Source organism: Dermacentor albipictus, chromosome 1, assembly GCF_038994185.2.
Source record: "Dermacentor albipictus isolate Rhodes 1998 colony chromosome 1, USDA_Dalb.pri_finalv2, whole genome shotgun sequence".
Taxonomy (NCBI): Eukaryota; Metazoa; Arthropoda; class Arachnida; order Ixodida; family Ixodidae; genus Dermacentor; species Dermacentor albipictus.
In genome coordinates this window covers 110,083,094-111,236,526 of record NC_091821.1, presented here as the reverse complement: position 1 = coordinate 111,236,526, position 1,153,433 = coordinate 110,083,094, and the positions used below count along the sequence as shown (strand labels likewise).

Below are 1,153,433 nucleotides of genomic sequence, written 5' to 3'. Positions count from 1 at the left end.
GCATTGTACAGCAGCATTTGGGATCCCCCAGGTTTGACTTGCGGTTGTTGTTGACATCATCCTCGCAGAGCTTGCCAAGGGACTGTATCGCGGTGGAAGAACTTAGAGGCGACGGCTGCTTCGATGGATTTCTGCCGTCCCCAAGGTACTGGCGTCGGTAGCTTCTGGTTCAGCACCAATAGGCACAGGGCGTATGCGTACCCAGCACCTCCACCAGTTTGTCGCGAGAGGAAAAGGCAAGCAGTCAGTTCCAAGCGAACGGTCGTTTACTGTTTGTTTATGCAGCAGCTAGCACACACACACTTCTTCGTCATATATATATGTAGGTGTTTCAGCTAACTATAGCCAGAGTTTAAAACTATGCCGATGCACTCTAAGATGATGCGGCCAAATGCGTGTTGCTCACTTTTGTATGTAGTGCATCCTGCTAGTTTTGGTATTTTGCTTAATTAGGTAATTAGTCAAGATTAATTAACCAACTTTTGAAGCAACGAAGTTAGGCAGAAAATGCTGTTGTCTCGTTCGCGCAGCGCACGATTTTGCGCGTTGTGCACAAGGACACATGACTAGCGGTATAATTCAGTGCTCACGAATACTGTGGCAGAACAAGCGGATCGCAAAGCATGATCACGGCGCAGAAACACGGTAGAAAATGGCATAGTTTCGGTACCTGTGCACGTGACTCCACGACCGTGGGAACAAGCAAACGAAGTGGAAGTACATCCATCTTGCTTCGGTGTGAAGTTAAGCAACAAACACGCAGACATTCCGTTTGTGTGTTTTATTGTTTCTCTAAACTTCAATTCGTAAATTCAAGCAACAGATCACACAAATAACAGATGGTGCCTTGAATAATTCTCCAAGTCACGTGTCACCACGAGCGACGTGACACTGCGGACTCGAGTACGTAGGCGCAGGGACGCGACTACGTCATCCTCCGGCTTGGAGCGCAGCGGCCGCGAGGAGGAGGAAAAACGGCGTTCGGTTTGAAATTTCAGATCTTTCCACGGCGCGTAGCGATGTAATTCTTTGCAAACACGACCGCTGGCGCGCATTGTATGCTCTGCGCTTGTCAGCTCGAAATGGCCAGACCTGGTGAGGAGCCCTTTAAAAGGCGACAGGGCAGTGGCGGAGGCGTTAGCGGTGCGGTATACGCCAGCGATGTGCTTGCCTCGTGGTGGTTCATGATAGCGATAAAGGCCGATCCACACGACGGACCAAGTCCGCGGGCCGCTCGGTCACGTGATGCGACGTCACGGCCCGGCGCGGTCCGGTCCGGCGCAGAGCACATCCACACGGCGGACCGCCCAACGTTACTAGATTACGGACCGCCATAGCAGACGACAGAGCAACCAGCTACACTCTCGGCCAGAGTGTTATCATTGTTATCATTCCGGCTCGAGTCCCACAAAGCCGGGAACTGCTCAACGAGGTATACAAAAATGAAAAAACCTCCTCGTCACTCCAAGAGGACACGGTGTTTGAAAAATATATCTGCTACACGCACGTGTACGCGGAACGGCGGACATGAAACGACTGGCTTGACTGGCTTTTGCTGAGCCGAAAACTGGATTGGATTTGGCTGAAGACACTTTGTTGCCGGACAACATTCATTGGCTGAGCCAAAATCGCTGCGGTTTGCATGCGGTCCGCCGATAAAACGGAAGCGGGAAAAGCCTCGGCGATTTGTTGGACCGCGGGGGCCGCGGTCTTGCGCGGGCCAACGGCGGTACGCACGAACTGGTGACGTCCTATCACGTGATGCGCGGACCGCGGTCCAAAAGAGCAATTTGGTCCGTCGTGTGGATCGGCCTTAAGCAGATGCAGCGGCAGCACATGCTTTGTTCGTTTGTGCGCGGAACGGTTGTGAACAGTGCAATCACGACGCGCAAACGGGCATGTCACGTGGTGTTGTTTTTTATTATTATTTCGCGGGAATCCGCAGCAAGCTGAAAAACACTAATACTTAACAGATAGAAAGACAAATTTGTTTATTCGGACGTTTTGCAAACCGCTCTGCAGCTTTCTAAATGGATTTTTTTTCCCTAGCTTCGTTGCTTCAGGAGTTGGTTAATTAATCTTGACTAATTATCTAAATAAGCAACATCCAAAAAATAGCGTGACACACTACATACAGAAGTGAGCAACATGCATTTGGTCGCGTCGTCTTAGAGTGCATCTGCATTCTTTTAATATCTGGCTGAAGTTAGCTGAAACACCCAATAATATAGAGTCGGATACAACTTTAGAAAAAAGGGGGCGTTTACTCCTCCGAGGCGAAGGCAAACGAGGATCCACCAATGGGCGCGCGCTCTGGACTAACGTCATGAGCCGGACGTTCGGTGACCCCGCCGACGGAGAAGATGGCCGCCCGCGCTTCGAACTGGGCGTGGTCGCGTCAGCTGTGTGCTTCAGCCCCTCGTCAGAGTGAATTCCAAAACTCTTTGTGATGGTCTATCATGCCGGAAATATTACTGCGAGCTTACGATGCGGCATTTGTGCCACGTGCGTTTATTCTGAGCCGTGATCCGGCGAAGGAACATTGCAGCGAGCATCGCTGGAGCTGCGCTACGCTTTTCCTGAAAACAGGATCCCGCGGCGACCGCTACGAACACACATCCTGCGTGTTTGTTCCATGTCTGTTTTATTTCGCTCCCGAGTGAAGTTACGACGAGAAAAGTTTTCCAAAGACTGGTGCCTACTGTCAGCGGCGGGTGTGTTCGTGTACTGTGTCGCGGCGTTTCTCACCGGACAGGGTGAAGTGATGGAGCAAAACCATTCTCAGGAGAAATGAGAAAAGCGTGCGCTCATGAAACAAACCTACGTGCGTCTCAACAGAAAATATTTGCAGAAGAAGCCTTCAACGCAAAGATTTGTCGCCGTCAACTTAGCGTCAACGATCATTGTCAGCAGTGAGATAGCCGAGCGTCTAGCGACGGTGTTCGAGCGTTGTGTAGCACCGTCGATTGATTGCTGTCCACCAGTGCTCACTGCACGCGCAAGCTGTAGAATGCGTGCTGTGAAATTGTGAAAACAAAAAAACAAAAAAATATAAATTTTATGCTATTTAAAACCAAGGGTATTTATTTAAAACGATGAATGAAGCATTTTTGTACCTTCCTGCCTCGACCGTACGTATTCTCGCCCCAGGTTTGTAATGGTTGCGATAAATGCATTGTTTTATATAAGTTCTTTTTCAATAGCAACTGTTTCATTTTAATCTTGGAAAACAAGTAGTAGATACGTCGTGTACACGTGAACAAGCACAAAAGCCTTGCAGAGCTGCTCTTTCTACTTTTGTCACTTGCAATGAAGCTAAAGAGCGGGCGACGGGCAGCGTTGTAGAAGGCACGGGGTTATTTTTCTGTTGCTATCCGGCATGTGCTGCAGCACATGAGAGCTCTACTAAACCAGTCATCAAAATGCAAAAGTCTTTATTTATACCGAGAATTACGCGTTTCAGGAGCACGATTTTACGAGCGGGACTATTTTAGTCGCGGAGTCGCGGAGGTGACTGAAGGCTGTCGCGCTTCAGTCACCTGGGCGGGGCCTCCCCTTTTTTCTAAAATTGTATCCGGAAATATATATATATATATGCGAAAAGAAAGGGAGCCGAGCGGCCTGATTTTGATTAATCATATCTTACGAAGCCAACAAACAATGATACTAAGGACAACATAGAGGAAGAAGAAGAAGAACGAAACTTTCTTTGCAGAAAGGATTTAGTTGCCCCTAAAACGTGGTAACGCCGTGTGGTCGGGGCCCTATTCCAAGGCACGGCTGGCCCTCGCCATCTTTTCTGCCCTTCGGACCAGGCTGAGCTGATCCCCGAGGGCGGAGCTGGATAGCAATGCCTCCCACCTCACTCTCGTGTTATTCTCTTCTTGCTCATCAGTGTGAGCCGTGCATTCCCATGTGATGTGGTAGAGTGTCGGTGTGCTCCCACGCCACGGGCATATGTCCTTGTATGCTGTTGGGTAGTATATATGCAATTTATGGAGGTTTGTATATGTGTGAGCCTGCGTAACGTCGCCGAATCCACGGCTGAAAGGTTCCTATGCGGTGCTCGGTAGAGCTTTCTCAATTCCCTGTAGTATTGCAAGATTGCTTATAACTTGGATCGATGGGTGTCGAGTCCTCCACGATGTTGCCACGGTCAGCTCGGCAATTAGTGAAACCTCGAACCGCCTCATCTGCATGGAGGTTCCCAGTAACACCCTCGTGTCCCGGGGCCCACGTTATTGTTTGGGCATACTTGACGTCGAGATCTCTGCTGATTTCGGTAAGTATCCGATGCGCCCTCACACCGATTTGTCCCCTCTGATAGTTCCTACAAGCGGCCTGAGAATCTGTAATTATTGTCAGTGGAGCATTGCGCTCTATGCCTTCTCTTATGCTAAGGCGATGGCTATCTCTTCAGCTTCTATAATGGTGGCTCGAGAAACCGAAGCAGAGGCCGTGATTTTACCTTTACGGTTTACGACAACTGCCACAGTATTCTTTGTGTTGGCCCGATATGGTAAAGCATCCGTGAATCTTGCAGTGACCAAGTATTTTGTTGTTTTGTATGTGTATTCTGCTCTAGCCTTTCTCCTTCCTGCATGTAATGTGGGATCCATGTTTTGTGGTATTGGTAATACCCCATACAAATCTCTAATCTGGCAGGGTAGACCCTTGGCGTTTTGGTATATTTGTATGCATTCTTCAAGGCCGACTCTTTGAAAAAGAGCTCTGCCGGCTGTCGTTTGCGCCAATCGACTCCTCTGCGCTATGAGTTGGGCCTCAGCCAATTCATGAAATGTATGATGGAGGCCGAGGGCTAGAAGCTTCTTATTTGAAGTGTTGCGTGACAGCCTCAGGGCTCTCTTATATGCCATCCTTATTATTTGGTGAGCCTTTTCTTCTTCCTCCCTATTCATGGTATGATAAGGTAGGGAGTACATTAGTCTGCTAATGACCAGGCTTTTCACCAGTCTGAGGGTGTCTTGTTCACCTATCCCTGTCCGATTATGAGCCGCACGGGCTATCATCCGGTTACTTTGTTGCATTGTTTTTCTGATCGTGTTTAAATGTCTGCATCGTATGTACATGACAGAGAGGAAATTACTAGTACTTACTAATTGAATGAAAGAAATGATAAATTAACTAAACTAAAAATGGATGAAGAAACAACTTCCGCAGGTGAGGAACGTTCCCACGTCTTCGCATTACGCGTGCGATGCTCTACCAGTTGAGCTACCTCTGGCGCCGTTTTTCCATCCTTTCGGCCACCGGCGTCACGTGGACACACACACACACACACACACATATGTGACACACACACATGTGTGTGTGTGTGTGTGTGTGTGTGTGTGTGTTTGTGTGTGTGTGTGTGTGTGGTTCGGAAAGCTGGTCGGGCCCCAGACCCTAACCCCCAGAAAAATGAAAACTTTCCGCCTGTGCTTACTGCAGATTGGCTGATTAGGCAGAAAACGGCTTCTATATGTAGCTTCAGTCAACACACTTGGATTAATTCACATAGAATACTTTTTATTTAGTTGTGCACGTTATTTCGAATGTTTTCATGCAACTTTAACGCTTGGTGAAAATCCAGCGGTGCCCATACTCACGTCGAGAAGACTCCGGTAATCTTCATGTTGCTATCACCACAAGTACGAGGGCGTGAGGTGCGGCGACATGCGGACAAGGAAAGCAAAAATGCAACTTTTACTGCCTTGGACTTGCCGCTCGCAAGTCAACACTGGTCAAGAAAGACGCGAGAAGACGTTCCATAGCGAAAAACACGCTTGATACTTCCAGCTGAATTAGCACGGAAGCGTGCATGAGTGCTGACGTACTGTTGCACGCGCGCATCTATTACCATGCACACCCAATCAGTTTCAAGGTCACGTCAGTTTTGTCAACACTGAAGATAGTCAGTTCCAATCCCTTCTATGTCCGTGGTTTCTCCTCGCTAAAGATTTTTTATCTTGGCATACCAGCTAGCACTGATTGCATTCTAAAGTCGTGACTGCTTCGTCCCTACAACAGTTTGCTCGCTGTGAGTGTCATTGCGACAGAAAAGAAAGTACTTGACTGCGAGCATTATCAGCAATGTATTCAGCAAAGTTTCACTTGTTTCATGCGTCTGATGCTATCGGAAAGACTTTTCATTTCTTTCTTGAACAAAAGAAAAGAAACAAGCAAACAAAAATAAAGCAAGAAGCTATATATGTGGCGCTTTTGGAACTGTACATTTGTTGAGACACCGACCACTACCACCGAAGACTTTGCTGGCAAATCAAGGACGATGACACCATTTGGCTTCCTTGACGCTTTCAACACACCGCTCTTGGTGTGGAATCGGAGTTCTCGAGACGCATTTCCTGCAAAGGATCGTTTTGTCAGTAAAAAATTACAGGACTACACAGTGCGCTCAGACTTGTAATATCCTGACACCGTTTAGGCCGAGGAAGAGAAAAAGGTATCTGTGTGACCATTCAACACTGTTTCCGTCTAGATGCCACTGCAACGCAAACTGCAAATACGCAGTGTAAGTGGCGAGTCGACAGTTAAGCAACCGTCATGCATATATTATATAAGCGGCACAGTTGCTGAAGCTCTGCGCTCGATGCTCGATCGACGAATGCTTCCTTTTGACTACCCTCTATGTGGTAGTGTAATAAGTTATCCACATCCGTGTAGAATGTTCTTTTCTCTAATTATTATGGTATGTTCACTCATATGTAGGCAGGTCCAATTTCTAACATTTTGTCTTGCGCCTAATGTAAGGGCATGCCAAAGTTTGAACGTGCCCATACTCCGTGCAATGGCACCCATTCACGGGAGCGACGCGTGCTGTTGAGGCAAGCGCCGCGCACTTCGAACGCACATCTTCTCCTAAGTAAGCAGCGGCATGCGGTGTCGCGTTGGGTTCTCTTTTGGCTGTGTACGCCTTGTACCGGCGCTTCAGCGAGCACTTTCAAACATTTTTAAAGGTTGCCTGTAGCACCATTCTAGTTCATGAGCTGGTCTACTCGAACAGGTGGACATTACTTGCACCGAAAAATAATATGCATAATCGACTAACTAAAGAATATAATTAAGTTTTTAACTAATTACCTTATGGCCCATATTGCAAATTACAAATTGTAGCCGTGGAGTTCGCCAGGCGGATCCATTTGGAACGTATTCTCCGGATGACACCAATTTCGAGATAATAATTCCCGAACTTTGCGGAGAAATGCATTGGCGTTCCAGTTACTTTCTTATGAACAAAACGTCGTTTTATGCATTGACGCACAAAAGTAGCTGGAACGCCAATGTATTTCTCCGCAAAGTTCGGGAATTAATATCTCGAAACTGGTGTCATCCGGAGAATTCGTTCCAAGTGGATCCGCCTGGCGAACTCCACGGCTACAATTTGTAATTTGCAATATGGGCCATAAGGTAATTAGCTAGAAGCTTAATTATTGAATTTCTGATAATTAGTCTATTATGCATTTAAATTTTTTTGTGCAAGTAATGTGCGCCTTTTCGAGTAGGGCCAGCTCATGAACTAGAATTGTGCTATGAAAATTTTTGAAAGTGTTCGCTGAAACACCCTGCATAGCAGCTGAATCGTTTTCGCAGTTTCAGTCAGAAATGGCATGACTGCATCTTTTAAGCAAACACATAATTTTATGCGGCATTGTTATTTCTTCAATACCCGCGTTGAGCACCGGCATGCATCCGCATCACATGCATGTATTCCTGATGTACCCTACATGTTTTTTTTTTTTTCACTTGACCAAAATTTTAAATATCACCAGTGGCAGACAGCAGAATTCTTATCTTTGAACTAAAGTACTCGATGAGGTGGACATTACTTCCACGAGCAAGAAAATGCGTGTAACTGACTAATTTACAAATTTCCGCTAATTATCTTTCCTAATTAATTTAAAGCACATATTGGAATTTACAAATTGTATCTAGTGAATTTGCAAGGCATATTGACTTGGAAGAATTTTGAAGATGGCACCGGGTTCGAGATATGCGCCGTCAAACTTGCGGGAAAAATGCGTCATACTGTTCGACTTGCTTTTTAATCAAAACGCTGCTTTATGTATTGAAGCACAAAAGTAACTGGAACACCAATGTATTTCGTCGCACACTTCGAAAATTATTATCTCGAAACTGGTGCCAGCCTGAGAATTTGTTCCAAGTGGATACGCTTTGGGAACTCGCCGACTACAATTCGTAAATTGCAATGTGTGCCATAAAGTAAATAATTTCTTTAAATTAGTGATTTTTGTTAATTAATTGAATATGAATGTCTTAAAAGTAATGTCCACCTCATAGAGTAACCTGGTTGAAGGGTCAGAATCGTGCTACCTGTTACATGCGATTTTTAAAAACTTGGTGCAGCTAAAAAATTTAAACAAAAAGAAAACACCTGGTATGTTTCAGCTAGGGGACACATCCAATAGGTGGATGAGGTACGGTTGTAGGAATATTGTTGAAAACAAAAGAATGGTTCTTCTTCCATTCATGACTGCCGCCATCTTTCTGTACTACGAGGAATTTCTAAATTTTGTGCACACCAAAGTCATGTCAACACGTGAAATGGCGAGCGCCTCTGCGCGACAGTTTTCATCAGGCACAACGCAGCCGCAGGCAATCGGTCACCATGTTTCTGGAGCGGGAAGTGGATTAGGGTGGATATAAACTTGGCGCCTTCGCGGAAGCTTGCGCCTGGCTGGCGTGGTATTTCGTCGTTCGAATTTGCTGCTTTGTAACACAAAGACGCTGCAGAGAATGACAGCCGCATGAACTTTTGCGCAATCGTATTTTCTATGTGTTTTCCTTTGCGGCATAACGAGCAACGTGTTGAAACGTGGAAAAAATTGAGTTCCTTCTGTTTTTTACCTCGGTTTGACAACGTGGTATAGAATGAAACGAACCCCACTCGGCAAAGATGGCGGCTGCCGTCGCCAGTGTCGCGTGGCCGCACAGTGGCACTTCGTTCTGTGGCGTGAACCAGCGCAGGTTGAAGCAAGAGGCTGAAATGAAACATGATGATCCAACTCGAGCGGATAAACGGGGGAGAAGAATATAACTCAATCAAAAACCAGCGAAGAAGACATGCATACAACAAACGAGAAGCACACAGTACGATTGTTAGACTGTACAAGTGAAATTTATTCTCCTGTGTACACCTTGTTTGTTGTGTGCCTATTTCGCTGGCTAGTTGACTACGTACCAACTCGCCCAGTGCTTAGCCTTGTGTCAAGAAACAGAACAAAAAGCAGGTGCGACTCATGCCTTTACTTACATTTGCCAAACTCATCCAGGGGGTTCTGCTTGGACACAAAGGCAGTCTCGGAGTGTTTCATCTCCGCAGCAATCGACTGCTTACGACGGTCGTCGATTGCCTGCGCGAAATGAAGTTTTTTTTTGGGGGGGGGGGGAGGGGGGGTGTTACGCCTCCAAAGCTACAAAAAAACTTGGATATGGACGACATCATGGCGAAGTATTACTAATTCCGTAATTCCGACCACTGAAATCTCGGCCGGGTACAGGAGGTTTCTTGCATTCCTCACCCATCGGTCGGCCGGTAATCGAAGCCCCTCCCCTGCACATATGCGTTTTCTGCTGGAAGAGCTCTATGGTACACACACAGTACTTTTCAGCATTACTGCGTTGCCGTTTAACAGTACTAGGAAATAATGCAAGACAGCAATATTGTCCAGTGCGTGCCTTTGAAGCCTATAGTTCACGATGGTGTAGGTTCCGCACAAAAAATGACGGACGGAAGCAAGAACAGAGATGGACACCGCGATTCCAACAGCAGTTTCTTAGCGTAAGAACTAATGGATGCCAGGAACAGTTTCTTAGAGTAAGAAGTAATGGTCAGGAATGTCTTCGTTTCAGGACATGGATTGAACAAAGCTGAGTCATGTGCTTGCTTCCTTTTACAGAGCTATAAAGCTTCGCATCCATCTGAGGCACATCGTTTCACTGTGGAGCAAACTTTACACGATGAACCGTGACATCGATTAGCCACCAAAACATGAACTAACAAACTCCAACTGAAAACGAGCCCAGTATGTGGTGCACGCAGGTCGCTTTTATGAAAAATAGTGCTTTTACGCTCTGCATTGGTGCGGTAGCCGAAACTGTACGCTCTCACCAAAAGTGAAAATGACGACTTATGCCCTGTCCGAGGCCAGACTTGTCTCCCCGTGATAAGGCGCAGTGGAGGGTGACACAGGTTGGGCCTCTTTTGAAGTAGGAAAAGCGCAGAACAATATCAGTTTTGAAAAAAGGCTCACGAGCCTGGACGAAAATATATGGGTGGCTCAAGCGTACAAATATTTGTAGCTCAATAGCGTGGACACGGAATGGAGAAAGAGGTCAAGAAAGTTTACAACCAAGTACAGGATAATTGGAACTGTAGGCATCCCGGAGTCATAAAAGAAAGGTGAAAGAAACCAAGGCGGTAAATTGGATGCAAATAATGGAAACAAACAAAAATGTCCATGGAGTTTTACAAATACAGCAAGCCAGAAATTAGGAAAGAAAATTTGTACGATAACACAAAGGGCAGTGCCTTGCTACTTGAGGCCTTAGCTGGCTGCCTGAGGACAAAAACGTACAGGAGCAAACATTTGAAACAGGGTATAAGACATGTGTCTGCTGCAGAAAAAATCCAGAAATTACTCAGTTCATTATAATGGAATGGCAGATATTCGTTCAGCAAGACTTGTAGGAAACGTTCACCTTACAGAAGCGCTGTCGTTCAAAGCTGATGTGAATGTTAACTGGTCAGCGTTCGAGATAAACAAGAGCCGTTTAAAGTATTCGTGGAAAAAAATTACAGGCTCTCTTAAGATCTCTCTTACGAGGTGAACGGCGAAAGCTGTCGTTAGACATATTGGTCATATCATAGTCATTACAAGTCATTTCAGTCATTAGTAGTTATTACTGCTCACTACTAAGCATGTTAGTCATTTGTAATCAATTGTGGTCATTACAGGCCGTTGTTAGAAATGTTGGTTATATCAAAGTCATCAGTTGTCATTACTTCATTTCAGTCATTATTAGTCATTACTGGTCATTACTAACCATTTTTAGTCATTTCTAATTATTTGTAGTCGTTACAAGTTACAAGTTATGGTAAGACATATTGGTCTTTTCGTAGTCATTACTAGTCATTACAAGTTGTGGTGGTGATGGTGGTGGTGGTGAATTGTAGCAAGAGGCGGGTTTAGCCTGGCGATCAAGGCCGGCAATTGCTCCGCCCGAGCGTCTCGCACAATACCGCTGAAGGGTTTCGCCATATGTCCATCAAACCAGCCTCTCTTAAGAATTCGATGATGAGACGTGAAGTTTCTTTGCGGGCTATAACTGATCCCTCGGGAAATATAAGGTGTTGTAGGCGCGCATACGGAAGGTCCTTGTTTTGCACATTCTTCAGGAGAGTGTCTCTTCCATCTTGGAATTGCTGGCAGGACCACAAGAAGTGCTCAATGTCTCCTATCTCGTTGCATGCCATACAGTTCGGAGAATTGATTCACCCCGTTTTAAATAACCAGGCCGGTGTATTAGCAGATCCTGTCCTTGTTCGATATAGAAGTGAGGCTTCCTCTCGGTGCAATCTCTTGGTTACGCAGGGCAAATGCGGTGGAACCCAAAGCGACGCAAAGTGATTTCGAATGTCAGATTTTTGCACTTGATTACTCTTTGGAGCCTTGATTTTGGGAGGATGATAGAGCGCTGCGTATGCAAGCGCATCAGCTCTTTCGTTTCCTGAGATACCAATGTGGGAGGGAATCCACTGAAACTTTACTGTGAAGCCTTTGTTGTTGAGTTCTTTCACGATGGCTAGTGATTTGCGTGGGAACTTGAGGGATGGCAAACCACGGTATACTTGTTGTAATGCGGCCTTTGAGTCCGTAAGGACAACTACATTCTGCGGAGGCAAAGTCTTTAGTTTGCGCAGAGCAGAAGCTATTGCTACGCCTTCCACAACTGTCGACGAGGTTATACAGTCTAGACGGCCAGACCACGTATATTTTAGAGAGGGAATATAGAATGCAGCTGCGCAGCGGTCTTCGTGTGCCATGACAGAGCCATCTGTGTATACTTGTAGGCGATTCGGGTAAGTCGTGTTCAGGTGTTCCAGGACTAATGACTTGGCTTCTGCAGATGGAATGCAGCTTTTTCATTGCAATCGTGGTACACTTAAGCTGCATGTGATGTCCTCGAATGTCCAGGGTGGTTCTATCCTTTCCCTCTGTCTCGAGCAGCGCAATCCTAACACGCGAAGCGTGTTCAATGCTGCATAAAAATGTGAGCGTGGCCTGTTACCTATACGTCGTAAGAGGGCTCTACCGGGCGTAGACTCACTCAATCGTAGTAGCTGGATCATGATAGCCTGGGAAGCCTGAAGTCGTAGAGGACGTGACTCAGCTTCGTATAGCACTTTGTTTGACGCTGGCTGAGGGACTCCAAGGCAAAGTCGGATACCTTTTCTGTGGATGGCTTCTAAGCGCTCGTATTGGCTGTCTGAGGGTGACATCAGAGGTAGCTGATACAGGATTCGACTGGTAACCAACGCTGTATGTAGCCGTAGCATCGACGTCGGGTGGTTGCCCCAGCGTATGCCAGCGACTCGCTTGAGCACATGTAGCCTGGGTGACGATGACGCCACAACGTGGTCAACACCGCGGCGCCAGAGTAGCCTGTGGTCTAATGTAACGCCCAGAAATCGGACGTTGGTGACTTGTCGGATCTGGTATCCGTCCAAATTCAGCGTCAAGCGTGTAGATTTTCTTTTCACTCCAGGAAATAGTACGAATGATGATTTCTCTGTTGGTAGTGTTAATCCAATCGTTGCCAAGTGGCCTTGAATGGCTTTTACTGCTCCCTGGGCTATTCGTGCGAGGCAGCGATGCTGGTAGCCGGAAACCCATATGCAGATATCATCGGCATATATAGATATCTTCACTGGTGTTCGATTGTTTAGTACTCTTGGGAGGCTACTCATGGCAATGTTAAATAATAAGGAAGATAAAACACTCCCCTGTGGCACGCCGCGAAATATACGTATTTCCTCGCTCAAAGTGTCGCCAAGACGAACTCTGATGCGACGTTCATTGAGGAACGTATGTATGAAGTGCAAGAGATGACCCGTGATGCCTATAAATTGTAACTGGCTGATGATGGCTCTTTGAGATACGTAGTCGTAAGCCTTAGAAACATCCATGAAAACAGCAAGTGTCGACAGGCCATCCGCACTGTAATGTTCTATGTGGCTTAGCAGGTCCAGCACATTGTCTTGAGCGCTTAGACGCTGCCGAAACCCAGTCATGCACGATGGTAGTTTTCGACCCTGCTCGACATACCAAGTGAGTCTTGTGCACGCCATCTTCTCCACTAGCTTCGCTGCACACGAGGTCAGTGATACCGGTATGTATGAGTCCAGAGCTGCAGGATTCTTTCCAGGCTTCAGAACCGGTACCCCCCATGCCACCTTCCATAAATGTGGGATAGCCCCACTGGCCCAGACTTGGTTAAACAATGCCAGCAAATCACGTCGTCTTTCAACTGGTAGGTTAGTCAGCATCCGATTACTGATAAGGTCAGGTCCTACCGCACAGCGACGTCGGAGGCTGCTCATAGCTAGTTCCAGTTCTCTGAGTGTGAAAGGAGCATCCATTAGAGACGACGATAGCGGTGGAGGCGGGTTGGTTGTGGCGGCTGACCTGCCGAAAAAGTAAATTTCAGCGAAGGCATTCGCAAGACAAGCGAGTGTCTTGCCTAACTTCAATGCTAGGGCTTCAAATGGCTTGTTTGGTCGAAAGTTTCCAGCACACCGTATCTTTGGAACTGGCGTGAAGACCGATAGGCTTGCACAAAATGATGCCCATTGATCTCTTGTTAATTTCCTTGTATAATGTCGAATCACTGCGTTAATCCTGTTATATATAGTCTTCATTGATGGATCGCCTTTCGTCCTCATCAGCCTCCGTTCCGCTCTTCTACGGGCAGCACATATATTTTTGAGCTTTAGATCCGGAGCGTGGAAGTGGTCGGGTAGCTTCAGCTCAGCGATAGCGAATCTCTTGCTACGTAGCATGTCCGCGAACAGGTCTCCAGATGATTCGCTTAGGCCGTCCCTGTACGTATCCCAATGCGTCACAGGGCAGGATCTTCGGCCGTTGGTTCTATATCCAGCAATGTTAACGAAGACAGGAAAATTATCACTGCCCATTCTATCTTTGCTAGTCGTTGACGATGCGAGGATGTCCGTTAATGTAACGTCAAGTCAATGACACTGTAAGAGGCCGGTGGTCGAAAAAACATTGGCTGTTTGTCATTTGCCACGCAGAGTCCCTCGGTGTTTAAAGCACTAACAATTTGCTTTCCACGTGCATCAGTCGCCTTGTCGCCCCAGAGAGTATGGTGCGCGTTAAAGTCCCCACATATAATCCTCGGAGCTGGGCAACGGCTGCAGAGGTCTCTTATAATTTCTCCCATGGAGGCCTTCAGGCGAGAGCTCACATATACGGAGGACACGCTGAGGCTTCGGTTTCCCAGCCGCACTTGTACAGCAGTGACTTCCAAAGCACTGCTGCAAAGGTCTTGAACTGGTAGAACGTAATGTGGTATTTCACGTCTCACATATAGCATGGCGCTTCCGTTCGGAAATTTCGGAATACTTTGGTTTCCATGTGCGACATAACCAGCAATTGATCTGGAACTTGGAAGACCAGCCTCGGACAGGGCCAATATTGACACAGGCATGTTGCGTAAGAAAAGCGACAGTTCAGGTAAATGGCACGCAAGACCCGCACAGTTCCATTGCATAATAAGTGGCACCTGTGGACGAGATGGTGAACATTGTGTCCTGACCGCATCCATATTGCTAGGTGCTTTAAAGAGAGGCAGAGCTTAGAATCACTGACTCGAGAGCCAGGACTACTTCGAGCATTTTCTTCATCGAGCTCGCAGGCATCTTCTCTATGTGTGATCGCAAGGCCTTGAAAAGAGCACGTAGCACCTGTTGACAGTCCTCCTGTGGTGTTTTTTCATCGCAACGCGATTGGGGTCGCTGCAGTGCAGACACATAACTTCGCTCTTCCGGTTGTTCAGCAGTCTTCTCGTCTACGGGGCCTCTGTTCATTGATTTGACTGCTTTAGCCGGTCCGCTGCGCAATGGCACCACTGTGTCCTGGATTCCTGGAGAAGGCTTCAGGCTTGGAAAATCAGTTTCACTCTTTGAGCTCCATTTGATTTCGTCTGACTCTCTGTGACTTTCTGTCTTTTTCTTCGTCGTATTTTTCTCATCCTTTCCTGTTGGCCCCAAGATAAACGTTTTCTTACGCTTTATTGCCGCTGCCCGCGTAGGACACTTGCTATAACTAGCTGGATGACCACCACTACAGTTTGCACATAGAAAGTTCTCGCTGCACGCGCATGTTTTGAAATCGTGCGGTCCTCCACATCTCTTACACCGCTGCTCACCACGACAGTACTTGGCCACATGTTCATAGCGCTGACACTTGAAGCACCGAGGTGGTGTCTCAACGTAGTCAATGGTCTCGTGTCTTGTGAAGCCAAAGTTGATCTTCTCTGGACGGTCTGTATTTGGAGCGAGCGTAAGAACCACGGAGCTGGTTCGCCTGGACTCCAAATCGGATTCGCAAATTTGAACGCGTCGCGTGACTCTCCTTGCATGGTAAACACCTTGTGGCTTTAAGTATATCAACAGTTCCTCGTCAGTGTACCACTTCGGTACTCCTCTAATAATGCACGTGTTTTGCAGGTACGAATTGGGCACTCGTGCTGAGATTGCAGTCCCTGAGATTGACTTTCAGCTGAGAAGGGAATTCACATGCTCTTCTGTCTGTACATCTAGAAGCAGGGCTCCCTGAGCAGTAAATCGGCTCCTATTTGGCGATGCGCCAAGAATTTTTTCAATTTCTGTAGACAGAACAATGGGATTTACTTTTTTCAGGTCGGCTCCTTCTGTGGCAGGGGTAATAATCACTGGGATTCCGACGATCCTTTTCTTGCGGTGACGCACAAGCCTGAAGCCTTCATCGTCCAGATCTGTGATGTCAGCTATGTCACAATCGTCAATAAGCGTAGACTCGTCGTCTGTTTCTGTAGCCATGTATCGCTTACAGTCACGGTTGCTGTCAGGGTCAGTCGGTGGCCTCTGGCCCGGTGTCAGGTCAGGTGTAGTCATGACGGAGCTCTCGCCGCTACCAGATCGGGCTCTTCTGCAGGCTCCTATCGAAGCGACGGGAGGCGAAGGCTCCCCCGGCCTCCGGTAGGGAAGGTATCTTGGCGAGTCGTCCGACGTCTTCGACAAATCTATTTGACAAACGTCGAAAAAATGCAAGAGCACTAGGGAGCGAGACAGCAGTGCAACTGTGTCGAACCAAACTTATTCTTCCTCTTCATCTCTCATTACAAGTTATTTAGTTACTTCTCCTTCCTCTTCATCTCTCGTTACAAGTTATTTCAGTCATTATTGGTCATTACTACTCACTACAAAGAATCTTTAGTAACTTGTAATCAATTGTGGTCATTACACGCCGTCGTTAGATATGTTGGTCATATCATAGTCATCAGTAGTCATTACAAGTCATTTCAGTCACTATTAGTCATTACTGGTCATTCCTAAGTATATTTAGTCATTTGTAATCAATTGTAGTCCTTACAATTCGTCATTAGACATATTGGTCATTTCGTAGTCATTACAAGTCATTTCAGTCATTACTGGTCATTACTAAGCATTTTAGTCATTTCTAATCAATTGTAGGAGTTACAAGTTGTCGTTAGACATATTGGTCATTTCATAGTCATTACTAGTCATTACAAGTCATTCAGACATTAATAGTCATTACTATTCACTAGTAGGCATTCTTAGTCATTTGTAATCAGTTGTGGTCATTACAAGCCGTCGTTAGACATATTGGTCATTTTATAGTCATCAGTAGTCATTGCAAGTCATTAGTAGCCATTTTAGTCATTACTACCCATTACTAGACATTTCTAGTCAATTCTAATCAATTGTGGTCATTACAAGCCGTCGTTGACATATTGGCCATTTCGGAGTCATTAGTGGTCATTACAAATCATTAGTAGTCAATATTAGTCATTTCTAGTAATTATTAACCTCTACCAATCTCTATTATAGCGTTATCATTCACTAATTGTCTCTATCAATCATTTTTCATTCTTTAATCTGTCTTTAATCTGTCTTCATATGGCGTGATGACGCTTCGGCGGACACTCCGGCGGTCAGGTGCGCTGACACAAACTTCACCATGAGCTTAGAAAGGCTTTCGCCTTAAAAATAAAAGCAGGGAAGGAACCGCGAACATAGTAACATCGGGTACAGGATATACTAGTACACATGTTGACAGCTGAAGTAATGATCTAGGCTAAAAAAAAAATTACAGTAATTGCAGATCAACTCAACTTTTGTTTCTTCAGCTATTTCTTTGTGTAATGCTTAAAATGCCTATTTGAAAGCAATATCTTCTCTGGATTTGTTTAAACGGAAATTGAAAATATTTATAGTATTTAGTTACAAATAACCACATCTTTTCTCCTCTTTTGGCTCACTTTCCTTGAATTTGAAAAAGATGAGGCGGGGTCATTACAGGGATAGGTAACTTTACATAATTAAGTACAGATAGGCAAAATACTGGAGCCCTCCACTATGGCGTCCCTCATAACCCACTGTGCAGTTTCGAAACGTTAAATTCCACGGGGTTAATTTAATCGTTTATAGATAGTAAAACTTTATAGCTCAAGCATGCTAGGTGACTATTGTCGGCACCCCATTTCAAAAGGGATGCCATTAGAAATCATTCCACTACTCTAAATTCAAAACGGGTCAGTTCCTACCTTCTTTTCCCGCTTGATCGTACCTGTAAACGTTCGCTGTTTCGCGGCGAGAAGTTGGAGTGGCGCCCTCTCGCGAGTGACGTCACGGTAAGGACGCCGCTCGCTCCGGCTCGCTCGGCTGCCGCGCGTGCTCGTTCACTTCGTGCATGCTTGGGGTATTGGTGGCTAGAGCCGTACTTGTTGAGGGATATGTCAGCTTCTTTCTGCTGTCATGCCTGAACCGCAGTTCCTTCTCCAAAACCGCGTGGGCCGAGAAAATTTGCGGCTTGGACATCGCAAGCTATGTAGTCTTGAAGGGGTCTACTGGTCTTGCAATGCATATATGCGTCGTGTCTGTCCATAAATTTTGCGTAAATAGAATGTCTGCAAATTCAACACGCGAAGTTGTGTGTGATGCTTCGTTAAACACTTAAAATCCTCTTAGTACTTAGCTATGAGAGACAATGAATTTTACATAAAAGAAAAATCTTGCTATATGGTGTCAAGATTATATATCTGTGTTAGGGCACTGCCCAGCGAAGCTTTCATCGTGATTCTTATTACTTTGGTGAGTTGTTATAGTCAAATATGGCAACTTTATTAGTGCATAAAAGGACGAGCTAGGCGCGTTCTGTATGAAAAAGTTCGCAACTATACTTTCACCGTTCTCTGAAACAGGAACCCAGAAAACGGATTGCTCATGGCTGTTAACACGATGGCGCGTCATGTATAATATATATGTGCTTCATGAATACCATAACACCAATCACCTGAAATAAATGTTTCGTAATTAAGATCGCGAGCCAATCAATTGGCGTTATGTATATCCTATCACTGTGGCCTTCATAGTGGCCCTCAGTAGCCTTTATCGACAATATGGCATACCCCAGACGCAACGGCAACAACCGGCTGTCGTTATGGCGAGGCACACATATTGTTCTCGAAACCGATCTGTTGTTCACTGCAACTTCGAATTAAAACCATGATGCAGTTTTTTTACAGCGCCAATTGCAATGCCTAAAGTATACTTGAGGCACTACAGCGCAGCTCAGGCTGCCTTGATAATGAAAATTCAAACACCTCCTGCCTCACCACGTCTCGATCCTGCGTTGTTTAATTACACAAAATGAGATCTATTCGCTTCGTCAGTACGTAAAAGAAAACCTCGCATACTCGCATACCCGCCTCATAAGGAAGACACCACAAGCCTCACGTGAATTCACTTGATGTTTGATCTCCAGCGGGGAATAATGATATCATCAACTCTACTAATTAATGAGGCTTTGGCTTCTTTCTGGCTGCAACCATGCGGTCCAAAAGGCATATTTCACTTAAACATTTGGGCCGAGCAGCCTGTGCCAGTTCGCCAAACAGATTTGTCATGCCTCTCCCTCAATCAAAAATCACCAGTAAATTGCTCAAGTGAGTTGGACGTGTAGCACGGAAAATGGAATAATTATTGGTACATTCCTCTCCGTATGCTGCAAACAGCTGTAAGCCTCAATTAACTTTACTTCAAATTACTGCCGCTTAAAATTAACGGTGAATAACAGCCAAATTTTCAGCAGCAGTTAAAGAAGCAAGTCGGGCTGGTAGAACCTAAACTGCAGTGTTAAGTTCTCGTGTTACTGCCAAGCGTTACTGTGAAGAAATCCAAAATTCGATATTATACCATGAACTACTCGTCGTGAGCAAACATGTTTTAGCAGATTAAAATCAAGGTAAATGTTGTGAAACTCATTATAGCCAGCGTTTGTGAGATGTTTGTTGCATCACGGCAGGTACGATATTCTAACTGGATTCTTCTGTATTGTTCTTGCGGTTATGCTTTTATTATTTGCGTGAGCTACCACTGCAAAGTGTAGATCCGCGCATGAAGAACTCGCAATAGGCTGGTCTGAGCTTCTTTGGCTGGCACTGTAGCGTTACCTTCGAGAAATATTGTCATCTAGGAAATAAGCTCTTTGAATAAATTTTCGCGAACGAAGACTTCGCAAAAATAAATTTGAGACGATCATCTTCAGTATGCAAGCATACGAGACTTGGGCGAACAAACGGAAACACCGCAGAATGCTCCCGGACAGCACCTGTACTGTAGCAGACGACAGGCGCGAGCCCGTGCCCTGACGTCACGCGAGCGGCACTCGAAGCGCCCCTGTAGGTGGTTCTCGGGGCTAATAGCTCATTTATCGTGGCAGTATATGCATGCTCTTCGAGGTGAAAATGGGGCAACGATACACTTGGAGGTTGGAAAGAGGTCGAGCATTTGTTGGTCGATTAATGTGCGGCGCCTTCACGATATGCACGTCGAAAAAGAAAGCAGACATTTGGCGTGACAAATATCTCGTCATCAGCAGACAAATACGCTTGCATTGCGCCCAGAAAGGCTTCTTGCTAAATTGTTTTAGAACATAAGTTCCGTAAACGTTGTCCACATTTGTATATCTGTAGCGCGTATACCGACACGTACGACAGGTTGGTCGGAACATCAAGTCATACATTTACTTATCGCCATACAAGCTACAGCTTCTTATTTTTATCTATTTTATTTTGTGCAATGAAGAAACGTACTAAATTATCGGCAATCGCGCGCGCGCGTACACACACACACACACACACACACACACAACATTTCGTCTCCAGCTGGTGCCCGTTATTCTCCTATCTAGAATCATTGTCAGCCGATTTTACACGTCCACTGCAGGACGAAAACCTTTCCTACCCCTAGTCTTGCGCCAGCTGACGCCATCTTATGCTTGCAGATTTACTCATTTCATCGCACCACTTAGCTCTCTGCCGTACCCAACTGCAATTTCCTTCTCTTGGCCGGCACCCATTCTGTAACTCTTTAGACCGCCGGTGATCTGCCCCACGCATTAACATGGCGTGCCGAATCCCATTTCTTCCTCTTATATCGGCTACCCCTGTTTCTATCTAAACCACCACTGCTGTCTTCCTGTCTCAACGTTACGTTCATCAGGTTTTTTTTTTCCATCGTTCGTTGCGAGTTTATTAACTTCTCAAGTTTTTTGGTAACCTCCAAAAATTTACCCCATATACGTTAGTAACGGTAGAATGCGATAATTGTACACTTCTCTTTTCAAGGATACCAGTAAGCTGCCGGCCATGACTTACTCTAGCACAGGTTCTAGGGGCTGACTGCCAATCACGAATTCTATTTATCTTGCCAGGCTATTGAACTTTACCTTTGTCTTTTGCTTATTAATCTTCGAACTTACACTCTTAAGCAAAGTTACACCCTTTTGGGGTGTATCTCTGCCACACAACAATAATCGCCATCTGCCTTGCTTGCGTTTCCTTTCTTGAAAACGCCGCGCCCGCTACTTTCCTGTCGGGAATGCTATGTCATGCTGATAACGCGCATGCCGTTCGTTACTGGAAAGTACCGGGCTCGCCGCGTTAAAGAAGAAAATGCGGAAAAAACAGATGACGATTATCGTTGTGTGGCAAAAGGGTGTAATTTTGTTTAAGAGTGTACTCTTCCACTTAGTCGGCTTAGGACCTCAATCTTTTGTTTAAAGTCATGTACATCATTGTTGAACAAGACAATGTCATCTCCAAAAACGTAGGTTGCTAATAGGATCCCCGTTGATCTTCACTCCTAACCTTCCTACTTTAACAGCTTGGATATTTCTAAGTATGCAGTGGATAGAGTTGGAGAGACTGTGTCTCGTTGTCTGACGCCTTTCTTGATTGGTATTTTTCCGCTCATCTTGTGAAAAACAAACTTTCTGTGGAATCTACATAGATTTGCTAAGATATTCACGTATGCTTCCTGTACTCCTCGACTAGGCACTGCCTTCTATGACTGTTGGTATCTCTACCGAATCAAACCCCTTTTCGTAATCTATGAAAACCCTATCGAGAAGTTAGTTGCATCTAGAATAAAAATCTGTAAATTCGCGCGATCACAGTTGGTAGCCGCGTTAATCGGAAAAGCAGTAAATTGAAATGAAAATCTGCACGTACGCCGTCTTCCTGTAGAAACACTACGGCTGCCGGGTTGCCAGAAAATGGAGCCTTTGTAAACGCGTCCACCGTGAACAAGGGAAATCGCACAGAGCGCAGAAAAGCTTCCATGTTGCTGTTACTGGCTGATCGTAACGATAGAAGCGCAGGATCGTAGAGAGTCACTGTGGTGAAGAGACGACTCCGCTGCCGCAGTGTCGCCCTACTGCGGACGCTGTAACCAGCGACGTGTTGCTCCTAATCGGTTGTAAAGATACGCTGGCTGTCGCACTTATCGCCTGCACCGAGAGCATGCTGCAGCGTATAGGACGCCAACGAGAAAGGGCGCAGCGGCGGTTCGCTCTTGGTTTAGGACTTCGACGAAGAGCCGTTTCAAATAAAGTTCTATTCATTCATTCGTCGTCCTGCCATATATGAGAATGGAAGAGCGCGAGTCTTTAGACAGACAGACAGACAGACAGACAGACAGACAGACAGACAGACAGACAGACAGACAGACAGAGACAGACAGACAGACAGACAGACAGACAGACAGACAGACAGACAGACAGACAGACACAGACAGACAGACAGACAGACAGACAGACAGATAGATAGATAGATAGATAGATAGATAGATAGATAGATAGATAGATAGATAGATAGATAGATAGATAGATAGATAGATAGATAGATAGATAGATAGATAGATAGATAGATAGATTCCCAGTGATTCAAGCTTACAAAATAAGATGCGGTGAGTTATTTTCTCATACGCTTTGCTTAAATCTACAAATACTGAAGCTGCACAATTCCCTTCATCGATAGCAAGTTTTAGTTGATCGGTTAAAGCAACGAGAGCCAGTTCGGTCGAGTAACCCGAGCGAAAGTCGTATTGGAATGGTGAGAGAATGTTAAATTTTGTAAGGTTAAACGTTTTTCTATTAGCTTTTCAATTACCTTACTAAAGAAAGGTAATCCACAGATGGGGCGATAATGGGAAATTAAAGAGCGGTCACCTTTCTTAAAAATCGGGGTGATCTTGCCTTGTTTTACTTCTTGTGGGAAACTGCCTAATTTAAACATGAAGTTGATTATGTCTGCAAGGGCATTACTTATTAAGGGTGCAATTAATTTTATATGGGAAGGATGTAATTTATGCATGCCGGTGCCGGTTATTTTCATGTTGCTTATCATATTTAGAACTTCCTGGGGTGTAGTTGGAAATAAAAGGAAAGAATGTGGCAGGCGCTGGGGCACGGGATTGTCATGCGCAGGTGACTGTAGCTCGCTGCTAAAGAAGAAATCAGCAAACGCATCAGCTGTTTTTTTGGCGGTCTTGTATACCATACCCTGATAAGCAATTCCTGTTATAGCTTCGCGAATATTTGCCCTGTTTAAGAAGTTAACAATTTGCCATTTCTTTTTTACGTTCTTACCACATTCCAAAATTTTTCTTTCGTACCACGTTTTTTTAGCCTTTTTGAATGTGGCAGAAAGCTGGTTAGAAAACATTTTGTACTGAATGGCTAAATTCTTGTTAAATGGTTGTCGTTTGGTTTTCTTATAAAGATTATCCTTTTTGCGCATTAAAGCTAACAGCTTATCTGTTATACATGGATTTTGAGGCGACGCGTATTTCTTTTTGCATTTAACTTGAACGGAATGACGATCAAAACATGACTTAAGCATAGAGATAAATAGTGCAAATGCTTTTTGTGGATAATTTGTAGAAAAGATGGGGGACCAGTCAAGGTTCGACACGGCGTCAAAGAATGATTGTTTGTCTAGTATAAACTTCGTGTACGTGATTTTTTCGGAGCCATGAGAATAGTGAAAGCTTAAAAATATAGCATAGTGATAAGTTACGTCGGTCATTATAACACCTGCGTCTGGTGGATATGCCAAATTTGATAATGCATGGTCAATTACTGTACCTATGGGGTGGTTAGCACATCGTGTTGGTATCTTAATTAAACATTCATAACCAAAGCTGTTAAAACAATCAGAATAATATGAAGTATTAGTAGACATACTATCAGCGAGGTTAATGTTGATGTCACCTATAATTATTACATTTTTGTTTTCATCTGCTAGCAGTCCCATGACGTTATGGAGAGCAGTACAAAAATCTATTGCTGATGACGAGGGTGAACGATTATGTTGAGGAAGTCACATTTAAGTTCAATCCAAACGTCTTCACAATTAGTTACATTAAGTTCAAGATCGTTCCTTCGGTTGTAAATAATATCTGAAAAAATATACAGCGCTGCGCCGCCATGGTTGCTGAACGGACGATTGGAGTATTCAGGAATAAAACTAGAAAAACATAAAAGGTGTTTATCGTGGTCGCTCAACCAAGTTTCACCCGCCGTGGTTGCTCAGGGGCTATGATGTTGGGCTGCTGAGCACGAGGTCGCGGGATCGAATCCCGGCCACGGCGGCCGCATTTCGATGGGGGCGAAATGCGAAAACACCCGTGTGCTTAGATTTAGGTGCACGTTAAAGAACCCCAGGTGGTCGAAATTTCCGGAGTCCTCCACTACGGCGTGCCTCATAATAATAAAGTGGTTTTGGCACGTCAAACCCAATAATTTAATTTCAACCTAGTTTCACATACTCCGATGACTGAAAATGGGAAGGTGAATGAAGAAACGAGATCGGATAATTCATCGAAGTGCTTGCGCTGACTGCGCGCATTCAAGTGCAAGACAGATCGCTGATGATTTGAAAGAAGATTGTTTAACTGGTTAGCTGTTAGATAGGACGAAATTGTGAGACTTGCTTAGGTGACAGGCGTGGCGCAAAGGTGGATTAGAGTTAGGTTATCACTGAAAGGTCGGATTCGGTTGCGAAAGACGCGGCTTTCAGTTGTTTGCCGGGCCTCGATTTGACAGTTTTCTGTCCACAGAAATCTCCAGTTCGTTTTTTTCAGACCCAACGCGTTGGAAAAGAAAGCTTTGTTTTCAAGTGTTAAATGTTCATTAATGAAGACAGGGTTCTATTTTGCTGCTGCGAGGCCAATATCACTCAGGCAGAGTCTAGCTTTCCGTGCTTTCGCGACGAACTCAGCTTTCTTCGTCCTCGAGCAGAAGCGGGCGATGATATTTTTATGTTATGTTTTAATGGGAACACAATGAACAACGTCGAGGTCAGTGGCCGTTACTGGGCAACCAATTTTGTTGCCAATAGTTTGTATGACTGTCGCACAGTCCTCTCCTTGTGTACAAGGAATGCCCTTAATCTCGACGTTGTTTAATCGAGATTATTGCTCCAGTTCGCCAACTTCCTTCGTGAGAGTGTTGTTGTTTGCTTGTAAAGCTTTGTTTTCGGATTTTAGCTCATTGTTTTCGGCACTCAGCTTTTCGACGAGTTTGCTTAGAAATTACACGCTAGTTTTCAAACTATCACGTCACGCCGACGGTGGCGCTAGCATTTTCAATGGTGGAGTTCGCCCCATGGAGAAGGAAAGCGAAATTGCTACCAGGGGTGGCACACTCTCAAGTTCAACAAATGGCCACAGAGGGCGAAAAAATCGACCGCGCGGCGCTGCTAAAGAAACAGGCATAGTACGCCAATGAAAAAGGTTCCCCGTTGAGCGCTATATCTCCCGCTAGAGGCGCCGTAGTAAGCGCAATTTTAACCTTCAAACTTTCTTCAACAGTAAACGAAGCGTTTTTATTGCATGATAAAGACTACAAAAGTATAATTCCTAATTTTACATTGTACTTTTCATTACCAACTTTGTTGTTTTTTGTCATTTTAAACGCAAAATAGCGTTCAGCATCATCGACCTCCCACGTGACCTCTGTCCTGGATTTAAAATTTTTACCGGTATATTCGCGTGCACGGCAGGTACGGATTCCTTAATTCGTACATTGGTTGGTTAATTTGTGCGAACACCAGTTTATTGCGCTTCGATATCTCGCGTTATTTAACTTGGAGTGTAAGCCTGAAAGCTAGGTTTCAGTCGTGAGCCATGTGGAACACGTCTGCATCGAAATGGGAGCCGGGTCCTGCTGCGACTGGGGACAGCAATACCGGTGAGTCGTTTAACATCACTGCTTCAATCGCTATGTAATTTATTCGTCTCGTTAACTTACAGGCGGAGGTAAGTTAACGAACTAGATGCTGCATTACATAAGGGCAGTCGGGACCCTCCGTTGCTGTTTCCGAAATAAACTTTCAGTTGCGAGGCCATCATTATGCATACATTCACGAAAGAGAAACGATATCGGAACGCGCGTCACATTTTTCATCTCGTTTTAGCCGTAGCCATAAGTGACTGAGTTGCCTTATCAATATATATATTTTTTTTCGAGTCCGCCGGCAACTTCTTTCGTTCACAGAACTGAATAACCTTTTGATAAACTGAAGCTTGAATTTAATGTATTAAACAGTTGCACACATGATAATTCACCCATATTTAGTACCTGTTGGTTCCAAATGTTCTTGCTGTTCAGTTTGGCTTACCTCAGGACATCTATTTTTGCAGTAGTGAAGCTGTCCATCACGTTCATGCACAAAAAGAATGCATCAATTCTAATAGCTTCACGTCTTTCATCTATTTGCTTGTGAAATCAGCAGTGTGATCTCTTCTAGTGTATAACCGAGCGCACAAATGTTCTTATTTGTGATCTTAATAATACTTAAGCTGTTGACATGCATTGTAGTTACGCAGACATCGATTTTACGGGAAGTAACCATATTTATTTACTATGCTGCTTAAGCGCCCTAGAACAAACAGTGTACATTTGCATGTGTTCTGTCGTCACAAACCATTGCAATGTATATGTCGCACCTTTTCGCATTTTATATTGCAAAATTGTGCTTATTCAATTTCTGATGCAGTCAAAATTTCTGTTCCAGACATGCAGTAATGAGGATGGCACCAGTATAAAGCAACACACTCCATGCACTAAACAGAAGCTGCTGCCTGCTACAACAAGGTCATTGTGTGGACTTTGGCTGCTACTACAAGGTAAACAACACCTGGTTCAGAAATAAATATGCCTGATATATGCTGTATTGGCTTGCTAGTCTTGAGATACATGTCATTTCTTTGTAGCAGACGATATGAACATTTGTTCATGTTTACAGTTCAGCATAATTAGTTCGAACATAAAAGAACATGAGTTTGGATAATCTTTGCTGTATCTCATGTGCCATTGTTCTGCCCCAACAGAGTCTGTGCCAAGTACATCTTGGTCATCACGGGAGCCCCCATCTACACCAACAGGAAGGGGCTGGAGCTGAATTCACAAGACCACGAACAAAGAAGCCATTCCAGAATTATTTGGATGAGATATCAAGTCTACGGACGACTGTTTCAAGAGTGAAAAGAGCCTACGCCATCATTCCACCAGCACGGATATTGGCTGAGTCATCCAGGTACCTCAACAACAAAAAGTATTTGTCTTCAGATGTACCTGCAACCTCTGAACAAGCACAGACGACGCTGGCTAAGAGTGTTCTGTCAGCTTGCCCTTCCTTAGGGAGCTCCCTGGCCTTGCCAGTTCTTGCCAAGTATAATTTTGTTTCAATGAATGCACGCTTCTTCATTCCACACTTTTGTTAGAGATCATTCCTATTCCTCATACAAACATTAAAGGTCAACCGATTCTTTGCTCATACTTAATGCCAGTCACTGTCTAGTAGCATAACATATGTGTAGCAGTTCTTTCTAGTGTATGTTGCCATGTCCAATTCCTCTCCTGAAATAGCTGATGTGGCATTGGCGTGTGTCTTGCATTAACCTTTACACTGTGTGCTATCTAGCATTTAACTTTTGTTAATGTTTTTGGCTTTCAATGCTTGCAAGGTAGAGTGGCTTCTTTCTTGAATGCAAGCTTTCTCATTCCCATATTGAATTCCTAGTCTCATTCAGGATTGCTATTCTTGCTCGACAGCCTGTGTTTTTGTGCAAGCTACATTGAAGAGATTGATTGCAGAATATGGTTTCGGCGCTGTGCGACTTGGTACTTGTCACCGTGTTACGTTTCTCATATGTGGGAGCCTGGTCAGTTGCATTGGGAAACAGTCTCTCGAGGCAAGCACCTGCTCCTACAGTCTGCACATTGACATAGACTGCGAATTTACACGCACCGTGGTTGGTGCTCCCCGTTCCGTCCTTTCCTGCTGCTGCCGTGTGCAAATTTTGCTTGTGGCCTTCCTCAGCCATGATTTGGCATCAACGGAGACTCTCGTACATAATTACATGGTTCTAAGTGTATGAAGTTGATATCCACATTTGTGGAAAGGCCTGCAAAATAGTTATGTCCACAAAACCGACCATGTCCATATATAGAGAATGTGGCGGACCAAGTGTGAGTTACACATTAGTGGCATGCAATAGAACAAAAAGAAACATGCAGGTTGGAAAGGCGGTAACGCTAATATGCCGGGCACTCCATGTCGCTGTTGGCTGTGGCAGCAGATGCTTGCGTCACCCGATTGTTTCGCGATGCAAGTTGCTCACATTCAACGCCGACTGTCGGTGCAAACACGTGGGACACACTGTCCAATCTGCTTGTGCTGCTGGTTGTTGCTTGTTACCAGACTGCAGTGGGCGACGAAGGCAAGCGCTATGCCTACAGTCGGACGGTTGAATGTGCCGCAAGCAGCCCATGTGCGTGTATGCTCACTGTTGTCATGTAGATCGCAGCCAATGCATAGTGCCAATGTATAGATTGAGCGTTATGTTAGAGTATGCTGAAGTGATTTGATTACATAATCTTGTTTCAATGTTGTCCCACTTGGTCATGGTTGCCGTGTTACATTTCTGGGATGTGGCAGCCTGTTTAGTTGTATTGGCCAACAGCCTCTCGAGGTAAGCACCTGCTCCTGCAGTCCACACAGTGACACGAACTCCTTGTTTACATGTACTGTGATTGGTGCTCCCTGTTTGTCCTTTCCTGCTGCAGCCATGGGTAAAGTGTGCTTGTGGCCTTATTTGTACATGATTTGGCGTGAACAGAGACTATCATACATGATTACATGGTTTGAAGTGTATGAAGTTGATATCCACATGGGTGGAAAGGCCTGCAAAAGTGGCTGCGAATTGGCGATTACCACAAAACAGACCACATCGATATTGAGAGCAGGTGGGGCACCAAGTGTGAGCGACACATTAGTGGCCACTGAAAGAACAAAAAGAAACGTGCATGTAGGAAAGGAGGTAACACTAGGATGCCAGGTAGTTCATGTCGCTGTGTTGGCTATGGCAGCAGGTGCCTGCGTCACCCGATTGATTCGCAGTGCAAGTTACGGTGACTGTCATTGCAAACAGGTGGGGCACTGTCCAATCTGCTTGTGCTACTGGTTGTCACTCGTTACTAGACGACCATGTGCGACGTAGGCAAGCACTGTGCCTGAAGTCGGATAGCTGAATGTGCTGTATGCAACTTGTAGTGCGTGAATGCCCACTGTTGTCATGTGGATCTTAGCCAATGTACAGTGTATTGCCTGAACCTTATGCGGTGATTGAACGCAGAGTCTAATTTGATAATGGTCGCCGTGTTATGTTTCTTCGATGTGGCGACCTGGTTAGCTGCATGGGCAACAGTCTCCCGAGGTAACCATCTGCTCCTGGAGTCCACACAGCGACAAAGACTCCCAATTTACATGCACCGTAATTGGTGCTCTCCCCATTCGACATTTCTTGCTGCAGCCGCCGGCCAAGTATGCTTGTGGGCCTTCATCGGCCGTGATGTGGCGTGAACGGAGACAGCACACGTTATTACATGGTCCGAAGTTGATAGCCACATGGGTGGAAAGGCCTGCAAAAGTGGCTGCAAAATGGTGATGCCCACATGGAGAATGTGGCGCACCAACTATGAGTTACACATTAGCGGCCCCCGGAAGAACAAAAAGAAACGTGCAGGTTGGAAAGGCGGGAACGCTAAAAAGCTGTTTAGTCCATGTCGCTGTGTTGGTTGCGGCAGCAGATGCCTTGCGTCACCGGATTGCTTCGCAATGCAAGTTACGGCGACTGTCAATGCAAACAGGTGGTGCACTGCCCAATTTGCTTGCGCTGCTGATTGTCGCTCGTTACCAGATCGCCATGTGCGGCAACGAAAGTGAGCAGTTTACGAGCTCGCGTTAATGGTTTCAGCGCATCTCGACATGCAAATTTTATTTCTGATCTTGTATGAGAAGGTGCACTGGTTTTATTCTGCCAATAAAGTCGCACGTCCTGTTCACTCACTTGTGGCTTGTTTGTATGGGCGTCAGTAGAGGCTCTTTAGTCTCCTGGCCATTAAAACGCGGCAGCTGAGGCATGCCGCAAAGCCAGCGAGGCGAACACGGCGCGTACCCAGCGTACGGCACCGGTGTAAAGCGGCCATATTGAATAGTGTACTAAAAAAAAAGCATTTCCGCTTCCTGTTTAAGTAGCGCCATCTGTCGGGTTCCCCACTAAGTTCCATGCGCTGCCGCTTCTTATTTTCGAACCACTGTGGAAGGTACAGTTTCCCTTCTCTAAAGTTGTTCTTTATTCTATGTTGCTACTCAGCGGCGCAGAAGAGCGGAGAAGCTTAACTCATCGGATCCCGAAGTAGTTGCCTGGCAATTAGCGTTTGAGCGTAGGAAGAATGAATCCTAGACAACCAGGAAAGCTAAGAATAACCAGCTGTACCTTAGCTCACGCTACGTATATCCTGGCATAGCCTAGCTAAGCCACTGTTAATTTTAGAATTGCTAGTAAGTACAGCGGGGCGTGGCGTTACTCACGGCGCTCGACGTTCCTGCGCACGCGCGAGTAAGAGCGGGTGTGAGAGAGAAAATCTGGGGGCCTTTGCTCCTTGAATGTGTGAGTGCCTAGGCACTGCGGAGGATGTAGCGTGTTTTGTATGCGTTTGTCCCCTAGGTATGCCGGCATTGCGGAGTGCGGTCCAGTTTGTGCTGGCTGCCGGCGCGGTGAGGCAGTGCGCACGGACGCCCCGTTTGGTGATCGCTGAGTCTGATGGGGCAAGGTTCTGACTGGTGTTGTATAAGTCGCGGGTCGCTTTTTTCGTCACGACGACAGATTGCATTTTTTACAAGCACTGCTCCAGGAGTTCACATTGTAAGGGTTGGGGTCGGGCATGAAATACATGGTAGCTGTCCCATGCTGTCGTCCAACTCATACACGCTGAGGACGTTATTGAAGGGAGAGACTTGTTCTCATCGAGAACGAGGAATATGGAATTTATTTGCAGTAACTTCATGAGAGCGTTACAGTTCATCAGTCTAGCATGACTGAAAGAGAATGCACACTGAACAGCCGGCAATGACTGCTTAAATACACTATGTCCTCCCTAGATCCCTAGGTGAGGGAAAACGGCCGTTCAACCTTCGACCAATTCGGAGCGTCCAAAGTCATCGTAGCCGACCCGCATTTGAGGGGGAGGGTTTACACACTCACTTCCGCACAGGTTTCGCGAAACACACCGAGGTGAGATGGTTTTCGCAGACAGGGGTCCTCCCCGAGCAGGCGCCTCTTGATCCCAGAGTTGATCCCGCAGACAGTGGCCGCCGCGTCTGTCCATTGACTGACGACTTCTAAGGCCCGTGAGACGGCGCCACAAAACATCTTCCAGAAGTTCCCCCGCTCCAAACAAATCGTGCCGGTGACGGTGAATCCACTAACAATACTTGGTCTGCCGACTGCGCCTAGACATCCCCGGCGCTGTTCGGTTGGGGACGCGGCGCATTGTCGTCCTTACAAAGCGAGTCGCCGCAGCGGGCCGGGCAGGTTTCGACGGTCGCTTCCCCGAAGATAGCCAGCCCCCGCAGGTCGAACGTAACAACATGTAACCGGCAAACGGAGACCTCAGGAGCGCGTCTGAGGTTATAATAAAGCAGGCGGCGCAGAATCTCCACGGCACCCAAGGGGTAGTGGGGGATCGAAGCTGGAAGCAGGGGGGCCCGTGGGTTGGGGCCGCGGAGGCCGAAGCGTGCTAGAGGGTGTTCTCTTAAAAAATTGGCTGTCATCGATAGCGGACAGCCGATCTTATACAACCCTGGCACGCGCAGGCCTCGGCGAGCCCCAACCCACGGACCAGTCCCGGTTCCAGCTTTGGTGTCCGCGTTGCCGCTTTGGTGTCCTGGAGGCGCCGCCAGTAATGCGAAATGATGACACGTTGTTTCAATTAGTACAAAAGACGATTGAATAAATATAATTACGTCCAGCCGCCAACTTGAGACGCTAAGTTCAGCACTAACGCGCCCCGCGACTTCTGCCGGCACGCCTAAGGAGAAACGCATATACAACGCGCGCTAAGAAACTCCTCCGTAGTGCTTAAGTAGAGTCGTATATTCAGGAGCAAAAGTCCCCACATTTCCTCTCTCGCAGACGATCTTACTCGCGCATGCCCGCAACCGTCCGTCGAGTGCGCAAGTGCCACGCCCCGATGTACCTACTAGCAATTGTAAGTACGCCGCCGGGCAAGGACACAGCGTCTCCTTTCACCATGAACTTATCGCTTCGAACAACGTCTGTGGTGTCAAAATCTTTTTCGCACACTCTGACGTGTTGAGAGTCAAAGGTAAAGCCCCCAGATTTCTGTCGTGGTATTGCATGTTCCCACTTCACCCGCTCATCGGCGTTACTAGGCAAACAAAATAACGACACCTTTTCGCTCGTACTTCTGTAGCCGAAACGACAACGCGGTGCAGATCAACAAGTTATCTCTTGAAATGGGGAAAATTGACTGCCGATGCCACCGGACAACTTGGGCACCCAGCCATAGAATAAAGAACCAACTGACGCAGCGTTCAGCTTTCGTCAAGCCCCCATCTAGAGTATATGCTACCAAAGGTAGCATATACAGTAACTCTACCCCAACCCATACCCCAACCTATCCCCACCTAAACTTTACCCCCACCTAGGGTGCTTCGATGCACGCCCGCGCTCCGTTTAGGGTGAGGACAACCACGTCGTCTGCTAGCGCGGCCGCCATTTTCTTGCATACGCTGGTCGCGGTGCGCGCGTTGGCTGCGTGACGCGCCTTGAATGTGCTGGCCCCGCTGGCAGTGGGGGCTTGTATGGGCCTTTACCTTTGATAATTATACCTTTTCTAGGGTAGATGAAAACTAGGAGTAAATATTTGGTGACGCATTCGCTATTTCGAGACGATTAGTGAAGGTATATCGGATTTCTTTTTTTTTTAACGTTAGATGAGCACGGCGGGCAACTTCTCGCCGTCGTGCACTTGCTGTCGTTGCGCTGACATGTGGACAGAGCGGTAAGTAGGCGAAGTACGCGAAGGAAGGGAACTGCTGCATATTCAACTACGGATGCACGGCATGTTTACGTCCACTAGTAATATTCTTCGCCGTGGTGACATAGGATTACCTGGCTGCAAACCGTCATGCGTAGACCATGCAATTAAAACATGAAGGCTTAGGCGCAAGGAAAAACAATGATTTAATACCTTGATCCACAAATACGTGATGTTTAAAGTAACGAAAACACTTCACTGCAGTTGTAATGCTGCTTATGATTACTACACTTAACTTTTTCTCATGCTTATGTGCATGTATACGAAAAGTTCATACTTAATACAGCGTCTTTAAGTTAAACTAACACCAGCACAAGTTTTGCTTCCGTGACCTCCGGCACGTGTAGCTGGGTACTGACGTAAATGGATACGTAGCCGCAGTCTTGTGTAGGTGGCTATCAGCATTTTATTTATTGCTTCCCTGTGGTCTGCGCATGTGTTCAGGCATGGCCGGTCTACCTTCGCAAGGTATTCCGTAAGCGATTTCAGCGGGGACTTCATAGTGTGTATATTGTTTGTGCACCACGCGATAACACCCGTGAAGTGCTCCTCGTAGTTCTTTAGAGTGCGGATCACTTCACTCCTCGGATAGATCAAGTTCCGTCCATCCCTTACATACTCCTTGAGAACTGTCAAAGAGGCATATTCATTGCTTGCTGCTCCAAGGAGGGCATCCTTACATTGGGTACAGGATACGTTCTTTACGATGCTTTTCAGGATGAAGCCACCAAGGTAGTATAAAATACAACATTCCGTTGACGTCAGCTCCTCAATGAACAAAATCTCAGAGTCGTCTATTTCTTCGGACAAATTTTCTGAGCACTGCTTCTTTGTTTGAGAAAGGAGGTCGACGAGGTACTCTCGATCATCAAGCTCATAGTTTGTTGTTCGCGGTGTGTGTAGAAACTGGCTCACGCTCACAAGCCTCGGAGCACATTTTAAGTCATATGCCGTTGGCACTGGCTTCATTAGGCGTACTACAGAAAAAAGATTTTCGATGCAGTCTTGAAGTAGCCTGCTCGTTAGGAAAAATTCGTAGCGTTCATTGCCCAGGAAAACTTCTTGGAGGCGAAGGACGACTGTCGTGGAAATGAGGAGCCCAGCTTGGGATGGTTTCCATTGAGATGTGGCGCCCATATTCATCCCTTGAATTGTTTCTGCTGCAAGGCGCAAGGTTTTCAGAGCGGCATAATATTTGTCCATATTTCGGTTGCTTAAAGCTAAAGTGGGATGGCGCGACGACATCAAGGCATACCACTTTGACACCAGATCCATGAACCATGCTGTCGTTTCCCCAGATGGGTCAAGCAGCCCTTCTTTTACCAAAAATCGGATGGCCGGTGCAGCTTCTCTGAAGAATTGGAGAGCTACACTAACCTTCATTTTTGTGAAGTGGCCGCTGCTCACATGAACCTCCGATAGGGCAGGGGCTACTTTAAGTTCCCTTTCTGCGTCGTAGTCCACCACTGCCTGGACGTGCTCCAGTTTCACGTTCGGTGACGGAAGGTTGTTGTCGAGCACGGTGGCAGCGCTCAGTGTAAAAACTTTGGAGCTTAAAAGTTGCCCTCGTAGGTTCTTCAACACATGTGCTGCATCGGCAGTGAAAAAAAGCTCTTTACCGTCCAAACATGGGTGTGGTATCGAGCACACTGTGGTGGAATTTCTATGGCTCGAAAACCCGAATTCTCGCCACATTGCTCGATTTGCTGATCCCATGTCACATGTCACTGCACGGACTCTTAGGGAAATCTGGCTACAGCGCCGGGTGATGTCGAGAACATAGTCTTTGAGCAGGGCACCTTCCACGTGTCGGCCAGTGAATTCATATCCGATGACTTGCTTCCACCGCTGATTAATTCCGCCCAACATGAACACCAACGCGTGATTGGCGGGCTCTTCTGGCTTTGAAGGAAGTGTTGTACCTCCAAGGAGAATGTCTTCACTTCTATCCAATTCAAACGCTGTAGCTATTTCCATCTCGTCTAGAAACAGCACGCAGTCTTTTTCCACGTTTTCCATAGTCTCTGCCTTGCACTTCATGACATCAAAAACTTCTTGAAGAATTCCTGGAAGGAACCTCAGTCCCTGGATCCTCCGCGCCAACGTCCTGCTGGACGGAAGAGGATAACCCAACTTCCTCAGTGTCTCATAGCCGGTCGTTCCGCAAGCAAACTTAATTTGCAAACCTTGTTTAACTGTCTCCGCAGACCATGTGTGACCCTGGGTGCTATTTTTAGAAAGAGCGGAAATCTGATCTGAATTCAAGAACCGCGTATTTCTTGCGAAATTATCCGCCTTACTTTCAAGCTTTTGCACTTGCTTTTTGAGGTTTTGGATTGCGTTCTTAGCAATTGTGCGATGTTCTTGAAGAGTGGCGTATTTTCTTTCCATGTCTGCCAACTGCTTTTTCAACTCAGCACAATTCCTTTGCGCCTCACTAGCTGTGGGAGTTTCATCTGTCGAGCTTGGAATTCCGACGTTCAAAGCTTCGTCACCTGGGTTGTTGACTTGGAAGTTGTTCGATGACGCCTCTTGCGATACCGTGTGAGTTGACTCGGGGAGCGTTTCCCCTGCCTCTGATCCGGCGTGAGGTACTTCAGCGGGGTTGATTACCTCTTCATTGGTGGATATGGGCACAGGCTGCGTTCTGTCTCTAGGTGGCTTTCGCTTCCTTAGAGCAACTGGAAGCAGAAAGGTACACAAACCGATTATCAAACTAAGCACTAAGATGAGGGAAAACGCGGTATCAAGGAATATGGAAAATCAAGACAATGCGGAAACAAGGCATGGCCAGCGTCTCGGCAATCTTTATTGAGTTTTCAGTTTTCCACAAAGAAAACCTAAGGGTAGGAGGGCAAATAGGTATACATAAGTACCTGACTAGGTATCCGCTCCCTGTATTAATTACAATGTCGACTTGGTTAATTACACATTAATTAGCCAACGCGACTAATTCCCTTTTTCAAGAGGAAATGTGTTAAGTAGGTGCGTTGAGATTAAGGTTGTTGCACGAACCGATCGACAGTACAACTGATTAGGTAGAAATGCTTCTCGATAAGAGCGGCAGAAGCAGCATTGATACACACACGCGCACATACATACATACATACATACATACATACATACATACATACATACATACATACATACATACATACATACATACATACAATCATACATACATACATAACCTGTTAAAATCAAAATAAGTGACGCATGTCGGGCCAGCTGCTCAGATACTGCTGAAATGTTTCCGAGTGACCACCACTCTTTCGGTAACGAATGTATGCACTTTCAAAGAATGAGGCGGTGAATCAAACGGGAAATACCTACCTCTGAATGGGAAAACCGTTGGTACAGCATTTGGTTTCAGCTTCTTCCATCCATCTGCTCGGTTTTGTTCAAAACAGGATTCTTCAAAGTGAGCCTGCACGAAAAAGTGTTGTTAATATAGGTGCCTTATTCACCCGAGAAATAAGATTAAATGACATTAAAAGAAGGAAACCGAACGAACTGACACCGGCACACATATGGGCTCACATCTGCACACATGCACAAAATAAGGCGTCATTCACAAATTTTTTCACCTCCATGCGCTACTTCCGTGACTTATGATATAAAGCTGGAATAAATGTCATGAATAGCATAATTTTCGCACACAAGAAAAAGTATAAAAGACCTTCATTTGAAGCAACACGGAGTAAGCGCGAGCATAACGCGTCGCATGCCCTTTTGCGCTCCGGGATTCGCCCTCCACACTGCTATATGCGCCTGTCAAATATGGGTAGCGAGGGCTTTTGGTGAAGCAAGCGTGATGCGTGGCTGAGAAAGATCGTTTACATTTTTATAAGGCTGTGCCTTATTTCGTGATGCCAAGCGAAATAAATAGAGCTGCAAATGTGACTGGGGTTTCATGTCGGCCCCCAGCTCTAAGAGGCTACGTCCGTTTGCAGCGATCAAATATCAGAAGGCCGCAAAAGCATGATGACGGCTCTAGCATGAACACATAAAATCGTACGTCTGGTTTTTAGAAACAGTTGCAGAGACAAGCTGTACGTAAGCCTAAACATAGATTTGGCGTTGCTGAGAAATTTGGTACTTACACTGCAGATACACGCGTAGTTCGTCGGCTGCCACTTGTCCCGCTTGATTTTCACAGTCCACAGAAGTCGTCTTTTTTGGTCTCTAGGAAATGAAAACAATCTCCAGCCATTCTTAGCGCTGTTAGTGCACTGGGGAACGCAGCAGCCAGGCATTCTGCAAAGAGACTGCGTGAAGAATGCCGCTTTCCGTGTAGGGAACGAGTCGGCGTGCCGGCGGGAACGGATTGCAAGAAAATGGCGGCGGCGCCTCCCGAAAACCGGCTTTGGCGGCGACGACCCCTTCAAAGAGTGGCGCCACCCTCTGCGGAGAGCGGGCGCACATGCACCCTACCCCCACCCAGCGTTTTTGACGGTCCGCTCCGCTCAGCGGGCTAGCGGAAGCGCAAGTGCGCATGCGCGACCCGTTCAGCAGTGAGCGGGCGAGCGGACGGGAGCCCCCTCTCCGCTAGAAAGCTTTCTCAGCGGAGCGCGCCGAGCGCGTCAAGCGGGTCTAGCGAAGCAAAATGGCTGCCCCCAGTGCTGCTGGCCCGTCCACGAGGTCGTTTGAATCGGGATTTGTAAAGCGCAAACCTAGAGTACACTTTAGGAGACACGAAGATCTTCTTCTATTCGGGAGGTTGTGGCCATGAACCCGTTTCAGAACCATGCCATGTGCGCACGTTTGTTTATGCGGACCACGTTTTAGGTGTAATGAAAGAGCAAAAAACCTTGTCTTGGCTACAACACAGCACAACGGCTTTGTTAATGTAAGGATTATATATATATATATATATATATATATATATATATATATATATATATATATATATATATATAAATGAAAATGCAATGTATTGCGTGAAATGCCTTCAGACACTAAAGCAATTCCAAATATATTATTTTATTGCGGCTATTCTTACAACTTGAATATTATGTTCATAGCGGTTTTACCTTCTGCGGCAAGGTGGCGCGTCAGGCAAGCACATGCCTTTCGGACGCAGCCGGGCGCTCCGCTAAAACTGATTCTTCGTCGCCGCTCCGCTAACTGTGAGCGGGTACGCGAGAGCGGACCGGACCGTCAAAAACGTTCTGCTAAAACACTCTACTGTAGCATATACAGTAACTCTACCCCCACCTAAAACCCCTTGATAATTTGAAAGTAGCGACACTCTCCTCCTCACGGCGCTTTCCTCCTCGATTCTCCTCGCCCGCGGCTGCGCACGGCACGCTATTCCTCCTGGGCTCCCGCGGACGGGCCGCAGGATTCTATGGAGGCGTCTTATATTGGGCCAGTTGCGCGCCCCAGTGGGGTTGAAAATTTTGAGAAATGCTAATTAATAACAGCATCGATAATGCTGGAGGCAACGTTTATGAGGAGGTTGGTTTTTTCTTAAAGCCGTATGAACGGGGCATACTGATTTAAAGGGAGCTTTGAGGCGAGTTCTATACTCCAGACAATTTTTCTGCCACATGATTAGATGCTTTACTTCGTGCGTCTGGTCTAGTATTGCTTGTGACACATCCCTTTGTGTGTGGCTTATTAAGCGAAAGCCTTAGACCTCTGTTTCAAGGTCCCGTTGTGAGCTACAGAAAATATCACGTGACCGAAGGAAGGCGGGAAGCGAACCAAAGCATGTGCAGCCGCGTATAAGAGATGATTAATGATTACCAAAGTAATGATTGATTAGTGATTGGATTGTTGCTCATGCACCCTAATCCACCCCAATCGGTCTTAATACCATTTCATCAACACTTCACCTTAATCCGCCTTAATTCTCCTCCACGCACCTAAATCTTTATTCATGCATCTTAATCCTTCGTAATGCACTCTAATCCACCTTAAGCTTCTTTAATACACTCTAATCAACCTTAATCCTCCCTAATCCACCTTATGTCAACCACTAATGATTCATTAATTAACTTGGGTAATCATTCTCTCATACAGGGGTGGACATGCTTTGGGTCCCCTCTGGCCTTCCTTGGGTCACGTGATACTTCCAGTTTAGAACGCGACCTTGAAACATAAAGATCTAAATGCTTTCGCCTTAAAACTTAAAAAAAAAGCTCAATTTTGACTAGTGAACGCTCATCACCTACAATACTACGGGGATACTTGTCACTAATTTTTTCAGGGCGCAAAGCAGAATCAATAATAATGCGCTTCCTACTGAATAACAACAGTTAGCGACGTGCGAAGTGATGGAGCCACCCCACAATATTAAGCATACTGAGGACAACCGCAACAAAAACGCTGGTGAGCAGGCCGGAAGAATGATAAAAAAATGCAGCATTACGAAAGACTCCTCAGCTCGCAAACAACGCTGTTCTTTGTCAGAATCAAGTTGCTTCGGCCAATGTCATGCAGCCACTGCTTCCTACGCAAGCCATTACGCTTTCGTTGTGGTATCATAAAAACGGCATAACCATCTTCAGGCTTCTTGCTGCAGTTATATGCGCAACAGCCCGGCATAGCGCTAGCACATAGGCCAGAAACACTGCGCACAACGTTCGCTACGCCGAGCTAAAGCACCGAGCCAGCCGTGCTCAGGAGGAAAATGGCGCGAACGAAAAAGAAAAAAACACAAGCAAAACTCAATATCCGCGCGTTTCCAAGGGCAACGGCAGGGAGACCAATCGTCGTGCAGAAAAACGGGGGCAAAACTGGTTGCCGCGGGGGGGGGGGGGGGACACGCAAGGGGCGAGGAGGAGGCGAGGAGGTCGCGCGGCGGCGGCAGAGTTCAAAGAGTGGCGGTACTTTCAAATTATCAAGGGACTTTACCCCCACCTACTCAACCCCGTGGCCGGCCGCACGCACGGGCAGCAAGCATTTTCTGCAAGAGCACGGAAGGACGCAAATGCACGCGCGCGGTACAGTCGATTAGCTGAGTGCTTGGTGATCTGTTGGTGTCGCTAGATCTTGATTACCACATTCTATTTCAGTGACACTGTGATTCTCAGACCCGTGGGCGCCGGCTTTCGCGTTTGCGGCTTCTACATGCACGATGGTTCACTGCTGCATGCCGTTGTGAAAGTCAAGCGGCCGAGCATCAAGAGGAATTTTATTTCATGAGTTCCCCGTGGCCGATATTAGGAACCAATGGTTGAAACCTGAACAAAAAAAAAATGGCTGAGGCTTAGCTCAGGTTAAGCCTGGATATCTCGAAGCGAAAAGGTTCGGTGATGCTTATGTGATTTAGCCTATGGTTATTCTTACGGTTTAGCTTATGGTTATGCTTTATGATTTAGCCTATGGATATGCTTACAGTTTGACTTATTAATATGCTTATGGTTTAAGTTATGGATATGCTTACGGTTTAGCTTATGGTTATGCTTTATGATTTAGCCTATGGATATGCTTACGGCTTCACTTATGGATATGCTTTGGTAAGCTTATGGTTATGCTATACGTGTCCCTTGTGTAGTTATGCAAATTGGTAATTATTAATCATATATACCATAAGTTATGCAGGATTATTAAACTTCTTTATTTATCATTGTTGGGCACATTGTCTTGCGATTTCTGTAGCCATAAACACAGCCCTCTGTATCGGTAGTATCACTCTCTTCTTCCATGTTGAATGCGCACGCCTGTTGTCTGGCAAGAGGTTATATAGTCGGCCTCCGAGCGCGGCAGTGGCCACCTGCGCTGACTCCGAACACGCTTACGGAGCCAATTCCGACATACGCCGGCTGGCGCGAAGCGCGGTGTTGACTAGCGTAGTGAAGCTTTTCGTTTCAAAAGTCCAACTCCAGAAAAGTGCTTAAAGTGTAGTGACTATCTGTGTGATGGCACAATAAAGCGCCCTCGGAATTTTTCAAGCTAGACTTTCGCTATCATTTGGTAAAGCGGCGTAAATAAACACGTTAATAACAGCACATTTTTACGATTCTGGCATGCACTGCAATTAAAACTACTCACGTTCTGCAGAAGGGTTGAAATCTGGGCCAGTTGGTACATACTTGAACGAAAAAACCAGTCAAAAACACAAAGGACGAAAGGACGTGCGAAAGATTTTACATAGGCCAAACCGGTCGATGTATTAATGACCGCCTGCGTGAGCACCACTCCTCCCTGGGGTCAGATAACGGTGCAAACTTGCCTCACCATTGCAATGAATGTGGTTGTTATCCTTTGTTTAGCAATGTGACGATTCTTGGTAGGGGCAAGGGCAAAGAAGAGCGAGAAATCTTGGAAGCGTACTACATCAGTTGATTAGGCAATGACTGCGTTAGTACAACCTCGGTGCGCTTACATGAAAAAGAATTTGAATTTCTAAGTCGGTCCCGATAGAAACGTTTCTTGTCTTTCCATGCTATGTGATTAGTGATGATGCAGTTGTGCATGCTCTGCAGGCCTTGCTGGGACTACACCGATTCTAATAAACCTCAGTTGATAGTCCAGTCGTTGTGGTGTGAACCTCTCCTCTTGTCCTTTGTGTTTTTGACTGGTTGTTTCGTTCAAATACTCACGTTCTTCCGCGCTCTCAACGGCACGCCTCTTCAGTAAACGTGCCGAATGCAGCAAAGGAACGCGTGGGCCCTGCAAAGGGGTACGTAGTGCGTTCATTGCGTCCGGCTCGGGACTATTTATAGCGAAACCTGCGGGAGAATGAAGTGCGGGCGCGCTCAGGCCTCGGCTAGCGCGGAAAGTGCGCACCAGGCCATATTGGCACCACAGCACTAACCAACATTTTAGCAGACAATGAGGGGGGAAAAAATGGCCAGGCTTAGCGTGGTTAAGCCAAGAATGCGTTGCATATTGCGCGGTCTTTTTTTTTTTTTGAGGGCGAGGTATTGCTTGGCGGCACTCGATTTTCGCGTCACGCGCCGGCGCAGCGCTCCTAGCGGGAGGAGCGGGAATCAGGTGGTGGCTGCGGCCGCGCGAGTTGGGGCCCAGCTTTTCCTCCGTGACGTCACGCGCCGGCGCAGCGCCCCTAGCGGGAGGAGCGGGAGTCAGGTGGTGGCTGCGGCCATAGAGTTTCCTACAAAAATTACTAGAGGGAACTCTGGCGCTGCAGTCGTCCTACCATGGGACAGTGATGGGAAGTACATGGATTTGTCTAATCTTCGTGCTTGTGGATTCAGATGTTCTTGTGGTTTTGTATATTACGCTATATAAATCTTATTGTCGTATATTTCAGCGCAATCTATATTCTTCAAAGTGCAGAAGACGCCGGGAACGCGTACAGTTGCTATTAATTGCAACGATTGAGCTTATCCAGGTGGCCAAATCGAAACGCGCCAAGCGTCTCAAGGCACTGGCATGCCCACGATAAATTCATAAGGGCGTTTCATTCACTTGACGATACATGCGTCCGTGGCTTAACGGTTTCACTATCAAGCTTCTGTGCTAGAGTCCCTGTGTTCGAATCCTGCCGTCGGGAAACTTTAATGATGTTTATTTAATTATTTATTACGCAATATACTGTTGAAAATGACGCGTTTACGAAGTCACAACGCCGTTTGAAGCCGAAAAGACGAAGTTTAGGCAAATCCATGTACTTCCCATAATTCCCATGCTGGGACAACCGCTCGCATTGCGGCTCCCGTAGACACTAGCGCCAGAGTTCCCTCTAGTAATTTTTGTAGGAAACTCTATGGCTGCGGCCGCGCGAGTTGGGGCCCAGCTTTTTCTCCGGCTGTCGTGACGTCACGTCACGTGGTTGCGCTCAAGGTCAATGGTGGCTGCCCGGCCGCGCCCAAGGGCTGAACTGAGTGATTGCAATATGCAACGCATAAAAAGCTTTAATGGATTACACTATTTCAATCCTAGCAGTCGCGCGGCCGATCCTTCAAAGTAGTTTCATTGCACTGCACAGCGATAATATCAATTTTCTGGGGCATGTATCGCATGTATCGACGCGCATTTTTCCTGCCGCACACTGTCAATAATGTGAAACGCCGAGTTTACTGCAGCTCCTCTGCGAATTTTTACCGTCATCGCCGTACTCCTGAAGGCAGGGCCGTAGCGTTTCGGACTTTGCTGTGAGGGTGAGCACTGGCGGCCTCTACCGGCACGCTTGGTCCCTACTCAATGATCACGTGGTATTTCTTCGGCCGCGCGCCGCCGTAGGCGACCACAGGATGCGCAGGTCGCTCTGCAGCAACGTTACTAGATACTTTTTTGAATCTAGTAACGTTGGCTCTGCAGGTCGTGGGAACGCTATGGGCGTCTTGCGCTGGAGTTTGAGGTATAGTAGCGGCGCCTGGTGGCGGCGCGGGAAACGACATCTGGGTCGTACCAGCTTGGGTCGCATTGAGCCCTGGCTGTGGCGAAGCACGTTTCTAGGCCGAGTTTTGCGTCGATTCGCACTTTTTTCTGCCCTGTTACGAGTGCGAAAAGGCTCGCCACTTCTCGCAGACCATGCCGACCACGCTGCGAGCTCGCCGCAGCCTATAGTTTAACGAAAACGGGCTCTCCGTGTGCCGTGGGACGTAATGCTGGGAGCAGACGGAATCGGTGACGCCGATCCGGAGAGACCTAGCCCAGCCTCGAGAAGGCGTCACCGTCATTACTTCTGCGTCGTGGGCTGCCATGAACAAGAAGGCCTGAATCCCAACATCAGATTCTACCGTTTTCCTTCAAGGCCTCACGAAGTGGAGCGTCGGGCGCGCTGCATAGCTGCAGTTCGTCGCGCTGAGTAAGCGAAACTTCGCGCCATGCTGACTGCTTCGCCTGTCTTGAAGCTTGCTTGATTATCTGCGTTCTAAATTTCGGTCTTTTGCACCTACAGTCCCGACAGCACACCGACATAGCAGCAGGCATGGCTGGTGATTCACGATTCGAGACCCGGTCACAGCGACAATTAACAATTCGACCGATGCGAAGTGGTTAAGTGACGAGGTGTGTGCAAATGACCACAAATGGCCGGGCTGATTCGGTGACAATTCACTACCCCCGAGCAGCAAAGGTTAGAGAGTTAATTGTGCTCATACTTGACCTCAAGTCAGCATGTTGAGGCAGCGCAGCAAGGTAGTATTGATTACAGCAGATCGATGTTCGAGCGCTGTCATTAAAAGCTACGTCAAGCGAGCAGCGCACGAGCTCGCGCTGCAGCGTGATTCGCACGTACATGCGAGCTCATATGCATTGCATCAGTTATTAGCAGTTACTGAAAGGGACAGATGGCCGCTACGACAACGCAGGCATAACTACTTGTTTAGCGGCATGCAGTCAACAAAGATTGCAGGAGGCCCGCCGTTTCGCGGCATGTCGAAAGACCGCTGCCTTCGCGGCGCGTACGATCGTGTGCTCGAGCAGTTCCGTACACATGATGTCTGCTTATCGCAGCTGTGGATTCATTTATATCAAGCATTTCCTCGCGTTTGTGCGCCTGAATCTAGCAGCGTGCAAACCTAACCTGAAGTTCCACTTCGTACGCGACTCGCTTCACTTGCGATTGACACTGCGCTAAAACTTCGCCGCTTAATTCTTGAACGGCATACAGGTATTCGGCACTGCATAATTTCTTGCCTTTACGCAGCGTGCCACCCCTGAAAAAATATTCGGCACCGGATATTCGCTGCAGGCCGTGATACAACACAACCGAAAGTGGCGGGTCCATATTGTAAACGTGCTTTCCGAAGCAGACGACCGAGCTTGGTACGACCCATTTTAGGACAAAGGGCACTTTTTAGCACCTTTTTCGCAGCGCCCCCTGGGCAATGCAAGAGCCCCATTTCACCGATTTAGCGGGGGCCCAAAAGCTTTGCGTCAGCAAACATGGCGGCACCCATCGAAGCGACGGCTGTAACCTAGCACAAAACTGGGTTCGATTCGTGGTAACGCATGAAGTTCGCAAGCTAGGAAAAGTGACTGCGGTTATCGCTTTCTCTCAACTAGAGTGTGTTATGAAGGCTGATTCATTAGACGCCGCTGATTTCGAATTCGATTGTGGATTTTATAGCTCGTACACTCTTAAAATGGTTGCACCCTTTGGGGTGTTTATTTGTCCCACAACGATAATCGTCATCTGCCTTGCTTGCGTTTCCTTTCCTGAAAACTCTGCGCTCGCTACTTTCCTGTCGAGAATGCTGCGTCACACTGATAAGGCGCATGCCGTTCGTGACTGGAAAGTACCGGGCTCGCAGCGTTAAAGAAGGGAAACGCGGGCAGCACGGATGACGATTATCGTTGTGGGACAAGATACGCCCCAAAGGGTGTAAATACACGCAAGTCAAAATTACTATTCCTATCATAAAATGGTATATTTTGTTTAATTATTTCTAATAGCTTTTCTTTGACGCCATAGTGCCGCTGTCAGCGCAAGGCGCTATCCATTCTAAAACTCTTCACATCTGCCACTGCGTGCCCATTTTATTCTATGGCGTGCCCCAACGCGAACACCCGCAAAGCTCTTTGGGGCCCCAAACTATTGCGCCCCTATTCTAAAACTATATATGCGGCCCGGGCTCTACTACGGTCGCTACTGCTCCCACAGAAATATCTGTGATGTTAATTACATCGCCGTAAGGCGCGAGAAAGCTACGATCCACCTGCTTCACCTACTATACCGCGCCGGCAGCCAGCGTCCGAGCGCGTACCCCACTCCCCAATGCCGGCACGCCTAGAGACAAATGCCTACAACACGCGAGAGAAATGCCTACAACACGCGCTAAGTTATTACCTTTAATTATATAGACAGAGTCATATATTAAAAGAGCAAAAGCCCGCAGATTTTCTCGCGCCCGCCCTTACTCGCGCCTGCGCACAAACGACTGGCGATCCCTCAAATGAACGTCTCGTGAAGATTTGGCGCTGATACACATTGTTGCTATCTTTGCTATCGCTAATTATCTGTCATTGCGATGCGCCAGTTGTGAGGCGGTGCGAGACTGGTGTGTTGAGGTTTGTGGGCGTACGTCATGTCGCCAAAGCCAGTGAAAGTTTCTAAATGATTGTTGCAAGCGCATATGATGATATGAACGGTAGCGCCTTAGAGTATGGAAGTATTGTACAACATCGTAGCTCGGTGCTTTCGGATTGTTTTGTGCTTCTTTGAACAACAGCCTCTAATTTTGCGTAGTGACACCTTGGCGAATGCTATCGATTGGACGTAGTTCGTGTATTCCTGTTCATTTTGTGCGTTACGCCGTGGTGGTTGACCGGGCTGCGTCACGAGAACAAGGGCGAGGAGCAGTGCTCTTCTTCGTTTCTGTCACATTATAGCAGGAATAAATATGAGTTAGCAAAGATGCCATTTTGTGCCACGTAACTGTTGTATTGTGTACTATGTACATTATTTGCAGTTGAGGAATATGGCCAGTCCAATAGAATTCTGCGCAATCGCGCGGGAAACTACGGTACTCGTGAGTCATCGAGAGACGTCTTACGACTTCGAGTATCTGCTCGCGGACGTGTTGCAAGAAATCCCCCCACATGCAGACTTCAAGACTACTCGGTCCCGTGGTGGGTAGGTCTGTTTTCTACATATGTGTGCGGCGCCTAGGCATCAACCTGTCATTCAGTAAGATGTTGGCTCTGGCTGTTTTCATTACGTACACCCCTTACATTTTTCAATATGCCAGTTACGTCAAACACCATGCAGAATGTAGATAAAAGTGACAGATGAATGGCAAGAAAACAAAACCATTGTGTCCATGTCGTTCGCACTAAACAATCTTCCTCCATGTAAATGCACTCGCTACAGAAGCTACTATCAGGAATTTTGCGTTTGACACAGAAGCATATGTCTGGCCGACCATCTAACAGCAGCCAGCAGCACACACCAGAGCTGGTCAGACTGTGTCATGACAGCAGCTGGTTTTGTTCTTTCATTAGCTGGATTAGTTGATTGCATCAGTGTTCAGGGACCACAGTTATGAGCATGGCAAGCCTGCACCTACTTCTTTTGCTCGGTGTACATATTTGGCATTGCATTTTTCTTTCTTTCCCAAAGTACAGCGTATCTGACAAAGCCTCCCATGCATGAAATTCTCTGAAATTCCCACTGCAGCACAGCTAAGGCAGACAGATATAGTACCATGATCCCATGCATTCAATAGCAGAGGCTTGGATTTTGTACTGCCTAAAAGCATAAATTTCAGCATTGAAATTGCTGCTGACCAGTGTTCTCAAGCACTGCCTGGGCAGTGCAGCTGGCCTGTAAGGCACAAAACGTTACACGCATTTAGCACCATCTTATTTAGCTTGCAAATTTGCATATGTGACAATAAAGGTACAGCAAGTGAGTCACCAGCACATTTGTGCATGGAGTTTTTAATGTTTGGTGGTGCTGAAGTTTCTTTAAGAAATGCTCATTAAGCATGAATAGGGAACCAGTCGCAATGTGGCTCATCAAACGCAGCAGGGTGGTCTGCATAGTGATATCAAAGCATATCTTCGGGAGGTGGTTGAGAATGTGTATAGTATACATGACAGGTGTTTAAGATCTTTCCACGGGAAAAGAACTCTGTGGGCGTTGCCACAATGCCCTCTGGAACTCCCTGGGCATTGACACAATGCCCTCTAGATGGCTGTAATTATATGTGAGCCCTTGAAAAATCATTGCAGAAGCTGCAGTCCTTACCTTTGTACTTGCGCACAACAGCCCAAAGAAGACATAGAATGGTAGAAAGAGCAGACAGAGAATGCTTAATGCCAGCACTGTGACGAAACGTGTGAATAACAGCCTCTCTACTCTTCGCTCGTGGCAGCTTGCGTAAATGGGAGGGTCGCGGGGAAAGGAAAGGGCGTCATCAGAAAGCATGGTTCATTTGGGGTCTCTTCAATAAAGGAAACACTACTGCTAGACTTGGCACTAGTTGCGGACAGACTGTAAAAGTTTTAATTCAAGGTACAGTATGTTTCAAGTTTCTGCTATTTCTGAAAAATAGACACCATGCAAGTTTGTCGAGGCGAACAACTGACGCAGGGTGTGTAGACGCAAAGCCTCGTTAAAGCAGCGCAGCGTGAAAACCATAATACACAAGTGGCCGTCCAGCAAATCAACACTTCAGCCACGATGCGATGCGCCTTCTGGGGGAATGACATTGCTAAAGTTCTCGCAGGCTACGAACAGTGGCGCACAACAACAACACTAGAAAACACGTTTGCTGATCGAGTGTTCTGTGTACTACCTACATAGACAAACACAAGTGGTACATGCAAGGTAGCATTTATTATTGCGTCGCAACTGTTGTATGCTATCAACACCACCACCAAATATCATCAATGAATGCAAGCAGAACAGAAATCTTTGCTTACATCGATTCCCATAGTGCATGGGATCTGCTTAATTTTTTTGTTCTGAAAGAATATTGATACATGCATATTGCGTGCTTCTTGTGGACGATGCAAGCAGGCGCCCCAACGAAGACGACGAACCCTCTCTTGCTCTCGAGCTGTCAGCTGAACTGGCCAGTGCTGCAGTTATCCTTTGTAAATATACTCTGTAAATAGTCTCCTGTTCTTAATCCTTCGTTCCCGTAACATTTTGGTGGAGGGTGCTGTTCCCCGTCCTTGCCACGGGGCTCCGCAGTGGCCGCACCGACCTGCTTTCTGCCATGGCTCCCAGTGACTACACCTCGTCTCCTTCTACTCGTGCGACCCCGACAACAACGTATGTTACAGTTACCAATTACCAACGGTCCTGGCATATTCTCTGGTAAAGATAATGTCGACGTTGAAGACTGGCTCAACCTGTATGTGCGTGTTAGCCAAAACAACCGCTGGGACCCTACCATTATGCTAGCGAACGTCCTATTGTACTTGGACGGAACTCCTCGTATCTGGTTCCGGACACACGAGGATGAGTCTCTAGCTGGGATGCTTTCAAGGAGAAGCTCAGCGACCTCTTTGGAAATCCCACTGGTCGGCAGCTGGTTGCTAGAAAAGAGCTTGCTGCCCGAATTCAGTCTTCTACTGAATCGTATGTCTCGTACATACAAGATGTGCTCACTCTTTGCCGGAAAGTCGACGAGAAAATGGCTGAGGTTGACAAAGTTGGCCACGTACTCAAAGAAATCGCGAACGTCACATTCAACTTGTTGGTCTTCAACAATGTGTTCACCATGAACGTCATTGTCAAGGAATGCCACCACTTTGAGCTTGCCAAAAGCCGCTGCGTCATTCTACAGTTCTACCGGCTCCCTAACAAGGTTGCGACGATGTCTTGCATCGACCTTATCGCTTCACCACCCTTTAATGAGCACGTCACACGTATTGTTCGCCGCGAGCTCGAGGCTACAAGTCCTGTGCTGTGCCATCCACGCCCACTTGACCCCACCATTGACCAACCAGCCCCAGCGATCTCTCTCATTCAGGCAGTTGCGCAGCAAGAATTTGCAAACCTAGGTTTTCCTGCTGCCTGCTCCATCTCCCGACTTGACTCCCGACCGATGTCGACTGCTACGCCTCACAGTGATCTGTATTCGCTTCCCATATACCGCAACCCTACAGAGTGTTGAACTCTGGATGACAAGCCCGTTTGCTTCCGTCGCCTCGGCATTGGCCAAGTTGCTTGCCACTGCCGCACCTCCTGGACGTCGCCGTATTCGAGCTCCTTTTCCTCGTCTACTCGCCCATATGCCTACCTGCGCCATTACTCGCCTCGCCGTATGCTTCCTACCTCTGACGTATCTGTTGATGACAGTCGACCTGCTCGCTCGCCGTCACCCCACCCACGCCATTATTTATTGCCGACCAATTATGGACCCTCCCGGACGGAAAACTAGACCATGCAGCTCCTGAAGGTAGTGCTGCATTATCTTCGCTGTGTAGTTTTCCTCCATTGACGCTCCCAACGAACCAGAACTTGATGTTCACGTCGACGGTGTCCCTTTGATGGCTTTAATAGATACTGGAGCCCAGGTGGCCATAATGAGTTGTGACCTCCGTCGTCGACTGAGGGCTAAAACATTAATATATTGGGCTAAAACATTAAAAATTTTGTTCCTAAACAGTTTCTGATATCTTTTACTTTGTTCTTACCAAAGCTGGATGAAATAAGCTTATTTCAACTATAATTGAGTCCAGCACTAGGTGCTCACAAATGTGAGAATTGCAGCAGTCATGATTGATGCATGTGAAACAGAAATGCAAAGTCTGCATGTGTGGTAATCACAGCTCCGAGAACTGTAGCACAGAATAACTTCATGTGGAACGAGCATTAACATAAGCTTTTTTCATTTTCTTGTTTTATTGTGTGTTTTATTGTATTGTGTGTGCCTATTTTCACTTGTTACACAGTTGCTGAGATGTCTAATGAAGCGCACTCATCAGCTGTGTAAGAACTTGTAAGAACAAACATGCACAGGTGCCTTCCTATGTTCTTCTGTACTAGGAAAAAGAAAAGGATTGTGCAGTTTTTTGGTTGTTGGTAATTCTTGCTAGCAGGCTTTCGGGAAGCACCTGTGTGTTTGTTTTAGGTCCAGCAGTCATTAAATGCAAAGCATTCATTGTGATTTGTGAATGACCAACAATTTCATTATACCCTTAGGTATGTCTTCCACCTATTGGTGGAACAGGGGCTTATCTACATCTGTGCCACACTGCCAGAGGCCAGCATGCACCAGTCATTCACCTGTCTCTTCTTGGTAAGTGATGCATGTGTGATGTTTGTGTATTTACCTACCATGATGCCGAGCAACTGTGAAACTTGTGTGCTGTGTGGTGGATGCCCATTAAGAACTCCAGATTTATTTATTCTTTATTCATTTATAGATACTGCAATACCAAAAAGGGATTTTAGCAGGGTGGGTTAATACATCAAAAGTATTACAAAGAATTGTCAGGAAAAGAAAACAAAATAAAAAGTCTAATAAAAACTAGATTAAAAACTAGAAATGTAGTAAAAACTAGAACTAGAAATTAGGTTCAGAACATGAGCAAAACCAGGATGAAACAAGGAAACAGAACTACGAATTCTACAAACAGAGCTACATAATGAACAACACTAAATCCTGATGCAGGAAATCGTTAGCTACATGAAGCAAACGTTTCAAGAGATGGCTGCAAAACAATGTCATTTCTCAGTTTGTTCCACTTCCTTACTGTCCTTGGAAAGAACAAGTACCTAAAGCAGATATATATATATTTACATATATATATTTACATGTTCGAAAGGGTGTTATGATTAGATCATGGCGTTGTCTTATGGCATATATGGAGGAAAAAGATATGAAATTGGCAAGATCTACCTTATAGTACCTGTTAATTATGTAAAAATTGAATACAAGAAACTCTATTTCTGTCATTTGGAGAAGTTAAGTTTGCTCTTGCTATGAAAGTGCTTACTGATGTTCGCCCAAGATTGTTGATGAAACAAGCTGCCCTCTTTTGTACGCTTTCAACCTTACTCGCATGGTTATGTCACCGGATCCCCAAGAATGACAGCGTGGTCAAGTAATGGCATTACTATGGATTTGTAGGCAAGCAAACAGTGGGAGCACCCACGACGATAATCGAAGAGAGAATAGTCTAGAAAAATTTGAAATCCCACAAGTAACGCCGGAAGAAGTAAAGAAAGCCTTGGGAGCTATGCAAAGGGGGAAGGCAGCTGGGGGGATCATGTAACAGCAGATTTGTTGAAGGGTGTGGGCAGATTGGTCTAGAAAAACTGTCCACCCTGTATACGCAATGCCTCGTGACTTCGAGCGTACCAGAATCTCGGAATAACGCTAACATAATCCGAATCCATAAGAAAGAGGACGCCAAAGACTTGAAAAATTATAGACCGATCAGCTTACTGTTCGTTGCCTACAAAATATTTACTAACGTAATCGCAAATAGAATCAGGAACACCTTAGACTTTTGTCAACCAAAGGACCAGGCAGGATTCCGTAAAGGCTACTCAACAATAGATCATATTCACACTATCAATCAGGTGATGGAGAAATGTGCTGAATATAACCAACCCTTATTATATATATATATATATATATATATATATATATATATATATATATATATATATATATATATATATATATATCTTTCATTGATTATGAGAAAGCGTTTGATTCAGTCGAAACCTCAGCAGTCATATGGAGGCATTACGGAATCGGGGTGTAGACGAGCCATATTTAAAAATACTGAAAGATATCTATAGTGGCTCCATGGCCACCGTAGTCCTCAATAAAGAAAGCAACAAAATCCCAATAAAGAAAGGCGTTAGGCAGGGAGATACGATCTCTCCAATGCTATTCGCAGTGTGTTTGCAGGAGGTATTCAGAGACCTGGATTGGGAAGAATTGGGGATAAGAGTTTATAGAGAATACCTTATACCCCTGTCAAGCGGGCAAGCTAAGTGCACTTACGGGGAGTGCACTTCGGGATTTTGAGTCACACTTTAGGCAACGCGCTTCTTAACGAGAAAATAGAGTGCACTCACAGTAAAAAAGAAAAATGGCGACAGACTAAGGGCGCATTTTTTAAGATGTAAATTAACTAGAGAAAGCTGCTAAAAAGCGATTGTTTTAAGTAGAATTATATATAAAAACAAACTTCATCCATTTGTCTCAACAAAAAACGAAGGTGCTTCTATTATAAGTGTGTTGCAAGTCAGTGCTGGCCAAGACGAAGCCTAGCCAATCTAAAACAACATGGTGGCGTGCGGCGAGGCGGCAGTTGATGCTGCTCATGATCCTGCTAGAACAGAATATGAGCGAGTATATATGAGCAAAGACTGTGAGTTCGATATTTAGCTACACGGCAAAATGCCATGCACACGGCTCAAAGCACGACCGACGTGGTCAGCACGCTTTCACACCAAAATAAACACGTACTGAATGAACATGGTTGCGCTGCAGTGCCGCATCATTCTGGTGCCGTTAGTTGCGTATATGATAAATTCATTTCTTTATTGTGCTGTTTCGCTTCTCGCTAAATACAAATTATATTGTTAAAAGCTGCTCAATAACTGAAATGAACTTTTATGTCCTTTTTCTATGCATTACATTTTGCGTCGTTGAAAGCGTTGGTGGCGAGGCTAGGCACTCCTTCAAACCGTTGACGGCGAGGCTACGCACTCAGCCAGCAAAGTGCGTTCCGTGATCGTACTCCGACTTGAGTGCACTCATCTGAGAGTACACTCCGCTGCGACGTTAAGATTTGGGAAAGTGCACTTAAAAACCGAGTGCACTCGCCGTAAGTGCACTTAACTTGCCCGCTTGACAGGGGTATCAGTAACTTCCGATTCGCTGATGATATTGCCGTGCTTAGTAACTCAGGGGACTAATTGCAATACGTGCTCACTGACCTGGAGAGGCAAAGCAGAAGGGTGGGTCTAAAAATTAATGTGCAGAAAACTAAAGTAATGTTTAACAGTCTCGGAAGAGAACAGCAGTTTACGATGGGTAGCGAGGCACTGGAAGTAGGAAGGGAATACATCTACTTAGGACAGGTAGTGACCGTGGATCTGGATCATGAGACTGAAATAATCAGAAGAATAAGAATGGGCTGGGGTGCATTTGGCAGGCATTCTCAGATCATGAACAGCAGGTTGCCATTATCCCTCAAGAGAAGAGTGTATAACAGCTCTGTCTTACCAGTACTCACGTATGGGGCAGAAACCTGGAGGCTTACGAAAAGGGTTCTACTTAAATTGAGGACGACGCAACAAGCTATGGAAAGAAGAATGATGGGTGTAACATTAAGGGATAAGAAAAGAGCAGATTGGGTGAGGGAACAAACGCGAGTTACTGACATCTTAGTTGAGACCAAGAAAAAGAAATGGGCATGGGCAGGACATGTAATGAGGAGGGAAGATAACCGATGGTCATTAAGGGTTACGTACTGGATTCCAAGGGAAAGGAAGCGTAGCAGGGAGCGGCAGAAAGTTAGGTGGGCGGATGAGATTAAGAAGTTTGCAGCGACGACATGGCCACAATTAGTACATGACCGGTGTAGTTGGAGAACTATGGGAGAGGCCTTTGCCCTGCAGTGGGTGCAACCAGGCTGATGATGAGGATGATGATGATGATGATGATGATGATGATGATGAGACAGTGGGAGTGGAATGCCTGAGGGCCTTTCCAAGAAAGAAAAGTTTTGAATTAGCACACTGCTTGTGATGTAATCAATGTGCTTAATCCAACAGAGATTGTTAGTAATCCAGAGCCCAAGATACTTATAATGTTGTACTTTGAAGAGCATCACACCAAGCGATTACTTTTTGAAATGCATTGTTCAACAACACTTAGTCACCTGAGCCTTTCTCTTGAGAATACATAACAGAATCATCTGTATACAAGTTGATTTTCACAGATGCATGTACAGATATGTTATTGGATGGTCAAAATTGATCCAGTGGCCCCCAACCATGGTGTCTTCATAGGCCCCATGTTCCATTGAGGTGTTAAACCTCATTAATCAAGTATGTTTGAGTGTGTCGTGACAGCAGTGTTGGCGTAATGTGATGTCACATATAAAGCATTTAAATTGACATAAGTACTATAAAATTCAACATTTCAAGCTTTTCTTTCCCTTTCAAATCACTTGCACTTTTCTGCCTTGCTCTTGTCATGCAAGTGGACAGCTGCCACTGTAAGATTGATTTTATTGTCTGGAAGATGCATGCATTGCAAGGATTTGGATAAAGTGTGGGTTATATTAGTATTTAGAAGTGCTTCTCTTACACAAGTTTTTGGCACTGGTGATTGCAGCTGCATATTCTGCTGGCTACCATTAGCTTGTGACCATCAAGAATCTCTTCAGAATATTGTTACTAATTGTTCATCTTCAGTTTTGGAGAATGAACTTACAAATGCTGCACGAGCGTTCTCTTTGTCTGTTACGTTGGGACCTGATTTGGTGTAAATGTTTTAGATAAGCATAAGCAGGTAGCTTGAATGTCTACCCACAAGTTCATTCCTTCAGGCTCATTCAGATATAAATGCAAGGATTGACCACAACTGAGCCTGACTTTGAGTGGAAGTGAAGTGAAAAAAAACGTTTAATATCCCCCCCCCCCCAGAAAATAAAAAATATATTCTACAGAAAAAAAAATACACTAAGCAGGCTACCTTCATGCAAGAGCCTTACTTATCACATTGAGTTCTATCTGTGTAGCGAGTTACAAGTTCAGTTTTCCATGGATTTAAGGTAATCTCATAAAGAGCTACTGATAAGCTAAACTTGAGTTTGAATCTGGTTAACACGTCAGCCATGGTCAGTTATATGCAGAAAATTGTTGAAATCACCTTCCTTATAGCAATATTGATAAAACTTTAAATTACTCATGTCAAGAAAATGCTTAAATAAATCTTAACTTCTTTATCTGGATTGCTTCCCCTTCAAATATGGGCATTTGAATAAGATAAAAGGCTATCATTTATGTTACACTTCAAAATTGCCTGGTTCTCTCTTTTGTTTGGATCCTGTCAGCATAGTTCATAGGCATTATTTAATTGAATGTCACATTTTACCTTGATGTTGCAGTATCTGTTTAGTGGAGTGGCAATACTGGTACCTGGATTAAACTTATATGAGTGGGTTGCATGTGCTTAACTAGGGTTAAGTATCTTTTCCTTCTTTATAAAATAGGCAGCACCACCATATAATAAACCATGAGCAATGAAAGGTCATGCAAGGTACATTCATAAGTAAATAAGCAACATGCTTAAATATTGTAGCCAAATTAATCTGGAGTCCACCACTTCGACATGCTTCATAATCACATTGTGGTTTTGGTACATAAAATCCCAGTATTTAATTTTTTTTTTAGGTATTGTGACCGAAATTTCATGATAGATGCATGAGCAGTTTACAGTGGCATTGAAGTATCCAGCAAAATTATATTCAAGAAATAGCTTTTCTTTTTTGTTTTTAACTGCATTTTTGTCTACCCATTCATCTTGCATTTCACATGGCCTTGGTATCTGAACCCAGACATTTTTGCCAGATTGAATTAAAGCTTCCTTACTCAAGATTGTTGCAATTGAAGGCTGGAACAGTGTTCCACAATTTCTCTTAGTGCTTCAATGAGGTCATGCTATGGAATCCTAGATTTATTAGCTGCTGGGCTTCTTGGTGTCTTGAATGTAAGAGGGCACAGACTACCAAATGGGCCCTGTTGCTACCACCACTAATGTTTTCATTCGAGACACTGAAATATGTATTGTGTAAGCTATTTATGTTGAAGAGAATGCAAGATATGGTACACTCATTCATTGTGAAAATTTCTCTAAAAGCTTAGGTCCTCTGAAAATGGAACTTGCGTTTACTTTCTAGGGCAGTCAGAATTTTTTACACATGTTACATGCTTTTTGGTTACCTTTTCTGTTCTGGCAGTTGTCTGGTTGAAGTTCCTGATTATTACAACATATTTTTGTATACTTTTATGATGAACAATCCATTAACTTGCAAAAATTCAACATCACACAAAGCTGGTTCAGGAACATGAATGTGGTGTTACTACACTTCTTTCATATCTTCTCTGACTTAACAATCTACTGCATTTAGTATAAGTAACCTGTTGCCTATATTGGAAGTTTAATCTACCAACCTAGCATGACATACTTCCTACGTAGAGGTACTTTTTTAAAAACCTTTTCTCATTGCAGCTGATACTGACTTTTATTGAGCAATTTTTGACAATTTAGTGCAATTTTATTAAAAATCCAGTTCGCTTTTATTTTGGTACACTTTCATGTTTGCCTCTGTGTTCCTTTTGTCCATCATAGATAAAGCAGCGTTTCCTGGAGGGAAGCTTGTCATCACGTGCCTGGACTGCACAGGAACATGAGCTTGACAGAGACTTTGGCAGTGTCATTGCTGATATCATAGTAAGTTTTATTCCTCTTACAGTTAGTGCTTTTGTGAAAGCGTATACCTGCATTTGTGGCAGAGTAAATTTAAGGGGTGATAACTTTACTTGCACATAGCATTATGTGGGTGTGTCTGTCACAAATAGCTGGTCACATAAGACACCCTTCTTATGCTGCCCTTTCACTGTATTGACCATAATATATCACCCATGGAGAACAGCTTCTTTTTTTTTCTTCAATATAGTAAGCTTGCATGATACAATAAGTGCATTGTGAAATTGGTAGATCTATGTAGACAATGTTTTGAAACATGTGAACTGTGCCATCTGTAGACAGATTCCATGGTGACATTTATAAAAAACTGTGGTGGCATAATTCTTTATGCTAGTAAATGCTGTAGGACAAAAAATAAATGCTTGAAATATTCCCTTAAAATGAAAAAGGAACTTAGATGCAGAGAAGAAGATGTGGAGGACAAAGCTTCTTTTTTCACGCAGCCAAGTTACAACACGCTGGGCCCATTCTAATAAGTTGGGGCTTATAGCCAAATTGCCCAATTTAGTGGTCCTAGGGATTCAAATATGGAAAAAGATAAGATGACCATGCATCAAATGGATAGATACAGCAGAAGTTTCAATGTGTCTTTTATCTAGAAGTATACCTTTCATGAATTATCAACAATACTAATTGTGTAATAAAACTGTCACATCCTATAGCAATGTATGAGGGGCGATCAGAAAGTTTTGGAATTTATGTGTAAACAAAGGTAGGACATTCATCTCTCTATTACTTTTAAAACACTGTCACAGAATCAAAACTTCCGGAGCGCAACAACGGCCTTCGGCGGCTGTCCGGCCCGCACACAGTGAGCCGACAGTGACGCCATCCGCCCCCTTGGCGGGTGCAGCTAGCGATGCTCTGCTATCCCCGAAGAAGGGGCCATCGACTTCAAGGGTCTCGTCTCCAGAGGCGAGGCGTTCAAGCCAAACAAACTGCTCGCGCCTCAAAAGAGATGATGGACACACACTCATTCAGACGGCGCCCTTAGCGCCGAATGAGTGGCGCGAATCTCTCAACCACTCCAAAAAAGACAAACCTTGCACCACAGTGCCCAGAAAGGGCTCTGTGAGCTAACTCCTTTTTTGTAAACACTCAGCACAAAAACCACATTCAACATGAATACACAAATATTACACTGGAATGTCAGAAATCTCCTCCACAACCTTGATGACATCAAAGAACTCCTGTACAGGGTCCTGAATATTTGGCTGCGTGTGTTCAAAAAAAGATTTTGCACTCACTGCTGCTGCTCTATTCTTGCTAAAATTTTGCAGAACTATCGCATTTTGGCGTCGACTTTGTTTAGTATAATACTTAGCATGATTAGTGGTCTGTTTTTTAAGACAAATGAGAAACTGTTTCCGTCTATGGGAAAAATTGCGTCTAAAAAGCTGGCCCTGGCACATACTTGTGTCACCACCTGCAGTCATCTGCAGAAAGCAGCGTTTCAGGGAGGGCTGCTGCGTATTGCCCACTCCTGGAACAGGCGACTGCCCACCCTGAAACGCTACTTTCTGCAGATGACAGGTGGCGACACAAGTTTATGCTTGTGCCGGCGTGGCAGCAGCTCACATCCCTATAAGCGTAGGCAAATTTGCACGTTTTTCTTAGAAACTAGGCAATTGAAACAAGGCAATCTTGGAAACCGGGCAACTGTGGCAAGTGTTATACTAAACGAAGTCGACGCCAAAATGCGATCATTCTGCAAAATTTGAACAATAACAGTGCAGCGGTGAGCGCAAAATTTTTTCTTGAACACCCACACAGACAAATATTCAGGACCCTGTGTATAAGTATAATCCAAAGGTGCTATGTGTTCACAAGAGCCACATTTAAAGCCCACTCAAACAAATTTCCTCTGACAATATGCTATTTTTCGTAAAGACTGAGACAACGCTTTTGCATCATCCGGTGGTGTGGCTATCATAGTCAACAGAGGTGTTGCCTGCCGGGAATTAAAATTTCGTATGCCCCCAGAGGCAGCCTCTCAATCCTCTCAATCCAATCCAATCCAATCCTCTCAATCATCAACTTCATAAAACCGAATTTCAAAACTACATAGATGAACTTCTAGCACCATACATAGTTGTCAGAGATTTAAACGCACATAACACTTTGAGGGGAGACTCTCGCTGCAATGCGAGAGGTTGCTTAATTGAAAACTTTATCTTTTACTCAGGAGCATGTATACTTCATAAGAAAGAGCCAACGTACCACAGCATGGCATATAACAGATACTCCTCCACAGATATAAGCATAGTGTCGAGTACACTAATGCCATACCTGGAGTGGTCTGTTCTCAAGAACCCCTTTGGTAGCGACCACTTCCCAATTATGTTAAGCCTAACAAAACAATATGCTTGCTTGCCACACATTCCCCAATGGAAGGTTGACTCAGCTAATTTGGAACTTTTCCGAGAAGTAACATATTTAGGCTGAGATGATATTGCCTCTTTTAATATAGACGATGCTATGGCATATATAGCGGGCTTTATAATTGAGGCTGCCAGAAAATGCATCCGTCAAATTAACAGACTGGCGAATAAACGTCGAATCCCGTGGTGGAATGAAGAATGTAAAAAATGGCTGTGGCTTAGGTAAGGTTAAGCCCAGGATGCGAAGCATACTAGCCTTTATTTTAGTTGTTGAACCACTGTTTAGCCTGGTGAACTGCTGTTGCTTGGCTATATTTGGTTCGGCTAGACGAAGAAACAACTCATGCATTACTTCTTCGCCTTCAAGAGTGGAACGCGACAGCGTTCCCGTCGACCCGCCAAGGGGTGTAAGACAATGGGCTACAGGGCAGCGACTACGCGCCCCGCATTGGACGCGGTGAGCGTCGAGCAAAGCAGCGTTCGGCGCGGCAACGAAATGTGCGCCTGAGCAAGAGACGCACGCCTTAGAAACAGCGCGTTTCTAAGGCAACACCGCATTCACTAGAGGCGTTTTTGTACCGCTTTGAAGCGTTGTACTCGTGGCTCAGTGGTAGCGTCTCCGTCCCACACTCCGGAGACCCTGGTTCGATTCCCACCCAGCCCGTCTTGCAAGAGTTGAGCCAAAGCCACTTCTCCTCTGTCGTGACGTCACGGTGTCACGTGATTTCATGGTCACCGCCGCGCCTGAGGAGCTGGGTTGAGCCCTCGTAATATGCTTCGCATAAAAACACAGAAAAACCAAACCAAGCTTGGAGGCACCTTTGCGATTATCCAATAGTCGAAAACTTGATTAGTTCCAAGCAAATGAAGTCCCATGGTAGAAGAACACGTCAACATGCTAAAAGAGAGAGTTGGCAGAAGTATATCTCTGGCATAAATTCTTACACAGACAAGACGAAAGTCTTGAATAGGGCAAATAAACTAATGGGCTGGCAGGCACATCCCCTACCCTTAGTAAGTGGCCAAGGTGATAGCCTGGAAGATCAGGCAAATTGTCTAGGCGAGCACTTTCAATATGTCTCGAGTGCATTGCACTATACACAAACTTTCCTGAAGTTCAAAGAACACGAAGAGCGGCAGTCCTTTCATCACAAAGGTTCATTGAGTGAGGCTTACAATCACCCATTTAGCTTAGCTTAACCTAAGTCATCTCTCACTTGTTGCAACAACTCGGTGCCAGGTGGCGATCGCATTATGTATGACATGATTAGATATCTACATCCTGAGGCACTGAAAACACTGCTGTCTCTTTTCAATGCCATTTGGGCGGCTGGGTATATTCCGTCCTCGTGGAAAGAAGCCATAATCATCCCGATACTTAAACAAAGCAATGACCCATCCTTAGCCAGCTGCTACAGACCAATAGCACTAACAAGCTGTCTGTGCAAACTGTATGAAAAAAACGATAAACCAGCACTCAATCTGTTTCCTAGAAAATAAGAAAATACTAGACCCTCTCCAGTGTGGCTTTCGAGAAGGTAGATCAAGGCAAACATCAGAGATGCGTTTATACCTAAGCAGTTTTTACTTTTGGTATTTCTAGATTTAGAGAAAGCATACAACATGACATGGTGCTGCGGGATTCTGCGAGTTCTTTCCGCGTTGGGTATCCGTGAAATTTTGTTAAACACAGTCGAGAGCTACTTGTTTAACCGCACATTTCCTGTGAGAGTGGGCAATGCTTTATCTAGAACATTCACCCAGGAGACCGGCGAGCAGCAAGGGGGGTGTGCTTAGTTGCACACTCTTTGTTATAAATCTGAACTCCCTGTGTACAGTCGACTCCCGTTAATTCGAAGTTCACGGGGACCGCAAAAAACTTCGAATTAAACGAACTTCCAATTAAGCACAAAACACAAAAAACAGCGCTTTATTTGTGGCGAAATCGAGTATTTTCTCTAAGAAAAATAGTCGGCCATCTTGCTTTGCTGCTTCTTGCCGAATCGCGCTGCTGAAAGCAAGTTCTGCAGGCTGTAGATGTGGCGGAACGCTTCTTCCGCGTTACCTACAGCGGCAAAGAAGCGCTCCGCGAGAGCAAGGCCCGCAGCTACATCGGCAGCCTTAGGTTGCGGCTCGCCTTCAACGTCATCGTCGCTTTCCTCGGTCGCTTCCTGGGGCCGAATAATCTCTACAATTTCGCTATCCGTCAGCGCACCGCACGTTTCGACCGCCTTGTCTACGGCGACGTAATCTTCAACGTTGACGTCCCCGAGAGCATCACCAAAATCAGTGCCGTCAAGCTCGCTTGTTGACGCTTCCTCCGCTGAAATTTCAGAGGCATCCTCCGAAGAAGCTGCCATAAAACCGCAAGCCCTGAAGCAGTTTGCGATTGTTTCTTGCTTCACACGATCCCATGCTCGCGCCATGTGGATGGCACTAAGCAGGCTCACCTCGTACTTTGTGGAGCTATCCATACACAAAATCATGCGCTCGAGGAGGTGCCACCTGTACAGGACTTTAACATTCTTGATGATGCCTTGGTCCATTGGCTGCAAAACAGACGTTGTGTTTGCAGGCAAAAATGCGAGGCGTATTGCACTCAAGGCTGGCACATTCACGTGAGCACTGCAGTGATCGACAAGGAACAACACCTTGCGGTTCGAAGCAGCAAACTTGCGGTCCAATTTGCTTATCATCCAGCTCTTGAAGATTTCGGCCGTCATCCACGCTTTTTTGTTCGCCTCATAGTCCACAGGCAGCGTCTTCACGCCTTTAAAACAACTCGGCTTCGCGGCTTTCCCGATCACAAGTAACCGACATCGTTCCGTGCCAGTCATGTTTGCCGCGATCAGCACCGACACTCTCTCCTAGCTGCGTTTGCCCCCAGCACAGTTGTCGTCGTCCTTGAATGTCAGGGTCTTCTCTGGTAGACGCCGATAGAAGAGTGCAGTCTCATCTGCATTGAAGATGCCTTCCGGTCTGTATTCGGCGAGATATTCACGCAGCTTTCCGTCCTTCCACGTGGCACATGTTTCCTGGTTACGGACGCCTTTTCACCACACACGCTCTTGAAAACCAGGTCATGGCGATCTTTAAAGCACGTCGGCCATCCATCTGACGAAACGAAGTCATCGATCCCCAACATTGCTGCAAGCGTTCGGGCTTTCATCGCAACGATGTCTCCGCTGAAAGGAAGTTTGTTGCTCCTGGCCTCCCTAATCCAAACCAGCAGAGCCTTCTCCAACTCTGGGTAAGCGCCGGTGCGCATTCGCTTCCGAGAAGTCTTGAACTTGTCGTTCTCAAATACATCCATTATTGTGCGCTTGTTCTTGATGTAGTTTGAGAGCGTGTTCGGCTTGATCCCGTACTTCCGCGCTATGTCTTGTTTGGTGGCACCTCCCTTCTCAACTTCCTTCAAAACCTCGACTTTCGTTGCCAGGTCGAGCGTGCGATAAGAGCCACGGTTTGCCATGGCTATAAACTGCGCGACTAGGTACAGTCAACTCCGAATCACCCGTGGAACAACCTAGCCTACGAGCTACCCGCACAAAGGCGCTCGACCAACACACGCCTCGACATACGCTGCGCACGCATCTCGCACAATCTCACCACGCGCAGCAGCCGCGCGTGGCCTCCGGCGGGAGCTGCTTCGCCTCCCGCCGGAGTTGATCGCGGAGGCCACGGCAGCTGTAGCAATGAATAATCGCGCCGCTCCAAAAAGGATGGCGTTGCGGGCAGCTGCGGTGGCGATGACACCAACGCGGAGCACGGAACTGTTGCAGCACTTGAAAAATTGCACATTCTACCAAAGAATGACGGTCACCTCGAGGATCCCGGCTGAAAATTCTAATTAAACAATATTACTGGATGAGGACTTCGAATTATCGAGCGATTTCTTCTATAGGATTACATGCAAAACTGACGGGACCAGCACTTCACTTCTAATTAACCGAAAATTCCAATTAAGTGGCTTCGAATTATTGGGAGTCGACTGTACAGTCATTCCACACACCATGTTATATTCCGTGCATGTCAATGATGTACAGATAGGTTTCAAATCATGTAACATTGCTATCTGCAAATGACAGGAGCAGCTTGCATTATACAAATTGTCCGAATGGGTGGATGTAAATGGGTTTAAAATAAATGCACAGAAAAGTATATGTATACATACTCTTTTCAAACAAAAGAGGTAGGACACCAACGTCAAATTTCACGAGAAATCGAGAGGAACTATCTGTGAGCGGTGAACACAAATTCTTGGGAATAATTCTAGACTCTAAACTTACCTTCATCCCCCAACTTAATTACTTGAAGGCAAATGTCTGAAGATGATGAACCTTTTAAAAATTCTGTTGCACACAACATGGGGTAGTGATCGAAAATGCCTCCTGAACTTGTACTGGAGCCTCATCTGCTCTCGCCTTGATTATGGTGCTATAATCTATCATTCTGCAACGCCAAGCATGCTAAAAATCCGAGGCCCTGTGCACCATCTAGGTATCCGCCTAGCGACCGTTGCCTTCAGGACAAGCCCTGTAGAAAGCCTCTATGTAGAATTGAACAAGTGTTCTTTCCGTCTACAGAGGTCATATTCCAGCGTCACATACTATCTGAAAGCAAACTCGAATCCTGAACATCCTCCTTACAAAACTGTAAACGATGTGTCCTGTGCCATACTTTTTAATAATTGGTCAACAGCCAGGGAGCCCTTCTCACTGTGTGTTAGGAATCTCAGTGAAGAAATGTGTGTCCCACTTCTAGGACACTATCTAATGCTTCCAGCGAAGCTGTCACCGCTGTGGCAGCTCGTGGAATGTGACCTGTTGTTTGTTGAAGTTAGTAGTAAGCGTGCTCCTGAGAAGCACATTCGAATTCACTTCCTTGAACTTCGGTCGAAGTACTGCTACCCGGAGTTCTACAGCGATGCATCAAAGTTGCAGCGGGCGTTTCGTATGCAGCAGTTGGTCCATCCTTTTTAGAGTCTGGCATTCTGCATGCGCAAACAAGTATCTTTACGGTTGAAGCACATGCACTATTATCGGCTGTGAAACAAATCAAACAAAACTAGAAAAGACAATTATATTTACCGAATGTCTAAGCGTTGTCAAGGCTTTATTCAGTATAGCTAAAAAAAGCATAGAAATCTTGTAATTGTTGATCTTTACACACTCTTGTGCGCTGTTTATGCATGCAATCAACATGTCTATATGCTGGGTGCTCGGGCACAAGCATCGAGGGTAATGTGCTTGCCAACAAAATCGCCACATCCACTGCAACAAAAGATTTCAACTCTTCCATAGCTGCCCCGCTATCGATTTGAAACTTTTCATTCAGAAAAAAATTAAAGAGACTATTGGCAACACTTGTGGGACGCTGAAACCTCGAATAAACTTAATCTAATTAAGGCGCAGTTAAGCACGTCCCCATCAATAATAAAATCACGAGAAACAGATTTTCCGTTCTGTCGACTAAGAATAGGGCACATGTACGATACACAAAAATTCTTATTGACTGGTGACGAACCTTCGACATGTAGTAGATGTGATAAAAGACTGACCGTCATCCACATCCTTGTGGAGTGTCAGGAAACAGAAATCAAGAGAAAAAGGCACCTTCCTTTAGCTTATCGACAGCGTATCCCATTACATCCAGCACAGTTTCTTGGTACAAACCCATTATTCGACACCAAATATGCTTAAAATTTTTTGAATGACACTCTTACACTGCACATTATCCATCCAAAAGTTACGTAGTAGGGCATCTTACCAGGGGCTCCTTCTGCATTAAGCCTGTTTCACATGCAAGCGATTTTGGGCCAGAAACGGTGCGGCACCCATCGCTTAAGCAAGCCTCCTTTCCCAATACCAGTTTTCTTAGCAGTGCGCGCCGCTGCTATCACAACATTTGGAAAAATTGGCGAGCGGTGAGAGCAGCAACCAAAGACCTTGCCTTGAGCAGTGACGTTAAGATCACGTGGCAAGGGCATGGCCGAAGCATGGGCGGCGCAGGGAACCGGGGAATTCGCCCACTTGAGCAGACGGTTCTAGCAGGCATTTCTAGCAGACGACGTCCGCTGCCAGTTTGCAATGTCTCGCACATTTTCAACGAGCTGTTCATCACTCAAGTTATGTGGTGTCCGCTTGTTTGGGATGCTAAAATGAAGATTTTCGCGACAAAGAAGAGAGTTCTTTGGGAATAAATTATGGACCGAAGCCAAAGGTACTCGTCGTCACAAGTGATGCATGCTTCCATAAAGTAAATGTCGGCGTCGCTTGAATCGGCCATGTACGTTGGTGCCTCAGAATTGTCACTTGTTTCCATCTGTCGTTTTTGAGTTCATTCTTTGGAGCCAAATTGTCCCCACGTGTTGTTTTCTTCTTTAGTCTTTTTTCCCCGGATGGTGACAACATATGGGTCTGGACAGACGCAATGAAATGGCAGTCCACACATTTTGTTTGCAGCGCATGTAGGTGCTTTTTTTTTTCCTTCTTTACAACTTTGAACTAGCGTGTTCGTAGTTTTGTTTGGTCATGTTTCTTCAGTTAAAAGGTGAAGCATCCCAAGCTCTACAAGGGCCGCCGCCTTTCTACTCAAATGCCTAGAGGCGAAAAGGGACGTGAGCTTCTTTGAAAGCCGTCCATGGGCCTCTTACATGTGGGTGGCCGAGATGGCGTCCGAAAGCCTTGCGGTATTCGAAAACAAGAGCCGTTCGGAGACGTGCATGTGCTTCAAGCCTAGGTCACGGAAATACAAACCAACCCATTTATTTGCTTCCATGTGACTAATTCTGTGTGCGTGTACTTAGCAAGACTTTTAAGCTGCCGCCTATAAGGAGCTAAAACAGACATAAATGTGAATAAAAGAAATTGTATTCACCGTTCCATACACAGTGTTTTTAGTTTTTGCAAGTTTTATAGGCACTAAAGTGGAGCACCAACTTGATAAACCGATCAAACCCTCAGCTCAAGCGCGCCAAAACATGGAAATAGGGAGCAAGGCGCTGCTCTTGAAGACTGCTGAAACCCGAGGCTCATAGGCACTTTCCGTAAGCAACACTGTGCATCACAGCGGCACACATCGTGCCGAAACGAAGCTGTGTCTTCGCACCGCGCTGCCTCTCAGCCGTCGCGACCACCGCCACTCTGTCGCTTGCATGTGAAACAGGCTTTAGGTACACATAGTACAGCACGTGTCTCCAGGCTCTTGCATTCAAGGGCCGTGATGAGGCAGTAGTACTACGTTCACCTACAAGTTTTATTACATCATTCTTGCGTAACAAAACATTCGTGGTCATAGTTTATATCCTGGTCATTGTCATTGTTTTCATACTTGTATAGTTTACACAATTTAATGTGACTGATTTTAAGGCCTATTTACAGCCATACTACATCCACCATTCAAAGTACAGTTCTCCATTTTATAAACGATTCATTGAAAAACCATCACCATGTGTATGGCGCTCTTTGGCCATATGTGGCCCTTGTGCCATAAACCCCATACATCAATCCAATCAATCAATCAATCAATCAATCAATCAATCAATCAATCAATCAATCAATCAAAACTTTCGGTTCCACTACTGTTCTGTATTAGCCACGGTGACCTCCCACAATTCTATACGTGTGTACCAGAGGAGGAGGAGGAAATAACTTTATTGCGTGTCCTGCAAGTTGGTGGGGAGGGCAGTAAAGTTTTTTGCACAGGAGGGAGCTTTACTAACACTGGTAGAATGGTGAATGTGTATGGCAGTGAGCACTCATTGTATGCTATAGTAGCTTGTTTGTTCAATAGGTTTAAATGGAGTCGTGTGCATGAGCAAGGTGACACAAAGTCAGGTACTCGGGTACTCGGATAGGTACTCGGATGATAGGTACTCGGATGAGGCTCAAAGCCTCATCATGAGCAATTGTGGAATCATGTTGTCCAAAATTGCCACACAATTGGATATATTATATAGCAGTGATTTCACAATAATGAAATTTGGGGTGTCACGATGGGTGTCACGAGACACCTCTATCGGAGATTGACACCACCATGTGTATCTAACACAAGAGATTTCGAGCCTCTGTAATCCAAATGCAAACGAGTTCTCATATCTTCCTAATTCACCTATAAACTTCCTAAATCTCTCTATCTAAGCAAGTTGCAAGTCCCAGATTGGTGAGCATAGATATTTGAAAATGAAAAACTGAATTATCTCAAATTTAGCGAGGCCTGAGCTGCAAACATTGCATAGGCCTTGACACTTGTAAATAACCAATACTGAATGATTTATTCTTTGGAAGCTAGTCTTGGTAAAAATCTAAAAAATGTTGACCTTTATGAAATTGCAGAGCTACAGAAATAAGGATTCTTTTGTAAGAAGCCTGCCAGGATCATGAGGCAAGTTAGATTTGCAGAGGCAGTGGGTTTCGTGGTGAAAGGACCATAATTTGCTTGTTTGTTATTTTGTTCCCTCTCAGAACAACTGCAACAGTGGACGAACGGGTGACCAGATCTCACAGTTGCACCGCCAGGTGGAGGATGTGCGCGGAATTATGGCACAGAACATTGAGCGAGTAGTTGAGCGAGGTGACAGGCTTGACAGCCTTCTTGAAAAGACCCAGGACTTGGAGCAAGCGGTCAGTTAAATTCTGTTGAATTACAGTTAAGTGCACACAGGGCAATCTGATAATGACTCTGCCATGTTGCTTATGCTGGAGCACCACAGTAAACATTTGAGAGTGAAATCCCATTATTGCTAGCTTGTTCTTGAAGCAGTCTTTGAGTAGAAGTTATATGCAGTTTAGTTTGGGCCCTGACTTATATTGTGGCACTGTAAGTTGCGGTTACAAATTTCTTCATTTGTTTCTGCAGGGTGTCTCAGGAAATGCATTTGAAGTTCCTTAAAAATGGGGAAGATGAGATATGTAAATGATGTCTTCTGGTTTGCTTTTACCACAGAGACTTGCATTTGAAAATGACTGGAGGTAGTAATTAGGTAGACAATTGATTATGCATATTAGACAAATGATCTTTTCAGCTAAGAGAGCAAGTCGACTGACTGCAATGGGAGACTTGAAACATGTTATCTGAGGTGCTCATAACCATTTCCAGACATGCAAAAAGCATACTCTGCTAATTTTTACAGTGTAATGAATTCTAGTCAGTTTCGCATAGAAAACTGAAGTGCCAATGAGCGCAGCAACTGTCATGCCTTTAGTAGATGCCCATGAGTGGCCTGACTGCTTGCGCCTTATCGTTGGGAAAGCATCATGTGAGCGTTTTTATCAAGCTGTGATCTTGCTCACTTCATGCTCGCCTGATAGTGAGGTATATGCAGTCACATCATTCATGGGCATCATGGGCGCTCTTTGGTACTTCGGCTTGCTTTTCTATGTGAAATTGACCAGAATTGACTGGAGAGTGTAAACGCCAATCTTCTTCTTTATTCCCATGTCGCAATATCGGTGTGATGCTATTTTGCAAATTTGACTCCCTCCCTCCCCCATCCTTTATTTCATGGGACTTGGGGAAATGCTGAGTAGTTTACAGCATCAGTGTAATCCCTCCTCATATAATCAAGGGTTCGACGAAAGTTCGTCTGGTAAGGCATGGAAATGGAGGGGATCTCGGTCACTTCAAAAGTAGCAGCATTCATGATGCACCTGGACTTCAACCTCACATGTAAACGGGAGGAATAAATGCCGAGGAGTCTGCGATTAGGAAGACCAGTTACCACGTCATGGGGCCACCAGATCATCCGCGGAATCTGCTACAAGCACGTATTCTTGAGTGCCGGGAAAAACTCAGAAAGTTGGAAACGCATAAGTTTTTTGCACGTCGGCAGCTTGAGCATCTGATCCCAGAGGACTTCCCAGAGGTGCAATTGCACGCAAACTACACGGCAACCACGAGAGAACGTCTTCATAGAACGTCACAAGACAGGAAACTACAGGCACTCTGCCCAGATGTTTCACAAGACGCACAACACGTCATCAACCTATCTTCGTACACACCGACCGAGGAGGAGGCTGCGGTACTTTACCGTGGTTTAAATTTCGACACGGAAACACCACCAACGCCAAGATATGTGGTCTGTAAGTCGAACATGTGGTCAGTTAACTTCCCTCTGAAGCACGAGAAGAAGCCCGCACCCGTACCATTGGTGTGCTTTCCGGTATGCGGAGACACGGTGAAAGAACGGATTCATCGGTAGCGGAGAAGCAAGCCATTCGAAGCCTACGGAATAACAGTAGCATTGTCATTCTACCCTCCAACAAAGGCAATGCTACGGTCCTGCCAGATAAGAGCGACTACCACAAGAAGATGTTGGCCCTTCTCGAAGACCATCATACGTACGCTCCTCTAGCTTATGGCCCTACAAGCAGACTACGAACCAAACTCCAAAAATTGCTGGCCAGGCTGTTCAAGCTGGTCCCTCCGCACCACTTCGGTCTCTATCACTGTTTGCTCTGCACGAACGGATCAGCCCCTGCAATCTACAGCCTGCCAAAAGTCCACAAGCCTGACGTCCCACTTCGTCCTATCGTCGACTTCACCAGATCACCACTCTACCGACTATCGGGCTACCTTCACCAGGTGTTGAGCTCTCTTGCCGGTAAGACCTCGACGCACGTCAAAAACTCATCCGCATTTGTAGCAAAGATAAAGGACATCACATTGAGTGAAGATGACACCATGGTCTCGTTCGACGTCACATAGCTTTTCACTAGTGTCCCAGTGTATTTGGCAGTAGCCACACGCAAAGAAGCCCTAGAAGCAGACAGTGGTCTTCCTGGTCGCATGCCCTTCAACGTCCCCGAACTTAGCGAGCTGCTGCGGTTTTGTCTAAGCAACACATATTTTTCTTATGGTGGCAGCCTTTATCAGCAAACGCATGGCAATGGCAATGGGAGTATCAATATCAGTCACCACGGCCCATCTAATAATGGAAGCCTTGGAAGGGAAGGTGCTGGCCACGCTCAACCAGGCACCTAAAGTTTTTTTATCGCTACGTGGATGGCTGCTTCTGTATTTTGAAGAAGCAAGACATTCAACACTTCCTGGACTGCCTGAACGCCCAAAATGCACACATACAATTCACCGTTGAACACAAGAGGGACAACTTGTTGCCTTTCTTGGATGTACTGGTTCGTCAGGATGGGGGCGCTCATGCCTTCTCAGTATACAGAAAGCCTACGCACACAGGTCATTACCTCAGGTTTAATTCTGGTCGTCCTGTCGGCCACAAGACGTCCATAGTGTCGTCCCTGATAACACGCGCCGTACGCATCTGCTCAGGCGATGATGCACTGAAAATGGAATTACGGACGGTCAACCGTGAACTAACCTGCAACGGCTACCCTAGTCGTTTCATATGCAGGACCGAGAAGCAGATATTAGAGCCAAGCTCGGAGAACAACACGACAATCTGTGCACATGCAGCCATCCCTTACGTCCAAGGAATCAGCAAGGCACTGTCGCACATATTTTCAAAATACGACCTGTGCATTGCCCACATTCCGACCAGCAAGCTCCGGAATCAGCTAATGAATGTGAAAGACAGGTTGCCTGTTGAATCATTCCCAGGAGTTGTGTATAAGATACCATGTGCTGATTGCCACAAAGTGTATATTGGTGAAACAGGGAAGTTCTCCAGACCCCTCAAGGACCATAAACGTGACGTAAGAAATAGTCACACGACGAAGACCCTTGCCGAGCATGCGCAAGGAACATAATCACAAGATTGACTGGGACAATGCCGCTGTTGTTGCCAAAAAAAAGAACATGTCATCCCAACGGCTGCTAGAATCTCTAATCATTTAATTGGCGCCAGCTACGATGAACCGGACACCAGGGACTATGCCTGCCATTTACACACGTTCGTTACGTCACGTGCTGGCTTATATAAGTGATGACGATTTCCTGTCCAACTCAGTGAACAAGGAACACAAACGCGGTTCCAAAACGTCGGATTATTCATCAGACTTGGTCAGTGACCGTGATCGCCTCCTCAAATGCGATATACATAATGCTGTTTTATTAATAAAGAAATAGCCCTCCTAAGCCAGATGTTGCCACATCATCTGCTCTTATGTCATTTTCTGCTATATCAAGCCTCTGCTAGGTACACCAGGAAAAGTAACTGATCACCAGAGGGAAAACAGTCTCTTAGATGGCCTTGATGTGTATTTTCGTTTAGTGTCCCTTTATGCATTTTTTAGTTATCTGTTCTTTACTGTGAATGTGTAACGACTTATTTCCACATTTGCAGGGGACGGTATTCCGAGCCACTGCCAAGAAAGTGAATCGCCACATGTGCCTTCGTAATGCGCGCATGATGATTGTCATTGGAATTATAGTAGCTGGTGTGATCACCATAATAACATTGTTTGCAACAGGTGTCATTAAGACATAACTGCTCTTACTTCTATGTTTAAAACTTTATTCTATGCATACAAGTTTAATGCATGTTTCACTATGAAATTAATCATCTCAAAGTTGTGAATTAACATTGGAAATTTAACTGGGCACCGACACAAGAATTTGTCTTTGAGCCCCAATTTGTTTGTGATGCCAGGTACACCATACTTTGCAGCGCAATGGCTGCAGTGCCAGATGTGACATGCCCTGGTTAATTAGTCGGTACGGAAGCAATCGTTATAAACGCCCTGTGCATGTAATTTGCTACTAGCTGATGTTTGTCCTGAGCATTCCACTGGAGATATTTTCTACCACATAGGATGCATAATTCCAAGTGACACAAGGGACCAAATCAACTTTTTTTTTTATGTCAGCTGTGCCTTTAAGTTATGCTAAATGTATAAGGGGGAAAGGTATAGGTGCAGTTATTTGTCCATGTCTGGGCGGTGCAGCCAACTATATTGTTGCACTTGAGAGGCCATAATTCTGCCAGGCAGAAACAAACAAACAAAGCTTGCAGTTAATGTCATACCAATGGAAATCTCTGCTGATTTTTCTGCAGAGTTCTTGTAGTTGAAGGAAGAGTGACACAAAGTTTTGAGTCGAGATACTGGCATCATTTGCCTTTTGTATTCTATCTGTACACCTATATTTTCTGTTCCTACATGCTCTGTTTTGACGAAATGGTGTGGCAGGACACTGGGCTTTCTGGTGCACATCCAGTGCTCATTGGCGATTTGTGATACCGTGTATCACCAGCTATGTCTACCAGGCATCTTGCGACATTATGCTTCTCTGTGTACGGCTCAAAATGAAAACTTAGAGTGACTGTAGCAAAAGACAGCATAATTTTTTATTTCTTATGTGCTGGAGAAAATTAGGTTCGATACCATGATTTTTTGGTTGAACAGCTGTTGTTTGCAGCAGAAAAACGAAAACCTACATAAGCTTTTGCATCAGTACTTAATTTTCTTTAGTGTTGCATAGTTGGTTTGGTGTTTTCTTTTTCAGTGTTTAACTGTCATGCTATAGTCATTAATTGATGCAATAGTATTTAGCTTACTGTTTGTGTTGTCACATTCAGTGTTTTGTGGTATGGTATCATTTTAGTCTGATTGCAATATATATACTAGTACCAATATAGGCAGATACATTTATTTTGCACCCGCCGTGGTTGCTCAGTGGCTATGGTGTTGGGCTGCTGTGCACGAGGTCGCGGGATCGAATCCCGGCCACGGCGGCCCCATTTCGATGGGGGCGAAATGCAAAAACACCCGTGTGCTTAGATTTAGGCGCACGTTAAAGAACCCCAGGTGGTCGAAATTTCCGGAGTCCTCCACTACGGCGTGCCTCATAATCAGAAAGTGGTTTTGGCACGTAAAACCCCATAAAGAGAAAAAAACATTTATTTTGCCTTTGTTTGGAGCAGAAAGTGCTCACCTTGTGCCCGCTATCACCTGATGCAGGACATAGTTAAAAGAATCACTGAGGCTCCTTTACATAAAAAAATAATTTTAGAACCGTTTCACTTGCATTTTTCTTACACTTTCAAATTTTGTTTCTACTGTCATTAGCCACGGTTACAATTTAAACAAAATTTTCATATATTTGATATAACTTGACTATAGAGAGTTTTCTGCAGTAATTTAACGTGTTTCATGGCTGAAGCGATGGAAGGTGCTAATATTTGTGGTAACATATCTTTTTGATTTAGTGTGTGCCATACTGGTCTTCTTCAGAACAATAAATGCCAATGTTATTTTAGAATTTTTATTAGGTGTGCAAATTTTTTCTAATAATGCAGTCAAATCCTACACACATTTTATCTGACATTGCCCATTGCTCAATCTAAAGAGCCAAGGCTCCCTCCACTGGGCAGCTTTCTGTGTTGGTGCCATAGCACTAGGAAAAACAGTTTTAGCATTACATAAAAAAGTAACCAGTTATGATTGAAATTACCATAACTTAAATATATATGAATTAACTTATCAGTTAGAGCCTCAACAAAGCAATTGAGCAATTATTCAAAGTAGTCAACCACGTTTTGCAATACTTAAAAAACTTTTGTGAGGATTTCACTAATATGAATGATGGACAAGACTGTCAGACTTTTTTTTCATTTGTGCTGTATAATGTTAAGTCTTCGTTTAAGACCACAATAGCGAATCCTGGCCAGAATGAACTGGTGGCTTCGCTAGTGAAGACTGGTTGAAGACTGGTTGGACCATTTCGACCGGGTCGCCACCTTTAACGACTGGGACGATCGCCGTAAGTTGAAGAACGTCTACTTTTTCCTTTTAGACGTGGCGAGAGTATGGTACGAGAACCACGAAGCCTCATTTACCAGCTGGCAGGAGTTTTACCGACTGCTTTGCAAAGCCTTCTGCACTCCCGAAAGGAAAGAAAGAGCCGAACAGGCACTGTCTTCGAGGTTCCAAATGCCAAACGAAACCGTTGCCATGTTCGTCGAAGACATGACGCGATTGTTCCGTCGGGCCGATCCACTAATGCCAGAAGACAAGACGGTGTGTCTGTTAATGCGAGGCGTGAAGGAACAGCTTTTCACGGGCCTTGTGCGCAATCCTCCTACAACAGTCTCTCAGTTCGTGAGGCAACAGTCATGCAATGTATGCTTCGGCAGCGACTCTCGCAGTATGAACGCCAGACCACCATGACTGCTGCATGCTCTCTCGTACCTGCAAATGATGACAGGGAGTCACTTACCAAGCTGATACGACAAATTGTTCGAGAAGAACTGCAGAAGTACTATGCATCGGCTCCGGCACCTCCCAGTGCTGCGGTTCTTACGGATGTCATTCGGGAAGAAATCGGCCAAGTGGTTCATCCCTCGCCACCAACACGACCCGAACCTCCCACGTTCTCGTACGCGGATGCTCTTCGGGCTTGCGCGCCATCGACGGGCCGTTTTTCGCAGCCGCCTGCTAGGATTTCTCGCCGCTCCCCAAGTCCGATCCACCGCACGAATCCGCAAGCACCCTTTCATCCTGGTCCGCGCAAATCTACAGTATGGCGCGCCCCTGGCAACAGTCCGTTGTGCTATCACTCCGGGGAGGCTGGTCACATGTATCGCGATTGCCAGTACCGACGGATTGGTCTGCGGGGATACCATCCGGACGCCCGTTGCCCGCGCTATGGCGAACACCCGCACGAAATCGAGCAATACTTAGAAACTAACCGGCTTCCTCCTGCCCAACAGCGAAGACAGTCACGGTTGCCTTCACCTCGTCGGTACGCATCACCGAACCGTGCTCGACCCGCCTTTGATTCCGCTGGAGTCAACGGTGGAAGCCCGCGCTGGGGCAACTGAAAACGGCGACCTCCGGGGGTGAGGCCGCTGTCATGCGAACCGTCAAATATCCTCCGCCGACGCCATCCCCTCACGACGTACCGCTGACGCCTTCATTCGAAACTGCAAAAAAAACTTCTGCTGCTATTACTGCTTCAATTGACGGTTATCCGCTAACTGCACTTGTAGATACGGGAGGTGACTACTCGGTTATGAGTGCCTCACTGGCGACTCAGCTACGCAAGGTGCTGACAGCGTGGGACGGCCCACATCTGATTACGGCCGGAGGACACCTCGTGTCACCCATTGGACGATGCACCGCCATACTTGCAATTTCTACTTCGACTTTCGTAGCGTCTTTCCTTGTGCTGCCCAAGTGTTCTCGGCTAGTTATACTGGGCATGGATTTTCTCCAGGAATATGGGGCGATCATTAACCTTCGTGACTTGTTCGTGACTTGTTCGTGACTTTTTCTATGTTTCTTCGGATTCGAATGTGGAGGATGAACATCACCGCGCGGCTTTACGCGTGGTCGATGACTCCGTGACGTTACCGCCTCGAAGTAGCATCTTCGTCCTCGTTGAATGCCCCCAAGAACAACTAGGAATAGGCATCGTCGAAGGTAACCTCACCATATTGCTGGATCACGAAGTCGGCGTCGCACGAGGTCTTGTAGAGCTCCAACATAGGCAAACCACGATTCTAGTTACGAACTTCAGTGAAGAGTACAAGCACTTTGCGAGACATACCACCATGGCCTACTTTGAAACGATGGCCGAGTCCAACGCCTGTGCTTCGGTAACGACCATCTCGATTCCGGAACCCAGCGATGTGGACTTGATCAGTCACATCGTCAACCCACAGCTCGACCAAAACGAGGAGAGGCTCCTTACTCTGCTATCGTCATTCAGCGACTGTTTCGCCACCACGTCGAAGGTCAAACAGACTCCTTTAATCAAACACAGAATCATCACTGAACCGACCGTCCAACCTGTTCGCCAACACACTTATCGCGTGTCGCAGAGAGAACAGGATGCTATTCGTCATCAAGTGAAACAAATGCTCGACGATGATGTCATTCAACCATCGACAAGTCCTTGGGCTTCACCTGTTGCATTAGTTAAAAAGAAAGACGGAACTAAGATTCTGTGTCGATTATCGCAAACTGAACAAGGTCACGAAAAAAGACGTTTACCCACTTCCTCGAATTGACGACTCCTTGGATCGCCTGCGACATGCCCGTTACTCTTCTTCAATGGATCTGCGTAGTGAGTACTGGCAAATTGAAGTTGACGAACGGGACCAGGAAAAAACGGCGTTTATAACACCCGACGGTCTCTATCAATTTAAGGTCCTCCCTTTTGGATTGTGTTTCGCTCCGGCCACATTTCAACGCATGATGGACACAGTTTTATCTGACCTCAAGTGGAACTCGTGTTTAGTCTACTTAGACGATGTAGTTTTTTCCACCACGTTTGAACAACACATCTAGCGGCTTGAGGCGGTTCTTCAAGCTATTCGCACCGCCGGCCTCTCCCTGAAGCCCGAAAAATGTCACTTTGGCTACAAGGAGCTCAAATTTCTAGGTCATATTGTCAGCAGCACCGGTGTGCGCCCTGACCGTGACAAAGCCCTGGCAGTTGCTCTGTTCCAGATACCGAAGACAAAACACGATGTCCGCCGATTTTTAGGGCTTTGCGCGTATTACCGCCGTTTTGTACCCAATTTTTGTGAAATTGCCGAACCTTTGCAACGACTCATCAAGAACGACGCCACATTTGTTTCGGGCCCAGCACAATCCGACGCCTTCCACGACCTTCAGCGACGTCTACAGACACCACCGATCCTTGGTCACTTTGACACCGAGGCTGACGCAGAAGTGCATACTGATGCTAGTAACGTTGGTATCAGAGCGACACTCGTACAGTTTCAAGCTGGTGTTGAGCGCGTTATTGCGTATGCCAGCCGAACCTTGTCTGCTGCTGAAAAAAACTACTCACCAACTGAAAAAGAATGTCTGGCAGTCATATGGGCTATCCAGAAGTTCCGCCCATACCTGTACGGACGCCCCTTCCGTGTCGTCAGCGACCACCACTCTCTCTGCTGGCTGGCGAATCTCAAAGATCCTTCAGGCCGTCTCGCAAGATGGAGCCTTCGGTTGCAGGAATTTGATGTGACCATCGTCTATAAGTCTGGCCAGAAACACACTGACGCCGACTGTCTCTCCCGCGCCCCCGTCGAACCCGCACCACTAGATACTGACAACGATTCTGGTTTTCTTTGTACTCTCCCGTCTTTAAACCTTGCCCAACAGCAACGCCAAGATTCCGAGCTCCAGCCCTTGATTTAATACCTTGAAGGAAGCCGCCCACAACCCCCACGGCAGTTCGCGCGTCACTTGTACTCTTTCTGCCTACGTGGCGACATCCTATGCAAGCAAAACTTTCACCCTACGGCAACCGTTTTGCTGCTCGTTGTTCCCACTACTCTCCTCGACGACGTTCTACGTGCATGCCATGACGAACCAACGTCCGGGCATCTTGGTTTCACGCGTACTCTCGCGAGGATCAAGCAGAAGTACTATTTGCGAAAACTCACAAAAACCATTAAGCAGTACGTCAGAAGTTGTCGAGATTGCCAGCGCCACAAAGTTCCACCACTGAAACCAGCCGGTCTGCTTCAGCCTGTCTGACCTCCTTGCTCACCTTTTGAACAAGTCGGGATGGATTTACTGGGCCCATTTCCCAAGTCTTCGGCCGATAACCGCCGGATCATCGTCGCCACCGATTACCTCACTCGATACTGCGAAACACAAGCCGTTCAGCGAGCTACTGCTTCAGATGTTGCTAACTTCTTTATCAAAAATATCGTCCTTCGACATGGTGCTCCCGCTGTTGTCATCACAGACCGTGGTATGGCCTTCACTGCCCAGTTGGTCCGAGATATTCTGCAGCTGAGCGGAACAACGCACCGTACGGCAACTGCGTATCACCCGCAGACTAACGGTTTAACTGAGCGTCTCAACAAAACGATTGCGGATATGCTTTCCATGTATGTTGCCACGGATCATAAAAATTGGGACGAACTGCTCCCGTATGTGACATTCACGTACAACACTGCCCTACAAGAAACCACCGGGTTTCCTCCTCTTCGTCTGGTCTACGGACGCGACGTCACCACTATGCTCGACATGATGCTCCTACCAACTTCGTCTCAACCTACCGCACCAGATACAGACACCTTTGTTCAGCGTGCCGAAGCGGCGCGGCACCTTGCGCGGCAACGAATTCTATCCCGACAAAGTCAAGATGCTCGTCGATACAACATATGCCATCGAGACGTCACATACAACCCGGGAGATCTTGTATGGGTTTGGACCCCTATACGTCAACGAGGCCGGTCAGAAAAATTATTGCGCCGACACTGTGGACCCTACATAGTTTTGCGTTGTCTAAGTCCTGTCAACTACGAAGTTATTCCCGCCGACACTTTGCACCACTCCCGTAGACCACGTTCCTCTGACATTGTTCACGTTACCAGGATGAAGCCTTACCATTCGTGCTGACTCTCATCCACAAACTTTGTGATGCGGCCCCTGTCGTCTCGTCCGTTGTCTTTCTCGTTTCTTTTATTTTTTTCCTTGTGGCATTTAACCTCTCCCCAACTTTATTTATTTATTTATTTATTTATTTTTTTGGAGGGAGGGGTAATGGCATGCACTAGTTACGCTGGAAGTCGAGGAAGAAGAAGTGTGCGTGGTAGCTGCTGCCAACATGAACTGTAAACGGCCGTTCGCTTAGAACTGACTGACTGGCTTTTCCTCTCGTGACTATATGCTTGTTTAATGATAATAAATGTTGAAAGTCCAGGTAAGTCAGGCAAGACTCAAAAATGAGACAGGCTTGAGGCTCTTGCACTAGCTTCTCATTCTGTTGCAAGACTTGACAGTGTCTACTCAAGACCATTCAGCAGTTCATTGATAAACAAGCAAAACATAGCATTCTAAAGGAACCAAAGGCAAAAGTTATTTTAAATATGCACCAGCACTGTGGCTTGGGCACTAAGTTCAACTAGGGCAATTTTGCTATTCAGTTTATCAGCTACTAACCAACCTTTTCCCACCAGACAAACGCATATTGAATCTTGAAAAGTACTTCTACAATGTAAACGAACTTAGTGTTGTTTTTTATGTCCCTTGAAGACTTGTATGCAATGGAGAGGACAATTTTTCGATGATTTGGGGAACAAACTAGCACAGCACGTCATTAGAATGCTGTTGTTTTTCTAACTTCTCTTGATAAAGAAATGTACCAACCAGTCCAGCTGGGTTGCTCGGACATAATCATGTGGCACACTTTATAGCTGAACTGTGTTCTGCTACCAGATGAAACATTCCCACTGATGCCACTCTTTGCAAACGAAGCTCATGTCCTCAAAGTTGCATCACCAGTTATTTTCTCAAAAATTTAACTGATAACTAATATCTGATTACTGAAGAAAAATGGAATTATTACCAGTCTTGCAAAAAAATTTTATTGATCAATTACCAAAATTAAGAAAAACTTCATTTTTAACCAATTAGAAATTAACCAGTTGCTTCCAACTCATAGCATACAAGTCTAGGAGGAAACTAGTGCCCATAATGCCTGCTAGCTTGGCTGCATGCTTAACTCGGCAAACTTTGTTATGTAGCTCTAGATGTGCACATATACACCAAGTGCAATGGCACTTGTGCCTAGTGACCTATAATTATTGGACACTACCAGCTATTTTTATGTTTCATTTGTAATCAGATTGCTCATGTCGGTAGGACTGTCACATCAAACACATTAAAAAGCCTTTGTTTGTTTAGGAAACGCGGGAAGTCCCATGTTCTTGGCGCTTATATTTGGTAAATTATGACAGATCTTTTTACTTAATTTCTATTTTTTTTAAGTGGTGTTTTATGATAGTTTATTTTTGCCAGCTTTACAATTTACTTAATTTCTTTTTGTTAATGATGTTTTATGATGGTTTATTTTTGCTAACTTTAGAATTATCCAAAATTTGGCTGGTGGGGAGGGCCAGCGCAGCAGCAGTAACCAGTGGGCTACCGGAATAGGCGGCCCACCCACGAGTTCTACGAATATCCTGCAAATAAAGATGTTTTCAATCAATCAATCAATCGGGCATCTAAATTCATTGCATTGGAAACTATCAAATGTTATAAAGAAGCATAGTATCTACAAAAAAATTCACTAGGCATACCAAAACCAATTTTAAAGATGCAGAATGTTTACTATACAAGCAGGCATAACCTTGAACACAAGAATGTCAATTTAAATACACAGTCTCGTATTAGAGGAGGCATCACCGCTATTACATGCATATTTGACAAAAGTGGCACTGGAAATGGCCGCATGTCCTTTTAAATTTATAATACATAGCATAGAAATTTGCCTGTAAGAATTAGCAGTGGAAGTTGAGAGGGCTGGAAGCCTGGGCATGCCTTGGAGAACTAAGCCACTGTAATGCATGGAGTATCCAAAATAATGAGAGGCTAACAACCTTCGTAATTTCAAAGTCCTCATAGCAAGCAAACTGAAGTTCCTGCATGTTGCTGTCAACTAGCACCAACTTGAAGATTGGTCACAGACTTGGAAGCTCATGCTTCACATTAGGCTTCACTATACCCAAATCATCCACTTCTGTACTTCAGTGGTTTGAAAAGGTTTTGTCTGTCTGTTTGCACCACTTTGCAAGACAGCATAATGGTACTCATGCATATTTGAAATGTTTCTAGGCCAACTGTGGTTATCAAGCTCTAGCAAACTTGTGGCATTAGGTGTGAAGAGTGTCTTTGTTGGGTCAGGATGTTGGTTGAGCATTACACAAAGTGCACTAAAATAAAGGTGGCAGATCAGTCCTTCCGCCAAGAAACTGTAAGGATCATAGCTAGAAAAACTGAAAATAAAAAACTAGCAAAAGCTCCTATTACCCAGACTGCGCATGGTAGGCAAGCACCCCTTGCACAGCAAGCTCTTTGATGGCAAACAGATGCACGCAGCTGCATTAGCTTCCAGACCATGCCATCTTCAGTGGAAGCTTTAGCTCGATGAACGCATGACAATGCATAACTGCTTTCATTAGACAACTGCTGAATTTATTTGAAATTGTTGCATTTGAGAGAGAGAAAATTCTGGTCATTGTAGTAAGCAGAACTTTCATTTAGCACCGCACCTGCTAGAGAAGGAATTCACAAGCTGAAACCAGTGAGGACCAAAACGAACTTCTCATGGGAGCCACACAGGCTGTACTGTACTGGAGACATAGCATCTTTTGCTTGCAGAAAGGCAGTCTGCTTGGTGTCATTTTTTGCTCTCCTCAGTACGTCTTGTAATGTCACATCGGTCCCTGAAGACCGAAGACTGCTCTTGCTCAAAAACATTAGCACTTCTAAAAATCATTTTCAAGGCATTGTTAGCTATGTGTGTCTGTATTTGTCTTTATCAAGGTTCCTATAAAACCAAAGGATGGGCTGCTCCCTGTGCGTGTCTTTTAACTCTAGTCAACAATGCAGGTTGATGCACCTCTAGCTGCACTGTATATTTGCACTCTTCCGCTGTCGCCGAGAAAGGCTCACTAAACGGGTGGTTTCCTTTTCTTATCTCTGAACAATGTAAAACAGTGTTGGGATTCTGCTATAGGGTTCTCACCATATTCTGAAGATTTCATGGGCATGAAGTTTATCTTCGAATTCAAAAACATCTGATGTTCGAAATTATTGAAAAAGATGCCATTTCCATTTTAGTTTTTAAGTATGATACAGATAGAAAATCTGGCTTCCACAATTAGAATGGAGAAGTGGCGCATCCTAATGCCAGTAGGAGTTGGGCTAGCAGCATGTCAAGAAGTTGGTCTGCCAAACCTCGGTCACTTTATAACAAGCTCTTTAAATGAGACAACGAAGAACCGCATGCTCTTTGCATTCTCCTAATATGCAAAAACTTGAACGATGTGTAGGATGCCAACATCATTAAAGCCCAATACCTTGATTGATGCCTACTCCCAGAGCTGCAATGTGAGCAAATATTTGTGAATGTCAACAAGTAAGGCAAATGCACACAAACAAGAAAAAACAGCATCTATTCACAGGTGTTAGTCTGCGATCATTCAGTCAAAATATTTAGGGAACGTGCATGTTTGATTCAATTATGGATGCCGCACTAACGCGATCTTGGCCTTGCTATCTCGACGAATACGCACTGTTCTTGTGTGCCTTTCTTATGTGCTCCCAAAGAGATGCTATGCTCCCACATCCTTTGCAACTTATTGTGACTGATGTCACCGATGGTTCATGTTGTGCATCATGTTTGGCAACAAAATTTGTTTTCCCTCATCATATTGCCATGCTCCGATTTTAGCACCAGCACCATATAAACTCGGCCGCCGGCAGTATGTTGTGCAGCCCTATGTTACTGTCTGAAGTGTACAAATATGATGCATTAGTTCACAGCTTATGTGAAATGTTACATAATTTATGTGGTTTTGGAAAAGGTCATGCTTTCGATCTTACAAGATTTCTGTCCCTGTAATAAAAAAGGAAAAGAGCTTGTCACTTGGAGTCATCCTTTCGATCCTACAAGATTTCTTCTCCTGTAATAAAAAGAAAGAAAGAAAGCTTGTCACTTGGAGTATGACTTTTTCAGGAAGTGTATTACGTTGATTTAATATGTTTGATTGGTCTTTTTACAGCTCTCTGGCAGTGTTGTTAGTCATGTAAGACAGCTTCAAACCTGCATCGCGAGAATAATGGGGTCTAATTGTGATAATCTGGTTTCATCATTGTAATGGGATCCCACAAATGCTTGCAGTAAAGCTTAGTATCTGTTCCACCCATCTGAAGCACTGCTACAGTGCTCTGCATGACCAAATATGCCACAAAACAAGTGCTGAAATGTTAATACTTTTGGGAAACTGTCCTATGCCTACTTTCAGTAACAGCATAAAGTTCATTATGGAAAACTGCATGTAGCATTTACAGAGTGATCTATAAACAGTCGAGCACTGTACAGGCCCGGGCCAGAGTTGAGCCCACTCATTAAAAGGCTTAAGTTGTGCCTTTGCGCACATGCAAAGATTATGCAATGCATGGTCCAAGGCATTCTGTGCCAAACTGAAGCAACATGTCCAAAGAGCTGGTTCTTGTATACATTGGCAAAGAAAATAGAACAAGATTAAGTTCCAATTTTTTTTTCCACAAAAACAAACATTGTTTTCGTGTGTGGAAAAATACATTATACAAAAAACCGCTCTTCAAACCATTTCTGTGTTGCCACTTCTGCAATTGCACTATTTCTACTCTTGATACTATTATATTATTTTAGCGCTAACGCAACAGGTATCTCTACTTGCGTGTTTATTTTATGCTATATGCTCATGATTCGACATGTTCGTATATATATATATATATATATATATATATATATATATATATATATATATATATATATATATATATATATATATATATATATAATTTTTTTTTTTCACATGTTAAATGACCGCATAGGATGAAAGCGTACAATCAAGGTAAATGCAGGTGCAGCTGTGGAAAAATAGCACAAGCAATAATGGGCCTGATCCCTGATGTTTCCATAGGAGAAACAAACATTTCAGTCTTTTATGTTTATTGCTTATACACTGCAGCTGATTAGACCCCTAGAAAGTAAGGCTCAAAGAGATGAAAGTTTTTTTTTTTTTTTTACTTACAGGCTGGGTCTGCAATGCACACATGGGCCCTGGCTTAGCTTAGTAATATACGCATGGGCCGGTCATGTATGCCTAGGCTTGGTATCACAGGCTGGGCTTGGGCTTCATAAAGCAGGCCCAGGCCGGGCCCATGCAGTGCTCCAGTAAACAGTATATTTTTTTTCAGTTGCCTGGTTTACTTGAAAATAAAGGCCCACACATAAGCACTGTGTGCTTAGGTATAGCAGTGAACATCTACCAGAATAGTAATAGCAATAGAGTATTACTGTTGAAAAGTCCTTTTTTGAAAAGTTATAAAAAAATGTTTTTGGCCTCGTAAGCTTCTGCCGTTTTTGTTCAATATGATAAAATGTCCTGTGGATCTATAGCACTTTGTATTATTCAGAACAAAAGTTGAAATGGTGTAAGCAGTTCTTTATTGTATCACACTTGATTACAGCGCATGCATGCAGAATTGGAAGCCTAGTGTACACAAATTTACCAGTAAAAAATAGGCATTGTCTTAAAAAGACATAAATGAAGACATTACATTTTCTTTCTGATTATATGGTTAAAATTTCACTCTTGCACATGGCTGTCCCGACTATGGAAAGATGTGTAGATAAGTTATTGGCACTCGCTGTTCATTACAGTAACAGCAAAATGAAAGCGGTGCAAAACACATCTTAAACAGTCTCCCTATGCAGGGTGTCCCATCTAACTTTATCCCAAGTTTAAAAATATGCCGATGCACTCCAAGATGACGTGACCAAGTACATGTTGCCAACTATTTTATGGAGTAAGTCGCACTATTTTTTGTATTCTGCTTAATTGCATAATTAGTTTAAATTAATTGAAGAACTTACGAAACAACAAAGATAGGCAAAAGATTTCACTTAGATAGTTGTAGAGTCACTTGCAAAATGTCTGAATAATTAAACAGTTCCTATCCATCACTTAAGTTGAAGTTTTTTTTACACTTGCAGCAGATGCCTAGAAAAAATACCACATGAAATGCCTGCTTGTGTGCCATGATTGCAGTGCTCCCAAACGTTCCGCGTACAAACCACCATAGCATTTAGCCGAGCAGCAACGCAGGCGTTCGCTGTGCGATTTATGCCAGCAATGTGCTTTCCTCGCAGCGGTTCATGATAGTGATAAGCTTACGCAGTGGTTATCGCTTGTACTGCTGCACACAACAGGTGCGTCATTTTGCGATAGCTGTAAGCAAACTGAACATCCATGGAAAAAAAAAATCTTTTTCAGAACACTGATAATGATGGAATAGCAGTGGCCTAAATGGCCACACGCAGTTTTTCGCTGAATGTTGCATTTATTTTTCGAATGTGCATTTTTATAACACACACTCGAAAGGGCCACCTTCTGCTGTGATACAGCAATGGGACCTTCCAAGAAGGCTTGCTGTTGCTGCCTTAAGCATCACTGGTGAAACACTGTGGCAGACTTCAGTTACCTTCTCCTGTAAGGCTTCTGGAATCGTCGTTTCCGTTGTGTATATGCAATCCTTAATATAGCCCCACAAGAAAAAGTCAAGCGGGTTAAGGTCGGGTGACCTTGCTGGCCACAGGTTGGGCCCGTTTCTCCCTATCCACTGTCCTGGTACGGTAATGTCAAGCAACGCTCGTGCTTGACTACAGCCTTGACTACATCGTGCTGATACCACGTTGCACTGAGCCGAGCCAGTAACATGTTGCAGCGGAAGTCTTCCACCAGCCCTTTGAGGATCTCTCTTACATACCTCTAGGAAGTTGGTGTGTTGTTAAAAAATAGTGGGCTAATGAGCGTGCTGTCATATATTCCGCACCAAACATTAAAAGACCACCGACATTGGTGGCCCGATTTTCCTAGCCAGCAGGGATTTTGCTCAATTCAATAGTGTGTGTTGTTAATATTTACTTGGCAATTTCGGCAAAAGTTTGCCTCATCAGTCAAGAGTACCTTCCCGAGAAAGTCACAATCCTTCTCCTGAATCAAAATCCAATTCACAAAGTTAGGTTTGTTTTGAAGATCCCTGGACTTCGAAGATCCCTGGTATTGACGCAACTACAGATGATAGGGGTGCAGTCCAGCTGTTTTCAAAATCCTCCAGGCAGTTGATTTGGATACTCTGGCCTCTGCACTCACGCTATGCGTGCTGGTGTGTCGATTAGCCATCATGAAAGACAAAATGCTGGAGCGCACCTCATCATTTATGGCTGAAGCTCTCTGCCTTTTTCTTGTGAAGCTGCCGGTTTGCTTCACCGACTTGTAGTTGTTCACTATCGTCATCGGGCTAGGTCGCATGCTAAGGTGCCAGCATCGATATGTCCTTGCAGCCTGCCATCTCTGTCCACCTGCAGCTCCTAGGGCAAGGATCATGTCTGCTTTTTCCTCATTGGAAAAAGGGACCTCAAAATTGCTCGCACTTGAACAGCAGATACACGATGGTCTGTTTGTCGCTGTCTGGAACTGCCACGTCCGTCACTCACTTTACGCAGCGCAAGCAAATAATGGCTGCTAATGTAAATCGAACAGCCAACGCCTGTGTCGCTGCACTGTTGCCTTTCAAGCGGCAGCATGCCCAGCCAAATGCTATGTCCATTTGTACATGGAACGTTTGGGAGCACTCCAATCACGGCGCGCAAGTGGGCATGTCACATGGTACTTTTTATTTATTTTGCAAGCATCTGCAGCAAGAGGAAAAAAAAAACAATACTTAATACATAGATATAAAGTTAGAAATTCTTTAATTGGACATTTTGCAAACCGTTCTACAACTTTCTACTTGAAATTTTTTGTCCAACTTCGTTGCTTCAGAAGTTGGTTAATTAATCTAGACTAATTTTGCAATTAAGCAGAATACAAAAATAGGGTGACTTACTCCATACAATAGTCAGGAACATGCATTTGGTCATGTCCTCTCAATGGTGCATCAGCATATTTTTAAACTATGGCTAAGGCTAACTGGGACACCCTGTATGTTTGGAACTTCAACGCACATTTTCACCGCAGAACGTGGGTATGGTTTTCTGGGTGAAATAACATTTCCACTTTCACTCCTGAAAATCGGGTTTTGGTGATAGCATTTAATATGTTTATTTCATAACATAAGCACTGACTTATGGCACATCTATTACTCTAGGACACAATGTCAAACTCCTGAACAACCTCATGCTTTGGGCATATCTTAATGTACAGAAAAACAGCTCACGGGAGCACACACAAGCACTAATTGGGTTTGACAAATGACAGCTTGAAGCTACAGACACAGATATGTGTACATGCAAAGTGCAGCCTTGCTCCAATTCTTTGCACTGTCCCAACACAGCTACTTTCGTAGGCTTCACACTTGAATCAAATGTACAGAGATTGAACACTTGACATGAGGCTGTGAGGTCTAAGGTGATGGAATGTATCCATGCAATGAAATTTAACATTTATACAGTAATGCATGTGTGGTCTCATCTTTGCAAGACTCTGGATTAGACATAATAGTTGATTTCTTTTTTATTTGCCTGGGTTGCTATGTGGCATAATGTCGAAATGAAATGAAATATTTGTACTGTTCCATTACATTTCCTGTAACCATGTTGATACCAATGATAAAATTTTTGCTGAACCCACCTAGTGTGACAAGTTCTAAATTGCACAATTTACATTGTCTTCGATAACTTGAATGAGTTGAGTTGAGCTCAAACCAAAATGGTGGTGAAAGTAGTGCAACAGACATTGGGAAATGCTATATTTTGAATTAAACACAGTGAGATGCACAGAAGAATGAAATATATTTATCTAAAATTAAAGCACGAGAACCTGTCGTACTAAAATATCTTTATTGGAGGAAAACAAATGTGGAGTAAAAAGCGGGGCCAACCCTAAATGTGTTGGCACTAGTCTTGTAACCTTACTGACAGATATCTTCATGTTGCTTTCTAGATTTTATTCCAACAATAATACCTTCATAATGTTTGTTCATGAAACAATGCACAAAAAGGTGTGCAAAATAAGGTTGCCCGTTGCCAATTTTGGTAAAACATGTCAATAAACAGCCAACTTGAAATCGCCCACCTTATCTAGAATACAGTATACTACTCCTTTTGCCACCCAAGAGTATCCTTTCTTAAAAGGGGCACTAAAGATAGCTTTATACATTTACTTACTTGCGTCCTACACCAGGTACTGCAGGTTATTGACTCATTTAAGTGCATGTTTCTTGAAAAACATGGATTTAAAGATGCCTGCATCTCCCACACTCCCAATGACATATTAATGCCAACTGTAAGCAAAGTGACAGTGACATTTATTATAGTAGATGCCACCATAGCTGCATAATGCCCTCAGCTTGGCTTGGTTTCATTACATTGGCTCAACTAGTGGCACAGCACAAAATTTGAGGAGATGCCTGCCCAGAAAGTACTTGGCAGATGGCTTTTTCCTTGAGTAATGTGAGACCGGCAACATGCATGTTACTGACATGTGACATGCAGCTATTCATGCCAGTGCTAATGGAGTCACCAGCCATCTCCTCCTGTTCACTTTTAAAAAATAAATTAGGGCTCTAGACCCCAGCACAATGGTATGATAATGGTTCATGTGATTGGTCACAAATAACCATAAAATGCATTTGGCTCCTTATATATATATATATATATATATATATAACTTAAACCACTTTTAGGAATTGCGAACACCTCCTCAAGTCCAGGTGCACTTTCTGCACAACACAACTTCCCTGACAGTGTCGGGCACAGTGCCGCAAGAGTTCACATTGTGCAAGTTGGGTGTGGACATGTGCACTTCATAGCACACCCAAAATAAATGTAGCAATGTATAAACCTTGTTGTATGCTATCATTGCTATATCACTGCTTAGCCATTACTGTAGCACTTAGAAGTGGCAAATAATTAGTGGCCATAAATATGCCTTTCTGCTCAGTACATGTTGCAAGCCAGAAATTCATCTGTATTCAAGGAATTTAGAGTTGATAAGGAAGAAAACTTAGTACAAAATTCAGGCAAGTTATTTAGAGTTAATAATTGAGGGGAAATCGGGGCTCCTGACTTCAGGATATTCGGGTTGTGTTCAGCAAATAAAATTGCTACAATAATGCACTTTTGTGGAAGTACCATGTGGTTGCTGCATTGAAGCATCTCAAACTTGGATATTTCTTTCTCTGTTTAGTCCTCACTCCTTTTGGCTCATGTACATGATCACCAATTAGAAAAAAAAATTATGCAGGCCCAACACAGATGTTGGAATATATGTGAAATGTTAATTGAATGCTATGCTGTAGTAGTACAAAATTCAATGTGGACAGTTGTCATTATTTTCGTCCTATGCAACGTGTAATCTCATGAAAAGTGAGAAAACAGCCCAAACTTGATCACCTATATGCAGTCATCACTGAGAGCTCATCGCTGATTTTCTGTGGCATAAAATGGACAAAGCAATTCAGGTGAGGGACCATACTGAAGAACTTCCTGCACATCTAAGAGTCAATGAAGCCTAGCTCTACTTACAAAGCTATTTAGAAACCAAAGAGCTTGCACTGTGATTGGACAAATTTTTCCAAGCCATCTTTTCAGAAAGTGGCTACTTTTCCATCTTTTCAGGAAGGTCTTCATGAAACCAATCCAGTGTGCAAAACTTCAGAAAAATTATGTTTTACTTCAAACAAATGGCCCTGGGTATATTCTATTTACTCAATCGCCTGTCTGGTTGCCCTGGACAGACAGTTGCACACCCAACACAAAAATTTTCGAAGTGGTACTGTTAACAGTTTCAAATGTGTGATGCTTTGCACAATTACTAGTTGTGCTTCCTGGCTTCAGTTTTTATGCCAACAATACATGCACAAGAAAGTTCACGAAACTATGACTGTTGCTATAATAACAAGGCATTGAAAATAGTACTTTGCAGCAATTAAACAAACAGCAAAAGATAATTTGTGATGCAAATCACCAAAGTGTTGATGGCAATGTGTCGTGTAGGTGCAAATCACTGCTTTGCCAAAGACTGGTTTGAGAAGTGTTTGTAAATGTTACTCTGCTGTTTTGCTATGTGATCCCAATAATGCAAATGCATACACTTCTCGACGTTTACAATTGCCTCAGTGAGCATTTAACAGCAATCTGACACAAATGCTGTCACATGAACACAGCTCTCAAAGGTTGTGCACTGTTTCAAGAAGCACTGCCTTTGAATGTAGCAAAAGCTATGGACGTCTCGTGGACGGATGTTTCCGAGCCATTACAGAGGTTTTGCAGACTGTATAAATGACATTGTAAAGCTGCCAAATGTGCTTCCACAATTTTCACATGAATATCACACAATCTTTTTCACAATAAATGCAGTGTATATACAGTTGAATTTTGGTATAATGTAGTTGCATTCAACATGAAAATACCTTTGTCATAAGTATAGTCGTTATACCCATGTATTGATGACAAGCATTTTATATTCACTTCATTACATCTGATAATTCGTCATATCCATGTATGTTGCATTAAGGTTCAACAGCTGCATTTTTTCTCTCTCTCTGCTGTTATGTATTAGTCAACTTCACGAACCATATGGCAGCATAATGTCTGTCAGCTGACTTATCAAATAATAAGTAAGTAATATACCAGTCATACCAATAATGGCTAAGTGAAAAATAATAAATTAATACAAAGCACTGTGCTACATTCATGTGTCTCCCTGTCTCATAAAACACAATCTTGGAAGATGCTAAACACTGGCCATTAGGCATTTCAGCTGGAAGGATATCTTCACTACAGTTGACTGCCTCCTTCATGCATGCTTTTACCTAGATTTGAAATGACTGAATGACATGATGCAATCCAGTTATGTAGTAATAAATGCCAGAAGTTGTGGGGCTCAATATGGATGAATGTCATCAAATAAAGTCAGAAATAGTACAATTGCATTTAAATTACCACATAAGCTAACAAGTGCGAAGACAAGAAATTATGTTACAAAGTCAATTTTTAAGAGAACAAACTAAAACAAACCTATAAACCTAAACTGTCAAACATGCATGGCATCACTTATTCAGTAATGAGAACAAAGGGAAGCTATTTGTATCTGTTATACTCTGAAAACAAGGACAGTGTCCCTGAAATCTGAAAGATGAAATAAAAAATGTAAACGTTTTCCCCAAGTCTGGCCATATAGTTTATTTTTAGAAGAAAATAGAAATGGCTCAAAGGTGTGTCATAAGGCTTTACGTGACTTTAAAAGGATAAAAGTGAGCTGCAGAAAAAATAATCACAGTTATTTGTGATTATAAGAATATATATACAGTGCGCATGTTGGCACATCCGTTATATAAATGGCAAGATTTAATCACAGTCTGCATATTTTCCACATCAGAAAAGACATCTTTCAGGTCTCGTAACAGTTAAATAAAAACAACTTGCCTTAAATGTTTGCCATTCATTGTTATAGACCTCCAATTTCACGCAGTACACCAATAAGCTTGCAAATTCCAAATAGGTAGTTCTTATCACACTCTGATGTGGGAAAGACATGAGCAAAGTCAATCATTTTGGCCACACAGTGAATTTTTTTATCATCAGAGCTATCGGGCAAAGATTCATATACAATCAGAAGTGAACTTGAGTAAAAGGCATAAACACGCTGAGTCTCAAACCAGTGCCTGATGTGTTCCAGCTGAATTAATAGGTCTGGCAGAAATGCTGGGCTATCGGGCTGTTGATGTGTCATGCCAAGGAATGTCTGAAAGGCTGTAAAAAAGGCACCAAAAAAAAGGAATGCTCTAAATTAGCAAAAATTTTAGATACCACGAATGCAAAGATGTTGCAGCGGCACTCAGTGAATGCCACTCAGTGGTTGGCTAAGACTACCAGGGTTATATCTTGTACACATAAACAAGAATGTGGACATGGGAACAGCTGCCACCTTAGTGCAATTGGCAGTGCAACACTCATGTAATGTGGAGATTGTGGGTTTGACTCCCACCAGTGGCAAGGCTTCCTTTATGTCCACTTTCATTTCCCTTTCCCTTCTCATTAATACACTACAATTAAAAACTACAAATAATTTCCTCTATGCTTTTCTTGGCTCCATTACCTGTTGGTTTCATTTGGTTGTGGCTAAGAAAAAATCGGGTCCCTCGGCTACCATTCTTGTTATGTCGGGTGTGTAATTGATGATGTATTTTATGTTATGATTATTGTATCTCCATGATGTATCCCCATGCCATCCGTGAATCACAAAACCTTATGTGCACATCAGCTGACACACGAAGTGGCTCTCTTGTGTCACACTGGCATATCCATTATGGGGAATCGGGCAAGAATCGATACATACCAATATCACATACACATTGCCGATGTATGTTTGGGCACGCACCCAGTGACCCAAGTTGTCTACTAGGCCAGACAGTAGCAAGTTGTCTATTCAGCCACATACCCAGTGCCCCCTGTTGTCTGCTCAGAAAGACAGCAGCCAGTACATACCTAGGCAACTTGGGTCACTGGGTGCAAAAGGCTAGATACAAACGGACAAACCGGAAAGTGAGTAAAGTTCCCAAAAAATGCCAACCGCATTAATATACAGTGAAAGCTCGTTAATTCGAACTTCAATAATTCGAATTGATGGATAATTCGAACTGTACGATTTGGTCCGGCCAAGCTCCACAGAAGTCTATGTATAAAGAAGTCCGTTAATTCGAACACGAGAAGGTTCCCTCACGGATAATTCGAACTACGCTCGCCTGGCACACGGCCAGAGAAACGCGCCTACTGCCTACACACAAGGCTGTATTGCCTCCGAAACGGAGAGAACGGCGAGAGAAGGCAAAATCGGAAAAAAATCTAACCAACGCGGGGTCAGCCAGAAGGCAGCGGCGGCTGCCGCCTCTCCGTTCTACGTAACCTCCGAGACTTCTTGCCCGTTGCGAATCTCGGAGGCTTCGCAAATCTTGTACAGCTGCTAATGCTGTGCGGAGATGGCACGGCAAGCGCCAAAACACAGCGAATCAAGTACGTCGCAGCTGCACTTGCAATCAAGAACCAACGAATCAGGGCCTTCGTCACCTTCACATGTTCAGCGTCTTTGTCTCGACAGTCTTCATCGGTTGTGCACCTCTGTTTTCAGCTTAGGAGGCATCGGCCGTCGCGATTCATTGTGATGGTGTTAAGCCTCGGCTAACGTTCGTTTCATTGGACATCGGTGGTGTGGCACAGTCGGACCCAGAGCTTCAACTCGGAAGATGGCGTGTGCCCGCGGCACACGCCATCACTTTTTGACTCGCCAAATTTCTGACATGCCCTACTGCTTCCAAATCGCAGTGTACTGTTGCTCTCCTTCACTTTCGTTAGTTCGAACTTTCGGTAATTCGAACTGAAGCGGCTTCCCCTTGCGGTTCGAATTAACGAGCTTTTACTGTACTATTAACTGTGATTACCTTAGTCTCCATGTGAATGACAGATATTATCTCAAATATAAGTAATGCGTAGAGCTTGGCTTTGTGTGTGTTGAACAGATGTACGACACTGGTAAGTGTTACCGTAAGCAGCTATGTCATAAATAATATGGCTTGAATGAATGCATGATAGATTGAGAGGATAGCAGCAGTAGATAGAAAAAAATCAACCTTTAATCAGTGCTCACATTTTAAAGACTTTTTTTTTTACGTTGTGAAATGTGACTATGAAATTTCAGCTGATGATCGAGGTGGACACCAAAAAAATGAAACACAGTCACCGGCAGAAATGCAGCGAGAGCCAAGGTAAATCTCAGATAAAAAGACCAGACTTCTTTGAGTGGAAAAAAAGGTGTTGAATTTAGTTTTGCTTGAATGTCAAATCAAGTGATTGCTGTAAAAACAGGTAACAATCAGCTAATGCGCTATTCAATTTAGAAATTAGCGATGGTAAAAATGTCCTAGTCTGAGATGGTTGTGTCGTCAACATATACATTGTAAGGGTGAAACATATTGTGGAAGATCATTTATACACAGAATGAATAACAGTCCCAAGACGGAACCCTGAGGCACCTAATGATTAGTAATTGTTTTAGTGTCTGAAAACATGCTCATAAATAAACAGTAAGTTTTCTGTTAGACAAGTAGTGTCTTAAAGGTGATAATACAGGGCCTGTTAATCCATAAGCTTTTAAATTTTTAAGCAACATATTGAGATAAACTGTATCAAAATATTTAGAGAAGTTTAAAAAAAAACAGAACCAACAATAAACCCATTGTCAATAGTGTTCTTAATATATTCTGTTAATGAGATTACAGCTAAGTCGGTTGAATTACCAGAACGAAAACCAAACTGGAAGCTGTTCAAAAGATTAAACTTGGCCAAGTAATTATTCAAATGACTAACAAATTGCTTCTCGATTATCTCACTAGTGGAAGATATATGATGATGATAAAATGTATTTATTGAGGGATGGCACGAAGGCCTATTAAGGGAGATAAATAAGATGGCAATTAGAAATAATGGGCTTATTACCTTTCTTAAAAAGAGGTATGAACAGTATATTTAAGGATGCAAAGAAAAATGCCGGTTTTAAAGATGACATTGATTATATTAAATGTGGGTTTTAAAGATGACATTAATTATATTGACCAGTGTTATGGAGATCAAATGAGCCATAATTTTTAAATGGCATGATTGAATGTCATCTAAGCTAGGCAAGGTATCTTTAAGGTTATTAATTCTGGTGTTACAGAAGTAATTAATTTGATCCATGCTACATAGAGCAGCTGTGCTATGTTGGCTGTAATTTTCAAAAAGTCGCTGAAAGCACTAGCAATCTGAAGTGGGTCCTCAATGCAACAGCATTATAATTCATTTAAAAATAGCAGACTGACATGATCTTCACTTTAGGAACACAATGAGCAACTGTCAATTTTTTTTTTATTTTAGTGGTTCCGACAATTTACAAACTCTATTTCATAATAACTTCTCGTAGGTTTCCAGTAAAGAATTTAGAATGTTGCAATATCTTCTGTATCTCAATGCCAAAGTCACCATGAACCGTTGTTTCTTCGTTTTCTTATACACATTATCTTTTTCTTACGCATGCTTTCAAGCAGCTCTTTGGTCACCAATGGATACCTAGGTGTTTTGTATCGCCATTTACATTTACCCTTCATTGTGCTTCAGACATGGCTTCCTTAAATAAACTGCAAAAACTTTCGAGTGCATTCTCAGAGTTTTGCATTTGATCAAGTTCTGACCAATCAATGTTATTCACGTCGTGTATAAAATTATTCTTATCAAAGACGTTGATTATGTGCCATGTACCAACCATCTCACTTGTTCATAGAGTTAAAAATGATGAAAACAGGGTAGTGGTTAATAATTTCAGCATTAATGACGCCTGAGTTAGGTGTAGGGGTGATGTTAGTCAACACGCAATCTAGAAGCATTTTCGTTCCATCAGTGTAACCTTGCTGAAGATGTTGAGTTGCTCATACTCCAATGCAATGACGCAGTCTGTGTGTGCTACACAAAGGCTACTACCAATACCTGAAACTGATGTTAATGTCACTCACTATCAGAGTGTGCTTATTTTCTGAAGCTAACTTTTTAAAGATAATATCAAGAGGAACCACAAATTCAGTTAAGCAGGATGACGGCAAGCGTTATATGCATCCCAATACAAAATTTTTAGAATAAATGGAGAAAACCACATGGTCTAGTTAAATCCACACCGATGTGCAATGGGCACGGAGAAGGAAGTATTTAAGGACATAAATCTGCTAGGCCGTGACAGCACGCACAGGCGACGCGATAAAGTCACGGCTGGGTGATGAGAAAAATCGCGATATCGCCTCATATATTGTAAATTTTCCCAGATTTAATCAATAAATAGACGTGGCGGACATTATCCTGCAGGGAAAAGGTAATTACCTTCAAAGTTCTGAGTAACCATGTACGACTGAAATTGTGGGCTCGTGCAATACTTAGCATGGAATAAGGACTTCCAAATGGAAGCTGTGAAGCAATTACTAAGACAGCAATAGGTTGGTGCTGGAATATTACAGACTTCAACCAGCAGGGTGGTAAGTGAAGAATTGGGAAGCTTCGGACAAACTTGCTGCCTTCTCATATTATATATAATTAGATAGCAGCAGCAAAGAAAATAAATCATAAAGTGTGAAAATTGACCCACAGGATACAGAATTAGGCATAGTGCATTCCACGCACTTTGTTTTTTACCAGTGTCCTCCGGATCGTCAGACAACCGAAGCGATGCTATTGCATGAGTTAGCGGTTCCCAACATTATCATTAACGATGCTTTCAATCATTTAAGGCAAGGCGGGGAAGAAGTTTGAAGAAGAATTTAAATATGAACTAATGGCATGGAGGGTAAGTACCGTCATTTACTGGAACAAATTATACCTAAGTTATCAATCTTGCATTCTAAAAAACGTACATTATAGATTTGGCAGTCTAGAAAATACATCACGCAGCAAGTCACAAATTTTTTTTTTCTTTCATTTTTCAAGGCATTTGGAGCCGGCGAAGAGGCGCAAGAAACACAGCCATTTGTGCGTAAAAGTAAAGCGCTAGTGATGAACCAGCAGCCAGCGGCTATGAACCGGAGAGCCTCTTTGGAGAGCGCACGGCACACGTTTTGCCTTCTCGGTGAGCCGACTCATGACAGAGGGCACATCAGCATTGTGCCCTCCGCCGCGACTTTATTGGGACACCCGAGCAAGCACTGTTTCCCCATGTTTCTGGAGATGCATATGAGAGAAAATGGATAAGAAAGGGAAGTACGAAAGCTACTTATACTAGACCACGCCCTTCATAATGGATTCGCATATAACATACTTCCGGATATAACAGACAATTCTTAAGGTCTCAGTTTGGTCTGCCTATATTATTTATGCAATGAATTCCTCGTTTAACCAACCTGGCTATAGTGGACTTTAGGCTAAAACAGACATGATTTTATCCAGATGGTGCACATACCATGAACTTTGTTGTGGCAATGCATGCATGCAGCAAAGCACTGCATGCAACTTTTTCCAGTTTCTTGCGAATTATGTGCGAAAATTCACTTTTTCTTAAAAATCAAATAGATTAGCCTCAAGCTTCTCACATCTGTGTGCTGCTCGATGCCCTGTTGGAGAGTTTTTGGGACAACCACAGAAAAGGCTCGCAGCCACCCATCGCAGTCAAGCGTGATGCTGAGCAAGTACAGTGGACACAGTGGCCAAGGCTACCGCTAGGCCCAACGAGCTTCGCTTTGAAGCCTTAGCTTTTGGCACTTAAAAATAACCACCGGCAATAGAACATGCATTGTTTTGAGAATGCTTTATTCCTCACCACATCAATTCGCACAATAAAGAATAGAGGCTGCTCTTCGTGGCGTACATACTGCCGAGTCCGTGATGCAGTCAAGCTGTCTCACATGCAGTGCCGGTGGCAGCCAGATGTGGGCTCCGAGTTTAACTTTCTTTCCCCGTATCGCAGCCCTCGTTTGTCCTACAGGTTAACAGCAGACATCACTTGTCATGAAAGATTAAATTAAGAAACAAGTTTATTTTTCTGGCCATCGTTTTGTGTGAAAAACAAACCACCCGATACTAGTGTCATTGGCAGCTGCTACATGCTCGGCCAAAACAGCAAAAATATCGTTTGGACCCATTTTTTTTGCTGAGAGGAAAATCTTGCCATTGCATGGGGGTAGAGCTTGCGTATACTGTAGTGCTGGTAAACTGCCAATTGCCGGCAGCCAGCATACAGAAAACAGCAGACAGCAAGGCACCATGTCGCTAGTGTGGTTGTACAATTACAGCATAAATCCGTCTATTTACCTATTTATTTATTTGAATTCCGATTCTTTTTTCATCAATCGTCTCTGAGTTCCAATGATCAAACACTATGCGGCAGGATATAGTTCCACCATTTCACAACTTACTGCAACCCTAATTTTGGATATAACAGACTTCAGATCATAGGTGTATATACGGGAGGGGGGGGAGGGCAAAGCAGGTCAGTTGCCCCCCCCCTCCCGCACACACACACACACACACACACACACACACACACACACACACACACACACACACACACACACACACACACACACACACACACACACACACACACACACACACACACACACACACACACTTTTGATATCCGGGAATATATGCGTCTAGAGTCCCAACCAAGATAATTCGTGTCTATAGAAAGTGGCTTGAAGCACTGATAACGGGGGTCTGGCCTCTCCACCAGCTGCACGTGAGTGTCGGCCACATTAGTTCTTCAGCACACTCATCACTGGTACTTATATAGAACACAGAGTCTGCTCAGTAACAGTTCGTAAATTTACCCAACTCTGCAAGTCTGCAGTAGTCTTTCAAGTCTTGATCTAGACATTGATTCGGGCTACTTGGTCTCTCAATAGTGCAATTGAACCTCAATAGTGCAATTGAGGTTCCCAGAACTTTCAAGACTGCTTTCACTTATTTGGTCCTGAAAGCTGTTCTCGCGGTAAAACTGAGGCAGCACAAGGCATTCGCTTCTCGCTGCCGGCGGTCTTCATCGCATCAGCGTCGTGACAGCGAGTGCTCGTGGTCATCGAGTGAGATGTGTTTATATTTGCTTGTACGTGCGTGATACCATACTCGTCACAGGTGTACCTACCAGTTTGGGGGGAGGTGTGCCCTTCCCCCCACAGTCAGAATTGAAAAGGAAAAGTGAGCCATTTATCCCCCCCCCCTATGCACACACACTTGTGGAAGTGGGTACTGTCGGCTGCCATTGCACAAATACAACAAAAACAACAGCAGAGGCCAAATTCTCTCTCAGAATCGGGCTCACATAGGTACGATTTATGTATTGATTCGGGCTACTTGGTCTCTCAATAGTGCAATTGAACCTCAATAGTGCAATTGAGGTTCCCAGAACTTTCAAGACTGCTTTCACTTATTTGGTCCTGAAAGCTGTTCTCGCGGTAAAAAATATTGCAAAAACTGCAAAATATTGCAAAACTGCAATATTTTAGGTTGATTTTTATTTTTCATTTTCTCCCTTTCAAATGTAAGAACCAGAACAGAAGCGAAATTATTTACTAGAGGGGGATCGCGCAGTGCGGCCAAACCAAATGTGCGCGCCTGTCAATGGTGATGACGGGACGGCACGCACTATATCTTCACTTATGCTTGGGCCACGCGCTCCGCTGTTCAACTTTCATTTGACGCTGATAGTACATATGAGTGAATATTACAAAACCTGTGAACCTGCAGCGTTTAAACGCTGTGGGTTCAGTGGTGTCACTAAATCCATTCGATTGGTAGATGCTTGGCAAGCGTGTCAGAGAACTAATTTACCAAAACCAAGTGGAATAAATCTTCTGTTCAGATTTAGAACACAGCAGATGAATAAGACATATCAACTGCATAAAACAATAAATATCGCAACGACTTAACTCTTTCACGCACGACTGAACAAATTGCTTCCGCTTCTCATGCCTTTAAAACCAATAAGTACTTCACGGTGGCTTTCAGCTAGATCAAAGGCGAAAATATGGTATTTAACTTTTACAAAGCTTAGGTAATTGTCATTGCCATGTTAACAAAATGCTGCCAAGAGCGTTCTACAGAATCTAGTTCTGCTACCATGAATGTCGACAAGCACAAAAAATTTAAGGATAATACGCAGGCTAAATGCATTTTCATGCTAGGAAAACTACGTTGCTTGTGTTATTTTTAATCGTGCTGTATTTGTAACCTTTCAATCTGAGGATAATGAAAAATTTATGCTGTCATATTCCAGTATGTAAATATTAGAGGTAGACGATCAAATATCAACTTTTTCAAATATGAATCGAATACAACAGTAAGCATCGAATATCAAACAGACAAGCGCAGATGCACATATCTATAGCAGGAATATTTGTTTCAGTATAATTAGGGACACACTTGCACTGAATAGACATATTTAACAGGGATAGGCGGGCTAGTTGGTGGTCGATATTGGAATGCATCATGTAACCGCGCAAACAACAAGGGACAGTGTGTGTGTTTCCTTCTCTGTCCTTTGTTGTTTGCGCGGTTACATGATGCATTCCAAAACTGAATAGACAGTCAGCTATCATGCACAATTAAGATCGTTTTAAACACAATATCACAACAGTCACGCAAGGAACTACACGAATATGCACTTGACACCTTGAAGCCTGGTGGCAGAGAAGCTTTCCAAGAATGAAAGATATTTGAAACTGACGACCTTCTCAAAAACACATAATAAATAGTTGTTGAAAAAATATCAGAAGTTAGGGAAAAAGAAAATAAAATGCTAAGGAGGTATTTGTGTGGCCTAGATGAAATACACAGTCTCTTAAAAGAAAAAAACATCACTCGTTGTAACGTAAGAGAGAAAACTCCTACATGAATAGGCTGCAAGAAAGACTAATTAGCAAGCCATAAGCACAATATAGCCGATTGTCATGTATTGGACAGAAAGAAGGGAAGACCGAGGGGCCCTGTTTTGTAAGAACGCTTGCACGTATTTATCAGTCAGAACCATATGAAAACAACAGGTGATGAAGAAACGGAAAGCATATGATAAATTATTTGTAGTTTCTAATTGAAATGCAAAAATGAGAAGCTAATGGGAAATGGAGGAAAACTCAACTTTCTGACAGCGAGAGCCGAATCCGCAACCTCCGCATTACGTATGCGTTGGACTGCAAATGGTGCTACGGCAACAACAGCAGTTCCCACGTCCATGCAGTCTTGGGTAGTTATGTATGTATACAAGATCTGAGCCAAGGAGTACCTATTAACCAGCGCAAAACTTCCACCGGAAAAAAAAAATTAAATTATGGGGTTTTACGTGCCAAAACCAAGACCTGATTATGAGGGACGCCGTAGTGTCCCAGGACTTCGAAAATTTGGACCACCTGGGGTTCTTTAATATGCGCCCAAATCTAAGTACACGGGTGTTCTGGCATTTTGCCCCCAGCGAAATGTGGCTGCCGTGGCCGGGATTCAATCCCGCGACCTCATGCTTAGCAGCCCAACACCATAGCCACTAAGCAATCATGGCGGGTCCCACAAGACCGAAAACGAAACTTGTATTTCCGGTCTGGTTTCTGCGTTGCGTCAAAAACCTTGTCACTGTTTTACTTCTGATAATTATAATTTGCTATACTTTGTTAAGCAGGTGGAGAACAGTAACCCGATCTGAACAGTCGGTTGTTGCGAAATATTTTCTTAGTTTTGATATTCAAAAATACCGAATAGTTCATTTTCGAATACGAATAAAATATTAGACACGAACTATTCATATTCAAAACTTCGATGTTCGCCTATCCTATAGTAAATACATTACTAAAGCTAAAGCCCTCTATGCTCTGTTGGTAAATTCACTGTTTTCCTTCAGCTGCATGAACATTGGAGCAACATGACACTGTCTAGGTAAATTATTTACTTCACGCTAGCTTATATTAGAGTGTTCCAAAACACCTACATTTTTAAAATCCACTTCACAGTTATAACAAAAATTTTAGTGACTTTTTTTTTTGTCTCACTTCAGTGACACGCTTCCTCAAATGTTGGCAACACTAGACTGAAATGGTCCATAATGCACGATTGAAAACCAGATCTGTCGGTGACAAAGATAACTTTCACTGACGAATTTTTCCACCTTTTTTGTTGCCATGTCATTCGGGTAGTCCACAAGGGAGGCAATCTTTACAGTATACGTGCCAGCTGGGCCCGCTCTGAGTATGATCCAGCCAGTCATGAACATGAACTTCTGTATAACCTACAGTGGATATATTACAATAAATCAAGGTGTCATAAACACATTAAATAAAAGAACATGTCAACATTTATTGGTCTGTGGCTGCTAAAGTGGCATCTACCTAGCCTCTCTCCCACCCGGAAGGAGCCGGGTGGGAGGGAGCTTAGGTAGATGCCGCTAACCTAACCTTCGCTCCTCTTGGAAGGAGCCGTCCGTGTCAGGCTTTGCTGTAAAGCATACAAAAAACGAACATGTACTGCAGAAGTCAAAGAGGAAATTATATGTAGGGTAGTGAAGCTGCCGTTGGTGTGGAGCGTCAATGCGGACAGGGTTGCGGCGGCAGAGTGATCCCAGGTGGCACGTACTGCGAAAATCACTTTCCTACACATACATATATTGTTACACATGAAGAAAACGAAGACCGGTGAACGTGCTTGCGGTCCCGAGTGGGGGAAGGATAAAAAAACGATGCTGAGTTGATCAACCAGCTGGCCACTCTTGCGCTCACCTTTGCGACTTAAAGTAAACGGTCCCCTTCATCCGTAAGGGTGATAAACGGTCTCCTTTGTGCGTAACAAAGTGGTAGAGGTGCGGGGTATCAAACTCCTGACAGATGCCGGGGAGTGATTCCAGGAGCTGCTCGGCCAATACTCGTCGCCAGATGATACATGTGCTGGCCACGGGGCACCATGTGGCCATTCGGAGGGCCGAGAAAACTCTGAGGGCTGGCCATACCACATGGTCATACGCTGGTTACAAAACCGCAATATATGACCTGGGACACCGCAGGAATAACACACCGGGAGAGGTCAAAACCTTGGTTTTTCGTCTATGAAGCTAATATGATCATTTTCCTGCGTGTAGTGGGTTGGTTCGTGGCGTGTGTCACGACGATACATCGGGCGTCGAGAATGCATGCGCTGAGCGCGTTTGTCATAGCACGGAGTCAGAGGGCGTCTTGTCATCCTCGACTGTGGGGCTGTGCTGTACTCTACGGCCATTGCGGTAACCATCAGTTGCCAAGGGGCTGAATGTGGTGCCGTCATAGCCTCCCATGACGTGTACACACCATGGTGGTCAGCAGTAACTTTACAACTTTACACCGCTGCCACCTCTATTACGACTTTGAGGTGGTCCCATAGCGCTCGTCACCTGTTTTGTGACAGAGCGTTGGTAGCGAAGACTCCGAGTCAGGCGTCGGTAAGAATAACGAAAGGGATTTTATATACTATATACAGGTCATTATACAGGACAAGATCGGATCGGCACTGGGGCTGAGAGCTAACAGCAAACGCGACTGTTCCCGCACGGCGACGTCCGGCGAGATTGCAATGCGTGACACATCTCACTCCAGTCGAGAGCGGCACTCTGCTCCCGGTGGGTAGGCGGATCCGGTTTTCCAGGCAGCTGCGTCGGGCCTTATAATGCCCCAAGAAACCATTGTCACTCAAACGGCCCAATACAAAGCCAGCATTCGACGGTCGTCCGAGAGGTCCAACCAGCGACCGCATTGGCCACCCAGTTCAAAGTTGGTGTGCGCGGTGACCTCCAGGCAAAAGGAGGTACGGCGCCGGGCTGTCTGGCACTTGGTTGCACGTTTGGACATGTCGCTCGCCGATGCTTCTCCTCAGGACACTGCTGCCTGACAGATCAGCATCTTGACTTGTCCAGGGAGAATTAGGGCGCTGTGCCTTTCAGGGCAGCCCCGGGTTTGTCCAAAGGGCGTTCGCAGGATAAATTCTGCATCTTGTAGATTCGGAATCCGGGCTGGTGGTAATGGCACAACATCGTGGACAATCTGTCGGGTGGTCGAAGGAAGGTCGAGGCAAGGACTCGTGTCCACACTGGCAACCGTCGTAACGTTTGCCAACCGACCAAACTTTGGCGCAATCCAACGCATCTTGAGCGTTTCAAAAGTTCTGCAGTGCCAAATGACGTCGGACACAGAACTGAGGCTCTCCTTTCCAACAAGTGGGCATTGACTTCGTAGGCCCTTTTCCAAAATCTGCCAAGGGAAACCGTTGGATATTTGTTTGCGTCGACTACCTCACACGCTACTGCGAGACGGCGGCCGTGCCCTCCGCAACTGCTACTGATGTTTCAACATTCCTGCTGCAATATGTCATCCTGCGACATGGTCCACCTCGCGTGATCATCAACGACCGTGGACGACAATACACAGCAGACGTCGTAGAGGAACTGCTTCGTTTGTGTGAATCCCACTTGCGTCACTTGACACCATACCATCCACAAACGAATGGGCTTATGGAGCGCACCAACCGAACAATTGTAAACATGCTATCTATGTATGTTTCATCCGACCACAAGAACTGGGATGACGTACTGCCTTTTATCATGTACGCGTTCAACACCGCCAAGCACGAGACCAGTGGCTATAGCCCTTTCTTCCTGCTGTACGAACGGCCACCCCGGTACACAATCGACACTGTTTTCACCTTCTGTAGTCACGAAAATCCCACTGTCGCCGAGACTCTCTGCCTCGCCGAAGCAGCTCGTCGTATTGCTCGTTTGCGCACTTTGGCATCGCAGGACAGATCAAAAGCACGCTACGACATTCGCCACCGTCCGGTAACCTATCACCCTGGTGATTTAGTCTGGCTGTGGACTCCAGTGCGGAAATGCGGGTTATGCCAAAAGCTTTTGGGCACCTACGATGGACCGTTTGTTATTATTAACAGACTCACAGAAGTCACCTATATTGATTGATTAGTAGTGTTTATTGGCACAAGGGCCAGATGTGGACAAAGAGCGCCATGGCGATGATCAGTGCTTCTCAATGATATGTGAGTGTTAATTGCGAGGAGTAATAAAACACGGCTTTATAGTGGCCTAAAATATTCACTAAAAAGTGCAAAATATGCATGTGGTGCAATGAAGATGTAAAAGGACCTCAAATTTATTCGCTCTAAAGTGCGTAAAATAAGAATATCTACATGTTAAAAATGACAGTGATTGATCGTTTCTCCAATGACAATAGATGTTTCACGAGATAGGGATGATCAGTAAAATATGTAGAATCTGTAGCACTAGTGCCTCAGCAAGGCCTTGAAAGCAAGGGCTGGGAGACACGTGCTCTAAAAAATGTTTTCGTTGCAGCTACAACCTGCAGGTGGAGGCCATGCTACAAGTAGCCTGGCCAAATCACTTGTAAGGTGTCCGTTTCAGTTAGAAAGTTTAATACTGATTGAAAAGTAAAAAAGGGTTCATTGCTGAGAAAGAATGCTGGGTGTAATGGTGTGTGTTGGAGATAAGCAGAGGGAAAGTACTTTTTTCTTTCTGCCTCTATTTCTGTGCATTGGATAAGAACATGGATAACTGTAAGCTTCTTGCCACATTTGGTACATGTCGGAGGTTTGCTTCCCGTCAAAAGGTAGGAGTGAGTGGCGTAAGTATGTCCTATTCTTAACCTACAAAGAAGCGCTTCCTTATGTCTTGCTGTTCTTTCAGATATCCAGTTCCCTAATTTTGGTTTGATAACATGTAGCTTATTCTCTACTGCATTATCCCATTGGTCCTGCCAGTGCTTCCTCAGTTTGTGGCGTAAGGATGGCCTAAGTTCTGTTGCAGCTATGGGTTCATTCACATCCGTTTCATCAAAGACGACTGACGTTGCACTTTCGTCGGCAGCTACATTACCCGTTATGCCCCTATGGCCAGGTACCCAACATAGGACTATGTTTTGGTTGTACGTTAAAGCTAAGCATAGTTCTGTGTATAGTTCATTAAAAACAGGGTTCTTATGTTTTCGAAAACTCATTAAGGCTCTTATTACGCTTAATGAGTCTATGAAAATGATGGCCTTATTCAGATTTGTTTGTCTGATGTGCTTTACAGCTGAGAGTATTGCGTACGCTTCAGCCGTAAAAATACTTGTGTTAGGATTTAGAGTACCGGAAATGGAAAAAACTGGCCAAGGAGTTGCATACGTGACACCAGCAGATTACTTGGAAGCATCTGTATAAAACTCGGCACAGCAGTACTTCGCTTGGAGCTTGAGGAAATGTGATCGTATGTGTGCCTCAGGTGCATGTTTCGTTATCGCAACAAAAGAGATATCGCACGCCATGGTCTGCCATTCCCAAGGCGGTGGAAGGCGAGTGGGAGGCATTAGAATATTTTCTGGGAAGTGTATGTCTGTTTTTTCTGCCACTGCTTCCAAGTGCAGGCTCAAAGGAGTTCTAATAAGTGGGCAGTTACGGTAAAGTCTGGTAAAGAGATCGCTAACGATGGAATGGCATGGATGTTCGGTGTCTGATTTTACCTTAGTGTAGTATGATAAACTTAGGAATGTTCTGCGTAGATGTAAGGACCATTCGTTGGACTCAACATAGAGACTTTCAACAGGACTCGTTTTAAAGGCGCCTGTTGCCAGTCGTATACCGAGGTTGTGGACTGGGTCTAGAATCTTTAGTGCAGTCTCTGTTGCGGAGTGGTACACCACGGCTCCGTAGTCTGAGGCGTGATTGTACGAGACTCTTATACAGGCTAAGCAGACACTTCCTGTCACTGCCCCAAGTTGTTCGAGAGAGCAGCTTGAGGAGGTTCATGGTCTTCAGGCATTTTTCTTTAAGATATTTTAAGTGGGGAATGAAGTTAAGCTTTGTGTCCAGGATAACACCTAAGAATTTGTGTTCAGGGCTAACAGTTAGTCTTTCTCCATTAAGGTTAATGTCTGGTTGTGGTAGTACACCTCTCCTGTTTGAAAATAAGACATGTGCTTTTTTGGTGGTTCAACTTAAAACCATTCTCGTCCACCCACCTTGAGAGTCTATTCAAGCCAAGTTGTAGCTGCCTCTCGCAAATGCTAGCATTGCATGACCTGAACCCCATCTCTACATCGTCCACATAGACGGATAGAAGAGTGTGCGAGGCAATACGGTGTGGAGGGAGTTCATTTTAACAATAAATAACGTACAGCTCAGTACTCCACCCTGCGGTACACCTGTCTCCTGTAAAAATGGTCGAGACTGTACGTTGCCAACTATAACACGAAATGTCCTGTCAGAGGGATAGCTTTCAGTTATTCTCAGCAAGTTGCCGCAAATACCCATTGCAGAAAGATCACGAAGGATCCCAAAGCACCACGTAGTATCATACGCCTTCTCCATGTCAAGAAATACCGATAATACAAGCTGTTTGTGGACAAACGCTTCCCTGATGTACAGTCGACCAAAAAAGTTTACGGACCAAGAGACCTGACAGAAAGCGGAATATCTCCGCAGCCTCCAAATGCAGCCCGATATTCCCATTTCCAGCCTTTACTGGTATATACGAACAACATTGTGATGTACGGTTTTACTGGCTACTTTTAAAGGCAGCTCGTATATTTAGCATTTTCTGAGACCCCATGGTCCGTAAACTTTTTTGGTCGACTGTACATTTCCATGCGTACAAGCTGATCTGTCGTCGATCTGCCTTCTCTAAAGCCACATTGATATGGATCTAATTTCTTGTTAATTTCTAGATAATGTACCAGGCGACTGTTTACCATCAGTTAATTCCCTTTCCCTTGTCCTCTTGTAGCTTCAATGCTAGTCAAGGAGGGAAGGTGTTGAAGGTCCGAAGTCGGCGCCCCTCGATGATTCGAATGCACGGTGGCAGCGCGAAGGAAGAGCCGTTGTCCGATGAAGTGACGCTTTATTCAAACGCCGAAGCGTCTGTCCGGGTCCAAGCCCGAAGCACCGCTCTCTACCACACAACAAAACACGACTTTTTAAGCCCTCAGTTGTACAAAGGATTCGCAAACCAGCCAATCACACATGCGAGTTCACATCATTGTAACCAATAGCACAACCACTTTTGTGCCGCACACGGCATTGGTGGAAACAGTGGCACTCTTTAGAACACGCCAGGGGATAGGATTTCTCAAAGACACGTGCCACCTCCCTCTCCCCTACGTTGGGCTGCGAGTATCGGCCCCTGATGTCTTCCCTCTTTTCACCTGCAACCGGCCGCCATACAAGCTGCCGAAAATGTTCCGTGAAATCGCGGATTATTAACTCCATATCCGCCGGACAGCGGGCTACCCTGCCAGTACTGAGAAATCTGTCTCCCGTGCAGCTGTGTGCCGGTTTGCTTGAAATACAAACACCATAATTGGGACGCGGTGGCAATAGCACATAAAAGCATTCCTCGGCCGTAGCCGGCTAAGCGGTAAAGCTACCGCCATTTTCACGGGAATCCTTAGCAGTGGCGGTGACCTCAAGCACCCCCCTTCTTTCATCTTCACGCTCGTCTCCCCGAACGCTCCCCTTCAGCTCGGCCCTTGTACCCTTTTGTTCCGAGCGGGGGTGCCGTTCTAGTGCCTTTTCTACGGTGCAGCCACTAATCCACTTTCTCTTCACGCGCGGCGTCCCCTCTTCGCGGAACCCATATGCGTGCCTCATTTCTGGTTATTGGCCGATACAGCAGGTGCGGGCTCGTCCTACACTTTGCTGTAGTCGCCTAAACTGGGCCACAAAATAACAGCGAGGTCAAGTCCCTAATCTCAAACTGACTCCATCTTTTCAAAGACTTTGCATAAGCAGCTCGTCAATGCTATAGGCCTAAAACTATTTGCCAAAGAAGGGTCCTTACCCTGTTTCAAAATAGGAATTATGATGGCCTCTTTCCAAGCAGAGGGAATGTGGCCGGAAGACCATATAGAATTGTAGAGACAAAAAAGGGTTTTTTGTGATTCAGACGGCAGGTGTTTTAGCATTTCATATAGGATGCGGTCAGAACCTGGGGCAGATTTGTTGCAGCTATTTAGTGCTGCCTGAAGCTCCGCCATGAAAAAAGGTCTATTGTATGCCTCGCATTTTGTGCTTTTCCATTCTAATGGTTGTCTCTCTATTTGCCTTTTGTACCTTTGGAATGTCTCAGAGTAGTAGTGCGATGAGCTGGAGATCTGTTCGAAATGTGCGCCAAGAAAGTTCGCCTGATCTTCCATGCTGTCGCCTTGAGTATTCACCAGAGGCAGCGAGTAAGGCTGTCGACCGTTTATTCTCTTCACTCTATTCCAAACCTCTGTTTCATCATTATAAGTGTTAATGCCCGATATGTACTTTCTCCAACTCTCTCTTCTAGCTTGTCGCCGCGTTCTCCGACCCTGGGATTTGACCTGTTTGAAACTGAGTAGATTTTCTGCCGTCGGAGAATCCCGAAGTAAAGCCCATGCCTTGTTCTGCTTCTTACGCGCTATTCGACAGTCATCGTTCCACCACGGTAGGCGGCGTTTTGTGGACAATCCACTTGTTACAGGGATACATTTGGAGGAGGTGTCAAGGAGAAAAACCGTAAAATATTCAACCGCAGCGTCTGTGCTTAAAGCATACATGTCGTCCCAGGATAAAAAAGCAAGATTTTTGAACTTTTCCCAGTCAGCTGAGTCAGTTCTCCAGCGAGGTAGTTGTGGAAGGCATTCATTAGACATTGGTGTGCTTAGAACCACAGAGAAATGGTCACTCCCATAAGGGTTTTTAATAACTTTCCATTTAAAGTAAGGTAGAAGAATTGGAGATGCAATGCTAAGATCTATTGAGGAGTATGTTTTGTTTGCCAGATTGTAATACGTGGGCTCCTTCCCATTCAAAAGACATGCACCTGAAGAAAAACGGAACTGTTCAATCAGGCGACCTCTCGCGTCGCAGCGCGAGTCGCCCCATAGGTTGCTGTGTGCATTTAAATCTCCAAGCACAAGATATGGTTCCAGTAACTGATCTATTAATGTTTGGAATTCTTGTTTGTGAAGCTGAAAATGCGGCGGTATGTATAAAGAGCAAATGGTTATCAGTTTATTTAAAAGTACAGCACAAACGGCCACTGCCTCAAGGGGCGTTTGTAGCTGTAAGTGTTGACAGGCTATAGATTTGTCAGCTATGATGGCTACGCCGCCTGATGATGCGAGAGCATCATCGCAATCTTTCCGAAAAATAACATAGTGACGAAGGAAGTGTTTATGTTTAGATTTCAAGTGTCTCTTGGACACACAGCACTTTTGGAGTTAGTTCATTAAGGATTTATTGGACATCATTGAGGTTGCAAAGCAGGCCTCTTATATTCCACTGAATAATTAGTGTATCCATATTAAAATAAATTTTGTGCTACGTGTCGAAGAGAATGTACATAGTTTAGGTTACAGTGCCCTTTTGGGGTCCTGTAATTGGAATTTTGTCTTTCCTGGAGCGGTCGATAAAATCACGCCGCTCCTTAGGCGTCAACTGCACCTTCTGACTGGGTGTTGTGTCCATGGCCTCTTGAGAGGCACTGGACACGTGCTCTTGCGAGCGGTGTGTTTTCCGTGGAGGCCTTGTCTCGGAAGACAAGGCCTTGAAGCCTACCGTGCTGGTGGTTGATGGGCTTGTGTTGACCTCTGAGCTGTGCTGACTGGTGCCAGCACTAACAAGGGCCTCCGCTGGGGTCAAATTAGGGAGAGTTAGGGCAGGCTTCGCTGCTCCCACCGTAGGGGCGGGTGGCGTTGCCACACGCTCGCTATGCGTGGCGCTGGCGTCCGCCAAGTGCCGTTGTGGTACTGCCCCCCGACGTACCACTTCGGCGAAAGATGTGCTCTATGCAAATGTTGGTGAGATGCGTTGTCGTGCTTCTCTGAAAGTTATGTTTTCTTTTACCTTTATCGTAATTATTTCTTTTTCTTTTTTCCAGACTGCGCATGATCGAGAATATGCAGGGTGGCCACCGTTACAATTGCTACAACGGGGCTCAGCCTTACAGTCATCTGCAGAGTGATCATTGATGCCGCATTTCGCACGTGTTAGCCGCCCTCGGCAGCTCTGGGAAGTGTGGCCAAACCTCTGGCATTTAAAACAGCGTCGCGGGTTACTATCAGGTGTTTAGTTGGCAGCTCCTTGTTGTCCCGTCTGATCTTTATTCTTTGTACGTTTATTACATTTTCATCCTTCCATCCTTCCATCCTTCCAGGAGTTCTTGTTCGGTCAAATCCATCAAGTCGATGTCAGAAATTACGCCTTTGGCCGTATTCATGGTTCCGTGTGCTGTTACACTGACGGGGATGTCTCTAAGTTGTACAAGGTTCGTTAGCTTGTCGTGTTGTGCTTTGTCTTTCAATTCGAGTAACAAGTCGCCACTGGCCAGCTTGGTGATTTTATAGGTCTCTGTGAGATACTTCGCCACAATGAATGGTGAAATCGTTCTTGCCTTCTTGTCAGGTTTTTCACTGTGTACAACGTGAAATTTCGGGAAAGTCTGAGTGGGTTTGAGAGAAAACTGAAATGTAGCATCGGTGAGCCCCCTTTTAGAGGGATGATCGGTTGAAAAAGGGTTGGAAGTTCCCATGAAATATGTTGAGTATTCAGCGACGATGCCAGTCACCCACCACCCAGCCCAACAAGGAGACAAGGCAAGGTATGTGGTGAAACAAGCCCTGCCATGCCAACTGTACGTCGTCGCTATAACCACATATGTTATAACCAAGGTAGGTGTCATACCACACCAGGTTAACCCTCGCCGCCAGGAATGTTGGAAGTTATCATAAGAAAAAGACAGGAGCGACTAAAAGGGAGAGGGAAAGACGAAGATGTGCGAAGAGAGAGACAGGAAAAGGCGACTGCCGATTTCCCCCAGGTGGGTGAGCCTGGAGGTGCCATCTATGTGAAGCAGAGGCCAAAGGGGTGTGTTGCCTCCGCCGGGGGGCCTTAAAGGTCCAAACACCCAGCATCGGCTCAACCCCCAGGATCCCCCTTTCCCCAGACACGGCTAAGCCACGCACGGCTACACGCGGGAGGGGCCAACCCTCATGTGCTCGGGTACGTGGTGTCGCAACACACCAAACGCCTGCTGACGCAGACGCCCCTGCGGGAAGAAGTCACCTATAATATCTGCCAAGACACAATAGCTGCCAATACACAAGTGGTCCATGTCGCCCGCTTGAAATTGTTCACGTCAAGACAAATGGATTGACTCGCCTGGCAGGCTTCATCTGCGACGACAGGAATCTTCGTTACGCGTGAAGGAGACCGTTTATCACCCTTACGGATGAAGGGGACCGCTTACTTTAGGTCGCGAAGGTGAGCGCAAGAGTGGCCAGCTGGTTGATCAACTCAGCGTAGTTTTTTTTTTTTTTTCCTTCCCCCACTCGGGACCGCAAGCACGTTCACCGGTTTTCGTTTTCTTCATGCGTAACAACACACACACACATATATATATACAGAGAGAGAGAGAGGATTTGACTTGCCCCCCACTTGGAAAATAGTAGGTACACCACTGCTTCAGATACAACATACCTTCTACACTGGATTATTAAAGTCCGTAAAAAAAAAGTGATGACTGTATCATGATTGCGTCGAAAGCTTCATGCGTTGAAGTCAACAAGACAGCAATTATTATTTGATATCAAGGACTTAACTTGGCTGGGTGACATCAAAGTCATATTTTTGTGAGTTCTATATGTCATGAGTATGTGAAAAAGTACTAAGGCAATTTCACTCTCTCCCAGTTAGAAGGCAATGTGATTCGACTAGAGAGGTAAGGGCCAGGACAAAACCCAAAAATATAGGGGGAAAATTTTTTTTTTTTGTCAGCACAGAGAAAGTGGGAAAAAAACATTAAAATTTTCACATACAGAAATACTTGCCGCCCTCTGCTGTGCAGCATAAGATTCTAGAAACGACGATGGTGACAACAAGAAAACAGCAGTACAGTTTTCAAGTGTCTCGAGTATATGCTTTGAGTTTTGTTTTCAAAACATAGCTTAGCTTTTAAACGTGGCAGAATACAGGATGCCCTCTGGGTTCTGGTGCAGACTCACGTCTGGGACTCCACGAAGCATGTGAACTGTCAACCTGGTGGCAAGGGCTTTGCATTATTCAGCCGCTGACACCTATAGCTTCTAGGCTGCTTTCGATACCTTCGCCATCTGCCAGTTGTCAACGAAACTGGTCTTTGGAGATGTTCATAACAAGCTTCGCAACAGACTCACAAGTAAACGTGTTGGGAAACTCGTCTACGTACAAACTGAATGTGGAAGCAGCCACAACCAAATCTAAAGCGAGTGCATCCAGTGAAAATGACTCAACACTAAGTGACCTTTTTCTCGGCTATCAGATTAGCAATCTTTTATACAAAAGGACAAGGAATTAATTCTATTGTCTTTGCATTTCGTGCGTAATTATTGCATCTATTTAAGGATAATTATTTTTTATAGCTGGAATAATAAATATAAGCTATATTTAATGGAGTTTAATTTTTCAAACTGTTTCCTGAATTTTCTGACAAAGAAAAAACTGGAACAAAACTTTTTTTTCTTCTGCTCAAAATTTCCGGAAATTTTTGCATCCCTAAATTCGACACACCTTATATATGTTTGCATCCCTCCAATATAATGTTAATTGGAAGGTCTCTACTTGTATGTGCTGCTTCCTTTTGCTTTTACAGTGAAGTTGTTTATGGCTAGGGTTCCGTGGATTTTTCATGTCCGTCAACAAATCTGCGTGTGCAAAAGCTCAGCTCCTGAATTTGATGCACAATCGCTTCATTCTATCAAAAGCTTATGCATTTTTAGTAGATTCGTTATCAATAGGCACCATTTTTAAGATCAGTATGCTCTCAGGTAGATAACTTTCTTTTGCTTGCTTACTGGGGTATGAGCCATTTATTGTGTTACGTGAAGGACAAATTCCTCATTGGGTAGGCATAGAAACGCTTATGCACTTATTAACAGAGGTGATACAAGAATGTGTATGCGTACCTATCATTACTCTTGTTTTATCAAAATTGTCTCAAAAAAATTATATGACAATTGGCCACTAAGACGAGTCGTCATAGTGGCCAATTGCCATATAATTTTTTTTTGACAATTTTGATAAAACAAGAGTAATGATAGGTATGCACACACATTCTCATATCACCTTTGTTAATAAATCATTATGCCAAGTTTCATTTCATTTTCGTAATTAGGTAGTTCACAGTGAAGTTGTAAAAGTTGTGGAATTCCCGTCTGCTGTGAATACATGGGCTTCTACTGGAGGGAAACGGACAGCCCCATGTTTGTCTGCTGAGATAAAACTAGTCCTTCCAAGTTTCATTAAGCTAATTAACTAAGAAGTATGCTCAATCACAAATTACAAACAAACATGTTTTGTTCCGTGCACTCCTTTGGACTGCACCTTGGTCAATTGTGTTTTGTTTCGTGCACTTGTTTGGCTTTGCTGTTCAACCACATTCAAGCCATGGATTGGGGGAAGAGTTTGAGAGCACAGCGACAGCTTTGCTGGAATTCCACTTTCACAGAGTGGATTGGTCCCCAAATTTTTCCCAACTTATTTTGCAGTTAATATAAAATGAAGTTACAAACTCATCCAGTTTTTTGTTCTTCTGATACACTATACAGTAAAACCTCATTAAACTGTACCCACAGTAGTTTCGTTTTAAAAGTAGTAAAGTGAAATTATGGACTCAGCGGCCATTGAACATAACGCGTTTTGTATCCGCATAAACCGTACCAGCTTATTGGATATGTATCGGTTAACACGTAGTGTTTCCACTTTTCATCACAAAATCATGGCTGTATGTCGGCCCAGCAGAACAACGAGCCTCAGAGATCAGAATGGCCTCCAAGTGTAAATGCAGTGGGCACTTGGAAGGGTGAAGCCACAACAACATCAACATCACTTCGATGCCATGCCAGAGTCGGAGCGTTGTGGCCTGTGTTGTAGTGTCAGGCAAGCTAGGACAAAAACCAGACGCTCAGCCTAGAAGAAAAATTGGACATAGTTTGTGCTGTCGAACGTGGCACGAAGAAGTCGGTGCTGGCACGCGAGAGGGATCTACCGTTGACTATGGCGTGTGGCATTTGGAAACGCGAAGAAGTTTGTAGGCAATGCTGCTGTGACTGTGAAAATATGTCGGCTATGAGGTTCGGCTTTTCGCTATCGTTGCCTCTGTTATTGCCAAAGTGTCGCCTAACGACAGTGGTGAGGACGACACGGAAAGCGACAGCACGGGTGATTCAGGCTCGGCAGTTGCACATGTTGCGCGTTACGTCAGCCTCATGCGGGTGTTTGCCGAGAAGAGGGGGCTGGCTGAAAAGCTGGCTCACAACTTGAATGAGTTTGAGGCAGTTGTCGTCGCTGCTAGCCCACCACAGCATCAGATGAAAATAAGATGCTTTTGTTGCGCGAAGTGAATAAATACTGCACGAGTTCTGCCTTTTCATCACACTCTCTCTTAGTTCCTTTTTTGACAGGTAAGTTGGCAATCTTGCACTATTTCATTCAAGCAGTACTACCGTTTAGTACGTACCTTTTTCAAGCTCTGGCCAACTATGGTTCTTTCACTGTAATTTCATCACCTAGTGAGGCTTCTCCAACGACTTATGAATGCACTTCAGATGAGAGGGATTATCAGTTTAATGAAATGCCGCCTCTTTCACACCTCTGTAGCTTTTGACTTCTTTTCATCATTCAGGCTCCATTGTAAGCTGTAGTACTCTACCAATGAGAAGCAATGCTTGCTTTGATGTTGAGCTGTGGTATTTTAATGGCCTCTAGACCAGTTCATCATGCTGCCCGGATGCACTGCTTAAACAAGAGGTCTAAGGAAATGTGCTGAATAAAAATAGCGAGTTGGCAGGTGAACATCATTGGAAGTAAACACTGCAAATCAAATGAGGGACAAAGGAAGCATCCTTGCTGTTTGCTTTCTTAGTTAGATTTGCACATTGCCTGTTTACAAAGATGTCGAAATAAATCCCATCAATAGCCACTGTGTTTATTGGGGGCATCACAGTAAGCATGAAATGTGGTAGGTTTTTCAAGGAAAGGGCATGAGGCCTTTTGAGCTCCTTGCCATGTGTACTGAAATGATAATTATGGTGTTCATGAGGGCATTGCCTAGCAACTAGACAGCTTCATTTACCAGGTTAAGAAGTGTTGCAAGGTCCCTTTAAGAAGTTTTAAATTTCCTTCACACCAGTTTACTAGAGCTTATAACGTTTCAATGTACAGCATATAAATAAATGGGCCAACTACTGAGAGGCCTCTTGTCTTCTCATACCTTTTCAACCATTCATATGCAACCATTCTGAAGGTAAACAAAACACACCTTCTAGTATGGAGTCAGGTGTTTGCTTGAGGCCATAATCTTTTCCATAAATGTGATATTTCTGCTCACATTTGTCAAAAACCTGCAAGAAAGCAAAAGAACAATGTTATTATAATTTCCTTTAGCCACCAGTCTAGCTAGACAAAACAAGACCGCAATACATAGCCTGTTGCAGCAGGCTTTATCGTAGTGCCCTAACTATGCGAAATCATTGGCCCCCTTGTGATCAGAAAATTATTATTAATGCACTATGAATCTCCACTCATAATGCACTAGATCTGTATGTAAAAAGTTACAGGTAACCAATCACTTGTAAACAATTGCGTTTTTGTGATTTTGTAATTGGTCAATTGTACTTCTTGACTAGTAATGTTGATGGCAATTAAGTTACCGTATTTGCTCAAAGATAGGTCGAACACGAACATAAGTCGACCCTTATATACTGAGCTTGCCGAGAAAAAAGGAATAATAATTTTAATACAGGTCGACGCACATCTTTTTAGCAATACGAAGAACTTTGAACACGACAAACCTTTATTTACCTTTTTTTTTAAGGAAGGGTCAGGACACCAACCAAAAAAAGGATTTAAAACTGTCTTTAATGTTTCAGCTCCCCCATGGGAGCCTTGGTCTCAATGAGTGAAAACTGGCGCAGTGCGCAGTTTTCATGTATGGTGCATGAGATGACTGGTATACATGGGCAGAAGATTGCTGTTGTTTCGAATAAGGTTGTGCAGCATGGTTTGGATGACCATGACTCCACATAAAGGCACAAAGATAGATTCTTCTCTTAGGCCACTGCACGTGCTTCTTCCCAGTTGATAACTTAATTGAATTATAGGGTTTTATGAGCCAAAACCACTTTCTGATTATGAGGCACACCCTAGTGGAGGACTCCGGAAATTTCAATCACCTGGGGTTCTTTAACGTGCACCTAAATCTAAGTACACAGGTGTTTTCGCATTTCGCCCCCATCAAAATGCAACCGCCGTGGCCGGGATTCGATCCCGCGACCTCGTGCTCAGCAGCCCAACACCACAACCAGTGAGCCACCACGGCGGGTTTCCCAATTGATAGTGTGTGACATAGTTGTGCAGTGCTCTGCCAGGGCATTTGATGCAATGCATTGTTTATTGACGTCGTTCCTGTGCTGTTGAAATCATGTCCCGAAATCGCCGGTCTCGTCTATGTAGAAGTATAGGCAATCTGCACATGGTATAATGTATGCGACGCCTGAAAACTACTCTCTGTCCAGGTGGTCCTTGACGTTGATGACGATGATTCTGGCAATGTTAAGAAGGAAGCGGTGGTGGAAGTCGAGCAGCCCAAGGAACTCATGGAGCTTTCACAATGATGTTGGGCAAGGGAACTCACGCAAGGCTTGAACTTTTTTTTCCAACAGTCTGATTCCTTCGGGAGTCAAGCGGTGTGCGAAGAACTCAATGTTGTGGACGCCAAAGCAACGCTAGGAGACTCCCGAGCATGTGCAGCACCACATTTTCTTGCACCAAAATTTGTAAGCATTAAATTTTGTGAAAAGCTTCCTCATATTTGATTCGATATTCAGCTTTCTTCATTGATTCGATGTTCGATTCAAAATCTACTATTTGGTATTTGCACACACCTAATATAGACCCACAACTCTGCACTATGAAGAGTGTTACATGCCCAAGTAATCTTTTCCAGTCCCAGAATACATAAGTTTAAGTTCAAGTGGTGCCACAAATAGTTTTTTATATTTCGTTGTTCCTGTGAGATTTCAGACGGAGAGATGTGCTTAATTACAGCAAACAAAAAATATAGCCTGCCATGACACCATTCACAAATGAAAGGGTTTTCTCAGCCATTATGAAAAGATCTTTCACGTACATAGCACCTGTACTAGCATGTTCTTTGGGCAACCCAACTAACACTAAGGAAGTTGTCACTAAATGTGAACATGTTTGGGGTCTTACCCGCATGCCAAGAATACGAAAACCAAGCTGCCGACTCCATGTGTACTTTGCCTCTTCAAGGGCGACCTTCTCGGGCTCTGCCAATGGGTCATATGTTTGGGCACCTATCTTCACATCCATGACGCTAGGGCTCCGGAACTCACGAGTCACGTCATCCAAGCGCAGATACTCCACTTCTGCCAAGGAGGCATATATCTATGAAAGTAGCAGTCAGCAGGAAGGCAGGTAACAGAGCACAATATAAAGGATGCTACATCACGAACAATTGCACAAGTTGCATTGCATGCTACAGTAACTGGACTGAGCTACCTAAAGGTAAATTATTAGATATAAGAACAAGACAAACAGACTAGAAGCAGTGATTGCTCGTATACAAGCTCCTTGTAATGTACATTGAGCCATGTGTGTACAGAGACGTTTGATTGGCAGATTAAAGGGGTAAATGTTTTGCTTCTAAAACAATCACGTAACTTGATGTGTTAGGACCCTTCATTAAAACACAAAATCAAATTCAGTCTAAAAAAATTCAGTTGATTTTGTTTAAAATGTACAGAACTTATTAAAATTGCAATGTATAGATTACAAGATGCATGAAAGTGGTTAACACTAATATACATTTGAATGATATAAGTATGCTGTGTAAGCACTTTGTGAATATAGTTCCAAGGCACTGAGAGCATTCCGAATGCCAATGGAAAATTCTCAGGGAAAGGCAGTGCCGATGGTCACCCAGTTCAGCAGTTTTTGCCAGTGACCGTGCAACTTAAAGATGCACGAGTTTTGACTTTCGTTTGGAATGGGTAAAGCAGCATGAAAAGCATGGACAGAAAAGGTGATGATGAATGCACACACATGCTTTACTGGCCCCAACACCAGGTAAATAGCCCATGCTTCAATCCCTAGCTTTGCTGTCAATCATTAGTAGTGTGCACGTTCAAGAAAGTAAAGGTGTTTTGAGCATCAACAAAGGCTACACCAATTTACCAGGCTCCAAAAACAGCTCTTGTCACCTCAGTTTCCCAGATCTCTAGAAAATTATTTTCAAAGCCCCCTTAAAACTTGTCAGCACTTTGTGAACTGAATCGGCATTGGTTCACCTGGCAGGCATTCACCACCACCCGCCTTTTTGGACTTTGCTCGATGGTGCTGTTAAGTACTACATTGCAAGAAAAAAAATTCGCTACACTAGTCATGCTGGAGAGAATATGCTAATGCACTTTCAAAGACGCCTGTTCGGTACTCCCTCCAAGCATCCTCTGCTGGAAGAAAAAACGATGCCAGAAAGAACTGCTTTAATGCTAAGCTGCAGGCCTTGAATGTTGCGAAACAAAACAAATGGCACAGTGAAGTGAAGTAGTATTTCAAATATTTGTTCAACACTGCCAAACAGACACCATGACCAAACCTTTGCAAACATACATGTGCACATGAATATGACAAAACTGTGCAAGTTGCTCAGTCCCAGGGAACTTGATCACAAAATATGAACTATCATGTTAAACAGATGAATTTTTCTGCAAATATTACTTGATTAGCTTTTTTTTTTTTTCACTGGTAAGTCTATGTCGGTTGCATAATTGTTTTTGTGTAACTAAAGCAGTTGTGGTTTTATTTTGTGCTGCAAATATGCAAGTAAAAAAAGGATAGCTCCAAGTCTTGTACTTCAATATATCCATAGTACACATTTTATTGTTTGACTTTTTGTAATTTTATTCTCCTTTTGAATGTCTGAACCTTTGTTGGATTGTATCACCTCGTATCCATCTATATATGCTCTGAGCTCAGATAAAGTGCTGCTGCCGATTGTACAGGTCTTTAGGGATTCTTAAGATGTATAACATGTCTTTTCACATAAATTCTTCCAATTCATACCTTGAGTTGTAAAAAAAAATTTTTCTTCTTCTTCATAACAAAGCAGTCCTACCTATTTCCTACAAATTAAAATTCCACTGGCACATGTATCTTTTTTTTTTCTTCGAAAGAAAAACATGGCCTTTTCGTCATGAACTGGAGCAGGTGATGCAAGCTCATTCAGTGTGTAATTCATTTCAATACAGAGAGCATGGCTGTTATGAAAGAAGTATGGCAAGCACAGCCATGTAATCAAATAATATGCCCATGCCTTGGCCAAGGTAGTCTGTCTTCCATGTTCCCAGGTACTTAGGGAGGAATGTTCTCAGGGTCAACAGCTCTGGTAGAGGTTCTTCAGCTCTAAAGACCTCTTCATAAAACTTGTGCTCTCGTAGCGTGCGTTCATCACTGCTCAATAACGGCTTCAATATTGACCCATCTTTGTGTTTCAGAAGACCTGCAAGTATTGAAGAGACCAGAAAAATAAAGGAAAAAAAGATTAATACGTCCATTAAAACAAAGTAGACAGATAAGTAGAAAATGAAGTGTCCCCTAATGGAGGGAACCTGTCAGTTTCCTTAAATAGAATGGGAGTCAATGTTTCAGGCTAACAGATTGAGTTGTGAAATTAACAACACAGTTCTTGCACTATAGTCTCCTAATATGTACTTATTTGTGAAAAATCTGACAAAGAAAAATACTGAACACACACTTTACACTATTTCCCCATTTTATTTGGCAACGTTGTAGAATACATTTGCAATAACACACTTCAAGGTTAACTTCTAAACTGAAATTGAATGAAATGCTGCTATTAACTGTTTATGTGATGATTATTGTATTCTGTTAATTGGTGATGTATTCATTCTGATATATGCCGCAGTATTCTGTATTGCATTCATCCTACACATTGTCAATGACTATGGTGTTCTGCTGTTAAGGTTGAAGGCTTGGTTCCCAAGTGGTTGCATATAAATGAGAGCATGACAAAAAAAAAAAAACACTCTTGTATTGATATTTCTGCGCACACTTAACCCCAGATGGTCAGAATAATTTCAAAGCCCTTCCTTATAGCAACTCTCCCAGACAAGGTGCAGCTTTTAGATGGTAAAACCCATCAGTTTATTATTCTACTCTTTACGCATTGTTTAGAACATACACTCTTCTCTCCTTTGTGAAAAACCCAGGTACAGGTGATCTAGCAGGGAAATAAAATGATTTACAATCATTCAGCCCGCTCCAAAAGGTGATGCCAACATCTCTATTTTCAAATGTATCTGTAGCATCTGTACTAACACACATCGTGAAAATTTCGTGAGGGCATCTCAAGGCAAGCATGTCAAGAATCAGTGCTTTATGCTGCAACTGCGCTGCCAAGTTCCAAACAGTTCCATATGATGAGCATGATTTCTAGACACTTCACAAATAGTGTATGACAATGTTCCCAACGACAATCAGTGCTAATTTTGCATAGAAACATTGTTCCAGCCAACCAAAGTCCATTACTGAAATTTGAAAATGCGCAGAGAGCTGCACCGCTCTGCTTTTATGTTCCCGACACTGGGGGCTTCAAAATGGGATGTCACATGCATGTGACACACTTAAATCAGCTGGGCCTTTATGGTTTTTAAGAATTCTTCAAAATTGAAGGGCCATTCCACCCTGTGAAGGTTGACCAGCAAAGCTGCTATGGTGGTATAAATTATGTTGGTATAGAGTTTTGTTGGTATGTAACTATACATATAATTATGTGTATGTCATTTATGCGAAATACAAAGAAATACACATTCATTTGTTGTCTTGTCTCTTTTCTCTTTATTTTATCTTTATCTTGTCACACAAGTGATGATGGCTTTGTGGCCACCGTGATACAAGGCTTTTACGACGACGCTCTAAAGATGCAGGTGTTGACGCAGCTATGACAGAGTGCCATTTAAACGCAGGTGGCAGTTAAACCAAGCCTCCACACGAGCAGCGATGTGCGTTGACCGGGGCACAGTCTAAAGGAGTGCACAAAACAAAACATGTTTGTAATTTGTGACTGAGCATACTTCCTAATAAATTAGCTGAATCAAACTTGGAAGGACTAGAGTTTTATTCTAGTGGACAAACATGGGGCTATCAGTTTCCCTCCCGTAGAAGCCCATGCATTGACAGCAGGCGGGAATTCCACAATATTTACAACTTCATTGTGAACTACGTAATTACGAAAAGTAAATGAAACTCAGTGTAATGTTAGAGCCGTCCTAGTGGATAAATGTCAAATAATTTGCTTCGGGATAGCTTCAATAAAACGAGAGTTACAGCCGTTTTATGTAACCATATTCTCCCTGTACATGCCCATGTATTGACAGCAGACAGTAATTTTGTAACGTTTACAACTTGACTGTGAACTAATTATGACAAGTAAATGAAACTCGGCGTAACGATAGAGTCGTCTTAGCGGCCTATGTCAGCATGATTTTTTCCACGATACCTACATTAGATTGAGAGCTACAGGGCATTCGCGAGAAGTTGGCTTTGTCACAAGGTGTTTTCTGTTCACTGCCACAATTTTTCCGGAGGGTAGCCACAGAAAGCTTCGCTGTAATAGCAGCACAATTTAGTAGCTACAGCACCATGTCATACATTCTATGTTTCTCTGACTATCCAGCCCTCTGCATATAGTGGCTCCAATGCAGGTTACAGTCAATGACAATTCAGAAATACCGAAGCAGTAAGCAGAAATGGAAAAACTTCATTCAAGGTATAGGATTGTTTTCAAAACATAAGTTATTCCCCAAGGCCCAGTTATGGCAGGGCATTTTTTTTAATTATTAATAAAACATGAGCTGCCGTCACCAGACTAGTACCCATCCAACCTCAGTTTTGAAGTTCTAACTAATTACCTCCCACACCAGAGGGGCAAATAATTTTGACATATGCTTTTACTGTGTCATAATGCTAAGTTAGTTTCTCTATCTATAATGCTGAAAATGCATGCCATAGTTTCACACTATAAAGTGCATATATTGGAAACCACCAAACACAGAGCATGACAAGACAATGGTGGACAGCGCACAGCAACCCTAATTTTTTTTCTTTCTCTCTGTGTTAGGCACTGGCTCCACACCATGTGCAACTAGCCCACCAACCCTCCTAACTCATGCAGTAAAAAGATTTTCATTAATTTCTCACATTATACAACCTTTCTTATTTCAAACAGTGCACAATAGGTTGTGTGCTTTGACATAAAACAGTAGTGATGAATTAGGAACAGGGCACTTCATTCAGTGTTGCACAGTTCACGAGTCAGTAGGCCACGTTAACTCATAATTTGTGACTTGATACTTGTGCAAAAGCCAAACCGTTTTTCTCACTACTCTATGGGGTTGAAACTTAATGATAACAATGAAACCCGAGGAGCTAAGGATTCCGAAATGAGCAATGGCATAGAAAATGATAACTCTCGTTAAAAAATAGGAAGACAGCACTTTGAATTAGAGAGCAAATTGGTGCAGCTGATATTCTAGTTCAGATTAAGAGGAAGCTTTAGCTCAGGTGCTCCTATCTAAATACATGTAAAAGGAGAATTAGTTTTTCTCGGCAACTGCGGCACCAAATTTGACGAGGTTTGCTGCATTTAAAAGAAAAATTTAAAATCTAGTGACTGTGGGTTTCGAATTTTCGAGTTAGGTTGTCAATTTTTTATAAAAAATTGGCAAAAGTCAAAAATTTTCGAAAACGAAACTATCGAGTTTAAAACTCTAACTCAACAACGAAAAATGATAATACAATTCTACAAATTGCACATAATAGTACAGCTAAAGCGGACAAAATTGATGTTACACATGAATATAAAAAAATTTAGTAATAGGGAAATAACTTTTGCAGAACCCTTGTAACCAACCTAACAAATTCACATAATATGTAATATGACATCGAATTTGTCCGCCTTGAATGATCTAATGGATGCCGTTTACAGACCCGCGATATCAGTTCTCTGTGCAGACCTATGAATTTGTAAACTTTGTGCTTCTACTTTTTTTTTTTCAAACTGTCAAATATTTGAAAATCCTTTTAAGAAAATTCAACCCTAAATCGAAATTTTGCTTCCAACTGTCACTAGAATTTAACTTTCTCTTTCAAATGCAACAAATTTCATTAAAATCAGTCCAGGGGTTACCTCATAAAAACGTTTTTGCGTTTTACATGTATTTGAATAGGCCATGCCAGAGTGGGGCCCGAGCTAAAGCTTCCTCTTCAGAGGAATAAGTGGAGTTGTCACGTGATGCACAGAGCAGACAATTGGTGGACTGTTAGAGAAACAGAATAGGTGCCAAGGAGACGAACTGCAGTCAAACACAGCAGCAGATTAGGTGGTGCGATAAGAAAGTTGGCAGGCATAAGATGGAACTGGCTGGCGGAACACAGGTGTAGTTGGGAGATCAGAGGGAGGGGCCTTCGTCCTGAAGTGGACATATAATAGGCTGATAGTAATACTGACAAGTGGGCACACATTCCTGTCCCATTCCTGGCAAATTTTAAGGGTTTGACAGGTTGTTTCGGTGACACTTGTTATCAGTTACTGTTGATATCTACAACAGATAATTTATCAAGACATGTGGTGAATACACTTGGGGCAACCTATGTTCACAGTGCGCATGTTCACAGTGCAGCAACAGCTTTCCAGCTGATGAAAATGAGCAAAACGCAATACCACAGTATACCTATAGAGTACTGGTACTATCAACATTACAGCTCCAAAACCTAATAGATAAAACAGCACAAATTGTTTTAATGTGGCTGCTTGAATATGGTACACATTAAAACAAAGAGTAAATCATGAAGTGCTCACTGGCAATTTATTTTCAAGTTAAAATTATATGTCAAAATCCCAAAGCAACACAGGGACTAAGAAAACATGGCTCCAGACTACTGCTGACCACTTCGCGATATTTAAGCGAACCCGCAACCTCATAGTAAGCAGAATGCTATTGCCGCTGAGACAGCGGGAACAGCAAATAGACAGCGGAATAGCAAATAGCATTCGGGTTTAAGTTAACTACACAGACTGAAATCCACACCATACACTCCGTACAAGACCTGAATTCGACAGTACAAGGCAACACCATGCAAGTGACAGCCACAAAAACGATGCATTGCAAATAAGCAAATCTAATGCCAAACACAGCACACTAATAGATCAGGCAAGGTAACTCAAAAAGAATTATGAGATTTTACATGCCAAAACTACGATCTGATTATGAGGCACGCCATAGTGGGGTAAGGTTCTTTAACGCGCACCTAAGTACCACGGGTGTTTTCGCATTTTGCCCCCATTCAAAGTAGCTCCACTACCCTAATAGTTCCATTTTGCTCGTGAAACAGCGTGCACAACGCCACATCGCCAAGCAACCTTAAGATTCTTGCAACACGCGCGCTTTAGTACGGAATATGAATTACCTAACTTGGTTTTGTTGTTCCCGTGAACGTGGCCGGCGATTTGATAGTCGAACAACAACGTTTCCTCGGGCAACAGAGTTCCCTCCTTCATGGCTAGCAAACTTTGAAAAACACACAACAATTCTTATCAGGCACTACGGACGTGGCGCTGTAGCTTCGGAATATGTAGTATATCAAAGGTAGCCCTATACGCAGAACAGATCCTACAAACGCTCTACAGCTGCAGTCCTGCAGAGACTACAGATCACCACCGCGAACGAAATAAAAAGTGTAGCCACAGAACACCTATATTAACTAAGCAGCGTGCAGCACCGGTCAAAGCTTTGGGCTGGCCATATGAACGACCAGACAATTCCCCGCGTTCATATGTGCCGTACGGCGTGCATCTACTGACACCTGCCAGTGAGCACCGGTGCCATAACCAAACCAGTGACCAAACATAAAAACCAGTAAAAATAGATTGTTAATATTTGTCGATGCCTTATAAAAATGACACTAAACGTTAAACTTTAAAAAAACATTGTTATTATTTGTGTTGTGTCTGCTGAAACTAATTGAAACCTATAACACACACTGTATTTCGAAACTATGGCGTGTCGTGATAGTCATAAATATTCTATCTGCATGTGCAACACCTCGCCTGTGGTACTAGTACCTGTACGTGTGTTAACTTATAGTCGTAATTAATGAACAAAACCTGACAACACAGCACGCAATAACGAAGGCCTCTTTTGATGAAACGGTGAAATCTAGCCAGTGCCCTGAAGTGGAGCCGTTTCACTAGTTCGTATCGGTTGCGCCCTGAGAGCGACAGAGGCAACCGTGGAGGCAACAGTGGTTGCGATTGCAGCAGTTCGGTTTGTCGTATCGTGGTACATCAAAACTAGTGGCCGGTTAATTAACTGAGGACGCGCGAACAAGTATTCGTCGAAATTGTCGCTACAATGGGAGTCCCGAAGCTCTCAAGTGGAACTGCTTACCTTTTGCTCTGGCTCTTCGTTGTCCGTAGCGTGCAAGGTAAACTAACGCGTGCGGTTCATGTTACAGGCCAAAACTTTAAACGTTAAGTCTTTTGAAGGGTTTTGGTCTGAAGTTGTGCCCTTTTGGGAATGTCTGGATTAATGGTTGCGTTGTTTGTGTGAATTCTGCGCCCTGGTGCTCTGCAGTGGATTTCGGTTTGCATTTCACTTGCAAGTGCTTATTGAGCATTGTGTGCGTGCATGTTTTTGTCTAAACAGATGTCAATTTGGCTGTTCTCGAAGTCACACCACATCTGGCGTTTTTTCTGATGTGTTGACGCAATATCTTTCGCGAAGTTGAGTAATGTTCTGGACGCTACAATGATGATTACCTTGAAATGCAAGCAAATAGATAGCACCAGACCTCTTAAAACGTTATGACATTTCCGGTCATTTACAACGTAACTAGAAACTGCATTTTTTTTCATTTTCTTGCAAGTATTGCCCTTTTTTTTTTTTCAGTACATGTCTATGCTTGTGTTTAGGCAGGCGAAAATCACTTGAGCAGCGTGCTTTTCCTAACATTATATGTAGGGGACTGGATTTCTCGGCATATATTTTTTTTGAAATTCGGCAGGCATTTATTGGCATTTGTTTTCCTGTGAAAATTCGGCGCTTATCAGCATCTGTTTATTTATAGTAGCACCTTTTCGACATTTTCGTCCCTTTATCAGAAACTGCTCACATGTATTTGTATTGCAAAGGAAACAGTAAAACTAGAAAGCGTTATTGTCATAAAGGCACTGCAAAAAAGCATGAGGGCGTAGAAGGGGCAGGCAGGTAGGGAGGTTTGTATATGCCGTATAGTAGACATTTGGGGTGGGCAAATGGGGCATCTATTTCAAAAACACTGTGACACTCGCCCACGAAAAATGATGGGGCCCCTGCAAATTCCTGGAATCTTACTCTATCCACAATTGCTACTCGGTTTGTGCCTCTTGATCATGGCTAAGAATCGGCACCATTAGCAAATCCCCTTCGCTTTTTCTACATCCAGACTGACGAGTATATACACAAGAAGTGCGGGAAGGAATGCACATGCACCAAGTTCCCTTATCAAATTGCCTTTGTCAGAACGCGATTGGTGAAGCACCCGGTATTCGAGTGACGTTCACGCGAGCCCAACATAACGTAAACCTGCTCGTCCAGAAACCACGTTCTTACCCTTACACGCGGGGAAGCATATGTCCAGGCCAAGCATGAGTAAGGGGGCTAAGTACAAGCACCCAATCCACTTGGAAGCATCTGATCCATTGTGTGAACCCAAATGACAAGCCATGATGAATTCCTAAAATTGGAATCAACAGGTAGTTTTTGACAATCATCAGTAAAAATCAAAAACTCAAATCCCTAGTTATATGGTGCATACGTAAACATGACTCAATTTAAGAAAATGTTGTAGCAAAACTTTCAAGCACCTGGGTTCTCTTTGGTTTACTGTGCTAGTGTGTCAAGGACATGTAGGGTTAGGACTTGTGTGTTTGTGTAGAATGCACTTGGCTGTTAGTATGGAACGTCAACCATCTTTCTGCAGCTGCAAAGAGCGCTGTGAGCTTGGTTTCAAACGGTCTCATAAATAATTCCACTGGTTGTAGCAGGCAAATAACTGACATGGTGTTTTAAGATTGAAAACTATTTGGAAGTGCAGGCAATTTGGATGGGTGACTGCCTTCACTCTATAATTGACTTCATTAGGTAGCTCAGTGGAGTAACAGCGCATAGAGGACAGGACAAACGAAAATAATGGACAAAGCGCTCACTGTCAGCTCAATTTTATTGAGCACAAGGCAATATATAAAGGCACCAGAAGGAGGTGGAAAAGATAAGCATGTAAAATACAAAGTATAGAAAGCAAAAATAGGGCCACCAATCGTACATGTGAAAGAAGCACAACTACTTGGAGAGTAGTGAGTGACAGCATGCTCACACATGTGTCGCCTTTCCTGCCGATGCAAAAAGCCTCATATATTTCACATACACACTTATTCCAATAATACCTTGAACGGAAGCTGAAAAACTTTAAAAACAAAAACTGAGCTTTCAGTGAATTATTAGTTTTTCACTCCCTGAATACAAAAATCATAGTTTAACAATGCGCAAGTCACTGCAAGTTGCATTACTTTATCAAAAAACTAGCAGCAGTGTCTGCGGGAGACACCGCAGGTTGGTTGACACTCTCTTAGGACAAAGACGATCGCGAGGTCATCGTGGGTATCAGCGACGAGCGTGATTTGAATAGAGTGCTCACATGACCCTTGTGTTGACATCCTCGCACCAAGTTTTTTTTCCTCTATGCTAAGTGCACATGGGGTGGAGCTTTGGCGAAAATTTTGCTATGCACACAATCAAGAAAATAACTTCAGGAGTTGAATTACATTGTGACAGCCTTCCAAACCACTGTAAATCTTCTAATTATAAAGCCCCTTCAGTGTCCCTTTCATATTCTGCTCTGATTGAACAATGCCTTACAACTGCATCAGGAGCTATGTGCTGCAAGCTGGCAGCCGACACTCTACTTAAATTGGCATGTTCCATCAAGCAGTCGTTGACACACTCGCTAATTTGGCAAATGTAGTAATGGCCACATGAAAGAGGGATTTTCTACACTACGTTGTGGCAGCATTAAAAAAAGTTTCTAGTGGTTTTTCACACTTCTCTCTGTTAACTTTGCAGGACATACTGGAGAACAGCTTGTTCTTTGCCCCCCCAAAAAATTTCCCCGATTATGATACAATACTCCCTAATAAGAAATTTGAGCACAGCTCTACGTGTTTTCATTTTGCATGTATATATTTTGTATTATGATTGTATACATACACGGTTTATATTAGGAAGAAAATGCTGTGAGTAGCGCAGCTGATGTGGGCAATCTGTCTCATGCGGCACATTGCAAATGGAGTGATGTGTTGCGCGACTGCCTCGCTAATCTGGCGATTGCGAGAGGCAGTGCCTGGGTGATGCGGGGGCACGATTCACAGCAGCAACCGCAGACATACCTCCCCGACAATGTGCGCTATTCTGGCGCCATCTCATAGCCATCATTGCCACACTATACTTCTCACGCTTTCGCCATACCCTCCTCCTCCGCTTTCCTCGTGTCTTTCATTTCCTGCTGCGCTCTGCGCTTGTTCTTGCATCCTTTGCTGTGCTCGTTCACTCGGTTACGCTGACACTTGCCGCAAGAATGGGCACCTAAGAGTTGCGCTCCAAAAAACTCTGATACCAACCCTCTCTGCTACTGTCTTTGTGTGATGTGTGACTGTGCAAAAACGGTATGATAATGGTGTGCGACAGCAAATTTTTTTCTTTTGGATTGGTTTTCTCAATTTCTGGGCAGTTTACATCTGCTAAAAGACATTCAGCAACAGCATAAAGCAAATTGTCCACAAAGCCAGCCATTTGCAGCCTAAGCACCAGCGAATCCAAGCTGCTGCAAATAATTTGATGGTGAGACCATGACAAGGCAGCCCCCAAACATGATTTGGCGCGGCTTCGCTTGACTAACTTTGAATATGCTGAGCTGTAGGGCAGGCAGTCTTTAATTAGATCAGGTGCCGAACTGCCAGCACATAAGTCAATAATTGGTTGGGAACCTTTGTTTATTAGTTGGAAATTCAGTTATTGTAATTCCTCCAAGCAAGAACACAACATGTAAATTATCTGTTTAGTACAAAGCTGAGTGTCACACTTGTTACATTCATAACTAAAAAAAATATTCATGTTGGAAGGCATGCATAGTCCCTGTTGGTCGCAGGCTATTCATGAGGCATCTGTCATAGCTGGCTAAAAGTAGGTTGCCAAGAATTGGAGCTAGACATGAGCCAATTCATACTCCATCTTTTTTAATAAAAAGGTAATATGAGGCTTATTGCACCAATAAGGAAATTGGCATGCGTGAGTTCGGTTTAACTTCTCTTCAAGGAAATCGGTTTTGCTGCTATTCAAAGAAATCATGCTTGTCGCTTGCATGATCGGCACCCATGTTATCAATTTTTATGTTTTGTATTATGCGTGCTTATCTCCTCCTCTCCTTCCAGCACTTTGATATATTGCTTTGTGTGCAATAGAATTTGGCTGATAGAACTTTGTCTGTTTGTCCTATCCTTTGTGCTCATATTCTGTTTCGCTATAACCTTTACTAACTAGCCCAAATTAGCACTCTTTTGCTGTAGGCTGCTGCTTACAGGTGACCCTCACAGGTGATGTGCCTACTCCTGACCTGTATGGTTCCCTTAGCTTTTTCAGAATTCTGCAATACTTACTTTGGCAGCTGGGGTTTAAAAAGGCGTTTTCATAGATTACATCACCCATGTCTTACTTTGATAGTGAAGTGAAAGAATTGTCTGTCCTGAGAATAGCTTGATGGGCTAGTATAATACTTTGCTAAATATTGTTGGGGAGCTAAAACTTTCACGCATACTGTAAAATGCTGGAAAAATGCATGTCAGATTGAAAAATAGCACTGCTAATGTTTTTGTAGACTACAAAAATGCACAGAAATATGACAAGTACAAGCTACTAGGGCTTCACACAGCAGTTTTGGAAACTGCAGGAAATTGAGACATAAAAAGAAAGGATGAAAACATTGCAGCTGCAAAAAACAACAAATAAGACCAGGCTAAACTATCACAATTGATCATTGTTATTACTGTTGATGCTCAATACGCATGTCCAAAACCAATTCTGTATTTGCCGGAGTTTTCTTGTGATTAAGGTGACAAGGGGGCATGCTGACATGTGTTCCAAACCTACTCAACATTGTGCAATGGCTTCCATAATTTCTATATTTGTATTTGAATTTATTCTGTTTACTGCTTTGTACTATAGACAAAAGGACAAAATAAATGAAGTGGACACATTTGCACAATGTGTGTCCATTTATTTTGTCTTTGTGCAACTAGTACAGCACAGTAAACAGAACAATGTCAAACCAACTAGCCTTAGTCGAAGTCCTAATTGCGCACATGTGTGTGTGTTTCATTTATTTTGTCCTTTGTGTGAACAGTACAGTGCAATAAACAGAACTGTGTGATACCAATTAGCCCCAGTCGAAGCCTTAGTGATCTGTGAATTGTCAATTATACAAGTGCTTTGAAATTTTGGAAGGCAACAACATTCACAGTGATTGGCCAGGTGGTGTAGGACCTTAGGTCAGCAAGATAAACAGCTCTGAAACTCTGCAGTCAAACTCGGCTAGGTTCACCCAGACTTGCAAAAGTGAGACCCAGCTGAATTCGCTCATTTTCTGTATTGTACATAGAATTGTGCAGGTTCAATGGGCCTAGCAGGCTCATGTACTCATACTCACTGAGGCTCATTTATATTTGCAGAATAATCCACTCACACAGACTCATGGAATCGTACATGGGTTCATGCTTACATATCAAGACTCATTTAACTCACACGTTTGCAGCTTCAAATCTTACCCACACTCAGTATCACCAGCTCATGGAAATCAGTAGTCAAACAAGAGATGGCTCAGGCTGGCCTGTGAGACATTGCTTGTTCAACTACCGTTGATCACTTCAAGTCTCCCATCTTCCTGTGAACCTCTGTCTTGCCTGCAGCTCATAGTAAGGGCATTTGTTCAATTAAAAGTTGCATCTATGCATAGTGGTGTCAATTGGTGATTTCTGTTGGCTTACTGGAGGTGAAAGAAACGTTTGCGAGGGTGGATTGTGTGTAAAATGGATGGTATGTGCTGTTAAGTGCTGTAAAAATTATACAGGTTTTTTTTTTTTTTTTTGCTGCACCAGATTCTTAAAAATTAGAAAGATTTAAATCACGGTAACGTTATGTTTATCATTCGAGTGTACAGATTGGCGGCCTCTAGACACAGAGAAATTGCTGCACTTATGTATGTAATAAGCGAAGTTACGGTAATTCACTTTCTAATTATCAACAATAGGTGGCTACAGCAAATGAGTACTTAGGGGCCCGTGCTCGACACTACCTATCCCAGCGATCAAATTTTGAATAGCGGATTTCATGTGGGAGCTACGCGAAAAGTTAGTTCCCCTTGGCAGGCTCCTTGAAACCGAAACTGGCTGGAAAAAGAGCGTCTGTGTGATGTCGCTGCCCCCCGCCCGCCCACCTTTCGTCATGTCTCCGAGGTCACCGCCGATCCGGCCTGTGAGCAGCTTGCGTTATCTGTTTGCTGTCTGCGGCGTTGGCCTAGCGTTTCAATGCCGGCAGTCTGCCAAATTTACTTCGTCATTCCATTGGGCGCCACATATCCACTTCCATCGATGAAATGTCATTTCAGGGGCCCAACAGAATGACGAAGTAAATTTGGCAGCCCGCCGGCATTGAAGCCCTAGGCCAACGCCGCAGACAGCAAGGAGATGTGACGAAAGGCGGGTGGGTTGGGGGGGGGGGGGGGGGCAGCGACATCGACGACACATAAGCTCTTTTTCCAGCCAGTTTCGGTTTCAAGGAGCCTGCCAAGAGGAACTATTTGTTCGCGTAGCTCCCACATGAAACCTGCAATTCAAAATTTGATCGTTGGTATGGGTAGTATTGAGGACGGGCCCCAAAGTACTCATTTTCTGCAGCCACCTATACTTGATAATTAGAAAGTGAATTACCGTAACTTTGCTAATTACGTACGTAATTGCGGAAATTGCTCTGTATCTAGAGGCTACCTATCCGTACACTCAAATGTTAAACATAATGTTACCTTGATTTATATTTCTCTTATTTTAAAAATTTGGTGCAGCTAAAAAAAAAAACACCCTGTATATTGTTTCAACATCGTTTGTGAATTAGTGTGGTAAACATTATTTGCCCACCAAGGTGTCTGCACAATTGACTGACAACCTGGTACCATAAATCAGCAAAAGTTAATTTAGTAGCCATAAGTTCTTTGTTTACATGTCCTCACTCAGGCTTACTGGTTTCACCAAACTCTGCTTCTGAGTACAGAGTCGGATTTACTCATGATCATTGGAACTCAGTCTTGTGTGTAGTCATGGACTCGAAAACAATTGGATTCACATATATGATCCATTCTTTATTCACACAACCTTCTGTTCACGGGGCTTGCTTGGCTGCAAACTCGTGGCCTCTTCGGCCCGCTTAACTTCCTCCCACTCGGGCTCACACTAATGCGGACTCACTCAGACTCCAACCCATTCGAACTCACTTTGACACACTCAGAGTTATACCCCTTTGAACTTGTTCAGGTGCATACTTTCACCAATTCAGACTTCACAGGAGACTTGAGTTGGAATCGACTGATGAATGGGCTTGTCGCCCTATGCTTATAGCTACACAATGCCAAAACCCCCGCCAAAAAAAAGAAAGTAAAGATAGACATGTGCCCAATAAAAGAGCAAATAAAAAGAATGTGTGCGTTAAGCACATGCAGGTTTTCAACTGTAGGTCTCTCTTGCGGCAACAATTACATTGGTCAAACAGGCAGGTTTTCTTATGAAAGGTTATAGGAGCACTGATATGTATGCCAGCAGCTGTGAGCTTTGGGCCATCTGGCTGATCAGTGCAATGGGTGTGGTTGTGGTCTGCTATTTGAAAGAACCTTTAAAATTGACAAATCACATATACAAATAGACAAATTATCAATGCAGATTTGGAACATATGTGTTATGCCCTCAATCATCTTATCTGTGAAAAAAAATTTCACTGAACATTAACTGTAATGCTCATGCACAATGGTTTTCGCCAGCCTGATTCATGCTTTTTGCCTTCACTGTTTTCACCCTTTCTGTTTACGTTTCAATTTTCTGCAGGTTCCACAACTGCTGTGTAAAGCTCTTTAGTTGTTAGTTCTCACTTGGGGTATTCATATTTGTGTGCATTCTATGTAGTCTCTGCAAAAGCCTTAGCAGCAGAACAATTTTTCGTGCTGTCTTGTGAGCCTGGCTGGACTAGTTGGCTAGGCTCGGTTTCAAGGTATGGTGAGAATTTGAAAGTTGGTATGGCAGAATTGCAATCCGAGGAGTCATGAACATGGTATTGCTTTTAAAATTTTTCTTATGGTATCAATTATAGTAGGGCTTTTTTATAAGACTCAATATCATTGGGGAGAAAAAACATCTTAGTTTCTTGTTATTTTTATTTCGATTTTTCGCAGTGTACCTTTTTTGTAATAACTATTAGTCGCTGAGCTTTTGATTTTTGCAAAACGACAATGGTGTGCTACACAGTTGAAACTAAAACTATGTAAATATCTAAAAACAGGGTGTCTACCAACCGGGAAAACCGGGAATTCTCAGGGATTTTGAGTAGTCTGGAAAAACTCGGGGAAAACTCAGGAAATTTGTGCTTCTATCAGGGAAAATTAGCTGTAATTTTTTTAGAGGGTCAAAATTCGCGGTAATGCTGGCTCGAGAAACAGACAGGACTCGTAACGAATCGTCGTCGGCTGGAGGAGTTGCCAGTGTACAGTCAACGACCGACTTTCCGGATTCCCGATAACTCGGACGGCTTCGCGGCACCACCACGTACCGCAAAGAGTCAATGTATCATAACGTCTGAAAATTCAGACGCAAGAACTCTTCGCTGTCCGATTTTCTAAACGTTTTGCGTGATCGCAGGTTCGAGACGGCATTAATGAAAACCACCACCGCTGCTATTTTGATTACCTCGCCGCCTTGAACCGGTGCTCTCGCACGCAGATGCGCTGGCAGCCGTGGCCACCACTGCGGCAACGGTAGGCCTAGCTGCTTCGACGTTCGCTGTTAAGCTTCTTGTCGTTCGGTGCCGTGTTTCTTCATTTCTCCGCTGACAGCAATAATTTTGTCTTCGAAGCTCGGAAAGCACGGCGCATTGCATAATGCTCTTTCCCGAAAGTCTGCTTCGCCTCAATACAGTCGTGTCACGCGGTGACGCGTACAAGCTTAGGAAGGGGCAATTGTCGCGGGACACTGTATGTATTTCTTAATTTTACACGTGTGCACTCGCCCTCACCTGTCACAGTAGGAGCACCGATATACCTAATAAGTGCACTGACAGGCATTCAGAGCTTTTTCAGACGTACATGTGTCGATTTTAGCCCTTAAGGGCAGTAAAAGACATGAATTTATTTTTTCGGACTGCCTGATTTTTCGGAAGTTTTCGCGGCCCCTAGGGGGTCTGAAAAATTGGACGTTGACTGTAAATTGACCAAGAGTATTCTTCAAATGGTCCGTGGGGCGAACGCGCGGCGAAAGGAGGACGAGAACAGAAAGGATCGACGCACTGAGGAATGAACGACCACTTCTTTGAAGGAGCCTGCGCTCAAAGAACAAATTGTTGGCTGATGCTGAGATGCAGGTGTCCCTCATCCAAACCAATATAAACTCTTTAAAGCAGTGAAACACAACACTGAGGCGTCTTGTGCGAGCTGAGAGTATGTCAGGACAGTTGCATGACACTGAGCATGCTATCAGTTCATAGAAATAGCTCATATTCGAAAATGTTTGCTTCTGTATGCATCTCCTTTTTATTTGTGCTAGAGAATGTCCAGCTCGATTTGAAAATTTTTTCGAAGACATTTTATTTGCTGTGCATTTTAATAACCCCTCCCTTATATTTTTTTGAATAACATCAACACTACTCCTTAGTATTCAAATTGGATTAAGTCGGTTTTTTTTTTTCAAATTTTTTTCATATGCTTACTAGAGAGTGACAGCATAGGGCGATATGGTTTCAGCGCGTCTTGACATAAAACATAGTTCTGCATCACTCAGGGAATTTTGCAAAGGCACTCAGGGAAAACCTGGAAAACTCAGGGAATTTGGAAATGTCAACTTGGTAGACACCCTGAAAAAAAAACATTGAAAAAATTTGTTTTCTGTTTTTACATAGTGCAAGTGCTACTATGACATGCTTTTTGTTTGCTAAACTTCCATTAGCTTGGGGATATTCATTATAGTTCCAAAGCTGTACGAGGCAATAACTGACTTCTTCACAAAATTTAGTTTACATACACTCAGCAGTTTTTTAGAAAAATGCACAAAAATTTCTTAAAATTGCATTATGAGAATAAATGCAAATAAAGTGTTAAACTGCTTGATTTGTTACCCGCCATGGTTGCTTAGTGGCAATGGTGTTGGGCTGCTAAGCACAAGGTCGCGGGATCGAATCCCGGCCACGGCGGCCGCATTTCGATGGGGGCAAAACGTGAAAACACCCGTGGTACTGAGATTTAGGTGCACGTTAAAGAACCCCAGGTAGTCCAAATCTCAGTCCCCCACTGCGGTGTGCCTCATGATCAGATCGTAGTTTTAGCATATAAAACCCCATAGTTTAACTTTTTTGCTTGATTTGCTAACATCTCAGGATTAGTCTTTTTCATCATGAACATTACTGTAGTCTTTCTCTTTCTGCAGTCCTTTGATTGCAGTTTTACTTCAACTTTCACTTTAAAGTCCCCCCCCCCCCCCCCGTCTTTTTTAACCTGCGCCAAATCCATTGACAGCGTGCACATGGAAATGTAAATGTCCAGGAGTGACCTATAGGTTCTTTAGCACACTTGCATTGTAGTGGTTGCCATAAAGCTTTCGTTTTTTTTTTTTGTCAGTATTTGCATTCTTACTACCAGCAAAAAAAAAATAAGAAAAACATAAAATTGGTCTTTCACAGATGCAGCGTACTCTGAAAAGCTTGTGCCATCATAAGCAAACAAAGGAGGAGCACACGAGAGCTGCATATACCTCCCTAAATACTGTAAGATGCACTACATAGAAAAACAGGGAAAACAGAGGGAAGTTGGGAGGTGGAAATTCAAGACAATGAGCAAAATGAGAACAAGGTGAAAGCAGGAGCCAACGTTTCTACAAGTGGACTTGTCTTCTTCAAGAACATAGAAAAAGAAAGTCGCAATACAAAAACGAACAAAGGCTGTCAAACAAGTTGTTTTTGTGTAATGAAAACCCGATACGAAATCGAGACTCGTTGGGGTATGCCCACTTTTCGGTCGATGCGACAACTAAAATGAATTAAATAAGTATTTTAGAAGTCAGTTATTGTGAAGTGTTCCGTGTGTGTGTTTATGCTATATATATATATATATATATATATATATATATATATAAGGGCATGCACTATCCAAACTCCATAAAATCAAAAAATTGATATTTTAGACCAAACAGTTTCACCCCACCTTAGAAGAAAATAAAATATTTAGTTTTGAATGTTTTGAAGGTTTTATTGAAAAATATTTGAATACAGGAAAGCATATGGTAAATGTTAGTACAGAAGGAGGTCCCAGAGTTTAAACTGCCGAGGGGACCTCCTGTGCTAAGTACAAAAAATAATCAAATACAGACAGGCAGTGGTGTTGCAGGTCAGTGAAACAGTATTAGCAAAGATAAATTAAGTAACGAGAATACATAACTTCATCAGAACATGATTAACAGAGAAATATACATAAAACATTAAGTACTAGACGGTTATACCTAATGTAAAGTGTAAAAAGCAAAACACGGTTCGTTGTCAATAAAGGTAATTTATTACTAACAGGCTGTTGACCACAAGTGAATCTTCAATCATAACTGCGAGTCGACCTAGTTGGAACAGATTCATTCTTAAAAAACTTTTTGTGCGGAAACAAACAGGGACGAAGAAAAGGAGCAACACAAGGACGAGCGCTTTCTAACAACTGGTTTTATTTTCAAAGACCCATCTGCTTAAATACCCACAGAACTGCGCGATCTAGTCAACAGAGCACGCCTATAGCGCATATAACAACACTTGACGTAGTAGTTCTGTGTAAACCCGCAAGGTGGAGAGAAGTAATGAATAAAGGGAAAATCAGACATCCACCCGTTCATAGCAATTGCTACAAAGGAAGCCCACACGAGTCCCTCGAGAGAAACGCCTCATAGTTGAAGAAAAAGAAAAAAAAAACGTCCCGTACCAGGACGAATTTTTCTTCAACCATGAGGCGTTTCTTTCGAGGAACTCGTATGGGTTTCCTTTGTAGCAATTGCTACGAACGGGTGGATGTCTGATTTTCCCTTTATTCATAACAACACTTCTGATAAAATGCCGCGGAACATTGCCACCCGGTCAGCATTAAAACAGCAAGGCGCATAAAACAAGCACTTACGATGAAATTGCGTTTAAAGAGATGATGACAGAAGCGAATTCTCTTTATCCAACAGTGAAACAGAAGGATGGCTGATGCATTTTTTCTTTTGTATTAAAACAGTATAAAAGAGTTAAAACAGGATAAAGAACCATGAACCAAAGGCTGAAGGATTTAGCTTCCAAGGTTTCAGTGATTCCATATGTGCACGGCCTTTCACACAGACTTAAAAAGGTGGCTGGGAGTTACGAAGTAAAAGTGGTGTTTTCGGCAAAAAGCAGTATAGGTAGTCTGGGTTCTAAAGTAAAAAATAAGTTCGAAAGTAAGGATGATGCAAAGAAAAAATGTAGTGTTAAACATCCGCGTAAGAACCAATTTGTCGATTGCGCAAAGAACATTGTGTATCAGATTCCTATGACGTGTGGTCATGTATACATAGGGCAGACTGCGAGATGTATTTTAACACGAGACTAAGGGAACACTTGTCTAGTTTGAAAGGTTGCCCTAATACGCATTTGGCAATGCATTGTCAAGAACATGATTGCTAACCTTGTCTTAGTAGCACCGACATTTTGTTTTGGCATAGAAATCAAACCGCAAGAGAAATTGTGGAAGCTCACTGGATTGCAAAACAAAAGGAAAAATGCATTAGCCATCCTTCTGTTTCATTGTTGGATAAAGAGAATTCACTTCTGTCATCATATCTTTAACGTATTTTCATCGTAAGTGCTTGTTTTATGCGCCTTGCTGTTTTTATGTTGACCTGGTGGCGTTGTTCCGCGGCATTTTATCATAAGTGTTGTTATATGCACTGTTGGCGTGCTCTGTTGACTAGATCGCGCAGATCCGTAGATATTTAAGCAGATGGTTCTTCGAAAATAAAACCAGTTGTTAGAAAGCGCTTGTCCTTGTGTTGCTCCTTTTCTTCGTCCCTGTTTGTTTGTGCAGAAAAAATTTTTCTTAAATGAATTTTCAATGCTTTATGAAATGACTGTTCTCAATGGACGCACTTGATGTTCACGGGCAATGAATTCCAAAACATTATTCCCGAAAAGAGCACTGTCTGCTTGCCGTAATTTATGCATACTTTAGGTAATAACATATTTTCTTCTGAGAATCTTGTATTATTACAGTTGAGTAGCTGGGGGGCAGAAATATTAATAATGACAGTACCTTGATTTTCGATGCGATAAATTAAAAGACGAAGTTTTAGCTGTAATGAGTAACTGAGGGGAAGGATTTTTAGATTTTCGTAAAGTGGGAGGGCAGATGCCAGGTGAGGACTAAATGTAATCGGGCGTACTGCTTGGTTTTGTAAGTGGTGAAGGCATGCCATGTGTGTTTCATACGTGTTTTCCCATGAAGTGAGGCAATGTATCAGGTGACTATGTATGAATGCGTAACACAGTGACCGTAAGATGTGCTGCTGAAAGTAATGTCGAGATTTGATTAATACATGTAAGCCAAAGCCAATTTTTCTAACAAGGGATATGGTGCCAGTCAAGAATGACGCCAAGAAGTGTGGTCGTATCAGATGGATAGATTATGTGGTTATCTAGATTAAGACTCGGAACTAAAGAGGCTTGCTTATGATGAGCATGAAAAAATCATGAAGCATGTCTTTGTGGCGTTTATTTGCAGTGCATTCTCAAGGCACCAAGACGCGATTTTTCTAAGGTATTTGTTTAGACATGTTGTTAAGCTATTAAGGTCTTTATCTCCAGAGCTTTGTTTCTTAAACAAAAGTAATTCAATTATAAATGTGTGTATAGGGATAAACACCACTTTTTTAAAACTCTTAGGTACAAATCTGGCTTCCTGTTTCTGCTCTTTATGCTAAAAGTTTGGTTATGGTTAGTAACTGCTGGCTGACTTGGGTTGGTAACAAATCAAGTCTGCAGGAAAAAATTCTTCCACACAAGTGTGCTGTGCAGATTCCTGGCAAATAGTTGCCTTACAGATGATACAAGTATAACGAGGAAGAGTCCCTGTAGTTCAGCAACAACAAGTAACCTGCATTTGTGCACCTCTTGAAAAAACAGCCGAGGTCAGTGAGCAAGGAAACAAAGTTGGCAACTCGTGGAAGGACAATGGTATAGGAAACTTTGAGAATGAATCGGGAGAGAGAAGAGGCTGACCTCCTTTATAAAGAATGTTGTGATTGACACACTGAGAGTGTGAGCAAATGCATGCCGCAGCCTAGAAGATGCACCATGAAAGGCTGAGCAGAGCCAATTTAGTCCTTCCAGAGCCATGGGCATTGCTTGCACATTATACAGAAACAGCCCCCCTACTGAGGGTGGGACAGTTCAGGCTATGGCAACACTAGAACAAGGCCATGGATAGCAAGGAGAGGGAAAATGAGAATTGGAAGAAATGCTTGGCTGGAATGATATGTATACATGTTTTCTTTGAGAAGGCATTTGCCTACTGCATTCCTGACCTGTCATTGTCCTTTTTTTTCTTTTTTCTTTTCTCTGCTCCTATTTGTGTGTAAGGTTACTGGCTTTTTTTTTAGTGCTACTGTTCCTACTTCAACCCAATGTAGCATGTTATCACCCTAGTATTTCCAATTGTTATCAGAGGGAAATTATTGTAGTTATTGTAGTGAAGGCATGGTAATTCCTATGTGGCAACATCTTCAGGCATTCACATCCAGTATGCATTTAATTTGGTATACCCTAGACCTCGAAATTCAGTAACAAGTTCAGCGCACTAGTAACAAAGGTTTAATGGCAATCTACTTGCTCGTTTGCCATATAAAACTATATGAAAGGCTAAACTGCCAAGATGGGTTTGACAAGCTCTAAAGGTAAGATTTAGTTACTTTTCATCTTTACTGCTAGTGCTATGCTAAATGTATGTTGCTGCATTATGGTGAAACCAGAGTGACCGAATGAGTTTGGACCACAAGTAAGCAACCTTCTCAAAATAAACCTGAATGAGTAGCAGAGCTTGTTCAAGAACAGCTCGAAACAAGCACAATGTCGTAATTAGAATTCTACATCATATGTCCTTTTTCTTGCATGTTTTGAGAGGTTGATATATTAGTTAAAGACAATGTAGGAAGCATACCCAAAAATCAGTCATCATTGATTGAAGTGCTACCGTCCACTAAGCAGTGGTACTGATAGCTATCGTGCTACTCTTCTTGGTTGCAACAGTTAAGAATCCTAATGAATGTTGTGATTCAGAGCATGAGAAAGTTTGACTGCATGAATTCACTTGCAAAGGAGAGAATATACACGAGAATAACATTTCTTGGATTTGAAAATCCTGGATGTCAGACTAAAAAGCCATGATAAGCAACTGAAGAAATTTACAAGTGGGTGTGCTGATATGACAAATACAAATGTGCTTATAATAAGCAGAACTGTTCACACTGATTGAAACTTGCAAACTGTTCACTTCCTGTGCATCATGGTCCATATAATTGTTTTCCTCAAAGAGTTCTTTAATACTGAATTTTTAGGTGAATGAAATAATAAATGGTATGATTCTTTCAGCACAGAAATGGTTGTTTAAACAGAAAACACCAAACTCTATTACACTATAAAATGCATCACATAATAAAAATATATATATAATAAAATAAATAAATAAATTGCTTTCTTGAGCAGTGGCTTACAAAGGTCTGTCTCACTTAGGTGTAATGTGTACTTTTGTCAGCACTAAGGGGCTGGTTGTCGCATGGTAGTAATGTTCTAAAGGAAGAATGCAGATGTAATAAATTTTGACTTTTGTGTAAGGTTGCCACCTTTTTAGGGTTGGTAAATGGGGTGGAAAACCATGCCACATTAACTTCTGTATGATGGTGCAGCACTGAAAGGTGCTCTCTTTGAAGCTCAGTGTGCCTCCATTCTGGCAGGCTGTGATTGTATTTGTTGAAACAGGTGAACAGTGGAAAAGAACGTGATGTGGCACCAAGCCACTTCAGCCATGCAATGCCTTCCAGTGGATTTTTTGCCCATACAACACCTGCATGCAGTTTTCACAGAGGCTCCTGCAAGTGCTTTTTGCACTCGTGAAAAAGGTTATTTACTACCAGGCCCATGCAGGCATGCACATTAGCTCTTTCGGTAAAAAGACATAGCAGATCTGTTATGTCTACTCTGTTGGCAGAAGTGACGTTCGATAGTATGAACCACATTTCTTACTGAAATGCACTACTATAAAGTGATGCCTCATATTTCTAGTACCTGTGATTTTGTTAAGATAATGGTCAAGAGCATAAACATGTAACTTAGACAACTCTTCTGCTTATTTCTCTTCTTTCTTGCAGTTTGTGTTCTTGCAAATGCTTTGAAAGGAAATCCAAAGGCTGATAAAAGTGAAGCATCAGAGAGCACAACTTCATTAGGCATAGCAGTAACAAAACATGATGCAAACAGTGCACCAAACAGAATCACTGCAGGCCTAGCAGGAAGCAAAGCCGATGAACAAATCAAGTCTGTTCCTGACACCGAGAAAGTTTACATTGAGAAAAATGTAAAGCTTAAAGATAGCCTGGACAAAGAAAATGCTGCACCTACAAGCTTAGTCACTGAAAAGCTTCAGCTGCTGCTCTCGACAACACACTCTCAAATGGAGCAGCAGCACAAAAATGATGATAGACCATCTGTCTTGGACAGCAGCAAGAAATTGTCCAATGGCACAGGTACGTTTCCATTGTTCGTGTCACTTTGCTTGGTGGTGTGAAGTTGTCCTTATCTCTTGCTGCTGCACGAATTGCATATATGGCTTGCATTCCTGCCAGACATTGTGCCAAGGTGGTAAGGCCACAGGGCCTTCCGTTTCACTTTCCGAAGATAACAGAACTGGTCATTGACCAGTCAGTGTCAGTACAACTGTCAGTGTCATATGTTGTCAGATCTATGACCTAAGTTTAAAGATACACTGGATGTGCTAGCATAGCTTTCTTCTTAAAAAAACTGCTGTGAAGGAACTTAGATAAGTGAAAATGCCTGCCTTGTATGGTGCTTGTAAAGTATGACAAATCATAGCCATGGAAATTGGTCATGTTGTCAATGTTATTTGCAGACTGTTCTGAGATACCTAGGTGTAAAGTCGCATACCATTCACTGTTATAATTATTTTTTAACATTTCTAGCTATTGCTGGAGTGACTTGAGTGCTTCAGATTGGTCCTACAACTGCTAAGGTACCTCCTGTGACTCAGCTGTTTACATTCTGGCATCTTTTCTCCAAGTCGCATAGTAGTGGCACATATATTTAGCAATTTACCACAAGCCCCTATGACTGCATTTTATTTTTGGCTGACTTACACTTGTGAGTAGAAGCAAACATACCAGAACCATTTGTACTGATGTGCATTTATTGCCTGCCAGACTGTGCATGTGTGCATGTTTTCATGCACCATAAAGGACAAAAGCAGATTGCCACCTGTTCTATATTTAGCTTTATTCTCCTGTATGCTCTCTATGGCCCTCTCAAGCAGATTAAGAAAGGCTGTGTAGAGGCTGACTCTTAGACTGTATGTGTACTTTGCCACATCTTGAGGCACAAATAGTTTTGGAATGTCTGGCTGATGCTTCAACAAACTATTGAATATTGATGCAAAAAGGGGAGCTGACCTTCCAGGGCTTAATCTGCTAGGAAATCATTGCAGCCACAGAGCTGTTTTTGAAGATATTTACAAGGGCAGTTGTATGTTTTCATTCACTTCCGTTGAAAAAATAAGGGCCTTTTTTCAAGTCAAAGACTGTGTGTATTTATCAGTTGTCTATCTAAATGCCATCAACATCGATATGCTTTTGCAGCTAATGAATTGATTATAAGAAACTTTCATAAATAATGGAAATGACATTTATTGAGCATGGCAGCATTCCATCATGTCTTGTTTCATTTAATTAAAATGTTTCCCTCATAATCAAATTGTGGTTTTGGCACGTAAAACACCAATAATTTAATTTTTCAGTTCATTAAAAGGCGTTTTTCTCTCAGAGAAATGCACTCTAGTCTGTAAATTAATTGTTTGGTGCAAATTGTTTTTAGGCGACGGTTATTGTAATTGTATTTTGCACTTAAGATAATCTTTGATGCAGTCACCAAGTCACAAATACATTTTTTGAGGGTTTGCAAGGGACACTAAAGACAATTTTATATTTAGTTCTGAAAATGCAAATAGAAATTGCTTGCACTTTGTATGAAAATTCTGTGTTCATATAAGCTAATGTTCCTCAGCAAAATGGGGTGAAAAAAAAAGCTGATTTGTGCCTCCTGCATGTCCGTTCATTAATATAAACAAAGAATGAAACATGTGCTGGTGATATTTGCAGTAACCTATATTACATGGTCTACAACATGCATTTTCACTTTAGTGTCCCTTTAATGAAGCTGGTATTGGTTAACCAAGCCACAGTGGAATGCGCGTAGTTGTGTCATATTTTATGGTTGGCACCTTCCTGTGCATTGAACTTGCCACCTCCTCCAATTTTGGGGTGTGAGAACAGCAGGGCTTCCTTTGAACCTTGCGGATATGTATTGCCTAGGCACAAGGCCACTGTACCACAGTTCCGTCTGGCCACTGTAAATAGGTAGGAATCCATATGTTCGTTGCAAACCTCATTGGGTAATGAAAAGCTGTTTTTACTCGCTGAGAGTTTAAGAGGAGTTAGAAGTGGGCTGAATTGATTTCAGAACATAGGTTGACCTTTCTTGACCTTTTTGAAGAAAGTGTTCTTGGATTGCACTTGATATTAATTTTCTGGCTTCTGTAAGCGATCGACTCAGCAAGGAGGCCTTTTTTTTCTTTCTTTTGTTGTAATTTTTTGATGAAGTTGCCGAGTGAATCAGTCTTTTGTAATTTAACACTTTAGGTCGATTTGTGCCTTGTAGAAGCGTAAGAGAAAATTGGGATTATGCTTAGCAAAGATATTTTAACATAGATTTCTAACAGCTCTGATGAACGAGAAGAAATGGAAGGAAACCGAGGAGCCCGATATCTATTAGTGAGAACCATATGAAACCCACAGATAATGAAGCCAAGGAAGAGAACACATTACATGGAGGATGTTGCCTGTTCAAATACATGTAGAACACAGAAATGCATTTGAGAGAGAAAGTTCAATTCTAGTGACTGTAGGAAACAAAATTTTTCTTTAGGGCCTGGAATTTTTTGCAAAAATTGCCAAAAGGTCGGAAAGTTAAAAAATTGAAGCATGAACTTTACAAATTCATAACTCTGCACCAAAAACAGATATTGTAGTTCTGTAAACTGCATCCATTATATCAAATAAACAGAAAAGTTTAATATATGAATTTACAATGTGCAAGAATTTGTTGCAATGTTTACAAGGGTTTTGCAAGTAGTGGCATATTTCAGAGGTGTGTACAATACATCGATTTTGTCCTCTTTAAGTGTATTATTAGCTGTAGTTTACAGAATTGGGATATCATTTCTTGTTGATTTAGAGCTGTAAACCCGATAGTTTTCTATTCTTAAATCTTGAGATTTTCAACAATTTTTATAAAAAGAATTGATGGTCTAAATAAAAAAAAATCTGATTGCTACAGTCACTTGATTTTAACTTCTTCTTTTAAATGTAACAAACTTCAGAAAATTCGATGATGTGGTTGCCGAGAAAACCTTTTTTTCGTTTCAGTCTATTTAGATAGGAACCCCCGAGCTAAAGCTTCTGCTTAGATTTCAAAGGGCTTCACTAGTGCACACTAATGCTTACAGGGGCAAATTATGGTGACAGAAATATAGGACATTTCTCTATTTCAGGTACAGCAGTGGTTTCAATGAACCAGTCTTATGTGGACAGGAATGATGTAGGTAAAGGTCCTGCACCTAAAAACAAAGTTGATGTGCAGACTACTGTGAATGGTTTGCAAAAAGCTGAAGATAACAAAAGTTCAGGCAAAAAGAATGTTCAAAACATTGGAGAACCAGGAGGTGGCAACAAACCCACTGTTAATCCCAAGACCCCTCCATCATTTGTCAAGGAGGCTACAACAGAAACCACTCTGAAGATTGCTCCACCTGGACCAACTGACACTGATGGAACAAAAGCTTTGCCAGGTCAACCTCCTCAAGGTAAGAGCTTGTTTTTGTTAACATGCTAATATAGCAGCATAGTAAAAGCAAGCTATGTCTGTTATCTTTGGCATATTGCTCAATTGGCGGCTCGTATGCAAAAGTCTTGAATGATGTAACTTGGCAGTATGTGGCATTTTCACCAAACTCGTATGAGAATAATGAATATTGTGCTTAATACTTCAATTTTATTTTTCTAGTTTGAAATTGTCAAAAATGAACACTAGAGTTTAGTGAAAGTTGTCATGAACCCACCACAATTTTATTTTCCTGGTTTCATATTGTCAAAAATGAATACGCTAGAGTTAAGTGAATGTTGTCATGAACCCACTGCATTAGCTCAGTGTCTATGATGGTGCGCTGCAAAGCTCCAGGTTATGAGTTCGATCTTGACTATGGCAGCCACATTTCGATAAAACTTGTTGTTGGGCGAGTTGGTTCATACTGCGAGGAAATGAATGGACTGTGCGGAATTCAGGACAAGGGCATAGTAAGAATTGGATGCCAAACGATCGATCGATTGGTTTGTTGAAATTCACCCCCACCGTCGGCGTCCGAGACTCACCGTCAGAGACGGTCTGCACAGGTGGCTCAATGGGTGACTTAGGTTCGAAGGACAAAGCCGCTACAGTAACGAACAAACAACAACTTGTATTTACAGATAAGATTACAAAGGTCGGTTACAAGATTGCATAGTTTCAACATTACATCGGTTACAAATTGTTACACTGGTTTGGACCACATAGGGCGACCCTATTTCGGCAGAGCCGATGGTGCTTAGCACCGAAGCCAGGTCCAGAACTCCCCATCGGAGCGCTGCGGCCGCGTTTTCTAGACGCAACGCTTCGCCCGCAATCTTTGCTGGCGAATTACTGCCGGGCTGCGTCTCAACTGGACAATCCGTTCACCAATCACTGCGTTCAGCAGAACTTGCGTGCGGGATTGGCCAGTCGAACAACCAAAAGTCAAAGAACATCTTTTTTAGTACAGTTCACAGTGTAGAATCCTCACCCGAAATACACAATATACAACAACAAAGGGGTGAGGGTCATGCCAGCTGTACACATCGCAAGTTCCGAGCAACGGCTCACGAGCACAGCCGGCGCAACAAGCACTGACCAACAAAATACATTTACAAAACCCAAAAGCCTGGGAACGTCGGGACCATGTTTTCCAGTGCTCGAACACGTGCGCGACGCGACCGGATTCCAAGAACCTGCAGGCCATGCGGCGCCATAAACAAGCAATTGTTTGCAAGCCAAACTGTTACAGAGGAGCCCGGGATAATTGTCCACCCACCGAGGTCGGCCTCGTGTCCGGGCCGTAAGCCAAAGAAGACGTTCCCACGGCGCCTCGGAACCGAGACAAAACCGCAGGCTCCTTTGCGGCTCAAAGAATCCCTACGACGGTCAGCGCGCGGTGCAAAGCCATAAAAAGTAATGAGGCTGGCGCGCCTGCTTGAGGCCGCGCGATCTCCGTTGCCTGCGGCCAGACCCGAACCAAGCACTCTTCAAGGGCACCGATGAAAGCACAGCGGAAGTCAGACGTGCCCGCCTGTTACGGCTTTTGACGCCCAGTCGGGGAGACCCCAGCTGGGAAGGAGTTTACCCCCGCCAGCCGGCCGCGCGCAAGGAAAACGCCTGTGGGGATTCCCAGGAAGCGCAATGCGACGGGGGTCCGAATCTCCCTTTTTTACTGTGATGCGCGACGCTAATGTGGCGCTGGTGGTCTTCCCCGCTCCCCGAACTGTGCGGCAGCCATGGGTGCCGACAGCGTGGTTACTCTGCTTGCTTGCAAGGCCCCGCTCTGTGTCAACCGTTGACAGCCATTACTCAAGGGTGCAAACAATCTCGTCGAGGCGCATGCCCCCTGCCCAGATGGCCCGCGCCGTCCTTTTGGGTTTGTCTTGCCGCCGCGTGTAGCGGGGCTTACAGGCATAGTAAGGGACAGCGCTTGTCCATGTCTCTTACCGTGCAGTCCATTTATTTCCTCACAGCCATATTTCGATAGGTGCAAAGTGCAATATTCTTGCGTACTTAGATTTATTTATTTATTTATTTATTTATTTATTTATTTATCATACTCTTGAGGCCTGTAGGCATTACAGGCAGGAATGGTAAAACAACAAAGAATGCAAAAAAATACAGAGGATTTAACAGTTCGCATCGTAAATAGTGACCTTAAAATTTGATGTGTGCAAAATAGCAATGAGGGATACAGGAAGGTGGTTCCAGTTGATGCCAGTGAGGGATGTTGCGACTTGGGGAAGCGTTTAGGCCAGGAATTCTTCAGACACAGGGATGAGTACGTCCGGGAGTAGGAGTGAAAGTTAAAGGGTTTATTTTACATTATTTACACTGGTTCCAGATATGAAAGCCCACTCCATCTAGGAGCACTTTAAATATCTGAGCTCGCTACATGTCTGAGCACACATCAGGACACAATGTCAGCTGACATCGGAACAGACACTGCACCAAACATGCTTGCTTTTAAAACAGTCGTCTCCCCTAGGTGTCTAGACTAGGGAATCTGATGACTGTGTCTCGACCAGTCATAATCGTCGAATCGTTCGCAAAATCCTGTCCATGATGTCGCACCGTTCCGCCAGACTCCTCCTCCAATGTTGCGCAATCGCTCCCACATGATTCAACAATGTGGCAATCTGTGAACCTGATGTAGATGACATTCCTGTGGAAGACCTTGACGTTGGCCCCTTTTATGAATTAGTGGGCTCTCCATGATGTTCTGCTTGTCAGTGTCAGGTTCAGGTAGAGTGGACTTTACGGTAGTTACTGCTTCCACTGAGAATGGCGGTTGTTGTCACCTTGAAGTGAGCCCCTTTGTTTTCACGTCACAGTCTATGTCTGGCCCCACCATCATTTGGGTGGGGGCTGATGAAAGGGCTGCCTCGTGGGAAGCATCCAACGAATGCTTATTGCCGTTTTGAGATTTAACAGGAGCAAAAAGGAATCGAAATCCATGTTTGTATGACAAGGTGTCACAGCAAGTTTGTGTACGTGATCAGGTTGGGGCAAAATGTAGGAAGGAGGCACAAGTAGTTGTTTTAGTACAGGGTTTTAATGGTAGATCTGGGGGAAAAAGTGAAGACAACTTTCTATGTGATGAAAGATCTGCTAAGAGTTTGCTTCATCAATATAACACTTACGTGATAGGAATGAATAGATAGAATATAGCAAGCTGCTCGGTTTTGAATGGCCGGAAACGTGCACCACTCTCCTCCCCAACCCCGAATTTCTGTAAATCAGGATATGTGGCATAAAGCGACATGAACAACATTTGCCTGCCCAGTCACCCCCTCCCTGGTCAAGTGAGTCCTTCCCCCCCCCCCCCCCCCCCCCCCAAATAAATTCCTGGCAATGCCACTGTAAGGTATACTTGCACATTACCCACAAAAGTGACTCTTTTTTCGTATTCCATGATGCAGAGTAATATGCGCTGCATTTAAACTTGTTTTGAAGCTCATGTTTATTAATGTGGTGGCAGGAACTTTGTCTGTTGGACCAAAAGAAAACTGTTGGCACATGCACTCACTGGAGCTAATGCACATGTTGTCCACTGTAATGCACATTCCGAAGCTTGTGAAATAAACATTTGAAAGCACAGAAAAAAAATGTCTTGGCTTTTTCTGGACGCACATTGATAGAACAGTAAAAGTAACCAGTGCTTGCATGTGTAATTTTTCTTCATGCAACAAACGATTAAAGATAAAGGCACGTTGGAAAATTTTCTGACAAATACCCTAGCATGCAATTAGCATTAATGGCTATGTAGTCAACATGCTTGTGCTATGAGAGGTCATGAAGCTCTTAAAAATGTTTGCGCCCTCTGGGGCATATCTTGCCCCACAACAACAATCATCTGCCTTGCTTGCGTTTTCTTGAAAACTCTGCGCTTACTACTTTCCTGTCAAGGATGCTATGCCACGCTGACAATGCGCATGCCGTTCGTAACCTGGTAGTACCCTGTGTGCTGCATGAAAGAAAGGCGCGCAAGAACGATGATTATTGCTGACCATTCAAGAAAAATATGTACTCGTTAGTAATGGAAATATGGCATTGCATGCTCATAGATTTGCATTTAAGGTATGTTTAATTTCGTGAGCCATTGGTTGCACCAAAGGGGATATGCTTGATGGTTGTCTTGTAGCTTAGGAGAATCGGAGGGGTCAGTAATTTTATGGTATATTACACAGTTGTCAGCAAACAAATTGAGGACATGATGCAGTTAGGAAGGTCATTAATATAAATGAAATAAAACAGAGGTCTGAGAACAGACCCCTTCGGGATACCTGAAGTAATCGAGGACCAGACGAAAAATTGTTAGCACTCGCATACTGAGTTCTGTTAGAAAGAAAGTCCCTAATCCAAGACAGTCCATTTACGTAAACATTAAATTGATTAAGTTTAAAGCTTTCCCTACTGTGGGGAAAATGGCCATTTTTTGTAGGTTGCACTACATATTTTTTCAGAAGAAACTATTGCACTCAAAATTTTATGCCATACATGAACGCAAAGCAGAATAAATGCGCTTTTCAGGCATACAACTGTTATTAATGAAATTTGTCAAAAAAATATAAAGTGCCAAATACAAGATTATAGAATAAAATTGAACAAAACTTTTAATGATATGCTTGTATCTAAAAAGAAAAAAATGCTAACATAATTTTTAATATCCAAAATATTTCACAAATAACGATTATTTGTGAATAAATCAAAATTCTTTCTTTAAAACTGCTTGTGCTACAAAAATTTAACCAAAAGCCCTACACTTGGGCATGCCATGCAGCAAGGCAGTTCCGGCAGTATAGTAGGACATTGTAATTCTTGCAGTAAACTCTTGTTTTCTGCTGAGTTTTGCTGTCATAACATTTTTTGAGTTTTGGTATGTCTTCATGTTAGCTGGCTAGTGCTCAATGGTTTAAGTTGATGGAGGAGCACAAACTAGTGGTGCATCCTCAAGTTCCGGGTTGATTTCTGTCATTGTTGCTCTCAGAATCAGACTGATGAAAAGGCAGCATCGTGTGTCTCACTGCTGCTTGAGTCATCAATAAAATCATCCACGGACACAGCGGAATCGTGAGATCTGCAATGTTTCGAAGCATGCGCGCCGCTTCCGAAGGTGGCCATTCTAGGTTTTAACTCCAAGTGCACTCGCATCTTCAGAGCCTGTTCAAAAATTCCTGCCAAGCAGGGATAAAATTAACAGTGGGTTCGTGAGCACCGCTGAAGGTCTTGAAATTAGCATTTTAAGCCTTTGTTAGCTGGCTAATGGTGCCCAATTGCCATGGTAAAGCATGTAAGTAAATCATGCAACATGGTATCAAGAGCTTTTGCAAAGTCTGAGAATACCCAGCCAATGTCAAATGAATTGTCAGTGATGGCAAGTAGATTGTTAGCTAAGCACATGAGTTGGGTGTCACGCGAGTGCATCTTACTCAAACCATGTTGACTATGATCAAAAATTGTGTTGCTTTCCAGAAGTAAATAAGGTGAGAATAGATCTGTTCTAAACTTTTTATGGAATGCCTGTCATTGAAATAGGACAGTAGTTCTCCAGAGCATGCGCATTACCTGACTTTGGTACTGGAACCACTTTCCGTTCTTTCCATTGTTGCAGGTAAGATAAGCACTGCAATGATTGGGTATTCTAAAAGGAATAACATCAGAGAACACTTCAGTACATTTGAACATTTTCAAATCAATATTGTCAGGTCCTGCACAAGGAGAAACCTTTTGGTTCTGAATTAAGGGGCGAACACCAACCCAGTTGACTATTGCTGAATACATTACAGGAAAAGCTGAATTAGTTACACTTGGCAAAGTGACAGTGGCATTGCCAAAGCATGGTCTTTAATAATACCAACTAGCCCACTTTTTCTTTCTATTTTAAGTGGTATTGTCATTGCAAAAAGAAACAAACATATCATTTGAAATGTTACAGCACTGATTCAGTGGAATACTGGTGCCATCAGGAGACATTAATTGTATGGACTATGTTTTAGTGCCGTGAACAATGTTCCAAAATTTGAGCGTGTTTGTTTAAGAATGTATTTTTATTATTGTCACTTGGATGTACTCATCTTCTACCCGATGGGTAGCTAACTGATAGTTGGGAAGATTTGTTATGTTTGCGCAGTGAAACAGCCTTTTCATTTTGTTGCACAGGCACTTAGGAGTAGTGTTAAACAGATGCTAGTGAGGGTTAGAAGGCATGTTCTCTGTAGTTACATACTGATCTATTGGGGACAACATTTTTTTTTCTTTTTTTGAAGAGCAACCAGTTATCAAAGTGAGTGATGTAAGCTGCAGTGAATGATTCCATTTTGGCTATAACAGACATGATATCTGCATGATTTTAAGCACTAATACTCTTAAAACTCTTTTTAGAAGAAACATGCGCTTTGAGGGTGAAGTGAATAAGCAAGTGATCTTAAGCCAGGCAGGCAGGTAGGTTGGAAGCCAAGTCGGGCGTAGTAAAAATGTGTTCAAAAGTGTTAGGATACAGTAGTATGAGTGGGTTTGTGAACAAGCTGTATGAGGTTAAAATTGGGGCACATACTAAGAACGTGCACACATTCTGCAGTGTTTTTCTTCACATTTGCTGTACCACCATGCCGTGAATTGGTGGGAAAATTACAATCCCCTTAGAAATAACATCGGTGTCTTAAGAAACCTAATGACTAAATTCTTTAAAACATCATGAAGGTCATTGCAAAATGAACTTGATGCAGTTGGGGACCTATAACAAGCACAGAAATGTACATTGTTATCGACTGACAACAACAGACATGTATACAAGTTCTAAAGATGAAGAAATTGGTACAATGGAAGAAACAAACATTTAATCAATGGCACTCAACCAGCATGAATATCCCGGTCATAACGAAAGATACTGTGCTTCTTTTCACAGTCAAAAATGTTATTCTGTATTTTTGCTGGTAGCCATTCTCGTTAGCAGTTGCATGTTAAAGAACCCCAGGTGGTTGATATTATAATCCAGAGTCCCTCACTACAGCCTTCCTCATAATCAGTGGTTTTGGCATGTGAAACTTAGAAATTTAAGTATTTTTTAAATCTTATTATGAGGGCACCAATAACCTTAAAAAAGAAAACAGTGAAAGAACAACACGTGAAATAACCACAGATGTAATGCTTACTTGCAGGTTGTGGGATTTGGCGGTCGTAGTCGTTGGGAGGACCTTGATTCTTCGTCGGGACTTAGGCGAGCAGGATTTATTTGCAGTATTTACAGCTTAAACAAGACATACATCAACAGTCTAGCGTGACTCCCACATGGAGCACGCAAGACAAAGCATACAGCAAACGAGCACACAGCTCACGAGTATATTGACAAGCATAGAGCACGACGACGAGCACACCCTGTTACAAAAATTACCTGACGCATTACCTGACATAAGCAGCCGACAACAGCTGCTTATAACCACTCCGTTCGACGTCATCGTTTGACGTCACCGTAGAAAGTCCTCGTGGTCGCCTTTGTGAGAAGAGGGTAGGGGTTTTACACACACACATGCCGCACAGGTTTCGGTGCTCTCTCCGAGGGCAGACGACCTTTGCAGCGCAGTCGTCATAGTGTCCATTGTCTGGCATCCCCGTAGTCAGGTAGTCACGCCCGAACCCAGCCGGCGCCTCTACATTCCAGAGCTACCTCGCACAGCATCCTCCGCCGCTGCACATTGTCTGGTGTGTCGAAAAGCGCATGGGGAGGTTCCGCCAATTATCTCCCCTCGAGAACTCTTCTGAGCTGACCCCTCACCGCGTGGCTGCCGCTTATCCGCAGTTCTCTGAAGTGCTCCACCATCCCGTTTGGATCGAAACATGTGCAGCGGGCTGAAGTAACTTGCACTTTGCCACCCTGGTAGGCCATTCCTTACAGCTCCTCCATGGCCCGGAAAATCTTGCCTGGCCAGTGCTGGCAACCGCTGGGCAGGAAGAGAATGGCTCGCGAGCAAGAAGATGGCTTTGCTCTCTGCAACCCCTGCACACTTGAAATGCCTTCAACCATCTCACAACAACTGGCACAGAAGAGTCGATCCCGGCAACACAATACCACTCCCTGTGCAAATGCCCAGAATTAGCTGTTAACCCACCAGGCTTCCTATCAAAATTTCAGTGCAAGCCACTCCACTGTGAGCCCCAAATTTTGCCCCCAAAATTTTGTGCCACCAAAGCGAGTGTTCACGTTCCCTCTGAGTTTAACCAGATCTGACCGTCGCGCTGCACAAGAGTAAAGGTTTACGCAGAACTGAACTGAAGGCTCTCAAATACCGATACCCAAACTTAAGCAGCCTAACTTCACGAACAGCCTGTTCTTACCTTATCGCAGTGGCGTACTTATCTCACATACTGTTGCCAATGAACAGTCTGGCCAACTCCACAGGTACGTAACCACAATCGCGCTAGCTTTGTGGTCCCTATTCCGAACATTCGCTTGCGTCACACACAAACATTCCATCACGCTTACGTTTCTTCCTCTGGTCCATACTGGGCCCATTCGAACAACCACCTTGCGTATCTCACGCACACCCCAGAACCCTTTAAAAAATGCGTCTGCTAATAACTCGTTCCACGCACGCTCACTAGAGAAGTCAGAATACAGCTGCCCTCAACACACACGAGCAACCCAGTCAAACATTTTGCTTCCTTCCGTCCGCACAGGACACGCACTAATGGAACTAAGAACGCTTCTCAGTGCAAATGACGCACTTACTGAAAACCTACGCGCTTAACCTTAGAAAATAAAATAAGAAAAGGTTAATACACATGCGCGTTACGATAGGCCTCTCAACGATAACTTCGACATTCAGGTTACTCGCACACACAAAAAAAAGAAAGCCTATCAACTCATTAACTAACACTCGCAAGACTCATTATTTAAATACAACACCTCTTTCAAACCTCGGAGCTTTTCGAACGAAAACATAAAGCAAGCTCATACCTCACTTATTGAAAGAAACTTTAGTCTTAAATCGCGAAAATTTTCAAGTGCACAAAAATAAAACAAAACATGTTTTACTTCTGCGGAAGCTCCCTTGGCCTCCCGTTCCAAACATTTTCGACTGACTCATACTTTTGAGCCTTACTCGAGGTGGTCGCGGTTCGAAAGCTATTCTGGCTACCCAGGAACAACAAAAGGGCTGAATCACTATTAGCTCCTCCAAGACGTTACAGTCTCCTGCCAATTTGTGTCCTGGCACCATGCTTTCTTCACTAACTCGACTGACCGCGTCGCGACTCCCTATCACCTTGTCTCGTCTTGCCACCTTGCGCTTCTTTGTACTACACGCTGAGCTTCGAAAAGAACGACGGACCGACAAGGAACATAACTGCCCTGTGCCCTTTGTCCACGTCTGTGTAGAACACGTTTCTCGGTCTCTTTTTGACCAGTGGCCCGAACGTCCTTGATGCGCCAACATCGTCAACGACGACCGCACCTTTCTTTTCTCCGTGCCTTGCCTTTTTGCGCCTGTCGCCGACTTTGGCTGCGTTACATTACTCACCGCATTTCGATCTTTAACGCGCTTCTTTCTGCGGCGTTTTCTCTTGGAACTCTCTTTCATGCAGTTCTCTGGTGCCTCGTGCTGGCCGGTACACATTTCGTTGGCCCGGATTGGTCTCTTACCCACACAGTCTGAGTGATTTACCTTTAAATCTACTCTCACTTTGCCTCGACTGGCGGACAGCTCAACCGACTCTGGAACAATGCAGTAGGCTTTACTCGAGTTACGCAACTCGCACTCCCGCGAACTGCCCTCTACTGCACTGCCCAGCTCACGCTGTGCATCGGCACACAGCTCGTCGGTCTCGATCGCTGTCTCACGCGCACAGTCTGAAGGATTCCTAACTAAATCATCCCTCTCTTGGCTACCTAGACTGGCGGAGAGCTGCACCAATCCCTGAACAATGTTATGGTCTTCCCTTGAGCTACGGAGCTCGCAATCCTGAGAGCTGCCCTCAACTGCATCGTCCAGCTGGCACTTCACTTCAGCACGCAGATCTGACTCGACATGGGTGCTCGTGTCTGTCGGGTCAACAGTACCCTGTACTTCGCTAACGACCTCGATACCATGAGATGCGACGCACACGCGCGGTAACTGTGCCAATTTGTTCGCAGCTGGCCTAGCTGTCTCTACAGTCCTCTGTTGGCACAGCACCTCATCGCTCTCACTCTGGCCTTTAACAGCCTCTGTTGCCAGTAAGGCCTCGTTAGCTCCTAGCACTTTGAGTTCACATATGAACATGCTGCTAATCTCACAGGTACTACTTTTCTCGGCTTTCGACCAAAATCTGCTATCGACTTCCTCCTACTTTTGCTGCATCCAGCCTACAGATTCCTCAAGCCGCTGTTGACTTCGTGCGTTTAATTGCTGCAAATTTTGTATCTCTTTCTTCACTGCTTCCATTTCTTTTTCAAGCTTTTGCCGTCTCTGCTCACGCTCTTGGCGTTCTTGCCTAATTGATTCCCGTTCCTTTCGTTTGCTTAGAATTTGTTTGCCCATTTGTTCTATGAATTTCACATCATTGCCACTTTGCAAGATGGTCTTACGAATTTCTGATTCCGTCAAGTCGTACTCTACGTCTACCTCGATCTCTTCACACAACCACATGTCAGCTCTCGTCAAACACATTAGGACCATGGTCGCTACTTTAAGCTTTGGCTCTGCTGTCACACAATACTTGTTGCGATACCCACGCAATTCAAAATATACAAGTGAAAGATCCCCAGCGAATCAAATCCAAAAACACAGAGAAATTGAAGCCTGGTAAATCTTACAGCTAAAACCAAACGCTTACCCACTGAAGTAGCACCATATTGCCAGTCCTTCTTCGCCGTATCCAGTCAGTTGCAAGAGTTGGTCAATCCCAAGTCGCCTCCAACTTGATCAGGATACCGGTCGGTCACCATGTGCCAACGTCCGTCAGCTGCCGTTGCTGTCTCCGAGTCGTAGGCCAATCTCACCGCTGCCAACCAGATGTAGGATTTAGAGTCGGGCTTGAAACGACTTGAAACGATGAATTTAATACCATGTGCTTTATTTTATCTGGATAAGGGACCAGGTAAGATGGTGTGCTCAATAAAAGAAAAAAAAAAGGATATAATTGCAGATAACATTATACTGAATAGCCTATTTGTGCTTCACTACTTTAAGAGGACACTAAAGGAAAGCGCAGAATCAATCTAAAATGTGCATGTAACAAGCCCCATCATGGAGAGGTGTGCATGGGAGCCTGAAATTGTACATTCTAGGATCAACTAATTTATGAGCTAGCATCTTCTCTGGGCATGAAGAAATAACATTTCATCTCTAACATACACTTGTGAGATACTTCACTCAAGAAAGATGACATGTGCCGAGTGCTTGGCACGTTGGCTCTCATCACAGAACTCTATTTTGGTTGACAATAGCTAGCTGAGCTACCTCAACATTGGAAAAATAGTTCCAATGCACAAGAAAGCTGACGGAGGTTCTATTAACAATTGCCATCCAATCTGTATATATTGTTTATTAATGTCATCGAAAAACTGTTTTATAACTGTCTAGAAAAGTACCTCTCTAAATTTAATCTGCTGTCTCATTATCAATTCCATTTTCACCAAGGCCTTTCCACAGAACTTGCTTTTCTTTCTTTTACTGATTGCATTGAACAAGCAATAGACAACAACATGTCCGTCGGTGTCATATTCACTGACCTTACTAAAGCATTTGACACCATTAACAATGAAATTTTGTTACACAAACTTAAGTACTTTGGTATATCTGGCCCACCTTTACAGTTCATTAGCAACTACATTAGTACTCAATCACTGATTGTGGAAATTGACAATTGTCAATCTTCAACAAAAAACTGTACCCTTCCACTCTCTAAAGAAAGATGACCAGCGAAGCTGTGTATGAGGGCCTCTTAATGGCGAACTGCACCTCCACTGCTGGTCGGTCAGGCATTGTACTATCTTTGGGATCGGCCCACATATGGGGAGTGCTTAGCGCCTGCTTCACCTCCGCCACAGGTTCCGCCGGTATTGCACTATCTTCGATATCGGCCCACGTATGGGGAGTGCTTAAAGGGCCCCTGAAACGGTTCGCACAAATTTTGTTGGCACGTAGGGTACAGCTAAAGTTAATCATTCGCACCACAATTTATGTGAAACGTCTCATATTAAGAGAGCTATGGACGATTACAAGTTACCCTCCTTCATAGTCATCCATTTTCTCCTCAACTCGCTTGCCGAGTGATTGGGGCTAAGCTCCGCCTTCACTGGCTCTGCATCATGATGGCACGTCGTGTCGTCGACTTCCAGTTCTGTAGGAGCGAGCGAGTGCATGAAGCCTCTCCAAACTCTCTGCCAGCTGCTTGGTAGTCGACCTCAAGCAAGAGCTATCGAAGCAATGTGCGTTGCGAGCATTCTGTCGCAGCACCGAACTTGTCTGGTATTCCAGTAACCACAAGCGAGCTGGGCGTTTCAATGGATGGCTGGAGGCATAAACGAAAGCTGATGAAGGAACTTCAGCATAGACCTACGTGAGCGGCCTGATCGGTCTGCATGGTCCAGCCACCTGTTGGCGCAGAGCTTAACCCGCCAAACAGAGTGCTAATATTGCTCTAACCAAGTGTAAAACATTTTAAACATTTACAAAAACAATGTGTTAATGATTACACTCCTGCAAGAAATTTACACCAGCAGCAAAGAAGAATACATTTCGTTACTGCTACTGTGTGTGGTTGAGCTCTGTGCCACCAGGTGGCTGCACTGTGCGGACCATTCACATTTGTGCTTCTCATTCCGTGAAATTAAATGGACCACCTGGACAGAGAGTAGTTTTCAGGCGTCGCATACATCATACCATGTGCCTATACCTCTACATAGACGAGACCGGCGATTTTGGGACATGACGTCAATAAACAATGCATTGCATCAAATGCCCTGGAAGAGCACTGCACAACTATGTAATATACTATCAACTGGGAAACCCGCCGTGGTGGCTCAGTGGTTGTGGTGTTGGGCTGCTGAGCACAAGGTCGCGGGATCGAATCCCGGCCACGGAGGCCGCATTTCGATGGGGGCGAAATGCGAAAACACCCGTGTACTTAGATTTAGGTGCATGTTAAAGAACCCCAGCTGGTTGAAATTTCCGGAGTCCCCCACTACAGCGTGCCTCATAATCAGAAAGTGCTTTTGGCACGTAAAACACCATAATTGTTTATTTTTATATTTTATTTTTTTTCGGATCGGCCCACGTGTGGGGAGTGCTTAATGCCGGCTGCACCTCCGCCACGGGTCGGCCCGGCATTCCACTATCTTCGGTATCGGCCCGTGTATGGGGAGTGCTTAACGCCTGCTATGGCCTTCACCATGTTTGTGCCTTGACAATACCAGCATCTATTTCTACATTGTTTGTTTATTCTCTTTTGTGCCACACGGCAAGGGCTGCAAAAGTATACGGGTGTGTCACCAGATCTATCAAAAGACCTGGGTGCAATACCTCCTGCTTCTAGTTCGGGTAAGTACTGGCAGTGCCCACTTTTTGTTTATTTTTGTTGATCTTAGAACTAGCATTGTCATTGAATTGGGCATGTTTGAAAATGGTGTAAGAAATTTATAGATGTACAGCTGACTTCAGTTAATTTGGCCCTGACAAGACCGACGAAATTGACTGAATTATCTGTCGGGTTGAATTAAACAAGAGTTAGAAAAAAATGCCGATACACACTGCCGATTCATTTGGCAGTATTTTCCCCATTCTAACACATCCCGAAATGATGGAGCACCCACTGCACCAAGGCTCGAGTCAGTGAACAGTCATATAAGTAATGGTCAAATGCCTTGCAGGTTTGGCCGCAAGGACATAAAGGTTGACTCAATTAGAGGGCAACTCTGGAGATTTTTTACCATGTCAAGGTAATGGAATACAGTATAACCTCGTTAATAAGTCCCCGTTACGTACGTTTTCCCAGCGCCAATGTTCGCGGTTGAGAACACAAAAAAGACCACTTGAGTTACGTTCATTTTTGATCAGTTTATATGTTACCTGAGCATGCTATTTTTCGTCACCAACGTTAAGTATGTCGCCAAACTTCAATCTTATGATACGTTCTCCAGGCGCTATAGAACACTATATAGCTGCCCGCCGTGGCAGCTTCACCGCAGTACTCGCCCACCTGTCGAATGGGAAAGTGCCAGGGCACACTCAGTTTCTCACTTCGGTACCAGAAAATCTTCTTCGGGGTCGTCGCATGCGGCATTCAAAGCTATCACAGCCAATCCTATTGTGATAAACATCTTCGCCTATCTGTTTCACAGTGCGTGGTGCTGTCGGAAGCATAGCGCACACTTTTAATAGGCGATTACCGAAACGCATCGCCATTCCATGTTGCAGATTGCTATCGTATACGTTCTCCGGCCACCAGATCCCATGTGAACAAGAAAAGGTGCGCACGATCGAGGACAATACATAGCCGCCCGTCTCGCGTGAAAATGACAGCGCGCACATTTTCTTATTCTGGTACCAGCAAATCTCCGCCCCAGTCGTCGCACGCCGTATTCACAGCTATCGCCGCCAAACCTATCGCGGTAAGCATCTTCACCTATCTATTTTACAGTGCGGGGTGCCATTGGTAGCGTACTGCGCGCTTTTAGTAGGCGATAATCCGAACGTGCCGCCGCTCCCTGCTGCAGGTGGCGCAATGTGGGCATCACGTTTCGCTTCGGCAGCATCCGGTGTCGCCCACCAGCTCAATTTCGTATCGGTTTCCCTTCTCCCTCTTAAAACACTGTGCAATAGGAAAACAACAAAACACTTCTCGGGCTGCCCGAGCACCACCAGCTCAATGCACGTCAGCGTCTCATCTCATGCCGCAACGATCCACGCGACGCTTCACATTATGTAGATGTGAACAATAGTTGAGTCCGTCAAATTTTTTTAGTTACATTGGATTGTACATTTCCCCGTTCAGTACATTTTTCTAGCATCCAAAATGTATGAACGTGGTCCTACTGTAATAAATGCGCACAGCAACTGCGCAAGCAGCAACTGCGTACCGAAGGTCCAGCAGCCTACGAAGCCGTCATTTAATTAACTGTTAGGATTAACCCAGTGATAAACACCGGGGCCGCATGTTTCAGCTTCGAAGGTTAACCATGTTTATGGAGTGCTTGGGTGGTGAATTTTTCTATATTTCTTTCATTTTCTTCTGGCTATCTCAGAAGGAGCCTGTTTGAGAGTGCTGCTTTATGATGCGGGTGGGAGCACAGTCACGTCGTATTCGGCATATTTAATAGGGTTTACTTATCAATCGTAAAAAATTCGTACACAGTTAGCACGTCACTGAAAATACCGCAGTCAGATGTCCCTTGGCTGTGCCTGCAAATGCCTCATTGACACTTTGATAATTATGATAGCGTGTCTCGAGTTATATAATTACAATTACCTAATTAAATCTGAGTAACAAAAAAATTACTGGCAGCTACTCTACTGTAATGGAAACAATATGCACTAGGTTTTCTTCAAGTAACGCATTGCTTTTCTTTTAGATCTTGGTGCATGATAGTTAATTGGGACACCATGTATATATTTATGACCTCTGCATGCAAGTGACGATGTTTCCATCCCTATTAAATGTTGTAAATTATTAAAAGTGTTTTTTATTGAGTTGTTAGCTTTCTTTACTGGAAAGAAAAGCAATACTGAGACGCATGTCATTCACATGCATTTCACATGCCGTTGATAAAAGACTCTGCCGAAGGGGTCACTAAAGTCTGCAGGTTTTTTTTTTCAGGATCAAAAAAAGCATCCAAAGCATTTTGAAGCAAGGTAAACATATAGATTGTCTAGGCATAAGCTAGCCATACCTTTCCATACCTTTAGAAATACTTGTTAATTGGCTACCTCCTATGCTTGAAAAACATAATAAATGCTGACCATTATGTTGTCAACTTATGTAGACTTAGAGAACCGTACATGGGTCAAATACTACCCTATGTAACATTCGCTTGCACTACCGCTTTGCAAGAGACCACTCAAGTAACGCCATTCCATCTTGTTTTTGGCCGAACAGTAAGCACACCCTTAGATGCAATGCTGCCTGTTAGCGACAGTGCAGAACAGAACCCTGACATCAGCGACTTTACACAAAGGGCGAAGAAGCACGTCAGCTGGCGCGACACCACATTCAACAAAAAGGCATTGCATCAATGTGGACTGATACAACTTGCGGCGAAGAGAAGTCGAGTATGCACCGGATGACAAAGTATGGGTGTGGATACCCATGCGGACGTGCGGCCTGTCTGAAAAGCTTTTGTGCCATTATTTCAGCCCTTACCGAGTACTTCGCCGTATCAGTCCCTTAAACTATCAAGTTACACCGGAAGGACAAGTGAGCTCATCACGATGGCGACATTGAACAGAAACTGTTCATGTGGTCAGAATGAAGCCATATTATGACAGGCAGTGAGTATTCTACCAAACACATCTACTCGGTACCATATACCACTTTAGTATGGACAACAGCTTGTCAACAATTTCGTCGCTTTACACATCGGGATGATGCGTTCTTGGAGAGGGGATAATAACACAAGGCAGAAACCATCTTTAAACAATGGGCACAGGTTTGTGCTGCACCCCCCTCCCCTTAAGAGGACAGCGGCATATTGGTGAGAAAGCAAAGATGAAGACATAATGGCGCATGCATTTGCCGCATGCACTCGCATCGAGTGTGACTGTTGTCGGGGGATACTAGAAGAAGAGGTGAAGTTCCACGCTAGAGAAAAAAAAAGAAGGCATTCCTAATCTCCTGTTTGGAACATGGCAGCCATATTTTTATTCACTCCCTGGGCGAGAAAAAAATGGAGCTGGGTAGGCCATGTAATGCGTAAGGAAGATTACTGGCTGACCATTAGAGTTACAGAATGGGTGCGAAGGGAAGGGAAGTGCAGTCAAGGACGGCAGAAAATTAGGTGGTGTAATGAAATTAGGAAATCTTCAGGCACAAGTTGTAATCAGCTACCACAAAACAAGGGTAATTGGAGATTGCTGGGAGAGGCCTTAGTCTTGCAGTGGACAGGTAGGTGATGCATGATCTCATATTTTACTGCAATGTTCAAGAGTGTAATCTGCTTAGAAGAGAAACACTTTTCACATCGTATGTGTGTGTGTTTTTTTTTTTTTAATTGGCTAGGCAACCTTGACTATGGCCATGTGAGGGAGCCTGACTCAGAAGAGGAGCTTGAGCCACCCCTGCCAACACAGAAAGGCCTTGCCTCTGCAGCCAGTGGGTCAGCACCCTTAGGGGTGCAGCCCATGGGGGGTTCTGTTGGAGGTAGTCGTCCAGAAAAGCCTCTTGATGCCTCTGCAGCTGCAGGCGCCATGCTTTTCCTGCCAGCCCAGGATGACAGCCATTTTTTTGCCTACTTCTTGACTGCAGTGGTGCTTTGTGTGGTTGGGTACTTGGCCTTCCATAACAAGCGCAAGGTTTGTTTTGGTTTTAGACAGCTCTGAAATATGTTACGTGATAAGTTGTGCTAAGTAGTGCCTTATATGACAATGTGGGCTAGAGTTTTCCTCTTGTGTTGATTGATTTGCCCACATTGGTTGTATGTTTCTCAGAAAAAGCAAATACATTAACATCTGGGCCAATCAGTGATGCCTGACCAAGATGACATAGCCTCTAGGAATCATGGTGTATTGTTATCAGTAGTGTTATCCAGTTCTATGTGAAGTACAGCAGACCTCACATAAAATTCTGAAAGGAACAACTAATCTGTGACAGTTACCTCAAATTGGTATGTTGAAATTCCTCTCCTTTTTAGACGTTATGTATACACTTCAAATATTTGAGAAGGAGAGATATTGAAACAACCTTATGTATGCCTATGTTTGGCTAATACAAAACAGCAATTTCTTAACACAAGTGTTGGGTACAGTCGAACCGGACTGTATTGAACCCATTTACATTGAGTTATTCTGATATCGCACATTTTCTGAACACTATATAGTTACGAGTATATATAGCAATAATTACGCTTACATCGAACAAAAATAGCAGCAACTCCCGATATATCGAACGTCAAGCAGCGCTAAAGTGCCCCCAGAAGAAGGCTTTCCCTTGTGGCGGGGGGTTTCCCCTCGTGGCAACGGCTTGCTCGATGCGGCAAGGAATGTGTCGGGCAAGCCCCCCTGCAAAAAATTATCCTGGCCCACCCGCAGCACTTGCTCAGACAGCCAATCAGAAGCTCTTGTGTCTTTATCGTGCAAGATGGCGCGAGTGCGAGTTGTCTCGCTGCTTTTCTGGTTCATTGTATTTGCACCTTGTGGGCCTTCTCCCGCAGTGTTATAGTGTACTAGAGTATACTATAACAGTGTTGCCTTGATGAAGCGGCAGAATTTGCCTTTCGCCGTGAAGCTCGAAATCCTAAATCGAATCGGAACGCAGTAATAAGTCGGATGCTCCTGCAGCGTGCAAGATTCCGAGAAGCACTCTTGGCATGATCTTGAAGAATAATGGGGAGATTAGAGCTAAAGCGGACAAACTAGCAACTCGGTGCCCATGGCGCCCGACAGCTACACATGGCGGTGTACAAGTGGTTCATCCGAAATTGCTTCAAACGTGCCGGCTTCCAAGTGCCCGGTGGTGACTGTAAATTCTGATGAGTGCGACGAAGCCATTGCCGGTGTTGCTGAAGTTTGGAGCGAACTGTCATCATTTCCGGAAGTCGTTACGAAATAATGGTCGATGAGTTTGTGAGTGCAGATGATGGTGTCGCAACCAAGAAAGAGCCCAAAAACAAAGACTACATCGCCGACATCGTACTGAGCACAAGTGAAAGTGGGCACAATGAGGAAAGCGACAACAGTCCTTTGCCCATATTCTTCGAGGCGGTTTGTGCACTTGCACTTGTCTGTTCCTTCTGGGTGAATGAGGAAGGTTGTGGCCCCAGCTGCTCCGACTCTTTAGACAATGTGGAGAAGTGCGTGCATTGCAGGCAGCGAAATTGCCCAAGCAGATGAAAATATAGGACTATTTCATGCGAAACTAAGCTAGTTTTATCAATAAAGTGATCTTATAAATGGTATGTGCTTTTATGACGTCCAATTCTTTAGCAGGCTTATATCGAATTATGCCCGATATCGAACTGATAGGCGTTTCTTTGCGAGTTCGATATAGCCGAGTTCGACTGTACAAGCAAGTAAGCAGTGCAAACCTTGACATATCACAGATTTTGTCTACCATTGAGTGCCAACTCGCTTCAGCATGCAACCTGTCAAGAATCATGATAGAGCGCACTTTGAGTGATTGGTTGGTCAGTATCATGTTTTGAGATTGTGGGGATTGCCGACATCCTGTCGATTGTTTGCCATACCAATCGATAAGCAACCACAGCTACATGACACTGCAGCTGTGATGGTGGCAAACAGGTCACGTGGCGCTCTGCCCACCTTGGTGCATATATCGGCAAGACTTCGTAAGTCAACGGAACTTAGAATCATGAGGAAGTCTGCTTCATGCATACGTGGAACGTGTGTGCCACGTGTCCTGCCGGGCCCAGGATTAACAGTCCAGTGCTCGAGGATGATTGCCGCTATCACCAAGTTTGTTGAAAGACTTTTGTAAACATATTTCTAATGCCATGCAGTTCGTCTTCTTCCTAAGTTTGAATAGTTAAGTAACATTCATTTTGTTCCTCCAGTGGCTCTTGCTATATTCTCTTTCAATACTTCCGTGCAGCACTGTGGAAGCTACAGGCTTCTTCGACCAATCAGGGGGGCGAATGCATCGTAAAGGTGCCCTTCCTCGCCCTGTTGTCTGCTAGCAGCGAGTGCTGCAGTGCAGGCGGCGGCATCACCCACAACGACTGCAACTGCGCAGCGAGATCAGTTGTTATGATAGCAATGGTGGAAAAGTTGTTCCGTATTGGCTCTGACACCGATAAGGTGTTTGTTTCAAGATATTTCAAGATGCAGAGGAGAAGGAGGGTTGCAGAGACGGCGGAAGTGGAGGGTTCAGAAGAAACACTCGGCCAGCATGTTGCAAAGGATGGTGCTGCCATCCCTTGATCCTTCTTGTAACATCCACTTGTACACAGTGTGCTCACTGACGCTCGTAAGTGCAGCCAATTTGTTAATTAGAATTCATGCGCGTTTAACGCACTCCCCCTTCGCCATTCCAGGCATGTTCAACACCAACTTATTCAATCTTTTCGCATAACGGAGCAGCTAGGAATGATACCACAAAAGCAAGTCTGCAGACGCATTTTTGCGAAGGACGAAGCACTACCCAAGAGGGATTCAATTGCGGGGTTTGGCTGTTCAGACTACATGTATGAATTTAGTCACTGTCAGATCAATAATTATTTGTACTTTTTAAATGCAAATTAATGTCTTTGTGGCAGCATTGCATTAATTTTCTTGTTCTCTGCATGTTTTCATTTGAACAAGAAGTCTTTGTGTTCAGTACGTAGAGCCTGAATAAATATTTTATTAAAGTGCAAGGCAAAATCGCGCATTACACCGCCCTGTGACATGCAGAGAAGCTTTAAAGTGAACAGCCGTCGACAACACCATTTGTCAATGCCATTTAGTCGTCCACCTGCTTCCGAACTGTGGCACTACATGTCACTGCGCAAGAATCTGCGCTCCCGGGTCATGTAGCCTTGGCTCTGCTGCACGGAAGTACTGAAACAGACTAAAGTGCCTATTCTTGGTGAGGACTACTTGTGAATGCAACCGAGAATCCAAGTCGCACATAAGTGCACCGACAGAATGAGTGAAAAAAGAGAGAGCGGCAGAACTTGCTGAGAATTGCTCCATGTGATGAAGTTTCTGTAGTACGCCTTGACGATCAGAGAGGAGCGACAAATTGATATATGGTGCCGAGAAGTCGAAGGGTAACAACCTCGGAATAGGTCGCGCAGGCCCGACTGGCACCGCCCCGAAGGGAGACCTGGGGCCCATCGGTTGGCACTAGAAGTGTGGCCAACTCAATGGTCCGCTTCCCACTCCACCGAGTAAGTAAAACGATGAGAGCAGTGGTATTTCACTGGCAGCCACAAGGACCTCACCGAAGCGAGGCCGTACCCCGTGACCTCCCACTTATGCTACACCTCTCATGTCTCTTCACAGAGTCAGACTAGAGTCAAGCTCAACAGGGTCTTCATTCCCCGCTGATTTTGCCGAGCCTGTTCCCTTGGCTGTGGTTTCACTAGATAGTAGATAGGGACAGTGGGAATCCCGTTAATCCATTCATACGTGTCACTAATTAGATGACAAGGCATTTGGCTACCGCAAGAGAGTCATAGTTTAACAAGTCTTTCCATAGGGATTTTAAACCCAAGACTTCAAATTCCCCCGGCACACCTCAGGAGAAAGAGGGTGATGCACCTAAAGTAGCGCAAGAAACGAAGGCACCCGGTGACAGTGCACGTGCGTTGGAGGCCCGGGAGAGAGTTTTCTGTTACAGCTGCGGAGAGAAAGACCAGGAGGTGTGAGAAGCGGGTGGTGTTTGCCACAATTGACTCCAATAACAACCTGCAGCTGTTGAAGCTGTATATGGGACAGCTTTCAATGAACAGCTAGGTGTGTATGGAGGCGGCAATTTCAGCCAGCCTGCAAGAGCAAGTCAGCTATGGCTCTTCGAATGGGTCAGAGCAAACGCTGACGGAGCAACGAAAATTCTTCTCTAGTGTGGGAGCTTTCAGAGCAAAACTACGGGAGGAGACTCAGAGACTGATAGGCGTGTCGCCTATTGAGCAGCGGTCAGACGACCATGGAACGATTACCGAGGCAGCTGCATGCAGTGACAAGCCAAACGTGTTAGTAGCCAAAAGTGAGGGGAAGGCAGTAGGGAGTGGTGGCTTTCCCGCACAAGAAACAGAGGGCCCGCTAGGCCAAGTGTGCGGGCGTGGCAAGTTCGGCCAGCCTGCCAGAAAAAGCACAGGAAATGGAGGGCCCGTTAGGCCAAGTATGTAAGGAGGTGGCAAATTCAGCCGGCCTGCTGGAAAAAATCACCTATGGCTGTTCGGGTAGGTCAGAACAGATGATGAAAAAATTATGCAGATCCCATGCACTGTGGGGATCGATGTAAGTGAAGCTTTCTGTTCTGTTTGTTTTGATTGACGATGATTAGCAGTGATGTTGACAACGAATGTTTTTCCAACATGAGAGTGGTGAGTCAATGTTAAATGTTACCTTGCATGCACCACTGCTGTTTTCGTAGTACACAAAACACAAAGGGAGAGGTGTTTGCTTGAGGCGTTGTGCGCCATATTTCATAACCTCTGAGAAGGTGGTGCATTGTCATTGCTTCACAGGGCACATCACATCATGGCTGAAGCATTGAACTTGAATTGGATTGTGGCGCTGTAAGTGCCGAAAGCACAATCGAATTATGAGGCAGGCAGTAGTGGCGCACTCTGGATTAATTTTGGCACCGTGGTGTTCTTTAATGTGTCCCTAAATCAATGTGCGCAAGTGTTTTTTAGTTCCCCCCCGTCGAAATGCGACTGTCTCAGTCAAATCCACGACCTCGAGCAATGCCATAGCTGCAAAGCTATTGTGGTGGGCACGGCAGTGTTGATTTGATGTGCGACCGCTTCGGTTGTCGTCTAGAGCCTGCGGTGCGCTTTAATTAATGCGGCTCTGCTCCTGCACGCCCTGCGTAGGTTGTCCGTTAGACATATTTGCATAGTTTTATTTTTTGGAAATAGCAGAAATGCACCGCACCATACTTAAGTTTATCCAGCGTTTCCTTGCCTTCTCACGTCACATTTTCCTTATTCCCCTCTCCCCCCCTTCTCTTGTATCTGTATGGGAACTGTTATTCACTCATTTCACGAATGCATTGGTTCTACACATTCTCTGCCTCCTCTCCCCCCTCCTCTCTTCCATTCAATCTAGCTTCCCTCTGGACTTGCATGTTGGTAGAAAGGTAAGCGCTTGCGTGGGGTCACAGATAATTACAGCTGTCAAGAGGCTAATGCAGCGACTACCCGGGAGCTCCAGAGGGCATTGTGCACATTCGATGTGGTGCAGTGCAAATGAGCGTCTGTTTTCTTCTCTGCCACACTCCTTCCATGTACTATATACACGCTCTGAACCACCCCCCAATGCAGTGTGCCAGACAGCAGCAGCAGCAGCAGCAGTAGTAGCAGTAGCAGTGGGGAAGTCGAAGGAAAAGGCAAAGAAAGCTTTGGTTTAATATGCTCTCGAGAAGAGCATGCATTCAGCATAAGCATTGTTTTCTAGGCTTTTCCACTCGGCTTGACACAATTTTTGCTTCTTTGCCACTGTTATAAGTTGTCATCAAAAGTGGTGACATGGGAAATGCTAAAACCATCCTCTGCAGTGCCCCAGTGACTGGAGTTGTGCTGCTAAGCAAAAGGTCACTGATTCGATTCCTTGCTGCAGCAGCCACATTCCAATGAAAGCAAAATGCAAGAACGCTCATGTATCATGCTTTTGGTGCATATTAAAGAAGCCCAGGTAGTCAAAATAAATTTGGAGCCTTGCAATGAGGTGCAGATGTGTCGCATTTGACCTTGACTGCACAACACTGGCAGTTGAAGCTGAAGCTGTGTTGTGCAAATTCAGCTTGATGGTTTCACCTACATACAAACTTACCCTGTTCCATCCAATAGGCGCACGGTCTACCTTGTTAGGCACGCTCGCTGTAGTTGTTCGCTGGTCACTTGCGTAATAGCTGAACACTGATCAGGCTAACCTGTTCATGTGATCTCAGCCTGTCACTGTTGAGCCGCTCAATGTGGGGAAAACTTGTTGCGACAGTTTGCTGCCCAACACATTGGCAGGTGGCGAATTTTCGTCACAGCCACCCTGCCTTGGCTATCTCCTATCTCCTTGGCTCTCCTATATTGCAATGCATTTGGTTCGGCCATCTAATATCCCAGCAATAAAGGTGCACAGCATTGCATCGTGACTGTTCTCTCCTTCTCTTCCTGTCTTCTTGGCTTTCTGAGGTACTCTCCTCTATTTCTTCCTTCCCTAGCTGTTGGCACCAAAAGTGCATGCTGCACTGCGGTCAAGTCAAGAAACGAACACGTCGAGAACCGTTTCAGTTACCAAAATATTAAATGGCCAGATGGCGAGCTTTTGCCATTACTGCCACTTAAAGCAGTATCAGCACATTTTCCAATTGCTACGACAACCAGTAAACATTAATTCAGATTATTATCATGAGTGAAAATGTGTCGCTGAAGTTACCTATTGCAGTTTTGGTAGCAGCAATAAAAGCGATAGCAGTGCGCTGTTTGAACGGAGCAGCAGCAGCAGCTGCATGTTGGCTTTGATGGTGCTTGCGAGCAATAACCTAAGCAAAGTCGAAAGAAATATTAAATGCTTTGTGCGTGGGTGCCAGTGTGCACCCACGCACACACTCACTGCATTGAATTGCTACTACATTCACCTCCATCACTTAAATAAAACTGCAGTTGATTTAACCAGAGTTACACCGTAACACAAAAGTGCGCTGATGTTTGTCCTGCTAATTTTAGGACACTGATGCCGCCAGTTAGCCTGGTTGCAGAACTCTCATAAAGTGCAGCACGCTGGCTGAAGCATGCCACAACTAAGGCCGAAGCATGGATGTTCCACATCCGCCACCAAGGTCTGTGAATGGTGGCGCTGGCTAACACTCCCAGGGTGCTACTAGGAAACATAAATACCCAAGAAAGTGGATGGGGAAACAGCGCTGCGGTAGCTCATTTGGTATAGCATTGCACGCGAAATGCGAAGGTTGTGGGATCGTTCCCCACCTGCGGCAAGTTGTTTTTTCATCCACTTTCATTTCCATTAATTTATCGTTTCATTATTTCATTTATTAAGCACAAGTAATTTCCCCTATGTTGTCCTTGGTGTCAGTGTTTGTTGGTCTCTTATGATCTCGGAAGATTGTTTTAGAAGATTTTGTTCTTTCTCCTGTTCCTAGTTTGTCTTCATTACATGACATCCATGTACTGCAGATTCTGGCTCTGATTCTGGAAGGCAGGCATGAGCGCCAGAGGAGGCACAACGGACACTACAGAAGGCTGGACAATGCTGATGAAGTGCCATCTGGCCGCAAAAGTCGTGGAAGTTTTTAGAAACAAGGACCTTGCTCTAGTCAGATTACTGTGGCTTACTTTAAGAACTGGCAGCTGGAGCTGCGCATGCCAACTATTGTGCAACAACTCGTGGCCACCTGCAACTTCAGGATACAACATTCACTGACTTCCCTGCCTTAGCCATAAGCTTTCATTTTGTTCTTTCTGAAGAGAATTTTTGTGGCATGATGGTGTAGCTGTGTTAAGGTAGTGAACTAATGAGTGTGGCTGGCACGGGCAGTGTTCCTGTTATTCCACTCCTGAATCTGTGCTTGACAAGAGCTTGTGACTGTCTGTACAGCATACATGTCAGGCTTAGTGTACAGGTCTAGTCACAAACTCTAGTCAAGCATACTGCTGAATAATAATTTTAGTTTCTGTCGTTGAGTTCTATGTTGAAGTACACTTAGATTTAGTGCCCACAACTCTGCTGTCTTGTATGTATGTCCTTGCAAAGTGTGTAAGAGCAACAGTGTTTGCTTCCAGAAGAGGGTTGTAGCGCCAAAAAAGACAACACATAGCAAGCGAGACGGGACAGGCGCAACTTCCGACTGTTTATTCACCGCGTATGCGAATGAATGTAAGGACAAATCAAGATGGGTAGCAAGAACCACACATGCACGCGAGGGTTTTTTACAAAAAAAGCGGATAAAATATAGGTGAGGCACACACGTATCTCATGCCCTTGTATCTAAAAAAGTAGTTTCATTCTTATAAATGGAGATAGATGGGGCGCTAACACAATCGCTATAGTTTCTTTTAATATAAAACGCCTCCAACAGTTCACGGGTTCTCTGGTCCTTACTTCTGTTTAAAACCTTTGCTTCTTTCAGCCTTGCCACACACTTGTCAATCTATCTACCCATTTATCTCCATTTATAAGAATGAAACTGCTTCTTTAGATACACGGGCGTGAGATATGTGTGTGCCTCACCTATCTTTTATCCGCTTCTTCTGTAAAAAACCCTCGTGCGCATGTGTGGTTCTTGCTACCCATATTGATTTGTCCTTATATTCATTCGCATACACGGTAAATAAGCAGTTGGAAGTTGCACCTGTCCCGTCTCACTTGCTGTGTGTTGTCTTTTTCGGCGCTACAACCCTCTTCTGGAAACATGCACCAACTAGCCCCCCAACAAGTATTAAACAGTGTTTGCTTTGTGCTGTGACACTGTGGCAAGCTGTGCTCGACTGTTGGGGGTTTTTAGGGTTTGCTGAGTCACGAATACTTTCTCAGTGGACTTTGAGTACTGCATGCAGCAATGAGATTGGTGTGCTGGTATCTACTGGATGAACCAACACTGTACCAGCAGTACTGGTTAGTGCAGTGTAGTACAGTACAGTAGTACAAAGAACTACCAGCACTGCACTGGGGCCCACCATATATTTTTCTTCCCAAAAGTTAATGCCACCGCCACCAAAAAAAAATATTGGTATCTCTGAGCTTAGAAGGCAAGGTAATAATAAAGGTTGAACTACTTTTTACCCAGAGACTAGAACAAAGTATAAAGCAAGAGGCAATAGGTTGGGCTCTTTTTGCTTCCGCTATCGTGTAAATTCTGTCATACTCAGTTGATCAAATTTTTGCTGTATCAAGACTTTGAACAATTTTTTTTGTAGAGTAATGCAACTATAGAACAAACGCGCTTCTTATTGTTGGCATTTCAAAAACTGAACGTTCATTGTCCAGCTGTATAGACTAAGACATATGTCTTTCTGGTTTGCTTTCCGACTGGATGGCATTACATTTTGGCGTTACACATTGTGTACCCCAGTAGCATGGCAATAATAAGAATTCTGATTAATCTGGATTGTCGATTAACTATCGCAGCTGTTGGTTGTTTATATTTACCCGTTTGAGATTCCATTTGTGTCCTTGCTGTTTTTATATATGTATATGTGCACAGTACGTATGCATGTTCTTAGCAGAACAAATGGTGCGAACACAACTCATTCGTAAACTATAAAACAGTGATGAAAAACCATTGGTTTGGTGGATTAGCTCCTTGAAACACATCATTATGCCTGAAGACAGTGGTGCACTTATTTAGAATCAAGTTAGGACACTTTTGAGCAAAGAACTTGCTTTTTTTTTTTTCAGCACAATGTTTCAGTTCACAGTAGCACAGAATTTAAGGGATGAGGGGAGGTGCTCCTTAAGTAGTTTGTGCCTGAAAGGTTAAATGTAGCATTTTAATCATTGACTCAAATTTTACAGCAGGTGTAGTTTGTGTGATGTTGGCCCATGTGTATTGTAGCTGCAGTATTATGGTGCACTTGCTTTGAAACAGTTTAAATAATTTGAATCAGAAACACCCTTTTTTACATGTGTAAATTCGTTTATGTGGCTTATATAGTTTTTTGTCATGTCTCTTGCATGAAGCTATATTAATTTGGCTCCTGCTGTACTTGCTTATAAGAGAAGTAAAAATTCTAAGATATGTAAGGGGAATGACCACAGTTTTTTACTTATCTTGGTTTTACCTCTGTGTGTGCATGATGCATCTTTCACTGCTCACATTGTGTGAAACCTAAAGTAAGGAATGTGTTGTTAGTTTGTTGAGCAGAAACAGTTTAGCAAAAGCCCAAAATTCATCACATCCATGTGGACATGACACTGATGAAGCAGTGGGACTTTGAAAGCACAGGAATGTGTTTTGTTCACAATAAGTGTGGTGCACACTCAAAAATTGAGTTCTTCGGTGCAATGAATGATTTATAGTGTCAGCCTGCACAATTGTTTACGTGTGTCCGAGTCCTGCTTTGCTTGTTGTTTTCATTAAACATCTTTTTTTTTTTGTCTTTTCGTATGTTTATTTGTAAAGTTACCAAAGGAAAGTTAACAAGAAATGTTACTGCTACGTAGAATGCTTTCCTTGTTTCTCTTTAGACATTGTTGACTGGAGACAGTTTAAATTGAAGTATTAGGTTAGGAAACATCAATATCTCATCTCCAATTGTCATTTAAATTTAAGTTGCAACATTGGCACACATTGTCTGCATACAGTTGTACTACGTACATCATGGGTTTTTTGGCATAGTGTCATGTTATCTTGATGTAGTGCCCCTTGTTGTCAAGACTCGTAATACTTGCATGGTACTGCATAGATACTTTTCTCACTTTCACTTGTGCTTTTCTTGCATTAGTTCCTTTATTTGTATTTCTGTTTCACTTTGTTAACTGGTTGTGATTCCATGTTGTGCCTGTAAAAACCCATGCACATTTAGATGCAGCAGTTTATATGGCTCAGCTGCATGGAAGTTTTCAATTTAGTTTGCACATTAGCGCTGGTAATGGTGTGAACGCAACCATATTGTCCGCTAAGTTACTGCAAGATGTTACTTGCCCCCCCCCCCCCCCCCCCCCCCGTTATTTTATTTTCCAGGGCGTTTTTTGCATTGTTTTTAGTACACTGGGCAAGAGAAATGGTGACAATTTTCTTTCAGAGTCAACATCACTCAAGCTTAGCCCATACATTGCACAGGTCTCTAAACTTATTTCTGTCATACACTGGTAATGTATTTGCTTTGTTATGTGAATAATGAAGCACATAAGATATGGCTCATTAATTTTTATAGCTGTATTTCTGAAGGTCATCTGCTGGACACTGGCCTTCAAAGTTATTTGTGAATCAATGTTCTGGAGCATGATGCATGCACCTGTCTTATCTTCTCTTTAGTAGACTAGTCTGCTAGCACTGGGTCACTTTTCTACAATTTCTAAATGCCCATGTTGCTTGCCAATCACTGTGTATTCTTAATGAAACATGTCAAAGTGTGTTCTTCCCTCTGTGCTTGAAAAGCAACAATCACTCAACCTTCTGCAAAGGGTGTGCTGATTATGTAAATACTGTACAACATCGTGTGTCAAGCATTTGTTTGCCATGTGGCAAAACTGCCCTATTCTGAGATGGAGTATAGAGTTCACCTGTGTACATTGATTTGAAAGCGATTTCTGCATCGAGTATAAAAGAAAGTGGTAGAACTTGTTATTGAAATGTGTGTGATTATTGACTATAATGATGCTGACAGCAGTTACTGCAGGCAATATGTTGTATGCGAGAAGCTAGTAATATTCTTCTCTCCTTAGGGATGTAAGGTCCTACAGGGTGCCCCATTTCAAGTATTCCTTGGCTGTTGTATGAGTGATCAGACGTGACACAGGGTTGCATAATGGTGTTCATATCTTCAGCATTCAAAAGTGTAGAGCGTGAGAACTCCTTCAAACTCTACAGTTCTAGCACTAACAATGCACCAGGAACACCATGACATGGCTCAGCAGGAATTAATAATTTGTAGTGCTTTAAAAAGAACTGAATCCTTCACTGTAAAAGTTCATGAACCACGTAAGGACTTACCGAATACATTGTTGTGCTGCTTTTTAACATGGCAAAATGCGTGCTCACACATATGCTTTCAGACATTTGCTTTCAAGGTGCATACAGTGTTTTGTGCTTTTGGTGCCAAGTTTATCTTGGTACTGGCACATTTCTCATTGACAAAGTCAACTTCGACATTCCATATGTAGGCTTGAAAGTTCTCATGTGCCTCTTGACAAAGCATATGTTGCATATATTGTGCATGTTACAGCTGTAGCACATACAGTGCCTTCAGAGTTAATGTACCAATACTTTTGTAAAAACACTACACCAGTTGCGCAACAGCTGCTTTCACAGGTGGCTTATGCACTTTGGTGGACGCAACTTTTGATAAGTCAAGTATTGGTAACAAGTTGAAGCATTATATGGTTCATGAGGTGGAAAATTTGGCGTAGTTGTCGGCGTTAGCTTGACCACATGATGGTCCTAAAAGTTGCGAAACCGGAACCTTTAGTGAGAGTCGAACCCACGACCTTTGGTGTTAATTGAGGCACTCAAACCCACAACCTTTGTCTTAGTTAAACCTGTGCATTAACTTTGCTTTAACAGCAGAGTTCATTACAGCACTCGAATGCATGACCATTGATGGGAGTTGAACCCTCAATCTTCAGTGTTAAGGTGAAGTTTATTTTATTTATTTTATTTATTTATTTATTTATTTATTTATTTATTTATTTGTACCTCAAATACCCTATTTGGGGTTTTACATGAGGGGTAGGCATATTTAGATCATATTTTCAATTAATGCCTTGAACAATGAATGGCTGGAGTGGTGCACCGCTTCAGCAGATAGATGATTCCAGTCTTTTGCTGTTTGAACGAAGGAGTTAAGATGAGCAGTGGTGCAAGCTGGAGGGGGATAAACAGCCTTTGAATGGCTATGACGGGATGAAGTGACACAAGAAACAAGAAAGTGACACATGACACAAGAAAGGTTTACGCACTTTCATTAATGATTATAAGTTTTTGGAATTCATTTATGTCGGTGACGGTTGCGATGTGTGATGGCAAGCTATTCCACTCGGTTATGGTGCGCGGTTTGAACGATCTGGCATAAGTTAGTGTGCAACACGTGAAGCGTTCGATTTTAAAAGTGTGGTCATGACGGGGAAAGATGGCATAATAATTGTTTACGGTTATTTGGGCTAATGTATTTCTAGAATTGTTTGGGATTGTTTTGCAGCATGTTAGGGAGTGTTGTTGAGTAGAAGGTTCATTTAGCTGTTGCGGCCAAATAATCAAATGCCTTTTCACTGACGTAATATTTTTCCCAGGCTGGAGCGGTATTGGAATGCTTGGCTATGCGAAACAATCTTTTCTTTTTATTGTTTAGTCATTTTAATGTGTTGTTGAAGCATGGGGACGAAGGTCACTCGGTTAAGATGATAGTTGGTATGTAAGTCTCGGTGAGTTCGATCATTTTATTTTTAAAAAGTGTCCAGTTGGTGTCTACTGTGCACTTTGTGAAATCGGTAATATACCAGCTGTAAAACTAGGTTAGTGCATTGTTGATGCTGATGTGATCACCTTTATGGTAAAGTGTTTTCTTTTTTGGTTTTTGCACTGAGGTAGCTGCCAGGATAATTCTGCATGCAGTACTGAGTGATCACTTAGTTCTGGTAGATGTGTTACAGAAGAAACTGTCAGGATGAGATTTTAAGATGAGGTCGAGTATGTAAGAGCACTGTTTGTTTTTTCGCGTTGGGGTAGATACTAGCTGCGTCAAACCAAAGGTGAGGCATGTGTTAAGAAAATTACATTCGAGGTTCTTCTTGGAGAGTGTTATGGCTGGTTCGGACCATGTTATATTAGGAAAGTTAGTCACTTAAGAGGAGTAGTTGCACATGACTAAATGACATAACAGTTTGCAGTGTCTCGTGGAAGTGAATAGTGAAGGAAGCATCTGCATCGGTAGGTCGATAGCATACACCGATAATTTGTAGGTATAAAGAACTGCACAATACGAATAAAGTTTCTAAAGGTGAAGTGATATTGACAATGGAACAACAAAGGCTGCGATGGGCAGCTGTCGGAACACTTCCTCCACATTTGCTTTCACGATCCTGCCTAAAAATGTCAAAACCAGGGAGGAAAGAATTAAGCTCTGTGTTATCGATAGTGGAATTCAGCCACGTTTCTGTTAGTACAAGAAGCTTGCAATCAGAAAATCGATGAGGCTACAGATTGCTTCGCGTTTGGGCAACAAGCTTCTAATGTTGGTATAAACGAATGATACAGGGATGCTATCTGGTTTTGCGGTAGTGCGTGATGGTAGCTATGAAGTTGATATAACTCTATTCGTAGTATCATACTTATAAGTTCTGTTCTCCATGATTAGTTCATCGTACCAAGTTTAAAAGGTTTCTGCTGTGACTTGCCGCACTCGATTAGTTGCTTACATGCATGGCAAGTGTTAGCTGAGTTGTCTTCTGATATGCTGTGGTTGGTCTTTCTTAGTTGTTTAGCATTTGAAAGAATGCGTTGTTTTACTTGAAATGTGCTAATTTGATAATTATAGGTCTGTTTCTGTTGGAGCTGTATTTTCCAATTCTGAGCGCACTCGATATCTAAGGGGTCTAACTTTATGTTAAGCTTAGAAGTACGAAGTTCCACGATCTTATTCTCCTATTCTTGCCACGTTTCACGCTCAGTATCAGTTACCCCCGAAAACACAAGGTTGGAATGAAGAGCCCTATCTTCTGAATTGTTTAGTCGTGATGATATTTCGGGAATGGCTTTTGTATTTGTATCAACCACTGTCCTGATGCAACCAACTTCTCTCTTCAGTGCAGTTATGGAGGAAACATGTTCAATTTTTGTTAGTTGCCTCCTAATGTCGTCAAAAATTTTATTGTTCTGCAATAGTTTAGGCACAGTTAATTAAGGTAGAGTTAAATGAGGCACTAGAACCCACAACCTTTGGTGGGAGTCGAACCCAGGATCTTTGGTGTTCGTTAATAAACTAAGACTGAAAGAGCATAGGCATTGCGACCACCACTTCCACCACTTCATCCACTTAGGGATAACGAAGTGCTTCTTGAATTTTAATTGTCTTTTCTAATTATACAATTGTGATATTAGTTATACTAGAAAGAAGACAATCATATTCAAAGACATCATTTTGTTTGTATTCGTAATAAAATTTCTCAGTCGGTGCGGGAATTTCGCATTCAAAGGTGAGAGTCTCGTCACACAGACAGACCTATAGACGCAGCTGATTCCGTATAAGGAGAGGTTTGTCCTCATGTTGAGTCTCCCACTTTTGAATGCAAAGTTTGCACAACAAGTGTCCACTTGGAACATAAATATCTCGGAACGCAAGTGCTTTAGAAGAATCAAATAAATTTGAGCTTCAAATATATTTTGAAGTTTTCATTACCATAATTGCAAAAGGAACAAGAAAAGACAAGCTAAATTGAAAATGTTAATTCAGTTTGTTGGCTTCGATGTATTATTCATGAAGATTGTGTGCACCAGTATGTGTAAACCACGTACAAGCATCGTTTGTGTAGATTGCACAGCCTTTCTATTAATGTGGCTGATGTTTGAACTTTAGGGGGACTGTATATTTATTTATTTATTTCCTCAAATGTTCCAGTAAGGACTATTACATGAGGTGTGGGCAAAATCACAGATGAGATATTCGATGTCATTTAATCCGATGTTGCGGTGCAATCTACAGTGTTCACAGGCAATGCATTTCGATCCTGTGCTGTTTTGATGAAGAATGAGTTCGTGTAGTTGAAGTTGAAGTTTATTCATATGTAAAACATAGGTACATACATGTAATGTACAGACGAGGGTCCCAAAGTAATGATACTGAAAATGGGACCCTCGGTTAGTAACTGCAACAGAATTGTAAAATTGTTGGCAGCATATAAGTGGATAGCATAATAATATATACTAGTTGCAAGAAAAGCGAATGATAACGAAAGAAAAAGGAAGAAAAACCCAACAAACTATGCTCTAATCGATGTAACAGAAATAACAACAGGAGTGACAAAAATTATACAACGGTTAAAGGCAAAAAGGAAAAAAAAATGAACAGAGAAAAAAAAATGTGGCGCAATGTGAACACTGTAAAAAAAAAAGGAAAAAGAACGGGTGATACTTATTAGTTAGGTGACTATAAAAATACAAATATTTATTAGGAAAAATTATCACAGGTTAGCAGAAAATCGTTTAGCGAAGCTTTGAAACGCTGAAATGTAGGTATCCAGAGAAAAGACGGGGAATGCGGGAGATGGAAATTCAAGACAATGAGCCAAATGTGAACAAGGTGAATGCAGGAGCCAACGTTTCGACAAGTGGACTTGTCTTCTTCAAGGCGACATATGCTTTCCTCGCCACAGTATATATAGGTGAGGTTCGATAAGCAAAACGTGAACACGGTGAATGCAGGAGCCAACGTTTCGACAAGTGGACTTGTCTTCTTCAAGGCGACATATGCTTTCCTCGCCACAGTATATATAGGTGGGGTTCGTGTCATGTAGGTAGTATTTTAAGCGAAGCAAGAAAACGATTCCAAAGTATAATGGGGGCGAATGTAGATTTTTTTTACCATAGTTAGTGTGAACTGATGGTAACAAAAAATTATAATTAGAAGTGAACCTAGTAGGGTTTGTATTTCTAAGGGAGCTGCTTTGATTATATTGAAAGGTCAGCTGGGAATCAAGCAATTTATAAAACATTATTGCTGAATTGTAGCTGAATAATTTTTTTATACATAAAATTTTGTACTGCTCAAGCAGGCCAAAAGCATTAGAGCGCGGTGAACTAATGGTGATGATACGGATTGCTCGATTTTGTGCATGCTGGACTGAAGACAAATAACATAGATATGTATTACCCCAAACGATTAATCCGTAGTTAATGTGTGAATGAATGAACGTAAAATAGAGTGAAAGCTAAGCAGAAGGAGGAAAATAGTGTCGTGCCTTGATAAGTGCACGGATACCAAAAGCGCACTTAGCTTGACATGATTGATGTGCAGGTGAAACTTCAGATGGCTGTCTAGGATAACCCCTAGAAATGAAACTGAATCGTTAATGGGATTAGAATGATTGCGTAAGGTTAATGGAGGAATAATTAGTGACTTTTATTGCGAATGGAATACTAAAAATTACGTTTTTGATGGATTAATGACTAGATCGTTGTCATTGCACCAATTCATTAGGTGGTCAAGAGTCTTATTTAGTTTGATTACTAGAGAAGAGAGACTTATTAGCTATAGATGTATCGTCAGCATATAGAACGTAATGACTTAGGTCAGTGATGTCTGGCATATCATTAATGTAAACAGAAAGAAGCAAAGGCCCCAATATTAAGCCTGGTAGTACCTCTTGGTTAAGTTTTTTAGAACTGGAAAAAGTTTCACACGCATAAACAATAAATTCCCTATCAGACAAATAACGTTTTATGAAGGCTAGGGCAGGGCTAGTTATTCCATATGCTTCAAGTTTACAAAATAAAATCATGTGATTAATACTATCAAATGCCTTAGTAAGGTCTTCTAAGAAAACTGAACCAACAAATTCATTATTGTCAAGACTATTCTTAATAAAACCAGTTAAGCAAAGTAGAGCTAAGTTGATGGAGCTTCCAGACCGAAAACCGAACTGGCACGAAGAGCGTGCTGATAATGGGTAAACAGCTTTATGATGACTTGTGCAGTGAGAGCTGTGATAAGAGGGAATGATTATGGAAGTACCACATGAAGTATAAAATAACTTATGGTAAGGGCAGAGGCAAGCAGTCTTGCATCAGCAGACCAATCGTTCAAGAGAAGCTCCAGATTGAAGTGTGGAGACTCTAGTGAAGTAAAACTAATCGGAGTAGGCAAACCTGACAGCTCGGTTTTGGACGGCCTCTAGCATGTTAATACGGGTACAATGGCACAGATCCCAGGAAGCGGCGGCATATTCTAATTTGGGGGAACTAAGGTTTTGCAGGAGAGGATTTGAATGAAGAGTTTTATATATATATATATGAATGATCTTTGTACAATGAATTTTTGTTGACCAATATTTTAAAGGAACACTACAGGGAGGCAATTAGTTAGACTGCTGAAATATTGCTTCAAAATTCTATTTGCTTTGATTTGGTGGGAAAGGACCAATTACTCGGAGAGGAAAATTGAGGCCAAGCTTACCGTTATCAAATTTCACGCTGTACCTAGTACAGCACTGCTACACCAGTGTGATATCACAAATTTGGAGACATTTTCCTGTATTTTGGCTGTTTTAGCACATAAAATCATCTCGAAGCTTACCTTGTCTCCTTGCCCTTTATAGTGCATGTGACCCTCCTTCGACAATAAACAGTTACAGTGAAAGCTCGTTAATTCGAACTTCAATAATTCGAATTTATGGATAATTCGAACTGTACGATTTGGTCCGGCCAAGCTCCACAGAAGTCTATGTATAAAAAAGTCCGTTAATTCGAACGGGAGAAGGTTTCCTCACGGATAATTCGAACTACGCTCGCCTGGCACACGGCCAGAGAAACGCGCCTACTGCCTACACACAAGGCTGTATTGCCTCCGAAACGGGGAGAACGGCGAGAGAAGGCAAAATCGGAAAAAATCTAACCGACGCGAGGTCAGCCAGAAGGTAGCGGCGGCTGCCGCCTCTCCGTTCTACGTAACCTCCGAGGCTTCTTGCCCGTTGCAAATCTCGGAGGCTTTGCAAATCTTGTACAGCTGCTAATGTTGTGCGGAGATGGCACGGCAAGCGCCAAAACACAGCGAATCAAGTACGTCGCAGCTGCGCTTGCAATCAAGAACGAACGAATCAGGGCCTTCGCCACCTTCACATGTTCGGCGTCTTTGTCTCAGCAGTCTTCATCGGTTGTGTACCTCTGTTTTCAGCTTAGGAGGTATCTGCCATCGCGATTCATTGTGATGGTGTTAAGCCTCGGCTAACGTTCGTTTCGGTGGACATCGGTGGTGTGGCACAGTCGGACCCAAAGCTTCGACTTAAAGATGGCGTGTGCCCGCGGCACACGCCATCACTTTCTGACACGCCAAATTTCTGACATTCCCTACTGCTTCCAAATCACAGTGTACTGTTGCTCTCCTTCACTTTCGTTAGTTCGAACTTTCGTTAGTTCGAACTTTCGTTAATTCGAACTGAAGCGGCTTCCCCTTGCGGTTCGAATTAACGAGCTTTTACTGTATAACTCTAACCAAGCAGACACTATCAAAATGAAGAAGGAGGGCAGATTGGGCATGTTGGTCAAGTTGCTGGTTTTCCATATTACTTAAAAACAGCTCTACCTAAGCAGGACAAAGAAAGAGAGCGGGTACACACACAGTCATAAGTCGGCGCTATGTCTGTCCCCGATCTCTTACTTTGTCCTGTGTCAGTAGTGCTGTTTTTAAGTAAGACTGCCAAAATGTGTGACGTCGCAGCAAGCTGGTGCAGGAACATTATGGTAGTATCAGCACCAGTCTTTTCTTGCATTTCTGATGGCTTTAAAGCCTGCTTTTATGGCATGGGAACCCATTTTGTTATTGCAGAAGCATGATTTACAAATACAGCTAAGCTTTACTGTGCCTTTAACAACAAATGGTGTTTTTAAATTTTTGTATATTGCTCTAGCCTACTGTGGCACTTCATTGCAATACTGATATTGCAACCTGGACTTTAAAGCTAAAAAAACCACTCATCGTTAAAATGTAACGGCTACTTTCCCATTTATAGGTGGTAACAATCAAAGGATACAGCTGCAAAAACGCTGCTGTCTTACTCTGGGACAATTTGTACAGATGTGCCAGCCAATTATGTTTTCTCACTTCTGTTATGTCGTGGCAGAGACAAACTTAATTCAATATCAAGTTATGCAAACTATGTTTTGGGGCACGGAGTCGCAGAGGGCAGGTGCAGTGCAATTTTGTGGGCAGAGCTTGTGCTCAATTTTTAGGTTGTGACCAAGTACAACTGCCCGCTGCTTTAAATGTAAAAGTAGTGAAGAAAGGGTCCTCACATAGGTGCATTCCTATATTTAAGAAATCTGTTCCATTTGAAAAAAAATCACTTATTACATATACTCTGCTATTTTTTTTACTGACATCTGCATCCCAAATGATGAATGTCTCTGCTCATCTTAGTTTCCTTTTCCTTCACAGAGAATGCTGTTAGTACCAACTGTGGTTCTAGAGTGCTTGTAGCATGTTGACAGAGCTGCATTTTTTTAAATAAAGGAAAGATGCAGTCATTACCCAGATCAAGACCTAATTGATCTTTGGGAACCTGTGTGGGCCCCATGTTCACACTAAATCAAACACAGGGCTGTCATCAGATTAAAAAGAAAAAGACGATGCAATGAGCATGACCAAGCATATGTGGCTTAATCTTCACTATTCATTTGATAGTGTTAGATGGTTGTTGCATCTTTAAGGATTTTATTGATAATCGCATGGCTGGGCTCATTTCATTTGTTATTGAGGTTGAAGTAGGTTATCTTACATCCAAAGGGAGGTCATGAAAAAACTGCACTGTCGTCTGATTGAATGATTCATGAATTTGTGTAAAACCATTAGCCTTACTGACAATTTGAGGGACTTAAGATTCTTTACAATGCAATGCAATTTTTTTTATTGATTATGAATTGCACCCAAGCAGACACTGGCAAATTCATGACATCAGGGGCAGTTGGTGTGAGTGTGTTGAGGTGGTATTGCCACCCATCTTTCATGTTTTCTGGCTTACCTAGTTTCCTCTTATAGTAGAGGTGGCCTTTCTGCTATTGCAGCAGTTCAAAATGCTAATATAGCTTAGTATTCCTCTTAAATGTCTCTTTAACTGCGACTTGTTCATTTGTCAGCAAACCGATGAGGTCAGACCACATTTGTCCCATTCTAAGCAAATGTGAGGTGAAAAATGTTTGCATCATTGGCATACATAACTAAACCTTGGGAACTAGGTACAAGATCATTTATGTACAGATTTGACAGCAGTTAGTGGCTCAATAGTTAAGATTGACACTTGTGGTACCATACTCTGTATATCTAGCGGAGTAGGTCGATAATTTTATGGAAACATGCTGGTTACTGTTAGATAATTTACCATAATGCAGCTCCTTAAATACTGTGTTTATTAAACTTGGATAAAAGTATCATGATCCACTGAATAAAGGGGTTTCCTTTCCAACAACCTAATCATCAATAGTCCATCATCTTCAATAGTCCATCATCTGTGTTACCTCATGCTTAACAATCAGTAGTGCCTGCTTAGCCAACGTTTTTTACTGCACAAAGTAATTTCCTACTGAGCTGCAATGGATGTAATGTATGTCACACTCGGTGCATACTTGGTTCTCATGGGCAGCTTAAGAGGGATACAGAGGTAAGCCACCAAAAGAGTGTGAACATAAGATATTGTCAAAACTTTAGGGCCTTATGATAATTTACCGTAGTAAAACACTGCTGTTAACAGCTTGGTTAAAGACCTGCTGCCGTAGCCCAGTGGCTACGGCATTTCACTGCTGAGCTGCAGGTAACTGGTTCAATCCCGGATGCGGCAGCCGCATTTTGATTAGAGGCAAAATGCAAAAAAGCTTGCGTCTTGTGCATTGGGTGCTCACAAAAAAAAAAAACCAGTCAAAATTAATTCGGAGCTCCCCTACTATGGCGTACTTCATAATGAGGTCGTGTTTGTGGTACATAGAATCCTAGAATTTAATTTTTAATGGTCAACATAGCAGTCATTCTCAGGATTGCTATCAAGAGGGAACTCTTCGCTTAGGTGTCAGCCAGCAAAGTTTTATCATGCCATCGTGCTGTTACAGTGTAATAGAATAGGGGCAGTGTGTTCAGACGGCGGAGCGCGCCACGCACTGCTTTGGAGCCGGGACATTCTCTATGGCCGGGAGCGTAGGCAGGTCCCGGATGTATGCGGCGGCGCTGCAGTCACACGGGCTGTACGATCGCGTTCTCCGTTTGTTGCGGCCATTTGCAGTGTGCTTGCCATGTGCTTGCTTTGAAGGGCTCTGAAGGAATTCCTCGAGTTTGTCTCGTTGAGAGTCACATGCAAAGTCACATCCATTGGGCGTGTTGGTAGACTGACTTGGAAAGCATATTTTGCGCCAGCTAACAAGCACAGAAGGGAGACGACACCACAATGCGCCAACTTCAACTTGACAGCCAGGAAACACCCGCCTATTTAACTGCGCATGGGTGAAATAGGAAGGTGTTTCCTGAAAATCAAGTTGTTGAAGTTAGCGCATTGTGGTTTCGTCTCCCTTCCGTCCTTGTTTGCTGGCGCTAAATATGCTTTCCATTGCAAAAGGACTTTGCGGCTTGAGCCAGTCGACAGCAGATGGGCTCCGTGTGACATTGTGCAGTACTTTGGCTCTGTTAGAATACTTGGAAGGAGAGGGTTTTAAATATCTATTGACATTTAGACTAAGCCAATATGAGTTGGAGAACTTCTTGTGAGGTAGTCGTGCGGATCCAACGATCACCCAATGCCTTCTCAATTTTTTATTGTTGTGAATTGCCTTTTTATATCTTGGCGAAAGCAATGCGAACAAGGAGCACAGAGGTCAGTAAAGATTTGGTATCGCTACTTCACTCACCTGATAATTCTGACAAGGAAGGGGATGTTGCGTCACAATTGACGAGTTAGTTAAAGCTGGAAATCTGACGCTGGTAAAGCAAAGGCTAAACAATACTCCGGCAAAGCACCGGGCTTATGTGGAGGAAAGGAATGATGACCGCGGGTATGTCGCGCAGAAATTTTTTGCTCGCAAGAAATGTGAGGACTGCCGCTTTCTTCTTTTGCAGAACTCTAGTGTCAGTAGCAGAGTCTCAAAATTCACGAAATTTGTGACGGGGGAGTATTGCTGTATCCCTCCAAGTTGCTTTTTGAAGCACTAAAGAAACTTGAGGGAATATATTTACAACCTTCTTCAGCAAAGAGGAGCTTTGCAGCGACAGCATAGTTAATGTCATGATTCTAGTGAAAGCTTTAAATTTGGCTATGCCATACGCTGCAAATTACATGCTGATGATTTCACATCAGCAGTTGTGCGTTTTTATGTCCTAACAAGGCTGCACTTTTACGTTAAAGGCGTTAATCAGTGAAGAGAAGCACGACGAAAAAAGAAATAGCACTTTAAAGTTAGCTATACTGTTCTGAGCAGGCTGGTGCACAACATATGTAAGCGGACCCTTCTTTGTCTTTTTTGCCTGAATGCACAAGTTTTTCTGGTGCATTAAAAAAGCTAATTTTGTTGCTAAGCTAATTGGCTTAATTTTGTGAATATAATTAAAAATGAATTAATTCATTTGGACATATTAATTCCGCTGTAGGTCTCCATTTGGGTAGGAATGCACTTGCACTGTTTTTCTGTTTTGGCCTACTGTGTGTTAATTGTTTTGCAGAGATCCCTTTTACTTGGCGTCTTTCCTACCTGTTTTATTCCTTCCATAGAAATGTAGGATGTCGGTGTGTCTCATACTCGCACATGAACATGACGTTCGAAAACAGTTCATGATGTAAATAAAAAAATTCGCGAATAAACTGCGCAAATGTAGTTTCGGGTGGTTCGCGGAACAGAATGAAAGAACGAGGGACAAATGTGCATCGTGAAAGAAGGTAAATGCCAAGCAGGGAAGCTCTTTGGCTTTGGGCTATGTACGTACATGTACAGGCTCGTCCACTCTTAGGGTGAACACGGCTCGCCGTGGCCGCGCTCCGCGGGGCGCCAGTGCGTCCGGCGCGGCGGCGCATCGAAGCAAAGCGGCGCAGGCGCACACAGACCTCGGGGAGGCGCTTCGCGTCGTCTGCTACAGCGCTGGAGCGCGCAGCTCTGGCTTTGCTGTAAAGTACACTTCGCTAGACCCACGTGGCTGAGCGACCGAGGCGGCGTTGCGGGAAGGCGCACTTCACTAACGGGATCATTTTCCAGCTGGTTTGGTCTACAGCTTGTGAACAGCCTGCTTAATCAATATACATCAACAGAAACAAGCCTCTCACCACATAAATCACTTAGCATGTTTTTATAAGTCATGAGTGTAAAAATACAGTAATTTTTTGCGCTTTTTATTAAGCTTGGGCGTAGAGGCAACGCTTGATAGTCGTGTCAGAGACGCCACCCAGCCTGAGGCTGTTCTTAATTTCCTGAACGGTGGAGGTCGGGTTTGCAGCAGCCGCAACAACAATGGTCATGTATTCAGCTTCAGTGGTCACTCTTTGCCGGGCTTTATGGGAAGCATACGTAATTTTACCATCTTTCTTGTAAGCCCGGACGATTCGATTCACAGTTTTCAGTGGCCTTTTTGTCATCTCCGATATAAGGCGTTGAGAATAGTTTTGTAAGCACAGATTTACAATGCGTCGTCTTTCTTTTTCCGGTGCCCGCGACATGGCTAGTTTCCGAAAGTGCACCGGGGAAATAAAATTATCCTGCACTGTTACAGCGATTTTATCGCTGAAGTGCCATGGCAACCAGCAACCGAACAAAACGCAATTCATCATGCAAGCCGACAGAAATGCGTTTAATGGAAACACCTCTGGTGTCTTTCGATTTGACGAGTCATCCCAGAATCTCTAACTCGTGAGCGGCCAGTCACTCACTTGAGGAGTCATTGGCTGCACCGCATCATCATATCATGCTAAGATGGGCTAGCTTGACCTAAGCAAAAAAAAAAAAATAGCGGAAGGGGGGTTCGGCGGTAGATCCGGCTGACTCCCATGGTCAGTTAAAAAGTAGACTGGCCCGACCACAGCGATATGGCTTGGGCCGGGCTTGGCTTTTACAAATGTCGAGCCCGTTTGCCGACCACCGGCATGCTGACGGCAGACGACACCGGGCCGGCCTCATGACCGCCGGTTTAATTATCGTGGCCGCGTTCGTCGAACACACGTACCTGCCCCTTCTCCGCGACGGCAACAGCATCGCTTGTTCGCGGCAAGGGTTTCTGTGCCATATTCATATTTGGGTTTTACCCGCTCAGCCTCGCCCCCCCCCCCCCCCCTAAAAAAAGCGAAATCAATTCCTCCTTTTCTCCAAATTTATCCGATACCCACCTATATATGGCGTAACGCAGAGGCCATGTGTCGCTTCGGAACGTATACCGCACAATTAACAGATTATATATGCTAGTGAGAATATGCATATGACCTATTCCGAGGAAGTACTCAAATGAAATATGTTGGAATCCCACCGATGGCACCGGCTGTTGGAACCTCAGTGCTGGCACCCGTTAATTATTGCAATCCGACCGCTGGCGCCCGTTGTTGCAAATGGGTCGCAAGCCCCAAGGGTAGCGTTGGCCTGGCGGCCTGGGGCACACTGGAAGCATCCGAAGGTCCCGGCAAAGCATGAGTCGACTGCTAATTAACAGAACAACTTGTTTATTCTAGCATAGCAAAAGAGCGGCCGGTCAGGTCGACCGAAGTGGAGAGACGGGAGAGCACGCTTCTCGACGGAAGAATTCGGAGCCTCTCTCTTGGCGTCCGGGAGCAGCTGCTTTTATACTCTTGACGTCGCGGGCAAGAAGGAAGGTCACGGGATGACACCACGTGACAGCGAGGCACGGATGGACTGAGAGACATGTAGAGACGAGTGTAGTGACGCATCAGCCGGGCCGGCGCCGGTCAGACCTCCTCGCTTCACACTTGGGGAGCTCCTCTCCCCGGCTGCCGCGCTTTGACAAGCGTGGGCACACACACGCACACACAAAGACACGTGGCACTGAACATGCCGGGACGCGCTCGGCGGGGATGCGTCGCGGCCGCTCCGAACGGGCCAAAACGTCCGCCGCTTGGAACGAAGCCCCGGCGACCGTTGCATCCGCGCCGGCTACTCCGCGCGTCGTAGGCGAAACGTAACAAATAGAAGCGAATAACGACTTAATTGCCCGGCAATACGTAATTTAAACTAGAAAACAGACATGTAGATTATAGATTTTCCACTCGAATTACCTATTCAAAACGGGCACAAACAGCATTCGCATGCGGCGTGCATTGACTCTAAAGAGCAAAAAAAAAACCAAAAAAACGACGGCGCCACATGTTTTACTTCACCCAATCAATGTAATCAAATAATTGACTGACGATTCCTCTAAATGAGAATGTTACTTCTCGCGTCAGGTAGCCGTCAAAGGACTGGCACCGCTTCGGTGATTTTACCCAAACTGTGACAACAAAAATGAATTGTGTATTTTTATAGGATGCAGAAAGATGAAAAGCGGGAGTGAAATTGCCGCCAAATCAGTTGCTATGCCGGGGAGAGCACTTTCCTACATCGCGTAAAGCGCTCCATGCACCCCTACCAGCCCTACGCGTCAATAAGAGAGTCGCAAAGTAGCGGATGTCACTTCTTAGTTGCTGTCGAATATTATTGCCCTCCTTAATGGTAAAATCGATGGCAAACATGATGATGCATGATTGAACAATCGCTCTATAACTTTCTGTGGAATTTATTGCGGGTTTCGGTCGCTTTCTTAGCTCAATTAAGCAAATCGTTCTAGCATCAAGACATGCGCGAAACGGCGCGCTAGGCTCATCACATGATGACTCCAACGAAGGAGAGCGCGCCTAATAGGTTTCTCGGTATGCACTGCACCAAGTGCTGTGAGAGTAAAATAAAATGGCCCCAGCCTAATAAAGAGCGCCAAAAGATGACCGCATTTTTACCCTCATCGCTTATTAAAAACATGCTAAGTGATTTATGTGGTGAGAATGTATATTGATTTAGCAGACTGTTCACAAGCTGTAGACCGAGCCAGATGGAAAATGCTCCAGTTAGTGAACTGCGCCTTCCCGCAACGCCGCCTCGGTCGCTCAGTTACCTGGGTCTAGCGAAACGTACTTTACTGCAAAGCAAAAGCTGTGCGCTCCAGCGTTGTAGCAGACGACGCGAAGCGCCTCCTCGAGGCCCGTGTGCGCCTGCGCCGCTTCGCTTCGATGCGCCGCCGCGCCGGACGCTCTGGCGCCCCGCGGAGCGCGGCCACGGTGAGCCGTGTTCACCCTAACCTGTACATGTTTTGCCTTCCCTTCTACAACAGCGGCTGAGGAACTAAGCGCTTGACGTTGGGTCGCGGATGCCGCGGCCACTTGTATATGAATGCATGCGAACCGCAAAAGAAAATGTGTCCACCTGGAATCCGAGTTGGTTTAAATCAATTCGATGTCCTATACTACGGCGTTATTTTCCACTGACTTTTCCGCCCGAATAATTTCTGGCTACTGGCAGCGTGGCTCAAAACAAATTTAGCGGCTTTACGCCACTACTTCGGTGTCTGCAAAACCTTTGCTGTCAGGTTAATAAATCCGTCTAATGGGCGTTGAGATGCGCTAGGAGTGCACATACAATTCATCTCTTATATGAAGTGAGTTTCGGGGATGCATCGTAACATCCGCTGAGCATTTGCACGTCTATTTGATTGCGACAGAAAACGATTATCAAAATATCATGCATGCAGCGCTGGCGCTGCGACGTACGTTCCGTACAGCCCATTAGTGTTCCTGTATACGTATATGTACAACGTTGACACCTGAGCTTTATGAGCATGTTCCTGATTTCACATCACGCTTATATGCTCCCTGCGGGGGCATATACAGGAACGTGCACAGCTGGTTCTTTATTCTCTATGGGAACACTACAGCCCATTAGCGTTCCTGTATATGCTCCCGCTCCCGCAGGGAGCAGAGTTGCGCATAACTTTTCCGGCGCCGCTCGCACCGCGATTGGCCGAGCGCGAAAAATTACGTCAAATGATCCGCGCCGCTGCGAAGCCAACTTTACGGGCGCATCGCCGACTCATACGAACTCGTCGTTTCCGTCAGTGCCATCGCCATTGCAATCAGAAGACCGTCGATCGTGCGTTCAGAGCAGCAGCTGCGGGTTTCAGGTACGGTATTCGACGATGTGAAGTCAAGGACCTTGGTGAAGTGATACGAAACACATCGTACTGGCACTTGTATTCCAGTATGACGGGGTGCAGCGCACCATACTGCACAAACCGCACCAGGGTGTCTACCGAATTGACATTTCCAAATTCCCTGAGTTTTCCAGGTTTTCCCTGAGTACCTTTGCACATTTCGTTGAGTGATGCAGAACTATGTTTTATTTCAAGACGGGCTGAAACCATATCGCCTGATGCTGTCACTTTCTAGTAACCACATGAAAAATATGAAAAAGCGACTTAATCCAACTTGAATACTAAGTAGTAGTGGTTATGGTATTCAAAAAGAGAATAGAAGGCAGGGGTTAGTAAAATCCACAGCAAATTAATTAAAGTGTCTTCGAAAAAAAATTGCAAATAAAGTCGGACATTCACAAATACAAATAAAAAGCCCAAGTAACCACGGATATCCGGGCGACGTCCCACGGACGTCCTTTCTGGATATTCGGGATGTCCGTGGGATATCCATGAATGTCCGACGTACGTCCGAGGGACGTCCCTGGGAAATCCAAAGGTAATCGCTTTGGCATCCGTAGTACGTCCGACGCGGACATCCCGCATGGACATTCAGCGGACGTTCAGGATATATATATATATACATATATATATGTGTGTGTGTCTTCCCGGATGTATTCCAGATATACACATGCCTTAAAGCGACAATAGTGGCCGGGACACATTCAAGCACCGGACCATTATATATATTACATTGGTCTAATGTTTGAATGCATTCTTGTTTTAAATAAACGAGAAATGAACTTACACCAACTTCCAAATACAATTAAACATTTATTGTCACCTTATACATATACATACAAAGACCAATAAGCAGATATATGCGTACTGTTCAAAGAACAAATAAATACACAGATAAAGAAAAAAACTTGCAATTTCAATAGCACAACACAAGGTAGAGAACAGCAGAACAAAAATACTTATTGCCCACCCTGCTTTGACATTTGACTTTGCAGCATGGGATAAAAAGAGCAAAAATACATCAATTAGCATTATTAAGCAGCGAAAGCAACAGAAATGACATGAAGGAATTAATCTTGACTACATCACTTCACTAGCACTCTGCGACACGGGCACAAAAAATGACATTAACTGGCTAATGCCTTAAACTTTAATGTCATTCGCGGGGTGCCACACGGACATGCTTAATGGTATTGCAGCTTAAATGTTATTCGCGACGTAGTGCGTTCTCGTAAGTCAACTTGCCGTCAAATGCGTACTCTCGTTCCCAATGTCTCCACATTCTGACGTGGCTAAACGAACTATTAGTGAAGAACAATCAATACATTCTTCACTTTCTTTAAACAATAGCTCTTTCTCGTGATGTAGTGCGTTCTTACAATTATTAAAACTCACTTGGCCATCGAATGCGTACTCTCGTTTACAATGTCCCCGCCGTGGCCGTAGTGACCATATTCTCACGATATTAAACAAACTTGTAGATAAAAACTAATATATTCTTTACTTTTTTAAAAGGAGCTTTTTATTTTCGTAGAGATCAGCAGGCGATCTTGCCGCTACTGACGGCTACAGCTCTGATCATGAGCGCATTAGCCAGGAGAAGCTGTTTGCCAGGAGAATCAAAGGGCACCGATGAAGAGTCCGCGGTAGCTAAAGCAAATGTAGACTCCGGGGTCCTGCTTACCGGAAAACCCGCATTGACTTGTGCGTACACCTCTCCTAAGGGAACCTGTTCCGTTCTCACAGCGAAGTGAACCATCCGAAGCGTCACGTAGAGTATATCCATCAGGGAAGCAAGGCACATTGTCCTTAGTGCGCGTAGTGTCACAACCACCGTCCTGAACTTCCGATGTCGCCTCGGTGCAGCGACCAGCATCACAAGGCGTACAAATGTTTGCAGGGACAGCCCGACCGCACATATTAATGCATGCGTGCGGGGTATACGCGCCACTGCACAGTTCTAGACTAGCGAATTCTCGAGCTGTTGATGACTGCTGGCTGCCGGTGCGAGATCCGAAGTACTCGAATATCGTCTTTGTTTCCAGCGACGCTCTTTTTCGCGCGTGCGGCTTCTCCCGCAGTCTAGGCATCCTGGCACCTGTGAAGAAAACACATTTCAATACCCAAACGAATTAAAAAAGAAATCGATGTAGCTGTCATACCTTGGTAGCTGAGTAGGAGACTTCGGCAGGCACGGAAGGTGACAAACGCTGCTCCGCTGCCCTTAAAACGATCGCAGAATGAAAAATGGCGTGGCGACGATGGCTAGAGTTTGGATTGGATTGGATGACTGCAGCGTTCTGCTTTGCCAAGGTTCTAACACTTCCACGTGCATCTATGCAAACATAAATAGGTTTTTAAAATATTCTATTATTACACAGTGAAATATTTACTTATTCTGGGAATATTCGGTATCTGATTTTCGAGTTTTTAGTTTCTGCTAAAGCTGTTGGCGCCAGAAAAACATAGCCTTTGAGATTACTGTCAATGCATGGCGGCTCTGACGCATTATAGCTTTCGTAATCGCTTTCAACGCACGCAGCCACCAAAAGCGTAGCCTTTGAGATTTGTTTTTGTTAGCTATAATGATATTATTGTATGCACAATTGAACACTGCAGACAACTTCCTGTTTTAAGAAACCAGCCAAAAACAGGCGCACACAGGAAACATACGAGAAGACAGGAAAGAGGCTGGAAGAGGCCTGTCTCAACGTTACTAGACTAGGTTCAGTTGTCAAACTCTCCGTAGGCGCCATACATCGCGGGTGGCCCCTTGTCTTGGTTTGCCGCCAGAGGGCGGGAGCACCGCAAGTAGCTCTACGCGGGCGCAGCTCTGCGTTGGCGAAGGGGCTTGAGTCCAGACTTCGCAACTTACGTACTCAGCAAGTGTTTTCACCGATGTGTCTTTAAATGTTTGTATAGTCTCGCGTTTAGGAGATTGATTAAAAAACTTTACGTAGCTGTGAAAATGCTGCTGCGCTGCCCCAGAGTGCGCTGTGGAGTCCTTAGTCCAGAGCCGCAGCAGCTGCGGCCGTCCACTGCGCTCTATATTAATCAGCTGTTGCTGATGAGTAGCTGTAAGTAGCTGATTAGTAGTTGTAATCAGCTGTTGCTGCTTAGTACTAATTAAATAATAATGCGAACGCATGAGGCGATGTTAGCGCGACCACACGATGGTCCAAGAAAGTCACGGTAGCCCAAGCGAACCAATCGAGGCAGTTCACGAGGCCAGTCAAGGCTCAGTGAATTAGGCGAAGTTAATTAAGGCACAGTTAATTAAAATAGAGTTAAGGCACTCGAACCCACGGTCGTTGAAACCTGGACCTTTGGTGGTGGCAACGAATTACATAAATAGATGAACTAATTTATTCATTAGTGAATTAACAAGTACACTAACAATTATTGGATAACTTTTAATTAATAATGAATTAACTACGCATTACCTAACTGAGCAAATTTATAATTTGAATATCTCAAAGCTACGGCAAACATTACCTTGGTTGTGCCCAGCTACGCAGCATTCGCATATTTTAAAGCTCTGGCTGAAGTTAGCTGGGAAACACGGTATATACACACTCTCAGCGCTTCATTTCGGGATAAAAAAAAATGAAGCTAGCACTATTTCTTTCATCAGAGCACCGCATTCACAAGTGCAATGTTGCAACCTACGTGAGATTTGCTCCCTTGCGAGCAGACTTGCACATTCAAAGTAAGTTATCGCTGCAGGAACGGTGCATAAATATGCATTCGCGTCAGTAAATAAAATTGGATGATACGGCCCGTAAACTCTTCAAAACCCACAGGGCATTTAAAACGCATAAGAGTGTCGCAAAAATGCACCGAGACTGCAGCAAAACACGCATATATACAACGCGCCAAAACGCATAAACAACGGACAGTGCTTCGTCGCCCTGTCCGCGCCGCGCTGACCGAGCAAAGTGCGACAGCAGCGCCACGAGATGAGTGGTGGGTCCACGCAGTCACGGGAGTTTGAAAACTGAACCTAGTCTAGTAACGTTGGCCTGTCTTGTGTATGTTTCCTGTGTCCGTCTTTTTTTTTTGCTGGTGTTTTCTTAATACAATGCACCAACTAGCCCAACAACGTGTTTTACTTCCTGTTTCAATGATAAACCTGAACCTACATGTTCGGAGGTCAGGACCAAAACACTATGATCAGGAACTTTTCATAATGAGTGGTAACTTGAGTGCTTGGCTCTAGGTCGAATAAGTGGCTTCAAATGGGCGCTTATATATTCTGCTAGTCATCCACAAGCATTTTTTTAAAGCAAACTACAAATTGTTTGTATGACCCACCGATAGAAAAAAAAATCGTATTTTAATACTGCGATGTTAAAGTGGGCAGAATTTATATCAAGTTGGAAATATATTTATTTTGCTTTGAAAAAAGAATGAACTGTGTCCGATAGAGAACAAAAATAAACAAATATAATATGAACAAACTAAAATTTCCGGCAATATATTTATGCTAGTTTATATATAACTCACTAGTGTATATCCTGGGCATGCCTATTATGGACAGCCAGCGGACGTTCAAAATGGGATGTCCCATGGACATCCCGGTGGGATGTCCTTCGGACATCCAAACAGGATATGGACTTCTCCTGTACGTCCCACGGACGTCCGTGTTGGATATCCGGATGGATGGACGTTGGGACTTATGGTGGACGTCCCACGGATATCCGTGGTTACTTGGGAGGAGATGCACATGGAAGCAAATATATTCGAATATGAGCTATTTCTATAAACTTATAGCAAGCTCAGTGGTATGAGGCCCGAACTCTGTCACAAATGAGTTTCTTTCTCAACCGCTCGTAAGTCAACCTCAACTGTCCTGACATACTCTCAGCCCGCGCACGACGCCTGAATGTTGTGTTTCACTGCTTTAAAGAGTTTATTTTGGTTTGGATATGGGACACCTGTATCTCGGCATCAGCCAAAATTTTGTTTTTTGAGCTCAAGCTTCTTCAAAACGGCGGCAGCAAGCTTCCTTTCCCGTTTATTCCTCAATGCATACATCATTTCTGTTCTTGTCCTCCTCCTGCCACTTGTTCGCCCCAAGGACCATTTGAAGCATCTTGGTCAGTTGCACAGTCCACGACCGATTTTTAGAACTCCCTAGCGGTCGGGAAAACCTTCGAAAAATCGTCCAGTTGGAAAAAAATAAATGCGTGTCATTTACTGCCCTTAGAGGCTCAAACCGCGACAGGCACGTTCGAAAACGCTCTAAAGGCCTGTCGGTATACATATTAGGCATATCGGCGCTCGTACTGTGACAGGAAATACCGGGTGCACGTGTGTATAATTAAGGAATGCATACTGTGTTCCGTGGCAATTGCCCCTTCCCACGCTTGTTATGCTTCACTGCTATACTTTTGCGTATTCTTCACCATGTAACATTTCTCTACGGAGGCGAAGCTGACTTTCGGCAACCGACATTATGCAACGCACCGTGTTTTCTAAGTTCCTAAGCCAATCGCGAGGACCACAAATGCGGAGTCCGTGCCATTGCTGACAGGAGCTTATTCATTGAATAATGAACTCGGAACCCAACCGCAAGAAGCTTCATAGTGAACGTCGAAGCAGATAGGCCTAGCGTTGCCGCAGTGGTGGCAATGGCTGCCAGCGGATCTGCGTGCGAGAGTGCCGGTCCGAGGTGGCGAAGTAATCAAAACGGCAGCGGTGGTGAATTATTGCCGTTTCGGACCTGCGGTCACGGTAAAACGTCCGGAAAATTGGACGGCGAAGAGTTCTTGCGTCCGAAATTTCACACGTTCTGATACGTTGACTCTATGGGTTACGTGGCGGTGCCGCGAAGCCGTCCAAATTATCGGGAATACGGAAAGTCGGTCGTTGACAGCACACTGACCACTTCTCCAGCCGACGACAGCGCGTCAAAGACGATTCACTACGATTCCTGTCTGTTGCTCGAGCCACCCTTTCAATAAGATTGCCGCTAATTTTCCCTGATAGAGGCCCCGATTCCCTGGGTTTTCCCTGACGTTTTCCAGACTACTCAAAATCCCTGAGAATTCCCGGTTCTCCCGGTTGGTAGACACCCTGCGCACGGAAGGCGGTAAAGCGCTCTACGCGGTGCCAGTGGAACAAAACTTGTCGTCCAATTAAACATACTGGAAATCTACGTTGTGCTTTGGTGAATGCTAGCTGTTTCCTGTGGGCGGGAGTGGAGTGAATGCACTGTTGAATGACGTAAAATTTCCTTGCCTCTGATGCGATAGGTCACAAAGCTTTGTAACTTGGCTTTTTGGCCAAAGCCTGCTTCAGTGATTTCATTGACTTGATACAGTGTCTTCAACTACTGGCTCTTCTCTGAGTGGTGAGAGATCAAGAAAAATGTGTTGTCATATTACAGTCTGCACTGTGTGAATAATTACTCTGCAAGTTTGCCATCTTGATGTGATTAGTGCAATAAAAATATCCTGTTGTTACTCTTAATAGCTCGTTGCCTTTCCAGTTTCTTTGAATTCTGCCCCCAAGGTTCCAAGAAGCAGCACACGCCTGCTGCCAGCAGCCGTTCATGCATTCCCTTGTATGAAATAAATTTGATCTAGAAGCTCTTGCATCTTGAATCTTTTTCTACTTGCAGATTTGCTGCTACTAAATAGCTGATTAGTCTGTGGTATGAATTAATCGTAAAAGTAAGCTTTGCTTAAAATGTGCGAATGTGAACATTTGAACTGCGCTTAAATCTGTGTCTGCACCGCATGTATCGAAAACGTGCAGCTGTTGTGAACGATGGTTAGTGATAAATGACGCTCTGTTAACGGTCACTGACATAACTGCAGGCACGATAGCGCTCTTGGCGACGGTCATTAGTCGGCTGGTTTCGGCAGCAAAAATGCGCTAAGTGTCCACCTTACGTGTGTGAAGTTTTCTTTAATCACTCTTTAAAACATTTTTTGCCTTCTGACCATGATAAGACAACTTCATATGCATGCTGAAAATCATTGCACCGCTTTTTGTGGCGACGTACTGCGCGTTTGCGAGCGAACTTTGGAGCTGTTCGAGCCACGGGAGTATTTTATTTTGGGGAATCGAAGGCGGTCCTACCCCCTATTTGTACGTTCGTGCGTGTGTTTGTATATGCGTGTTTACATAGGTACATACAAAGTTTCGGTTGGTTGGAAGCCCCCCCCCCCCCCCCCCCCCCCGGCTGCACGAATGACTCGCTCGAGCGTAGCCTGTATTAAGAAGTGCCCTTTGCTAAGCGCCTGCGAACAATTGGCGCTTGTAGCTCGCGACCACTAGAGAAAAAGGCGGAACACCGCGCGGCATTTGGCTCCTGCGCGCGCGAGGAGTGGCTTCGCTGCAGAGCTGGAGCACGACGGCGGACCTTTGCGCAACTCTGCTCCCTGCGGGAGCATATACAGGAACACTACAGCCCATTAGAGTTACTGTATGGTAGCATATACAGTAACACTACAGCCTATGTTTCTACAGCGCCATCTCGTGCTATCTACATGAAGCGCCTCAGCGGCGAGCGCTTCCTGAATAGGGCACCCTGCAATGCAGTTTGCCTGTACATGTCGCGCCACCTGGCAGCGGCGGTGAGCATCCGCGGGTAGGCCGTCACCGTCATTTCATCAGTGACTGCGGTGCGCTCAGGCGCGCCTGCAAGCCTGCTTTTCCAATTTTCCAATAGATTCCCCGCGGCCTCTTGGCAGCTCCTTTGTGAGAAGTGTGAACAAAAAGAACAAGCGCAGATACTGCTGCGTTAAGAACTGTCACAACCGCGAAGGGGATGTCGGCATCAAATTGTACCGCTTCCCTTCGAAACCGGGGGAAGCAACCCGGCGGCTGAAGTGGATGGTCGCGGTTCGTGTCGGCCTTGCGAATTTCTGCTAAACGAACTAAGACGTAAGTGCAAAAACAAGAAAAAAAAATGATAAAGAGCCAGGAGCGGCATCTGTAAAAAGACACAATAAAGCGTCAACTGCATGAAAATGCGTGAACTGGTTCCTGCTGTTGTAAATCAGTTTTGATAGTTGTTTAGCTCTTCTTGCTCCAAAACAAACCCGCAGTGGTTCTTAGGTGTCAAATCTAGCTTCGTAAGCGCTCCGTGCTGGAGCTTTGCATGCGCTTGCTTCCTCCTGCGCCAAGATCAAGACGCGAATGCTGGTACCGAGCTCATTCGTGCCGATGTTTTCTCGCGCTTAGAACAACAGAACTAAGGTTGGAGTACACTGCAGAACACGACGAGTATTCGAAAATTAGCATTTCCCTCGAGCACACAAGAGCATATTTCTTCAATCTTCACGTTGTTTAGTCTCAGCTGATTGCTCTCTATGATTCTTCAGCGGTAATACCTTCTGACATTCGAGCCCGAACGACAATACCAGAATATGCTCGAGGCACTTCGTCAACGGAGAAAAAAGCACTTACCTGCCAATTCGCCAAAACTTCTACAATGTGAGGTGCAAGGCACGCTCCAAGTAAGAAAGCGACAAATGACAGTTCAAAGACGTCCACGGCCGTATTTGCTCACTTAAGTGGCATAAAATAATGATTTGTTAACGCACTTCGAAATCGACGTCGTAAGTATACTTACTTTGTTGTGAAAAATACTTCGCTACCTGCGGTGGTTGCTTAGTGGCTACGGTGTTGGGCTGCTGAGCGCGAGGTCGCGGGAATAAATCCCGGCCACCGCGGCGGAATTTCGATGGGGTCGAAATACTAAAACACCCGTGTAATTAGATTTAGGTCCACGTTAAAGAACTCCAGGCGGTCCAAATTATTCCGCAGTCTCCCACCACGGCGTGCCTCCTAATCAGATCGTGGTTTTGGCACCTAAAACACCACAATTTAATTTAAGCACCTCACTGGGATGTCCGTGCTGTTTAATTCCTTGACACGGTATACGTGGTTGCAGTAAAAGATTTTCTCAAGCGTCGGTGGTCCAAAATGGGCCTCGACGTTTTCGATTGCCTTAAAACCGCAATTTAGAACGTCCGAAAGCTTTCAAACGAGTGCCGCAAAAGCGTGCCTCCGTAGCAGCGGCCGCCTCGGTGTTTCGCGCAACTGACACGGTGGCGCTGACGGCTGAGCCGATCGCCGCGCCGCCTGACCATTGCAGGGAGCCTTTCTGTGAATGCACTGCCCCTATTCTAGTACACTGTAGTGCTGTCATGTTCACCATGATGGTTGTCAAGGTGCCATTAACCATAGAGTTTCCATGGAGTTTCCTATAAAAATTACTAGAGGGAACTCTGGCGCTATTTTTGTAGGAAACTCTATGCCATTAACCATAGAGTTTCTCACTACATTACCTAGAGGGAAATCTGGCGCTGCGAAGGGGCACCCTTTGCAGTACCCCTTCTGATAACGCGCGTGCCGTTCGTTACTGGAAAGTACCGGGCTCGCAGCGTTAAAGAAAGGAAACGCACCGAGGCAGAAGGGGCAAGCCAAAGGGTGTAACTTTGCCTAAGAGTGTGTGTAAACTCTTCTTAGAGTGTAGGTAACACCCCCTCATATAGGTGTTCTGTGGCGCCACCTCTTGGATGCGATGCTAATTGCCCCAAGGCGGCGCAAGGTGCGTGCACAGAATAAAGCCCCTCAATTTTCCAAAAGTAGCGCCATTCTTAGATCTTTCCGCCACCCCGCTCACCCAGGCGCTTCCTCCTCCACTCCTCCTGTCGCCCCAGCCTCCTCCGCTCCCCCATTGGCCAATCTGTGTCACGTGAAAGCGGGCCCCGCGCTTTTGTATATTTTTTTCTTTCCGGCGCAGAGCAGGCGCCGCGCTTTTGTATATCTTTTCTTTCCAGCGCGCTGCGACCCCCAATCTTGGGCCTGCGACCCCCATTCTTGGGCCTGCGCGACGAAGTACGGCAGGCGGTTTGAAGGAGCGCGGTAGTTTTATACAATGTGCTAGGGCCGAGTGCTTAAATGCGATGCCGTGCTGCTGCGCCTACGGTTGCCACAACAGACCCAGTGACGGCAAAAAGCTTTTTGTTTTGGCAGTGACTACAGTGACGGGGCCCGGTACTTTAACATCCACACTACGGTGACGCCCGGGGCCCGTCGCTTTAACAACAACACTACACCGACGGGGCCGTCACTATAAAGATGTCGGTATTGGGGGCGAGGACCATAGAGTTTCTTACAAAATTCTTGTAGCAAACTCTATGGCGAGGACGATTTACGGAGTCGCCATCTGTTGGAAGCGCCTCACATGCGTCGGCGTTAAATAAAGGCTTAAATAAACATACTACGCGGCAGCCCTCCTGAACAATGTTGCAAGTACTCTCGAAATGGCAGTATTTTACCTTTAAAATAATCATGTTGGACAAACAGAAAGCACAGAATTGTTTACAAACGCTATCTCTTTGCCTACTACGTACAGTAAGCTGGGACACTGCAAGCGGTCGCCGCAATCGATTCCACCGAACCGGTTTGCGTGAAACGTAAGCAATCGCTGAGAAAACTATGTGAAATATGCAGTCTGTGTAACTAAATATAGCATAACAGAATGAAGCTGCAATGCAGCGATCGCACGGGTTCGCGGTGACCGACTTCGCGTCTACATGCATGTCGATCGCTTTCGCTCCGAGCACGTTTTCGCACCGTACCGTGAGCTTTATGCCGCAGCATATGAACATTTGACAGTACGCAAGCAACCATTGTTGCATGGACACTATCGGAGCTGTTCAAAAATAATTTCGTTATAGTTAGGGTCTTCGACTCCTACAGCGACTTGAGATATGTTCCGTCGCGATGATTCAGTCTTAATTTTCTTTTTCTTTTCTTCTAAAGTCTTGGAAGCTTCAATATCATTATTTCTCAAATTTCATCGAACTGCATGTTTATCGGTCTTCTAAGCGAGCAATTACCCGCTGCTTCTTTTTCTTAATTCAGTAGAATATTCATTGTCTGGTGCTACACAAGCAGAAACATGTGCCGTGCCTTTTTTAATGTGTTTTTACCGTTCCCCTTCCATTAGAGTGAACTTTCTTTCTTTATTATAATCATCATAGGTGTTACAGTGCATACGCAAAAGATTGCACATTCATGGACAAGTACCCATTGCGGTCGTTCGATCCGTATGTGTGCAATCAATGTATTCCATTACTGCACGGAAGTTGCTGACATCGTGAAATTCACGTGGTGTTGTGGACAGTACTGGAATAAAATACCACGGTCCGTGAAGTGCTTGGCATCCCCATAGGCGCCAGCACCGAGAAGCTCATGCAGCTGGGGGTCCACAACACCTTCGATGAGCTTGGGTCACAGAAGTTAGTCCAGGTTGTCAGGCTCGCTTCCTCGAGCTCCTGCGGGGAGGCGGATCCTGGAGGCGCTGGACTTTAACCCGTCAGGGAAAGGCGGTGCGTGCTCGACGCGTGGTCGCGGGAGGCCGTCACGGTCTCGCCGTTCCCGCGCAACGTGCACGCGCAACGCAATGTAGGCACACGCCGGGCCCGAGCGGCCGCACTCCTCGGATCCGTCGCCGACGATCTACGATCGGTCGCGTTCGTCGACGTCGCCCATTACGGTTCGTCCGACCGGTTTGCGGCGGCCGTGGTGGATCACAGCTAGGGCAACCTAACGCCGCGTCCGTGCGGGGCAGGTGTCCGGATTGCGGAGATCCATTCTGCACTTTAGAACACATGCTCTGGCGGTGTCCCTCGTTACGGGACCACGGTCATCTCACCACGGAAGAAGAGTGGGAGGAGGCGGTCAGGCACGGCCTGCCCGTCCCAACGTCGGAACGGCTCGCGGCGGCCCCCTACCTCTTAAGGGGGTTTCGGAGTCGCTCCTTAGGACCTTAATAAAGTTCACTGCCTGCCGTGAAGTGCTCGAAGTTGTTTGCATAGAATGTTTGAAAGAAGTGCGGCCATTGACGTCGCTACAGTGTTGACGTAAAGTGCCGGTCCTGTCTGTGGTTAAGGAGACGGGCCCCGTCACTGCAGGGCTGAGGCATAGCCTCCTTTATTTTAGAGGAGGAGGCTTTATTTAGAAAATAGAGGAGGCTATGGCTGAGGTTAAAGCGCCGGGCCCCGTCACTGTAGTGATTATGTTAAAGTGCCGGGCCCCGTCACTGTAGTGCATATGTTAAAGTACCGGGCCCCGTCACTGTAGTACAGATGTTAAAGTGCCGGGCCCCGTCACACTGTAGTCACTACCTTTTGTTTTACCATCCGCCGGGCGCAACGCAAAACGAAGAAAAGTGTGGATTCACAAGATCGGGCGGGCTGACTTCAAGCAAGTGGCAAAGAACGCGCGGCTTTGTGAAGTGACACGGTTCCTCCAACCACTTCTTTTGACGCCCGTGTCAAAACGGGCCCGTGTCCAGTGCATTGGGGGTGCGTTAAAGAACCCCAGCTGCAAAAAAAATTAATCCAGAGCCCCCATTATGGCGTGCCTTATGAGATCGTGGTGTTGGGATGTAAAACCCAAGAATCAACTTTTCTTCTGTCTTGTGTGCCTTGACTGTTCCAGTTAACGCAACACTGCTTCCTTGTGAAAACTTACAACGCAAAAGAATACAGACGCACGTAGTATACATAGATAAAATTAGCACTTCAACAAAAGTGTTGCTGGTGCCAATGAGGGAGGGGGATAATTATTTTCTGAACCTCTTTCCAGTTGTCCCATCAAGTTCCTTCTTTCTTTTCTATCAAATTCTAACCATTTGCACTGTAATAAATAAATAACGATTTCATATGCTGGTACGTTGTTGAAATTACCTATACCGCCTATGTGTGAAAACGTTGCTCATGGCCACCACAACCTGTGCATGAGCTACGTACATCTGTAAAAGGCGCGGAACAGAAACGGCCCTGCTGCCAGGCATTGCTGACCGCAGACAGTCGGAATCTCTCACGCGCCGGCCGAACAAAAGCATTCTGCAGGTACGTAAATTAACCTACGAAACCACGTGCACATACTTTCGCGCTGTCAAAACCTGAAACTCTGGTAATTACTCGCGTGTCTGAGCACACCGCGTGCTTGTGTCGTGTTTCAGCAACACGAACTTTCAACGTGCGCGCGCTTTACGCCTTAAATACGCCTTGAATAATGGTGCTTTTCTCTATTTCTTCCGAAAATCCGACACGACATTCTTAAGGCCAGTTACCGACTGACAAAGCAAGATCTAGATTGAAAAAACTGCTCCGCAGGACTCGAACGAACTTTTCCGCGGATTTCCTCCCGTTAGCCGTCGTCTGCTACGGCAGGCCCACCGCCGGCGGCGCCACCGTCGAGGCCGCGCCGAGCGGAGGAGGAGGGAAGTGAATGGCGCTACTTTGGGAGATTGAGGGGTTTTAGCACAGAACACCTATCGTGATCCGCCTTGGTGCGTGTTCGCTCGTGGTCCTATTTTACCTTAGAGTGATAATAAACTCGTATGTATATTATAATTCGCGGGAACCGCTTATAGCATAGGTGTCGTCTTTGCAAAGAAAGAATGGGTGACGCAGCAGATAGCACATGTTCGTCTTCTGGAGATGAATTGGATCTGGAGGATAAAAGCGAGGTATGTAAGAAACGTTTGTGTTCAAAAGCTTATTCGCTGTTCTTTTTTATGAAGTAAATACTAACACATAGCTTCATTTGTAATTTACCAGGCGGAAATTAGGAATGGTAAGTATACAGCTAAGCATGAGATGACCCTGGCTAATGCAAGTCGCTTTATGTATTCCAGACCTCACAGCTATGTCTTTCGAGGAGCTTCAGTCTCTGAAAGAGAAAATTGGTTTGAAGATGTAAGTACGGTATCTACTGTCGGCGTAAATTCAAACGCGAACAATTCTGAAACTACTCCAATGCGTTGTTCTTTCCTTTTAAAGCGAAACTTTCTTTTCCTCTGCGACTTTTCCAGTTGCTGTGATGCTGCCTCGCACGACGTGCCGGGGTGGTTGAGAGCTCATGGCAGGGGTGTGGGAGATGAGATAGGCGACGTCAACGACGTTTCTGTAGAGCGAGGCCACAATTCCCGCTAGACGCCGCAATTGGGCGTGACCCCCGCAAAAGCATTGCAGGAGCTGTCGCGCTTGCCTCCGTGCTCACGCGCAACAGCAACGACAGACCAGTGAGGAACTGGGGAAAATGTTGGAGGGAGTAGAGAGAGCGGAGGCAGGGAATGGGTAAAATCGGATCCCTTACCGACGCAGTCGGGAAACGGGTGATTAGCCTTACCCCTCACTCGCCTAACATGACACAAGAGCAAGATAATGCGTCGTCAGAAAGCATTGCTTATTTGGACCTTCTTCAGTAATGTGTGAATGAATGACACATCTCCCTGTGTTCTGTGTACTGCGTGGACAAACACAAGTGGTGCAGGCAAGGCAGCATTTAACATCATGACTGTCGTACGCTGTCAACATCACTGCCAAATACCGTCAATGAACGCAAACAGCACAGAAAGCTTCGCTTACATTGATTACCACAGTGTGTGAGATCTGCATATCTTTTATGAATTGAAATGTCCAAGCCGTTGGCATAAAGCTATCTTCATTATTCATATGAAAGGTCCTCAGGATATTTGAGAGTTCATTTTATTGGTCTTATAAAAAGCAATAAAATTAAGTGGAAACAACTACAAAAATTGTTTCGTCTTCATGTGGCTGTATGAAAGATAGGAAATTGACTAATGGAGTTGGTGCACAAGAAAAACGGAAGGGACATGGGTCGTAGGTTCTGCTGTACACGAGTATCTCTTCTTTTTTCCTTGTTGACTTAGTACTACTGCAGAGCAGTCAAATATTCTGCCTGCTGAGGCCTGCTAGTTCATGCACGTAGGCTGAAAATTCTTTTTTCTAGCAGAAATAATAAACTTTTTTTCCATTAACAAAATACTCGTGTATGTGTGATGCTGGTGGTATCCACACATCACCTCTTTGTATGCGTGTGTGCAGGTATAAAGAGGCCGTTTTCGGCTTGGACCGCAAAAAGTCAAAACGGCATTTCTCGAGAGACAATAAAAACCGGTGAGTGACCTCAGTACTGTGCCTAATGCACAAGTGCTAGAACGTTTGTTTTATATATGACTAAGCATTGTATGTGCTTTATTATAAGTACAGAATGGTCGTTCAAGTATGGCATAATACAGAAAGCTAGTTTTTTTTTTTTTTTCCACATAGTGTGCATCTGATAAAGCATTCCACAGAATCACCTTGGAACATTCTTTGTATGCTGATGATTGTCCTGTGTGCAGTGTCAAAAGGGCTGGTGTGAACCAGGAGCACTGGTTTATGCACCCAGTTCACAGGTCTTGCTATGACAAGTGTGCATTTTTTTCTTCATTTCAGCCCCCGAGAAATGTCTGCCAAACAACAGGTACCTGTATACAGGGAAGTATTCCAAGCCAAAAGAAGGGTGAGCATGTCGCACTACTACATTGTGTTATTGTGGACTAATTGAATTTGAACCCCTTGCATGGGGACCAAACTCTTGCACTGCACTTATGCCTCATTAAATAGAACTCGTTATCCAGACAGTGAACAGAGTGAAAAATGAATAAGGCCTTTGGATGACCATTTACTTTAGCCTTGTTAATATGCAGTGTCAGTATTGAGTGAACATTGGCCATCCTTAGTGAGCATTGTCTAACCTGTATTTCAAGTTCAGAGCAGCCTTAAATGTTGAAGTTTTCCTATTTCTACAGCTCTAAGATATTCAGCTGGTACACATCTTCCTCTGTGTGTGTATGCTTGTGTGTGTGCTTTTGTGTGCAGGGCACATATCTCGGCCATGAGCTTATTTGTTAGCATATGAAAATAACTTAGCATGAAGAGCTCTCCAACCAACTTTCACTAGCTGTCATCATTTGCTGCTTTGAAAGCTGCATTAAAAACCCGACAGGGATGTGGACACACAGCCCCTAAAGAGATTTCAGCTTGAATGCACCGAGGCCTTAAAATTTCTGTTCGGGAGTTACAGGAGCACAGTTGTCCATGCAAGTTATCCACTAGACAAGGACAACCATGTGAATGCCTTTCAGGTTGCCAGTGCTTTAGTGAACTTATTGAATTTTATAAAGCCCTTATTCTAATGGTGACCTGGGTACATAAAATGCTGTTGCCATATATACTCGTGTAATGGCCGCACCCATGTAAAAGCTGCACCAAGAACTTTGTAGGAAAAATCCCCCTAAAATGTATTTAAAAAATTATGTCAGTATAAAATGCACCCTTGAGTTTTAAAAAGGTTGGCAGTGTTATCTATTTTGTGGTGTGAAAATACCAAAGCTTTTCTTTTTGTGTGTGTAATCGGTGGCAAAACAAGGCAGGCGTGCCAAGTTTTTGGTGCCTCCGTTTTGGTGTAGCAAAAACTCGGCCTCAGAGATTTAGCTGCTGCCTCCGAGACGCTGTCGTCGTTGGTATGTGGGGCGTCACCATTTATTCCAGCCGGCAGGTGACATGCTATGGGAATAGTCAAGAATAGCCAGAGCCAGTACAAGCGAGTACTGTAGTTCAGTAAAGGCAAGTACCACCGGAAATATTTACGAAAAGAGGCTTTTTCTCTGTGTAATGACCCCACCCCCAATTTTCACCCCAAATCTCTGGAAAAAGCCGCCGGCCATTACACGAGTACATATAATATTTAATGTTGAGCAATCAATTTATTGCTTTATAGGGCAGTCAAAACTTCATTGTTGAGAAAAGGTTGCCGAGACATCCGAGGTATTTTCGTTTTTAAAACTGAAAATTCATGTTTTATTGGTTCAGGTGCAATATTCCACCAGGAAGAATACTTGAAGAAGTGTAAGTTGATGAGAATCAGACCACAAAATTTAAGAGTGCAATGCATAGCTGAATTATACAGCCTGACGTGATGAAAAAAGTAGAGAAGAATAGGGGGAAAATGTATACGACGTATTTTGTGCTCACAACTGAAAATATTTTACTTCAGTTATTTTTGTCGTTACAATAAGTGCTTGCTTCTATTTAAAAAAAAAAAACATCGTGGGTGAGCACAGTGCCTGTCTCAGATGTGCCAAACTTAGAATTTGAAATACATGATAGCACAAGTGAAAAAATACTAAAATTTGGTGATTGGTTATTTAATATGTTGAGTGTTTCTTCCTTTGTTCTTTAAATATGCGGTGAACAGCCACTCTGTTCTATGTAGTCGCAACAGCAATAGATGCCAGGTTTTGGACGCCACCTATCAAAACCTGATGTTTGACATTTTTCTGGCTCCTGAAATCGCTTCTGCCACATGCAGCCAGCAAAAGCGTAGCCTTTGAGATCTGTATTTGTTATACAGAGCGAGCCATCGCTGGGGCTTGGAATTTTTTTCTTCTTTTATTTGTTTTGCCCTAAACTATATGAAAATGAAAAATTGTAAAATGTTTGGGTCAATACAGCAAGAGTAAATTAGGCATTTTGCCATGAAATTGTACAAGTTGGCAGATGCTGTCTGCTTTTTCCTTTCCATTTTCTATCCAATTCATGTGTCATGCTGCCCATTTCACCTGTGGATCTGCAGCAGTTTGCCCTCCTTTATTTCATCTAGCTGTGTGCCCTCTATTTGTGTTCAGGACAAATTGTGCTGACGCTGTCCAAATGTAGCAGGGGAAAAAAACACATGGCACATCGAAGTTTTTAAGTCACGGTGGTATTTCAAGAAGTAGTTTTAATTATGGATTCTTGCATGTTTGCAACAGGTGCAATCTTCCTGCAGTACATGAACATATCTAAGTAATATTTTAAGGAACTTTTGGCACAGTATGACTGTGTATTTTCAGCTGTAATTTAAATATTTACTAGCTTTCAGATCGTAAACATTAATATTGCGTTGCTGATTTTGCACTTATGCTGTCTTGGTTGCTTTAAAGGTGCACTAAACTTAATATTAAGTGAACGTGGACTGTTAAAATACCCTTCCAGAAAGCTCACAGCGCTTGTTTTCATGCCAAGAAAAAACTTAGTTTAAGGGTCCCTGAAACGGTTTGAACAAATTTTGCAGACGTGTAGGGTACAGCTACAGTAAATAATTCGCATCCCAATTTGTGTGAAGCGTCTCATGTTGCCATGAGCATAACAATTGGCTGTGTAGTGGGTTTGCCGCTTCTGCATAAGCTGAGGTCGACGACGAAGAAGACACACTCTCAGTGAAGATGTCGGACGGCAACTGTCTGCTTCCATTAAACTCTATAGTTTTTGTCATATATATAGTAATGTGACTGTTGGAGGTGTAGGATAAACTTCATTGCAATGCGACCAACAGGAAGCTCCCAGCTTCGATTCTGGCACCTTCGAAGCTGACCTTCGGCGCAGCCGGCGGCAACTAGGACTTACCACCAGAACTGGACCCTCTCTCAGTAAAGTTTACAACCATGACAACCAGTTCAATGAGTAGCCAGACTGGAGAGACCACCACTCCACCTGCTCCGTAGATTTTCAGCATGCTGCAAACCCCAAGGTCATTTCACGGTTACGCGGTTGAGGACTGGCTGGACCACTACAATTGAGTTGTCAGCATCGATGAATGGGACAACCACTGGAAGCTCCAATATACACCAAAACACCGTGAATTCAAAGCGCGCCGCCATATTGATGAGCGCCGGTCGCGCCATCTATCCCAAGCGCCGCGAAGTAGCAGGCCTGGGCTGCCACGCCGGGAGATGCGACCCGGTGCGAAAGCGAAACCTGGGCTTTTTAGCTGGGTGGAAGGCGTGTTTCGCATTTTTTCTAGCCTGTCATTTTCGCTGTCTCGATTCAATCAAACTTCAAGACCTCATGCAAGTCCGCAATGGCCACACTGAGTGATGTGCAGACTGCAGAAGCGAATACATCGGGTAAGCACGTAACCTGTGAAGGATTTTACAGCACTGTGTTGGTGCCATTATTGTTAAAGCACGCAGAACATTGTCCTCTGCACTTTCAGTTTGGTCTTGTTTGTCATGGTCACTACTGGGTTGGCCGCGTTTGGCAACCAACTGGCGAGGTCGTTTGACTGCCTGGTTAGCAGACGCCTGCCCTTCACCACCTGCACATTGAAAACAAAATAGATGTTATAGTAAAAAGGGCTGTAGTTCTTTCCCATGCGGTCACTGTTGCGAGGATATAAAGTCCTCTCAAAATGAAATAGAAAATGCACCAGGCCAATTGTATCGTGCAACTACTTAAGAGTACAAAATTCAGAACACAAGCCTACAGCACTCGAACAAGCAGCATATGATGCTAAACCTGCACTAATTGGAAAATGAGGAACTAAAGTAGTTATAATGTTCAACTACATGTTCAGTCAAAGCCCGTATAACAGGGCGAGCATGACGGATGCAGGTGTTGTACAGTTGCACAAACCATGACAGGGCACATAAAATTACCATCCCTACTTAAAGCTGCATCATCAGGGAAGCCTTTGGTACAAGACAACAACCACACCTGCATTCCAAAAAATTAGCCCCACCAAATGCAGGTACCTGGTATCAGACCTGTTTCGCTTGTGCGAGGCCATATCAGATTGTTAGCGCTCCCTTAGAAAAGAAAACAGTAAAAAAAACCTGGTGAGAACGAGCAAAATTTTGTTACAAAATACAACAATAATTAAGCACCTTATTTTCCTCGCCTTATAAATGGAAAAATTTTGCGCTTTGCCCCGCATAACAGCCCGCACGCAGTTTAGAGCTCAGGAGGCTCAAATGAATTCGTTACGAATGACACCTGCAACACCAGCTCGTAAAGACAGGCATGCTGCAAGAACGCCTTCAGCGACGAGCAGTCGTTGTTTACGTTTTTATGGACGCATGCTACGTGACGAGCAGACTTCGGTTTACTTTCATTAGCAATAACGCTCACCAGCAGGGCAACATACCATCGCCTACAACTTGTCGTTCACGCTTAATGGTCATGCCGTGCACCAGCAGCAAGGATCGCTAACCGCAAACTCAACTGCTCCGCTTAACCGTCAGGAGCTCTGCCTGAATGAAAACACGAAAAGGCTTGCCTTCTTGTTATAGCCAAGGCGAAGCACCGGCGCGGGATTCTGCTCCGTGGGCTTGTCCAGAAAGTGCTCAGAGCAAACCTGCGTGTTACACATATTACATTCTTAGGGCGCAATGTTGAACGTGGCACCGAAATATACACAGATCGAATACTCACTCGTGCATTTTCACTGGGTTGGTATTTCTTCCTATTCACTGCAGCTATCCACGGGTAGCACAGCTTGTCATTCTTCGTTGCGGATGGAAATCGGTGCAGGCTGAAAACACCGCATCGGCACGATTCCCTACGCGTATTGTGCTCTTCGCAAACAGCGCTAAGCAACCTGCTCCTTTTCCGCTGGTTATTTTGGCATCCAAACACGACGCAACGATGCCCAGTTGACTTCTTGTACTTTGGATCCGCGTGAACGGGCACATTTCCGCACTTTGGAGTCCTAGAGCTAGCGCTAGCCATGTCTGCTGGTCGCTGCCGAACATACTTTGGCAGCCCAGAACAAAATGGCGCTGGTCGACCGGGCAATCCGGGTGCGAGAGTATGCGTTCGATTAGTCTGGGTGCGAGGCTAGCGTATTCTGGTCTATATCTACTCTGCTCTCGAGGAGTCGACCGAGCGCATCTGGTTCAAAAACCGCGAAGCCAGTTTGGCAACCTGGTAAGAATTTTGTGGCCAGCTGCACAATAGCTACGGAAGTTCAGACTGGAAGGAGCAAGCAGAACGTGCTCTGAATTCCAGGAATCGAAGACCAAATGAGAGTGTCGCCATGTTCCTTGAGGACTTGTCGCGGCTGTTCTGGCGCGCTGATCCCAGAATGACTGAAGAAAGTACGCTTGTTGATGCGGGGCATGAAAGAGTAGTTGTTCTTATGTCTAGTGCGCAACCCACCAGGCACCGTAGCCGGATTTCTCAACGACGCAATGATGGAGCGTATGCCACGGCAGCGGTCTTCACAGTACAAGCGCCAAAGCAACTTTACATCTCTTTGTTGTCCATGGTCGCCCCTGATTTGATGACCCTCAGGGAGCTTGTGCGCAGTATTGTACGCGAGGAGCTGCAACAAATTCATGAAATTTTTCCGCAATCCCATGTGACTGCTGTAAGTGGTGTGGTTTATCAAGAGGTCGGGCAGCTGGTACAACCGCTGGTCGCGCCGCCAGCCGCAGCCCCACTCCTGACGTACGCTGAAGCCTTAAGAGCTCCCATGCCAGCAGTCGGCTATCTGTGCTGTCTACCCAGGCAACAGATGACTCAGTACTTCTCGAGCCCTCTGCCTTCTGTAAGCCCATGTCTAAATGTGCGGAAATCCAGTGTGTGGTGCACTCCAAAAAATTGGCCACTCTGCTACCATTGTGGTGAACCAGATCACCTATACCGAGAGTGCACATACCGCCAGATGGGCTTTCCTGGGTTTCGCCCAGATGCGTGTCGACGCCGTGATGGTGAGAGTCCCCGAGCTGTTGTTGAGTACTTCACGAGCCACCAGTCGCTAACTTTTCCGCGACGCCAGTCCCGCTCTCCATGTCCTCGACATTCTATGTGACCTGGGCAAATCTTGCCGTTCGCTCATGGCGTTGGGGGCAGATCCATCAGGTCTCTAAGCCCATGCTAGGGAAACTAGGAGCAGTGACCTCCAGGGGCGGGGCTGCTGTTGACGGATCTATAAAACATCCTCCCCTGATTCGCCAACCGACCGCCAACGATGCCCTTTTACAGCCGCATGCCATCGACTACAGAAGTGTTTCTGTAGACATCCCCATTCAAGTCGATAACTACCTGCTCACTGCCCTCGTGGACGCTGGCACCGATTTATTCTGTTATGAGTGCCGAACTAGCTGCTGAACTGGGAAAAGTTTCGACACCATGGCATGGACCAAGCCTCTGAACAGCAGGTGGTCATTTCCCGACGCCGATTGGGAGATGCACCGCCAGGCTCCAAATCCGTCAGTCAATATACATTGCTTTGTTTATCATGTTGCACGATTGCTCACGAAAAGTGATCCTTGGGATGGATTTCCTTTGTGAGCACGGTGCTGTTATTGATCTTCGGGAGCGGATTATAACGTTTTCCAACAGCTACGCCCCGGTACTACAAGATAGTAACATGTACAAAACAGCACTACGTGTTGTTGATTACACTGTAACACTCTCGCTGCAAACTAGCATGTTCATAACTGTTGAAAGCGTCTGCGACCATAATAGTAGCGACATCGCTGAAGGAAACTTGTTGGTGCTCTTGTCTCGACAAGTCTGTGTTGCCCGCAGCATTATTCAACTGAACCGGCCAAATGAATGCCCTTTCAGTGACGAAATGACGAACTGGCAAAGCGAACAGCCATTGCTCACTTTGAAGATATTAGAGATGCAATAGTAGGGGGCGCACAGGTCCTTCAAAGCCCTTAAATTTGAAAATCGCGTTTTCAAGGCCCTTGAAAGTGCTTAATTTTTTTTGAACCTTTGAAAGTCCTTGCAAAATTTTGTGCGAGATTGAAATCGCGATATACACAAATAAACTTAGAGAAGTGAAGTGCGTATTTGCTCGTGGTCCTATTTTACCTTAGAGTGATAATAAACTCGTATGTATATTATAATTCGCGGGAACCTCTTATAGCATAGGTGTCGTCTTTGCAAAGAAAGAATGGGTGACGCAGCAGATAGCACATGTTCGTCTTGTGGAGATGAATTGGATCTGGAGGATAAAAGCGAGGTATGTAAGAAGCGTTTGTGTTCAAAAGCTTATTCGCTGTTTTTTTTTTTATGAAGTAAATACTAACACATAGCTTCATTTGTAATTTACCAGGTGGAAATCAGGAGTGGTAAGTATACAGCTAAGCATGAGATGACCCTGGCTAATGCAAGTCGCTTTATGTATTCCAGACCTCACAGATAGTAACACGTGCAAAACAGCACTACGTGTTGTTGATTACACTGTAACACTCGCTGCAAACTAGCATGTTCATAGCTGTTGAAAGCGACTGCGACCATAATAGTAGCGACATCGCTGAAGGAAACTTGTTGGTGCTCTTGACTCGGCAAGTCTGTGTTGCCCGCGGCATTATTCAACTGAACCGCCAAATGAATGCCCTTTCAGTGACGAAATGATGAACTGGCAAAGCGAACAGCCATTGCTCACTTTGAAGATATTAGGGATGCAATAGCAGGGTGCGCACAGGTCCTTGAAACCCTTGAAAGCCCTTGAATTTGAAAATCGCGTTTTCAAGGCCCTTGAAAGTGCTTAATTTTTTTTGAACCCTTGAAAGTCCTTGCAAAATTTTGTGCGAGATCGAAATCGCAGTATACACAAAGAAAAATTGGTGGGAAGCCTGTGCATAAAATGGAGATGGTGATGTTGCATACGCTATCACTGCCGTTTACTGCTCTTTATTGCCGTTTATGCCCGACAGTTGGCATAAATTTCTTCTCTTTTTTTTTTTTTTGTACAAGACACGAAAGCGTGGCCAGAAACTAAGCCTGGACTGTGGAAAGTGGAAAGCAAAGCACATGCCGAATCAGAAACACCATCATTGACGCTTCTCATGATAAACCTCGTTATTGAAAACCTTGACAATGATACATTGGTTCCCAATGCTGGGCTCGATTTAAGCAATTTAAGCTGTGAAGAGCATGACTTGCTGCTGCGGGCTTGTGCTGCTGTGTGGCATTTTCTGTTACTTGGAGTTGGCGTGTGTTTTGCAAGCAAGCAAAATCTGTGCAGCACAATGCGATAACAGAACTACTGAAATGTGAAAGTGTGGGTGGCGCATACTCGAGCTAAAACAAAGCCTTTTGACTGCCCACATCGTTTTTCAAGGGTAACGTCAAAGAGTTCTCTTTTCTAACGGTCAAATTGAAGTAGATAAGCAGCATTTTTTTCCATCTGATAATGAGATGCAATTATCTTTTTATTATGAGTGGTTGAGTACAAGTGACTGGATTATAATGAGGAGTCGCTACGTCATCGGGCTAATACTTGAATATCTCGGTAGAGTCTCAAAATGTGTACTGCATTTACCTCGCTATCTCAATGACTAAAACTGTGATAATACTGATGTCTTAGTTCTTGAGCATTAATCTATCACATTAGCTTGACTTGATTTGCCTTTGGTGTTCCATTAAAGGGCCCCCAAATAACCCTGAGCTCAAAAATTAGTTATATAGTGGCTCATCTGTACTATTCTACTATGAACATATAGCTACAATAATTTTTTTTAATAGTGCAGTAATAGCAGTTACAGGCATTTGACGAACGAAAATACAGCTGCTGCTGTTTCTCACTCTCCTTCACTACCCTCCCCATCCCACTCAGTCCTCCTTGCCACATATGCTCACAACTCTACGCTGTGCAGCAAAAACTGCAGGTCATTTCTGCACACCAAAAGAAAGACTCTTCCATTGTACATGCCTAATCGCCCTCCGCGTGAGGTTAACTGAGTGGAAGCTTCAAATAAGGTTCGGTGGTGCACAATGGGTGAGCCTCCCTCCGTTCTCAGAAAACACGGCCGGCTCTTGTCATGTTGGTGCTGTTGGCGTTCGTCGAGCTATAAATCAGCAGCGTTTACCCCTGGTGATGTCACCTGGAACACCCTGTTAACATCACCATGCGCCAAGAGGCACCGGAAAGGCCAGGAGAGGAGCATGGGATTGTTCTTAGAATTTGTGGTGTTTCAGTCGCGCATAATGCTAGTGCATTTGCAAGAGATTATGGTTACGGCTTTCTCTAAACAGTGCACGCATTTGTTTTAAATGTTTTAAAATGTTAGAGGTCGTTTAGGTGCCCTTCAATGTTTAGCTAATGCTTGCCATCTGTGTTTTCACAAATACAACACATTATCTATAGTCTGTGTTAATTGTTGGTTGTTTGGACCCTACTGGCCACTGTGGAGATAGATGCTTTCTTGTTTCATCAGCTTGTAATCTTGCATGCGCCCACTCACCGAAAAAAAAAAAGAAGGAAGCTTGGAAAATAAGTATACTAGATATGTTTATTTATTTACTTATTTACATGTACCTTACAGGCCTTCGAGAAGGCATAGTGTTAGGGGGGAAATACGGTAACATATTAGTATGGGATCGGGAAAAAATAAACATCAGTGTAATCAAAGAAGTGTGCACATAACATGTAAAATTAATACATTAGCAAATACAATGTGTAGAGCAATAACAATAAACGGTAAACAATAACATAATAGCGTAATAACATTGTAAACGTTTTTGCATGTTATACAGTAGTAAGTATTGTAAAAAAATTTGGACCACTGAATTTCTTTTATTAACTTGTTGAAAATTTCGTACAAGGATGGTCACAGGGGAGTTTCAGATGTTTTTTGTTTTCGGCAAACATTTGACATAGCAAAGCCACTTTAACAGAACAGAACTGACCTTAATTTTAAAGTGAAGCTTTCTTTGGAACCCCTGCTGCTCCATCTCGGAGCGATCGCTCACACTTAGCCCACAGCAGTGGAAGGTAGGGGGGAAGAGCCAGCCTGCGCATGCTGGTCGTTGGCCGCTATTGGAGAGTTCAAAGGGGCCGCGACGCGGAGAGCCGTGATGAGACGGGAGGGAGGGCACAGGAGGAGATGGCCTCGCGTTTCTCATGCATCGCGCCGCCTGGCAACCTTGTGGACAGTCACATCTGCACCTACAAGGGGAGGTTGGGTCCCCCGAACAAGTGGCGCAGAAAGCCAGCTTGCCTGACAGCTCATACACATGTAGTGTGAGAATAGAACACGCTGGTTGGCTCGACCTGAGTGGTGGTGGTATCGGGTGCTCCTGAGATACCGTGGCACCATGGCTAGCTGGTTTAAATAAATCATGGCTACGGCGGCTACTTTTTCGCGCCACCTCCCACAAATTGGTCACCCGGACAACCGAGCCCAGCCATGCCAGTGTCAATGCAGCAACTCTACCAAGGCGAGAGTGATGTGGCTTCACGCAGTCCGGCACATGTCTCGCAGTTGTAGGGTGTCAGCATGAACGAAAGGTGAAAGCTTTGCCTTTTTGAGTAATAAGACAAAAATTGGGCCTTTTGTGACTCCTTTTATATTAAGGTACTTTAGAAATTATAGATTCAAGTTCAATTTTTCCAATGTACCATATTTTCCGGTGCATGAGAGGCAGTTCTGTATTTTTTGTCAGTGCATGTTATAGAACGGTACAACTTATGTACAGTCAAAATCAGATTGGATGCTGTGGCACGCTCGTTGTATTGAGCGAGCATCAAGTGACGCTCCACCACACGTCATCTTCTGCCGTGCACAGCAACTACACTTCATTGCACTCGTTGGCGTTGTCGCTGTGCACTTCGCATGTGTTGTCGCAGCCGCGCTAACCACGACTCCGCTAACCATGTGTCAGCGGAACTCCAACCTGAAGTAGCTGCATTGTTTGTCAGCGACTCGGAGAAGTATGACGTTGATGGCTTTGACTAAATGCCATCATATAAGCTATCAATAGTATCGTTCATGCTATCGGAATAAAATACTTCCTAAAAGTATTGTCTAGATGTTGGATAAGCCTGGATCAGCTCTGTAGTTGACACACAGTGTTGTGTGCCACATGCTGCTTGACCACGGCAGACTTCGTTCGCATTGCAGCATGTGAACTGTTTTCTTGAACCACCTTGCCATTTCGTTGGTTTCACGACACTATGACAAGCCTAGTGGAAAGCGGAAACGAAAGACCATCACATTGGAACAGGAGGCAGCTATCGTGAAGGCAGTTGGTTCAGGGGCTAAGAAGTCATGTGTTGTGTACGCTGAAGATTTTTTCACTGTTTTGTTACAATCTCGTCACATACGTGGCTCTGTAGCGAACTGTAGACTGCAAAACTCTTTTTTAATGCATGTTTAAAGTTTTGCACCCCATTGGGCATGTACTGCAGCGAAGAACAGTAATGGATATAACAAAGTAATTTAGGCTCCCACTTCAACTTTGTTATAACGAAGCTTTACTGTAGTCAAATTTCTGCGTAATAAAAGCTGGTTCAGCAAAGCTTCTGGCAGCTTATTTGTAGTAAGAAATAAGTATACATCATTTCTCTACATAACTTCCTAATTCAAATATATATTTTCTTGTGCAAAATGGTAGCGTTTTAACCCTGTCATGAACAGAAGTGGGTTGTGTCAGCAGCCAGTTGCACTCATATTTCTCTACTGTATTGTTGCCATCAAATCATTGGTCTACCAGAGCTTCTTTGAGCGACCCAAAGAGATGAAAGTCATAAGGCAATAAGTCAAAACTATAAGAGGAGTGTTCCAGTGATGTCCAACTTATTTCGCTTAATTTTGCGCATGTGACAGCTGCAGTGTGCAGTCTGATGTTCTAATGGAGAAGAATCACTTTATGTATTGATTGGTCAATGCCTTTTGTGTTGATAAGCAAGCTTAATTTCCCTCAGAAGCTCCCAGTAATATGCACCATTAATGGTGCAGTGACCGTGCAAGAACCAATATGCAATTTTGGTGGAAACAAAAAACTGTTGCAAGCAGTTTGCCAGCCCACAGCCGAGTCTTACTCGTCTTTGATTGACGATCATGTTTCACATCTTCAGCCTCTTCATGGCCTTCTATGAATTTCTTATGCCAGGGAATCGCATGTGGCCTTGACAGTGCTTGATCTTTGGGTTGTGCCACCAATTCGCGGTCAGTTTTACACCGTCACAAGCAAGAAACTTAATAATAATATGTTGCACCATCGATGGGCGTACCATTTTCTTAAGACATCCTATGACGGACTACTGAAGGAATGTAACGAGACATGGCCAACTGCTCATGTGACTCCTGACTTGCATACCTAATACCCCTGTCACACGGGCACTCAAAAGTCTTTTGAACAAAAAGCCTTCTCCCGAAAAGTAGTTTTGCCCACAGACACACAACAGGGAGCGATCGCTTTTTCAGAAGCGGTCTTTTCTGGAAATGGAGTTTGGCGATCTCTTTTATGGCCGAAAAGGAGTAGCCTCGAAACCAGTGGGTGCCAGCAATTATTACATATTTTAAAAAATAAGTGAGTGCGTATTTTTCTGTCGCGTAGGCTCATCGCAAAAAAAATATTTTATGTCTCACAGAAGGTGCAGTAAACCCAGTAATGCTCATTTTCTTCTATACTCTCGTAAGCAGGTCGAACGGGTCGCGGATGTCAAATGATCACGCTTACAGACGCGCGCTGCGCGGACAAGAACAATCGTGCCAATAATCGAGCCAACATGATAAAAGAAGCCCAATGTTTTCAGACAAACTTGTGCACTTTGCTAGTCCTGCAAACGCTCTTTAAAGTACAAGAGTAAATCTTTGCTATAATGTTTCTTAATCTGGCGTTGTTAAACTTATTTGAAAAATGTGTAATACCACAACTTTTCACTTATATTTCGACGTAGATCACTTTAACTTGCCCGATTTTGTTTCGAACGCCAGCACCATGCTTTCGGTAGCGTGTCCAGAAGGAAACACTAAAAAGAGATCGTTGGTGCTGTGTGTCTCTTCATTAAAAAGCGAGAAGGAAGTGGGTTAACTGAGGGGCCCGATTTTTATTAGTCATATAAGATGCCAACAAACACTGACACCAAGGACAACATCAGGAAAATTACTTGTGCTTAGTAAATGAAATGAAGAAACACTAAATTAATGGAAAATGAAAGTGGATGAAAAACTTGCTGCAGGTGGGGGAACGATCCCACAACCTTTGCATTTCGTATGCGATGCTCTACCAGTTGAGCTACCGCGGTGGTTTTCCCATCCACTTTCTTAGGTATTTATGTTTGCTAGTAGAACCCAGGGAGTGTTATCCAGCGCCACCACTCACAGACCTTGGCGACGGACGTGGAACATCCTATCTGCCGCAGGCGTCACGAGAACGTGATCTTTTTGGATGAAGGCAATCGGTCAATAAACCCACGCATGCTATCTGAAGGCATCAACCTTGCCAGATTCGGAACCCTCGTTGTGTAATAAATGAGAAGAAAGTGGGTTAACCGAGGGGCCCGATTTTTATTAGTCATATCATAAGAAGCCAACAAACACTGACACCAAAGACAACATAGGGGAAATTACTTGTGCTTAGTAAATGAAATAAAAAAGACAATAAACTAATGGAAAATGAAAGTGGATGAAAAAACAACTTGCCCCAGGTGGGCAACGATCCCACAACCTTCACATTTCGCCAACAACATTTTAAGTCATTCAAAATGCTTTCAAGTTGATAAAAGACCGCTTACGTAAAAGAGTTTTTGCGTGCTCGTGTGGCAGAGGTATGACACACCCTAAGTGGTAGTGTGCGCCAATTGATAGAATGCACTCTAAGAAAAAAGTCTCGTTTATATTTGATCCACCCTCGTATAAAGGTAACTATGAAGAATGGTAGTGTTCCTTACAATTCTCTTTCCCTTTCTTTTATAGCTTTTTTTGTTTTCGAAATAATGTATTGGATGTAATCTGAAATCCTGCCAGTAGTCATAGATGGTGTCTTCATTGGGCAACCTGGGGCACTGAAACACTGCAGGCATTTAAAAAGCCACAGGAAAGCGTGAGAAAGCTTTAGAGCTTGTGTGTTTATTACTGTGCATAAGTGAGTAATATTTGCTTCACATGTTCATGACTGCATTTTCTCATGTGTAGTGTGATTTATTTACCATGTTAAAAAAAATGTTGAGGGCCCCTTTGAGCTCTGGTATGCATACTCGGGGTAAAGCTTCTTGATTGGCGTTGTAAGTTATAGGAAGTGTAAAGGTTAGCTTGAACTTTAACCTTAATGCTTTCTGCAATGACCTCAGTTCTGTTAACATGATACTCAAGTTGCAGATTGCAGTTTTAATGGTTTTACAGTGATGACATTACTATGAAATGACATGTATAGTTATGGTAATATAATTGTCCAGCTAGATTTCTGTAGTTAATATGCAACTCCAGTTGCACTAGAATGAAAAATTTGCAAAACATTTTTCTGTATAATGTAGTCATTTACATTATACTCCTTTGTTGTAAACATGCATGAAAACATCCGCATTGTTTTTGTTATCTTGTTCTGCATATGTGGAATTCCAGGAATCCAAATCTCTTTGTCACTCCCACTGTGACATTATATATTTTTTTTGTGCAGTTCTGTTGTCAGTCGTACAGAAAGGCAATCAAATTGGGATGCAACTGGTTATGATTAATTTCCTGCACATTTAACTGATGAAAATAAGAACTTGCTTATATAACATCTTTGTTCAGTAGGCTGGAGATTGCATGTGGGCAGAAGTACTGCTGTAATCTGATGATGCTGCACGTTGCGTTCATGCATGTGGCAGTTGCTGGTGGGACCAGAGGCTGTGTTCTTGAACGGGCTACTTTGCCATTTCATAAATTAGCCCCCTTTCACTTCTTTAAACAACTCTGTTCCTCATGCTACTTCTCATATGTGTTGCTTATAAAGCTTCACATTACAGTGCGATGTACATGAGTGAATAGTCCTTTACAATGATGGTAGTTCACTTTGTGGGAGAAGCTCAAGGTGATCACTGCAGCTAACAGTTGCATTGTGGGCTGCTACTGTTACTGCTACTGCTACTGTACTGGTGCTACTGTCAATTATAAAATCTTACAACTTTTTTATTGTACTCTTGCCTCGTAGATCTAATAAAAGCTGAAATCGTGCTTCTGGAACGCCAATACCTAATAACACAAACAAACAGGCTAGGTTGCTGATATGACATTGCCTGTGGGCATTTTTCTGTCTTTATCCAGGTTCAACAGGACCCACGGTTTAATGCAATGTCAGGAAATTTCAGTGAGAGAGACTTCAGGGAAAGCTACTCATTTGTAAATGATATACGAGCAGAGGAGAGGCAGAAGCTGGCCAAGATGGTTCAACAAGAAAAGAATCCCCAACAGCGCTTGACTTTGAAACGACTTTTACAGAAGATGGTTTGTATTCTGTCCAGCTCATCACATAGGTTGTGTTACCATTATTTTTTTTTTTTGTGTGTGTGAGCTCAATATTTAGGCATTTTCTCGTATGTTGAAATTTTGACATAATTTTTGTGACAAAAAATGATGCAAGATGGTCAGTTCACTCGAATGACCTGTGATTGTGTGTGTGTGTGTGTGTCCAGATCTTCACACTTTGGGAATCAACATTATGCAAATCATTTTGTAATGGTAGCTGGCCATCTAGCCCCATTTGGAGTTCTGCATAGTTTTACTAGATAGTGCAACATGTTTGGGTTAGGTGAGCAGTTGTGTGTGTGATGACAATGGCAGGGCAACAGCATGCATTGGTGACCTAAGGGGTAGAGCATTAGGCTGTTGCAAAAAGGAACACTCATTCTAATCCCACCATCTGATGGTTATATGTGCACCAGGGCCAGTTTTTCTATTAAAGAGGCCCCACACGAGGCGAGAGAGGACACTACCTAATGTGAAATGTTTGGTAAGAGGTAATGAACGTGTCACATTAACATTGGTCCTGTGCATTGTATGCAGGACCACTCTCGAGAGTTTAAGGGCATCCTTTTGAAGGTATATCATTCTCAGCACTCAAAATCTGCTGTATGGATTGTAAAACTGAACAAGCAGCAACAGAGAATAAAATCCCGCTCTGACAGATTCACGTGAACATTGCAGATCCTCTGAGCATGAGATGCCAATGCATGCCTGGTACCGTGGTAGCAAAACCAGGAAAGGTGGCTGTTTTGTGTAATACATAAATAGGCGATATATCAGACTTCATAGATAGCTAGGCATATTTCATCTCGATTGTGACTGCCATGTGCAGCATGCTGTGCTAAATATTTAATGCTGGTGGTCTCCTTTTATCTAGACTTGCTCTTGCAGTGAATAGAAGTATAAATTATAATTTTTTTGCAGGAAAATCAAGAAGCCACTGAAAAGATGAAAAGCATGAAGGCTCGCCTTGATGACCAGTACAGTCAGTTCCTCGCTGACAACCGTGAAAGCAATCCAATGTTCCTGAACAGAAGTAAGTAGTGTCTTAATGTCTTTTGAGTCAATTTATTCATAGGACTGCATAATCGGAAACTGCCTACAATGTTTAGGCAGCACTTTTCATCCAAATTAGCCCTTTCAGGGTCGATTTTTTTTATTGCAGATTCCAATTATTCTTAGGGAGCAATTTCTTTAAAAAATTTACGTAATTTTTCTAGGGTGACTGTAAAGTGAGAAAAAAATATTTTGTGTTGGTATATATGTACTTTTCATTCATGAATAACAACAATAAAAAAGGAAATAAACTTATAAGAATTAAAACTTTGATGCATTGTTATACACATAGTTCAAGGCTTTGAAAATGCACACACGAGAATATTTTGCATGTCCATAGCGTAATCAAACTGCGTAGGTGCGCACACTCAAGAAAACTTGTGTGCTAGTGTGCCCGTCAAAAAAGAAAACCAAAATATGTGACAAACTTCAGTAATCTTCATCTTATCGCCAACCAGAGGCAATTAGTTTTCGCGAGTCTCCAAACGAAAAAAAAAAGAGAGAGAGAAGAGAAACGGAAATGCATGCATGGTGGAATCCTTCCTATGTGCACCCCTGTGAGCACTAAACTAGTGAGAAACAAATGGTCGCCCTTTGAGCAATTAGTAACGTAATAGCCATCAGTTTTGCAAGTGCAATAAGCCGAAACCGCCCGTGGAACAAAACCCAAACCGCCGCCCACCCGCCCATGCGCCAATGCGCAGGTGGTAATATATAGACGTGCCAGAGCAAACTAGCTCTAAAGCAAATGATGCAAAGAAAACTGAGAGAGGGAGGCGCGCGAAAAAAATTTCCTGTATTCCCACATAGTGGCAGCACATGACGAAAAAGAAAAAGTTAGGAAATTGGCACACTTTTTAAACATACAGAGGCGCTTTATATTTACGTCATTGACCCTGAAAGGGTAAATTCTGCTGTGCTTTGTTGTTAAAAGATGAACTCAAGAGAACTTGTATGTTTCTTTCTGTGCTGCCGCATATTTTGGAGCTTGTATTCAAATAATGTATTAACTAGCATGCTGAGATGTCAGATGGTGCTCTTTGGCTCATGTCCCTCAACGTTTCTAAATACAAGTACATGTGTGTAACTTGCAACCGGCAAGTCATTAACCATCACTACTCTTAATTCTACAGCCCTCACTCAAGTTGACTCTTACCATTATCTTGGCGTTACAATCACTAATCAACTTACGTGGTCTGCACACATAATGACTCTTATAAACAACTGTTCTAAATCACTTGACCTCCTCAAAAGATCAATTTTTCAGTCTACTTCCACTACTTGCAGTCTACTTCCACTTAATTGCACTTCTCACCGTCTGTTCAATAACCTGAGTCTACAATGCTTGCATGGTACTTCTAATGCGATCAAGAAATCTTTCTTGCCTACTGCTATTGAACTATGGAATGCGCTACCCGAGGACATAGCAAATGAAAGTAGTTAAGGTAAATTTAGGCACCTATTGTCATGTTTTTTAAACCCTTAACCTACCACCACTGCACTGTTACTCTAGCGTCTACCTTTTGTACTGCTCTGTTATACTGCCGGTTGTGCAGTCGGTTGTGCTGGCAGTTGTACTGTTATTTTTTTTCTATTCTTTCTTTTTTTTTTGTCCATCGCCTTCTAGCATACGTACTAAGTTTTGTTTACCATTGTATAAGTAAGTTAACCATTGTTTAATGATGACCATAGTGTTTATTGATGACTTTGCCGCCCCTTCTCCTTTATGTAATGCCCTGAAAAGGGTCTTTAAGGGACAATAAATGATGAAATATTGGGGACAACTTAATAATGGTTGCCCCTCATACCTCTACTAATCAGATGTGCACTGAGCTCTTCCAGTTTTCTTTTTGGATAGGGAATGGTTTGCTATAATGTCCATATAACAAGAAAGTTAAAAAATTTAATTTGAGAGGCAAAAATGATTTGATATTTACAGCTTGTATGCAGCTTATTAATAGATATTTTTATGGTCTTGTGCTTTAGTGCATAAACATCTTGAAACTTGCCGTTGTCACATGCCCTAAGTATCCACTGAGAAAAAAATGAATTAAGTATTAAAATACAGTAAACAGCATGCTCACATACCTCAAGTACCACATATCAAGCTAGCAAAGTACATGTTCTATGAAAGCACTATTGCACTGGGATCCTTTCTGAGAAACCTGTTGTTTGCCACATACTGCGTGCCCACCATTTATACAGTGAGTCGGGGGCATGCAGTGCATTCTAGTAGCATGTCAGGTTTCTGACTGTACTTCAGGAAATGTAGTCTAAGCATTTTCATCTGATTTCAGTTTTGCACATTTGTGCAAAATATCCGAGTAGTTGAGTGGATGCAACAAAGTACTAATAGCACAGAACAGAAAAACAAGATTCTTTGTCATTCCACTAGTGTTACTGTATTTACTCGATTCTAATGCGCCCTCGATTGTAACGGGCACCCGTTTTCCATGACCGCCCCCCCCCCCTCCACATGAAAACCTCGATTGTAACGCGCACCCGTTTTCATGAAAAAAAAAAATACAATACCACGCGCCTCGTGTTTTCATATAGAAATACTATTCTGTCTCATTTGGAAAAAACAGATTTATTCCCAGTGCACTAAAGTTGCGATGAATAAAAACACAAATGGAAGTGGCGTACCTTGCCGCCAAAATTTTCACTGCGCTGATACGAGTCGCGTAAGGCAATAGATATCACTCGTCATGACTGTCGGACAACTCCTTATTGCTATCAACACACCAAAGCATTTCATCCTCGGTTCCATTCACTGTATTCGAAATCCCACACTTTTTAAAGGCCTTGTTGACCATGGCAGACGGGATCGTGCACCATGCATCTTTCACCCTTCCAGCAAAGTCCTGCAGCGAGGCACGCTTCATATTATTTGCGGGCGTGAATTCCTGGGAGCTACTGACAAGCTATTCTGTGTAGAGCGCTCGAATTATATCTTTCACTGGCTTGTTCAAAGTTCATACAAACATAGAGTGGCTGGAGCTGTGATGTCATGTCACCGGGTGTCACAACAAGGTCGGTGTTGCATGCAGCCAGCTCGTCCTTGATGCGCTGGTCAAGGTTGCACCTGAATGTGTCAAGCACAAGCATCTCACGCAGACCCAAACTGCTGCAGAGTCTCTTCCGCCAAACGTTATCAATCCAGTCAGTGACCAAGTCCGTGGTCATCCAACCTTTTTCATTTGCGCGCATAGTCATGCCACTCGGAAACACGATTCCTTTCGGAACCATCTCCCATCTGAGGATAAGATACGGGGGCAGCTTGTGCCCATCTGCAGTGCAACAAAGCATTGTGGTGACTAATTTTTTCGTGGCCGGAAGACAAAATGTGCACTTGCTTCGCCCCCTTCTTTTCAATGGTTGTGGTGGCAGGCATGTCAAAGTAGAGCAGTGTCTGATTGGCATTTCCAATCTGTCCGAAGTGGTAGCCGTTTCTATGGCGCAACATCAAAACGTACCGCTCAAAACTGTGCAATTTCTCTTCATATTCTTCGGGCAATTTTTGGCCTATCCTTGTCTGCCTTCGGAGAGAAAAGCCTTTTCTTTTCATAAAATTTGATAGCCAGCATCTACTCACTTTGAAGTCGCTCCACCTTAGCCCTTTCTGTAGGGCTAACTGCATCGCTCGTACTCTGAGCAGATTGGTCATCACAGGCTGCTGTGCCGCTCGCTGCTCTTGCATGTATTTCGCAAACAGCTCTTCTATTTCGCCGAAGCGGCCCTGCTTCGGTCCACTGAAGCCCTTCCTTGTTGCTTTGCTGGCGAAAATATTCTTCTGTTTGCGCCAGTCCCGCACGCGAGTTTCGGGAACTCCGAAAGCCCGTGATGCGGCCCGATTTCCGTCTGTCTCCGCGCGCATTATAGCTTTCCTTTCAAATGCGGCATCATGGTGGACTCTGCGTGTCTTCACAGTTGGCACTTCCATGCTGATTGAATAAACGCAGAAAATGCGAAGACAGGTGGTAGACTACCGTATTTACACGATTGTAAGTCGACCCCTCCCTATTGCGTGACAGGAAAAAAAAAGAGCATATCCGAGGACGCATTTGTCAATGAAAATTTGTTAGTAGCTGACATGGTCACTGGACTACTCGTCTTCACTAGTGCTGCCATCGCCATCACTGCTATGGTCCCACAGCGCGTCGTCGTCCAGCAAAATTCCACATTTGGCTAATGACCGCACCATGACATCTTGTGGAACAGTAGCCCACGCCGATGGCACCCAACCACACGCAGCCGTCAGGGAGGCTCTTTTGACAGGTCCGGTTGGCGTAATTTCACGGTCTTCCGCCGGCAGCCACTCGTTGTGCTCAAGGCGGAGCAGGTCCTTAAAAGGCGAAGGTCCGGACTTGTTTCATGACCATGTCGCACTTCACCGGCAGGGACCGATCACGCTTTTCAGCGACGTACGCCGCAAGCTGAGCCTACAGCTCCGGAAAGTGTCCAGACTTTGGCACGTGGGCAATTTTTCACTTGCCGTCACAGGTGGAAATTTTGCTTCGCTGCAGTCGCCACTCGCACCACCCGTTCAGAAACATCGAACTTGCGGCCCGCTGCACAGTGATTTGTTTCTTCGGCGTAAAGGATGGCAGCCCTCTTGAATGCTGCCGTAAACGAGTGCCGAATGATTAGTGGGCCTGGAGCACTCATGACGACTGAGGAAGCATAGAAGTAGCACGCAGCCGGCAGTCAAGTGAAACGCGTCAAACCAATGCCTTTCGTCAAACTATAGAGAAAGCTAAGCTTAACAGGGAAAGAGAAACCCGCGAGCGATGTCTACTCTTTTATGAACTACCGATACTTTCCGCAAGCGCCGCCGTTCTGAGGGTGCCGTCGCGAATGGGAACAGTGGCGCTTCCATCAACTATTGGCACCTCCCCATAAGTGTTGCGTGCACTGATGCGTGCACTGTAAAACTCTCAAAAATGCTTAAAAACACTTCCGAAAAGCAAACAAACACGCAGGATAGCGAAAAGATACGGGTAGGGCCATAGAGCAAACATAAAATTGTAACTACATTGTAGCTCCCATTGGTCTCTCTTTTTTGGCGGTGCCATGTTTTGGTTTCGTTTGTAAGTCGACCCCCCCCCCCCCCACTTCAGATTCTCAAATCTTAAAAAAGTGGTCGACATACAATTGTGTAAATACGGTAGGTTACACCAGCGCCTGGTTACAGGTACAAGATGGAGGTATGCACATAGAGGACTCTACGGCAGCTAGGCTAGAAGCGCGTACGGGGCAGCCATTTTTCAAATGCCTATGGCGATATGGTAACACGTATTTAGGGTCGTAGTCCTCCATAAAGAAAGCAACAAAATCCCAATAAAGAAAGGCATCAGGCAGGGAGATACGATCTCTCCAATGCTATTCACAACGTGTTTACAGGAGGTATTCAGAGACCTGGATTGGGAAGAATTGGGGATAAGAGTTAATGGAGAATACCTTAGTAACTTGCAATTCGCTGATGATATTGCCTTGCTTAGTAACTCAGGGGACCATTTGCAATGCATGCTCACTGACCTGCAGAGGCAAAGCCGAAGGGTGGGTCTAAAAATTAATCTGCAGAAAACTAAAGTAATGTTTAAAAGTCTCGGAAGAGAACAGCAGTTTACGATAGGTAGTGAGGCACTGGAAGTGGTAAGGGAATACATCTATTTAGGACAGGTAGTGACCGTGGATCCGGATCATGAGACTGAAATAATCAAAAGAATAAGAATGGGCTGGGGTGCATTTGGCAGGCATTCTCAGATCATGAACAGCAGGTTGCCATTATCCCTCGAGAAAAGAGTATATTACACCTGTGTCTTACCAGTACTGACGTACGGGGCAGAAACCTGGAGGCTTATGGAAAGGGTTCTGCTTAAATTGAGGACGACGCAACAAGCTATGGAAAGAAGAATGATAGGTGTAATGTTAAAGGATAAGAAAAGAGCAGATTGGGTGAGGGAACGAATGCGAGTTAAGGATATCTTAGTTGAAATCAAGAAAAAGAAATGAGCATGGGCAGGACATGTAATGAGGAGGGAAGATAACCGATGGTCATTAAGGGTTACGAACTTGATTCCAAGGGAAGGGAAGCGTAGCAAAGGGCGGCAGAAAGTTAGGTGGGTGGATGAGATTAAGAAGTTTGCAGGGACAACATGGCCACAATTAGTACATGACCGGGGTAGTTGGAGAAGTATGGGAGAGGCCTTTGCCCTGCAGTGGGCGTAACGAGGATGATGATGATGATGATAATGATTTAGGGTCGTACTCGATTCTAACGCACATGCAATTTTTGGACCCGTTTTATCGGAAAAAAAGTGCACGTTAGATTCGAGTAAATACGGTATTTGCAGTAAGGGCCAAATACTTGACTTTTGTTACCATACCTGTAGAAATTAATCAATTTGATCGGCAGTTTTTGTATGCATTGTTAAACATTTCTGTTCAAATTCTTCTAGCAACATCATGCGCTCTCTGAAATGATGAGTGAACTTTAGTTATTTGTCAAATTTGACAATTTTTTTAAGATTGGGGAGTCCGGAAAAATAAAACCTAGATGGCTTTAATATAAAGACTCGAAATTTGCGATTCAGTTGACTAGGCAACATAATTTTTAAATGACAGAAGCAGTGAAGACACAGAAGCTTCTCTCAGGCTGTAATTTTTCTGATCAGACGTATAGGCTATTTTAGCTATGTCTCAAACAATGGTAGATGCTCATGAGTGCGTGTTATTTTGATAATTTTATTCGACTAATATCAAGTGCAAGTGCAACTTTAACCCCTGTGGGTTGCTTTTATCCATCAGTGCTTCGGCAGTGTAGGCACAAGTTATTACGAGCAATCCTTTCCGTCTTGTAGGGTTTTCACCTACACAGGAGCACAGTTGATTACAGACCAACCTTTGACCAAAGCTTGACTATCTATAAGCTCTTAGATTTTGAACACCACTTGCTCAAGTGCTCTTATTCATTACTGTGTAATAGTTTCAACACTTGACATAACTGTATAGGACTGTACATACATAGCGCAAAAAATGACACGGACAAGCAGGAGCACGGGACGAGTGTGGACGAGTGGACTGTGTCATTTTTTGCGCTATGTTTCCGAGTCTGTATGTATCTCACCAACACGCCCAAACTTCTTCCCTGCTACAGCGCTGTACAGGAGCTTAACGAAACACGTGGAGGCTCCAGTGCCAATTGAATGCACACTACACTGTCTTGCTTGCACAGAAAAGCCTGTCAAATGCAATAACCTAGTGTGAGGACGCTTCTGCATGCTCCCTGACCATTGCTTCTTGAGCCTAAAGAATGCAGTAAATCAAACCAGGGGCCTGCTGAAATGAAAAACAAATGCTGTCTCTGCAATAAGAACTTACCCGTTTTCGCATTTGTGAAGCTTCTGCTTTCCTGCATAGCTTGGGCATAACTATGGCTAATATTTATGCCAATAAATTTTCGTAATATTTTTTTGCATGATCTGTTAATGAACATTGGGAACTAGGAAGCGGGTGCATATTTTGTATATTTCAGTACTTCAACTGAAAATGGCAAATTATTACTGCTATACAACCATTCAAAACACCAGTGATGAGGCTATAATCTTATGTATCATAGGATACATTCCAACTACTACATCTTGAAATGAAATTTTAAAACATAAAAGCACTGACAATGAGTTAAAAGCTAGAGAGTTACAGGGAGATGCACCTCAGAAATTTGTATATTGTATAGAGTTTATTCTCCCACTTTTTGATATTTAGTTTATCAAAATCTTTAGTCATTTTTACTAAGAGAGTGTTACAAAATAGCCTACATTGTTCCACATAAAGCACAGATTGCAAGGAAGCCAAAAAAGTTTGTTTTGCTTTATTTTTTAAAGAAAACATTTTTAATTTCCACGGCCATTTTCATGAACTTGAGCGGTCCCAAAATGCACTGAACCAATATTGCTGAAAATTATAAGACCTAGATACTTGCCTTCTACACAACCTTTTGCATATGCATGCAAAATTTGGTTGTAGTTTTTGGCAATTTTGGTTATGTGCATTCTGGGAAAGTGCTTGAAAATGGCATTTAACATTAAAAATTTAAAGTGAAACAAAATTATTTTTTTCCTTCTCTCCAACCTGTGCTCTATTCTTCCCAACCTTTGCTCTATGTGAATGATGTAGACTATTTCTAGGACACTGATTTCACTTGCTTCACCTCTCTTTTACTGAGGGTCATCTGAAGAAAGTTGTCTTTGCACAATTGAATTGTTATACTGAACTAAATATTCACTAGCAGCCTTATATATTCCACTGTCAGCGTCATTGCCTACTAATAGTAATCCAGTCTATTATAAAGTGTTCTATCTGCTAAAAGTGAATTTTTGCTGCTTATTGAACAGCTAAATAAAATCTGCTAGAATGTTAAAATTTGTGTCTATGTTTCATACTGCTTCTTGGAAAAAATAACTGGCTATGCCACTGGTTACAACAAAATTAATACTTAGTTCACAAAGTGTGTTTGCAACTCATGCACTCCACTTGCTCTGTAGCAAGATTTCTATTGTGTGCACATGCTTTGACTATCATTCACACGTACCTCCTGTTATTCTTCACAGCTGCAAGACGAAAAATTGAGCTGGCTGAAAGATTCAAGCTCCTGAAAAAGTCCGGCAGACTCGACAAGTACCTGGAGAAAAAACGCAAGAAAAATGTTCAGAAGGAGCGGAAAAGACTACCTTTATCAGTTATTTGAATCGTGTTGTGCATACCTTGCTTGAAGAAAAGTATATATCCCTCATCGCATTCTCTAGTCAATCACTTGCACCACGCTTCAGCAGTTACCTAATCCAAGGTAACCGACATAACTCTTGGTTAAGGACGTAATTTACTGACGTAAAATTAGATCTGAAGGGATAGTCGCACACATTTTTATGGGCAAAGTGGTAGATAGGTGTCTACTAAACAATTTTTCCCGTCTGGCTGGCTGTTCCTTGGAAGGTTCAGCTATGCAGGTGCTCGGGATATCAAAACCACTCCTCTAGATTTACCGTATTTACCCGAATCTAGGTCGACCCCCTAAAGTCCGAAGCCAAATATATATATATATATATATATATATATATATATATATATATATATATATTACCTCGAATGTAGGCTGAACAAAAAAGCGAGGACAGCATTCACAAAATGCAAACAGCATTTATTGAATCTGAACATGCAGAGCTCATTCAACGTCGTCGCTGTGTTCCTTGTCACTGTCACCTTCAAACAGTGCACTATCATTGGTACCATCAAGCGCATTAGATATGCTGCACTTTTTAAAGGCACGCACGATCAAAGTACCTGGGATGTCGTCCCACGCTGCAGCTACCCAGCCCGCCGGCTGCGATAGTGATGCATGTTTGATGTGGCTCGTTGACGTTAGCATGTGGTCTTCATCAGTCAACCAGCCCGTGTAATATTTGCGCAGACGATCCTTGAAAGGTTTGTTGGTGCACACATCAAGTGGCTGCAACAGGCCCATCATGTCGCCCGGTATGACAGCGAGGTCCGTGTTCGCTTAGGCGAGCGTAGCCTTCACGTTGTCAGTCAAGTTCCCACGGTAAGAGTCTACGACGAGGAGCGAGTTCTTTGTCAAAAGAGCTCCTGATAACGCACATGCCATTCGTTGCTGGAAAGTACTGGGCTCGCAGTGTTAAAAAAAAGGAAACGCATCAAGGCAGATGACGATTATCGTTGTGGCAGATATACACTCCAAAGGGTGCAAACTTTTTTGAGTACACTCTAAAAAGTTTACACCCTTTGGGGTAAACCTTTTGATTTGCCACACGATACAGTTTAAGAAATGTTTACACTCCTTGAGTCATATCTTGCCACACAACAAATGTGACCTGTCTTGTCCGCATTTCCTTTCTTGAATGCTGCGAGCCCGCACTCTTCACTCTTAAAACGTTTGCACCCTTTGGGGTGTATATTTGTCCCACAATGATAATCGTCACCTGCCTTGCTTGCGTTTCCTTTCTTGAAAGCTCGGCGCTCGTGACTTTCCTGTCGAGAATGCTGCGTCACGCTGATAACGCGCATGCCGTCGTGACTGGGAAGTGCCGGGCTCGCAGCGTTAAAGAAAGGAAACGCGGGCAAGACGGATGACGATTATTGTTGTGGGACAAGATAAGCCCCAAAGGGTGTAAATTTTTCTAAGAGAGTATATCTGCCACACAATATTCGTCATATCTACCTTGCTTGCGTTTCCTTGAAAACACCGCGCCCGCTACTTTCCGATTGGGAATGCTATGTGATGCTGATAACGCGCATACCGTTCGTTACTGGGAATTACAGGGCTCGCAGCGTTAAAGAAAGGAAACGCGGACAAGACAGATGACATTAATCGTGTGGCAAGATACGACCCAAAGGGTGTAATATTGTTTTACACTCTTAAATCGGTTGCACCCTTTGGGGTGTATATTTGTCCAACAATAATCGTCATCTGCCTTGCTTGCTTTTCCTTTCTTGAAAGCTCGGCGCTCGCTACTTTCCTGTCGAGAAGCTGCGTCACACTGATAACGCGCATGCCGTTCGTGACTGGGAAGTACCAGGCTCGCAGCGTTAAAGAAAGGAAACGCGGGCTAGACAGATGACGATTATTGCTGTGGGACAAGATACGCCCCAAAGGGTGTAAATTTAAGAGTGTAGAGTGCGGTACTTCCCAGTAACGAACGGCATTCGCGTTATCAGCATGACAGCATTGCCGACACAAAAGTAGCGGGGGCAGCGTTTCAAGAAAGGAAACGCGAGCAAGGCTGATGTAAAGCCCCTGCATCCACGCGCCACCACCGCTTCCTTACACTCTAAGAACAGTTTACACCCTTTGGCTTGCCCCTTCTGCCACACAAAAATAATCGTCATCTGCCTTGATGCGTTTCCTTTATCGCTGCGAGCCCGGAACTTTCCAGTAACGAACGGCACGCGCGTTATCAGCATAGAACAGTTTACACCCTTTGGAGTGCCCCTTCTGATAACGCGCGTGCCGTTCGTCACTGGAAAGTTCCGGGCTTGCAGCAATAAAGAAAGGAAACGCATCAAGGCAGATGACGATTATTTTTGTGTGGCAGAAGGGGCAAGCCAAAGGGTGTAAACTGTTCTTAGACACTGTTTACACCCTTTGGCTTGCCCCTTCTGCCACACAAAAATAATCGTCATCTGCGTTGATGCGTTTCCTTTCTTTATCGCTGCAAGCCCGGAACTTTCCAGTGACGAACGGCACGCGCGTTATCAGAAGGGGCACTCCAAAGGGTGTAAACTGTTCTGTGCTGATAACGCGCGTGCCGTTCGTTACTGGAAAGTTCCGGGCTCGCAGCGATAAAGAAAGGAAACGCATCAAGGCAGATGACGATTATTTTTGTGTGGCAGAAGGGGCAAGCCAAAGGGTGTAAACTGTTCTTAGAGTGGAGTGTAAGTAGCGACAACCTTTTTATTGCGCCGCCTTTTCTCCTCACACCAAATCCGGTTCCGGCATTTCCGGTTCCGGCATTTCCGGTTCTGGCGTTTCCGCTTCCTGGAGTTGCGCTGCTGGAATTTCCGTTAGACGATGGCGAGACGCCCGCGCCTGCTTAGCAGAGCTGTGGCAGTCACCATAAGAAGAATGCAAAGGGGACAAGCTGTTGTATTCCGCTGAAGTGGTAGTTCGCGGTCAGTTTTCCAAATGCACGAAAAACGGCAGTGGTCTCCAAGCGTTCAGGCACTACATTCCACAGTACGTTGTCGCTCGTGCCACAACCGGTCGCAGGTTGACGCGAAGCAGCGATAACGAGCAGATCGCTGGTTACAATAGGCGGTGGTTCTTGGATGGAATCGCATTCACAGTTTCAACTGCAGCTGGTGCAATTAAAGCCTCTCCAGCGACGCGAAAGTAAACAACGCTAAAAAACCAAACGTCACTTCCACTCGGAACAGGAAGCTGCAGTACGTAAGTTCCGCTTGGCGCCGGAAGCTAAGGAGGTGGACCTGGTCGGCATAGAGTTTCCTACAATTCTTGTAGGAAACTATGCTGGTCGGGGCACGGAGGAAGGAAACTAAAGAGAGGCCCTGACGTCACTCTTTGTGAAGCAAAAGTGAAGCCGGAAGTTGGCGTTGCTCATGGCGATGCTCCGCCTTTTGTGCCACCCTCCTCTGCGCGTGGTTTCGCGAAAGATGTAAACAAGAGAGGAGGGTGGCACAAAAGGCGGAGCATCGCCATGAGCAACGCTGCGCGTGGTTTCGCGCGCGGAGCGCGCGCGCTCGCGCAACATCCGGCAGAGCACGGTGCAGGTAACACAGCGCAACAAGACACGGTGACTAACGCAAACCCGCCCACGCAGCGCCTTGGACACGGCACGAAACCTACCAGAGCAACGCGTGTGAGCGCTCAAAAAATCAAAACAACGCCGCCATTGTGGCCCAAAAGGCGTGGCCATGCAGCAAAAAAAAAAAATAAAAAAGCAGCAAAAAAATGAGAACCCATACGTTTTTCCGCCACACTTTTCTCCTAGCACGCGAAGGGGGTAGGGCACGGAGGAAGGAAACTAAGGAGAGGCCCTACCCCCTCCGCGAGCTAGAGAAAAGTGTGGCGAAAATGACGTATAGGTTCTCATTTTTTTTGCTGCTTTTTAAATTTTTTTGCTGCATGGTCACGCCTTTTGGGCCACAATGGCGGCGTTGTTCTGATTTTTTGAGCGCTCACACGTGTTGCTCTGGCAGGTTTCATGCCGTGGCAAAGGCGCTGTGTGGACGGGTTTGCGTTAGTCACCGTGTCTTGTTGCGCTGTGTTACCTGCACCGTGCTCTGCCGGATGTTGCGCGCGCGCGATACCACGCGCAGCGCGGCGTGGTTTCGCGAAAGATGTAAACAAGAGAGGAGGGTGGCACAAAAGGCGGAGCATCGCCATGAGCAACGCCAACTTCCGGCTTCACTTTTGCTTCACAAAGAGTGACGTCAGGGCCTCTCCTTAGTTTCCTTCCTCCGTGGGGTAGGGCCTCTCCTTAGTTTCCTTCCTCCGTGTGGTCGGGGGAAACGTTCCGTGTGGTCGGGGGAAACGTGTATGGAGGGGCTTTAGGCTGATGATTATCGTTGTGTGGCAGAGATACACCCCAAAGAGTACACTCTTAAAACGGTTGCACCCTTTGGGGTGTATATTTGTCCCACAACAATAATCGTCATCTGCCTTGCTTGCGTTTCCTTTCTTGAAACTCGGCGCTCGCTACCTTCCTCTCGAGAATGCTGCGTCACACTGATAACGCGCATGCCGTTCGTGACTGGGAAGTACCGGGCTCGTAGCGTTAAAGAAAGGAAACGCGGGCAAGACAGATGACGATTATTGTTGTGGGACAAGACGCACCCCAAAGGGTGTAAATTTTTCTAAGAGTGTAACTTTGCCTGTTCTTAAAACGGTTGCACCCTTTGGGGTGTGTATTTGTCCCACAATGATAATCGTCACCTGCGTTGCTTGCGTTTCCTTTCTTGAAAACTCGGCGCTCGCTACTTTCCTGTCGAGAATGCTGCGTCACACTGATAACGCGCATGCCGTTCGTGCCTGGGAAGTACCGGGCTCGCCGCGTTAAAGAAAGGAAACGCGGGTAAGACAGATGATTATCGTTGTGGGACAAGATAAACCCCAAAGGGTGTAAAATTTCCTTAGAGTGCACTCTAAAAAGGTTTTCACCCTTTGGGGCGTATATCTGCCACGCAACGATAATCATCTGCCTTACCGCATTTCCTTTCTTTTACGCTGCGAGCCCGCTACTTTGCAGTATCGAACGGCATGCGCGTTATCAGCATTACATAGCATTCGACAGGAAAGTAGCTGGCGCGGCGTTTTCAAGAAAGGAAACGCATCAAGGCAGATGACGATTATCGTTGTGTGGCAGAAGGGGCACTCAAAGGGTGTAAACCATAGTTTCTCACTACATTACCTAGAGGGAAATCTGGCGCTGCTGCTCTGTGGTACGCATGGGAATGCCGGTATATTGTGGATTCGGATTGGCATCATTCTCGTAGAGACGGGACGCCTTGAAGACGCGCTTGGCAAGTTCCGTTCCGTCGGTCACAATGATTCATTTTACGTTAAGGAGCTCGTGTCGCAGAAAAGCCGGTGTCGGCGGCGTTGGCCGTGAGCGATAAATCCCGGGAGGCACTTAATGAATAAAAAATAGCTTGCAAGATGGGCTGGGTGGGAATCGAACCAAGCATAGAGTTTCCTACAAAATTACTAGAGGGAACTCTGGCGCTAGTGTCTACGTGAGCTACAATGGGAGCGATTGTCCCAGCATGGGAATTATGGGAAGTACATGGATTTGCCTAAACTTCGTCTTTTTGGCTTCAAACGGCTTTGTAAACTCGTCATTTTCAACAGTTTATTGCGTATTAAATGATTAAATAAAATCATTAAAATTGCCCGACGGCAGGATTCGAACACAGGGACTCTAGTACATAAGCCTGACATTGAAACCATTAAGCCACGGGTGTATGTATCGACAAACGAATGAAACGCACTTATGAACTTATCGCGGGCATGCCAGTGCTTTGAGACGCTTGGTGCGTTTCGATTTGGGCACATAGTCAAGCTAAATCGTTGCAATTAATAGCAATTGTACGCGTTCCCGGCGTCTTCTGCACTTCGAAGATTATAGATTGCGCTGAAATATACGACAATAAGATTTATATAGCGTAATATACATAGCCACAAAAACGTCTGAATCCATAAGCACGAAGATCAGACAAATCCATATACTTCCCATCATTCCCATGGTAGGACAACGACTGCAGCGCCAGAGTTCCCTCTAGTAATTTTGTAGGAAACTCTATGGAACTAAGACCTCCGGAGTGTGAGACGGAGACGCTACCACTTAGCAACGAGTTCGATGCTTCAAAGCGGTACAAAAGCGCCTCTAGTGAATGCAGTGTTGCCTTAGAAACGAGCCGTAGAAAGTTATACTGCGGTGTATATCGGTAATTATGAACATGTAACTTAAAGAAGGCGCAGTTACACGAGTAGCGAAGTGCATTTCCGCTACACTTCTGCGCTTTCCGCACACGCAGAGCCATCTTGCGGCAAACACAGAAGACCCCCTCCTCTCAATGCACAGCGCTGCCCCGACAGGTGGCGCGCCACACGCGCATTGGGGCTGTGCGGGGACCGGAGCGAGGCGCGTCGCGGCCCGGACTCCCTCTCCCCTGACGACGCTTCGCCGTGCTCCCTTACGGATTGCAGATTCAAGCGTCCTTCCTTTCTATAGATCACCATCTGTCTATCTCTCTGCCTGTGCCGATCACGACGTTTGGCTGGCGTACATCGTTTCCCCCTCCGAGACACCGAGTTCTTTGGTTCGTTCCGCTTGCTCAGGCGCACGTTTCGTTGCCGCGCCGAATGCTGCGTTGCTCGACGCTCACCGCATGATTGGTGGGTGCAAAGTCCGGTGCGGGGCGCCTCGTAAATGGTCGCTGCTGTCGTAGCGCATTGTCTTCACCCCTTGGAGGTTCGACGGGAACGCTGTCGCGTTCCACTCTTGAAGGCGAAGCTAGAACAGCACGAACTAGAACTAGAACAGCACGTGAAAAGCTGTTTTAGCTTTATTATTACGCGAAAACATGTTTTGTTTAACTATGAGAACTTGTTATTGTGTGTACGACTACATGTTACGTAAAAAGTATCAGCGGGCCGCTAAAGTTGGAGAACAGACGACAAGGTTCGCGCTCGCTTTGAAACAGTTGGTCGTCTGTTCTTGCTTTTCTTCGCTTGGTCATGCATCGTCGTGGGTGAGTAAAGATGTAATATGCGTGAATGGAAACATTTTATGAAGATTTTACTTTGAGAATGCGTTATTTACGTAGCCATATCCACGTTTTAGACGAAGCCTCTTACAACACCAGCCAACACGACATGACGGCATGGTGCCCCCCAAACTCTATGGTGCCCCCCATAGAGTTTCTAAAAATACCCTAGAGGGAAATGTGGCGCTAGTGTCTACGGGGGTTATCATGAGCGTCGCCTCAACCTACATGGGAATGATGGGAAGTACAGGCTTCGGATTGACTTCGGTCTTTAGACTAGTGGCGTTTGCTTTTGGCGCAGTAAACAGCGCTATACTCAAATATTATCACGTAAAATCTAATTCTATTTCTGCAGTATGTCATATAATGCACAACACGCTACATAAACTTTGCATGACTTTGAGATGGAAGCATGGTTTACTATGGTTTGTCAGCAGGACACACCAGGGTATGCATACTTGTGCGATTCTGTTCCCAATTTAACGCCAAAGAATAATTATTTATTCACTTTTGCAACAGCAAAACAACCGTGCATGTACCTATATAAAAATACTCATCAAGTAGTTCTGGAAATAAAAATGTTGTATTGTGACAAAGCGTTGCGCGCTTGAGAGGAATGCCAAGGTCGGGAATGCTACAAGTGTCGTCTGCTACGACGCCTGCTCGCTGCAAACGCGAGACTTTTCTCACAGACGACAGGCACTTGCGAACTCTCTCGCTCTTTCGAAAGGTTGCGTCGGCTGTCACAATTGCTGAACGTCTTCAAGTACTTTTAAGCACATCTGCTGCAGTGCTAGCTAGGACGCTAGTGGCCTCCTACGAGTATGCTCCATCATATTTTATATTGGCGTACCGCTTCCGAAGCGTTACAGCGTGGCTTTGCGGGTACCCATTGTGCGACACTAGACTACAGCTAGGAAGCAGCTATCTTTCCTACCACAAGTAAGTTTGTGTTCTCAAAGTCCTAAAACACGCATTTCAATGAGCACATAATGAAGCCCTCAATAAAATTTGATTGTCACGCCACTAGAAGTACAATTGTATATGTCTTGTATCAGTAGTGCCTTCTTTGTTCTATTCTGAAGTTTCATAAAGCACGTAACGCTACAGTGCCAACCTAACACACTTAACAAACAAAGGTCTAAACGCTCAAAACATGTTCTTTCAACGTTTACGATGCCGCCGCTTTCTCGTCACGGCTTCGACGCCACACCGCGACCCAAGCATCGTCCCAGTCGCTGACCCAGCGCGCTATCGCCACTCCTAGCAACATAACAAACGCAGAGAGCTTTGCGTTGCACTGTCGAACTGCAGGTTATAGCAATTGCACTTGGAGCGAAACCGAAACTTTTAAAAAAATACTTGTGCACTAGTTCGCCAGTCAACAGAATGCCAATCCGAAGCCTGTACTTCCCATCATTCCCATCATAGAGTATGATTCCCATGATGGTTGAACGATCGCAGCGCCAGATTTGCCTCTAGGTATACTAATGCGAAACTCTATGGTGCCCCCTCTCCCATAGACGGTGGCGCCAGATTACACTCTAGGTGTTATAGTGAGAAACTCTATGGTTTACACCATAGAGTTTCTCACTACAAAACTCTATGGTGTAAACTTTTAGTGTGTAGCTGCTCTTGGATACTGGAACAGGCGACTGCATCACTGCATGCTCTCCCTGAAACGCTGCTTTCCTTAGCTGACGGCAGGCGGCGACACAAATATATCGTCAAACCAGAAAGAAATGTAGACGCTTCCTATCCAATCCAATCTCACTCCGTATCCGCTCAACAAAAACTGTGGGATTCGGGCTGAATTGGATCTTTTGGATGGCGTAGGTATCGGCGGCTCGACGGAAACCCGCATCAGCAGTCGCCTTCCAGCTGTTAGGTTGCACAACTGCGAAAGTTCGAAGCACATCGTACAAGTGCATGTCCATTCATCCGCTCTGTATAGACATTTTTGTAGTATGGGTAGAACGATAGCTTACGACGATCATGTTCAAAAACTGATCAGCGTGCTCGTCCAGGTTAGGAACTCGTTGACAGTTGGTGTGATCATCGGGCAGGTAAGCTGGAGCGTGGCTGAAAGTATCGCTCCTTACTGATCAAAAGTAATTTCGTATTTCAGTTGGTCGTTTTTGCCATTGCTATTGTGATTTTAATTAAAAGCAAGGAGCGTTTAACATTGAAGTAAAATAGTTGGCAGAAGAACTCTGTGTACACTGCAAAGTGATGAATATCAACGTGTTGCAGAGCACGCAACAGCGAGACATCGTGGTGCACATTGCGAATACGCCCCAGAAGGATGACGAAGAGTCACAGGAGGAAGGCGACGTGAAGCAGTCGCACAAGTCCGTCGGCGGCCAAGCAGACATTGAGGAGGCCTGGATCTGCCAACATGCAAAGCAGGTCAGATGAACCTTGCTTGAAGCTAACCTTAATTGCCATGGAAGGATAATCAAGTGAACATTTACCTTCTAAAAGCTGTGCAGCACTTTGCAAGATTAAGTGCGTCATCTACGCCGGCATTTGTCTAAATAGGTAGCGCAAAAAATAAGGATTAAAAAAAAAAGTAAGAAAATTGTACTTTCGTTTTTCTGGACATTTCCTGTTTGCTACGCATGCGTATGAGTGACATTCTAGCACTCCCCTCGTAATGAGGTGGAAACGAGTACATACGATGGCATGCCTTTTAATTTTTGACACTTGACAAATAGCTGAGAGGAAGGACAAAAATAATTAGATGCATGACGCTGTAACAGCAGTGTGCAATGAAGAATAACAAATGAAAGCCGGATGTGGGGGCATGACAGGTAATATGTCGGGAAAGTTTAGCATGAATGCTACAAAAGCAACCATCTTTCCACAATTCTGTATTTGAGAAAGTTTCTGTCAGTTGTAAAATTGCACAAGGAGTCTATCAATGCAGGCTATCTGAAAGTGAGTGTCTGTCTTTACCACTCAGCTGCAATTTGTTTCAGAGGAAGGGAGAGGGGATTGACATATCTGGTAGTCCCCCTAACATGCCATAGCATGTTTCCAAGTACGTGAAAAAAAAAAAAAAAAACATTGTTGCACTCTCTTAATTGTTAAAACCTTATCACATGGTGTATCATGTATGATGGGCATATAGCAACTTCTTGCATAATGAAAGTCAAAAAGAATGAAAATCCTACATATTCATCCGGAATCCATTTCCACTCTAACATAGCGACTTTAGCATTGAAAATAATTTTTTACTGATTTTGCCTTTAAAAATGCGAGGTGGCTGCTTGCCACCTGTGTGCAAAAGTTTCGTAAATAAATAGGTTATTTTTGCAATGTATGCACTTGAAATCAATGTACACACCCCCATATTAGGATATTTATTTACTATTTATTAGCCTACTTTGATGTTTTGATTGAGAAATACATTCCGATGGTTCTGTAAGGCAAGCATTAATTGCTGTTTCATGTATGTAGGGTCGCTCCTTTTCGGGGAAAACCTTATGATTCCCAATTTTTGCACCCCGGAGAAGATATTTGTTAAAATCGGGTTAATCCCTATTTCTTCTCGAAGTTGCCGTTTCGTAATGAGCAACAATTTAAGTGCAGGTATTAGGAAACTAATGAATGCTGCCTACCTTGTATGAGCAAGTGGCCAAGGTATATCATATTAGTAATAATCATATATGTATATAATATGTGCTTCCTTTTTCCTAAATACTCAAGAAACATGCATATGTAATATATTCTGTGCCTACCTGTGTTGAGTGAACAAAAGCTTGTTGCTTTTTTACCAGCCAAGCTTATGTGAATACGACAGTGGCTCATAGAATCACATTTACAGCATGTCGCATACATGTAAATGGTGGTAATGTGCTAGGAAGTGAACACAGCACTGACGTTGCTCTGCATTGGGAATGGTAGCTGTGACATTGTCAGGATGTTTGCTCATCTATGTTAGGTTCAGAGAAGGGTGGCAGGTTAGGCCAGTCTATCTTGTTAATTTTAACGCGACAGCGTTAGGGAGCTCGTGTCGCAGAAAAGCCGGTGTCGTCGGCGTCAGCGGCGTTGGCCGTGAGCGATAAATCCCAGAAGGCACTTCATAAATAAAAAACATCTTGCAAGATGGGCTGGTGGGAATCAAACCAGGGTCTCCGGAGTGTGAGGTGGAGACGCTACCACTCAACCACGAGTTCGTTCCTTCGAAAGGGGACAAAATCGCCTCGAGTGAATGCGATGTTGCCTTAGAAACGTGCCGTAGAAAGTTATACTGTGGTGTATACCGGTAATTATGACCATGTCACTTACAGAAGTCGCAGTTTCATGAGTAGTGAAGTACGTTTCCACTACATTTCTTCTGTGCACACGCAGAACCATCTTGTGGCAAACACAGAAGACCCCCTCCTCGCAATGTACAGCGCTGCCCCGACACGTGGCGCGCCACTCGCCCCATGACCGCTTCCGCCTTCATGGCGCGTTGGGGCCCGGCTGTCTGTGCCGATCGCGACGTTTGGCTGGCAGCGTTTGAGTAGGCGGTGCGAACAGGGTGCGATAACGCTATCGCATTCCACTCTTGAAGGTGAAGCTTAAGCGTCCTCCAATTTTTTGTTGCAAGAGTGTATGACATGAAGCAGTTAAACAGGACGACAGAAAACAAGAACGAAAGGCCTGACAAGTCTAGGATGGACGCAGAAATGCTCAATATGCATACGGTAATGTATGTCAACAAGGGCTTGCACCTGTTTGGCTGCTGACCACGAGGTCGCGGGATCGAATCCCGGCCATGGCGGCCGCATTTCGATGGGGGCGAAATGCGAAAACACCCGTGTGCTTAGATTTAGGTGCACATTCAAAAACCCCAGGTGGTCGAAATTTCCGGAGTCTTCCACTACGGCGTGCCTCGTAATCTGAAAGTGGTTTTAGCACATAAAACCCCATCATCTTTTTACAAGGGCTTGAAGGCAAGGTAAAGCACGTCGCCTCTTGCGAACCATGCTTGTGTGCACTATACTACTGTACTGTTTTCATTTGTTAAGCTAAGTGAAGAGAACAAAGTAAAGGTGATTGCCAAATGCGCCTGTTGTTTTTCTTTATTGGTTTCTTTTGAAAGTATAAAGTCTGCCAATGAGGATTTGTATCAGCTTGGCACATGACTTGTGGATAGCTCTCTGTCATGTCCATCTACCATGTTCCCATGAGTGATTTCATGCTAACATGGGTCAAGGGTGGGTCACGGTAGTTATTTCCCCTGTGCGGCTGTGCAGGGCTTCCGTGCAGTATGCAAGCAACTTCTTTGCTAGGAATTAACGGAGAGGAAAATTCTTGTTGTTCCTGATTCGATGTGTCGTGGTGCCATCTCTATGCACCTTGAGGAAGTTTCAAAGGAGTACAACTCTCTGTTGCCACACTGGTGGCTCACGACCCACCAAAGGAATATGATAAGTGACCCACCGGTCGGTCATCATGTGTAGGAATTGGAACTTCAAAGAAGTGAAGCCACAGTGAATGTGTTAAATATGTTTCTGTCCAAAAAGGAGGCCTTTCGTATGTTAATCATCTGTGAATGTTACCCTTACATTGCCAGGCAAAAACTTTGGGCTGCCAGACAGCAAACACCCCGATTTGTTCCTGGTTTTTCTCCTTAAAAAATAACACTGGATTTTTACCCCTGAATTTCGAACAATATAAAGCCTGAAAATGAAGGATCCTACATATATGATATGGCATGCAGTTATGGGTTGTTTTGTCAAGGAGAGGAGAGATTTCTTTCCTCGTGAAAGAACAAATTTGGTGTCAAAATAAAATGTTTTTATGAGTTGTACTCCTCCTTAGCACCATTATTAGTACAGATTAGGTAAGAAAATGAAAATGCTAACAGTATTTACGATGAAGGTAGCGCTGGGCCTGCCATGTTGCAACAGCTGCAACACAGCAACAGCAGCAAGAAACAGCTCTAGGAAGAGAAGAGAGAAAGTTTTCTTTTGCTTTGCTTCAAACTCCTAAAGAATATGCAGAACAACATTTGACATTAAAGCAAGGTCTATATATGGTCCGACCTATATATTGAAGCTAATTATCAGTGAAGGATGATGTCATAAACTTAATGAAACTTGTACTAGCTGCAGCTGTGAAAAAAAAAACACAATGTGTCAAGTTTTTCCAGTGTTTCTGTATATTTTTGCAAGTTTTTTGCAATGAAAACGCCTTTCTGCATGGTCACAGACCATACACATAACTGCATGGTGTATCACATATGATACGTAACAACTTTTTCACAGGAAAATAAAAATTAATCCTATTAAAGGTTAAACAAACAGTGATGTAAGGGTAGTGCTCCTGTTAAAGGTGTAGAACTTCTGTATGAATGGGCTGCTTGTGCAGAGAATTCGGCCTCAAAAGTGATGTTGCTGCTTTCAGAAAGCATGCTTTGCTGTCATAGAGACACGAAATAGCAACAATCAGTGTATATTGTTAAAATATTCCGTCAGAATTCAATTTTCATTAATTCTATGAAAAAGGGTTGGTTACTAATAGAGTAAATGAATGCCAAACTTTAATTTCTTGAATTTTGCACTGAAAACTTTCTACTGGTAATTCAGCATGGCATCATGAATTTCAAAGCATTTTCTTGTATTTGGGCTGTTATGGCTCTGGAGAAGGTGTTGGAATCTGTTACTATTACTTTTTTGGTTCCTTTAGAGTGCAACATAGTCCTGCTTTAGCGATAACCAGTTAACTAGACTGAAGTAGACACTTTCAAAATTCTTGACATCATGGTCAGCTGGTGTGGGAACTTCACAGCAGCAGTGTCCTTTGCCCTTTGTTTTTGTATTTTTTCTGGCTTTCCATTCTTTCTCTTAGTGTAAGAGTGAGTAGTTAGCTATCATGAAAGTATAATTTAGTAGTACAGTTTACCTTACTGTTCTTAAGCGTCTTTACAGAGTGCAAAACTACAGGCTGTTTACTGTTTCCAGAAATAGTTGTAAGAATGAAATGCATTTTTATTACTTCACAATAAACTTGCATGTCGTCGTCCATGTCTTCTGCATCATATACATTCATATATGGCAAGATGTTGGCTCATAACTGCAGTTATGAAGGGAGAGGTCCTTCTGCCAGTTGTTTGCAATCTACAGGATTTGGCTGTTGTGCAGGGAGTGACTTTGGCGGCTGTACTCGCGTCTCTCACTGCAGCATAAGCATCATCAATACTTTATATTGTCCTCAGTATAGGGCTACCTACTTCTCCTTCACATGTATTGCATGCATCTTTCTGCCATCACTTTTTTCATTGCTACTGCTGTAGTATGATTGGCTACCAAAATAACTTCTTTTCGCTATGTTCATTAGAGCCAGCTTCTGGTTTGGTTATTACCATCACTGATTTTCTTGCTGCTGCTGGAATTATTGAAGAAATAATTGTCATCTTACACTTCATCTGCTTCCCTTTGTCACGCAGATGTACCTTGATCTTGTGCAGACTTTTGTTGTTCAGTCTGTCAAGTATGGCTAACTTATAAGCAGTTATTGGCCCTGTGATATGCCTGATATCCTCAGCTAGGTCTGTACATTTTGCTCATCCTGCAAACATGCACGTTATGCTCCATGCAGTTACTGCTCTAGTTGCATGTTTGCAGTGATGGGCTTGCAGCTCTGTTGGTAGAGTGCTGATCTTGGAATTAAGACATTGAAGACTTGTTTCCTGGTTCACAGGAGGACAGTTTTCCATTCTTAGTCGCAACGTTAACGAAGACGAGAGGGCTAGTTGGTGCATTGTTTCAGAATGCATAGTGGATTCAGCACAATGGCACAAAGGATAAAGGTAGATACAAGTGCTGGACATCAGCTGCACACTCCTTTAATGTGCAAACCACATCGCACTGATAGATGGATAAAAGAAGTCTTCTCTGTCAGTATAAAATGGAAAAAGTGACTGGTTCTTACAGTCCTAAGACAAACATTTGATAAGTTTTTTCAAATTCCTTATCACAAAAGGTTTGTTAGGTCAGAGTAAAGACAGGTGTTTTGAAAAAGGTCCAACACTGTGGAAGCCTTGCCAACTTCCTTTTGCTCCTTTATGGATTTTCCCCTGGATTGTTGATGTCCAGGGGAAAATCCATAAAGGAGTTTGTAGTGGATCCGATTCCACCGCCGCCGCCGTGAGCGTCTGCACAACGAGCGGATGTTTATGTTCGCGGCGCCGGCCGCCTCCTCGGCGTGGAAGGCACGTACAATAAAGGCTCAGTTTCACTGCCGCTCGGCTGCTCGCCGGTTGCTCTCAAAGTTCGTTCTCTTCGCTCTGTGCGCATCTGTCTATAGCGGACGCATTTCGCTCCCCTATAGAGTTTGTTCTTCCTCTTCCAGCTTGTCCTGTCCACCCTTCTTATCCTTTATCCCTTGTTCCTTTGCACTATGCCTTTTAAATCAGTTTGCCATCTTTGTTACAAAATGACAAATAACCTATAGTTTCTGACTGTCAGTTTGTGAACTGCCAGATTCTGCAACTTTATGCATGATGTATAAATGTGATTGAAAGCTGGATGGACCTATATATGAACATTTCGTGCTTAAGAGAAGAATGTAACTGTCATAATAGCTGTGGACTGTGTTACTTGATTTTGCAAACAAGTTATCTTAAAGTATATGTAATTCTTGCACTGCTTGTAAGTTGTTCCTGATTACAATAAGCTTATATGTAACTTCAAACAAGTCTCAATAATGCACTTACATACACTGCTGTTCAACATTTGTTTTTGAGCATGATCTGTGTGCTTGTCATGAATGGTATCACACCATTCTCACTCCATCTGCCAGTGATCCAGGTTAGTCAGAATTGGCAACAAGAAACGGATCTACATTATTTAGTAAGAGTGTGCAAATATTACAAATTTCAAATGCGATATGAATTGAATAGACCTTGTTATTCAATTCATATTCGATTTGAGAGTTCAGTATTCAAAATTGTTGAATATTTGTTTGGCTGAGTATAATAACGACACCTATCGAAGTATCAAAGGAGAGAGATTGATGTGGGGGAGGAGTGTTCCTACTGAGTCTACTGTAGGTGATTGTTTGTTGCGCAGAGGCACCAGTTCCTGAGTGGATACAGGTGGCAGATAACTTCTGCTCTATAATTTCCAATCATTTAAAAAAGAATGCATGGCTTTTAGGCAGCGTATAAATGAATTTGTTGTCTTGATTGAGTCAAGGCAATTTATTAACAAGTATCACCATATTTGCATCTTTTTAAAATCAATGTGCAATGCTATAGTATCACAACTCTCCTTCAACAAACACAACATTTGTCATGCACCAAGTGACATGGGGTACCTTTGTTTCATTTACTCTCATTGTCATGGTGCACCAAAGAACAGAAAGCAGTTGATTCTAATTTGCAAGCGCCTCAGTTGAGTGGATGTCCAGTTGCAAATAGCATTATGTGTATATATCAAATAATGTAAATAAGCCTCATTCTTATACCAAATGGACTCATCACAAACATTAAAATTTACTTAGTTTAGAAATGACAAAATATCCAACATTTGATTCAATGTTTGAAGGTCATATCTTTTGGACATTCGTATTTAATTTGGTTTGGAAATTTAACTATTCGAACACTTCTAATAGGTATTTAGCAAATTCAGTTTTTTCTGCAGGTAGCAAAAAATCACTTATGGCCAGCTGTCAGAAAACCATGGCTTGGAATGGAATGTTGAACTTGTGTGTATTTGTGCTGAAAATGCTTTGAGTTCAAAATTTTCATTTGCCTTTGTAACTGTCAAGGCTGCCTTTGTTTGTCTTTCAGTGGAGCCACAGCTTGTGCTCTTACTTCACATGGCTTAATTGAGACCTCTTTGAAGTTCTTGGTTAGTGCTACATTGTTTTTCTGCTGAAAAAGGGATGCTTTGCAGTTGGGCAAAACTGCAAAGCATACTTTTTTAGTGGCAACTACAACTCACACCTCTTTAGGCACTAAAATTATGAGGCTTTACGTGCCAAAACCACTTTCTGATTATGAGGCACGCCGTAGTGGAGGACTCTGGAAATTTTGACCACCTGGGGTTCTTTAACGTGCACCTAAATCTAAGCACACAGGTGTTTTCGCATTTCGCCCCCATCGAAATGCGGCCGCCGTGGCCGGGATTCGATCCCGCGACCTCGTGCTCAGCAGCCCAACACCATAGCCACTGAGCAACCACGGCGGGTAACTCTTTAGGCACTAAAAACTCAACCAGTTGTTTGGTACCCCTGTTTCTTGCTGCCTACCTTTTGTTCAATACAGAACGTCTTTGACACTCACTGTGCGAATCTTTCTCTTTTATCTGTCAACTGATAGACTTGGTATGTCTACTTTCTCTGTCGAGTCCAGGACACACTTGAAGCCAAACTTCGGATCCAACTGCAGAAGTTCTCTGTGTAACATTCTTAACAGCATAAAGGACAGGACAAGAAGCAAACACAATACAGTGCTATTGTTTATTTGCTTCTCGTCCTGTTGTTTGCACTGCTTGACTGTTATAATGTACCAACTAGCCCGAGTAACAACCTTAGTTAAGTTTCCTGTGCTTGTCCAGTAATTCTCTGTGTCCATGGGTCACCATTTTTCCTTCAGGTATATGTCCTTGGTTTTTCATAAGGTGTAGTTTAGTTAGAAATGTGTTATAAATTTATTTAAGGTTTGCAATAATTTTTTTTTAATTGGAAACCATTTGAGTCTTCTGAATGCACATAAAATTAGACAAGTGGGGCTGTAACTCTGAGAAAGTATTATGTTTATCAATTCTATGTTCCTGCACTTGATGTTTTCCAAACTGTTAAAGTATTTCTGCAATAATAGTTACGTGTTTCCATAGTTTCCTGTCCAACTGCTTTGGTATTTGCCCAGTCAAAATGAAACCAATCGGGTCGAAAATGAAACAACGCTTTTACACAAAATATACAGTTCAGTGTTCTGCCGTAGCCATGCGTGTGCTTTTGATTTCCAAAGCGCAGAATAAAGCGCAAGTGTCTAATAATATATTAACTGCAATTTTAAGCAATAATTATGTTGTACATAATAACAGCCGACTTACGTACAGTAATCTCATAGACTACATTTGAAGTACCAAGATGTCGCCATCAGGCCTCGCCATTGCTGGTTTTTGACACTTTCTTTGCCAATCTAAAATTATAATTCCTACCTAAATCGCGAACAGTGTGTTGGATTCTATCACTGTAAATTATGGTCATTTCATTTCCATCAACGTTTCGCAACACATTCTGGCCAGTTGTCAGTCCCTTTAAGTTTGTGTCTGTTAAATATAATAATTTCTTTTTCTCAGTTCTTTGAAATGCTGAGAAAAGGTCTAGAGCAAAAATAGTGGCTGTAGTGACAAAATGGCTACATGAACAAAAGTGAACACTTTGCTTGTTTGGCCATCTAAAGTAAAACTATGGGACAAAATGATTGGTTGAATGTATTAATAGGAAAGATGACAATGTTGCTTTATCAAACTTTTTGCAGATATCACATTACGTGAAACATTGATTGACAAGATTTGCATTGGGTGCACGTTAAAGAACTCCAGGTGGTCAAAATTAATCGGCCTCCACTATGGTGTACCTCATAATCATATCGTGGTTCTGGCACATGAAACCCCAGAATTTAAATTACGTTAAATAGACAAGATGATTTGTTCATTGATGGATTCATAGGGTTTAATGTCCCAAAGAAACACTACAGCCATGAGGTGTAATGGGGTTAATTTTGACAACCTGTGTTTTTTGAACGGGCACATAAATCTAAGTACATGAGCTTTTTTTGCATTTTGCCCCCTTGGAAATGCAGCAACTGCAGCCGGTAATCAAACCAGTGACCTTGTGCTCAGCAGCAAAGCGCCATAGCCATTTGGCCATTGCGGTGATTTTTTTTAGAAAGTGCCCGCTTCAGAGTTCATTGCGACAATGGAATTCCAAGTTAAAAAAAATATATTCTGCTGCTGTCAGTGCAGCTTCTTTCAAGGCATTCCTGTTTAGAAAAGTGCATGCAAAAGTGGGTAGCCCCTGATGTCTACATTTGTCACTTCTTAAATATAACTGTTCATTTATACAGTTGACTATATATGTACATTTGTCTTAAATATAAACTGTACATTTGCATTCGTGGAAATAAGGGCTTTTTACTCATGCCATACAGGTAACACGCATGCTTCCTGGAGGCATGGATGTGCTGGGTCTGTTTGCTGTGGGTACTCCGGAAGAACTGGCAGCTGCTCAGCCCAAGCTTAGACAGGTAGGTTACAGCTGAGCGAGGACGCTTATGTTACATAAACTTCTTTTTAAATCTTTAAACCATCTCCATGTGAAAATTATGGTCTCCGCTAGCAATTTTAAGGCACTGTTAAAAAAACATCAGAATACTTTTTCAGAAGGGTGCTGTAACAGCTCAGTGATGTATGCTTGAATCCATCAAGTTCTACTTCTTGTTCTTCACGCCTTTCTGCTGCTTGGCCTCACCTTATGGCATGCCACACCTCCATAGTACATGAACAACATGGAAGAGCGCAGCCTCTGTTAAAATAAAAAGCAACAATTCATATGGCCATAGCTTATTACAGAACACGTCAATCTCCTGTTGCATTCATATTTAGTGTTGTTCATTTTAGAGTTTTATATGTATTTTTAAGTTTGGTGGGTAAAAATCGGGTGATATTTTGCAAGCTGACAATTGTGTAGAAATTAAGATTTTTGTGCAACCATTCTGAAATTAGTTTGCTTTTTCGAGTTACATTTGCAGAAATAATAAGTAATACATTACGTTATGGTTTTTCTTTTTTCATCAGAGGGTATCATGAGCTCCTTAATGCAGACGTTTTATAACTTGGGATCTGTGTCAGGCTGGTAATGGGGGAATACACCATGTGCAGACCTTCATTGCATTATATGCAAGGTGTCTACCAACTGGGAAAACTGGGTATTCTCAGGAATCTTGAATAGTCTGAAAAAACTCGGGGAAAACTCAGGGAATTTGTGCTTCAATTGGGGAAAATTATCTGTCATTTTATTGAAAGGGAACGAAAGTCGCCCTACTGCTGGCTCGAATAAAAGAGAGGAATCGCAATGAATTGTCTTTGACGCTGTGTTGTTGGCTGGAGGAGTTGCCAGTGTACGGTTAACGACCGATTTTCCGGACGCCCAATTTTCGGGAAATGCCCGATAATGTGGACGGATTCGCGGCACCACCACGTACCCCATAGGCTCAATGTCATAAGAAAGTTTGTAATTTCAGACGCAAGAACCCTTCTCTGGCAGATTTTCTGGACTTACTGCCGCGACCGCAGGTCTGAAATGGCATTAATCAAAGCCAACACTGCCGTTTTGATTATCTCGTCGCCTCGAACCAACGCTCTTGCACGCAGATCCGCTGGCAGCCGTAGCCACCACCGTGGCAATGCGAGGCTTAGCTGCTTCGACGTTCGCTATTAAGGTTCTTGCCATTCGGTGCTATGTTTTTCATTGAAAGAATTTGCCGCTGTCAGTAATGGCACCGACTCCGCCTCTGTAATCCTCACGATTGACTTCGAAGCTTAGAAAACATGGCGTGTTGCATAATGCCGATTCCTGGCATTATGCTGTTATGTGACGTTACACGGTTAAGCATACGTGAACTATGGTGGTGAAGCTTGACAAGCGTGGGAAAAGGCAATTATCACGGGACACAGTACATATTCCATGAATTATACACATGTGGACCCGGCGTCTCCTGTCACAGTGCGAGCACCATTATGCCTAATAAGTGTGCTGGCAGGCCTTCAGAACTTTTTTAGATGTGTCTGAAATGATTTGAGCCCTTAAGTGTAGTAAAAGACGCACATTCATTTTTTTGCACTGCCCGATTTGATTTTTCGGACATTTTTGTGGCCCCTAGGGAGTCCGAAAAATCGGACGTTGACTGTGCAACTGACCAAGAGGATGTTTCAAATGGTCTGTGGGCCGAATGCATGGCGGAACGAGGACAAGAACAGAAGTGACCGTTGCGTTGAGGAATGATTGGAAAAGGAGCTTGAGCTCAAAAAGCAGTGTTGGCTGATGCAAAAATGCAGGTGACCCCCATACAAACCAAAAACAACCCTTGAAAGCAGTGAAACACAAAATGGAGGCATTATGCCTGGGCTGGGAGTATGTGAGGACAGTTGAGGTTGACTTCCTGCTGCTGAGAAAACCTCACTTGTGACAAAGTTTGGGCCTTATACCAGTGATCTTCCTATCACTTGATAGAAATAGCTCATTTTCGAAAATATTTGCATCTGTATGCATCTCTTTTTATTCGCATTCGAAAATGTTCAGCTCGATTTACAGTGGGCTTTATAATTTTTCTTTGTCGAAGATATTTTATTTGCTGTGCATTTTACTATCCCCTCCCATCAGTTTACTATTTTGAATAAAATAAACACTACTCCTTACTATTCAAACTGGATGAAGTTTTTTTTAAAATTTTTAAAATGCTTTCTTGAGAATGATAGCATCGAGCGACGTGGTGTCCAGCCTGTCTTGACATAAAATAAAGTTCTGTGTTGCTCGGGGGAAACCTGGAAAACTCAGCGAATTTGAAAATGCCAACCTGGTGGACACCCTGCATACGGGCATGCCCATCAGCTCCAAACAATATCAAATGCAACATAAACCACAATGCCAAGATAAATACCCCTGAGCAGAGGGAGGCTTGCCAGCAAATTCCCAGAAGACCAGCTCTGGGCTGTCTGGCTGGCGGAGAACGCCGCTGCGGTTCAAGGTCTGGCCTGCGTCTGAGGAAAGGGGAGCTTTACAGGAATAACCTCCCTGCCCCTCTGTTCCCCTTTTGAAACCAACAGGGACTTTTCAATAAAGATGTTTTATCTCTCTCTCACTTTCTCTCAGGAGATATCAGGGTTTTCTAGCAAATACTGTAAAGTTCGGTGTTTGTTTGGAAATTAATAAGTAATAATGACAGTAAAGAGGATCAATAACTCCTAGGAAATTAAACATTTTATTCTTGAAAAGCTGGTCATCAATTTTTTACACATCTTTGTTAACATACATTGTCATCTGCATGTGCAACATGTTGGTCTCCATCCAAGACCTGCCCGATCTTTGGACGTATCTCAGCTGAGAGGACGTTCTTTCAACGTCACAGCTTCCATTAGCCAGGCACGCCAATGTCAGCGCAGCATTTGCCAGCCTGGGGTAGCAAGCAGTAGAGTCATGCCAATACTGAGTTCGACAACTGTGTTAGTGGGGCTTTGCTTCCAGGAATTACTGGTTAAACTCATTGTGAGGCAAATCCACGTTATTGGTCACCAAAATGAAGTGAAGTCGGTAGTCATCAAATGGCTGGCTCTGCAGATGCTCCTGAAATGGATGCAAGACAGCTTCCAGTTTCCATAATGTTAACTGGTTTTTGTCTTTGTCTAAGGTGTTTTGTTTAACAGTGCAGTACCTTTTTTAGGTGAGTTTTGTGCAAAACATTTCAGAACATGTTTTAGTAATGTGGCATTGCTCTTGGATAACATAGACAACACAGCTCTTGTCTGATCGCCTCCAGCTCCCCTTGTCACATCAGTGTATGCATTCATCTGTATGGAAAGAGTGCATCGCCCTCTTTCCTTTCTATTGTGTGCAATTGAAGGGGGATTGATAGTGCATTTCACAAGCTGCGTGCAGCAGGGCTGAGGCTATGTGCTGTGCCGAGGCGGGTCCACTCCAATGCCTATTGTCGCTTTTCTTTAGCTGGCCTTCCCAGAATGTCACGGTGGGTTATTAACTCAGAGTTAGGCATGCTCGTACGGTGGTTGGCTGAGAGCCGTGTAGCGTATGCAGTGTTGCATGCGGCTTGTGAAATGAACTATAGGTCACTGGAGTTCACGTAAGCCAAGTAAATCTAACTTTGTTCTCCCGAGGCATGGTAGCTAGCACGTGTGCCCCGCAAACTCCGTGCAGCGTAAAAGAAAAATTGGTCGGTATGTGGGTTTGCAATTTGGGGAGAAATCAGATTTAACTCGATTCTCCTGAAACATGTTTCAGGCGTGAAAATCAGGTAAAATTGGTTTTTACCTGAAAATGAACAACTCTATTCATACTTCTTGAACACACTGGAAAGAGAGGCAGACTCACATCCTCAGTCCTCACCCTCTCTTTTCCTACCTGAGAAAAAATGGGCGTTTTTTTTTTATTATAAAAAGCCGACAAACAAATACACCAAAGACAACATAGGGGAAATTACTTGTACTTACTAATTGAATTAAAGAAATTATAAACTAATGGCAATGAAAGTGGATGAAAAAACAACATGCCGCAGGTGGGGAACGATCCTACGTCATCGCATTACGCGTGCAATGTTTAGCATTGCACACCAAGTGCAGTGCGTAATGTGCGCCTTGGTGAGAAAAATCCAGCAAAAACAAGGAAGTCCATGTCCCACCTACGTGGAATTGTTTATGGCGCTTGACATGGCGGTCGCAGCATGGAGTGCCAGGCATTGGGCCACGATTGAGCGATCAACTGGGAATAGCCATCCCTTGCTTCAAGAACGCTGGTTTTGGTGCCGCCCGACAGGCATCTCGTGCAGATTCGGCGCCGGACGTAGATTTGTGCGAAGGGGCCGTAATCTCAATCGATTGCCCTAGGGTATACGAGATACGATCACTCTCGTGCTCGGCACCGGACGCATTGTTGCCTGTGGGTGACATCTTGCGCTGGAGAAATGCGGCTACTTACGTGGAGCGCTGTTGCTCTGCTTCCGGTGCCAAGTTATGCAAAATCTCGCAAAAGTGATAGTATCTCCGAAAGAAATTGACTGAGAATACTGCTCCGCGGCAGTGCTGCCACTGTTGATTGATGCATGCGGTGCACTTTGTACTGTCAGCAGTGCGGTTCTATATCCTCAAGCAAGCTTGCCGAAGCAGGCTAACGGACAGTAAAATTTCGTTCTACGACGCATTATCTATCTGTGCTTTCTCATTTCACAACTGCGAAATTCGTGTGAAAGCGATTTTTTTTCGCATTCCTGCGAATGGTTTGTTGGAACACTAATGAATAAAGTGACCCACAGCAGAGAGAAAGAAAAATAATAATTTGCAGTTAGTATTATTTGAGCATAGCAGTGAAAATGTGTTCTGAGCATGTTTGAAAGCTCAAGGTCTTAGTAAAACAACAAAGCTGCTGGAGCAGAAGTTCGGGCAATCTGAGATCATCTGCCAAGTCTGCACAGCTACGGTCATTTGAGATTGTGCAGCTGAGTTGGCTTAAGCGCACATTTTGCATTATATGACTTCGAAAGTACAACATGCAGTGGAAGCTACGTGGATTGATACCTTCTGTCAAATTTTTATTTTTCATGACTCCCAAATATGCCAAAGATCAAATATATATTTGACCTAGAATGAAAGTGCAGCATTCAGTTACTATAAACATTGCATAGTGTTGCTTGTAGAATTTCAAAGTCACTGCTTGACAGCAAGTTGAACAGCTATTGATTTCGTATGACACAATAAAAAAAAGGTTTAAAATTAAATTAAATTATGAAGTTTGATGTGCCAAAATCACGATTTGATTATGTGGCATACCATAGTTAGGGGCTATGAATTAATTTTAACTGCCTGGAGATTATTGCGCACCTACATCTAAGTAAACAAGCGTTTTTGCATTTCGCCCCCATCAAGATGCCGCCACCACAGCCAAGGTTGAATGCGCGACCTCGAGCTCAGCAGTGCAGTGCTGTAGCCACTGGAATATCGTGGTGGGTGATAAGGAAAGAGCTAAAGTAATGCCTTCAAGCATATGCATACAGTGACTCACTAGTGATGATTAATGTGTGGTACAACAAATGTCTTGATGAACAATAACTAGCTTATGGCTGCAGTTTTTCGTCTGCTGCGAAGATATACAATACATATTTTGCGCTGCACAAATAATCTAGAACAGTGCATGTACAGTTGTAGGCTCCTGACAGTAGTGTTTACTGGTGAGTGCTGTGCCACCTGTGGCAGCGGAAGTGTAGCGCTGGCACAAGCGTGATATCGGCAAACTATGAGACAGCTCATGCAGCAGCTTTGAAACCAGTTGGCACACAGCATAGTATTGCTGTGTGCACTAACAGAACAAATGTTTTTTGAAACACGTGAGCCAATGATGTGCAGCTGGACCTGCTCAAGTCGCGGTTTGGAGTGATAAGCATGAAAAACATCAAAAGCAGTGCCACCAAAAAATGTGCAGGATAGCAGTACTGCCATATTGACTGCCATGTTAGTGATGAAGTGCCAGATCTCTAACTGTACATATATTTTGGCAGGGCATCAGAGGAATGGCGCAGCAAGAAATTGTCATTGATGAGTGATGCTTTTGACCCTTCGCGGTAGTGATGGGTCAAACTACCTTAGCAACTACCTTAGCAAGCTACCTTACCAACTCAATGCTAAGGTAGCTGTGCTGCTAAGCTCGAGGTCGTAGTTTTGAACCTAGCCGTGGTAGCTGCATTTCAATGCGTGCGAATGCAAGAACGCTTGTGCGCTTAAATTTTTAAGTGCACGTTAACGGACCCCAGGTGGTCAAAATTACCCCAGAATCCCCCACTATGCATGCCTCATAATCAGATTGTAGTTCTAGCATGTAAAACCCTTTGATTTAATGAGTTATCTCTGTTTTTTGGGAATGCCCAATTTTTTGTGATTATGATATAGATGGCTGGTCCTCATTTTCATGAACTCTGATCGCAACTTCTGCACAAATATCTGTAACTCCAGCTTTCACATTCTGTAGGGTATGGCAGCCTTGTTCAGCTGCAATATTAATGGTAACTTCATCCTGGCCACTGACTCAGATGAAAAATAATTGAGGTCAAAATTATGCATTGGTGTTACTTGAGTAAACATTTGTACATATAATCTTCTAGGAAAAAAAAAAGAAAGAGTGCAACGTCTTTTGCATGATAGTACTTCGAGTGATTCACTCCAAGATGAGTTGCATTAACCCTTTGAGGGTTGATTTTTTTTGCCATATGCGACCACCCAGGGTTGATTTTTTTTATTGCACATTTGAATTCTTCAGAGGGACCTAGTTCTAAAAAAAATTTACCGTAATTTTTCTAGGGTTACCGTAAAGTGAGAAAAAAATGTTTTGTGTTGGCATATATGTACTGTTTATTCAGAAAAACAATAAAAAATACCAAATAAAGTTATATTAATTTTAAAAAATTAGCGCATTGTTATACACAATGTCCACACAAGAAAAATACACAAGAATGTGCAAACGAAAATTTTCCGCAAGTCTAAAATGTTCCTCTTGCACTAATATTTCTTCAGCGTGTGGCAGTCCTTAAAGCATGGCTCCACACAGAGCGGTTTGTTGCACTCAGCGCACATGTACCTTGTGTCCTTGCGACGTTTTTGCTGCCGAGTCGTGTTGGCGCAGACGTGGCACCTCCTCTGGGCACTGCTTCCCTGAGCAGCCGTGGGAGGCAACTTCTGAATAAACTGCCAAAGAAGGAAATGCATGCACGGCGGCATCCTTCGTATGCGGACCACTGTGAGCAACAAACGAGCGAGTAACAGGCAGTCACCCTTTGAGTGATAAGAACGAGATAGCCATCAGTTTTGCGAGCGAAAGAAGCCGAAACCGCGTGCGGAACAAAACCAAAACTAACCGCCGCGCCCCCGCGAGGGTGCCAATGCACGAGTGGTAGCAGACGCGCCGGAGCAAAAAAAAAAACTACACAACGAAAACCGAAAGATAGAGACGTGAGAAAAAAATTCCACGTATTCCCGCACACTACAAACAATCTTTCCACGCTATCCTTACTAAAGCTACATCATTGGCACGAAACTCACCGCTCATTATCGCAAGGGACTTCAACGCCCCCCACCCGTCGTGGTGTTACCCCACAATCAAGCCTAGCGGCAACAACCTCTTGCACGCGATCGACGACCTGTCCCTCACCCTGGTGACGGACCACAGGTTCCCCACCAGATTGGGTACGTCGACCCGACGCGATACTACGCCGGACCTCGCGTTACTCCAAAATGTAGCAAACTACACATGGGCGAACACGCAAGAGAACCTAGGCAGCGATCACTTCGTCATACGCACAGAAATACCAAACACGACGGCCCCACCCCGGTCTTTCACCCTCACAGACTGGGATACCTTCCGCCAGTTACGGAAGGAAGACACGAACACGTACGGCTCCTTCGTGGAGCTCCTCTCTGCAATTAAGGGCGACGGAACTAGAGCCACGAAAACCATACAAATGGAATTGGAGGTCCCAAGGGTTGACCCTCACCTCGCACACTTACTCGAGGCCAAAGCCTCGATACTTGCGCGATGGAGAAAACAACGTCTAAAGAGACGCCTGCGCAAACGCATCGCGATACTCAACCGAGACATCGAACAATACTGTATGGATATCACAAGACTCCAATGGCACGAACTATGTTCGGTGGTCGACGACCGCATGCGGACCGGAGGTAAGTGGAACCTCCTAAAACGCATGTTAGACAACAGCCAAACAAAGGATAATCAAAGCCACGTGCTAGACCGACTTTTTCACTCACATAAAGAGAAAGGGGGAACGGAAGAGTCCTTCCTGGAAGAAATTGCCAAATGTTACCTTCCGCTAGGCGACGCTCACCCCAACGATTACCCAAGCATAAAGTGCGAAACCACTCCCGAACTAGACGCTGCCTTCACGGAAGCAGAAGTTCGAGAGGCACTACACAACCTAAACAGCAGGTCGGCCTCAGCACCCGACGGGGTAACCAACCGAATGTTACGAAACTTAGACGACCAGGCCATTACATTACTCACTAAAGACATCAACCACGTGTCGGAAACAGGAGAGGTACCAACGCAGTGGCGCACGGCCACGGTGGTCCTTATCCCAAAACCCGGCAAACCACTTAACCTCGACAATTTACGTCCCATCTCTCTTACTTCATGCGTGGGTAAAGTAGCCGAGCACGTCATTCAAAACCGAGTGTCACGCTATATTGAGGAACACGATCTGCTCCCACACAACATGGTAGGGTTTCGACCCCACCTATCCACGCAAGATGTCATGCTACTCCTAAAGAGACAGGTCTTCGACGATAAAACAAGAGACGTTCGAGGCATGCTCGCCCTCGATCTCACGAAAGCATTCGACACCGTCTCGCACCGCTTCGAATTGGAGTCCACGGCTGGCCTCGGCTTTGGCCAGAGATTTCAGGAGTATGTGCGCTCCTTCCTAAAAGACAGAGAAGCCCGACTGCGAGTCTCGCAACTTAAGTCGGACTGCTACACGCTGGGCTCCGTCGGAACACCGCAAGGCTCAGTCATCTCTCCATTACTATTTAACATAGTGATGAAGGGACTCGCAGACAAACTAAGAGACATCCTGAACGTAAACTGCGCTCTATATGCCGATGACACCACCATCTGGAGCCCGGGAGGCTCCCTGGCAGACATGGAGCAGGTATTACAGTCTGCCCTAGATGCCACGGAGGAGTGCCTACTAGACACAGGGATGAAACTATGCTCCAAGAAATCGGAACTCATTCTATTTCGCAAGTCTTGCCAAGGAGTCCGCTAACTAACTCCTCTAGACGAACTTCTGATCGCACTACACACAAGAGACGGACAACAGATTCCGCGAGTCAACCACATGCGCATTCTTGGGCTCCTAATCGAAGCCACCGGATGCCACGGACACACGCTCAAACACTTAGCCGCCAAAACCGAAACATGATCAGACTCATCCACAGAATCTCAGGGCGCAGGAAGGGTCTCTGCGAAGATAACCTGCTGCGCGTATACCACGTGTTCCTTATGAGCCACATTAATTACGTCGCCTCTGCCCACAATTGGACGAAAATAGAAAAGACGAAACTAAACACACTCATGTGCAATAGCATCAAACAGGTCTTGGGCATTTCGCAAAGAGCAAGTACAGCAAAGGTTGATCAGCTAGGCATGCACAACAACATCGACGAAGTGATCGAGGCTCAGACTATGGCGCAAATACTCCGCCTACCCTCGTCCAAAGCCGGTAGACTAATTCTAAGTGAAGCTAATGTCTCCCCATCTGCCTATCTCGAGCACGCCCTACCCTACCCTACCGGGAAATTTCACCCTACTGAGTGAAATTAGAGACAACTACAGAGTCTCACCGTTTCCCAGAAACGTCCACTCACTATACAACGTGGGTAGGCGCCGGGCCCGCGCTCGCGTGATTCTCAACCGCACCGACGCGGATCGTGAAGCCACCACATTAGTGGACGCGGCCCAGTACGGCAACACATCAACTTTCGCAATAGCAGTTGTGGACGGCAACGGAACGTTACGATCATCCGCATCGGTTAAATCGACCACCAGCGCTAAAGCAGAACAGATAGCCGTAGCCATTGCCATGGCAGACCCCACATTTACCCATGTCCTCACGGATTCGCGTGCTGCAATTCGTGCTTACGAAAGTGGTAACATATCGAAAGAGGTAGCACATATACTACTAGCGAGCTCAAAAGAGTGCAAACGATGCCTCTCCTGGTTCCCCGCTCACATGGGGAAAGACATTCACCCGCAAAAACCAAACCTCAATGAAACGGCCCACAACCGTGCGCGAGAACTTGCCCGCCGCGACGGTCCCATGGCCTCCGAGGGGCTGGACATTCAGTTTAATGACCCGCTACTCACTTACCAAGAAATCACCTCACACTATCGAAAAGGCAGAATGAAATACCCACTCCCGCACGCCAAACTCGAATGCGCGCATGCGGCCGCGTTTCGAATGCTGCAAACGGACTCGTATCCGTCACGAGGCCTACTAAGCCACTACAACTCGGAAATCCCAGCAAATTGCCCAGAGTGCCCAGAACTCTATTGCTCACTCTCGCACGTGCTTTGGCAATGTACCGCGTTACCAGAGGGCTCTCTCTCCAGTGAACCCCAATGGGAAGAAGCCTTCAAAAGCCCGGACCTCAAACTCCAACTCAAGGCCGTCCAGAGGGCCCAAGAACTGGCGGAGCATCACCATGTTCTTGTCCCGACTTGGGCGTCGCCTACGGTTTTGGCCCAAGGAGCTCCCCGCGTGCGATCTCCAACGGCTTAAACCTCCTCAGGACCCCAATAAAGTTCTTGACTGATGTATTCTCACATAGTGGCAGCACATGCCAGGCAAGAAAAAGTTAGGAAATTAGCGCGCATTTAAACGTACAGACGGCGCCGTAAATATATGGCATCGACCATTTTTGGACCTGTTCGCAGCGCTGTATATTTACGGCATCGACCCTCAAAGGGTTAATAATCTCGAGTTGCTTTTGCTTGGAGCGTGATGCCTGACACAGACTTGTAGTAGTGTTGCACTGCATAATAATAATGTGCCAGAAGTTCATTGTCACCCATGTGGCAGCCCATAGTACAAAAATCTGGATTTATGCTTACGTTACGCGTCCTGAAATCTCAGTTCTGCATTTCACTTTCATCGGAGTGTGGCGGCTGTAGTATTGACCCTGTGAAATGCATTGACATCTTATTGATGGGAATGTAATGAGAAAACTTCATTTCCTTTGTGCATTAGCTCAAGAAGTGGCTAATCAATTTGAGGACGCAAAAGTAAGTGAAAATTGAGGGCTTGCGAAAGCGTCCAAGCAGTACCACGAAAAAGTGGGCTACTCGAATGCAGTGGTAAGTTGTACTTGCAGGCTATATTAAACTGCTACGTCAAAGCTGTAATATATTAAGATATAGGGCTTGGTGATGTCTGGAGCTTTAGGTGCATTTACACTGCTGGGAATACTGCTACTACAGCGCAGAGTTGCGGGCGACTTACATGCCGGGAACATGTCCAGCAGCGTACAACATTTCTCCTAGTTAAGGTGATTAAGTTTGCTATTGGCTTGAGGTCACAAGGCAAAAGTAGCATTGTTTGTGTTGCTCTAAGCAAGCGCGTGCTCCCAGTTTCGATGCTAGCACAATGCGTGCAGACCAGTCCATCCTCGCGAGAGTTGACTCAACTTGCCGTAAGAGGCGTTGATAGTTCCTTCTCTGATGCATGGCCTGGACAGTGTCAGGAGCCTATACAGAGTGTTTGTAAGGTCAATGCCGGTTTCCAGTTCCTTACACCTTTGGTATGTTGCTGTTCAAATGAAACAAACTTCTGTCCTAGAAGAGTGGGTCAGAGTATGTTGTCTGTGATGCATATGGTGGCAGACAACTGCAGCAGATGGCAACATCAGTTATTGATGTGAAAGTATCAAATGGCCCATTGAGCGAAAAATCCAGCATGTGTAGCATCGAAATGGCACCTAAATTCCCATCGGCTGTTATGCCATGTCACGAGCGTGCCTCGACGGAGCAGAGTGGGCGAAACGTTTCGTGAGGGGAGAGGGCATCGCCACAACGCCATGTCATCAGTGCACTTTGACAGAGCAGATATGGCAACGTGACATCGTGGGGTGAGACAGGTTGTTGTCGGCGAGACAAGCGCATGATGCGTGCATCCAGGTGCTGCTGTCTCGCTCTTGGAAGCTCAGCGCTCGGTGCACGGTTCGTATCTCTCTTTCTCACCCCCACTGGGCTTAGCTGCTCTGCGCGCCTGCTGGCCTTGATGGCCACTGCTGCTTCCTCTGTGTCTCATCGCGCAGGATGTGGGTGGCATGCGGCGTTGGCACCACAGGCTGCTGCTGCTGCTGCTTGCTGGCTCGGGCAGCACATACTGCTATAGTACATCACCTATAGTGCAAACTCGAAGGACCGCTCAGTAGCATTCAATTGGACATTAATGCTTTCGCATTCACAACTCATAAGAAGTGCTTAAGTGTTCGCAGGTTTTTTTTTTCTTTATTAGGTAGTCTGCACCTGCTTTATATAGTCTGCAGGTGTAAAATTCTGCCAAATATCAGTTGTTTTTTTAAGAGTGTCTGCAGCCAATATACAGTGGGTGAGAAAAAAAAATGTTGTCAAGAAGTAAGACTCTTGTTTCTTTATTAGACAGCATCACATGAAATTTCAGCTATAAAGATGTTGTACTATATGTTGTGGACTATAGCCCTGAAAATATTGTTACATAGGAAGACACTGACGAAAAGCTATTTACAAGTATATTTACAAGTCAATACGCCGCAGTTGGCCAAGAGGCAACAGCCCGCGCTAGCTTCCACTCGTCGTCGTCGTCGTCTTACTGCTCAGCTCTTCGTCATTGGAAATACTATCCCGTAGCACTACCCCCGGCGGCAAAAGCGCCGTCCCAGAGCGACTAAAGGCCGGTCTCTGAAGCAGTGTAGTAGGTCTTGAGCCTACTGACGTGCACGACATCACTAGATGTCAGAGTAGATGACGACGTTGAGCTCACAGGAGCAATTTTGTGCGTCACAGGCGTCACCTGGCGCAGCACGCGGTAGGGCCCTGTGTATCACGAAAGGAGCTTTTCTGAAAGTCCGACATGACGAGAGGGCGACCACAGGAGCACGAGTGCACCAGGCGAAAACTGTACGTCACGGTGGCGGGCATTGTACTGACGCTGCTGCGTGGTTTGCGAGTCCGTCAGTCGAGCACGGGCAAGCTGGCGTGCATGGTTGGCGAGGGCGATGGCGTCACGCGCATACTCTGTTGTTGAGATCGCAGCAGGAGGAAGTACTGTGTCAAGGGGCAAGGTCGGTTCGCGACTGTAGAGTAGATAAAATGGAGGAAATCCGGCGGTGTCGTGCCGGGAAGATTTATAAGCAAATGTGACGTAAGGAAGGGCAACGTCCCAGTCGTGGTGGTCCTTCGAAACCTAATTGGACAGCATGTCGGTAAGGGTACGGTTTGACCACTCTGTCAGGCCATTGGTTTGAGGATGGTATGAGGTAATAGAGCAAGAACACACAATGTCGGCGATAACTTTCGAGAGGAAGTTACGACCACGGTCAGTAAGCAGCTGTCGCGGAGCGCCATGCACTAAGATAATGTCAGGCAAGAGAAAGTCCGCGACGTCAGTGGCGCAACTGGTAGGGAGAGCCCGTGTGATAGCGTATCGGGTGGCGTAATCAGTTGCGACGGCTACCCATTTGTTCCCAGAGGATGACGTGGGAAAGGGACCGAGGAGGTCTAATCCAACACGAAAGAACGGTTCCACAGGGACGGTGATCGGCTGGAGGTGACCGGAAGGTAGCACCTGAGGTGTTTTCCGACGCTGGCAGGGATCACAGGCAGCAACATAGCGTCGGACGGAGCGAGCAAGAGCAGGCCAATAGAAGCGGCGGCGGACGCGGTCGTACGTGCGGGTTACCCCAAGATGTCCTGCAGTGGGTGCGTCATGCATCTCAAAGAGCACAGTCTGTCGTAGATGTTTTGGCACGACAAGAAGAAGATCAGGGCCATCAGGGAGGAAGTTCCTTCAGTACAGAATGTCGCCCTGGAGGACATATCGGCAAACGGATGCGTCGGTAGGTGTAGAGCGCAGACGCTCGATGAGTACTCGCAGCGATAGGTCTCGGTACTGCTCATTGGCGATGTTAGCGAAGGCAGACACAGAGAAAACACCGTCGGCGTTGTCAGGCTCGTCTACCGGGTAGCGAGACAGGCAGTCAGCATCCTTGTGTGGTTGGCCAGATTTGTAGGTGACAGAGAACGAATATTCTTGGAGGCGTAAGGCCCAGCGACCAAGTCTTCCTGTAGGGTCTTTCAATGAGCATAACCAGCAAAGCGCGTGATGGTCTGTGACAACGGAAAAGGGTCGGCCATATAAGTATGGGCGGAACTTCGCAACCGCCCAAACTAGGGCCAGACACTCACGCTCAGTGATGGAATATTTGCGCTCCGCGGTCGAGAGGAGCCTGCTGGCGTAAGCGATAACACGGTCGGGGCCACGCTGGCGCTGTGCCAGTACTGCGCCAATTCCATGACCGCTGGCATCAGTACGGACTTCGGTAGGCGCAGAAGGATCGAAATGGGCCAGAGAGGGAGGCGTTGTGAGAAGGTCGATTAGAAGCGAGAATGCAGAGGCCTCGTTATCGCCCCACTGGAAAGGGGCGTCTTTTTTCAAAAGCTCGGTTAGTGGTCGTGCTATGGCCGCGAAAATTTTCATGAAACGGTGGAAGTACGAGCAAAGGTCGATGAAGCTGCGCACATCCTTGACACACTTTGGAACAGGGAAGTGCGTAACAGCATGGATCTTGCCTGGGTCCGGTTGCACGCCGTTCATGTCAACGAGATGTCCAAGGACGGTAATCTGGCGACAGCCGAATTGGCACTTCGATACGTTGAGTTGCAGACCGGCTCGACGAAAAACGTCCAGGACTGCTGAGAGACGCTCGAGGTGCGTAGCGAATGTTGGGGAGAATACTATAACGTCGTCCAAGTAGCACAGGCACGTGGACCATTTGAAACCGTGAAGAAGGGAGTCCATCATGCATTCAAAAGTGGCAGGAGCGTTACATAGACCGAACGGCATCACTTTGAATTGATAAAGACCGTCGGGTGTTACAAAGGCAGTCTTCTCGCAGTCGAGATCGTCCACGGCAATCTGCCAATAGCCGGAGCGAAGGTTAATAGAGGAGAAATAGCAACCACCGTGGAGGCAGTCAAGGGCGTCATCAATCCGAGGTAGGGGACACACGTTCTTTTTGGTAACCCTGTTAAGGTGCCGATAATCCACGCAAAAGCACCATGAGCCATCCTTCTTTTTTACCAGCACTGCAGGTGACGCCCATGGACTACATGACGGTTCAATAATGTTCTTGGCAAGCATTTTACGAACTTCGGTGTGAATAACTTGACGCTCAACTGGTGACACTCGATACGGGTGGCGATGAATAGGAGGGGCATCGCCGGTATTAATGCGATGTTTGACAGCTGTATTTTGGGCCAAAGGACGATCGTTAAAGTAAAAAAATATCGTGGTAGGAAAACAGAACGCGGTAGAGTTCATGAGCGTGCTCGGACGGCAAGTCGGGCGCAATCATTTTCTGTAAGTCAGCGATGGTACAATTTGCCGACTGCGATGGTAGAGGAGTATCGGATGAAGTGTCGTCTACTGCAATGGATGCTATTGAGTGATCCTCGAATGAGCAAAGCTGGGCCAGAGACATCCCGCTTTGCAGCACTTGTGTCGTCAAGCCAAAGTTGACCACTGGCAGGCAGACGCAATTCGCCGTAATAGATAAAACTGTATGAGGTACTGTGATCCCGTGTGTAAGGAGGACGTCTTGCATAGGAGCCGCGATGTAGTGACCGTCGGGGACTGGTGGGGATGACACTAGGTCAACGTAGGCCAGTGCCGAAGGTGGCAAGCGAACGAAGTCGACGGAACTGAGGCGTCTGGGGTGTGGTTCAGCAGGATCCAGAACAGGCAGGTCGAGGCGGAGAGTACTGGCGGAACAATCGATGAGAGCAGAATGTGCGGAGAGGAAGTCTAAGCCGAGGATGATGTCGTGGGGACAGTGGGCGATGGCTGTGAATAGCACGATTGTTGAGTGATTGGTGAAGGAGACGCGGGGGGTACACATACCAATTACGGGGGCTGTTCCGCCATCGGCGACACGAACAACAGGCGTCGTGGCGGCTGTGATAATTTTCTTGAGCCGGTTACGAAGGTCAGCGCTCATTACGGACAAATGCGCCCCAGTGTCTATGAGTGCAGACACAGAAACACTGTCGACTTGCACGTCAAGAAGGTTCAGATGAGTGGGCAACGTCAGTAGAGGATTTGGCGGCGTAGGGAGTAATGCAGCGTCACCTCGAGGCGCTGCATCGTCTAGTTTTCCGGCTGGGAGCGGCGTCCGAAGGGAGTCAGTGAATAGGAACGACGGGGCTGGGGAGAGCGAGATTGTCGTTGTTGGGGCGAAGGCAAATGAGAATAGGAGCGGTTCCGTGCAGGAGAATCAGTGGTGGCGTTATCGGAGCGTGCGGCATAGGGGCGAGAAGGGCCACCTGGGTGGTGAGAGTAGGCAGTATAAGTAGACCGGGTCCAGCGACTGCGACAGTGCCGAGAAATGTGCCCGATTCGATGGCAGTGGAAACAAATGGGCTTGTCGTGAGCAGTGCACTATTCAGATGGGTTGCGGAAACGTGGTGGGTAAGAAGATGTGGGACGGTGCGGAATCGAAGAAGCCGGGCGGGTATCAGGACGATGGGCTGAGCAGATGGTGTGAAGACCCATGTTTTCGAACTCTTGGCGGACAACTGCCTGGATCAGTGAGACCGTGACTGCAGATGTGTTGGTGGGACTGGAGTCAAAGGCAGCCGGATAGGCGGCCTCGATCTCAGGCCGAACGATCCTGGTAATATTGGCAGTGTTGTTGGGGCGAGAAGTGTTGGCACAGGAAGATGTCGCTGGGATGTTGGGCAGACGGCCAAACTGCTGGTCAATACGTCGGGTTTTAGCGAGTTCCAGGCGGCGGCACTCTTTTATAACAGCATCCACCGTCACTACGTTGTTGCAAACGAGCAAGTTGAAGGCGTCATCGGCAATGCCTTTGAGGATGTTTCATTTCATTTCATTTCATTTATTCAACCTTAAGGGCCCGAAGCCATTACATAAGGGGGGGGCGTGCATCAAAGTCGAACAGCTTCATAAGAAAGTTACATAATAAAGTGCACATTAGTTGTAATAGGTACATAAAAAAAATTTCAAAAAAGAAGACGGAACATATACACAATACCAACAAGGCGATAAATAAATAGATGTGGTATTCATGTGGTTATGTTAGCATTATCAAAATCGTTTAGTTTTTTGCAAAATGTTTTGCGGTCACTGCACTAAACCATGTCATCCGGGAGTGCGTTCCAAAGTGTTATGGCATGGGGAAGAATGAGCTGCTCATCGCCGTCGTCCGGCACTTTATCGCTGCCAAGGGGCGAGTATGAGATAAACGGGGTGATGTTCTGAACGGGCGTTTTAAGAGGGCGTGTCCTGAATGGGTGAAGTAAAAGAAAGTGTGAAGAAGGCAAAGACGAGAAGTTACGTGCCGTGAAGCAAGCAATGGGAGAGACAGTTTGTTTTAAGGTAGTTACGCTGATATGTCTTGAATATTGTGACGTAATGAAGCGAGCAGCGCGGTTTTGTATGGCTTCTAAGTCATCGGCGAGATAAGCTTGTGAGGGATGCCAGATGGATGATGCCTACTCTAGTTTGGGTCGCACATACGTTAAATATGCTAGTTTTTTTATTTCACACGATGCAGATTTTAAGTTACGTCGTAAATACCCTGGTGTGCGTGAAGCTTCGCAGCGAATTGTTTGGATATGTTTCACCCATGAAAGTGATGGTGTCATATGAACTCCTAGATATTTGTAAGTACACGTGTGGTCAATAGGAACATAATGCGATAATTGACTTAAAAACTGTTTACAGCGCAAACACATGCAACCACAAAGAATAAGGGACAGGACACAAGCACTGACTGTCAACTAACTTTTATTAACGGAAGACGGGTGCTTTATATAAGGGGAAAGGCACAAGTGAAGGGGGAAGGGAGTGATACAATCGGGGAAAATGACGATGCGCATCGATGAACGAACGTGCCAACAGTCAACGCATTCAGGCGCGAAGAAACAAGAAAATGAAAAAACTAGACAAACACTAACAAAAGGCGAGGGATACTAAGATACAATGAAATCAGTAAGCAGCCGCTTCCAAAAATTGAAGCTCTGTCGCAAAAAGCGATACAGAAGGGGTGCTTACGCACTTGCTGCCATATTTGTGTATGTAGAACGCTTCCAAACTGACGCGCGCCGTCACGTCGGCACTCTTGCCGAGAATCTTCGTCTCTCCCAAACGAGCCTCGCATCCTGTGCATCCAGCTACGTGAGCGACCAAATGTGCGTACTTGTCCTTTAAGTTGCTTAAATTTCGGGCATGTTCCCCCAAGCGTTCATTAATGCAGCGGCCGGTTTGGCCGACATAAGCCTTTCCACACTTCAAGGGAATGGCGTAGACCACTCCTGTGGAACACTTGATGAACGGCTTCTCATGTTTTAGCTGGCAACCTCTTTTTTTAGAGTTGCAGATGCGTGGGCATAACTGTGCCAGCTTGTTGGGTGCCGAAAAAACAACGGAAACACCATGCCTGTTGGCTACCTTCTTAAGACTGTGCGAAGTCTTGTGCAGGTACGGCACAACCAAAGGCTTGTCGGTCTTCCGACGGTCATCTTTTTCTCGTGTTCCCAGTTTTAGCTTCTGAAGGAGGGTCTCAGACACCGCAATCAAAACCGAATGGGGGAACCCCGCCGCCACAAGTCGGCTGGCCTGATTCTCAAAACTTGTCTGCATCAGGTGCGGGCACGACTTCTGAAGAGACGATTCGAAACAGTGCGACGCTATAGGTCTTTTTACAGTTTTGGAATGCGCTGAATCATATGGCAGCAAGTCCTTTTTTGCGCGAGGGAAGTAGCCCCAGCAAACGTGCTCTTCATCAAAGGTAAGTCTCAGGTCTAAAAACTGTACCTCTCTACAGTAGGTGAAGTTTTAAACGCATTTGACAAGCATGCACTTGGGCTAAATTTTACCCACGAACTACCTGACGCAAATGCCTTACAGTTTTTAGACCTGAGACTAACCTTTGATGAAGAGCACGTTTGCTGGGGCTACTTCCCTCGCGCAAAAAAGGACTTGCTGCCATATGATTCAGCGCATTCCAAAACTGTAAAAAGAGCTATAGCGTCGCATTGTTTGGAATCGTCTCTTCAGAAGTCGTGCCCGCACCTGATGCAGACAAGTTTTGAGAATCAGGCCAGCCGACTTGTGGCGGCGGGGTTCCCCCATTCAGTTTTGATTGCGGTGTCTGAGACCCTCCTTCAGAAGCTAAAACTGGGAACACGAGAAAAAGATGACCGTTGGAAGACCGACAAGCCTTTGGTTGTGCCCTACCTGCACAAGACTTCGCACAGTCTTAAGAAGGTAGCCAACAGGCATGGTGTTTCCATTGTTTTTTCGGCACCCAACAAGCTGACACAGTTATGCCCACGCATCTGCAACTCTAAAAAAAGAGATTGCCAGCGAAAACATGAGAAGCCGTTCATCAAGTGTTCCACAGGAGTGGTCTAAGCCATTCCCTTGAAGTGTGGAAAGGCTTATGTCGGCCAAACCGGCCGCTGCATTAATGAACGCTTGGGGGAACATGCCCGAAATTTAAGCAACTTAAAGGACAAGTACGCACATTTGGTCGCTCACGTAGTTGGATGCACAGGATGCGAGGCTCGTTTGGGAGAGACGAAGATTCTCGGCAAGAGTGCCGACGTGACGGCGCGCGTCAGTTTGGAAGCGTTCTACATACACAAATATGGCAGCAAGTGCGTAAGCACCCCTTCTGTATCGCTTTTTGCGACAGAGCTTCAATTTTTGGAAGCGGCTGCTTACTGATTTCATTGTATCTTAGTATCCCTCGCCTTTTGTTAGTGTTTGTCTAGTTTTTTCATTTTCTTGTTTCTTCGCGCCTGAATGCGTTGACTGCTGGCACGTTCGTTCATCGATGCGCATCGTCATTTTCCCCGATTGCATCACTCCCTTCCCCCTTCACTTGTGCCTTTCCCCTTATGTAAGGAACCCGTCTTCCGTTAATAAAAGTTAGTTGACAGTCAGCGCTTGTGTCCTGTCCCTTATTCTTTGTGGTTGCATGTGTTTGCGCTGTAAACAGTTTTTATGTCAAGTATGCACCAACTTGCCCAGAAATAAGTTTTAATTAATGCGATAAGTGTGGTGTATGGTGGTGTGTTTGTGCATGAAAGATATTACCTTGCATTTAGTGAGGTTAAGAGGCATGTGCCATTTTTCGCACCAAGAAGCGATAGTATCAAGGTCGTGTTGTAGGGCGATTGTGTCGTTAGAATATGAAGGGGGTTATAAAGAACGCAATCGTCTGCGAAAAGCCGCAGCTTCATTGATATGTTAGTGGGAAGGTCATTTATGTAAATCAAAAACAATAGAGGAGATAAACCTGCGCCTTGGGGAACTCCGGAGGTTACACTGGTAAGGGTTGACTGAAAATTGTTAGCATACGTAAACTGAATGCGTCCTGTTAAAAAATTTTCAATCCATTTGATAATCTCGGGGTGGATACCGAGAGAGGATAATTTTGCAAGGCGATGGTTGTGAGACACGCGGTCAAAGGCCTTAAAAAAATCTAGAAAAATTGCATCTATTTGAAGGTGAGCGTCAATGTGTAGTAGTAGGTCGTGGGTAAATTCGGCAAGTTGAGTTTCGCAAGACAAACATTTACGAAAACTGTGTTGTAAAGGGTATAAAAATTTGATTGATTCTAGGTAATCCATTAGGTTAGATGCTATAATGTGCTCAAGGAGCTTAGATGGGACACTGGTTAGAGAGATCGGACGGTAATTAGTAGGGTTATCGCGCCTTCCTGCTTTAAAAATGGGAATTACCTTCTCTTTTTTCCAATTGTCGGGAACGTTTCCTGTGTTTAAAGATTAGATTATGTGGTTATGGTTATGTGATTAGGATATGTGGGCAACCTTGTCTGACTCAGTCATGTGGGTGTCAACTTTGCGGCACAGAGCCAAGACATCCTGAATGTACGTGACATAGGGCTCTGTTGACGTCTGCACATGGCCGGAAAGCGCCTTCTGCGCGGCAAGTTGGTGACCGTAGGGGTTGCCGAACAAGTCTCGAAGCTGTGTCTTAGTGAATCCCAACTGCTGAGCTTATCTTCGTGCATGCGATACCAAACTCGAGGTGTGCCACCGAGGTAAAAGACTACGTTGGCGAGCATTATAGTAGGGTCCCACTTGTTATTGCGGCTGACATGTTCATACAGGCTGATCCAGTCATCGACGTCTTCCCCATCTTTGCCCGAGAATACGCCAGGATCACGGGGAGCGAGGAGAGTGATGTAGGTCGTCGAAGTGGCAGCAGGTGTCGGAGCTGGCGGAGTCGGGTTGTCGTCGCCGGGAGCCATGAAGGAGGGCTCGACGTACTGTCCACTGCAAAGCTCCGTGACGAGGTACAGGGAACGTCTACCTCCACCAAATATGTTACGTAGGAAGACACCGACGAAAAGCTATTTACAAGTATATTTACAAGGCAATACGCCGCAGTTGGCCAAGAGGCAACATAGCTTCCAATCGTCGTCGTCGTCTTCTTACTGCTCGGCTCTTCGTCATTGGAAATACTCTCTCGTAGCAATATTGTAACAGATACGAAAGGCACGGACAAGAAGAGAAGGAAGAGAAGACGAAGAGAACGAGGAGTTTGAGAGGCTGGGCTGCGCTGCGATCACGCTACGACCATCGTCCATCTCCTGTAAATAAAATCATTTCTTCGCAACTGACCGTAACAGTTGTGGTGGAAGGTGCTGGGTAATCGACACCCGAAGACGGAGGCTGAATCACAAGTTCTTCGACGGAACCGTCGCCTTGCTGGACTCCCACCGAATCCACCGGAGTTAAATATGTCCCACGATGCAGACGAACAACGACCCATTCCAACTGCTGCGCCGACCAGTTCCGTTCTACAACTGAGAGATGCGCGTCCCTTCGCCGGAAGATCGGACGAAGACGTCGAGGAATGGCTCATCCATTATAACCGGGTGAGTGCCGCTAACAAGTGGAACAGCGCTTCTCAGATTTCGAACGTCATGTTCTTTCTAACGGATACTGCGTTGTTGTGGTTTGAAAATCACGAGGAAACGTTCACAACATGGGGAAGGTTTGTTTCGGAAATCAAAGAACGATTCGGCGACTCCGCGATGAAAAAGAAAAGGGTAGAACAGACGCTACTGCAATGTGCGCAAGTGCCAGGCGAAACCTGCACGACCTACATGGAGGCAGTAATAAAACTGTGTAGGATGGTGGATTCTGGAATGTCTGAGGAAGACAAAGTCGGGCACATCCTAAAAGGAATTGCCGAGGATGTTTATAACTTCCTTATCGCAAAAGACAACCTGGCTTCCGTCGCTGACATCATTCGGCACTGTCGTACTTTCGAGCAACTGAAGACAAGGCGCATCACGCCGAAGTTTGGCAGGCTAGCCAATGTGACGACAGTTGCAAGCATAGACACCAGCCAGCTCCTCGATCTGGCATCAACGATCCGACAAATAGTTCGGGAAGAGCTAAGCCTGCACGCGCAAGTGACACATCCAGGCACTCATAGCTTCTGCCTATCACCAGATTTCGAGCCAAACGTGGCATCCTTCTCCCCGTATCCTGCAGCGAGAGGCACTGAGGATTATGAACTCGCGCCCCGACAGCAGCCACGTCTCTACGACAGAGGCCCTACCTATGACGCTCGGCCACAACGAGAGCAGCCGCGTTTTCACCCCCGAGGCCCTGTGACTTCTGTCAGGCCGCGACAAGAACAGCAGCGACCCTACTACCACGACGCGACTTATGCACGATATAACGGATTTCAGCAAGCAGCAGAGACACGTTATCCACATGACAACGAACTTTCTCGCCGACCGCAGCCGCCTACCATTCTTTTCGAGGAACATGCTGTGAACCGCGACCCTCCCGTGTGCTACAACTGCGGTTCCATAGGCCATATAGCTCGGTATTGTCGCCAAGGCCGTCAATCACGTAGGACACCACCGATGTTCTCGCCACCCAGAACCCGTACTTCATATGACTTGCGGAGGATCGATTTGCTCCCAATGGACCACTTATCACACGAGACCAGGCGCAGCGATTCACCAGCATCTGAGCGGAGTTTGATGCCACCAAATAACCGTCCCCGTCGCTCTCCGTCCCCTTTGCGCCGTTCTTCCTCACCGCCGCTGGGAAACTAGCATCCGCGGCCAGTGGAGGTGTGGTAGCTGGATGGTCTTTGCAAGAAATACCTCTGCCTGTTATGATGTTCAAAAACAAAGTGAATGTCTCGGATTGACGGAATACCGACCATGGCGTTAGTTGATACTGGGGCGACTGTGTCTGTGATGAGTCTCGCTTTGAAAAACCGGCTAGGCCACAAAGATATGTTTTCTTGGAACGACGGTATTACCTTTCGTGGAGTAGGCGGCGCTTGGCTTCATCCCCTTGGTGTTTGTGCTGTGAGTGTTTTGTTGGCTGGGAACGTGTTTGTGTTGGAATTCCTTGTTCTTTCTCGTTGTTCGCACGACTTATTCTTGGTATCGATTTTCTTGAACAGTGCGGTGCTTCCGTGGACTGTGGTTGTGGCGAAATCTCATTGAACAAGTTATTTATATCAGCACATTCCGAACAAAGCTTGGGTGGTGAAGACGGGGACACAGACACACTCAGTGTTCTTGATGAAGTGATTGCACCATCGTGGTGCCTCACGCCCGTTCGTGTTTCTACAACTACTGTTGATGCTGATTGTGTTGACCTTGTAGTTAGGCCTCTCCGCATAAGCTGTGCTAAAAAAAATATTCTTGTGCCCTGCTCTGCCGTGTGCATGACAAAAGGAGTTGCCACATTGTGGGCGCTGAACTGTTCCACCACGCCGGTTGTCCTTCCTCGAGGTATGAAAATCGCTCTTTTCGATGAAGCCGCATGTAGTTCAATAGCGGCACTAACTACGGACGTCTCTACAGCTTGCTCTCCTTGCGATAATCACCATTCTGAAGAGCTAATGCTTGGCATGATCAGCAAGGCTCTCGGTACATCGGAAAGACGAGCACTGGTACAAGTTATTGCCAGGCATGAGGCCGCATTCGACGTCACGCATGGAGATGCACCCCTTCATTTACCGTCGTCCCGCGCTCGTCACAGAATAGATACCGGCTCAGCACACCCCATCCGCCAGAAGCCCTACCAAGTGTCATCGTCTGAGCGCAATGTTATTGCCGAGCAAGTCAAGGAGATGATGAACAAAGGTGTCATTCAAGAGTCATCTAGTCCATGGGCAGCCCCAGTAATCCTGGTCCGAAAAAAAGATGGCTCCTGGAGATTCTGCGTGGATTACAGACATCTAAACGCAGTGATGAAGAAGGATGTCTATCCACTACCGCGAATCGATGACGTCATTGATTGCTTACGCGCTGCTTCTTGCTTCTCAACACTTGATTTGCGATCGGGGTATTGGCAAATACATATAGACCCTGCCGACAAGGAAAAGACCGCTTTTGTGATTCCAGATGGCCTATTCGAATTTAATGTTATGCCTTTTGGCCTTTGCAATGCTCCTGCCACCTTTGAAAGATTCATGGACACAGTACTACGTGGTCTAAAGTGGGAGATATGCATGTGTTACCTCGATGATGTTGTAATCTTTGGCCGCACGTTTGAAGAACATAACGAATGCCTCAGCCTCATTCTCGACTGCATTGAGAAAGCTGGACTGGTCCTAAACTCAAAAAAGTGTCGGTTCGGTGAATGTCAAACACTGGTCCTGGGACACTTAGTCGACGAGGATGGCGTCAGACCCAATCCTCGTAAGATTAAAGCAGTGAGCTCCTTCAAGCCACCGCATTCAGCACGAGAACTCCGCTCATTCATTGGCCTATGTTTGTATTTTCGTCATTTTGTTCCCGGGTTTGCCGACATCGTTTACCTGTTGACAAGTATTTTGCGACAAAATGCATCCTTCAATTGGACACCAGAGTGTGACGCATCATTCTCTCAACTGAAGTTTATACTAACGTCAGCACCCCTCTTGCGTCATTTCAATCCATCTTGCCCGATTGAAGTTCACACTGATGCGAGTGGAATCGGGATAGGAGCGGTGCTTGTACAACGTCACAGTGGCGCAGAACATGTTGTCGCATATGCCAGCCGTTGTCTGAGCAAATCTGAATGCAATTATGCGGTTACGGAACAGGAATGCCTGGCAGCCGTTTTTGCCGTACAAAAGTTTCGATGTTATCTTTACGGTAGACCATTCAAGATTATCACCGACCATCATACTTTATGCTGGCTGGTCGGTTTGCATGATCCCTCTGGTCGCCTCGCACATTGGGCGCTGCCCCTCCAGCAATACGACTTTGTGATATCGTACAAGAGTGGCCGTCGTCACGCTGACGCAGACTGCCTCTCTCGGATTCCTCTTGCGACTACCGACTGCGATGCTGAGAATTTTGACGACTGTCTCGCTGCTGTTACTCCTATGTTCCCTGACGCGGCAGACTTTCAGCGAAAACAACGGGATGATGTTACCCTTGATCCGTTTTTTTGTCGTCGCCCGTACTTCTAAAGGCAGCGGTCGCTTTACTGTCCATGATAAATTGCTGTACAAAACTAATTACTCCGGGCATGGAGCGCGTTTTCTGCTTGTTGTCCCCGAGAGTCTCCGCTCCGACTTTCTACGGGCCATGCATGACGATGTGACATCCGGCCATTTCGGCTTCGTACGAATGCTGCACCGAACGCAGGAGCGCTTTTACTGGCCCAAGATGTACGAAACAACTAAGCGCTATGTCGCTAGTTGTGAAACGTGCCAACGTCACAAGCGACCGACCACCGCAGCCCCAGGTCCCCTTCGGCCATTGACACCGCCCAGTACGCCGTTCAAGCAAGTAGGCATTGACCTTTTGGGTCCATTCCCGTTATCTAACAACAAGAACTGCTGGGTAATTGTCTGTGTAGACCATCTTACACGGTATGCAGAAACTGCAGCCATATACCGTCTTCCACCGCTGCTTGCGTGGCGGTCTTCCTGCTCCGTTCCGTGGTCCTTCGTCATGGCCTACCACGTGTCATCATCAGCAACTGTGGTTGCCAGTTCACGGCTGATGCCATTGAAGAGTTCCTTCGTTTGTGCACTTCACAGTTCCGTCATTCCACGCCGTATCATCCACAGACCAATGGCCTCGTTGAAAGGACAAACAGAACGCTGACTAACATGCTTGCCATGTACGTCTCCTCCAATCATAAGAACTGGGACGACGTGCTGCCCTTCATCACTTATGCATACAACACGGCGAAGCACGGAACCACGAACTATAGCCCATTTTATCTCCTGTATGCAAGGTTACCGCGAAGCCCTCTGGACACTTTCTTACCCCTCGTTCTGCACAGTGATGATTCTGTATCGAAGACTTCGTGTCTCGTCGAAGAAGCATGTCGAATAGCTTGTCTTCGTACTCTCGCCTCACAAAGTCGTTCGAAAGAGCGATACGACGACCGTCACATACAAGCAACGCTGCAAAAAGGTGACTTAGTCCTCCTTTGGACACCACAACGCAAGCGTGGATTGTGCCAAAAGTTCTTGTCACAATATTCAGGCCCATTTGTAGTTGTGGACTGCCTGAGCGAACTCACTTACATCATAGCTCGCCTCCTGTGCAATGGTCGGCGATCAAGCAGAACTCGGCTGACTCATATTGCTCGTCTGAAGCCTTTCTACCCTGCTTGTCCATCCTGACTCGCCCCACGGGCTTCATCTGCTTGCGGGGAATTGTAACAGATATGAAAGGCACGGACAAGAAAAGAAAAAAGAGAAGACGAAGAGAATGAGGAGTTTGAGAGGCCGGGTTGCTGTGATCACGCTACGACCATCATCCATCTCCTGTAAATAAAACCATTTCTTCGCAACTCACCGTAACAATATGTTATTTTTTGTCATCACTGGACAATGAAAATAGCTCTGAGAAGCTCCTGTGTAAAAAATATTAGAGTGTGGTGCACCTGTACTGAACTGTACCCACCAACACATCTGGTATAACAAACATGAAGTGCTGTGCACATTAACATCTGCTTTTCCTAAGAACATCCATTGTATTGACTCTGTGCTGATTGGCCGTGACCACATTCTTCATGCGGGCACCTGCATTCCACACACCTGGTCATCGATTACGATGAGCCTGCTAAATTGAAAGTTTAATACTTATTAGATTTTTGTTGAATACTGACTAATTACCTTGTATCACCCATCACCCCATGGTCGTCACTCCTATCGCCATGCCTCAGGAGGAACTGTCCTTTTCTAGTCGACTTCTGTTAATTTGACCCTGATGGGACTGACACAATATATAGAATTATCTGACAGGTCTAATTGGACAAGATGCAGAAAAAATTACAAAATCACAGCGCTGATTCATTTGGCAGTACTTGATTTAAGATGCCTCCGAATCAAATGCGTGCCCACTTTCTATGTATCCAAAGTAGAAAACTAACATAGAAATGACATTAAAGCTCCTGAACAAAGTAGAAATCTAACGCACACCTGATTTTTTAGCAAGAAATACAGGGATTTTTTTTTTACTGACTGCTTTTATAGGGCAAGGGTCTAATATGTGTTGTACTATGGTGGCCTGTTTCCTAAAGTCAGCTTTGCCGCAATACATCTGTAATATGCAGTAAAGAATACGAATGTCACGAAGGGTAGTTTTGGATTTGTGTCTGATTGAACAGTGTAAGTAGTCCACCCTTTTCACGGTGCGACGGCGCATGCACCTTGCCCTAGCGGTTTAGTTGCAAATCGTTTTGCACCCCCCACCCCCCAAAACAAATAAATTGCTTGGATGTGCCTGCTGCAAACACTCCTGTGCACCGCATTGAAACTCCACTGTTAGCTCGACATTGGTGCGGTGCCGTATACGTGCGTAGTGTAGACTGCAATTTCACTTTAAAACAGAAAGTGGCCAGAGCTTGGTGGTCTGGACTGCACCGTGATCCACGTAATAGCTGCCTTTCATTGATGACTAGCAAATTTAACAAAAAAACCCTGCGTTACATTTGGGCGACACTTAAAAACATCAGGTTGCTGAGGAAGTCTTCTTGCAGCATCAACCCTCACTTGCTGGTGGTGCCAGCATGTGTCTGACTTCACGTACTCGTTTAAGGCACAGTAACACTGAGTCACTACAAAACTGACAAGATGCTCACGCCAGCGATTGGCCGACTATTCAGCACAGTGTGTCACTGATACCATTTTATCATACCAGGCTGACAGTGATGCAACTGATGAGCGTGAGTTGTCATATTGCAACTGGCTTTCTTGTCGATCGCACCGATAAAAATCAGTCTTCTTACCATCGTTCGACCGAACCCCATGAGATCGTGTGGTGAACTGTCAACGTGATCGCTGCAGCATTTTTGCTTGCATATATAAATAATGCACTCAAAATGAGTCAAAACATGCCTACGAAGTTGAAATGCACAAGCTTCCCTACCAAGCCGTGCACATTAAGTTTAGTTTGAGCCCATGTTGATCCTGGGGTGCAATAACATAAAGCTGTCCCAAACTTTTCTATTCCAATTCTGCAATCAGCCCTTCACGATTGGTAGAAAAAATTTCAGGCCACCCCCACTTCACCTGTCTGTCACGTGACGTCACGAAAACCATGATAGCTCTCCATCTGATGTGTCGTGCACACACTGATTATGCATGATTAGGCTGAACAAAAGAAAAATTGTTGTTTGTGATTTGACACTTTCTTGCCATTAGCCCTCGGCTGTTGGTCAAAAGTTTCCGGGCTGCGCCCACTTCGCCTGTCTGTCTCGCGACTTCACAAAACCGTGAGAACTCACCGCATCCAAGTGACGTGTATGTGTTAAAGATGCATTAATATGCCGAACAAAATTGAATTTTTTTCTTAATAGCTGGAGACTGCCCCGTTCCGAAAGGAATAGAAGATGGCTGCCCGCCAATCGCTCTGGCACTGGCTTCTCGTAACTGCCGGAGTGCATGGATTTATTTGCGTATAACAAATCTTTTTGCATGGCAGTATGATGTTATTGAGCTTTTTCGGCACGTATACATTATCGCTGTGCCAACTCTTCTTTGCCGAGGATCCGTTTTAGTGGCATTCTTAACCTTCCATTGCATACCGCCACGATTTTCGATCAACCACTGCCAGTTAAGTGAAGGGCAGCGGACCAATCGCAGATGCCGGCACCACTCTCCTCATCCAGTTATCTAATTTCAGTGCACTGGCTCAGCCCCATGAAAGCCTTCTCCATTTGAGCATGCTCTTCACCTCTTGTCAGCCAATGAGATAAGAAAAACCACTCAACATACGTAATGTTATTCGTTTTTAGAGCAAACAAAAGTGATTCTCTATAAACGAGAAAAGCGTTTGATTCGGCTGTTCAGGCAACGCTGCGGGTGACTGCCCGGTGCTCGCGTCGGTGGTTACGTAAATTTGACATCAGTAGATTGGAAGAAAAAACAAATTGCAGTAATTTTACGTTATAGGGCTCCTTTTTAGTGAAGGTTGGGCTTGATGCCTTTGAGTTTGTGCATCTGCTGTGGACTTTAACTGAAAAGTAAGCAGTTAGGATGAAGGAAACTGCTTCTATAGTTCAGTTCTGGCCTTAGCGATTTGAAATAAACTACTCTTGACTTCGCATGGTGTATGCACAATAAGCGGCAAGCGGTGATAGACGCAGCACTATGCCAACATCTGTACATCACTGTTCCCACAGGCTGCTGGTTGCATTTGCTACGTATGGGTGGTTCTGTACGTGTTGTTATGCTTAGACATTTCTTAATTCCAGAGATTCACTGTTTACCTCTGCGTCAGACGGGAAACAAGAGACAAGTTGGGTACGGCAGCATAAACAACCCCCTTGCTCAGATATACCAACAGTGTCAATGAAGCCATCCGCAATTTCGCGAGAAAACAACACGGTCTATAATTGAGTGCTTATGTGAACATAGTTTTCTCTAATAATGCTTTACGTCACACGCAAACTGTAAGTATGATGAAGTTAAAGAAAAGTGAGAATCAGTTATAAATTAACAGCCCGTAATATATGTATCTGCTGGATCGCAGTTGCCATTGTTTAAGTCGATTGGCCACTCATATTGACTCGTATCAGGGCGGAACAACGCAGCTCATATACGTAGATATGTATGTTTTGTTTTGCCATTATTTCATGTCGGTGATGCACCTTTGCTCTAATATTTGATGCTAACAACGATCTGTGGCTGTAGATGTTGATGTAAACAAGTGCACCGCTTTGTCTAAAGAATGTGTAAGAAGAATACAAAAAGCGAGGTGCAAGCACAGAAATCAGCGACAACAAACTTGCTCTCAACGGAAAAAATAAGCACACAGGAAGACACACACACGAACAGCCGAGAAAGAGACAGGACAGGCGCTATCCTGTGTCGTGTTCGTGTGTGTTTTCCTGTGCGCTTATTTTTCCGTCTATCTGCAATGAACCATGTGGCCTGTCTGCAGGTGTTGTTAAACAAACTTAAGGCAGCCGCATCAGCAGACGGAACTCAGCATGCCTTTATCGACTGCACGGTTAGCACAACAGCGCACTCAGGCCTGTGTACCAAGTACAGTCGGTGAGTGCTACATGGCTTCCAAGAACAACATGCTTCCTGGAGAAACCATTAATAATTATTCGCAATCCATGAAATACAGCACTAACGCGCGCTCAACATGGGTGCAGGTGCCGGCGAAAGCCCTGGCACCCTCCCAAAATGTTTCCATCAGCGTGCGGCAGAGGGCAGCACAGGAAAATGAAAAAAGGCAGATTTGCGGCCAAATTTTCTAAAAAAAAAAGGCAGGTGTTTTTTAGGATCGGGTAAATACCATAATCAGACATTTTCAGCTATGCTCCTTGCTTGAAAATCTTTTTAGGGCAGGCTGAAAATAGGCTTTTTCTACAGGAGATCACATGTACTCAACATATTCACTGTCCCCAAGCTCCACTGCGATCGATGCTGCCACTATAGGGGTCGCTATTGGTGTCACCAAAGGGGTTAAGTGTGTGAACTGACTGGTCAAGTTATGATTAGCTGGCAAATACCAATTGTAGGATCAAAATATAATGAAAGTTTGTGTTCATAGTGTGCATGGGTGCCGGCTGGTCGGTTGGGATTGAATTAACCGGAAAATCGAATTAACAGGAGTAAAATTTTGGACAGAAATATGGGTGTATGTAGATTGTGCGTGGTGTTACTACTCAGAACTTTTCAAGAACTTTTTGGTTTACAGGTTTTGCAATAATTTTGAAACTGTTGCAGGTCAAGAAGAAATTTTGCTTAGGTTTGTTGTAATCACAGGTTACTGTGCACAGATATCTTCCTTACTGAATTTTTATTTGAAATATGACTCATCTTTTCTAACTTCATACAAACCTATTTTCTGGTTATTTTTGGCTGTGGCATTCACCTGTCATTTTAATAAATCCGTACATGACCACAACTTCTGAAGCAGGTTGATCTTCAAGGAAAAACTGGACTTAATTGAGAGTTTGGGATCGGCCTTTTACATCGTTGGTAATGGGATTTCTTGGTTGTCAATTGGAAAGTACTGTTTGCAATTGAACAGTGAGGGGGCCCTCATTTTATATTGAATTTTAGGCCTGAAAGATGTTTCAGAAGTAGGTTTAGGGGATGGGGAATACAAGTCACAAATAGTATTCCTCTTTTGTTTTATTTGTGGATGTTATGCATGTCTTACTATATTTGCTTGATCAGGTGCTGTTTGCTGTATTCAAAGTCATTGCTAAGGACCAGAGGATGTCACTCAACTCTCAGGTGTCTGATCGAATCCAGCTCCAGATCTGCACCTTGACAAGGAAGTATCCTTTATTGAAAGCCAGAATTAATGTGTGCTTCTGTTTGCTCTCTTGTCAGCTGTTGCTGTAGTCATGTTGAAAGATGTAAGGGAAAAAAAACACAGGAAGAATTTATGGTAATCTTATCAAAGCATCCGTCTTATGCCACTGAGAAAGGGAATGGGGCAGTGTAATTGCTGAACTATTGAGTGTTGTATACAATGCTGAGGTCTTGTTGCCACTTATGCTATGACATACAGGAATGACGATAGGCAAATTGCACGAAACAGCTGGTGCCTTCTTTTACTGTGTCTGGCTCATTCTCTGTACCATATGCATATGTTGATGAATTGCATGGCATATGTTTACATTAAATGCCCAACACATAACAATTGACTGAATTTACTCTTTCATCATTATATAACTTTTAACCTTTTATATGTGAATATTTTGTCTGTTTTAAAGGGTTTTGAAACATTTGTTATTGAGAATGACTTTCTAGAAAGCTAATCTGTTGAGCTGTGTGTGCAAAGCCTAGAAAAACATACAACAACTAGAAAAAACATAGCAACCTTTTCGTGTCCCTTTAAGAGCTGCAGTTTTTGCGGCCAATTTTTTCTTGACCCTTGGTATCAGGATAACATGCAAAACGTTTGATGTCTCTGACCACAAAGTAAGTGAACTTGTTTACTACTTTTGGCTCATCTTTATTTTTTAGAGTCTACTATCATCTCATACATTTTAACGGCTGCCCTGAAAAAGAAAAAAATATTACTATTGCAGGCAGGCCTTCATTTCTACAGCTCATTGCATTAAGATATTTCAGGACTATGAAGTTTGTAGTAGTCACTTCACGTTTGTAGTAGACTGGGGAAACTGCAAGATTTTCACAATGACAAATCAATTTTGTGGAAATCCTTAGCCTTGCAGATTTCCACAGAATTGATTTGCAAGATTTAGTGTGTCTGTGCTTTGAATTGTCAACTGTTTCAGAATCGCTCTGGGATCTTCTAGCCTCTTGGCTAGCTCAGATGGTAGAGCAGCTGCCTTGTATAGGTGTAGGTCTTGGGTTTGGTCCGTAGACTATGAAGAATTTTTACAGTGAAGCTGTCTATGGCTAGGATCTGGCAGATCACGTCCACGCATAGACCAAAAAATTTTCATACATGGGCCGATCCCAAAGATAGTGCAATACCGGGCTGACCCGTAGCGGAGGTGAAGCAGGTGCTAAGCACTCCCTAACATGGGCCAATCCCTAAGATAGGGCAATACTGGGCTGACCCACGGTGGATGTGAAGCAGGCGTTAAGCATTCCCCATACGTGGGCCCATCCTGAAGATGATGCAATATTGGGTCGATCTGCGGCAGAGGTGAAGCGGGCTTTAAGCACTCCCCATATGTGGGCCAATCCCAAAGATAGTGCAATACCAGGTCGACCTGCGGCTGATGCGCAGTTCGCCATTAAGGGGACTACCTACACAGCTTCGCTGGTAGGTAGGTATCTTTCTTCACAGTCGGGGAGGGTACTGAGTTTTTTCTTCAACTTGACTGCTCACCCATTTGAGGCAATGCTCGGCAGTTAAAGGGACACTAAAGGCAAATACTAAGTCGACGTGGACTGTTTAAATACCTGTCCTGAAACGTCGCAACGCTTATTTCGTGCTAAGAAAAGGCGTAGTTTACGAGAAAATTGTATCTTAAGGGTCCGAATACCTTTTTCGAAATTCAAATCTCCTGCCACTCAACTGGGGGAGTGGTGACATTGCAGACACCATTCCCGCCCTTTGCTGCCGTCGATGAGTAAAACAGTGCCCGACAGATGGCGGCACGGAGCCAAGACAGAGCGGCGGTTTCGCTGCTGCAACTGCTTTTTGGTCAAGTGGCGTAGACCATTCGGGCATCCCTCGACATCACGTGGAAGTTGAATTCTCTGCTACTTGCAGTTTGTGCGAGTTTCGCGAGCGAGTAAAACCAGTGCAGCACTATGCGATCAGGAAAGTACTGAAACACGAAAGCGTGGATGGAGCAGAGTCGAGCGAGAATGAAACCTTTCGACTGCACTCATTATTGTCAACGGTAATTTAAACGAGTTCTTTTTTCTAAACATGAAATACATATGGACAAGTAGCATTTTATTTCATCTTAGTACAATACGAGGATCTTTTTTGCAACGAGTAGTTGAGTACTAGTGACAGAATTTAACTGAGGAGTGCGTTCGTCATTGGGCAAGTGCTTAAATGTCCCGGGGGAGTCTCTGATTATGTCCTGCATTTACCTTTATTTCTCGATTATTAAGGCTCTTTTTGCGATAATATTGACGCCTTAGAGATTCTCGAGCACTAATCTATAACTTTACCTTGACTTAGTATTTTCCTTTAGTGTCCCTTTAAAATGGTCTATTTGGTCAAAGTCTGCAATTCTTCTTTATTCCTTATAGTCCCCAGGTGTTTCTTTATCACGTAAGGAAATATTAGAAACAATAGTAAAGTATAAGTTAAAAAAATAGCATTTTTCTATTGTGCCGTCGATGAGCATTAGGTAGAAAATCAGTCTTCGGAAGGTGCCATCGCACCCCAGCTTGTGCGCCTTTCCATTGATGCAATGCTGCCATCTTGGCACCATTTTAAAAAGATTGCAGCTTCAGATAACCACAGTGCCGTCTTTTGCTGTTCAAAGAAAGAAGCAAGTGAAAAGAGAAAAACTAGCATTGCAATTCTTTACTGATGCCACGTGTGCACAGGGAGTGCTCTTATTAGCTGATGCAGATTTGGATCTCTAGCACACGTTTGTGTGCACTTTAACAGGGCAGTCTCTACACTTCTTTATCACGGCGAGGTTTGGTGATTGCGATAGGCTGCGTTGCTGGCTCTCATCTTCTTTTTTTCTTTATCAAAATACAAAATTGTTGAAGGTACCATTCAAAATGGCAGAATGGTTGTACATATTGGAAAAAGAAGAAGAGAGAAAATAGAAATGGGAAGAAGGAAAAAGTTTATTAGCATGTGTACCCCCCCCCCCTCCTCCCTCCCACAGTCTGCATTGCTGGCTCACGCCTTTCGGCGATGCGTCCAAAAATGCAAAATTGTTGACTTTAGTATTCAATATGGCAAAATGGTCATATTGAAAAAAAAAGAAGAAAGAAAGAAGGCGAAAAATAAAGAAGGGCTCATTTGCATGTGTACCCCTTCCTCCACCTCGTGATAGCAAGATCTCCACCTCTAAAAAAAATTCTGGGGAGAACCTTGTTTCAAGACCTTCATGAGAACTGATTATTCTAAATGTGACTGGGACTTTTAATTAATATTGCAGTTTGTAGGAAGTTTGCAGAAATGACCATGAAATAAATATACCGGTATATATATTTTCATAATGCTGTAAATTACTTCCTCGCACTTCATTACTGTTTACACTGCCTGTCAAATATCACTGCAGTGTTTTAAACCACAGTTCTGTAGAGCTATAGCAGTCTTATGGGTATGAAAGTGGTGATTATCAATGATGTATAGCACAGCATGACCTTTGCAGATGTGGCATGGAGCCAAACTGATAACATTTTGTTCCAGTAGTGACCTAAAACCTATTAATTACCATGCCTGTATTCACAATTTATTCATTCATTTTTGTATGCTTAATATTTTCCTAGATACTCCTTTCTTGTCATGTATTTTAAAAAATTGTAAAACAAGGTACAATGCATGCTGTTGTGCCTACTAAAATCTTGTTCACACAGCCATGTTGCTACGGTGCCAATGTAAGTTTTTAATGCCTTTTGTTGTACTTTGTGTTTGTAGTTGCAGTGAGCTTGTGCTAATCTTGATGAAAGTTCTGAAAATATTGATTCAGTCATGATTCAGTCATCATTAGAGCAATGGGTAGTATGTGTAGTTGTCTAAATTTCATCCTTCTAGCTCTAAAGTTTCTTGTGGTATTAGGCTCTTGAATTTATCTTGTTTGCAACATGGGTGCTATAATGAATCAATTGGAAACTAGGAAAATGTTGTAAATTAGCTGTCTGAATTTCACAATTTGTTTTGCAAGCAATTTCTGCCTTAGGTAATCTACTTGAAGACGCTGAATTTTCTTTTGTGCTACTGGTAATATAAAAAAATCCTTTGAAATAAAAATGTTGTTTTGGTAATACAGGCATGTTATCATTGTAATGATAAAGCATGTTTGCTGCTTAATATGTTTGGAGCACCTTGAACTGTTGCTTAGTTCAGCGGACTCATTTCAGAATTGTGCGTGGCTTGCCAAGTGCTTGTGAGAAAGAAAGAAAGAAAAAAAAAAAGATCAAGCATGTTTTCTAAGGTGAGTGTTTGGGCAGTGTACTGCACGGCCTGCTGACTGGAAGCCTGCAGTGGGACTGAGTGCGTGGCATCGACTCGAGGCATCACTGAGCCTGGACCTGTGGGTTGCACTTAGCGAGGAGCGCTGTCGTCAGGGGCTTTTGCGACAGATCCAAGTGGGCTTAGAGCCTTTCATGCAAGGCCTGCATGAAGCTCGAGCACTGCTTAATGGGGAAGCCCGGCCTCCCGATGAACCCCTGGCTGCCGTCACAGACAGGCGCCGCTCCCCACGTGCTGCCAAGGATACCCCCCAGAGCCTATTTCTCGTTGACCTCTTGCTGCCTCTAGTGAGTGTCACCTAGTTGCCATGCTGTGCCTCATTTACAATCGTTTTTAATTTTTATTTCATACGACTACACCTTTGCTGGTGCAACCAATCAGTGGCTAGCACTATGTGAACAGCATGCATAAATACAGTCAAACCTCGTTATAAAAAAATGTGTTAGGTACATTGAACTAATGAATATATTGAAGTAATCGCAATTTCCTTTACTGATCATTTTGCATCAATTAGGCTGAAATTTGACAGTGAATAGTGCTGCTTGTACCTTAATTGATTCAGCAGTTCAGTACTCCTGCCACTTGTTTGTTACGTGAGTACGCGCCAAACCAACCACGCTGCCATGTTGGCGGCCATGCATGCATTCTACTACTGGCATCTCACATCGCACTACCAATGCTGCCAACTGTTGCACTCTCCTGTGCTCTGTGTTTGTCTTGTGCGCCTTGGTAAAAGGTCATGTACCATTATGCCAGGAAGAAAGGCAAATAGAAGAGCACATGGTTTGTTGTACTTTGAGGAAAGATGCTTCGGTACATGCTGTGCCCTCTAACCATGGCTGCAATAAAATTCTGTGCATGCGTAGTCAAGGGGTTAAGAGTTAGTGCTGTCATAGAGGTCTTACTTTGTATGGTTTGCAGTGCTGCTGATTTTTATCTGCGACACTTTATACAGAATAACTACTTCATATGCTGTAACTACAAGGCGTGGACATAAGGTAAATCTCACACTGCTTCCGTGCCTTTGTGCATCCAGTATGCGAAATACTATGTTTTGGTCACAAGCACAAGTGGTGCGCTGCAGTGCCTTTCATGTAATAATAGTGTCGTAGTATTGTGTGACAGAAGTATCGAATAATATTACATTGAATTACATGACATATACATTAACGAGAAGAAGGTTTATAAATGGCGGTCAGTGCACTAAGCAAAACAAGGGACAAGAAACTAAGAATGTAACCAGGACACAGCACTGATCGCTGAGAATAAAGGGAACTGGCGAGCCCAATTTTTTGTTAATCACAACTGTATGAAGCCAACAGATAATGAAGGCAGGTAAAGCATAGGGAAAATGATTTGTAGATTTTAATTGAAGTATAGAAATTATAAGCTAAAGGCAAATGAAAGTGGATGAAAAAACAACTTGCCATTGATGGAATCCGAATGCTCTGTTTTTTGCTTGCGAAGACAAGTAGTCTTTCTTAGCCTTCTTAGTGTTGGCTGCTATGTGTGAAATGAGTATAAACACTCTAAGATCTGTTATGCCACTACTTGTGCTCGCACGATGGCAAAGATGGATTAACATTGACAGCTGCATTAGAGAAAGCATTCAAGGATATAAAGAACCTTTTTTAGTAATGTGAGTACTGAATGCTTACTGATTATTTTTTGTCAATTAAACTGAAATCTGGTGGTGCTGCATGATGCTACTTGTACTTTGATTGATTCAGCAGTTCAGTACTCGTGCGAGTTCAGTACTCCTACGGACGAAGCAGCAGCAGAAAACAACCTTTTGCAATTCTTCGGCGATGTGCAGTGGATTTTGTCATCCTCTTACCCAGTGGTTAAGAGCACTCTCTCTCCCCTTTTGTGGCAGCCGATGTCAGTTGTGAGGGCAGACAACCATTATAACAAAGTAATGGATATGTATATCAAAGTAAGTGCTTCTTCCCCTACAATTTAGTTAAAGCAAGGTTTTACTGTGTTCATCAAGAAGCATACTTTAGCAATACCTCACTTTTATATAAGAAATTCGTTGCCTTTGGAAAATCTTGATATTTAAAACAGTTTTTTTTGTGTGTGTGAATTATATTTCTACATCGTGAGTACTTTTTGTTTGGGGTGTCGAAAGCCCAGTGGTTCACTTCTTGAGTGAAGCCTCGCCTTAGTGCGCGTTGGAAGCTGGTGTTGAAGTTGATGTTGTTTCTTCATGCCAAAGACACCAGCTTCCAAATTATTTCATTATAACATGTTTGAATTCAGGTTCCTGTGAGTGTGTGCCCCTCCACACTGTCGCATGTCACATGCTTCAGTGCGCAGTTGAGGTATCATCAGGGGTCCATATTGTGCACCACGGGAGACTGTAGCTGAGGCCAAGTTTTGCATGAAGGTGTCGAATAGTGGGACCTACGAAGATTGGGGCTCTGACTTGTTTATTATTGCATTTTTTTCAACCACACTGATAGAAATATATCATGAGTTAACCCCCTTTCTTCTCATTCACTGATAGAAATATGTCATAAGTATGTTTTTTGTGAAAATGGAACGGAAGAGGATTGCACTCAATTTTGGTGTCAACAAAATTATGAAGGCACCTAGCAACACTTATTAACTCATGACCTGCAGTAGTTTGCGCCAGTGCCTATGGAGTTGCCAGCTATCTCCTTTCTCTGCAACCCCATATCCTTGCTAAATGGTACATTTAGGTTATAGCATAGGTTATATGCACATTAGGTTATAGCATAGTGAAATCCCGCTACTATGAACACCACATTAACAAACTTTTCAGATTAACAAACTTTTCAGTAACAAACTTTTCAGATTAACGAACTTTTCAGAAATCCCCTGCTGACTTCTTATGGTTTCAATGTAAAAATATTTCAGTAATACGAACTTCAGAATACTGAACTTTTCAGAATAACGATCATTATTAAGTTCCCGTGCCATGTTAACAACGCCTCAGTATTACGAACTAATATTCCGAAATCTGGGGATTCTTAGATTTCCGTGTATCGTTCACGGCAGCTGAAACAGTAGGCAAGCAGATGACAAGGTGCAGAAAGCGGATGCTGCCACACACGGGTTCGGAAAACCTGAGACAGTGCTCAATAAAAAAAAACACGGGAGAAATAACTTTTATCTATATAGCCGGCAGATTGGTGGGGGGGGGGTCAACCCCGCCTACATGGCAGCCAGAATCCTTTGAGCTCTAGCGGCATCCTCGGCCTGCTGGACAGCCAAAAGTTGGTCTTCGAGGGACGAGCTGAGCAACAAGGTCTCCCACTGCTTCCATTCTGGTACCATGCTCAGTTCATGAACCCAAACATGAAGGCAGAAGTGCCGGCAATGTTCGAAATGTATGAGCAGTTGTTTTCTGTTTCCTGTTGTTTTATCACTGATGCGATGACACCACATGTCTGGCAAGGGAATTCTCAGAATATCAGGGGCATGCGGTTAAGTCTGTTGTTTTCTGAGGACGCATGCTTGAAATTGATCTATCCTTTCACATACTGTGCTAAATCTACTGACTCTTCCTCTATCCCATGTGAATGATAAAAGGCCATTCTCAATGTTTTACTCTGTAAATCTGAAAGAGTGCTCCACAATGACCATTTTCAACATTGGTAAATTTGCATGTATGTATTGCAGTAAATTGTAGCGGTAGTAAATGGTTCTGCTATTGTAAATGTCAACTGTAAATAAATGTTCCTGCGAACATACTGCACTTTTTATTTATATTTTTTTTGTAGTTAAAGATGTTTTTGGAGTAGGGGCAGAACTTAAATATGAATAACGCTAAAGAAGGCATAAAAACTCTGACTTTGATTTTGCCTAAAAGTAAGCTTGAACTCCAATTTTGATGAATAAAGTTAGCTAGAAAAGGAGCCACGGTTTCACCCAAAAATGCAATAATAAAATGCAGAATCCTAGTCATATCTTTTGATGCTATGCTGATCAGCAAGGCAAGACATTTTTTTCTTTGCTATGTTTTAATCTGAAACACTGTGCAAATAAATAGTCCTATACAATGCATGTTTTTGTGCATTGTTATTGTCTTTTGCTCATTTCACTTCTCATTGACTATAGATAACTACCTGTGCTGGTAACTTGTTGTTTAGGTCTTTCGCTTTTTCACCAGATTTTAAACAGCAGCATTGGGTTTGCATAAATTATAAGACTCGTAATTGTTAATTGTTTTAGAGCCATTGAAGGCAAAAATGTGTAAGAGATGTATGTTCCTTTAACAAGGTTTCTCTGGGTCAACAGAACAATATGGTGGATTGCAGGATTGTGGCAATGGTGGGCACTCGCCTGGTGGCCAAGTGCAAGGACCAACATCTTGTGGAGCCAGTATGTCCATAATGGGGACCATACAGTGTCGAGGGTTTGTGCATGCCAAAGCCACTGTCCAGGAAGCTGTCAAGGTCAGCTATGTCTGCGCTGCTATATCACTCACAAGAGCTACAAAACAAGAAAGTAGGAATATTCAATTGGGTTTCAGTGCTGGCTATTTGCTTCTAAGTTGCACTTGTGGTAGCTTTACATATTCACAAAGAAATTGCTGCCATGGCTCTCTGATTTCTGCTGGTTGCTGTGATTGGTCCCTTCTTTGAAGCCTTTATCTTTGAAAACACATTTGAGAGAGGCACGTTCCGAGTGTGTAAACAATTAGTAACATAATTTTTTTTTTTATGCTTCATGGACATTCTTCAAAGGAAGGAAGAAAGAACTACATAAGAGCTAGGTTCATGGAAAGAACTACATAGGGTATTTTTATTACTTCAGATACAACTTATATTAAAGAAATTTATTGCATAATTAAATAAATACATTGTAAAAAATATTGAGTAGTTGAATATAACTATTAACAATACACAGTTGCATGCATCTAGACTGTGCCACAGTTTTTATATTTAAGTTTGGGTCTAGCTGCACGAAACACCCTGCAGTAATGACACAGAGAGACAGACAGACAGTGTTAATTGATGATAGGAGCCATAGGTACTGCCACTAGCTGCAAGTGGAAACCTGTGTTGACTGTATCTTGGTGCTATGGACAAAAAGCTTTCACCTTTCCGTCCAAAGCTGTTTTGAGAGGTGCATTGCCTTTTTACTTATTGTATGTGATGTGAACCACACCAACTTGAACTTTTACTTTGCCTGCACTTCTGCAAGCATGAGATTGTGGGTGCCGTGTGGAACACACAGGGAAATGACTCTTGTCCTGATTCTGACCATATTAACAACAACAACAACAACAACAACAAAAAGAGCTTTGCTTTTTTTTTGGTGCTATGCATTGTCTGGACAGTAGGCTTTCATACTAATGAGGCATAAGTGCATTGAAAAATATGGTCTTCGAAAGATTCTACACAACTGAAATTGTCCATGCTAATAATGGTCGTAATAGTGAGGCACAGCTGTATTCAACTTACAGTATAGTTTGCATTCAAAGCATTATTATTATATTCGTGTGCATTTACTGAAACTAGAAAAATGAAAGATAACAACTTTAGAATGGAACACCTCTTGTTTGTCTACTTAAGACACTTCTCTATTTCTTTGTCAAGGTAGAGGATGCTTACGTTCTCTGTTAGCATGTGTAATTTGTTTTGTGTGGACTTGAAAGTGAATGACTGCAGAACGCCTAACTATGCTGATGAGCATAAGGGCCAAACTACATGTATGCTTGCTGGCGTGCCTTGCATTTGCCGCGCCTCGCGGGGAATGGCAGTTTGAACCTACAAGATTTGTTCCGGCATATGCCCACTTGGCTCACTATTTTCGCCCTGGTAGACATTGTTTTGTATTTTTGTGAGGCAGCCAGAGGACCAATATTTGTCTGGAGAAGAAATCTATGCTCGTGCCATGCTTTGATGTGTACGATCTGTCCTGCACCATCTGTGCATGCATGAGGCACGTGGGCACGAGCTTTCGTGTGCTGGCACACGTACGTGTAGTTTAGCCTTAAGGGAAACACAGAAGTTAAGTACATGCAGCAGAGATGGATTTTCTTGTGTCTTGATTATATTCACAGCTTGCCATTTTTCAGCCATGCAAACGATTTGTGTTCTTAGATTTTGATGCTAATTAAAGAATTTCAGGTGGTCAAAAGTAATGTAAAGTGCCTCAGATGCCTCAAAATAAGATAGTGGTAAGATAAGTGGTTTTGACATGTAAAATCACAGGATTTAATTTAATTTTGGCTAACTTAGGTGAAATGAAATCCTTGCTGATGCAACTAGCAAAGCTCGCTATTATTGGCAGCCTAATGTTACACCAAAACTTACAGGCCATCAAGCAAGATGTATATCGGAGCATCACATCAAGATGTGAGATCCAGTGTGAAGATATGCTACTTATAGAAGATGAACAGCATGGTAAGCTCCTGACTGCTCTTTCCTTTCGCATGTTCAGAGAGCACAAGGTGACATTGTGGCCACCACATTCACCTTAGAGATAAAGGGAAACAATGAATCAAGCCTGACGAGTACTCTTTTTGAACCATCTCTGGATTCTGGATATGTTCAGTGGAAAAAAAGAATGCATGCATGCTGACATGCAAAGCCTGCATGCCTTTCGCAAGAAAACCCGATGAGAGTGTTTTTTAGGCTTTCAGCAAACCCTATAACTTACAATTTAGGATAGTATTATACAGTCGAACCCACTTATAACAATATTCAGGTGCCACGAAAATTCCATTGTTATAACCGGGTTGCATGAAAAAAAATCTAAATAGGGGGATGGCAGAGCTGTTGTGAGAAAACTATAAAGTGGGGAGGCCAGTGCCCGCCCCTCCCCACCACCTTCCTCCACCCGGCTGCTGATTGTGTTCACTTGTTTAACTACTTCCTGGGCACTGCGATCGCGTGTAAGAACCCGCGGCTCTTGGCGTTAAAGAATGACACTGCTATAACAACTGCAAAGAGGCGTCACGGGTAGCAAGCGATAACCGAGTACTGCCGAGGCATAGTACGTTGTGGAAACGTGCAGTCACATAGTTTCTTTTTTTTTTCCATACCTCACAGGCTTATTCAGAGCCTGGATAAAAGAACCATGCATAACATAATCTTATGAGCCAGTGTTATGTAGAAGAAGCTTTTGAAGTGTAGCAAACAAGAAGGAGGATGAAGTGTGGCCCAGTCCGCTGTTTACACTGTTGTTGTGACCTCGCTTGCCATCTTTCCAGGTCGTGTAAATAAACACCTTGTTTGAAATCTCGCCATAACATCTTAGGTGGAAATGTGGGGTACATCCAAAGCACACTACAAAACTGCGCAAAGGACATCCTGTGGGCCATTAAACCATGTCGACTGAGAGGCCCACTGGTTCAGCCTTAACTACCACAACATCGGTTGTCATGACCCAACTCCGAGACCCTGGCACCTTCTCTGGTACTGACACCATAGACGTCGAAGACTGGCTAACCGAATACAAGAGGGGCCACAACAATGAAGATGGCGGGCTTGGCCACACTTCATTCTCCTTCTTGTGTGCTACACTTCAGCAGTTTCTTCTGCATAACACTGGATCACAACGTTAGTTTTCATGGAAGCAACCACGATGTCGAACTGGAACTGAACTGAAAATCGCAACTGAACCATCATTTTCAGCTGAACCAGGAACGAGTGAATATCTTTTCCTCCACCTTGGAACTGAACCAGAACGGGAACTTTTTGGAGGAACCGTTGACCAAATGTTCAGCCCAGTGTCATTGTTACTACGAGAGTAGACGTCTCTTGCATTGATTCGGGCAGCATATGAAGTGAACAGTTAAAAGTGAACAGCCTCGGGAGCAGTGTTGTGGCTTGTCGCAGAGATCTGATTGGCTTACTAAACTTGTGTGCATGGTTTGCTTAACTGAATATTGTACACATAGTTGGTGCGTATTGTCGTGACAGAGCGTCGCCTACGCTGCTTCATCGTGGAGAATACTGCTTGTGCATAGGGCATGTGCTGTGTTCAGGCACACTTCTAATGTGCATGTGTATAACAACAAAATATATAGTTAGTACCATGATTTTATTCTTATTTCTTTGAGAATATTTGGGACTGATATTAGAGTGGAATTATGATATATCACTTTCGCACTAAAAAAAAAATTTTTTTACTGTCGCTGCAGTTATGAGCTAGGAGACCTCCGCTCCAAATGTCCCATATGTTGCAGTGTTTCTGTGCCGAAGCACTGTGTCAGGACAAACGCACTCGCTCTGCCTTTCTGTTATCTCAAATGCAAGTATAGGTTAGAAGGCTTCAATGTGGAATGACACTCTTATGGTTTAGCTCATGCAGTTATGTATAGCTCTTTATTACAGGAACAAATACAATAAACCTTTGCTATTATGAAAAAGTCTTACTTGAATTCTCACTTTATCGAAATTTCTCGCAGCCATAATCCCAAACACATGCATTTTTAACCAGGTTACTCGAAGCTTACCAATAAGCAGCTCCGCTTAGAGCAAACTAGCATGGGTGCGTGCGCACTCACGATGGTGCTTAGCACCTTCTGCGCAGTGAGCGAGTGACCCCCTCCATTTCCAGTTACACAGTCACGGTGCCTGCATCCCCTTTTCCTCCATGCTGTGCCCACACATTATCAGCGGTGAGCAGCACCCACGGGGGCTCCGTGGCAACTAGCGAGAAGCGGGTGCGCACTCATGGCAGCACTCAGTGCCTTTCGTTCCGAGCGAACAAACGGCCAATGCAGTGCCAGCGTAACGTTTTCCTCCATGCTGCGCATGTATGTTCTCAGTGGGGAGCGGCGCTGCCACAGAGCCACAGCAACTAGCCAGGTGCGGGTGTGCACTCACGGCAGTGCTCGGCTCCTTTTGTACCCGAACGAGCAAGCAATCTTCACCGTTGCCAACTATCACCATCACGGTGCCTGTGCGTCCTCCATGCTGTGCCTGTGTGTTATCAGTGAGGAGTGTCACCGCCATGGTGCTGTGGAAGTAGTGCACAACAGAACAGGCAAATGTTACTTGGCACAGGATTCCGTGTGCCCGATGTGCGCAAGGTCACCCGAATGAAGACACTTTACTTCTGCTGTGTTTTTGTGCAGTCGATTTCGATTGTGCTTGAAAATGTGCTGTGTGACACCTGTATTAGGTTTCTGCGGAGTTGCGTTATTTCAGCTCTACCTTCTTAACTGTTATGGAGTAGTTGCTTTTATGACTTTGCCGCTTATATCAAATTTTTTCACCATTATCTTGACTTTGTTATAATGAGGGTTTACTATACATAACGATCCTACAGCTGGCCCAGTACATAATGTGTGAGTAGTGGTTCTGTAAGATAGCATGCATGGCTGTTGCTCAAGCACGTAACTAGGGTGTAGAGATGTTGCAAAGTAGCTTGCACTTGGGACTGAATGTAGAAACCAGGTACTTTGTCTCCTCCAGTTTCTATTCACACACTAGACATGTTGAACGTAGCAATGCTTACGATAAATTAAAAGAGGAATAAAAATGCATAGCACAGCAGCAGAAAGTATAACTGGACAAAATAGATTGACAGCTCCAAAGACACAAGAGCGAAGAAAATTGATTGAAGTAGAGTGAAAGCATATTGCCGGTGGGAAGAAAGCTTGCAGAAGATTGGGGATTTTGGATGCAATTTGCACACCATTCGATGCATTCGTGGAATTCTATTTTTATCTATCTTGCTATCACCGTAAATGTTTCCAAAGACCAGAGAGAATTGTAAGTCTAGGGCGTTGTCCTCTCTGTCTGAGATGTTTGAAAGTATAGCTGCAAAAGTGTACCCTTTAAATAAGAAAGAAAAAAGACAAAGTACGGAAAGTCTGAAAATGCGTAAAGCAGATGCCAATAATGGCGTAATTATTTTAATGAAAAATAGGTGCCATTAAATACCCACTGAATCTGACCAAAATTAAACAGACATATTGGACCAGTAGTTCTAAAGAAGGCAAAGAGAAAAGTTTGAGATGTTTATTATGAATTTTCAGAATAATATGCTGTTCCACAACAAGTGGAGCCAAGAAATTGGCATGAGGAACGTTATCAATTTCCAAGTATGCTTTGTTACAGCAAATGCAGTTTCTGGAAGTTTAAAGGGACACTAAACAAAGATATGAAGCAGAGTTAGTTAGATGGAGAGGTTATTCGTCTGGAAGTCTATCGTCATTTTCTTTCTGCCTATAGTATATGACTTTGTGCATAGAAAATGCCACCGAAGGTCCCAGTACTGCTTCTCAGTTTGAATTGCTTGTACCAAAGGACGAGCTGACGCAACCCCTTTGTGATCTTCCTCTCTGCTGTATGAGATTTTGGGCTAATGTGCGTGGTACCAGCTAGCTAAGGTCTAAAGCGATGCGCAGCTCGTTCTCACTCCGCACTGCATGTATAGGGGCACCGCAGCAGGTTTGCTAACTCACTGGCAAGGCGTAGAGGACTCCAGCTGTGGTATAAACTAAAGGGGGTTTATCCCTTTTATGGTAAAAAGGCAAGTATTATACAGGGGTTATGGAACTGGGGTGACAATCGTAGACTACGAGTAGAAGTTCCTGGTAAGTCTGCTGAGCAACGTAGGCTCTTCCAAGCTAACTTTGCCACGCAAAAGGGGGCTAGGACCAGGTGGGTTCGCACGTCCAATAGCCAAGAGTGCCGAAGGGGAATCTGCCGGGCAGAGGCACTTGCATACCTCGGATGTTGAAGGAAAGGGTGAGAGGGGCCCGCTCCTCGGGCACTATTCGTATGCGCAGCATAATTGGAGCTGCGTTCGCAAGCAGCAGGCTCTGTCTGTGGTGAAGGTACTATCGGTGTCAAATGGAATGCGAACAGCAAAGTGCATGGCCGAAGCATAACTGAAGGTATAGTGCACGCCACCGAGTCATCACCATTGACAGTTGCACACATCTGGTTTGACAGCACTGTGCGATGATGCTCCCCTATACTGCAGTATTTTCGTTTCTGTTCTGGTTCTCTTTTATTTGAAAGCGAGAAAAGAAAAATCAAATAAGACAGAAGCTAAAATGTCACAGTATATGGAGCGTATTGTTGCACAGTGCGGTGAAACTAGATGGGCGAATCTATCTTAGAAGATGACTGCGAAAAATTTTATACGCGCACCGCTGTTTGCATTTTTTTTTATGCCGATAGCACATCCAGTTTCTCTGCACTATGTGATAATACTCAACCTATACTGCAATATTTTAGCTTCTGTTATCCTTGATTTTTTTTTACTCACTTTCAAATAAAAGAGAACCAGAAGAGAAACGAAGATATCGTATTATAGGGGAGCATCATCACACAGTGCAGTCAACTTGGGTGTGTGGACCTGTCAATGGTGATGACTGGATGGCATGCACTATACCTTGAGCTATTCTTCGGCCATGTGCTCTGTTGTTTGCTTTCATTTGGTGCCGATAGTGTGCTGTCCGAAATAAGGCTGGTATGGCGTGCCCTCAGCAATCGCACAGGTGAACCAGAGACGGCGGTCCAAGGGGTCCCCACAGCTGCTCTCTGTGGTCACCCAGTGCTAACATCACATGAGATGTACCATAGTCCAATACGGGTGGTGCCACTCCCAATTTCTCATTTTTTTCAATTTCTTGCTTACGAAAGCTCTGTTCTCGCTACGAATGTCTAATTAGTTATTACAGAAACCTAATCTTTCAGTCTAGCTTGACTTAATATTTTCGCTAAATGTTCAAAGGGCCCCTCACCAGGTCTGGCCATTTTGAGCTGACAAGCGCAGAGCATACATTGCGCGATAACGATCGTGCCTGCAAAGTATTACATCTCTACGCACCGCAGAGAGACCCGAAATTGCAGACCGAATGCCTTTTTTACTTCTCACGGCCACTGCGTTCCAAGCTGGACGGTGACGTCCTCGTCTCCCTGCACCTACGTGCTCGTGTCCATAGTGTGACGTTGCTCGTAGTGACATGTGACTTCAATAATTATTCAAGGCAACATCTGTTATTTGTGTGATCTGTTGCTTGAATTTACAAATTGAAGTTTAGAGAAATAATGAAACACACAAACGGAATGTCTGTGAGTTTTTCGTTTTACTTCGCACCGAAGCAAGAGAGATGTACTTCCGCTTCGTTTGCTTGTTCCCACTGTCGTGTGGTCACATGCACAGGTACTGAAACTATGCCATTTTCTACCGTGTTTCAATGTGTGATCATGCTCTCCGCTTGTTCTGCCTCAGCATTCGTGTTATACTGCTAGTCGTGTTTCCTTGTGCATAGCGTGCAAAATCGTGCCCTGCGCGAATGAGACAGCAGCTCGCACGTGACGCTGTCAGCGGAAGTGCGTAGCACCGAAAAAAAATAATAATAATAAAGAGGAGAAAAAAAAAAGGAAGGCGAAAAAGAAGGTTTTTGTCTTGGCCTGTGACGTATGCATCACGTGATCTTTGAGGTCCCGTATGGGAGAACACAGGGAAGGAATTTCGCTTGCGGAGGCTAGACAGGGCGAGTGGAGAGAGCATCTTGCTTGGCAGTGGAGCCCGCCTGCTGAAATCATGGGTTCGCGGCACTGAAATATTTCTATCTCGGCTATCAACGGGCCGATTTGAAAAGTTTTTTCGGCAGAACGCTCCCCAGAGGGCATGTAACAATTTACAATGTATAATCAAAATTTGCTATGGGGCCTGGGGAGGGGCCCTTTAATATATATGGGATTTGAAGTCCAGTTGCTCAAGTAATCATTATTACATTATTACAGCAATAACTGTTATGCAAACTTAGCAACTGCATTTACTGTGGGAAACCTGATGCTGCTCTAAACACGAAAGTTTTTTCATTCATGCAACTACGTGATAACATGAGTAAGTATTTTGCTTGGCTCTTTGTCACACCTGGCAGTCTAAATCTTGACCATAAATGTGATGGTGCTGCTATAATTTTTCCTGCAAAGACGGTGATGAAGACGAGAAACAGAAAAAAAAAAAAACTTTTAATGCTGTTAGCAAGGTGAAAGATAAGTTTTACTGTTTTCCATTTGATATGATATCTAGCCTGCAAGGCAATTTCAGAAGTTGAAAATGTGCCCAGGCGATGAAGTTCTTATACCCCCACAATGGCTCTGGCACTCTGGTGCTGAGCACGAGGTCAGTGATTAAAAGGAAGCTTTAGCTCGGGAGCACGTGTCTTTCTCTAGCTGCCTTTGCGAGTCTTCCACGGCACGTTATCGTTACAGCATGGTGTACAGAATATCAAGGCACAAAGCTTTTCTGATTGTGTTTGTGACCACATGAGACAATTTGAATTTTATTTGATAGATGGTGCCATATTCTCAGCTGGACTTTTTGGTCACATATTGGCAAGCAAAGGCACATGGTGGAGAAACCTGAAATTGTCATTTTGTCTTGGAATTTCTTTGGCACTTTTGTTATTTCTGTGACATCCTCTGATGAATATTGAACCTGTATACAGTTGAGCTCACAAATGCTTGATTATTATGAATGAAGATAACATGATGCTCATAATTTCAATGTGGCCTATAGCATCTTGTCTCAAATAAAATTAACGTTTAATAGCTACAAATTCCTTTGAGTGAACAGCGTGTTACGACTGTGGAAATTATATAGATCTTTTTATTGGGTGAAGAGGAAAGGTCTGGCAACTGGCGTGCTGCGAGCCTTTTTTCTCTAGCTTCTGCATGCCGGCGCGGGGTTGCTTGAATGTGTTGCTGTCACGTGCTGTGGAATTGTTTTTAGATGTTTTAGCTCGTTCTCTAAAAACATTTACGGATGTCAGTTTATACAAAGTCATCGAAGAACTACTGTGTAGCCTTTGGGTGCAGCAGTAACCGTATAGACTCGTGTAAGGGCCACACCCGTGGAAGGGCTGCAACCCCAACTTGGCAGCCCAAAATTTGCGGAAAACAATTTCCATCGGAGAAGCAATTGTGTTTGGTGCCCCGATGCTGCACGCACACATGGATTGGCAAATGTTCGCACCCTGCATACTTCTGCGGGCCACTACTGGAATGTGAGAGCCATCTAGTAGTGGCCCTTAGACGGGTTTGGATCCGTTTGGCATTTTTCAATGCAGCGATCACTGCAGTTGGTAATCCATTGTGATATGTAAGCTTTGTGCTTGGGCATTGCTTCTTTGTGCCTTGTAAAACAGTAATATCTATTGGGGATCTCATAAAAAGAATGCAATGTCTATTTGTGCATATACAATTTCCGCAAAAAGGGTGAGTACATCATGGAAGGGCCAAACAAAATCAAACAAAAACATCAGTTTTCATCCCCTTGTGTACTTAAATTTAAGTGAATGCTGCCGCTAAGGTGTGCCTCATAACACCACCGGCTACAGCGTACCGCAGACGATTGTGTGGCAATTTGGCTCCAACACAACGCCATCAGACATTGTGGCTTCACTCAAGATGATATTGGGAAACGCGCATGTGACTTACAACAAGCTTGCGTCCCGGCACGTGAGTTACACATCTATCACGTGGCTGTCGCAGAACATGACTTTGAAAGCATAAACTCACCAGAGGTATGGCCACCGGGCTGTATCTTTTGACCATTCGTAGGTACTTTTTGAGTTTGTGGACAGACCATTGCGAGCAACGAGACCACTCAAACAAGCGTACTATGAACTGTTACTACCAGAATGTGAGGTGCCTTCGTGCTAAAGTTGAAGCCTTCTACTCTAACCTCATTGCATTGAACACTCCTGTTTTGTGCATTACAGAAATGTGGCTTTATGGCACTATACCTTCTGACCAGTGCTTCACATCCAACTACACTGTCTCATAGTGAACATGATTATGACTCCATGCGTCTTAAACGAGGTAGTAGCGTTCTTATATTGGTGGATGCCTCATGGATTACACATTGCATGTTTGACCTTGAGTCATATATTGAATGGGTTTGGATTGAAATCCTTTCGAAGGACGGCCCCAGCTAACTGCTGTGTGCTTATTACTTCCCACGTTTGTTTGACATTGATAAGTTTATTCCGCACTTCTAGGAGGTTGAACAGCTCATACATTTTAGCAAGCATCGCGTTCACATCTATGGTGACATTAACATGCCTAGCATCAAGTGGGGCACAGGTAGTGTTTCCATTGTTTCCTCTGGCTGCCGACACTGCAGCGTTGTCGATAAAGCACACTTGTGTGCCTAGTTCCTTATCAGCTACCAGCAAGAAACGATATGGTTGGCCGTAGCGGGTGTCGCTACTCACATGGTTTTTCAGTAACTTAAAAGCTCAAGTACTGAGCAATAAAGATCAGTATTCTGCTGCTGCTGTGTTGCATCACTTCGGTGGTGACGAGGGTGGGATCGAGGCCACCCGAGTTTGACGAGACAGCAAGCAGTTGGGATGCCTACCTTGTTCACCTCGAGGCTTACTTTGAAGGCAATGATATTAAGGACTCATCGATGCGCAGGGTGCTTTTGGCAGCATCGCTCAGTGAGAGTGTAGTTCGAGTTCTTCAGGGACGATGCCCGTCAACGCCCGTGAACAGCTTAGAGTACGACGAAGTTGTGAAGGTGTTCGAAGAGCACTACAGCCCGCAAGTGAACGAGACAGCGGCAAGTCACACATTTTTCATACGGAAGCAAGAAGATGGCGAGACAGTTAAAGATTTTGTGGCCGACTTACGACGTCTTGCGAAAGATTTCAACTTCGGCAGTTTTCCGGACAGAATGTTACGAGACCGGATAGTCTGTGGTATCCAGGGCGACGACGCCAGGCAGTTCCTGCTGATGCAAAGGAAGCTGAGTAATTCGCAATGTCTTCAGAAACGGCTGACCGTAATGTCCGTTCCATGAGGAATGCAGATGGCGAGAAAGACGCAAACAATCTGCTATTCGTTGAATGGCGTTGTGGCAGTGGATGAAATACTGACAGCAGGTACGATAGACGAGATGCACGCTCTTCGTGCTGGAGATGCGGCTCAAGTCACTTGGCACACGAATGCCAATGTGTCGTGAAGGTGTGCCGGAGATGCGGCACTAGAGGACACTTGGCAAGAATGTGCCAGTGCTGGCACACCAACCAACAGGGATTATACGCCCTCAACGAACTGTCTGATAGGGAAGACAGCAGGGAAGAAATGCTTTTCGCCCTATCCACCCAGAACAATGCTGGACAGGCGAGGACGCGACCAATGAATCGAAACTTGGTCTGGGGCAGCAGGACACTACGGATGCTGATCAACACAGTGTCATCCGTCAGTGTTATTCCAAAAAACATCTTAAAGAGGCACTGTAAGTGGTGGCCTGGGCTAGAAAAAATGCCACTTCGATTGGCCTGCTTCTTGGGGGCCTCTTCCAGTGGTCGGCCGAGTTGCCATGAGGGTGGAGCACGGCAAGGCGCAAGTGGACAGTTCGCTCGTGATAGTCGACTGTGACGGACCACTGCTGTGCGGTAGAAATACAATTCAAGCTTTCCGCGAAGCTGGCTTGTCACTCTTCAAAGAACAGGCTCTACCAGGCGCTCATGTGCTGCAATCTGAAGACGGCGTAAAAGAGCTGCTTGATGAGTTCTCAGACGTGTTTGAAGACCAGCTGGGCTGTTGCAAAGGTCTGCCCGTGAAGCTGTACAAGAAGGTGCAGTGCCACGGTTTTTGAGGGCTCGTTCGGTGCCGTTCACGCTTCGCAAAGCCGTGTCCGCTGAAATTGACCGCCTCAGCAAGGCGTTCTGTCACCGGTGAGTGTTTCCGAATGGGCTACACCTGTTGTACCAGTGGTGAAGAAGAATGGGGACATCAGGCTGTGCAGCGATATTAAACTCACTGCAAATCCCGCCACTCACCTGAAGCTGTACCCTTTGCCAAAGGTGGATGACATTTTTGCTGTGCTCTGCGGGGAAGAAGTATTCACTACGCTGGACTTGCGGAACGCTTGTAACCAGCTCCTGCTTGACGAAGAGGCTAAAAAGATAACCGTCATTGACACGCACCAGGGCTTATACTCGTACAACCGATTAGCCTTTGGCATCTCGTCTGCTCCTGTACTGTTCCAGCGGCGCATTGAATCGTTATTGCAGGGCTTACCAGGAGTGCGCGTATACTTGGACGACATCATAATCGCCGAGAAACAGCAGGACACGTCGACCCTTTGACAAGTGTTGCAGAGACTGCGGGACAGTGGCCTTCAGCTGAACAAACCCAGATGTTGGTTCCGAGAGAAAGAAGTGCAGTTTCTGGGGCACAAGATTGATGCGACCGGCCTTCACCCTCTGCGGGACAACCTCGAAGCCGTAATAGCTGCACCAATACCAGAGTCGGTAAGCCAACTTAGGTCGTTGCTGGGGCTAATAACCTATTACTCAAAGTGTTTGCCTAATTTGGCTACGACCCTGGCTCCACTCTATCGGTTGCTGGTGAAAGGCCAATGCTGGAACTGGAAAGAAGAGCAGGAAAGAGCTTTTGAGGAAGCAAAGTGTGCCTTGGTAAAGGCAAATTTTCTAGTTCACTATGATTCACAGAAGGAATTGCGATTAGAGTGTGACGCTTCATCAGACGGTTTAGGCGCAGTATTATCTCATCGCATTGAGGGCGTGGACCATCCGATAGCATTTCGTTCAAGAATGCTGACGTCAGCAGAACCCAATTATTCGCAAATAGAGAAAGAAGCTATGGCCTTGGTGTTTGGAATTTCTAAGTTTCGTGATTTCCTGTTTGGCAACCATTTCACGTTAGTAACGGATCACAAGCCACTCACCGGGCTCTTCCACCTAGACAAACTGATTCCACAGATGGCGGCAGCTCGAATTCAGCATTGGGTGCTCCTTCTATCAACATACCAATACAATCTGGAATACCGCAAGGGACTGCACAATGGTAATGCGGACGCTCTTAGTCGCATGCCTTTGTCAGGGGATCATGAACGCGGAAGTCAAGTTGTAATGGAATATGTGCTTTACACGAAGGGTTTAGATGCAAGTGCCCTTCCATCTGAACAAATAGTTGCTCTGACCCAGGAGGACGGCACACTTTGGCAAGTGCAGGAATGGATCGAGCATGGCTGGCCATCACATCTTGCCAAGGAGCAGCAGCATCTGCTTCCATACTTCACCCGCCGATGCGAGTTTGTCGTGAGCCATAGCCTCTTTTATTGGGGTCATCATGTAGTCGTGCTGAAGACAGCCCGACAGTACTTATTGAACGAGCTACACGATATGCACTCAGAAATCGGGGCCATGAAGAAGCTTGTGCGTACATTATTCTGGTACCCCGGATTGGGCAATGAAATTGAAAGGTTGGTGAAAGGCTGCCTCCAGTGCGTGCATTGATGGTCGATGCCTGCGGCGCAAGTTCCTCCCCGTGGCCCAAGACAGGAAAGCGGTGGTACCGATTGCATATGGATTTTGCAGGCCCTGTTGATGGTTACTTAATCTTCATCCTAGTTGACGCGGAAACGAAGTGGATAGAAGCAACGCCTGTGAAAACAGCGACAACAGACGCAACTGTTCAGCTGCTCAGAGAAAGTTTCGCCCATTTTGGTATCCCGCAGTGTGTGGTGTCGGACAATGGCCCCCAGTTCTCGAGGGCGGCAATGGCAAAGTTCATGCAGGAAAATTGCATGCGCCACGTCAGGATGGCACCGTACCATCCACAATCAAATGGATTAGCGGAGCGGGCTGTGCAAACAATAAAAGAGGGTCTTGAGAAAAACAAATCCGGCACACTACAGGAAAAGCTGTCCCATTTTCTGTTCCATTACAGATCGGCGCCTCTCGAGAGTGGTAAATCACCTGCACAACTACTCATTGGATTCCAGCCCAGGACAAGGCTGTCTGCCCACTTCCCAGAAGGTGAGCGACCCACAGAGGCTGATGCGATCCAGGAACAGTTTCCGTCAGCCCATAAACAACCAATGTTCCCACCTGGAAAGCGCATCTGGTCCCTCCAATTTCAGCGAGGGTGAAAATAGCTACCAGGGACTGTGATAGCGACGGAGGGGAATCGCATAATAAGGCTGGAGACACCTCTGGGAATACAGCGCCGTCATGTGGATCAGTTGCGGACATGGCTAGCGGAAGCGACAACGCAGAAGGAGAATGCCACAGCTCAGCAGAAACACAGCCAGCCGCGGAGACTCGAGAAGCAAGTGCAACGGTGCACTACAGTCCAGCGACTGCCCAGCTGGCCACAGAGATTCGACAAACGAGTGCATCGGAAGAGGGCTCAGTGTAACTTCACCGCTCAACACGACCAAGACGCCTGCCGGAGCAACTGGGCTTTTGAAGGGGAAAGAGATGCAGCGTCGTCGATAAAGCACACTTGTGAGCCGAGTTCCTTATCAGCTACCAGCAAGAAACTATATGGTCAGCAGTAGTGGGTGTTGCTACTCACATGGTTTTTCAGTAACTTAAAAGTTCAAGTACAGAGCAATAAAGATCAGTATTCTGCTGCTGCTGTGTTGCGTCACTTCAGACACAAAGCCAGTTTTGTTGTGGTCTTTGCATGATTCAGTGGTTTTCAACAGCACGACACTGCGGTCAACCACCAGGGTAAAGTTCTTGATCTTGTGCTCACATCTGTAGCGCAGGTCCACAAGGCCTCTTTTACAATTGTATGCATTGATGTGTACTACCCCCCTCTTGAGATCACTATACTTATCGCCCCTATTCAACACACCCCCTGTACACAGCCAATTTGCATTTAACTATGGAAACTACCTTAATGCTTATGACTGGACCAGGGTGCCTGAGGATCAATGCCCGATCTCAGCACCGGCAAAGTTGACCTCTGTGGCTCGAGATGTGATGATCAAATCGGTGCCACAACGCTGTTCTCACACCTTAAAATATCCTGCCTGGTTCTTGAAAGAGCTGTGAAAAGAAGCCTCGGTGCCTCTAAAAGAAGGTATATCTTCACCGCATATACAAAGCATCAGGCTGCAAGGGTTTATACCAGCAGTTCAGTGATTGCAGTAAAGAGGCTAAACAACTCTTTTTAACATGATATGGGCAGGCTCATGTGGACTCCACTAAACCTTCTCTGAAGCGTGATCTGTGCCGTCTAAGAAGGTTTGCAAAAGGAGACTGTGCACATGTAGGGAATGTTAATGCTATTAGCTGTACAAATGGAGCGTGCACTGATCCAACTGAGATTGCAAGTGCATTTGTAGGCCACTTTGGTTCGTGCTTCTCAAAGGATGATGAGGTTGATGCTTACCACAGGCCAGACTAACCCCCCAGCTTTTCTATCAATTTATCATCCATCAAAAAGGAAGAAGATCACGAATCCGTTGAGAGGCTAAAGGCTAAACAGAAAAAGCTCACAGTTTCGCCATAAGTGTGAAACAAAGAATGTGATTGTAACATGTTGGAATACAGTCGACTCCCGATAATTCGAAGCCGCTTAATTGGAATTTTCGGTTAATTAGAAGTGAAGTGCTGGTCCCGTCAGTTTTGCATGTAATCCTATAGAAGAAATCGCTCAATAATTCGAAGTCCTCATCCAGTAATATTGTTTAACTGGAAGTTAATTTTCAGCCGGGATCCTTGAGGTGGCCGTCATTCTTTGGTAGAATGTGCAATTTTTCAAGTGTTGCAACAATTCCGTGCTCCGCGTTGGTGTCATCGCCACCGCAGCCGCCCGCAACGCCATCTTTCTTGGAGCGGCGCGATTATTCATTGCTACGGCTGCCGTGGCCTCCGCGATCAACTCCGGCGGGAGGCGAAGCGGCTCCCGCCGGAGGCCACGCACGGCTGCCGCGCGTGGCCGGAGCTGATCGTGGAGGCCACGCGGGTGCCATAGGTGCACGCAGCGCTGCATACTGGCAGTGGCGAGATTGTGCAAGATTAGTCTTGCAGCGTGCGCAGCGTATGTCGAGGCGTGTGTTGGTCGAGCGCCTTTGTGCGGGTAGCTCGTAGGCTAGGTTGTCCACTGGTGATTTGGAATTGACTTACCTAGTCGTGCAGTTTATAGCCATGGCAAACCGTGGCTCTTATCGCACGCTCGACCTGGAAACGAAAGTCGAGGTTTTGAAGGAAGTTGAGAAGGGAGGTGCCGCCAAAGAAGACATAGTGCGGAAGTATGGGATCAAGCCGAACACGCTCTCAAACTACATCAAGAACAAGCGCACAATAATGGATGCATTTGAGAACGGCAAGTTCAAGACTTCTCGGAAGCGAATGCGCACCGGCGCTTACCCAGAGTTGGAGAAGGCTCTGCTGGTTTGGATTAGGGAGGCCAGGAGCAACAAACTTCCTCTCAGCGGAGACATCGTTGCGATGAAAGCCCAAACGCTTGCAGCAATGTTGGGGATCGATGACTTCGTTTCATCAGATGGATGGCTGACGTGCTTTAAAGATCGCCATGACCTGGTTTTCAAGAGCGTGTGTGGTGAAAAGGCGTCCGTTAACCAGGAAACATGTGCCACGTGGAAGGACGAAAAGCTGCGTGAATATTTCGCCGAATACAGACCGGAAGACATCTTCAATGCAGATGAGACTGCACTCTTCTATCGGCTTCTACCAGAGAAGACCCTGACATTCAAGGACGACGACTGTGCTGGGGGCAAACGCAGCAAGAAGAGAGTGTCGGTGCTGATTGCGGCAAACATGACTGGCACGGAACGATGTCGGTTACTTGTGATCGGGAAAGCCGCAAAGCCGAGATGTTTTAAAGGCGTGAAGATGCTGCCTGTGGACTATGAGGCGAACAAAGAAGTGTGGATGACGGCCGAAATCTTCAAGAGCTGGATAAGAAAATTGGACCGCAAGTTTGCTGCTTCGAACCGCAAGGTGTTGTTCCTTGTCGATCACTGCATTGCTCACATGAATGTTCCAGCCTTGAGTGCAATACGCCTCGCATTTTTGCCTGCAAACACAACGTCTGTTTTGCAGCCAATGGACCAAGGCATCATCAAGAATGTTAAAGTCCTGTACAGGCGGCACCTCCTCGAGCGCATGATTTTGTGTATGGATAGCTCCACAAAGTACGAGGTGAGCCTGCTTAGTGCCATCCACATGTTGGCGCGAGCATGGGATCGTGTGAAGCAAGAAACAATCGCAAACTGCTTCAGGGCTTGCGGTTTTGTGGCAGCTTCTTCGGAGGATGCCTCTGAAATTTCAGCGGAGGAAGCGTCGACAAGCGAGCTTGACGGCACTGATTTTGGTGATGCTCTCAGGGACGTCAATGTTGAAGATTACGTCGCCGTAGACAAGGCGGTCGAAACGTGCGGTGCGCTGACGGATAGCGAAATTGTAGAGATTATTCGGCCCCAGGAAGCGACACAGGAAAGCGACGATGACGTTGAAGGCGAGCCGCAACCTAAGGCTGCCGATGTAGCTGCGGGCCTTGCTCTCGCGGAGCGCTTCTTTGCCGCTGTAGGTAACGCGGAAGAAGCGTTCCGCCACATCTACAGCCTGCAGAACTTGCTTTCAGCAGCGCGATTCGGCAAGAAGAAGCAAAGCAAGATGACCGACTATTTTTCTTAGAGAAAATACTCGATTTCGCTACAAGTAAAGTGCTGTTTTTTGTGTTTTGTGCTTAATTGGAAGTTCGTTTAATTCGAAGTTATTTGCGGTCCCCGTGAACTTCGTATTAACGGGAGTCGACTGTGTCAAGCAAAGTGTAAGACTCGTAGCTGTAGTGGCATTATGAATTGAGGTAAACATAAGCTAAGTAAACAAGCTGTTGTGCTAGGGGTCCTCTGTTTGAATCCTGCCATTGGACAATTTCATTTATGTTTATTAATTAAAGCCAACATTTTTCTTGGCAACTGTAACGCCGCTTCTCCATATCGGTTATGTTTCAAACGTCTTTCCTTGGTCCATCCCGGAGGTAATGCCCAGCCGCACCAATAAAATTGCATCATTTTCAGATTTGAGCTCTGTTATTGTTTTGGATGTTTAATATTTAAGTCTGAGAATATTTAAGATATGTAAGATATTTAATATAGGTATGTGCTGTTGGTGTTTTGTTTCATGAAATTCGTTTGTGGGCTGCCATTCTTAAAATTCTGAGGAATAATTTTGTCAAGAATGTAAGACCTGGTATGAGCAACTTCAGTGATAGAATGGTGTGGCAGTATAACCGGTATATACCGCATGTGGTATAGCATGGCATGGCACATAGCATAGATAAACCTAAGTGTATGCAGAGCCTCACGGCGACAGCAAAAATTAGTTTGGAGTGTCCATATAATTACTGTCACGATGAAATCATGGGGGACACGATGGAATGCACGAGTGCTGTGCAGACTCGCTTGCACATATCTTGACCAGAGGTGGGCAAATGCCTTTATTTTTTGTTTTCCTCCCTTACCCTCATGCCGCAAGTACCATCCTCACCTCACCTTCGCGTTGAAAAATTTACCGCCTTCCTTCACCCTCGTCCTCACCTATAAAAAAATTATTTGCCTGCCCTCACCCTAACGCTGAAAAGGCTACCATCCTTCTCTTACCTTCTGTTTTCTACAATTTCAGATAAATAATTTGCTTGACTCATGAGCTTAGTTTACAACACTGATCAATAGTCTAGTGTCATTTCTATTGTCAAAGCGTGCCACATTAGTTTGCTTTTAGGTGCTTGACCATAGGTCGGCAAAATAAACGGAGCTCGCTCAGACTCATTCACAAATTATATTTTTTGCTTAGAGCTCACTTGGACTCGTACTCACCAAAATTATGATAATCCAGGATCACTCGGACTCCTCAGAACTATACTCAGCCAGGCTCACTCGGACTCAGACTCGTGAAAATTCTACTCAGCTGTGTTCAGTCAAACTCATTCACTCAGACCCAGAAAGGTCTTCTTCGCCCACAGATCTCACAAACTCAGAATTTCTCTTGAACATATCAGTGACAGAAGTGCCTTCATACCAGGATAATATATAGGGAATGCAGATGAATTATAAACGCTAATAATATAGAAAAGAGTATGTACGAGCGCATATGTAAGAATTTTCCTTATTTCTTGTTCATCATGACATCTTGTAAGAACCAAATAAGTATGACACTCGACCTTGGCAGTGCCGGATTTATTTCGCCTAAATATAAAATGTGCAAACGGGATCTTTAAAGAATATGCAAATTCCTATTTGTGCATGTGTGTGTGCATCCAGTACACACACACTTTTGTTATTGTGGTGCATGTGCATGTTTGGAAGTTCGGGATATATCAGTCTTTTCTTTCTAGCGCTTTACTAAATGAAGGCTTGCCTCATAAACAAGTTTTCCCTGCTGGTATTGTGCACAAAGAAACTTAGCTATATGTAATGTCATTTATCCACGATTTACTATAGAACCGCAGGAGGTACAGCTCGCTGTAATGCTTTTTGAGGTGTCGGACATAACACTAGGCACTGAGAATTGCTTAAGTCCTTTTTGGTCCATGAAATCAACCGTAGTATCATCTATGACACTATATATAAGCCATAAGTGCAGATGCGCAATTTCAGCAGTGACGCTGCTGACACCAATATTTGCTGTCAATCGCACTGAATGCAAGCATCAAACACGGAAGATGGAAAAAATCTAAGAGGGAGCATCACTTGATCATCTTGAAGCATAGTCATAAAAATGTTTTTAAAAAAAGCTCGTAGGATGTTTGCCTTCACCACGTGATGCAAAAGCAATAATTTTTATCTGCTGAGCATGTGGAATGGAGAGTATGCGACGAGGATGCCACTAAAGCTTACCACGAGACATACAGTTTTTGAAAAAGTCCAATAACCATGCAGGGCCTCCTGAAGACTCATTGCACAGATTGGCTCTGGTAAGAGTGTCATGGGACGGTATCATAGAAGGCTGGCTTGCCAAGGCTAGCTGCTCGGCGTCATGCTACCTGCTATATGCATTTTCCGTTTGTCAACGCACGAAGTGTGCGCTGATGATGTCAAGCCACGCTGAACGGCACCCACCACTGCTTCTGCATGAAGGCTCGAGCGCCCAAGCGTGTGTGAAGTGATTTTTGGAAAGGAAACGGAAGAGATGAGTGCAGCGCCGTAACTGTCTCTCACAGGAGGACACCTCAACAGCACTGCACGGGGAAGGGGGAATGGGAAGAAAAAGATGAAGGAGAGAAAGACAGGACAAACGTGGTAAGGGGAAAAAAAAAAATGTGAGTGCGGGGCTCAGAGCCGCGCTCTCAAGTGCGTCGCATTGCAGTAGTCTAGCAGTGCCGAAAGAGCGTGCTTCACGATGGACGAGTGGGCTGCAGGGAATAGCAATGCGGTCGCCGTATCGTAAGTCAGTCCCAGTCGCCGATAGACTGTACACAAGTCCGTGCGCTCCACATCGAAGGCAGGGCAGCGAAGTAGCAAGTGGTCGAGCGTCTCCAAATTGGTGCAGTTGCTGCACGCGGGGTCGCCAATTCCCTGCAGCCTGTGCGTTCTAGCAGCCGTCCTGTAGCAGCCGACGCGCAGGCGAAGCAGGAAAGAGCGGTCCACCCGGGAGAAGCCCACGCGGGGGAGGAGTCGAAGTGACGCACCCGCGGCGACGTGCTGGTCCGGGTGCTGCGCACGGAGCGTTCGCAGAATGGTTGCTTTGGCCACGTCGAAGCCGCTGACCGAGGTAGCGAGGGGGAAGCGCAGGGAGTGAGCCTGCTTTGCGAGAGCGTCCGCGGCTTCATTCCCTTGCAGGCCGATGTGCGCTGGAACCCTGGCTGACGAGATGGCGGAGCTTTGAGTCGACGCGCTGCATCAACGGAGGTCCAAGGTAATCCTTCGCCAGCGTACACAGTGCCGCGCGCGAGTCCGAAAGGATCGCGGCAGAAACAACACTGCGCTGTTGAAGCAGGAGATCAGCTGCTAGGTCGATTGCCCAAAGCAAAACGGGAGGGTTCAAACGAACGCTGAATGAGAATGGTAACTGCGCTAACAAAACCTACTAAACTGGAGAAACTCTGACAGCGTTGAACTTGCTCGCTTGTAACAGCGCAGCCCACAGCATGCCTTGTTTGACCTTCGGCACAAGAGAGAAAGGGAATGCTTACATGGCATACACTCTACTTGGAAGTGCCCAAATGCATCATGCATTGCAGCGATCCTTCCCCTACTTCCCTTCCAAGCCTGCTTTATTCCGAAGTGAGGAAATGCATGGAGGGGAGGGGGGTGGAAGGGCGGAGCTGGTAGTTGCGACACAGCAGCGTCGACTTTTGCTACTGGTGCTCCTCAAAACACGCGGGTAAATGTGGAGGCGCACATTAATGAGGGGGAGGGGGAAATTGCAGTTGTGGTGCGGAGCCATGTATTCCCTTTTTTTATGCAATCGTGTGATGTATCCAGTATCATGTCGCCTTTCACTGCTGCGAATTTAGCTATGTTTTTCTTTTTGTTTAGATCAGCAAAACAAATGGAACTCTATCAAGCTCAGTCACAAAATGCGGGTTTTTGCTCAGGACTCGCTCAGAGTCTGACTCATCAAAATTATACTTGGCCAGGCTCACTCGGACTCAGACTCGCCAAACTTTTTCTCACGTGGGCTCGCTCGGACTCACAGCCAAAATTTTTCTCAGCCAGGCTCACTTGCACTCTGAGTCGCCTAAATGAAACTCAGCTGCATGGTTGTTGTGTTCATGCGCAAGCATTGTGTAACAATATCAAGTGGTTTTGTGGTTGTTTTCGTGGTGGTAAATCATCTGATGGCGATGTTAAATTTGTAGAAATACAGAATGCCGCTTAAGATGTGAACATGTTATCAAAGCTAAAATGTCCTGATTGCATGCCAGCCGTGGTAGCTCAAACTAATGCTGCTTCTGTCAAGCATGAGGTCTTCCATTTATGCCACCGGTTGCAAATTGGCAGTGGGCAAAGTAAAAAATTTTGGCAGAGACACTTAAGACTGCTTACATGTGGGAATGCGAAAGCATTATAGTCCCTTTGGTGAAATGTTTTTTTTCAGCGCGTTCCTTGTCCATGCAAGCTCTTGCCTGCATTCTAACTGCGCCTTGGCAAGGCCAAATCAAAATGTGCCAAGCGTCTCAGTGCGCTTGCTTGCCCGGGAGAAGTTGATAGCTTGAAGGACCACTCAGCGCCATTGAATTGGACATTAATGCTTTTGATTTTATACGCTCACTTTATACTCTCATGATATGACGTCACCACCTCCCCTTTGGCTCCACCATCACATGTGCAAAGATGCATGCACTAGGTACACCTTTAGTCAACGAGAACCGTGGAGCCACTGTGGCATCGGGGAAGCATGCTTGTCTCGCACCCCAGAGGCCTGGGTTTCCAGAGGCCTGGGTTTGATTCCCACCCAGACCGAAATTTATGATATTTTCTTTTCAAAGCCATTAATTTACTTTTATAGGGACCGAGGTTAAGTTCACTACAACAATGAGTGAGTTGGCGAGCGAAAGACAGAACCGTTCGGACCGATAGCAGGAGCAGAAGAAGCTCTCTTTTATTTTTATTCAGTTTTTCTTTTAATCTCGCAGCTCGCAGCATGAGGCACGAGACACATGCCCCGGAGCGTGCCATGTGTAAAGAGCGGTCAAGGAAGATGACAAGGGCTGCTAGAGGTCTCTTCCTCTTTTAGAAAAAGAGCAGCGGTGCCCAAGAAACAGCCTTTGATGCAGGGCGATCGGATAGATCCATCATTCCAGTGGTTGTAAATTTTAAATTTGTTGAAAGCAGATAATGATGGCAAGGTAGCTATGTAGGCTGGTTTGACCTTGTCTATTGCCACGACTTCTTCACGTCCGTTAAAGTCAATGGTAAGTTGTTTTGGTCTCGTCGACCGACAGATATGCTACCACACAGTCCCCGACCTCATCAGTCGCCACCAACAATGGCATGTGCCAGTGGTAACATCGCCCACCCAATGCCAGCTCCCGTGTTGCACGCCATCGGGGCTTTCTCAAACAGCATCGCTTCTGCCATTCAACCCGAGACTGACCCTCTACCCGATCCGTCCACGCCATCTGATGAGCTGGCCACCGAGCCGGCACACGAGGTCTGCACCTTGCCGACTCCACTGCCTCTGACCTTGCCGACTATCGACACCACGGACATGGGCCACGATCTTCTGTGAGCCCCGAGATTGAATGGGCCATACCTCCAGCGATCAGTGCAGTCCTTGACGTTGTTGACACAGGTCAGTCCACCTACCCAGCCCTTCCGGGTCTTCACTTGTGCTGCCTCTGTGGACGGTCACACCTCGTCACTGTGCGCTTCACGGCCTCGTCCCGCTCTCAGCTGCGCTGCATCCGGCGTTGGGCGGTCTCACTGAACGACCGGACACTCCTGTGGGCCTTGACCCCACTTTTCCCGGCCGGCCTGTGGCTTGCTCACAATGCGCCCCATTGCTGGCTGCGCTGGATCGTTTTCGCCTTCCGACAGGGTGTGTCATGTCTACATGCAATGCACACGTCATGGCTCATCCAGCGCTTCGACTGAATTGCTCGTGTGTACACCCTATGCACCGTGCAATGGTGCGGTCCTTAATGTGCCGCTGGCAATGCTCGCGGGAGCTCCGTTGATGCACCGTTCCCCTTGTGGGCTTTGCCGTTCCCCCAACCTCGGGACGAATGTGCCAACCGTCATCTCATCAACTTGGCGCATTCGTCCCACCAGCGTCCGTTCATCGGGTCTCCTACCCGTTACGTAACACCCACTGTCACCCGCCTGAGCTCTGCGGCAGTGACTCAATACCCTTCACACCGACTACTTGGACTGACCACAGACCCTTCTGAAATGCAGTTTCACTGGCGTGTCTTGTCGCTATTCTGTCAGGATGGGGGGCCCTGTAGCACCTGCCGATGTAACAATGCGGGGATGCTATGATCGGTGCTCTCAGGCGGTGCCTTGGTGCCGGCTGCTGAAAGAAGAGAAAAATAAAATTGGGCGACGTGTGCTCGAGGCGCAAGCTCGGCATACACATGTTGTTCTGGAAGCCTGCTACATTGGTGATGATGATGATGAAATGCGGCTGGGCTCTTTGCATCAGGCAGGCAAATCGAATATGGTCGCCGCAGTCGCTGCTTCGCTCGCCACCTTCGCCCTTCTGCCGAAATAAAATGTAGGGACGACAGCACGGCTAGTAGGTCGCCATCACGACTTCCTATACTTTGTTTACAGGAACCTCCCTGAGAAATTCGACATCAATCTGAGCATGTTGTGACGTGTTTTACTCCTTGCACTGTCTGCCATTGTTGGTACCATCTTTCAGTCATGCAGACTGCGCCGACAAATTTTTGTGTAATGGGGCATATAATGCTTTTGTATTAAAGCTTTAGTAGTAATTACTACATTTTGCTGGTAGTTAAATAAGTCTACATCAATGCACTGAAAAGTTGAAGCAAATACTTTTCTATCAGTATGTTTGTTAACAGCATGAAGCTGACCATTACATTTTACAATGCATGCCTGTGGATGGCAAACTAGATGGAACATGAATGTGTGTACTGAGAACTGTCATTTTTCTAATAAATCGCTAGTGTTTTTCCTGCCGAATGTTTTAGGTATTGTGAAGCTTGAGCTAAAACACTTAAACTGCAGATCAGACATGGGCACCCTCATAAGGGTGCCCATGTCTGATCTTGACACACATATTCACTTGTTTCTTGGAGACTGGTATCTTTCCCACAGCATGGAAACACTAGATCATCGTTCTGATTCTAAAGTCCGGTGGCCCCCCGACGGGGTAAAAATTTATCAACCTGTCTCGCTAATTTTCTTATTTTGGAGGTTATGGAGATGGTCTTATGCCTATTTTCATCCCAAGCTGTATCATAAGCAACACAGTTTTAGTCATAACCGCTCCACTGCCACCAACCTGTGTATGTTCCTTCACAGACTTGCACCTGGTTTTCATACCAGAGCTCAGATGGACACCACCACCTGTCCAAAGCTTTTGATTTGGTTTCTAACCCTCTGCTCTTATGCAAGACGGATTTGTATGGCATATGCAGGAAATACCTGACATTGTTTTCTAGTTACTTGCCTCATTGCACAAATGCTGTACATGTATCAGGTTGCCTCTTTGAGTTTCTTCACTTTTCTTAAGGCACCCTCAGGGCAGCCATCTCTGCCTTCAACTCTTCTTAATTTTTATGATGATTTACTCTCGCACGTCAAAATCTGTGATGGGTTACTTGATTCTTAGTTAACGTAATAATTATGTGGAAACCTGCAAAGAAACCCACCATGTGCAACCTCTCTATTTCTTTTTACCATTATTTTATCCGTCCTTTCATTTACTGTCAGTACTGCTATCATAATCTTTAAGCTTGTTTTGCTCCATGCATTGTGTTTATTATGCTTTTTTGCACTTACGTAGCCCATTCGCTTGTATTGTAGTGCACCACACTAAAGGCGCTAAGCTGTTTGTGGTCACACAGTCAATAAATAAACAAACAGGTTGTGGTTTGGCACATAGAACCCCAGATTCTTTTTTCATCTCCTTGAGGCTTGAACAGTGTGAATCATACTTATCTAAAGTGGCCAATTGGCTGACTGACCGTCATACTTAAACCAAAAAAAAAAAAGAAAAAGGAAAGAAAGCTAACATTGCAATAAGACCATGCGTGTTCATGCTGTATGCTGGGCCTATGTGTTATAAAACAAACAGATCTATAACCCAGCAACTACTGCTAAATAGCTGCTTTGCACACTCGTGCAGTCTGCAGCCAGATGCTTGATTACTGTATAGACAAGTACGATTCACACTGTACTGTATGCTGTTATTACTAATTAAACTACTTTATTCGTATGCGAACACCGCATCCATGCAATTTATCCGCAGGTAACAACTTGAACGCTTGTCAAACCAAACAGAACTTATTCAATAAGACGGACACTTGGTGATAGAAATTGGCAGCTTCAGCTTGAACATCTTCTCTGCATTTTTAGTATATGTTGTGCAAAATGTAAATACAAGTGAGTATTTTAAAATGTCCTGGATATCAGGCCCAGCCCCACTTTCCTTACTCCACCATGATTAATGAAGTTTCCTCATCTTCAGACTCCCGCTCGCAACAATGCTGTGTTACAGTAGCGGAGGAGTATCTCTTTCCCTTCTTTCCATGGCAGCACAACAATGCACCTGCTGATATACTTGCCGGTTGTTATTGGAAGCCAACGAGGCACTCATTTCAAGAAAGCTCAGCAGAACCGGAGATGTTCATTGCTTTGCCAGATGAATGAATAGCAGAGTCTGCGATGATGCTTCATTGAGAGCAATTGTTTCTGCTCGCAGTTCGCAGACAATCAAGTTAGTATAGAACCCGAAAAACTTCTTTTGGCTAATCAGTCCCTGTAGTGTCCAACCAAGTGCCAAATTGAGACTAATCATGTACTATTTTTGCTCCGTATAACTTCTCCTGTCGGGATCTTCCAAAGGTGGTCAGCTCCATTCAACAAGTTGAGACCGGGCCCTGCATCTGCCTGAAGAAATTTTCTTTCGTCAGAAGAAATTTTCCTTCATCTCCCAGCTTCTTAAGAAAGTTGGCTTCAGTTGATGATGCAGCGACATAGTGCCAGGTAACTGGAACCATGATTGCTTGCATGATATGCATGTCTTAGCTGTGTTGGCTACACAGTGGGACTTCCAATGACCCTTAGTTCTTCATCAGGGCTTGAGGATGCATTGCCAAACATGTGAACCATAATTCTGGTTTCACCTACTACAGTAGAACCTCTGTTATGTGTCCCTTGATTTTATGAAGTGCCGGATTTTACGACGGATTAGTCTAGTCCTGGCGAACTCCCCATATAGACAATGCATTAAAAACTTTTACATGAAGTGAGATTACACACGTTCCATGTCCATCCCATCTCATGTTGTATAAGATGGGATGTGTGAGGAGGCATTGTCTCATGCTGATGCTGCTGGCTGCAACCTTGGACGAGGATGTCTCCACAGATGCTGCGGTGCCTGTGTCTATGTTTGCAGATGTGCTATTAGCACCGACAACAGTCGACGCTGTAGGTGACCTCCTTGCGGAAGTCGCTGTGCTTGAACGAAAGCTCTTGCTGCGTGGTTCAAAGAAAGTCTATAAAAAAACTGGCTTGATATTTTTATAGTGTTTAGGTGAAGGAAAACATAATGTTTTAGCATGCTGGTGGGTGCGGATCGCAGTAATACATGGTATGCTCAATTCATTCTATAAAGTGTGATTTGTACCTGCACTCCAGTATACTTTTCACATTTTATTTTTTGGTGGTTTTGGATTCTGGAGATCTGGAGAGTGTTAGCCTATGTTTGAATTGAAGCTTATCACAACTCTGTAATACAATACTGTGTATTATAGACATAATTTTTGTTGGTCAATTATACGACACCTGGATTGGATGATGTGTTGCGCCATCCCACAAAAGTAATTAATTGGGATTCCACTGTATCTGCAGTCAGAGTTTTGCAGTGAGAGCTTCTGTAATAAATTATCTCTGACTACTGCCATCTAGGATTATTTACCTGGACCTGGTGCTCTTAACAACAGAGGTGCAGAAAGTCTGCAGGTTAACTCTATTGTCCGTCCTTGCGATGACATTCGATGACTCTGTCGCATAGCATTACCGATTGTGACGAGATGACCGCTGTTCTGCTTCCTGAAACTTCCGCTGTCATTCTTTCTTTGTGTAGTTTGTGTCACGCATGCTCAATCCGTGTCTTTCATGACAAGATGTACACGCAAGTTTTACGGGGCAAGACCGTGCCTGCTGACCTCCTGAAGTACACCTGTAGCAGCAGTTGTCTTTGGCCAGCTGTCCTTTCTTAGTAGCAAGAGATATTTTGGCATTGCAGGCGCACATACCTCGCTCTTTCAATTGACAGAAGAAGCATTCACTCCAGCTAGACGAGGTACTGTGCAGTACAGAAGTCGTGCTAGCACCTCGCTCTTTCAATTGACAGAAGAAGCATTCACTCCAGCTGGACGGGGTACTGTGCAGTACAGAAGTCGTGCTAGCACCTCGGGTCCTCTCAGCACAGTCGTTGAGAGATCATTGTGTTGTTGCACTGCACTGTGCTCTGCTTTCCAACTCAACACGTTTGTATGAATGCGAGCAGCTCCTTTAACTTTGCATCCAATGTTGCAGCTGCCACTTTTAGATCCGAGATGTTTTGATGAGTACCAGACATGCATTTTCTTAAAGCTTGGGTTTGCTTTTCAGTGTATACACAAGGACAATCTTGTATGGCGAAGCTTCCTGTAGCATATCAATTAGCATTGCTGAGAAACTGAGCATTGGTATGTTTAGTGCCATTAGACAGCAGATGTTTAGCCGCATGGCACCATACAGTTTCCCAAGCCTTGTATGTCTCTTCCCGACTTTACATGTGGTATACTACAAAGCACTGACAGGTGGTGCTGTCCTAACTTCTTGTGATCACCAAAATGTTCATTGAAAGTTCGATGACATTGGCATAATGCAGGGGTGGGATTCCTGTGCCAAAGACAGAAAATGACCGAAATTGCGGCACGTTGCACCAGAATGTCTTGGGAATGTGTGCTCCGGCAGTGGCCGCGAACAGTGAGCAGATTCGTTTTTCCAAAAAAGAGTGCAGCTGTTGAAATTCGGCACACCGCGCAACGACACCTCCCGCAGAGTTTCTTGTAATTTTCGCGTTTGCAGCAATGGACTTTCCGGCACTTCCAGTAAGTGGCCAGCACGACGCAGCCACTTCTGGCTGTCGGGCTGCTGTCACAATGACCTGCGCAGCTGTGATTGTAGAATTTAGAGTGTACGTGAATACGATTGAGTAGGTCGAGCGGTGCGGTGCTCCCTAGCTGAGGCACAAAACAATGAAAACTAGGCTGAGGGCATTGCAAGCTAACTAGATTTAGGGAGGCGCACGCTGCAGCGAGTTCAACAGGCGTGCATCTCTGTACCAAGGCTGGTATAACATAAAACTATTCCAGTCTGTTTTTGTGCCCATATGGGTAAGGCCTATGCCATTTTGGCCTGGCACAAAGGGTGATGGCAGATTTCGAATAAAACAGATTGGAATAGTTTTACGTTATACCACCAGAAAGTTAAGCATTAGGTGCTTTGAAATTGCCCTGGTCTATTATGTAGAAATGACTTTCAAAAAAAGTCACATATTCATTTCACCCAAAAGGCGAAACATTGATCGCGATAGCAAATTAGGAGACAGCTATACGAAGTAAGGATAGTAGTTTTATTGGCCATATAAACTTATAAACATTCACTTACTAAATTAACGAACGTGGTGTCACACATGCACAAGCAAAAGTGAACACATTTCACTCGATCACCGCGTATACTCGCTGTCAAAACGCTGGAGTGAGGAAGCGCGGCAGCAGCAGCAAGCAATGTGACCTTCGTGTTGCCTATTGCTTGAACGCGTACTAAGCAATGAAAACACAACGCACACAAAGCTGTCATCACTCGGCGCATGCACTGTCCCCATTACAGATCGCTTTCAAGATAGGGCCCGCGCGGCCTTGCCATATGCAGCAGCTGCTGAAGAACCCTCTCCTCCTCCTCCCCTTCCTCCGGTACCTTGCGCACGATGGAAGACTGTGTGCTTTCTCCTCACGTTCATTTGTCGCACGCGTGAAATTGAGCCGCCATCTTCGGCTCGCCCTCGCATGATTTGACTCACACACACAGCATACGGCGCGGGGCAACGATGTTGTCATCCTTGGACTTTATACAGAACACCATGGCGATGACAACAGCAGAAATGCGCCTGGTGTGTCCATATAATTGCTATCACCATAATAAAGCATTGTAGTTCGTAACTCTCCCTTCGTACGGTCTGTTGGTGAAGCACATTTCCAGGCACTTCACCCACGCTGTCGAGACATTAAAGAAAAATGTGTTTATAAAAAATGTGCTATTTTTTTAAGTTTTCAGACACACTAATGCAGAATGCATGTTTTTTTGTGATTGCTACCACAAATTGAAGATATATAGGGACTATTACCAAAATTCGTATGTACTAGACGGTTGCAGTATCGGGGTAATCTGCCTGAAAGTTCAGCTTAAGACGTTGCTTAAGGCAGTTGAACTACAGCGCTCGTGTTGGTTTATTCTGCTTCGTAGTGGTTTCAAAGTGCACTTCCATATTGCATGTTCCATTATTCTACCAAAATTCAGATTGGCCCGTTCCAAATTGCAATTTAGTCTGCTCCAAGCTGCTCCAAAATGCAATTTTGTGTGCCCCAAACTGCTCCAAAACACAGTTTTTCTTGCTCCAAAATGACTCTAGGCAGTCCCACCCCTGGTAACGAGATCTGACAGTCTGGCAATCACTGCCGCCGCTTCGCCTGCAAGGGTAATGCCGTAGATGGAAAAAGTTGTTTGTTGTCTATAGAGCGTTGTTCAGATGAATATTCTGCTCGTACTGCTCCCAGAAACCTGACTGTTTATGAATGTTGGCACATCAAGGTTCAGTGGCCATGGGCCAATTCTGAGCATAGCCACAGGAGCTGCCTATGTATAATTCTGTGAAGTAGTGTACGTGTTCCAAACAGCAATTTTGCAGCAAATCTCGGCAAGCATGCTGATAGTTTGATTTTCATACTCTGCAACAGTTACGTATTCTGCTTCCAGCTCGTCGTCGGCAATGTGCTCTTCAAGAGCCACATTAAAGGGTCGCTTACCAGGTCTGGCCATTTTGAGCTGACCCTTCTAGGTCTGGAAGACGTGTCATGTTCGGCCAATGGGAGAGTCCGCTCAGATGACGACATTTTCGGCCAATGGTAGGCGCCCGTGCGGTGGTGTCACACCCGGCGGCTCCCTGTGATCTTGCCTTGCTGACTTACGATGCTGACTTACGCGCTGTCACAAAGGGAGAACAGGGACGACGCTTGGGCCCCAATTGTCTGAGGGCCCTCTTCAAAGGCGGCCGGTGCGACGCTGCCAGGCCTTCCCGGTACATCACAGCCGTCTTGCTTCGGGACTCATGTTACCTGGAACAGTGCCGGGCTATCCCTTCGCTTTCCGGAAGAGTCAAGCAGTGAATAGATCCACCGCTGTGTACGAAGTGGGGGCCTTCAACTTGTTTGCACGTGCGCTCCTCTGGAATGTGCTTTCCGTGTTTCTGCGCTCCTTACTTAGCAGTGGCACGATTCGATGTGGTCTGGGGAACTCAAAGTAGCCTCAGAAGAAGGTCCCGTATCTAACAACGCTAACAATTGTGTCTGCTCAGTACAGTAAAAGCTCGTTAATTCGAACCGCCAGGGGAAGCCGCTTCAGTTCGAATTAACGAAAGTTCGAACTAACGAAAGTGAAGGAGAGCAACAGTACACTGCGATTTGGAAGCAGTAGGGAATGTCAGAAATTTGGCGAGTCAGAAAGTGATGGCGTGTGCCGCGGGCACACGCCATCTTCAAGTCGAACCTCTGGGTCCGACTGTGCCACACCACCAATGTCCACCGAAACGAACGTTAGCCGAGGCTTAACACCATCACAATGAATCGCAACGGCCAATACCTCCTAAGCTGAAAACAGAGGTACACAACCGATGAAGACTGCCGAGACAAAGACGCCGAACATGTGAAGGTGGCGAAGGCCCTGATTCGTTCGTTCTTGATTGCAAGCGCAGCTGCGACGTACTTGATTCGCTGTGTTTTGGCGCTTGCCGTGCCATCTCCGCACAACATTAGCAGCTGTACAAGATTTGCAAAGCCTCCGAGATTCGCAAGGGGCAAGAAGTCTCGGAGGTTACGTAGAACAGAGAGGCGGCAACCGCCGCTGCCTTTTGGCTGACCCCGCGCCGGTTAGATTTTTTTCCGATTTTGCCTTCTCTTGACGTTCTCTCCGTTTCGGAGGCAATACAGCCTTGTGTGTAGGCAGTAGGCGCGTTTCTCTGGCCGTGTGCCAGGCGAGCGTAGTTCGAATTATCCGTGAGGGAACCTTCTCCCGTTCGAATTAACGGACTTTTTTATACATAGACTTCTGTGGAGCTTGGCCGGACCAAATCGTACAGTTCGAATTATCCATAAATTCGAATTATTGAAGTTCGAATTAACGAGCTTTCACTGTATTGCATCGCTACGCGCTGCTGAAAGAGCTGAAATTTAAAACTGAACGCCATTTGGTCTTGTCCTCATGGGTGCCGCATTTCCAGCCAGAGAGTCGATGCATATCACCCAAGTGTGCCTACATACATGGCAGTGCTGTGATGTTGCTCATAGCGGCACGTGATTTCGAGAATTAGTCAAGGCAGTATCTTTTATTTGTGTAATCCATTGCTTCATAGATGAATTAATGTTTACAAAAATAATAAAACACAAACCGAATGCCTGCACATTCTTGTTTTACTTTGCCCCGCAGCAAAAGAGATGTACTTACATTTCGCCTGCTTGTTCCCCATGTCGTGCAGTTGCACACGCAGACAATGAAACCATGTGATTTCCTATTGTGTTCCAGCATGCGATCATGCTCTGTGATCTGCTTGTATCTGCCCCGACTTATACCGCTAGTCAGGTGTTTTTGTGCACAGCGTGCAAAATCGTGTGCTGTGCAAAACGAGACAAATGGAACAGCTCGTGCGCAACGCCTTGGTTTAAGTGCACTGCGCAGCAAAAAAACTAGGGGGAAGAAAAAAAAATGAAGGCGCGGTCCGTGACGTATGCATCACACGATCTTCAAGCTCCGGTGTTTGAGAAAGCAGGGAAAGAACTTCGCTTGCAGCGACTAGACGGGGTAAGTAGAGAGAATGTCTCTCTTGGCAGTGGCCCTTGCCTCCTGAAATCATGGGTTTGCGGCACTGAAGTATGTTTACCTCGGCTATTAATGAACCAATTCGAAAAATTTTTGTGGCAGAACGCTCCCTAGAGGCCATGTATAAACTTCCAGCGTATAATTGAAATTTGCTTTGTGGACTGGTAAGGGGCCTTTTAAGGTTTGAGAGTTTGGCGTTGCTAGAACACAGATGGCCGGAAATACCTGAAAGCGATCGGGCTTGCTGCAGAATCTTTGTATTCTGTGCTTGCCAAGCTGATCTCTTGATCTTGAGGTGTTTCATCACAGTAGGTGATGAGATTCAGGTAGACAGAGGTGTGGCATTTGCACCAATCATGAACAATGCGTTGTTCAGTCCTCGCTGCCCGGAGCACAAAGTGGTCGAATAGAAGGTCCCTTGAGGCGTGCGTAGAAGGATACGTGTCCGCATGGTGGTTTCGGCACCAATATGCCAACTGCTTTTTGTTCCCATTTCTTACTTCAGTGTCTTGCACATATATTCTATTTCTACAAAGGGCACATTCATTAAATGAATTTTTAGAAATACAAAACTGACCTCCAAGGCTCATTGTAAGCTCAAACATGTGTGCACACATCGCGCTGGGTGCTCCACCTGCCACAAAGGCAGCAGAAACTTTGGCCATGCTGACTTAAATCACTTCAGTATTTCTCACAGAACCGTTACCAATATAGAAGATGCCACGTCACACTATGTAGACTGTGCGAGCCGGAAAATAAACACTAGCAACTGCCGCTAAGCGTATATCTGGCATACAACACAGAGCATTAACCCAAGCTGGCATGGCGGCCAAAACTGACGGCTCATAGATGGTACCACTGCCTGGCTAATACAATGGCGATCATGAAAAACGGTCTGTAGGAGGCTTGGATGAAGGTTAACACGAATTGTATGAAGAACAGTTTTCACATGGCTGGATTCTTGTTTGGGGCATCAAAGCCTGGAACTGTGGAGCTTGGAAGCAATGATGACTGGCCTGAATTTATGGTAGCACGTGGTTGAAGTGCAGTCAATTGCTGCTCACATCAGTTGGGATGACTTCATCAATATGAATGACGAAGCCAGTGTCTTGAAGGGCATCGTTCGTGAAGCAGTGTACTCTCAAAGATAATGGGCGGGGCCAGCCGTGATGTTTCCGGCGAGCACCAAGTTCGCATGCCACTACTGAGCAGATGCACGTGCGAAGGCTCAGTGCTTCTCTCTTCCCAGAGATGGGGTAGCATTTGTAGCTCTCGAGCAAATGTTGCGCCATCCCCACGGCGAGCTCTTAAAAGCCGTGCAGCCTAACAAAAGCTTGACATAGTAGTCATGTGGTGCACTCTCCTTGCTACGGGGAAGTGGATTTCTCCCTCATGCGGATAGCACTTGAGCTGCAAGGCTTTGTCAGCAATAAATTAAATGAAGTGAGGAGATCACGAAGCAATATCACCACCTGTAAGCGGATGAATCATGATTGAGTTTATTGTGTTGTCGAAACAGTTAATCTCCACTGAAGCTCTCGGTGATGAGCACTTGCCTTCTTTGAACAATCTAGGAGCCGTGATGCCAAGCAAGCTTATTGATTGCTTTGGAAAACAGTAAATATTTTTTATATTTTATTGGTTTATTCTTGTACACCTATTACAAGTGCTCAGCTATAACAAATGCATTCTGCATAACTGTGATGTCTATTATAAGTGGTCTCGGCTGTACGATTTTGTTGGTGTACAGGCTGCATGAGGTTTTTGAGCACATGGCTTCAAATTGAGATAGACATTGGTATTTGCATTTTATCTGCCTAGATGCTTGACTTCGTCTTCCACAAACCCTCTACCACCAGTCTAGCACATATGCTACTGGGTATTAGCTTCCAATTGGACACACGACACGAATCTGTACGCTGTCCTAGTCACCTTACATGCCGACTACAGCAACTTCGAGATTGACACTTTTGCGAATGCCTCCAAATCCTTTCTTTTTGGGTAAGACAATAGTTTATGGCCAATTATCATCAAAGACAAAGAGAAACAAGCAAGAAATAAGTGCTGCCAGTAGACAGACACCATTTGGGAGGCTGTTTCTTCAGCAGGTAGAGGCCATGATGAGCGAGAACTCTGAAAAGCCAAATAAAGCCGTCACAGAGCAGCTTAAAGAGGCACAGTCAACTGCCAAGCTTTCTTTATGGCCGTTAAAGCTGTTAAGGCCGCTATGGTGGAAGCGCTATCCAACATCAACACCTACTATCTGTTCCACGCATGCAGCTGCTATCAAAGGAGAACTCGGACAATAATTGAACCTCAAAAAGGTTTATACAACATCCTTAGAGAACAGGAAAAAGAAACAAGGTTCAAAATTTTGAATGAATACCATATTGCCACGAGACAGCAAAGGGGCTGCTACTGTTGGTTGGATGATGACGACAGCGACAAAGTGGCCAGAGGCATGTGATAGTCCTACATTTGTCACCACTGCTTGTGACTGTTGTAACCTTTTATATACTAACAATTTGTAAGTACACACTATTTTCGTAACATCTTTTTTTGATGGAGGTGTGGGGTAAGCCTGTCTGCCTGCCCACTCCGTCAACTAAGCACGGAACTTCAAAGTGGTCTCCGTCTTGTTTGCTCCGCGATGACCAACAAAGCAACGATGGCACAGCAGCCACAGGCTCCTGTTATTCTTTTGCACCCATGAGACCTGGGAACCTTTTCTGATACAGATGCAGTCTTTGAATTTGGGACCCTCGTCTGTATATTGTCTCTTACCAATTCATTGTACTTAAAGAATAATAAACTGAACTGAACTGAAGATAGCTTGGATGTCGAAAACTGGTTCGACATGTACGAGTGCGTCAGCGACCACAACTGGTGGGAACCCACACTGATGTTAGCCAACATGATATTCTACCTGAAAGGAATGGCGCGCATGTGGTACGAGACGCATGAAGAGGATCTGACAAATTGGGACGCTCACAGACGCTCAGACTATTTAGTCGTCAGCAGAACACTGTAAAGGAGCAGAGATCCTGCATCCAGGTGACCACTGAATCTTACATTTCTTACATACAGGACGTGCTGGGCCTTTGTTGAAAGGCTGACACAAATATGACCGAATCCAACAAGATCTTGCACATTTTGAAGGGGATAGCCGACAATGCGACACGAAGATCGACACGAGGATAGCACGAAGATCAGACAAATCTATGTACTTCCCATCATTCCCATGGTGGCTGAGTGATTGCACAGCCAGAGTTCCCTCTAGTAATAGTAGGAAACTCTATGGTGGGCATCAACTGGAACTCCCTTTTGGCATGCATATAATTTCCGACACTCCCAGCTGCCTATGTTCTGTAGACTTCCTTCATCTGCCACCACAAGCCGCAAGGTACATCCCGTTTAGTCTTTCTCCTCCTGTATGCAATGGTGAATGCATCGTTTCCCCTGTCCTCGACGTGATCCTTACGCACTCTACCATCCTCCCGCATGCTGTGGTCACCATAGCGGAAAAAAAACAGCCGGCAAGTGTGATACCTGCCGATACACACTTGCCACCGTGTCGTCGTTGCAGGAATGTGATATTTCTGTGTTAGCTGTTGACAGCCCTCAGAGTCATTCAAGCTTTCTCACAATCATCGCGTCACCATGTGCTGATTTTGACAAAATGATATCTGCAGACTTCCTGCTTATGGAAGCAGAAGATCTTTGTTGGATCGTGCTATCCTATGCCCATCTCTTTAAGCTCGAAAGTCGGCCATTAGGCCAGACCACAGTTGTTAAGCATAACATCCACACTGGCGATGCTAACCCCTTCACCGGCGCCCTTATCATGTTTCTGCCACGGAACGTGACATTATCCAAGAAGAAATCGAGAAAATGCTGGCCAAGGACATCATCGAACTGTTCCCTAGTCCATGAGCATCTTCTGTTGTTCCAGTCAAGAAAAAGGACAACACCTGGCGATTTTGTGTTGATTATCAACACCTCAACAAGATAACGAAGAAAGGTGTTTCTCCCTTGCCCTGCATAGACGACGCACTTGACTGTCTTCACTGTGACCAATATTTCTCGTCTATTGACTTTCGCTCAGGCTATTGGCAGATTGCTGTTCATCTACTGGACTGTGAAAAAACTGCATTTGTAACTCCGGGTGGCCTCTCTCTATCATTTTAAAGTCATGCCTTTCGGTCTTTGCGATGCGCCGGCCACATCGAGCGCATGATCGATTCGCTTCTTGTGGCTTCAAGTGGTCAACCTGCTTGTGCTACCTTGACGATGCCACTGTTTTTTCACCAACATTCGACAGCCATTTTCAGTGCCTCTCCACCATTCTAAAGGTATTCCGCAATGCTGGCTTCCAGCTCAACTCCTCAAAATGCTGTTTCAGACGTCATGAAATAAATGTACTCGGCCATCTCGGCAACACATGGGTGTCCATCCCAATCATGAAAATGTTTGCACCGTGAAAACCTTGTTTGGCTAAAGACATACAAAGCTTCATTGGATTGTGCTCCCAGTTCCGCCAATTCATCCGTAATTTCGCCGATATTGCGCGTCCTCTTACTATGCTCCTCAATAAGGATCTTGCTTTTACGCGGAGACTTGTCCCAAGCTGCTGCCTTTTTGGCACTTATTGATGCCCTCACAACTTCTCCTATGTTACAGTGGAATCTCGATGATACGAATCTCACGGGGTCACGGAAAATATTCGTATTAGCCGAAATTCGTATCATCCAAACAATTAAATTAGCTAAATTAAAGAGTGAGAGGTGAATTCACTCAGGCACACATACGTAAAAAGCATTTATTTCTTGAAGGAAAAGTCTCCGATGTCCTGCTTCTTTTTCTTTGTCAGGTCAATTAGCAGACTTTGTTCAAATCCATAAAAACGCGTGCACGTGTCGTCGCTGATTTCATCCGCGGCCATAGCACGCCTCAGAACTTCGAGCGCATGCAGCGTTTCAGCCGCCGGTGGTGGTCCTTCGCCGTCGCCCACGTCATAGACAAGAACGCGGCTAGAAGCACAGCATCACTCTGTCCGATGGCACACGGAAAAGGAGGAAAAGCACAAAAGCAACAAAAGTGCCACCGCTTCAAACTCTTCGCGCCCAGTCGCGGCCTCCGCGCTGTCCGGTGCCACGTCCGCGCCTCCGCACCAAAAGAGAGTGGGAGACATCGCGTAATGCGCGCTGTTCTCTTTCACTGCCATCGGTGGGGCTCGCGGTCGCGTCCGTCCGTGCGCTGGAATGGTGCCAACTGTGGCCTCTTCTCCGCGCAGCGGCGCAACCTCCTCCGCTCCTTAGCAACCGGCGCGCCGGTCGGGGGCGCAGCTGCGCATAGCAACTGTGACGTCACACAGTAGCGGTAGAACGAGCGCGCGGGCGTCGGCGGTGGCAGCAGCACCGCCGCTCCTTCGTCAGACGTCTCGCTGCAGTCGAGGGAGACCCGTAGCTCCGAAGCGGCCCAGTGATTGCGCGCCAAGCGGTTCTGGAAGCGGCAGCGCATGCCGGCTTCCCCCAACATGAAACGCCAGAAGAACAAGGAGCGAATGCGCGTGCGACGAATGAACATGTCACCAGATGCGAAAGCAAGGGAGGCAGAACGGAAACGCCAACAGCGACTGATTAGATCGCCGGGTACTAAAGGCAGTGAAGCAGAACGCAAGCGGCAGCAGCGACAGGCGATATCGCCGAACACCAAAGCGAATGAATTGGAGCGCAGACGGCAGCAGTGACCGGCCATTTCACCGAACAGTAAAGCCAGGGAAGCGGAGCGCAGAGGCAGCAGCGTCTGGCCTTCGCCAAGCACACTTTCAAATTTCCAAAGTGTCTTCGGTAATATTCGTATCAACCGATGCGGGTCGTAAATTGATTCATAACAACCGTTCTCTAGCACATTGAAAAGTAATGGGGTTGACCGAGACCACAGAAAAATTCGTATCATCCAGAAATTCGTATTAGCCGTGATCGTATCATCGAGATTCCACTGTAGCGCATTTTGATCCGACCCCACCAACAGAAGTTCCGTACAGATGCCAGCGGCCATGGAATCGGCACTGTTCTCACTCAGTGTCAGTGCGGACATGACTGTGTTATTGCGTATGCTAGCCGCATGCTGTCCGCACCGGAGAATTCCTCAATAACAGAACGAGAGTGACTTGCTCTTGTTCGGCATGTCACCAAATTTTGTACCTACCTGTTTGGCCGCACCTTTACCATCGTAACTAATCACCATGCCCTCTGTTGGCTTTCTTTGCTGAAAGACTCTACAGACCGCCTTGGTCGTTGGGCTCTCCACCTCCATGAATACTCGTTTTTGGTAGTGCGCAAGTCCGGCCAGCTTTACCAAGATGCCAGTTGCCTGTCATGGCATCCCATGGATTCCCCTGACATCACCAAACAAGACACCGACGCCTGCGACTTGTCTATCTCGGACCTCCTTAATATAGGGGACGAACAACACCGAGACTCGACTTTATGTTCTATCATCAACAATCTTAGCTCTGCTGCACCTGACCCTTCACTCCACTTGTTCTGCCTTCACGATAGCACTTTATATCGCCACAATGTGCATGCAGATGGCCCTGAATGCCTTCTCGTCGTGCCTGCCCATCTATGGTCAGCTGTCCTCCGCCAACTTCACGTGAAGATGAGCCAACCACTGGTCGCCTTGGTTTCACCCGCACTCATGATCGTGTCAAGCGTTGTTTCTTCCGGCCTGGTCTCTACCACTCCCTGCAACCATATGTCACTAGCTGCGACCAATGCCAACACTGCAAGTGACCAGCTATGCTTCCAGCTGGTCTGCATCATCCTATCAACACCCCCATTGAACCATTCTTTCGTGTTGGGCTTGAGCTTCTTGGTCCCTTCCCAACCTCCACATCGGGCAACAAGTGGGTCACTGTCGCGACCGACTATGCGACGCGATATGCCATTACCCACCCCTTCCCAACCAGCTGTACTACGGTCGCCGACTTTCTTCTCTATGACATCATCTTGTATCATGGTGCTCCTCAACAGCTTCTGACCAACCAAGGCCGGTACTTTTTGTGTCGTGTCATCGAGGACATCCTTCGTACATACTTTACCTGCCACAAGCTCACAACCGCTTATCACCCGCAAACGAATGGACTTAGCACCTTTTGCCTGCAACTTGCCCAGGCATGACACCACTGGCTACTCACCGTTTTATCTTCTCTACGGACGCGAACCTTTTCTGCCTCTCGATACTTTACTTCCCACTGCTCTAAGTTCATCCACTACGTATGTTTGTGATGCCATAGCGCACACCAATACAGCTTACCAGATCACTCGTGAATGGCTCACAGTGTTCCAGGCTTCCCAAAAAGCCCCGTATGACCGTCACCTTAGAGGAATTTGTTACTCCCCAGGTTCCCTCATCCTAGTGTGGTCTCTGTGCTGTATCGGTCTCTCTGAAAAGCTATTATCCTGCTACGATGGTCCTTAGGGTGTTACGTCAAGCCACCGACGTTACATACGAAATTAAAGCAGTCATCAAGCTAGCGCGGTCTATGCGACCACACTCTGCTATTGTGCACGTTGTGAGACCTAAGCCATACGTGACGGCCTCCTCTGGTCTGTCCTAACAAGCATCGGGTCGGCAATCTCGCCTGGGGGGGTTGTGCCACGAGACAGCAAAGGGGCTGCTGCTACTGTCGGTCGGATGACGATGACAGCGACGAAGTGGCCAGAGGCACACAATAGTCCTGCATCTGTCGCTGTTGCTAGGGGCTGTTGTTAACTATGTAGGTAGTAAAAATTTGTAAATACATGCTATTCCCGTAACAATATTGAATCTTGTTTGAAATATTGATGCTATTCGTGAAGTCATCATTATGTCCTCAAATACTTTGCGCACCCGGTACAGTAAAAGCTCGTTAATTCGAACCGCAAGGGGAAGCCGCTTCAGTTCGAATTAACGAAAGTTCGAACTAACGAAAGTGAAGGGAAGCAACAGTACACTGCGAGTTGGAAGCAGTAGGGCATGTGAGAAATTTGGCGTGTCAGAAAGTGATCAAGTCGAAGCTCTGGGTCCGACTGTGCCACACCACCGATGTCCACCAGAAACGAACGTTAGCCGAGGCTTAACACCATCACAATGAATTGCGACAGCCGATACCTCCTAAGCTGAAAACAGAGGTGCACAACTGATGAAGACTGCCGAGACAAAGACGCTGAACGTGTGAAGGTGGCGAAATCCCTGATTCGTTGGTTCTTGATTGCAAGCGCAGCTGCGACGTACTTGATTCGCTGTGTTTTGGCACTTGCCGTGCCATCTCCGCACAACATTAGCAGCTGTACAAGATTTGCAAAGCCTCCGAGATTCGCAAGGGGCAAGAAGTCTCGGAGGTTACGTAGAACAGAGAGGCGGCAACCGCCGCTGCCTTTTGGCTGACCCCGCGTCGGTTAGATTTTTTTCCGATTTTGCCTTCTCTTGACGTTCTCTCCGTTTCGGAGGCAATACAGCCTTGTGTGTAGGCAGTAGGCGCGTTTCTCTGGCCGTGTGCCAGGCGAGCGTAGTTCGAATTATCCGTGAGGGAACCTTCTCGCGTTCGAATTAACGAACTTTTTTATACATAGACTTCTGTGGAGCTTGGCCGGACCAAATCGTACAGTTCGAATTATCCATAAATTCGAATTATTGAAGTTCAAATTACCGAGCTTTCACTGTATTTCTAGTGCTGTTGGAATGCTCATGAAATAAAATGCAGCTGCGATTGAATGTTTTAGTCTTTTTGCTTGGTACATTGTTGCATTCAGCCTTTACCTTTTGTTGAATTATGTTACACATATCAAATAATGTATGCATTTTCCTTACTTTTGACATTTATATGTTTCTTTGATAATGATTTGCATATGAACGCTTCTCTATGATGTTTTTCATTTCATGTGCCAAGCCAATTGTGAATTGGTGGTGCTTCTGGAATTTGACCACTGATGCCTCTTTCATATTCTAGTCCATCTTACTGGAACACCAGTGCCATTGACTAAAAAGCAGCTTTGAGAGGATGTGTATTGTGTGTAAGGGAAGAGAACTTTGTCTCGAACGTTTTCAAACAGGAGAATGCACTGTTTTATGCAGACCCTTCACTGGTGCATGAGCTCCCAAAGCGAGTGTTTGCACCTTTGGGTGACCGTGGCTTGACTCTGTGCGATTACATCTTCCATGGGGATGCAGCTTGTGACTCTCTTGAGGCCCTTCAAGAACTGCTCGGCCTTGATGTCTCTGCAGGAGACATTGAGCTTGACACAGAGCACTCACCAGGTGTGCATTTCTTATTTGTCTAAACATTTTTACCATTATTCTTGTGCTGTGTGACTTTTATAGCACACTGCGTAGCTCTAACAATGTGTGGATTTTGAATTCTAATGTAAATCTCATTTATTCAGTGTGCATTCTTTATCTCCTTTGATGATGGGCAGCAATACGTGTCATCTTTGCTTGTTTTATTGCCAGAAAGCAACCAGCAGGTTATAGATGGCGTTGAGACAGCAGAAATTATTACAGAGGCCACAGAACAGCTTTCACGTGGACGCAACATGCTCAGTAAGTGCTTTGGCTGCTTTTCTGCTATATGTTGTGTTGTCTTGTAAACATTAAGCAAAAAAAAAAAGAAAAGAAATGCAGAGGTTTCTTTGCGACCATGTGAAGTCTTACAACCTACTCAATAAATGGATAGTGTCATGTTATGTTAACTTGGGATTGGCAGAACAATCGAGTGTGTGCAGTGCACTGAAAATTTAAATGAAAACTTCAAAGTACATTTAGTTTACTTAACAGAGAGAAAGAGAGAGACAGAAAAAAGGGTGCTTAACAGATAAATCAGTAATTCTCTATAGGCTGCATTCTTCGAAAGCTTTTGTTTCACAATCTTCAATTGTGTTGCAGTTACTATAGGCATTTATGACTAGAAGTGCTTCTAAAGGGTTCTGTATATGGTAAAGCCTTGTTAATTTATACCCTCCTAATAATAAATTCTGGTTTAAATATAGTCGCGATGAATCTTATGCCCTATTGCCATTGAACCTAATATACTGGCGGACAGCTTAAGCTGTAGTCTCTTAATGCATGCCAAATTCTTAGTGTGCAGTGTTTACTTCATTTTTTGACACGTACATGCGTGGAATCGCTGAAATGCTATGTGTGCAGACCATAGATAGCGAAATTGCAGCACACGGACCTTTCTTGGACTGCAGTCATACCTGATAGTGTCAAAAAAACATGGTAGCCATGATCCTAGCAATGGTAGCCAAAACATGGTAGCCATGGCTTTTCTTGCTCCCATAGCTTTTAGCGCTTCCATGTTGTCGTCATGGGTGATGACATGGATGATGGCCCTTCCGTATCCAACGCAGCTTGTGTGTTGACCATCATGAGGGCATTTGCTGAGAAGTAGGGCCTGATGGAGAAACTGGCTTGCAGCCTTGTCGAGTTTGAGAATACCGCCGTTGCTGCAAAGCCGCCGCAGTGTCAAGTGAAAATCACTCATTATTTTGCTGCCAGCTTGCAAATAAAACTTGTCTGCATGTCTTTGAGTGAGAATTAACCATGTTTTTTTGGTTGGTAAGTCTATAGCTGCTGATCTGCCATTGTTGGTTAATTAGAACATCACTTACTGTGTACTTGATCCATGTTCCCCGCCAACTGCATATTAATGAGGCTTTACTGTAGCTACTCCATGTGATTGCATTCAGATGTTCAGTAATGTGATTGGCCCAGGCCACTTTGAAGCAGCAAATAAACCTTTTGGTGCAATTACCAGGCACACATTTTCCCACACAAATATTTACTCTAGCTAGAGCAGTATTGCCATGTTCTCCAATGAGAATCAGTACATCATGCACATGCATACACATGTCTAGGATATCCCAGAGGATGAAGTACACTTATTGCTGTTCATTTTCCCGTGGAGGTCATTCAATCCTGCGACTCCAGGCTTTCAATGCAAACACGTGCCCAATACAGTTAATATTGGCACATATTTAAAGGGCCCCTCACCAGGCCAGATAGCAAATTTTGGTTATACCCTGGAAGTTGTTACATGCCCTCTGAGGAGTGTTCTATGACAATATTTTTTTTTCAAATTAGTTAATTAATACTAGCAGAGATTGAAATACTTGAAGTGGCGCGAACCCATGATTTCAGGAGGCGAGCGTCACCGCCAACATAGACACTCTCTCCACTTGCCCCGTCTATCCCCCGCAAGCGAAATCCCTTCCCTGGGTTCTTTCATATTGTAGGATCCTGTGACAACTACGTCATGGGCCCCGCCTTCTTTTACAGTGTAAGCTGTTATGGGCTCATTCCAATAGCCATTTCAGTTGGCAATGTTTTTCGCCACCGGTGTCTGTCGCAGCTATCGCCGGGAATGAAAAAAGAAAAAAGAAAAAAAAGAAGCCAGTTCCTGCCAGGATCGAAGAACCCGTGCCCGGTACACGGGAGTCAGCTACTCTACCACCAAGCCATGCCTGCCGCATAGTGTCGATATGTGCACACTTTGCATTGTAGTTGCATATTACACCAGGTGGCATGCCATGTAGCAGTTGTATAGGGAGCGGTATAAGGTAGATAAAGGTCTTGAGGAAGAAAAAGAAGATTATAGAGATGTATAAAAATTTCTATAATGGAAAATATGTATGGCATACCTTAGTAAATCAATCAGGCTAGGTGACTGTTCATCACTGCTCCATTTCACAGGAGATGCCAATAAATCGTCATTGTCATCATCACCACCATCATCATCATTGGCATTGTATCGTTATGGTGTACTGGAATAAGGCAGTGCATAGTCCGCAGGCGAAAATATCTCTCTTTTTGCAATGACAACCTGGGGTGCTGGAGCACTCTGGTCTACTGCAGCAGCATCTATCCCTTGTTAGATATGGAGCTGTTTCCTGCGATTACTTCGAGTTCCCCAAACCACTTCGAGTCGCAGCACAGCTAATTGAGGAATGCCGAAGCAGGAAAGCACATTCCAGAGGAGCGGCCGAGCAAACAAGTTTAAGGCAACAAGTTCACGTGCCAACAAGTTCGTGCGCCGCCGGGATTAGCAGGTGGGCCTCGGACAATGGAGCATGAGCAGCCCTCCCCTTCTCCTCGTTAGAAGTGCATTGCCAGTCTGCGAGGCAAGACCACAGAGAGCCGCCAGGTGTGACACCGCGACACGGGCGCCTACCATTGGCTGAAAGTGGCGTCATCGGAGCGGACTCTCCCATTGGTCAAACATGACGTGACTTACAGTGCTCGAAGGGTTTATAAGAAGCCTTCCAGAGAGACCTGAGCATTCTGGGACAGTCCCTGATTCCCTGATTCACCTCTCTCGAACTTCTTGCCGCGGGCCGCAGCGTCCGAGTTGCTGCTGGCCCGTAATGACTGTACCAATGTTACTTGTCGCTCACCTCCCTGTACATAATGTAGAATAAACACTCCCAAGTTTTGGGTTCTCATCCCGACGTCCCGTCCCACAACCCCTACACCCTGCAGGCTGAAGTCATTGCTGGCAAGCGGAGCCATAATGGTACAATACAAGGCCTCCGGGATCAGCATTTATGGTTGTCGCGGAGGTCACGCATGTCTGTATGGAGCTCGCCGATTCATTGCTGCAGTTTTGCTGCCATGTTCGCACCTTTTATGTGCACGGCAAGCGTAGGGTTTGTAAAATTAATTTTTTTGTGTGTGGATTGTGGCTCCTGCGCGAAGATTAGAACAACTCCGGGCTTCTTCAGATTGGGCACGTTGGGAACATTGGCTGTATTCCTTTCTTTAGGTGCCCTTTTGCGGGACGAAATTTCGAAACGATGGTAGCTGCATTTGTTGCCATGCATTACCTTGTTTTTCTTCAGTGAAACCTGGTGACCGCTTTTCTGGCTGATGCAGCATGAAAGGAATCCCATGCAACCCATCAGGCACTAGTGCAAGTGCTCCTTCCAGGCTTCTCATCCTCGTGTGTTTCGACATACTTTGATAACCAAAAGATATGCAGGCATACCGAACGGAAAAAAAGGAATAGGTAGTGGTATAAGGAAGATAGAGAAGGTTTCAGGAAGGAAGGTTAAGGGGATGCATACCAAAATGCTATGCTGAAAAACATGTATAGCATACCTGATTAAATCAAGCTGGCTAGGTGACTGTTTGTCACCGTCCCATATCAAAGGGAATGCCAATAAGTTATCATCATCAACAGGACGACTAGACATGGAGCGAACCGCGCCCCTCTTTGGCTTTTCAGTTTGTGCGCGGAAAGTAAATAGAGGAGTGGATATGTGTGAGGAAGTGAAAGGGTTGGCATTATCTTCTGCAGTCTTGCAGGAGCACGGCTCAGCGTAAAAAAGGCTGCAGAAAGTAAACGCTGCAGCCAACTGCTTTTTCCGAAACTGGACAGGGTCGCCAAAAATTGTGCGACGGTCGAGGCTGCAGGTACATCTTGCGTTCGCCCATCGCGTGTGCGACCTTCAATCTGCGAGGCTAGCCTTGAGCTGTGTTTCGCTAATTCAGTTCGGAGGAATTGTCCACAGCATGAGCTTTCACCATTCTTTCCAGCAAATACAAACTCTTACACGTTGGCAGTGCTTGCCGGCTGATTGCCTGCGAAACCAAGCTTTGCTTCACGCACTCTGCTGTCAGTTCAGCCTGTGTGCAGGATCAAATGCCGGCTAGGCCTAACCAGTGTGGCCTGTCTAGAGCCGAAGACCAAAGTTGTGGTTTGGTGCGAAGTAAACGAAACATGTTGCAGTGGCTGTACGGCACTTTAGAAGCGGATGAACCACCTCGACAACAAAAATGGTGGTGCGGGCAACACTCAAATGGCAGCAATTCATTCACAGTCACCATATTTTGGCATCGGGCACTTGCGGATCTGTCTGAGAAATCCGAGACAACGTACTAGACCGTAAAGGGTACGAAATTTCGGTCACCGTTCTACATTGGTTCTGTGGATTTGGTGGTGATACTGCGGTGAAGGCCAAATAATCGAACATGCCCGAAAAATTAGTCGGCAACTTGCTTTATTTCAGTTTTATTTTGCCTGCTCCATGCAAAGACTGCGGGTCCTTGGATGTTAACCTTTCTTCACTTCACTTCACTTTATTACCTTAAAAACCCCATTGGAGGGGTATTACATAAGGGATGGTTAATAAAATAAACATTAGAAACGGGCGTTCATTTTGAGATATGGGTGACAACAGCTTCAGTAAAGGCAGATGGGCTTGTGATGGCTGCGATGGTGTGTGGAAGGCCGTTCCAGTTCCTTGATGCTCGAATAAAAAATGATGCTTGAAAAGTGGTGGTCCGGGCAAGTGCACGTGCAACTTTCCACTCAAGTTTAAACGGGTGCAAATATCCTGGTCATGTTTTAATTCTTGTATAGTTGCAGCTGCTTCCATCCACGTTTTGCAAATGTACAGCCTTTAAAAAAAATTGTTTTGGTTGTAGTGTGGATACTCGAGACTATATTGTGTGCTGTCTCCCCATATTCACCTGAACCCATTATTCCACGGTGTAAAAGATTTGGAAGTGTTTGGTCATGCCCATATTAATTTAGCCAAGCTCTGTGATCGAGGATTGGCACATATAGTAAAGGTGCAACTCAAAAGCACAGCTGTTATCTAGCAGAAATCCAGCTCGTCATTCTGGTAAAAAGACGCACACCTACTGTCAGGATATGGCTTTGCAAGAGCCAAGATACGTATTTGAACACAGCAACTTGCAGGTGCATGGCTGTCGATACCTGCAGCACAGTCTCGTGACAACCAGCTCGGATATCGATGAAAGCATTTCCATGGCCCATTGTCTTTCGCTGGCTGACATCTGCAGATGTGTACCCTTGTTGATAACACAGGTGGTTATGACGAGACAGTGCTTTAGGCATCAATGGCCACACACTCGCACGTTTCTGTTAACATATATGAGCTATTGCCTAGTGGCAGACAACTTGGACTAGTTGATGAATGTTCATACATTAAAAAGACGAGGACAAATAGCATGATTGTGTATCTACCTTTCTTCATCCATGTCTCTTTAGTGCTGTTTGGTCAAGTATGGTCGTCTGTAGTTTTATTTTAATTCAGTGTGAGATGGCTACGGAAGCCATTCGCAAGCAAAGTAAAAGGCACTTGAATTTGTACCCACGTGCTAGCGTCAGACTTGCTCGCTGTCGCAGTACGTTTTGTTGCGGGCCATAGGTGTGCTCAGCATGTGTCATGCTGTTGCCACACTCGTAGCCTTCTCCATCCAGTTTTACGTGTGTAGGTTGTGGGGTTCAGGCCAATGTGCTCAATACCGGCTAGTTAAGGCCTAAGAAGACCTTAACCTTAGAGCTCATCCCCACTCTGCAGCGCACACAAAGGGGTGCCGTGCCAGGTTTGCTTACTCACCAGCAAGGCGTAGAGACTTCACCCGTGTTACAAACGAAAGGAGGTTTATTTCCTGTTAAGTACAAAAGATGCATACCATACAGGAGTTACAGCATTAGGGTAGCAGTCGCAGACTGCGGGTGAAAGCTCTGTGTAAGTCCGCCGAGCCACACCAAGTGGGCCACCTTGCTTGCCCAGAGGGGCACGGAACCAAGGGGCCCGCACATCCCACAGCCAAGAGCACTGAAGGTGAACCTTCCAGGCGAAGGTGCCCATGTACCTCGGATGCTAAAAAAAAGAGATGTCGAACCTCTTCGGGTACTGTTAATACGCGCTGTGCACTGTGTAATGTGGGCCATGTACGCAAGCAGCAAGCTCTACATCATGCCGGTGGGGAACATACGCTATCCAAAATAAGGCTGGAATGGAGTGTCCCCAGTGACCATGTAGATGACAGGGGTCCAAGGGTTCTCACAAGGTGCATGCAAGTTCACCCAAGATGGCTGCGAGCACTTGATTTGCACATCTTGAACAGTGCGGCTTTCTTGTGTACTTCACATAAAATACAAGTGAATCCTTCACGAAAACAAAAACTGGTTGATGCTGTACATATGCCCTTGGTCTTAGATTAGCGTGGCTGACACAATGGTGGTCGTGACCTAATACGGTGTAATTATATTTGTGCGCTGTCGGCATGTGAAGCTTTGTGCAAGCTTGTATGTTTTCATGTGCTGACAGCCAATTGTACATGGACGCAACTCACAGTACGCGGCAGGGCATGCGTTTCGATGCTGGTAACGGCATTTGAGAAATGTTGAGGCACACTTCTTTGTAGCCTAGCTATCAGTGATTCAGGCAATTGCGATGGGCAGTGGTATCTTTTTCACTTGTGGCCTGAACGGTACTCATACTTACAAACATGGTAAGCTGCATCTGTCCTGCAGTGACAACTGAATGGCCAACTTTGGTTTTGCTTCTCTGAAGAAAAAAAAAAGCTTAGTGCAGCCTTGGTGCATACTATGCAATTCCTGCCCAAATGTAGCAAGTTTCACCTCTTGGTGTAGTAATCACATCACTGCATACTGTGAATGTTACAAGATTGTTTTGAAAAATGACTTTATTTTTCAGTTCCAATTGCGAGTGCAGCCATTGCTGCTCTTGGTGCCGGTATTTCCTACTTGCTGCTCCAGGACTGAGTCAGTGCACAGCAAAAGTTTATGGCTGACTGTCTGTGTTCCATCATCCTTACAAGTGGCTGATGTACAGAATTAAAATACTCCCAAAATGTTGTCTGTGTACATTTGCACAGTTCTTGTGAAAACACTGCAGTATCATGTTTCACTTATGTTGCTATGCTTGGCATAAAAGAGTTTAAAACCTGCTTTGAACTGCATTTAGCAAACTGGTAAAAATGGAGTCGTTGCAAATTCAGTGCTCTATACTCAGTCACTTAAATTATCAGTTGGATTTAATGTCCCAAAGCAGAATGAGATGTAATGAAGGGTTTAAAGGTTTGTTTAGTGTGTGCCGAAAGTTCTGTAGACAGACATTTTCGCACTTCAGAATGCAGCCAGGAATGTAATACTCTGCAGCAGAACACCATAGCCACAGCAATAGGTCTTTTTGAATGCAAACAGCCAGGTCCTTAACCCTTTACTGCAAAATTTTTTGTTTCCTCATGTTATTCATGGAGTTACAGGGAAGCATAACAGTAGCACTACTCACGGAAACCAAGATTTCTCTAGTTTGAATTTGCGGAGGGGGTATGCTGTGTATTTGCAACAACATGCAACTAAAGAAGTTGAAGGTGAAAGATAGACTTGATGCGATCAATACTCATTTATTTGCATCTGACAATTATTGGTGCACTCATGTTTTAGTGTGGAACAAGCAATCGTTCTTGCTTGTGCAGCACAGGTGGTTCCCACAGTTTGAGCAGTATTGCAGATTCCTGTGCATCCAGGAAATAATGGAGCGTTTTCACGTTACCGTCAAAATTGAGAACATGGACGCACAGACGTGAGGGTACACCTGTGACGAGACACGGTAGCGTGCGGATGCACCACATCATTTTGTGGGGGAAAAAGAAGGGGATGGGGAGGGGGGAATTGAACCAACCAGAAAGCATCTTCTACTGAATTGAAACAGACTTGCACTTGGGGTTGTCAGCACTCCAGGAAAGGTTGCTGCCTTCACTATCGGAACAAACTATACCGAGATAATGTTTTTTTTTTTAATCTACAGAGTCTTGAGGATGTGTAGCTTAGCGCAAAACATTTTTGTTGCGCTTTTTCTTATGGAGAGCAAAACTTAGCAGCGGGTGCGTGCAGCTCCGCCAAGTTTATTTTGGCAGAAGATGCGAAGGGTAAGCACTGATGGCAGCACAAGGCAGTGCGTGTTTCGGATGAATATTGCGGAAATGCAACATGTACAGGGAGCTCCAAATCGACTTTGCTTGTTTTTACTGTGGTTCATCGGAATGTTGTGTAAATGCAACAAGGTGCAGTAAACCCAGAACAGATTGTGGACAAGGTGCAAGAAGCAGCATTCTTATTACATCTATTGCAGGGCAATGCTAAGCAGCAATAAATGACTTCACACAAAGCACATACATATTGCAAACTTTATTTTGAATGCTCTCAAAAACAAATAAATGTGATGTTTGGAGGTTAAAAAGAACAAGCCAAACAGGCAATGGGGATACGAGAGCTAAAAGTTTTGTGTGTGCTAACTGCAAACTTTTTTTTTTTTACTATATATGCTTAGACAAAATGTCAAATGATAGATGCATTGAAAGACTGTGGTACATTAATGACAAGAAATGGGCTTAAAAACGCATTACTGCGCTGATCACAGACAGGTAGTGGTAATGGAGATTTAATTGTACACTCTCATTACAAAATACAAAACACGACTTGGTGGAAATCAACACATCACTTCAGTGCTCGAGTGGTCGGGAGAGAGTTTGGGCAACAGTTAACTTCGCCTTAACTGCCACTGAAGTAGCAGTGCTGGGTCTTTGATCCTTGCTGAACCCAGCAAAAACAGGGTTTTCAAGAAGCTGTGCAGCTGTAGGCCGATCAGCAGGGTTTTCTCTCAGCAGGGAACGTATTACCGCAGCTTCTTGTCGGCTATGAATCTGCTGCGACAGAGATGGAGCAAAACTATCAGCACGACTTGCAAGATCATGCAAGAGGTATTGGCAGACAGATGAGATCATGACAAGTAATACAGCATCAACAGCCTGCTTCTCCTAGAACATGGGATAAGAACAAAAATGTGGCAGTTTTGCCCAAAGGGTGAAGCACTGACAGCAATGGCAAGGTGTAGCGTTGCACTAGGTCTGTTGTTTGGGGCCTCTACTGCGGTCAGCCACGTAGATGTTTCTCCGCGGTCCAGGACGTTCTGAATTTCTGCAGTCCAACCGAATGTCCTGTTAAATTTGTATACTTCCCTTTTTTGTGCGCGCTTTTCAATTATCCATTCTTCATACTATTATGCTATCATTTTATAACACGCAATTTCACCTTTCAACAGCACCTTACTCTGTAGCAACCCTGAAAGTTTATTTCTGGTTATAACTTAAAATAATTAATCATTTCTTGACCAATATCCCCCATATTGGGTATGAGCCTCGAGTTGGATGAGCAACGATGCCGACTCCTTGAACAGTGTTTGAACTGTACGCGGGTATGACATATTGGTTAGATGCTGCACATAATGCAACTTCTGCCAGGTAGAAGGAACAGCGCCCTGGCAGTTATGAAACTGCGCATGGAGAATTCTTAATGGTGTTCTATTCCAGCTGCTAAGGCAAGAGTCCATGGCCTAATGGTTACAGCATGGGGCTAAAGTGCTTGAAGTCTTTTGTTCGAATGTGGCCATTGGACGACTTTATGCTTATTTATTTTAAAGATATATATGTATATTCGCCTAAAGTGTCCATATAATTGTCATCACAATAATATATACACCTTTGAGCGTAAAAAACTGTTGCTGCATAATACTCAGACAGGTTTAATGTGGAGGTGGCTTCAGACATCCCCAGAGACTGCTAAGGTGCCATTCGTAAAGCATTTCTATAATAAAAAGAGAGAAGTAGGCCATTCATGGAAAGAACAGTTTCCCACGGTACTATAATGCAACTATTACTAAATTTGCATCCTCTTAAGTACAAGGGCCAAAAGTGGAGAAAGAGCAAGTAAGAGCTAATAAGTGCTTTTTCTTCCTTTTCTATACTCGATATGCATTGGTAGCAACAGTGCAACTACACTATAAACAATACTTTTATTGGTGCATAAAGTGCACTTCATGATGAAAATAAATCCATGATACATGCACTGAACCAAAACATACCATGTGCCTTAAAGGGGTACTGTGTCCCAAATTATGCATGTGTTTTATTCCTCGTTTGCTTACTACAGGACGTCACAATGCCTCCAGCACCAGTGAATGCACCAAAATCGGAGCGTTTGATGTGCCTCTAAAATTGGTTTCTGCATCGACAGTAGCATCTTTCATCAATAATTTTCGGCAGCGGATGCAAGGCAAAGCACGTGACTTATGCTGCTCGCTTAGATTGGTTGCGCTTGAAGTGTCATGGCCTAGAACACAGTAGCAAAACTGAACGATGAAACTAAGTCTCTACTACGGGAACTTGTGCCCCTAAAAGCAAGTGATGTTCAAAGCACAATGATAGCAATGAATACAGTCGGCGTTTGTTGAAAATCTCATCTGCGAGTCAGGCGCCTCGGCTTTTATACATGACTCATCGAAGGTTCCAGCGTGATTGCTGGTGTTTGCGTACCTTCCAGAAAGTACCACACAATTTGTGTTGCATATACAATCTGATTACACAGCAGATAGAATCAATAATAACATTCAAGCAAGTCTTAAAATAATGCCGGCGCATCTTGCATTGAGTGATAACATTAAGATGTTAGCGGGTGAAATGCAATCCCCGGAAAAAGGATAGGTAAGTACACGTGTCAATATAATGACGACATTAAAAATAAACATTGAACTTCCGCTTTTTAAATATATGAAGAGGACACACATTTGTGCAATACAAATTAATTTTGTTTGCAACTAACAATAGATGTGCTGTCCAACAGTCTACGCTCAGAATATAATGTAAAAATAAGCATTTGCACTATGTTTGTTGTATGAGCCACAACCTACTAGAACTCCAGACCTGCACAGATAACCGACTTCTATGGGAGCCACCGTCTGCGCCCACCCTCGTTTAACTGTTGGCCACTGGCATCCCTTTCACGACCTGTTTGTCTTTGTACTAGTGGCGGGCAGCCTAAATGACATGCTAAACAGAAAAGGGGCAAGACTAGTCCAGCATTTGGTGAAGGATGTTGATGACTTGCCCAAAATGACCCTTCAGATGTCGAGTGTAGTGTGCACGGTGATGGAGGTACCTTTACACGACACTAACACACAAAGAGCGGTTGCGGTCGCTAATGAGGCTATATGGAGAGTGAGCTGAGAGAAAGGTTTCAAGGTTGTGGAAGGAAACAGTTAAGTGAGAAAGTGTGGTTTTCAATGAGACGGAATCCACTTCAATCACGGGCTCGGAAGCGAAGTGGCATGGCGACTTGCTGGTCGTGCAATTGCTTGTTTGAGGGGCCCATGAGTGCTCGTGAGGCCAGGGTATGTAGTAATGAAGACGGTCTCCTAGGGGAACCTTTGACTAGCATTACACCGGCAATAAGAGAGAGAGAGAGGAAGAAAAAAAGAAAAAGAGAGCTCACTGTGCAATATGCTACATAAACATGCAGGGCAGCAGAAGAAAGAAAAGTGTTTACAGATTCACCCTTTCAGGGTCAATGACGTAAATATATGGCGCCGCGAACAAGTCCAACATGGTTGATGCCGTATATTTACGCTGCAGTCCATGCATTTAAAAAGCGTGCCAATTCCCTAATTTTTTCTTTCCTGGCATGTGCTGCCACTATGTGGGAATACAGGGAATTTTTTTCTCGCGCCTCCTCCTCTCGGTTTTCGTTGCATTGTTTTAGAGCTAGTTGGCTCCGGCACGTTGGCTCCGGCACGCTCACACATTGCCGTGCGCGTGGGCAGGTGGCGGTTTGGGTTTTGTTCTGCGGGCCATTTCGGCTTGCGCTCGCAAAACTGATGGCTATGTCATTACTAATCGTTCAAAGGGCGGCTGCCTGTTTCTCGCTAGTCTAGTGCTCACAGGGGTGAGCATAGAAACGATGCCGCCGTGCATACTTTTCCTTTTCTCTTGATTTGGGAGACTTGCGATATCCCATTGCCTCTGGTTGGCGATAAGGTGAAGATTAACAGAAGTTTGTCACATGTTTTGCTTTTTTGACGGGCACACAACCACACAGTTTCCTTGGGTGCCTTCACCTACGCAGTTCGGTTAGGCTATGGATGTAAATATTAGTGTAAGAGCAGGAACATTTGAAACTTGCGAAATATTCTCGTGTGCACATATTCTAAGCCTTGAACTATAACAATGCATCAAATTTTTAATGATAAGTTTATTTCCTTTATTTTATTGTTGTTATTCATGAATAAAGAGTAAACTTATACCAACGCAAAATACATTTTTCTCACTTTACGGTCACCCTAGAAAAATTAGGGTAAGTTTTTTTTCTAAATAAGTCCCTTAGAAGAATTGGAACCTGCAATAAAAGAAAGCAACCCTGGGCGGTCGTATATGGCGAAAAAAAATCCACCGTGAAAGGGTTAAGGAGCAATTAAGTAGAGAAGAAATAGGTGTGTGCGGTTACAGAAACACACCATAGAGACTTAGAAGATCCAGCAATAATTGAGAATTATGTTTGGGAAGGCTGCAACAGAACTAAATCAGAATGAAAGCTCATCAAAGGCATCAAAGAACCAAATGGAAAAAGAGCAAATTCAAAATGTCAAGCGCACCTTTGGTTATCAGGCACAATGATTGGCAAGAAAACTTGGCTGGGTGTAACATCTTCATGGACAGGAAAAAATTGCAAAGGGAAGAATCAAGAGTTAGTGGAATGCCTAAGTGCTGATATTAAGGGTGACATGAACGTCCACATAAAAGATCTAGATGGTTATACTGACAACAATGGGAAGTTAATGCTATATCTCCATGAGCAATGTAACCTCATTATTGTGAATATGAGGCTTAAATACGATGGGCAAATCTCATGGCAAGTTGGGAACAGACATCAATCGACCATTGACTGCTGTCTGATGACAAAAGGAATTTGTGAGTTGATAGAAATGGTCATTGACAAGGAAAGGTATAGCAATGTAGGGAGTGACCATAAACACATCATTTTGAAACTTCAATATGTAGTTGAGAAAGACAGCGAGGAGTGAAGAATAGCCAGTCCAAATATGAATGTTGCACAAATAACAAATATAGTCGCAAGAGTACAGAAAAAACTTGGCAAATGGCCAACAAAAAGTGGGAACATAGTGAGCTTCAAAGCTCAACGATGACAGAAATGAGAAAAGAGAAGCAACACTTACGTTGGAAAGGAAAAAGAAAACTGAAAAGCTAGTGGAATAGGGGAATACGGGGAATGATCGCCAAACAACAGAAAGCACCACAAGAGCATAGGCAGGCAAAAAAATTGCAGTTGCCATAGGATGAAGTAGCCGAAAATAGGAAACACGGTACAACCTTGTTGATACGTTCCCATTACGTACGTTTTCTCAGTGCCAACGTTCACAATCGAGAACACAAAAAATGACCCAAAAGAGAGACGCTCATTTTTTACCGCTTCATATGTTCCTGGAAAACTCGATTTTTCGGCACCAACGTTCAGCACATTGGCAAACTGCGATCGTATGATACGTTTTCTGGCCACTAGATCTCATGTAAACAAGAAAATGCGCGAGGCGCGCGCGCGATCGAGAACAGTATATAGTTGCCCACCGCAGCAGTTTCACCACAATACTCGCCCGCCCGTCTCACGTGAAAACACCACTGAGCACTCGGTTTCTCATTTCGGTACCAGCAAATCTCTGAGGTCGTCGCACGCAGCATTCAAAGCTATCACTGCCAATCCTATTGCGATAAGCATCTTCGCCTATCCGTGTAACAGCACGTGGTGCCGTCGGAAGCATAGCGCACGCTTTTAATAGGCGATAACCGAAACATGCCGCCGTTCCCTGCTGCAGACTGCGATAGTTAACGTTTTCTGGCTGCTAGATCCCATGTGAACAAGGTGTGAGGCACGCGTTTTCTTATTCCAGCAAATCGGTATATATTCCAGTACGGTATATAGCCGCCCAGCTCGTGTGAAAACGACGGCGCGCACAGTTTCTTATTCCAGCAAATATCCGCCTGGGTTGTCGCATGCCGCATTCACAGCTATTGCCGCCAAACCTACTGTGAAAAACATCTTCACCTTTCTGTTTTACAGTGCCATTGGTAGCGTACTGCATGCTTTTAGTAGGCAATAATCTAAATGGCTGCGCCTGCTGCAGGTGGCACGATATGGGTATTACGTGTCGCTTCGGCGGCATAGGGCCCCGTCCACCAACTCGATTTCGTTTCAGTTTGCCATCACCCTATTAGCAATAGGAAAACAACACAACGTGTCTCAGCCACTGGAGGATCACCAGCTTGATGCGCCTCGGCGTCTCGTGTCGCAACGATCCATGTAACACTTCGCATTACATCGATGTCAAAATTTTTTAGTTACTTCGGATCGTACATCTTCCCGGTTAACACAATTTTTTCTCATGTTTTTTTCCAAAACGTCAGAATGAGGTTTTACTGTATACCGGGAGAAGAAATTTATCGTTCAAATACTGGTTCAAGCAAAAAGAAAGGTGAAAGTGAACGTTGGTAGTCAGAAATACGTAAGAAAAAGAATACTGCACCTAGAATATTTTGGAAACAAAAGTGTGAAACAATACAACATATCCAGACCACGGCCGCTGGGACAAAAAAAAGTTGGAAGATGGTGTGATCCGCGGTGGCACAGCCAGCCGGGAACTGCTGTCTGGGGTCAGCACACAAAATGCACCAGGAATGCGCTTGAAACGCCGTAGCCCGACGCATCCCATCCCTGCCCGCTAGCGCCGTTCGGCCCAGCCAGTAGCCTAGAAAGCAACTACAGCTGTTACGTTCGCACCCATTGTAGCGTGCCTGATGCAGGAAGCCGCACCTTCCTTTTTTTTTTTTTTTCCCATCCAGCGGCCGTGCTTAGATGAAGATGGAAACAAACTGGAAGGGGTCGTGGCATTAAATTATATCCATAAAATAATAGCTGAATCATTTCAAGGCAATGGCAAGGTAATTTCTTTAAAAAAAAGAAAAAAAAAAGGAAAGGAGCATGAACGAGAACCAGAAGGATAAGGTGCCATTTGAGCTGGAAGAAAGCAAAAGAGAAAATTTCTAAGTGCACATGCTAGATGAGGCGCCCATTAGGCTGATTAATGAACTAGGACCAAAAAGTAAGCAGTAGCAGCAGTAGAAGAAAGCTTACAAGATAGGCGAATATCTGACAGTTGGTGACAAAGTAGAATTAATTTATAAAGGCAAGAGGGAAAAAGATAAGATTCACTCATATTGACTGTTGACAATTAAATCTCTAATATACAGGTTAGCAATGCAGGTGATTAAATTAACACTTCAAGCATGGGCAGAACATAATGGCATACTGGGACAACTGCAGTACGGCTTCAGAATTGGCAGATGTCTGGATGGTAACGTATTTGTCCTTACTCAGTGTACTGAAATATCTAACGAAAGGAGACCGTTATTATGTGGCTTTTTTTAGAGATTACCGGAGCATATCACAATGTAGACCGCAACATTTTGATGGGTATTCGTGAAGGGGAAGGTTTAGGCAACGACTGTGTGCAGCTTTTAAGGGAGATTTACCTACAAAATACTGTTTGTATTGAATAAGAAGGAATGAGGAGCGAGAAGTTGACATCAACAAGGGACTGAGGCAGGAGTGCCCTTTATCCCCACTGCTGTTTATGATGTACATGGTAAGGATGGAAAAGGCACTAGAGGAAAGTAATATCGGGTTTAATCTCTTTTACAAACGGGCAGCTACAGTAGTAGAGCAGCAGCTTCCAGGTTTGTTTCATGCAGACAACATTGTGTTGCTACCTAACAAGCAAAGTGATATACAACATCTGGCTAATATCTGTGGACAGGAAGGCGAAAATTTAGGTCTGAAATTTAGCGTTAAAAAAATCAGGTGTACGGTATTCAATGAAAACAGTGAACAGACAGTGTCAATACAGGGCCAGGAAATACCTCCGGTAAGAGAATACAAATACCTTGGTAAATGGATAAACGAAGGCAATAGATATATGCAAATACAGGAAAAAACAATAATAGCAAAGGGGAAGAGAAATGCGGCCACAATGAAACACAGAGTGCTATGGGGATACAATAAGTACGAGGTACTCCACGGTATGTGGAAAGGTGTAATGATTCCAGGACTTGCATTTGGAAATGCAGTTATTTACCTGAAGTCAGGGGTACAATCATGACTCTATGGCAACCAAAGGTCAGTGGAATACTTTGCATTGGGCGCTCACGGGAAGACTACAAACGGAGCTGTGTGGGGTGATATGGGCTGGACAAGTTTTGAAGTGAGGGAAGCTTAGAGAAAAACTGATTTTGAAGAACGACTCAGGAATGTGAAAGCAAATGGGTTGTGAGAGTGTTCAGGTATTTGCACAGGAAAAACATTGACTTACAGTGAAGGAAAAGATTAAGGAAGCTTACCAGCCAGTATGCGACCAGCGTAGTGAGCAACATGACAATAAAGAACATCAAACGCAAAGTCAGAGAGGCTGAGACAATCTCATGAATGGCAGCAATGGGGGGGGGGGGGGGGGGGAACCTGCTTTGAGTAACTACCTATGAAGAAAAAATGAAATCAGGAAAGAATGATTTTACGATAACTCAAAGGGAAGCTCCTTGCTTTTTGAAGCAAGATCAGGATGCCTTAGAATGTGTAGCTATAAAGCGAAGTATGCCATGGAAGAAGTATGTGCTTGTTGCAGTAAAGCTAGGGAAGTGATGAAACATGTTTTATTAGAATGTGAAGCTATCTACCCTGAGGTTGGTTTAGGCTCCTCTGGCCTCCTTGACACACTTGGGTTTAGGGATAGCAGGCAGAAAGTAAACATACAATATCTGCAGTAGAGATCAGTAGGAGGCAAATGTAGGTTTGGTGGCAGAAAAGTATGGAGACTTTTTAGTCTCCATACTTTGGAGGCATACATAATGGAGGCATACAAAACCAAAGTTCCCAGCAGTGTTTCATGAAGTGATGCTGGGAATTCTTTGTGTGTCTTTGTTGAAACAGAAAGGATGGACATTAGGCAAAATAAGAACAAGAGCTTGGTGGTGCAACCCACCACCCCGTTTCAAAGGGGTCGCTCATAGCATCCATTCATCTACCTGCTACTCTACGGTTGACTGGGGTGGCGTTGTAATTAGAATAGCGGCTGTTGTGTTGCGACGAATTGCTTACATGGTTGATGATTTTTGTGAACACAGTGACAGTGATGTTACAAGCCTTTGATCAGTCACTTGGCTGCAAAAGTTGATTGCCCAAACTTGAAAAATGTTGGTGCGTGTAGTCCGCTGCTCTCTAAAGAATGTTAAAAAGCCGCTCCTATTGCGTTTTTGCACACAGCAAACCACACAGCTCTTGCAAATTAAGTGTCGGTGTTTATAGAGTTTGTAAAGTCGCTTCACAGTTTCAGCGTTTAATTTGTAAAGTTAACTTCTGTGCTTTTTAGAAACTGGAAACCACCATATACATTCGAGGAAAGAACAATTACCATTATTTTAACTCTTGACAGTTACCCACGAGTATGTTGCAAGTTCACGAAGAGAATTATGCATACAGCTTCACTGCGTACGTATCTTTCGCACCACCGTTACGCTGTCGCCATACCATGCAGAAAAGCTAGCTTTGCAGTTTTTTGGAAATTTGTGACACAAGGCCTGCAGTGCAGCATGTTTTAAAGCATTGGGATGACTTTTGGAAACTTTCAACTCACCTACACGTCAAACAATACTGGAAAAAACGGTATGCTCACCTTTCCTTGAAACAAACTTGCGCACATCGGGCGCAGGAATTATTTGCGAAAGCTTATGCCAGGTCCTCTGCCTTAGATCACTACAGTACACAGCAATAAATAATAATGTCATCTTTGACATTAGGCTATCTGTAATGAACTCAAGCTAGTTTATTGTCTAACTTGAAGTTGACATGATTCCGTGCGATCACTTACGGAGATAGTTTCAATTTTGCAAGACTCAGCTGTCCTGGCACTGAACACCTCAAAGTATATAGCCTATAGTGCTCTTGACTGATAACAAGCTTGGCACAGCGTCAAAAACACTTATCGCGGGCCGCTTTCAGTGCCGAATCATGCAAAATATCGCGAAAGTGAAACTATACCCAAAAGATATCACCCAAGAATACTGCCCAAGGAAAGCTCTTTCCACATCATACAACGACGATAAGTGAAGAGAACTTATTTCCAAATTATGATTTCTTGAATCATGGTAGCATTTCTTCTACCATTCACCTCGCATTACATTTGCAGTCTTATTTTTTTTTTTTTTGCATGATTGGAAAGTAGACCCTTGCAGTTGTGGTAGTGTTACATTTGGATAAATAAGGTATGACTCTATTAAAAGAATTTTTTTTTCATTATCTTCTGGAGGAAAGAAAAGAAAAAGTTATGCTGTATGCTACCTGTACTCGTTTACCTTCCTTGCACGGCTCTTCCTAATCTGATCTCACTATTAAAACACAAAACATTCGCAAATTTTGTTTTTTTCTTTATATTTGTGAATTTATGCATTCACCACCAATACAAGAGTTTTGTGCCTGCCGAAATAGCACCACCAGTGTTGGAGCATATCGTGCAGGCAGACCATAGTGAAGAGGTTATAACTAGCGCCACTCTACCCGTATGTTCTGTCCCTAGAGGGAAAAGGGTTAAACTAGACCAGGCGTTATGGAGAAGGGGCAACTCTGGAGGTATGAAGTTCAGCAGGTCATGGTATGAACATTGTGCAATACTCATTCCGCATATTTTTTTACAAGCATCCGATCGCTATTTACAAAATGTACTGTGCGTGAGAGCGTGCATTTGCAGCCGCCTTAACTATATAGTGTAACTATGTGGTGGGAAGGCCTCACTGGGAAGAAAACTTCCGGTACCATGGGATGTGAGCCACATTTTGATTGGAATCAGCATAAGACCTTGTTGGGTGAGTAAAATGTGAAAGGGTATGCCTTCTTTTGTCTGCTTTTATTTTGAATTTGCAAGTTGAATAAACTTTTGTTTGAACGCATGAATTTCGTCATTCTTTTTACATTCACCTCGGGATAACACAAGGCCCCTTTCAGGGAGATGTACACTCTTAAAAAAGTTTGCACCCTTTGGGGCTTATTTTGGCCCAAAACAATAATCTTGCTGGAATGCTGTGGGCTAGAATGCTGGCTTCTGGGTGCAGTGCAGATCATGTCCACTCAAAAGTGCCCATCATCTTGCCCAAGGTCATGGTAAGAAGCCATGACCACAGTGATGCATAACTGACAGTGTCCTAAATGAGAGGGGAAAAAAAAAAAGACGGACTCCCAGCTTACCGCTGCCGTGTGAGGCCAGGAGAAAGTGGCAGCGAGCATCCGAGCAAGTGTGTGAGAGTGATGAAAGGCAGAAAGATAAGTGGGGAGCGCAGTACAGCACCTGGTTCGGCTCGCGAAGACGTCTACGCTGCCACCCTGTTGCCTTTCTCTTGGTATTTTCAAAGTCTAGATTTCAAGGTATACAGAGTCTGGCACAAAAAGATTTTGAGGTATCAGAGTTTGAGTTACAACGGTGCCGCTCCACTGAGTTTTGAGCTGCCCCTTTCCACATTATCTAGCACACGTGAATAACGTCACTCGGGCGAGAGATCCGATTGGCTACCTATGCAACGTCATTGGGCATGCTAGAAACGTGTCGCTTCATTAAGATTACTCATAATAGCATGCATATAAACGTAGACCTCTTTTCAAACCAATGGCCCACTTCCACCTGAGAATGCGAATCGGCATGCTACAGCTCTGGCGATGGCAGATAAATAGCACCAGCACTGTACTGCTCATGTATTTAACTGCAGGTGTGTGCATGGAGTAAACTGTAGTGAGCGCACGCTGTAGAAGATGCAACTGACTTACATCAATGTCAACACTGACCTCTTTGGTGAACATAACGATCACCCGCAGTTTTGAAAAGGAAGAAATGGTCTCTAGTCCATGCTGTGAAGGTGCTTGGACAGTGAAGCTGCAGACGACAACTAGAATGATTGCCCATTGTGACGCAGGTTGAAATTATTCACGTGGTTACATTCACATGCACTTTACCCAAATTATTAGCCTAAGACGTTTTGATAGCCTGTGACTTGGCTTGGGCTGCTACTTTGTGCACCTACAAAGAGTGGACCAGCGAGAAGAGAAATTTGCTGCACCTGATATGCACGCTGCTCTTTAGGAGTCCAATTATATGCGGCCTTCCCATAGTGCTGTCACAACACAAATCAGTTGCAAGGCAGGTTCTTTTACGTACAGAAGTGTAGTTATGTCACTCCTTGCATTGTATGCTACAGTCAAGCTGCCGTCGCCACGGCAGCTTGCACAACAGTAATGTTTACTGGGAAACGTGTGCGGGGGGTGCTACCTGCTTCACGATGCATGTAGGCGCAAGAGCACCTTATCATCAATTATGTGGTTTGGATGCTTGTTTTAAGCTTGTTATTTATTGAAACGTATGCTGTTCTGCATGTTGTATGCGTGATTCCAAAGAATGTATGCACTGTCGCTTCACTTGTTAAGAACTTGTAGCCTTTGCCTTACAGGAAGTATGAGCCATTGTATTTGAGGTAGGGGTGTGCAACTATCAAAATTTTCGAAAACGAATCGAATACGAACAGTTAGATCAAATATTGAATCGAATATTGAATAATGATATGCACATGCATTTATCAGCAAGCTGGTTTAACATGTTGGAACATTGCGATTACATTGTCACTGATAAAAAAATTCAACTAGGAAGCCGTTATATACTAAAATATTGTGTATTTGACTCATGTTAGCTTTGGAAAATGAAGTAGTTTCCACTAGTTGTCTGTTCTCGCCAACCTGTGCCTTATTACACTGCACCAATTTCCCGTAAACTCGGAGGCATTTGACTCTGTACCAGCCGTCACTCATCGCATTTGCTGTCACGCAATAAGCTCATGATTAGGGGTGGAATCTGCCAAAGAGGGCACCCTCGCTGTTTGGAAACCCATGCTCCTTGTTAATGAGGCTGGCTTTCCTTGCAAAGCTCACACGTCCAGTGGCTAAGCGTGTTTTACATACGAACTTTCGCCAGCAGCATGAAATTATCGCAAAATTCAGCACAAAATCAGACACACTTTCTTAGATTAGATAGATGGTGGTGGTGGTGAATTGTAGCAACAGGCGGGTTTAGCCTGGCGAACAAGGCCGGCAATTGCTCCGCCCGTTAGATTAGATAGAAATTTTTAGATTAGATAGAAATAAACGCTAAGAACTGTGTTTTCTGCCGCACAGCCAGCAATATATTCGATTTGTTTTGATTATCTAGTTTTTGAATCGAGTATGAATATTAAAAATATAATATTCGATAATATTAGAAGATTTTCAAATACCAACTTTTCTAATCAAATTCAAATGTTGAAAATATTTGATAATATTTAAAATTTTCGAATATTTGCACACCCCTAATTTGGGGGTATGAGCCATTGCTGATGATAGTTTTCTGATGACATTACATCATAAAGAAATCCTGGTATCTTAGCCATAAATAGTTTCGTCATAAAAGGTGCTTCTATCAACAGCCGCAGGTTCCGCATTTGTCAGAGAGCCAAGTTTTGCGTATAATTTGCACAGAATGGTAGCAAAAAAGATATCCTAACAAGCCGAGATGCGGAATCTAAACGGTGTATAGGCAATGCAATGTGACAAAACGTGAAATGATACCGTCTCTGCCTTCCACTTGGAAAGTGTAGGTTCAAATCCTGCTGTCAGTGTAACTTACTTTTTCCCTATTCTTTTTTTCAGTTATAGAGTAAAGGAAACATTAAAAGTGGTAATTTTGCCACATTCACAAGTCAATAATAATAATAAATTATGGGGTTTTATGTGCCAAAACCACTTTCTGATTATGAGGCGTGCCGTAGTGGGGGACTTTGGAAATTTTGACCACCTGGGGTTCTTTAACGTGCACCTAAACCTAAGTGCACGGGTGTTTTCGCATTTTGCCCCCATCGAAATGCGGCCGCCGTGGCCGGGATTCGATCCCGCAACCTCGTGCTCAGCAGCCCAATACCATAGCCACTGAGCAACCACGGCGGGTCACATTCACAAGTTAACGGCAGCTCTAGCCTCTAGCGTTGTACTTTGATGCTGTACAACAAAGTACTGCTGCAACACGCGTCTACAAACAAATCTTGTGAGCATAGATATATAAATGTACGTGTTAGACATTTACATTGCTATTAGGTTATCATAAACTGAAATAATACAGGAAACAGCTACCTTGTAGTTTGTACATGTGGTGAGTGCCCGCATCTACAAACGTCTCTTTTCTCCTAATGTAGCGCAATTCAGTGAACACTGAGCATTGTGCTGCAGCATCTCAATTCACTGTGTGACATTCGGTTTTAATGTCCGCTAAAAAAACTGCTTAGGAAAGCGATGCGGGAATGCACTTCGCTCAAATCAACTGGAAGTAGACAATACTTGAGTGACTGCACGAAGGAGGCAGGACATAGCAATGGCTGCATGATGTAAAAGCTGACCGAGAATGCCGTGGCTTAAAAGAAAGGTAATGGTTAACCACTTCTACCTGTTTTATTATAGTGCACCAATACGAAATTCTTGTGATAAAGCCTTTCCTGAGAGATACCCGCTGTGTCTAGGCGTATGATAAAAAAGCATGTCGGTGGGCATTTAAAGGGCAGCTCTGGTGATTTTTTAAGTAAACGGATCTGAATAAAATTTGCTGAATGCGTGCTTCTGCACGCTTCTGTTATTTCTTGAAAACATCAGGCTTGAGAGTTAAGCAAATATTTTGCAAATGAATTTCGTTTATTTCCTCAAAACATCTGCCTTGCCTGCTCCTCAGCTACTGGTCACATTGTGTTATGACGTAAAAGGAGGAACACGCAGAGCATGCTGGTAATTAATGGCAGACAACAAAGCCAAGGAGTGAGCTAGTGTTTGGCGTGAGAAGCTGCTGTCGCAAAAAGTTGTGTGTGGATGGGCAAGAGATGGGAGGCAAGTGGTGTTGCGTTGCTGGCTGCACAAACTTCAGCCCCTGCAATTTATACACAGTTTGAGTCGATATAGCATTCAGCCGAGTTTGAGCCTATCACAGCCGCCGAGTTTGTGCGTCTACTGCTGGCGGACTTGAGTGACTGACCTGAAGCTGATTCAGCCATTATAAGACTGAAGAAAACTGCTTCTGTAGTTCAGTTTAAACCATACAGACTTGAAATAAAACATTCCTCATTTCATACAGTGCACACACAAAAAGCTAGAAGTGACAACACGGCGTGCTGTCAGCATGAGTACATTGCCGATCTCGAAGGCGGTCAGTTGCGCTAACCGATACTTCCCTAAATTAAATGTTACTATGTACACGGGTGTATTTCTATGTATTGTTATGCTGACTCATTATTTAGCTTCTGAGGTGCACTGTTTGCCACATATACAGCGGCATACACAACTGCAACGTTCAGCTGCCAATGGTGTCAATACTGGCTTCGGCATTTCCGCAAGAAAACTGCACATTCTTTAAATGAACGATCATATGCGCAATATCCTAATCTATATCTACTTTATGAAACACGCCAATTGTGTGCATGAAGAGAGCACAAAAAATGATAAGTAGGCAGCATAACAATGCTTCTGTACTACCGTTCTGTCTCCCGCTCGCTGTTTTTGAAAGTGCACGGTCGCTCACATCAGCACGACTCATGAGTGATGCAGAGGTGCTTACATGCACAAGATGTACGTGCTTTGCTATGTTCTATATTGATTGATGATGATGATGAGCATTATGCCTCAAGCGAACGACGAACAGTCGCTGTACCTGCTGATGTAAACAAATGCACCAGTCGTGCATCAGACTGTCAATGGCAATCTTGCGGGATACAAATGTGGGAAGTCGTGCGAAGTACGCGAAGCACTTCCCCAAGAAAGGAGTAAAACACCTAAAATAGCAAGCAGCCTAGCTTCATGTTGCAGAGCAATAAATTGCTCATGGGCGCTTGCCCTCGTGGTGGTGGGTTGATGGCGATTTGTGGCTATTGAATTCGTTGGAATCATAGCTGTCACCGTTCGACAAATTAAAAGAGCTGATGTAGAAGACTTTGTCACCTGAAGGTCAGGCGCAGTCACAAATCAGCTGAGTGTCACCTTTGTTTTTGCGCTTTTTTGCTTATTTAAGATTATTTTCGAATTTGCAGAACAGTTCTACTATTATACATGTGACATGGGTATCTTAGGAACCGAAATACTCCATTACCTTGACATGGTAAAAAAAAATATTGGAGTTGCCCTTTAAATACAACAATATTTCTGCACAAGCAAAAAAAAGTCAAACATAGGGGAAAAAAATGGGGGGGGGAGCAAGAGAGAGAAGAGAGAGAGAAATATGATGTCGAAAAGATTTTACATATTTTTAATATTGTGCATGATCAATTTGCATGAAATTTGCCTAGAATGTAGACCAGACTTTCCAGAAAAAGATCAAGATATGAAAGTTTTCCTTCTACATAGGTGATACCCTTAGAACCATTACAAGCTTCCTGTAGAACTTCCTCAAAGTTTATGTGGCCTATGTCGAACCTTGCTACCTCCTAGTGGCCGTGCCGGGAAACAGCTGATCCAAGTTCAGGCTTGAAGCGAAAGAGGGTGTCCTATAACAGCATGTGCTGAATGCCTTGTAGTTCTCAAATCGTTGTGATGCCGCCGTGCACATGTCCAAAAATGAAAAAGATGGATTCTAAAAGGCTTTTGTTGTACATGTATTGTCATCGCAGGGGAAATACAGCAATGTATGATTTCATAATTTCCAGAAAGAAGCAGATGACACGCATCAGAGAGCAACCGGGATAACAAACTTCCGCATCGGGAAAAGGTGGCTGATACTATACCAGTTTGTTCGAAACACTTCACTCTAGACGAGTTCTTTCTCCTGGCGAGTAGACCATTGCTTTCTTTTATAGTGCAGCTCTTAGGCACCCATTCCTATGTTGAGCATGTGTGTGCCTTGGTGTCACTGAGCGAATGAACACAGCGAAAGATGAAAGCGAACAAGGAGTGCAGCGGGAGATGAAAGAAGAGAGCACGAGGAGCAGACTGCAGTGTAAGGTCAAGGTGGAAAGTGGAGGAGGAGAGTATGGCGAAGAGCGAAGAGGAAAGCAGAGTGCTGGACGAGACTACGAGATAGTGCCATAGTAATTTGTAATCTGAATGTATGTGTGACACAAATTATGTAGTACTTTCTGGAAGCCACGCAATTACACTGGAACCTTCGATGAGTCATGTATAAAAGCCGAAGCGGCTGAACTGCAGATCAGATTGTTGGCTACTATCGCCGACTCTGCTAACTGCTATTGTTCTTGAGTGTTACTTGTTTTGCAACGCATCGCTCCGTTTGCAACGTGCTGCACGAGACATTGTTTGCGCCAGCCAATATACTGCAAAATGAAAACACGTATAGAGCTTTGCTCTAATTTCACATTAGGGAGTATTGTAATCGTTAGTGAATTAAAAAGAATTTAAATATCCTGCTGATGTTTCAAATCACGCAGTGTACTTTTTTCAGGCAGTCGCTTTCATAAATTATAGTTATGCACGCTAAAGATACATTTGGTTTTGTTCGTTTATAGATTTCTGCCCTAGCATTAGCATTACTAATGCTTTAAGCAGCAGGAATATTCTCGCCAATGTACTTCTACGTGCAGGGATGGTAGCAGGAATGATAAGTACTTCAGAAGGTCTGAAGATATATCGTTTTCATAGCATGTATCAGTTCAGCAGTGTAAGCCGAAGATGCTGTTTTCTCATTTAACGCTGTGAGTCGTCAGTTTATTTGCGTGCAAGAAATTTAGAACTGCACACCGCACTTATTGCAGCTCTGGAGCATTTGGCGCTAGTTTGCTTTCCAACACTGCACGCAGCTAATGTTTATTACAGCTAGTTCAATTGGTTTCGAAGTCAAGCAATTGCACTAAGACTTTGCCAAAAGAAAACCCTCGCTAAATTTTGGAAACCTGGTGGAAGAAACTCAACTTGGCTCAATTGGTAGTTATTCACCTCTCACATTTCACAGGGTTTGAGAATTTCTACAGGTGGTAGGTGTCTGCTGTGATCCCAAGCCAACAAATGGAACTCTCATTTGTTTTTATTCCAAGACAACTTGACCAGGTAACCTTACAGTTTTTAGCCTCATTCTATCAGTGCAGAATATCTGTATTTAGCTTCTGAAAGCATGGCAGATGTTGCTGCGTATATATTGTGAGATGCTATATGTGATACACTGCTATACAAGTCATAGTGTGCAGTTGCCTATGAAAGTAAAAAACAGTTGAGTATTTTACTTGTAGCAGTGGAGCAATGCTGCGAACAAATGATTGCACCTTTCGGAGAAGCTCGCTATGCACAACCACTTCCATTTCAGAGCGCAGATCTTAGGCACCCGTTCCTGCAGTAAGCGAATGCGGAGACTAATGAGAGTGGCCAGGCCCCTTCAGTGACATGCGCACGGGAAACTGGGGGGTATTCTATAAGAGTCCTCCTCGTGCATTGTCCATTTCGGCCACCGCTGATTGGATGCAGCTGTACGAGTGAGGAAGATACGAGCGGCCCCAGCAAATCTGCAGCGGCCATAATGGACAGTCCACTAAGTGGACTTTTACAGAATACCTTCCCTAGTGTCATGCGGACCCACCCAACCGCTCGATGCATATTCGTAACATGGTCTCAGCCGGACTGCTCACCTTGTACTATCCTCTCCTCGCATCAGCTCTCGCTTCTTTGGTTCGCTTGGTATGGTCTCGTTCGCACTCATTTCAATTGTCATGGTTTGAGACTGTTTTGCAATCTGATTGCATGCGCGACGCGAATTGTGTAGTACTTCCTGGAAGTCACGCAGCACCAGCGATCACACTTGAACCTACAAGGAGTTATCTATAAAAGTCGATGTGCTTGACCTGTAGATCAGATTTTTGACGATCGCTGACTCTGCTACATGTCTCTAAAATTCTTTGCCTCAAATGTTGCAAAATGAAAACATGTATATAGCTGTGCTCAAATTTTGCATTAGGGAGTATCCTAACCGTCCGTGAATTTTTTAAACCTCCTGCTCGCCTCAAAGGCTCTTTGTCTTTAAGAAAATCTGATGCAGCTCGCTGGGCAGGCTGGGCCTTTGCATGTGCAGCGCAACTATTTCTGCAATTTTGTCAATGAAATGCTTATGTAAATAGGGTTATCGGCAGCAAAGACCCTTTTGGCTTACACAAAACGGCTCAATTCGACGCTACAAAAGAGAACTGTGACCGCAGCAACAAGCAAAAGAGCTGCCGTGACCTTGGATGTTGTAGCCATCTTTGTTTATTTAGACAGTCTTGCGAGCACAAGTAGCAGATTGTGGAGTTGCCAACAGAAGTCACCATATCTCCACAAAAGTACGTGCAGCAAATCTCGTTTTCAGGCACAGCAACCAAATATTTTTGGTGAAACTCAAGATGCATTCTGGGTTTTTCTTTGAGCAGAGCTAGACACCAGCTTCTCATCTTTCAGCCTCTCGCATAGGTCGGCAGTATAAGTGAGCACCCCTGACTCATACTCCCCATTACTTCCAGGCTTTGCACTCACTCATGTTCATACTCATATCTACTCACACACACCGGCCCTCACTCACGTTCGTACCCACGGCCGCTCACACTCAGAGGTACAGTTAAACCTCGATATAATGAAATTCTCGATATAACAAAGTATTTAATTTTTCATAACCTCTTGTCTATAAAACGCCATGTAATTAGAATCTCAATATAACAAAGTGTGTTTGTATGCGATTTCAATATAATGAAATTTTGCCTCCGCAGCAAAGGAATGCCGAGACAATAAATGGAAACTTCCAAGGATGCAGATGCAGGGTGTCTACCAAGTTGACATTTCCCAATTCCCTGAATTTTCAAGGTTTTCCTTGAGTGCCTTTGCAATATTCCCTGAGTGATGCAGGACTATGTTTTATGTCAAGGCGGGCTGAAACCATGTCGCCCCATGCTGTCACTCTCTAAATAGTAAGCATATGAAAAACAAATAAAGAAAACGACTTAATCCAGTTTGAATACTAAGGAGTAGTGTTTATGTTATTCAAAAAGAGAATAGAAGGAAGGGGTTAGTAAAACGCACAGCAAATAAAATGTATTCGAAAAAAAAAATTGCAAATTGAGTCGGACATTCTCAAATACAAATAAAAAGGAGATGCATACAGAAGCAAATATTTTCGAATACGAGCTATTTCTATCAACTGATAGCAAGCTCAGTGGTATGAGGCCCGAATTTTTCACAACTGAGATTCTCTCTTAAAGGGACACTAAAGTGAAAAATGATTTCTTCTGCATCAGTAAATTACCGTTCTACAACACCAAAAACACCACTATTACAACGATAAGACGTTTGGGAAGCCAGAAATAGCGCAAGAACGAAATACGGGTGGCGACGCCTACTTCAGTTCCCGCACCTGGAGGCTGTGACGTCATGGATTTTTATGGCATCTTCTAGGGCCTACTAATTATATATAGCGGTACAGATTGACTACATTGTGTTCTAAAGGAATGAAATATTAAACATGGCAAGTTTCGGGAACCTTTATTCAGCCAACGCGGCCCAAATGCGAAAACATACTTTGGAATCCCTGACGTCACGTTGACGTACCGGCGTTGGGATTTCGGCGCGGAATTCAAATACTGATACTTGTACCTTCATTTTCTCATTTATTAATCAAACTATTTTTTCGAAATGACTGCCTGCAGGGTTCTTAAACAATGCTCCATTAGTCTAAACTGATTTATTGTTTCCCTTTAGTGTCCCTTTAACAGCTCGTAAGTCAACCTCAACTGCCCTGACATACTCTCAGCCCACACACGACACCTCAGTGTTGTGCTTCATTGCTTTAGAGAGTTTGTTTTGGTTTGGATGAGGAACACCTGCATCACGGCATCAGCCAACACTGTCTTTTGAGGTCAAGCTCCTTCAAAACAGCGGCAGCACACTTCCTTTCTCTTTCATTCCCCAATGTGTGGGCCCTTTTTCTTCTTGTACTCCTTCCACCACTCCTTCGCCCCATGAACCATTTGAAGCATCTTCTTAGTCAGTTGCACAGTCCACGCCCAATTTTTCAAACTCCCTAGGGGCCACGGAAACGTCCGAAAAATCGACCAGTTGGAAAAAATAAATGCATGTTATTTATTCCCCTTAAGGGCTCATACCACCCCAGGCACATTTGAAAACGCTCTGAAGGCCTGTCGGTACACGTATTAGGCATATCAGTGCTCGTACTGTGACAGGAGATACCGGGTGCACGCGTGCACAATTAAATACGTGCTGTGTCCCATGGCAATAGCCCCTTCCTATGCTTGTTATGCTTCACTGCAATACTTTTGCGTATGTTTCACCAAGTAACATTTCTGTACAGAGGCGAAGCTGACTCTCGGGAACCAGCATTATGCAACGCACCGTGCTTTCCAAGCTTCTAAGCCAATCATGAGGACCACAAAGGCAGAGTCGGTGCCATTGCTGACAGCAGCAAATTCTTTCAATGGAAAACACGGCACCCAATGGCAAGAAGCTTAACAGAGAACGTCAAAGCAGCTAGGCCTAGCGTTGCAGCAGTGGTGGCTACGGGTGCCAGCGGATCTGCATGCGAGAGCACCGGTTCGAGGCAGCGAGGTAATCAAAACAGCAGCGGTGGTGGCTTTGATTAATGGCCTTTCGGGCCTGCGGTCATGGCAAGAAGCGCCGGAAAATCGGACGGCGAAGGGTTCTTGCGTCGGAAATTTCAGACGTTCCGATACATTGACTCTATGGGGTGCGTGGTGGTGCTGCGAAGCTGTCCAGATTATTGTGCATCCGGAAAGTCAGTCGTTGACTGCACACTGGCAACTCCTCCAGCTGACGACAGGGCGTCGAAGACGATTCATTAAGATTCCTGTCTAATACTCGAGCCAGCATTACCGCGACTTTTAACCCTTTCAATAAAATTACAGCTAATTTTCCCTGATAGAGGCACAAATTCCCCGAATTTTCCCTGACTACTCAAAATACCTGAGAAATCCCAGTTTTCCCGGTTGGTAGAGACCCTGAGATGGTCAAATGATTGAATTATAAGCGGCTGCTTGCAAACACACACATCTCAAATTGCACGCGGCGTGAGGCGGAGCAGCATCGTGTTTTGTATAAAGTCTAAGTGCGATAAGATCTTATTGTGCCCCGCGCACTTTGTACTTTAGTGCGAGTGAAAGTGTGCGAGGACGAGAAAGAAAGATGATGACTTCATGTACGAGTGCCGTCTTCCGGCACGAGTAAAGGGAAAGAGGGGGAGGGGAGCATGCTCGCAGTTTTATGTATGACCAGCACCTTCCCTAAAAACAAAAACTACAGAACATAACTAGCATCAATACTGAGCAACGACACAACTGCATTTAATTATGGAATGCTGTAATCCAGCATGAATTATTAATACCCATTACCTCTTGGTATTCCACATGCAGTCTTATTCTACTGGTCATAACGGTAAAGTAAAAACGCTGGGCTTGAATGCTAGGTCAGGAATTATGAAGAAGCTTTATTGCTCGGGAGCTCCTATCTAAATACATGAGAACGTAGAAACCAGTTTCTCGGCAACTGCACCAATTTTGATTAGGTTTGTTACATTTAAAAGAAGTTAAAATTGTGTGTATATTGTCTCTTACCAATTCATTGTACTTAAAGAATAATAAATAATCAACTGAATAATGTAATTATAGGAAGTGGATTTTAAATTTATGCCAATAACTGCTTCAGAAAAAACGTATCAAAATTGCAAAATTAAAATGGTAATTAGTGAGTAGGACTTAGGCTACACCCTCATAAACATTGCAACAATTTTACGTTATCTGTAAATTCGTATAATACATTTATCCACATCAGATGCTTAAACAGAAGCAGTTTACAGAACTGCGAAATCTCTTTTCGGTCGAGAGTTATACTATTTTATACTTAATGCATCCACTCTTTTAAATTTTAAGATTTTTCGTCTTTCTTGTAACTAAATTAGAGTTCCCAAATAAAATATAGCTTCTTAGAGTTGCCTCTCAACTGCAAAAAGTTCATGCAAATTGGTTTAGCTGTCGTGTAAAAAGAGAATTTCTACTTTTTACATACATTTGAATTGGGGAAATTGGAGTTGGCCATGAGCTCAAGTTTTCTCTAAAACCACACAGCATGCTTTAATGTTTCAAGAAACCATACCACCTCTTCAGCAGGTCCAAGGGTTTCCAGGCATCCCTGCTTGAATACTGCCTCAGGGAACATCAGCTAAAGCAGGCAAACACATGATTATATAGCAGCAGTAAGAAAGGAAAACTTTCTCTGATCGTTCTACATCACATTTACACCCAACAAAGAGGTATTATAAACACTGTTAGGAAAAGGAGCCAAGCATGAACAGAGGCCTGATATTTATTAGTCATAACACATGAAACCAACAGACAATGAAACCAAGGAAAGCATAGGGTAAATTAGTTCCTTAATTTACCCTAGGCTTTCCTTGCATTTTGGCTCCATGTGAATGTAACCGATCATGGCGGGAACCTGTAAACTAGTTTTTAGAGATTTGTTTTGCTACTTACTGCAGCAGTGCCACTCCCCAATTTCCAGCAGCATCGTCGGCATCTACGTAGCGGCTGCACGTGACGACAGTCAGGCAACTATCTGATTGGCTACCCATGTTGCATAATCAATAATTTTAACACGATAGCATTAAGAGAAAGCTCTAGCTCGGGTGCCCCTATCTAAATAAATGTAAAGGAGAACTTGGTTTTTTTTTTTGGCAACCACTGCACCAAATTTGACGAGGACAAAATTGATATGTTACACTAAGACCTGAAAAAATTCAGCAATATGGAAATACAGCTTTTGCAGAACCCATGTACACAACATAACAAATTCACGTAAGGTATAAATTACCTTACTGTTACATGAAAACGAAAGAAACCCCCTTTCCAGCGTTTCTAGAATTCACAAACTGGCCGCAGCATCTGCCATTTGTGTGTGCTGGTGTGTGAGTAACTCGGGGGGCCACGAAGCGGCGCGTCTGGTTCCTTGCAATGCCTCTAGATGGCGATCGCCTCTGCCACATCGTGGCCCATGCAAGAGGCCACGTTTCTACCAGAAAGCCTGCCTTCGTGCATAGCTTTCGTGGTCAGAGTTTCCCACTAAACATTATGGTTACATACGCTCCAATTTCCAGGAAGTGTGAGAAGCATTCAGGGATCTTTGAATGCTATCGCATTCCACTCTTAAAGGCAAAGCTTAAGCATCCTCCAAATTTATTCTAACTTTATGATGAACAAATGTTGCTCGTAATAGTTGAAATATAGGTTAATTTGTTTCTATAAAGAAGTAACAGAAAGGGAATACACAACAATAATTTATCAGTACACTCAAGCAGTTTTGGCATGCAGCAACTGCTGTCTCTTTGTATTATGTGCTCCGCGTTGATACGAGCTGTGCGGTCAGTGTTGGTCTCGAGGTTTCATTTCGCGAATACCATGAATTGCGCTTGATGCGGTGTAGGCGGCAAATCAAGCGATTGGTGACATGTCAAGCTGTGACATAGTGCGAGCGCAGTGTCTGCAGCACATCAAGTTGTTAGTATCCAATCGGCACCAAGATCTACGTGTTTGCAGCCATCACCTCATGCCGGAGGATTACTACTACAATAGAGACTTTTAGCGTGTCCGGTGTTCTGGTAAATGCAGGCGGACTGGGCATTTCGCTGGATGGGTGGATACGAAAATGTGAGTGGTCTGCAGGGTGCAGCCACCTGGCGGCACAGGATTAAGCAGAGAAACACAAAGCTAATACAGTAGTACCCCGTTGATATGATCCCGTTATGTACGATTTCCCGGAGCCAACTTTCGCGATTGAGAACACAAAAAAAATGACACACTAGAGTTACTCATATTTTTGGGGGAAAACACAGGGAAGGTGGGAGGTAAAAATTCAAGACGATGAGCAAAGTGAAAACAAGGCGAAAGCCAGAGCCAATGTTTTGACAAGTGGACAAGGTGACATATGCTTCCCTCAGCATGGTATATATAGGTATGGTTCTTCTAAAGCAGAGGTGATAAGGCGGATGGGTGAGGGCAACAAACGAGGGTGTAGAACTGAAAAGAAAGGTGTGCTATTCAACATCAGTGGAGCAATGTGAGGAAGCGTCGCGTGTCAACTGGTTGACGTGTTAATATAGGTTTCTTTTTTTTTGTGGAAGGGGCCTGGACGACGAGATGGGGTGTGGGATTATTTGCCCTTATTGGAGGTCAGTGAACTATCATCTCTCTGAAAGAAAGAATGGAAGTAATGGCAGAAAATGGTGCTTGTGGAAAAAAAAAAAGGGGAAAAGAGTAACCATATAAATAAAAGAATGAAAAAAAAAGAAGCGCAGAAAAAAAACTAAGCAACTTGATTTTTTTTGCTGGTTCACACGTTCCCAGAAAACACAATCTTTCGGCACCAACGTTCAGTACCTCGCCAAACTGCGATTATAGGATACATTTTCCCATTAAATGCCATGTAAATAAGAAAATGCGAGACGCGTGTTCGACTGATAACAGTAGCCGACGGCTGTGGCAGCTTCACCACAATAATCGCCCACCTGCCTAGTCACACCTCGCAACAGCTTCCCTACAATATTCGCCTGCCCGTCACATGTGAAAACGTTGGCATGCTCTGAATTTCGTATTCCAGTACCAGCAAATCTCCTCCCGGGTCGTCGCATGCTGCATTTACAGCTACTGCTGACAACCCTATTGTGATAAGCATCTTCGCCCATCTGTTTCACAGCGTGTGGGGCCATCAAGCGTACTGTACGCTTTTAATAGGCAATAACCCAAACGTGCTGCTATTCTCTGCTGCAGGCTGCAATCGTAAACGTTTTCCAGACGCTAGATCCAGTGTAAACAAGAAATGGCGTGCACAATTGAGATATGTAGCCGCCCGCCACACCATCTTTCTGGCAATGCTCACTCGCCTGTCTCACGTGACAACGCCGGCAAGCACTCGGTTTCTTATTCCTGTACCAGCAAATCTCCTCCCAGGTCGTCGCACACTGCATTCATAGTGATCACTGTCAAACCTATTGCAATAAGCTTCTTCACCTATCTATTTTATAGTGTGCGGAGGGTAGTGCCATTGGTAGTGTGCTACACTCTTTTAGTAGGCGATAATCCAAATGCAGTGCTGTTCCCTGCTGCAGGCCACGCGATGTGCCACTGCGAATGTGCCGCCCTACAATGACGAAAAAGATCACTGAAATTTCTCCGATTTAAGCGGAATCGAACCCATGTCACAAGGGTTAGTCAAAAACAGAACCCATCTCATTAGCAGGCTGTGCCACAAACGTAATGGGTACGTGCCGCTTTCCAATGAATGCCTTTCATGTCAACGCTTTAGCGAGCTGCGCCATGAATGCACTGGGCATGTTCCACTCTTCAATGAACCTCTCGCTAACTTGGGCCGCTGAGTATGTGCCACTGAGTGTGCAGAAATCAAGGGAACAAGCCTCAGCATTTGCAGGCGCCAGTGTGCCATGCTTCTCATCTTGGAGGCCATGCAGCATGTACTTCTCGGCAGTGCCACAAGATCGTGATGCGTGTCCAGAATGAAGCGCAAAAGTTGAGCCCAGTTGCCACATAACGTGTTTCTCACTGTTTGCATGCATCGGTGCGTCTTTCATTTCGGAGGCTATGCACAGGCTTTGCGGTGGCGGCACTACATAGCGCCGAGTGTTTGTAGGGAATTGTGAAAGAGGAGTCTAACTGCAGTTCATGCTACATACATAACTTGTTCCGTTTCATACATAACTCTCATTCACTAGTGCCATCATGACAGGTCCTTCCGCAATTCTCGTCTTATTGAGATCACAGACATATTTTTCGTGTATTTAACTGAAAAGGTCAATACCGGTAATTGTATTCCCGAGATTGTTTTGCCAACAGCTGTTTTGGGCTTGTTAGGAATGGCCGTACGGGGTGACAACGTGCAGGCTATTTCAGCCTGCTGCACATGTTCCTATTCAACCGGACGGGGCGCACTTCAGAGAACTGCGAATAAACCGGCAGCCACGTGGCGCGGGGTCAGCTAAGGAATGTGGTACTCGGCCGCGCCACCCGGGACGAAGCAGAGTTCTACGAAGCCCTCTGACGTCGGCTCTGGACCTTTACACCTGTGTGTGTGTGCAACACGAGTATGTGAGCCCGCCTCCTGCGGGTCATCTTCAGTGACGTCGAACGATGACTGGACGAACATTTCCATTCACTTGGAATCAAGGGGGGGACCAAGTGCTTATAAGCAGCGGTTGCCGGCTGCTAGTGTGTGCTTGTCATCGGGAGCTGAGTGCTTGTTGTCATGCTAGAAATGTACTAGTGAGCTGTGTGCTCATAAGCTGTTTGCTGTATGTTAGTCTTGCGGGCTCCTTATGGGAGTCACGCTAAACTGTCAATATATGCCTTGTTTTAAATGTAAATACTGCCAATGAATCCTGCTCGCCTAATCCTGTCGCCCGAAGGTCCTCCCTACAACTACGACCGCTCAAATCCCAACAACTGAATGGCAGCGGTGAGATTGGCCTACGGCTCCTAGATCGGCCTACGGCTTGTAAATCGGCCTACGACTCGGGAGATAGCAACGGCACCTTACGGACGTTGGCACATGGTGACCGACCGGTATCCTGATCAAGTTAGAGGCGACTTGGAATTGACCACCTCTTGCAACTGACTGGATACGGCAGAGAAGGACTGGTGATATAGTGCTGCTTCAGTGGGTAAGCGTTTGGTTTTGGCTGTAAGATTTACCAGGCTTTAATTTCACTGTGCTTTTGGATTTGATTCACTGGGGATCTTTTACTTGTATTTTGCTTTGCGTGGGTATCGCAACAAGTATTGTGTGACAGCAGAGCCAAAGCTTAAAGTAGCGACCATGGTCCTAATGTGTTAGACGAGAGCTGACCTGTTGTGGTTGTGTGAAGAGATCGAGGTAAACGTAGAGGAGGACTTGACAGAAGAAGAAATTCTTAAGACAACTCTAGAAAGTAACAATGATTCGAAATTCATAGAACAAATGAGTAAACGAATTCTAAAGAAAAAACGGGAACAGGAAGCAATTAGGCAAGAACAGGAAGAATTTAAGCAAGAGCAGGAAAAAGCTGGGTAGGAACTGAAAATATTTCTCAGGAAGAAGGCCTAACAAAAGTAACGAGGCAGTACATTGATGCATTGAACGGAGAGATTCAAAGTTTAGAGCAGGCAATCGAACTAAATCAACGGCGGCTGGAGAAATCTGTAGGCTGGACGCAGCGAAAGTGGCAGGAAGTCAACAGCAGATTTCAGTCGAAAGCCGAGAGTAGTAGTACTTGTGAGAATAGCAGCACGTTCATAAGTGAACTCGAAGTGCTAGCAGCTATCAAAGCCTTAGTGGCAGTAGAGGCCGTTAAAGGCTGTAGTGAGAGCGACGAGGTGCTGTGCCAACAGATGACTGTAGAGACAGCTAAGCCAGCTGCGAACAAATTGGCACAGTTACCACGCGTGTGCGTCGCATCTGATGATAGCGAGGTCGTTAGCAAGGTACAGAATACTGCGGACTTGACAGACGCGAGCACCCATGTCGAGTCAGATCTGCGTGCCGAAGTGAGGTGCCAGCTGGACCAGTTGAGAGTAGTTCTCGGAATGGTGAGCTCCGTAGCTCACGAAAAAACAACTGCACTGTTCAGGGATCGGTGCGGCTCTCCGCCAGTCTAGGTAGCCTAGAGATGGATGATTTAATTAGGAATCATTTGGACTGTGCGCGTGAGACAGCGATCGAGACCGACGGGCTGTGTGGCGATGCACAGCGTGAGCTGGGCAATGCAGTAGAGGGCAGTTCGCAAGAGTGCGAGTAGCATAACTCGAGTAAAGCCTGCTGCATTGTGCCAGAGTCGGTTGAGCTGTCCGCCAGTCGAGGCAAAGATAGAGTTGATTTAAATGATAATCACTCAGACTGTGCGGGTAGGAGGCCGATCCGGGCCGATGAGATGTGTAACAGCCAGCACGAGGTGCCAGAAGGCGACATTAAAGAGAATTCAAAGAGAAAGCGCCGCAGAAGGAAGCACCGAAAAGATCGGAATGCGGTGGCTAATGTAGCGAAGCCAAAGACGGCGACAGGCGCGAAAAGGCAGGGCGCGGAGAAAAGAAAGGTGCGGTCGTCACAGACGATGTTGAAGCATCAAACACGTTCGAGCCACCGGTTCAAGGGGGACCGAGAAGCATGTTCTGCACGGACACAGACAAAGGGCACGGGGCAGTTAAATTCCTCGTTGTTCCGTAGTTCTTTTCGAAGCTCAGCGTGCAGTACGAAGGAGCGCAAGGTGGCAAGACGAGACCAGGTGGGGAGTAGCGACGCGGTCACTCGAGTTTGTGAGGAAAGAGGGGCGCCAGGACGCAAATTGGCGGGAGACTGTAACGTCTTGGGGGAGCGGATAGTGAGTCAGCCCTTTTGTTGTTCCTCGGTAGCCAGAGTAGCTTTCAAACAGCAACCCCCTCGAGTACGGCTCAAAGTATGAGTCAGTCGTAAACATTTGAAACGGGAGGCGAAGGCAACTTCTGTAGAAGTAAAACATTCTGTTTTGTTTTATTTTTTGAGCATCGGACAATTTTCGCGATTTAAGTTTCTTTCAATATGTAAAGGTATGAGCTCTGTTTATGTTTTGTTCGAGAAGTTCGAGATTTGAAAGACACGTTTTTTTTGTAAACATGTAGTATCGCGAGGTGTTCATTAATAAGTAGATAGGCTTTCTTTTTTTTGTGTGTAAGTAACCTGAGTAAAGGTTATCGTTGAGAGGCCTATGGTAACGCACGTGTGTTTTAGTTAACCTTCTTTTTTAATGTTTTTTTTATTTTCTAAGGTTAAGCGCGTATATTTTCAGTAAGTGCGTGATTTGCATTGAGAAGAGCTCTTAGTTCCATTAGCACGTCCTGTGTGGACGGAAGGAAGCAGATTTATGACTGGGTTGCTCGTGTGTGTTGAAGGCAGCCGTATTCTGACTTCTCTAGTACGCGTGCGTAGAGCTAGTTAGTAAAAGACACATTTGTTCAAAGGTTCCTCTGTGTTGCGTAAGTTATGCAAGTTTGGTTGTTTGTTCAAGGAACGTGTCCTGTGTGGATTAAAGGAACAAATGTGAGTAAGCGTCGCAAGTACGCGTTTGGAATAGAGACCACAAAGCTAGCGCGTTTGTATTTACGTACCGGTGGAGTTGGCCAGACGGTTCAGTGGCAGCAGTGCATGAGATGAGTACGCCATTGTGATAGGATAAGAACAGGCGGTTCGCGAAGTTAAGCTGCTTAAGTTATGTTTGGGTATTGGTGTTTAAGAGCCTTGAGTTTAATTTTGCGTAAACTTTTACTCTTGTGCAGCGCGACGGTCGGGTTTGGTCGAGCTCAAGAGGAACGTGAACGCTCGCTTTGGCGGCACAAAATTTTGGCGAAAAATTTGGGGTTTCCCAGATGAGTGACTTGCATTGAAATTTTGATAGGAAGCCTGGTAGTTTAACAGCTAATTCCGGGCGTTTGAACGCTGAGCGGTATTGTGTTGCCGGGATCGACTCTTCTGAGCCAGTTGTGAGATGGTTGAAGGCATTCCAAGTACGCAGGGGTTGCATAGAGCAAAGCCACCGTCTTGCTCGCCAGCCATTCTCTTCCTGCCCAGCGGTTGCAAGCACTGACCAGGCGAGATTTTCCGGGCCATGGAGAAGCTGTTAGGAATGGCCGTATGGGGTGACAATGCGCCAGCTATTTCAGCCTGCTGCATGTCTTCCTATCCAACCGGACGGGGCGCACTTCAGAGAACTGCGAATAAACCGGCAGCCACGTGGCGCGGGGTCAGCACAGGAATGTGGTACTCGGCCGCGCCACCTGGGATGAAGCAGAGTTCTACGAAGCTCTCTGATGTCGGCTCCGGACCTTTACACCTGTGTGTGTGTGCAACACGAGTATGTGAGCCCGCCTCCTCCAAAAGGGCGGGTCATCTTCGGTGACGTCGAACGATGACTGGACGAACGTTTCCGTTCACTTGGAATCAAGGGGGGGACCAAGTGCTTATAAGCAGCGGTTGCCGGCTGCTAGTGTGTGCTCGTCGTCGGGAGCTGAGTGCTCGTTGTCATGCTAGAAATGTATTAGTGAGCTGTGTGCTCATAAGCTGTTTGCTGTATGTTAGTCTTGCGGGCTCCTTATGGGAGTCACGCTAAACTGTCGATATATGCCTTGTTTTAAATGTAAATACTGCCAATGAACCCTGCTCGCCTAATCCTGTCGCCCCAAGGTCCTCCCTACAACTACAAGCGCTCCAATCCCAATAGGCCCTGCTGCTGGCGATGACGCTGCATGATGACACTGCGAAGGAGAGATCAAGCGATTTTTCCCTGCTTTTGACATGAGAATGTAAATTCCCAGCTGCATGCAGTGGAATAATATTTGGCTCACATGCTCACAGGGGCATCACTAACAGATCAGCAATATTTTATTATGTTCAAAAAGTGTTTCAGGGTCCTTTTAAAAATAGTGCCACAGTGCTGCGCAGCTTAATGTGACGCTAACTCCACCCTCGATACATTGACGAAGGCGGTGATTAAGTGAGGGAAACACCTAACAATGAGCGTGAAAACTCATGAGGATTTGGCTGTCATAGCTCGGTCTATTTCTGTTATGTTGCGATGGGATGAAGATTCAGTGCACGAACTGACTGTACTTTTGTCCCAGCAACAGCATGAAAATGGTTGAATTACAGACTGGCCAGGTTGAAGTCAAGTGTACTTGGCCTGTATCGTCGGATAATCGCTCTCGAAGATACATTTAGTTTCCAAGCACTGGATGCATTGATGGGCAACAGTGATCCTGGTGCTCTGGAAAAAACGCAGTTGCTTGTAGATGCTGATGCGTCTGGTACCAACCACACACCCGAAAAGTGAAGGTATCCCTAAACGTGATCATCCAAGAATATGGAACACCTTTTTCGACCACACATGCAATTAATTAGTCACTCATCTTCTGACTAATCTGATATTTTGGTCGTTACAGGCAGGCTCTGTCGAGACACAGTTTCTTCCGAAACGTGAAGCTTCGAATTATTACACAGCTATACAAAGCAAGGACAGTAGTTTTATTGGCTGTATAAGCTTGTAAGCATTCGCTTACTAACTAAACAATGTGCATGGTGTCACATGTGCACAGGCAAACATGAACAATCTCTCTAGATGAACACTTGCACTCGCTGTCAAAGCGCTGGCATGAGGTGGAGCGGCAGCAGCAGCAAGCGACCTGACCTTCACGCTGCCTGTTGCTTGAACACAAACTAAGCGGCGAGCACACAGCACACACAAAGCTATCAGCCCTAGGTGCACCTAGACTCAGTACGCATCGCAAATTGCTTTCAAGATAGATCCTGCGCAACCGTGTTCAGCCGTGCCATAAGGCGCCGCCAGAGTGAGGTGACAACACACATCTTAGGCTGCTCAGGTCCCACAGGCTTGATACGCGGCGGTGTCTTGTGTTGAAAGCATTAGCACACCGCTTTGCATTATGCAGATGTCAACCAGTTGAATCGGCCAAATTGTTTGAAAGACCATGGGTTGTACGTTATTCTGGTCAGTAAGCTCTTTCTTGCATTTCTTTTTTTTTTCTAAAACGTATGAATGAGGTTCTACAGTAAATTTCCCGGTTACTACATTTTTTTTTCGCGCAGTGCTGTGGAAAGCACATTAGGAGGGTTTTATTGTATTGCTTTTCTGCTTGACTTGGTCAACTTGGTGGCTGAACTGACATGTGGTTGTGTAGGTGGAGAGGGAAGGAGTCTGAATTTTTGAGTGGTGCACTGTAAGGTACTATATTTCTACTTGAAGCTGTCCGAATAATTTGTTGGAAACTGTGCTGTATCACCGAGGCCAAGTGTGTTACCATGAATTTCGGAACCATTTTCTTGGAAATTAGGGATCACTGAGAGAGAGTAGCTTAATTGAGCTGGGAATTCAAAGACTGATAATTGCACTGCTGTGCCTTTTGGACTACATGCTTATCGGATAATGTCACAGCATTTAGCACTGGTCAGTGGAGATACAGAATGCCTTAACTCTTTCTGTACCATGACCATTGGGCACTGTTAGCCAGCTAATGATGGTTTGAAACGCCGCTTTTGAGACCTTCCACTCCACTCACGGACACATTGCACTAACGGTTGTGAAGGAGGAGAACTAGATTTTTGTTTGCTAGCTTTTTGCCCTTTGGTAGCGATTTTTGAAAGTGCTTTTTACGATTGTGGAAGTAGAAAGCAAAAATAGCCGCCTCTGGAAGTGGTGCGTGCGCTTCCAAAGATCATATATCTCGCCAGTCTGCTGCGTCTGGTTTTATCTATGGATTGAGCAGCATCGACTGAGGATGCTGCCTATTCGTTGGAGTTTAACTCTGAGAGCGAGGACGACACAAACCAGCCTGGAACATCGGCAGCCGCAGCCCGGCACACTAAACTGTTTTGCTTGCATTTAAATTTTTGTAATAGAATACCTGTTCAATGAAAAAGTTTGATTTTTTTGGAAATAGTGCCTATTAGATGGCAATACATTTTGTATATCTCATAATCTGTCACATAGTTATTTAAGTAGATACAATGGTGTCGTTACAAACTTTAATTTTATCCCACAATCTTGATTCTCGCAATTTATATCTCTTTTTATGACATACATTCTATTAATAAAACTTTTATGCATAAAAAGTGCATTCATTCTGCTTTTTGTTTAAGTATTACACAGTATATTGAGTGGAGTAGTTACTTCAGACAAAAAAAATCTGTCATAATCTACAAAGAACACCTATTTTCCCCATGGTAGGGAAAGAGTTAAATGTCTAATTCTTCACAACATTGTTTTTTTTTTCTTATCTACTGAAGAATGGCATGTGATAACAGTATGCTAAAATGCAGCTTGTGTGCACTGTACCACACAATGCTAAAAAGACTAATTTTCTACGGCACAAATTGTTACAGTGGCTCGTGTTGCATTGAACTTTGGCCTTTGACTGAGGTTTGCCAGAGGTGACCTGTGAGAGCGAAAAATTTTGGTCAAAATAACCGTTGCACGGTTTTAGGAATTTTAAGTACATGTGACTCTACTGGGGCCTACTTATCAGTTCGAATTAATCCTCAGTTCAAATGAACAGATTTCAAATCACCAGGATTTCACTGTGCCACGAAACTCTTGCATCTCCATGAAGGTCTGTCAGACCAAGTGTGGGAAAATGGGAGACGAGCCATGAGAAAGGTTCACTACTTGTGGAGCAACAGCAACGCTTAGGGCCCCATGAGGACTCTTGCCACTTGAGAGTGAGCAACTTACCCATAGCATCAGACACCCAAAAGCAAACATGTCGCTGGCAGGTGTTGGTTGTGGCACGACATTCATGATGCGTAGCTCTGGGGCAGTGAAGTCAATCCCTCCAGCGATAGGCAACTGGTGGCTCTTGTTCTGAAAAACCGTGGTTTACAGTTGAACCCACTTTAACATGCCAGTTTTAACAATATATTGGTTATGACAATGAGAAGCTTTGCATGGTTGCATGTTTTTTATGGTGAAATACCCCGCTTACTACAATGCCTGCATGATGCATTATCGATAATAAGAATGAACTCTGGATGAAAAGGTAATGGAATGTGAAATCCTAGAAAATAAAAACGAAAGAAAAATTCGAGCCGCTGCGCCCTTGACCACTGGTACAACGGTTGCCGTGCGCTCATATGATAGAGCCTGTTTTCCAGCCTTCTCCACATCACCAGCATGGCACAAGTCTTTCACAAAGCAAATGTTCTCACTGTGTGCCTCGTTCAAGATCCCCTTTCACCATTTATGCAGTGGCTGCCAACTTTCTAGTTTGCCTCTACAAGGTTTACCTAATTATTGATGTAGTTTCCACTCCAATTCTGGAACTAGTTGATATCCTCATCCCAGGTCTCCCTCCACATTGTCAGCAATAAGATCTGTCCTTCCACAGACCAAGCTGGAATCTCATCACGGCCTGCTTCCTTGATGCTAGGTGAGCTACGTTTATGTAACGCCTAGCGCGTGGCTATCTGCCGATTAGCTAGCTACCAATGCTGCGCAGCCATTCCAACTCGTGGTGTGCCCTTGTTGTGGTAATCGTGAGGATACGGTCCATATTTTTTGGCAGTGTTCGCTTTCTGCAGCTTTCCTTGAAGAGAGAGCTAGTCTTTTTGGCCTCTCAGGTGCTCCATTTGCACCCGCATTCTTGCACCCGTTGCCTAAGTAGGTGATCAACGAATTTGCGCTTCTTCTTGTCGAGTGTTTATACCAAGTTTGGTTTGCACGCTGTGATGCAGTCTTTGGGGGGAAGGCACCGGGCCTTCACGAAGTGCTTACAAAAGCATGGAAGGAGGTCTAGTTCCATCTCGACCAGGAGCAGCATCACTTAGGCGAGAAGTTTCTCTAAGTGTGGGCCCACCCTGCTGTGATTTTTGGTGAGTCAGATGGAAAGCTTTCCATCAAGTTATAATGCATGCGCTTAGGCCACTCGACTTGGCTGTGTGTGCCAGTTGATCCACATGTTTGCTCTTGTCATTGTGGAACACAGAGCCAGAACCAGTCATGGCACACCTGAATGCGGTTGCACAGCCCCGGCGACGGCCTTTGTGGTCTCCATGCAAGTTTGCTTTGACCTCTTTTGTGTTAAGGCAATCCGAGGGTCTGTTGGGCTCGTGTCCCTGAAGACCGACATGGCTGTTTGTGTATTGAGCGCTGCAACTCAGTTTCTACAGCTCCGGCCTCCTTGTCCGGGAAGGACCATTCGCATGAACCAAAGCAGCCCCACCTAGTCAACATGGGTATGGGGGGTCAATGTACCAAATGATGTTGGGTTGATGAGTACATGTAAGCTCTGGGATGCGGTGCCTACAGGTGCAAAATCCTCTACCCTTTTGACAATGGCGCCAGCTGCACTGGCAACAGTGCTCCCAGATTGTTCACTGGCCCCTCATTCTGCACAGTTCTGCTAACAGATAAAGTCACTCGTGCTCGTATTTGTTGGTTGCGTTGAAGTCGTTAGTGGCCATGTGGCTTTCCACCTCGTTAGACTCGACACCAAAGTAGAAGATGGCTGATCCGCCCGCTGGTCACTGGCAATGCACGGCGTTGCCGGTGAAAAGAAAGCACACTGGTATAGATTCCGAAACGAAATGCAGTATCGTGAAGGACTACGAAAATGGTAAAAAAATTTGTGACTTGGTGAAGAACAAGTGGACTATACTCACAATGTCAGCAATCATCCGCTCGGCAGAGAAGTTCGACAAAGAAAAATGCTTAATAGACAACAGGCGCAAATGCATTTAACAAAGAGCCTATAAGGAGGTGCAAGACGCCCTCTATGAATGGTTTCTCGGTGCCCATGCCATGAACTTGCCCACCACTGGGCCGGCCAATTAGGGCCACAAAGGCGAAGCAGTTTGCCCGACTCATCAACAATGTGGAATTCCACCCAAGTGGCGACTGAGTACAGTGCTTAAAAGAGAAGCATGGAATTGTTTATAAAGCCATCACTGACGAGGGAGCTTCGCTTGATGTGGAGGCCAAGCAGAAGTTGGTGGAGGAAACGCTGCCCCACATCCTCGACAACTACGTTGACACCGATGTATATAATGGTGATGAAACGGGACTGTTCTTCCAGATGTTGCTGTCCAAGACACATGCACTCAAAGGAGACACATATAAGGGCGGCAAAAACAGCAAGCTGCGCCTCTCTGTTTTTGTGCGCCAACAGGGATGGGAATGACAAGTGCCCCACACCTGACATTGGGAAATAAAAAAAGCCCCACTGCTCCCGCGGTGCTGCCAGGATAGTGGTACACTACTGTCACAACCACAAGGCATGGATGACACAAGAACTTTTTCGTGAGTGGCTCTTGGAGTTTAATCAACGTATTTAGCGATGTAACAGGAAGGTGGCACTCATCCTGGATAGTTGTAATGCTCTCCACTCCATGCCTAAGCTCTCAAACGTGGAAGCTTGTTTCCTGCCGCAGAACACGACGGAGGCTTGCAGCCCATGGACGATGGTGTGACCGGCAATTTTAAGCTCATGTACGTCGCCGCGTCCTGAACAAGAACATGGCCATGCAAACAAGCGGTGAGCAACAAGACTTGAAGATCAATCTAATGATGGCTGTGCAGTTTATTTTTGGTGCGTGGTCCGAAGTAAGCGCCTTTACGTTGCGAAAATGCTTTAGGAAAGCTTGCTTTGTCTGAGACAGCAGTGACTTACACGAAGCCTACGAAGCTCCCACTGACAAAGTGATGCCTGAAGTTTGGTCCGCAGTCAACAAGGATGGTTCAGGAGAAGAAGAGTTTCTACATACGGATGACGCACTAGAAACATCAGAACTTTTAAGAGGTGAGGTGATCGTCACGAACGTGCTTGATAGCGCCACCGACAGTGATGGCAATGACGGCAGCAATGACGCAGTAAAGCGGGCTGCCTCAATATAGTCCTCACAGGGGGCCCTCCAGACGATTCAGTTCCTCCGGGGTTTTGCTGTCGCAAAACCCCAGACCTGGGCCTTCCGCTGCATTACGTGGAGCACCTGGATGCCTTGGAGAAGGATGTTGGCAAGCTTCGCGTAAAGCAAGCAAGGCCGACGGACATGGAGTTTTCTCGTGCAAGCCAGTGAGAAGTAGGTGGCAAGATGCTTGTGGCGATCTCACCTTAGTGTTCTGGATTTCTCAAGCTGAGAGGCTGTCGTGGAGAACCTTCTTGCATATTTTAAAAGGCCCCGTTTGGGGCCACCAAAGCGATGCATTGGTGGAGCTCGCTTGCCACTAGCTACCCGTGACCCCTCTTTCCAGTTATAGCAGTGCCATTCTTGAACGCAGACAGCCGCAGCTTGTTACACGCAATTGGAGCACACAGCAAGAAAAGTTAAACAGTTAAATGAGCCAACACAATCAGCAGCTGGATGGAAGAAGGTGGCAGGGAGGGGCACTAGCCTCCCAGCCATTAAAGATTTTTCACAACAGCTCTGCCATCCCCATACTTTTCTTACTTCTTTCATGCAACCAAATTATCACAAATATCCGTTATAACAATGGGATCTTCATGGCACTTGAATATTGTTATAAGTGGGTTTGACTTTATAGCAAAAGGTTACTGCAAGCCAATGCAGGTTTGTACATTATGCTATTACAGCAGAAATTAATTTAAATTTCCATGAGAACACCCTCTTAACTCTCTCCTTACCATGCCTATTCAAATCAATCACCTGTGATCGATGCTTTAGACAAAGAAATAGTTAGTAGTTAGTACAAGCACTGAACTTTTAGAATCAGTTAAAATTTTCACGCTCCGGTGTTGCGATTTTTGACAGACCCTTTTGCAAACTATTGTGCATATGTTCTAGCGAAAAGAGGCAGTGGCTGTCACCTTCAGCCACGCTCGAGAAAAAAAGCATGCCGCTCACGATTACGCCGCACTAGCATAAATGTAATCAAATGACTCCCAGCAAATCACGAATCAAATTATATTGCCAGTTTTGCCGATCGACAGTGCTCAATGGTGATAATTAATGGAAAATGACGTCAGCTGTTCACTAGTGAGCTTTGGTTTGGAGAGTGAGTCATTTTATTCTGCCAAAGTGTATTTCTGAAGGTCCGCCGCATGTGCAACATGTGGACCTGGCATTTTCAACCAGTTTCCAAGAGTTTTGGTTTTGTTTATCTCGTAAAATCCAGGCAAGGGGTGCTGCTGGTATCAGTGCGCAGTTATCCAAAGTCGCTTCCATGGCTATGTTGAACCCACACTTAAATTTAGTTGGTTAGTTGTTTATTCGGGGTTTAATGGTGCAAAGGCTACCCAGGCCATGTTGCACCAGTCACAAGTCTGCAACACAACACAACACTAAATCAGGTAAACCTGCTGTGCGCTATAGTTGATGTAAATAGCCAGTAGTCTCTAAAAAGTCAAACAAGTTAGTATATGGCACTAGCGGGTCATCTGCCAGTAATAGGGCAAGGTGTAAAGGTATACGTAAATTATATAGGTTTTTTTAAAAGCTTCTGTTTCTGTGTTTTTCAAAGTGTGGGCACGTCATAAGGATGTGTATTACTGTAAGACGTTCATTGCATTTTTCGCATGTCGGCGGGTTTTCTTTTCGGAGGAGAAATTTATGCGTTAGATGTGTGTGTCCAATCTGAAATCAACACAGGATCACCTCAAAGAACCGTTGCTGGTGAGTGCACGGACTTCCACTCACCAATTACGGCTTTAGTAAGATGAGGCTTGTTGCTTATACTATTGTCCCATTCTTGTTTTTCATCAAGGCCTTCCTAATCGCAGTAATATTTTCCTTATATGGAAGCGTTGTGTATTCATATGCTGCCACTGATGCACATCTATTTGCTGCTTCATTACCCGGTATACCAACATGGCTTGGTACCCAGCAAAACCTAATTGATATGCCGTATTTGTTGGATGTTACCATGTTTAAAATATCCCCTAACAGGGGTTCACATTCGGATTTCACATGTAGAGCCTTCAATGTGCTTAATGAATCAGTGTATATTACTAAGACAATAGGCATAAACGTTTAAAAGGGAGCTTTAGAAATAAGTTCAAGACATTGCAACCAATTGGCATAAACGTTTCAAAGGGAGCTTTAGAATCTATTCACTATGCTAAATTTCAAGCTATAGGCAACAACACTTAGTTTGATTTCTTGGCGTATCCCCCCCCTCCGCCCCCCCCTGTGAGCATTCTGTGCTGCTATGAAGGCGGTTCATTAGTCAACATATAATTCTCTGGACAGGCGATGTTCTGTAAGCACCACTTGCCAGTCGTAGCCCAAGGCTATGAACTGGATCAAGTTGTCGGATGTAAGACTGTCTGGATGAATCGTATATGATGCTACCACAGTCTAATATGCTACACACCAAAGTACGGTAGATGCGTAGCAGGCATTTACGGTCAGAGCCCCAGCGCTTTCGGGACAGGACTTTGAGGATGTTAAGTGCATTGTTCGCTTTAATTTTAAGGTTATTTATGTGCGTGACAACGTTTAACTTTTTATCAAACAGAAACTTGTGTTCTTGTTTTACCGGTAGTGTGGCTTCCTGTAGCTTAAGGATGGGATCTGATTGTGGGCCTCTTTTTTGTGTAAAGACGACACTAATAGTTTTTTCCCTTGAGAAGCGAAAACCATTTTCAGATGCCCACTTCGTTAGTTTGTTTAATGTAATTTGAATTTGCCATTCGCAGGTTGCCAGGTTCGATGCACGACACGCAATTTGTAGATCATCCACATATAATGAATGCATTATAGAGGATGGAATTACATAATTGACCGAGTTTATTTTCACCACAAACAATGTTGTGCTTAATATGCATACCTGTGGTACACCATTTTCCTTAATGAATACACGTGACAGCACCGTTCCTAAATGCAGTTGGAATGTTCGGTCCGACATGATCGGCTAGACATTTGAGCATTCTATTGCGGATTCCTAAATCTGCCAAGTCCCTTAAAATACCAAACCTCCATATTGTGTCGTACGCCTTTTCTAGATCAAAGGAAACATTGAGACTATAGTGCTTGGGTAGAAAGGCCGCCTATATCTCGTGTTCTAGCCAGACTAGGTGATCCGTTGTAGAGCAACTATTCTTGGACCCACACTGATGGTTATCTAGAAGGTTGTCCGTTTCAAGGACGTATGTCAATCTTATGTTTATAATGGCATCATAAGACTTCGATGACGACTTGTGAGTGCTACAGGTCTGTAGCTGGTTGCTGTTGTGGGAGGTTTTTCAGTTTTCAAGAAAGGGATTATGATGGCTTTCTTCCACTCATTCGGTGTTTTTCCCGTTTCCCAGATTATATTAAAAAAGCAAAGCAAGGTTTCAACTCCATCAGGAGATATATGAGCGAGCATTGTGTAATGTACTCTGTCCGGACCAGCTGCTGTTTTTTTGTCAGTGGTGAGTACTCTATTGATTTCCGGTAAGGTTAAGGGAGCATTATACGATCTCTCTGAGCTTTTTGTGGTCGGAAGCTTTAGCTTTTCGGCTGATTGCTTATATTCTAGAAAGGTAGCAGAATAGTTTACTGAGCTTGATATATCAAAAAAATGCTGCTCTAATATGTCTGCTTGTTCTACTAAATTTGTTTGTGCCTGGGGGTGAAAGTATGGGAATCGTGTAAGGAGCGTAGTTGCCTCTGAACTTATGAACCTGATCCCACATTGTTTTGGAAGTTATCGAGCTATTTATTGACGAGACATAATTTTTCCAGGACTGTCTTTCGGCTTGTCTGCATGTGTACCTGGCTTTTGCTTTTTTGAAGGAGAGTAGATTATCTTGTGTTGGGTATTGCCGAAAGATACCCCACGCTTTGCTTTGTGGTTTTTTTGTTTGCGTGCATTCCTTCGTTCACCAGGGTTTTAGGTTTTTTTTCTTAGGAAGCCAGAGGATTGTGGGATGGTCTGTTCTGCTGCAACAAGTATACAGGCGACAATCTTATCATTCATGCGTTTATTCGGGATTAAAGTTTCTTGTCTGTCTGTCTGTCTGTCTATTCGGAGTCTATGGTTAACTCATCTGATATGTTATCCAGAGTGGCCTTTCCAGTAAAGAGAGGCCACTCTGCTAGATGGAGTTTCCAACGGGGTGGTATTAATGCTATAGTAGGAAAACGAGATGTTTTCTTAATGATAGCAGGCATATGGTCACTACCATAGGGGTTATCAATAACACTCCATTGAAATTGCCAAAGAGAGATGGAGAGCACAGTGCCAGATCTAGGCAACTCATAGCTCCTGTGCTTGGGGAGTAGTGAGTTGCCACACCGGTGTTTAAAAGGCATATGTCGTTTGTTAGGATAAAATCTTCAAGTGTTTGACCCCTGGTGTCAGTTGTCTTACTACCCCCATAACATGTTATGTACGTTAAGATCAGCTCCTATTAAATATGGTTCAGGTAGCTGGTTTAAGCTTAACTATAGATCTCTTACAGTAAAAGGTGAATGCGGTGGAATGTATATTGAACAAATGGTGATGATTTTGTGAGCTAAAACGGTGACAGCAACGGCTTCTATATGACTGTTAATGGGAACTTCTCTAGCTGCAATACCACCCTGCAGAACAATGGCTACACTACCTGACAGCCGGTTCACCTGAGTACGGTCGCGCCATACAACAGTGAAACCTTTTAAAATGTTTGTGTTTTTCGTCTAGGTTTGTTTCCTGCAAGAACAGGACCACAGGAGAGAAGTTAAGTAACATGTCTTTGATGTCACTCAAGTTGTATAAGAGACCTTTACAATTCCACTGAATAATAAAAGCCATTACGAAACTGAAAGGTAGAAAATGGCATTACGAAAAAATAATAGATAAGATTTTAGCTGACAGATTTAAAGAAGGCTAATACAAAGGGGTGATAACCTTTAGGTTATCGCTTTCTTATTTTAGGTGGTTATTGGGACTTTGTCCCTCTTTCCGCGCTCGAGTGAGCGCTTGTCCTTCGGTGTTGATCACACCAGGGTTTTTGGGTAGACCTCCATCGCTCTCTCTGAAGCACTGGAGGACCGAGAGTTGTGCGCTGAGACACGTGTCTCGGGCTTTGGGGCTCATTTGATTTTAGGGCCCTGTGGAACTGGTTTTTGCAGGCCCTTCAAAGAGGACGGAGCAGCACTGGCTGCTTCACCCGCAGGGGCGGGAGGGGTCACTGTGGCACCAATGCGCCATCTTTGCCCCCATCTGTGTCACATCGGCATAACATCTTCACGGAAGGTACGATAGTTGCTTTCTGGCTTCATAGAACAATATTTTTTCTTTCAGTTAATGCAATTACTTATTTTTCCGTTTTCCAGCAAGGGCAAGACCGCAAGTAAACTGGATGGTCTCCTTTGCAGTTAATGCAATGTGGGTAAGAAGTGCAGTTGTCAGATTGACGATCATTGGAGCTGCATTTAGCACAGGTTGTTTGGCCTCTGCATGCATGTGAAGCATGTCCGAACCTTTGGCACTTGGAACACCGTCTTAGGTTCAGGATATATGGTCTGACGTTTACTTTTATGTACCCTGCATCCAGCTAGGTAGGCATTAGGCTTGTTCCAAAGGTAAGCATGACACATTTTGTCGGGATTTCTTGGTCATTTCTGCGGTAGACAATTCTTTGTACTTTTGTCACATTTTGTTCCTGGGAACCCTCAAGGAGTTCCTCATCGCTCAGGCCAATAAAATCTTCCTCTGATATCACACCCTGCCTTGTATTTAGTGTTCTGTGAGGTGAAATTGTCACTGTCGCGTCGTCAATACTGGTAACTTCCGAGAGCTGTTGGGCTTGATCTTTGTCATTTAGTTCTAGGAGGAGGTCCCCACTAGTCATTTTTGAGGCTTTGTATGTTAGTCCGATTTTGTCTTTCAGACACTTGGCCACCAGAAATGAAGAGAGCTTCCTTACTGGTATGCCGTTTTCACTGTGGACTACATAATATTTGGGGAATGATGTGGCGTTGCCCCGAAAGGAGAACTGAAACAGAGCTTCGGTGCGGCCTCTTTTTAGATGCAGATTATAGACAGAAGCTTGCGCTGCCATAAGAAAATGTATTTGTTCGGCAACAGCACCGACCGCACACCAAAGAGCCCAACGAGGGGACGCGGCAGAGCTTGTGTACAAGTCTGCACCACGCCAGTCGTACGACATCACTATAACCAAATATGGTGTAGCCAAGGTAGGATAGCCACACAGGGTTAACCCTTGCCACCAAGGAGAAAGGAAGTAAATGGAAGAGAGAAGACAGGAAAGGCCAGAAAGCGAGAGAGAAAGACGAAGATTTGAGGAGAGAGCAACAGGAAAAGGCGACTGCCAATTTCCCCCAGGTGGGTCAGTCCTGGGGTGCCGTCTACGTAAAGCAGAGGCCAAAGGGGTGTGGTGCCTCTGCCGAAGGGCCATAAAGGTCCGAACACCCGGCATCGGCTCAACCCCCAGGATCCCCCTTTCCTCGAACATGGCTAAGCCATGCACGGCTACACGCGGGAGGGTCCAACCCTCGTGTGCTCGGGTACGAGACCAGAGATTTTCCTTTAAGGCCTTGAGCGGTCTCCTTCCTTGTGGGTGCTTATCTGTACCGATCTTCTTGCGCGACCTGAGAGCTCTACTGATTATTTTCCAGGTGCATACTTCGGTTCGTTATGATGTGCTGCCATCGGCAGCAAAGAAACTTCCGTTCATGTCAAGAAGGCCGCCTGTAGCACATCTCGGCCGAGCACTATGGATCAGCGCAACAGTTTACAACGGCGTGGAATTTCTTAATACTCTTCTCTGCAGAGGTGATAAAGACAACTTGCGAAAATGCAAACACATATGTTTGGATGCATAATCTTGTAGTTGCCCAGCTACACTGACAGTGATCAGCCCTGGAAGAGGCGCACGACTCTAGACGAACTGATGAAGCATGTTCCTTGGACTTCTCATTTGACCATTCTCAGAAGATGCCAAAAAGGCAGAATTGCAAAATGTGCTACGAGGACAGCAAAGTTTAACAAAAACCAGACGTCTTTTGGGGAAAAGTGCAGAGTCCACCTATGCTTCACAAAGTCCAGGAACTGCTTCACCACATAACATGAGCGATGAACTGGTCTTAGTCCCTTTCTTTTTTTTTTTTGTATCCGAATAACGGCCGTATACTGAGCATTTAGTTTTTCAGACAGTATTCCTGGGCTATTTATCTTTGAAATTCACATTCTGAATTTCCTTTGATTGTAATGTTTTTGTAGATATCAAGTTTTTTTTATTGTTTTTGCCAAATGGCAGCAAAAATGGTGCTTTCTAGAATTTTGATGTTTCACCTAAAAAATTTTTTTGTTTGGCAACGTATGTTCTTGGAAAGAACATTTAATTATGCACAATATGCTATGGTGCAATATGTACTGGAATATTATTTGAAGTGGTAAATAAGTTTTTTCTGAGGCCTAAAAAGAAATGACCATTTTCTCGCGAAAGGGGCCAGAAACCACAGCTTGAGCCTCACGAGTTAAAATTATCTGAGGGTAGAGAACAGAGGTGCAACTATCTCAGCGAAGGATCATAGGCATATGTGGTGCACTGAGCTAACAAATCACACATAACTTTTTTACAAGAGGGTGCTCCTACTTGCCATTTCAGGGTGTCTACCAAGTTGACATTTCCAAATTCCCTGAGTGACCCAGAAGATTATTTTATGTCAAGACGGGCTGACACCACGTCGCTCGATGCTGTTACTCTCTAGCAAGCATGTTAAAAAAAAAAAAAACTTATTTCAGTTTGAATAGTAAGCAGTAGTGTTTATTTTATTCCAAAAGAAAACAGAAGGGAGGGGTTAGTGAAATGAAAAGTGAATAAAATATATTTGCAAAAGTGGTAAAACTTATTGAATATCGAGTCAAACACTCAAATACGAATAAAAAAGAAATGCATACAGAATCAAATATTTTTGAATATGAGCTATTTCTATCAACTGATAGCAAGCTCATTGGTATGAGGCCCGAACTGCTTCATAGCATAACATTACTGTATTGAGGCGAAGCTGACTCTTGGGAAACGGCATTATGCACTGCACCGTGCTTTCTGAGCTTCGAAGCCAATCGCGAGGACCACAAAGGCAGAGTTGGTGCCATTGCTAACAGTGGCAAATTCTTTCAATGAAAAACACGGCACCCAATGGCAGGAAGCTTAACGAACGTCGAAGCAGCTAGGCCTAGCGTTGCCGTAGTGGTGGCTATGGCTGCCAGTGGATCTGCGAGCGAGAGCGCCGGTTTGAGGCGGTGAAGTAATCAAAACGAAATCAAAATGAAATAAATGCCAGTTTGGACCTGCAGTCATGGCAAAAAGTCCGGAAAATCGGGCGGCGAAGAGTTCTTGAGTCCGAAATTTCAGACATTCCTATTTATTAACTCTATGGGGTACGTGGTGGTGCCACAAAACCGTCCCAATTATTGGGCATCTGGAAAGTGGGTTGTTGACTGTGCACTGGCAATTCCTCCAGCCGACGACACAGCGTCAAAGACTATTCGTTACCATTCCTCTCTATTACTCGAGTGAGCATTACCGTGACTTTCATTCCCTTTCAATAAAATTACAGCTAATTTTCCCTCATAGAAGCTCAAATTTGCCGAGTTCTCTCCAAGTATTTCCGGGCTGTTCTAAATCCCTGAGGATTCTCGGTTTTCCTGGTTCGTAGACACCCTGCATTTCTGGAACAGCAGGCTAGCTGTCAGCTGACATCAGGTTACAAATGTTCACAGACACCTACCACAGGCGAAATTATTTCTTATTATAAATAGGGCACACAGGCTTGCACACATCTGCACTCTTCCGGCTATGTTAAAGTTAAATAATAAATGACAGGGATGATTGTTACCATGTTCTGCCTGGCTCATAGCTTTCAGGAAGCTTTTTCAGAGGAAAATATCGAAAGGTTATAAGCTGGCTGTGGAAAGAAAGCTGCCATAAGCAGGACAAGGCAGAGACAGGGCACTGGAGAATAAATAGGAAAAGCAAACACTGCACTCCAAACTTTATCCATTTGCAGCAGCATCAATACCGAGGAAGATGAGGAGAACGGCGGCTGGCTAGGGACAGGCCATTCCCTAGGAAGTGAAGCGGGTGCGTGGCTGAGATCACGCATGGCTGGCAAGGGCCTGGGGATCATCCATCGAGGAATGATGGCCGGCTAGAGCCTACTGCTCAGTAAAAATATGCGCCTGTTCATTGTGGCTCATCGTCATCACTGATTTTGCACGCCACATGTTCATAGTAAGCCTCTTTAAATGTTTGTGAGGCCACAACATTCATATGGGGATGGATTACCAGTGAAGCTGTTTAGGCTGCATACATTATGAAATCATGAATTGTTTTATATATGGCACCACACTACGCTGACACAAGTGCCGTTGCGGTCACCACACCACCCATGCACCTGCCGCAACCACTGCTGCAGCTGCACGGGCACCTCAGACGTGCGTGACATTAAAACGACAGAAACACACAGAACATGCACAGGCACCATCACCACAACCACTGCTGCAGCCGCGCTGGCACTTCCGGCGCTTGTGTCGTCATAACCACAGAAGCGGCTATGTGCACAGGTGCCCTTGCCACACTCTTTCTCCGTCATTATTCATCAAACAAGTGTTAAAAAAAATAAAGCACATGAAGGGCAACTTGCTACGCTAAGTGCACTTTCTCACATTATATATATATATGCACACACACATACAGGGTGTCCCAGCTAACTTGGACCAAGATTTTGAAAAAATTTATGCGTTCTTCAGAACAGAAATTGCGTGGATGTTGTTATGTTGTTAGCGTTTCTCTAAACTTACAGTACCATTTTTTTGCTCATCTTTTTTTGAGTAATTAGCCGAGATAAATTAACGTTTTAAATAAAGCTTGAAACGTTCAGGCGTCAATAGGAAAGTTGTGGAGCTCCACAAATATTGCTCAACCAGGCACTTTCAATGAGACAGACTTAGGGTGGCTGTTTTATTCGGGAAAAACAAAAGCCTGCAGAGTTAAAAAAATAGATGACAGCACGTTCTGTGCGCCTGAATGCACCACGATTACAGCACTCTCAACAGTGCTTTGCAAAAAAACATCGCTCGCTTCGCGCCTTTCGTGCTGCCCATGACAGAGCTTCGCGTTGTGCTTGGTTCCGAGATAAACGCCAGTGGGTTCGGGCGGCAGTTGAAATAAAGCGTGGCTCCCGTTTCTGCCGCGATAATTGCACTCTCATGCTAGCAAAATGCATGAGGAGGAAAAATGACAAGCTCATGAGTTTGAATTTGGGAGCAAGACCCCAACAAGCAAACACGCATTATAACAAGCTTGATAACGTCTAGTGTGAATTGCGCTGGTTGTCACAAAAGGAAAAATTGTAAACTGACACGGAAGGTTGCTTTTTAGCTTCTTGTCCATTCCTTGTCGACCGAGAATTTGTAATTTTATATTACTTACGTGCCTTTTCCATGCCGTACAAAAGTTTCACATAGATGGCTCTTTTAATGGAAACCGTTGTAGAGATTTATTCACTGTGATGTCTGTCTAAAGAATTTGTTCAGACAAGTCGCCCTCTGCCATAATACAGTACTGGCACCTTTTCAGAACGTGCTGTGTAGCTTTCTTGATAACGCAAGGCGGTATCTCGCTGCAGGCCTCAGCAATCTCTGCCTTTAGCACTTCTGGTGTAGTTGTAGGTTCGCGGTACACTCGGTCTTTCACATGTCCCTACAGGAAGAAGGCAAGAGGTGTCAAGTCCAGTGACCTTGCAGGCCATGCCACTGCATCGTCCATGCCGCCCGACCCACTGGCGTTTGAAGGCTTCGTCAAGCCCGGCTCGGGCAAGGATGCTGCTGTGAGCTGGTGCACCGTCGTGCTGATACCAAGTTCACTTTAAAAACGCAAGAGGGAGATCACAGCGAAAATCTTATACAAGGCCTTCCAAGATGTCGTTCTCGTACTGCTGAACAGTGAGCATGTGGTAAAAAAATATGGGTCCAATTATTCTTCCGTCAAAGATACCGCACCACACACTGAATGACCATTGGTACTGGTGTCTGGTCTGCGCCACCCAACGCGGCTTCGTATCGCTCCAGTAATGCGCATTATGGATGTTGACTTGAGAATTTCTGAAGAAGGTTGCCTCATCTGTCTAGAGCACGTTGACAACAAAATCCGGTATTTTGTCACTGTTCACAAGGATCCAATTTGAGAAATCAAGCCGCCATTCAAAGTCTCTTTCTTGCAGCTTTTGATGCAGTTGGAGGTAATACGGATGCATTTCAGCCTTCATAAGAACTCTTGACACTAAAGACTTTGAAATGCTGACCTCACCACTCACATCACGCATGCTGGAATGAGGGTTTGCAGTCATGAAAGCCAAAATGTCTCCTTCAGCCTCTTCACTGATGGTCCACTTTCTATGCTGCGTCTTCTTGAAGGTACCTGTTTCTTTCAGCATCAAGTAACTTTTCATAATTGAGTTCGCGCTAGGTCTTCCCCCACATTTCCAATTTCGGTATACCTTGGCAGCTTTCCTCTTGTCGTCCCGTGCCGCTCCCAAGGATAAGACCATGTTCGCCTTCTGCTCGCTTGGGTATGGCATGCTTTAAGCACTGCAAAAAACTTCTTTGAAATGGTTGCACGGCACAACACTAATCAGACAGTCAAGCTCACATGCATCTAGCCGCTGGTGCAGCTTGGAAGAAAAGCCTATGGAAAAGCAGCGTTGTAACAAATGATGCTCTCTCTCACACAGGTTCCAGACGTATGATGCATGTTTTGTGTGTATTTTTTCCTATTCCGCATTGACCTGAACCCTGGAAAAAAAAAAATGCTCTTCTCATCATATCGGAATAAACAGCTGCTGACGGCTCCTTCCTCAGCGACAGGCGCGAGCGGCTGCTGATGAATCGCTTTTTCGGAGCGCCGTCGCCAGCTGCTGCCGGTAATGTCTGAGGCGAGCAAACAGTGAAGCCGTCTCTCGTAAGTGAAGGGAAGGCGCAGCGCTGACAATGTTTTTAAATATCACTCATGAGAGCACTGTAATTGCCGCACATTCGGGCACGCAGAGCTCGCTGTCACGTGGTATTTTTAACTCCGTGGGCTTTCATTTTTCCCGAATAAATATGGCCATGCTAAGCCTATCTCATTGGAAATACCTGGGTTGGGCAATATTTGTGGAGCTCCACAACTTTCCTATTGACGCCTGAACGTTTCAAGCTTTATTTAAAACGTTAATTTATCTCGGCTAATTACTAAAAAAAAATATGAGAAAAAAAAAAACTACTGTAAGTTTAGATAAACGCTAACAACATCCATAGAATTTCTGTTCTGCAGAACGCATACGCATAGGTTTTTTCGAAACCTTGGTCCAAGTTAGCTGGGACACCCTGTGTGTGTGTATATATATATATATACATACATATATATATATATATATATATGTGTGTGTGTATATATATATATATATATATATATATATGGTCTAGGGTCTGCTAACGACTAAGGAGAAGATGCCGCAAACCCTCCCAGCTCTCCTGCCTTGTGAGCACAAGAAGACACATCCTTAGTTCACCCTCACAAGCTGAGGGTTCACCCTCACAATGCACAAAATTTACAAAACTTGCCACTTCTCTACAACGCTATACAGGTCAAGCAAAGGAAACAAGTACAAATCAGTCATAGATGTACTTGTGTGGCGGAGGCCGAAGGTTTGAAAAACTCTGCCTTTTGTCATTAAAGAGCCACCTAGCATCAACCCGAAGCTGCTACAACCTACCGCAATTTCTAAAAACATTTCTTATAGGACTGCCACCCCTCAGCTTCCACCAGAACCGATTTTTGTTTTTTGCCTTCCTTTGCCACCATCATAGTGTACGAGTATTCTTGCTTGCATAGTTTACTGCTGTGTGCTCATGCCTGTGCTTAAGCACTGCATATTCAGCATTCTCGCATGTGTTATTTTGAGTTATGGTCTCCAGGAACACTAATCTATATCTTGTTTTTATCTCTCAAACCACAACTGCAACTTGCTCGCCCTCAAAGATCTTCTATAGGTACCGTGCAATCACTTAGTTTACAGTTGGGCACTCACAAATCGGCAATACTACTGTGCTTGCACCTCTTATTGCAAGACACATAAAAAATGATAGAATCTGATCTAGTGATTAAACAATTGATTACTGCAAACTTCTCACTTGCTTCATTCTTTTTATAGGTTTACTGAGTTGATTTGCATGCTTGTGTGGCATGCCTTCCTTTCACCACACATCCCATGGAGGAGTACAGTCGCCGACTGATTTTTCGGACATCGCGGGGACCAAAAAATAGTCCAAAATCTTGTTCAGCCAGAAAAATAAAATATATTAAACTTAGAGCAACTGATAAAAAACCTTGTAACGCCCTGCCTAATACTACACTTGGAGGCGATCAGATTTGCATGGATTTGTGCAAGAGTGATGTCATCCGCATAAACAGTCTGACAAGAGCGTCACCACGTTGGCAATCTCCGTTGGAGATCAAAGAAACGAGCCACGCTTCTTCACACCACTTGGCTCTCGCGAAGGCACAAAAGGTTGTGCCAATCACACAAATCCGAAGCTGCACGAACACACACAAAGATGCGACATCGCCTCCGAGACACACCTGCTCTGTATACACGCCACATGCAAATAACAACTGAAACTTCAAAATAAATAAATGAAGAAAAATGGATCCCGAATTAAGTGGTTATAATGATAGTGCTGACAGAAAAAAGAAATAAACAAGTGCCATCCGCTAGAGTGTTTTGTCAGCCAAGAAAGAGCGGCCATGGCCTCCGATACTGGAGGATGTGGCATGCTCTCTATTGTAAGCGTGCGTGTTTTTATCTTGAGGGCGATAGAGCGGGTCACTAAAGGCCGAGCCTGGCCTGGCCAAGCCAGCAGGAGATCCAACATGGCAGCCCCCAAGAATCGGGTAGCGCACAGAGTTTCATACAGTAATTACTAGAGGGAACTCTAACACTAGTGTCTATGAGAGCTGCAATGGGAGCAGTTGGCCCAGCAGGGGAATCAAGGGAAGTACATGGATTTGCCTAAACTTAGTCCTTCTGGCTTCAAACGACTTCATGATTGTAAACTCGTCATTTTCCACAATGTACTGTGTAATAAACAATTTAATAAACATTATTAAAATTTTCCGATGGACCTCTCACAGGAACTCTAGCACAGATGCCTAATATAGAAACCATTAGGCCACGGACGCATGCGTTGACAAGCGATGTGAAACGCCCTTATGAATTTATTGCGGGCATGCCCGTGGTGCATTTCGATTTGGCCACCTCGATGAGCTCAATCGTTGCAATTAGTGTTGAAGCGTGTGTTTGTAGCATCTTCTGCACTTAGAAGAGTATAGATTGCTCTGAAATTTATAAATCTATAAATGGCATGGATGATATTAATAACTTACAATGTGATCTTGACAGTGTAGTAACGTGGTGGAAAAAATGGAAAATGCATTTGGATATAAGTAAGTGTTGTTTTATTAGTTTTACTAGGAAACACAAACCTTTCCATTCTTGTTATAGCCTGTCTTGTACATCGATCGGCCACGCTGAAAATTTGAAATATCTTGGTGTCTACTTGTCTTCTGATTTATCATGGAATAAACATATAGGTGGCTATGTAACTGGTAAAGCCAATGGTGTGTTAAATTTCAGTAAATGGAATTTCAAATCTGCCCCAAAAAGCCTTAAGGAAGCTCCGTATGTCACCAATATATGTTCAATCCTTGAATATGCTTGTAGAGTATGGGATGCTCATGGCCAAATGCTAATCTATAAATTTGAACATATACAAAACTGCACTGCACGCTTTGTCAGTGGTAATTGTAACTTTAATTCCAGTACAACTCACATGAAGAATGAATTAGCTTGGAAGCCTCTTCAGCAGTGATGAACATTTTTGCAATTAAACTTTTTTCATTCCATTTTTTAGGATGAAACTGATAGTAATAAAAGTTTATACATGATGAGCGCAGGTTACATATTGAACAGAAATGATAATGCTAAAAAGGTTTGTGAAATAAGTTGTTGAACGGATGTATTTGCGCATTCTTATTTTTTTTTTTTTTGCGATTCATAAGTGGAATCAAAGTTGGATAAGAGTGTTGTCGATGTTCCCACAAAAATGTTTTCCTCTTCCTTGAAAGATGTATGCTCAGTTGAATGTTCAAGTGACAGCTGTGCCTGTCTGCTTTCTTCATTTGATTGTAGATGTTGTTTCAGCCCCCCTACAATAATGCCCAACTGGGCGATGTAGGTTTGTAAATAAATAAATAAATAAATAAATAAATAAATAAATAAATAAATAAATAAATAAATAAATAAATAAATAACTTTCATTGGGGCTTCGAAGAAGAGAAAGTGAGTGAGGACTGTCTTGAATAATTCTGCAGCAGGAGACCCACAGTTGTACACAGGCACTAGCTCCTGACCAAAAGCACATATAATTTCCAATTATTCACCAATTTCCAATAGTGTCCAAGTGGCAAACTTGGGCCCAAGGCTCAACACATGCCTAACCTGATCAGGAATCATAACAGCGCCGACTGTATGCACGGGGTTGCTCGTTGCCTTCGCCTTCTTCAGTGTCATAGAATGCAGGCGGAAGAGCACATGTTGCCACAGGTACTTCACTGATCTGTCGACCATAGCGGACAGGTCACACCACTTCTCCTTCGCTTTAAGAACGCCTTCAGCGTTTTGTAGCTTGAGGTACAAGGCTTCCCTGAGGCTTCCCTGAGCCTGCCGTAGCCATTCAGCGCGAAGGATCTTGCAGGCCCAAATTTGGCACGGAACCTGCCAATTCACCGCATGAACTGATCACCTACGTCAGGCAAGTAGCCTGAAAGGTTCATGAGGTAGAAGTGGACAGGTGCGTGGCCAAAGGTGTTGATGTGATTTCGTGCTTTAAGCCGCCAAGCAAAAAGCTACCAATTAAGAATTTAGTGGGTTACCTTAAAGCGAATTCCCTTGTTCTTTTGCTTTCAGACAAAGAAGGTGGATTTGTGGTTTGGCCTAATTTTTTCTTCCTCACAAAAGCTACCACTGCCGTTGATTCTGTTTTTCGACCCGTGGTAGCCATTTCGTTGCCAAAAGTTAAATCCGAAGTTAAAAAGCTGTGCAACGCGTTGGCTTTCGAAAAGCTGTCCAAAGCAGTCGATAAGTGCAAGAAACTTAGCCTTGACATGTTTTTCACGGCGAAGACACATAAAATTGACTGCTCCCTGCGGGTTATTAAGACAGAAAGAGGGATGTGGCAAAAATCTGTGGCCCTGTTTTTACAAGAGAAACTTGACTTGCTTACTGTCGACGACCCTATTTTAATAAGGAACTCAGACGCTTTGACAAGCTTTCTCGAAGAGAATAACAAACGCTTACGAGCTTTTCCAGTCTACATAAAAGATCTATATTATTCGTTGCCACATGACAAGTTGTTGCAGTGTGTTGATAACGCCATTGATTCCTTTGGTGCGATAGCTTTCCAGAATCGCACTGGTGTTGATAACAGCAGCCTCATGGTACTTTTATCGTTTTACCTAAAATCGACGTTTGTATCTTTTAATGTCCGGACCTACATTCAAAACAGTGGTGCGTGCATTGGCTCATGCCTAGCCCCTGTCCTAAGTGACACCTACCTTGCTCATTATGACAGGCTGCTATTCAGCACAGTACATAAACAAAATGTCATGAAAGTAGACCGTTTTGTAGATGATTTTTTTATCCTTGTAGATTGCAACAATGCTGCTTTTTAGCAAACATCAGACAAAATCGTGGAAACTTTTAACAATTGCTTTCATCGGCTTGTGTTCACCCATGAGATGCCTACTGACAACAGCTTACGATTCTAAGTCATTTTACTTCTTTCATGTGATCATGTATGCTGGATGTACGAACCAAGAAGTGGGAAACCTCTTTTATCATTTGACTCAACCCATTCTGAGCCGGTTAAGCGAAGCATCAGTAATCTTTGTCTTACTAATACCCTCAGGAAATCTTGTCATCATGCCATGCAGTGCAGTTTTGCAGGTCAAATTGATCAACTTTTGTGTGCCAGATACCTGGCTACACTACTGCCAGCTATAGCTGAAAAGCTATTAAAGCAGATAAAGAAGGACAGTCACACAGAAGCCCAACAAAGAAATAATTAACAAGACACCGGTAGTCATACCATATTTGCATAACGTCTCTCACAGATTAAAAAAGATTGGCTGCAGGGGTAGCGTGGAAGTAGCGTTTCCTGCGCCAGATACGCTACGCAGGCTCTGTACAGCCGTAAATCTGCTCCATCCGCGCAGCACTGTCTGTTCGACCATGCACAGAAGCATTTTGTGTCTTTTGGGTCGTTCGGGGTGTTTATTCAATTCCACTATCATGTGGGAAGAGATATATAGGCGAAACTGGTTGCTGCCTTAATGAAAGGCTCAAAGAACATGATTACAATGTGCACCAAGCTATACAGGGACACTTAGGAATTCACTGTCGTGACTGTGGATGTAAGCCGAATTTTTATCAGTGTGAAGTGCAAAAAAAGCACCGATCACAACTTATGCGGGAGATTACTGAAGCTGATCTCATAGCAAAGGCTGGCAGCACGTGTGTTAGCACGCCATCTTAGTGCCTATTTTCACAGGAAGTATTTCTTGATCAGTTTAACCGTGCATGACAGAATTGCACGTTTTGTGACTCATGATGGTGTAGTCTTCTATCGCTGCAACATTTTGTGAAGTGTTGTGACGACATGTCTGGATGCTTTTTTGGAGCTATATATTTTGTGCAACTTGCCAACAAACCAGTTGGAAGCCAGCGCTCTGTTCTTTGATCTGGCCAGCTCAACTTGTTTCTTCCTTCTTATGTTGCATTGTACCAGTTTAAGAATGCAATACGAACTCGCCCAACCCTCAACACTAATGAATAATATTCAGAGGTTCTTTTTCTTCAACATTCATATTTGATTTCATTAGAAAAGCTCACTATTCGAACATCCTTAGTATTTTACTTTTGTGAATATTGGCATAAATAAACCCAATGCTTAATTAGTCAAGTAAGGACTAATATCAAAATTTGGGCAAAAAGACTAATTAGCAGAAAGGAGAAGCACGCAAGACAATATGCTAAAGTAATGCCCCATTCTTTTCTTGTTCCTTTTTTTAAAACAGTTAAAATGCACCAGTCCCTGCACAAGCACTCACCAGCCCAACTTTTTAGAAAATAGTGGGGTTCTACTGTACACACGTTAAAGTGAGTTATGACATGCATTGCGAAAACAAGAACTCAAAGTATATGTGATGACTGTACCAGCATATAGGTGCTGAAATCTGGCAGATCAAGTACGATGGACTGGCCATCAGCAGGCAGCACAATCCAGGCAGGATGAACACGGCCATGGCCAATAGAAGGTTTGCTCTCAAAAGGAGTGTGCAGCACGTGGAGGGCACTCAGAATGTCGTGCAGAATAGTCAGATGGGGCAGGACAGGTCGGGCATGGTTCACCAGGTGCTTCCCCACGGAGGGAACCATGATGTACACATGGCGCTGGTCCTGCAGGCACAGTATTCTCTATTCAAAACATTTAAAATGACATTCCTATTGTAGGTTGAACTCTACATTCACAAGCTGTTCACAGCAGTGGTGCTAATAGTGCAGTGTCTCTCTCAAGTTATTGCACCAAAAAGAAAGGAATAGTAAATGCTATTATGCAAATATGCAAATTTGCAGTCACCAGATGTGCATTGCAATATGTGCAACATCAAAGTATTTGTTCTTCAAATACTGGGTACCTAAAAGTTGGGGGAAATTATTTGATCAATCTGCATTTTATATGAGCTTGCACCCACTCCCACTTTTTAGGTCACAGAGTGTGAACAAATGGTATATAAAAAAGCTTTGTGCAGGCATTTTCAGTAAGGGTTATGCAGCAGGGTCTAGCGAACTATTGTCAGCAAGTGAGTTCTGTGGAACTCGCAAAAAGTAAAGGAAGTTTGATGAAATGGAAAAATTGTCATCTACCTAAGAATAGCCACAAAGTTACAAAAAACGCTTCTCAGAAAGAAAGCTTCAAGGCTGGAGAAAAATTTTTCCTGTTACAAAAAGTGAACTAGGGACTAATGCTTTTTTGGGGCTGGGCCTGAGATCATAGGCACGAGATCAACCGACGACCGAACAGGTGCCATTGAAATCCCCGGGCAACCAGCCAGCAACTATCGAGAACTCAAGTTTGTCTGTTAGTCATGGAACTGTGTAACTTTGCATGAAAATGGAGTAGTGGCGCATACTAAGTTCATTTCTAAATAAAACTAGCACTGCAAGTAATATTACTGAAATCTGCCATGAAAGAAATATACAGGGTGTCTACCAAGTTGACATTTCCAAATTCCCAGAGTTTCCCAGGTTTTCCCTGAGTGGCTTTGTAAGATTCCCTGAAGGACACAGAACTTTGTTTTATGTCAAGACAGGCTGACACCATGTCGCCCAATGCTGTCACTCTCTAGCAAGCATTATAAAATATTTAAAAAAAAAAACGACTTAATCCAGTTTTAATAATAAGGAGTAGTGTTTATTTTATTCAAAAAGAAAACAGAAAGGAGGGCTTAGTGAATACACAGAAATAAAATACCGATGAAAAAATGCTAAAACCTATTGCGAATTGAGTCACACATTCTCAAATACGAATAAAAAGGAGATGCATACAGAAGCAAATATTTTCAAATATGAGCTAGTTCAATTGATAGCAAGCTCATTTGTATGAGGCCTGGACTTTGTCACAAGTGAGATTCCCTCTCTCAACAGCTGTTAAGTCATCCTCAACTGTCCTGACATACTCTCAGTCCACGGACAATGCCTCAGTATTGCATTTCACTGCTTTAAAGAGTTTATATTGGTTTGGATGAAGGACACCTGTATCTCAATGTCAATCAACTTCTTCTTTTTTGGGGGGGGGGGGGGGGGGGGCTCAAACTTATTCAAAGAAGCAGTGGCACACTTCCTTTCCAGTTCATTCCTCAATGCGTAGGTCCTTCCTGCTCTCGTCCTCCTTCTACCGCACGTTCGCCCCACGGACCATTTGAAGCATCCTCTAGGTACAGTCAACGTCCAATTTCTCTGACTTTCTTGGGGCCATGAAAACGTACGAAAAATCGGGCAGTTCGAAAAATGAATGCATGTCTTTTAGTCCGCTTAAAGGCTCAAGTCACCACAGGCACATCAGAAACAGCTCTGAATGCCTGCCAGTACACTTATTAGGCATATTGGTGCTTGTACTGTGATACGAGATGGCGGGTTCACGCGTGTGTAAGGAATACATACTGTGTCCCGTGACAATTAGCCCTTCCTCCAATTCCCATGATTATGCTTCACCGCAATAGTCTGGCGTATGCTTCGCTGCGTAGCATTACTCTACTAAGGCGAAACTGACTTTCGGAAACCACCATAATGCAATGCGTCGTCCTTCCCGATATTCGAAGACACTGGCGAGAATTACAAAGGCGAAGCCGGCGCCAATTGCTAACAGCAGCGAATCGTTTTACTGAAAAATACGGCGCCGAACAGCAAAAAGCTTGGTAGCGAATGCTGAAGCAGCTAGGCCTAAAGTTGCCATGGTGGTGGCTAAGGCTGCCAGCGGATTTGCATGTGAGAGCGCCAGTTCGAAGCAGCGAGGTAATCAAAATGGCGATGGTGATGACTATGATTAATGCCATTTGGGACCTGGAAAAAGTCTGGGAAATCTGATGGTGACGGGTTCTTGCATCTGAAATTCCAGACGTTCTTATACACTGACTCTATGGGGTAGGTTATGGTGCCGGTTGTTGACTGTACACTGGCAACTCCTCCAGTCAACAACACGGCATCAAAGTAGATTCTTTATGATTCCTCTTTTACTGAAGCCAGCATTACCGCGACTTTCATTCCCTGTCAATAAAATTACAGCTAATTTTCCCTTGACCTTGCAAATGCCTTCAGTTTATTTTTTTTAAAGCCTGCCAACGACTTCCTGTCAAGAGCGCGTTAACAACACTCGCCGTTTGCCACAGTCCATCCTTTTCCAACCACTCCCAGCAAGGTACACAGTATTATCATGAATCTGAAATCAACTGGTCCTGGTAATGACAATATTTCCAGTTGTTACATAAAGTACACTGTCGATGTCATAGCACCTATTTTTGCACACATAATGAATTTAATCTTTAAGTACAGTCGAACCTCGCTACAACGAAACTCACAGGACGTGCGAAAAATTTCGTTGAAGCAAAAATTTCGTTGTGGCGAAATTTGCCCCAAGACACTGACAAATTTGACTACACACTCACAGGCATCATTAATTTCTGGAAAAAGACGGTTTCCTTTTGTTGTGGCAAAATCTGACCCAAAACACTGTCAGATTTGACGACACATTGAAAAACTTCATTCATTTCCGAAAAAAGTTGGTCGTCTTTGTTTGCCTCCGTCCTTTGGTCATCATCGCCGCGGTGCAATGTTCGCACTCGGTCAGCAGCTGCATTGCGACGTCGTCATCGTGGGTGCCAATGAAATTACGAATGACGTCAAAAGCGTCCATTACATCCAGTGCACGAGGCAGGGCTGAAGCATCTTGTTCGGCGCATAACACTTTCGCAACGATGTCATTTCGGGCCTTGAAGCGGGTCAGCCAACCTGTGCTTGCCTCAAAATCATCGATGCCAAGCATGCAAGCATAGTTGAGTGCCTTTTGCTGCAGCACGCTTCTGCTGATTAGCATTTTCTTGGCACGCATATTAAGGAATCATGTAAACAACGCCTTTTCAAGATCCTCGTGTACAGCTTGAGTCAACTTCTTCCGTTTGGCGGATGCCCCCACAGAAAGAGCACTGGTGATTGCGTCCTTCGACTTCAAAATTGTCAACGGCGTGCTGTTGGAGATGCCGAACTCTGCTGCAACGTCTCCTTTATTTCTGCCGCTCAAAGCCTCGCTGATGATTCGCGCCATCACCTCCAAGGAAAGAAACTTCCGCTATGTCGCCATGCTGGCCGCACGCACAAGCACAAACTAAAATCTGCATTGCCGCGTTGCGCCAGCGATCACGTGACCTAGGATGGATACGGATTGGCTGTAGCTCCCGATTGGCAAAGTGGGCCTGCGCCTTGTCGCAAGGCGGCTAGCCTCATTGTCATCACCACCAAACAATGGCGCCTCTCCATGAGTTTGTTTATCGGCGACGGTGCAGTGGGCGCACGTTTTTGGTGAACTTAAGCGGCGTGGATGTACGAAAAATTGCGGATGATTGGTGTTATGTTTATTTTATCGCAAAGCAAATTTTAAAGCCCAGCTCAACCGAGCAAAAATTTAATTGAAGCGACAACAAGCCCGAAAAATTGTTCGCTGTGGTGAGAACTTTTTTTGCATTGACTTCTATGCCTAGCTGATGGGGAATTGGAAATATTTCGTTGAAGCGGCGTTCGTTGTAGCAGGGTTCGACTGTACTGCATTGTTTGTACTGAAATGAAGACAAGCAAAGTTGTGTCTGTAAAAAAGAAGAGAGAGAGAGAAGAGGGTGCTAGAACAGTCGTGATTAACTATAGGTCAATTACTATTATTTCTTTGTTTAGTAGGGTTGTCATCAGTCATCAATACCTATAAGCCAATTGCTACTATTCCTTGGGTTAGGAAGGTTGCTGAGAAATTCATTGCAGTATGTCTTACAACATACCATGACCAATTTAAGCTAATATTGCCACATGCATTAATATCTTGACGAGGTCTTTTCACTAGCCTTGTATAAATTGAAATCACTGATAAAATTAAAAGCCCTATATATAACAGCAAGTTCCTCTGATTGATTTGCAATGATTTCTGTCAAGCTTTCGACCCTATCAATCATGGAGTTCTTCTCGACAAACTTTTCTTCTTATGGCATAACTGGGCCCCACTACAACACTACAGCACATTCAGTACAGTGGAATCTCGGTACGATTCTGTACATTCCCAGCCAATGTCCCAAACGATTAGAGAGAGTACATTATGGGGTTTTGTGTGCCAAAACCACTTTCTGATTATGAGGCACGCTGTAGTGGAGGACTCCGGAAATTTGGACCGCCTGGGGTTCTTTATCATCATCATCATCAGCCTGGCTACGCCCACTGCAGGGCAAAGGCCTCTCCCATACTTCTCCAACTACCCCGGTCATGTGCTAATTGTGGCCATGTTGTCCCTGCAAACTTCTTAATCTCATCCGCCTGCCTAACTTTCTGCCACCCCCTGCTACGCTTCCCTTCTCTTGGAATCCAGTCTGTAACCCTTAACCCTTTGACGGTTTTCGCCGTACATGTACGGCGGCGGTTTTCTGTCCCGCAAGGTCTTTGCCGTACGGGTACGGTTTCGACCCTCCGCTTGAAATTTCGCGCCATAATGACGATGCACGCTTCCTGGGAGGTGCTGCCACCTCTTAGGTCTTACAAGAAGCATTTGAAATTTGTGCTACCTTCTTGGGGAGATAAACAGAACTGACTTCAAGCTTCAGCGCGTCGCGCAGACTGCGGCCACACCCCTTTTTCGGTTTCGGTTTCGCCGCGTGATCGCAACGGAGGCGCGCGAAACGTCATTTTTCTCTTTGTCGGCACTCTCTTGCAAATGCTGTGGAAGTTTATTTCTATCTTGATTGGCTTCGCTCTTAGCTTGTTTATAACCGCCGCTCGCGGGGTATTCTCGCTCTCAGAGGCAACGCGCTTTCGTGGTTTCGGTTCCGCCGCAACGGAGGTGCGCGAAACGTGATTTTTATCTTTGTCGGCACGCTATCGCAGGCGCGGCGGAAGTTGATTTCTATCTTGATTGGCACGGCTCTTAGCTCGTTTATCACGGCCGCTCATGAGGTATTCTCGCTCTCTGCGGCTGCGCGGAGACTTGTGTTTCAAGGAGTACCACACTCTAAAATACTATTGAACATATTGCAGTTCTGAGTGATGCCGACACCAAAATACTGTTCCCTAATTTTTTTTACTATTTATTCCCGACTTTATACATCTTGTACATTCAATATCTGCAATAAAATAATTTGACCACCCGGGAAAGTTTTTTTCAAAATAATTCGACCCTCAAAGGGTTAATGACCATCGGTTATCTTCCCACCTCATTACATGTCCTGCCCATGCCCATTTCTTTTTCTTGATTTCAACTAAGATGTCATTACCTCGTGTTTGTTCCCTCGACCCAATCTGCTCTTTTCTTATCCCTTTATGTTACACCCATAATTCTTTTTTCCATAGCTCGTTGCGTCGTCCTCATAAGTAGAACCCTTTTGGGGTTCTTTAACGTGCACCTAAATCTTAGTGCACGGGTGTTTTCACATTTCGCCCCCATCAAAATGTAGTCACCGTGGCAGAGATTCGATCCCACGACCTCGTGCTCAGCAGCCCAACACCAAAGCCACTGAGCAACCACGGCGGGTTAATGTCCCATAGAATACAATACATATAATACAATTTTTGGATGATGCGTTTTATCTTCTGGTTCCCGTGAAGATAGTATCAACGAGATTCCGCTGTATTTACTTAATCCTACACAGACAATCTCTGTTTAAGGTGCGTTTTTACACACCAAAACTATCGACATAGGAGTTCCACAGGGGTCTTTATTAGGACCATTATTATCTCTCAATTGCACAAATGATCTTCCAGATTGCTTGTCACCAGAGACAGGGAGATTACTTTACGTGGATGACATTACCATTTTCACTTCACATGACTCCACTAAAGCCCGACAATGCAGCTATAAAGCTATCTTTAAAGTGTTATTAATTAATCGACACCTCAGAAACTAAATTTGTAATCTTAAGCTGCAGCTAAAAAAGTTTTGTAACATACTTCCAGTTTGAGTGAATAATCAAGCAATTTTACCCATTGACCAATGCGCATTTCTTGGTGTTGAGATTGGCAGTTTTTTAAGCTCTAATGCACAAAATGAGCAATGAAAATAGAAAACAAGATATGGCACTCATGTTTTTCACAAAGCCTGGCAATACTTTAGCCTCCGTTACACTAGTTGTTCTCAATTGTGCTTTCATTCATAGTCACTTTAACTATTGCATTAAACAGTGGGGTCACATGCATAATACAAACCGAGGTTCACTGGAGCACGCGCAAAAACACAGCTCTACTCTTTCATCTACAAAGTAATCTACTTGCAAAATTAATGTCCTACAACCTAAGTATTATTGCTTACTGCATGGTACACAACCCCAACCTTCTTTATATTGCAGGAACAAATTCTATCACAATTTCTCATTTACACATTTCTCCTTACAAAATAAAAGTTTTACAGACAAAAGCAGGTACTAGTTATGGACAGAAAACGGGAGTTCGGCTGCCATTAAGGTATGAAACACTATGGGGTTTAAAAACTCGCCTGTATTATTATCTTTTAAACATGCAGTTGGCTCATTTATGAACAGGTGATGTCGATTAGTTTTTATGCTATTTATTTTCACTTCTCGATATCATCCCATATCCCACTGTAACTCACTGCATGCTATATTGAATGAAGTGCTGCATGTACTGATGACATTATAACAAGCAGAGACAGATCAGTCGATGTAATTTATGCTAGCCTTTTCTTGTTCTGTAACCAACATATAATGTTATCTTCCTTCTTCTCCCCCCACGTGAGACCATTAAGGTTTGTATGTTGTATCTTCATGCCAAGTGTACCTTTAATACACATCAAATTAAGGCTTTAGATTAGTATGTACTCTGTTTTGTACAAAAATACTTTTTTTTCCTCTCTTTCTCAAATATACATGATAATCTTTACCAATTTCCTTTTGAATAGTTTTAATTCTCATATGTAAGTTACATCAAGATATCAAAAAGCAACAGATGTACTCTTGAAGTGTTTGTTTTGCAATTGCTTTTGTTTTATCCTTATGCTATGTGTATTGCAACAAGAGTGCCCACTGCAATGCTTTCACCAAGGCACCTCTTCCTGTATATTCCACTTCATTTGTATATTCCTACGAGCCTGTAATCAATAAACTTTTACTCAAGGCTCCAAAATTAATTCAAACATTGCCAGAAGTACCAGCATCGCACAATCAAAGCTGCACACAGCATCTGCAATTTGTGGCATTTTTATAGCAAACCCTTGTGCTGCATGACAGGTGAATGCAAAATATCCGCCGGCCTTGAGTATCGAAATTCTGTAAATATTCTTCCGCTGCGCCTAGTGTTGCAAAAAATGGTGAATATTTCTCCATTCATTCCCCCACCTTGACTCGAAGAAACGGATGGCAGCATTGTCCCTAGAAAGAAGTGGTCACTGCTTTTCAATGATGCTCCACCTCAATTATTGCGAAGTGTAGCATCTTTCTCAGACGAGGGGCTCGTTTGAGTAGAGGATCGTTTAAAAGTATGGGGAGTTACTCTTTTCAGTAAAAAACGTTCTGTCGCAGCAATGCTCAATTATTTTAACGTGTTCCAAATTATAGAGTGCACCATGCAGTAACAAAGAAGTTAATGGAACCAAAGTCTTACCTCTGTGACTGATAATCTTCTCTATTACTAGAAAATAAGCATATATGACCCTTTAACAAGTCCACTCGCAGCTCAAGATTTGCTATCAGCTCCACGTCTGAAATTAGAAACTGTGCTGCACAAAACATACAAGAATTTTCAGGGCTTTCAAGAACCTTTACACCCCTTATTAGTTTGTCTGCTAAACAAAGGCACATCTTGGCAGTAAGCACTTGTGAATTAATCCTACTTTAGATTCGATAAATCAGTACTTAGATAATGTCAATGTTTTTTATATATTTTGCAAACACACAGCTGACCGTTTACCTTGGAGAGAAAAACTGCCCTTATGGGAAGAAGGTGACTGCAGCGGGCATAGCTGTACTGTGTAATCTTCATGAGAAGTACATCCAGGTCACCAGAAAAATCCACTGCATACTCCTGCAAACGTAGGGTTGCAAGCATTATGTGCAACATCATAATACAATGAAACAACATCCTCAGATGCACCTAATGAAATGCCGAAAATTTCATCCTCTTTTATATGCAGCAACATGGGGGCACACAAATTGGCCTTACCTTGAAATTTTGATATACAGTCGACTTCCATTAACTTGATTATGGTTGATTTGATTTTTCGGTCAATTTGATCTCAGTCGGTGCCCATGCATTTATATGGGCCCAAACTTTTATTTCGATAGTAAAATTTGCTCTTTCCAGAAAACCGGAACTTGACGAGTCAGCGCACATGTGCCTGACCACTATGGTGATGCCAATAGCGAACCCTTAAGTGGTAGTGCCTGTCTTGGGCCACGCTTACGGAAAAGCAAATGCGTTGAACACGTAAACAAAAATATCTTGTCGAAAATGCCTATTTTTGGCCTGCTCTAGGAAGATTTTCCAGTAATAACCGTACCTCACAATCTGCCTCACTACAATAGTTACCCGATTTTAAGAAGCACCTCTTATTTCAAGAAAATTGTGGCCTGCACGTAGCAATAGGCATGAAATCAAAACCGCCTTTGTGGCATTTGTATGCCTTACCACGTAACACAGATCTGTTGTGGCTAAGCTGACCTTAGGAAACTGGCCGCCATTGTGCAACACATATTAGACCCTTGACCATTTTTTCTGCATCTTGTTTAATTTGACGTGCCCAATTCAATCAATTTTGTCGGTCCTATCAGGGCCAAATCAACAGAAGTTGACTGTGTTAATCTCCAATGAACAAGCTGCCACAGGAACATCGAAAGAATGCTATAATGTAAAATTTCTCGACTTTTTGGTGAACTTGCATGCCGCCACTGCAGTATTTTGCTCAAGATCAGCTCAACTGCACCCTGTGCACAGTTAGTGCACACTGCCTAGACTGAGCATCATCAAACAGGATGCTGCTTGTGCTCAGGGCAGCTGCTGTTTAAGCATAATAGTGCACTGGTTGTGCTGCTGAGTGCTGTTGCTTCTTCAGCACGATTGTGGCTCCATGAAAATTGACTATGGCAAATGCAGTGACAACCCAATAAAGATGGAGAGCACAGTGTTTTGCAGTGCTCTATGCAATGAAATTGCTGACCAATTCATTGGAGTTTTGCAGTGCTGCTACTAATTCCATGGACAACCGAAATTTCGGACACCTTAAATCATGCTGTTTGATAATTTGAGCTTTGCCTGCACGACTATGTAGTCAAGCAGAAAAAACAATATTTTTGTTTTAATGTCGCAATTTAAAGAGGGAAGTGTTGGAATATGACTTGCGAAGAACCCGAAATTATTAAGCTATTGCAGCACAGTCAACTTCTGTTATGTTACTTGGGGATGGAGATTTGGTGCATAGTGTACTTTATTTCTGTTGCGACAGCATGACATTGGCGTAAATATGGAGTGACCAGGTCTTGTATTGTGCAGAGCAGCACACTGACAAACTTTTATGGCCACTTGAAAAAAGAAGTCACATACTTTTTGGTAGATCCAATATTCCAGACTCCTAATTATTTAGACATTCCAACGGTTCCAGTCAAATCTGAATTATTAGCCGGTGACAGCATGGCAAATTTATGTAACTGTAGGCTTTTTATATAGCATTTACGTGGCATTCCTTTGAGTTAGTGAGCCAGTTTACACACACGACGTAGAGACAGTCAGAATTAAACATGATAAGGAATTCTAAGAATGTAACTCATTTGACAACACCCCATACCACTAAAACATTGCGTCATGGGTGCTTAGTGAGTGGATTATAAGGTTTGTTAAATTCGAAAAAGGTGCATGGCACCACGAACAAAAAAGGTGCAGTTGGTATGCTGGTTGGGGTGTGCCACACTGCACCCACTCGCTGCAAGGTGCAAGAATAGGCAGGTGTCTCAACAACAATCAACATCGGTTTCTTTCTTGTTCGTAGTTTCCGCTTCTTTCACTGAGTGTGAGAGCATGAAACTTTATGGAGCATTCGCCACAACTGTGAATAAAAATGTTAAAAACTTCTGATAAAACAAGAATATTGTGTTAAACTATGGTAATAAATATCTATTTCTAATGCAACGTTATTACATTTCCCACTTAAGTGATTACTGGAGAGTCACAATTAAATAATTCCTGCGAGTACTAGGACACAGCTTCAGAGCTTTCTGGTACAGTTTTACAGTCGCATGCAGGAGGAAGCACAAAAAGGCAGTTTCCTAGTGATTTATGGTTACGCTGGCAAATTGGCTCTCCGAATTGCACTTCTGACCATTGTTTAGATTGTGCTGATGCCTTGCTTTTATTGGGAAACGTTTTGCAACTACTTCGTTCCACAAGTTGCACCCACAAAGTGAGGGTCATGGTTTTAGCGAGTGCAGCAATGTGCGTTTTAGCATGCATGCCAACCGTGCAAGCTACTAATCTTTTATTTACGCAGAGCAGTGGCCACACAAAGCACTGTCTATTGATGTGAACACTATGTGCCGGAACTAAATGAAAGAAAACACAATCCCAATATGACAATTATGCTTTGTTACGTTTCGTCTCCGACGTGCGGTATAGCCGGCGCAGATGCAATGGATGCCGGGGCTTTGTTCACAGCGGCGGACATTTCGGCCACTTCAGCGCTGCCCCAACACCTCCTACCAAGCGTGTCCAGGCATGTTTCAATGCCACGTCTTCGTGTGTGTGCGTGTGTGTGTGTGTGTGTGCATGTTGGTGCCCACGCTTGTCAAAGCGCGGCAGCCGGGGAGAGGAGCTCCCCAACTGTGAAGCGAGGAGGTCTGACCGGCGCCGGCCCGGCGGATACGTCACTTCTTGTCACGTGTCCGTGCGCCGCCGTCACGTGTGCCTCTATCGAGGCATTCCTTCTTACCCTCGACTGCGAGAGTATAAAAGCAGCTGCCCCCGGACGCCAAGTGAGGCTTCGATTTCTTCTGTCGAGTAACGTGGTCTCCCGTTTCTCCACTTCGGTCGACCTGATCGGCCGCTCTTTTGCGATGCTAGAATAAACAAGTTGTTCTGTTAGCAGTCGACTCATCGTTTGCCAGGGCCTTCAGATGCTTCCAGCTGTGCCCCAGGCTGCCAGGCCAACGCTACCCTTGGGGCTTGCGACCCATTTGCAACAACTGATTGCCAACGGTGAGATCGTGACAACGGAGGCCAGCAGCGAAGATATGCGGTTGACTGTATGCTGAGCAGCACAACGGCCATCTGGGAGCAGTGCAACGAGCCCTGTGTGATGACTGGTTGCCTGCAGCGGAACGACTGCGCTGAATTCTTGGCTGCGAGGTTTGGTGAGTGCGGGACTTTCTTCTTCTGAGTTTTGCCAGGCTTTTGTTAGTGTCAGAAACATAGCTGGTAATTGTGGTTGTCGTTGCTGCCGGGTTAGTTTGCGGCAAGACAATAGTAGGCAGTAGAGAAAGCAGCATTCAGAGCAGCCATGGATTTGAAGTCGTTGCGCAAACCGAAATTGCTGGAGCTTGCAATAGAGTTGGGTCTGGATTTCTCAGACAAACTCAGAAAACCAGAACTGCTAAGGGCTATTCATGAGTTAGAAGCTGAGGATGACGAGCTGTCGGAATGCCTTGAGACCACTGAGGAGAGGGAGACGGCAAAAAGACAGGAGCGCGAACTTAAAGAGCAAAAAGAGAAAGAGGAGCGCGACCGTCAACACGCTTTGGAAAGGAAGCGTCTCGAGGTAGAGATGGAACGCGCTCGTAATGGAAGTCAGGCACACGGTGCAGGAGAACCAGTATCGTTCAAAATGACTGACCTGATGTGGCCGTTTAAGCTTGGAGAGGACATTGGTTTGTTCCTGGTTAACTTTGAGCGAACGTGCGAGAAGCAGGGGTTCTCTCAGGAAACGTGGCCACAGTGCTTGCTCACTTTGTTACCCGGCGAGGCGGCCGACGTAGTCGCTCGCTTGAAGAGAGAGGAGGCAGAGGATTTCGACAAAGTGAAATCGAGTCTGCTAAAAAAGTACAGGCTGTCAGCGGAGGCGTTCCGTCGGAAGTTTCGGGAAAATGAGAAAGGCAGAAGTGAGTCATATACAGAGTTTGCCTACAGGCTTATGTCAAACATGCAAGAGTGGCTCAAAGAAGAGAAAGCGTTTGGTGACCACGAGAAAGTTCTGCAGTGTTTCGGGCTGAAACAGTTTTATAGTCGTTTACCTGAGAACGTGCGGTACTGGGTCTTGGATAGGCCAGACGTTAGTACTGTGGCTAAGGCCACCGAGCTAGCCGAGGAGTTTGTGACGCGTCGGGCTCGCGGAGCTAAGGACAGTCAAAAGGGTGAATTTGGCTCCAAGTTTGAGAGGCCGAAGTTCACGCCCATGAGAGCAAGGGGGGACACACGTAGTGCGGATGCGAGTGAAAGCAGTCCGACCGAACGTAAAGAGACGGCGGCAGCCGAAGCCGAATGCAGAAAGCGGTTCGAGACGAGGCAAGCGCGCGTCTGTTATACGTGCCAGAAGCCGGGTCACTTTTCGGCGCAGTGTCCAAAAACAAAAACACAAGTCGTGTTTTTGTCATTATGCAGCACTGACGAGAGCATGAAGCTTCTCGAGCCTTACATGCGAGACCTCCTCGTGAACAGGAAAGAGTGCTTCGTGATTCTGCAGCTACAATGGATGTAGTTCACCCCTCTTACGTAGAACCCGATATGTTCACGGGCGAGTGCGCATGGATCAAGCAAGCCGTGGAAGCTCATAGCATGTGTCTGCCCGTAGCAAAAGTGCTTATTGAAGGACCTTTCGGAGCACTTGAGATGGAGGCTGCAGTGTCATCTATGCTGCCCCCCCCCAGTACCCATACCTATTTTCGAACAGGTCCGATCACCTCCTGTGCGAGAAGGGGCTTTTGTTTGGTGAGGCTAGCGTTCAGACCTTAACCAGATCGAGAGTTCGGGAGCTCGCTGCAAAGGTGGTAGTTGCGGGGCTGACGTTGTCGAACAATGAGAAAGGGTCGGAGGCACAGCAAGCTGATATTCAGAGCACGTCCGAACTGAATAAAATTGAGCCTGTAGCGTTGAAGGCACCAGATACTGGAGAGGAAATGCCCGACACGGGAAAGTTAGAAGAGCTATCTGCAGATTTGCTCATCGCGCCTACGTCAGATGGACTTAATAGGTTGCTATAAGTCAGCCGGTCAATGCCAGCGCATATGCCAGCGCAGATGCAATGGACGCCGGGGCTTTGTTCACAACGGCGGACATTTCGGCCACTTCAGCGCTGCCCCAACACCTCCTACCAAGCGTGTCCAGGCATGTTTCAATGCCACGTGTCTTCGTGTGTGTGCGTGTGTGTGTGTGCATGTTGGTGCCCACACTTGTCAAAGCGCGGCAGCCGGGGAGAGGAGCTCCCCAACTGTGAAGCGAGGAGGTCTGACTGGCACCGGCCCGGCGGATATGTCATTTCTTGTCACAACGTGTCCGTGCACCACTGTCACGTGCGCCTCTATCGAGGTGTTCCTTTTTGCCCTCGACTCCGAGGGTATAAAATCAGCTGCCCCCAGACGCCACGAGAGGCTTCGATTTCTTCAGTCGAGTAACGTGGTCTCCCGTTTCTCCACTTCGGTCGACCTGACCGGCCGCTCTTTTGCGATGCTAGAATAAACAAGTTGTTCTGTTAGCAGTCGACTCATCCTTTGCCAGGGCCTTAGGATGCTTCCAGCTGTGACCCAGGCCGCCAGGCCAACGCTACCCTTGAGGCTTGCGACCCATTTGCAACAGCTTGCATGATGCACATGATAGCAAGAGCAACTTTTAAACAATTGTTGGTGACCAGAACAATGTATAAAAAGACAAAAAAGTGCTACTGGCAATGGGGCAGTAATTTTCACCTGACACACAACACAAGCACATCTAGGCAAGCACAGGTGGAAAAATGTCTGAAAAGCACCAACTAAAAAGTTTTAGGAAGCTGGATGAATTCACTTCAAATCAAGAACAGGGAGTTCAGTATGCAGTTTTGTTTTATGTTCATTTTTTCTTCTCAAATAGCATGGTATGGAGTAATACAGAATCGGCAAGAGCGAGTAGTGCCACAGAAGAAGTAACGGTGCGCATCGTAAGGGCATCTGCAGCAATATACTTTAGCACAGGGTCTCACACTGCTAGCAGATGACCGAAAATGATGACCTCCAATACCATAGTGCTCCTGTCGGTGAAGAAAGGAAGCGCAAACAGTCGAAGCCAGCCTGCTCTGCAGGGAGACGGCATCGTTGGGACACCCGTCTATTCTTACACCACGCCTTGCACCCCATGCAATAGAGGACAGGGGTGCAGGATGCACTGCTGCAACTTGGGGAATCAAGGGGTTAGGTGCAGAAGGTGCAGAGAAACGCAATAGAATAGCTGAATAGAAGAGACCTATATATTTAGCTGTTTGCTTTTGGTCAAGAACTACAAAGTATTCTTTAGATAGATTATTTTTCTATTTATTGCAGTTCTTGCGAAAGGAATGCCGAAAGGAAACTTATGCGCGTTTCTGAGAAAGCAAGCTCCATGGCTGAAGAAAAATTAATCTTAATACAGAGATTGAACCTAGGACCAACACCTTTCCAGGGCAGTCGCTCCAGCATCCAAGGTAACCAAGAGGCAAGCAGATCACAGAGCAAGGCTGAATTAATAGACAACGCACCTTAGTGAATATAAATTTTATGTTGAGTGATTTCACCATGTTATTTCATTTGCCCCTTCTATATATATATTCATAGATTCATAGATTCACTAATATGCAGGAAATATTTGCAAAGTCTAAATTGCAACAGCTCACTTTAGCAAAATTATATAAAGTTACTTTAGTCAAGAGTGGCCTGTGAGTGCACCATCACCACCTGCATGAGCTCATGGTCGCTTGTGCTTTGCTGAACTTTCTCTGACTGCTGCTAACTGTTCGCCCGTGTCCCACTGCAACAAACAGCATTTGAAGTGGTGGAGATGCTGGGCTTCGCTCTATCTGAAACTTAGAAATCGCAAGCTATCCCTCAAGACCGATGCCGCAAACATCGCTCCTCTGACGGCCTCACCCACTCTGGTACGTGCCGGTGCCTTGCGTTAGCAAGATCCCTCCATCTTCATCGGCACAGACTACAAAGACACTGAAGATTGGATCTGATCCTACAAGCGAGTGCCCTAATAATTGGGACAACAATACCAAGTTGAGGAACACAATTTTTTACCTATCGGACGCTGCCAAGCTATGGTTTTTTTAACCATGAAGCCTACCTTACTACATAGTCTGTCTTTAAGACCAGCTTCACCAAAGTTTTCATTTGCCCAGCAGTGCAAAACCTTCACGCAGAGCATTACATGAGCACAAGATGCCAGCAAGCCAGTAAAATTTTAAGTTATACAGAAGACATTGTCAACCTTTGCAAACATGTGGGTGTTGATGCACAAAGAGGATAAAATCAAGCATAGCATGAAGGGTATTGAAGAGGACACGATCCAAATGTTGCTATCGAAGAGTCCTAGCACCATTGTTGAAGTAATTGACCTTTCTCAAAGCTACACGAGTTGCGCAGGCAACGCCTCCAAACCAAACGATACCCTATCAAGCCTCGTCATTGCAGATGACCATGCCCCTCTGCTTTTGAAGATCCAGGAGTTTGCTCGTGGAGAGGTCCCTTGCCAGCTGTCTTTGGTCTCTTGCATGCCACCATCACCCTCATTCACATTTACACTCCGGAACGTCGTTTAAGAGCAAGTCTCTCAAGCCACCCCTCAAGCCCATGAACTGCCGTCAGCAACTGCCCCTCTCACATACGCAGAAACAATTGCTCGACTTCGACCGCCAACTTTCTTGCCAGCAACTATGCCACTACCAGTACAGCTGCATCCCGACCTTCCAGCCGCGACTCGGAGCACACTCTCAGCAGCGGCGCACCTTGGATGATCATCCGATATGTTTCACTTGTGGAAGTGCTGGTGCTGTGACACACCACGGCCGTCGTCGTATGCTTCCTTATTCGAACGTCCAGCAACCACCACCCTACCTTACTAATTTTAATTAAGCACCTCCCAGCACTCCTGCTCCTTCATTTTACCCTCATCGCCCAACCCTGCCTACCAGTCACTCACCATCTTCACATCGATGCTTGCTTCCTCCGATGTGTCACCGTACCTAGTCACTGAGCAAGAAAACTGACGATCTGCTCGTAGATCCTGAGGCACGAATTGCGTCCCCATTGCAAAGTACGAGTCCTCGTCCTTCTCCAGCATACATTACTGAAGTGTCTGTTGAAGGAGTCACCTTTGCACTTCTCGATACAGGAGCCACTCTCTGTCATGAGCACCAAACTATGTTGTTTAGTTTGCGAAGTTCTGACGCCTTTGTTGGACCTGTTTCTTTGAATGGCAAGTGCATAAGAAATATTGCCTCTAACTGCCTTACTGCTCGACTCCTCATTAAAGGACTTCTATAGTCGGGTACAACTTTACAAAAAAGGGTAGGCCCTATCCAGATGACCGAAGCGCGACAGCTGATTGCCTCTGCAACTAAATTAGTCCCGCTCAAAAAACCGTGCTTCTAAAACGTGTAATTCTCGGTATAAATAAAGACTTTTTTATTTCGATGACTGGTTTGGTGGAGCTCTCATGATTGGAATGCTACAGCACATGTCAAATCGCGAGAGAAAAATAACCCTGTGCCTTCTACAACGCTGCGCGTCGTCTGCTTTGTAGCTTCATTGCAAGGGACAAAAGTAGAAATAGCCGCTCTGCATGGCTTTTGCGCTTGTTTATATGTACACGGCACACTTACTACAACTTTTCCGAGCTTAAAATGAATCAGTTGCTATTTAACAAGGATTTTAAAGAAATACATTTATCAAAACTTACCAACCTGGGGTGAGAAGACGATCGAGGCAGGAAAGGTACAAAAATGCTTCATTCATCGTTTTAAATAAATACTCTTGGTTTTAAATAGCATAAGATTTATATTTCTTTTGGTTTTGTGTCTTCAAAAACTTATTTTCAGGACTGATAGGTCTTTTTTTGTTCCTTCTCACTTTTCTTTTTGTGCAGCAACACAGTATGTGAAAAAACCCGTAGCTATCAGGAGGGACCAGACTTTGGCAAACTTTCCTCGTCCTAGCTTCAATTTGGAGCAAAACATCATGGACCAAACATGCAGTATGTTTGTAGTGGTGTGTCGCTGCGGAATCCTGTTTTCAGACAAAGCGTAGCGCAGTTTCAGCGATGCTCGCTGCAATCTTTTATCGCCGGATCATGGCTCAGAATAAATGCACGCGGCATGAATGGCACATCGTAAGCTCACAATATTTCCGGCATGGTAGACCACCACAAACAGTTTGCAAATTCAATCTGATGAGGGGCAAGCACACATGACTGACACGACTCAACCCAGTTCAAAGTGCAAGCAGCCATCTTCTTAATTGGTGAGGACACCGCCATCCAGCTCGTGATGTCGGTCTAGAGTGCACGTTCACTGGTGGAGGCTCGTGTGCATCCCGCCTTGGAGGAGTAAATGCCCTTTTTTTCTAAAGTTGTAACCGACTATACATACCGTTGAGTTTGTTGTGCTCTGCTTGTGCTCCCATGATATAACTTTAGGTTGGAACTTCCTTGCCAACCACAACAGCATTATTGACTGTTGTTGCGCCGAACGTGGACTTTCTGTGCTACAAGATGTTGACACTGTCGACACACGCCATCTTTAAGATAAACTTCTTGTATTTGAACAATCACCATGCCTCTGTGCTCTTCCATCCTTGTGCCTATGTCATGTGCCACTATTTATGATGGTACAGTCCTCTTTACACCCTCGGATGTACTTCTGCGATGCAATTGTTCTGTGCTGCCCTTTACTCTCCTCACTCTTCACATAGTAGTCACAAAGATACTCATAAGCAGCTTATTTGTGCCGCCTCTAGCATTATTTCATGGTGAATGCATCGGTCGCATTCAGTCCATCGAGAACATTTGCATCTTTGATGTTCCTGCCGCTTCCATTGCTTATTGCGGCATGGCAATGTGTAAGAATAAAGACAGCACAAGAAAGCGCAATCGCACAGTGCGAAAAGAAACGACAATGGAGCAAAAAGAAGCAAACAGAACCAAGCCGATCGAGTGCTCTCACTGGCTCTGGCAGCACCGTAACTGCTGTGGAGGTATCTCAGATGCGACACGCGTGCCACCACTCACCGTCATGAATCACTGCTAGATGTGCCGCACGCTCCGAGACCCGTGTTCGTCCCACCTTCTCCTTCTAGCCACCGTAGCTGCACTGAGATCCATGCAAAGCCGCTCCAGCGCTAGAAAAGGAGATGCCCAAAAACCTGCCTCTCTTTGCTCACACGGGAAGATGATGCTCTTCAAGCCACCATTCTTCTCGACTTATCCTCACACGCTTTTACTTGCACTCAATGCAGAGAGCACCATAGTTGCGACAGGATTTTATCGCCCTTGGAGTTTATATGGATTGCGACGTTGCAGCATCTTTGCAGTCGCTCTTGGTCGCGTGGCGTGCAATTTAAAAGGTGCGTTCACAAGCGGCCGCTTCCAATTCAACCATTTGATCATCTGCGTCTCTGGAAGTATCAATTTATCATCTCGGTATTCGTTCGCAGCAGCAGTGAAATTTCCTTGCATTGAACTCATGTATACACACTTCATTATACAGTCGAACCTCATTCATTAGTTCGGAGAAAAAAATGAGAGAAAAAATGTACAATCCAAAATAGCTAAAAAAATTTGACAAATTCTACTGTAGCTGATTTGTATGTAATACGAATTGTGCACAAGGAACGAGACGCCAACACACATTGACTGGTGGGACTTCGGCGGCCTGTGACACATTTTGTTATTTTCCTATTACGTAGTGTTTTAAGAAGGTGATAGGAAACCAAAATGAAATCAAGCTGGTGGTTGCGCCGGATGTCGTCAGAGCAAAATGAGACGCTCACATCCTCACATCACGCTGCCTACAGCAGGGAACGGCAGGTGCGTTTGGATTGTCGCCTACTAAAAGCATGCAGTACGCTACCAACGGCACTACACCCAACGTGCTGTAAAGCACATAAGTCAACATGCTTATCACAATAGGTTTTGCGACGATAGCTGTGAATGCGGCGTGCGTCAACCTTGGGAAGAGGTTTCCTGGTACCGGAATAAGAAATTGAGGGTGTGCCAGCATTTTCATGTGAGACGGGTGGGCAAGTATTGCGGTGAAGCTGCCAAAGAAGCTGCCACGGCAGGAGGCTATGTACTATTCTCTGCGAACATTGTTTAACTGCGCGAATAAACGGACCACAGAGAGAGCATGGGGCAGGGACGGCCACCCGTCCTTGTCCCATGCTGTCTCTCTGGTCCATTTATTCGCTCAGTTAAACAATGTTCGCTAATATGAACCAACTCGCCCAACAACAAGTTCTTCTAAAGTACTATTCTCTATCCTGTGCACCTTGTGCATTTTCCTGTTTACATGGGATCTACAGATCATCCGGAAAACGTATCCTACGATCGCAGTTTGAAGATGTACTGAACGTTGTTGCCGAAAAATTGCATTCCCAGAAAACGTACAAACCATAGGTGCAACTCTATTGGGTCATCTTTAGTTTTCTCGATTGTGAAAATTGGCACCTGGAAATTGTAACGGGATCATATCAATGAGGTTCTACACTATTGAGGTTCTAAATGCATGGTGCAGTACGCACAAGAAGTTATAAAAAGATAACCACTTTGTTATATTGAGAATTGCATTCTATTGCAATTCATTATATCCAGGCTTAACTGTATAACCACAATGGTACCTAGCATGACCTAAGCATATTTCCAAGAAAAATCATACAGGAGCTTTGCAGCTATGCATAAAAAGGGAACAAATCTTAACACATACAATTATTAGCACGTCCTCTTCGCAGAATGTTGTCTTCAACTGTGGTCCATAGGTCTCGGTATCGAAAGCTATGAGCTCCCACTGTGATTTCAGAAGGCTGTTGAACCTCTGAAAAATATTAATTAGAACAACACCTAATAAAGTACAGATCTTGGGCTCTTAATAAATTTGTTTGATTATCGCTCTTTTTTGAGACGCAGTTGGGCTAGAAGGCAGTTACATAAGACCTTCATGCAATTAAGTATTATCGATAGTGGTCAAGCCAGTCACCAATTTGCAGCAATTTTTAGAGCAGGAAAAAATATGTTTTGGAGTACTTATAGAGTTGAAAACATGATGATTCAAATCACTTGCAGCAGTTCAAGAGTGTGAAACCATTTGGTGCAGAATCTTACGACTGCACTACAAGTAAATTCTACTCTACAGTAAACAAAGAAACAAGGTCAGAGAGCACAAGCAATGAGGCTTGTCTTCCCATGAAAGAGTGCCTTAGTATGTTGCAAACCGATTCTTATTTAGTAGGCAATAAACTTTTTTACATCACCTCATGAATAATGTATACCGTATCTACTCGCATAATGATTGCACTTTTCTGTCAAAAAAGATGCCGCAAATCCAGGGGTGCGGTCATTATGGTGGTTAAATTTCCCGCAAAAAGAAACTTTTTTTTTTTCATCCTGCATTTGCTGCGGGATGACAACAGGTCAACAAACAGGCGGCTGCCACTGTAACCGTGTGGGACACAAAAACAAAAATGGCGGCCGGCGGAGCAAGCCGAATGCGCCGAACGTGATTTTGTTTTCTTTTTGTGACTATATTACGCGCATTGAAACAGTTTCTTCCATATCAGTAATGAATAATATTTTTAATATCGCAAGTCTGCGGCAATCACGTAGCCATGTCCACTTTGAGGGGACAGAAACAGAGATGTGCGTGCTTAGCTACCAGCGACATAGTAACACATGGCGGGTATGCTGCAAAAACTGCGGCATTTGTCTTCACTACTATCCTAATACGGCACGTTTCTGCTAAGGGTGGGGGAATATCTTAACTGTGTTACAAGCGTCGGCGTATGAATAGGGTACACTTCTAACGCATCAGTGTAAACGTGGCTACTATCATTTCCGCTCGTAATTTGTTGCGTGCCCATGAGTGCATATGAGAAGAATCGAAAGACACCTTTTTTGTTGTTGCTGACCATAACCATTATAAAGCCTACAAGTAATAAAGCCAATGCAAGTTTGGTTGTAGCTGCTTTTTTTGATGGAAGTGTGGAAAGTGATGAAAGGAATAAGACACTATGCATTTGCTTAAGAATCTTTGGTGCATGCAGATTGCTTGGTATGTCTTGAAGAGTCGTTCACATAGCATTCGACAGCATTTGACAGATGGTAAGTGCGATCATCATTAGCTAGACTTGGGTACATGACATATCGCTGTGGCAAGTTCGGGGTGCGATCATTATACAGGAAAGAAAGACGAAAAAAAGAAAAAGAAGAAATTTGGGAAAGGAAAAAAATTGAATTTTGACGACAAAATTCAAGGGTGTGATCATTACGCGAGTGCGGTCATTATACATGTAAATATGGTATACTCCCATAATGAATGCACTTGCATAATAAACCCGCCCCCAACTTTTCTCTTGAAAATTTTGATTTTTGTTTTCCTCTGTGCAATAATCACACTCTCCTCCATTGACCCGCCCCTCAAGGCAAACTTTGCGACAAGACAGACCTATGATGAAATGGCCATGCTGTAGTTCTTCAGGGAGACTAGAATCTTTCACTCTCGCACACGTCTGTCGATGTAAAATCCATGATGAGAGATTACAGGTGGGAAGCATGTGGCAAGAACAGGCTGTGCATTATCATGGTCACTTGGGACCTGATGGAAAGAGCAACTGCAATAATGCTCAGCCCGTTCTTACCACATGCTTGATGTCAGTGCCAGTGCAAAGGCACCTCACAGACTCGTGAGGGAAAAGAATGGCTACTGGATTTTACTCTGCCATAAAGCAAATCACGCAGCCGCGCACGGCGCAAAGGAAAGCCCAAGCATAGAGTAACTATGGTCCAAGTGAAATAAGGGCAGGCGGCACATCGTTGACATAGTGGGCATAGTCTGGCATAGTGTCAAATTTGCGTGTCTATTGCTCGCCTTTCTGCCCGTCTTTGGTTTCGCTGTGTGCGATGGGCCCAAAGTCAAGTTATATGCCTGCTACGGGACATAGAGTATATCTGCTCACAAAACGGAAATGCTGATCAGACACCAATAAACTTTGACCGATGAGCAGGACGGCCAAGGAAAGAGACGCACACAGCAAGCTCGTCAAAACGACAGGTGCCAAAAAGCAGCACTTCAATGTGATGCTTGCGATAACGGTAGATAGCCAGAAGCTGCGAGGATGAGCTATTGTGGAACAACAATGTGGTTGAATCAGCCAGTGACCTGGACAACAGATCTGGTGGTTCCAATGCAGAGTGAAGCGTGATAAAAATGCTGTTACAGTTTGCAAATAGTATGTGTAGTAGAGTATAGGTAAGTTATCTAATGCAGTTTTCATGTCACTACCATTTGACTTCTCAATTTAAGTTTTGAAAAATTTTCCATAAGATTTAGCCAACAAAATAAATGCACCACCCAACTTTGCTTCAGTTCTTCGGAATAAAAAGTGCGTTCATTATATGAGTACACATGGTATGTGCCACCAAGTGGAAATAATGTGCGTGGAGGAAGGGGCTGAAGGCACTTAATTGAATTAGGCATTTAATTCTGAGACCAGAAAATGGAGTAACAACAAAAGGAAATGCCTGACGAGGTTTGCTGCTCCGAATACACATGAGCAGTATGAAGCTCAGGGCTTTAAAAAAAAAAAAGAAACACTACCACACCAACAGAACACTGTATTAGCGGCAGTTCCCACACAGGAACCATAATACAGTTGCATAGTAAAAACCAAGAGAAAAAAAAAATTAAGATAGGGTAATAGTTTACACATCATGAAGAATACACAAGTATCACAAATCAGGAAATCAAACAACATATATTACATAGTATACACAAATACAATGCCATTTTAGATTTTAAAATTTCTGAGTATTCTTTATGAACAATATCAGTGAAATGTAACAGTGGTTTTCTACAATTCAACAGTGTAGGCATTTGATAATTTGAGTGTTGTCCACAGTTTGTTCTTGTTCTAGTGATTGGCCTAATGTGCATGAAATGTATATTGTTTTCATTTACGGCTGATCAGTGGCACAAAGGTGGTGTTTTTGATTGTGTTGTAGTAGTTTATAAAGGATTGGGGAGTCTGTAAGTAGTCACGTAGTGGACATGTACATTTCGTCTGCTGCTAAAGTCATGATTGGCTGGGCTGGGGTACATGTCAGAAAGAGACGGGCACCCCCAGCCAATCAGATCTTCAGCAGCAGACAAAATGGGCATGTTCACTAGGTGGACACTTACCTCCTGATACACCCCCTGATCATACAACTAGCCAAAGTATCGGTCATATTGTGATATGCAAGTTGCTGATTAATTTTTTGTACCTGCTCTGATTATTCAAACTTCCCCAGGCATTGACATGCTTACAATAGGCACTGTTGGATACAGAAAAGGAGGGAAATTCTGAGCACTGCCTTAGACGTGCTTATATACTCTAGTGCTGACAAAGTTGAATGTGCAGCCCCAATGCCTCCCCCACCACCAAGGCCACCTTGTATCCACCTCTGTCCACAGAACCAATGTATAATAACGGCACAAACATGATCCGTGCACACTAAGCGGCAAACACAGCTGCTGCAAACAAAGTTGCTGCCATTCATGCTGTCTCCCTTACCCTCACTTTTCTTTTGGCAATTTTTTGACGTTCAAAATTCCAAATGGCTGCTACTAAGGGATTTTCACCAACTTCCCACCAAACTGCAACTTTCACAGCGGGATCCTGACAAAGTGGCGCCAACGCCCGGAAGGCGAGTGCTACTTTCGGTTTCAAGGGACATGTGCGCTCCTCACAGTTGCTGGACATCCTAAGAGCTCGTGGAACGAGGTGAAGTATATGTGGATGTTCACAGTTCATTCACAAGTTTTTAGAAATAAAGAAATTTGAGTGAACAGCAAACAACTCTTCTTTTTGTTTAGTTATTTTTTATATCTCTTTTTGTGAATTTTAAATGGGGTGAAGAACAGGAAGTGGTTGACTTAGTGTGTCCATCCAGCTTCCCACCGCTCACACTTGCCACTCACTCACCGATATCACAAGTCGGATCGCGCTCGGTCATCACCTTCAGTTGAGGCAAGTACGAAAATGGGAAAGATAAAACAGAGAAGCTTGATCAGGTGTTCAAGGAACAGAGGACGGTCTACCAAGCATTAGACAAAGATGGCTAAATAGACGCATCATGTGTCTTGTGCAGCTTTGTGGTGTTCTCACACCAGGATTTCCAATTTTACAAAGTTTTTCAGGTTTCCTAATCACAACAGGTAAGCGCAAGTATTTCACTCTATTTTCTGAGCAGGTATTCATATTTTGCATGAGTAAACCAGCTCTGTGCAAGCCTGTGTGAACTGACATAAGAGCAGTGTTGCTCGTCTTGTTCGTCATGATGGTAGCCCATCTAGTGCCAGTGACATACTAGTAACGAAGGGCTTGAGTGCGTGTTTGTTGGGCTGTACATTTTGTTCACTATTTACATTGTCAACATGATCAGCCAAGGCTAAAGTAAAAAAACAGCCATGATGTTTCATCAAATTTCAATAGCAATGACGGCGAAACGAGGCACGCACATAATTCCTTGTTGCATTTTGATGCACCCGTGATCGAACGGAAGAAGGTTTAAGCTGTGTAATTTCCCTGAATATTTCTGCAAATTCACACTTTCGCACTGTGTGGCGGTCAGTCTGTTGTTAGTATGAAATGTAGGAGATGTTACGAAATGTCACAAGATGTACGAAATGTAGGTACGAAATTCCGCTTTTATTTGTGTTGAGTTTTGGCTGACTCAGAAATCGGCCAGCTTAGCTGATGCACTTCACAACACACAAACAAAATTACCAAATGTCGGTGCCAGGAAGTTATTTTCTTTACGCTAGCCTCGACTGTATCTGTGGACTGGTTGAACTGTAGTCTTAAACTTAACCACAAGTTAGGAATTTCAAAGCGATAACTTTCACAAAATCACAAAATGTAACATTTTAACTGCGAATTTTGCTAGTTAATGATGGCTTCCCATTTAAATATTGCTCATTATAATTGCTTGGCACTGGTGTGTACGATCAATGTCTCAGTGCTTTAAAAATGGATAGATGCTTGCAAGGTAAATGTGGCAGAAAAAAAAAAGTGCTTCTTAAAGACTGAACAATATCAGTGAAATGTAACAGTGGTTTTCTACAATTCAACAGTGTAGGCATTTGATAATTTGCTGCCCACTTCAGCGAATCCTGCTCCGCGATTTGGCCAATGTCGCCACGCAGACAGCGGGCCTGCAGGAGAGCACAAACTAATCCTGCTTGCATGCGAAGTGGGAAAGGAGGGCTTTTGCAGCAACATTCCTACTCCAGGCTGTGCGCCCTCTACCTTATGACCTCACGAGTGATGTCATGTAGGCATTGTTTCGTTTGTGAATTATTTCCAGTTGGATATCAGGCAGCCACCAATTGTGGAAGCGGCGGCACCGGCACGCATCGGCATGTGGCCAAGCGTGCTAAGGGAGGTATAGACCATTTTATCAACGAGGAGGAACGTAGCCTCGAACCAGCGTGCCGCGCCGCTTTCCTCCTCGGACTTGTGTGTGCGGATTTTGTTTTCTCCCAGCGACAGCTTGGAAAGGTAGCGGGCGAATTGCGAATTAGTGCAATTCGAACATGTTCTGTCTGGGATTTCTGCAACATCGGATCACTCATGGTCGACGGACTACCACTGTTGTATTCGGCTGTAAGAATACCTTAAGGAGGCAAGCGTGAAGTACATCTTCAGCAGCGGCGACTTTGTGAACACCGCAGCTGCAATAGCAGAGAAGCATTCGCTTTGTGTTGCCGCCAGCATTAACAGAAAGGGCTTGATACCATCAGGAGTATGTTCAGAAGGTTTTGCTCCCAGAGAGTGCTCGGCGACAAACTGGGCACCCATGATCACACTGGGATATGAAACAAAGCTGTGTATTTGGGTCAGTCAACTATTGCGAATTGATGAAGCTAACTATTTCTTTGTGTATGCACATTAAACTTATTCTTTTCAAACGTGTTCTAAGATTATCATGCTTGGCAACCAACGTTCTGGCGGAAGTTGCCTGAGGACGTATTATGACAACAGTACGTGCCGACTAAAAAATGAAGGTGTGTTCTTTTCCATTCTGCAACTAAAGCCACGCCTAGCTTGTGTCGGCCGGCCCTAGTTCACATGGGTTCTCCCGTGCTTCTGAAACTCGCCGGCAAGCTGTCAACGCCGCTCCTTGTGCGCTGTACTAATGCAGAAAATAAAACTGCCGCTGCAAAGAGAAGTTGTTCATTTTTCAGCTCTCTCGAGTAGGCGAGGTGACCTTGCATGGATAGGCACCATTTGAGACCTAAGAGTGCGCATAATCTTTCAATGCGTTGCAGGCGTCTGGTTGATTGTGGCATATTCGCGGCCACCATCATCAGCTCATTTGATCTATGTTAACAGCCCTTTAGATCAAGTTATTTTACAATTCCTTATTTTGTAAAGGTTGAAGCCCGGGTGCCAGATAAACAATGTTTAGAAAATCGTATCGTGAAAATTTTAGGACCACGAAAGCTAGCAAAACGTGCTTCCTCGGAGCTTTGCAGTTACCTGGATTGGGACGTATGCTGGTGCGGCACATCACATGACACATGGAGACACCTTTGATTCTTGTCGCCTGAGTGACATTCGATATTGCGGCTATATCGAAGCTAAAAGCTTAGTGACGAGCTGCTAAGAAGTATTGAAATCTAAACCACCTGTTGACAACTCTCGAGAAAGCGCGAAAACTTGCCACTCGTCAACAGCACGTTCGCCGTGCACCCTCCAGCGCTATCCTCAATACCAGCATGGTGCCGCACGATACACAGCACTGTGATTGCAAAATGGCGGCGCCCTCGATAAAATGGTCTATAGGGAGCTTCCACACACTGGTGGTGCTGGTTAGGCCTAGCAGCATAAGGCTGTGACTAAAAGTCGGTGCTGCCTGGACAACGAAGTGTTAGGTGGTGAGCTGTCGCGGAATGCTCCCTCTCACCATGCAGAGACCTCTTCGCAACTGGACTCTAAATTATGCACACGTGCTAAACTGGCGGTTACTGTAGTGGGGATATCAGGCACATAGGCAATTCTCTGGGAACTACCGGGAACTACTAGCAGTTAGAACTCGGAGTGGTGCTCTTTCGTGAGTGACGTCACGGCCAAAACGGCGCTCGCTCCAGCTCGCTCAGGTGCCGCGCACGCTCGTTCCCTTCGTGTATGCCTGCATGAGTGGCTCGAGCCGTACTATGTCGGCTTCTTTCTGCTGCTATGGCTGAACCACAGTTCCTTCTTCAAAAGCGCGCGAGTCGAGAAAATTTGTGGCTTTGATATTGCAAGCGATGTAACATTGAAGGGATCTACTGGTTTTACAATGCATATATGCGTCGTGTCTGTCCATAACTTTTGCACAAAAAGAATGTCTGCAAATTCGACACGCGAAGTTGTGTATGATGCTTCGCTAAACACTTCACATTCCCTTAGTAGTTAGCTATGAGAGACAGTGCATTTTACATGGAAGAAAAATCTCGGTATTTAGTGTCTTGGTATCCGTGCTAGAAAGATAACGCCCATCGAAGCTGTCACGGTTCTTATTACTCTGGTAAGTTGCTCTAGCAAAATATGGCCACTTTATTAATAAGCAAAAGAAAGAGTTAGGCATGCATTTCGTATAAAAAGTATGCTGCTACTTTCACCGCTCTCTGAAACAGGCCCCATAAAACGAATTTCTCATGACTGCTAACACGATAGTGTGTCATGCAGAGTATTTACATAGTTAATTCACAAAGACCATAGTAGCAATCACCTGAAAGAAAAGTTTCGTGGTTAAGATTGAGAGCCATTCAATAGTAAGCAATTAACTGTTTCATGGTGGCCCTTAGTAGCCTTATCAACAATATGGCACACCCCTCACGCAATGGTAGCAACTGACTGTCTTTCTGGCGAGGCACGCATTGTTCGCGAAACCCATCAGCTCACTAAAACTTCAAATTGAAAACATGAAGCAGTTTTTTACAGAGCCAGTTGCAATGGATAAAGTATACTCGAGGTATTACAGCGCAGCTTAGGGTGCCTAGAAAAGCAAAATTGAAGCACCTTCTGCCTCACCAAGTCTCGATCCAGCGTTGTTAGATAATACAAACAGAGAACTATTCCCTTCATCAGTAAATAAAAGAGAAGCTCGCACACCTTCATAAGGAAGACACCACAAGCATTACATATTTCACTTGATTTTTGACCCTCCACTGGGGAATTATGATATTGTTACGGAAGGATGAAAGAAGACAGAGGAAGAAGATTGCGAGACGCTGGCTGCTGCGTGTTGTTGGTGGTCAGCCATCTTGCCTATGCTGACTCATCCTGTATATATATTGTAAATATAGTCTTTATATACTCCCAACATCCCCTTAACATATTGGTGGGAGGTGCGGGGTACCACGGCTGGAAACGGAGCTCCGCAGTGGATGTCGCATCACCGTCCACACCATGAATGACGGTGAGCACGCGGGATCAACGTTGTTGCCTCCTCCAACGTCACTGTTGCCACCTACGTCGCTGTCGTCTTCGGTTGTGGTTGTCCAACTCATGGATCCTGGAACTTTCTGCGCGACCGATGGCGCCGACGTTGAAGAGTGGGTGGCTATGTATGAACACGTGAGTGAAATCAACAGATGGGACCCTATGCTTATGATAGCCATCCTGTTGTTCTACCTATGAGGCACGGCAAAGGTGTGGTACAAAAACCACGAGGAGGAGATCACGAGCTGGGACCAATGCAAAGAGAAGTTGACAGAGTTGTTTGGCAAACTAGCCGGCTGTAAAATTGCTGCAAAGCAGGAACTGGCCTCCCGTGTCCAATCTCCCATGGAGTCCAATGTCTGGTACATCCAGGACGTGCTGGCACTTTGTCATAAAGCCAAATGTGACATGACAGAAGCAGAAAAGGTCGGGCACGTGCTTATGGGCATTGCTGCTACGCCTTTAATTTGCTCCTGTGCAAAAGCTGTTTTACAGTTGATGCCATCATTAAAAAGTGCCGACAATTCGAGCAGGCAAAAAGCCAACACTCCTTGGAACCATTCGGCAGACTTACCAATACTGCCGCAACGTCGACATGTGAAGATCAACCTGCACAGCAGCATGCGTCGCCATCAGAGGACGTGGTGCAAATCGTTCGCGTGAACTGAATGCGATGGTGCCTGCAGCTTTCTGTTCGCGTAGCCCTGATGCTACCACATTTTCGGTTCTTCTCGAACAAGCCATCGTTCGCCAGGAGCTTGAAAACATTGGATTACATTCTATATGTGCTGTCGCCAATCCCAGCGCTAACGAGTGCCCTTCCACTATTTTCACTACACCCTGACGCTTCTCTCCGCGTTATTGCAACCCGACTGAGTGGAGAACTGTGGATGACCAGCCAATATGTTTCACCTGTCACCGCATTGGTCATGTCGCTCGATACTGCTGCAACTCGTGGCCCTCAACCCCTTGAGCGCCGACCAACCTGGGCCTTTTAAATGGAAATGCCCGCAATGTTTCGCCAACTGCCGAGTTCAACAGCGCCGACAACTCTGTTAGGAACATGTGGTACAGTCGCTCACTATCGCCGCACGGACACCAGTCGCGCTCACCGCTAACATATCGCCCATTTTCCCGTTCGCCGCAGTCATGTCACCTCTCGTCCCCTCTGGCTTTTGGCCGCAACTTTTCGGAAAACTAAGAAATGCAGCCCTCGGCGATGGTGCTGCATTGTCTACTACTGCAGCAATCCAGCGATGTAGTTGCGCCAAGTGCCAAGCCGCAAGTTGCGCCAAGTGTTGCGGCGGCTGGTACGAAATGTTCCGCACGAGGTGGATTGGCCGAAACTCACAGACGGTTTATATTGTAACATAATCCGTCTGCCTATATATCTAGTTTATTCTCAGCCAGTTCTTTCTAAGCCATGAGCAAGGCAACCGGTGGAAGTCCTTCACCTGCCGCTGCTGCTAAACGAGCTGCCCGAGCAGAGGCCCAATGCCGTCACCGCCAAAATCCAGAGGTGCCCTATGCCGAACAAGGCATTGGTGGTGCAGCAAGCCAAGCACGTATCCATCTATTTCTCCGACCACAAAGCTTCCTTCGTGACAATCAAGAACTGGGAGTGCAGTGTTTCTTGAAGAGGGAATATGTGTCATGAATAAAAAGTTGTCTGTAATTGTACATACATGTCTTGCTCAAATTCTTTGCCTCAATATATCTAAAAGTGAATCAGCTGAATAGCTGAATCAAATTTTGCATTACCAAGTAACATAATCGTCAGCAATTTTTTCGTGGATGTTGTTGCAGTCAACGCATAATGAAAGAGTGCGCAAACTTCAGTAGCAGCGTCGAAACGTCTCGCCCATTGTCAAATGGTCGAAGAAAAAAAAAAGAAAAATTTCCCCCGGGAACAAATTTCTCTCGTTTCTCCGCGACTGTACTTCCGCGACCAGCGAGGGCGATGAATAGGCAGCGTGCGCTGCGAGAAGTTAGCGTTTCTGGGCATCGTAGCGCCTTCATGCGCGCACAGCTAGAACATGCGTACAAGTTGATTAATTACATTACACCCCTAATGGAACTGAATGGAAGCCAACAACGCGCCTAAAAATTGGTGGCGTAGACTTCTTTGGCGATGATACTTCCACGATCCCTACGGCTGCGTTGTATGGGCCAACAATTTTTCCCTCTGGCCTATGTACTGAAAGGTTAATGCTGCCACCAGGGACAGAAAGTCGCACAATAAACGCGCGTGCCACTTAGGTTTATGGTGCACGTGAAAAGAAATTTCTATCTCGCTTCTAACAGCATAGAGTATCACCGCGACATCGTTTGATACACTTTTCGAGAAAGAAACAAACGCTCACAGAAGGGCAACTGTTCGGGCCATATGCGAGGTAAGCAATTTCCTGAGCGCGTACAAATTTTTTTGTCCATGCCGTGTCCTGCACACATGTCAGTCATGTTCATGTCTGGATGCGTCATTTATGTCACGTGATGCATGCATGCATGCCATTCGTGTCACCTTGTCGTGTCATTAGACATATGTACACATGTCGCTCATGCCATGCCATGCGTGCTTGTCATTTATATGATGACATAAATGACATGACATGTATGCTATGTCATTCATGTTGTGTACCTCACGGCCAGCCACGGCCAAGACGCGTGCTGTAAATGGCTGGGTGCTCTTTCTCCCCCCGCCTGCACCATCTGCACCTCGCGCGTGCTTTATCACATAATCGCGAGCGAGCTCTCCTCCCTTTATATCCCTTTGCATGCGCAGTAAGGCACCACTCGTGAAGCCATCGGCTTTCTTATATCCCCCTCGCACACTTTCACTCGTACCTAAAGCACAAAGTGCACGGGGTGCAATAGGGTCTTATCGCAATTGAACTTTATATGGAACATGATGCAGCTACCCTTCAGTGGTCGCTCTTGTAGTGCCGCACACGATTTGAAAGGTGCGTCTACAAGCAACCACTTATAATCTTTTGCCATCTCTGTCCATGGAAGTTTGTTTATCGTCTCGACATTCATTTGTGGCAGAAGAGAAATTTCGTTATGTTGAAATCGCATACAAATGGACTTCCTTATATTGAGGTTCTAAATACGTGGTTTTCTAAGGACAACAGGTTATAAAACATTAAATACTTTGTTATATTAACCTTTAACTGTATATTGGACTGATTGCAGTCTTTTTTTTTTTTTTCAGTTCGATATACGTGGGTTCGACTGTATATTATTTTTCCAAAGAGGTATCGACTTTGATTCAAGTAAATATGGAATGTGCGCATCAATAAACCCCAGGAGGTCAACATTAATCCAGAATGCCCCACTACAGCGTGCCTGAAAATGAGATTGTGGTTCTGGCATGTAAAACTTTAAAATTTCACTTTTCAGCATCTCCTTCAACATTGTTATAATGAGGTTTAAGTGTATTTCTTGCACATGTCAACCAGTATTCACAGTCAACCTTTCGAGGGGTGCGTAGCACCATTTATTTTGTACCATTTTTGTTTGCTGTAATTGTTTCAATCTCCTAAAGGGCACCTCACCGAGTTCGGCATACAAAACTAACAAGCGCGATGCATAGATCAAATACTGACAATTGTGCTCATAAATTTTCAAACTGCTGATTGGCATTAAGGCAGCTAAAATTTAAAATAAAACCCTGTGCACCCTTCCTCTTGAGGGAGCCGCACATACTGCTGAAGAATTAAATGCGCATGAACGTCTCTAGGTGAGATGCACTACCCGGAATGACATTATGACATGCGAGTTTGGTAAATTATCCAATGCAGTATAGGCAAGACCACCACTGGAAGTGCAAAAAACGAAGAGAAGAGAAACAAAAGGAGCCAGGCTCACGACAAGAATGTCATGCAGTTCTTTGGCTCTGGCATGATAGAAGGCAAAGAAAGAATGTCGCTTGTGGATGCCAGTCAAAGGAAGGCCAGTGGGGCCCTGGACTGAGGGACCCACCCACTGGACCTGAGTGTGATTTTTTTTTTCTAATAAAAGTTTTATACTACTACTACTAGTCAAAGGAAAAGTGAGAATGTCTATATTGGCAGTGAAGCTTCCCTCTTAGCAGCATTGATGTGCAACCTTTTATATTTCTCCTACCTCCTATATTATTGACCTAACCTAAAAAAATTTACACTAAAATGCTCACTACACAGCACTGTACAAGTTGCACGTTACATAAAAAAAAAAAAAATCGAAATGGGCCTGGTGAAGAACTATGTCAATACAGTCTGATCCGCTTTCAGAAATAATGAACGCAAGACCACGGACAGGAATATACATAGCTAGTAAAGGTGGAAAGTGGCATGCAGGAAAACACATACTGCAGGAACGGCTGTAGGTGGCACTAACGCAGTACTCCACCGTGCGTTTAGGTGCTGCAGGCACCCTATTGTAGTCACGCTAAAAAGCCACATATTTTTTTGTGTCACTAAAGCCCAAGAAAGAAAATTCAAAGCGTGTCTTCTGTTCTCTGTTGCAGGAGCATGCAAAAAAAGCCAGAGGTGTTTTTCACCACTTTTACAAAAAGCAATAACTCTTAAGGAGTCTTGCAGACACCATTTGAAGTGGCGTTGCATTTATTAAATGGTGGTGGTGCACTTAAAGCAACACAAATTTGTACTTTGTGGTTAGTGCATAGTTATGACATGTTCCCAACAGGTATGTGTTACTACTTGCTGCTTTTGCGCTGCACCCCTGACATACCACCATAAAGCCTGCACGATACGTCACCCTCGGTGGACAATCACGATTGACTGCCTATTTTTTGGAAACTAGCATGGCTGATCCAACTGCATCACTGATGTGACATAGTGTTGTGACCGTGCTGCCCAAGGCAGGCTTTCAGTTTCATGACTGAGCATCCTGTCCAGAAAGTTTACGTTCTTGAAGCTGGTGTCCCTGACAATTTTGGTAGCTGCAGGAGTGTTGCAAATGAAGATGAAGGTGCATAAGTAGGTCCCGCACACTCTCAAGTTCCAGCGATTGCCACAGAGGGCGAAAAATCAACCGCGGTGCATTCCAGCATAAGCGCACAAGTGGAGCTACTGTAATTTGGTCGCATACTTTAATTGTATTTTTTCCGCTAGGGGGCGCTCAACGCGGCTAAATATTGTATCTAGAAATGTACAAATAATAACCGTCAAACATAGTCAACGTGCAATTTTTCACAAAATAAAATTAAATTATGGGGTTTTACGTGCCAAAACCACTTTCTGATTATGAGGCACGCCGTAGTGGAGGACTCCGGAAATTTCGACCACCTGGGGTTCTTTAACGTGCACCTAAATCTAAGCACACGGGTGTTTTCGCATTTCGCCCCCATCGAAATGCGGCCGCCGTGGCCGGGATTCGATCCCGTGACCTCGTGCTCAGCAGCCCAACACCATAGCCACTGAGCAACCACGGCGGGTATTTTTTTTTTTTTCGCAAAATAAACAGACAATTGTTTTTATTAAATCTATGTTATTAAAACCTGTGCTTTATTACTTGAATAAAGGTTTTGAGACTACACTGACATGTGATAAGCAGCAGCCCACCGGTATCGATTGCAGTCTTTGCCCTTTATCGATTCAAATTGTATGGCGGTTATATTTGCGAACGGAGTGGTCGTTTCCTTTGTGCAGCATCACGCAGCTTTGTTTTAATTAGACAACAATAATATCTTAGCCAGTTTGTGCGTCTGACATTCGATAGCCACTACTAGGCGAACATGTTTAAAGATGGTGAATTTTATCAGCTGCGGCGTTTCCCTGGCAAGTGTAAGTGCAAGTGTACTTCCGGTGATACAGTTTGATCAATATCATTTGATACGTAATAAAATTAATGTGTTTATTACCTAGTTGCTGGCAAAAATTTAGTCAAGGCTTCACTAAGCACAGCCCGCACAAGGACACGGTTGTGTATAGGGGGCGCTGTCAATTATATCAGTTGTATATAAGCGATTGCCATCAGAATGAAGGGCAGTTCCGTGGTTCCCCGTCAATGCATAGTCTTGTCTTATCATTCGGCGCTTCGCGTCACTACAATCTGGCGCAGTCGGTGGAGCTAGCGAGTTAGCGACGAACTGCTTTGCTTTACCTGGCTTCGTGCTATTCCAAGGGGTATCACCTACAACATGGCAGCGTACGGACTACCGCCATTACCGCCTTTCCTGGAGACTCCTGGAGATGCGACAATTCCATGAGAGCAGTGGCGCGATGATTTCACAAATTTCCTTGAAGCAACAAGGATGGACGCACAACCGCCACTACGGAAAAAGGCTATTCCGTTGCAATGTCTTGGGGTCGAGGGACGCCGTGTTTTTCGCGCATTGGGCCCAGAGCCGGCACGAACGTCAAACACGACAAAAGCCGGGCCGGAGACAAGCAAACCAGCAAAAAAAGACAAGACTGAGGCAAGTGAAGGGGATAGTTACACGGAGGCGTTGGGCCTTGTGGAGCGGCAGTTCTCAAGCACCGTCAACGTACTGGTCGAGCGACGTCGATTCACATTACATCGGCAACTGCCGAATGAGCCGATACGAGAGCACACCAGTGCTCTCCGACAGTTAGCAAAGACGTGCGACTTCCGGCAATTCTGGGAAGCGGCTCTACGAGACAGGGTTGCTGACGGAGTACGGAGCACTGAGTTGCGACAGAAATTGCTCGTGAAGGGGTCACAACTTGCGCTCGCAGAGGCAGTGGAAATGCTGCAGATGTATGAGCAGGCAGCGGAGGGTGCTGCAGTCTATGACAAAGGGTCGTCACAAACAAACATAGTGCAGCACGTATCTCAAGGCAGATGCCCAGACAGCGACGCAGCAATGACGCTGGTGCGCAAGTGTTGCCGGTGCGGCTCTACAAGGCACCTAGCTAATTCACAGGAATGCAAAGCACGGGGGGAAACGTTGTGCCCAGTGCCACAGGATGGGACATTTTCAAGCGGTCTGTGGCAGGTCGGCGGAGCGGGACGTGCGGACGGTCTGAAAGGACGGCACTAGCGAGGAGGACGTGCTCACTGTACTGGCGGTCAGACAAGTGGAACAAAGGACTTTGGATGTTGACGTCGTTATTGAGAACGAGCCACTTCAGTTGCTGGTAGATACTGGGTCATCGGTGCCTATTTTGCCAGACCACGTTTATCGAGCCAAGTTTGCCAACAGTTTTTCTTTGACTGCGGCTTCAACGACGCTGCAGGATTTTTCACAGAAGAAAATTCCAGTCTTTTGATGGTTCACAGCCAGAGTTGCACGCGGGAACAACTCGGCTTGCCTTTGATTTTACATTGTTCCCCAAGGCATGGCATTACTAGGACTGCATGGGGTCCACAAGCTACAGTTGCACATCATCGGTTCTAAACTGGAGTGTCTGCAGGTCACGGTCAGCCCCCAGTCGCTTTCTCCTGAATTATGTGTTTTCCTTTCTTTTCGCTGATAAGTTGGGATTAGCAAAAAAATTTGAACATTCTGTGAAGTGGCGCGCAGATGTAAAACCAGTAGCAGCGAAGGTTTGACGTTTGTCCCTGATGCTGCGAGAGAAAGTAGCGGCTGAACTGGCAAGATTATTGGATGCAGGCATTATAGAAAAGGTCAGTGCTGCGGAATGGGTGTCTCCTATAGTGGTTGTGCAGAAGAAGGATGGAACTATTCGTCTATGCGTCGATTTGCGCGAGCCGAACAAAGCAGTAGTCATTGATGGATTCCCTTGGCCACACACGGAGGAACTGTTGCATGCGCTGAGTGGAGCAGCATGGTTCTCGAAACTGGATCTTCCTGCAGCCTACCATCAAGTGATATTAGCCGAAGAGAGTTGCGAATTAACGACGTTTGTTATGCATGAAGGCTTATCTAGGTTCCGCAGAGTGTGTTTTGGCCTCGCATCGGCACCAGCTGCGTTTCAGCTAATGATGAAAAAAATCTTGAAAGGCTGCAAGGGCGTGTTGTTTTATATCGACGACATCATAATCTTTGGAAAGACTAAAAACGAGCACAACCGTAACCTTCGCGAGGTATTGCATCGGATCGCTGAGGCGGGGCTGCAGCTAAATCGGAAATGCTTGTTCGCTGTCAAGGAACTTTCCTTTTTGGGTAGATAGATAGATAAACTTTATTAAAAGAATAATCAGAAAAACCGCTAATGGTCGGGGCCCTTAGTCCAGGGCTCCGCTGGCTCTTGCCATCTTATCAGCTCTCTTAATCAGCTTGAGCTGGTCGTCGAGGGCCGAGCTGGACAGCAGTGGCTCCCATTGCTCCCTCGTTGTGTTCATGTCTGGGTGTTCTATGTTGTGTTGTGTGCACTCCCACGTAATGTGGTATAGGGTTGGTGTGGCCCCACACCATGGGCATTCGTCCCTGTAGGCTGTGGGGTGTATCCGATGTAATATGTGTAGGTTCGTGTAAGTGCCTGTCTGGAGCCTACGCCAGGCAGCGACTTCTTATGTCGTTAGGTTTCGATGGGGTGGTGGATATCGCAAGCGACGCCCTCTGTGGTAGTTCACGATGGCTGAATACTCGAGGTCGACAGGGTCCAGGTCTTCTGCAGCCGGCGTGATGAGTGCTCGGTTATGTACGAATCCTCGAGCTGCTCTGTCAGCTTGCAGGTTGCCCGTGATGCCAGTGTGGCCCGGTATCCAGATGATGGTTTGGGTGGTGAAGTCCTCAGAGTCCTCCTTGAGTGTTCCGGCTAGGACTTGGGCAGCAGGTCTTCCAATTCTACCCTGTAGGAAGTTGCGACAGGCCTGCTGGGAATCCGTGAGAATCGTCAATGGTTGGTTTGCGTGTAGGCCCTCGCAGATGGCTAACGCGATGGCCAGCTCTTCGGCTTCCATAATCGTGCAGGGGCGGGTCGATGCCGCGGAGGTAACGTGGCCTCGGTGGTCGCATGCCACTGCAACTGCGCCCTTGTTATTCGTCCCATACATGGCGGCGTCCGTAAAACGGACCGTTGTACTGAACATGAACGCTTTCTCTATGTACTGGGCCCTTGCTCTCCTCCTGCCGGAGTGTAGGTTAGGGTCCATGTTGCGTGGTATCGGGGCAATGTGAAACCTGTCCTGGACGTGACGAGGTATCAAGCAGGTTTCTTGGGTTCGTGTTGTTATTGCTAGGAACCCCAAGGTTAGTAGGACCTGCCGGCCCGTGCGAGTCCGCGCAAGTCTCTGTTGTTGCGAGACGTAATGGGCTTCTGTCAGTTCGCTGAGGGTGTTGTGCAACCCTAGCGCCAATAATTTTTCAGTCGATGTACTCATCGGCAGGCGGAGAGCGGTCTTCAAAGCCATCCTCAAAAGTGTGTTGGCCTGCTTTGTCTCGGACTGTGTGAGGTGGTAGTAAGGCAGGCTGTATGTGATTCTGCTCACTACCAGGCTACTGACCAGTCGGAGGGTGTCCCTTTCCTTCATGCCTCTGTTCTTGGATGTTATGCGGGAGATCATGCGTGATACCACCTTGACACTGGTTTTAAGGAGTGTAAGGGTGTGTGTGGCCCGCTGGTTGGACTGCAGCCACATGCCCAGCACCCTCAGCAATGGCTTCTCTGGTATGAGGGCCCCGTTGAGGCGTACCTCGAGTCTTCTTGTTGGGTCTATGGGGACTGTGTGGTTACCCCGGCCTCGCCAGACTCGTAGGAGCTCAGATTTCTCGGGGGAGCATTGTAGACCCCGTTGGCCGACGTAATCTTGAATGAGATTTGCTGCAGTTTGCAGCCGTTCTTTTTCAACGAGGGACCCTGTTGTGGTCCAGAGCGTTATATCGTCTGCGTAGATTGCGTGCCGCAGACCTGCTACATCCTGCAGTTTGCTTGCGAGACCGATCATGGCGATGCTGAACAGCGTGGGAGAGGTGGGAGGTGGGAGAGGTGGATGCTGTGATTAAAGCACAAACGGCTGCCGATGTAGTCTCGTTGCGGTCTTTCCTTGGGCTCGTAGGCTATTACTCCCATTTTCTTCCCAATCATGCAGAGGTGGTGGAGCCGCTGCGACGGCTTCTTCGTAAAGGACAGAAGTTCAACGAGTCGTTGCCTGTACAAGTGACCACTGACGCCTCGACATATGGACTGGGAGCTGTGCTACAGCAGGTAGTCGACGGAGGAGTACGTACAGTGGCATTCGCTTCGAGGACACTAACTCCAACAGAATGAAAGTACTCTACCGGGGAACGAGAGGCGCTGGCATGTTTATGGGCGTGCGAACATTGGCAGGTTTATCTGTGGGGCGCAAATTTGTCTTACGAACTGATCATCTGGCTTTGGTGACACTGCTGTCCACAAATGGGGTTGGAAGACGCCCACTGCGTATTGAACGCTGGTGTGCTAGACTTTTGAGATACAACTTCACTGTGCAGTACATAAAGGGGAACACCAATGTCATTAGGATGCGCTTTCTAGCTTACCTTTGACCTCTGCAGAGGACGAACCGGTGGAGGAAGTAGTTGCTGTGGTTTCCAGCATGATCACTAAGAGCGAGTTGCAAGCAGCAAGAGCTGAGGATTCATTACTAAATAAGGTGGCAGCGCAGCATGTTACGTCCAGATGGCCGGAAAAGGGCTGTTTAGCTGGAAAATTAAGGTTGTTTTTTCGTATAAAAGAAGAGCTGCCGGTGATAGATGGGCTACTGTTTCGCGCTGAACGGGTCGTTCCCCCATCGACACTCACTTCCAGGCTGGTCATGATGGCACATGAATCGCATCCAGGCATTGTAAGGACCAAACAACGGTTGAGGGAACAGTACTGGTGGCCCGGAATGGACAGTGATGTTGAATCGCCGGTTAGGAATTGTGCTATCTGCAAAGCATCAGCTAAATCTGCAAAAACCATTAATGGCTCCATTGGAGCCAGTAAAGTGGCCCGAGAAGCCGTGGGAAAAAGCTTGGAATCGACATCGTTGAGCTGATGGAGCGAGCCCCTCCGGAGTGCAGGTTTGCAATCACTATTATTGATTACCACAGCAAGTGGCCCGAGGTGGCATTTGTGTCCACAATCACTGCACAGGCAGTAGTGAAAGTGCTTTTGGAACTTTTTGCGACAGAAGGGTACCTGAAAAGCATTGCGACTGACAATGGGCGTCAGTTTATTTCGACATGTTTTGAGCAGTTTTTACGAGATCGGGGAATCCAGCATTGCGTTACAACATTGTATTACCCGCAATGCAATGGTCAGATTGAGAGGTTCAACCGCGTTCTCAAGGAATATATCAAGGTTGCGGCATAGGAACAAAGACCACTGAAGGAGGCAATCTGGGACTACTTGGGTGTTTACAGGGCCACCTTACATGCAACTACAGGAGCGTCACCGGCTTACCTACTGCATGGAAGAAGACTCAGAACAAGATTGGATGTTGTTGGCCTCCCAGAAAGGAAATTTTTCGAGGAACCGCGTGTCGCCATGGAAAAGTTGAAACAGCACATTAGGAGCAGCAACAATGAACAAAAAAGTACACCGATGAAAAACGAGGTGCCAGAGTGTCTACCATTGAGCCAGGAGATTTCATAAAAATAAAGCAAGGCGGACCAAAGACGAAACAAAAGTTTTCTTTGCCAATCCAGCTGAAGAAATGTGTGGGCACGAATTCGTTTTTGCTGGCAAACAGTACGAAATGGAATGCATCAAAATTAACAGTAATTGGTAAAGCAGGGACAGGACAGGCACAAGCACTAGCTTACGCGGTTACAGCGCAACGCAGTGCAGCCTCAGGGTTTTCCTGCGACCTGGATCTTCACATAGGGAAGATGGCGGAGCAAAATACCCCTACTACCGTCGAGAATCAATCTGAAATGGTGCCATCAGAAGACATCCAGGGAAGCGCCAACCATTTTGACGGTGCACAGCCCACAGTAACGGAGTCTATACTAGAGATTCCCGATCAGCAGGACAATTCTCGGTCGCAGTTGGCCACAACCACAGCACCACCTTGCACCAGGCCGGAACGAACACGAAGAGTGCCGGTGCGATATCAAGACTACGGGCTTACCTGACTGTAAGAATGTCGTTCGTGTCATGTGATGTGAAGTGAGTGCGCGAAAGTGGATTGATTTTATTTCCTTTCCTTTTTTTATGAGGGGGGAATGTGTTGTGTATAGGGGGCGCTGTCAATTATATCAGTTGTATATAAGCGATTGCCATCAGAATAAAGGGCAGTTCAGTGGTTCCCCGTCAATGCATAGTCTTGTCTTATCATTCGGCGCTTCGCGTCACTACAGCCACCATTGAAAGAAATGCACACTCAAAACATTGTTGTGTGTGTGTGTGCTTTTCTGTCATGCAGCGTTTTGTGCACTGTTCTTAGCCATACATGAATCCCAAACTCACCCACGCTTCCACCATAGTAAATGAGGCTTTCTTCTTTTGCCTCCAGCCTCCAAGATGCTGTTCATATTTGATCATCCCTTTGGACTCTATTGTCTCTGGACGTACAAGTCAACAGTGAATGTGTTACCACAGAGCCAGAATCCTCGCAAGGTATGTTTCTGAACACTTCAACTAGAACCGTGATTCGTTCATTCATTGGACAAACTTTTGTTTTCTCTGCTTGCATGTTTGTCATGGCTTCATCGTTTCTCTTTTAAGGAAGAAGGGAAAAAGAGAGAATATTGGTCTGCAAGCAGCCCACGCCAAGCCATAAGAAGCTCAATGGTCTCCACAATGACAACAGGTCCTTTTGAACTACGTGCCTCGCCATGAAATGTTTGCAAGTTTACCAGATAGAGGGCTGTGAGCGCTATCAGGAAAGCAGCAGTCTACAGTTTTGTATCGTACCGAGCGGGAATGCTAAAATTTGACATACAAGCTTACTTGATTTTAAGGGCGTTTTATGACAATCGGAGAAGTAACAAATTGAGTACCAGCTTGTTTCTTTTCTCGTCATGCAGCAAGCTTGTACTTGGTAATGCACAAACACTGTCATCTGCTATTTGCAAATCAGATTGACGAGCATTACTACTAAGTATCACATTCTCCCTCATAGCGTTAATTTGTTACATGAATCTGCAAAGAATTTCAAAGCCTTCAAAAGCGCTCAGTGCAATTTTGAGGAAATGATGCTTCATGTTCTCGAACTCTGGCAGTCCCTCTTCCCTTTATTATTCTATTTTTTATTTAAAGTACGCTCAGGACCATATGCCATTAAAGAGGGGAGTGGGTACAAAGCAGTAGAGTAAAACAAACAAATTAGAGCAGTGAGTTCTGGTAAAACAATGATTCTTCTGATTATACAATGTTAGCTAATGTTTTGCAAAAGAAGTTTGTTATCGGTGAGTGCTACGATACTTTAGGGAAGGTGGTTCCATTCCCGAGATGTGCGGGGGATGAGAGATTGAAAGAAAGACTTTGTGTAGCAAGGATCAATCCCTGCGTTACTGCGATGATTGATGCAGTTTGAAATGTACTTGAGGCTGTGGTATGAAGTCGTCGTGAAGTGTGGCACGACGGAAAATTTTATGAAATAGCGAAACATGGCGACTGCGGTGATTAGCCAGAAGAGTAAGTGCTGGTTAGATTCATCAAGGTTATATTCGCTGTACGGTTATATATGAAAGAATAAAACAAGCAGAGTTATGTTGTACTAGTTCAAGTGAAGTATTAAGACTAATGTGACTGGGATCCCATATTGCAGATGCATATTCAAGTTTTGAGCATACTGGCATCTTCTAAAGGTGTAGCTTTAAAGTAGACATTGCTTTGGAAAAGTTGCCGTGTAAGTACCCGAGCAGGTGAATAGCATTGTTAATGACACACTCCATATTGGTCCAATTTAAACTATTTGTAATGTGCACACCAATATATTTATAGGACATGACGAAATCTAAGGGCACATTGTTACGATGGTAAGAGATAGGATTAGAATTAGATCTGGATATTGCATTTTTCATTGGTTAACTATAAAAGGCTCATGTACAGTTTGCATGAGTTAAATAACTAGGCTAGCCCTGCACCGTAAGAGATAGCTAGAACAGGCAACTTCACCCAACTGGCCTACTCCACACTTCTCAAACATGACAAACCAATAAAATCAATTTTTGTTTCTCTTTAAACACCAGATGACATACTTGAGGGCAGTGTGTTCACAAAACGTTTTTGAAATATACTCGAAGTTTGGCTTCACATTCAGCCAATCAACAGTGGACGAGCAAGGGAAGCCTCAGCATGGCAACTTATCTTCGTCACGGCCCTCACAAATATGTTTGATTGTTGAAACGTTGGCTACAGGTTGAGGCTTCCCTTGCTCACCTCTGTTACTCAACTGAAGTGTTCATCTCCTTGTAACCTTTTTGCGTTGTTTGAACACGCAAACCGAGATGTTTTTTCAACATGAAACCGTAGATTGCATTTTACAAGGATCCATGAGCATTAGTTGGGCATACTATATGTTTATTTAGTGTCCTTGTTTATACACAAAATTTGAAGAGGTCCTTGTAAGCACTGTCGTCTCCATAACGTTCCTCGCCTTCCTACGAGTACTCTACTTGTGTCAAATCCTTTACTGCTACACCTGAACACTAAATGTGCAGCAGAAATATCGAGAACACACAATATGTGGTCTAAAATTTAGCATAAAGTTTTTTTTCCCTCTACACTTCGTGCCTATCGCCAATGTGTTATGAAAACTAATGCGACATTGCAGCTCGAGCTTACCTTACTGACAGTACATCTTTGCCGAGCACTTCTTATGTTTCTTTTTTTAATTTAGCTGGAATCATCGAAGGCAGACAACATACGTATAGTATTAAACACGTCAAACAGCATTGTACGCAACACAAGTACGAGTGCATCCGAGCACAATATCGTTGTCCCTGCTTTAGCGGCACGCCGAAGAGGATGAGAAAACTTCGCTTGATTTCAGTTTTTAATTCTGCTAAATAGGTTACTATCCGTATTTCTGTATGTTGCAAACTCACTTACTGACAGCATTACCACCACTTGACCTGTACGAAAATTGTGGGCATATACTGCTTCCTTCACGATTGACTATAAACAATGTAAGCTTACTTGTCTGACGTGTTTTTTTTGCCAGTTGAGCCCTCTCGGTCACCTCGCGATATAATAAAGGTATCGGTAGTCATTTTAGAGCATCGTACACACGAACATGGCTCCAAAAGCGATAACAAAATGCCCAGAACCAGCGAACGAGCAGCGCAACGAACCCTACCAGCCACTACCGTAATGGGCATACTGTTCACCACGTAATGATGATGATGATGATATTAGTTTTGATTTGCCAGCGCCATCTCTCGGTTGCATACTTTAGTTCACAACACCACTGCTACTCTTATTTCCATTGCACTGTGGAAGGTACAGTTTCCCTTCTCTATGTTTGTATAGGTGTTCGTTGGCATAAGTAGCAGCCATGGGCACTGCCTCGCACAGTTGAAGCCACAGCTAAAAACGATCAGACATGTGCATCCAGGTCTCAGCCCTGTTATTTTGCTTGTCACAATGGTAAAATAAAAAAATTATTAGAGGCAAACATTTTTACCTGATACTCTGTTAACTCCAATTCTGGAAAAAGGAGTGCCAATTCAGGAAACCGCAGGATCTGCAGCTGAGACAATTGATCCTGCAAGATGACCAAATTATGAGTTATGTGAACAAAAAATCAAGTAAAAGAAGTTGAGGCAAGTAATCCTATACAGTTAAAAAAAAATTTTTGCAATAGTAAACTATCATTTTACAACGTGCACAATCACAGTGCTTTTTCACATGCCAAAAGTCTAGCTGAGTAAAAGCAACAGCCCTAATTTTTACCAGGGTGTCTACCAAGTTGACATTTTCAAAGTCCCAGAGTTTTCCAGGTTTTCCCTGAGTGCCTTTGCAAAATTCCCTGAGTGACACAGAACCTTGTTTTATGTCAAGACGGGTTTACACCATGCCACCTTATGCTGCCACTCTCTAGTAAGCATGTTAAAAAAATAAAAAAGAACTTAATACAGTTTTAACAGTACGGATCGACTAGTGCTTATTTTATTTAAAAAGAAAACAGAAGGGCAGGGCATCTCAGCATCAGGCAACACTGTTTTTTGAGCTCAAGTACCTTTAAAGAAGCTGCAACACACTACCTTTCCCGTTCATTCCTGAATGCGTAGGTCATTTCTGTTCTCGCCCTCCTTCCGCTACACGTTAACCCCACGGACCATTTGATGCATCCTCTTATATCCCTGTCACACAGGCAGCCGCGAACTCTTGACATGAAACTCCCCAATGGAGACTGACAGCAATGGAGTTGCGGCCGTGCTACACGGCACAGTGCGGGCTTAAATAGTTAGCTTCCGGCCGATAACTGTTTAAGATTTTTAGATTTGGAGATTACTTTCTCATTATGTCTTATGTGCTGGTAGTTCAAGCCAAGGGCTAGCAAACCCATCCTCTCCTACCATTCAGCTCACTCAAAAGTAATAAAATGAGGAATCATTCAATCATCTTAACAAGTCATGTGTGCATCGGCTGCAAAGCAGTTTTCTTGTCAGGTCAGCCGCCTGAAAGGGGCAAGTTATCCTCACCATGTGATCACAACTGTTGCAGAAAAAATGCTCAGGCAGCTCAAGGAACCTAACGTTGCAAACCAGGGTCGAACAGGCCTTTCTGAAACCAGGTGTGCTATCATTCCATATGTTAACGGCATATCTCACAATCGGAAAAAGTAGGCAAACGAGCTGATGTTCGGGTTTTATTTTCCGCTCCGAAACGTCTTGGTTTGATACATGCCAAGGTGAACGCAGGTCATCGGGAAAATAAACAGGTGTGTGCAAAAAAACATGGGCACAAGCATGTCGGACATGTAAAGAAAGTAGTTTATTCGGTTCCTTTGTCGTGTGGTTCATCATATGTAGGCCAAACGGGCAGATGTCTGAATGACAGATTGCATGAGCATCAATATAAGAAGCAAAACCCCCTCTCCGGTCACATAAGTGGGCATTGTAAGGCTCGCAAGTGCATCCCAGATTTTGATAGAACCTGTGTTTTGAACAGAGCTGATGATAAACTGACAAGGGAGATATTGGAAGCGCTTGAGATCAAAAAGCGTGGTGATGACTGCATCATAAAGCCTCAGTTTCCCTTTCGACAAAGGAACTGGCGTATCTTGGGAGCAGCACTTAGAAGTTGTTCTGTATTGTGGTTTCCTTGTGCGATACAGATGACAGCCCTGTTTCTTCTGGTTGTTTTGACCCATGACAGCAGGTATTTATTCCTGTGTCAAGAAATAAAAAGCTCGGTTGTTAGTGCGCCTACGCGGCTGTCTCGTGTCTCCTTCCTTCATCCGTTGTTTTATTTGGCGTCTTCGTTGCAATCGTGCATAACCAACTCGCCCACCAGCACGTGCTCAGTGACTTCAAATAGTGAATTTCAGAATCGAATATGAATAGCAATGACTATTCAAAATGTTTAATACTCACCCACCCCTACTTCAAAATAATGCAATGCATAATTCAAAATAATGCACAAATTACCAAAAGCTGTTCCTCTTCAATGAAGACACCTTGAAGCTTGATACGCACAGCATGGATATCTGCCGTGACCTTGGCTCTTTCAGACTCGTAAAAGGGCTGAAATTGCAGTACAGAAAAATTGTAAACATCCATATACACTGGATGTGAGCAACACACTTTACCGTAAAATAAGTTCTATTTAAACTGAGAGGTAATGATACTGAAAGGAATAACATGAAAGGAAATGTCGGATTGGTGAGAAAACCATGCCCATATCCAACACACTGCCGTTCATGTAGTGAGTAAACTTACAACACAGCTGTAAAGCAGCAAATGCAATCAATCAATGAACTTATACTTGTGGCCAAAAATGGCCTTAGCTTAGAGCCACCATGTTTTTTTTCTTTTATTGTAGTACAAATCTTAAAAAGATACAAAAAAGAAATATCAGGTTAACCGCTTACTGCATGAATTTTTATTTTCTTGAGGAAACGTTACACATACCCAAATCTAATGCGCAACATTTTTCTGAGAAAATGGGTCCAAAAATTACCTGCACGATACAATTGGATACGAAAGCAAACCTGCATTCGTGGTGTTGGCAACAGCCTACTGTTGGAGCTGTCAAACACAGCATCATTACTATCATGAAATGGCAACAGAGCATGATTTTGTAAGGTTGGTGTCGGTTCATTTTGTGCTCAACTACGATCTTTAGCGCCATTTTCAGCCAGTAACTTATCACTTCTTTATTACAAATACTAACATTTTCAGAACATTTCGCGTGAGTTGGCACTGGATGGCATAATCGGTCGCCAGTGTTTCTGGTGCTGTGGATCCAAGCCTATTATTTGCACACATTGCCAACAACACTGTTGGATGCATGCTTCGTTGAGTCCAAAAGTGATAGTAGCAGTATCTCTAAATGTGATAGCTCCAGATTATCACTTCTTAATGCTTGGTATTCTTGGCCAATGATGCGCAAATGGGATCGACAACACGCCGTTTTTGTTATGAAAGCTCATTAAAAAAATTTTGTTTCTTCTTCTCTGAATGTAAATTCTGCACGTCTTGTTTTTTTTCTAACCGCGAACATGACATGCTATATTTTTATTTTATAAATGGTGAGCGTGTTACATTCAGGAGCACATCACATTCATGCACCTTTACTTTCTTACTTTAACCACAAGAAAGTTGGGTGCGCATTAGATTTGGGGGCGTGTTAGAACTGGGTAGATACAGTAGGCTACATATTCCTAAACAAATTGCACTTCTCTAAAAAAACGCTTGTTTGCGACTTTATGAGTCGAAATTGTTGTGTATCATATATTATACGGCTTACAGATACGGGTATTATTTGTGACCATGCAAAAAGTCATTCGAATTGCAGAAAGCTTGCAAAAAAGAAAAAAATCAGAACCAGAGCAAAAACTTGATACATTCAATAGGTAATGGTGTGTACACCTCGAAGCTCCAGCTAGTATCAAGTTCAATGAAACTTGATGATGTCAGCCTTGATCCACATTAATGTTTGCTTTGCACAGTCTTTAGGAATTCGGCATTCTTCTTACTAGAGTTTATTTTTGCTGTTGTAGATATTACCTTTTGCAACATGGCAAGACATACACTTCCTTTATCGTAAACACTGCTATCACTTTCATTTTCGTCAATCAATTGATTATGTGTTTTGATTTCTCGTGCAAATAATGCCCACCTCATTGAATAATCTAACTCAAGGCCTAAAATTAAGGTACCTGCCACAGCCGATTTTTAAACTTTTGTATAACTTGAAAATGATCACCCCCCATAGCTTTGCCAAGTCACTTCTATATTCTTTCGACTTGCAACAAACATTTGTATGTTCGGCGCATTTCAATACATCAAAACAAGATCATAGCACTAGATTGTGTAAGAAATACTACACCCTATAGCATGCCTGAAGAAACGTCAGTCTCAGTGAAAGAATTGACAGGTTTCTTTACTTCTAACATGCCAAATCTCTCCTGTATAACTGTGTGCTTCATTATGTCAAAGCAGGTTAGCTTACAACAGAATTATGCATTTATAGTTGAGTACACATACCGTATTTATTTAAATCTAGTATTAGATTCGTCGGACGATCCTACGGCTGTCAAGCAGATGTAGGAGTCGTCGGACTACCTTGCCGCTGCCACCATTTGAAGGAGTCGAAGGTCGTAGAGATGAATTCGGTGAACAGGATTTATTTACAGATTAACATATTTTAAGACAAGACATACATCGGCAGTCTAGCGCGACTCCCATATGGAGCCCGCAAGATTAACATTCAGCAAACAGCATTCGAGCACACAGCTCACTACTACATTTTTAGCATAACAATAAGCGCTCAGCTCCCAACGACGAGCACGACACGAGCACGCTCTAGCAGTCGGCAAACGCTGCTTATAAGCTCTCCACTTGACGTCATCGTTCGGCGTGGACGGAGCACGAGTGGTCGGGAATGTTCGTCCAATCATTGTAAACTTGCCGCCGCCCCGCAGTATGGCCCACACACACTAATGCACACAAGTTCGAGCCCACACACAAAGGCTCCGGAGTCGACGTCCGAGGGCTTTGTAGAACTCTCGGTACAGCATAGCTCGCGGTGTCGTCGACCGAGGGCTTCGTAGAACTGTGCTCGGTCCCGGGTGGCGCGGCGGCGTACCACATTCCAGAGCTGACCGCGCGCCGCGTGGCTGCCGGTCATCCGCAGTTCTCGGAAGGCGCCTCGTCTGGGGGGCTTGGAACATGTGCAGCGGGCTGAAAGCTGGCACGTTGCCACCCCGTACGGCCATTCCTAACACTAGGCTGATAGTTTTTTTCAAATATTCGTATACCACACTCTAGGGTCGGCTTAGATTTCAGGACTTTTTTTTAAAAGTGCCAGTTTTTAAATGAAATTGATAAATATGGTGCACAGCAAGCACTATCTGGAAAAGTCAGCATCGCAGCCGCTACTAGCGGCGCCAGTAACCAACTGATGTACACGAGCGATGTCGCTATTTTAACCTGTGTCATATCGGTGTGTGGCGTGGCATTATCGTAATAGCACAAAACATGTGATGCCACAATGCTGCCGCTTTCAAAGGAAAAGTTGTGCTAGCCGCAGGACATCGTGAAACGTTCAAGCCGGGCGGTACTTCAGCATCAATGAGAAAAATTTCCGTCACTGTAAAAGGGGCAACGAGGGGTGCTTTTTGCGTTCGCAAACCGCAATAACGAGATGACAACAATAAGGAAGATAGTGACCTAAAATGAGCTCGGCATGTTCATATTCAATAAATGCTGTTTTCCTTTTGTGAACACTGCCCTTGCTTTTTTGTTCGACCTACATTCGATGTAATATACTGAAGCAGGGTTTGGATATGGCCTAGTTGGTATTCCATTGCAAACATGACTTACAGCGCGTACATGGACAGGGACCAAAAAAACGACAGACAAGCGCTTGTCTTTGTCAATATTTTGGTCCCTGTCCATGTACGCACTGTAAGTCATGTTTGCATTCAAGGTAAGTTTTTTTCTTTTATTCCTAGCTTCAGACTTTTGGGGGTTGGCTTAGAATTGGGGCTAGCTTAGCCCATAATAAATACGGTATTGTGAAGTATTTCTAAAGAGGCAACATCAACATCTATGCTAAACAATGTGTGCCTGGATGTTATCCAAGGCCTCTTTTTGATTCGAAAGTCTCTTTGGGTAAGCTCTGTGCCATATTAGTATATAGAATACAGAACTGCAGGACAAATGGCACAAGCAACAAAACTGCACAGCGGCCGCACATTGAAATTTTTGCTAGAAAGAAACAACAAAAGCGTGAAAACAGCGTTGGAGGACCAATGGCATCAGCTATATCAATGACTATGGCCACTGTTGTCAATTTCCAGGATTAGGATGATGATGAAGAAGAAGATAGCTTGCCTCGGGTTTCAGCAGCAAGACAGCATGAACACAATGAACCTTTCATTCTTATGGATCTTTGGCACTAACTTGGCACAACTTTCCACTAAAATGAGGTTTTGGAGCAGGATAGCGCAGAAGACTCCTCTTCGTGCAATATGGCGCAAGTGCCACAGTGGTTTTACCAACGAAAAAGTGAAGGGACTACCATAAAAAAAGACCATGCTTGTCACTTTTTTCTTTTTTAAATGCTAAAGGCATAGCACACCATAAAGATCTGACATAAGGACAAACAATAAACCAAAACTACATTGATGTGCTAAATTGTTTTCTTCAAACAATATGGCAGTGCCTGCTTGATTTGTTGTCATCTGCACAGAGGCACTTGTTCAAAACCTGAGGCCCCACACTGCTCTACTATATACTTAGCATCATAAACATAACAAACCACCGACACATGGCACTAAGGTTACCAGCATCCAATGCACACTTCACATTGGTGCAGCCAATTTGGTCAATATTTCGAGTAAGAGTATGTACACACAATTCTTTGCTAAGAATATTACAGAATATTAAAGTAGCAAAATTTGTGCTGAAGAGTGACAAGTTAAGCACACTTTACCTCAATATCTTCTAGGTCTGCTAAACGATGTCGCAAAGCAGATTTCAGTTTACGCAGCTTGCGCTGCAGCTGGCAGGCTTCCATGGCTTTGTATTCACAATCCCTAGAGTCATGCTGTGAACTATCCAAGCCAAGTTCTTGAAGCAGGCTGCTATAGCGATCTTGTGCAAGAACAGCATCAGATGCCTGAGTTAGTGTTTCTTGAAGTTCTGACACCAGCTGCTGAACCAGAACGCCAAGATGCCCATAATTGGCAGAGGATATCTGAAGTAACCAAACATAGACAATAAACATATATGGAAGTTATCTAGAAAACTAACAGAACAATGCTTATGACTTCTGAAGAGCTGTATACATACCAGATTACATGCAGACACCTCTGCCTGGAGACAGTGCTCAAGGTCCTCCACACATCCATCTATGCAACTAACAGAGAACTGCTTTCCACCAGATTCAGCCTTAGCACATAGAAGGGCCTGTGGAAAAATGTTTCGTCTGTGTTACTGACAGAAAATGCCACACAATGCAATTTCACATTTCTTCAGCCAGGTTAATCTATAAAACACATCAACTTCCTGCTACGTAGTACTGCAGAACCAAAGATAAAGCATCAAGCATAGGTTGACAGCTGAAGACTGTATCTCAAGCAAGAGAACTCTTTACCACTGAAAAGTCTTAGTGGAGGGAATACATAATCCAATACAATCGAATGTCAGTTTGTTTCAATTAAACACTACACCTCTAACCAGTGAAATACAAAGATCTGTTCTTGCCCCCCCCCCCCCCCTTCTTTTATAAATGTGAATGACTTACCACTAGATATATGTGGCAATATAGTAGAACCTCGTTGATACGTTCCCGTTACGTACGTTTTCCCGGCGCCAACATTCCCAATTGAGATCACTACAAATGACCCAATTTAGTTATGGTTATTGTTTACTCGTTCATACATTCCCAGAAAACACTATCTTTCGGCATCGACACTCAGTACGTCGCCAAAATGCGATTGTATGATAAGTTTTCCGGCCGCTAGATCCCATGTATACAAGAAAATACGCAAGGTATGCACGATTGAGAACAGTATATAGCTGCCTGCCACAACAGCTTCACCGCACTAATCGCCTGCCCATCTCACATGAAAACGCTGGTTTGCACTTAGTTTCATTTCGGCAACAGCAAATCTTCTCCAAGATCGTTCCACGCGGCATTCAAAGCTATCACCGCCAATCCTATTGCAATAAGCATGTTCGCCTATCGGTTTCACAGCGCGTAGTGCCGTCGGAAGTGTAGCGCATGCTTTTAATAGCCGATAACCGAAACGCTCCGCTGTTCCCTGCTGCAGACTGCGATTGTATATGTTCTCCAGCTGCTAGCTCCCCTGTGAACAAGAAAAGGTGTGAGACACGCATGATCGAGGACAGTATATAGCCACCCCTCTCATGTGAAAATGACCGCGCACACAGTTTCTTATTACGGTACCAGCAAATATCCACCAGGGTCGTCGCAAGTCGCATTCACAGCTATCGCCGCCAAACCTATTGCGATAAGCATCTCGACCTATCTGTTTTACAGCGTGTGGTGCACTGTGCCATTGGTAGTGTACTGCATGCTTTTAGTAGGCGATAACCTAAATGTACCACCGTTCCCTGCTCCAGACGGTGCGATGTAGGCATCAGGTTTTGCTTCGGCGGCATCCAGTGTTGCCCACGAGCTCGATTTCGTTTCAGTTTGCCGTCACTATTTTAAAGCGCCACGCAATAGGAAAAGAGAACAACGCGTCTCTGGCTGCTGGAGCACCACCAACCTCGGCGTCTCGTGCCGCAACGATCTGCGCAACGCATCGCATTAGGTAGATGACACCAATAGTTGAGTCTCAAAATTTTTTTAGTTACTTCGGATTGTACATTTTCCCACTTAGTACCTTTTTTCTTGTGGACTTTTCCCAAACGCATGAAAGAGGTTCTACTGTGTTCATCTATTTGCAGATGACTGCATAATATATAGAACAGTTACAAATACTAACAGTTCTAATCAAGACTCACTTTAGGAGGATATTAACTGTTCACAGCAATGGTACATCTGTTCACTAATGAAGCTTAATCCAAAAAAATTCAACGTAATGTTAGTTTCTCGTCGGTGCAATGCATTCTTACAAATACACAACTCCATTCCCATGCGTGTTGCTCAGCTTTCTAAATACCTAGGTGTCACGATCTCTAACGACTGATACTAGCGTCCACACATTCCTAACGTCATTTATTCTACTGATAAACCGCTTGGGTTTTTAAAATGTCATTCAAAACGGAACTCCAGAAACTAGTTAAACTACTAACCTAGCAGTATCAGATTCAAATTGGAATGTGTGGCTGCCATATGGAATCTACACCAAACATATCTCATCAGAAGTGTGCCCCAGTGCATCTTCAGGGACTAATGCAACTTCAAGGTCTAAGCGGGGATGCAGGTCTTAAAAACCGAAATTCGCAAAAAAAAAAAAAAATTTTTTTTTGGAATTACTTGCTTTGGCATCTGTAATGCCTAATCTACACCGTATCAAAATGATTTGCCCCGAACCGCACACGATTATTTTGTCAGAGCGGACTTTGAGAAACGACCCCAAAATCATGCAGAAACACCGGTGTTCACAGAGCTACAGTAAAACCTCGACATAACGAAACAGGATATAATGAACTAATGGATATAACGAAGCAATAGTGATTCCCCATGAAATTCCAATAGATGCCCATATATTGAAAACATCGTTTTAACGAAGCCAAAATTTCCTCTCAATGGGTATAATGAACCTTTTTTTAGAGCGTAGCTCTTTGGGACCCGTTCTTGCGTTTTGCGGCGCCGTCATACCTCGCCATAACCAGCTCCATCGCCAAGGCCAGCGCACTGCTCTAACTGCGCGCACTCCTCGCGCCATCTCTCTTGCACAGAGCGAGCCTTGCAATCTTCACTCCTCCTCCAATGCCACCTATGTGCGGCGGCAATCAGAGCGCCGGCTTGGTGGCAGCTGATCTCAATGATGTGCTGCTGCACCAGCTGAAACGCACAGCCGCCGCCGTTCGCCACTGCGTGTGCCCCTTCCCCCCTCCTCTCCTCCGTGGCGGCGACTGTGCGGAGTTCTCCGGTTGCCAAAGTGCCCGCTCCGTATCAGCGGATCCCGGTGCATGCTTCCCAAGCCGAAACACAAAGTCACCTTCAGTTGACTCGCTAGCAGCGTCAGTCAGTCGCTGCCATCTCTTCGCTGCGCAACATTTCTTTGCGCCTACGCGCTGCCTCCTGCAACCTCCCAATAAGCGAGGCAGCTGTGCCAAGCTACGCTCCGTTTGAGGCGGCTGGTATGCAATGTTCTGCGCCAGACGGATTGTCTGAGGCTCACAGATGGTTTATATTATAATCTAATCCATCTGCCTATATAAGTAGTTTATTTTCAGCCAGTTCTTTATGAGCCCTGAGCGAGACAACTGGTGAAAGTCCATTTGCCGCTGCTGCTCAACGAGCTGCCCGAGCAGAGGCCCAGCCCTGTCACCGCCAGAATCCAGAGGTGCGCTAATGTCATATATGAGGCATGCGGCGAAAAAAGAAAGGAAGAGGACAATGTCTGTGGATCCGTCCGAAGGCACGAGCCCTCGAGGCGCATGAGCCAAGCTGTGATCGGAAGAGAAGTGGCACTGAGCTGGCATTATCGACATGGCTCCGGGCCAAGAAGGTTGGAGCGTCAGCATTGTACTGGCGACAGGAGCCATGGAGGTTTGGTCAAGCCCGTGATGCTGACGATCCAGGGTGTGGCCATCAACCTCGGCGACGTTCGAGCGAGGCTCCTTGGATCTGCTGCAGCCTCTCACGGCGGTGCCAGGCACTCCAGGAATGATCCCCCTTCAGAGGCAGACCATCATGTACGATAGTCCCCGGGGCATCTCGTCGGCACTCGAAGAAGTAGCGGTGGCACCCGGCATTAGGCCTAGCCAGGCAGGCCAGAGTGGACGTCACCAACAGAGTTCGGGACACCGACACCTGAGACGGATGAGCGGGCCGGTCGATACCAAGGTAGCAAAGCTTGCGGAGTCGGCAGGAGCACAGACTATGACCAAGAGCTGACACGCCTCAGACTTGCAGATAGGTGCGACGACAAAACTTTGTAAGAGCAGTCCTTTTTGTCAGTGTCGCAGCCATAAGCTAGGGTTGCCGGAGCTTCACCTAGAAGGTGCTAGGGACTGACACGGCCGGCAATTAGGACATATTTAGTCATTGTGAAGTAGGTGACAAAGGTGCCGATGTCTCTTTATGGTGTTTCATTTCTTAGGAATGTTATTTGGAGTTACACGAGTTTCGAGTGTGTTTTATTTTGGGTTTGTTTTGAGTAAAATCTGTTTGCTATGCTCACCTGCGTCTGCCAACTCCATCTCTCAGAACATCCGTGACAGCTACGCCAAATGAGGCATTGGTGCAGCATGTCTAGCATATATCCATCTTTTTCTCCGACCACAAAGCCACCTTCATGACTATCAAGAACAGTGAGCGGAGTGTTTCTTGGAGAAGTCAAGAATAAAATTTGTAACTGTACATACGTCTTGCCCGAATTATTTGCCTCAGTATTTAGAAAACCGAAAAGGCTAAGAGCTGAACTCAAATTTCGCATTAGGAAGTTTACGTACCGTATATTCGAATCTAGGCTGATAATTTTTTTCAAATAATCCTATTCCAAACTGTAGGGTCGGCTTAGATTCGGGGATTTTAAAAAACGCGCCAGTTTTTCATTGAAACTGCTAAATATGCTGCATAGCTAGCGCCATCTAGAAAAGTCAGTATCGCAGCCACTACTAGCCTTGCCAGTAGCCAACAGTACACAAGTGAGGTCGCCGATCTGACCTGTGTCGCGTCGGCCGTATCGATGTGCGGCGCGGTGTTATCGCGATGGCACCAAGCAGGAGATGCCACTACAGTGCCGCTTTCAAACAAAAAGTTGTGATAGCTGCAGAGGCATCGTCGAACCTTCAAGCCGGGCGGGACTTCAGCGTCGACGAGAAAAATGTCCGCCATTGGAGGGGACGACAGCAGCTTTTTGCGTGTGCCGCAACGACGATGGCATTAAGCGGACCAAAGAAAGGCCGTAACCAAGAAGTGGAGACAGTTTTGGCTGACTTTGCTTGGACGCAGAGAGCAGCTGCCCTTCCAGTGACAACAGAAGTGCTCGAAGCGAAAGCTAGGGAACTTTCGAGGGAGCGAGGCCTAACGCCAAAGGAATTCAAAGCCAGCCGGGGCTGGCTTCAGAAATTCATGAAGCGCTTTGGCTTCAGCCTCCGACATCACACTTCAATCACTCAGAAGCTGCCAGGCGATTTTGAAGAAAAGCTGATAGCTTTTCAGCGCTATGTGCTGCGGAAGAGAGAAGCAGCAGGCTACAACCAATTTTTGTTTCCACAAAAAGGATTTACTGACCATTTTCGCAACCGTAAGGTCAGTGTCTTATAGCGCGCGATGTGGGCGTCTCCCGGCCTCCCCTTTCCCGTGGAACTAGTGGACTTGCCTGCTCTTCCGCTACGTGCGCATGAAGAATACTGGTGTTTCTATCAGTTCGTTCGTGCGAGTTCCCGCCACCAGATAGGAGATGGACGACAGCAACGGCAAACGGAAGTGCAAAACAATATCAATCGAGCAGAAGGTGGCTATGCTGAAAGCCATCAAGTCCGGCAAAAATGTGGCCAAAGATTTCGGCATAGCGTTGAACACGCTGTCAACGATTTTGATCAGCAAAGGAGCTGTCAACAGTGCCGTTGCACGTGGCCTAAAAGGCGACGGAAGAAGCTGTGAGCCCCCCCTTTCGAAGCTGTAGAAAAGGCGGTCTTCAAGTGGTTTTTGGATGCAAGAGCAAGACAAATGGCACTCGTGTGAATGGGGCACTGTTGCAGAGCAAAGCGAAAAACTTCGCATGCATCATGGGGCACGACGATTTTGTGGCAAATGTCGACGGGCTGCAGCGTTTCAAGGAGTGCCACAATATCATTGGCAGGGCTGTCAGCAGCGGGGAAGCGCAGTCTGTTGACCATGAAACTTCAATGGCATGGGTGAAGACAAACATTGGACAGCTGCTTGAAAAATACAGTGTCAAGGATTTGTTCAATGCGGATGAGACAGCCCTGTTCTACCAGATTTTGCCGCAAAAAACCTTGGCCTTCAAAGGTGAACACTGCCAGGGCGGAAAACAGAGCAAGGCCCTCGTAAACGTGCTGCTTTTTGCCAACATGGAGGGGTCATTAGAGGTGCCGGCCCTCATGGTAGGAAAACGGGCGTCACCACGATGCTTCAAAGGCAAACGAAAGCTCCAAGTGAGTTATCTGTCCAACTGTAAGGCTTGGATGACAAGAGAAATTTTAGCACAATGGCTGTGGGAGTGGGACGACAGGCTGGGCAAGCTTAACTGGAAGATACACCTCGTGCTGGACAACTGCGCGGCCCACCACAGTGCCGCTGTGCTCAAAAACATCGAGCTATGCTTCATGCTGCCAAGCTGCACTGCAGTTGTGCAACCCCTCGACCAAGGAGTTATCAGGAACTTTAGGTCGGGCTACCACAAGCGTGTGATCGACCGGATTCTGTTCAATTTGAGCATGAAGTGTGTGGTATAGTGTCGCCCCCTGCGAGATCTTCGTATTATCATACATTTATGTTTCGTAGTAGTCTAGCTAGATGGTGCACCCCCCTTCTGTCATGTGACGAGCTTGGACTACTCAGGAGGTGCCATCTGGCGTGTAGAGTCTTTTTTGGTAATAAACGGCCGCTAGCCGGCTCAGTCCTTGTCCGGTTTTCATCAGGAGCAGTTGGCTCCGTGTCTCCCCCTCTGCGTCGGGCACTCGCTGCGCGTTCGCTGGGCGTGGGCCCCCACTTGCCTGCCACTGCCGACACAACATCGTATGGCGACGAGGATGGGATTCCCGCTGTTCTGGTGTCTAGATAGGGGAGGTGTGATGACCGGCCAGGAAAACCTGACCCCCGTTCGCGTGAATGCCGTGGGGCGGCGCTGTTGTCAGGGGCGCAGTCAGCACGCGCGGCCGTCCGCTGCGTGTTTAGAGGGAATGCTGTAGTGGAAACGCATTTGACTGAGTTTTAGAAATTTTAGCTAATACTGCAGTCCCTTAGACATCGCAAAGGTGGTATTGCGCTACGGTTATCATGCGGTTTTCGAATACGGGGTAACACAACCGAGTTTTCTGCTGGCAGAAAGCGAGCACGCAATTTAGAAATTCCATATTAAAGCCACTAAATCAGCGGGGAGCTTATCTATCGTAGAATGCTGTTTGCACGATTTATATGCAATCGTATTCTTTCTTCTCCGAGGTCAACGCGATAACTGCTAGGATCCCCCGGAATGTTCATTTTCGCCACCCGTTTTTTTTTTTTAGTTGTGGGCGCGTTATTACGTACGAAAGCGTTTAAGTTCGTTTACACCTGCCAAATCAGCATTAAACCATGACATACCTTGTAGTGCAACGTCCTGGAGTCATTTCATTCTCACTGCAATTCAAAAACCAGATAAACAAAAGCAACATGTTTCTGGAGGAGCAAACTATATTGCATACAGCAGAATGTACTTCCAATTCTGCTGCTTGTTTCACATCAGGCAAGGCTTCGTTCTTTTGCTTTTTTCTCATCCATTTCCTGGTTAAGGCTCTTCAAATGAAAGTGGATTCTGGTAAGGCAGAAAAACCTGACCACCGATTCTCTAAGTGCCAGGCAATGCTCCACACAACCAATTTGTGGCACATTTGTACTCGCTTTCTTGAGTATGCTGAAGGCAGCTTTAGAATGCAGACGCGTTCTGCTAAATTCATGAGTTAGCCTGCTTTCAAGAGCTTGAATCAGACGATACAATGACTCCGACGGGTAGAGAAGCCCACCCAAGTCCCACTCTTTGGAGGCATCAGCTGGGAGTTCTTTTGGGACACAGTCCCTCGGCACAAGGCAGGCATCCCTGCATGCTGCACAGCTAGTTGAGAGCACACGCGTCCTGGCCACGTAGCCTGCAATGTAGTATACCAAGCGAGCATCGCTTCGTTTTTCAACATAGTCCACATGGTCCACGACCACTTCAACAGCCTCCATGGGTAATACATCATCTTGTTTCTGATTTTCCAGGAGTGCCTCTTCCGCAGAAAGAAGGGAATCCAGAAGTCCTGGCGACACGCTTCCACCTCTAGGGCTCTTTGCAAAACTGTAAAAGCTCAAGCACCTGCAAATGTTGAAATTACAGGAAGCTGTTCAGCAAAATTATTTTTACAGCCAAAGATATACAAGTACCTGATGATAAGGATGAACTGAGCCGGGGTGGGGTGATCATTTGCACCACTTGCCTGCCGTACTATCCCAAACGAGCGCTCAAGGCAGTCTTGGCTCAGGTGCGACGTCATCAGGTATCTGAAGCCGACCTTTTTGGTTAAGTACTTCAGGAGGGCCTTTGTGGAATGTATTGAAACACGTAGCGGTTTGTCGGCCCTTGGAATGGCATGCGCCCACTTCAAAAACAGTTCTTGGCAAGTCGGCGCACGGAAAAGGGACACTTTTTCCGAACAAGATTTATAACCGGAATCGCACCATGGCACGAAGCACCACCTCTGAGTTTTTTTCTTTGAAGTTGAAGGCATCTTCGTCAGCCCACAGCAGTTATAAATAAGCAGCACACGCAACAATCTGCAGCAAAACACACCGTGAACATCCGGGGCCCAGGCGCTGTCTAGCCGGACTCGCTGCCTTCTCTGCGCAGTCTCCGCGGAAATGCACACGGCGCCCCGGGCCGCAGCGCTCTGTATTGCCCTAGCGGCAGTCACACGCAAGGGGATCACCCCTCTCTATGGGAAGGGCGCCGCGGTCATCACACCTCCCCTATCTAGACACCCTACCGCTGTGGTTCCGACCGAAGCCCCGCGAAACCAACGAGCTTCGTAAGTGAAGCGTCCCTTCCTGTGTCTGCACGGCACGCAAACGCTGCTGACGCACTTCGCGTCGCGAGGCTTCCGAGCCTAGGCCTTCCCGACCCCTTTGTTCCTTGCCCCATTCCCGCTGCGAGCTCCGGCTTGTCTCCTGCACGCTACCTGGCATGGCTTCATTTACGGCGAACCTTCCCATTTTTCTTGAATTGCCCGGGCCACTGTTAATTCCATGGTATCGATGGAAAAAAATTTTTCAGGCCCACCTCGAAGCGGCCGGCGGTGGCGACTGGACGGACACGCGACGAGTGTCCGCGCTCGTCAACGCTCTCGAGCGTGAGGGACAATGAAAGTACTTTGCAGATGAGGAGCAGGAAGCAGCAAGGCAGTTAACCGGCGCAGCATCAGCGTCAAGCGAAGCAGCAAGGCAGTCGACCGGCGCAGTGTCAACGTCAAGTGATGCGGTCCCGCCAGCGTCAGAGTTCCAGAAGCTCTTGCAACGGCTTGACCGGCTGTTCGCCGCGTCAACAAATGTTCTGGCAGAGAGGCACGAATTCACCAGTTGAAGGCAGTTCGAGGGAGAAATATTCCTGGAATTCGTGACCGCACTGAAGGAGAAGGCAGTACAGTGCAACTTCGGCACAACCTACAATGAGCGCGTCCGAGACCAAATAATACATGGGGTAGCGAACGTCAGCGTTCGCGAAAAGTTATTAGCTCATGGCGAAACCCTGTCCCTGGACAAGGCAGAAGAAATTGGACGCTCTTTAGAAGCCTTGCATCGAGCGAACCGCGCGTTCGGCTCCGAAAATGTACGAAGAATTCAGGCATCTCAACATGGCGTTCTGTCGAGGGGCCACGATGACAGACTTCTTTTGGGAAGCTGCCAAGATGGCCAACTTCTTCCAAGAAGCCGCCAAGATGACCGACTTTTTCCGAGAGGCCGCCAAGATGACCGACTTCTTCTGAGAGGCCGCCAAGAGGGCCGACTTCTTCAGAGAGACGGCCAAGAGGGCCGACTTATTCCGAGAGGCTGCCAAGAGGGCCGACTTCTTCCGAGAAGCCGCCAAGAGGGCCGACTTCTTCCGAGAAGCCGCCAAGATGGTCGACATTTCGCACATGGCTCCTCCGGGAACCGTGGTGCACGCGATCGGTGTGGCAGCAGGAACCATATCGCGTCTTACAGGAATTGTCCAGCAAGAAATCGGCGATGCAACGCTTGCCGCACATTGGGCCATTTCGCTTTGGTATGTAGAAAGACCCGAAGAGCGGTGCAACACGTCTCTTCCGCAGAGACGCTGTCTTCGTCAACTTCCGCAGGGCAGCTGTCCGCGTCTGTCTTGACGGTAAGCGCTTTCGAAACTAAAAAAGATTTGAAAGTTCCGGTCGTAGTTAACGGCGTTTCCATGCGACTGCTGATGGATACGGGAGCGTCTGTGTCATTCATGACGGCCGAAGATTTAAGAAATCACTTTGGTCGACACCACAGGCTGTCACAAACAACAGTGGACTTCAGAAATTTCTCCAAGCAACGCATCGAAATTCAAGGCCTGTTTCAAGCCACTGGCCAGTTTTTCCAAAGATCATGCTCCGTCACGTTCCACGTAACGACTACAGGAACATCAGTGCTGGGTTTAGACGCCATCCAACGCTTGGGCATACAGATCGACAGTACGTCGCTGACATGTCACTTACCATCGCTTCCTTCAGTACAGAGCCCCACAGGTGTGCCTCAGGGTTTTGATCACCTCTTCAGTGACGAGTTGGGTCTCGTCAACAACTTTGTGCACCGAATTCATCGGCAGCAAGATGCAAAACCAGTATCTTCAAAGTTGCACCGACTACCCCTGGCTCTCCGTGACCAGGTACGACGTCGACAATTGCAACGTCTCGAGGACTGCGACGTCATCGAGCGCGTCGAGGCTTCTGAGTGGGTGTCTCCACTCGTTGTGGTGCGCGAGAAGGATGGAATCATGCGGCTCTATGTAGATCTACGGGAACAGGACAGTCTTGTGTCTAAAGTTCAAGAAAGGGTCTTGCAGAAACAGTGGCAGACTAAACAGTACGTAGACAAACGTAGAGGTGCTCAGGCAACTCGTATCAAGGTGCGAGGCACTGTCAGAATAAGATTTACCAGGAAAGGATTTTTTAAGTACAGCAAACCTCGTACAGTTAAAGCCCAGATAGGACCATCTATTTTAGTACTCAGTGATGGGAAGACGTGGCATGTGTCTAAGTTAACCCTAGTGATGAAGGATCCAGCAGGTAGTACACTGTGTACAAGTGATAAAGACTTTTTGTACTCATATTCAAATCTGGATAGTCATTCCGATGACTCGTCTGTAGTGACAGCGTCTTCTCATAGTCATAAGCTTCAGTTAAGTAGTCCATCTGACTGTATCACTTCCGAGTTTACACAGTCAGCAGTCGTCTCTGATTCCGTGGCGGAATCGGTAGTCTCCCAGGACTTATTGGCACGTTGAGAGGAGCTTCCTGGGCAACCCTCTCTAGCTTTGAGCGACAACCACATTTAATTGTCCAACCAGGGGAAGGGAAATAGTAGTGGGACGACTGGGTCTTCGAAGTCGACCGATACGGGTCGCAACCCCCAAAGTTCTTCTGAGGTACGCACACGTCCTCATCGTGACAAAAAACGGCCTCTGTGGCTCGATGATTATGTTTCTTGAATGTAGAGCATATTGCAGTCTTCGAAATGCCACGGCTAGGGGCCTCGCTGTGACATTTAGGAGACAGTTCACGTTTCGTTCACACAGGTATAAAATGTGTTCCTTTTTGCGGTGCAGTGAGTCTTGTGCAGTGTTCCTTGTCGGATTTTGTTTTGACTGACTGGCTGTGTTTTGGTGCCCAAGACTGGTGCGCGTGTGTGTGAACTTGGGCGGCGACGGACTGAATTTGTCCTCGGATTTAAGTGCGCGTCTTGTGTGCGTGTTTCACTGTATGCTTACTTTGTTTCCAGGGGGGGATGATGTGGTACAGTGTCGCCCCCTGCGAGATCTTCGTGTTATCATACATTTATGTTTCGTAGTAGTCTAGCTAGATGGCGCACCCCCCTTCTGTCATATGACGAGCTTGGACCACTCAGGAGGTGCCATCTGGCGTGTAGAGTCTTTTTTGGTAATAAACAGCCGCTAGCCGGCTCAGTCCTTGTCCGGTTTTCATCAGGAGCACTTGGCTCCGTGTCTCCCTCTCTGCGTCGGGAACTCGCCGCGCGTTCGCCGGGCGCGGCCCCCGCTTGCCTGCCACTGCCGACACAACAAAGTGCAAGTCCACGATCAACTTGTACATGGCGATCGAGATGCTACAGGCTGCTTGGATGGCTGTACTGACAAGCACGATCGCCAATTGCTTTTGGCATGCCTCATTTCGTGTCAGCAGCGGCGGTTACAGTGAAGATCTCTGTGCTGCGCCAATAAGAGTGCCGCGGGCGACCAAGCCCTAGCATCGTGGGACGCTCTCCTTGACGCCTTCTGCACATACGCCAGTGCCGACGCTGACGCAGTGATGGCGGAAGAGCTAACGGAAGCATCAATTTTGCGCGCAGTGACGGGGGTGCCCAATGACGACAGTGACGAATATGTCGACGACAGCCCGGAGCCTAATATTGGCGAACCCTACTTACCGACTCCTACAAAAGCGCTGGATGCGGCCGACCTGCTGCATTGCTTCTTCGGCGCTCATGATGACGGCGAAGAAGGATTCAAAATAGTGGCTGCAGCTGAAAAAGCCATCATTCACCTGAAGAAGACGCGGCAAAAATTTATCAAAGGCTTTCTTTCTGCGAAGTGAGCCGCCAGCTGGTGCGCTGTTGATCGATCAGTGATGAGCCTATGGCGTGAATAAAGTAGCAATTCCTTGCTGTCCTTTTTTTTTCACTTGTTGTTTTTCCGTGCGATGGCCATTTTCTTTTTCGCATCGCGGGCTGCTGTGAGATTTGGTGGTGGAGTACATCCTCTCTTGCTTGCTAATTATGGATAGAAATGGATAGTGGCAATAACGAAGTAATGGTTATAACTAAGTAATTACGACCACCCCTTCAACTTCGTTATAACAAGGTTTTACTGTATTTCTCGTCTTTCCCACTGCTGAGCACCGCCATCTTGGCAGTAAAACACACTGTGGGGCTAGTTGGTGCATAGCTTTTAAAAGATGAAGTGCCAACAATGACAGCACACTAAGAAGAAACAAAGACAGGACAAGGCGCTACTTGCAACTGCTTATTGAAGTCAAAGGCGGCTGATTATACAGTCATGGGGAGAGTGGGAAGACAAAAAAGGGAACATTGTTTATGTGAATGCACATGGGCAACAATACTGAAGATGTTTATGAAGGCAATCACGATTAATCAAGACAGCACCTTGTCCTGTTTTTGTTTCTTCTTAGTGTGCTGTCACTGTTGGCACTTCACCTTTTGAAAGCCATCTTGGTATCGTTTGAAAGCTCAAAGTTCCGTTTTTCAGTTCCCCACATCTTCGCCGACAATGGCTGCATAGAAAAAGTGCAAACGTAAAACAATCAGGGGCCGGTCTGGCGAAGCTCACGATGCACGCGGCACTCCTATGGGCTCAGTGCACTAACCCGTTGAGAGGAGCCTTCCGATTGGCTGTTGCTATGGCAATTAGGCCTAACAGATGAGCTTGTCTCCTAGGCCTGGCAGTGGGTTGCTTCGAAAACCGCTGATACATAGTTTCTTTATTCATCGTATTACAAACATAAGCGGCAAATCCACCTTCTCCAAAAAAAAAAGAAACAAATGTTTTAAACCGAACACGTGTCCATGAAAAGCGAAAACTGAAGCGCAAGCCGTCTTTGCTTCCTATGGCAAGAAAGAGGAGGCGGTTATCCCAAGGTTCAGACAATCCGACAAGATAGCGCCGCAGATAAATCACTGCGTCACACAATCTCATATCGCATCGGCAATAACGCAGCAGCGAAGCTAACCATGGCCCGCTATCCCCGCGTGTAGGTTTACTTTGGAGACCACAGATGATGTGCCGATGCCTATACCCGTGCCTCTCTCATGTACGCGGGTTCATGCTGGTGCATTCCAGATTCTGTTAGGAGCCTATACGTGCGCCTGATGTCTACATCAGCGGAAGGATTTTGCATTTTTAATTTACAGTTGAATTCACTTATAACAATATTCAGGTGCCACGAAAATTCTATGTTTATAACCGATAGTTTTTATGACCAGGTTGCATGAAAAAATCAAAATAGGGGTATGGCAGAGCTGTTGTGAGAAAACTATAATGGCGGGGAGGCCAGTGCCCTTCCCCACCACCCTCCTCCATCCGGCTGCTGATTGTGTTCACTAGGTAACTGCTTCCTGGGCGCTCCTCCTATCGCGTTGAACAAGCCGCAGCGTTCGGTGTTAAAGAACGGCACTGCTATAACAACTGCAAAGAGGTGTCACGGGTGGCAAGAGATATGCAAGTACTGTACCACCGGGGCATCGCTTTGGTGGCCCCAAAAGGGGCCTTTTAAAAATTGTGAGAACGCTGTCGCGGCAGCCAGTCGGCTTGAGACATCCAGAAGAAATGGTGAGGTGAAATAATCACAAGCATCTTGATACGTACTTCACACTGGCTAGCACGAGAAAACTGTACAGTGCTCACGGAATGAAACGCGACAATTTAGGGCTAAGTAATGCGCATACTTTCGTTTCCACCGGCTGTAGTTCGTGTCACAACGACGTAATTTCGGTGCGTACACTTACATCGGAGTCCTCGTCACCTTGGGTGACCAAATTCCTTGCGACATGACATGGTGCTCTCGCGTACTTTGCACGCAAGCAGGGTTTTACGAAATGCTCCGTGTCGCGTTTCCTTCTGTGAGCACTGCACGTCCCACAGCCTTGCATGCTTTACGCGAAGCTTGCTAACATTCTTCTCCAAGGCATCCAGGTGCTCCACATTGTGCAGCGGAAGGTTCCTCGTGAAAATGAAACGCAGGAGTGAGTGAATCATCTGCCACGCCTCCTGTGAAGACAACGTTGAGGCAGCCTGCCCTACCGCATCATCCCTGCCGTCGTCACCGTCGCCATCTGATGCAAGCATGTTCGCGATGATCGCATCACTGCTACCGTCGTCGCTGTCGCTATCTGGTGCAAACGCATTCGCGACAAATGCATCATCACGTCATCACTGCCGTTGCCCCGTCGATATCTGATCCAAGCACATTCATGACAATTGCATCATTGCTGCTGTTGTCGCAGTCACTATCTGATGCAACCAAATTAGCGAAGATCGCATCATTGCATCATCGTTGCCGTTGTTGCATCGCTTTCTGATGCAAGCGCGTTTGCACCGATCGCATCATCGCTGCCGTCGCTATCTGATGCAAGCACGGTTGTGACGATCACCTCATCGGTTAGAAGCACTTAGTTTCCAAATCTACAGCCGTGCACGTTTTTTTCACCGTCAACGTCGTACATTGCCTACATTGCGGATGATCAGCGGGCAGATAGGCTATGTTCCGTTTCGGCGGTGAGAAGCCGCGTGGCCAGGAATGATTGTGACGCGAACAATGAAGACCAACGAGAGTGACTAAACTGTTTGCAGATCGCTGAATGAGTAGCCAGCAAGCAACATGCAAGGAACCCAGGCCCCGAACACTCTCAAGTTCAACAAATGGCCACAGAGGACGAAAAAAATCGACCGCGCGGCGCTGCTAACGAAACAGGCATAGTACACCAATGAAAAAGGTTCCCCCGTGAGCGCATTATCTCCCGCTAGAGGCGCCGTAGTAAGTGCAATTGCAACCTACAATCTTTCTTCAACAATAAACGAAGCATTATTACATGACAAAGAGTACAAAATTGTCATTCCTAATTTTACATTGTACTCTTTAGTACCAAATTTGTCGTTTTTTTACCATTTTAAACGCAAAATGGCGTTCAGCATCATCGACCTCCCACGTGACCTCTGGCCTAGATTTAAAATTTTTACCAGTACATTCACGTGCACGGCAGGTACAGATTCTTTGGTTCGTACATCGGTTGGTTATTTTGTGCTAAACCCAGTTTATTGCTCTTCGATATCTCGCGTTATTTAACTTGGGGTGTAAGCCCGAAAGCTACGTTTCAGTTGTGAGCCATGTGGAACACATCTGCATCGAAATGGGAAGTCGGGTCCTGCTGTGACTGGGGACAGCAATACCGGTGAGTGGTTTAACATCGCTGCTTCAATCGCTATGTAATATACTAATATGAATAATATAATAATATGAACTAGATGCTGCATTACATATGGGCAGTCAGGACCCTCCGTAGCTGTTTCCGAAATAAGCTTACAGTTACGAGGCCATCATTATACACACATTCACGAAAGAGAAAGCGATATCGGAACACGCGTCACATTTTTCATCTCGTCGTAGCCATAGCCATGGGTGACTAAGTAGCCTTATCAATATATATATATTTTTTCGAGTCCGCCGGCAACTTCTTTCATTCACAGAACTGACTAATCCTTTGATAAATTGAAGCTAAAGTACTGAATTTAATGTATTAAACAGTTGCACGCATGATAAGTCACCCATGTTTCGTACCTGTTGGTTCCAAATGTTCTTGCTTTTCAGTTTGGTTTACCTCAGGACATTTATTTTTGCAGTAGTGACGCGGTGCATCACATTCATGCAGAAAATGCATCATTTCTAATAGCTTCATGTCTTTCATCTATTTGCTTGTGAAACCAGCAGTGTGATCTTTTCTAGAATATAAGCGAGTGCACAAATGTTCTCATTTGTGATCTTAATAATATTTAAGCTGTTGGCATGCATTGTAGTTAGGCAGACATCAATTTTACGGAGAGTAACTATATTTATTTACCATGCTGCTTAAGAACCCTAGAACAAACAGTGTACATTTGCATGTGTTCTTATGTCGCAAACCATTACAATGTATATGTCACACCTTTTCGCGTGTTATATTGCAAAATTGTGCTTATTCCACTTTTAATGCAGTCAAAATTTCTGTTCCAGGCATGCAGTAATGAGGACGGCACCAGTATAAAGCAACAAACACCAAGCACTAAACAGAAGCTGCTGCCTGCTACAACAAGGTCATTGTGTGGACTTTGCCTGCTACTAAAAGGCAAACAACACCTCGTTAAGAAATAAATATGCTTGATCTATGCTGTATTGGCTTGCTGCTGCTGCGAGCAAATTATGCTTGTGGGCCTTCATCGGCAGTAATGTGGCGTGAACGGAGACCAGCGCACGTGACTACATCGTCCGAAGTGTATGAAGTTGATAGCCACATAGGTGGAATGGCTTGCAAAAGTGGCTGCAAAATGGTGATGCCCATATTGAGAATGTGGGGCACTAAGTATACACATTAGCGGCCCCTGAAAGAACAAAAAGAAACGTGCAGGTTCGAAAGGATGTAACGCTAAAATGCCAGGTAGTCCATGCCCGCTGTGTTGGTTGCAGCAGCAGATGCCTTGCGTCACCTGATTGCTTCGCAATGCAAGTTACGGCAACTGTCGATGCAAACAGGTGGTGCACTGCCCAATTAGCTTGCGCTACTGATTGTCGCTTGTTACCAGATCGGCATGTGCGACGACGAAAGTGAGCAGTTTATAAGCTCGCGTTAATGGTTTCAGCGCATCTCAACATGCAAATTTTATTTCTGCTCTTGTACAAGAAGGTGCACTGCTTTCCTTCTGCCAACAAAGTCGCTCGTCCTGTTCACTCACTTGTGGCTTGTTTGTATGGGTGTCAGTAGAGGCTCTTTAGTCTCCTGGCGATCAAAACGCGGCAGCTGAGACATGCCGCAAAGCCAACAAGGCGAGCACGGCACGTACCCAGCGTACGCCACCGGTAAAAAGCGGCTATATGAAATATTGCACAAAAAAAAAAAAAGGCATTTACGCTTTCTGTTTAAGTAGCGCCTTCTGTCGGGCCCCTGCTGATTTCCATGCGTTGCCGCTTCTTATTTTTGAACACGGAGGAAGGCCCTGACGTCACTATATTTGTGAAGCTAAAGTGAAGCCGGAAGCTGGCGTTCTTCATGACGTTGCTCCGCCTATCGGGCCAGCTTTCCTCTCTTGTTTACATCTCTCGCGAAACCACGCCGCGCGGTGCACAACCAGGCTGCTCGGACACGCGCGCTCCGTAGCAATACTAAACAATCGTTAGCATGTTAGCATGATTCCGCCAAAGAAGCCAAAATTTCCCGTGGATATTCCTTCGTCTGTTGCCATTGCTGTGGCGCGGTACATTGCCTACAGCTTTGCATGCGCGTTCATTTTACGAACTTTAGTTCCTCATGTCCCACCTGGCCACAGCAACATCTGGTAGAGCACAGTCCAGATAACGCAGCGCAAAAAATCACGGAGACCAACGCAAACCCGCCCGCACGGCACCTTTGCCACGGTACGAAACCTACGGAGCAACACGTGTGAGCACACCGAACCATAACAAAGCTGCCATTGTAGCCCAAAAGACGTGGCCGCTACAGCAAATGAAAAAAAAAATTTAAAAAGAATGAGCAAAGAAAAGAGAACCCACTACATCATTTCCTCCACACTTTTCTCCTAGCGCGCAGAGGGGGTAGGGCCTCTCCTCAGTTTCCTTCCTCCATGTTTTCGAACCACTGTGGAAGGTACAGTTTCCCTTCTCTAAAGTTGGTTCTTTATTCTAGGAGGAACCTGCAAACAGCGCAGTTGGTGCGGTCCACTCGTGTTTCAGAGGGTGGGGTGGCGTAGAGCTGTAGGCGCAGCTCATTTGTGTTCGGAGGGGGGAAGGGTGACGGGAGAGAGGCACACGAGGATGACTAGAAAAAAAGCATGTGGTGCCTGTTGGAGCAGTGGCCCATCGTGCAGTGGCTCGAATTGCTTTTCTTTTTTCTTTTCAAGAATTTCGCATTTTACTACGGTTCAGGTCGAACACCCAGCAGCCAAACTTCATCGTTATAACCAATAATGCGACGTCGGGACATTGTATTAAGCAGGTTATTTCACCATAAAAAATATACAAAAGTTGACGGTGGAGCAGCTTCTCACTGTTATAACCGATATATTGTTAAAACCGGTACCGTTATAAGTGGGTTTGACTGTATATTGTAATTATTATTATCCGGTTTTGAAGCTTAAAATTTATATTTTCCCTGTTTTTTTTTTTCTAGTCTATTGGTTTGTTTTTCTCAAGTATAGCATTTTTAAAGTCTCAAATGTTGGCATCAGCACTGTGTCCTTTCTACTCATTCAATTATCGTCATTCTCTTTTTCCCCCTGAATGCAGGCGAGTCAGAGAGTGCACAAAAACTATGATATAGTGTCTTAGGCACGGTGTAAGAACAGGTGATCCGATGATGCGGGGGCCACAAGGGAGAAACGCATCTCATTAATGGTCGTGTTTCACGTCTGTACTGCCACACGGCAGCACACGCAAGGAGGCTGAAAAGGCGGGAAATTTGGAAGGGTAAATAGTTATAACTGCACATAAAATGCGTTGAAAGAAATAAAAACAAATTTATTTAGGCGCATCTTTTATTCATTATAATCATCCAAGTTCCTCAGGCGCCGTAATAGACAATAATGTCTCCAACATTGAGGTCGTGCTCCATGTTCTAGCAGACGGCGTTTGACAAAGCCTGGCAGCACTCGCGGAAAAGCAGTGTGGGCAGACAATCTCTTTTTTTTTGCCATGTTTGCTTTACCGTGAGCAATCAGTCATCCTTGTCCTCGGTAGACGCTTAATAATGGAAATAATGAAAAGGGACGAATAAGCAGAATTGCAAAAGAGGCAAGAAGAGAGATTTGTCGTTTGAGCGGCGACGTTGCCTGGCGGAGACGGATCGAACCAGTATATGGGCAAAAAGTGTTTCGTTACAAACTGCAAGAATGAATATGACCCGTGCAAAGACTATCGATGTTGAGTGTCCCTAAAGAGAAGAGTTGACTGCAAGCATGGCGAGCTGCCATACAGCGTGAAGACTGTGTCCCGCATCAAGGAGACTATTGTGCGAAAAGCACTTCGACCCAGTGTATGTGACAAAAACATGGACGATAGTGCACAGTGGAGTTGTTTTAGCCAGCACGACCCGAAGAGCTTCTCTAGCTAGAGAGGCTGTGCTGAGTAATTTTCCTGCTTCTTCACACTTCACTTTCAAAGAACGGTGTTCCGTGACAACTGAGGCTTGCGGAGCACTTCCGAAAGAAGGAGCAATAGGCAGAAAATACATATAAAAAGGAAGAAAAAGAAAGCAAAATGTAGTAAATCACAGGTTACAGGAGTTAGCAACTGATTTGGCAATAGAAGGTGGCCAGAACCAGATCAGCACTGCCAACACAAGAACGATGAAGAATGATGAAGAATGCCACAGGGATATCTCTATCCTACCTCGATGAACTTCCTTTCTCTTGGGTTGCAAGTTGATTCCATATTGGTTTTCTGTTGCTTCGTGAATATTGAATAACAAAAAAAAAAAAAACGATCGGCGCCTTCTGTCCTGAACATTTTAGTAAGGAGCATGATTCCACTGAACGCTATAAATGCATGAAAGGCGTGGCATGGTTCATAAGAAGCAAGCAGCCTCTGCATTGGTGCTTTAAGAGCTTCACTATTCACGGAGCCTGTATGTAAAATGCACAATATTTAATTTTCGTTTGAGTATACACAACAATGATGGTACAGACCACTGCATTATGCAAAAGCGCCTATACACACGCAGGAGAACATCGTACAACAAAAATGCAGACTGCGAGCACTGCGTTTAGCAAAATATACGTTTTTGATTTAAAAATGCAGCACGCGTTACAGCCATGTCAACTAACTCTATAGACGACCGCACGCCAAGTTTCATCCTAGACGCCAGCGCTCGTTTCTCCCCTGGCGGCGCGATTTCATCTCCAACGGGTGTAGGTTTCCGTCGCCGCTTCCCTCCACGGTCGCGCCCGCGTTCAGTTCGCGCTGCGCGCGAAACGTCTCTTGTTTGCGACGGCGCCTCTTCGGATGACCGGAAATTATTATTGTGTTTTTAACTGTCACGACAGCAATGTAAACATGAAAAGGTTGATGCCACCAGTGAAATTCTGCCGATTCACAAGAAAATGGTACGAAAGAAGCAGACGACAGACATGGATTACTGCGGTGCGCCGAGCGAAGTAGACATCTGGCAAACGAAGCGAGCTCGTTCACTGATCACTTCTGAGTGTATGACGGTTTCTATATGTAACCCACGTGAAATTAGTAATTACTCGGTACATAATCCTTTTATTCATATAAAAACTTTAAGTTCAACGAGCGCTTGTCCTGTCTTCTTTCTGGTGTTTCGTTTGTGTGTGCGCTGTCTAAGAATGGAAACCACGTCTGTTGTATGCGCTAGCAGTGGCCGAAGTTCACGCGTGCCCAGAAATTGAATATGTGCATGATGCATTGAACATGACCGGAGTTCATTCCCGCTTCACCACTGCACCGATCGATCGGGTTACTGGACGATACACACCCGCGTCTTGGTCGCGCCGGCATTGCTGAAGCAGGAATGATTAATAATACTTTCAACTTCCGTCTCTTGAGTACTGTTAAAAAATGACCAAGCTGTCTACATTGCTGCCTCCAATCCATATTGTAGAGGACGTACTAGTTAAAGTTGTGTGCGCATGTCGTACTTGTGCTATGCCGCGATATATCTTGTTTATTTCCGCACAGTGTCGATAGAAGTCCGTTGTCGCCATCAGAGACAACACGGATTTGTAGCAAACATAATGTGAGAAACTGCAAAAATGACTTTAGCTCGTAGGTGCCGTATGTATGTGCCGCATCGTATGTGCTGACGATTTTTCCGGCGGCACATACGATGTCGTTTCCAATTACCTGCTCAGCGTCCCTTACATGGTTAAGCAGACGCTGCCCTTTCGCCGCATTGCAGCCATAAAAATAATCGTCAAGCGTGCCGATCTTCTTAAAGGCAAATATAGCGTGTGCAGTTTGTTTCACACTAAGGGGAAAACTCGGAACGTATTGCGCCGCGATGCGGCAAGCAATGGAGTCGTGCGGCGGCAGCAGCTCGAGCAGGCGCACACGCTTGAGGGGCAGTGTCGTGATCTGCGTCTTCTGCTACGGCGGCGCGCGCTGGCCGCATTTTCGCGAAGCGTGGTACTGTCAGGGGCAGTGCACCGATTTCATCAGTACTGCGGGAACTGAGCTGATATTCTTTACTAAACGTTGTGCGTCGCCACACTCTGATCCTTCATTGGCGATAATGGAGTTCCACAAACTTCTTTTGACAACATGGTTCATTTGTTCTTTCGAAAGGCCGGAGTACTGAGCGTGTGCACGTATATTTCTTCACTGTGTGTGCTACTGTAATGCGCAGCAAGAAAACGCACCAAGATATGCGCGCAAAGTGCTCAGTCTTTGTTTGACTCGAAAGGAAAACAAAGCACTCAACAATGGGAGTCGAACACGGTGAAACAAACGGACACGATTAAATGAACGTTTTAGGTTCAGACAATGAGCTGGAAGTGATTTTTCTCGACAATCATTCGCTACACCAGACAGACCCTGCCCGCCGGTGGGGAATTGGACACGTCACGCTCGGAACTTCAGTTAGTATCTCGTCATGTCCCCAGCGGCAGCGATGACAGCACTCATCCTGGAAGGCACTGAAGTGTATAATAACTTGATCAGGGATGTGTTCATTCGCTGCACGTCTCAGTCGCTGACGATGGTGGATCGAAGCCTATTTTCGGGCGACTGATAGAGGGGATGTTGCGCCAGCGATACTTTCAACGAGCCCCAGACATCTTAAATGATGTTGGCGCCCGGGGATTGAGGCGGCCGCTCCAAGAGAGTGACTGCGCGCTCTTCTAGCAGTTCTTGCACAGCACGAGCAGTGTGGATCGGCGTCCTATCGCGTTAGAATATATAGTCGCCTTCCAGAAACGGGCCGTCAAGAATGTATGGAATCAGTACGTCGTCTATGACTGCCATGCAGTGATGAACTTACATTCGAGGTGTATCAGTGGGCGTCGCGCAACGCTTAGCAAAGAATACCGGCTCATTTCACGCAGTAACGATGTGATCGGCGCTCTGCACCTGACAGTAGAACGTTTCTCAACAATGCGGCCAGCGCGCGCCGCCGTAGCAGACGACGCCGTTCAAGATCCCGCCCCTCGAGCATCTGCGCGAGCTGCTGCCGCCGCCTGACTCAAGCGCTCGCCGCATCGCGATGCAATGCGCTTCGGGTTTCCCCTAAATGTGAAACAGGCTGTACACCGCCCTTCGAAGGAAATGTCCACGCGCACACACCGCGCGCGGCGCGAAACGTGCCCAAACACGCCCAGTGCAGGAGGCAATCAAGGCGGCGCGTACGAGAGATGGGAGAGGGGTACCACCCGCTAATAGAATTTTGCTTCGCATGCGGCGCTCTCAACGCCGGCGCAGCAGCGCCGCTCTCGGTGCCGTTCTTGTCTATAAGCTTTCGAGAAATTAGTACAGTAGCCTCAATATGAGAGCGCTAACACTTACACACACTCTTAAAAATTCAGGCTGAAACGCGTGCGCTCAGGGCATGTCAGCCTCCAGTGCCCGGCTTCCTAACCAGCCTCCTAGCCACGTGCACCACCTCGCGGCTCCCCAACATTAGTGAGACACGCTGCGCGCGGCCGTCAGATCACCTGTTCTCACACCATGGTCTTAGGACACTGAAATATTTTGAAATCCTGTAGAAATCACCAACGAGAATTCACATTTGTAAAGCTACATGCAACTTTAGGATTTCGTAACTTTTGCTAAATTACAGATCATCATCATCATCAGCCTGGTTACGCCCACTGCAGGGCAAAGGCCTCTCCCATACTTCTCGAACTACCCCGGTCATGTACTAATTGTGGCCACGTTGTCCCTGCAAACTTATTTATCTCACCTAACTTTTTGCCGCCCCCTGATATGCTTCCCTTCCCTTGGAATCCAGTTCGTAACCCTTAATGACCATCGGTTATCTTCCCTCCTCATTACATGTCCTGCCCATGCCCATTTCTTTTTCTTGATTTCAACTAAGATGTCATTAACTCGCGTTTGTTCCCTCACCCAATCTGCTCTTTTCTTATCCCTTAATGTTACACCTATCATTTCTCTTCCCATAGCTCATTGCGTCGTCCTCAATTTAAGCAAAACCCTTTTCGTAAGCCTCCAGGTTTCTGCCCCGTACGTGAGTACTGGTAAGACACAGCTGTTATACCCTTTTCTCTTGAGGGATAATGGCAACCTACTGTTCATGATCCGAGAATGCCTGCCAAACGCACCCCAGCCCATTCTTATTCTTTTGATTATTTCAGCCTCATGATCCGGATCCACAGTCACTACCTGTCCTAAGTAGATGTATTGCCTTACCACTTCTAGTGCCTCGCTACCTATCGTAAACTGTTGTTCTCTTCCGAGACTGTTAAACATTACTTTAGTTTTCTGCAGATTTATTTTTAGACCCACCCTTCTGCTTTGCCTCTCCAGGTCAGCGAGCATGCATTGCAATTGGTCCCCTGAGTTACTAAGCAAAGCAATATCATCAGGAAATTGCAAGTTACTAAGGTATTCTCCATTAACTTTTATCCCCAATTCTTCCCAATCCGGGTCTCTGAATACCTCCTCTGAATTACACATACAAACATCTAAGTACTAACTTGCAGTATTTGAACGTCCAGGACCACACCTGCTTACTTTTAGCTATCCTGTTGTGGCACATTTTTTGCAAGTAACATGCCAAAATTTTAACACAAGAAAAACTGCAACTACTTTGTTTTATTGACTTTAGAAAAAAATTAATTCGCATATTTGTAAGCAGCACACAAGATTAGATGTGTCCTGAAGGTTTCGTGTTTTAAGAGCATTGCATGAATACAAAACCAACCAATATTGAGGCTGGTGTTCGGTTGTTTGCCTTATGAAAGGTTTGATAAAAATTTTCCTGAATCGATTTCAGTAAATTTGGTGTTCTTGTGCTCAGCAACACCTGGGTAAGATGCTAGAGCTGCCATATGTTCAATAGACAAAAGAGGTAGTGGCAGTAAAACTTTAAATGCAATTTTTTCAAATTTCTTTTTTTCGTGAAGTGCTTTTGCCTTAAGGATGTTTTCATAATGTTTGCATTAACTGATTTCAGTGAACTAGGTATCATATTTTTGAGTGATATCATAACTACACCCTAAAAATTTTAAAATTAAATTATGGGGTTTTACGTGCCAAAACACCTTTCTGATTATGAGGCATGCCGTAGTGGAGGATTCCGGAAATTTTAACTACCTGGGGTTTTTAACGTGCACCTAAATGTAGGTACATGGCTGTTTTCACATTTCGCCCCTATCAAAATGTGGCCGCCGTGGCCGGGATTCAATCCCGCGACCTCATGCTCAGCAGCCCAAAACCATAGCCACTGAGCAACCAAGGCGGGTACAGCTACACCCTAAAGCTTTCCGTTGTTTTTTCTTAAAGCTTATTATTTAGATCAAATGTAGGCTAATTACTGCCACACTGTTTTTTCTTCCCAACTTTGGTATTTATTTGTGATAACCACAATTACTTTATTGTTGTTTGCTTAGCTTTAGGATGTGCAGTGGGCCTTTGGAAATGTCTGCATTTTCTTAAACACACTTTATTTTAATGAGAAATTACTAGAAAGGCCCGTAAGAAATGACCCAATTAGGACTATTGTATCCTGTCATATCTTTTCTTCCAAGTGAGATACTGGAAATCTAAATACCTATCAGCATTCTACAATATATCTGCACACAAAAGTTGAGCAAAATGTGTTGAAAAAAAAAAAAAAGATTTCATGACCCTCATCTCTCCTTAATCAGTCAATCTCACTTTGTTCTTACCTGTTCCAGTTCCTGTAGAACAGTTACGAGACGAGCACGTGCAGCATCAGTCTTCTGCCTTTGCCTCTGGAAGTCTGGCCCTTTTTCCATCTGTGATTGCAGTTGCGAAAAATTTGTGAAGGGCAAAGTTTTTCTGAACAGATGTGAACAAGCAAAACACAAAATGCAACATTCCCATATGCAATTTAAGGCACCCTCAATATGACCATCTATGGAATGATCTTCAGCCCCCTTAATATGTATTTTGATGAGAGGGGAAGGGTTCACACATCAATGGGTCTTTTTTCCTTGGCCCCTTTGATATGACTATTCTGCTATATTGACTGGTACATTCAACAATTTTGCAATTGAGATGCATTACAAAAGAAATGCAAGCCAGCGACACGGCCTACTAAGATCACCAGCTATCGCTGGGATAAAAAAAAATGAAAAGCTCACGCTGTCAAAATTTGCACAACACCTGCACCAGCAAATAAAATATGTGGCAGCCAGTACAAGCACTTCCCATTTGTGGCAGCAGTAATGAATCATGGCACCAGTTTTTCTTTTCGCTTCTTTTCTTTTAGTTTTGCGTGGTAAAATACGATGCTGTGGCTATATGAAGCTCTGGTTTCTCCTTTCCATGGCAGTACAGTACCAAGATGGTGCCACTGGGTCAATGGAAAGCTGCGTACCCACAGTGCCTGATAGAATTTCCCAATTGGGATTTTCATATGGTTTTTGTTGGCAGCATACTAAGAATTTGAATTTTTCTCCACTTCAACTTAGATTGCTTTCTAATATTTCCTATGTGACAAAAGAACACTTAAAAATCACAAAAAAATAATAAAAAAAGAATGTAGGTTTGATAAGTCGACAACTCTGATTGCGAAGTTCCCCTCAAAGGGGTGTACGGCTAATAAGAGCGGTGGGAGGCATACCCCTCGTCGCCCATCGTGGGGAGGAGTCTGAGCAGCCTAACTTTCATATTGTACACTGTGGGGAGCACGCGCCTATCTTCCACCGCACCGTCGCGTCGAGAGCCGGCATAGACAGGAGAGAGGCGCACTATGCCCTCTTCCGATTCTCCCTAGCTCTCGGGACGCGCACCCTTCCTCGCCAACTCGCTGGCAGTTAGCTGATGGGTGAGGAGGACATTCCCCTCGCCCAGGTAAGAAGGTACGAAACTGCGCGACAGAGACAGAGGGAGACCTTCTGTCTCTGAGGCCGGACCCTTATCCTGCCGGACTGGAGTACCTGCCGCAACCCGTGGGTGACCACGTTTGCCTGACTATCCCGGGCAACGAGGCCGGCCTATTTATTACAATTACAGAGAGGACGTCCCTCTGCCAGTGTTCTTTATTGCCGGTAGCAATAAACGTTCTTACAGTTGACGCCACTGGTTGCCTTATTCGTTCAAACCCGACATAGCCGCGATTCCCGCGCTACGGGTTGGGGAGTAACACAAAGCGACTGCGTGGGGCTAGATCCGGAGCTCGCCTTCAGCCCTAGCCGCACGCAGAGTGGAACCCCCACAACACTCCTTATTACTTTTTTTGTCATTGACGATTAATTGTACGCCTTTGTTTTTCAATGCTTCCCAGTGCTTTTGCAAGTCTACTCCCCTTGACTAATGTCGTTATGCACTTTGTACCAGGTGTTTCTGTGTGTGCAGGTGAGCTCAAATGATATGCTTCACTGCATTATGAACTATTTTATTAGAGTATTTTACTTATAAATTTAGTTTTCTATATTAATTGATAACATTACACTTACAAAAATTTACACTGTTTCCATATGTTTTTCACTCATTGTTACTAAGTATACTTTTCATGTTTTGCCCTCATTACTCTATGCCCCACTTGGATTCCGTAAGATATTTTAAAATGAATTACTTATTTATTAACACTCAGCTCTTTTGTTAAAAGAAACAAACAAGCAAACAAAAGGGTAGATGAAATTTTGATTTCTTGAAAATTCCAATTCTAGCAAAACAACTTCTTGGGTCGAAATAAAAACTGAAAAAGGTATGCTGAATTTTTTTTATATAGGAATTAAGAATGCTGAACCGTACATATGAAAAACATTGTACCTGCATACACAAGTACACACACAGGAAGACAAAAAAGAACAGTTTTCTGTTTCTTCAAAAGCCTCAAAACAAAGACATACCTATTATTTTCAGACAGGTAGGCCTATACCAACAAAAAGGGGGTGTGTACAGGTGCATGCATCAGACTTGCATTAATTTGACACTGACGGGACTGACAAAACTGATAGAATTATCTGGCAGGTTGAACTAAAGAAGAGGCAGAAAAAAATGCGAAAGCATAACACTGACTTATTCGGCATATCATTTCAAATCGGGACCCTCGGTTAACCCCCATTTTTTCCAATTTATTTGGCAGTATTTCCCAAATTTTGACACACCTGAATGGGACGTGCACCTAATTTTTATGGGTTGAAAGTAGAAAACTAATGTAGAAATGACATTAGAGCTTCTGAAAAAAAAAAAAAAAAAAACACATGCCCAGTCTTTTCGAAAAAAAAAAAAGTAGCGCAGCTTTGATTTTACCACACAGAAAAAACAAAAAAATTAGCAAACTTTACCTTGAATAAATGGAAATTTATTTACACTTAGGCTACGTTCCCACTTAGGAAACGGCAAGTGGGTGGAAAGGCCAAAGCAGGCGGAAAACCTTTTCTGCGCATGTCCAAGATGTTTACATTTGTTTCACCACTGCAGCGGAAACCACTGCTGCTTTCCCCACCATCTAGTCTGCATATATTGCATCTAGTCTGCATCTAGTCTGCGCGGTGACACTCTTCACTGCACCATTTCAAATGGCATGGTCATTCATTGACCCATCAGTCATTAAAAGCTGTCATTTTGTGCAACTGCTTGTATCATCCTTTCATCTACCATGAAAGAGGAAGAAGACAGTTAAGCAGAACAGCTTTTCACTTTGCCACGCAAAAAAAATTGGCCCAAGACCGACTGGACTCGGCACCTGGTTTTCTGCCCTTTTCGCCACCTAGACAGGTGGATTTTGTCAAGTTTTTGCCGCTTCCGCCTGCTCTGAGACCAAATATGAACGTAGCCTTAATGTCCAGTGATGTCACTCTCAGCACTTTATCACTGCTTAAAGACCACACTATCACATCCTCTGTATGGTACTTTATGCGTTTAATTATCTGCATTTATCAAACTACTCTGCAATGTTTCCAAATGAGATGGTGGTCCACACCAAGGCTAACCACCTTGCTAGTTCATTCTGCAGTGCATGCAATTCTCTGGAACGTAAAAAACACAACTTGCTGCCGCTAGCTCAACATGTAAAATATGTTTTCTTTTATGAGAGTTCGTAATCAAAGACTGAAAGCAGTGTAATGTCATCGTCGTGCTGAAAGTTACTTGAAGCAAGAGCCCCTCTAGTGTTCTTTCACCGCCAGAAGACTCAACAGAATGTTAAGAGACCAATGAAACTTTCTTGCAAACAGAACTAATTTTTTGTAAAACTTTACACATTTGTAAAGTCGTTACACGAGGCAAAATTCATAAACCTTCCCAGAAAATGTGGGGTAGTTGGCAGGTATGCATTTATGCCCTTGTCATAGGGAGTGATTAGAAGTTGTCATGTCTGAAGATATTCAGAACTAGCAAGTACATTTTCTGAACAATCATATTTCACAATAAATGTGAAAAAGAAGTAATGTCTAAAAAATTTAAAGGATAAAGGGAGCAGCCTTCTGAGAGAAATTATAGGCTTCCTTCTGCATGTACTGTAGTATTCACTATTCACTATAAACTGCAACATGCAAGCTGTGGCTGGAGCACTCTTTCGGTCAATCTGGTGGTGCTAGCATGACAATTTCTCAAGAAAAATGTGGAGACGGTTTCACCATTCTAGCAAGGCACCTAGTACTTAACTTTGTGGTATAAGGTAAAATTTTTCACTCTGTTTTTATTCCAAATCTGCCATTCGCCCTTTGTGATAGGCGTAAACACAGATTAAAATAGTTTCACTTTATACGGGCCCTGGCGACATAGATGCCAGCCCGCTGCAGCGCGCACCTCCCCAATATCTAGTTTGTTCGCAACGCCCTCAGCCTACTTTTCGCTGTTTTGCGTCTCGGCTATAGGGAGCACCGTGCCAGTCAGCCTGCTCAACCATATTCAGATACCCTCTAAATACAGCTTCCCTGGCCGTTCCGACACCAGCGCAATGACAGCTGGGAGCTGCTGCGAGTGTGCTGACCACTTGCCGGAAGCATCGAAAAGTCATGTTAGAAATGTGAAAATTACGAAAAACAATGCCGGAGGTGGCCCCGCGCGGTGAGGATTGTGAACGGCTGCACTCCTTTTTGGGAAAAAATCTGCTCGCCGTTTGCGGCCACTGCGGAGCACACATGCTGAAGCTGTTCTGGCGTAGCGTGGCGCAATTTCGGCATATTTTCTGTGTTTAGCACAGTTTGGCACAGGAGTCCCACCCCTCGTAACATCATTTTTCCTGCTCATCTTGCATTAAATTTCTGGTTTTATTTATTATTATTATTTTTAAATTTCACGTGGCTAGAAGGTTGCCCCTCATATGTATGCCATCACAGTCGCGTTACATTCAAGTAAATATGGTATATTATCTTGTTTTTGTATGGGGTCATGTCTGGAAGTTCCCAATTTAGAGGTGCACTGCGTATTAAGAAAAATGAACATACTTTTATGCTAAAGTGACATTATTGGTGAATTAACTTGAACATGAACTTACGTATTTTTTATTTTGAGCTTAAAATTATCCAAATTAACTTTAAAAGCTTCCCGGTTGTGTTATTATAAGTCACTAATCCTCAATATTCATTTAGAGATCTTTCTTTCTGGGAACAATAGCATTATGTTATATATGAGTAAATGACTAAACACTAATTAGTCATTAGTTAATGTGACCTTTTAAGCTTCATGCATCAGGTTTAGTTCATTTCTCTTTAGGATATTATTATAAGAAACCAACTATAAATATTCCTCTCACCTTCAGTTTGGCAATGCTTTGGCTTATTTCATCAAAGGTCAAAGGAACAGCTGCAATGTCCAATGGGGCACCTCCAGAAACCTCCAGTAGCTCACCATAGGCCCGTTTTAGCTCAGCTAAGGCAGCCTGGAGGAGAGGAAAAAAAGAACAATAAAACCACTAGCCATAGTGCTCTCAATAGAAAAAGCCACTCTAAACTTCAAGTGAAGTTTTGTAATTAATGTCAGTTAACACAATAATTAATGCCGTACAGCAATGCTACACATCCTCCACATACACTGACTGAATCAAAATGAACTCGGAGATAGTTGCAAAATGACATAGTGTCAAGTACTCGAAAGTCTTGACCCATCATTCACAGATGTGGGTAAAAAATCTAGAGGGAACAGGAAAGACCTGAAAGACAATATGTATAGCAATAAAGCAAATATAGAAACCTGCCCAAAAAATAAATGTAGGAGCCTAACCTGAAATTAAGACAAAAATGTAGAGCTTCACACTAGCATGATGATTACATAGTGGGAAGAAAAAAAAAGGGACAAAGGGGAAGAAAAAAAGAAGGAAAAAGAAAAGTTTCAGACAGTGGAGAAAGATGAAATGACCAACAAAAGATTTTATGAAGCAGGGTGCCACCAGTGGAAATCCTGGCACAGCAATCGACTTGATGTAGCGTGAGGGTCATGTAGTGTCAGCCACGTCGTAACTAAAAGGCAGCGGGTTGATAACGAAATTCTAAGGCAAAGTTTTGCTTGCCTACTTTCCCAGGTACCTGCCATGGTTGCTCAGTGGCTATGGTGTTGGGCTACTCAACACGAGGGTGCAGGATCAAATTCTGGCCATGACGGCCGCATTCCGATGGGGGTGACATGCAAAAACACCCATGCACTTAGATTTAGGTGCACATTAAAGAACCACAGGTGGTCGAAATTTCCGGAGCCCTCGACTACGGGGTGCTTCATAATCAGAAAGTGGTTTTGGCACGTAAAACCCCATAATTTATATTTTTTACTTTCCCAGGTTTGGTGTGGCTGCTTGGCTGATGGGTCGATCGCTATTTTACGAGATATATTTGTGGATATAAACACAAAGGTTACATGAAAGTACTCGTCAAGTGCCTTATTACAGTAAAAGCTCGTTAATTCAAACCGCAAGGGGAAGCCGCTTCAGTTCGAATTAACGAAAGTTCAAACTAACGAAAGTGAAAGAGGGCAACAGTACACTGCGATTTGGAAGCAGTAGGGCATGTCAGAAATTTGGCGTGTCAGAAAGTGATGGCGTGTGCCGTGGGCACACGCCATCTTCAAGTCGAAGCTCTGGGTCCGACTGTGCCACACCACCGATGTCCACCGAAACGAACGTTAGCCGAGGCTTAACACCATCCCAATGAATCGCGACGGCCGATCCCTCCTAAGCTGAAAATAGAGGTGCACAACCGATGAAGACTGCCGAGACAAAGACGCCGAACATGTGAAGGTGGCGAAGGCCCTGATTCGTTCGTTCTTGATTGCAAGCGCAGCTGTGACGTACTTGATTCGCTGTGTTTTGGTGCTTGCCGTGCCATCTCCGCACAACATTAGCAGCTGTACAAGATTTGCAAAGCCTCCGAGATTCGCAACGGGCAAGAAGTCTCGGAGGTTACGTAGAACGGAGAGGCGGCAGCCGCCGCTGCCTTCTGGCTGACCCCGCGTCGGTTAGATTTTTTCCGATTTTGCCTTCTCTCGCCGTTCTCCCCGTTTCGGAGGCAATACAGCCTTGTGTGTAGGCAGTAGGCGCGTTTCTCTGGCCGTGTGCCAGGCGAGCGTAGTTCGAATTATCCGTGAGGGAACCTTCTCGCGTTCGAATTAACGGACTTTTTTATACATAGACTTCTATGGAGCTTGGCCGGACCAAATCGTACAGTTCGAATTATCCATAAATTCGAATTATTGAAGTTCGAATTAACGAGCTTTCACTGTATAACCTTTGCATGCTGACTGAGTATCCTCACTTGTGTTCTGCGTTTAAAAAGAAGAAAGAAAGAACACCACTGCCTACAAAAAAACTTGAACATATAATGTTGGTTCACAAGCATCTCTAAAGAATACAAATCTGTTAATAAAATGGTGAATTACATTAACCATATTCTTTGATTTACTTTATTTTCTTTCATTTAGCCATTTGGCACGTGGCACTGGATGTGGGTCCATTCTTGGCCAATCCTCCAGAGTGGGCTTGTCCCATACATCTCCTACATAAAACTTATCACACCAAGCCAAACCAAACAACTTTTTGCATAGCATCAAATAAGCATCACCAATCCTTAAAGGGTCGCTTCACATTAATTCTAATATGTGCTTTAGATCTGCACAATTTTTAGCAACCTAAGGGAAGCTTTAGCCACACTGTGGTTCACAGCTTACCTATGACAAATAAAGAGACAACAAAAAGAATTTAAAAAAAAGAAGTGAATTATTACATAGGACTATCGCATGTCGGCGTGGATGATCATACCTTCAACAGCAAGGCAAAGATATTTTCCAACAGCTCCAAAAGCGTTTGCGAAAGAATTTGTTTTTGTCATGTGAAATGCTCAGATGCTGCAGCCTAATGCCCATGGCACGGTGAAAACTTATGCGTTACATATACAGATACTTTTACTTAAATTCAAGGACAATTCAAGGATTTCAAGAATGCCAAAAATATTACAAGATGGGATAACAGACCTTATACGCATAGATAAACAAAACGTAGTAAAATCTTCTTAGCCGCAATTTCTTGAAGCTAAGCGGCTGCTCAGTTACCATACGCTTCAAGTTCTTCAGGTCACTTTTCTAGGATGACTTTCCCATTGCAATGATGTCAATTGATTTCTGACATGATTGGATGTAGTTTCTGACTTAAGCCAAAGGTATACTGTTAAAGTCAAATTCCTGAAACTTATTCCCTGCAAGGCATTTCAAGAGCCGACGGCTCTACAATGGAGCCGTGATGGCTGAAGTGTGAATCAGCTAGCAAAACAGCAAAACAGTGGCACGATTTGGCTGCTTCATTTGGCTTTGTCTAGCTCGTCGATGGAAACGGAGATATAAACAAGACTTTCATTGGCGGCTGTGTACACATAACACTGCAATCATTTAGGCACACCTTAAAAAGAATATATACATGATTCATACCTACAAATTATGGACATTTCGTACAGTTTCCTTTTTTTTTTGCCACCGTGTGGCAAATCGACCTTGAAGAACTTGAAATTCTCACCATGCGTATGCCATGCTGCATGGGATGGATGTTAATCACAATTAATTATTTTAATTAATTGTGGGGTTTTACGTGCCAAAACACTTTCTGATTATGAGGCACGCCGTAGTGGAGGACTCCGGAAATTTTGACCACCTGGGGTTCTTTAACGTGCACCTAAATCTAAGTACACAGGTGTTTTCGCATTTCGCCCCCATCGAAATGCGGCCGCCGTGGCCGGGATTCGATCCCGCGACCTCGTGCTCAGCAGCCCAACACCATAGCCACTGAGCAACCACGGCGGGTAATGTTAATCACAAGAGTATCTGGTTGACTAAAAATCACTGAATGCTTCCTTCTGAATTCTATAGTGTTTAAATTAAATAATATAGTAGATGCTACTGGCCGTACACACCGGAAAATTTCAAAGCGTTACGCTCCAAAGTGCATTTACAGACTCCCTGTTCTCTAATTATTCCTAATAGACGGCTGAAATATTATCAAGATATAACGTGACTATCTAAAAAACGCAGTCTTTGTGCGACCTTACAGAATTCAGCGAAATTTCCAGCAAAGCTGTTTCTGTCGAGCAGTTGCAGTTGCCCGCACATCATTTTGCAAAGTGTGCCCGTTTGAATCTCATTTCTGCTACATTGAACACATCTCTTTCTGTTACATCACATCAGCGTCACATCTCCTGCTGTTAAGACACCTAAATACAAGCGTCTAACGCTTGCTTAACGCTGTTTTTAAATGACACGAATGAAACTTTGTGTGCATACCTGGCATAACGTGAGCCACTTCGAAAAATATGGAATCGTTCCCCAGTTCCACTGACCGAGGACAATGGGAATGCCTACTACATGCCTTGTCATACGTATGAAAATAAGGAAAAAAAAGCAGTATTCACTAATTATTTGCGGAGTTCATAATTAACCCAGAGAAAACTAAGTTGGTGCCGCAGGGAAGCAACTGCTAATTTATTTCGCAATGCTGGCTTCATCAGGATCAACCAATTGTATCGCTATCGATTCAGTAAATGATTTAAACTTAAAATAAGCAATATTTAAAGGATCTGTTAACAATTTATTGTTTGAAAACAAAGGAAGACGGTTGTAAGACGATAAGACGAGGAAAGCTCAAACATGGCAAGTGCTAGCAGAAGGCTTGAAGTCTTTAGTACAATTACTACTCTATCTATTCTGATTCTTTTACCTGTGACTCAGCAAGCTAGGCTTGAATTTTGTAAGGATGACACCATAGTGCGATTACGTAAAAATTCTTCAGCGTTCATCGACTCACTGATGATTCTGTTATATATTACTTAAACCTTATTCTTTATTCCTAGCAAGGCCTTGTGCTGCCGTGATGGTGGTTACGGCTGTCAGCGTATCTGCGTGAGACACCATCGGTTCAAGGCGGCGAGATAAAACAGCGGTGTTGGCTTTGATTGCAGCCGTTTTGGATCTGCGGTCGTGGCAAAAAGTCTGGAAAATTTGATGGCCGAAGGGCTCTTGTGTCCAAAATTTCAGACGTTTTTATACATTGACTCCATGGGGCATGTAGTGTCACGAAGCCATCTGCATTATCGGGCATGTCTCAAAAATGGGACGTTTGGAAAATCAGTCATTGACTGTACACTGGTAACTCCTCTAGCCGACGACACGGCGTCATGCGTTACGATTCCTCTTTTTTACTCAAGCCAGCATTAGGGCGATTTTCGTTACCCCTCGATAAAATGACAGCTAATTTTACCTGATAGAAGCACAATTTCCCCGAGTTTTCCCTGCCTATTTCAATACGATTCAAAATCGCCGAGAATTCCCGGTAGGTAGACACCCTGAACCTGCTTCAACATTCAAACGAAGGGATCCAACCAAGTTCCTTTCATTGCTGTTACACTAAGAAAGTGGTCGTAACTCCCTAGGACAAATCTTGTCACTGCGGATTTGATTTTTTTTTTCCAATGCGTTAATGCGCACACCACAACACGGATCCCACACAGGACAAGCATACTACAATATTGGTAAAGCATATTTTATATGCTGCTTCTTTTACATTAAAGCTTACATGTTTAAACTTCGTTGCAACAAGCAAGGGCAGGCCCTGCACCTTTAACTATGGTATTAATGTGTAGTTTAAATAAACTTGTTGTTGGGTGAATTGGTGTATTTTAGCAACCATTTTTTTACCTGCACGAACAAATGATCACAGAGAGAGCGAACAAGGACAGGTGGAGACAAGGACTGCGCCTGTCCTTGTCTGCTCTCTGTGGTCCTTTGTTCGTGCAGTTAAAGAAATGTTTACAAAAAAGTATTAACATGTTCTGACCAAAAGACATGCTCTGACAGCATAACACCTAAATATTTGGATGACAGATTATTTTTTATTTCTTGGCCACTTGAATATTTGATTCTGCTAATATTTCTAGTAAAGCTAACATGTACACATTTATGTTCAGTTACATGCAATTAGTGACACACCATTTCAGAGCACAGCTCTTAGGTGGCCGTTCCTGTGTTGAGCGGCAGCGGCATCCCTCGCCGTGAACAAACAAGCACAACGAAGGATGAAAGAGGAAATGCACAGTTCAGCAGGGGATGAAAAATTGCGAAATTGGAGAGAGCGGGAGGAGAAAAGCACAGGAGGAGGGCACAATGAAAGCATAAGGAGGAAAGCTAAGGACAGTATGGCAAAAATGTGAGGAGGAAAGTTGTGTGTCGCACGAGACATGCTCCATGGCGGGAACCAGGCATGCGGCGAGCGCGTCCACCGATACCATATATGGAAACAAAGTGCTGGTATGGGCTTTGGATCTACTGCGCATGTGCTACTTCGCCAAATGCTCGTGGGGCTATAGTAATTCAGGTGCAACCAAATTAGGAAGGCCCATTAACCTTCAAAAAAGACACTCCCTTGCCAAAACAGGAATTGGCCTCTGGTGCAGTATACAGCCACTACTTCCTTCATGACTCCTGCAATTAACCCGTGGCTTTAAGTCCCCAGGGCCTGTGGAGTACCTGACAAAGGTGGCAGACAGACTTATGAAACAACACAGGGTGCTAGAATATCTGGATCCAGAGAGGCTGCTACTGGAAATTAAGCCTGGCAACGCGTAACACACAAACCCTCTTGAGTGACGGTAGCTTAGCAGGGCTCTATGAATTATTAGGCATTGCCTGGGATATTATTAGCCTTAGTGAGGTTAGAAGAACTGGCGAGGCTCATAAAGTGTTAACAGCCACGTCCTCTACTACAGAAGTCTTCCAGACAAGAAAAAATACGGGGTAGGATTTCTAATTAATAACGACATAGCAGGCGACATTGATGAATTCTACAGCATTAATGAAAGGGTAGCAGTCGCTTTAACGGGAGATGCTCCTCGAAACAACTTTTTTTTTATTACTGGTATTAAAGGTTTCAAAATTCAGACAAGTATAGAGTTTTCTATGAAGATTTCAAACATGGCACTACTTTTTGTGTAGCTGTTATAGTTTTAGAGTTATGTGGTGCAGAATGGCAAAATATAGTAATCTTTATGGGCACTTTTTTATGTAATAAATTTTCACAAAAAGCATCGTGCTGTAGCTTGCGTAGCTCTTTGTAGACCGCAAAGTGCCGATATCTAGCTAAACAGAGTGTACAATTATTGAAACTATGCAAAAAAAATTAGAACATCTAAACTAAATTTTTTTTTCATTTCTCTAGAATTATAACGATGTACTTTTGCAACTTACTGCTTGGAGATATTGTAATTTCAAGTAGATAAAAGCACAGTACATATCTTCAAGAATATGTATGCCAAATTTTGTTAGTACAAGACAATGGTAAGTGTACAAGGTTAATTTGATGTGATTGTGAAAAAAAATTAGTTGAAGTGTCCTAATTTTTTTTTTTTATAGTTCCAGTAATTGTACATGCTGTTTGAATAGACATCGGCACTTTTCAGTCTACAAAGAGCTAAATAAGCTACAGCACAAAGCGTTTTGAAAAAATTTATTACTCAATAATGTACCCGCAAAATCACTATTTTGCCATTGTGTAGGACCTAACTCAAGAGCTCAAAATTTATTACACAATAAAGTACCCGCGAAATCATTATTTTGCCATTGTGTAGGACTTAACCCAAGAGCTCAAAATTTATTATACAATAAAGTACCCACAAAATCACTTTTGCCATTGTGTAGGACTTAACTCAAGAACTATAGGAGCTACACAGAAACTAATGACATATTTGAAATCTGCTTGAAATGCTCTGTAAGTGGGTGGATTTTCAGATCTCTAGTATAAATATTAAAGAAATGTTTTTTTGAGGAGGGTCTCCCGCCAATAAAGCTAAACAGGAGATATAGATTAAAGGTAGTACTTTCAGTCATGATGATGAAGAAGTATAACAGTTTTATGAAGATGTTGAATTAGCAATGAGAAAAGTACAAGCTCACCATACTTTAGTCATAGGCGACTTCAATGCAAAAGTGGGGGAAAAGCAAGCTGGAGAACAACCAATTGGCAACTATGGCACCGATTCTAGAAATAGTAGAGGAGAAATGATCGAATTTGCAGAAAAGAATACACTCTGAATAATGACCACTTTCTGCAGGAAGTGCAGTAACAAGAAGAGGACCTGGAAAAGCCCCGATGGAGAAACAATAAATGAAATAACAGCGTAGTGAAGGATGTCGAAGTGTTAGGTAAGGTAAAGGGCAGTTACCAAAGGTTAGTGAGGTCTAGGACTGCTCTCAATTTGAAGAGAGTCGTAACTAGGCTAATTTCAGAAGCAGCAACTGAGTTGGGAGGCAAGGCACCAAGGCAACCAGTAAGTAAGCTCTCCCAAGTAACAAAGGACCTAATAAAAAAAACGACAAAGCATGAAAGCGTCAAAACTCAAGAAATAATATCTATCAAATCATATCAAGAGATCACTGAACTGTCAAAGCTTGTAAAGAAGAACAAAGCGATATACAAAATCACAACTTCAGAAAGATTGAGGAAGCATTAAAATATGGCCACAGCATGAAATCGGTGAGAATAAAACTTGGCATGGCACAGGCCAAGATGTATGAAGCGAAAGCTAAGCAAGGTAATGTCCTCAGCAATATTGATGATATAGTAAATGCAGCAGCAGAATCCTATACTGACCTGTAGAGTACTCAGAGCAGCCTTCACTGGAAGTAGCGAGATTAACAAGATATAAAGGCACCTTCTATAACTAGCGATGAAGTTAGAAGGGCCTTGCAGGACATGTCTCAGGGAAAAGCGGCAGGAGAAGATGGCATAACAGTCAATTTAATAAAAGATGGAGGAAATATACTTGAAACGCTTGTGCCCTTTATACACCACGCCTCAAAACTTTAAGTGTACCAGGGAGCTGGAAGAATGCCAACATTATACTAATCCATAAGAGGGAACATGTTGAAGAATTGAATTATTTGTAGATTAGGTTGCTTTCAGTATTCTAAAAATATTCAACCAAATAATTTCCAATAGAATCAGGGCAACACTTGACTTCAATTAACCACGAGAACAAGGTGGCTTCAAGAGATATTCTACAAAGAATCACATCCATTTCATCATTTTGATAACTGCGAAATCTGCAGTATATACAAGCAATCTCTTTATATTCAGTAGAGATTACAGAAGTCATGGAGGCATTGGGTAATCAAGGAGTACAGTAGGTATACATGAGTATATCTGCAAAGGTAACACAGCTACCTTGGTCCTCCACCAAGAAAAGTAGAAGATTACCTATCAAGAAAGGGATCAGGGAGGGAGACACAATTTCGCCACTGTATGCTTAGAAGTGCTCTAGCTATTAGACTGGGAAGACTTACAAGTGAGGATCAATGGCAAATATCTCGACATCTTTCAGTTTACTGATGACATTGTACTCTTCAGCAACACTGAGGATGAATTGCAACAAGTAATTGAGGGCCTTAACCAAAAAAGTGTAATAGTAGGGTTGAAGATTATTATGCAGAAGATGAAGGTAACATTCAAAAGCCTGACAACAGAACAAGAATTCATGATCACCAGTCAGCCTCTAGAGTCTGTGCAAGAGTATGTTCATCTAGGTCAATCACTCACAGGGGTCGCTGATAATGAGAAGAAAATTTACAGAGAAATAAAACTGGGTTGGAGTGCACACGGCAGGCATTATCAGATCCTGACTGGGAGCTTACCACTGTGGTTGAAAAGAAAAGGTTGAAAATCATTACATTCTGCCAATGCTAACATATGTGGGGACGCTAGACTGATGTGTCCCCTGATGTTGTTTTCTCTGCACGGCTCTCAGTCTCCTACGATTCGGCCTCTCCACGTAGCTAAGTGCCAGTGGAGGGTCGGTGTCGTTGCAGACTAGAGTGTTGCCCTGCTAACGGCACCTAAAGGCAGAGTCACACGGAGAAAAACAGGAGTAGACTGTTCCTGTTTGGCTTCAGGTTGGGAAGCTGCGTGGACATTTCGCGTGACCATCCTGTGAAAGGCTTAGGAGCAGGACACTACAATGGACGAACAAAATCCTCTTAATGTGCCACCATTCACATGACCATACATGCAAACGATTAGGCGTTGGTGTCCAGTGTGGAGGTGAACATATTCGCTTGCTATCCGCTCGTGGTGAGCTGAACTACTTCAATTTGTTGCACGCCCATCGGCACGTTCTATTTCGGCTGACTAGATTGGTGTATGAAAGGTTCATTAAATGCTCTTGCTATTGTTTGCACTACTGTGTTCCTTTGTCCCAAGACCCCACATATATAATGTAGAAACTTGGAGATTAACAAAGAAGCGCGAGAACAAGTTAAGGACTATGCAAAGAGTGATGGAACGAAAGATGTCAGGCGTAACGTTGAGACAGGAAGAAAGCGTTGTGGATCAGAGAGCAAATGGGGATAGCCAATATCGTAGCTGACGTGAAGAGAAAAAGAAATGGAGCTGGGCAGGCCATATAATACGCAGGATAGACAACCGGTGGACCATTAGAGCTACAGAATGGGTGCCAACAGAAGGGAAGCGCAGTCGAAGACGGCAGAAAATTAGGTGGGTGATGGAAAGGGGAAATTTGCTGGCGGAAGTTGGAATCAGCTAGCGTGAGACGTGTAAATGGAGATCGTAGGGGGAGGCCTTTGTCCTGCAGTGGACATAAAAATGGGCTGATGATGATTATTGCTAATCTGACCTACTCAACCTATATCGAGAATTACTAACATTGCTAATAGAACTTTGGGTTATTTGCGCCACTACTTTTATAATGCACCATCCTATTTCAAGTTACTACTACAGCAAACTCGAATACAGATGAAATAGAGTATGCATCTTCCGTTTGAAATTTACTGAACCTTATTACCACATTGAGACTTCTCAACATTACTCCACTCGTTTTATATGTTCAACTTATGATTGAATTGCTCCTCTAACAGCAAATAAAACTAACTTTCAATTTATACATCTTAACTGATATCTCCATTGCAACATATACACTCTTAAAGAAGTTCGCACCCTTTGGGGCTTATCTTCTCCCACAACAATAATTATCAACCTTGCTTGCTACTTTCCTGTCGAGAATGCTGTGTCGCAATGATAACGTACAAGCCGTTCGTGACTTGGAAGTACCATGCTTGCAGCATTAAAGAAACGAAAAGTGGGCAAGACAGATGACGATTATTGTTGTGGGACACGATAAGCCACGAACGGTTGGAAAAAAAAAAAAGCTAGTGTGACTAGATTTGATGCTTCAAATCTAGTCACACTAGCTTTCTCACGCTCTATTTTAGCTCACACACTCTGTGACTGGAATCGCCTTCACACAGAAATCCTAAACAATAATATTTCCAAGTATCATACAACATTAACTAGCCTACACTATGTAGCCTGAATGTGGTAATTACTGACTGCGTTATTTTTCATTCTTTCCAAAATGAGGTTAAACTGTATAACTGTAAAGCTGCCTCCCAGGTGTGCACTTACTTATTTTTTTGCATCTACCATTAGCCAAACCTGTATGATTAGAAAGTAACTGTTTACTCATCGCATTATTTGTCTAGCTTGCTCAAAACGCTCCCTTTTGCAATACTTTCCAGCCCTGGTGCCGTAAATAAATAAATAAATAAATAAAAACTGTAAGAAACATTTCTTGGTTGAGGGGCAGTCACCTTGCACTGCATACAATATGTGTAATATTTAAAGCTATGCAGTTAAACACACAGCTAAACTCAGTTTTCCTGTCTAAGTTAACCAACTATGTCACTCTTGGTCGCTGACTTTGTCTGTGCATGAAAGTCTCTCGTCTTCATTAGTGAAATGACAACTTAGCTAATGAACCAGCATTTAAGGGCACAGGGTAAGAAAAAAATTTGAAAAAATATTTTTCTCTTTTTTTAATTTTAAAGCTCATATGTATTTAGCGACAAATAAACAATGGTCTGGCAACTATGACAGATCGCCTTTTTTTTTAGCCAAGAAAACCATGAGACCCTCCGCATGTTTTTTCCGCGATTCTGCAACCTTCGAATATCTGTGTCGTCTGCGTTCAAGTGTGTTTCCCTTGTGAGAGTATCATACTTTGTGCCTGTGTGAGGCTTGGGCTGAACGCAGGAAGACTCGCATAGTAGGGTAACGGTTTAATGCGGGTTAAGGTTACATTTAACACACCGACTGATCACTCCAGCGGCAATGGCTTGACTGACTTGCCCATCGCGGGCAAACAGCAAAAACAAGCGAGGCTCCCGGAAACGGAAGCAGGACAAGGTAGGTGACGATGTCGCTGCGGCTGCTTGTTGCGCAGGTCACGTTGCGCCATCTGTAGCAGCCCACACCAACTGGGCCAAGCACCATCACGGCACTCACATTCCACCCCCGTCCGGATGACCAAGTCCCTTGGTCTAACTTGGCGTCCGTATAGTCACTCAAGCACGAAGTCTTGCAAGTGACGGGGAAGGTGGCGCACACGCTGTTGGCGCTGAGGCTGTGTTTGGTGGATGGCAGTTTCATCATCAGGGACTGTAGTGGCGGATGTTTCCCCTTCAAGGCTGGACGAAAGGTGTGCCACAGGAGATGATGGAGGCACATACAACTTAATTTGCGAAACATGCACAGTTCTTGGCTGGTTAAGTAGGCGAGCTGTCATTCCTGACACACGCAAAGCCTTGAATGTGGATGCAGTCAACTGCTCAGTGAGACGGTAGAGCCCTCTAAAGCGCGGTGCCATTTTCTCGTGGGGCGCTGGCGCTTGACGTTTGATCCATACTAGGTCACCTACTGTGAAGCTATGAGAGCGATGGGTACTATCATAGTGGCGTTTGCGGGTGGCTTGAGCTGCTTCTGAATTGGCAGATGCCTCTGAACGTTGCGCTGTTACATCAAGGACGCGCTCAACAAGGCCGGTTTGTTGGAGCGACCGTTGTTGCTGGAGAGGAACCTTAGGCACGTAGCTGAAGAGTAACTGGAATGGCGAAAAGCTGGTGCTCGAATTCACCGAAGTGTTAACCGCAAAGGCTGCTTCATGGAGCTTTGCAGGCCATGATAAAGGTTCCAAAGCACATATTTTCCGTAATACTGTAAGTAATGTTCCATTGCTTCGTTCAACGAGGCCATTCCCTTCAGGTCGGTAGGCTGTTGAATAGTGCAGCTCAACGTTATGTAAATGCATGAACCGCTTGAACTCTGTCGACTCAAAGGCCGACCCATGGTCTGAGAGACAGTGGTCAGGTGCACCATAGCAATAAAATACTTTATGCAAAGTCTGAATAACTTCGCGTGCCGAGGTTGACGGAACGGCTCCTGGAGCAATAAAGCGAGTTGCAAAATCAATCACGTTCAGTATGTACCGTGATGAGTTGCTGGGAGGCATAGTTATGTGGTCGATAGCAATGCTCGAGAATGGAACATCTGAAGTTGGCATTTTGCCAAGAAAACCAACGCTTCTTGAGGTTGGACGGTTATACTGCTGGCAGCACTGGCAGGATGACACGTAGCTTTTGACTGCCTTTTCCATATCTGGCCACCAGTAGCGGTCTTGCACTTTGTGTAAAGTCCGCTTGACGTCGAAGTGACCTGCACCATCATGTAGTGCCTGGAGAATGGCGGGACGCAATGACGATGGCGCTACAACAGCATATGTTCCTGAAGGTGTCCGATGGTATAGCACGTTGTCGATTAGGTTGAACTCGGCCGGGACATCTCCATTAGCAAGGCTTTGAAGAATTGCACTGCATTCGGGGTCTTTTTCTTGAGCGGTAACCAGCGCTTGAGAGGAGTGTGTGACTGCACACGAAAGTCGCGACAAATGGTCAGCTACAACATTCTGCCGTCCAGGCAAATGTCTGACCGAGAAGTCAAATTCAACCAGGTCCATGAGCATGGAAGTAAATCTGCGAGATGGTTTCACACACTTCGTCAAGCAAGCAACAGTCCAGTTATCTGTAACTAGGACGAACTTGATTCCGATTAGATACTGAAAAATTTCACTGTTATTGCCCAATGTACTGCGATGCCTTCCCACACGTTACTGTGAAGCTTGCGTTCGTCTAGCGTCAGGGATCGGCTAGCATAGGCAATAACACGTTCTTTGCCATCCTGATATTGTGACAACACTGCTCCTATGGCTTCACCGGAAGCATCAGTGGTTACTGTTGTTGCTGCATATTGATTGAAATGAGCAAGTAGTGGTGGCTTTGTAAGGGCTGAGCGAATAGCTTGGAAGGCACTTTCGCATTCTGGGGACCACAGAAATGTGGACGACTTGACAAGAGCTTGAAGAGGGGCTACCACTTTAGCGAAGCCCTTGATGAATCGACGGTAAAAGCTGGCTGTCTGTATCCAGGAAAGGACTTCCTTTTGGTTTCGGGGAGTTGCGATACGGTACATGGCAGCTGCTCTTTCTGGATCCGGACGATGGCCTTCGCTTGAAATGATGAACCCCAGAAATTTGATGCAAGCAAGACCGAAGGAACATTTCTCAAGTGAGGCCTTAAGTCCACTGGTATGCAGCAACTGGAGGGCCTCTTCCATCAAGTCTGCGAATGTGGCGAATGACTCTGCATAGATAAGGATGTCATCGAGATATACTCGTATGCCGCTTTTATCCGGGCGAGGCTGAAGGTCTTGGAATACCAGTTGCATGGCTCGCTGAAATGTGGACGGCGCATTCTTTAATCCGAATGGCATTCGGGTCCACATGTAAGTTCCGTGGTGGGTGATGAATGCGGTTTTCTCATAGTCCTGGGGTCTCAGGCTGACTTGCCAGTAGGCGCACTTAATGTCCATTGTGGCGAAGTAGGCGCAGCCAGCGATGTCCTGAATGATGTCATCCACCAGAGGTAGGGGGTGCACAACCTTGATTGTACGTTCATTAAGTGGAATGTAATTCACACACAAGCGTTTCTTTCCACTGCGAGACACCACAACGACTGGGAATGCCCACGGGCCAGATGCAGGGAGGATGATATTTTGAGCAAGAAGCTTTTTAATTTGCCTTTCGAGGAATTGCCTGTCTTCTAGCGTATATCTGTAAGGGCTGCAGCTGTACGGCACGGTATTGGGCAGCAAATCAATGCGATGCTGAGTGTCAGTAAAATGACCAATGTCATCTTCATGGCGAGAAAAGACGGCATTGTTCTTGGCCAGTATGTCAGCAATGACAGACTGCTGTTCAGGCGAGAGCTGGCTGCCTAGGCTGGCTGGTGGAAGTTCGGGGTGGATGGTCACAGGCACCGTAGTGCAGACTTGTGTGGCAGTGCTGCTTTCCAGCGGCACTGTCTTCGCCGCCAAAACTTGCCAGGGAGGCTCTTCTGGCGAAGGTAAGGGTTCTCGTTGTAGACAGTCTTGTAACGTTGCTTCTGCCGGCGCAAAAAGTTTTGAGCGGGCTAAAATGACGGCATTGGCCATTCGCGGGACCAGACGCTGAGTAGCTAGAAGCGTTACACCCGTGGCTGGATGTTGTAGCTGAGTGGGCTCTGGTGGCTGGAAGATCAAGCGGGCTCGCGCTGCCAAAAACCAGTCTTCACCCAGAATAAGGGGTAGGACGTTGTTCTCCAAAACTGCTGCCTCAACCACACCAGTGATAGGGCCAATAGTTATCTTAAGGAGGGCGGACCCAACTGGTAGCGCTGTACCACCTCCAACGACGACAAGAGGGAAATTAGTCCATGGCAAGATCATTGCGGAAGGTAGGATGGCTTTAGAAATCAATGTCACGTTCGAGCCAGAGTCCGGATATGCTTCATGTTCTCCGACTCCTGCAATAGCCGCCGTGAAAAATGGACATTGATGTTGGGAGCCTTCATGTTTTTCAGGCATACTGTGAAAGGCCCGTGGCTGTTGGGCATCAGGGATGATTGACGGTGGTGCCCTGTTGCTACGCGAGGGACATGCCGATGCCAAATGCCCTAACTCTTTGCACTTGTAACAAGTTGCTTGTGCGATGTCTTGGCCGCTCCGGAATGCTGGGGCCCCATACTGCGCAGAAATGGCTTCGTATCTTCGTTCCTGTTGTTCCTTAGGCAACTCGGAAATGCGCTGTCTTGGCTGTGCTGTTGTAGCTGTTGGCGGAGCTGGTGGCTGATAGTTATATTGCTGACGTCCTGAATTGCCACTTTGAAATGAACGAGGGGGTGGCTTCTGTGGAAGCAGCGGCTGTTTTACGCTTGCCCTGTCATGGGCACGTTGAGCGCACTTGTCTAGGCTTGTGCACGTGGACATGAAGTCACGCACTGTTAACGGCCTATTAGCCGCGATGGCCGCAATGACATGTGGTTCTTGAAGACCTTGTAGTAGGTAATCAATTTTCTGGGCGTCGGTAAGGGTGACGGGGCAGCTTTCAACCACACGCAGCTTTGCGTAAGCGTATTCTTGTAGGCTCTCGCCTGGACCCTGTCTGATCTTTATGACGCGTTCCTGCCATTCGATGAGGGTCAGCTCCGATGAAAATGTTTCCTTCAGGGCGGCGCTCCATGTTTCCCAGGTTGAATGGTGATTTCCAAAAGCGAGGTGCCAATTACGAGCTGTGCCTTTCAGTTTACTTGCGGCAAGCTGCTGTACCCGGCGGACGTCATTGAGCCAGACATTAACATTTTGTGCTGGAGACTGATCGAAGTAGGCAATCGATGACGACAGGTCTGGCAGTGTGGTAATTGTAGTCGAGGGGCGTGGCAGCTGTTGAAACAGAAGTGCCAGACTTTCGAGCGTCGCGGTATCAAAGGTCAAACCTGAGTTGCCGGCGGTACCCGCCCTCTCCACGCTTGACCGTGGCGTTGCTTCACGACGTTGGTGAATGTCGGCTTCGAGGCGCTGAATGAGCTCTTCCTTAGAGCCGGTGCTCTCTAACTCGCATCGGGCCAATTCATCGCGGATAAGGTCGACTCCGAGCCGCGACATGGTCGTTGAGTCAAGCTCCTCCCAAATAATTCCTGGCATGATGCACCGCAAAGCGAGGCTGGGCGCACGGGAGACTAGGCGAGTGAGCGCTAAGCCACAGGTTATGCGCGGGATTCAAGCTAGTTCCGGGCTAGTTGTGAACATTCACGGCACTCTTCATCTGACGGCCGTGCTTTTCTTCTGATGCGGAGTGAACACAGACGAGCGGTAAAATGGCTGAAGTATCTTCAGGCGTGAGTCTTCGGCGGCATGAGGGCGCGACTACAATGACGAATGCGGCTGAAGAGGCGTACTGACCGTCATTCTTGCGCTGCTGTGGCTGAATGGCTTGGCAGAGGTTCGGGGTCGACTGCGCCAGATGTGAGGCTTGGGCTGAACGCAGGAAGACTCGCATAGTAGGGTAACGGTTTAATGCGGGTTAAGGTTACATTTAACACACCGACTGATCACTCCAGCGGCAATGGCTTGACTGACTCGCCCATCGCGGGCAAACAGCAAAAACAAGCGAGGCTCCCGGAAACGGAAGCAGGACAAGGTAGGTGACGATGTCGCTGCGGCTGCTTGTTGCACAGGTCACGTTGCGCCATCTGTAGCAGCCCACACCAACTGGGCCAAGCACCATCACGGCACTCACACCTGTGTTCGTCACGGTTGATAAGTGGAGATTTCCAGGGCAAGGAAGACCTCCAACAAACGTGAACTTCACGGTAATCATTACCATGGCAGCTTGACCTTTTTTTTATCCAGCCGCCGTGTCGTTACATTCGCCTTGAAAAAGCAAATGAGATGCCAAACGCAGAACCTACCAGCTTGCCTGCATCTGTTTTGGAGGAGATCAAACGTGTGTATAGGAAGCTATCACAAGCTGAGCTCCTGGGGAAGTGCCTTCATGGGCAAACTCAAAACGCAAATGAGTCGTTCAACCATGTTTGGGGACGCGCACAAAAGAACATGTTTGTTGTGCTTTAGATGCTGTCATTTCATTCAATGATGACAGCATTGCACGAGCCAACTTTTTGAAGTCGTGTGGACTGAACCTTGGGCGCAACACCATGAAGTGGCTCGGGAACTAGACTACAAGCGAATGTACTTTGTGTTGCAGCACGACAGCTGCAAAAAAGGGGCAAGGCAAGCAAAACGAGAAGCCAAAAAGCACAAAAATGACTTCGACAGTGACTACGAAGCCGGGGCTTATTAAACCAAAGAGTGATGCTTCTAGTGCAAATAAAAATTGCTTTTCACCTCTTCTTTTACTTTAGGCTTAAGTATTTCGAAACATGTTTTTTTTTAATAGAAAGGAACCATTATTTCCTATTCCTTTGAAGATAGAGTGCCAATTGTTTTTTTCAACCATTTAAACAAGCTGTGACGAAGAAGATCGGCAGGCTGAAAAGCCCCATTGCCATCGCGTGGCTCGTACCCTGTTCGCTCACTGGCTGCGCCCTACCTGCTGTTGCCGCGTTGGTCGCTGCTCCTCTACGACCCGAATAAAACCCCCTTTACAATTGGTGGAGCTGCTGGGTACAACCGGAATTCTGGAACTTCGCAACCGGACACTGCAGCCTGTCTTCATTATGCCGGAAGAAGGACCACCGCAACCACAACCCGCTGCCCCGGTGACTACCGTGGTCTGCCCCGGCCCGCTGCGTCAACGCGACCCACCCATCTTCAGCGGTACCGAAGACCATGACGTAGAAGACTGGCTCGCTGACTACGACCGGGTGAGCATCCACAACCACTGGGACGACACCAAAAAACTGAATTACGTATCGTTTTATTTGAGCGGTGTCGCCAGCGTGTGGCACCGCAACCATGAACGTGATCTCACGACGTGGCCAGCCTTCAAAACTAACGTGACGGAGGTATTCGGGCGCCCCGCCGTTCGCAAGCTTCGCGCCGAGCAACGTTTGCGCAGTCGTGCGCAACAGTGCGGGGAGACATTTACAAGTTATATAGAAGATGTTGTTGACCTCTGCAACCGCGTTGACGTCACAATGGCTGATGCCGAGAAGATTCGCCATATCTTAAAAGGAATTGAAGACGACGCCTTCCAGATGCTGTTGGCGAAAAATCCGGCGACAGTCTCTGAACTCGTCAGTCTCTGCCAAAGTTTCGACGAACTCCGCAAACAACGCCTAGCCACCCGCCAATCTTCTCCTCAGGCGACTTCAATGTCGAGCTTGGCTGTTTCCCCGGATAATACGTCACTACTGCTACAGATCAAGGAGTTCGTCCGTGAAGAGGTGGCTCGTCAGCTTTCTCTGATTCCCCTCACACACGGCCAGTCGAATTCTCCGTTGGCGCCCGCTCTCCAATCTGTCATCAAGGAGCAGGTAGCCGACCACATTCCACCTTCTCTCCAGCAGGCTCCGGTTGCCGCTCCCCTGACGTACGCCGAAGTCGCTTCGAGGCCTGCACCACAGACCTACGGTCCCCTTCGCCCGCCTTTACGCCCGCCCGTATCCGCTCCGGTCCGGCCACTGGTGCAGTATGCACGACCTCAAGATCATCGGCGCACGGCAGATAATCGGCCGATTTGTTTTTATTGCGGCCGTGCTGGACACGTAGCACGTCACTGTCGTCTCCTTACCCCCAACGTCCCCAACAATGTGCGTCCATATGCGCCACGTTTCCACCAACGCCGCAACTATTCGGACACCTTTGACTCTCCTCCTGTTGTCGACACCGCATTCTCCGCTGCTCGCCGTTCACCTTCTCCTCGCCGCCGCTCGCTTTCACCTATGCACCGGCGTCGGAGCCCATTGCGCCAGGAAAACTAAATATCGCAGTTCAGGAGGCGAGAACTGCGGTGCCAGCGAAATGTACAAGGCCTCACACTTCCCCGAAGAACGTTATTGAAGTCGCCATAGAAGGAACATTGACGCTAGCACTTGTCGACACCGGCGCTGCACTTTCAGCGATAGATGCCCGTATTTGCCGCAAGATCGGAAAAGTGACGACACCGCTTTCTGGACTGTCTCTTCGAACTGCCAACGCGCAGCACGTCGAGCCATCCGGCGCCTGCACTGCTCGTGTCGTCATTCAGGACGTCCTCTATATCATAGAATTCGTCGTGTTGCCATCATGTTCACACGACGTCATATTAGGTTGGGACTTTCTCTCCACACATCATGCGATCATTGACTGCGCCCGCGCCGAAATCGAGCTGTTTCAGTTTTCGACTGATATTATCACTGACCATAAGGACCATTGCCGCAAAATCTCTGTTTCAGAAGACACCATTATACCGGCTTGGTCTTCCACCCTTGTCAGTATCTCTTGTGACTATGTAGATGACGGCACAGTACTCTTCGCTCCGTCTGAACTCTTAGTTCGCCGTCGTTCACTACCACTGCTGTTCGCCGTCCTCGAGTTCAAAGCTGGCGCCTCTCTCATGTGCGTCTCCAACCCTTCGGCTGAACCAATTACTTTACGCCGCCGTGAAAGCCTTGGCAGAGCGGAGCCACTGACTTCATCTTCAATATTTGGCACGATGGACGACTCCACTTATGTTGCTGCTCTCGAGGAATTGCGTCCACACTCCCTACCGGGTTCTTTTACGCCAGCTATTGCCAGTGACCTTACGACGACGCAGGGCGACGAACTTCTTCGCTTGCTCCAAGGCTTCTCTTCCTCCTTTGATTGCCAAGCAACATCACTCGGCCGCACAATGACTGTTTCGCACACTATCGACACTGGGAGCCACGCACCGATTCGACAGCGTCCCTACCGCGTATCGGCGACTGAAAGACAAGTTATCAATGACCAGATGAACGATATGCTCAATCGCGGTGTCATCCAGCCTTCTAGTAGTCCTTGGGCATCACCAGTCGTCCTAGTTAAAAAGAAAGACGGCTCCATACGATTTTGCGTCGACTATCGAAGGCTTAACAAGATTACCCGAAAGGATGTATACCCGTTGCCACGTATTGACGCACTTGACTGTTTGCAAGGAGCGGAGTTCTTTTCCTCCTTAGATCTCCGCTCTGGCTACTGGCAGGTGCCCATGGCGGACGCTGACTGTTCTAAAACCGCATTTGTAACACCAGATGGCTCGTATGAATTCACTGTGATGCCGTTCGGTCTGTGCAGTGCACCCGCCACCTTCGAACGCATGATGGACAGCATCCTACGTGGCCTAAAGTGGCATACTTGCCTCTGCTACCTCGACGACGTTGTCGTCTTTTCCCCTGATTTTCCGACCCATCTTCGACGTTTACATCAAGTTTTGACCTGTCTCCGGAATGCTGGTCTCCAGCTTAACTTAAGAAAGTGCCGATTTGCAGCTCGAAAACTGACTATATTAGGCCACGTTGTCTCCAAAGAAGGCATTCTTCCTGATCCTGATAAACTTCGCGCCGTATCCGAATTTCCGAAGCCCACTAATTTGAAAGCACTGCGCAGCTTCATTGGCCTATGCTCCTATTTTCGTCGTTTCGTTCGCAATTTCGCTACAGTGATCGCACCACTTCACCAACTTCTTCAAGGCGACAATGAACTTTCTGGTTGGTCGGAAGCCTCTGATGATGCCTTTACGACTCTTCGTCACCTCCTCACGTCTCCACCAGTCTCGTGCCATTTTGATCCAAGCGCACCTACAGAACTTCACACTGACGCCAGTGGTGTCGGCCTTGGTGCCGTGCTCGCACAACGCAAGAACACTAATGCCGAATACGTCGTCGCTTATGCTAGTCGTGCCCTCACGAAACCTGAGGCCAATTACTCAGTCACAGAAAAAGAGTGCCTAGCTATCGTATGGGCTCTTCAAAAATTTCGTCCATATCTCTACGGTCGACGCTTCGACGTGGTGACGGATCATCACGCTCTTTGCTGGTTGTCCAACCTAACAGACCCGTCGGGCCGCCTCGCTCGGTGGGCCCTCCGAATCCAGGAATACGATATCCGAGTCGTCTATCGTTCTGGACGCAAACACTCTGACGCCGATGCCCTCTCGCGCTCCCCAGTTACTTCAGACAGCAGCCCTTCTACTTATAGACATGACATCTCACCACTTGACATCCTGGACATGGCATCGGAGCAACGAAAAGACCCATGGATCGTCATGATATTCGACTTTTTATCAAATCCTCCGGCAACTTCGGCACCTCGAGCGTTACGCCGACAAGCGCAGCATTTCACAATCCGCGACGGACTTTTATACCGTCGCAACTACCAAAATGACGGCCGCAAATGGCTCTTAGTAGTGCCTCGCCACCTACGACAAGATTTATGCTCCGCTTTTCATTCTGACCCGCAGTGTGGTCACTGCGGAGTGTCAAAAACTTACGCATGGCTTCGCCTACGATATTATTGGCGAGGGATGTACACCTTCGTCCACAAATACGTGCGCTCCTGCATTGCCTGCCAGCGACGCAAATGTGTCCCGCATCTCTCCACCGCACCTCTTCAACCACTTCCCTGCCCAGCTGAACCATTCGACCGCGTCGGCATTGATATATACGGGCCTCTTCCATCTACTGGCGCTGGCAACCGATGGATTGTTGTGGCCGTCGATCATCTGACACGGTATGCCGAAACCGCCGCCTTGCCTGCTGCATCAGCAAAAGACATCGCCTCGTTCATACTAAACAACTTCGTTCTCCGCCATGGCGCCCCTCGCGAACTGTTGAGCGATCGGGGCCGCGTATTCCTCTCAGACGTCCTGCAGTCACTCCTATCTGAATGCCAAATTATTCACCGCACTACTACTGCTTATCATCCACAGACCAATGGCTTAACAGAACGATTCAACAGAACTCTTGGTGACATGCTATCAATGTATGTTGCATCTGACCACTCCAACTGGGATCTTGTACTTCCGTTCGTCACTTACGCATATAACACTGCCTCTCAAGCCACTACTGGATTCTCGCCATTCTTCCTGCTTTTGGCCGCCATCCCTCCAGCACCATTGATACTGTTCTCCCGTACCGGCCGGACCCTGCTGAATGCTCACCTGTTTCTGCGATTGCTCAACACGCCGAGAAATGCCGACAACTGGCCCGTTCTTTGACGTCTGCTCAACAGTGCCGCCAAAAAGAGCGCCATGACCTCAATCCTCCCCCTCACCCCTTCCCCGTCGACTCACTCGTGTGGCTTTGGGTCCCACCTGTTGCTGCTCCTGGCCTTTCGTCCAAGCTCCTCCCGAAGTACCACGGGCCCTACCGCGTGGTTGCACAAACATCACCAGTGAACTACGTGGTCGAACCCGTATCGCCATCTCCCGATCTCCGTCGACGAGGGCGAGAGACTGTACACATTGACCGGCTGAAGCAGTACTACGATCCGCCCACCTCTTCCTAGGTCGCCAGGATGGCTACTCTTCAATTCCGGGGGTGATTGTGACGAAGAAGATCGGCAGGCTGAAAAGCCCCATTGCCATCGCGTGGCTCGTACCCTGTTCGCTCACTGGCTGCGCCCTACCTGCTGTTGCCGCATTGGTCGCTGCTCCTCTACGACCCGAATAAAACCCCCTTTACAAAGCATTGGCAGCTACGCAACTAGAATTAAACAATTACATGCAGAAGTTTCTTCATTACAATTCTTTAAATACAGTAAAAAAGCTAGAATTTATATACTAGACCTAACATTTTGATTAAAAATCTAATTTTCAAGATGTTTTGATAAGTCTAGTTAAGTTAAAAGTGCACAAAATTTGGAACAAACTGATGTACGTATGCTTTACCAGGATACCGCTATCAGTTAGCAAGAATTATGTTCCTCACCAAGGCCAAAATGAATGGGAAGTATAGGACTTACCCCGCGCCCTTAAACAAATATCGCAATTGCGGATTATATCTGAAAATAAATTGCTTATTTATTTTTTAGTCATACGTTAAAATAACAAAATTGGTGCACTGTTCTAAGAATGGACTGCATGATGCATGCTGTGAACAGACAAATCTGGGTAATAAATTTGAGATTTTTATTTAATGCATATGGCCAGGAAGATTATGCAAAAAATACATTTGTGTAATACAGATTAGATTGTCAAGTGTCTATGGCATTCGCCCTAAATGTGGAGTTTAATTTGGAAATGATTCCGAATTCAACTTCGTTATGTTTCAACCATATATAATATAGAAAATAAATGTGCATAAGCAAGAGGAATACATGTTGAAGGACGATATTCCTATGGATGTTTGCAAAATTAAACTCTGTGATCACCTAAACAGCGTATTTGCACCCTCGAGCAGATAAGAAATTGTAATTAATCACATCCACCAAAGTTCGCCTTGCGAATATTATGAAGTAGTTTCAGGTTCCTTTCTTGCAATTTATGATATACAGTAAAACCTCGTTAAACCGTACACACTTAAACAGTAGTTTCGCTCTAAAAGTAGTAAAAGGCTTCACGCATAGATGCACCCTGTGTGTCTGTGCGTGAAGCCACATCAACATCATTTCAGCGCCGTGCTAGAGAGTGTTGAGGCGTCGTAGAAAGAAGGACTTGCGTCATGCCTAAACTCAGAGAAAAAAAGACGCCGAGTGCTCAGAAGAGAAGAAAAAATAGGCATCATTCGTGCTATCAAACGTGACACGAAGGTGGCACTGGCATGCGACAAGGATCTACTATTGGCTATAGGCTGTTTCACATGGCGCAATTTTCAGCCAATGACACAGCGAATTCCGTCACTCAGCGACCGCCGCGACATTGTGGTCTCTCCACGAGTGGATTCCAACAAGTTTGTCACGCCGTCGCTCAGTCGCAGTGATCGGCGTGATTTGGGAGGGGCAATGTGTGTGATGAAACAAAGAGCCGTCAAAATAGGCACTTTCCTGTTTTACCGCACATTGGTACCTTTGTGGAGCAATGTCGCGGGCCAGCTTTAGCTATGTTAAGGACGTACCCACAAGTGCTTGTGGCATAGGAGCTTCATAAACATTTTCCTTTTCTTCCGCTTATACAATTCGTTTGAAAGAAGAATCTGCACGCTATCCAGGTTGGGAGAAGGATGCCACTTCGACATAAGGCCCCATTTGATTGCCACCGTTGTCAACCTCTTCATCGCTACAAATTGCGCCAGCTGCTTATACATGCACACTCAATAGTACCTTGTTCTACAAAAACAAATACTCATCCAGGAAAAAAAGTTGTGGCTTCCACCGCAACAACGAAACTAGAGCGTACTAAACGGAACCACGCCACCGACGCCACACAAGCCACACGCTCATACTTGCGGTGTTGTGCAGCGCCTCATTCACCGTATCTGCAAGTTGTCGTAAAGTCTCAACGCTTTTAAACGTTAAAAATGGTGTACTTATTCTATTATCGAATGAAAATAGGAAACTTCTAATATTTGACTAGTTTTCATGTTATTTTTATTTAACGATGCAGGCATGGATACTTCGTGAGCAGGAGGCAACCTAGCGCATCGCTGCGATGGATATTGCGCTACTGCAAACGCATGTGAAATCTGTCAGCAAAAATTGCTCTGCGACGTGCGTGGCAGAACGATTTTTTTCTTCCCAGTCGCGCCATGTGAAACAGCCTTATGGTGTGTGCATTTGGAATGCGAAGAAGTTGCTCAGCAGCGCTGCTGAGACCTCGAAGAGATGTCGGCTGCAAGGTTTGACTTTTCGCCATTGTTGCCTCTGTTGTAGCCGAAATGTGAACTAGCGACAGTGATGAGGACGACAAGGAAACCGACAGCACGGATGATTCAGGCTTGATAGTGGCAGAAGCTAAGCGTTACGTCAGCCTCATGAATGCAATCGGTGCGACGAGAACAGCACCCCACAATGAAAAGGGCACCCCATGACTTCTGCACCGCTAACGCCCGCGTGCACAGAGACCATGCCATGCCAACGAGGAATCTGCCATGTGAGTGTTTGCCGAGAAGTGGGGTGGGGGGGGGGAGGGGCTGAAAAGCTGGCTCGCAGCTTCAGCAATACCAGTGAACACTTTTGATCCCGATCAAGCCCGATTCAGATCGGAATTCTCAACTGCGATTGGCTGCCTCGCGCACCTTGCGCAAATGAGCCAATCACGACTGAGTTCACGACAGGCCGCTGTAGTCGCTGCTAGGCCGCTGCAGCATCAAACCAAAATAACTTTTGTCGCGCGAAGTGAATAAATACTGCATGTTTTTTGCCCCCTTTCATCGCACTTTCTCCGAGTTACGTTTTTGACACGTAAGTGGGCAATCACATGCTATTTCGGTTAGGTAGTACTCCCGTTTAGTACGTACTTTTTCCGAGCTCCAGCCAACCGCGGTTTAACGAGGTTTCACTGTATTTATTTATTTATTTCATATACCTTACAGGCCCCAAGGGGAGCATTGAGTAAGGGGTGCGTCATTGAACAAATGACAACAGAAAACTGACACATGAGAGCTCAAAATGTTTACAATGATAACGTGCTTGCAAAACAATGTTACAAATAAAAACGCTAAAGCAATAAAAAGAGTTGTCAGGAAAGGAATGAAAAGTACAGTTCACAGTACACTTGCACAATATAACGCGCATAGCGCGAGCACATAAAACAGACAAAATTGAAACAACAATTTGAAAAAAAAAAAAAGAGAGAGAGACATGGCACATATGTGACTCGTATTATATATCATGACATATGTACAGATGAATATATTTGCTATGATGAAAACTGCGGGTTCAGTAGTTGTCTGAATTTATCATTGCTTATTTGCGCAACAGTGCTGTTAGGAAGCGAATTCCATAACCGAATTGCTAGTGGTAGAGCCGAGACGTTAAATGCGTTAGTGTTCTCATAAATGCGAGTAAGGCTTAAATCATAATAAAGTCGCCATGATGTATAACAGTTGATGTGACTCTGACTTGAATTTCCTAATTTTACATATAGCCAATTGACAAAGCACTAACTATATTTTAGTCATAATATGGAACACAGACCACAGAATGCAGCTCATCAACACATTGGGATAGTAAGGGGCGAATTGTGGATCAATTTCTCGCCATGGTTGCAGCCCCTTTTTTGTAAATATGTTTCTTGTTTCAGAGCGTGTGCTAAAAGCGTACGGATAGTCTGCGCTTTCTGTGCAGCCACCAAAGTGAGCATGAAAAACTTTCACTGTTTCCAGGTTTAAGTCTTTTGAAGCCATGCTCCCGAAATACACACAATTTACAAACAATTTTCGTGTGTGTACACGAGGTGGCAGGCCGGTATGGTGTACCCATTGCCATTTCTGCCCCTAACTGGGTCGACTCTGTTAGAAAACCACACGCGCGGAGACCGGTTCGCAAGGCTGTGGCAAGAAGCATAGCGCGTCCTACGGGAGGTGCGCTACAGGCGTGGTGTAGGAAATTCTAGTTGAGTGCGGCAGGTCCTACATACGACAGACTGGATGCTGCAGAAATGAACGAGCCAGGGAACATGAACTAGATCTAACGAAAGATGGCGTGGCACATTTGCCTGCGCACTGCAAGGCCTGCATGTGCAAACCATGGTTTTCTGAGTTTAGGATTCTTGGCAGAAGTAGATTTAAAACAGCATGTGAGCTGATGGAAGCTTAGTATATATATAAAAAAAAAGGTACACACAAAGAATGCGCTTGTCCGGCCACCCGAGAGGCTGCAAGCATCATGTCAAGGTCGGAAATGCCTTTCTACAAGTTAGTTGCATCTATGAGGGAAAAAAAAGAAAAATGCAGAGGGACAAGTAACTTTTGAACGACTAGCTACCGTTCTTATCTTTATCACAGATGACAACTCACAACAACCTACTAGGCATTGTCATGAAGCTGTGATGCACGGGTCTTTCTTCATAAACGGTATTTATTTTTGCTCCATGATGTAACTTATAAAGGTCAGGCGGTAGTAACCTGGAGAAATGATCTATGTCCAAGAAAGATTGACTTATACAGTCACTTTCTTTTGGAAGTGATGACAATTTTGTAATTTAATATACAACAAAACTTCATTCCCAGTGTTTTTTCGTAAAAGCTTAACAGAATTAAATTATTAATATTATTAAACTTAGAATACTTTTATCGGAGGCACTCACAGAACACTTTAATGCAGTTTATGCTCGTTACAATGTACATGCTTACAACGGACTTTCGAATATAACTGACCATATTTCAACCTTAGTTTGCTCTACGTATTTAATTAATACAAAGACGTTCGCTTTTGACGGACCGCACTACAACGAACTATCGGCTGCAGCGGATGAAATTAGCAGCAATGTTTGTCAAAACTGGGCGTATACAACAGACTTTTGGCGTGTTGACACGAGCAGGCAGCTGACCTGCGAGGGTCAGCCGATGATCACGGGTTAAGGGGCGACACGGGATGCACTATTTTCGAAATTTTCACACATCTTGGACCAATATTTTGGTCGTAATGGCATTTTGTATTGCGTTGGTGAGCTGTATTTTTAGTGACGAACACGCAATAAAAGTTTTTTTCCGTGACGCACAGTTGCCGTTCTAAGTTTACAATTGCAGCCATCTCGGTCTTGTTTGAAAGAGCAACTCTTCTCATTTTATTTTCGCGCCACAGCTACTCTGTGCGCAGAATGGCTATACCAAGAAAGCCCGCTAAAAAGCAGTCCCCATGCGCAATTCCATTCGTCAACTGAGGCACGTGACCGTAATAACGCCATCCTATTCGTGGTTTTTCGCCGTCGTCTGCTTGGGCGTGTGAAACTTGGCACGAAACTATGTCAAATTCAGTTTTCTACAAGCCATAAATTTGGCGAACAGAAAAAGAAAGGAGGAGTTTTAAACTTTCAAAAGCGCGCAGTAGCTTTGGAGGATGCCGTCAATAGCTTGCTACCCGTGCCGAGCCCCGGCGGGGTCTCCCCCCGTGACTGCGGAATAGGCTTAGCAGATGAAAGCACTTTTGGCAGGGGCCGGCGTTCATGCGGCATTCCAGCACTACTAATGCAACCCGATCATGCAAAATGCAACGCCGGCTACCGTATTTCCTTGCTCACGCCGATGTGGCCGCGGCTGGCTCGGATGCATGGTAGGGGCACGTCCTTATTGTAAGCCACGATTCTATAATTGCTCTGCCATCTTGTGTAAAATGCAAGTTGCAGTGCGCCAGCGGGCAAAGCTGCACGTGACTGCGGTCCCCCCATAGAGGTAGTCATCTCGTGTGCAATGTCCGGTGATGTCGCATTGTCGTGGAGTTCGCCGCGCGTGAGTGGTGGCCATATGTGCACCCCGTTCCTCGTGAACTCTCGCTGTACGCAAAATGCAGCGCACCGTTAATTGGCAAACGACATTAAAGGGATTCGCTTTTTTTTTGCCCAATTAAAGATATTCATCTCGTGCGCGATATGCAGTGGTGCTGCATAAACCAAACGTGCAACCCATTTCTCGTGAACAATCTCGCTGAGCGTGAAGTGCGAAGCAATGGTAATTGGCAAACAACTTTTTTCCTCCCTATAACAAACGTTTCACACTGGGGCACACATGCTGAGGCATGTGCTAGGGGCACACTAGCTTGTTAACTGGTGGTCTGTAAATACTTCATTATATTCCTCAATAAATCAAGCTGCTTTTTTTAACACAAATTTTCGCTTGCCTGTTTGTGGGAACATTATTGCACCTATAATTCTTTTATTTATATATATGAAGCTAAATGTATTAAGCTTGAAGTGCTGCAAGCAGATTAGTATGAGGCTTACGAGTCGATTCTAAATAAAATTATGTAACTAGCAATGCCCTGGCATAACACTAAGCATTTTTTATTTTTTCTAATTATTGACAAAACATGATTTTTTGGTCAATTTGCTTGTTTGCTGTTTCAATATCTTTGGATCTAGGACAGCTAGTTATTTCTTTTGCACCACAAAGCTAAATATATTGAGAATGCAACGCTGAAAGCAAATGGTTAACTTTCGGATCCAATTTTTTTTTTATTTACATTTACATTTGCTCTTATTATTAATACTGTGAACATAGAAATTCAATGGGCTGAAAAATTACAAATAATTGTTCAATTTCAAATCTGTTTCCAACGTTGGTATCCTTATGCACTCTAGTATCCAACTATATGTTGTTTGCAACTTTCCCTTTAGCAGGTAAATTTTAATTGTTTCAACAAATAATAGAAGGTAATTATTATTTACCTCAGTAACTACTATATATATGCAAAATATAATTAGATATTTAAAGTAAACATGAAATACTGAATGAGCATATGCAGTTTTATCAGATTTGATCAAGAAATAACGAAGTTATCTCAACAACCCATGTCCAACCTTAATATCGTGCGCGCGAGGCACAGGCTGGTGGGGTGTCCTCCATTGGCTGTTGTTAACGGCATGGCCCCACAGGTATCGTATCATGAAATTGATCTGCGATGTGGACAAAGTGCGCCCCCTGCCAGTAGCTTCGTATGTGCTGTGCTTCCGACGTTCAGGACGCGTTGAAGTGAAAGACAGCGTGACGGTCAATTCGCTCACTGTAGCTGCCGCACTTGCTCACTCCAACATTTTGACAGCGACTTTCTGCGGTCACCAAGCGACAGGTGTTTATGTTTACCTGTGCGCACGTGACTTGGTGCTTGTTAATTTAGTTAGTAAGCTAATGCTTGCAACTGTATACGGACGATAAAACTATTATCTTTACTTTGCATAGCTGACTATTAATTTGCTCAGTAGACCATAAATAATTATGACCACTTAACAAGCGCAAACAAGAAAGAGCTTGTTCAATGGGTAATCTGAAGATGCAGACATTATTTGCATGTCAAATTGAAACGTCCAGGTAGCTATAATTGAAAAGTTTCACTATTTAATATTTTAATTAGTTCACTTATTTTTGAATGGTAAAATTATGTAATTAAATCTGGGGTTTATGTGCCAAAACCACGACTTGATTATGAGGCACGCTACAGTTAAAGACTCTGGATAAATTTTGACTACCTGGGAATTTTTAATGCACACCCAATGCACTCTACATGGGTGTTTATACAATGCACCCCCCATTGAAATGCGGCCGTTGAGGCTGGGGTTCAATCCCACACCATCGGGCTTAGTAGCACAACGCCATGACCACTACGCCACCATGGTGGTCAACTTACTTATTTGAACAGGTGCGAATTCGTGCCTGCCGAGCGTAAATGCTAACACTACCATTAATTTCTGCATTTCCATCTCCAAAACACAGTATGAAATATATTGGCATTCCTATTTAGTTTTGCAAGAGCCTGTCTAATGACTGCAACGCTAACGCATATATTAGTACCCCATTTTGGAGACAGATACCTCGGAAATGATGCCAGTCTAAAGAGTTTTTCCAAGAAGAAATGACTTCACTAACGTTTTGGTTTCAATTTCACAATTTCAACAAATACATATAAATAGAAAAGTTTATTAACCCTTTGAAAGTCAATTTTTTTTTTACTGCAGGTTTGAATTCATCAGAGATTTCCTTCAAGAAAAAAAAACAAGCAAATAATAATTTAGGTGACAATAATACAACATTTTTTTTTTTACGTGTGCAGGTTTATACATGGTTTTAATGCCACACATGAAAATTGGGGGTGTGCAAATACTCAAATACCCCCAAATCGAAAATGAACTTTTCGAAAACTTCTACTCACGATACGATTATGCACTATGTTTCGAATACAGTCGAACCTCGATTTATGGAATTATTGCATATATCGAACACTTTCTATATTAGCTGAAAATCGCATGCATTTTATATTTTTTATGGGCTCAGATGTAAAATGGATATATTTAATTCTGCCACCCTAGCCCACATGAACTCTGTTGACAGGCGATGAGATTTCCCGCAACAGCCTCAAAGATAGTGGTGGCGCGATGGGCGTTCCCGACTGCTGCGCACCATAGCTGCTCACATTGATCACGCCGGGGGTGCTATTTGAACGTAGCTGCATATGCACAGGGCAGCTTGGCTAGTTCAACAACGTCAATGACGCATTAATTACATTCTCCACAATGACCTCTCCTCAGTGCCCCGCTCTGCGCCTGCCGCACTTCGCGAGGGTTGGCGGTTTGTATCCGCAATGACGGGAGGCAGCGCTCATTCACTCATAGATGCCTTGGCTGATGCCACTTAAGACTATGTTATTGACAGTGCTTCAAAATCCTTCAGCTGAAACACGTGGAGATCGCAGAAGAAGTAGTGGCCAAACGAAGACGCTGCCAAGGTTGATTCCGCAAGTGCTGATGTTGCCCCGCTCCTGACTTCAACTGAGGCTGTAGCTGCTTTAGCTGTAGGGCTTCAGGAATGGATACTCTACAATGGATCACATCCATGTCATTAACCCTTTGAGGGTCGAATTATTTTGAAAAGAAATTTCCCAGGTGGTTAAATTACTTTATTGAAGATCTTGAATGTACAATATGTATGAAGTTGGGAATAAATAGTTAAAAAAAAAAAATAGGAACAGTATTTTGGTGTCGGCGTCACTCTGAACTGCAAAATGTGCAATAGTATTTCAGAGTGTGGTACTCCTTGAAACACGGGTCACCGCACAGCGCCTTATCACAGTCTGCACACCTAAAATGCGTGTCTGTTCTCCTCTTGGAGCGATGAGTTGTGTTGACACACACATGACGTCTTCTCTGCGTGTGGCTGCCTTGGGCAGAGGTCTGAGGCACCCTCTCAAGTAAGCGCGTTGCCGCAGAGAGCGAGAATACCTCGTGAATGGCGGTGACAAACAGGCTAAGAGCAGCACCAATGAAGATACAAATCAACTTCTGCCACCCCTGAAAAAGGTGCCGGCAAAGAGAAAAATGTTTCACGCGCATCCGTTGCGATCACGTGGCGGAACCGAAACCACGAAAGTGCGTTGCCGCTGAGAGCGAGAGTACCTTGCGAGCAGCGAGATAAAGAAGCTAAGAGCAGTGCCAATCAAGTGAGAAATCAACTTCTGCAACCACTGCAAGAGAGTGCCGACAAAGAGAAATATCGCGTTTCACACGCCTCTGTTGCGATCACGCGGCGACACCGAAACCGCGATAGGGGTGTTGCCGCAGTCTGCGCGACGCGGTGAAGCAAGAAATCAGTTCTGTTTATGTCTGCAAGAAGGTAGCACAAATTTCAAAAGCTTCTTGTAAGTCCTAAGAGGTGGCAGCACCTCCCAGTGAGCACGTATCGTCAATATGGCGCGAAATTTCGAACGGAGGGTCGAAACTGTAAATGTACGGCAAAGACCACACGGGACAAAAACCGCCGCCGTACATGTATGGCAAAAACCTTCAAAGAGTTAATTAGGTTATTGAGAAATCCACAGAGTACAATAAGCCTCTCTATATGGATTTTATAGATTACGAAAAAGCATTTCATTCAGTAGAGATACCAGCAGTCATAGAGGCATTGCGTAATTCAAGCAGTACAGACCGCTTACGTAAATACCCTGTAAAATATCTAGAGATTCCACAGCCACCTTAATTCTACACAAGAGAAGTAGGAAGATACCTATAAAGAAAGGGGTCAGACAAGGAGACAATTTCTCTCATTCTATTCACTGCGTGCTTGAAGGAAGTATTCAAGCTATTAAACTGAGAAGGTTTAGGAGTAAGGATCGATGGCAAATAGCTCAGCAACCTTAGGTTTGCCAATGACATTGTTCTATTCAGAAACACTACAGACGAGTTGCAACAAATCATTGAGGACCTTAAAAGGGAGAATGTAAGAGTGGGGTTGAAGATTAATATGCAGAGGACAAAGATAATGATAAATAACCGGGCAAGGGAACAAGAGTTCAGGATCGCAAGTCAGCCTCTAGAGTCTGTGAAGGAGTATGTTTACGTTGGTCAACTTATCACAGGGAACCCTGACCATGAGAAGGAAATTAACAGAAGAATAAAAATGGGTTGGATTGCATACGGCCGACATCATGAGCTCCTGACTGGAAGCTTACTGTTATCATTGAAAAGGAAGGTGTACAATCAGTGCATTTTACCGGTGCTGACATATGGGGCAGAGACCTGGAGACTGACAAAGAAATTTGAGGAGTTCAGGACTGTGCAAAGAGCAATGGAACGAAGAATGCTAGGCATAAATTTAGGAGAGAGAAAGAGAGCGGTTGGGATCAGGGAGCAAACAGGTATAGATGATATTCTAATAGACATTAAGAGAAAAAATGGCGCTGGGCAGGTCACGTAATGCGCAGATTCGATCACCGCTGAACCATTAGGGTGACAGAACTGGTACCAAGAGAAGGGAAGCGCAGTAGAGGACGGCAGAAGACTAGGTGGTGCGATGAAATTAGGAACTTTGCGGGTGCTAGTTGGAATCGATTGGCGCAGGACAGGGGTAATTGGAGATCACAGGGAGAGGCCTTTGTCCTGCAGTGGACATAAAATTGGCTAATGATGATGATCACCATCATCATGTAGCTGCTTTGGCCCTTCTATGCTGCTACTGCAGCGCAACAGAGGGCACCGGCCTATCGCTTGTGAGTCGTTTAGACTATGTTGAGGACTCCAAGTTTAAGAACAGGGCTGCCAATAAAAAGCAGGCTACACTGCTGCAGTATTTTCAGCCAAATAAATAAATACTTTGTGTGAAGCTTCAAGTGACTATTTACTGTGGCACGATTGCGGCGTGATTGGGGATCACTATTCGGAGAATGCGATTGGCCTAGGCCGCGCCGACTAACAGCGGCTGAAGAAGTCGGCGCCACTTAGGCTAATTGCGTGCTGTGCAACCGAATGCGCCCTCTGGACAACGATCCCCGATCTTGCCCTTGGTTCATTGATTGAGTTGCAGCAGTGTTCGACACATTGTTTACATGATTTTATATATCGAATTCTGGTTATATCGAACTATTTTGCAATCAGCGTGCTGTTCGATATATCGAGGTTCGACTGTATTCGGTACAGAGACCTGCACAGTGCTGCATACTGGGTGCACAATTTAGTGTCTCATGCTCTATGTCGTACAGGTGAGTGCCTCACTACATTGTTTTCGGCACAAAAGGACCACCGAGCATGTCGAGGATGGGCTGCTTTGGCTGACAAGGTAGCAGACTGTTTCTGCAAGCAATTCTCAACTACTGCATGTGTTCCTCAATGCCAGCACGCTGCGAAGATTGGACATAGTTGGCGATCTTGCCGTGACCCTCTAGATTTCAGAATTTTTGACAGGTGGGAAATCACATTGAACCGAATCATGAAAAGGCACCTCCTCTTTACTATCGGCGTTCACTGCAGTCAGCCCGCATGGACCCAACGATGGCTACATGGGGCACAGTCATTGAGTGCTGTCATGCAAAGTCTGCACTTTTGTTCAACGCACAAGTTGGCCTTAAGATAACCCCCTTGCCATAACCATGAGAAAGCACTTCTATATTCTGGAGGAAAACTGAAGATCAACACTTTCTAATAAAGGATTGCTATAAAGCAGAAGTCCAATATTAAACTGAGAACCTCATTGGTATTCAGTAGAACATAAAGTCAATAATTGTTAAGCTTCAGAGGGAAAAAGGCAGTTGATTCTATTCAACAGACATTTTATTGATAAAAAAAAATATTTTCCAGGCCTTCGTATAGTAGAAATGATCTGCTATCAGTGCTGGAATACTAATTTGTATTTCCCTTTAATAACAGTAGATTGTTCAGTACATCTTCATTACTGTCTACCCAAGTTACTGATAGCCTGTTACATTGTTATGCAATGCTAGTATGAAGCAGTCTTTTTTGCACAATATTTGTAACCATTAGGTCTGTGATAATTTTTTTTTTATATTCTATATTCGATCGAATATTCAGCATTTATTTCTCTTGATTTGATTTGAAAACTATTATTCGGTATTCACATACCTCAAATTAAAATCCATTATTATTGGATTCTCTCATTTTGTTAAAAATTAAATTATTAGTTTTTTTGTGCCAAAACCACAATCTGATTATGAGGCACGCCATAGTGGGGAACTCGGTAAATTTGCACCACCTGGGGTTCTTCAACGTGCACCTAAATATATTAAGTACACAGGTGCTTTCGCATTTCGCCCCCATCTAAATGCGGCCACCGTGGCCGCGATTCGATCCCGCGACCTCGTGCTTAGCAGCCCAACACCACAGCCACCAAGCAACCCCGACGGGTTCCTCTCACTTTGTCCTATGGCTTTCCCTTGGTTCCTCTTCCCTAACATATTTCTTCTTTTGTCGCACTTTGATTTCCTACATCAAAGGATCCCAAACTTCCTTGCCTTGGAGAACCCCACCTGCCTTCCCAGGATTTTGGCCACTTGCGGAATCCTAAAATGCTATTCCCATAAGCCCTAGGTTGCCAGAACCCCTGATCGACATCTATGTAAAAAAATATTTTCAACACCATTCCATTAGAAAGAGAGAAAGTAAAAAAAAAGCAACCATCCTCTTGTTTAAAGATATTATGTATAAAATGCTACTTTCCTTTTCTACATAGCATATTTATCACCTGCACGCTGCACAACATAATGGTGTCAAGCACACACAGTTGAAAAAATTGATTAATACAATTTGCAAATGACACACATTGAAAGCCAACATGATGTACCCGCACTAACAGCTCACTTTGATATGCAGAAGATTGCGACTATTCGCCTGGTCAGCATCTTTTACTATCTCTTTGTGGGCTTGCAACTGCTGCCGAAGTTCCTCAGAGGCAGCATCACGCTCTGCTCTCAGTGCTGGCAACTGGCCCTGCAACATCAAGTAAAAGTAGCAGTGATTGTGTCACACATTATGATCAATTTTACACATAGTAAAACAAATTTTGTGTGTGTGTTCGACTAAAGTGCACACCAGATGCTTACACGACTACGACTGCATTCCATCATAAAGTAAATTACCTTACTTCTGCTAAATAATATTATTATCTCATCGCAACCTAAATTACATTTCTTTCCGCTCTTCACTGCAGCAAGACAGTCTCAGTATTATGCCCCATAATCTATTTGTCAACAATATTCTTTGCCATAAAGAGAAAAATGTCACCCGCCCAACTGTAACACAAAGCCAGAAAGTTCCGAGTTCGAGTGAGCCTTAAACAAAAAATATATTTTTTGAGAATCTCAGTGAGTTTTATTTTGCCAACTTATGCACTTCGATGCAACCATCACACCATAACTTTGCAAATCTTGTTGCAACATTTTCAAATTTACTAGGGTGGTATATACAGGGTTTGTCCGTAAAGTAATCAAAATGGGTCTGGTAAAAAGAATTTACCGATCCCATCGGTACATATTAGAATTCTTCAAAACAGTTTTCTTGGGCATCGATACACCACTGCCAATGCAGTTTTCATGCTGCAAAGGCTCTCTCGAAGTCAGCTGCCTAACCTCTTTAAGAGACTGTGCCAGCCCATTGGATAATGGGAACATCATCGAAATGGTGACCTTTAAGGCTTCTCTTGAGCTTTGGGAACAGGAAAAAGTCTGCAGGGCTCATATCGGGGCTGTACGGTATCTGCAGCTAGGTTGCCACCCCTATGCAGGCCAGGTAGGCGGTCACAACAAAGGTGGTGTGGGCTGGAACATTGTTGTGGTGGAGCTTCCAGCGATCGACAATCTCTGGTTGTTTCTGCTTGACGGCTCTGTGAAGGCACTTAAGGATTTATTTCTAGAACACGGTGTTGAGAGTTCGTCCCGAAGGCAGGAATTCTTTGTGGAGCCCCCAATGCTTGTAGAGAGAAAAAACAAAAAAACAAAAAAACATTGAACATTGTCTTTACCTTGAACTTCAATGTTCTTGCTTTTTTGGGGCGCAGAAAGTTCGCGGTGGGGCACTCCAAACTTTGGCACTTGCTTTCAGGGTTGATTGAAACAACCATGAATCGTCACCTTTTCTTAATCCGTTTAAAATGTCCCATTCACTTTCTAATTAAAACAGCATCTTGCGAGAAATGTCGACTCGTCGTCATTTTTATTCATCAGTCGTCACTTTTGATGCCAATTTTGAACGAACCTTCCTTATCTTAAAATTTTCAGAAATAATTTTGTGAACCATTGTTTTGCATATGATGAGGTTTTCTGTGATTAATTTGATAGTCAAAAGATGGTCCGACTCCAGGAGAGTTTTTACTTTGGCGACACCTTTATCCAAACCCCTCACTGAAGGGTGTCCAGATTAATCCATGCCTTCAACGGTCTCCTGTCCATTCTTGAACACACTGAACCAACGTTAACCAGGGCCCCTGACAGGGCGTTGTCTTTGTAAGCCTCCTTAACCAAGGCAAGCGTTTTGGAAGTGGTTTTGCCCAGGTAAAAGCAAAATTTATTCGCATACCGATGCTCCAGCCGTTGACATTCTTTTACGTTTTCTGCCATGACAAAAACACGAAAACAGCTTTTGCATCACTTCAGATCTTAACTATGTCAGAGGTCGGATGCGACTACCGCCTGGTGCATTACTTGACTTAGAATCACCACCACAAACCCCACCTCCAAGAAGCGTGCCACTGATGTCTGCAGCACCACACAGCAGGCAGCCTCACTACTTCACGAACAAACCCTATATCATGCACAAGCATATCCCATGAAGGCAATGTTTCACTGCATTTCTTACAACATTTTACACCAATAAACGAAAATGAAAGCTACAGTCTCTATTTTAGAGACCTAGACAGAAATAATACAGAATACCAAGAAACAGAAAAACCTCAATGCAAACAATCACAAAAAGAAGTTAAAATATATTATGGACAAAATGAAGAAACAAAAATTATTTCAAAAGTAGAACTAAAAGTATACAACAGTGGAACCCTGACTACATGACCTTCTCAGGATCACATAAAAATGTTGTATAATCTGAAAAACAAGAATTGTCTCAAGAATACGTGGTGTCACATGAAGCAGTTGTGAGGAGCTTTGTCATAGGCCAATACACTGCAGGACTTGTAAACCAAAACCGGCAAAAAAATAAATAATACTAATATTAAATGCAAAACGGATACTGCATTGCAGGTGCCAATCACGCTTTATAGGAGAAATGTAGCCTAGCATGCATTGCAATGCTACATCATTCTTTGCTGATTTACATACTTTTTAAAGATCGATCAATATCTTATAACCTTCTTTTGAGCCACGCAGCAAGAGCCGTCTTTCAAGCTCAGCTATGTCTGCAAAGAAGTCACCTACGACATTGTTATTTGCACAGGCAAATCTCCAAATATTGTCTATGATAGTCTGCACATTCGCTCACATAGGTACAAGCACAGCAACTTCTGTACTGATGTACTTGTCCGACGTGGCACCTAGCTGTGTCGAATACGACGACCCGTGCGAGACCAAAACCCAGCGACAGACATGTGAGATGTCTTGCATGCTCATGTGTAAACAAAGCTCCGAACTGTGTGCGTGGACACTTATTTCCGATATGATCTGCGGGCCTTCTGCTGGCAAATAAGTTCAATCTTTGTACATGGTTTTGTGCTTTCTATACGGCCTAGGGCAGTATTCTTAGGTAATCACTTTCAGAGATAGTTTCACTTTGGCGAGACTAGCCAATAGACGTGTCAAATTATGCGGCCGAAAGCACTCTTGACAGTGTACAAATATAGCAGGCTTGACACAATGCCGAAACCACTGACAGGAGCAGGCACTTCTGAGAGAAAATGCCAAGAGAGAAAGCACAATGAGACGGCAATGAAGGAATGAAAACAGGCAGTTGTTGAGCGACGTGAAAAAGTGGATGGGAAACGAACTATGAGAGGGCTGAGAATGCAAGAGAAGGTAAACAAAGGCTAGCAGGGAGCTCAGAAACCAGTCACGTTCCAGATACAAAGTGGTGCTCTCCCTTCCCTGACAGAGAGGACAGGTGGCAGTTCTTCTCACGTGTTGTCTGCTGGGTTCACGGTCTCTATGGCGAGTTTGCTGAGACTGCATTAATCAGTCGTAAAACCATCGACACCGCGAAATCGGGGGGGGGGGGGGGGGGGCATATAAGCGGGGTTCCACTGTAGTGGCAGATCATAGCATTTTTGTATTTGACGAAATGAACAACAACAAAAAAAAAACTGAATTTTATAAAAATAAAACTGTAAATATGTATAGTACCAAATCATAGCACTTTTGGATGGCCTCCTGAGCTGCTTGATAGCGAGCGACTGCAGAATCCACGTTGCGATTTGGCTCTTTTATCTGCCGGCAGGTCTTGTAGACATCCAAAGCCATTTCAACCATGTCCTTGACATCAGGGTCAGTTGAGAACTGTTCTCTCTGAAGCTTCACTTTTTCCAAAAGCACGAAAATATCTGGCAACTGCAGTGAAAATCAGAACTAAATAAAGCTGGTGAACAATGAGCATGATTAGAAATTAATCACTCATTTATTTACCCCACTACACAGGGGGAAGGACTAAACAAAATGTTGCGAACGCAGCATGAGGAAAAAGCTGGTGCACCAAAAGGCATTTGGCAGGGCATTGGGGTACACACATCAACCCTCTGGCATCCCCGTAGCCCATATACGACACAAAAGATAAGTCTTAAATGGACATGAAACATGTACGACAGTCACCAAAAATTTGAAAAAACACACCTTTTCAGAATGAAGCCCACCTAGCATCATTTTATAGGTGCTCACATCTATGATGACTTCTAAAAATTTCTTTTACTGTACTGCCTACCCTTGGCTTCCACAAGAACTGATATCTCACTTCACTATGGCCACCATATGGTTCAAGAGTATACTAGCCTCGCATAGCTTTTTGTCACATGTTCACACTTGCAAATGTGCACTTTATATTCAATATTGTCGCAAACACTGATTGCTATTTCATATCTCTGAAAGAGTTAGCACCGCGAAATACTTGTCTGCAAAGCTCTAAAAAATTATGGGGGTTTATGTGTGAAAATTACAATGTGAATATTAAGTACGCCATAGTTCTTGGTTGTTTAATCTGTATCTAAATCTAATCACACAAGCATTTTTGCATTTCACCCCAATCGAAATGTGGCCGCTGAATCAGAGAATCAAACCCCCGACCTTGTGCTTAGCAGCAAACGCCATGGGCAACTAGGCACTGAAACTTTGCATGCCTACCGCACTGCCATAACACACAGCCTAGCGAGTGGTGGACACATATTCCTGAAACATATGCTGCAATTTCTCATTATCAATTTCATCACTCATATTGAGGCACATGTATACAGATTCTGATCTGACTGGGAACCAGCATGCAAGAAGGTATGAGTGCATATGCTTTGCCAACGTGGAACACTTTGGCCAGAGCTTGGCTGAACTAAAAGCTGAAGCAAACATTGATACAGGTGCACATTTCCAATAATTCAAAATGTTGTACCATGGCTCGGCAATCCTACATACAGCACATGCAATAACCTAGCGTTACACAGCAGCAAAAATTTCTAAAAGTGGCCATTCCAAAACATACCATAGTTTTCACCAACTATATTTCCTATTATAAAGAAAAAAAAGTTAGCACTACAGCAACAGAAGAGTACTGTATGACCCACCTTTGAAAGCGAGTTGTTTTTGGCTTGGCAAAGAGAGTCGTTAGCAGCTATTTGTTCTTCTAAAGCCTGCACAAAATACCACAGTAATGTTCAATATGGTCATAGGTAATTCAGATACAGCAAGTTATACTGCATTTCAATGCCAGTATCAATGCAAACCATTATGCAAACAAGATATTGCACATACAAGACACAGAGTACACTACAAGTAACAAAACACACTGCCTTTCATTATTGTTTTCAAGGTGTCAAAGATCAGGCACATGATTTATGAAAATATTTTAAGTAATGGCTACAAACAAATGCTTCTTTCTTGTGTAGCTCATAAGCCTAACCTCTTTAAGCACAAGAAATGTGGCATAACATAAGAAAATAAAATAGCACACCTTCCAATGCAGGCAGGCAGGCTAACTGGGCTACAGAGCCTTTTAGTTTAAAGGAATAACCCGACGAATGCACAGCTGGTTACAGCTAGAGGTATTCAGCTTAATTTGTCATCATGCTCAATAAATACCTATATGCAACAATGAAGCTTCATCGTAAAATCATTTCCTTTCTTACCTTTCCACGTGGGAATGAGAGCAATTAGACACATAAAAAGATTTAGACAAATTTAAAAAAAAATAATTGAGTGGGGAACTTTTAAAATGTCTCTGTACATTCAAAAACATATTGTCAGAAAATATCTCTTATCTGATAGCCATGAAATGATCTCAGAACATAGTCTCATAAAATAATGCTAGTTAGCTGTCTATTAGTTCAGCCTGCCCACATGCACTAAACTGAAACTTCATTTTTCTACACTGAAGAGCAGAACTTTGTCTTCAAAATTGTCTGTGAAAGTCAAACAAGTGCATTTGCACCAAGCATTTAAAGGCATTAAAGCATATAAAGTCAATCCAGCATATATACAACTCAAAGGGGATTGCGGAATAGTTTGACCTATTGATCATTCAAAATATAAATTATCTCTATTTGAAGCTTATATGAAAACTGAAGCCAATGGAAACTGACCCTGTCAACCTTTAACAGCCGAACTCTGTCGAGTGAGGCTAGCTTAGCAGGACTTTTTGAGGGAAACTATTAGACATCATTTGAGATATCATCGGCCTTTGTGAGATTAGAAGAACTGGTGAGGCTTATACATTGCTGAATAACGCCCATGCCCTCTGCCTTACAGGTCTCCCTGATGAGAAGCAATACAATTCCTAATCCATAAGGACATAGAGGGCAACATTGCCAAATTCTACAGTATTTGCCAAATTCTACAGTATTAATGAAAGGGTAGCAGAAGTCGTAATAAATTTTAATAAGAGGTGTAGATTAAAGGCAGTACAAGCCTATGCTCCAACATCCAGTCACGATGATGATGAAGTTGATCAGTTTTATGAAGATGTTAAACTAGAAATGCGAAAAGTGCAAACTTAGTACACTGTAGTAATGGGCGACTTCTATGCAAAAGCGGGGAAAAGGTAGGCTAGGGAATAAGCAACTGGCAATCATGGCATTGATTCTAGGAACGCTAGAGGATAGATGCTGGAAGAATTCGCAGAAAGGAATAAGCTGAGAATAATGAACACCTTTTTCATGAACCGTAGCAACAGAAAGTGAACCTGCAAAAGCGCTAATGATGAAACAAGGAATGAAATTGACTTCACACTTTCTGCTGATCCCAGCATGGGTAGGGTAAAGTGCAGTGATCATAGGTTAGTGAGGGCTAGGATTCACCTCAATTTGAAGAGAGAAAGAGTAGAATTAGTCAAGAAGAAACAAGTCAACTTAGAGGCAGTAAGGGTAAAAGTAGAAAAATTTAGGCTGGTACTTGCAAACAAATTTGCAGCCTTAGAACAGAGAGATGATGATGACATAGAGGTAATGAATGAAACCGTAACGAGGTTGACTTCAGAGGCAACAACCGAGATGTATGCACTGAAAGATAAGCAGGGTAACATGATCAGCAATCTCGAAGATATAAAAAAAGCAGCGGAAGAATTCTATACTGACCTGTACAGTACCCAGTGGAGTCAGGATACCTACATTAGAAACAGTAATGAACAGGATACAAAAACTCCTCCTATAACTAGCGATGAGGTCAGAAGGGCCTTGCAAGACATGAAACGGAGAAGAACGGCAGGAGAAGATGACGTAACAGTCGATTTAATCAAAGGTGGAGGAGACATAATGCTTAGAAAACTGGCGACTCTCTATACAAAGTGCCTATCGACTGCAAGGGTCCAAGAAAACCGGAAGAAGGCAAGCATTATACTAATCCACAAAAAGAGAGACGTTAAAGAATTAAAAAATTATAGGCCTATAAGCTTGCTCCCAGTATTAAATAAAATATTCCTCAAAAAAATCTCCATTAGAATAAGGCCAACAATGGACTTCAGTCAACCAAGGGACCAAGCTGGCTTCAGGAAGGGATACTCTACAATGGATCACATCCATATCATTAACCAGGTTGTCGAGAAATCATAAGCCCTCATAAAGGCATTACACAAGCAAGGAGTACACACCGCTTACGCAAATACCTTGGAAAATATCTATTGAGATTCCACAGCTACCTTAATTCTACACAAGTAGGACCTACTGTATCTACTCAGATAATGATCACACTTATTTGTCAAAAAAATTGCTGCAAATTCAGGGGTGCGATTATTACGCGAGTTAAATTTCCCGCGAACAAAAAAAAAAAAAAAGTGGTTATCCCGAATTTGCTGCGAGATGACAACAGGTCAACAGGTAGCTGCCGCTGTAACAGTGCGGGACACCAAAATAAAAATCGCGGCCGGCGGAGCAAGCCAATGCGCCGAACAGGACTTTTTTTTCTTCTCATGAGTACATTGCGTGCATCGAAACAGTTTTTTCTGTATAAGTAATGAATAATATCGTTACTATCGGCAAGTTTGCGGGAATAACATAGGCGTGACCACTTTGAGGGGACAGAAACAGAGATGGGCGCACTTAGCTGCCAGTGACATTGAAACACATGGCAAGCATGCTGCGAAAACTGCGGCGTCTTCACTACTATCCTATTACGGCACATTTCCGCAAAGGGTGGGCAAATATCTTTGCTGTGTTACAAGCGTCGGTGTATATATAGGGTACACTTCTAACGTATCAGTGTAAACAGGGTTACTATCATTGCCGCTCGCGATTTGTTGCTTGCCCACGAGAGCACACAAGAGGAATCGAAAGGCACCTTTTTTGTTGTTGTTGACCACAACCACTATAAAGCCTACAAATAATAAAGCAAAGGCAAGTTTGGTTGTAGCTTTTTTTTTTCTTTTGAATTTGTGTTGTTTAGTGGCGCAAGGGCCAGGTATGGCCAAAAATCGCCAAGAGAGTGTTAATGATTTCGCAGTGGAATGATGAGTTCTGTGAAGTTGATGTGACGTGGCTGTAAAGGGGCCTAAAAATATAGTCGCTGCAAAGTGCGTAAAATCTATGTGCAATAAGATTATGGCGATGACTAATGATGAGTACTATGAGCCTTACACTGCACTGCGGAAGAATGATATGATATACAGAACATCTAAGATGCAAAAATTAGCTACAGCACAACTGCCTCACCACAGCCCTTGAAACACAAGGGCCTGGAGGCGTGTGCTCTACAGTACGGCTATCCCAGCGGCATCCTATAAAGAGAGGAAACACTACGAATGTATGGGACTAATACCTTGTAAGACCACATCTCTGAGGAAACTGAGGACTGTGTCTGTATCAAAAAGCGGTCCTGGATCGAGGAATATTGCAGGATGAAGAGGAATGTGCTGCTGGTATGCTAAGGAAAAATGTCTCTCTCAAATTCGGCTTCCCAAAACTCCAGGAGGACATGGAGTACGGTCAGCCTCTCCCCGCATCTACAACAGGTTGGAGGCTCACTTCTGGTGAGTAGAAAATTATGGGTGCCAAATCTGTGTCCTATTCTGAGATGACAGAATAGGACATCTGTTCGGCGCGATTTTATAGTAGAGGGCCAGAATCCTAACTGTGGCTTTATCAGGTAGAGCTTATTATTTGTTTCCGCGTCCCACATGTGTTGCCAGTGGTTTCGCAGTTTCTTTCGTAAGAAAGGCCTCAGATCTGTGACAGGCACCTCAGCAGTAGGGTTAACAGCTTGCGATGCGATTGATGTGGCCATCTCGTCCACGAGAATGTTACCCTCGATGCTCCTATGGCCAGGCACCTAGCATATAATGATATGCTGGTTAGATATGTACGCTTTACACAAGACAGAATAGAGTTCACTAAGTAGTAGATTTCTGTGTCTATAGAGTGACATCAAGGCCTTCACGACGCTTAGGGAGTCTGTATATAAGCTGATTTTTGAAGTTTTTATTTTCTTATATACTTCACAGCAGACAGTAATGCGTAGGCCTCGGCCGTAAAGATACTTGTTTCCGGATGCAGTACATCAGATTCTGAGAAGGATGGGCTGACGGCAGCATAGGACACCCCGGCATTTGATTTCGAAGCATCTGTGTAGAACTCTGCGCAGGAGTGCTTGTGCTGGAGTTCTAGGAAATGCATTCGGATTTCGATCTCTGGTGCGTGTTTTGTTGATTCTAAAAAGGATATGCCACATTCTATCACCTGCCACTCCCAAGGTGATAACAGCTTGGTTGGATGCATTAGGCGAAGCTCGAGGAGTGGGACATGCATTTCATCACTAAGCTCCCTCACATGAAGCGAGAAAGGCTGTCTTACAGAGGGACGGTTATGGAAAAGTGTAGTACATGTCATATCGTTAACAACGTTAAAACATGGATGTTGATGATTGGAGTGTATTTTCAGGAAGTATGTAAGGCTGATGTAAGTTCTCTGTAGATGGAGTGACCATTCACATGATTCCGCGTATAAGCTTTCAATAGGGCTTGTCCTGAAAGCGCCAGTGGCTGCGCGGATACGTAGATGGTGGACAGGACCTAGAATCTTTAGTGGGCTAGGAGCGGCGGAGTTATATATGATGGCACCACCGTCCAATCGTGATCGAATTAGGCTCTTATAAACATTCATCAGACACTTCCTGTCGGTACCCCATGTTGTGTGGGATAGAATTTTAAGTAAGTTCATTGTCTTTAGACATCTTTCTTTAAGATATTTAATGTCCTAAATAAAAGTAAGCTTGGAGTCAAGTATAATAGCACCTAGAAATTTGTGTTCTTTGTTGATAGGTATTTGATGTCAATACAGTTGAACACAAGGATCTGGAACCAGGCCTCTCTTTCTAGTAAAAAGAACACAAGAACTTTTGTGGGGGCTGATTTGAAATACATTTTTGTCTGCCCACTTGGAAACCTTGTTCAAGCCCTGCTGCACCTGTCTCTCGCATACTGCGAGGTTACAGGATTTGAAGCCGATTTGAATGTCGTCCACTAGACGGAATAAAGAATGGCAGGTGGTAATCAAGCACAAAGCGTGTTCATCTTCACGATAAAGAGCGTACAACTAAGCACGCCTCCCTGGGGTACACCTGTTCCTTGTGTGAAAGGTCGCGACAATATGTTGCCGATTTTCACACAGAAGATACGATTCAACAAATAGCTTTCAATTATTTTCAGCATATTTCCACAGATGCCCATTTCAGACAAGTTTCACAAGATTTCGTAATGCCATGTTGTGTCATATGCCTTCTCCATGTCAAGGAATATTGATAAGGAAAGCTGTTCATATAGAAATGCATCACGAATGTATCCTTCAATGCATACAAAATGATGTTGTCGACCGACCTTCTCTGAAGCCACACTGATAGGGATCAAGTATATTGTTGAGTTCAAGGAAATGTATGACCCTGCGATTAATCATTTTTTCAAAAAGCTTACACAGGCAGCTTGTAAGAGCTATCGGGCAATAGCTTGCCGCCAGGGATGGGTCTTTCCCCAGCTTAAAAACAGGGACCACAATTGCTTCTTTCCATGTGTGTGGAAGGTATCCGGCAGCCCAAATAGCATTGAAGAGTGCGAGCAGTGTAACTTCTGTGTCAGTGTACAAGTTTCTGATCATGTCATACATGACTCGGTCAGGTCACGATGCAGAGCTTTTGCATGAGATCAAGGCAGCTCTCATCTCAGCAATACTGAATGGCCGGTTATACGCTTCATCATGTCTGCATTTACGTACGAATGGCTTAAGTTCTTCTATTTCTTTGTATTTAAGGAAAGATTCAGAATAGAGTATTCAGCTCGACACACGCTCAAGGTGTTCCCCAAAAGAGTCCGCCTGGCCTTGCAAGGTATCCCCTTGGTCGTTCACCAGAGGCAACGGATAGATTTGTTACCCTTGTAGCTTCCTCAGGCCATTCCACACTTTTGCCTCCTGCGTGTATGAATAAATGCCGGAGAGGAACCTCACACAGCTTTCTCTCTTTGCCTGACATCGTGTCCGCCTTCCCTGTCATTTAATTTGTTTAAAGTGAATTAGATTTTCGGCATTACGCGATCTGCACGATACACCCCATGCCTTGTTCTGTCCCTTTCGCGCCTCTCTACAGTCTTCGTTCCATCAAGGAACACGTCTGCCTAGTGAACCACTATTCATCTGCGGGATAAACTTTTTGGCTGAATCAATTATAAAAGCAGTAAAATATGCAATGGCATCATCTATAATAAAATTATTTATAAAATCTACTGGTAAATAAGATGATTCTTTAACATGCTCCCAATCCGCCACTGTTAATTTCCATCGAGGAATATGCGGAGGGTTCTCATGCAGAGTTATCACGTTTAAATTTGCAGCAAAGTGGTCATTTCCATACAATTTATTGATCACGGACCATTCTAGGCGGGGCAGAGGAGAAGAACCAATTGTTAGATCTATTGCTGAATATGTGTCGTGTTGGACACTGTAATGTGTCGGCTCCTTCTTACTAAACAGGCAGGCACTAGGGGTAAAAAGAAAATTTTCAATTAATCGACCTCTCGCGTTGATTAATGGAAGTGCGGAAAGTGATGAAAGAAATGAAATGGGGCATCTGCTTAAGAATGTTTGGTGCGTGCAGACCGCTTGGTATGTCCACAAGAGTCGTTCGCGTAGCGTTCGACTGCATTCGACAGATAGTAAATGAGATCGTCATTAGCTACACTTGGCACAAAACATATCGCTGTAGCAAGTTCGGGGTGCGATCATTACACGGGAAAGGAAAAAAATCTAATTTTGACGAAAAATTCAGGGGTGCAATCACTACGAGAGTGCGATCATTATGCAGGTAAATACGGTATTTCTGTAGGTTGTTTACCTATTTCATTCGACTGTATTTTTAAACTCAAGTTCTGATGGAGACTGGCCATCTCCATTGAGTTTTGAGTTCGTTTAAATTTTTTCATGCAACAGGATATTGTATAAACTTTTTTTTTCATTTTTTTGTTCCTGCTCAACGTCTAAATTTTTTATTGCATTTAATTACTTCCTATACTATTTAGGTTATACGCATTCCACTTAAGCTTGACTTTTTCCATCTCCCATCGTGTAATGCTCGAACGGGCCCTTGGGGTACTCAAATAAAATAAATAAAAAATATAAAATAGCAGGAAAAGCTTTCTTTGCACTGAACAAAAAGTTTCAAGTTTCTTCAGTGCGTCAACCTTTTGGGAAACTAACAATCGGGTAGATGATGATGATGTATAGTGTTTAATGATGCAAGCGCCAGTATGGCCAAAGAGCGCCAAGCACACGCCTCCAGGCCCTCGCATTCAAGGGTCCTTGTGAGAGTAGTGCTCCTTGATAGGTATTAAGGAGGGACACGGCTCCTTGCGGCTAACAAATTGAAAAAAAATTTATTTTTTGAAAATGAAATTTTTAATATATACAGTTAATATTCCTTTAATTGACCAAGTTTCGAATCTCACGGGAGCGTATTTTGTCCACAATATCAATTCTGTGAGCTGTGAGCTGAATACCGCGCGAAAACAGCCCTTTTTATCGCGACGCGTAGCTCTTATGCTATGCATGCGATTGCAGCCATCTTGGTCTCGTTGGAAAGAGGAGCCTTCCTTCTTTAATTTCCTGTCAAAGGTGACTGTGTCGGTTCGGCAGTGACGCTGAAATCCGGGGAGGAAAAAAAAGTTCAAACACACGATCCGATTCGTTGACTAGCACACGTGACCTAAAACGCGTCCTGTGGTTGGCTGCGCGAGGTTCCCATCATCTGCTACACTCCGCAGGTGACGTGACGGCGCGTCTCGTTGTGCTCATAGGTTCGTGACAAATGCGCAACTATGTCCGATCCACCCGGGAAGTTCGCCACGAGGCACAAGTTCAGCAAAAAGAAGAAGCGATCAGCTCATATCTTTCAGAAGCACTATATTTCTTCGAAAGACATCGCGACTAGCCCGCCGCAACCCGCAAACGATTCTTAAGCTGCGAACGACGCCGAAGTAGGCCTAGCCAGCTCACCGAGTGACATCGTTACAGACAGCGGCCATGTTCGGCGTGACACTGCAGTGTTGCAACGTGCGGATTTGCTGCAGAGAGAAATGAATGCCCCCCCCCCCCCCACCCCAAAAAAAAAACTTCGTATTCTTGCTTCAACGCCAGCAACAAAACGGAAGTTGGATTCCCTCACTTGCACCTACGACGTTGTGGCTGCACCAGTCGACGCGGAGGTAGGCTTCGCTATTCGGTCATTCGAGCAACGCAGGCAGCGCCACGCGGCCGTCCTCTGAAGGAGTCACCCGGTGATTGAAATCTGCGACGTATTCGGCGGTTCGGTCTGCAGTATGCACTGACGCGCCGATGAGGAAAAAGGGAACAGTAATCGCATATGCAGCGTGCCGCAATGCTCGAACCGTGCCGCAGCGAGTGTTCACTGCTAAGATATCTTTAAAATGTAGTTCGAGACAGGCGTAACGATCTGAGGCACCAGAACCAGTTACGAAGCTCGTACTACATTTCCATGACACTGAATCGCTTACAGAGGTGAACCCACTTGTCTACAGCGATCAAGCCGAGCTCTGCGCAAGGAAGAAACAAATTTTAAAGGAGGTGCTGAGTTACAAAGAAAAAACTCGAAACTCAAGTGGAAAAAACGTGAAGCCCATTCAGGCACAAGCACTTTGTCCTTAGTCAAACCGCTACACTAAATTTCAGTTCATTTGCTCCGCCGTACACTGCTCAAGGCTCGAGACGAGCATGATCACCCCTGTATGCGACGAGTTTCGTAAATTGTTGTATTTCACAGCTGTTTGATTTTTTAGTTTACATTTCGAAATGCCGTAGAGTTTGTTCCTTACTGCACAGGATTAATTTGTTAAAAACAAGAGCGCTTGAAACTAATGTCTGTTACCAGTATGCACTTGCGTTTACTAAGTTTTTGAAGTTTAAAAATATATGGCTTCATGCCTGTGAGCATTTTCAAGGCTAGTTAACAACATAATGACCTTTACAAAGCCTGTACCTTCACGTACTGTGGTGTTGACGCAGTGCGGCAGGCCCTTGAGTGCACTTGTCTGCAGGCAGAGCAATTCGACGCTGACCTCGGTATCTCTAATGGAATAGTAGGCTGTTGGGCTAGTTGGTTTGACATGATTTTTGGAAAGGGGAGCACAGAAGCGTTGCGGAAAAAGGAGACGTGGACAGGAAACACGCTCACTTGCAACTAAGTATATTTTTGGAGACAAAACTATTTCTCACAACCTTAAAAAGGATCGAGAAAGAACACGGCATCGACCTCGTCTTCACAGCTCCTCTCAAGCTTTCTCAGTTGTGTGCCCTTGCAAAACAGTCATAAGAACAAGATCTGTGAAAAGAAACACACGAAACCGCTCGCTTCCTGTGCTACCAAAGGGGTATATAGGATACCAATAGGGTGTGGGATAGATTACATTGGGCAGGCGGGGCGCTGTAAATGACAGGCTAAGAGAACATTCTTCATTTTTAAAGGCCCTGAGCAACTCTTTGCACCTTGCTGCGCACTGCAAGGATTGTGGCTGTAAGCCCCTTTTCGACAAAACCGAGATTAAAAGCAGATCCAAAGGCAGACCCGAAAAGCAAATTCTCGAGGCAGGTCATACTCCCGTTCAAGCTAACATTTGTATTAGTGCCCTGTCAGTGCATCTGATGGATCAGGAATTTACGTTCCTCGTCCTTGGCTGAAGTTTCTATGCCACCTTCTCGGTCACTCTTCGCCCTGCCCCCCCTAAAGGTTTTTTTCGGAATGACTTCTGTCAGACCACTTGCACGTGCTGTTGTTGCTATCACCAACACTATAGCTGTCATTCTTGATGTAGTTGTTAGGCGAATTATATATATACAAAAATGTAAACATTTCTTTTTTACAATTATCGATGACAGCGCATGCGCAATAACATTCATGGTGATTTGTCTGTGAAGATATACTTAGTCACAAGTGAGCGTCTTTCCTGTCGTCTCCTTTCGCAACGCTTCTGCGTCTCTAATGGACTTGATGCGGCAGCATAAGATGTGACTGGCGTTGAAAGTAGCTTCGCCTTCATTTACACACCTTTGCTTCTCTTTAGCAAAAGAGAAACCATGGCTTGCAGCTAAACTAGGTGGCCTCAGGTGCTTTGCAGCTCGAGGTGCATATGCTTGCAAGATCACCTTATCACCGTCTCGGCAGCCATTTTGACCTACCGTAGTGCCGCCTATAGTTGCTGGAATGACCGAATCGTTAGTTTGGACTCTGTGAATGAACTGATGTTGTTTGTGAAGTGCAAGGTGTGCAGCAGTAGCATCACAGTAGGCAAAAGCAAACTAGAATATTGCCTTGCCATAAAGATTGTTATCACGTGCGTGTACTGCGGAGATATCGTGTTGGTGCAGAGCTCGCCCCACGTGAACGGTAATCAGAATAGCAACTCGTTCATTGTGAACGTTCTTGCCGTGCGTGCGATGCAAGCCACCAGGAATCTGCGAACGGCGCTAAACGACGTTTTTGCCATAATGGACATCTCCCACCGAGGTCTTCACAACAAAACGTGGCAGAGGTATGTGAAAAGCAAGTTGGCACCCGTGGCGGCACTTGGGGCCGAGAAGCAGACGGCACTGTGTGTGCAATCGGTTCGGCAACTGTACGACGAACTGGAGCTTGGAAATCCGAGAAATATTGCGGTATCAAACGACAGATCCTGGATGATGCGCGGCCACTCATCTCACATTGGCGTAGGTGCCGTCATAGAGCTGTTTACGGGGCTAGTCATTGACTATGTGGTGCTCAGCAACCGGTGCGCTGGTTGTGAGCGTGGACCAAAGGATAACGACTCGAGTTATAAAGCTTGGAACAGCCATGCCTGTCAGAAAACACCTCCGAGAAGGCCGGCAAAATGAAAGTTGAAGCTGCCCTCATCCTTTTTCAGAGGTTACTCTAACGGCATAACCTGAGGTACACTACCCTACTCTCGTATGGTGACAGTTGCATTTTCTTGCGCTGCAGGAGGCCAGAGCATATGGATACATTTCAGTGGAAAATAAAAACTGTACAAACCATGTACAGAAACGTATGGGCACAAGCTTGCAAAACTTTATCACAAAGCATAAGGGACCTAGGTGGATTGGAGAGCCTTGGTGGTTAAGGCAAACTGACCACCGACTTAGTCACAAAGCTGACACGATACAATGACTGGGCCCTGAAGACTCACAAAGGTGATGTGCAGGGAATGAAAAGGGCAGTGATGGCAACTTATCACCACACAACATCAAATGACTTGGTATCAGACTACAGCTATTGTCCACCAGGACCAAGCTTGTGGTGCCGGCAAAATACAGCAAGCGTTAAGGTTGAGGCAACCCCTAAGCACCACTACAATTTGCCTCCACATGTCTGCGAAGCCCTGTTGCCCATTTATGAGCGCCTGTCGGATGAAAAGCTCCTTGAGCAGTGCCTACGGGGCAGTACTCAGAACAGCAACGAGTCTCTCTACTCCCCGATATGGGCACTGGCTCCAAAGGAACAGCATGCTTCACTGTTCACCGTGCAAGTGGCAGTAGCTGAGGCAACGCTGGCTGCGAGACGATCTCTGCAGCAATATTGAAAGAGCTGCACCTCAACCCTGGAATACCAAGCATGAAACACATGGTGGAGAAGGACCACCGCCGAGCAGTTGCATCTGCAAACAAAGCGCAAGACCATTACGGACATGCAGAATGCTTTCAGAAAACGCCATTTGGGTGGCCGTAGTCAAAGTGACTACATTTCTGGTGGCTTTTAGCCACTTTCACTGCAAAATAGTGCACAATTTTTTTCTACACTTTCGATTAGAAGTGAATTTTTTTTTCTCGTTTTCTCAAAACACCTATTTTTTACTTCTTGCCGATTTGTGGCAACAATATCTCTGCCTTCAAGGCAGGTAGAGGCATAATTTTCGTTGTGGCTCGGAGCTGAGTGTACAAAGCACACAATGGTAGGAACAGATTTTGGAATTTATGCTTTAAAATTTTTCAGTTCTGCTTTAGATCAGACATTAGGGTACCCACAATTGGAACAGTGAAGATTGAATTGCTACAAAATTACTAATATTTGATATATCAAAAAAGTATTCCTACCATTGTGTTCCTTATGTTTTCTAGTACCTAGGCGTGTGCCAATATGAATTTTTGTAACACATTTTTTTAATGGTTTCTGCAAATGATGAACAATGAATTTTATTTATCTTCAGAACTACATGGCCTATTAGAAAAATAAATATATATTTCAAATCAGCACAAAAACCTAAACAAGACTGTCAAGTTTCATTAATATTGATGGAAAAGGTGAACATTATTTTAATAGCAGTGTCCCCCCTTAATACAGTCTGCGCTCGTGACAATGGACCCACGTACAACAGACTTTCGGCAGAGTCCTTCAATGCTTTTCTGCTCACTAAACTCCACGCGCAGTTTTATACAGGGACAGAAGCTGCTGCTAGGGTGGCTGCTATTAGCGTAGGGGCATTCCGTGTCCACGCGCACTGCACTCGGCTGAAACTCCTGTACCGGGTCGAAGCAATTGTTTATCACAATGCGTTGGCGGGCTAGTTGGTGCGAATCCATGAATACTTTGTTTAGCGCAAAACGACACACACAAGAAAGACGACAGGACAAGGCGCTACTCTCAAAAACGACACACACAAGAAAGACAATAGGACAAGGCGCTACTCTCAGTTGAGAGTAGCGCCTTGTCCTGTCGTCTTTCTTGTGTGTGTCGTTTTGCGCTAAACAAAGTATTCATCAATTGTTTATCTTTCATCAAATAGCTCATTCTACTACCACTCATATTTCGCCTTACATACAATGCGGTTATTGCATGTGCACGTTAAAAATTACTTCTGCTTACCTTTGCAAGATAACAAGGCTACGATGGAGGCAGTTGTACCGATGCAGCAATATTGAACGTATGCGTCGTTGCAGCGCAGTTCCTTATCTCAGGCGGAGGAGCATGAGATTATTATTTAAGAATAGGTCATTTGCTTGTGCTTGTGACACTCTGCAAGCCTAAGAAACTCACCAACTAGTAGCAAATTTAAGCTTTGCAGTGAGACTTGAAGCAGTGCTGATCGTGCTAGGTATTTGCAATGAGACCGTCTATGGCGCGGGAGATTGCCGCTGCCGCATTACAAAACAGAAAAGCTACTAGATTTCCCGTGTTTGCAGTTTATACAAGCTAACTTCACTTTGCTGCAACCTATCGCAGAGAGCGTCGGCAACGTTTTAAAGCAGGCAAGACGAAGCTTTTTCAAGGCAATGTCAGTGTGTCGCGTGAATACACGCCGATCTCTAACCTAGCATTAACTCCGCGTTTCCAACCATCGTCTGTTGATTTCCAACGTGCAACCTTGAGAAGTTCATGTTACGTAGGCATTGCATGAGCAAAAGTGCATCTCACTTCACATTGCGCAGCTACACAAAGCCAGCTCTAATTCTCGCGTTGGTTACCTTTCACAAATGTCTCATCTTCTGGGACGAGTCTCGCTATTACCTCACTCCAATCAGGCATGCTTCATAATGACGTGTGTTGCTTGGATGGACTACGCTTGCATGGCGTGAGATTGCATAATGAAGTCTGCACTGGGGAGACGTGACTAACTGATCGAAACCGTGTTTCATGTCACTATAATCTAAACGAAGATAAGCTCATGTGTTCACGAGCATGATGCTGATGCCCTGCCGATTTATTCAGAATGTGAACCACATAACATGGGGCAAATATCCCAAAATGTGGCAAGCCGAGGAGACACTGAAGCCCATTGCGTCACAGGCTTCATTACAATAGCACATTTTATTAGATATGTTCGTGAACATGACACTGTTGCGAAAAAGAATTTACAGTAAACAAGGCAGGAATGCAAAATACATAATATGATGGAAAGCATATCAAAAAACAGCAAGCTATGAAGTAGTTCTAATGAACTTGTTTAAAAACAGAAAAATGAACATGGTTTAAATAACAGTGAATGAAAAGAGGCAAGTGCATTTTTTCACGATTAATTAACGCATTCAGAAAAAGCAGTGAAAAAAAAAAAACTACTTGTTTGCATGGCTGAAACCGTTAAGGAAGCAATTCAGCACACATCACTTTCTTGCCCCCGCTGGCTGGGCGTGTTGCGCGCTTACTTGCCCATGCAAGTTTGTTCTTTTCCCTTGTGATGAAGTGCAGAGGGCATCTGAGAAGAAAAAAAAATTAACAATTTCTGCCGTGGTGCCTAGTACACCCGCAGCCCTTCGAACAGCCAAGGAACGGTGCCGGGCAAGGACACAGCGTCTCCTTTCACAACGAACTTATCACTTCGAACAACGTCTGTGGTGTAAAAATCTTTTTCGCGCACTCTGCCGTGTTGAGAGCCGAAGGTAAAGCCGCCAGCTTCCTGTCGCAGTATTGCACGTTTCCACTTCACCCGCTCATCGGCGTCACTAGGCAAACAAAATAACGATACCTTTTCGCTCGTACTTCTGTTGCCGAAGTGACAACGCTGTATAGATCAACAAATTATCTCTTGAAATGAGGAAAACTGACTACCGATGCCGCCGGACTACTTGGGCGCCTAGCCATAGAATAAAGAACCAACTGACGCAGTGCGCAGGTTTTGTCTAACCCCCACCGTGCTCCCAGCGCTGCCACATGGCAGCTGCGGCAACATAGCAAGCTATCCCATAGCGTTACAGCGAAGTTTCGTGACCAGAAAAGCATTGAAGGACTGCTTTCGGATATAATGGGCCATATTTCAAGCTTAGTTTGCTCTACCTAATTTATTAATGCAACAAAGTTCGCTTTTAATAGATCGCACTACAACGGACTATCGGCTACAGCAGACGAAATTAGCGGCAATTTTTGTCAAAATCGGGTATATAAATCAAACTTTTGCCGTGTCGAGATCGGCTGGCAGCTGACTTGCGAGTCAGCCGACGATCGCGGCTCAATATCCCGCGCGCAAGGGGTGGAGGAAGGCAGGGCACAAGCGCGCCGTCTTTCGTGTATGAGGCACAGGGGTGAGGGACGGGTTCTACTTCAGCGGCTGTTGTTTACAGTGAGGCCACTGTATCTTGAAAGCGATCTACAATGTGGACAAAGTATGTGCCAGAGGGCGCCGTATCTTGAAAGCAATCTGCGATGTGCACAAAGTGCGCGCCCGCACGGGCCTCATTTTAGCGATCTACGATGTGGACAAAGTGCACCAACAGCGGACAGCTTCGTATGCGCTGTGCTTTCAACGTTTAGTCCTTTAGTTTGCGTTGAAGCGAGAGAAAGCACGAAGGTCAATTTGCTGGCTGTTGCTGCCATGCTTCCTCTATCCAACATTTTGACAGTGACTTTGCGTGGTCATCAAGCAAGATTTGTTCACATTTTCCTGCGAGCACGTGACACCGTGCTTGTTAATTTAGTTAGTAAGCGAATGTTTACAATTTTATATGGCCTACAGAACTACTACCCGTTCCTCGCATAGCTGTCCACTAATTTGCTATCGCAATCGATGCTTTGCCTTTTGGGTGAAACTGGGACTTCTTTTGTTTGTTTTTTACTTTGGGTGCTTGTCACTCACTCTTGGTTATAATGTTGTTACACATCGCGACGACAGTTTCGGAAGTGAAGCGTTTCGGATAAAATGGGCATTTTTTGTCGGATTATCAGGGTCCATTGTAATGAGAGTCTACTGCAATCGAATGTTTTAATGATCAGGTAGTTTGGGGATGGAAGTTGCTGCCATGACGCTTAATTTCGGCAGCAATGCCAGCCGCCTACCGAGCTTGACAAGTAGACGTAACAGGAGTTCCTGCAAGTGCTGCCATACCGAGCTGTACAGTGTTGCTATAACAGGGTGTCTACCAAGTTGACATTTACAATTTCCCTGAGTTTTCCAGATTTTCCCTGAGTGACGCAGAACTAGGTTTTAGGTAAAGATCGGCTAAAACCATGTCGCCCGATGCTGTCACTCGCTAATAAGCATGTGAAAAAAAAAAAAACTACTTAATCCAGTTTGAATACTAAGGAGTAGTGTTTATGTTATTCAAAAAGAGAATAGAAGGGAGGGCTTAGTAAAATGCACAGCAAATAAAATGTCTTTAAAAAAAATTACAAATCGAGCTGGGCATTCTAAATACGAATAAAAAGGAGAAGCATCCAGAAGCAAATATTTTCGCATATGAGCTATTTCTATCAACTGATAGCAAGCACAGTGGTATGAGGCCCGAACTTTATCACAATTTAGATTCTCTCTCAACAGCTCGTAAGTCAACCACAACTGTCCTGACATACTCTCAGACCCCGCATGACGACTCAGTGTTGTGCTTCACTGCTTTAAATATTGTATTTACTTGATTCTAATGCGCCCTCAATTGTAACGTGCACCTGTCTTCCGGGACCCCAAAAAAAATGAAAAAAAAAAATACAACACCCGATTGTGACATGCACCCGTTTGCCATGACCTAAAAGAAGAAAAGTCCTATACAGTACAGCGCAGCTCATTCTTTCATACAGATATACAACTTTCTCTCATTTGGAAAAAACAAAGATTTACTCCCAATGCAGCAAAGTTGCGATAAATAAAAAAAGGGGCAGGTTCGCCCGAAAGGCGAAGCATAGATTATGACAGCAAATTAGTAGTCAGCTATGCGAAAAGTAAGAGTAGTAGTTTTGTGGGCCATATAAACTTGCAAACTTAGGCATACTAACTACTGTATTTACTCGAATCTAACGCGCACTTTTTTTCAATTAAGCTGGTCCAAAAATAGCCTGCGCGTCAGAATCGAGTACTATCCTGTATCTGCGTTACCATATCGCCATCATCATTTCAAAATGGCTGCCTCGCACGTGCTTCGAGCCTGGCTGCCATAGTTTTCTCTATGTGCTGTAGTACGTGTGCTTAGGCACTGCTTCCTTTGGCTTAGGTTAGTGCACTGTCCGTCTTCCTGTTTTCTGCGTTTGCTCTATGAGCGTGGAAATGCCAACAGCAAAGACATGCCGAGTTCATCACAATGCCGCAATTAAAAAGAAAGTGATCACGTGTGCGGAGACGGACGGAAATAGGGCCGCAGCACGGGCATTCGGAGTTCCCGAAATTTGCGTGCAGGACTGGTGAGAACAGGAAAAGCTTTCTACTCCGGTGACTACTACATATGGCACAGCCCCTGTCTTGAAAGCGATCTGCGATAGAGACAAGGGTCTACGCACCTAAGCGCACTGCGCTGTGTTCTTGTTTTGATAAAGAGTTCTTGCTGTCATTGCGCGAGACGTGTTCATGCTTGTTTATGCACACGCGACACCGTGCTTGTTAATTTAGTTAGTAAACAAATGTTTTAAAGTTTATGCGGCCGATAAAACTGCTATCCTTACTTTTCGTAGAGCTGTCTACGAATTTGCTATCATAATCGATGTTTCGCCTTTTGGGCGAAACTGCGACTCTTTTTATTAATTGCAGCTTTAGTGTATTGGTAGTAAACTTTTGTTTTTTTCAAATGAGAGAAAGTTGTATTCGTGTGTGACAGAATGAGGTGCGCGGTACTGTAAAGGATTTTTTTTTTTTAAGTCAGGGAAAATGGATGCACGTTAAAAATGATAAGATTTTTTTTCTTTTTTTTTTCTTGGAAAACGGCTGCGCATTACAATCGAGGGCGTGCTAGAATAAGTAAATACGGTAAATTAACAACCATGGTGTAACACGCTGACAAGCAAACATGAGCACATCTCACTGGATGACCACGAAAACTCGCTGTCAAAACATTGGAGTTAGGAAGCGCGGCAGCAGCAGCAACTGAATTGAACTTCGTGCTGCCTCTCTCATCAATCCGAACTAAGCAGCGAAAACACAGCATGAGGCAGAATCTGTCCCTTTTGCCGATGGATTTCAAGATACAGGAGTAGAACCCCCCCTCCCCTATTTCCTGGAGCCTTGCACGCAAATAAACATGGCATGCTTCCTCCCCACTTTCCTCGCTTGCATGCGAGAGACTGAGTCATGATCGCCAGCTCACCCTCGCACGTTTTCGCTCGCACATACAGCATACGAAGCATGGCAACGATTTTATCACCCTTGGACTTTATACGGAACCTCACGGCAACGGCAGAAATGCGCCTGGAGTGTCGATATAATTGCTATCGTAAAGGCTTTTGGCTTCCGAAATTTTAGACATCGGTATACAGTGGCTCTCTAAGGTTTGTGGCAGTGCCGCAAAGTGCCCCCAATTATTGGCCATATCGGAAAAATTGATGGCTGACTGTATTTAACCACGTTACTCACTGTAGCAGTGAGCACACTAGTACAGTAATAAAGCATGAATTCCCAAGCAACCATAACAACTTAAAGGGACACTAAAGAGAAACACTAGATCAGATGCTGAGGATAAAAGTGATATTGGGCATGGCATCCAAAATTGTCAGCGCAGCAGCACAAGTTTTGGAGGCCATGTATCAGGTCATAATGTACAGCATTACATTTCGCGAAGGCCACAATAAACTTGGTAGTGGCAGCCTTGGCTGCATCGCTTAAATCGCTGCACTACAAGCGTGTTACACTTGCGTGACAACACTGATCTGATTAAGCTACAGTAGATTACTTTTTTGTCTTTTCACTAGATCAACATTTTAATGACATGAACATGTCGCCAGACAACTCTGTGCACCCCAACAATCTATTTCCCTCAGGACACTTTTCCCGGTAGTACAAGCATACGAAATGGTCAAAATTCACATACAACTATTCTAGGAGGATTTATGTTGTACGTTATACCCAACTTTCAAGCTTGCAAAAGAAATTCAAGAACAAACCTTGATTCGATCCTCCATAGTCTGCAGCTGAGACCTTAGCAAGTTTCGCTCATCACTCAGCTGCTTCACTGCAGCTGTGGCAGTATCACCACCTCCAGGTGCAACTGGGCGCATACTTCGAGCTGGAACCATGCGGAGTTCAGGCTGGTTCATCATCCATGGCTGCCCTCCTGATCCATGCAGAGTTCCTGGCTCACGTGGGTAGAAAGGAGCCCTAAACCTACAGTAAATTTAGCCCTAATGTAACTATTAGTTCTTTTAGAAAGCGCCAGTTATTTTCCAGTAGGGTCATTCGTTAGAGAAAATTGGGCTAGTTGGTGATTGTGCGAATGTGGTTTCACTAAAGTATTTTCCTTGAAAAAAATTTCTTGGTGGTGTAAGCTATTTTTAGTTTTTTTGCAGAAACTTCAAAATGGCTTCTTTCAAGAAAAATACTTTGCTGAAACCACATTCAAGCAATCACCAACTGTCCCAATTTTTTCCCCAAAGTATTGGCGATGGTCACTTTTGGGGATTGGGATGTTTCGCACCGAATGTCCCAGTAGGAAAATGCTCCAAGCAGTAAGAATGGCAAAGACCGTTTTCAAGCAAATTTTGTAACAGGCAAAATTGCAATTTGTAGCTATAGCCTCCCCTTTTTGCAGCAAGACACCAAGGGGGAGAAAAGAAAATTAACACACAACTATACTGGCTTATTTGAATATATGTACACTTTGAATTGCAACAGAAAGGGCACTCATGAAGAATTTCAGAAATAAACGCTGGCTTATTGATGACAGAATTAAGTCTAAATGACCATAGGATTGAAGTAAATGCTGTTTAACTCTTTGTAGGACAGTACACATCTTTTACAAAACTCTTAAAATCTTTCATATGGTTGAGCAAATGAGGTGCTTAGAAATAGTTTAGAACGAATTTCACTCCTCTACACCAAACCGTTTATATTAGATAAGTGGGATGTATTTGTCCCACTGATGTTCACTGGGTCGTTGAAAAAGTGAGATGTTTATGTCCCATTCACCCTCTAGGTTGTTAATGCAAAATTATCCTTCAGACTACTTCCCTCATGAACCAAAACTCCATTTCACTTTTGTACAAGAAGTCATTCATCTTGAATTACTAGGCCGTATTTGTCCCACTGACACTACAACACAGTTTCGAAATGCGAGACTCATTTGTCCCACTGACCTTCGATCGTCTCAATTTAAAGTTATATGCAACCAATGCCCTCGTAAAACAGACTGAGGCACGACTGACAAAGTGGTACAGCGGATGAGTTACAGAAAATATTTGTATGCACTTTCCACCAGAGCATGGAACACCAATGGCATCAATGCCTTGTTGCATATGCATTCAGAAGGGCAAGTTTACCGGACTAGTTACAGACTCAAGATACAAAACACTGTGCATATCCCACCACTGTGGGAATTCACGTTATGCAAAGCATTTTGCAGGCAGCTAGCTATGCAACATTGTTTGGGGTTTCGTAAATCATTACCAGGCTGACCAATGTGTTTGTGTAAATCCAGTATTTATGTGTATACTGCAAGTAGATTGAACTAGAATTAATGGGCGTGTTTGTGTGAGATGACAGCTGCAAGACAACAACAGTAACAACGATTGCATGATTTTTATGATCGAATTGATGTGAATGAGCGGTATGGAGGTGCGAGATGGGCAAAAAACGCAGAAACAAAATGTTCGCTTATGACAGCACCTTGTATCACTTAAAGGACACAAACGGGTCAAAATAATGCTTCACGAAGGACAAGGATAATGGCAATATCTTAAAGATACGGTTGAAGTTGTGCTGCTTAGATGCTGCACAAAGGGACACTGCCATGTAAACAGAAAACTGACACAGACCGTGTTTACGTGTTGTCAGCGTCCTTCCGTATGCCACCTAAGCAGCGCAATTTAGTAATTCGCACTATTAGGTAATGCCTGACCAACTAGCCTTGTCGAAGCACTTCTGAATGCTAATCTGAATACTGACAACTTTGCACACATCTACTACTGATGTGACATCACACAGGCAGATCATGTTGTAAATTTACAGCGAAAAGGTATGCAGCCTTTGAAATTTGGGTCGCCATTACATTTGGTTCTATGCAGTATGTGGCAGTGCTGCTGTGATGTCCAAATTATCGAGAAAGTAAAAAAAATCTGGTGTCTATAGAATCAGTCGGCTATTGTACATATAAAGCATGAATTCCCCGGACACTATATTACCAACACTAAACGTTAGAACTGAACGGCAGATCACCAGGAAATATATCAGTATATAAAAAGCAGCTGCAACCCTCTAGCTAATGAATGGTATGAAGAGATGCAAAAAATGGTTCGCGTCTCCTCCTCTGCCATCTGCGTTGTCCACAGCTTCTCTTGGCACAGTTTCATTTGCGGCATCGATGTAGCAGCCTTAACAAAATGCCACTGGCCCCACAGGTACAGCACTTCTACAACTGTGCTTATTAACAAGAATATGTAACACAGTCAAACCTCAATATAAGAGATTCATATATTCAGGAAAAAACTATTTCACAAATTCCCAGAACATTTCTGGTAGATAGTATCTCACACTCGCTATCACAATGTTACTGTGAAATGAGTGCCAACTACCAGGAGTGAACGCTTCGTGCTGCCTCTCACTTCTACACATTTCGGAAATTTAGGATACGCTATCTCCAACACTAGGCACACAGAACTGCGGTATTAATTAAGGTTCCAACCATCTCGGCTCAGTCTTTGCACTTCTTGCAGATTACCGAAAAACCAGCGTATAATACAAGGTTCCTTTCCTATTATTAGCATCCTAAATTTTCGCCTTGTACTATATGCATTTCCGAACGAAAATTTCAGTAAGAAATTTGGGCTATAAATTTTGATTTCGTTATTGCTGCGTGGCTATGGGCTGACTTCGTCATTGCTGCATGGCTACGGCTTCGTTTTGTTATCGCTGCGTGACTACAGCATCGGTTCTTGAAGTGCGCACTTGGCAGTACACATGCAAACCGCGCTTCGCGAAGTGCATCTTTTTTATTCTACATTGAGCGACCAAGATGTCCCGACCACGAAAACAGTACTCGGCTGCTTTCAAGAGAAAGGTTATTTTAACTGCACAGGACATCGGCAACAGTGCAGCCGGGACGCAGTTTGGCATCAATGAGGAAAGCATTTGCGAATGGCGTCGACAGAAGGGAACCCTTTTCGCATGCAGTGGATTGCGAAGAAGCTTTCGTGGTCTGAAGAGTGGGACATTCCCAAAAATCGAACTCGCCCTGACGGAGTTCATACGCCAACAGCGAGCCACGTATCTAGCTGTGAGTGTGGAGCTTATGCAGGCAAAAGCTAAGGAGCTTGCAACAGAAAAAGGGTGACTGAGCTTCGCCTTCGAAGCGAACAAGCACTGGATTTTCTTTACACCGCCGAACTTTGATTTCGCAAAAGCTGCCTGAATTGTTTGTGGCTTTGCAGCGCCACATTATTTCACTGCACAAGTCCAAGAACTTCCAGATAGGGCAAATCGGCAATGCTGACCAAATGCCTGTTTATCTGGACATGCCATTGCCCTTCACCGTGCACGAAAAGGGCTCCAAACAAGTTTATGTCCGGTCCACTGGCAACGAGGAAACACGAGTTCCGGTCATTTTGTCGCGCACGGCAGACAGACACAAGCTCCCGCCCTATGTCTTCAAACGCAAGACAGTGCCTAAAGGTGAGGAGCTGCAAAAAAATGTGGTCGTGAGATGCCATAAGAAAGGCTGGATGAACGAGAATCTTGTGCTCGACTGTATAAAGTCCGTCTAGTGTAGGCGGCCTGGAGCACTGTTGTCATTCCCGTCCATCCTCGTGCTGGATGCATTTTGTTGTCATTTGGTTGACTCAATGAAGAGGCTCTTGCGGGAATCTGGCACTGAACTCGTCGTTATCTCGGGTGGGATGACGTCTCGGCTGCAGCCTTGAGATGTTTGCATGAACAAGCCGTTCAAGGACGCGGTCAAATGGTGTTATGCAGATTGGATGTGCTCAGGTGAGCCTGCAGTGACACCGCCCGGCTGCTGAAGCGGGCTTCGCCAGCCACGCTATGCAAGCGGATTGTGGACGCACGGGCCAGCATACCACAGGACCTTGTGCATCACGTATTCGAGAAGTACGGCATCTCGAACGTGCTCGATGGCACAGAGGATGAGTACCTTTGGGAAGATATGTCCGACAAAGAACTATCCGATGATAGCGCAGCTGAGGAAAACAGTGATTGAAGTGTGGAGTGCAATTTAAATAAATGTTTTCCTCAAGTTTTTTTAACTCGCATTATACGTGGATAAAACTTTTTTTTTTCCCTATTTCGTGTCCTAAAAATTTCACCTCGGACTATGTGTGGGTTTGTATTATACACGGGTTTTTATGGTATCTCCGAGATGCAGCATGTGGCCCACGTATGCAGTCACACTCCATGTCTGTGGCTACAGACATGGTCAGCCAGGTGTAGCCACAGTCAGGGTTGAGGAGGAAGCGCGTGCATAAATGGGGATGAAGGGTGCACGCCTTCTGCATGCATGTGCACTTCGATGGCGTTCTCACCACTTAAACTTTTAATGCAGAAGGAGGCGTGGAAATACTTCCTGCCTCGGCCAACATTTTAACGTTTTCTTTGTTAGATTTAACAGCCACACAGGCTTTCCGAGTAAATGCTTGAAATGGCAGAAAACATTGTTAAATCCAAACTGTGTCATGAAACTACTTTGTTAAATTGCAAATTGAAATAATTTTTTTACATCATGGATTTCATTAAATCGAGGTCCATCATATCAAGGCTTGACTGCATATCACAATTAAGTGCAGTACACTCACCGGCCACCATTTTCGATGCCATCACATCCAGGGTAAATGGGTCTAAATGATGGTGTTGAGAAGTAGCGATTCTGATCAGGACCGTAAAAACGATCTCCATTAAAGCCTCGTCCATAACCATGCTGATAATCATGCTCGTTGCTATAGCCACGATCACAGCTATAGCTGTGGTCACGAGAAGGATAGGTGCTACGCTCAGGTGTACGCTGGTAGCCTCTGCTGTGTGTGTTTTCTGCACAACTGATCTGCTGTTGACCTTTCCAATTGGGAGACCGTGATATTACTGGAGGACCTGATGATGCACATGGAAGTGCCGGATTTTCATCAGTTCGTTGTAGGCCAGGACTACAAATTGGTGCTGCATCTTTAGTTGGCTGTATCTTCTGAAAATAAAGCACAAAAATACAAAGCACTGACTACATATATATTGATGGATTCTTTAAGGCAAAGGTTAACAAAAAGTAAAGAGCGGAGACAAAAGATGGCACTACATCGACATGGAAATTTACACGTGTAAATTTAAGCAGTACAGTAAAACAGCAGTATTTCAGAAAATCAGATAATGTAGACTCATCCTGTTGTCCCAAAAGGTGTATGCATTATTTAATAGCATCAAACTCTCATTAATTCAGATGTATTTAGCTGCACAACAGTTATTTCCAGATCAGCCAGATCAGAAGCGCCGTTGAGCATAATCGCAGCGTTCAGCTAGCTAGGCCTACCGGCTTTATTGGCGACTGTAAGCAGCTGTGTGTTGTACTCGAGTAGTGGACATGAGCACTGTGCATTCAAAACAAACTTCCTGTCATGGTAAGGGTGAGAGACAACCAAAGCAACAATGTTGTCCTCTGACAAGTCTACTGATGTCCGAAGATCGATTTCTGCATCACGAAAATAACTAAATAGCAGGTTTAGTCAACACGCTGCTGTTTATGAGGCTCAACAAGCATGCTCTCAGAGTTCTTCCTCTAGGAACTGGCCTCAGCAAAATCATTCTTGCACATTGTGGCCTAAAAAAATAAGGGTGCAGCTTTCACATCAGACCATACGGTATATGCCAAAGGTATCCAGCACACCTTAGCATAGTTTCGACTGAGCAATTCTTCGAAGACGTCCAGACCAGAATCGACAACATGGCAACTTGTTACCAAGTTGGTGGTCTGCTGGGAAATTGTGGTCTTTGTCTTTATTTTTACTACATTGTCCCTCAGCAACTCCTTCATGAAGATGAGTGCCTGTAAAAGACCAGGTGCATGAAATTAGGATTTTGAGTGCTCAATTCAGAGTTTTACAAATGAGGTCAAGGGATTTCATAAGCTAGGTGAATGCAAGCTAGGGTAAAATTCAAATTTTATTACAATGTCCAGGATGCTGAGGCCCGTGGTCAAAAAGCCGCTACACGAGCTTGATGAGGACCACGACCCAGTACAAATGGCAGGGACAGGCAAACAGCACAGCAAGAACATAGTTAATGCAAAAAATAAAAAATAAATGTGACCTTTTCTGAAGCCAAACTGCCAAATACTGATATGGTGCTTCTCAAGGAATCAAGCCATGCACTTGCGAATTACTTTCTCTAAACCCTTTCATATTGTTACACGAATGATGCATTAAACACTAAAGACTATTTACAACGTATATTTACAAAAACAACTAACGCGCCGGCCAGTTCAGCCAACAGCTCGAGACTCTGGAGCAGTTCCGTCTACTTCGCCGGGGTGCCCCCACACACCATCCAAAAGAAACACACAATATGAAGATAGCATTATCACCGGCGATGCAAGCACCATCACAGTGCGTCTAATTATCGGTCTTGACAGGAGAGGAGTAGGGCTTGAGGAGTGTGACATGCAAAACATCAGAGGCATGTGAGGTAGATGAGCTACTGGCATTAACTGGGGCGATTTCATATGCCACTGCACTCACGGCACGCACCACTCAGTATGGGCCTGTGTACCAAGACAGTTTTCTGACAGCCCAACATGACGGCTCAGGGACCACATCAGTACCAGAGATCCTGGCAAAACGTGCACGTCTGTTTGTTGCCTATTGTACAAACACCGTTGGTTCTCTTGGGAAGTCAGGAGGGGAGCGTGGGCAATTTCGCATAATTGCGCTGCCCTGGTGATGGCAACAAGTGCATATTCATTGGTCTCTACTGCAGCGCATGGAAGGGATGTGCCCAGTGGCAATGTTGGTTCTCATTCGAACAGAAGGAACGAGGAATAAATGGCAGTGTCATGACGCAAAGAATCATATAAAAATGTGACATAGGGTACAGTAAGGTCCGAATCAGTATCGTCGGACGACACATACTTTGCAAGCATGTCTGTCAGGGTTTGATTAAGACACTCTGTTAAGACCATTAGTTTGTGGATGGTAAGATGTCAGCTTGTACCTGGTTGAGCAGGACTGCAAAATGTCGGCGATGACTTTTGAAAGGAATGCGCAGCTACAGTCAGTGAGCAGTTGACGCAGAGCTCCATGTTGTAAAATCATGTCATGTAAGAGAAAATTGGCGACATCTGTAATGCAGCTTATTGGAAGTGCTCTGGTGATTGTGTAGCATATGGTGTAATCTGTCATCACAGCACCCACTTGTAGCCAGACGCTGATAGAGGGAAAGTGCCAAGTAAGTGTAAGCCAATGCAAAAGAACGGCTTCAACAGGACACAAATGGTTGAAGGCACCTGGCAGGGAGCGTTGGTGTTTTTCGGTGCTGGCATTTTTCACACGCCACAACCTATTTCCGGATAGAACGGGAAAAAGAAGCGTTGGTGAACCCAGTCAAAAATTTGGGAGACGCCGAGTTGACTGGCAGTTGGTAAGTCGTGAATTGCGCAGGACCATTGGGGGCAAACATTGTGGCGGTATAATACACTATCCCGGAGGACAAACAAGTGAAGTGATGAATCGGCAAACGAAGATTCCAAGCAACAAATGATGGCACGCAAGGTGGCATCATGGCTTTGCTCATAGGCGACATGGAGCAGTTTAGAAATGGAGAAAATGCATGATTCGGTATCGGTGCCTGTGATAGCTGAGGGTTTGTCCACTGGATAACGTCACAAATAGTCTGCGACTCAATGTAGGCAGCCCGACATGTACACTACTATGCATGAATAATCTTGTAGCCACAGAGCCCAGTGACCAAGCAGACTGGCAGGATCCTTGAGTGACAAAAGCCAGTAGAGCGCGCTATGGTCTGTTATTCCCGAGAATTGCATGCATACAAATACGGGCGAAATTTAGAAACTGTCCAGACGAGAGCCAGGCATTCACGCTCTGTAATTGAATAGGTGTGCTCCCATGCTGTGAGGAGGTGACTAGCATAGGCAATCACACGATCTTGTCCCAGTTGGCGTTGGGCAAAGAAGGCTCCAATTCCGTGACCAGGGACGTCGGTACAGACGTCTAGAAGAGAACGGGTCAAAGTGGGCTAGTAAAGGTGGGTTGGTGAGAATAGCGGTGAGGTGGGCAAAAGCGGCAGCTTGAGCGGGACCCCAAGTAAACGGCATATCCTTCTTTAGAAGGTCAGTAAGTGGTTGGGCAATCGCTGCGAAATCTTTCACGAACCATCAGAAGCAGGAGCATGGTCCTACAAAACTTCGGACATCTCTGACAGACTGAGGTACAGAAAAATACGTGACAGCATGAATTTCCTTCGGGTCTGGTTGAATACCAAAGTGTCGACAGGGCGGCCCAGCCCTGTAATCTGCCGACGACTGAAGGGAAACTACAATGAATTCAGCTGGAGCCCAGCATTCTGGAATACTCGAAGAATACCTGATATGCGTTCAAAGTGCGTCTCAAATGTAAGGGAGAAATACGACAACGTCCTGTTGATAGCATGGCAAATAGAATGTTGGCCATTTGAACCCTTGAATCAGAGTCCACCATAGGTTTTAACATTGTTGGGGCACTGTTTAGACCGAATGGCATAATTCTGAATTGATAAAGACCATCAGGAGTGACGAACGCAATCTTCTCTTGGTCCTTTTCGTCCACAGAAATCTGCCCATAACCAGACCGCAGGTCTCTTGATGAAAGGTAGTTGGCACCATGGAGACAATCGAGGTCGTCATCAATGTAAGGCAACGAGCAGAAGTCCTTTCTGGTAATTCGATTGAGATGACGATAATCTATACAAAAACACCACGTGCCATCTTTCTTTTTAACATGCACAACGAGCAATTTCCAAGCAGTACTGGGCGGTATCGAAGATACATGTACCTTAGATACTATCTTAGATACTTTTTTGGGTATCTTGTATCCTTATGATAGGAGTGGCAAAACATGTACCTGTATCTGCATTTTCGATCCATGCAATGATGTATAGTGTATCTTAAGATGCAAGATAATGTTAGCGCAACATTACTGTGTGAAACTATAAACTTTGGCTGAACTCCACTTCCCAAGCTGATACTGCTGCCACTAAGCCACTTAATAAAACTAAAGGCAGGGACATTCTTTAATGTTTCCGCTAGAGTCGTCCAGCGAGGGCAGGCAATGAGGTCTGTGCGTCGCTATTGGTGGAGCAGAGAGACGTGATGGCGTTAGTGCCGTCATAGCAAAAATGAGCGGACGAATGTCTTCATGCAGCCGTCCTTTTGTTTACTTGACTTTTTGTTTCTAGTAGCGTCGCTGCCATGGCACTTGTTCGTAGCCACTGTGCTGTGCTGCGTACGCCAATGCATGCGGCGTCTTTTGCTCGAACTCTAATGCCACTATAGTGTTGTTATCAAAGATTTCGTGCCTGCTGCTTTGTTACGAAGTCCGATGAATACAAGAATGGGGTTGGCCCAGGTCTAGTGGCTTTTACAAATTGTTTCGCACTAAAAATATTATACTAGGAGCAAGAAAGACAGAAATTGTGAGATAGTAATAGACATTTTATTCAAATGAAACAAGGTTGGTCGGAGTTAAGAAATTTCGAAGCAAACATTTTTGTACATCCGCATTTGCTGCTATATATATCATATAAATCTATAGTAAGAAATTTGCTAATGTATCGAAGTATATTAAGATTGAAATGGAAAGTAATGTATCGGATCACAATAATTCCCGTAGTATCTTGTATCGTATCATGATACAATTCCAAAGTATCCTTGCCCAGCCCTGCCCCCAAAGACTCGCTGAGAGCTCAACAATGCCTTTGGCAAGTATCTTGTTGCCTTCACCTTTAAAGACCTTACATTCCGATGCAGAAACTCGATATGGCCGGCAATGAATAGGGCTAGCATCACTAGTATTTATGCGATGCTTAGCAAGTGAAGTCTGACCCAACTGTTGATTGTTAAGGTTGAAGATGTCGGGGAAGGAAACCAAAGGCGGCATAGGGCTGTTGTGTGTACAGACAATAAGTCCGCAGGAATCATGCGACTAAATTTGGTGTCAAGGAAAACTGAATCCTGTGGACATGCTTAAGAATTGGAGCAAACATCTACTGAAAAAGCAGTGACGCGGTCGTCTGCTATAGCACGCAACATGGCAACCGATAAGCCTTGGTGCAGAACTTGCTTTGTCAGGCCAAAGTTGACGGGGAGGCATGTCTAGTTATCGGCAATGGTCACAACGAAGTGGGGCACAATGATATTGAGCATGAAAAGCACATGAGGAACAGGTGTGACAATGTAATCACCATAGGACACAGGGAAAGATGATAGCAAATCGACGAAAGTCAAGGCTTTAGGCGGAAGACAGACGAAGGCGGTCGTACTAAAGTTGTTTGGGAGTTTGGCACAAACATGCGGTAGAAGAGGAAGTTCAAGGCAAAGCCTATCGGCAGAACAGTCCGTCAGCACGGAATGCACCATAAGAAAGTCTAGTTTAAGAATAAGGTCGTGAGGGCAATTGGTCAGCACTGTAAATGTAACTGGAGCGTGGCGGCTGGTGATGTTTACGCAGACAATACACATTCCAGCGACGGCAACAGTGCTGCCATCAGCAACGTGTACGTATTGGACAGTAGCAGGCGCAAACACCTTCAGCTGACAATGGAGGTTAGCTCTCATTATGAAAACCTGGGTTCCAGTATCAATTAACGGTCTCAAAGCAACACCATTGACGTGGACATCAAGTAAGTTCTGGTTAGTTCGGAGCATCAATAGAGGATTAGAGCACGATGAAAATACTGCAGCACTACCCTCGAGAGCTCCACTGTCTAGTTTTCCGTCCAGTACGACCCATAAATGGTTGGCGATGAACAGGAGTGTGACAGGGGCTGCAGGGACCGACGGCACTGAGGTCAATGCGAGCAAGTGGTACGTGTGTCATCGAAAGGAACGTCAAAGGTTGTGGGGAGCACCCGCCTCCATTTCCTCCCCCGTACCTGCGTCGTCCCGTTCGCACGTGGCCAACGGGTCGGGCCGGCGTAGACAAGGGAGAGAGGCACTATGCGCCCTCCCTTTCTCCGTCGCTCTCGTGACGCACGTGCCCTCTCCCCCCCCCCGCGGCTCATGGGAAAGGGAAACCTGTCCAGCGGGCGAGGAGGACTTCCCCTCGCAAAAAAGGAAAAAGGCATAAAAGCGCGCCACCGGGGGAGACGCGCTCTCTTGGGACGCCGACACCTGACCGCATGGACTAAGCACCTGCCGCATCCCATGAGTGACCTCGCTTGTCTGACCCACCCAGACAACGAGGCAAGCCTTTTTACTACTATTACTGAGAGGACGTCACTCTGCGAGTGTTCGCTATTGCTAATAGCAATAAACGTTATTACCGTTGACACCGCTGGTTGCCTTATTCGTTCGAACGCGGCGTAGCCGCGATTCTCGCTCTACGGGTTGGGAGTACCACGAAGCAACTGCGTGGGGCTAGATCCGGAGCTCGCCTTCAGCCCTAGCCGCACGCAGAGTGGAACCCCCACAAGGTAGGAGACATACGGTGAGGCGACTACTGCCGAAGATCGGTATATGTTCGAGGAGAGGGGGAAAAGTAGCTTCAATACAGGGACATCCAGGTGCAGCAGCGGCGAGCAACGTGGCCGATTCGGTGGCAATGGAAACAGATCTGCTTGTCATCCAGAGTTCTCCATTCAGTAAATAGCGGAATCTGGAAAGAGAATAGTGGACACTGCGAGGCACAGTTGTCAGCACCAACCTGGCATCAGGTCAGGAGACAGAGCAGGCCGCAGGAAAACCAAGGTTGGAAAATTCGTGCCGCACAACTGCCTGAATTAGAGAAATCACTCGTTCTGATTGGTCAGTGGTATAGTCAAGTGGGCGTGGACGGAACGGGGCTATACTTGCAGCCTCGAGCTCATGGCAAACAATGAAAATGAGCGCGCGGCGGCTGTTCGAGCAGCGGGCCATTATGCAGTGGCTCGAATTTCTCGTTTTCTTTTTTTCTTTTCAAAGATTTCGCATTTCACTACTTTGCGGCTCAGACACCAAGCAGCCAGATTTCATCGTTATAACCGATAATGCGGAATCAGGGCATTGTAGTGAGCGGGTTATTTCACCATGCAAAACATACAAAAGTTGACGGTGCAGCAGCTTCTCATTGTTATAACCAATATATTGTTAAAACCGGTATCATTATAAGTGGATTCGACTGTAGTTAAAATAACAACTGCAGCACTGGCAAGTCCAGCTGACAGCTCGTGGCTTAGGAGCAGTATGTCTTCGTCGTCGGGGCGCCCATGTGCATCATCCAAAGGAAACACGCAATATGCATTTAGTAATAATAAAGGCAATATAAACATATCACCTTATAAATGCTAAAATACAGAGCACAGAAAAAATTCCCGTTATCAGGAAGCAAGTGTTGGCTGGCATGGGCAGTTTTGTGGTACTCGCTCGCTGTATGCTTGTGCTACGCGGTATTTCACAACTTGCACCGTTCGTGCATCGTGCTATGGTGCACAAATACTTAAAAAACAACTCCTTTTAATTCTAAGAAATTTTCTGGCCCCTTCAAGTTAAATTATTGAGATTCAACTGTACATATACAGGGTGTCCCAACTATCATGCACCAAGATTTAAATATACGCAAATGCCACATAGCTGGACAGAACCAAGGTAATGTTTTCAGTCGCTTGCAGATACTCAGATATTTTGCATTCCACTGAATTACGTAATTAGTCTTATTTTAATACTGAACTTCTCAATTATTATAATTACATATAAGTGTCAATGAGAAAATTGTAGAGCAACAAGAAAAACTCCCGATACGGCTTTCTGTTGCTCAATACATGCTACATAAAATTGTTTTTTCGAGCGTGAAAGAAGCCCACTAAATAGATGCAAAATTGACGCACGACTGCTGTCTCGAAGCACTTTGCGTGTATTTGCGGGCTTCTTTTAAGCTCAGAAAAACACTTGCACTTGGATGTACACACTCAATGCACAATGTTGAGTGCTTGCATCTGCAAATAGGATGGGTGACTCTCAAACTTTGTACACCATTATGGTACCGATTCTGCATTCAAATATTGGCGCCATAGATGAAGACCACCACTCCTGAAGGTTCTGCCATCTGCCGTATGCTTACTATGCTTACAATTTTTTTTTTTACGTCTCCTACTAGTATCTTCACTACTAAGGCGCACCTCCATTCCAGCAACGAGGAGGCTCCATTCATCAGTGTGCTTCCTGGTTCTGCTATCTGTCGTACAAGTTTCATCTGCTGTTCTATGTTTCATATTTTGCTCTCTTTGCTTCGTCTGGTAAGGATTGAATAAACGAAAGTGCTCCTTCTTCTAGCATTGCAGCATAATCGCTTAAATTTAAACTATTGATTGGAGCAGAGGCTTTTGAAGCTCAAAATAAGAGCTGAGCTTGGAGTGTAAAGATGACAGCTTCAACTGCGTCTAATTCTAAGCCGGAGACTGTGCATAAGTACTGCAAACGATGATGTTGTTGAGTTTGCTGCAGCTTTTATTTATTCTATGCTATGGGCTTTCATTCTTTTTGTCAAATAGTAATGTGAGGACCATACCAATGTAACATTTTCAATATCTGTGTAATTTTTTTCCTTCTGCATAACCAAAAACAAACTGCTGAGTTTGTTTTAGAATATCCAAGAAAACACCCGACACGCAAAGGGTTAAGTATGTAACATAAGCCGTAGCATTTTGGGCTTTCTGTTCTAAAGATACAAAATACTTGAACATATTTGCCAAATCTGCCTTGGAGATTATCTGTGTCCTCATCTAACACAAGCACAGTAGGCCTGAAACACCTTCACTAGAGTCAAGAAACTTATTCATTCTACTCCTAGCTAATTGCAATTTATTCATTAAAGCAATGCTCATACACACAGCTATATGTATCAGAATTTAGCTCTAATCCGAAAAGCTCCAAAAAGCAACATGTGATGCAGAGGCAGCAAAAGTATGCTGGCTTATCTTGTATCCAAAAGCAAGTCAGAGAATGAAATGCCTTTTATTACAATAGCATACCAGCTATCACAAAAGGGTAGAAACGATTAACTGGTAAATAGTTGGCACAGCACCAGGCTTGGAGATACGTAGCCTTAGTGGAAAATCATCGAACTGTGCTAAGCTTGGCGGTTTTTGCTGATAACAGGCACGCTCCAAATGAAGCGAACAAATCTTGCTTCTCTTCGACTGGGTCAATTCTAAGCATCCAGTGGGACACATTAATTTGGTCCCCTTGTGCCTCTTATCAACGCTGACAGAAGCGAACGAGCAAGCCAGGTGAGCTGGCGATCACAGGGAAACAGTACAGGCCGACGGCCCTTGCAATCTGTCTGCAACTCGTAATAAAGTGAATACATTTGTCAACACAACCAACGTCTGCAAATTCATATCACTCATAATGACAATACAATTAGTTCTCCCACCACAGGCCCTCACATTACAGCGTGCGCCACAACATTGCCTCGTAGTTCTCAAATCGTTGTGATGCCGCTGTGCAGAAGCCCCCCCTCCAAAGAAAGGGGAGTCTAAAGAATTTTGCTGTGTACCATTGTGGCATGTCATCGCGGTAGAAAGACAGCGATTTATCATTTATCATTTCCCAAAAATTGCAGGCGACATGAGATGGATAAGAAACTTGCACACTAGGAAAAACGCGACCGACACTATGGTGTCCTTTTGTTTTGTTTTTCACGAAACACTTCACTTGGGACAGCTTTTTTATTGCTGGCATGTAGGCCAGCGCTTCCATTTAATATATTTCAAATATGTTGCTGGCATTTCAATTCGTGGAGCATACTTTGTTTAGGCAGGCACTTTATTAAATTAGTGATATAGGCTTCAGCTTCATTTAGTTTGGTTAGGTTAGTTTTTTCCACCAGCATTAGTGTTACTAATGCCTTTTAAGCAGCAGGAATATTCTCTCTAAAGTGCTTTTGTCTGCAGGCACTGGTAGCCGGAACAATGATAAGCTCGCAAGGTCTCAAGTTGATCATGAAATATGAAACATCTTATGCCGTGATGTGACATATCGTTTTGGTAGCATGCTTTAGTTTAGCAGTGTAAGCAGGTGCCATTTTCTCATTCAGCACACGAGTCATCAGTTTAATTGCTCAGAAGCAACTTAGAAGGAACTGGAAACAGTGCTCGTTCCAGCTTTGGAGATTTTGGCCTGGTCACAGAGCCGCTAGTTTGCTTTCCGACTCTGTGCACGCAGCCCAATTCCATTACAACTGGTTCGATTCATTTCCAAGCCATGCAGTTACACTAATACAAGCGACATTGCTCAGAAGAAAACCCTCGCTAAATTCTGAAAACCCATTGGAAGAAAAGCAATTAGTCTAATTGGTAATTATTATTTCTCATGTTTCAACAGGGTTTGAGAATTCCTACAAGGGGCGGGTGTCTGCTGTGTTCCCAAGCCTGGACCCTACCTCAAACACTGCGTATTGCAAGCACAAACAAGCACCAGTCATCAGACACAGACTATATAATCCCACAGATCAGTGAACTACAGAAAGAAAGGTGCACCCCGACTCCCAAACAGAACTTGTAGTATTTATCTAAAGAACCACTGACTAGGTAATTTAAAAGCTTTTAACCTCATTCTATCAGTGCACAATATCCGTATTTACCTCCTGAAAGCAAGACAGATGGTACTCCCTATATATTGTGGGATGCTATGTGATATGCTGCAACACAAGTCACAGTGCAGAGTTGCCTATTAAGGTCGGAAACAGTGAAGTATTGTACCTGTAGCAGTGGAAGAACGCTACAAAGAAGTTCTTGCATTTTTCAAAAGCTCGCTTTGTACAAACACTTCCCTTTTTAACCTCCGGCTCACTTGAAAGGCTCTTTTGTCTTCAAAAAGACTGATGCAGCTCGCTAGGCAGGCTGGACATTTGCACGTACAGCACAACGATTCCCGCAGTTTCGTAGCTGAAATCCTTAAGACCAATCAAAGTGAGGTAATTGGCAGCAAGGACCATTTCATCTTCAATGAAACACCTCGATTCCAAGCAGCAAATGAGAAACTTGATGATGATGATTGAAGTTTATTGGTGCAAGGACCAGATGTTTTCAAAGAGCATGAAGACCATGATACAGTAAACTCTCAGTTGTACGAACGTCGGTTTATTGAATATTTTAGAATAACGAACTTTTTAAACATCCCTGGCAGTTTTCTTATAGATTCTATGCAAAAATGTTTCACTTAAACGAATTTCGAAACAGCGAATATTTCAGTTTAACGAACTCGCTCAGAGGATCAAGGCTTGCACTGCACTGCAGGTGCAACCGATGCCCGCCCTCATCAAACCGCCACTCTAGCGGCAATGTAACGTTGCTGGCACTAAAACGCCTCTGGGGCACAGCCACGGCGCGGAAAACAAACGGCAACGAGGCATGGCCTCCAAGATCGCCCGCACAAAACGAGCAAGCATGTAATCTCGGAGGCCAGGAACAAATAATCTCTAAGGCCATGAACAAAGTAACATCGCTGGCGCTTAAAACACCGCCAGAGCAAAGCGGTGATTTGTCACATCACAAACCACATGGTGTGTGTTTTTTTCCGACCGGCTAGTCGTGGCATGGTCGTCGTCTTTCTTTCCAGTCTCGTCGGTTCCGCATGTGTACACAAACGACTCACGTGGTGTGTTTTTCTTTGATATGTACAAATTCCATTTCACACACTTCTAACACGATGGATGCCATGTCTTTTGCTCCATGAATTGCACTTGAAACTCGACTCTGTATGCCATGTCTTATGTTGGTCTAATGAATATTCAGTTTAGTAAACTTTCAGTTAACTATGTCCTTCGGTCCCTTGAAGTTCACTCAAGTGAGAGTTCATTGTAATAGGCTGTCATTGATATGTGAATAATGAATGCTGAGACATGGATGAAACACAGCTATATATAGGCATAGAAATTATTCGTTGAACAGTGCGTAAACTAGACAATGATATATGACATACGCTATGAAGAAAGCATGTACAGTGCAGACCACTTATAACGTAAGTCACGGGAAATGTAAAAATGCGCGGTATAAGCGGTACCGCATTATGACCAAAGCATGCTTTTTTCAGCTTTTGCCTATGCCAAATGGACCACCCACCTTTCAAACACAATTTATTACATATTTCACTCACACCCACATGCAACATAATCGCAACACAGAACAGAAACCAAGTTTTCCTGAGAAGTGTGGCATCAGCGGAAGAATGCTGTTATTTTTGTCTGGAGATTTTTAAGCAGTGCTTCGAACAATTTTGTCCTCTACAAGGCTTAAGCACTGAAGCGCTTTCTCACTCAAACTGTTCTTCGCACAGTACATCTTCACTTTGCTGAGGTATTCAAAAGCATCTTTGCACGGGACATCTGGGTCTGGCGTCGGGTCGACATCGTCGTCCGACTCGTATTCGGTTGCAAGCTCCGCACTACTGCGTACCGCTGCGAGGATCGTATCGTCTGTGCTCGCTTTCTCACAGACAGGAAGCTCTGACTCACCAGCATTGACATATTCTTGGAAGGTGTCTGTGGCGGAAACAAACTTGCTTTCAACGAGGCCGGACCACACGTCGTCGGTGTTGACAGTCTCATCGGCAATATTGTTGCTTGGCTCATTGGTGTCAAGAGCCTCTGCATTGCGCATGAAGCCTGCTTTATTGAAGCACTTGCTTAATGTAGTGGTGTGGCTTTTACCTGCCACCACGAAGCGGTAACCATATCATTCGTGCCCCTTAAGTTCACTTTAAGAGGCTGCTGCTGCTGCTCAGCAATACTCTTTCGCAGATGCGTTTTTTGTAAGGTGCCTTTACGGTTGCGATGACACCCTGGTCGAGCGGCTGACATTTTACAGTCGTGTTGGCAAGTAGAAACTTTAACTTGAATGTAGTCAGCTTTGGCTTGATGTTGTGGGCTGTGCAATTGTCGACAATGAGCATGACATGTCGCATCTCTGCCACCATGTCTTCATCGAACTTGCGCAGTCAGCTTGTGCACGTCTTGCGTCATCGACGCCTTTTTGTTGTATTTGTATTTCACTGGCAGGCACAACCGCTTTTTAAAGCAGCATGGCCTTGCTGATTTTTTAATGACAAACAGGCAGCGCTTGTCGCTTCTATCCATGTTAGTGCAGAACAACATAGCTATGCGTTCTTTTGAAGCCTTGCAGCAAGAGCAGGCTATGCCTCTCAGCGCAAGAGTGCGGTTGGGCGGAAGTTAACAAAACACGCCAGCTTCGTCGGCATTGTATACGTCTCTGTCCGTATACGTGGACAGCATGGATTCCAAATTTAAGCGAAGCCACACTTCGATGGACCCGTCGTTCACATCACCGCTTTCACCGCGCACCACTTTACAGATAATGCCATGGCGATCCCTGAATTGCTGGATCCATCCATTAAGTAGGTTGAAGCAGTGCCTCCTCTATTTTTTCAGTGCCTGGGCGAACACTCTCCCCAGGTCGTCGGGCACCCGCGTGGCGGCGCTGTGTGAGTAGGATAGTAAGCTGGCACTGACAGGCCGCGCACAGTACTAAGCCGATGAATTCGTGTTTGCATCCGCATTTGATTGAATTCTGATTTTTCTCAGGCTTTTGCAGGTACGTATTTCGCATGCAGTCTGTCCGGACGCGCTAACAGTGCGAAACTTGCATTCGTATTTCATAATATTCGTTTTTTTTCTCAGGCTTTTGCACACACGTGTTGCACATGCAGCCTGTCCGGCTGCGCTAACAGTGCGAAACTGAATTCATATTGTTCTTCTTCCAGGATTTTGCAAGCACGTGTTCCGCATGCCTCAGTATGTCTTACTGTTGAGTACCATTGTGCAAATCGAACGGAAAGAAAAAGACTGTTGGGCTGTCATTCCATGAAATACCAGCTGCCGCTGGTATACGAGAGAGGTGGCTTGCAGTAATTAGGCGGGGTAATTGGTCACCCAATACAGCTTCAAACTACACTAGAGTATGCAGCCACCATTTCAGAACAGAAGACTTCATAGAAGGAAAAAAACAGCAGATCAAGAAGGATGCAGTTCTGTCAGTCTTTGCAGACTACCCTTCACGTTTGCAGCTGAAGGCAACAATTAAACAAAGCATGGCAAGTATTACTAAACGTGACCGTGCTGTGAACGAACAGTCAACGAATGATTGCACCAGTAGCCACGCTGCCTTGTGACCGCTGCCATGTGCAACGCTGGCAACATCAGGTCCCGAAGCTGAAGAATCGGAGCTGGTGGACACAAGCGCTAACTGCGAAACAAGAGACCCTCATGGTGTACAGTGCCAGAATGAATGTGTGCACAGGGCTGACCAGGCTGCCTCACGCGACAAAAGTGTCCAGGTCGACAGCAATTCGGCCTCTGCTTTGCTCACTACCGAAAAGGCCAAATGGAAGAGAAAAGAAAGATCTTAGGAGCCAGATACTGAGACTACATCAGACCATTGACAAGTACAAAGAGAAGCTCAAAAAACTGCAGGAGGATTCTTTGACTGCAGATATTTCCTACATTAGAGAAAGAGGCTTCAGCATTGTTTCTCTTGGACCAAATTACCAATTACAAGAAAAAAAGGCCTACCTGGTCTGAAGAAACTACTTGACGTTGTGTGGTACTGAGGCATTTATCAACGAAAGCCTACGAACATATTCGAGGGAAGATGCTTTTGAAGCTTCCAGACCAAAAGACCCTAACCAAATGTATTGGAACAACAACTGGTGACACCAGCTTCAGCAAACTGGTGGAAGCTCAGATGATAGGTGAAGCCGAAAACTTTGACAAACCGCAATCACAGGTCTGCTCGCTCATCATTGACGAGATGAGCGTAAAGCAGAAGTTGCAATACAACAAGCAACGTGACGATTTGCTCCTGTGCTTTGTCATCAGTAGACTGACAACAAAGTTTCAAATTCCAGTTGCCTACTATTTTACGAAAGGGCTCCACAAGGGCTCCATAACTCCACAAGTTGCTGATTTTCGTCATGCAAAAAGTGGAAGCTTGTGGGTTTAGGATTGTTCACCTTGTCATGGACAATCATAAGGTGAACGTGAATTGCATGAAACTGCTTGGAAATGGCCTGCTTACCTACTGGATTGGACACCCCTGTGACCGCAGCAGGATTCTTTTCATTAGCTTTGATCTGTGCCATGTGCTGAAGAATGTGAGGTCACAGCTTCTATCACGTGACTTTGGCCCGAAAGGTGATATTTCTGCTTGACACATAAAAGACCTCTACGAACTGCAGAAAGGCTTGTTTGTAAAGCCTGTTCAGTTTTTAAGCAGGAAGCACATTTATCCGAGTAACATAGAAAAGATGAACGTGGCAAGAGCAGTCCAGCTTATGTCTCCAAGTGTAACCGCTGCCTTGGAACATCTCAAGGATCAGGCTGGACACACTTGTGCGCTTTGTCATTTTCAGCCGCAGGCCAGACAATCGGTGGTTCGTGCTTCACGATGTCAGCAACACAATGCAGCACATACGCCCCAATTTTTCGGATGGCTGTCAATTTGACGAACGTGCTGATCCGCGGCTTGAATGGCTTAAGGTCATTTTTCCTATGTACATGGAGACATTAAAGAAAAGATCTGGACATGCCCGTGAATTCCTCATAGCCGAAACATATGAAGCAATTCTGTTAACCACCTATTCGACAGTGGCGTGCGTCAGATATCTGTTGACAGAAGAGAAGTTTTCTTATGTGCTCACTCAAAAATTTAACAGCGATCCAATTGAATCGCTCTTTGGAAGTTTGCGAATGTTATCCGGGTGCAACGACATGTTGGACATGCAGGCTGCACTGTCACGTCTCGAAAAGCTACTGAAGACCGGGATTGCTGCGTCCAATGCAGCCTCCAATATTGCCCATAAAGAACGTGGTGCAATGTAGGGACACATACAGTACGATACACTTTCCTCTGCACAACCAGCTTCTGCTTCAGCTCCAATGCCTCCCCTGACGTCGACTGTGCAAGCAGTGCCCCAGCTCTCGAGAGCAAGAATGGCGTTGCAAAGACTTAATACCACAATTTTGCCACAGCAGCTGTCATCGCTACAGATTTCGGCTACCGCATATGTGGGGGGCCACATTGCAAGGGGTGTAGGCGAGCATATTGACTGCAAGAACTGTGTTACTTCGTGTACGAAGCCAGTGAGCAACCAGCCGCTCTCTTTCAGCTCACTCGGAGCCAAGATCGAGGTGGGCTGCTCTACCTGTCGGACCAACTTCTCTTTGTCCTGGACTGTTCAAGAGGTTTTCCTGACCGTGCCCTGCAGGAGCACCAGACCTTGCAGAAGCCACTGACTTCCTTAGTGGAGTACGCCATCCCAGCTCTTTGTGCTTCAAAGTTGCTAAAGTGTAAGAGCAATGACAGCAACGAGCACAGGCTTAAGCTCATGAACCCCACATTGGTTTGTTTCCTGAGGTTCCTCCTCTGCAACTATGCCTTCAATGTTACTGATAAGCGCAACGCGGTTAAACATTTTGCAAGAAAGCCCCTTTCGCGAAAGTACGCGAAATGAGAGTGGCATACGCTCCAATGACATGTGGTAGTTTCATTCCACAATAAATGCTTTTATTTCCACCATAGAAATGGTAAAATCAATGTAAGCCATGTCTCGCAACTTCACTGATATTGAAAACATGAACCTCTCTATTTGTGGAGTAATGTCTGCATGCAGGTTCTGCAGAGCTTCATGTGTTGCAGGAAGCGCACGGCAGAATGTGCTGTTTTTGTTTGTTTTCGCACTGTCACGAATCAACTACTTTGAGTTCCTAAATGACACAACACAGCTCCTCATTTTCTGACGCCAGCTGTGACTTCCTTGCGGCGGCAACAAATGTATTTCTCAAGAACTTTAAGAAGGGAACGCGGCATCACGTTTTGCTGTAGAGCAGTCTCACGAATTTACGTGCCACTTAGCGCATGAACTCCCGGCTTGCGTGTAGTCAGCTACACAAGTATACGTTAGGACGCCACGGGGCTCTTTCAGTGCCTAAGCGTTCCCATTATATGGTGGCAAGCACTGCTTTCAAGTATCAACTTTCATATAAGCGTACATAACGGTAACAGAACATTTTTCCACGCATTAGATTTCAACTGGTGCACGCTCTCGTATCAGCGCAGCAGACAACACACGAGCGCATAGAACAGCAATAGCTGCGAACGACACATGCCTCTAAAATGGGCTGGTTGCCCAGAGCGACTAGTGCTTCAGGGTTTGCGTTTACAAAACTCTTGATTGTACTTGAAACAATGCAAATACAGTCAAAAGCTCAACCATTTAACAGCTGCGAATTCAGTCGCACCCTGCGTTTCCATGAGCGATTATGATCCTACTCCAGCGGTGGCACGTGGCAGCGAAAAGCCGTACTAGAGCCGATGGCCGTTCCCTTGGTTCTCTGCTCCATTTCCCAGGCACAGAAAAATAGAGGAGGCACTGGTTGAAGTTGCCGTGGCCTAAAAGAGCACCAAGGGACTTAGCTTTTTGTTGGAGCATGGGGCCACTCACTGGCATTCTCCGAGCCCTAGCTTCACGGAACCATCTGAAGAGTGCCACGTCCATGTCTTCATACTTCGAGATATGTGTTCTCTTCCGTGACAGGGAAGACGAATCTTGCTGCAGTTGCTGCTGCAATTTGTCCTTGTTCTTGTATATGGTTGACACGGCTGTGTCGAAAACACTGTGTTTGACCACCACCAACGCCTTCTTCAGCCCACTTTCGATGTCCCTTATAATGCATTCCTTCGTCTCCAGCGATAAGACATGCCTCTTTCTCACACCGGTTGAAGACGCCGCCGACGCTATGGTGACAAAAGCCTGACAACACACGTGCACAGAGGTCAACTACAACATGATGAGATCACGACGTGCACACGCCAAATGCAAAAAAAGACTGAAAAAAAAAAAGGAGTGCGCTATTGCTTCTACCGCGCACTCCGCGCACCCTGATTGGACGCTGCCATAGTGACGAAAACACTTGCCCTCCTTCCTCTAAAGTCTCCCGTCCTTCTCCTCCTTTTTGTTTTGCTTTTCACCGCTGGTCTCCAAGAGCGCGCGTCCACGCACCCCCTTCACTGCGTTTGCGTGCCTGGCAAATATGCAGCCGTGTGGGCCATGCTCAACGCCTCCAAGAAAAGGCCATGCTCCATGCGCCGATTTCATGGTCGCGTCATAGGTCGCGTGCTTAAAGGAATCGCGCTATAACCGGTGTTCAGCTTCGCATGCCTACGAAATAAACGGTCCGCCTATACATTGAGTTCTATAGGAGATATATCGGTGGTCAAAAAACCCACGCTATAACTAGTCCCGCGCTAAAAGCAGTTACGTTATAAGTGGTCTGCACTGTATTACGAAGAGGTGGTATACTAAAATACGTCGCTGCAAGTAGCACTACTGCCTCACCAGGTCCCTTAAGCACAAGTGTCTGGAGACATGCGTCGTACAGGCCGCCACTATTGAAGCAGCAGCCTCTGATGAGAGGATGTGCTACGAATTTCGTGGGCTTATAATGCGCAATAAATCGACCTCTTGTAAAAATTTTGAAATTGGTTTAAGGAAACAATACCGGATATAGGGGAACATGACATCAGTGTGCTAGGGGTGCTTTTTTCGCTCAGCCTCTGCTTCTCTACACTCCACCAAGACTGGAAGAACGCTCAGCCTCTCACCCCACCTACCACAAAGGGGAGGATCACCATCAGTCAGCAGGTAAGAATGAGTACCATATGCATGTCCTATTCTCAGTCGGCAGAACATGACATCAGTTTGTCGCGCTTTTGTTACTGAAGGCCAATTTCGAAGGTGCGGGTTAGTCAAATGGAGCCTATTATAAGTTTCCCAGTCCCAGATAGATTATCAAAATTTCACAGCTTCTTGCGCAAGGAACGCTTCAGGTTTGTGGGAGGGATAGCTATGGTAGAGTTACAAGCTCTTTTTGTTATGCATGTAGCAAGTTCACCTGCAAGCATATTGTCCACTATGTGATACTTGGTTCTGGAACAAGGCCCCTCTTCCTTGTAAAGAAGACGCCGGAGATCTGAGGATTCAGCTTAAAGCTGTTTTGATTTGCCTATGTTAAGACTTTGTTCAGCCCAAACTGAACATGTCACTTGCAGACTGCGTTTAGCAATACGTTTTCCAAATTTTTACACTCCAAAGTGGGGGTGCAGGTATTACACGAGGGTGGGCTTTACATGATTAAATACGGTAATTCCACTTCTGCGCCCATAGCAGTTTCATGTCAATGCTTCAGTATTGCTTCGACATGGCCGCGAATATTTGTTATGTTGAAAATGCACATAAACGCACATCGTTATACAGGGTTACATTCTTGTTGTCAAAAAACGTATCACAGAGCACTTCAATGATCATTTTCAGTGTCTTCTTTAACTTTCAATGGTGGGTAAACCCTAACCACATGCCATGTAACTTGATCCCTGATATTGATCCCTGATAACCAGGTGTAGGGTCGATGTTACTGAACCTCAAAGCTAACTCATCTTCTCTACCAGACAACATACCGAACGCTTTTCTGCGCAGGTATGCTGAAGCATTAGCCCCATTTCTTGTAATCTTTCAGTCCTCGTTATCTTTGGCTACTCTTCTTACTGACTGGCTAACTGCACGTGTCGTTCCCATCCCTAAAAAAGGTGACAACCCTATTAACCAGTTATTGACCAACATCGTTAACTTCCATACTGAAAAGATTTTGCGCCAAAAAAACCGGCACACAAAAAGAAAGACGACGACACCACGGGCGCTACTTCAACTGTTTAATGAGGGTGAAAGCACTCGACATATATAACCCTCCACAACACCGTGCATGCGTACAAGGCAACATGGAGTACAAGGTTTTATCAGAGTAGGCGCGATAGAAACTTCAGCTCAGCATCGTAAAGAAAAACCGATGTATCACTAACACAGTTCGGACCCGCTTTCTTGATGTAGAAGGCTTCCAATGTTTCACGCGATGTCTGATGCCTGCCTCTACCCAAAATCCTCGCATCACGGAACCGTGGAAAACAATCGCTGCAAGCCCTGCAGTGATCCACAAGTCGCTCACCTTCATTGTTCTTTATACCTTTTGCATGTTCCCTAAGTCGGTCGTTGACACAACGCCCCATCTGTCCAATGTAGGATTTCCCACAGGACAGAGGAATTTCATATACCACGTTTGTGGCACACTTAACAAAACGCTGGCCATGCTTCTTCCGACAGCCAGGCATTTGGCTTTCGCAAGTTATGCGACAGCTTAGCTGGGCAAGCTTTTGGGGAGCGGAGAACACCACGGTACATTATACCGGTTAGCCACTTTTTTCAGGCTATGCGTGACTTTATGGATGTATGGGACCACTATAGGCCACTCTTTTTTCTTCGGCTCTACCCTGCTTACCCCAGCCTTCAACTTCTGCAAAAGCGTTTCTGCCAGAGGGACCAAGACCGACTCAGGGAAGCCAGCTGCAACGAGTCTGCCCAATTGGTTGTCAAAACTTGCTCGCATCTCATGGACACATGACTTCCGGAGCAATGACTCCAGGCAGAGGTTGGCAATGACTCTTTTCACTACCTTTGAGTGGGCCGAATTGTACGGCAAGAGCCCTTTTTGCGCACGAGGGGAGTAAGCCCAACAAATGTGCCCATCTGAAAACATTAACTGTTGCTTGTTTGACGAGCAACCTTACCTGCAGAAAAAAGGCATATGCATAGGCTCTTGCATAGCCCCTATACTTTGCAATATCTTTTATCATGTATCGATCGCTCTCTACACGATCGTTTTAACCATTTTAATAATGACAAAGTCCTTAAAGTGTTTCGTTACATGGACGACTTTTTAGTGGTTTCAAACAAGCAGTGCTCCGTTTCGAATGAGGCTACAGTGAGCAGTGTTTTAGATAATTTTAGAAACCTGGGGAAAGGGCTTTGTTTTACTTATGAGCTACCGGATAATGGTTTGAAAGTGGAAATGAAAGTGGATGAAAAAACAACTTGCTGCAGGTGGGGAACAATCCCACAACATTCGCTTTATTTCATTTATTAAGTACAAGCAATTTCCTACCTTGTCTTTGGTGTCAGTGTTTGTTGACTTCTTACGATATGACTAATAAAAATCGGGCCCCTCGGTTAACCCTCTTTCTTCTCGTTAACCACCGCAAGGATCACTCTACCTGAACCTGACCTTGACAAGCTGAACTAATTGATGAAAGGGCCAATGACAAAGGCTACTGTGGGAACAGAACTGACCTCGAATTCCCAGAATGATACTCGCTTGCACCATATGTGGGGGTGAAGGTGCAACATAGGAGGCAGAGCCAACAGAACGATGTGACATCTTGGGAGGGATATTATGATGATGATTATGATTCACCAAGATACGGTCATCAGATTCCCATCAGAGTCTCCTAGGGAAGAGAACTGCGCTAAAAGTGGAGATCTTTGGTGCAGAGAGAGAGAGATGGGCTGACGTGTCCTGATGTGAACTCAGTTGTCCATTATGCTCCTACATGTAGTAGGCTTCTGTATCTGGAACCAATGTAAATTATGCAAAATAAACCATTTTTCCTTCATTCCTACTACCGGATGTGCTCTTCAACAGGCTTGGTGGATTCCTCGCCCAAACGTTACAGCGAGCCACAACAGTCGACTTCCGTTAAGTTGACCTTGACAGGACTGACAAAATTGACTGAATCATCAGGGGGGTCGAATCAAACCAGGTGCATAAAAAAACTCAGTGCTCGTTTACTCTGTGAAGAAGGATGACCAGTGAAGCTGAGCATGTGGGCCTCTAAATGGCGAACTGCACCTCCACCATGGGTCGGCCCCGCATTGCACTATCTTTGGGATCGGCGCACATATGGGGAGTGCTTAACGTCTTCTTCACCTCTGCTGCGGGTCTTCGCCTCCGCCGCGGGTCGGCTAAGCATTGCACTGTCTTCAAGATTGGGCCAAGTATGGGGAGTGCTTAACGTCTGCTTCACCTCGGCTGCGGGTCGGCCAGGTATTGCACCATTTTGGGGATCGGCCCATGTATGGGGAGTGCTTAACTCCTGCTTAACGTGAGGCCAGTTTCTCTAAGTTCAAAGTAGAAAACTAACGTAGACATTACATTAAAGCACCTAAACCAAGTAAAATCTAACATGCACACAATTAGCAATAAAAATGTGTAGCCGGTTCCCTAAAGTCAGCTTCACGCAGAACATTTGTCTTATGCAGTAAAGCATACAAAAGTTGAGAAGGCGGTCTCGGTTCCTTATCCGATTGCACAGCGTAGTTGAATTTTCTTGATAAAAATAAAGGTGTGCATTGGAATCAGGTAAATGCCGTAATTGGCCATTATGAGCTATGGTTATTGCTTCAAAGTATTCCTATGGCTGGAGGAAAATAGGCGTTTTCGACGTGTGACACCGTGTGTTGAACACATTCGTGATAGACACATAAGTCGCAATATAGCTGCTTGGGTAAATGAAGTTTTAGAAAGGTTTGCAATCTCAAATAAAATTTGTGCAAATGCCACAGAGAATGCTGCTAATATGAAAGCAGCTGCTAAGGTATTAAATCTTCAACACTTGGGTTGTTTTGCACATACTTTGAATTTGGTCGTCACAGATGCCATTTCGGCATCTACTGGGGCAAACTTGATAAAGCTAAGTCCATGGTCAAGTACTTCAAGCAAAGCAGCTCGGCACTCGCGAAACTTCGAGAGATGAAATGTCACTCAATAAAGATCAACTTAAATTAAAGCAAGATGTTCTCATTTGGTGAAATTCCACCTTTGATATGTTAGATTACTGAAAAACAACGAGGCACTTGTTTCAACTCTAGCGTTACTTGGACACAAAGATCAATTAGAGAATGGACAGAACTTGCCCTTGCTGTTAAAGTCTTGTCAGTACTTAACAATGTGATGACAGAAATTTCTGCTGAAGCAAATGTGGCATTGTCTAAAATGATCGTTTTGTCTAAGTTAATGATGAGAAAAGTTAACGCTCCTGACACTATTGTAAAGCTTGCAAATGAACTCAAGACGGTCTGACACGGCAATATGGTAACAGAGAATCAAGCAAGTTAATTTCTCAATCAACAATTTTGGACCTTTGGTTTAAGTCGCAAGACTTTGGGAATGATGCAAAGTTTAGGTCAACTAAGCATGCACTTGTGTTGAGGATAAAAGCGACTATCCAAAGTAGTGAGCCTGAACCAAGCAATGAGCCCGAGACGCCGGTCCAGACCTCTTCCGTAAGAGATGGGTTTGACGCCAGTTTGAGTTCCTTGCAAGGAAAACAAGACCCTGTAGATCAGGCCGTAGTTGATGTATATAGGTACCCAAATGAGCCGTACTTGAACCGCATTAATGATCCACTGAAGTTGTGGGAAAGTAAAAATTCACCTACCCGAACTTTTATGCAGCAGCTTTAAAAAGAAGGCTTTCGATTCTCGTTACAAAAGTACCCTTTGAAAGAGTATTTTTTTAAAGCTGGCCAAATTCATACCGAAAAGAGGAGTCATCTCACTTCTGATAGTCAGCAAAACATTGTTTATTAACCATAACCTACATTTCATGTAGAACTTCCTTACTGTAAACAAGTTATGTGGCTCTTACATATGCTTTGTTGAAGTGCATTTTTGTATGGAACTTCCAAGAAATGATTTCGACATTCCTTTTGTATGGTGTTAGAGTTCACTCACATTATAGTGAGCTTGTGTATGCCAGTAAGTGAATAAAGCTGAAAGAAAATTTACAATAATTTTTGTTCTTATTTCGACCAAGGTTGATTTTAAAATACCATGAAAACAGAAAAGCTCCTGTAGTGACGCTGAAGTTATTTTTTTCTAAAAAAAATACTTCACAGTCTGTTACAGTATCATCAGCATTTAATCCTGAAAATCAGAAACTAGGGTTCATTACAATTAAAAATTCACACTTTTAAATATGTAACGGATAAATGTTCTCCAAACAGTGAAAATACCTATAATACGTTTATTCTACTAATACATAGATCGTTATTTCAAAGCCAAACAGCTGGACTATGCATAACACAGGTTACACATTTAAGTGAATCAGTGAGCCATTCAAATGAACCAGTTCATTTCACTGAGCTGAGCCATTCCGAGCCGCTCAATAAATGAGCCGGTTTGCCCATCTCTACGTTGCATACACTATATCCGCCCGTCTGTGAGTAAAATGGCACCCGAAGAGGGCGCTAAAGTTCTTTTTTTTTTTTCTTTTGTGCAAAATGCAAATGCACGGGAATTGGGAAGCCAAGCCAAGACAGAGCATTGGATTCACTGCTGCAGCTGCTTTTGCTCAAGGGGCGTGGACCATTGGGGCATTCCGCAACATCAAATAGACATAGAAATCTCTGCTACTTGCATTTTGTGAGAGTTTTGCGAGCCAGAAAAACCAGAGCAGTACTGAGCGATAACAAAACTACTGAAACATGAAAGCGCGGGCAGTGCAGAGTCGAGCGCAAATGAAGCCTTTCGAGCGCCCGCGTTGTTGACAAGGGTAAAGTCAATGAGTTATTTTTTCTAAACATCAAATAGAACTGAACAAGTAGCATTTTTTTTCCCCGTGTTATAATAGACTGCAATTTTTGCGAGCCAGAAAAACCAGAGCAGTACTGAGCGATAGCGAAACTACTGAAACATGAAAGCGCGGGCAGTGCAGAGTCGAGTGCAAATGAAGCCTTTCGAGCGCCCGCGTTGTTGTCAAGGGTAAAGTCAATGAGTTATTTTTTCTAAACATCGAATAGAACTGAACAAGTAGAATTTTTTTTTTCCTGTGTTATAATAGAATGCAATTATTTTTTTATAACGACAAGTTGGGTACTAGCAACAAAAATAAAATTAGGAGTGCCTTGCTAATCGCATGTCCCAAGTAAGTTGCAAATCTTGTCCCCCCTGCATTTAGCTCAATTTCTTAACAACTAAAACATTGTTTGCGATAATATTAACGCCGCAGGCGTCCTCGAGCATTGATCTATCACTTTAGCTTGACTTAATATTTGCCTTTAGTGTCCCTTTAGGTTATGCCAAGAGAGACACTGCCACTAAAGGGGGGTCCTGCTGCGGTAACATAGGAGTCAGGCGCATGCGTGCCGACTGACCAATTTAGAATTATGCGACAAAGGCCAATTTTATGATCGAAATAACGAAAGTTTGGGCCGACATAAATGCATGGGCTCTGGCCAGGACCGTGGGTCGGGATCGAATTAACCTAAAAATCAAATTAACCGAAGTCAAATTAATGGAAGTCTACACTGTACCTGGGTATTAAAGCCACCTTGAACCTAGATGTCGCATCCATCTTTGTTTATTTGGACAGAGTTGCCAGCACAAGTAACGAATTCTGGAGTAGCCAATAGAAAAAGATCCGGCTCATAAGCCACAATCCCAAAGCAAGAAAGATGAAATGAAGCACCTAACACTAAAAAATTCATTACCAGATTTTTCCTCGCTGCTGTGCTCTGCTAAAATACAATTTGAAATTTCGTGATGGCCATGGATGTGTATCCCATGCAACCATCGCACAGCACAATGTGTTACAGATTTTTATTAACTGCAAATACCGCACTGATGACCTAACTCAACAACACTGTCAATTTAGGCTATGGTGTTCTATGCCCACCATAGTGTTCTATGGACTAATACATCGTGTTCAATAGACAAGAAGGTAAAAAAAGTTTGATGCAAACGATGACAGGCCAACATGTCCATCACAAACATTCATTTTAATACAACACTCCACTACTCTCCCACCATGTCGTCCATCCATGCACACACCACCAGCTTATTCCTTCCTGAAATTGCCCACTGCCCACACTACTGCAAGGAACTCCCACTACTGGACAGTATAATGGCTTTCGGCCTCTGTAAGAACCCGGCTAATGAAGGAAACGGGCTGCAATCCATCAGGACAAGCCTGCAATAGCACAGCTGCAATGCCAACCCTGCTTGCAGCAGTTTTAAACACAAAAGGTCGGTTTAGATCTGGAAAACCCACAACTGCATCCTGAGCTAAGGATTGCTTGAGAGCACCGAGAGCCTGCTCTTGGCTCTCAACCCTCTGCCATGGCTCACTCCTTTTCAAAAGGCCCGTGAGTGGACGTGCTGTAGGTAAGAAGTGAGGGACAAAGTTCCTATAACAGGGTGTCTATCAAGTTGACATTACCAAATTCCCCGAGTTTTCCAGGTTTTCCCGAGTGCCTTTGCAAAATTTTCTGAGTGACACTGAACTTTCTTTTATGTCAAGACAGGCAGGCACCATGTCGCCCAATGCTGTCACTCTCTAGTAAGCACGCTAAAAATTTTAAAAATGACTTAATCCAGTTTGAATAGTAAGGAGTAGTGTTCATTTTATTCAAAAAGAAAAGAGAAGGGAGGGCATAGTAAAATTCACAGCAAATAAAATATGTTCGGAAAAAATGCTAAAGCCCATTGCAAATCAATTCAAACATTTTCAAATATGAATAAAAAGAGGTGCCTAGAAAAGCAAATATTTTAAACTATGAGCTATTTCTATCAACTGATACCAAGCTCATTGGTATGAGGCCCAAACTTTCTCACAAGTAAGATTCTCTCTGAGGAGCTGGATAATCAACTTCCAACTGTCCTGACATACTCGCAGCACGCACACAACACCTCAGTGTTGCGTTTCACCACTTTAAAGTTTATTTTAGTTTAGATGAGGGACACTTCCACGTGAGCATCAGCCAACACTTTGCTTTTTCAGCTCAAGCTCCTTCAAAGAAGGGGCGGCACACTTCTTTTGTTGTTCATCCCTCAATGCAACGATTCTTTCTCTTCTCGCCCTCCTTCCGCCATGTGTTCACCACACGGACCATATGAAGCATCCTCTTGGACAGTTGTAAAGTCAACGCCAGATTTTTCGCACTCCCTCGAGGCCGTGAAAACGTCCAAAAAATCGGGCAATCAAAAAAAAATGAATGCATGCCTTTTACTGCCCCCAAAGGACTCAAATCGCAACAGGTGCGTCCAAAGAAAGCTCTGAAGGACTGCCAATACACTCATTAGGCATATTGGTGTTTGTAATGTGACAAGAGACTGCATGTGCACGTGTGTAAATTAATTAATACACACTGTGTCCTGTGACAATTCTCCCTTCCCGCACTTAAGCTTCACCGCAATACTTTGCACATGCTTTACCGCATCACATTTCTGTATTGAGGCAAAGCTGACTTTCAAAAACAGGCATTGTGCAATGTGCCGTGCTTTCAGAGCTTTGAAGCCAATTGCGAGGATTACAAAGGCAGAATCAGCGTTAGTGCCGACAATGGTGAAGACTTTCAAAGAAAACCATAGCACCGAACGGCAAGAAGCTTAATAGTGAACGTCGAAGAAGCTAGGCTCAGCATTGCCGCAGTGTTTGCTACAGCTGCAACGTATCTGCGTGCGAGAGTGCCGGTTTGAGGCAGCGAGACAATCAAAATGGCAGCGGCGGTGACTGACTAATCCCATTTCGGACTTGCGGTCATAGCGAAATAGTTCGGAAAATTGTATGGCCGAAGGGTGCTTGCGTCTAAAATTTCAGACGTTTCTATATAGTGATTCGATGGGGTTCGTGGTGGTGCCGCGAAGCCATCCGAATTATAGGGCATGTCCCAAAAATTGGGCGTCTGGAAAATCTGGCGTTGACTATACACTGGCAACTCCTCCAGCTGACGACACGGCGTCAAAGACGATTCGTTATGATCCCTCTGTTACTCAAAGCCAGCATTAGCGCTACTTTCGTTCTCTTACAATAAAATCACAGCTAATTTTCCCTGATAGAACCACAACTTCCCCCGAGTATTTCCAGACTATTCAAAATCCCTGAGAATTCCGTTTACCCGGTTGGTAGACGACACCCTGCTATAATCACCAGCAAGCCCCAGGAAGGCTTGCAAATGCATAACTGTCCTGGGTCTTGGGTAATCTAGCACTGCACCCACCTTTTCTTCACCTGGTCTGCACAGCCCAGGAGAGATGATGTGGCCCAGGAACTTAAAGTTCTGACAGCATACCTGTATTTTGTCCAGGTTGATCGTAAGGCCAGCACTTTCAATACATTGCAGTACTTCCCTTGCCTGCTCAATGTGACTCTCAAGTGTCTCCAAATAGAAGAAAACATCATCTAAAAATGTCATAGCAAAGTGGTGATTGATTCCCTGAAGCACATGGTCCATCAAGGTTTAACCCTTTGAAGGTTTTTGCCGTATATGTACGGCGGCGGTTTTCTGTCCGGCAAGGTCTTTGCCGTAAGGGCATGTTTTCGACCCTCCGTTTGAAATTTTTCGCCATAATGATAATGCGTGCTTACTGGGAGGTGCTGCCACCTCTTAGGACTTACAAGAAGCATTTGAAATTTCCGCTACCTTCTTGCAGAGATAAAAAGAACTGATTTCTAGCTTCAGCACGTCGTGCAGACTGCGGCAACACCCCTTTTGCGGTTTCGGTTTCACCGCGTGACAGCAGTGGAGGCCCGCGAAATGTGATCTTTCTCTTTGTCGGCATTCTCTTGCAGGGGTTGGGGAAGTTGATTTCTATCTTGACTGGCGCTGCTCTTGTTAGGAATGGCCGTACAGGATGACAACGTGCCAGCTATTTCAGCCCGCTGCACGTGTTTCAATCCAACCGGGACGGGGCGCACTTCAAAAAACTGCGGATAACCAGCAGCCACGTGGCGCGGGGTCAGCTCAGGGGAGTTCTCGAGGGGAGGTAATTGGCAGAACCTCCCCATGAGCTTTTCGAGACACCAGTCAATGTGCTACCCATCCGCTCCACCCGGGATGGAGCAGAGTTCTACGAAGCCCCTCTGACGTCGGATCTGGACCTTTACACTAGTGTGTGTGTGCAGCACGTGTATGTTAGCCCTCATCCTCCTCCAAAAGGGCAGGTCATCTTCAATGACGTCGAACTGCGACGTCAAGCAGAGAGCTTATAAGCAGCGATTGTCGGCTGCTGGAGTGTACTCGTTGTCGTGCTTGAGATGTACTAAAGGAACAAATGTGAGTAAACGTGATAAAAACTTTGTGTATGACGCAAGCACGCGTTCTGAATAGAGACCACAAAGCTAGCGCGTTTGTGATTACGTACTTGTGGAGTTGACCAAACTGCTCAGTGGCACAAGTAAGTGCGATAAGTACGCCACTGTGATAGGATAAGAACAGGCTGTTCGTGAACTTAGGCTGCTTAAGTTATGTTTGGGTATTGGTGGTTAAGAGCCTTGAGTTTAATTTTGTGTAAACCTTTAGTCTTGTGCAGCGCGACAGTCGGGTTTGGTCGAGCTCAAGAGGAACGTGAACGCTCGCTTTGGCGGCACAAAATTTTGGGGAAAAATTTGGGGTTTCCCCGATGAGTGACTTGCATTGAAATTTTGATAGGAAGCCTGGTAGTTTAACAGCTGCTAATTCCGGGCGTTTGAACGCTGAGCGGTATTGTGTTGCCGGGATCGACTCTTCTGAGCCAGTTGTGAGATGGTTGAAGGCATTCCAAGTACGCAGGGGTTGCAGAGAGCAAAGCCATCGTCTTGCTCGCCAGCCATTTTCTTCCTGCCAAGCGTTTGCCAGCACTGGCCAGGCCAGATTTTCCAGGCCATGGAGGAGCTATTAGGAATGGCCGTACGGGATGACAACGTGCCAGCTATTTCAGCCCGCTGCACATGTTCCAATCCAACCGGGACGGGGCGCACTTCAGAGAACTGCAGATAAGCGGCAGCCATGTGGCGGGGGGTCAGCTCACGGGAGTTCTCGAGGGGAGGTAATTGGCGGAACCTCCCCATGAGCTTTTCGAGACACTAGTCAATGTGCTACCCGGCCGCGCCACCCGGGACAGAGCAGAGTTCTACGAAGCCCCTCTGACGTCGGCTCCGAACCTTTACACCAGTGTGTGTGCGGCACATGTATGTTAGCCCTCATCCTCCTCTAAGTTGACAGCCCTCATCCTCCTCCAAAAGGGCGGGTCATCTTCAATGACGTCGAACTGTGACGTCAAGCAGAGAGCTTATAAGCAGCGATTGTCGGCTGCTGGAGTGTGCTCGTTGCGTGCTCGAGATGTACTAGTGAGCTGAGTGCTCGTTGTCGTGCTTGAAATGTACTCTTGAGCTGTGTGCTCGTAAGCTGTTTGCTGTATGTTAGTCTTGCGGGCTCCATTTGGGAGTCACGCTAGACTGTCGATGTATGTCTTGTCTAAGATGTAAATAATGTAAATGAATCCTGTTCACCGAGTTCCGCTCTACGACCTTCAACTCCTTCAAATGGTGGCAGTGGCGAGATCGTCCGGCGACTCCTACATCTGGCTGACAGTGGTGGGATCGTCCGACAACTCTGACACTCTTAGCTTGTTGATCATCGCCGCTCGCGAGGTATTCTTGCTCTCAGCGGCAACGCGGTTTCGGTTCCGCCGCGTGATCGCAACGGAGGCGTGCGAAATGTGATTTTTCCTTTTGTCGGCACTCTCTTGCAGGGGCGGCGGAAGTTGATTTCTATCTTGATTGGCGCTGCTCTTAGCTTATCACCGCCGCTCACGAGGTATTCTCTCTAGAGCAAGTAAGACCCTGCTCTAGAGGTCGTGTATGCAGCCTTGAATGATTTTCTGCTTCTTAGCATTCACTGACGGAGCTTGCATTTCACCAGTGCACTATCCTCCGTGTCTATGCAGTGCTGGGCGAGGGCAGTGCACCCACAAATTCTAGTGAGCAAATGGCTAATGTCGTCAAGCACTTCCTTCATGCTTGGCTGTAGTTTTGTTGCTACAGCATGGTGCTTGCCCTCTTTGGTATGAATGCTACTCCCTAGGTCAGTAGCTCCAAGGACCTTTCAGAAGATGGTATGCAAGTGATACGATACTCCAACTTGCTCTGTTGCAAGCACTGTGGCTGGACCCTTGACGCACTTAGCGAATGGCACAATGCATTGCGGGTTGGTGCAGATAGTCCATCCGCCTAGTGCTACATGTACAGAGATACCTGTTTCACTTAAAAAGTCCCTACTGAGAACAAAGTCCTGACATAGGTCTGGCCCACACAGGAAGTGCTGGTTGCAACTACAGGTAGCCCAGTGGATCTTGATGCAGTAGACTGGGACCAACTTGTTGCCAGAGTGCATGCACCCGTGTCCTGAGCTTGGCACCCATCTCCTTTGTTACCTTACCCAGGCATTTCAAGTAAGCTCAAGCTTCAGTCTGCATCCAGGAGGGCTTCGAATATAGTGTTCGATTTGCACCTCATGGAGGGGCTCCTTCCTGCCGGCTGAAACCGCTGCCTGCAGCACAGTCACATATGTGCCCAACGGGCTAGCACCTACTGCCTCCCGTTTCCCAGATGCTGCGAGAGAAAATGCACAATTCCGTTGTATTCATAGTAGTGGGGCGGGTCAGTACGCCGACCCGTAGGTCAATCACAAGTTAGGTGACCCACACCTCCGCGTTGACAGCAGGTAAATCTCCTAAGGCACGCTATTGGTATCCCTCTGACGACACTACAAGAGGTGGCCTTGTATGAATAGTCAGTCCATGAAGGTAGTTTTGATGGTACGATGGCTCGATTGCCACAGGATAAAATGGCCAATAGTAGGCTGCTGCCGGCGGAGATTGAAACGGCGTGACAGCTGCAGCCATCAACACTCTGGGCTGCATTCCATGCAGAGCTGTCAGGTTCACAGCCGTCTGAAAGGCAAGGTCGCTGGCCATTTGTTCAGTCGGAAGCTGTGACGGCTTGTACTGGAACAGCCTCCAATCACGCTCCATGAGACTGTCAGCTGCCTTAGCCATTTGCAAACTGTTTGCCCTCTTGTCTTCGAATTGTGAGTCTTGGATTTGTGAGTGCATTCGCCACAACACGCAGTGCACCTTTACCGATTCTAAAGCTTCGCCCCTGATACAGTCATAACAGGCCGTAATCATGTAAATAAATTCTTTTAAGATTTTTCCTGGGTGCTGCGTGCAGAGCTCAAGTTCCTGTTTCAAGCAACACCAGGGTGTCTACCAAGTTGACATTTCCAAATTCCCAGAGTTTTCCAGGTTTTCCCCGAGTGCCTTTGCGAAATTCCCTGAGCAACACAGAACATTGTTTTATGTCAAGAGACGGGCTGACACCATGTCGCCCAATGGTGTCACTCTCTAGTAAGCATGTTAATAAAAAAAAAAGACTTAATCCAGCTTTAATAGCAAGGGGTAGAGTTTTATTCAAAAAGAAAACAGAATAGAGGAGTTAATAAAATGCAAAGTGAAAAAAAAAAAGGATATATTGGAAAAAATGCTTCAAACTCACAGTGAGACATTCTCAAATACGAATAAAAACGAAATGCATACAGAAGCAAATATTTTCCAAGATGAGCTATTTCAATCAATTTTATCCCAAGGTGCTGGAGACTCCGTATAAAAGGCAGGTCAAGGCGGGAGAATGCCTCTGAATTTTATAGTGACCCATCGTAAATACATAGTAACTAATATCCATTAATTGTACAGTGAGCCGTGCTACGTTTCTTCAATAAATGTATTGAATCGCGCTCAGATTACTTGCAAAGGATAATTATTGGGCCCAAGCATTACAAGGGAAGAAATAATCTTTTGCGATTAGTACCGAAAGCCCCCACTTCGCTTTCATGAAGGCCCTCTTTGAAGGGATGTCAAAGAGGGCAACACCTTCGTGAAAGCGATCGTTTGAAGCGATACATTTCACTGAGAAATGGAATGGATGTACCTTAAGTGAGCAGAATGTGCAATTTACTCAAAGCCTAATGTTCACTGTCTATTCCTTGTACCACTACACAGTAATGGCAAAAAAAGGTTGCGTTTGCAAATGTTATGCTGTTATGCTGTTATGCTGTTAGAAGGGGATATTACGAGATTTGCAGTTTGTTTCTCCGGTGTTCTCGGTGAGCTAAACAAGGCATCTTGTTTATTTCTAGGGGAAATCAGGGGTATGGTATGGATAAGGTGTCGGCAATGCTCTAAATGGGTTCGTTAAATGCGCATTTTCAAGTAGAATAGGTATGCAAGAAGTCTGTCTCTCACAGGAGGACACCTCAACAGCACTGCACCGGGAAGGGGGAATGGGAAGAAAAGGATGAAGGAGAGAAAGACGAGACGAACGTGGCAAGGGGGAAAAAAATGTGAGTGCGGGGCTCACAGCCGCGCTCTCAAGTGCGTCGCATTGCAGTAGTCTAGCAGTGCCGAAAGAGCGTGCTTCACGATGGACGAGTGGGCTGCAGGGAATAGCAGCGCGGTCGCCGTATCGTAAGTCAGTCCCAGTCGCCGATAGACTGTACACAAGTCCGTGCGCTCCACATCGAAGGCAGGGCAGCGAAGTAGCAAGTGGTCAAGCGTCTCCAAATCGGCGCAGTTGCTGCACGCGGGGTCGCCAAGTCCCTGCAGCCTGTGCGTTCTAGCAGCCGTCCTGTAGCAGCCGACGCGCAGGCGAAGCAGGAAAGAGCGGTCCACCCGGGAGAAGCCCACGCGGGGGAGGAGTCGAAGTGACGCAACCACGGCGACGCGCTGGTCCGGGTGCTGCGCACGGAGCGTTCGCAGAATGGTTGCTTTGGCCACGTCGAAGCCGCTGACCGAGGTAGCTAGGGGGAAGCGCAGGGAGTGAGCCTGCTTTGCGAGAGCGTCCGCGGCTTCGTTCCCTAGCAGGCCGATGTGCGCTGGAACCCATTGCAACGCCAGATGGCAGCCCTGGCTGACGAGATGGCGGAGCTTTGAGCCGACGCGCTGCACCAACGGAGGTCCAAGGTAATCCTTCGCCAGCATACACAGTGCCGCGCGCAATTCCGAAAGGATCGCGGCAGAAACAACACTGCGCTGTTGAAGCAGGAGATCAGCTGCTAGGTCGATCGCAGCAAGCTCGGCCACCGTCGACGACCACACAACACGAAGGCGGCACTGCCGTGTAGCGCAAATATCCGGCGCCATGCACGCTGCAGCACCAGAACCATCACTCGCCACGGAGCCGTCGGTGTAAACGAGCAGCCGGCCCCCTAGGCGCTCGTGTAGCAGTGCGGCCGTTTCCTGCTGCATAGCACAAACAGCTGTTCGACGCTTGGACTTGACGCCTGGCACCGTGGTGTTTACATCCAGTAGCGCGGAGGCGTGCAGCGATACCGGCAGAGGTAGGAGTTGCGGCGTCGACGCGACGAGTGCACTGCACTTGGTGGCACGCTGGCCCATGCCCGAGCCCTCGAGGGTGTGGAGGCGACAAACGAGGCGTTGTCCCTGCGGCGAACGTTGAAGGCGCTCAATGTGGTTCATCGCTTGCTTCCGTGCGCGAAGTGAGGGCGGCCAGCCTCCCGCTTCGGCGAGAGTTGCTCCAACTTGCGAGTTGCGAGGAAGCCCGTAAAGTTGGCGAATTACGGTGCGGTGCTCCATGTCGATGGCGTTCCAGTTGGCGGCTCTGGCGTTCGTGAGGGGAAGCGCATAGAGTGCTCGCGTTGTTGCGACAGAGTTGTAAACTCGAAGCGCAAGTTGCGGTGTACAACCACGACCACGGGCGAGCAGGGAGCGTGCGGCGCCAGCCACCTTCTTAGAATTCTTGCAGAGCTGGGAGACGGCGGCGTTAAAGTTGACCCGGCAGTCGATGTCAAGTCCGAGATAGCGCACTTTTCTCTGCCACGGGAGGGGGCTTCCGCGCAGCGTGAGACAAGGCATTTCGAAGCGCGCACGAGCACGGGGGTGTACTAACAACGCCTCAGTTTTTGACGCCGAGAGCTGCAGCCCTATGCTGGCAAGATATTCATCGACGGCGTTGATCGCCGACTGCAGGGATTCTCGCACTTGGAAGCCGAGGGCTGTGGGCCCGCACGCGAACAGTGCAATGTCATCGGCGTAGATCGCCACGCGGACTTCGTGGGCTGTCATCTTGGGGATGTAGTCAGGTAGTCTTGCTGAGGTGCACATTGCGTTGTCGCCTCAAAAAGAAATGGGCTGATCACGCTGCCCTGGGGAACCCCGGAGGTCACGCTGCGAGGGGCACTGAGCGTGTCGCCAACGCGCACTCTGAGCGTGCGGTCACTGAGAAAGGCCGCGATGTAGTCAAAGAGGCGGCCGGTGACACGTAGCTCACGGAGGGCTTGAATGATGGTGGTGTGAGGGAGACCATCAAATGCAAGTTGCACATCGAGCAGCACGAGATATCCGGCTTCTTGGCGACTTGCTGCATGCTCGAGCGTAGCCACGACGTCCGCGAGCGAGTCAGCTGCTGACCGCAGTCGCCGGAAACCACTCTGTTCAGGGGCGAAAGCGTCGAGGGCGGAGGCAATCCACTCAAGGCGGCGCAAAGCCATGGCCTCCAGAGTTTTGCCGGCTACCGAAGTAAGCGACACTGGGCGATAGGAGCTGACGCTCGTGGCAGCTTTGCCGCGCTTGAGAATAGGGTCGACGATCGCCTCTTTCCAGTCAGCAGGAATAATGCCACTGCGCCAGACGCCATTGAAGGCCTCGAGTAGGGAAGGGAGTTGCGCTGCATCGACGTCCCTTGACACACTTCATTCTCCATTCTTTAGGCCCTTCATCTCTGGCACGGATATGGCTTGGAGGCCACAAGATAGAAATGCAAAATGAAATGAAACATTCCTAATTAGAGATCCGAGTTGTGTGAAACCTATATCAAAACATAAATATAAGTCGATCGAATTTTATAAAATTTGCACAAAAATGAATTATGCTAGATTATCCACGTACTCAACAATACACCATGTATACCCATAAAAATTATCTATGTTTTTTTCTCACAGTAAGTCACGCTGAAGAATTGAAATCTACAATAAAAAAAATTGACTCGCCATCCCGGCCCTGTGAAAATGGATGTCTAGCAAAGCGGCTGAAACCAACAACTGCTGAGGGGAGTGTAGTATGCAACGCTTTATTGCTCAATTCCTCCTCCGGTCCATTATTCAGCCACAGGAGAATGTGGACATGCAGATTTCCCCTGTGCTGGAATGAGCGGCAGTTTGTGCTACAGCAATCCTTACCGGGAAACATATGTGGGGGGCACTATGTGTTTCATATTGTTAGCAGAAGCGCCCTCTAATCTATTATGTGGTTTGGATGCTTGTTTTGCACTTGTTCGTTATTGAAATGAGTACTGTGCTGTATGTTGTACGCATGATACAAAAAAAAATGTAGGCACTTTTTGCTTCAATCGCTTGTTTTTCCCGTGAGGACATTGCCGCGAAAAATCACAACCAATTAAGGCCAACAGCATCGCTGTAAAATGTGAACCTGGGAAAATGCATTTCTTGATAAAATGTGACCTACGAAAGGTTCAAGAGACAAATAAGATTTTTCATGAAGGTATCTCCAACTTTTGTTGTATCAAAATGTTACCTTCAGTTCCCTGCTCACGGGAAGCCTGGAACAATGATGAAACATGATAGAGAGATTAAATTTATATATTTGCTCAGATGTGTTCACATCAAGACAATAAAATTTTTTTTAAAGCTGCCTTAATAGTTTTATGCTCAACGTTGCATGCATGTGACCATATTCCACTGCATATTACTTTGCACTAATTAGGAAGTAATACGGTCGTCTTCCATTAATTAGACTCTAGTTAATTCAATTTTTCAGCTAATTCGATCCCGGCTGAAGGTGCCAGCAGGCACCCATGTATTTCTATGGGCCAAAGTTTTCGTTAGTGAAATCGAGAAATTGGCCTTCTATGGCCCAAAGTTTTTGTAATTGAAATTCAAATATTGGCCTTTGTCAGATAATTCAAACTGATTGGTGGGCATTCACGAGCCTAGCACCACTGGTGACACCATTGGTGACTCCAATAGCACGAGTGTGTATAGGAAGCGATATAGTTAAAGTGAGTGCATTGAACGCACAACATCTCCTGTAAAAACACCTATGTACAGCCTGCTCAGGAAGATATTAAAGCAAAAACGGTAGCTCACAATGACATGTGCCACTTTCAGTCTGATTACGAAAGCACATTCAAATGATGTTATTTTATATATATTAAGCTAGCAGCAACAAGTCGTGTGATGTAGCCTTGGCGTTTTGGAGAATCGTACGCACCTCAGGATAAACTACAGAAGCGGTTAGTCTAGGCATGGGCTACAATCTATAATTTGCGATTGTTGCGAAGTTGCTTGATAAATGAAAAATATCAAACACACTATGGGCTGCACGGAGGATATGTAGATCTTCACAGACAGCAACAAAGTGCAGTCTAAGAGTGATGACGATGGGCATTATGTAATGAGTGAATGAATTATTTTTTATTAAGAAGAGGGAGAGGAGGTGTATACGAAGGAGAGGTAGACGCACTAAATCGCACGAGCCAGGCTGCTGGCAACGCCAACGCGGGCTAACTTTACTAGACAATCGGGGGTTTCGAGAATGTCATTCTATAAAGCTTCAATATGGCAATGTAGAAAAATATTGCTGTCGTCTCAATAATTATTGAATGCGGGACAGTGTAAAATGACATGCTGTGAGTTGGCTTCTCATATGGAGTGGCAGAAGGTGCATATTCGGGGGACAGAGGCGTCAATGCCCTTCTTTTGGTGAGCCAACGTCTGCATTTGTGAATTATATGTCACGGGTACTGGCTGTATCGGCAAGTACTTTATGAGTATTTCCTGGGTTCAGCTGACGGCGAGGTCCTCAAAGGTGGGAGGAGGACTGAGATGTTCCGAGTCTCTCCCTGTAAGTGTACTAGAGGAAGCGGCGTATTTGTGCAATTTCGAAGTGAGAGTTCGGCGCTAAATCTGCATAGGGATGGTCACCAAGATCGGCAGACCCGCATAACAGAGGTTGAAGACGATAAGGTAGAACTCCAGATTGTCAGATGGCAAGACCATGCGCCACGTCGTTACTTCCCTTGTGGGCCCCCACGTGTCCCGTCGTCCGGGTGACCTTAACGGCAATACAGTAAAACCTCGTTAAACTGTACCCGCTTAAACAGTAGTTTAGTTTTAAAAGTAGTAAAGTCAAATCCCCGGCTCAGTGGCCATTGAACATAATGAGTTTTGTATCCGCATAAACCATACCACCTTATTGCGTACATATTGGTTGACATGTAGTGTTTCCACTTTTTGTCGCGCAAACACGGCGCTATGTCGCCTCCATCGGGTGGCCCGGCAGAACAACAAGCCTCAGAGATCAGAATGGCCTCCAAGCGCCCTGTGCGTTTGTGCGTGAAGCCACGTCAACACCATTTCGGCGCCGTGCCAGGGAGCATTGTGGCGTCATGCAAGCAAAGATTTGCGTTATGGCCAAAGCTCGGATAAAAAAAAATATGCGGGGTGCTCAGCATAGAAGAAAAATTAGACATTGTTCGTGTCATCGAACGTGACACGAAGTCAGTGCTGGCATGCAACATGGGTCTACTGTTGACTATGGTGTGTGGCATTTGGAATGCGAAGTTGCTCGGCAACGCTGCTGCGATACCACCAAAACAACAATGACCGCAAAGAGATGTCGGCTACGAGGTTCGACCTCGCACAACACTGTGATACCCACAGAGCATGCGCAAGAAGCACCACCATCTTCTGGCAGCTCCCTCATGGCGACGTTCCCTCCGTCAGGAAGGGCAGAGTGCCCCTTCACATGCAGAAAGCTCCAGCTGGTTTCCGGGCTCCCTCCTAGCCTCCTTTTTCCTTCTCCCATGTTCACTGCCCTCTCATTGTTTGTTTCCCTTCCACCTCTTCACGTAGCTCAACCATCACTCATCTTCATGCCATCTCATTTCCATCTCATAGCACTTTCTCTCTTGGTGCTTCCTCTCAGCAGTGCCGGCTCCAGTGAGTGTTTTTGCCGCTGTGCCAAGCTCTCTATCTTCGTACAGCGCCAGGAGTGCTGTCGGCCGCAAACTACAACACATTCATTCCCGAGTCTCACGAAAGTGAAGCAATCTCTGTAAGTGAGCACCTGAGAATACCACCCTAGACCTTATGGAAAGCACGAAAGCATGTGTGAAGATCGAACCGATTAGCCACTGGAAAGCCAGCAGATTGTATCAGATATGAACCCATATGCAGTTCACGCTCGAAGTTCAAAGCTTTGTATACACGCAAGCATACCAAAGTTCTCATGTCTGCCGTTGGGTTTCCGGTCTCGCACAATTCTTCGCACCATGCCAACACTCCTGGCTGCCACCTAGCCATAGATGCTGCCTTGCTTGCGCCTACATTTGCAGATGGGATGGATAGCACCAACAACATTCGGAGTGCAGGCAATCTCCTTGCGGACATTGCTGCACTTGAAAGACAGCTCTTGCACTGTTCCTTAAAAAGTGCAAGAAATTGACCAATTTCTTTTAAAGCATGAGAAAACGTTTTAGCCTTCTGGCAGGCACGGAACATGGTGCATGGTATACTAAATTTCCAATAAAGTGCGATTTGCACCTGCAATGCAGTATCTTTTTTGCACTAACTTTTTTCGAGGTTTTCATTTCCAAGTCCTGTAATGTATTAGCCTATAGCTCAAATTGAAGCTCTTGACGCGTGTACTTATCTTTATCGGGCGACCATGTTTCGCCGCCTAACAAATGTTATCGCACAGCGCAGGACGCGCCTGCATGTAAAAGAAGTTTCTGGAATGTTATCGATGGTTCCGTCCACTGTCTTTCACCGCAACTTGTGTAATCTGATTGCATCTATGCACGACGCGAATAGTGTAGAACTTTGTGGAAGACACGCAGGTCCCAACGTTACTCTGGAACATTCGACGACTGATCTATAAAAGCCGACGCGCTTGGCCCGCTGATCAGATTTTCGACGATCGCCAGCCGTGTTTCGCTGCTATCGTTGTGCTGTAAGTGTAGCCTGTTTTGTGGGCACAGGTTCGCCCAATAAAAGTTAGTTTTGTCGTTCACAGTATTGCTACTGTGTTCTTTGAAGTCACGACCACGTGAACTCTTCACAACTCTTTCCCAAAAACCGTGTATTATATAGACAATTTTAGTTGGTCGGATTATATGACTCATGGATTATACTACCAACGTTTTCGAATGGTCCCAGGAAAGTCGTATCATCGTGGTTCCACTGTACGGAGGCATGCTACATTATTCTTGCTAAGGAATCAGATGCATGTTTGATTTTGCTTCATTTAGGAAACTAATGTCATTTCACTGATAGTTTCCCACTTTGAGCCCATAAATGTGGGCGTGCTTTCAATTTGGGGATGTGTTAATATCTAGTAAATACTGTCAAATTAATCAATGGTGATTTCATGTTTTTCTGCCTCTTATTTATTTCAACCCGGTGGATAATTTATTTTTTATTGTAGTTATTCATGAATAAACAGTACATATATACCAATGCAAAATATTTTTTTCTCACTTTATGGTCACCCTAGAAAAAGTAAGTAATTTTTTTTCGAAATAGGTCCCTCAGAAGAATTGGAATCTGCAATAAAAAGAAGTCGACCCTGTGCAGTAGCATATGGCGAAAGAAATCTACCCTCAAAAGGTTAACATGGCGGCCGTGCTCCCAGTACCAAAAAGCATAGCCCTTGAAATTCATGGCTATTACTCAAAAGAAAGCGTCGCTAGGATACGTATTTGGGCGCCAGTTATGCGTATAGTGGAACTCAGCAGCGTGCAGGCGATGCATCTGCAAAAGTACAACGGAGACCAATGTCACAGCAGGTTGTAATGCATTTCGAGAGAGCATTTTAGAGCGCAGTCGTAGTTCCCGCGGCGAGCGTTGCGTGCGGCTAGTCACGTTAAGGCACTTGCACTGCACCAGCCGAAATGCTGTCCCCTCTAGACTTAACGCGCGCGCCGTCAGTTGTTCTCTTCGGAGCATGCGCAGAACGATCCCCAGCCCACGCAACGCTTTGAACAGCTGCCTGCGACAGTTGCGAAGCAGCATGGGCACCTTTTTTTTTTTTTTCTGCGCTAAACAGTGTGGCTCGGCACAGTCGGCGCGACAAACGCGCGGATGGAGCAAGATCCATCTCAACATCACGCCGCGTTGGCTGGTCCAATTATGTTGGCTGTGCCAATGCTTTCAACTATAGACGTTCTTGCCAACGTGACGTAGGATGTGCACTACGTCACGCTACGTCGGACTATATATGCACCTTAACCGAGCAATTTTTTTCTCACTTTCATTAGCACAAGTTTTTGTAGACAGACAGACAGACAGACAGACCCTGGAAAGTGCACGAAGTACTAAAAGGATGCTAATACATTAATAGACACAAATCAGAATGAAGCATCCGGCATTCCAGTTGTTCTCATAAGGCTTCTGCTCATGACTATGACGATGTGGTTACTTTGTTTTCATTGGATGCTAGCGCTGCTATTGCTCTTTTACAGAGCTCTGCGCTCGCTACGGTCTGAGTGTCACAATTGACAGCGCTAAGCATGTGCTTTAAAAACACTTGAAGGTAGGAAGAAGACAAGAACGCCAGTCAGCAAAACAATGTTTGGAGCGTTTACTAAAAGAAGAGAAAAAGGAAAGCAGCTGGGACATGTGTTACCTGACGAGTGAGGGAGGAGAAAAGAATAAGAAGCCAAAGACTCTGGAGAAGAGCATTGCTTATGTGGACTCTGAACCAGGCAGAAATATCTCCATCTGCGCTTTGGAGAGGTGAAGGAGCACTGTCAAGGACCCGGACCGGAGAGGGAACGACCTGGAGGTGGCCAGCAAAACATCTAGATCCTGAGCACGAGTTACGTTGTCATGGCACTGCTTCACAGGCTCGGTAAAGCCCCAAGCTTGCGTCATGGGCCAGAGTCCAGTACCACGGAGACATCCGCCTGGCCATGTCAGCAGCATGATGCCCGACTGGCCAGGAACGTGTCTTGTGCAATGATGGTCTCAGCAGAGAGCCAAAACCCCATCACTGACACCGGAGGACGAAGCCTATGTCGCTTTTGATTTCTTGTGCTTACTTGTTTAGTAGAACTGAAGAACAGTATAAGTTAAGGTCTAGTTTGTTGTGCATGCATGTAACTAGCTTAGGATTTATAGGATTATGGCGATTATGGCATAGGATTTATGGCGCGTAAAATTACTCCAACATTTCTTAGTTATACTTGTTTCTTGGGATAAATGCTTTTTAATATGTTTGCACAGTGTTCCCGTCTTTTTCGGGAACGTAACAAATTGTGACACGGAAGGTTGTCCAAATTAAGCCATTCGCTTCCACGGCTGGCACAAAGCCACTGAAGCCGAATGAGGCCAAAGTGCAGGGGGCCGGCCCTGGTTTTTAGAATGAGTGTTTTGACAAGTCTTTCATTGATGGCAGCACACTGCATTCTCGTGGCGGGTGCAATCAGCAGTTATTGCAATGCTCCATAATCCAAAAATACAAACTCGATGGAGCAGATGTTATCACATGTACGTACCTTGTTATAAAGGGCAGGATCATCATCTTTGCTCAAGCTTTGCAGGCCATCAAGGCAGCAGAAGATGACCAGCGGAGGTATGAGGGCAAGTTCACCAGAAAGGCTCACCAAGTCTGGGCCGTGCCTGATTTCCTCACAGTTACCATAGTCCAGGTACTGAATATAGCTCTGCATATACACATCAGAAAAGCTAATGGACGAGCAACTTTTACACACTTCCCACAAGACATAGTGAATGTATGGCTCAGTATTTCACCACCTCAATCCTCAAATCATGAAAAGCTTGCAGCTGCAGATTGGATTAAGAATTTTCAATTCTTTAGCGAGTTTTGTCAAGTATACAAAACATAAACTCCGTGCAAAAACTTTCTAGAGGAACATTGGATATGAGAATTTCAACTATTTCAGGTCCAGCATACCTCGAAAGTACCTTGCCGATCACATGATAGATACCATATTTACTTGCATAATCATCGCACTCGCGTAATGATCTACCCCTTAATTTTGTCGTCAAAATTCGATTTTTTTTCCTTTCTCGTGTAATCATCGCACCCCAAACTTGCCGCAGCAATATCTTGTGTGCCAAGTCTAGCTAATGATGATCGCGCTTACCATCTGTCAAACGCTACGCAAACGACTATTCAAGACATACCAAGCGGTCTGCACGCACCAAACATTCTTAAGCAGATGCCTCATTTTATTCCTTTCATCACTTTCCACACTTCCATGAAAAAAAAAAAGCTACAACCAAACTTGCCTCGGCTTTATTAGTATTTGTAGACATTATAATGGTTGCGGTCAACAACATCAAAAAGGTACCTTTCGATTCCTCTCGTCTGCACTTGTGGGCAAGCAACAAATCGCAAACGGCAACGCTAGTAGCCACGTTTACACTGATACATTAGAAGTGTACCCTATTCATGTGCCAACGCTTCTAACACAGCTAATATATTCGCCCGCCCTTAGCATAAATGTGCCATATTAGGATAATAGTGAAGACAAATGCCGCAGTTTTCGCAGTATGCCCACCATGTGTTTCTATGTCCCTGGCAGCTAAGCACAGCCATCTCTGTTTCGGTCCCCACAAAATGGACATGGGCACATTATTGCCGCAAACTTGCCGATGTTAACAATATTATTCATTACTGACATGGAAAAAACTTTCAATGTATGTAATGTACTCAAGAGAAGGAAAAAAAAAAAACGCATTCAGCTTGCTCCTCCGGCCGCCATTTTTGTTTTCGTGTCCCACACTTTTACAGCGGCAGACTATGGCAGCCGCCTGTTTGTTGACCTGTTGTCATCCCACAGAAAACGCGGGATGGAAAAAAATTTTCTTTTCGTGGGAAATCTAACCCGCGTAATGATTGCACCCCTGAATTTGCTTCAATTTTTTTTACAAAAAAGTGTGATCATTATGCGGGTCAATATGGTACACGTCCAATGTACATTTCACAACAATACAAGAAGCGAACCAAGCAAAAATGCAGTTGCCGACCTAACTCGTTTTGCTGAAACACTATACAAATACAGTCGAACCTTGATATAACGAAGTCGTACTCCCAGTGAAAAACTTGGTTAAATTGCAAATTTCATTAATTCGAGGTTTGAAAGTTTCAGCTTTAAAAACAGCTTTACAAATTCCTAGAGCATTCCGGGTGGATAGTATCTTGTTAGTAAGCACTTATAAAGAAATCGCAAGAAGGCCGGGCCATATGAGCATGGTTATGTATGCCAGCAAGCGGGGTGCAGATCACACCGAGAGCAATGCATCGACGTTTCCTCACGGCGTCCGAGATTTTCGTGTGTTGCTTCTGTTAGGAACGGCCTGCAGAGGTGCCGACATACAAAGTTTTCTCAGCCAGCTGCAGCTGCAAGCATGGTGAGCTTCCTCGAAAAGACCATGGAAGCCTTCAACACCCGCGGCGGTGACTCGTATCGTAGGGACCTCGAGGTGCCGCGTCAACACCCCTCGGCGCCGCTATGACTAAATGCGATCGGCGGACCAACTATTCTTAGTGAACTCGCCACCACCGACCCGGTCTTTGGGGAGCGAGGGAGTTCCCAAGGGAATGTATCTGGCGGCAACGTCCCACGCATCTTTCAGGACGCAAGACAATGGAGAACCGGCGGCCACGCTGCGGGGGTCAGCTTGGGGAGTAAGAGAAAACCTCCTTTCGGCAAGACACAGTTCTGCGAAGACCGTCTCACCTCGGTGGGGGCAGTGAAACCAGTGCGTACGTGTGTGTGTGAGCCCACCTCCTCCAAAAAGGCAGGTCAACTACGCTGACTTTGGATGCTACGAATTGGCGGGGGAACTGCCGTTTTTCCCTCACTTAGGGATCTAGGGAGGACAGTGTTTATAAGCAGCTCTGTGCTCATGAGCTGTGTGCTCATGCCCATACTCATGCTCGACAAGCAGTGTGTTTGGAGTATCGTGCTCGCATGCTGTATATTTCGTCTTGCTTGCTCCATTTGGGAGCCATGCTAGACTGTCGAATGTATCGCTTGTTCTAATGTAAATATATGTAAATAAACCCTGCACGCCTAGTTCCTCCCAAGTTCCTCCTTACGACCTACAACTCTTACACTTCGCGCAGCACTGTAAATATTGAAGGCCATAGCTGACCGCACTTAGTGCCCGCAGATGGCGCCCACAAATTGAAAACAAAAGTGTAAAAAGATACGAATATTGGTCCTGAGCTCGTGAACAACAAAATGTGCCTGAAGGCACCATCCATTTTGACTTTCTGCAGAGGCCTAGCACAGACGCGCGCCAGGAGACGGGGCAGATAAGCGCACATTCCTACACCCCCCCCCCCCCCCCCTCCTTAGCACATGCTTGACCACATTACTGCACGTTCACTCCCTCACCATCCCTTTTTTGCAGAAAGAATCGTCAGCTCTAGTTTCTTCGAGCTGTTTCCCAATGCAATAAATGGCGCAGCAGTATTTCCTGCTCACTGTGTTCCAGTGCACACACAGTTTTGCTGCTCAAACTTTTCATGCAGAAGGACGCTCGAAATAACTTTTGCCTCGGCCGACATAGTTTTTTGCTAGACTTACTAGCCATACAGGCTCAAATACACAATTGAAATGGCCGAAAACTTCGTTAAATTGAAACTGTCACAAGCTTAATTTGTTTAATTGTGAAATTAAATACACGGTTTTCAATGCAACAATGATCAGAAAATGAAAATAGATTGTTACATCGTGAATTTCATTAAATCGAGGTTTGCTACATCAAGGTTTTATTGTATTATTCAAACTTGCAGGCAAGGTCTGATCAGAATTGCTCCAAGATGCATGCTACACATTTTAAATATTACTTTCACAGCATTCTTGCTTTTGATACAATTAGTGTACACAGTGCACAATAGAGTTTGCGGGGCATTGTGTGAAATATGAAAAGAAGAATCTGACATCACTCTAATGCGCTAAGGGGACAAGTGAAGAGCATAAGCTCTTGTGCTGAGCAGGACTGATAAATAAATTTGTGGTTGGTCATCTACTTGAATCCTATTTTATACTATGTAGACTTGCCTTGGTATTGTCAATCTTCTGCAAAACTTTACAACGGTACCATTGCCCATCTTCAGAGAACTTAGCAGCATAAACCTAAAGGAGGAAACAAAACAAGTTACATCTGATAAGAGAAAGCCACCAAAGCACTCACAAACACTTACGACTAACACGAAATAAATAAATAAACAAGTATTTTTATATAAAAGTTACATTGCAACTAAAATATATGGACACTGCAAATATGTCATCATTAAAACTTGCTGAAATTGATGCATGATCTAGGGTGTGTGTCGCACCAAAATTACCTCCAAGATTTAGCAGCAACCGCTGCACACTGAAAAATCGCCGAGACGACATGCTGGGACTAACGTCATATTCGCTGACCACCAAGTGCACAGGGAACACCTTTAGGGTTGTGCATTCAGAATTCAAAAAAGCAGTTTTTCTTTTCATGCTTTACTTTTCTGCAGAATTCAGGGAGCATGAAATTTTGCCTATAGGAGATGCACAACTCTAATATTTAAAAAGAAATTGTTTACTTGTGAATGGCATAGAGGTCACTGGAGCTTACAGAATAGCTTACAAAATAGTGTACAGGTCAATGGGTGTTCAATGACCTAGCTTCACTCTCAGGTTTAAAGGGCCCCTCACCAGATCTGGCCATTTTGAGCTGATAAGCACAGAGCATGCAATATGCGAATGATCGCGTTTGCAAAGCATTACATTGCTACGCACCGCTAAAAGATTTGAAATTTCAATCTGAACACCATTTTCCCTTTCCCTCACGGCAACCAAACTCGAAGCCGGACAGTGAGGTACTCGTAAACCTGCGCCTACGCATTTGTGTCCGCAGTGTGACGTCACTCGTGGCGACACAGGACTTTGAGAATTATTCAAGCCAACATCTGTTATTTCTGTAATCTGTTGCTTGAATTGAAGTTTAGAGAAATAATAAAACACACAAATGGAATGTCTGCAAATTTTTTACTTTACTTCGCACTGAAGCAAGAGAGATGTACTTCTGCTTTGTCTACTTCTTCCAATGGTCGTGCAGTCACGTGCACAGGTACCAAAAGTATGCCTTTTCTACTGTGTTCCAGCGCATGATCACGCTCTGCGATCCGCTTGTTCTGCCTCAGTATTCGTGTAGCACTGTATTATACCGCTAGTCATGTGTCCTTGTGCACAGCAAGCAAAATCGTCCGCTGCGCAAAACCAGACAATCAGAACAGCTTGTGCGCAACGCCGTCAATGGAAGTAGCACCAAAAAAAAAAAAGCAAGGAGAAAAAAAAATTAAGGTGGGGCCCGTGATGCATGCGTCACGCAATCCTCAAGGTCCAGTATGGAAGAACCCAGGGAAAGAATTTCGCTTGCCGAGGCTAGACAGGCCAAGTGGAGAGAGTGTCTTGATGGGCAGTGGAGCTCGTCTACTGAAATCATGGGTTCGCGCCACTGAAATATTTCTATCTCGGCTACTAATGAGCTGATTCGAAAAATCTTTGTGGCAGAATACTCCGTATAGACACACAACTTCCAGCGTATAACCAAAATTCGCTATGGGGCCTGGTGAGGGGCCCTTTAAGGAAACATCACTAAAAACATTGGGTTGTGAGAATATTCAATATGTTGAAAAATTCTATATTCACTTCAGTTCAAATTTCAGAGCTTGGAATATCCAAAGTACTAGAAACAAACAAATATACATTTAAAACACATGCAATTTACATTATCAGTTTCAACGAGCAAGTCACATTTCCCGTAACATAACTCATAGACAAGACGCCAGCCAAAGATGAATTCAGTTACAGTCACCAGTCAATTTTTTAGACCTGCTCAGTAATTCAACATCCTTATGGAAACGTACCTTCAAATTCAATGGGATTCAATTCAATTCAATGCACCTAAATATATGTGCACTAGCGTTTCTGTATTTTGCTCCCATCGAAATGCGGCTGCCTTGGTCAAATTGAACCCGAGACCTCAAGTAATCCCAGAGCAGTATGCTATTGTAGCGGGCACACAAGTGTTGATTTGGCGTGTGATTATTTTCATATTACTGCCTAAGACTCTACAGTTGTATTAATGTGGCTTTTCGGTCTGCATGCCCTGCATGTCCACTCGACAAATTTGCATGGTGTTTATTTTTCAGAAATAGCAGAAGCGTAACGTACCGTACCTTCAGTTTGCCCGCAACTACAATTTCCTTGCCTTCTCACATCATCTTTTCCCTCTCCCTCCCTCTCTACCTGTATGGGAACTGCGACAGTGGCAAGGCTGTTATTCACTCGTTTCACGACTGCATCGGTTCTACCCATTCTCTGCCTCCTTTCCCCTCTCTTTTTTACAGCATTATCTACATCCCCTCTGGACTTGTATGTTAGTAGAAAGACAAGCACTGTAGTTTTTGCAATGCTTTTTAAGGGGTGATGGATAATTTTTTTTTTAAATTATATTTTGGGGTTTTACGTGCCAAAATCATTTTCTGATTATGAGGCACGCCGTAGTGGAAAACTCCGGAAATTTTGACCACCTGGGGTTCTTTAATGTGCACCTAAATCTAAGTGCATGGGTGTTTTCGCATTTCACCCGCATCAAAATGCGGCCGCCGTGGCCGGGATTTGATTCTGCAACCTCGTGCTCAGTAGCCACACACCATAGCTACCGTAGCTACCATAGCTACCATGGCGGGCTATGGATAATTACAGCTGTCAAGAGACTAATCTTGCGACACCCAGGGAGCTCCAGAGGTCATTGTGCACATGTGACACGATGGAAAGGGCCAAGCGTGTTTTGCGCGTCGTCTTTCCTATCTGCCAAGCTCCTGCCACGTACGGTTAAACCTTGATATAGAAGTTGGTAAAATCGGCAATTTCCTTCGTTATATCGAAATTCCGTTGTATTGAAATTGGGCTTTCTATGCAAATAAGTACAGTTGCCAATCGATTTTTCTTTCATGGAAAGGGGCCGCAGAATTTCCCAAATTATTGGGCTAGTGAAAAAGCAAATTTGAATGAGAAAGCAATTAATGTTGATTCACCGAAACTCGAGATTACGCAATCTCCAATATATTGCGCGGGAAGACAGCTTACATAATGCCATGCTATCTTGGCACACCCACTCTTTGAACACACGACAGTTTACCTCTAAAGAAGGGCGTGCGGCTGCGTATGCGCTCAACTGTGCTTTCAGCCATGTGCAGCAATGGCCGAGATACACGCCAACTTACCCACCCCCCTCCCCTTCATCGCTTCATCACATTACCACGAGCTTGCTCCCCTCCCACTCTTTCCCCTTGCTCGCTGTGGGACAGCTGCACTCATGAAGCCACCATCTTTCTTGCCTCACCCTCGCACACTTTCCCTATCACCTAAAGCACACAGTACACAGGGCATGATAGTACCTCATCGCATTTGGACTTTATACGGAACATGATGCAGCTTCAATTCGGTGGTCGCTCTTGTCATGTGGTGAACAATTTGAGGTGCCGTTTGTAAGCAGCCACTTGAAATTCAATGATTTGACCATCTACGTCTGCAAAAGTCCATTTATTGTCCCGGGATTTCTTTGCGGCGGCATTGAAAATTTTGTTCTACTAAAATCGCTTACAAACGCACTTAGTTATATGTCCTAAATACATGGTATTCTAGGGACAAGAGGTTATGAAAAGCTAAATACTTCATTGTATCAAGAATTCCGTTATATTGAAGTTCATTATATCGAGGTTTTACTGTATATACACACTCTGAACCACCTCCCAACAAGGCGTGCAAGACAACAATAGCAGCAGCAGCAGTACTGCAAAAGTGGAAGGAAGAGGCAAAAAAGTTTGCTTTAAAAATTCTGGTGTTATGGTATTCAATAACAGTGAACAGACAGTTTCAATACAGTAAAAGCTCAATAATTCAGCTCCCCGTAATTCAGAAATTCGACCTCCCTACTCTATCCCTTAAAAAATGCACATAGCCCTATGGCAGCAAACCTACATTAATACAGCGTTAAACTGCACCTGTACCAGTTAATTTGGACTGGAGGCAAGCGAAGGATGGTGCTGGTATACAACTGAAACGACCTTTCAGAGCACGCATCACTAGTGTCATCACTTTTCAAGGGACAGAAAAGCCAGGAACTGCCTTTTTTTCCCAAAAACTTATGAAAAGTGGCCACTGCTATACAATCAAGGTACTAATTTGGAGCACGCATCGCTACTTTAATCAGTGTCGTGTTGGTATGTGATATGTAAGTGATATGTCATATGAATTGTGATTTGTTCATTTATTGGACTAACTTTTATTTCACCATTTTTTTGCTTGCACATTTGTCATGGCTTCATCATTCCTCTGTTCAGCAAGGTGGACAAAAGAGATTATTGCTCTGCAAGTTGCCCATGCCAAGCCACAGCAAACTCAACGGTCATCATATTGACAACAGGTCCTCTTGAACTGTGTCTCAGCACGAAACGTTTGCAAGTTTATCAGACAGAGGGATGTGAGCCCTATAAGGAAAGCATCAGTCTAAAGTTTTGTATCATACCGGGCGGGAATGCTAAAATTTGACATACAAGCTTACTTGCTTTTAGGGGCATTTTGCAACAATCGGAAAAGTAACATGTTGAGCCCCAACTTGTTTCTTTTCTAGTCATTATAGCCACGACGACCAGAAGAGAAAGAATGTAGCAAGTCCCTACTTGCTAATGCACAAAATCTGTCATCTGCTCTTTGCAAATCAGCTTGACAGGCATTACCACCAAGTATCACATCCTTCCTCACAATGGTAATTTGTTACATGAAAATGGAAAGAACTTTAAAACGTGCAAAATGCTCAACGCAATTTTGAGGAAATGATACTTCACGTTGACTGAAACTGGCAGTCACTCTTCATTTCATTTTTGTATTTTTTTATTAATGTACCCTCAGGGCCACATGGTATTAAAGAGGGGAGTTGTTACAAAGTAGTAATGGAAACAAACAAATAAACAAGTGCAGTGAGTTCTGGTAACATAATGATTCTCCTGATTATACAATCGTTTAGCAAAAAAGTTTGTTACCGGTGGTGGCTTTGATACTTAAGGGAAGGTGATTCCATTCCCGAGATGTACGGGGTATGAAAGATTGAAAGAAAGCCTTTGTGTAACATGAATGAATTCCTACCTTACTGCGATGATCGATGCAGATTGAAGTGTACTGAGCTCGCAGTATGAAGTTGTCATGAAGTGTGGTACAATAGAAAATTTTATGAAATAGCGAAAGACGGGTGACATTGCAGCGGTTAGCTAGTAGAATGAATGCTAGTTTTCATTGAGGTTATACTTGTCGTACGGTTATAATTAGAATGAAACTAGTAGTTATTTTGTACTAGTTGACGTGAAGTAAGAATAATACAACTGGGATCCCATATTGCAGACACACATGTAAGTTTCGAGCGTATTAATGTCTTCTAGAGCTGTAGTTTGAAAGTAGACGGTGCTTTGGAAAAGCTGTGCCGGCCGTACCCAAGCATGTAATTAGCAACGCTAATGGCGTACTCTACATTAAAGGTCCAATTTATTTGTAATGTGTACATCAAAATATTTATATGACCTAATGAAATCTAAGGGAACGTTGTTAAAGTGGTAAGTGCAAGGATTATAATTAGATCTGGATACATCCATTATTTTACATTTGTTAACTACAAAAGGCTCATGTACAGTTTGCATGAGTTAAATAACTAGGCTAGCTCTACACAGCAAGAGATAGCTAGAAAAGGCAAATTCACATAACTCACCCACTTCACACGTCTCAAACATGGCAGATCACTAACACCAACCAACAGATGACAAATCTGAGCCCACTATGTTCCCAAAAAGTTTTTTGAATATACAGTAAAACGTTCTTATAAGAAAGTTGAAGGGGGGGTCGTAATTATTTTGTTGTAACCATCAGTTTGTTATGGCCACTATCCATTTCTATCCATAATTAGCACGCAAGAGAGGATGCACTCACCACCAAATCTCACACCAGCCCGCCACGCGAAAAAGAAAACGGCAGTCGCACTGGAAAAAAACAAGCGAAAAAAAGACAGCTAGGAATTGTTACTTTATTCACGCCAAACGGCTCATCAATGATCAATCAACAGCACACAAGCTGGCGGCTCACTTCGCAGAAAAAAAGCCCTTGGTAGATTTTTGCAGTGTCTTCTTCAGGCGAATTATGGCCTTTTCAGCTGCAGCCGCTATTTCAAGTCCGTCCTCGGCATTATCGTGACTGCCAAAGAAATCATGCAGCATGTCTGCCACATCCAGCGCTTGTGCGGGTGTCGGTACATCGGGTTCGCCAATATTAGCCTCCAGGCTGTCGTCGACACATTCGCCACTGTCATTAGCCACCCCTGTCAGCACGCGCACAATTTCCAACTCCATTAGCTCTTCCGTCATCACGACGTATGCGTCGGCACTGACGTACGTGCAGAAGGTGCCGCAGTCGGCCACAACGCCAGCGTCAAGGAAAGCGTCCCACAACGCTAGGGCTTGGTCGCTCCGGCCCCCTCATTGGTGGCAGCACCGAGATTTTCACTGTAACTACCGCTGCTGATGCCAAATGAGGCATTCCGTAAGAAATTGGCAGTAGTGCTTGCCGGTACAGCCATCTAAGCAGCCTGCAGCACCTTGATCGCCATGTACAAGTCATCGTGGACTTATGCTTCATGCTCATATTGAGCAGAATCCGGTCGATCACATGCTTGGGGTAGCCCGACTTCATGATAACTCCTTGGTCGAGAGGTTGCACAACTGAAGTGCAGTTTGGTGGCAAGAAGCATAGCTCGATGTTTTTGAGCACAACGGCAGTGTGGTGGGCCGTGCAGTTGTCTAGCACGAGGCATATCTTGCGGTTCAGCTTGCCCAGCCGCTCGTCCCACTCTCACAGCCATTGTGCTAAAATTTCTCTTGTTATCCAAGCCTTACGGTTGGACAGATAACTCACTTGGAGCTTTCATTAGCCTTTGAAGCATCGTGGCAACGCACATTTTTTTACCATGAGGAGCGGCACCTCTAATAACCCATCCATGTTGGCAAAAAGCTACACGTTTACGAGGGCCTTGCTCTGTTTTCCGCCCTGGCAGCGTTCACCTTTGAAGGCCAAGGTTTTTTGCGGCAAAATCTGGTAGAACAGGGCTATCTCATCTGCGTTGAACAAATCCTTGGGACTGTATTTTTCAAGCAGCTGTCCAACGTTTGTCTGGACCCACGCCATTGAAGTTTCGCGGTCGACAGACTGCACCTCCCCGCTGACAGCCCTGCCAATTATATTGTGGAGCTCCTTGAAACGCTGCAGCCAGCCGACATTTGCCAAAAAATCATCGTGCCCCATGATGCATGCAAAGTCCCTCGCTTTGCTCTGCAACAGTGCCCCATTCACACGAGTGCCATTTGTCTTGCTCTTGCGTCCAAAAACCACTTGAAGACCGCCTTTTCTACAGCTTTGAAAGCGGGGGCTCGCAGCTTCTTTCCATTGCCTTTTAGGCCACGTGAAACGGCACCGTTGACAGCTTCTTTGCTGGTCAAAATTGTTGACAGCGTGCTCAACGCTATGCCGAAAGCTTCGGCAACTTTTTTTTTTTTTTTTCCCCACGCCAGACTCGACGGCTTTCAGCTAGCCACCTTCTGCTCGATTGATATCGTTTTGCACTTCTGTTTGCCGTCGTCCATCCCCTTTCTGGTGACGGGAACTCGCACGAACGAACCGATAGAAACACTTATATCGTTGATGCGCACAAAGGCAACGGCAAGCAACAACAAAACCGCAGTCTGCACCGCCCCACACACGCAGCAGAAGAGAGAGCAGGTCCACCAGTTCCACGGGAAAGGGGAGACCGGGAGACGCGAACGTCGCGCGCTATAAGACATTGACCTGACGGCTACTAAAATGATCAGTAAATGCTTGTTGTGTAAAAAAAATGCTGACGATTACGTTATTTCCTAATGCGAAATTTGAGTGCAGCTCTTCAGCTGTTTCGGCTTTTCTATACACTGAGGCAAATAATTCGAGCAAGACATGTATGTACAGTTACAACCTTTTATTCTTCACTTCTTCAAGAAACGCTCCACTCCCAGTTCTTGATTGTCATGAAGGTAGCAATGTGGTCGGAGAAATAGATGGATATAGGCTAGACTTGCTGCACCAATGCCTGGATCGGCATAGCGCACCTCTGTATTCTGGCGGCAACGGCTGTAGGCCTCCGCTTGGGCTGCTCGTTTAGCAGCAGCGGCAGACGAAGGACTTCCACCGGTTGCCAAGCTCACGGCTCAGAAAGAACTGGCTGAGAATAAACTACTCATTTAGGCATACGGATTACATTATAATATAAACCATCTGTGAGCCTCAGACAATCCGTCTGGTGCGGAACATTTCGCACCAGCTGCTGCAAACAGAGCGTAGCTTCGTGCAGCTTCCTCGCTTATCGGGAGGTTGTGGGAGGCAGCGCTTAGGCGCATAGGAACGCTGCGCGGCGAAGAGACGGCAGCAACTGACTGACACCGCTGACGCTGCTAACGAGTCAACTGAAGGTGGCTTTGCGTTTCGGCTTGGGAAGCGCGCACCGTGATCTGTTGATACTGAGCTGGCGCTTTGGCAACCAGAGAACACCACGCGCTATCGCGTGGTCACAGCCACGGAGGAGCGGAGGGAAGGAAAGGGTATCCACAGTGGCAAATGGCAGCTATGCGTTTCGGCTTGGGCAGCAGCACATCATCGAGATCAGCTGCCACTGAGCCGGCACTCTGATTGCCACCGCACATGGGTGGCATTGAAGGCGGAGCAAAGAGAGCAAGGCTCGGGCCGTGCGCGAGAGATGGTGCCAGAGCGCGCGCAGCTAGAGGCTAGCCCCGGCTATGGCGCTGGTTATGGCGAGGCACGACGGTGTTGCAAAACGCAGGAACGGGCACCAAAGAGCTGTGCTCTAAAAAAAGGTTCGTTATACCCACTGCAAGGAAATTTTAGCTTCGTTAAAAGGAGGTTTTCAATACATGGGCATCTATAGGAATTTCAAGGGGAATCACGATTGCTTCGTTATATCCATTAGTCTGTTATAGCCAATCAGCAGCAGACGAGCAACGGAAGCCTCAGCGTGGGAACTTGCATTCGTCACGGTCCTGAAAAATAGGTTTGCTTGTTGAAACGTTGCCTTTTGGCTGAGGCTTCCCTTACTTACCTCTGTTACTCAATTGAAGTGTTCATCACCTTGCAACCACTTTGCCTTGTTTGAATACGCAAACCGACATGCTTTTTCAACATGAAACCGTCAATTGCATTTTCAAGGACTTGTGAGCCTTAATTGGGCTTACTTGTATGCTTGTTTAGCGTCCTTGTTTATTCAAACAATCTTTCCAGAAGTCCTTGTAAGCACTGTTGTCTCCATAATATTCCTTGCTTTCCTACAAATACTCCACTTGCGTCAAAGACTTTACTGCTGCACCAATATGCAATGTAAAATTTATTGCATAACAGTTTTTTTCCCCTACAATTTGTGCCTCTCGCCAATGTGCTATAAAAATAATGGGACATTGCAGCTCGAGCTTATCTTGCCAACAGCAGATCTTTCCCGAGCACTTTATACGTTTTATTTTAATCTAGCTGAAATCGTCGAGCACAGACAATATAATTATAGTACAAAACACGTCAAACAGGACTGTATGCAATACAAGTATGAGGGTAGCCCAGCATAAATATCGATGTCTGAACCTTCGTTCTCCCTGCTATAGCGGCATGCCGAACACTATGGGAAAACTTCACTTAATTTCAGCTCTCAATTCCATTAAATAGATGACTATCTATGTGTGCGTGTTGTAAACTCAGTGACTGACAGCATCAACTCCACTTGACCTGTACGAAATTTGTGGGTATGTACTGCTCCATTCACCATTGACAATAAACAATGTAAGCTTACTTGCCCAGCCCATATTACCCTGCGCAGCTTCATTTGTAGTCTTCCCGTGAGCACCCAATGCAAGGCTTCCCTCTGACTTTTGGTTGCCATGGAGTCCTCATTGTAGCCCTGATTTCAAGCAAACAACCGCATTTCCAAATGTAAGTCCTGGAACCGTTACACCTTTTCACATACCGCGGAGCACCTTCATTATGGCCGCATTTCTCTTCCCCTTTGCTGTTATTGTTTTTTTCCTGTATTTCCATATATCTATTGCCTGCATTTATCCATATACCAAGGTGCTTATATTCTTTTACGATAGGTATTTCCTGGCCATGTATTGACACTGTCTGTTCGCTGTTTCATTGAATACCATAACACCTGATATTCTAATGTTAAATTTCAAACCTACATTCTTGTCTTCATGTCCACAGATATTAGCGAGATGTTGCATATCCCTTTGCTTGTTAGCTAGCAACACAATGAGGTCCGCATAAAACAAACCTGGAAGCTGCTGCTCTACTACTGTACTCGCCTCTTTGTATGACAGATTAAACCCGGCATTACTTGCCTCTAGCACCCTTTTCATCCTTACCATGCACATCATAAACAACAGTGAGGATACAGGGCACCTCTGCCTCAGTCCCTTGTTGATATCAACTTTCTCCTCACTCCTCATCCCGTCTTATTCAATGCAAACAGTATTTTCTAGCTAAATCTCTCAAAAGCTGCATACAATCATAGCGTAAGCCTTCCCCTTCCAGAATATCCCATAAAATGTTGCGGTCTATGTCGTCATATGCTTCTGTAAAGCCTAAAAAGGCCATATAGGTGCCGTGCACGCCAACGGACTCGCCACTGGTGGCGGCCTTGCGCAGAACACGCGGGAGAGGAGCCTGGCGGGCGCCATAGTTTGTTGTGTCATTGATCGTGCTTCTCTGTCTTATTCCCGTTTTAAGAGCAAGATAGGCAACACCATTCACACATGTGGGGTGGCCAAAGCTTCAGGGAATGTCGAAGAATTGTTGCAGGGTTGGGGGCTCAAATACCGGTGAAAACGTGTCGGTGATACGGTTCTAATCATTCCCGGCAAAGCCTCATCAGCAGGAGCAACGGTAGCAAAAATGAATCGTCACGTCGAAGGGAAATTTCTTGTTCCATCCTTTCCTTTGTCGCGTCGGTGTTTTTTTCCACTCGATCATAGACGCGTGAGCAACGAAGTTCGTTTGCAGTGCAGCATGAGGTTTAAAGGCATTTCGCTAAAGTTCGGAATGCTGTTTGCCGCTTATATTGGTTTGCGCTTCTTTACCGCGTTGCGCTAGCTAGGCAGCACGACTGCACGAGCGCATTGCATTGTATGTTAAACTACTGAAGTTTAATTGCAAGAACTGAAATTGTTGGTTTCATGTGGGGCGGTAAATCCTCGCACCAGCTGTCGCGCACTTCATGTTTTTATATCTATTTTATGCGAGGCTTCGCACATGTTTAACTGCTGCTAGTTGCTCCATGCATAACTATTGTCGATTCTTTTGAGCTGCGAAGTTTTCACCCTGCCTTGTTTGTAAAGGGTATAAATCACGCTGTGTCTTATCGGAATGATACCAAGGAAGTGCTTCTTTAACAGCTTTATTATTTTTGCCTGAGGGCATCTTAGATATTGTTTGCATTTTTGGAAACGTGTTCAGAAAATAGGTAGTTGCGGGCGAGAATTGCTAATAGCCGCTGCATATGGTATTTTTGTTCCATTTCTCGCTGAAAAGTTCGCGTCCCATTTGGGAAGCCATCACACCTCGATGCTGCCTGAGCAAACTTAACACGCCGAGTGATTTGTTTGTTTCACAACGTAGTCCCTTCTTGCACGTGAGTTTTGTACTCAACTGAATTCTTTCTTATACTGACGATGCAGACGACTGAACCGGGCCTTGTTGCCAGCTCTCATCTACTTTGACTGGCGCTGCTTCGCCTTTAAATATATATCATGTGGCACCTCTCTCTAGTAATATAAAAAAAGTACTGAAAAGCTAGTCAGTCTTTAGCTTTGTACGTTTCCAAGCAGCTCCCTTGGGGAATTTAAAATTGCACAAACTGCAGCGGGAACGGGAGTTCATCGGCGTATGCAGCAGAATTGCATCGGCGATACAGCACTAACACGCGCTTTTATTAACCCGTGTGTTTGGTGACTTCGTTGGCTAGTGTACGCGTTTCCATCAATAAATTGGCAATTACTCTTCTTGAGGCGACTTCGGCTGCACTTATTCGGCGATGTCACATGTATTCATCGGCAGAAAAATCACAACGGCATATGCAGAGATTGCACCGTGCAGATTTGTTTGATATAAGTCTGCACTAACGACGGGTACTTATTATTCAGGTACAGAAGCAGCATTGCGGCAAGGGGAGAATAAAAAAAAAAAACATCGAGACATCGCATCACTCAACAAACTTTCTCGGCTAGCCAACATAAGCTCCACGTCATGTAAATGCGGTTCATGGCGTTTGTCTACGGGACACACCGTGCACGTATGTGGACCGTGTTGTCCCAAACACCGGTAACATCACGTTCATACCCGCTCGCAGAGAGGACAGCATCTTCCCTACAGCTGTCACCGCAGAAGAAGCAGCCTGGCACCCGAACAAAGCAGAAATCGCAGCCGCGAACTTCAGCCATCCTTGCTACAAAGGGTGGTCATCTGCTACAGCTCCCGCGCGTACTGTTGGAAGCGTCCGCGAGGTGGCTTTCAGTGGCGCCTCTATAGGCGGTGCACGAGGCGTATATAATGGTCTTCTCTCTATTCTGGATATTTCAATACACTGAGCAAGGATAAATAAGTTTTTATCCAGACGTCTACCAATTCTGGCGCCATCCTGAAGTTCTCCCAAATTACTATTATTCTCTGCCCATGCTTACAGCCTTAACTTAATTGCCTGCATTGCTAACCTGTATATTAACAATGTAATGGTCAACAATCTATATGAGTGAATTCTATCTTCCTCCCCTTACCTTTATAAATTAAATTCTTTCTATTTTGTCGCCAACAGTCTGATATTCGTCTATCTTTTAAACTTTTTTTTTTACTGCTTTAAACAGAGCTTCCTTACTTTTTTGACCTAGTTGGTTAGGCAGCAGCATTACGAGAACCTCGTCTAGCGCTGTGGCTGTGCGCTTAAGAATTTTTTCTTCAGCTTTCTTCCAGTTGAAATTTGTTAGCACAGCTCATTTTCCATCTGGTTCTCTTTAATGCTCTTCTTTTCCTCAAATAGAACCTTGTCATTGCCTTGGAAAGATTCGGCTGGTATTTTTTAGATGTAATTTAACGCCACGTCCCCTTCCAGTTTGTTTCCATCTTCGTCTAGGATATGTTGTTGTATAGTAGCAGACTTCCTGCCTAATAATTTTATGTCGTTCCAAAATATTTTAGGTGTGGCCTTCTTACAGGCAACCTAAGTGCACAGTTTTAGCTGGCAAAAAAGAGCGTTCTTTGACAAGCTGGGGCTGGATTGCAAACGCCGTCAACCGCAGCATCCGTCGAGCTAGGCCTACCAGCCCTATTGCTGGCTGTCAAGTGAAGCCGCCAGTGGACAAGCGCTGTCATGAAATTTGTTGTCACTCACTAAGGCACAATTTTACTGACAGTGTTTGCGTAGAGGAAAACAGAGCGGTGCAAAGTTAGTTATATTTTATTGCTTGAAGAGAACATGAAGTTTTTGGAGCACACAAGCTGGGCTGCTAGATATACGCGAAGCTTATGCATCACTTGCTCCATCAGATGCATGTCTTGTGTGCCCTGAATCTTATGTTGCATGCCGGAGCATGCAGTGCCGCACGTCAAATCGGATGCCAAATCATACTCCGTGTCTCCTGCTTAACACATCCTGCACAGGTGTAAAAAATTTTTACATGTGAAGGAGATGGCTCCCTAGCATGAATAAGTGCTTCATTAAAATCTCGCATATACTTGTGCTCTCAGCAATAGGTTGCCGAATGCAGATATAGAATTGTAAGCGCAACAGGAGACATGTCTATGAAGTGGCTGCTGCACCACGAACCTTACAACAAAAAAAAAAGACCCTGGGCAGCTGACACAAAGTATATTATTCATGGTTAAGTTCCACCACAGCTGAAGAAGTTAACAAAAGTGGCATAAGTTATCGCTCTGAAAGTTGTCCGTTGGCAAAAGCAAAAATGTTACCCCTTTGTCATTACAAAAGTTATGCGAAACAAACGGGGCGAACATTTTTAAATGGGGGTGAACTTATTTAGAGGTAAACTACTTCATGCAATTCACCCTTTTAGTCTTTCCAGCTGCAATTATGAGGACGGATCAGAAAGTTTTTGCCCCTATATTTTTTATCCAAATTAAAGCTGTAAATGCAGAGTCAGCATATCCATTCTCAACGGTAAACCTTTCTTGGACAGGCCCGACCTTTTCTGCCGGAAGCTCCGTGGCACGGCGCTACTGTCAGTTGTTAAAGATGGCAGTTGTGCTTCACATGTCCACGGCGTAAGAGCAACGAAGTGTGATTCATTTTCTATGGAGCAAGGGACAAACAGCCATGGAAATCCACAGGGAAATGTAGCCCACATATGGGGAAAGGTGTCTTGCTTTGAGAAGTGTGAAGTGGTGGTGTTGTGAGTTGGCAAAAGGCTGTAAAGACTTTCATGACAATGAGCGTCAGCAGGACAAATTCTACCACAGGGGCATCTCAAATTTAGTGCTGCGATGGGCAAGTGTCTGAACCGGTGTGGGGCCTATGTGGAAAAATAGTGCAAGGTACGTAGAATAGTATGCACATCTTATTATTTGTATATACTTTATTTTGGCTAACAAAAACTAGGGGCATAAGCTTTCTGATTCACCCTCATACATTTCTTGTTGCTGCAACACGGGATAATATGCTTACCTTCTCAAGTTCTGGATTTGTCTCCGACACAGCTGTACGGCAAATTTCAGCCAACTGGAATTCAAGTTCAGTGGCTTTGTCAGAATCTGAAGGTCGCTGCCCAAAGAAGGATGTTATGTCTTTCACTTCAGAAATTAGTAGCTCTATTTCTGCCCCTTCCTGTGAAAATAGATAAAGATACCATTAAGCACTGGTTATAGATATATTCGTCATTCCCATACCTTGTATATGTAGGTGCCCGATTTACAACTACAAACCTGTCATGAGCACTTTGCAATGGTTAGGCCATGTGACACCTCCTATATTTTCACAAGAGTGCCTAATAAACAAATTCTGGAATTCTATGTGCCAAAACCATGATTATGAGCAAGCCGTAGTGGACGACTCCACACTGATTTCGACCACATGAGGTTCTTTAATAAGCACGAAAAGCAAACTACATGAGCATTCTTGCATTCCACCCTTATCAGACTGGCTGCCATGGTGAAGGACTCAACACCAAACTCACAGCCTCATGCTAAGAAACGCACCATAGCCACTGAGCTACCCCAGCAGCTAGCTAATTGTTTGCGCTTGCTTTAATGAATTCCGCAAACCTTGCTCTGGCACCACTACACCCTCCACAGGGAGGAACAGTGACCAAAAAAGGAGTGCTCTCAAATAAGCTCCATAGCAGTTAGTGGCAGAGTTGCCACTTTACCCACTGCACTCTGCCCACGACAGATCGCCCACTAACCCCTATGCAGCTTCTCTGAGGGCGCTTCTTTGTGATGCAGGTGGATAGCTAGTCAAGTGATATGTTTCATTTTTCACAGACTTTCTTTATCAGCCCCAAAAGAACAAACAGGTAAAAAAATTGTTGACTACAAATTCTACAAATTAATTGACAGCATGCCATTCAGACCAGTAATTAAAAATGAGCTAACTGCAGTTATTTGAATGGCATGAACCAAAATACCGTAAAACCTCGTTAAACCGTACCCACCTAAACAGTAGTTTTGTTTTAAAAGTAGTAACGTCAAATCCCTGACTCAGCGGCCATTGAACATAATGTGTTTTGTATCCGCATAAACTGTATCAGCTTACTGCTTACGTATCAGTTAACACGTAGTGTTTCCCCTTTTTGTCGCACAAATACAGCGGTGCGTCGTCTCCATCGGGTCGCACGGCAGAGCAACAAGCCTGAGATCGGAACCATGGATCAGAACAGCGACCTCCAAGCATCATGTGCGTTTGCGCGTGAAGCCACATTGACATTCGACATGAACATGATTTTGGTGCTGTGCCAGGGAGCGTTGTGGCGTTGTGCAAACACTCGTGTCATGTCGAAGCTCTGAGAAAAAAATACGTCGGGTGCTCAGCGTAGACGAAAAATTAGACATTGTTCATGCTATCAAACGTGACACGAAGAATTCGGCGCTGGCATGCGACAGAGATCTACTGTTGACTACAGTGTGTGGCATTTAGAATGCGAAGAAGTTGCTCGGCAGCGCTGCTGCGACCGCGAAGAGATGTCCGCTATGAGGTTCGACTTTTCGCCATTGTTGCCTCTGTTGTTGCCGCAGTGTCGACTAGCGAAAGTGATGAGGACGACACGGAAAGCGACAGCATGGGCGATTCAGGCCCTACAGTGGCAGAAGCTGCGCATTACGTCAGCGTCATGAATGCAATTGTCGCAACGAGAACAGCCCCCCGCAATGAAAAAGGCGCCCCACGACACATACATCACTACCGCGCCCGTGCATGGAGAATATGCAATGCCAACAAGGAATCTGCCATACGAGTGTTTGCCTAGAAGAGGGGGCTGGCTGAAAAGCTGGCTCGCAGCTTCAGTAAGTTTGAGGCCGCCATTGCGTCCCTGTTTTGAAAACACTGCTTGCGCCTTCATTGCCAGAACGCTGTCAGGTGGTTTTCGAGCAAACATGCAATGTGGATAAGCTGTTGCTCGGGCAACTTTTTTGTATTTGCCGATGTTGTCACTGCAGCGAACTGCGTTGAAACTAGTTACCGCCAGTCAGGTTCAAAACAAATCTGGTTGATCTTTGCATTTGCTGTTCATGTGCGCAGCACACCTCGTGTTACGGTTTTTCCTAGGGACATACAAATATTCGAAGCTTTCAAATAAGAAATCGAATAGTGTCCTATTCGATTTGGTCTTCGAATAGAATAGACACTATTCATAAAAGCAAACATTTTTCAAATACTTTTCAAATATTTCTAAACATCAATTCTTCAATATTTCTAAACGTCAATATGTACAGTCGACCAAAAAAGTTTGCGGACCAAGAGACCTGACGAAAAGCTGAATATCTCCACAGCCTCAAAACGTAGCCTCGTATTCCCCATTTAGAGCCGTTACTGGTATATGTGAACAACATTGTGATGTACGGTTTTACTGGTTACTTTTAAAGGCTGCTCATATATTTAGCATTTTTTGAGACCCCGTGGTCCGTAAACTTTTTTGGTCGACTGTACCTGTCTTACCCTCTACTACAGTCCTACCCTCTGCACCACGAAAGAGTGTGCAGCAAACCTTCCCTCTTCTCTGACTTGTGCAAGACGGCCACAATTGACAATAATTGACGTTGAAGACTCTGCTTGAATGTGCTGCCGTCACATGCTGCAGAACGATTTGGAGATGTTTTAGCTTATTCTCCGTGAAATTTAAGGGATGTCAGTTCATACGAGGTCATTGAATAACCAGCCTTTCGGTGCAGCAGTAACTATAGCATGCAGAAGTTTCTCTTCGCTGCAAAACGTGGGATGCCCATCTTCAGTTGCGGTGTGTGCATGCATGAGGAACTATTTTAGCTGCAACTGTTTTCACTCGACGAGGTGCAGCAGTGACTGTGAATTACCATTGTGAATTGAAAAATCTCACTATCTGATGCCTAAAGTGCAACAGCAAAGAAAAAGCACTCGATGCAGCACATTTCATTTAGAAGGCCACAGAACACATTTGAAGAAAGTGCCTTCCTCGAGGACTATCGCCTACTGATCCGGATGGCCTGCACGCGTGGCCCCCGTTTTAATTCTCTTCTCTCCTATATTATGGATTTCGGCCTGGGCTCCCTGATATAGGAGATAAGAAAACTACCTAAACCCGGAAGCCCAAATTTGATCTTTCAAATAAACACATTTTCACCACCACCTGATATATTGGTTAACTCTTTCCATACCGCACTCATTAGGCCTCATTAGGCCGCTAATGATGGTTTGAAACACCACTTTCGATACCTCCCGATGATATGTGGTGTTTAATGGCACAAGCACCAGGTATGGCTAAAGAGCACCATGACAAATGGTAATTTTAACGATGTATTATGAATAGCGTGGACAGTGAATCCATCATGGTAGATGTGACATGGCTATAAAAGGGCGTAAAAACTGTCGCTGTAAATAGCATAAAATATTGTGGGCATGCGTGACTCTCGCGCGTCCCCAGATATCTTGTTTTCCCCCATCTCCTGCAATCCCGCTTCGCCGCGTGGCCTGCGTGACGCCCGCGGCGGTCGATGTGGTTGAAGCGCAGCGCGAGAGATGGCACGAGTGTTGCACTGCTAATGCCGCCGACAGGCGGGGTTACTCGGGCGCCAGGAGACAAGGCGCTTCCTCTCTGGGATTTGGGAAAGCAAGTGGGACGGACGTGCCGTGCCGCGCATGCACCGACCCACGCTTCTGCGAGACAGTCTTGCGTGGCCGCCTTCGAACGCGCCACCATTGGCGTGACCGTACACGCGAACGACCAGGCGTTGGGATCCAGCATGGGGCGAACATATTCGCTCGCTATGCAGTCGCGGTGAGTCGGACTTCTAGATTTGTCGCGTGCCCATCGGCATGTTTTGTGGATAGCAACTCAGCTAGCAGGCACTGATCTACGAGAGGCGCAATAAATGCCCTTGTGATTGTTTGCTCTACTGTGTTGTCGTTCCTTTGTCTCAAAAGTACGGGGGGAGAACCCCACATCTGGCGCCCAACGTGGGGTCTCTTGGGGCATCGGACGATAGATTTAAGTTTTGCTTCGTTCGAGACCTTTGTTTGAACCGAAGCGTAGGGCTAGCGTGGATTTTGATCGCTAGCGTTGGCGGCGTGCTTTCTTGAGCGAGGCGACGGTGGCTGTAGTGTGTTTGAACATGTCAACATGCTAAGCCTTTTCGCAAGTGTTTTTTTTTTAATGGCATTCGTTGGTACAAGAGCCACGTGGTCTGCATCCTGGGAGAGCGATACTCAGCGCCCATGGAGCATTGCCAAGCCTGAAGCGAGTGAGTACGGAAGCCTCGTGGGTGGTCCGAATTTCTTATGTAAACAGCTTCTTTGATCTCTTTGACTCGGATGAAGTCGCGGCTCTGGGAGCCGGGCGGCCGCGGGCCACGGGTGCCACTACGGGCTGACTGGTATTGCGGCCTGGCACCAGCGCTCCGACACCGTCTGGGACGGTGGGCGCCGTCAACTCGGATGCTGTGTGCACCGAGCGGAGTAGGACCACCTCACAGAGCTGACGTCTCCTCGTGGCTGCCTGTTTTGCGCTCATTTTGGGTGTTGTTCTTGGATGCCAGTTGTTGTGAGGGTAGCGACGCTTTAGGCCTAAGGCTTTAGGAAGCTGCCTGTCGCACGTGGAGAGACACAACCTGGTGGACCGTGGCGTTGAGGTGTTGCACTTTGCTTCCCTCATTCTAGTTAGCCTCGCACGAATTGAAATTACTGGTTCGACTCAGGGAAGCAAGCTTCGTTCACGTGAACTTAGCATCTGAGTAGCTGCCCGATCTTTGCTAGCCGAGTTGAACATCGTAACACGTGGGCGATGCGCATGCAGAATTCCTTCCCTTGCACTACTTTAGTGTTTGCCGAGTGTGTTGAGTGTACACAGCGTGATTGGAGTCACCCCTGGCTTGCTGTCACCAGCCCATCGTCTGCGCTGCAGCTCCGGACTACGATTGAGCCACCCCGGGCGATGGTGATGCTGTGGCCAGTTAGGCGCAGCGACTTCGGCGGCCTCCTGTATCCAGCTCACAACCCTCGGCAGCGGACAAAAGAGCCGGCGGTCACCGACAGCTACGGCGGCTCTTGCCAGCAGGGCGCGTCGGCGCGAGCGACGCTTGCTCGTACCGACTACTGCGTCGTCGTTTCCGGAGTCCTGGCCTGGAATCGTGCTGTCGAGTCCGCAAAGCTGCTGCTGTGACCGGCGGACGCCAGCGGTGTACCCAGGGACAATGTCGGCTCGCATGTTTCGCCGGAATATGTAGTGATTTGAGGTTGGGGGGATGTGGGGATGCGCGACTCTCGCGTGTCCCCAGGTATCTTTTGCCCCATCTCCTGCAATCCCGCTTCGCGGTGTGGCCTGCGTGATGCCCGCGGCGGTCGATGTGGTTGAAGCGCAGCGCGAGAGATGGCGCGAGTGTTGCGCTGCTAACGCCGCCGACAGGCAGGCTTACTCGGGTGCCGAGAGACAAGGCGCTTCCTCTCTGTGATTTGGGACAGCAAACGGGACGGACGTGCCGCGCGTGCGCTGACCCACGCTTCTGCGAGATCGTCTCGCACGGCCGCCTTCGAACGCGCCACCGTTGGCGTGACCGTACACGCGAACGACCAGGCGTTGGGATCCAGCATGGGGTGAATATATTCGCTCGCTATGCGGTCGCGGTGAGTCGGACTTCTAGATTTGTCGCACGCCCATCGGCATGTTTTGTGGATAGCAACTCGGCGAGCAGGCATTGATCTACGAGAGGTGCAATAAATGCCCTTGTGATTGTTTGCACTACTGTGTTGTCGTTCCTTTGTCCCAAGAGTATGGGGGGAGAACACCACAATATATAGGTACTAAAATAATGACACTGATTATAGTCAGATAACTTTAGAAAAAAGGGAGCGTTTACTCCTCCGAGGCGAAGGCAAACGAGCATCCACCACTGGGTGCGCACTCTGGACTAACGTCATGAGCCGGACGGTCGGCGACCCCGCAGACGGAGAAGATGGCCGCCCGCGCTTCGAACTGGGCGAGGTCACGTCAGCTGTGTGCTTCAGCCCCTAGTCAGAGTGAATTTCAGAAATGTTTGTGATGGTCTATCATGCCGGAAATATTAATGTGAGCTTACGATGCGGCATTTGTGCCCAAGCGTTTATTCTGAGCCGTGATCTGGCAAAGGAACATTGCAGTAAGCATCGCTGGCGCTGCGCTACGCTTTGCCTGAAAACAGGATCCTGTGGCGACCGCTACAAACACACATCCTGCATGTTTGTTCCATGTTGTTTTATTTCACTCCCGAATGAAGTTACAACGAGAAAAGTTTTCCAAAGACTGGTGCCTACTGTTAGCGGCGGGTGTGTTTGTGTACTATGTCGCTGCGCTTTTCGTCGGGCGGGGTCGTTTTTCGTCGGACCGAGCATCTCGGCGACAAACATGGTCGTGGCCTCCGCGCTGTATTCAGGCTCCCTGTTACGCCAATACGTGTAGCAGTGGAGGATCATGTTGCGTGAATCGCTGTTCAGGATATGGCCACTCTTGTTCTTGTCGAGGCTCCTTGGTGGTGTGGACATCGAGGCGACACAAGGCTCGTTCGGCAATAAAGTCCGAAGTCGCTGGGCTTCACAGCAGAAAACTCGCACGCAATGCCTTACACGAACTGGTGAGATTGCAGGCTTGCAAAAAAAATAATAATAATAATGAAAAGGAAAAAGAATTGTGAAAACACAAAACCCAAAAATATGAATTTTATGTTATTTAAAACCAAGAGTATTTATTTAAAACGATGAATGAAGCATTTTTGTACCTTCCTGCCTCGACCGTATTCTCACCCCAGGTTTGTAATGATGGTGATAAATGCATTGTTTTATATAAGTACTTTTCCAATAGCAACTGATTCATTTTAAGCTTGGAAAACGAGTAGTAGATACGCCGTGTAAATGTGAACAAGCGCAAAAGCCTCGCGGAGCTGCTCTTTCTGCTTTTGTCACTTGCAATGAAGCTAAAGAGCAGACGACGGGCAGCGTTGTAGAAGGCACGGCGTTACTTTTCTGTTGCTATCCCGCATGTGCTGTAGAACATGAGAGCTCTACTAAACCAGTCCTCAAAATATAAAAGTATTTATTTATACCAAGAATGACACGTTTCAGGAGCACGATTTTTCGAGCGGGACTATTTTAGTCACGGAGGCAATCGGCTGTCGCGCTCCTGTCATCTAGGCGGGGCCTCCCCTTTTTTCTAAAATTGTATCCGACTATAGTTAGGGATGTGGGTGATGGCAATTGTGTTTTAGTGAAAACGTACGACAGCAAAACAACAGCGACAGTAGAGTTTCAAGAGGGCCCTCGAATACAAGGGTTGTGAACCACGCGGAGGTGGTGCCACTCTGGTTATCTGGCTGCATATCATGCTCCGTTTTCACCTGTCCTTGGCCCGGTCCAGGGCCTTGCCCGCCCCTGGGTCTACTCTTCATCTTTTCACGAAGACTTCCGCCACAAGTGGACACCATACGACTCCCGGTCTGAAGCCAGGCTGGCCCTCCAGGCCCCTCCAAATCTATGAAGCGGCGCGGCGCCACGCTAACCCAAACTTGCCGCGCCTGCACCTCTGAAATGCAGCGTCTCACGAAGACCCGGCAGCCGACATCCATCAATGCCCCGCTGGCCTCCTCTTCTACCACCGCCGATGCCATTCTGCCTACTCTGTCAACGCTGAATGCTACCAGCGATGTGACTAACTCTAAGCTAGCAGCCATGCCTCAACCGGCTGCGTTCCTGCACTCCGGGCACGCCACCGTGCATATTCCAGTCACATTCAACGCTGTGAGCAACACTGAGAGCTCTGACTCGACCTCTGCGTCGCAGTCGGCGTTCGTCGCCTCAATTTCTCCTACCACCAAGCTCCACGCTCTCAGCGACGCCAACAGTCTCGGACCACTAAACGTGTCGCAGCCAGCAGCGTTCACCGTTGCCGCCACGGATGCCACCGCGTTTATTCCGGCCACATTGGCCCCTGTAGTAAAGAGCTGCAATCAGACATCAGAATCGCAGCTGACCGCGCTTGTTGCAGCCACTTCCACTGGATCCACCACTTCTGCCGTGCTGGACAGTGCAAACTCTATGCCCGCCGATGTCATTCCCAATGTTTCGAGATGTGTTTCTGTCGCCCCTACCTCCTCGACCACCGTGTATCCGACTGACGACTCGTCGGCGGAGATGAATTTCACATCGTCCCCAGACAACGACCATAACACGCCATCATTAGAAAGCAGCTGGAGCACCGTCAGTACCAGCCGTAAACCTGCCTCCGCCGCCCGCCCTCGCACCGAGCTAATCTCAGTTGAGATCCAACTTCCGCCCGGTACCCTCACTCCCAAGCTGCCTCTTTACGACTTGCTTGCCGCCATCATCTCTCCTCCAAAACCAGCGCAGAGACCACCCTTTAGGCCAAGCCAGCTCAGAGCCTTGTATTTCTGAAAACACACTCCCATCTCACCGCCCAACTCCTACTTTCTCTCACGAAGCCAATCACCGTGAAAACATATGCCCCCAATCCTCCCATTTCCTGCCTCAGCGTCATTCATAACGTCAGTGGTCACTTTACTCCTGCTCAGCTCATGCATGACCTTGAATCATACACGATTGATATTCTCGCTGCTCGTATGATGGGCAGCACAGAATCAGCGCTCATAACCTTCGCTGGCGCCGTCATACCCCACTTCGTATATTGTAAACGCGTCGCCTTCCGATGCCGCCCTCATAAGCCTAAGCCCCCCACATGCACCCGCTGTCTTGCTCTGGGACACCGTGCTCACCAATGCCCTCAGCACAACGTTCTGGCCAAGTGCCGCCGCTGTGCTGCTCCCCTACCCGCAGATCCTACCGCTCACGCGTGTGCCCAACCATGGTGCATTCATTGCCAAGTAAACACACATCCCTCTCTCGACGCCATCTGCCCCTTCCTCCTTGCTGAACAACGCGAGTGTGCCAAAGCCGTGTTTCTCCGTCGCACAGCTTTGCGCAGGGCCACGCAGCCCACCCCTTCTTCCGCCTCTTTTGCTAATCGTGCATCTCCTTCAACTATGTTCCATCACCTCCAGGCTCCTACACCGCTACAGTGGAAGGGCCCTTGGTGCAAGCATCCCTTTCTTCCACTACTATATCCTCCCCATCCCTGATTGTTGAGAACCGCTCCTTCGATCTCCGGCTCACAATGCTTGAGCGTCACCAGCGCGAACAACAGTGCATCTCCCAAGATTTACAACAGCAAATCCACGCATTAACACAAACCCTAAAGACAACCACCTCCTCTCTTACATCCCAGCTTACCAAGCGAAATGAGCACCTTGCGACGTTCATCACCCCGTCCCCCAACGCCCAGGTCGCCTTATTGGCTGACCTGGTAGAAACCACCACCACCGCACACCACACTCACTTGCTTCAGCTCGAAACTTCGATTGTCCAGATCCTCACCACCCTCCAAACCCAATCCAAGCAATTGGAATCATTCGCTTCTATGCTGGGCTCCCTCCAGGAGTCACTGCCCCCGGCCAAAAAGAAGGAACGTGTCCCCGCAAACTCTTCTACCTCTAATCTATCGTAAACATGGCGCGTGGAGAGGACCTCGAGATTGTGCAGTGGAACTGTCGAAACCTTCGCCACAATAAGACCCCCCTCTACCAGTATCTCCTCACCCGCCCTTCCCTGCCCCATTTTCTCCTTCTCCAGGAGACGCGGACGGCCTGCACCGTCCCAGGTTACCGTGCCTACTATGCCACGACGAGCACGCCGCTTGCGTCCATTTATGTATGCAGCGACGTCCTCGTCGAGCCACTTGATATCCCCTCCAGCCTCCATAAATATTTAGTTGGTGTGGTGCATTACCAGCCTTCATCGGGCATCTCACTTGCCTTTATGTCTTTCTATAATCCCCCTGCCACATCCTCTTTGTTCACTGCCTTGGGCAAGTACCTTCATTCTGTTCCCACCCCCACCCATCTCCTACTTGGCGGCGATTTTAACGCCCCTCACACACTCTGGGGCTACCCCCAGACCCTCAAGCCCGGCCGCCTTCTCCACTGTCTTGCCCAGCAATGCCACCTCACCCTTCTTAATACCCCTGGCTCCCCTACTCGAGCGGGCACTGTCTCACAGCGCTCCACGACACCCGACCTCTCTTTCTCTCGGGGCTCCCTTTCCTTTCACTGGCAGGTCACAGCTGAAACGCTCCTCAGTGACCATTTCCTCATTCATATTAGCGCTTCTCTTTCTCACATCCCTCGATCGCACTCAACCACTCACACTGACTGGCACGCATTTCGCACTAATTCCTTTCCTTCTCCTTTGAATTTTACGACGACTGGACGTGGCACATCTCTGCAGCGCTTTCGACCAGTAGCCGTCGCGTTCGCTCACGTCACCCTATCCCAGACCCGGATCCTCACTTTCTCCGTTTATGGCATCGGCTGAAACGTCTCCATCGTTCCTTGCGCTCCCAACCCCAAAATACCCAACCTTCCTCCCGGATTGCTGCTCTGCGAGCCGAGATAGTCGCCCATGGCGCATCCCTCGAGCATTCTCGTTGGAGTGCGCTTTGTGACGGCCTCAATTCTGCATTACACTCGCGATCCACGTGGTCCCTTTTTAAATCTTTCTAAGGTACGAAGCCTACCCTTGCTCGCACGCTAGAAAAAGCCCTCACTCAGGGGACTCCCTCCGATGTCTTTGACAAGCTCACTTCTTTGCATCTCCCACCCCCTCTCACACCTTCCTACCCAGCCTACTCTGGCTATCCTAACCCAGACCTCGACCGCCCTTTCACTCTCCAGGAGCTCGAAGCTGCCCTGGCTGCTAATGCTTCTCGCTCGGCTCCCGGTGAGGACACCATCACATACACTACACTCCGCAACCTCCCCGACCACTCCAAGGAATTCCTCCTTCAGACTTTCAACAATGCCTGGGACAACGGCTGCTTGCCAAGCACTTGGACATCCTCCCTTATTTCTATGATTCCGAAGCCGGGTAAACCTCCCTCCCTTTCTAACCTTCGCCCTATCTCCTTGACGTCGTGCGTTGGCAAGACCCTAGAGCGAATGGCTTTGACTCGCCTCTCTGATTTTATTGAAGCAAGAGAGTTCTTCCCCCATTCTCTTATCGGCTTTCGACGGCGCGTCTGTGCACAGGACATGTTCCTGATCCTCCAGCACACCTTTCTCTCACTATATACCAGCCAGATCAACGCTCTTGTGACTGTTGATGTCCGCAAGGCCTTCGACTGTGTGTGCCACGACCATATCCTCTCTCAACTCTCCTCCCTGGACTGCGGACACCGCATGTACTCTTATCTCCGCTCCTTTCTCTCTAACCGAGAGGCTCGTTTCCGAGTGAGCACACATCTGTCCGATCCCCACACGCTCACTCATGGCACTCCTCAAGGTGCTGTTCTCTCTCCTATCATTTTTAATCTTGCTATGACCCCTCTCGCCTCCCAACTAGCCCAGATTCCTGACCTCCACCACATCTTTTACGCCGACGACATCACCCTCTGGTGTTCGTCTGCTTCTCCCGGTCACGTACAGGACACCCTGCAACGTGGCCTCGATCTCATCAACTCCTTTCTCTCCACTGCTGGCTTGTCACCTGCTCCGGAGAAATCCGAGCTTCTCCTTCTTAACTACTCCTCATACCAGCGCTCCCACAACGCCCTAATCTCCCTCCATCTTCCGGCTCTCCCATTCCTATTGTCCCCCAATGCAAAGTTCTTGGCTTCCCGTTGCATGCAGCCAAGAATGTGCAAGCCCTACACCACGCTGTCAGGACTTGTCACTCGGTAACTCACCTCCTGCGGCGCGTGGTCACTCGGCGCTCGGGCCTCCACGAGGCTCATGCGTGCCGAGTTGCCCATGCATTCGCCCTCTACAAGTTCCTGTACTTTGTGGCTTACGTTTCCTTCACCCACACTCAGCTTAAAACCCTCGAGACCGCCCTTGTGGGCCTCTACAAGGCAGCTCTCAACCTCCCTATCACCACTTCCACTGCTAAGCTCTTTGCCACAGGCCTCTTCCATCCTCTTCCTTCTCTCTCTCTCCACCGTGACTCCCAGCTTGCCCGGCTTTCTATTACCCGTCAGGGTCAGTGGTTACTGGCCCAAGCGGGTATCTCTCCCATTCCCGTTTCCTCCTTTACCTCTCCGAAATCCGCCCCAGCGTCCAATGTTCGCATTCTCCCGCCCAATATGTCCCCTGTCCTGCATGCCGGCCGTCGTCACGCGGCCGCGCAGCATCATTCCCCCCCCTTTACTACCCAGGGAGTACACGGATACTACACGGATGCCTCTTTCATAGCCCCTCAAGGTTCCTGCGGTTACGCTATCTACCATCCCCACCTCCCAGCACCTGAAACGCACACGAGTGGGCCGTACCTACACCCTCCGAATGCACTCTCTCTCGAGGTCTTTGCCATTGTACATGACCTACAATCATTTCCCTCCCTGCCCTCGCTTCCAGAGTACACGATATACACTGACTCCCAAGCCGCCATTCGCCACATACAAAACCGCACTCTACCCCATTCACTCCAACAAGAGGTCGAACGAGCGGTCTCCGCACTGCAACCTTCCACCGTTTTCCTCCGCTGGGTCCCTGGGCATTCGGGGATTGACGGCAATGAGCTGGCCCATCAGCGGGCACTGTTGATCCCATGGTCGGGGCCCTCGCAGGATTCTGGGGGACTCTCCCTGCGCCGCACTATCAAGGAAGTTTACCTCCAGCTCCGTCTCGACAAGCGCCTCTACCCTCCCCCTCATCCATCACTCACTGTGCCGGAGGCTCGCCTTCTGTGGCACATCCAAATGAATGCACTGGTAACCCCTTCCCGCCTCTTTCTCTATCGCTATCGCTCCGACCCCTCCTGTCCCAACTGCCCCTCTACTTATGCAGACCTATCCCATTGCCTATTCTACTGTCCGGCTGCTCAGCAATCAAGTTCCTATCCTCCCCCTACGCTTTCCATCACCGACTGGCTCGACTGGCTTGGCGCTGAAGGTGAAGAACAGCGTCGACTGGCCACCCAGGCGGTCGATATGCTCGGCCTGTAATTTTTGGCTGAATAAGTCTTACACCACCACACCTAACCAAGCGTTAAAATTACCTGGCCAAACTATTTTCAGGGTGTCAGTTTTGGGTAAAAAATCTAAGACTATTTGCAGATTAAAAAGCGATTCATCGCTAAGAAAAAATGCAGGGCGAAGAGGCATATTTTTGCGATATGCAGAAGGGAAATACTTTTTCCTCTCTGCTTCTACTGCAGGGCATTGAAAAAGAACATGGAGGACTGTGAGATTATTGCCGCACTTGCCACAATCAAGGGGTAAGAGTGAGTATCATAAGTGTGTCCTACCTTTAATTGGCAAACAAGTACTTCCTTGTACCGTGCTGTTTTCTCACTTATCCAGTTCCCTAGTTCTGCTTTTATCACGTGCAGCTTATTCAATGTTTCTGTATCCCACTCTCCTTCCCAATGAAAGGCTCCTTAGTTTACGATGTAGAAAAGACAGGTCTGTGGCATGGATGGGGACCTTACCATCTGTGTGACTAGAGCTCACTGACTTTACACTTTTGTCAGCAGCTACGTTGCCTTTTATACCTTTATGGCCAGTGTTACAGTTGGCGTCTGGCACCACGTGCAGAAAGGAATTTCACCCGACCTTTGTCGAAATGAGGCGTGACTTCTGCCACGGTTGGCGTCCCACACCTCGTGCAGAAAGGACTTTTTCTTAGCCTAACTTCACCCACCATGCCTCATCAGAATGAAGCGCGACTTCCTAATTCACCATGACCATTTCGAGTGTCTGGCAGAAGCCTCGCAGTGTTTACAGGCCTCTTTTGTGTATGTGTGTGCGACTTTAAAGGGACCCTTTCTTCAAACAGTCAAACTCTACAGGAGAACTTCCACGAACCAGCCACGCGCAAAAGAGACGGACAAGCGTCTACAATTCCAGGAGGCGGGATGCCCTCCTCCTTGCAGCAGGCTCGGTATAAACAGAGGAGGAGGGGCCCTCTTTCTGTGCCGGTCACGTGACATCGACGGAAGCAAGATCCTTCTCACGATTGCAGAGAGCCTATTTAAGGGGCTACGAAATGTACTTTTGATCACTTCATTCTCTTCTCATCATCTTTCATCAACCTTTCAAAAAACCGTGCAAATTTCGCACTAGAAATCGTCTCGTCCTTGCTTGGTCGCCATGGTCTACCGGATGCCTGCAGCCCGCCGGCAACGGCACGCCACCCAATAGTAACGTCAGTCGAGCTTCGATAGGCAGGCATTGCTACAACACGGCAGCAGTACGATACGCTACCCTGGAGTACGCAACACCAGGTACCCAGCATAAGAAAATCAGTTGGTTGCACATATATGCGGAGCACAATGAGCTATACAGCTCATTCAATACGGAATTCTTGTTTTCTTAAACTAATTAGGGCTCTTGCGACACTTAATGAGTCTGTGAAGACAACATCGTTAGCGACATTTACGAGCCTTATGTGTTTAATAGTCGAGAGCATAGTGTATGTTTACGCTGTAAAGATACTGGTGTGTGAGTTTAGTGCCCTAGATGTTGAAAATGAGGGTCCAAGAGCTGCATAAGCAACACCAGCAGGAGACTTTGAAGCATCTGTGTAAAATTCATCACAGGAATACTTCTCTTTAAGTTCAACAAAAAGCAATTTTATGTGAGCCTAAGGTGCTCGTTTCGATATTTCTAAGAAAGATGTCACAGTGGATAATCTGCCACTCCCAAGGCAGTGGAAGCCGAGTAGGAGCCATTAGGACATTCTTTAAAAGAGAACCCATGTTTTTCCTGAGAGTGCTTCCAACCGGAGGGACAGAGGAGGCCAGATGGCTGGGCGGTTACGGAACAGCCTCGCAGTGGGCAAGTCACGAATTGTAAAATGACATGGAATCTGAATATCTGATTTAACTCTCATGATGTAAGAAAAAGTTAAATATGTCCTTTGTAGATGTAGAGACCATTTGTTGGATTCAACGTACAGGCTTTCTACAGGACTAGTCCTGAAAGCACCTGTAGCAAGATGGATACCCAAGTGGTGAATCAAATCTAACATCTTCAAGGCACTAGGTGTAGAAGAGCTACATGTATACACTATGGCACCTTAGTCAAGGCGTGACCTTATCAGACTTTTGTACAAGCCCAAGAGGCACCTTCTGTCACTTTCCCAGGATGTACAGGACAAGAGCTTCAGAATATTCATTGTCTTCATGCACTTCGCCTTCAGATATTTCAAAGGGGGGTAAATGTTAATTAAGAGTCTAAAATGAGGCCCAAAAATTTGTTCATGGCCCACAGGGAGCTCTTGTCAATTGAGATAAATAGTGGGATCCGGTAATATACCTCTCTTGTTCACACATGCTTTTTTACAGGTTTAATTTAAACACATTCTCGTCAGCCCACTTTGACAATTTGAATGTGCTGTTAGACAGAACTTTGGATGACATTCAGCAAATTGTCTCCGACTCCCATTTCAGCCAGGTCATGGAGAATTCGGAAACACCACGTGGTGTCCTATACCTTCTCCATATCAATAAATACTGACAAAAAGAACTGCTTATGCACAAAAGCATCGTGAATATTCGTCTCAATGCGGACAAGGTGATCAGTTGTGGATCCACCGTCCCTGAAACCACACTGTAGGGGGTCTAATAGTTTAGTTACTTTCAAGAAAATGGAGGAGACGCTGGTTAACCATTTTGTCAAACAGTTTACATAGGCAACTTGTCAAGGCTATAGGCCTGTAGCTGTTGACCGAACTTGGGTCCCTCCAGTCTTTTAGTATTGGAATGATTATTGCTTCCTTCCAGGTGGACAGATACAGCCGGCAGAGAACACGGAGTTGAAAAGTGACACTAGTGTTTTGTAAGTTTCAACGGGTAGGTGTTTGATCATTTCATACAGTATTCTGTCACTTCCTGAAGCGGTTCGTTACAGCCATTTAGCGCAGCCTGAAACTCCACCATGTTAAATGGACGGTTGTAAGGTTGATTACTACCGTATTTACACGATTGTAAGCTGACCCCCCCCTATCGCGTGTGACAGGGCAAAAAAAAAAAAAAAGAAGAGCATACCCAAGGGTGCAGTCGATAATGAAAATTTCTTGGTAGCTGGCATGGTCACTGGACTACTCGCCTTGTGCCATCATCCTCACTAGTGCTGCCATCCGACCCAACAGCGCGTCATCATCTAGAGAAATTCCACATCTGGCAAACGACCACACCACAACATCTTGTGGAACAGCAGCCCACGCCAAATGCACCCAACCACACACAGCCATCAGGGAAGCTCTTTTTGACAGGTCCGGTTGGCGTAATTTCACGGTCTTCTGCCGCCAGCCCCTCGTTAAACTCCCAACGGAGCAGGTCCTCAAAAGGCAAAGATCCGGGCTTGTTTCATGACCATGTCACACTTAACTGACATGGACCGATTACGCATTTCAGCGACGTTCGCCACAAGCTTGGCCTACAGCTCCGGAAAACATCCAGACTTCGGCCCGGGGGAATTCTTCACTTGCCGTCACAGGTGAAAATTTTGCTTCGCTGCAGTCGCCACTCTCACACCACCCGTTCAGAAATATCGAACTTGCGGTCCGCTGTGCAGTGATTTGTTTCTTTGGTGTAGAGAATGGCAGCCCTCTTAAACTGAAGGAGTGCGGAATGTTTAGTGGGCCTGGGACACACGTGATGATTGAGGAAGCATGGAAGTAGCATGTAGCCAGCAGTCAAGTCGAATGCGTCAAACTAAGAGCTACAGGGAAAGAGAAACACGTGAGCGGTGTCTGCTCTTCCATGAACTATCGATACACCTCGCAGGCGCTGCCGTTCTGAGGGCGCCGCCTAGAATGGAACAGCGGCACTTCCATAAACTATCGCCCCCCCCCACCCCCATGAATGTTGTGTGCACTGTAAAACACGCAAATGTTGAAAAACCATTCTGAAAAGCAAACACACGGGATAGCGTAAAGCTACAGTTAGGGCCATAGAGCAAACATAAAATTGTAACTATGTGGTATCCCCTGATATGTCATTAGTCTCGCTTTTTTGGCGATGCCATGTTTTGGTTTTGATTGTAAGTCAACTTAGATTTTCGAATTTAAAAAGATAGGTCGACTTACAATCCTGTAAATACGGTATTTCCTTTCCGACACAGAGGCAGTCGCTCCGCTTGTTGCCGGTATCTCGGAAATGTATCTGAGTAGTGGGATAAACTAGAAATCTTCTCAAAATGTGCCCCTAGAGAATCAGCTTGGTCATTAAGGGTGTCTCCGTTTGTATATACCAATGGTAGAGGACGAGTTTCACAGGCTTTTATTTTATTTACCCTGTTCCGGCTTTTCTTTTGTCTGTACATGAATTTATACTAGAGATGTATTTTTGCCAGCTTTCCTTTTTGGCACGGCACAGCGTTGTTCTACCTTGCAACTTTATTTTCTTGCAGCTGATAAAGTTCTCGGTAGTTAAAGAGTCGCGAAGGCGACTCCAAGCCTTATTTCGATTTTTGCTAGCTTTTTTGCACTCCTCATTCTACCAAGGAATATGTCGTTTAGAGGGCGATCCATTCACTTCAGGGATTCATATTGATGCAGCATCAGTTATAAATGCCGTCAAATATGACACCGTTTCGCTGATTGAGAGAGTACAAATGTCATCCTAGGTCAAGTGCATCAGCTCTCTGTATCGTTTCCAGTAAGCACAGACAACCTTCCAATGGGGCAGATGTCGAGAACATGTATCGCCTTTTGTTAACTTTAAGACAATTGGGTAATGGTCACTCCCATATGGATTTTCGATCACGTTCCACTCCAGGTATGGCACTAGTGTACTTGATGTGATGCTTAAATGTATAGATGAGAACGTTTTGTTTGCCAGACTGTAGAATGTGGGTTCTTTCTTGCTTAGTAAGCATGCACTTGTGGATAAAAGGAAATTTTCTAATGAGCGCCCTCTCGTATCACAATGTGACTGTCCCCAGAGGGTGTTATGTGCATTTAAATCGCCTACTACAATGCAAGGTTCAGGGAGTTCTGCGATAAAGCTCTGGAATTCTGTTCTGGAAAGTTGATGGTTGGGAGGGATGTCATCATCATCATCATGATTATCATCATCAGCCTGGTTACGCCCACTGCAGGGCAAAGGCCTCTCCCATACTTCTCCAATTACCCCAGTCATGTACTAATTGTGGCCACGTTGTCCCTGCAAACTTCTTAATCTCATCTGTCCACATAACTTTCTGCCGCCCCTGCCACGCTTCTCTTCCCTTGGAATCCAGTCCGTAACCCTTAATGACCATCGGTTATCTTCCCTCTTCATTTATTGTCCTGCCCATGCCCATTTCTTTTTCTTGATTTCAACTAAGATGTCATTAACTCATGTTTGTTCCCTCACCCAATCTGCTCTTTTCTTATCCCTTAACGTTACACCTATCGTTTTTCTTTCAATAGCTCGTTGCGTCGTCCTCAATTTAAGGAGAACCCTTTTCGTAAGCCTCCAGGTTTCTGCCCCGTACGTGAGTACTGGTAAGACACAGCTGTTATACACTTTTCTCTTGACGGATAAGGGCAACCTACTGTTCATGATCTGAGAATGCCAGCCAAATGCACCCCAGCCCATTCTTATTCTTCTGATTATTTCAGTCTCATGATCCAGGTCCGCGGTCACTACCTATTCTAAGTAGATGTATTCCCTTACCACTTCCAGTGCCTCACTGCCTATTGTAAACTGCTGTTCTCTTCCAAGACTGTTAAACATTACTTTAGTTTTCTGCAGATTAATTTTTAAACCCACCCTTCAGCTTTGCCTCTCTAGGTCAGTGAGCATGCATTGCAGTTGGCCCCCTGAGTTACTAAGCTAGGCAATATCATCAGCAAATCGCAAGTGACTAAGGTATTCTCCATTAACTTTTATCCCCAATTCTTCTTAATTCTGGTCTCTGAATACCTCCCGTAAAAATGCTGTGAATAGCATTGGAGAGATCATATCTCCCTGCCTGATGCCTTTCTTTATTGGGATTTGGTTGCTTTCTTTATGGAGGACTACAGTGGCTGTGGAGCCGCTATAGATATCTTTCACACGGCTCATCTACACCCTGATTCCGTAATGCCTCCATGACTGCTGAGGTTTCGACTGAATCAAACGCTTTCTTGTAATCAATGAAAGCTATATCTAAGGGTTGGTTATATTCCGCACATTTCTCTATCACCTGATTGATAGTGTGAATATGGTCACTGTACGAATTCCTGAATGATCCTGAGGCTCCAGCCACTGCGACCAGGCTTCATCTCGAGCGTACCAACGAAAGCATCAGACCCCATGATGATATAGATAATTAGGTCCCCCATTGCTTCCATTACCTTCTCACTCCTGCACTTCCCAAGCCAATTCACCACAGCCCTTTAAGGGCAAAAAAAAAAGTGAATAAAGACGTGTAAACAACAACCGCCCTTAGCAGAAACGTGCCGTATTAGGATAATAGTGAAGACAAATGCCGCAGTTTTTGCAGTATTCCCGCCATGTGTTTCTATGTCCCTGGCAGCTAAGCGCAGCCATCTCTGTTTCTATACCCTCAAAGTGGACATGGCTACGTTATTGCCGCAAACTTGCCAATATTAACAATATTATTCATTACTGACATGGAAAAAACTTTCAATGTACGTAATGTACCCACAAGAAGAAAAAAAATCTCGTGAAGCGCGTTAGGCTTGCTCCACCGGCCGCCATTTCTGTTTTGGTGTCCCGCACTGTTACAGCGGCAGCCGCCTACATGGCAGCCGCCTGTTTGTTGACCTCTTGTCATCCTGCAGCAAATGCGGGATGGAAAAAATTTTTCCTTTTCACGGAAAGCTTAAAATGCGTAATAATCGCACCCCTGAATTTATGTCAATCTTTTTTTGACAAAAAAGTGCAACCATTATGGGAATAAATACGATAATTTAAATAATTTTAGTTACCCTGCATATGCGCAAACACGTAACACATTAGTAATGCGTTGTACAGCACAAAAGTGTTTTCATTTTCTTGTAGCCTAGTTAGCAAACACACTTACACTCCGATGACACTGACGCCGACACAGATTCCTTAGGCTTGGATTGCACGGCTGCTAGCCAAGGCATGTCTATGGCTGTGTAATTGCCATTTAACAAGCACATCCTGCTAAATTTTGCAAATTCATTCGAAATTAGTGTTTTGACGCAGGTTGGCGCAGCTCAATGGTTTGGCGCAAGATGGTGAAATTGGCGCAGCACTTCCATCCCCATCTTCCGAGATCTTTTGAGCAGTTCCCTTGCTTTATTCCAGCGGTAGTTTTATGTATCTTCTGCTTGCTAAGTCAACCCGCATGTGTACATAAAGGTTAAACTTGATTGTCATCACAGCTGTAAGCACTTGAAAACAGGTTTTGTGTGTCATTCTGTGATTCCACAATGAAAGAGCAGGAACTGTGAAGAAGTAATAAAATGCTAAAGGATGTGGAATACACTAACACGCAGAAGCTATGGCCTTGTCAAACATAGCATGAACCTATCACAATTTGTCTTTTCCGCTGCCGTTATATCAGGTGAAGTCACCTAAGAGTGATCTACATTAGGGCTAGGTGTATGAAATATTACCACAGTTAATCAGAACCTTTTATGGACTTAATTAAATTGGATTTGTGTTTTTACATACATGAGCTAAAAAAATCAAAACCAATAATTTTTTACGCAAACCTAAACTGTGCTACTTGTTTGAACAGAAATTGCCTTTAGTGTCAAATGATTGACCACTTCTTCACATGCAACAAGCACATCAAACACGAACGAAAGTAGGCATAAGTTGGTTTTGTCATGACCCCTAAAGACACACAGGCAGGCGGCGAAACACTGTCTGTGATTCCTTTGCTTGCTGCTGAACAAGTGGGAACGTCCCACCGACACTTCCCCAATTTTGCTCGTGTGACCTCTGCCAATTACTTACAATAAAGAAACTTGTGATTAAAACATATTAATTATTCAGAAAGTTAATCCATCAATTGCCCAGCCTTGACGCACAGTAGCGTGGCACCCTGTCATATTTCTTTTCTAAACTTTCGTGGTTAACATTGTTTGCTCATGAAACAATGCCGAGCTATTTGTTAATGAAAGGGTAATAAGTGACACACATGCCTATGACTTTGATTGACTCCTTCAGTATGCAATTTATAAGTTAGTATGAATGAAGAGCAGTTTTTAGCAAATCTATTATTTCATATCAGAAGTTTCATTTTTGCTTTGCATACAATTATAAAATCAGCTATCTATATTAACTGAAAAACCAAAAAATGCTTTGATTGTGCTCAAGAAGAAAATATTTTTCGAAAATTCAAACATTCTATATAATTCTTCTGGAAGAGAAATATTCTTTCTTTTAAAAGCAGTCAGAGGAGACAGACTGATGCAAGTTCTCTGGCTGCAGTGGTGTCACACACGTGATGTAAAGCAAACAAAATGTACACCGGTGGTTCACATATGACAAGAGCTGCCAGTACAAATTCTAAACGAAGCCATAGGTGGCTTGGGGTGAACCCCACTCCCCCTTTCCTGCACGGGGTTTCCCCCTATTACTGAAAAAGTTCCTGCTATACATTTTTTATTTTAGTTGATCATGCATATTCTTGATGTATTTTGTGAACTTAGATAGAAAATAAAAATATTTCATGGGTATCTATATGTGCCGTAATTAAAGAAATAAAAGATTCACTGTTTATAGGCACAAAACAATTATGTACCAGTTTTTATAGGACAAATAGTTTTGCCTTCAAATGCAAAGTTTTAAAAACGCTGATTAAGGAAATATTTTTTTTAAGCAGGAGTATTTCAGCAATCAACACTAATGAACTTTTTTTTTTTCAGGAAATACAGAGCAGTCGAGTGTAAAATTCAAGATAAATATAAAATAACATCAACAAAATGGAATGGGTTGTTTACAGATCAAACTGAAAGCTTTTTCCAGCATAAAAACTATCAGCCCCCTGAACTATTCAATCCCTACACAGAGTACAACATATATAGATGCGGGTTTGAATTATGTAATTGTTTTACTTACTGGACGAGAAGGGACGTCTGAAGACTCTTTAGCAAAACCCTTCTTGCTCTGTGCAGCGCCTGCGTGATGACAGTTCAATACACCAACTTTCCTGCTGTTGCATAAACATAATGAAGTTTACACAGGGTTTTCCAGCTATAATGCAAAAAGCTTTAATAAAAGATGGCTCATTCTACATGAATAAGCACATTGTTTGAGGTCTTGTTGAAAAACACCAATATTTTTTTTAGTCCCTGACATACAATTACACTAAAAGTTTGTTAAATCACCCCTCATTAATGCAAAATTTTGAATATTTCAAACAAACTGGCTAAGTCCAGCCAAGCTCCATAATTAGAAAGCATGTTAATTCGCACGCTAATTGGGCCCGCCACAAATAATTCGAACTGCACACCACCATGTCCGGCTCCTGGGTCAAACTGGCGGTCATTTTTCCAGCTAAGCATCAGGTGACGCAACATACTTATCAGCATTGTCATCAATCCACACCTCAGTGACAGCTCCCTCAGATCTCAAAGACTATGCTTTTGTGGACTCTGTGTACAGAAAATGATTAAAGGAGCTGGAATCACGTCATGACTGCCATGTTACAATTATTTTTGCAAATGGTTAGCTGCATCGAGACAGTGAAGCATACGGCCAATGTGGTACGTCAGGCAGCTCACCAGTTGCAATGATCAAGCACGCAAGATAAGCTGCACCATTCTTTATAGTATTTGCTGTGTTAGTGCCCTGCTGTGTGTGTTATAGGATGTTTCTGTAGTGGCAACCAGACCTACACTGCTAGCTAGACTTCTTTTACTGGGACCGCGCGTGCCACCATGTCGCATGGCAGATACCGGAGACTAGTGGACCTGAGGAGAATGATCCAAATCCTGTTCGCGTACAGACCTCACATCTGTTAGGAACAACACGAAAGCACGTGGCCGAAGCTACAATTTGTGCCTTCTACTGGCACACTTGTGTTATCAGCGGAATTATGCGCTCAGCATCTGCTGCCACACTCGTGTTATCAGCGGAATTATGCGCTCAGCACATAATCGAACACACCCCCGGCAAAAGAGTGCATGGCACGTAATTTCACTGATAACACTAGAGTGCCAGTGAAAGGTGTGGATGGTATCACCTGCCAGACACTCACACATTGTTTTTGACAAGTCTGAGGACTGTACATAAAGTGTTGAGTGACATGGACTTCGTGGACAACCATATTTACTCGATTGTAACGAGTTTTTTTTCATGAATTTCGTTGCTTGAACTCGACCCTCACATTAGTTTGAATGCCAGCATAACTTACCATGTTAAAGCAATTAATCTAAATTCCACGGTTTTCAGCATTACACTGGCAACCTGTACCTTTGTGTCTCAATCCTATTCATAGACAAGTTAAAAAGTCAAAACTTTTTTTTTTTTAATCAGTGCCATTTTCGCTGTGCTTGTGAATGGTGTTACAGTTACAGTGCTGCAGTATCCTGCAGCCTTTTGCGCTTCGACTCCGTTCATTTGGAATGCGGTGACGAAGCGCGTTCGGTGTGACACCCGCTTCAAGAGACTAGCAATTTTGATAGTCAAGGAGCTGGAAAACTCCGCCTCAGTTTCACAACTTGACATCAACGAGATGGCGATTCACGAATGGCGGGACCAGTGGGAAGCCCTCTTTAAACATGAGACCAGTCGGAAGCACTCTATGGACATTGTAGTGGCCTGGTGCTGCCCCCAAATGAAATGGTTGTGCGGTCTTTGAGCTCGGCATCATGAAAGAAAACTTGATTCTAGAACAATAACTTTTGGAGATAGTTTCACTTTCATGAGACTCAGCTCATCACGACGCCAAATCTCTCTCGATATATGGCCGACAGCACTCTTGGCACCGATAGCGAGTTTAGCACAAACCCAGAAACACTTGTTGGGGACACTTTCGGTGCCAAGTCGCAGGAAATTTTGCATCAGTTAAACTACAGTTGTACCTTTTTATAACAAACTCGATAGTTCCGCGAAAAGTGGTTGTTACATCAGTAGTTTGTTATATATAGACTCGCCCTTAAAAACACTTAAAGATTAACCGCACTGAAGCCGGTGTAAGCAGTTACAATTCGGCCGCACTTTGGACCGAAAACAAGATTTTCAGTGTCATTTTTGTTCCCAGTGCATTCCCGAACCTAGCTGCAAATTTCCTCTAGAAACATCCATCTAAAGAATGAAATGTGGCATCATGTAGCGCTTTCAAAACGGTGCCTGGTTTCAATCTCCTGTCACTTCGAAACTGCAAGCGCAGCCGGCATTTCTTATTTGAGAGTTTGTGATATATTTTACTACGAGCGGGACATGACTGTATTCTACACATGAGAGAGAAGCGTTCTAGCTGGCCGGAAGCGTAAACTGCGGCAACTACTGCGGCATGCCGCAATTCTGCAAAGGTCTCGGACATCAAGGCTTCGGCATTGTGACTGTGTGTCAGCCACACAAGAGCTGTAAAATTACGCTATCGACGTCACTTCGGGTGAAAAAAAAAAGTGCTGTTCAAAAGGTAAAATGTCACGGCGAGCCGTTATCAGCAATCGGCAATGCGTAAACGAAGCGCCGCCAAACCATGATCTCCTGGTAACAGCATAGTAACCACTGACCCTTCGCAACACTGCATGGCAGCAGCACATGGTACAGCATTCTTGCCGACTCCGGCGGCATCAATAGGAACGCTTGAGTGGCCATTGTTGCCATGGCAGAAAAACATAGATGGTCATTCCAAATAGCTGAAACAGGCATAATGCACATGGTTCCACAAAAACTAGTGATGCCGTCTTGGCATCCGCTATTGCACTGGCCAGCCCATGTCATGCTGTTTTTGCAGTATGCCTCCGCCCTGGAGGAGTAAGCGGCACGCCTCCGCCCTGCTAGTCTTTTGTTTTGATGGTAGAACCAATGTTTCAGAAAGCAGCAGTCGCAAGTGGAATTCCTAAACCAGGATGAATTTTTTTTTTTTTCAACTACGAAGTAGATTTATCAAGGACACAGAAAAGGGCTAGTTCCTGGCATTCTGCTACAGCACAATGGCAATATTCCCATAAGAGTAGACCCGCCTCTTTCTAACAAGATCAGTTAAATTGAAAGCAAATGAGAAAAAAAATTTACCTCATATTTGAAATAAGCACATCAAGTTGTATCTAACGTTTTCGGTACAACCTGATGAACAGATTTTGTTTATATTTTTCCACTTTTTTTTTTCTATATAAGAACCAACTTCCCCTTGAGTTCAAATTCACCGAATTTCAATTGTGCATAGATCCTTCATTTTCGAATTCTACATTTTTCTGAATTTCAAGGGATAAAAATTGGGTCTTATCTAGCAGTCAGTAGATAATCTACAGGAGTCCATTAGTTAATCGTAAATAGTCAAAGTTGCACTGACTGTCTGCACTTCATACACACAAAAAAAGATGCATGCTCATCACGTGCAAGCAACATTCTTCAAAATCAAGTTAGCTGCAAGTGCTAGTAGCTGATGTACAACCAGTCACTTGTGCAATGACAACAAAAGACAGTGCAAGCAATTGGGAAAACAATAATTTCGTATAGCCCACACACTTAAGTCCTCGAAGCCCAAAATTTTCCCTTCAGCACATCAACACACATAACTAGTGAATGCATTTAAATGCAGAATTCCCATTTAGGTGAAGCTTCCTCCACTTGGTTCATTTCTATAGAACTGTACATTAAAATTTATTAACAACTACGAATTGCACGCATGAGAGAGCCAACTGCACATCTCCTGCATCTCCAACATCGCACTAAATATAGTGTGCAAACTCCCACATGTGAACCAATGAACATATTTTGCAATATGAATAAAATAGAAGTGATGTTTCTGAAAGCTCAGTTCACAATGTACCCATAACAGCAAATCAATTGGCCCAAAAACTTAACTCGCAAAGAAATAAAGGCTGCCAAGGCTGCTGGAATGTGAACATATACACTGTACAATGAAAAAATTATAAATTAAGGCTTGCTCATTACCAAGGATTGCAGAAAGAGCCATAGCTTTCCTCTTTGGATCCATGCTACTTCCAGCTGTTTCCCCAGGATTCACTTCCGATTGTTCTAGCCTACAGATAAAGGTACAAAATTGTGTTACAATAACACTCCAAACAGCCCATAACACAATTTCAAAGTTGCATAAAACAAATAAAATATATTAAAATTCTGCTATCATTATTGGGAAAGTAATTCAGCATTAAGATCTCTTCACACATAATGAACACATTCATGTTGGCAAGACATTTCTTGCTACCAAAATACAACTTGTGTGCACAATACCGCAATTCGATCCGAATAATTGCGGTGATAAGTGTAACAAGCTACCAGAAACAAATGAACAATAAGCAATGTTGGCCGTAGCGTACTACAAGTAACAGCCTTACCCGTAACATGTTGCTTTTTCGAGTAATTTCAAAATGAACTCTCATGCTCTGTATAAGCTTACACACAAAAACACATGGCAAAGTGCTCGCATTTTGTAGCTCATACTGAGCGTGAACTTACGTAACATTTTTCAGCAACGTGGACGGTCATGTTGCTAGTTACTTTTCATTTCAATACTTCCTCCCTCGCAAGAAAAAGAAAGTCTTGATCGCTTGACCTAAAGTAGCATAGTAAATATACAAAATATACAGGTGCTCTTGAGGACCTTTCTTGCGGCTCGAATGTGTGCCACACAAAATGTGCTTTTGACAATGCCCACAGTAGACTTAAATAAAAAAAAAAGGTACATACTACTCATCAGGCTTTAATACATGCAGTCAGGGACACATCTGCCCACTCCTCCCTTCTGCCACTCTCACATACACAAGAGATGCATAAATAATAAATCAGCTGCAAAATTGAAGTGTGGTTATGTGTGTGTGCAAATAGGTAATTATTTTTGTGTGCTATAAAAATTTTGTGCGACAGCACTAGCACTTTCAATTCTTAAGAGAGGCATGTCGTGCATCTTCTAACATCACAGTTTACACAATTACTGTAAAGTTGTTGAATGTCCTGCAAACTTTTCTTTGCAGAGTTTTCTGTGGATTGAAGATAAAGCCTTGATTTGTTTAATTCAAGGTTAAAGAAATTGTTCCTCCACAAGCCACAGAGGGGCAAGTCATCAAATCCAGCTATACAGGCAAAAACTTTTGACCACTAATTCTACTGAAATCGTAAAGATTTTACACAAAACTCCCTTGCTAAATCAGGTTCAAGAGTGAAAGCTTAACAAAAAGCTTAAATTGCATGCATATAAAATATAATCTTCGTAAAATCTTTCTTCTGGGTTTGTGTAACAAAGACACACTGTCTAAAATTTATGAGCATGGAGTAATGACAAAGGAACAAGCATTACTTATGTGGGAAGCAGCGCGAAGAGGTAGCCTCCGTACCCACGGTTCACTTTGGCTGGCCAGCCATGGTGCCACGGGATCTCTGGAGCGGTTGATATTGCGGCCACTCAGATCGAGCATGCCGGCATCTTTACTCGCTCTACATGCACGTGAGCCCTCTTTTTCTTCACCGACTCTGGAGGCGACAGTCGTGCCACTACGGGACCCCCTCCCCCCTCCTAGTGCGAAGCACGATTGAAATGTGTACAAAAGGGGCCGGTACAGAAAGAATAAATGAATGTGCGGTGTTTAGTGGTGCAAGGGCCAGGTAGGGCCAAAGAGCACCACGCCAGTGTTAATGAGTTCACAGTAGAGTTATGACTTCTATGAAGTTCATGTGACGTGGCTGTAAAGAGGCCTTAAAAATAGTCGCTATAAGGTGCGTAAAATCTATGTGTAGTAAGATTATGGCGATGAAAAATGACGGGTACTATTAGCATTAAGATGCATTGTGAAAGAATCATACGACATACAAAATATGTCGGATGCTAAAATTGTCTGTAGCACTACTGCCTAACCAGAGCCCTTGAAACACAAGGGCCTAGAGGCATGTGCTATACAAAACTATCACAGCGGCATCCTCTGAAAAGAGGAAGCGCTACAAATGTATGGGGCTATTAAAATGTAACACATCATCTTTCAGGAAATCTAGGATTGTGTTGGTGTCAAAGAGCGGTTCTGGGCTGAGGAACATAAAAGGATGGAGGGGAATGTGCTGCCGGTATGCTAGGGGAAAATGTTTCTTTCTCTCAGATTCAGCTTCCCGACACTCCAAAAGGACGTGGAGGAAGATGAGCCTCTCCCCTCTTCTGCCACAGGTTGGAGGTTCATTTCCAGTGAGTAAAAAATTATGGGTGCCAAATGTGTGTCGTATTCTGAGACAACAGAAATGGACATCTGTTCAACGTGATTTTGTTGCAGAGGGCCAGAAACCTAATTGTGGCTTTATTATGTGCAGCTTATTATTTGTTTCCCCGTCCCACAACCATTGCCAAAGGTTTCGTTTTTTTTTTTTTCGCAAGAAAAGCCTCAGATCTGAAACAGGGACTGGAGCGGTAGGATTAGCAGAGTGCGATGCAATTGACGTGGCCATCTGGTCTGCCAGAATGTTACCTTCGATGCCCCTATGGCCAGGCACCCAGCATATAATGACAGGCTGGTTAGATATACACGCTTTACACAGGATGGAATAGAGTTCATTAAGTACTGGATTTTTGTGCTTACAGAATGACATCAAGGCCTTGACGGCACTTAGGGAGTCTATATATAACCGATTTTTGGAGTTTGGAGTTCCTTATATGCTTCACAGCTGACAATAGTGCGTAGGCCTCAGCCGTAAAGATATTTGTTTCTGGATGCAGTACATCGAATTCCGAGAAGGATGGAGTGACGGCTGCATAGGACACCTCGTCATGCGACTTCAATGCGTCTATGTAGAACTCCGTGCAGGGGTGCTTGTACTGGAGTTCCAGGAAATGCATTCGGATTTGGATCTCTGGAGCATGCTTTATTACTTGTAGAATAGATATATCACATTGTATCAGTTGCCACTCCCAAGGTGGTAGCAGCTTAGCTGGAGGCATTAGGCATTGTTTAAAGAGTGGGACATCCATTTCAATGCTAAGCTCCCTCACATGCAGTAAAAAGGGATGTCTTACAGAGGGATGATTATGAAAGAGTGTAGCACATGTCATATCGTTAACGGTATTATAACACAAATGCTGTTGGATCAGTGAACTTTCAAGAAATATGTTAGGCTTATTTATGCTCTCTGCAGATGGAGTGACGAGGGCACAAGCGCCTCTGATTGGCTGTCTGAGCAAGCGCTGCAGGGGGGCCAGGATAATTTTTTGCAAGGGGGTGTCGACGGCTCGCCCGAGGCAGCACGGTCACGGTAGGGAGAGCGGTTGGATGGAGCCGCGCCAACGGGTTTCCCCGCCACTACGAGGGAAAGCCAACTTCTGGGGGCACTTTTCTGTTGCTTGAAGTTCGATATATCTGGAGTCGCTGCTATTTTTGTTCGACGTATGCATAATTTTTGCTATATATGCTCGTAACTATACAGTGTTCAGAAATTGTTCGATACATAGAATAATTAGATGTAAACATGTTCGATATAGTCGGGTTCGACTGTGTATATATATATACATATATATTTACCATGTGCACCATACCAGTACAATACATTCAACATTCCAAGGCGGTTTATGCAATAGACAGTACAGAAAGTATATGGCTTCAGACTCTCCGCTAACACTGAACCTATCGCTCAAGCGTTAGTTCACGGAGTCGCTTTTGTCAACGAAACACCTTGCAGTAATTCCCACAAACTGCAACCAATATTCTCGAACCAATCATGATAAAAAAAAATTACTGTTCAGTCCCTCAAGGTCAGGAAATTGCCACGGATCATGCAAGGGCTCACGCAATCACTTCACACACCTGCCCTGCGGTAATGGCAGCGCAGCGTGGAATACATCTCGAGCGAGGATATGTGCATGAGCACAGCAGAATTTAAAAAAGATCCATTATCATGCTATCACATAACAAATATGTGCGCAATCAAGCACATCATGTGACAATTCATGAATGCCTGAAATATGTTCTTGAATGCTCTTGTGCACAGCTACAGAAGAAGTTTTGCTGTATACCTTGAATTTGCATCTGAACAGCTTGGGTTCTATTAGGCTTATTGCTGATTGAGCATCACTGCTCGCACCTGGCAACCCTTCGTGCCAAGATATCATTCACTTAGTATAGTGACGACAGCACCGAAAGAGTGCTAGTGTACATAGCGTGTAAGCACACATGCACATGCAAAGTGCAATTATCTGGTGAGTAAGCATACGTAATGCTTTGAGGAAACAGGACTAAGTAGATTCAGTCGTGGAACAGTCATTTAACCTTTTGGCAGACTGTTCAACGTACGTCTATATACCTGATATGGCCTCACATTAAACTAAAATAGTCAATACACATATGGCTGAGCTGGCTTTGTGCACATCAATGAGGTGTTCTGGCTGAAAATTACCTAACTATACTCATGAACAACTTATTAGCAACAGTCAAGTAAGGCAAAACACACCAGTGAATGTAAAAGTTTACTTATTTTGAGGCTTTTCCCTTCTGCGTCTCGGCAAACACGAAACCATCGCACATGGAAGCTACGTCGATTCAGCGTCTGTTCCGAGCAAGCAAAAGAACTGTCAAATGCTCGTGAACTACTTGGCGCAATAACCCATGTGCAGAAGCTCCACCCCCATAGCTTTCTAATCATAGCCACAGAAGGTTGTCCACGAGGTTGTGCAGTTTCATTATACAGTTGACTCTCATTACAACGGACCCTGACAATCTGACAAAAAGTATCCATTTTATCCGAAATCCGTAATATTCAAAACGCCTCACGATGTCTAACAACTTTATTGCAAAGAGTGAGTGACGAATATCCAAAGTAAAAAAACAAACAAAGTCACAATTTCACCCGAAAAACGAAGCATCGATTGCAATAGCAATTTAAACAAGCATGGCAGCAGCGAGTGAATTGACCTTCGTGCTGTCTCTCGCGTCAACAGGAAATAAACGTTGAAAGCACAGTGCATACGAAGCTACAGGCACTGGGCGCACTTTGCCCACATCACAGATCGCTTTGAATATGAGGTTTGCATGGGCGCGCACTTTGTTCACATCACAGATCAGTTGCAAGATACAGCATCCACGAGGGCACACACTTTGTCCACATTGCAGATCGCTTTCAAGATATGGCACCAGCACGGCTGCGCCGTAAGCAGACCCCGGCAGAGTAGAACCCCCTCGATCTCTCTCTCTCCCCGTGCCTCATGCGCGAAAAGAGACGGTGCGGTTCCTCCCTTGAACGCATGATATTGAGCCGCGATCGTCAACTGCTCCACACAAGAGCCCGTGTCAACACGGAAAAAGTTCGTTTTATACGCCCCATTCTGACAAAAATTGCAACTAATTTCGTGCACTGTAGCCAATAGTCCATTGCAATGCAGTCCGTTAAAAGCGAACTTCGTTGCATTAATAAAATAGGTAGAGCAAAAAAAGGTTGCAATATGGTCCATTACATCCGAAAGTCTGTTGTACCCAGGATTCGTTGTAGCAAGTGTAGACTGTATAAAATAAAAGGCGGCAGTTTCACCTAACAGGCGAAGCATTGATTCCAACAGCAAATTATTAGAGAGCTATACAAAGTTAGTCATTTTATCAGGTGCATAAACTGCTGTAAACATTAACTTACTAACTAAATTAACAAGTACATTGTCATTCGCGCACAGGCAAACATAAACACATCTACCTCAATGACTGCGAACACTCAATGTCATAACGCTGGGATGATGGAGAACAGCGAACGAATTTCGCTTCATGCTGCCTCTCACTTCAACGCGAACTAAGAGCGCGAAAGCACAGTGCCCGTGAAGCTATCATTTATATCCGGTCAGCTAGCCTTCAAACCCAGCGTAGATTGCCTCCAAGCGCATGAAGACACTGCTGCATAAAGCCACCATACTTCCAAGTCGCACCCTCGCAAGCTTCCGTTCGCACCTACAGCATACGGCGCACGGTCACAATGTTATCGCACTTGGACTTATGCAAGAAATGACAGCAACGACGACAGCGAAAATTCACCTTGAATGTCCATATAATTGCTATCGCAATATAATGACTTTCTTTGCGCATGTGTCGTATAAATCCCTTTCTAACATTTAGACTTGCAATAGGCATTGCGAGTTTGGCGCGCTTCAGACGAGCAGGAAACATTTGCTGAAGTAGGGCATGTCCATGCCACGCCCTAGGGACATGCACGACTAAATCGAAGTTGCAGTGAAGACGTCAACAGGTTTCTTCTAATATGCACAATCTCTCTTGCATAACTGCACCATGGATCATGTGAAAGCTGATCAAATTATAACCACAAAATCTGCTCTTCCAATCATGCAGGGCTGCAAGGAAGGTCCCTACAATACTCATAAGCAAATTAGATGTCAGTGGTTGAGTACATGTATTACACAATATATTTAAAGTGGAACCGCCAACAACTATCATCAGACACCCTCCCTGCAGAAGTCTGTGCCGTGTTGGTACAAGAAACACCAAACTGCAGCACTAACTGCCCAAACCCAACTTCTACACAGCGGCAGTACATTAAACATCCGCCAGAGAGAAATGAAGCTAAAGCATGAAAACTGTTAGTAATGGAGAACCGACGGCATCAGCTATATTTTTTGAGCCACATCGTTCCTTCCCAGGATGATAATAACAACGGCAGTGGCCTGCTTTAGGCTTTCTTTGAGCTGGTGCCTTTTCACATATGTACCAATGCGGCCAATTCGCCACATTAATCAAGTTTATTTCTAGTACAAAGGCCTCTTGTCCTGTAGTCTGTCCGACCCACGTGCTGCAGTTTCACGCATCACGGTCTCGGTATACCATGCTCGGGAACTCTCTTTGAGCCAAGCGACTACCTCAAGAAGTTGGCGTGTTGTTCGGTTCAGCACTCCCCCTTGTCATCTTATCTTCGTCCATGTCTTCTTGGTGCGGCTGCCATTTCAAATATGTACCAACACACCCAATTTGCCACATTAATCACGTTTATGTTTTGTACAAAGGGCTCTTTCTAGTTGTGTAGTCTGTCCAACCCATGCGTTACCCTTTCACATATTGCGGTCTCGGCATGCCGTGTTCAGGAACTCTGTTTCTGTCTCTGGGCCAAGTGACAACCTCAAGAAGTCAGCGTGTTGCTCGGTTCAGCACTCATCCTTGTCGTCTTGTTTCTGTCAGTGTCTTTTTTGCACTGCTGCCTTTTCAAATATGTACCAACACGCCCAATTCACTACATTAATAAAAGTTGATTTCTAGTACAAAGGGCTTTTCTCGTGTAGAATGTCCAACCCATGCGCTGCCGTTTCAGGCATTGCAGTCTCAGCACGCCTTGCTTGGGAACTCTGTCTCTGGGCCAAGTGACTACCTCAAGAAGTCAGTGTGTTGTTCGGTTCAGTGCTCGACCTTGTTGTCTTGACTCCGTCAGTATCTTTGCTACCACTTTTTCAAATAGGTACCAAGGGTCCTATTTGGGTCCAACGGAAAACTATTCTAATCTGTTTTTATTCCAAATCAGCCACTTGCCCACCATGAAAGGTCAGAATGGTTCAGGTCCAGCTCATTAAGCGGAAGCCACAACCATATGGGCAGAGCCGATCCATTTTGACCCATCACAAAGGGCTAATGGCCGATTTGGAATATAAACGAATTGGAAGTTTTACGTTTTGCCGACCCAACACGCCCAATTGGCCAAATTAATTAATCACGTTTATTTCTAGTACAGAGGCCTCTTTCTTCTCCTGTAGTCTGTCTGACCCATGCGCTACCGTTTCACGCATTGCAATCTCAGTATGCCGTGCTCGGGAACTCTTTTCTGTATCTGGGCCAAGCGACTACCTCAATAAGTCAGCTTGTTGTTCGATTCAGCACTCATTCTTGTTGTCTTGTCTCTGTCTTTCTTGCGCTGCCGCCTTGTGAAATACAACCCTAAGATTTATCACATTAGACAGAGCAAGGACCCTATAATACAACAGCACTATTACAAATGTATACCTGTAGTAACAGTATACAGCTCTTTAAAAAGTGCAGTACACTTGAAGGTTACTTCTTAGCAACAGGATCACTACAGTGGCTTTCAAGAGCATAAAAATTGCCAATGAGATATTATAAGAAAATTTGCACATTTTAGTTAACCATAGCATACATCATAACTGTATAATTGAAACTATCAACTGCTCAATGCCTTTTGTGTATTGATAAAATTTAGCATTTAGGGAAAATGGCGATAAGTCTCTGTCCTAGTCACCCTCGTCATCCCTTTCTGCTTCAAGTCTACTCCATGTCAAATTGCAACCATTTCTGACTTCACATGAAAGAAATTAGAATGCCTTAGTACATCACCACCACTTCATTAATGCAGCTATACTTGCACTAGCCAGGTGCAACTTGTTGCAAAGGAAAAAGAGGGACAACCTGAGCAGATACGAACAAGACTAAGTACTGGTCATTGCTGTGTTCTTTTTTCACTTCATCTATGCTCATTATAGCGTACAAGCAAAAGTAAATACACTATCGTCAGGGATGCACTGCAACAAGCAGTATCTGGCAGCACGAATGTTGAGAAATTGGCTCCACAGATGCACACACAAGTGAGGACCGCTGTAATGGCCAGCAGAGCCAGCAAAGTACCAGAACACACTTAGATGGTACAAGTACATAGTACTTTGAACTCTCACTTGAGTGAACTTCAAGGGACCCAAGGAAATAGTTCACTTAACTGAAAGTTCACTAAACTGAATATTCACTGGAATATCGAACAACATGGCGCACAGCAGACGTGGAGTCAAAAGTGTGAAATGCAATTTGTGGAGTTACGTACATCAATATAACGAAGTGCGTAACAGTTACGTTGCTGCCTATCTCATTTTGAAGAAGAAAAAAATCTGTAATTTTCGCTTGCACTGGTGCTCTTAAAGCACAAGTAGTTACAAAGTTGACCAGAACGTCTATGTTTTCGTGTACTTCTAGCACAGCCTGTTGCGGAGACACGAAGTCTCGCAACTTTCCAAGGCATCTTACAGTCTCAGCTAGAATTACAGGAACTGAATCTTCCATTGAATCTTCCTCGTCGCACTCTTCTGCTTCGGGACGAACACTGGAAACAGTTTCCAGACCTGAAGGTTCAGCACAGGTAACCAGCTCACTGTGACACTTCACAAAGCCGCCGCTGGAGGAGTGATTAGGGGGCGGCAGGCATCGGCTACGTCAGCGCTGGAGAGCGCAAAACACCGTTGAACTGATTTCAATAATGGGCCCGGGTCTACTGACCAAGTTCGCTCAACTGAAATATTCGCTATTTAGAAATTCATTTAACTGAAATATTTTTGCATTGAATGCATCGGAAAGCTGCTGACGATTTTCTAAAAGTTTGTTATTCTGAAATCATCGTTAAACCGGCGTTCGTACAACTGAGAGTTGACTGTACTCAGTATGTTACATGAACACAGATTCCAGTGACGCGCAATCCATTTAAAAAACTAGCACTTTTTATCATCATCATGTTTCAGAAGGATGTGTGACAGCAGAAAGGGTGATGAGGGAAAACGAAAGAAAGCATATAAGAGGCAACAAGTGGTGAACACCAGATGACAAATGAACATACACAATATGAAAGGGCAAATGAACAATGATGACTAGCAGGTGAATATCAGATCCCTTTGAGAGGAATTTGCGGCTGCATTCTTGACCTGCCACTGAGAATAGTACTGCCTTGAGCCATGTGATACCGAAGAAAGCACGCGTATCTCAAATAATTTAATAGAATATGCAATTTCGCAAAACATCGAAAAAGATGCAAAGCCACCTTCAGTAACATGCAACTCACCATCCGATGACAGGGCAATGTAATCACCAACCACCACTTCATTACTTCATTCCATATACTTCTCGTGTGAAGTATTTTTGACAGCATATCTTTTGTGTGACCAAACACACGTGCATACCTGCCAACTTGGGGACTTCGAAATCGAGTGGGGAGACTCGACCACAGCCACCCGAAGCAAACGGACGTGCCGTCGGCGCTCTCCGGACCCTATAATCTGCACGACGAGAATGTACGTGCCGTCGGCGCGCACTCTGAACCGATCCCACGTGAGCTTTGCCCGTCGCCCCATGCCCGGGCCTCCCGAGGCGCGAGCTTTGCCCGTCGCCCCCCGCCCGGGCCTCCCGAGGGGCCGTGCGCTGTGTGTGCCAGTCACCACGAAATACGCACGAATCCTCTCCGTTTGCACCGCTGCTGACCGCTAAACCTACATCCGAACCTTTTTTGGACCGTAACGATGTCGGAAAGTCTGCTCCTGGCTGGCCGCCGCACTGAATCTTGCCTCGCTAGAGGCTAGGCCAATCACTGGTAGCGCACCCACCCCCAACAGCCATGGAGGTGCAATCGCAGGGCGAAGACCTCGACCCGACAACGTTCAGACCCAGTAAGTGGACCACGATACTCCGCGCGTACAAGGGAGGCAAACGAAGCCCAGAAATGCTGGTTGTGCCTCCTCATGCAGCCCCTGTTCGAGATAAGCCTGCCTCGCCCGTCGTCGGTGCTCCGGCCGACACTGCCCCTGCGACCTCCAAGCCGACATACCGTGCTCAACAACAACAGCTGCGCGTGATGCACGCAATCGCATTGCGAAGTAAGATTCTTGCTTCACTCCCTCCCGGCACTATAAGGGTAGTCTTCCGACCAAGAGGAGGCCTCGCTTTGAACGGAGCCATGGCGCAGCCACTCATGAAAGCTCTGCGAGTCACCACCGCTGACCGGGACCTAGGAGAGTTTCACCTCCGGATTCACCCGACGAATAATACCTTCACGGTCGCTACACCTCACGAGTCAACGGCCCTTCACCTCATCCAACTCAAGGAAGTGGTCCTTCAAGAAACCAGTTACCCTGTCGCCGCCTACATCGCACCGCCGCCCGCTGCTGCGCACAGAGTCATCTCGCAAGCCTACTGGGCAGAAACACCAGAAGAGATGCTACAAGACCTCCAGAATCGCAACATGGAAGCTGATATCATCGCAGCCCACAGAATGGGTAGGACCCTTTCCATATTGATCACATTTGCGCGTGGCCCAGTCCCTCGCACCATACGCTACATGAGTGTAGTGCATAGATGCACGACGTACAAGGGAAGTCCAGACGCGTGCACAAACTGTCGTTGACTGGGCCACAGATACGACGTGTGCCCCCACCTCAAGAGTAGTCTCTGCCCGCGGTGCGGGGGACAAGCATGAGCTGCAAGATGTTCCCTCCTGCATCCCGATCTGCATTCTCTGTGGGGGGCAGCACCTCACGGGCACCAGCTCGTGCAACGCAAGAAATGCCACCACCAAACGACTTAGCCCACCGCCCCAGAAGACAAAGTTCCCTACCAAGAAGGACTTTTCCCCGCTTAGCACAACCCTCCTGTCTACCTCTACATGGGCTTCCAAGGTTGCCAAGACGAACATCATGACCTCCCAGGACTCGGACGTGAAGGCTCTGCAGGATGAGGTAAGGCAGCTCAAGGCAGCCCTCTCTACCTCCACCCCTGCTTTACCCCCTACTCCACCATCTCCATCTTTTTCATCCACCCCGTCCGACCAACCCCCTCAGAAAAAGAGGAGGCCTGATGAGAGCCCAGTCCAACCTATAGACCTGGAAGCCAAATTTCAGGACCTCACCCAAAACCTAGAATCCAAGTTCACAGAGCGCATTACTGCGCAGGTCACTGCACAGTGCCAGACTATGATTGAAGCTACCATTACCGGTATAATGGATAGGGTCATATCTAGCATCGTGGCCAAGGTTGAGGAGCGTTTAGCTAACCTTATGCCTGGACTCTCAGCGGCCTCTCCACCCGCAGTCCCACCTTCTGCACTCCTCCTTCGCCCCGCCACCCTTCAACATGGCTCCTCCGAGGCACCATAATTCCTTACAAATTATTCAGTAGAATTGCAGGGGCTTTCGGTGAAAGCGCCACCCTCTGCAGCAGATTATCGCCAATTCTTTGTCCCCACCAGACATTATAGCTATCCAAGATGCCAATGTTTGCAGGCACTATTGCCAGGATACGCTGTTATCCCCTCTGACTATACTGATCTTCCTTGATGGTTACATACGTCTGTAACACCTTGCATTACGCGGAGCACTACGTTACTTCCCCTATTGCTCATGCCTTCATCGAAATTTTACCCCACACCCCTGCACAATCTCCCCTGTTCATGCTTAACTGCTATCTTCTCCCACGACAGCCGATTCACCTACTTGCTCCACTCCTCAAATCCGTAACCCAAATGGCCGGATCAAACCCCCTACTGGTTGCCAGTGACTTTAACTGCGCTCACAAGGACTGTGGCTATCGACGCACCAACCACAGAGGCACAGTTTTATACACTAATACGCTATTACTTCACCTGACCATCTTTAATGATTTTAGCTTACCTACGTGGGTTGGTAACAGTGTTATTGCCGATACTAGCCCAGACCCCACGCTTGGTAGAAACTTGGCTCCCACAGTGGGAAAGAACACAAGCCACACTAGGCAGCGACCACCACCTGATTCGCATAGCGGTGAACTATCGCCGACCTCAGCGCAAATTTACCGCTAGGCACACTAATTGGGATCAGCTCAGTAAATTTAGGCAAGTGCAGCCAGCACTGGGCCCCTTCGACCTAGACACCTGGACTACTCAGTTACAGAAAGACATTCGCCAATATACCCAAACGCTCGATACTACCCCAGACACCCCCGTTATCGACAGTACGCTCACCCACCTTCTTGAAGCTCAAGAGAACATAACGCGAAGGTGGAGAACTCAAAAGCACAACAGGAAACTAAAACTCAACCTCACCCAGCTTCAATCCCAAATAGAACGCCATAGTGCCACTCCTTGCAAAGCTAACTGGGCTCAGGTTTATGACGGCCTCCGAGGCAACCTCTCCACAACCCGCGCTTGGCACCTGTTACGCCATATGCTCGATCCCACGCAATCTAAAACTCAGACGCGTCGTAGCATTCGCCACCTCACTCATAACCATCGGCAGGACACCGACACCTTCCTCGCGCAGGTGAAATGCACCTATACCATCCCAGGTCCTCCTTGCAAACATCCCGAGTACACTGGCTCACCCCAACCACAGCTTGACGCTCCTATTACAGAATCTGAATTTCGCGCAGCCCTATTGAAATTGCGCAATACCACACCCGGGGAAGATCAAATTACGAATGCTGCCATCCAAAATCTTGATGAAGTCTCCATATCTCACCTCGTTACCTACTTTAACGAGTGCTGGGAGGCAGGTACCCGCCCTGCCTCCTGGAAGCATGGAAAAATTATATTTATCCCAAAACCCCACAAGCCCATCACCCTCGAGAACATCCACCCCATTTCTCTTACATCTTGTCTCGGCAAGACCTTTCAGCACATAATCCTTGCCCGACTGACAACGTACATGGAAGAAAATCACCTTTTCCCCCACAGTATGGTGGGCTTTCATGCGCATCTATCTGCGCAGGATGCCCTACTTCAAATTACGCACAATGTGCTTGATGATACCATCCCCCATCTTACTAAAGCCATCCTGGCGGTTGACCTCATTTAGGCATTTGACAGAATTAGACACGCTGCCATCTTACGGGAACTGCAGGAACTACAGGTAGGCCCTAAGACTTACAACTACATTCGCGCCTTCCTGGCTGGCCGCACTGCCTCCTAGCACATTGATCAGCTCAGCACACCCTCTTATACACTCGGTGAATTTGGAACCCCGCAAGGCGCGGTCCCCTCCCCCCTTCTATTTAACATTGCTCTCATCCCCTTAGCCCAAGCTCAATCTCATCCCACACCTAAAACATACTCTGTATGCTGATGATATTACCACGTGGACCACTCATGGCTCAGACGGGGAAATTGAGGAAACTCTACAATTAGCAGTCGACACGATCTCCGCTCACGTATCATCTGTCGGACTTGAGTGTTCCCCCTCGAAGTCCGCGCTCCTCCTAATTAGACCAAAATCTGCTGCTAATTCACCCATCCAAATCACTTTACAAGGATCCCCTATCCCCATCCCTTCCACCCTGCACATCCTTGGCCTCTAGCTGCAGGATTCTGGACGCAATGACCATACCCTTAAAACACTCAAGGCCTCCACGCAATGAGTGTTGCAGCTTCTACGCCGCATATCTTCCCTGCACACACAAAGGTTTAGACGAAGCAGACAACATTAAAGTTGTACGTGCTTTTACGCTTAGCCGCATTCTGTACGCCACTCCATATCTCAAGCTGAACTGCACGGAAACCAAGCGCGTGAACGCCATGATCCACCTTGCAACTAAGGCAGCCCTCAACCTACCTCACAGTACTAGCACAGCCAAACTCCTTGCACTAGGCATGCATAACACGCTTCCTGAACTAGTTGAGGTGCACCTTCAGACGCAGTATTTAAGACTTGCCGCGAGCGCCACTGGCCGCCATATCCTCGCCTCCCAACGCATCAACATACCCGCTAATCAGTCAACCCTTATGGCCATTCCTCGACACATTCATACATCCCTTGTAGTGAAACCCCTTCCTTGAAACGTCCATCCCCAGTATCACATCTCTCGCCACGTAGCTCGCGCAAATGCCCTCCACAAGTATTACGGACGAGTCGAGAAAGCCATCTGGGTAGACACCGCATGTACAACGCATGAAGCTGTAGCAGTTGCTTACAACCCAACCTTACCCCAATCCCTAACTTACCATCTTTCCTCGGGCTCTACACCTGAGGAAGCAGAGGAGACCGCCATCGCCTTAGCCCTTTCGGATGCTGAATACATCTTTAGCGATTCAAAGACTGCTTTGTCCAACTTCCCCAGAGGCAGAATTCACAACCCTGCCTGGAACTTGTTGAACATCCCCATCCAGAATTTACCACGCAGGGTAGAGCTCCGGTGGGTGCCGGCTCACTCTGGGAACCCTGGAAACGAGGCTGCCAATAAATTGGTCCAAGGTTTAATTTGCCGGGCTCAGGACAGCCTCGATCAGGGTTTCTCGAGGAAGCGGGTGCACAGCTTTGCGGAGCTCACGCAAATACCCCGTTTGGACTGTTGGACTTACCCTCTCCCCACCCCTCCCTGACGCACTCCCAACAGATCCTCTGGAGACACCTCCAGACCCGCTCTCTCCCATCCCCTCATCTGCTATCCCACTACTATGGCATCTCCTCTACATGCTCCCTATGCGGAGACCCTCACGCCACACTCTCCCACATCCTTTTTGGCTGCCCTGCTGATTCTCCCCAGCAGGGACAGCCCGCCATATCAAGCTGGGAGGACTGGGAGGTCGTGCTCTCGTCTACGGACCCGACTCACAGCGTACTGCGGTGGCTCGGGCTGCCGACGTCATGAACAAAAGGAGCATGAACGTCTCTACGTAGTGCGGGACCGTGCGGTGGTCCAAAGACCCAGAGGAGTCCAAACTCACTTGCTATGAATAAAGTTTCTCTGTCTGTCTGTCTGTTGAGCGGGGGGTACAATGACAACGAAAAAAAATGCATATCATTCTATTTTTCCTGGGGAACAGCAACATCACAAACTAGTCTGAATGGCTGCCAGTACAGTTGTCTTAGTGCTCGTACTGGGACCAGAGACGATGCATGCTTGTGTGTATAATTAAGAAACATGTACTATGTCCCGTGACAGTGGCCCCTTTCCACCTTTCCTCTCTTAATAAGCTTCGCTGCATAAAACAGCTGCACTGCGGCAAAACTAAGTTACGGGGACCAGTCATTATTCAATGCATATTAGATCCTTGCCTCACGTGCACTCAACACACGCCTCGATTTGTAGCGAACAGAGCTAGGGGTACACTGCCTTCTATAGACCTTTTCAACAAGAACACCCTGGGCATCGCCATAATGCCCTCTGGGCTATGGTAATTGCGCATGAAACCTCACACAAAAGCACTGCAGAATCTGCCACATGCGCCTTTTTGCTCCCCTACTACAATTCAGAGAGGAGGGTCTCGCTATCCCCATGGTAAGGTCTGAAATGAATTAGAATACCATATATACTCGTGAAAGGGCCGCACTTTCTAGAATCTTGGCTGGGTGCGGCCCTTACAAGAATCAGGCCAGAGATAGCCCGCTAGAGGTTTGAAATGTTTGGCAACTGTAGCAGAAGGTAAGAGAGGTACAAATGACATAACGCTGCAGTAAACAAGCTCAGATGCCGGCCCATCGTCCCTGACCAGCACCGACTGCAAACACTACGAACATAGCCTATACAACATGCTACACAAAAAATAATAGCACGGCAGCGCCAACATGAGTGGCGTCGACGGAAAAGCAGCCAGCGTCATCTAGTGGCACAAAACTAGCTCCGCTTTCTGGCAGCCCGTTATGAACTTTTTTTCAAAAATTCTGGCCTCCAAGTGGGGGTGCCACCCTTACACAAATATATATAGTGTTCAGAGATGCGATCAGAGATTGTTGTTCCTAGCACGTGTTCAGTTTCGCAGCGTGCGATTGGCCTACGCCATGCCAACATCGTCAGCCGCAGCGCGCAGCTATGTTTTTGGCGATGTCAAGATCACAGCACGCTCCTGTGTTGAAACCAAGCAAGTCATCTGCTAGGAGCAGAATGCAACAACAGGTGTGCAGTTTGAGCATCATGCGCTTGCTATGAGACCATTTTCACATGGCAGGTCTGGTGGATAGGATTGGATCCAAACAGCAGCTGTGGCGATGGAATGGCATGTTCGGATCCAATCCAGTGTAATTAGAAAAAAATGGCACTTTCAATGAAGGCTTCAGTTGTTGCACTGGCGTTGCTCGAGGAACAAGCAGAGCAGTTGGAGGTGCGAAATGCGTTGGCATCACTTTCATTTCTCGAAACGGACAGTGTGTTGGTTCTGCAGCAATCTCGGCCCCACAATCAGATGCCAGTGAGCCGGTGAACGTTGTTGTTGCCTCTTAAAAAGTGCACAATTTTCTCATCGTCTTTTTTTTTTTTCCGCTGTACACAATACTACGTAGCGACCATGCAGGGAAACTAATATTTATAAATTGTAGTAGTCATACACATTAGTATTGAGAACATGCTTATGCTTAAGATAAAAATGTTTATATAAAAATTTTATTCATTAGAAGGCGAGAAACATTTCATTTAGTAGTATATTGTGTGCAAGCAGACAATATACTACAAGACACATAAACATTCAGGGAGTTCACTGCTTGCCAATTGGCTGCTCTCTCCGTCTTGTTCTCACAAATTTTGCAGATTGCCCACTTTGTGACTTTACAGCAACTGAATGAACACTGCTTCAAAAAAACATCTCCAATCACACCTCTGGTTCACTATACTGTCTACATACAAATGGCAGATTTAAATCCAACTTTTGTTCGCTGCCTAGCACGCATAATAGCAATTGTGATGCGCCTTTGTTGCATGTCAGGCACTTTTTTTTTTTCTGCAATAGGATTGGCGCAATTTTTCTGGAGATTTTTGGCAGTTTCTGTAAAATCAGGAGGATGGGTTGGAACTTGGGAGTCTCTTGGACAAATCGGAAGAGTTGGCAGGTATGCAGATGGTCACTACAAGTGAATAAGAATTGAGCTCAACACACTTTTACACCACTACAGTGAAATAATAGCAATTACCTTGTGCTCTTTTGCATCCTATGAACATCCAGAGGGTTATTTCCAAATAGGTACCCGTTGCGCTTAGCAACGGCTGCGTCAGCATCCAGTTCAAAAAAGTAGCGCACAAATCTGCAATGAACATAATGTGGCACCAAATGAAAACATCAAATGAAAAAATTCCTTTCTGCACAGTTTGACATAAACATTTTTGATAAGCCATTATATAAATTAATGGCTTTGTTTAGCCTGCAGTATTAAGGACTCACCAGTTTACCAAGGCATTAAGTTATAGCCTGCATTTGCATGAACTGCACTTAAAAGAACAAGCTTAAAACATATAAACTGAGACCAGGAAAGGTTTCAGTTTTGCTCAGTCGCAAGCAGTATCGATCCCGTCAGAAGGGATTTGGGGGAATAAGAGGAATATTTTGGTACCTGTATGAGCTTACAGTTTCATACATCAGATCTCAAATTAACTGAGTTTGGTAGGATAAGTTGATGTTCACAGAATTCCACTGGTCCGTTGAATTCTGACATTTTTTAACATGCTAAAACCACAATATTATTGAGGCACACCATTGTGGGACACTACAAATTAATTTGGTCACCTGCGGCTCTTTGGTGCACCTAATCTAAGTTAACGAGCACTGTTAGATTTCCTCCCCATAGATATGAGGTCACGGTGTCTGGGATTGAACCCAGAAACTCAAGCTCAGCAGCATAATGCTATGGTCACTGTTTCAATATAGGGCATAATTTGCTGCATCCAAGTACTTTATACCTTGATTTAAGCACAATCCCTGTTCCACATTTAATAATAATTGGAAAACGCCTACTCTTATAGGTACAGGTCAAAATATATCCATGCAAGTTTGAAAAGTTTTAGTTTTAGACTGTTCTGAAAATACAAGCAGACAAACAACAGTGCCTAATCCAGATCAGAGTTGTGGAGTGGCAAGAGTGGCAAGAGTGGCAAGGATTCCAGAATGACTCCACAATTTTCAACATCCGGGACAGAAGGATAGCACCTGTTGGGCAGATGGAATGAGAGCCCAGTATTCCAGAATGGAGTTGGAATGGAATGGGCAGATAGTCCTGGAGCACCAAATATCCATTTTAAGCTCGACTTCAAAACCACTAAATTTATAAATTAGACTATACATCACCAATTAATTACGTTTCTCAATATTACTCTGTATCAGATCTTTGATTACTACCAATAGATGGCCACCTCAGCCACGATAATTATAAGCACACAGAATTCTACATTTCTGAATACCCAGAAGCCTTTCTGCATTACGATGTTGAAGTGTATTTAAAGACAGCAGCTTTTATTTGTGACAAATGATTCAATCCTAGCAAGAGCCTACTAAACATAAGACACGAGAATAGATGCCAAAAATGAATGGTTGCACCCTGCGCGAGTCAATGGTGATTTGGAACACACGCCACATTCTTTTTTTTTAACACACTGTCAAGTACTGAGAGGACACGATAACAAGTAGTCAGAGTTGTGGCAGAAAAACTGGTGCCAGTTAATATGCCAGTAAATATGAAACAACAAAGATTGTCTTGCAAAAAACATCAATGTTTTGCTTTTATGTTAGTCATCAAAGTAACAGAATAAGCTAGGTGGATGCATGACAGAGACAATGGTTAAAATTATTTTGTACTTTGCTTCAATTGAATAAAAATAGTTTCATAAGGATTACTGATTTTTGGATACGGCAGATTTTATTCAGAAGACAAACCTTGCTTGTATCACAGCGTGCGATGTTGTGTACAGCCGAACATGTGAGTCGCTAAAGTGAAGCTAACTTCAGCAGTCATGAGCAGTAGCTGTAGGCGATTAGTATTTGCAAAATCGGTGTACAATGCTGCCTGAAATTAGCATCATGTTTGGCTGTGAAAAAGACATGCTTAATCCTAAATAGAAGAAAAACTGCGTAAACACCCCGAAATGAAAGTTTGCTTATGAAGACCTCAACTCTTATAGCTTTTATTTTTTCATCGTTACTTTGATGAAGCCTAGAGAATAACTAAGCCTTTTTTTATTAACCTTTTTTTTTTCATGTGGGAGGAGCTTTGGAAGAATGGACCTCATGGCAGGCTACCTGCTCGCCTGTGACGCAGTTCATTTTTCCAAAACTGACATGTTTTGGAGATACTCGTATTATCAGAAAAACTGAATATACAATCACGTCACTTATTCGCGACTTTAACCCACACAGTGAACCCATGTATCTACTGTTAAAAACAATGGACATTCAAGAGATTACAGGCAACACACTGCAAAGATAACATGTCAAAACAGTGTTTGTTCTTGAGCAAAAATATAGCAGGCTGTTCTTGAGCAAAAATATAGCAGGCAACCTTATTTGAAATGTTCTTAAGACATCAAAAATATGTATTTAGTTACTAGGCACACAAGGGCTCAAGTTCTAAATAATTATAGAGCAAGCGCTTCTTCTACTGGAATTGGAGAAATCAAATGGATTGACTCCAGGAGTGGGAATTGTTCAACTCTCAGCATTCTGACGAGTTAAAAGGGGTGGAATTACGGGAATAACTTTTCGGAATGAAGTGGGAATTGAATGGAAGGCTCCACTCTGCAACTCTGATGCCGACATCTCAATTGAGCTCCACTTTCTGCAGTTCAGGATATGTAGCACTCATTGCAGTCAGTGAAGCATGTATGCTCATTTCGCTTTCCAAGTGCTGTCTATTGATAACTACTGTCTTGATATAGCTTACATCTGAGCATGCGGTGTCACATAGACGGGACTGCCAGAATCGTTTTCGCTTTGCCAGTTACCATGGCTTCCACAGCTGTGCTTGCCTGCTGTCACCAGTTACATGCTCAACAGTAATAGGCGTATCTACAGAAAGGGCAAGGGGGGCAATTGCACCCCCAGTCAGAAGTGGGAGGCCTAAGTAGGTCATATGCCCCGCCACTTTTGAAAGCAGGCACTTTCGGCTGCACTCTGTAAAAGTCTAACAAAACTACAGCTGAAGCTAAATTTTCTTATTAGAGTGGCCATGTAATTAATGCTCTTCTTTACTATGCATCCCCTGCTTGGACAGCGCGGATTGTCACTTGTGCCTTCTCGAGACGCCCTGTAGCAGATGACACGCGGGATTCGCAATACACATTCGCATTGCGGAGTATGCCTGGCGTTGGGCAATTCCCGCCCTAACAAATGTCAGCTTCTGCAACTTGCACCACGCCCACTTTTTTGGGACCACTATATCTGTATTTGAAAACACAATCAGCTTGCTACATTTAACCTGCGGGCGACGGAGAGGTCTGGATAAAGTATAATAATCAGCTGCGCCAAACGAGTGGTGTGCCTTACGGCATGAAATCATTTGGATTATCAAATGCTGGAACTATTTAATCTGTCCGGAAATAGCCTACATAGTGTTGCCCATCACCATAAAAATTTAATCTAACGTCTTACCAGAATAATTGAAGAATTTTATTGGGTAATCACGACTTATCGCAGATGTGCGCATTAAAATGACATTGGTCGAACGTGCAGAGCCATTTCAATACCAGTAGAACACAAACTTGAATTTTTTCTAAAGGTATGTGTCACTTCCAACTCTGATTTCATTTTCAGGCAGTTTATAAATAAGAGCTACACTATCACTTGTTTACCAGCAGGAGCAAAAACAGCAGATATTTCGTATTTTGAAAAAATGAGGGCCACTTTTTGGTCACATGCACTGAAAATTTGCACCATGTAGGTTGCGTGCTTGCTCTGAAAGGTTACTGAATAGTCGCTTTCTCCCAATTTCAAGGTGAAAGCCTTAAGTGGCTCCTATCCCCAATGGTCTAGAAAAATGTGGCATGCAGTACAGGTCATATGAGCTCGCTTTGCGCAGGCACAAGCTCGTGTGTTCATCGTTGTCTTCTACAGCTGGCTCCGATGCCGCCCATCATGCCAAAAAAAGGGGGGGGGGGGGGCAAACTTCATTAAGACAGTTAATTCAGGCACTCAAACACACGACCTTAAGTGGTAGTCGAACCCTCAAGCTTATGTGGAAATCAAACCCACGACCTCTAGTGTTAGGGCAAAGTTAATTAGGACAGTAATTTAATATAACTAAGGAACTACAACTCATGAATTTTGGTGTTAATTAGGGTGACATTAATTAAAATACTGTTAATTAAGGCATCGCCAATTAAGACACTCAGACCCACGACCTATGGTGGGAGAAAACAAGTAAAAACGCATTCCGATGAGAATGTCGAGTAATTCAATGAATGTCTCCCGAGGACGCAGACTTTCGCCTTCACCCTCTTTGGCATGTGCTAAAGTGACTCAATTTTTTATCAAGAAGAGAGGGGGTTAACCGAGGGGCTCGATTTTTATTAGTCATATCATGAGAAGCCAACAAACACTGACACCAAGGACAACATAGGGGAAATTACTTGTGCTTAATAAATTAAATAAAGAAACGATAAATTAATGGAAATTAAAGTGGATGGAAAAACTTGCCGCAGGTGGGAACCGAACCCACAACCTTCGCAATTTTTCATGTGTCATACACAGCATTTAATTATCCACCCCCGTTACAATCTGTAAGACATGTGGGGCATGTTTACATTTATTCAAAGTACGCAGCAATGTTCTGAGTGACCAGCGATATATGTTTATACAGTGTAGGTTCATTACAGCCTTTGTAGAAAGTTACTCATTGAAGTGCCAGGGCGTCATACTGCTGCTAGTAATCGAAATATTTCCTCGCTTTTCCATGTGTTTTCTTGCATCAAACGAGATTTGTGGTTTGTTTTCCCGTCTCCTCAGTAAGCTAAACAAGGACGTGTTTATATCTCGGGAATATTAGGGGCATGGTATGGCCATTGTCTAAGAAATGTCTCAGATTGGTGGGTTAAATGTGCATTTTCCAGTAGAATACATGTGCAAGTGGTCCCTAGCGTTGTTAGACTGTTTTACGAGCGGCGTAAAACTTAGGCGCTTGCGCTGGAATAACTACAACTAGAACCGAGATCAACTTTTGCGAACATAAGAACAATATGCCAAGTTTACGTACGATGGTAATGCATGATCAAATACAGCATTAAAAAAATTTTAAGGGCTCAAAAGTATTGTGCTGCTATTAGCTAGGTTTCCCAATGACCAAAGAGAACTCTGCGTTTGTTATTTTAAAATTTGAAGAAATACGCAGCATTTTAGGTGCAATGCGAAGTACAGTTTTAACGTTTGTGGCGTATTTAGAAGAGCTAGGAAGAATTATTAAGCCCTCAGATTTTTTTCTTTTTTCTTTTTCATGCATTATATATGTTTCACCCGGTGTCCTCATTGAGCTAATGGAGGCAGCTTCGTTATGTCTGCTGACTGCAAGGACAAGTTAATGGGTGATATGAAGGTGATGTTCAATATAGATGGGTAACTGGGGCTTTCACAACAAATTATGTATGCAAGCACTCCAGAGTGTTTGAGTGTCTAACGAGCGGGGAAGAATTAAGCCCACTGCCGTAGCAGAACTATGAAAGCCACCAAGGCCAAATTTAGCGAAACTTGGTGGTACGCTATGGAAACTTTCTCTGTGAAGCTAAATCCTGTTGGATCAAACACAGCCTTTGTAAAAAAATCTTGAAGCGTCAGAGCGTCTGATATGGCCGCTATCACCTATGCTTCCAGTTTCCCAACATAGCTGTAGGTTACAACAGGTTTATATTTTGAGTAAAGGTAATCCACAAAAAGGGAGACGTTAAAGAATTCAAAAAGTATAGGCCCATTAGTTTACTCCCAGTATTATATAAAAATTTACCAAAAATAATTCCCCATAGAATAAAGTCAACATTAGACATTAGTCAACAAAGGGAATAGGCTGGCTTCAGGATGGGATAATCTACAATGGATCACATCCATGTCATTAATCATGTTATCGAGAAATCGGCAGAGTACAATAAGCCTCTCTATATGGCTTTCATAGATTACAAAAAGGCATTTGATTCAGCAAAGATACTTGCAGTCATAGAAGCATTACGTAATCAAGAAGTACAGACCACTTACGTAAATACCGCTTACATAAATACAGTAGAATCTTGTTACAACGAACTTCACGGGACCGCCGAATTTAATTCCTTAATTTGAATTATCGTAGTACTGAAAAACCAATATTTGCATGTCAGTAATGTAACACAACAACGAAAATTACATACCTTTGCAGCAGATGCGCGTGTTCGTATGTAAATAATAAACGAGAACGCTGGGCACAGTTTAACTGCAATTTATTGCTTGAAGTTTGTAATCTTCTGGCGAGTAGACAGCAAGCGCTGCAGGATGAACGCCTCCACATCCTCGACCTTCCTCTGAACATAATCAGGGACATCTTTACAGCGCCCGGGGAATGCTCGCGTCCTTTCTAGAAAAATTAAAACATCCGAGCTGGAAACAGTCTCTTCCTCTTCATGTGTTGATCCAGTGTCGGCATCGTCTTCGTCACTACTACAATATTCTTGCTCACGCACTTTATTCATAATGTCTTCATTGGTGAGCTCCGCGGATGTAGCCACCGCGCTGCCGCTGTCATGTAATCATCGAAGGTCACCGCGGTGTCAACGGGGAGCTTCTCGGTAAGCTCATTCCACAGTTCGGGGTTGAACTCCGTGTCCTCGAAGGTGAAGCCTTTAAAAGGCCTGCCTTTCATCAGCAGTTGCTGATCGTGCTTGCCTTCACGTTCCACCACGATCCTGTAAGCATTTCTGCAGCTTGACGGATGTTTACCTGTGTGAGCAGCTTCAGTAGAATATTGATCAGAAGGCACTGCACAAGATGCTCCCAAAATTCAGCCTTCACATATCTGATGATGCCCTGGTCCAAAGGTAGGAGCAAAGAAGTACAATTCGGGGGCATATATTCAAGTTGCACACTGCTCAATCGCACATTCACGATAAGCGCCAAGCACTCGTCAACGATGAGAATTTTTTTGTCTTTCTTCTTCATTGTGTTGTCGAGCTGCAGCAGCCACTGAGTGAACGATTCTCGCGTCATCCATGTTGACTCCGTAGTCGCAAGGCAATAAAAGAATGTTTTTCAAGCAGCACGGCTCAGCAGACTTGCCAACAACTAGCGGCTTGAGTTTTTCCGTGCTCTTGGAGTTGCAGCAGAACAGAACCGATACGCGGAGACGTGATTTCTTTCCATCCTTGCACCTGTCACCATTGAAGTTCATTGTTTTATCAGGCAACTGATAAAAGAACGCCGTTTCATCACCACTGAAAACGTTGTCTGGAGAGAAAGACTCGATCTCTTGAAAGCGCTCGCTCCGCCAGGAAACTGCACTCTCTGCATCTGCTGACTTTTCTTCACCACAAGCAACCTGCCACGTAAAGCCATTCCTTTGCCTGAAGCGGTAAAGCCATCCGGCACCGGAGATGTCCAAGGCAGCCGCGAACTGTAGCGCCTTCTCTTGAATAATCGGGCCTGACAAGGGCACATCGTTCTCTCTGGCATCCTTAAACCATGTGAGGGCGTCATCGTCGACGTTCTCGTATTAGTCTACAGTTGGGAGCCCTGCTCAAAAGAGAAATGCAGGGAAGTCAAAAAGGCTACGCAAAATTAAAATACGAACAAATAGTGCAAATAGCTGCAGGCATAGAGGAAGCAATAGAGAAACATCCCATGGAAAGGTGGGATTATAATCAGAACTACTCATTAGCACAAAAATAAAAAAAGTAAAGGAGTAAACGGCTGGAGAGGAAAGAGGAAGCCACGAAGTTGGTGGAATAAGGAAATTGGAGACGCCATCGAACAACGATGGTTGGCATCACAGGAACACAGAGAAGCAAAGAGGATGCAGTTGCCTGAAGAGGAAATAGGCCAAAAATGGGAATCTTATCAACAAAGGAAACAACAAGTGCAGGTCCTCGTCCAGGCTAAAATAAAGCAGCCCTCTGATCGCTGGCTGGCTGAAGTTCGCGATGCAACTAAAGGGGGGTCAAGAAAATTCTCGAACCATATAAGCTGGCTGGGTAAGGCGAATTACAGAAAGCAGGAACAGATTCATGATGCCGAAGGAAATTGTTTAGAGGGAAATGACGCTGTGAACTACATTGCTTCAGTTATAGCAGAGTCATTTAGGAAAGACGATAGGGTAATTGCCCCAAATGAGAGAGCAACACAGGATAGCACAATAGAAAACAGCTTAGAACTGACCAATTTTAACTGGAAAAAGGCAAAAACAAATGTTCCAAAATGCACGTCCGCTGGAATAGACGAAATTCCAATCAAGTTAATTAATGAACTTGACCCAAGAAGCAAGGAAACGCTGATAAAACCATTGAAGGCCGTCATAACAAATAAGCAAATTCCGCACAGCTGGAAACGGAGCAAAATGAATTTGATTTATAAAGGGAAAGGTGATAAGAAGAACATAAAATCCTTCCGACCAATTACGATAACATCAGTTATATATAGGCTGGCGATGCAGGCGGTGAAATTAAAAATGCAGTCATGGGTAGAAAGTAATAGAATACTCCGAGAACTTCAGAATGGGTTCAGAAATAGTAGGCGCTTGAATGATAGCCTGTTCGTGCTTACCCAGTGCATAGAAATAGATAAGGTGGAAAATAGACCTCTGTATTTAGCCTTCCTGGACATAACCGGTGCATACGACAACGTGAACAGGGAACTCCTGTGGAACACATTAAATGATGAAGGTATCGGTCATGAGGTAATTGATTTTCTACAGGAAATATATCGAGAAAATAATGTTGAAATAACATGGAAAGGAATTAAGAGTACGACAACTGTCGAGGTACACAAAGGATTAAGGCAAGGTTGTCCTCTATCACGGCTGCTGTTCATGCTTTATATTATAAGTATGGAAAGGTTACAACGAAGCATTCTAGGGTATAAACCGTCGTACAGATTAGGCGGAAAGGTTGTTGAGCAACGACTATCGGGTTTGAAGTATGCGGATGATATTGTACTGTTAGCAGATAGCCAGGAAGATTTGCAAACTCTAGTTAATTACTGTGGAGACGAAGGAGACAGTTCAGGTTTCAGTTTTAGTGCAGCTAAGTCCGGTAGGATGTTTTTCAACAATACAACTGATCAGGAGCTTACAATACAAGGCCATGAAATACCCCGAGTAGGCGAATACAAATATCTCGGGGTATGGATAAACAAAGGGCAGATGTACACGGAAAAACACGAACAGTCTCTCATAGCAAAAGGGCGAAGAGATGCCGGGATAATGAAACATAGGGCATTGTGGGGATACAACAGGTATGAGGTACTGAGAGGTATTTGGAAGGGAGTAATGGTGCCGGGGATTACTTTCCGGAATGCGGTCAAGTTCAGTCGAGACAACAAGTAAATCATGGAAAGCTGTTGGAAGATTAGCACTAGGTGCCCACGGGAAAACCACAAACGAAGCAGTTATGGCTGGGCATCGTTCGAAGCATGGAAAGCTCAGAGTAAAATCCTATACGAAAAATGTCTGAGGAAATTGGACGATAACAGGTGGAATGCCAAGGTATTTAAATACCTATACAGAAAGAGCGTTGACTCACAATGGTGGAAAAGAACTAGGAAGCTAACCAGTAAGTATGCCAGACAGGAGGACAAAGAAAGACAGAGTATTAAATGACAGGTTAAAAATGTGGAAGGTAAAAATTGGATAAATTCAATGGAAAAGAAGCATAGTGTGGAACTATATAGATACTATAAACAGCAGATCAGGAAGGAAGCGTTTTATGATAACTCAAGAGGCAGTGCCCTACTCTTTGAAGCTAGGTCAGGAAGTCTTAGAACGCGGAGCTATAAAAAGAAATTTAACAAGGAAGAAGACACATGTACTGTGTGTGGTAAATATGTAGAAACAATGGAACACCTCATACTAAAATGTGATGGTATCAATCCCGATGTCGATACGGCCACAGTCACGCTTCCAAGGCCCTAGGGTTCAGAGATAACAAGAGCCACATAAATAAATATGCAGTGGAAATTAGCAAAAGGTGATTGGAGGATTGGTGGCTCAAAAGCAGAGAGGTGACATAAGGTTAAAAGGGTAGGAAGACGTATTCAAGGTAAATACCAAATTTTAATAACACACAACACAGGTAAACAAAAATAAAAGGCAAAATAAAAAGCTGAGCATGGTGGTAACTGCCATCACCCTGTTTCAAAGGGGACGCTCCTACCTTCCATCCATCCATCTATCGTAGTTGCCAAGCCGCAAGCGTTTTCTTGAGGGAGCCAGCTGTGACTCTCGATGCAATTTCATGATCTTTTTGTCAGCAAAGCGAACGCACAAGACAATCACAGCACCGGTAACTTTGTAGTTCCTGCTTATCACTATCAACATGGTGATGCTAGACTTACGAGGTAGTAGGAGATTCCAAACATGACCATACGCACATCATACGCACATGACCATAAGCGATGCTCATAGGGTTTCTAAATAAATACCCTAAAGGGAAACGTGGCACTAGTGTCTACGGGAGCTTTCATGAGCGTTGCCTCAACCTACATGGGAATGATGGGAAGTGCAGGTTTCAGATTGAGTTCGATCTTTAGACTAGTGGCGTTTGCTTGCGGCGCAGTAAACAAAGCTATACCCAAATATTATCGTGTAAAATATAATTTTATTTCTGTAGTATGTTATATAATGTACAACACGCTACAAACTTTGTATGACTGAGTGAGATGGAAGCATGTTTTAACACCAGAACACACTAGGGTATGCATTCTTGTGCGATTCTGTTCTCGATTTAATGCCAGAGAATAATTATTTATTTTTTCAACAGCAATAACAACCGTGCATGTACTTATATAAAAGTGCTCATTAAGTATTTATGGAAATAAAAATGTATTGTTAGAAAGTGTTGCAGCCTTAAGCAGAATGCTACAAGTGTCGTCTGCTACGACGCCTGCTCGCTGCAAACGCGAGACTTTTCTCACAGACGACAGGCGCTTGCGAACTCTCGCGCTCTTTCGAAAGGCTGTGTCGGCTGTCACGATTGCTGAACGTCTTAAGTGTCCTAGCTGCAGTGCTAGCTAGGACACTAGTGGCCTCCTACGAGTATGCTTCATCATATTTTATATTGATGTACCGCTTCCAAAGCATTATGGCGTAGCTTTGCACTTACCCATTTTGCGACACTAGACTACAGCCAGGAAGCAGCAACCTTTCCTACCACAAGTTTGTGTTCTCAAAGTCCTAAAACACGCATTTCAATGAGCACATAAACGAGCAATGCATAATGAAGTCCTCAATAAAATTTGATTGTCAAGCCACTAGAAGTACAACTGTATATGTCTTGTATCAGTAGTGCCTTTTTTTTCCTATTCTGAAGTTTCATAAAGCATGTAACGCTACAGCACCAACCTAACACACTTAACAAGCCAAGGTCCAAACAATCAAAACATGTTCTTTAAACATTTACGATGCCATCGCTTTCTCGTCAGGGCTTCGACACCACACCGCGACACAAACATCGTCCCAGTCACTGGCCCAGCGTGCTAGTATCGCCACTTTGAGCAACAGAACAAAGGCAGAGTGCTTTGCGTTGCACTGTCCCACTGCAGGTTAGAGCAATTGCGCTTGGAGAGAAACCAAAACCGCCAAAAAAATACTTGTAGACTAGTTCGCCAGTCAACAGATTGCCAATCTGAAGCCTGTATTTTCCATCATTCCCATGATGGTTGAACGATCGCAGCGCCAGATTTCTCTCTAGGCATATTAATATGAAACTTTATGACGACGCTCATGCTGATGCTGCTGGGGCTGTACCCGTTGAAACTGGTTCCACAGCGCATGGCTGCTGCGGCTGCGGATGATGATGATAGGTATAAGCCTCGGGGATTTGGTACCGAAGCTTCAGCGGAACTTCGTAATAATGAAGCATCTTGGTGAATACAGGATTAAATTACGTATGCTATTCTGAAATATTCAGTAATCTGAAATCCATAGTACTGAAAGTTTTTTACACTGAAAATATAGGCATTTTGACAGGAATATTAAAGAATTCATAAATCTGAAAAGCTTGTTAATGTGGTGTTCGTAATAACGAGATTTTACTGTACCTTGAAAAATATCTACAGAGGTTCCACAGCTACCTTGACTCTAAACAAGAAAAGCAGGAAGATACCTATAAAGAAAGGGGTCAGACAGGGAGACACAATTTCTCCAATGCTATTCACTGCGTGTTTGGAAGTATTCAAGCTATTAAACTGGGAGGGCTTAGGAGTAAGGATTGACGGCGAATATCAGAAACCTTCGGTTTGCCGATGACATTGTTCTATTCAGCAACAATGCAGACGAATTACAACAAATGATTGCGGACCTTAACAGAGAGAGTGTGAGGGTGGGGTTTAAGATCAATATGCAGAAGACAAAGATAATGATGAATAGCCAGGCAAGGGAACAAGAGTTCAAGATCACCAGTCAGCCTCTAGAGTCTGTGAAGGAGTACGTTTACATAGGCCAATTAATTGCAGGGAACCCTGATCATGAGAAGGAAATTCGAAGAATAAAAATAGGTTGGATCGCATACGGCAGACATTGGCAGCTCCTGAATCAAAGCTTACCATTATCATTGAAAAGGAAGGTGTACAATCAGTGCATTTGACCAGTGCTGACATATAGGGCAGAGACTTGGAGACAAGAAGCTCGAGAACAAGTTAAGGAACGTGCAAAGGGTGATGGAACGAAGATTGCTAGGCATAACGTTAAGAGACAAAAAGAGAGCGATTTGAATCAGAGAGCAAACAAGTATAGATGATATTCTAATTGACATTAAAAAAAAATGGAGCTGGGCAGGTCATGTAATGCGCCAGTTTGATAACTGTTGGACCACTAGGGTTACAGAATGGGTTCGAAGAGAAGGGAAACACAGTTGAGGACGGCAGAAGACAAGGTGGAGCGATTAAATTAGGAAATTCGCGGGCGCTGGTTGGAATCTGTTGGCACAGGACAGGGGTAATTGGAGATCGCAGGGAGAGGCCTTCGTTCTGCAGTGGACATAAAATAGGGTGATGATGATGATATATAAGAAACAAACATTTATTGCAACTGTTCAAAAGGAACAGCTTCACTGAAAATCCGGTTGCAAGTCTCCAATGTCACTCACATCTGCTGTATTCTTTTCTTGCGGATATTGCAAGTAATTTACGTTGATTGTAATTTGTTGCCTATAATCTCGGTAATACTATTATGTAAACTATTGATACATTTATGCTGTAGGCATAAACACCAAGTGCAATTTTTTTTTAATTACTAAAATTGTTTGTAGCAAGCGTGCATTCTTTTTGTGCGCTCTATGGCTAATTACTGGGCGGGATCCGGGACCTCTGTGAGGCAATCATTGCCTTTTGTACCTGCATCATCTTGTTATTTCATAAAATTGGAATAAATGCAAATTCAAATAATTTTTTTGAGCCCCCTATGTTTGACCATGCGTTAATGATAAATAGGTCTATGTCTGGTAAGTACAACTATATATATATACGTAATTTGTCGGTACAAGTAATTTCCCCTATGTTGTCCTTGGTGTCTTATCATGAGAAACCAACGAACAAAGACACCAAGGACAACATAGGGGAAATTACTTGTACCGACAAATTTAATTAAAGAAATGATTATTTAATGGCAATGAAAGCAGGTTAAAAGACAACTTGCCACAGGTAAAGAACTATCCCACGTTTTCACATTACACGTAGCATCGCACACGTAATGCGAAGACGTGGGTGTGCTACTTTTTGCCTCCATCATAGTACATGCTCAGATGTAAACTATCTCAAACCAGGTGTTATCACTAGGTGTAACTCGCACAGTCAAAATCACACCGTTTGATCACTCTAGACATTGTTGACGACTGCACCCCATGCCCGCTGTGGTACAGAATTTGCCAAGAACCAGTTTGGCTCATCATTTTAGTTCATGAAACCTTTAATGAGCTATGGCAGAAGTAACACAGCTTGCAAAACCATCTCAAAAACATTGCATAGCAAAGCACTACGTGTTTTTTCTTATGCACTATTTTTTTTACTGTCGTTCCTACATCCCTGCCAGTATTGCCAAGAGGCTACATGACTAGGCAGACATTACAGAAAAAAAAAAAAATGTCACTTATCACTTTTTTTGGTTATCATTTGGCAATAACATTTAATTACGAACTCTCAATCACACTGTAATTGCAAAACTGAAGCCAAAAAGTAGTGAAGTTATGTCAGATTAGCAAAAATCCTAACTATCCTCTTTGGATCCCCTGTGCATCCCTGTGGACAGTTGCTTACATTATTTTCATAATTATACCAAAAATAGTAAGTCACTATATCCTGTTATAGAATAAAGCTAAATGCAGGCAACCTTCTATGTGAAGCATGTGATCATTCTGTGGCAACCAGTTTTTTAGAAGACTGCAATTTTTTTATGTGTACAGCTGCATTGTCACTGACGACGAAAAGTGGATGTGTAGTACATTTGAAATACCACCACATGATGCAGCAATCTGGAATGAAAAGTTAGGGCAAGGAACCACCATATCATCCTGCACCTGTTTGTCTTTAGGAAAACAAGACAATTTTACTTGAACAAACTGGAGATATGGATCTCTGTTCATATATATGGAGGTACAGATGCAAGCATATGCCCACGCCATCAGATCAAGGAAGTAATTTTTTTAGGTTCATAAGATACCAGTTGACAATGAGAACTGACCTTGAAAAGTATTGTGTCACTAAGATTTTTTTTAGTGTCTAAGGAGTTTATAGCACCACTTTCTACATATGCGCCCTTTAAAGTGCTAAAAAAGAGATTGGCGTTCCAGGTATCACTTTCTCAAAAGTGTGCCTTTGGCAGTTCTGGACTATGTTAATTGGAATCATGGTAACGATACTTCAGCGCAAGGAGACAACACGAGCGCTGTCTCACAACTGAAATTTCATTAGGATCTACCCATAATATACAGTATACACATACAAAAAGGAAACAAGAAAACAAAGCAAAGACCGCTGAATAACCCGGAATCAATCCACTACGTAGAATCCTAGGGGAAAAAAAAAAAACAGACCCGATGCACTCTCGATCGGCATGGGCAGTCTAATACCCCAGTCACACGAGCATGCCAAAGGTCCTTTGAAGTTAAGGAGCATTGAGATTTCAAAGACACATTAGTTCAAGGGATATGTGTTGGTGCTACACGGCCTCCAGATGGTCTCCGTTGAAGCTTTTAACAGAAACCGCAACGCATTCTTAGCGCTGCCATCGCCTCGAAAGCTATAAAAATATGGCCCAAATGCATCTTATAATAAATTTGTCATATTTTTTCAGCAATATTTATTTTTCTTAATCCATAGAAACATCAAAACGAAATTCACACGTAGTAAAGGCATTACACATGTTGGTGTTGATTATTCGTTGTTGCCCTTGCTTCAGCTGCTTTGTTTCATTCCTTGTGGCTAGGCAGCGGCATCACATTGCAACAAGTGTAGATGCAAACCAGAATTCCGCAGGTGCTCAATTTTATATAAAAGCCAGAACCAGACAACCCGTGAACTAGCTGAGACTTTTTTTCATTAGGAAACACAAAGATGCATGCGTCGGCCAGGAATCACTAACCTTACATGACACGGGGTACTACTACATTGATATTATTGACACTACATTGATACTACATTTAGACTGTCTGTGCCAATTCAGAGTGTGTCACCTCTGTTTTTTCCTAGGATGTCACATAGTAGTTTGATTCTGGTTTATTCTGTGGTCTGCTTTGTTTTCTTTTCTTCCTTTCCGTATATGTATATATTCTGGGTAGATCCCAATAAAAATTCAGTCGTGAGGCTGTGCTCATGTTGTGCACTTGCGTTCTTTTGTCCCTTGTTTTTGTGCTGAAGTTTCATAACCATGAATCCAACATTCCAACTAGCCTAATTAGCAGTGTTAATTGGAATGCCAAGGCACTTCTAGCAAATTTTGGATATGCTGCACCATTTAGCTGTGGCACTGCTAGAAGGCACAAGAGTCTCCAGTGCACAACTAATAATTGACACATTTCGGCAGTGACGATACGTGTGTCGCTATATTGCTTCAATCTACTCGCATTAATATCGACAGTCATCCTGAGATGGTTTCTGCCGAAGTTGTTTAAGTGTTCCACATAAAAATGAACACCTGATCTTTGCACTGCCAGTCTACACATGACAATTTCGTGTAGCCTCCGAGATAGTGGCGTGCTGCATGGCGTAGTCTATGGCGACCTGATCTTTGCACTGCCAGTCTACACACAACAATTGCGCGTAGCCTCCGAGGTAGTGGCGCGCTGCATGGCGTAGTCTATGGCAACCGCCACGAGATGCCATGACAACACTTTTGGCTGGGGCTTTGCCCTCTTGCCTTTTCCGCAGTGTAGCTTTCAGCCCGCTAGTGGAGACATAAAGAGAGAGAAAGCTGGGTATCACGGTGTGGTAGCTCGACTTGTAGTGAAGGAATCGAGAGAAAACTCTTTAGCAAAAATGCAGTGTTTAGCCAGCACATTTTCGCCTACATGCTACTCTGCAGGGAATGAAATGAAGAAGAAAGGCCCTAGAAGGTGGGCAGAAGAAAAAAAAAATGCAGGTTGTGTGATGTTAACAGCAGTAGAGTAAGTGTGCAATGCGATGAAGGTAGATGGCAATTGCAAAAGAAAATAAAATCTCAGTCTTGAATGAGATGAAGTGCATGAGAAAACCAACTGAATTATTAAATAAAAACAAGTCCAGGGCTTCGCACCCCTTTGATTCACGAGACCAGGGACCAAGCATCCGTGTCAATGTCAAGTAGCCTTGGTCAAGCTTTTCCACAAATTTTTGCAGCATAATATTTGTGGGATGATGTCCTTTAATATGAAGAGCATTCTATGACGAGTTGAAAAGTGTTTCAAGACCCCTTTAAGGAGCACAAGCAATGCACAAAATATGTACTTAAAAACCATCCGAACCTTCATACAACTACTAGTGGTGCAACAAAGGCAGCCAAAACATATCCCACAGTGCAAGCAGCCATCCTTACAATGCATTGTCTGATGGATTAGATCGTTCTAACACATGTGTTCACTACTTTAATGTGAAGTTGTGCAAAGCATTACGTTATATTGGGGGTTTCGAATTGCAAAAACATTTTGGCGATAAGAAACACCACTGCAGTGACTGGCTCTAGATTAACATGTAAGATCTTAAGTACAGACACACTGCAACAAAACATACGGGTGTATCTGTCTTTGCACTCTGCACACATACGAACAGCCCTGCAGCAAGCCAATTTTAAGATAAATTACTTTGCTGACTGGAAACTTATCATGGCACCACTGCGAACGCTTATGACAGCACAGTAAATGCTGTGAATTGCAAGCATTGCACTACTTACACTGCATGACTTCTAAAACTAATATCTGATTATGAGGCATGCCGTAGTGGGGGACTGTAATAATTTGGACCACCTGGGGTTCTTTACCATGCACCTAAATCTAAGTGCACGGGTGTATTCGCATTCTGCCCCCATCAAAATACAGCCGCCGTGGCCAGGATTCAATCCCGCAACCTCGTGCTTAGCAGCCCAACACCGTATCCACGTAGCAACCACGGTGGGTTTGCATGAGTTCTGTATGGCTACTGTAACTAGTAAAAAAATGCAGAAAAATAAAACATTATACAGCAAGCAAGGTATGCAAGTCAAGGTAGGCCGTCAGTACTGCAAAATACCAAACCTAATATGACACATGGTTGCACATGTTCTTGCCAACATGCAACAAAACATTTATTTCCTACTGCTTTTTCTAGCCTACACAAAAGGGCATATTTTAGACTAACACATTATTTTAGTTGTCTTATAGTGGATGTGTGGAAATGAAACGGCGATGGTGGAGCTACAAGAATTCAGTAACATTTGCAATATGTTACACCAAAAGGCTGTGCAGTGCCGATTTTCAAAACTTACTGATAAAATTCCCCTATCTGCCCTGCATTGTGCATGCTTTATGGGATAGCGAAAAATTCGGCAAACACGCGGTGCGATTTTAGCATTCGATTACGCGCGATTTGTCGTACCCAGAAACCGCATCCAACCCATCAAGTTACAACAAATGACAACTGCCGGGGCTGCCAACGCGTGGCGCTAGGGAGCCCACATGGAAGTCGCGCTTGCATGTAGGCTGCCTAGTTGCACGTAGTACTGAGCGTCTCGTACTTTAACAAACTATTGATAAATTTGGTGTTAACCATTTCGTTCTTCAAATAAAGCCATCAATTTTTATGAAGCGTCGTACGATGCAGCGAACGCGTTGAAACATGGCTGCTAAGACTGTTGGGCGCCCACGAAAACTAAATTTGTTGGATACCTCGCCGACATAACTAATCGTACGCCGTGTAGATACCCATTTCAGCCGAGGGTGCCAGTTTCATGGCATGCATGGCACGTACTCCGTGGCACGTACTGCGGTATGTTTCCACGCGTTATATTTTGACTGCGTCACAATGCCGACACTGCGGCATGGTTTATACACACGCAAAAAGTTTGCAGGAGCGCCTTAAAGACATCACGCTAGGTGACTAGACAATTCAGAAAGGCACAAAATTAAGAGCGAACGTGTTCCGTCATAACTTACGCTACTTTTCCTGCATTCTTCGAGTTCCTTACACGTATAGAGCACACCTCCCCAACTTCGGTGAACAAAGGAGCAAGTGTTTGCTGAAAAACAGGAAAGAAAAAGAGACCTATGTTAGGTCATCACAAAACTTACAAAAGTACGTTTGGTTAACCTCTAGGGGCATGCGAGATATCTTTTGACATTACAAAGCAAAGCCTGCCAAGCATGCGTCGAGTGCTGCGTTTGAGTAGCGTTGGTTCGATTTCTCCCCAATACTTGCCTCTGTAACGTTCGAAGGCAAATTACCAACAAATACGTCGAACAGTGGCTTCCTTGTGGCCATAACTCGAAAAATATACAAATGTCCCTATAGGAAAACAGACTTCCATAGAAAAATCCCAGGCAGAAACGCACATGCTATGAAGCACGTGTAAAACACCGATCAAAGCTCGCGCAAAACGCAAGCGCCGCCACAACATTGAAAGAGTTTACTACAAAATAATAAATTATGTGGTTGGAACCACTATAATGACGTTCATTACTAAAATAAATACTGCATAAATCTTACCAATCAATTGAAATTATTCATTTTGTGAAATTTTTTAAGACGATGTCACTATACACGAGAGCGAAGCTAGCCGCGACCAGCTGGTTGTGCTAGCCACTGCTCTCGGTACAGGCAGCCTATGGCAGCCTCATAAAGAATCAAAGTGTACGTAGTAGCATTAGTAGCGTGTTAGGGGCAACGATGGACGACAAATTTTCTCCCTACAGTGATAGCTATGACACACCTGACTTCGTATTTGATTACACCTCAGCGTTTGATTATTCTTCTATTCATCACATGACGGCGCTGAAGAAACCCGAGAAATACATGACAATATTTAACTATAACAAGCGCCAGGTTGTTGTGGATTTGTCAGGTGAACTCCTCTTTTCTGGTTGCTAACTTGTATGTTCAATCAAGTTACAACTCCCTTTAACGACTTAGGGGAATGTTATGTAACTGGTTGACTTAACAGATACGAACTGTTTCAGAATGCGAGCCAGAACCGTGGCAGTCGACTGTTATTAGAACGATCGTGACGTTCTTCTGCTACCTCTTCCTCGTTTTCACATTTCCAGTGACGTGCTGGGTCTGCATAAAGGTATATTTTTGGTAGAGTACCTTACCCTCTTCGACTCGTTTACAAGCTGTCGCCTTTATGTCACGCAGAGAGTGCCGTCCCTGGAAAGAATCGCCGTCTTTCGTTTGGGGAAGCTGCAGCCAGTTCAGGGTCCAGGTAACACTGTCGCACGAAAGCTTGTATTGCCTCGGGCGTGCATACACAATACTAGCGTTTTGCTGTAAACGTGCCTGAAGTTTTTACTTTTGTCATTCGTTGACCAGAACTATGTGAACACTCGTCGCAATCCATCACAGTGTGTCTCGCCATGCCTTCATCACTACCAGTGTGTTTTCAGTATTTGACGGGTTGCTGCGGCGTTTGCATTAAAATGCATATGTCCAGCCGTTGTATTACAGAAGAAATTGTGTGCAGGGCCGTAAGCAGGAAACAAAACATGCGTCGAAGTGCGAGAAGCTAGTGGACCATAGTACTGCATGTTTATCCTTTAGGCGTAAATGTGACATCTCAGCATGGAGGGACACACATGGGACACACACACATTTAGCTGCATTCCTGTGTGCTGTGTTCTGAAGGCAATCAGCACCATGCTCGTAAAAGTAGAAATCAACGATAGTAGGTTTTCTTGAAAAACACACTCACTCGTCCATAGCTCTAACTGACCTACCTTATAGGGAATTTTTTGCGATGCTACGTTGAGTGGCAGCAGACAAACACCCTCGTAATTTTTGAAGGCAAAGGTTTCTCTTAACCTGAATCTTCACAGCCAGAATGAAAGTTTGTGAACTGGCATGCAGAAATGGCACTATGTTGTGCCTAGTACTTCATTTGCAGGCATCTACTCATCCACCTCCATTTAGGGTGGTGCTAGTCGCTGACCCAGGGTAATGAAGCTAAGCAAGTCAAGAGTCATCCCACAGCTCTGATAGCACCTCATGTTAAATACTCACAATTGTCTTTAACCCTGAAATGATGACAAATATAAATGCCCCCCCCCCCCCAAAAAAAAATATAGATGTTTATTCGCTATCTAAATGTGCAAAAAAGACATCAAGAAGAAGCATAATCAGTGAAAGAAAAATATTTTGTGGAAACATTTTCAGCAATAGGGAGGAAACATCTGGCAGAGAACTGAATGGGCTTCCCCTCAAGTCACCTATGACTTCATTTGAAATTTGTACAGACAACTCATGTTATGTGAACCGTAGGTGTGCATTTTATTTGCTCTACATAATGTCTGTGATTCCACTGCAGCCAGATATGTTTCATCAGTCTGTCTCTTCTGACCATGCTATCAAAAAAAGATGAGGCATGTGCACAACTTCCTCCTCAGTTGTTCCTGTTCTAAACTAACAAATGGCGCTTGCTGCATGTCATTTGATGTTGGCCAAAGACATTTAGCTAGCAAATTCGTACGAAATATGGAAACTTGGCAACAATAACAAAATTTTTTCTTGTATGTTGCCTCTATATATAGTCAACGCTTGTCCATAAAGGGTTAATATATTAGAGCATGGGTAGTACAAACAAGCTGTCTTCTTTCTTCAACCGTTTTTTTCTGTACCAGCATGTAAGTGCATGAGAAACATTGCTTAAATAAATGTAAACCCATGAAATGTGCTTAATGAATCGGAATTCAAATTTTCAGAAACAAAAAACCCCCCAAAAAATGTAAAATTGGCTTTCATTGTCCTTTCAATGGCCTTGCTGAAGAAAACAAGATCAAAGGTTTTGCAGAGAAGCAAAAGGATGCACTTGCAAAAAACCATCCATAGTTGTCAAGCCTACTGTGTAAATGCAAATGGGAAAGGTAAAACTGAAGGCATTGTGAACAAGCTCAGTCATATAATAGTGTTAAGAGTCAGCTATACTGACTGTGCATTAGACGCCTATTAGATGTGAGGGAATGCAAAGGAATTTGAGCAGTAGAGAGCACAGTGCGTGTTCTGTGTGCTCATTGTTTCTGATCACTGTGACTAGCATCAGCTACATTACACATAGTCCTGTGCAGTACCAGTTTTTTCTTAAACGTTGAGTTAGTGCCCTGAGCAGTTATTCATTTAGGTATGCTGGTAATGAATGCACGTAACCAAAGGCAACAAAGAGAAATGGTGAAGGGCTTTACATCAGATGATCATCAAGTGCTATTACTTTCTTTTTTTTTCCACGTGTAAAAATAGATCACATCCATCATCTTTAAAGCGAAGCTTTCTTTGCCTCTTTCTTTGGTTTTCCCACCTCTGCTGCTGCTGCCACCACCACCGCTGCCGCATTGGGAGTGGTCCAGAGCGTGTGTATACATGGAAGGAGCATGGCAGAGATGAAAGGAGAAACGGGAAACTCGTTTGGACCTTTGCATTCGGTTGAAAGTGCACAATGCCCTCTGGAGCTCCCTGGGCGTCACCAGTTAGCCTCTTGACAGCTACGATTATCCATGACCCTCCACAAGAGCATTGCAGAAATTGTAGCGCTTACCTTTATACTAACATGCAAAGCCAGATGGAAGCTAGACATAATGGTAGAGAGGAGGGGGAGATGAGGCAGAGAATGGGTAGAACCATCGCAGCGGCATAACGAGTGAATAACAGCCTTGCCACCCTTCGCTTGTAGTTCCCATACAAGAGGTAGGGGCATGGGGAAAGATGACGTGAGAAGGCAAGGAAACGCAACTACTGTAGACACGACAGCAGTTGCAGGCAAACAGGATAAACTTAAGGGCACTGTACGGTACATTTCTACCATTGAAAAATAAACACCACTCAAATATGTCAAGCGGACAACTTACAGAGGGCGGGCAGAAGCAGAGCTGCAATTAAAGCACACCGAAGGGTCTAGGCTACACTACGGAAGTGTTCGCACCTCAAATCAACACTTCTGTGCCCACCGCAGTAGTTTAGCTTTGCGGCTATGGCCATTGCTCGAGGTCATGGATTTGATCCCGACTGCGGCAGCCGCATTTCGACAGGATTTAAATAAAAAATGTTTGTGCACTTTCATTTAGGGACACATTAGAAAACACAACTGTATCAAAATTCTTACGGCATCCGCCACTACACCATGTGTCATAATACGATTGTGGTTTTGGCACGTACAGACCCATAATTCATTTAATGTCTAATACTTCTGCCGCAATGCACTATGCCATGTGAGGAAATGACAACGCTCAACCCTCTCAGTGGTTATAAAATATGTCGCACAACAACGCCTCAAGCAAGCACCTCTCCCTGTGTGTTCTACATATTATGGAGAAAAACAGCAGTGGTGCAGGCAAAGTAATGTTTAATCAACTCACCACCCTCGTGTTGGACTAAACGTTGAACAAATTAGATATTTGCTGTCAACATCACTGCTAATTATCGTCAGTCAAAGCAAACAGCACAGAAAGCTTCGCTTAGTACATAGATTCCCATAGTGCTTGGGATCTGCATAAATTTTATACTCAGCATAGAGACTAGAAAATGTTTACTTCAATGCACCGATCTTCCTAGTAATGCTATTTAGAGCCAGACTGATTTTCTTTTGGAGTCTTGCTAAGCTGTAATAATTTTTGTTTATGACTCCCTGAAATGCACACAGTACTGCACTCTTTCCCAAAATTGTGTACCTCATGTCTGCGCATTCTCACTCTCTCTGGCCCAAGCTATGTCAAGAAAAGATGATGAACTGAACCACAATCCTTTGCGCTAGAACACACCTCCGTAGTCAATGACAAGGCAAGAATGCAGGAGCCCCTCTTCCCATGAAAGCATGCTGTTGCTTCTCTCTGTTCCTCTGTACTTTCGGAAAATAGTCCTCTTACAATTGCGAAAGAGGTGCTTCTTAACAATGAACATACAATAGCCATGCACCATGCAAACGAACAGCTAAGTTTGGTAGTTGTGTTTTGTCTTGCTACTGTCGTCACACACATACATGCTCTCTTCTGTGGTGTTTCCAAACATGCTCTTGGGACAAAGGAACGACAACACAGTATTGCAGACAATCGCAAGGGCATTTATTGCACCTTTCATGCACCACTGCCAGCTAGCCGAATTACTACCAATAGAACATGCCGATGGGTGCAAACGAATTGAGCAAATCTGTCTCACCGTGACAGGATGTTGAGCAAATATGTCCGCCCCCATGCTGGACACTAGCGGCTAATCGTTCGCGTCTACAGTCAGGCAAATGGTGGTGCATTTGAACGGTCGAGTTCATCCATCCCAGTGCCCCGCTCAACAGCCTCACGAGACGATCCTACAGAGCGTGCCAACAGCTGCGCAACAACTCCGCGCGCTCTGCCAACCCCAAGCCAAAGAACAAGCGACTACTCCCTTTTGCGCTTAGGTAACCCCACCATTAGATAAAGAACAAGCGACTACTCCCTTTTGTGCCCAGGTAACCCCCACCATTAGACGTCATTAGCAGTGCTACACTCGCACCATCTTTCCTACTATTCTGTACTGCAACTGCACAAACCGTCGGCGGTGCTTAGCTATGCAGAGAAGCCAGATTGCAGGAGACACGAGAACCATGCGGAGAAAACAACATTATGGGACACATGAGAGTCGAGCATCCCCACACATCACCCACAAAACTTCTCAATTTACACAAAATGGTAACGCATCGTGGAACTAGAAGCAATGCTAAATAGCCAGCTACCTGGAAAAGGCTTCGCACAGCATCGATTCCCACATTTAAAACAAACAAGGCACACCGCAGGGAACACACATGCACATTAATATATGGGAACCATGAAAATTGACCTCCTCTCTGATAATGTTTTCGCTAAGTTCTGCTGAGGAAGAACAGGCTCATAATGCAGCCAAAAAAAAATGCACCACAGAAGACCGAATGGCCCAGCCAGTCCCTTTGCTTGCTTCCATCTCATGAGCCTATGGCTGTACTCTCCCTTCCTCCACCAGGCCAAGGATGTTTGCGACACAGCGGCCCCTAGTAATGCAAGGCCAGGGCCATGATAGAAAGAAAGATTGGGGGACTTGAGTGATGTTATTGACGTGTGCATACGGATATGATCCATTTGAGTGGCATCTGCCTCTGCATTCCTGACCTGCTGCTGCCTCTGGTTATATACCACTGCTCTTGAGGATAGGATAGGAATAAACTTTATTTGTCCAGCAGTTGATGTTAGTGCCCGGGGCTAGGCTGCCAGTGGACCATCGCCCGAGAAAGATCTTTCGAGAACCTCGGCAACGGCCCTGGCCCGCTGGACGGCCCACTCCTGGTCTTCGGGTGCCTCGCTGAGGAGGGCGGCTTGCCATCTCTCAGCGAGGCGCCCCGCTTCAGAGGGTTCCGCTGTTGTATTCCCCCTGCCTCTTTGTCCTTGTTCCACGTGGCGTTGGCATTCCCAAAGCACATGGGCCATATCAGCCCGTTCGTGCTCGCACCACGGGCAGCCGGGCGACGGGTGCAGCGCGGGCCACAGGCGGTGCAGGTGGTAGGGGTTGGTGAAAGTGCCCGTCTGCAACCGTCTCAGGTCGACCGCCTGGGACCTGTCTAGACGCCCGTGGGGTTCTGGATATTTTCTTCTTTCTTTCCGATAGTGACCAATCACCTCTCTGTACGTTGCCGGAAACTCCCTGACATCGCAGTCGGCGTCCGCGTGATCCCCAGCTCCGTCCGCTGCGATTTGTGTTGTATTGGTAACGACAGCGGCCGCGCCAGACGGGGTGGCAGCCGCCGTCGCCGTCACTCCTCCGCTGGGGTCCCGCACAACAACGGCAGCGGCTGCCCTCTGGGTGACCACGTCGCGGCGGGTAAGCTGCCTCGCGACGAGGTGGGCGCGCTCGTTGTGGTTGGGTGGAGTGTCGTTGCGTCTTCGGCCGTTAGCAATGTTGGTGTCATAGTTGCTGTTACTGCCAAGCTCCCCGACGTGCGCGGGGAACCACTTGAGGGACTTGTTTGTAATGGTGCCGGATCCGAAGTCCCCGGCCCGGGCGTTGAGCATACGCGCCACATCCGCGGACACCCAACCTTTGATGTAATTCCGAATCGCTGATTTGGAGTCGCTGATAATCAGGCTATCCTCCGCACCTCCGTGGAGTACCGCGAGGGCTATGGCCATCTCTTCCGCTGCTTCGGCCGACGGCAGCCTCGCTGATGCCGTGACTCGGATCGTTCCCTTTGTATCTATGACGGCCATGGAAAAGGCGGGCGCCGCCGCCGTCGGTCGGCCGTGTTGATGTTGCCGTTGTTGCTGCTGCCGTTGTTGTCGTAGTAAGAGTAGGGGTGGTGGTGCTGGTAACTGCGGCTTGCCTCGCACATTCCCTTGTAGCGGCGGTGGTGGTCGACTTTCCTCGTCGCCATCAGAGTCACCGACTGGCCGCGGGTACCTCGCTGCATCGACGAAGAGGACGCCTTCTTGTCTTCCATGCTTCTCGAGCATTGTTACCGCCCTGCGTATACGTCTTTGCACGTCATGCACCGGGTGCATATTCTTCGGCATGTTTTCCGTCTGTATGGCGTCCCTGACTTCCGGTAGCAGTGATTCTTTCAGTCCACGCGCCTCGTGATATCCAATCCCGAGCAAGTCCAGGATTCGTCTTCCCGTTACGGTGCTCGACAGCCTCTCCAGCTGCGCGATTCTCTGCGCCTCGGCGATCTCCTCGAGCGTGTTGTGTACGCCCAACTCGAGGAGCCTGTGGGTTGGCGTGTACTGGGGTACTCCCAGGGCGGTCTTGAACGCCCTGCGGATCGCCACGTTCAGCTTGTCGGTTTCGCTCCTGTTCCAGTCGGCGTATGCGGCGACGTACGCTATGTGGCTCAGCGCGTACGCCTGTATCAGCCTCGTAACGTTGTGTTCCTTCATTCCTTTTTTCTTGTTCGCGACCCGCCGCACGAGGTGTGTGGCGGCGGCCATTTTCTTCTGCAGTCGGGCAACCAGCTCGCGGTTGGCACCGTTCTCTTCCAGCCACAGGCCGAGCACTCGCAACTTGGACACCGTCGGTATTTGGGTCCCCTCCCTCGTCGTGACGCGGACGCCCAAACGACGAGCGTCTAGCACGGCCTGCGGAAGGGGTCCTTTCTTGCGCGGCCTGTGGAGCAGGATCTCCGACTTGTCGGGTGAGCAGACGAGTCCCGTGTCTTCGAGGTGCCGCTCCACCTCCCGGACGGCCCGCTGCAGTCGGTCTTGCATTTCGCCGACGCTCGTGTTCTCCGTGGTCCACACCGTCACGTCATCTGCGTATATGGTATGATTGATGCCCTCGATCGCCTCAAGACGCTCCGGCAGGCCGATCATGACGAGGTTGAAAAGCATGGGGGAGAGTACGGAGCCCTGCGGCGTTCCCGCACCACCCATTCGGACCGTTCGTGGTGAAGCCCCGTCGATCTTGACTGTCGCCTCGCGCCCATTCAAGAAGCTGCTGACATATCGGTGGAACCTCGCCCCGAGATCGAGTCGGCTGATCTTGTCCAGTATGGCCATGTGCTTCACAGTGTCGAAGGCGCTCTTGAGGTCTAGCCCGAGTAGGGCGCGCACGTGCGTGCTCGGAGCGTTCACGACCTGTTCCTTGATCTGCAGCATGGCGTCCTGCGTTGAAAGGCCCTTCCGGAAACCGATGATGTGGGTGCCGAAGGCGTCCTGTTTCTCGAGCAGCGTCGTCACCCTGTTAAGGCAGGCATGCTCCATCACTTTCCCGACACAGGACGTGAGGGAGATCGGCCTCATGTTTCGGACCTCCAGCGGTTTGCCCGGCTTTGGTATCAGTATAACGTCTGCGGTCTTCCACTCTTGCGGAATTCGGCCCTCCTTCCAGCACGCGTTGATGTACTCGCAGAGCTTCTCGATGGCGTCGTCATTCAGGTTCCTCAGGATCTTGTTGGTGATCCTGTCAGGACCGGGCGCCGAGTTGGTCTTCAGAAGCTGGAGGACCGTTCTAATTTCCTGCACGGAAAAGTCCGCGTCCAGCTCTTCGTTGGGAGCCCCGCAGTACTCTGGGTGACTCTGCCCTTTAGGGCGTGCGAGGTGCGTCTGCACGATCTCTTCCGCGAAGGCCTCTGGGTCGTCCTTGTACTTGTGTCGCAGCTTGGCCATCTCTGTACGGGTCGCCGTTCTGGTGCTTGCCGGGTCGAGCAGGTGCCTGAGAATCTTCCAGGTGCGTCCAACACTCATGTTCCCGTTCATCGTGTCGCACAGCTCTTGCCATTCTTGCTCGCACAGGCGGGTGCAATGCGTCTCGATCTCCCGGTTTATTTCGGCGATCTTCTTGCGTATCTTCCTGTTGAGTTTTTGCCTACTCGCTCTCCGTTGCATGGATTTCTTGGCCGCAACAAGATGTGCCAGCCGGCTGTCCACTCTGGACGGTTGGGGAGCGCCGTCGCCCACGGCTCCGCGGGATCTGTCTGCCTCTTCTTTGGGTGGTTCTTGTCGCCAGTCCGTCCATTCGATCTCATCAGTGGCTTTCTCTACGTCCGCGAGTAGCACTCTGCACCATTCGCTGATGTCTTCGATCGGGCCCTCCTTCTTGTCTTGCTCTCTATTTTTCCGGAATCTGTCCCAGTCTACGATTCTGGCCTTTCGGCAGACGACCTCCTCGTTTTTATCCTCTCCCACGGTCATGCACAGGATCCTGTGGTCACTCCCCAGGTCCTCGAAGGAGTTCGACCAAGTGACCACGCCCGCGCCTGACCAGACGGAGAGGTCTGGGGACGTGTCGCGGCACACTCCCTGTCCGATCCTGGTGTGCGAAGCAGGTTCGTTGAGTACAGTCAGGCCCAGCTCGTCCATCAGTCCGGCTAGCCTCTTCCCTTTCGGCGAGTCGGCTCCGTATCCCCATTGCGTGTGCGGCGCATTGAAGTCTCCGCATATCAGCAAGGGACTGGAGGCGGCCTTGGCCATCGCTTCGCGAAAGAGGGCGTCGAAAGTGTGAGTGCGGTATCTTTGCGAGGGGGAGCTATATACGTTGAGCACGAAAAGGCCGGTTTTCCTACATCCAATACTCGGCACGACTTCGATCAGTACATGGTCTATGTCCGACTCTTCGTGGAGCACGAGTTCGTGTTCGATGAAGGCCGTCCCGCGCTTAACCAGGGTGCACACCCTGGCGTCCCTTCCCATGGATTCGTAGGGGGGACCGCACGTCACATAACCCGGAAGCTGGGCCCGGTCGAAAGGTTCTTGCAAGGCAATCACGACAGGAAGTTTGTTATTGGCAAGCGTTTTCATGTATTGTACCATCGTTGCTTTTTTGTTTTTGAAGCCCCTGCAATTCCACTGCCAGACTATGCGTCTGTTGTCGGACTTGCGGGACGCAGCCATGATTGTTATGCAGAGGTGTTGGGGGGACACAATCGTCCGTGCGTCCCTCCTGCCCCGGTGTGGGTGATGTTGGCGTTGTTGTCGCTGGCGAGGATGGCCGGTGCGTTTACCACTTCTGACGATGGTACCCCGGCCCTTCCAGGCAGATGGTGATGATGTTGCTGTTGCTTCAGCTGCTTCGTCCCGTGTTCCAGATCTTCGATTCGCTTATTCATGGCCGCGAGTTGGGTGTTGACCGTTGCGTACTGCGCGTTCCGTCCCGCGTCGGATTCGTTCAGCCTTGTCAGGAGTATGTCAAACATTCGCTCCGTCTTGTCCGTCAGTTTGTTTACCAGCTCTTCGATCGCGTCTATCTTTCTGGCTCCTGACCTGGGTCTCTTCAGTGCTTGTGCGTGGTCCAAAGACTCTTCCGTAGGTGGCGTATCGCTTGTGCCCTTGCGCTTGGAGCCCGCCGCTGCCGGCGCTTCTTCTTCGCCGCAACACATGTCCATCTGCCCTACTTCGCCTCCTGTCGCGGTCGCATCGCCTCGCTCGGCGGCCTCGCGGGAGGTGAAGGAGGAGGTCCTCTCATGAGGGGATTCTCTCATGCCCTTCAAGATTTCGTTGAGCGTTTGTTGTAGCTCGTCGATTTTCCTCGCTGATTGTTCGTTCTGCTTTCTGGCCCTGCCCAGCTCTTCTCGAAGTTCCTTATTCTCTCGCTCCATTTTCTCCATCCTCGACGCCAGGAGGGAGTCGGGGGCTTCCCTCGTGCTGACAGAAAGTGGGGTGCTCTTTACAGAGTATGTATTTCTTTCCGCGACTATGTCGGACCAGGTGACCTTGCGCGGCCCTGTCTGTATCTCGCCATGTGTGGCCCGCACGCCGTCTGGCATGGGGCGGTTTCGGTTTCGGCTTCCACTCCGACTCCGGCTTCGACTTCTGTTCTTAGATCTGTTACGACTTCGGCTACGTCTTCTTATCGGCGAGAGGGATCCGGATCTCGAGCAACTTCGGCCTTTTCCCTGCGCCATACTGTACCCCGATGGTGATATGGTCCGCTGAGGGGCCTTTCCTTCTTCCAATGTGTGTTCCCTTTCTTCTCTGCTTCTCGCCCGCCACCTTCTCTCCTTCACTATGTGTGGCAACTTATATTTTGCCTTGCACATTCGGTCGGCCGTGGGGTGCGCCTCGCCGCAGATCCGGCACTTGGGCGTGCACTCGTGTTCGATGCTCGGGTTCTTCGACCCGCAGGCCGGGCATAGTTTGATCTCCGGTCTAGGGCATACGTCGGGTCGGTGGCCGAGCCTGCCGCACTCTTTGCAAAAGTCAATCTGTTTCCGATACAATGATACTCTTATCATGATGCTATTGAAGTAAGCCCATGTGGGGACTCTGTTTCCCTCATACAGCAATATCACGGTGGTCGTACTGCCGAGCCGCTTGGCGTATGTTAAAGAGGGGTTTCTCGAGTTCACCAGAGCATGCATGAGCTGGTCTTGCGTATACTTCAGGGGAATGTTGCGGATAATCCCTTTTGCCATTTGCTCGGGCGCCGAAACGTACGCGTTGGTCTCGTGCCTCTTTCCGTTGATCGTCAAAACCTTGATCTTGGCGATTTTCGTCGCAGTTGTCTCGTCCGGTGTGCTTATCACCAGGATGTTTTGCATGGGATTGGGACAGATCGTGATCATCTCGTCGTCGCCCACTACCGCTTCTTTGCGTATCGCCTCGTCGAGACTCGTTCCGCACGTGTTCCTTATATTCAGCCCGTCTTTCGGTCGAACAATTATCTTGATATCATCCCTGGGTAGTCGGGGCATCCTACTTGCTCGGAGAACTTTGTTCATTATGCTTCGGCCCCCTCGGGGCATCGGGCTTCGCGAGGGGGTGTCGTCCTTTCCCGCCATCTGGGTAGCGTTCGTGCGGTGCCTTCTTCTGTGTGCAACTTCGATCCAACCGTCCGCAACGCCTTCAGCGTCTTCTCCCGCGGAAACGCGTTTTGCGTCGTTGGGTCCGTTATCCGGTGTTTCTCCAGTTCCTGCCTCGTCTATCTCCATCTCGGTGGTATTTCGTTCAATCCCCAAGTCCAACGAAGAATGCGCCAGGCCCAACCGTCGTTAGGCCTGGCCGCGCTCACACGGGACTCGTGCGATTATCGTGCCGTAAAAACTCGCAATGTTCACGCTCACCCAAAAAGTTGGTATCCCTGGGTTCGCGATGACTTGAACTTTCAGATGATATGCCGCTTTCGGGTGTAGGACTCAAAAAAACGGCGGAAACACTCATAAATCGATGGAGCCGAGAAGCTTCGGCTCCCACTGGCGACTTCTTCTTCTTCTACCACTGCTCTTGAAGGCTTCTCCTTTATATTGCATCTCTTTTTGCCTTCTGCTCGATTTTGTAGTCTGGCTTAACCTTACAAACCAATGTATGTTCTGGTAGCCACTGGCTTTAAAGCCCACACCACACGTACACTTGTGGACACGTGCCAGACAGTGCAGCACGGCTCGTACGCGTTGAAGCACAGCGAGATCTTGGTGAACAGCTGCTCTCTTTTATCGCGTGCTTGGGCTGTGGCTCGGGCTGCCTCGCATTGGCGCGCCTGCCTACGCAGCTGCGGCGAGGTACATTTAACCAGGGTGTCTACCAACCGGGAATTCTCAGGGATTTTGAGGGGTCTGGAAAAACTGAGGGAATTTGAGAGAATATGAAATAGTGTCAAAATGTAGCAGAACATGCATATCTGCACATATGTGCCATGCTGTTACACCCTGAGACAAGTCAATATGAGAGGCCGAACCACTTAAATAACGGCAACTGTGATCCGGATACATATATTACGGGCTGTTAACTCCTTCTCGCTTTTCTTTAACTCATCATACTTACAGTTTTAGCGTGCCATAGAGCATTATTAGAGAAAGCTGTGCTCGCATAAGTGCTCATTTGTAGGCCATGTTGTTCGCTCACGAAAACGCGTGGATTCCATCGCTCACACGGCGTTGGTATAAATGAGCGAGGCGGTTGTTTATGCTGCTGTACACCGAATACACCGCCTCTTGTTTGCCGCTTGACGCAGAGGCAAACAGTGCATCTCTGAAATTGAGAAATGTGTCGGCAAAGCAGCACTTCCAGGCTCACCCATATACGTAGCGAATGCGGCTGACAGCCTACAGGTACGGTGACGTACAGATGTTGGCGCAGCGCTGTGTCGCCGCATACCGCTTATTGTGTACACGCCGTGCGAAGTGAAGTGTAGCTGATTTCAAATCGCTAAGGCCAGAATTGAACTAAAAAAGCTGTTTCGTTCGACCTAACTGCTTACAGTTCAGTTCAGGCCCGCCAGTAGCGAGTGTACAAACTCGACGGCGCCAGGTTAACCTTCGCTGAACAGGATTGACATTGGCTCAAACTTCGTGGGCATGTCTTGAGAGGGTTAAAGCTTGTGCATTTCAACTTGGCAGGCATGCTTGACTCATTCTGAGCGCAATTAATTATATATACAAACGAAGACGCTGTCGCTATTGTATTGGCGGTTCGATGGTCGATCGCACGGGGTTCAGTCAAACGATGGTCAGCATGCTGATTTTGCTGGTGCCTTTGACAAGAAAGCCTGTCGCAGTACAACTCGCACTCGTCGGTAGCATTGTTGTCGACCTGGTATGATAAAAAGGTTTCAGTGACACACAATAGTCGGTCAATCATTGGAGTGAGCGTCTTGTCGGTCTCGTATCGACCCAGTGTTGCCGCGCCTTACGAGTACGTGCAGTCAGGCACGCGCTCCCACCACCAGCAAGTGAGGACCGACGCTGCAAACAGACTTCGTCAGCAACGTGACGTACTTAAGTGTCGCCCAAGTGTAACGCACGGGTGTTTCGTTAAATTAGCGAGCCATTCATGAAAGGCAGCAACTACCTGGCTCACGGTGCAGTCCGGACAACTCGCACGATGCCCTGGCCGCTTTGTTTTGTAAAGTGGAGTTGCGGTCTTACGCTACACACATTTTCGGCACCGCACTGACGTCAAGCTACCAGTAGAGTTTCAACGCGGTACACGGCACAAGTGTTTGCAGCCACGCATGTCCGAGCGCCTTTTTCTTTTCCGGGGGACTTCCCGGCACGCGGCCACGTGCACGACCCTTCCAAAACGTTTCGCGACTAATCCACTAGGGTAGAGCGCATGCGCCATAGCGCCATGAAAGAGGCGGATTAACAATTCGACCTGTGCGAAGTGAAGTGACCAGGTGTGTGCAAATGACCACAAATGGTCGGGCTGATTCGGTGACAATTCACTACCCCACTACGAGCAGTACAGGTTAGAGAGTTAAATGTGCTCATCCTTGACCTCACGCCAGCACGTTGAGGCAGCGCAGCAACGTAGTATTGATTGCAGTACATCGATGTTCGAGCGCTGTCATTAAAAGCTACATCAAGCTAGCAGCGCACGAGCTTGCGCTGCAGCGCGATTCACATGTACTTTACTGCGAGCTCATATGCATTGCAGGAGCTATTTATCAGTTGCTAAAGGGACAGATGGCCGCTACTACAGTGCAGGTATAACTACTTGTATAGCGGCATACAGTCAACAAATATTGCAGGAGGCCCGCCGTTTCGCAGCATATCGAAAGACTGCTGCCGTCGCGGCACATTCGATTGTGCGCTCGAGCAGTTCTTACATCGTGGCATGCTAAAAGCTCCCGTCGCGGCCTGTACCGCCGTGCGTTCGAGCAGTTCCGTACACATGATGTCTGCTCGTCGCTGCTGTGAATTCATTTATAGCAAACATTTTCTCGCGTTTGTCAGCACTGTTAAGCCTCACCAGTCCTTCTAACCTCACTAACTTTAATGATATCCCAAGTAATGCCTGGTAGTTCCTTAAAGAGTCCTTAAAGAGACACCGCGCTAAAACTTCGGCACTCATTTCTTGAATGGCGTACACGTATCTGGCATTGCATAATTTCTTTCGTTTACGCAGCGTGCCACCCCTGAAAAAAATCTTCGGCGCCCGATATTTGCTGCAAGCCGGGGTACAACACAACCGAAAGTGGCGGGTCCATATTGTAAACGTGCTTTCCGAAGCAGACGACCGAACTTGGTACTACCGTACTACCCAGTTCAGGACAGAAGGTCCTCTATCATTTGTAGTAACTCGTCCCCAGTGTTGCTGAACAGTACTACGTCTCCAAAATGCTGAGATATTTGCGTTGATCCTTACTCCAAGCCATCCCAATTTAATAGCTTGAATACTTCTTCCTAGCATGCAGTGAATGGCATTGGAAATATTGTGTCTCCGTGTCTGACCCCTTTCTTTATAAGTATCTTCCTACTTTTCTTGTGGAGAATTAAGGTAGCTGTGGAGTCTTTGTAGATATTTTTGAAGATATCTATGTAAGCCTCCTGTACTCCCCTGATTATGTAATGCCTCCATGACTGCTGGTATCTCTACTGAATCAAGTGCCTTTTCATAATCTCTGAAAGCCATGTAGAGAGGCTGATTGGCTGATTGTAGAGAGACATGGCTGAAAGCCATGTAGAGACGGCGGATCCGGATCATGAGACGGAAATAATCAGAAGAATAAGAATGGGCTGGGGTGCGTTTGTGGGCTGGGATGCATTTGGCAGGCATTCTCAGATCATGAACAGCAGGTTGCCATTATCCCTCAAGAGAAAAGTGTATAATAGCTGTGTCTTACCAGTACTCACCTACGGGGCAGAAACCTGGAGGCTTACGAAAAGGGTTCTACTCAAATTGAAGACGACGCAACGAGCTATGGAAAGAAGAATGATAGGTGATAGGTCCGGACAGGCCGCCATTGGAATATGAACCTGGCAACGTTTAACGCTAGAATGTTATCTAGTGAAGCGAGTCTAGCAGTGCTATTGGAGGAATTAGAGGGCAGTAAATGGGATATAATAGGGCTCAGTGAAGTTAGGAGGCCAAAAGAAGCATATACAGTGCTAAAAAGCGGGCACGTCCTGTGCTACGGGGGCTTAGCGGAGAGAAGAGAACTAGGAGTCGGATTCCTGATTAATAAGAATATAGCTGGTAACATACAGAAATTCTATAGCATTAACGAGAGGGTGGCAGGTCTTGTTGTGAAACTTAATAAGAGGTACAAAATGAAGATTGTACAGGTCTACGCCCCTACATCCAGTCATGATGACCAGGAAGTCGAAAGCTTCTATGTAGACGTGGAATCGGCGATGGGTAGAGTGAAAACCAAATACACTATACTAATGGGCAACTTTAATGCCAAGGTAGGCAAGAAGCAGGCTGGAGACAAAGCAGTGGGGGAATATGGCATAGGCACTAGGAATAGCAGGGGAGAGTTATTAGTAGAGTTTGCGGAACAGAATAATATGAAGATAATGAATACCTTCTTCCGCAAGCGGGATAGCCGAAAGTGGACATGGAGGAGCCCGAACAGCAAGACTAGAAATGAAATAGACCTCATACTCTGCGCTAACCCTGGCATCATACAAGATGTGGACGTGCTCGGCAAGGTGCGCTGCAGTGACCACAGGATGGTAAGAACTCGAATTAGCCTAGACCTGAGAAGGGAACGGAAGAAACTGGTATATAAGAAGCCGATCAATGAGTTAGTGGTAAGAGGGAAAATACAGGAATTCCAGATCAAGCTACAGAACAGGTACTCGGCTTTAACTCAGGAAGAGGACCTTAGTGTTGAAGCAATGAACGACAATCTTGTGGGCATCATTAAGGAGTGTGCAGTGGAAGTCGGTGGCAACTCCGTTAGGCAGGATACCAGTAAACTATCACAGGAGACGAAAGATCTGATCAAGAAACGCCAATGTATGAAAGCCTCTAACCCTACAGCTAGAATAGAACTGGCAGAACTTTCGAAGTTAATCAACAAGCGTAAGACAGCTGACATAAGAAGTATAATATGGATAGAATTGAACATGCTCTCAGGAACAGAGGAAGCCTAAAAACAGTGAAGAAGAAACTAGGAATTGGCAAGAATCAGATGTATGCGTTAAGAGACAAAGCCGGCAATATCATAACTAATAGGGATGAGATAGTTCATGTGGCTGAGGAGTTCTATAGAGATTTATACAGTACCAGTGGCACCCACGACGATAATGGAAGAGAAAATAGTCTAGAGGAATTCGAAATCCCAAAGGTAACACCGGAAGAAGTAAAGAAAGCCTTAGGAGATATGCAAAAGGGGGAAGGCAGCTGGGGAGCATCAGGTAACATCAGATTTGTTGAAGGATGGTGGGCAGATTGTTCTAGAGAAACTGGCCACCCTGTATACGCAATGCCTCATGACCTCGAGCGTACCGGAATCTTGGAAGAACGCTAACATAATCCTAATCCATAAGAAAGGGGACGCCAAAGACTTGAAAAATTATAGACCGCTCAGCTTACTGTCCGTTGCCTACAAACTATTCACTAAGGTAATTGCAAATAGAATCAGGAACACCTTAGACTTCTGTCAAGCAAAGGACCAGGCAGGATTCCATAAAGGCTACTCAACAATAGATCATATTCACACTATCAATCAGGTGATAGAGAAATGTGCGGATAATAACCAACCCTTATATATAGCTTTCATTGATTACGAGAAAGCGTTTGATTCTGTCGAAACCTCAGCAGTCATGGAGGCATTACGGAATCAGGGTGTAGACGAGCCGTATGTAAAAATACTGAAAGATATCTATAGCGGCTCCACAGCCACCGTAGTCCTCCATAAAGAAAGCAACAAAATCCCAATAAAGAAAGGCGTCAGACAGGGAGATACAATCTCTCCAATGCTATTCACAGCATGTTTACAGCAGGTATTCAGAGACCTGGATTGGGAAGAATTGGGGATAAAAGTTAATGGAGAATACCTTAGTAACTTGCGATTCGCTGATGATGTTGCCTTGCTTAGTAACTCAGGGGACCAATTGCAATGCATGCTCACTGACCTGGAGAGGCAAAGCAGAAGAGTGGGTTTAAAAATTAATCTGCAGAAAACTAAAGTAATGTTTAACAGTCTCGGAAGAGAGCAGCAATTTACAATAGGCAGCGAGGCACTGTAAGTGGTAAGGGAATACATCTACTTAGGGCAGGTAGTGACGGCAGATCCGGATCATGAGACAGAAATAATCAGCAGAATAAGAATGGGCTGGGGTGCGTTTGGCAGGCATTCTCAGATCATGAACAGCAGGTTGCCATTATCCCTCAAGAGGAAAGTGTATAATAGCTGCGTCTTACCAGTACTCACCTACAAGGCAGAAACCTGGAGGCTTACGAAAAGGGTTCTACTCAAATTGAGGACGACGCAACGAGCTATGGAAAGAAGAATGATAGGTGTAACGTTAAGGGATAAGAAAAGAGCAGAGTGAGAGAGGGAACAAATGCGAGTTAATGACATCTTAGTTGAAATCAAGAAAAAGAAATGGGCATGGGCAGGACATGTAATGAGGAGGGAGGATAACCGATGGTCATTAAGGGTTACGGACTGGATCCCAAGGGAAGGGAAGCGTAGCAGGGGGCGGCAGAAAGTTAGGTGGGCGGATGAGATTAAGAAGTTTGCAGGGACAGCATGGCCACAATTAGTACATGACCGGGGTAGTTGGAGAAGTATGGGAGAGGCCTTTGCCCTGCAGTGGGCGTAACCAGGCTGATGATGATGATGATGATGATGAGGTGTAACGTTAAGGGATAAGAAAAGAGTAGATTGGGTGAGGGAACAAACGCGAATTAATGACATCTTAGTTGAAATCAAGAAAAAGAAATGGGCATGGGCAGGACATGTAATGAGGAGGGAAGATAACCGATGGTCATTAAGGGTTACGGACTGGATCCCAAGGGAAGGGAAGCGTAGCAGGGGGCGGCAGAAAGTTAGGTGGGCGGATGAGATTAAGAAGTTAGCAGGGACGGCATGGCCACAATTAGTACATGACCGCGGTTGTTGGAGAAGTATGGGAGAGGCCTTTGCCCTGCAGTGGGCGTAACCAGGCTGATAATGATGATGATGATGCCTTGGTGCATTGCCTCCTACTTAAAGTGCTGCTTCTGAAGCCAGCCTAGTTACAGTTTCATTCATTACCTCTATGGAATCTACATCTCGTTGTTCTAAGGCTGCATATTTATTTGCAAGTACCAGCCTGAATTGGTCTGCTTTCATCCTTACTGCGTCTAGGTTGGCCTGTTTCTTCTTGACTAATTTTACTCTTTCTCTCTTCAAATTCAGGTGAATCCTAGACCTCACTGACCTATGATCACTGCACTTTACCCTACCTAACACTTCTACATCCTGCACTATGCTGGGATCGGCAGAAAGTATGAAATCGATTTCATTCCTTGTTTGACCATTAGGAGTTTTCCAGGTACACTTTTTGTTTCTACGCTTTCTGAAAAACGTGTTCATTATTCATAGCTTATTCCTTTCCATGAATTCTACCAACATCTCTCCTCTAGTGTTTCTAGAATCGGCACTGTAGTTTCCAATTTATTGTTCACCAGTCTGCTTTTTCCCTCACTTCTGCATTGAAGTTTCCCATTACTACAGTATATTGAGTTTGCACTTTTCTTATGGCTGATTCCACATCTTCATAAAACTGATTACTTCATCATCATCATGACTGGAGGTTGTAGCGTACGCTTGTACCACCTTTAATCTATACCTGTTAAGTCTTATTACGACTACTGCTACCCTCTCATTAATGTTGCCCTTCATGTCCTCATGTATTAGGAATCCAACCTCGTATTGCTTCTTATCTGGCAGTCAGCACTGTATAAGCCTCACCAGTCCTTATAACCTCACTAACTTTAATGATATCCCAAATAATGCCTGATAGTTCCTTAAAAAGTCCTGCTAATCTAGCCTCACTTGAGAGAGTTCGGGTGTTAAAGGTTGCCAGGGTCAGTTTCCATTGGCGGTCTGTTTGGGTCCAGAAATTCTTAGCACCGTCTGCTGCATTACAGGTCTGACCGCCGCCTTGGTCAGGTGCTCCGCAGCTGCTGGGGACTGAGGGCCATGGGTTAGTTGTAGAAGTCATGAGGCAAGTAGTGGCCGAATACTGCACCAGGGGGACCAATTCCTGTTCTGGTGAGGTAGTGTCTTTGTTGAAGCTTAGTGGGCCTTCCTAATTGGAAGCTTAGTGGGCCTTCCTAATTGAATTAGTATAAACCCGTTGGCTCTCTGCGTTTTTGCTGGTGTCAGCTGCCACTCCATGCCTGGAGATGAAGCGTACTGGAGGAAGTGAATTCGAGATTGCCACCTTCAAATTTAAAGCTGGCAACAAAAGCTAATGCTCAAAATATTTGCTATACCAACAAAAATGCGATGACAGTCACTGCCTTCTTTAACACCAAAGTACTGAAAAGCACAAACACCTACTATGTGGTTGGCTTTAGGAAAACCCTGAAGGCATATCTAACATAATCACTGTCCCTAAAGAAAATAATTGTCTCATAAAAGAAGGTTAGCAAATTGTAAACTTGACAATGCCAAGACATTATGGGCCTCACATTACTAACACTGCCAGGCTGTTCCAGACTGTTGCAATGTTGAGTTTAGCAAACATTTGACAGACTTTTGCATAAGCTATCAGCTAGTTGCAGTACTATTGAAAAGTCTGTATTTTTCTGACTACTCGTATACTCCAGCAGAACAAAGCAGGTATGTAAGAAAGAATCTTTGCCATCCACAATTTTGGCACAACAAAGTTTGTCAAAGGTAATGCCTCTGCATAGTGACCATGGCACTCAAGACTAGCACAAAGTTGTTGCAAGCAAAACGACCATTTGCCAGGTTACTGCAAGAACAAGTTTAAGAACTACAGTACTACATCATGTTGCCTAATAGAGAAAAATAAAGACACCAGTTGCCCACCTGTCCAAAATACAAGACACTAGAAGAATTTCCACCTCACTTGAGTCTATGTTGAGTTCCTTTGCTATAAAAGGCTTCCCATTGCGGCTTGTTATCTCTTGCAAAAAAGTCTAGCTCCGATCGTATAACTTATTGTACTATTACCAATATGTCTAACAAAGACGCCTAACCCTGATTGTATAACTTCATGTATTACCAAATGTGCAGCAGGCTTTCGCCTTCTTGTGTTACAAGAGTGACACTTGCCAAACTTTTTTGGGTGCTGACCCAGGAATATATAGGCGTACACACATGCATAGGCTATTCACAAACCTATGATATCCAGCGGTTGAACAATGTTGCCTCCCGTATTTCCCAGCATACCTGATCGTCACCCTCAAAAGAGGGGATGCACTGATGACCTAAGCACATGCTTCAACCGAACAAAAGAGACTTATCCGAAATGCCACGTTGTGCACTGTGAGAAATCTGAGAAACAGGCAAGATTCATTCCACCATTCATAGTTGCAAAATCTTTGACCAAAGTGTTAGGGTCAGGTTATAAAGTTACAAAAATGTCTAGCGGAGACCGTTTTCTTGAGATCCCTAAGAAACATCAGTACGAGAAGGTAGGCAGGCAATATACCAGTTTCTGTTACACCACACCGGTCAATGAATAGCTCACCCGGAGTCGTGTCAAGAGGCAGACCTCCAGGATTTGACAGAAGTTGAACTCCTGGTAGGATGGAAAGATCAAAATGTAACCAATGTAAAGTGTATTATCCTTAGACGAGACAACAAAGAAATCCCCACCAAACACCTTATCCTAACATTTGCAACTAGCGTCCTGCCAGAAACCATTGATACAGGATACATTAGGCTAACTATCCGACCATATATCCCCAACCCTAGACAGTGTCTCCAATGCCAAAAGTTCGGCCATGGCTCGCAGAGCTGTCATGGTCGAATAACTTGTGCAAAGTGTGGAGTCCAGGGCCACCCCTCTGACAACTGCAGTGGCACACCTCACTGTGTGAACTGCAGTGATGACCATCCAGCCTACTCCCGCTCCTGTTCGAACTGGAAGAAAGAAAAAGAGATGATCACCCTCAAAGCCAAAGAAAATATTTCATTTAAGGAAGCCCGTAAGAGGTGCTCACCTTTCCACAGCACACCTTATGCTGATGGGGCACATCGGGGGCAGCGTCACAGCGTCCAATGCCAAGTGCCCAGCCCGCGCGCAGCGAGCTGGCACCTTTGGCTCCTGTCCCCAGTATGGAAGTAGGTAAGCCTACTCCGCCCAACCAGCAAACTGGCCAGGCCAACTTTGGGTTGCCGGCCCCAGAAAAGTTATCTGCGGCAACCTGCGCTACACGCAGCGATCCCACAGGACAGATAGGGGCCCTGAAGGTGGGCGCAGTCAAGGCTGCCCCAACGTCCCCGGCCCCTTACAGCGCCGGCAACAGCCAGCTCAGCTCAGACCTAAAGACAGCTTCGACTTCCGGGCTGGTGGGCTCAGGGGTCTTGCCCTCCAAGGCGGGACTCTCTCGAATAATTTCTCGCTTGCAAGAGCGCGTCTGGCGCCTCACAAAAGCCAATGGACACTACACCAATCCTCACGGCACACCAAACACGTAAGGAGCGGCGAAGCTCCCTCACACGCTCTAGAAAGGACAAAACCCGCGTTACAGGCTCTCCAAAGAGCTCTGTAACCTAAGGCACCACTTCTGTTTCTGTACACTCAGGACCAACTTACTTTCAATATGGATCCACAAATTATTCAATGGAACGCCAGAGGTCTTCTTAGAAACCTTGATGATGTGCAAGAACTTATGCACGAACTCAATCCAAAAGTGCTGTGTTTACAGGAAACACACTTAAAATCGAAACATACAAACTTTCTCAGACAGTATATTACGTTTCGCAAAAATCGCGATGATGCTGCCATATCGTTCGGCGGTGTTGCCATTGTAATTCATAAAAGCGTAGCGTGTCAACGTTTACAGCTACAAATGCCCCTTAAAACAGTGGCGGTTCGAGTTGTTCTCCTAAACAAACTCATCACCATTTGCTCGCTTTATATACCCCCACATTACCAATTAAACAAACATGAATTTCAGTCCTTTAGAGATGAATTGACAGAACCTAATGTGTTCTTGGCGATTTCAATGCACACAGCTGCCTCTGGGGCGACTCTCGTATAGATGCGCCCCTTTTTTCCTTCTTCTTCCTTTTTCCTTTTTTCTTCTAGTGCATGTCTGCTGAATAAGAAGGAACCCACATATTACTGTCTTGCAAACAGAACCTTTTCTTCAATTGATCTTAGCATAGCTTCCCCGTCTATACTACCTGAACTTGAATGGGAAGTTACCAACAATCCTTACAGGAGCAACCACTTCCCCATACTGCTAAGAACATCTAAAGAAAACAAATATCCACCACAGGCTGCTAGGTGGAAGGTTGATACAGCTGATTCGGAGAAATTCCGCACCTCCTACTAGTATCTCATAGGCTGACATGTCTTAGTCAGGAATTGATGCTGCTGTGGAGTATTTTACAACCTTCATAATAGATGCCGCATCTAAATGCATATCTGAAGTAAGTGGCTTGGCATGCAAATGGCGTGTCCCGTGGTGGAACAACGAATGTAGGAACGCTCGTAGGAAACGGAACAAAGCACGGGGGTTGCTACGCGCTTCTCCCACTGCAGAGAATCTTATCAACTTTAAGAAAGTAAAGTCCCAAGGCTGGAGAACGCACTGACAGACCAAAAGACAGAGTTGGCAGAAGTTTTTATCGGGTATCAACTCGTATACAGATGAGGCCAAAGTCTGGAACAGGGTTAATAGGATAAGAGTGTGACAAACATATCCACTCCCTTTGGTAAACACGCAGGGCAATACCCTGCAAGACCAGGCAGACTCACTTGGGAAGCACTTTGAGAGCGTGTAAAGTTCAACCCATTATTCACATCATCATCATCATCAGCCTGGTTACGCCCACTGCAGGGCAAAGGCCTCTCCCATATTTCTCCAACAACCCCGGTCATGTACTAATTGTGGCCATGCCGTCCCTGCAAACTTCTTAATCTTATCCGCCCACCTAACTTTCTGCCGTCCCCTGCTACGCTTCCCTTCCCTTGGGATCCAGTCCGTAACCCTTAATGACCATCGGTTATCTTCCCTCCTCATTACATGTCCTGCCCATGCCCATTTCAACTAAGATGTCATTAACTCGCGTTTGTTCCCTCATCCAATCTGCTCTTTTCTTATCCCTTAACGTTACACCTATCATTCTTCTTTCCATAGCTCGTTGCGTCGTCCTCAATTTGAGTAGAACCCTTTTCGTAAGCCTCCAGGTTTCTGCTCGGTAGGTGAGTACTGGTAAGACACAGCTATTATACACTTTTCTCTTGAGGGATAATGGCAACCTGCTGTTCATGATCTGAGAATGCCTGCCAAACGCACCCCAGCCCATTCTTATTCTTCTGATTATTTCTGTCTCATGATTCGGATCCGCAGTCACTACCTTCCCTAAGTAGATGTATTCCCTTACGACTTCCAGTGCCTCGCTGCCTATTGTAAACTGCTGTTCTCTTCCGAGACTGTTAAACATTACTTTAGTTTTCTGCAGATTAATTTTTAGACCCACTCTTCTGCTTTGCCTCTCCAGGTCAGTGAGCATGCATTGCAGTTGGTCCCCTGAGTTACTAAGCAAGGCAATATCATCAGCGAATCGCAAGTTACTAAGGTATTCTCCATTAACTTTTATCCCCATTTCTTCCCCATCCAGGTCTCTGAATACCTCCTGTAAACACGCTGTGAATAGCATTGGAGAGATCGTATCTCCCTGCCTGACGCCTTTCTATATTGGGATTTTGTTGCTTTCTTTATGGAGGGCTATGGTGGCTGTGGAGCCGCTATAGATATTTTTCAGTATTTTTACATATGGCTCGTCTACACCCTGATTCCGTAATGCCTCCATGACTGCTGAGGTTTCGACAGAATCAAATGCTTTCTCGTAATCAATGAAAGCTATATATAAGGGTTGGTTATATTCCGCACATTTCTCTATCACCTGATTGATAGTGTGAATATGATCTATTGTTGAGTAGCCTTTACGGAATCCTGCCTGGTCCTTTGCTTGACAGAAGTCTAAGGTGTTCCTGATTCTATTTGCGATTACCTTAGTAAATAGTTTGTAGGCAACGGACAGTAAGCTGATTGGTCTATAATTTTTCAAGTCTTTGGCATCCCCTTTCTTATGGATTAGGATTATGTTAGCATTTTTCCAAGATTCGGGTACGGTCGAAGTCATGAGGCATTGCGTATACAGGGTGGCCAGTTTCTCTAGAACAATATGCCCGCCATCCTTCAACAAATCTGCTGTTACCTGATCCTCCCCAGCTGCCTTCCCCCTTTGCATATCTCCCAAGGCTTTCTTTACTTCTTCCGGCGTTACCTGTGGGATTTCGAATTCCTCTAGACTATTTTCTCTTCCATTATCGTCGTGGTTGGCACTGGTACTGTACAAATCTCTATAGAACTCCTCAGCCACTTGTACTATCTCATCCATATTAGTAATGATATTGCCGGCTTTGTCTCTTAACGCATACATCTGATTCTTGCCAATTCCTAGTTTCTTCTTCACTGTTTTTAGGCTTCCTCCGTTCCTGAGAGCATGTTCAATTCTATCCATATTATACTTCCTTATGTCAGCTGTCTTAAGCTTGTTGATTAACTTTGGAAGTTCTGCCAGTTTTATTCTAGCTGTAGGATTAGAGGCTTTCATACATTGGCGTTTCTTGATCAGATCTTTCGTCTCCTGCGATAGTTTGCTGGTATCCTGCCTAACGGAGTTACCACCGACTTCCATTGCACACTCCTTAATGATGCCCACAAGATTGTCGTTCATTGCTTCAACACTAAGGTCCTCTTCCTGAGTTAAAGCCGAATATGTACCTGTTCTGTAGCTTGATCTGGAATTGCTCCATTTTCCCTCTTACCGCTAACTCATTGATCGGCTTCTTATGTACCAGTTTCTTCCGTTCCCTTCTCAGGTCTAGGCTAATTCGAGTTCTTACCATCCTGTGGTCACTGCAGCGCACCTTGCCGAGCACGTCCACATCTTTTATGATGCCAGGGTTAGCGCAGAGTATGAAGTCTATTTCATTTCTAGTCTCGCCGTTCGGGCCCCTCCACGTCCACTTTCGGCTATCCCGTTTGCGGAAGAAGGTATTCATTATCCTCATATTATTCTGTTCCGCAAACTCTACCAATAACTCCCCCCTGATATTCCTAGTGCCTATGCCATATTCCCCCACTGCCTTGTCTCCAGCCTGCTTTTTGCCTACCTTGGCATTAAAGTCACCCATTAGTATAGTGTATTTAGTTTTCACTCTACCCATCGCCGATTCCACGTCTTCATAGAAGCTTTCGACTTCCTGGTCATCATGACTGGATGTAGGGGCGTAGACCTGTACAATCTTCATTTTGTACCTCTTATTAAGTTTCACAACAAGACCTGCCACCCTCTCGTTAATGCTATAGAATTCCTGTATATTACCAGCTATATTCTTATTAATCAGGAATCCGACGCCTAGTTCCCTTCTCTCTTCTAAGCCCCGGTAGCACAGGACGTGCCCGCTTTTTAGCACTGTATATGCTTCTTTTGGCCTCCTAACTTCGCTGAGCCCTATTATATCCCATTTACTGCCCTCTAATTCCTCCAATAGCACTGCTAGACACGCCTCACTAGATAACGTTCTAGCGTTAAACGTTGCCAGGTTCATATTCCATTGGCGGCCTGTCCGGAGCCAGTGATTCTTAGCACCCTCTGCAGCGTCGCAGGTCTGACCGCCGCCGTGGTCAGTTGCTTCGCAGCTGCTGGGGACTGAGGGCCGGGGTTTGATTGTGTTGTTCATATAGGAGGTTGTGGCCAAGTACTGCACCAGGGTGGCCAATCCTGCTCTGGCTAGGGAGTGCGTTACCGGTTCTGGTCACCGGGATCAGGCCACACTCCAGGCCTGTTTATGCAATTTTATCAACACGCGAATTTTTTTTTTCTTTTTTTTTAATCCGGTGTAAAATTGCCGGCACCGGGATTCGAACCACGGACCTCTTGCACGCGAGGCGGGTGTTCTACCTCTACGCCACCGCTGCAACCTTCACCATTATTCACAATCCTTTCTCAAATATGAACACATAGAAGAATGCAAGCCATACATAAGAAAATGCGAACATAATGAGCCATACAATCGTCCTTTTAGTATTGTCGGCGAGGAGTTACGGAGTCGCCATCTATCGAAAGTGCCTCGCTGGCATACTATGAGGGATCACGCGGCGCGCTCCTCATAGGTTTTGCTGTCAGCGCTCACTGAAAACACCACGCGCGAGCTCTTCCGGACATTTCTGTAAGTACTTTCGAAATGAGAGAAGTTTTTTACTGTCTAAATAATAATCTTGGGCAAACCAAAAGCACAGAATCGTTTACAGACGCTATCTCTTTACCGAATACGTACAGTGAACGCCACTGCGCCCGGTCGCCGCGATGGAGTCTCCCAAACCGACTTCTCGCGTGAAAGGTAGGCAAACGCTGAGAGCAAACTATGTGAAATATGTCCTTATAGTGTTTGTATAACTAAATGGAGCCTAATAGAATGAAGCCTCACTGCAGCGATCGCACAGATTCGCAGCGACCGACTGCGCTTCTGCATGCTTGTCTGCGCACTGTTTCGCTTTCGCCGCGTGCGCGTTTTCGCACCGTGCCATGAGCTTTAGGCCGCAGAATATGAACATTTGACAGTATACAAGCAACCATTGTTGCGTGGGCGCTGTCAGAGCGATTCAAAAATAATTTCATTGTTTGGGCTTCGACGCCTAAGGGGACTGTGATGTGCCGTCGCGGCGATTCAATGTTTTTTTCTTCTAAATTCTTCGACATTTCAATATTATTTCTGGAGTTGCATCGCACTGTATGTTTATCGGTGTTCTCAGCGTGTGATTTCCCACTGCCTCTTTTTTGTAATACAGTGCATTAATTCATAGCACAAACATGGCCTTATGTCATACTTTTTTATAATGTGCTTCTTACGCTCCCTTTCCACTCCAGTGAACTTGCTAGTATCTATAGCATCGACAAGTTCATCGACCAAACCGTCATGACATTAGTCGGGTGAGCGTCGCAGTGCGCGTTTTGTGAATATCGCAGACCCGGCGCCATAGCAGAAATCTTCCTCCCGTCTGTGCTTTCTGCATACCCGAGTTGTAGCCAATGACTGTTTGCCGGTTTTATGTTTCGCAAGCCAAGCTTCACGCAGCTTGTCCTGCGGCTACGTGTGAATAAGGCTGACACCGGGCTCCATTGCGTACGTCCGGCATTGTAGCACCGAGCAGTAGCCCACCATGTTGCGCGCCTTCAAAGGCAGCCACTACCTATTGTAGTGCTTTCAAGCGTTGTAAAGGAGACACTCGAAGCGGGAAAATCTTGCCACTAACTGAGGACTGCAGTATACGAGGGAATTTAAACTCTTGTTTTCAGGTCGCTTCGGCGTTCCCGAAGCAGCCGACACGGCCGCTATGTCCACGTGATCCCTAATAGCACGTCACGTAGACGGTGGCGCCAGCTTTTCCATTGGTGGAGCTCGAGGCCGATTGCCGAGTTGAGAGCTGCCTTGATCGCATGGCAAGAGCTCTGCACCGGGATCTGACAGAACCATGTATGAAATTATCAAAAACTTACACAATGACACGCAAGTTACACTACTCATAGTTTGGAAAAAAACAGATCCCCAATACACTAAAGTTGCAATAAATAAAAACACAAACGGAAGCGGTGCACCTTGCCGCCAAGATTTTCACTGCGCCGGTATGAGTCACATGGGGCAATAGATATCATCACTATCAGACAACAACTTATCGCTATCAACAGACCAAAGCATTTCATCCTCGGTGCCATCAATGGCATTCGAAATCCTGCACTTTTTAAAGGCCTTATTCACCAAGGCAGATGGGATCGTGCACCATGCATCTTTCATCCATCCAGCAAAGTCCTGCAGTGAGCCACGCTTCATTTTATTCACGGGCAAACATTGAGCAGCTGGAGCTGTGATGTCATGCTGCTGGGTATCACCCCAATGTCGGTGTTGCATGCAGCCAGCTTGTCCTTGATGCGCTGGTCAAGGTGGCACCTGAACGTGTCAAGCACAAGCAGACCCAAACTGCCGCCGAGTCTCTTCCGCCAAACATTATCAATCCAGTCAGCGACCAAGTCTGTGGTCATCCAACCTTTTTCATTTGCACGCATAATCACGATTCCTTTGGGGAGCATCTTCCGTCTGAAGGTAAGATACGGGGCCAGCTTGTGCCCATCCTCAGTGCAACAAAGCATTGCAGTGACTAGTTTTTTCGTGCCGGAAGACAAAACGCACACTTGCTTCGCCCCTTTCTTTTCAACGATTGTGGTGGCAGGCATGTCAAAATAAAGCGGCGTCTGATTGGCATTTCCAATCTGTCCGAAGTGGTAGGCATTTCTATGGCGCAACTTCTAAACGTACCGTTGAAAACTGCAATTTCTCTTCATATTCTTCGGGCAATTTTTGGCATATCCCTGTCCGCCTTCGAAGAGAAAAGCCTTTTCTTTTCATAAAATTTGATAGCCAGCACCTGCTCGCTTTGAAATCACTCTGCATTAGCCCTTTCTGTAGGGCTAACTGCATCGCCCGTACTTTGAGCATATTGGTCGTCACAGGCCACTGTGCCGCTCGCTGTTCTTGCATGTATTCCGCGAGCAGCTCTTCTATTTCGGCGAAGCGGCCCTGCTTCAATCCACTGAAACCCTTCCTTTTGCTTTGCTGGCGAAAATATTCTCCTGCTTGCACTAGTCCCGCACGCAAGTTTCAGAAACTCCGAATGCCTGTGATGTGGCCTGATTTCCATCTGTCTCCGCGCACATGATAACTTTTCTTTTAAATGTGGTATCAAGGTGGACTCGGCGTGTGTTCGCAGTCAGCGGCGCTTCCATGTTGATTGACATACAGTTTCTCACTATAACACCTAGAGGGAAATCTGGCGCCACTGTCTGAGGGAGTTTACTAAGGGGCGCTGTGCCGTCATGGGAATGACAGTATACGTGTCTGCGAGGCTTGTGTTGGCTAGTGTTGTGAGAGGCTTCGTCTAAAAAGTGGATATGGCTACACAAATAATGCGTTCTTAAAGTAATATCCTCATAAAATGTTTCTGTTCATGCATATTACATCTTCCAGTGAAGGTTACTCACCTACGATGCATAACCAACCGAAGAAAAGCAAGAACAAGCAACGAACTGCTCCAAAGCGACTGCAAATCTTGTCGTCTGTCCTCCAACTTTAGTGGCCCGCTGATACTTTTTACGTTTCATATAATTGTACATGCAATAGCAAGTTCTCATTGTTCAACAAAATGTGTTTTTGTGTAATAATAAAGCTAAAACAGCTTTTTGCATGCTGTTTGAGTAGAAAATGAATCATTGTGACAGATGGAACGGTGCTTGCCAGGTGCGTCTTCAAGGTGTCATGGCTCTCCGAGGATGTTGCCAATCTGAAGTCACAATATACCGGCATTCCCATGCATACCATAGCGCGGCAGCGCCAGATTTTCCTCTAGGTAATGTAGTGAGAAACTCTACGCTGATTGAATAAACACAGAAAACGGGAAGACAGGCGGTAGACTAGGTTACACCAGCGCCTGGCTACACGTACAACATGGAGGAAGCTATGGCAGCTAGGCTAAAAGCGTACGAGGCAGCCGTTTTTCGAATGCTGATGGCGATATGGTAATGCGGATTTAGGGTCGTACTCGGTTCTGACACGCATGCAATTTTTGGACCCATTTTATCGGAAAAAAGCTGCGCATTAGAGTCGAGTAAATATGGTATATCTCTTTAAATAGAATTATAAAATGCAACATCACTGCAAATGAGCATGCTTATATTTTATAATTCTCTTTAATGTCCCTTTAAAGACTACCACATGGTCTGTTAGTTAGTTCACTGTGTTTCATTGAACATTATGTGACTGGCTCTAGTAGAATGGCAGGGTAATTCTCAGTCTCTTGAATGAATAATGACAGTTCTACTGGAATTACCAACTAGGCTTGAGCATTCTTTATAAAATGTAAGTGCTCTACCTGAAGTGAAGACAACATTGTCTGAAGCAAATATAAACATGCACTTGAGGGGCAAGAGCTTAACGATGGAGCTGTAACTGTGTTGTCACACCAGGCATCTTTTTCTCACAATGCAGGCCTTGTGTTGGTGTTCCCGGTCATTGACTCTTACATGAAAGTTGACCTGAAGCCCAAGGTCTTTGAGGTGCCCGCACGTGAGGTATGATGGGTTATGGCCAATAGCGTAAATTTTAAGTTGTGTATTCTGCCCAGGTTCTGACTGGTGATGGAGCAATCATCGAGGTGGGAGCCGAGTTGCATTGGCAGGTGGTTCACAGTGTCCGTTATGTCACACGAGTGAAAGAGGTTGATGCTACAGTGGGAGCACTCTGCCAGCAGTGCTTGGCATCTCTGTTGGGCTGCAGTGACCAGGATGACTTAGATCGGCGTCGTGAGGCCATTGAGGCCACACTTCTGGTTTGTGTGCATCTTTGTGTGCATCTTTAGCTACTTTGCCAAAAACAGCACCTGTATGTGAATTGATGTTTACGTAGATGTTGAAAGCCTTTTGTACATCTCATGTAGGCCTACATAGCAAGTACAGTAAATAGCCATGAACTTCTCTGCCATGGTACATTGTCAGGCACAGAGTCCAGTGAGTTTAAATTCTTTCCCTAGTGGTCCCACTATATTCCAGAGACCTTTTTCTGAAGTCAAAAGACCTTATGCACAGTGGTGTCTATTGATTGTAATGTCATCACCAAATCAGCCAGGCAAAGAGTCCAGATGAGGTGTGAAAGAAAAACCAGGAAATGCACGCCTTTCATAATAACAGCGAACAAAGTGAGCTTAACATTAGTTTAAAAGTGCACATTTAAAGGGCCTTTCACTAGGCCACATAGCAAATTTTGGTTATACGCTGGAGGTTGTTACGTGCCCTCTTGAGAGCATTTTACCACAAGAATTTTTCAAATTGGTTCATTAATAGTCGAGATAGAAATATTTCAATGCCACACACCCATGATTTCAGGAGGCGAGTGCTTTCGCCAATGTAGACATTCTTTCCACTTGCCCCATCTTGCGTCTGCAAGCTAAATTCCTCCCCTGCATTCTCCCATATTGGAGCTGGAGGTTCTTGTGGCACATACATCACGAGTCCCATTGTCTTCTTTTATTTTTATTTTCTCTCACTTTCTTGTTGTGTGGCACACTTCCGCTGACGGTCTCACCCGCGAGCTGTTTCATATGTCTTGTTTCGTGCAGCGTACGATTTTGCACGCTGTGCACGAGAATGCCTGACTAGTGATATAAGTCAGGGCTACAGGAACACTGAGTCAAACACAGCGGATCATAGAGCATGATCACACACTGGAACATAGTAGGAAATGACTAAGCTTTGTTCTCTGCGTGCGCGGCCGCCTGATGTGGGAACAAGCGGATGAAACGGAAGTATGTACATCTCTCTTGCTATGGTATGAAATAAAGCAGACACGCAAACATTCGGTTTGTAAGTTTTATTATTTCTCTGCACTTTTTTTTGTTTATTTAAGCAACAGATCAAGCAAATAACTTCTATTGCCTTGAATAATTCTCAAAGTCGCGTGTCACTATGAGCGACGTCACAGCACTTCCATGTACGTAGGTGCAGTTGTGTAATATGTGTCGACTCTACGGCTGGGAGTGCAATGCCCGTGAAGAGAGTGGCAAACGGCATTTGGTTTGAAATTTAAGCTCTTTTCATAGCGTGTAGGGATGTAATACTTAACAGACAATCATTAGCACGCATTGTATGCACTGCACCTGTCAGATCAAAATGGGCTGACCTGGTGAGGCACGCTTTAAAGGGGAAGCTCATCAGATTAAGCTCTGCTACAGTGTTGAAAGAAAAAGCAACATTGCTCATTACTTGCATTCAACAAAGTATCATACAACAGGGTGCTCACTGAGTGATGACTTGCAATTTAAATAATGTTTAAGCCCGATATGGAATTGGGAGTTCTCATGTACTTGTAGAAATTTTGAAGCAGTTTGAAAATCTTTAGTGGAGAAATTTTTGGTAATGCTTCAATCTAGCGAGTTTCAATTAAGCAGAGGTCCTTAAAGGGACACTAAAAAGAACGACTTAGTCAGCTTAGACTAATAAAGTATTGTTTCAAAAGTGTATTTTTGTTGATTTGGTACTGAGAGTTTGATTGCTAGAAAAGAAAGTGAAGGCCAAACTTCTTTTTTTTTTACTTTTACGCAGAGACCTCAGTTATAGTACATCAGCTGAACATCATGGATTTCATGGTATTTTCTCTCATTTGGACCATTGTGGCACGGTTAAAGTCCTAAAACTTTCTAAGTTCAGTCTTTGGCTCCTTCAGAAAGCAGTGAAGTCAATTTTTTTTCTGATAAACAATTACCTAACAAAGCCTGAGCAGATACAGTTAAAAAATGTATGACGTCACAAGGACTTCGTGCAAGAACATCAAGGAGGCTTCGCCTCCCATCTTTTGTTCTTGCATCTTTTCTGGCTTACCAAGCCAAGCCTCTTCACATGGTAGGAGTGGATTTTTTGGTATATTAAAAGTGTAATTTACTAATACAGCTCAACTTATTTTTCTCTTTACTGTCTCTAAGTTTTCATGCCAGAGCTTAATTTATATAGCATCTTTCATGAAGCTTTGCTTTCCTTAGTACAATGAGGAAAGTATCATTGAATATAATTAGCATGGACTTCTGGTCTGTGGGAGAATGCAAGCACTAAAACTTGGAAATTGTTAATCTTTTTTGTCCAAACTACAGTTTTTCTGTAGGGGTGTATAAATATGTAATTTTTTAAACCCAATACAATAGTGCCAGAAGTGAATTGAATATAGAATACTTTTCAAACAGTTTCTTAATAATGAACAGCATTTTTCACCATACATATAAAGTCATCAGGTCTTAGCAACAGCTGAACCTACGCAAATTTTCGTCATTGCACTGCATGTTATGAAGTGTAATTTATTGAAAGCACAAATGGGAGCATTACAAATGAGACAAAGGTCACAGGAAAAGGGCGAGTTTAAGTGATCGGCAGTGTAGGCAGTCAATTGAAGCCTCAGCCTGAAGTTAACATTTCAACAGCTGCATTTGCCTGTCTAAGGGCAATGCTTGTTTTGCTTAGCAGTGTTTATATAAATGGAGCAGAACAAGTGCGCAGTTTTTTTGCATGCTGAGGGATCTTCAGATTGTAGACGGTAATGTATTTTCAGAATGAAGTTTAGAAAAGCTGTCTTGGGGCAAGTTAGCACCTTTGTTTGCCATCGAGATTAAATCAATATACGCATTGTCTGCTGTGATGGCAGAGTGAAAAAGGCAGACTTCTTCTCTAGAGGGAATGCTTGTGGAAAAGTCGAGCCCACTTATAACAATGAGCAGCCATGGCACCACCAAGTTTTGTTATGTTCTATGGCAGAATAAACCCTGCTGCATTATTGGGTATAACAATTGAATATGGCTACTGGGCATCTGCAACAAAAAAAAAAGGAACTCAAAATCCTAGAAAAAAAGGGGAAATATTATGCGCACACCTTGGGCCTTTACCGCATTGCCAGCCTCTGGCACCTCTCTCCCATCTCCTTTCTACCCCTCTAAAACACAAGTCGACAGCACCAACATCCATTGGTGCTATCGATTTGTGTTTCATAGAAGTGCACGACACCAGCATGAAGGTGCGCACGCTAACAGGGGCGGTGGGTTGAATTTTTTTTTTTTCAGTAGCCAAATTTATTGTTGCAACCAATAGTGTTGCATGAGAACATTGTAGTCAGCAATTTACTTTACCATAGAACACATCAAAGTTCCCAGTGCTGCAGCTGCTCATTGTTACATCCAAGTGTTGTTAAAGCTGGTAATGTTATAAGATTGTTTGACTGTACCTTTTGTCTAATTAAAATGTTTTGATGTTGTTACGACTTTGCACCGCTGCACCACTATTACGACTTTGTGGTCCCGTAGCGCTCGTCACCCGTTTCGTGACAGAGCGTTGGTAGCGAAGACTCCGAGCCAGGCGTCGATGAGAATAACAAAAGGGACTTTATACACTATATACAGGTCATTATACAGGACATGAACGGGTCGGCACTGGGGCCGAGATCTCACAGCAAACGCGACTGTTCCCGCACGGCGACGTCCGGCGAAAACGCGTGACACATCTCACCCCAGTCGAGAGCGGCACTGGCTCCCGGTGGGTCGGCGGATCCGGTTTTTCAGGCGGCGCGTCGCGGCTTTTATAATCCCCGAGGAACCATTGTCACTCAAACGGCCCAATACAAAGTCAGCACTCGGCGGTCGTCCGAGAGGTCCAACCAGCGACCGCGCTGGCCACCCGGTTCAAAGTTCGCGCGCGCGGTGACTTCCAGGCAAAAGGAGGTGCGGCGCCGGGCTGTCTGGCACTTGTGTGCATGTCTGAACATGCTGCTCACCGATGCTTCTCCGCAGAGCACCGCTGCCTGACGGCTTAGCATCTTGACTTGTGAAGGGAGAATTTGGGCGCTCGCAGGATAAATTCTGCATCTTGCAGATTTGGAATCCGGGCTTGTGGTAATGGCACAACAGCATCCCCGCCCTCAGATAAGGCGCCGGGAAGACGAGCTGCCTCCACGTGGCTCGGATGCCAGGCGCGCACGTTCGTCAGGCTCGTCCAAGTTCACGCCCAGTGTCGGGACGCCAGGTAACTTCACGTGCCCAGGTCCGACTCGCCAGGACAGGAGCTCTGCTCACTGCGTTGTCTCCAAGGCACCTCGACCAACTCCACTCGGGTCGTTCCTAAGCCCTTGCTTCTCGCCACTGGTCCCGGTTGGTCGTTCTGCAGCTTGCAAAACCGACCGGCAAAAGACAACACCCAACACGAACAAGTGCCCTCTGTCTCCCGTCAAACACCAGACAAGGCCATAATCCAAATCAACCTAACTAAATTGCTATCCCCCTTTTGCTCCCGCTGCAACAAGAGGCAGGTGTACGATCTAGTACACAAGGCTCAAACAACCAGTTTTCAATTTAACAACACACCAAAATAGAAACAATTAATAATCAGCAATAATAATGACAAATAGAATGGTCCCCTTGAAATCGCTTGGACCGAAAACATACTACTGAGGAAGCAAATGAGGTCATTCATTTTTCCCGGCGATATTTTCGCGGAATCCGAAGCTGCTTATATTTGCGACCCTGCTTATCCGTGTAGCGGCGGTACAATAAGCCAGATTCCTTGCCAAATGAAACCCTCTATTTTTTTTTCACTCCCCGTTTGACGCTCTTCCTCAGATCGGCTAGTGAACAATCTTCCTGTTGCTCGCGAATCCGAGTTTCCCTTTCAACTGCAGCCTGCTCCTGCCAGCTGGCGGAAACCGGAGCGAGTGTGGAGCCTGCGTTGCCTAATTGCGGCGTCGCGTCTATATCGCGGCTAGTACTGCACGCGTCACTCCCACTCACTTCCAGGACCCGCTCGTCTAGGCCAGCCTCCGAGCTCTGCCTCTCCCGTGACTGCTCGCCACTCAAGTTACCTTGATCAGTCCGTGTGCCGCACCGCCTTTCGCTCACCGACTCAAAGTCAAGTTCCCTCGACAGCGGGCGCGCTTTGGATCACATGAGCGCCACGTCGGCAAAGAATGATTTGCCCTGATCCTTCAGCAGCTGCTCCGAGTTATTTGAGAAGAGGTAGGAAAAGTGCTCCGGGAGGGCGGCAGACACAGCGGCCTCTGTGTTAAGTTTCCCAAACTCTCCTTCAATGACAACCGTTGCGATCGGTAAGCAGACACTCCTCTCCTCGGCCACTTGCCGTATCCTAGCGCACTCTCCCGTAAAATCACTCGAGGAGACGAAAGACGGGTGAACAACGTCCATAGTTGCTGCAGAGTCCCGAAGTGCACGGCACTTCATACCGTTTACCTTAATTTCCTGCACATAGGGCTCCAATAGACGTATGTTTTTGTGAGTTTCCTGTATTGTTGCAAAAGCAATTCTCTCTGGGCAGCTTGCAGCGATGTGCCCTTGCTTTTTGCAATTGCAGCAGGTTAACTGTTTCCGTTTTTCAAAAGAACGCGTCGTATCGTTTCGCTGTTTCGGACTATCGTCATCATTCTGAGATGCATTCTGTCCTTCCCTTACAGTTTCTTTGGGAAGGGACTCGTCTTCCCGAAACTCGCGACGCGTGATTTGCTTCCGTTCGTCGGGCTTCCCGGAAAACCCATCTCTCCTATCAGCTTTTTCTACGCGCACTGCCTTGCTGTGCAAGCTGCGGCGGGTGTAATACTCTTCCGCTAACTCTGCTGCCTTGTTTAGCTTAACCTCCTTTAGCCTATCTTGCCGCCAGAGCCTGACATCCTCATCAATGCAACGGTAGAACTGCTCCAACGCGATGCATTCGACGATTTTGTCGCGGTCGTCGTAAACCTCTTCGCCCTTCAGCCATTCCACCAGGTCGGCTTTTAGACGAAACGCGGAGTCAACATTCGACTCCTTGCCCTTTTTTGCATACCGGAACCTCTGCCGGAAAGCTTTGGGCGACAATTTGTACTTCCACAGTAGCGCTTCCTTCACATCACTGTAGCTCTCAAACACCTCTTTCGATAAGCAAGTTATTACGTCTGATGCCTCCCAAGGAAGCAAGGCTAACAGATTTTGTGCCCAGAGGGATCGCTCAATGCTATTCCGTTCGCACACGTGCTCAAATTTCACGAGGTATTTGGCCATATCCTCTCCGACGACAAAGGGTGGAAGTTGATCGCGTATTCTTGGACCGTTGGAAGTGAGACTAGGCGCTGGCGAGCTATTTCGGGTCTCCAACTCTTTCATTTTAAGCTCGTGCTCACGAATCTCTCTCCTTTCCTCCTTTTCCTCCTCGCGACGTTCCTTTTCTTTCCTTTCCTCGCAACGTTCCTTCTCCCTCTTTTCCTCCTCGCGACGATGATTTATATCTGCCCAGGCCTCTGCGGCTTCCTCAGCCGTTACGTCCCCAGTCCTCATGACCTCAAGGATCGCATTCTTTCTTTTGGTTGAGCCCAACTCAATGCCCAACTCCTCACAAATTTCGAGAAGTTCCTTCACCTTGTACTTCTCCATCGTTCACACTGTCCTCCTGCTGCTTACCCTTTTTGAATATACCTGCCGTACGCTACTATAACACTACTAGTAAGACATATGCAAGTATTTCACACACTGCCCCGTTTACCCCCTCAGCATCCCCTGGTTTTCAAAACACACTCACTAGGCTTGAAACACACAAGGTTAACACAATGCAACACCAAATCCTTCCCTAAGCTACTATAACCTGTGTCAGAGAAAGTCTGGTGTTTGAGGTAAACTTCAGGCACTCACCGCGCCGAGGTAGCTGATGCCGATCAATCCCGTAGCTGCCATCCACTGTTACGACTTTGCACCGCTGCACCACTATTACGACTTTGTGGTCCCGTAGCGCTCGTCACCCGTTTCGTGACAGAGCGTTGGTAGCGAAGACTCCGAGCCAGGCGTCGATGAGAATAACAAAAGGGACTTTATACACTATATACAGGTCATTATACAGGACATGAACGGGTCGGCACTGGGGCCGAGATCTCACAGCAAACGCGACTGTTCCCGCACGGCGACGTCCGGCGAAAACGCGTGACACATCTCACCCCAGTCGAGAGCGGCACTGGCTCCCGAAGGGTCGGCGGATCCGGTTTTTCAGGCGGCGCGTCGCGGCTTTTATAATCCCCGAGGAACCATTGTCACTCAAACGGCCCAATACAAAGTCAGCACTCGGCGGTCGTCCGAGAGGTCCAACCAGCGACCGCGCTGGCCACCCGGTTCAAAGTTCGCGCGCGCGGTGACCTCCAGGCAAAAGGAGGTGCGGCGCCGGGCTGTCTGGCACTTGTGTGCATGTCTGAACATGCTGCTCACCGATGCTTCTCCGCAGAGCACCACTGCCTGACGGCTCAGCATCTTGACTTGTGAAGGGAGAATTTGGGCGCTCGCAGGATAAATTCTGCATCTTGCAGATTTGGAATCCGGGCTTGTGGTAATGGCACAACAATATCTATTCCCTCTCTTGTTTGTGCAAAATATTATTGGCACTTGATTTTTTATCAGTGGGTTCATCTGTGCATGTTGTCACTCCTGTATAATAATATGTTGCAACGTCTATTCAATTCAGCATATTCAGATTTCATCCAAATAGAACACACTGGCGCAGCCTTCGTAAGTAGTACCATAGCCTCTGCTGAATGAAATTTTAATGTAAATGATCCTGATTTAGGCCAAAACATCTGGCTGCCTGACCAATGCAGCATGCTATATGTACTGCTCAGGCTTTATGTCCACCACGGCCGAGATAAAATTTTGACAATTTTGCTTCTGTTTTACATTTGATAATGTACAATTGATAATGTAAAGTATTTGAAAACTATTGAAAAAATATTTGAATTTTCCAATAGCAGCTATTCAATTTGAGACCGAATCAAGTATTACAACATTCAATTCATTATTCGAAAGTTTTATTATATTCTCACCCCTAATTTTCTGGGTCATATCTTGGATAGGACAATTATGAGTAACAAGCACCTTTGCAAGAAGGAGAACCGAGGCTCTCAATTTTGTTAATCATGACCATATAAAGCCAACAGACATTGAAGCCAAGGAAAGCATTGGGGAAAGTAGCTGTTGTTGAAATTGAAATGATGAAAATAATTAAAAAAGGGAAAGGCAATTGGACAAAAAGATAACGTGTCGCCGGTGGGAGCCGAACCCACAACCTCCGCGTTACGCGTGCATTGCACTATCAACTGTGCTTTGGTGAAGGCTATCAAACCCTGCCGCCAAAGCACAATTGGTAGTGCAACGCATGCATAATGTGGAGGTTTTAGGTTCGGCTCCCACCGGCGACACATTATCTTTTCGTCCACTTACATTTCCCTTTCTTTATTATTTTCATCATTTCATTTTCAACTGCAGCTACTTTCCCCGATGCTTTCCTTGGCTTCGTTGTCTGTTGGCTTTATATTGTCAAGCACCCTTACGGTTATACAATAAAAATCGTTATACATCACTTGTAATGTCTAAATGTTGAAGAGTGTGTAATCGGGCCAACAATCATGGATGCAGATACTCGAGGGAGGGGAGACAAAGGGAGCAATCCGCCTTTTTCATTGCGCTGTGGCGCCACCTCACAGTTAAAGCGAGGAATAAAATGGCAGGCAGCAAGTCGCGGCAGTGGCAGTCGGGCCTGTTGTGTGGAGCGCATAGCAATGTTTACGTCGTGCTCATGCGCTGCGTTAACTGTATCTGTTTTACATCAAAAGATGTTTTCTGTCCAGCATGTGTCCCTACATCCCTACTAAGACATCTGTTCTACAGTTGAGGTAAATCAGCCAAATAGGCCAGCTTTGATATGTAATGCGAGCTAAAGGATTTGCCTGTGAACAAATGAGGCATCAATAGTGTGAAAGTGACATATGCAAGGACCAAAAGTTTAAGGGAGAAAGTTTATTCTGCAATGTCAATTGATTTGTGCACTTGTGTAGATTTGTCATGTAGAGGATTATTGCAGCAGTTTATGCCGTTGTAATAAAGCTGTGTGCACTGTCAATCCAGTGATAAAGGCATATACTAGCAATGGAAAGCTACATTTTGCTGTATTTGGTTCTCTATCTGAATAGTAATCACATTTTGAAGCACAATGATGTAAGCATCTAAATTCTGCTACTCTGCTCATTCTTCTGAACAGGGTCATAATTGATGGGCAGCAAAAGCCAGTTGATAAGTGCATGTGCTGTACCACTAGGGTACCACCCATGATCACTCCTGTCATGCAAAACGTGGATGCCCTCTCCTCTCCTACTTTGTGCCTGTTTGAGATAGCAGTTTTTTTCTCATAGTAGGTAATCTTCAGTTGAACTAGCGAATAACAAAGGGGTAATTTGGATACTGTCATGTGATTTGAGGAAGTTGAAGGCTCGAATAACAAGCGCAACCTTCCCATTACTTTATTTCTGAATATTCTTTAATGACTCCTTTTGAGACTCTTGACAACTTTGCAGCAAACTAGTATGCCACCAATGTGAGCAGGCCCATAGCCAGGAATTTCTGAGTAGAGTACTTAATTTTCAATAATTATTTCCGGTAAAAGGCAGCGTAAATGTATACTGTATATATATATTCTTTTTAGCTTTTTGTACGGTCATTCGGTCTCATTGTAGTTGATAAAAATATAAAAATTAATTATTCAGAGCTAAAACTAAGAAACAAACAATGAAAAAAACTGTTTTATAGTGGTTTCTATGTAGCACAAAGCACTGTTCGGCAAGCTGGACATGAGCTGTCGCTGTATACATTTTTTTATTCGAGGTTTCGTGTCTGAGCAAAAATTTACATTTACACAAGGGCTTCCAAGTGTGTCTCTTCATACGCCTTTGCAGAAGCTATCTCTCACTGACCAACATGCACATTGTCACAAAGGTGTTAAAGGGCCAGTAAACAACCCACGGTATGAACATTTTTGACAAGCGGACAATTATCAAATAAAGCGGGTGAGGCTTGACGAGGCCTGGTGGCCTTGGACACCAACTTGTTCAGGTTGTACACACAAACACAGCCCAGGGCTTCACCCCCTCCCCCCTGGCTATTAGCCTGAATGTGAGGCAGTGAAGGCTTTAAAGAGTAGAGAAGGATATGGGATGGAAGTGGAGGGTAACAGCCAGCAGGTTTGCACCTCCTCCCCTACCCCCTACCCCTGCACATGCCTAGGATGACATTATATTTTAAAATATGAGTGTATTTCCTGTTAAACTACTGTTCTTGACACTTCACATGTTTTTAGCTGCCAAAACACCTGAGCAGTGCGCCACCGACTTGGAAATCATGCTAGCATTGAAGATTTGTCATTTAAAAAAAGGTAATGGCGAAAGAATGCAAAAATCTTTGTCATGCAAAGGTAGAGGCTGCAATGGAGCAGCATGAAGCTACAGTTGAAGTGTTGCAGGCCACAACTAAGCAGCAAAGTTAAAGAATAAACAATGGCCATTTATAGTGTACATCTGCTGCAAATTAACTTCAACCTTCGGTTTTGGAAAACTTTCGCCATGCCTGTAGTGTGTGTGATAGACTGTTGTGCTCACAAAGATTGTTACTCATAAAAGTTACTCCAAAGTACTGCTTGCAAGAAAATAATATAAATAACACCTTTGCGGGATTCTGACAGAAAATGTCTCACAGTGTGTTTTGTGAAAAATGGGAGGTTCTTTCGATGCAAATACCTGTAGAGAAATGATTGACTGATAGCATTCTTCAAATGTGGTCGTATTACATCTCTCAGGTGATAAGCCAAAATTTCTAGATTTTTCTTCTACTTTATTTTCGTACATGTGTGGTGGCTAGCAGAACCGCTAGCTGCCCACCAGTCAAATGTATCACTTTTTTCACTGTTGAGTTGAGTATTTTGAAATTATCATGCACATAAATTTCAATCTAAGCATGTGCAAAGTAGCTTATTGCTATAATAAATATTTAAATTTACTGTGCATACATGCAAGCCTGATAACCAGCTTTGTGCAAATTTTACCCTTTGATGCATTGAAAAGAAAGGCTTGTAGTCTAAACACCTGTGTGCAATTTCTTGTATATAAACAAAATCTACTTTGCATTTTTGAAGTAGTAGTGCAAATTAGGTGCAATTTTTTTCTCCACCAAATTTTTTATTAATTTCTACGTGGTGATGGGATGTGTATTGAGCACTGTTTTTTCTTGTTGTGCCTCTCATTTTATTTGTTATAGACCAAGCTGAATGAAACAATCCTTCCATGGGGGCTGGAGGTCATCAAGGTTACTCTGTAAGTGCACTTTACTCTACGCAGCTGTAGAATGATATCTTCATAGTGATTATTTTTTTATTTGTTTGTTTGTTTTTCAGAATTGATAAGCATAAGTTGCTGTCACTGAACATCATGAAAACAAAAAAATGGATATCAGTCACACAAGTAAACCAGAAAAATCAGTACCTGGCATGCAGTTTTTAGCAAACTAAAAGCAAGAATGTAGCTGTAATGTTGACTCGGCTTTTAACAAGGCATCTGCTTACAGTGAGAACCAAAATAGTACACTTTCAGACACATGTAAACAATAGTAATTACATTCATAGGTGCATTTGCAATATCTGTTTATTTGAAGGAATTACGGTCACTGACCAAGTCTGATGAATAATCTGACGTTTCAGAACCGCGTACGGGTTCCTTGTTCACTGAGTTAGACAAGAAATCGTCATCACTTATATAGCCAGCACGTGACGTAATGAGCGTGCGTAAACGGCAGGCATAGTCCCTGGTGTCCGGTTCATTGTAGCTGGCGTCGATTGAATGATTAGACATTCTAGCAGCCGTCGGGATGACACGTTCTTTTCTTTGGCAACAACAGTTTATTAAATCAGCATAATGCTGTCAAAACAAAAGTGTTGTTATGATGCATGCATTTGTACGAAAAATCATTACTGAACTCTGGGAACTAGTTGTACCTGCTGTCCCAGTTGTGAAACTAAGGTGGTATGTTGTGTACATGCCCCGTGAAAAAATAGTTCAGTATTAAAAGGCAGAAGTAAAAATGCAAGAAAATGAAAAGAATGAAAAATAATATGTAGTACAACTCCTAAAAGTGAGAAAAATGTTGGCTAAGAGAATCCGCACCTTTATTATATTGAACGAGCCACATATTAACTTGTGAGACCCTGGAAATGGTTCAGTTGTGCACCTAGTGCCTTGGGCTCCAAACATTGATGATCTGTACTACTGTAGCTTTCTAAGTATACATTTGACTTCTAAAAATTAAATCTTCATAGGACCAGTGAAATTCATCAAATTATCTGGTCGGTTGAAATTATAATGAAGAAAAAAAAAAACATCCAGACACACCGCTGCTTCAATTCGTAGTATTTACTTGATTTTAGCATGGCCCAGGTCTAACATGCACCAAGTTTTTATGGGTCCATATTTGAAAACAGTGTGCGCTGATCTCTAACTAACGTTCGATTTTATAACAAAAGAGATAAGAATAGTATGCCTTTGATACTGGCAATTGGAAATATGAAACGTGAAGAGTTTGCCTTCTTATAATGGAAATTTATTTACATCTAATGTTCATTGTCATCAGTCTCGTACAGCTTTTTGTCACTGTTCATGCACCACAACATGTCACCCTCCTCGTGAATTACTTTTGGTACTGTGCATTTTTCAAACCGCTCTGCTACAATCGCAGACAGGATGATGGCCCACACCTACACTAACAACTTTGCCAGTTCTGTGGCACTTACAGGATCAGGACCACCGAAAACGTGACGCAACTGTCTGGCCACAAACTTATCTTTTGAGTGGGCTTTCATAATTGAAGCTTCAAAGCAATGCCATTGTTGCCATCCTACACGAAAACTTAAGCTTCCATCTTGTGATGGCAGTGGCAATGACACTTGATCTGAGGGTAAGCTTTTGCTAATGTCACGAACGTGGTTTCTGTCTTGTGTCCAATTGTAACATTCAGGCAATTTTCTGATCAATTTTCTTGATAAAAAAAAAGGTTCGCATTATAAACGAGTAAATACATAATCACTCATTACGAGCTGTTGTTTTCACCTTGACATCTGCTAAGGGCAGCCTGGAAATCACTGTTTTAGATGGGATATAATGTGTCTTCAATGCATCCACTGTACCCTAGCTGCACCAAAACAGACACTGCAGCCATTCTAGTCACGATTGATGACACTATTGGTACAGTGGCTAGAATGGAAAAGTGTGACGAGCGGCATGCAGCGCCTAAAGGATGCATTGAAGCCGCCTGCAAGGAGCCGCGAGGGGGGAGGGGGCACGGGCTGACGTGTTCGTGTCAGCATGCGTGGGATGTCTAAGGGTTTCGGGAATGGTGCTGAAATTATCCTATTAGGTGACATGGATGCCCACATACAGGATTTAGGTGGCTATACTGACAACAACGGGGTGTCAATGCTAGATCTTTGTGAGCAACATAACCTTGTTATTGTGAATACAGGGCCTAAGTGTGATGGGCAGACCACATGGGAAGTGGGAAACCGGCAATCAACCATTGATTACTGTTTGATGACAGAAGAATTCATGATAAGTTGAGAAAAATGGTCGTTGATGAGGAAGGGTATAGCAGCATAGGGATTGGCCATAAACGCATCATTTTGAAAATGTGATATGTAGTTGGGAAAGAGAGCAAGGAGTGTGAAATAGCCAGTCCAAATTTGAATGCTGAACAAATAACAAATATAGTCACTAGAGTCGAGGAAGAACTTGGCAAATGGCCAAATAAATACTGGGAATATTCTAAGTGTAATAACGACAGAAATACGGAAAGGGAAACGTTCATTGGTAAGGAAAAAAGAAACCGAAAAGGTGGTGGAACAGGGAGATACGAGAAGTGATCGCCGAACGACAGAAAGCATCCCGAGAGTACAGGCAGGCAAAGAAGGTGCAGTTGCCGCACGAAGTAACTAGTAAATGGTAAATATACCAGGAGATAAAGTCTATGGTTCAAATACTGGTGCAAGCAAAATTAAAAGGTGAAAGTAAACGTTGGTTGTCAGGAATACGTGAGGAAAAGAAGGCCGCACCTAGAATATTTTGGAACCGCATAAACTTATTAGGCAGGAAGTCTGGAACAATATAACAACATAGCCTAGACAAAGATGAAAACAAACTGGAAGGGGACGCAGCATTGAATTACATCCGAAAAATAACATCCAAATCTTTGCAAGGCAATGATGAGGTTGTACTTGAGGGAAAAAAAGAGTATGAATGAGAACCAGATGGAAAAGAAGTTGGTGCTGACAAATTTCAACTGGAAGAAAGCTGAAGAGAAAATTCCTAAGTGCACAGCCACAGGGCTAAATGAGGTTCCCGTTTGGCTGATTGATGAACTAGGTCCAAAAAGTAAAGAAGCTTTGTTGAAAGCAGCAGAAAGATGTTTAAAAGATAGGTGCATACCAGGCAGTTGGTGACAAAGTAGAATGAGTTTAATTTATGAAAGTAAGGCGGAGTCTATTCACTCAATAGACTGTTGACCATTACATTGGTAATATACAGGTCAGCAATGCAGGCAATTAAATTAAAGCTGCAAGCATGGGCGGAGAATAATGGCATTTTGGAAGAACTTCAGAATGGCTTCAGAATAGGTAGACAGTTGGATGATAACTTATTTGTTTTTACTCAGTCTATTGAAATATCCAGAGTAGAAAGGAGGCCGTTATATGTGACCTTTTTGGACATTACAGGAGCGTATGACAATGCAGACCGCAACATTTTCTGGGATATTCTGGAAGGGGATGGCTTGGGTGACTATTGTATACAGCTTTTGAGAGAGATTTTCCTAGAAAGTACTGTTTGCGTTGAGTGGGAAGGGATGAGGAGCGAGGAGAAAGTTGATCTCAACAAGGGACTGAGGCAGGGGTGCCCTTTATCCACACTGCTGTTTATGATGTACATGGTGAGGATGGAAAGGGCGCTAGAGGAAAGTAATATCGGGTTTAATCTCTCATACAAACGGTGGGTACAGTAGTGAAGCAGCAGCTTACATGTTTGTTTTATGTGGACAACATTGTGTTGCTAGCTAACAAGCTAAGTGATATGCAACGTCTGGTTAATATCCGTGGACAGGAAGGCGGGAATTTAGGTCTGAAATTTAGCGTAAAAAAATCTGGTGTTATGCTATTCAATGAACACAGTGAACAGACAGTGTCAATACATGGCCAGGAAATACCTAACTTAAAAGAATATAAACACCTTGGTATATGGATAAACGAAGGCAATAGATACTTATATGGAAACACAAGAAAAAACAATAACAGCAAAGGGGAAGAGAAATGTGGCCATAATGAAACACATAGCTCTATGGGGATACAATAGGTACGAGGTGCTCTGGGGTATGTGGAAAGGTGTAATGGTTCCAGTACACACATTTTGAAATGCAGTTGTTTGCTTGAAATCAGGGCTACTATGAGGACTCGATGGCAAGCAAAGGTCAGTGGGACACCTCGCATTGGGCATTCATGGGAAGACTACAAATGAAGCTGTGTAGGGTGATATGGGCTGGCTGGACAAGCTTTGATGCGAGAGAAGCTCGCAGTGAAATTAATTATAAAAAACAACTGAGGAATATGGAAGAAATAAATGGGCTGGGAGGGTTTTCAAGTATTTGTACAGGAAACACATTGATTCACAGTGCAGAAAAAGAACTAGGAAGCTTACCAGCAGGTATACGAACTGTATGGTGAGCAATGTGGCAACAAAGAACATCAAGTGGAAAGTCAAAGAGGCTGAGATAATCTCATAGGTGGCGCTTATGGAAAAAAAACCTGCTATGAACAATTACTTAAGAGGAAAAAATGAAATTAGGAAAGAAATAATTGATGATAACTCAAAGGGAAGCTCATTACTTTTCGAAGTGAGATGAGGATGCCTTAGAGCACGCACTTATAAAGCAAGATATAAGAAGGAAGAAGAAGCGTGTGCTTGCTGCGGTAAAGCTAGGGAAATGATGGAGCATGTTTTATTAGAATGTGAAGATATTTGCCCAGCGGTCGATTTAGGCATCTGGCCTCCTTGAAGCCCTTGGGTTCAGCGAAAGCAGGGGAAAAGTAAACATGTGTGCAGTAGAGATTAGTAAACGGCGATGGAAAGATTGGTGGAAAAAAAGTAGAGAAACAACAAACAACAGAGGCATGCAAAAACAAAGTTCACAATAGAGGTTCAGAAAGTTTAGTTATAGGAATTCATAGCGAGCTTTTTTTTTTCCTCTTTTTTTTTTCCTTCTTTAACATATGTAGGACATTAGGCAATATAATAACAAGAGCTTAGTGGGACAACCCACCACCCTGTTCTAAAGGGGATGCTCATATCATCCATCCATCCACGTTGCCTGGTGTGAGTCACCCTGGCTCTGTGACTTCAGTGATGCCACACGCCCTGACCTGTGGGCAGTAGTGCTCGTTTCCATTTCTGCTGCGTTTCCAATCGCGTGCATTGATGGGGGTAGGCCTCTGTTACTCCCAGGAGCTTTGCCTACGCAGTTTACTAATCCCCTGCATTACCTGTCGAAGAAACTGCCAGCAAGCAGGAAACGCGCAGCAAGGAGTGCAGCCCCAGCTCAATCCACCAAGAAAAGTGCCAGACCATTAGCCTGTGGGTATTGAGATCGAAGACCCCTTGTCCTCAATTTTATTTGAAGACTTGGCCCTACCGTCAGCTAGCTGCATGGGGAAAGCACACGCTGAGTATTCTGTCCCTGACTGTGGCTTACAGTGCATGTCAGATTGTGCAGGATAAGCGCGTCTCGTGTGCAGATAAGTTAGTTCTATTTTCACAGGGGGTGAGCTCTGTGATGCAAGACGTTTTCGTCAGGGAGTGTAGCAGCAGGATGCAGCATGTGATGACCCTGCATTGCTTCTCAGAAAAGTTGATGCCATGAGCATTTCTCCAGGTGCTGGCACTGTACTCGAGTGTTCATTTGAGGTTGGCAATAAGAAGCGTATTCTTTTGGACACGGCCATATTGAGCCAGAAATGCCAGGGGGTCTCCACGGATGGCGAGGCATGCATTATGCACGAACATTTACGGAAAGCTCTTCTTAACCGAAGGTCAAGAAAACAGCGCAGCTTGACCAAAGCAACAGCAATTTCAAAGCATAGAAGAGCGCACGCACAAGCCACTTGTCAGCTGAAAGCCAAGCTGTCACTTTATACTAAAACTATTGAGAAACTGGAGAGACAAAGTGCAGAACTTGAAGAGGGCATCCTCGCAGACCCGTTACAAGCCCTTCCACCGAAGCAAAGACTTGCTGTTATGCAATGCTTTCAAGCCGCTCGCCGCAAATCAACAAAAGGTATGCAGTACAATCCGGTTTGGTTGCTGGATTGCGTAATAATGTGAATTAAAAGCCCAAGGCTCTACGAGCATGTCTGGCAAGAAGGCATACTCATTCTACCAAGCAGAAGCTCTTTGAAAGTGCACATTTGGAAATACAAGTGTGGGCTTGGCTTCGACCCTGCTATTATCACAGGGATTGCAAGACAAAGAAAATCCATGGAGGAATTCAAATGCCACGGTGGCCTGATTGTGGACAAAATAGATCTGTCAGAGTTCATGAACGTTGGTGCAGGAGGGAAAGTGGAAGGCCTGGTGGACTTGGAAAGCAACAAGCATCTTCCCTGCAGTCAAGGCCTCGTGATCATGTTCCGCCTCTCACTGGTTCCTGGCACCAAATACTCAGTTTTCACTTCCAGTGGAAATGTGAAAGCTGCGCTTTTCTTCAAGATTTCAATAGAAGCTGTGTTGCTCACAGAAAAGGGTGGTCTGAAGGTGGATTATATCATGGCGAATGGAGCTTCATGGAGCTTCAGTGCCTTTTTGAGATTTCTAGCTCCTCGACGTCCATAAAGCCATCTGCACCACATCCTGTTGACACTGGAAGATGCCTCTTCTTAATTTTGGATTTTCCGCACCTGATAAAATGTGTTCGAAATAGCCTTCTTAAAGCAAAGTACAAAACACCTGAAGGTTCTGTTTACGTTGACAACATCAGAGCAGCACGCAAATAGGGTAAGTGTCCACTTACCCTTAAAGGGATGCCACTCTTGCTCACATGAGCCCTAACATTGAAAAAATGAAGGTAAACCTTACATTTCACCTTTTCAGCCCGCAGGTACTTCGTGGCCTGTTTTTCTACAAGAAGCAAATAAAGGAGCAATGGGGTGACCCTGCACCAACTCAAGCCTTTGTTCGGCTGATGTGGAAGCTAGTAAAAGCAGTGACAGCATGGCTTCCATCTGAAGGGCTGAAACCTGACTCTGCACATGAAAGGCACATCAAGGCTGCGTTAGACTACCTAAATCGATGGGATGCTCATGTGGAAACTTCACCAGCCAGATATGTTTCAACAAGCACTGCTGAGGGGCTAAGGGTCACCCTTCAGGCTGCGCTTGACCTGTACCTTCATGAGAAGCTTGGCTTTAAGTACCTGCTGACATGCTGGCTGAGCCAAGACTTCCTCAAGAAATTGTTTGGTATCGTTAGACAATTTTCTGGTTGCAACAACCATCCCACTCCTACCCAATTCTTGCTCACCGTGAACTGCCTTAGTTTTTAGGACTTGGTCAAAGCTCCTAGCAGTGCCAACTGTGAAGGAGGCGATCTGACGTTTCTCCTCAGTAGTGAGGTTGCAAGCCATGAACTGGATGCATTGCTGGACAGTGGGTAGGTTAAAGAAGCTTTTCACATGATAAAGAAGTCCGCAATGCTCTCCAACCATGAGTACACTGAAAGATGAGTGATTCGCAGCTAGTCTTCTAGGGCGAGTCTCCAATAAACATGGCGGACTAAAGGAGGCCGAACTTCTCCACTTGATTCAGGCCTTCGTTATCAGTAAGATTACATTCGCAACACCATATCTACATTTCCTTAAATCAGAATCAGATAAGATCGACACTCTTTTACGCAAAATATATAAATTCGCTCTGGGAGTCCCCATACGTACCTCCACTGATAGGCTAATGCTTACCGGAACTTTCAACACACTTACTGAACTCACAGAAGCCCACCTCACATCCCAATATAGCAGACTTTCTAACACCGCAACAGGTCGACACATTCTACAAACTCTTTCTATCACTCCGGCACCCATCATCAAGACTAAATACACCATTCCACATCACATACACGAGAACCTCTGCATCCCCCCACTTCATAAAAACATGCACCCTGTGCATCACAAACAGCGCAGGAGGCAGCGAGCAAAGGCTCTCCAAAAACAATTCTCCACCTCTAAAGACGTACTCTATGTTGATGCTGCTGAATATGGGAACAGAAATCATTACGCAATATCAGTCATTAACTCTCACGGCCAGGTCGCTGCGGCCGCCTCCATTCCTGGCTCTTCCTCCGAGGAGGCGGAGGAAGCGGCCATAGCCCTGGCCCTCATAATTCCAAATTCATCAGTTATTGTTAGCGACTCCAAAGCAGCCATACATAACTTCGGAGCGGGTAGGGTCTCTAAGTCAGCCCTTTCTCTCCTCTTGGCCCATCCTTTCCATCAAACTGTGGCATTAATCTGGACTCCCGCGTATGCGGGCCTTGCCGGAAACGAGGCGGCTCATGCCAGTGCCCGAGGATTTACTGTCTGGGCTCAGGCATCAGATGTGTCGGACCTCGCCACGGAGGAGGCGCCGTTTACAGCGCGGGATCGACTTATTACTTACCACGACATCTGCACACACTACCGATTAGACCGCTTAACCTTTCCGCCACTCCTGGGCAAATCCCCGCGTAGGTGTTAAGTTCTGTGGCGACAGCTGCAGACTGGCACCTTTCCGTCCCCTTACCTCCTCCACCGCATTCATCCCGCCATTTACCTTTCTCCCTCTTGTACATTCTGTGTCTCTCCCAAAGCAGACTTAAACCACATCATGTGGGGGTGCCCTAAGCACCCCCTTCCCCCTTTCATCAAGCAATTAATATCTAGTGAGGAGCAGTGGGAGGCTGCCTTGCGCAGCTCCAGGCCCGATCTTCAGGAGGCCATACTGGAGTGGGCTGTGAGGATAAAGCAGGCCTTCTTCAAGTAGTTCCTCCCCCACCCTCTATTCCATTGCCCCCTTCCCTTTAAAGAGGGATAAATAAAGTTTTTCATCATCATCATCTACATGGCAGGGAATGTTGCATGCAAAACAATCCTGAAGACTGCGTGAAAGGAATGCTTCGATGAGCTCCTTGTTTCTGCCGACGAAGCCACGGAATAGCTGGCGATGTTCACCAAGTTCTGCGACAATACCCTTCTGAGAAGCTCTTCTCATGTGTAGACGCCCTTGAAACTACTTTTTTGATGTGGTTCAGTTACACCAAGCTGCACAGTGACAGCTTGGAACAGCTTGTCTCCTGCCTGCAAAAAGTGACGTCGTACTAGGCTGTGCACAGCATGGCCTCAGCCTTACCAACCAGGTTACAAAATTCTGTTTGGTCATCCGTTTGCACTTCTACATGAAGGCACTCAACAAAGAGAGGGCATCTCTTTATGAGAGCTTAATGGTCTGTTTGAACTGCTTGTGAACTATTTCAACAAAATATTTTTTGTTCTCGTCAAAAAAAAAAGAAAAGAAAAGCAACAGCTCAGGTTTCGCATAGCAAAATATCATCGATGACTAAGAATGGTTTGTTCTAAACGGATTCTAAGACACTCTTCAAAAAATGAGTTGTTTGCGTAAGCAGTGGGTTGAAAATAAAATGTTTCTTCCGAGCTACCCATGGAAATTTTCTTGCTTTGCGTTCGATAACCGGACAAAGCAAGCTGCGTTCTACCATCGGCATGCGCTCAGTCGAATTATTACCTCGGCGCCTTTTAATTCGTAAGGGGTAATGCTACTCTATAGAAATTGCAGCCATGAACGAACAAGAATATATATATCGCAAAGCTTTCTTATTTGTTATTACGTGTTGGACTGCGCACGCAGATCGCATTCAATGCAGCACCCCTGCGCTGCAGCTGCTAGCCACTGTTGCGGCCGACGTGTAAGCGTGTGGCAGCGCCCCCTGGCAGTTTCCTCCCAAAGCGTCATGCGTGAGCCGGCGCGTTCATCACACTTTCCAATTTCAGCCACTGTACCATTGGGGTCAGATGCTTGCATGCTGACCAGCCAAGTTCGAGTTGTCTAATGAGGGTCAATTTCTGGATTGATATAACTAAAGTGCTGGCCCATTAATATGTATGGCCACTGGCCAGGGCCATTGGTTGAGATTGAATTAACCAAAGATTTGAATAATGGAAGTATACTTAGTCTTTCAGATGGCTCCAACCAAAAAAAGTAGTTGACAGTCACTTTAGCACACGTTAAAGAGGATGAAGGTGAAAGCCTGCATGCTCACGAGGCATTAATTAAATTACTTGACATTCTTATTCGAATGCAGTGTTACTTCCTGTTACATACTTGTTTTCTGCCACCAACGGTTGTGGATTCGAGTGCCCTAATTAACAGTATCTTAATTATATTTGCCTTAATCAACAGCAAAGGTTGCGGGTTCAACTATTAATGGTGGCACCATCAGTTTTGGTGCTATTGAATTTTGCTCCCACCAAAGGTCAAGGGTTTGAGTGCCTTAATTAACACCAAAGGTCAAGCGCTTGACTCCCACCAAGGGTTGTGGGTTTGAGTGCAGTAATTAACATCAAAGGTCATGGGTACAACTCCAACCAAAAGTAATGGGTTCGAGTGTCCTAATTAACTATATATTAATTATCTGTGCCTAACTTAACTTGCTTTAATTAACACCAAAGGTAGTGGGTTCGACCATCAATGGTGACACCGTCAATTTTGGTGCCATTTAATTTGGTCCCACCAAAGGCCGACGGTTCGACTCCTTCCAAAGTTCATCGGTTCGAGAAACTTAAATAACTTTCCTTATTTAACACCAAAGGTTGGAGGTTCAACTCCCACCCTCGCCCACCTCAGCAACACAAGAACGATGTCAATACATTCTCCAGACAGAGAAACCTCTCCCATAGCCGAACACTCAGAAGACACGGACCATGAAATTCTGAGAACCAAGACCATCCAACAAAAGTGACAGCTTAAACCATTCCAAAGAAAACTTACCATCAGGCTATATTCACAATGTAAACACAGAACCATCTCAGACTGTGCCCAACCTACCACCCTTCAGTAGCCAAAAAGAATTCAACACCCCCCCCTCCCCCACCTCGACCAGGAAAGCTTAAAAGTTGCGCCTCGACATCCCCGTAGTCACTCCCTCCTGAAGAAGAAACGTTGGGAAAATAACCTTATTTTTTGGTTGGAGCCACTTGAAAGTCATAATTAATTAATCCAACCAGACAGGCAATTCTGTCGAAATGTATAGCCTCAAGTCTATATGGAACTCCAATGTATTGATTTTTCTTTGCACACATTTCGTTTGCCATGACACTACAGAATACCTGACAACACATCACACCATATGATTACGGATTTGGGTGCCATATGCAGATACCAGCACCAACAGTTAGGGGGCATGCAGAGAGATTTAGAGCATTGGAGAACTACATCATCAGCTGCTTCTTAGAGCTCTACTTCACCATGCTTTATGCTCAGCTATGCATGCACCCTCCAGTGCTTGTGTGTTAAGTTGCAGTGGCCTCATGTATGTCTTCTACAATTACATCACATTTTTTGATGATGTGATAGCTGTACTTTTTCTATATTGAAATAGCTAATAGAATCAGTTTCCATGGGTAGCTGTGTGCATGAAGTCAGTTCCAAGCATAACATTCTTATGTTCGTGTTTGATGATCATAGTAAGTGCCATTTTCTCGAGACACAGCCAACCAAATTAGTAATAGTAGAGTGAGAGCAATAGGATTTCTTAAAATGCTCTAGGTTTAACATAGTAACATAACATTTAATATAACTTTCTGCTAGCGGCCCTCGCACTTGCCATCTTTTCACATGCAAACTAATCCATGGCACATGCATGTGCAGTGTGGAGTAGCTAGCTAGCTAGATGGCAGAAAGGGTAGTGCTAATGATAAGATGGTAGTACTACACCAAACACTCTGTTGAATTGAGAATTTCATTAAAGCAAGGGTTATGCCGGATGCTCTTCTTTTTTTTTAAGTATACAGAATTTTTAAAAATAATCTGTGGCAGATAGCATAATTCTAATTCTTGAACTGGATTACACGAAAAGGCAAACAATATTTGCAGAAGAAACCAAAATATGTAATTAACTAATTAACAAAATCACACTATTATGTTTATAACTAATTACTTGACTGCATATATTGCAATATATTGTTATGGAGCAGTGGGGCATAGTGTGACTACGAACAAAGATGATGATTTGGCGAAGCGAGCATGCAGGCGTTTCGGGCAGCCATCTTGTGCATCCAGCGTTGCTGCAATGTGTAAATACCTGTAACTACGCCTTCGCTTGACTATTTCTACCCCGTGGCAATATTAATTGTACCCAGTGAATTCTCAATGCATATCCGTTTGGAATGAATTCTCAGGATGACACCAGTTTCGAGATAATCATTTCCATAGTGCGCAAGGAAGTACACTGGCATTCCAGTAACTTTTATAGTTCAATGTATAAAAGTGTGTGTGTGTTTTTTTTTTTTTTAATAATTGGGACAACAGGGCATTCTTACCGCAAGTTTGACTGCATATCTCGAAACCCGTGCCATCTTCAGAATTCGTTACAAGTTGATATGCCTTGCAAACTCACCCATTATAATTCGTAAGTTGCAACATGTGCTGTAATGTAATTTGTGAAGAACTTAATGAATTTTTTTTAATTAGTCCATTAGGAATTTGGATTTTTCATGGAAGTAATGCCTGTCTCTTAGAATTGTGCTATCTGCCATAGGTTATCTTGAAAAATAATGCATAGTCTAAAAGAAGCGCCCTATATATCTACTAGTCCATAAACCCCCGAAGCTTTTGAAAAATTTCTGCTAACTAAAATATTAGTGAATACGCATCTATAATTGAACTCATAGGCTTGTACGGTGTAACATTCCATTTCATTTTCGTTTCATTTTCATCACTCATTACTAGAGAGAGAGGTTTAGGCACTAAGGTATACTATTTTAGGCACTTATAACAGGCACTAAAGTTGTCGTGGAAGGCATATATAGGCACCGAATACAGTCTTTTAGGCATGTATAGGCTCAAAGAATTAGAACTTCTGCTGTGCATATGAGGATAAATTAGATATTCTAAGGAACAGAGCCCACTAAACCACTGTTTCATTAAATTCACTTTATTTTCTCAATATAACAGAATGAGCCAAGTTGCATACGTTATACAAGATTTATCTGAAATTTAGTGTGACTAGATGCCATGGAAGCAGTTGTGAAAGCAGTGACAGACAAACACCATTTCAAGTTTGTGGGTTTCGTGTTGTGCCTTTTTTTACTGAGTTTGTATGCAGAGAAGGAACACTCAACAGCGGCTGAAGCATGGTGCACGTATTTGTATTTTGGAATGTTCACTGAGCCAACACCCTCTATAAATCCAGCATGCTCACTGCTCAGAACATTTAACAGTTTTTTTCAGTACTGAAAGCCTGAATTTTCGTTCAAGACGGATTGAAGTTTCGTACTAACTCTATCAACAATAGGTCCATTGGGAATGATGGCAAACCTTTCCTGGACATCCAAAATGAGCCCCACATGCTTGGTCAGAGTTGCGCCCGAGCATTCAAGTTTCTCGATGATGTTGACTAAAAACGTGAAGTGGTTGCACAAGTATGCTAAGTTGCGTTCGATTGTATCGTCGCATAGCACAGTTTCTGCCCATCTCACAGTGATGCTCCCGTCTGCTGCAATGCTGTTAACAGTGCTTGCATCAGCAAAGTGTTTGTGGTAATTGGCCCAAGTTGCCCAGTGTATAACATGTTGATCAAAATAAGACTAGGACAAAACACAAAAAAGGCTTTTTTTTAGGCTATAAGAACCAACATCGAAATTGGTATGTATAGGCACATTAAAAGTGCTGCTGAGATGTTTCTAGACCTGTAGTATGGGGTCATATGTTAAACAGGCATGATAAGAAAGTAAGGAAAAAATTGGCATTTTGCTAAAGTTCTGGTCTCTACTCGTCAGGCCGAGTCACTGATGCCAGTGATAACAGTGGCATGACATGTGCTAAAAAATTTGTTGAAAATGATATGGTATTTGGCACAGTACAGGCCTGATTTTATTTATAGATGCTTACTCAGAAATATTTTTGCTGTCAAAAATATTTCAGAAGCTTCTGGTGTTTTTTCAACTGTTTAATATAGAACTCTCACTTCAATGAAATCCTCACTTTAACAGAGTGTTAGTTTAGTAGCATGGTAACGACTGAGTCAGTTACAAAGTGAAAAAATAACGGAAACTGAAATGGATTGTTAGAAAATACAGTCCCTGCATAAGACATGGGTAATAGCTCGGCATTGAAGCACATTGGCCATCATTATGAACAAAATGTTACAAATGTAACATGATATTCGACATGCATGTACAGGAGAAAGAAAAAGCTGTAGTGTAAGACTGCATCTATCGCCCAAGTTCTTCATCATATTGTGCTGTGCACATCATGAGTAGCAGCCAACTCTAGGCTTCCATCTTTTATTGACTTCCAATGCTGTATGGCAACATCTACTTGGTGCAGCAGGTATTTGAGAACAAAGTTACGCCCACACGCAAATAGACGCAGATACTGGATACAGATAATTTATGACTATTTAACGTTGTGTACAGGTGGCCATGCATGCAATGAATATCATCATTCAATGAAACCACTGAGAGCAGCAATCACAGACTCCACACACTGCCGAAATCGACTGCAGGCTGTGATGAGGTGTGTCTTCAGAACATTCGCCGTTGCATCAACAATAGCTCCCCTGAGAGTCTCAAGGGTGTTGTGTGGGTGCCGATTGGACTCCCTCGCAACTACGCCCCATACAAAGTAGTCCATTGAGTTGAGATCTGGGGAGCTGGGAGGCCACATGTTTGGAGTAACATAGTCGTGAAGGTTTTTGGCCATCCATTCTTGTGTGGTATGGGCTGTGTGGGATGGTGCAGTCTTGCTCGAAAACGTATGGCCTCTCACGTGCTATAGCACCAATCCAGGGCTTCAGAACCATGTTCAATACCTCAGTGTAAGCAACAGCGTTAACTCTGGCACCTTGGAGGAAAAAATGTGGAGGCATCACGTCTCCTTCACTGCTCACAACACCCAGGACCATCACTGATGCTGGAAATTTTGTGCGCATGACAGTTGGAACGTCCTCGGGGCCTTTGCACAGGCACTGATCATTTTTGCTGTTCACCTTCTGGTCCTGGACGAAGTTTTTTTAATCGGAAAAAAAACCACAAAATTCCAGGGTCCTTAGGGTGTTTCAGTTTGGTCAGGAAACGCTTAGCTCTGGTCAGGTGGTTCTCCTTGGTTTTCTCAGACAAGAGCTGTCCTTTCCGCATAGCATAAGACTTGTAGCGAAGGTCGTCATGAACCACACGTCTGACAATGGCCTCGTCAACCTCTACCTCCTTGGTGAGGGCTCTTATTGTCTTGCCAGGGTCTTCATCAATGATATCTTGGGCATGGCTAATGAACTCTGGTCTCTTAAGACTGTCAGAACGCTGAAAATGTAGGCAGTTTCCTTTGTGAAATAGCGTCCACATTACCCTTGGCAGCGTCCAGTTCTTTCCAAAATTTGAACAGTAATGATCGGGGAACCTTCAAGAATGTTGCGATCTCTGAATCAGGGTGTCCTGCAGCCAAGGACACGATAACTGCATGCCTCTTCATTTTCCGAGTTAGCTGAAGTTCTGCCATGGTTACCTGCAGCAAAAAAGTATTTGCTGCTATTATGTACGTAGAGGATGGGGGTCACGAAATGTGTGTTCTCAAATACCTGCCGCACCCTATTTACTGCAGTACACTCTCTTAGCAATATGTGAGGCTGTGATGAATGCTACAGTGACCACTGGCAGTACTGCTATGTCTTACCTGCAGTGGAAAAAAAATGGAAAAAGCTTCTTTTTCTTATGTCACACATCAAGAATCTTACCTAGCTGGCTTTTTGTTATTCCTTGCCGCTTGGCTTCAGGATTTGAACATGACACTCCCTCATTGTTTTTTTTCATGCCTTATGTCTCCAAGGCACAGGGAGGTAAAATATAATCATGATAAGTAATATGTTCCTTATCAGAGCTAAAGTCAGGAAATTTCAAAACATGGTTAAGTTGATGGTCGTATCATGGTTCACCTGCTTGAGAACGAATATAAGAATAATGAGGTTGGAGAGAAGAGTGCAACAGCTAGACACTTGGAAGCAGAACAGGATAAAACTGTGGATGTAGATGACGACAAAGTAGTTTGAACTTTGCTCAGAAGATCTACAGGTTTTCCTGCTCAATTTAATCCAAGTGCCAGTCAATTTAATCTAAGCGCCAGTCAGTTTAATCCAAGTGCCAGTGATTTTAATCCGAGCGCCGCTCAATTTAATCCAAACGCCAGCCGAAATAATCCAAGCGCCGGTGAATTTAATCCAGGCACAACGGAATTCACGAACCTTTGGATTTCAAGACTGCTGAAAATTTGGGAACGTATTATCAGTCAACACGTGACCTTGAAAATGAAAGAGCGAGGTGGTAGACCAGTAGCTATCCTGCCACGGGACTAACGACCGCTTCTGGAGGTTTTGAAACGAAAAGCTTCACTACGCTGTAAACACCGCGCATCGCGCGAGCCGGCGTATGTCGGAATTGGCTCCGTGAGCATGTTCGGAGTCGAATTGGCTCCATAAGCGTGTTAGGAGACGGCGCAGGTGCCCACTTCCGCGCGCTATGCGTCATCGTTTGACGTTGGACGCAAGTGCGTGTTTATTGCGGAGGCCGACTATATAACCGCTTGTCAGAGTATAGGCATGCGCATTCAACATGGAAGGAGAAGAGAGTGATACTACCGATACAGAGAGACATGTGTTTATGGCTGTACAGAAATTGCAAGACAATGTGCCCAACAATGATGAATAAAGAAGTTTAATAATCCTGCATTGCTTATGGTTTATATCATTGATAAGCAATTTGCATAACTACACAAGGCACACGTATAGCATAACCATAAGCTAACCAATGCATATCCGTAAGTGAAACCGTAAGCATAACCATAGGCTAAATCATAAAGCATAACCATAAGCTGAACCGTAAGCATATCCATAACTTAAACCATAAGCATAGCCATAAGTTAAACCGTAAGCATATCCAAGGCTAAATCATAAAGCACAACCATAAGCTTAACCGTAAGCATAACCATAGGCTAAATCATAAAGCGTAACCATAAGCTAAACCATAAGCATCACCGAACCTTTTCGCTTCGAGAGATCCAGGCCTACCCTTAGCTAAGCCCCAGCCATTTTTTAAAATTTTCTACTTCGTTATGAGAGCAACACAGAAGATGAGCATTCTCCAAATTAATTGAGAGGAAACGTCAGCATGAGTACGTTGAGTTAATGGTACACATGCGATTTGGCCATGGCTATCAAACGAAACAATAAAGGTTGATTCGATGTCAGGAGGCTTCGGTCGTTAGCGAATACGATTCACTATACTACTGCGATATCCGCAGCCTCCAATCAAAGACCTTGTCATCAGTACCGCTAAAACAGTCATGAATACCATTTAATTGCACAACTGATATGGTCAATTCACTAGCGATCACAAGTGAAATACAATGTGCAGTTCGGGGTTCTTGGTGTTTTGCGCAGCATGACGTCATATACATCCAAGGAAATACGATGAAACGAGTGACTCACTATGCCTACTATAAACTCGTATACTTAAGTCACTGGTGAGTATTCTTCACCTATTTTACTATTCCTGAGGCAGCTTTCCCTCGTGAGTGCCGTCGGTAGTATCAATGAAGCTGTAGCACGATGAGCACTTTTGCGTTACCACTGCCAACTGATACTGCCGAGTTTTTAGTCATCACTAGTGATGCGCTCATTGCGATGTTCTCGAATTTTCATGCAGAATAGCGTCATACATATTAAATGAAATGCAATTCAGACGGCTATTCGCTAACTATAATTTGATAACTATAGGAAATACTAAGATAGATTCACTCTAGTGATGAAGAATAACTTCGTGTAGTTTGGTGGTCAGATCCATCATTCATGCACGCCGTGAATGGTATAAATTAAATTTTCAATAAATGAGAGTTTTAATCAGTCAACATTGCTAATTGACATTGCAGAGCCATTAATGATCACTAGCGATAAGCTCTATTCGGTGTTCTTGCACTTTTATGCTGCATAGCATCATGCATGTCAAATGGTAAGTAATTCAAACGATGATTCAAGATTAATAACCTGGAGATGATAAGAATTGGTCACTAGTAATCACGAATCACTTTGTTTGTTATGAGAGCGGTAGCCACCATTTGTTCATTTTGCCACATGTATTGAATGTCATTCCCTAATTACTTTCCTCTGAGATTGCTGTGATCGAATTACTGGTGGTCAATGGTGACTACGTTCACTTTAATTTTCTCGACTACTCACAAATCACAGCTTCATGGACGTAAAATGAAAAGTTGCTCAAAAGGTGATTAAGTTAGGACAATTATGAAATGAGAAGATTGAGCCAGTAGCAAATATTAATAGTTTTTTACCATTACAGCGTCTACTTGTACGCGCTGCAATTGAGTAAAGTTTCAATAAACGAGCAATAATTTGAAGAACATAAAGAACATCAGCGAGTCATTAGCAATAAATAGTGATTTTGCACAGTTCTGTTTGCCAGGTATATACAATTCTTCCCTGTAAGGGCATCTCATGAAAAATCTTTAGCAGCTTAATTAGATTATGCTGTGTAGGATTTCATATGGTTTGGTCCCTGGAGATGACAGATCACATCACATTTCCCGTACGTCGCACATATGTAAACTGCGGTAATACGCTATGAAGTGAACAGGACGTTCGCGGTGCTTTACAATGCATATTGTGGCTGTGATGCATACAGAACGTTTTCGCAGGTCTGAAGCGTTCAGAGAAAGGCAGCCCATTTGATGGTTTGCTGTTCTAACAAATTTCTTGAAAAGGCAAATGATGTGACTGAGTAAAAAGGGCGGCAACAAACGACGAAACGCCCAAAAGGACTGGAATGGACACATAATTGCTCAAGACCCAATCGGCAAGAAGGGCTTTACAATATTTAAAAAAAAAAAGCATCACGCCTCTAGAGAAGCAAGCATACCTGCGTGCACTACAATTTGTGTTTTGTTTTCCTTCACTTAAAGAGCGCCATACTAATAACAGGTTAAATGATAAATGCCGAGAACAGTTGCATTTGTTTTGCTTTGACGTGTTTCTGCGTACATTATTCCTTTCAGGGAGAGCTTAATTTGTATACATAGCCTTGCTTATCGTCATCTCTCTCATTCCTTGCTTGTGGACATTAGTCAGGTCCATCGTATGGGATGCCCTCTTCTTGTCAATATTCCCGTATAATTCTGTTCACTGTGTGCATCCACTGGATGCGCGCGTGTGAAGGAAAGGCCAGGCGTTCCTGAGCTTCATCAATGGCTGACAAAAGTAGCGAATCTTGAACTGCGGGAAAGCTTACCCTCGCGACCGCCATGAGCCTGCCACTTTCGTGTTTCGACTTTAAGAAGCCCTTCGAATGGCCACAATGAATTTTCCCGTTTGAGTATCACAGTTTCGCTTCCGGTCTTTGCCATATGCTACTGGTTAGGCAAAAGTAAGACCATCCCTATATACTATGGGCTCGCAAGAAGCTAGGTGGGTTTTGAAAAAGCTAGACTTCCGAGCATCAAAGTGCTTTGATGTCGTAGAGAAAAAGTGCAAAGTAATTTTTATTCGTCAGCCTAATAATTTGTGCTAACGCATCAAGTTGCACCAGTGAACGCAAGGAGGCGAAACGAAGCTTCACTGATATTTGTCGAATGTGTCTCGCTCAAACTTCGCAGAAGGTTCAAGATAGTGAAAGCCATTTCTTGCAGGGCGCGATCAGACGATACATGAAGTTGCAGTGGTCTGTGGGGTGTTACCACGATTGCCTGGATATTGTAAATGAGGCACTTCATTATATCGGGTAATAAAGACCGTAATAGCTTGCATCTGGGAATTATGGCAGCTTTGTACAAAACATAAATTCTTGAACTAATGTTCGAGAGGAAAGACTACCATTCTAACTAAAGCAGACGACATGCGGCTGATTCTATCAGGGGTGCAGCGCTTCCGTGCAGACGACAGGCAGATGACCAGTGTCAGTCATTGTGCGATCATCGTGAGAGGCCTGCCTCAGCTTTAATGTAAAGTGAATATTTTGAAAATTTGTGCCATGGAAGCAGGCAAGGTGCGAGCTGCTGGACGACCAAGAAAGATGCTTGATGAAGAAAAGACCAAGTACGCTCGGGTTTCTGCCGTGGATCGTTCCCGCATCATCGATGCGTACCGACGAGGTGGTGACTTGAAGCAATTGGCCCAAACACTGGGAATAAATATAAAGTCTGTGCGCTCAATCACCGCAACAGACCGCGAAACAGCCAAGAAACGTGGTGGCTCGTCAAAAACGTTTGACCGAGATGTGGTCAATACCTTGCGTGAAATTCTAGAAAAGAATCCATCCTTCACGCTTATGCAAATCCGGATGTCTTTGACAGACAAGTTTCCCGGTACCGAAATCAGCAAGTCCACCATCGATCGGCTTCTCGATGGCCATGGTTATACACTTAAGTTAATTACTCAGAGGCCGGTTGATCGTAACCGTCCTGATGTCAAGGAAGAGCGCTGCAAGTTCGCTCAATGGCTTCAAAACAAGGGTACCACAGTCACGTGGTACTACATCGACGAAACGAATTTCAACGTGTGGTGTGCAAGAAGTTTTGGCAGAGCGAAACGAGGCGCCTCAGCTATTCGTCTTGCAACCAGCACAAAGGGCGCGAATATAAATGTTTTGGCTTGCATGTCTACAAATGGCCTTCTGCATTGGACTTTAGTGGACAAGATCCACTGGGCTGTATTCAACGAATTTCTCGATGATCTGTCCAAGAAGGTTCATCATCAGGAACCTGGCATTGAAGCTGTGTTCTTGTTTGACAACGCGCCAGCGCACCGCCGCGCTGGGGAGGTTCTCTTGGCCACTATACTAACCACTCAGTGAAGCGGCTTCCACCCTACAGCCCATTCTTCAATCCAATCAAAGAAGTTTTTTCGAAGTTCAAGGCTGGTGTGAAAGGTTTTCTTGCTGAACGACGTGACCGTCTTTTCATGACACCACCAGGTATCTCCAAGAAACAGCATCGCCGGGCACTGTTGGTTGAGGCCGCGGGAGAGTCAATGCAGCACATCATGCGAGTTGAGTGCGCTGCCTACGACAGGCACAACTACACTTTTGTGCAAGCTCCCCTAGAGTGCCACGATATGTGAAAACTGCTCAGTGCTGCACTCAAAGGAAAGTCGACAGTCTTCCAACAAAGTGCTTTTGGTTTATATTAATAAAGTGTCCTCTCGCAGATCTACGCATAGCTCTAATGGTACGTAATTGTTTACCAGCGATTCACAGGCGTCGCCTTTGCAATGCAATCAATTGCTTCATAAGAGTTTAAAGGCACTTAACATACTAACCTTTCCTGCTAAATTTCGAATAAGCTCTTTTGCACATGAGTTTACTATAAGCCAATTGATGAAGCGTTGCTCCTGCTACGTTAACATTTTTGTTTCCAATTATTTCTTCAAGTCAATTGGTGCCTGTTGCGCCGTTCTAGTGAAACAAGGCTTAAGAATTCAGAAGGTTAGCAACTATAACGTCACCTCGGCTTCTTTGCACAAATTGGCTCACACATGTCAGTTCCTAGTCGTCATAATCGAATCACCTTTTGAGCAACCTTTCATTTTATGTCCATGAAGCTGTGATTTGCGAGTAGTCAAGAAAATTGAAGTGAAAATAGTCACCATTGACCACCAGTATTTCGACCACATCCACAATCTCAGAGGAAAAATATTCACCTATAGCAAAATGAAGGAATGATGGCTACCATTATCAAAGTGACTCGTGATTACTGGTGACTAATTTTTAGCAACCACAAGTTATAAAATTTGAATCATCCTTCGAATTATCATTTGACATCTATGAAACCACAAACTCTAATTTTAACAGAACGCTGTACTGAGCTTATCACTAGTGATCACTAATAACTCTTTACTATCAGGTAGCAATGGTAGTAGAGAAAACACTAATTCAATAACATTTTGATAGATATCAATGACTATTAGATATCAGTTGGCAGTGGTAACGCAAAAGTGCTCATCGTGCTACAGCTTCATTGATACTACCGACGGCACTCACGAGGGAAAGCTGCCTCAGGAATAGTAAAATAGGTGAATAATACTCACCAGTGACTTAAGTATACGAGTTTATAGTAGGCATAGTGAGTCACTCGTTTCATCGTATTTCCTTGGATGTATATGACGTCATGCTGCGCAAAACACCAAGAACCCCGAACTGCACATTGTATTTCACTTGTGATCGCTAGTGAATTGACCATATCAGTTGTGCAATTAAATGGTATTCATGACTGTTTTAGCGGTACTGATGACAAGGTCTTTGATTGGAGGCTGCGGATATCGCAGTAGTATAGTGAATCGTATTCGCTAACGACCGAAGCCTCCTGACATCGAATCAACCTTTATTGTTTCGTTTGATAGCCATGGCCAAATCGCATGTGTACCATTAACTCAACGTACTCATGCTGACGTTTCCTCTCAATTAATTTGGAGAATGCTCATCTTCTGTGTTGCTCTCATAACGAAGTAGAAAATTTTAAAAAATGGCTGGGGCTTAGCTAAGGGTAGGCCTGGATCTCTCGAAGCGAAAAGGTTCGGTGATGCTTATGGTTTAGCTTATGGTTACGCTTTATGATTTAGCCTATGGTTATGCTTACGGTTAAGCTTATGGTTGTGCTTTATGATTTAGCCTTGGATATGCTTACGGTTTAACTTATGGCTATGCTTATGGTTTAAGTTATGGATATGCTTACGGTTCAGCTTATGGTTATGCTTTATGATTTAGCCTATGGTTATGCTTACGGTTTCACTTACGGATATGCATTGGTTAGCTTATGGTTATGCTATACGTGTGCCTTGTGTAGTTATGCAAATTGCTTATCAATGATATAAACCATAAGCAATGCAGGATTATTAAACTTCTTTATTCATCATTGTTGGGCACATTGTCTTGCAATTTCTGTACAGCCATAAACACATGTCTCTCTGTATCGGTAGTATCACTCTCTTCTCCTTCCATGTTGAATGCGCATGCCTATACTCTGACAAGCGGTTATATAGTCGGCCTCCGCAATAAACACGCACTTGCGTCCAACGTCAAACGATGACGCATAGCGCGCGGAAGTGGGCACCTGCACCGTCTCCTAACACGCTTATGGAGCCAATTCGACTCCGAACATGCTCACGGAGCCAATTCCGACATACGCCGGCTCGCGCGATGCGCGGTGTTTACAGCGTAGTGGAGCTTTTCGTTTCAAAACCTCCAGAAGCGGTCGTTAGTCCCGTGGCAGGATAGCTACTGGTCTACCACCTCGCTCTTTCATTTTCAAGGTCACGTGTTGACTGATAATACGTTCCCAAATTTTCAGCAGTCTTGAAATCCAAAGGTTCGTGAATTCCGTTGTGCCTGGATTAAATTCACCGGCGCTTGGATTATTTCGGCTGGCGTTTGGATTAAATTGAGTGGCGTTTGGATTAAATTGAGCGGCGCTCGGATTAAAATCACTGGCACTTGGATTAAACTGACTGGCGCTTAGATTAAATTGACTGGCACTTGGATTAAATTGAGCAGGAAAACCTGTAGATCTTCTGAGCACAGTTCAAACTACTTTGTCGTCATCTACATCCACAGTTTTATCCTGTTCTGCTTCCAAGTGTCTAGCTGTTGCACTCTTCTCTCCAACCTCATTATTCTTATATTCGTTCTCAAGCAGGTGAACCATGATACGACCATCAACCTAACCATGTTTTGAAATTTCCTGACTTTAGCTCTGATAAGGAATATATTACTTATCATGATTATATTTTACCTCCCTGTGCCTTGGAGACATAAGGCATGAAAAAAAAACAATGAGGGAGTGTCATGTTCAAATCACTGGCACTTGGATTAAATTAACTGGCGCTTAGATTAAATTGACTGGTGCTCAGATTAAATTGACTGGCGTTTGGATTAAATTGAGCGGGAAAACCTGTAGTTCCTTCATTTGAATGGGCTAGTGGTCTAGTTGGTTAAACATGTTTGCATTGTGCTGCCTTGCTCTTCCAGCACTCTGGACAAGTCATGCACATGCCAGGCAGAGTGCTCAAAAATTTAAAAATTACACATAGATAGTAAACATTAGCACAACCATAGCCGTACCTAGGAAATATTTTCAGGAGGCGGTTTTGCATGGACAGTATGTGACAGTCATTTTGAAATATTCACTTAATTTTGCCTGTGAATCAAGCACATTGCTCAGGGTGTCTACCAACCAGGAAAGCCGGGAATCCTCAGGGAACTTGAATAGTCTGGAAATACTCAGGGAAAACTCAGGGAATTTGTGCTTCTATCAGGGAAAATTAGCTGTAACTTTATTGAAAGGGAACGAAAGTCGTGTTAATGCTAGTTACAGTAACAGGAATCGCAACGAATCGTCATTGACGCTGTGTCATCGGCACGAGGTATTGCCAGAGTAGTTAACGACCGATTTTCCCGACGCCCGATTTTTCAGACATGCCCGATAATTCGCATGGCTTTGCGGCACCACCACGTACTCCATATTGTCAATGTATATTGCCCTGACTGCATTTCTGAAATCGCATTAATCAAAGCCGCCACCGCTGCCATGTTGATTATAGACCTCAGACTGCCCAGGCGGCACTGCGGAAAAACCCGTCGCCAGTGCCCCCATCGCAGCCTTGGCACGAACTGAGTAGTGCAAGGAGAGCTGTCCGCAAGCGAAGGTGCATTGGCCACAATGGACCCTTCTCTTTCGTTTGTGCTCAGGCACGGTTTCCTAAAAATCAAGGACCTGGAAAGCTTCTTCCGCCCATCCACGCTACGGAAAGGAAGCGCAGCAGGGCTAAGTACGTGTACAATATAAAATAAAGTCTCAAGTGTTATTTCGGCAAGCTGCAACTCGCAAGTACAGAGAGCATCAGGTTTTGTCTATAGGCATATCAGCATAAAAATCTATGCATTTCAAATTGGTTCATATTGAACCTGTCCTGAACACAAGACTTAAGTATCTCCTATATTTTTATGTATTTTATAGTAATGTTTTGTCTCGCAATTATTTACAGAGTAAATCCTTTCATAGCCTTTTCCAGGGTGGCAAACAGAAAACGTTTTCCAAGGCAGCAAACAGCGTACGATCATAACGAAAGTAAGCTTCCTACAGTGCCTACACGCTGCATCTTTCTTTCTCGCAGGAGCTACAGCATCGCTCAGTACCTTAATTTGAACTTTTCGCAGACCCTTCGAGCAACAAGCGCGCCAAATAAATGTCAACAAACGCGAAATATTTTTCTTTACACACGTGCGTTACTTTGCAATTACACATCCAGTGCTGCTACAGCAACTTTATTGCTCACATTTGAAAAACGCAGTCGAACAGGCTCAGCACATTGCGAAGCGTTCTTGTTGTATCGGCTCAGAACATACAAAATACCGAAGGTAGAAATGAGCTCACGATACAACGATGCTCTAGAACGGGATTTTGAATTCATAAACGAACCAAAATGTTTGGTTAAGCTGACCTGCCAAATCTCTCCATTCCACTTGTTGAGTCAAGCGCAGGCGGACGTCTGTTAAAAGGTGGAGATATTGATAGCACATTAGGAGGATGGTTCGCAACGGTGTTTTTTCTATTACCAGCGAAGTGGCGGCTGTAGATTCTTGAGTTTTCGCTTGGTTACCACGGTCCTCCGTCAGACCTACGCAACACAATTACAGAACAAAATTGTCGCACTTTCTCATGCGAGCCGCTTTGTTGTAGAGAATGCAAGTAATTCGATTACCCAACAGGTTGAATGGCCCGTATCCAGCGCTCTCGCCTTTCCCCTTCATTCGATCGCGATGGAAATCGGTAAAACTGAACGTTGTTATTCCGTCCTTCACGTTCATGGCAATTTACAACACAACAGTAGCATCAATTGCGGCGTTTCTTCGTAGCTCGCGGTGCTATCCCGGTTGCCGTCGTTTCCGCCATCAGTCTGAAGAGTGAGCCAGCAAGCGCTTTATGGCAGTTCGGCGGCCCGTCCGACTATCGTAGAAATCCATAGCTCTCTGTCTGGGTGTTAAATGCGCAAACCACTCGCAATATGGACCAAAATCTAGTTAAATCGTTGTTTCGCAGTCGTTAGCTGCCTAGGCAACTTAGCAAGAGAGTCGGGCTTCGCACTACTCAATTACTGCCTCTTCGCGCCGGCAGGTGGCGCTACGCGTCTTGCAAAACTCCAGAGTCTGATGTCCATCTCGCCGCCTCGAACCGGCACTTGCGCACGCAGATCCGCTGGCAGCTGTAGTCGCCACTGCGGCAACGTTAGGCCTAGCTGCTTCTACGTTCGCTGTTAAGCCTCTTGCCATTCTGTGCCGTGTTTTTCATTGAAAGAATTCGCCGCTGTCAGCAATGGCACCGACTCCGCCTTTGTAATCCTCGCGATTGGCTTCGAAGCTCGCAGAGCAAAGCGCGTTGCGTTATGCCTGTCTCTGAAAGTTAGCTTCGCCTTTGTACAGCAGTGTGACGCGGTGAAGCATAACAAGCGTGGGAAGGGGCAATTGTCACGGGACACAGTATGTATTCCTTAATTATACACGCGTGCACCCCCGTGTCCTGTCACAGTACGAGCACCGATATGCTTAATAAGTGTACTGGCAGGCTTTAAGAGCTTTTTCGGACGAGCCTGTGTATATTTTAGCCCTTAAGGGCAGTTAAAGACATGCATTCATTTTTTTCGGACTGCCCGATTTTTCGGATGTTATTGCGACCCCTAGGGAGTCCGAAAAATCGGACGTTGACTGTACAACTGACCAAGAGGATGCTTCAAATGATCCATGGGCTGAACGGGTGGCAGAAAAAGGATGAGAACAGAAAGGACCGACACACCGAGGAATTAACAAGAAAGCAAGCGTGCTGCCGCCACTTTGAAGGAGCTTGAGCTCAAAAAACAAAGTGTTGGCTGACGCCGAGATACAGGTGTCCCACATCCAAACAAAAATTAACTCTTTAAAGCAGTGAAACCCAACACTGAGATGTTGTGTAGGGGCTGAGAGTATGTAAGGACAGTTCAGGTTGACTTCCCAGCTGCTGAGAGAGAATCTTAGTTGTGACAAAGTTCAGGCATCATACCAATGACCTTGCTATCAGTTGATAAAAATAGCTCATATTAAAAAATAATTTACTTATGTATGCATCTCCTTTACATTCGTATGTGAAAATGTTCGACTCGATTTGGAATGGGTTTTGCCATTTTTTTCGCTGTGCATTTTACTAACACCTTCCTTCTGTTTTCTTTTTAAATAAAATAGATATTACTCCTTACGATTCAAACTGGATTAAGTCATTTTTTTTTTCAACATGCTTTCTAGAGAGTGACAGCATCGGGCAACATGGTGCCAGCCTGTCTTGACGTAAAACAAAGTTCTGGCTCATTCAGGGAATTTTGCAAAGGTGGCAAAGAAAAATCTAGAAAACTCGGGGAATTTGAAAATGTCAACTTGGTAGACACCCTGATTGCTGACATATTACAGTACTATAAATATATTATGCATCTTTACATATACATATTGTTACGTGTGGCTGGAGCCCAAACCTATATACAATTTATTTACAGGGAAGCTAACGGAAAGCCAATATGGCGATGCTATATCAAGCGAGCCCGCGTCGTCTTCTTCCTCCTCAGTGCAGACTCACTGTGGCGGCTGTTCCGTAGCATCACCCCAGCGGTAGAAGCACCGTCCCGGTGCTTAATCTACACATCCGCCATGAAAGGTGTCTGGTATGGCTTTAGTCTCGCCACGTGAATGATGTCACTTGCAGCCGACGATGACGCTGACAGGTCGGCGGGGAGGACTTCATACGTGACATCGGTCACTTGTCGCACCACACGTGGTGCGACAAGTGACCACACATGGGCCAGTGTAGCGCGACAGCAGCTTTTCGGAAAGGCCCACACGTCAAATGGGTGACCAGAGAACCCGGAGTAAAGTGCACGTTGCGATGGTGGCAATCATAGAGGCGTCTCTGATGCTCCTGTGAGCCCTCGAGACGGGTGCGGGCAAGTTGGCGCGCGTGGTCGGCATGTTCAATCGCGTCGCAGGTGTATTCAGTGGTTGAACGTGTGGCTGAGGGCAACAAAGTGTCCAAGGGCAACGCGGGTTCTCGGCCATATAGGAGATAAAATGGTGAATAGCCGGCAGTGTTGTGACGCGATGAATTATACGCGAATGTCACATATAGTAAGTGAAGATCCCAGTCGTGGTGGTCGGTCGCAACGTACTTTGAAAGCATGTCGGTAATGGTCCGGTTGAGGTGCTCCGTGAGGTCGTTGGTCTGGAGGTGGTAGGACGTGCTGAACTTGTGCTTTGTTGAGCAAGAGGGGAGGATGTCTTAGACGACTGCCGTCAGAAAGTTGCGGCCACGGTCAGTGAGTAATTGGCGCGGAGCACCATGCACTAAAATGATGTCACAGAGCAGAAAGTCAGCAACGTCAGTAGCACAACTTGTCAGAAGGGCTCTGGTGATTGGGTACCGCATAGCATAATCAGTAGTGATGGCGACCCATTTATTTCTGGAGCCCGAGAGAGGAAACGGTCCAAGAAGGTGTAGACCAACGCGGAAAAAGGGTTCCGGTGGGATGTCGATCGGCTGGACACATCCAGCTGGAGGTGTGGAGGGCTTCTTCCGGCGCTGACAGGGCTCACAAGCGGCAACGGGAGCGGGCGAGACCCGGCCCAAAGAATCGACGGCCTACACGGTCGTATGTGCGCAAGACGCCCGAGTGTCCAGCCAAGGGAGCGTCATGAAGCTGTTGGAGAACAGTCGAACGCAGGTGTGATGGAATTACGAACAGAAGGTCAAGGCCATGTGGATCGAGATTGCAACGGTATAATGTCCCCTTCTTAAAGAGAAACATCCGGAGAGAGGCATCGCCAGGCGTTGACTCCAGATGGTCGATGAGGACTCGTAATGAAGGATCGCAGCGTTGCTCGTTGCAGATTTCAAGCAACTGGGACACAGAGAAAACGCAAGCGATGGCGTCCGCATCAGCCGGTTCGTCGACAGGTTAGCGGGACTAACAATCGGTATCCTGGTGCAAGCTTCCCGTCTTATATACCACGGAGAAAATATATTCTTGCAGGCGAAACGCCCAGCGAGCGAGTTGTCCCATGGGGTCCTTGAGTGAGGATAGCCAGCAGAGCGCGTGGTGATCAGTGATGACACAGAAGGGGCGTCCGTACAAGTATGGACGAAACTTCGCAACAGCCCACACAAGAGCGAGGCACTCGCGCTCTGTGATTGAATAATTGTGCTGAGCGGGTGATAGAAGTCGGCTGGCATAGGCTATAACGCGGTCATGTCCACACTGGCGTTGTGCTAACACTGCTCCTATGCCGTGACCTCTGGCATCAGTTCGAGCTTCCGTTGAGGCAGACGGGTCAAAGTGGGCCAGAATTGGAGGCGTGGTAAGGAGAGTAGTGAGCTGCGAAAAAGATGCAGCATGGTCAGGTCCCCAAGAAAATGGGGCGTCTTTCTTCAAGAGGTCGGCAAGGGGACGTGCGATAGTCGCAAAATCCTTCACAAAGCGTCGAAAATAAGATCACAGCCCTACGAAACTACGAACATCTTTGGTAGACTTCGGAACAGGAAAGTTCGTAACGGCGCGTGCGAGGACACCTCGCATGCCTCTGGTTTCCACGAGGTGTCCAAGGACGGTGATTTGGCAGCGAGAGAAGTGACATTTTGATGAGTTGAACTGGAGACCGGCGCGGCGAAACACGTCAAGAATCGCTGAAAGACGGTCTAAATGCGTGTGAAATGTGGGCGAATAAACGATGACGTCGTCCAGATAACACAAACAGGTGGACCACTTGAACCCCTGAAGCAAAGAGTTCATCATTCGTTCGAAGGTGGAGGGCGCGTTGCAGACCGAAAGGCATCACCTTGAACTGATAAAGGTTGTCAGGGGTAATAAATGCAGTCTTCTCTCGGTCCATGTCGTCGATGGATATCTGCCAGTAGCCGGACCGTAAGTCGATAGAAGAAAAGTAGGTGGCATCGTACAAGCAGTCTAGAGCGTCATCAATACGTGGCAAAGGGTACACGTCCTTTTTGGGGATTTTGTTCAGGTGGCGATAATCTACACAAAAACACCACATTCCATCCTTCTTTTTGACAAGTATGACGAGAGAAGCCCAGGGACTACAGGAAGGCTCGATAATGTCCTTTGCAAGCATCTTTGTGACTTGCTGTTGGATAACACCTTGTTCGGATGCAGAAACACGATATGGACGTCAGTGTATAGGGTTCGCATCGCCAGTGTTTATGCGATGGGTCACGATGAACATTTGACCTAACGGTCGATTGTCAATGTAAAAAATGTCGCGATAGCGGTCAAGAACGCGGCAAAGGGCTTCAGCTTGAACAGGTGTAAGGTCAGAGGAAACCATCTTTTCAATGTCGACGTCAGTACCGTGCGATGACGTCACAGTATGGGCTGAGCTGTGACGATCTTCCACTGTGAATGGCTCAATCTCATCATCCTGCAAAACGCTAATTATAGCCAATGAAATCCCCTGAGGCAGAACTTTCGCGGTTAGCGCGAAATTGACAAGGGGAAAGCTGGTGCGGTTGCCAGTAATTGTCGGCACAGTGTGCAGCACGGTAACACCATGTGTAATTTTATAACTGCCGGAATTGGTGTGACCATGTAATTACCATCAGGTACAGCTGGTGAGGACAACAAGTCGACGTGCGTCACAGATTGAGGCGGTAGGCGAATAAAATCCTTGCAGCTCAAACGGCTTGGAGCTGGGTCCACAGGGTCGGCAAGAAGAGGCAAGTCAAGGCGAAGTGAGCCGGCCGAACAGTCAATGAGGGCCGAATGATTGGCAAGGAAATCCAGACCGAGAATGAGTTCATGAGGGCGATGCTCGATGGCGGTAAAGAGAATGACGGTTTGTCTCTCAGCTGTGGTGAGTCGGGCAGAGCACATGCCAAAAATAGCGACAGTCCCTCCGCCGGTGACTCGTACAAATCGGTTCGGAGCGGGCGTCAGAACTTTCTTGAGCCGACAGCGAAGAGCAGCACTCGTAATGGACACATGCGCCCCTGTGTCAATCAACGCGGATACAGGAACATTGTTGACGAGAACGTCCAAAAGATTCTTGTTCGTGGGTAAGGTGAAGCGAGGATTTCATGCCAACGTCTTCTTTGCAGCTTCACCTCGAGAAGCTGCACTGTCTAGTTTTCCGGTCGGGGGTGCGGCGAGTAGGTCGGAGAAGGAGCATGGTGTGACGGGGGCGAACGAGATTGACGACGGGAGGGAGAAGGCGAGCGAGAGTAGCGGGGTCGTGTCAAAGGTGTCGCAGGGTCAGATGATGGAGCGGGCATAGAAGGGGCGAAGGAAAAGGACGCGCTAGAGGGGCGAGGGTGGTAATCCAGGGTGTCTACCAACCGGGAAAACCGGGAAAACCGGGAAAACCGGGAATTCTCAGGGATTTTGAGTAGTCTGGAAAAACTCAGGGAAAACTCAGGAAATTTGTGCTTCTATCAGGGAAAATTAGCTGTAATTTTTTTAGAGGGTCAAAATTCGCGGTAATGCTGGCTCGAGAAACAGACAGGACTCGTAACGAATCGTCGTCGGCTGGAGGAGTTGCCAGTGTACAGTCAACGACCGACTTTCCGGATTCCCGATAACTCGGACGGCTTCGCGGCACCACCACGTACCGCAAAGAGTCAATGTATCATAACGTCTGAAAATTCAGACGCAAGAACTCTTCGCTGTCCGATTTTCTAAACGTTTTGCGTGATCGCAGGTTCGAGACGGCATTAATGAAAACCACCACCGCTGCTATTTTGATTACCTCGCCACCTTGAACCGGTGCTCTCGCACGCAGATGCGCTGGCAGCCGTGGCCACCACTGCGGCAACGGTAGGCCTAGCTGCTTCGACGTTCGCTGTTAAGCTTCTTGTCGTTCGGTGCCGTGTTTCTTCATTTCTCCGCTGACAGCAATAATTTTGTCTTCGAAGCTCGGAAAGCACGGCGCATTGCATAATGCTCTTTCCCGAAAGTCTGCTTCGCCTCAATACAGTCGTGTCACGCGGTGACGCGTACAAGCTTAGGAAGGGGCAATTGTCGCGGGACACTGTATGTATTTCTTAATTTTACACGTGTGCACTCGCCCTCACCTGTCACAGTAGGAGCACCGATATACCTAATAAGTGCACTGACAGGCATTCAGAGCTTTTTCAGACGTACATGTGTCGATTTTAGCCCTTAAGGGCAGTAAAAGACATGAATTTATTTTTTCGGACTGCCTGATTTTTCGGAAGTTTTCGCGGCCCCTAGGGGGTCTGAAAAATTGGACGTTGACTGTAAATTGACCAAGAGTATTCTTCAAATGGTCCGTGGGGCGAACGCGCGGCGAAAGGAGGACGAGAACAGAAAGGATCGACGCACTGAGGAATGAACGACCACTTCTTTGAAGGAGCCTGCGCTCAAAGAACAAATTGTTGGCTGATGCTGAGATGCAGGTGTCCCTCATCCAAACCAATATAAACTCTTTAAAGCAGTGAAACACAACACTGAGGCGTCTTGTGCGAGCTGAGAGTATGTCAGGACAGTTGCATGACACTGAGCATGCTATCAGTTCATAGAAATAGCTCATATTCGAAAATGTTTGCTTCTGTATGCATCTCCTTTTTATTTGTGCTAGAGAATGTCCAGCTCGATTTGAAAATTTTTTCGAAGACATTTTATTTGCTGTGCATTTTAATAACCCCTCCCTTATATTTTTTTGAATAACATCAACACTACTCCTTAGTATTCAAATTGGATTAAGTCGGGTTTTTTTTCAAATTTTTTTCATATGCTTACTAGAGAGTGACAGCATAGGGCGATATGGTTTCAGCGCGTCTTGACATAAAACATAGTTCTGCATCACTCAGGGAATTTTGCAAAGGCACTCAGGGAAAACCTGGAAAACTCAGGGAATTTGGAAATGTCAACTTGGTAGACACCCTGTAATCAGGAGAGTAGCGCATCGGAGAAGTCCAGCGGCTGCGGCAGTGGCGAGCGACATGTCCAATGCGTCGGCAATTAAAACAGATCGGCTTGTCGTCCATGATTCGCTATTCGGAGGTGTTGCGCTGTCCGTAAGAGGAGTAAGAAAAGCGCGGTGGGGACGTGAGTGGAGAAAGAGGTTCCGAGCGTATGGATCGAATGTATTGCAGGCCGACGTTGGACAGCTCTTGACGGACAATGGCCTGGATCAAGGAGATTGTCACAGGAGAATGATCAGGTGACGGGAATGAAGGGGCCGCCGGTTGTGCCCCTTCGATCTCACGACGAATGATGCAGGTCAAGTTGTCACATCGCGACGGCTGGTGGAAGAGGTCGTCACAGGATAACGTAGCAGCTGTGTTCGGAAGTCGCGTGATGTGCTGGGATACCTGGCAGCTTTTAGCATGCTGAAGATGGCGGTACTCCTTGAGGATTGCATCGATTCTGGTGACATTCGAAAACACCAATAAATTGAAGGTGTCGTCAGCAATGTCTTTGAGGACGTGATTAACCTTATCGTTCTCAGACATGGTCGGGTCAGCCTTGGCACAAAGGGCCAAGACGTCGAGAATGTACGACACGTAGTACTCGGTCGACGTCTGTACACGTGTGGCAAGGGCTTTCTTGGCGTTGACTTGGCGACCGAAGGAATTGGCAAAAAGGTCGCGGAGCTTCTCTTTGAAGAGATCCCAGCTCGAGATCTCCTCTTCGTGAGTCTGGAACCATGCAAGTGGAGCTCCGTCGAGGTAGAAAAGAACGTTCGTGAGCATAATAGTCGGGTCCCACCTGTGACTGGTGCTGACACATTCGTATAAGCGGAGCCAGTCGTCAACATCAGGACTGCCGACTCCGTTGAAAACACCAGAATCTCGAGGGCGGCAAACCGTGACATCGGTCGGGGCTGCAGGCAGAGACGGTTGCGTAGATGAAGTGCCACCGGCAGGAGCCGAAGTTGCACTGTCGCCGTTGTGACCGCTGCGAAGCTCCATGACGAGTACGGGGAACGTCCACCTCCACCAAATTAATGTTACATGTAGCTGGAGCCCAATACTATATACAATTTATTTACAGGGAAGCTAACGGAAGACCAATATGGCGGCACTGTATCAAGCAGGCCCACGTTGTCTTCTTCCTCCTCGGTGCAGCCTCACCGTGGCGGCTGTTCCGTAGCAATATAATGGAATATGTGTAAGTTACGCTAAACAGTATATCTCCATAGCGATAATTTCAGGAGATGTCAGAACCCCCTAACCCTTCCCTTGGTTACAGCCCTGAGCACAAACACTAACTTGAATAAAGCCTGAATAATGATAAAATTATGGTGTCACATTCTGCAGAGGTTGTAAATAGCAGCCATTTATGTCTCTGGCATGCTTTGGAACTGGCTACTGGTAACGGCTCTTGATAGACAATTGTCTTATGACCCTTCTGAAGGTACTCAAAACATTGCCATGAGTGGTATTTGACTACCTTCAGTGCTGTTCTTGAAGATTCTGAAACTGAAAAGAGCTTTACTTCCAGCCTGGCCTTCAGCCATAAGAAATTGACTGAGCACCAGCTTTTCTTTGCTGTCACAAAGTTTAAGCCAGCAGTTGGGTTCTTCTGGTGTTGGCAGCCAAGAACACATGCAACAGTTTGCGTGTAAGCCTTGTTTTAATACACTGCGTATTACTATCGTAACTGTGCAAGGTAATCACAGTGACAGAAAAAAAATGACATATATTATTATATTTTTTTTCCCACTTTTCATGTCAGAGATAGGCAAATACGTTTCCTTTAGTTTTTTTTCCCCCCCTTGATGACTTGCCCATAAATTCCAAGGTATTCATCAGTCAGCACTTGTACACTACAACTTCAGTGTCAAAATTTTACTTAAAAAATATGGGTGATAACTCACCAGTGCCTTCATTTTAAATCACAGCAAAGTGACCCGTGTGGTGAAAACAGCTGAGCCAAGCAATCCGCTGACTCCTGTAATGTCTGCCATAAAGAGTGTCCTTGGTTTTCCCTCGGAACATGCCAAAACCCAAGCATCAGTTCCACCTGGTCCTGGTAAGCTTTCTTAACTCTTAATAAGACTTCTTCTTGGGCATGTTGGTGGGGTTTACTGACAGTCTTGACACCTTGTGTGTGTATATGTCTTTCCTTATGTATGTCCCATCTAGTGCCCAAAAACCATATTTCCTAACTCTTTGCTGGAAAAGGGAGAGGATGCAAGAAGTGAAAAGTGGTTAACCAAGACCGTACCATGTGCACATCATGGGATCAGTGAAACACACTTGAGTGGAAAGTCCTTCCCACAATGAATATACCACGGTCATTACAACTTTATATGAGGGTCCATGTTGGTGTATGACATTCGACTGCATGCATTCCCATTTGGCAAAATGACAAGGGCATTGATTAGTGAATACATGTGCTTTGGGCTTAGCAGAAAGTCTTTGCGAGGCCTTTTTTTCTTAATCTCACATGCCGGGTGTCCACCTGCTTTTGTGGGTGTCCATTCGCTGTCTCCGTGTTATGTGTTTAAAGAGGAAAAGAACCACGACTTCAGATGGCACGTGACGAAGGAGTAGACAGGACGAGCGGCAACTAGCAACTGAGGTTTACTACCCTGAAACACGTAGCAGCAAAATGTTGCTCATTTGCTAGTTGCCACTCGTCACATCCCATATGAAGTCACGGTTCTTTTCCTTTTTAAACATGCTGGACCAACTGGCCCAAAGTTCCCCCCTCTTGAACCGTGTTATGTGACATGTCATGTTTATTTTCAAAGTCTGTCAGTCTGCAAAAGCGATCTTTCATGTACATGCTAAGCTATTATTTGATGCAGGACGATTTAGTGTCCTATCATGGTAACGTAATGTTATCCATGGGCTAACCATGTGCAGCATTTTGTAATCTATATTATGTACTCAACAGAGTGGAATATCATATGCCAGATCTCATAACCGTAGGTGATTTCTGTAATGAGGAACACTTTATACAATAATCTCAATGCATTTCAGCCTTTGTTCTGGGTGCAACACGAGTGTGCATTTATGGAACAATGCAATTTCCTGGCCATTTTGTTGCAGTTTTTTTTTTCTTTCTTTTCTTTCATTTCACTTTTTCTTTTATCTAAGTTGCTATAAATGCTGTTACTACAAATGCTTATATGCTTATAATTATGCATTTCATGTATTTAATAACAAAATGTCCCATTTCAGTATATTATACTCCAAGACCTCTTTCTTTGTAGTACTCTACAATGTAAAGATGTGTAAAAGACCAATAAAGCAGTAACAGTACTATCACGCAGTTTGCAGTAGGTGGGTTCCTCTCTCGCCTTGTTCCTGACGTCCCAGTAAGTTAAGAAAATTTTGGTCCAATGGTGGAATTTGAAGCAAAATACCTCAGCACAGTAGCTCGATGCTCTGCCTATTAAGCCACAGATGCATGCGTTCTTCTCCCCCCCTCTCATGCCAACAAGCCCTTAGAGACAATTGTCAAGTGTGTCACGTCGTTTAGCAACACTTTGCTTTTAAAATCTAGAACATCTGCACGTGCACTGGTTTTCATTAGGCCACCAATGCAGATATAGGCAGAAAGCTTTCATGTTTCCCACGGGGGCTGGGGCCCGACCAGCTATATATATATATATATATATATATATATATATATATATATATATATGCAGTAGAACCCCGGTTATACATCCCCCCGGTTTTGCGACAACACAGGTTTTACAACAGATTAGTGCAGTCCTGGTGAAGTCCCCATAGAAGCAATGCATTAAAAACCCCAGTTGGATGGATGGAAACAACTTTGTTTTAAATCCGGCAAAGTTTAACAACCAGGGCTCGGGGCTCCCATTAGGGGACTTCGAGGCCTTGCCTCGTCGCCGCCCCTCGGGCCTACTGTACAGCCCACTCTTGCGTCTTAAGGTTGGAGCTGCGCAGAGCGGCAGCCCACTTTGACGCAAGAGCCTCCAGAGCTACTGCCATTGTAACTGATATAACACGACACTCCCACAACATGTGTGAGAGCATTGCTCTACTTTCCTGACATAACTTACAAAGAGCACTCGGGCATTGCGCGGGGAAAATGTGCCGCAATCGCATCGAACTGGCGAAGGTTTGTGTCTGCAGTTGTCACCAGACTAATGCCTGTCGACGTTTCAGTTTGGAATGGGGGGGGAGGGGGTTGGGGGTAGGGCAATAATTGCCTGCCTAGCTGGTAGTGCTTGGTGATGTCATCATATCTGACCAAGTATTCTCGCGTGTTTTGAACCAGGAGTTGCGAACTCGAAGAGGCGGTCTCCGCTTCTGCGTGGCAGGTCAGTTCTCGTGCAGAGCGGTGTGCTACCTCGTTCAAGTTAGGGGGGCCCTCGTCGGTGGGGGTGGCGACGTGCGCTGGGAACCACATGATCGTGGTGCTATCGAAGTGCTGTCGAGTAGCTTTCCTTAGGATCTGGAGAGCCTCGGAGGAAATGTGCCCCTGGGCGTAGTTGCGAACTGCGGATTGTGAGTCGCTAAGCACTACCTCACAGAGGGTGTCGGTAAGCGCAATCGCTACCTCTTCCACTGTTTCTGGGTATTCTGTTGCGACACTACACGCATGCATAAGCCGAGAGTTAACGTCTACGACTACCGCCGCGAAGCAATGTTCGCGTGTGTATTCTGCCACATCTACGAAGCGCGTATTCCTCTTCCCTTCCAAGGAGCGCAGCAATGCCTTGGCATGGGCCTGGCGTCGGCCCCGATTATATTTGGGGTGCATGTTTCGAAGTATAGGGGCGACGATCAGCATGTTGCTGAGGTCGGGTGGAATGACCTGTTTCTGACCGTGTTGGACGTGGTAATTGAAGCCGAGTTTCTGCAGGATGTACCGGCCCGTGGATGTCAGGGACATGCGTTCAAGTTGCGAGGCTCTTTGCACATCCACGATTTCCTCAAGTGGGTTGTATACCCCCAGCTGTAGCAGACAAGCAGTGCTTGTGGACTCCGGTAGGCCAAGGGCGGTCTTGTAAGTCTTGCGCATTAGGGTGTTGATTTTCTCCCTTTCGGTGACATTCCAGTTGTGGAAGCCAGCGTAAAGTAATGTGACTGATTACAAAAGAGTGTAAAAGAGTGTATGAGGCGCATGACGCTATCCTCCTTCATGCCCATGTGCTCGATTGTAATGCGTTTGGTCAGGCGGGTAGCCGCTGTAACCTTGCCTTCGATTTTGCGGATAGCTTCTATGTTCGACCCATTGGCTGCTATATGCATGCCGAGGAAGCATATCTTCGGGATTTGGGGAATACAGGAGCTGTCTTGTGTATAGAGGATTATTTCGTCACATTGGTGCGATTCGCCTGTAGGCTTGGGCTCGCGGTGCAGGCGGTAGATGAGCAGCTCCAATTTGAGTGGAGATAGTCAGATACCTGTGTCTTGGAGGTAGGTTTCAACTGCAGAGACCGCTGCTTGTAAGGTGGATTCTATCTGACCGTCACTGCCCTTGTTGACCCACAGGGTGATGTCATCTGCATACAAGGCGTGATGGAGGCCGTCAATCTCGTCGAGGTAGGCCGGGAGACCCAGCATCACGAGGTTGAAAAGGAGCGGGGATATGACCGACCCTTGAGGATTGCCGGTGCTTCCTAGTGCATGTTCATCAGATGTCATGCTGTCGACCGCGGGGATGACTGTGTGGCGCGACAGGAAGTCTCTGATGTAGTTGTAGCTTCGTTCGTCCTTGTTGAGCTTGTATATTCGGCTCAGGATTGCTGCATGTGCTACATTGTCAAATGCCTTTTCCAGATCTAGGCCGAGGATGACCCGGTTGCCGCTAGTTGGGTCGTTGATAATCTGGTGGTAGAGCTGGAGCATGACGTCTTGAGTGGAGAGGTGTGACCGGAAGCCCACCATAGTGGATGGGTAGGCTCCAGTGTTCTAGAGGTGGCAGTTGATGCGGGAGAGAATGCGTGCTCCATCACCTTGCCAACGCAGGATGTGAGGGAAATGGGCCGCAAGTGATCGAGGCTGGACAGCTTGCCTGGCTTCGGTATCAGGACTGCCTTAGAGCGTTTCCACGCCTCTGGGATGCGACCTGCTCGCCAGCATTTGTTGACATATGCTGTAAGAGCGGTTATCAAGGCGTCATCGAGGTTTCATAGAGTCTTGTTCGTAACCTTGTCGGGACCAGGTGTGAATTGGCCATTAAGGTCGTGGAGAGCTGCGCGGATCTCTGACTCGTGAAATTCTTCATCGAGTGTCACATTTGTCTCTCCAGTGTAATCTCCGTGTTGAACATCGGGTCGTTGAGGGAAGTACTTGTCTAGCAGGCGGACCATAAGCTGTTGATCACTCGTGCTAGCCCCGTTCCTTGTGCAACCAGCGTTGCAGGTTTGCTCGCTGAGCAGACTTGCTCTGCGTTTCCCCCAAGAGGTAATGAAGGATGTGCCACGTGCTGCCCATCAACTGCATTGCAGATGTCATACCACTGTTGGCGGCTTAAGGTCTGGCAATGTTCTTCTAGCTCGTGATTGATGTGTGTGATCTTCTTACGAAGCTTTCGGTTGTGCCTTTGCTTCTTCCATCTTGCGTGTAGTGATGTATTGGCTTCCCGGAGGTGGGCTAGTCGGCTGTCGATCTTGTCAACCTGGACTTCGGGTGCGACCGTCTGTGTCGCCTTATTCATGTCGTCATTGAGCGTCTCCATCCATGCCTCGATGTCGTCAATGTTCTCGGCACCCCGGTTATCCAGCGAAATTTTTCCGCCTAACCCACGTTATACGACGACCCTCGCGAAGCGCGGGACAGAACGGTGGACAAAATAAAAGTGCCGCAGGTCTCTTTGCTCTCTCCCCCACCAGCAGCCGCCCACGACGCTCGCTGTGCTGAAATAGCGCCTTTTCTTCTCCGCAATCACTTTCTCCCTCTCTTCTCGGTGGCGTCGCCTCTCGTCGCTTTGGGGAAGCGTTTCTCTCTCCCCCCAGCAGCAGCCACCCGCGACGCCTGCTGTGCTGAAATAGTGCCTTTTCTTCTCCACAATCACTTTCTCCCTCTCTTCTCAGCGGCATCGCGTTTCTCTCCTTCCAGTTTCCCAGCAGCAGATCGCCTACAAGGTAGCGTGGAGAGGCCTAGGTTTATCGCACGTGTTTTCCGCCCAACTGCACAAGCCGGCTGCAGCCGCTCGATGCCAGCATCATTAAGTGCGTCAAGCAAGGGTACTGGAAGCGGTTAGTGCAGCATCAGCTGGCGGCTATGGAGCGCAGCGAGTCGGAAAAAAAGATCACCGTGTTCGACACCATGCATTTTATTGCCAATTCGTGGAACGCAGCGTTGCGAAGCACAATTGCTAACTCATTCAAGCACTGTGGCTTTAAGCAAGAGACTGCCTCCTCTGCTGGGGACACAACAACCTCGATGCTACTTGAGGCCAATGCAGGCTTCGCCGACGACAATTTCGAGGGTTTAAACCTCACCACGACCTTCGCCGAGTACGTGGAGGCCGACGAAAATGTTGCGATCTGCGGCGAAGTGTCGCTGGATGACGCCATCGAGAAGGCTTTGCCTAGTGCCAACACCACTGCGACATCAAACGAGGACAACGACGGCGCCACAGATGCCGTGCCTGTGCCTACCACGTTCGCCAAGGTGCTACGGCATATAGACGGCATCCGGAACTTCATCTGTTCATGCAACGCCGCAGAGGACCTCCTTTTGGACGATGCCCAACTCGAGTGAAAGCTCTTAGTTCACGGATCAAACAAGGTCTAAAAGAAACTTACCGACTTTTTATAAAGTTCGTGCCCGCTAGTGGGAATTGCGGCAGTCGGCAGTGGACTGCCGTGAAGGTTCATTTGAATAAAGCTTGATTGGTACGTGTACTGCAGCATTAATTCTTATCGCATTTACTTTTTTCGTAATTTGGGTTTCCAAGCCCTGCAGAGTATGTTAGTAGTTTACATTGAAGTTTCTCGTAAATCTGTCCCGCAAAATAAATAGTATTTCTATAGGCATCATTTATTTTCGGATTTTACGATGCCCGCATTTTACGACGCTTTTTCACGGTGCCGAGAAAGCCGTATAATCGGGGTTACACTGTGTATGTATATATATATATATATATATTGCACTTGAAGGAGCTTCATGTGACCCCGAAAAGTTGTTCACTGAAGTGACGGCCTTAGATAATAATTTATAAGACCTCATAATAGGAAACAGTTCAATTTCACAGCCCGAGACCTCTCGGTGGTGTAATCTTCGTGTAATTGTCGCATACCTCGCTATCACTAATTCTGCTTCGCCTTTCTGGCAAAACTGCAACCTCTTTCTGCCTTTTTTTTTTTCTTTTTCTGTGAGTCCAAGTATAAGCGCTCCTGTGCGTGACTGCTGTTGATTCTGATTTCGAATGAGTCCGGCTTGACCTCATTTTGGTTACAGAGTGAATTATACATGGTGCCCCAACTATCATGCACCAAGCCATAAAAAAAGCGCAGTTGCAAACTCAAGGAAAACCTAGTGTATATGGGTTCCAGTACAGTGGAGCAGCCACCAGTAAATCTCTTGTTCCTGAAATTTAATTTGACAATTGCAATTAATTATCTAATTCGATAAATACTGTCCGAGTTATCAAAATGTCATTGAGGCATTTGTAGGCACCCCTAGGCACCCCTAAATGGCTTTGAACTGCTGTGTTTTCAGCAACGTACTAATTGCGTGCAATTTTTTCAGTCTGGCAAACAAACCTCACGAAATATAAAAATACCACATGACTGCGCTTCCACCCGCATCATATATCAGCGCCCTCAATAAGCTGATTGAAAGCAATTGCATTGCCTGTCGCAAACCCGAAGAGACAGCGCATCAGCTTGATAATGGTATGGAAGGAGCACCAACAACAGGTTTCGCGGCTTTGCAGCTATTCCTACCTCTCTACATCACACTTATTATCCGTCTCTCAAGGCCTACTGATCACATTGATAACAAAAGCCCCTTGGTAACGCGGCCAAAACGCCGCTCGAAACGACCATGCACGAAACACAAAAAGCAATGTAATAGGCATAGCATGTTTCAAAATCCTGGCTTTGTTCATACCGCATCGACAGAATGCGCGCAGCTATATTTCATGCCAGAAACTTGCCTCAGACCAAAGCCAAACTAAAGGGACGGTTGAGTTTTCACGAGAGTGCATACATGCTGCAAAAACAGGTGCATGCCATAAAATAAAAGCAAAATAAACAGACCGGGAAGCGGCCCACATGTTGAGAAAGGGCAAAACCAATGCTTTCAAGAAAGTAAATAGCCACTTCTAAATGAGCCAAATTGGCAATAGAGACGCCTGCACAAAAAACAAACACACACAAAAAACATCAGATTTCACTGTGCCCTTATTATCTATGAATTCGAAAGCGCCGTTGAACACCAGCTGCTGCCTAGAGGACATGTTCGACTAAGTCTCCTTCTACAGATACTCAGTACTGAGTCTGCTTTATCACATCTTCAGTGGCTTTCTTGATGACTGACGCTCAAATTCTATGGCAGACCTCCGTTATCCTTGTCTTGAGGTAATCTGATGTCTGTCTCGATCATGTAAGCATGATCTTTCACGTAACCCCAAAGAAAGAAATCGAGTGCAAAGAGGTCAGGTGAGCTAGCCGGCCAGTTTACAGGCCCATGCTTTCCAACCTATTGCGCATGAAAAGTCTCATCCAGCCGGTTTTGTGCTTGGCTGCTGCTGTGTGCTGGTGCTCCATCTTGCTGATACCACAGAAGTGGAAGACGTGACAATGGGAGTTGGCTGAGAAACTCATCCACCACTCCTTCAAAGATTTCATCCACATTCCGCTGTCCAATCAGTGTGTGATAGAAGAACATGGGACTGATTATAGCACCGGCATAAATTCCACACCCCACGTTGAATGACCACTGGTACTGGTGTCGATTGCGCTTTACCCAGTGTGCATTGTAGTCATTCCGATAGTGTGCATTATGCAAATTTACCTGGGCGTTTCTGTGAAAATTGGCTTCATCTGTGCCCATGATGTTGCTCAAAAATTCCGTTGACTCATTGGCTTTGGTGAGGACCCACTTCGAAAAATCTAGACGATTCTACAAGTCCCTATCTTCCAAGTATTTGTGCTGGTTAAGGTGGTACGGGTGAAAGGCCGTCGTTTAGAATCCTTCAAACTGATGACTTGAAAATTGGTACCAGGGCAGCCCTTATATATACCATTATATATATATATATATATATATACCCTTATAACCAACGAGCCGTATGTAAAAATACTGAAAAATATCTATAGCGGCTCCACAGCCACCGTAGTCCTCCATAAAGAAAGCAACAAAATCCCATAAAGAAAGGCGTCAGGCACGGAGATACGACCTCTCCAATGCTATTCACAGCTTGTTTACTGGAGGTATTCAGAGACCTGGAGTGGGAAGAATTAGGGATAAGAGTTAATGGAGAATACCTTAGTAACTTGCGATTCGCTGATGATATTCCTTGCTTAATAACTCAGGGGACCAATTGCAATGCATGCTCACTGACCTGGAGAGGCAACGCAGAAGAGTGGGTCTGAAAATTAATCTGCAGAAAACTAAAGTAATGTTGAACAGTCTCGGAAGAGAGCAGCAATTTACAATAGGTAGCGAGGCACTGGAAGTGGTAAGGGAATACATCTACTTAGGGCAGGTAGTGACGGCGGATCCGGATCATGAGACGGAAATAATCAGAAAAATAAGAATGGGCTGGGGTGCATTTGGCAGGCATTCTCAGATCATGAACAGGAGGTTGCCATTATCCCTCAAGAGAAAAGTGTATAATAGCTGTGTCTTACCAGTACTCACCTACGGGGCAGAAACCTGGAGGCTTACGAAAAGGGTTCTACTTAAATTGAGGACGACGCAACAAGCTATGGAAAGAAGGATGATGGGTGTAACGTTAAGGGATAAGAAAAGAGCAGATTGGGTGAGGGAACAAACACGAGTTAATGACGTCTTAGTTGAAATCAAGAAAAAGAAATGGGGCATGGGCAAGACATGTAATGAGGAGGGAAGATAACCAATGGTTGTTAAGGGTTACGGACTGGATTCCAAGGGAAGGGAAGCGTAGCAGGGGGCGGCAGAAAGTTAGGTGGGCGGATGAGATTAAGAAGTTTGCAGGGACGACATGGCCACGATTAGTACATGACCGGGGTTGTTGGAGAAGTATGGGAGAGGCCTTTGCCCTGCAGTGGGCGCAACCAGGCTGATGATGATGATGATGATGATGACTAGGGCGGCCATGTCCCCACACATTAGCATGAGGGTTTGAGGCCATAAATGCTAGAACATCCGTGCATAGGCTAGGACTCAATGATGGAGTCCTCTGCCACTGTTTCTTGAATCTGCCAGTTTGTCTCAGGTTTTCATAATTTCTGATGATAGTTGACGCATTTGGTCTACTGCCACACTTCCATGATTGATATATATTTGTGGCCTTCCTCTCGTTGTCATTTGCAGCTCCCAAGGCAAGGATCACTTTTACCTTCTGCTCATTAGAGAAAGACATGGTGACTGGGACGAAACAAAATGCACTTTTAAACATTCACACTGACATCAATTCGCTTTTGTGATAATAGGTTTGGTGTAAAAAAAAAAGAGAACCATCCGTGCACTTTATCTACGCTAAGACAACAGCTATCACAGCTTGTTTCCAACAAACACCAAACACACCATGTTACTTCGGCTGAGGCGTGGCAGATAAGGCACTAGCTCGATCGCAATGTTTTACAGTGGAACTGTATATGGCTAGCTGATTCGTCCGTCCATCCATTTGTCACCTGTATGCCGAAAACTCCTCCTGCGCAACCTCATGTGTATGCACACAAAAACAGCAAAAGAGAGGCACATGATTGGCTGCGCCAGTGGTGACGTGGTTGCTCTCCGTCGCAGCCAAGTCTATTCCATCCTGATGCTGCAGCCCGGGCACAAGAACAGGCTAGTGCAGGTGAGCGCAAGCTGCAACTGCGTACCAAGGATCTGGCAGCCTACCAAGCCGTCATTTAAGGAACTGTCGAGATTAACCCAATGATAAACACCGGGGCCGCACGTTTCAGCTGTGCTGGTTAACCACCTGTACAAAGTGCTTGGGTGGTGATTTTTTTTTCTTTATTTCCTTCATTTCGTTCTAGCTAACTCAGCAGGAGTCTGTTCGGGTGGGAGCACAATCACATGGTATTCGCCATATTTTGCAAATAGTAAGCAAATAGTCCATCACTGAAAATACCGCAGTTAGATGTCCATTGACTGTGCCTACAAATGCCTCATTGACACTTTGATAATTATGATAGATGTCTCAAGTTAGATAATTAATTACAATTACCTAATTAAATCTCAGTATCAAGAATTTTGTCACAGAGTTGCATGCCCGCGCCCGTCTCAAGATGGCCGCCATTGCCGCAGCAGCAGCAACGCCGCTTGCACGGCGATGGGGAAGAAAGCTTCCTATTGTCCCTGAGCTCGCCAGACCGGTTTGGTCACGTGTGTCGCCTCAGCGCGGCGGAGAGACGAGGCAGCTCGGCGAGCGGCAGAGCAGCTTGGAGGACGAAGGAGAGGGATCGTGCACCGGGAGACAGCTGAAGATGTGGTCGGCAGGCTGAAACCTCCAGGCCGAAGTCTTTGCCGTTCGACCGACAGACGGTGCAAGTCCGTCAGGATCTTCGGCAGCGAGGTACCAGCAGCCCGACGCTCTTCAGATCGGGATCTCGGCAAGCACGCCCCAGATAAGCCTCGTGTTCCAGGCCGCTCTCAGAACTTTCCGCCGGACTCTTTTTTTCTAATCGCGTTTAATCTTTCATTTATTTATCCATCGCGTGTTAATTTTTGTATGTTCTGTTAGTGTAATGTTTGCCGTGGTTATTGTCGCGTATATTTTGTATTTGTGTCGCGTATTTTGTTTGTTATTTCGCGAGTGTTAATAGCTCCCGTGTGGTGGGCTTAGTGTCGCGCGAGTGGCGTCAGGGCGTGGGTTGTGTGACCCGCACGCCTTCCGCGAGCTAGGGCCCACTACTTGTAGCTGTATGTTCTTTTTCTTTCATGATGTCACGCACATGATTTTATCTTATTAAATTGAATGTGTGTGTTTTACGTCGCCTCCCGTCTCAGGCCTCTGGTTCACGGTCGATCAGGCGTGGACCTTATCGCCGGTCAGCAGTCGAACCCTCACTAAACGCACGCGGGGTGGGTTTGTTGTCGCCCCATCCCCTCCTGTTCGGAGAGTGCGAATTCCCTCACCACCAATCTTTGACAAATTTACTAGCAGCTACTCCACTGTACTGGAAACAATATACACTAGGTTTTCTTCGAGTAACGCATCGTTTTTTTTATATCTTGGTGCATGATAGTTCATTGGACAGGCCCTGGCTGAGCTGCTTATACTTATGACCTCTGCATGCAAGTGACAATATTTCCATCCCTAATAAATGTTTTAAATTATTAGAACTGTTTTTTAAGGAGTCATTAGTTTTGCTTACTGGAAAGAGAAGCCATACTAAGACGCATATTGTTACTCTACGCGGCAGAGCCGAAGAAGAGGAGATGGAAGAAGTGTGCGCAGTGTAGAAAATGCCCAACTGCCTGCGATCTCGTCTCTACGCCCCCTCGATCACCTTGTAAATAAATCGATCTCATCCGTAACAACTTTTGTGGACGGTGCTGGGCAATCCCTCTGGACAACCTGGACACAAGCCAGCACTTGCGCGGACTACCGCCTGAAGACACGGACATGAAGGAACCACAAGCAGCTGGCGGCAGCCATGACACAAGCATGCATGATGACAGTGAGTGCCCCAGGCAAGTCATCTGCTGGATCTCTCAAAAAGAACTGCGCACCTTTTCTGGAAAAGCTGATAAGGATGTCGACGACTCTCTGAAGTATTATCGAAGGGTAAGCAGTCATAATGGATGGAACGCAACAACACGACTTGCTAACATCGTTTTCTTTCTCACTGGAACCTCACTTCCCTGGTTCGATAATAATGAAAGCACGGTGACAATGTGGGAAAGGTTCGTTGACAAAATCAAGAGTCGCTTCGGAGACTCACTTGCAAAGCGAAAGAAGGCTGAGCATACGCTTTCGCGTAGAGCACAGTTGCCCGGAGAAATAGGCACAACTTACATTGAAGAAGTATTGAAACTGTGCAGAATTGTGAACACTGGCATGTTGGATGAGCGGAGCGAAATCCGCCTTGCCACCGGTGCCTTTAGGACGAGTCCGATTGAAAGCCTCTATGTCGACTCGAATGAATGGTCCCTTGATCTGCAGTGGTCATATTCTACTTTTAATTATTTTCTGAAAGTACATGCTAACAAAAAATGTCCTTGTTATCCCACCATAAATGATATGACCTCTGCAAGGCTCTATCATAACAAACCTACAGCCAGAGAGCCATTCTCGATCCGTGTGAGGAAGCTGAGCGAGGATATGTACATGTTCCTATTCATGAGAATCATCTAATGGCTTCTGCCAAGCCATTTGTGCGGTGGTTGTGGCACATCATTGAGTGCGGCACATCATTTGTGGAGGTAATGAAGCACGCACCAGAGGCCCACATTCATATGCATTTTGTGGAATTGCAATTTAAATACTCCTGGCCAGGATGTTACACAGATGCATCTAAATCGCATGCTGGGGTGTCATATGCAGCCGTCGGCCCATCCTTTTCGGAGACCGATGTTCTTCACCCTCACACAAACATCTTTACAGCAGAGGCGTATGCACTATGGTCGGCTGCAAAACACATCAAACGGTTAAAACTACATAAGGCGGTCATATATAGAGACTCATTAAGCGTTGTAAAAACATTGATGTCATGCTGCAACCACAGAAATCCAGTAATTGCAGATCTTTTCTCTCTCCTCTGTACTATTTATGCCTCTGGCCAACATGTAACAGTATGCTGGATGCCTGGACACAAAAGTATTGAGGGTAATGTCCTGGCAGGCTGAATTGCTACCTCCTTAGACACGAAAGCTTGCAACATGTCCATAGCCGTTCTAGTCTCAGACCTAAAGCCATACTTACGGAAAAAAACGAAAATCTACTGGCAGCATAAGTGGGAAATCCTTAATAAGCTCCATGTAGTTAAGCCATATTTAGGATACTGGCCATCGCTGACAAGTCCAGACGAAGTGATGTCCTATTCTGTCGTCTCAAAATAGGGCACAGTTATGGTACTCATAGGTTTTTGTTGACTGGCAGTGAACGTCCAATGTGTAGTAGATGTGGGGAGACATTCAGTGTTCAGCATGTCTTCCTAGAATGTCGCGAAATTCAAGTCGACAGGAAAGGACACTTCCCCTTAGCATATACTCAGTATATACCGCTTCACCTTGCCCTGTTTCTAGGCAGAGAACCACTATTTGACATGCAATCTATTTTATCCTTTTTAAACGACTTTGACATGCTCCATGTTTTCTGTCCAAAAAATTCGTAACACGGCCTCTTGTGAGAGGCCATGGTTGCGATGTCAACCTTTGTTATAGCATTAGCATATGCCTCTGGGCCCTTGTACTCAAGGGGCCCACTGAGGCTGTTGTGCTACTCGTCATCAACAATCACCTGTCCATTTTTATGCATGTAACGCTATTACGCCCTTGTTGTATATCCTATACTTAAAGCATACCCCCCTTCAGTCATTCTCATATTTTTATCCCTTATATATTTTAGGCAATTTACAGCTCTCAGTTTTAGGCCTTTATACAGCCCCGTCACATGAGCCATTAGTCCATTGAGTACTCATCATCACTGCCTTGGCGCTGTTTGGCCACACTTGGCCCTTGCGCCATTAAGCACTACATATCATCATCACTGTCACCGAAATGGAATGCCTGGCATGTAGTCTTCGCCATCCAGAACTTTCGGCCATATCTGTACGGTTGCCATTTCAAGATAATGACGGATCATCATTCTCTTTGTTGGCTTGCTGATTGCTGGATCCTTCTGGACTGCTGGCACGTTGGGCATTACGCCTTCAAGAATATACCTTTTCTGTCGGTTACAAGAGCGGTTGGAGTCATACCGATGCCGACTGCTTGTCTCGTCTCCTGTTGCCACACTCCACCACTAACGATGACGACTTCAACGATTATCTTGCCAGCATACCGAGTTTCTTGACCTCAGCACCTTTAAATGTGAACGTCATGATCCTACACTCGTACCCCTATTGGAGGCTGCCTGCACGTCAGGTCAGATAATGCGCTTCACACTGTGCGACGGCCTGCTTTACAAATAGAATTACTCTGCCAAAGGCGCTTCCTTTCCCCTAGTCGTTCCCGAACACCTGCATTCTGCTATTTTTCACGCCATGCATGATGACATCGCATTGGGCCACCTTGGCTTTGCTCGCGTGCTTCATCGATTATGCCAGCGCTTTTATTGGCTGATGCTATGGAAGAGCACAAGAGAGTACATTGCAAGTTGCCCAGGTTTCCAATGTCATAAGAAGCCGGCGATTCCTACTGCAGACTTTTTACAACCAGTGAAACCACCTACCTTACCATTTGAAAAAGTTGATATCGATTTGCTCGGCCCCTTTCCCAAGAGCTCTACCAGCCATCGCTGGATTATTGTTTATGTCGACTACTTGACGCGCTACACTGAGACTTCGGTGCTTACCTCTGCTACCGCCGCCGATGTGTCGTGCTTTCTGCTTCATTCTGTCATCCTGCGTCACGGCGCTCCACATGTTGTTATAAGTGACCGTGGATGGCAACTCACCGCCAAAGTTGTTGAATAACTGCTGCGCCTTTGCGGTTCTACTTATTGCCATTCAATGCTATACCACCCACAAACAAATGGCCTCACTGAACGCACGAATTGTACGCTTACCAACATGTTGTCACTGCACATCTCAGCTGATCACAGGAATTGGGATGCCGTGCTGCTCTTTGTCAGGTACGTATACAATACAGCCAAGCACGAAGTAACTGGGTATGCACATTTCTATCTGTTGTACGCTCGCAGTCGTCAAATGTTCTTGGACACAATTTTGCCATTCACACCCAACGAAGACACATCCATTCCGCAGACCTTGGCTCATGCCGAAAAAGCGCATCGGCTAGCTCGCTTAAGAATGCTCTCTTCCCAAGTTTCAACCAAAGCACGCTATGACACCCGGCATAGACATGTCACTTTTGCTCCAGGCGATCATGTTTTACTGTGGATGCCTCTACGAAAGAAAGGCTTATATCACAAGTTCATCTCAGCATACAGCGGTCCATTCGTGATACTCAGCCGATTAAGTGGCGTCAACTACATCATCGTCAAACTAACTGCCAATAATCACTGGTCGCAGAAAACTCAAGTGGTTCATGTGGCCCACCTGAAGCACTAGTATCATAGGGTTCCCAAATCAAGAAGTGCCAATTATGTGGTTCCCTAACTCACTCGACGAGCTTTGTCTGCGCCGGAGGAAAATGTTACGCTACACAGTGGGGCTGAAGAAGAGGAGATGGAAGAACTGCACCTGGTTTAGAAAATGCCCGACTGCCTGCGATCTCATCTCTATGCCCCCTCAATCATCTTGTAAATAAATCCATCTCATCCATGACAATATCATTCACGTGCATTTCACACGCTGTTGATAAAAGACTCTGCCAAAGGGGTCACTAAAGTCTACATGCTTTTTTCAGGATCAAAAAAAGCATGCAAAGCATTTTGAAGTGAGGTGAACATACAGCAACACATTCTATCTCTAAGCATAAGCTATCCATCTCTTTAGAAATAATTGTTAATTGGCTACCTCCTTCTCTTTAAAAATGTAATAAACTTTGTCCTGTGTATATAGTTAAATATATTGTGTATGTTCATGGTGTTTACAGTGGAAATGTAAAACAGTGTTGAAGTGAGAACGTACGGATCAGGTAGCTGCAACTGGCACTTCTAATGCACTTGTTTTCCTGTTTTCAGGATTTGCAGAAATAGAGGGAAATAGAAATTAAAATCCATGCACGTTCGCACCAACGATGATGCAGTAAGCATTAGCCACAATACAATTTTAAGTGGAAAGGTCGAGGCATGTTAAAGGAAACTTAAATGATGTGGGTGAAAACACTCTGGAAATGACACGTTAGGGTGAGGGAAGGGGGGGGGGGTAGCTTCAGCATAGCCGGAGGGGGATGTGCCCCCCCTCCCCCCAGAAAACACCGGAGGGTGATAGAGCCCTGGAGCCTCCCCGTAGTTGGAGCCTAGGAATACAGAAATGGAATGTGCGAATAGCTGTCAAGCTAACTACCATCCTTTGTGTGCGTCACATCGCATAGCATCAAGTTGCTTGAAAAAATCGACAGTGCTGCAGTTTCCTCCATTCTTTGCTCGTGGATGCTAGTCCTTTGAGATGCTAGGTGGCGCTGTACTTCTCCTGGGTTCAGTGGAACAGGTTGTAATGTTTCTTTGTCGAAGTACAGTAAACAAGGTGTCTACCAACCGAGAAAACCGGGAATTCTCAAAGGTTTTGAATAGTCCAGAAATACTCAGGGAAAACTCGGGGAATTCGTGCTTCAATCAGGGAAGATTAGCTGTCATTTTATTGAAAGGGAACGAAAGTCGCTCTACTGCAATGAATTGTCCCTGACGCCATGTCGTCAGCTGGAGGAGTTGCCAGTGTATAGTCAACAACCAATTTTCCGGACGCCCGATTTTTGGGAAATGTCCGATAATGCGGACGGTTTCGCGGCATCACCACGTGTCCCATAGAGTCAGTGTATAAGAATGTCTAATTTCAGACACAAGAACCCTTCGCCATCTCATTTTCCGAACCTTCTGCCGCGACTGTAGGCCCTAAACGGCATTAATCAAAGCCCATTTTGATTATCTCGCCACCTCAAGCCAGCGCTTTCACACGCAGATCTGCTGGCAGCTGTAGCCACCACTGCAGCAAGCTACTTCAACATTCGCTATTAAGGTTCTTGCCTTATGGGATCATGTTTTTAATTGAAAAAAGTGCACCACTGTCAGCAGTGGTACCGACTCCACCTCTGTAATCCTCACGATTGGCTTCGAAGCTTAAAAAGCACGGCGAGTTGCATAATGTCGGTTCCTGAAAGGCAGCCTTGCCTCAGCATAGCGATGATACGCGATGAAGCGTATGCGAGGTATTGCGGTGAAGCTCAACAAGCGTGGGAAGGGGCAATTGTTACGGGACACAGTACATATTTCACGATTATACAAGCGTGCACCCGCCATCTTCGGTCTCAGTACGAGCATCGGTATGCCAAATAAATATACTGGCAGGCCTTCAGAGCTTTTTCGAACGAGCCCTTAAGGGCGGTAAAAGACATGCATTCATTTTTTCGGACTGTCCAATTCGATTTTTCAGACGTTTTCATGGCCCCTAGGGAGTCCTAAAAATCGGACGTTGACTGTACAACTGACCCAGAGGGTGCTTGAAATGGTCCGCGGGGTGAACGCGCGGCTGAACGAGGACGAGAACAGAAATGACCGGGAAAGAAACTGTGGCGCCTCTTCTTTGAACGAGCTTGAGCTCAAAAGGCAAAGTGTTAGCTGATGCAGAGATGCAGTTGACCCTAATCCAAACCAACAAAAAACTCTTGAAAGCAGTGCAATGCTTAACGGAGGCATTGTGCATGGGCTGAGAGTATGTGAGAACAGTTGAGGTTGAGTGAGAACAGCTGCTGAAAAAATCTCTCTTGTGACAGTTCAGGCCTAATACCAATGATCTTGCCATCAGTTGATAGGAATAGCTCATTTTCGAAAATATTTACTTCTTTATGCATTTCTTTTTATTCGTATTTGAAAATGTTTGTAATGATTTGATTTGTAATGGCCTTTATCATTTTTCTTTTCGAAGATATTTTTTTGCTTTGCATTTTACTATCCGCTCACTTCAGTTTTCTATTTTGAATAAGATAAACACCACTCCTTACTATTCAAACTCAATTAGGTTGCTTTATCTTTAAATTTTTTTTAAATGCTTGCTAGAGAGTGACAGCATCGAGTGACATGGTGTCAGCCCATCTTGACATAAAACAAGGTTCTGTGTCACTCGGGGAATTTCGCAAAGGCACTCAAAAGAAACCTGGGAAACTCGGGGAATTTGAAGATATCAACTTGGTAGACACTCTGAATAAATCAATCATCATGCCATCGCCGTCATCATACTGTCGTTGTCAACATAGTGCTGCCGTCATTACAGACATTTGCATCACACACACACGATTGTTCACTGTACAGAAACATGTCGGTCTCTATGGTAACGCTTTGCAGGACACCAAAATAATGATCCTGTATAGTCAGATATACTTGCGAAATGCTCCGTATAACATTGATTCCCACAGGGCAGGGATCTCCATATTAAAGCGAAGCTTTCTTTGCCTTTTCCTTCAAGCTGCTTGCTTGCTTGCTTTGCTTGCTTGCTTGCTTTTCTTTTCTTTGCTTTGCTTTGCTCTCGCTCGTTCCTCTGCATCGAATCCGCACAATGCCCTCTCGAACTCCCTGGCAGTCACCACATTAGACGCTTGACAGCTGTTATTATCCGTGGCTGACTCCCCTCAGAAGCACTGCAGAAACTGCAGCGCTTCCCTTTCTACTAATGTGCGAGGCCAGAGGGGACGCAGATAGAATGGTAGAGAAGAGGAGAAAAGACAGTTCCCATATAAGAGAGGGGGGAGGTGATGTGAGAAGGCAAGGAAGCCCTACTACTATACGAAAGCTATTGCGGGTAAACAGGATAAGCTTAAGTTCAAGGTATGGTACAGTACGTTGCTGCTATTTCTGAAAAATAAATTTAATGCAAATATGTAAAGCGGGTAACTGATGCAGGGCATGCAGAAGCAGAGCCGCATTAATTAAAGCGCACCGTAGGGTCCAGGAGACACTCAAACCAACACTTCTGTGCTTGCCACATTAGCTTTGCGGCTATGGCATTGCTAGAGGTCGTGGATTTTATCCCAATCGCAGCAGCCGCATTTCGACGGGGGTGAAATATAAAATTCACATGTACTTAGATTTTGGACACGTTTAAGAACAGCACAGTGTCAAAATTAATTCGGAGTCCGCCACTACGGCTTCCCTCATAATCCGAGTGTGGTTTTGGCACATACAGCCCCACACAGTGCGACTGCCATGTGAGGCAGTGACAATGCTCAACCCTCACAGAGGTTATAAAATATGGCGCTCAACAACGCCTCAAGCAAACACCTCTCCCTGTGTATTTTGTGTACTATGCAGACAAACAGCAGTGGTGCACGCAAGGTAATGTTTAACATGAATTCACCACCCTCTTGTTAGCCTAAACGTTAAAGAAATTAAGCTTTAGGCATCAGCATCGCCACTAATAATTGTCAATAGAAGCATCCAGCATGGAAAGCTTCGCTTACATAGATTCCAACAGTGCGTGGGATCTGCATAAATATTTATTTTTTCAGGAATTTGTGCAAGAAGACAACCATAAATTCACTTTTCTTTTTTTAATAGTTACGCATATTTCTTCATGATAATGTGTTTGTGTTCACAAAACGAAACTACCGTATGAACTCGCATAGGCTGAAGCAGAGTATTGGACTGGCAGGTAAACAGCATGCATACGTATGATTATAATTGTCTTAATGTGGGCTATAGTTCGTTACTTCCTTCATTGTAAGATTATGCTTTTTACGTCCTAAATGTAGTTATGCATCTTACACTAGTAACACATAAAGATGCCTTTTCCAGGTTTTTATTGTTTTTTTTTTTTCTGTTGAGGGTGCAGCTATTACATGACCATGGCCGTTATATGAGTCTACGTACTTAATGTTTTCTTTTTTTTACCTGGTGAAACATGATTTAGATTTTGGATCGTTCGTAGTAAACACTAATACTTGTTAGTTGTTGTGACGCGAAGCGCCAACTGATAAGACAAGACGATGCATTGACGGGGAACCACGGAACTGCCTTTATTCCGATGGCAATCGCTTATATACACTTGATATAATTGACAGCGCCCCCTATACACAACACATTCCCCCTCATTAACAAAAAAAAGAAAGGAAATAAAATCAATCCACTTTCGCGCACTCACTTCACATCACATGAAACGAACGACGTTCTTACAGTCAGGTAAGCTCGTAGTCTTGATATCGTGCTGGCACTCTTCTTGTTCGTTCCGGCCTGGTGCGAGATGGTGCTGTGGTTGTGGCCAATTGCGATCGAGAATTGTCTTGCTGATCGGGAACCTCTAGAATAGACTCCGTTACTGTGGGCTGTGCACCGTCAGAATGGCTGGCGCTTCCCTGGATGTCTTCTGATGGCACCATTTCAGATTGATTCTCGTCGGCGGTAGGGGTATTTTGCTCCGCCATCTTCCCTATGTGAAGATCCAGATCGCAGGAAAACCCCGAGGCCGCACTGCGTTGCGCTGTAACCGCGTCAGCTAGTGCCTGTCCTGTCCCAACTTTACCAATTACTGTTAGTTTTGATGCGTTCCATTTCGTACCGTTTGCCAGCAAAAACGAATTCGTGCCCACTCGTCTCTTCACCTGGATCGGCAAAGAAAACCTGTGTTTCGTCTTTGGTCCGCCTTGCTTTATTTTTACGAAGTCTCCTGGCTCAATGGTAGACGCTCTGGCACCTCGTTTTTCATCGGTGTACTTTTTTGTTCGTTGTTGCTGCTCCTTAACGCGCTGTTTCAACTTTTCCATGGCGGCACGCGGTTCCTCGAAAAATTCCCTTTCTGGGAGGCCAACAACATCCAATCTTGTTCTGGGTCTTCTTCCATGCAGTAGGTAAGCCGGTGACGCTCCTGTAGTTGCATGTGGGGTGGCCCTGTAAACACCCAGGTAGTCCCAGATTGCCTCCTTCAGTGGTCTTCGTTCCAATGCCGCGACCTGAATATATTCCTTGAGAACGCGGTTGAACCTCTCAATCTGACCATTGCATTGCGGGTAATACAATGTTGCAACACAATGCTGGATTCCCCGATCTCGTAAAAACTGCTCAAAACATGTCGACATAAACTGACGCCCATTGTCAGTCACAATGCTTTTCGGGTACCCTTCTCTCGCAAAAAGTTCCAAAAGCACTTTCACTACTGCCTGCGCAGTGATTGTGGACACAAATGCCACCTCGGGCCACTTGCTGTGGTAATCAATAATAGTGATTGCAAACCTGCACTCCGGAGGGGCACGCTCCATCGGCCCAACGATGTCGATTCCCAGCTTTTCCCACGGCTTCTCGGGCCACTTTACTGGCTCCAATGGGGCCATTACGGTTTTTGCCGATTTATCTGATGCTTTGCAGATAGCACAATTGCTAACCAGCGATTCCACATCCCTGTCCATTCCGGGCCACCAGTACTGTTCCCTTAACCGTTGTTTGGTCCTTACAATGCCTGGATGTGATTCATGTGCCATCATGACCAGCCTGGAAGTGAGTGTCGATGGGGGAACGACGCGTTCCGCGCGAAACAGTAGCCCGTCTATCACCGACAGCTCTTCTTTTATACGAAAAAAAGACCTTAAATTTCCAGCTGAACAGCCCTTTTCCGGCCATCTGGACGTAACATGCTGCGCCACCTCATTTAATAATGAATCATCAGCTGTTTCTGCTTGCAACTCACTCTTAGTGATCATGCTGGAAACCACAGCAACTACTTCCTCCACCGGTTCGTCCTCTGCAGAGGTCAAAGGTAACCTAGAAAGTGCATCCGCAACGACATTGGTGTTCCCCTTTGTGTACTGCACAGTGAAGTTGTATCGCAAAAGTCTAGCACACCAGCGTTCAATACGCAGTGGGCGTCTTCCAACCCCGTTTGTGGACAGCAGTGTCACCAAAGCCTGATGATCAGTTCGTAAGACAAACCTGCGGCCCCACAGATAAACGTGCCAATGTTCGCAAGCCCATAAACATGCCAGCGCCTCTCGTTCCCCGGTAGAGTACTTGCGTTCTGTAGGAGTTAGTGTCCTCGAAGCGAATGCCACTGTACGTACTTCTCCGTCGACTACCTGCTGGAGCACAGCTCCCAGTCCATATGCCGAGGCGTCAGTGGTCACTTGTACAGGCAAAGACTCATTGAACATAGCCACCACGCCGCATGATGACAGCATCTCCTTGATCCTGCAAAAGCTCTCCTCAGTGCTCTGATCCCACACGAACTTCTGTCCTTTACGAAGAAGTCGTCGCAGCGGCTCCACCACCTCTGCATAATTGGGAAGAAAATGTGAGTAATAGCCTACGAGCCCAAGGAAAGACCGCAGCGAGACTACATCGGCAGGCGTTTGTGCTTTAATCACAGCATCCACCTTTGACTTGAGTGGGGCAAGACCACTTGCACTCACACGATGACCCAAAAAGGAGAGCTCCTTGACAGCGAACAAGCATTTCTGATTTAGCTGCAGCCCCGCCTCAGCGATCCGATGCAATACCTCGCGAAGGTTACGGTTGTGCTCGTTCTTAGTCTTTCCAAAGACTATGATGTCGTCGATATAAAACAACACGCCCTTGCAGCCTTTCAAGATTTCTTGCATCATTCGCTGAAACGCGGCTGGTGCCGATGCGAGGCCAAAACACACTCTGCGGAACCTAAATAAGCCTTCGTGCGTAATAAACGTCGTTAATTCGCGACTATCTTCGGCTAATTCCACTTGATGGTAGGCTGCAGCAAGATCCAGTTTCGAGAACCATGCTGCTCCGCTCAGCGCATGCAACAGTTCTTCAGTGTGCGGCAAAGGGAATCCATCAATGACTACTGCTTTGTTCGGCTCGCGTAAATCGACGCATAGACGAATAGTTCCATCCTTCTTCTGCACAACCACTATAGGAGACACCCATTCCGCAGCACTGACCTTTTCTATAATGCCTGCATCCAATAATCTTGCCAGTTCAGCCGCTACCTTCTCTCGCAGCGTCAGCGGCAAACGTCGAACCTTCGCTGCTACTGGTTTTACATCTGTACGCCGCTTCACAGAATGTACGAAGTTTTTCGCTAATCCCAACTTATCAGCGAAAAGAAAGGAAAACTCACATAATTCAGGAGGAAGCGACTGGGGGCTGACCGTGACTTGCAAACACTCCAGTGTAGAACCGATGATGTGCAATTGCAGCTGGTGAACCCCATCCAGTCCTAGTAATGCCATGCCTTGGGGAACAACGTAAAATCGAAGGCAAGCCGAGTTGTTCCCGCGTACAACTCTGGCTGTGAACCATCCCAAGACCGGAATTTTCTTCTGTGAAAAATCCCGCAGCGTCGCTGAAGCCGCAGTCAAAGGAAAGCTGTTGGCGAACTTGGCTCGATAAACGTGGTCTGGCAAAATAGACACCGACGACCCAGTATCTACCAGCAACTGAAGTGGCTCGTTCTCAATAACGACGTCTACGACCAAAGTCCTTCGTTCCACTTGTCTGACCGCCAGTACAGTGAGCACGTCCTCTTCGCTAGCGCCGTCGTTTCGGACCGTCCGCACGTCCCGCTCTGCCGACCTGCCACAGACCGCTCGAAAATGTCCCATTCTGTGGCACTGGGAACAACGTTTCCCCCGTGCTTTGCATTCCTGTGAATTAGCTAGGTGCCTTGTAGAGCCGCACCGGTAACACTTGCGCACCGGCGTCATTGCCGCGTCGCTGTCTGGACTTTTGCCTTGAGATACATGCTGCACTATGTCCGTTTGTGACGACCCTTGGTCATAGATCGCAGCCCCCTCCGCTGCCTGCTCGTACGTCTGTAGCATTTCCACTGCCTCTGCGAGCGTCAGTTGTGACCCCTTCACGAGCAATTTCTGTCGCAACTCAGTGCTCCGTACTCCGTCAACAACCCTGTCTCGTAGAGCCGCTTCCAAGAATTGCCCGAAGTCGCACGTCTTTGCTAACTGTCGGAGAGCAGTGACGTACTCTCGTATCGGCTCGTTCGGCAGTTGCCGACGTAACGTGAATCGACGTCGCTCGACCAGTACGTTAACGGTGCTTGAGAACTGCCGCTCCAATAGGCTCAACGCCTCCGTGTAACTATCCCCTTCACTTGCCTCCGTCCCGTCTTTTCCTGCTGTTTTGCTTGTCTCCGGCCCGGCTTTTGTCGTGTCTGACGTTCGTGCCGGCTCTGGGCCCAATGTGCGAAAAACACGGCGTCCCTCGACACCAAGACATTGCAGCAGAATGGCCTTTTTCCGTAGCGGCGGTTGCGCGTCCATCCCCGTCGCTTCAAGAAAATTTGTGAAATCATCGCGCCACTGCTCCCATGGAATTGTCGCATCTCCAGGAGTCTCCAGGAAAGGCGGTAACGGTGGTAGTCCGTACGCTGCCATTTCGTAGGTGACGCCCCTTGGAACAGCACGGAGCCAGGTAAGGGAAAACAGTTCGTCGCTAGCTCGCTAGCTTCGCCGACTGCGCCAGATTGTTGTGACGCGAAGCGCCAACTGATAAGACAAGACGATGCATTGACGGGGAACCACGGAACTGCCTTTATTCCGATGGCAATCGCTTATATACACTTGATATAATTGACAGCGCCCCCTATACACAACATTAGTCTTCTCACTTTCCAAATTAAGGGAATTGCAGTATGGCTCACAGACTGTCTCTGTCTGTGACCACAATTTTAGCTTATCTTCCAATTTCTAGTTAGGCTGTCTGGGCTGCAACAGCCTCCAGGTAAAAACCCTTTAGCCACAAAAGTAAACTGTTTGCTTCAATATTTCCCATATAATGTGACTCTTACCCTTAAGAAAACACTGTATATTGTAAAATGTTACTTTAGCCACAAAGCAAGCAGTTATTAACTAAGAATTGGTCCTGTCAAGTCATACCATATTTCTTTCTGTGGCTCAGCACTTGCTAGCACATATGCAGCCGTTTTGCAGCCTTTTTGCCTCCTGTTCTGTCCTTTTTTAATGTCTACTTGATTTTCTACAGATGCTGCTCATGTTTTTCGAGCTTGAGCAGCACAGCTAGACATTGAAGTACTATTTTATGCAGCCAAATGGCAGTGGCCCTCACTGTGCGTTGTCAACCGGGTCATGCTGCAGGAGGCCTACATGCTGTGCCAGCAAGCCCAAGTGAGCCACAGTTCGAGCAGCTGGTGCAGGTACTACACCAGCTGGCCCTGTTTGCTGCCCAGCAAAATGAGTTTCAGGGTGTCTGTGCTACGTACACTCTCCAGATCCATGCTGACACCAAGGATGGCATCACAGTTCATGTTTGCTTTGACCAAGGTATGTCAGGACATAAAAGATCTTTATTTATTTATTTATTTAATACATTTATTTAATATTTATTTCGGAGGGGGCTTCTCCACCAGCCACTACCAATCCATCCCTCCTTCATCTCTCTCTCTTTCTCTGTGTGTGTGTGTGCAATTAACATAGCTCGCAATTAACCACGCGCAATTAACATAGCTCGCGCCGACTATGTTAGCCGTGAGCGCACGGTCGATTGCACCGCACGCAATTACCCTAGGCCGCGTCGACTTGGTCAGCCGCACAATGTCTGCGTGGCCTGGGCCAATCGTGCGCAGCGTGACCGAACGCGCACTCCGAACAACGATCCCCTATCGCGCCATAATCGTGTCACAGTAAATACTCACTTGAAGCTTCACACAAAGTATTAATTTGGCTGAAAGTATTGCAGCAGTGTAGCCTGCTTCTTATTGGCAGCCGCATGCTTAAACACGGAGTCCTCAACATAGTGTAAACGATCCACAAGTGATAGGCCGGTGCCCTCTATTGCGCCGCAGTAGTAGCCTATAGCCTCAGTTAAAGTCGGGAGTGGGGCAACATCAGAACTTGCAGTATCAACCGTGGCAGCGTCTTCATTTGGCCGCTACTTCTGCTGCGATCTCTATGTCCGTCATTCGAAGCATTTTGAAACACTGTCAATAACAGTGTATTAAGTGGCATCTGCTAAGGCATCTATGAGTGAGCCCAGTGAGCTTGCGCTGTCGCCCGCCTTTGTGGATGCAAACCGCCAGTCCTCGCGAGGCGCGGCAGATGGAGAGCGCGGCACCGAGGAGGAGCCAGTGCAGCAAATGGAATGCCAAGGTTGTGCAGTGCATCGTTGACGTCGAACTAGCCAAGCCGCCGCACACGAACGCCGCTACATTCAAATGGCACCCTCACCGCGATCGATGTGTGCAGATATAGTGCGCAGCAGTCGGGAACGCTCATCGTGCCACCACTATCTTCGAAGGTGTTGGGAAAGCTCACCGCCTGTCAACAGAGTGCACATGGTCCAGGGTGGCGGATATATCCATTTTACGTCCGAACCTGTTCGAAATAAAAAAAATTTAATGCATGCGATTTTCCTGGTGCTATAGAAAGTGTTCGATATACGCAATAATTCCATATATCCGTGTTGGATTTATCAAGGTATGACTATATATATATTGGTTCCACATCCACCACCAAGGTTTGTGAGTAGTGGTGCTGGCTAACACTCCCAGGGTTAGTTCTAGTAGCAAAAACATAGATACCCCAGCAAGTGGATGGTAAAACGGCACTGCAGTAGCTCAGTTGGTGAGAGCATTGCACACGTAATGTGAAGAAATGGGGTCGTATCCCACCTGCAGCCACTTCTTTTTTCATCCACTTTCATTTTCATTAATTTATCATTTCTTTAATTCAATTAGTAAGCACCAGTCATTTCCCCTATGTTGTCCTTGGTGTCTGGTTGTTGGCTTCTTATGATATGATTAACAAAAATCGGGCCCCTCGGTTCCCTTTCATCTTGTTCATTACAGTACGCAGATCATGAATCCAGTAACATTGATGCTTATGTATGAGTTGGTTGGCCAGTTGCCATCACCCAAGATCACATACTCATGATGCCTGTGGCAGAAATTATGTGCCACATCCGCCGCCACGGTTTTTGAGTGGTTGCGTTGGCTAACAATCCCAGGGTTAGTTCTAGTAGTAAAACATAAATACCCCAGAAAGTGATGGGAAAATAGTGCCGTGGTAGCTCAAGTAGTAAAAGCATCGCACGCATTATGCAAAGACGTGAGTTTATATCCCACCTTCAGCCAGTTATTTTTTCATCCACTTTCGTTTCCATTAATTTATCAGTTCTTTAACTCAATTAGTAAGTACAAGTAATTTCCCCTATGTTGTCCTTCGTGTCTTTGTTGGCTTCTTATGACATGCATGCATGCATACATACATACATACATACATACATACATACATACATACATACATACATACATACATACGTCGCGGGATCGAATCCCGGCCACGGCGGCCGCATTTCGATGGGGGCGGAATGCGAAAACACCCATGTACTTAGATTTAGGTGCACGTTAAAGAACCCCAGGTGGTCAAAATTTCCGGAGTCCTCCACTACGGCGTGCCTCATAATCAGAAAGTGGTTTTGGCACGTAAAACCCCATAATTTTTTAAGATACATACATACATACATACATACATACATACATACATACATACATACATACATACACACACACACACACATACATACATACACACATACATACATACACACACACACATGCACGCATGCACTTCCTCCAGAAAGGAACGCCTTAAATGCGTGTTTTTACGTTGCCTGAACCCTTTGCTTAATTTCTGACAAAAGTTCTTCATTGCTAAGGCATGCAGCCACTTTACATCATATTATGCTGTCATCCTTATGCCATGTTAAAGATGATGATAATTAAAAGAAACACTAACATTTTGTTTACAAATAGATGCATTTATATAATTTATATTGATGACCTAGTTGGTGCATGACATAGAAAAACAAACAGTGCTAAATACGGGTCCAAACAAAAACAAGACTGCACACTGCCTTGTGTCTTCTTGTTTAACTCCTTTTTTCACGCTGTTTGTTTTTCCAAGCAGAAGCGTTTACAAACCCATAGTGAACAACATAAACCATCATGGCCCACCCTATGCAGATATATTCTACGCATGTGCAAGAGATGTATTTTCCACTAACAAGTTCTCATCGACACATTAGAAGAACAATGTATTCTGACCATTGAACAGCTTTGCCTTTACCACTCAGAACCCCACTACTCGATCTTCTTGGTTTAGGTGGCGGAAAATGCACTTCAATCGCTATAATTTCCTCTCAGCGGCTAGATGGGGGGTTGGGAACCATGAGGACATCAAATTTTCCCAGAAATTCTAAAGGCTTTGAGCTCGCACTCCTACCCTTGAGCGACCGCACTTAGAGAGAAGAATAGTGCCTGTGCTGAAGAGGTAAATTCCCCGTTGGGATTGGCAGTATGTATGAAATAAACAAAATAAATAAAATGTCAGAACAGCTGAGCCAGACAGTAATTGTATTTTTGCAAATGGTCTATACAAATCTGCTGTCTATCCGTTTTTCATTAATGGAAAAAGGACGCATTCCCTTAACTCATAACTTGACTCAAAAAAAGGAAGAAGAAAGGCAAGGAACAAAAACATACTTGTTGCAGCCCATGTAACAGCGGAGATAAACATCGTTTTCCAACCAGATCTTGTCAGTGGTTTAGCCACGGTTACATATAGAAGAGGGCGGGCATTATTTTGCAAGTCACCTATTACTCGGTAGCACTTACAGTGTTGTGGGTATGCTATATTATTCTACATTTAACATAGGGGAACAGACTTTTGCGTCGGAACATCAATAGTCATATGATACAAGTTACGCTCACCTTTTGTTACCTGCTGTCAGATATTTTCGAAAATAGGTTTGGAGGGAACTTCCAATTATGGTATTGGCGGTGAGGACTTACAGAGTCGCTATCTGTCGGAAGTATCTCGCTTGCGTAATATGAGGAATAACGCAACGCGCTCCTCATAAGTTTGGCTGTCGGCGCTCAATAAAGACACCACGTGGGAGCCCTCCTGGACATTTCTGTAAGTAGTCTCAAAATGACAGAAGCTCTTTACTGTCAAAATATTAATCTTGGGCAAACAGAAAGCATAGAATCACTTACAGATGCTATCTCTTTATCGAATACGTACAGTGAATGCCCACTGCGCACGGTCGCTGCGATGGAGTCCCTCGAACCGGTTTCTTGCGTGAAAGGTAGGCAATCCCTGAGAGCAAACTACCGTATTTGCTCGGTTCTAACGCACCCTCAATTGTAACACGCACTTGTTTTCCACGACCAAAAAAAAAAAAACTTCCTAGACTGTGACGCGCACCCATTTGCCGTGACCTTAAGAAAGAAAAGTCATTTACAGTACCACACACCTCATTCTTTCATACAGAAATACAACTTTTTCTCATTTGGAAAAGCAAAGATTTACTCCCAATGCACTAAAGTTGCGATAAATAAAAAAGTTGCAGTTTCACCCAAAAGGCGACGCATCGACTACAATAGAAAATTAGCATACAGTTATACGAAAAGTAAGGATAGTAGTTTTAACAGCCGTATTAACTTTTAATATGCTTACCAACTAAATTAACAAGCATGGTGTCATGCGTGCGCAAGCAAACATGAACAAGTCTCACTCAATGACCGCGGAAACTCTTTATCAGAATGCTGGAGTGAGGAAGTGCAGCAGCAGGAGCGAGCAAATTGACCTTTGTGCAGCCTCTCGCTTCAACGTGAACTAAGCGACGAGATCACAGCATGGTGTGCCTAGATGCATAGACTGTCTCCATTGCAGATCGCTTTCAAGATAAGGGCCACGCAGCCGCGCCTTACGCAGCAGCTACCGGAGTAGAATGCCTCTCCTGTTTGCGCCAGTCCCACATGCAAGTTTCGGGAACTCTGCACGCCCGTGATGCGGCCCGATTTTCGGCCGTCTCTGCACACCGGATCACTTTCCTTTTAATTGCAGCATTGCGTGTCTTTGTAGTTGGCACTTCTATGCTGATAGAGCAAACGCAGAAACGGGAAGGCAGACGGTGTATTACTACAGTACATAAAGGAAGCTACGGCAGCTAGGCTCGAAACGTGCACGAGGTGGCCATTTTGAAGTGCCAATGGCGATATGGTAACGTAAATTTAGGGTTGCACTCAATTCTAACGCGCACGCAATTTTCGGACCCGTTTTATCGGAAAGAAAGTGTGCATTCATCATCATCATCATCAGCCTAGTTATGCCCACTGCAGGGCAAAGGCCTCTCCCATACTTCTCCAACTACCCCGGTCATGTACTAATTGTGGCCATGTTGTCCCTGCAAACGTCTTAATGTCATCCGCCCACCTAACTTTCTGCCGCCCCCTGCTACGCTTCCCTTCCCTTGGAATCCAGTCCGTAACCCTTAATGACCATCAGTTATCTCCCCTCCTCATTACATGTCCGGCCCATGTCCATTTCTTTTTCTTTATTTCAACTAAGATGTCATTTACCCGCGTTTGTTGCCTCACCCAATCTGCTCTTTTCTTATCCCTTAACGTTACACCGATCATTCTTCTTTCCATAGCTCGTTGCGTCGTCCTCAATTTCAGCAGAACCCTTTTCGTAAGCCTCCAGGTTTCTGCCCCATATGTGAGTACTGGTAACACACAGCTGTTATACACTTTCCTTTTGAGGGATAGTGGCAACCTGCTGTTCATGATTTGAGAATGCCTGCCAAACGCACCCCAGCCCATTCTTATTCTTCTGGTTATTTCAGTCTCATGATCCGGATCCGTGGTCACTACCTGCCCTAAGTAGCTGTATTCCCTTACCACTTCCAGTGCCTCGCTACCTATCGTAAACTGCTGTTCTCTTCCGAGACTGTTAAACATTACTTTAGTTTTCTGCAGATTAATTTTCAGACCCACCCTTCTGCTTTGCCTCTCCAGGTCAGTGAGCATGCATTGCAATTGGTCTCCTGAGTTACTAAGCAAGGCAATATCATCAGCGAATCGCAAGTTGCTAAGGTATTCTCCATCAACTTTTATCCCCCATTCTTCCCACTCCAGGTCTCTGAATACCTCCTGTAAACATGCGGTGAATAGCATTGGAGAGATCATATCTCCCTGTCTGACGCCTTTCTTTATTGGGATTTTGTTGCTTTCTTTGTGGAGGACTACGGTGGCTGTCGAGCCGCTATAGATATCTTCCAGTATTTTTACATATGGCTCATCTACACCCTGATACCGTAATGCCTCCATGACTGCTGAGGTTTCGACTGAATCAAACGCTTTCTCGTAATCAATGAAAGCTATATATAAAGGTTGGTTATATTCTGCACATTTGTCTATCACCTGATTGATAGTGTGAATATGGTCTATTGTTGAGTAGCCTTTACGGAATCCTGCCTGGTCCTTTGGTTGACAGAAGTCTAAGGTGTTCCTGATTCTATTTGCGATTACCTTAGTAAATACTTTGTAGGTGACGGACAGCAAGCTGATCGGTCTATAATTTTTCAAGTCTTTGGCATCCCCTTTCTTATGGATTAGGATTATGTTAGCGTTCTTCCAAGATTCCGGTACGCTCGAGGTTATGAGGCATTGCGTATACAGGGTGGCCAGTTTTTCTAGAACAATCTGACCACCATCCTTCAACAAATCTGCTGTTACCTGATCCTCCCCAGCTGCCTTCCCCCTTTGCATAGCTCCTAAGGCTTTCTTTACTTCTTCTGGCGTTACCTGCGGGATTTCGAATTCCTCTAGGCTATTGTCGCATCCACGATCGTCGTGGGTGCCACTGGTACTATATAAATCTCTGTAGAACTCCTCAGCCACTTGAACTATCTCATCCATATTAGTAACGATATTGCCGGCTTTGTCTCTCAACGCACACATCTGATTCTTGCCTATTTCTAGTTTCTTCTTCACTGTTTTTAGGCTTCCTCCGTTCCTGAGAGCCTGTTCAATTCTATCCATATTATAGTTCCTGATGTCCGCTGTCTTACGCTTGTTGATTAACTTAGAAAGTTCTGCCAGTTCTATTCTAGCTGTAGGGTTAGAGGCTTTCATACATTGGCGTTTCTTGATCAGATCTTTTGTCTCCTGCGATAGCTTACTGGTTTCCTGTCTAACGGCGTTACCACCGACTTCTATTGCGCACTCCTTAATGATGCCCATGAGATTGTCGTTCATTGCTTCAACACTAAGGTCCTCTTCCTGAGTTAAAGCCGAATACCTGTTCTGTAGCTTGATGCGGAATTCCTCTAGTTTTCCTCTTACCGCTAACTCATTGATTGGCTTCTTGTGTACCAGTTTCTTCCGTTGCCTCCTCAAGTCTAGGCTAATTCGAGTTCTTGCCATCCTATGGTCACTGCAGCGTACCTTGCCGAGCACGTCTACATCTTGTATGATGCCAGGGTTCGCGCAGAGTATGAAGTCGATTTCATTTCTAGTCTCACCATTCGGGCTCCTCCACATCCACTTTCGACTAACCCGCTTGCGGAAAAACGTATTCATTATCCGCATATTATTCTGTTCTGCAAACTCTACTAATAACTCTCCTCTGCTATTCCTAGAGCCTATGCCATATTCCCCCACTGACTTGTCTCCAGCCTGCTTCTTGCCTACCCTGGCATTGAAGTCGCCCATCAGTATAGTGTATTTTGTTTTGACTTTACCCATCGCCAATTCCACGTCTTCATAAAAGCTTTCGACTTCCTGGTCATCATGACTGCATGTAGGGGCATAGACTTGTACCACCTTCAATTTGTACCTCTTATTAAGTTTCACAACAAGACCTGCTACTCTCTCGTTAATGCTATAGAATTCCTGTATGTTACCAGCTATTTCCTTATTAATCAGGAATCCGACTCCTAGTTCTCGTCTCTCAGCTAAGCCCCGCTAGCACAGTACGTGCCCACTTTTTAGCACTGTATATGCTTCTTTTGTCCTCCTAACCTCACTGAGCCCTATTATATCCCATTTACTACCCTCTAATTCCTCCAATAACACTGCTAGACTCGCCTCACTAGATAACGTTCTAACGTTAAACGTTGCCAGGTTCAGATTCCAATGGCGGCCTGTCCGGAGCCAGGTATTCTTAGCACCCTCTGCAGCGTCACAGATCTGGCCGCCGCCGTGGTCAGTTGCTTCGCGGCTGCTGGGGACTGAGGGCCGGGGTTTGATTGTTGTATTCATATGGGAGGTTGTGGCCAAGTACTGCACCAGGGTGGCCAATCCTGCTCTGGTGAGAGAGTGCGTTACCGGTTCTGGTCGCCGGGATCAGGCCGCACTCCAGGCCTGTTTGTGCAATTTTCTCAACACATGGTTTTTTTTTTATTATTTTCCGGTGGAGAATAGCGCGGCACCGGGATTTGAACCACGGTCCTCTTGCACGGGAGACAGATACTCTACCATCCCCGCAGTAGTTAAATTAAAAAATTAAATTATGAGGTTTTACGTGACAAAACCACTTTCTGATTATACGGCACACCGTAGTGGGGGACTCTGGAAATTTCGACCACCTTGGGTTCTTTAACGTGCACCTAATTCTAAGTACACGGGTGTTTTCGCATTTCGCCCCCATCGAACTGCAGCCGCCGTGGCCGGGATCCGATCCCGCGCCCTCGTGCTCAGCAGTCTAACACCATAGCCACTGAGCAACCATGGCGGGTCCCGCAGGAGTTGTACGCCTCATTTAACCTACAGTGGTGCCCTATTTGATCAGTCAAGGTTGACCAATCTGAGATCGGTTATACCGCACGGATGGCACTCGACTAGAGAACCTGGTATTTATGACTTGCACATGTGTCGTCATACCTAATTGAGGATGTATATATCTATATATATATATTTTTAAGAGGGTTCCCGTACAGTCATAAAATAAAGGAAAATACATTAAAAAGAAAGAAAAAAAATAGAAAAAAGGGGAAAAAAGGAACATGACAGGTGATTTGAACTCATGACCCTTGGATGTTGCCCGGAAAGATAGCTCAGTCGGTTGGTTCGTCAGGCCCCAGGTTACTTTCAAGCGCCATAGCTCCTGCTCCGAGCCCCATACTTACGTGGAAAGGGACTGATGTTGTCCGGGGCATAATAATTAATAATAATTTCTTAGGAAAAGGGGGGGGGGAAGATGAGGGGGGGAAATATGCGCTCACCGAGAAGGCATCGTCAGCACGAGACCACCACCGGGCACCTTACTGAGATGTGGGGGAACTTCGCGGCCGGAACGAAGCCTCCCTTCTCCGCCGGCCAAGAGGGGGAAACGCGCTTTCCGATCGCTCAAGGTTGCGCGGGCAGAATAGTATAGCCCTAGCGTCTAGGAAAAGCTTAAAAAGGTGCGAGGGCGGCACGCATAGCGTGGGGAGCTAGCCGCCAGAATAGCTATCTCAAGGACTGCTGCTGACGAGGGCGAAATACCTTCGTGTAATTATAATAAGCCTAATAGGACTACTTTCGAAAGAACAAAAAAAAAAGAAAGGAAACGGCCCAGAGGGCTATACTACGAGAGCTATGACTGATAATTTTCTATATATATATGTATTTATCTCATCTATGGGATCGCATGCACGCGTTGTTGCTTTGTCTCTAAGAATCAAGGAAAGGAAAGCAAAATTGCAGCGCCATGGTTTTAAAGCGCACCTGTGGTAGAGAAACGGAAGGCGATATAAGCGTGCGTGGCTATAATACACACACGAAAAACTGCTGCAAAATAGTTAGACTTGAGGGAAATCTTCGTTAACAAACGATAGCACAGCAATCAGCATTCGAATATAATTATAGCCCTAATAATAGTTGTAAATATTCATCTCATCTATGGGATCTAATGCGCGCGCTGTTGCTTTGTCTCTGCGTGTAGTAGTTAAAAGAGCCAGTTTAAGGCGATATAAGCGTGCGTGGCCATGATACGCACACGACAAACTGCCTTAAAATATTTAGACGTGAGGGGAAAGCTTCGGTAACAAACTATAACACGGCAATCAGCACTCGAATACGACGAGAGAAATTGTTGAGACATGGAAAATTCCCTTGAAATAAATATGGTTTGCGAGACAAATGCCTGTAAGTATTGAACCTCTTAAGAGATGAGATGATTCAACTTAGCATTAGATTCAACTAAATACGGTGTATGAAATATGCTCTTCTAGTAGGCTGTCTGTATAACCAAATGGAGCAAAACAAAATGAAGCCTCAGCACAGCAATCGCACGGTTCACAGCGACCAACTGCGCACCTGCATGCATGTCTGCACGTTATGTTTCGCTTTGGCTGTGAGCGTGTTTTTTGCACCGTGCCATGAGCTTTAGGCCACAGCATATGAGCATTTGACAGTACACAAGCAACCATTGTTTCCATGAGTTTTTCGAGTCAACTTACCTCTCTACCATGCTCGTGCTCCCGCAGGGGCGTCTGTGTCAGCAGGCATTTGGCGTGTTGCGACACCATGTTCCCGAGCACATGGGAGTTGGACCCCCCCGCGTCTAACCGTGCGCCCCCCCCCCCCGCGTCTAACCGTGCGCAGCTTAGCCGTGTCTGGGGAAAGGGGCATCCTGGGGGCTGAGCCAATGCCGGGTGTTTGGACCATTATGGTCCCCCGGTGGAGGCAACACACCTCTTCGGCCTCTGCTTCACATAGACGGCACCCCCGGACTGACCCACCTGGGGGAAATCGGTAGTTGCCTTTTCCTGTCTCTTTCTCCCTCCAATCTTCGTCTTTCTCTCACTTTCAATCTTTCCTCTCCTCTCTTTATTTTCGTGTTAATTCCGGCTTCGTAGGCAGCAAGGGTTAACCTTGTGCATTATATCCAGTCTTGGGTATATGTATTCGGTTATAGAGGGGTTGTACCGCTGGCGTGCGCAGAACTGAATGTTTTCCGTCCTGTGTCGTCCCCTGATTGGGCTCCATGGTGGGTGGCGGCCATCCCTGCCGAAAACACCATTCTACTAATGGCCACTTCTTTTCCCGAACTCCCTGATCGCCCTCAGAAATGAGGGCGCACCGAAGATATTTTCCAATTTCTCGGAAACAAACTGCCAAACTTCCCCCGATTCCATGTAGTTCATTCAAACAAACCTGAAAATACCGTGAGAATGATTTCTCCTTTCCTAGTGTCTAGGAATCTCACTGAAACTCTTGGTGCAGGCTATAAAGCAACGAAAATGGCTAGCGGCGATCTCCTTCTGGAACTCCGCGATCCGAAACAGTTCGAAAATCTTCCTAAAGTTCAGTCATTTGGGGAAATCCCAGTAACAATAACCCCACACCGAACTATGAACACCAGCCGTAGTGTTGTTTCTGACAGTGGTTTGATGGAGTTAACAGAAGTAGAACTGCTTGAAGGCTGGAGTGAGCAAAATGTGATCAGTGTTAAAAGAATCATGCTAAGGCGCGACGGGAAGGACATAAAAACCAAGCATCTTGTACTGAATTTCTCCTCAAGCATTCTGCCTGAGACACTCAAGGCTGGCTATGTAAAGCTACAAGTCAGGCCGTATGTTCCTAATCCCCTCCGCTGCTTCAAATGCCAGCGTTTGGGCCACAGTTCCCAGAACTGCCGAGGCCGGCCGACATGTGCAAAATATAGTTCCCGTGACCATGCCGCTGAAACGTGAAAACGCTCCACACTGCGTGAACTGTGATGGCGAGCATGCCGCATACTCGCGGTCATGCCCGTCTTGGAAGAAAGAAAAAGAAATAGTTACTATCAAAGTAAAGGAAAACATATCGTTCAAAGAGGCGCGCAGGCGGGTAGCATATCTTCCAAGCACCAGCTTTGCCGAAGTGGCGCGTCAGGGGGCAGTGCCACGATGGTCTCTGGCGGCTGTCCTACCCACACCCAGTGAGGCGGCAGTGATGCCATCCGCCCCCCCGGCGGCTGCAGCTAGCGCAGCTACGCCAAACCAGCAAACGGCGCCGGCAACGGCCGGCGCAGCCAAATCCCTCAGGGAACCCCATCGACCTCTGGGCTGGTGGGCCCAGGGTCCCTGCTTTCCAAGGCGGGACTCTCTCTGATAACTTCTCGCTCGCAAGAGTACGTGTCCGGCGTCTCACAAGAGGCAATGGACACTACACCTATCCCCAAGGCGCGCCAAGCGCCTAAGGAGCGGCAAGGCTCCCTCGAATGCTCCAGAAAGGGCAAAACCCCGATTACGGGGCCTCGAAAGAGCCCTGTAATTTAATCTCTGAAATCTCTGTAATTAATACTTCTGTTTCCGTACACACAGCACCTATTTACTTCAAATATGGATAGACAGATAATTCAATGGAACGTCAGAGGCCTTCTTCGAAACCTTGATGATGTACAAGAACTCATCCACACATACAATCCAAAAGTGCTGTGTCTACAGGAAACACACTTAAAATCGAAACACACAAATTTCCTCCTACACTATGTTATGTTTCGCAGAGATCGCGATGACGCTCTCACATCATCGGGTGGTGTTGCCATAGTTATTCAGGAAGGCATAGCGTGTCAACGTTTGCAGCTACAAACGCCTCTTGAAGCAGTGGCGGTTCGAGCTGTTCTCCTAAACAAACTTATCACTGTCTGCTTGCTCTACATACCCCCACATTACAAATTAACTAAACATGAATTTCAGTCCTTCATAGACGAATTGCCAGAACCTTATGTTGTCCTTGGGGATTTCAGTGCGCACAACTGCCTTTGGGTCGACAATCGTATAGATGCGCGAGGTCGTCTTGTTGAACAGTTCCTTTTTTCTTCTGGTGTGTGCCTTCTGAATAAGAAGAAATCCACATATTACTGTCTTGCAAACAAAACCTTTTCTTCAATTGATCTCAGCATAGTTTCTCCTTCTATTCTGGCTGAACTCGAATGGGAAGTTGCGAACAATCCTTACAGAAGCGACCACTTCCCCATACTATTAAGAACACTTAATAAAAACGAGTATCCACCACAGGCTCATAGGTGGAAGATTGACACAGATGACTGGGAAAAATTCCGAACTCTTACTAGCATCTCGTGGGATGATATGTCTTCTTAGAAATCGATGCTGCTGTGGAGTACTTTACAGCATTCATTATAGATGCCGCATCTAAATGCATATCTGAAGTAAGTGGCTTGGCATGTAAATGGCGTGTCCCGTGGTGGAACAACGATTGTAGGATTGCTCGTAAGAAACAAAACAAAGCGTGGGGGTTGCTACGCGCCTCTCCCACTGCGGAGAATCTTATCAATTTTAAAAAAGTAAAATCCCACTGCAGGCGAACCCGCCGACAGGCCAGAAGGGAGAGTTCGCAGAAGTTTTTATCGGGTATGAACTCTTATACAGATGAGGCCAAAGTCTGGAACAGGGTTAATAGGATAAGAGGGCGACAAACATACTCCCTCCCTTTGGTAAACACACAAGGCGATACCCTGCAAGACCAGGCAGATTCGCTTGGGGAGCATTTTGAGAGCGTGTCAAGTTCAACCAATTATTCACTATCGTTTCTCAAATATAAACAAATAGAAGAACGTAAGCCATTCACAAGAAAAAGTCGAGAGAATGAGCCTTACAACCGTCCTTTTAGTATTGCCGAGCTGTGAGCTGCCTTGATCACATGCAAGAGCTCTGCACCAGGACCTGATAGAATTATGTACGACATGATTAAGAACGTACATACTGATACACAACTGACTTTACTTGCACTTTTCAACATTGTTTGGGCTGCTGGATATCTTCCACTTGCATGGAGAGAAGCGAGTGTGATTCCCATTCTGAAGCAAGGTAAAGATCCTTCGTTGGCGTCAAGTTACCGCCTGATAGCCCTCACAAGTTGCATTTGTAAGCTGTTTGAGAAAATGATTAATCGGCGACTCATACATTTCCTGGAATTAAACCAAATGCTTGATCCCTTTCAGTGTGGCTTCAGAGAAGGGCGGTCCACAACTGATCACCTTGTGCGCATTGAGGGAAACATTCGCGATGCCTCTCTACATAAACAATATTTCCTATCCGTATTCCTCGGTATGGAGAAGGCGTACGGCACAACGTGGCGCTATGGAATCTTGAGAGACTTGTCGGGAATGGGCATCCGTGGCAATATGCTCACCCTAATAGAAAGCTATTTGTCCAACCGTACATTCCGCGTGAAAGTCGGCGATGTACTTTCATGTCCATTTATACAGGAAACTGGTGTACCCCAAGGAGGTGTGCTCAGCTGCACTCTCTTTATAGTTAAGATGAACACACTCCGTGCTTCATTACCACCAGTTATATTTTATTCCGTCTACGTAGATAACATACAAATAGGTTTTAAATCCTGCAACCTTGCAGTGTGTGAGAGGCAAGTACAACAGGGCTTCAACAAAGTGTCCAAATGGGCAGACGAAAACGGATTTAAAGTGAACCCCAAGACCTCTTGTGTGCTTTTCACAAGAAACAAACGGCTCATTGCAGATCCCAGTATCGAAATGTATGGTCAGCGAATACCTGTGAACAAAGAACACAAGTTCTTAGGCATCATACTTGATTCTAAACTAACATTTATTCCTCACATAAAGTATCTCAAGGTGAAATGCTTAAAAACAATGAACTTACTGAAACTTTTATCCCACACAACAGGAAATGTTTAATGAATCTTTACAAGAGCCTCGTTCGATCATCGCTGGACTACGGTGCTGTGATCTATCATTCTGCCACCCCGAGCGCGCTAAAGATGCTAGATCCGGTCCACCATCTAAGAATGCGACTGGCCACGGGCGCTTTCAGAACAAGTCCTATTGAAAGTTTGTATGTAGAATCAAACGAGTGGTCACTTCATCTGCAGAGAACATACATCAGCCAAACATATTTTCTGAAAGTGCACTCTAATCCTCAACATCCGTGTTTTAACACCGTTAACGATATGACATATGCTACACTCTTTCGTAATCGTCCCTCTGTAAGACAGCCCTTTTCACTTCGTGTGAGGGAGCTTAGTGATGAAATGTATGTCCCACTCTTCGAGCTTTGCCTAATGCATCTAGCCAGGCTGCTACCGCCTTGGGAGTGGCAGCTGATACAATGCGATACTATATCTTTCATGCAAGTTACAAAGGACGCTCCAGAGATTGAAATCCAAATGTATTTCCGGGAACTCCAGTACAAACACTCCTGCACGGAATTCTACACAGACGCATCGAAGTCACACGACAAGGTGTCCTATGCAGCCGTCGGTCCATCCTTCTCGGAATCCGATGTACTGCATCCGGAAACTAGTATCTTTACGGCTGAGGCCTACGCACTGCTGTCGGCCGTAAAGCATATAAATAAATCAAAACTCCAGAAAGCAGTTATATATACAGACTCCCTTAGTGTTGTGAAGGCCTTGATGTTTTTCTGTAACCACAAAAATCCGCTAATTAATGAACTCTACTCCGTGCTGTGTAAAGCATATATATCTAATCAACATGTGATTATATGCTGGGTGCCTGGACATAGGGGCATCGAGGGTAACGTTCTAGCGGACCAGATGGCCACATCAATTTCATTGCATGCAGTTAATCCTACTGCTTCGGTCCCTGTCACTGACCTGAAGCCTTTCTTAAGACGGAAACTGCGAAACCACTGGCAACGTATGTGGAACGCAGAAGTAAATAACAAACTGCATGTGATAAAGCCACAGTGAGGTTCTTGGCCCTCCGTAACAAAATCACGGCGTACAGATGTCCTATTTTGTCGCCTCAGAATAGGACATACATTTGGCACGCATAATTTTTTACTCACTGAAAATGATCCTCCAACCTGCGGTAGATGCGGGGAGAGGCTGACCGTCCTCCACGTCCTCCTGGAGTGCCGGGCAGCCGAATCTGAGAGAAGGAAACTTTCCCTAGCATACCAGCAGCACATACCCCTACATCCCTAATGCTACTCGGCCCTGAACCTTTATTTGACACCAACGCAGTCCTAAGTTTTCTGAAAGATGTTGTCTTGCATGTTGTTAGCCCCATATGTTCATAGTGGGTCCTCTCTTCAGAGGATGCCACTGTGATGTTTATTTCATATAGCACATGCCTCTAGGCCCTTGTGTTTCAAGGGCTCTGGCGAGGCAGCAGTGCTCCAAGTAGTTTTACCATCTCATATATTTTCTATTTTGAATCATACTTCTACGATAAATTTTAATGTTCATAGTATTCGTCATTAGTCATCGCCATAATTTTATAGCACGTAGATTTTACGCAATTTACAGCGACTATTTTTAGGTCCCTTTACAGCCAAGTCACATCTTCACAGAACTCATCATTCCACCGCGAAATCACTAACACTGTCTTGGCGCTCTTTGGCCATATCTGGCCCTTGCGCCACTAAACCACACACATTCATTCATTCATTCATTCATTTATGCTCCTGCCAGGTATATACACACTCTGAACCACCCCCCCGACTGGCGCACAAGACACTGAATTACTGACCTATTTCATTAACCTCGGTACCTTGCAAAATCTTTGAACATATAGTTTTCACTCACCTTGCAAATTTCCTTGAATCAAATACTTCTTTAGCTGTTATCAACACGGGTTCAGGAAATCATATTCTTGTGAAACACAACTATTAACATTTACAAATGACTTGCATGAGTTTTTGGACTCTGATTTTGCGACAGACTGTGTCTTTTTAGACTTTTCTAAAGCTTTTGATAAAGTTCATCACCAACTACTTATCTATAAGCTAAGCCTTCTAAATATTGACCCTTTAATATTCAAATGTATTTGTAGCTTTCTTTCTAGTCATACTCAATATATAACTATTGGTGACGACGACTCACCAGAGGTACGAGTAAAATCGGGTGCACCTCAAGGCTCTGTGTTGGCACGTTTACTTTTTCTGATTTATATTAATGACCTGCCTAATCAAATCACCAGTTCTGTTTGTTTATTTGCCAATGATTTTGTAATTTACCAGAAGATAACTAATGATTCTGACATGGTTACATTACAATCAGATTTAGATAACGTAGCAACCTGGTGCTCTCGCTGGCACATGAATCTTAACGCCTCAGAATATAAATTCATGAGACTCTCATGTAACCTAGTAACTTTTCTTAATTACTACGTTAACATGTCACTCGAATCAGTATCATGTTATAAGTACCTCGAAGCGCACATTACAAATAATCTCTCGTGGAAGTGACATATTGAACACATTCCATCCAAAGCTTATCGCATGCTGGGCTACCTGAAGTGCAATTTCCCGCTGGCACCTCCTTCTCTAAAGCAACAGTTATATGTCACCTACATTCAACCTAATCTAGAATACGCATCATCAATATGGGACCCTCATCAATTAATACTAATTAACATTTTAGAAGCTTTACGGAATCATTCCGTTTGTTTTATTCATAACAGTTACCAGCGCATAGCAAGCATAACTAGCATGAAACTTGCCCTCAATATATACCCCCTTACCAAACGCAGAAAAATCGCTCGCCTTTGTTTGTTCCATAAAATATACCATTTGGTTCCCACGCTCAAATCACGCTATATCGAACCAGCCTCTTTTACCTCTACACGCTTGAACCATCGTCATAAAGTGAACATCCCATCCCTACAGAACCTCTACCTATGGTAACTCATTTCATCCAAAAATATGCCAGGAATGGAATCACCTACCGGATCCACTAGTCTGTATTACTAACACCGACGACTCCCGTAAGGCACTTATTAACATTATCTAGTATACCTTGACTTTAATATATTTATGCGTGTAGAGTAGCTGTTTTTTTTTTTCTGACCAGTAGTATTTATGAGTTAGTTCCATTGTACTACTTACCCAATCTACAAACAGTATACTTTGTATTATGATTTATCTTCTATCAATATGTGCTTATCTTCTCACTCTAACTCTCACTACGCATTTATATTTAATCTGTATTACCCGTCTGTATTATATTGTGTCTCTATTTTATTGTGTCACTCTAACTTGCGTTATTTTCACACTGGACTATGCACTGTTATCTGATTATTGTCTTTTCTTCATTGTATAGTTATCTGTATCTATTAGCCCCTCCCCTCTGTAATACTTCATGTAAGCCCTGAAGGTACTATAAATAAACAAATTAATTAATAAATAAACAGCAGCAGCAGCAGCAGCATGAAAGCCAAAGGAAGAGGCAAATAAAGCTTCACTTTAAAATGTGCATGCAATTGATGATTAGGAAAGACGGTTATTGTTTTTGAGGTACAGTTGCCTAACGCAAAAGAGAATCCAATTTCTGCTTTTGTTGCTTTATAGTCTGGAATTTCATTGGACTATAGCACAATATGTCTAATTTTTTTTTTACGCAGTCTATCCCTCCTACAGCCATGCAGTGTTTGAAAATTACAGGTAGTGTGGAGCTGGTTCGTGGCAGTGACCTGGGAAACAGAAGGAATGCTGATGTGACGCTGCGCCTCTCTGCTGATGATCTGACCCTGATCCTATGCGGGAAGGAGTCTCCCATGCAGGTGTACATGGGTGGCCGCATTCAAGTCCAAGGCGATTGGTCTTGCCTGCGTCGTTTCATGGGCGTAATTGACAAATGCTCTACCGGCTAGAAGTTGCTTGTTTTTTCCAGGTCAAACCATTCAATTTACACATTGTAGCTTTTGCAATCTAATATTTAACAGTAATGTGAGCTGTATGCTTAAAAGCATCATTGTGCTTACACTTTGCCTGCTGATTTGCTGTACGGTTTGTTACAAGCACATAATATAGCAATGCTGAACTATGAGGACAAAATATTGTGAAGTAGCTCCAAATTATTTCATCCTTGGTCTCTATGAAGAAACTTATCTGATAGTAGTGTAACGTAGAGGAGTAGAGCTTGCTTCAACAATGCGTAAATCACAATGTTGTAGTCATTGGTGCACTTGTCAGCACATGTTATATATCTATGCAGCACAGCTTTTTTTTTTATGTAGTGGACTCCCTTTAAAACAATTGCTTAAGAAACACTCAAGATTAATTTGTCTTATCAGACATGTATCTGAACAGTAAAGCGCCAAGTTTATGCTACACACAACAAGGTGCCAAAAATTTATTAGCTTATCAGAAAATTGATCTAAACAGAGGTGGTCTTAAAAGCTGTTTACTGTGTTATAAACTTACACAGTCGAGCGCCTTTACAACTAATGCTTCTACAACTAAATAACCTGTATAACAAAGGTATAATTGTGTCCCAATTCTATTGTAAGCAGTGTGGTGCGCGACCTTTATACCGAAGTGACCTGTGTAACGAACGATTTCGGAGGCCCCAAGTACTTAATTATAAAGGCATTCAACTGCAGCATTGCACTTGACAGAAGATTGATGTCATTGTATGCTTCCCTTCAAAACCTGTGATTTGCAGAGATTTATTAACGTGGAAAAAAAAAGCAAGAGCTCTTTATCGGTCAAAATCTTTTCCATGTTGCCAAACACTTGTAGCGCGAGCATACTTAAGCAGATCAGTGGTGTCATTCTCAGACATGCATTGTGTGCTAGTCATCTTGATGGCTTTATTTTGTGTCATGATTTCTGAAATTTAGATAAAATGTGATCTGAAATACTAGCATTTGTAGTGATAAACACATTCCATTCTTGGTTGTGTGAGCACACACCCAAAGTTCACCCTCGCTCTAACAGTGCTCTGAGTCATATACCTAGTCACTGCTTGAACAGTATTGGAAATGTTAATTTCAAGAAGAATATGCTTCCCATTTTAAGTTGTGTACATCTTAATGTCAGTGGTGTTCTCTTTTTTTTTTTGAAAGTTTGTTATAAAGCTTTTACAGTGCTTACATTGTGAAGAGTGCAGGCATTTTAAGGTTTAACACCTCATTCTTCATTCACATTTCAGCATCTTCCATCAATAACATTTCAAATGTATCTTCTTGTGTTTACCATGTTGGATCATAAGTACAGTATTGTCTGAGAACCACTACCAACAAGCAAAAAGTTATTTCTGACTTGGGATAGAGCATGGTCAAAGCTGTGTGCAAACCATTCGTTTTCGTATTTATTTATTATTTATTTTTTAAACATGTATAATCTTGCTTTATATTATAACAATATTCTGAGCAATATTGAAGATTTTTGTGAGCAGCAACAATTTCTTTATAAATGTGTAGCAGTATGGTAGATTTAAAAAAGTGCAGTGCTTACTTTTTCTTCTTGTTTTGGCAATTGAAGTGCACTTAGAGAAGTACTGACATGGTACTTGTGACTGTTCATTTTTTTCATTAAATGAAGGTCCTGGACCTCTAAATTCTAGAAAAAATGCTGGAAAGCCTCAAAGCACTTTAAATAATATAACAGCCAGTTTTGGTTTCGTTTCTATTGTTCATGACATCACAATGCAGAAGGGAGAAGACGTTGCGAGGTTTTGACACTCTTTATCTGCTGTGTTGCTACGTCAGACCCCACAACGAGTAGCAGCATAAGAGGCAACTGAGTAAACCAAAACAAGTGTCAAAATGTCACAATGTCCTGCACTTTTGTGACCGCATTCTGCTTCATGAAATCACAACCCAGCAACTGCTTCAAAAATGAAAACAAAACTGGCCGTGTAGCAAAGCTATTACATTAAATTATGTAAGATACTCTGAGGCTTGTCAGTATATTTTCTAGGGCTTAGAGGTATATATATATATATATATATATATATATATATATATATATATATATATATATATATATATATATATATATATATATATATATATATATATATATATATATATATATATATATATATATATATATATATATCCCACAGTGACTGTTTACAGGTTGAATTATGTGGGATACCACCCTTTAAAGGAATACTGACATATTTAGTCACTATAAGCTATATATATATTTTTTTTTCTGGTTATTTTAGAGTATCAAACACCATTTGAATGCAGGGAGATCTTGTGCATTACTGTTATTATTACTATGGCAAAGTAGGTTCGCAGAGCGCATAGTAGGTGCATTCCGGGCATAAACTGGATGACACAACAGTCTATGCTTAGTAAACCAGCCTCCACCTCCGAACTCTTGCGTTGCAATGATTATCACAGCCTTGAAACATGCATCTTTTTCGCTACACTTCTTTTTTGTTCTCTTTCCTTTTTTTTTCTTTTCTTTTTTAAAGTAAACATTAGGAACTTTCATTACTCTCTTTGTCGCTATAAGGTAATAGTTTTTATTTTATTTTTTAAGTTTGCTATACCAAGGACTATGCATAACAGTATTTTACGTGAGTGATGGGTGAGAACAAAAATAAAGTTTAAAGTGCCATTCACCAGGTCTGACCATTTTAAGCTAGCCATTTCACTGTCAGGTCACAATGGCAGATGATGATGGGAGAAACGAGATGAACGAACACATCACATAGGTGCTACCATCACACGCACGAGTCCAGGCACATGTCACCTAAGAAACGTGAAAAAGCATGCATTGCCTCTGTCATCCGCCAACTCTGGTTGTGCGCCTAGCAGGAGGTCCTCCCATAGTGGTTTGCTGTCTAAATGCCTCAAGGTAGCTTCCAGTGTCAGTCTTTCGCACGCATACACAGGGTGCACCACGAGCACATGGTCTATAGTCTCAACAGCGCCATTAACCGGTAAAAATGAAGCGTAATTGTACTGGGTAATTTTTTGTGTTCTCGATCTCCAATATTGGTGCTAAAAAATCGTACGAAACAGTATTGCATCAACAAGGTTCTACTGTACTCTTTGTTCACAAATACTACTAACATTTTTTGTGCAACTTATTTGTATAGGAATAACTATTTCATATTGTTTGGTAACATGCTGGTACCTGAAGTTGGCAGTGTAAACGTTCTTACACAGTTTATCATTTTGGCTTAAACTCACTCTCACAAACCTAGAATGTTGTTCCTTTTTTGTTATCTCTTGCCTTGTAACGTAGACTGTCTTCACCCCCATCTCCCCTTAATGCGGAATTCGTGAAGTAGTTTTCGTGTGTGCTCTGGCCGGCATCACACCTGTTCACAGTACTTTTCTCAAAAAGAAAATGCACCTTGCAGAGAGACATCCAAGTAAATATAGGGTAACCATTGTATATAAATGTTGTCAGTACTGTTATGGCATTGCTTGTACGATTAACACCGTACTGACTTTGGCTGGTTTGTATATCGGTAAGTAGCAGATTTTTACAGCATGGCACAAGACACAAAAGCAACCTCAGTGATAGAGCTGTGTCTAAAATCAAATGCTATATTTCGAGAAACAGCATATAAAGGAATATGAAATGGGCACACAAGAAAAGGAAATAGTATCGGCATTATGGATAATGCAGTTCTTTTGTCAATAGATGTAGGAACTGCCAGCTGATCATGCATCATCATGTGTCAAGATACATGAAGCATCGAATACCTTGTGGGCACACTTTTCACAGTTCTTTCTTGCTACATTGTTGTTTTCAAAGAGTAATGCAGCTGCGCCTCTGACAATGGGGGATAAGATGACTGTAGGAGAATCCTTTTAGTTAATCGGCATGTTCCTGTAGGTGGCCGTTGATACTTCTTTCTGTTTTCCCGATGTAGCAATGATTGCACATAAGCAAAATTTCACAAACAATGTGCGTACAACATTCAACAAAACAGCAAGCATGTCTTTTAAAAGGGTATGGCCGCTTCTTGGTTTCTTATTTTATTCATCCTCCTGTACAATCCATTAAGCTTGTTGGGCATGCTAAAAATTATGTTCACTGTGACGTTTGCCACCATTTCTGTTATGTAAAGAGACATGCAGTGTACATAAAAGATATTGGCAGTCCTTGGTTTAGAAGGCTGAAATAATTTCTTTCTTGATGTGAAAGCATCAAATGGCCCATTGAGTGAAAACACCAGTGTCTGTAGCAGCTAAGTGGCACATAAATTCTCGTTGGCTGCGATGCCACATCACGGGCGTGCCTCAACGGAGCAGATATGATGCCGCAGGGCAAGATGGGTTGTCGTTGCCGAGGCGCTCATGTGACGCATGCGTGCGGGTGCCGCCATATCACTCTAAGAAGCCAGCATACAGTCTGCATCTCTCTCACCCCCCACTGGCATTAGCTCTGCTGCTTGCTTCGTCTCTCGTCGCACAGGATATCGGTGGCATGCGGTGTTGGCACTGTACGCTGCTGCTTCCTGGCTCAGGCAGTATGTACTGCTGTGGTGTGCATTACTTGCAGCGCACAACTCCAAGTGCTCAGTGGTATTCAATTGGACATTAATGCTATCGTATTCACAACTCGAGAAGTGCTTAGGTGCCCTCACATTTTTTTCTTACCAGTTTTTATTACCACTTATTATGCTGCCTCCAAAGATAAAGCATTTGGTTGTTCAGTGCTCAGTATCCGTGGTTCCTTCTGGGTCCTGTTTTGTGCTGTTAAAGTCTGCTTTTCCTTTGCATGGCCTCTGTGAACATTGTTTAGTTCGGCACTAAGCTCACATTTAGCAGTTAGTGGGAGCTAAGTGCATTGTCTTCAGAAGCATCTGATGCATTTAAAATTGTTTTTGTTACATCAAGATTCAGTAGTGTAGTGCTTATTTGCAAACTTCTGACAGGACAGCTTCCTTAGATTACAGTAATTGTAGGCACAGCATAACAGTGCTATTGAATGACCACCAATGTATTTTGTCATAGATACAAGAAAGTTTACTTGAAATCTGCTCCAACATATGGCACATAAAGCTGAAGGTTACATTGCAATGTTTGCCCTTTAACTCATAATTAGAAGCTAACGGCATGTTCTGGAACAAAAAGTTGATATGGCAATTTCACATGTTCTTATTGTCATAGTTACCATCATAATAAATTCTGCAGCTGCAGGACATCATTCCATTATATTTGTGTTAACATTAGTCATCGGTGTTTTCATTAGAAGCTACATTACTTAAGTGCATAGATGTACACCCCATCGCAAGAAAAGTAAAGGCCAGCCATCAGTGGCGAGCAGTGTGCATCTGGCCTTTACTTTTTTTGAAATGGATTTTACCTCAGCTTTCTGTACATAGATTATGATTAGGCTGACATTTATTACACTAAGGTGGCTCAACACATGGAACATTCTTAATAGTCATTCCTGCCTGAAGTGAGAACAGTTATGTTGTAATGCGTTAACTTAGAAGGAGAATGTTCTGAGATTACTTTGTAAGAATAGCAATGGTCTTGTAAGATTACTTTGTAAGAATAGTGATGTTATTGTATTTTATATTATTTGCTATGTACATACTTCAGCCCACATGGGCTTAATGACATTACTTAAGAATCCGGGGCATATCCAGGTGGGCGCACACTGGGCATGCGCCCCCTACCCCCCTTCCCCCGAAATTTCTGTGTACCAGGATACGTGGCATAAAACGATGTGTGACAACACCTGCTTGCCTCCCCCTCCACGCCCAGGTCAAGTGCATGCCTCCCCCCTCAAGAAAAAAAAATGCTTGGCTACACCACTGTTAAGAATATTGATGTTCTGATGAGATTACTTTTGAGCCATAATTTTTAAGAAAACATTTTAGTTCTTTCCATTCATGGGTGGCAGAAATTTTGCACAAATGGGCCCTTTGTTTTGCAGTGAATAGTGCCAATAATATTAGCACATAAGTGCTGTGTACCTGTATGCATGTGGTTTTATTTTTAGCATACTCTTTCCTTATTGCAATCTTTTAAACATTTGGACTCGGTCCTGTGACTTTGTTGTGAAATTAAAAAAAAAAACAGGTATTCAATCCCTTATGAATATTCTGCTTTTCCTATGCAGTGCTGACTTGTCTTGTCTGGTTTGTTGTGCGATTGTGAGGTACTTGTTATGATGTGCTTGTTGATACAGAACACTTTTAGTATGTTGTTAAAGGTTCGTGACATAAAATGAAATTCATTTTCGTACAATTGTGTGTAGTCATGCATTACCTATTCAGTCCTTGAAAGTGTTTAGTCTAAAAGGAAACTGCTTTGCAAAGCGGGGCCACGTTTTGTTTTATTCCTTCCAGAGAATCTTGCTTGAGTGTTCTTTTCAGTGCATGGATAATTGTCAGGACTGCATCTCCACTGCTCTTAGCTGAGGAAAAGGTAGTGCTTGCTGAATATGCAGAATTGTTTACATGTACATGTTGCCACCACTGTGTTCCTTTCATCACAGCTGGTTTGTATGTTTTTTAAAATTTATTTTGTAATCAAATGTTTTGTTTTGATGTTTTTTCATCCGTCTGAATGACGAATAGTGACGGGGAAAAAACATCATGCCCTTTTTTTCTTTTTCCAAAGCTGAATGCATTCATCTTTTATTTGCCCAAGTTTCTTGTAATTGGTACTACATATTTAGCTGAGCATGTTCTGGGGATCATGATGTGTCCAATGTTTTTGTGTGTGATTTATGTTGTCTGGTTTTCTTCAGTAAGAGTTCATGCACTCTCTTTGCATTTAAATTGTTTGCTGTTATTTGAAAAGCAGAGGGATGTTGCTGAGGGAAGCTCTGTTTCCCAGTAGTGAACATTGAAAGATACTAAGTGAGTCCTCTTAGGATGATAATTTAAGACCTTTATGAACTTTTAAGTGCACTCACTGTGGAAATTTTTTCTCATTGTCTCGATTCATGTGCATCATAACCCTCGTGTGGGCCGCATATCATTTGCCTAGGGAGCATGTGGTTTACTAGTGGGCCATCGGTGAGCCAAGGATTTTCTGTGTGCTTTGGGGTTGTTTGTGTTGTTTGAAATCATGTTCAGCAAAAATGTTTCCCCTGTATTAATTTTTGGCAAGATGTAGCTCCCACGGTACATGAAAGGCATAAATACTCTGCCACACTGCAGGAATATACAGCGTGGCTTACCGATGACTAGCAGAACAGTGAACTTCTAATTATAAAAATGAGGTGTAGGGGAACTAAGCCATGTCATTGTGGTTTAAGGGCACTCATGGGTTTAACCATAAAAAAAGTAGCATACGCTTCAAGTGGTCAGTCGATGCTTAACACCTGAAGCAGAGCAGGAAAGAGCTTCCTTCTGACTTGCTGGTAACCCCTGTCACCTGGTATGTTGCTCCCAAACATTTCCCTGTGCAAGCTTTGCTACATCATGAGCCGATACCGGCATTACATCTGAATCAGACCAAAGTGGCAACTGGTTGGATCCTAGCTGCTGGGCTCTAGATAATGTTGAACAGCATTCAAGCAGCTGTTATGATGTGCTTTGTAAGATCTACTGGCTCTCTTGAACACTGTACTGAGACATAAATGTTGAGTCTACTAACACAGTGGTGCCATTCAAAGTAGATGTGCATGCAGTTCCCACAGCTTTTTAGTTACTCCATGACTAACAATTTATTCTTACTTTGTTAATGCACTGACATGACTATGGCACCAATTGTGCCAAATTGCACCAAAAGGCTTGTATTGTTTGCTAAGTCTGCTACTTTAATGAAACATTAATATTCTATGCCAAGCCCAATAAGGCTGTTGTCACTTTTCAGAAACAATGTGTCATTTTCATTTAAATTAAACACCCCTTTTTGGTGATTGCCATATTACAAATGTCAAAAATATGTATGTGGTGCATATAAAGAGCAAGGTTATCCTTGTGCTAATGTAACTTTGGTATGGCTTCGTCTTATTTCTTCCCGTGTACTTAGATTTAGGTGCAAATTAAAGAAGGTGAGGTGGTCCAAATTTCCGGAGTTCCCCACTACGACATGCCTCATAATCAGAACATGGTTTTGGCACATAAAACCCCATAACTTAATATTTTTGATAACCTTATTTCTTTTCACTTCCAACTTGCTGAAGCATCACTGTCTTTCATATTTATCCTTGTTTCAAAGCCGCAGTCATTGCAGAAGAGATTGCGTGTGATGCTTCAAATAACAGTGTGGCTGTTGTTATCAGTTCATTTCTGACCGGTTTCAATGTAGCATGATGCTCCATACCAGATTTTTGTTGTTGCAAGAAGTTTTCATGTTTGTATCGTACCGACGTATCTACTGACAGATCATGAGGTCATGTGCAAGCTTGAAACTGATGTTGCAAATTGAGTTTCTAGATGGTGAGCTAAATGTTCCTGGTGTATTTGATACTAACAAAACTGTCTCAGGTTTATTGTGACTATGAATAATGATATATTCCTTCTGAAGACTAGCGAAATGTCGTAACTGTCCGTGACAGCTCACTTACAAAACAAGCTGCTTTCATGTCTGTGGCACTTTGTTAAGCCTTATAGATGCCTTCTCTGTTAAAAAAAAAGCAGCAGTTGGTTGAAGAGCTGCTGTTGCGCACTTTTGGTGTCCAGTGGTAAGCATTCCACCACTGCATGGCAAGTGAACATGGCATCTGCAGCACATAAAGTGTGCAGGAAGTGGCCTGTGTGATTCTGCTCTTTGGTGCACAACTGTTACACCTCATGCTGCAGAGCACAAGATGAAAGTAGTACTTGAAAAAGTGTGACAGCTGGCTTGCATGATAAGCACAGTTGTTCTTCTGAAAAATTACGTGGTTTGCAGTCAATATTAATCATAGAAAATGATGAGTGATGGGTAGAGGTTTCAGTTATCTATTGCATCAGCATAGTTTCATGTCATAAATGGTGTACTGAACTATTTTGGAGCCCCATTGGAATCTTGCACATCTGTGCTTAGCTGTAGCACATATTTCAGCAAATTGGGAACCATGGATGAGCAACAGCTGTCCTTCGACTGCATACATGTTTGAAATCATAGCTGGACTTGTCATCTGTATATTTTGACAAAAATTGGTTGACTATGTGTACTTGTTGCCTTCGGGAAAAGAGTTTATCAGGATCATTAAATGCTTTATTGTAGAGTTTTAAATTGTGGCGCAGATGTGGGAAGAAGATGTTCTTTTATGTGATAAATTATTCAGTCAATATCTGGTTGTATAATTGTTACCGATGTGCATGTGTGAGGTACATGTCAGGTTTTCAGTCTGCTCGCCCCTCTTGGCATAAAATGCTGGAAAGCCAGAAAAAAAACTTTTTGTTAACCAATTCTAAAAAGATTTAGTAAAAAATGTGTCGTGAAGCAAATAACTTTAGCAAAGGATATGCATTAGAATTCTTAAAATTTTCAGTTGTTAATTGGCATTGGTGTAGGGGGCTTCAGCAATATTGAAAGTTAGCATTCTCTGTTAATGTTTAACGTAAAACGAAGCCAAAGTCAGCCTATTAAAACCCTTAAGCTAAAAAAAAATTTATAGTTTTTTGTCGTGATTTCTATAAATTCTTCTTTTTTCTTCACTGCAGAAGTCTAAGTTGTTAAATTGACAAGCGGTACTTATTTTTTAAAATTTACTTTTGAGTTTCCTAGTAGCATTATTATGCTTAGACATTCTGCTTATTATATATAAATCTCGAGAACACTGTATAATCCTGCTCTTTCAGACATTATATTTACATTCAATCTTATTCAACTTGTTCACACACCCACTCGAGTCCAAGGTTCCTCAAGTTCGATACTGGATCTGGTTTTTGTTAGTGATTATTTTCCCTCAGCCACAACAGATATTGAAATCCTAGACGGAGTGTCAGACCACAAACTTGTGTTGTGCACTCTGCCTTTTGTTGTTCCCTCAAATATAACATGTGACGCAACACAAATACTGTCATTTAGTAAGACAAATGACGCAGCCATTATGACATATCGCGTTCACGAATATGCCAACTATTTTGATCTGTGCATGAATGAATCATCAACCATCGATGAATTATGGGTGCAGTTCAAGGCTCATGTCAGGCATTGCATTGTTCATTTTATTCCCACCGTAAGAAAACGCACTAAGAAACAGAACCCATGGATTACACATGATGCTATTCACTTAAAACATAAAATCAAATGCATAACAAAATCGAACAAGACATGTATGATTCCTGACTATCACACTCATTTCAGTTCTCTAACTCAGTCATTAAAAAGTAATGTAAAGGAACACAAACAGCACTACTGCAGCACCACACTGAATGGGTTCATTAAAACTTCACCCCACAAGTTCTGGTGATATATAAGCTCCCAATGGTCATATAGTACGGCAGGATCTACTAAAATTGATGCCGACTCCAACAGTCACTTTCAGTCAGTGTTTATGCATGATAACGGCTCTAGTCCGCTTAGTACACTAGGAAGTGCATGTGAAAACACACTGATAGATTCTCCAACAATATCCAAAGCGGGAGTACTCACACCTTTGTTAAACATTGATGAGAAAAAATGTTACGGACCAGATGGAATTCCAAATATGTTTCTGAAATGATTTGCCGAGCCTATCAGTAACTACCTCTGTTTAATATATAAAAAGTCACTAGATGGTTGTCGCCTTCCAGCACAGTGGAAGGTGGCAAAAATTATTCCAGTACATAAATCGGGTAATGTTTCATCTGCGACTAACTATGGGCCCATATCCCTCACATGCACATGTTGTAAATTATTAAAGCACATTATTTTAAAATTCATGACAAATTTTGTTGAAGCCAATAAAATACTCCATAGAAACAAACACTGATTTCTCAGTGGCTTTTCGACGGCGACACAATTGATAGAAATAATTCATGATATTGCACAATGCCTCAATATCCAGTCACAAACCGATACCATTTTCTTAGATCTATCAAAGGCCTTTGATCGAGTATCCCTTGTTAAACTCCACTTTAATCTCATAAATATATTTGGTGAGGACCACTGATACAGTGGATATATAATTACCACTGTGACCGCTATCAGTTTGTGCAGTATGATCACCGCACCTTGCAATTAGTTCGCATTCTTTCAGGAGTCCCTCAAGGGGCAGTTTTAGCTCCACTTTTGTTTCTGTTGTGCATAAATGACATTCCAAATGAACCTGATGTAAAAATTCAACTATTCGCAGATGATTGCATGCTGTACACAGAAATACAGGACGCTAGTGATCACGAAAGACTGAGCAATGCCTCAGGAGAGATAGGTGAGTGGTGCAACAAATGGCAGATTACGATTAGTTTAGGCAAAACAGTTTCTATGTCGATAAGAAAAAAATCAGAACTTGACTATGTGTACTCATTGAATAACACAAATATCTGAAGTGTGACTGAATATCGGTACTTGGGTGTTTTAATTACTTTTGACCTAAATTGGATGTGATTGTGCATGTCCAGAGCATAACCAGCAAAGCAATGTTCGAATTGTTCTTTCTTAAGAGCGCCCTGCGTCACTCTGCGAGTGATACAAAACATTTAGCCTACGTCAGGTTCATCTGACCAGTTCTGGAATATGCGAGCATAGCCTGGTTACCTTACACAAAAGATAATGTCAAAACTCTTGAAATGTTGCAAAGAAAGGTTGTGCGCTTTATCTACAACTGTTACAAATCCACTCAGTCAGCCACAGAATGTTTACGCTCCGCAGGCCTCCACATGCTTTCCAGCTGTGCTAAAATACACTGCCTCAAATTTTTCTATTTATTACTTAATTCATTAAGAATGTTCTGTTCTGACTTTGTTCATATTAACCTTTCACGAGAAACCAGACACAAACATGCACTAACACTTGAAGAATTTTTTTTGTCCCAATAACACTTTCCGATATTAGTTTTTTCCACAAGTAGTTCGTGACTGGCATCAATCCCAACCATCGATTACAGCTTAGCCAACCATAGAAAAATTCATCAAGCTGTGTGAAAGCTCTGTCCTCTCATTTATTTTGCATTGACATTGTAAATTGTGTTCTGCTACTGCAGTGCTTTTTTTCCCATTGTGTTAATTAGTTGAAAGTGCCTTTATTGTTGCTTTATTTTGCCTCTTTTGTCGATAACACATGTACTTTTTGTATTATCATGCTGATGTTAGATCTTCATAACTGAAGCCAATAAACCTAACGTTGACTGTACCACCTGTCTTTATGCCCACTCCTGTAAAAATCCCAAAAGAGATTGACAGTATTAAAAAAAAATTAAATTGTGGGGTTTTACATGCCAGAACCACTTTCTGATTATGAGGCACGCCATAGTGGAGGACTCCGGAAATTTCGACCACCTGGGGTTCTTTAACGTGCACCTAACTCTAAGTACACGGGTGTTTTCGCATTTCGCCCCCATTGAAATGCGGCCGCCGTGGCCAGGATTCGATCCCGCGACCTCGTGCTCAGCAGCCTAACACCATAGCCACTGAGCAACCACGGCGGGTTGGCAGTATGGCAAGATATTTATTTATTTATTTATTTATTTATTTATATATATATATATATATATATATATATAAACTGCAAGACAGTGAAATGCACATCTAATGCAGTCATAATGGATCAAGAAACTGTTAAGTATGATCTGTTTCATTGCCTTCCATTTCACACACTGGCATTGATCACCACTGTAACTTAGTACGAGAATTAGAGAAACCAACCATCCATTTGTTGTGTGCTTTACCAAGTTCCTATTATAATAAGAAACTGCAAATAAAAAGGGTACATTTTTCTTCATTGTCTCAGTGTCCCTGCAGGGCATTCAAGTGTTTCTCATATAGAGTACAAGCTAGTTTTTGTGCTTTGTGTCCCTAAAATTCTTTAATCATAGTAGAAGTTTGCATCCATACTCCTTATTTTGCTTGGTGTGTAATTTTACAGTGCACCTGATATATATTTATTTTAAAAGTTGCAAAGCCTAACCTTAGAGGCGTCTGAAATAAGAAAATTCACAGTATGTCTAAATTTTTGATAACTGCAACTGCCCATAAATTCTGGCTGCTTGACTGCACTCTACATTAAAAAAATAAATAATCAGCTGTTGCACAATAGTGGTGACAATACATTAGTAAATGAAGATGTGTGCACGCAAAAATATATTTTCTTGTCTACTGCCTCAAACAAGACATAGAAGCTGCATTAAATCATGACAGTTTTTGAAAAGACAAAAGAAATTATATCATTGTGTTGGCTTTGTTAATAAGAAAATGGTGAGGGATACCTTACCTTATTACTATATGGCAGCCTAAATGGCTTTGTGTAGTGATGTTTTACTGATCTAATTATTTCAAAACATATGTATGCTTTTCCAATAAGTACCTTTGCATGAAGGCTTGGCACAGACCAGTGGGGAGAAATTTCTGTGCAATGACGTGTCAAATTAGTAGAAGTTCTTGCTTTGTCTTATCAATGTGCCTTGTGTCTGCTTTGTGCATAATCCCCGCAATGTCATCTTGTTGATCCAAACCAGACATTTAACTGCTGTGATAAGTGATGCAAAGTGAATTGGACTTTTTTGTCTGTGCTGATGCCAAACTTAACAAGGAATGCAATTGGTGTGCAGTAAGGAAGTTGAACAACATCTCTTCCTTATTTATTATATTATTTTTGAGAAAATATACTTGATTATGTTTTATAGCCTATTCATTATCCAGTTTGTCAAGCTTCTGTTCTCAAAAATATAGCAGTGTTGGAATTGTGCATTGCAGGGAAGTGCTTGTTCTATTTGGCTTATTTATATTTTCTTATTACAGTAAACATTGCAGTATGCCAGTGCAAAACAAACAAATAAAAGAATGGATAAATAAGCAGTATTCATCCTGTCTGTCACAGAGAGTTAGCATTGACTGGCTACGCCACTTGCTTTTTTTTTGGTGAAAGTGATAATTACCTTATATGAGAACTTGATGCAAGTGTCTTTTTCTTATCCCTCAGACATCTAGACTACGCAAACTTCTGTTTACTGATATACTCAATAGTGTGGAGTGAATGGTAGCTGGGTGCATATGTTGAAGACTACTCAGGCATTTAGTACTATATGGTGTTTTATAGAGGTCAGATAGCAATACCATGTGGCACGAATATTTAACTAGTTCATGTTGCACAAGGCTATGTGCACTAAATGTGACTGTAGTGACACGTGCATACATATGAGAATACATTCTACGTTTAGCATACTTCAGCAAATAACTTAGCAGTGTTACTTGGATGCATGAATGAATTTTTTGAGCAGCAGGTTAGAATATTGACACGTTTAAGTTCTGTTATATGGCATGTTTATCCATAATCATTGTGTGCCTCTTTTGTTTGACTATAAAGAAAGAAAGAAAGAAAATACAATGTCGAAGCTGTATAAAACTAAAATCTTGAGTTGCAAGAGTAACATCTGGGTCCTCATAACCAAGTGTATGTGAAAGCTTGATTTGATTATCTTATGCTCTAGCATCTCTACAATTTGTGCCAAGGCTGGCTGTAAGCATACTTGACTGCCACCTTACTTTTGTCATGTTGCATGTGCCTTTTTTTCCACGTAGAGAAATGACAACAGGGACAGTATGACTAGGGGTTCGCAGGAAGGTGGAGACTTGAAGTGATCAACAGTGGCAAACAAGGAGACTCCTCAGCCTGGAGCCATTATTTCAAAGAAGGCAATTTCTCTTCAAAGACAAGTCCTCTTTTCCAGAACACTGGCTCCAGGCTGACAATTCTTATTTGGCCGCTTATGACAATATTTTTCTGGGAGTTGTCGCATGCTGGGTGCTGCGCTAAAATTTATGAATAATGATTATATCTTTGTGCTTATTGGATGTTAGAACAAATTTAATGTGTTGATGTGAATGATATACTGTAGCATTGAAAAAAAATTTTAACAGTTCAGGTCCATAAAACATAATTCGTGGCATTGTGCACATAGGTGATTGTTTCCATTGTTTATCTGAATGTAGTGTAATTGCATGTGGCCATGCCAGATGTGTATATGGGACTATGTGACTATGAAGGCGGGAGATGGAAATTCAAGACGATGAGCAAAACGAGAACAAGATAAAAGCGGGAGCCAATGTTTCGACAAGTGGACTTGTCTTCTTTAAGATGACATATGTCAGTCAGTCAGTCTGTATTTTATTTTCACCAAACAAAAACATCTGTGAAAAAAGAAAGACGGCGAAAAAGCTGCGGATACTGCAGCTTGACTAAGCACTGTATGCTCACCGTATTCGTATGCTTTCCTCGGCACAGTATACAGAATGTGCCACGTAACTTGAACCAAGGATTTTAAAAAAAGTTGTTAGCCGCAGCTGAATGAAACCTATGGCATCTGGTTTGCCATCATGGGGCGCTCCTTAGAGTATTTTTTATATTCTGCTTAATTATTTAATTAACTAAGATCAACTATGCAAAATATGTAATATTCACTTTAAGGCCAAGTGCATTTCATTGCTTTGTAAAGGGGATTCTTAAACGACCGATTCAATTTTTTATGGCAAAGTACATGCTGCGTGGTGATTTTTTTCAGCTTGCAAAGAAAGCTTGTGAAATATGAAATAAAACCACGTGACTCCGCTCATGCGCTATCGTATTGCAGCGCTTTCAACCGTGCTTCATGCTAAAGAACCGTGCACGCAGACTGGCGAAGTGAGTGGCTGCGGCTCTAGGCATTGGCTTCACATTGCGTCAGCATCTTTGGCGGTGGCATATGGAAAGGAAGCATTATTGTCCCTGATAAGTGATAGGCTCAACGCACGATTGAGAGCACTGCAGTACGATAGCGTATGAGTGCAGTCACGTGGTTTTATTTCATATTTTGCAGGCTTTCTTTAAACGCCGAAAAAAATCGTCATGCAGCATGTACATTTCTGCAAAAGTTCGATTGGTCGTTTCTGAACCCGCTCTACAATGCAACAAAACGCACTTGTTCCTAAAGTGAATAATAATTTTTTACATAATTGATCTTAGTTAATTAACTAGTTAAGTGGAATACAAAAATCCTCTCAGGAGCGTCACATGACAACAAACCATATGCTGTTGATTTCATTCAGCTGTGGCTAACCACTTCTTTTTAAATCCTTGGTTCAAGTTATGTGAAACACCCTGTGTATAGGTGGGGCTCTTCTAAAGGAGAGAGTGGGTAAGGCGGGTGGGTGAGGCAACGACCGAAGCTGTGTTAGTGACGAGGCTGTACAATTGAAACTAAAAGGGTGCTATGCACATGGCCAGTGACACTGCCGTGCGTCAGCCGGCTTGTCAACATGCGTGTGCATTGCACCCTTTTATTACCTGCTTCGCTAGAGGTCAGTGGGCTATCGTCTCTCTGAAAGAGATAATAAAAAGAACATAAGAAAATGGTGCTCGTGAAAAAAGACATACTAAAATAGAATAAACATATAATAAAAGGAAAAAAAGCAAGGCAGCAAAGAAGAAAAAAATGCTAAGCAGCCAAATGAAAATAACTGAGTACTGTTGCCTGTAGCTTGAAATTTAGCATAGCGAATAAATTCTAGAGTTCCCTTTGAAATGTTTATGCCTATTGGTTGCAATGTCATATTTATAGATGAGGTATGATTCTCTGTACTTTATTTCTCATTCAGAACAGAAATTTGACTAAGATGTAGAGTTTTAAGTTCGTCAAAGTTATAACCTGCTTGGTTGAAATGCTCAGCGACTGCTTTGGGAAGCTTTTTAGCTGTTCCCGCGCGTTCCTTCTTGCGGAAGGAACATTCAAGCATATAAATCACATCCAAATTAGTACAAGGAAAGCTAGTTTTCACTTTGTGTGTATAACTATTTGTGGTGCTCATAATTTTAATGTCACTTTGAAGGTGCCTGCAGGTTTTTCATCTGGGGCAACAACATGCTTGGTACATCCGGAAACACTTTTTTCAGACGCTCGTTACTTGATTATATTGGGTGGTAGTTTCTTAGGATGTTGTTTATGTTTCGGAGGGCATTAGAATATTTTGTTATAAAGGCTGACGGTCTGTAAGGTTCTGGTGTTCTTAGCTGATTCCGACTGCCTCTCCTATCTTGATGTGACGTCATAAGCTCTGTCAAGAGGAACTTGTGGATAGTTTCTTTCTGCTAGCGTTGCTTTAAGGTCATTTAGGTGGTGGATATAATAATTGTCTTCGCTGCAGATTCTTCTTATTCGTTTTGCTTGTCCAACGAAAATTCCTTGCTCGCAGTGTCGCGGGTGATGACTGTTGTAGTCTAAATATTGCTGGCTATCTGTAGGCTTCCGGTAACCACCTGCCTTACCCCCTCCTCTTCTCTTTAGAAGAACCCTACCTATATATACTGTGCCGAGGAAAGCATATGTCACCTTGAAAAAGACAAGTCCACTTGTTGAAACGTTGGCTCCCGTTTTTACCATGTCTTTTTGCTCAATGTGCAGCGTGATGGCTTGTTGGCTGCATGAGCTAGTTGACTATTCAGTGCCAGTTCATAAATAGCCGGAGCCACAGACAGTGAGGAATGTGGCAGAAAAAGCAAACATAAATAAGGACAGAGTGGTAAAAAAGAGTGACCATAGTGATTTGCATACCCAAAATCAATTGTATCTGCATTGATTGCACAAGACAGAAGCAGCTGCAGAAGGACAGTATTACTATGTGATACCACAAGCAATTACAATCATTTCATTGAACACTGTCCAGTAGACATTTACAGCTTTCACTATGCTAGGCATTGTGAAAGAAGAGGGAAAGAGTTTGCACAAAGATGGGGAAAACTTATTCAGAGCTCCACTGATATGGAATGCTTAGCAAAAACGTTTGTAGGAGGAGTGCTATCTATAAAAAGAATGCCCCTTGAAAGTTCACTAAAGAGTGGTACTTGGAATTTTTGTTTGACTGCTCTTCTGGTGTTAAAGGCACTGTTCATGTCCATATTGTAGCATCTATGACTAGGTGCTGTTGTGTGGTTCTTTGGAAGAATGATATTTAAGGGCATGGTGTGTAAATGCATACAGATGCACAACCCTCGTCTTTTTTTTTTTCCTCCTTCCTTGTGTGCTTTCTTCACTGCTTGCTGCTGATGATGTCAACCTGCTACAAAAGTTACGTGTGAGAGCAACGGCCACGTTTAAAAGTTGGAAGGTAACTGTTCCTTCTTCAAAATGAAATTGTGATTGTTGTTGAGGACACATGAGCATTCCACACATAGCATGAACAAATATGGGAAGGAAAAAGACTTTGCTACCATACATGTTTTGCCCATATCCATTGGCTGCTGATCGGTGAATACCTTGTGAATAGTTTTCATGTCAAGGCACAACCAAGATTGCACACATACACTTTGAAAGTTTGTTTCCTGCAGTTTTTGTTGCTATAGCTCATAACAGCTTGATATTTAGTCATTGTTTCCTGCATTTTATTGCTTTGTGTGCACACATACACTTTGAAAGTTTGTTTCCTGCAGTTTTTGTTGCTATAGCTCATAACAGCTTGATATTTAGTCATTGTTTTCTGCATTTTATTGCTTTGTGCTCTCCTTGTAGCTTTCCTGCTCTCATTTAGTTTTCATGGGAGGTCCCCCTGACATACTGTTATACTCTGGGGGGTCTTCCACTGTATCAAAAAAGGAGTTGCCAAAAATGTTACACTTGGAATGGGTAGTACATGTACACTTTATCACAAAAATATATAGGCTAGACGACCATTGCCGGCAATGGCAGACCAAGCTTTACTTTCTTATTATAGGGTGGGATCTTAGCAGTAGATGCTCTCATCAGAATTTAGTATTTTTTTTTGAGAGAGTTTGTTCTTGAAGAACTAATGCGGAGCATTAGTTCCAAGAGTAGCAAGAGGTTTTTACCTGTATCGCCACCTGTATACATGGCCGGTTGGAAGGTTTTTGTGCAGAGGCTCAACCAAGAGGACACATTGTACAAAATAGTTTGAAATGCAAAAGTGTTTTGTTTAACTGTGGATATTTGTTCTGGGTTTTCCAAGTATGCTGTTCTCTAACAGCCTTAAGAGATTCAATTCAGGTAAAAGCATTTCCTTGGCATTTTGGTTTGAAAAAATTAATTTCATTCAGCATAGGTTTTTAGTAGCTGTATTCCACAATTCGCTAAATGAATGGTTTCATAGCATGTCCATATAGTAGATCACTTTTCAGTTAAGCAGTTCAAAGTACTTGCCCTTGAGCATCTGCTGCATTAAAGCTCATCATCAAACAGTAGAAGCATTGTGCATTTTTCTCTGGATTATTGGGGAACAAAAAGCATAGTTATTTGCTGTATCAATTTTTTCTCTGGTACTAAGCTTTGTATATTCAATTTTGTTTTTATCCCTTTTATCGCATCACATTGCATTGTCACCATAAATTCAGGATGCACTGTTTGAATTGGCACTGATTTAGGAGGTACACACATCATTGAAATATGTGACTGTTAACAGTTTTTAACCTTAATGTTTAAGAGAAAGTTTCCTAGTTCAAGATGGCAATAGGTGCAAGTGTTGTTCTGTCAGTGCTTTCACACAAAGTACTTGTCTTGTTAATTTATCAATAAATACTGAAGAGTGCTAGTGCAACACAACTAGCTTCAAAATTAACACCACCTATATTTTTCTGCCGTGGTTATTATTCTTTTTTAGGACGCTTTTATCCCTTACATGTTGTTTTTAGTTTTATGTAATTCATTGCTTTAAGTTTGTAAGAAATTCAGAGAATTTCTTACAGGAATTCTGCACAGCATGAAATGAAATACTGACTGCTACCATTCAATAGAGGTTTTGTTGTCCCATTAGCTTTTCTGTGCCGTGATTGAGATGCAGGAAGTTTAAAGAGGTGTGGGTAAATGCAACTACTTGTGCAGCTGTTCTCTCTTCTGTGGTGCATCCAAGTAACACAATATAGCTTCAGTTATACAGAAGTAGCTTAAGAGTTATCCCATAGTGTGACCATAATATTGAGGCTCCTTGTTATATATATGTATATGCAGTGTTTATTGTGTTGTCATTGTGCTAGATAGTGAAAGCGTGTCCTTCCTTACCGCATTTCTGGTGTGAGAGGTACCAATAAATGTCCCTTGCACTGTGCTGTAGCATTGTCTTGTTATTATTTTCAAGGGGGTTGTGCTTGCAAGGGAAGCAGTAAAGTTGAGGTACTGTTAGAATAGAACGAAATGTGAACCGGACAGACTATAATGGGGACAAAGAAAAAAGGCAACTTTATTTTTTCTTATTCATGTTTCATTCTCTGTCCATGCTGAGATCTTGTGAAATGTCATCGTGCTTTTAGCCGAACAATAAACTACCATCCTACCAGAATGTGCCAATGAGGCCACGCAGCACATTCTTAATATTGTTGCGATTACCTAGTGCAAACGAGCATAAAACTGTCTCTTGAAAAGGAAAAAAAAAAATCATTACATTTTTAGGGGGCCATGATACTGAACAAGCCAGAATAGACCCCCACCTACGTTCGTAACGACCAGCAAATGGGCAGATCTATATACTAGGCTTCCTCTTACATGAAAAGAGAGGTGCAGGCATATGGCTCAAACAATTAACTAGAACCCTAACAAGAGTGCTCCATGCACATCATTGGGTCAGGCGTATATTGTGCATGCCTTGCACTGCTTTGGAGGAGCAGGAACAGAATTGGCCAGAAAGCTTGACATTTGTTCTATATGGAAAGAGTGCTACAGCATGGCCTGCTTTGAGTTGACCAAGAAACAGATAGCCAAACTTGAAGGCCTTTATATAGAAACTCTGAGGGCAATCGAGAGAGAGAATAAACATCCTTATTGCGACAAAGCAGTAGGGAGGAGTCTTCAGTCCAAAGATGCCTGGACCTTCCGGCTTGTACAGCCCTCAACACCACCAGGCGTTGGTCGTCGAGGTTGTAGCCGATTGGTGCTCTCTCCCAAAGCTCGTAGTAAGAATAGAAGAGAGTTAGTAACCTGGAAAACTGGGGAAAGTGGGGTTAATTCAATTCTAAACACCTGGAAAAGCTGGGGAGGGGGATCGCTTAAACTGCCCTAGTTGCAAAGTCATGTAGCAGTTACCCAAAAAAAGTTCCTGGCTATGATATTGCACGTAATGTATACCATGTGTCTCGCCTAACATTAGTCAAGCTGTTTTAAAAAAAAATTAAGGAAACTGCAAGATTTGATTATAAGTGCTTGGTCGCCAAAGGTGTTGCTACTGAACAACATAGGTCTTCTATAATCATATCTTGTATCGTATATTTCCAATCTTTTTTTTTTTTTCTTTTGATATCTTGGCTAACGTTAGCCAGGACGCCCTATAGATGATAATTATTGTGACGATTATTAGAACAAAATACTCCCCATTGGGGCGTATCTTGTACACAAACAAAAATCATCTACCTTGTGTGCCTTTACTTTCTTTAGTGCTGTGCACCCAGTGCAATTGTGTGGTACTTTCAGGTCATGAATGGTATGTGCATCGTCACCGTTCTTGACAGGAAAGTAGCGAACGCAGACTTTTCAAGCAAGTAAACGCAAGCAAGTTTTTTTACAGTGTACTCATCCCAAGGTGCACTTGTATGCCACAATTTTTAAAAACAAATTCAGAGAATATGAACTCCATGGCTGGTGCGCTTGGCATGTAAAAAGCCTCAGTTTCACCCGAAATACAAAGCATTAATAGCAATAGCAAAGGATTAGACAGCCACATGAAGTAACATGTATTGGCCATTTAAATTGCAGTAAACATGTGTTTACTAATTAGCAAGCGCCGTGTAACACATGCTCTGCAGCTAAACATGAACCGATCTCACTGGATGACTGCAAACATTTTGTCAGACCGTTGGCGTGATGAAGAACCTCAGCCTTGTGGTGCGAAAGCTTGGGCTGCCTTTTGCTTCAACACATGTCTTAACTCTTGAGATCAGTACTTCCAACGCTAGGTGCGCGGGAGACAGCACACGTGAAGCAACCAGCCACTCGGTTCCCCCCACTTTTGCTGCTGCCGCAGCTAGATTACCTCCCAGATACAGTGCGTGGTCCGCGTATGCACTCAATCGGGTGAACAGCCCTGCACCATATATGCCTGCAATGTGACGCGGCCGGGGTCGAGAAGAAGACGCTCGCTTACCTGCCCTCCCCGCGCGCTCACCTCCGCAATACCCCCCTTCCCTGACCAGCGCTCGTTTGATCACGTGACCTCCACATTGGGCACGCGGAAGGACGATTGTCGGCCACGACCTACTGTATTGGCGGCGAGGAGTTACGGAGTCGCCATCTATCGGAAGCGCCTCGCCATGCCTCGCTGGCGTAGTATGAGGGATCACGTGGCGCGCTCCTCATAGGTTTTGCTGTCAGCGCTCACTGAAAACCCCACGCGCGAGCTCTCCCGGATATTTCTGTAAGTACTTTTGAAACGAGAGAAGTTTTTTGCTGTCTAAATAATAATCTTGGGCAAACTGATAGCACAGAATCGTTTACAGACGCTATGTCTCTTTACCGAATACGTACAGTGAACGCCACTGCGCGCGGTCGATCGCCGCGATGGAGTCTCCCGAACCGGCTTCTTGCGTGAAAGGTAGGCAAACGCTGAGAGCAGAGTATGTGAAATATGTCCTTATAGTGTTTGTATAACTAAATGGAGCTTAACAGAATGAAGCCTCAATGCAGCGATCGCACAGATTCGCAGCGACCGACTGCGCGTCGATCTGCATGCTTGTCCGCGTACTGTTTCGCTTTCACCACGTGCGCGTTTTCGCACCGTGCCATGAGCTTTAGGCCGCAGAATATGAACATTTGACAGTATACAAGCAACCATTGTTGCGTGGGCGCTGTCAGAGCTATTCAAAAATAATTTCATTGTAGAGGCTTCGACGCCTAAGGGGACTGTGATGTGCCGTCGCGGCGATTCAATGTTTTTTTCTTCTAAATTCTTGGACGTTTCAATATTACTTCTCGAGTTGCGCCGCACTGTATGTTAATCGGCGTTCTCAGCGTGCGATTTCCCGCTGCTTCTTTTTTGGTAATCCAGTGCATTAATCCCTAACAAACATGACCATATGCATGCTTTTTTTAGTGTGCTTCTTACCACTCCCTTTCCACTCCACTGAACTTGCCAGTATCTATAGCATCGACAAGTTCATAGACCAAACCGTCATGACATTAGTCGGGCAGTGGACTCGGGCGAGCGCCTCAGTGCGCGATTTCCGAACATCGCATACCCGGCGGCGTAGCAGAAATATTTCTCGCGTCTGTGCTTGCTGCATAACCGAGTTGTAGCCGATGACCGTTTGCCGGTTTTATGTTTCGCGAGCCATGCTTCACGCAGCTTCTTGTCCTGCGGCTACGTGTGAATAAGGTTGGCACCGGGCTCCGTTGCGTAAGTCCGGCACTGCGGCACCGAGCAGTAGCCTACCATGTTGCGCGCCTTCAAAGGCAGCCACTACCTATTGAAGTGCTTTCAAGCGTTGTAAAGGAGACACTCGAAGCGGGAAAATCTCGCCACTAAATGAGGACCGCAGCGTACGAGGGAATTTAAACTCTCGTTTTCAGCTCGCTTCGGCACTCCTGAAGCAGCCGACGCGGCCGCTATGTCCACGTGATCCCTAATAGCACGTCACGCCGACGGTGGCGCCAATTTTTCCAGTGGTGCTTTACTTCACTTCGCCGTAAGGTCCTTCGCCGGCGTTGAGAGCGCCGCATGCGGGGCAAAATTTAACTAGCGGGTGGTACGCCTCTTCCATCTCTCGTTCGCACCGCCTTGCTAAAGTATTCTAGTACACTGTAGCCTTGCCTCTTGCACTGCGCGTGGTTGGGCACGTTTCGTACCGCGCGTGGTGTGCGCCTACGTGTGTGTGTGTGGACGTTTTATTCGAAGTACGATGTACAGTCTGTTTTACACTTAGGGGAAAACTCGGAGCGCATTGCATCGCGATGCGGCGAGCGCTTGAGTTAGGCGGCGGCAGCAGCTCGCGCAGGCGTAGATGCTCGAGGGGCGGGGTCTTGAACGGCGTCGTCTGCTACGGCGGCGCGCGCTGGCTGCATTGTCGGGAAGCGTTCTGCTGTCAGTTGCAGTGCGCCGATCTCGTCGTTACTGCGTGAAATGAGCCGGCATTCCTTACTAAGCGTTGTGCGACGCCAACTGATACGCCTCGAAGGTAAGTACATCGCTGAAAGGTGCAGGGCAGTCACAGACGACGTACTGATTCCATGCATTCTTGACGGCCCGTTCCTGGAAGGCGACTATAATAACACGATACACTGCCGATCCACCCTGCTCGTGTTGTGCAAGAACTGCTGGAAGAGCGCGCCTTCACTCTCTTGGAGTGGCCGCCTCAATCCCCGGGCGCCAGCATCATTTAAAATGACTGGAGCTCGTTGAAAGTATATATCGCTGGTAGCACGATCCCCTCTATCAATCGCCCGAGGATAGGCTTCGATCCACCATCGTCAGCGACTGAGACGTGCTGCGAATGAACACATCCCTGATAAAGTCACTCTACACTTCACTGCCTTCCAGGATGAGCGCTGTCATCGCTGCCGGTGGGGATATATGACGAGATACTAACTGAAGTTCGGAGCGTGACGTTTCCATTTACCCGCCGGCGGGCAGGGTCTGTCTGGTGTAGTGATTGATTGTCAAGAAAAATCACTTCCAGCTCATTGTCTTAACCTAAAACATTCCTTTAATCGTATCCGTTTGTTTCATCGTGTTCGACCCCCCAAGGTTATCATTGATGAGTGCTTTGTTTTCCTTTCGAGTCAAATAAATACTGAGCACGTTGCGCGCACATCTTGGTGCGTCTTCTCGCTGATTATTACGGTAGCGCAAACAGTGAAGAAAAAATTGGAGGACGCTTAAGCTTCGCCTTCAAGAGTGCAACGCGACAGCGTTCCCATCGACCCGCCAAGGGGTGTAAGACAATGCGCTACGGCGCAGGGATCACTTACGAGGTGCCCCGCATCGGACTTTGCGCCCACCTATCACACGGAGAGCGTCGAGCAACGCAGCGTTCGGCGCGGCAACGAAACGTGCGCCTGAGCAAACGGAATGAACCAAAGAACTCGGTGTCTCGGAGGGGGAAATGATCTACGCCAGCCAAACGTCGTGATCGGCACGGGCAGAGAGATAGATAGCTAGTAATCTAAAGAAAGGAACGGCGCTTGATTCTGCAGCCCGCGTGGGAGCACGGCGAAGCGCCGTCAGGGGAGAGGTAGTCGGGGCCGCGATGCGCCTGGCACCGGTCCGCGCACAGCCCCAATGCGCGCATGGCGCGCCACCTGTCGAGGCAACGCCGTACATTGAGAGGAGGGGGCCTTCTGTGTTTGCCGCAAGATGGCTCTGCGTGTGCGGTAAGCGCAGAAGAAATGTAGCGGAAACGTACTTCGCTACTCGTGTAAATGCGACTTCTGTAAGTTACATGCTCATAATTACCGATATACATGTGCACCGCAGTATAATTTTCTACGGCACGTTTTTAAGGCAACACCGCGTTCACTAGAAGCGCGTTTGTACCGCTTTCAAGCATTGAACTCGTGGCTGACTGGTATAGCGTATCCGTCTCACGCTCCGGAGACCCTGGTTCGATGCCCACCCAGCCCATCTTGGAATTTGCTTTTTATTTATAAACTGCCTGCCGTGATTTATCGCTCACGGCCAACGCCGTGGACGCCGACACAGGCTTTTCTGCGACACGAGCTCCTTAAAGGGCCCCTGAAACGGTTCGGACAAATTTTGTAGGCGCGTAGGGTACAGCTTAAGTAGAACATTCGCACCACAATTTAAGTGAAGCGTTACGTATTAATGGAGCTGCAAGCGATTAGAAGTTACCCTCCTCCATAGCTATGCTTTTCCTCCTCAACTCGCTCGCCGAGCGAGCGGCGCTAAGCTCCGCCTTCACTGGTTCAGCGTCACGATGCGACGTCACATCGCTCACTTCCGGTTGTTTAGGAGCACGCCCCCTCCCGCGCGAGACCTCTCCGCTAGCCGCTTGGCCGTCGACCGAGAGCTATCGAAGCAGCGTGCGTTGCGAGCATTCTGTCGTAGCGCCGAACGTGTCCGGTACTCCGCTAAAAACAGGCAAGCTGGTCATTTCGGCAAATGACTAGAGGCATAAACTCAAGCTGATGAAGGAACTTTAACGTAGACGTACGGGAGCAGCCTGATCGGTCTGTACGGTCCAGACACTTGTTGGCGCAGCGCTTAACCAGTCAAACAAAGCGCTAATATTGCTCTAACCAAGTGTAAAGCATTTTAAACATTTATAAATCAACGTGTTGATGATTACACTCCTGCGAAAAATACACACCAGCAGCAAAGAATACACTTCGTTGCTGCTACTGTGTATGGTTGAGCTCTGTGCCACCAGGTGGCTGCACCGTGCAGACCGTTCACATTTGCCCTTCTGCTCATCTCGTGGCTCATCCCGGCACAGTCAAGCGGCCAGACCCTGTCCCCTTGCGCTTGCGTTTGCCCTAATACTGGACTCGCGGTTTGCAGGTCGCTAGGTTTGCAGTCCACAAGGCAACAAAGTCGAATCATAGTGCTCGCGAAAAGACTGAGACCGACTCTGACCGCGGAGCTCTCGTCAAAATGGAGTACGTTGTAACACAAGCAGACGACACTTGCTGTGTGCCGGAAGTGCTGAAGTGTACTAAAAAACTATTCTTGTGTATTCTCTTTAAGTTATTTTCTTTTTACAAAAACAAAGTAACTAACATTCCAACTATTACGAGCATCATTTGTTCACCATAAAGTTGGAAAAATTATCGACCATGCGCCCTGGTCAGCCAATCAGATAGCTCGCCCATGTGACGTAATATGGGTTATTTGCATCATATGGGTAGGGGCGGCTTAAAATTCCGCCGAGCAGTGCGCTGCGATCGGCAGCGATGTGTATTTTTAAAACCTTATAATAAATTACACGCTTTACGCAGAGCACTTAGATGCATCAATTAATGATCAGAAGAACCTACTCTAACGACTCAGTACGTTTGTAGAAAATCGCCAAAATCGTTTCAGGGTCCCTTTAACGCTGTCGCGTTAATATAGGTGCACGCGCTCAGTCCCCGGCCTTTCGAAAGAACAAAGGAAACATATATGCTGTCAGAAGAAGTTTGTGGAACCCCATTATCGCCAGTGAAGGTGGCGTCGCACAACGTTTAGTAAAGAATATCAGCTCAGTTCCCGCAGTACCAATGAAATCGATGCACTGCACCTGACAGCACGCTTACAATGCGGTCAGCGCGCGCCGCCGTAGCAGACGACGCAGATGACTCCGCCCCTCAAGCGTCTGCGCCTGCTCGAGCTGCTGCCGCCGCATCGCAATGCAAAATACGTTCCGAGTTTTCCACGAAGTGTGAAACAGACTGTACACGCTTGTATATTTGCCTTTAAGATCAGTACGCTTGACGATTATTTTTATGGCTGCAATGCGGCGAAAGGACAGCGCATGCTTAGCCATGTAAGTGACGCTGAGCAGGTAATTGGAAACGACACCGTATGTACCGCCGGAAAAATCGTCGGTACATATGATGCGGCACATACGGGCTAAAGTCATTTTTGCAGTTTCTCACAATATGTTTGCTACAAATCCGTGTTGTCTCTGATGGCGACAACACCCGCCGTGGTTGCTCAGTGGCTATGGTGTTGGGCTGCTGAGCACGAGGTCGCGGGATCGAATCCCGGCCACGGCGGCCGCATTTCGATGGGGGCGTAATGCGAAAACACCCGTGTGCTTAGATTTAGGTGCACGTTAAAGAACCCCAGGTGGTCAAAATTTCCGGAGTCCTCCACTACGGCGTGCCTCATAATCTAGAAAGTGGTTTTGGCGCGTAAAACCCCAAATATTATTATTGATGGCGACAACGGACTTCCATCGACACTGTGCGGAAATAATCAAAATATATCGCTGCAGAGCACAAGTACGATATGCGCACGCAATTTTAACTAGTACGTACGTCCCCTACAATATAGAATAGAGGCAGCAATGTAAATAGCTTGGTCATTTTTTAACAGTGCTCAAGAGACGGAAGTTGAAAGTATTAGTAATTATTTCTGCTTCAGCAATGCCGGCGCGACCAAGACGCGGGCGTGTACGTATCGTCCAGTAACTCGATTGACCGCGGCCGGTGCAGCAGTGATGCAGGAATTCATGAAGTCCGGTCATGTTCAATGCATCGTGCACATATTCAATTTCTCGGCACGCGTGAACTTCGGCCACTGCTAGCGCATAAAGCAGAAGTGGTTTCCATTCTTGGGCAGCGGACACACAAACGAAACACGAAAGAAGACAGCTAGGGCAAGCGCTGGTTGGACAACTGAAAATTTTTATATGAATAAAAGGATTATATACCTAGTAATTATCAAATTCATGTGGGTTACATATCAAAACCGTCATACACACTCAGGAGTGATCAATGAACGAGCTCGCTTCGTTTGACAGTTGTTCATTTCGTTCGGCGCACCGCAGTAATCCATGTCTGTCGTCTGATGTTTTCGTACCATTTTCTTGTGAATCGGCAGAATTTCACTGGTGGCATCAACCCTTTCGTGTTTACATTGCTGTCGTGACAGCTAACAACACAATCATAATTTCCGGTCATCCGAAGAGGCGCCGTCGCCAACAGACGTTTCGCGCGCAGCGCGAACTGAACGCGGGCGCGATCGTGAAGGGAAGCGGCGGCGGAAGCCTACACCCGTTGGAGGTGAAATCGTTCCGCCAGGGGAGAAACGAGCGCTGGCGTCTAGGATGAAACTTGGAACTCGACCCCACTACGCCATGCCGGCGCGCCTAGAGACAAACCCCACAACACGCGTTAGGAAACCTCCTCGATAGTGCCTAGGCAGAGTCACATATTCAAAAAGCAAAAGCCTCCAGAATTTCTCTCTGTCGCCCGCTTTTACTCGCGCCTGCGCAAAAACGGCTGGCGATCCCTCCAATGAGCGTCTCGTAGCACACCACATAGGTGGCACACCATACCGACGACTTTCCTAGTGGATTGACTTGGCCGCAAGTTCGGATACACAGATACACAAGTACCATACAAGTACTGTTACGCTCTCCGCTGCTCTCCCGTATTCGCTCGCATTCATGCAGGCTCGAAGCACTTGAAGCGTCGCAGGTACCGTATCATATCGTGTCGTGCTGGGCCGTGAAACGCGATCCTCGCGAACGACACAATTTCACAAGCATCGATAGATTGACGCTGCGCATTTGGGATGCCTTCAAAGGTGTGTGAAACAGTACCAGATACTCGGCGTTTATAAAATGGCACTGATTAAGTTGAAGTTGTATCCTTTGGTGCTTTTTGCTTGCTTGTATTACCCGTATTCTGTGCTTGACGCCTCTTGTGTTTTTATTATCGCATGATTGTCGCACTGCTGAGCGCAGTGGTGACCTGTGCAGCCTGTGCTCACTGAAACTGCTTGCACGTAATTAAAGCTATTAACTCGTCCGCAAATGCGTTTGAATATATTGCATTATTCCGCACCTAGGTTTTTTCAGCAGTTTTATTCAGGTTGCTCTTTCTGCTGCGAACGTTCGAAACTTATTTAATGACGTGTTTACTTGTGTAACATACATCAATTCGCTTCTTTATCACTTGAGGAAAAGGCAATAGGACATTTTTGCTGTTGGCTACCGTGGCGCGAATTTCACTCATTACCAATAGTTGTTTTCTTAATTCGTTTCAACTTTGCTGAGAATTAAAAAAAAATATATGCATTGGTGTAGTATGGATAATTTTCCTCAGTGATAGCGTTTAAGCTGACACTCATGTTTGTTTATAGTTCACCCACAACTGGCGTGCAGCTTGCTCTCGGTAGAAACGTCTAGAACAAGACTTGGGGTTGCTGTTCTCGCTTTTTCAGGCATGTACCTGCAGTTTGACACTTAATTTTGCACTGCCATCCAGTGGAAACAGCTGGAAGTTCTGACATAGAGGTGAGTTCTGAAAAGCTCGAGCAGAATCGAAGCATATTTATAAAAAATGTTTTAGTCCACTCATTAAACTTAGCATGTATGTAAAGCTTGTGAACAATATGAATTCAGTGCAAGCAGCGACCTCAATATATGTTTGTGTTACCACACCCTACACGAAGGATGTAGCCAAGTGCTGATGTATAAAGTAAATGACAGCATGCATAAGGAAGAAGTGGGTGCAGGACGTGGGCTTTTATTGCTTTCTCCATGTATGACATACTGTCTGGAGTGATTTGTCAACCAACAGCCTCGTTTGTTTTAGTGTACCGTTAGATGCTGGATCTTCTTTCTAAAATGAGCATAAAGAGTTATTGTTAGACATATTATCAGTAATTGCAATGAACAGACTAAACAAGCCTGACTGGCGTACATAAACTTGAAGCACTGTGCCATGGTACCACTACCATGTGTGTTGATGCAGAATAATGATAGAAGGTCTATCGTATGAGCCTTGATTGTTTTTGAAGAAAGCCAACACTTCTACAATACAGTAATTTAAACACGATTTAAAGTATGTCATAAAGCACACTAAATATTGTAGGAGAATGGTAACATGCCACGGTAATATTAATGAATTTGAAAACTTTATCAAGCTACTGCGATGATGATTTCTAGACATCTGCACACCTTTTGTGCATATAACTATGCAATGCCTATGTGATTAGCATGTCTTTAGCTTTGCTTGACATTCAGTAGGTTGTGGAGATAAGATTGTGTGCAGTTTTGAACAGCAGTAAAGCTAACCACCACTCCTAAAATGAGAGGTACCTGAAGCTTTGTATATTTTTCAATCTTGTGAAGGTAATGTCTGCTTAAAAATTGTCATTTCGCATTTTGTAAGCATGGTACAGGTACGCTCATGAGTATTGCTGCCATTGTGCATCTGCATCACTTTACCGTTTTATAGCAGCGTGTTGTTTCAGCTTTTCATAGTGGTGCTGACACAAAATTTTCTTTACTGGAGAGTGTCGTCAATGAGAACTAAGAAAAAAAAAAGTAGCCGCATATTTCTACTTCTGGTACAGAGTTCGCCTATGAAATTTATGTGACTTGTCATTTCTTTATAGTGCATATTTTATCCTACTTTATATTACTACTTTTTATTGTCTGCCCACTTTATCGAATTGCCTACTCTTCTTTTGAATGGTTAAATATTTCACTTCTTAAAGATGGCTTTTAGGATCAATTATATAATAATAATTGTAATAACCTTTATTCTGTCATTTCTAATACACATTCACTGCCACACCTAAACAAAGAAATGTTCATCTGTGAGTAGGCCGAGCGATTGCATTGGACCATTTCCTGCACAATAAACAATCAAACTTGCCCCCTCCTGTCCCATTAAAAAAAAAAAAAGTTCTAGAAAACTCTTGCACAATGTATTTTTCATTCTGGGCTAAGTGCCATTTCAGTTGAATATGTCACAGGTAGTCATTGAATGCTGGTAATTTGCTGTGACCTGTACAACCTGCGTAAATGTAGACCTATGTAAATATATATTACACCGGATGTGACCATGGTACAGTCATGGGTTCAATTTCTGGCTGTGGTGGCTGTATTTCAATAGGGCCAAAAACACTGTGTAGTTATATTTGTGGGCACTTTAATGACCCCAGGTAATATAAATTTCATATTTTTTGTACTGTTTCAATATGAGAGGAGATAGGAAAAATTAAGATCTCTCTTTGCCATGCTGTCAAGATGTGAGCTTCACTTCCAATATAGAGACTCTTCATTTTCCTTGTCTAGCATCAACAAATGACATTCCTTCCCTGGATTTTCCTATACAAAAGCTGAGGGACACATCGTGTTTACGCCATGAGCCTTACCTCTCCCTCTCTCTTTCTTTTTCATGTTTTTTAGCTGTGCAGCACATTTCCAGTGGTAACTTTGCATTCTGCATTGAAGTTTGTGGGGTTCTCCTCCCATGCTCTTGTGACAAAGGAACGACAACACAGTAGTGCAAACAATCACAAGGGCATTTATTGCACCTTTCATAGATCAATGCCTGCTAGCCGAGTTGCTATCCACAAAACATGCTGATGAGCACGTGACAAATCTAGGAAGTCCGACTCACCGCGATCGGTTAGCGAGCGAATATCTTCGCCCCATGCTGGATCCCAATGCCTGGTCGTTCGCGCGTACGGTCATGCGAACAGTTGCGCGCTCGAACGATCGTGTTCGTCCATTACAGGGTAAGCCTTGCCAGACGGTCTCGCAGAAGCATGGATCGGCGCACGCGCGACATGTCTGGTTGCTTGCCGACCACAAGCCAAAGAGGAAGCGCCTTCTCCTTTCCGCGCCCAAGTAACCCCACCTTGCCTGTAGGCGGCGTTAGCACCGCAATACGCGCGCCATCTCTCGTACTGCGCTTCAACCAGACCGACTGCCGCGGGCATCACGCAGGCCATGCGGCGAAGCCAGATTGCAGGAGACGGGAGCTATGCGGAAAAATAACACATCAGGGGACACGAGAGAGTCACGCACCCCCACAAGTTGCATGCCGTAATCGGTGACTTGCAGGCAGTGTGTCTGTCATAGAAGCATTTATAAGTGTGACCATGATTCTCCAGCAGGAAGCAGGTATCCCTTGTGAGAAAAGGCACAAATGCTTTCGTTTGAAATTTCAACTGTATTTGTGCTGTGCAGTGATTTGAAACTTTGCAAACACAATTGACAGTGTGTGATCTGCACATTGCACTTGTCTGTTTGCAAAGGCAGGGAGGCCCTTTAAACCGGTACCGAAGCTTCTGCACATTATTAATACTATTTAAGAAAATTATTGAAGTGAAATGCTAGGATATCTTTAAAATGTAATCAGCTTTTGAAAGGTTGCAAAAATTACGAGCGGTACAGTTTTACTTTTACAGGAACACTTGCCACAGCAGTACAAGCAGGCAATTAGGTATGCAAGGGATGATGTCAATGCTTTCAGTACTAAAGAAAAGATCAGAAACTGAATGTGAATGACACTGGACTCTTGGTAGCCATCAACTATTTGTAGCATGTAAAAATTAGAAAGATATATGCCTAACAATACTTTAAAAGTAGGCGTGTTCAAATACTGAAATTTCTTAATTGGATGCAAATATTTGAGGAAAAACTACCTCCAAGTATCGGATCAAATATTGAATATTTTTTTCATTTCTAAACAAAGTGAAATATGAAGTTTGTGTGTTTGTCTTATAAAAAGAGGCTTATTTTAATATATGCGATGGGCGTTCACATCTGGTCAACTGGCGAGTTTGTTAATGAGAAGCAACTGCTTTCAGTTATCTGGTGCACCATGACAATGACAGTAATGAAACAAAGGAACAGCAGCAGATGGAAGTAGTGTGTTGTGTTCATTGAAGGAGAGAAATGTGATACTATGGCACGACACATCATTTTAAAGGGATGCAAACATGGTGAGACAAGCCAAATAATAAGTTCCCTTGCCTAAATCAAGATGGCAGTCATGTGTAAGCTGCCCAAAAGCAAATATATATATATTTTTTATTTGCTGGAAATTATTGAGCAGAAGCTATCTGGTTCATGTGTTCGTGCAGGAACTGGTGCATCTGTGTACCAATCGCAGCTCTCTAGCAGCAGTATTTGGAAGTATCCTCACTTGCATCACTCTCTCTCCCTCAAAACTCCAATAAATGTTATCCCTTATAAGATGAGAAGCAAATATTGGACATATTCAAATAGTGAATTCTTGAATCGAGATCGAATAGCAATAATGTGATTTGTATTTGAAATTTGATCAATGTTTGCACAGCGCTATTTATTAGCCAATTAATTCATGCTTTAATTGCAGTTAATCTTAAACTATTAACACTGGCTTTATTAAAAGCATAATCATCATCAGCCTGTTTTGTTTCCACTGTAGGATGAAAGCATTTCCCTGTGATTTCCAATTACCCCTGTCCTGCACCAACTGATTCCAACTAGCGCCCATGGATTTCCTAATTTTATCGCTCCACCTAGTCTTCTGCTGTCCTCAACTGTGTTGGTCGAAGACAGCAGAGGTCCTCAATCATTTGTCATAACTCATCTACGTTGTTGCTGAATAGAACAATGTCATCGGCAAACCGAAGGTTGCTGAGATATTCGCAGTTGATCCTTACTCCTAAGCCTTCCCAGTTTAATAGCTTAAATACTCCTTCCAAGCACGCAGTGAATAGCATTGAAGAGATTGTGTCTCCCTGTCTGACCCCTTTTTTTATAGGCATCTTCCTGCTTTTCTTGTGTAGAATTAAGGTAGCTGTAGAACCTCTGTAGATATTTTCTAAAGTATTAAAAGCATGGCAGAAAGAATTGTTGCAGGATATCTTAACTTCATTTAGCCTTCATAATGGAATGTCCTCACTATTTTATGCAAGGACCAAATTTTTTATAAACATTGGGGTATGTCGTGACATCTGGCATATAGGCCAGAAAATGTACACATATCAGAAAGGTAAAAATTAGTATGAGGCAGTTCCTGGCTTAACTTGTGCAAAACTACTTATTTGGACTAAGGAGGACCACATAATCAAAGAATAGGTGACATGACGATTTTTGTTAACCTATAGCTAGGGAATAGAGGTGCACACAAAAAGCTGTCTATCCCTTGCATCCTGGTTGCTTGCATAGTTGCCGTGTGCTATTGGCGGCTGACGAGTATCCAGTGCTGTCAGTTGCAACGCAGGTTAAAGGCAGGTAGTGCAACCGGGGGTGGATGTGCCCCTCCCCCCCTTCATCAATATTTTTATGTAGCTGGGATACCTGGCATAAAATGACATGCAACAACACCTGCCTGTTCCTCAACCCTCTACCCCAGTCAAGTCTGTGCTCCCACTGCCAAAAAGAAAATTCCTGGCTATGCCACTTGGTCGACAAGCATTGACATTGTATGACCTTTCTTCCTCTCAGGCTGTTGTTGTTGCATATATCTTCTTGCAGAAGGTGTGCATGAAGCTCCTCTGTACTTAAAAGAACCTAATGTTCATCCCCTGCCAAAAGTCCAAGAACTTTCCAGGTCTTTGGGCAACATGCTCCTACAGCCATTGAGTGTCGCAAATGCCGAATGTTGTGAATTTGCCACGTACCATAGCCAAAGCAGTAATGCAAAAATTAACTGTATTCTCAAGCTCACTTCATACCCATTGTAATCACTGGGATGTAGGAAATCTGAAGAAAATTTTAGAAGCATAAGCTGACTTTATGTTCACAAAACCTGTAGAAAATACTAGGGACGTTCCGAAAGTAAGTTTTGTCATTTTTTTGAAAGAGAAGATGGTACACCAGGTGACACAAGCAATCGCCATAAAGATCCACACCCATTGCTGGTTCAACAATGGAAGGAGCGTTCCTTCAAACTGATTGCACGCTACGACAAATATTTAAATGTTGGTGGCGACTATGTGGAAAATCCCAGGGCTTAGGCTGCACTAATTTGGTATGTCGCGAATTTGCAGCAATCAGCTTGAAAAGTTTGACTTCACAATTTGTGCCAAATAAGCACAAAAGGCAAACTTGAGTGCTTTAAATTTTAGATCAGTAAAATGTACAACTAATCATGTAACGGTCAACCAGATTTTACAATCAAAACTGCAGGCATGCAGCTGCAACCTGACCCAATGACAGGGTGGTGGCTCTTATGAAAACATCAGTCTCTTCATAGTATTGGTGAATTGACAGGAGTCGACGTAGTACGAGCTCTATATTTTTGTTGGCCAAAGATGAGGCTGTTGGGCTCTATTGAGGAAGGAGCTCAACTCTTTAAAGCAGAGGAAGGAGTGACCAAATAAGGTAAAGTGGGAGAAAATGACCAACAGCAGTGAACCCATGTAGAAGTTAGGTGCTTTTGGTAGAATAGGCTAAAGGGAATGTATGCAAATCAATGTGGCTGCTCAATTGTTTAATGAAATAAATCATGTTCTGTACATACACACATTTCTGAAACAAAGTAGATTTTTTTGAATGTGTAGAATTTTAACATTTGCGTGTTTTTCTGGTTTTGCTAATTACAGTTGAACATGAAATAACAAATTTGAATAAAATAAATTATTCTCTATATCAAACAGAAACTTGCAGATTTATTATTTAAGATCTTCCCCTCATAATGAACTGGACATGGGATATATTGAACTCGGGGTGTCAGCTGCCAGACGAGGAAGGTGCTTCCTTGCATCCCGCAATGCTTCATGACTCACTGCTTTTATGGTGGATGCGCTTTTTCGTTACTGTGCCAAAATTGAGAAGTGAACTGGAGCAGGTCTACATGATCTAGCAGATTGAGAATGCCATTTTTTGTGACACTGAGGAGCACTTTAGGGCATCAGCAAAAATTACTGACTACTATGCATAGCTTTGTTTTCAATAAATGGATTGGGCAGTATCCACCGCCTCAGATGAGGTGATGGATACGAGCACAACTCCGGCGTCTCAGACGCCCAAGGAATGGCGCAGCTCCCTCGAGCGCTCTGCGAAGAAAGAAAAATCCCGTATCACAGGGCCTGGAGAGGTCTCGTGAGCTAATCTAATCTATATCTCTTAGACACATAGCACAAAACTCATACATTATGGATACACAAATATTGCAATGGAATGTCAGGGGTTTACTCCACAACCTTGATGACATTAAGGAACTCTTAAATACGTACAATCTAAAGGTGCTTTATGTCCAAGAAACACATCTTAATCCTTCACGCATGAACTTTCTCCGGCAGTATGCCATTTACCGAAAAGACCGCAACGACGCCCGTGCCTCGTCTGGTGGTGTGGCAATAATTGTAGATAAGGGTGTTGCTTGCCGTCAGTTACAGCTTAAAACGCCCCTTGAGACAGTTGCAGTCCGTGTGATACTGTTTAATAAACTGGTAACAATTTCCTCACTATACATCCCCCCGAACTACCATCTTTCAAAAACAGAATTTCAAAGCTTTATTAATGAACTACCGGAACCTTATATTGTCATGGGAGATTTTAATGCACACAACACCCTTTGGGGAGGTTGTCATCGTGATGCTAGAGGACGCTTAGTAGAAAGCTTTCTCTTCACTACAGGTGCATGCTTATTTAATATAAAGGAGCCTACATTTTATAGCGTGGGAAACAAAACATTTTCATCGATTGATTTAAGCATTCTACTGGTACACTCGCACCGTATCCAGAGTGGAACATGCTCAAAAGTCCATATGGGAGCGACCATTTTCCGACTGTCATAAAAGCAACAAAACATGATTAATGCTCTCCATGCGTCCCCCACTGGAAAGTTGAGTCAGCCGTCTGGAAACGTTATAAAGAACTCACCGCATGACCTGGGAAGACATCTCTACACTTCCTATTGATGATGCAGTGGCATATCTGACAGCATTTATTCTTCATGCGGCGTCACTATGTGTCCCTGAATCCAATGGATCGCTCTCCAAACGACGTGTTCCCTGGTGGAATGCGGAGTGTAAGGAAGTTCGTAGAAACCAAAATAAGGCTTGGAGTCATCTTCACGAATCTGCAGCTGCCGAGAACCTGATCAATTTCAAGAAAGTAAAGTCACTAGGTAGAACACGTTGCCGTGCTAAACAGGAAAGTTGGGAAAAATACATCAGTAGCATCAATTCATATACAAACGAACAGAAAGCCTGGAATAGGGTGAACAAAATAAAAGGCCGCGAAACCCATCCTCTACCTTTAGAGGACCAAGCTGATTCTCTAGGGGCATATTTTCAGTACATTTCGAGTTCATCCCATTACTCAGATACATTCATAAGATATCAGTGAAAAACGGAACGACAGCCTCAGGATCAAAAAGGAAATAAAAATGAACCTTACAATCGACCATTTAATATGGTGGAATTTCAGGCTGCACCGAACTGTTGCAATATATTGGCTCCTAGAGACGATTGACTAGTTTATGAGATGATCGAATACCTACACACCGAAACACACAAAATGCTACTATCACTATTTAACGCCATATTCTCTGCCAGTTATATTCCATCTGCCTGGAAGCAGGCAGTCATAATTCCTATTCTCAAAGAGGCCAAGGATCCGACTTCGGCCAGCAGCTACAGGCCTATAGGCCTGACAAGCTGCCTATGCAAACTCAAGAAAATGGTGAATAGTTGCTTAATTCATTATCTTGAAAGCAACAAAATACTAGACCCCTTGCAGTGTGGTTTTAGGGAGGGTAAATCTACAACAGACGGCCTTGTCCGCATGGAGGCGAAAATCCGTGATGCCTTCGTGCGCAAGCAATTTTTATTAGAGGTATTTGTAGATATGGAGAAGGCATACGACACAACTTGGCGTTTTGGAATTCTTTGTGATCTGGCTGGTATGGGTGGCAGAGGCAACCTCTTGAACGTGATTCAAAGCCTGCTCTCCAATCGTACGTTCCGTGACAGGGTTGGTAATGTGTTATCTCGTCCAATTAGCAGGAAACAGGTGTGCCACAAGGTGGTATGCTGAGCTGCATTCTATTCATCGTAAAAATGAATTCCCTAGGTAGGGTCATACCACGTACAATGTTTTATTCAGTGTGTGTGGATGACGTATAGATACGATTTAAATCGTGCAATATTTCTGTCTGTGAGTGAAATGTACAGCTTGGCCTAAACAATATGTCTAAGTGGGCTGACGTTATTAAATTTAAGTTAAACCCCCAAAAAAGCACATGCGTTCTATTCTCGAAAAAGAGAGGTATATTACCTGACCCTGCTATGTATGTTAATGGACAGCGGCTATCTGTCAGCCATGAACATAAATTTTTAGGAATCATCTTAGACTCAAAACTAACATTTGTTCCTCGCCTTAGGTATCTTAGAGCAAAATGTCTGAAGACAATGAATTTACTGAAGCTCTTGTCCCGCACTTCTTGGGGAAGTGATAGAAGATGCCTTTTGAGCCTCTACAAAAGCTTATATGGTCTCGCCTCGACTATGGAGCTATAGTATATAGCTCTGCTGCGCCTACAGGCACTTTTAGGACAAGTCCCATGGAAAGCTTATATGTAGAGTGTAATGAATGGCCATTACATCTCCAAAGGACATATTTAAGCTTTTCCTATACTCTCAAGGTTTAATCAGACGTGCAGCATCCATGTCAGTCACTCAGTCTGACTATGTGTCTGTCTGCCTGTCCGTCTTTCCTTCCTTCCTTTCTTTTTCTTTCTTTGCAGGAAAATCGCATCATCCTGCGGGTGGCAGAGACTAAAGGCATGGTTGCCTGATGAGGTCTCTGCCCCCGTAACAAAAGGGGCAGTCTACAGCAGATAGCTGGTACAAAAAAGAGAAGCTGCGTTACAAATAGTACACGCATACATCATATACAATATGGCTGTACTTAAGCACTATGGACAGTTTTTTTTAAAAATCACATTGAATATTCGCTCATATCACAAAAACATGTAAAAGGAAGTCAGCAATTGAAACGGAAATTTACATTTATCATTGTTACTTAACAATTTCAATGGAAAACAAAATTGCCTGCAGTTCACGTTTGAACGTTTTTCTGGACAGGCAGAAATCAAAAATAGAAGCACAGTTATTTAACATGTCTATTACCTGATATTCCAGATCTTGTTTTCCATAATTTGTTCTGACTTTTTTATTTCTGCGTTTGGGGTTACGGATATCATATTGCGCCAAGACAGGTGTGTAAATACTGTGGAGTTTCATTTTATATATTTGCTGTGCCAGTATCCATAAATAGACTTTATTTGCAGGTAAAACAACAAATCTGGGAAAAAGTGGTTGTGTCAGCAACAATATAATAGGGCTGGTGTGGTTCACAAAAATCCGGAGGACACGTTTTTGCAGCAGTTGTAGCATATCATAGTTCCCGTGTGTCGTTGTTCCCCAGACCAGAATGCCATACAAAAGTTTAGAATAGAACAGCGAGTAATATAGTAATTGCTTTAGCCAAAGAGGTAGAAGAGGAGCTATTTTTCTAATACATCCAACAGACTTCGCGAGTTCGGAGAGCAGATGATTGACATGAGGGGTCCAAGACAACTCTTCACTAAACCATACCCCAATGAACTTTTGCACAGTTACTTGTTCTAAGTTATGTCCTCTGTACTGTAAGTTAATAATTTTTTAATGCTTATTGATTGGCTGAATTATCATGTACTTTGTTTTTACTGCATTCAACTGAAGTTTGTTTTGTTGCAACCATGTGGATAAATCATATAAATACAGATTGGCTGAATGTTCACTGTCATGCAGTATTATACCTGTAAAGAATAAACTAGTGTCGTCTGCAAACATGGTTATTGTGGGTGTTCTTTGTAGTTTCGTAATGTCATTCACATATAAGAGGAAAAGTAACGGGCCTAATATCGAGCCTTGGGGGATACCTAGTTTAATGTCAAGCTGTTTTGAAGAAGTACAGTCTTTTTAACAAACTGGCGCCGAAATGATCAGTAGCTCTTGATAAGGTCCAATGTGATACCTCAAATTCCATAGCAATCTAATTTTATAGCTAAGATTTTGTGGTCAACGGGAATCAAAAGCTTTGCGCAGATCGAGAAATATTCCTAAGGTGAAGAGATGATCTTCAAAATTTCTGATTATTTGCTGCTTGACGGCAAGAAGAGCGTCCTGAGTTGTCTTATTTTTCTGAAAACCATACTGTGAGGGTGATATTATATGATACTTGGTTAGATATTTTGACAGCAGGTTATTAATTGACAATTCGTAAATCTTTGAAAACGCTAGTATCACTGAGATTGGCCAGTAATTCGTAATATCATCAGTTCTACCTCCTTTGTGTATTGGAATTACTTTGGCCAGTTTTAGTTTACAGTGTAAGACGTGTCACTCATCTATTCGTGACGTGTCTACTACCAGGCTATTTCGTAACCGCCCGGCTATCTGGGCTCCGTTTAACCTTCGTTTGATAGCACTGGCAGAAGAAACAGGTATCTTAGTCCCAGAGAATGTCCTAATGGCACCCACTCGCCCCCACCGTGGCAATGGCTGACCATTGATGCGACATCTCTTTTGTAGAAATATCTATGCAGGCGTCAGAAGCACATATACAATTCCATTTTCATGAACTTCAGGAGAAGTACTCCTGTACAGAATACTATAGAGACGCTTCCAAGTCCCCTAATGGTGTTTCCTACGCAGCTCTAGGACCTTCATTTTCAGTACCCGTGGCACTAAATCCACACACAAGTATCTTTACAGTGGAAGCTTACGTTATACTTTCGCCTATCCAAAAGATAAGGCTCACAAACCTTGCTAGGGCTATTGTGTTTACAGATTCATTAAGTGTAGCCAAAGCCCTACTTAGTCCAAGAAAATATAAGAACTCAATTCTTAGTGAGCTGTACAGTCTGTTGTGCTTCCTATATATATGCAATCAAGTGATTGTCATATGCTGAATGAAGCTGCTGATGAAAGCACTACGTCAGTAACTTTTAGCGACACAGATGGAAATATCCCCATCCCTGCCACAGACCTAAAGCCTTTTCTACGCCGTAAATTGAGGAATAATTGGCAAGGCAAGTGGGGTACACAAGCAATGAATAAGCTTCACATAATAAAGCCAAAACTGGGAAATTGGATAAGTGGGAAAACAGCACGGTACAAGGAAGTGCTTCTTTGCTGATTAAGGATAGGCCACACATACGGTACTCACTCTTATCTCTTGACTGGCGGCGATCCTCCAACTTGTAAGTGCAGTAATAGTCTGATAGTGCTCCATGTTCTTATTCAGTGCCCTGTAATAGAAACAGAGAGGAAAAAGTATTTCTCTTCTGCATATCGTGATAATATACCTTTTCGCTCCGTATTTTTTCTTAGCGATGAACCGCTTTTTAATCTGCAAATAATCTTAGACTTCTTAGCCAGAACCGACACCCTGAAAATCGTTTGGGCAGTCAACATTTAGCACATGACTAATAGCCCTGCATTCAAGGCCTCTCTTGAAACTCTGGTGTCAGTGTTATGTTTTATTGCATCATGTTTTAACGAAAGCCCATTGCCATAGCTCACTTCACCACCTAGTCAGCGTCATTATTTTAGCACCTATATATTCATCGCCACTTACAGTGACAGGTTTTAGGTCCTTTTACAGCCATGTCACATCTACCATGAGGAATTCATTGTGCACGCCATCCACAATACATCGTTAGCATTACCACTTGTCATGGTGCTCTTTGGCCAAACCTGGCCTTTGCGCCATAACACACCACACATCATCAACAAGTGGATTCTTTCTTGGCTTCTTTTCTCCACTGGAGATAAGATATTCATATATAAAGAATGAATATAGTTTCTTATAAACAAGTTTGAACCTGTTTGGTACAACTGGCATCAACTGTATATTAAAGTGCTGAACCAAATTGATACACGATGCTATTTCATAAATTTTCACAATTCATAAAACGGTTAGTTCTGTGATTTGTCCTGGACCGGGACAAATTTTTCTTCAACTACGAGACTTTTCTTTTGTGGAACCCGTATGGGTTTCCTTTGTAGCAATTGCTAAGAATGGGTGGATGTCTCTGATATTTCCTTAATTAATTGCCTGAATTATAAGGGCAGAATAACAGCTCAGAAAAAAAGAAAAGGAATGGGGGAGGCAGCTGTCGAAAGCTTATTCTTTAGCTTGAAATAAAAGAAACAGCTAACTTCTCAATAGACCATCTATTGGTACATCTTTGCTTCCAGTGTAACATGACACTATATTTAGCAACTCATTTCACTCCCTTCCTATTTTAGTATTTGACCCGCCATGAAGGCTTAGTGGCTATGGAGTAGCGCTGATAAGTAAGAGGTTGCAGCTTCGATTACTTGCCAAGGTGGCCACATATCATCATCATCATCAGCCTGGTTACGCCCACTGCAGGGCAAAGGCCTCTCCCTTACTTCTCCAACAACCCCGGTCATGTACTAATTGTGGCCATGCCGTCCCTGCAAACTTTTTAATCTCATCCGCCCACCTAACTCTCTGCCGCCCCCTGCTACGCTTCCCTTCCCTTGGAATCCAGTCCGTAACCCTTAACAACCATTGGTTATCTTCCCTCCTCATTACATGTCTTGCCCATGCCCCATTTCTTTTTCTTGATTTCAACTAAGATGTCATTAACTTGCGTTTGTTCCCTCACCCAATCTGCTCTTTTCGTATCCCTTAACGTTACACCTATCATTCTTCTTTCCATAGCTCGTTGCGTCGTCCTCAATTTGAGTAGAACCCTTTTCGTAAGCCTCCAGGTTTCTGCCCCGTAGGTGAGTACTGGTAAGACACAGCTATTATATAATTTTCTCTTGAGGGATAATGGCAACCTGCTGTTCATGATCTGAGAATGCCTGCCAAACGCACCCCAGCCCATTCTTATTCTTCTGATTATTTCCGTCTCATGATCCGGATCCGCCGTCACTACCTGCCCTAAGTAGATGTATTCCCTTATGACTTCCAGTGCCTCGCTGCCTATTGTAAATTGCTGTTCTCTTCCGAGGCTGTTAAACATTACTTTAGTTTTCTGCAGATTAATTTTTAGACCAACTCTTCTGCTTTGCCTCTCCAGGTCAGTGAGCATGCATTGCAATTGGTCCCCTGAGTTACTAAGCAAGGCAATATCATCAGCGAATCGCAAGTTACTAAGGTATTCTCCATTAACTTTTATCCCCAATTCTTCCCAATCCAGGTCTCTGAATACCTCCTGTAAACACGCTGTGAATAGCATTGGAGAAATCGTACCATCTCCCTGCCTGACGCCTTTCTTTATTGGGATTTTGTTGCTTGCTTTATGGAGGACTACGGTGGCTGTGGAGCCGCTATAGATATCTTTCAGTATTTTTACATACGGCTCGTCTACACCCTGATTCTGTAATGCCTCCATGACTGCTGAGGTTTCCACAGAATCAAACGCTTTCTCGTAATCAATGAAAGCTATATATAAGGGTTGGTTATATTCCACACATTTCTCTATCACCTGATTGATAGTGTGAATATGGTCTATGGTTGAGTAGCCTTTACGGAATCCTGCCTGGTCCTTTGCTTGACAGAAATCTAAGGTGCTCCTGATTCTATTTGCGATTACCTTAGTAAATAGTTTGTAGGCAACGGACAGTAAGCTGATCGGCCTATAATTTTTCAAGTCTTTGGCATCCCCTTTCTTATGGATTAGGATTATGTTAGCGTTCTTCCAAGATTCCGGTACGCTCGATGTCATGAGGCATTGCGTATACAGGGTGGCCAGCTTCTCTAGAACAATCTGTCCACAATCCTTCAACAAATCTGCTGTTACCTGATCCTCCCCAGCTGTCTTTCCCCTTTGCATATCTCCCAAGGCTTTCTTTACTTCTTCCGGCGTTACCTTTGGGGTATCGAATTCCTCTAGACTATTTTCTCTTCCATTATCATCGTGGGTGCCACTGGTACTGTATAAATCTCTATAGAACTCCTCAGCCACTTGAACTATCTCATCCATATTAGTAATGATATTGCCGGCTTTGTCTCTTAGCGCATACATCTGATTCTTGCCAATTCCTAGTTTCTTCTTCACTGTTTTTAGGCTTTCTCCGTTCCTGAGAGCTTGTTCAATTCTATCCATATTATACTTCCTTATGTCAGCTGTCTTAAGCTTGTTGATTAACTTCGGAAGTTCTGCCAGTTCTATTCTAGCTGTAGGATTAGAGGCTTTCATACATTGGCGTTTCTTGATCAGATCTTTCGTCTCCTGCGATAGTTTGCTGGTATCCTGCCTAACGGAGTTACCACCGACTTCCATTGCACACTCCTTAATGATGCCCACAAGATTGTCGTTCATTGCTTCAACACTAAGGTCCTCTTCCTGAGTTAAGGCCGAATACCTGTTCTGTAGCTTCATCTGGAATTCCTCTATTTTCCCTCTTACCGCTAACTCATTAATCGGCTTCTTATGTACCAGTTTCTTCCGTTCCCTCCTCAGGTCTAGGTTAATTCGAGTTCTTACCATCCTGTGGTCACTGCAGCGCACCTTGCCGAGCACATCCACATCTTGTATGATGCCAGGGTTAGCGCAGAGTATGAAGTCTATTTCATTTCTAGTCTCGCCGTTCGGGCTCCTCCACGTCCACTTTCGTCTATCCCGCTTGCGGAAGAAGGTATTCATTATCCTCATATTATTCTGCTCCGCAAACTCTACTAATAACTCTCCCCTGCTATTCCTAGTGCCTATGCCATATTCCCCCACTGCCTTGTCTCCAGCCTGCTTCTTGCCTACCTTGGCATTAAAGTTGCCCATTAGTATAGTGTATTTAGTTTTCACTCTACCCATCGCCGATTCCACGTCTTCATAGAAGCTTTCGACTTCCTGGTCATCATGACTAGATGTAGGGGCGTAGACCTGTACAATCTTCATTTTGTACCTCTTATTAAGTTTCACAACAAGACCTGCCACCCTCTCGTTAATGCTATAGAATTCCTGTATGTTACCAGCTATATTCTTATTAATCAGGAATCCGACGCCTAGTTCTCTTCTCTCCGCTAAGCCCCGGTAGCACAGGACGTGCCCGCTTTTTAGCACTGTATATGCTTCTTTTGGTCTCTTAACTTCACTGAGCCCTATTATATCCCAGTTACTGCCCTCTAATTCCTCCTATAGCACTGCTAGACTCGCCTCACTAGATAACGTTCTAGCGTTAAACGTTGCCAGGTTCATATTCCAATGGCGGCCTGTCCAGAGCCAGTGCTTCTTAGCACCCTCTGCTGCGTCGCAGGTCTGACCGCCGCCGTGGTCAGTTGCTTCGCAGCCACATTTCAATGGGGCTGAAATGCAAGAAAGCTTGTGTACCGTGCATTGGGTGAACATTAGGGAAACCCAGGTGGCCAAAATAATTTGGAGGCCCTCACTACGGTGTGCCTCATAATCATATCATGGTTATAGCATGTAAAATGTCAGAATTTAATGTTATTATATATTTTCCCATGGAAAAAGATAGTGTAAACAGGCATTAAGGATTAAGTTTTCTATTGCCTGAAGGACTTGTAACTAGGCTGCTTGCACAGCCTTGGCGCTCCAAGTATCTAGAATAATTAGGTTCCGAATACTCACTAGCCCTTTGACTGCCAGCAGTTCGACAGTTGACCTGTCGAAATGATTGACCTGGACATTAAAGCACCCTTCACTGAACCCCATCCAATAGTTTGGTTATACACTCTATGTAAAACGCAGTCTAGGTTGAGTTTTACCACAGTCATTTTTCAAATTGGTTCAACACTAGAGGAGGTGGAAGAAATATAATGTTGCATTGCCATGGTGCCAGGAGGTGAGCTTCTATGCCTTCTTCCCTGCCTTGTCCCGCATCAGACATGAGAGACTGCACTATGAGTCTCGCTTCCTTTTTTTTTTCTTTTTTGCTGCGTGTGCACTTCCAGTGGTGGTTTTGCACATTCTGCATTGAATGATTTGTTGATGTCATGTTCCATAATTGGTGTTGTGCAGAACCATTTATGCGGGTGACCTTGATTCTCTAGTGGGAAGTGGAGCTCCCTCGATGGAAAAGGTGCACAGGCTTCCATTCAAAATTTCAGCTGTTCTCGTGTTGCGCTGTGGTTTGATACTTGACCGATGCTATCAGCAACTAGTGATCTATGCATTGCACTTGTCTGTTTGCAATACCTAAAATCGGTGAGGATACCTAAAATCAGTGAGGTATCCTTTAAAAGGGAAATAGTGCAAGAAATTAATTTCCAGCTAGAATATGCTGTTATAAGCATTTTATTTGGAGTTCTGTCACTGTTTGAGATTGTGATAGTACTAAAATCAGTGCTTTAATAATCTAGTCATTCACTAATAGGCTGGCCTCATCGGTGCAACCTCGGTGGGAATGACTGTATATTTAATGTTTATGAAGTGGGAAATGAGGCTAGCACATTGTGTCGGCCATCATTAGGGAAGTGAATATCCAAATACTTGAGTCTAGCACTTGAGTTTAACTTTTTCTTTTTGCGCATTCATATTTCTTGATTCCAGGTCCTTTCATGCTTAAAAATTGAATACATTGAGGTAAGGTGAAAATGGTAAAGGTGATGTAGTGGGAAGCAAGCAGATTGCAGCACATTAGCGAAGGAGTACAAAGAAGGGTGTAAGTATTTGTCTGCTTGTGCACTGTAGATTTCATTGACATAGACAATGAACTAACCCATCTTTTTTATGTTGGGTAGCAAACTATGTCCTCTATAAGTGATATGTGCTGTTCCACCTATTGAGCTTTTGTGGTAGCTGACCTTTCCTTTTCCATTATGGCTATTCTTACTTGTGATTTTGCCCTGGTATGTCTTGGCAGTCCCACTGCTCATTCTGATCACTTCATTGAAAGTCCTTTATTAAAGAAGGAGGCACATGTCATCTGTGGGCTTACTAAGGGCATTGCCGGTGTACGCTTAGTTCACTGAATCCTTTAATCTTGTCTTGGTCTGCTGTCAAGTGATGAGTTGTGCTGAGGCTGTACCTGGTCAGGAGAGCAATTGATCAGTCCCACTAAATTGCCCTGAGCAGGCCACTCTGGCTCCTATATTTTGTAAGTAAAAGCTGTGTGTTGTAGGCAATGCTTTGTGGTAGTTCATGCTTTGTATTTGTAATGCTTGTACGGCCATTCTCCCGGTTTTAAAATCTGTACTTTGCCACTGTGGCAGTGGAGCTCTCCGCATGTCACCATAACTGTCGTAATGTTGGATCATCGCCATTTCATTACAGAGTACGACATATAAACTAAATTTGTGTGAATTATTGATGAAGAGCTCTTTGGAGTGCAAAAGGGGAGACTTTTCGAAAAGAGGGACTGGTGGGGTAAGCTGCTTGAGGTGGGGTTGACTTGGGGTACATAAGGGCATACACATAATGCATGGTGGCTATTGAGGACACCGTGTCACTTCAGTCATCTGGACACCAGGGCATACTGGTACGTCCCGGGGACAATGTGGCGACAAACGCCGTTGCTGCTTCTGCAGACGGGATGACCAGTCTGTACCATCTGATCAAGACATTGGTGTTCAAGGCTGAAGGCATCACCAGCAACTCTGAAGTCCTTTCTGAAACATTTTTCTTGTGTATTGATAGTCATGTACATTTTGTTAAAATTGCATTTGATATTTTAATGTCTAGTGTTCACTGCAGTGGATTTTTCTGTTGGCATGCTTTGACTGGTAGTTTAGGACTGGACTTTTTTTTTGCATGTTGTAATCTTTATGAGAAGCAGCATGTGCATTGAACGTGCTCATTTTATGTGCACTCGTCAAGGTTATATTTGCAAAAGTCATGCTGTAGGGGAAAATACTCCATTGAGGGAACAACAAAAATGTCATTCACTTTATTTTTGTTTTTGAGCTGATATTACTTGTAGCTCTTTCTTCGAAACTTGAGGAAGTTTGTTGATGTTCTTTTTTTTTTTTTACCTGTCTTCTATTAGCAAGTGTAAAGAACAGCTGTACTTCATTGCAGCTCTCATCTTGCCTATCTACAACTTTGCTCCAGTTTTCTTTGGTGCTGTTGGCTACATTATTATTGCTTAATGTTCTCTTTTATGTGGGTGCAGTGCCAAGTATGAAGCGATCCCGTTCAGAAGCAGGGACTGGTGGAGGCAGTGGGAGAACCAGTCCATCACTGGGGCTAACACCAGGCTCGGGAGCTCCGATGATGCTGTATTCTTGGGGTCTAGGGCCCAATGGAGAGCTGGGCCTCACACAAGGAAAAGGTGAAGAAAAACCGATGACCATGGTTAGATGGCAGCCCACTTGCAAATGAAAATACCTCATGCCTTTTGGTGCCTGCAGTGGCTTGTACAAGTTTCTTTTTTTTTCTTTGTGCAGAGTTTACTAAACAAAAGTTTACTGTATGGAACAAATTGCAGTGGGAGAGAAGAAAGTGAATAATGTAGGGCTCTAACTGTGTAGTTACTCATCAAGTAACCAAAACTAGACAACCATGTACTTTTAGCCTTTAAGAAAATGTTTTGCAAATATTGCTGTTTAAATCTTACAAAATGGTGGTTGCATTTTGTCGTGGCCTTCTGAATGATTGTTGGGCCTGCAGATGGGGTGGATACTGAGACGCCAGTGAGCCAGCCGGAGCGCGTGAGGCGTTTTGGCACACGGGCAGTGCGAGAAGTTGCTTGTGGCCACAAGCACACCCTTGTTTTGCTAGCAAGTGGATCTGTCTACAGCTGTGGTGCCAATGACTTCGGCCAACTAGGACAGGATCGCTCTATGCGCAAGCTGGGTAAGGAAACCAGAGGGATTTTTTTTTAAAAGCAAGCAAAAGTAGCAGGAGTTTTGCATAATTATTGGTACTTGGGCATTTCATAACTTATTCCATTTATGTTTTAGTATCACTTGTAGATAAAAAATCTAGGCTATATTGTATGTGACCCTTTCACTTTAGTTCATTTTCAGCATATACCAGGTGTTTCTATGAAGACTTCAAGCAATATTTAAAAATAGCAATTTTGAAATAAAAGGGCGATTCCTTTGGAGACATACTGTCAGTGGTGGTACCACTACCACGGGGTGATATGTGATATGGGGTAATTATTCACCAATTAACAAAAGTCCAATAATTAACTTTAAAACTTTTTTTTTCCTTGGGCTCATCTTATGGAAAATTTAAAGGGACCTCTCTGTACAAGCTATATCAACTTTTTGATATGGAAAAATGTGATTACCCGCAGAACTGTGACACGCCGAATTTCGGCTATCAGACAGTGCCAAACCAAAACTGGGAGGCTGCAGCGAGTGCAGTGCCACTTCTCAAGGTGACATTCTGCTTACGTCGCCATGAGAGGTGCAGCTTGTTTTTGTAGAAACACCCTGTATAAATGTTGGCCCCCTTAGCAAAAGAGCTGTGGCAGTTGCTGCATACTGTAACTAAGGAACTTTAAGCTGGAAGCACATGAGTTGACAGGAATTGTAAGAGCTTCGCCATGTTACTAACTCCAAACTCTCCATGTTACATACAGCTCAGCTTTCAGCTATGTAGAGATTATGGGAAGAGTTGAATTGTATTTAAAGAATGAAAATCCTAATTTTCATTGGCCATTAGTATGAAATGTTATGCTGATTTTATAGATCACATTATGCAGTCGTAGCTGTGGAGTGACCTATCATTGAATTTGACAGCAAAACACTGCCACACGCATGAACCTCCCCCCTTCTCCACTCTGATCAGAAACCTTTTCTTCACTTATATATATATATATATATATATATATATATATATATATATATATATATATATATATATATATATATATATATATATATATTTATTTATTTATTTATTTCAATGCCCAAAGGTGTTACGGAAGGGAGTGGTGAAAACAAAAAGCACATGTCATAAGCAGTTAGTACATACAGTAATCTTCAGTGGCAGATTTAAATGCAGAGGCATTGAGAATGGTGAAGATAGACGTTGGCAGGTAATTCCATTTCTTGGCTGTCTTTGTGATGAGTGAATCAGAATATAAATTAGTGCGACAAAAAGGGACGTCAACATTATGGCGGTGGTTAGTACGACATGACAAATACATTGGCTCACTGAGAAATTCATTTTTCAGGCGTGCATTATGAAAAGTCTTCTGGAACATTGATAAAAAGGACATGTTCGTATGCAAAGAGAGGTTGGGAAGCTGCAAAATGAGTTTCAGCGATGATAAACCAGAAAAGCGGGAATAATTTGACAAAATGAAACGCGTACTATGGTTTTGCACCGATTCTAGTTTATTATAAAAAATTCTTAACTATGATCCCACAAACATGGGCATATTCAAGCTTACACCTTACAAGTGTTCTATATAATTTTAATCTGAGAGATGACAATGCCCTTGGAAAGCTGCGGCGTAAATAACCTAACGTGTGATTAGCATTATTAATAACATAGTTAACATGGTTTTGCCAAGAAGGTTAGCAGCAATATGAACTCAATACTTATAAGTGTTTACTTCGTCTAACACAGAACCATCAATATTAAAAAGAGCAGGGTTACACATGGTTCACTTTCTAAAAATTCTCATTACTTTACCTTTTTTAGCATTCAAATGTATTTGCCATGCGTTGCGCCAGTGTGTGATAGTGTTAAGGTCAGACTGAAGTGCTGTATGATCAGCATCAGAAGATATTATGCAATAAATTACGCAGTCATAGCATATAGCCTAATAGATGAACTAATATAATTTAAGAATAGAATAGGGCTGCGGACAGGATCCTGCAGTACACTCGGAAGTAACTGAACATAAAGGGAATCTAAATTGTTAGCTGTAACAAATTGCATTCTGTTAAAAAAAACTTTTCAATCCATGCAATAATATTGTGATCAATGTTTGATTTGCTTAATTTAAAACAGTACTGGGGGAGGCTGAAGACCAGATGCTTTCTGAAAATCGAGGAATATGCAATTGATGAAACACCCGTTGTCAAGAGCAGCGAAAAGTTCATTAGTAAAACAAATCAGTTGCATTTCACGTGAATCTGATATACAAAACCCATGCTGTTTAGCCATAAAAAAATGCATTGGACCCGAGGAACTTGGCTAAACTTGAGGAGTATGGACGCTAGTTGGTGATATAGGTTTCTAGTTAAGAGAGGAATGAGCACCACCAGATTTGAACAACACTACCACCTTTCCCACCTTCCAGTCGCTGTGTAGCTGGCTAGAAGCGATGGTCTGTGAACAAAGTTCTGTTAATACTGTCATGAACAGTGGCGAAGACAAAGACGTTGTAGTGGAGCTGGGTCAGTCTCATCTGGCGGACTGAAAGACCTGCTAAAACCTGTTTGCCCTGTGCAGTCGTGACTAGCCAAGGGCTAGCCATTTACTTGTTTTGAGTAAATACTCCCCGTAACACGTTTTTGGTGGAGGTTGTGGGCTCTATTCCTCCCAGCCCTGGATCTTCAAAGCGGACGCCATGTTTCTCCCGCCTCCATGGCCGAAAACAGTACGCCGTCATTGCAGCCCGCGCCCACAGCTCTGGTGACCATGGTCCTTTCGCATCCCCTCGACCCCGGCACATCTTGCGGTTTGGATAACAATGATATCGACGATAAGCTCCTATTGCATGAGCACGTCAGCGAGCACCACAGGTGGGATGAGACGCTAATGCTCACCAACATCATTTTCTACCTACGGGGCACAGCTCGCGTGGGGTGTAACACACACGAAGAACTGACGAGTTGGTATGTATGCAAGGAGAACATGTGCGAATTGTTTGGCCAATTGGTTGTACGACAAATGACAGTCCGGCACGAACTCGTGGCCAGAGCTCAGACATCAACGGAATTGTATGTGGCATATATCCAAGACGTGCTAGCCTTGTGTCGCACCATCGACAAAGACATGCCAGAGGCGGACGAGGTTGGCCATGTGTTGAAAGGCATAGCTCATGTCTTCAACATACTCATGTGTAAGCACTGCAGCATGGTTGACTCCATCATAACAGAATGCCGCCGGTTTGAACAAGCAAAAAGCAGGTGCATTACTCACTGCTTTACCAGACTCCCGAACACGGCTGCGACATCCTCATGCGAAGATCCCGTCACGCCTCCTCTGTTATCGATGCCTAACAACATAACCAGGATTGTTCGCCAGGAGCTTGAAGCCATCGCTCCAGCCACTTATCAGGCACCTGCTCATGACCATTTGGCGACAATATCCCTCATTCAAGCCGTCGTCCGTCAAGAGGTTGCAAATATGGGCATTCCACAAGCCACCTGTCACGCACTTCACCCCATGTGTGCTTCTGGTCCTCACACTGAACACTACACCGCCCCAATTGTTGCTACTGCTGCTTACGCTCCCTGGTTCACACCCTGTTACAGAAACCCATCTGAGTGGAGGATGCCAGACGATCGACCAGTCTGTATTTCTGGCTGTTGAGCCGGCCACATTTCACGCTACTGCCGCAATCGTCAGTATTACCGACCAAGCTTTTTCGGTGACCGCTGCTAAGATCGTGGCCCATCTTCTAGCACATCTCTTCTCAACGAGCACCTTCCGGCCCGTGAACATCACTATTTTTGTCTTCGCCACTGTTTGTGACAATGGAAATATAGATTTCAGTGTTCTTCAAAAATTTTGATTTAATACCATCCCTTCTGCATGGGGAAGACAATTTGAAGTTCTTAAGGAACTGCAAGGAAGCAAAAGAATCTGAGGAGAGGATCTATTGGTGCTTAATTCCTTTAGGATAGTTAGGGAGAATAATATTTAACACATGAAAAAAATCACATGGCAAACATTTCATTTATTACAGAACAACATTGTGAATATGGAACAGGAACAGATTTAGTGCAGAGCAAGTGAATACTGACAACAATATTTTTGAAACTACAGAAGCTTATTCTGCCTATGATAAAATTGAATGCTAAGTGTACAGGCAAACTGGTTTTTATTGAACCACAAAAAAGCTGTCCGAGTTCTGATGTCAAGGTATTTAAAACTTTATTTTTGAAATAAACTTACCTTTAGGAGATACTCTAATTGGCTTTTAGGTGTACGGTCCAACATTATGAAATCTGTGCTCAGCGACCAGTACAAACGAAGGTCTGCTCATCACGCTAGCTGTTGGATAGTTGAAGTACATTTTTTCTTCAAGGGCCCATTGTCCTGGCACATCATAGCTGCCCTGCTGGATATCCAGCCACTGTGCATGCAATTGTGGAACTAGAAGCTCTTGTTTTTGTTTTCTTTCCTTCATCGCACTCTGCGACATCGCACTCTATTATTTCGCTTATGAAATGTTCTACTTCAACATTTTCCTGTGACGTTTCATTCTGTGAGTATAGTAGTACGTTAATGAACTCTATATGGTCAGAAATAATGCAAACTCCTCCAGTGCAGCATCTCTCATAGCCTCTGTGTTTACACAGGATGTCACGCCCTAAAATCGGTTAATTTGTTTCAATTTGTTTCATTTCTATTCTGTTTTAGAACTTATTGGTCTGAGACGTTTATCTTGAGATCCTGATCGTTGAATTAGCATAAGGATTGTTCAAATAGCGAAAGGTTTGGGCTACTACTATGTGCTACATGTACAATTAAAAGGACCTGCCGTGGTTGCGTAGTGGCTTTGATGTTGTGTTGCTAAGCACAAGGTCGCGGGATCAAATCCTGGCCATGGCGACTGTATTTCGATGGGGGTGAAATGTAAAAACACTCAAGTACTTAGATTTAGGTGCAATTAAAGAGCCCCAGGTGGTCAAAATTAATCCGGACTCCCCCACTATGGCATGCCTCATAATCAGATTGTGATTTTAGCACTTAAAACCCCTTGATTTTTAACCATTAAAAGGAGCTTGGTACAAAAAAAAAAAGTTTGAAGTACTCATATGGATTTCTTAGCTGTCTGTACACTGACATTCCCTTACTCTATCTATGCCATGACGCAAATTGTCCTCTTTTTCTAGATCTTTCTTTTCTAGCAATTCCATCAGTCGTAGAGCACTTCTTGAATTTATGTTCAGACATGCCTCTACATCTGTGTCTTGTGCAGAACAAGTGGCTGCCCTTGCAGCACATGAGATCCGAGCAGTAGCCTGTGGGGAAGCACACTCACTGGCCCTTAGTGATGCTGGTCAAGTGTTTTCTTGGGGCTGCAACCGCAATGGTCAGCTGGGCTGTGGAACTGAGGAGGAGAGTCGTTTGCGGCCTAAAGTGATCAAGAAGTTGGCCACCTTGCACATTGTGCAGATTGCATGTGGTGCAGTGCACTGCCTTGCCTTGGCTAACAATGGGGAGCTGTTCAGCTGGGGTGGAAATACTTCTGGCCAACTTGGCCTTGGCAGGGACTCGACAGGAAACGAGCGAATGCCACGTCGAGTGACCCACCTGGTAGGTGTGCCTCTTGCCCAAGTGGCCTGTGGCGCCACGCACAGTGTTGGCCTGACACCGTCAGGTACAGTCTTTGTCTGGGGACGCAACAGGTGAGTCCTTCAATGGTGATAGTTGTTACACAGATAACAAACAGGTCATGTAAAACATTCCTTCAATTGGTTGGTCCGTCACCATAAATTTTTTGTGGAAAAAGTAATGCATTCGGCTCAGGGTGGGATTTGAACTTGTGGCCCTTCATTTGTGAGTTAGGTGTTCGAACCACGGCACCATGGCAGTAATGCAGTTGAGCCACATGTAGTGAAGCACTTTGATGATAACCTTTGCAAGTACTTTGGGGAGTATTAGAGCCTGTAATTGCAAGTAATGGAATGCCATTGAAAAGCAGTTTCAATGAGATGTGTCACTTTGCCCACTTCTTGCATTCTTTGTGGAGGAATAGAGCTTGGCATTGCAATAACTGGAACACTATGCACTGTGAAACATTGAAAAGGCAGATTTCTTTGCATATGCAGCCAGACTTCTTTTGCATTTCACCTCGAACACTTGTCAAAGGGAGTTTCAGTGAATTAGCAATTTCTGCACCCTATAATAAATGACAACAGCCTAAAAGTCCGGTGCTTGGGTCAGGTTCTTGTCAGGTGCTTGTGTAATTGCATTTATCACAAACGCATTTATTGTGAAGCATGTGTGTAAGGGCATTCTGAGGAAGTGTGAATACCCCTTATCTATCACCATTACATCTGATTTACTTTCAAAAGTAAAGATCTTTTTCTGTCTCTTTTTGTGTGTGGGCTTTGCTTTCAGCTTTGCTCAGTCCTTGCCTGCTTGGGGTCACTTGAGGCTCACTGTGAAACCTCTTGTCGAGGGAGCCACTGGTTTGGCCCCTTCTGGCGCCATGTTGTTTTTCTCTTCCACTTGTATTTCTCTTTCACTCATTATTCCTACTAGCAAGAAAAAAAAAAGAAAGAGAAGTTCATTTCTCCCATTCTTTCTTGGGCTTGTTGGATTCACATGAATATTAGGCAAATGTTAGCATTGCCAGACAATATTGGCCATGTTGCATAAATACAGTCGAAGCTAGTTCAATGAGGTCGTATTTGGGGCTTAAAATTGGGCAGAAAATTTAATTAAATTGAGTTCTTTGTTGTTATAGCAGTAGAAATAGCAAGCCCTTGTAGTGTAAGCTTGCAGGGCTCCTCCCATAGAACTGAATGTATACGCACACTGCTTTGAATGCAGCTATGCGAAACAAAATACCAGGTATATTGCAGTTGTTGAAAAACCCTGCAAAGGAGCTAGGCAACAAGTGCACTTATGAGGGCGCAAGGACATAGGCGTGCGCATGGTGAAAATAATGAAATAATGAAGACATGCAGATTGAGTGACAAAGAGCTTCTGGGGTGCACTTAGAACAGTAACCAAGCACAAAGCATTGTACCCATGTATGGTGCACTTTCTCTTGTTACGTGTTAGGCTGCTGAGCACAACGTTGCGGGATCGAATCCCGGCCACGGCGGCTGCATTTTGATGGTGGCGAATTGTGAAAACACCTGTGTACTTAGATTTAGGTGCACGTTAAAAAACCCAGGTGGCCAAAATTTCCGGAGTCCCCCACTACGGCGTGCTTCATAATCAGAAAGTGGTTTTGGCACGTAAACCCCATAATTTAATTTTTTTTCTCTTGTTACTTCCCTCATCACTCCCTTGCCTGTAGTATGTGCTTATATTCACCATGAATGCTTCTTGTGCATGAGGACTTGCATTATATAAAATGGGTATCACCTTCACATTTAGCATCAGTGGTGCAAATAGGGAAGTGGTTGGACAGCAGACTGTTCTTATGGGTGTCTAAGTCACCACTGTCCTTTGCAGGGAGAATCCTGGTGTCTTCTAAATGTCTCATTTAGGATGTACTGATGTTTTGTTACACATGGGCTCGCACTAGGAAACTGATGCCTTTGTTTTAATTCAGACATTTGCATCTGTGGTGAGTTAAGTTATAAACAGCCTACTCTACAATTTGAAATGTTTTCATATAAGTCTATTAAGGTAGCAGGCTATGAGTGAGCACTTGTAATTAACGTGCATATAAATTCAGGTACTTATTATGTAGTTACAATGTTGAGACTCAGTTTGCGCAGCCATGTAATCTCAAGAAACTAAATTAAATCAGTCCTGCTGGCAGCAGACATCCATTGTTAATGTTACAGCAAAGTGCATTTAATCTTGAAGTGCATTGTTTTTAAGAAAGCAAGCCATGATACTCAACCACTGTGTGAGATTTTTTATTATTTATTAATGTTACTTTCACATTCACATAAAAATGTGCACTGCAGACTGGTGCACAGTGTACGCCAACCTTCTGATGAGCACACAACACTTGCGGCTTTGACTAATTTACAAAACGAAAGTGTTGTCGGCATGAAATGAACTTGGTTTGTCTGTAGAAGATGTGACTAGTTAATTGTGCCATAGTGGAAAGCAAGGTGTGATTATTGTTTAATATACTAAGCCAGAAACTATTGCAGCCTAGCTGCAGCAGACACCATGCATGGTTCCCACCTGACTGCTATAGAATGGAATCAGTTACTTTTTTGTTTTTTTTTTTAGCCTTGCTAGAAAGGGGTCAATATCTCGGAATGCAATCCATGAGCATAAATGCAACATTCCCAGTGCAGGCATTAACGTTGGTGCACTGCTGGAAAATGATCCTTGTCGTTCCTTCTCATGAAGGCCACCACAGTACATGGGCGCTTTGAAAAGGCTTTATTAAAGCAAAACTGCAGTGCAAAGTTACAACTGCTTTGCTAAATTAGAAATAATGCAAGGCCTTCTCTTGTAGCACCTCACTGTAATTGTAAAAACTTTATTAGGTAGCAGACCACTAAATTAGACTTCCTTAAATTGAGGTTCATCTGTAGTGCTGCTAAATTTGCAGTCAAAACATTTGGAAATGTGGAATAATTAAAGAGCTTCCAAGGAATGTATCACCACCAGAAAGGACTCTTTGTTAAATTTATGTGCAGAGTTCATCCTGAAGGTAACTTAAAAAGTTTGAACTCGAAAATAGCAGTAGCAGCTCCAGTAGCAGTAGTATTTACATCACTGAAGCTGCAGGGGTATCAAATGAGCTTAGATATAATAATATATGTTTATAACGATCAGGTTTTGCTTTTCGCCCGTCATTGTAGGTGGATTGCAAAGTTCATGAATGTGCATTCAGCACTTTGCAAATAATGGGCAGAATTGAGCCAGCAAAGATGTAGATCACATGGTGCAGTTGATTAACTAATTTCTAGGTGTAAGTAGAGTGCAGGACAATGCTGAGGATTCATAAGGTACCATATTATAGGTGCTTAGGCTGCAACCACTTGCTCCTCTGAGCATTGTATAAAACTTTGTGCACACCAACTCATTTAGTTGGTTTGGTTGGTGATATCTGAGGTGATAATTAAATTTTGATGCATCATTGTCAAAGCTGTGGTAAAATTCCAGCAGTGAAACCTAGGAAATATATGTTACAGGCTTTAAAGCCAAACATTGTACTCAACATGTTATGATCAGTGAGTTCTCACCTGCTGTGGTAGCGTAGAGGCTTAGATGTTGCACTGCTAACCCCAAGAGCGCGGGATCCAATCCTGGCCTCAGCAATATCATTTCGATAGGGATGCAATTAAAAAAATGCTCGTGTATTATGCGTTGGGTGCACATGAAAGAATCCCACGTGGTCAAAATTAATCCGGAGTCTTGCCACTACAGTGTGCCTCATAATGAAATTGTGATTGTGGCATGTAAAATCATAATATATATATATATATATATATATATCAATGAGTTCTCAAGCACTTTCTCAGTCAATGACTTCCGACACCATTTTGGCAGTGTATTTAGTTGTGTATTGCGTATTTCAAAGTTTCTTCACTAACATGCTACATATTTATGTCCATACTCACTATGTAGCAGTATATCACTAGTTGTAAATAACTCTACTGCTTTTTGTTTGGTGTAACCAATCGCCCAATGCTTCTTTTGGCTTGTGTTTTTACTGGGGCTTGTTGCATCTGTATATTGGAACTGGTCCTGCATATCAGTGCAGTCTCATGTATTATGTGCAGCCGTAAATTGCATCACTGCAGTAATTCAAAAGGATTTAAATTTAAAGCTTGCATAAATAATTTGATATAGCCAAAAGCTTTATAAATGGGGACGTTTCAGATTGACAGACTACCTTCCTCATAAAACCTATCCTGATGCTGCATTTTGTAAAAGTCAATTTCATTTTAAATCTTTTTCTTGCCATCTGGCCCACCTAGTGGCTGATCCAAGCAATAACACGGGCACAGTGCCATCCAAGCAATGGTGAAGGGCAAAAAGATTAAAGCTTAAATTGATTGTTGGAAAATGTGGCCCACATTCCATGATAATATTGGCAGAGCTTGTGGTTGATGCTGAGGTGGCTAGACACCATGCATGCTCTTCCAGATCCTGGTGCGTTGGTCATGGTATGCAAGTGCTGCATTTTCTTGGCATTTATAATGTTTTACATAGTCTGCATAAAAGTTATGGACACCTTGGGTTAGTTTCAGTGCAATCATTTGCTACAAGTACATACTTGCGAACTCTCCTAAAATTTTTGTAATGTGTACGAATTTGGGCTTGTCCTATGATTTTAAGAATTTTGCATCAGGGTTCACAAAAACTTATGTTTCCGAAAATGTTTCACTCGTTAGTCTCTGACCATACCCTTGAAAGTCTTCTGATGGTGAAAGGACACCAGAGGGTGATATTTAGAGCACGTTTGCTCAGACAAGTTTCTACAGCAGGCAAAATTGGCAGCAGAAAAATTGCTGAAAAAGTCGCTGTGATCAAAAACAGTGTCTTGCTTGTGACTTACTGCTGATCCAAGTTTGCGGCTGCTTGTGTGCTGTGTCTAAAGCTAAATAATTGACAATGAAGTTCGTATATGTGTGCCACAAAAGGTATGGCTCTGTGCGAACTTTAAAAAATAATGCCCGCCGTGGTGGCTTGGTGACTATGGCGTTGTGCTGCTTTGCACGAGGTTGCCTAGTCAAATCCCAGCCACGGCGGCTGCATTTTGATGGGAGTGAAATGCAAAAATGCCTGCGTACCATGCATTGGGTGCAACATGGTAAAACCCAGGTGGTCAAAATTAATTCGGAGTCCCCCACTACAGCATGCTTCATAATCGTATTGTGGTTCTGGCACATAACACATAACACGTGTTATTTGCCCCCTTCCCCGGTTGCTAATCATGCCCATGATTTTTTACTAATTTTAATGTTCTCAGGTTGGCAGGTATGCAAATATTAAAATTTGAAATTTCACTCCAAGTTTGCCAGGGGAACAGCAGTTGCTTCCGGGTGTCACTGCAGATAGGCATGCAGCATATTAGCGCTGGCACTGTTCGTTATTAGTGGGGGCACTGCAGAAATGAAATTTTTATACTTTTACAGGTGTTAATTTTTTATATTTGTTATGCTTATCTGCCATTCAGTTGCTTGAAAAGAATTGTTTTTTTGGATCTGTATTATGAACTTCAAACATTGTGGCCTGCTGTAGTAGTAATGAGATTTTATTACAGCTGTTATAATAAGCCCACTTTGGTAACTATAAAGTATGGCAGGTTGGGTCACAGTGGCAGTCTCGCTGCTCTGTGTGATAGCTTTCAGGGCAGATATTTTGCATATGCATTGCTCTCGTACCTTTATGCACTTTGCACCAGATTGGAACATAATATGATGAAAAAGAGGAGCAGGTATGGTGCATTCATAGTGGAAAGACACTACATGTGTTACTTCCTTGCATAACCAAAGTGACTTATGTCACACTGGACATTCTAATAAACGAGAAGAAAGGGGGTTAGCGGAGGGGCCCGATTTTTATTAGTCATATCATGAGAAGCCATCAAACATTGACACCAAGGACAACATAATGGTAATTACTTGTGCTGAATAAATGAAATAAAGAAACAATAAATTAGTGGAAATTAAAGTGGATGAAAAAACAACTTGCCGCAGGTGGGAGCCGAACCCACAACCTTCGCATTGTGGGTTCGGCTCTCACCTGCGGCAAGTTGTTTTTTCATCCACTTTAATTTCCACTAATTTATCGTTTCTTTATTTCATTTATTCAGCACAAGTAATTTCCCTTATGTTGTCCTTGGTGTCAGTGTTTGGCTTCTCATGATATGGACGTTTTAATGTAATTCGAATAGAATGGCATCAGCATCGGATGGCATTAGCATCGAATGATATTATTAGGTTGCTACATAACAATATTTAATGTCATTAGAATTGAATGACTTCCACAATCGAATGAGTTCGAGAAACTCATTCGGCTTCGCACTCAAAGTGAATGTATACTCTATCCCAGAGACAAGGCAAAATATGACACTGCACATTCGCAACTTCAGAAGCATTCATGTAAAGAGGTAATTAATATGGCATGGTTTAAAGCTTCTGTCATTTTAACTAGAGAAAAGCTGTACGGCAGGCTGTCACAAAGTGTTTTTACTCTCCACCTCAGTGGCGTCTGGCGGTCATTGCTTTACTAGTCATCCATAATGTAAGTGATTGGGCGCCTATATGCACGTGTTTCCAGCTTCTTGAATGGCATCTGCATCCGTTTGACGATCGAGCCTCTTCCTCTGATTAGTATGCTTTGCTTGCAATACAAAATACGCATCAACTAACTGCTTCACCTACTACAACTGAGCGTCGTCGTTCAGCGCTGCCATGCCAGTCATATAGCTTGTTTTCAGTTAACTGGCTATGACCAGAAACTCGCTAAGCCTTGTTTTAGCTTGTAGTGGCCAGACATTCTGGAATTAGAAGTTTTATATGCGTGTTATTTCAGTGAAGCGATGTCCCGTGTTTATATTAAAATAGATTTACTTTTCAGACATTCTACACATACAGTGATACCTCGTTAAACCGTAGTTGGCCGGAGCTCGGAAAAAGTACGTACTAAATGGTAGTACTGCTTAACCGAAATACCACGAGATCACCCACTTACCTGTTAAAAACGGAACTCGGAGAGAGTGCGATGAAAGGGGAAAAAACATGCAGTGTTTATTCACTTCGCACGACAAAAGTGTTATTTTCATTTGATGCTGCGGCGGCCTAGCAGCGACGACAGCAGCCTCAAACTTACTGAAGCTGCGAGCCAGCGTTTCAGCAGCCCCCTTTTCTCGGCAAACACTCGTATGGCAGATTCCTCATTGGCGTTCTCCGTACACATGCGCGATAGTGCTGCAGAAGTTGCGGGGTGCCTTTTTTTATTGAGGGGTACTGTTCTCGTCACGACGATTGCATTCAGGAGGCTGACGTAACGTGTAGCTTCTACCCTTGTCAGGCCTGAATCGCCCGTGCTGTTGCTTTCCGTGTCGTCCTCATCACTGTTGCTAGTCGACACTTCGGCAACAACAGAGGCAGCGATGGCGAAAAGTCGAACCTCAAAGCTGACATCTTTTCGCGGTCGCAGCAGTGCTGCCGAGCAACTGCTTTGCATTCCAAATGCCACACACCGTAGTCGACAGCAGATCCCTGTCGCGTGCCAGCACCGACTTCGTGTCACGTTCAATAGCATGAACGATATCTAATTTTCCTTCCATGCTGAGCACCCGGTGTCTTTTTATTCGAGCTTCGACATGACGTGAGTCCTTGGTTGCACGACGCCACAATGCTCTCTGGCACAGTGCCGAAGTGATGTTGATGTGCCTTCATGCGCAAACGTGCAGTGCGCTTGGAGACTGTTGTTCCGATCTCTGAGGCTTGTTGTTCTGCCGGGCCGCCCGATGGAAATAACGCACCGCCATGTTTGCACGACGAAAAGTGGAAACACTACGTTTTAACCGATACATACGCATTGAGCTGGTATGGTTTATGCGGATACAACACGCATTATGTTAAATGGCCGCTGAGTCGGGGATTGGACTTTACTACGTTTTAAACAAAACTACTGCTTAAGCGGGTACGGTTTAACAAGGTTTTGCTGTACTTTTTTCTACTTTTCTCACCATATTTTTTTGCAATGGTCGCCATTGATATCATGACCAAATGACATCAATTTTTCTTGTGCAGCTCCACCACGGGTCAAATGGCATTCGTTGTACCGAATGTCATTGAAATATAATGACATTAAAATGTCTACTGTGACAGGGGTATTAATGCCTTACCATTTGATATCTCTGATGGCAGTTTCTGCACTTCCAGTCTCTCTGAACCCTATGACGTCGATGCAGACACACCTCATGCCATGTGTACAGAAGCTAGTCCTGTTATATTAAATGCTGATAAGTAGACGAACTCGTGACAGTGCATCTTTTGTATGTGTCCAGCCTGTGTTCATCTACTTTCGAAAGCAATGTTCAATGGGTTACATTGGCAGCTGCGGCCAGCTAGGTTTGAGCGACCAGAGGGATCGGGTGCACCCAACCGTGCTCAAGCCTCTCCGCTCCCAGAGAATCAAGCACATTTGTTGTGGAGAGAACCACACCGCCGCCCTCACTGCGGTAAGCATGCGCTGACTTGCCAGCTCACAATGCCAAGAAATTAGTCATAGTTTTCAAGTTCTTTCTGTTCTTTCCACAAGTTGTGAAAACTGACCTGTGCAGCATCATAAGATTGCTGTTGCCATGATTGGTGGCGCTATGCACCTTAGTGTTGGGTGTTTTTAGTGCTGAAATCTGTAGTTCCTTCTCTTGCTCTTGTATGTTCTATAGCTCCCCTGCTCATAACTTTTATGCTGTTTATCACTTGTACTTCTGATTACTTGGCTGACATAACTCCACATTTTGTGAACATGTGTGACATATTGTCTGTGTAAACAGGTGCCATTCATACAGTGTGTACGAGGTATTTGCGAACACAGCTCTGGATCACAGTAGATATTATATTCTCATTCTGTCTGTCTTGGCATTTGACTTCATCTTCATAAACCTTTCTGTCACCTGCTAGCACATTTAGTCCAGGGTAGCAGCTTACGCTCTGACAGAGGAGATGAAAATGCTTGCAGACCTTTTCACCTTTTTTTTTTTTTTCAATCAATCAATCAATATTTATTTTTGACAAAAGAAATACAAGATGGGTATAAGTACACATTCTTAGACACCTTGAAGTCTTCCCCTTTCTTGAATTTGTTGAAATCTGTTTTTGGCCTGAAAAATAGCTCACGGGTTCAATTAGTGAGCTGTCATCTGTGACAAAGAGAAAGTACATAGTGCCCGTGGTCAGGCACCACTCAGACAGTTAAGTTTGTACAGCAGATAGAGAACCATCATGAGTGAAATTCTTGGAAACTTGTGCTAGCCACTGCCAAGTAGCTTTAGGCTGTAGAATCAACATGTAGGCTTTCTTTGCACAAGGACTTGCACATCAGTCATACGTCATGGATTTGATTCCTCCCATATGGCCTGCATGACCCGACAGTGGTTGGTTTTGCACTTCTGTGGTGACATCAACCTCAGCGCAGGATTCTAATTTCCAGTGCTTGAACCTTGAACAGGGACGCAATAAAAACCCGCCAAAGGCTACTATTGTGGAAAAAGTGGCCAATATTAACAGGTACCGTCTGAACAAAGCATAGTCATTTTTAAAGCTGAATTAAGTCAGGTATTGTCGGTAAAAATGGTTTTATTGATCAGACTTCGAAAACAGCAGTAAAATAGACAATGTAAAAACTTTTGAGCAGCTATAGTTAATCATGTTTGAAATGCTTTTGTTATTCCTGAAGTAATCACTGCATTCTCAAATACCTCGTGTACCCAGTATGAGATGAGAAGAGACATGACTTTAGGCAATGTGTATTTGGTTATGCTTTACATCTATAGCATGCCTTTTCATATATAAATGCAGTTAAGTACTTTAGTGCAGCTTTTATTCTTAAATTTGTTTTTGCTATCTTTATGTGCATTGTGGGGTACTACTTTAACATTTTACTTTGTGGTGCAGCTACTCATTTAACTGCAGTTTCAATTTATAGCCTCTGCTACGTCTTTTTATAGTGATGGCTCTTAAATGAGCGCCATGACATCCTTTTAAAAAGCTGTGGAAAAAGTGTCTGGTGTAAAAGGGCATCACTTCACAAATATTTACAGTTGAGCCTAAATACACAGTTATTTATAATGAATTATCAGATATAGCGAAGTAAATGTAAAATTTGGCTGGTCATCATTATTTCAATGGAGTGTTCTGCTATAAAGAACCCTAAATAACAAACCCAAAAATGCAGGGTCTGGTATGGTATCGGTTGTAGGGAAGGAAATTGTTTGCACCTGCCTGACATTTTAACAAAGAAGTCCCAGTTTCGCCCAAAAGGCAAAGCATTGATTGCGATAGCAAATTATTAAGCAGCTATACGAAGTAAGATTGTTATTTATCAGCTGTATAAACTGCAGTAAACATTTGCATACTAAATTAACAAGCATGGCATAAAGTGCGCACAGGCAAATATGAACAGATTCCATTTAATGACTGCGAACAAGTGATCACTGTCAGAATGCTGGCGTGATGAAGACAGGCAGCAGCAGCGAGCGAATGTATTGTGCTGCCTCTAGCTTCAGTGCGTCTCCAAAACTTGAGATTTTGCAACCTGCAACACTAGGCACATGGGAACACAGTGCATATCAAGGTACCAGCCATCGTGGCTCACATAGTTTTTGTACCCGCAGCAGAAATCCTCCAAGATAGGGTGTGTATGGCTGCACCATGCGCACAACACTGGTCGAGTGGGAAGATGGTGTGCATCAAGCCACCAACCTTCTCGGCTCACCCTCTCATGCTTTCCCTCGCACCTATAGTATACGGTACCGTGGGGCACGATAGGATCTTATTGCACTTGGAATTTGTATGGAATGTCACAGCAACGGCGAAAATTTGCCTGGAGTGTCCCTATAATTGCTATTGCAATAAAGTCTTGCACACAGTTGTCGACCTAATTTTCAGCTGCTTGATTTCTTCCTACCTGCACGATTCAAACATTTCTGCAGCACCACCGTCTGTCCTTGGAAACACAGAGAAACTGAAATTTAGGACATCTCCCATAATGTCGCTCAATTTTTCCAACATGACCCGTGCGTGTGATGCCGCAAACATGGCGGCCACGAAGAAAAGATTTACACCACGTTGACTTGGCACCAAATCGCAAATTTGGTTGCCGACTCCCGATGAAGTGGTACTGGTTAGGTGTAGCAGCCTAGGCAAGTATGCAAGTACACTTGTGACACATTTGCCAATGGCTGCCAGAGTGGCTGGTGACAAGCCATCATGAGAAGCCACCATCACTATGTCTGTACCAGCAGAGCTCATTAGTCATAAAGCGGGAAATCACATGCATGAGATAGACTAGCAGCCATAGTAGTTATGGAGTTTGAGTCCAAGTGCAGCCCTAGTTCTCAGAGTCTGAAAAATCTGTTGGTGACAGTATTCAGCAAGGACAACTTGAAATCTTGAAATCAACTTGAAAACTGTGATTAGACCACAGCCGGCAAACCAGCTTGCTGGTCCTGTCTGATCACACTGATTACACGGTTGCGTATTAACAATGGTGCAAAGTGCATCTATGTAATCTAGGGTCCCCGTGCCATGCATCGACATGGCAAGCTGTTGACGGGCGATCAAAATCTGTAGGAGACCCTTTGCTGACCTGTTGGAGGCAGTATGCTTGCATTTATTTCACATAGATTGGATTGCAATCTTTTTGAACCAATGTTGGTGTGTATGCTTATAATGATAATCGAATATAACGAAAATATTTTTGTGTTGGATGTGACTTTGCTGTATTGAGGTTTTACTGTAATAGAAGTTTCTTTAATGCTTCTTGTATTAATGAAGTAATCAGCTACCAACTGTTGCCCTTATGCATTCATAAGCATCCTCTTTCATTTTTGTAACTGACTGCTGAAAGCCATGGCTGTGTGAACCAATGCCCACAGCACTCTGCTGTACATCATCTCTCTGAGCTTTAGTATCACTTCAGTAATATAATTCACCACCAACAGGTAGTGCCGCCATATTGGTAATTAATGAGATTTTTTGCTGTAGTTTTCAGCATCTTTTAGCTTTGAATTTAAAGAAAACACGATTGCTGTTGGGTGATTCCATGAGAGATCAAACATGCATGTCCGCTTGATATTTTTGTTTTGTCTGTCTTTTTTTTAATGTCATGTAGGAATATTCAAACTGCACTGAACCGAAAATTTGATTCCCGAAAGGCGTTCCCAGCAAGCCAAAAAAATGGTTGAAGGTGGCAGCGTGAGCGTCCTCCTATTGCTTACCACAATATTTTTGAATTTCATGGCCAAATTAGATGCAAACTAAAAACTTTGTGTGAAAAAATTTTTCTGCTCATTTTAATAGGCTTTACAGTAAATTAGTTCCATGCATTTTTTTATGCTGTCCACAAATGAAAAAAAATGGAAAAAAATTGCAAACATGCCCCAAATCAGAAAATTTTTAAAACTTTGATGCGTCTTGGCGCATTTTCTATTTCACACGGAAACTTGAAAAAAGTGTCAAGCATAAAATGTTCTCTTTGCAACATTTGTTCAAAATTTTATCTTGCTGCATGAAAAACGAGAAGAAAAGCCTAGTTAAACAAATTTTTTTTCAAAAAAGCTCTTTTTCAATAAATGAAATTTAAAAAACACCGGTTCCAGTTTTGAAAAAAATTTGGGATGGAAGTCTGCTTATGTCGGGCAAAATGTGGGTGCGATATGTTTTCTCATTTGCTTTATCACAAAATATAACGGGCCAAAGTGGCCCATGTTGAGCGTGCTGGCTTTAGTGTCGCAGTGACTCGTTCCGGTTTGATAATATTTACTTTCTTTTAAAATAAGAAAAGGCAATGATTGCCACAATTGAAGGAAGGTTTACCTGGGGTTTTTATTGTGGCAAGAACAGAGAATGATTTTTCTGCTTTGTTTTCTGGGATGCAAGAGAGAAGAAACTCGATACTACTTGTTGTGCTTGAACAAATTTATTGCTTGCCCTTTGCGGTTAGCATTTAAAAGGGTATAATCACCTTCAGCTGGCTAGAGGCAGTTCTCAACAGAGACAGCGCATGTCCACTTGACTGATCGCGGGCACACAGCCACATATGCCATGACTGAATTCCGAGCACATGCAGCACTGACTTCCACTACACTAACTTCTGCTGACGATGCTTCTCAATGGCTGCAGCAGGCACAGGGCCACATTTGATGTTGCCGCTAAGTTGGGAGACACTCATGTGCCGACTCAATGGAGTGCTTCCAGACCTCCGGTTGTGCAAGGAAGCTTGGTGCTTAAGGAGTCCACCCACACTGTCACAGGCAGTCTTCCCATGCCCGGTAGTGGAAAATATCCACCTCATAGACGTATACTTAGTGGCACAACTTATTAAATTGGTACCTATTTTTAAAATGGTTCGCTTCACTATCGCTGACGTATTTATGTGAGAGTAGGTGGTTGCTTTTTCACTTAACGCTTTGTGCACTCTACCTAGGGTGTAGCAGGCGTGCGCTGCGTCGTGATACATGTTGTCGCTTATGACAGCAAAGCTGTGTGTGGCTTTCCTTGTTGTGGCGACACAGATGAAAATGGAGATTTGTTTCTTGTGCCAGCAGTACGATTGTGTTTCATTTGAGAGAAAGACAGTCCAGTTTTCCGCAAGGTCAAAATGCAGAGCAATGTTTTCATGCTGCTTGCACTTCTTTACCTCATGAATAGCTGCGGCTTGATTGCAGTGTATGTATTTGCGAGGAATCCATTTGGTCATACATTTGCCGAGCTCTTTCATAAAAAGGGTTGGAGATGACGTCTTCTTGATCAAGTCACCACTTTCCCAAACACGAAGTGTGACCTCGTCCTCGTCGACCGTTCCCAGAGTGACCAAAGTGAGGCTTTCACTCCATGGGCAGTACTTGCATTCACCTAACGTACAATCTGTGGTTGGGTAGCTGAAAAGGCACAATGCTTTCATGCCTTCTAATGCGATTTCCGTGCCTGTTACATTCTCAAACCCGGAGACACAACGGTTGGTATTAGCGCAATAAATGCAAACGCAAACCTCTTGTTGTGGTGCGAGCAGCACCCATTTTGGATGCAGGCTGTAAAACTTTTGGGGTGAGCTGCTTTGCACATTTCGAAGGTCTCGTGGATCATCATCATCATTGTGAATGGTCGGGAGGCAGGGAACAAAGTGTCTTTATTATCAGACAAGGGGCTGCTTATATAAGGAAAGGTACAAATATGAGCACGTGCACTTCGTACCGTAAGGGCACGTGTTAACATGACAGTGCGCATACTTACATCTTCCTTCTTTTCAAAGAGAAAACAAAAAGGAGAAAAAAAATACAAATTTGCATGCCAGGGACCTAATGCTACGGTCTCGCTGGCAATAGGTAACGTTGTGGCGGTCTACGCAGACGGTTACTTCTACGAAGGGTGTCCTAAGGTTGTAGCTCCGCCATCTGGTCAGGCTGGGATACCGACTCCACAGAAACTGTAGCTTCAGGGTCTGATGTAAATTGCATTTCTTTGGAACTGAGATGCTCCCTGGTGCGCCGCAGCTCTTGTCCGCTGTCTGTAAGTAAGGTGTACGACCACGGTGTGCCTGCAGGGCCTACAACCACAGCTGGCAACCAGGTTCTGCGTATGGTGTCGCACACTGATACTGGAGACCTACTGCGAAGAGGGGGTAGGCGCTTGGCCGTCCGGTTGTAGAAGATCCGCTGCTTTTCTCTTATTTCCTGGAGGCGATTGCGATCGGCTTGTGGTGGCACAGTCTGCGGTTCGAGGTGCTGGGGAAGAACCGGCAACTGTGTCCTTGTTTGGCGGCCCATCAACCTTTGAACGGGCGACTTCAGTTGCTCATCCCTTGGCATGTTTCGCCACTCCAGCAGGGCGATGTAAAATTCCAGCGATGCCGAACGGCATGTGCAGGAATCTGTATCGCCTGCAGCTCATGCTCATAGTTCATAAGCGGGAGCTCGGCTCGTCCAACTTAATCTGCCAGAATCCTGACGATGCAGTATCCAGAGTAGAAAAGAATTTCGCTTCATGCAGCCGTGGTGGGATATCTTCTAACGTCGGCATGTGGTAGTGCTCTCTCAGAAGTGCCTTATTTAAGTCGGATGGGTTCAAGCATATGCGCACTTTTTCTTTCTTTACTACCACAACCATGTGACTAGACCAGGAAGTCGGTTCTGTTACCTTAGCAATGACGCCGTCGTGCTCCATCCGGTCCAGCTCAGCTCGGACGTGCACCTGAAGGGCGATGGCAATTCGCCGCGCTGGCTTGGCGACGCCTCGAGCTTCAGGTTTCAGCTCCATGTGGTGGGCTACATCTGATTTCTCCCAGCCCCTGGAAAACCTCTTGAAATCTTTCTACTATTTCCTTAGTTTCCAAGGCGTCCATGGTGTTTATGCGGCAAATCAGCCCCAAGCGTTCAGCCACCTTGCCACTCAGTGTAACGGGAACAGCTTGTTTCACGACAAAGAATAGCGCTGTGGTAGACTGCATTGTACTGGTTACCTGAAGCTCGATCTTCTTCGTCGCCGTTTCTATGTGCCCGAAAAACGACCGTAGCGTAGAGCAGCAGTCTTTTGCTGGCTTCGTAGTTATGTTTCCGAGTGTCACTCCGAGCATGACGCAACAGTTGGCTTCGGTATCAATTTTGCAGCATATGGTGGAACCTGCAATGTCGACAGTCGCTGACCAGCGGTCGTGGCCATCAGTTGCATTGACTTCGAGGGTTTGAAGAAAATAGCCCTCGTCCTCTGCCATTTCGACCTGTTTTATCTTGCATGCTTGGCCCCTTGGTCTCGCTTCTGGTTGACGACACCCCCGCGCGAAGTGGTTTCGGCCGCCACACTTGTTACAGCGCTTGCCTTGTGCAGGGCACTTTGCTTTTCCGTGTGTGTAAGAGCAGTTTGAGAAAATTCTGAGGCTAGTTTTTGATTTCACAGCATGTACGGTGGCCTCATCGGTTTCGCTTACTTCTGCCTCCCTGATCTCAATAAAGTGCTCCTTTGCTTGTTCCCTTGATCGGTATATTTCTACTGTTTTGGCATACGATGGATTTTAAGACAGAAGTTTCTGTTGCAGGTCCTTGTATCTAACTCCTAGAATTATTCGACTGCGCAGTAATCTGTCCTCTAGTTCTCCGAATTCACACAAGTGAGCAAGAGTTCGGATATCGATCAGCCACTTGTTAAAAGATCTACCCTCACGTTGATCTCAGGAGCCGAAACGAAACTTGTTGAACGTAAAATTCTTCGCTGGTTTGCAGTGGGCCTCGAATTTTTCAATGAGCTTATCGAGGTCTTGCTTTTCGTCCTCATTTGCGAATTTTAAGGTATAGAACACCCGCCTTGCTTCTTCATCAATTGTCACAAGAAGTGTTGCTGCCTGAACTTTCTTAGTCGGGTCGCCGTAGAAAATAGAGTAAAGTCACTTTTCCAGATGATCCATTTCTGGCAAGCGTCACCCGTACTTTCCAGTGGCTTTGGCGGTGGTAGAACTGTCGACGTCGTACTTCTTTCTCTGGAGTGTACTAGGGGTGCAGCTGGACGAGGGTGCGGGGAGGAACAGCGGCGAATGCGGCTTGCGAAACGCGTTGCTGCCCCATTTCTGACCATCAGGAGGCAGGGAACAAAGTGCCTTTATCATCAGGCAAGGGGCTGCTTATATAAGGACAGGTACAAATATGAGCATGTGCACTACGTACAGTAAGGTCACGTGTTAACATGACAGTGCACATACTTGCATACTTACAACAACAACAACAACAACAATAATAATAATAATAATAATAATAATAATAATAATTTATGTCCACTGCGGGACGAAGGCCTCTCCCTGCAATCTCCAATTACCCCTGTCCTGCACCAGCCGATACCAACTAGCACCCGCAAATTTCCTAATTTCGTCGCAACACCTAGTCTTCTATCGTCCTCTACTGCACCTCCCTTCTCTTGGTACCCACTTAGTCACCCTAATGGTCTAACGGTTATCTACGCATTACATTACCTGCCCAACGCCATTTTTTTCTCTTCATGTCAATTAGAATGTTTTCTATACCCGTTTGCTCTGTGATCCAAACCGCTCTCTTTCTGTCTCTTAAATTTATGCCTAGCATTCTTCGTTCCATCACTCTTTGTGCAGTCCTTAACTTGTTCTCAAGCTTCTTTGTCAGTCTCCAAGTCTCTGCCCCATATGTGATCACCGGTAAAATGCACTGATTGTATGCCTTCCTTTTCAATGATAACGGTAGGTTTCCAGTCAGGAGCTCACGATGTCTGCCGTATGCGATCCAAGCCAATTTCATTCTTCTGTGAATTTCCTTTTCATGGTCAGGGTTCCCTGTGATTAGTTGACCTAGGTAAACATACTCCTTCACAGACTCTAGAGGCTGACTGGCAATCCTGAATTCTTGTTCCCTTGCCCAGTTATTAATCATTATCTTTGTCTTCTGCATATTAATCTTCAGCCCCACTCGTACACTCTCTGTGTTAAGGTCCATAATCATTTGTTGTAACTCGTCCGCAGTGTTGCTAAATAGAACAATGTCATCGGCAAACTGAAGGTTGCTGAGGCATTCGGAGTCGATCCTGGCTCCTAAACCTTCCCAGTTTAATAGCTAGAATATTTCTTCCAAGCACGCAGTGAATAGCATTGGAGAGACTGTGTCTCCTTGTCTGACTCCTTTCTTTATAGGTATCTTCCTACTTTTCTTGTGTAGAATTAAGGTGGCTGTGGAATCTCTAGATATTTTCAAAGGTATTTACGTAAGCGGTTTGTACTCCTTGATTATGCAATGCCTCTATGACTGCTGGTATCTCTACTGAATCAAATGCTTTTTCGTAATCTATGAAAGCCATATAGAGAGGCTTATTGTACTCTGCGGATTTCTCTATAACCTGATTGATGACATGGATTTGATCCGTTGTAGAGAATCCCTTCCTGAATGAAGCCCGCCTGTTCCCTTGGTTGACTAAAGTCAAGTGTTGCCCTTATCCTATTGGAGATTATTTCGGTAAATATTTTTTATAATACTGGGAGTAAGCTAATAGGCTTATATTTTTCAGTTCTTTAATGTCTCCCTTTTTGTGGATTAGTGTAATGTTTGCATTCTTCCAGTTTTCTGGGACCCTTGCAGTTGATGGACATTTCGTATAGAGAGCCGCCAGTTTTTCGAGCCTTATGTCTCCTCCATCTTTGATTAAATCGACTGTTATTCCATCTTCTCCTGCCGCTTTTCTCTGTTGAATGTCTCGCAAGGCCCTTCTGACCTCATCTCTAGTTATAGGAGGAGTTTCTGTATCTTGTTCATGATCGTTCCGAATGGAGTTCTTCTGAGTCCTCTGGGTACTGTACAGGTAAGTATAGAATTCTTCCTCTGCTTTTATTATACCTTCGAGATTGCTGATGATATTACCCTGCTTATCTTTCAGTGCACACATCTTGCTTTGTCCTATGCCAAGTTTCCTTCTCACTGATTTCAGGCTGCGTCCATTTGTTATGGCTTCTTCAGTCTTTCTCGCGTTATAATTTCGAATATCACTTATTTTCGCTTTGTTGATCAGTTTTGACAGTTCCACGAATTCTATCTTATCTCTTGAGTTGGACACATTCATTCTTTGCCGTTTCTTTATTAGGTCCTTTGTTACTTGGGAGAGCTTGCCTGCTGGTTGCCTTGGTGCCTTGCCTCCCACTTCACTTGCTGCCTCTGAAGTCAGCCTTGTTACGGTTTCATTCATTAGCTCTGTCATCATCATCATCTCTCTGTTCTAAGGCTGCAAATTTGTTTGCAAGTACCAGCCTAGATTTGTCTGCTTTTACCCTTACTGCCTCTAAGTTGACCTGTTTCTTCTTGACCAATTTTACTCTTTCTCTCTTCAAATTGAGGTTAATCCTAGCCCTCACTAACCTATGATCACTGAACTTTACCCTACCGATCGCTTCTACATCCTGCACTGTACTGGGATCGGCAGAAAGTATGAAATCAATTTCATTCCTTGTTTCACCATTAGGGCTTTCCCAGGTCCACTTTCTGTTGCTACGCTTCCTGAAAAAGGTGTTCATTATTCTCAGCTTATTCCTTTCTGCAAATTCTACCACCACCTCTCCTCTAGCATTTCTAGAATTGACGCTGTAGTTGCCAATTGCCTGTTCACCCGCCTGCTTTTTCCCCACTTTTGCATTGAAGTCGCCCATTACTGCTGTGTACCGAGTTAGCACTTTTCTCATCGCTAATTCAACATCTTCATAAAACTGATCTACTTCCTCATCGGAATGTGGCTGAATGTTGGAGCGTAGGCTTGTACTACCTTTAATCTATACCTCTTATTAAGTTTGATTATGACTACTGCTACCCTCCCCTTAATGCTGTAGAATTTGTCAATGTTGCCCGCTATGTCCTTATGGATTAGGAATCCTACCCCGTATTGCTTCTTATCAGGGAGACCTCTACATCAGAGGACATGGCCGTTATTCAGAAACGTATCAACCTCATCAGTTCTTCTAATCTTACTAAGGCTCATGATATCCCAAACAGTGTCTGATAGTCCCTCGAACAGTACTGCTAAGCTAGCCTCACTCGACAGAGTTCCGCTGACAGGGTCAGCTTTCATTGGCGGCCTGTCCGGACCCAGAGATTCTTAGCACCCTCTGCTGCGTTACAGGTCTGACCGCCTCCTTGGACAGGTGCTCCGCAGCTGCTGGGGACTGAGGGCCATGAGTTAACTGTAGATATCATTGGGGAGGTTGTGGCCGAATACTGCACCAGGGAGGCCAATTCCTGTTCTGGTGTGGGAGTGTCTTTGTTCAAGCTTAGTGGGCCTTCCTAATTTGGTTGTACTTGGATTAGTATAGCCCCACTCGCTCTCTGCATCTTTTGCCAGTGTCAAGCACCACTCCAAGCCTGCAGATGTGGTGCACTGGAGGATCTCATACGCCGATACACCATCGTAGATAAAAAAAGGGGGGGGGGGGCAGGGGGAAATTTGAATTTCCGACTATCGGAACCGAGCTTAAGATATAGCTCAGTAAGATAATCCCGCAGGCGGCTAGGCTACCTTGTCGCCGAAAAGTGCGGCCCAGAGGGCCTTACATGCCTAAGAGATCTACTGATTTGTTTGCCCTTTGTGGGTTTTGCTGATCGCCATAGGTTGCACAATATAGTATCAATTCTTCCTGGTCCTAACATCTTGTTTCCCGAATCTCACGCACGCACGCAGTCTTGAACGCGCCTAGGTACACTATATATTTTAGCTGAAATTGAACAGCACTTAACACTTGCGTGTAAAAATAAAAAGTGAAAAGTTTTCAGCACTTACTGGGAGGCCCTGGGCCGCGTATCTTTCGTTCGTCGCATCTGCGTGTCTCTTGGCGTCCGAAAGCTAGCGCTCCGGGGTATCCAGAATGGTGAGTAGTGTCACCGTATTGATGCCGCTCTGAGCCTGGCGTAAAGGGAGCAACCTTGAAAGCTCCCAATGGTGTCTCCACCCTTTCTTCAGCTTTGGACAGCGCTTATAATAGAGCTAATGAGGAGGAAATGGGGGTGGGGCGTAACTGACCCCATAGTTTTTCTGGGAACACTGCGGCCCTAAATGCTAGAAAGTTGGGAATTGTATGCCTCCTTTAACCTACAGTGGCGCCTTCGATCAGTCAGACATGGTTTGGACATTTCGCGCTTGTAAACAATTGGTGGTTGTGTTGCCGCCGCAGTCGCAATACAGTTCTCGGGATTATAAATGAAAATAAGCATTTCTACATTTCTACTTCTTCCTTTCGTCTACATCTGCATAACTGCAGATGTAGACGAAAGGAATGGACGCATATACGATCATTCTGACGTGCTGGAAATCTGTGTGTTAACTTTACAGTGAGGTGTTGTTGCTCCATGCTTTCACTTCTTTGCGGGGATATTGGAAGGCATGAAAGCACATTTTGAATGTCTCGCGGTTATGTGTCATGAATTGCTTCGTGACATATTCTCTCTGGCCATTCGGGATGACGGATATAATGTCCTTCTTGTTCGGGCTTTGCCAAGAGCACCCAAGTTCATCCTTGGTGAAGTAGTCTAGCGTAGCTTGTACATCCGGTGGGCTTAACCTTGACCTCATGTGCAGATCAAAATCTGACCGCATTCCATGCTTCTCGCGCCAATTTTTGGCCTTTCTGAGCTTGTACGTTGTGACAGCTGTGATTGCCTCTTGGAAGGTGTTTGGTTTCAACTTCTGGTGGCACAACGGTTAAGAGGCGGAGGCACTTTCGATAGGACCTTGAAGCCTCGTATGCTTGCTTCAAGATATTTAACCAGCTAGAGCTTGCACAACATTCTGTCACAAACAGTTCAAGTGTACTGATGCTTCCGTATGCAGTGCTTAAAGTTGAGCATATCTTCGTCACCACGACGCTTTAAATCTCGGCCCGTTTTCTCTTTCTGTAAGATCGTCTGCTGCATTTGTGAATGGAAGATGGTGGCTTCAATGGTGAAACATCAGAAGAAAGGTGGACATAACTGTTGAAGTTGTGAATCACCTCTTCCTGAGGGAATGCCTTGTCTGCTTCATCATGGCTGTCACTAGATGAAGACAGGATTTCCTTGAGGCGCGAAAAACAGTGCTGGCAGACCTCATCAGTGTCATGAATCTTCTCAGCCTCTGGCAGTAGCTTCCACAGGGAGGCAACATACAAAACCTTTATGCAACGAAAATTTTTCTTGGCAATCTTCTTGTGAATGTGTAAACAATCGGCATAGAATACTCGGACCAAGTTATGAGAGAGCATGCATCGCGTGTACGGAACAGCTGGACCAAGTCGAAATGTTTATACTAAACAACGCCGCTCTCTTTCTGTTGCTTTTTCTGTGCCACTGTCGTGACAGAGCCTCCAGAATGTCTCTCTGTTTCGTGTTTTATGAACAAGACCGTCTACAGCTTTTCATTGTGAAAACGTAGGCCACACTAGTTATTGAAGGAAAATGTCCGTCTGGCACCATCGGTGACCTCTGCTGTTCAATGTGGGAAAGCGCATCAGTGAGGTACTGACAAAACATAATAAATTAGGCAACTTAGGCAGCCTTTGGCTCAGTCATGCCACACGGTACTTTTTGGGACAGCTGAAACGCAGAGGTGAAGGTCGACCTTAGACAGAAAGACATTATCTGTGAGTGATCTGGAAAACTTGAGATAATGGGAAACGAAATGAACGGCTTTTTTAGAAAGGCACAGTGTGAGTCACACGTTGTGGTACGGAAGAGGGTTCCAGTATCCATTGCACGTGAGGGATGGGGAGCAGGCAGTGAAGTAGCACTTCCATAATGGCGCACTTTCTCATTATGGAAGCACTCTGTAGCTTATGGATTAGCCTGCCTTGGTGCCACTTACAGGTGATTTACTGTGTGCACCAGACAGGTTTTGGCAAAGCCAGCCACAACATGCACTTGTGGTATCTCGCATGCTGTTGACAAGCGAATAATGGAAGTGTAAGTGTGATGCCCACGAAGATTGTAGGCTGCAAACTCAGTATGCATTAGCACTTTATAGAGGGCGGCAACCCGCCATACTGGCACAACTAGACACAAATAAAATCTGGCAATACCTTTTTGTTGAAAACAAGCTGCCAATGCAAAGTTCTGAAGCAGCAAAGAAATTAGAACTAGGTTTGTGTACAATGCACACTGATAGAAAACCAGCAAAGGTACTGATGCCAGCTTGCTCAACATGGGCCACTTTGGCCCATTATATTTTGTGAATAAAGCAAATGAGGAAGCATAAATTTTATTTTTTTAAAATGAGGTTTTTTTAAAAGCCTTGCTTATTTAACTATTTTTTCTTCTCTTGTATTTCATGTAGGAAGATAATATTTTGCATAAATGTTGCAAAGAGAAGATTCTATGTTTGACACTTTTTTTTATGTTTCTGTATAAAATAGATAAATTTTAAAACTTTGATGCCTCTTGGCACTTTTTCTGATTTGGACCATGTTTGGAATGTTTATACATTTTTTTTCGTTTGTGGACAGCATAAACACATAAAACTCATTTACTGTTAAGCGTATAAAATTAGAAAAGTTTTTCGACACAACGTTTTTAGTTTGCATTTAATTTGGCCATGAAATTGGAAAATATCATGGTAAGCAATAGAAGGGTGGTCATGCCAGCATCTCTAAATATTTTTTTGGCTTGCTGGGAACGCTTTTCAGGAATAAAATTCTCGGTTCCGTGCAGTTTGAATATTACTACATGACATATAAAAAAACCAGACAAAATAAAAATATCAAACGGACATGCATGATTGATCTCTTGTGGAATCGCCCTGTTGCTAAACATGGTAATTGAAACACCCTATTCCCGATTTGGTGGCATGAAATAGAGGTAGAGCATAGTGTTCTCTTCTACTCAAGGTTCTTGTTTCGAATCGCTACCCTGTCCGCTACATTTTTCAGGCTTGGAGTGGTGCCTGAATCTGACCCACCCCAGAAAAAAAAATGTGGAAAGCTCTTGGCTGGGTGCAGCCATATTAGTTGCATTAGGATGGCCTATTAAATGTCACTTTGCACAAACATACACTTTGCCAGAACAGGACCAGCAATTGGCCACTGTACCCCCTTCATGAATCTTGCAGTTTGCAGTTGTAGGATGGAATTGGCTTATGCAAGACAGTTAACTGAAGGTTGCTGTGAAAAGCCTTCGTCCTGCAGTGCACATAAAAGAGGCTGACGATAATTGTGATGATGACATCCCTCATGAATTTTGCAAAGGTTGTAGACGTGTTGGGTAGAGTAAAGGGCAATGAACACAGGTTATAGAGGTTCATGTTTTTTTTTTTTTTTGAAGACAAAAAGGAGAAAGGTAGTTGGGTGAAAAACAAGCCAATTAGGTAGCAGTCAGTCGCACAAATGCACAAGGCTTTAGAACAGCACAGTGAGAATAGCGTTGCTGGATTGAATGAGACCTTAACAAAAAAGAATTTCAAAGGCCACAATTAAAGGTACGGCGCCGAGATAGGACACAATCGAACTCTCCCAAGAAACAGTTCTCAGCGGAAAAATGAACAGAGCATGAAAATCTCAAATCCCTGAGATGAGACCAAATGGTTGGGATTGTCAGAAATTATCAATAAGTGTAAGATATGCTAATGGAAAGTTATAGCATCAGAAAGTTTGAGAAAGCTGTGAACAAAAGGATAAGCATGAAATCCTCAAAAAGGAGATTTCACATTGGCAGGAAGAAGATGTATGCAGTTGAAGATAAGCAGGGCAATGTCATGAGGAATTGTATAAGAAAGGCAGCAAAATAATTTTATATTGAAATGTCTGATACCTAAGACCATCACATAACCATGATTATGTAGTTGCAAAGAAGAAATGGAAACTCCCTGTGTAAATATGAATGAGGTTACAATGGCTTTGCAAGGGTTAGCGCACATACAGCAGGCACTCAATTTATGGATGACAGCTTACTGATATCCTTGGAAAAAGAGGTTTACTATCAGTGAATTCTGACAGCATTAGCCAGTGGTGCTGAAACTGAGAGGATAACAAAGAAACTTGAGAAGGACCCTGCAGACTGAGCAGCCACACCAATAACCATAGGCATAATGCTAATACACAGGAAGGTGGTATATGAATTAGAGCAGATGTGGGTAACTGATATTGTAGTTGAGATTCAGAAGTGGAGTGTATAATGTGTAGTGCAAATAACTGGTCATCTATTAGAGCAACAGAATGGGTGCAGTGGAGAGGGAAGGGCAGTTGAGACTGGCAAAAGACCAGGAGGTGTGCTGATATTAGGAAATTTGAAATTGGGATTAGTAGGCAAGACAGGAGTAAGATGAAATCAATGAGAAAGAGCTTCGCCCAGCATTGGGCATCTAATAATAATAATAAAATGATTGCTGGTTTTTACCCATGTCATTTAACCATGAGCAAAAACAGCCAAGTGAAGTACAGGAACATGTTGGCCTATGTGGAGATGGTTCCGTGGTGGTTTCACAGAATTTAGATACCATCAGCTCCAAAGGGATTTGCAGAGACTGCTGTTACTTGGCCCTGTAGTCAGATTTTTAAAGACGAGGTCTTCGCTGACTTAAAACGGGCTAGGTATAGCTGAGATCTGTGTATTTTACAGCTACATCCAGAGCATTGTAGCGAGTTGCAAATGGTATCAAAATGTAGGTCTCAAAGAAGCAGAAAGCGAGAATAAGTCCGAGTAGGTAAAACTAGTGGTAAGGACGCGATTAGCACCAATATAGTAGAAAATTAACCTTGTTGCACTATAACCCTATAAAGGGTGCACTGCCATATACAGGTTGTTTTTATTAGCTGCACCAAATTTTTAAAATTAGAAAAATATAAATCACGGTAATGTTATGTTTACCTTTTCAGTGTATGGATTGGTAGCCTCTAAATACAGAGCAATTGCTGCACTTACGTGTGTAATTAGTGAAGTTACGGTAATTAACTTTCTAATTATCAACAATAGGTGGCTACAGCAAATGAGTACTTTGGGGCCTGTCCTCCTCTACGGCTCGTCTACACCCTGATTCCGTAATGCCTGCATGACTGCTGAGGTTTCGACTGAATCAAACGCTTTCTCGTAATCAATGAAAGCTATATGTACGGGTTAGTTATATTCGACACATTTCTCTATTACCTGATTGATAGTGTGAATATGGTCTATTGTTGAGTAGCCTTTACCGAATCCTGCCTGGTCCTTTGGTTGACAGAAGTCTAAGGTGTTCCTGATTCCATTTGCGATTACCTTAGTAAATACTTTGAAAAAGAAACTGACAGAGACGGAATGGTGAGACAGACTGCCATTTAAACATTAAACCATTTGGAGCATGTTGTACGCCAACCTTGTCTTTAGCGGCGACATTTGGTTGACCCTCCCTTGCCCCCTTTTCTTTTGATAACACCCTTATGGGGCTGCTTATTCCATGCAGAAACGGAGGGCAATTTCAAATGCAGACATTTATTGCACCACTTGTGCTGTGTGAATGCATCTGTGACAGATGTCTGCAAATGAAAAAAAAAATGCACCAGACCTGACCACTAAATCAGGACCTGTATCTCTCTCCTGTGGGTCTCATATTCATGCTTATCAAGGTGCAGCACATTGCTGCAGATTACTTGCTTTTGAAACCTAGTAGAGCTGCATATTTTAGTGAAAAAAGTTTTCTGCTAGAGTGTACTAATTGTGTGCACCTGTTAAATAATTGTACTTTCATGCAGACAAGCTCTACACCTGCTACAGTGGTTGCAGTGAGCGCAGTGAAACCATATGTTTATCTCTTAGGTTGCATAGAGAACTTTCAGGTTTTTAACTAAATCACGCTGAACATGCTAATAATGTGCATGTACGAGTGAATTGAAAGTTGCACTGTATATAACTCTTTGTAGTTTGCTCACTCTGCTAAGAGTAAAAAAAATTTGCAACCTATATTAGGGCATGTAATAACTTTTGCTTGTTCACTACTTATGTCTTTGTACATCAGCTCAGCAGATTTGAAACTTATATTTGCAGGATGGAGGTGTTTTCACATTTGGTGCGGGCACGTACGGGCAGCTGGGTCATGGAGTGAAAGTGAATGAAGCAGTACCACGGCGCGTTGTGGAACTTATGGGCACTGCTATCACTCAGCTTTCATGTGGCCGGTAAGTCTTATGGATACTAAGCATGTGAGAGCAGTCGAAAATGTGCACTTAGTACTTGCATATTCCTTCCCCTCCTGTTTTGTTTGTACTGTGTTGCGTTTTGATGTTGTTCAAAAGGGAATTCAGCAACTTTACAGGGTTTACAGTTCAATACTTTTCTGAAACCGAAGGTTCGATGGTAGGTAGTGACTACAGGGACGGGGCCCGGCACTTTAACAACAGCACTACAGTGACGGGGCCTGTCACTTTAGCAACAACACTGTAGCGACGGGGCCGTCACTATAACGATGCTGGTATTGGGGGCGAGCATAGAGTTTCCTACAAAAACTAAGGGTGCTTACGGAGTCGCCAATGGGTGTTCTGTGGTCGCCATCTGTCGGAAGCGCCTCACTTGCGTGGTCTGAGATAAAGCGGCGCGCTCCGCATAGCTGGTTTGGCTATCGGCGCTAAATAAACATACTACACGGGAGCTCTCCTGGACATTTTTGCAAGCACTCTCGAAATGACAGAAGCATCTTACCTTTAAAATAATAATCTTGGACAAACAGAAGGCACAGAATGGTTTACAGATGCTATCTCGTTACCTACTACGTACGGTAAGCTGGGACACTGCGCGCGGTTGCCGCAATCGATTCCCCTGAACCGTTTGCTTGCGTTAAAGGTAGCAATCGCTGAGAGAAAACTGTGAAATAAGTTCTTATAGTGGGCCGTCTGTGCAACCAAATGTAGCATCACAGAATCAAGCTTCAATGCCGCGATGGCACGGGTTCGCGGTGGCCGACTGCGCGTCTGCATGCATGTCCGCGCACAATGTATCGCTTTCGCTGCAAGAGCGTTTTCGTACCGTGCCATGAGCTTTATGCCGCAGTCTATGAGCATTTGATTGTACGCAAGCAACCATTGCATGTACACTATCAGAGCTGTTCAAAAATATTTTCGTTATAGCTAGGGACTTCGACGTCTATATGGCTACTTGTGCTGTGCCGTCGCGATGATTCAATGTTTTCATTTTCTTTTCTTCTAAAGTCTCTGAAGCTTCAATATCATTATTTCTCAAGTTTCATCGCACTGGATGCTTATCGGTCTTCTAAGCGAGCAATTACCCGCTGCTTCTTTTTCTTAATCCTGTACAGTATTCATTGTCTGGTGCTGTACAAGCATTAACATATGCCATGCCTTTCTTTTAATGCGCTTTGTACCGTTCGTTTCCATTCTAGTAAACTTTCTTTCTTTCTTTCTTTATTATCATCATCATAGGTGTTACAGTGCATATGCAAAAAGCTGTTGGACCCAATAGACGCAAGCTGGTGGATGGGTCCGGATGTGAAATATAATACACATTCGGTACAAGCATAGGGGGATCAATGCAAAGAATGAATGCAACACATTAGCACATTAAAAACAGAAAAAAAAAATAATTTTTTTACAGCATGCATAAAAATTATCACCAGTTACATAAATTATCAAGCCGCAAAGAAGAGAGCGCCAAGCAGGAATACAGGCACCAAATAAGTGGTTTATAGCTAATAAATGTGATTATAGTGCTTTGCCGAAATTTTGTGCTTTTTTTTTGGAGGGTACGTTAATTGTTCCATGTCTCCAAAGGCTATCAGGGGACACAAGATTGGTGAAAAAGGAATTGAAGTCGCCCCTGAGAAAGTTCCTTCAGCAGTTCTGGACGACAGAGTTGAGATAGGTGAAATTCGGAACTACGTATTTCACTGATGATGGGTAGGCCGTGCTCACTGCATCAATTACTCGGAAGCGTAATCATAATTTGTGGACATCTGGTGCATGTCGGCAAAGGGTTCATGATAACGCCATAGGGTGTGACGCGTGCCTGAAGTGGCTGCACTTTAAATGTGTGTCTGTCACATCTGCGCCAAAAAGTACGGTGTGGTTTTGTTGGAATTGTATGAAATTTTCGAAATGATGCAAAGTTTTCTCAATATGGGCGTGTTCAGATTACACTAATCAAAGTCCCATTACCATTTTTTTTTGTTTTCTATAGAATTTTTATATGTGACGGGCGAATGTGTTGACACAAAAAAATAACCCTTAGCTCGAAATGCTCTAGTTTTCTTGGAAAACATTTTATATGACAAGAAATGGAGCATGCTATTTTTGCAATTTTGCAAAGTTCCAAGTCTGGGGCCCTCCTGCATGCACAATCTTTTTTGTCATGCTTGAGTATTTTCTCATGTAAGCCTAACAACTTGTTTGTTTCAAACACTATTTCTTTTGTTGTCTTCTTATTCTGGGAAAAGTTCCTAAACATTTCTCCACGAGCTATGCGAAGAAGCCACTTTTCAGCCCAACCTTCATGCAAGATGTATCGAGATTTGATCACTGATCGCTGAGAAAATATTCATGTGCAACAAAAATGTATCATGTATGCAGGAGGGCCCCAAACATAGAACTTAGCGAAATCGCAGAAACGCTATTCTCCACCTTTTGTCATATACGATCGTGGTCATGGGTCCTTGATTACTGTTCTTATATCAACATGTCCATATATATGTTCGTACTTTTGTCGTATGTCGATGTGGTTAAAGAGCCGGACCCCGCCTCTGTAGTGTAGATGTTAAAGTGCCAGGCCCCGTCACTGTAGTGCAGATGTTAAAGTGCCGGGCCCCGTCGCTGTAGTCACTAGCAAAGGTAACCTGTTGTGGTGGCTTAGTGACTATAGCGATGCGCTGCCTCACTTAAGGTTGCAGCTTCAATTCCCAGCCGCGGTGGCTGTATTTCGATGGGGGAGAAATACAAAAATGCTCGTCTGCTCGATTTAGCTGTACCTGATTTGGTCCAAATTAATTCGGAGTGGTCCACTGTGGCGTGCCTCATTTCAGTTTCCAGAGTTTTTCCAGGGTTTCATTCCAGGCTTTTGGCATGCAGAACCCTGGGATTTAATTTTAATGTTTTGATGGTAGACAAAGATGGGATTTGTTGTCAAATAGCATGTCAGAGAGCACATGTTTGCTACTCATACGTAAATGCAGTCACAGCGTTTTGGACAATACGCTATTGTGACTCAATTTTAGTTATAATTTTTTTAGATAATATGTGTAATGTGACCACTTTTGTGCAGTTTATGGCCCCAACTTTCTTGTTGTGAGAACTATGGTGTCACATATCTGTCATCCCTAAGCAAATGAGGAACTATGTGTTATGCAGGTGCCATACTGTGGCTTATGCTCCTCAGTCGGGAAAGGTGTACGTCTTTGGCCTGGGCATGAGTGGCCAGCTGGGAAATGGGATGCTAGAGTCCTCTGCCTTGCCTGTGACCGTTCCGGGAATATGGCATGGTGTGGCACACCCTTCTCAAACAAACAGTTCTCCTAGTCCCCATCCACAAACTTCACAAATTGCTGCTGGTGAGTGAATTAATGGTCTGCGACGCCACCTTTCGGCAACTTTTTCAGAAACTGGTGCAAGAAGATTGTATTGAAGATATTGCATTAGACTCGGGTTGTTTTGTGCCCCCACCCATATTTTGCCAGCATCTGGTGCATTATTGCACGTTATTAGTATTAAATGCCACAAAGCTATGGCCCAGAGTTAAAATAATGTACATACTTCTTTTGAAGCTTGCTGATCCCTGATGCTTAGAGCAGATGAGTCATTTGGTCTTCAGAATGGGGCTGTGCCTTGGCAGATTAGAGATAAAAGTGCATGTGATTTTTGTGTAGTATATTGAGGCTCTGTAATAACTTGTTTTTCAGTTTATGGTTATAAAATTTTCCACTCTTCGAAAAAATTTTCTCTATGGTATATGCAATGTTTGCATATATTTTCAGCTTGTAAAGGCTGTGATGGTTCCAAACATTTTTCTACAGCAGGGTTATTTCTTGCATTGTCACCTGTTTTCTATAATGTTGTGTTGATTTCGCTATTCGGATGGCTTTTGGGGCCTGCCCTTTCTCCCAAAATAAGAGGCCATGCCTGTGGAAGACTCGTGGTCCACAAACCACTCTGATGAGGTGTCTGGCCAAGACCAGGGCACACTTGCCCCACCTTCTGCAACCCGTGATGAGAGGCTGACTCCTGACGATGTAGCGGCCGACCTGGCCACCTTGGACACATCGGATGCCGATGACACGGAGTCCTGTAAGGACCTCACTGACCTCCCACACCTCAGCTTTTTCTACCTATAAAGGACCCTGACTACTTCCTGCATCCATCCTGCCCCTGTACCCTTCCTGTGACCCCTTCCTTCCAATTCCTTCATGGCCTTCGTTCACTTCCTTGCATTGTGTGGTACTCTTTGGGTGTACAAGATGCTGCTTTTATTCTCTCTTTGAATGCTTTCAGCATTATGCACAATAAACTCACCTGGCACTCACCATTCCATGCCTCATTAGTAGCTGCTGTGACAAGTTTTCTAATTTTCCAAGATTTTATGCAGGGTGTATTTTTTAAAAACTGAACAGAATTTATAAAGAAATTGCCATGGTTGATAGTGCAAGTCTGTTTATTTACTTGAGTAATATGGACAGGTTGAGGTAACATTTAGTAAATTGAAATAATTGCTTAACTAATTATGAAATTACTCCTAATTACCAAGCTACGGATGAGCTATGTTTGTTTACAGATGTTATAATGAAAATTATTATCCCAAAAGAGTCATTGGTACATGTTGTCAACGCCCGAAGTTGTTTTTCTCTTCATAGTCCTGCTGCAACCGTAGTCTTACAATAACTACTTGAGTTGTGCCATCTAGTATTTATACTGCATAGCCCCCCCTTTTGCAAAAATTGTGTATTATGTATTTGTCACTGAAAATAGCAGTCCACACACATCATTAGTAAAAATTGTGCATGACATGCTTTGGTGGAAGGATGATTCTGGTGGCTTGCATGCTGCACTGTATTGCTGACCCCAAGAACAGTAAGTAGCTTATCAGCTGGTTGGCTGTGGTGTCAAGTGTTCTTTACATCTGCATTATAGTTGGGTGGAGGAGGGGCCTTTACATGCATGCCACTCTTTTATATGTTTGATAATTTGAATGGAAGTTTAACAGTATGTATATTGATGCACAATCAAGTAAGCAAAAATGTAACAAAATTGAATGGCCTCAGCCAAGCAATGTCTTGAAGTCTAGATTATAGGTTACTGTCCTAACATAATTAAAAAGTGAATTTACAAAATTGTGTTACTTACCTAATTAATCTATGTGATTTGTTACACACCTATCCATATAAGCCCACTGTAACAGGGAAATTGTGGTAACACATGTCAGTTCAAGAAATTCTGTTCAGTCAAATAAAAGATAAGCTTCTCCTCATTTTTGTTTTTGTGCACTTCTCTTTTTAGCATTTCCTCAAATCTGTTGACATCTGTGATAACCGGGAATGGGCTAGATTATGAAATTATTGATTTGCTAGGGCTCTACACATGTGCAAATTATAGTTTCATTCAGTTATCAGTTATTCATTCATGCATTACGGATAGTTTACTGTGAGCGCCTAAAAAAGCTATGCATAGCAAAACTCTCTCATTTCTTTTATTTTGTGCCTATGGGTCATACCATGTTACGTCAGAATTGTTGCCCTGCCCCTTTCTTTCTTTGAAATTTCAAGTTGAAAACGGCCTAAAGGGTCACATTAGATACATGTCTGCATGTAGGTGTAACAACCTTTTTTCTTTTATTTTCCCTAGGAGACCTTTACCACTTAATGTTTTGATGGCATAAGCTCTTGGCATGCTCAAAGTATCCTCAAGGACATTTATCACTATTTCAACCTTGTTTACTCAGTACACCTAGTTAACTTTAATGGCTTCTGGCAGATGAGTTCTTGAACAGTATGTTAGCTTTTGTAGCCATGTAAGGGTGTTGTTGGCTCAGGCTGACTATCTCTGTGGGCTTGACAAGTTAATTTTGCTTCAAATGTCGATTTTGTTCATTACTGACCCAGAAAATCAAAATAGTAAATGTGACCCAAAGTTGTGGCTTATCAACTCTTTCATTACAAAAAAAAATTATGAGGTGTTAACATTTGCAGCTCCTATGAGTTAATTTTACAACAGGCAAGCAGAAAACCTATTTGAACTGAAGTCCTTCAGGGGTTGTAAAAAGAGGAGAAGATAGTAAATATGAGACTTTAGCCTCCACAGGTTCTAAAACCTTCTGACATAGTTTTCAAGTGGGGTGCAGTCTTTACTTTATAAAAATGTCACGTTTTGTGTGCACATATGAAGCTGCAGCTCAGGGAGGTGGGACGACTGTGCAGTAGCACTAGGGGGGTGGTGAGGGGAAGGAGCAGGTGTGTGCACATCTCCTCCTCAAGCCTGGCCGTGGCTGAGCATGGCTGTCAGTGTTGCTAAGTGCATGTGTGAGGTAATCTGTGGTTAACACAAAGGTGGGGCGCTGCGATGACTGGTGGCTTCATGTGTGCTGTCTGGCTGCGCGCCTAGTGCTGGGGTATCCTTGTATATACTTTCATGCATGCCCATTGGTGCATGCAGGACGTCGGTCGTCTTGTCTAGTTCAGGTGCTCGCGGCCAGTTGGTGGTGCCAGCAGACAATACTATAGCGCGGCGCCGGCTAGAGCTAGACTCTTTTCTGCACCGCTTCTTTCATTTTACTGAAACTAAGTGGTAGTAATGCCTACACTGGTATATTTAGTCTGCTGCAAAAAGATATGTGTACGAGAAATGAATGAGCATAAGAGATGGCTCTCATTTATCGCTACGATGCTTTGTTGCACTTTTATGTATTGAAGCTGTATTACTTGCTAGCCAAGCAAAAAAGCAATACAGTCTACTCCCGTTAATACGAAGTTCACGGGGACCGCAAAAAACTTCGAATTAAATGAACTTCCAATTAAGCACAAAACACAAAAAACAGCACTTTATTTGTGGCGAAATCGAGTATTTTCTCTAAGAAAAATAGTTGGTCATCTTGCTTTGCTGCTTCTTGCCGAATCGCGCTGCTGAAAGCAAGTTCTGCACGCTGTAGATGTGGCGGAACGCTTCTTGCGCGTTACCTTCAGCGGCGAAGAAGCGCTCCGCGAGAGCAAGACCCGCAGCTACATCGGCAGCCTTAGGTTGCGGCTCGCCTTCAACGTCATCGTCGCTTTTCTGGGTCGCTTCATGGGGCTGAATAATCTCTACAATTTCGCTATCCGTCAGCGCACCGCACGTTTCGACTGCCTTGTCTACGGCGACGTAATCTTCAAAATTGACGTCCCCGAGAGCATCACCAAAATCAGTGCCGTCAAGCTCGCTTGTTGACGCTTCCTCCGCTGAAATTTCAGAGGCATCCTCCAAAGAAGCTGCCACAAAACTGCAAGCCCTGAAGCAGTTTGCGATTGTTTCTTGCTTCACACGATCCCATGCTCGCGCCAACATGTGGATGGCACTTAGCAGGCTCACCTCGTACTTTGTGGAGCTATCCATACACAAAGTCATGCGCTCGAGGAGGTGCTGCCTGTACAGGACTTTAACATTCTTGATGATGCCTCGGTCCATTAGCTGCAAAACAGACGTGTTTGCAGGCAAAAATGCGAGGCGTATTGCACTCAAGGCTGGCACATTCACGTGAGCACTGCAGTGATTGACAAGGAACAACACCTTGCGGTTCGAAGCAGCAAACTTGCGGTCCAATTTGCTTATCCAGCTCTTGAAGATTTCGGCCGTCATCCATGCTTTTTTGTTCGCCTCATAGTCCACAGGCAGCGTCTTCACGCCTTTAAAACATCTCGGCTTCGCGGCTTTCCCGATCACAAGTAACTGACATCGTTCCGTGCCAGTCATGTTTGCCGCGATCAGCACCGACACTCTCTCCTTGCTGCGTTTGCCCCCAGCACAGTCGTCGTCCTTGAATGTCAGGGTCTTCTCTGGTAGAAGCCGATAGAAGAGTGCAATCTCATCTGCATTGAAGATGTCTTCCGGTCTGTATTCGGCGAGATATTCACGCAGCTTTCCGTCATTCCATGTGGCGCATGTTTCCTGGTTAACGGACGCCTTTTCACCACACACGCTCTTGAAAACCAGGTCATGGCGATCTTTAAAGCGCGTCAGCCATCCATCTGATGAAACGAAGTCATTGATCCCCAACATTGCTGCAAGCGTTCGGGCTTTCATCGCAACGATGTCTCTGCTGAGAGGAAGTTTGTTGCCCCTGGCCTCCCTAATCCAAACCAGGAGAGCCTTCTCTAACTCTGGGTAAGCGCCGGTGCGCATTCGCTTCCGAGAAGTCTTGAACTTGTCGTTCTCAAATGCATCCATTATTGTGCGCTTGTTCTTGATGTAGTTTGAGAGCGTGTTCGGCTTGATCCCATACTTCGCACTATGTCTTGTTTGGCGGCACCTCCCTTCTCAACTTCCTTCAAAACCTCGACTTTCGTTGCCAGGTCGAGCGTGCGATAAGAGCCACGGTTTGCCATGACAATAAACTGCGCGACTAGGTACAGTCAATTCCGAAACACCAGTGGAACAACCTAGCCTACGAGCTACCCGCACAAAGGCGCTCGACCAACACACGCCTCGACATACGCTGCGCACGCTGCAAGACTAATCTCGCACAATCTCGCCACTGCCAGTATGCAGCGTTGCGTGCACCTATGGCACCCCGTGGCCTCCGCGATCAGCTCCGGCCACGCGTGGCAGCCGCGCGTGGCCTCCGGCGGGAGCCGCTTCGCCTCCCGCCGGAGTTGATCGCGGAGGCCACGGCAGCCGTAGCAATGAATAATCGCGCCGCTCCAAGAAGGATGGCGTTGCGGGTGGCTGCGGTGGCGATGACACCAACGCGGAGCACGGAACTGTTGCAACACTTGAAAAATTGCACATTCTACCAAAGAATGGCGGTCACCTCGAGGATCCCGGCTGAAAATTAACTTCCAATTAAACAATATTACTAGATGAGGACTTCGAATTATCGAGTGATTTCTTCTATAGGATTAGTACATGCAAAACTGACAAGACCAGCACTTCACTTCTAATTAACCGAAAATTCCAATTAAGCGGGTTCGAATTATCGGGAGTCCACTGTATAAAGTTTGAAAAGTGCAACACAAACACAACTATCCCTCACTGGCAGCTACAGCTTGTATATGGTACAGTGGCTTTTATGCAAACATACTTGACTTCATGCTGTCACAGCCCTTGAGCACCGTTTTTGTAGAGGTCGTGCACCAAAAGTTGCGAGCTCGCATTCGTGATCACATGGCACTGATCAAACAACATGAGTAACTAGCAGTTTGAGCTTTCAGGATGTGGTATACAGTCAGTGACGTCTTCACTACACATTGAAATGGGCCACATTAATCATATGACTGGCGCTGACAATGTGCAGAATGGGAAAGCCGACTGATTCAATTTCTTGTAGCATGCAGTTCATGACAGTATGAACTCATGACCAATGCAGTTCATTGTATAAAAGCATGTAAGTGAACTTCTAAAGTGGACTAATAGTCCGTTATGTACATAGTACATCAATGAATTTGCTAGGGCAGGCTATCTGTACTTTTGCTGGGAAGGATTGTAAGAGTTGGGGTCCGACATGTCAAAAGGGGTTAGCTGGCCCATGCCGTCATCCGACTCATCCACGCTAAGGACATTGTTGAAGGGAGTAACCTGTTCTCACCGAGGACGAGGAGTACTGGGTTTATTTACAGTATCTACATGAGGAGTGGGGAACTTTACGTCTCGTCAATCTAGTATGACTGAATTAAAGCGCACTGAGGGGCAGCGGTGGCGTAGAGGTAAAACACCCGCCTCGCATGCAAGAGGTCCGTGGTTCGAATCCCGGTGCCGTACAATTTTCCACCGGATAAAAAAAAAAAAATCTGCCTGTTGATAAAATTGCATAAACAGGCCTGGAGTGTGTCCTGATCCCGGTGACCAGAACCGGTAACGCACTCCCTCACCAGAGCAGGATTGGCCACCCTGGTGCAGTACTTGGCCACAACCTCCTATATGAACATAACATTCAAACCCCGGCCCTCAGTCCCCAGCAGCTGCGAAGCAACTGACCACGGCGGTGGTCAGACCTGTGACGCAGCAGAGGTTGCTAAGAATCACTGGCTCCGGACAGGCCGCCATTGGAACATGAACCTGGCAACGTTTAACGCTAGAAAGCTATCTAGTGAGGCGAGTCTAGCAGTGCTATTGGAGGAATTAGAGGGCACTAAATGGGATATAATAGGGCTCAGTGAAGTTAGGAGGCCAAAAGAAGCATATACAGTGCTAAAAAGCGGGCACGTCCTGTGCTACCAGGGCTTAGCGGAGAGGTGAGAACTAGGAGTCGGATTCCTGATTAATAATAATATAGCTGGTAACATACAGGAATTCTATAGCATTAACGAGAGGGTGGCAGGTCTTGTGAAACTTAATAAGAGGTACAAAATGAAGGTTCTGCAGGTCTACGCCCCTACATCCAGTCATGATGACCAGGAAGTCGAAAGCTTCTATGAAGACGGGGAATTGGCGATGGGTAAAGTCAAAACAAAATATACTATACTGATGGGCGACTTCAATGCCAAGGTAGGCAAGAAGCAGGCTGTAGACAAGGCAGTAGGGGAATATGGCCTAGGCACTAGGAATAGCAGGGGAGAGTTATTAGTAGAGTTTGTGGAACAGAATAATAAGCGGATAATGAAAACCTTCTTCTGCAAGCGGGATAGCTGAAAGTGGACGTGGAGGAGCCCGAACGGCGAGACTAGAAATGAAATCGACTTCATACTGTGCGCGAACCCTGGCATCATACGAGATGTAGACGTGCTCGGCAAGGTGCGCTGCAGTTGACCGTAGGATGGTAAGAACTCGAATTAGCCTAGACTTGAGGAGGGAACGGAAGAAACTGGTACATAAGAAGCCAATAAATGAGTTGGTGGTAAGAGGGAAACTAGAGGAATTCCGAATCAAGCTACAGAACAGGTATTCGGCTTTAACTCAGGAAGAGGACCTTAGTGTCGAAGCAATGAACGACAATCTTATGGGCATCAATAAGGAGTACGCAATAGAAGTCGGTGGTAACTCCATTAGACAGGAGACCAGTAAGCTATCGCAGGAGACGAAAGATCTGATCAAGAAACGCCAATGTATGAAAGCCTCTAACCCTACAGCTAGAATAAAGCTGGCAGAACTTTCGAAGTTAATCAACAAGTGTAAGACAGCTGACATAAGGAACTATAATATGGATAGAATTGAACAGGCTCTCAGGAACGGAGGAAGCCTAAAAGCAGTGAAGAAGAAACTAGGAATAGGCAAGAATCAGATGTATGCATTAATAGACAAAGCCGGCAATATCATTACTAATATGGATGAGATAGTTCAAGTGGCTGAGGAGTTCTATAGAGATTTATACAGTACCAGTGGCACCCACGATGATAATGGAAGAGAGCATAGTCTAGAGGAATTCGAACTCCCACAAGTAACGCCGGAAGAGGTAAGGAACACCTTGGGAGCTATGCAAAGGGGGAAGGCAGCTGGCGAGGATCAGGTAACAGCAGATTTGTTGAAGGATGGTGGGCAGATTGTTCTAGAGAAACTGGCCACCCTGTATACGCAATGCCTCATGACTTCGAGCGTACCGGAATCTTGGAAAAGCGCTAACATAATCCTAATCCATAAGAAAAGGGACGCCAAAGACTTGAAAAATTATAGACCGATCAGCTTGCTGTCCATTGCCTACAAAGTATTTACTAAGGTAATTGCAAATAGAATCAGGAACACCTTAGACTTCCGTCAACCAGAGGACCAGGCAGGATTGCGTAAAGGCTACTCAACAATAGACCATATTCACACTATCAATCAGGTGATAGAAAAATGTGCGGAATATAACCAACCTTTATATATAGCTTTCGTTGATTACGAGAAAGCATTTGATTCTGTCGAAACCTCAGCAGTCATGGAGGCATTGCGGAATCAGGGTGTAGACGAGCCATATGTAAAAATACTGAAAGGTATCTGTAGCGGCTCCGCCGCCATCGTAGTCCTCCATAAAGAAAGCAACAAAATCCCAATAAAGAAAGGCATCAGGCAGGGAGATACAATCTCTCCCATGCTATTCACAGTGTGTTTACAGGAGGTATTCAGAGACCTGGATTGGGAAGAATTGGGGATAAGAGTTAATGGAGAATATCTTAGTAACTTGCGATTCGCTGATGATATTGCCTTGCTTAGTAACTCAGGGGGCCAGCTGCGATGCATGCTCACTGACCTGGAGAAGCAAAGTGGAAGGCTGGGTCTAAAAATTAATTTGCAGAAAACTAAAGTAATGTTTAACAGTCTCGCAAGAGAACAGCAATTTACAATAGACAGCGAGGCACTGGAAGTCGTAAGGGAATACACCTACTTAGGACAGGTAGTGACTGCGGATCCGGATCATGAGACTGAAATAATCGGAAGGATAAGAATGGGCTGGGGTGCGTTTGGCAGGCTTTCTCAGATCATGAACAGCAGGTTGCCATTATCCCTTAAGAGAAAAGTTTATAACAGCTGTGTCTTACCAGTACTCACGTACGGGGCAGAAACCTGAAGGCTTACGAAAAGGGTTCTATTTAAATTGAGGACGACGCAACGAGCTAAGGAAAGAAGAATGATAGGTGTAACGTTAAGGGATAAGAAAAGAGCTGATTGGGTGAGGGAACAAACGTGAGTTAATGATATCTTAGTTGAAATCAAGAAAAAGAAATGGGCATGGGCAGGACACGTAATGAGGAGGGAAGATAACCGATGGTCATTAAGAGTTACGGAATGGATTCCAAGGGAAGGGAAGCGTACCAGAGGGTGGCAGAAAGTTAGGTGGGCGGATGAGATTAAGAAATTTGCAGGGACAACATGGCCACAATTAGTACATGACCGGGGTAGTTGGAGAAGTATGGGAGAGGCCTTTGCCCCGCAGCGGGCGTAACCAGGCTGATGATGATGATGAGGAGGAGGAGCCGAAAAAGTTTGCTTAAGCCTCTTCTGTCCTCTCTAGATCCCTGGGGCAGGGAAAACTGCCGCTTCACCTTTGCCTAATCGAAGCGTCCAACGTTGTCAAAGGACCCATTTTGAGGGCGAGGGTTGCGACAATCACTCCTGCACCTTTGTTTACTGAACACACAGAAAGGAGGGGAACTTCATAGACAGGGATTGTCACGCTTGACTCCAACGGGTGCGTCTTGGTTCTTGAAATGACCCAGCAGTTAGCTGGAGCATGTGTCAAACTACCGTGGCAGTTCGTAGAACCCCCTTTTCCAGGAGTTTCTTGCTCCCTTCATCCGTGACGACGACAGTGAACCAAAAAACAACACTTGATACGCCAAACGTGTCTCGCCTTGCTGGCACCTCAGGTCTGTCCGAGGGGGACGCATTGCTAGCTTCACAAAGTGATTCGTCACGTTGGTGCAGGATAGGCTAGAACGTCACAACCCCTGTTAGCCGATCATAACAGGATATGCCTGTAGTCAGCAGATACTGCTTTGCCTTATATACACAGCCACTGCTTTTTTTATCCTGTATCATTCCCATGTTTTATCTAGGCAAACAGGTTTATTCACATTCCAGTAGACTTACAGACTTGCACACGCTACCTTTTTACCTTTTCTGTATGCCTGCCATGGCTCACAGGCACTGTGATAGCGCCCCTAGAAAGGGCACTGTCATCCCAGAATGGAAATGCAAGAAGGCCAGGCGAGGAGGTTGAACCACGCCGCCACAGCGATTGCACGCACAGAACTATGACTCCAGAACTTATGACTCCTATAGGTCACCTAATCTCGAGTTTTGGAGATGCATTGAAGCGAGAGGCAAACTTCTGCCTGTGCCCTTCATCACGCCAGCGTTGTGGCAGCGAGTGTTCGTGGTCATCAAGTGCGATCTGTTCGTTTGCCTGTGCATGCATGACACCATGCTTGCAAATTTAATTAATAAGTGAATGTTTACTGCAATTTATATGGCAGATAAAACTACGAACCTTACTTCATGTAGTAGTGTAATACTGCTATTGCTACCACTGCTTCGCCTTTCAGGCAAAACTCCAACATTCTTGCTCATAGCAAGAAAATACTAGAAAAAATGCATAATGGCTGCTGAAATTTTGGGCACCATACCGGATCTTGCTCAAATTCTTGGACATGACACGTGCGCACAGTGTCACAAATTTACAACAAACTTGGCGGCCGTGAACAACAGGATGTCGCAGTGCGATTTAAAAAGAAAGCTCTCTTTGTGGCATTGAGCAGGTCTTTATGTTACATTGGTTGGACTCTGTGGAAAGCAGTCCGCTGGCAGGGTCATTTACTGTGGACAACACTATCATTTGTCGCAGCGGTGTGCACATAAAAGCTTCGCAGGCTTCACTTCATACTGCTGATGTGATATTGTCGACATGGCATGAAATCGTATCATTTATTGCTGACTCTCAAATTGAACGAAATAATTTTTTTGTTATTGAAATACATTTTTTATTGCCAGATAATTAGGAAAATTTTATGGCCCCTTCTGTATAATAAACATTTGTCAACGAGTGTACTTAGTATATGCATAAAAGGTTGATTTTCAGCATAACAAAATTTTGGCATAACTACATAAAGTGCTGATTTTAACAACTTCATTATATCGAGGTTTAACTGCACTCGCAGTGTATTCACCATATTGACCAGCTATCTCGCTTTTGTACTTTCACAAATTGTGAACAGCTTTACAAGTGAACTTGACACAATATGTTGCCTCCTGTCCACATCCTTATGATGTTTTGTATTTATTTGCATAGTGACTCTTCATAAATAAAGTTACAATACTTGTGGACAACTTTCTTTGGCAATAAAGGGAAAGCTACAGAGGCAAATCGCTCAAACATAAGAGAGCTTCTGAAATAAATCCCACTTTCTCATCCTCGCCAGTTCAAGCTGTGGAAGAGAAAACAAACATCTTATTTACAACTTCAAAATAAAACAAAATGCACAACTGAGTGTTAAATCTCACTTATTTTCCTGCTTTATTCTTCCACATTTAAACATATGCAAAACCATCACATTGCGGAAGCTACACTGATTCAGTATCTGTTCCAAAAAAAGCAAAAGCACTGTCAAATCCTGCCAGAATACTTAAACAGTAACACATGTGCACAAGCTCTGACTCTGTAGCCATCCCTTCGTTGCCACAAAGAGTTGTCGGCAATTGTAAATGAAACAAATTCCTGTTTAGGGTAATTTAGGGGTTAGGGTAACCTTTACTGCGGTATAGTTAAAGCTCGAAACTGGGTTTGCGGTGTCCACGTCTCGGCCCATCTATCCATTAAGCAGACAGTGCCAGCACTCATAGTAGCCATTAGGTCATCATCACTGTTGTGTCATTGTCAGACCACCTCCTCTTTCTTGGTTTCACCCTCACTGTAGGGCAAAGAAAATGAAAACTTTGTCCACTACTGCCACTGCATTGTATGTGCTGCAGGCAATCCAAGCCCTATGGTATTCTGACTCAAAGTGACTGTATCACTGTTCTGTGTATTCAAACTGAAGTTCTATCATATGTATAAACACAAGGGCAAATCAGCAAGTCTTTGCCTCAATTTCTTATTAGCCAAAATAAGGTACATACAGGTAATTACAAATATACATACTATTCTACGTACTTTAAAGGGACACTAAAAGTTACTATTAAGTCAACGTGGACTGTTGAAATACCATCCGAGGAACCTCGAAACACTTGTTTCGTGCGAAGAAGAGACTTATTTCAAGAGAAAATGCGTTCTGAAGCGTCCGCGTACCTCTAGTGCAGTTCAAATCGCCCGCCCTATGATCGAGGAGTGGTGACGTCATGGTCTCATAGTGACGTTGCGCTGTCGGTGAGTAAAACGGTGCCCTCAGATGGCGCTACGGCTTTTCTGCGCAAAACGCAAACGCGTAGCCAGAAAGAGAGCCAAGACAAGAGTCGACAGCAGCGTGAAAGTGAAACTATGGTTGCTAGCGGAAGGGAAAGTGTGCGATAAGCTGGTTCTTTATTTTATGACGCCAACTTCGACGCTCGTTGCAATGGACGACCCTGACAACGACACATTGGCTCGCGATGCTGGGCTCGACTTCAGTGATTTAAGCACTGATGAACGTGACCTGCTGGTGAGGGCTCGCGCTGCCGCCGTCATTGCGTACTACTGCGACGGTGGCTTGCTTTGAAAGGCACTCCACACGACTTCAGTAAGGCTGCGTTGAACTCGTAATCCTCTGGACGAAAGTGCAGCGAGCACACTACGTGATTTTTCGGCTCTTTGCCAGCCTGCTGTGGCAGAGGTACGGCACTTAACCACTTCGAATGGAGAGGTTCACTCGTTGGCAACAGTGATAAGCAATGTTGGATTTGCTGTTGCAACTGCCCTTGGCCAAGTTCCGCGGACAGTTTGCACATCCCATGACATCACATGGACGTGGCATTCTTGCTGCTTGTTCCAAATGCAAGTTTCGCGAGCCAGCAGAACCACCGCAGCACGACGCGATAACAAAACTGAAACTCCAAAGTGCGCGCGGCGCAAAGTTGAGCATACAGAGTCGAGCGAAAACGAAACCTTCCGACCACCCATACTACTCGAGGGTAACGTAAATTTTTTTTCTTAGAATAGAATAGAAGTAGACAAGTAGCATTTTCTTCCGTCTTATAATCTAATGAAATTATCTTTTTAATACGAGCAGTTGAGTACAGTGACATAAATTATGCTGAGTAGTGCCTTCGTCATTGGTCTAGTACCGGAATGTCGCTGGGGAATCTCAAATTGTGTCATGCATTTATCTCAATTTCTCGGTTACTAAAGCTCTGCTCGCGATTATATTGACGCCTTAGACGTTCTAGAGCATTGCTTCATGACTTTAACTTGACTTCATAGCAACCTTTAGTGTCCCTTTAAACTATTTTTCCGCATAGTCCCCACACCAGTTCAGCTATTTGTCCCATCGCAGCGTTAAATTTGAGATGCCTCTGTGGTAGAATTCACCCGGCTGACTGTGGAACCACGTTCAACTGCTGTCTTGGCATCATTGTTGCATGTGAATCGCTGTCCTGCCAGGAACTTCTTCAGCGGATCGAAATCCTGGAAATCACTAGGTACAAGGTCCGGACCGTCTGGTGGATGGTCCAGACTCTCAAACTGAAATGACCGGAGCTTGTTGGCGGCTCTGATTGTCACGTATGGCCTCGCTTTGTCGTGGAGGATAACCACGTTTTCCACATCGAGAATCCCTAGGTGTTTTGCCTGATGGCAGCCAGCAGACATGACAGTGTGGAACAATAACTGTCCTCCTGCTGGGTATCATGCCACAAGGTACAACCATTGGCATTGATGGTTGCACCTTGTGGCATTAAATTTGGCAGGAACAGTCCTCGGCAATCCCAGAAGACCGTTAACACCACTGTCCTACTAGATGGCACTGAACGAAATTTTTTTGTCACAGGTGGAGCCGGATGTTCCCACACCATGCTCTGCTGCTTCTATTCCGGCATGAAATGCATTATCCACGTTTCATAACCAGTAACAATGCAGTCTTGGAAACTTTCACCGTCCTTGGCATACCGTTACAGATGATTCATTGAAGCAATCATTTGCTTGCCTTTCATCATGTCATCCAGCTGCTTAGGTACCCACCAAAATGAAACCTTCTGGTACCCTAAGGACCCCTGAGTGATATCATAAACGCTCTCACTCGAAATGCCAAGCTCCTGGGAAATGTCCTTGAGGTGCACACGCCGATCGGTTTTCACCATTGCATCCATGTGGGAAATGTCAGTCATTGACGCCCACGGTTTCCCCAAGCACTCATTGTCATATAAGTCTTCAAAGCCTTTTGCAAACTCACAACACCACAACCTCACACTTCTCAAAGCGAGACACCTTTCCCCATACAGGGGCTGCATTTCCCTGTGGGTTTTGATGGGCGTTAGTCCCTTGCTACATGGAAAACGAATCGCACTTCGTTGCTCGTACGCCATGGAATTGTGAAGCACAATCGTCATCTTTAACTGACAGCAGCGCCGTGCCATGGAGCTACTGGCACTTAAAGCCGGGCTGGTACAAGAAAGGTCCACTGCTGGGAATGGGCATGTTGACTTCGCATTTACAGTCGTAATTTGGCTAAAAAAAAAATACGGGCAAGAACTTTCTTATTTGCCCTCATAGAATTGAAGAGCACATGAAATTCAACAATTTCATTATTTCAATGCATTAGGCATTGCATACAAACATTACCAAAATGTGTGGCAGGAATTACAAATAAGTGCCTGCATACTTAAACCAAAGCCTTTCCTGTCACTGGTATCAACTCGCGTCCCTTTGGCAATGTGCACTTCGGAGCGGGACATGCTATGCAATTGTGTAACATTCTCACTTAGTAGTTTGTGCAATGTGTTGCACTTCACAAGAACCCTGAGAGTATTGGTGTCTGTGCCGGTATTTTGGAAGTTACGACAGGCATAACATTTTAGTGGATGAGGACAACATTGGGTGTTTTGCAGGCCTTGAAAAAGAAAAGTCCTCTTGTCGAAGCGTTGGCCTCTGCTTTCACCTTGTTCTCGTTTTGCTCTTCGTCTTGCATAGTAATAGTTCGTGACCTGGCAAAGAAGAGGACTGAAGAGACGAGAAGAACAGGAAGAGGAGAAAGAGAAGGGAGTGGTCAAGATAAATCCTTGTAAATAAATGAGTGTATTTTAACTCGTACTTTATATTTGCCACAGCCAACCATATGGCTTGAAGTAACATTGGTAAGAAGAGCAGATGGGCAGGTGACCGTGAAGACCTACCAGCTTAAGGGCAAAGACTCGGTGATTCTTCACTTAAGTTGCAACACTGGATGGAAGTAGAAGTTGGATTATGCGGGTGTCACCTGAAAGTGGATGTCCTTGTCATGCAGGATCTTTACTTGTTTATTTTATGTAGACCTGGTATGAAGCGTTTGAAGATATTTCTTGGAGAGATGGAGTGACCATTGATTTATCATTTAAGCCTAGTTTGTGTGGAATTGAAATTTCGCATCGAATGGTTAGATACGCTGATGAGGTACTGAAAGGTTTTCCTGAACTTATTTGTGTTGAGACATACCCACCAGCAGCAGATGTACTTCAGGTACCTTTTACACTTCGTGACGTCGCAATAGTGTGTAAAACGCCGTACAGTCTCTCCCACAAGAAAAAGTTCTGGCTGAAGGCCGAACTCCAGCAAATAGTTAATGTCGGTATTATAAGACCTTCAACATCCACCTTTTTGTCACCAATCGCCTTAATACTGAAAGACGATAGCTCATTTTGCCTTGCACATTACCAGCAGATAAACGGGCGAACTGATTTGTTTCCTTTTTCGATGCCCCGAATAGACGAGATCATCAATGAAGCTGGAGGATCAAATTGTTTCTCTCAAATCGACCTCTGTAAAGGATACTGGCAAGTGCCACCACAAGAAGACTACAAGCAGTACACTGCTTTTGTAATGCCTTGCGATGTGTACGAGTACAACCACTTACCATTCGGTTGGAAGAATTATGAAGCTTTGTTTCAAAAAATGATGGATGGCATCTCGATGAGTTCCTGGGAAAGTTTTGCAACGTATACATTGACGACATCTTCATATACCGATGTACAAGAGAAGAACATGAAAAGCACCTTTCGTGCATGTTAGAAGCCTTCAAGTCAAAGTTAAATATTAACAAGAACAGTAAATTTTTTCAGATGAATTTCGTCTTTCTGGGAAGAGTTTTTGGCAGTAAGACTAAAACAACAAAAGAATTTGTACAAAGGATGAAGACGCTCATCAAGTCATATGACCTACACTCCACGTTTTCCTTGGACTCGCCGGTTATTTCTGTGTGTTCATTAAGGATTACACTGCAAAGACATAATGCGTCACTAAGCTGATGCAAAAGAATGTACCGTTTAGGTGGAGTGAAGAATGCAAGAAAGCATACCGGTACCTTGTCGAAGCTATATTGTCGGATTCTGTGCTTGTGCTAACTGACTTCGACGAGCCTTTCGAACTGTGCATGGACGCTTCACATTATGGTACAGGGGCCATTCTATATCAATGAGACACAAAGGAGCAGCAAGGCTGGGAATTCATAAGTGATTGGATATTATTATTCTACATTCTCAAAAGCTCAAGAACATTATAAGACCACAGAAAAAGAGGCTCTGGCTATTGTGATGGCACTCCGGTATTTCAGAAGCTACATAGAGGGCTGCCACTTCCGGCTTTTCATTGACAACTGAGCGTTAACCTACCTCTTGGCATTAACCCAGCCTAAGGGCAAGGTGGCGTGTTAGATCAGTGAAATACAGCTGTTCACTTTTGATGTAAGGCATCGACCCGGTGATAAGCTTCCCAAACGCTGGTGCTCTTTCCAGGCTCCAGATCACAGAAGTGAACACATCTGCTCATGGACACGTTTACAGCTTGTGGGAAGGCACCGAAGACTTGACTTGCGATAATGGCAAATTCTGCATGTCAGGAAGCTTGGTGCCAAAGGTTTTGAAGCTGTACCATGACATCCAGAGTCAGGAGGGCATGGTGGATTCTGAAAAACTTGTTGGAAGATAAAAAGTCAATTCACGTTGAAAAATGTGAAAGAAAATATCAAGAACTACGTGCAAATCTGTCGCCAGTACCAGATTAACAAGGCCAAGTATCGTCCACGAGGGAATTGAATGGTCATCGCTAATCATTCCGGAGTACCATTTCAAGTGATTCATCTAGATTTTGCCGAAATGAAAAAGCGAGGCGAGGAAGTCGGGAAGACTCAAGCATTCCTTGTTGCAATAGATATACACATGCATGGCAGCTGCAAAGCCAGGAAAAAAAGAGGCCAGTTCTGTTTTGACGTTACTGGAGCGAAATATGTTCAAGAACACCAAGTTGGGGGTTTCCGACAACAGGCCAGCTTTCCACAGTAAGAAGCTTCAAGAATGGGCCCGTGAAAGACTTGCCCTTAGATTTGCCGCACCCTACTATCCTGAAGTAAACAACCTAGCTATGAGGCTCATTCGTGACTTAGGCATTCATAGCAATATACTCCGATTTCAGTGGTGGATGAAAGTGTGCCTTGGAAGCGGCAGTCAGGCACCATAACGTTTTTCATACCATGGGGTTAGGGTGCACGCCTAACTTTGCTGCATCAGGCAGAACAACTTGGCTACCGGCAGACTACAACCTTGGAATCGCTGGAAAAGTAGATCTACAGGGAAAGCACAACACGGGAGAGAAGCTTATGCGCTACAGATCAAGTATGAAGAGCACTATGGTCTGCGACATAGCTCCAAGGTGACAGTTATAGAGCCTGGAGATATAGTTTTAGTCCGAAGAAGTTTAGATAAACCAAAGTCAAGATTTTCTGTTCCCTACACAGTGATAAGGACTATCAAACAGCAAGAAATTCTAAAATTTCTAAGCTATTTGGGACCGGAAGAAAAAACTGAAATGGCAACAGTGGGAAATGTTGTACCCTATCATCCCGGGAGGAATGAAAACCGAAGTCTGGGAGGATGTTCTGGCGAAGACGTGCATTTAAGAAAAGAGGAAGATGAGAAAAAGAAGGAAGTGGTCAAGATGGATCCCTGTAAATAAATGAGTGTATTTTAACTCGTACTTCATATAGTTGTTTCTTAGAAGAGGGTGATATCAGCAGTAGGAACCTGCTGCTGTTGCAGTAAATGAATTCATCTCTAGGATAATCTAGTCTGCTTGCTTTGGATCAGCACTTTATAGATATAGCCTCGCTAAGCCTTAGTTACTATGTGCTGAAACAACCCATCAAATTTTACCTTACCAAAATCTGTGAAGATGGAAAAATTGAAAGCAATATTCAGATCGGGGGGGGGGGGGGGGGGCGCGTTGCTCCTGTATTGCTTCCAGTATAAGAAAACAATGTTTCTTGGTAGTAGAAATTAGGACCTTGTGGAGACAGTTCTTGGTTAAAAAATCATTTGGTTCTTTAAACAATAGTAATTATTGTGACCACATCTGAGTGCTTTGTGTGGATTATAGGTGCTTTGTGTAAAATGTTAAGTATACTATCGCATTTAGTATGAGCTGTGACGTGTGAGCTCTCGAGAAAAAAGTAGAAAAGGTTTCACCATACCAGCAATGCATATACGCCCTGTGCTTTCTTTCGTGTGCTTTCTTCGCAGAGTGATAATACACTGGCCCGCCAAGCAGCTCGGAAATTCTTAGCCCTTAGTGCAACTTGCTTTGTCATGGCGCATAGTTGCCCTAGCTTCGTGACTATGCTTCTTTCTTTTTTCTTTTTCTCTCCCTTTTTTCTTTTTTTTCTTTTTCAAGTGACTGAATGATAGCTGCTCGGCAGGCCAGTGTATTATTGCTCTGCGAAGAAACCCGATGACAGAAAGCAGGGGGGTATGTGCATTGCTGGAATGGTAAAACCCTCTCCACTTTTCTCAAAAGAGTCACTCTGGCCATGGCTCACATGTTGCCACTGATACTGGTAGTATGTACGTAGTACGTATGATATGTGATAGTATGTACTGTCTACAAAATGGTAATTTAAATTATACACATTTTCGTGAAACCTGCAGCAATGGCTTGGTGGCTGTAGCATTCTGCTGCTGAGCACAAAATCGTGGGTTCAGTTCCCAACCGCTGCAGCTACATTCAGATGGCGGCAGAGTGTAAATGTGCTCGTGAACCATGTTTTGGGTGTGTATTAAAGAATTCACAGTAGTCAAAAATAATCTAGAACTCTCCACTATAGCGGGCCCCATAGCTAGGGTTAGACTTTTTCTTGAGTTTATTTTAGGGTAATGTCAGAGGGTGTGTTCGGTGTTTATTATTTTAACAAAAATCTGACTTTGTTGAGGTTTCTTTTGTGGCACAATCAAAGTCAGATATTTTATACCCTGTTGGCATTACAGAGAACCCTCGTTAAGACGAACTCGGTTAAGCCGAATTCTCACATATAACGAAGAACATGGGAATGTTTGTTTGGTTTTCCATAGACTCACTGGCAAAAAAATCCGCTGAAGATGAACCGTATCAGACATACTCTTCAATTAAGATAAACATTCGAAGTGACCACTACCGATCTTGGAAGCTAGGATGCCTCGATGCACCGCGTCCAGGGGCGTGTGCCTCGAGGCACCCTACTGGAGACCTGCAGCGCACATCGCCCTTAGACAGAGGTGAAAACAAGAGGAAACAAAAAGTTACAGCGACGTTTCATTTCGTGAACACGGGTGACGTGCAAGCGTATGGGTGCTATAGCACACGCAAAGCTATCGGTCCTCGATGCACCTAGATGCCTACACTGTTCGCATCACAGATCATATTCAAGACAGGGCTCGCGCGGCTGCGCCATATGCAGCAGCCGCCGGAGTAGAACTCCCCCTTGTAAACATTCGCTTACTAATTAACAAGCATGGACACATCAAACTCTATGACCGCGGATGCTCTGTGTCAAAACGCTGCCGTGAGGAGTCGCGGCAGCAGCAGCGAGTGAAGTGACCTTCGTGATGTATATCACTTCAATGCAAACTGAGAGTGGCGAGAACATAGTGCATGCAAAGCTATGAGTCATCGGCCCAGTTAGACTGTGCCTCCTAAGCAGATCGTTTTTAAATAAAGCCCATGCAACAGCGTGCAGCTGAAGTACAATGCCCCCCTCCCTCCTGTCCCTGGGTGCCATGCACATGACGGAAGACGGCGCACTTCCTCCTCTCTTGCACACGCGAGATTAAGCCGCCATCGTCCGTTCACTATCGCACGATTTCACTTGCACACACAATGTACAGCACACAAGGACAATGTTGTCACGAGACGAACCCGGTGCATTCGTATCGCGTCAAAACCTGTAGCAACTGCTAGAGGAAGTCAACACAGCATGCCTCCGCCTACCTTCCTCCTCCACGAAGCTTCGTCTCGTTTCTCGATCCGCACTTCGCTCAACGATCACCTAGACTTTCCTCTAGGCAGCATTGTTTCGCCGCGTGCTCAACGCACTCCTTTGTACTTTCGCTAGCTCGGAGCCTGCACCGATGACCTGTGAGGCGGCAGATGTCTGTTCGAAGTTCCTAGTGAACTTTTTTCAGCAGCGCGAAGGCACAGAAGGATTTTTAAGGTCATTATGTAAGATTGTGTCATTTGTGGCTGCTCGCCAATTTGCATAGAAGCACCAAACATCCATCACGGACTGGATGAAACCAAGCAAGAGTACCACTTGAGGACAGTTTTCTGTTAAGTTAGCTAAATAAATGATTTTTATGTAATTTTTCTGCCGTTCTACTTCATTTACCGTATTGAAGTAAGATATTTTGGTGCTCCTGGTCATGTTGTCAATTACTCTTCTGATAAGAAACTTTTGATAAGACGAACAAATTGTCATTGCCTGTTTAAACTTTTGGTAAGATGAACAAATTTTGATTGCCCGTTAGAGTTCGTCTTAAAGGGAGTCTACTGTATTCTTTTAGTTTTGCCCATGGTCCAAGAACAGCCTTTACTGCAAATGTAGTGGCATGGTCGTGTGGTCACAATTGAGGGCCCCGTAGTTTAGAGTTTATCGGATAAATTCATATAGTTAATTTTAAAAACACTTTTTTCATCCAGATTTTATCAACTTTATCTGAGACTGCAGAACTTAACTCGTTGCCCACTGTGAAATTTCGGGAGGTTGATATCTCTAATGTGATTGAACTTTTTTTTTTTCGATTGAACTGATTGAACAATCAGGTTCACAGGTGGAAGCAGACGGCCGTACTTAAGATATTAGGGTTTAATAGCTGTCTGTTTTAAAAATGTATTCTCATGCCATGACATGATTAAGAGAGAGTGAACTTTCTTAGTTGGGTGATAATGGTAAAGCTCTATTGCTATGTGAATAGATGACGCATAGTCCAGGATTTGACGAAACATCGTCTGATGAGGGACATACATTTTGTTGAAGGAAAGTGCCGTTTTAGGACTCGTACAGGTCCCTTGTTTACAAGAGCGAGAGAAGCTAGGCCATCTATGTACGCATTCTAAGGCATCATTTACTCTGTTTGTTTCTAGTGGGTGTTTATTTTGCTTCAACAATGAATAGAAAATGCAGCGGCAGCTTTGTGAGTATCCAGGCAATTAGTAGAAGCTCATTAATATGTTCCTTTTTGCGTTTTCTTGGCTCTGAAGTACCAGTCCCATTTAGTGTCCATCGGGTCATATGTATATATGTATTGGCTTCCCATTTGTTACGTTTCTCTTCTCTGTCATGTCTGTTGCATTGGGTGCGCATTAAAGAACCCAAGGTTACAGTGAACTAGAATAATGGGCAATGTGCCAACACACACGTGCCTCACCTCATCGTGTGTGTAGTGCTGCTCATAGTGACAGTGTTGTTGCTGCTAGTTATCAACGCATTTAGCTAACTGTAGCTCTACCATGGCTGCTCCAGCATTCGACATGGTTTACTGCAATACACCTTCAATAGTCCTTGACTGTGGTACTGCCATTACTGGGCTACAGAAAATGCATCAGGGAGGGAGGTTGTGGTCACGCCACTCAAGAAAGCTTCTAGTACACTCTACTGAGGTCGTCAAAATTGTTCTGGAGTCCTCCGCTATGGCCTGCCTCATAATCACATCATGGTTTTGCAAATAAAACCTAAGAAATTAATGACATTTTTGTTACGCACAAAAAACTGTGACAATACACCAGTGATGCAACATTATTCTTTGGTGGTGTCTATGTTGACCATTGCATTCTGCAACTGTAAAATATTGCTTCACAATATCTGCCATGCAGCACTTAAGAATCGCCGTCACCATTGTTCATATCACTGCTGATCACTGATCTCAAGAAAGCTCACAGTCAAAAGCAAAGACGTGGATGAAGGCACAAGGAGCCGCCCCACTCCCACATTCATGGACGCTGTCTTGTGACCTCTGATACTCTGCACAGTTACTCGATATACAAGGATGTGTCAAAACTTAAAAAGACTGTGAATGCTGTGGCTGAGAGGCTGTTATTCTCGAAGACTTGTGAAATTAAAATTCCAAGGTCCATTTAATGTGATTCAAGACTACAACCACTTCAAAAGAATTCGAAATTCACTCTAATCACCAGGAAAAGATGAAAAGATTACCGAGTCAGTCTTCAATGGTTTGTTGGACTCATCTTGGCTGCTTACTGTGAGGCTCTGCTACTGAACACGAGGTCGCTTGTTAAATTCTCAGCTGCGGGCGCTGTACTTGATAAGGGCAAAGTAGTAAAATGCTGATGTACCTTGTGTACTTGTACTCCATCTCACAAGCTGGTTGCAGCATTGCCAAAAGTACGAGGCGTACACCGGCAATATCCTTGCGCAGCGGTATATAGTTCGGGAGTAATTGGCTGATTATTGGCTACACTAGAGAGTCTTATTTTTGCTCACTATGTGATAAGGTACAGTGATACATGACATGTTAGGACCTTAGCGCATGCATGTCATATCCTGAGAATTACTGTGGAAGTTACCACCGGTAATAGTAATAGCCACTCTAACCATGGCAACATGGCAGCGCTTGTACTATACCGGCTCCCCCCTCATTGCTTCAATGTGAATTGGCTCTCTGCCCTGTCGGCAAGAAACAAGCAGCAAAATCTGTCATTGCTAAGTCTCATCTCAAGCTGAGGTCAAATCATTGGTTTTTTTTGTCATAATTATTGAGATCGGCTGTATGTTTTCATGCTGCTAAGACTACAGACATGGCACCAAGCCGTAAAACTTGTTTGATTGCTAGTTAGCAGATGGTGCCACAGCATTAGCATTAGTGATGCATTGACGATGCACAACACAATAAAAGCGTAATTGTTCACTGCATCATTAATTTTCTAGCCCACTCTAGCATGGTACGTGATGACAGTAGCGAGCAAATGCCAAGTAGATGCCGAGCAGACGGTGTGGTGCAGGTGAGCATTTGTAAGGGCATTTGCCCGTACTACTTGCTAATGAGGCTAAAAGCTAACTGCCAAGAAAGCATATAGGTAAAGCGAATCCCTGCTGTTGCAAGCATGTAAATACAGCTTATGGTCATGGCATCAAAACATTTTTGCTTTAATCCACGAACCATGTAGCATGTAACAGGATGGCAAGCAGACACTCGGCAGACGACACAGTGTGGATGAGTACATCTCGAGGGGTTAAGAATTTGTGTAGCTTCCACAGTGTTGCAACCAGCTTGCGAGATGGTGTATAAATGCAGATCCACTTTAGGGAACCCCAGGTGGTTAAAATTAATCTAGAGCCCTCCTCTATAGCGTTCCTAACAACCCACTGTGCAACCCACCATGGTGGTGTAGTGGTGTTGGCATTGCGCTGCTAAGCCTGAACGCGGGGGATGAAATCTCGGCTGTGGCAGCTGCATTTCAATGAGGGCAAAATGCAAAAACACCCATGTTCCATGTGCTGGATGCACTTAAAAGAACTCCAGGTGGTCACAGCTATTCCGAAGTCCACCACCACAGCATGCCTCATTATGTTTTCGTTTTAGAACGCAAATCTCTAGAGTTTAACTTAACCTACTGTGCAATTTTGTTGCATTAAACTCCACAATTTCAATAGTTTGTTGGCTTCCTATTAAACTTCAAACAAGGTTTTTGGGTGAGAATAGCTTTGTGCCTCATTAGTAGTGCTGCCGCAATCATTCTTCATGCATTCCCCTAAACGTAGCAATGAGGTTGTATTGTACTGTGATATGGGACTAGGCTCCACAAAAATCTATGATACATCAAATGAAAGCACTTTGGCAAAAATTTCTGCATTCCTTTGTAAGTGAATCTTTTTCTAATGATTGGACAAAATGCAAGGCAAAAAAATATATATATATATGTACAGGTTGTCCCGCATAACTTGAGCCAAAGTTTTAAAAATGAAAGGCACTCCGGACACGAGTTGAACCGAATGCATAAATTGTCACTGTCCTATAGTTACTCAGGCTATTCTTTATTTTCCCCTTAACTAACGGATTAGTTATGTTTAATTAATCAACTTTTTAAGTATTGGCTGCAGACCCCAAATTTGATACGCAAAGTTGTAGAGCACCTTGAGAAACCTCACAATAAATTGTTTCCAACACAATATATCTCACGTGGTCCTTTCTTTCCGTGTTCCAAAGAAAGCCCGCGAAATATGAAAAAATACCACCTGACGGGGCGCGTGCGAATTGTTATTGTGCTGCCCTCAAGCGTGCGATGGATGAACAAGGTCGGCTGCAGCGAGACAGGCCTGCAACAGGGCGTTATGCCTGGTGTAGGTACCTGGGCATGCGGCTCTTATCGCATGACGGTGCAAATGCCCTGTCACGGGCCAGTCTCGCTGCAGCCGACCTTGTTCGTCCATCGCACGCTGAGAGCAGCACAATAACAGTGCGCAAGCGCCCCATTGCGTGGTATTTTTGTATATTTCGCGGGCTTTCATTGGAATGCGGAAAAAAGGACCACGTGAGATATATTGTGTTGGAAACAATTTATTGAGCGGTTTTTCAAGGTGCTCTACAACTCTGCGTATCATACTTGGGGTCTGCAGCCAACACTTAAAGAGTAAATTAAATAAACATAACTAATCCATTAGTTAAGGGGAAAATAAAAAATAGCCCGAGTAACTCTAGGCCTGTGCCAACATTATGCAACACTGTGTCTTTCTTGAAAGTTGCACTACTCGTCATCTTTGCGATGCTCTACTCCTAAATGGAGAATTTTGGTTCTTTACTAGTCAAGAAGATCATTGCAACAACAGTGTGTTCAGTTTATGTCTGTATATAGTAGCAGTTATTTTAAAACTTGGCCCTATACTGTTTTTTTTTTTCCATACAGAATATAAAAACCGCCTGTGGCAAATAGCATAATTCTAGTCATTCAGCTGGATTACTCGAAGAGGGGGATAGTACTCGCATGAGAAATCAATATGCGTAATCGAATAATTCACAATCAGTAATTAACTTTTTAAATAACTACGTTATGACATACATTGGAATTTACTAATTGTAGCTGGTGAGTTCGTAAGGTGTATTCACTTGGATCAAATTTTCAGGATAACGCTAGTTTCAAGATATTCATCCCCTAATTGTGTGATGAAATACACGGCTTTCCAGCCAGTGGCGTAGCCAGAAATTTCGTCCGGGGGGGGGTTCTCTGGGGCTCTGGTTGGAGCTTGGCCTCCTCGCAGAATTTGTCGAGGGATCAAATACATAAATAATAACTGCATTGCCATTGCCAAAGATGCTGCAAACGAATTCTTGAGCGCTACGCACTGTCAAGACAAGTCAAATATGTATTTTTTCATAAAAGAATATATTGTTATGTCCCAAAAATTGTGCCAGAAATAACTGATACCAATGCTTCCATGTTTGTTGTCTATTTAATAAGAAAGAAAGTATCACACGAACTTTAGAACTATATCCGTGCGAAACCAGCAAAGCAGTGCATGCTGCTGATATGATAAATGTAAAGGCTGTGAAATCAACAAGTTGAGTACAAATATGTTAATGAAACTTAATGAAAGTATGCGGTGACAGTGACTGACTGTGATTGTGTGTCTATGCTCCTTTCTTTATCTCTAGTTTATCACTTTACCTCCTCCTCCTTCGCTGTCCTTCGTACCAGTACGCTGTCCTTCGTTCCAGTGTACTGCACAGGAGCAGCTGTCACCAGTCGTGTATTGTAATTGCACTGAAACCGTAGTCACAACCGAGATCACATATAAAAAGCAGCAGTTAGAAATTCGAAGTACAATGGAATACACAAATGCGAAGATAAAGCTTGATAAAAAGCAAAAGTGTCTCTGGAAACAGCATTCACTGCATCTATCCACAATACCTCGCAACAATAAATTTAAATGTACGTATAAGTATCCAATAAATCTACGTATCTAAGCAAAAGTCGCTTTATACAGGGTGTTTGAGCTAATTTTAGCCAAAGTTTAAAAATATGCCGATGCCCTCTAGGAAGACGCGACCAAGTGCATGTTGCTCACTTTTGCACTTAGTGTGTCACACTATTTTTTGTATTTTGCTTCATTAGATATTTAGTCAAGATTAATAAACCAACTTCTGAAGTAACGAAGTTAAGAAAAAATTCTATTTAAAAAAATTGCAGAGCGGTTTGCAAAACGTCTGAATAAATAGTATCTGTCTTTTTATATATATATTAAGTATTACTGTATTGCAGCTTACTGATGATGCCCGCGAAATACAAAACAAGTGACATGCTCGCTTGCATGTCGTGATTGCACTGCTCCCCAACATTCCGCGCACAAACAGCCATAGGTGCGCTGCCGCTTGAAAAGCGACAGGGCAACCACGTAGGCGTTGGCTGTGCCGTTTACGCCAGTGATGTGCTCCCTTTGTTATAGCGATAAGCATACGCAGAGATTATTGCTTGTGCTGCCGGAAGCAACAGGTCTGTCATTTCGCAATAGCTGTAAGAAAATTTAACATCCCTAAATAAAAAACGAAGTTTTCAAAAGGCTTAAAATGGTGGAATAAGAGTATCATTAATGACCAGACACAGCCTTTCACTGAATTTACGTTTATTTTTACTGCGCTTTCACAGCAAGCGCTTGAAGAGGTCACCTTGTGCAGCGATACACCACTGGGACCTTCTGAGAACGCTTGCTTTCGCTGCCTTGAGCATCGTCGGTGAAATACTGTGGCAGACTTATGTTATCTTCTCTTGTAAGGCTTCTGGAGTCGTCGCCTCCATTTTGTATACGTGATCCTTAATATAGCCCCAGAAGAAAAAGTCGAGGGTAGAAGTTGGGTGACATTGCGGGCCACAGCACAGGCCCGTTGTTACCTATCCATTCCCCTGGGAAGGTAACATCAAGGCATGCTCGTGCTTGACTGCAGCTGTGGGCTGCGGCCCCGTCGTGCTGACACCAGCTGGGCTATTGGCATGTCGCAGCAGAAGTCTTCAGCTGGCCCTTTGAGGAACTCGCATACCTCTTGCTGGTCAGAGTGTTGTTAAAAAACACTGGGCCAATGACTGTGCTGTCATATATTCCACACCAAACGTTAAAATACCACTGATATTGGTGGCGGGATCTTCCTAGCCAGTGGGGATTTTTCTTACTTCTATAGTGGGCGTTGTGGATATTTACTTGGCAATTTCGGGAAAAGTTCACCTTGTCAGTCCGGATACCTTGGTGAGAAAGTCAGAATCCTGCTTCTCCTGAATCACAATCCAATTCGCAAAGTCGAGTCTCTTTTGAAGATCCCTTTACTTCAGGCATTGATGCAAGTGCAGGTGATAAGAGTGCAGTCCAGCTGTTTTCGAAATCATCCAGGCAGTTGAGTGGGACACACCGAGCTGTGCGCTCACGCTGCGCGTGCTAGCATATAGATTAGCCGCCATGAAAGACAAAACGTTGGAGTGAACCTCATTATTTATGACTGAAGCTCTCTGCCTCTTTTTTGTGAAGCTGCCGGTTTGTTTCAGCGACTCGTAGGTGTTGAATGTTGTCATTGGGCTCGGTTGCGTACCCGGGTGCCAGCTTCAAAATATTCTTCCAGCCTGCTGTCTCCGGCCGCCTGCAGCTCCTAGGGCAAGGACCGTGTCTGCTTTTTCTTTGTTGGAAAAAGGCATCACGAAATTGCTCGCACTTTAACAGCCGATGCACGATAGTCTGTTCATTGCTTACCATCTACCACCGCCACCACCACCACGTCCGTAAGTCGATTTATGCAGTGCAGGAGATAACGGTTGCTAGCTTAAATCGAACAGCGAAGGCTTGCGTCGCTGCCCTGTCGCTTCTTAAGTGGCAGCACACCTATGGCTGTTTATGTGCGGAAAGCTTGGGAGCAGTGCAATCACGACGCGCAGGCGGGTATGTCACATTGTGTTTTTTGTATTTCGCGGGATTCCGCAGCGAGCTGAAAAACACTAATACTTGATAGAAAGACAGAAACTGTTTACTGGGACGCTTCACAACCCGCCTCTGCAACTTTCTAATTGGAATTTTTTCCTAGCTTCGTTGCTTCAGAAGTTAGTGAAACAATCTTGACTAATTTTCTTATTATACGAAAATAGCGTGATACACTGCATACAAAAGTGAGCAACATGCATTTGGTCGCGTCGTCTTAGAGTGCATTGGCATGTTTTTAAACTCTGGCTAAAGTTAGCTAAAACACCCTGTATAATACATCAAACAAGGCAAACAAACATGTTGCACAATCACAGATTCACAGATCACAGTATCCTAAGCCCCCCTCCCCTCCACTCCCCCGAAGCATCGCGCGCGATGGAAGGCAGCGTGCTTCCTCCCCGCTTTTCTTCGTTGCGCACACAAGACTGACCCACCATCGTCCTCTCACCCCACCCCGCTACGCTTTCACTCGCACATACAGCTTGCGGCGCATGCTGACAATGTTAGCGCCCTTGGAATTCGCACGGAACATGACGCCGACGATAGAAATGCGCCTTCAGTGTTCATATAATTGCTATCGCAACAATATAGTAAGAGTATCCTGCAAATGAAGGGTCCCGTGGCCTAGTACTTTTTGCAAAAGCAGTAACAAACCTACACCTAATGTAGCTACCTAAGGAATATCGAAGAAAACGTGAGACGCTTGGTCCACAGATAACCGTATGCATGCTGTTCGTTATCCTATACATTGGCAAGATAAAAAACTTTCCGTAGACATTGCGATAACATCTAAACAATGGTGATGCCCTCAAGCGAACGCATAGCAATCTGTTGAGTTCCCACAATGGTGACGGCAAGTGACCATTGCTTCTTTTTCTCGTCTGCTAGCCAGAAAGCATCCAAAACTCTCGGAGGTCAAAATCCACTCGGCCAGAGAAAAACGAATGCGCACCACAGTGCGCCGTGTGGTTGTCAGGGCAACACGTGAAAAACACATGACCTCTGGCTGGCTCTGGCTGCCTGCGGGTAGCGAGAACAAAAAAAATTGAAGAGGCTCAATATGTCCTCACGAATAAAAGTCTAAGTGGAAAAAACAAATTAGAACGCAATTACCTTTGCTGGCTTTAGTCTCTTGACATAGATGCTTTGGCACAGGTGAAAGAAATGCTGAGGTTCTTTTCTGTGACGTGATGGCACAAATGAACCATCACAACGCTTCGTCTCATCGGACCTCGCTGCGTGCTTTGTCAACTTGTCGAATAGTGTCTTGATTTAGCTTGTCTCATTGTATGGTCCGATGTACGACTTTAGGAAAGTCAATGAAGCTTTGGCGTCAAATGTTTATGAGAACATTAAACCCACAAAGATCCAGAATTGAAAATGTAAAGCACAACTTTAGAAATGTCAATGCACCTTTCGCATCAATACTTTATGTGACCTTTATACCCATAATGTTTCTGAATTGAAATCCATGCGCTCCGTAGATTCCGCAGCTTCTGCGAAATGCCACTATGAGCCCGCTCGCCATCAAAGTGCCCTTGAAACTTTGTGCTCGGATGGGGATCTTTGCATTACGGGACTCCAGGTACATGGGTGTTGCCACGAAATTCAGCCCGAGTCCACAACCTTCGTGCCGAAATATCTTTTCGTGCGTGAAAAATACATTCTAGAGAAAATCCAGAATGATTTCCGGCACCGTGGGTTGTTTTGGTCGGTGGTGCATCACAGCATGAAAAAATTTTGAGGGCTATGGCTATTCCCCCTATGGCCATGGCTCAATTCCCCTGGCTATGCCCCTGTTTCCAGCTACTTTTTGGGTTTATTTCTATAAAACAACATTTTGATAAGAAAGTAAGTGGAACAGTAGTGCATTTTCACTGCAAGTTTCACAGTGCATATCCTAAACCCATGCGATCATTAGAAGTCGTTCCAAGTGGTTGTGCCTCGCACACTCACAGGCCAGGACTTATAAATTGCAATATGTGCCCTAAAGTAATTACCTAAAAAGCTAATTATTAAATTTTTATTAAGTAGTCAATTTTGCATTTTGATTTCTTGCGTGAGTTATGTCTGCTGCTTTGACCAAGTCAGCTCTAGGACTATGGTTATGCTATCTACCACACAAAATTTGAAAAAAGTTGTGTGGTCTAAAAAGACACCCTGTATAAATGGGGTGCCATGTCGATGCAAGCAATTAATGTTCTTGGGGAAAGAAAATACATTTATTTTGTAGTAGAGAATGTGGTAGGGAAGGTGAATTTGTGTCACTTTGCTTGGAGTGTCCTAGCAGATATGCATCCATTCATGCGACACTGTAACAAGGTTTGCTGTCAGCATTGTTAGGGCTGAAAAATGAGACAGCAAGCTGAATGATGAAGTCCTCTTTGCTTGCTCTGTAAGGTTGAAATGCAAGTCTCGTTTAAATAAAACTTTGCGTTTATGAACAGTTGGTTTATTAAAACTTGAACTTGAGTATTGCCTTATTTTGAAACTTGTTTCATGTTGCAGCTCAAAGCAGTGGTGTGTCGACAGCAGACCCTGATGCACCGCTGGTGGTCTACAGAGTAATTGCAGGATGGGACCGCAATTTCCTTCTTTGCCATGAATACAAGGTGACTTTTTACCTGTGTTATGTTGCTGTTTCTTTGTCAGCATTTTGATAACATAGTACCTCAATAGACACTTGTAGTTGCAGAAAAAATGCTGTGGCAAGGAATAACGTGTTAATTAATTAATTAATTAATTAATTAATTAATTAAATTGATCTCATAGTGGCAAATGAATGACTTTATAGTTTCTGATGACAATAGTTGAGTTATTAGCAAGTCAGTGTTTAGTAAATCAAGATTGATACAGGGGCTGCTGTGCTGTTGTCTTGACACAAGTTGTTCGTATACTGGTATTTTATAGGTAAGATTAGGCACCCATACAATTCCACGGGCCAATACTTTTGTTATTTCGGTCATGAAATTTGTCCTCTCCGGGTAATATAACCTGAATTGTCAGGGCGCATGTGCTAGACCCCTGTGGCAATTATAATGACCCCAATAGCTTCAGTGTCTGTCTCAACTGTGCTAGGAGGCAATGAATTGGTAAAAGGCACTATCTGCTGGTTTTCGGCCTGCCTTTGGCTGATCTTGAAGCAAGAACAGCAGCTCACAATTATTTAATATCATATTTACCCGGGATAGTGATGTGCATCTTTTTTCCAACAAAATGGGTTCGAAAATTGTCTGTGCATTAAAATGGGATACAAAATAGAAACCACATTCACAGCGTTGGCAACAGCCTACTATTATCAGGGCCAGGGCCACTGTCATGACAAGATGGCCTTAGAAGCACTTCTAAACAGGCACGCTCACTAAAAAAAAAAAAAGTTTTCTTATTTGCCTAGCTAGTGGCAACAGAGCTAGTTTTTTCGGTGGGCTGAGTCTTGAGCATCGTAGGACTAACTGGTCAAATAGTCTAGGCATTAGCCACCACCTGTTTGCTATTGTTGCAGAGTCGTTCAAGAAATGCTGAATATCAAATGCAATGAACTACCTAGAGGACATGTGGCCCAAAGTGTTAAAGAGCTGTCAGAGACAATAATGGTCATAAAGTGTAAATAACTCACCATTCTGTGAAAGTAAACAGCCAGTTTTATCTTTTCTTCTGATTGTAAGAATCAGAGGCATGCTACTTTCTTTTTATAAGATTGGGTAACTTGAACCCCTAAAAACAGGGTGTACGTTAGATTTGAGAGCATATTATAAGTTGGTAAACAATGCCATATAAAGCAGCAGTGTGTTTGGGCATCTTTTTCTGCATCTTATTTTAACTTGACCCCCTGGATAATTCAGTAGATTTTATTGGTACCGTCACTGTGTAATTTACAGAAGTCAATGCCATTTACAGTCGAACCGTAATATAACAAACACGCATATTTAGTTATATTTTATTTATTGGTTCTGCAACCAACCTTATAGCAGGGTGGGTTACAAAATAAAAGAAACTTGCAGAGGTTGCAAAATCTGCATAAAGAAGGCACATTATTACAAAAATAACAGTACTATAAAGACGAAGAACGCATAAAATTACGCTGAAAAAGCTACAAATATGTTTCAGTTATCAAAAATATAAAATGCTTTAGAGCATAGCTCTCAAGCGCCCATTCCTGCGTTGAACATCGGCGGCATAACTGAGTGAATGAGTAGAGTGAAGGATGAATGAGCGAACGTTGAGCGCAGTGACGGATGGAAATAGACCTCTCGCCCCTGTGAGAGCTCTCTTCGTTCTCGCTGAGGTGAGAGCTGAGGTGAGAGGAGGAAAGAGGAGGAGGAAGCTACAGTGAAAAAAAGCATGAAGTGGAAAGCGAAGGAGGAGTGGAGGGGAGAGATGGCATGTACTAAGTTGTCGGCAGCCACGGTGTCCGCAGCTGTGTGGGTGATCTCATCTGCGCTTCTGAGGGGGGGCCAGAGTGGCGTGAGGTGGAGAGGGCTACTCTCGTCCGCGGCGTCATCTGCTGAAGTCAGTCCGCAGTACAAGCGTGTGTGATGGGGATCGCTGCTCCTGCAAGAGGCGATGGCGAGTGGCTATGAATAAGGCTTGATGTTGAGTAAAGCTCAGGTGTTGCTGCTGTTGATGCTGGTAGTAAGATTTCCCCGTGACGAAGGGCCGCTCTCGTCGTTGGTGGAATGAAAGCACGAGAAAAAAAGCGTAGTGCCATGCAAGGCAGGCTGTGCGGTGATGATGGCTACGATATGGCGCCAGAGCCACGCACATCATCTATATGCAAACGAAAATGCTGCATAAGCGGAAGTCTGTCTGCGGCAGCAGGTGTGAATCATGCCCATGCGTCACCCACGCGCTGCTTCTCGTGATCTCCCCATTAGTGAGGCAGTCGCGTCACACTTCGCTCCATTTCCAATGTGCCGCACGAGACAGATTGTCCATGCCAGTTACACTACTCGCAGCATTCTCTTCTTAATATACCGTATTTACTTGAATCTAACGCAAACTTCTTTTCCGATAAACGGGTCCAAAAATTGTGTGCGCGTTAGAATTGAATATGACCCTAAATCTGCATTACCATATTGCCATCGGCATTTCAAGAGGGCTGCCTCGTATGTGCTTCGAGCTTAGCTGCTGGCAGCTTCCTCCATGTGCTGTAGTATGTGTGCTCAGGCAATGATTCCTTTGGCTTTGGTTAGTGCACTGCCCATTTTCCAGTTTTTTGCATTTGCTCTATCTGCTTGGAAGTGCCATCTGCAAAGACATGCTGATTTCATCATGATGCCGCAATTAAAAGGAAAGTGATCGCATGTGCGGAGACGGACAGAAATCAGTCCACATCACGGGTGTTCAGAGTTCCAGAAACCTGCATGCGGGACTGGTGCAAGCAGGAGAGGTGTTCTACATGGACGGCTGCTACATACAGCGCAACCGCGTGGCCTCTATCTTGAAAGTGATCTGCGATAGAGACAAGAGTATATGCATCTAGGCATACCATGCTGTGTTCTCATCACTTAGTTCGCATTGAAGCGAGAGGCCGCACAAAGGTGAATTCCCTCATTCCTGCTACCGCACTTCCTCACTCCAGCGTTCTTATAAAGAGTTTTCGCGGTCATTGAGTGAGACGTGTTCATGTTTGCTTGCGCATGCGTGACACCATGCTTGTTAATTTAGTTAGTAAGCGAATGTTTGAAAGTTTATATGGCCCATGAAACTACTATCCTTACTTTTTGTATAGCTGTATGCTAATTTTCTATTGTAGTCGATGCTTCGCCTTTCGGGCGAAACTGCAACTTTTTTTATTTATCGCAACTTTAGTGCATTGGAAGTAAATCTTTGTTTTTTCCAAATGAGAAAAAGAATGAGGTGCGCGGTACTGTAAAGGACTTCTCTTTTTTTTAGGTTGTGGCAAACGGGTGCACGTTACAATTGAGGGCATTTTCTTTTCCTTTTTTTGGTCACAGAGAAAACGGGAAAATTGAGGGCGCATTAGAGTTGAGTAAATTCTGTAAACCGAGTACCTATGTAATAATAATACAAAACATTGACATGCGAAATGAAAACATGTATATAGCTGTGCTCAAATTTTGCATTAGGGAGTACCGTAATCGTCTGGGAATTTTTTGCACCAATATCAGCATGTAACGAATACGCTCGAACCTCATTGATATGATCTGTTATGTACGATCTCCCAGTGCCTGTGTTTGCCATCAATAACACCGAAAATTACCCAATACAGTTATTCTGTTTTTACCAGTGCATATGTTCCCCGAAATCACAATCTTTTGTTGCCAACATTCAGTACATCACCAAACTACGATCGCATGATATGTTTTTTGGCGGCTGCATCCCATGTAAAAAAAGAAAAGGCGTGAGGCGTGCATGATCGAGAACAGTAGCTGTCTGCTTAAGCAGCTTCCCTGCAATACTCATTATTATCATTATATATTCAATACTATATTATCATTATCATATTCATTATTCATTATTATTAATCTTGTTACAGTTGACTCTCGTTACAACGGACCCCGATAAACCCACAAAAAACATTGGTTTTATCCGTAGTCCATAATATCTGAGATGCCTTACTTCCAGAACTTTCGTAGTGATGTCTAACAGCATTATTACAAAGACTGAGTAACGAACGTCCAAAGTAAAAAACAAGCAAACAACGTTGCAGTTTTGCTCGAAAGGCGAAACATTGATTGCGACAGCAAATTAAGCAAGAGCAGCGTAGCAGCAGCAGCGAGCGAATTGACCTTCGAGCTGTCTCTCGCTTCAATACGAACTAAACGTGAAAAGCACTGCACATACGAAGCTACCGGCACTGGGCTCACTTAGTCCACATTGCAGATCGCCTTCAAGATGAGGTCGGCGCAGGCACGCACTTTGTTCACATCTCAGATCACTTTCAAGATATGGCATCTGTGCGGGCGTGCACTTTGTTCACACCGCAGTTCGCTTTCAAGATATTGCGCCCCACACCGTTTACAGCAGCCACTGGAATAAAACCTCCCCCCCCATGCCTTGCGCATGAAAGGCGCTGCGCTTCCACCCCGCTTCTGAAAACTGGTGTCATCAGAATTGGTTACAAGCGGACATAACTTTCAAAGCCATTAGCTACAATTTGTATGGTGCAATATGTGCTGTAATTAGCTTAAATTTAATTAACAATGTTTCCTTAATTAGTCTAATATTCATTTTGATTTCTCGTGGAAATAATATCCACCTCAGAGTAGTTTGATCAAGAGCAAGAATTTTGCAACATGCCAAGAGGGATTTTTAAAAATTCTGTTAATGATTTTTAAAAAATGCATGCACGCACACAAGCACACATGCACAGAGAGAGAGAGAGAGAGAGAGAGAGAGAGAAAATAGTATGGGATCAACATGGCACCCCCCTATCCCTTGCCTGCCATGGCAGCGAGTTCAATAATCTGTGAACCAGAGAAATAGGAGGCTAAAGTGTTTTTGCATAACTTTACCTATCTGTTAGGTATAATGGAGTTGAAGTTTATTTAAAGTCTTGTTTGTTGAGTAGCATTATGCAACATGAGAAGCAGGAGTTGACAAAACTGAAGCTTCTTACGCAGGCAGATGCCCCTCGTCCAGTGGACCAGCGTTTCCATCAAAAGGAAACGCAGATCTTGAGCTTGGACAACGACATTCTCGAACAGTTACCATTTCTTGCCGCCACAGAACAGGTGCCCCAGGAGTTACTTGCGTAAGTGCATTTGACGAAAAAATTTTTTTTTAGAAGGCTGTTTTTTATTCTGCATGTGATGTTAGAAACAGACTTTCCTCTCCGGTGTTAAAAGCAATTGGGAGGTGTGTGTATTGACCTATTTTGCGAAGCAGTTTGCTCTAGAGAAATGAGATGGTTCTTTCGGTGGCATGCCGCACGTAGCCTCAGCGAAAGTGCACGAATACGAAACCATTACTTCTTCTGCCCTGCTTCTTTGTGATCAGCTGTCAAAAACGCAACTGGGTTTTCGCTAATGCACGGTGCTCCATTCAATTCATGCTGCAAAATATGGAGCAGCGGAATGAAGGCATCTGCAGTTGTTGGCTGCAAAAACTGTGACTGGCATATTGTCATGGTACAACGCGGACAGAAGACAGGGAGACGCTCTTCAAGAACAACAGGACAACCTGTTCAAAAACAAACGGAACAGAGGCATGTCTTCTTTGTCCTCGCCTATCTCAGCCACCCACTAGACGGAGTCCGTTAATGTCCCCATCGTCATTGTCTTCTGCATAGAATACATGTGTCAATATTAAGGAATGGAATAAATCAGTACGTCCAATTTCATGGGCCGCTTTTACATAAGGACTGCCTGTGTTGCCGGGTCTTTGCAATGCATGTCTTCCCTTGAGGATAAAAAAAATTCACTCATCTGCCAGCATTGTAGCACTAACCTCCAAGGAAAAGACTTTAACCCTGGTATGCCTGCAAGAATGATTATTGCTCAATATACATTGACAAAGGGAGTAGCACCACTTCTTGTCTTGTAGTAAGTTTCTCGCATGTTATCTACACACATACACCCCAACACACACTCAAAATTACGCCCACTCTATCACCAACATATCAAGATAAAATGAACAGGCGCACACTTGAGTCAATGTGCCGAAGCATGGGTGACGATGACTACACCGACAGCGCACTAATGTTCGAAGCTGAACATTTCGTAACTGTCCACACAGTAAGCAAGTGACTAGCAATAATGCATATTCGCTGCATGCTATTACAATGTACAGGACAACTACGTTACAAGCCTTGTGCGCAGCAAGAACAAATATATTGCAACTGAGCACACCTGCGTGTGATTGGGCAGAAAATAGACAATCAGATAGTGACCACCCGGGGAACTTTACTGAGTCAGAAATATGACAAGCCGCTGTTTAATAGTATTTGCTAAATAGAGAATGAAGAGCTAAACACACTGATTCTGATTCAATTCATAGACAGAAAATTTGTAAACAGATAGCTTGGAACAGAGTTTTAGCTCCGCCTTTATTACAAGCACTGTGTATGTGCTCGGGCCATTTGGACAAAGCATAACGAGCTCCAAAAGCGCTTATGTGTCCTTTGAAGCTGTAACCGAAGCTTCGCTTGTCGTCCACCCAGTCACCGTCTACGATACCCGCCAAAACAGAGGTTTGCAGAGCCGCACTGGCGTCATGTATATCTATTGTAAGCACGGAGGCAACGGAGGCAGCTAAGGCAAGCCTTGGACGTGTCACTGCGTAATGAAACATGGCAGTGCCCACAGGATTGCCGTGGAAAGGGTCAATACAGTTGATCCTGGATATATCAAATTCGGATACATCAAAGTATTGTCTATATCGAACAGTTGTAAAAGCCCTTTGAAAATCCCATGCAAAAGTATAGTGATGTACTGCACACACAGGTTGTTTCACACCTGGGGAAAACTCTGAGCACATTGCATCGCGATGTGGCGAGTGCTTGAGTCAGGTGGCGACAGCAGCTCGCGCAGGCACAGACACTCGAGAAGCGTAGCCTTGAACCGCGTCGTCTGTTACGGCTGCGTGTGCCAGCCGCATTGTTGGCAAGCATGTTACTGTTGGGGGCAATGCGCGGATTTCATGATTGCTGCGGGAACTGAGCCAATATTCTTTACTAAGTGTTGCGCGACGCCCACTGAAATGCGTTGAAGGCCAGTTCATCGCTGAAAGGTATGGGGCAATCATAGACTATGTACTGATTCCGTACGTTCTTGAGGGCCCATTCCTGGAAGGCGACTATATGTTCTAACATCATACGTCACCGATCCACACTGCTCTTGTTGTGCAAGAACTGCTCAAGGAGTGTGGCGTCACTGTCTTGGAGTGGCACCCCAATCCCCGGACCTCAACATCATTGAAAATGTCTGGGGCTCATTGAAAGTATCGCTGGCACGCCATCCTCTCCATGGGTTGTACGAGGATATGCTTTGGTCCACCAACGTCAGTGTGTGGGACGTGCTGCAAAGGAATATATCGCTGACCAGTTAACTCTACACCTCACTGCACTCTAGAATGAGTGCTGTCATCGCTGCCGCTGAGGACATAACGAGATACTAAGTGAAGTTTGGAGTGTGATGTCTGCATTTCGGCTGCCTGCCAGTAGGGTCTGCCTGGTGTAATGAACTATTGTCGAGAAGAATCACTTCCGGAACGGTATTGCAGGAGAAAGACATGGTGGTGTTCGCTTGCGAAATGAAACGGTATTACAGGAGAAAGACATGGTGCTTTCGTTCCTTGACAGGCATATAATTTGACGGCAGTTTTTTCCAGCTCATTGTCTTAACCTAATGCATTCCTTTATTCGTATGCGTTTGTTTCATCATGTTTGACGCCATAGTTATTATTGTTGAGTGCTTTGTTTTCCTTTCACGTCAAATGAAGACCAAACAGGTTGCACGCACATTTTGGCGTCTTTCTTGTTGCTGCGTATTATGGTAGCACACATAGTGAATAAATATAATTGCACGCACTCAGTGCCCCGGCTTTTGAAAGAACGAAGCATGCTGTGAAAAGAAGTTTGTAGAATTTCATTATCGCCAACGAAGGCTCAGAGGTTGGTATTGCACAACACTTAGTCAAGAATATCAGCTCAGTTCCTGCCGTAACAATAAAATCCGCACACTGTCCCTGACAGTAGCACACTTTCCGACAATGCAGCCAGCGTGCCGTCTCCGTAGCAGACGACATGGATCAAGATCTCGCTCCTAGAGTGTCTGCGCCTGCATGAGCTGCTGCCGCTGCCTGACTCCAGCGCTTGCCGCATTCCGATACAATGCACTCCGAGTTTTCCCCTAAGTGTGAAACAGCTTGTACATCGAACTCCTGTTCACAGTCATAATCTACAGTTAAACCTCGATATAACGAAGTAAGTAAAATCAGCAATTTGCTTCCTTATATCGAAATTTTGAAATTCGACCTTTTATGCAAATAAGTACAGTCGCTGATACATTTTTCTTGCATGGAAAGGAGCCGCAGAATTTTTCAAATTATTTGTTTGAATTATGTGTTTTAACAAATTATGTTTGAATAAGAAAACAATTCATTTTGATGAATTTGGGAATTGGTGATGAATGATACAGTTTCATGCCACGCCGACGAAATCTTCACACCGGTGGTACAAATTAAATGAAGGCAGCCACGCTTTCACGTGCACTCTGCCCCCGTGGCTGATAGCGTCACCCAGACTGGGGCAACGTTATCATGAAAAGTGCCAGAAGCGGGGACCAAATGCTTTGCCTGCCTCTTGTCCATTGAGTCACCGAAAGTCGAGATTACACAACCTCCAATACTAAACGGATTGGAAGACAGCTTGCATGATGCCGCACCGTCTCGGCATGCCCCCTCTTTTGACATGCGGCAGATTACCTCTAAAGCAGTGTGCACGGCTGCGTATACGCTTGGCCGCGTTTACAGCCATGCGCAGCCACGGCCGAGATGTGCGCCATTAATAGTAACGGGCATGCTGCTGGGAACGATAATGTGTGATTTGCACTACAAGTGTGTTGATGGCAGCATGGCTGATGTGTATCCATACAGGCTAGTTTGCTTCTGCAGTCTGTTTCTATTTTTTCTTGATTAAACGCACAAGCACTTCAAAGTGCGTGAGTCGCACCGTCGTCACATGTCAGGGCAATGTGGGCTTTTCAGGTTAGCATTTCGATCATTATATAAAAAAACACGCTGCAGAGGCAAAAAATAAAACCAGTTTTGTGCATTGGACACGGTCTTAGAGAAGCAAATAGACAAGTTCCCGCTTTTCACGATCTCTGGAAATTGTCTGAGACGTGTGGAGGTCTCAGATGAGCTTCAGATTGGCTTATTTTATATATCGAATTATCTATGCATCAGACTATTTCACGATCCCCTGTGAATTCGATATATCCGGGATCAAGTTTAGTTCAAGATTACTGTATAAGGTGAGAGTGTTAACATATTACTTGGATGCTTTTCTTATTTGCGAAGATTTTGGCAGTACTTGATTGTAGGAAATGTCTTAATATTTTATATATTCATGGAGCATTCAGCAGTGCATTTTTCACGCTTGAAGTTCTCGAGGCTGTTGGTACTGGTCTGAAAGTGATGAGGATATGCTTGTTAATGTGTGTCCGCTGTATATAGTGGACAAAATAAAGTTGTTTCACTCACTCACTCACTCACATTGAACAATATGCGCAAGCTGTTGCAGAGCTGCTTCAGAATTGGTTTCTTAATTTGTCCATCAACTGCAAAAGAAGAAAAGGTGTGGGTTTCCACATTCCAAAGGGACCGTGCAGTGTTCTTGAGAAGGTTTCTTGGGCGGTACTGATAGGACTGTCATGATGTGATGATTTCATGCATTCAATACGGCATGAAACTGGAACTATGATGATTGGGTAGGAATGCAATGAGCAGTTTGTGTTAGTGTGGCATCATGGGGGTAGTGCAGAAACTATGAAATTATCTTTTGAATCAGAAAACAAATGAAATGTTCCCCCTGACATGCTGCATGTTCCCCATGACAGACAGCACCACCACTTCCTTTTGTTGATTCTACATTTCATTATCACTGCATATGACACTTACATTTAGATACCTATTATTTATTGTGAATTAAAAAGGCAATTAGTCACTCAAACGTGGTATTAAACTGCATTTTCTTCTCTATGTCACATCCATGCAAAGTTCTATGCTAATTAACTGTTGCTTCAAGTGGACGATACTGGAAATGCTGCTAAGCAATGAAAATGTGAGAAAGTTTTCATTTCCATTTGCTTGTGCCATACTCATGTTGGTTGTACTGGTATGTACATTCAACAACACTGTTACTTCAGGTGGCAACTGCTTAGTGTGCTTTTAAATGAAACTAAGAGACAGATCGACGTGGACCCTATTAACTTTTTTGTCACCACGCCTATAGCAATGGATCAATTTGATCGATAGTTTTTCTGTGCATTGTTAAACATTTCCGTTCGAATTCTTCTATTAGCAACATCATGCACTGTCTAACATCACGACTGAGCTTTAACTGCTTATCAAATTTGACAACTTTTAGCAGATTGGGGAGTCTGAAAAAATAAAACTTTGACTGGTGGTATCATCGAAACTAGCCTCCAGTGCTCCTAGCTCTTCAATTAAGAGACGCAAGATTTGCCTTTTGGTCAACTCGGCAACATAATTTTTGGAATGACAGCACCACGGAAGACCCAGAAGTTTCTCTCGGGTTGTCAATTTTCAGATCCAACGTGCAGGCTGTTTTAACAATGTCTCAAAGAATGCTAGATGCTCATGAGTGTGTGTTATTTTGATAATCGTGTTTGATTAAGATCAAGTGCAATTTTATTTACCCCCCTCCCCCTTTCCCTGGGCTGCTTTTATACATCAGTGCATTGACAGAGTATGCGCAAATTACTATGAGAAGTCCTTCCCATCATATGGGGTTTTCGCTTGCGCAAAAGCGCGCAGTTGATTTCACGCCAACCTTCAACCGAAGCTTGACTAGCTGCCTAGTCTCTTACATCTTGAACACCGCCTGTGCAAATGCCCTCATTCCTAAAGGTACAATATTGTGCAACACTCCACATTATTGTACAGCACTGTCCAGGAACTGAACAAAGCATGTGGAGGCTCCAACGCCAATTGAACACACACTAGACCACCTTGCTTGCACAGAAAAGCCGATCGAACGCAATAACCCAGTATGAGGAGGCTGCTGCATGCTCCCTGACCTACAACCATTGCTTCGCCAGCCAACGCAGTAAATCAAACGAGGTGCTTGCTGCAGTGACAAACACAAATGCTTCCTGTACAATAGGAACTTACCCGTTTTCACTTTTGCAAAACTACTGCTTTCCTGCATAGCATGGGCATCATTATGCCTAGTATTGAGGCTGACAAATCTTCATAATAATTTTTTTGCATGATCTGACCTACAAAAGTTGGGAACCAGGAACCAGGAGCACAATCGGAGATCATTGTTCGGAATGCATGTTCAGTTTCACCTCACGTGATTGGCTTAGGCTGTGCCAATGTCGTCAGCTGCGACGCGTGGCCACGTTTTTGGTGACGTTAAAATGATGACACGCTCTTGTCACTCATTTTCAAACCAAACACTTCGTCTACTGGGAGTAGAACATGACAAGAAGTGTTGCGTTCGAGCCATTCGCACTCACTACGATACCGGCTTCGCATGGCACGTCTGGTCAATTGTAGTGGATCCAAACGGTGGTTGTGGCTACAGAATGACACCTTCTGATCCAGTCCATAGTCTAATTCTAGAAAATGGCAGTTGCAATGGGAGCTTTGGTTCTTTCGTTGGCGTTGCTTGAGGAAGAAGCAGAGTAGTTGGAGGTGCAAAATACGTTTTAAGAGAAGGCAGAAAGCGAATTCCAGTATGGCTTTTGTTTCTCTAAACAAACAGTGCAATGAACAGCTCCCTCTGACACGCCGAGACCAGGGGGCCGCTTAGTGGCTGTGGTGTTGGGCTGCTAAGCACGAAGTCGCGGGATCAAATCTCAGCCATGGCGGCCGCATTTCACTGGGGGCGAAATGTGAAAACACCCATGTACTTAGATTTAGGTGCACGTTAAACAAACCCAGGTAGTCCAAATTTCCGAAGTCCCCCACTACGGCATGTCTCATAATCAAATCATGGTTTTGGCACATAAAACCCCATTTCATTTTTTTTAGACCTGGGGGCCCAGTCGGGCATCGCGGTGTGACGACATGTTGTTTCTTGAAAATTCCTATCGTTTTTTTTTTTTCGCTGTGCACAACACCACCATGCAGAGAAACTAATAGTAATAAATTGTAGTAGTCATACGTATTACTATTTGAGAATGTGTTTAAGCTTGAGAAGAAAAAATGAATTTTTTTCATGTAAAAATTTTATTCATTAGAAGGCGAGAAACATTTTGTTTTGTTGTATATTTTACCCGAGCAGACAGCAAACGAGGCACATAAACTTCTGGGGAATTCACTGCTTGCCGATTGGCTGCTCTCTCCAATTCCATTCTCACAAATTCCCCCCAGTTGCATATATATATATATATATATATATATATATATATATATATATATATATATATATATATATATATATATATATATATTACTCAGTACTAATACTAAAAATAGCAAATTATCACTTTCATTCGCGTTCCTTAAAGTTTCTCATAAGAATTCTCAAAAATTGTTTCTGCAATTATTACTGCTATACATCCATTCGAAACACCAGTGATCAGGCTATAATTTTATATATTGCAGTATATGGTGAGACTACAATGGCTTGAAATAAAATGTTGGAACAAAAGCACTGACAATTATAACTTTTCTAGTAGTAACGAAAGAGTTAATTCATTTGTCTGGGCTATTTCTCTTGATTGATTGATTGATTGATTGATTGATTGATTGATTGATTGATTGATTGATTGATTGATATTTTATTTTCTTGAAAGTTAAAGGGGTAGCTCCTCTACTTGGTGCTGCAAAAAGTTTCATGTAACTGCATTCCTTAGCATGCATATGTGTTTTGTAGTCAGTTCATTTAAGGAGGGGTTTGTTGGCTCACACACTTCTGACATAGTTTTCAAACTGTACTGTGAAATACACATAGGATAAAACATAGGGGCTGTAAAGTCTGTTACACAGTGGTGTGTTGAAGTGTACGGGATCATAACGGAACCTTTGCGGAGAGTGCTGTAACCATGGCAGTACCATCAATAAGCCGAACAGGCTTGGCAACAATAACAAGCCGCTTCTCCCATGTAAAACCAATGCCCGCTGCTGTTGGGCACTCTAGTGTCGTGTGAATCCAGAGCCATGAAATGTGGATGTGGGACACTGGGGACAGTGAAGTGTGCATCCAGAGCCATGAAAATTCAAATTCAGGGTTACCCTAATTTTGTTCGTATTTGGAAGTTTCTTCATCTGATGACTTACAGCTGTGCGCATTTATTACAGTAGAACCACGTTCATACATTTTGGACGCGAGAAAAATGTACTGAACAGGAAAATGTACGATCCAATGTAACTAAAAAAATTTGACAGACTCAACTCTTGTTCACATCTACATAATGTGAAGCGTCGCGTGGATCATTGCGGCATGAGATGAGACGCCGACGTGCATTGAGCTGGTGGTGCTCGGGCAGCCCGAGAAGTGTTTTGTTGTTTTCCTATAGCGCAGTGTTTTAAGAGGGAGAAAGGAAACCGATACGAAATCGAGCTGGTGGGCGACGTCGGATGCCGCCGAAGCGACACATGATGCCCACATCGCACCGCTTGTAGCAGGGAATGGCGGTGCATTTAGATTATCACCTACTAAAAGCATACAGTATGCAACCAATGGCACTAAGCACCATGCGCTGTAAAACAGATTGGCGAAGATGCTTATCGCAATAGGTTTGGCCGCGATAGCTGTGAATGCGGCGTGCAACGACCCGGGCGTTGATTTGCTGGTACCAGAATAATAAGCTGTGCGTGCCGCCGTTTTCACGTGAGACGGGCAGCTATATACTGTTCTCGATCACGCGTGCCTCACGCTTTTTCTTGTTCACATGGAATCTAGCAGCCGGAATACATCTACGATCGCAGTGTGCTCCAGGGAACAAGGCGTGTTTTGGTTATCGCCTATTAAAAGCATGTGCTATGCTCCCAACGGCACCACGCGCTGTGAAACAGATAGGTGAAGTTGCTTATCGCAATAGGATTGACAGTGATAGCTGTGAAAGCCACGTGCGACGACCCCGTAAAAGATTTGCTGGTACCGAAGTGAGAACCTGAGTGCGCGCCACTGTTTTTCACGTGATATGGGCAGGTGACTACTGCAGTGAAGCTGACGTGGCGGGCAGCTATATACTGTTCTCAATCATGCGTGCCTTGCGTATTTTCTTATTTACGTGGTATCTAGTGGCCGGAAAACGTATAATATGTTCGCAGTTTGGTGACGTATTGAACGTTGGCACCAAAAAATCATGTTTTCTGGGAACGTATGAACCGGTCAAAAATAAGTGCAACTCTATTGGGTCATTTTTTTTATGTTCTCAATTGTGAACGTTGGCGCCGGGAAAACGTACATAATGGGAATGTATCAGCGAGGTTCCACTGTGTCGTAATTCTTTTTGCTGTTGCTTCTTTGACATGTTCGGAGTAGTTATAGAATAAAAATGGTGGTTGCAGGGCCCCTTTAACTCTGAACACTGTGCACATAGTGTTTATAGCTGGAGATAACTGCTGTGTACATTTGCAGCTATTTGGAGACCGTTTTTGCTTCCTGTGCCTGCCTTAATGCATCGTTGGCGCCGGGAAAACGTACATAATGGGAATGTATCAGTGAGGTTCCACTGTATCGTAATTCTTTTTGCTGTTGCTTCTTTGACATGTTCGGAGTAGTTATAGAATAAAAATGGTGGTTGCAGGGCCCCTTTAATTCTGAACACTGTGCACATAGTGTTCATGGCTGGAGATAACTGCTCTGTACATTTGCAGCTATTTGGAGACCGTTTTTGCTTCCTGTGCCTGCCTTAATGCATCGTACTTGAAAGAAGACGACGGACACTTCAACTGCAGTGAGCTCAACCCTGGTGTGGACTTGGAGGCAGCACGCCATGGCTTCCACTGTATTCAGGATGCCAAGAACCCGTCAGTGCCAGAAGTGGTAAGATATACTGGTTCTCGTTTGGTCATCTGCTTGGTGCTGCAAAAAGTTTCCTGTAATTGTATCCCTTAGCTTGCGTACCTGTTTTGTAGTCTGTTCATGGTTTGAGGAGGGGTTTGTGGCTAGTCTCCTTTCATAAATAATAGTAGCATACTTTTCCATAGTGTACGGCAGTACTGCTGGATGGCAGCAAAGCATCCAGTACTATATAAGGATGGAATAAACCCTGTTGGGCACTTGCCCGCCCAGGAAAGTCGGCTGCGGTATTATTCGCTCGCTCGACATGGTGTCAGAAGTGGGGGGGATCTGTCTCCGCTAATCCCATGCTTGCGGCTTTGACACACTGCCTGGCCCCGCCACCGCCGCTCTCCGTCGAAGAAGTCACCTTCCCTCCCTCATGGCCACTGGAGAAGGCTCCGTCCGCTGCTTTGTCGGCCTCCCGTTCCTGTAAGGCATGGCCCAGTTGCGTCCACCGCTGGCATTTGACTTTGACTACCCCAGCTCTTGGTCCTCATGGCTGCTGCAGTATGAGGACTACTCATTCACCACTGCACTCTACGCCACTCCGACTGAGGTCCAAGTGCGCTCCATGCTCTACTGCATGGGCCCGCAAGCCGGGGTGGTCCTCGCATCCACTACACTGCAAGAGGCGGACCTGAAGGACGTTGCCACAGTGAAGAAGGCGTTCACTGACCACTTTGTCCACCTGCCGAATGAGCTGTACGAGTCAGCACGCTTTTACTGTCGTATGGAGCAACCGGGTGAGATGGCCGACGCGTTTTTCACTGTGCTTCGGACGATGGTCAAGTGCTGCAACTTTTCCTCGCCCAATGTTGAAGAGCGGCTCGTTTGACACCATTTCCTTGTGGGCTTCCTTGACCGCAAGCTCTAGGAGCAGCTTTGTCGGAACCCGAGAATGACGTTGCACGAAACGGTCACGCACGTTCGCCAACATGAAGACGCTGATAGCGAGTGCAAGGCTCATGACTCGGTTAATTCATCGTCACTTGCTTTCGCAAGGGAAAGCCAGCGCCAGCTGATAAGACAACCCAGCAGCTGTGCCCATTCTGTGGGCGTGCATCACACCCTCGCGAGGACTCTTCGGCTTGTAGAGCATCCTGCAACTTTTGCTGCAAGAGTGGCCACTTCGAGAATGTGGGCCCCAAGAAGAAGCATGTCCACAGCAAGCACACACAGACACCTTCTGCCAGCTCCATCAAGCTACATGCGGTTGAGGGGGAGTGCCCAAACGTGAAGTTCATCAAGGTACTCGTCAATGGGTGCCCACTTTCCTTCAAGGTGGACTGCGGCACCGAAGTTACTGTCATACCCAGTACGTTTCCCAGTGTCCCCTCGAAGCTTCAAGACCCCAAGAGCGAGTTGAAGGCCCTAGCAACAACATCCTGCCGGTTGCACTTACGTCGCTACCCTGTCAAGGCATAGCAAGTCCACCAAGCAGCTGCTCTACATCCTGGCAGCCAAGACGGTCCCACTGCTGGGCTTCCAGGCAATCCAAGCCTTGTGTGTCTGCACATTTGTCGACCTAGTTTCAGGGACTCCACAGCCCACAGGCAACTTGTGCCTCGATCCCAGCCTCTTCCGAGTAATTGGGACGCTTCCCGAAGCCTTTACTATCGGCGCCAACCAAACGCTACGCCTTTCTCCTTGAGCGTACCCCGGCGGCTTCCACTCCCTCACCGCGATGTCGTCAAGACTGAGGTAGACAACCTAGAAGCAGAGGGCGTGATTCGTAGGGTGGGCACACTCACTTGGTGTGCTGGACTGGTTGTCTTGGGCAGCTATCGGCTCTGCATGGACCTGACTCGCCTCAACAACGTGATTCTCCTATAACGTCCCGTGCTTCCTACGGTGGAACAATGCCTCGGGTTGCTCGGAGAAGCCACAGTTTTCTCCAAGTTAGATGCCACGTTGAGCTTCCACCAGGTCAAGCTGTCCCTTGAGTCCCAAGAATGCACCACGTTCATAACCCCATTTGGCCCCTACAGCTTCCTCCGGCTGCCGTATAGGATCACGTCTGCACTGGAGTACTTCCAGTGGCAGATGTCCCGTGTCCTCAGTGGCCAAGCGGTTGTTGTGAACGTGATCGACGACATCCTTGTCTTTGGGAAGACATGCTCCGAGCATGACTGCTGTCTCCGACAAGTCATGCATCGGCTAGCGAAGGCAGGAGTCATGTTCAACTGGGAGAAGTGCTCGTTCACCACTTCCAGTGTCAAGTTCCTTGGCTTCGTGGTCAGCGCTCAAGGCATCTATCCAGACCCAGACAAGGTTGCGGCGATGCAAGCCATGCATGTACCCAGAGGTGACGCAGGGGTACGTCATCTGCTGGGCCTCGTGAATCGCATTGGGCACTTCTTACTCCATGTTTCGGAGGTGACCGTGCCGATCTGAGCCTTGCTAATCAAGAACTCTGCCTGGACTTGGGACGATGCGCAGCAGTCGGTATTCTCCCGCTGAAGAACCACAGAGCACGTGCTGGTGGGCGATTTGGTTATACATGATTACGACGAAGGCGTCAAATAAAACGACAGATGAGGGAAGACGACATGGGACAACCATGTAGGCGCACTAGCAGCTGTGCATTTTATTTCTTGACACAGGAATAAATAGCTGCTGCCAATAGTCAAAACATCAAGAAAAGACTGTGCCGTCATCTGCATCACAGATCTGTATCACAGATGATGGCACTGTTGTTTCTTGATGTTTTGACTTTTGGCAGCAGCTATTTATTCCTGCGTCAAGAAATAAAACACTCAGTTGTTAGTGCGCCTACGTGGTTGTCTCGTGTCGTCTTCCTTCGTCCGTCGTTTTATTTGATGCCTTCGTCGTAATCAGCTGAAGAAGCTGTTGTGCTCTGTGTGGGGCTCGCTACAACACCGCATACAGGAACCCGGTCTCGGCCGACGCCAGCTCCTATGGCCTTGGGGCAGTACTTCTTCAGGAGCAGCCATTTGGTAAGCTTCAGGCTGTTGCTTTCACATCATGGTCGCTCACACCCGCGGAATGCTGATACAGCCAAACGGAGAAAGAAGCTCTAGTGGCTAGCTGGGCGGTGCAAAAGTTCGAGGAATACATCCGTGGACTTCACTTGTTCCTCGAGACGGACCACCAACCTTTGGTGGTGCTATTGGGGTCCATGGACGTTGATCTGCTGCCACCACTGATCCTCAGCGTCTGTGAAGGGCTGCTTCTGAAGGGGTCCCGCATCATCATGCTGTCTGCCCTTCAGTGCCGCATGCTTGAGCTTCTTCATGATGTGCATCAAGGCATGAACTGATGCAAAGCTCTGGCTCAGGAATCAGTTTGGTGGCCGAGCATCAACAACACTGGTGGCTAACTGCCCTACATGCGCCGAAACCAGGGTACAGTGCTTGGTGCCCATGCTGTTGTCAAGCACTCGGCCCTGAGAAGAGGTGGGTGTCAATCTTTTTCATCTAAACGGCCAGGGCTACGTATGTCTGGTGGATTACCGGTCACGTCTCCCGGAAATCATCAGCTTGCACGAGAGAGCCACCGCGGCTCACATCCTTTGGGACTGTAGTATAAATCCACGAGAAGCCAGTGAGAAGACGACGATCCCGCTGCAGCTAGAGGCTACAACGAGGAGCTATGACCAAGATACACAACTCAAGGCCGCCGTCCAGCAGGTCTCGGCAGCTCTAGAGAGGCAGCGACCTCGCGAAACCAAGGAGAAGGGGGGCAGCACCCCCAGGAAGGGGGCGGCGGCCCTCTCGGATCCGCGGAAGTAGCGAGGAACCAAGACTTCGAGGAGCACAATGCACGAGACTGACGTAGTGGCCGCGTCGCGGTAGAAGCTTGTCCTCCCTGCGTGGAGGGAGCCTAACCGACTCTGCAGGCATTTTTACTAAAGTTGTTCTCTCTCTCTCTTGCGCTCGACGACAGCACCTGCTGTCATCAACGCCATCAAGAGCGTCTTCGCGCGTCACGGGATCCCGAGACTAGTGTGCAGCGATAACAGCCCTCAGTTTACTGCAAGGGAGTTCTCGGCCTTCGCCGAGTCCTACGGCTTTCGCCATGTCACAAGTAGCCCCCGTTTTCCACAGTCACTTGATGAGGTGGAACGGGTGGCGAGGACGGTCAAGGACCTGCTGCGGAAAGCGGATGATCCCTACCTGGTGCTTCTGGCGTACCGGGACACACCTGGGGTAAACGGAGTGGGCCCCGCTCAGCTGCTCATGGCCAGGCGCCTACAGATTCATGTACCAAAGACATCGCACCAGCTGGAGCCAGCCTCGCCCCCGGCGGTCCCATTCACTCTGCGTGACCAGGACAACCGGAGGCGCCAAGCATCCAACTTCAACCGAAGACATGCGGCTCACACACTGCGGCCTCTTCAGGCCAGCAAATGGGTCTGGGGATGGGACGTCAAATCCCCCGCGACCGCCATGGGGCCAGCTCAACGCCCCCGCTCTTACGTGGTGGAGACTCTGACGTGTGTACTTCAGCACAACAGGATGCACCTGGTTCCAACGACAGGACATCCTGCGGAATACACAACCAGCCCACCTGGAACTCCCGCGGTGCCGCATACTGCCATGTCCACAACAACGCCTGGAGCTGCTTGAACAGTCCAAGACAGGAGAACCGCATCGCCTCGGGAAAGCACTTCCACGGAAGAGGCACCCCGCAGTTCTACTTCTACGCCATGTGTCTCAAGGTTCGGCAGAAAAATCTGCAGGCTGAGAAGGCTCGACCTATGAAGGTTTTCTTTCGGAGTAAGGGTTTCTCTGTTTTGTTGTTTGGTTTTACCGAAGGGAGGATGTAGTGTACGGCAGTACCGCTCGATGGCAGCACAGCCTCCATGACTATATAATGACAGAATAAACCCTGTTGGGCACTTGCCCGCTTGGAGAGTCGGCTGCGATGTCACTCGCTCGCTCGACAGTATAGTAATTTTGTAGTGCACTACAATTTAATGCTGATATGAGGAAGTTTCATTGAAAGCAAACTTTTGTTATTTTTGTTGAATATCTATTACAGTAGTACACACGAATATCAACACAAACAAATCTGCAGTTAGGCCTATGCAAAAGAACTGAAAACACAGGAAAATTTTGAAATGCAGAGCTGTGTAGTCGAAAGACTCATGCCTGAGTATAAACATGTGTTTCCTTACCTTTTCCTTCTTCTTTTGTATTATGAAATAAGAAGTGGAAACATGATTTGAGATGGTAGAGAACATTGGTTTAGAAATTCCACAAGTTGAAGTTCACTGTTCTTAGTGGTGCATGCACTGAAAACATATTTTGTGTATTTTAGGACTGAATTTTGTAGAAGAGCGTGTTTATGAGGTACTCTGAAAATATTCCAACTTTGTTCTGCAAACAAAAGTAGCATTGTTGTAACACTGTGCCCAACACCTTACCTTACTGCAAACAGCTTTCAGCTAGTAAATGGGCCATTTGTGTTCGCTCATACATCAGGCTTTTGTTCCAGCGTAACACAGGACGAGCGCTGTGTGGCGCAGCAAAAGATATCGGAGCATAGTGTGTTCCTGGTATCAAACCAGTATAATGGTTTTGAGCTAAGACTTCAAACCACTACACCACAATCTTTTTGTACAAGTTAGGATAGTCAGTGAATTGGTATACCATTCACTCACATTTCAAAATTTCCAGAATAAGTGAAGTGTCATAAGAATTGTATGTATTAAAAGGACTATCAGAGGACCTAATTAGTGCATATATGACAAAACTTAAAGGGGTCCTGAACTACTTTTTATAGAAGTGTAGAAATGCATTTGAAGTTAAAATAGGCTATTTCAGAAATACTTTCCCGCAAAAAGTACTACAATGCGTTCAGCAGAAGCGGAGTTATTGGCAATCAAACACGCCCATCGCAGTGCGTCCGCTCTTTCTTCAGTGCCTTGCACTGCACACTACGGTGGAGCAGGGCATGCCCAAAATGCTCCACCTACTGAACGTCACCGTGGCATGCAGTTCAAATTTTATTTTGGATGTCCATGTAGATGCCACTACCGATTGTGGCGCCTTCAATGTGCCGAACACGGATGTCCTTGGCTAGCCATAGTGCGCTCAGCCAGTGGACTCATCGCGGCACCCCTTGGTGGCCGCGGTATCTACTACGCTATGTAGCAGACCACAGCCACATGCAACTGTAGTGCGTATGCGCAGTGTTTGCTTTGTGCATGACAGCGTTTGAGTTCGCGCTCACGCTCATATGCTCCAGTCTGGCCTGCTATGTGGTGCGGACTGGCTTTGTGCTTCACCAGCTTGACTGACGGATAGCAGCCACATCCAACTTGCACATTTTGAAGTCCTATCAATAGCTCGATTATCACAGAGCGAAGTCTGCCAAAGTATCTAACCAGGAGCATCCAGGAGTTAAGTGCGCACTAGCAAGCGTGCATTTGATCTGACCTTAAGTTTTGCGTGGTTCGAGGCTAGTTGAATGCTCAAAACTAGTCGAAATTAGTGAGACCCGATGGCTATGACACTGATAAGCAGGGTGGCGAAAGTTTAATTCTTATGTGGATAGCTGCGGCAGAGCGTGAGCAGACGATAGTTGGCTGCTTGTGGAAGTATGTAATTATTACCGAAGTCGAAAGCAGATTTTCGCTTACTTCAGCCTTTTTATTAAACTGTGTCTATAAATATACACAGTTACAGTAGGAAGAAGCGCACTGATCTAAGCTTCCTTCTTGACTGATGTCAGCTATTGGCCAATAGCAACCACGTATGGGAAGCTGCTGTGTTACAAAATAAAGCATCCAGAAAACAGTGAGGATCAGGCTTCTGTTTAAAAGAAAGCGTTTTTGAGAAAGGTGCCTTCGCGCTTCGCTTGCAAGCTCTACACGCTGCTCACGACTGCAAAACTAGGCTGAGACATTCACAGCAGCGTATGCTATCTTTGGACTATGTTTTTTCACCAAGCTCAAGGGGTGGCTCAAGACCCCTTTAAAAGTAAAGGGGGAGGGGGGTCACAGGCACCGCATGAAAGAAAAGGGTAGACTCAAGAAACGCGCTTGTCTCATGTCTATTCTTTTATTTTGTGCAGTATCTGTTTTTTGTGCTCCTAAATCGTGTCACGTTTTGTGTATGCTTGTGAGAAGCAGAGTGAGTAGAAAAGTACAGTGAAGCATCCTGATCATCAATACACGAAATTGCGCTGGATATAGTAAGCGTTTAAAATATTACTTGCAAAGTGAAACAGTTTTGATTATACAGTAGAACCTAATTCGTATTTCACGTGACAGAAAAACATGTCCGAATTAACCGAATATCAAATTGTTCAGGGTATCAAGAAAACAGTAAACAAATGCTTACTATGCCAACACACTTTTATTTAGTGACTGAATCAGCAAATCCTGTTTCTATTTTGAACAAAAACAGTGCAGAAGCTGTAAGTCTCATCATCTTGTGATTGATTACTGCTTGCAGAAGGCTCCGCATTTCACAGTGTGGCTGTGGCGTGCGTTTTCATCTGAGGTGTGTTTTTCACTACCGTGAACACACCCTGATTATTTTTTTGCCAGTGAGCTGGTCACCAATATATTGTCTATCCATCACGATAAAGCTGGTGCCCTTCATCCTCGACAGCTTCTGCTGTGTTTGTGACATTTCTCGTGCAGCCATTGCAGCGAGTCAAAACGAAAGTACTGTTTGCCGCAACTGCAGTGGTTGGACGGCAACCATGGAGTTCTGAAGGCACATGGCTGACACTGTATTGTGCCAAAACGAAACTAGAACTGCTGCAGACAAAACTGCAGTCGCTATTGACCTGATTATGGATGATGACCACGTACAGTCAGCGACTGGCTATTTGGACGTGCCCAATAATTCTGATGCCTTTGCGGCACTGCCACATATCCCATAGAGTCAATGTATAGACCTTTTGCATGGAGTAGTTTGCTCTAGAGGATCAAGATAGCATTTTCGGCGGTGCGCCGCATCATGTTGCCTCAGGCGAAAGCGATACCATTACCTCTTCTACTACTATTGTGTGGTCAGCTGTCGGTATTGCAACTGAGTATTGTTTGTTAATGCACTGTGCTCTAGTCATGCTGCAAAATGTAGAATGGTAGAGGGAAGGTGTGTGCAGTTGTGGGCGGTAAAAATAGTGACTGGCATAGTGAGAAATAGAATGAATCTGTCTGATTCTACTGCATAAGGACAGCCTGTGTTGCTGGCCCTTCGCGATGCATGTCCCTCCTCGAAGATAAAAAAAAATCACTCAACTGCCAGAATTCTATTGCTAACTTCCAAAGAAAGGACTTCAACCCCGGAACATCAGCAAAAGTGAGTACTGCTTGTTATGCAGTAGCAACGGAAGTAGTGCGGCTTTCATACATAGTAATTTTCTCGCTCGTTATCTATGGACATCCACCCCAACTCGCACTCAAAATCTTAAGCCCACTCCAGCGCCCATGTGTCAAAAATAGGTGAATGGGTGTACTCTTAAATCAATGTGCCGAAACATGGGTGATGGACAACACTGAAAGCACACAAATGTTCGAAGCTGGACGTGATGGTCCACAGAAGTAAGCGAGTGACTAATGATAATACGTTCTTGCTACAAGCTATAACAAAGCACAGAACATCTACGTTCCAAGCCTGCTGAGCAGCAAGATCAAATCTACCGCAACTGAGCACACCCATGAGCGACTAGGCAGAAACTAAGCAGTCAAATAGTGATCCTACCAAGGAACATTACTGAGCCAGAAACCTGACATGCTTCTGTGTCAAAGTGATTCGCAAATAAAGAATGAAGAGCAAAAAACATTGATCCTGATTTAACTCAGGATTGGGAAGTGTGGACAGTTTGAAATATATTTGTAGTCCCCTTCTTGTGTAAGCACTGCATACACTGCTTGCACCTTTTAGGCAAGGTGTAATGAGCTCCAAAAGCCTTTACATGTTCTCTGAAACCGTGGCCACAGCTTTGTCTTGTCCACCCAATCACCATTTACTATATCCACCAAAACAGAGGCCTGCTGAGCCACAGCAGCATCATGCACATCCTTTTAAACACGCAGGCAATGGAGGAAAGCAATGGACTTCTCACCATGTGATCAAAAATGGTGGCACCCACAGGGTCGTCATGAAAATGGTCTATAGGACGTCTGAAATTTTGGACGTTGAAACCCTTTGCCGTCTGATTTTCCTAACTTTTTGTCTTGACTGCAGGTCCGAAATGTCAATAATTGAAGCCACCACTGCTGGCATTTTGATGATCTCCGAACCAACACTCTCACATGCAAATATGATGGCAACTGTAACCACTGTGGTAACGCTAGCCGTAGCTGCATCAACGTTCGCTACCAAGCGCTCTCGCATGCCGATTCGCTGGCAGTCAGAGCCACCCTAGCAACATAACAACGCTAGGCCTAGCTGCTTCGATGTTCACTACCAAGCTTGATGCTGTTCAGTGCTGTTTTTCATTGAAAGACTTTGCCGCTATCAGCAATGGCACCAATTCTATTTTTGTCATCCTCACAGACAGCTTTGAAGCACGGCAAGTACGGCAAAAGTGAAACATCGCATAATGCCGGTTTTCAAAAGTCAGCTTTGCCCCAATACAGTAATGTTATGCGGCCAAGCTTACAAAGAATGGAAAGGACTACTGTCTCGGGACGTAGTATGCATTCTTTAATTATATACGAATGTACCGACCGTCTCCTGTTACTGGGAGTCCTTCAGAGCTTTAGTTGACGTGCCACTGGCGATTTGAGCCCTTGGGAGCAGTAAAAAAGCATGCATTAACTTTTTCGGACGAGCCGATTTTTCAGAGATTTTTGCCGCACCTAGGGAGTCAGAAAAAATCGGACTTTGATTGTAGTTCTGAATCAGCAGACGTGCGCACCGAGTCAAAAAGAAATGACTGTTTACTGGAACTGCTGTGGGCAAGACCGTGGTTGCCGTTTTCGGGATCGTGGATGGCGACTATGCACTTATCAAGGCAATGCTGTGTTATGCATGGCGGTAAACACAAGGATTAAGGTAATAAGGGCACAAATAGGTACAAAGCATTCTGGCATTCCTGTCGTTCCCATACAATTTCTGCTGATGACTATGGCGATGCAGACTCTGATACTTTGTTTCAGTTGGATGCTAAAACCATTCTTGCTGTTTCATGTGGCACATTGCGGCACTTTGTGCTTGCTGAGGTCTGAAAGTTGTCTGGTTTAACTGGTGTGTGACCAAATATGTCTGAATTAACAAGAGTTTGATTCCATTAAGTAATACTAAGCCTGCCATTGCCAGAGGACGAGTCTGAATGATCCACATTTCTGAATTAAAGAGAGCTTAATAAATGAGGTCTTACTACTTAAGCAGCTGCCAGGACTTCTTTTGGTGGCACTGAAGTTATATGCCTAAGCTCTCCGAGAGATGGGAGGTTCCACTCTGGATCGCATGTGAGTCTCTAAACATATTAAGGCGTCAAGGGATAACTGCTGTTCATAGTGACTGAGAACAGTCACTACAGTCCGGGACTTTTTTGAACCATTGTAACAGTGCAACACTCTTTAAAATAAATTCTAGATTTACTTTGCTGTATCTAATGATTTGTCATATCAATGTTTGTTATGTCGCGATTTGACTTAAAAAAAAAATTATGGGGTTTTACGTGCCAAAACCACTTTCTGATTATGAGGCACGCCGTAGTGGAGGACTCCGGAAATTTCGACCACCTGGGGTTCTTTAACGTGCACCTAAATCTAAGTACACGGGTGTTTTCGCATTTCGCCCCCATCGAAATGCGGCCGCCGTGGCCGGGATTCGATCCCGCGACCTCGTGCTCAGCAGCCCAACACCATAGCCACTGAGCAACCACGGCGGGTACGATTTGACTTAAGCAATTAATGTAAAACATTGTGTAGTTCACTGCAACTGCAACTCCATAATGAAAACATATCGTATTTGCACAAATAAAATGCACATTTAAAAAAAATACTTTTTGGTCTCAGAATGCGCCTCATGTTATATTTGTGTTCTTGACACAAATATAACACGAAGCGCATTCTTGACACAAATATAAAAAATGTTTTTCTTGAAAAACTGCCTTGAGCAAGATGGCCAGCGCTGTTGTGCAGACGTGCCAAATGTGTGGTCGTTGAAGTCGCGTTGTGGATCACTGTGCAATCTGTAAAAAGCTTTGCCATGTTTGATTGTTTGCAGGCATTCTTGAAGTGCTGCCTGTGCAATAACCTTGAGTGGTATCATTGAGAATGATGCAGTGTTCTCTGACAGTCACAAAGATGTCAGCGCTCGTCTTTTCACTATTTTGCGACAGCAGTTTACAGTAACATGAATAAACCCCTACGGCTATTCTCCTTTATGCATAGTTTTCAATTACTTTGCGGCATCACTTCGCTTGATGATCATAATCGATTTTTTTTTTCTGATAGACGGAAAGTCCCCCCCTCGTTTTATGTTCGTGGTTGCCTTATTTACTGGCAAATACATTGCTACAATTCTGTAAATGTTGGAATGTCTAGGCAAACAAATTAACTATAATAATTTTCAGTGTGAAATGTGTATTTTACAAAAGCTATTTTTCACTATATACTGTTATTTCTTTAGTAAAAAGATGCAACATATTAAATTTATGTACTTTATATGGAGGGGCAGTTGCTCCTGCATATAATTTTGCACACAACTTTTTCATTTTCTTAGCTTGTGAGCAGCTGTTGTGAACCCTTGGCTACTTGATATGTTTGAACTAGACTCCCAAGTGCTCCAGAGGAGAACCTCCTGCCACTCAGGAGAACTTTTAGAGAACTTCAGTGACACCATAAAAACTAAAAATTGCATAAGTTTAACCAAGGTAAATCTCAGGAATTGCAATGCTTTTTGTTTTAAAGCAAGCTGCTTCAGTTATCTTAAGTTGTCTTAATTTTGTTGGATTTCGTCTTGGAAAAAAAAAATCTGCTGCCAATATAAGCACTCGCAGTAGCTTCTTTTTTTTCATTTGAATGCGACAAACTTCATTCTAATTTGTCATAGAAGACAGAGATGAAAATGCTGCGCCAATTGCACCATCTTGTGCCAAACCATTGAGCTGCACAAGAGCACTTATATTGAATCAAGTCGCTAAATTTTTCTAGATGTGCGTGTTGTATGGCAACCACACAGCCATGTGTTGGCTAGCGTTTAGCCCTGGAATCCAAGCCTAAGCAATTTGTTTCATCATTTGGGTCTTCTGAGTGTAGGTGTGTTTGGTGGAGCATTGTAACTTTGCCACAGGAAAATCAAAATTTTGTTCTATAAGTGCATTATGAATGTTTTATATAAGTTTAACACATTTGTGTGCTGTGCAGACCAGCTAAAGCTGACTTCAACTGGCACTCAAGTTGGGGGACAGTCGGGAAAGAAAGCTATACTCTCAGCTGAATAAATAAGTTGTACAGTCTGTTTAGTACGTAGCTCATCAGTTTTCTTGTACAGTTAAGGCTTGCTTGTGCATCCTATTGGTAAATCTGCACCCATTAATGGCGAATACAGTGTGTGTAACATTCCAAATATAATTTGCTATAATTTGCATGTGCACCACATCCAATTACTGGGATGATAGTGAGGCATGCCGACAAACGAGTTGCTTGCTTTCGTTAAACTTCTTGACGAGAAATATCCTGTGGCAACTGTAATCGTCACTGAAATTTGGACTCTGGGTGCTCTGTTTCCTGCACAACACCACACAAAATCCTTTTGCCGCTGCAAAACACAAGGTGAGAATGTAAAGTTGTGGTTTTAGTCAACCTCAGCAGCCAAATGGCAGTTGTAGAAGGTCATAGAATATGCAAACGACAGAAATTGTGTTCGCGGCAACGATGATGATATTGACGCCAGTTGTGCAGATAAGAGTGTGAAAATTTTAGTAAACCATCATTCGGCGTCCAAAATAATTGTCACCATTTTACAGTTGCTTGATGGCACCTGCGGGCTGAAAATAAGCCTGAATAACCAAACTTGTGCTAAATATTGGTTGACGACATCGACTGGAAAGCCAGTCAACAATTTTTTTTTCTCTTAAAGAAAAAAAAATAGCAGCAGGGTGTCTACCAACCGGGAAAACCGGAAATTCTCAGGGAATTTGAATAGTCTGGAAATACTCAGGGAAAACTTAGGGAATTAGTGCTTCTGTCAGGGATAATTAGCTGTTATTTTATTGAAAGTGAACGAAATTCGTGCTAATCTGGCTCCAGTAACCGAGGAATCGCAACAAATCGTGTTTGACTCCGTGTCGTCGGCTCGAGGAGTTTCCAGAGTACAATCAACGACCGATTTTCCAGACGCGCCCGATTTTTCTGACATGCCTCTCGCGGCACCACCACGTACCCCATAGAGTCAATGTATAAGAACGGCTGAAATTTGAGATGCAAGAACACTTCGGCGGACCGATATTTCGGACTTGCCGTGGCTGCAGGTCCGAAACGGCAATAATCAAAGCCACCACGGCCGCCATTTTGATTATCTCGCCGCCTGGAACCGGCGCGCGCAGATCCACTGGCAGCCGTAGCCACCATCGTGGCAACGCTAGGCCGAGCTGCTTCGACGTTCGCTATTAGGCCTCTTGCCGTGTGGTTCCGCCTTTTTCATTGAAAGAATTCGCCGCTGTCAGCAATGGCACCGACTCCCGCTGTTGTAATCTTCCAGATCACCTTCGAAGCTCGGAAAACACAACGCGTTGCATAATGTCAGCTTCGCCTCAGTACAGTAATATTAGGTGGTGAAGCTTAACAAGTGTGGGAAGGGGCAATTGTCGTGGGACACCGTATGTGTTCCTTAATTATACATGCGTGCATCCCTGTTTCCTGTCGCACTGTGAGCACCGATATGCCTATTAAGTTTACTTGGCAGGCCTGTAATTCTCCAGATCAGCTTCGAAGCTCGGAAAACACAACGCGTTGCACAATGCCGGTTCTCGAAAGTCAGCTTCGCCTCAGTGCAGCAATGTTAGGCGGTGAAGCACACGCAAATTTTTGCGGTGAAGCTTAACAAGCGTGGGAAGGGGCAATTGTTACGGCACACCGTATGTCTTCTTTAATTATACATGCGTGCATCCCCGTTTCCTGTTGCACTGTGAGCACCAATATGCCTAATAAGTTTACTGGCAGGCCTCCAGAGCTTTTTCGGAACCCGCCATGGTTGCTCAGTGGCTATGGTGTTGGGCTGCTGAGCATGGAGGTCGCGGGATCGAAACCCCGCCACTGCGGCCGCATTTCGATGGGGGCGAAATGCGAAAACATCCATGTACTTAGATTTAGATGCACGTTAAAGAACCCCAGGTGGTCGAAATTTTCGGAGTCCTCCAATACGGCGTGCCTCATAATCAGAAAGTGGTTTTGGCACGTAAAACCCCACATTTAAGATTAAGCTTTTTCAGATGTGCCTGTGGCGATTTGAGCCATTAAGGGCAGTTAGACATGCATTCATTTTTTCGGACTGTCGGTTTTTCGGACGTTTTCGAGGCCCTTAGGGAGTCCGAAGAAATCGGACGTTGACTGTACAACTGACCAAGAGGATGCTTCAAATGGTTGGTGCGGTGAACATGTAATAGAAAAAGACAAGAACAGAAAGGACCCATGCATTGAGGAATGAACGGGAGAGGAAGCATGCCACCGCTGCTTTGAAAAAGCTTGAACTCAGAAAACATAGTGTTGGCTGATGCTGAGGTGCAGGTGTCCCTCATCCTAACGAAACTAAACTTTAAAGCAGGGCAACCCACCACTGAGGTGTTGTGTGTGGGCTGAGAGTATGTCAGGACAGTTGAGGGTGACTTTCCAGCAGCTGAGAGAGAATCTTAGTTGTGGCAAAGTTCAGGCCTTATACCAATGAGGTTGCTATCAATTGATAGAAATAGCTCATATTCGAAAATATTTGCTTCTGCATGCATCTCCTTTTCATTGGTATTTGAAAATGTTCGACTCAATTTGGAATGGGTTTTGCCATTTTTTTTTCAAATATATTTTATTCATTGTGCATTTTACTAACACCTTGCTTCTGTCTTCTTTTTGAATAAAATAAACATTGTGTCTTACTATTCAAACTGGATTAGGTCATTTTTGTTTCAACATGCTTGCTAGAAAGTGACAGTATCAGGCATCATGGTGTCAGCCCATCTTGACATATAACAAGATTCTGCCTCATTCAGAAAATTCTGCAAAGGCACTCAGGGAAAACCTGGAAAACTTGGGGAATTTGGAAATGTCACCTTGGCAGACACCCTGATCAGTTCTTTTTCTCGGCAAGTGATGTTGAATACTAGCAAACAAGCAGTGACCAGCAAAGCAACTTCACATTTATTGTATGGTAGTCTGCTATCCCAACTTAATGTTGACAAGGAGCAAGAATAAGCTTCATAAAAATAAGCCGACGATAAAATTGTCCGAGATGAGCGGCATTCCTAGTCCAGGATGCAATGGGCCTAATCTTGTCGCCATTCAGTCGAGCAGTGGTAGGCCCATCTGAACGTCCACAAGACTTGAAAAATAACAGAGGACAGTACGCGAATGGTGTTCGCTGTACATTGATGGTCACTGTGAGTATTTCTTGTTCATTTTGCACCAGCACATTTAATTAGCTAACTTTATAACTTCTCTAACTGATGAGATGTCAACTAAAAAGTTCAGGAGGATGTTGAAAAATATCCGATAACAGCATTTAAAGCCACCTAGGATTTGTCCGGAACGTTTTTCTAGAGAAAAAGAAAACCCATAAAAAAAATGCTGTGCCTATCACAATGTTTCCGCATGCCATAGATTGCATCAAGCTCAACTCTAACATTGTCATATACGGGCACTGGGCACAAGAGGCCATGAATTGTTCTTTACGCGTCAAATGCTTTTGACACACATCTTCGGTCATTGCCAAATGCAAAGTAGCGCGGTGATCATGCAATGGTTCTGAAAGTGAGCCATTACAAGACCGCACTTCTTATTCACATGTGCTTAATATACACAATGTACAAGATGAAAAGTTTACATCTGATGCCGCTGATATCACTGGTGTGGTGACGTGTTGGACTATAGATATTTAAAAAATTTCGTGGGCTTTTTTCTTTTCACTTTTGCCAAAAAAAAGGACCGCACAAGACCTAGGTTGCTTTAAACGCTGTTATTGGTCATCTCTCAACTTCGTCCACAAACTTTGCATTGGCACCTTTTCCAATAAATAAGTTAACAAATATTAGCTATTTAAACTTAAATATTAGTTCCTTGTGCATAAAAAAAAACTATTGACTAGCATTAACAGACTCCTATCAACATAGAGTGGGTGCTGTTGATGTAAAGCCCTCCATTATCTTTTTCTTCGCCACATGTAGTTGGGGACTTGCAGTATGTAACTTCATTAATTGTGCTTTCGGAGAAACCCATATGGGGTTTCCTTTGTCAAGCGGGTGACAATTTTTCCCCCTCATGAACTTTCCTCCACCTTGTGGGCTTCCGCAGAACTGATTTGCTGCAACATGATAGTGTTCTGCAAAGTCAAATAAAGAGCACCTTTTCTTGATCTGCCTTTATTTCACTTATGTTGAGCTTTATCAAGCTGCTCCCACATGTGTATCTTCTGCTCCATTATGGACAATTCCTGCTCCAAACCTGTTATATAGTGCCAAATTTGCTGCTCCCAGAGCTGCTCCAAAACTCCCTTGGCTGCGTCCATCCCTGGAAGAGCATTTCTGCAGCTTTTAGAATGTAGTGGATGCAGTCTAGCAGTTACTAAAGAAAAACTACTTGGCGCTACCACAGCACAAGTCAGGCAATGATTTGAGAGCAAATACTGTATAAGTAGAAGCTCGTTCATACCAGGGGCAAAGCCAAGGGGGCGGGGGGCATATGGGGCTTCAGCCCCCTCCCCCCCCCTTCCCCTTGAGATTTTTTCGTGCTGTCCTGCACCACCGACCAAAAACAACCCCCTGCGCCGGAAATCATTCTGAATTTTGTTTAGAATGTCTTTTTCACACTCGAAAAGACTGACATTTCAGCGCAAACATTGCGAACTCGGGCTGGATTTCGTTGCAACACCCATGCACCTAGTGTCATATAACGCAAGGAGCCCCATCCAATCGCCAATTTTCAAGAGCGTTTTGATGGCGAGTGGGCTCGTCGGGGCATCTCATGGAGGCCGTGGAATCTATGGAGCGCGTGGATTCCAATTCCGAAACTTAATGGGTATAAAGTTCTCATAAACTTTTGATGTGAAAGGTGCATTGACATTTCCAAAGTCGTGCATTAGATTTTCAATTCCGGAACACTTCGGGTTTAGTGTTGTTATAAACATTTCACGCCAATAATGCGTTGACTTTTCTAAGGTCGTAGATCGAACCATACAACTAGACAAGCCAAATCAACACACTATCAGACAAGTTGAAGTATTGTGGTGGTTCACTAGTGCCATTGTGTCACAGAAAAGAATATCAACATTTTTCTTCACCTGCGCCAAAGCATCCATGTCAAGACAGTAAAGCCAGCAAAGGTATTATTATTATTATTATTATTATTTTGTAGTTTAACTTTTATTCGCGAGGACACATTGAGCCTCTTCAATTTTCTTGTTCTTGCTACCCGCGGGCTGCCAGAGCCAGCCAGAGCGCATGCGTTTTCCTTGTGTTGCCCCGACCACCGCGCGGCCACTTTGGTGCGCGTTCGCTTTTCTCTGGCTGGGTGGATTTTCGCATTGCAGAGTTTTAGACGCTTTCAGACTAGCAGACGAGAAAAAGAAACAATGATTGCTTGCCGCCGTCAATTGTGGATTCGACGGATTGCAACGCGCTCGCTTGAGTGCAACCTCTCCGGAAAGCCTTGTCTCGTCAGTGTAGGATACTGAGCAGTATGCGTATGGTTCTCTGCGGGCCAAGTGACTCATGTTTTCTTCGATATTCCTTCAGTAGCCACATTAGGCGCCCAAAATAGGCATTCGATTGTGGCCAACATGCTTTCCTTCAGGTTTTTTCATTTCGGTGCCCCCGCCTCACAAAAGAAAGAAAGACATTGTTGCGGCGCAGTGAATTGTCGCTTGGCGAAAGTTTCATTTTGTTAAGTCTTCTTTTGCGGAAAGTGATGGGCCGTGGGACGCTTCAGTTTCCGAATACTCTTATTAAATTATTGTAATAGCAATTATATGGACACTAAGGCGCATTCCTGCCATCGCCATCGCCCTCATGTTCCGTATGAAGCCCAGGGGCGATAACATCATTACCGCGCGGCGCATGCTGTATGTGCTAGTGAAAGCGTGGGGGGGGGGGTTGGCATGAGTGAGCCTACGATGGTGGCTTAGTTTTGTGTGCTCATGGCAGAAAAGTGTGGAGGATGCGTGCCGCCTACCGCCGCGTGTCATAATTCAGGGTGAGTAGAGGGAGGGGGGCGAGCCTTAGGATTATGTGATCTGTGATTGCACAACATGTTTATTTGCCTTGTTTGATGCAATATACACAGTGACTTTTTCTTAGATACTTAGATTTATTGGAGACTTATTGAATTTATTGGAGATTTATTGGAATGTATATTCAAATATCTTGTTGCGAGGTTTTATGTATACGTGCAGTAAACCTTGTTTGCAGTGAGACTTTTTTGCCCTTTATTCAGCTGTATCTTCACATTTGTATATTTCATTTATCTTCGCATTTCTAATGCACGAGGGTGAGTCAAATGAAAGTGAGCCAACCCCTCCTGTGCAATAATGGTTCGTCTCATTATCTGCAAGGCATGCACGTAGCACACAGGCATCTCTCATTTACAAAAGTGACTCACAAATGTGAAGATAAATGTTCTTTAATGCCATCATACACTGCGTTGAACATAGTTCTGTGACATAATGGATGCTCTGAAAGTTGAAGAGCATGGTGTTTCAAGGTTTTTGACAGCTGAAAGTATTTCCGAAAAAGAAATTAGTCACCGTATGGCTTTCGTGTACGTTGAACATTGTATTTCCTTGGCCACTGTGAAACATTGGAGCAAATGGTTCAAAGAAGGACATGAAAGTTTCAAATATGATCCCAGATCAGGCCAAAGCCACCGTGCAATCACCCCCAACACAATTGCAAAGGTTGGTGAACTGATTAGACAAGAACAGAGGATAAGCATCGATGAACTAGCAGAGTGTGCGGACATCAGGTACTGTTTGGTTCACACCATAATTCATGAACATCTCGGTTATTGGCTCTTGTGTGCACAGTGGATGCTCAAGATTTTGAACCACTGCCAGAAGCAGGAGAGGTTCGGTGCTGCCTTGGCTCATCTGATCTGGTATCACAATGAGGCTGACGGGCTGCTAAGCACGAGGTCGTGGGATCGAATCCCGGCCACGGCGGCAGCATTTCGATGGGGGCAAAATGCAAAAACACCCGTGTACTTAGATTTAGGTGCACGTTAAAGAACCCCTGGTGGTCCAAATTTCCAGAGTTCCCCACTACGGCGTGCCTGATAATCAGAAAGTGGTTTTGGCACGTAAAACCCCATAATTAAGGTAAAGGGTGACGACTTCTTGTCTGCAATTGTGTCGGGGGACGAAACATGGTGGCACTACTGCGAGCCTGAAACACGACGGCAAAGCTTACCGTGGAAACATTCCAATTCACCTCTCCAAAGAAAGCAAAGGCCGTCATTTCCACCAGAAAGGTGCTGTTGACTTTTTTTTTTTCGATCGTCAGGGGCCATTACTGATTGAATTTGCTAAACCTGGAGACACTATCAATCGTTTCCTATATTGTGAAACGCTGGACCGGCTGCGTGCCTCAATCAAAAACAAACGACGTGGAAATTTGATGAATGGGGTCATCTTGCTCCACGACAATGCTCGTCGCCGCATCGCTGATGTGGTTAACACAAAACTGGCAAAGTTCAAGTGAGAAACACTGCAACATCTGCCATACAGCCCAGACCTGTCGCCTTGTGACTTCCACAAAAACAGCTCAAGGGAACCAGATCCATGTTGGATGTTGACGTGAAAGAGTCGGTTAGAGGCTTTTTGAAGCAGCAACCCAAAGATTTCTATGAGACGGGAATCGTGCTACTCGTTGGTCAGTGGGACAAATGTCTAAATGGTCACGGAGACTATTTTAAGTAAAGTATGCCATTTGTCATATATTCGCATTGGCTCACTTTCATGTGACTCGCCCTCGCATATTTTTCAGAACTCCTGCTTTTTATATGTGCTCTGTGTTGCGACTAATTTCGGTGCAGTTACTCAATACACGATCGGTGACAGCTGCTCCTGCGCAATACATTCGAACAAAGACTGGCCTCATTGAGATTTTTCCTTGGCCGTTGCATTTCTACAAAAATGTAAACAAGTTTCTTGAATGACAAAGTTTCATTAAAATATTTGGCCTGAAATTGTTCATTTCATGGTCTTTAAGTTTTTCATATGAGCAGCATGCACTGCTTTCCTGTTTTCGAACTGATGTAGTTCTAAAGTTCGTGTGATATTTTCTTTACTTATTAGACAGACAAAAACATGGAAACATTGATATCAGTTATTTCAGGCACAATTTCTGGGACATACGAGTATATTCTTTCATTAAAAAAATACATATTTTCCTTGTCTTCACAGTGCGTAGCGTTCAAATTCGTTTGCAGCATATTTGCTGATGGCAATGCAGTTATGCAACATGAGCCCCCATTGAACGAACTTTCTGGCTACGCCACTGTTTCATACATCTTGGAAAAAACACGAGAAAAAAAAAACATACTATACTGAAATACGTATGATCCAAATTGACATAAAAATTTTTCATACTCAACTGCAGTTGACATCATCATCATCATCATCATCATCATCAGCCTGGTTACGCCCACTGCAGGGCAAAGGCCTCTCCCATACTTCTCCAACAACCCCGGTCATGTACTAGTTGTGGCCATGCCGTTCCTGCAAACTTCTTAATCTCATCCGCCCACCTAACTTTCTGCCGCCCCCTGCTACGCTTCCCTTCCCTTGGGATCCAGTCCGTAACCCTTAATGACCATTGGTTATCCTCCCTCCTCATTACATGTCCTGCCCATGCCCATTTCTTTTTCTTGATTTCAACTAAGATGTCATTAACTCGCATTTGTTCCCTCACCCAATCTGCTCTTTTTTTATCCCTTAACGTTACACCTATCATTCTTCTTTCCATAGCTCGTTGCGTCGTCCTCAATTTGAGTAGAACCCTTTTCGTAAGCCTCCAGGTTTCTGCCCCGTAGGTGAGTACTGGTAAGATGCAGCTATTCTAGACTTTCCTCTTGAGGGATAATGGCAACCTGCTGTTCATGATCTGAGAATGCCTGCCAAACGCACCCCAGCCCATTCTTATTCTTCTGATTATTTCTGTCTCATGATCCGGATCTGCCGTCACTACCTGCCCTAAGTAGATGTATTCCCTTACTACTTCCAGTGCCTCGCTGCCTATTGTAAATTGCTGTTCTCTTCCGAGACTGTTAAACATTACTTTAGTTTTCTGCAGATTAATTTTTAAACCCACTCTTCTGCTTTGCCTCTCCAGGTCAGTGAGCATGCATTGCAATTGGTCCCCTGAGTTACTAAGCAAGGCAATATCATCAGCGAATCGCAAGTTACTAAGGTATTCTCCATTAACTTTTATCCCCAATTCTTCCCAATCCAGGTCTCTGAATACCTCCTGTAAACACGCTGTGAATAGCATTGGAGAGATCGTATCTCCCTGTCTGACGCCTTTCTTTATTGGGATTTTGTTGCTTTCTTTATGGAGGACTACGGTGGCTGTGGAGCCGCTATAGATATCTTTCAGTATATTTACATATGGCTCGTCTACACCCTGATTCCGTAATGCCTCCATGACTGCTGAGGTTTCGACAGAATCAAACGCTTTCTCGTAATCAATGAAAGCTATATATAAGGGTTGGTTATATTCCGCACATTTCTCTATCACCTGATTGATAGTGCGAATATGATCCATTGTTGAGTAGCCTTTACGGAATCCTGCCTGGTCCTTTGCTTGACAGAAGTCTAAGGTGTTCCTGATTCTATTTGCGATTACCTTAGTGAATAGCTTGTAGGCAACGGACAGTAAGCTGATCGGTCTATAATTTTTCAAGTCTTTGGCGTCCCCTTTCTTATGGATTAGGATTATGTTAGCGTTCTTCCAAGATTCCGGTACGCTCGAGGTCATGAGGCATTGCGTATACAGGGTGGCCAGTTTCTCTAGAACAATCTGCCTACCATCCTTCAACAAATCTGCTGTTACCTAATCCTCCCCAGCTGCCTTCCCCTTTTCCATATCTCCTAAGGCTTTCTTTACTTCTTCCGGCGTTACTTTTGGGATTTCGAATTCCTCTAGACTACTTTTCCTTCCATTATTGTCGTGGGTGCCACTGGTACTATATAAATCTCTATAGAACTCCTCAGCCACTTGAACTATCTCATCCATATTAGTTGTGATATTGCCGGCTTTGTCTCTTAACGCATACATCTGATTCTTGCCAATTCCTAGTTTCTTCTTCGCTGTTTTTAGGCTTCCTCCGTTCCTGAGAGCATGTTCAATTCTGTCCATATTATACTTCCTGATGTCGGCTGTCTTACGCTTGTTGATTAACTTCGAAAGTTCTGCAAGTTCTATTCTAGCTGTAGGGTTAGACGCTTTCATACATTGGCATTTCTTGATCAGATCTTTCGTCTCCTGTGATAGTTTACTGGTATCCTGCCTAACGGAGTTGCCACCGACTTCCATTGCACACTCCTTAATGATGCCCACAAGATTGTCGTTCATTGCTTCAACACTAAGGTCCTCTTCCTGAGTTAAAGCTGAGTACCTGTTCTGTAGCTTGATCTGGAATTCCTCTATTTTCCCTCTTACCGCTAACTCATTGATCGGCTTCTTATGTACCAGTTTCTTCCGTTCCCTTCTCAGGTCTAGGCTAATTCGAGTTCTTACCATCCTGTGGTCACTGCAGCGCACCTTGCCGAGCACGTCCACATCTTGTATGATGCCAGGGTTAGCGCGGAGTATGAGGTCTATTTCATTTCTAGTCTCGCCGTTGGGGCTCCTCCACGTCCACTTTCGGCTATCCCGCTTGCAGAAGAAGGTATTCATTATCCTCATATTATTCTGTTTCGCAAACTCGACTAATAACTCTCCCCTGCTATTCCTAGTGCCTATGCCATATTCCCCCACTGCTTTGTCTCCAGCCTGCTTCTTGCCTACCTTGGCATTAAAGTCGCCCATTAGTATAGTGTATTTGGTTTTCACTCTGCCCATCGCCGATTCCACGTCTTCATAGAAGCTTTCGACTTCCTGGTCATCATGACTGGATGTAGGGGCGTAGACCTGTACAATCTTCATTTTGTACCTCTTATTAAGTTTCACAACAAGACCTGCCACCCTCTCGTTAATGCTATAGAATTCCTGTATGTTACCAGCTATATTCTTATTAATCAGGAATCCGACTCCTAGTTCTCTTCTCTCCGCTAAGCCCTGGTAGCACAGGACGTGCCCGCTTTTTAGCACTGTATATGCTTCTTTTGGCCTCCTAACTTCACTGAGCCCTATTATATCCCATTTACTGCCCTCTAATTCCTTCAATAGCACTGCTAGCAGTGCAGTTGACATCTTCATTGTGCAAATCGTTGCACACGAGGCGCACGTTGAGCTGGCGGAGCTTCAGTGGCACGAGACGTGTTTTGTTGTTTTGTTATTGTGTAGTGTTTTAAGACGGCGATGAGAAACCAAAACGAAATCAAGCTGATGGGTGACGCTGAGTGCCGCTGAAGCGAAACGTGCTGCTGAAGCGAAACGTGCCGCTCAAATAATGCCGCCTGTAGCAGGGAACAGCGGTGTGTTTGGATTATAGCGTACTAAAAACGTGCTGTACGCTACCTACGGCAGTATGCCCCACATGCTTTGAAACATAGGTGAAGGTGCTTATCGCGATAGGTTTGGTGGAGATAGCGGTAAATGGGGTGTGCAATGACACGGGAGGAGATTTGCTAGTACTGGAATAAGAAACTTGGTATGCGCTAGTGTTTTCCTGCGAGACGAGTGGGCGATTATTGCAGTGAAGCTGCTGTGGCGGGCGGCCATATGGTGGCTCCATGGTGCCGGTCTCGCACATTTTCTTGTTTACATGGAACCTAGTGGCCGGTAAATGGTATCATATGATCACAATTTGCCGATGTGTTGAACGTTGTTGCTGAAAAATCATGTTTCCCGGGAACATATGTACCAGTAAATTTAAGTGCAATGCTCTTGGGTAGTTTTTTGTGTTCTTGATAATAAATGTTTGCATTGTAAAATTGTTCGTAACAGGATCATATGAACGAGGTTCTGCTGTGCTTTTGTGCAAGTCAGCACTCACATGTCCTGCTGTGTATACATAATTTATCAATTGTCAAACTAAATTTACTTCTGATGGGCATATTTATGCATTCATCAATGAGATGGTTGTGATGGAAAGAACCAAGAAACATCCCACGGAGGTAAACTGTGCAAGGCAGACTAATGGCACAAGCCTCTGTAAAGGTGAAGTTAGTAGATACAATAATGTGGACCTGGTTAAGTGGTATTCACAATACTTTGAAATCTGACTATTTTCTCCTAGAAGCATGGATCACACGATGAAAACGTTACGTCATTGCGAGGCAATGGTGTGATGTAGACAATCAGAAGTTTGATGGTTTGCGTGACTACTACAAGCTATCCAAGCCAAGGCCATCTGATGGGACAGATTTTGTGTTAGTTCACTTAGGTGTCTGGAAACCTGGACAGTGATGGTGGCATTCTAATTTTTGTCAGCCCATCTTCACTATATCATGACGAGTCCAGAAGTTGTAGTCTAATGACCCAACAACAAGTCCAATGACAGTGTTACAATGAGCATTAACACAGCATGTGCAAAACCAATGTAGGAAGGATAAGAGTTTGCATTACTGAGACTTGCTGTATTCTGCTTTTTAGTCTTTGTTTGTACAACCGCTCCCTTGTGCACTCACATTTACTGTTTGGAGGAAGGCAGAAGTGTGCGAAAAATTCCACTTACCAGGAAAGTGATGAACACTCAGTTGGAGACCAGTATTTAAATTTGCAGCGCTCTGGATGCATGTTCTGCATGTTTGGGCAATTTTTTTTGTACAATGATAGATATGGTACAAAAGAACATTGTGTGGCACATTTGGAAGCTGTCACTATTCACCTCTGTCTTTGTCTGGCAGCTGTTTACTGAGTGACTTCTGTCACATCCATCCTTTGCAATACAGCTTTGTTGTACAAGAAAATTATTCTCTTTTCAAAGACCTATATCTACAGTGGTGTGGTGGTCCTGTGTGTAGGTGTGCAGGTGTCAGTGACAACATGTAGGCAAGTGTTGATGAGTATGCACATACCGTCAGCCATTGCATTGATAACATAATGGTGGCTTTGGGAGTGGGGTTTATTAGTGGTGTCACCCAGAAGATGGTCTCCCAGTGGTGTCACAGAAATGGGTGCTTGACTTGAGCTATAGTGTTTTCTTTCAGTGAGGCTCCCACATCATTACTTATGGCAGCATGCTACTTACAGGAGTAGACTTATCTTTTGCATGAAAGGCAGGAAAGAAACATCGAGTACATGATGCATTTATTCAGTGCATGGTGTCAGAAGAACATGCCTTAAGCAACCAAAGTCTCTATTTGGAAGGATGCAAGGGAAATTTAAATGAAACTGGGAGAAATCTGTACGATGGCAATTAAGGTACTGTGGCAAAGGTCAGTGCCATCTTTGCAGTATAATGGCTATTGCCCCTAATGTGAGACATGTCGCCCTCGCACCAACTCCTGCTTGCAGGTGTTGATGCACGCCACACATGTAGAAATTCCCTGGCTGTTGTATTATCGATTTTCAAGAGAGAGTATACTTACAGGAAAAGCAGAGAGGTCAGCCTGAGCTGTTGCACTCAAGCCTGCTACTCTGCACTTAGGAAAAAGGCAGGGGAGCATAAGTACTTCAGCAATATATGATGGTAAAGCGAAGGAGTGAATGTATGTATACATTACACAATGGACCTACTAAAGCTGCTCATCCAGTCATGCGCAATCGGGAACTTCATTAATAATGCTTTTGTTATCTACCTGGCAATTTTAGCATCAGGCCATGGGCTGAGTACAGTGCCCTTCGATAGTGGTTGCCTCCGGACACTGCCTAGGAAACCATCTAGTGTCTGTCACTCCTACACATATGTTGGGCAATCACATAGTGTTTCAGTGCTCCATGTATGTGATGTGTCTGGCAGTGTTCACACTCAGGGCTGTTCAGTTTGATAAGATAAGCTTAGCAGTGGGTGAAAGCAATGCCCGGACAAATCCTATGTAGCAAAGGTGTCTGGCTTCCCATAACCCTTGCAGGTAAGTGGAATTTCCCTTCAAGATCGAATACATGCAGGTGTCTGGGGATGTTGTCGGCATGAGCCCTGCACACCGTAAGGTTATGTATGAGCGATATGACCAGCGAGTTGGTGTCAAGTAATGTGTAGGCGATCCACATTATATAGGAGACATGGAAGGCCGATCTTACCTCACTGTCAGCGAGTTCCATGTCAATCATGCCACAGTGACTAAACACCCATTGAAATGTGATGTTGTGGCCACGTCACTGAGTACTTTTGTGCAATTCGCAAAGCACCAGGATGCAGATAGGGTCTTTTCTTCAAAAAGCATTCTGCTGCCTTCAGTGTTGACTTGGCATCATAGAACACTGCTAACCCTTTAACTGGCAGCTCAACAATATTGTTGACCTTACAAAAATAACTGCAAAAACTATACAAAACCAAATATTAATCTGTGTCTTTCAATTTACCTTAATTTACGTGCCTGCTCAACAGTGGTAATCACAAAAATGTCGATCATGAGCAGCAGCAGATATTTCGGTGTGCAAACTTGAAGACCTTGCCGGTATCGTCTTAGCAGACGTGGTGGTCATATTATCACTGATGCGACAATTTTTTCCTTTGTTTAAGAAAGCTATTATTTTTCTCTTTTGAGAAAGATCTCAAGTACACACATTTACTTTGTCAAAGTAAGTACCAAACACAAGTTTTGGACCATACATTGGTCTCTAATCAGCTGGTCAACAATATTTTCTACCTGCTGTATGTTGCTTAGTTTTCGGAGAAACCCTTTGAGGCTTCATTTGGTGCGCATTTGAACAATATCAAGAAGAAATAAAGCAATAAAAACATTCTAGGTCAGGCCTTTCTTATCTTGCCAGTTAAAGGGTTAATTTCTGAGTTGTGTGGGCTGTGGGTAAATTTCAACCTCCCATATAGCAGTCGTTTCTGTAGCGGTCGATGTCAATTTGTGGTCCACTAAAAACTTTCAGGTGATGCCAAGTTTCAGAATAACAAACGGAGCCGTTGTGGTGGATGATGTGACCATACCATATGTGTATACTGAAGAGTCCCGCTAACCAATGAATTGGGACAAGGAAAAAAAAAACAAAAAAAAACATGGAAATTATTCATATATCTCTGTATTTGAAGCCTCACTAATGATCTTGGTATTACGTAGAGAGGTGTTTCAGGGATGTTGGTGGCCTGGAAGCTTGTGGGTATAATGCTCACATGACTAGCAACTGCTTTTCAAAACTTGCAATTGTGATTGGTTTTTAGAAATAATGATAAAGGATTGCCTGAACGTCTGACCAGCAGGCAAAGATAGCTTCTACTTTTAAATTATGTCCTTTTCAGCTTGTTCTGCTTGCACTGAACTGTGGTTCATCATGGCAGTTCTCAGACACTGCCGCACCGATGCCCTCAAAATTTAGTCTGGTAACACTGATATTCCTTTGACTTCTGCACTGCTTGTGTGAACAAAGACACAGCGGTATCATTGTTTGTACCTGAAGTCACACATGGCTAAAAGGGATTTCTCGCTTGTGTGATTACTGTTGTAGATGTGATGCTCATGCCTGCAAGTATCCACGAGTTTTACAAAGGCAGAAAAGCTCATATAAAAATTTATTTATCTCATTGTAGGGCAGTTCTTTTAAAAGCTCATTAGCATCACACACTGTTGTTTACATGTGTTTCCTGATGGCAGCAAATTATTCTAGCCATATGTGCTAATATTAAGTTTTTGTTCGTGCAGGTGGGTGCATGCCTTGAGGAGATGGTCAAGGGCCTGGCTTCAGGCCCCTCAGACATTGAGGCTATGCGTGTCCTGCTGCTGCTGCCACAGTGCCACTTTTTCAGAAACCTTAATCACTACCTGGAGACTCTTGTGGGCAAATACTGTTTGTGTGTCTCCCGCCTTAGCACACGTGCTGCTGACGTCTTAAGTAAGAGCTATACCATCTGTGTTACCTTTTGTTCGTGGTTTCTCGCTTGCGTCATGTAAATTTTATGCACGGTTTCACTTTCAAGTGATTCTATTTGGAATCATTACTTTGCAAGGATGGTTTACAGTGCCATAAAAATTGTTTGGGGCCTAACTCCATAACAATTTATTTCATTTCTCATTCTTTTTTCCCTCTGTCATTGGCTTAAATGTTGCTGTACCACTAATGTCACCGGGATTGGCTACATTGTGCAAAATAAGTGGTTTGAAAAGAAAAATAGAAAATGAAATTGGTCATCACAAGATACGGCTCTTTGACCTCTTTTGTGTTAAATGTCATACTGAACCACTTGACTGCATATCCTAACACTTATGTAAGTGATGTGGAGGTAATGAGTCTACAAATAAGTTGTGAAATAAAACTGCATTCTGTAAAGTTCTTACAATTTTGAAAAATGTGTCGGTATTCTGATATATATCTGCCACCGTGGCACGCCAACACACATAATCCTGGGGAAAGAAAAAAAAAAACTAAAACAAGCAGAGGGCCATGAAGCCACCATCGCTGTCTCTACTTCAATTGCACACCGCAAAAAAGCTATGGGTCGCATGCACGCAAATTCGCACTGTTAATAAGTGATGGTTTTCCAACTCATCATTTGCGTTGGAATTTTCAGTGTCGAAGCAGCTTAAGCATCTTGAAAGTGGAATCTACAAATAAGTGGTGTTCTGGTGAGCGCAGGGGTACCTTATGCTTGGAAGTAAATGGAGTTCTCAATGAGTGTTAGCTGCTATCATCTGTTCATTATGTTGCACAGTAGTGTCTCTTCTTTCCTGACTTCTTTTTATGAGGCTGTGGTAGGAATGCCTTGCAGAGCTTGTGCAAATGTGTGTGTAGGACTGTGAGGGACTCTAGTGTCACACCTGCAGGTGTGCTACGTGAAGAGAATGGACACAGGACACCATATACAAATACACAATTAAAACTTACATTGGGAATCACTAATCAAATTACAGGCAAGAAACATTACAAAAGCAAGACGAACAGTTCACAGAAAAGTCAAATATATAATGTGACGCAACAGGAGATGGGGCATGAAGAAACAATATTTTAGCAGAGGGCTCACAGGTTACACGTCCATCATCCGACACGATGCGGTGGTGTCAGTTGATCAGTGGAGTTTGGCGCTGTGGCTCCGATGTAGGTAGACGGCTTGGTTGCTCCTAATTATCGGCGGCAGAGGCAGTGACAGGCAGAGTTGGCCATGACGGCGCCTGGCCTCGTGCAAAGCTGCGGGCCATCTTCGTTCCTGCAGCCCTCTTAGCGCCCGCCTGATCCGAAGTTGTTTGCGTCTCTCCTCAAACTGCCGTTCCCAGACCTGCAGTCATCCGACACCCGGCTGAGGTGCGGTGTTTCCCTCTTTCGCCTATTTCTCCTCCAGATGCCCTGTGCTGAAGAACTGTTTTAGTCTTATGTCTTGAAGTTTGGCTGTCTGGGGACTGTCTTCGAAATTCCGTCAGGTCATCCGGTGCAACTGTCTAGCTGCTGCTTTGCAGGCCAGTATTTGGTATCTTGCGAAGAAGTACACCAGTCACTGCAATCAACCCCCACTTAAGTTGTCCGGGGGCACAACCTTTTATTATTGCATTATCCCAGTCGCACATACGCTGACACAGACACAAACATGGGCACAGCTGTTCATTATTCGGTACACATGCATAACAACGGTGTGTCCAATATAAGTATAAAACAACATTAAATGTTTACATGAAAACGCATGCACTTACGGAACAAAATGTCTCGCTCACCAAAAAAAAGTGGCTATTTCATGTAATGAGACCCGCACCCCACCTGATACACTACGTCATATAAAAACACGGAAAGGATATCGTGATACAATGATTACACCCGGCTCGTAGTCAGCCCCTACATTTTGCTGCCCTTTATGTATTGCACAGTGAACTCATATTCTATGAGAGTCAAACTCCAGCGCAGAACATGACTGTTTACATGCCTTGTAGAGTTCATATAGGCAAGAGGCTCATGGTTGCATTGCAGAATGATTTGTCCAACAAGAATGCATGAAATTTTTTTAACTGCCCGCACAAGCACCAGTCCCTCTTGTTCAATCGCTGAGTAGTTTTCCTCACATGACAGCAGTTGGCGACTTGCGTATGTCACTGGATAGAGAACTCCGTCATGGCATTGCATGAGGATGGCCTCCACGCTTTGCGAACAAGCATCAGGGCACAGCACGAATGGCTTCGTGAATCCGGGGGGCCCTCAAGATCAGCTGGCTGGAAAGCATTCGCTCTAGTTGGTCGAATGCCTCTTGTTCTTTCTTGCCCCATATCACTTTCTGTGTTGCCATCTTTTGGTTCAACTTTGTCAAAGGGCAGGCCATCTCTGAGAACTTCGGAATGAAGTCTCTGTAATAGTCCATAAGGCCCAGAAATGACCGCACCGCTTTCTTCGTTTCAGGCAGCTTTGCAGCTTGAATCTTCTCCACTGTCTCAGCTTGCGGTTGTAGGAGACCCATGTCCAACAATGTGTCCAAGAAAATTGGTAGAAGTGAAGCCAACTTGGCTCTTTGTTGGGCGCACCACCAGGCCGGCTCATTCCATGCGCTCAAGGAAAGACTGAAGTATATTCACATGCTCCTTCCAAGTTTCAGTGGTGATGAGCACATCATCCAAATAGTGGTGGATGTTTGGAAGGCCTTCCACAAGCTTCCTCATTAGCCTTGTGAAGACAGCTGGTGCTGTCTTAATGCCGAAGGGCATAAAGTGAAATTGGTAAAGCCCGGAAGCACAAGCAAAAGCTGTCATTGGTTTTGACTCCTTGTCCATTGGCACCTACCAGTACCCCTGAGAGAAATCAGATTTTGAAAAATAGTGGCAGTTTCCTAATTTTGCGAGCATCATGTCCACCCTGGGGATTGGCTCATCATCGGAAACCAAGACTTGGTTCAATTGCCGGAAGTCAATACAACGGTGCATGGCCCCAACCTTTTTCTCTACAACTACCACAGGCGACTGGCACGAGGAATCCGAGTGTTCAATTATTCCCTGCCGGAGCATCTGCTGCACTTATTTTTGCGCAGTTTTGTGAACAGTAAATGGTATCGGTTATTGCTTGGACTGAATGGACGCCTCTGCCGTAACTTCGAGCTTGCACTGTACGAGGTTCGTCTTTCCAGGGACATCTGTCAGTACACTCTAGGAGGCTTCTAGAAGGGTCTGTGACTTGTGAATATTGTTTCTCAGTCATTTCCTCGGATAGTTGGACATCTCTAAACGTTTCTTGCTGTTGAAGCTGCAAGAAAGAGAGATCCTCTTCTTCGCAAGGTTTGCATTAGAGTGCCAATGGAGCCTGATTAGATTCGGTGTCTCTTGTTGACCTCTCTTCGTATTTCTTTAGCATATGATATGGTTCCAAGATCAATGATGTAATCCACCTCGTTACTTTTTCGAGAACCATGAATGGGCTCTTCCACGTCAATATCAGCTTATTAGCATCCTATGGCAGTAGGAGGAGACCATTTTGTGGACCTACTGTACCATTTTTGCCTTCTTGAGCTGTTCTTCAGCAGGTCGGCAGGTGTCCTCCAGGCGCTGGTGCAATTCCATCACGTATCCGTACGATGTCATTGCTTCGCTGTCCGTATGATCACCTGTCCACAGTTCTATTAAAAGGGCCATTGGTCCTCGGACATATCGGCCATAGAGCAAGTCAAATGGCGCAGACCCCAAGCTGCTCTGAGGTACCTCACGGTATGAAAACAGCAATGGGGCCAAATATCAGTCCAAAGTCTTTGGGCTCTCTTGGCACATTCGGCGGATCATCTGCTTGAGTGTCCCGTTCAACTGCTCCACAAGTCCATTAGCCATGGGGTGGTAAGGTGTAGTTGGGAGTTGCTTGAATGAGAGCAACCGGCTCAGTTCCTTCATAACCCTCAACATGAATGATGTTCCCTGGTCACTGAATATTTCTCGGGGAATCCCCACGTGAGAGAACATCTCCAAAAGGGCCTCGGCGACCTTCTCTGTCTCGATGCTTGGCAAGGCAATGGCATCGGGTAACGGGTCGCACAATCAACCATGGTAAGGACATATCGGTTTCCTTTTTCGGAAGTTGGTGACAACGGGCCGACAATGTCTATGACAACTCGTTGAAATGGAGTCTTGACTGTCGGCATGCTTCCGAGTAACACCCGACCAACCAAGTGTTTCGGGACAGTCCTCTGGCAGGTGTCACAGGATCTTACAAAACAAGTGATCTTGGATTGCACACCCAGCCAATAGTTCCTCGAGCACTTGATCTGTTATCCTCCTGGTTCCCCGATGACTCGCCAGAACTCCCTCATGAGCCATCTTCAAAACAAAGTCGCGAAGTTCGGCTGGCACAACAAGCTGTTCCATTTCTTTCTTTGATGGCAGCTTATATTTCCTGAAGAGAATACCCTTCATCAGAATGCTCGACCGATCTGATGGTAGCCTTGTTACTGACTGCTTCAAAGCAGCACTGTAGTGTGGGATCATCTCTCTGCTTCACTATCAGATCGGACGGATTTAGTTGCAAGTGATTGCTTGGTGCCACGGGTAACGGATTCGATGTGTGAGAAGCCGTTCTTGTGATGATGGCAACCGTTGCGTCATTGCTGGTTTGCTTGGCAGCAGCATTGAGGATAGCGTCCGATGTCAAGTTCGGCTGACTGTACGGCCCAGCCACCTCGTTCCGCTGGAGACTGCTCTTTATCCCCAAACAATCATATGGCCTCTTCCAGCAAGGGTCAGGAGCAGAAGCGTCTCGCACACCCTTGACATTCCCCATGACCGCATCATAAAGTGGGTTCTCCATGCGTGTCACCGTCACTCCGCCGGTGAGAAATGGAGAGCTGATGTTAACTTCAGCCTCAGGCAGGTGCATGACTGACCGGTCTAGCAAGGTAATGACATGACTCTTTCCAGTCAGTTTCTCGTCAGGCACTAGTGAGTGCTTCACTATCACTGAATTGCATCCATTCTCCCGTAATACTATTATGACAGATCCCTCCAGCACGCCATTGGCTGTTGGCATTCTGTTCACTTGTGATTTTATTTTATTTGCATCTTGCATCTCAATTGGGGTTCCACTAGTAAAGGTGCCTTTTGTCTCAAAAGCCCTTACGCCGCTGTCAGCGGCCATAGTGCACGGCGCTTGGCCATCTGTGCCCAAATCATACGGACAGGCTTCCTCTTTGTGGCCACCCTTGCGATATTTCGGGCAGGGAGCCCCCTTTGGATTGGACGGTCTTGTTTTTGATGGAACAGTCTGCCTTCCTATGCCCTAACTTGTTGCAAAGGAAACAGTAAACTTTTTCCTTAACATTTTGCCCATCTGGGACCCTAGCTTGCGCTGCAAACCTTCCTGAAGAGAAGCTCTCATCAGCAAGTACGTCGAGCAGCCATGGCCAGTGGAGTCCTGGAATGAGGACACCACCCACTTGACCTCAAGAGCAACCACCTCGATAGTCCAAATAAATGTTTTCTCTCTCTCTCTCTCTTTTGCTCTTTCTCTTTTCCAAGGTTGATCAGGCCCTGTGCCTTCGAGGTAATGGTCCGCAGTCTCAGTGAGCTTGTCCAGGCCTCTGCAGCCCCTTTCTTTCAAAAAGACAGCCAGCTTCTCATGACATAGCCGAAGAAACTTTTCAGAAATGGTTGTCTCAGAGGTCCTTGTAGGTATGCTCCGTCTTAGCCATTTGCTGTCATTGGTCGAAATAGCTGGCGAGACGACCAGCAAACTGTCTCCCTGTTCGGAATTTTCAGCTCTGGCATTTCTGAACTTCGCCCTGTACACTTCCTCAGTGTATTGGAAACGTTCTAGAAGGGTTTGCTTCAGCTTGGCATAGTCCACTATGTCATCAGCCGCCATACGACCCACAGTACTCAGTGCTTCACCGGTTAAGCACGAACGGAGAGACAATGCCCATCTATCAGTTGGCCACCCTTGACTATTGGCCACTCTTTCAAACCATTGGATATACGCATACAACTTATTGAATGAGGGAATGAGCTTGTGCCGGCTTTGGTAACCCTGTGCCGAACTAGAACTTGAAACAGTGGTAGCTGACGGATCGCTGCCAGCCACGGTAGCTAACCTTGCGTGCTGTTGTAACTTCCGCTTAAGTTCAAGAATTGATTTTTCTTCTTGTAAGCGAGCTCTTGCTATCTCTTCTGCCTCCTTAGCTGCTGCTTGATTAGTGTGCAGGCTGGTCTCTTTCTCTCACACGCTCATCTATCCAGCTCCTTAATGAGGCCTTATAGAGCATCACCGTGGTGGTGTGTGGGGGCTGAGAATGGATCTCGAGAAATTATTGCAACTTGGCAAGGAATTGGGCATAACAGGCCCAGACTTAATGAGGGGGGATGCGGCTTTCGCATCGTGAAAAATGGCCAAAAAAAAATCGGTTTTTCGAAAATCACCTTTTCAGTTTCTATAACTCTTTTTCTATCTGATTCTGGAATATCATCACTATAAACCATGTAGAAGTGCTCTAAAAAATGTTTTATCAGCCAAGGTGGTGAAAAATTTCGTGGAAATCAAGAAAGAACAGCGTTTTTCAAGCCACAATATCTCGGAAATGGCACAACCGTGCACTGCCATCTTGGTCTCGTGGGAAAGCGCATTTCTCCGCCTTCAAATTTGCTGCTTCAGCTATCCCCTCCATACAGAAACAAGCACACAAAAAGCAAATGATTGAAGGTCGTGCCGGAGTCTGCGATTGGCCGTGCCCGCCATGGGACTCCAGCGCGGTTCGCCATTGGTCCAGAGCTTGCGTCGTCTGCTTGGCTCTTTGCACCTGGCGAGCCTGAAGTCTCCACTCACCGTAATCTTGACGTGTCATTATGGGTGCTATGCGGACATCGCAGTAGCACCGCCGATCCCTACGTTTGTGGACGTCTCAGACCTGCAGCTAAGCATTCCGAGCATCGGCGACACGGACGTCACGACCAAGATTCGCGACCGACATTCGCGCGCGGAATCCTTGGACATGCAGCTAGGCCTTTCAGCGCTCTGTGTTTCGGAATTCGTGACCAAGCACATTGCGCACACAATCTTCGTACTGTGGCTAAGCATTTCGCGCACAGGAGTCTCCGACTCGGCGATTAAGCACATCGCGCGCAAACATCTCGGACCCTCGCCTAAGCATTTTGTGCACCTGACTGCACGACTGACTGCACCTGGTGCCTCTGACTGCATGACTAAGTACATCGAGCGTTGACTCCTCGAGCCCGTGTCTAGGCATTTCGTGCACTGGCACCTTGGACTGCGCGAATAAGCACATCAAGTGTCGACTCCTCGAGCCCAAGACGGCATTTCACGCGTCAGCACCTCGGACTGCGCGGCTAGGTATTTTGCACGTCGGCACCTCGAACTGCGTGACTAAGCACATCGAGTGCCGACTCCTTGTATCTGCAGCTAGGCATTTCATGCGTTGGCACCTCAGACCTGCAACCCAGCATATCGCGCGTTCACTCTATTATCATATTGTTACGATAGCTCGTAACAATATCTATCATACCACCCCTTCATAAAGAGAACCTCATCATGAGCTCTGTTCACTAGGCCCCTTGGGCTGGCACAGACACCTGGCTGCAGAAGTGATCGAGGCATCATACAGAAGTACAATTCTGGAAAGCACCTAGCAGCTGCTTATCTATCACTGGCTCTTCAATCCTAAGTTCCACAGCCATTGTCAGATGAAGATAACTAGGAAGGCTGCTGGCACTGAGAGCCTTCATTCAGTAACATGGTCAATTCTACCAAAAGAAAAAAAAATATAATGCCTCACTGATTGTACTGTTGACTGCTATCAATCAGGCAGCCTGCAGGTACAGCACTGGAACTGTATTCATGCCCACACAGAGTTCTGCACCTCGCTTGGTTTGAAACCCAGGCACAGGCCCTTGTGTCGCAAGGGCTCTAACGAGGCCATGGTGCTCTAGTTAATTTTAGAAACTCATGCAATTTTTAATATTGTATCATTATTTTGAAATGCACCTCAATGCTCATAGTATGTGTCATTTGTCATCGCCATAATTTTATTACACATACATTTTACGCACTTTACAGCAACTATATTTTAGGCCCCTTTACAGCTACGTCATATCAACTCCATAGAACCCATCACTCCACTGCGAAATCATTAACACTTGCATGGCGCTCTTTGGCCATACCTGGCCCTTGCGCCAAGAAAAACCACACATTCATTCATTCAAACCCAGGCACCGTGCTCTTTATAGAGCAGCAAAGAATGCCATAAAAAAAAAAGGAGAGGGATGGATGAAGGCATACCAGACCAGAGGCCACATGTACCAGAAGCCCCACATCACAAAACACCCCAAAGACCACAAATTTGGTGCCTTTTAGAGAACTGAAAAGAAGGTGAAACTTTGAGGGTCGTTTTCTCAAAACAGATTTTTTTTTTTTGCCTTTCTGCTCAGTTTCTGGAGCTGATTTCTTTGTTACTGTTTAACATATATTGATTCTGTTTTCTTTTTTTTGTCACGTTCCTTGCACTAAAGTGCAGTTCGTGACATTCTTGCTTTCTTATCTTGACCCTTTCTAAGTTTACGATATGGCTATTCTACTCCGAAAGTGTGTTTGGCGCGAAGGTGACATAAAAATGGCACTCCAAAAATTTGTGTTGCAAAAGTAATAAAACAAGAATGTCATGACCTTCAGCATGCATTTAGATATGCAGTCAATACTTAACAAGCCTTCTATCATGTTTGTTAAGTTCCCCAGGCTCCCCAGAAAGTTCGAGAGGGAAAAGGTCTGCTCAATAAAATTCAATAAAGTGTTCTCAAGATATCGCTATGAAACTTTTATGGAAGCATCAGGGAGACATTCTAAATGTTTGTGCCAATTTTCATCAAATCCATGAAGAAATAAGGAAATTGATTTTCAGAGCCACATCCCCCCCCCCCTGTTAGGTCTTAAGAAAAGCAAGTCCTGTCACAGACAGCAGTTTTTGTGAGGGACTTTAGTGTCATTGCAGGTGTGCTACACGAAGAGAATGGACACGAGACGCCGTATGCAAATACACAATCAAAACTTTTATTAAACCCACTCGATCTGAAGTTGAATGTGTCTCTCCTCCAACTACCGTTCCCAGACCCATGGTCATCCGACACCTGGCCTGGATGCGATGACTCCATCTTTCGCCTATTTTTCCTCCAGATGCCCTGTGCCAAAGCTCCTTTCTTTTAGTCTGTGTTTTGAAGTTTGGCTGTTAGGGGACGGTCTTTGAAACTACGTCGGGTTGTCGGATGCGACTGTCTGGCTGCTGCTTTGCGGGCCAATATTCGGTGTCTTGTGGAGAAGTATACCAGTCACTACAACCACCATGTATAGGCTGCAGTTCTGTTGCTTGTGCTACATTTGGCAGGAATTGAGGTTATGCTTAGCTTCTGGTGTAAAATGCCAGAATTAGCAGGCTGGTAGCATTGAGTGTCACTACAGTGATTCATGTAGTGTTCTTTACATAATTTCTTCCTTTTTGTCTTACATATTGCTCTCTGTGGATGCACTAAAGAATGCCTTGTTTGTTGTATTGATGTTTGGTATTGCCATTTAATTTGGAGAGCTTTGTGCCTTGAATTCTCCAGTTTTTATAGCACTTGGTAGCATGAAAAACTATGAGGACAATGTAATGTTAACTAAAAGAAGTTTGACTGAGTTTAAGTGTCAAGGTTGCACTTAAAACTTGGCTTATACATGTTTTTTCTTCAGGTAAATGGTGGTCCCTTTTGACTGAAGCTCAGTTTGAAGACCTCCTGACGGTAAGGATCAATTTTACTTTCAACCTTACAATAAAACAGCATGGATGCTACCTGCTCTTTACCATCGGCGCCAACTGCGGTTGACCCACAGTGCCAACGTTGGCTACGCCAGGAGCAGTGATTGAGTCACATGACATGCCTTTCTTTGTCTGTCACACAGATTTGCCTAATGATAACTTACATGCCGTAAAGTTGGAATAGCCCTTCTGTATTTTGTAGGAAAACTGGAAAGCAAAACTTCCTATGCAATAAAAGATTGCTGTAAAGCACAGTGCCACTATTCAACTGAAAACCTCATTGGTATTCAGTATAACATAATGTCACTACTTCAATAGCTTCCAATGGAAAAACACACTTGATTCTATTCAGCAGACTTTCTATTGATAAAAATATATTTTCCAGTCCTTCATATACTAGAACTCAGCTGTAATCAGTGCTGGCATGCTAATTTGGAGTTCCCTATAATAAGAGCAGATTGTTCTATATATCTTGATAATCATACTGTAACTATGTTACTGATAGCTTGCTACATTTTTGTTATGCAATGCTGGGAGACTCTCGAGCATGTGCAGCACAATATTTTCTTGCCAAAAATTTGTAACCTATAAATTTTCGAAAAAATTTTCCGATATTCGAAATTCAATTTCATATTCTGCTTTTCCTTTCCTGATTTTTGATTTTGATTTTTCTTTTCCTGATAATTTGAAAAATACTATTCAGTACTTGCACCCTTCTACTTGTTATGCTTGTTATTTTTTTTCTTGTGAGTGCTTGGTTCAAATGTATGGCATTTTAACTTACTGTGCCCATTTTGTTACTTTTCTTCTTTCCTTTGTTTTTGTTGTGGAATCTCACCAAGATATTCTTGGGGCCTTGCATCACTTTTTGAAAAAATGCAAATGCTTAAACGGCCAGGATGTTTTATTTCTTTTTTTTTCTCTTAAAATAATGTGTTCTATTGGTGTCAGATGAAATGTGAACAGCGAAGTGCATGGTCGAAGCATAACTGAAGGTATATTATGCGTTGTCCAGTCATCACTATTGACAGGCGCGCACGTCTGGTTCGACCACACTGCATGATGACACTCCCCCTATACTGCAATATTTTAATTTCTGTTCTGGTTCTCTTCTATTTCAAAGCATGAAAGAAAAATCAAAGAAAACGGATCTTAATATATCGCTGTAGAACGAGCATCCTTGACGCCTACTGGCTAACTGTGTGAGCAAAGCTATCTCTAATGATGACTGTTAGACAGTGCAAACTGTACTATGCACACCGCTGTTCGCTTTTCATTTGATGTTGATAGCGCATCTGTTTTGACTGCATTGAGGAGCTTTGCCCCAGGGCAGAGCTGCAGGCCGCTCCCATGTGGGGACTGGTAGGCCGAGCCTAACTGCCGCATCGATGGCTCTCTGGACAGCCCAAGTGTGCCGTGAAAGTTCTGAGCTCTGGATGGCAGAGCTCTATTCTTTCGTGATGTGATTGGGTCCCTGTAACGAGGGGCATTGCCAGAGCATATGTTCGAGATTGCTAATAGCCCCACAGTCGAGGCAAGTAGACCTAAAAGCCTCTGGAGTGATCATATGGAAAAGGGCCAGGTTGGGATAGGACCTAGTCTGCACGCGTAAAGTGGATGCCAGAGGCTTTGGAATGAGGCTTTGGAATGAGGATGACCGAGGCCATTTTCCAAGACTCCAGAGCAACCCCTTGTTACCATATTCCATTGATCTCCTCTGTCAATCATTCTATGGAGCCGTCGTCCAGGTTTCTGAGGGTCCAGTTGGGGATGCCATCAGGACCAGGGGCCGACCTGCCATTTAGATTCTGGAGGGCTTCCCTTACTTCGCATCAATTGAAGGGGTTATCTAGCTTGGGCCAAGATGAGCCTTTGTAGGGCAGATAGTCTTTGCCACTCGAGTTGCCCAATGTCAGATACTTGCGAGCGAGTCTTTCGAGTACGGTCTTTACTGTCTGTGATTGTGATGCCTCGTGTAGAACCTTCGCTATCACTTGTCTTTGGTTTGACTTGGTATTGCCATCATTGAGCAGATGCTAGAGTAGGTTCTATTTAGCTCCAACTCTCATCTGGCCATCTACGGAATCGCAGACCTCATCCCACTGTTGTCTGCTCAGGGTTTGGCAGGGATCTATAGTTTTGTTGAGCTCCGCGATCTTTTTTCGGAGCATTCAGTTGAGTTTCTGCCCTTTCCATATTCTATGTTCAGGTTTGCTGAAGGAGGACTCGAGTGAAACCATGTTGGTTGCAACTCTACAGAGCATGTCATAGCATTTTTTGCATTTTGTTCAGTTGCATAATTAGTCAAGATTATATTATGTCCCGTATTAAAGTTAAAGAAAAACATCCAGGGAGGAAGTTTTTGAGTATTCCTGGACACATTACGTTCAGAAGTGTTTAGCTTTCTGTCTAATCTACAAGAATTTTTTCCGCATCATAAAGAAAGCTTGTAAAGTATGAAAAAAAAAACCATGTGACGGTGCATTTATGCACCAGGATAGCAGTGCTCTCAAATGTACCGTGCATGAACAAGAGAAACAGACGAATTTACTTACAAAACAGCAGATGGCTCAGCCTAAGCTTTAGCTTGCTCTGGCCTGCTACGCTGCACACACATGTATAAATAGTGTTTTAAACCCACTGTGCTGTGCAGATGAAAAAGTGAAAGGGCAATAATGCAGGCATTAGCTTTGAAATTCATGGCAATGGTTTGCCTCAATGTCACTGCCAAGAGCAACAGACGCAGCTGTTTCTGATAGCAATACACAGAATAAAGAACCTGGAATAATCGCTTCCTTGTCACTCCCTAGGCGACAGTGCACTAGCTTGCGATAGCTGCTCATTCATGCATGGCATGACTGAGAGCACTGTGGTGATGCAAGCAGGCACTGCAGTTGCATGGCTCCCATTATTTTTTCGCAAACTTTCTTCGGGATTGGACAAAATGATTGCTTATTGTAATTTTACTTTAGAAAAGCGGCTGAGAGTGTTCTAGTCGCATACACATATTGATAGCGCTTCAAAATGCACAAGTTTGATGTGGCTACTATCCGTCAGTCAAGCTGATGTACGACAGAGCCGTTTACACCAAGTAGCACGGCCAGACTGGAGCATATAAGTGCAAGCGTTAAGCCTTGTTGTGCACAAAGCAAATGCTGCTCATACGCACTGCAGTTGTATGTAGCTGCGGTCTGCTACATAGCGTAGATACTGTGGCCGCGGGGTGCCGTGATGCATCCACCAATTGAGCACAGTGTAGCTCGCTGAGGACAACCACATTTGACGCGTTGTAAATGCCAAAATAGGAAATAATGCAAAATCAAATTTGAACTGCATGCCACATTCAGTAGGCGGGGCATTGTGGGCACACCCTGCTGCACCGTAGCCTTCACAGCGGAAGTCATTGAAGAAGGAACAAAAGCACCGCTAACGCGATGTTCGATTGCCAATAACTCCACTTCTGCTGTATGCATTGAAGTACTTTTTGCGGCATTGTATTGCTGAAATAGTCACATTCAACTTCAAATGCATTTCTCAACTTTGATAAAAAAGTGGTTCAGGGATCCTTAAGGAAAGGAATGGAAATGAATTTGAATTCCCTAGAACAGGTCTGCAAGTTTGAATGTCTTTTCTTTTACTTTTCAGATATTTAAGGAATGTGTTGTTTATATTCTTGCCCATCAGATGCAGGTGAGTTTGTTAAACAAATAAGCTCAGATTCATTGATTACTTGTAGTTATTGTTTCAGGTTACTCTGAGGCGATAGTGTAAATAAAGCGTGCAGCCATAACATACACCCTTACGTTGTATGTGCATCTTCTGTATTTTGCATTGCTAAGAAGACTGTGATAATGAGGCTATTTAGGAATGTAATATTTATTGGATTATGGCTTGGTGGAAATGAGACAGTGCAATCAAAGTTGTAATCTGCATTGTTGAGTACACTGGGTATGCTGGGTAAGAACTAAGCAGGTCGATTGGTGTTTCAAAGAAGAGTTACTGAACTGCTGTACCTAGTCTTTTTCCGTCAGAATGTTAGTCACGTTGTTGTGTAGAGAGTAAAAGCAATAATTGCAGTTGAGCATTAACATAAAGAATATCAACATGAAATTTTCTGGATCATGACATATGACCTGCTTCAAATAGAGGAAGAGCCAAAATGTTTAAAATTCAGTGCACTGTAGACAATTTTTTTCTTCTCATTAATACATTACTAACAGTAGCATACCAGTATTTGCGATATTCATAATGAACTAATTAATGTTTTCTAGGTAATGTTATAGTTAATCAGTTCAACCTTGCACCAATTTCTGGGCATTTATGCTAAAACTCTTTTACAAAATATATTGGCAATCCACCTAGCTTTGTCCCATGTGGTAGGTTTTTCAAGAAAATAGTAAAAGAAACATCAATGCATGTCTCGTAACTGATGCTACTTTCAGGTTTTTTACTGAGTGTGTAGATGTGTTGAGCAGTGGCCAGGTTCATTCCACGGTTGTGGCATGTGCCCTGAAGTCGTTAATGAAAGAGTTATTTAGTTTATTGTACACTGTTAACCCACTACTGAGGCCTATTACAGGGAGGGTACGAACAATGCAGGAATACGTGCACACAGATATAAAAAAAAATACCCAGCTAACAAGAGAAAGCACATCATTGAAAAGCTCATCTAGGCACAATTCAGATCCATTTGCATCATTCTTCCGCACCACATTATTTGATAATATATTCCCCAAGGTAATATTTACAGAAAAGAAAAAAAAACCAAAAAAAGAACCAAATAGGATCAAGCTAGTATTAGTTGTGGAACCAAACTACCTGTTTTGCTTGAGGACACCACTTCTGAAGCTGTTTCAGATCTGCAACTTTATTTTTTATTGTCCTTGTAATACCTACTTAGAAAATCAATCTCTGCTTCGGTCTTTTTAACTGATGCTTTCACAACCACTACAATGCACTACTTTTTGAACTACAGTCGAACCCACTTATAAAAATATTCAAATGCCATGAAAAGTCCATTGTTATAATGGAGTTGCATGAAAAAAATCAAAATAGGGGGATGGCAGAGCTAATGTGAGAAAGCTATCATGGCGGGGAGGCTAATGTCCCTCCCCACCACCTTCTTTCATCTGGCTGCTGATTGTGTTCACTCGTTTAACTGCTTCCTAGGCACTCCGATCGCGTGTAACAAGCCGCGGCTCTCGGTGTTAAAGAATGGCACTGCTATAACAACTGCAAAGAGGGGTCACAGGTGGCAAGCGATATGCGAGCACCGCCGAGGCATCGCTTTGGTGGCACCAAAAGGGGCTTTTTAAAAATTCCTGACAGGCTTTTAGAAGCGCGGCAGCCTGTCAGCTTGAGAAATCCAGAAGAAAGGCTGAGGCAAGGTCGCCACAAGCATCTCGCCATGTACTCCTCACTGGCTTGTACGAGAAAACCCTATGTCTGTCAGTCTTGCATGCTTTACGTGAAGCTTGCCGACATCCTTCTCCAAGGCATCCAGGTGCTTCACGTAGTGCAGCGGAAGGTTCCTCGCGAAAATGAAGCCCCGGAGGACAACATTGAGTACACCTGCCTCAACCAGCCTGCCTGAGGGCAGCCTGCCTCAACGTTGTCATGTGAGGACAATGTTGAGAGAGGCGTGCGGACAGACTGGCTGAAAAATGAGCGTGCGGTGGCTGTTGGAGCAGCGGCCCATCATGCAGCCGCACGAATTTCTCGTTTTCTTTTTTTCTTTTCAAGGATTTCGCATTTCACTGCCTTTCAGCTCAGACACCCTGCAGCCAGACTTCATCTTGATAACTGATAATGCGGCATCGGGGCATTGTAGTAAGCATGTTATTTCACCATGGAAAACATACAAAAGTTGATGGTGCAGCAGCTTCTCTTCGGTATAACTGATATATTGTTAAAACCAGTATCGTTATAAGTGGGTTCGACTGCACTAGTACATTTCTGTCACTGTGTCAGTCTGTTGATCTTTTGAGCATATAAAAAATGTCCGAAAATTTGCTAAATACATTCCAATTTCTTCAAGATCTCTTGATGGGGGCTCCAAATGACTATCATATTTGAAGATAGGTTGGATATAGTGAAGTCTTGAAACAATTTACTGCATCACTGCAATGAACAAATAATAATAGTAAAAAAGAAATGTGACAGGCTGACACACATTCTCTACATGGTGTCACCAGCCCAGTTTATTTATTCATTATTGTTATGTGTAAATACTTGAACCGAGGTACATTACCAAAAAGTTGTGTCCAATGCTATAAATTATACTTTTAGTTATATCTTTTATAGTTTATTTTCGTCCCCTTTTTATGACACCGTGAGCTCAGCGTTTGAAGGTCTTGGCTTATTTTAATCCGATCTTCTTCGCAGTGTACACAGTAATAAATTAGGCAATCATCTGCAAAAAAATTCTATTTCACAGGAGCTTCAACAGCTGTAGAAATATCATTTATATATCATAGGTGCAATAGTAGTCCTAATACGGAACCTTGGTATACCTGAATAACCCTTCTTATTTACCCAACAAACTGCCTGACAGGCTGTTTGTATAGTCAAAAACACTAATTTTTGGGAACCTTGACTTTCATGCGTCCTCTGATGTCTTTCTCGCATGGCTCTTGCATCTCCTGTAACATGGCTTCCCTGCATAGCTATGAACCGCCAGCGGTCGGTGGAGGTGCAGAATAGTATGAGAGATGGCGCGAGTTACTTGGGGTTACTCAGGCGCTAAAGGGAGTAGCCTTTTCCTCTTTGGCTTGGGGTCGGCTGTGTGCATGTATTTTTCATGCGCGTGTTGGCGTGCTTCACGGGACTATCCTGTGAAAGTCTGCAGAGCAGGACACCAGATGGAGGAACACAATTGTTTGAATGCGCCACCGTTCGCTTGACTGTACATGCAAACAATTGGACGGTGTCCGGCATGAGGGCAAACATATTCACTTGATATCCTGTCGTGGTGAGTTGGGTTTCATCGGTTTGTTAACACTCATCAGCATGTTCTATTGGTATTAATTCAACATATGAAAGGTCTATGAAAGGTGCAGTAAACACCCTTGTGATTGTTTGCACTACTTCTTTGTCATTTCTTTGTCCCAAGAGCACATTTTTTAAATTTCACATAATCTAGCTGAGCTCATTTTATAATGTTGCTTGTCGTGCTAACTTTTTTTGAGTGCCTTTGCAAGATATTTGCATCTAACATTAACTTGCTCTTCTGCAGCCAAAGTTATACAAAAACTGTACTGTGGATCATTTGTGCCAATTGGGATATCACGAGAAAACTGGATTGAATTTTTTATGCTAGCATAAACATAGTGAATCTTTTTCCTCTAAAAAAACATATGTGTTTTCCTACTATATGTTCAAGGGTCTTGCAACACAGATGCGACAGATACATGCCTGTAATTGCCAAGCATTGATCAGTTGCTGCCCGTGATTAAAATAATGATGGTGCTGTGCAAGAGTCGTGGCAATGAGTGATTATTAGTAGATTTCACAAAAATAGTCAATTTGTAATAAATAGAACGATCACTATGCATATACACTCATACGTCATCGTAAGGAAGTTGAAAGGGAGCCTAAATTACTTTGTTATACCTACTCGTTATATTCCTTATTGCCCTTCACTGCCATACCAGGTATATTTTTGTAGTTGCAGCAAATTTTAAAAAATTCGTCTTGTATATAGTACAGTTCTAATCCTTGAACTAAATTACTCGATGAGGTGGGCATTACTTCTGTGAGAAATCAGAATGCCTAATTGAATAATTAACATAACTGCACAAAAAACCTTTTCAATTAATTACTTTACGGCACATATTGCTATCTACCAATTGTAGCTGGTGAGTTCGCAAGGCGAATCACCATGTGGAACGAATTTTCGGGATGACATCAGTTTTCGAGATCCTTTCAAAATGTCTGAACAATTACACTCGCGTTCCAGTTACTTTTGTGCTTCAATGCATGAAACAGCGTTTTCTTTAAAAAATAACTGTAACAAGAGTCAATTTTTACTGCAAATTCGACAGCGCATATCTCAAAACCAGTGCCATCCTCAGAATTTGTTCCAAGTCGATATGCCTTGCAAACTCACTAGCTACAATTTGTAAAATGTGGTGTGTGCTGTAAGTTAATTAGTCAGTTACACATTTCATTGCTCGTGGAAGTAATGTCCACCTCATTGAGTCATTTAATTCAAGGGCTAGAATTGTGCCAACTGCCTCAGGTAAACTTGAAAAAGTTGGTGCAGCAAAGAAAAAAGACCTCCCCCCCCCCCCCAACACACACATATATGTGTGTGTGTTCGTGCACTCGCGCACCCAGTGGGGTGCACAACTTTGAAAAAGCAAAAAAGAAGACAGCTTTGAAAGAAGACACACACACGCACGCATGCACGTGCATGTACGAATGTACACACACATGCACACGTGTGTGTGTGTCTTCTTTTGAAGTTGTCTTTTTTTGCTTTTTCAAAGTTGTGCACCCCACAGGGTATGCGTGCACACATACTCAGTGAGGTGCACAACTTTGAAAATGCAAAAAAAAAAAGGAAAGGACAACTTTGCGGCTAGCCAAACTGCTCTGTGGCCACATATGCGTTGAAATTTTAATAAAATGGCAACAAATTCTCAGCAGCAAAAACTATTTGCGATGTGCAACACACAACTTCTTAACACTTGACAGACAGCCTGTATGATTGCTGCCTTCTGTTATAGTGGGATGGTGTTTCACTTCAGCTTTCCACTTTGCCAGTTCAGATTTTCGTGAAACTGACAAAATGGCGACATGGTTGAATTTACGAACAGACAGCACACTGTACCGTTAACAAAGTTCATCAGGGTTGAGCAGCATATGGCACACAAAATAACATGGTACACCACCTACACAGCGGCTACTACTACTACTACTACTACTACTACTACTACTACTACTACTACTACTACTACTATGTGAGGTGAGAGGTTGGCTACACAGTCAGCAGCCAATGAACCTTGCTGTGTCTGTTTGGTTTGGCCTGGCCATCTATGCCAAACTATGTCAACCTGCGCTGTGCACAGACATGTGCTATGGCAAAGTGTTGCTGCTTGCATGCAGCTGTGCGCGGCTGTGGGAGAGACCTCGACGATGTACTGGACTCTCCGAGTTTTGAACTGCCTTGCCGAGTGAATTTTTTTAACTCTGCAGAAATATACTTCCCGCACTTTTTGGTTTGAGAGGCAAATCTAGTTTTTTATATTGATTGGCAGAACAGCTTTACTTTGTTAAAATGGGATTTTATGTACGTACGTAGATCTCTATGGCAATTTCAAGGGGGATTGCATTTAGTTCATTCTATCCCATATTGTTATGATGAGGTTCGAGTGTAGTCACAAAAATTTATTTGGTGATCTGTTGGAGCCACAGGATCTTTTTGTTTCCTATGATAGCAGCTGATTAAATATGCCTTCCTTATTTGTTTTTTAACAGATAAATCCAATTAGGTTGCAGTATCTTCACTTGCGGTTAACTGCTCAAGAGGTGAGGATGATGGCAAAAGCTGCAGTTCTGGTTTGTCTGTAGGTTTACATTGATGAAGGCTGCTTTGATGGAATTCATAGATCCATCACGTTTAGCATCAGCCTAAGTGAGACCAAGGCTGGCTTTGGTAGGTGGTGTGTGTATACAGGGGGAACATATCTGTGATGATGCCTGTTCCAGACAAAGAAGAACCACGGACACCTCAAACTGGCCCTGGATATCCTAGCCAAGCTCAACAAAGTAAGTTGTGCTTTTTTTTTTCTCTTCAATCGTCATATATGCCAGTGCATCAGGCAGTTGCTACTGCTTTTATTCTGAATGGAAACATCAGCTGTTTCTTTAGTCATTTTCATCATTTGATACCAGAATGCATTAGTATGTAGTATAGCATAACTGCGAGTCGGCCTAGTTGGAACAGATTCATTATTTAAAAACTTTTTGTGCGCAAACAAACAGGGACAAAGAGGAGGAGCAACACAAGGACGAGCGCTCGTCCTTGTGTTGCTCCTCTTCTTTGTCCCCGTTTATTTGCGCACAAAAAGTTTTTAAATAGTATAGTATACTATATAGCATTAGTATAGTATGACAGCACCAAGCCATTGCATTCTGTAATTGAAATACTGTTCCAGTGCATTTTGCTTGAGCGTGTAATGTGTACAGTGCATTCTCAGTATGCCCCAAGAAGGCACCTGACAATATGCTGCTTTCTTGTGAATTTGTCACCTTAATTTTACCCTTTCAATTCGTAAGGAAAGTTTTGGCTCATACACAGTTCTACTTCTAACCAATTTTTTAAATGGGAATTCATAATTTCTGTGTTTTCAGTAACAACTGAACATACCTTGATAATTAAAACAATAAAGCTTTATTCCAATGATTTGAAGTGTCGCTTCAGACTTGACACTCCTTTACGAATGGATGTTAACCTCGAAATTTAAAGACAGTTTGTGTGTTTCACAGCAGCAAAAGAAGGCACAAATGTCCTGAAAAATAAATGAGTGTAGTGAATAATATTCAAATGTAGTGGAAGTATTGCATACTGGCATAAGCAACATAATGTCGTATAGATTCATGGGCTGACAATGTCTGGAATCATCAAACTCAGTCTTGAGATATTCATAGTGTTCGACTACTTCAGAGAACATTAAACAAATACTGCAGTGAAAGATTTATTGGCTCATCGGCAAGGTGTAGACACACTCCTTGCATTTAGGGATGTCAAAGGGTTTTTGCTTGCTATATACCATATAGTCAAGCCTGGTTATAGTGAACTGATTCGTGTGCTAAAAGTTTGATACATCAAATAATTTGATATGTTCAAACATGGTATAACAAACTTTAATGATGACTTTGTTGTACATGGATAAAATAAAGCTGCACGACATTGCTGATACACCCTGTGGTGACTTGACTCTGACAGCTGCATGTGTAAGTAATGCAGCAACCTAAAATAATCTAGCTTGCTATTGGGCTATGCATTGTATCACATCCTACTTGGCAATGGGAAGATGATGGGAACAACAATAAATTACATACACATGCTCTTCATTGCCATGAATATGCAGTGTTGCGATTGAAGTTATGCGGGATTGGTACAGTGGCTTGCCGACAGGGTCCTACCAAGCCAAGCTGCCACCCCCACCAGACTTATTCGACACGAAGGGGACCGCACATGGATCTGTACTTCACTGCTGTGGCCGTCAGCCTAGCCCGAGTGTCTGATTGTGTGTTTGATTGCTGATAAGATCTACAATTGTGAACATATTGTCAGCGAGCTTCTCGTGACGACTTCTCACCAGCCACTCCATAGAATAAGGAGCCAGTGGCCACTACGCTGGCTGCACTGCTTAGGCCACTACGCCTACCCAGCGCAGCTTCGTCTATAGTCAGCAACCAAAATTGCGGTTTCGTACCCAATCAACATGGCAGCAATTTCATTGATGGCTATACCATGTTTGCTGCATCGCGTGCGCAGCTTATGCTCAAAATATATATAGGGTGTTAAAATTTTTCATTGTTGCTGTTATTCATTGATATTGGGGGTAGGTGGCAATGCTGCAAGGAAGTGCGAGTAGTTGTGCAGGTCTGAAAAATTGGTTGGTGACTGTATTTATAATTTTTGCTTCCAAAATATATTATTAAAGTTTCGCATCCATCCATCCATTCCAAAATATATATTTTTAAAGCGCCCCTCACCAGGCTACACAGCATGCTTCAGTTATACACTGGATGTTATGTGTCCTCTAGGGAGTGTTCTGCCACAAAAATGTTTCAAATCAGCTCATTAATAGCCGAGATAAAAATATTTCAGTGCCGCGATCCCATGATTTCAGGAGGCGAGCTCCACTGCCATGCGAGACACTCGCTCCACTTGCCCCGTCTAGCCTCCACAAGCTTTCCTTCCCTGTGTTCTCCTGTACCAGATGTCGACTATCGCATGATGCATATGTCACGATTACCCCCTTCATTTTTTTTCTCACTTTTTTGCGGTGTGGCGCACTTCTGCTGACGTCGTCACGCACGAGCGGTTGCGATTGTCTCGTTTCGTGCAGTGCATGATTTTGCACGCTGTGCACGAGGACACCTGACTAGTGGTCTATTCTACATGAATACTGAGACACAAGCAAGTGGATCACAAAGCATGATCCCGTGCTAGGAAGCGGTAGAAAGTGACATAGTTTGAATGTCTGCATGCGCGACTGCATGAGGTGGGAACAAGCAGATGAAACTGAAGTACATCTCTCTTGCTGTGGCGCAAAGTAAAACAAAAACATGTCAACATTTGGTTTGTGTGTTTTATTATTTTTTTCTTTTCATCTATTCTAGCAACATATTACACAAATAACAGATGTTGCCTTGAATAATTCTCGAAGTCACGTGTCACCATGAGCGACGTCACAGCGCAAACACGTGTACATGGGTGCACTAGCATGTGTATGTCAACCTCCGGCTTGGAGCGCAGCAGCCGTGAGGAGAAGGAAAAAGCATTCAGTTGGAAATTTCAGATCTTTCCGCGGCACGTAGCGATGTAATACTTTGCATACATTTTCGTTATCGCGCAATGTATGCTCTGCGCTTGGCAGCTCAAAATGGCCAGACCTGGTGAGGAGCCCTTTAAAGCACATGGTAACAAAAATGTGTTACATTGTAACTGAAGCTGTGTTAGATCCTGCATTACTGATTTCATTATAGCAGGAGCATTTGGTACTCCATTAAAGGACCAACAAAATGTTGGATTTACTTTATATCTGATAATTTGTTCTATCTATGTTCATTATACTGTTGAAACTCAATTTAACGAAGTGATGACCACGCTCGAATTATTTCATTAGAACAGGAAGTTTGTAAAATTGAAAAAGACATTTTTTGCACCTTTGAAATCAAATTGTAATGTAGCCACCTGCAAAAGCTATCACAGCATTGTATTTACCGCTAATCCAGCCATCTGTCGCACAAATCATGAAATAATGGAAGCAACCACCACGGCTCCCTGCCGAGGTGGTCTTGAGCCCGCTGTTCATGCATGGGTGCGGCGTGCAGCCTCGCCTAAATAAAGCTAGGGCCGTGTCTAGGGCTCCTAGATGGTTTAACACGATAGAGTGCGCACTTGGAGGAAAGCCCGTCTGTGTCAAAATTAGAAAGAAATCACCCCCCTTTTTTTTACTCATTTATTTCAAGAAAAACTTTGTTAAATCGAGTTCGGCCAAGTTAGTTTCGTTAATTTGGGTTGATGACAACATTGAACCCTATGTGTTCATGCTGGGGAATGGAAATTTCTTCATTAGATCGGGAACTTCTTAAAATTGGGTTTCGTTAGTTTGAGTTTTAACTGTATCTAAGTTTGACTGAATTTTTGCATTAGTGGATAGCTTTGCAATTCAAAAAAGTTATGCACAAAATTTCAAAAAAGTTCATACGCTTTAATGCTGCTTGATGGACCCTAAGTCATAAAAGTAGCATTAAGGTTCAGCGTTGCTTTATATGGGGTGCAGCACACATGCTCAGACCAAACAACAAGTAGTTCTGCTAACGTTTGAGCATTTATATCACCATGTTTTCTTGTTTATTTTTCATATTCTAGTTGATCTATATGCAAGAGTCTGCCTTATGCTAGAAGTTTTTCTTTCTTTTTTCGTCCATGACAGGTGAACAAAGAGTGTGGTGGCTTGGTTTCATATGAACACTTCTACATACCTGATGTCACTGATAAGGTGGATGTCCAATTAGACTATATCCAGTGGATTCAGGAGGACAGTGGGGATAGGGTAAGCATTTCCATTTAACTGCTGGCGTATAGCGGTGTTCCAAATACAGGAATTCAAGCATAATTGTCTTTGTGCTAACCTTCAGATTTTGCACTAGAGAAGTTTTAAAGGGTCCCTGCATTCCTGCAGTGCAGTGAGGTGTCTTGAACGTACAGAAAGAGTATCGCACTCGAAAGTAACATTATAGCAGGTGCACATGAAGACATACCACGGTAGCTCAGTGGGTACACTACTCTGCTGGGAATGAGGTTGCAAGTTCAGTTCCTAGCCATAGCAGCTGCTTTCTGATGGCACGAAAATGCAGCATTCTTTTGTACTGCGCATTGGGTGCTTGTTAAAATCAATCAATCAATCAATCATGCCCATGCAAAGACCTGACATGAGTCTCTCTTGCAAAAAAAAAAAGCACCGAAGTTCTGAAGCACCGAGCAGTGGTGAACTCCAACTCTGCTACGCTCCATATACAGCCATGACTTATGCAGCCATTACAACCACAGCTGTGGCTTTGTTGTAGAGCCCCCGCCTCGGTTGCGCCAGGTTATGGGTTCGATTCCCACCGCCTCTGTGCACTAACTGGTTCTCAAATAGACCCAAGTGTACTCCGGCCTGGCTTTCAGCTTTGTTCAGGAGTGATACACTTGGTAACGGGGCCTGCACCCTAAATTCCCGTCGAAACTCTCGCGAGGAGAAAAAAAAAAAAGTTCATTTTCTACGTGGCGCCCCAAATGCACTTATTGAAGTGAGGACGCCTTCGGGTTGGAGACAAACACCCCTTTCCAAACATTGAAGTTTCATAATGGCTAAGCGCCAGGCCGGGAGCATGCTTGTACCCATTTTACTGGTAGGTACCCGGCGGCAGCACTTGCCTACCATTGCCGTGGCAGATGCTCTTTAGCAGGGCCATCTGTGGTTGGACAACCAGGCATCCAGAGAAAACTGGTGAAATCTGTATTGCGCCCCTTATTCAAGATGTGAGCCTCCACAAGAGCTGAGCACCAGGCCAGGTAACATCTCTACCTATTAGAAAAAAACGGTGGGTTTTTGGCAGCACCAGGATTTGAACTCAGTACCTCCTGCATATGAGGCGAATGGTCTACCGCTAGGCCACCGTTGCAATGGCCCATCGCTGCGGTGGCCCAGCAGTAGAGCATATGCCTCGTATGCAGGAAGTACCGTGTTCAAATCCTGGTGCCGCCGGAAACCCACTGTTTCATAATTTACACAGATTCACTAAGCGTACTAACAGCACTTCACCCTAGAAATGCAATTACACCATTAATCAGCGACATCCCACATAAAATAAGAAGAACTACTAGACAAGGATACAGCATAAAATTTTGCTGGGTGCCCAGTCACGTCGGAATCGGTGGGAACGAAAAAGGAGATGAATGTGCAGTGAAAGCTGGACATAAAAAATCATCAAAGCAAGAATTCCTTACAAAGACTGTATGAAATTAGTGCACCATAAACTGAGAAATAAATGGCAGACTACATGGAATAATGAACTAACAAATAAACTACACCCAGTAAAACTTGTCATAAAAGAATGGAAGTCATTCTCACACAGAGAACGCTTCATCGAAGTAATTTTATGTCTCCTTTGCATCAGACGCACATGCCTTACACACAACTTCCTTCTAACAAAACAAAACAAGCCTGGCTGCAAAAAATGCGGAAATGAACTTACTGTAAATCACATCGTATTATCATGCGTGCAACTCGAAACACTGAGGAAAAATATACTTCGTTTTGTAATCAACATATTCCCTTTCACCCAGCATTGATTTTAGGTGAAGATGCACTTGTTGATATCACAGATGTTATTAGTTTCTTAAGAGAAGCAGGTATCCTTCAAAAACTATAAATGAGCCTACCCACAACTTCATATTGTGATACACCACACCCACCTCCTCATATTTGAGAAGACTGAGGTCTTTAGTTTGTTGGGATCCTGGGAGTCCTTGCCCAGACTCCGATCGTCACTGAGGTAACATAAATTTTACCTTGCGTTTGGGGCATGATAGCCTGATTTGCTTATGCGCCATTAAACACAACGCAACACAAGATCTGCACGAAGCTTGCGCCGAAAGTGTTGACGGAAAATCAGAAAGAACTTCGAGTTTTGCACTGTGAAGAATTGTTAGATTTGATTCAAAATGAGCCGGACTTATCTCTGTCGTAACCGGAGATAAATCCTGGTTGTTCGAGTGTGACCTAGAATCGAAATGCCAGAGAAGCGAGTGGCACACAAAATCATTCCCCCGCCCCAAGAGAGCGCGAATAAGCAAGTCTCGCATCAAAACGATGCTCATTGTCTTCTTTGACACCCGAGGAATTGTCCCATTTGAGTTTGTTCCGCACGGAGAAACTGTCAACTCAGCCTTTTACCTGTAGGGGCTCAAGAGATTGAAGTGCCGGGTCGCGCGTGTTAGGGCTGACATCAAAGACACAGTCAAGCTCCACCATGACAATGCCTCCAGCCACACGTCCTTCATCGTTACCAACTTCCTGGCCCGGAGCAGCACCCTGATGGTCCCCTATCCTACTTACAGTCTCGACTTGGCTCCGTGCGACTCTTTTTTTTTTGTTTCCGCGACTGAAGAGAGCGTTGAAAGGAAAGCATTGGAAGACCGTGGAAAACGTCCAAAAGCATGTTACAGCGTTCCTGAGAGACATTCCCGTCAAGGACTTTTAGGGTGCCTTCCAGGCATGGCACACATATCTCCACAAGTGTGTGTTATGATGCAGGGGGAGAGTATTTTGAAGAATTTTGACCATTTTTACAGGTCCAGTCAATAGATCTATTTTTCTCAGAAAATGTGCATTACTTTCATAATGTACCCTATATGCTATCCGCAGACTGTTTTTTCACCAAGCCCGAGGGCTGGTTCAGGCCCCTTTAGGGAGGGTCAAATTCACAAGGTTTTATAGCACTTCCAATTTATGACCCCCCGCAGGGGCGTCTGCGTCAGCAGGCGTTTGGTGTGTTGCGACACCACGGACCCGAGCACACGACGGTCGGACCCTCCCGCGTGTAGCCGTGCGCGGCTTAGCCGTGTCCGGGGAAAAGGGGATCCTGGGAGTTGAGCCAATGCCGGGTGTTTGGACCTTTACGGCCCCTCGGCGGCGGCAACACACCCCTTTGGCCTCGGCTTCACGTAGACGGCACCCCCGGACTGACCCACCCGGGGGAAATCGGCAGTCGCCTTTTCCTGTCCTCCTCTCCAATCTTCGTCTTTCTCTCTCGTCTTTTTCATCTTTCCTGTCTTCTCATTACTTCTCCTCACTTCCTAGTTTCCCGGCGGCAAGGGTTAACCTTGTGTAGCTAGCCAGCCTTGGTTATGCTGTATTTGGTTATAGCAGCGATGTACGGCTGGCGTTGGCAGGGTCTCTCTAGCAGGAACTCCTGTCACGTCCCCCTGTTGGGCTCCATGGTGGGTGGTCGGCATCGCGGCCGAAAACCCTACTGTACTCATGGAAAACGCTTTTCCTAAACTCCCTGATCGCCCTCACAAACGAGGGCGCACCGAAGATCTCTTTCAGTTTTTCGGACGACAAGTCCAGAACTTTCCTAAATATCATGTGATCCACTCAGAAAACCCAGACAAACTAGTGCGTAACATCTCACCGTTCCTCGTTTCGAAGTCTTTAACTGAAGTTTTTGGAACAGGATATAAGGCGTCGAGAATGACAAGTGGTGATCTTCTCTTGGAGCTCCACGATAAGAAGCAGTACGAGAAACTGCCGAAACTTGTCTCGTTTGGCGAAACCCAAATAACAGTAACTCCGCACCGTACCATGAACACCACCCGCGGCGTTGTCTCGGACGATGACATGCTAGAGCTCACTGAAGCTGAACTCTTGGAGGGCTTCAGTGAACAGAATGTAATAAATGTTAAGCGAATTAAGATCAGGCGAGACGGTAAAGAGATCAACACGAAACACCTTATACTCACGTTCGGTTCAAGTGTCCTCCCCGAGTCCATCGAGGCCGGTTATATCAAACTTCGGGTTCGACCATACGTTCCCAACCCTCTCAGATGCTTTAAGTGCCAACGTTTCGGCCACAGTTCACAGAACTGTCGAGGCCGGCTGACTTGTGCCAAGTGCAGTGACAAAGAACATTCCTCTGAAACGTGCCAGAACACTCCACATTGTGTTAATTGTGATGGTGAGCACGCCGCGTACTCGCGGTCGTGCCCTTCTTGGAAAAAAGAAAAGGAAATCGTTACAATCAAGGTAAAGGAAAACATAACTTTCAAGGAGGCACGGAGGCGGGTATCATACCTGCCCAAGAAAACCTTTGCCGATGTGGCGCGTCAGGGGGCAGCGTCACAACGGCCTCCGGCGGCTGTCCGACTCACAAGCAGTGAGTCGGCAGTTACGCCTTCTGCCCCCGCGGCGGTAGCAGCTAGCGCTGCTCCGTCAACCGAGGAGAAGGGACAATCGACCTCGAAGGTGGGCGCAGCCGAGGCTGCCTCAACTTCCCAGGTCCCTTCCAGCGCTGGCAACGGCCGGCGCAGCCAAATCCCTCAGGGAGCCCCATCGGCCTCCGGGCTGGTGGGCGCAGGGGTCTTGCCCTCCAAGGCAGGACCCTCGCTCGTAACTTCCCGCTCGCAAGAGCACGTGTCCGGCGCCTCACAAGAGGCAATGGACACTACACCTATCCTCCAGGGGCGCCAAGCGCCTAAGGAGCGGCGAGGTTCACTCGAACGCTCCAGAAAGGGCAAGACCCTGATTACAGGGCCTCGAAAGGGCTCTGTAAATAAATCTCTGTAATTTACATAATCACTACTTCTTTTCTGTACACACAGCACCTATTTACTACCAACATGGATACACAGATAATTCAATGGAACGTCAGAGGTCTTCTTAGAAACCTTGATGATGTGCAGGAACTCCTCCAAAAACACAATCCAAAAGTGCTGTGTTTACAGGAAACACACTTAAAATCTATACACACACACTTTCTCCGAAAGTATATTACATTTCGCAAAGACCGCGAGGATGCTGTCGCATCATCTGGCGGTGTAGCCATTATTGTTGACAGAACTGTAGCGTGTCAGCATTTAAAGCTCCAAACGGCCCTTGAGGCCGTGGCCGTTCGAGCCATACTTTTAAATAAACTCATTACCATCTGCTCTTTGTACATACCACCACATTATCAGCTTCACAGACGCGACTTAGAATCATTAATAGATGAGCTCCCAGAACCCTATATGATTCTCGGTGATTTTAATGCACACAGTAGTTTGTGGGGCGATCCACGCTGTGATGCGCGAGGTCGCGTCATTGAACAGATGCTTTTCTCCTCTGGAGCATGTCTTTTAAATACAAAGGAACCTACATATTTTAACCTAGCCAACAAGTCATACTCTGCCATAGATCTTAGCATTTTATCGCCGACGCTTTTACCATATTTTAAATGGATTGTGCTTAACAACCCATATGGGAGTGACCACTTCCCAATAATCCTAACTACGCCGAAACAAGATCAACTTCCCCCGCAGGTCCCTCGGTGGAAAATTGACACAGCCGATTGGGAACGGTACCGAACTCTTACACACATGACCTGGTCTGAGATGTCTGGTATAACCTTAGATGACGCTGTTGCATATTTTACAGCTTTTATACTTGATGCCGCATGTAAATGCATTACTCAAGCGAGCGGCATGGGTTCCAAACGGCGTGTTCCCTGGTGGAACGATGCGTGTAGGCAAGCACGGAAGAAGCAGAACAAAGCGTGGGCGCTGCTTCGCGATTCGCCAACAGCAGAAAACTTGGAAAACTTTAAGCATATCAAATCCCAGGCGAGGAGAACGCGCCGACAAGCAAGACGAGAGAGTTGGGCGAAGTATATAGCAAGCATCAACTCGTACACAGATGAGAGCAAAGTATGGAATAGAGTGAAAAAAGTCAATGGGCAACACACATATTCCCTGCCTTTAGTGAACAGCCACGGAGAAAGCCCTGAAGACCAAGCCAACTTTCTCGGGGCACATTTTGAATACATATCGAGCTCTTCACACTACTCAGAAACCTTCCTAAAATACAAAACACAAATAGAACAGCAAACATTAGAAAGAAAATCTGCTAAAAGTGCTGCGTACAACGATCCATTCCGTATAGCAGAACTGCAGGCAGCACTAAACTGTTGCAATACATCCGCCCCAGGTTCAGACCGCGTAATATATGAGATGTTAAAACAATTACCATCCGAAACACAGAAAACCCTCCTTTACCTATACAACGTTATTTGGTCTTCCGGCGAGATCCCCTCTGTTTGGAAGGAGGCTATTGTTATTCCAGTCCTAAAACACGGAAAGGATCCTTCCTCTGTATCGAGTTACAGGCCTATAGCATTAACAAGTTGCCTATGTAAAGTATTCGAAAAAATGATTAACTGTCGCCTACTACACTTCCTAGAATCAAACAAATTGCTGGACCCATACCAGTGCGGGTTTCGGGAGGTTCGATCCACCACTGACCATCTCATACGTATCGAGGCACGTATCCGTGAGGCTTTTGTCCATAAGCAGTTTTTCTTATCAGTATTCTTAGATATGGAGAAAGCCTATGATACAACGTGGCGGTTTGGGATTTTGAGAGACCTCTCACAGTTAGGTATACACGGAAATATGTTCAATGTTATCGAAAGTTATCTGTCGAATCGGACATTCCGCGTTCGAGTGGGCTCTGTTCTGTCACAGAAATTTGTACAGGAAACTGGAGTGCCGCAGGGCGGGGTGCTCAGCTGCACACTTTTTATAGTAAAAATGAATTCTCTTCGTCTACACATACCACATAACATCTTCTATTCGACGTATGTTGACGATGTGCAGATAGGTTTTCAATCAAGTTCTCTTGCAGTCTGTGAGCGACAGACCCAGCTTTGTCTTAACAGGGTCTCCAAATGGGCTGATGTGAACGGGTTCAGACTGAACCCACAAAAAAGCACCTGTGTCACTTTCTCTAGAAAAAGAGGCCTGCACCCTGATCCTGAAATTGTGTTGCATGGTGAGCGTCTGCCCGTAAACAGGGAACATAAATTCTTAGGCATAATTTTAGACGCGAAACTAACCTTTGTACAGCACATAAAATATCTTAAAGACAAGTGCATGAAAACAATGAATATCTTAAAGGTGCTCTCACGCACAACCTGGGGCAGTGATAGAAAGTGCCTCTTGTACTTGTACAAAAGCCTCATACGCACACGACTAGACTATGGAGCCATAGTTTACCAGTCGGCTACTCCAACTGCTCTAAAGATGCTTGACCCCGTCCACCACTTAGGAATTCGCCTGTCCACAGGCGCCTTTAGAACAAGCCCAGTAGAAAGCCTGTACGTTGAATCGGATGAGTGGTCACTGCATCTGCAGAGAACATATTCGTCTTTCATGTATTTTCTTAGAGTGAACGGAAACAGTCAGCATCCCGCGTATCACACCGTAAACGATTTGTCCAGTTGCCAACTTTTCCGCAACCGGCCCAGAGTGGCACAGCCTTTCTCCATGCGTGTTAGAGACATGGCTGAAGAAACAAGGGTTCCACTGCTTCAATACCACCTTATGTCCCCTGCTATACGGCCCCCGCCGTGGCAGTGGCAACCAATAGAGTGTGATACATCCTTCATAACTGTTACAAAGCGCGCTCCTCTCGCGCATATACGAATGTACTTCTTGGAATTACAACACAAATACGCATGTCCTGAATTCTTTACAGACGCATCAAAGTGTAATTCTGGCGTATCTTACGCAGCAGTCGGTCCATCCTTTTCGGATACCGGTGTTCTGCACACGAGCACAAGTATCTTTACAGCAGAGGCCTACGCCATATTGGCTGCCGTTAAACACATTAAAGAAAGTAATACCACAAAGGCAATTATATACACAGATTCATTGAGCGTTGTAAACGCTTTGAAAACTGTCAAAAAGTATAAAAACCCTATCATTGTATCTCTTTACTCAGCATTACTAACCACCTATGCTTCCAAGCAGCAAATCGTGGTATGCTGGGTGCCGGGGCACCGCGAGATTGAAGGAAACGTGTTGGCTGACCAGCTAGCCACATCCATCCACGCGAATGCTGCAGACATTTCCATGACTGTCCCTGTAATGGACCTTAAGCCCTCCATAAAGAAAGCGCTGAGGGCTTTCTGGCAGCGGTTGTGGGATAAAGAAACAGAAAATAAACTCCATGTTATCAAGCCATATCTTGGCAACTGGCCGCCGGTATCAAAGAACCGCCATACGGAAGTAATACTTTGCAGACTTAGAATAGGACATACATACAGTACACACGCATACCTCTTGTCAGGTGGTGATCCACCCATGTGTGATAAGTGTGGTGAGCCACTTACCGTGCTTCACATCCTGATGCAATGCAGAGAATTAGATGCAAATAGGAAAAAGCATTTTCCATTACCTCACCGGCAACAAATTCCACTTCATCCTCAAATGATTGTAGGCATAGAACCTTTCTTCAAACATGAATCCCTGTTTAGATTTTTAAAAGATGTAGATAGTTTCCATATTATAGCCCCAGGAAATCCGTAGCACAGCCTCTAACAGAGGTTTCTGCTGCGGTAGGTGCAATAAAAGAAAGCACCTGCCTCTCAGCCTTTGTACTCAAAGGCCCCCGGAGGCATTAGTGCTATTTACATATTCTCGCATTTTAGCTCCGTGATCACTTATCACGCGTACTTTATCCAGAGACCACTACATGTATCACTATCATAATTTTATGCTATATCCTATTTTACGCTTCCATGTCACTGATTGATTTTAGGCCACTTTACAGCCATGTTACATTCCACCATCGCCACTCACAAATCAGCGCTTAACACAACATTATCAGTCATGGCGCTCTTTGGCCATACCTGGCCCTTGCGCCACTAAACAACACACATCCATCCATCCAATTTATGACCAATTTAGCCAAAGTGAAATTTTGTTGCAGTTGGCCTTTGACTCTTTCTTTACCGCTAGAAATGTACTTATTTTCAGTGCTTTTATGTTTGAACATCTTATTTCAAGACATAGAAGTCACAACATATACCGTGATACACAAAATTACAGCCTGATCAGTGGTGTTTTGAATGGATGTAAAAAAGTAATTATTATCACAGTCTTTGAGAATTCTTGTATGAAACTTCAAAGCACCTCAAGGAACATTAATGAAAGTAATAATTTGCTATTTTTAGTATAAGTACTGAGAGTACCTAAAAGAAATCTGAAATTTATAAAATATGTGCCTAGCCCCTTGTTCCCAAATTTTGTAAGTCAGACCACACACACAAAAAAAATGAATATGCGGGTTTGTTGGTGTCAGTACTAGCCATAGGGATGTCCATGCTATGCAGGAAAGCAGTAGCTTCACAAATGTGGAAACGGGCAAGTCTCAATTGTGCAGGTAGCATTTGTTTTGTTTACTCATCGCAACAGGCACCTGGCCCATATTTTGCTGCATTTTTCAGGCTCGCAAAGCAATTGTCAGGTCAGGGAGCATTCACTGGCCTTCCTCATCCTTGATTATTGCATTCAATCAGCTTTTTTGTGTAAGCAAGCTGGTCTAATGCACACTCAATGGTGCTGGAGCCTCCACGTGCTTTGCTCATTTTCACTACAATGCTTTACAGTAATGTGGAGTTACATTGCAATAGGATGGATAGGTGGGCTAGTTGGAGTTGGTAATGCATAATTAGAAAACTTAGAGCGCAAAAAAAGCACTGGACGTAGAAAAAGAACACATACCACATGTGCGCGTAGTGTGTCTTCCTTTTCTACTTCCAGTGTCTTTCTTGTGCTCTAAGTTTTCTAATAATATGGAGCGTTACGAAATATTGTACAGTTATAGATAAGGGAGCTTCTGTTGGCGGTTTTAAGAATGTAAGAGATGGTACTATTAGTCAAGCTTCAGTCAAAGGTTGGACTAAAATTGACTGCATGCTCTATTGTTCATGCCTCCTATGATGGTAAGGATTGCTCGTAATAATTTGTACAGATGCTGTTAAAATGTTGATGGATATAAGCAACCTACGGTGGGACATGTAAAGTTGCACTTGATATTAGTTGAACACAATTATCAAAGTAACACGCACTTGTGAGCATCTATCTTTTGAGACATTGCTAAAACATCCTATACTTCTGATCAGAAAAATGACTACCTGAGAGATGCTTCTGTGTCTTCACTGCTGCTGTCATTTAAAAACGATCTTGCCTAGTAGACCAAAGCATAAATTTTGAGTCTCTTTATTGAAGCAGTACTAGGAGCACCGGAGGCTAATCTCATCAATACCTGCAGTCAAAGTTTTATTTTTCCAGACTTCCTCAATCTGCCAGAAATGGTCAAATCTGACCAATAGTTAGATCAGTCATCATTTCTTTCGGTGCGAATGACGTTGCTAGTAAAATAATTCCAGCTGAACTGTTTAATAATGTGTAGAAGAACTGTTGAGCAAATTGATGGATTTCTATAGTCTAATAAGGGAAAGAGTTAAAGAATCATACCCGTGCCACACGGGCATAGAAAATGGCATTAACTTTCTAATGCCTTAAGATTTAATGTCATTTGTGTGGTGCCATGCGAGCAAATCAAATGGCATTTGCTTTAATGCTAATCATCACCGAAGGCATTTGCCAGAACTCATTCGACTAAGAAATGCATACTCTCGACACCATAGCTTGCTCAGTGCGGTTTACTTAATTTGAAACGACATCCTATTTAGCTGGAAACAAAATTTTCAGGTGTTTAAGCCATACAGAGCACACAAACAAGCACAACCAGTTTTATATAATGCAAAAAAAAAAAAACAGAAGAGAAGCTGGTGCAAGCGGGGTCATGTTAAATTTTGGTAACAAGCATGCAAGACAGCGACAGACTAAAGCTAACAGCACCATAGTATGTTTAATTCTACATTTCACTACCGTTGAAGGCAGGTTGAACTTGTAAATTAATGTTTATCTTTTCATTATTACCTTAAAATTGCTCACTTCAGGAGATGCTGTTATTGACATCATCGAGTCAAATGTCATTAAAATTGGGCGTGTGACAGCTCCGCTGAAAAAAATGTCATTCAGGAACTTAAGGCCTTAACTACTGGATGCCATTTTCTCTGCCCGTGTGGCACCGGTATAAGACTTGAGGCATGAGATAAAACAGCATTTGTCTACTATTGCTTACTCATTATATGCGTACAAGTACTGCCATATAAAGCGTTTAGGGTCCCTTAGTGTCATTTTAAGCACAGTTAATAAGCTTGAAATCTATTCTATAACTTGAAAGAGCGTAGGTTAGGGCGTGTTGGTATTCCATAACTGAGGTTTTTTAGCGCACGAAAAGGGACGAGAGACAGTGGCAGCGCTGTGTTCCGCGTCTTGCCACTGTCTCTCGTCCTTTTTCTTGCGCTAAAAAACCCCAGTTATTCTATAACAGTTAGCATTTTATAATCACAGTGTGTGCCATGTACAATTGCTGTAGGTCTACTGATCGCAACCCCTTGGAGCACATGAAGTCATGTGCAGAGTCATGTTGCCTGTTACTATGGTCACAGCCAACTTTAACGTAGTTTCCATAGTGGAATTGAACCATCCAGTTCCATTCAATGCCTGATTTTACCACAGCCTGACTAGTTATTCTTATAAATTGGTTGCACTGCAGCTTGAAGAAGAAAAAAAAACAATTTTCGAAATCCATGCACTGTTTTCTCTTTCTTCTTACTCTCACTTTTACTCTCAAGAGCAATAAGGTGTACTTCTGCGACTACCCATTTGTGTTCAACGCTCAAGCCAAGACGCTCATTCTGCAGACAGACTCTCGTATCCAGATGCAGGTAACAAAGCTTGTTTGTTCACATGTGTTTGCTTTGATATGCCATTTTCAAATGTCTGGTTTTCTGGATGTTATTTTGCTTTTCATTCAAATTATAGTACATAATTAAAGAAGTACTAATGCATGACTTTATTTTTATGGATAAATGTCGACCCATTAATTACTGTTTGAAGCTTCAGTTTTTCAAAAGCACTGCATATAATTCTCATAGTATTTTAATGCTGTCAGTTCAAATCAAGTGCAGCGTCATCTTGGGCTTCAAGCAGAAATCCTCATTACATCACATATAACCAGAGGGGATGGTGATGTGGTATCACAAACCACTGACATACAAGTCTGTTGGCTTGTTTCATGGCTGCGTGCCACATTTTGACTGTATCCCCAAATGCTGAGGTAAGGTGTTTGGCACTTCATGGATTACTAGGGGACAGAATGTAAAATGGGCGCTCTGCATAGTCCTCGGCTCTGCGTTCTGAGAGAAGCAACAGAAGAGGACAGTCAGGCTGATCTTGTGTAAAATGTGGACAAATGCAGAGTGAAGAATGAAAACATAGCTATGCAGTGATGCACGCTCGACTTTTGGTGACAGTGATGATGTGGTGTGTGGCCGCTGCACTGGGCTATCCGATGCGTGCATGAGCGGTTTGTGTTACCATGTAACCAATACCTCCGATTTCCCTGATGTAACACTAAGGCCTACTTCAAGCATGAAGCTGCAATGCATTTGGCACAAGTTTCGAACTGGCTGCATTGAAAGACAATATAATTAATGAGTTGCACGCACTTAAGAAATTGAGGTCTTGTATAATCACTGCTGTCATTTGGCCTTGTTGGTGTGATATAGTAGCAATGTAAAGCACTGGAGCACCTGGTGACGCATCTGGCATTACTAGCAAGGCTTTTTTTGTAACTCTTATCATTTTGCCAGAAGTTGACTTGCATACTTTGAGACAAAAAAGAATTTATTCAGAAATAAGGGGTGTGTATAGGGCCCTACATTGCTCTTATTTTGAGGGACCTATTTTAGCAAAACTTATCTGGAGAGCTGTCTAGGCTTGCCACTGATGCAGGAGTCCTTAGAACTTTTAGATATGTTGATGCTTATCTGATAATTTTAAACTGTAACAATGTCCCCTCTGAACCCCTTGTGAATAATGTACTTAACCTCTTTTGGCAGTGCCTGGAGCCCTTGTCACTAACCTGTGAATTGCCTAACCATGACAAAAACCAGCGCTTTCTTCACATTAAGTATACATTCCATGTTAACTGGACCTGCTGGCAATACGAACCACGAGGTAATAAACAGCTTTTGCCAGGTAGCTCAGCTCACTCCAAACTAGTGAAGAGAAGCATCATCGGTCTAAGCCTTGAGAACACTCTTAGCAAATTGTGCGGTCACCTAATGATGTCTCTACAGTCAGTCTGCCCGCCTTTCAGAAGCAGGATATCCATTGCACATTCAGGCAGTGGTTGCAGAAGGCTTGATTAGGAAGTTTCGTTTGGGTGTGGAAATCAACGTTCCGTGTAGTGTAAAAGATTGGAAAAGAGTAGCTGTCATTCCATATTTACATAAAATTTTGCGTTACCTGAAAAAGCTGGTAGAAAGGGCTAATGGCAAAGTAATGTTTTGGGTCTCATGCAAGTTAAAAACTACTTCTAAGGCCAGCAACGCTCCACAAGATAAGATGCATGCCTGCAAGAAGTGGCATAGAACACGATTTTTAAATTGTAAGGAATGAGTAGTCCACGAGATGCCTCTTTCCTGTGGTAAGCAGTATGTCAAGCAGACAAGCTGTTGCATAGACAACAGATTAAGAAAACATTCTAACGATGTTAACAAAGGACGTGATGGGTAGCTAGGACTGCATTTGAAGCACGTGTGGATGCAAGCCACTTTCCCAAAATACCGCAGTGTTATTGTTACACAAAGACGAACTAACAAGATTAATCATTGAAGCAGCGAAGATTGCAACATTGGGCACGGATTGCGTCACCGCACCGTCCATGTCATTGACCAAGAAAGAATTGTCATATAAGTGTGTCCTAGTGTGTGTACTTGGTAGTGTGACCACTTTTAGACATATCAACTTTAGTCAAGAGGAAAGAAAAATGCCATGTCTGTGTGCGTGTCATTTGCGGTGGCATAGGGTTGTAGTGCATGTATATCTTTGTGCCTCTGTTTTTAAATAAACCAACTGTTGAAAGTTAGCACTCGTGTTGTGTCCTCCTCTGTTGTAAGCATATTAGGGCCAGCAAACAAGGACGGAAGGGAGACGACAACACAATGCGCTAACTTCAATTTTTAGCATATTTAGCTGGCGCTAAATATGCTTTCAATTTACCAACACGCCCAACAAATGGCAATGCTACAATTTACTCCTCTGTTGTCTTCGTCTGCTCCAGTGCTTTACATTATTACTCATATAACCATTGAGTTGGTAGCTACATAATAAAGCAAAAAAAATAAATGGTGTAAAAGTTTGTGTCAGTATTCCTTTAAGCAGCATAGAATGTTTTCACACACTCAACTTCCTGAATTATAGTAAAGTAAAGCTGTGTTCTAATGAAAAGTTTTTATAAAGTACAATAAATTTCTTTTAAGTTAAACTCTGTTGGGGCTGACTTTACGGTAAGCATGACTATTTGAGGACTGTAATTTAGATTTTTATATACATCCAGCACATGTCTGTTAATGAGAACTTCTGATAAGTTCTGAACTTCTGAACTTCTGAACTGTCCTCGGCCGGTAATCATTAAATTACTGGAATTCAGAACAAAGGTTGCTATATTGAACAACGCCCGGAAACTTAAGGGAACTAATATATATATAAACGAGGACTACTCTGCACGGGTACGGATGGCACGTAGAGCGCTGTGGCAGAATTCGCAAGATATGCGCAAGAATGCTGGTAAATTTAGACTTAAACACGACACACTCACGATTGATGGTGTTCGTTACATCTGGGACACTGATAAGAATGTCATTGTTCAGGCTTCAGCGCGTTCGCCTTCAACGGTGTCAGCCTCTGTGCCTTCGGCTCCCGTGAAATCGGCTTCTGCAAAAGCGACTGGCAAGAATAGAGCTTCGGCTAATACTGCTTTGGCTCGTGTTGACTGACGCTGCGAGCAGAATATAACTGTCCTCAATGTAAATGCGAGGAGTGTACTCAACAAAGTTGAAGCTCTCAGTTGTTTGGTGGAAAGCCACAACCCATCAATTGTCTGTCTTAGTGAGACTTGGTTACATGAATCTGTTATTGATATCGATATTTTGCCTCCCGGTTATGTACTACTTCGGAAGGACAGAGATGTTGGCCGTGGTGGTGGTGTGGCAGTTCTCATTAAAACAAGCCTTAAATTTTCTTTATTACCTGAACTTCCTGGCATTGAGGCTATTTGGTGCAAAGTATACAGCAGAGGTATTGTAATAGTTGTTGGTGTTATTTATCGCCCTCCAAACCCCGACGATATTTTTCCTGCTATCAATGAGTACCTTATTAGTAACAAGTTGTGTGGTTGCAAATTATTGTTAGCTGTGGATTTCAATCTCCCCTGCATTAACTGGAGCACACTTACCCCAACTGGCCATGATAGGGCGCTTTGTGCTTCCCTGATCGACCTGGTTATTTCATTTGGGTTAACTCAACTTGTGGATTTTGTAACGCGCGAAAACTCAATATTAGACCTTGTATTTGTAAACCAACAACTCTTATCGCACGGTGTTAAATGTGAAGTCACCGAAGGCTTATCTGACCACAAAGCAGTTGAAATTGCCTTGAACTTAGTGTGCCCTCGACTAAGACCTGCATTCACAACCGTTTTGAACTTTTCTGCAGCTGACGATACTTCCGTACTTGACACTTTAGCCTCAACTTTTGATGACTTCCAATCCTGTAGTGAACTGTACAATGTAGACACGCTGCTCCTTAAATTTTGTGACATTGTCCATGAATGCCTGTCAAAGTACGTGCCCCAAAGATGTATTAAACGGAACCAAAGACACCCTTGGTATAATAGGGAGATAATTCAGCTCACTCGTCGCATTAAGCGGCTGCGTAAGCAAAGCCGTTCCGAGTGTAAGAACAATGCTTCTTTATTCAACACGTTGAAGTCTAAATTAAGAGCAAAAATGCAAGAGGCTAAGAGCTTTTACTTTAATAATACATTGGCTACATTTATGAAAAAAAATCCATCTAGGTTCTGGAGATCGATTAGTCCTGCATCGTCTGTACCTTCTTCCTTTATTCTTAATGACCAATCCTGCTCCCAATCTGAAACTAAAGCCAATGCCTTCAACAACTTCTTCGAATCTGTTTTTTCTACCGATAATGGCACCAATCCCCCATTTTCCGCGAGCCGCAATCTGCCCTCTCTTCCAAATCCTGATGTAACCTCCTCTGGAGTACATAACCTCATATTAAAACTTGATGTAACGAAAAGCCCAGGCCCAGACGGCATTCCAAATATGTTCCTAAAGAGGTACTCGGAATGGTGCACAAGCTATCTGACTATAATATTTAAAAAATCAATAGACTCTACAACAGTTCCCCAGCTGTGGAAATTGGCTAATGTCGTGCCCGTATTCAAGTCGGGAAACAAACAAATAATACCGAATTATAGGCCAATATCTTTACTTTCCACCAGCTCTAAACTATTGGAGCACATTATTCACAAGCACATTGTGGAATACCTAAATCCCAACAATATTCTTTCCCAATCGCAGCACGGTTTTCGTGCTGGCTATTCCACTGTTACGCAGTTGCTTGAATTTACGCACGACATTGCTTCTTCCCTTAACAGCCGAGGACAGCTTGATGCCATATTTATTGACTATTCTAAGGCCTTCGATTTGGTTTGCCATGCTAAGCTTTTAGTTAAACTTCGTACATATTTTGGTGACAGCAAGCTGGTTGATTGGATAGCTGATTACTTACGGTCGCGCTCTCAGTTTGTTACGTATAACCACACGAAGTCGTCAGAGGTACAGATTACATCTGGGGTGCCGCAAGGCTTGGTGCTGGGGCCGCTTTTGTTCATTATTTTCATAAATGACGTAGCAGAAATCATTGGCGATACTGAAGTTAAACTTAGAATGTATGCAGACGACTGTGTAATCTACAACACCATCTCTGATGCTCATGATCAGGTTGCGCTAAATAACGGTTTTTCATTGTTTTGTAACTGGAGTGAAACCTGGCAAATGTCTATTAACTTAAAGAAGACTGTAGCAATGACCTTTTCAAACAAGAAACAGCCCCTTTCTTTTACTTATACTAATGACGACGTCGGTCTAATACATGTTACGAAGTTTAAGTACCTCGGTGTAACTCTAGCGTCAAATTTAAAATGGCGCAAGCATGTTGAAATAATCTGCAATAAGGCTCGTCGAAAACTTTGGTATCTCCAGCGCATGTTAAGCAACTCAACAAGAGAATGCAAATTGACTGCGCACAAAACTTTGGTCAGGCCCATACTAGAATATGCATCGGTTGTTTGGTCACCTCACCTCAAGCACGACATAGCTATGTTAGAATCTGTCCAAAAAAAAAGGTCTGGTTCATTTTTTGTCGCTATGACCGGCAATTCTCGCCTACTTCGCATGCACACGTTTTAATGTTGCAATCTCTCGAACACTGGCGTAATTCTGATCGCGTTATCCTTCTTCATAAGATAGTTCACACCGGCTTGAGTGTTCTGGTGCCGATTTCTTTTGTTGCAGCTTCTGCACGCTGTACTCGACGATCTGATCCCCTGAACATTGTGCCCTTCAGGTCGAATATTGATTCTTTTAAGTTTTCCTTCTTTCCGCGGACGGTGGATTTGTGGAATAAACTTGATAGGTCTCTGCGCAGACTCGGTACTGAGGATTTTGAAAAAGAATTGCGTAATTATGTATTCTGGTAATGTTTTCTAGTATTCTGGTGAATTTTGTTAAAAGTACTTGAAATTGTATTTTTTTTTATTATTATTCTGTACTCACTCCTGCTATGTCTCAGAAACTGAGACAGCAGTATTTGTAAATAAAATATTCTAGGTATCTTCACACATTAAAATAAGTCTACTGTAATCAGTTGAACAAGTGTTGCGTAAGTTTTCTTGTTAGCTACAACTGCTATGAAATAGGGTTTTAATGGGCATGCTCAGTCGGTAACTAATCCTTGCCTGTGTCAGTGATGCCTCCTACAACAGACAAAATTTTCTGCTTGGGGTAGATTTCAATCATCTATTGTTGAGTAGGCTTAATAGCAGGCATTTAACCCTTTCAGATGCCACTTGCCATTTGTAGAGAAAAAAATTTGCACAATAAGCCGCCTAAGTAGGCCTCAGTAAAATATATAGGTCAGTGGCGAACAAGAAACTACCTTTTTTTTTTTTTTCCAGGTATGTACACAATTGTGTAGTAAGCAGCATGGTTGTCAGCAAATTTCACAATGCATCTTGGGCTTAGAAACTGTAGAAGCAGTTGTGCTCTTGTATCAGACAGGGCAGCAAATCCTGAATGGGTTTCTAATTTACAGTCAAATGACTCTGAGCTGGCTCTGCTTCTGGCATTGGCCTTCTGAACATCTGGCCATGGCCTTCTTTCCTTCTTTGGAAGTCATGTTCACATTTGCATGTTTTGTTTGAATGCTGTGAGTATTTGTTGCTTCAAAACTAACTTTGAAGATGAACTCAAAGATATATCACAAGAAATGTATGGGGTTGGGATGATATCCACATTCAAGAGGCTTTCGGGCTGTCCACCGAGCACTGCAGTGCAGTGTTGGTTGCTGGCTGCCTCCAGAGCACCCCAGAGGCCGCCATTCCTGCACTCTACACAAGAGTGACGGTGACTGTTATAGTGTCTGAAGTGTTTCGGCCTTTCAGACGCTGTGTAAGCCAGTAAGCAGACTTACGTGTTGCTTTTCCCCATGCATGATCCGTTAAGTTCAGCGTGTCCACATATATGACCCTTGATGAATGGTTCTGAAAGCAACTTGGTAGGCCACTCACTATAAACTGCTTAAAGAAAAATATTAAGTCGGGCTTGATTGATAAAATGTTAGTCCAGAAGTCTACCATCATTTTCTGTGTCCCACTATATCACTTTGCTGCATAGAAAATTGCCGCCAGAGGTGCGGCTGCTGCTGCTCCTCAATTTTAACTGCCCAAGCCACAAAGGACAAGTTGACATAATCTTCACATGACATCCCTTTATGCCACTCTCTGTGAATCAGCCAGTGCTAACGTAAGATGAGAGGCACCGTAGTCCATAACAGGTGGCGCCGCTACAGTTTTTGATTTTTGCCATTTTCTCATCTACAAAAGCTCTGTTCTTGCTATGAATGACAGACTTATTATTACAGAAGCCTGTCTAGCTCAACTTAATATTTTCTTTTAGTGTCCCTTTAAGAAATTAGAATAGAATTGCAGACAGAGAAGAAGAGAGTAGTGTACAAACTAACACAGAGGCACGAGTAAAACAGACTATTGTCAGGTAATGACGATATTCTTTTTTTACTGCTTTGAATAGTTGAATACAGTTTCAAATGCTCAAACAATATGAGAATGAAGTGTTGCAAATATTATTTGCCTGAAATGCAGTCTCAAATATTTGCAAACACCTTGTAAAAAAAAAAAAAAACTCCTCATTTAAATCATTCTTGCATGTAGCCACATTTTGCCTTGTGAATTAGTATGTTAATTAACCCTTCGACTGCCACTCCCGGGATAACTCGGGGACTGACCCTTGCGCAACCCTTGCCACTTTACAGTCATTTTGTGTTTTGAGCACACCCCCTTCCTCTCCCAAAGCAGCTTGGGCGAAAACGGCTGCTGTATGCCTGCTGTGCCATCTGTGGAAAGATTATTTAATCATACAAAAAACTTGTAAGGTAAATTTTTGACTGCAGATGGAGCAAATGTCTGAGCGCTCTGTCGCTTTGTCTCGGCAGGGAGCCCTGTCGAACCAGTGCGGCATGTCCGACCATATCTTTAAATGAAATAACTTATAAATTGTTGATGAATTCTGATTGGGAGAAAGCAGCATTGAACTCGCTCTTATGCAACATAAATATGGAAAGCAATATGCCAAATCAATATGGAAAGAAACCCCAGCAGTGGCTGAGATGCAGTCGAAAATAAAACCTTGTAGTCAAAGGGTTAAAGAACAAAACTGGCAATTTTTTAACTGTTCCAAGATATGAATGGCAGTGCAACTTGAAAATAAAAATTTTTATGCCCTGTCAATTGAAATGACAATTAAAAGCTTGTTTTAAAGAACCACTGTGAGTTCTTACGATGGTTCAATATTTTACTGATGGGAACTTTGTATGCCAGTGCAGAAAAACACTAAACATGTGCATCTGTTGTGTATGTTTTCTCCTTGTCTTCTTTTATCCCTGTTTTGTTAAAGAGTTTAGCCCGTTTTATGTTGACCTAAATGTTACCTGGTTAAGGGGTTGGTTATTGTGCCTGCATGTTATGTTACCACTGTTCAGTGAACTCATGTTTATGTGGTAAATATATGATTGCAAAATTTCAAAGCACTTGTGTTGTTGCTGTAAGAAGAGCAGCTTTTATTTTGTTGAGACCTCCTATTTTACAGTGCCTGTTTGTCCTCATGTCCCACAATGAATTTGCCTCTATGTCTGACTGCGTGCAGCAAGCAATGGAATCAGCCTGCCAGCAGACAATTGCCAGTATGATTTTGCCTGTGGTGCCACCTTCTAACCCATACTTGGTGCTGTATGTTGGGCGGGAAAATATTGTTAATGACACTCTAAACCAGCTTGCTGACCAATCTGCTGCAGACCTCAAGAAGCCCCTAAAGGTGACTGTACTGCTCTTCTTTAAGGTGATTTATTTCGAAGTTTGTGTGAATATGCTTGTTCATATTTGGATAAAATAGATCTAGTCATATTTATGTGCTGGGATAAGAGGTACTCCATACATTGTCGGCCCCTTTCGATTTTTGTCTAAAATATAAACATACCGTAAAATGCAACATAATTTTCATTAACACATTGCATATCAGACAGACCACACAAACATGGTTCAGAAGTGATCATGGCTATTCATGTATGCTTTCTTTAGCAACAAATTGTTTTTCCTCCAGCATTGTCCTGTCCACTGGGTCCAATTTGTCTTCAGCATGTGGTAAATGTTTGATGGATGCTTTGTGATACCTTGTGGAAATGGGTTTGCACAAGGCTCACTCACCCTACGAGCAACAGTCAGGAAAGGGCACAACACTCCTCCACTCCGCGGCGCACAAAGGCACTGCGGCAGTGTTTGTCGGCTCTCTGACACGGCACAGAGAAGGGTCTGGAGTCAGATCGCCAACAAATGCGGGTTTAGTGCGACAGTCACGGTGCTTACGGGCAAAACCTCACTGCAAGACTTATTGAGTACACGCGCCTGTTGCGCTAGGGCTAACCAGGTAGTGGTCCGCCAAGCGTGAGAATAAGAAGTCTTGGGAGAAAAGGTCCCACATAACCACCTCGTTGAGCGCCTGTGAGCATCTGCTGCAGCGATAAAGCCATGAAGCACTCAGTGGAAGAGAGCTCGTTTGGAGAGGGCGCCTGAAGGCCGCCATTTTGGAGGCCAATCAGGATGCATCCTGGTGATGTTTGCTTGTGCGGTGACTCTCCATGACTCGACCCTCGGAGGGAGAAGTACGGTTTGTGTGAGAAATTAGCACCGGTGTGCTAGCTGTGTCTGCGATGTTGCCGTTACGGCGGCAGTTCCTAGTGATTGAGCTGGGGCATTGGGGGTGGGAAGGCACCTCAATCCCCACAACCTTTATAGGAGAATTTTAGAAGAGTTGATTGTTGGGCTAGTTGGTTGTCCATAATTGAAGTAGTAACTTAGCACAATAAAAACATAGAAACAAGAAAGGTGGACAAGGGCAAGCGCTACTCACAACTGTTTAATGGAAGGAAGGAAAGTACATATATATCCTCTTGTCATGCAAGCACATACCAACCAGAAGAGAACAGGCACATGCACATGAAAGTCGGTTGTGCAAGAAGTTAAATTTCGCATCTAGTAATGAGATAGAAGGCTCACTTATGCACCTATCTCTATTCTTCTTGATAAAGAAGGCCTCAAGAGCGAGCCTGGAAGAGGCGTTGCTCTTGAGGCCTTCTTTATCAAGTAGAGATAGGCGCATAAGTGAGCTTTCTATCTCATTACTAGATGCCGAATTTAACTTCTTGCACAACCGGCTTTGATGTGCATGTGCCTGTTCTCTTCTGGTTGGTATGTGCTTGTGTGACAAGAGGATATATATGTACTTTCCTTCCTTCCATTAAACAGTTGTGAGTAGCGCTTGTCCTTGCCCACCTTTCTTGTTTCCATGTTTTTATTGCGCTAAGTTACTACTTCAATTATGTATAGGAGAAAGCTGGGAAAAACATGGGTGTTGCTATTTTCATGGCAAAACTAATGCACTAAACAATATTACATGAATTTTAGACTTTTCTCTCTCTTGGCTGCTTTGAGCACTCAGAAGCTTGGCAAAGGCATTCTTTGGCTCTGTTTTGCCATTGTGGACCTACACAAAGACCCCATCATTATTCTGAATGCTATACCAGACCTCTCTCTGGAGGACTCTCTTATCACATTAAACAATGCATTAATGATGTGCCACCCCGCAGGGGTGTCTGCGTCAGTAGGCGTTAGGTGTGTTGTGACACGATGGACCCGAGCATATACTGGTTGTGCAGTCGTGTGCAGCTTAGCCATGTCTGGAAAAAAGGGAATCCTTTGAATGGAGCTGATGCAGAGTGCTTGGAGCTTTTAAGGCCCCTTGATGGAGGCATCACACCCCTTTGGCCTCGGCTTCACGTAGACAGCATGCCCGGACTGACTCACCCAGGGGAAATCGGCAGTCACCTTTTCCTGTCCCTCTCTCCGACCTTTCTCTATTGCTTTCAATCTTTCCCGTCTTTTATTCACTTCTCTTTTGAGTGTCCAGGTGGCAAGGGTTAATCTTGTGTGGAACAATCAACCTTGATTGTATATATTTGGTTTTATCATTAACTTGCAATTGGCATCCACAGGATGTGTTTCTTACAAGTCTTGCAAGGCCTCTTGTTGGAATTCACAGTAGGTGGCTGGTGTTGCTGCCAAAATAAGAATAATGTTTTTGAATAGTTCATTTCCCACTCTTCCTGATCACCCCCAGAAAAGGGGGCACACTGAAGAAGTATTCAAATTTTTGGGTAAGCAAACTGTAGTCTTTTCTAGCTACCACATGATCCACTCTGATAAACCAGAAAGGAAAGCAAAATTAATCTTGCCTTTCCTTGTTCCAAAACGACTGGCTGAAACAACTGGTTCTGGTTGTAAAGCATCGAAGATGGCTAGTAGTGATCTCCTTTTGGAACTCCGCGATAAAAAGCAACATGACAGGCTCCATAGTCTAGTATCATTCGTGGATGTTCCTTTAAAAGTGGCACCGTATCGAGCCATGAACTAGAGCGTTGCATGGGCCTGGGCCGGCACGAAAGCCCGAGCCCAGCCGTCCGAAGCATTTTTCGGCGGGCTCAGGCTGGGCTCAGGCTTGAAGCGTCAAGCCTGTGCCGGACTGATGCTCGCTCATTAAAGGGCCTAAGCCGTTGCTTCGAGCACAAGTGAACATTATGCATTGCATGGTCCAAGGCATTCTGTGCCAAGCTGAAGTAACACATGGAAATCTTAGTATACATTAGGAAATAAAATAGAAAAACAGATGAAGTTCTAATTTTTTTTTCTTTTCCACAGAAATGAACATTGTTTCTGTGTAACGAAAAATAAACAAATAAAAAAAAACGCTCTTCAAACCGTTTCCCTATTACCGCTACTGCAAGGTGTGTCGCTTTCTACTTGTGCGTTTATTTTATGCTGTGTTCTTATGAATTTGCCAATTTGTATATATACAGTGTGTCCGTAAAGTCATGGTGCACTTTTGACAGGTCACAGGAAAGCAACAAAACATAGAAATGTGAAATCGCCAAATAAAAGGAAACAAAAGGAAATAAATAAATAAATAAATAATATTGTCCATTGCCTGGATTCAAACAGAAGCTTCTGGCAGAGAAGCCCGATACTGCAACCATTGTACCATGATGCCAAAACTCATCATAATTTTGGCATGAAAAGCCATGGGAATTATTTAAAATTATTTAACATGTCGTCATGCGTCAAAATGTGAGCCATTGTGCATTCTGAAAATGTAAGCCAATCCCGAAGGTAGTGCAGTCTAGAATTGTGGGCAGATCCTAAAAATAGTGCAGCCAACAAGCTTTAGAGCCGCACACTACTCCTACTACCCTCATGCGAACAGTGGTGTGATTTACTGCATTGCAGAGTAACTGTGCCCCAATCTCACCTCCAACTCGCTTGTGAAGACTGTCTTTCATTGACTTCAACTGGAGGTTGGACCATCCTTCAACTTTTTTATTGCGCAACCTTACCCGAATTTGAGGATAGCTTCATTGTGTAACAGTACACTTGTGGTCAACTAAATTTTAGTTCCACCAGCTTTGTGGTCACATGCTAGTGATGACAAATGAGGTAGCAAATGAAACTAAAATAAAGATTTGCCTAGGTTGCCACATCAAAGAAATTTGGGCCTAAATTCATGGAAAAGAAGTGCAGCCCTTACACTAGAATATATACCATATTTCAGTATGCATCATTTATGTGTGTATATGTGCATCACTTATATGTCTTTATATCTTCTTAATTATTCATTGCCATTCAGTGTTATTTCTACGGGTGGCTTCATGTTCATATGTCACTATAATTGCCAGTGTTGTAATAATGATGCCATTCTTTCATGACAGTGGAAATCTTTTCATTGTGGGCTATTGCTTTGTATTTTGTTGCAAAGGTTCAATTTCATGGAGAAGATGCTGTGGATGCTGGAGGTGTTAAAAAGGCAAGCCAATTCCTGCTACCTGCTATTATTTTTTAAAGAGAGTGTAAGCAAGCACACTTGCAAGATTAATATATTCATTGACATAATGTACATGCATTTTTTATGGAGTACAAGTAATCAAGCTGAACTGACGATGGTTTAGGATGCTTACTAACGACATTCAAACTAAAAAATTTGCCAATGAATATGATATTCCCTAATGCGAAATTTGAGGGCAGCTCTATATGTGTTTTCATTTCGTGATATATTGAGACATTGCACCGATCACTGCACCAACTGGCAGGGTCGTGACGTGCAGTGCTTTATATAGACCGGCCACACAGTTGCCACTTCCCGGCAACTGCAGCTTATGCACTCATAACCTTTAGTGGGAAACGCTTGCGGCGAATGCTGTGCACACAGGTGAGCTTTCTGGTTCTTTTTTTTTTTCTTTCCTCTGGATGCACGGGCATGAGCGCCATCTGGTGGTGCTTCAAGGTGGCTTCATTCACTTACGTCCTCGCTTCACTATCACAGCCTTCTGCTTTTCTCCTCACCCTTTCACCATACTCTCCTCCTCTAGTTTCTGCCTCATGCTTTCACCGTAGCCTGCTCCTCCGCTTTCCTCCTTGCGCTCTCTATGCTATCACCTTCTTTCATTCCCTGCTGCGCTTTGCATTTGCTCAGTTATGCCGAGGGAAGACGAAACTTGCTGACGCTCAACACAGGAACAGGCACCCAAGAGCTGTGCTCTAAAAACAGGGCACATGCTTCCTGTGCACCTGCCTTGTTTTCTTCTGCTCAGGCTATTTATGCTCGAATGTTTTAAATCAAGTTGAAATGGGTCAGTATACCAATTCAGGCGCAAGAATGTTGAATGTAAATATTATATGGTGAGATATGTTTGCTTTTTGTTTGAGAAAGAATATGACACACAGATTCTAGTTTAATATTTAGAGTAGCCCTTTAAAGCAGTGTTTCCTCAAAAAGCTGTTAAAAGAAATGGGCTGCCTACAAAAAAATTGATTGTTTCAAGTAGCACTGAAAGCATGTTTTCTGTGGAACTCAAAAATTTTGCATGTTAGCAACTAGCCCTATGAACAGCTATGTGTACTGTAAACACAGATATACTATTAAAAACATGTATGTGAGTTAATGACGTAGTCCACAGCAAACATGCATAACTGAACTTCTCCATTGGTCCTTTAAGTTGTCTTGTAACATGCCCTCCTCGTTGAAATTTGTAATAAACTGAGTATGACATTTTGCAATGATTTATTCATAGGCTTAAAAACTCGCCTGTAACAGAAAATATACAAGATGATCTTTTTATTGGAAAAAGGTTTCTAAATATGTGATTTAGGGGAGACACTGGTGGCTGATTTTTAAGAAAAATTTTTGTCATATGCAAATGAAATTTTCAGGCAAGGTATATGTTAGCCTGCTAGAAGCATATATGCAATCTATTTTTTCTTATTTAAGTAGTTTTTGAGATAATTAATACCATCTGAAAATCAATTTGCCCAACTTTTCAACAATTTTACCACTGAATATCAGAGAAAAGTTTATATGTACACATTCTAGAACAATCGGAGATCACAATTAGACCATCACTGTAATTTTAGCTCTATTGTTACAAAAGTTATTGCCATATCTAATGTGGTGGTTATGAAGCTCAAAATCCTTATCTGTTGTATTGCCACATAAAAAATTCTAGCAGAAGGGATATTATATTTTATTAGTTTTATTGTGTGTAGAAACTCATAAGCTTTTGAATGCAACAAGAATAATTGAAATAGGACAATTACATCAAAAGATACTGTGGGCAACAGCACATGTCATAGGAGAAATGCAGCTTTTGAGAAAATGCAAAACGAAGTTCCATGACATGATTTAGATTTATTCTCAGCAATTACAGCAAGAAATTTAAGTCCACCTTGTACTAGAAGCCACCAGGCACATAATCACCATCGCTCTCATTCATGCACCTCTTCTTTATGGCATGCATGAAGTTTTATGCTCTGGAGTGCTTCTTGTCAGATGCCACTAGCCGGTGCTGGTCTTTTTCAGCCTGTATTCCCCTCTTCTGGGTGAGCCCCATCCGGGGCTTATGTCTTCGCAAATGGCACAGTTCACCACTAGTTTCATGGCCACTTCATATTCCCAGTCGCCCTTTAACACGTTCAAAGGGCCACGGCAGAATTCACATTTTGCGCACCGAAGCAGGCGATTTAGAGCCGCTAGGCTTAGAATTGTAAACACGGTCTCGCTCGCCGCCGCTTCCGGGGAATCTCCGATAAGTGACTGCTTTCGGCGGGTAGCTGATAACGAAGACAGCTTCTGTCGTTCCTCCTCCGCGCGACGTTCAATTGCCACTTGTTCGGCTTCTCTGGTGAGAAGCCTGTTGACGCGCGCTGCCTTCTACGTTGTGCCCATACATTCAGCCCGGATTCCGAATCTACAAGATGCAGAATTTATCCTGCGAACGCCCTTTGGACAAACCCGGGGCTGCACTGAAAGGCACAGCGCCCTAACGCTCCCTTGACGAGTCAAGATGCTGCGCCGCCAGGCAGCAGCGTCCTGTGGAGGAGCATTGGTGAGCGACATGTCCAACCGTGCAACAAAGTGCTAGACAGCCCGGCGCCGTATTTCCTTTCTCCTGGAGGTCACCGCGCACGGCAAACTTAAAGTGGGTGGCCAGCGCGGTCGCTGGTTGGACCTCTCAGATGACCGCTGAGTGCTGGCTTTGTATTGGGCCGTTTGAGTGACAATCGTTTCTCGGGGCTTTATAAGCCCCAACGCCGCTGCCTGGAGAACCGGATCCACCGAACCACTGTGAGCCGAGTGCCGCTCTTGAATGGAGTGAGATGTGTTGCGCATTGGAGTCTCGCCGGACGTCGCCGTGCAGGAACAGTCGCATTTGCTGTTAGCTCTCGGTCCCCGTACCGATCCGATCTTGTCCTGTATAATGACCTGTATATAGTGTATAAAGTCCCTTTTGTTATTCTCACCGACGCCTGACTCGGAGTCTTCGTTACCAACACTCTGTCATGAAACGGGTGACGAGCGCTACGGGACCACCTCAAAGTAGCAACAGTGGATGGCAGCTACGGGATTGACCGGCATCGGCTACCTCGGCGCGGTGAGTGCCTGAAGTTTACCTCAAACACCAGACTTTCTCTGACACAAGTTATAGTAGCTTAGGGAAAAATTTGGTGTTGCATTGTGTTAACCTTGCGTGTTTCAAGCCTAGTGAGAGTGTTTTGAAAACCAGGGGATGCTGAGGGAGTAAACAGGGCAATGTGTGAAATACTTGCGGATGTCTCACTAGTAGCGTTATAGTAGCGTACAGCAGGTATATTAAAAAATGGTAAACAGCAGGAGGACAGTGTGAACGATGGAGAAGTCGCGAGGAGGAAAAGAGGGAGAAGGAATGTTGCGAGGAGGACAGGAAAGAGAATGAACGTCGCGAGCATGAGCTTAAAATGAAAGAGTGGGAGACCCGAAATAGCTCGCTGGCGCCTAGTCTCACTTCTAATGGTCCAGGAATACGCGATCAACTTCTGCCCTTTGTCGTCGGAGAGGATATGGCCAAATACCTTGTGAAATTTGAGCATGTGTGCGAACGGAATGACATTGAGCGATCCCTCTGGGCACAGAATCTGTTAGCCTTGCTTCCTGGGGAGGGATCGGATGTAATAACTTGCTTATCGAAAGAGGCGTCTGAGAGCTAAGTGATGTAAGGAAGCGCTACTGCCGAAGTGCAAATTGTCGCCCGAAGCTTTCCGGCAGAGGTTCCGGTATGCAAAAAAGGGCAGGGAGTCGAATATTGACTTCGCGTTTCGTCTAAAAGCCGACCTGGTGGAATGGCTGAAGGGCAAAGAGGTTTACGATGACCGCGACAAAATCGTCGAATGCATCACATTGTAGCAGTTCTACCATTGCAATGATGAAGATGTCAGGCTCTGGCCGCAAGATAGGCTAAGGAAGTTAAGCTAAACAAGGCAGCAGAGTTAGCGGAAGAGTATTACACCCGCCGCAGCTTGCACAGCAATGCAGTGCGCGTAGAAAAAGCGGATAGGAGAGATGGGTTTCCCGGGAAGCCCGACGAACGGAAGCAAATCACGCGTTGCGAGTTTCGGGAAGACAAGTGTCCCTTACCAAAGAAACTGTAAGGGAAGGACAGAATGCATCTCAGAATGATAACAATGGTCCCAAGCAGTGAAACGATACGACGTGTTCTTTTGAAAAACGGAAACCGTTAACCTGCTACAATTGCAAAAAGCAAGGGCACATTGCTGCGAACTGCCAAGAGAAAATTGCTTTTGCAACAATACAGGAAACTCACAAAAACATACTATTGGAGCCATATATGCAGGAAATTAAAGTAAACGGCAAGAAGTGCCGAGCACTTCGGGACTCTGCAGCAACTATGGACGTTGTCCACCCGTCTTTTATCTCCTCGAGTGATTTTACGGGAGAGTGCACTTGGATATGGCAAGTGGCCGAGGAGGAGAGTGTCTGTTTACCGATCGCAACAGTTATTGAAGGAGAGTCTGGGAAACTTAACACAGAATCCGCTGTGTCTGCCGCCCTCCCAGAGCACTTTCCCTACCTCTTCTCAAATATTTGGAGCAGCTGCTGAGGATCAGGGCAAATCATTCTTTGCCGACGTGGCGTACATGGACCTCATGCGATCCAAAGCGTGCCAGCTGTCGAGGGAACTTGACTTTGCATCAGTGAGCGAACAGTGGTGCGGCACACGGATCGATCAAGGTAACTTGAGCGGCGAGCAGGCACGATAGAGGCAGAGCTCGGAGGCTGGCCTGGGCGAGCATGCCCTGGAAGTGACTGGGAGTGACACGTGCAGTGCTAGCCACGATGTGGATACGACGCCGCAGTTAGGCGACGCGGGCTCCACACTCGCTCCGGTTTCCGCCAGCTGGCAGGAGCTCGCTGCAGTTCAAAGGGAAACTCTGATTCGCGAGCAACAGGAAGACTCTTCAATAGCCGATGAGGAAGGGGCCGAAATCCTGACGACGGCTGATATGAAGTTATGTGGTTTAGAGTTAATGCTGGAACAGCTGACATTGGATGCACGTTTAAGTGCTGCCCAAAAGGAGGATTTAACAGGAATCGTTTCAGAGTTTAGGGAGGTTTTTTTGAACCATCCCGGAAGGACCACAGTCCTAGAGCACGACATCGAGTTAACATCTGAGCAACCGATCTGCAGTAAACCGTACCGTTGTTCACCCGTGCAGAAAAAAAATCATGGCTGAGGAGATTCAGCGCATGCGTGACTGGGGGGGCTATAGCACCAAGTGAGAGCGACTACACATCGCCCTTGATACTAGTCCAGGCTCCAGGAAAAGATCCGAAGCCATGTGTCGATTATCGGCGCCTGAATGCGATAACCCGAGATCAGACATATCCGATACCAAACCTGGAAGAAAGGGTAGAGACGGTGTCGAAGTCAAATTATATATCTACCCTGGACCTCGTGTGAGGCTGTTGGCAAGTAGCCCTTACGAAACGGGCTAGCCGCTGCACCGCCTTCGTTTCCCCACTTGGAACATTCAGCCCACTCATGTTGAGCTTCGGCCTCAAAAATGCGCCATATTGCTTCTCTAGCCTGATGGACAGAGTGCTTCATGGTTTAGGCGAGTTCGCATTGCCGTACCTCGATGATGTTGCCATATTTTCGGACACTTGGAAATCACATCTGGAGCACTTGCGAGTCGTGTTGAGCAGGTTGAAAGAGGCAGGCCTTACTGTGAAACCAGCTGAATGTCACCTAGGTTGCGGTGAAGTGACCTATTTAGGCCATGTGGTGGGGCGCAGCCGGCGTAGACCTTCCGACATCAAGGTAGCCACTATTGTGAACTATCCCCGGCCAACCACGAAGACGAATTTAAGGGCCTTTTTAGGTTTAGCTGGATATTACCAACACTATGTGAGAGACTACTCTGACCTTGCCAGCCCGCTAACCGACGCGCTTTGGAAGGCATAGCCCGTTAAGGTGACATGGGACTCGAAAAAAGAAAATGCGTTCCAAAAGCTGAAGCGAGCATTGAGCCATAAGCCGGTTCTGATGGCACCAGACTTTTCAAAAGGTTTCATCATTCAATGTGACGCGAGTGATCGCGCCATGGGAGCGGTGCTATGCCAAGAAGATGCTAGTGGTCATGAACGACCAATTTTGTATTTAAGTCGCAAACTAAGTTGTAGAGAAGAGGCATACAGTACTTCTGAGAAAGGGTGCGCCTGCGTAGTGTGGGCTATTCAGAAACTGGCATGTTATGTCTCCAGTTCTAAGTTTGTTGTGGAAACGGACCATTGCCTTCTAACTTGGTTAAGTAGCATGTCATCTAAAATTGGCCTTTTGCTGAGATGGAGCATGACCCTCCAGCAGCACAGCCTCGTCCGTTATAAGAAGGGAAGGTTGAATGCAAACGCAGTTGCTCTAAGTCGTGCATTCTAGGCCTCGCTTCTTTCAGTGACCTACTCGTTACTTGCCTTCTTTTGCTTTGCGACAACATGTCATGTTCGCAGGGAGATCGGGGAAAAAATTAATGATGTCATTTGCTTCCTCAGTAGTATGTTTTCAGTCCAAGTGATTTCAAAGGGACCATTATATTTTTCATTATTATAGCTGATTATTAATTGTTTCTGGTATTTTGGTGTGTTGTTAATTGGAAAAATGGTTGTTTGAGCCTTGTGTACCAGATCATACACCTGCCTCTTGTTGCAGCGGGAGCAAAAAGGGTGATGGCAATTTAGTTAGGTTGATTTGGATTATGGCCTTGTCTGGTGTTTGATGGGAGACAGAGGGCACTTGCTTGTGTGGGGTGTTGCCTTTTGCCAGTCGGTTTTGCAAGCTGCAGAACGACCAACCATGACTAGTGGCGAGAAGCAAGGGCATCGAAACGACCTGAGCGGAGCTGGTCGAGGTGCCTTGGCAACAACGCTGTGAGCAGAGCTCCTCTCCCGGAGAGTGGGACTTGGGCGCGTGAAGTTACCTGGTGTCTGGACCCTGGACGTGAACTTGGACGAGCCTGACGAACGTGCGCGCCTGGCATCCGAGCCATGTGGAGGCAGCGCGTCTTCCTGGCGCCTTATCTGATGGCGGGGATGCTGTTGTGCCCGTACAACTAGCCCGGATTCCGAATCTACAAGATGCAGAATTTATCCTGCGAAAGCCCTTTGGTCAAACCTGGGGCTGCGCCGAAAGGCACAGTGCCCTAACACTCCCTTGACAAGTCAAGAAGCTGCGCCACCAGGCAGCAGCGTCCTGTGGAGGAGCATCTTCAAGCGACATGTCCAAACGTGCAACAAAGTGCTAGACAGCCCGGCGCCGTATTTCCTTTCCCCTGGAAGTCACCGCCCTTGGCAAACTTGAAGCGAGTGGCCAGCGCGGTCGCTGGTTGGACCTCTCGGACGACCGCCGAGTCTGGCTTTCTATTGGGCCGTTTGAGTGACAATCGTTTCTCGGGGCTTTATAAGCCCCAACGCCGCTGCCTGGAGAACCGGATCCACCGAACCACCGTGAGCCGAGTGCCGCTCTCGAGTGGAGTAAGATGTGTTACGCGTTGGCGTCTTGCCGGACGTTGCTGTGCGGGAACAGTTGCGTTTGCGGTTAGCTCTCGGTCCCTATACCGATCCGATCTTGTCCTGTATAATGACCTGTATATAGTGTATAAAGTCCCTTTTGTTATTCTCACCAACGCCTGACTCGGAGTCTTCACTACCAACGCTCTGTCACGAAACGGGTGATGAGCGCTACGGGACCACCTCAAAGTTGCAACAACATGTTGCTGGCTGCAGGCATCGCATGTGCGGCGGTAGCTTCGGTAGCTGCCATTCGCTCGCTGGCGCATGTCGCTGTGCTGGTTGCCATCACTGCCGATTCATCCGACGCACTTGCGTATCCGAGAACGTCGCTTGCGTTTTTTCCCGAAAGCATGAGCCGTCACGAAGTTCCGTCGACCGCCAGCCATCGTCGCATTGCTACGGCACACTAGGCTGCGTGCAAACCACGTCTAACATGGCGTCTCGCATTGTCGAAGAAACGAAACTCTCGGTCGTCCAATCAGAGATCAGGATTTACCCACGTGGTACAAAGGCGCCAATGCCGTGCGAGTATTCCCCTTTTTTTGAAAGTGTGTACCTTCATAGTAGTCAGACTTGGTGCCCTTTTCCCGCAAAAACGGAATGTAGAAGAATCCAACTTTCGAATGATTCCAAAATGGCCGCGCTGTAAGTAACGGTTGGCGTAGACGAAGGCATTGAATTCGCCTCTTTTCGAGGGGCGTTTGCGAGCGAAAGCGGTGATGAAACTGACCTTAGAGTGCAATAACAAAATAAGTACTCATCAGAACACGTTATTATTGCAGCAATAGCTTCTGTAGGACGTCTAGATTGGGAAAAAAATTTTTACAAAAAGTCGATTTTTTGGGCTAGAAGACCCGTGTCTCCCCTTAACAAATGTAAGGATGCCTTCTTCGTTATTTGTCCCTTTAGTACGACGGGCACTAGGTGCGCAAGTAGCTGGCACAGTCTTTTTGCTAATTCACTGTTTGTGTACGCTGTTATGTGTTTTGAAATTTTATGTGTGTGTTAAGTAAAACTTCTTATTTTTAGTTTGAAATCTATTTTTTATTATCTTCACTTGCTCATTTCTTTTTGCAGTTTCACAGTTTGTAAGTCTTATATCTTGGGGTGTGCGAGTAATTTTTGCAACAGAATCGAATAGGAATAGAATAGTGACAGGAGTGAATTGAATCGAATAGGGTAATTCCATACCAACCATCCCAACCTTGGTGCTCGACCAGCTGCAATTTCTTTTCAAAAATTCAAGGTGCTTCTGTATAACTAAAAAAGTCATTTTGTAAAATATTTCTTGAGAAAAAATTTTTCATCGGCGCATGCACCACCTGAACTTTGTTGTACGACAAAACAATGTGTCATAAAAGATGTTGGCAAAAAGAAAAAAAAAAGCTGTTACATTGTTAAGAGGGTATAAGACTTATTTTTCTCAGCAGAATAAAGAAGAGCATTACACTTAAAATTCAATTTGTGAAGTCTTAGCCATTCCTTTATTTTTATAGGGAATTAAAGATGGGCAATATGGTCCATATTTGGGAATGTCTTTTTTAAAGATGGCTTCTGCAAAAGGCAAATTTAGATTAACCAAGTGCTCAGGACATGCACTGTGCACACGAAATGTCTTAAAGACAGTTTAAAGCATGCAGCAATGCATACGCATGATAAATTTGCAAATTTGGCTTATGTTTATCTACTAATTGAACATTGAGGTGGTCATATTAAAATTATGGAAAATATTGCACCTGGTAGCACATTGCACTGTTTCTAAACTGAGGAAGCTTTATTAAAGTAAAGCAACGTGACTTACTTTTGTTCAAAGTCAATTTTATTTGAATAATTTTTTCGCCCCCTTGGTGTTCAAATGAAGTAAGTTCCACTGTATTGTTCAATATTAGCATGCTTCACCAATAAACTTAAACAGAAAGCTCCCTCTGACTCATGCACTGATCAAGTGCTGTGCATGCAATGCAAACAACCAATGGTCCCTGTGAAATGCAGAACAAGCAAAACTACAGCAGGAAGTGTACCAGAAGGAAAGTGAGAGCAACATGTATGCAACATGTATTTCCCACACTAACTGCGACGATGCACTTGGCCACTGTGTCAAGTGGTCATGACAACTTAATTGTGCCACCTATGAGATGCGTAGCACTCTTGTTCTTGTAAGTTGCCACGCCAGCGCACCTAGCACACTTATGCTTTCATTGAAATACGTAGGGCATGGAACAGCAATAGGGCATGAAACCGTACTAGCATGTCCCGGACAGTGTGAGGATGTCCATTTTAGGGATCGAATGGGCAGCTTCGATGTTGGGCGAGTGAGTGCAAGACTGGACATTGAACGATAGGATCACCACATCTCAGTTTCAAGCGTTGTAATTCATCTCCACACTCTGCTGCTGATTTGCTTTGGTTTGGTTTTTGCTGTTTTTGCTGACTTCTCCACTTGATGCCTCTGGTTTCCCATGCATCACACAACATGTTGATACTGTGTTAGTCAGAAATGTGTAATGGCCTTGTGTCTGCTTCGCAAGACAGCAGCCATCACCCGAAAAGTGGGGGAGAATAGGCAAAGAAAGCATTGCTTTAAAGTAAATGCTATGTGGGTCCTAAATTCTAATATGGCAAAAGTCTGGAGGAATATTGCTTGCGGGCACTGGTCGAGGCAATGGGGGAGAGCCTCTGGTTTGGGGGACGGCACTAGCTTTCCTCTCCAGACTATCGCCTTGCAAAATTTCGTTTGATTTTGTCTCTGTTTCTACTAAACCCTTCTTTAAAAATTCTTGCACTAGAGCCTGGGGCTGTGCAAGGGGGGGCGGCCCCCCTTTGCCCCACCCCAAAGAGTGCTGAAAAGCTGATCCAAGGTAGGCGGTATAAAACAAAATGTTAATTTTGACGTCTTATAATTTGGAGGCAGATGTATGAGAGCTGTGCTGCTTACAAAGGACGGTCTTGTTTAAGCATAGCAATTTATTATAAAAAATTCATGATCACAAGCAATTACCCTCGCGCTTGTGATAGAATAGGTGCCTGAAATACAGCATGAACTGCCGCAATGAGCTAAAAATGGTTTCAACGATTCTAAATAGATTTAAAAATGGGCTACATTTCTTCGTTGTTCAGTCTGCTTGCGGTAACCGGGAAGTTCGTGCCTCGGATGTAATAGCCTCGGCCACAAAATCGCAAGTGGGGTCAAACAAGTTGAAATGTCGTGACCCTTCTAAGCTGCAGCTTTTCTCACAGAAAACCGTTGGGACAGCACTGCTTACTCTCAAAAAGACCTGGTAAGCCACCCACCCTTGCAGGACGCCACCACTTAGTCTGCCATCCGCTCCGCGAACCTAATTGCCTGTCAGTAAAGATGCGCGCCGAATGCTGATGCATTTGGGAGTGTTGCGGCTCGAAGTGGCATTTGGGGGCCAGGAATCCATCAAGCCCATCGACGAGTACTTCTGGTAATAGGAAATAATGAAAAATTATGCAGATCCCACGCACTGTGGGCATCTATGTACATGAAGCTTTCTTCGCTGTTTGCTTTGATCGACAATAATTAGCGGTGATGTTGATGGCAAATGTTTCATTTCTTCAATGCTCAGTCCAACGCGAAAGTGCTGAGTTGACCTTAAACGTTACCTCGCGTGCACCCCTGCCATTTGTCTGCGCAGTACACAGAACACACTGGGAGAGGTGTTTGCTTGAGGCATAGTTGTGCGCCTAATTTTATAACGTCTGAGGGTTGAGAATTGTCATTGCCTCACATGGCACATCGCATCATGGCAGAAGTATTAAACTTTAATTGAATTGTGGGTTTTTTTATTCCACCCCCGTCGAAATGGTGGTTGCCGCGGTCGGGATCAAATCCGCGACTTCGAGCAGTGACATAGCTGCAAAGCTACTGCGGCGGGCACAGAAGTGTTGATTTGACATGCCAACGCTTCTGTGGTGTCACCTAGACCCTGCGGTGTGCTTTAACCCTTTGAGGGTCGAATTATTTTGAAGAAAATTTTCCCGGGTGGTCAAATTGTTTTATTGCGGATATTGAATGTACAAGATGTATAAAGTCAGGCATAAATAGCAAAAAAAGTTAGGGAACAGTATTTTGGTGTCGGCATCACTCAGAACTGCAATATGTTCAATGGTATTTTAGAGTGTGGTACTCCTTGAAACACGAGTCTCCGCGCAGCCGCAGAGAGCGAGAATACCTCATGAGCGGCGGTGATAAACGAGCTAAGAGCCATGCCAATCAAGATAGAAATCAACTTCCGCCGCCCCTGCGATAGCGTGCCGACAAAGATAAAAATCACGTTTCGCGCGCCTCCGTTGCGGCGGAACCGAAACCGCGAAAGCGCGTTGCCGCTGAGAGCGAGAATACCTCGCGAGCGGCGGTTATAAACAAGCTAAGAGCAGTGCCAATCAAGATAGAAATCAACTTCCACAGCATTTGCAAGAGAGTGTCGACAAAGAGAAAAATGATGTTTCGCGCGCCTCCGTTGCGATCACGCGGCGAAACCGAAACCACAAAAGGGGTGTGGCCGCAGTCTGCGTGACGCACTGAAGCTTGAAGTCAGTTCTGTTTATCTCCCCAAGAAGGTAGCACAAATTTGAAACGCTTCTTGTAAAACCTAAGAGGTGGCAGCACCTCCCAATAAGCGTGCATTGTCATTATGGCACGAAATTTCAAACGGAGGGTCAAAACCGTACCCGTACGGCGAAGACCTTGCGAGACAGAAAACCGCCGCCGTACATGTACGGCGAAAACCGTCAAAGGGGTAATTAATGCGGCTCTTTTTCTGCACGCCCTGAGTAAGTTGTCCACTCTACATGGTGGAGTGTGTATTTTTCAGAAATAGCAGGGACGTATCTTACCGTACCTTGAACTTAAATTTATCCCGTTTCCCCACAACCGTTGTCGTGTCTATAGTAGTAGCGTTTCATTGCCTTCTCATGTCATCTTTTCTCTTCGCCCTCGCCCCCCCTCTCGTTGAATGGGAACTGCAAGCGAAGAGTGGCAAGGCTGTTATTCACTCGCTTAGCGACTGCGTTTGTTCTACCCTATCTCTGCTTTCTCTCCCCCCTCCTCTTTACCATTCTGTCTAGCTAGCCTCTGGACTTGCACCTTAGTAGATATGTAAGCGCTGCAGTTTCTGCAATGCTTTTGCGGGGGTCACGGATAATTACAGCTGTCAAAAGGCTAATGTGGCAACGCCCAGGGTGCTCCAGAGGGTATGTGCACATTCGACGCAGTGCAATGTCCAAGTGAGTTTCTCACATCGCCTTCTCTGCCGCGCTATTGTCATGTATACACGCGCTCTGAACCACCCCCTGACACGGTGTGCCAGACAGCAGCAGCAGCAGTAGCACTGGGAAAGTTGAAGGAAGAGGAAAAGAAAGCTTCACTTTAAAAGGGTTTATTTACATTATGCATACGGGCTCCAGGTGCGGAAGCCCACTCCATGTAGGAGCACATTAAATGTCCGAGTTCACATCAGGACACATTCGCCTCTCTGAACAAAAGGTCTCCGCTTTTTATCCCTTCGTCTTCCTTAGGCTACTAGACTAGGGAATCTGATGAGTGTATCGCGGCCAATCACAAACATCGAATCGGTCTCAATATCCCGCCAGGATTTCAAGCTGTTCCGCCGAACTCCGACTTCGATGGTATGAAATATGTGCCCATGTAGCAACCTGGGAATCCAAGGTCGGCGTTGTTCTCCAGTAGACATCGACTTGGGCCCCTTTCATCCATTAGTTCAGCTTGTCATTTTCAGGTAGAAGGTCTTCGTCACGTAGCGGTCGGCGTCAAAGCTGCGTTGACTTCTGGATAGGCGGGTGATGAATGGGGTGGGTTGCCTCTGCTAAACGTCTAAAAAATGCTCTTCGCCGTATTGAGTTGTAAAAGGAGCTTCAGTAGTGAGCGACAACAGCGTCACAGCTATGATTGCCCCTAGGCGCACTATTCGCGATGCAACACCGCCGTTCCGCTCATTGCACTGACCCCTTCTAGCCTTCTAGTTCACTGCAGTGGTGGCACCAACCACTTCAGCCAGTTGGTTTGCTCGCTCACAAGCAGTGCTCGTGTCGCGGGAGGAAACACCAGCCCATCTCGTCACTGGAAGAGGCTTCAACGTGTGGTCGATGCCACAGGAGCTTTGTGTTGCCTTAGGAGGTCGCAGAGAAGGTCCATTGCCGATTCTTTTTTAATGCAAGCAAGCGGGCCAAGCAACAATGCGTCCTCACCGAGCCTTCTGCTTCAACAGTGGGAAATTTGGAGACACTCCATGAGCAAGAAAATCCTTCTCAGAGCTCCGTTTTGATTCCGCTTGAACAGATTGTGAACAGCATCACTTCTAACGGCGCTTGTCCATCCTCGTCGGTGCAAATAGACTGTGAGTGCGACAAGCTTCCCACATCGTGTGCAGCAAGGGATGAACCTGATTCCGCGACTGAATTCACCACCTCGGATGTGGATGTCGACCGTGCTGGCCAGTTGGACATTTCGAAATTTAAGACAGAGTCACCCACACAGCCAATACTGAACCCATTTCCATTTAAGAAGTACGGCAAATTGAGCAGAAGCTTCCACTCGGACTGGCACCACCTATTTGCTTGTTTGGAGTACAGCGCACAGGCCGACGCAGCTTTCTGCTACCCTTGCAGAATGTTTTCAACTGGTGCCAATGAGAAATCTGCATTTGTCAACGGTGGATACAGTAACTGGAAAATAACCATAGAAAAGGATGCTGGTCTCAGAAAGCACGAAAGCTCACTCGCTCATAAGTCTTGCCAGACGTCGTGGGTTTCCTACATGCAGATTAAATCGTAAGGACAGAGGAAGCAAGTTGCAACACATTTGAACGACGTGTACTCCAGGGAGGTGGAGGAAGATTGCCTCTATATAGCAAGAGTCGCAGATATTTTGCGATTCACTGCCATTTAGGGAATTGCTCAGAGAGGCCACGATGAAAGTGCCACAAGTGAAAACAAGGGAAATTTCGTTGAGCTCTTGAACTTTTTTGCAAATATGACGATGTTGTCGGAAAGAAAGTGAATGGTGAAGCAGCGAACGCAAAGCACGTTCCTCATGCGACACAAGACCAGATCCTCGAAATTCTCAGCCACATCACATTGACAAGTATAAAGGAAGAGGTGAAAAGCTCCAAGTAATTTGCACTTATTGTCGATGAAACCAAGGACCTAAGCAAGACAGAACAATTATCAATTGTAGTAAGGTACTACGCAAGTGGGGCTGTCTTTGAGCGGTTTCTTGGATTCCACATCGCTGAGCACATGGATGCAAAGTCACTCCTGGGCTACATAAGGGAGACGTTGAATCATTGCGGCATAGATACTCAGCTGTGCATTGCTCAAACATATGATGATGCGAATGTCATGAGTAGTACCTGAAGTGGCGTCAAGGCACTGTTCAGGCAGGAAGTGCCGTAGGCAGTATACGTCCATTGCATGAACCACCACCCCAATCTAGTCATCGTGGAAGTCTGCAAGGTGATAAAACCGGTGAGGGATTTTTTCTCCCGTTTAGAATGCCTCTATGTTTTCCTGAGTGGATCTGCAATTCACTGTCTATGTGTAGATGTGCAGAAGAGGTTATCTTTGCCAGTGATAGATCTGCAGCGTCCCAGCGATACAAGATGGGCCTGCCAGATAGCGGCTTGCATAGCGGCAATGAAAAGCTTTCCTGTTATCCTTGTATGTCTCACCGAAGTCATCACTACTAACAGCAGACGGGCAACGGAAGTTAGGGGTCTGCTTGAGCAAATGAACTTCTTGTTTCTCTTCCATTTATTTATTTATTTATGTGAAAAATAAGCCCTATGTGAAAAAGAACCTTAAGGCAGCTGAGTACCAAGGTACTCAGCTGCCTTAAGGTTCTTTCGGACCTATTGCAAAGTAGAGACTGCAATATTAGTCAGGCATGCCTCATAGCACACACAGTCATTGACGAGTTCTCCGATATGAGAAATTCGTAGAACGCATTTGACACTGTCTGGGTGCAAACCTGCAGTGCTCCTAAGTAGAACGAGGTGTCCCAAAGAGAAAAGCAGAGAATGACGCGCCTTCCGCTGCATTTAGAACAGTATGTATTGAGCAAAGGATGGCTCGTTGAAGAAGAGTCTTCAGATTCAAAAGAAACATTCAGAGTCGAAAGCTTTTCTACCCGCTTTGGACCACCTGATTGCGAAGCTGACTAGCGGTTCACGGAGAATAACGATGTACTTTGCGGAGTTGGTGCCCTCCACCCATGGAGCGAGAATTTTATGGACATCTCCTTACTCAAGCCTTTCGCCGAACACTATGCATGCGACATTGAAAGAGTTGATTGAAGTTGAGTGCAAACCGATAACGAATCTTCTTCAGCGTATCGAAGCTGAAAGGAAGTGCAATATAGAGACACTGCTGCAATTGATGACTGTCTTGGGGGAATGTAAACTAGCCTTCCACGAACTGCACAAGCTGGGTGTTATCGCCGTGATGATACGGGCATTGTCGTCATCTTGCAAGCACACATTTTCATGCCTTCGAAGAATGAAGGCTTATCTTCACAGCAAGATGACGAATAACCGTCTGAGCGACTTAGCTGTGCTTGTGGTCTAGCGATCTCTTGCCAATAAGATAGATCTTCAGCATGTTGTCAACATCTTTGATGCTGCGCTCAGTAATCAGCATATACGTCTGCACTAGTATGCCGGTATAATAATACCCCATCGTATCTTTGCTATGCTTTTGTGGGAAAATTGTGTGGCACGGGCATAGGACCGATACCTATAGCGGTATCAGAATACTCGCTTCACCATCGAATAAATCCTGCCTGTGTTTTTTCTCCTACTGTCACAGCGCAGGCATTGGCATCTGTGGTTGTGACGAAATATTCATCTGCCCCTGTCATCGCTTTGAAACACACCATATACGGTGCTGTCCAAGGCCACGTCGGTAGCCTAGCTTGTGTAGTGAACAGTGTATAGTCGGAGAGCAGTTATTTGCATTTGTGAAGCCTGCTGAACTGCATGACCAAATGTGACACTGACTGAAATGCCTACTGCATGCTCTATTTTTTCATGATCTTGGATTATAGCGTGAAGTGACACGGACACAGACTAGAAGCAGACAGGATGAGCGCTACCATGTTACCGTACCAACTTGCCCAACTTTCTATCCCTTTGCATTACATTTCTATTTTTGCAGTTCTCTCCTCTCTTCTATTTGTTTTTGCTATTCTTTTCCTATATACTTTCTTGTTATTCTTTTTCCCATTTCCAGCATTTAGAATCACCAGCTGGCTCCACAAGAGTGTGTTAATTCTAATATTTTTTAATCTAACACGTCCTTAAAAAAGTTGGAATTGATATGCACGTTGCTTGGAGGTGTTAGTCCTCTCTCCTGTTGTGAAATATACTGTTTTGAAGCTATATTGTGATTAGTAAACTGATGTTACTTTGTTGCTGCTGAGTACCTGATTTTTTTTTTTTTTGCTCATTTAATACTGTTCCTTTATGTATGTGCTTTACCATGTATTATAAATATTTTAATTTTCTTAGCAGAAGCACTGCTGTGTAAATAAGCTAAATTTTAATTCATATCTTACTGTGATGCTCTAGTGGCTTATTCACACTGATGTGTTTAGAAGGCCTTCAGCCCGGTCAAAAATAGTCACAACACATTGCATAAGTTCCCCGCCTCCCCCCCCCTCCCTGAAGGAACTCACTTGCTGTGGGTGCCTCCCCCCCCCTCCCTGAAGGAAGTCACTTGCTGTGGGTGCCTCCCCTCCCCCCCCCCCCCCCCTCCAAGTCAAAATTCATGGCACCACCCCTGGTAGAGCAGTTGCATTGTTGGCTAGCCGATGCTTATTTGTATTTATTTTGCTTTTTAGCCTATGTGCACGTTTTTTTTGGGGGGGGGGAAAAATAAGGTTCTTTGTTTTCTCTTTTCAACACCTGCGTAGGAGTTCTTTCTCCTGCTGCTGAAGGAGATCTTGGATCCAAAGTATGGAATGTTCACAGAGTACCCAGAGTCCCGGTGTATATGGTTCAACACTCAGGTGTGTGATACTGTTATGTTTGTCATACATCATGGCATGCTGTTTCTTTTCTAATCCGAAAGCATTGTATGCCCCATTGTGTGAAAATCAGTTGGCATAGCTGATGTGACCAGAAAATGGTACCAAAAATGACCGACGGCACAAAGAGTAAAAACACGTCAAAAAATCCTGGTATTGACGACAAATTCCTATCGTCAAAATCGTAATTTCTATTCTTAATTCTATTTGTCAAAATTTGGTAAATTTCGGTCTGTGTGGTCTGTGAACCTGGGGCTCCGGGCTGCAAGACGAGCATGGTTCCCTGATGACACGGCAGCTCTACGGCTCTGGCTGACTAAAAGGTGTGCCTAGTGTGTGCGTCATTGAGTATGTGCAGCCAATGGGTAGAGGTGACCCGACGTCATGAGTGTATAACGTGAGTGCGTTCATGGCATTCCGAGGTCTACAAATGTTAAATGCTTTCGCATACCCACATGTAAGGAGTCTTAAGTGTCTCTGTTGAATTTTTTCTGCAGAGATGTCGGTCTGTGGCACCCATGAAAGCTTGCGTGACATGAGAGCCTACGTGTCATGAAAACTTGCGTTAGCCATACGATTAGCCATTGTATTTCATGGCAGCTTGCTTTAAATTTTATCTCTCGTAAAGTTAAGACCAATTATTTTGTTACACTTTCTTGGTGTCAACCTTTAAATGGCAGCACACATACAGGCAGAAAAAAGCTCTAAATGTTCGTTTTTATCCTTTTCATAATGCTATAAGAATGTCGGCCGAGGAAAAACTTATTTGCAAGCGCCTTTCCGCATGACAAGTTCGAGCATCAGAAATGACGTTGAAATGCGCACGCCGGGATGCGGTATACAGAAAACACTGCTCCACCATTTGTTGTGTAACAACTTGCAGAGGCTGCGGGGCAAGTGTCAGCTCAAAGTGCTCGGAGAAGCATGAGAGCTGACGATCCCTTCAGCGCGAGGAGGTTGGGGAAGACGTGAGCATGTCGTAATGTGATCAAGCATGCGCTAGAGGAGGTGGGGGAGGGGTGTAGGCGCATTTATCTATCCTCTCCCCTTGGCGTTTGCCTCTCCTCTTCCTTTGCTGTAGCTGTGCATAGCTGTCTATATGTGGGCCACGCACCGTATCTTGGAGGTAATATTCATCAAGTGCAAAGGCCGAGCTGAAATGGTTGGTGCCTTGATGCGCATTTTGTTTTTCTCGCATGTCTAGTGTTGGCGGTTGTGTAATCTCAAGTTTCCGAGGCACGGTGTGAAGCATTCGCTTGCGTTGCGACAGTGTTCTTGGTCATCAAGTGAAATCTTTGCCTGAGCGTACGTGGCACCGATCATTATTAAAACTACAAACTTCATGTAGTTGTCTCTTTGCTATCCCATCAATGCTCCGCTTTTCTGGTGAAACTGTGACATTTATTTTCTCAGGACAAATATCCATATCTTTTTTGCAGTTTTATTTTTCATTTGAGTGCGCCATCTCATGACGGCTGTGGGCACTTGGTGCGGTCACCTATGGCATCCAAAGCTTATGCCGCAGCACAATGCACTGCTCTCAGCGTGATCTCCATCGCATGCGATGGTGCTCATAACTACATTATTAAGGCCTAACCTCCTTGCAATTTGTTTATAAGTGATTACTGACAAGGTACTATTCACCAGGAATGTTAAGGGAATTTGTGACGCACCTTGAATTAATGAAATTCTCGATCTATCCAAGTTTTTCACTGCAAGTACAACCTCGTTATATCAGTTCAACTGTATAATAATAGTTAGAAACAAGACATTCTGGCAATTGGTTAAATGCAGCTTGTTCCATTGGGTCTTTGTTGAATTTCTAACGTGACTCTAATATACCCTACAATTAGTTTTTTTGACGTAGTAGTTCTGCGGAAACCCGCAAGGGTGGAGAGAAGTAATTAATAAAGGGAAAATCAGACATCCACCCGTTCGTAGCAAATGCTACAAAGAAAACCCATACGGGTTCCTTGAAAGAAAAGCCTCAGAGTTGAAGAAAAATTCGTCCTGGTCCGGGACTCGAACCCGGGACCCCCGCCTTTCCGGGGCAGCCGCTCTACCATCTGAGCTAACCAGGCGGCTAGCAGATGGCAGGGTGAAGTCGAATTTGTCGACAACACGAAGCAAAGGCAAGTGTTTGACGTAGTAGTTCTGCGGAAACCCGCAAAGTGAAAAGAAGTAATTAATAAAGGGAAAATCAAACATCCACCCATTCATAGCAATTGCTACTAAGGAAACCCATACGGGTTCCTCGAAAGAAAAGCCTCAGAGTTGAAGAAAAATTCATCCTGGTCCAGGTCTCCACCTTGCGGGTTTCCACAGAACTACTACGTCAAACACTTGCCTTCGCTTCGTATTGTCGAATAATTCGACTTTGCCCTGCCATCTGCTAGCTGCCTGGTTAGCTCAGATGGTAGAGCGGCTGCCCCGGAAAGGTGGTGGTCCCGGGTTTGAGTCCCGGAGTAGGACAAATTTTTCTTCAACTCTGAGGCTTTTCTTCTGAGGAACCTGCATGGGTTTCCTTTGTAGCAATTGCTACGAACGGGTGGACATCTGATTTTCCCTTCATTGATTTGTTTTCTTACAGGGGCCTTAGAGTGGGCATTAATTATCTGATTTCTAATTTATACAATGAGCGAGCCGACCAAATAACATTACTGCTACTGCCTGTATTACATGCCTACAGCCAATGTTTCTTTTTGTTTTTGTTTTTACTTTTGGGACACATAAATGTTCCAGGATGGTTAGGAAAGGGCAGATTGATAGAACAGAAGTTTTTAAATTTAGAGCTCCGAGCATTTTCATTTACATGAATCACAAAAGTTGGACACTGGCGCTGCTACGGAGTAGTGTGCTGTTGCATGCTTGCTAGGGAGCATGCAATGCTAGGCTAGGGAGCTGTGGGGGTGAACCATTGCAACATCATGGTGCACTAGACACTTGCAGATGATGCCTAGAAGGAGGCAGGAATGGTTGATGAAAAATGTGAATATCATCTCTGGCAGTTGTAATCACTCTTAAAACCACCAGAGCTTTTTTTTTTTCTTCAGTTTTTTTTTGGCAAATGTCTTGGTTTTGTAACTCTGTAAACACATGAATATTTCTATATTTTCTGCATATTCCAGCACATGTCAGTCAATTTAGTATGGGAGAGTTTAAAGAAAATAGGGGATAGCATTTTTTTAAATTGCTTTTTTGAAACAATAATGCATGTTCAGCAACATGCCCTACTTGAGTGCTTCCTGGTGAATTGTCATGCCAACCACAGCAAAAATAATTGGCACGAGTTTCGATAAGTTACATGGTAATATGCTCGCTAAGTTTCGAAACTTTGACTTACATACACGGGTGAAGACAAAGATATGCACTTTGGTCATAATTGTACTGTATTTGCAATTTTTTGTCTCAAAGTCTGACTCCTGACTATTTGTGATACATTATCATCAGTGTAATTCTACGCACCCATGATCTCTTGCTGAACTGTAGCTATGCCACTTTTCCTTAAAAGCAAACAAAAATATGATTTTGTTGTAATATGCAAAATTCACTTCTCACTAAGAGGGCACTAAAGCACTTCTGGATAAGCAACGGGGTAGTTCCCCAGCATGCACATTCATATTGTTATGGACATTGTATTGGAAGAGTTGAGATCACTTCTCTCCTGCCTCTTGAGCATTACTACCTCTGCTTGGTTCCTGTGTGCTTCGTTTGACTAGTAGAATTCACCAACTTACCTCAACGGCCGTGGGCCCAATGCCAGACAGGAATAGCTGTGCATTTGCGAGCTCATGGATCACCCTGACGCAAATCAATGAAGTCAGCTATACCCTCTTGTTTCACGGGCTTCATAGAAAGGTTGAGAAGGTACAATATACCCCACTATTAAAGGTAGTGCTTAACCAGTAATAAAGCCAATATATAAGCTGGACATGCAATCACAATTTACCGGAAAGAAGTTGCCGATATAATCTGTGAGATGTACATTTATACATAAAAATATTTGTCGGAGAGTACATATGCTATATCTCAGCAATATAGATAACTGAATACTAAGAATGTATTCCCTTTAACAGTGGACTATACTGTAAATGCACATAACTATACATGCACATGATTGTAGGTTTTCAAGGTTTCATAATAAGCTTTAATGAGGCACTTTATATGTGATGTTCAGAAGGCATTTGGTGTCAGCACCAAGATAGAATATCTGTTCTGTTAGGTTAATCTTAGAGCCAGAATAGAATTGATGTGCTGTTTTGTGTTAAGTAGTCTGCACTGCACCAGTATATCTGCACAGGCATTGATTATACACCTATATGTAAGAGCAAGAGCACTTCCATTTGAGTCTTGAATTTCAATTTCAATTCATTGGCAAAGCTGCTGCTGCTGTGTAAATTACCGTATTAATTCTAATATAAGGTGGTCACGATATAAGGTGGAGTGCATTTGGGGGACTCAAGAAAAAGAACTTAAGTATGCACACTAATATAAGGCCATATAGAGTAGCCGACAGATTATTCAGACTTGGTGGGGATCACCTCAAATTAGATATAATCGAAAGACCGTGGAATAATCATAATAATTGGTGCAGATTATATACAAATTTAGCTTTGAGGTGTGACTTATGGCAGTGTGATTTTTGCCTTATGGTGTGGCTTTATGGCAGCGTTTAGTTCAGTGCTATGAATCCACATTACAAGGCGAAGTTCGCATTGCCATGAAATCTCACCTCAAGGTGAAATTTGCGTATAACCTGCATCTCACCTTTACTGTTAAATTTTTCTATTTCTCGTTGCAGGTTATATGTGCAAAAATATGGCGCTGCCTCACCTGCCAAGGCTTATTAGTTGGTAAAGTTTGAGCTGCTGTCTAAAATCTGGATTGATGGAAGTGTAGCACTGCTGCTGCCATATTGAAGTAGTAACTTAACCTATCAGCCTCGCATATAAAGTGGGGTGTGGCTTCGAGGCTAAGGATTCTAGGAAAAAAACATCACCTTATATTCAAATAAATACCGTAGCAATGGCTCTACACCATTGCTAACAAAAACTGACAATAGTATCATCTTGTGTTGCACATAAGCAGTTCAAGATATCATGTATCATTGCATATGGGTGTGTATTTTGCCTGTTAAAGATACACTTTAGTTCTCACCTTTTTATGCAACTTTTTTCAGAGTTTTGAAGAAGATGTCATGTACTACCTCATTGGCATTGTCTGTGGTCTGGCCATATACAACTTCACCATCATAGCCCTGCCCTTCCCACTGGTTCTCTACAAGAAGCTTCTCAAGCAGTTGGTGTCTATTCTTTAGAATATCTCTTTCTTTTAAGATATAATTTATTAGTTTTTTTATTATTATTTGTAGGTTATCCTATTTGATTGAAGATTGAGGCCATATGTGAACTTGATTATTTGATGTTCTAAATTATTGGGGGGGGGGGGCAGTGACCTTGCTACTAGAAGGACAATATTGAAAAAAAAAAAGAATCTTATAGTGTTTCTTTAATGTGTTATCACATGCGATTCCTGTGCCTTCACAAGATTATTATTATTATTATTATTATTATTTAAAGTCTGGGGTTTTATGTGCCAGAACTGCAATTTAATTATGAGGCACGCCGTAGTGAGGCACTCCAGATCAATTTTGACCACCTGGGGTTCTTTTATGTGCACCCAATGCACGGTACATGGGTATTAGTAAGATCTTGATGAGGGCTAGTTGGTTCATACTTAGAACTGAGATGAAACAGCGCGAAAAAGACGAGGACACAAGGAAACAAATTCAGCGCTTGTCTGTGGTATTTATTTCCTTGTGTCCTCGTCTTTTTCGCGCTGTTTCACCTCAGTTCTAGGTACATGGGTGTTTCTGCATTTCACCCCCATCGAAATGCGGCTGCTGAGGCCGGGATTAATCATTCACAACTTTCTGGAAGAAGTGCATGGTGTTCCTGAGCCCCTGTGTAGAACCAACCTACTCATTGCCACCTTTGCCACTTTTAGTGCCGGATGCAGAGGGACAGTGAGAGGGTAAAGAACTTTGTAGCCATGTTGCACAGACTGTTGGACCTGTTTACATTCAGTATGAAACTGAACGATTTTAGAGGCTGCCTTTTCTGTGGTAGTTGGAACAACACAATGAGGATGGAATTGGTTGAGGAACTGGAGTTGAAGTAACGGCCTACCCAGATCATCACAAGTATGGAGGCATCCATCAAGAGAGTACAGCAGGTGACTGGTCCAGCAGTAGTGAATGATATTTGCAGCCTTTTGCATGGTGAAAAGGCTGCAAGCGGCAAAGTGGCTTGTACAGATTTCACAATCTGCATTTTGTTCCTTGCAAGAACATTAGGCAGGGAAAAGTGCTTGTTTATACAAGAGCCTACTAGTAGCTTGTAAGCATTAGTGTACAGGCACAGTGAAAATGTGCAACATGGTTGTGGTCCTGGTTCTAGTAACCTTACTGATTTTTCAGCACGAGCTCAGTGTTCCATGTTAGTGGCAGATACAATCTCCAACTATGATTCCAATGATGAAACCAACATTGAAACCAGTACAACTGTTGTTAGCAGCCCATGGTTTGTGGAGCTGGGATCCTCGAATGTCACAGTCATTGTGGCGATGCCATGAATGCTTTGGGGTCGCAGCATCTGTATTTGTGCATCAGTACTTGTCTAAGCCCAGTCAGTTTTTGCAGGGGGGACACAGGAGCCATTTTTTCATAAGGTGAAATTTATGCAGCGTTTCCCTGGGCTGCATCCTGCAAAGTCCAATAGCAGCTGAGAGGCTACTTCGGCCACTGGGCAGCTGTCGTTTACAAGGCATAGGTGGAAGCAGAGTTTTGAGAAAACAGAAGCTGAGGTGATAGTGTTTATTGTCAGGAGTTAGTCTTGGGTTTTCGGAAGGAATTGGGCAAAAGCTTTAGAATGCCACTGCATGTGCACCAATGCAGTAGATTTGGCAGGCAAGTTTCCCGACTTATTTTCAAAGCTCTTGGTACTTTGAAAGGCCTCAAAGGCATGATTTTTTAAGCCAGGTACAGTATCAAATACTTTCCAGGGCTTAGAAGACTAAGAAATTCAAATACTGCAGTGTAAAAGTACTCTTATAGCCAGTGCGAATGTCAGCATGAGCAATGTTGCTAATCCCAGTATTCAAGAAAGATGTGGTATAAATGGCAATTTCAAGCTCGCCGTGAACAAGGCAGACGAGATCAAGACGTATGCATTGCTTTGATGAAGTACGTGATGGGGCTCCAAATCTGCTGAAGGTTGTTTCAATGCAATTGCTTGCCTTTCATGGGGGTGTCAGCACTTTCACTCTTCTAACAAGAGATTGAAAACCTGTTGCAAGGATGTAACAAGGTAGATGTTTATTTTGACTGTATTCTGGCAAAGGGGGATCACAAGAGGATCATCTCATGTGCTCAGATTAGGTGCTCAACAGGCTCCATGCAGTTTGATTGAAGCTGAAGCCAAAGAAATCCACATTTGGAGTAGAATGAGCAGTATACTTGGGCTTCACTATAGATACAGATATTAACCCAGTGCCTGAGAGAATACAGGCAATTGTTTGAGCATCAGACTTGAAGGATGTGCACAAGCTGCGGAATTTGTGGCTTAATTTTTATTAAAGTTACTGTTAAGTTCGTTGTCTATGCTGTATTCTCCACACTAACTGCCCGAGAAAGATGCATTGTGGCACTGTTGTTGGCGTTGTGGGACTGAGTGAAAGGCTGTTTATATTTGCAGATGTCCTGGTTTATTATGATGTCATGTCACCATTGTTGCAGTGTTACATGATGTATCACCATATGGAATTGTGCAGTTCTGGCTCACATGTTGAAATTGGTAGTGGAGAAGCCTGTGGGAGGAGGGGGGGGGGGGAGGGCATTTGCGTAGCAGTGCCTGACAGAAGCCAAGGAGATCTACAGCCAGTTGGAGAGGAAGGTTCTGGCTGAGGTGTTTGGTGGGCTCAATTCTCTAGTTTCAGCAATATGTGTGGGGTCAGCATGTGGAGACATTCATGGATCACAAGCATCTGTTGGGCCTTGTCAGGCACTAGTGTCGGGTTTCTGCACTGAGTTCACCATGTGTAATGCATTGAGCACTGACACTAAGTGCAGCTAGAGCTACTATTTGACCTACAGGCCTGGGACGAACTTGATCGATTGAGGAGACTGCCACTGCACATTGTCCCTCCTGAAGAGCCAGTGTACGAATTTTGATGTCCCCTAACATGCCTTCCAAGGAATGTTGTCAGTAGGTATACTGGAGGCTGCAGTAGGCCGTGATCCGTTGCTAGGTCCATTGTGGATGGTGCTGGGTTCGGTAGCTATGCACCACCAAGAGCTTAACTCTTTCGTTACCACGCCTATTCAAATTGATCACTGGTGTCTTATGCTTTGGACCATCGATTTCAACATGTTAGAGCCACTTCTTATCGACTTAATGCCATCCAGTTGTTAGTACTAGCACTGAGCTGTCAGAATCAGTTTAAATTTTCGCACTCCAGCGATGTTGTAATTTTTGACGGTCCTATTTGCGAACTAATGTGCATATGTTCTAGCGAAAAGAAACATGGCTGTCACCCTCTGCCACGCTCGAGAAAAAAAGCATGCCACTCACGATTACGCTGCACTAGCATAAAAATTTTGTAACCAAATGACTCCCAGCAAGTCAAGAATTAAATTATATTGCTGGCTTTCCTGTCCAACAGTGCTGAGCGGTGATAATTAACCGAAAATGATACCAGCTCTTCACTAGTGAGCTTGAGTTTGCAGTACGAGTCGTTTTATTCCATCAGAGTGTATTTCTGAATGTCTGCGACATGTCCAACATGTGGACCTGGCCTTTTCAACCAGATTCCAAGAGTCTGTTTTGCTTCTCTTGTAAAATCCAGGCAAGGGGCGCTGCCGGTGTCACTGCGCAGTTAAACGAAATTTGCTCCAATGGTGTCGTTCCGTGTGGCTTCATCGCGAGGAAAGCGTCGTGCTCGAAACTGTGCTGCACCCGCACTTCAATTTAGGGATGAGGACTCGATTTATGATTCCGAAGATGACAGCAAAGCAAATCCAAGCTCTGACGGCGACAATGTTTTGAGTGAGCGTGAGGGGACATTTGCAGCTGTTCACCGGCGAGTTTCCTTTACAGCCTTGAGCGGTCTCCTTCCTTGCATGTTCTTATCTGCCGATTTTTTTGCATGACCTGAGAACTCTACTGATCATATTCAGGGTGCATACTTCGCTTGGTTATGTTGTGCTGCCATTGGCAGCAAAGAAACTTCCATTCACGCCAAGAAGGCCACCCGTAGCACATCTCTGCTGGGCACAACAGATTAGCGCAAGGCAGTTTACAATGCCATGGGATTTTTTCATACTCTTCTTCTCTGCAGAGGTGATAAAGACAATCTGCAAAAATGCAAACAGATATGCTTGGATGCATAATCTTTTAGTTGCCTAGCTACGCTGACAGTGATCGGTCCTAGAGGTGCATGACTCTAGATGAACTGATGAAGTATGTTCCTTGGGCTTCTCATCGGACCATCCTCAGAAGATGCGAAAAGGCGGAACTGCAAAATGTGTTACGAGGACCGCAAAGTTGAACAAAAGCCAGATGTTCTTTGGGAAAAGCCCATAGTGCACCTATGCTTCACAAGATCCAGGAACTGTTTCGCCGCATGGCATGAGCGATGAACTGGTCTTAGTTTCTTTTTTGTATCTAAAGAATGGCGGTGTACTGAGCGTTTATTTTTTTTTTTCAGACAATATCTTTTGGTTATTTATCTTTCAATTGTATATTCTGAATTTCCTTTGATATTAATGTTTTTGTAGGTATCGTGTTTTTTAATTGTTGTTTTTATCAACTGGCAGCAAAAATGCCACACTTTAGAATTTTTGTTTTACTTAATAAATTTTTTGTTTGGCAGTGTATGTTTTTTGGGAAGAGCATTTCATTATGCACAATATGCTATGCTGCAATGTGTGCTGGAATATTATTTGTAGAGGTAAATAATTTTTTTCCGAGACCTATAAGAAATGACCATTTTCTCGCAGTAACGATAGAGTTAAGGCAGCGCTTTATTAGCCTGTGTCTGCCGCAGCATAACCTGACTAAAGGTAGCACTGGTGCCCATGGCCTCCAATGTTCAACCAACAGAGGCTCACCCACGCAATCCTGCAGTACCAGGGCTGGGCGTCTAATCGGGTGGAACTAATCCAAGCACCCCTCCTACGCCACAACCTTTGTTACTTCAAAAGTCTTCGAGAGTGTGTTTGCCAGTGCAGTGGTATTTGCTGTAGCCAAGGAACTTTGGGGTGAGGGATTGTTTCAATGATAGATGGTGCCAGCAGACTGCTACAGCACTATGGGGCACATGACTGCACTCCTATATTAGGATTTTAATGTGTCAGAATTTGTACAGTCATGCAAACAGAAACCCATCTGTTAGCTTCTGTTCCGCAAAAGAGGGGAGATGAGTGAAGAGGAAGCTGACAGAGGTGGAAGAGGAGGGGGCACCTGATGGAGGCGGGATACTCCCTGCGCTGGAATGCATCCTTGCACAGTTGGTGCTCAGCCGTCAGCAAATGCGTTTTGCTCTTGGGCAAGTCTGGACATGTGTTGCACACTCCGGTGGTAACATGAGTGGTTGTGTTTGGGTTCTGTCTGCTGTATAGCTAAAGGTATTGATAAATGGGGGGCAAAAACTGATGCTAATGCATTACTGTCAGACGAATAGTTCATCACCCTAATTTTTGGTGTGGCACCCATAGTTGCATTTGGCCTGCGAGGCAGGCTTGTCATTGTACTTATAAACATTGTTCTAACTTGTAACAACTTAAAATTATGCCATCAAGGTTTTCTGCTGTTACAGGTTTGGAATTGACAAGATGCTGTCTTTTTTTGTGGCCCTTTTCCTTCCTAAATGCTTGCTTGGGGTACATACAACATCCCTGGTTGAATGGCTTGACACATCTTTTGAAGCACATGCTACGGCATGATGATAACTTTAGAAAATTATCTAGTTGTGGAGCATAAGTGCTTTCACATTTTGCAGTATCGAAAAGTTCTCTGAATATTTTTTTAAGGTGAAGCGTTTTAGCTAATTATCAGTGTTTTTTCATTTTTATGGAAACGCTCTTGCACCTCTAATGCCTGCATGGTTAGTCTCTGCAGCAGCTTCAGGGATGAAATTTGGCAGCTATTGCAACTCCACAAAACAAACCAATAATAAGAGATAGTTATTGTGTGTGGTATTCAGAACATGCATAGATGTGGGGGAATGAAAGTAATTTCAGAGTATTTGAATAAATATATTTCTTTTGTTTGTATTGACAAGCTCTTACACTTGCACAGGAAACCAACACTGAAGGATTTGCAAGACCTCTCCCCTACATTAGCCAAGTAAGTAGGCGGTATTTTTATCATTTAATAGATACAGGAAAGCTCGATAAAGCATTGATCACATTCTGTTTCATATGGGATGCAGGGGTCTGCAAAACCTGTTGGACTATGATGGAGACGACCTGGAAAACGCATTTTTTCTAACATTTGAGGTAATTACCTTTATTAAATTGTGACACTAGTATTTGTCATTCTACTTAACACTGGGGCACAATTTCTTTGTTGTTCACTTTGTTGCTGCTGTGCAATCAGGTTCAATTTCCACCACCCCTGAAGAGGAGTGGGGGGTGTCAACACTCTGATGGGAACAGGATATGCTATAGCACCTACGTTATTGAGATTTAACAGTACATTAAATGTATATACATATAACGTGGGCCAAAGTAATTCGCACCTCGTTTTACAGTATCTGTCATAGCTCATGCTTTTCTATAGATGCTAAACCCTATCAGCTATTACTATTGTTAGCATAGATTTTTTTAATATGATGAAAATGCCTTTCAAGCTGTATCATAGTTCTATATTCTAATGTCATGATGGCCTAACAAAATTGTCCGTGTTATAAATATGATCCAACAAAGCTATTAAAGTGCATGTACAAGATGTGCATGTTAATATCATGTCTCAAAAGCATTTTACGATAGGATCTCAGTTATGCCCTTCATGCACTGTGTGTACAATTGTACATGCCAAAATAACACCCCAAAGGTACTCATGAAAGTAATGATTAAAACATTGCATACTTCTTGGGACAGTTCTTATGGGACCCATCCTACAAAATTGATTAATATGTAGAAAGTATGCTACAGTAGATGGAAAAGTAGAAATAGACATCTCGGTTTTTAATTGTGGCACCAGTATGTAGTCATGTAATGGATTCTTGTCTTTCATTATCTTCTTGGGCACCATTCACAGGTTGAGCACTGGCGTCCCTCAGCGTAACCGCACAAATGCGATTTTGCCACTGCTCATGCGTTTGTTGTCTACTACCACAGCTGGCTGGTCAGTGTTTTCAGCATAACCGTGTGAACATGCTCATGCCACTGCTTTCATGTTCGTGGTCGTCATCTTCTTCCACAGCTGGTCGTCATCTTCCACAGCTGGCTCTGATGCTGCTGATCATGCCAGTGTTCCTATATTGCCCCTCCCTCTACGAAGGTGCTGGTGGCACTGGCCCACTGCCAGTCGGTGCAATGATTTCAGTCTAAAATTCTTTGCCTCAACATATTGTGAAATTAAAAGATGTAATAAGCTGCGCTCAAATTACGCATTAGGTAGTATCATAATCGATGGACACTTTTTTTAGAATGATTCACATCAGGCAAACTTTGCTATTGACTGGGCATTTTCCAAACGCACTGCTTGTAAAACGGCCGTTTATACTTCCATGTCTAATAAACTTATGAGAGTGAATGCATTGAGTTCACATTTGTGGACACAACGAAATTCCCTGAAATTTTCATACTGATATTTTTTCTGCTGCTACATTGTTTTTAGCAATACTGAAAATGCAAGAAATGATTTAAAACCATGTTTTCAACTGTCAGGATTAATTGGCACCTGAAGTAATTATACGAATCTTCTGGTATTGAATAAAGTATTTTTGCAATGCTAAATTTATATCAGAAATGCCTGAAATAATTATCTTGAGGCACCAAAAATTGCACTTATTCAAATTTATTCACAGCTGAAAAGTTTCCACACATTTGCTGACAAAATTTTCCGATATGGCACAAGCCATTAACATTTCTGAGTAGTAGGGCAGTTTAAGAATCTATTGCCTTTCACAACACCATCAACATTGGATGCACCATAAGACTTTTGCTGAATCCTGAGCTTCAGCCTATTAATATGTATTTGAAATTTCATTATGAGACAGCCATTTTGCATTCAACCACTTGATAGGCTGATGTATGTCATATGTCACCAACTCTCAGTGGCAGTTTAGGTTTCACAGTGAAAATTTACTTTGGCACTTTTGCCTACATACGAGCTTTTTTCATTGCACACCTAAACTTCTTCAAAGTCGGTCCACAGAGACCACCATTTGGACCTGCATGCCCACGCAGCTCATCTCTAGCTTAATCATTGTTGCTGCACTGTAAAAAGCATGGAATGCTGAGAACTAATGTGCTTGCTTAAAAAAAAAACTTCTGCTGGTTTGCCAAGCTTGAATGTAATGTACAGGAACCGCAGAACAAATTCCTGCACATATGATTAGTAAAGCTTGAATTTGAATGCTCGCGTACTTCATTATTAGGGCATAGGGAAAATTACTTGTGCTTAATAAATAAAGAAACAATAAATTAATGGAAATGAAAGTGGATTAAAAGACAACTTGCCGCAGGTGGGTAACGATACCATAACCTTCGCATCCGGCAACATTGATGTCTTCAGGTAGCATGTGTGGGTTTATTGACCAGTTGCCTTCACCCAAAAAGATCACGTTCTCGTGATGCCTGCAGTAGAAAGGACGTTCCACGTCCGCTGCCAAGGTCTGTGAGTGGTGGCGCTGGCTAACACTCCCAAGATTCTACTAGGAAACATAAATGCCGAAGAAAGTGGATGGGGAAACGGCACCGCAGTAGCTCAATTGGTAGAGCATCGCACACGAAATGCGAAGGTTGTGGGATCGTTCCCCACCTGCGGCAAGTTGTTTTCTCATCCACTTTCATTTCGATTAATTTATCGATTCTTTATTTCATTTATTAAGCACAAGTAATTTCCCCTATGTTGTCCTTGGTGTCAGTGTTTGTTGGCTTCTTATGATACGACTAATAAAAATTGTGCCCCTCGGTTAACTCGCTTTCTTCTCGTTTATTATTGGGGCAGGCCACTCTCAACTTCCTTCATAGATGCACCGTTTCAACCATACTGTATGTGTTTTTTTTTTTTTTTTAGCTTTGCTCTCCTGGTAGTAGCTGAAAATTAGTAGCTGAAAGATGAGACTGCGAGAGAGTTGTTGGAAGTGTTCTAGATTAAAAAGAAAGGGTGTGATTGTGTCGGCAATACATCTGTCGTATTGTACCTATTCTGCAGAAATGGGCTTTCTTTGAGATATGTTATCAGGACTATGTTGTTTTGCGTCATACCTTGGCTCTCTGCGCATGCGCAGAAGTTGTCTCTTTTTCTGTGTTTCTGAAGCTCTCATTAAACAGTTGGTAGTTTGGCGCTTCACTCCTCTTTTCTCTGTCCCTTTTTACGAAATGTATTTCACGCAACAATCAGGTACAGTTAAACCTCAACATGACGAACTTCAGTATAACGACATTCTCGATGTAACGAAGTATTCAATTTTTCATAAGCTCTTGTTCGTAAAACACTATGTATTTAGAACCTGAATATAACGAAGTGCATGTATGTGAGTTCAATATAATGAAATTTCACTGCGCTGTAAAGGAATGCCGAGACAATAAATAAGAACTTCCGCGTATGCAGGTGGTCAAATGATTGAATTACAAGCGGCTGCTTGCAAATGGGCACCTCTCAAATCGTGCGCCGCGCGACAAGAGTGACCGCCAAAGTGGAACCCAGTACGAGTGACGTATCAGCCGTGGGGGTGGAGTGCACATGAAAGCGTGGCCGGCTTCACTAAATTCGTACTGCCAATATGAAGATATCGTCGACGTACGTGGCATGAAACCATATCATTCCTTGCCGATTGTCAAATTTATAAAAATTGTTTTTTCATTCCAATTTGCTTTTCTCGATTGGCCGATAATTCGGGAAATTCTGCGGCCCCTTTCTGTGTAAGAAAAAATCTATTGGCGACTGTACTTATTTACATAAAAGGTCAAATTTCAATACAATGAAATTTCGAAATAACAAAGCAAATTTTTGATTTTACTGACTTTGTTATGTTGAGGTTTATCTTGTCATGCTGAATCAACTAAGATCTTCTTATTGTTAGCTTTCACTTTTGGAAAGTAGGGGCTTGTAAAGCCAGTGAAACCAAGTACATTGGAAACAACATGAATGATGGCAGCTTTGTCATAGCCACAATGTTTGCAACATCGCGCATTTTGGTCATGCCCAACTTTCCGAGTGAGGCGGCACATTGTATCAGAAATTTTGGTGTACTGTGGGGGGCCTCATACCTGCTCTTGTGACAAAGGAATGACAACACAGCAGTGTGAACAATCAAAATGGCATTTATTGCACTTTTTAACACCAATCTAGCCAGCCAAATTACTATCAATAGAACAGGCCGATGGGTGCAGACGAATTGAGGAAGTCCGACTTGCTAGGACAGGATATCGAGCGAATATGTTCGCCCCCATGGTGGACACCAACACCTAATTGTTCGCATGTACACTCATGTGAATGGGGACACATTCGAATGATTGTGTTTGTCCATCCTGGTGCCCCACTCTGAAGCCTCTTGCAGGGCAGCCTTGCTGCTATAAATCAGCATGCGCCGCTCACACATGTTTATTTTGTTAGATTCACCGGCCACGCCTCTTGTGAATTGGCAGTGGCTGTGGTGGCGTCACAAGATAAAGGCTATAAAAGCTACACTAACCTTTAATAAAGCGTTTGTTCTTTGCCAACCGCTTCTCGAGTTACTTCAGTGGCGACGAGGCTGCCCACCACCGGGCCGTGTCTGCTCCATGGCAGCCCACGCCAGACTGCCAGGTTTCAACGAAACAGAAGACAGTTGGGACACCTACCAGATGTGTCTGCAGTCCTACTTTGAAGCTTATGAAATCGTTGACTCGAAGAAACGACGAGCCCTGCTAACGGCAGCCTTAAGCATGGCAACAGTCGGCATAATAACGGTACGGTGCGCGCCGGCAAAGATTGAAAACCTCACCTACGAGAAGCTGCTTGAACTGCTGGCAGAACACTTTGCGCCACAGGGAAACGAAATAGTGGAGCCCTACAAGTTCTTTATGAGATGCCAGCATTCCGACGAGGCAACAAAAGACTTAATTGTGGAAATTTGGAAGAAGGCCTGCTGTTGCAACTTTGGCGAGGCACGGGACAGGATGCTACGAGACAGACTTGTTTGTGGTCTACGTCATGCCGGCATTCGTCGGAAGCTTTTGGCAAGACCTTCACTGATGCTGAAAGAAGCCGAAGATATAGCTTTAGCAGCCGAGATGGCAGCCCTCAACGTTGATCATATGGAGAAGACACAGGATTATGGCAACGTCCATGCCATGAGGATCAAGGTGCAAGGTCAACCGTATTACCACAAGACTAATCCGAGCACTTCTCGTCCAAACGAAGATGTCGTTTGCCCGTGCTGCGGTAGCACTAAACACAAGGCAGCAAAGTGCAAGTTTCGCCTGGCGGAGTGTTTTCGCTGCTGACGTAAAGGGCACCTAGCTGAAATGTGTGTATGGAAACAAGGGGGGGCCCTTTGTGAGGAGCATTCTTCAGAGAGCGACGGCAACGAACTTTGTCTTCTGGGTTTGTATACTACGTCGGTAAACTGGGTCAAGCCCGTGGTTCGCACCCTCTGCTGGAGCGGAATTCCACTGACAGTGCAAGTGGATGCCGGATTGCCTGTCTCCATCATTATGTGGAAAACATACTGCAAGCATTGGCATGCTTGGCCTGCACTCTGCGAGGCGTCCTTGCATTTGTCCTGCTTTCTTGGCAAGCTTCCCGTGAGGGGTCAGCTGAAGCTTCCGATCTTGTACACGGGAAAGACCCTAGATGCAACTCTAACCGTACTGCAATGCGATGGCCCGAACTTGTACGGGAGCGATGTCATCAGCGCATTTGAGCATAGCGGAAGGCCCGTCCTCAGCATTCTCGGCGAGGAAACCTCCGGTGAGCAAAATGTCCCTGACAGTACTTTGGTTAGCGCGCTCTTAGAGGAGTTCAGCGATTTGTTTACGCCAGGTCTAGGGCTAATTGATGGACCCGCAATCCATTAGCGGTTGCGGGAAAATGCGATGCCGCGGTTCTGCAAAGCACGTTCTGTGCCATATGCAATGTGGGAGCAAGTGTCAAATGAAATAGACAGACTTGTTAAGCATGGCATTCTCTCGCCTGTCGACAGTGCAGACTGGGCCACGCCTCTGGTTCCCTTTATGAAAAAGAACGGTTCCCTTCGGTTGTGTAGCGATTTTAAGGTGACCGCAAATGCTGCATGTGTCACGGAGCAGTATCCATTGCCAAAAATACGGGATATCTTTGCAAACCTAAACGGTGGTGAAGTATTCAGCACTATCGACTTGAAAGAGGCTTGCAGTCATTTGCCGCTTGACGAGGAAACAAAGAAGATTTTGGTCGTAAACACTCCGAAAGGCCCCTTTTGCTTTAATAGGCTTCCTTTTAGTGTAGCCTCTGCTCCTGCGATTTTTCAGAGACGTATGGACGGCATCCTGCAAGGCATTTTGGACGTATAATGGACATATAATAGAGTATATTTGGATAATGTGGTAGTCGCGGAGAAATGCGGCAACTGTGGAGACGCTGCGTGAAGTTTTCAGACGTTTCCGGCAACACGGTGTCAAGCTGAATCCGCAAAAATGCAAGTTCCGACAAGCAGACGTTGAATTCTTGGACATCGTATAAATACGATCGGATTGTTACCTCAGACGGACAACATTGCTGCAATAATGAAAATGCCGAAGCCAACTGGTGTTACGGAACTACGGGCATTTTTGGGCTTTGTGACCTACTACCACTCATTTCTGGGAAACTTGGCTACTCTTCTAGAGCTGCTGCATGAGCTGCTAAGAAAGAACACACGCTGGCAGTGGGGAGTGAGACAAGATAATGCGTTCCAAGCAACAAAGCGGGTGCTAGAGGAAGCTAAGTTCTTGGCACGCTACGATCCAAGTAAGCCGCTTATCTTGGAAAACGATGCGTCGTCGTGTGGCGTTGGCGCAGTGCTATATCACAGAGTAAATGGGCAAGATCGACCAATTGGGCTCCGGTCGCGAACGCTTTCAGCTGCTGAGTGCAGTTATGCACAAATTGAAAGAGAGGCATTGGCTGTTGTCTTCGGGGTTACAAAGTTCCGGGAAAATCTTCTCGGGAATCATTTCACGCTTGTTACAGATCACAAACCTCTTCTGAGCCTTTTCAGCCCCGACAAGCCCGTTCCCGCCATGGCCGCTGCCCGGATTCAGCTTTGGTCCCTCTTGCTAAGCACCTACAACTACAAACTTCAGTTCAAAGGAGGAAAGACGTTGATTCCTGCAGACACCCTCAGCCGTTTACCGGTGCGGCAGGAGCATAACACTAAGGCTGCAGAAGATGACGCTCGTGAGTATGTTCTTCTGACCGATCACCTCAACACCTGTCCTCTGTCGGCGAGTGACTTGGCTAAGATGACTGTTGACGACAGCAACCTCGCGCAAGTTCGCGATTACATTCAGAATGGCTGGCCACAGTACTTGCAACCTGCTCAGGAGCCGTTACACGTGTACATGCACAGGAAAGAAGAACCGACGTACAGCCATGGAATTGTGTACTGGAGCCATCGAGCGGTTATTCCAACAAGTGCGCGGCAGTCAATGCTGTGTATGCTGCATGATGCACATCAAGGGATAACGGCTATGAAGAACCTGGCATGTTCTGTTTTCTGGTACCCAGGGCTCGATCGGGACATTGAGAAGCTGGTCAACACGTGTCCAACATGCATAGAATGGGGCAGCATGCCTCCTGCCCGACAACCCGTGCCTTGGCCGGACACAGAGGAGCCATGGTCTAAGGTCCATGTCGATTTTGCAGGTCCTGTGGAAGGTAACATGTTGATTGTGGTTGATTCCCATACGAAATGGATCGAGGTTACCGCTATGAAGACCGCCAGTTTGGCAAAGACAATTGAAGCACTGCAGACTATGTTCAGCCGGTTCGGTTTGCCGAGGACCCTTATGACGGACAACAGGCCGCAGTTTACTAGCGAAGAGTTCGGGGCATTTATGAAGCGCAATGCCATCGCTCATTTGCGGACAGCTCCCTAGAAACCGCATGCCTGGCAGAAAGAGCAGTATGGACTGTCAAACAAGGGTTAAACAAAAACACATGTGGCAGTTTGCAAGCTTGGCTGGACCACATTCTTTCGCATTATCGGTGCACTCCCTTGCCAAATAGGCAAACCCCAGCTTCCATGCTTCTCGGATATCAGCCATGTTCTTTATTGCACAACGTCGTGTCACGACCTTTCCCTTCTGCAGGTACGTGCAACAGTGGCCAACCGCTGTGCAAAGACGTCTGGTTCAAGAACTACGGAGTGGGTGACAAATGGAAACCAGGCTCGGTAGAGTCCACCGAAGGCTCGCAAATGGCAGCGGTAAAGACTGCAGATGGGGAGCAACATCGCCACCACCTCGACCAGCTAAAGAGCAGGAGGACCAGCGTGGAAGGAGAAGCAGTGGAACCCGAGGCCCCCATGCAAGTACCAACGACTGAAGGCAGCCAGAACGCAGCGGCAGACTCACACTCTTAAGGACACGACAGCAGTCACAGTCAGGCTCAAGTAGGCATCCACATTCGAACGCCGTTAGATGGGCGGGCCGAAGCCGAGGGTGCTACCAGCAAGACGCAAGTGACTGATCGCGCTGAAGTGACACTGTGCAGGTCGAAACGGGAGCACCGGCCCCCCGACCGCTTCAGTCCTTAAGGGGGAAGAATTGTTATGAATCAACATGCGCTGCTGGCACGTGTTAGATTCACCGGCCATGCCTCTTGTGAATCGGCAGTGGCTGCGGTGACGTCACAAGATAAAGGCTATAAAAGCTACACTAACCTTTAATAAAGCGTTCGTTCTTTGCCAACCGCTTCTCGAGTTACTTCACCTGCAGAGCGTGCCAGCCGGCATGTGAGAATTCTGTACACACTGCTGACCACAAGCCAAAAAGGAGGACTCCCTTCTGCACTCGAGTAACCCCACTCTTAGGTAGCATTGGCAGCGCAGCACTTGCATGATGTTTCGTACTATTCTGCAACTAAACCTGCTGCTGGCGGTGTTTAGCTCTGCAATGAAACCAAATTACAGATGTGAGTGCCACGTGGAGAAAACAACATAAGGGGGTGCAAGAAAGTTGAGCGTCCCCAGAACGTCCAAACAGCACAATCCTGAAAACTGTAAAATTGTACTTAAATACTATCTGAAATGTTCTCAGGCGCCATGGCATTGTCAGAATGGTTATGGTGCATTGCTGTTCATTGCTTTTGTTTCCGGTCATCACCGCTAGCAACAACTTTCAGTGCTTACCATTATGCTGCTTGTAAACCTGGCTCAAAGTATTGTGCATGTATCCATCATACTGGTGCAACAGTAAGGAAGCTTCATGGGGCTGAAGATTGCAGACAGTGGTTGTGGCGCAGGTGATGCTTGGGGACCTGGAGAAGTACACAGAGGGCAAGATGGTGCAAGTGGAATGCCAACTTGCACTCTACTAGCTGGAACTTGGCTCCTAGCCCTAACAGAAACCCAAATGGGTTGTTGCCTTGTCATGATGTTACATCCAGTGGTTGGGACTTGTATATCATATCATTTAGAATGGCATGGAAGAGCATTTAGGGCACGAAAAATATTAAACAATTGTACACAGCGCACTAGGCCAAAAAATTTTGTGAATTCACATCTATCATATAGCAAATCTGCAAGATGTGGTCGTCTTGTGGATTTACTTCATTCAGTACTTGAGTCATTAAGCTTTCTGGTTGACTAAAGTACTCTGTATTCTTGAGCTTTATTAATTTCTTGGTGTGCTGCTTCATTTAAAAACTGGCTGCATATTTCTCTATCTCTCTCTCTTTTCTGCATGCATCGTCATACATGTGTTTCGGAAAGTATTTTTTTTTAATTGCCTCTAGGATGTTGTGCAATTTGGCCTCTTTGAGTGGATCATACTTTAAGAGGGGGACATTACTTTTATGACAAATCGCAATGTTGAAATAGGTAATCAAGAAATTACGCTAAAGCTTTTAAGTATGCACTTTAGAGTACATGTTACTATTACAGAATTAAAGTCTGGCAGTAGTAAGGTAATATTTGCTTAGCAGAAATCATAAGTTGCATTGGTTTTGAAATGAATTTCTAACCAAATACTCTGGTGTACCAGTTAGTGTTACAAAAGCCTTAGCTTGTTGTTGGAAAAGCTAACACCACTGCATATATTTTAGCTAGTTTTGGGAATGCATCTTTGGACAATGGTGCTACTTTCTGAGGTTTTGTAAAATATATAGGACTTTATTATTACTTGGCATCATTTATTCAATTATATTGTGCACCCTAAGGGGACTAATGAAAAATTTTGAATTTTATACAGAATTTTACAATGCATGGTTCATGGTCATGGTCATGGTCATGTTCTTTCTTGCAAATTTGTAGGTGTTCAAGAATTTGGGTTGCATTGAAATTAAAGTGTTGGGCATTGTGCAAAGTTTATTCATTTTTTTTTCAGGGCTCGTATCCGTTAACAATCTATATAATTTTTCAATTATTCTTGCCCTTTTTCATTGGCTCGTGCACTCGCATTATTGTTGGGGTTCACCATGTGGCATGATAGCTGTTAACAAAAGATAACGGAAAATTAAATGCCTTGTTATGACATTCGGTGCCAGATCAACCTAAAGTTCCTGTGCCATTAATTAGAATTGAGGCTATACAATCAGTTTGGTTTGATGTCTGATGTGGTAGACTATTGTAGAATAGAAAACATCACTTTGTACATGTTCTTTGTCTATATTTGCCTTACCAGTAAAGTCACATATTGTTATATTATTAGCAAAGTCGCATATTACAAGTCAGCGTACAGGGTACAGTTTGTAATTTTGTAGTGCACATAATGTTCCTAGATTCAGTTCTCTTCCTTCTAAGTGCCTTGTGAGCTTGATTTGCTGTTTACTTATCTGCTTGTTTTTCCTCCTTGCTTCTCAGATTTTTTTCTTGATGTCGCAGTTCTGACTACCTTTTTTTTTCCTATAGGTATCAGTAGAGCACTACGGTCACACGCTTAGTCATGAGCTCAAGAAAGGTGGCAGCCATATTAAGGTCACGAGAGAAAATAGGTGAGTAAGCACCTTGGTACACGCCACACAGGATACAGCCCAACCTCTCGGCACTTGGTGGGCTGCTTGGTGTCAGAAATCAGGTTGCACTATAAATTTCTACTTATAAAAGCTATGGTTAATAGGAACGATGGCCAAATATATACTATCACCATTGCATAATGAAGGATATTGACATGTGTACTTGTTTAAATATCTTTCTTGGGTGACCGGTTTTTCACCGCCTAACAAAGTTTAAACATTATCGCTCAGCACAGGGTGTGCCTACATGTATAGGAAGTTTCTCGAAGGTTATTGATGGTACTGTCCGTTGTCTCTTGTCACTGAACCTTGTGTAATCTGATTGTATGCGCAACGCAAATTGTGCAGTACTTTCTGGAAGACACGCAGGCACCACTGATTATTCTGGAACCTGCGATAACTCATGTATAAAAGCCGATGCGCTTGCCCCACAGATCAGATTTCGATGATGCCAACTGTGTTTGCCGCTGTCATTGTGCTTTGAGTGTAACTTGCCTTTATGGGCACAGGTTCGTCCATTAAAAAGTTACTTTTGTCATTCACACTTTTGCAACTATTTTCTTCATTGTCATTACAACGTGGCATCTGGTGGAGGTGCTTTTGCATTCATTTACCAGACTCCCCTGTCAACCCTACACACCGAAGACAACACCAGTGTGCCCTGGACCATTAAGCAAGCTGCAGGCTACAAAACCTGTCCCCGGAGCACGGACTTCTACCTGAGATGACCAGAAAGATTGTGGCCAAGTCAACAGCCACACTGGCAGCCCCAGCATCGCCCATTGTGTTGCAACAGCCCAGAGAGCCACCGACCTTCCGCGGATAACCATTTGAAGACCCAGAAAACTGGCTGGAAACGTATGAGAGGGTTGCTACCTTTAACAATTGGAACAGCGACGACAAGGTGCACCACATCATCTTCTCATTGAAAGATGGCGCGAGGTCGTGGTTCGAGAATTGAGAAACCACCTTAACATTGTGGGACCTATTTTGTCGCGGCTCCCTACAAACCTTCACGAGCGTCGTGCACAAAGAGCGAGTACATGCTTGGCGGGAAAGCCGAGGGCAACTGCTCAATCAGACCACCGCCATCTTCACGGAAAAGATGACTTGTCTTTTCCGACAGGCCGACCCGGAAATGACTGAGGCGAAAAAAGTCCGCTTCCTGATGCAGGGCATAAAGCAAGAACTTTTCACAGGGCTGATCTGCAATGTCCCGAAGACCGTAACAGAGTTTTCGGCAGAGGCAAAGAAGACGCTAGAAATGCGCACCCACCAATACAACCTCCAAGTGCTTTCACCAAAGAGCGAAATTCAGGCACTAGGCTCCAAGAAGCTTCCAGAGACCATTAGAACTGTCGTACGTGAAGAACTGTGCAGGATGTTCTCTTGGACGGAGCCTCAAGTAGTATCCATTGCTTACATCGTCCAAGAGGAAATTCAGCGTCACTTGGAGTACCCAAATCACCGTGGCCTTGGCTGAAAACGATGACCTATGCCGCCCTAGCCCGCTGCAATGCTCCGCCCTCCCCCTTGCCCACGTCAGGGCCTGGTAACGCCGCAGTTCCGTTGTTCGCCGCTGCAGCCACCAGCTCACCTTCCTGTCACCCATCACAGCTACCCAAGGAAGACAGATGCATGGCGCTCTCCAGACCACCACCCACTCTGCTACCACTGCAAAGCAGCCCACGTATATTGCCGGTGCCCATACTGCAACTTGGGACTGCGAGGCTTCGCCATCAATGCGCCGCGTCCACAGCTTAGTGAACAGCCTCGTGATATCGCCGACTACATCGCCACAACACAGTGGAGACCCTGACGTTCTTTGTGTTCCCTGGCACCAGTAAGCTACTTGTCACCGCAGCGCTGACTGTACACAGGACCAGCTCGTGGCCGGTCTATAAGCCCATATTCGGAAAATTAAATGCAGCAACTGTTAGAGGTGCAGTTGCTGTACGTCAAAGTATTGAAGATCCTCCGCTGCCGCCGCCGCTGCTTCAAGATATATCTCGACGAGCTAGGAATGACAAGCCACCATCCCGGTGAAGCCTCGGAGCCAAGGGTATGCTGACAAAAGAAGACCTGACGATGAGACGTACCAGCTACAGAACAACACAATGCAGCCGTGATGCAATGCCACAACCCGATTGCAATGCAAGATAAAGAACCACCGACCTTTACATGCTTCTTGATGGCCACACCGTCATCGCTCTAGTAGACGCAGGAGCCAACTACTCATCATCAGTGGACCCTTCGCTGCCAAACTGAAAAAAGTCAGACTGCACGGGACGGCTCTCATATGCGGACAGCTGGAGGACACGTTACAACGCTGACTGGAACCTGCACAGCAAGACTTACAGTGCATGACCGGACTTACACTTCGACCTTCGTTATCCTTCAAATGTGCTCACGTGATTTAATTCTCGGCATGGACTTTTTGAATCAACACGGCACAGTCATTGACCTAAAGCCGAAGTTGATAACGCTGTCCACAGACCATGCATTGCTGCTGGAGAGGATTTCCTTGAGAGTACTTGAAAACCAAGTCAGCATCCCGCCTAGCTCCAGCATTGTCATTTCCGTCGGCACCAAAATACTTGCAGACGTAGAAGGCATAATAGACGGCGCAAGAGGTATCAAGAGGTATCAAGAGGTATCAAGAGGTATAATTTGCGTCGCAAGAGGTATCGCTCAACTACACCGAGGAAAACCAAAAGTGATGCTGATAAACTTCAGCCACGAGTTAAAACACATCAACAAGCGTACAGCAATAACATACATCGAGGAAGTTGTGGAAACCAGCGATTTATCGTCTCCATTTCTGTTGTATTTACCTCAGCAGTCAAAGTTTTGGAACCAGTCTCCGACATAAATCCATGTCTTCCCGTGAGTAAGCAGCAACAGCTTAAGGTCTGCTCCGATGATACGAAGACTGCTTTTTGACATCATTGTGTATTCGACAAATGCCAGTTGCAAGTCATCACATAATAACCGAAGAATCCGCTCGACCACTTCGCGTGAGCCCTTATAGAGTTTTGACGTGAGAATGTGAAGCTATAAGACAGCAAGTCGATGAAATGCTGCGCGATGACATCCAGCCGTCGAATAGCCCATGGGCAACTACTGTACTCTTGGTGAAGAAAAAGGACAGAACCCTGCGTTTCTGCGTCAATTATCATAGGTTGAACGAGATTGCAAAGGAAGACATATACTCCCTCCCACGCATAGACGATGCATTGGATCGGCTCTTGAATGCTAAGTACTTCTTGTTGATGGGTCTCAAGACTGGCTACTAGCAAATAGAAGTTGACAAGAAGGATCTTGAGAAGACCCCTGTCATCACGCCCGACAGCCTCTACGAGTTCAAGGTCATGCCATTTGAACTGTGCTCGACAGCTGCAACACTTTAGCACATGATGGACATAGTGTTAGCAGGGTTGAAGTGGCAGACCTGTCTCGCCTACTTGAATGACGTCCTCGTCTTCGCTGAGAATTTTGACGATCACCTTAGGCATCTTGGAAGGTGCATGTTAAAGAACCCCAGGTGGTAGAAATTTCCAGATTCCCCCACTACGGCGTGCCTCATAATCAGATCGTGGTTTTGGCACGTAAAACCCGATAACTTTAACATTTAGGTGCCTTGGAACAGTACTGGAGGCCATCAAGTCATCAAGGTTCACTCTGAAGCTGGAACAGTGCTGCTTCGCTTACAATGAGCTTCTGTTCCTTGGGCCACATCATCAGCAAATCTGGAGTCCACCCTGATCCGCAGAAGACATCTGCCATTGCTAAATTTCCACAGCCCACAGACAAGAAAGGAGTGCGCAGATTTCTTGGCTTGTGTGCCTATTACAGGCACTTTGTCAAGAACTTCTTGCGCATTGCCCAGCCACTGACCTTTCTCACGAAATCAGACATTGAGTTTAAGTGGGAAACACCTCAAATCGAAACATTCGAAGAGCTTAAATGATGCCTGCAGTCACCACTAGTACTCGCACATTTCGATGAAGACACCGACACCGAAATCCACACTGATGCAAGTAGCCTAGGCCTTGGCACTGTCCTTGTCCAGGGGAATGACAGATTTCAAGGGGTCATTGCTTATGCTAGTCGGTCGCTGTCAAAAGCAGAAGCCAATGATTCTACGACAGAAAAAGAATGCCTTCTCATCATTTTGGCTGCCACGAAATTCTGTCCTTGCCTTTAAGGCAGGCCCTTCAAAGTCATAAGCGACCACCATGCCTTGTGTTGGCTGTCAAATATAACCCATTCAGGGTCGATTTCTTTCGCCATATGTGACCGCCCAGGGTCGAATTTTTTTATTGCAGATTCCAATTCTTCTGAGGGACCTACTTCGAAGAAATTTACCGTAATTTTTCTAGGGTGACCGTAAAGTGAGAAAAAAATATTTTGCGTTGGTATATATGTACTCTTTATTCATGAATAACAACAATAAAAAAATGAAATAAACTTATAAGAATTAAAAATTTGATGCATTGTTATAGTTCAAGGCTTAGAATATGCGCACACGAGAATATTTCACAAGTCTCAAATGAGGTGTGGCCAGCACTGCCGAAGACACGCCATGTGCCAGAGCCACAGCACATGACTCGCCACTTAAAGTCAAATGTCGCTTCAGTTGACCAATTGCGAGACAAGGATTCACAAGTGATTGCTATGCTCAAGTTGCTCACGAATGTCATGCGTCTACTATTGACAAACATGGACACTCCGTCTGCTCATAGCACACTGCAAGTGCTGGATGCACTGACTCCAGTACTTGAAAGCATCGCATAGCACCATGGCCCACCCCTTGTTGCCCTTCCACAAGGAAGTCAAGAAGGCATCTCTATTGCAGTGGAATGCCCGTGGTCTCAAATTGAGAATTTCAGATTTTAGACACTTTGTCTTCGAAAACCGTTTTCCCATCCTTGCAATTTGTGCACCGAACGTGCAGAATGTTATACGCATTTCTGGCTATGAGGCATTCATGTCCTCTACCTGTGGTGATGTGAGCAAGGTCATTGAATATATTAGATGTGATCTGACATAGGTGTTGCACCCAGTCCCGCCTCACGACGACAACCTGTACGTTTGTTTAATTGTAAAAACGAAGAAGCTTACGTTCACATTTGTCGCTGTTTACATTGCTCCTTCAAGTGGCTTCAACTCTAAACGACTGCAAGACATGCTATCAGCGACACCCGGCCCTACGATTCTCACCGGAGATTTTAGTGCTCACCATGCACTTTTAGGGAGTTTGAAGATGGACTCCAGGGGAAGGAGACTAGCATCCTTTGCCACACAATACGACCTTTAATGTCTCAACGATGGTAGTCCAACATACTTACGGGTCCTTACCTACAGCAACTGCCTAGACTTGAGCCTGCTTTCTCGGCGTCTTGAAAGAAACGTGCAGTGGTTTCCAGACATCGAATCACATGGAAGTGACCATATTCCCACATAACTAAAGATCAAGGGAGTATATAAGTGCTCCTCCACGAACCTTCGGCGAATTGACTAGTCGGCGTTTCGGTCGCACATGGAGGAAGTATGTCAGCAAGGGAACCATTAAAATCTGGAACCTGAAATTCAAAAAGCCACGCAAGAAACTATGCGCGGTTTTCAGCCTTTCCCGAAATAGGAAGAATTTGAAGCCGAACTGCAGTGACTACGAGCAATTGGTTGGCTGGCTGAAAGAAGATACAGGAGAACTAAATCCATCCATAATCTCGGACAGGCAAGGCGGATGCAAAATAAGATTTAACGCTGCATTGATACACTACAATCTCAAAGATGGAAACGTTTCTGTGAGTCGTTAGATCCACGTCAGTGATTATCTCAGATATGGAGAACCGTGCGTGGACTTCGCGTATCACCGCAACAGCGTGTTCCTTTCAAATCCCTCGCTTTGCACCAAGGTCGCAGAGAAATTGACATTGCTGAAGAATCTTGCTCAAGGCTTGTCAGCTTGCAGCTCCAATGCGCACTTACACCATGTGCCACTCCTGTGCCACGAGATTCCCGCATGGATGTAATGTTTTCGGTGGAGGAGCTTGAAGCGGCACTGGCGACTTGCAGGCGCTCCTCGTCACCTGGGCCGGACGGCGTTACCTATGCGGCGCTTGCCAATCCTGTACAGAAAGCACGACTCCTGCTGCTAAACCATTACAACGAGTCTTGGTGCAACGGTTCGGTTCCACATGAATGGAAATGCAGCCGCTTCTCAAACCTGGTGGTTCCACTTCTCAAACCTGTTAAATCATTGTTAGATTTGTCATCGTACTGCCCCATCGCTCTGGCCAGTTGCATAGGGAAAATAATGAAAATAATGATTTTGACGCACCTGGAATGGTACCTGGAAAATTACGTGTACCCAGATGCTATGGCTGGCTTCTGGCATGGGCGCTCATCCATAGATAATGTAATCGATTTGGTCACATTTGTTCAGCATCAAAAATGTCTGAAACGGCTCACTGTGGCATTATTCGTTGACATAAAAGGCGCCTATGATAATATAGCACATTATGCCTTTATAGAGGCTCTGATTGAAGCCGGAATCAGTGGCCACACTTTTCAGTGGCTGTGCAGTTATTTGACCAAGGATGGTGATGACCAAGGACCAAGGATGGTGTCACGACTCAACACCAAACATTCCGTGGAGTGGAGTGTTGAGCCCGACGCTATTCAACCTAGTGCTCATTGGCTTAGTCGGATGCTTGCCCAACACAGTTCAAGTATCAATCTATGTCGACGACATCTGCATTTGGGTGTCTGCTGTAACACAACTGCAGGCACAAGCATGGCTACAAAAGGCAGCTACCTTAACATCACTGTGCTTGCGAAAACAGAACTTAGAGCTGTCTTCAGAAAAATTCTGCCTTGTTACATTCACTCCGAAGGCAGTGAAGTGTTACTCTGTAAGTGTCAATGGGCAAACAGTTGCAAACTCATGGAAACACCGCCTTTTAGGGGTATTCATTGACCACGACCTATCATGGAGCCCGCACAATTTATACCTAAAGAAGAGGTTAGTGACAATCATACATCTCCTCAAATTTCTCGGTGGAAAGTCATGGGGCACATCGGTGCGGTCAATGCTGCAGCTTTGTAGTGCCTTGTTCCTCGGTTTCACAAGATACAGCCTCCCTGTGCTTGGTAACACCTGCAAAACAAACCTGCACATACTCCAGGGACTACAAGGTCAAGCCCTAAGGACGTGTCTTGGTCTTCCGAGGTGTGTGTCTACTGCAATAACGATTGTCATGGCTCGAGATCACCCAATATCGACCTACTTGGCAACCGACTCTTTCAGGGCGCATATTTGGTATGTTGCCCGACTACCTTCTCACCATCTTGCCACTCTACCTGTAGAAAGGCCACACGCAACTTTCAGTCTTATAATTGTTGGCAATTGTACCTCATTGCCATCGAAATACATGCCTGCAGCAAAGCCATCCTCACCTTTATAGTGCCTGCACAGACCTGATATATGCTTCACCATCCCAGGAATCATGAAGAAAGCTAACATGCTGTCATTTGCCCTGCAGCAGGCCACATTAGGACTTTTACATGAGGTGCACAGTGGCTGCGTACACGCTTAAATCGATGGCTTAGTCACACCTGCAAGTTCAGCTGCTGCTGTGGTGATACCAACAAGATCCGTCAAAATACAGCTGAAAACGTCACATGTATCATCAACGATAGCTGCTGAGCTGGTCGCCCTGCGTGCGGCTCTTCATTTCATTCAGGAGGAACCACCCCATGCATGGTCAATCTTCTGTGATTCCAAGGCAGCCCTACAGAGTGTACTCTCAGCACTGCGCCATGGATCACATGAGCAGCTCGTTGCAGAGATCAGAAAAGTCCACCATCGCATAGTTGACGAAGGACACAATATAATATATCAGTAGTTGCCTAGTCACTGTGGCATACATGGCAATGATCGAGCAGGCGTAGCTGCCCGATCTGCCCATGACGGCATCAACTGTATTGCCATTCCTCTTTCAAGAGCCGACTCAGCGAAAAAACTTTCCGCACTTGCACGTGACCTGACATTAGCTCAATGTTATTCATCCGAGTTCACAAGTACACGCCTTCATACCCTAGACCCTAATCTACAGCTCCGTATTCTGCCCGAGCTTCCACAACGTAACTGCACCCTTCTAGTCAATCTATGGCTTGAAGTAGCATTTTCGAATGTGTACTCCTTTCTTACCGGAATGGTCAACAGCCCACTCTGTGACTTTTGCGGGTGCAGTGAAACAGTCGTGCACCTTCTTTGTGAGTGCCCTCGTTTCAACCCGCAAAGAGCAGTCCTCTCAGCCACCCCAGACAAACTGGACAAGTGCCCAATGACAGAAAACAACATCCTTGGAAACTGGCCTATGCGAACATCAGCGCGATCCGCTATGCAGGCGCTGCTGTGGTACTTAAAGACTCGGGACTTTCTGACAAATTGTGACTGTACACTGTGTGACGTAGGATTGTACGGTGACACTGCGTAACACTAGGAACATCTTTGCGAGCTGCGTGACAGTGCCCACAGAAACAGTTCATGTGTATCATGTGTACGTGTGTGTGTGTTCTTTTTTTTTATCCTTTTCTGTCTCTCACCTATCACATCCCTTTGTCCCTCCCCCAGTACAGGGTAGCCAACCGGAGACAATGTCCAGTTAACTTCCCTGTCTTTCCTTTGCCTCCCCCCCTTCTCTCTCTCTCTCTCGCTCCCAAGTCTCAAATGTTCCTGCTCTTACACTAATATTTACGTCCATAGCCTAATCGAACTGCGTAAGTGAGCGCACCCAAGAAAACTGTGTGGTTGTGTGCCTGTCAAAAAAGCAAAACATGTGACAGACTTCCGCTAATCTTCATCTTATTGCCAACCAGAGGCAGTTGGATATTGCAAGTCTCCCCCCCCAAAAAAGAAAAGGAAATGCATGCACAGCAGCATCCTTCCTGTGCTCACCCCTGTGAGCACTAAACTAGTGAGAAACAGGCGACCGTCCTTTGAGCAATCAGTAATAACATAGCCACCAGTTTTGCGATCGCAAGAAGCCAAAACGACTCGCAGCACAAAACCCAAACTGCCGCCCGCCCGCATGCCAATGTGCGAGCGGTAGTATGTAGACGCGCCGGAGCAAACTAGCTCTAAAACAAACCATGCAACAGAAACGGAGAGAGGGAGGCGTGAGAAAGAAATTCCCTGTATTCCCACACAGTGGCAGTACATGCCAGGAAAGAAAAAATTTGGAAATTGGCGTGCTTTTTAAGCGTACAGATGGCGCCATAAATATACAGCATCGACCATTTTGGACTTTTTCACGGCGCCGTATATTTATGTCATTGACCCTGAAAGGGTTAAAGAACCCTTCAAGATGCCTTGCACGTTGGAGCCTCACACTCCAGGAATTTGACATCACGGTCATCTACAAATGTGGACGCAAGCACTTTGATGCTGACTGCCTATCACATGCCCCCATTGACTTGCCACTGCAAGACGACAAAGATGATGATGCCTTCCTAGGAACAATAAGCGTGGAAGACTTCGTTGAACAACGATAAGCAGACCCGGAACTAAAAAGCCTCGTTGAGTATTTGGAAGGCAACACTGCAGTTGTCCCTAGGGCATTCAGGCGAGGGTTGTCTTCGTTTTGCCTGCAAAATGACGTCCTTGTAAAAAAGAACTTCACCCCCGTCCGCGTAAACCACCTTCTCATTGTGCCTGTAGCATTGCAGCCAGAAATCCTGCATGCCCTGCATGATGATCAGACTGCCGGGCGCCTTGGATTTTTCCATACGCTCGCAAGGATACAAGAGAATTACTACTGGCCACATCTTACCACTGATGTCACCCATTACGTCAGCACATACCGAGACTCAGCGATGCAAGACATTCCCAACAAGACCAGCAGGACTGCTACAGCCAATCGGGATGGACTTATTGGGGCCATTTCTGACGTCAACATCCGAAAATAAGTGGATTGTCGTGGCTACCGACTACCTTACCCACTATGTCGGAACAAAAGCCCAGCCTAAAGGCAGTGTGGCTGATGCGGCAAAATTCATTATCAAGAATATATTGCTACAACATATTGCCCCGTAAGTGTTCATCACCGACCGAGGAACGGCTTTTACAACGGAGCTCACGCAAGTGATTTTGCAACACTGCCACAGGTAGACAACTGCCTACCACCAGCAGACGAATGGTCTTAGGAGAGGCTAAACAAGACCCTTGCCGACATGTAGGCAACGTGCGTCGATGTCGAACACAAGACACAGGACGCTGTCCTTCTGTATGTAACCTTCGCTTATAACATGGCTGTGCAAGAAACAATGCAGATCACGCCATTCAAGCTGCTTTACGGAAGAAACCCGACGACGACTCTTGACGCCATGCTGCCGCACGTCACTGACAAAGAGAATCTCGACGTCGCCACCTATCTCCACTGTGTCGAAGAAGCCTGACAGCTTGCCCGCCCATTTATCAAGAATCAGCAGAAGACCGACAGCGAGCACTACAATCTCCAACGACGATACGTGGAGTACCAGCCTGGTGACCGTGTTTTGGCTTGGACCCCAATACGTCGATGAGGTCTTGGAAACTTCTGCGATGCTACTTCAGACCCTACAAGATCATCTGACGAATTGGCGTACTGGACTTTGAGGTAGTGCCAGATGGCATTATGCTGTCACAACGCTGCTGCTCACGACCTGAAATAGTCCTTGGTATGCAGAATAAACCATTCTACCAGTACTGACAAACTTTGGGGCTCTGTTTCTTTGTTCCTTTTTCTTTGCTAAGCGTGTTTTATTTTTTCGCTCTCCAGTTATGTTTGTAGCATCGGGATGATGCTTTTTAAAAGGGGGGCATTGACATGTGTATGTGCTTGTTTGTTTCTTGGGTGACCGCTTTTTCATCAGCTAACAAACGTTATTTAAACGTTATTGCTCAGTGCAGGATGCACCTGCATGTATCAGTAGTTTCTCGAATATTATAGAGGATTCTATCCATTTTCTATTGTCACCGAACCTTGTGTAATCTGATTGTATGCACAACATCAATTGTGTAGTGCTTTCTGGAAGACATGCGGGCACCAGCGACTATTCTCGAACTTTCGATGACTCATATATAAAAGCCAACGCGCTTGCCCCGCATCAGATTTCGCTGATCGCTGACTGTGTTTGCTGCTATCGTTGTGCTTTGACTGTAACTTGCTTTAGTGGTCGCAGGTTCGCTTAATAAAAAGTTAATTCTGTCATTCACAGTTTTGTGACTGTTTTCTTCATGATCACTACAATGTGACAATATATTTCACTGCTGCACTTCCCAACAAGGGCTTCCCGTGTGTTGCCATAGTGCATGCTGGAATATTGTGAGCTCATGTTGGCACCCACTTGACAAACCACAATGAGTAGCTGTGCTTGCTTGTTTACATGTTTACAACAGTCGAAATTGCACTCTGTTTTTAAAATTAAATTATGGTATTTTACATGCCAAAACCACAATCTGATCATGAGGCACGCCATAGTGGGGAACTCCAGAAATTTAGACCACCTGGGGTTCTTTAATGTGCACCTAAAGCCAAGTACACAGGTGTCTTCGCATTTCGTCCCCATCGAAATGCAGTCGCTATGGCTGGGGTTGCACTGTGTTGTGATTGTGCAGTACATATAAACAATGAAAAGCTGTATAGCATAAACTATATGTTGTACAATTTCAAGTAGATAAAATTTCTGAATTCTAATTTCAGGCATGAAAAGATGTTTCCTTAGGCAGTCAAGGGTTTGTTTACTTGGTACATAGCAAACGGCAACTTCTTGTCTGCCTCTTGTGAACAAAATACACTTGGAGGCTCCAATTCATCATTTTTACCTGATGACTTTATCACTGGCTCCAATTTCGATCACTTGCTCCCTCTGGTTGGTAGAAGTACGGATGTACTTCTGGTACTCTAGCCAGGTTTGAGATTAAAGCATTCAAAAGACTCTGTTTATTTTGCTTGCATGCCTGACCAGAGAATTTACTGTAGATCCCAGTAATGTATGTCCATGTGGGTGCTATGTTCATGGCTCCTGTCTGAGAATACCAAGAAAATAGTACCTTGTAATTTTTGCTAGAACAAGAGTCCCTCCCCCAGAAGCTTTTGAGTGGTGGACATCTTGCAACGACGAATTGGAGGGGGCGGCGGGGGGGGGGTATACACACGCAAATAAACTTTCTATATTTTCTGTACCATTTTGAATGGTATATTCGACATTTTTGCATTGTGGACACATTATCAAAAGAAATGTGAGCCTTTGACCCAGCCTACCAGGATCGCCAAATGTTACCAGCTGGGCTATTCTCCGCATTGTCAAATTAATCAGATTGTTGAATTCACCATCTTGTCAGTGCTGATCTCAACGCCAGAGTTACTCTTTCTTGCTTGCTTGTTCTGCGTTTAATGTTGCATGGGGAAATACAATGTTGTCGCTGTTTGAAGCTCCAATCTCTCCTTTTTGAGATGGTACCAAGATCACAGCATTGCGTCAACGAAAAGCCGCACTAGGATGGCTAATTTCATGATCTTCGGTGTGACGGCATCTCTGGAAGCCTGATTTTCTGTCCAATTTTAGCCAACAGCACACTTGAAAAGTGCCACTTTCTCAACTTTGACTTGAGACTTCATTCTTATATTTCCCCACATGATAAAGGAAAACCTGAATATTATGAAAAATTTTTAAAAGAAATTGGAAGCTTTGATCAAACTGACCACTCTAATTGCTGAGTCACCCTTCAAAAGGGTTGGCAGTAAAGCTTGGGGGGAGTAGGCGGAATTTCGCCTGCCGCCCATCGTGGGGAGAACTTTGGCTAGAAACCAATAAAAGAATGATCTCATAATTTCTACATTGAGCGTATTTGAATAAAGAGAAAATCAGACTTCCACCCATTCGTAGCAATTGCGTATTTGCGCAATGTAATGCAAGTATTTCTTTTTTCTTTCTTATTCTTTTGTTTGTGTGTGTAAAATTGAGCTTGAGGAAGCTTATTGTGTTATATTGTTGAACCTCGTTATAATGAAGTCACAACCAACATTAAAATACAGTAAACCCTTGTTAACTCAAACTCTGATATCTCGAAACATTGGTGAAGTCTTAAATTTTTTTCTGGCTGTGGTATCAACCCAATTGAATTGAAAAATTTAGTTGTGTTCTTCACCTCTTATCTCGAAAAGCTTTATACTGGGCTCTAGTTTCGACTTTGAACATACCAGGAAAAGAATTCACTGACGATTATGATACTCCCTAATGGGAAATTTGGGCACAGCTCTATATGTGTTTTTGTTTTGCAATATATTGAGGCAAAGAATTTGAGAGACATGTAGCAGAATCGGCAATCATTGAAAATCTGATCTTGGTTCAAGTGTGTTGGCTTTTATGCATGACTCATCAAAGGTTCCAGTGTAAACGCTGGTGGCACTTGGCTTCCAGAAAGTACTACACAATTCGCATTGTGCAATCAGATTGCAGAACAATTGCAAACCATGACAACTGAAACAAATGCGAACGTGACCAAACCAAGCAAACCAAACAAGTGCAAGCGAGAGCTGATGCGAGCAGACAATCGTACAAAACTAGCGGTCTGGCTGAGGCTTGATATGAGTATGCATCGAGCGGTCGGGTGGGTCTGCATAAAACCAGTTTCCCTGGTGCACGTCACTGAAGGGGCCGCTCTCATTGGTGTCTGCCGTTCACCAGTCGCGTCTTTCATCTGCCGCTCCACGTTTGCTTTCTCATCTTTGTGCTTTTGTACTCCTTCACTCGGTTATGCCGCTGATGCCCCCGCTCGCTGCAGGAACGGGCCATTAATAGCTGCGCTCTAAAAGCTCAAAAGCCCATATCATCCTGCTCAAGGTCACAATTAATACTGTGACCATACCCACCACTGCTGCGCGAGGCCACACAGAACAAAGTGACAGCTTGCCAGCTGAGCCAGATGCTGCAATGGGTAGTGCTCCCTAATAGTACCACCCCCCCCCCCCTCTTCTCCATCTATCACCACTCATGCACACTTGCTCAGCTGCTCGCTGTCACTTTGTTCTGTGTGGCCTCGCGCAGCAGTGGTGAGCTGGGAGGTGAAGTCTTTTAGTATGGTGACAGTATTAATTGTGACCTTGAGCAGGATGATATAGGCTTTTGAGCTGGTGTGATCAGCCCACATGCTGCACCCAAAAGAAGCCAGCATGTGAGTGAGCAGCCCCACAGCGATTCAGCGAGATCGTGGCTTGATAAGGATGCTTGATAAGGCTTAAGGGCTGTGTCATTCATAAGTGTTTGCTAAAGCCATGACAATTGCACTCTAACACAGTTCAGTTTCAGATTTCAAAGTGAAATTGTTCAGAATTCATTCAGATGCAGAAAGTAGCAGCATCAGCTTTTTGGATGTCTGAAACTGGTTATGCCCAGATGACTGGCTTCAAATATTGCATTTGGATCAATCGTCTTGACTGCCAAACATTCTATCTTGGTGCTGTGCCAGTAATGCTGTTGCCTGTAGGTGCGACTGTATCTGGTGCCAATAGATGTGAAAGAGACCGAGAGTATTATACTAGTGGCTTTTTAGAAAGGTTACATGTGGCCTATGTGCAACCAGCGGGCTTCTATTTTCATGATTTCACTTATCTTGAAATTTTTTCAAACAGCTTCGAGTTAATGGTGGTTCACTGCGTACCTTCGTTATATTCAGTATTTGTTATAAGCTAAATTTTATATTTACTTCATTATATTTGATAATTTATTATATCAATGCTTGTTTTATCAAGGTTCAACTGTATTGAGAAGAATCATTTAAGTAACACTGGGCCTTATGCAGAATGTTAATACCGGTAGTGTACAGAATGAAACTTGTTTCATAAGATTCTCTGTAAATTATTAGACAAACTATGCTGGATGTCCTAGGTCTTGCCAAGAATTTAAACAAATTTAATGCAAACAGTGATAGTTGTATGTTATGGTGGTAGTTCATGTTAGCCATGACTATTTTTTTTTTCATTTTGTGGGAAATAGTAGCAGTATAGCATTGCGCTTTGCAAGTCTCTTATAGGAAATTTTACGTTGTACTGCAGGCAGGAGTATGTGGATCTCTACGTGGACTTTGTCCTCAACACATCAGTCAAACACTGCTTTGAGGCATTTTCTCAAGGCTTCTACAAAGTCTGTAGCAGCAAAGTCCTGGTAAGCATAGCCATTTCTAAACAAGCTCGGTACTAACAAACAGGGTACTGCTGTCATCACTAATGTGTTCAGGATCAATACACTACATTCGACGTAGGTGTGGTGTGTGATGAGCCTATATGCATATATGGGTAGTTTCTGACGGAATAATTGTTGTAAAGGGAGAATGTTAAGTTTAGGGAACAGTCACCTTCAGGACAAATCAAATGTGCTGAAAGTCATTAGTCTCGTAGCTTGGCTCTGAAGTCACTGCAGACGTTCACTATGCGTAAAATACGTATTGGCCCACGACGATACACAATACGAAAGATGGTTATGAAAACGTATAAGCAAAATACAAAAATTGTACAAGGTGAGGTGGAAAATAAGTTCTTGTCTTGATGATTATGTAGATGCCATATGCAATCTTATTCACGAGTGATTGGGTGTGTCCATGAAATTTTAGTTCAGTATCTAAAATGATGCCAAAAAACTGCACTTCATTTGAAACCTGTATGATGTAATCACCAATGTGAACAGAAGGTGTGACATTGATTGAAATTTGCTGGGCATGGAATAAAAGTGGTTTTAGTGGGATTAATCTGAAGATTATTATATTGGCACCATGAAGTAATATTGTTCAAGTTGGTGTTAAGGTTAGACTGGAGCGTGGCAACTGATTTACTGGATGTAAAGATGGTCATGTCATCAGCATAAATTATGCACTTGGTCTTAGCAAGAATAGTGGATAGGTCATTAATAAACATTAGAAAGTAAAAGTGGGCCTAAAATTGATCCCTGTGGGACTCCTATGTTAATTAGCTTGAATGATGAGAGATGGCCATTAACCTGTATCATTTGAGACCGGTTACTGAAGTAGTTTCTAATAAAATTTAGTGGAGGACCAGATATGCGGAATGATTCGAACTTAACAAGTATTCGATGGGTTATGGCATCGAAGGCCTTCATCAGGTCGATAAATACAGATCTCACAATTAGGCCTCTGTCAATAGCTTGCTTTATTTCTTCAGTTAAAGTAGTAAGTGCCAGTAGAGTTGAATATCCTAGGTGAAATTCAAATTGCTGAGGAGACAAAAGGTTAAATTTCTTTAAGTAGCACATTAATTAAGTGTGGAATAGCTTTTCAATCACTTTACCAAAAAAAGGGATACAAGTTGGCCTTTAACTCCCTACTGAAGTATGATCACCTTTTTTGAAAACAGGAACTATTCTACCAGCTTTAAGGCAATTTGGAAGCGCCCCTGCAGATAACAATTTGTTAATGATTAGTGCCAAAACTGACAGTTGTCGAATGCAGATAAAAAGAATGACTGCACTGCGGTATATCAGGTAAAGGACATGCCGCTTGCTTCGTATCTGTATATGTGCAAAAATGTTCACTGAATGCATTATCTATTCTATCAGGATCAGCATACATTTCGTTGCCTAGCTTTATTTTTATTGTGGTCTCTGAGCAATCATTTTTGTTCAGAAGCTCTTCAATAATTTTCCAGCAACATGTCATATTGCTTGTGTTTTTTTACAATAAGATCTTGGTAATAATTGCGGTTATCACACCTTAATAATGAAGATAGCTTTGGAGAATATTTCTGAAAGCACGCCTTTAAGGTTACAAGGCAGCAACTTTAATTTATTTTGAAGGTTAAGGTTGGCAGATATATACTAACTTCCAAGAAACTGTTGTGTAATTTGTGAACAACCATTTTGCTTCGTCACAGTAGTGCAAGTGGTGCAGTTTTCTATACTCTTAGCTATTGTTTCCAAGAAAGATGCAAAAGCCTTTTCTGCACAGTCCTCCTTAATCACTGATGTCCAGTCTACTGTACTAATTCACTGCACAAATTTGAGCAATTTAACACATCGCTTTGTCAAAGTCATCATTATCATCATCAGCCTGTTTTATGTCCACTGCAGGACAAAGGCCTCTTCCTCCGATCTCCAATTACCCCTGTCCTGTGCCAACTGATTCCAACTAGCGCCCGTGAATTTCCTAATTTCATCGTTCCACCTAGTCTTCTGTCGTCCTCGATTGCGTTTCCCTTCTCTTGCTACCCATTCTGTAACCCTAATTGGCCAACAGTTATCTACTCCGCAGGGGCGTCTGCGTCAGCAGGCGTTTGGTGTGTTGTGACACCACGTACCCGAGCACACGAGGGTTGGACCCTCCCGCATGTAGCCGTGCGCGGCTTAGTCGTGTCCGGGGAAAGGGGGATCTTGGGGGTTGAGCCGATGCCGGGTGTTTGGACCTTTAAGGCCCCCCGGCAGAGGCAACACACCTCTTTGGCCTCTGCTTCACATTGACGGCATCTCCGGCCTGACCCACCCAGGGGAAATTGGCAGTCGCCTTTTTCTGTCTTCTCCCTCTAAATGCTTTTTCTTTACCCTCTTCTTTCACACCTGTCCTGTCTTCTTGTATCTTCTGTTCACTTCAAGTTTTTGTAGGTGGCAAGGGTTAACCTTGTGTGGCTAACCTACCTTGGTAATGTCGTATTAGGTTATAGTTGAGGTGTACAGCTGGCGTGGGCAGGACTTGCTTGCGAGTTCCTGTCTTGTCCCCTCGCTGGGCTCCATGGTGGGTGGCTGGCATCATGACCGAGCATTAAACGCACTTTATGGCTCCACCTCTCTCAGAAAATGATCGCACTCCAAAAAGAGTGCAGACCGAGGACATAACTTCCCAATGCTTCCAAAAAACAAACGAACATTTCCCCAAGTATCATGTCATACATAGTGAAGATCCAGATCAACCAGCTCGAAAAATGTCCCCATTCATAGTATCAAAATCTCTGACTTACACCCTGGGCCTTGGCTACATGGTGACGAAGCTAGCCAGTGGCGACCTACTCCTCCAAATCTGAGACAAAGCACAATACTCGAAACTCCCAACCTTAGTGTCCTTTGGAGACGTCCGGGTAACCGTAACTAAACACAGTCAAAGGAGTAATATCTACGCACGATTTCCTGAACCTTTCTGAAGAAGAGATGTTGGATGGTCTGAAAGACCAGAATGTCACCGAAGTTCATCGTATAAAAATCTGAAAAGACGACAAGGAAATACCTACAAAACACATAGTCCTGACCTTTGCCTCCAGCCAACTCCCCGAATCCATATAAGTAGGCTATCTTAGAATAACTGTAAGACCATACATTCCAAATCCGAGACGATGTTTCAAATGTCAAAGATTCGGCCATGGCTCTCAGAGCTGTCGTGGCCGCCAAACATGTGCCAAATGTTCATCAAATGCTCATGAATCTGTGGACTGTACCGCTGCACCACAGTGCGCGAACTGTGAAGGGGATCACCCCGCGTACTCTATATCATGTCCGACCTGGAAGAAAGAGAAAGAAATCATAACTATCAAGACCAAGGAAAACATAACTTATCAAGAGGCACGCAAAAGACACTCATCAACATTTCAATTCAAAGCAAAAACAACTTTCACCGATGTGGTGCGCAGGGGCGGCACACCACACCAGGCCTCGGCCACCGCCCAGGCAAAGCCTGAGGCAGGGCCACTCCCGCCCCCGGCAGACGCAGCGAAGGCTGCTCTGCCACCTCTGAACAAAGGCGCGCCGGCCTCTCGGTCGGCCGCTCGCAAGGCTTCCCCCAGTCGAGAGAAGCCCACAAATCGTACACCCGCAGGTTCACCGCTGAAATCCAGAGCCTCTAGTGAGGCAATGGACATAACACAAAACTCACCTCTGCTGAAGCAGAAGCACAGCTCCCTGAAGCGAAAAAAAAAAGAAAAAACCCCAGTATTGGCACCCCGAAAACCAGCATCCTAATTTTCTAACTACACTTATCAAACATGGCGTTCCTTATGCAGTGGAACTGCCGAGGACGAATAAATGACTACTGTGACATAAAAAAACTGTTAAACACACTGTCCCCGGTGGCTTTATGCTTACAGGAGACCAACTTAGGTCCCAAACAAAAAAACATTTTAAACAAGTACAATGTCTTTCGCTCTGACCGAGAACACGCAAGTAGACTGTCTGGAGGTGTTGCTATTGTAATTAAGACTGGTGTTGCAACCCAAGAAATCAAACTTAAAACCAAATACGAAGCTGTTGCCGTCCCTGTCATTCATTTTAAGATGATCACAATATGCAATATATATCTTGAGCCACACCTAACAGTAACGCTTAATGATTTAGAAACCCTTTTAGAACAGCTACCAGAGCCGTACCTGCTAGTTGGTGATTTTAACGCCCACTCCGGTTTTTGGGGAAGTGCACACACTGATGCAAGAGGCCGTATTTTAGAAGATTTTATTTTAAGTAATAATGTTTGCCTCCTAAACACAGGCAAAAGTACATACTGCTCTCCGAGCACGGGAAAAAAGAGTTCCATAGATTTGTTTTTTGGTTCACCCTCTGTTTTTAGCTATTTTAAATGGTATGTCATTGACAACCCATACGGCAGCGATCACCTGCCTATATTAATCAGCCTAACCTCTCCACCACAAGTCATCCCAACAAAACCACGACGGTGGAAGTTACATTTAGCCGACTGGGCACTTTTTAAAGAAAGGGCCAGCTTAGATAAAATAGTTTCAGATGATTTAAGCATAGACAAACTGAATGAAGCTATCACCAACTGTATTTTAACTGCTGCACGCCTGGCAATTCCTCAGTCGTCAGGAGTAGTAAAAGAGAATCACAAAATTTGGTACACACAAGAATGCCGAGACGCAAAAAGGTGACAAAACAAATCCTGGGGAATTTTTCGTAGGTACCCAACGCAGGAAAATTTCATCAAGTTCAAAAAATTCAGAGCAAAAGCCCGGTATATTCACCGTAATGCAGAAAAAATTTAATGGCAAGGTTACGTGTCCTCAATAAATAGCACAATCACATCAAAACAGATGTGGGAGATGGTAAAAAAGATAAATGGCAGCTACTCCCCATTCACGGTTCCATTTCTCTCTGACCCTGGCATACAGACAAATATAGAAGAACAGGCAGATATTCTGGGTGAATATTTTTCTGCGGTCTCCAGTTCATCTCACTATTCAGAATCATTCCTGAAATACAAAAACACAGCTGAAAGACAAAGACTGCCGACAAGTGGCGGTACAAATGAACCCTATAATAACTTACAGTTCAGGAAATTAATAGAGTACTGTCCGCTGGTGAGCAAACTGCACCTGGCCCAGACGAAATACATTATCATATGTTAGCTCATTTCTCTGAACTGGCTGTGGAGGCACTTTTAAATTTTTTTAACAAAGTTTGGGTATCGGGGAAACTTCTCGAAGCCTGGAAGATGGTCATTATTGTTCCATAATTAAAACCCGGAAAACCATCCACCCTTCCTAGCAGCTATAGGCCCATAGCTCTGACTAGCTGACTAGCAAAGTCCTTTGAAAGTCTATTGAATATCAGACTAACATTTGTGTTAGAAGACCGGGAGCTCCTGGATGTCCATCAATGCGGTTTTAAAAAGGCTTGCTCCACCACCGACCACCTTGTCCGTCTTGAAAATACTGTTCATGAAGCTTTTATACACAGGCAACACTGTCTATCTGTCTTCTTCAATTTGGAGAGGGCATATGATACAACGTGGAGGTTCGGCATCATTCAGAACCTCGCTGAACTGGGCATCCGCGGCAGGATGTTGAACTGCCTGAAGGACTTCTTGTCTAACCGTACATTTCATGTCTGCCTTGGCTCAACTCTTTCAAGGAATTTTATCCAGGCAAATGGAGTACCTCAGGGATGTATTTTGAGCACAACACCCTTCATTGTAAAAATAAATTCTATCAGGAAAATAATTCCAAGATCCGTTATGTATTCTTTCTATGTAGATGATCTCGAAATAGCTTGCACATCCTCGAGCATATCAACATGCGAACGACAAATACAGCTAACAATAAACAAACTAGCAACATGGGCAGACAGAAATGGTTTCCGTTTTTCCCCACAGAAATCGGTGGCCATTCTTTTCTCACTCAGACGAGGCATACAAATAGATCCCACCCTACACCTGAACGAAATAGATTTACCCATAAAAAATGAACATAAATTTCTAGGTGTAACATTTGACAGGAAGCTCACCTTCCTGCCTCACATAAATGCTTTGAAAAAGAAAGCTTCTCAGTCCCTGAACACACTCAAAGTGCTGTCGAGAAAACACCGGGGAGCCGATAGGACTTGTCTCTTACAAATTTACCGCTCTGTAGTACGCTCTACCCTGGATTATGGATGTATAGTGTATGGGTCAGCAAGACCATCGTACCTGAAACGGCTAGATCCAGTACATAATTTAGGTTCGCGTCTCTCCACTGGTGCATACAGGACATCACCCATAAACAGTCTTCATGTAGAACCCGCCGTGGTTGCTCAGTGGCTATAGTGTTGGGCTGCTGAGCACGAGGTCGCGGGATCGAATCCCGGCCACGGCGGCCGCATTTCGATGGGGGCGAAATGCGAAAACACCCGTGTACTTAGATTTAGGTGCACATTAAAGAACCCCAGGTAGTCGAAATTTCCGGAGTCCTCCACTACGGCGTGCCTCATAATCAGAAAGTGGTTTTGGCACGTAAAACCCCATAATTAAAAAAAAAAAACAATGAGCCATCACTTACAGATAGAAGAGCCATGCTCACATGCTCGTACATTCTAAAAATCCGTTCGCTTCCCAAACACCTATGTTACCCCATAGTCACAAAGTACCCATCAAGAACACTGTTTAACAACAAACCACAAGCTATTAGGCCACTCCTCCTGCGTTTCAAAGAGATGTGCCAAAACCTCGGCATGCTAGACATATTGCCAAACATTGCCCAAAGGCGAGGTCCACTGCCGCCATGGCACAATTTTCCTGAAATCTGTGATTTCACTCTGACACACTTCCGTAAAAGACAAATTCCGCAACAACATATAATACAAGAATTCCTCACCTTTGAAGAAAAGTGCAGTAATTTTGCAGCTTTTTACAGAGACGGTTCAAAAACAGATGCTTATGTAGGAAGCGCAGCTGTACAGGGGAATTGGAATAAAATAGTAAGACTTCCACAGTGTGCTTCCATCTTCACTGTGGAAAGTTATGCCATCTGTGTAGCCATAGAAAAAATAGTAAATGAGACTCGCCAACAGTGTTATTTACACAGACTCACTGAGTGTGCTCACAGCCTTTAATTCTGGAAATGCAATGGCTCCTCTGCTTGGAGACCCCATACACAGCATTACAGCAGCCACAGCTCAAGGCCAAAACATCAGGCTTTGCTGGATACCAAGTCATGTTGGCATAAAAGGCAATGAAAGAGCTGATTTGTGCGCTGCTCAAGCTTACGGCAAACAAATTAAGTATGTAAATATGCCCTGTAGAGATTGCATGAACTTACTACATAGTAATGCAAGGAAAAATGGCAGTCCACTTGGAACAACGAACTAAATAACAAGCTACAGTTAATAAAACCACTTCTAGGTGAATGGAAGTAATGCGTGCACCAGAAGCGTTTCAAGGAAGTCATTATCTGCCGTCTCCGTATAAGTCACACACACATTACACACAACTTTCTACTGAAGAAAGAAGACAAACCAATTTGCACTTGCGGAGATGAACTTATAGTAAATCGCATTTTAATTTCATGTTGTAAACTGGAAAAGCTACGAAAAAAGTGCTTTTCCCCGTTTTATAACCAATGCATCCCCTTTCACTCAGCACTGCTCTTGAGTGATAATGCAATTGTGGATATGTCTAGTGTTTTTAGATTTTTAACAGAAGCTGGTTTTCTTAAAAGTATGTAAATCATCACGCAGTACTTCACCTCATACACCACAGCCATTTCTCATTCCTGAGAAAAAGGCTGAGGACTTTATTTGATTGGTTAGGAGCCTCGAGATCCTTGCCCTGGCAAGGATGGCCGCTGAGGTTACCCGACCCCCTTTTAAAGTTTTTATCAGTACCCATTGTTACAATGTTTTTCTTACTCCATCATGAGGTAACTCTAACTATTTAAGCACTCAACACCACCGACGATTATTTACATTTTTATAAAATTACACGGAAAATTCTCCTATACCTCGAGCTTGGCGCATGATGGCCTTAGTTGACTATGTGCCATAAAACACAACACCCAACACCCAACGGTTATCTAACCTGCGCATTACATGACCTGCTGTTGCGTACTCCAGGGTAGCGTATCGTACTGCTACCGAGTTGTAGCGACGCCTGCCTGTCGAAGCTCGACCGACGTTATTATTGGGTAGCGTGGCGTTGTTGGCGGGCTGCAGGCATCTGGTAAACCATGGCGACCAGGCAAGGACGAGACGATTTCTAGTGCGAAACTTGCACGGTTTATTCAAAGGTTGGTGAAAGATGAAGAGAAGAGAATGAAGTGTCAAAAAAGGTACATTTCGGAGCCCCTTAAATAGGCTTTCTACAATCATGGGAGGGATCTTGCTTCCGTCGACGTCACGTGACAGGCACAGAGTCTGATTCGCGGAAAGAGGGCCCCGCCTCCAGTTATACCAAGCCTCTGGTTATCCCAGCTTCTGGTTATACCAAGCCTCCGGGAATTGTAGGTGCTTGTCCTTCTCTTTTGTGCGTTGCTGGTCCGTGGAAGTTCTCCTGTAAAGTTTGACAGTTCGAGGAAAGGGTCTCCCTCTAAAGTCGCACACACACACAAAAGAGGCCTGTAAACACTGCGGGGCTTCTGCCAGACTGGCAGACACTCGAGATGACCATGGCGAATTAGGAAGTCATGCTTCGTTTTGACGAGGCATGGTGGGTGAAAATCCTTTTTGCAAGGCATGCTAGATGCCAACCGTAACACTGCCCAGCTTCATTTTTTTTTCTTGATGTCAATTAGAATATTGTCTATACGCGTTTGCTCTTTGATCTAAACCACTCTCTTTCTGTCTCTTAACGTTATGCCTAGCAATCTTCATTCCATCGCTCTTTGTGCAGTCCTTAACTTGTTCTCAAGCTTCTTTGTTAGTCTCCAAGTCTCTGCCCCATATGTCAGCACTGGTAAAATGCACTGATTGTACACCTTCCTTTTGAATGATAATAGTAAGCTTCCAATCAGGAGCTGGCAATGTCTGCTGTATGCGATCCAATTCATTTTTATTCTGTGAATTTCCTTCTCATGATCAGGGTTCCCTGTGATTAGTTGACCTAGGTAAACATACTCCTTCACAGACTCTAGAGGCCAACTGGCGATCCTGAACTCTTGTTCCTTTGCGTGGCTATTTATCATTGTCGTCTGCATATTAATCTTCAATCCCCCTCTTACACTCTCTCTGTTAAGATCCTCAATCATTTGTTGTAACTCGTCTGCATTGTTGCTGAATAGAACAATGTCATCGGCAAATGTAAACGTTGTTGACATATTCGCCATCGGTCTTTACTCCTAAGCCTTCCCAGTTTAATAACTTGAATACTTCTTCCAAGCACGCAGTGAATAGCATTGGAGAGATGGTGTCTCCCTGTCTGACCCCTTTCTTTATAGGTATCTTCCTGCTTTTCTTGCGTAGAATTAAGGTAGCTGTAGAACCTCTGTAGATATTTTCCAAGGTATTTACGTAAGCTTTCTGTACTCCTTGATTACGTAATGCCTCTATGACTGTTGGTATCTCTACTGAATCAAATACCTTTTCGTAATCTATGAAAGCCATATAGAGATGCCTATTATACTCTGCGGATTTCTCGATAACCTGATTAATGACATGGATGTGATCCATTGTAGAGTATCCCTTCCTGAAGCCAGCCTGTTCCCTTGGTTGACTAAAGTCCAGTGTAGCCCATATTCTATTGGAGATTCTCTGGGCGAATATTTTATATAATACTGGGAGTAAGCTAATGGGCCTATAACTTTTCAATTCTTTAGCGTCTTCCTTTTTGTGGATTAGCATAATATTTGCATTCTTCCAGTTTTCTGGGACCCTTGCAGTCAATAGACACTTTGTATAGAAAGCCTCCAGTTTTCCAAGCATTATGTCTCTTCCATCTTTGATTAAATTGACTGTTATTCCATCGTCTCCTGCCGCTCTTCTCCATTTCATGTCTTGCAAGGCCCTTCTGACCTCGTTACTAGTTATAGGAGGAGGTCTGTATCCTGTTCATTACTGTTTCTAATTGAGGTATTCTGACTCCTCTAGATACTGTACAGGTCAGTATAGAATTCTTCTGCAGCTTTTGCTATGTCTTTGAGATTGTTGATGATATTACCCTGCTTATCTTTCAGTGCATACATCTTGGTTTCTCCTATGCCAAGTTTCTTTCTCACTGATTTCAGGCTGCGTCCATTTTTTACGGCTTCTTCAGAAGGCAAGAAAGAAAGAGGCTTTCACTCTGGCGTGAGGCGGTTGTCTGCATACACAGGTTTGGGGCGTGTACTCTGGTCAAACCCTATGTCCATGGGAGACAGCCATGCCTTTCTTGCCTTTTTAATGAATTCAGCCTTTTGTTTCTCTAACAGAATTGCACAATAATTTGGCTTCCTTTTTTTTGTGTCTATATCTGTATTGGTGATTGGACAACCAATCTTCTCATCAATAATTTGGACCACTGCCAGGCAGTTTTTGCCTTTTGTCTTGGGATGCCTTTCAGCTGAACATTATTTAGCCACAAATATTGTTTGAGATCACACATTTGTTTACTAAGTTTTTTGTTTTCATCTCTCAAGACCCTGTTTTCTTTGGTCATTGCGTCATTGTCATTTTTCACACATTCATAGAGGTCATTTAACATCACTAGGCTAGTTTTCAGTTCGGCAACTTCCTAACAAAGAGCCTGCAATTTCATTGCTAGTTCAGCACAAGTCAGCGTGCTAGAGATTAGAAATGCAAAAAGTAAACACAAGAATAGAGGCTACAATGGAGGCAGGCAAATGCACAATAAAGAATTGAGTGTACAAGAGAGCAATGAACCTGGATAGAGCGAACGCAAGGATCAGTACTTGCACTCTGTGGGGTCCTCACCCCCATACTCTTGGGACAAAGGAACGACAACACAGTAGTGCAAACAATCACAAGGGCATTTATTGCACCTTTCATAGATCAATGCCTGCTAGCCGAGTTGCTATCCACAAAACATGTTGATGGGCGTGCGACAAATCTAGAAGTCTGACTCACCGCGACCGGATAGCGAGCGAATATGTTCGCCCCATGCTGGATCCCAACGCCTGGTCGTTCGCGCGTACGGTCATGCGAACGATGGCTCTTTCGCACGAGGCCTCACGAGACGGTCTCGCAGAAGCATGGATCGGCGCACGCGCAGCACGTCCGCTCTGCTTGCCATCCCGAACGAAAGAGGCAGCGCCTTATCCTTTTTGTGCCCAAGTAACCCCGCCTGTAGGCGGCGTTAGCAGCGCTACACTCGCGCCATCTCTCGTACTGTGCTTCAACCACTCCGACCGCCGCGGGCGCCAGGCCACGCGGCGAAGCCGCACTGCAGGAAACGGGAGCTATGCGGGAAAGCAAGATATCAGGGGACGCGTGAGAGTCATGCATCCTTACAACACAGCCGCAACCACTGTTTTTTGTAGTGCTTCTTCCACAGTAGGTGGCAAATTCAGTAGCTGAAGTTGAGAGACATAATTGGGAGATGTGTACGTTCCGTAGATACAGCAGCAGTCCAACAGTGCTGCCCAGTGGACCACGAAGATTAGATTCACTGCGTGGACGGAGAAAACACAAGGATCAGTACTTGCATACAGCTGCAACCACAGGTGCCCAAAATTGCATGCTGTTTGGTCACCTGACTGAGCAAACGATTTGTGTAGGAGAGTAGTTTCTTTTCCATCAAAAGGCACAACCATTTATAATCTGACCGAGATGGCTAATGCTTTCGATCATTACTTCCAATCCATGTATGCACACAATGACAACTTTTTGCTACCATTTACAGTTATTGATCCTGAGCTCTCTATCGGTGATTTTTTGATCGGTAAAAATGGTATGCAGTCGAACCTGACTATATAAAACCTGTTTACATCGAGTTATTCCATATATTGAACAATTTCTGAACACGGTATAGTTACAATGAGTATATATAGCAAAAATTACGCTTACATTGAACAAAAGTAGCAGCGACTTCTGATATATAGAACGTCGAGCAGCGGAAAAGTGCCCCCAGAAGTTGGCTTTCCCTCGCTGTGGTGGGGAAGCCCGGCGGTGCAGCTCTATCCAACCGCTCTCCCTACTGTGACCGCGCTGCCTCGGGTGAGCCGTCAACACCCCCTTGCAAAAAATGATCCTGGCCCGCCTGCAGAGCTTGCTCAGACAGCCAATCAGAGGCTCTTGTGCCTTCTTCATGCAAGATGGCACAAGTGCAAGTTGTCTCGCTGCTTTTCTGGTTCATTGTGTTTGTGCCTTGTAGGCCTTCTCCCGGAGTGTTACCATGATGAAGCGGCAGAATTCACCTTTCATCGTGAAGCTCGAAATCATAAATCAGGTCAAACGCAGTGAGAAGTCGGATGTCCCTACAGCGTGCAAGATTCTGAGGAGCACTCTCAGCACGATCTTGAAGAATAAGGGGGAAATTAGGGCTAAAGCGGTCAAACTCGTGACCTGGTGCCCACGGCACCCAACGCGTACGTGCGGCCATGTTCAAATTGTTCACCCAAAATTACTTCAGACGTGTCGGCCTCCGCGTGCTCGGTGATGACTGTAAATTCTGATGAATGCGACAAAGCCATTGCAAGTGTTGCCCAAATTTGGAATGAGCTGTCAGAATTTCCGGAAGCTGTTGACAAATCAACAGTTGATGAGTTTGTGAGTGCAGATGACGGTGTTGTGACCATGGGAGAGCCAGAAAACGAAGACTACATTGCCGACATCGTACCAAGCACAAGTGAAAGTGGGCACAATGAGGAAAGCAACGACGGTCCTTTGCCCACATCCTCCAAGGTGATTGGTGCACTCGCACTAGTCCGGTGCTTCTGTGCGAATGCGGAAGGTTGTGGCCTCAGGTGCTCCGACTCCTTAAACAATGTAGAGAAGTGTGTGCGTCACAGGCAGCGAAATTGCTCAAGCAGAAGAAAATACAGGACTATTTCATGGGGAACTAAGCTAGTTTCATCAATAAAGTGATTTTATAAATGGTATGTGCTTTTACGAGATCCAAATCTTTAGCAAGCTTATATAGAATTATGCTCTATATCAAACTGATAGGCGTTTTTTTGCGAGTTCGATATAGCTGGGTTCGACTGTACTGAATCTGATACTAAACTTAACAAAGAAGTGCTCAGGTCCAAACAGTTTTCTAGTCCATTGTTTTCTCTGGTCTTCACATTGGTTGGCTGTCATTTTCAACAAATTGTTGACTACAGTGTCGATACCCATACCTGGAAGCTAGCCAAAGCCCTGCCCTATAAGGCTGGTGAAAAACAACTTCTAACTATAGGTCTATATTGTTTACTTCCAATTCATGCAAGGTACTAGAACATATCGCACATAAGCACACACACTATAGAATACCTTCATTCAATAACATTGTGTCTCTCTAATACTTAAGATAGATTCTGTTATGGTTTCAGCACAGTAACTCAACTAGTGGAATCTGCACACTGCATTTCTAGCAGTCATGATATTGGCAAACAAAGAGGTGTAGTGTTTTTTCCACTTTTTGAAAGCCTTAGAACCGTTATTCACAGTAAGCTACTTTGAAACTACTTTGATGGATAGCCAGTTTTCTAAATTTTTGCCCACGGTTAGTTCTACTTACTGCAGAGGTAACTTAAGACATCCTGCAGGGCTCTGTTCTCGAACTTTTCTTATCTTTGATCTTCATAAATGACCTACCCATCAGTATCATGTCAAGAGCCCGTCTTGACATGAGTCCTTTACAGAGGAGTCCTTTACCAGGTCCTGTTCGTGGTGCACAGGTTGGCAGATACATACTAACTTCCAAGAAACTGTCGTGTAATTTGCGAACAACCATTTTGCTTTGCTTCATAAGTATACAGCAAACCACGGCCTACGGTATAAGGGGCGACCTGCACGTGCGGCGCTGCGCCAGCGCCGCTGATTTGCTTTTGCTTCTGTGGCTTTTTTCAGTTTTCCAAAGTGCCGCCGTGAATAGTGGTGCTAGTGCTCACCCCCACCTACCCCAATCCCGTGGCCGGCTGCACGCACGGGCAGCAAGCATTTTCAGCGAGAGCACGGAAGGACGCAAACGCATGCAAGCGAAACAATCAATTAGCTGAGTACTTGGTGATCTGTTGGTGTCGCTAGATCTTGATTACCAGATTCTATTTCAGTGACACTGTGATTCTCAGCTCCGTGGGCGCCGGCTGTCGCGTTTGAGGCTTATTCATGCACGATGGTTTACTTTTGCATACCGTTGTGAAAGTCAAGCGGCCGAGCATCAAGAGGAATTTCATTCCATGAGTTCCCCGTGACCGATATTAGAAACCAATGGTTGAAACCTGAACAAAAGAAAAATTGGCTGGAGCTTAGCTAAGGTTAAGCCTGGATATCTCGAAGTGAAAAGATTCGGTGATGCTTATGGTTTAGCTTATAGTTATGCTTTATGATTTAGCCTATGATTATTCTTACGGTTTAGCTTATGGTTATGCTTTATGATTTAGCCTATGGATATGCTTACGGTTTAACTTATGGATATGATTTTGGTTTAAGTTATGGATATGCTTACGGTTTAGCTTATGCTTTATGATTTAGCCTATGGTTATATATGCTTACGGTTTCACTTATGGATATGCTTTGGTAAGCTTATGGTTATGCTATACATGTGCCTTGTGTAGTGATGCAAATTGCTTATGAATGATATATACCATAAGGTATGCAGGATTATTAATCTTCTTTATTCATCATTGTTGGGCACATTTTGCGATTTCTGTACAGCCATAAACACAGCTCTCTGTATCGGTAGTATCACTCTCTTCTCCTTCCATGTTGAATGCGCACGCCTGTTCTCTGGCAAGCGTTTATATAGTCGGCCTCCGCGATAAACACGCGCTTGCGGCGAACGTCAAACGACGACGCATAGCGCGCGGCAGTGGCCACCTGCGCCGGCTCCGAACACGCTTACGGAGCCAATTCCGACATACGCCGGCTCGCGCGAAGCACAGTGTTGACTAGCGTAGCGAAGCTTTTCGTTTCAAAAGCCCAACTCCAGAAAAGTGCTTAAAGTGTAGTGACTATCTGTGTGATGGCACAATAAAGTGCCCTTGGAATTTTTCAAGCTAGACTTTCGTTATCATTTGGTAAAGTGGCGTAAATAAATACGTCAATAACAGCACATTTTTACGATTGTGGCATGCACTGCAATTAAAACTACTCACGTTCTGCCGCGCTCTCAACAGCACGTCACTTCAGTGAACGTGCCGAATACAGCAAAGGAACGCATGGGTCCTGAAAAGCGGTACGTAATGCGTTCATTGCGTCCGGCTCGGGACTAGCGAGACCTACGAGAGAATGAAGTGCGGGCGCGCTCAGACCTCGGCTAGCGCGGAAAGTGCGCACCAGACCTTATTGGCACCACAGCACTAACCAACATTTTAGCAGACAATGAGGGAAAAAAAAAAAGCTCTAAGGGATTACACTATTTCAATCCTAGCAGCCGCGCAGCCGCGCCTTCAAAGTAGTTTAAAATTTCATTGTACTGCACAGCGAAGATACCAAATATCTGGGGCATGTATCGCATGTATCGACGTGCATTTTTCTAGCCGCACCCTGTCAATAATGTGAAATGCCGAGTTTACTGCAGCTCCTCTGCAAATTTTTACCTTTATCGCCGTACTCCTTAAGGCAGGGCCGGAGCGTTTCGGGCGTTGCTGTGAGGGTGAGCACTGGCGGCCTCTACCGGCACGCTTGGTCCCTACTCAATGATCACGTGGTATTTCTTCGGCCGCGCGCTGCCGTAGGCGACCACGGGATGCGCAGGTCGCCCTTTATACAGTAGGTCGTGCATCAAACAATGCAGTAGTTCCTCGAGCATATAAGTACCTAGGGGACGTCGTCATGCACAACATGCAATGGTCTCAGCAGGTTGATCACATTACAGCAAAAGCACTAAAAAATATTGGTTACTGATTTTATCGAAAACTGAAGAAAACGAAATTGCTAATGTATAAGGCACTTATTCATGCGTAGAATATATTTTTATTTCGGTTATATGCTTCATGCATCAGGAACCCATATAAGGAGTGTGGCACTCACAAAATTGAATCTGAATGAAGGAAAGCAGTTTCATTTGTCATTGTTGTGATCAGGATTTTTAACTGTCATCTTCCCTGACTTCCTTGAATTTTCCCCTGGTGTGCAGTAAGTACGTAGCACATTGAATCTATGAAAATATTGTACTACATTAGTCACTCATCTTGTTGTCTATTTGCTAATGCTTACCTCGCAATGGCCAGTGCTTTTTCAACTAGAAGATGACCCAGGCTCAACCTCAAGCCATCTTTTGTGCATGCTAGCAACTTCAAATGCATTTCAAGTTTAAACAGCCCGAAAGACTGCAACATGGCGCCTGTGTGTGTATGAACATACTCACACAGGACAGGTCCTGTGTGTATGTGTTCCTTGTTGTCGCCGTCTTTTCATGCTGCTTAAACTTGTTATGCTAACTTGCCTGAACCGAAGTACTTCAAACACCATTTGTTCCCTGAGTTGTCTAAGGCTGGAACACAATGCCCAGTTCTTTCCTTGAATTGCCACTGTTGGATTTTTTAGAGACACATTGGTGATAAATTTGTACCTCACTCTAATGTACCGACTCATGTTAACTTTACTGTTCTGCTTATATTCAAGTGAAGCTTGTATTTCCTCACTTGTGTCGGTGTTGGTGTTGCCGTACAAAAAAACCCAAGCCGCGGGAAAATGAAAATTGCTTGTCGAGCTGCGGATTCAAACCACTGACCTCCGGGTTGCAAGACCACCATGCTAACTGATTCATCCACTGTCTGTTCATCATATGTGCCCTTTAAAGTGGGGTTTTATGTGCATGAAGAAGCAGACACAACGCAAGGCGCGACCCAATCACAGGTGTCCCTTTTCTCTGGAGGAGGGAAAGGGTGTGATCGCATGTTCGCTCGCCTCGCGCCTACCATTTTCCGCCAGTTCAGGCCTGGCACTCAAATGGGGAGGCCGCGTTTGGTTCATTCTGTTGAAGCGCAGGCTGCGTTGAAGGAATGGCAGTGGGAGTGGGCTGCGCGTTGTGCGTTTGGCCGAAGAACAGGCGGTGTTTAATGAATGCCACTGGGAACTCGCTCATGAAAGGGCTTGTCGAGACGTGCTGACCTCGCCGTGAGGGAGCGGGAGGCCAAGGTGTATGAGAACGAAGAGCCGCGGATCCCAAGCTTCACTTGCATTTCTCTTCACAGTATTGGAAGGGCGGTCAATTTTTTCTTTTGGATTTCTGTGTCTCTTATACTATACCCACTCCTGCAATATCCCTGAATAGGGCTACAGTGTTTAATTAATTATTGATTAATTGATTGGCTAATTAAATTGCTAGATAATTAATATAGAGCAAGTGCTGGAAGGAAGGATCAACAAAATGTCCTGTGTGTTTCGGGTAGTGCCTGCACATCATAATGCTACAGATCATAATGATGAAAGCATGTATTTCACAGAGGTAACATGCTCTTGATGTCTGTGGGTTAATAGCCGTAGAACTTGCTTATGGCCAACTTACGCTCAAACTGCATGACCGCATGCACGTGGCAGGTGAGCGGTGTGCATTCCAGTCAAGTGTAAGTCTACCTTCAGAGTAAGAAATGTTGAAAAACATTTAGTCGTGTTTGTCATGATAGTGTTTGAAAGCTCAGAATTATTGCTAGTATTATTCATTGTTGGCACGTTTTCATGTGCACTTTTCTCTGTTTCCATCCAGGACTTGTTTCACGCTCAAGAACTAATGGTCTTGGTGGTTGGTAGTGAAAATTACAACTGGAATGAACTTGAAAAGGTATGATGATGTACAGCCTTGATATATTCATATATCAAGATATTTCAAGATATTTCATATATCAGGCAGCTATATCAGAGTTCCATGTCTAGTAGCACATGTTAAACATTGAAGTGCGATATATTCAAAGATGTGCTTGGAATTTTCTCTCTCTTTCTCTTTTTTTCAAGAATGCTGAATACAAAGACGAGTTTCACAAGAACCATCCAACTGTGAAAATGTTCTGGCGAGTCTTTCATAGCCTTGACTATGAGGAGAAGAAGAAGTTTCTACGTAAGTTTTTTTTAGTTGCACGAGGTAGGTGGCGGCAGCATGGCATTGGTGGACAGCAGTTGGCAAATCAACATGCCAATCTCGCATAATAGCACCAGTCATGTGGTTGCACCTTCATGGTGGTGTAGAGCCTGTGTATGTAATTTATTGATGTTGCTGTTCCTCATATAGGCATGGCAATATGCTGATAGGTCATCAAAATCTACAGAAGATCCTTTGCTGGCCCACCGGAGGCACCCCGCTCGTGTTTCTTAGGCATAGACCTGATCACAATTGTTTTTTGCCAGTATCCATGTGCATGCTTATAACAAATAACGGATATAACGAAGGCATTTTTGTGGCTGATGCAGCATTGTGATACAGTCTATGCCGGATATATCGAACTCCAAGGGGATCGCAAAATAGTTATATATATCGACAATTCGAAGTATAAAATATGCCTATCTGAAGCTTCGCATGTCTTGGACAGTTTCCCAAGATAGTGAAAGGTGAGGAATTTAACGATTTGCTTCACCAAGGCCGCTTCGAATGTGCAAAAGCTGACTTATTTTTTAGAGTGCAGCTCTTATGTGCCTATTCCTGCATAGAGCGCAGCTGTTCCTGGCATAACTGAGCAAATGAGCACAGCGGATAAAAGAGGTAATGCAGAGCACAGTGGGGGATGAAAAGATCAGCGAGAGGGAAGAGAGTATGAGGAGGAAAGTGGAGAAGGAGGGCGCAGTGGAAGCATGAGACGGGAAGCAGAGAAGGAGGACATGGTGAAAGTGTGAGAAGAAAAGCATAAAGCCGTGCAGGTGTAGTGTCTGTGGCGACGACTGCTACAATATGGCACTAGTGTAGCGCGCCGTCGTCTGTTCACTGAAGACTTCTTTCTTCAGCCACTGCTTTTCACCAACCAACAACTGTTAAACATTATCCCTTGCTGCACAATGCACCTGCATGTATCGGAAGTTTCTTGAATTTTGTTGATAGTTCTATCCATTTGCTGTTGTCACCAATGCTTTTTGTAATCTGACTGTATGCACGATGCGAATTGTGTAGTGCTTTCTGGAAGCCACATGGGCGCCAGCAATTACAGTAGAATCTTAGATGTGCCATGTATAAAAGCCGTCATGCTTGATGCACAGTCAAATTTTTGACGATGGCTGACTCTGCTACATGTCTCTCTTAAATTCCTTGCCTTGATATATCGCGAAATGAAAACACACATATTGTGAAAACACACAAATTTTGCATTAGTGAGTATCGTAACTGTCGGTGAATTCTATTTTCTCACAAATGTTGCATATTGCTCTCGCACGCAGTCGTCGCAACACTAACACCAAAAGCCTGTGTCACCTGGACATGAGACTGTGTTGCGCTGTGCACGCGTCGGAGTGCTTGTTGGGTGTTCTTATTCAAAATATGGCAGAAATGGACGCACTGCAGAAGCAAACTAGCCTGTACGGATATGCGCCATACTGCCATCAGGGCACTTGTGCAGCGAATTGCACGTGAATTTGCCCAGCCAATCGTCATACGTGGGCAACAAGCTGGGCTGTTGTGCCAGGTTTTGGAAATGACCTCCTGTTGGAACCAGTCATCCTCGCTTTTCAACCGCCCTAAAATGTCCATGCATCTCTTCATCTGTGCTGCTCAGCATTCCGATGCATTGTGGCCGGTGTGTCTCCTTGTTATTGGCCCTTTCCCTTTGGCCCCTTCATGGGTGATTTTCAATACTACGCACCTGGTCTTCAGTGGCGTAGCTAGGTCATCTGGCACCCGGGGCCCATAGGTCTTCTGTAACACCCCCCCCCCCCGGTGTAGCCGGTGTAAAGGGAAAAGGGTGTACTCAGACGTATATGACACCCCCCCCCCCTCCCCACTGGTCCCTTGCACCCGGGGCCCACGGCCCCCCGGCCCCCCCTGTTGCTACGCCACTGCTGGTCTTTGTTTCGAAAGTATGGCTTTCTACTTGCAGAACATCCCAGTACATTCCTACTCACGTGTAACTGTGTAAGCATGAATGAGACGTGTTCAGCACGGTACCTCAAATTGCACATTGATGAGTATTGCGCGCCACTGCCACATCGAAAAGGGGGAGTGGGGGTCACAAACTTTGCATGTGGCATCCACGGGTTGTGTTAAATTCAAACTGTAATGTAAACATTCGTCCAAGTAGAGGTTGGGGCCGGATTCGTTTTGGCAGCTCGCAGAATCCTAAAATTCCGTTCATGGAAAGCCTTTGTCTACAAGAAGGCAAACCTGGTGGCGCACAATCTCCAGTTCGGCATCACATGCCCAGAGCCACTCGGATTAAAGATTGGATATCATCCACACTTTCTTGTGGAATGCGTACCGAACCGGCAAACCCTTTGCATTCTTGAAGCAGAGTGATGATCTGCTCTTGCCGACAGCAATGGCTACAGTTCACACAAGTCATCCATATTTGCAGCAAGCAAAGGTGAGAGCACCCTGCTCATTTTACAGCAGAGCTGTATATGTCTACCCTCCCAAAGGTCTTTTAATGTCCGTCCCTCAAAGCTCCTGCACCCTCTATGAGGAGGCAAAGCAAACCAGTAAGGCATGTGCCTACACCTGGCATAGCAAGAAGAAAGCTAAGAAACTACCCAGTACCATAGAGTTCCATACAATAATTACCAAAGGGAACTCTGGTGCTAGTGTCTATGAGAGCTGCTATCGGGACGGTTCAGCCAGCATGGGAATTAGGGCAAGTACATGGATTTGGCTGAACTTCGTGCTTCTGGCTTCAAACGGCTTGGTGACTTTGTAAACTCATAATTTTCAACAAAGTACTGTGTAATAAATAATTAAATAGACATTAAAGCTGCCCGACGGAGGATTCGAACACAGGATCTTAGTAGAGAAGCTCGATACGGAAACCATTACGCAACGGACGCATGTAGTGCCATACCAACTATTTCTAGAGTGGGGAAAACCGCAGATGGTCTGACCCCCCCTCTCTCTATATATATATGTGTGTGTGTGTGTGTGTGTGTGTATGGTTTATTCTGACAAAGGCCGCTCTGCGGCCGAAACATTAAATGATTAAACATGCCATTTTCATAAGTGTGCCCCTTCGTTTCTTCAACTACGTATGCGCCGGACCTACAGAACTTTTTCTTGATATATATATATATATATATATATATATATATATATATATATATATATATATATTGCAAATTACTGTTACAATAATTGAAATAACCTGGAAAGGCTTCTGCCAGTTATATCTATATTTAATAGACAGGGACCTATTTATCAATCGCACATGGTGAACCATGGGGGCCCGAAAAATGATCTCAATTTGCATTTATCTCTTCCAACTATGTAAAATCTCAAGATGATACAGGGACGAAAGGCAATTAGAGCCCCACAGTGGTCCCGGGTCCCTCCCAGTAGCAGCAGTACCGCTCACATAAAAAAATGCACATTTGCTACAAAGAATGTCAATAATTCAACAAAGAATTGTACTTGCTGTTTAAGCCTACAGCATAAATGTATCGCTAGTTTAGGTAATAGTATTGTCAAGGTTATACGTAACGACATACAATCAACATAACCTACTTGCAATGTTCACACACAAAAAATTGAATCGACATCCCTACCCTGCGACAGATGATGTCCAGCGAATCTGTTGAGAGCCAATTGCTGCCAAATGCTGAGGGGGCTATTCAATGCTTTATCGCGCATCCCCCCCCCCCCACTCAATTTCTGCTAGATCTGACATCTGTTGAGTTCACAGTTCTTCCAGGGCTGCAGGATAAATTTTTTGTTCGCAAAACACATTCATAAAGCTCTGGATAGTTTACATGCATAATTTACTACAAATGCCATAATCAGACCCATGTCTTTAAAGTCTATCTTCATATTGCCCATAACGCACCCTTTATTTTTGCCCAATATGAACAAAATGTCTGGTTTAGTTCACCGAGGACATCGCTGAATATAAGACGGAACCTGTTATGACTCCAGAAAATAAGGAAAGAAAAACGATGGCTCATTAATTATTTGCAACTCTTCTAAATGGACCAGGAGTGGCTTGCACGAACATTTAATAATGAAAATAATAACGAATTTAAGAACACGTTTTTAAATGTTCCATAGACAACACCTAGTCCGCACAAGAACGCGTTCTTAAGTCCGTTATTATTTTCTTTATTGAATGTTCGTGCAAGCTGCCCCAGGAACGTAAAAATTTTCTCACATTGCAGTTACCATGTCCCCCTCCCCTTTCCACAAAATATAAACCTGTTGTAAATTACAGCTATGTCGGGACATTGGGAAGCATAGCTGGTAGTGACTGTATCACATGCTCTAACACTTGCATAAAAAATTTTTTTACAAAGGCTGTGTTTGATCCAACTACATTTAACTTCGCACAGAGGGTTTCCATAGTGTACCACCAATTTTCACTAAATTTGGTCTTGGCAGCTTTTATATTTCTGCCAGGGCAGCGGGCTCAATTCTTGCCCACTCGCTAGACACGCTAAAGGGCTCTGGAGTGCTTGCATACGTAATTTATTGCGAAAGCCCCAATTACCCATCTGTTTTGAACTTCACCTCCACATATTAACTTGTCCATACAGTCACCAAACATAACAAAGTTGCCTCCTTTAGTTCAGTGAGGACACCAGGCTGAACTAATATATCACGCATAAAAAAGTAAGAAGAAAAAAAGATGAGGGTTCAGTAATTATTCCTAACACTTCTAAATAAGCCAGAAAGGTTAAAACTATGTGACACATTGCACTTACAATGCTGCCTATTCCTTCAAAGTATAACGTATCTGAAAACACAGAGTTCTCTTGGGACATTGGGAAATCTAGCTAATAGCAGTAGCGCGATACTTTCGAAAACTTGCTTTCAATTTTTTTTAACGCTGTGTTTGATCAACACATATTTACCATCGCATATAAACTTGGCATATTGTTCCCCTTATGTTCGCAAAATTTGGCCTCGGTTGTTGTAATTATGCCAGTGCAGCCATCGAAGTCTTACACCCTTTGGAAAACAGACTAATAATGCTATGGACCACTTGCATACGTATTCCACTGGAAAATGCACATTTAACCCACCCATTTGGAACATTGCCTACACCTTATTCATACCATGCCCCTAATTTTCCCTAGATATAAACAAGATGCATTGTTTAACTTGCCGAGGACGCCGGAGAAACAAACTATGAATCTCGTAATATCCCCTTCAGTCACGGTGTACACGTTTGTGAACGCCACTTATTATTGCCATTATTGTGCAGTGGTTGCAAGAAATAGACAATGAACATTAAGCTTTGAGTAAATTTAAGATTCTGCTTTCTTAAAGTGCACCCATTTCACTTCTGAGTGAAAATGCATCGCTTCACACAACCGCTTTTATGTAGGCACTACCGTCTTTGACAGGACGTTTGAAGTGAGGCATTTCCGTAGTAATCGTAATAGATTCTTCCCTTGTTTTAATGCTTGTGCCCAATAATTAACATGTGCATGTAATTCAAGCAGGTGATTCAATATATTTAGTGAAGAAACATAGCATGACTGTTTGTACAATAAATGAATATTTAGTTACTATGTAATTATGATGGGTCACTAAAAAATGCATAGACTCATTCTCCCACCTTGACTTGCTTTCTATGTAGAGTCTTCATCACCTTGAGATAAGTTATGTAAATTTGACACATTTATCGACAGTCGATCGTAATTCATGACGTAATGTATTTCACAAAAGTACATGAAACAACGAGGGTTTATTGATTATCTGTGGAACTTGCATTTAAAGCAAGTTCCACAGATAAAATTTTAAGCGTGTGTTTTAAACACACGCTTAAAATTTTCCTACTTTCATGGAATTTCATGCCTGTATCTCGTGCATTGTTTTAGGAGTCTAGGAAACATATTAGCGTCAGTATGACACCCTGGAATGCTTCAATGAGTAGCTTTCTAAAAAGCAGTTATGAACCTACACAGAATAAACATATATTGCTCGTCACTCAGAACATTGTTTTGTATGTTGAATAAATATAAACACTGTGCCCCGCATATTTTACTGAGGATATCGGGGGAAAAGAACCAAATGCTGTGTATAATGTATGATTTGCATGATTTGATTTGGATAATGCATAAAAATTTGGATAAAGCGACCAGTGAGTTACTGTTTTCAGAGTACATAAGCACTTACACAGTGCAAATTTTCTGTACACATCACCAAAAAGTGGCCCTCATTTTTTTCAAAATATGAAATATCTGCTATATTTGCTCCTGTCGGGAAACAATAGTGTAGCTCTTATTTAAAAACAGCCTGAAAATGAAATCGTCAGTTGGAAGTGACACATGTATTTAGAAAAAATTTGTCAGTATTCTATTGCTATTGAAATGGCTGTGCAAGTTCGACCAAGGCCATTTTCATGAGCTTATGTATGATAAGCTGTCATTACACAATGAAATTCAACAGTTATACCTGTTAGAGGGTTGATTAAATTTCTGATGGTGATAAGATACCGAGACTGCAACACTGCAATAGAAAGAGATTAAATAGTTCCAGCATTTGATAATCCAACATTTTCATGCCGTAAGGCACACCAGTTGTTGGGCACGGCTAATTATAATACTTTACCTGGATTTCTCCCTCACCCATAGATCAAATGTAACAAGCTGATAGTGTTTTAGAATACAGATATAGTGATCCCAAAAAACTGGGCATGATGGAAGTTGCGCAAGCTGACACTTTGTTAGGGTGGGAACTGCCCAGCGCCAAGCGTTATCCGCAATGCGAGCATGTATGGGGAATCCTGCGCATCGTCCGCTACAGTGTGTCCTGGAAGGCACAAAAGACAATCGTTGTTGTCCAAGCAGGGATATGCATAGTAAAGAAAAGCATTCCTTATATAGTTGCTCTACTAAGAAAGAAAATTTAGCTTTAGCTGTAGTGTCAATGGACTTTCCAGCGTGCAGCCGAAAGTGCCTGTGCCCGCTTTCAAAAGTGGGGTAGGGGGTCAAATTACATACTTTGCCCCCAACTTTTGACAGTGGGAGGGGGAGGGGTCAAGTGCCCCCCTTGCCCCCCCCCCCCCCGATAGATACGTCTATGGATGCGTGCATCGACAAGTGACATAGAATGCCATTATGAATTTCTCACGGGCAAGTCAGCGTTTTGAGACCCTTGGTGCATTTCGATTTAGCCACATTGACAGGCTGAACCACTGCAATTAACAGTTGTGTGTGTTTGCAGAGAATCTGTCTGCAGTTGTGAGTATGCAAATCAGTGTATATCATAGCGACCACAAAGCCATTGTGACCGTCGTTATTAAGTGACAATGAGTGATGCAATAAAGTCTTTACTACAAGTTTTTTTACCATGACATTTACAGCTCCACTGGTCATCCACTTTCACAGTACAAAATGGCCTTGAATTTTTTTTCCTCCATGGCATGTACTGCCCATCAGGTGTTCAATTTCTTCTCTGACAGAATCTGCATAAAGAGTGCCATTTCAAATTTGTTGCCATTAAATATTTTTGATGACGCGAGAAGTGATCGGGTCTCTGTTAGGAGAAGCATGCTTGCAGGGGTGCAGTGTGGCATGGCATTCAATATATCTACTGTGCTGGTGAAAGGGAGTTCGATGTACAATCGACCAAAAAAGTTTACAGACCAAGAGATCTGACACAAAGCTGAATATCTCCTCAGTCTCAAAACACAGCCTGTTATTCCCACTTTTAGCCTTTTGTGGCATATGCGAACAACATTGTGATGCACAATTTTACTGGCTGCTTTTAAAGGATGCTCGTATATTTTGAATTTTCTGAGATGCTGTGGTCCGTAAACTTTTTTGGTCGACTGTACATGTAGTACCTTGCTATTCTTTTCCATGGGATTCTCAAGGGGGTTTTACAACTGTTTGATATAGACAATAATTCTATATATCTGAGTTTGATATATCCGGGATCAACTGTAGTGAGGTTCGACTACGTATATATGTATGTGTGTGTGTGTGCGTGCGTGTGTGTGCGTGTGTGCACGTGTGTGCGCATGTGCGCGTGAGTGTTGTGTCATTATGCCAAATTACTCTGCACAGACACCAGGGCCTCTGGACCTGTTCGCTAGAATGCATTTATCTCTGAGTAAATATGCCAAGCCGACTTGATCTATTCCTGGGCAAGCCTAATCGGGTCCCTACATTCCTTAATGACACAAACATATGAATGTGACTCAAACTGTTCAGTGCTTAAAAGTGTGGCTGATGATTAACAAAATGAGCTAATGCACAATGCCAAACCAAGCAATGAAAAATTTGTTGTTGTTGCCAATGTGAGATAAAGGGTCCAGAATGAGAATGGTATGATTGTCGCATTCGAGTCAGGCATTCTGTTGGGGGAAATCTCAGAAACCCAACCCTGAGGCCAACAAACATTAGAAATGTCTTATTAACAAGCTTGCGGATGCATACCTTTGCTATTGCTCCAATTTGTGCTGTGGCTGTACACCTGTATTCGCAAACTTAATAAATTACTTGTACAAGTCCACCTTACTTCTTAAATATGCAGTTCTGAAGCATAGAACCTTAACAGTTGCCAATAATGTTGCATGACATGGCAGGCTGCTAATGAAATGACTAGGGTGCCCAGAGAACAGTACAGTTTCATTGGTTCGCCTTATTCCAGGATAAATATGTTACAGAATATAAACCTAAGTTTCAAGTACGTTTACATTTGTCTATTTCTTTTGAATAATAATATGTAGTGCATACAGCCTTTGTGCTAAACACGCTTTTCCCACCATGTGCACTCTTCACTAAAGCAAGTCGCAACTGTGTAGGAGTGCTCTTATTACAACTGCATTGAGTGTGTGTGCATCGGGAGGCACATATGGCTCTTGCAGCTGCCACATGCCAGTACTTAAGAGAGCTGTGGGTGCTCCTCATGAGAAACTGTAGTGTGTGATGATCTGTATAGTATAATAGTAATTGGAGATCTTCGAACTGTCAGTGACGCTGCAGTGTTGCAGGGGTTGCTTAGAATATTTTCATGCACTTCTTTTGTTTGTGATCCTTTTGTTGTAAGCTGGTCTGCACCATGTTTTCATTTGCTCATGTCCAGTTGCACTTATAATGCAAAGCATTCCCTGGCTCATCCCAGGTACTTTGTGGTAGGCGGGCGGGTTTTGTTTTGCATCATTTCAAGCCTCTTCAGTAAAAGAGAATTCAAGTGACCAATGGTGAGATCAAACCTTGGCCCCCAACACCACAGCCTGATTCTCTGACCATTAAGCCATGATCGCATGCATAGTTCTCTAATGCCAGTAAGGGCTGGATTTTCCAGGCATCGGGCGCTTGTGGCACACCACATAGCATCAATGAGAGGGCATGCACAAATGCCAGTTTTCCTTCACCAGGGTACAAAAAAATTAAGTTCACATGCCATCGCCGTCATACCAACACTTTCACCATCATCTTTTTGCTGTCGGCATGACGCAGGAGCTCGCATATCTCTCTCTCTCTCTCTCTCACACTCACTCACTCACGCACGCACGCGCGCACACACACACACACACACACACACACACAAAAATTTGTCTGTAACTCGCGCCTTTATATCTGTAAGGGTGTAAGTTATAGAACTTACTTGACGTAGACAAAGGTGTTGAACCATCTGGTAATGCTTTGCGAAAATCCAAACGGCTGGACAGGTAGCCACCTACAAAGTGCTTTGCATAACATTGATTTGCACAGTGCAAGCGATTTGCATTTTTTATAGCGCAGCTCTTAGGTGGCCGTTCCTGTGGCGCGCTTTGGTGCTCCCGGCGTAACTAAGACAATGAGCACAGTGAAAGATGAGAGCGAACGCAGCGTGTAGCAGGGTATGAAAAAAGCAGCGAGAGGGAAGAGGCATGAGGAGGAAAGCAGAGAGGACAGTGCAGTGGGGAACCATGAGGTGGAAAACGAAGGAGGTTATGGCGAAAACGTGAGAAGAAAAGCGTGCGGCAACAGTGGCTACAAGATGGCACCAGAGTAGCGGGCGTTGTCTGGGAGGTTTGTCGGCGGCAGCCTCTGTGAATCGCGACCATGTGTCACCCATGCACTGGCTCCATGCACCAGCTCTCGTGATCTTTAGATTAGCGAGGCAGTGGTGCCTCCCCTTGCTCCGTTTACAGCATGCCGCGTGAGACCAATCGTCCACGCCAGCCAATATACAGTCGACTCTCGTTACAACGGACCGTGATAATCAGACAAAAGATGTCCGTTTTATTCGAAGTCCATAATGTCTGAGACACCTCACTTTCGAAATTTTTGCCATGACGTCTAATAAATTTATTGCAAAGAGTGAGTGATAAATGTACAAAGTAAATAAACAAACAAATAAGGTAGCAGTTTCGCCCGAAAGCCGAAGCATTGATGGCGATCACAAATTAAGCAAAATAAGTGCGGCAGCAGCAGCGCGCGCATTGAACTTCGTACTGTCTCTCGCTTCAACGCGAACTAAACGTCGAAAGCACAGCACATACAAAGCTGCCGTCACTAGGCGAACTTTGTCTACATTGCAAAACACTTTGAAGATGAGGCCCACGTGGGTGCGCACTTTGTTCACATCGCAGATCGTTTTCAAGATACAGCGCCCACACGGCTGTGCCGTTAATGGCAGCCACCAGAATAGAACCTTTCCCCCTTCATTCCCTCACCCGCCCCTCCTACCCCTCCCCGTGCCTCACACGCGAAAGATGGCGTGCTTCCTCCCCGCTTTCCTCCCTCCTTCGCATGCAAGATATTGAGCCATGATCGTCGGCTGACCGTCGTAAGTCAGTTGCCAGCCCACGTCCACACGGCAAAAGTCCATCTTATACACCTGATTTTGACAAAAATTGCCGTAATTTCGTCCGTTGTAACAGATAGTCCATTGTAGCATGGCCTGTTAAAAGCGAACTTCGTTGCATTAATAAAATAGGTAGAACAAACTAAGGCTGAAATATGGTCTGTCATATCCAAAAGTCTGTTGTACGTGGCTCTGTTGTAACGAGCATAGACTGTATCGTGAAATATATAGAGCTGCGCTCAAAATTTGCATTAGGGACTATTGTAATCATCAGTGAACTTTTTGTTTTGTTTTGGTACTGTTGTTCTTGCTAATTTGATGAGGGTGAAATGCATAAACGCCTGTGTACCGTGCATTGGATGCATCCTAAAGAACCCCAGGTGGTCCAAATTAATCTGGAGTATCCCTCACTACGGCATACCTCATAATACCACTGTCAGTGCAGCTGAGCGCATACACAGCTTGCACGCTGTTTTAGACCTAATATACCATGTGTGCTGCCAAGGTTGCATAATCTTGAGTTTTGGAGACGTGTTGAAGCAAGAAGTAGATGAGGCATTTGCTGCCTGCTACCAGCGATTTTCATGATAGCATCATCCTACAGCGGGTGACACTGCAGTCGAACCTCTTTATAGCAAACTTGATAGTTCTGTGAAAAGTGGTTGTTGTATCAGTAGTTTGGTACATGTGAACTGGTGTGTGTTTGGTATATGTGTCTTTGTCGAAGACATCCTCAGGTCGAATTGTCAGCTTACCAAAGCATATTGAACGAAGCATCTTGATCCTGGTGACCTTCCTCTTTTCTCATAGTGATTCAAGGTTTGTTAGTTGCAACATAGCTGTTGGAGAGTCATGAAATTTATAACAATTTTATGTAAATTGGGCAGATGTTTTCAAGTTCTTTTTGTGTTGTCTGATGTGTTCAGGTCTTACACTGTGTTATAGGCTTGTAGCGCAGCTCGGAAGAGCAAAAAAGGAATAAGGTAGGGGTAATCAAAGGGAACGGGAAACAGAGTGAGCGCTGTTTTCAATTAGCGCTCACTCTGTTTCCCGTTCCCTTTGATTACCCCTACCTTATTCCTTTTTTGCTCTTCCGAGCTGCGCTACAAGCCTAAAACAGTCATGACATACCAACTCGCCCAAACTGCTACGCTTTTGATCTTACACTGTGTTCACGTACTTGACAGCCAGTCTAGTAATTGCTTTATATGCTTTAAGTTGAAATGAACTTGTTGACTTCTCTAGTTTGGGTTTTAAGGAACCTAAATTCCGCCATGCCACACAACATATATGATCAATGTGCTTTGTTCATTTAAAACGTGAAGTCAAGGTGATGCCTAAATACTATGATTCTTCTACTTGCCTGATGAATTGTTCTCCAATGTTTGTAAAAGTTAGCTTGTTAACCTGATTAGTGACACTTAGATGGACAGCTTTGAATGAAGGAGGACAGAGGACAGTGTTTCGTTTATTCTTTTTGTTCCTCTTGTGTCCCTCTCTTCTACTCGTAACCTTCAAGACCACAAATTCTTACAAACTCGTTAAAGCTTCCGTGCTTCTAAATCAAGGAAAAGTCTGTGAACAAGCTTTTCCCACTGCTCTTGTTAAAAACAACACAGTTTACTTTGCTCTTCAAATGTGGGAGCCAAAACTTGCTGTACTTTCTTTTTCTTTTTGCTAAATGTTTTTTTAGTTCTTGGTTGGTGTTTCCTTGTTTCATCACGCTTTCCTTAGAACATTGAAATAGTGGATTGGAGGAGGAAACCTTCACCAAGATATTCAATGAAAATGAGGGACCTGTTAAAATGAAATAAATTTATGTATCGTTAGTGAGGAAACCCTGGCTGCGAACGCAGCACATTGTGCTTTTCTTGTTTTCTTTTATTCCAGTTTTCCTGACAGGATCAGACCGAATTCCCATCCTTGGAATGAGCGAGATCAAGGTAACTTACTTTTCTATATCATGATCTTGAAGGCTGGCTTATACCTGCCGCGGTTGCTTAGTGGCTATGGTGTTGGGTTGCTAAGCACGAGGTTGTGGGATCGAATCCCGACCACAGTGGCCGCATTTTAATGGGGGCAAAGTGCAAAAACACCCGTGTACTTAGATTTCAGTGCACGTTAAAGAACCCTAGGTGGTCAAAATTTCCAGAGTCCCCCACTATGGCTCGTCTCATAATCAGATCGTGGTTTTGGCATGTAAAACCCCATAATTTGATTCTTTTCTTTAAGGCCGCCATATGTAACTACTACAGAAGTAATTAGCACGTGCACATGCATACACACAGACAAAATAGCATTATTGTCTGTTTTCCTTTCCACCATATGGGCATGTGACAATATTCAATGATGCATTTGAGCCTTCTCAAACACATGCACATAAGAACTTGTACATATAAAGCAGCAGTAGTATGTATGAGCACCAGATGTTTTATTGTCATGTAGGAATATTTTTATCTATTTGAGCATGAACTCTAGAGTGCATTGCAGTCATTACTTTTGAGGGCAACCTAGCAACGAAAATATTATTTCTCCATTTGACAAAATCAGCCTTATTTGACGCACCCCATTGGGGTGACTGTCCATTCTGTGCAATACTTTATTTTGTCTGTTACACTGTGTATTCTCAACTAAACCCTCTTGGTCTGATGAATGTGCCATGGTGTCTCAGTTGCTGATATGTTCTAATGGTGTGCATGAGGTTATTGGTTTGATTTCCTGATACTGCAGCTGTGTTCTGACGGAGGTGAAGTACAAAAAGCACTCATGCCCTTATAATTTAGCGCATGTTAAAGAACACCAGGTAGTCAAAGTTAGTTAATAGCCAGTTTTTACAACAGTGTCTGTCATAGCAACCCCCCTAAACTACCTTGGCCAGTCCCGGGCATCAGTGTATGTGCGCCGCGATCTGCGCTATGTCGCCATTGATACTACCCCCTCCACGGAGGACACACAGGACTATGCCGCTATCAATCTGAATTCAGGGGTGCGACATCACAGTGACGAGTGTCTGTGTGCCTGGGCTGGCCGTGGGGCTCAGGATAATGTGCACGAGCGACACACAGCATGGCCAACAGTCTGTGGGGATTTTGACGCAAACCACCAAGCTGGGGGTGACGGTCGCTAGGACTAGTGAGGCCACAACCTCCTGGACGTTGTGGAACTACTGTATTTGTCTCTGGATGCCGTGAGCGGACGTTCGGGCGCTGTGGCTCTGCCAAGATATCCTTCCTGCTGGTATCGGAGGGATTGACGCCAGGTGATAATATGAGAACAGCCAATCAGGTTTCGACCACGACACCACCCACATTTGCCCTACTACACAAGAGTGACAAGCCAGGTTTACCGCTAGGAAGTCGGTGTGCGAACTTTCGACTTGGGTGGGGACCTACTATTGAGTGATTCCAGAGTCTGAGCCATGCAGCGGTGTAGCACCCAGCGTTAGATCTCAAGCTGCTGCTAAATTTGCAAGTGAACCTACCGTGCAATAGTCTCACCAGCGAAAAACAAAAATTTGCTTGCCAAAGTTGCTGTTCACACGAATAAGCTTAGTGGTCCTTACGAAAGAGTTTGCGGGCCGTTTTACATTAGAACCACGGGCAGGTAATGGACCGTGTCTCCAGCTACCAGGAATCGTGGCAAAAAAGCTCGGCACTTAAGATGACAGATCAGCTGCAGCGTTTAAAAGAAGCAAAACTAAATCAATATAGGTTGGTATTCTTCCAATCTGCATTTTAATTAATTTGGAAGAGGGATATCGAAATTTTGCGCCGAAACCACAGCGCCTGTACATCAGCGTGACATCATGGTCTTCAATTTGTATTTGCGTTTTCAGACAATATTAGCATAGTAATGGTTTCCAAAACATACAACGGTTATTGTTGGTTCCTTTTAAATGCAATGTGGCCCTTTTTTACCTATAGACCTTCACTATGTTTGCAAACAACAGGGCTATTTTTTTTTATCTACGCTTGCTACATGAGTGTAGCTAGTGTAGGAAGTCACCATTTTTCTTACTCTGTGTAGAAAAGTGTAGGTCCACTCACCTACACAAAGCCAGTTTTTATAGCTGTAGTGTAGCATGAAAACTACACTTTCTACCTGTGGTTTCGATGAGTGCTGGCAGCAGGCAACAAACAAGCAGGCTGGCATTGCAAACGTGTGGTGCCATTTTCTCTGTGGCTGTAGGCGCTGATATAGCGACGAAAGTGAATATTCGCTGCAAGGGCGGTGGCAAAGTACTGGCATGACCATTTGTCACAGAGGAAGGTGAGCTAATCTTCCAAGGTAAAATTATTTTACTCACGGATGGTGCAGGCTGTTTCAGACCCCGTGCTGTATTATACACATTGAGAAGTTGTATTTGTGCACTGTGCACTCGTGGTGTATTTCACTGTAGTTTGTCTTGATTTGTTGAGGAAAGGAAACTTGTACATGGGCATTTAGTTTCAGGCAAGGGCATATACGCCGCCAGTAAGTGGGAAGTCAGGCGAAGTGCGGAGTCGGGCGCTTTTCGTCTGCTCTGATTGGCTACAGCCCAGTGAGCGCAGTGCAGCACACAACCACTGCCCGGCGCTACACTTGTCTATGCGAGCCTGTATGAAGTGTAGGTAAAAAAAAAATAGCCCTAACGGTAGGCACCGTAAAAATATTGTAGGCCCTGTACCACCATCACCTAGGCTCTGCCAACATTTTCCTTCCCCGGTTGCACGCTAGGACAATGGCTAGGATTGCACTACATTTTTTTTATTCTTGGGGGGGTGCCGAAACCACGATTTGATTATGAGGCACATGGTAGTGGGGGCTCAGAATTAATTTTGACTACTTGGGGTTCTTTAACGTGCACCCAATGCAGGTTCTTGCATTTCTCCCCCATCGAAATACGGCCAAACGAGATGGTAGGCCTAGTTCATTGACTGCCACAACCACGGGTGACGGTGCTTGCAATCTGGCCACAGCTCAGTTCAGTGTACCTATTTTTGAGCACTATTAACGGGGACACAAATAATTTGGTTTTCTTGATGTCATCGATGTATACTAAACTAAACATACTATTTGCGAGCCAGCCAAGCCTCTTTTGAAACAGTTGGTGTTTGCTTTCCAAGACGAAATGCTGTGGGATCGTTACTTGCAATCATGCCAGTGGTCTAGTATCGGTGCTGCTTAAATAGTGTTGCCAAACGTTGGCGAGCAAAAGTAGCTAGATGGCTACACGAAAGTAGCTAGTAGTACCTAAAAAATTCAGCAAGGAGCTAAAAGTAGCTAAATTTCTTTGAAGTGCTTTTTTAACATATTCCGGGTGCATAGCATTTATTGGCAGCTGTATTATAGGTTAAACACAGCCCTCAAGTCATGTTTTCTTGCAGGCAACTATGCAGAACATGTATGAACAAATAAGAAATATGCTCCCATTTTGATTCCAATAATTTAGAGCAGGCATAGTTTTCGCAAAGTGTCATAGCTTCTGCGCTCACAAAAGATGAGCTGCGAATGCAGGACTGCTCTGTAAATATTGTCATGTACGAGTTTGTGCCGCTGTGAAGAAAAGGATGTTGTGAGGTGCAGAGGAGGTTGAAGTGTCTAGACAATCGGTAGATCGTGTTACTTTGACTACTGAGCTACAGCCTTGTGACTGTATATATTGTAAATACTTATATTTTCTGCCCCGTAACATTTTGGTGGAGGTGCGGGGTACTCTCGCCACAAGCCAGCCCTGGATCTTCGCAGCGGGCGTCACATTGGTTCCGCTGTTATGGCTACTGACGCTGCCTCCGCCGCTCAGACGCCAGTGGAAGTAGTGCTAACCCAGCTACGTCACCCAGGAATCTTCATCGGCTCTGGTAAGGTCGACGTCGAAGACTGGTTGATGTCGTACGAACGTGTCGGTAAGCACAAAAAAATGGAATGCCACACTTTTGCTGGCCAACTAAATCTTTTACTTGGGAGGAACCGCGAAGGTATAGTTCGAGACGCATGAAGCCGACATTAGAAGCTGGGACTCCTGCAAGGAAAAGCTACGTGATCTTTTCAGAAGACCTGTGGGACGTCAAATGGAGGCCAAGCAAGAGCTAGCGTCTAGCGCCCAGACATCAACTGAATCGTATGTCGCGTATATTCAAGACATTCTGGCTCTCTGCCATAAAGAGGACGCAGGCATGCTAGAGGCCGATAAGGTGGGACACATCTTGAAGGACATCGCGAACGATGCGTTCAACCTCCTGCTTTGCAGAAACTGCTCAACGGTTGACTCTATCATTAAGCAATGCCGTAATTTTGAGCAAGCGAAGAGCAAACGCATCGTACAACGCTTCGACTGACTTCCGAATGCAGCTGCCACTTTCTCCTGCAACGACCCTCCGGCGTCACATTCGCCTACAACGACAAGCTTCTCGCGGGTCATCCGTCGCGAACTTGAGGCTATGGCTCCAAGTTCTCACTGCCCCCATATGCATGGCAACTGACCATCTCACTCATTCAAGCTGTTGTTTGCCAAGAAATTGCAAACATGGACATCCAGTCTGCCGTCCACCCACGTCCCACCCCTACTGTTCCTGTCATTGCCTCTGCTGCACCTCGACAGTCGTTCCCGAATTGATATCGGAACCCCTCTGAGTGGGGAACACCTGATGACAGGCCAATTTGCTTTGCTTGCTCCCGAGTCGGCCACATCTCCCGCCAGTGCCGTAGTAGCCGCTGGTACTCCTCGCCTCGACCATCTGCTGCTTGCCGCTTCGACCGAGACCCTCGGCTTCCGTCGCCCCTCTCTGAATCGTATCATGCCGGCTTTCCGTCTCGGGGACACCCACCACTAACCACTTGCCCTTGCCGCAACACCGTCAGTCAGGTTCGCCTACATCTCGATGTCCCTTGTCCCCGTCCTACGTGGGCCGCTTCTCGGGAAACTAAGCAACGCAGCCCCTGAAGTTGAGACTGCATTGACTACTCAGACTGCAAAACCTCTGCTGACCCCTACTGCTCAACCGAACCTTGTTGAAATTTTTGTTGATGATGTACCCATTCAAGCCCTCATCGGTACTCGTGCTCAGGTCTCGGTTATGCGATCAGATCTTCGTCGCCGTCTCTGTAAAATCCTGACACCTGCCGAGTCGCCTGCCACCCGAGTAGCTAATGGTAGTACAACAGCCATGATGGGAATACACGACGCCTGTGTTACCATTGCCGGCTGTCCAGTGTTTGACCTGTTCGCTGTAGTGGCCGGACGTCCCCACGAAGTGATTCTTGGAATAGACTTTCTGACTGCCCATTCAGCACTTATTGACTGTGCAACCAGCACCCTTCGCCTTGAACTGCCCCATTACTTTGCCGACCCGACTGACGTCCACAAGTCCCGACTTCGTTCTACTGAATTTGTTCGACTGCAACCTGATGCTGCGACTTACGTCGTCATCGCCTTCTCCACTACTTCGAGATGGTCCTTATGTGGTGTCCCCACTTTGGGACGTCCTCCTGGCCTGTCAAATAGCACTACCAAGCTCAATTGTAACTCTTGTCAACAATCAAGCGTAGCTTCCTCTTCTAAACTTTGGTTCATGTCTGCAAGTGCTTCCTGAGAGTGTATCTGTCGCTGTGTTGTCCCCTTTGGAAGACTGTGGAATAGCTGCTTTTAAGCCCAAACCACGATTTGACACTGCTGCAGCTTCTGCCCTTCCTACTCCATGCAAACGACAAGTTTACACCAATGATAGGTACTGATTTACGACCTGCTTACGCCGATGCCCTTCGCCACATTCTGATGTCCTATGAAGACATCTTTGATTTTGGCAATCGCCCACTAGGTCGAACCCGTGTCGTCACCCATCCAATCCACACTGGTGACACTCCTCCTATACACTGGCGGCCCTACCGTGTGTCTGCGGCTGAACGCCAGGTGATCCAAACGGAGGTGGACAAAATGCTCTCCAAAGATATTATCGAGCCTTCCTGCAGTCCGTGGGCATCACCTGTCGTTTTGCTTAAAAAGAAGGGCAATACCTGGAGATTTTGTTACGATTATCGTCACCTCAATAAGATTATCAAAAGGACATGTACCCGCTTCCGCGCATTGATGACGCACTGGACTGCTTAACGGGGCCAGTTATTTTTCATCAATTGATTTGCGTTCTGGTTACTGGCAAATTGCAATGGACGAACAAGATCGCAAAAAGACCACCTTCGTGACCCCAGGTGGTCGCTACCAATTTAAAGTGATGCCTTTCGGACTGTGTAATGCCCCTGCTACCTTCGAGCGCATGATTGACTCTCTTCTGCGCGGATTCAAATTAACCACATCCCTCTGCTACCTTGATGACGTCATTGTCTTTTCTCCGACATTTGAGAGCCACCTCCGCCGACTCTCAGCTGCCCTTGCTGTTTTTCGACGAGCTAGCCTACAACTAAAATTTGCAAAATGCCATTTCGGCCACCGCCAAATATGAGTACTTGGTTACTTAATTGACGCTGCTAGCGTCCAGCCTGATCCTGATAAAGTTCGTGCCGTTGACGAGTTTCCACTTCCGCATTATTCTACCGATGTCCGAAGTTTCCTAGGGCTGTGTTCCTATTTTTGACGATTTATCCAGAACTTTGCTTAAATCGCTCGTCCTCTCACAGACCTCCTCAAAAAGGAGACCATTTTTCGTTGGGAATCTGACCAGGCTGCAGCATTTTCAACGCTTATCAGTTGCCTTACCGATCCACCCATGTTGGGTCATTTTGATTCGCATGCCTACACAGAAGTTCGCACTGATGCCAGCGGCCGTGGCATTGGCGCTATCTTGTCCCAACGACAGTGGGACACCAATCGCGTGATCACATATGTTAGCTGTCTTCTTTCAGCACCAGAGCACAACTACTCCATAACAGAACCTGAATGCTTGGTCCTTGTTTGGTCTGTTGCAAGGTTCCTCCCTTACCTATTCGGTTGGCATTTCACCATAGTGACAGATCATCATGCCTTATGTTGGCTATCCTCACTCAGCGACCCAACAGGCTGTCTTGGCCGCTGGGCTTTACGCCTGCAAGAGTACACCTTTCCCGTGTCCTACAAATCTGGGCAGCTACATAAGGACGCCGACTGCCTCTCCTGCTATCCTGTCAACCCAATTAGAATATGCCTCATCCATTTGGGATCCTCATCAGATCATATTAATTTAAAAAATCGAATAAGTGCAAAATCGCTCTGTTCGTTTCATCTTAGCTAACTACCTCCGCACTGCTAGTGTTACATTAATGAAGAGTACCCTTCAAATCCCATTATTATTTCTTCGCAGAAAGGAATCACTCATTTCCCTTTTTCATAAAATCTACTACCACAATGCATCTCTTCGCCCTCTTTGGATCCACTCTGTGCCTCATTATTCGGCTCATCATGATCACGTACATAGTTAATGTACCCTGTCATAACACCATCGCATGCTCACAATCATTCCTTCCTAAGACTTAGACGACTGGAATGATCTACCTGCATCATTAGTAAGCATCAGTGACCCCACTCTTTTTAAGAATGCACTAATCAACATAACATAATGTATGGTGGCAAATGGCATAATTATGTACTTATTCGTGAACATTGCTTGCTAAAGTGTACTCCTGTATTTTCATCTTATGTAAGTCTCTGTTTGTTTGTTAAGAATATTATACTAGTTTTTTCATATCGCTTTTGTTCCTGGCACTGTGAATACCTAGAAGTAATCCTGTATTTTTTACTCTTGGAAATGTATTCTTGCCCCTCCCCTCTGCAATGTACAATTATGTACTTTGAGGGTGTCACAAATAAAAAATAAATAAATAAACCCTCCAGATGGTTCTGAAACCGATACAGATACCTGCATTTTGTCGATCTCCGACTTGTCGCGCATCGCCGACGAGCAGCATCGTGACCCGTATTTGCGATCCATCATCGAACGCCTTACCTCGGAGCAACAGGACGTTTCCCTCCGTATGTTTGTTCTCCAGGACGGGACCTTATACCTACGCAGTATGAATCCAAATGGTGCTGAACTGCTTCTCGTCGTTCCCCAGCATCTGCGCTCGACAATTCTCTCGCAGTTACACGACGTGCCCACCGCTGGTCATATGGGTGTCTCCCGTACGTACGACCGTGTGTGCAGGCGATTTTTCTGGCGTGGGCTTTATCGCTCTGTTCGAATTTATGTCGCTGCCTGCGAACTTTGCCAATGCCGCAAGAAGCCTCCATTGTCTCCCGCTGGGCACCTTCAGTCTATAGATATCTTCAGAGAGCCATTTTACCGCGTCGGCCTGGACCTCCTTGGCCCATTTCCAACTTCATCCTCGGGCAACAAGTGGGTGGTCGTTGCCATGGACTATACTACGCGTTATGCCATAACGCGGACCCTCCCTACGAGCTGCGCAACTGATGTGGCTGATTTTCTCCTTCATGAAGCGATCCTACATCATGGTGCTCCACGTCAGCTACTCACAGATAGAGGCCGCTGTTTTCTTTCTAAGGTTGTCGACGACCTTCTTCGCTCTTGCTCCCACGTCCCACAAGTCCACGATGGCTTACCACCCACAGACAAACGAACTTACCGAGCGTCTCAACCGTACACTCATGGAGATGCTCTCCATGTACGTGTCCGATGATCACTGGGATTGGGACTGCACTTTACCTTTCGTGACGTTTGTGTACAATTCATTGCGTCACAATATTACTGGTTATTCTCCGTTCTATCTACTGTATGGCCATGACCCAATCCTGCCTCTTGACTCGCTGCTCCCTTCCGATGCCTTTTACGGTGCCTTCCGCTGCTCCCTCCCACCACCATGTTCTATGCTCACGACGCTATTGCTCGTGTGGCCACAGCACGTCACATTGCCTGTGACCGTCTTCTGGCGTCTCAGACTAGCCAAAAGCACCATTACGACAGTCATCGTCTGGACATTCATTTCAGCCCTGGGTCACTTGTTCTGCTTTGGTTACCCTCCCATCGTGTTGGCCTTTGCAAAAACTGCTGCCGCAATACGTCGGGCCGTACCAAGTTCTTCGCGAAGTCACCAGCCTCACATATGAGCTATCACCTGTGACTTCGACGTCTTCTACCCCACCAAGAACTGATATTGTGCACGTTTCGCAACTAAAGCCCTATAACTCACACACTGATTCGACACCCTAGGAAGCATTGAGATGATGCTTCTGCCGCCGAGGGTAAATCAGGGTGTCTACCAACCGGGAAAACCGGGAATTCTCAGGGATTTTGGTAGTCTGGAAAAACTCAGGGAAAATTCAGGGAATTTGTGCGTCTATTAGGAAAAATTAGCTGCAATTTTATTGAAAGGGCTGAAAGTCGCGGTAATGCTGGCTCGAGTACAGACAGGAATCCTAATGAATCGTCTTTGACGCCCTGTCGTCGGCTGGAGGAGTTGCCAGTGTAGTCAACGACTGACTTCCCGGATTCGCGATAATTCGAACAGCTTCACGGCACCGCGACCACGTACCCCATAGAGTGAACGTATCAGAATGTCTGAAATTTTCGGACGCAAGAGCTCTTCGCCGTCCGATTTCCCGGACGTTTTGCCGTGACTGAAGATCCAAAGCAGCATTAATAAAAGCCACCACCGCTGCCATTTGATTACCTCGCCGCCTCGAACTGGTGCTCTTGCACACAGATCCGCTGGCAGCCATAGCCACTACTGCGGCAACGTTAGGCCTAACTGCTTTGACGTTCGCTATGAAGCTTCTTGCCGTTGGGTGCCGAGCTTTTTATTGAAAGAACTCGCTGCTGTCAGCAATGGCACGGACTCTTTGTGGTCCTCACGATTGGCTTAGAAGCTTGGAAAGCACGGTGCATTCCATAATGCCGGTTCCTGAAAGTCAGCTTCGCCTCGATACAGAAGTGTTAATTGGTGGAACATACACAAACCATTGCAGTGAAGCATAACAAAGAGTGGCCAGGGGTTATTGCCACGGGACACAGTATGTATTCCTTAAATATACGCGCGTGCACCCGGTATTTCCTGTCACAGTACGATCACCGATATGCCTAATACGTGTACCTACAGGCCTTCAGGGCGTTTTCGAATGTGCCTGTGGTGGTTTGGGCTCCTAAGGGTAGTAAATGACATGCATTTATTTTTTCCCAGTCGCTGATTTTTCGGACGTTTTCGCGGCCCCTAGGGAGTTCTAAAAAATCGGACGTGGCCTGTGCAACTTACCAAGAAGATGCTTCAAATTGTCCGTGGGGTGAACGAATCGTGGAAGGACGACAAGAACAGAAAGAACCTGCGCATTGAGCAATGAACGGGAAACGAAGCGTGCTGCCGCCGTTTTGAAGGAGCTTGAGCTCAAAAAACAGCGTTGACTGATACCGAGATGCAGGTGTACCTCATCCAAACCAAAATAAACTCTTTAAAGCAGTGAAACACAGCACTAAGGCGTCGTGCCCGGGCTGTGAGTATGTTAGGACAGTTGAGGTGAACTTACAAGCTGTTGAGAGAGAATCTCAATTGTGACAAAGTTCGGGCTTCATACGACTGAGCTTGCTATCAGTTGATAAAAATAGTTCGTATTCGAAAATATTTGCTTCTGTATGCATCTCCTTTTTATTCGTATTTGAGAATGTCCGACTCCATTTGCAATTTTTTTCGAAGACATTTTATCTGCTGTGCATTTTTAACCCTTCCCTTCTATTCTCTTTTTGTATACCATAAACACTACTCCTTAGTATTCAAATTGGAAATAATCGTTCTTTTAATTTTTTCATACGCTTATTAGAGAGTGACAGCATCAGGCGATATGGTTTCAGGCCGTCTTGACATAACACATAGTTCTGCATCACTCAGGGAATTGTGCAATGGCACCCAGGGAAAACCTGGAAAACTCGGGGAATTTGGAAATGTCAACTTGGTAGACACCCTGTAAATGTCGCATACGAGTTTGTGCCGCTGTGGAGAAAAGGACGTTGTGAGGTGAAGAGGAGGTTGAAGTGTCTCAACGGTCGGTAGATGGTGTTACCCTGACTACTGAGTTACAACCTCGTAACTGTATATACTGTAAATGCATATATTTTCTCCCCCTTAACAATGTGTAAAAAACGTACTACATGTGCTTTTGGGCATACCCAGAGACCTATGAAATCAAAACTAAAGTTCTTAGCAAAATGTACAACTGTGAAAAATTAACAGAAACAACAAAAAATTCCTCTTTGACACTGAGTAATTCTTTGACAAAATATTATAGGACAGGATTTTTAGTGCCTATTCTGTAGTCCTATGCCAAGCATTTCTATGTTGTATTTTGTTGCCATGTTTTCAAACCACATTTAATTACCATGCAGTGACATGGAGGGTGGCGAGTGGTCTGGTTGAATCATCAAATACAAAAGTTACACTGCTAAAAGATACCTTAACCAAAAGACTAACATCAGTAGACTAACATCAACTTCAGACTGATGAACACAATATGAAAGCTTTTTGGATGTTGATTTTATTAACAAAAAACTTTTTATGAAACTAGACACATGAAGACATGTGAAAGCCAGAATGCCTGGTGAAAAAGATCACTTGAGTAAGAGCATTAAGAGCATTGATCTAAACAAAACCCAACAACAGACTTGCTGAAGAAGACATTAAAAATACATATTTCACTGTGTCATGTGTTGATAAGCAAAATACAGTAGAATAGAAAAACAAAGCAGAATGCAATCTTCCGCACCAGGCAAACAAAACGGTGACGTAGACAAAGGCTGCGCAGTTCGTACGGAGTGCAAAACTTTTTAATGCGCATAAATTGCAACATGCCATAAATGTTTGAACATATCTCAATGAAATTGCACATTTGCCATAAAGGAAACAATCTAGAATAGCATTTGATACACATAACATAAAATAGAGATCTTTGTGTACTTCTAATCATACAGTCAACCATATTGGCGAACAAAAAAATCACTATATTACATAACAGTAACCGTATCATGAGAAGTTAACAAACAAAGATACCAAGGACAGCATAAGGGAAATTACTTGTACTTACTACCATATTTACTTACATAATGAATGCACTTTTTTTCCCGTAAGACATGTGCAAAGTTGGGGGCTGTGTTTATTAGGCAGGGTAAAATTTTGATGTTTTCTTTCCCGTGGCCACCTCTAAAGAGAAGTCAGTTTTACCCGAAATGCAAATCATCAATTGCGATAGCTACATGAATTAAGGTTAGTAGTTTTATCGGCCATTAAACTTGCAGACGTTTGCTTCAACGCAAACTGAGTGGCAAGAACGCAGCATGCACAAGGGTGTGAGCCGCCATCGACTCAGCCCCCGACACAGCTCGCTTTGAAGATAGGGCGTACCGCAGCCGCACGATGCACACTTACTGCCAAAGTAACCCCCCACCTTTCTCCCCTTCTCCTGGCGCCAAGCGCACGAAAGAAGGCGGCATGTTTCCTTCCTATTTTCCTCTCTTGTACGCGGGAGATTGAGCCGCAATTGTCGGCACTGCTCGGGCGCGGTTGTGCAGTTGCTGCCAGAGTACAACGCCTCCTCCCTCTCCCCTCCCTGTGGGGGAGGGCTGGAGGGCCTTTTGCAGGACATAAGAGAGCGTACAAGATTAAGCCACGTTCGTCGGCTTCCCTTGTGCGCTTTTGCTCATGCGGTGTGCGGTAGCGATGACGACGGCAAAAATGCGCCTGGAGCGTCTATATAATTGCTATCGCAATAAATGTAAGAGACACAGTTCCACGGAGAGAAACTGCAACGCCAATTCCATAATTGGCTCATGTATTGCTTTCAGTGTGTGCTCTACTGAGAGGAGAGAAGCCTTTTGATAGCACTGAATGTTTTCTGGAAGCCGCTGACTCAGCTGGTTGAAGAGTTCCACAATGAAATGAGGAGCGAAACCGCAGCTCCTTTTAATCGTCGTGTGCTGTTTCAAACTGGTGACCAAAGTAAGGATTTGGGTCGAGATGCTCATTGATATTGACTGTTAACATGTCGTATTGGGAAGTTTACTTTTGCAGCTGTCAACTTCACAAGGATCATCAGATCTTTGAACAATATCATTGGATTTTGTTTTTCCGCTTTATAGTATTTGTTGACATTCTGAACTTCCATTAAAACCCAGTCCAGCAACAGTATGTAGCATTTGTTTTTGTGGTCACTGTGCATTTCATAAAGCATCATTGCCATGTAGCAATTTTTATCTCTCCCTTCAGTTCAGTCCATTGGGCAAGTATCCTATTTACTGCCATGTGTATTGACAACCAGCGTGTGTCACAGGCTAGTGGTATAGTAAGTGCAGTCTCTCCGTCGTTTATTTCGCAGTATAAGCTTTGGTATTCCAGTTTCCTTGTTGAAGACTGAGCAAATCATCGATATGTCTCTCTCACCATAAAATCTATCTTTCACGGCAATGTAACCGACACATGTGAAACTGCAAACTGAAAAGCTGCTTCGCTCGCTTTCGTTGAGAGTGTAAACGTGCCCTGTTGCATGAATGGGGCAAGCTCATGACGGCACTTGCACTGGTCTCTTATAATGCGCTACGCAATAGTATTTCTGCCCACAGCTGAGGCACAGCCACCTGATGTTTGTGCAGAAATTGTAGGCATCTGTAAGAAGCACTGAACAGCTCAGTGTACATAAAAACGCACACATACCATTGCATGTGAGGAGCTCAAAGAGCACCTTCACGTGCACACGGACGGCTCCATTTCCAGAGGATGAAGCTCGACCACAAGCGCAGCCACAGTCTCAGCGTTGTATTGCACCAGATGCGATTGGCTCCCAGAGCTCAGGCTGGGCCTGCAGTGACGCTTTAATTGCCGTCGAAATGCATGCTGTTAGCAGGCTCGCGCGCCATGCCAGCACCACCTAGATTGCACCACCTAGATTGCACTACCTAGGTGGTGTTGGCCACACTCACCAGGTAGAATAGGGGTTGCCTACCCTCTCGTCTTTGTGAAGTATACAAGATAGTGGATCTCGTAGTGAGAGAAGTCAGTCTTCATCTTCATTGGCTGACTGGGAACTGCCGCGTGGTGGCCAACGAGGAGGTGGCTGCTCAGCTGGCCGACGCTATTTATTGCATTAATTGCAGCTGGCCGACGCGCTGCTATTCATTGCATCCTACCAGCGACCGGGGATCCGAAGATGTGAGATGTTCGAACATTCACTGTAGAGGAGTGAGGAAATGTGGGGCTGGGTCTGACATCTAGAACATTTTAAACACATGTTTAGATTATATTTTGTACAAGAATGATGATGAATACTGAAGCAAGATTACGTTTAAGTTCCAGCGGCCGATCTCTCTACCAAGCGTCCGCTTCCTCTTTTAACCCCTCCGTTGTCTTGGTCCCATCACCTTCCCCCCAATTTGATGTCAGGGAATGGATGACATGATCCCCCACCAATCTGGAGTGTGGTATCCCTTTTCCACCGAGGAGAGCTTGGCCCAAAATGCACGCATATCATTGTGCACGAACAAGGAAGGAGGGAGGAACACTGACCTCGTCTCCACCACAGACATGGCAATTTGGGCTGATGTCAGGTGACGTGGAATGTCCCCTTGCAAACTGTCCAAACCACTTCTGGCGGAGCCCAACTGTTTGCCCTGAATCATCGCAGTTGGAGACGACTCTGACGAGGTCATCGGCAGGTTCACCATTGTCGCATCCTCTGTGCGCGACTGATTTCGCTGGGTAAACAGCTACTCGCAACAGCGCCCACTTTCCTGCTGGGAAACCACCGCCTGCTGTCAGCAGACATGAGCTCACATGATTGCAGTACACCACTCTGCTGCATCTCCGCACAGGTTGCGCTAACATCATCACATCATTGCTGCTAACATGGTTCTGCATCTTCAGGTGTGTGCCTGACTGTGGGTGAGGAAGCATTTTGTCAGCTCTTTCTTAGGTTCACACACACTGCGGCGTGGTGTGCAGAGGTCCTTGCCACTTTCAGCACTCTGGGGATGGTGGCGTACACGCTGACTGTGCTTCTCTTCCCCGCAGACATAGCCATCATTGAGAGCGCTGGGATTTCTCAGTGCCTCACATTCTGCAATGCGCGACCGCATGCAGAGTTTGCCTGTATATCAGGAGGACTGTCAGGCTGGCGACGAACTTTTTAGAGCGCCGCTCTTAGGCGCCTGTACCTGCGGTGAGCATCAGCGTCGGCAACATACCTCTTAACCAAGCGAACGCGAAGTGCAGCGGGGGATGAAAAAAGTGGCAAGAGCAAAATGAGTGTGAGGAGAAAAGCAGAGGAGGTGGATATAGCAAAAGCTAAGAAGAAAAGCTTAGTGCCGCGCTAGAGGGGCTTTGCGGCGACGATAGCTGCGAGATGGCGCCAGAGTAGCCTGCGTCGTCTGTATGGAAATAGTGCGCTGCATGAGTGGAGGTTGTCTGCAGTGGCTGCTGGGAATTGTGCCGCCACGTCACCCACGCGCTCCCTTTCTTGATCTCCTGATTAATGAAGCAGTTGCGCCACACTTCGCTCCGTTTACAACATCTTGTACAAGACAGATTGTCCGCACCAGCCTATATAGCACGAAATGAAAACACGTATACAGCTGCGCTCAAATTTCACATTAGGAGCTATGTATTGTAATGTACAGCGAATTTTTTTTGTCTCTCCTTGTTTTATCTACTTTCGTGACATCTTTCATATTCTAATATGTGTTCCACTTCATTGAGAATATAGTAATCGTAGGTGAATTTTTTTCCTCTCTTTCTCCTTGCCCGATATACTTTCATGACATCTTTCATATTCTAATATGCGTTCCACTCCATTCTCTGTTCTCATCTTTGGCTCTGGAAAAGTATAGGTGCCAGCAGAGCAGTGAGACATATGCGATGCTTGCGGCAACACCCCTTTCTCTACTCCTGCCATCATACTTTTTTTTTCTTCTTTTTGATGTGGGAATAAACAAACATTCCTCCTTTGTTCAGACTCAATATAGCTCAAGGTGTGTATCTTTGTATTGCTTTGGTTGGTCTTCCACTTGGAGCTACGATGGGAGCAGCATTGCTTACATTGTTGCATTGTCAAATGTTGATCATGAGGCTATGCTAAGTAAAGAACAGGGCAGTAAGTTTCTGAAAACAGTTCTCTGTTGTATTGGCAAATTCAGTGGTTATGCCTCTACAATGAGAAGATCCTCACACTTTTGCAAAAATCTGGGTGTGAAGCTCTGAAACATTGTCGTAGAGCTCTGAAAGGTCATAGCATATAGAGTTAATTCGACTAAATGTGACCCTCATTATACACAAGGCGTGCTCCCATTGTAAAGTCGAACCAAGCTTGCATATGGCAGTCTTTATGGTCGCCGACAGACTTTTCGAATGCCTGATTCTTCGGTCTTCCGCGCCACTGCCTTCTCCAAAGAACCATTGTATAACAGCAGTCTAAATTTCGAATGCTGGGCCGTGTCTTGCTAGATTTTTCTGGCATGATATGCGCTTGATGCATCGCAAGCGTGGTGACTATAAAGAAATCTGCTCCCATTTAGATTGTCACCTGTAAACTCGACTTTGTTGGCTAGGCGATTTGTTAGCATTCCAAGCTCGTAAGAAATATTTGTTGACTCTGTAACTTGTGGTCGCCAACGAAACAGCGCTGGTTAGTCATAGCGACCTAGTCAGTGTGGTTGTTAGGAACGTTTGCAGGCAGCAAAGCATCGCAAAAACCTTGCCGTCAATATGTTGATACTACTAGTCATGATTGGCAGTCGGACCTTCAATCAGGCACACATGCTCGACTGGTGGTATATAGAAGCGACGTTTGAGTCCGCGAGCACCTAGCCGCGGCAGCTAATCATTTGTGCGCTTGCTCGACGTATAACTTTCATGTGGGCTGAAGCCTCTGGGCTAAATTCATGGAACATGGGTTCAATCCTGGCTGCGGCAGCCGATGCCTTAGACATTGGCGCATGTTCCCGAGTGGTCAAAATGAATCCTGAGATCTCCACTATGGTGCGCCTCATAATCAGATCGAGGTCTTGGAACGTAAAACACCAAAATTTAATTGTTTTTATTTTTTCCCTTTTTTCCCCTTTTTTAAATTGTGATGACGCGTGATGCACATCAGGCTTAGAGTCGCTACATAAGTTCCCCAGTATCATCCTATGCAGGGTCTCTAGTCGGGCTGCTCAACAGGCGAACGCGAAACACCACAATGGTTTTGTCCATCATGAAATTTACTACTTCACTGAAGAAAAAAGTGCAAACGAGTGTTTTTATACATTGCCATTTTTTTTTATCTTGAAAGATTTTTCTGGCTGCTGGGCTACTCGAGCATTTTAGTCGACTCCTGTGTGTCCCAAAAGTTGGAGAGTCTTCTTTTGCACAAAATGCAGTGTATCACAACAAGTCAGCTTACAGAAAGATGCTACTTCATGTTGTCAGTTTTTGCATGGAGGGAGCAATTGTTGAGGAAACGCTCTGCATTGTTGTTGCAGGTTGTCTTGCAACCAATGAAGGTGGATGACAGTCACCTACCTGTGGCCCACACATGCTTCAACTTACTTGATCTTCCAATGTATTCAAGCGAAGCGGTAATGCGGGAAAAGCTGCGACTAGCCATCCAAAATGCCCAGGGCTTCGGTCTTGTATAGCCTTTTTGTCTATATCTGATGTCTGAGTGGGCAGTACACAAATGGAACACCTGAGATGTGTTTGAGCATTTTTTTTTCTCACTTGCATTCGTGTGGAATGGGTGAATAAAGCAAATATCTGAGCATCGCAAGTGAACTTACTTACAGCAGCTGTAGGAGCACTGGATATGTTTAGCTTCGGCACATAGAGCAGTCATAGGCCACAGATCCACAGGGAGTCATAAGCACTCGCTTACAGAAAGTACTAGAAGTTACACTGTGTTTCAGTCAAGAAGACTTGCTGTGGAATGCAGTACAGCTAAGCTTACTTGATTTTAAAATTTAGCCCTTGTTGCTGTCGTTACAAAGTACACTTACCATCGCTTAATATGTAAATGACAGTGGCACATTGCTTGTTAAATGCCAAATTTGGTGATATATTTTAATACAACTGCTTTAAACATTCTGAACACATTTTGTTCACTGTCAAGCAGCAATATTGAAATGTGTTGATCAGTTTTGTATTGATATTAGCACATTTGAATGTACTTCTGCATTGAGCTGCCCATTGGCATTGGAGCCTCAAGCTCTTTTGTTGCACAGTGGAAAAGTTTACAGATGCCGATGTCGAAACGCACCGAAAAAAAAAAAAAAAGCCCAAAGAACTTTATTTTATACACTTGGCCTTATGGGCTTATAATCCACTCTGCTGTGATTGGCTTGCAAACTGGTTGTTTATTTTCAATTACTTTCATTTGCTACGCTGTTCTTACTTGCATGCAGCATCCATTTTAATTTATTTGGGTATGCATGAATAACTGTGTTGATTTTCTGATGCTTCATGTGTTCTTTATGAGCCACATGTTTTGTCTAAGGTTTTTGCGTTTGATCAAAGTCTGGAAGTAAGGACGGCCTTTAGTTTCTTTTACTTCATTAGAGAGTGATTGTTTGCATGTGTGTTGCACAAGCGGCACGTTTTGTATGATGTTGTTGTGTTTGATGCAATGTTCAGAAAATAAAGTCTTTTTCTCTAATTTTGTGGGCAGATGTTGGTTTCCTTGTACGTAGAAAGTTATCTGTCACAGATGCATGAGCTAGAGTGAGCTTCAGAGCCGCTTTCTCCATTGCAGACTGCTGCTAAGAAAACTGGCTCTTGTTTTTAAGAGCTTTTAACAGCAGGCTCAAGGTAATTGCTACTAGCTTATCGCAAGGTGCACTCTCTGTGTGTTCCGAATTCTATCTTTCCCCCTTAGGTCTGCTCAGAAGCCTTCCTGTCGCAGGGGTTTCCGTATCTTTAGTACACAGCTTACCCAGAAGAGGGTAGGTTCCCTTGGTCCAGGCACTGCACAGAAACGTCTCCATTGCCTTTGATGTCAACACCACCTGAATCGCCGGGCCACCAAGCTCGGTCAACATCACCTAGACTAGGTGTTGGCTCGGTAGAGTAGTAGTCCCTGGCGTGCACACTCACGATGACAAGGCTGTAAATAACATCTCGGCCGCTCGTGGTGCGAGCAGTCACGACCGCCCGTATCACCTGGTCCATGCTTGCCGCACAGCTGTGTGAGGTGTTGACAGAGTTGCGACACGTCCCAGTGATCCGAAGACGCACTCCCATGGGAACACGAAGTAAGCTGCGGCTAAGTCCACTATGCAGAAATAAGGACAGCTGGACAAGTTGGTGTGGTGACATAAAATAGTGGGAAAAACATCAACGAAGGGAAGCGAACGACAGGGCGAAGTGCTGACTCAACTAAAAACTGGAAAAAAAAAATGTGGACCATTTTGCATGTGCCTTGGCAGCAGTGAGCTTGCGGCCCCCGTGGAGGTTCAGAACCCGGGTAACGACCAGTCTCTTATGGCTGAAAAAAAAAAATGGTTTCAAATTAACTCAACGGAGGTAACACGCCTTTATGTGTTGTTGATAATAGAAAGAGGGGGGCTTATCGTGCCTCAAGCACAGATATAATTTTCTGTGCATTATACGGCACATTTGATTTGTATATTCGGGGTTATCTGCAGATGAACACATGAAAATCTGCATGGCTGTGTGTTGCCGCACGACTGGGGCTTTCCATTGTATTTCTTGGCCGCTATATTTCTGTGGTGAGAAAGGTAAGCTTGCCAGCTAGAGTCCCTGTTTGTAAACAGCAAAATGGTCTGTATATAGGCATTCATTGACGCCACCTACTGGTCAGAAAAAACAAGCCAAAAAATGTATCAGCTGCAAGGAAAAGCATACGTGTTCAGATCGCCACAAGTCATCAAGATTAAGGGCAGAAAAAATGCGAAAGGTATTCTATTTCTTTACCAGTTAATGCAATTAGCTAACTGTCCTCCTGAAGGTGAAAACGTGAAACGCTTCATTAGTCTCTCAATTTCAGATTACTATCCTCCGCTGAGTGGGAATAAGGTAAACTAGACACGGAATATGTTCTCTTAATCTCGCCTTAATACATCTTCCACTGTGACCGACATTTTGGCACATGATAACAGGAGACTAGACAGCAGCCACTTTGCACGGAATAAACTGCACACACTTGGTGTCACACCCGCTCTCTCCAGCATCAACTTTTAGCTTATTGCGAACAAGACTTCATACTCTGGACATTTTAACCGGCGACAAAAAAAAAAAGTTTCTCGTGCAACTTATGTAGGTAAGAGATTACAACAGGATTCTTTTCATTGTTACGTTCTCGCAGCTTCTGCCTTCTGCTTCACCCACTTCACGAGTTATAGCCACGCGTAGTGATAATACAGTGTTTCCGGTAACCCGCAGCAGATTGTTGCAGCAACCAGCAAAGGTATATGTCTGAAAAAGCAAATACCTTATGCAGTCCACGGAAATCGAATGGAAACACTAGGGACGGTATTCTCGGGCGATCGCTTTCTTAGACAGTTTCACTTTTGCGAGGTTTCGCAATACTCGGCATCGGACGCGTCTGCGTTTACGGCTGACAGCATTTCAAGCGCTGTGCCAAGCTTGCTACCTTCGCACGGCAAGAGCGCTATCAGCCGCATACTTGTACGCGCCCAGTGCTGAGTCTCACGAAATGTAGCTAAAGTCAACTGTCTCCCAAAGCGATCACCGAACAATGCCGCCCGAGCGCTATTTCCGAAGCATACTGCTGACGTCGACATGTTTTGGTAGATGTGATGAAAGCTTCACTATGGTAGCGGCGCGATTATAATAGTGGCTTGACCAAGACTGCATGACAACAGGATCACGCCAGTGTGATGATGGCAGCATAACGACAGTGTGACGAGGATGGCATGATAGCAGCTGTGCACCTGTGCTTCGCCGCATGTTTACTTCACGGAGGCCTCCGACCGCAGATCCCACGCAATGTGGGAGTCATTCTAAGCGAAGCTGTGGTGAGCCGGCATTGTAAAACGACACGAGAGGTATGGGCCTGGCTCTCACTGGCTGCAAGTTTTGTTTTTCATCCACTTTCCTTTACCTTGTCATTTGTAGATTTAAATTGAAACCATACATAATTACCCTATGCTTTATAGTTGGCTTCATTGTCTGTTAGCTTCATATGGTTGTGTAAGCATAGTCTCTCTTGAACTTGCGTGTACCACGTTGGTGCAGTTTATACTAAACACACTTTCTGCATTTATTGTATTTATGTGAGTGCTTTGTCTTGTGCAGCATAAGGACCCCCTTAATCCTTGTCGTTAATTCCAACGGTAGCCTGATTTAGCTTCCTCTTTAACAACAAAACAAAATTTATAAACGCGGAGCAACAGATTTCAGATATGAGCACCCCAATTTGAGTAATTGGTTATAATAATGTTTAAATGTAATACTTTTTAATTCATTCGCATTTTTAGGGTACTTCACGCACTTTCTGGGGGCTATCAATATGTGTTTCTGTCACCATATTCCCACTACCCGTATAATAATGTTTAAATGTAATACTTTTTAATTCATTCGCATTTTTAGGGTACTTCACGCACTTTCTGGGGGCTATCAATGTATGTTTCTGTCACCATATTCCCACTACCCGTATAATAATGTTTAAATGTAATACTTTTTAATTCATTCGCATTTTTAGGGTACTTCACGCACTTTCTGGGGGCTATCAATATGTGTTTCTGTCACCATATTCCCACTACCCGTATAATAATGTTTAAATGTAATACTTTTTAATTCATTCGCATTTTTAGGGTACTTCACGCACTTTCTGGGGGCTATCAATGTATGTTTCTGTCACCATATTCCCACTACCCGTATAATAATGTTTAAATGTAATACTTTTTAATTCATTCGCATTTTTAGGGTACTTCACGCACTTTCTGGGGGCTATCAATGTATGTTTCTGTCACCATATTCCCACTACCCGTATCACTGGGTAGTCCAGTCCATGGTCGAATGGGTAAGCACATCGGGTTGCCGTGCTGAGGGTACAGGGTTTGAAACCAACCATCGGACCAACTTGGGTCACTGAGTATGTGTCAATGTGTACATATGTGCCGCTCTTCAACGAACCTCTTTCACGCCGACATGAATCACTAGTTACGGGACTGGGTAGCCACTGCCGTTTGAAGAAACTCTTTGATGCCGACTTGGATAAGTGCGACTCGGTCTTTGCTGGTCTTCAGTAAACCTCTTTGATGCCAACTTTGGTTACTGGGTATGTGTCAGTAAGTGCATTCCACTCTTCAAGTGACTTTTTAAGGCCAATTTGGGTAACTAAGGTAATATGACACTGGGAATGTGCCGCACTACAGTGACGAAAGAGATACTTTAAATTTCTCCAATGCTGTGAGGAATTGAACCCACGTCACAAGGTTTCCTTAAGAGCATCAATCTGATGCATTAGCAGGCTGCACCACAAATGCACTGGTCATGTTCCCCTCTTCAGTCAACCTTTTGGCAACTTGGGTTACCGAGTGTGTGCCACTGAGTGTGCAGCAAGTGAGGGAACAATTCTCAGCGTTTGCAGGCACTGGTCTGCTACGCATCTCATCTCGGAGGCTTCGCGGCGGCGCTGCTAGGTGACACCGAGTGTTCTCAAGGAAGCATGAAAGAGTAGTCCTGCAGCAGTACACGCCTCATGCATGACTGGTTTCGACGGTGGCAATACATTGTGTCGCTATATTTATTTTCATCTACATTTAATTTTATATGCCACTCTATACACCAGCATTCTATATTCTTACCCTTTATTTGTGTGGCTAATTCAGTGACCGATAAATTCGTATGAGGTGTTCCAGGTAACGTTAGCCAAGCTGTTCAACAAATACGAAGATTTAAAGCACGGTGCAAGATAAAATTAGAAGACTTAAAGTTCTCAGTCGTCAGAGCTCAGACGACCAAGCACTGCAAGCCCTAAGCTCATATCTTGCACCATGATTTTTTTTATCTTCTTATTCGTTGAACAGCTTGGCTAACGTTAGCTGGGACCAGACATGGGCACTCTAATGGGGCCCAGCCGTCACCCTCATCTGCTCTCACCCTTGCGTGGTGAAGTGAGGATCGTCTCCGGGAACATTGGTGAGGGAGGGTGCAGTGACAATGTGAGGTTAAATGTGGAAAATGCGATTCATATTGTTGAAGTACAGAAAAGTCAGTCCGAACGTATCTTTGGTGGGATAAAAGTCTAAAGTTTTGAAGTGTACTGGCAGAAAGTCTCTCTAACGCAGAGGTACTGTCAAACGATTCTTTAACAGTACCATGCGAGCGGCAACTGGCTGGCCAGTCAGCGTCATTTAACAATGCGAAGCGGCGAGATCAGCAAGCAGTAGCGCAAGTTCACTATAGAAGCGCAAGTTTTATCTGCTAGGCTCTTTCCACGAGCACGACACAGTCCCTGGCACGATTAACTCAGTGCTGAGCTCCCCAGCTTATCAGAGATAACTGCTCGCAGTGAACTTCGTGCGCATGCACTACTCTCCCACATGAAAATGGGCTCTGAATTTCTAGCTGGAAATGGTCTTCCCAGCCAGGTTTCCAACTGGAATCAGCCCTTCCAGATGGAAATTTTCCAGAGCCAGCTGGAAATGGCACTTTCCAGCTTGAAGTGGAATCCTCCTCAGCTGGGAATGGCACTTTCCAGCTGGAAGTGGAATCCACCTCAGCTGGTTTTCCAGCTAGAAGCAGCACTACCAGCTGGAAGTTTTCCAGCTTCAGCTGGAAACTGCTGGATACAGCATTTTTTAGCTGGAAACAGCGCTTCCAACTGGAAACAACTGGATGGAGCATTTTCCAGCCGGAAGTAGAATCTATCGACTGGAAAGTGGAGCTTCCCACTTGCATTGAGACATTTTTTGTATCTGCAACATGCCCCTATTTAGCCCTAGGTGGTGTTTGTAGCAGAACGAAGAGCTTTTACTCTTGCAGCAGCAGCAAAAAAAAAATTATTTCTCTGCGTTGTGACAACAATCGTAATTAATTGCATGAACTGCATGGAAATGCTCGTCACTCAGGGTACCTTTGATCGCGATCGGGCCCGATCGGGATCGATTGCAATCGAAAGTGTCCTGTGTGATCGAGTTGCCAAAAAAAAATATCTACAGGAAAACTGCCACTTTTATTGAACCTTACTTGTAATAGACAAAAGCGACGCGCTCTTGATCGACACTGTATATCTTGCTACACTGTCGATGTTACACTAGCGAGGAGCTTGCCCGATTGGCCATGATGAGCCGTTGCGCAAACGGCTAGTGTTTACAGCATAGCAATTCCTTCTCTAACAAAAAAGAGCCTTAACACGTGGCACCTTCAGCAGTTCAGGCTGCAATGACCGCTGCTCCTATTTTTTCCTGTCTCCACGACGCCAATACAATCGCCGCCATATTTGTTGAATACTTAGGAGCTTTAGTCTCGTATCTTGTCTTGATCTGCTCTTTTGACACGAATAATAATATAATAGCGTGTTATTGCAATATCAGTATTTCTCAGAAAAGCTCGGGTTTTTATTCACAGCAGCAGCATTACAAAGGCAGGCCGAATATAAAAAATGTGACGACGCCACTGGGGCTCTAGTTTCGTACAGCACATGGCGGAAACTGTCACGGCGAGGCAATTTTGCGAGACAACGAGAGTCTCTCGGGTGTGCGTGTGATCAAGTTTTTGTGAGGAACCTGCATGATCTTGCGCATGAAGTAATTATTTTTGGACAGTTCCTTCTCTGGACGGTGTTACAAGTACAGGCAAGCGGCTATCAACGGTTGTTATTGCTGTACTTTGTGGTGTTGTGATTCACCAGTGCGGATCGAAGAGCACCGTTTTCTCCAGCCCTGATTCTACAATTTGGAGGTAATTATTTCACTTGCTTATGTTTTGAGCGTAAGTTAACGTTTATTTTTATCCTGTATGTTGGCTGGCACGCTTGAGCATGATATCATAGGTCCCTGCTGTACGTGATGTTCGTATACAGGTTGATCATTTTTATGTTTTGCGGAATTTGGTAGAAATGGCTTGTGGCAGATATCATAATTCTTGTCGCTGAGCGGAATTATTCGAAGAGGTGGACATTATTAGCATGCGAAATCGAAAGACATCTTCAATTAATTAGCAAAAATTGACAAATTAACTTATTACCTTGCTGCACATATTACAATGTACGAATTGTAGCCTGTGAGTTTGCAAGATGGATCCACCTTAAATGAATTTCCAGAATTACATCAGTTTCGATATATTATTTTCTAAAGTGTGAGACGAATAAGTGGGCGTTCCAGTTACTTTTGTGCTCCAATACATAAAAGCGTTTTGTTAAAAAAGTAAGTAGACCAACAGTCCACCTTTACGGCGAGTTTGATGACACATATTTTTAACTGGTGTCATTCTGGAAAGTAAGTCCAAGTGGATACGCCTGGCAATCTCAATGGCTACAATACGTAGATTGCGATATGTGCCGTAATGTAATAAATTAGGAAGTTCATTATTGAATTTTTTAAAATTAGTTCAATATGTGTTCCGATTTTTCGTGCAAGTAATCTCCTCTTCTGAAGGATCCAGCTCAAGGACTAGAATTACGGTATCTTCAACAGGCGATTTGTTAAAAATTGCATAAAACTTAAATTATCACGCAGCATATGTGAAGTGCTTGTCAGTTTGCGTAAGCCCCCTTTTGTCTCCAATAGCCCACTTGAATATATTGCCGTGCAGTGTTTGTGCCCAATGTTGCACATACGTACGTCTATTAAATACTAGTGCGTATATGTCAATCTGCCCAACGCAATACAAGCACATTTATGGCGTGCTTTCACTGCAAGTGCGTGCTCGCAAACACGTTGCATGAATGGCAGGCATTTGAATAGGTGCAAAACAACAATAACATAAAAAGATTGGCCCTCAAGCTCCTGTTATTCAGCAGAGAAATGCTTCTTGGGAGGCTGTTGAGTTACATCACACACCTAGTTCAAAATACAAATGAGCTCATTTGAATTCTATTTGCACTAAAGCCACAGTCAATGGCGCTAAACAATTTAACAATCATTGCATAGCTTCTGCAGCTCAAGTTCAGAGCCTCTTGAGAGCTCAGGTTGAGGCCTTGCGCCACATAAACTGTAGAAGGGTCTGTGATGAAGGTAAACTGTGGTACTGTCCAAAGGCTGTTGATACAATCCGCGTGATTTTGGTAAAGGTCACTGTTTACTAGAACTGAGTGGATTAAAGTGATGATTGTTTTAAAGTTCACTCACTATGTCTAAATATTTTTTTCAGATGGGGTACAAGGAGGAGTGCAAGTGTATTCCACATCTTGAGGGAGATGCAAGATATGCTTCCGCAATCCTTGCTGCAAGTGTTCAAATAAATGGTTGCAAGTTTCAGCACCGTGCTGTTTTGGCTGCATGTATTTTCACCGGACCAGTTGGTCTTGCGGCCAGTCACATTAGGAACTAAGTGTGACTTGGGACAGCAAGCTAAGATCCATGCGAGTTCTGGCCAGTTTGTATCCTGCTTGATGCGAGCTTACACCCTGGGATTTCACCTAAGCATGGCTCAACACCATGGTGTTGTCGCCAAGGCTCAACACCATGGCAACCGGTGCTGTGTGCCAGCCCGGTCTGAGGGTCTGTAGACCCACAGTCCGGGCTGGAGATTCTAGCTGGAACTTCTTCCAGCTGAATTACAGCTGGCATTTCTTGCAGCTGGATCCAGCTGGAAGGCCTTCCAGTTGGGACATATTCCAGCTGGATTATGGAACCGGAAATTTCACCCAGCTGGATTTTTTCCAGCTGCCTTCCCAGCTAGAAAAGTATCCAGCTGGGTGAAATTTCCAGTTCCATAATCCAGCTGGAAGTAAAAACATTTTCATCTGGGATCTTGTCACTTCGTTGCGTTAGAAGGCACTGACCGGCCGGCCAGTCACCATTCGCGCGGTACTGCTAAAGAATCGGTCGACTGTACATCGAAGTCCACTTTTAACCAATTAAAATCATAGATGGCTGTTGATATTAGCTGTATAGCTAAACCTATTGAAAGCTGTGTCCACTGAAAGCGGCAACGAGAGCGGTAGGAGTGACAGCGACTTTTTCGCATCGCTTCATGATTATTATTTCTTTACTGATCACCACTGGTCAGCACACGCCTTTATCCGAAGTAAACACCCTGCAATTTACCTTTCTTAATTAAATGAATAAAAATTTTGAGGTTGAAGATTTTCGGCCACTGATAGTGTTTGTTGACATATCAACTAAAGCAAACTTCAGGATGAAGAAAAAACATGTCGGTAATATATAGCTAGAGCTTGTCTACAGCACAAACAGTAAACATTAACCAGTAAACATTAAGCTTTAGTGTTATAGCTTAACTTCCTCAGTGTCACCCGCCGTGGTTGCTCAGTGGCTATGGTGTTGGGCTGCTGAGCACGAGGTCGCGGGATCGAATCCCGGCCACGGCGGCCGCATTTCGATGGGGGCGAAATGCGAAAACACCCGTGTGCTTAGATTTAGGTGCACGTTAAAGAACCCCAGGTGGTCAAAATTTCCGGAGTCCTCCACTACGGCGTGCCTCATAATCAGAAAGTGGTTTTGGCACGTAAAACCCCAAATATTATTATTATTCCTCAGTGTCGAGCTGTTGCACTGATACTTAAGAAGAACTGCAGCAGAATAGTTGAATAGATTGATACGTAGTACTCAGTATATATTCATGAATTCCGCCAAATTCTCTACTTGCAAATACCCGTAACCAGTCTGAAACATTCGGCATAAAGAACACCGCTAGTGATTTATTACAAACATGACAGCACTCGGCACGTGCCGTCATGCTCCATCTATAGTTCGCCATCCATAGGCATGCATTGTAAAAAATAATGGTCAGCTTCATGCCATAGAGTTTCATATTACTATAACTAGAGGGAAATCTGGCACTGCGATCGTTCAACTATCATGGAAATGATAGGAAGTACGGTCTACGGATTGGTATTCTGTTGATCGGCGAACTAGTCGACAGGTATTTTTTTGCCAGTTTTGGTGTCGCTCCAAGCACAATTGTTATAACCCGCAGTGGAGCAGTGCGGCGCAACGCTCTCTACCTTTGTTCTGTTGTTCGAAATGGCGATAGCGCACTGGGCCAGCGACTGAACCGATGTTTGTGTTGCGGTGTGGTGACGAAGCCCAGATAAGAAAGCAACGGCATCGTAAACGTTGAACGAACATGTTTTGACCATTTTGACCTTGGTTTGTTAAGTGTGATAGCTTGGCGCCATAGCATTACGTGCTATATAATACTTCAGAAGAGCAAAAAAAAAATACTACTAATACAAGCACGATACTATGTACATGTTCTATGCTTAGAACATTTAAAGCATGCAGAAAATGTGTGTGCCTACTAAAAAGCTCAAGTGCGGGGCTTTCATTAAAATGCATTGCGATTATGCATCTACTGGTGCTTTCTTCTGGGATGACTGATTAGGCCGGTTTACCGGTCCACCGGTTATATGGCCTTAGCGTTACATGGCCTGCCTAGCTCAATTATTTTCTCTTAATGTCAAATAGAATATTGGCTTTCCCCGTTTGCTCTCTGACCTACACTGCTCTCTTCCTGTCTCTTGCCGTTGCACGTAACAACATTCGTTCAGTCGCTCTTTGCATCGTCAGTATGTAGGTGCAGCTTAATGCTTTGCTACAGCTACAGCTTATATTTGCAGTGCAAGGCGTTTAGCTGCACACGTGTGCTGCGTTTTTAATAACATGCCAGTAACTTTTTTCTACTAGGGATGCAGAGTGAAATACGAAGACGGCTGACTGCTTGTATAATGCATTTTGTTTACTGCACAGACAGTCTTACTTCTAGCAGCTTGACAATCAGACTTTATTGAGGGCTTCATTACGCATTACTCATTTATGTGCCCATTGAAATGTGTGTTTCAGGACATTTCAGAACGCAAACTTACTTGTGCAAGAAAAGGTTGCTCCTACTTGTGGTAGGGAAGGTTGCTGTAGTCTGCTGTCGCAAGATGGGTAAGCGCAAAGCCATGCCATCGCAGCTGCTGGCGCGCTTCATAAGAAGCGGTGCATCAACATAAAATATAAAGAAGCATACTCGTAGGAGGCCACAAGCGTCCCAGCTAGCACTGCATAAGATGTGCTTAAAAGTACTTAAGACATTCAGCAATTGTGACAGCTGACGCAGCCGTCTGAAAGTGCGAGAGAGTTCGCAAGTGCCTATCGTCTGCGAGAAAAGTCTCGCGTTCGCAGCGAGCAGGTGTCGTAGCAGACGACACTTGTAACATTCCTCTGAAAGGCGCAACACTTTCTCACAATACAACATTTTTATTTCCATAAATATTTGATGAGTATTTTTACATAAGCTCATGCATTCTTGTTATTGCTGTTATAAACATAAATAATTATTTGCTGTTGCTAAATCGGGAACAGAAATGCAGAACAATGGACACCCTAGTGTGCCCTAGTGGTAAACCATGCTTTGATCTCGAAGTCATATAAAGTTTATGTAATGTATTGTGCATTATATAACATACTGCAGAAATGAAATTAGACTTTACGCGAAAATATTTTAGTATAGCCTCATGTACTGCGCCGCAAGCAAACGCCACTAGTCTAAAGACCGAAGTGAATCCGAAGCCTGTACTTCCCATCATTCCCATGTATATGGTTATGGTGGCTTAGTAAAGCCCCTACATCCACGCGCCACCGCCGACAAGAGAGCGGCGGTGGCGCGCGGATGGAGGGGCTTTAGTGGCTAGAAGGGAGAGGTGACGCCAACGGCGGATGGAAGCCGCTCCTCCATTTCAAGCCGGGCGTAGGTGGCGCTGTTGGCCGTAATGCGATAGAGTTACTGTAGCACATACAGTAACTCTATAATGCGATGCATGGTACGCGCCGCTGGCTTTGAGCATACGCAAGGACGCAGGCCTGCCGTGCACGCAACGTGTCGACCTTTCAGTGATGTTGTTGCAAGCAATGGTTTAGCTCATTAAACGCTAGTCGAACGTGACTACGGCTGACAGAATGCAATTTTAAGCCGTGGTGGTGCAGTGGTTAGGGCGCCCAATTATTGTGCCCAAGAATGAGGGATGGCATCCCGGCCGCGGCGGCCGCTTTTCGATGGAGGCGAAAAACAAGGCGCCCGTTTGCTGTGCGATGTTAGTATACGTCAAAGAACCCCAGGTGGTCGAAATTTCCAGAGTCTTTCGTGCCTCCACTGCGGCATCTCTCATAGCCTGAGTCACTTTGGCACGTGTTACGTTTCGCCTACGACGCGCGGTATAGCCGGCGCGGATGCAACTGACGCCGGGGCTTCGTTCAAAGCGGCGGACATTTTCGCCCGTTCAGCGCTGCCGTAACGCCTCCTGGCATTGCCGTCCAGGCATGTTTCAATGCCACGTGTCTTCGTGTGTGCGTGTGTGTGTGTGTGTGTATGTTGGTGCCCACGCTTGTCAAAGCGCGGCAGCCTGGGAGAGGAGCTCCCCCAACTGTGAAGCGAGGAGGTCTGACCGGCGCCGGCCCGGCGGATGCGTCACCTACTCGTCTCAACGTGTCTCAGCGTGTCCGTGCCCCGCCGTCACGGGCGCCTCTCGCAAGCCGTTCCTTCTTGCCCTCGACTCCGAGAGTATAAAAGCAGCTGCCCCGGACGCCGAGAGAGGCTCCGAATTCTTCCGTCGAGTAGCGTGCTCTCCCGTCTCTCCACTTCGGTCGACCTGACCGGCCGCTCTTTTGCGATGCTAGAATAAACAAGTTGTTCTGTTAGCAGTCGACTCATGCTTTGCCAGGACTTTCGGATGCTTCCAGTTGTGCCCCAGGCCGCCAGGCCAACGCTACCCTTGGGGCTTGCGACCCATTTGCAACACACGTGAAACCCCACAAACAAAACCATTAAAATCGAGTGGTTGCCTCTGCAATACATCTGCTGCGTAACACATCGGCGTATCTGAAGCGTTATTTCTCGAATCCTTTCAGTTTCAGGAATTGAAGGGTCCGAATGAGTTCTGTGTGGCCAAGATAGTGCATGACGACAGTAGGAGACACAGACCAAAAGAATTAGGTTGGAAATATGTTTCGGGTCCGTGCGATTGCATTTTTTAAATAACGTTGTTTATTGCCTCTGGGCATAAAGGAATATGTAAAAAGGAAATTAAAAGGGGTATTAAATCACAGAAAAAAAGGTTGGCTGTTCTTTGGCCGGTGTCATCCACTCCTTAGGTTTCAGTAATATGAAGCGTCAGCTTACTCCTAAAAAATGTGAATGGGGTTCAGAACAGGTAATCATAGCAATAGAACAGGTAAGCTTAGCAAAAATTTATTGCACATCGTAGTAATAATAGCAAAGCACTGCACATCATACATTCAGGGTAATTCAAAATACAAGATATCACATTTACACATGCGTCTATGTAATTTGAAAGAAAAACATTAAACATTGAACACCCTCTAAGAAATATGGAGGCAAGGATATCACTTTTCACTAAATAAAAAATTAAGACGTTCGACCTTGAAGAAATATGCAACTTAGAGCACCCTCTAAGTTTATAGCACCCTCCCTGCTGCCTCGACGACACATAGCCGGACGTGCAGCCAGGGGCGAATCAGTGACGCTGCCTCGCGTTTTTTGCGTTGGAATTCATCTGTTCGGCGAAGTCCGGCACTCACATTAACATGTCAGCAGCGAAACACACATTGCGATAAACGAGAGAACACTTTGGCCGCCGCGAAGAAACAGGAACGCTGTCGCGCCGGCCAGACACCGCGGGAAGCTGACGCGCGCAACCGCGTGAGAGCATCGCCAAGCTGACCGCAGCGCCACCGCGGCCTTTGCGGCAGCGCATGAACGAGAGGATCGCGCTTTCTCGGCGGATATGCAGGCGCTGGCGTCAGGCCCCGTACACTCTCAAGTTCAACAAATGGCCACAGAGGGCGAAAAATCAATCGAGGCGCGTTTCAGTGTAAGCGCGCAAGTGGAGATACTGTAATTTGGTCGAATACTTTAATTTGTGCTTTTTCTGCTAGGGGCGCTGAACATGCTGAATTTTTTACTTTACACACACCATTGACATAAACAATCGAGGTGTCTAAGGATGTTTTGTTACCTCAGGCAAATAGGCAGTTGATTTTTTTTAAGTTTGATTGTTGAAGCTGCTTTTTAGTCATAGCGTCAAGGTTTTTGTACTTGATTAACCACCGACAGCCGACAGCCTATTGGCATCGATGTGTTTCCTGGCCGTTGGCGTTCGAATACTACGGCGGTAAAACATTTTCGAAAGCATGCTGGTTTCGTCTGCGAGTCATTACACAGACTTGCTGTAAAGAGGTCTACTCTTGGCACAAAATAGTGCCTCATTTTGTTTAGGCGTTGATTATCATAATGAATGCGGCGGAGGTTGAGGGAGTACGCTTGAAGGTACGTTTTTATGCCGTTGATCTCCATAACACCGTAAATACGCAAAGCGATGTCACAGAACACCCGATCATTGTGTGTTCTCCGTCATCGCTTGTTTGCTGTACGCCTACTAATTCTTCATTTCTTCAAGTGCTGTATCCTCCTTTTGTCCTTGTTCTCTTGTGCTTCACTTACAGTATGTCGTTCAGTCAGCTGTAATGCGCATTTGCAAAACCAATACGTTTGATAAGACGCAGTGGTTGTCAAAATTTCACTACACATGTATTAAGCTGGCACATATATGGTTCAGATACAGATGCCTGTATGCGGACTTGCACGACGTTGATGCGGAGATTAGGATAATTATGACAGAGGCAGTTGACGGCCGTAAGCTGTTGCGTTCTTTCCGCCAAACTACCCGGCCTGGTAGTGCTGTAAAGATGCTGTATAAAAGTGACACGCGGTGACAGGGAAATTATTATACTTAGCAGCCGACCGTACGTTTTGTAGCTTAGGTCTTCTTTCTTGTGCGTTTGTGCTACCCTTATTAATGAGCCATTTCTTGCCTATGTTCTTGACTATGTAACCGCGTTTGTGTGGATGCGTAGACGTGTGCTTTTTGTTGTACTTGTAAAATACAAATAAAATATTTTCAGGCTTACTCAATCTTTGGTGTCGTGTGCGTTTATTCCAGTCGAGGCCATCGTGCCACCTGGAAACCGCATTTTGTCAGTAGCCCTACACGAAATGCAACAGCTGGAGCGCGGCGGCACAACTCGGCGTAACGGCGGCGTAATAAACGAAAAACCGCTCGGGATGCCCTTAAAAGTCAGTTCAGAGTGTGCCTTAACTCGATATGACTCAGCGCTACATGTATTCTGCGCCTCGATCGTGCTCCCGCCAGTTTGGTTGCTGTGTGGCAAACGTCGCCTACTTAATATAGGCGCTACGTTTGCTGCATAGCAACTAAACTGGCGGGAGCACGATCGAGGCGCAGCAGCCAGAAACCCAGTAAAGCCACAGAACACCTGGTAAAGCGTGTGCAAAACCCCGTTTCCGTTTCCTGTTGTACAGCGCCACCCGTGGTCACATACTTTAGTTCACGACGCCACCACTACGCTTATTTCCGTAGCACTGTGGAAGGTACAGTTTCCCTTCTCTAAGTTTGTATAGGTGTTCTGTGCTGGCGTCATCTCTCCCTTCTAGCCACCATACCCATGTAGGTCAAGGCAATGCTCAGGAGAGCCCTCGTAGACGCAAGCGCCACATTTCCCTCCAGGGTGTTCATTTAAAAATTCTATAGCTTCATGCTTATTTAGAAATTCTATGGCTTCATGCTAACAAGAATGCTTCTTGCTGGAAACGTAAGCGCTTCAGCTTTTCAGTACATTAATGTAGGGCTGTTTAACTACCAGCGAAGTGTAGTAATAACTGCTAAAATTTTTACTTTGCCCACTGCTGGTATGCAACCGCTGTGGCATAAATGAAAGACGTGGCCTCATTCTTGACAAAACCAGTATTCTGAGCCACCACTGCTGGCATGCAGTCAGAAAAATTCAGCTTTGATAATATGTTTGCATCTTATGTGGGATTTCGTATTTCGACAAATTTAACATCGTCTATGACATGTCGCATTCATTGGCGTTTGCAACTGTATAAACATAGTAATCTGCCTAGGTCTTGACTATATTTTCTTTCTTTCACAACTGAATGGTAGGTTTTGCATGACCAGTACCAGAATCCTACATAAAAAAAAATCAAGTAATAATGAAGAGAATGAAGACCTTCTAGGAGAACGAGGTGTGGCAGACTTTCAGCATTGTACTTGTTAATCGTAGTTTCCCGGATAGCCACAAACATCCAATAGATGTACCTGATTGATCGAAACATCCAGCAAAAAATGGGATGTCCTATGGACATCCTTTACATGCACATACATCTAAGGGACATACAATGGCATCAAAGCTTAGGATGTCCATTGAAAATTAATTCATTCATCAAACGTACAGCGGACAAAATTTTGTATGTCCATAGAATGTCTCTAAAAACAGTACTTCAGACATACATTGCACAAAATTTTAGATGTTCACGAAACGTCCATAAAGTTTGTACTTTAGATGTGCATTGTAGGTCGCCCCAAACTTCTCTGATTTGACATGTACAATGCTACGTAGTTGGTGCCTTTAGTTAGTGCATCTAAACCGTGCTGTATCATCAGTTCTAGAAGAGTTGGTTGTCGGTCTAGTTGGTTTTCCATAATTGAGCTAGTAACTAGCTCAATTATGGCTAGCTAAAACGACAGGCACAAGCAACACAAAGATAAGTTCACATGTAATAGATGTTCATAGGACGTCACATTCTTTTGCTGGACATCGATCGATCGTTGGTACTTCATAAAATGTATTTTTGTGCATGAAATGTACATTTGTTCAGGACAACAAAATGCACAAGCAGTGGGCGAAGCAAAAGAAGAATGTATGTGCGCTCAAAACTTCCATGTTGCAGATTCTGAGTATTGTAGACTTCTTTGTTCCCAACTTTGGAAAAGTAATCGAAAAACAAGGTACAGTATATTCAGGAATTAACTGATATACAGCAGAAAAAAAGCGCATGGAAATTATATGAAGGGACTCTACTTTTGGGAAGCACCACCAAACATTTTAAAACAGCAACAAACCTCGTGTGCAAGTTATTGTGTGACCTCCGATACTTGACGGTCAGTCTCCGAGGCCATGTGCGTCGTACGCAAGGAACCAGAAGCACGCCATAGGTGTCATGCTAAATGAAAAATGATGTTGAAAATTTTTAGAAAAAAACTGTTTTAAGCAGATATTACGTAGCATTATTATCCAATTATCAATTAGTCTCACAGTCACGTTCCCTTCATACGTCACCATAAGCGCAGCCATTGCATTGGCGCAGCAAGCAAGCGTTTGCGGATGTGTGCGAGCTTGTGTTTCGGTGCTCGCGCTGACCTATGTTCCTCTATGCCATGCTCCTCTATGCCATGCTCCCTCAAGGTGCCACCACCGTTCAAGGGCTGCAGAAGATAGCAAGATAGCGCCAACTTTTCTTTTCTCGCAACGAATCACTTCTATATTGCGGTGCTGATGATGTGACATTTCATTTCTTATTCTCACCATGTCTGTAGTCGTGTCCGGTCGTCAACAGGCACATGCTTTTCAAGGTATGTTGGCAGTTTGTTTTTGTTTTCTTCTCTTGTACGCCGGTAATGAGTACTTAGCATGGGCTGGAAGAGCTGATGCACAACGCAAACGCACAACAGTTTTGCCAATACCCTTCAAGGCATGTCAGTGGTGTTCCTTGTCGGAATAGTATTAAACTGTGCAAATTGATGCATGGCTAAGATGAGTTCAAACAAATGGACTGCAACCCGAAACAAATGGCGATAGACAAGTGACGTTCTTGTCCGTCTCTCTTTGTTCCATGTTTCAGTACAGCTTATACTCATTCGTCTTGGTCTTGTACTGTGCTTCTTGTGGTCCACAGGTTTTTTGCACTACGGCAAAATGGTTTCAATGGTTCTGGCACACGTTATTGATGGTGCTAGATCTAATCATGCATTGCTTTTGTTCTGTCTACTGGTGGAGGTCTTTTGTAATTAGGGCAGTTTGTATAGCTAAGTGTTCTTTTACGTGCTTTGTTGCTCGTCGGTACTGTTAGATACGGGACTTTTTCCTGAGCCTCCTTCGAGTTCACCAGGCCACATTGAATCGCGTCATACCTAATTAAGGAGCGCAGAAGCACATCTACCACGTTCCCGAGGAGCGGCATGTCCAAACAAGTTGGCGTCCCCCACCTCGTGCGCCACATGGGTAGCTATTGTCCCACTGCTTGCCTCTTCCCGAAAGTGTAACGGGAGCCTGGCATGGTTCCAGGTAACGTGGGTCCTGAGCCAAGCTGCTTTGCAGCTCTGAAAGGTCGCTCGAAGAGAACCCGTCTCCCCCCATCCGCCTATTGTGACAGCGCTTGCAAGCCGCGAGGCAACGACGGCCGTAATGCACCGTGAAGCCCTGGGAGCAATCCCCCCCCCCCCCCCCCGTCCGCCTTTGTGACGGCAGTTGCAGACCAGGAAGGCAATACCGCAGACAAGTAATCCCTCGGACAATTGGAGCCCAAGGAGCGACCCTCTGCGCCGGGTGTGACTTACATTCGCACGGGCGCCTACCATTGGCCGAAAATGACGCCACCTGAGCGGGCTCGCCGATTGGCCGAACGTGACGTGACTTCGAGACACCGAAGGGGTTAAAAGCCAGAGACCGGGAGCAGCAAGGTAGCATTCCTTCATTCATCTCTTTCGAGCTTCTTGCCACGGGCCGCAGCGTCCGAGTTGCTGCCGGCCCGTAATAACTTTATGACTGTTAATTTCTTTGTACTCTCACTGTAAATAATGTAAATAAACCTCCAGTTTTAATCTCAAAGTCCTCCTCAACCTCGGCCAACTCTCGCACCCAACGGCAAGGTGCAAAATCTGGGGGACAGCAATTGGCATTGTCTTCCTGATCCAACAACTGGTGGCAGCACTAACCTTCGTCCAAAGAAATGATGAGGAACCGGGAACAGCGAAGAAAAAAGAGCCTTCGTCCAAGGAAGTCCTAAGGAACCCGGAAGAGCGAAGAAGAAAGAGCCTTCGTCCAAAGGAGTCCCGAGAAACTTGTAACAGCGAAGAAGAGAGAGCCTTCGTCCAAAGTAGTCCTGAGGAACTGGGAACAGCGAGGGAAAGCGAGCCTTCGACTCAGAGAGTTCTGAGGAACCGGGAAGTGCGGACCGATGAACCAGATGGCAGGGTGCGCAACCGTAAGTGAGCGACAGTGGTTTTTTTTTCTTTTGATTCGCCAGACTTCAAATGTTGTGTTTATTTTGATAGTTCTAGGAATCGGGAATTTGTTGCATTTTATGTGTTTGCACAAACTAATTAAGGAAAACAGTTCTAACCACCACTCGGGGCAGCTGCCATGGATCTTAGAAGGTCGACGAGGTTAGTCTTGCTATTGGTGTGCGACGATTTGGGAGTTGAGGCGGACGAACAGATGAAAAAGCCAGTTATCATAAAGGCGATTCAAGATAGTGGCAATGATGATGAAAGCATTGAGATTGCTTGGGAGGTGATACAAGAACCACGGGAGCGTGAGCGTCGTGAACGTGAGCGTGAGCGAAAGTACGAGAAAGAGAAGGCAGCATTGGAAAAACAGATACAGTATTTTCAGCAGTTAAAGGAACAAACAAAGCCTGTCTGAAAATTCTGTAGGCAGTACAGAGCAAAAGAATGAGGAAGTATCTAGCGGATTTCCGCCAAAAGCCGACGAAAGAAGTATTGCATGTGAGATTAGCAGCACATTCCTAGGTGAACGGAAAGGACTAGCCGCTAACGATGCCTTAGTGGCAACAGAGGCCGTTAAAGGCTGTAGTGAAAGCGACGAGGTGCTGTGCCAGCAGAACAATGTAGAGACAGCTAGGCCAGCTGTGAATGAATTGGCACAATCACCACGTGTGTGCGTCGCATGTAACGTTAATGAGGTAGTTAACGAAGCAAAGGGTACTGCTGACCCGACAGACGCGAACACCCATGTCAGGTCAGATCTGCGTGCCGAAGCGCAGTGCCAGCTGGACGATGCAGTTGAAGACAGTACGCAGGATTGCGAGCTGCGTCGCTCAAGGGAAGGCAACTGCATGGTTCAGGAATCGGTGCAGCTCTCCGCCAGTCTAGGTAGCCAAGAGAGGGATGATTTAGTTAAGAATCATTCGGACTGTGCGAGTGAGACAGCGATCGACACCGACGGACTGTGTACAGATGTACAGCGTGAGCTGGGCAATGCAGTAGAGGGTAGTTCGCAAGAGTGCGAGTTGCATAGCTCGAGTAAAGAATACTGCATTGTTCCTGAGTCGGTTGGGCTGTCCGCCAGTCGTGGCAAAGTGAGAGCTGATTTGAAGGAAAATCACTCAGACTGTGCGGGTATATAGGAGACAGATCCGGGCCGACGAGATGTGTACCGGCCAGCACGAGGCGCGAGAGAGCGGCATGAAAAGGAATTCAAAGAGAAAGCGCCGTAGAAAGAAGCGCGGTAAAGACCGAAAGGCGGTGAATAATGGAGCGCAGCCGAAGACGGCGAAATATTCAAAAAGGCCGGGCGCGAGAAAAAGAAAGGTGCGGTCGTCGTTGACGATGTTGGCGCGTCAAGCACGTTCGGGCCACCGGTCAAAAAGAGGCCGAGAAGCATGTTCTGCACGGACGCGGACAAAGGGCACGGGGCAGTTATGTTCCTCGTCGTTCCGTCGTTCTTTTCGGAGTGCAGCATGTAGAGCGAAGGAGCGCAAGGTGGCAAGACGAGACGAGGTGGTAGGGAGCCGTGACGTGGTCGATCGAGTTCGTGATGAAAGCGTGGCGCCAGGATGCAAATTGGCAGAAGTCTGTAACGTGTTGAAAGAGCTGATAGTGTGTCAGCTCTTTTGTTGTTCCTCGATAGCCAGAGTAGCTTTTGAACCGCGACCACCTCGAGTACGGCTCAAAAGTATGAGTCAGACGTAAACGTTTGGAATGGGATGCTAAGATAGCTTCCGTAGAAGGAAAACGTGTTGTTTTGTTTATTTTTGAGCATTTTGAAAATTTTTGCGATTTGAGACTAGAATTTCTTTAACTATGTAAGGTAAGAGCTTTCTTTAGGTTTTCGTTTGAGAAGCTCCGAGGTTTGAAAGATGTGTTTTATGTAAACATTTAGTCTCGCGAGGTGTTAATTAATGAGTAGATAGGCTTTCTTCTTTATGTGAGTAAGCTGAAGTGTCAAGGTTATTGGTGAAAGGCCTGTAGTAACGCGCGTATGCATTAGCTAACCTTCTTTATTTTTAAAAGTGTTTTTGAAATTTCTAAAGTTCTAAGCGCGTAGGTTTTCAGTAAGTGCACAATTTGCACTGAGAAGCGTTCTTAGTTTCATTAGCCCGTGTCCTGTGCGGACAGAAGGAAGCAGAATGTTTACGACTGGGTCGCTCGTGTGTGTTCAGGAAGGCCGCGTTTTGATTTCTCTAGTAAGCGTGCGTGGAACTAGTTATTATTAGAAGACGCATTATTTTAAGAGTTCTTCAGAGTGCGTAAGTTACGCAAGTTTAATTGTTTGTTTAAGGTTAAAGGAAGAAACGTGAGTAAGCGTAATGAAACGTTTGCCTACGATGCAAGTACGCGTTCTGAATAGTGACCACAAAGCTAGCGTGCTTATGATTACGTACTTGTAGAGTTGACCGGACTGTTTAGTGGCCCCAATACCTGCGATAAGTACGCCACTGCGATAGGTTAGAAACATGCTGTTCGTGAAGTTAGGCCGCTTAAGTTATGTTCGGCTATTTTCATTTTCTGCCCTTTGATTTGCAACGACAATATTACTCTGGCCTTGTGGGCATGCGAGGAGATATGGATAGCAGTTACTAAGGTGGTTGGAACTGCTTTGTCAAAATTGGGGAAAGAAAAGGTCAGGGTTCATTTTGACTTAGGAATAGCCTGGCGAGTCAAGGGTGAAGAGCCTGCGCTTACACGTGGTCCAGCGCTATGTTGTTTTGTTTGTTTGACGTACGTTCTCCAGGGCCCAGGATCCCGAAGTTCGTCACACGAGGCTCGACATCAGTACCCTACATGTTCTTTCAGCGTTCCTCGTGGCCAGCGAATTGATTTCACCGGCCATTTCGAACATCCGGGGCGAGGATGAGCTGTTAGATACGGCACCTTTTCCTGAGCCTCCTTCGAGTTCACCAGGCCACATCCAATCGCGTCAAACCTAATTAAGGAGCGCAGAAGCACATTTACCACGTTCCCGAGGAGCAGCACGTCCAAACAAGTTGGCGTCCCCCACCTCATGCGCCATATGGGGAGCTATTGTCCCACTGCTTGCCTCTTCTCGAAATTGTAACGGGAGCCTGGCATAGATCCAGGTAACGCGGGTCCTGAGCCAAGCTGCTTTGCAGCTCTAAATGGTCGCTCGAAGACAACCCGTCTCCTCCCATCCGCCTATTGTGACGGCACTTGCAAGCCACGAGACAACGACGGCCGTAATGCACCGTGAAGCCCTGGGAGGAATCCCCCCCCCCCCCCCGTCCGCCTTTGTGACGGCAGTTGCAGACCAGGAAGGCAATACCGCAGGCAAGTAATCCCTCGGACAATTGGAGTCCAACGAGCGACCCTCTGCGCCGGGTGTGACTTACATTCGCACGGACGCCTACCATTGGCCGAAAATGACGCCACCTGAGCGGGCTCGCCGATTGGCCGAACGTGACGTGACTTCGAGACACCGAAGGGGTTAAAAGCCAGCAACCGGGAGCAGCAAGGGAGCATTCCTTCATTCATCTCTTTCGAGCTTCTTGCCACGGGCCGCAGCGTCCGAGTTGCTGCCGGCCCGTAATAAATTTATGACTGTTACTTTCTTTGTACTCTCACTGTAAATAATGTAAATAAACCTCCAGTTTTAATCTCAAAGTCCTCCTCAACCTCGGCCAACTCTCGCACCCAACGGCAAGGTCCAATATCTGGGGGACAGCAACTGGGATTGCCCTCCAGATCCAACAGTAGATTTACATAGCTCCTGTGTATAGCGTGCAGTATTACGTGCTGGTACCGTTTGTAGGCACAAGCCATCTACTTTCACGTGTTCTTGAACAGTCAATTCTTTTGCACATTATATGAAGCTTCGCTGTGCTTTACTTCTTGCGAGGGCAAATTTTATTGTCATTGCTACTATTTAAACAGATTCCTTAGGTATGCTTTCATGATAAAGGAGATGCTATAGCTGTGGATTTCTACTCTGGGATTTTAGCCTAATCACTGAATTTATAGAAGCTGAAAACCGGTTACTTTAGGTGTCTTAAGCTACTTTGTATGTCTTACCCCCGCGTTCAGAAATGTGTCTTAACTTGAAGCCCAAGCATGATTTGATCAAGATAAAGCCCGACGTGAACGCGCCCAGGGAAAGGCAATGAGTGTCTCAGGCATGTTCACACCTGTTGTTATAGTGACAAAGTCAAGCATAGGCTTCAAGTAAGAGTGCCGGTTGGATCCAATCGACCAGACGCGCCATGCGAAGCCGGTCTCGTAATGAGCGTATAATCGCTCTAAACTTCCGAATTCCCGTCGGGTTCGGCGCCTAGCAGACGACGTGCTCGGTTGCAAGATTGACAGGAGCGTGTCGTCATTTTGACGTCACGAAAAACGTGGCCGCGCCCGCGGCTGGCGACGTCGGCGCGGAGTAGGCCAATCGCGCGCGCCGGTAACCGAACGAACGCGCCGAACAACGATGTCCGATTGCACCCCCTCCAAGAGGGCCTTCGATGCGAACCTTTTCCAGATGGAGACAAACCCTGGAGGCCTCTACGGCTTGCCTTATCCAAGCACATTCTCCCGTGAACTGGCCTTCCTGTACGTACGACGGATGCACCACGTCCATTGTGGCCTCCGAGTCGCGATGCACCCGACACGGTTAGCCGTTTACCGTAAGGTCTCGAATGTACGGTTCTAGCAATTTCAGATTTTCCGCGTTACTATTTAGTGACATTAACACCAGTTTGGGATCTCTGCATCCCACGAAGATATGCCCCGTTTGCTGGCAGTTGTAGCAACCTACTGGTTTCTTTGCCTCGAAAGCTTTTTTTTTCTTTTGCCTTTCTGCCCTCCGTTCGGGTGACTCCTCCTTTCCCTCGCTGTCCTCGTCACTATTTCTTACCGAATATGACCTTTCCTTTGAATTATACTGACTCGACTTCGACTATCGTTTTGGCTTGTCGGGTCTGTATTTATTCATCTCCTTTTTAGGAGCTTCGTTGCCTTCGAACGCACGGCGAGTTGCGTACTCCTCAGCGAGATTGGCCGCTATCGTGATAGTGTCTACGCCTGGCCTATCCTGAACCCAATACTTGATGTTTTCTGGCAGGTGGCGGTAGATTTGTTCTAAAGCAACACACTGCATTGTCTTTTCGGCGTCGCCGAGTGCACCCTCTTCTCTGAGCCATTCTTTCAGGTTTAGTTCCAAGGTGTATGCAAAATCTGAGTACGACTCACTTTTGGCCTTCTCGACCTCCCTGAATTTTCACCTGAATGCTTCTTCTGATAATCTACACTTTTTAAGCAGATTCGCTTTGACTTCATCGAAATCCTCTCATTCTTCTTTCTCCATGCGGACAATGTCAGCTACCTCACGTGGCAGTAACGCAAGCAAACGTTGCGGCCACGTATCTCTCGCGAATTTTGCCTTCTCACACACGCGCTCAAATTGCACCAGAAAAAGACCTCTGTCCCCTCCTACTGAGTCGGGTGCTATCAAGTCTGTCATTCTGCGCTCGTTTTCGCGTGCCTCTGCGCTAGGTCTTTCAGTATTTCTAGCTTTCAGGAGCTCAATCTCTAGGCGCTTCATTTCGAGTGCGTCGCGTGCAACACGCTCGCGCTCTTCTTTGGCCTCACGTGCTCGCGCTCTTCTTCTTCTTCTATGGCTTACGCTCTTCCTCCTTCTCCGCAATGCTCTCTAGGCATTTCTTCAGTTCGTCGTCTGCCCCGATCGCTTCGATAGCCTCAATGATCTCCGGCTTTCTCTTTGATTCGGCAATTTGGAGGCCCAACTCTCTGGCCAAGGTAAACAATTCCGGCTTCTTAGTGCCTTCAAGTTCATGGCTGCCCTTAGTGCTGCTAACTCTTCACTCTATAACAACCTCAACGTACTCAAAACTTCCGTCAGCGGTTAAAGAAAACACTGCTCTCTACTCCCTCCCAAAATACGTAAAGTCAAGTGATACCTTAGTGAAGAAAAGCCGTGCACTCACCATATGCAGTCATGAATCCTGACACCTTCCTTCCGAACGTTGACACCAGGACGAAGAGGAGACGATCTCTTAGATGTCGTCCAAAGTTAGGGTCTCCAGGGTAGCGTATCCCAATCGCTGCCAACGAGTTGTTGCGCCGTCTGTTTCTCGCAGCGCGACCGGCGTTACTTTTGGGTAGCGTGGCTTTGTCGGTGGGCTGCAGGCGTCCGGTAGACCATGGCGATCAGGCAGGGACGAGACGATTTCTAGTGCGAAACTTGCACGGTTTATTCAATGAATGGTGAAAGATGAGAAGAGAATGAAGTGAAAAAGTACATTGCGGGGCCCTTTAAATAGGCCCACTAAAATCGTAGGCGGGATCTTGCCCACGTCAACATCACGTGACAGGCACTGAGTCTGGTGGTGAATGGCCAGCTGAGCACTCCTCCGCAATGAGCTTGCACGGCTCCGCCTCCGCAGGTGGCAACCCTGGTGCCTGGTCGGGGATGGGGCTGCTGATCCATGCTCTCAGGTGAGGTGGTACGGGCTTGCTTCCGCAGGGGGCAATCTGTGGGGCCTGTTTTGTTCGCGGAAAGCGCGTCTGTTTGTGGATGGGCGATTGATCCTTTCTTCTAGGCGACGTTGGTTCGCGGAAGTTCTTCTGTAGAGCTTGACAGTTCGTGGAAAGGGTCCCTCGAGTCGCACACACGCAAAGGGTCCTGTAAGCACTGCGGGGCGCCAGCCAAACCGGCAACCCCCCGAGACAACCACAACAAATTGGGAATTCGCCCTTCGTTTCGATGAGGCATGGTGGTCGAGCATCCTTTTTGCTCGGTGTGCTACACGCCAACCGTAACAACCTATGCTTCACAAAATCCAGGAACCGCTTCACCGCATGGCATTGGCGTTGAACTGATCTTAGTTTTTTTTTTGTATCCGAATAACGGCGGTGTACTGAGTATTTATTTTTCAGACACTATTCCTGGGTTTTCAAATTCTTTTTTTCTTCGCACAGCTGCAGACTGGAACGGCCTTCCTAACGACGTTGCTGTCATTATGTGCCCATCCAAGTTCACCGAAAATGTAAAAAACTTCCTGTTATTGTGACTATGTATTTTTATTCTTGCCACCCCTTATGTAACGCTCCATTTATTGGAGCCTTTAAGGTAATAAAATGAAATGAAATGAAATGAAATTTGTCTCTGAAATGTCTATTCGGAATTTCCTTTGACAGACAGACAGACAGACAGACAGACAGACAGACGGACGGACGGACGGACGGACGGACGGACGGACGGACGGACGGACGGACGGACGGACGGACGGACGGACAGACAGACAGACAGACAGACAGACAGACAGACAGACAGACAGACAGACAGACAGACAGACAATGAACTTTTATTGAGGTCCTGAGGGACTAGCCGGCGGAGACCCGTTGGGGCTCCCGGCACGCCGCTGGCTGCTCCCATGTCGGAATCAGGAGGCCAAGCCTCTCCGCTCTTTCACGGGCCCTCTGGACGGCCATGGGCTGGAGCTTGAGTTCCGTGCTAGATGTGGCCTCATCCCAGTCCCGTTCGCTGGTGAAGGACGTATCCCGTAACGCAGGACACTGCCAGAGCATATGAGATAGAGTGCTAACCTCCTCCCCACAATCCCGTCACTGTGGGTCAATTTCTGGGTAAATCCTGCTCAAGAAACCTCGCGAGGGATATGACCTCGTCTGAAGCATCCTAAGCGTGATCGATTGAGATCTGCATAGATGCGGGTGTGGAGGCGGGAAGCGCCTACGTTCCTCTTTATAATGGGAGACGATCTCATGAAAGGTTAATAAGGGGTCGCTGTGGCCGAGCTCCTCCGGATCCAATGTAGCCCCACTGTCGTCTCGGTGAGTTAATTCTCGCGCACGGCGGTGAGCAATCTCATTGGGGTACGGGCGGCCCGGCAGCACGTTGTCGCCCATGTGAGCGGGGGACCATATAATATAATGCACGGGGTCACAATTAGTTCTGGACTTGCTTTTCAGAATCGCCTCCACCTGTCTCGCAACCATTTCCGAAGCGAAAGCCCTGACGGCCGCGCGTGAGTCAGTGTAGATATACGGCCTTTTTGAATCCTCCATCGCCAGCGCAACCGCCACCTGTTCTGCCACGTCGGCCGTCACAGCGTCTACCGAGGCCGCAGATAGGAGCTCGCCCTTTTCGCTGACCGCCGTGACCGTGAATTTACCGGAGCGCCCATATTGAGCTGCGTCCACGAAGGCTTCCATGCCGACCGTTTTCTTCAATATCGCCCTGGCACGAGCTGCTTACCTGCCCGCATTATGCTGTGGGTGAACGTTTCTAGGGAAGGTACCGACGACGTAGGTCCCTCTGGAGTTCTCGTCCAGCTGAACCGCCTCGCTGTGACTGTAACATGGCTACAAGCCCACCGCCTCCAAGAGGCGCCTACCGGCGCTGGAGCCCAAAAGCCTCGTGATATGCGCCGCTCGTTGCGCCTCTATGAGTTCGAGGGTGGTGTTATGAACGCCGAGCTGCATTAGCCTGTCCGTGCTCGCCGTGATCGGAATACCCAGTACATTCTTGACGCTTTTCCGCATCAACGTGTCAAGCTTGTCCCTTTCAGTCTTAGTCCACTGCAGGGCCGAGACCACATAGTTGACGTGGCTCATAAGAAAAGCGTGATGCACCCTAAGTACGTTGTCCTCGCCTAGGCCCCCCTTCTTGTTGGAGACTCTCATGATTAATCTGAGAATAATCTCAGTTTTGGCGGTCAGATGCGCAATGGTTTTGGCATTACAGCCCCTGGCATCGAGCAACAATCCTAGAACTCTAATCAAATTCACCCTGGAGATCTTCTGGCCGTCCCGCGTGTATACATCTATGGGGATCTGCTCGAGCGGCACGAGCCCCCGAACCCCCTGCATTGCCGGTCTGTATTACATGAGCTCTGACTTGGTCGGTGAGAGTTGGAGACCCGTGCCCTCCAGGAAGGACTGAGTCACGTCCAAGGCCCCCTGGAGCGCCTGTTCCACGGCCGCCTCCGAGCCTCCCGGACACCAGATCGTAATGTCGTTGGCGTACAGCGCGTGTCCCACGTTTGGTACGGCGGCCAGCCGCTTCGAGAGTCCATGCATTGCAATGTTAAACAGGCGGGGGGAGATCACCACCCCTTGTGGCGTGCCTCTGTTTCCTAGCAAAAATGGTTCTGATTTGTTCTGCCCCACCTTGACGACTGCCGTCCTGCCCCTCAGGAAGGACTCCACAAACGCGAAAAATCTACCTCCCAAGTTCGATGCCGAAATCTCATTTAAGATGAAGTCGTGCGACACGGTGTCGAAGGCTTTGGACAAGTCTAGTGTAAGAATGATGATGATGATATGTGGTGTTTAATGGCGCAAGGGCCAAGTATGACCAAAGAGCGCCATGCCAAAATGTAATTTTAACAATGTATTGTGAATGTAGTAGACAGTGGATTCATCATGGTAAATGTGGCATGGCTGTAAAAAGGCCTAGAAAGTGTCGCTGTAAATGGCGTAAAATAAATAGGTACTAAAATGATGACACTGATTAGGGCATGGATGGATGTGTGTTGTTTAGTGGCGCATGGGCCAGGTGTGGCCAAAGAGCTCCATGACTGATAATGATGTGTTAAGCGCTGATTGGTGAGTTGCGATGATGGGGTGTAACATGGCTGTAAAGTGGCCTAAAATTAATCGCTATCGTAGAAGCATAAAACGATATATAGGTATAAAATTGTGACAGTGATACGTGGAATGGTCTCTGGGTATAGCACGAATGACAAGTGATCATGGGGCTAAAATGCATGAATATGTAAATAGCACATATGTCTCCTTAAGGCCTTTGAGCCCGAAGGCTGGGAGGCAGGTGCTTTCTTTTAATGCAGCTACCGCAGCAGAAACCTCTGTGAGGCTGTGCTACGGATTTCCTGGGGCTATAATATGGAAACTATGTACAGCTTTTAAAAATTGAAACAGTGATTGATGTTTAAAGAGAGGTTCCATACCTATAATCATTTGAGGATGAAGTGGAATTTGTTGCCGGTGAGGTAATGGAAAATTCTTTTTCCTATTTACGTCTAATTCCCTGCATTGCATCAGGATGTGAAGCACGGTAAGTGGCTCACCACATTTATCACACGTGGGTGGATCACCACCTGACAAGAGGTATGCGTGTGTACTATATGTGTGTCCTATTCTAAGTCTGCAAAGTGTTACTTCCGTGCGGCGGTTCTTTGATACCGGCGGCCAGTTGCCAAGATATGGCTTGATGCACATTAAAACCCTTACCTCACCCTTTCTCCTCTTGGCGAAGTCGCTCTTGGAAGTGGCGAGGTGTTCGGCCTTCAGTCACGCCGATTTAATTGGAATACCGATTGCCCGCATCGTTGTCAAGCTCCGATGACAATCACTGTCGCGGAAATGGTCCGAACACAGCACAGTTGATTTCGTCGGCAAGAAATTATCTCTCCTCAGCGCACGGACCCACTGCGCTGCACGTTTCTTGTCCTTCGGGAACATGTGAAACACCACATCGTCTCGCCCGCCTGTGTTCACACAGCCGAATGCTGCACAGAACGAGGGCATGTTGGGCGCCCTTGGCTTTAGACACTCACGCAGCAGAGAAAGGAAGCACAGTTCACGAAAATCGCAAAAGAAAACAAACGTGAGCGGGGGCAGATTTCTCGTAGCGTCGTTTAGTAAAGCGCAGGACGGAAAGAAACATGCCAGCACATGCCAGCACGCCGGCCCGCCAGTATGGTCCCCGGGATTGACGTCACTCTCACCGGTTCTCTCCTCCGGCTGCCTTTTCACCCGGCGCTCCGGGAAGCGACGGGGGCGTGTCCGCGGGGGGGATTTAGAAAGCGATTTGTGCCCCTTGTATTGACAATACAAAGAAAAAATTTCAGAACCGTAAATTAATAGGTCTGTTCTTCCCAACCCCAGCAATTCATGGAAATTGAAAACCGTTTCAGCTTCCCTTTAAGGCATTTGGCTTTCAAATACTTGATATGAGGAATGAAGGTTAGTTTTGAGTCGAGTATTATGCCTAAAAATTTATATTCAGTGTTGAGTGGTATGTGTTATCCATGCAGCATAATATCAGGATCTTGTATCAAGCCTCTCTTTCTAGAAAAAAGTACACAGGAGATTTTGAAGGGGTTTAGCTTGAAGCCATTTTCATTTGCCTATTTTGAGACCTTGTTCAGTCCGAGTTGGACTTGGCGCTCGCAGACAGCAAGGTTACAAGACTTAAATCCTAGTTGCACATCGTCTACATATTTTGAATAAAACATTGAGGATGGAATGACTTTGTGGAGGGAATTCATTTTCACAATGAAGAGGGTGCAACTAAGCACGCCCCTTGTGGCACACCAGTCTCTTGAGTGAATAGCCCGGACAGGGCATTGCCCACTCTAACACGGAACGTGCGGTTAGTCACGTAGTTTTCTATCATATTTAGCATATTGCCGCGTACGCCCATTGCAGATAGGTCTCGGAGGATTCCGAATCGCCATATTGTGTCATAGGCTTTCTCGAAGTCCAGAAATATATAGAGAAAAAATTGTATGTGTATATGAGCCTCTCTAATATTTGCCTCAATGCGAACAAGGTGGTCTATTGTTCACCTACCCTCCCTGAAACCACATTTAAGGGGATCAAGTAGACGGTTGCTTTCCAGGAAATAGATTAGACGCCGATTTACCATTTTTCATATAACTTACACATACAGCTTGTTAGTGCTATTGGCCTATAACTACTAGCTAATGCGGGGTGTTTGCGTTACTTATGAATTGGGATGACAATCGCTTCTTTTCATGAGGATGGAATATGCCCAGATATCCACATGGTGTTGTAAAGAGACAGAAGTGTGTTCAATGTTTCTGGATGCATATTCTTGATCATTGCATACATTATGCGGTCACCACCTGGTGCTGAGTTGCTGCAGGAAATGAGAGCAGCCTTCAGTTCAGCGAGACTAAAGGGACAGTTGCAAGGTTCATCTGCTGCGCATTTTCGTTCAAGGCGCTCTCGCTCTATGCGTTCCTTGAACTTTAGGAAAGTTGGCGCATGGTGCGATGCACTGGAAATATTTTCAAAATGCTTACCCAGGAAGTCTGCCCGATCTTTCACGGCGTCGCCTTGAGCGTTTACTAAAGGAAGCGGTTGTGTTTCCCAGGCCTTTAATCTGTTCACCCTGTTCCATACCTTACCTTCATCCTTGTAAGAATTGATACTACATATGTACCTTTCCCAGCTTTCTCGCTTAGCACGTCGTCATGTTCTCCTGCCCTATGATATTGCCTTCTTGAAATTAATGAGGTTCTCCGCAGTTCGAGAGTCACGAAGCAAGCTCCAAGCTTTATTTTGTTTTTTCCGTGCATCTTTGCATTCGCCATTCCACCAAGGCAAACGACGCTTATTAGCAAGTCCGTTAGTTTGTTTTACACATTTTTCAGCGGCGTCAATAATAAAAACTGTTAAATATGCCACAGCATCATCTATGTTTAAAGAGCTCAAATCATCGTACTGTAAATATGTAATCTCCTGAAACAGTTCCCAATCCGACGAGTCGATTTTCCACCGGGGAACCTGTGGAGGGCATTCAGCGCGTTTTGTTAAATTTAAGAGAATAGGAAAGTGGTCACTTCCGTACGGGTTTTTCAGGACCTTCCAATCAAGGTACGGCATTAAAGATGGAGAGGCTATGGTTAGGTATATTGAAGAATATGATTTGTGTGTAGTGCTATAAAAGGTGGGTTCTTTTTTGTTCAGAACTGCGCCGGTACATAAAAGAAAGCCTTCTATAGTACGCCCTCTTGCATCACAGCGCGAGTCGCCCCATAGCGTATTATGGGCGTTCACATCACCTGTTAAAATGAATGGTTCCGGAAGCTGATTGACTAGCGTTTCAAGATCCCTTAGTTGCAAGCGATGTTCGGGTGGTATGTAGAGGGAACAGACCGTAACCAACCTGTCGAATAGAATCGCCCTAACCGCTACTGCCTCAAAATTAGTTTGAAGGTGGAGGTGTTGGCAAGCAACTGACCTCTGAGCTATAATAGCCACGCCACCAGACGCGGCATGGCCATCATCGCGATCTTTGCGGAATAATGTGTACTTGTATTTGTTGTTTTCAAGTGTGTTTCTTGAACGCAGAACAGCCTAGGATTAAACTCGTATGATTTCTTTGATGTCATCTAAGTTGTTTAAAATGCCACGGGCATCCCAACCAATAATTTGTACAGCCATTTTATTAGGATGAGAAATGTTCTCTGTTCAGGTGTGTAGTAGAGTACTTTAGGTAACAGGACCGTCGTCTGGCCCTGTTATGGGTTTTTTGTTTGTTTTGGCGAGCTTGAGAGAACCACGCCGGTTCTTTGGCACCAAACGTGCCGGTGTTGTGTCCATTGCCTCCTGTGAAGCAATGGACGCCCGCGCGTGCGGGCTTCCAGTTTGTCAGACCTCGCCTGGCGAGGCGTGGTCTTGAGGCCCGACGTACCCGGGGTAACCGGCCTCTGTGTCCTGGTGGGTGGCGCAGGTTCAATTGACTGCTTCCACCTCGGGGGCGGGGGATGCCACAGCCAACGGCTCGCTGTGCGCGGGCCGGGCAGGTGGCGCAGGCCGGTGCGGGGCTGCCCCCTGACGCGTCGCATCGGCGTACGTTGTGGTGTGGAATGGCGAGCACCTTTTTCGTGCTTCCTTGAAAGAGATGTTTTCGTGTACTTTTAGGGTGATTATTTCCTTTTCTTTTTTCCAGTTGGGACAAGATCGGTAGTATGCTGGATGTTCACCTTCACAGTTTACACAGTGAGGTGTTGCTTCACATTTATCTGAGGCGTGGCCTTGGACTCCACATTTTGCACATGTGAGTTTACCACGGCAGCTCTGCGATCCGTAGCCAAATCTTTGACATTAGAAGCATCTTCTTGGATTAGGGATGTATGGTCTGACAGCTATCTTTGTGTATCCAGTTTCTATTGTTTGTGGCAGATCGCAAGTGGCAAAGGTGAGGATCAGGTGCTTTGTAGGAATTTCTTTATTTTCTCTTCGGATAATGATTCATTTTACGTTAGTTACATTTTGCTCTTTCCAGCCCTCTAACAGCTCTGTTTCGGATTAAGTCAATGAGATCTGCATCAGATACTACACAGCGTGCTGTGTTCATCCGATGAGGGGAAATGGTAACAGGAATATCTCCAAATGCCACAAGTTTGTTTAGTTTGCTGTGCTGTTCTTTATCATGGATTTCAAGGAGGAGGTCCCTGTTCGACATTTTGGTGACCTTATAGCCTGGGCCAAGTGCATCAGTCAAGCCCTTTGTAACAAGGAATGGGGATACGGTTCTAGCTGGTTTTCCTGTTTTTTCGCTGTGAACAACTTGAAATCGGGGAAAAATTTCTTTTGGTTTGAAGAGGCTTACAATTTCATCGGTGCGTCCCCTCTTTTGAGGGTGACGATCAAGTAGACGTGCAAAAGCAGGCGTTCCCATAATATTTCGGTTATTTTCGGTGGCAATGGCGGTCACCCACCATGGAGCCCAACAGGGGGACGCTGTAGCACTTAACGTGTAAGGATACAGACACTAGCCGTGCATTACTGCTATAACCTAATATAACATACCCAAGGGAGGGCACATACACAAGGTTAACCCTAGCCGCCTAGAAAAATTAGGAAGTAATGGAAGAGAAGAGATGATAGGACAGTAAAAGAAAGAAGATAGGAAAGAAAAAGAATGAGGGGGACAGGAAAAGGCGACTACCGATTTCCCCCGGGTCGGTCAGTCCGGGGGTGCCGTCTACGTGAAGCAGAGGCAAAAGAGGTGTGTTGCCTCCGCCGGAGGGCCTTAACGGTCCGAACACCCGCCATCGGCTCAACCCCCAGGATCCTCCTTTCCCCGGACACGGCTAAGCCGCGCACGGCTACACGCGGGAGGGTCCGGCCCTCATGTGCTCGGGTCCGTGGTGTCGCAACACACCAAACGCCTGCTGACGCAGACGCCCCTGCGGGGTGATTGTCGACCGGCTCATAGACAAATACCTGCCGGTCGCTGATAGTTCTGCCCCAACCCAGTTCCCGGACTACGCGGGGTGTGCGGTGCCGGAGTTGGACCAGAACTTTACCACGGCCGAGATCCGAGATGTCCTCTTCTCACTCAACGTCATATCTGCCCCTGGCCCAGATGGCGTAACTAACAGGATGCTGAGGAATCTCGATGATGAGTCGATCGGCTTTTTCACTGAAAGGATTAATGAAGTCTGGCGCAGTGGACAGGTCCCTACACAGTGGAAGGCGGCCTGCGCGGTACTTATCCCCAAACCCGGTAAAACACCAGGAATAGAGAATCTAAGACCAATTTCCCTGGCGTCCTGTGTCGGTAAGGTTGCAGAGCATGCCCTGCTCAACCGGCTCAAGGTGCACATCTAGACCAATGGCATGTACACCCACAATATGATTGGTTTCAAAGCCGCCCTCTCGACACAGGACGCCATGAAGCTGATAAGGCATCAGGTCATCGACCGGAGCACGGGAGATGCCAGAGCCATCCTTGGATTAGACCTGCAAAAGGCGTTCGACAATATCTCACAAGAATTCATTCTCCAGTCTATTGTCGACCTCGGGCTCGGGAAGAGGGCCTACCACTTCGTCCGATCCTTCCTTAGCCAGAGAACTGCCAAGCTCAAGATCGAAGGATACCTTTCGCAAGAGATCACCCTCGGTTCACGCGGCACGCCTCAGGGCTCAGTCATCTCGCCAACATTATTTAACGTCGCAATGATCGGGCTTTCTAAGGAGCTCGCGAAGATTCAAGGAATCAACCATACCATCTACGCAGATGACGTCACCATCTGGTGCGTCGGTGGGAGCGACGGCCAAGTTAAAGCCGCCATGCAGAGCGCAATCAATGCGACCGAGCGCTTCCTTCTCCCCACTGGGCTCAGATGTTCTCCATCAAAATCTGAGCTACTTCTCTACAAGAAAAGACCCACAGGCGGCGGCCATCATGATTGGAAACCGGCGTCCGAAAGCGAAATACGGCTATTCACTAGTGACGGGTCTCCGGTGCCCAGAGTGCACTCGCTCAGAATACTGGGGATGTATATCGAGTCTAACGGTTCCAATGGAACCGCACTCAGAAAGATCACCGCCATGACGGAGAGTGCTCTCGGCCTCATTCGGAAGATCGCCAACAGGCACCGGGGAATCAAGGAAGACAATCTCATCCGCATTATACATGCTTTCGTTCTCTGCCACCTTTCATACTCGGCGGCCATGCATAATTGGCATGTGGCAGAGAGGAACGAGGTCAATTCACTCATCAGAAAAGTCTTTAAGCTTGCCATCGGCTTACCTGCGAGCACCCACACCGAAAACCTGTTGAAGCTCGGAGCCCACAACAAGCTCGAAGAGATTATCGAGGCACAAGAGCATTCACAGCTGCTATGGCTATCCGGCACCCCGATGGGCCGCAAGATACTCGAAGATATGGGCCTCAATCCGGTCGACCAGTGCCATGACGCCGTGCGGATTCCCAGCGACATCAGGTCTCAACTGCACATCGGGCCCCTTCCCGCAACATGCACCCCGCAAACAACGTTGGCAGACGTCGGGCCAGGGGTACAGCTCTGCTCGAGCATGTCCGCAATAACCACATTGAGGCAAGCTTCGTGGATGCCGCGGCATATGTCCAACAAGAGGCATTCGCCGTCTCCATCGTAGACTCCAATTCAAAGTTCACTTGCTGCGCTACGGTACGCACTTCGAGGCCCACGGTAGCCGAACAGGTTGCAATCGCGCTGGTTGTTCTCGATGGTCGCAGAGAGGCAATATATAGTGATTCCAAGGCAGCCATTAAGGCCTACCAAACCGGTATGGTCTCCCCCCAGTCCCTCCGCATTCTCCAAAGCGCCAAAAGTATCTCTCCGCATTCTCTCATTTGGTTTCCCGCTCACTTGGGGTTGATTGAGGGTTCTCCCTCTAACCCTAACGAGGGCGCACATGAGGCCGCGCGAGGACTCACTGACTGCGCCGCCTCAGCAGTCTCCCTGCCCCGCGGGGAACCCTTGCTTGCGTTTAATGAAATCACCACACACTACTATCTGTAAAGACGGGTATTCCCCCTCCCGCACCCCGCCTTATGCAGGGCGCGGGTGGTTACCCTTCGACTTTTACAAACCCGTGCGTACCCTAACCTCGCGGTTTTTCATGCCATATACCCTGAAAGATATCCCAGTGCGGACTGCCCTGCCTGTGGACTAAGGGCAACATTGGACCATGTGTTCTGGGAGTGTGAAGCCATCGGCTCCTCCTTCAGCGAGGATAGGTGGGCTGCGCTCTTGGGCAGCCCCGAACTCAACGAACAAACCCTGGCCGTCCAGAGTGTCCGCGATCGGGCCATCAAGCTCGGCTTGGCGGTCCCTACGTGGGACTAGCCGGGTGGCGCGGGGTCTCCCCTGCGTCTTCTCTGGACCGAAATAAAGTTACTACACTCACTCACTCATATCACAGTTGCGGCCGATGTGTCATCAATAGCCTAGACATCAAGAAATGCGTCCGTTGGCATCAAGACAACACACGCAGTGACTTAATATGTGTCTTCCATTGACGTCCGTGCATTCATCAGTCATGTAAGAAAACTTCCCGAATGTAGAGAGAGATGTGTTCACTTTCTCTAAGGTCGTTTCCTTGACGGTCACTCCAAACGCTTCCAACCAGTCTGTTGAATTTCTCGCAGAAAGGTAATGAGCGTTAGCTCGTCTTGCCTTGAACCGTTCCTCAACGTCGGGATGCACTTGTGCCAGAGAACTCAGCGGGGGTCTTCAGTCTGTTGTGTGGGCTACTTCTCGCTTGAAAAGAAAATAAGATGCGACATCCATGTCCTTTCTCATAAACCGAGTTTTGACGTCAGCAGTTTTAGCCGCCTCGTTTACCGCTTCTGAAATCGTCTGTGGCTGGCTTAAAAGGCGTTCAGCGTGTCTGTGCTGTCCCGAGGCGTTGTGTTTCGCGACCTTTTCTCCAAGTTTAGATGCATTTAGCTTGCTGACCGGCTTAATTATCCACGCACCACTAGTTTTTCCGTCAACAAGGAGTCTCCCTTCATTATATGCCTGTTTGCTCGTTTTGCACCATTAACCATATTTCGAAGTCTCAGTGAATGGAAAACGCGTAAATGAAAAACATCGGTTCTGCACTTTTGGCTGCGCGCTGTGATGCTTGGAGTCGGGCATGAAATAGATGGTAGCTGGCCCATGCCGTCGTCCAACTTATCCACGCTGAGGACGTCGTTGAAGGGAGAGACTTGTTCTCATCGAGAACGAGGAATATGGGATTTATTTGCAGGATCTACATGAGAACGCTACATCTTCATCAGTCTAACATGACTGAAAGAGGAATGCACTTCGAGGAGCCGCCAACGGCTCCTTAAATACACTCTGTCCCCCCTAGATCCCTAGGTGAGGGAAAACGGCAGTTCACCGCCGACCAATTTGGAGCGTCCAAAGTCATCGTAGCCGACCCGCCTTTGTGAGGGAGGGTTTCTGACCACAGCATGGTGAGAGGGTTTTCGCAGACACGATGCTTGACTCAAGCAGGCGCCTCTTTATCCCAGAGTTTACCTTGCAGTCTGTGGCCGCCGCGTCTGTCCATTTACTGACGACTTCTAAGCTGCGTGAAACGATACGGCGAAATATCTCCCAGGAGCTCCCCTGCTCCAATCGAACCGTGAAGGCCGTGGCGATTCCACAAACAATGCTTGGCCTGCCGACTGCGTGTAGGCGTCGTTCGGTTGGGGACGCGGCGCATTGTGGTCCTTACAAAACGAGTCGCCGCCGCAGCCATGGTGGCGCCGATGGGCTGGGGACTGACGTTTGGTCGTCCTTTCAAAGCGAGTCGTCGCAGCAGACCTGGTGGCGCCTTTCTGTCGGTCGCTTCCCCGAAGATCGCCAGCCCGCGCCGGTCGAACCTAACAATGACTCTTCGGCTGTTAGTTCCACAGCTGTTTGGAGTTAACTAGATGAGCCGGGTGAAGTAGACACATCTCCACGCGGTGTTTCAGTCATTGGACTTCGATGTCTCCCGTGAAATAAAAGAAATTTCTCAATAGGTTGTCGCTACATTTACCTGTAGCAAAGGAAGAAAAAAAAAACGCGTAAATAATGTGACTCGATTTCTCTGTAGCTACAAAACGATTTTCTCGAAATCGGTCTGTGGAAGCTGATACTGCGTTTTGCTATGTGATTACAGCAAAGGGTAACACTTTTGTAGGGTATTACATTTTAGTTAATTTATGTCGCCAACATTGTCAGTGAAACCGGTAGAGAGTTTCATGTGACTGAATTCATTAAATATTACTGTAGAAATATTGGTTTGATAAGCTTAAAAGCGGATTACTCTTCAACAAAACAGGAGAAATACGACGTAGCTGCCTGTACGAGTATTTTCTGTTGCTTCGACTTCGCAGCTGTCAGGGTCGACTGGAACATCAATAACAGCGGGCATACAACGTTCCTTTTTTTCACGATCGCTTTTGCACCATACACACCTAACAACTAACGAGCGTCCGCCTTTTTGCGCAATGTCTTCACATACAGTAAGCAAGGAATTACTTTCAAGTGACAATTTAGCGTTAAGACAAAGCGTGCAGAACATATTTTTGATCGCTTGCTCGGCTCCCCGCTTTCCCAGCGTATTGCGGTGATACTAGCAGCTCACCGTTTGTCTTCGACCGGGAATCTGTAGGCCCGCACTTCGGAAAGACTCGTACCAGCTAGAAGGCTGCAGCCAGGTACTATACAGTACGATTCTCGAGCTCGGGCACGCGGTGGCTGTGAAGAACTACAGGAAAAGATTTTAGCGAAAAAACTGCGACAGCCTACTCAGAAAAGCTGAGAGGCGACCACGTAAACCAAGCGTAAACACAGGTAGCCATCATAGACCGGAAGTTTTCTGGGACGTCTTCCGGTGGCTGTAAAAGCCCTTAAACTTCGTAAAGTAGCGACACTCTCCTCCTCCGCCTTCACTCCTCCTCGTTTCTCCTCTCTTTCACGCTCCCTCCTCAACCGTGGCGCAGCCTACACCGCTCGAGCGTAGCAACGGCGCCATCATGAGCTCCTCGCCACTCCGTTGGCGCTTCTCGAGCGAAAATGGCACCGAAGCACGGCGCGAGGGCCCACGTGATGCTATTAGGCCAATAGCGACGCGGCGTCGGCCTCGGCCAGAGCGCGCGAGGAGGAGGCGGCATTCTTCAAGGCGTGACGCTACGTTACGAGGCTTAAGGGGCTTTAAGTGGCTGAAGCCTGTGGCGCCACCTTTAGGGATATTTTCTTTAGAAGGGTCTATATTGTAAGTACCACGGCTGCACGCTGTCTGCTTTTTAAAATTTAATTTCTTTATAAAATTTGCTTTAGGTTGTATCACTTGTTTCCAATATTGATTAGCGTTGTTTGTATTTAAAAACATTCTTCATTTATAGTTTCGTCCCTCGAACCACATCCCTTCCTTTTTCTTTTCACCTGACGTCCACTGCGGCTAAAGCTTCCGATGAGGCTTCATATTTCCAGAAAATTTGGTCCAAATTTGAGAAAATCTCACCTTCCCAGAAAAATTTCATTCATCTAGATATGTGAGATGAAGCAGTTTCGATGTTCCGCATAACCAGACAATTCTAGCCCAAAAATACTAACATAACAGAATAATTAGAAGCAGCAGGTTCGTAATGTTACTCGACTGTGAATTATTAATTTGTATCATCATATATCAGTAAGAACATGTAGGCGCGAAAACGGGAAAATCAAGGACTGCAGAGACGTAGGCATGGTTCAAACACACTGATTAAAACACGGAACACCGCATACACTTTATCGCTTGCTTCATTAACATGGTAAACCGCGCGAATAAGAATGTCCTAACGAGATGTTCACTGGACTCGCTAGCACGAACAGGCTTTGCCCCAGCAGCACCACTGCACGATAGGAAACGTCTGTCTGTACACTACGAACATTTGTATCCACTGTTTAGGAGTACGCACACACGAAAATGGGCTACCGTAGCGACGATGAAGTCAAATAGACCACACAGAGCCAACAGTACGTGTTCGATTAATTGCAAAACGAAGTTGAATGATGCCGACGAAGCTTCTAATACGCGTCGACCGAGTTGCCGCGATATTTCGACGTAAGATTGTCGACAAACCCGGTAGTTTGATTTTCTTTGTTTTTACTTTATTTTTCTCCCCGCCTCACATCCTCTCTCGACCTCAAGTGTGCACCTAAAACCATCTCCCCACCTCTACATATAGTTGTTCTGTGCCTCAACGCAAGTGCAGGGTAATTCACCGTGCGCGAACAGCGTGACGAAGTGTGCTTCATTGGTGTTGTCTTTTCGACTTTTGTTCGGTGGACCATTGGCCAAGTACGTATAGACTAGGCAGAACTGCACAGTTGCGTACTGAAATTTTTAGCTGTGGTTCTGACTGCTATTTGTGTTTGTTCGCCTTGCGGAGCGCTTATAGAAATGTCCTGAGGGCAACGTTTTGGTAGCTAATTTTCATACGTGCTTGTATCGCTTGGTTTCTAGCGCACCTCTTCAAGTGTCAGAGATATTTCCCACTTGCACTGCTTGTCTCGAAGCATCTAGCAGCATTATGTATTTGGCACTTTCGTGGTGTGAGAAGCTGAGCAAGTTGCTTATCAAGATGAAAATTCCATCTCGGGATTCTGCTTGTGGATTTTCTTTTAGTATACGTTTTTAAAGATAGCTGGAAAGTACTGGTTTTCTATCTTGAATCCAGAAGCAGGTGCTGTACATACAGGCCATACCTTTTGGTCATTCATTAGCACGTGCTATTATTACCTCCTACTAATCAGTTTTAATCTTTAAATATAGCTGTGGCATTGCGACTGGTAGTCATTTTCTGAGTGTTAAAGCCCTTTTTTCATTACTTTTGTTTTAGTGAAGTTGAATTTTCAAGCATATTTTATTAAAGTTTTTTTTTTCTTTTCTGATCCACGTTTAACCTGTTTGTAGAACTTGCAATAGACAGTTTTAGTTACACGTACGTAGAGGCTTTGCGTACGTAGAGCTTCTACGTGTCAGGAGCGCGCATGCGTAAAACGTGGCGGCCGCGCGCTGGTCTCACGGACGTACGTGAGATTTATTTCTTTGCGTGCGTTTCTTACGCACGTAGACAGCTTCGCGCGGGAGTTCCGCAAGATCACGAAAAAGCGATAGCGGGCCGCGCGTGCGCAGACGGCTCGCATCGAAACACGGCGGCAGGATTGAATTGGCTACCGCCGTGTTCACATTTCCCGATAGATGGAGTTACGGGGTCCCTTTTGGCGTGCGGCGCGTACGTGTAGCTAAAAGCGTTTCAGATGGCGTGCACGTAAGGTACGTAGGCTTTTCACGTTTGCGTACGTGAAGCCTCTACGTGCGTGTAACTAAAACTGTCTAATGATTATTTTCATACATGTGCCTGGCCGGGTGCCAATAATTTTTGCAATAAAGCTTTATCAATTGTATAAATAAAAAGTAACATTGATATGACATTGTGAGACTCACTTGTGTGCTTTACCTAGTGCTTACTTAACTCACTTTTTTCATGTAGCCGTTGGAGGATTTCTAATAATTAATGATTGAAATACACATATACGATTTTCTGAGTCCACATTTTACGTTTTGATGAGCGCTAGCACTATACGTAAAAGTTGAGTCACTTTAGCATACGCTAAGGAGGATTAAGGCGAAAGCCTGGGCGCTCGCGAGACATTCATTAAATTACTTGTCATTCTCATTCGAATGCATTTCCTATTACTTGTTTTCTCCCATCAAAGGCGGCGAGTTCGAGTGCCCTAACTCTTCTGTTACCGTGAGAAAATGGTCGTTTTTATAGGACACGAAAAAAAAAATATTTACCACTACAAATAATATTCCAGCACATACTGCAGCATATCGTATTATTGTACATAATGAAATGGTATTTCCAAAAGCATACGTTGCTAAAAAAACATTAGGTAAAACAAAAAGATTCTAGAAACTTCCATTTTTGCTGCCAGTTGATAAAGACAGCAGTAAAAAAAAACATATCTACAAAAACGTTAATATCAAATGAAATTCAGAGGGCGCTCCCGATCCAGCGGGCGCCCCTTCAGCAGAGCGCGCTCCCGTTCCAGGGGACGCTCGCGCTCCATTGTTCGCATCCAGGAGGGTCCTACCTGGATGGACAAGGTCACGGAGACGACGACTGGAAAGAAGGTAACGCATGGTACACTGCCAGAGCAGATGGAAGATCCGCGTCTTGCGGCTTTAAAGCAGGAGAACGCGCAGCTCAAGGCGGAAATACGCAAGTTGAGGGCAGACCTCGAATTGATTCGTAAAGCACAGAACGGTCATGGCAGCACGTCGCCCGCACCAGCACTAAAACCAGTGCTGGGTCAGGCAAAGCGTAAGGCGCCCCCTCCCGAGTCAACAGAGGCTGGGGTGGAGCTGATGGAGGAGGCGTCCGTGTCGGCTTCCATGCCCGCCGCGACCATCGCGAAAGGATCACTTGCGGAACTCCTCGATCGATTAGCGGAGGCGATTAACACACAGTCCGGCGCTATCCAGCAGCAATTCGAGACCATCAAGAAACAGTCTGAGGCAATTGCTACCCTCAACCGCAGAATGGGGATAATGGAGGCTAAACTTGTTGACGTAAGCATACTGAAGGTGGCCGGTAAGGTCAAGAAATTTAACAGGGATAAGCGGGCTAGTTGGTGGTCGTTATTGTAATGCATCATGTAACCGCACAAAAACAAAGGACAAAGAAGGAACACACAGGACAGGCGCGGAAAAAACTGGCGGGCATGTGCAACATGGTGCAGGGTAAGAACAAAAGAAATGAATGTCATATCAATCACGTCGACAGGTTCGTCCCATGCAGAATAGGGGTAGTGTACCAGATACCTCTCTCTTGTGGCAATAGCTACATAGGGCAGACGGGACGGTGCCTAAACGTCAGACTGCAGGAGCACCGCGCAGGAGTAGAAGGATTGGCGGGGGGTGGCAAACTGGCTGACCATTGTCGCCACTGTCGTAATTGCACGCCTAGGTTCCGCGACACTAAAGTCTTGAAGATGTTTGGTCACAACTGAGCCGAGAAATCTTTGAAGCTTACTGTATAAAAATGCAATCTGGCAGCTGCGTAAGCAGCTCTTCAGTGTCACTGAGCAATAAAGAGTTCAGATATTTACAAGCAAATTTGCGGCACTCACGCCCGCATGCCAACGTCGCGTGATGGCTGTCTGATGATTAGCAAGTGTGATTACGATACTTGTATAAATGTGAGATTTCCCGGAGTAAATCTTAGTTGATCCGCGCCTGTCTTGTGTGTTCCTTCTTTGTCCCTTGTTTTTGTGCGGTTACATGATGCATTCCAATAAGGTTAAGAAAGCACATCAGGATTCCGAGGCGTCGGGCAAGTGCACCGCGCTCAAGAGGATGCTAACTAAATAGAGACACAATGGCGGACAACACAGACAAATTATTTGTGTGGCAATGGAACTGCACCAGCTTCAAGAGGCGCAAGGCCTCGCTACAACAGTTTGTGAAAGCACAAGCGGACAAACCGCATGTCCTGCTCCTACAGGAGACCCTTTGCGAGGAGGCGAGCTTCTCGGGTTACCGCGTTGTCTCGACGAGAGGAGACCGTAGGAGAGGGGTAATCACGATGGTTAAGAAGGGAATTTCCTTCCAGAAGCACGAGATCACAATAGGCAGAGCTGATGCTAGCACTAGATTGGAGGCGCAGCTGGTTGAGATAATCCCTAGTGGCAGGATCAAACAGAGCATATTCGTCCTCACTGTGTACAGCCCTCCGACAGATCAGAGGCAGAGTTTTCGCGGACTCCTAGTCGCCATAGCGGGTGACAGCCCTCTGATAGTGGCAGGGGACTTCAATGCCCCGCACATGGCCTGGGGTTATAATAGACAAACGGCGAAGGGAGTGAACTTAGTGAGCACGGCAGAAGACTGCGCGTTGACCCTAGTGGCGGACACCTGCTTTACAAGGAGGATAGGCACCTCGGTCTCGAGGGACACGATGCCAGATCTGGCTTTTGTTAGAAACGCTGACGCAGCCTGGACTAACTTGCAAGAAAATTTAGGGAGCGACCATCACATTGTAGCGTTATTAATCAGGATCAGAGCGGCCCCGCTTAGGATACTTAAGTGCGTTGATTGGGATCTCTTCCGAAAGATACGGGACGAAGATGAGTCGGAGTACGGTGCACTGGAGGATCTACTCGCGCAGGTCAAGAGAGACGTTGAAAGGGCCACCAAGGAAATATCCACGGACCTTAAGACCCCCAAGGATAGACGCGCGCCTGGCGCATCTCCTGGAGGCCAAGAGGTCTGTGCTGGAGAGGTGCAAAACGCAAAGGCGAAACCGCAGGCTGAGAAAGAAAGTGCAGCGGTGGCGTAGAGGTAGAACACCCGCCTAGCGTGCAAGAGGTCCGTGCCGGTGCCGCGCAATTTTCCACCGGATTTAAAAAATCCGCGTGTTGATAAAATTGCATAAACAGGCCTGGAGTGTGTCCTGATCCCGGTGACCAGAATCGGTAATGCACTCCCTCACCAGAGCAGGATTGGCCATCCTGGTGCAGTACTTGGCCACAACCTTCTATATGAACACAACAATCAAACCCCGGCCCTCAGTCCCCAGCAGCTGCGAAGCAACTGACCACGGCGGCGGTCAGACCTGCGACGCAGCAGAGGGTGCTAAGAATCCCTGGCTCTGGACAGGCCGCCATTGGACCATGAACCTGGCAACATTTAAAGCTAGAACGTTATCAAGTGAGGCGAGTCTAGCAGTGCTATTGGAAGAATTAGAGGGCAGTAAATGGGATATAATAGGGCTCAGTGAAGTTAGGAGGCCAAAAGAAGCATATACAGTGCTAAAAAACAGGCACGTCCTGTGCTACCGGGGCTTAGCGGAGAGGCGAGAACTAGGAGTCGGATTCCTGGTTAATAAGAATATAGCTGGTAACATACAGGAATTCTATAGCATTAACGAGAGGGTGGCAGGTCTTGTTGTGACACTTAATCAGAGGTACAAAATGAAGGTTGTACAGGTCTACGCCCCTACATCCAGTCATGATGACCAGGAAGTCGAAAGCTTCTATGAAGACGTGGAATCGGCGATGGGTAAAGTCACCACAATATACCCTATACTGATGGGCGACTTCAATGCCAAGGTAGGCAAGAAGCAGGCTGGAGACAAGGCAGTGGGGGAATATGGTATAGGCACAAGGAATACCAGGGGAGAATTATTAGAAGAGTTTGCGGAACAGAATAATATGCGGATAATGAATACCTTCTTCCGCAAGCGGGATAGCCGAAAGTGGACGTGGAGGAGCCCGAACGGCGAGACTAGAAATGAAATAGACTTCATACTCTGCGCTAACCCTGGCATCATACAAGATGTGGACGTGCTCAGCATGGTGCGCTGCAGTGATCATAGGATGGTAAGAACTCGAATTAGCCTAGACTTGAGGAGGGAACGGAAGAAACTGGTACATAAGAAGCCGATCAATGAGTAAGAGGTAAGAGGGAAAATAGAGGAATTCCAGATCAAGCCACAGAACAGGTATTCGGCTTTAACTCAGGAAGAGGACCTTAGTGTTCAAGCAATGAACGACATTCTTGTGGGCATCATTAAGGAGTGTGCAATAGAAGTCGGTGGTAACTCCGTTAGACAGGATACCAGTAAGCTATCGCAGGAGACGAAAGATCTGATCAAGAAACGCCAATGTATGAAAGCCTCTAACCCTACAGCTAGAATAGAACTGGCAGAACTTTCGAAGTTAATCAACAAGCGTAAGATAGCTGACATAAGGAAATATAATATGGATAGAATTGAACATGCTCTCAGGAACGGAGGAAGCCTAAAAGCAGTGAAGAAAAAACTAGGAATTGGCAAGAATCAGATGTATGCGTTAAGAGACAAAGCCGGCAATATCATTACTAATATGGATGAGATAGTTCATGTGGCTCAGGAGTTCTATAGAGATTTATACAGTACCAGTGGCACCCACGACGATAATAGAAGAGAGAATATTCTAGAGAAATTCGAAATCCTACAGGTAACGCCGGAAGAAGTAAAGAAAGCCTTGTAGGCTATGCAAAGGGGGAAGGCAGCTGGAGAGGATCAGGTAACAGCAGATTTGTTGAAAGATGGTGGGCAGATTGTTCTAGAGAAACTGGCCACCCTGTATACGCAATGCCTCATGACTTCGAGCGTACCGGAATCTTGGAAAAACGCTAACGTAATCCTAATCCATAAGAAAGGGGACGCCAAAGACTTGAAAAATTATAGACCGATCAGTTTACTGTCCGTTGCCTACAAAGTATTTACTAAGGTAATTGCAAATAGAATCAGGAACACCTTAGACTTCCGTCAACCAAAGGACCAGGCAATATTCCGTAAAGGCTACTCAACAATAGACCATACTCACACTATCAATCAGATGATAGAAAAATGTGCGGAATATAACCAACCTTTATATATAGCTTTCATTGATTACGAGAAAGCGTTTGATTCAGTCGAGACCTCAGCAGTCATGGAGACATTGCGGAATCAGGGTGTAGACGAGCCGTATGTAAAAATACTGAATGATATCTACAGCGACTCCACAGCCACCGTAGTCCTCCATAAAGAAAGCAACAAAATCCCAATAAAGAAAGGGGTTAGGCAGGGAGATACGATCTCTCCAATGCTATTCACAGCGTGTTTACAGGAGGTATCCAGAGACCTGGATTGGGAAGAATTGGGGATAAGAGTTAATGGAGAATATCTTAGTAACTTGCGATTCGCTGATGATATTGCCTTGCCTAGTAGCTCTGGGGACCAACTGCAATGCATGCTCACTGACCTGGAGAGGCAAAGCCGAAGGGTGGGTCTAAAAATTAATTTGCAGAAAACTAAAGTAATGTTTAATAGTCTCGGAAGAGAACAGCAGTTTACGATATGTAGTGAGGCATTGGAAGTGGTAAGGGAATACATCTACTTAGGACAGGAAGTGACTGCGGATCCAGATCATGAGACTGTAATAATCAGAAGAATAAGAATAGGCTGGGGTGCGTTTGGCAGGCATTCTCAGATCATGAACAGCAGGTTGCCATTATCCCTCAAGAGAAAAGTTTATAACAGCTGTGTCTTACCAGTGCTCACGTACGGGGCAGAAACGTGGAGGCTTACGAAAAGGGTTCTACTTAAATTGAGGACGACGCAACGAGCTATGGAAAGTAGAATGATAGGTGTAACGTTAAGGGATAAGAAAAGAGCTGATTGGGTGAGGGAACAAACGCGAGTTAATGATATCTTAGTTGAAATCAAGAAAAAGAAATGAGCATGGGCAGGACACGTAATAAGGAGGGAAGATAACCGATGGTCATTAAGAGTTACGGAATGGACTCGAAGGGAAGGGAAGCGTAGCAGAGGGTGGCAGAAAGTTAGGAGGGCGGATGAGATTAAGAAGTTTGCAGGGACAACATGGCCACAATTAGTACATGACCGGGGTAGTTGGAGAAGTATGGGAGAGGCCTTTGCTATGCAGTGGGCGTAATCAGGCTGATTATGATGAGAAAGTAGATCGCGGAGCTTAATCGCAGCATAGAGGCACACTGTCTGGAGCTCAACAGACAACAATGGAACGAAGCCTGCTCGGCAGCAGACGGGCGAATGCACACGGGGGGAAAACGGAACCTTCTTAAGCAGCTGCTCGATGATAAACAAACCAAGGGTAATCAGAGACTCGCCGTAGATAGACTTGTGCATAAGCAAAAACAGGGGGGTCATTCCGATACGTCCCTTCTCCGAGACCTGGCAAGGAAGTATCTTCCGGTAGGGAAGGATGAACTACGGGAATGCCCTCAATACGTGGGGGAGAACGCCCCAAAGCTCGATGATCCGTTTTCTGAGGCAGATATCAGGGAGGTGCTCCACAATCTCAATGGCAGGTCGGCCCCTGGGCCGGATGGCATAAACCGGGTTTTGAGGAACCTGCACGACCGGTTCAGTAGCACCAAATCAACAAGGTATGGGAGGAAGGTAGTGTTCCGGACTCGTGGAAGAACGGCGGTACTGATTCCTAAGCCTGGAAAGCCCCCAAGCCTGGACAACCTCCGGCCCATTTCGCACACGTCATGTTTAGGTAAGGTTGCCGAGCACGTTATACATAACAGAATCTCAAAACACATAGAGCGCGAGGGGTTGTTCTCGTACAATATGGTAGGGTTTAGACCATCTCTTTCCACGCAGAACGTCATGCTACTGCTAAAAAGACAGGCTATTGACAACAGGACTAGAGACGTCAGGGGCATTCTTACACTTTCCCCGCAGGGGCGTCTGCGTCAGCAGGCGTTTGGTGTGTTGCGACACCACGTACCCGAGCACACGAGGGTTGGACCCTCCCGCGTGTAGCCGTGCGCGGCTTAGCCGTGTCCGGGGAAAGGGGGATCCTGGGGGTTGAGCCGATGCCGGGTGTTCGGACCTTTAAGGCCCCCCGGCGGAGGCAACACGCCTCTTTGGCCTCTGCTTCACGTAGACGGTACCCCCGGACTGACCCACCCGGGGGAAATCGGCGGTCGCCTTTTCCTGTCTTTCTCTACCCTCATCTTCTTCTTTCTCTTCTACTTTCAGTCTTTCCTGTCCTCTCATCTTTTCCATTCACTTCAAATTTTCCTGGCGGCAAGGGTTAACCTGGTGTGGCTGTCCTACCTTGGGTATGCCATAATGGGTTATAGTAACGGCATACTGCTGGCGCTGTGCAGACTTGTTTACATGTTCTGCCACGTCCCCTTGTTGGGCTCCGTGGTGGGTGGCAGACGCCGTTGCCGAACAAATCCCTTTTTTATGGGATCCTCGAACCCGTTTTCACCCGATCATGCCTCGAAAAGGGTACGCACCGACGCAACCTCTCTATTCATTCCAAGAAACAAAAACTTTCTCGAAATTCCACGTCCTTCACTGCGAACAATTATCTACAAAAGCTAGAACAATTTCACCATTTCTTGTGGCCAAGTGCCTAAAAGAGACCATTGGAGCTGGCTATAAGGTAACAAAGATGGCAAGCGGCGATTTGCTCCTCGAGCTAAAAGACAAGGAACAGTACAACAAACTCGCACACCTCGTAGCCTTTGGTAACATCCCTGTTTCTGTGAGCGCACATCGAACCATGAATACAGTAAAAGGCGTAGTATCAAATGAAGACCTAATGACATTGAATGAAGAAGAACTCCTGGATGGATGGAAGGACCAAGGCGTAATCCATGTGCAGCGCATCAAAATCAGAAGAAATGACAATGAAATCCCAACAAAGCATTTCATACTCACTTTCAGCTCAACTACTCTACCCGAAGCACTTGAAACCGGCTATGTAAAGCTTCATGTTCGACCCTACATTCCGAACCCGCGACGTTGCTTCAAATGTCAGAGATTTGGTCACGCATCACAGAGCTGCCGAGGACAACTTATGTGTGCAAAGTGCGCCACAGCCGGTCACTCTGCTGACGACTGCAATAATGGGGTACATTGTGCGAACTGCGACGGTAGTCACCCTGCATACTCCAGAGCTTGTCCAGTCTGGAAGAAAGAAAAGGAAATAATTACTGTAAAATTTAAGGAGAACATAACATTCCGTGAAGCACGGCAAAGGGTTTCCTCATTATTTTCACTAAAAACAACTTTCGCTGAAGTTGTGCAACGGGGGGCGGCACCACAACAGCCTCTGGCGGCAGCCTGGACCACTCCTAGCGTGCCGAGGCTAGTGCCACCCGCCCCTACGGTGGGAGCAGCCAGCGCTGCCCTGCCATCTCTCAAACTGTCCACACCAGTGGCCTCTTCAAGCTCCGGCAGCAGCCAGGGCACCGCAGAGGCCACAGGGGTCCTGTCGACCTCCGGCCCGGTGGGGACGAAGACTTCGTCGCTTGAGATGAAGTCTTCGCTCTCTGGAGCGGGTGTCCAGTGCCTCGCAAGAGGCTATGGACACCTGTCCAAGCCAAACGACGCAAGTAGCGTCGAAGGAGCGGCGAGGTTCTCTTGACCGCTCCAAAAAAGACAAAACACCAATTACAGGGCCTAACAAAGGTTTTGTAAAGTAATGTCGCTTTTGAGACACACAGCACAATTTCTTTTTAAACATCGATGACGTCATACAGTGGAATGTTAGAGGACTATTAAGAAACCTAGATGACGTCCAAGAAATCATCTGTAAGTTTAAACCCAAAGTGCTGTGTGTTCAAGAAACCCACCTAACTTCCAAGCACACTAACTTCCTCCGGCAATACATGACTTTCAGGAAAGACCGCGAGGATGCTGTCGCATCATCTGGCGGTGTAGCGATCATTGCTGATAGAAGTGTAGCGTGTCAGCACCTGAAGCTCCAAACGGCCCTTGAGGCCGTGGCCGTTCGAGCCATACTTTTAAATAAACTCATTACCATCTGCTCTTTCTACATACCACCACATTATCAGCTTCACAGACGCGACTTAGAATCATTAATTGATGAGCTCCCAGAGCCCTATATGATTCTCGGTGATTTTAATGCACACAGTAGTTTGCGGGCTGATTCACGCTGTGATGCGCGAGGTCGTGTCATTGAACAGGTGCTTTTTTCCTCTGGAACATGTCTCTTGAACACGAAGGAGCCCACATATTTTAACCTGGCCAACAAGTCATACTCTGCCATAGATCTTAGCATTTTATCGCCGACGCTTTTACCGTATTTTAAATGGAATGTGCTTAACAACCCGTATGGGAGTGACC

General features: G+C 44.8%; 9 protein-coding genes, 3 long non-coding RNA genes and 1 pseudogene across 30 annotated transcripts in view; 9 read left to right on the top strand and 4 right to left on the bottom strand.

The window, feature by feature from the left end:
- The window catches only part of LOC135907726 (phenazine biosynthesis-like domain-containing protein), a 58,887-nt gene extending 36,832 nt beyond the window's left edge, over nucleotides 1–22,055 (bottom strand). The window contains exons 1-5 of the mRNA XM_065439453.1: nucleotides 21,859–22,055; nucleotides 9,293–9,392; nucleotides 8,922–9,020; nucleotides 6,253–6,365; nucleotides 5,610–5,639 (exon numbers count right to left, since the gene is read on the bottom strand). Coding sequence (XP_065295525.1) covers nucleotides 5,610–5,639; nucleotides 6,253–6,365; nucleotides 8,922–9,020; nucleotides 9,293–9,392; nucleotides 21,859–21,969 — 453 coding nt within the window. The 5' untranslated portion in view covers nucleotides 21,970–22,055. The remainder of the gene's footprint in view (nucleotides 1–5,609; nucleotides 5,640–6,252; nucleotides 6,366–8,921; nucleotides 9,021–9,292; nucleotides 9,393–21,858) is intronic.
- Nucleotides 22,056–25,656: 3,601 nt separating this feature from the next.
- Nucleotides 25,657–30,038, top strand: LOC135907725 (uncharacterized). The gene is made up of 3 exons (XR_010566096.2): nucleotides 25,657–25,880; nucleotides 26,707–26,818; nucleotides 27,023–30,038. It is a non-coding gene; the product is annotated as an uncharacterized lncRNA (long non-coding RNA).
- A 14,901-nt stretch (nucleotides 30,039–44,939) lies between these two features.
- Nucleotides 44,940–72,898, top strand: LOC135907728 (vesicle-associated membrane protein 7-like). Its single transcript, XM_065439458.1, has 6 exons — nucleotides 44,940–44,962; nucleotides 46,430–46,593; nucleotides 50,620–50,716; nucleotides 56,804–56,905; nucleotides 67,788–67,946; nucleotides 71,582–72,898. Exons 2-6 carry the CDS (start codon nucleotides 46,439–46,441, stop codon nucleotides 71,723–71,725), a joined length of 657 nt encoding a protein of 218 aa, XP_065295530.1. The 5' UTR covers nucleotides 44,940–44,962; nucleotides 46,430–46,438; the 3' UTR covers nucleotides 71,726–72,898.
- LOC135907727 (inositol polyphosphate multikinase-like) lies at nucleotides 72,177–125,250 on the bottom strand. 4 transcript variants are annotated; one of them, XR_010566097.1, is made up of 6 exons: nucleotides 124,849–125,248; nucleotides 119,675–119,860; nucleotides 117,553–117,728; nucleotides 115,598–115,679; nucleotides 82,593–82,672; nucleotides 72,177–80,167 (listed from the first exon to the last, which is right to left on the bottom strand). XR_010566097.1 is itself a non-coding variant. In XM_065439457.1 (5 exons), exons 1-5 carry the CDS (start codon nucleotides 124,937–124,939, stop codon nucleotides 82,656–82,658), a joined length of 552 nt encoding a protein of 183 aa, XP_065295529.1. In that variant the 5' UTR covers nucleotides 124,940–125,248; the 3' UTR covers nucleotides 72,177–82,655. The 4 variants fall into 4 exon arrangements, 3 of the variants coding, with proteins under 3 accessions (XP_065295529.1, XP_065295526.1, XP_065295528.1); XM_065439457.1 differs by having other exon boundaries at nucleotides 72,177–82,672; XM_065439454.2 differs by lacking the exons at nucleotides 72,177–80,167; nucleotides 82,593–82,672 and adding an exon at nucleotides 87,267–91,515.
- Nucleotides 125,251–125,440: 190 nt separating this feature from the next.
- Nucleotides 125,441–175,088, top strand: LOC135907723 (trans-Golgi network integral membrane protein 1-like). 2 transcript variants are annotated; one of them, XM_065439452.1, is made up of 6 exons: nucleotides 125,441–125,865; nucleotides 142,181–142,555; nucleotides 145,648–145,959; nucleotides 159,428–159,502; nucleotides 160,379–160,572; nucleotides 163,176–163,345. In XM_065439452.1, exons 1-6 carry the CDS (start codon nucleotides 125,793–125,795, stop codon nucleotides 163,197–163,199), a joined length of 1,053 nt encoding a protein of 350 aa, XP_065295524.1. In that variant the 5' UTR covers nucleotides 125,441–125,792; the 3' UTR covers nucleotides 163,200–163,345. The 2 variants fall into 2 exon arrangements, with proteins under 2 accessions (XP_065295524.1, XP_065295523.1); XM_065439451.1 differs by lacking the exon at nucleotides 160,379–160,572 and adding an exon at nucleotides 170,971–175,088 and having other exon boundaries at nucleotides 125,445–125,865; nucleotides 163,176–163,468.
- Nucleotides 175,089–192,154: 17,066 nt separating this feature from the next.
- Nucleotides 192,155–193,632, bottom strand: LOC135907740 (uncharacterized). Its single transcript, XR_010566103.1, has 2 exons — nucleotides 193,524–193,632; nucleotides 192,155–193,459 (listed from the first exon to the last, which is right to left on the bottom strand). It is a non-coding gene; the product is annotated as an uncharacterized lncRNA (long non-coding RNA).
- Nucleotides 193,633–204,618: 10,986 nt separating this feature from the next.
- On the top strand, nucleotides 204,619–232,049 carry LOC135907722 (ribosomal RNA processing protein 36 homolog). Of its 2 annotated transcripts, XM_065439450.2 has the most exons (8): nucleotides 204,619–204,868; nucleotides 204,960–204,975; nucleotides 205,037–205,097; nucleotides 206,250–206,321; nucleotides 206,643–206,709; nucleotides 222,002–222,181; nucleotides 223,124–223,235; nucleotides 231,868–232,049. In XM_065439450.2, exons 1-8 carry the CDS (start codon nucleotides 204,800–204,802, stop codon nucleotides 232,002–232,004), a joined length of 714 nt encoding a protein of 237 aa, XP_065295522.2. In that variant the 5' UTR covers nucleotides 204,619–204,799; the 3' UTR covers nucleotides 232,005–232,049. The 2 variants fall into 2 exon arrangements, with proteins under 2 accessions (XP_065295522.2, XP_070389156.1); XM_070533055.1 differs by lacking the exon at nucleotides 204,960–204,975.
- Nucleotides 232,050–240,824: 8,775 nt separating this feature from the next.
- Nucleotides 240,825–341,950, top strand: LOC135907721 (protein odr-4 homolog). 3 transcript variants are annotated; one of them, XM_065439447.1, is made up of 12 exons: nucleotides 240,826–241,125; nucleotides 241,313–241,468; nucleotides 251,220–251,315; nucleotides 283,302–283,405; nucleotides 284,018–284,054; nucleotides 287,112–287,132; nucleotides 287,706–288,014; nucleotides 292,014–292,151; nucleotides 294,020–294,107; nucleotides 334,384–334,566; nucleotides 334,759–334,848; nucleotides 341,781–341,950. In XM_065439447.1, the coding sequence occupies exons 1-12, from the start codon at nucleotides 241,027–241,029 to the stop codon at nucleotides 341,846–341,848; spliced, it is 1,389 nt and encodes a 462-aa protein (XP_065295519.1). In that variant the 5' UTR covers nucleotides 240,826–241,026; the 3' UTR covers nucleotides 341,849–341,950. The 3 variants fall into 3 exon arrangements, with proteins under 3 accessions (XP_065295521.1, XP_065295519.1, XP_065295520.1); XM_065439448.1 differs by lacking the exon at nucleotides 287,112–287,132 and having other exon boundaries at nucleotides 240,828–241,125; XM_065439449.1 differs by lacking the exons at nucleotides 334,384–334,566; nucleotides 334,759–334,848; nucleotides 341,781–341,950 and adding an exon at nucleotides 296,269–296,348 and having other exon boundaries at nucleotides 240,825–241,125.
- Nucleotides 341,951–343,261: 1,311 nt separating this feature from the next.
- LOC135907720 (serine/threonine-protein kinase 31-like) lies at nucleotides 343,262–669,657 on the bottom strand. 6 transcript variants are annotated; one of them, XM_065439440.1, is made up of 26 exons: nucleotides 669,484–669,657; nucleotides 669,222–669,304; nucleotides 650,618–650,728; nucleotides 632,977–633,065; nucleotides 628,966–629,024; nucleotides 606,883–607,041; nucleotides 592,101–592,175; nucleotides 588,558–588,725; nucleotides 546,953–547,111; nucleotides 545,877–546,259; nucleotides 541,023–541,242; nucleotides 521,834–521,899; nucleotides 520,416–520,619; nucleotides 516,934–517,062; nucleotides 480,882–481,007; nucleotides 475,879–475,968; nucleotides 450,476–450,592; nucleotides 450,117–450,380; nucleotides 445,604–445,699; nucleotides 443,635–443,715; nucleotides 419,409–419,516; nucleotides 407,417–407,530; nucleotides 398,912–399,154; nucleotides 377,382–377,510; nucleotides 366,221–366,286; nucleotides 343,262–343,794 (listed from the first exon to the last, which is right to left on the bottom strand). In XM_065439440.1, exons 1-26 carry the CDS (start codon nucleotides 669,544–669,546, stop codon nucleotides 343,591–343,593), a joined length of 3,606 nt encoding a protein of 1,201 aa, XP_065295512.1. In that variant the 5' UTR covers nucleotides 669,547–669,657; the 3' UTR covers nucleotides 343,262–343,590. The 6 variants fall into 6 exon arrangements, with proteins under 6 accessions (XP_065295512.1, XP_065295513.1, XP_065295514.1 ...); XM_065439441.1 differs by having other exon boundaries at nucleotides 343,262–343,791; XM_065439442.1 differs by having other exon boundaries at nucleotides 366,224–366,286.
- Nucleotides 669,658–669,847: 190 nt separating this feature from the next.
- On the top strand, nucleotides 669,848–792,737 carry LOC135907718 (stomatin-like protein 1). Of its 2 annotated transcripts, none has more exons than XM_065439439.1 (9): nucleotides 669,848–670,126; nucleotides 670,242–670,351; nucleotides 670,420–670,486; nucleotides 700,673–700,755; nucleotides 700,809–701,012; nucleotides 712,311–712,366; nucleotides 747,336–747,466; nucleotides 772,328–772,563; nucleotides 790,460–790,655. In XM_065439439.1, exons 1-9 carry the CDS (start codon nucleotides 669,952–669,954, stop codon nucleotides 790,514–790,516), a joined length of 1,119 nt encoding a protein of 372 aa, XP_065295511.1. In that variant the 5' UTR covers nucleotides 669,848–669,951; the 3' UTR covers nucleotides 790,517–790,655. The 2 variants fall into 2 exon arrangements, with proteins under 2 accessions (XP_065295511.1, XP_065295510.1); XM_065439438.1 differs by having other exon boundaries at nucleotides 669,849–670,126; nucleotides 772,378–772,563; nucleotides 790,460–792,737.
- A 27,008-nt stretch (nucleotides 792,738–819,745) lies between these two features.
- Herc4 (HECT and RLD domain containing E3 ubiquitin ligase 4) lies at nucleotides 819,746–1,103,065 on the top strand. 6 transcript variants are annotated; one of them, XM_065439433.1, is made up of 31 exons: nucleotides 819,747–819,962; nucleotides 820,602–820,674; nucleotides 839,217–839,375; nucleotides 839,714–839,899; nucleotides 845,163–845,592; nucleotides 853,913–854,036; nucleotides 872,040–872,170; nucleotides 875,345–875,544; nucleotides 876,104–876,277; nucleotides 906,460–906,563; nucleotides 911,538–911,668; nucleotides 921,436–921,604; nucleotides 949,675–949,864; nucleotides 959,642–959,691; nucleotides 963,354–963,398; nucleotides 969,189–969,239; nucleotides 969,420–969,479; nucleotides 973,385–973,504; nucleotides 985,242–985,334; nucleotides 993,978–994,145; nucleotides 998,193–998,240; nucleotides 1,015,783–1,015,878; nucleotides 1,021,076–1,021,194; nucleotides 1,027,254–1,027,301; nucleotides 1,027,387–1,027,453; nucleotides 1,038,202–1,038,284; nucleotides 1,053,413–1,053,521; nucleotides 1,071,334–1,071,408; nucleotides 1,071,579–1,071,681; nucleotides 1,084,378–1,084,430; nucleotides 1,101,897–1,103,065. In XM_065439433.1, exons 3-31 carry the CDS (start codon nucleotides 839,225–839,227, stop codon nucleotides 1,102,050–1,102,052), a joined length of 3,534 nt encoding a protein of 1,177 aa, XP_065295505.1. In that variant the 5' UTR covers nucleotides 819,747–819,962; nucleotides 820,602–820,674; nucleotides 839,217–839,224; the 3' UTR covers nucleotides 1,102,053–1,103,065. The 6 variants fall into 6 exon arrangements, with proteins under 6 accessions (XP_065295509.1, XP_065295505.1, XP_065295504.1 ...); XM_065439432.1 differs by having other exon boundaries at nucleotides 993,978–994,169; XM_065439437.1 differs by lacking the exon at nucleotides 876,104–876,277 and having other exon boundaries at nucleotides 819,746–819,962; nucleotides 993,978–994,169.
- LOC135907734 (uncharacterized) lies at nucleotides 1,000,774–1,014,524 on the top strand (annotated as a pseudogene).
- A 5,351-nt stretch (nucleotides 1,103,066–1,108,416) lies between the features above and the next one.
- LOC135907739 (uncharacterized) lies at nucleotides 1,108,417–1,110,815 on the top strand. The gene is made up of 2 exons (XR_010566102.2): nucleotides 1,108,417–1,109,298; nucleotides 1,110,709–1,110,815. It is a non-coding gene; the product is annotated as an uncharacterized lncRNA (long non-coding RNA).
- Nucleotides 1,110,816–1,153,433: the final 42,618 nt, after the last annotated feature.

What these genes read in the sequence shown, in the direction of transcription:
- LOC135907728 (XM_065439458.1), top strand. Translation starts at nt 46,439, where the DNA reads ATGGCCAGTCCAATAGAATTCTGCGCAATCGCGCGGGAAACTACGGTA. An exon ending in CATTCACCTGTCTCTTCTTG is followed by an intron (nt 50,717 to 56,803) that starts GTAAGTGATGCA and finishes TGTCCATCATAG; the next exon opens with ATAAAGCAGCGTTTCCTGGA. An exon ending in GTGTCATTGCTGATATCATA is followed by an intron (nt 56,906 to 67,787) that starts GTAAGTTTTATT and finishes GTTCCCTCTCAG; the next exon opens with AACAACTGCAACAGTGGACG.
- LOC135907727 (XM_065439454.2), bottom strand. Translation starts at nt 124,939, where the DNA reads ATGAAGGAGGGAACTCTGTTGCCCGAGGAAACGTTGTTGTTCGACTAT. An exon ending in GACAGACTACCTTGGCCAAG is followed by an intron (nt 117,729 to 119,674) that starts GCATGGGCATAT and finishes CCTCCTTGGCAG; the next exon opens with AAGTGGAGTATCTGCGCTTG. An exon ending in TTCGTATTCTTGGCATGCGG is followed by an intron (nt 115,680 to 117,552) that starts GTAAGACCCCAA and finishes GCTTTCTTGCAG; the next exon opens with GTTTTTGACAAATGTGAGCA.
- LOC135907723 (XM_065439451.1), top strand. Translation starts at nt 125,793, where the DNA reads ATGGGAGTCCCGAAGCTCTCAAGTGGAACTGCTTACCTTTTGCTCTGG. An exon ending in GCCAGGTCAACCTCCTCAAG is followed by an intron (nt 145,960 to 159,427) that starts GTAAGAGCTTGT and finishes CCACACGGCAAG; the next exon opens with GGCTGCAAAAGTATACGGGT. An exon ending in ACCTCCTGCTTCTAGTTCGG is followed by an intron (nt 159,503 to 163,175) that starts GTAAGTACTGGC and finishes TTAATTGGCTAG; the next exon opens with GCAACCTTGACTATGGCCAT.
- LOC135907722 (XM_065439450.2), top strand. Translation starts at nt 204,800, where the DNA reads ATGGGTGACGCAGCAGATAGCACATGTTCGTCTTCTGGAGATGAATTG. An exon ending in GAGAAAATTGGTTTGAAGAT is followed by an intron (nt 205,098 to 206,249) that starts GTAAGTACGGTA and finishes GCGTGTGTGCAG; the next exon opens with GTATAAAGAGGCCGTTTTCG. An exon ending in AACGACTTTTACAGAAGATG is followed by an intron (nt 222,182 to 223,123) that starts GTTTGTATTCTG and finishes ATTTTTTTGCAG; the next exon opens with GAAAATCAAGAAGCCACTGA.
- LOC135907721 (XM_065439447.1), top strand. Translation starts at nt 241,027, where the DNA reads ATGGGTAGAACGATAGCTTACGACGATCATGTTCAAAAACTGATCAGC. An exon ending in TTGATGTCTCTGACCACAAA is followed by an intron (nt 284,055 to 287,111) that starts GTAAGTGAACTT and finishes TTGTTCACACAG; the next exon opens with CCATGTTGCTACGGTGCCAA. An exon ending in TGACACAGAGCACTCACCAG is followed by an intron (nt 334,567 to 334,758) that starts GTGTGCATTTCT and finishes TTTTATTGCCAG; the next exon opens with AAAGCAACCAGCAGGTTATA.
- LOC135907720 (XM_065439440.1), bottom strand. Translation starts at nt 669,546, where the DNA reads ATGGCCACAAGGAAGCCACTGTTCGACGTATTTGTTGGTAATTTGCCT. An exon ending in AGAAGATTGACAATACCAAG is followed by an intron (nt 588,726 to 592,100) that starts GCAAGTCTACAT and finishes GTGTATATGCAG; the next exon opens with AGCTATATTCAGTACCTGGA. An exon ending in AAGAGGACGTGCTAATAATT is followed by an intron (nt 407,531 to 419,408) that starts GTATGTGTTAAG and finishes CTACGTTTGCAG; the next exon opens with GAGTATGCAGTGGATTTTTC.
- LOC135907718 (XM_065439438.1), top strand. Translation starts at nt 669,952, where the DNA reads ATGGACGACAAATTTTCTCCCTACAGTGATAGCTATGACACACCTGAC. An exon ending in CGTGCTGGGTCTGCATAAAG is followed by an intron (nt 670,352 to 670,419) that starts GTATATTTTTGG and finishes TATGTCACGCAG; the next exon opens with AGAGTGCCGTCCCTGGAAAG. An exon ending in CCATTGAGGCCACACTTCTG is followed by an intron (nt 701,013 to 712,310) that starts GTTTGTGTGCAT and finishes TATTTGTTATAG; the next exon opens with ACCAAGCTGAATGAAACAAT.
- Herc4 (XM_065439432.1), top strand. Translation starts at nt 839,225, where the DNA reads ATGAAGCGATCCCGTTCAGAAGCAGGGACTGGTGGAGGCAGTGGGAGA. An exon ending in ACGTGCTGCTGACGTCTTAA is followed by an intron (nt 949,865 to 959,641) that starts GTAAGAGCTATA and finishes TTTTTTCTTCAG; the next exon opens with GTAAATGGTGGTCCCTTTTG. An exon ending in AGGAGGACAGTGGGGATAGG is followed by an intron (nt 973,505 to 985,241) that starts GTAAGCATTTCC and finishes TTTACTCTCAAG; the next exon opens with AGCAATAAGGTGTACTTCTG.